Source organism: Zootoca vivipara, chromosome 2 (assembly GCF_963506605.1).
Source record: "Zootoca vivipara chromosome 2, rZooViv1.1, whole genome shotgun sequence".
Classification (NCBI taxonomy): Eukaryota; Metazoa; Chordata; class Lepidosauria; order Squamata; family Lacertidae; genus Zootoca; species Zootoca vivipara.
The window spans coordinates 53,481,101-54,634,533 of record NC_083277.1 but is presented as its reverse complement, the minus strand read 5'-3'; the positions used below and the strand labels follow the sequence as shown (position 1 = coordinate 54,634,533).

At 43.5% G+C, this 1,153,433-nt stretch overlaps 20 protein-coding genes and 1 long non-coding RNA gene across 52 annotated transcripts; 6 read left to right on the top strand and 15 right to left on the bottom strand.

Annotated features, from left to right (window-relative positions):
* The first annotated feature begins 8,486 nt into the window (after positions 1-8,486).
* On the top strand, positions 8,487-201,385 carry BSN (bassoon presynaptic cytomatrix protein). Its single transcript, XM_060272198.1, has 13 exons — positions 8,487-8,512; positions 15,336-15,735; positions 39,012-39,848; positions 158,951-159,379; positions 164,732-171,646; positions 185,840-187,994; positions 188,370-189,226; positions 189,971-190,067; positions 190,795-190,935; positions 192,629-192,683; positions 193,540-193,638; positions 195,820-195,884; positions 196,343-201,385. The coding sequence occupies exons 1-10, from the start codon at positions 8,487-8,489 to the stop codon at positions 192,667-192,669; spliced, it is 11,898 nt and encodes a 3,965-aa protein (XP_060128181.1). The 3' UTR covers positions 192,670-192,683; positions 193,540-193,638; positions 195,820-195,884; positions 196,343-201,385.
* Positions 201,386-207,419: 6,034 nt separating this feature from the next.
* On the top strand, positions 207,420-229,145 carry LOC118080575 (acylamino-acid-releasing enzyme). The gene is made up of 22 exons (XM_035106015.2): positions 207,420-207,515; positions 210,381-210,510; positions 217,242-217,368; positions 218,304-218,394; positions 218,757-218,832; positions 219,102-219,262; positions 219,672-219,809; positions 220,923-221,014; positions 221,584-221,624; positions 221,741-221,862; positions 222,689-222,749; positions 223,799-223,896; positions 224,280-224,331; positions 225,258-225,346; positions 226,012-226,150; positions 226,517-226,600; positions 226,700-226,780; positions 227,275-227,363; positions 227,491-227,681; positions 228,140-228,242; positions 228,369-228,475; positions 228,685-229,145. The coding sequence occupies exons 1-22, from the start codon at positions 207,504-207,506 to the stop codon at positions 228,785-228,787; spliced, it is 2,187 nt and encodes a 728-aa protein (XP_034961906.2). The 5' UTR covers positions 207,420-207,503; the 3' UTR covers positions 228,788-229,145.
* A 145-nt stretch (positions 229,146-229,290) lies between these two features.
* LOC118080574 (acylamino-acid-releasing enzyme) lies at positions 229,291-288,689 on the top strand. Of its 18 annotated transcripts, XM_060271542.1 has the most exons (25): positions 229,291-232,385; positions 232,485-232,614; positions 235,751-235,877; positions 237,138-237,225; positions 238,399-238,474; positions 240,294-240,430; positions 242,255-242,392; positions 243,565-243,656; positions 244,611-244,651; positions 245,710-245,831; positions 246,206-246,266; positions 246,515-246,609; positions 248,291-248,342; positions 250,493-250,581; positions 251,846-252,014; positions 252,753-252,839; positions 253,154-253,234; positions 254,202-254,290; positions 255,070-255,260; positions 255,542-255,644; positions 256,181-256,287; positions 278,285-278,509; positions 280,131-280,203; positions 284,414-284,483; positions 284,805-288,689. In XM_060271542.1, the coding sequence occupies exons 1-22, from the start codon at positions 232,218-232,220 to the stop codon at positions 278,424-278,426; spliced, it is 2,385 nt and encodes a 794-aa protein (XP_060127525.1). In that variant the 5' UTR covers positions 229,291-232,217; the 3' UTR covers positions 278,427-278,509; positions 280,131-280,203; positions 284,414-284,483; positions 284,805-288,689. The 18 variants fall into 18 exon arrangements, with proteins under 18 accessions (XP_060127525.1, XP_060127524.1, XP_060127523.1 ...); XM_060271541.1 differs by having other exon boundaries at positions 280,131-284,483; XM_060271540.1 differs by having other exon boundaries at positions 278,285-280,203.
* On the bottom strand, positions 275,521-276,732 carry LOC118080576 (taste receptor type 2 member 40-like). Its single transcript, XM_035106016.1, has one exon. The coding sequence runs from the start codon at positions 276,418-276,420 to the stop codon at positions 275,521-275,523; it is 900 nt and encodes a 299-aa protein (XP_034961907.1). The 5' UTR covers positions 276,421-276,732.
* LOC118080579 (taste receptor type 2 member 8-like) lies at positions 282,692-283,588 on the bottom strand. The gene has a single exon (XM_035106025.2). The coding sequence runs from the start codon at positions 283,586-283,588 to the stop codon at positions 282,692-282,694; it is 897 nt and encodes a 298-aa protein (XP_034961916.1).
* Positions 285,011-285,928, bottom strand: LOC118080581 (taste receptor type 2 member 1-like). Its single transcript, XM_035106028.2, has one exon. The coding sequence runs from the start codon at positions 285,926-285,928 to the stop codon at positions 285,011-285,013; it is 918 nt and encodes a 305-aa protein (XP_034961919.2).
* MST1 (macrophage stimulating 1) lies at positions 288,308-309,261 on the bottom strand. Of its 8 annotated transcripts, none has more exons than XM_035106018.2 (20): positions 308,399-309,261; positions 307,514-307,571; positions 305,410-306,636; positions 304,164-304,296; positions 303,489-303,601; positions 302,903-303,017; positions 301,556-301,692; positions 299,687-299,807; positions 298,988-299,106; positions 297,747-297,909; positions 297,482-297,612; positions 295,841-295,943; positions 294,745-294,881; positions 293,862-293,897; positions 293,568-293,679; positions 293,169-293,246; positions 292,006-292,152; positions 290,620-290,726; positions 289,652-289,791; positions 288,309-289,269 (listed from the first exon to the last, which is right to left on the bottom strand). In XM_035106018.2, the coding sequence occupies exons 3-20, from the start codon at positions 305,459-305,461 to the stop codon at positions 289,108-289,110; spliced, it is 2,106 nt and encodes a 701-aa protein (XP_034961909.1). In that variant the 5' UTR covers positions 305,462-306,636; positions 307,514-307,571; positions 308,399-309,261; the 3' UTR covers positions 288,309-289,107. The 8 variants fall into 8 exon arrangements, with proteins under 8 accessions (XP_034961915.1, XP_034961909.1, XP_060127532.1 ...); XM_060271549.1 differs by having other exon boundaries at positions 305,410-305,620; XM_060271548.1 differs by having other exon boundaries at positions 307,514-309,261.
* IFRD2 (interferon related developmental regulator 2) lies at positions 309,257-331,690 on the top strand. Its single transcript, XM_035106027.2, has 12 exons — positions 309,257-309,609; positions 321,866-321,982; positions 322,942-323,026; positions 323,854-323,978; positions 325,453-325,610; positions 325,767-325,817; positions 326,903-327,084; positions 327,566-327,671; positions 329,249-329,386; positions 330,000-330,128; positions 330,257-330,352; positions 330,883-331,690. The coding sequence occupies exons 1-12, from the start codon at positions 309,564-309,566 to the stop codon at positions 330,961-330,963; spliced, it is 1,314 nt and encodes a 437-aa protein (XP_034961918.1). The 5' UTR covers positions 309,257-309,563; the 3' UTR covers positions 330,964-331,690.
* On the bottom strand, positions 331,266-342,343 carry LSMEM2 (leucine rich single-pass membrane protein 2). 2 transcript variants are annotated; one of them, XM_060271551.1, is made up of 4 exons: positions 342,128-342,343; positions 336,672-336,812; positions 335,674-335,913; positions 331,266-333,005 (listed from the first exon to the last, which is right to left on the bottom strand). In XM_060271551.1, the coding sequence occupies exons 1-4, from the start codon at positions 342,147-342,149 to the stop codon at positions 332,875-332,877; spliced, it is 534 nt and encodes a 177-aa protein (XP_060127534.1). In that variant the 5' UTR covers positions 342,150-342,343; the 3' UTR covers positions 331,266-332,874. The 2 variants fall into 2 exon arrangements, with proteins under 2 accessions (XP_060127534.1, XP_034961922.1); XM_035106031.2 differs by lacking the exon at positions 331,266-333,005 and adding an exon at positions 333,136-334,324 and having other exon boundaries at positions 342,128-342,340.
* A 1,626-nt stretch (positions 342,344-343,969) lies between these two features.
* HYAL3 (hyaluronidase 3) lies at positions 343,970-352,249 on the bottom strand. Its single transcript, XM_035106032.2, has 4 exons — positions 351,329-352,249; positions 349,053-349,142; positions 347,605-347,957; positions 343,970-346,433 (listed from the first exon to the last, which is right to left on the bottom strand). Exons 1-4 carry the CDS (start codon positions 352,247-352,249, stop codon positions 346,337-346,339), a joined length of 1,461 nt encoding a protein of 486 aa, XP_034961923.1. The 3' UTR covers positions 343,970-346,336.
* Positions 352,250-359,886: 7,637 nt separating this feature from the next.
* On the bottom strand, positions 359,887-371,703 carry NAA80 (N-alpha-acetyltransferase 80, NatH catalytic subunit). Its single transcript, XM_060271534.1, has 2 exons — positions 371,605-371,703; positions 359,887-360,973 (listed from the first exon to the last, which is right to left on the bottom strand). The coding sequence occupies exon 2, from the start codon at positions 360,906-360,908 to the stop codon at positions 359,892-359,894; it is 1,017 nt and encodes a 338-aa protein (XP_060127517.1). The 5' UTR covers positions 360,909-360,973; positions 371,605-371,703; the 3' UTR covers positions 359,887-359,891.
* A 3,133-nt stretch (positions 371,704-374,836) lies between these two features.
* On the bottom strand, positions 374,837-382,979 carry HYAL1 (hyaluronidase 1). Of its 2 annotated transcripts, none has more exons than XM_035106041.2 (4): positions 382,947-382,979; positions 379,068-380,553; positions 376,534-376,623; positions 374,837-375,899 (listed from the first exon to the last, which is right to left on the bottom strand). In XM_035106041.2, the coding sequence occupies exons 2-4, from the start codon at positions 379,995-379,997 to the stop codon at positions 375,585-375,587; spliced, it is 1,335 nt and encodes a 444-aa protein (XP_034961932.1). In that variant the 5' UTR covers positions 379,998-380,553; positions 382,947-382,979; the 3' UTR covers positions 374,837-375,584. The 2 variants fall into 2 exon arrangements, with proteins under 2 accessions (XP_034961932.1, XP_034961931.1); XM_035106040.2 differs by lacking the exon at positions 382,947-382,979 and adding an exon at positions 382,839-382,932.
* A 13,065-nt stretch (positions 382,980-396,044) lies between these two features.
* HYAL2 (hyaluronidase 2) lies at positions 396,045-406,293 on the bottom strand. The gene is made up of 4 exons (XM_035106043.2): positions 406,089-406,293; positions 403,080-404,061; positions 398,862-398,951; positions 396,045-397,522 (listed from the first exon to the last, which is right to left on the bottom strand). Exons 2-4 carry the CDS (start codon positions 404,004-404,006, stop codon positions 397,118-397,120), a joined length of 1,422 nt encoding a protein of 473 aa, XP_034961934.1. The 5' UTR covers positions 404,007-404,061; positions 406,089-406,293; the 3' UTR covers positions 396,045-397,117.
* A 37,476-nt stretch (positions 406,294-443,769) lies between these two features.
* TUSC2 (tumor suppressor 2, mitochondrial calcium regulator) lies at positions 443,770-457,561 on the bottom strand. The gene is made up of 3 exons (XM_035106046.2): positions 457,310-457,561; positions 454,926-455,046; positions 443,770-445,459 (listed from the first exon to the last, which is right to left on the bottom strand). The coding sequence occupies exons 1-3, from the start codon at positions 457,453-457,455 to the stop codon at positions 445,394-445,396; spliced, it is 333 nt and encodes a 110-aa protein (XP_034961937.1). The 5' UTR covers positions 457,456-457,561; the 3' UTR covers positions 443,770-445,393.
* Positions 457,562-457,646: 85 nt separating this feature from the next.
* On the bottom strand, positions 457,647-488,896 carry RASSF1 (Ras association domain family member 1). 2 transcript variants are annotated; one of them, XM_035106047.2, is made up of 6 exons: positions 488,070-488,896; positions 480,783-480,907; positions 465,366-465,470; positions 464,461-464,758; positions 463,571-463,686; positions 457,647-462,179 (listed from the first exon to the last, which is right to left on the bottom strand). In XM_035106047.2, exons 1-6 carry the CDS (start codon positions 488,398-488,400, stop codon positions 462,033-462,035), a joined length of 1,122 nt encoding a protein of 373 aa, XP_034961938.1. In that variant the 5' UTR covers positions 488,401-488,896; the 3' UTR covers positions 457,647-462,032. The 2 variants fall into 2 exon arrangements, with proteins under 2 accessions (XP_034961938.1, XP_034961940.2); XM_035106049.2 differs by lacking the exons at positions 480,783-480,907; positions 488,070-488,896 and adding an exon at positions 476,237-477,218.
* A 9,021-nt stretch (positions 488,897-497,917) lies between these two features.
* On the bottom strand, positions 497,918-516,666 carry ZMYND10 (zinc finger MYND-type containing 10). 2 transcript variants are annotated; one of them, XM_035108059.2, is made up of 12 exons: positions 516,544-516,666; positions 514,189-514,297; positions 512,822-512,938; positions 512,168-512,221; positions 511,160-511,312; positions 509,546-509,634; positions 508,758-508,858; positions 506,527-506,699; positions 505,335-505,460; positions 502,570-502,691; positions 500,501-500,626; positions 497,918-498,875 (listed from the first exon to the last, which is right to left on the bottom strand). In XM_035108059.2, the coding sequence occupies exons 1-12, from the start codon at positions 516,639-516,641 to the stop codon at positions 498,764-498,766; spliced, it is 1,380 nt and encodes a 459-aa protein (XP_034963950.1). In that variant the 5' UTR covers positions 516,642-516,666; the 3' UTR covers positions 497,918-498,763. The 2 variants fall into 2 exon arrangements, with proteins under 2 accessions (XP_034963950.1, XP_060127516.1); XM_060271533.1 differs by having other exon boundaries at positions 498,742-498,875; positions 502,623-502,691.
* A 1,193-nt stretch (positions 516,667-517,859) lies between these two features.
* On the bottom strand, positions 517,860-528,820 carry NPRL2 (NPR2 like, GATOR1 complex subunit). 2 transcript variants are annotated; one of them, XM_060271532.1, is made up of 12 exons: positions 528,643-528,820; positions 527,807-527,892; positions 527,486-527,577; positions 527,189-527,357; positions 525,970-526,078; positions 524,896-525,029; positions 523,021-523,118; positions 521,736-521,853; positions 521,415-521,508; positions 520,550-520,667; positions 519,655-519,797; positions 517,860-518,493 (listed from the first exon to the last, which is right to left on the bottom strand). In XM_060271532.1, exons 2-12 carry the CDS (start codon positions 527,882-527,884, stop codon positions 518,426-518,428), a joined length of 1,221 nt encoding a protein of 406 aa, XP_060127515.1. In that variant the 5' UTR covers positions 527,885-527,892; positions 528,643-528,820; the 3' UTR covers positions 517,860-518,425. The 2 variants fall into 2 exon arrangements, with proteins under 2 accessions (XP_060127515.1, XP_034961942.1); XM_035106051.2 differs by lacking the exon at positions 521,736-521,853 and adding an exon at positions 522,039-522,075 and having other exon boundaries at positions 517,865-518,493.
* A 212-nt stretch (positions 528,821-529,032) lies between these two features.
* On the top strand, positions 529,033-537,755 carry LOC118080593 (transmembrane reductase CYB561D2). Its single transcript, XM_035106054.2, has 4 exons — positions 529,033-529,142; positions 531,240-531,532; positions 533,500-533,537; positions 534,129-537,755. Exons 2-4 carry the CDS (start codon positions 531,406-531,408, stop codon positions 534,630-534,632), a joined length of 669 nt encoding a protein of 222 aa, XP_034961945.2. The 5' UTR covers positions 529,033-529,142; positions 531,240-531,405; the 3' UTR covers positions 534,633-537,755.
* A 60-nt stretch (positions 537,756-537,815) lies between these two features.
* Positions 537,816-548,976, bottom strand: TMEM115 (transmembrane protein 115). Its single transcript, XM_035106053.2, has 2 exons — positions 547,487-548,976; positions 537,816-543,140 (listed from the first exon to the last, which is right to left on the bottom strand). Exons 1-2 carry the CDS (start codon positions 548,338-548,340, stop codon positions 542,927-542,929), a joined length of 1,068 nt encoding a protein of 355 aa, XP_034961944.2. The 5' UTR covers positions 548,341-548,976; the 3' UTR covers positions 537,816-542,926.
* Positions 548,977-549,219: 243 nt separating this feature from the next.
* On the top strand, positions 549,220-595,967 carry LOC118080595 (uncharacterized). 2 transcript variants are annotated; one of them, XR_009557117.1, is made up of 4 exons: positions 549,220-549,749; positions 557,070-557,124; positions 582,279-584,544; positions 586,471-595,967. It is a non-coding gene; the product is annotated as an uncharacterized LOC118080595 (long non-coding RNA). The 2 variants fall into 2 exon arrangements; XR_009557116.1 differs by lacking the exons at positions 582,279-584,544; positions 586,471-595,967 and having other exon boundaries at positions 557,070-560,322.
* Positions 560,316-1,112,277, bottom strand: CACNA2D2 (calcium voltage-gated channel auxiliary subunit alpha2delta 2). 2 transcript variants are annotated; one of them, XM_060271531.1, is made up of 38 exons: positions 1,111,846-1,112,277; positions 1,072,675-1,072,756; positions 986,425-986,541; positions 808,438-808,497; positions 752,245-752,289; positions 716,668-716,806; positions 685,222-685,353; positions 684,058-684,115; positions 666,585-666,635; positions 666,202-666,301; positions 656,323-656,481; positions 654,260-654,367; positions 648,151-648,229; positions 634,771-634,820; positions 618,857-618,946; positions 618,181-618,252; positions 615,141-615,215; positions 614,654-614,728; positions 611,074-611,148; positions 609,693-609,764; positions 607,564-607,625; positions 604,372-604,448; positions 592,338-592,398; positions 583,826-583,923; positions 581,688-581,778; positions 580,716-580,778; positions 578,712-578,815; positions 577,593-577,691; positions 576,923-577,017; positions 575,477-575,524; positions 574,693-574,764; positions 573,383-573,535; positions 571,983-572,035; positions 570,771-570,826; positions 569,615-569,738; positions 568,207-568,316; positions 565,789-565,877; positions 560,316-564,521 (listed from the first exon to the last, which is right to left on the bottom strand). In XM_060271531.1, exons 1-38 carry the CDS (start codon positions 1,111,968-1,111,970, stop codon positions 564,393-564,395), a joined length of 3,348 nt encoding a protein of 1,115 aa, XP_060127514.1. In that variant the 5' UTR covers positions 1,111,971-1,112,277; the 3' UTR covers positions 560,316-564,392. The 2 variants fall into 2 exon arrangements, 1 of the variants encoding a protein (XP_060127514.1); XR_009557115.1 differs by lacking the exon at positions 568,207-568,316 and having other exon boundaries at positions 564,393-564,521.
* Between the last annotated feature and the right edge of the window lie 41,156 nt (positions 1,112,278-1,153,433).

Genomic DNA, 1,153,433 nt, shown 5'->3' with positions numbered 1-1,153,433 from the left:
CTCTACTTCTAGTGGAGTCTGCAGTTCCTCTGGTTCTTACCAGGAATGTAATGGCCATGGAGACTTTGGGGATGTTGTGCAGCTTCACGAGGGCTAGTTGTTATTTGGGAGGAGCAACAGCTGCTGTAGCAAATTGGCATTTTAGAAGGCTTTTTAATATGCAACTATCAAGCCCTGCTACAATTGTCCAGCTTCTCCATCTTGAGGCACATTCGGTTTTGTAGTGCAAATGCACATCCCTGACAACAGCCCCAGCAAGCATAGCCAATGACCAGGGATGATGGGACTTGTAGTTCAGCAGCATCAGGAGGGCCAACTGTTCCCCACACCTGCCCTACAACATCTGCTATTTCTCCTTCTCCCCTCCCACCCTTTTTTGCTATCCTATTTATATAAAAAGCATTTATAAACCACTTAATTTTTTAAAAAATCTCTAAGCTACTCTATTTTCACAGTCAGGTTACTCTAATTCTTACAGAAAACTGCCAGAGGGCATTGATAATTAATCTGTGAGTGCATCTAAAAATTACTCGAGAAATGAAGGCTCATGAGCTTGAATCTGACTTTTACTAAGGCTTTATTTATGAAGACGTAGCAGATTTACATAGTGCAGAACAGCATGAGCTTGGTAATTTGTGTAGAAAGCAAAATATGGACCCTTTTGCGAGCACAACCTTCTGTTTGAAATGGGTCTTTCTGGGTGTAGTTCCACATGTGAGAGCTCTTTGAGAAGTTTTTCCCACCCTGCTATAGTGGTGACAATATAGGACGGGGTGGAGGAGCCCCTGGAGCTGAAGGGCTGAAGTTCTAAAAAGGTGTTAGAAATTTAGGAGTTTATGTACTATGTATGTGAGCGATTAGTGGATGTACATGTGACCTAGACTTTTTATGTTTTTAAGCTTCATCATATGATGAGAAAATGGCTCACGCCATAATTGTTGTGCACTGCAATAATAATCCCGCTACAATACCATGGTGCATGAAATTTCCCTCTCAAAATACTCGTGGCAGAAATCACAGAATTCTATGAGCCAAAAAATTGGAGAAAAAAATTAGCTGTATTCTAGTTATGTGCTCTACTTTGCACAGCAGCCATAATCTGCAGCTACTGCAAGCTAATGCGGTTTTTAAAAATTTACTGCTACTCTTTATACTCTGAGAAAGGCAGCATAGCTGTCAATTGTTGTCAGTCATTACACGACATTTTGCTTTATTGGTAGTAGTTTACTTGTACCCTTTGAAAGATGTCTATGTTTAATGTAGACTAGTAAGAAATACATGATTTGGGGGGGGAGAAATCAAGCATTATTTAACTCTTTCCTGAGTTACATTCTGCACTAGGATGTTTATGTTTTGTACTTTTGCTCCCATTAAAAGAGGATTACTATTTTTTAACGACATTAGTAAAACAATTGTGTTCTATAGATCTGAAAATATTTGTCTGGCTCATTCAAACTAATGCCAGCCAGTGCACCCTGGACTACAGTTCTGCAGCCTCCCATCTTGTCAACACCATAGTGCTCCTCCTGTCCCCAGGCATCATGTGCAGTTTTTTATAGCCCAGATCTTTCTGCTTAGATCTCAATCTCATTTTCCCATCTCCTTGCCTCCATAGATTCCTTCCTCCCCACACACCATCCGCAGTTCTTTATAGTTTCCTGGGTTTTTTTCAGGCCACTGACTACTGTGTCCTACTTTCCTCAAACATCAGGATTCTCAGCTCCCTTCACATTTGGCTCTCTGCTCCTTTGTTTCCCTGCTTTCCTTGTTCTCCTCAATATGTAACACTCCAGTGTTAATTCTTCCTGCCAGCAGGGTAGAGAGAGCTTCTCCTCTACTTTCCAACTTTTTAAGAGTGTTTTTCTCCTTTTCTTTCTCAGTAACTCATTTCCTTAGCTCCCCATCTCCCCTGTGGTTGATTTCCTCAGGCCTTAAGGCAAGGTAAGAAAGACACTACTGGATCAGACCAAAGGCCTGTTTGGTGCAGCATCCTGTTTTTCTTGATGGCCAGTCAGATGCCTGATCATTTGGGTGGCCCTTTCCTACAGCTTTTCTAAATCCACGATACCTCTTTTGAGATGTAACCAGAATTTACACAGTAATCCAAATGTGGAATACTGCTATTCATCAACACTCATCCTTCACTTTTTTCTCAGCCTTCTGCCTGCCTCGTGTTCTGCATGCAGTTGTTCCCTAACATGACAACAGCTCTTCTGGTGATGGGGCAGCGGCTTATGTGCACACCTGACAGTTTCCCAGCTATCCATCCAGATACAGAGTAGTTGGATGGGTGGTTTCCATAAACAGGAAGTACAATATTATTGATAACATGTACTCCAAACTATTGATGCCCAAACTTCTCCAGGCCTTCCTTGAGACAGGGATTTGAATCCTTGGCATGATCAGCAACAATTATGAGTGACAGTGGTCTCCAAAGAATAGCAGTGCAGCAGCAGCCAGACCAGAGTAGGAGCAAATCAGCTGCAGTCTTTTCTCTGGGAGCCTGTAGACTCACCTGCACTAAGCCAAGGTTTGATTTAGTGTTGTGTATGAACTGAGGACCCAGGTGGCGCAGTGGGTTAAACCACTGTGCCTAGGGCTTGCTGATCAGAAGGTCAGCGGTTCGAATCCCTGTGACGGGGTGAGCTCCCGTTGCTTGGTCCTAGCTCCTGCCAACCTAGCAGTTCGAAAGCACATCAAAAATGCAAGTAGATAAATAGGAACCGCTACAGCGGGGAGGTAAACGGCGTTTCTGTGTGCTGCTCTGGTTCACCAGAAGTGGCTTTGTCATGCTGGCCACATGACCTGGAAGCTATACGCCGGCTCCCTCGGCCAATAATGCGAGATGAGCACGCAACCCCAGAGTCGGTCACGACTGGACCTAATGGTCAGGGGTTCCTTTACCTTTACCTTTATGAACTGAGGGCTTATCCACGACAAGCTCTGAGTCAGTGTATCCCTCCACGAATACTGCTGATGTGAAAAACAAGCTGAAGAGGGGCATTCCATAAACTAGATAAAATAAACATAGAGACCTAGTTGAAACAAGCATGTACAGATTTAGTTGTGGAGCAGGTTCTATCAGCGTTACAAAGGAATGGGATTGCCAGCCTTTTTGTTCTCCTTACAAGAAAGGAGATTCTGATGAAACTTTAGGAAGAACTTTCTGATGGTAAGAGCTGTTTGACAGTTGGACACCTTGGAAGGTGGTGGACTCTCCTTTAAAGAATGGTTGGGTGGCCATCTGTCAGGGCTTCTTTAACTGTGATTCCTGCATTCAGGTAGGTAGCCGTGTTGGTCTGATGCAGTCAAAATATATAAAAAAATAAAAAAATTGTCCAGTAGCACCTTAAAGGTAAAGGTAAAGGGACCCTGGACTGTTAGGTCCAGTCGCAGATGACTCTGGGGTTGCGGCGCTCATATTGCTTTACTAGCCGAGGGAGCCGGTGTAGAGCTTCCAGGTCATGTGGCCAGCATGACTAAGCCGCTTCTGGCGAAACCAGAGCAGCACACAGAAACGACGTTTACCTTCCCACTGGAACGGTACCTATTTATCTACTTGCACTTTGATGTGCTTTCAAACTGCTAGGTTGGCAGGAGCAGGGACCGAGCAATGGGAGCTCACCCCGTCACGGGGATTTGAACCGCCAACCTTCTGATTGGCAAGCCCTAGGCTCAGTGGTTTAGACCACAGCGCCACCCACCTTAGAGACCAACTAAGTTTGTTCTTAGTATAAACTTTCGTGTGCATGCACACTTCTTCAGATAGGGTCTGGTGACTTCTGTTTCAGTGTATCTGAAGAAGTGCATAGTCTCAAAGGTGCTACTGGAATATATATATATATATATATATATATATATATATATATATATATATGTTTCGACTGTGATTCCTGCAGTGCAGGGGCTTGAACTAGATGACTCTTGAGGCCCCTTCCAACTCTGCAGTTCTGCGATGCTATGCCTTACAGAGGACTAGCAGGTATGTACACCACTTGCAGCATATGACTAAACACACTACATTTTTGCCTGTCATGTTGTCTGGAAAGGCTCAGGAGCCCTGGCTTCTGCTGGTCGCTACTGCTAACTCTAACCCTTGTCTTTGTGCATGTTGAATGGCTGCCTGGTGGCCTGCGGAGAGACATGAAGACAGTGATAAATAATAGATAGCAGCTGCAATGGATAGTGCCTGTAACTAAGTGATCATTATGTTTTTTTTGGCGGGAATTGGCTGATAAAGTGATGTGGACATTGGGAAGTGATGTAGATGCTCTTCTATTCCACAGCTCCACTCCCCATTAGCTCCTTGGCGAATATACTTATTCAGAGAGATTGCATTCTGTTTGTGTTGTGTTGTGTGCCTTGGCTAGCATGTTACACTGGCAGCAGGGCAGAAGTAACCTGTAAGTAAGCATAGGACTCTGAGGCTACGCCTAAGCACACCTTAGCAGCTTCAATCATAGCAAGGTCATTAATCCCCAATGAATTTCCAGTCACATTTGCATAGTGTTGTAACCACATCAGAAAGGGACAGCATGCATGAACCGTTTGGTTTCCTGAACCAACACATGCACTCATACTCATTTGTATATCCATGGCAGCTACTTCAGATGTACACATCTGATTTAAGTATGAAGTGAATGCAACTTAAGTTTTCTAATTGGATTGAAGCTTGTTTAAGAAAAAGCACACACACACATCAAGCAACAGTATTTTTCAAGAAATTACAGGATCAATCTGGTTCATGGCTTGCATTGTGTATACGCAGCTTCAAAAAGTAGAACTGGGAGTGCACTGGATGCAGAGTAAGTGGTAATGTGTACACCTCCTTAGCCTCACACCTCTCTGCCATGCCTCCCAACTCCTGCTGACACTGTCATGACCTCACAGCAGCTACATTAGCATGAGATAACCCTGGCACAGCCATAGCGCAATGCCAGCCAGCATAAATTGACTAGGTTTGCTTACTTTCTGTACAAAGGGGCTTAGGAGCAACCCGATTCTCTTCCAGTGGACATAACGTATGATACGATTGCACTGTTAAAATAACTGCATGCTGACCAAAGTCTTGTCACCTTACTCTCTCTCTCAAGGCAGGACCAACCCTTTGAGCAGAACAAGAAAGAGTGTTGCCAGCTTACCATCTTCCCTTAAACACAGTTCATTTTGGAATGCTCAAATGGTTCATTGATTGACTTCAAGAGCTACCTTAGGAGTTAGTAGAAAAGAACTTGGGCGTTGGTCCAAAACTCACCGAATACTTCACCTGTGTTTGTAATATGTCTTTGACTCTTTATTAATAATTGATAGCAAATTTCACTCTTAATTGGCTGCAATATTAATAATTCCTTTGTTAAGAATTTTAAGCATTCACGTATCTGTTTTAAAGGAATTCTGCTTATTCCTTTGGTCTCCATTTTGTGCGTGACAGTATATCAAATACACTTAAAGTTTAAAAAAGATTAATCATTGCCGTTTTCTTTGTTCATTAGTTTCCATGACACATAGTTTCATGAACTTCACCTTACTTTGCTGAATAAAATAGACTTTTGGAGTATTGACAAGCTAGTGAAATTAATCTGATATACTTTGTTTTGTCCTGGGTTTATTAATGGTTCTTTATTCTTTTTAGGCATTTCATAAGTTCATCCTTCATTAGATATTTCAGCAGCTCATTACTTGTATTATTTCCCTCACCATGGTCTGTTTAAGTTGATTTTGGTTTTTGATAAATTGACATTTGCTTTTTGTTAGCCTTTCTGTGTGTGTGGTGGGGAGAGAACACAAACATCACCACCAAGTTCAGCTCTTGTGGTTGTATGAGAGCAATTCATAAGTCCTTCTCCCTCCCCCCCCCCCAAGCTGACTGTTCCTTCGATGCACACTGAGATGGTGTGAATATGAGGCCCTTCCATGTTTTACCCATAAACAGCTCTTGAGGGTTCTGGTGATGGGACATGATGAATCATGCTCTTGGTTTTAAAAAAGGAGGGAAAGGTTTTATTGATTTTAATAATAATAATAATAATAATAATAATATGCATCTCTTCTGATTTTTAAAAAAAATAACCTGGCATGTGACTGTGTATCGGATACGTTGAGTTAAATATTACTGTCCTCTGTAAACAATGAGGCATGGGTAAAATACTTGCCTCCTTGCAAAACAAGCATTAGAAATATGACACAATAGAAAATTAGTTTGATGCTGTGAGCCAGGGACTGGCAGAACTTCAGATCTGTTGGGACCTTTCTCCTAGCTTAAGAAGATGCCAAATTGTACCTTGCCAGGACCAGTCACTCAGCCCACCGAAATGTATTTTCATTCCCATCTTATGCCCTCTAACTATTTAAATGCTTCAATTTCCCCAGTTGATGAATATTTATAGCTCTGTCTACCAATCAAACAACAAACATGTGCTTCAATCCATCAAGAGTTATCAGCACATATAAGCAGCCTTTTTCACACATTGCTGCTGGGGATGTACATCTGGATATGCAATCACCCTTGCATTGCAAGACTCATGCAAACTATTTGGATTGTCTGGATATATCTTTGGATGCGATATATGAGAAAGCCTATTTGCATTCACCTGTTTGGTTGTCCATAACTTCAGCAGGCTTAGAACCTTGAAGACTTGCTTCCAATTTTATGGAAAAATATTGATCCACCCAGTGATAACTCACAATGGATGGGCATTTGACCTGCAAGTAAATGCTTCTGTTTAAGGGTTCTTGCATGGAAGGTAAACAGAAATTATGTTCGAGAGGAGGAAACCCACACTTCATTCTTTCTTGAAACTGATTTCAAACAAATGCCTTAATGCTGTTTGATGTAAATTGTATGCGAAGAGTTAAGCTATTTATTAGATGTGTTGTGTATCATTTACTAAAAGAGTAGAATATTGTTATAGATTTAATAAATAATATGTACTTAAGTATACCAACCTAAACTATTAATTGTTGTTGTTGTTTAGTCGTGTCCAACTCTTTGTGACCTCATGGACCATAGCACGCCAGGCACTCCTGTCTTCCACTGCCTCCCACAGTTTAGTCAAACTCATGTTTGTAGCTTCAAGAACACTGTCCAGCCATCTCGTCCTCTGCCGTCCCCTTCTCCTTGTGCCCTCCATCTTTCCCAACATCAGGGTCTTTTCCAGGGAGTCTTCTCTTCTCATGAGGTGGCCAAAGTATTGTAGCCTCAGCTTCAGGATCTGTCCTTCCAGTGAGCACTCGGGGCTGATTTCCTTCAGAATGGATAGGTTTGATCTTCTTGCAGTCCATGGGACTCTCAAGAGTCTCCTCCAGCACCATAATTCAAAAGCATCAATTCTTTGGTAAATGCTATATTTACTTGTGAATCAGCACGTTTCAAGACAGTGCCTTTAGGAACTACCTAAAAAGGGGGAAATATATTATTTGATGATCTTTTATGGCACATATTTTGGACATATTACTGGAAATGAATGGATACTACAAAAAAAATGCAACTTTGTGTCTCCTCCTCCTCTCTGCCCAGCAGGTCAGGGGAGTAGCTTGGAGTAAACAAACCAGCTGGCATGACTAATGATCCAGAAGTTTTGGTACTACAGTAGCTTAGCAGCAAGGCGCTTGCTTTTCATGTGGAAGGTCTACACCAGGCATCCCCAAACTGCGGCCCTCCAGATGTTTTGGCCTACAACTCCCATGATCCCTAGCTAACAGGACCAGTGGTCAGGGATGATGGGAATTGTAGGCCAAAACATCTGGAGGGCCGAGGTTTGGGGATGCCTAGTCCACACTCTAACAAACTGAGATATCCAGGCTGAGCTGCTATCAATGGCCAAGCTTCAGTTTCTGGTATATCTAGGGAAGGCTGAATAAGATCCTGTTTAAAACTCTGGAGTAAAACTGTTGCCAGTAAGTGTAAAACTAAGTTAGATGGGCCACTGGTCTTACTCTTTATAAGGCAGCTTCCTATGTAGTCTGACCCTTCTCATCTCACATGGAGGTGCTTTGAAAATGAGACTGCTTGATGTGTCAAAGTTTCATCAGAAGCCATCACTGGACCAAAGACAACCATATTTCATTTTGAGTTGGGATAGGAATCACAAATGCTCTGTCAAGCATTGCTCATATGCTTATCAAAATGTGAGCACGTTTGTGGACAATCAGTGTTCTGCAAGCTGCAGCCAGTAGAGTAGAGTGGAGATGGGGAAATTTGGGGAGCCATGGCATCACATCCTGTGTTTTTGTTTGACAAATTATGAGAGGATATAGAGATGCAGGGCTGCTGTTTTCAGCTGCAGCCATGTAGCTCAAGTAAAATGAAGCTGTAGGCTTAAGTTGCATTAATTTTAATTAGTCCCTGAGTCTTCTAGGACAGTCTCTACTATCATTGGGAAAACCTAGTTTGGTTTTCTTCTTATACTTCAGTGAATTCAGTTTTATGTTGATTTTTAAGGTCTTGACAGCACAATTCTATATATTTCAACTAGAAATAAGTCCAAATGAGTTCAATGGAAATTACTTCCAGGTAAGTGAGTGCAGCATTGCAACCTGAATTATTTAAATCTCAGTCCCAAACATTTTCACAGGCAAATTTGTTTAAAGTTCCAGAGCACATTTCCTGCTATGCTGTTGAAATGTTATGGGTTGTGACACTGTGCTGGCAAAGAGATTAGTACACCCTTTGCTTAACACTTATTTTGTTGTGTAGCCAGTCTTGAAATCAAGTGTTTAGTAATTAACTAATATATTCTTTCCTATTTCTGCTTCCATATTTTTATGCATATTTTTATGCCTATGACTAGATACATAAAATTAAGGCTGGAAGAAATCCCAGATACCTAATCATCCAGGCACCTAGAAACTTAATATTGGTGCTTTAAGAGTTTGAAATATTTTTAAGCTTTGTTATTAGATAGTAATCCTGCCGGGTTGGATTGTTGTGAATTTATGTTCCTCGTAAAGTGCTTAGTTCATGATAAGCATTCTTGATAATAAGTTATTGTGATGATAATAAGTTATTGTGATGACGATTCCTAGAAATGCGATGAAATAATTTTGAAATATGTCATGTTATTCCCCCAAACTCTTTGAAGAGTCCAGGCTTGTCCTATTGACCTCAGTATGTGTGGTGAGCTCCACTAGAGCTCTTGCAAGCTCACTTTGAATTATCTTGAACATTATCCAAAATCTTCAGAAAACATTTGGAAGCTCTCACATAATTTCTCCAAGTCTTCTAAGGCAGGCATCCCCAAACTTCGGCCCTCCAGATGTTTTGGACTACAGTTCCCATCTTCCCCGACCACTGGTCCTGTTAGCTAGGGATCATGGGAGTTGTAGACCAAAACATCTGGAGGGCCGCAGATTGGGGATGCCTGTTCTAAGGGGATGGAAGAATGCCCTTGCAGTCCTCAAACATCTCCATCAACCTTCCCAAACCCCTCACTAACCTACTGCAATAGCAGCAGTGGTGGCGTGCCTGGAGAGAGGTGTCAGTTTCCTCCCTTTTCTGTTGCTCTAACATGCTGGGTAGCAGTGTGCTGGTGCCAAATCCCAGGGGATCATGGGAGATGTAGCTCTCCCATGGGCCTTTGGAAGGAGGAGTGCATTTGGGAGAGTGGAAGCCAGCTGGGAGGGCTTCCAGGGATCACAAGGACTGGCAGGGATAGACACGAATCTCTTCTTCAGCTTAGATTTTAATCCTAGTCAGATGATAATGTCTAGGGTAGTAAAGTTTGCCTCTCCTTTGTTTGTTTGTTTTAACAAGGCCTCGGGTGTTTATTTTTGAGCCAGAGGTCAGAGAACTTTGCTGACATCCCAATATATTGAGTCCTAAAAGTTGGTTTATGGAAGAACAGAGTTCCCCTTTTGCAATCTTCTTGTGTCTTTTGCATGTTCTTTTATCCCCTGCTTTGAGCCATACCTTCCCGCTAGAGCATTCCCATGAAGCTCAGCTTCATTGACCTTGTCACTTCTGGCTCATATTGCAACTATTACTCCTGGGAAGTCTTCAGAGAGCCTCCCTTCATAGCTCTTGTTCCATTTTGCTTCCCTTTCATGCTCTGCTGTGTTCAGAACACCTGGGTGTGATGAGGTCCCTTTGAAACTTGGTTTCCACACAAAACATTTCCCCATTTTTATTTAATAAAACTGATTTTAAATCAGTGTAACTAACCCCTTGAGATAATACAGTTCGTGCCAATTCACAGTTTATGCCAATACTGAAATGCTTATGGAAATGCAGTTTTGGCGCACTCTTGAATTAAGTCTGGTGGGATCTATAGTAGCTGGTGTGATATAATTATATCTTGTTGAGAAGAAGCACTACATTACCTTCTCAATGATAGTTGGCAAACCGAAGATAAGTAATCAAGACTTTAAAGTGCTTCTCTACAGTGTATTAGAACCATTCAGTGGTTGCATGAACACTTATAATAAGAACATAATTTAATCCAAATTCCAATTTAATATCTAAAATATATAAGGGTTAGATAGGCCAAACTGGAGGAAGCATTAATGTTTAAGGTGGAATATGGAAGTGTTCCCCTACTACGGTACCTGTGTGACTCTTAAATGGCAAGAGGGAAAAATGTTTTCAAAAATTATTCTTTTATGGGACATGCACATGAAGCCAACTCCCAATCACTGACATCTTCTATTGCCCCCCCTGGTTCTTCCATCTTTACTCAGACCCCAGAAAGCCTGCCTTTTTCTAGAAGAACAGAACAATAGGGTCGTCGCCACAAGTGTAGATACCTTTGGTGCTCCTCTTCTGTCTTTTAAAAAGGGCAGGGTTTTGATTTGGAAAGTGGAATGTAGGAAAGTACTAGATTCAGGCAGGTAGCCATGTTGGTCTGATGCAGTCAAAATATATATAAACAAATTAAAAAATTGTCCAGTAGCACCTTAGAGACCAACTAAGTTTGTTCTTGGTATAAGCTTTTGTGTGCATGCACACTTCTTCAGATACATGGACTTCAGAAATTCCTGTACTTATCAAATTCTGTACTTGTTAAATTGCTTTTTGAACTGGTTTAGAAGCACAAGTATGTACAGATACTTCTTATTAAAATGCTCCATTATTTAGTACCAACCCTTCTATTAGGGAAACTGAAATTCTAGTCTAAGGCAAGTGATTTATTACGCTTTAGCAGGTTTTTTTAAAAGAAAAATGAAAGAGATATAGTTCTATATAGCAACATAATCCAGTAGTGCTATAACTGTACTACACTAATATTGTAGCATTATGTTATAGTGCTATGCCTCTCTCATAGACATAAAAATATTTTAGTGATAATTAAGGATCAATTAAAATAACAAAAATAGTGTCTTAAAATGGCACCCACCATGAGTGTTATAATGAATATGTGCTGAGCTGTAATAGATTCGCTTTGAAAGTGGCTAGAGAGAAGCTTTTCTCCCTCTGTCAAAATACTAGAGACAGGCGATCCAATTAAGCTGAATTAATTAGAAAGTACTTCTTGATTTGCATAGTTAAAACCATGGAATTTTCTATCACAAAATTAAACAATAGCCACCAACTTGGAGAGTTTAAAAGGAGTTTAGACAAATTCATGGAAGATAAGGCTGTTGCTGGTCATGATCCCTAAGTATCCTATCTCCAGTATCAGAGACAATATGTCTCTGAATATCAGTGGCTGTGGATCGCAGTCAGAAGAGGGCTATTGCCTTCATATCCTGCTGGTGGGCCACCATGGGACCAGAATACTGGAACAGATAGGTCTTACGTCCTTACGACATGTAGGGGAATAACATGACCCAGGGCTTCCATTTTAAGTGGCAGCTCTGTGTCTAAGGATGTAGTTCTACCACCAGACCGGTTTAGTCAACTAAACAAATACGGTATATATTGAATAGATTTGGAATGGATAAAGTATTGAGCCTACTTCAGATATGTACTGGTTTAATTAATAGTGATTTGAAAATGACAGCTAACTACCTCCAGACAGGAAACAGGAAACATTTCTTCATACTGCCTTATGCTTACATGAACAGGTGCAAAAGCAATGAAAGTGTTTTCCATTATGAGAAATCATTTTACAGCATAATAAAACAGGGGGTTATCATATGTCCTAACATCTTTTGCACAAGCGCACACATACACCACACAAACAATTTTAAAAGATAACTTGTCATTTTCATCAACACCTCCTCCTCCTCCTCCTCCTCCTCCTCCTCCTCCTCCTCCTCCTCCTCCTCCTCCTCCTTTTATTTATCTATATATCTGACTAGGTTGCCACTTCTTCTTCTTCTTCTTCTTCTTCTTCTTCTTCTTCTTCTTCTTCTTCTTCTTCTTCTTCTTCTTCTTCTTCTTCTTCTTCTTCTATTTATCTATATATCTGACTGGGTTGCCCCAGCCACTTTGGGCTTTCCCAACAAATAGTAGTAAAAACACAACATCACACACTAAAAACGTGCCTTCAGATATCTTTTAAAAATCACATGGCTGTATGTCTGTTTGACATCTGCTGGGAGGGAGTTCCATAGGGCAGGTGCCACTACCAAAAAGGCCCTCTGCCTCTACTCTACCACTGAGCCTTCCTGGTAAGTGGCAGTCACACCGCTGCTGTGTGGATGGCAGTATGCTGCTCCTCTGCCCTCCTGCCAGCCACTACCACTCAGAAGACTTTGTGAACGATCCTTCAGATTATCAGGGAAAACATGGGGCTGCCTTTTCTTATGTTTCTTACAATGTGTAGTTCTGCTGTGAGAGTCACAAGGAATTGGATGGTCGGAACAGTGTGCATGCATGCATTAAAGCAATCTACTTGAACAGTATGAAACAGTGTCATTGATGTATTCTAAAGATTTATAGTGTTTATTAAACATTCATGAAGCCTTTGGCCTTGCCAATGCCAAATCTATGCTAGGAGCAAATAATATATTTGTGCCTTTGGACACAAACCACTGCATATCTGTGGGTTGGATAAGGTGATATTCCTACTCTGATAATAGCTTCCCTACAGAAAAACAATTTATATTGCAGGAACATGCAACATGGAAAGTAGCTTGTTTTACTATAAGTATGCCTGGCAGGAATCCATAGGAAGTATCAACTTCCTGTACAAATGGTGAACAAAGGTGTGTGTTGTTGTGGTGTTTTTGCAAGGTTTTTTTTTATTATTTCTCTGTAGGTATCTTAAAATATGCTGAGTAGCCATGTAGTTTTGCTCCTTTCCTTACTTGTCCTCTAGCTATGGAGCACCCAGGCATAAGTCATTGGATATATCACATTTGGGATTGGCTTGATATTTACTGGACTCAGAGAAGATCAAGCCTGGTTCAAACATTACAGCTGCAATGGTGGCTGATGTTCCTGTAGTTGGTTCACGTATCATTTGGGCAACATATGAGTTGTCCAGAGAACACTGTTCGCTCCTATCCTGCTTCCTCTTGATCAAAACCACTAATGCTTACATGGGAAACACCCACATTATCTTGTCAAACCATATTCAGATGCTACCAGTGCATTGGGAAGCTGACTAGAGGGAAACAGCAGATGACTCAGATGTAACTTGAACTGTATCAAAATTCAAAGTATATTTAAATGAAAGAATGTTTGAGGATGGGTTTCAGCTAAGAGAGTCACCTTCCCTTGTGGCCAACACACTCTTATAATGGGATTATGGAAAGTATGTTCAAAACCAGTCACAACAAAATATTGTTTGGCACACACATATTACAGTACTGCATTATTTATTTCTGTTTTTGATGTAGTTCTGGTTACACAGGAATTCAAAAAAGTATTTTGGACAAAACCAACACATTTGATCTACAGGACTGAGCAGTGAATGAATGGTGCAGAGTTTTCTGTCAGTGTATGATAGGGAGTTTATAAATATTACTCAGACATGAGAGAATATGAAATTGCAGTATAATACCCTGGTGAACCTCAGAAGGTTAAATTCCCAAAAGACCAGGACTATGTTTGATCCTGCCCTAGAAACTGGGAAGAGGATGGGTGAATTTAGATATTCTGGTTTGGAATATTCCTTAATAAGGGAAGCCGGAATGAATGACAATGTATATACACGCTTGTGTGCTAAAGAAGAGATGTTCTTGCAGTCGGCTGACCTATTTTTAAGTTAGAATAGAGAACAAGCAGCAGCTCCTGATGTCTATTTTAAATGCCTTTCCATTTTTGGCAAAACAGAAAAACTGCTTTTTATAATGCCATGTAGCAGTTGAATTATATTCCTATCCTCTATCATAAAGGGTAAAGGGACCCCTGACCATTAAGTCCAGTCGTGACTGACTCTGGGGTTGCGGCGCTCATCTCGCTTTATTGGCCAAGGGAGCTGGCGTACAGCTTCCAGGTCATGTCGCTAGCATGACTAAGTTGCTTCTGGCAAACCAGAGCAGCGCACGGAAACACTGTTTATCTTCCCGCTGGAGCGGTACCCGTATATTCTAGCGTATAAGACGACTGGGTGTATAAGACGACCCCCAACTTTTCCAGTTAAAATATAGAATTTGGGATATACTCGACATATAAGAAATACGACCCGGCGTATAAGATGACCCCTGACTTTTGAGAAAATTTTCCTGGGTTAAAAAGTAGTCTTATATGCAGGAATATTATCTACTTGCACTTTGACGTGCTTTCGAACTGCTAGGTTGGCTGGAGCTGGGACCGAGCAACGGGAGCTCACCCCGTTGCGGAGATTCAAACCACTGACCTTCTGATCGTCAAGCCCTAGGCTCTGTGGTTTAGACCACAGCGCCACCCGCGTCCCTGTGATCCTCTATCATAGAAACAGCATAAGTGGATGGGATTTGTTTCTTCTAGCTGGCTATGAGTTCCTTTGCTGCATGAAGGCTTGAGAGTGGTATTGCAGATTACCATACAGCCTTCTCCAGTAGTGAGAATATATCCAGTTGGAACTGAGTATGCCTGATTTCTGTTGGTTCTAATTTTTGTTTATTTTTATTTGTATAAAAAATTATGCCTCACCCTCCAAGTCCATATGCACTGCTCACTTGACATATAGCCCCACCCCTTTCAGATTATAGCCTTTGGGGAAAAGAAATGACAAGTTTTTAGCTGTTCTGGCTTTAAATACAATTGAATCTTGTATTTACGACTTGTTAGATTGCAACTTGAAGAAATATCCATGTCTTGTGGTTTTAAGAAGTTGGTGGAGGTAAAGATGGCAATCATTTTCTCTAAACATCTGTTTACACTTATTTTCTTGCCTTTAACTTTGACTCTTGGAGATTCTCAAATGCATTTCAAAGTATATCCTGAGGAAATAGCCAAGGCAGTTTTGTCTATTATCTTACCACGATTCTCTGCAACCTGGTTGACCTCTGCATTTAATGTGTTTCAGCACACCAAGAAGACCAGATCAATCGGACCCCTCCTTCGGACAGAGAGCAGCTTCCCCATCCCCCAAACCGGCTGCTCAGACCAGCGAAAGCACAAGAGAGATGAGGAGTCATGGGCAGACCCCCCAACAGGCTGATGGGCCGAGGAGGACACTCCAAGTGGACAGCAGGAGCCAGAGAACAGGGCGTTCACCGTCTGTGTCACCAGATCGAGGCAGCACCCCTACCTCACCTTATTCTGTCCCACAAATTGCACCCCTTCCTAGCAGCACACTCTGTCCTATATGCAAGACAACAGAACTCACCTCCTCTCCCAACCAGCCAAACTTCAACACCTGTACACAGTGTCACAACAAGGTCTGCAACCAATGTGGATTCAACCCCAACCCTCACCTGACTGAGGTAATACATAAACTGAACATTTTGATCAATTTATGGGGCACCATTGCTTGATTTCTGTTAATATGTCATAACTCAGGTGAGGCACTCCTTGCACTGTGTGATATGAAAAAGGGATTTTGGAATTTAACCTTTGGGGATAATTATTGAGATCTGAAACACTTGAGTGATACATGTATGTTATGAAGGTGGGGTGAGAATGGTTTAGAGGACTGGGGAACTATAGTGCTTGTAGTAATGTCATGTCACCAAATAGAGAATAGGTGCACATGCAATTTTGTTGAGAGCTTGGTTGTGTACACCTGGCTAAACTGCAACCAACTTTTCTAAAATAATTCTGTCAACCAAAACTCTTTCATCTGATACTATTCTTGTACAGTATATCTTTTTTCTACCTTTTGCAATAAGATTAAAGGAAAGGGAAAGGAGAAAAAGTGATACAGTTTTGCTTCAGTCAACAGGCTTTATTACTAGTTGAAGTTAAAGCTAGCTAAAGATTGCTAACACTTGCATGAAGCCTGATATATTCACATTTTCTTTTGTAAATGGGGCTCAGATAGCTTTGAGACTTGATGGTTGTGAAATTCAGAACCACCACAAGAGGATCTTTCCATTGGCTTTTGAGTAGATTGGGAAATAAAGCTAAGCATCCGAAGAGCTCAGGTGTTATGGTTGTCCAGATTTGGTCCTCTAATGTGACATTTTTATAGAGTAGTTTCAAATGATGTTTTACTGTGAAATAAATCTGGAGTTGTTACTTATTCATGGTGAGGGATCCATAGATCCTTTCTGAGGTTATCTCTTCTGAAGTTCTGCTGCAGTGATATCACATTTTCTTAGCATTCATTCTGCAACATTTGGTACTGGGGGAAATCAGTTACAATCTCTTGTGTTGACAAACCTTCCCTGAAATACCTTTGATTTTCTCTTTGTTGGGTATGTGGCAGTCAAAAGACTTGTCTTCAGCTTGCAAACAGGCTAACCAACCGAAGCAGCTCCCAAACAGTTCTTGGCCACATTCCCTGGACACCAGTCCTTAGATTTGTATGAAAAATACATTAGGGTTGCATAACCAGACTTTGGGCCAAGCTAGACAGTATGTGAATGGCATGATTGGTAATTCACGTTCCTTAATTCTGACCCCTTAAATTTGATAAGATTAAGTTAGGGTGCTCTTAAACTGGGGTACTTACTCTTCTATACTTTGAATTAAGTATTTCTCTTTGTTCAGGTCTCTAGCGCCTAAATGTGTGGGATAGGATATAGGGTTGGTGAGAGTGCCCTTTAATTTTCTAGTCTGGGGAGGTTCTCCTCTGACCCTTATCATCATCATTATTTATTAAATCAACATGCTTTTGTTGTTAAATGGTTTTGCTTGCTGATTGATATATGGTATTTCATTGTACTCGGTTGCATGTACTATGTTAATATGCTGCTCACTGCTTGGCGGGCATTTGCATAAAAAAGCAGCATATAAATAAACTGCATCATCACTTTTATATTATTATTTTGCTAAATAGTGTGATAGGAGAGAGGCCACAAGTATTAAAACTATGGCATGCAGGAAGTGTGTGGGCAGTTAACCGCATTGATGCACTTCCAACAAATCTAGCACCTCCTGCGCCAAATAGCAGGTTTTTGAGGGCAATAAAAGTACCTAAATATATGAAGAGCAGTCACACAAACATGGGTGTATTTCCTTGATATATTATTGTGTGAAGCCCATAGAATAAATCATTGCATTGCTTTGAAGCCTTCAAGGGATAATAGAGTGGGCAGAGAATGTGAGGTAAGTTGATGGAGGCAGGTTGAAGTACGCCATTTTGTTAAACTAGTTCAGTATGGTTTGCCCCTATGCCCCACTGGCCTGAACATGAGTACAATAGCCCAGCTAACAATATTCTCTAGTTATACAAGTTCCTTATATAATGTTAACTCACTTGAGCATCTCTCAAGCAGGGAGATAACATAATACATTATCCTTCATCTCACAGCCTTTCATTTGTGATTTAAACTGGATGAATTATTTGGTGCAACGTTTTGCTATCTGCCCTTTTTCATTTCAAAATTATTTACATATAATTAAAGATGCATTACCGTAACCAGTGTTACTGCTCAACCTCCATTTATTTCAATGGAGTTTGAAATTAATGGAGTTTCTACAGCAGCTGCGCTTGAATTATGTCCCGATTTTGTTAATGCATATTTGCCTGAATACTTTATGTGAAATATATTTTGCAATGAATGTTCATTATGCTTTTCCATTTAGATAAATGAAACCGACTTTTCAGAATAGTATTAAACAGTACTTTTCCGTCTATAAGACGCCCCATGTATAAGAAGCCTCCTATTTTGGGGGGCTCAAATTTAAGAGAATGGGGGGAGATGGCACAGAGTTGTTGAGCTCTTTTTGTGGAGGATAGCCCTGAGTTGTTCAGCTTTTTGGGGGGAGGATTGCATACCCACACGTCTCGCAAAATCCGCCTCCCATCTGTCCCCTCGCCAGCAGAAGCTGCCAATTGCCTGCCCAGTTGCCGCAGTGTCAGCAAATCAACACCACCCATTGACGCAGCAACCAATAACACGCACAACAGCTGCTAACAGCCACGGCACCAACCAATCAAACGTTCACCCTATGCACTACCCATGTATATGACGCCCCCCATTTTTTTGCATTGTTTTAAAAGAAAAAAAACCTACCAGCATTATACATGTACAGTATACATGTACAGTATTTGTCGGCATATTTCATAATCGCCCATTTTTCTTTTTTGTTCTAGCAAGTCACAAAACAAATCAGTTTGGAAAGCTTCTGCTTCCTTTCTTTGTTGTTTAGGAGGATTTATGTCAGGGGTGAAAAATCTCTGGCCCTCCAGATTCTGACCATTGGGCTTTCTCATTGGGGCTGATGAGAGTTGCTGCAGCAGCCTCTGGAGAATAAATGAAAATTAGCAAAAAAAAAAGAAACCCAGCAAATCCAAATGAGTGACTATTTTAGATAAAGAAGAAATCCTAATTGTGGAATATGATGCTTGTGAATTTGAAAGAGACCAATTTGAAGGGCTTGATTATTGTTTATCGTGTGAAGTGTTGATGCCACAGAGGACGTTTTGAGCAGCCACACTGAGCAGGCCTCTGATTCCATATTTTGACTGTACAAGCAAATAAAAATGTTAGCTGCCTTTATCACAAAATGCTTCAAACCTGTTTGTTTGTTTCTTTGTTTGTTTGTTTAACAAATATACCGCCCTGTACTCGCAGGTCTCAGGGCGGTTCACAGAATAAAACCAGGAAATACATAATCAAAATGAAAACAACAACAACCCAATAAACACCCCCCCCCCAAAAAATCCCACATGTTAAAAAGGCACCAGCACTGTAGGGATGTTGAACTGACATCATGTCAGCACATGTGTTTATTATTGTAGTTCTAAAGCCACAAAGTAATTTATAGGGCAAACCAGAGACAATATATTGTTATGAATGCAATTTTTACACACACACACACATAGAGAGAAAGAGAGAGAAAGAGAAAGAGAGAGTGTGTGTGTCACAGTGTGTGTGTGATCTGTTAACAATGGTCTCTTCTGGTTTACTACCCTGTAGAGTTGCGATACTTTGAAGAGCAAAAAAAAGAGGATGCTATGACAACTCTCATTTTAAATACCCCTTCTATATGTAGGCTATAGAAGCTGTGATACATTGCTGAGCTAGGCAGAAGAGAAGAGGAAAGCAAGTTTTCAGCCACCAGTTATGTCTATGTCTCATCCAGAAAGTATAGCCAGAGACATTTTGGCAAATTTAAAAAATCCACCCGGACATATATTTTACTCCAGAAAAAGAGGGCATGTCCTGGAAAAAGAGGACACATGGCAACCCTACGTACTCTGTCACTTTACAAGGTGGAAGAATATTAACTGTTAATATTCAGGGACTGAATGCAAGGGCTAACGATGAAGGAGAAATCGTTTTCTAAACCGTAATATATTTCCGTGGTTTCTGTTATATAATGTATTTGGGGCAAATCTTCCTCAGATGCCTCTTATAATTCTCGCCTTTGCAAATGAATGACTTGGTATTAAGCCAGAAGGCTATTTTCAGGAAATTATTTTCCTAAACGTCATTGTTGAACGTTTGTAGTGCTATCATTCCTTTAGCTTTCTGATTGACTGACAGGACAAAAGCTTTGCTGCTTGAATTTCTTGTTGCCTTTTTTTGTAGTGGAGAAAATCTGTAGGCTCTTTTGCTTTTTACATTTCAGTGGACATTTAGGTGGATGAAACAAAGTTGCTAATTTACAGAATTAGTCCCCCGCCTCCCTCAACATATATCTCGATAGGTTTCATTTGCTTATCTGCTTAAGGCATCATCTGCACTATATGTTTAAAGCAGTACCATTCCACCGCTTGTTAGGGGGTTCTGAGAATCATTAGAAGACCCCTATTCCCCTTGGAAAGCTGCAGTTCTCAACAGAGGCGTAGGAAGGTCAGGTGGTACCTGCTGCGGAAAATTTCTTGTCAACCCCCCCCCCTTGATTTTTTTTTTTTGCCTGCAAAAATGGATTTACGTTATTTCATATTTTCCTACAAAGGAATGCGGATTCTGGGCCTCTGATAACAAGCAAGCGACTATGGACAGATACTTAAATCTACAGGATGGATTGTGTTTTGGCTTGTGTTATTTTATTTATATTTATTGTTTATTTATTTAATAAAATTTATTTTAAAAACCTGCAAAGTGGTATACCAAAACAAAAAAAAACACCACAGCTATATCTTACTACACTAGAGATTATATAGCTATATATGAAATTTCATGCATATCAGTTAATATCTTGACCCTGCTCCACTGAATTGAAATTTCAGCCTTCACAACATAGGAAAACAGCCAAGTAAACAGCTATTTTTGTGGAGGAGGGTCATGATATTAACTCAGGCATTCCCAAACTTCGGCCCTCCAGAAGTTTTGGATTACAATTCCCATCTTCCCCGACCACTGGTCCTGTTAGCTAGGGATCATGGGAGTTGTAGGCCAAAACATCTGGAGGGCCGCAGTTTGGGGATGCCTGTATTAACTGATATGCATGAAATTTCATATATAGCTATATAATCTCTAGTGCAGTAAGATAAGACCTTTGGAGCAGGCATTTTTTAAAGAAAAGTTTTTAATGAACCGCCCTAGTAGGGCAGTAATTGTTCCATGATAATTTGTCACCCCCTCCATGATGGCACCTGCGGCGGACCGCCCCCACCCCCCTTCCTACGCCCGTGGTTCTCAATAGTGGTTTTAACAACCTATCTCTCTCCTTTGGGAACTCTGGGAATTGTAGGTCTGTGAGGGGAAGAAGGATCTCCTGACAGCTCTCCGTACCCTTACTGAACTACAGTAACTACAGTTCCCAGTATTATTTGGGGGAAGCCATGGTTTTTCAAAGTGGTATAGTAGTGCTTTAAATGTGTAGTGTTGCTGGGGCCATAATAACCAGTGCAGTATATAAAATACATTTTTTTCTTATCTGAATTGTTTATGCATTGTTATACTTGATGATCCCAGTTATGCTTTTATAAAGTCAGTTTGGATCTCTTTGATTATAATATACTTTTAAAAATACACATGTTGGTCCAGATTCTTGAGTGCAGAAGTTTTGTATGCTACCTTGTTTCTCCCCAAAATGGTTCTGGTGTGGTTCTAATACCATAATTTGTATTTCCTTTGCCCCCTCATCTTCTGTCTTCTGGTGAGAATAATTCTAAATAAAGTACGAGCCTTTCCTGTGAGTTAGTTTATACATTTGCAGAATGAGTTTGCAGAAGTGACAAGGAGTAATGGTAAAATTTACCATTGATTAAGCCCCACTGGATTAATACATCCAATTTAAGAAGCATGCTAACAAGCCAAAGAAAATGGTAGTGTGGAAAAGATTTAGAAACATTAAGGGAGTAAAATATAAAGGTGACCATAAAGATGATAAAGAACAGTTGTTATCCACTGCTACAATCCACAGGGTTAGATGCATAGTTTTTTGTGGCAACTTTGCGTCAGTTAGGTGGTTAATTGAAAGAACAAATTTCCTAGATACTTTTGGAACCATCTAAGGCCAAACTAGAACCACCTCATGGCCAGGCAATGGTGCCCCTAAATAGGAGTCTCTTTGAAGCGGAAATGAGGTTTGAGAAATCATCCTCTACTTCTTCAGCTGATGATAGGGCTAGAAAATTATTGGGATCCTTCCCAAACTTGATTCACTGCTTGTTTGAATAGCTCAGAGTCTGTATTCCAGTCTGTGTTAAACACAGTTTAGCAAACTTCTTTGCATCCATGGAAGTATTATGAGTTGATTTAAACTGTTCCGCAAGTTCATGCTTTAAGTGCTATGTTTACCAGGTTCTCCAATGCCTGATAATTAACCATGATGCTCGAGCATGGATTTGCTTATGAGTGTTAGCAAGGTTATGAACATCCTTTGACATTACATTGCTACTTGGAATGTTGATAATTTAGGGAACTACAAATTAAGTGCAATCTTCAAGGTATTTACACCCACTTAGCATTTAATTTTTCTTTGCATGAGAGAAACCATTGCTCTGTGCTTGCTTGATTAATCAAGCTATTGCTCATTCTGAACCCAGGTAGAATCTGTTTTCCCAACTATGGTAGCATAATTTTTTAATAATGTCAGGTTTAATTATTTTAGCTTTGAGAATAATGCTGCTGCCTCTTATATCTGTTCAGGTGAGGCTAGGACCCAAACCAATGGGGTCAAGTTACAGGAAAGGAGATTCTGACTAAATATCAGGAAGAACATTCTGATATTAAGAGCTGTTTGACAGTGACAGGCTCCCCTGAGTGGTGGTGGACTGTCCTTCCTTGGAATTTTTTATGCAGAGGTTGGATGGCCACCTGTCATGGAGGATTTAGTTGAGATGCCTGCATTGCAGGGGGTTGGACTAGATAACCCCCGGGCCCCTTCCAACTCTAAGATTCTATAGCTAGCCATACTAGTTAGTGAATGAAACATCAGCCTTAGAAGCAGCCACAGAATGTAAAAAAGGAAGAGAACAGAAAGGGACATTTTTGGTTCAGTATAAAGAGGGCTTTAATAATTTATCTGAACATTTATATTCTGTTTTTCTATAATAAAATCAAATGTAAGCTGGTTTAGAATGCAAATACAATAAAATTGGGGGAGAAACCCAAAAGCAGCACGCATAGTCATAAAAACCACATCAACAGCAGAAGAAACAGGGGTGCCACCCATACTGTTGTTTAATATGGATAGTAAGCTTTCTGTACCTTCATTAATTCTCCATTGTCCGGAGGGAGAATGTCATATGGACAATGGAGAATTAATGGAGGTTTAGGAAGCTTACTACCCACATTAAACAACAGTATGAATGAACCTGGTTTTCCCCCAACCATATATTCCCATAGTTGCATATATTTTTCTGGATTTCTTATAAAATTGATTTCAGATCACTTTTTGTGTGATTAAAATAATAATAAAAATAATCTGAAACATGATTGTTAATTTTTTTTTTCAAGGATTAAACATTAACTTCGACATTAGGCCAGGTTTTTGTGTTTCTCTGTGTTATATCAGTTGACTGCAGCTATGAGAGGTTTTTATGCAACTGAAAGTGCTGTTGTATAACTCTTTATTCATTCATATGGGTTTGGAACATCTCTTTCCTTCTGTAAATGGAATAGCATTCACTTTTACAAAGTGGCTTTTCTGCCTCCTGCTTTGCTTTGTAGCACATGGTGCTCTACAGAAATGTGCTGTTGGGGGATAGGGAACTCTCAGCAAAGGATGTTAGGGGGGGGGGTTATAGATAGAGGAGAGTTTGGTGGAAACCACCCCTTTCCTTGTGTGAATGGAGGAGCAACTTAGATCCAAACTATTGTCCTCTTTTTTTTTTTTGAACATAATTTTTATTGATTTTACAAATTATATAAGATGGTACATACATGAACACCTTTTCCACCTTCTTCCCACCCCCCTCCGTGGGTCCTCCCCTGCCACAGAAGTATCCCATGCAAGTGAACAGTCAGAAGTGGTCCATTTTATGATTGGATTTCTGTCCTCCTCCCCCTCCCCTGCCCCCGAAGCCCCCCCCTGCCACCAGGAAGCTCCAGTAAACCAGGGCAGTACGCAGGAGGTCATCCATCCAGCCATCTATTGTCATACCGAAAAAAGAATAAAAAAAGAGAAAAAGAGAGAAAAGAAAAAAATGACAAAAGAGAAAAAAAGACAACAAAAAAAGAAAAAAATCTTTCTTCCATTCATAATTGTTAAACCATATTTTGTGGGCTTCCCCACCCTCCCCCCTTCCCCGGTTTTCCTCCCTTATTTATCATCTTCAACAGTTTCATATTTTTAAAATGTACCTTTATACCTTATACCACTTTTAAACTAACTATTATCATTCTCACCTAATATCCAATCACTGAAAAATCAAACTCCCATTTTTTCTTCCCGTGCCTGGTTTTTACCCCCTCTATAGGCCTCCATATTTTCACCTTTTTCCAAAATCAATTCACTTTTAAATCTATAACTATTCCCAATCTAACCTTACACCCCCGAGTACCGGCTCCACCCCACCAATCCAGTAAGTTCCATAGTCAGCAGTCCAGTTATAATCCTATTGATCCATCCTTACAATCACCACTTCACTTTCCCTTCACCCCACCCCCTGTTTACAGTCTTTTGCCATCCAGGCCTCCATTCCAGACCCCTGAGCTTCTTCTCTTCTCTGCTTAATTTTTCCTTCTTCCCTGTGGGCATTCTGGAGTTCCAGTAAATCCAATCGTGCCCCCCTCGAAGGGGAGACACTCCATCCGACTTTTTGTAGAATAAAATCATCATTTTTTCCTGGTGGGCTTCATTTTGTGTTATATTATCACAGTCCTCATCTTCCTCTTTTCCTTCCAAATCACCGTCTCCATCATTGTCATTCTCTCTCTCGTCTTCTTCAGTTTCAATAGCTTCATCCTCTATGAAGTCATATTCTGCCATCACCATCCGGAATTGTTGCTGTAACTCTCGCTGTTGTGTCTCCTCTTGACATAGTTCTATTCTTACTTCCCACATTAAGGTCAAAACAGTCCGCTGGAACTCAGGCGAGTACCTTTTTGTTGACATAGTTCAATCCTGTCAAGGTCAAAACTTGTCACATGGGGTGGAATATGATCACAGTTTATTTTCACGACTCCATTTTAACAAGCTGGCTGCATTCTTCAAGTCTTTTTTTAAAAAATAAAGTTCGAACTCATATTTCAAAAGCATATAAACCAAAAAGGAATTTCCAAAAAGTCCAGAAATAAAGATAGAAATAAAATTTGACTTATAAATCCTGATCGGCTCACTGGGTTGTCTGGGCTGCCGGCTCCCGAGGACAAGAAAGGTCTTTCTTGGTCCTAACCTCTTTCTGCAGGGCGCTCACAACCACAGTCTCTCTCCCCTTTTACCCTGCATTTAGGGGAGATTCTCTTTGATGCCTTTGAGGGATCCTTATAAGTTAAGATCTTCTGTTTACGGCTTCGGGTTTCTGTTTACTGTCTCTTATGTTACCGTGGGGGGGGGTGGCTTCCTCTTTTCCCCCTCTCTCCCAGGTCCAAATTATTTCCTTAATTTAAATTCCAAACAATCCAAATTACTCACAGTCTATTCTTTTGCTGAATATTCTTGGAAGAATTGATCGCCTCCACTTCCCAGACACGCAGCTTCGCGCTCTCAGAGCAGCAGTGTCAGCCTGTCCGCCGCGGTTCACCTCCTCGCTCTCGGGGGCTTAAACAAAGCCGATCCGGGGAGGAGAGAGCCCGCTTTTGGCGCCGCCAGGCAAAATCCGTCCCCAAAAAGCTCGATTTGGGGCTTTTAAGGAGGTTTCGCTTCGCTGGAGCGATTCCCTCCACCTCTGAAGCGCCGAGGTCCGCTCCGCTGAACGGACCCCCGTCTGATCAAGATGGTGCGGTCAACCGGAAGCCCCCCAAACTATTGTCCTCTTGATTTGACCTTTGGCCAGTGATTATTTTTTGTTTATATTCAGAATTAACCTGCTCCAACATGATGCAGCAAAGGAGAATGTTATATATGTGGGCAGAATTTTGTTCCCTTAAAAAAGCATGGTTTATGGCCTACGCTTACCTTGATAATGCCCTACCCTGCTTCAAATTGATTATACCCTCTTTACATCCTTTATCAAACATTTTGTTAAATGTTTGTTGTTGGCTGCTGTCCATGGGTAATGCGGAGGCAGGCTACCATGAGTCTGGGTGTGGACAACACTTTAAGCCAAATCTTGGCTTAGTTCATCATGGCAGTAAAAAAAAGGTCAGGATGAGCAAAGTTGAAGTGAGCTCACACATTCACACCATCTTGGTAAGACATAGTTTGGCTTACCGGTGCTGTAATTATAAACTATAAACCAGGCTGTAAATGTTTGTTAATGGTTTTGTAAGTTATACTAAACCCTTTTCCCTTGCTGCGTTGAATCCCAGAGGGCAATATCCGCTAATTGAAATTTCATCTTGTTGCATTTTCATCTTCTTACTCTTTTATTCAAGAAATAAATAAGCATCTGGCTTTCTTTTTATATCTGCTGCAGTATCTAAGTTCTATATATACCTGTTCTTTTAAGTCTTCTCTAATTCGGTATTTATTTTCTGTCCCCTCATTTTCATCACCTCTTTTATTGAGCAGGAACTGCAGGCTAACAAGCCTTTTACATAATGGCATGTTTCTCCATTTCTCTGACTGCAATGCCATCACCCAGATCCTTGGCAGTAAGTTTCAGCAGAGCAGGGCTGATTTCTAAATAGAGAAGTATAGGATTCTGCTGTCATTCTATTAAAGAGAAATAACAAGTTATTCCCCACTAACACAGTGTACAATTGTTCAGAACCTTTGATAACATCTAAGGTTGCTTTATGTGCAAACAGTTCCAATTGCTCCTTCCTCTCCTGCTCTGGTTCGCTCCTCTCATTTACAGAGTGGGGAAGAATAATGAAAAGAGTGTTTTAACTAAACAAAAAGATGAAGCAAGTGCTAATAAAAATGTGTTGGATACATTATTCACAACGAATAAGGCAATTAGTTCTACCGACAGTCCTCTTTAGATTGTGTCATCCTCATGTTCTGCCTCCGATATAAGGAGTGAGCAAGACTAAGCAGGAGTTCTGCAACGTTTAAGAGGTATGATAAACAGTATGGGCGTTTCAGATTGAAACATTACGCTTTCTTCAAAGGATGTAGGCGTGTGGCTTTCTGTGTGGGAGAGGGAACATGGGGGTGAAAAGTAATTAAAGCAGCAGGTAGCAAAGGCAACAACTTTGGATGTATTAAAAACAGCATGCTTTCGTCTTTGCGATTGCTGCTTTGCCAAGGGCAGCGTGAAGAGCCTTGAACAAGGATAGCCAGATGTGCCAAGACTCCAGATGCATGATTTTAGGCAGCAGTTGAAGCATGCATTTGTGGTATCTGCCATCAAAATTATCTCAGTTGTTTCTAATTAAAAGTAAAGCCAGTTATTCATATTTGTATCAGTACAATCCGTAATGACACCCTTTGGCACAAGTAACTTGAAAACTGAAACCTAGGTGGCTTTAACTGACAAGCCGCAATATGTTCAGCTGTTTTAAGTCTGACTCCATAGCGACGGATTCACAGGTGAGCCAGTGATATATATATCTGCTCACCATTTAGACACTCTAGTCATTGCACCTCTGCAAACATTGGTGCAGAATGGTGTGAATCAGAGTTTCTGCAAGGCATACCCATATGCATACCTGGATCTGCAAATAGTTGCTTGTACTTTAAATCCACCGTCGAGTATTTCTAGTGGTGCAAAGGTGCAAAAAAAGAGAGCTCTAGATGCATACTGCAATATAGCTTAAAATACTAAGAAATGAAATTTGATTTCTACAAATGCAAGGAAAACTTACTATATTTTGGGCATGTCATTTGCAGTACATATTCTCAAATCCTGGATAAAGTTCCTTGTTTCCCCCCAACATACTGTAGCTCTTCAGTGATTTGTTTGTTTTGCTTTTGCAAATTTTGACAGTTTGTAACTTGAAATGTTTCATTTAAAACTCTGGGAAAGAAAGAAAACACTCAAGGGCACATTACAGTACATGAAAATGTACATAACAAAACTCCAGCATTTTGGAGCCCCATCGTGGGGAAATTAACTGCAGTGGGGAGTGGCAGCAGAATAATGTGTGGTGGGGAACCAGTTAGACAATGCACCTGTTCCCCCACTCCACATTATGTGGAGATATATGGCCTACCACTTGTGTGCCAGCCATGACCCATCTTGGCTGAATACATTTGAGGGGCAAAGCCTGGTAGGGTGCCTAATGGCTCATTAAGACAGATTCGTTCCAGCAACCTGAAAGGAGGAAGTAGTCTGATCGTTGTAAATAATTTTTTCTTGGGATATAAGAGAAAAAAAACCTTTTCCAAAACCACTTTTCATTACAAGAAGAAGCTGCTGAAGTATTGTTACATGCACTTGTATTTATCTGTAGCTTGTTCCCCAGAAACCTCACTGAAAATCATTATTCAGTCTCAGTTAAGCTATTACTCTCAGCATATTTTCAATAAGGAGGAATGAGATATTAATGCATTCTACAGGTAGAGGCAATTGTCTTACTCTGTGACTCCATGTCCAGGGCACTAGACTTATTTAAAAGCATCTCTGGCATTGTATTAAGAGAACTAGACAACTATTTATTTTCCTTACTTGTCTGAGAAACTGAGCTGTTTTTCTTCAAGCTTTCAAAAAAATAGGCAGAGATTAAGCATGTTGAGCCAGCAGAAGTAGTTGTGTTAATGAGCAAAGCTATACGAGAACAGAAAATCGGGAATTATATTAGGCATCTTAGACTAAAACAGATGACATTTCCAGTTGTATTCACTAGTCATGTCTGAGACATTTGCCTTTATTTCAAAGGAGCTGCTGTGTTAAGTGGACTATAAAAACAAGAAATTTTTAGCTTTGATTTTGAAATGTCACTTTTATAGGTCCTGTGACTATTTTGAATCAAAAATAGCCTAAAGGATGTAGGTTTGTACTACAAATTTCCATATGAAACCAGTGTATTTGTCTTATTTATTTATATATGTTACATATTTCACAATATTTATATACCATTTGATTGTATTGCATTTAAGTTTATTACAAAAAAAGAAATAAAATTATCAGTTAAAACAGCTATTTAAAACATTCAAAAATAGTTAAAATCCAGAATAATCTTAAAAGCCAGATTAAATGTCTATCTAAATGTCTGGATGTCAACAGGCAGGGAGTTCCAAAGTGTGGATACTGCTACTCTCAAAATCAATTTCAATTTTTCCCCCAATGCAGATTGAATATTATGTGGCATCTGTAACGGTGCCAGTTACACAGATCAAAGCGGTCAAGTGGTGATCTTGCGAGCTGAATCAACTCTTTCACTGCTGTTGTTAGTCTTTGTTTAGATGGGCATAGAAGGCTTAAATAAAACAATATATGTAATGTAAAAACTCAGACAAGTGCAGTGCTAAGGCATGAAGATGGCAGAGTTCGCATTCCTACATTCATTAACCAGCATGATCATTCTTGTGCAGCAACAAGAATTAAGACTGGATAAGACTGTAGTGACAGATGAAACAAAGTAACTATGGCATTTGAAGTGCTTTGTAGAGTCATCCCTATGTGCATGGCCCTTGCTCTTCTCATTGGTCTTTCCCCCCCCCCCTTCTGCATCCCCCAAGAGTTCTAAATCCCTTCTGAGTATACAAATACATGGAGTGGCTGTATACTGTGAATGATTATCTCCACATGAGCCTGTATGTACTTGGCCATTTGGGCTCTGGTGGGTCACTACTGGATAGTGAGTGTTTTCAATGGTGGAGCCCTGGCTTTGGAACACACTCACCTGGCACCCACTCTGATGTCTTTCTGTCACCAGGCAAAGACCTTTTATTTTCCTGGCGATCTCTTTTGCTTGGATTATATTTTATGTTGCTTTTATAGATTTGCTATTTTTAACATATTTTATGTATTATTTACTTCATATTGTTTTTAATATTTTATGTTAAGATGCCCTGATACTTGAAGAGAGCGGAATAAATCTTTAATAATAAATGACAAATAAATAAATACTGAGTGCAGATCTCTCTGCCCCATCATAAAAAGAACACCTTGTTTCTGATGAAAAGCTAATGTGTTTGGTTGAGGCTGTTAAGGGGGGGGGGAGAGTGTGAATAAAGTTGATTTGGAGCAGATTTCTCCCTCTGTCAAAAGACTAAAACTTGGGGTCATCTAATAAAATTGGTTGTTTAAGTCTTTGTACTCTGTGCTTCCAGAAAACAAAACTTTTATAGGCATCTCAGTTAGAAATGCTGCAATGAGGAGGCATAATCTCCTAGTGCAGGCATCCCCAAACTGCGGCCCTCCAGATGTTTTGGCCTACAACTCCCATGATCCCTAGCTAACAGGACCAGTGCTCGGGGAAGATGGGAAATGTAGTCCAAAACATCTGGAGGGCTGAAGTTTGGGGGTGCCTGTCCTAGTGTCTTGCTGCTGCTAATGGGGAATTAATACTAGTGCATCTTTTTTCTTCCAATTTCTGGTGCATTTTCAAAGGATGTCTCTTTCTGGTTTTAGAGTGTGTCCATCACCTTGGGTCACGGAACGGGTATTTTAAGTAAGTCCAAGCTGAAGTTTCCTTCCTTGTATAAACAAAATTAAAGAAATTAAGCTTGAACCCCTACACCTCCCAATACTAGGATGAGTAACTTCTAGTTTGACAAGTAATTTACCATTGGCTTTCTGCCACAACAATGCAAATGTGGAGAGAGAAGCACAGTGGATAGTAGAAAGAAATGTTATCCTACCCTGTTTGTTGGCAATTCCTTCGCTTCCAATGGATATGATGAATGGTATTCTCTCTCTCTCTCTCTCTCTCTCTCTCTCTCTCTCTCTCTCTCTCTCTCTCTCTCTCTCTCTCTCTCTTACAAGCCAGAAACAGTAAACATACCAGCTTTAATGTTGAGCAAAGACGAGATTATTCAGGAACATCTAATGTTCTTATCAGAGTGGCGCAGACACTGCTTGCATCAGTCACGGTTCTGGCCTCTGCTTCATAGTCAGCTACAGAGCTCTTCCAATTTAATAGTCACTACCAGGCAGCTAGTAGAAACACTGTCCTGATAAAGCAGAGGTTCTTGTCGCTGTACATAATTCAACCTTGCAGAAAGAATCAGGATTTATAAAATATATCACCTGAGGGAAGCCTTTTTTAAAGAGGGCGAGAATGAGGATAGACACAGGTAGCAGACGTAGGCAGTGTCTTTGTCCACCTTGCAGTTTTGTTTGCATATTATTATGTGCATGTTGGGAGAGGAATCGTTCTTAACAAGAATATGCTGTGTGGTTTGTCCATTTGATGCAATAATTTCCACTACAGAGTGGCTGGCTGTAATCCTTGGAAATGTCACACAGAGTGCATTAAGAAGCTCTGCAGGAGACTGAAAATGGTGGCACTCCTGGGTTTACTAAAGCAGCTTGCCCAAGTGAGGCAGCTGGTACACAAATTAATAGGTTTTCCCTGACATAATCTTTTTAGACCCAGTTCTCATGTTACTTAAGCATATGTAGGTTTCGATCTTGGGGGACGGGGGGACGGGTGTATGGCTTGGTTGTATTGTGTATAAAGAATGGCTGCGTGTACAGTATACCTTCAAAGCACATTTCCCAGCTAAAAGAATTCTGAGGGCTGTAGTTCACCCCCCATAGAGTTACAATTCCCAGCAACCTTTAACAAATTACAGTGCTCATAATTCTTTGAGAGGGTTACCTTACTTAAAATATGATTTATTATAAGTCAGCACAAGTTCTGCTTAGGTAAAGCTAACCTAACAATTAGCCTTTATAGGCACGAACAATCTGGAAAGCAATAAATAAATTTAATGATATTGATGATACATTATTTAGATCTTTTTTAATCTGATTCAGGCCTAGCTTGGGACCGAAGCAGCCTTACTTTGGTGGAAGACCTCTACCAGGAGTCAGACAAAGAGATTGCATTCCTATTGGTTTTGCTGGCCTTTGATACCATTGGCTATTGCATCCTCCTTGGATTTCTGACTGGTTTAGGGTTAGGAAGTAATGTGCTACAATGGCTTTGACTGGGTGTTCCCAGATGGTAGGTGTGGGGCCACTGGCTTATGGGGACCAACAGTATATATATTTACAGTTTGCCTATTACATAAGATAATATGGATACCATCTGATTCTATTTCATTTACTGTCTCTGAAATTAATTAATGATTTAAGGATTTTTGTCTTGAGAGTTCCTCTGCCATAGCTGAATATTTCTGGCTTGTACTCAATAATCTTCTGTTTATGACCCCACAACAAGTTCTACAGTAACATTTCTGGTGAAATTCTCAGCAAACCATGGATGTAGCCAAGAGGGGGCAGGGATGGGCAGCTGCCCCCCTAGATCAAGTAAGACAATAGAAATACTTAACTAACTGACCAATCACGATGATTCTGCCCCCCCCAAACAAAAGTCCTTCCCCCCCAACAAAAAATCTGGCTACACCCATGTAGCAAATGGCAGGTTTATATGGAAAATGACCAAGTCATGGAGCAAAACATAACATGAATAATCAATTAATGATAAAACATATGTGCAATGAAAAATTCAAGCTATAAAATAAATATATGTAACACCCAATACCCATCAGAGACTCTTGTATCAATGAAAATATGAAACAATACAGAACTAAATTTCAGCAAGGTTGAGCTACCAATATGAATCATTAAGGCTGGTATGCATATCAATGTGATTAATACAATAGATATGGAAATCCCATGCATCTATAGATTTACTGTACAAATTTCATGCAGAAATACAGTTAATGTTGTTATCCAGTAGTATAGATAATATTGTTTAAAATCTCTGGCATACAATATCTATTTTTGTTTCAGTACTTCCTCAGAAGCTGCTGTTTGGATGGCAGCCAGGATTGGCTCTTCCCAAGATACTATTGAATACATAACAAGATAATAATGCAATATTAACAATAAATAAAACAAACAGCAAGCCACAGCCAAACAATAGACAATGTTATGAATTTTACCTGTAGCCTTCCAACGAAATTTCAAAGCTGAAATCAATTCTCTAAGGGAATAATTATACCTGGAAGAACTCTATATGGTAAACAAGCATGAGGAAGAGATACTGTAATCTGTAAACTGGAAGCTTCAGCCCTAGAAATGTTTTGCTGGCCCAGGCACAGTGATATTATGGGTGGGACGGGGCAGTTATGATATTAGTTGCAACAAAACACAAGACAACATTATTGGGATTTTACAGGCCACAACTTTATTGATTACAGATGTTAGCAGGTTTTGGCATCAGCATTGAGTGTGTATCCTAACATCGACCAGCCCAATAGATGCTTGACAGGGTTAACCAAGGTTAAGGGTCACCCTATCACATACATCAAATCAGGGTGGCGCCACCCTTAAGACCACTATTGTGGGGAGCTATGGCCCATCAGCCCCTTTTCGGGCATCAGGACAAAGCACTGCCCGCAGGATCCCATTAAAGGGATCCCATGATCCCAAAGCTGAACTGAGGCTAGGTCTTCCCTCTGGTCTGCTCCCAGGCCACAACCTTTAGCTCACCTGTGAAAATTGAGAGGTGTTTTACAATGTGTGCTTTTCGTGTTAATAATAATGTGTATGGGGGGGCGGTTATTGTTTTGTTTGTTATTAAATTGTGTATTTTTGCGTTTTTATACTGTAAACTGTCCTGTGATTCTCAGTTGAGGGGTGATATTTAATTTTAATTTTAACAAAATCAGCTAATGGTTGGCCTCCAGCTCTCACTAGCCTGATGTTAGCTGTGTTAATGTATACAGCTTTATGTGGAGAAGTACAGCAAGGTGAAAACAATAGTGCGCCCATGCAGGGCAACGAGTTCAAATTCTAAGATGCATTCAGTTTTCAGGAAGGAGCTGCAAAGCAGTCTCTGTCACTGCATTGCACTGCCGGAGCCCAGAAGACGTTTTGCCTGTACGCTTAGAAGTAGAAGCATTGTTTGTAGAAGGATGCCCTGAAGAGACTTGTGTTGCGGCCTTCAGCTTGCGGGGGTGTGTGTGTGTAAATATGTGGACCCACACAGACTAACACTGTTTTGTGTGAATGTCTTGATGCCAACATGCGCTAACGTTATAAAATGTAAGTCTGTTTACTGAGAGTGGTTTGCTCTTTCTAGTATAATATCTATTGTGTAAAGCATCAGTATTGTACCCTCCAGCTAAACTCCCTCCCTCCCCTCCTGTACAAAAATCCAATGTCTTTATTTGTTTGCTTCTGCTTCAGGCCTAAGGTACCAGTGAATGAAAACAATTTTGAGCACCAGTGATCCTTGTTGCCTTCAGGCCACCCTCCTCCCTCTCAAGTTGCTATTTTAATTCTGAGAAAGACAAAGAGTGACTAGCCAGGGCCCTGAGGCTTCTGGTTTATTCACGTGCCTATCCCATGGCCCTTTTCAGCACAGCACCAAAAAGCACCCTAAACGATGTTGCCTTGATTGAGAGGGCTGATGTTGAAGGTGTGCTGTGTTGGTTGCAATTTTTTTAAGACGGCAAAGGGAAAGAAGCCTAGAACTGCAGATAAAACATCTACACTCACTGTGGGCAAACTTTCCTACTTTTCTTGCTTGCAAAGCATGGAAGAAAGACCTGTATGCACGCACGTACTCAGACCTTTTGGTCTTTTCCAGGAGCCAAAGGACAAAGAACATCTAAATGGGATCTAGTGAGGCATCAAATCACACAAGAAGTATTTCTTAATGAACTGGAAGGGTTGTCCTTTTGCCTTGGGCTGGGTTGCTGAAGGAATGTTTTGCCGGTTATAATCGACAGCTCAGGGTCTTGATTGGAAGACTTGCTGTCAGATAAAGAGGTGTTGTGCTGTCTAGTTTGTGAGTGTGTGTGTGTGTGTGTAGGTAGGTAGGGGGGCATTCTTTATTAGCTCTGTTTTCTGGAAGTTCCCCCTGTAAAAGTTCAGCCCCTATAAAATCGATTTCTGTTGGTTAGTGATTATAGGGTGGGGAAGCTGCAGCAGGAACCTAGACCTTCAAACTCACTGGGACTAGGATGGGTTTAATTCTGCTTTTAGAGCTATGGAACCCTCTTACATAACTGTATATCATGGTTAGTAGCAGTGCTTTTTTCTGGGGGGATGCAGGGGTACGCATACCCCTAAACATTTTGTGAATCTAAGTTTGGCCTCATTAAGGGGCAGTATTTCAATAGGAGTAGGAAAATGAGAGTACCCCTAAACATTTTATTAGGAAAAAAAGCACTGGTTAGTAGGTATGATTTTCTGTGGGTAGGTTGTTGTTGTTTTTAAATAGTGATTTAATTTATTGGACAATTCCTGCATTTTTTTGTGTCACACAGTTTCTCATCTTTGGACTACAAATGGGGTTGCACAGAAATCCATAGCCTTGATTATGTTTTAAAGACTGGTTTAGGTTGCAGTCTTAGTGCATACTGACCTGGCAGTAAGTCCTGTTGAACGCAATGATCCTTCCAAGTAGGAGTGAGTTGCCAGTCATGCAAATGATGTCTGTATTGTGCTCATTGCAGTTGTGCCATTTTAAGTTACTAAATCAATAGAATGAAGAATGAATGAAGTTAATAGGCTTGCAGGGGGTGGGTTGAGGGGCCAGGTTTTTTTCCCCCCTGGAAGCCTTATCAAAGTAAACAACACATCACAGACAGTTGCATTTAATGCAGCCTCGTTAGTCAGTTTGTGATCAGTAAAGTTTGAATGAAGATGCAGCAGGTGAATAGGGGTGCTTACCCCTTTCCTCCCCAGTTTTTCTGCACCAAATTCTCCAATCCATCTCTAGCTTCCTTTTCAAATGTAGACAAACTGGGCAGTTGTCAGGTACAGTTGGGTGGGATGTTGCTTGCACAGATGACAACACTTTGAGCTGGAACATCTAGTTCAATCTCACCTAGTGCTGCTGTCCTTTTCAGCTTTCCTGCTAAGTAAAGAAAGCAATTACTGTACTAACTGCTGCGTCAGCGTCACTGGAAGCATCTCTGATAAGTGTGCTATTTCACAGATTGGTATATAGCTACCAGTTGCATTGCAGGTGCTTTTGACACATAGATGTGGTTGCTTGTGTACTGAAAATCACAGGAATTTAGCTTTCTCCTTTTGCATATATCAAGGCAGAGGCTGTTTTGATTGGTTATGAAGTATTTCCTTCAGCTCTTCTTCTCTCTCTCTCTTCCTTAGGCAGCCTATTTTTATTGTTGAGATTTTTGTACCAGTGAAAAAAGGTAAACAAGAAGCAGCCGTGAACACAAGAAGCAATTGTCCCAGAAAACAGGCCAAATTAATACATTCTGCACACATAATTCACTGGCACATACAAAGCTGTTTTTCACTGAGGCATTGGTTCGTATTGCATAACAGTGTCTGTTTTTACAGACAACATTTTAGGGTCTCAGGTGGTGGTGCTTTTGAGCATTGCTATTTGATACCTTTAACTGAAGATTGAACTCAGGACAATTCCGCATACAAAGCATTGCTCTCCTACTGGGCAGCAGCCTTTTCGCTACTGATGAACCATTTGATTAATGCAGTACTGCATTTTTTTAATAGTTGATTTTGAAAAATTATATAGGAAGTGAAAGATATCTGTAATTGTAAGCTATTTTGTGTATCTCTTCACCAATTTCCAAACTGGTGTTGTCGAATAAGCGTCTCTGGCAGGTGGAAGAAAATGGCAGTCTTTTTTTGTTCCTGACTCTGCTACTGCCTTATTAGTTAGTTTGTTTTCTCAATGGTGAGAAAGGTTTCACCTCACCTCCTCATTTTTTAAAATTCTGTTTACATCCTTTCAAAGCTATGAAATGTTGAAACTAAAATGGCTGTGCATTCTGCTCTGATTCACATAGTATTAGGTCTGTGGGTAAAGAACCAGAAGTGCAAGGTTAAATGAAAAATTAGATTCCATTTCTTTTGGAGTGATTAGTTGCAAAGATCGTCCTGCTTGCACCCCTTGAAGTGTTCTTATCAGCAGTAGCATTTCAACAATTCTAGAACTGCCAGGGCCCAAATGTGTGATTCCTCCAACACTTTAGCCCCAGAAGATGAACTGGTACTTAATCATGGGCTGAGGATCCTCAATTTGGAAATAGTTTGGGACCAGGGAGGCTGGCAAGCAGTAAGAGTTCAGGGAGATTGGGAGGATAGGATTGAAATGGTGGGATTTAATACATGCTTTGGGCTTCTTGGGTTAGAAGAGCAACTATATGCATTGCTGCTGCCCTGCCTCAGCCTTGCCCTGAAATTCTCAGCTATTATTTTCCTCTATTGTGAACCTTTCTTGACTGTGCTGCTTTTTAGGACTGCAATTGCTTGCCTAATAAAATTTCCAGTTTATGAACTGTGATTATCCAACAGTGTGTTATATATTAATATTTGTACAGTCACATGGTGTCCTGGGGATTCAAAGAATCAAAAGATTTGCAGCTCCCATAAAGCCTCTTTAATTAACTTGATTCAGATATTATTGTGTTACTGGGTATCTCTCTCATGGGGAGAATGTTTCATTTGTTAGTACTTAGCCAAAGCATGTCACAGTTTGCATTTTGTATCTAGGGGTTTCACATGTATTGAGTGAAAATGTGTCTTGCTTTCAGTCAACCATATATGTCTGGTGAGGAAGACTGAACCTTTCCACCTTGCCTCTGAGATGCTGCTGTGTTTGCTTTCCAGAGCTTTGAAAGGTTGTGGAGTGTAGTAAAGCTTAATCTTTTCAGCCAGTGACCAATCTGGCAGCAGTGTGCAAGTCATGTTGTCTGGGTATACATAGTACTACATGATTTGCACCTGCCGCTGCCAGGGTTGGCAATACAATACAATACATATAGATTATTGTATTATAGATTGTTGCATTTTAATGTTTTGTTGGAAGCCGCCCAGAATGGCTGGGGAAACCCAGCCAGATGGGTGGAGTATAAATATATTATTATTATTATTATTATTATTATTATTATTATAAATTATTATTATTCACTGAACAAGTTTTCCCAGATAAGACAGTGCATTGGAGAATACTGAGCTGAACAATTACACTAAACCAGGGGTAGACAACCCCAGGCTCGTGGGCCGGATGCGGCCCAATAGCCTTCTCAATCCGGCCGACGGACGGTCCAGAAATCAGTGTGTTTTTACATGAGTAGAATGTGTCCTTTTATTTAAAATCCATCTCTGGGTTATTTGTGGGGCCTGCCTGGTGTTTTTAAATGAGTAGACTGTGTCCTTTTATTTAAAATGCATCCCTGGGTTATTTGTGGGGCATAGAAATTCGTTCATTCCCCCCCCCCCCAAAAAAATATATAGTCCGGCCCACCACATGGTCTGAAAGACGGTGGACCAGCCCACAGCTGAAAAAGGTTGCAGACCCCTGCACTAAACTAAGCCTCACTCATACTTGTAGGTGGCCTCCTTGGCCACACGCAGGGCTGCTGCGCTCCCACTTAGGCTGTGTTCATGCTTGAACTCAAGGGTGGAGGAAGGGGTGTGTGGTAGGCATGGTTTGCCCCAGGTGTCAGCACTGAGGGAGGGTGACAAAATGCCGGACGGCACTCACCGCGGGGTCTGCAATGCGCACGTGTGAGCCACGTGTCTCTCCTGGGAGAGAAGCTGTGGCTTGGGCACCTGCAGGCTATGCGCTGCCCAAACAGTCTGCCTGCTGCCTCCACCCCCAGCTGCAGGGCGGCTGAGTGGGAGGAGGCAGGCAGACTCCAGAGGCCCCGTGGTGAGCCCTGACCCTGTGGGCGGTGCGCCCAGGTGCCCGAGCGGTGGCATGGCTGTGATGATGTTGGGGGACCTACATGCTCCTCAGTCCCACATTCTCCTCGGATGCTTAGGTTGAGGCCTTCATCAGACATGAACTAGGTCATCGAGACAAATTTATGCTGGATGTATTAGAGACAGAGATTTCACTGGAGGCCTTGAAAGAAAAGAAATAGTTGACAGATGGACCCCCTGATGTTTATTGAGTAGCAAAATATCTTTCTGGAGAAAGAGTTTATAGACATTTACTGAGTCTGTTTTGTTCATTGGGTAGAAAAGCAACATTCAACAAGGGACAAAGGTTCTGTGTTCTCATGTTGCCAGTCTAGCTGTCTGATGGCCGAGTTGTGCATGTATCCTTATGGGCTTTTCTTTGTTTTTGTCTTCTAGGTGCAAGAATGGTTATGTTTAAATTGCCAGATGCAGAGAGCTTTGGGGATGGACATGACCACTGCGCCCCGTTCCAAAAGCCAGCAGCAGCTACATTCCCCGGCACTTTCACCTTCCCATTCCCCAGCCAAACAGCCACTGCCCCATGTGGCACCAGGACCAGAGAAACAACCAGGAACTATGCAGCCAGGCCCCAGGCCAAGTGCTGGTGTCATGCAGCCTGAGACCCCCAAACCACCCCCAGCTTCAGCCCAGAGGGAACCACCCAGCCAAGCCCAGCCAAAACCTGCTGCTCCTCAGGAAGTGGTGAGGTCTTCCCCTCAGCATCAGCAAGCAAAGCCTTCGTCCACTGATCAGAGAAAGACTGTGGGAGACTCTCCAGCTAAGACTCCGGCCCCTGCCCCCAGTGCTGGGGCGCAAGAGCAGCCCCAAGAGGGCCTCACTGGTAAACTCTTTGGATTTGGGGCTTCCCTCTTGACCCAGGCAAGCACACTCATGTCTGTCCAGCCAGAGGCCACCCTACCAAGTCAGCAGTCCCCTGGCAAAGTGCCTCCGAAAATTGTCTTCAGCGATGCCAGCAAAGAAGCTGGTCCTAAAGCCCCAGGCACCACACCTGGAATGCAGGGTAAGGCTGGAACTGTCCCGGCTGCAAAGCAAGCAAAAGCAGAACAAGTAATTAAGCCAAAGGAAGTGCCGAAAGCAAGGGTCTTGTGCCCCCTCTGTAAAGCAGAGATCAACGTGGGCTCCGGTGAACCCTCCAACTATAATACCTGTACATCCTGTAAGCAGCAGGTCTGCAACATGTGTGGATTCAACCCAACACCTCATTTGGTGGAGGTAAGGCTCCTAATTTAATTTTTAACACAGTGTTGAAAAGCAGCACATTTCCTGTGGCTGGTTTCAATATAGATAAGGATAGGTTGATAAGGATATGGATGGCAGTGCATGTTTTGATTGGTTTGATGGGGGAAGTTAGCAACTATTCTCATAGGAAAACAAATGCATAAAGGAATCTTATGTAGTTTCCCTCTTGCGCCTCCAAAATTTGGTTTTGGAAGAGACTGTAGGGAACAAAGTGATAATGTTTCCTTGGCCTGTGAGAGGTTGAGGGTCCCTGGGAAAGTAGCACTGTGACAGCAACGGGCAACTAATTTTCTATTTTCTGAACACAAAAGCATGAAGCCTGGGTAAGAAGGAGCTGCTCTGTATTTGGTTGCATTTGGTTTGGATACCAAGCTGAAATGACAGAATGCTTTGCAACTTGCTGGGATAGATCCTGATGATAATTATTTGATTGCCAAAGAGTTGATGGAGTAATGGCCTTGCCTAGTGAATACATGAAGTCTGGAGTTGACTTGATGGACCTTCTCCTTGTGGGTAAGGGCAAGAGAATGTAGGTAGGGAAAGGTCTTAAGGTACCCAAGCCTTGTATCACCACACATATATCTCTTTCCTGTTCTGCAATATGGAAATAGTTATGAATGCATATTCTCGTCTTGGGTTTCTGAAGTTTAAAGGAAATATGATAGTAGATGAGTCATCCATCATTTTATTTTTTAAAAAAGTCTTTGATTTGCACCTGGAAGATGTCATGCTGCTTTCATAGGTAATCCGTTTCAGCATGAACTGTAAATGCTGAATTTCCTAGGAAGGTAGTGTAGTCATACCCTTTACATCTAATTGGAAATGTATGTGAAGTCCTCCAGTTCTGCTACAATCTAATGGATCATTGCAAAAATCACCATGGAGCAATGTTGGCCCTTTCATGAGTCCAGACCAGAGGCACAGAACCTGAGAATACTCAATTGATTTACCGTCTTTATCTGATCATTCTGAGCATAGTAGGGAGCTTATAGCTAGAGGTTATAACTACAGAGAACTGAGTCACATGGCTTGGATCTATTATCCACCCAATCTCTAGTATGGATTGTATATTTTTTGTTGGTGGAAATGGAGGTTGGAAAATGCACAGTAAGCACAAGCCTGCCTCTTAGTGCACAATATTAAGAGGATTGATTTATAGGATTTTACAAAAGTAATTTATTTGGAAGCAATTTTGTTTATTCTAAACCACTTTTACATCTTATTGGAGATATCAAAAAAATTCCATTCTAAATCATAAATTTGGGTTAAAGTTGGTGTTATTTAAATCAGATTAAAATGTGTATGTGACATACGCATAAAAAAATCAGATCAGCGTTTATGGCACAGCAGCGCCTTTTGATTTTCAAGGCATTATTTCAGGAGATGGGTTTGGGGGCTGCTCCTAAAAGTCTTACTCTTTTAAAAAAATTCTTCTTCAGCAATGTAAAGTCAGGGATCTGTGCAGTGCTCTGGGAACTGGAGCTGATACCTGGGCAGCAGATGGCATCTCAATTAGCACAGAAGCAACACTGTGACCGTGTTGTGGGGTTCTGCACCACTGTGGGTACATATGCTACTTGGATGGGACATAAAATCCAGTCCGTGATTACCTGGCTCGAATCCAAGTTCCATTTAGCCCTCCCTGCACCCTTCATTTCCCCAAAGGGGGAAAAGAGCTATCTTGAAATCTCAAGTGTATATAGATGTTTCGCACAACAACTTTAAGTGGCTTCTGGCTTACTTTAACTACTACTGTCAAACAGCTGTCTCACCTCCCACACAGCAAAAGAGTGCTGCACTTTAGTGGTGGCGTTGAAATGCCTGCGTGGGTGTGATGCAAACCACGGAAGTTGCAAGACTAGTAGTGTACTGCATTATTATATAGCTCTATCCACGGGAAGCCCAAAGGCCCCTTATTTTAACAAGCCAAGCTGCACCCTTAGACGACCCCAAAGAGTACACTAATCCTAAGTAGGAAGTTCAAACAATCTACAAGTATGAAAATGCAAGCGAGTGTTTTTATTTTTATTTTTAAGCATTACACTAGCTTTCTCTGGGAACTCTCACCTTGTTTTCCTTGTCTGATAAAAAAAATGGCTTAAATGATGTAATTATGTGAATTGGGTAGTGACATTTCTTTGCACGGAACAGTGACTTTGTAACATTGGTGCAATGGAGTCAGCAACAGCTTCATAACATTTGAATACTGTAGTAATGTCAGGGATAGGGGACCCTTTTAAAGCTCGATGTTGCATGTAAGAGCAAAAGAAGGAGGAGCAAGAGAGGATGCCATATTACACTTTCCAGAATAACGCCATCAATAACCCTTAGATAAAACCTTGACTGAAGCAGCACAGTGCAGATTGGAACATTCCATAGGAGCAAGATACAACCAAGTTCTGATGGAGGGATGAGCCATTGGTTAAAAATGGGGCAACAAATAGCAAGGGGAAGTAGGAAGGGTTTCAAATGTATATGGTTAGGTCCTTAGAGTAGAAGATGGCTCCACCTTGGCGGTGGAACGGGTGTGCCACCCCTTAGGGGGTGCTGCTTCAGGCAGCTGCCTCATCTTGCCTCATGGGCGGTCCAGCTCTCCTAACAGCCAATAAATCAGCAAATCTCTGACAGTATAAAGTATGGGGTATTCCCACTTCTGCAGTGTTTTGTGTAAACAAAACAACTCCATAGGACTCTGGAACTGCATGCCTAATGTTTGAAATAGGCTGCTGCTGCCAAATTCTGAGCTATTTATGAATGCTGAACAAAAATGCAGGTTTTTTTTAAAGATGCAAATTCCACCAGCAGGTGCAGAGGGGAGAATTTAAGGCTTTCCTCCCCTGCTTCAGTCCTGAGGACAATCCTTTTACTAAAGCTAGTATTTGCTTTGGGGAAGAAATTCCCCATTGGCACCAAGAGAATACAGGGATGAGTACTGTGCTCTATGAAAAGATATGCAGGAGTCTGCCCAGTTTGTAGCCATGTGTAAGCATGGTTCACTGAAGAAAAGGGTGGGGGGAGTTAAACTGTATATCACTCTTGCTAACCTAGCTAGGGTTGCCAGACTCAATAGAGGACAGGACTTCTTTGCCTTTAATTGCCCTGCTCTCTTTTGAGTCTGGAAACCTTAAAGAGAAACCAGCAGACCCTTTGTTTAATTTCCAAGCAAAGGGTCTGCTGGTTTCTCTTTAAGGTTTCCAGACTCAAGAGAGAGCAGGGCAATTAAAGGCACAGAAGTCCTGTCCTCTATTGAGTCTGGCAACCCTAAACCTAGCAAGGCTGGGAAAGTAAGGAAGCATTAAAACTGCTTGCTCGTTGAATTGTTCATTTCACCTTTCTCTTTGTCAACTCCCAATGAATAAGTTGGCAGAATAAAAACTATTTAGTCATATATTGATTAAAATTTACATTTGTATATTGTTTTCCTTCTTTAATAGAAAGGTAGCAATTGGCCTGCAGAAACAATGGTGTTGTAGTGCCAGAATGTATAGACTCAGATCTTAGGATGGCAATTGCAGAGTAGGAGCATGTTTGATTCCCTTGGGACAGAAGACCATTGTTCCCTGCTGCTGCCCAAACTTAGAATTGTTAGGGAGCAAGGAAGATGTCGGCCTTTCTATGCAGCACCCCAAGGACCAATTGAGTGGACCTGGAGCACAGTCATCAACACTAAACTTGCCTTTTACTTATGTTATTCTTTGCATTTATGCCCCACCTTCTCCCCAAGGAGCTTGAGAAAACATAAATAAGGGTTTGCCCCCATTCTGTCCTCACAAGAATCCGGTGAGAAAAGCTGGCCCAGAGTCACCCAGTGATTTTCAGAGCAGCATAGGAGTCCAACTGCAATCTTCTTAACCGCACTATACCACCCTAATTCTGGGTGACTCTGCCCTTCTTGCCAGGTGTAGGATGGCATCTTTATGGCATCAGTGCAAATCATTTGTTTGTCCTGTGAAGAAGATTGGAAGAATCTACACAGCTGACTCTATGATTTGTGCTTGTGGTGAGCTCTTCCACTATATAATTAATTGTGCTCAGAAGCAAGCTCACTTGTAGGCATGTGAACTTGCCCCTTTGCTAAAATCAAAAATTAATGTTCAGCAAACAGTTCTGTCTGCTTGTGTAGCTGCTTGATATACAAAGAGAAACAGAGAATGTTAGGTATACCACTGTGTATTTTTCTTTTATTTCAATATCTGCAAGAATATGCTAATTAAAGATTAATAAATAATAAACCAAAGACTACAGGCAATATAATTTTTCTGCACCAAAAAGAAGGAAAGAAATGAAGGCAGTACTGTACTCCTGGAGACCTTTTATTTAATTCCGTTGTCTATAGCTATAACAATGTTCGTTGTTGCAATGTTTGTTGTTGCGACATAATAAAGCTTGCTTGTTAGATTTTGCCTGTCATGTCAATATGATTTTAACAGCTCAGTCCAGCAGTGCTGGGTATAGGGGGTGGAGGGGGCTTCAGTGCTCCCAATATTTTTTGGCAGGGGGCAGCGCCCCCCCCCCCATATTGAGGGGGCTGCCACCACCACACTGCGCGGCTGCACACACGCCCCTGCCCCAGTCTCTGCCCAGCAACCCAGATTCCACATGACTGGGACAAGCATGGGCAATCTTTGCATCACTCATCCCAACCGCACCCCGGCTCCTGGGCTGTGACTGGGACGAGCAAGCGCAGAGATCACCCTCCACAGGTCTTGTGGGCAGCATCACATGACGCGTCACATGACTGTGCCCCCTCAATGTGGGGGGCAAGTCAACCCCCCTGGCTCAGTCCTAACTATACTTAGAAAACTTTGAAGTAATTGCAAGAGAGGTAGTCATGTTAGTTGCAGGAGAAACATGAAAGAGTCCTATGGCTCCTTCAAGGCCAATTCATTTATTTTGGGACAAGCTTTTTTGAGCTAGGTAAAAAGGTAAAGGGGCCCCTGACCATCAGGTCCAGTCGTGTCCGACTCTGGGGTTGCGGCGCTCATCTCGCTCTATAGGCCGAGGGAGCCGGCGTTGTCCGCAGACAGCTTCCGGGTCATGTGGCCAGCATGACAAAGCTGCTTCTGGCAAACCAGAGCAGCGCACGGAAACACCATTTACCTTCCCGCCGGAGCGGTCCCTATTTATCTACTTGCACTTTGATGTGCTTTCGAACTGCTAGGTGGGCAGGAGCTGGGACCATTGCAGGGATTCGAACCGCCGACCTTCTGATCAGCAAGCCCTAGACTCTGTGGTTTAACCCACAGCGCCACCTGGGTCCCATTTTTTGAGCTACACCTACTCTAATCAGATACATGGGGCTTTTCCACACTGAGGTTTATTGTGTGTTTGCAGCTGTTTGCTTTCACATTTAATTTGTGTAGTCCGCATGATGTTACCCTCAAACAACAACAATCTCGATGTTGAGTAAATTTGGGTTTACCCAACAATGGACAATCAGGTAACTTGGGGGGAACTGGGCTCCAAGCTGTTCCACTTGGGGTTGCATACAATTTGTGTGTTTTGGGGTGAATAGATCTGTTGTTACTTTGTGCTATGCCCCATTACATGGCAAAGGGTGTGAGAGGATGGTCTCTGGCCACACCACAGTTTAAATGACTTGCGGCCATGCCTCCTTCCGGCACTGATTGGACAGTGGGGCCACCTCTGGGCAGGGCCCTGCCCTAGCGCTGGCAACATGGCCAGACAGCATCAAGGAGAGCATCAGTCTCCACCCCCAGCTGGATCACTGCAGGGGCTGAGGCCCAGCCACAACGCCGCCCACCAGAGAAGGTGAGCGGACTTGTGCTATGCCCCATTACATACACACTGCTTCCTCAATGTTTTCATTTCTTTTCTGGCTGCCCTTGTAACTCCTTTCAGCTCGGAAGGAAGGAAGATTCATTGAACTCAGTGTATATAGGATTACATGCTGAATGTTTTAAAGAAGAGGAAAAATCTGATGGTGGCAGTGGGAGCCCTGTATATTAAATCCGGATGTCCGTTGGCATCCTATGAAGTCAGAGAGCGGGAGGACAATTTAAAGGGCAACATGGGGAGATGGAAGGAGTTGCTGAATGCTTCCACTGAAAATGCTTCTCCCCAGCTGTGTGAGACTCAGAGACCCAATGAGACTCCCATGACTAGAAATAATCCCCTTTAGGTAAGACTGATATGTGACCCCAGTGTTAATTTGAAAAAGAGTGAAAACATGAAAATGCAACACGTCTATGAAACACTGTTTAAACGGATGGTTCAGGGATGTGTTTGGTATAAGGAGTTCATCTGTTACATCTGAATTGGACTGAATAATGCTTTTCATCCCCTCCAAGTCCACTTCCATTACCGTATATTTTTTATAATATTGATTTTTAAAATCTCTTTGGAGGAAGCCATCTCCTTATTCAAAGGACTTCAGTTGTCCATTTATCTTGACTCTTATACTGTGGGAAACATTTTTACAGATTTTAAGCACGTTTTGCCTCCCTGAGCTGAATTGGATCTGCAGGAGATCCTCTAAGGCCTTTACTTGCTTTGCAAGAAGTGGAGGCATGGATTGCAGCTCTCACTTTTTCTGCAGGAGTGCTACAGTGCAGCTCTCTCTCTCTCCCCCCCCCCCCCTTTAGCTGTTCTAGCTCTGCAGTCACCAAGGTCAGCAGATACAACTTCGAACACTCCAGAGGACTGAACTACTGAGGAAGATGAGCCCAATTTGCTTTGCAATGGAGGATGGAGCCCTGTTTCAGAGGGATGATGAACCCCTGTCTATAATGTACCTGACACTGTCACTGTTGAAAAGCACTGTTATAGAGGAGCAGCCCCAATTTCTGACTTCGTGTGTAAAGTGGTGGTATACTCATATAGTAGGATCATGTCTTGCTCAGGGTTTACTTTCTGAGGTGTAGTAGATAAAGCCCAAATTGTGTATATTCAAAATAATCCACAGGAACTGCCCCAGCACAAGCAACCTTACCTTCCAAAGCCTGCACAAGATCTTGCAGGGGCTTCCGAGATTTCGTGAAGGCCTCCAGAACCCACAGGAGACCTTCCCAGAGCCTGGTAAGCAAGGCGAGGAACTCTCTGACTTGCATACATTTAATTAGTGTGATATCAGCTGGCCAGCCACCAGGCGTGTCAGGTTGCGATTGTACAAGTTAAATCAGCACAAGTTGTGATCCTACTGTACACGTGCTTATACGCCAAGGTTGCAGTCTTTTCCTGGGGAAGGAGGAACAGTTGTGCAAATTAGGTATGTGGAGATATATACAGTGTTACATATGTTGCTGTGTGTGTGTGTGTGTGTGTGTGTGAAAGAAATTGTGCCATCTAAGTCTCCCTGCCCTAATATTCTGTACAGCAGAAAAATCCCCAGCAGATACATATTCAAGCCCCAAAGGGGATTTCACAACCTCCCTCCCTAGACAGCTTCTTGTGTACAGCTAGAAAGTTGGCTGTTATTCAGATCTCTGGGGAGACCATTTCAAGCAGTAGAAGCAGACCTATTTCAGGGTTGCTTTCCTAACCCATTTCCCCTGGAGAGAGAGTCCATGATAGCTCCACAGCTCTCTCCATGGTGTATCACTATTCAGCCAATGGGAGGCAATGCCTCTCTTAATATATATAGCAAAGGGTCTGCCATTATTGTTGTTTATTAATTTTGCATAGCTAACTATTATAGAAAATTAATCAAAGAAAAAATAGACTTGTCCCAGCTCTGATTGATTTAATATTTAGTTAGCAGTGCTGATGCAGTCCCTTCCCAGAGCGCTTATAGTCTATATTAAACTGGCTGACAGGGATACACGGAGAGGTCATGGTTTGACAGAGAACTAGAAATGGGGTAAGGAAGAATTTTGAGTACAAGGTAAGGTTAAGCTGTTTCTAGAAACACGTAGTGATGAAGCTAGTCTTGAGGAGGGAAGGAAGGACTTGATGAAAAGGAGAGGAAGTATGATACAGTTGCTAAGCATGGCAAGATTCACAGTGGAATAAAAAGCACACCAATAGCAGCTAAACCTGTTGGGATGTTGCAATAGTGCAGGGGAAATAAGGAGAGAGGTGAGGCATGGTATGCGGACAGAGATGTGGAGCAGCTTTGGAAATAGGGGCTGGAGGGTTGTTGAAGGGGATATGTGGAAGTGTAAAGAGAGAGGAATGTGATCATAGCAATGGGATGACAACCTGAAACAATATAATAATAGTAGTAGTAGTAGTAGTAGTAGTAGTAGTAGTAGTAGTAGTAGTATTTAAGAGGGAAGACGTGCAGGAGCGAAATGTGGAGATTACAACAATTTAGATAAGAGCTGACCACAGCATGGGCATGCTGTCCAAGTTATTCAAAAATAGAAGAATTATGGTTCTTAAAAGGGAATTTAATATCATGTCATCTAAACAAAAATATTGGAGCATTAAGAGAAAGACGTTGCTCATGGTGAGTACATATGTAGGGCCGTTGATGAGATACACCATTGCTTTGTCTTTGTTGGATATTCAAATAGCAGAACGGGAACAAATGAGTGGGTAATACATGTCATAGGTATTCTGGCTTGGGCGGGGTATAAATAGTAAATTATTATTATTATATCAGTAGGCAAAGCCATATTCATTTTTGTGGGGAGAGCGGCAGAAACCATTTACCAGGAAAATATCCTTATTTAAGGTAGGCAGCCATGCACCTAATGTTTCTATAAGAAGACTATGGATTGGGTGTTCTCTTTTGGTTGACAGAACAATTCAAACCAACATTTGGAATGCATATTTCAGTTTGTTGGAAATCTGAACAAATAGGAGGCTTCTATGGCAAATGGAGTGACTGAATTCCCATACATAGATATCATCCAGAATAGCAGCTTTCTGAACAAATCATATCTTTGTTGATGTCTACAAAGAGATAAATAAAATCAATAGAATAAACATGTGCTTAGAAGAGGTTTTAGGGATGATGACTGCCTGGCACTGCCTTCTGCATTGCCTAAAGTCTTAGACAACTCCCTTTTGGTTTTAAAGAGTAAATGAAAGAACATGCAAAAATAATCTGTGGCAGTACAGCCCTTCAGCTAATAAGATAAAGTGACATATGATTTGTGTCAAGTTTCTAGCAGAGAATATAACAGAATCTGAATCTGAAATACGGTAGTAAAGAGAGTTTGAAAGACAAGGGGCACCCCATACTACTGGTGTGTTCAGCACTGTTGTTTCAGTAATTTATCATTGCTAAATGCATCTCTACATATTGTATGTGCACATGGATTGAATCCTATTGGAATTGCAGGATTGAGATTTATTTATTTTAATTTATTTCTCTAAAATAACACACTGAATTTGTGCAGTAGCATTTATTTATTGCTATGAATGCAAATCAGTTTGATGTGCTTTGCCAGAACTGGGGTGGGGTGGGGATTTTTATATGGACATGCGAAGTGACCTGGTTCCAGACTTGGAGGGAAATTGAATTTATCTTCTGTTGAAAAATAATAGGAACAAATTAGTAGATGTAAGATTGCAATCCCAAAGACACTTACTGAGAGTAAACCACACTGAACTCGCTGGCTTTTACTTTCAAGTAAACATGCTTAGTGTTATACTGTACATTTGCTAAAGATATCTACATACCTTGAATGTACACATCCACCTTTGTACTATGCTAGGAAAGGAGAGCTCTGTTCACACCAGTCATTGGAAGATTTTTTAAATCTTTTTAATAAGGTTGAAGTTGTTGAGGAGGTGATGACATCATCCCACCAGCTCTCCTCTTCCCCTAAAGACAAATGATTTAAGTTAGCTACACCTCAATCTCCCAATTTGAGATTCTGGGTGCCAAGTTGCGCAGGAATTGGATCTTATTTTGATCTGCAGGAGTCAGGGAATCAGACCCAAATCAGGACAAAAATTACAAAATCAATTAGAAAGCAACTCCACCAGGATGAACGTTTTGTAACAATGTTCATAATTGTGAGTCAAGTCACTACACCTCTCATGATTTTTTAGAATTTAATAAACCAAACCACAAATTGGAGAAAAGGCATACCGTCAGATATCTATAGAAATTTATTAGCTCAAACATTGGGAGCGCATGACAGACTTAAAAGAATTGGAGAACATTAACTCTGGAAATTGGCAAGGTTAAGTGGAAAAGGATTTGAAGCAAAGCACTGTTGAAACAATTTCTGCTAGAGTCAGAGAGAACTCTTTAAAGATTGCATTTCACTGGTACCTTATTCCTCACATTCAAAATAGAATGACTAACATAGTTTCTCCATCATGTTGGAGGCAAAGTGGGAACTGAGGAACATTTTTCCTTATGTGGTGATAATGTGAGAGAATTGCAACATCATGAGGAGGAGTTTTCCATGAAATTAGTACAATTGGTAATCAGTCATTGCTTCCAGACCCACACTTGGCATTATTACATATTTTTGAGGGGCTGTGCACAAGAAACTAGTAACATTCTTACTGATAGCAGCTAGACTTGTAATTGCTAAAAAATTGAAGGTCTTGCAATAATTACTTGCTGGATAATTGGTACCAGGAAGTATGGAAAATGGCATTGATGGAAAAACTTGTGCATCAGACAACTTTCAAGCTGTTTAGTATTGCTTTATTCCTCATGCAAATCTACCAGAGCATGGATTCATACCACCAATCATCCCTGGACAACTTTGGATAAGCAGTCTTAAGACCTGTGAATCCATAAATATAATATCAAACATGGACTCATTCTGGACCTGATTATTAAATTGGTATATTGTTAACATGACTCCCACTTAACTAATACTATTCTTATTAATACTAAATACATGATTTTCTTTTTTCTTTTTTAAAGAGAGAGGTAGACGTTTTTGTATAACCTACCTCCTATCCCCTATGCTACGAAGATGTGGCAATTGATCATGGTAAATTCTATATACCATACATGCTCCATGCAGTTATCTCAAACCACGCAGAATCTCAGCAGTCTGAACACACCCAAAGACATTTTTCATCTTTATGGCAGTTCACAATATTGTAATTACTCTATCTTGTTTAATTGTTTGTGCCTATATGATAGGCACTGGCGTCTATCAAAATGCATTGCTAAGAGACATGAACTTTGGGGTGATGTGCAAGTTTCAAATGGGGAGACAGCTTGTATGTGGGGGTGTGGGGCAATGCAAAAGTTCACTTCAGACATGGCAGATTGCACTTTCTCTTCCCCTCCCCACCTACTGTGACATCCAAAATAGCCCTCAGTTGTGATATTCAGCTATAACTGGCATTCAAGTCTGTATAGTTATGTGTTATATAGCTTATAACACTTATAACACCATTGGTTTGCTTTTACACTGTTCGTCCTTAATATAATAATATGCAATTCCAGAAGCCTAATGTTTGCATTATCACTCCCCATATTTTCAAATAGAGAAACTTGGCATGCAGGTGACAAAATGAAATAAGTGACAGGGCTGGAGAAGATTCCTATAGATGGGAAGGAGTCCTAAAGCTTACAGGAAAATACTATCTTAAAAAAATATATCTCCTGAAAATCAGAGGGGAGTGAGAGCCATGTATGCACGGTGCCATCCTGATGCCAGAGAGCTGCAAGTTTCAGCTACCAAAATTGGGAGTTGGACCCAATACACAAACTATTGCTTATTTTATTGCATTGCATATTTATACCTTCTGTCCCTGCTTCTTCATAGCATCCTTGCTGCTGAAACATTAAGTAGAGGCCTCTGAATACCAACTGCTGGGAAGTGAGTGTAGAAGAGTGCTATTGCCTTTATGTCTTGCTTGCCGGCATCTGAGGAACATCTGGTTGCCTATTGTGGGAAACAGTGTCCATTTCTAGATGAATCTATGGTTTAACCCGGCAACGTTTCTGTTATGTTCTTAAGTACTTTGGTTTTTATTGTTCTCTGAATAAATTACTATTGATTCTAGAGTTCCCATTCTCCCTGGTGGTGACTGGTTACTTGAGTGTGAATTTCCACACAGTCATGAAGCTTGCCAGGACACCTTAGGTTAGTTATTATCCGATCCACTAGTCAGTTAGGTGAGCCACCTAACCTACCTCACAGGGTTGTTGTGAATATAAAATTTGGAGGGGGGGCATGTACGACATTTGAGCTCTTTGAAAGATAGGTAAGCTATACATGTAATACATAACAATTTCACGTTACTCAAAATGGTGCAAAGTTCTTGCTGTGATATTATATTCTCATTACAAGCTCACATTTCCAGTGTGTTCAGCCCTTTATTAGCAAAGTCCTTCTCTGGGTGATTGCTCATCTTCCTTCTGTGCTTTGTTTGAGAAAGAGCATGGTATCCAGAATGTCATGCTCATCCTATTGAAAGCTCTATGTTCTGTAACCCTTTAATCTTTAGAAGCAATAGTGGATGGCATTGTAGTTCTCATTATCTGTACCTTTATCATTAGTTGATATTATACAGTCCATGTGGTCACGAAGAGTTGGACACGACTAAACGACTAAACAACAACAATGGTAGACTATCACTAAGAATTGCTCCTTCCTGGTCCACTTAGCATACAGTATATTGTTTAATCAGCCTGTCTGCCAGTTCAGGTTGATTCCAGTCAAGCATATTTTTGAGTTTGCGCCCCATCTAGGCTTACAGAGGTCCTGATTTCCCATCAAAAACCAATGATTCATACCAGAGTTCAAAAGAATTAGTCATATCAAGAATGTAGAGAATGGACCTGCTTTATATCATCTACTGGAAAATGCACTGTAACAGCCAGGTTTGAAGTTATAATGAAAGGGAAAGTGGGATGGGTGGGGGGAGACTGAAGCACAGTCTGTCCTACTTCCAGTTTTTGCATTTGGCTATTATGAATAATGCTTGTAAATTATATAAAGCACTCTGTTAGCTCAGCAGTTGCGAGAGAAGCATGTTACATCCCCAGGAATCAAAAGAACAGACAGAAGAAAGGGGCGGGGAGAGAGGCATTAAAGTTTGAGTTCTTTTAATTTTTGCACATGTGCTTTTGAAAAATCAGTGTGTAACTCAAAGCTGCTGTCATAAGCAAGCAGCTGTACATGGATTTATCCGACCCCTTCCTAATGCTTTCAGTTCTTGAGCATGTCTACGCTAGGTGCATGTGGTGGTGTATTTGTGTCTGTGTGACAGACAGACATTAACCATTTTACAATTGTTTCTGAAGATGGAAGCAGCTACCGTATTTTTCGTTCCATAAGACACACTTTTTTCCTCCGAAAAAGTAAGAGGAAATGTCTGTGCGTCTTATGGAGCGAATGCGTGGTTCCTGGAGCCGAATTGCCCAGGGGCTAAAGGCAGTTCGTGCTTTTTTTTTCTTTTTAAGAAAGAGCTAAAGGCTAACAAGAGGGAAAGAGAAAGGAACCCGCTCAGCAGCTGATTGCAAAGAGATTGGGGAGGGAAATAAGAGAGCTATTTCCCTTCCTGGCCCCTCCAGACCCCTTGCCTAGGCCTCAATTGTTGTCTGCAGAGGGAGACATGTGACTGGCTGATTAGATTATCTGTCTGGAAACTGCAGAAATTGGTCCCTTTCTTAGAGAAGCTGCAGAACTGTGAGTTGAACCCCATAAAAACAGGATTTTTTTCCCTTTGCAAGGAAACTCAGCAACTTTGAACTGATCCTAAAAAATGGAGCTTTCCCCCTTTGCAAAAAAGATGCACAACTCTGAGCTGACCCCACCCCACCCCCCATGGGGCTTTTCCCATTTGCAAGAAAAGCTGCACAACTTTGAGCTGATCCTTTAAAAAATGGAGCTTTCCCCCTTTGCAAAATAAGCTTCCTCAAATATTTAAGGGGGGCGGGGCAAAGGCACCTAGGCCTCTAGGAGTTGGCTGCTATGCCTAGGACAATTCAAGAAAGCATTTTTTTTCTTGTTTTCCTCCTCTAAAACTAGGTGCGTCCTATGGTCAGGTGCATCCTATGGAGCAAAAAAAAATACAGTATATGGGGAATACCTTTTAAGAATGTTTGCCTTTTTCCCTTTGTCAAAGCACCTTCTGCTGCCGTGGAGAGGGGCACATTGGTCCTGGGAATGTAATTATTTAGTAATTCTTGGCCAAAGAAGATTAGCAGGTTAAGACAATTCTAGCAGGTGGTCCCACTTTCTGGGACATGTATGTATTAGTTCTTTTGAGAACAAGGAGACTCAAGAAGGAAGAGAGAGGACTAGATATTTGCGGGCACAGGAAGCACGCAGCCCAGTGCAGGGCCATCTCAGGTATAAATAAGACTTGGGACATCAGTATTAGGTTGAAATAGGCTACAACCTTTATTGTTCACATATGAATAGGCTCTGGGATGGCATTGGGTAAGCATCAGGTATCAAGCAGCCCACCTGTTGGTTGATAAGAGGTTGGGTCAACCCTGTACAGAGGGTCGCCTTATGACATAAGGGTGGAAGGGTGCTATGGCCCATTGGCTCCTGTGTGGACTTCTGAACAGATACACCCCTTCCCAAACCCTTTTAGCTATGTACTCTGTTGAATGTTCTAAGGCAGGCATCCCCAAACTTTGGCTCTCCAGATGTTTTGGACTACAATTCCCATCATCCCTGGCCACTGGTCGTGTTCGCTAGGGATCATGGGAGTTGTAGGCCAAAACATCTGGAGGGCCGCAGTTTGGGGATGCCTGTTCTAAGGTATAGACTGAATATCACAAGGCCTCAACTAACTTCATTTTGAAACCAAACTGATAGGAACAGGAGAAACAAGAAAGCTAGCTCTGTCAGCTACAAACACCACACACAATCTCCAAACTTTGAAATAGGAAGTTTCTAACTACTGTTCAATGCCCAGTGTTACTCTGTTTCCCAGGGCTTATGGTACTACAGTGGTACCTCGGTTTATGAACACAATTGGTTCCGGAAGTCTGTTCATAGACCGAAGCGTTCATAAACCGAAGCGAACTTTCCCATTGAAAGTAATGGGAAGTGGATTAATCCGTTCCAGACGATGAAAAACACCCCTTAAAGCAGCAATTTTACACGAATGTTACTGTCTAACAAGACCATTGATCCATAAAATGAAGGCGATAATTAATGTACTGTAATATAAAATAAATAAGATGGTACAGTATTGTAAAAAAAATAATAATTTTTTTTCTTACTTGAACTCGCGGAGCCATCATGGGAGCGCTTCCACGACTGGGGCGCAGCCACGGAAGCGCTCCCATGGCTCCGGGAAGAGAGATTATTATTCTTCGACTGGGGCTTCCCCTCCTCTCTGCCCGCTTTCCTGCAGCTGCGATGGGGACGGCCAGGCCCGGTGCGTCCATTTAGGCGGACTAGGCCATTGCCTAGGGCGCGAAAATGGAGGGGGCGCTGCCGAGCCTGCCCCGCAAAAAACCCCGCGCCACCGCCGCCCTCCCAAGGTGCGCGCTCGGGCTCCTCCTGCCTATGGAGGGGACGCCGAGAGCTCCCCAGCCGCCGCGGCCGCAGTGAGCAAGCTGCGGCGGTAGTGGCGGCAAGCGCCCGCAGCCAAAGCCTTCAGCTATGGGCGCTGCCACCGCCACTGCCCGCCCGCTCACCGAGGAGCTCACAGCGTCCCCTCCACAGGCGGGAGGAGCGCGAGCCAAAAGGAGAGCTCAGCGCCCTCCCGCCTATGGAGGGGACACCGAGAGTTCCCCAGTGGCGGCTGCAGCGAGCGAGCGGCGGCTGCAGCGAGCGAGCGACAGCGGTAGTGGTGGCAAGCGCCCGCAGCCGAAGCCTTCAGCTGTGGGCGCTGCCACCGCTGCCGCCGCCTGCCCGCTCGCTCACCGAGGAGCCCCCAGCGTCCCCTCCACAGGCGGGAGAAACACGAGCCAAAAGGAGAGCTCAGCACCCTCCCGCCCACGGAGGGGGTGCTGTGAGCTCCCCAGCGGCTGTAGTGAGCAAGTGGCGGCAGCACCCGCAGGTGAAGCCTTCAGCTATGGGCGCTGCTGCCGCTGCTCGCTCACTGCCGCTGCGAAGCTCCCAGCATCCCTTCCACAGGCGGGAGGGCGCTGAGCTCCCCCCTTGGCCTGCGCTCCTCCCACCAATGGAGGGGACGCAGGGGCATCAGCGGTGTGCGTCATGACGCATGCGCCCGGGGGGCGCCATAAGGTGTTTTGCTTAGGGCGCAAAAAGCCCTAGCAAGGCGCTGAGTCTCTCAGGCACGGCGGTGAGCCCTTTCCCGGAGCAATCCACCCCGCCGTCCCCATCACAGCTGCGGGAAAGGGCTCGCCGCCGTGCCCAAGAGACTGAGCGCAAGGCTCTGAGTCTCTCAGGCACGGCAGTGAGCCCTTTCCAGGAGCAGTGCCGTCCCCATCGCAGCTGCAGGAAAGGGCTCGCCGCCGTGCCCGAGAGACTGAGCGCAAGGCGCTGAGTCTCTCAGGCACGGCGGCGAGCCCTTTCCAGGAGCAGTGCCGTCCCCATCACAGCTGCGGGAAAGGGCTTGCCGCCGTGCTCGAGAGACTCAGCGCAAGGCGCTTTCAGGCATGGCAGTGAGCTGTTTCCCGCAGCTGTGATGGGGACGGCGGGGTGGACTGCTCCGGGAAAGGGCTCGCCGCCGTGCCTGAGAGACTCAGCGCCTTGCGCTCAATCCCTCGGGCACGGCGGCGAGTCCTCTCCCGCAGCTGCGATGGGGACGGCACTGCTCCTGGAAAGGGCTTGCCGTCGTGCCTGAGAGACTCAGCGCCTTGCGCTCTGTCTCTCTGGCACGGCGGCGAGCCCTTTCCCGGAGCAGTCCACCCTGCCGTCCCCATTGCAGCTGCAGGAAAGCGGGCAGGGAGGAGGGGAAGCTCTTGGGCTGGGCCCAGGCAAGCTTGCGAAGCGCTCCCATGGCTCCGCGAAGGCCAGGCCTCCGGGAGGCATTGGAAACCTCGGAAACCTCGGTTTACTTATTTCTGGTTTGCAATCGTTCGTAAACCGAAAATTTGTAAACTGAGGTGTTCATAAACCGAGGTTCCACTGTATCACTTTTGAGAGTTCTAATGGGGCACAATACAAACATCTGCTAGGAATGAGTTGTAACAGTAGGGTCAGAGAGGCTTGTCATCTACATCTGTTGCACAAGATCATGCATTGTTCAGGGACTTAAATCTGCCTATTTTTTAGTAGCTTCTGGCTGAGGATAGACTATGTTGTTGTGGAGAGCAGGACAATATTCAGTGCTTCATACCTATCCCTCCTCCACTTTCTGGCAAAGGCTGTTATAGGAGAGAAATGTGAATACTTTGCTTATAATGTCCTTATAATGTCCCAATAACCTCTGAATCTTTGTCCCTGTTATCGGAACCTTACCAGTGTTCCCTAGTGTACAGTAATTTACACACACTGTGCTGGCTTTATTTTATTGTTCTGAACCCAGCATTTGAATTCATCAGGTTCATTTAGAATTTCAGCTTCTGTTCTTAGTCCAAATGTTGCAGTTCCCCACAGTTTTGTAGAAACTAAAGTTCAATCCTGTTTATCGATTTTGAGTGGAATCAGACAAACAGAACGGCTGCTAACAACTGATTTCTGATAGCACTATGTTACTGGGAATTGCAGCTGCAGGTAGCTTTGTGCCTTATTGCATTTTGAATTCTGAAATAAGCCCAGTCAAAATCCTTGCATCTTTTCAGAGCTTTCTTTATGAAAGATGTATTTTTTCATTGCCAAACGTGTCCCTGTTGTGCAGAATTTTGAAGAATCTCTTCTTCCTGTGATTATGCAGACTGGCAATTTTACCCAGTTACTGTTTCAAGGGTCAAATGCAGAATGCTGCTAAGTCTATAAATGAATGGGTAACATAGATTGTAGCTCTGAGGGGATTATGGTGTTAAGGGATACTTATATTTGAAGCCAGACTAGAAATAGTATTTGATTTTTCCAGCATATCCTACAGTAAATATTAAATCAACAAAGATTCTTTGAAAGTCATCCTGAATCTGTGACACTGATTTACATGAGCTTTCTAACTGGGTTAATTGGTATTTAGTGGTGTGAATTTAATATAGGTTAGCCATTATTTACCCTGGGTAAGACTCTATATTGACTCAGTTCTTAGAAACCATTCTAAGTGCGTGTCTGCTAGTAAGTTAGTATGTGTTACCAGCTCATATTAATAGAGAGTAAGTGAGGCTAGGTTTCTGCACCTTAAAAGCAAGGATTAATAGTGTCACTCCTGTGGCATCTACTTTATTTGTAGTGCCATGACTGAGTTCACAATCTTTTCACACACAAAACCACTACTGATCTCCACCCCCCAATCTTTCTTTGTTTCAGCATCCTAATTTAAGACCCCACCCCAAGGCACTCCCCCCCATCTTTAAATGATTAGGAGTCAGAAAATGCTGGGTGATCTACTACAAATCACCCATTTACATTCTTTACAGTCTAGCCTTAACAACTGTGTGATAAACCAAGTGAACTTTCCCCAATACCTATGCACAGAACCAGTTAGATTTTGTTCTGTCATGAGTTGTTAAAGGCAGTACCAGAAATTAAACTAGAGCAGTCTAACAAGACAGTGACGTAAACTCAGGCACAGGTCCATTTGGGATTGACGCAACCCCCCACCCCACCCCGCACTACTTGGGCTTTGCTAAAGAAGGGATAGCCGGATTCTTCTGGAAGATTTCATTTCTACGTTGTTCCTCCCCTATCCTATAAGACATATAGAATAATAATTAGGAACCCAAAGCGACAAGTATGCATAGCTGCCAAGTTTTCCCTTTTCTCGCAAGGAAGCCTATTCAGCATAATGGAAAATCCCTTAAAAAAAGGGATAACTTGGCAGCTATGCAAGTATGTGCAATCATATCCCAGCTGTCTTTTGGAAACCTGACAGAGGTAAATATATATATAGACTAGACTAGAATAGAATAGAATAATTTATTGGCCAAGTATCAACCATACTTGGAATTTTGCTTTGACTACATTGCAATGTAAATAAAAAATGTACCTCATACAAACACTATTCCCCTCACAATACAACAGCGCAGCGAAAAGACCCCATACCACCAACTGGCCTCCCTTCTGCCCACAACTACAGATTCAACAATTTGATGGCACAAGGAAAAAAGACATTTTTGTATATAGAGTCCTGTACCAACGTCCAGATGGGAGTAAGTCAAACAGGTGATGACCAGGATGCGAAGGGTCTACAGCAATTCTCTCAAGTAATAATTTTTTAAAACCCAGGGGTTACTTTCAGTTATCTCTTGTATGCACTACAAAAGAGCAGAGAATCTGGGAAATAAGTGTAATTAATTTATGAAGGCTTTTGTTGGTTTTTGGAGCCTTGGCTGATGGAGAAAAGTTAATGTTCCATTTGATATGTCTTTCACTGAAAGATCCATTTAGTCCCAGAAATATACGTGCCATGATGTTTTTAGTGTTCAGAAATAACCATTTCACTTTTCACTTCCTTACCTTATTTGTTCCCAAAGTGATAACACTTTGTTTTTTGAATAACACATCCCTGCTTTATTTTTAATTTACTTAGGTCGCAAGCTGAAAGTACAGAGAAATTAGCAGCACTTGAAAAGAGCTGGATTTCTGAATTCGGTTGTCTGTGTTATATGCAGCTGGAGGCTTGGCTTCTATTTCAAAAGCTGTTTGTACTCCAGGCACAAACAGGTGGCAGGGGGTTATAAATAATTGGTAGCATAAGCCCAAGTCAATATCACAAAGTCTTTAATGACACATGTTCCTTGAATCTGGCCTTTGTCTGCATGATCCTTCAAATCCTGTTATGAATCTTCTGTAATTAACAGCTTTCAGTAACATGAGAATATTTTGGGCTTTCATGTCTGAGGTAAGGAAGATTGATGCTCACCGTACATTTCACCTGATTTATTTTATTTGTTTGCTTACTTACAGGGTTGATGAACTGCCATATAACAGACTCATTATGGATGTTCACAATAACAATATTTAGAAATGTAAGAAACCACAAGGAGTCACACTGCAATGAGCTAAAGTATAGACATGGATTTAAAAATAGATGTTTCAGGACCAAATGTCTCAGACTGTTCTTTGTCCCTGCTTTGCTAAGGGCCAAACTAGATCAGACAAGATATCATACATAAATTTAGCAATGGTGTGAATGGCTTTTCTAAAGTAACTAGCAACTGGAGAGATGGCATAATCTGGAACAAGACTCTGTTGTGGATGGGTTTAGAGGACTTGGGCCCCGTGGTGTTCTTGACCCTTTGCCTGCTATTTTCATTGGGAAAGAGCTTCCATGAGTGTAAATCAGAGCTTTCTTTTCAGTGCAAAGCTGGAAAGCAAAAGCTTAAAGTCCCTTGCCAGGGTTCTGATAAGATTGCCCACCACCACCACATTCCTGCAATTTACTTAAAACATAAATATGCAGTTGCTAGTGACATCAAGTTTATATGTAATTCAATAGATTATCTAGAACAACATGACTTGACTGTAAGTAATTACATTAAAATTACCGATTTGCATTTTTGGACCTATCCCTATTCTGGAACCCCTCACTATAAGTGAGAAATCGGGTCCTCCCTGCAAGAGAGGGCACGCGTTGCGGTGGGACCCGACAATCAGGCCTAGGTGTTGGGGCGGGGACAATTGGAGCAGCCACAACACCCTATTGGTAGTCCCTCTGATGGGGGGCAATTGGGCTAAGGGCATGCCAGTCAAGGAGTCAGAGGGACCACTATTTAACTGCTGCACATGACTCTAGAGATCCTCTTTTCGGGTCACAGTGCATCGGAACAGGCATACCTGTCTCTGTTGCCAGCCCGAAGGAAACAGCGATCTGCTTCGGAGAGCACTCAGTGAACGGTGAATCGTTCTAATCTTCTCCCTTTATTTGTTATTGGTCCTTTCATTTTATTTCTGGTTGTGTTTCATTTGTAATCCCGAGCGTCCATTTTTCTTGTGTTCTTATTTAGTCCTCCCCAACCCTTCCTACTCCGCCCCCCATTCTGGAATCCCTCACTATAAGTGAGAAACAAAAGTTCAGCTATGCATTTGTAACTGACCACCTAAATAGGCCTTCTGGATTTGAAACTGCCAATGCCAGTGGAGCACTACCTGAAAAAGTGAGGGCGGATGCTAAAACCTCACTCTATATTTTCCTTGAGCTTTTTGACGGGACCAATTTAATTCCCCTCTTCCCTTGGCAGGTGGCAAAGTCTTTGAGTTCCCTTGGGAGCCATCTCCAGGACTGATTGTATGTCAATTCTATTTGTAGCATGATGTTTCCTTACAAGCACATCTTAGCACTTCTTCCTGCTCTCCTCTATACATTACAGTTTTGTTTTCAGAGAGGCACTATGCCAAAACAGTTTCAGAAGCAGCACCTAAAGCAATGGTGCCCGCAGGATCATTATCAAAATATTTATTTGTTTGCTTAGAAAAAATATTTCTAAACTGCCCACTCATATAAAATATTAAGGTGGCTATGACATTATATGCAGATACAATGAAACACGAGATACCTTTAGAACAATACAAAATAATAAATGACTCACACATCTTGAGAAAATTTAAACAACTTAATTTTGGATTGAGGACTCCAGCAGGACTCCAGCTCTAATTAAATATATTATGGTCTAATGTAAAAAGTTAGATCTTTTTAGATGTAATTAAGGACCCAGATGGCACTGTGGTTAAACCACTGAGCCTAGGGCTTGCTGATCAGAAGGTTGGCGGTTCGAATCCCTGTGACGGGGTGAGCTCCCGTTGCTTGGTCCCAGCTCCTGCCAACCTAGCAGTTCGAAAGCACATCAAAATGCAAGTAGATAAATAGGAACCGCTACAGCAGGAAGGTAAACGGCGTTTCCATGTGCTGCTCTGGTTTGCCAGAAGCGGCTTTGTCATGCTGGCCACATGACCTGGAAGCTATACGCCGGCTCCCTCGGCCAATAATGCGAGATGAGCGCGCAACCCCAGAGTCGGTCACAACTGGACCTAATGGTCAGGGGTCCCTTTACCTTTACCTTTAAGAACCCGTTATTGGACACAAAAGTACAAGTTTTTGACAATGTGCTTACAAATACACCCCCTGCTGAAAGCTTCCCTTCTAATCAGTCAGTCCACGATTCTCTCTCCCTTGCATCAGTCAGTGTTTGCATTTGCTGTCCCCTCTGCTTGCTACTCTCATGAAGTCAAGTTACTACCCTTTATCCTTACTCCCAGATCACTATCACTCTTGCGCATGCACACAAATCCCCTACTCTGTCAAATTAGGTAAATAGCTGGCATTTCATCAGCTGAAAGCAGCTCAACATGCAGCGCAGATATAAAGCATCCATAGAAGTCCTACTGAGCAAGCTGAAAGCAGAGCCAGCCTAGGCTACATATCCTTCCCTCACCCTATGGTTAGCTACTAAACGCCAGTGTTCATTCATAGGTTTTAATAAATATGCGACTACATATAGCCAGTGGTGAGGGAATATTGCCAATGGCACTTTCTTCATTTATTCCATGCATCGGGAGGTTGGTTATTCAAGGGAGCTGTAACTCTTCCTGTATCACACCAATACTACTGCTGGGCTGGCAATAAAATGCATCCATCTTTGGTATGAATTATTGTGGAACTTAATCCAGTTATATTCACAAGCTAAAGGTCTTTGCTTGTGAAGGAAGGCAGTGTTGGCAGGAGTTGAACACCATTTCAAGTTGGACTCAAACGGGTCTGGACTCAACTCAGAAGGGGATGAGGCTCTTTGAATGGAGGGGGGAGAGCTTGCATTCAGAACCTCCCAGTATTGAGTATACTCCCATCATTATCAGCTAATCAGAAAAGTTGCTCTAATGAGGAATGTTGGGCTAATAGTCACCCATTTTATTCTCTTCCTCTCTCTTAGTAAGCTGGCTGTTTTGCCATAATAAACATTGATTAATAAACATTGATTGATTGATTGATTCCTTCCTCACTCTTTAGAGCACAGCTAGCCAACACAGTGCACACCAGAAACTGCTAGATTGCAACTACCATTGGCTTTGGCAGAATGGCCAATAGTCAGGGGTGATGGGAGATGTATAACACCTGGAGGCCTACTCCTGTTTTCAAACAAAGGATGGAAAGCAAATGGTTAATAGAGAAGAATAGGTTGCCCAGAGTTTTCACTTTTAGAGTAACTTCAGTGTTTGTACTCCGTATGAAAAGGTGGAATTTTTGATGGGATGGTTATTTAGAATGGCTGATTCAAGAGGACTAAGAAATTCTAGACTGACTATTCCAAGTTAGATGAACAAGGAACACAATGGTAACCAAAAAGTAAAGCAATGCAGATTGAAATGTATGCTACCGTACTTGCCATGTTCAGCCTTATAGTAGCAGTCACGTGGGGTGGGTGTCTTGAGCCATTAGATAGGTAATTAGATAGGTAAAGGTAAATGGACCCCTGACCATTAGGTCCGGTCGTGACCGACTCTGGGGTTGCGGCGCTCATCTCGCGTTATTGGCCGAGGGAGCTGGCGTGCAGCTTCCAGGTCATGTGGCCAGCATGACTAAGTCGCTTCTGGCGAACCAGAGCAGTGCACAGAAACACTGTTTACCTTCCCTCGGTTTAAGTATGCATCGGTTTGAGTACTTTCAGTTTAAGTACTCCGCGGACCTGTCTGGAACAGATTAATCCACTTTCCCTTAATTTCAATGGGAAAGTTTGCTTCAGGTTAAGTACGCTTCAGATTAAGTACTGTACTCCGCGGACCGTCTGGAACGGATTAATCCACTTTCCATTACTTTCAATGGGAAAGTTCGCTTCAGGTTAAGTACGCTTCAGGTTAAGTACAGACTTCCAGAACCAATTGTGTACTTAAACCGAGGTACTGTACCTATTTATCTACAGTACTTGCACTTTGATGTACTTTCGAACTGCTAGTTTGGTAGGAGCTGGGATGAAGCAACAGGAGCTCACCCCGTCGCGGGGGTTCGAATCGCCGACCTTCTGATCGGCAAGCCCTGAGGCTCTGTGGTTTAACCCACAGCGCCACCTGTTGTCAAAAAAGCAAAGAGGATAGAATGCATTTTAAGAGAGGGGAAAGAACAAATTATTATTATACAAAATGGTGATTCATTATTTTATTAAATGTAATGTTCAGCCCAAATAACTCATCCCAAAATGAAGAATGCAAAACTGTAGGTGACTCAGAGATTGATAGTAAGTTTGTGCTCATGAAGAAGTCTTACAAAGAGAATGAAAAAATACAGTATTATATACCTTTAAAATTAGACATGTAAGGAATAGGTAGCACAAAAGGTACAAAATATGAGCGAGTTTTAGGAAAATGTATTTCAAGAACTATTGTTGAATGTAAGAGGTTATTCACAAAAAAAGGAAAGTCTGCATACCTGAAACAGAAGAAATACTTTGTCACAATTCATTAATGGAACACAGTGCCAAATGAAGCTGCTGAGTCACTATTGAGAGAGAGTTGTAGAAAGATTTGGAAGAAACCAGCTCCAAAGCGCATTTAATACTATCAAATTCTATAGCATAAGAAAGCTATATTTTCCTGATAGAAGTTAGGTATATTGTTTTACCATATACTAATGTCTTTGGAATATTAGGAGAAATGAAGAACTGGAGTTAGCTACATTTTCAGAAATGGGAGTAAAAGGAAGATTGTCTAAATATAATCAAATGTTGCAGAACGAAAACAAACCCATAATAGTTAATGGGAAGACGATTTTAGAGTAATGGAAAAATTGTCTAATTTCTCTACATGTGCACGACAACAGCAATATTTGAATAGGTTGTTGTTTTACAGAGAAAAATATACCACATCCCCTACCTGATGCAAGTTTCTAAAAATATGTCTTACTTACCTTGTCAATTATACCCTAAAGAGTATTGGAGGAAAGTTATTAAGATAATTTATAACAAGACACAATACCTCTTGTGACCCACTGGTTGTTATTTTTTATTGTTTAGACCCTGCTAACCAATACAAGAGGAATACTGGCAAACAGAGGGATAGACAGAATCCTTCAAAAAAATTTTATTCAGCCTGATGATTGCCTGTTGCTGACCTCTATTATAAGATATTAAGCCTTTTTAAGTTAGAGTCATGATGAGTTAATATTAAATTTATTGAGTTCAGCAAGATTATTAGTTGAAAATCAGGAACAGTCCCCCTCTCCTTCATTAGAAGACAGATTTCATAAAATTTGGTAGATAGCTGTAATGGCTAAATGTCCACTGTAGCAATTTGCAGAAAGGTAAACACAATTATGATGCAATTTTATTAAAATGGAAATGTTATCTGTATTTCCCTGGAGCCCTGAGGGAACCGAATTAGAATACCTAAATATGTGTGCTCTGTATTCTGCTGTTTATGAGTATGCATAAATTACTATTTTTAAACAGCTGAGCACATTATTCAACATTTGGGTAGTGTGGGGTGTTTTGTTCCTCATCAAGGTGCTCCATGCATTGAATAACTGTAAATTAACATTCATGCCCAGACCATTGAATTTATAAGTGAAAGCATCTAATAATCAGTGTTCTTTCCTGTGGAGTTCTACATTATCAAGCTGAAGCGTACTTAACCCGAAGTATGAGTGTAATTGGTTCTGGAATTCCGTACTTAACTTGAAGCGAACAATCCAATTGAAAGTAATGGAAAGTGGATTAATCCATTCCAGATGGGTCCACGGAGTACTTAAACTGAAGTATGACTGTACAAGGAAGCAGCCTTATGTGGAATTAGATCACTGGTTCTTCTAGTTCAGTAGGAATGGCTAACCGGTATGAAGGCCTAATCCAGCCCCGAAGAAATTTTTTCTGGTCTCCCAGAAAAAATCACTTATTTTAAGTGATAAAATTTAAATGTTAATAAGTGAAAATATCACTTATTTTAATGGTGGAAACAAAAAAGGAGGAAAAAATTGTGGGCACAGCACTGGGATAGACATAGCCCAGCACTCTGATGGGGTTGCAAACCACCCCTCCCCAGTCATCATGATGATCCTTTCATGAGTAGACTAGATTCAATAGCCCACCCCTCCCAATAAGGGGCATTTGTGCCTTTGTATATGTGAGAGTGTAGAGTGGCCAAACCCACTGCTGGCACGTGGCCCCCAGAGGTTTTGCAAAGGATGAAAGTGGCCCTTAAACCAAGAAAAGGATAGCCACCCCGGTCTACACATCTGGCAGAGGTTCTCTGGGGTTTCAGATAGGAAACATCCCTAACCCTACCTGGAGCTAGCAAGGACTGAACCCATGGGTTCTGCTACTAACTCCTCCCTACTGACATGACATTAATATTTCCCCCAGAAATTGAAATTATGGGAGGGGGAGATATTTGAGAGTTAAGCAGGTGATTCATCTTGCCCTGGGTGAGCATAGATTTGAGGTGTGGCAGCAGAGTAAAAACTGGCAAATATTTATTACATTTTGCTTATGTTTTAATTACCACCACATCAAAAAAACTAAAATTAGCCTACATTATTCTAGGTTTATTGTAATTTTGCACAATTCTGTTGCTGAACTTGAATTCAACTTGTTCGTCTTAAGCTGCATCTTGTTCTTATATTGGAATACTGATTAGTTCATTCACATAATCAAGCAGAAGGTAAATTCTGGCAAGACTGACACTATGGTTCTTTGCCTCTGACTAGGATTTCACAGCATGCATGCGTCCATACATCAAGAGTCCTCAGTTGCAGGGTTATCTGAGGATGTAATATGTATAGGCCTTTCTTGAAAATGAGCTTAGTATTTGACATAACTCATCAGAGTTGTCAGCCCGTGACATTAATCATCACTGTAATTTCTTAACAAAATTACATTGTAGTTGAAGTGTATATAAATGTTTTAATTTCAGTTCAAACGTCCAACCAATAATTAAATTGAATATTTTTCAACGAGGAAATGAAAACAAACCTGTGACTAGTAATCACTGGGATGTTCTCTCTGTGTGTGTTGAATTATTTGGTTAGTGCAGTGAATATATTGCTTTATTTGTTCTGTATTTCTGTATGTTCTGTATTCTGTATTTCTTAATCTTTGGAAGCAGCATAGTATCAACAGTATGTACTAGAGCAGATACACAAACCTGAAATATTTTGTGGTCAGATGCTATAGTTACTCAAAATAATATAATCACCAAATGGCGCCATCAGTGTTTGATGGTTTGAACCTATGAAGGAGCAGGTAGATGTAGTGCTGTAGAGGCTGTTTGCTTCTCAGGGGGTCTTCTGAATGGAGTCAGTTGTCTCTACAAAGTCCGTGTAAAATCCATTTAGAAATGCTGCAGAGGCATCATGTGCAGCAGGAACTGCAGAAGCAAGACAGTTACTGTGATTGCCTGAAGCGGATCAGAATGTGATGGAGAAAGTGGGACAGTGCAGCAAAGGGAGGCGTTTCATTTGTCATTATGTGTTTCCAGATTTCCTGGTACGTCCAATTCCTTACACTGTATTGATAAGTGTTCTATTGGTTCTTGGTAAAGCTCTCTTGATCCATCTGAGGAGCAGTGTGTTAGCACCCCCCACCCCAGGTCTACCCAGGTAGAAAGTGAATAATGCACTTAGCAGCTGCTGCTGCCTGCTTGTTTCTACCTGTAGTACTCTTGCAGGGCAGTTTGGCTCTGCAAGACAATTTATTTTCCTAGAGGGGCCAGCCAGTTCCTGATGTCTGACTTTACTAGCTGCCCCACCGGAGCTTAAAAGGAACATTATCTTGGGCAGCGGGCCTGGCAACACCAAACAAGGGACGACACCCTTTTGGTGTTGTTCCTGTGGGAACCACTAGGGCAGGCATGTCCAAAGTCCGTTTCAGGGCCCTAATCTGGCCTGCCGGTCGGTTTAATCCGGCCCCTGTGGCAGTTTATTTCCTGGGGTAAAAAAAGCTCAACAACTCTGGGATAAAATCATAAGAAAAGCTCAACAACTTCAATCCTAAAAAAAGGTCAACAATTTTGGTCGGCCCTCACAGCCCTTCACTTCATGAAATCTGGCCCCTCTTTGAAAAATTTTTGGACACCACTGCGGGCAAGGATCCTGCCCCCTGGTAGTTTGACTTGTTGATTGGGTTGCTTTCTAGGTGAGAGACAGGAACAACTGTGACTAGCCCATCCTCTTAATCAGATTGGACTACTGTAGTGCCCTCTTTTTGGAACTTCCCTTGAATTAATTTGAAAACTGCAGCTGATACAGAATGCTGTGGCCAAGTTTTTGAGTACAACACCCGCATGTGCACATATTATATCTGTTCTGAGGAAACTCCACTGACAGCCGATCTGCTACGGGCCATGCTCACAATCTTGTTGTTAATATATAAAGCCATGAACAACTCATGGCAAATTTATGAGAAAGACAGCCTGCCCCTGTATCAAGGTAAAGGGACCCCTGAGGTCCAGTCGTGACCGACTCTGGGGTTGCGGCGCTCATCTCGCGTTATTGGCCGAGGGAGTCGCCGTACAGCTTCCAGGTCATGTGGCCAGCATGACAAAGCCGCTTCTTGTGACCCAGAGTAGCGCACGCAAACACCGTTTACCTTCCCGCTTGAAGCGGTACCTATTTATCTATTTGCACTTTGACATGCTTTCGAACTGCTAGACTTGTGGTAATTCTACTCCTGGTACTATACCCTACAGAATATCATAGGGCGGTGACCCAAAAATGGGCATTTCCCACTATTGCCTCTGTACTATGAAATACTTTTCTGTCTGCCATACAGAAAGCAGCAAATGTGAGTTGCATCAAACATCTTGTAGAGACAGATTTTTTGCCCAGGTTTTCCCTGACCCATAGATTAGAACCTAATTTTCACTTGTTTGAATTCCTGTTTTTAATATGCTTTAGGACTATCATTTTACTGGCTTTATGCTGTACTTTGGTTTCAGTGATAATGTTTATTGTTTCCATGGTGTATACTACTTAGAGGTTTTAAAATATTAAGCAGTTTATAAATGCTTTTAACTAACTAAATAAATTGCTTATGATAGTGATCAGTTGTTAGTAAGCCATGACACAATAAAACAATGATCCCAATCATTTTGAATAATAGAGATTCATTAATAAGTATATTAGGTATGCTGTAGTACTCTGCTTACGGTATATCTAATGTAGCCACTGTTAATGTAAAATGCTGCATCTCAAGTCACCTAAGGCTGGGAGTACATGTCCAATCACATTAGAAATAAGAAATGTATTTGGGGAAAAAGTGCCTTGGGGCATATCAGGACATTCTTGACAAAATGTGCATTGTTAGCACTGTGGTAAGGTAAGGCTCAGGAACTGAAAGAATGTAGTCATTTTCTTGCAGTGAAATACCGTGTTTCCCCCTTTTTAAGACACCGTCTTATAACTTTTTTTCCTCAAAAAAACACAAGGTGTCTTATTTTCAGGGGATGTCTTAATTTTTTATTAGGTTTTTATTACGGTACGGTACCTTACTGGCTCGGGGTGCTGCCATCCATCCCATCGCTAACATGGGAGCCGACGGGCGCGAAATGGAGGCGGGAGAGCAGGGGGGGAGGGGGAGATGAGAGATGAGAGAGATGCGAAAGGCTCCGGGGTGAATGGCAAGTAGGTCGTCGGAAAGATGCCTGCGTAATCCCGGTCCCATGAGGAGGAAACGAGACCCTTGTCCACAACACCGAAACACGCATTCATAAGGGGCGGCAGCTCAAGGAGCCAAACTTCATTTCCCGCTTGAACGCGTGAATCCTCTGCGCCTTTAAACTCGAGTAGCCAGCCAGCCAGCCAGCCACACGCGCGACATCTCTGAGGAAATGTGCTTTTACGCTGAAGTCCCGCAGAATTGCCCCAGGAGGAGGCGGTGGCGGTAGCACCCTGTCTCCAGAGGGAACAGGGAGAGTTCGTCATGGCCCGCCCGACAAGCACCTCCGCGGGTTTCTTGGGCAAAGCGGCGGCGCTCCCTGAGGTGCTCCTGCCTCCCCACCCGAGCCGTTTCCATTAGGGGGTGGGGTGGGGTGGGGTCTCCCTCGCGTGCTCCTCGCCGCCCCTCTCCCTCCAGGCATTGGCGAGGCCGCCTGTCAATCAGCTGCCAACTCGCCCCCGGCGCGGAAGGGGCCAGCAGCGCTCCCGCTGCCGTTCATCGCCCCGGCGGCCATGCAGCCCACGATGTTCTGGTGGTGCAGAAGGGGCCAGAAGCGCTCCCGCCACCATCTGTCGCCCCGGTAGCATGGAAGGGCCTGCAGGCCTTCCGCCGCCGCTCTGCCTCGGGCCATGCAGCCCACGACGCTCCAGCGGCTCGGAAGGGGCCAGTAGCGCTCCCATCACCGCCCGTCGCCCCGGCAGCACAGAAGGGCTCGTGGGCCTCCCGCCGCCGCTCAGCCTTGGGCCATGCAGCCCACGACGCTCCAGCGGCGCGGAAGGGGCCAGCAGCGCTCCCACCGCCATCCGCCGGCCCAGCAGCATGGAAGGGCTCATGGGCCTCCCGCCGCCGCTCAGCCTTGGGCCATGCAGCCCACGACGCTCCAGCGGCGCGGAAGGGGCCAGCAGCGCTCCCGCCGCCATCCGCCGCCCCGGCAGCGCGGAAGGGCCCGTGGGCCTCCCGCCGCCGCTCAGCCTTGGGCCATGCAGCCCATGACGCTCTGGCGGCACAGAAGGGGCCGGCAGGCCTCCCGACGCCAAGGGGTTTCCCCGTTCAGGCGCTCGGCCAGAGTGGGAAAAAAGTCCTGGGAAGAGCGGGGGGGGGGGAGTCCTCCTAGCGCGGCTCGCCTGGCAACGTGCTCAATTCATGCACCCCCTCCCACCTGGTCTCAAGCCTCTCTGAGGCTCTAAAGGAAAGCAACAAGGTATGTCTTATTTTCGGGGTATGTCTTATATTTCGCAGATAATAAAAAATCCTGCCATGGCTTACTTTATGAGTACGTATTAAAAAAGGGGAAACACGGTACCTAGGGGGCTCTCAAAGAAAGCACTCTTGAGTTGAACATGAATCCTTTACATCCCATAATATCTGACCCATCCCCAGGACACATAGGTTATGGACTATCTTTTAAGCAGCATCCATTACTTCTAAAAGGAAGAGTTTTTTAGGCAGTCATAATAGTGTTTTTCTCAATAAAGAAGGTGCTATCCTCCTGACAGGGAGAGACAAAAGCAAGGGGCTTTGCCTCAGTATAAGAAGGTAAGGTGCTTATTATTTGGGGGTGCCTGTTGTTATGATCTTCAAGTGCCCTGATGTTTTCAGCAGAACTTGTATTGAAGTGACTTCCTTTAAGGTGGGTGACGGGAGACTCAGTTACATGTATGAAAGATTTGGTGATTAAGATGTGTAAGAGAATGTTGATTATTCTGTTAGCTTTAACTTACAGGAAAGCTGTTAAAATAAAGAAGACTTTTCAAGAGGCTAGTTAACTTAGCCTGGCCTCTTATAGATTTTTCTTGCCAATGTCAAGAAAACTGACCTCATTCTGATTATAATTTTGTGTTTCATGCTAATGTCCAAAGCTTCATCTGTTTTCTGTTACCACTTTGCTGGGCGCCTCTTAGGAAAGACCATGTTGACCTTATGCACTGTCAATTTACTCTCGCCTCCTTGTTAAACTAATCTACCCCTTGTCCCTTCTTTGCACAGAAGCCCTGCTGTTTCTTTTGTAAGTATTTCAAGCTTTCACTTTTTTTCTCCCACACAGTCCAATTATCTTACACTTCTGCAAGGTGCTTAGCAAGATCCAGTATAAGTTTACATCCATCTCCACGTACCCTGCCCTTATCCTATGTCTTCTCTCCCTCTTCCCTCACCTTGCCCCATCTCTGGGTCTAAAAAAATTTATATTCCACGTCCTATACCCTTTTTCTTTCCTTCCTTCCTTCCTTCCTTCCTTCCTTCCTTCCTTCCTTCCTTCCTTCCTTCCTTCCTTCCTTCCTTCCTTCCAACATTTCAAACCCTCCCTTCACTGTAGATTATCTCAGACTGGAGTACAATAAAACTCAGTTTAAAAGAGCCACAAATAAATTTCAGTAACAAAATAGCAGTGAAAGCTGATAACGTACATAAATACACCTGACAGTCTTAAAACCACTAAGTGACTTCACACTAACCAGCTAATATCCTGTGAATTTCTAAGAAAATTAAGACTTCTAAAGTTGGTGCCAACCATATATCTTGGGAAGGGTGTAGCAGACCTGGAGTACCACAACAACCTCTGCATCTTTGCCGCCATCTATGTCTTGAATTCACTTTTCTCCCTCTCTTTGTCCACCCACTTTATCACCTAATGTTAACCATTACACCACCAATTTCTTTAAACATTGGCATTGACTCTCTGTCACTCCTCATGAAGGACAAGTTTCTATAGGTCATACTTTAAAAGCTCTCCACTCCCATCCACTGCCTCTTTGTACCATCTCTTTCTTATCTCATAATACCACTTCTTGCTACCTCTTTAGGGTCCTTCATATTCCATCAGACTTGCTTTTATGTCTTCCTTCTACTCTGACCTCCTTACTTTCTGTGATGTGCTTCCCTGTGCCTGCTGGAACAACGTCTCTGTTCATCAAGCCTACTTCCCTTGACCTTAAATCATTTCCCAAGGCCCATTTCTTCAATAGTAGCTCGCTTGAATCACTCCTAACCTTCCACTACCAACCAATTCCCCTCATCCTACCTTGTCATCACTACTGTGTTTCTCCGAAAATAAGACACTGTCTTATATTTATTTTTCCTCAAAAACAAAACATAACACTATGGCTTATTTTCAGGGGGTGTCTTATTTTTTTTCCTCCTTCTGCCGCGGCCGGCATTGCTGCTGCGCCTATCACTATGTCTTATTTTCGGGGTATGGCTTATATTCCTTGAATGCTTAAAAATCCTGCTATGGCTTATTTTATGGCTACGTCTTATTTTTGGAGAAACAGGGTATTAAGCAATCTTGAATTCTCATTCCAACTCGTCTCTTTCAAACGTAGATTTTGTACATCCTTTGGTCATGGACTCTGCCACTTTTCTGTGCATAATTTGCCAACTGTATGGGTTCCAAACTATGCTTAGTAGTAGTAGTAGTAGCAGCAGCAGCAGCAGCAGCAGGGATAGTAGACAATCTTTGTTCATGTGTGACAATTTACTTCACTGTTTCTAAGCATGCCCCAATAGTTTAACTGGCAGTTGTGTTCCTTATTCAACAGCTTGCATAGAGTTTTAGTGTTCTCTGATGATATATGGGGAGGCATCTCTGGCATATTAACACTGCAGGGCAAATGGTAATTTTTCCATTGTTCACCAGGAATGACAATTTTTTGTAGATGGGGAACAGCCATAATTTTGGTATAACTGGCTGGATCAATTCATTTTGCCTCACTATATTAGCTCCTTGCTTTTCTGCTCCTCAGCTTTTGCCAAGTGGGAGTAGAGATCTGGATTAAGAGTCAGTTGGCTTTGCTTCATAATGGAAAATACAGAGTTTCTGTTTGTTGGCAAGAGAGACTGCTTAGGAGAATTGGCAGGGTCTAAGACAAGATGGTTCTAATGATCTTGTTTTTTAATTCTTGCATCCAACAGATGTCTTTATTAAATTTAATTTTGGCTGAAATAAAATTTATGTTTCTTCTCTGTTGTTGTCCAATCTCAAATAATTTTTTGTGCTGTGGTATTATAGAATTACTTTTCAAATGCCAAATCTAAACTCAGAAAAGGGGGGGGGAGAATGTTCGAGCTTCAATTAGGATTATAGTCCTATTTTAGTAAAAATCCGTTACCTATTTGAAAGGGGACCGGGGTAGAATGTTGGGTCTGGATTTAAGAGAGTTGCCTTTCAAATTTTCTGAATGGCCTTGAGCAATTTACTGGCCTGGTTCTCACATAGCAATAAACCATGTTTTATTAAACTACGGTCCATTAGACCATGGCTTGGCATTCTGTGTAAATGCAGTCCAGCAGCCGTTCTTAAACTATAGTTAGGGTTGCTTGTTAATGAAGGTTTACAGTTAGTTCATAAACCTTAGGTGATATTAACCAGAGATTAGTGTTATGTGCAAACTCAAACCACCTCTTTAACAGTGGTTAAGGAGTTATCTAAACATTAAAACATTAAAACACCTAAACATTAGGAAGAACTTCCTGACAGTAAGAGCTGTTCGGCAGTGGAATTTGCTACCAAGGAGTGTGGTGGAGTCTCCTTCTTTGGAGGTCTTTAAGCAGAGGCTTGACAGGCATATGTCAAGAATGCTTTGATGGTGTTTCCTGCTTGGCAGGGGGTTGGACTGGATGACCCTAGTGGTCTCTTCCAACTCTATGATTCTATGATTCTATGATCTTACCCTAAAGCTATAGAACTATGAATGAGGAGCAGCAAGAAATTCTAACTGCTCTCAAAGTTCAGCTGCCCTCACTGCTGAGCACTGAATTTCTCTAGTGTATTGGTTTCTTACAGACTTGAGGTATGCTGAAAACTGGAGAACAGTCATAGTTGTATTAACAGTTGTATGTACTAAATGGAACAATGGTTGTGGTATATTGAATGAATGTGCAGTAATAACTAATCGTCTTTGGCACAAGGGATGTTTTTGCACTCAGCTGAGGGAACCCATTTGCTTAAGAACAGAATGAGAAACTTCCGGGGTCAGCAAGGTATCTACATACAATGTTAGGAAATGGCATCTTAATGACATCTCTAAAGCTGAGAGAACAAAATGAAACAGTAAATAGAAGAGTTTAGTAGATGGACTAGGAAGGCAGAGTACATGAGTTGACAGGTGCAATAATATAGGTAGACAGTTGAAATCTGAAAACTGTAATGGTCTGACAATATGTGCAGGAAGAAGGGCAAGAGGAGAGTCTGCTTTGATTCTTCTTTCTCTACTTCCCTGGTTTTTGTTAAAATCTACTGGAATGGAAAAGTGTCCTTAAATAGAATCAGTGGGAAAAAGGCATTAGGATCTACCTGCAGATAGATGTTGTCAGATTAGTAAAATGATAGTACTTGTCTGGATAGTAAACTGAAATGTTCTCTTGCCCTTTCTCTGTATGTATACCACCTTGAGATCTCTGGAGGAAAGCCAGGATAGTAATGTAATACATAAGGCAACTGCAGGATCTTACAATATTGAAAACAAGCAGAAAGTCTGCTTACTGTCATTGGTGGTATGTAGCAGTTGTGGCACAGCCACAGCTGGAAGGGCGATCCATCATTTCCTCCGTCAGCCTCAGGAGCATAGAATCATAGAGTTGGAAGAGACCACAAGGGCCATCCAGTCCAACCCCCTGCCAAGCAGGAAACACCATCAAAGCATTCCTGGCATATGCCTGTCAAGCCTCTGCTTAAAGATCTCCAAAGAAGGAGACTCCACCCCACTCCTTGGTAGCAAATTCCACTGCCGAACAGCTCTTACTGTCAGGAAGTTGTTCCTAATGTTTAGGTGGAATCTTCTTTCCTGTAGTTTGAATCCATTGCTCCGTGTCCGCTGGGACTCAACCACAAAATTTAAATTTAAACTGGCTAGTTGCAAGCAGGGTACCGGGACTGACTTCGCTCAGGTCCACCACTAACTTTTAAAAGATGGCTGTGCCTGCTCTCAGCAGCACATTTGTCGATGGGCTTCCTTGAAGTTGAGCAAGCAGGGCATGCTTAGAGCTTGTGGTGGATTTATTTGGGCACCATATTCGGAACCAGGGAGGAATTTGCCTGCAGACAAATTGAGCTTGTTGGGGGGATTGCCTTTCTCATAGCAACTGTTGCAATTTGCAGGCAGTTAATGCATTGGGTTGGATTCCTAGACTAAGCGGAGGGGGTGGCTGGAGCTCTAATCCCCTCCCCACTCCTAGGGATTAGGGTACCCCAATAAAGGGGTCCCAGAGGGGCTGCTTCTGTCCAAATGCCAAGACAGGAGATAGTGGCCCATAGAGCACCCCCCAAATGGCATCCTGTAGGGATCGCTTGGATTTGATGTGTGTCATAGGGCAGTCATTAACCCAGAAACTACTCTGAAGGAATAATCAACCAGCAAAGGGGCTGTTTGATTCAGAATACAAACCTTAATGCCTGAGCCAAAGCCCACTGACATCTAATCAATAAAGTTGTGGCCTATTAGATCCCAAGTTGCTAGTCCTGTCATTATTACCACTACCCTGGTTCTACCTTGACAGCCAAAGGCTTGCTGCTCCTGGGCCCACAAATAGTCTTGCAAGTTCACTTTTAATGGCACCCACTTTCATTTTCATATTCAATTTCATTTTTACCCCTGTTTGGTCATGGCTTGTTTTAAACCGCTAGCCGTAGAATAAACTATGGTTCCCCAGATTCAGACTGGGAAGCTGTAGTTTAGTTAAAAGTGAGAGCAGAAGCATTCCCTCTCCGTCTCTCATGTATAAAGCAGTGTAGGTGGGGTGTGAGAGACCCAATTTCACCACAGTTGGTTTGTTATAATTTAAACCATGTTTTTTGATTACCGTCTAAACAAAGTCATTCTCTCTTGATTCTATCTGGGTTTGATTTGAGTTGGTGTTGATCCCCAGAACTTATTATGAATGTCAGGGCTCAGCCTTGAATGTGTAAAGTAATAATAATGAAGAGAGTATGATAGCTTTAGCACTGCAGCGCCTGTTCCTCATTAGTGGGAAGCTACAAACAAGAATCTACAACTTGTCAGAGATATGATAAGGGCTTCCAGGGCAGAGATCATGACTTCCGGGCAAATATGAGCCCCAGCACAGTTCATTTTATACAATCTCAAAGTACTCCCTCTCAGATATTCCATTACTAGCTTCCCTGAAAGCAGCCTCTATAGCATGGCTTGGAGCAGTAAGTAAAGGTAATCATGTGATGTCTTATGGTTGAAGAAGAAACTTGATCACTTACTTAGTGTTCATAACCTTCAGCTAGATAAAGCAGGTCTCTTAATATTTAATGCTGAAAGAGACCACTTTCTCTGGCTCCCCTTAAAGCCAGTAGTCAGTGAGTAAGAATTTTTGAGGACAAAAGTAAGTTCTAAAACAACAATATAGTAGAAACCTTTGGAAGCTTCTCACTGGTGATCTAGATCAGTAGGCACCTAAGTTTTGTGACAAGAAAAGGAAGAAAATAGAAAAAATGTGTGCATGGATTTTGTCCTCCATGCTACTTAACATCTACATGAAACTGCTGGGTGAGATCCTTTAGGGCAGGTATGGCCAAACTTGGCCCTCCAGCTATTTTGGGACTACAATTCCCATCATCCCTAGCTAACAGGACCAGTGGTCGGAGATGATGGGAACTGTAGTCCCAAAATAGCTGAAGGGCCAGTTTGGCCATGCCTGCTTTAGGGGTTTGAGGCTCGGTGTCCCCATCCTTTCCCCCTTTGGTGATGTGTCTGTTAGATTGTAAGCTTCTGAGCAAGGAAGAGATCATTACTGATCTTTTATGCAAGCCTGTGAGCATTTTTTTCAGCTGAAGAGTAGGGTAAAAATAGCTTAAGATACACAATATGTCCATGGCACCCAATCTCTCATTTCCTTCTACATCCAAGGAAGCTACTCAAGCTTTCAATACGTAATGGATTGGAAGCGTAATACAGACGAGGCAGATGTGTTTATGGGCCAATCATGGCCTCCCATTCTGGCATGTGAGGCCATTTCCCCCATGTCACGCCCTCCTCCCCATCCACTGACATCACCAGTGATGTCAGCGTATAGTTGGGAGGGTAGATTTTAGCCCTGCGTTGGCTGTGTGCCTTGTTTGGGACAGGGAACAGGATCGCACAGCCAAGACAGCAGGATTTACTCTCTGCTCATCAGCTCGTGAGCGGAGATTAAAGTAAGGTTACCAGATTTTTTTCAATGAATCTAGGGACATTTTTCAACTTCCTACTAAATAGATGGATTTTGTCAGGGGACTGATTTGTAAATCCGGGGACTGTCCCTGGGAAACGGGGACGTCTGGTAACCTTAGATTAAAGCCTTCTCAAAATCTCAGCTCCTGCACCACCCGCTTGCAAGAGAAGCAGCCTTTAAATGTAGGAGAGTGGGGTATGGTGATAATGGATTTCCTAACGTCTTAAGATTTCAGTCTGTGACTGTTACATTTAATAGTGCTTAAGATCAGGAGAGCCTGGTGAAAGTATCTCATCTGAACACTTGATGCATAGCATACTGTTTACTTTCATCCCATTATCACTAAGTCACTAACTTGTGTTAGACTAAAGCTACTCCACTGTGATTTCTCTATTGTGATTCGTAAGTTGTTATTTGCCTAGTCACAGCAAAGAAACCTTGCTGAATATGGAGTGTTTTCACAGGCTACTTCCTATTCAGTTCCTTATAGTCATCAGAAGCACTGGACATTGAAACATGTGGCTTTTCCGAGGAAATATATTGATGAGCTAATGGCACATATACCGGTAGTGTCAAAACGGCATATGCTTAACTCCTTCGTGTAATTTTTTTATTTTTTTATCATTTAAGCCATTTTGAGAGAGTTTTACTCTGAAAAGCAGCCTGTAAATATTGAATAATAATAAATTCCTGGAGAAAACTGTAGGCCTCGATGAATGGGTAGGGTGTGCTAGTGGAAGGGCTGCTTCTACAGGAAATATAAATAACACTTTCCTCATGTTTTGGCCAGTCAGAATTAGTGCGCAAAAGGTCTTCATACTGTTGCACCATGCAAAGGTAGACTGTACTCTGTAGCCAAACCAGCAACATTTCCTGTGTGGGGAACTCCTTGATAACAGATTTTGCAGATGTGTCAGAAGGAAAGAGGAGCCCAACAAGTCCAAAGATGGAAACTTGGATAGAAAAACTTCAGTCATTCCTAGGACTGTTTACATCTGTCTTTTGCCAAGGAGGAAGCATTAATTGTGTTTGGGTATGTGCCGTGTTTCTACAAAAAGAATTGCTCCTGAAGATTTTTTTTTTAAAAAAAAAATTCTGAAACATATTGGACATTTATTACTACAATCAACTTTTTGGAGCACTTTGAGAACAATTCCATCTTTTGCTTTCTTGCGTCTTTTTGAGTTTTTAAAATTTTCCCAGCCTTGTGGACAAATTCGCTTTGTTTGGTTTTTTATTCAGCACTCCTTCATGGAAACCACTGCAGGAAATCAAATGGTACGAATGGGCTCCCTAGTATTTGCAAAGGCACTGTTGTGGTGAAGATGCAGACCCACGACTGACTTTTAGTTAGTCTCTTCTGAATAATAAATGTGACTGACTGCTCAGAGCCATGTTACGTAACCAACTTGTATCTTGAGTTTGTGCACTGGAATGGAATAAATCTCTTCAAAAGCTGCCTGTAAAAGTTTTGTATAGCAAATATTAATCAAAAGAACAAAGTATGCTTAAATAGAAATGCAGGTGCCAACAAAATAAAGTGAGTTAAATGCTACTGTAGGCATCTTTTCTCAGGGATGTCCAACAAGCCCTTGTGATTTAGCAACAAGCAGCTTGGAGGCAACTTAAACAATGGCTTTCCTACTGCACTTTAGAATTTCTGCTTTCAGTGCTGATGCTTTTGTATACTACCATTTATCTCGGAAAGAAACACAGGTGTTGCAGTAGTCAATTTTATCATTCTTTAAGCTAGAAACCAGTGCTGGCAATAATGAAGCTTCAGTTTGAATGTAAATACTTGGTTTTCTGCTTTCTTTCTTCTCTGAGCCAAGTGGGTCTTACAGCTCTTTACTTATTTTTCCTTGGCACTACACTGCCCAGGGATCTGCAGGAAAAGATTAGTGGACATATGGGGGCATGTAGAATAATCCAGCAGGCCTGGTGTTACCTGTTGGCTACCAGTTGGCCTTCCCTGCAGTAATCCATTCAAGCTGCAGCATTTTACAACTCTGTGACAATAAAGTGAATTCCTGAGACCTGATTGGTAGCTAGACAATGCTACCATTCAGTGGATTTGTAACTGGCTGACTGACCGAACCCAAAGGGTGCTCATCAATGGCTCCTCTTCATCCTGGAGAGAAGTGACTAGTGGGGTGCCACAGGGTTCTGTCTTGGGCCCAGTCTTATTCTCAATCTTCATCAATGACTTGGATGATGGGCTTGAGGGCATCCTGAGCAAGTTTGCAGATGACACCAAATTGGGAGGGGTGGCTAATACCTCAGAGGACAGGATCACACTTCAAAATGACCTTAACAGATTAGACAACTGGGCCAAAGCAAACAAGATGAATTTTAACAAGGAGAAATGTAAAGTATTACACTTGGGCAAAAAAATGAAAGGCACAAATACAGGATGGGAGACACCTGGCTTGAGAGCAGCACATGTGAAAAGGATCTAGGAGTCCTGGTAGACCACAAACTTGACATGAGTCAACAGTGTGATGCAGCAGCTTAAAAAGCCAATGCAATTATGGGCTGCATCAATAGGAGTATAGTGTCTAGATCAAGGGAAGTAATAGTACCACTGTATTCTGCTCTGGTCAGACCTCACCTGGAGTACTGTGTCCAGGTCTGGGCACCACAGTTCAAGAAGGATACTGACAAGCTGGAACGTGTCCAGAGGAGGGCAACCAAAATGGTCAAAGGCTTGGAAACAATGCTTTATGAGGAACGGCTTAGGGAGCTGGGTATGTTTAGCCTGGAGAAGAGAAGGTTAAGGGGTGATATGATGGCCATGTTCAAAAGGATGTCATATAGAGGAGGGTGAAAGGTTGTTTTCTGCTGCTCCAGAGAAGTGGACACGGAGCAATGGATTCAAACTTCAAGAAAGAAGATTCCACCTAAACATTAGGAAGAACTTCCTGACAGTAAGAGCTGTTCAACAGTGGAATTTGCTGCCAAGAAGTGTGGTGGAGTTTCCTTTTTTGAAGGTCTTTAAGTGGAGGCTTGACAGCCATATGTCAAGAATGCTTTGATGGTGTTTCCTGCTTGGCAGGGGGTTGGACTGGATGGCCCTTGTGGTCTCTTCCAACTCTATGATTCTATGATTCTGTGAATTCTTTCCTTGGACATTTGTTCGATAATGTTCTAGGACGGTGATCACTGCAGCTGCTCCACCACGTATGCATTCCTTCATTAATATGTCAATTAGGCAATCCTCACATCTGTGTTGTGAGAATGATGAGAGTGACGAGATTCCATGAATAGTATTGTATCAGTATAATTCATGTATTAGGCTGAATTATTTCATCTCCCTAGCAACATGCCGCTCATAAAATATTATCTTTGGTTTTTTTCATTATGGTGAAAGAAAGGAAATTATCAATATCTGCCTGACAAGCAGAATATAACTACTGTAAATAAATAACATCATTAATATGAATTTGATGAGAAAATAAATCAAAATATGGATTCAACAAAGGATCTCTCTTGGTTTCAAAATAGCTCCCAGGTTTTCTCTTTAATACAGTATTTCATTTCTTTTCAAAAAAAGGTGTATCTGTTTGAAACTATGTCTGTTTCTGTCATTGCTAAAGGAAGTCATATTTCTTTTAGTTATTTCTTTTTTATTATTATTAAGTATTTATAGACCTTTTAGGTCAAGCCCTCTCAAGGCTTCTTACATTTTTGAAACCAATTCCAGTAAACTACATTCACATTCAAATATTCCAAAGACCAGCACTGTAGTCATATAAAATTATATTAATTTAAACACAAAGATGGAGTAAAAAGCTAGCCATGAAATATTATCCCTGAGTTATACGTATTATGATACCTGTATTTCTAAAAGTGAATTTGTGTCCATCACACTACCTTTTTTAGCTGTATACTTAAAAAAAATTAGACGCACACTTAAAAATGTTATGAATGGGATGGCCCTTAAGCATGAATACATTTCTTGTTTTTCCTAAATATAAAGCTTAACCCTCAAACTCTGTGGAAAAATGGACTTCAGTCCCTTCAAGCTACTGTAGTAAGTGGTAACATTAATGGAGTAAGAAAGTTCAATCTGCCTGAGAAATCTTTGTTCAACCCTGTGTTGAACTTTAAATGAATTCAGTCAATGCCCATGAAAAATGAGGGCTGAACTTATCTTTAGACAACAGGGATAAGATGCATTGGTAAATAAATTTGAAAGTTACTTTTTGAAGGAGAGGATTCTTTTAAAAGCTTACTGGGCTAAATGGACATATACAGGGTTCCACATGCAGTTTATTTTTAACATGATAACTGATTCTAGTTAACACTTGCAATAAACACTTAAAAGGTGAAAAAGCTGATGGAAAAGGTGCAAAGTTAAATCTTAAACACCTCAGGTAAGTAACTTATTAAGGGAAGCACCATTCATTTTAACACGTCATCCAGATACCCCTAAATAAATAAATAATATGGTGGTTAGGGACTATCTTTGTAACTGATATAACCAATGAAGGTATGATTAAAAATATGGTCGATCAGTATAGAAGAGCTCATTTCCATGACATTAAAGAGCAGCATCTATTCAGCAAGCCTTTGGATAAAATAATACAGATACAACTTGCTTGCTTTCATCTCACCTTTGCACAAGCAAAAGAATCAAAGTCTGTCCTTGACAATCTACTGCAGGGACCAGTTCTACAAGTGTTGTTTTATTTCCATTCCGTTCCATTATGCCAGATATTTATTTTAAGGTGACCTGGTGGTAAGCTTGAAGATAGGGTTTTACCGCGATTTTGGATTGCTTTTCATGTTGCTTTTGAGAGCTGTGGTTCACATTCAGAGGACTGGACTTCAATTTATGCTGCATCTATCTTGGATGAAAGTGATTGCAAAATCACTTCTGGAACTTATCTCTGCACTCACATGTATTATAGTTAAGGCATTTTGTACTCACAGATCTTAGTCATGGAAGATGCTTCCCAAAAGCTATTGCAAAAATGAAGTGACAAAGAACCCTTTTTTTAAAAAAAGCAAAGTCATTAGCATTCAGTCATTTGGTATGCTTATGCCACACAAAGCTAGATGGAATTCACGGTTCAGGAAAGCACCTGCTGCTTGTGTCAGTGAATTACTGGAATTTTTCCCCCTTTGGGTGCATGTTTGATACTTCATGGAATTTAGTGACACTGCACAAACCTTTTATGCTAATGTATAATTACAAGATGCTAGTAATCTCTCAAGTGCTCCAGCGTGGGCTGGTTTCAACTAGAGGAACAAACTTCTGGGAATAAACTTCAGAAATAAAAATAAAATAGTTTTGTAGCTTTCATAAAGAAATGTACAAATAAACAATTAACCAAACTAACATTGTACACAAGCAATTCAAATAGCTTAGAGGAAGAATTGAGTATAACAAGCATATTCTACTCTCAACTAAGGGCTATCATGAAATTAATGCTGGAAAATATCTTTCCAGACTCTCAGGTGGGTTCCCACCATGTGTCCCCCATGCATATATGTTACAAAAAGAAATGAGATGTTAACAAAATGGTCAATCTATGCTAGTCCCCATAGAACTCTGTTCTGAGCATCCTTTGTTCTGGTAATGCAAGCTGTCATACTTTTAACTAGCCAACCCTTCTTTGTAAAGGAGGGCTGAGAGCAATCAGTGAGCAGTGTTCAGGTAAAACACAGCCAGGATAAATACTACTAGATTCTGCAAAAATAAGCAAAAGGGGATCAGGAGCCACTGGTTAGTTTATAATTCCAGCAAAAATCTCTGACTAGAATGTGCTAATCCAGGTACAGCTCCATCACAAATGATATAATGTCCCCACATTGCCACATTCTTGCCAGCATCATGGAGAGAAAGTGTTTGTTTATGTGCCATAAAATAATGGGATTCTTAGAGGGACTGATGAAATTCTAATGGAATTCGCATCACATTATTTGTATTGTTTTGGTAAACTATCTGGGGAAAATAATTGAAGAGGTGGTATACAATACTTCCACTAAACAAAGTAATAAATAATTTGTGGGGCCCACCCTACCCTAGTGAAGTATCCAAGTCAGAAAAAGGGCTTTCACCTTTGCTCTTCTGACTCTATCAAACCTGAATTCACCTTCTTCATTCATCCTGCTAGTTAGCTGCAGGTGAGGAGTTGAGACATTGGTCGTAGCATCAGAAGAGAGCATGGCAAAGGGAACTCGCCCCCTTTCGTCTTACTCTTCATTGCCCTGACATGTTCTGCAACACATCAGAACTGAAAAAAACCAGTGACAATTGGGACTTGTAAGCTTCCCACAGGCTGCCACAGTGCCAGTAGCTTTTGAGAAGGCACAGATGCCTTTTTGGTTCTGACACACTGCAGAGCACATCAGGATGGAGCAAAGTGGGGGACATTGAAAAGTGGGGATCCTTCTTCTTGCTTGCTGCTGTTCTGCCCTCCCCATCCTTCCTTCTCTTCCAACCAAGTAAGGAAAAGGATGGGAGGGTGCATTTGGAGGGTCTTCATTTTCCAAAACTGGGTTGTTCAGGAAGTGAAATGACTTGTTTCTGATTTGTGGGGGAAACAAAACAATTTGCCTATCCTTACCTCAAGTTTCTGTTCCTTGGACTGCTAAATTACTCACTTGATGAAAACAGTTATGTGGGAAAGATTTCTATGCTAGTGCCTGTTGGAAAATCAGTCATGAAGGCACCCAGACTCTAAGACAGGCATGGCCAAACTTGGCCCTGCAGCTGTTTTGGGACTACAATTCCCATCATCCCTGAACACTGGTCCTGTTAGCTAGGAATGATGGGAGTTGTAGTCCCAAAACAGCTGGAGAGCCAAATTTGGCCATGCCTGCTCTAAGATGATCTCTCCATGGCCATCAAATAGATCCAGCATATATCCTTTCCACATTAGGATTGTGATATGGTTTCCTGCACTCTGAACATGGAAAGTGGCTTAATACTAGACTTGAAAAAGAGGCTGAACATTGAAAGATGATTCCAATTTATGATGCTCACCTCTTTCCATGGCCTTTCCCTCTCTTATTTGCCTCATAGCAAAAATGTTTAGGGTTTTGTAATCAAATTTGTCACTTATTATTGTTACAGGTTTTAAAGCTGTTTTTATTATCTTTTAAACATCACATTGGGATGTACAGTATGTGGAAGGTGGTGATTAATAAATAACAGTAAGAGCAGGGGTCAGCAACCTTTTTCAGCCGTGGGCCGGTCCACCATCCCTCAGACCATGTGGTGGGCCAAACTGTATTTTTTTGGGGGGGGTGAACAAATTCCTATGCCCCACAAATAACCCAGAGATGCACTTTAAATAAAAGGACACATTCTACTCATGTAAAAACACACTGATTCCTAGACTGTCCGCGGCCCGGATTGAGAAGGCAATTGGGCCACATCTGGCCCCCGGGCCTTAGGTTGCCTACCCCTGAGTAAGAGCAATAGTAAGAACACAGAAAAGTCTGAGCTCCAGCTGTGCCCTGTTAGTTAATGTGTAGTGTACTCTACCTAAAGCAGGCCTCCAAACAGGAAGGTAAAGGTAAAGTTTGAGTCTGATATTTTCATGGTAAAACCTCTCTATCCCCTGGCAAAGAATGGAATTAAATGGGTTCATTAAATGGGTTCTTTAAGATTCAAATAGCTTCTTTTGGAGTTCTTTAAGATTCAAATAGCTTCTTTTGGAGTGGGAGGTGAGTGAGAGCATGTAGGCTGATGCGACGAAGAGAGATTTTTGCAGTCTAAATGTGCCGCTAGCATTAAAAGCTCTTTTAGGTGCTTCTGGAAATGAGTCTACAACAAAGCAAACAGTTTCACCTAATTAAGAACCTGTTTCATAAGCTCCAGATAATACTTTGCAACTTAAACAATTTTCCAGTGGTTTTGGAACAGAAATAATTTTAAAGGAGCAGCTGCTGCTATTTACCAACGTGAGGATGTGTCATTAGAGTAATTACTAGATTTTCTTTTTTGGGTGCTCCATGATGTGATCTGAGACAATAAATAGGGCCACCATCTGAAGGCAGTGCAGTTCCAAGAGTCTGTGCAGGCAGAAAAGTTCTATAGAGTTCATGCTGGTGATGCAAGGTGGGAAGGTGGCTCTATCCCAGCCTCAAATAAGAAGGCATATAGTAGTTTAATGTTCTCCCTCCCTTCCACACAGAAACATGTGCTTATATCCTGAACAGATAATGCAGCCCCCTGTTTATGCAGGGGTTACATTCGGAGGCGCATCGTTGAAATCATGTATAATTGGAACTCATTGAAAAAGCCTGAACACCTCACCCCTCTCCACTTTGCCCCAGCCCCACCCCGTTCCACCCTTTTAGTGACAATTCAGTGGTGGTTTTGTGACATTTCTGGGTCACTTCTGGGTTCACTGTGATGTGCATATACACAATCACACACATATTGAATGTTCGTAATTGGGGGGCTGCCTGTACTGTTATGTGCCTTCTGTGTTTCTGTGGCCTCGGCTTGACCCTGGACAGCAAAGAGATTCGAGTTGTCCTTATACTGTGTTCTAGGGCCTAGGCCAGGCATAGGCAACCTTGGCTCTCCAGATGTTTTGGAACTACAACTCCCATGATCCCTGACCACTGGCCATGTTAGCTAGGGTTCATGGGAGTTGTAGTTCCAAAACATCTGGAGAGCCAAGGTTGCCTATGCCTGGCCTAGGCAATCCTTTCTCCTGCTCACATGTGCATAGCTGCCAAGTTTTCGCTTTTCTCGCGAGGAAGCCTATTCAGCATAAGGGAAAATCCCTGTAAAAAAGGGATAACTTGGCAGCTATGCACATGTGGCATGACAGGCGAGCACACTATTGTTTTGGGAGTGGGCTCCATTATGGTGGTCCCTGAGACAAAGGAAAGAGAATACACTTGCACTGGAGGCTAGTGCTGAACTGGTTGGTGGGGGTGGGAACCCAATCTGATCTGACGTTTGATCATGGATGCTCGCAAAGGAATTCACTGCTCTCAAATTCAAAATGGCACAGGGAGAACCAAAGAACTGTTTGCTTCCCTTGTCAGGCATTCTATCCGGTAAGAAAACAGAACAACCTTTCATGTGAACTGAATGGAATACAACTCAAGTTGTGGAATTCCCTCGCCACGATGCCCCTCTTTACCCTGGCCGTTGACACCAGAGGACCCACATTACTCTTGTGACTGCAATTTTGTTTCAAACTCTCCTTAATGCTGTATTTTAGAATGTTGTAATTCACCATGGACACTGTTACTATAGATGGGGGAGGAATTTGATTCACTTTGCATTTAAAGGCCAACCTACCTAATTCACATTTTCTGAAACAATATGCAAGCTGTCATAGCCATCCTTCAAAATTTGTAATACTCTGCATTTTCCAGTGCAGTCCTTCAGAGAAGCAACGTATACAAAAAAAGAGAGCATATACTAAGGCCAAATGTGCATAAAAATGAATATACTACTGAAACATGCATGATATTAGGGTTACAGGTAGGTAGCCGTGTTGGTCTGGATCGAAGTAAAATAAAAAAATTCCTTCAGTAGCACCTTAAAGACCAACTAAGTTTTTATTTTGGTATGAGCTTTCGTGTGCATGCACACTTCTTCAGATACGTATCTGAAGAAGTGTGCATGCACACGAAAGCTCATACCAAAATAAAAACTTAGTTGGTCTTTAAGGTGCTACTGAAGGAATTTTTTTATGATATTAGGGGAAATAGAAATATTAGGAAAGCTATGCTTTTCAAAAATGCAATTAAGAGAAATTGGCACTAAAATGCTGACTAATTTTCATGAGGATAAAAATATTTTGTTGGGCTGGATTTAACTAACCAATACCACTAGCAGAAGCCCATACTAGTGATCCTCTTAGCACTACCTTGAATTTCTCCAATGGAAATGTGGAGAACTGAATTAACACTGGAAAAATGAGAAACTGAGAGAAACAGAAATAGACATATTTCCTCATCTGTAGTAGTTACTGACAGTTTTTGCCATTTAGCATGGATGTACCCCTAAGTTATACACATAGTGAAGATAGGATATTGATGGGTACACTAGAATTGAACTCTCTGGATATTTACTTGACAACAACGTGCCCTGTGTATATCTTATTTGTTCATATGGAGCTTTTTCCAGTCTCTCTCATTGATGGATTGTGATTATTTGCATATCATGATGACTCTGCCATGAGGAAAGCTGGGTCCAGCATAATATATGAATTGTCTATGCTATAGCATGCTGGCATGACTCTTTCCTGCATTTCTGGCTGCTTGCTCTCAAGTGCCATCTGCTGGCACACTTTCAACAAGTACTTCCCGAGGTTTCTTTTTCCGAACGAAATAACCACTTCTGAAGAAATGCGCTATTAACCAAAACTAGGACAAGTTAACTCCTTAAACCTGGAGATCTACAAGAATATGCTGTGTGTTGTTTGAAAAGCAGAGATTTGGTATAGCTGTTCCCCACTGCGATAAGCAAAGGGTAGAAAACACCATGATAATTTCATGCCGGTAGAGAACAAACTAACTGTTCTTACTGTGCCTGAAAGAAGTCTGTGACCTAGCAGGTGACTGAGAACTTTATGGATGTTTTGCATCCAGTCAGAAGGGTGGTTTGATGGTGGAGTGAAGTGATAGGAAGCATACTGTGTCTGCAGACATTGGGGGCAGCCTTTCCCTCCACTTTTAAATGATTGTGTATGAAACATGGATTATTTAAGATGTACAGTGATGCCTCGCAAGACAAAATTAATTCGTTTTGTATTGTGAAAATTTTGTCTTGCGGTTTTCCAATTTAAACAAAACAAAACAAAAAATGCAAAAAAAATTGTCTTGCGAAGCACGGCCATAGAAAAATTAGTCTTGCGAGCATAGCTGCCAAGTTATCCCTTTTTTAAAGGGATTTTCCCTTATGCTGAATAGGCTTCCTTGCGTGAAAAGGGAAAACTTGGCAGCTATGCTTGCGAGTCAACAAAAAGATCACAAAACGCTTTCGTCTTGCGAGTTTTTCGTTGCGCGAGGCATTCGTCTTGAGAGGTACCACTGAAATGGGAACTGAAATGGGAACTACAGTTCATTCAATCATAAATGCATAGCTTTTCCAAAATACCAACTCAGAATGTTTTACTATGATGCTTCCTGCTTCTTGAGGTTAGATTAAATGTGCAAACAACAAGGACAAACAAGAAACTTGCACCATATAACAAAATACATCATTGCACATTGGTTATACATGTTTTGGTGATGACTTAATGGGAGCATAGCAGTTCCCTAAGTAAAGATGATTGTTCCCTAAGTAAAGAGGCACATTAACATGATTATGACTTGTACAGTATATGTTTTCAGAGTGGCAAATTATGTTATTGGCTGACATCAGCACTCTTCAAGATGTACACACCAACACTGTGTATCCCCAGCAGCCCACTACCTCTGCCAGCAAGCTAAGGCCATGTTCCCCTTCCATGTTCTCAGTAGCACCAGCCATGTACTTCATTCAGTCCCTTCCCTGCACACACCACCACTTATGGTGGATTTTCCCGGGTGTTCCTGAAGCTAGGTTAACTGAACAAGTAAACATTTTTATTGCAAAATAAAAAATTCCTTCAGTAGCACCTTAAAGACCAACTAAGTTTTTATTTTGGTATGAGCTTTCGTGTGCATGCACACTTCTTCAGAATTTTTATTGCACTATAGGGATAGTGTTTAATCTCAAAGGCTACATCATAGGCAGATTAAATACATCCATTTGTGGGATGCCACAGTAGCTATGACAAATTTAGAAGCAGCCTATTCCATGACTTTTCCTTGTTCCTAAGGAAAACATTTAGGCCAGATTAGAAGGCGGGCTTTTGCCATGGTATCAGTATCAAAGGAGAAGAAGATTAATGTTCAAGCTGACGTGGCTGCGATCCAGACTCTCTCCCCTTGGCATCCAGATGAAGTTCTGAGACCTGTTAGTTAGCCAGTTTTAAATCCATTTAGTAGACATTATGTGACTATTTCTTAAATCATAACATTTTGAAATGTTAGTTCAAATGCTATACAATAGTGCATAGGTTTTGTCCAACAGACGGAATATAATATTTTCATTTATTAATGTTAATATGCTGTTGGTGGTATCCGTCTGTCTTGAGACACAATGTACTGCGCCGTTGGGGGTGAAGTCAGATCACTGCGTTAGCAGCACCTAAGTGACCTCCCGGGGACACAAGCCTGGGCAGTGTGAATGGAGGTCCTCCGCTGCCCAGATGAGAAGACCCTCCTCTCAGCCTTGCTGATGTGGCACCAGCTTGGCTGCAGGAGTTCCCAGAAAGAGGTGTACAAGGTGTCATCCAACCGTCATAGAAACTCCATTGCAGAATTGTGTAGGGTTTATTCCTTAGCCTTTTCTCCTCCCCAAGATATCCTGCAAGGCAGCAGAGGTTTAGGATCAGAGTACAGTTGTACCTTGGAAGTCGAACAGAATCCGTTCCAGAAGTCTGTTCGACTTCTGAAATGTTTGACTTCCAAAGCACAGCTTCTGATTGGCTGCAGGAAGATCCTGCAGCCAATTGGAAGCAGTGAAAGCCCCATCGGATGTTGAGCTTCCCAAAAAATGTTTGAAAACCGGAACACTCACTTCTAGTTTTCGATTGTTTGGGAGCCGAAACGTTCGACTCCCAAGGTGTTCAGGAGCTGAGGTACGACTGTATTCCTTTTCCTAGATGGACTCCCTTCCCAGGTTACAAGTAAGTGTTTATCGGGATACAGACAAAGCAACCAGCACAGGTTCAGATGACATGCTAAGCCAAACCATGACTTAATTCACCACAGCAGGACTGGAGGAGAAGTAAAGTAGCCGCAGTCTCCTCTCTGGAAGCCCACGTGTTCATTGTTTGGTTTAGTGTTACTTGTGAACTGAGCCCCTTATATGTTTCTGACAACTAGTTTATTAGGCTTCCCTGCTCTGATGCTGAAAGTTTACTGTGTCAAAGCTAACAATATGTCTGCAGTAGCCAGTTTTCACACATGTTTTATTATCAACAATGTTCACAGATTTCTTCACAACTGTGTCTTATCCAGTTTGTGCTTCACTTCTGGATTTTTATTTAGTGCCTCACTCAATAGGTTTGGAGAAATCACCTTTCATGCTACCAATTACAGTACTTAGAAAAATGTTCACCAATATCCCTTCTTTCCTTTTCAACTTTTATAAAAGCATTTTAGCTTTTTCTTCCTTTATTTTTTCAAATTGAGTCTCATTGTGGGCTCATCCTCCTATTTGATATAGAGTCACAAAGAAGTGTTTCAACTCTTGCTCCCTGCCCTGTAACTCTTTGGTCCCTTGTCTGTTCCATATTTCCATAGTTGTCTCAAGTGGTCCCCCCTTTTACCCACGCTTTTAAAAAATTGCAAACTCCAGCATAATTGGCAATGTGTAAACTGGGTGTACAGTGATACCTCTGGTTAAGAACTTACAGTGGTACCTTGACTTATGAAGGTGATCCATTCCACGGCGCTCTTCTGAAGTCGAAAACTTCGGAAGTCGAAGTGTCCATTTTCCGCATGCGCAGAATGCGCACATGGCGAAAATACTTCTGGGTTAGCGGACTTTGGAAGTCGAAACCTTCGGAAGTCGAGGCATTCATGAGTCGAGGTACCACTGTAATTCATTTTGGAGGTCCATTCTTAACCTGAAACTGTTCTTAACTTGAGGTACCACTTCAGCTGATAGGGCCTCCCGCTGCCACTGTGCCGCCGCCGCACAATTTCTGTTCTCATCCTGAAGCAAAGTTCTTAACCGGAGGTACTATTTCTGGGTTACTGGAGTCTGTAATCTGAAGCGTTTGTAACCTGAAGTGTTTGTAATCCGAGGTACCACTGTAAATCTGCCCTTACACAAACTTGTCATTAGTATAACATAGAACAGTGTGGAGCAGCTTAGCAAGTAGTCATGCCAAGGACCACTGAAAGGCATAGCTTTAGATATGAAGTATTTTTCATTACTGACATGGATTGGAATGCATGAGTATCTTGAATAGATGAAACCACACAAATTTATGTTTGCTATATATTGTTGTTGTTGTTGTTTAGTCGTTTAGTCGTGTCCGACTCTTCGTGACCCCATGGACCATAGCACGCCAGGCACTCCTGTCTTGCACTGCCTCCCGCAGTTTGGTCAAACTCATGTTCGTAGCTTCGAGAACACTGTCCAACCATCTTGTCCTCTGACGTCCCCTTCTCCTAGTGCCCTCAATCTTTCCCAACATCAGGGTCTTTTCCAAGGAGTCTTCTCTTCTCATGAGGTGGCCAAAGTATTGGAGCCTCAGCTTCACGATCTGTCCTTCCAGGGAGCACTCAGGGCTGATTTCCTTAAGAATGGATAGGTTTGATCTTCTTGCAGTCCATGGGACTCTCAAGAGTCTCCTCCAGCACCATAATTCAAAAGCATCAATTCTTTGGCGATCAGCCTTCTTTATGGTCCAGCTCTCACTTCCATACATCACTACTGGGAAAACCATAGCTTTAACTATACGGACCTTTGTCGGCAAGGTGATGTCTCTGCTTTTTAAGATGCTGTCTAGGTTTGTCATTGCTTTTCTCCCAAGAAGCAGGCGTCTTTTAATTTCGTGACTGCTGTCACCATCTGCAGTGATCAAGGAGCCCAAGAAAGTAAAATCTCTCACTGCCTCCATTTCTTCCCCTTCTATTTGCCAGGAGGTGATGGGACCAGTGGCCATGATCTTGGTTTTTTTGATGTTGAGCTTCAGACCATATTTTGCGCTCTCCTCTTTCACCCTCATTAAAAGGTTCTTTAATTCCTCCTCACTTTCTGCCATCAAGGTTGTGTCATCTGCATATCTGAGGTTGTTGATATTTCTTCCGGCAATCTTAATTCCGGCTTGGGATTCATCTAGTCCAGCCTTTCGCATGATGAATTCTGCATATAAGTTAAATAAGCAGGGAGACAATATACAACCTTGTCGTACTCCTTTCCCAATTTTGAACCAATCAGTTGTTCCATATCCAGTTCTAACTGTAGCTTCTTGTCCCACATAGAGATTTCTCAGGAGACAGATGAGGTGATCAGGCACTCCCATTTCTTTAAGAACTTGCCATAGTTTGCTGTGGTCGACACAGTCAAAGGCTTTTGCATAGTCAATGAAGCAGAAGTAGACGTTTTTCTGGAACTCTCTAGCTTTCTCCATAATCCAACGCATGTTTGCTATTTGGTCTCTGGTTCCTCTGCCCTTTCGAAATCCAGCTTGCACTTCTGGGAGTTCTCGGTCCACATACTGCCTAAGCCTGCCTTGTAGAATTTTAAGCATAACCTTGCTAGCGTGTGAAATGAGCGCAATTGTGCGGTAGTTGGAGCATTCTTTGGCACTGCCCTTCTTTGGAATTGGGATGTAGACTGATCTTCTCCAATCCTCTGGCCATTGCTGAGTTTTCCAAACTTGCTGGCATATTGGGTGTAGCACCTTAACAGCATCATCTTTTAAAATTTTAAATAGTTCAGCTGGAATATCATCACTTCCACTGGCCTTGTTATTAGCAGTGCTTTCTAAGGCCCATTTGACTTCACTCTCCAAGATGTCTGGCTCAAGGTCAGCAACCACACTACCTGGGGTGTACGAGACCTCCATATCTTTCTGGTATAATTCCTCTGTGTATTCTTGCCACCTCTTCTTGATGTCTTCTGCTTCTGTTAGGTCCTTACCACTTTTGTCCTTGATTATGGTAATCTTTGTACGAAATGTTCCTTTCATATCTCCAATTTTCTTGAACAGATCTCTGGTTTTACCCATTCTATTGTTTTCCTCTATTTCTTTGCATTGCTCATTTAAGAAGACCCTCTTGTCTCTCCTTGCTGTTTTTTTGGAAATCTGCATTCAGTTTCCTGTATCTTTCCCTATCTCCCTTGCATTTTGCTTGCCTCCTCTCCTCCGCTATTTGTAAGGCCTCGTATTACAGCACTATTAAAATCTCACAACTGTGCAACAGTAAATTGGGTTGTTTTTTTACATCTTCTGATGGATAGGTGAATTTTGGAGCCTTATTACTTATTATATAAAAAAATATCTGAAGAAGTGTGCATGCACACGAAAGCTCATACCAAAATATAAACTTAGTTGGTCTTTAAGGTGCTACTGAAGGAATTTTTTTATTTTGCTTCGACTCAGACCAACACGGCTACCTACCTGTACTTATTATATGTAATATCAGCAAAGATGTACATGGGGGATACTGTTACTGTGTGGTCAATTCTTGTTGTTTAGTCATTTAGTCGTGTCCGACTCTTCGTGACCCCATGGACCATAGCACGCCAGGCACTCCTGTCTTGCACTGCCTCCCGCAGTTTGGTCAAACTCATGTTCGTAGCTTCGAGAACACTGTCCAATCATCTCGTCCTCTGTCATCCCCTTCTCCTAGTGCCCTCAATCTTTCCCAACATCAGGGTCTTTTCCAAGGATTCTTCTCTTCTCATGAGGTGGCCAAAGTATTGGAGCCTCAGCTTCACGATCTGTCCTTCCAGTGAGCACTCAGGGCTGATTTCCTTCAGAATGGAGAGGTTTGATCTTCTTGCAGTCCATGGGACTCTCAAGAGTCTCCTCCAGCACCATAATTCAAAAGCATCAATTCTTACATTTGCCATAACAGCAAAAAGCACTTCAGAAGAATTCTAGTGAAATACAACCATTTTGATACAACATTCTCCTCTACTGTGCATTGGAAGTAGATTTATAGACCCATAGTTGCCTTCTGTATGTGATAAGTTAACTGATACTTTGGATATTTATATACTGTTTGGGTCCAAACCACTAGGGAAATATCTGTCCAGCTTCCTGTTCTTAATATGCTAACACTGCACACATGCTCCATTAACCAATCAATTTAATAAGTGTATTCATTCAGTAAAATATCAGGGTTCATGCTGAGAGAATGTGAATTCCCTGCTGTTTTCTCTTTTCAATTATTAGCAGTGGCTCATTACATTGCAAAAGGCTGGGACATGCAGTCTTTTGGCTTACAGAGAATGTTGGCTGAGTTATTGTGAAATTTTCTTAGCCTAGCATTGGTAGGATAGGGTGTAAGTTATGGTTGAAGAAACCCGGTGGTGGTGAATTCAATTTCTATACCACCCTTCATCCAATGCTCACAGGGCAGTTTGCAATATAAAAACATGAATATACATACCATAATAACATCTGTACTATCAGCATTTTCTCTGTTGCTTAGGGTGGTCTCCATAAGCTTCTTGCTTGGGTATATTGCTGTGGTTTCTCTTCAGTTACTGTTCTTGTTCTTTTAAGAGATGTATCAAATTCTTTCTTTCCCCCCCTTTTTGCTTCTAAAGTTAATCCCTAAACTGAGATGATCCTAAACTTCTTTCCTGGCAGGTTGAAATAATTTCTTTCTGGGTTTGAAGGGGTGTTAACACTTCATTGCCTGCTCTCTCACCTGCTGAACAGAAAATAACTGGTGTTCAGCTTCCCTTTCATTGAAAAATGGAAGCTTCAGCCCTTCTTATGGTCTTCAATCACAGGAAAGCTCTGTAAATAACCTGCAGAAGTCTCAGCAGATCTGTGTCTGATTCATGAGTAGATGCAGCCATAAATCCTTCTTGCATTACATTTGTCTCCTATGGGGAAGCATTCTTCTGAACAAAAATTGAAATGTAGGAAGCAGCTCTAAAAGAATGGTATTCGTTTAGAAAGAGGAGAAAAGAGATGGAAAGACAAACAAGGAGGAAACCCTCAGGCCACAGCCCCTAGGGAATCCTATGAATAGCTCGGCACATCCAATGTGGGTGGGTTTTCTTTTTTTGCTTTTTGCTTTTGCAAAAGGCAAACCAGTAGCTGCAATACATACACGTTGCAAAACCCCAGAAGTTTAAAAAGCACTTTATAATGTGACATGGTGTGTGACAGTGCTGGTATACTCGTTTTTTCAAAGAGAAGCATGTGTACTCCTGGTGCCTTCTGGATTATGGCCTCAGGGCCAAATGAGATGAAACACTCAGAGGTGCACCTCCAAATGATTAAAAAGAAGGAAGTTTCATGCAGAACAAGGCCTGGTTTTGAGAAGATGGAGGAGTGCTTAAACGTTCCCCCTTGGGACACTTTCCTTTTACTATTATTTTTGAAATTTTGCCTTAAAAGAACGGAAGGGGAAGAAGAAGAAACAGAAGAAGAAATATGAATAATTCTGATAATAACAAAAAATACCACCTGTTCACATTACATATCTACTACAACAAGTGTGGAGATCATGCTGTCCATCCCTGCACATCTCCCAAAATCAAATATTTGTGTGCTGAGCTAAAATTCTCATTCCTTTCTGATTACAATCAATTTTCTTCAGTGGCTGAGCTACCGTAATTAAAAGATTAGGCTGGCTAGGCAGAAGTCTTATAAAGGAGGTTGCTCCTGCAACTCTTGTATCTGCTCCTGTGTTTCAAATCCAATTTCCTGAAACTTTTTGTTTTGCTGGGCTTTTAAAAGCTTAACTCCACAGTCTTCAGGGGGGGGGGAGATCTAGCTCTCTGTTTGCCTTGCTATCCTATTGAACTGTGAGTCTAATCAGAATATTACCATAATTTAAAGTGTGTGAGCCAAATAAGCGCAGAATATTTCAAGTGCAATTTTGCTTAACCCACCCTTACTTTTTTCAGTAAATTAAGTAATACTTTTTGGGTTATATATATGTCCATATGGCCACTAGAGCAAATTCAGCAAAAATAATAATATCACTTTTGACTCTTGTAAATCTTGGAGGGGAAAGTGTGTATCAAGGAAACACATAAAGATTATTTCAGGACGACCTGAACTGAAACAGTGGAATGAAATGAAAATGACAAGAGTGTTGGTGCGGACAAGACCTTAGACTCCAAGGATTTTGACAGCATCTATGAGAATACCAGTCTGTTCACAGCTTCACCTGCATTGACAGTGATGTAAGTGGAAAGTGATGTAAGTGATGTAATATTTGCATGTGTGTAGTGTAGTAAAGGTAAAGGTAAAGGGACCCCTGACCATTAGGTCCAGTCATGACTGACTCTGGGGTTGCGGCACTCATCTCGCTCTATTGACTGAGGGAGCTGGCGTACAGCTTCCAGGTCATGTGGCCAGCATGACAAAGCTGCTTCTGGCGAACCAGAGCAGCGCACAGAAACGCCATTTAGCTTCCCGCTGTAGCGGTACCTATTTATCTACTTGCACTTTGACGTGCTTTCGAACTGCTAGGTTGGCAGGAGCAGGGACCGAGCGACAGGAGCTCACCCCGTCGCGGGGATTCGAACTGCCGACATTCTGATCGGCAAGCCCTAGATTCTGTGGTTTAACCCACAGCGCCACCCGCGTCCACGTGTAGAGGAGGCTAAAAAAACAAACAAACCTCATCTTAAAGAGGTGGAACAGTTATCTGAAACAGCGTTTTTGTATACTGAAGTAGCATTGTATATCGTTCTACAGCAGGGACGTTCAACATGATGCCCTTCAGATGTTGTTGGACTACAACTGCTATTATCAGTGACCTTTGACTGGGGCTGATGAGCGTTGGAGTCCATCGGCATCTTGAGGGCACCAAGTTGTCCATCCCTCTTCCTATACATGTGTCATGACTTCAAAATATGCTCCTCCTATTTGGGTGTACCTCTTGCACTTAGAAGCATGATGCTTAATTTACAAACAGGATTGAACTCTGGCTCATCTCAGTCTAGGAGTTGGAGAATCTGAGCACCTTTATTTCTCCCTTCCCAAAGAAAAGCACTGGGAGTATGCTTAGAGACTCTCTTTATTGTACCTCCCTAGCATTAAAAAGAGGTTGTAGGGCTGAGGCCTGGCAAGACTCAACCTCAAATTGAGCCCAGTTGTACAAGACGTGCAGCAATGATCTGTGTCCCGGGAGATGCTAAATGGGTCTTTAGTGCAGTTCAAGATCCAGGGGGTCATGTTTACTCTGCAAGTATTACAGTACTAGCAATTGCATAACTGACAAACTACGTATTTTCAACAGGCTGCTGAGCAGTCACGGCACAAATGCTATACCAGCACCAATGTGGAAGCTTACCCTAAAGCTAAGCATATATTTTAATTAATTAAGAAAACCTCTTGTGTTGTTTAGTTTAGCTCGAATCAGCCTAGACCCTGTACAGTAATTCAGTTTGTGGTTAACAAGATTTATCCATGGCAGCTGGCTGGACTTTTCTTTAATAGAAATTGACATCAAGATTAATTTTCTACTCAATGTAAATGGTAATAAGATTTCAGCCCAGGCTCTGTAGCAGCAGCTTTGAAGGAACACCTCGAAATGTTCAGTGTATTGGGATTGGCAGGCAAAATGATCTTGAGCACTGTAATAGAGGTTTCAATTTTTTATTCTGAAGTGATGTGTTTGTAGTGCATTGACATGGCTTATGTGGAGAAATTCTACCGCATTTCGTTTCACAAGACAATACAGGCTTGTTCGCATTAGTCATTTCCTGTAGAAGTGCCACCAGAATGATGTGTAAAATCCCCCCCCCATTACTTAAGGGTTCACACTTGACCAGTAATAAGTGGTGTTCTCGCAGTGGGTCTGATATGAAAGCCATACTGAATTTGATAGTTTTAGAGATCAAGCTGTGCCTCCCTGCAGCATGAGAGATCCACGTGTGTAAGCACCATTCTGTGCATATGTACATTTCCATCTGCAGCATCATGCTATTCATCCAGCCTACTTTAGGGGTAACCAACCTGGTACCCTGCAGACAGAGTTGGAGGAAGGGGGTGCAGTGGGTGCAGACTGCCCTGGGTGTCACCACTGAGGTCGGGCAGCACTTATCGCAGGGCCTGCAGCGTGCCTGAGCCACGCGTCTCTCCTGGAAGAGATGCAGTGGTTTGGGTGCTCACAGGCTCCGTGCTGCCCAAACGGTCCTCCCACTGCCTTCCCCCCGGCTCTAGGCAGTGGTGGAGCTTCATGCTCCAGCACCGGGGGGCGGAGAGCAGGTGGAGCAGGGCTGGCATACGTCCCGGGGTGGGGGGAACAGCCGCGATGGCACCCCACCGGGATCACGCTGCCCCCTCCCCTCACACTCCTCTTCCTCCACCAGTGGCTGTTGTGCATCTGAGTGGTGGGAGGCAGGCAGACTCCAGAGTCAGTCCCCGCAGTGCACCCTGCCCCTGCCCAAGCGGCTTCCTCCGCCTCTGCCTTTAGATATTGTTGGAATTTGGCTCCCATCAGCCTCAGCCAGCACAGCCAGTATTCAAGGATGATGGCAGGTGCATTTGCATCCGAGGCCCACAAGCCGCCCGTGATTAGTTGCTTTTGAGTACACTACAGTCAAGGCCATGGGTTTTCTTTTACAAAGGAAGGAATTTCCAGGTTTACTTAAGGCAATATGGATAGACTGCTACATTCTTTTCATCAGCAAAGCAGAGTGGGTCTGCTGAAGTTTAATTCCACAGAAGTAGCAGCATGAACTATGTATAAATGAAGCATATTCCTCTTAAATTAATATGGATAGATGTTGTTGCCATTTGAGGAAATTAGTGATAGATTTTACATAATTGAATTAAGTTGGTTTGTTTGTTTGTTTGTTTTAAGTTAACATTAATCACAGCTTGTCAGTTCTGACAACACAACAGGCTGTAGTTAAGCAAAAGTGGAAGGGAAAAATACAGAATACCCCCTTTTGGACACTGTGGAGGAAGAAAGGGGAGGGGAAAGTATGTAAGTCCACAGTGTGCTACTATGATGTCTAAATACTGCTGCAATCTCCCACAGGAAAAGGAACACAGTTAGTGACAGAGCATATATCACTTTTCAGAGAAAACAAAATAAGTAACGAATAACTTTCTTTCACCAGCATGCATTCTTAAAGCTGAAGCCTTGGAATTTTAACCTGGTGGGAGGAGTTCAGCATTCCCTAGAAACTGAACTGTCAGTGAAGGGGGAAGCTTATGAGGATGAACAATGCTGGGTTGGAATCTTCTGTTCACTGAGGGTTTTCTCCTAGCCTCCAACACAATCCTTGCAGAAGAAGTTACAGGTGGGTAGCCGTGTTGGTCTGAGTCGAAGCAAAATAAAAAAATTCCTTCAGTAGCACCTTAAAGACCAACTAAGTTTATATTTTGGTATGAGCTTTCGTGTGCATGCACACTTCTTCAGATAACCTTGCAGAAGAAGTAAAGCCATTCCCATTGGAGAGCACCAGGTGACTCTCTCCTGTGTTGCTTCCCAGTCACATCCAAAGACAGAATAGCAATCAGTTCCATGGCCAAACATGGCACATCATCGCAGACCAGCTGCTCTCTTGAACAGCTTTGTCACCTCCTTCCTCCAAGCAGGGTGGGGGAGAAATTTCCTTTGCTTCACGTTTTAGTGCAAGCCTACCTACTTTACACTTCCTGACACACTATGCGAACTGAAACACAGCTGTCCTCTGAATTTTACGATGCGATTCTTCTAATAAAAATGTGCACAAAAATTCTTATATTGAAGGGGGAGTGTATAAAATGGGGAAAACTGCTTGAAAAAGGCAAAAATTCATTTAAAATGTATACATTAGGAGAAATGTGAACTTAAATACTGATGGATTTTCATGACTTTTTTTTTTTTTTTTTTACAAACTTGTGCAGATATTACCGGTAGTTACAGGTAGGTAGCTGTGGTGGTCTGCCGTAGTTGAAACAAAATTTAAAAAATCCTTCCAGTAGCACCTTAGAGACCAACTAAGTTTGTCATTGGTATGAGCTTTCATGTGCATCCTTTTTTTTTTTTGTATCTGAAGAAGTGTGCATGCACATGAAAGCTCATACCAATGACAAACTTAGTTGGTTTCTAAGGTGCTACTGGAAGGATTTTTATTTTTATTTTGTGCAGATATTGTGATAGCTGAGCTTAAAATTTGAAAAATTGGAAGGTCGGAGAAACAGAAATGGACAGAATAATTAGTCCCTGCTTCCGACGGCTCCTGTACCTTTCAAATGTACATGATGGGTTGAAATGAAATAGGTGCAACTATATCCAGCATGGAGGTGCAGTGATGGGGAAATGCGGCACCTGTTACTGCATTGTTTTCTGCAGCTTTCAAAGACATGGGAGCCATGCCACAACAACAAAAAAGGCTAGCAAACTCATTCTGTGCTGCTGCCAGAACTCATTCCAGATGCATCCAAGCATTATGAGTAGAGCAAATTAATACTCTGAAGCACTTAATTACCAACTTTGGCTGACACTCCCACACAGAAGCACAACTAGATTATCCTGGAGTAAGTACTGGTCTAGTGGCCGGTAGCATAGCAGGTACCATAGGACTGGCTTGTACATTAAGCAAAGAATAAGCTATCCTATAACCATACAAACTCTTGCAGATATCCTGCTTTGTCACATTAGTGCACTCTTCAGTTGGCTGTCTCTGTAAGATTAATGAGAGCATATTCATCCTAATGGCCATAAGGAATCATTGTAATTCGTTTCGTTTGGGATATGTTATATCATCTTGACACAGTGCATGAGCCAAGGGGTCTCGCAGTTCAGTGAACTTGCACAACCTTGTGCCCACTTGTGACTCCTCAACCTCAGCTTCACATATCTCTGAAAGCACCATGACACGCAGATACCCCATCCAGTTCAGACCAAGTCGTTCCTAAAGCTTCATGAAATGATGCATCATCATAATTTGCTTCAGTGCAGGATTATCTCGCATAAATATGTCTGAGTCTGGGGGCGGTTCTGGCATAAGGGTTACTATGTTAGGCTGAAATAAAATGGTTTGTTGGAATCTTAATTCTGCTAAGGGAACAGTAAGAAGTGGAAGGATTTGACAATCTATAAATCTTGTGTCTTTTTCTCATGATTGGCTGAATCCACCTAATTAGGGCAGACAAATCAATAGGAGTTTTTCATAGATTTGAGGCATTCTCTGTTATGAAGTGTGTACATAGATCCATAGCAACTTCTTAATCAATAGAGTTTTTCTTCAATATTCTGATGTACGATATAATGTTGAAGATTTACAACCTTAAATTATTTTTTGAGAATGGATTAAGAGGAAAAACAAATTTAAAACTGGATAACAAGTGTAATAATTATCAGCTTGTGACATATTACCATCGGATTAAGAGTTGCACATATATTAAAATAATAATAAACTTCATTGGGCATTTTGCCTTGCCTTGCGTGCAGCCTTGCTGTGTTTACCCTAGTGGTGGCATAGACTTAATTGAAATTCAAGATACCACCTGTGTTGCCTTTCTTTCCTGGCAAACTGTATTACTCCATGCTGATAACTATTTCTTTAAAAAAATGTTATTGGTTTTAAATAGACAAAATGTACAAAACAAACCCAACAAGTATATAATTTCAAAAACATTAAGATTGGAGATATAATTATGTCATTTTTCTATTACGGTATGTCTTTCAGGTCTACAAAGCTTTTGACTCTTATTTCAAAGTTTGCAAGCAATCAAAGAGCTCCAGATCTAGCATCCCTTTCCTAAGGGCCAAACTACACATGATGATTTTCCATGACTAGAACTCCAGTATATTTTTCTTGTCCAAAAAGCAGTGGGGGCTACAGTAGGGGGAGAGGGATGTTGCTGATGGTGATTCATTGATGCAACTTGGCCGTGGCTAACAGCCCTGATCCAGGGGCATCAGTTTTGTGAGGAACTGCAGGAATAATTTGTGGTGTTAAAACAAATATCATAAATTCTGGAACAGCAACAGAACCGGATTAATATAGTTCTGTAGAGTGCAAGTCTGTGAAAAGAGCCAGTCTTCACACTGTTTTTTGTTTTGCAGCACCTGTATTTTTGAGATATATGATTATGATGATGATCATCATCTTTGTTTGGTACTGTAAATCCTCCTGAAAACACTGGTGATATAATAAACCCTGTACTGGGAGACCAGAAGCCAAAGTACAAAACAAGAGTCCTGCTGGATTAGACCAAGAGCATCCTGTTTCCCACGGTGGCTAACCATATGTATATTACTTCATAATATACATTATTTGATCCCACTCATTTCAATGCAAAGGAAATGCCATAAAAATTGGGATTGTGGTATGTAATAAATTATATATTGTTTGGGACTGACAGCAACAACAGTGAATACTAGTCGTAATCATTGGATTGATTCTGCTCTGGACATGGGACGAATAACTGCACATTCAAAATTTCTACTCCCATTTCCATTTTGCTGCAATTCTCCAACATCCCTAGTTGTAGTTACAGGTAGGTAGCCGTGTTGGTCTGAGTCGAAGCAAAATAAAAAAATTCCTTCAGTAGCACCTTAAAGACCAACTAAGTTTATATTTTGGTATGAGCTTTCGTGTGCATGCACACTTCTTCAGATACACACTTCTTCAGATCCCTAGTTGTAGGTATTAAAAATATCACACTGATTTATTTTCCCACTGTTCTAGTTGTGTGTCATCAGAAGACAGTCAGTATATAACAAAACATTCGAGTTTAAAGAAATTGATTTTTTCACAGTGAAAATGTTCAGTATTGATCACAAGTCTGGGAGCTGTGAGATGATGTCATTTAGTGTCTGCTAATAACAGGGCTTGAAAGATGGAGTTACTTAGAAGGAATTTACAGCCTTTTATCAAGTTAAGCCCAACAGCTTTGAAGACTGGCAATAAATATATTGACCAATGCACCATTACTGCTGTCCTATTTACTGATATAGTTCATAACTCTGTGGCAGCTCAACTTTGTTGTTGTAAACCCAAGCCAGAGATGAACTGATGCAATCGTTTCTTTTTAGCAATAACGCCTACTTAGTTGATGTTTTGCTGATTATAAATAGTGCAGTGAAACAAAGTTGCTTGGTAATATTCTTGTAGGAAAGCTAAATAGAAGCATTACTGCTTTGAGATATGACCTCCTCAGTCATTTATACTTATAGCACAATTCAATCATCTTCACAAGTTATAGATAGCTGCTCACCTACCTTTCCATGGCTGTGGGTTAACAAAACTATACAAATAAAACCCAGCTGCCTATGTCCAGAAGCTCCCCCGCCCCAGATACCTAAATCCCTATCCTTTAAAAGCAAGTACTTGGGGGGGGGGCCCTCTGGATTCAGATAAGGTCCTACTGGTTCATATATTTTGACATCCCATCTATCAGATTTTTGCATTAATTCTTATAATTGCTTGGTACAATCTTTTATCGGAAGACCTGCCTGTAAACACTGAGATTCGGCACTGAAGACCAGCCTCAGCAGTGATTTCTAGATGAATTATGTGAACAATGATGAAAGAAAGTGGGTTGTCATAATGAGTTAACAACATAAGCTGTTAACGGCAAGGACTGTAAAATTAAATGTGGCATAACCATGGATGAGGAAGCAGCACAACAGAAAAGAAGGGAAGAAGGTCTGGGCTGTGGAAACAATGTATGGACAACAGCAGAAATCCAATCTTTAAGTGGAGTTGAGAAATCATATCTTCTAATTCAGAGGCCTTATAGATATCTTTATCTTTATCTTTATCTTTATCTTTATCTTTATCTTTATCTTTATCTTTATCTTTATCTTTATCTTTATCTTTATCTTTATCTTTATCTTTATCTTTATCTTTATCTTTATCTTTATCTTTATCATGGTGGCCAGTATCCCAAGAATCACTGTGTGCAGCAGTGCTCCACAGTTTATGGAAAGCCACAACAGTGGGCCCCTAGCCTTTAGGCTTTGAGGGCAAGTGCTGGGAAGGAAGCTTTAAGATTCCCAAGAACATGCAGGAGATTTCACGCAACCTTTTGAGCCTAGCTAATGGGATGGGCATCTTGATGAGCCATCGGAGCACTGTGCACTGGCAGCATCAGAGTCAATTGGGTTAATCCCAAGCATTATTATTTTTGCTTATTGAACATTTGGTGAGCACAGCAATTTAGGGGAGCTTTCCTCATCCTAGTACTCTCAAAATGTCTTGTACTACAGCTCAGCCAGTAGGTCCAATGGTCAGGGATGATGGGAGTTGTAGTGTAAAGTTTCCGGAGGCACTGGCCATAAAGCTGGAATTTGGGGGGGGGGGACACGCTTTATATAAAACCTAATGGGGGAAGAGAACAGAACCTTACCACCGCCACACACATACAGCTATACCGGAAATGAACTGAGTTGAGAGGAAGTGCCTGAAGGCAGTTATAGATAAGGAGGTACCGTAGATGGTGGGGGTCAGGTTTGGCTTCTTTCCCCACATGTTCAGGTCAATATAAAGAGTGAACCCCCACCCCAGCTTTTTAACTAAAGTGGTACCTTGGTTCTCAAACATAATCCGTTCCGGAAGTCCGTTTAATTTCTGAAACGTTCAAAAACCAAGGAATGTCTTCCGATTGGCGCAGGCACCCCAGAAACAATAGCCAGCAGCCACATTCAGCTTTCAAAAAATATTTGAAAAATGGAACACCTATTTCCGGGTTTTCAGCGTTCAGGAGCCGAAATGTTTGAGTACCAAGGCGTTCAAGAACCAAGGTTCCACTGTAAATGGCCACCACTATGCATTTATTATGATTGGCCACAGCTTTAATACTACTGCTACTAATAATAATACCAATTTTTAGACCTCCTCCCAGTCATTGACATTTATGGTATCACTAGCTGACCCGGCCACGCGTTGCTGTGGTTCTTTCCTATGATCACCACACACCCTGTCCCGATCCATGGCGTATCCTGCCCCTCCTCCCTCCACCCTGGCTCATTCCTGTGTTTTGGTAGGATACCCTTCCCTCTGTTGTACCTGGGGTGTGTTGGCCCCTCCCCCTGTATCTCCATACCTTGGCCCCCACCCTTGGAGAAGGAGCTGTCAGCTTCTAGGTTCTATTTCCCAGCATGCACTTTTGTCTGAGCCTTCTGTTGTCCCTGGGGGGGGGGTCATATGGGCCACTTGGCATGGGCCTCTGAATCCAAAGGGGGCCTTGGTCAGCATATTCACAATCAGTAAAATGAGAAAAGTAACAAAAGGGTTAAAAACAGGGCCTCTGTCTGGCCCTGCAAGGGCCTGGCAACAGAAGGCGCGTTCTGAAGCACCCGAGTTGTTCAGTTCCATAAAAAACCCAGGAAGTGGCAAGGGGAAGGTAGGGGATTGTAAATGGGGTGGGGGGTGGCCACTGCAAATATCTGAGGACATGGCTGTTGTTGTTTTAAAAAAAGACGCAGAGGGTTGCATTCAGTCGTAGTATATGTGAAATGGAGGGTAATAGCCCCCCTTCAGATCCCCCTGAGCCTCAGAGTCCCCCTGAGTCGAGGCGAGATACTGTGGAGAGGGCAGGTTTCATCCCTGTGTCTCCCCCCACCCTGTTCTTGTGGGTTGCTATGCGTTAGTCTGTCAAATGGAGGGTAATAGACCCCCTTCAGATCCCCCTGAGCCTCAGAGTCCCCCTGTTTTACAGGATCTCGTGGCAGAGGCAGGGTTTGTAGGTGTGACGTGTTGTTGTGGCTAATCCCTGTGACTGCCCCCACGTGTCCCGATCCATGATCCATGATCTATTCTGTTTGTGTCCCCCCCCCCCTCCGTGACCGGCGTATCTCATGACGTTTTGAAGGATGGTATTTACTTTTGTCTTGTGGTTATTTGGTGGGGGATTTGGGGGGGTAGTGGTGCTAAATTGTAGAGTAAAAACCCCTTGCCATGCCCCAAGTGTGTTGCTGTGGGTTATTCCCCCCCCCCCGGGCCTAGTGGGGGCCTGGCAGGGAGGGGGTGGAGGAGGGTATAACGCCACTTGAGGGTGCTATTTGACTTGGTGGAAAACCAGGTTTCTACCTGCCTAGATGTGAGATGTCAGGGATTTTTGTCCCCAACAACGCTTGGGGAGTAGCCTGGATCGTTGTGTCAAAATTTCAGGACGATCGGTCAAGCGGTTACAGAGAAAAGTTCGGCCGACACTTTCAAGATTTTTACATTTATATATATATATAGATTTACACAGCTGTATTTCCATAGCACTGTATTGACTTGCTAGTTGATTATATGTGTTTGTTTATAACCACTGTATACCATTATTTCCATTATGTAGCATGAAAGGTTACCTAAGTAACAATGCAATAGAGTTGCTAGCTTTTAGAATCTGAACTTGTTTATGTACCTGTCATGTCAGCCCGACATGTTGAAATTGATCTGGTGAAGTTTTGTGTTTCACAGAGGTAAATGATGGCAAAAAGCTATAGTTCTTGACCTAGTATAGATCAGGAGCGGAACCACCAGTAAAAAAAGTTGGCAATTGTACATGTCCAGGGCAGATTATGTGAACGCTATGCACCCACAGACAACCTCCCCGCTACCTGGAAGTTATTTCTTAAAAAGATAATAGGGAAGACACACCAGTGTATTCCCGAAACGCAAAAGTACATCTCTATATTCTGAATCTTTGTCAGCTAAGGTCTTATCAGTTGTTTGCTAAACCAACCATTGTGGCTCTGTTCTGACAGCTGATAGCTGTTGCCTGTGCTGACGCTTCCTATAAAGCTGATCTAACACAGAAAATCTCAATTCTTTGTGGTGTAAGTCCTCATGGAAATGATCCGTTGAGCTGTTTAAGCTTCTGTCGTTTTGGGGTGGAAAAGAAACTTCCATTGCCCTTTGGTCTTATGGATACAGTTAAGTCAGAGTAGGGAAAAGGTACAGAGGCCTGCAAAAATTCTTCAGAGCACTTTCATTTGCAATTTAGAAAATGTTATCAGAGCAGTAGAACTGTATGCAGCAATTTTTTGTCTTTCATCCTAGAAGCTGGTGTAGTTGTCATTCTGTTTTCATAATCTGGAATAAAGTACCCGGGGAAACTGATCGTATCAGCTTTGTGGAATAAGACTGTCATTTCCACTTTCATGCCTGACTTTTGTTTCAGTGTCTAATGCCCGAGCAGAATAGCTTGGAATGATAATTCTCCTGTAAGCTTAGCCCTGTCTTTTTTTTTTTTAAGTTCAGTTTAAAGAGGATCTGTGCAATTTGGCAGCAGGTCTCAGTGGGGAGAAATCAGTTTATTCTGCTTTTTTCAGCTTTCCTGTAGTTTTGGTTTAACACCCAAATACGCAGTAGAGAATTATCAATGTGATTCTATTTTTGTTTCTTGGGGAGTAAGAGCTACTCCCATTTATTGTCCTAGAAACTGCAAAGAAATATAAATGGCAAAGAAACAGATAAATTCAATCAATTTATGTTTTCCCCTACTTCATAATCTTAAAATCAACAATACCATGAGGAAAATTCATGGGGGACTTCTGGACACATGGGAGGCGGGAATAAATAAATGGAGAGCAGAGAATGGTGGGTTTTTCCATACTCTCCATTCATTCATTCATTCCCCCACTCCAAGCAAAGCTGCCATCACGTAATTGAAAGCAGAGTAAGTTGCAGGTTTACTGTTTATCAGTTGTCCAAGCTGTATAAGTGGTTTCTTGCCTCTTCAGAAGAATTAAATGTATGCAGGAAGGGGGGAGTTAGTGCTGCAGTGAACACTAAAAATCTGTATATTTGTGTTCAGCCTGAGATCCAGCGCCGAGGGCCTTCTGGCGGTTCCCTCATTGCGAGAAGTGAGATTACAGGGAACCAGACAGAGGGCCTTCTCAGTAGCAGCACCCGCCCTGTGGAACGCCCTTCCATCAGATGTCAAGGAAATAAGCAGCTATCCTAATTTTAAAAGACATCTGAAGGCATCCCTGTTTAGGGAAGCTTTTAATATTTAATGCTGTATTGTTTTAATTTCAACTGGGAGCTGCCCAGAGTGGCTGGGGAGACTCAGCCAGATGGGCGGGGTATAAATAATAAATTATTATTATTATATATTATTACAGTGGTACCTCGGTTTATGAACACAATTGGTTCCGGAAGTCTGTTCATAAACTGAAGCGTTCATAAACTGAAGCGAACTTTCCCACTGAAAGTAATGGAAAATGGATTAATTTGTTCCAGACGGTCCGCGGAGTACTTAAACTGAAGCGTTCATAAACTGAAGCGAACTTTCCCATTGAAAGTAATGGAAAGTGGATTAATCCGTTCCAGACGGGTCCACGGAGGACTCAACCTGAAGCATACTTAACCCGAAGCATGGGTGTAATTGGTTCCGGAAGTCTGTTCATAAACTGAAGCGTTCATAAACTAAAGCGAACTTTCCCATTGAAAGTAATGGAAAGTGGATTAATCTGTTCCAGATGGGTCCACGGCGTTTGAAAACCGAAAATTCGTAAACCGAGGTGTTCATAAACCGAGGTTCCACTGTATTATAAAATACCCTGTAACTTGGACAGGGACTAAAGCTGCTTCCTTTCTCCTTGTTTCAGGATTTCCTTTCTCCTTGTTTCAGAAGGGCATTTTGTGCAAATCTCATGATAGGAAAGAAGGACGGCATAAAGAACTGTTCTTGGCACAGTTTCAGTGAGAGAGAACAGGTTTACAGTGGTGATAGTGTGTTCTTACACTTTCCCCCCTTCTTTTAAAAATGACTGAAACTTGCTAGCATCTTTGACACCTTGGTAGCAGCAGAACTCTGTGACTGGCCCTCTGGGAAGGAAGCAGGTGGCCAGAGCTCTGCTGTTGCTGCCGCACTGCTGAATCCAGCAGCTTTCACATGAAGGGGAAGAAGGGGAAAGGGTAAGATCCTTTGTAGCAACCACTGTAAGCTTTTCCTGCCCCTGCAACCATACCTGGGGGTTGAATCATGGCTCCCCAAATGGCTTGCCCCCATAGACATGCAAATGGAATGGTGGTTGGCAAGAAGAGACCTGTGAATCCCATGAGGTGGCAGATTGCTCCACTTCCTAAAGATCTTCGATTCTTGTGAGTGTATACAAATGGTTGCATGGTTGACACCATTGACAGGATTCCTTACAACAAAAGCTGAGTGAAGGGACCAGAGTATAAGAGCTTTAGACTTGGAGGGTGGTGGCAACTATATCACTCAGCTTTTTAGTACTTTTGCATAGGAAGGGGGGCTTCAGTTGTAAATAGCTATGGAGAGTGAGAAGGTATACCAGAAAACAAGGCAGACAGTGGAAGTGAATGACCAAATAACAGAATGAAACAGCTCTTGCCAAAGCATACTGTAATTCCAGTGTAATGAGATTACAGTCTTGCTCTTGTGCTTTTAATCACATTACTTGTAGTGTGAAGACCTGTTGTACATCACTAGCACATCTTAAATAGTAACTGGAGAGGTTGTAAACTTCATCACTGAAAGGGAATTGGCATGAGCAAGCTGCCCCTTAGAACTCATACCTCATATGTCTAACTGTGAATTGGGGGGGAAACCACCCAGGATTCTTATTGACATATTGACTCCTTTTCTTTGCTAATCTTCTTTAGTAGATACTATAGGCTGACATTGATAAGACTGGCAAATTTATACATTTCATCAGCAATGTGCCACCTGGTTGCCTTATATGCTACCATTTCTGGGATCACATCATGCAAACTTTTTTTTTTAACAGCATATGTTTACATTGTTTCACAGAATGCCCCGTTTTTATTTCTAAGCAACAGAACAATCAAGTTCTGCTGGCAGCAGAACCTTGTTTTTCTTGAGCTTACAAAATAAATAGATAACTATTAGGAAGTTATTACGAGATAAAAAGGTAAACCCTTGCAACCTTATCCTACAATATTTATTCAGATGTAAGCCCCAATTACATTGACAAGACTTCCATAAGCATGCCTACAATTATAACACCAATCTCGCTTTCCTTCTAGTTCTGTACAAGTGCTATAATCAGCAGCCTACTCTCTACATGCAGTTCTTTTGCATGGCCTTCACCTGAATGCTAGAAGTCTGCCCCTTTCAGCCCCTCCCCTCTTCTAAAGGGTTTTTTTTTATCAACATCCTGCAGTATTAGTAAAAACGTTTCTCACACAGAACATAGTAATTGGTTTCCTAGCAGAGAGAGTGATGCAGCAGAGCATCTGTCTAAGTCATTTGGGTCTTAAATGGATTGTCTTTTATTCTTGCAGAGTTTAATATAACTTGCAGCTGAAGCAGGTTGATAGTAAGAGTCACAGGAAGGACAGGTTTAAAGGTGCTTGGATTTCTCCCAGACATTTAGCTCCTACAGTAAAGGCTTTTACATGTCATCAGCTTTTACCTGTCACCAGCTTTTCCTTCTTTTAAAGTCTGCACCTGCGGTAGTAGCAAAAGCCCCTTAAAGGTCCAGCTCCTCAGGATCTAGGATATGATGGCAAGTTTGTTTAAAAGAAACCATTGCGATTCGAGGACCCGCCCCCGGCAAGAAATAAAAGACACAGTGACACATGAGTTTAGGTTAATGGGTAAAATAAGGCCACAACTTTATTGGTTAGAGCAAGTGAGAGGTATTGGCTTAGGCATTGGACACATGAGCAAGCATGACTCCACCCCACTCAGCAGGGAGTCATATAAGGTTAACACCCAGTGGGAGGAGCCTGTTGATGCAAATACAACTGGAAGCTTCCCCTGATGTCACCAGGGGTCGTGCCATGGCCCTAGCCATCAGCAGGGCATCGGACAGGATCCACGACCGCCGGATCCCTTTAATGGGATACCCCCAAAAGAGGAGGGTTGCATGATGGCCACAACCAGTCCTCAAACACACAAGACAAATACATATTCCAATGCCTAACCGCCAATACCGAAAAAGTTGTGATGAATTGCTACGAGGTATGCGAAAAAACCAAGAGGCTGGTGCCAATTGGCCAAATGGATAAAAAAACCTCCTACCAGGCCCCTTGGGCAACCAAGGCAACCAACCGAAGTCCATAGCAAGGTCAAAGCAAACAACACAAAGGGAAGACCTAAAGGGAGGGAGATCTGATGTGGTGCAGCAGCAGAAAGAGGGTTTGAATGCTGCTGCACCGGCCTAAATGTAGTCAAACCCCGCCCCCCAGCCGGCCCTATTGGCCAGCCAAGAGGCTCGGCATGGCAGCAGGGATAGGCTGGAGCTCGAAATAGGAGAGATCTTACATCCCATGGCAACTCCTGCCCTGTTCAAGGACAGATAGGATCTGATTGTCACCTACTCTTTCTCCAGAATGTTAAGATGCTGAAAACCACAAATATTCTTTGCAGGATTCTTGATTTGAAATAAGATCCTCAACACGCTAGAGTTCAATTCCTGGGGACTGTACATAATTAACTACTTGCTTTCTTTTTAAAGAACTTGCCAACTCAATGTACTCCGCCCCCCCCCCCACAGACACACACAACCTGTAATGTCTGCCTTCATTGAGGTCATATTAGTGCTTATCTGATGTGTCTGAAAGCCACTTTTCAATGTTGTTTGTTGAATCATTTGGAAATGGCACATTGAGAAAGGTCTTCAACCCTGCTATGGGATGGTGTAACCATTTTAAGATCCATGCCTCTAGTTAAGGGCTTGCAGCCAACAATAGTTGAAGCACCTGAAGCCAAGCAGGAGTTCTAAAGAACTAGTTAATCTCCTATACAAAGCTGTGGGACAGCCAATGAAGAGTGTCAGAGCTGTTGTCTTAGAATCTTGGCAGGGGTGCAGAGGCACCCTGGCACAGGCTAGTCAATTCACTTTCTAAGACTATTATGGTGTCATGGCTAATTTAATTATGAGGATGGTAAATATTGTTCAGATTATTCGGAGAACCTGAGGAGAAGTTTAGAAGTATAGAAAAGAGAGAGATGGACCCGTTCCTCTCAAAGAGAAAATGTTACATTTAATAAATTGGGGGTAGGGGTGGGTGGGATCTGGTTTCAACAATAATCAACCAATAGATTAATCATGGTTTACACATCTTGGCAGAAAATCTACTTAGAAGAGAATATAAGCAAGGTGTAACTTGATTTCAAAAAAGGACTTAGAGAATTAATTCTAATTAGCTGAGATGTTAGCCCTGTTATTTGTTAGTACAAGATCATGTTTAGAAGCATTCTTAGGGCAAGTTAACACCATCCTCTCCTTCCCTATTGTAGGAAGTTACAGCTTCTGCACACTCTTCTTTGCTGAACATAATAACCATTGCCATTTTATTCATTTGGCTGAGGACTAAAACTTTGACAAAACATCAACTTCATTTAGCTTAATCAAAAAATAGAAGAGCAACCTAAAGGTTTAGTACCCGGAATGTAAAGGGCAAACATGACATTAGATTTTACCTACTGTATCCAGGTTCATTGCATACACATGTACACATACTCTTGATACTTCTGACAAAGTGCCCATTACAAGCACCTAGCGTGGCAGGAACTGAGCCACAGCATTCTGGAGCAGTGCAAGTGGTTAGAGGACTGAACCCAGCATGAGTTCAGAGGAGATTGAGAAAAGCTTATAGCCACACTACCACCTTCTCTGAGTTTAAGGCACTTCAGGCTGCCTTGAGACTTCTGCTCTACTGAGATTCTCTGTGGGGTCTCATGGTTCTTCCTCAGAGGTGGTTCTTCTGGGTTGGGCAGGATCCTGATACAAGCCAACCACTTGCACAGCTTAGACAACTGATATATCTTCCAGTGCGCCCTGTCGCTCAAGAGACCCAGGCTCCCAAAGCACTTTTAGTTTCCCCGAAATATAGGAATCTTCATAGTTCATTTCCTTTCAATAACTCTGTCTCACATCTGAGAGACAATTATCACTAAACCCAAGAGAAACCATCAATTGCAGTGGTACCTCGGGTTACATACCTGCTTCGTTCCGGGGTGCGGTACGTAACCCGAAAAGTACATAACCCGAACAACCGCAAAAGCGCACTTCTGTGCATGCATGAACTGCACAGAACGCTTCTGCACATGCACACACGGCGAACCCGGAAGTAAACACTTCCGGGTCCGCCGGGTAAGCAACCCGAAAAGTACGCAACCCGAAGCGTATGTAACCACCTGAGGTACAACTGTATTATGATTTGACTGGAAGTCCTTATGGGTCTTGTGGACAAGATCTTGATTTGTCAAGGCTTGTTGTTACATGTATCTGTAGCCTTGCACATATACAATGTAACTTTTTAGATTTATTTTTTCCAGCAGTAGCTTCCCCTGTGCTACATTGGAAGTTGCTTCTGATACATTCCACCTCTCAAATATGATACAAGCCAAGGCATGGAAAGAACCAGGACTGCATATTGGGAGTAGAGACCATAGCAAGGGTTTCACATGAAGGTTCCAGGTTCAATTCCTGGCATTTCCAATCCAAAAGCATCAGGTGATGGGAAAGACCCTTCTCTGCCTGAGACCCTAGAGAACTGTTGCTAGTCAAGGTAGACAACACTGAGATAGCAGTTAGACAAATATTCTGATGTGGCATAAACTGTTATACTGTTTTCATTCCAGACTTCCCAGTGGCATGCTAGTCTGTCAGACATGTGTGCATACCCATATCCCAAGTAGACACCATAGACCAAGGAAATAAACCCTAATGGAACAGGCTAAGGACCCATCTAGTCCAGCATCCTGTTCTCAAGGCAGCCAACCAGATGCCTGCAGGGAATCCACAAATTGTTTCCACTGGCATGATCACAAAGTATAGAAAGTATTTCCAAGAATTGGTTGGTATATGGTTATCTATTATTAGAAAAATCAATGGTATCTGTCAGGGATGTGGTGACTACTCTTGAGTAACGACCTTCCACATGCTTGTCTTTCAGACGTTTTTATTGGTGCACATTCCACATGCTTGTCTTTCAGACGTTTTTTTTGGTGCACATTATTTACAGTGTAACGGACTACTGATTCCATGTCTACCCGCTCGAGTCAGATTCCTGCACTGCCCCCCTCCGCGTTCTGGACCAACATAAAAGCCTCGGAACTGAGAAGTGCCTCCCTTTCCTCCTCCTCCTCAATTCCGGTGTCGGGGGGACGGGTCTTCTGTCTGACCGATTCCTGTCCTCTCTGTCCTCCTCCCTTTCTTCTTGCCTATGGAGCAGGGGCTCTTGGATGCTGCCAGAGCCCTAGCCCTCCCTCTCCGTTCCCTGACTCCCTCCATCAGACCTTCGCTCTCATGACTGCTGGGAGACGGGCTGCTTCGGATGGAGGGGGGGTTCTCTATAAGCCCTCCCCCTTACAGTATCTGTAGCTTCATTTATATTCACAGAATACTTTGCTCTGTATTAAATAGGTGTAATATAAAATGGTTAGATCTATCTTATTGGAATAAGGCCACAGTTGCTGCCACATCAAGACTGCTTAGTCACTTTGGGTGGGAGGCAAGTGTTGCCCTTCTTCCCCAGAGAACTGCACGCCAAGTCATTTTTGGACACTGTTTTCTTATGTTAAAAAATGCTAAGTGCTTCTAAGTTGCTGATTAAAAGTATCTGATTTATTGACACAACAAAACCCTGAGTGACAATGACAAATGACAAGGAAAAGTAATGAACTAAACTGAAAAGCCAGGATGAAGATGCTGCATGTTGCGGGAGTAAGTACAGGTTGTGCAAAAGGTTTAGGAAAACTTAATAAAGTATTGCAATTGACAGCTTTTCAGTTTTTTTCCTGAAAGCTGGACTGAATGAGAAGTTTGATAAATGTACACCTCATATATTATTTTCAGAAGTCTCTGATGCTGGCTTAACTTCTGATTTAGACACAAAATGTGCTTCCTAGGTACTTAGCACTGCAATGAACACCACACTTGTGTCTATTAATAAATTACTTGAAATGTTCCATGAGTTCAAAATTTTAATCTTGACACGTATAATTTAATGCAATTCCAAACATTGCTGCAGTCAGCAATGCTGGCTAGAAAACAAGAAACACAACGGAACTCTCTCATTAAAGATGAGACAGCAACAGGGGTTTGAAGTGACTCACTATTTTTATTTGATGGCAGCACTTTTTCCCTTTCTAATCCTGCTCATCTGCAGGGCCTAGAAAGGGATAGCTCTAGTTTCATATATCTTGCAGGTGATCAGAACTCTGATTGGTGCTTCCAATGTATTTATGTAGGAGCTTGTTTAAAATGCAGAGCATTTATCGTCATCCAGGGGCGTAGCCAGGATGAAAATCAGGGGGCAAGGGGCGGGGCCAAGGGGCGGGGCCACATCGGAGCAGCCCGAAATCGGGCTGCTCCGACTCCCTCCTCCCCCTCCGCGATAGGAAGGGACGAGGGGGAGCCAGGATCAGCCCGAAATCGGGCTGCTCCGACTCCCTCCTCCCCCTCCGCGATAGGAAGGGACGAGGGGGAGCCAGGATCAGCCCGAAATCGGGCTGCTCCGACTCCCTCCTCCCCCTCCGCGATAGGAAGGGACGAGGGGGAGCCAGGATCAGCCCGAAATCGGGCTGCTCCGACTCCTTCCTCCCCCTCCGCGATAGGAACGGATGAGGGGGAGCCAGGATCAGCCCGAAATCGGGCTGCTCCGACTCCCTCCTCCCCCTCCGCGATAGGAAGGGACGAGGGGGAGCCAGGATCAGCCCGAAATCGGGCTGCTCCGACTCCCTCCTCCCCCTCCACGATCGGAAGGGACGAGGGGGAGCCAGGATCAGCCCGAAATCGGGCTGCTCCGATCCCCTCCTCCCCCTCTGCAATCGCTGGGGCAGGTGGAGGGAAAGCCCCAGAGCCGCGCAAAGCGGTTGCCTGGCTTTCCCTCCGCCCGCCCCACAGCCAGCCGGCTAGAAGGGACGTCTCCCTTCTCCCTTGCTGGCTGTGGGGCGGAGGGAGGGAAAGCCAGCCAAACGCTTTGCGGGCTCTGGTGCTTTCCCGCCACCCGCCCCACAGCCAGCCAGGGAGAAGGGAGACGGCACCGGGCGGGCAGTGGGGCAGGCTGGCCAGTGGCCCTGCTTCTAGGGGGGCAATTGCCCCCTCCTGCCCCCCCTGTCTACGCCCATGTCGTCATCTCTGTATTTTTCAACCTGTTGTTCATACTGCCATCACATTTTCAGAGGTTTGTATTGCTGATGCTGAGAAAGCATTGTAAACATGGCAAGTGGTGCAGAACTCTGCAGCTCCACCCCACCTGCCTTTGGGAAATGCTTTGATTCCATAAATGTCGTTTGTTTGTTTGTATAATTTATGTCCCATGCCTTTTGTTTTGTTTTGTTCCTAGCATAGCTAACAGAGTTGTAAGATACAATTAATGTATAATAAAAACAAATCCTTAAAAGGTAAAGCATACAAAGTAAAACAACACACTAAAACAGCAACAGTCTGTTCAAATGGACAATAAAGTCAAAAGTGTTCTATCTGTATTTTAAATGCTTAAGCTCTTACAAGCCTGGGGAAACAGAAATATTTGTAGCCAGTACATAAAATGATGGTTGTGAAGGTAACAGATCTCTCTGGAGTAGACACTGAAAAGACTCTCTTTCTCAGTAACAACACACTGCACTTCATATCGCACCACAAAAAAAGGTGTCAGGTGATAATCTCAGTGGATTAGAAGATTGATGTTGGGAGAAGGCACTCCAACAGGTATTTGGGTCCTAATCCATTGCAAGGCCTTAAAGATTAAGACCAGAACTTGGATTTGTGCTCGTAAATTTACCAGGAGCCAGTGGAGTTGTTTTAATATAGGCAAGATACAATCTCTTCATTTGGTCCTTATTAGCAACCTAGCAGCGGCCTTCTAGACTAGCTACAGGTTCCATGCTGTCTTCATTGGCAGCCGCATGAAATAGACATTGCGGTAATCCAGCCTACACACCACCAAGCACTGGTAACCTGGTCAAACTACTCATGTAGCTTGGCAGGGGGTTGGACTGGATGGCCCTTGTGGTCTCTTCCAACTCTATGATTCTATGTCCAAGAGGAGGTTGCAGTCAGTGTATCAGCCACAACTGATAAAAGGCACTTGGTGCCCCAGAGGCTACTTGAGTCTCGGGTGAGAAAGATTACTCAAATAGCACTTCAAGACTGTGAACATGATCCTTCAAGGAGCTGGCTGAACACCACTTCCCTGGGCATACACTTCATCCAGCCCATTCCTGCTTTCAAACACCTGATCAGCATCACCTGGCTCAACTGGAAATGACAGATGAAGCCTCTGACCTTACTTAGTGACTTCATGTTAGTATTGAATATCATGAGGACTTTTGAACAATAGAATGGATGCCTGAGCCCACCAATGCCATCTTCTGGAATTTCAACACAAGGTTGTGTCTGTTTAGGGAATCTTTGAGTCACTGAGCTTTAGATCCCAAACAATGAGCCATCAAGGTGGAATTTCATTTAGTGCCAAGTGTGCATAGGGAACGAGGTCTGCTCATGCAATGAGATTTCCCCCTCCTCACCATGACCCACCCCCCATCTCCTCCAACCTTCCAGAGCAGATTTTGCAGACATGAGGGAGGAGAGAGAGGATGACTATTGTGTTAGTAGACCTTGTTCCTCACATACAACTTAGTTGAATCCCAGTCCCAGTGTCCTGCCCAGTGCATGGAAAGCTGGAGGAGTGGGAAGTGCTGGTTCAGTAGCACCAGAGGCGTAGCTGTAGGGGGGCTAACCGTGTTTTTTGCCCCTGGTGAAGCCTCCAGAGGGGTGCCCTTGAGATTCCCAACCTTTGTGTATGTGTATACAAATGTGTGTGTGGGTGTGTGCCAAACCGGGTCTTTGACCTGGGTGAAATAAAGCTTAGTTTCGCCCCTGAGTAGCACCATCCCTAGCACTGAAGCAAATGGGGCCCTCCCTATGGAACACCCTCCCATCAGATGTCAAGGAGATAATGAACTACATAACTTTTAGAAGACATCTGAAGGCAGCCCTGTATCAGGGTGTTTTTAATGTTTGATATTTTATTGTGTTTCGATATATGCTGTAAACTGCCCAGAGTGGCTGGGGAAACCCAGCCAGTTGGGCAGGGTATAAATAATAATAAAAATGATGATGATGATGATGATGATGATGATGATGATGATGGAGGAAGAGGTTGTGCCTATGTTCCATTGCTGACACTTTGTCACCTAGGCCAGCAAATAGGACTGGGCCTCTGAAATACTAGATGATGTTTGTCATGAAGGAAAAAATCCTAGCAGTTGAACAAACAATGAAATATGTAAGTAATTATTGTGTAGGGAAGGAGTAATCATTGAAGCAGGCTTTCTACCTGCCACTCCCATGAGTCGATGAATAGTCAGAAACTCTTCAGATTGGAATATGGGGGCATTAGTAAAACCGCAGGAATGGGAGCTGATGAGACGAATGACAAGCACTGAGGATGGGAGTTGAGAAGAAACCCTTTAGTAGAAACCAATAATGCTAGGGATGCAAGTCAGATTTTAAGAGGTTGTACAGTTGCACAGTAGGAGATAAAGTACCTAGTAGTGTTTGCTCTTGGTATTTTTGGCTTTGAGGTATGGTTTGCAGTAGTATACATTAGATTCACTTGTAAAATCTAATTCCCCTGAGTTGGTTAGGCAAAAAACATTGACACAAAACTGAACCTTTTGTGTCATCCTGTGGAATTATTTTCTATCAGAGATTCAGCAAGTGTCTTTTATTTAACCTTCATACATTTAATGAAAACTTATCCTTACTTCCAAGTTTATGTAAACACTTAAGAAAACACATTTTGTAATAGCTGTTAGTCCATTATTTAAATTTCTCAGGTGGTTTGTATTTTTTTTTTGTGTGTGTATGCATGTAAACCACAGTTTTTTAAAATGAAATTGCAGAATACAAGTTTGTTTGTTTTTTAGTGATAAAATGGATAAATAAAATACAGGGCTAATACAGTCCATAACATGGCAGTGCATTTGGATCTAGCATTTAAGTAACGGAGCAATGATGTTGATTTAAAAAAAAACCCTGCAGAAGCTGTTTTATTTTTATTAATTACGGTACACATTTTATTTGCCATGCATTAGTAAATTTAAACAATTGCTGAGTCAAACCCCTCTGTTGGCTACTACTGCACAGGCTAAATGCAAGAAGAGCCAACCACAGACCATAGCTTAGATCTCGTAACTAATGACCCAACTGCCACTTCACAGCTTTTTCCTTGCACTGGCAGCTGGTTTCAAATTTATTTCACAGAAGAAGAATTGAAAATAAGGTGGCGAGAAATGTGCTTTCCTCAGTTGAACATCTCTCTAGGCACTATTCTGAAGCAGCATCACACTGCTGTTCTGGGATTGGATGTCACTGGTAGGTGTAACTGGTCCTCACTCAGAATATAAAATGTTATAAATCCCCCCCCCAAAAAATGCAATTTCTATTTTACTAAAGATATATCTTCTTTAGTAAGTGATAGACTGTACTATGATCTAGTCAGAAAGCAGTACTGTATATTCCAGTTCTAGTTACAGGTAGGTAGCCGTGTTGGTCTGACGTAGTCGAAACAAAATAAAAAAATTCCTTGCAGCAGCACCTTACAGACCAACTAAGTTTTTATTTTGGTATATTCCAGTTGTGTCCTGTTAACTCACTTGTCATCAGTTGCCTCCTTTCTTTGGGAGTTCTGTCTAATGAAGGAAGTGAGACTTAAGAATGGGACTGAGAAGAAGAGAGAATGTTCGCTCTTCTCAAAGGCATACCCACTCCATCTCAGGTAGCACAAAGTAAAAAGGGGCAAGTGAGAAGGGTTAATTGCTTGTGTTTGGTAGCAATACTGTTTTTGAGGAGCCCTTGGCACTCCGCTTCTAAATCCCATTTAGAAGTCATCCTTTGGTAAAAACAGCTGCCAGCCAGGAGGTTAGTGCCTACTTTGGCCCCCATTACATGCATGCTTGCCAAGTGCCCAGAACTGCTTCAGCAGTATCCTCTTGAGAGATAAAGGAGACAGAACTATACCAATATGCTGCAGGTCATCTCTGGTATTGTCATAGGATGCTACCAAGTAGGTCACTGTGACCACCTCCTTGTTGGCACAGTGACTCACATATTTGGTATTTAAAATGGTTCCCACACGTGCGAGTTCTCCCGTGTGCTCCTGCTGAGCATGCTTTCCTCTGCGTCACTTGTGGCTTCCTCTTGTTCTCTTCCACGTCACTCTTTGTAGCAGCTCTATTATTCCCCAGCTAGCGCCTGTGCAATTTTGTTCAGGCTTTTTTTGCCTTGTTTCATTTCATCTTTGGTACTTCAAAAGCACCTCGGGCTCATTGTGTCCTCTTCCTCTCCCCACCCTGGTGGACCATCAACTCCTTTCACGTCTGCCTGCCATTCAGTTCCAGGCAGTGTGTTTTCCACTGCTTCTAAAATATATCCTGCCTCGCCTCCTTCCTTCCTGCCGCTGACACAGAGTTGAGCATATTGGCCTCAATCTATTTGCGAAAGCTGCTATCAGACACTGCTGCAATTTTTGTAGCATTCGGATGCTCAGAGCAGTATCCCTCCTCATTAAGATTCATGTACAATAAATATCTCATTATTACCTGCTTTGCTTTTCCACTTTGCCTCCTGTTATTATGAGCACTGTGGAAATTAGTGTCTTTCCTTTCTGATTGTAATTTTGAACACACATTTTAACAGTGTGTGTATTTTTCTTATTGTCCAATATACTAGCTTCTGCTACTCGGGCAAATGAGAGCAAATGAGGCAAGTAGCAGAAGGTCACGCTGTGAGTCTTCACTATACAGTGAGGTTTACACAATCTTTGCAGCTGACCTCTGAATACACTCACAGGAGGAGTATCGTCTCATTGCTCTATGATAAGATGTTTCTATCTGCAGCAACAAACAATCAGAGCTATCTATTTTCAGCTGTACTATCATTCTGAAATCTTTTCTACTGCTGTGAATTGCAAATGCTTCCCAGCTCACCAAAAGTACCTCTTCAAAAGATACTTCTCTCAGCTAGCATTAATACAGGAAAAAATTCTTCCTTTGTATTCTGCTTTGTCTATATTTGCTTATAAATTTGATATATAAAATGCAAATAATTCTAACTACTTCCTAACAATCACCTTATCCCTTATATAGCCTACCCAATTGATCCCTATGCTTTGCATGCGAGGGCCTCCTGCAGATACCATCTTATATGCTCTGGTTTGGATATGTAATCCTATCAAAATACCCTTTCATTTAAAGTACATGGTATATAGAAAAGTTCTAGTTCTTGACAATCCTGTGCAGGCACATATGAGAGCAAAATACCACAAAAAATATATATGCACCAATGAATTGAATAGTTATTTGCCATCAAACATGTAGACATCATTCATATTAATCCAATGGGACACACCCAACTTGAAAAATATGGACAGTATTCCACTAAATAACAGCTTGAGCAAAACGACTTCCCCTTTTGCAAAAGGACTTCATTCCTTCTCCTCCCCCTTTTAGCCCCCTAAAACTCTTATGGGGGTTCCCCCAATGCTCGGAAGCAGACTTGGAGACAGTGCAGAGCATGCCTAGGGGGGAGGGAAAAGGGGAAGTCCCATTGTACAAGTTAAAGTTGTTCTGTGTGCACAATGATTTAGTTGAATACTGTACTGCTTTGTGTATTTCCTGGGATATTCTTAACAGCTCTGTCACAGTTCAAATGCAGCCTTATTTTTTGCCCTTTGTAATAGCTGCCCTGCCAGGTCCTGAACAGAATGGCTCATTAATGAAAGAAGCTTCATTTAGCGTATGCATTTCCAGCAAATCTTGATAATCTCTAATTAAACGACAGAAGATCCCCTTCATTTACATATCAATAGGAACCTAAACACATTCATTCTTTATGTAAAATAAAAAAATTCCTTCAGTAGCGCCTTAAAGACCAACTAAGTTTTTATTTTGGTATGAGCTTTCGTGTGCATGCACACTTCTTCAGATACTCTTCAGATATTCTTTATGTAAATAGCCTTCTTCCCATCTATTCCCTCCCCTCGCAACCCATTTAGAGAAGATGGTGCCAGAAACTTCTCAAGGCCACACTTTCCTGCAAAGGAATCCTTTTTCCGATGCCTTGAACCACCATTACTGCCTACCTGTCATACCTCCACCCTACTGGCTTCCTTCAAAGCTGCCTTTGCTGACTGCTGGTTAGCCACAATAGCACTCAACTCTGCCAGTTACAGGCAAGACTAGATTATAAATAAATATTTGCATTTAACATGCATGGTTTTTTTCAAGTGCAAACAGCAGGCGTAGAGGCTGGGGTTGCAGCAGCCAATGAATAAGTTTTATACTATCATTTGTTATAAGCAAAAATCTGCCCCGACCTCGAAATTCTTATAACACCTTCCCTGCTGTAGTCCAGATGAATATAGCCCCTCAAAAGCTACTATTTTAATTTTATTTTCTTTATTAATTTTTCATCCCTTCCTTCCAAAGGAGCCCTGGGCAGCAAACACCAAATAATAAAGCAATACAATTGAAAATAAATGTGTTTCTAAAACAATTAAAACCATCTAAAAACATTGACGAGATGGTTGGACAGTGACATGAGTTTGACCAAACTGCGGGAGGCAGTGGAAGACAGGAGTGCCTGGCGTGCTCTGGTCCATGGGGTCACGAAGAGTCGAACATCTAAACCCCTAAAAACATCTAAAAGCATAGAAAACAGGTCAGATATCCTCACTGCCAATAGTTTCAAGGTTGCCAGGATCAGTATCTTTCAGCCATCAAGGGCTCAGTTAAACAGAGAAGGAAGACATATACAGGGTGGGCATTCTGTAAATGAGGAACCACATTGGGAGGAAAAACATGCTGCAAATAAAGTCAAATAACCATTATTGTCTGTACCACAGAAGGGGAAGAAAGCTTCTACTTCTACTCCATATCTGCTGTAATCCCACTAATGATCTCACATATCCCACCACCTCACTGCTATTTTAAAACATTCATGTTAAATTTAAAGACGTTTGAAAGCCCTACAGTTAACTTTGAAGTACCTGAGGTTGGGGCTTCAAAGGGAAGCATCACCTGATGTCACAATTATATCAGCTGACTGACCTCCCCCCCATGTGCTTTGTTCAATGTCCTTTGTTCCACTGAATCTTCATTGGATTCTTTTAAACCTTGTGCCTTGATTTGATTGTTTTAAAAAACTATATGCTCTGGTCCATGGGGTCAGGAAGAGTCGGACACAACTAAACGACTAAACAACAACAATATAAAACAACTCCATTTCGGAAGCGAAAGTTCCTTTACAGGTAATATTCCTGTAAGAAAAGAATAATTTGTTAGTGTAGCAGGAGTTTGGGTAGGTGATACATCATCAGATGCTTATACATCATCAGATGCACGAATGGGATGGGTAGGATCGGGTGGGAGCAGAGGAGGTTAAACCTCTCCATAATGACTATGTGCATTTTTTGTACATCCCCTCCCATCCCAAGTACACAGTATCGCTTGCTGTCAGGCACAATAATATTGACCCTGTTGTGGAATTTCTTGGTTTTAGTGATTATCCTGTGGATAAGCAATGCAATAACTTGCAGGGGCTGGGCAGACTGAGTTGCAAACTAATGGACCTGCACTGATAAATTCTCAGCCTGAACAAATCATTCTCCTTTTTTAATATAGTCATTGTCATGTATTCTCTGTGGATGAGGCCATTCAGAATACATATTAGGCTGCTGTGTTCTCATTTTTATATATATAGACTAGCTGGCCATGCCACGCATTGCTGTGGCTTTTTGTGTTAAATGGACCTTTCCCTGTTAAATGGACCTTCAGAGTCTCCCTTCAGAGTCCCCTCACCTTCAGAGTCCCCCTTCATTTTGCACACAATCATTCTTCCCAATATGCGTGTTCTGTTAAATTTTACCCTGTCCCAACCCTGACTCCCCTACCCACGCATGTTATGTGAAATCCCCCCACCCCGTCCCGACACATTTATCCTACCCAAAGGCACGGCCCTGTAAAAGGACCATATTTAGTTGATTCTTGCCTGTGGCGTAGTCAGCTATCCTGGCTAGGCTATGCTGCGGCCTAGTCAGTCGGCTGTGCAATGCTGGGCCTTGTTGCTGCATAAGGCCTATTTTCAGTTGGTTGCCGTGGAATTTTGTGATGTCACCGATTGTCTGCAGCCAATGGAGACGCAGATTCTCCATTCTATTTCCCAGCATGCACTTTTATCTGATCTGTGTGTCCTGAAACACGGGGTTTTGAGGTTTTACGTGGCCCAGGTGTGCCATCTGTCTTAGCAAACTTGCCTATATCCTTCGGACATTCTCATGTGGTGTTGTGTCAAAATTTCAGCTCAATCGGTCGAGCGGTTTTGTTGAACATTGGAAATGAAGGAACATACCCAGTTTACATTTATATTTATATATATATATATATATATATATATATATATATATATATATATATATATATATATATATATAACCCAAATGTACTTTTTGTGAAACAGTATCCATCCTTAAGAGATGCCAAAACTTGATGGCTTACCTTTCCCATTGGAAAGTTGGAAAGCGTTAAGAGAAATGGAAATTATATGTTTCTTATAGGTACTTTTCTTCATAGTATCTCAGGCTGAAATCATAGCTCAGTGTGTGTAGCTTCAGAAATTTCAGCACAAATGTCTCAGCCACTTACCTCCCAGCAGTGATGGGAATATAATAATGAATGCTTGTGCTATGTTTTGAAAATGTTAAATACAAATTAGTGCTAATTGTTATCGCTATCTGATCTTCATCTTAATGTGGGTTTTAGCTGCCAGCAAATGAATTGGACAGTTTGTACTTCCCCTGAAGCAGCTAAATATTGTTCTTGCACAATGTGAAGATCTATGAAATTTTGCCAAAAACACAGGAAGATGATTTTTCACCTCCCAGAGATGGACTTTGCATTTTGAGAGTCACTTCCCCTGCAGCCACCATGACATTTGGCTTCAATTGACTCTTCTTACCTGGTACACCACCAACATAATGAATGGGTCTGCAAAATTAATAACTCCTTCCTTCTGCCCTCCGCCTACCCCACCTGTGCTCCGCATTTAAGGTGTGGGGCAGATCTGCATTATAAGAAGCCAGGCTTTAACTTCTCAGAAAGCAGAAGCAGCCACTACTTCTTTAACCCGGGACCATAGGTGTGTGTAACGTGATACATATGTAGCAGGCATAGGCAAATTCAGCCCTCCAGATGTTTTGGGACTACAACTCCCATCATCCCTGACCACTGGTAATGTTAGCTAGGGGTGATGGGAGTTGTTGTCCCAAAACATCTGGAGGGCCGAATTTGCCTATGGGAGGGACTTCTAAAGTCTGCAATCTACATCATGTAACCAAGTCTACATGCTGACCTCATGACTAATTTTTGTGCTTTTTTTTCTCATCCCTTTGCTCTGTGTGAAATCAGTAGTAGTAGTAGTAGTAGTTAGGTGGGATTCACCTAACAACTCCCATCAGGAGAAGCCATGCTCAATGACTTCCACTGGCACCATAGGACTGTCCCTTCTCTTGTCCCGCTGAAACTGAACCAAGAGAAGCCACTGAAAAGTGGAGTGGGGGGAAGGAGGGGCATTGTTCCATCAGTCTATTACCAAAGCCAGAAAGTGATCCAGCACATCCTCTTCCTCACCTGTCAGTGTAAACCAAAAATAATTATACAGCTGTGTATCATCAGCATATTGGTGACAACAGACTCCAAATATCTGGATGAACAGGTAAGGTTGTCTCCTGTGGAACCGCACATTGAAGGCTTCATGGGACTGAGCAGTATTCTCCAAATACCACTCTCTGGAGATGGCTGTATAAATAGGATTACAACAATGGCAAAGCACTGCCCCTCAGTCCCAGATTGGACAGCCAACAATGGTTGATGATATGAAAAGCCTCTGAGAGATGGCAAATCAGCAAGGTCACAGTGACACTCCCTCTGTTTCTTTTCCAACAGTTACAAGGCAACCAAGGCAGTTTGCTGATGAGTTCTGGGGAATTTGAAAGCTTGCCACAATTTTGTGGCAATTTAGTTGGCGCTGTGGTACAAACCACTGAGCCTTGGGCTTGCCAATCAGAAGGCTGGCGGTTCGAATCCCCGAGACAGGGTGAGCTCCCGTTGTTCGGTCCCTGCTCCTGCCAACCTTCGAAAGCACGTCAAAGTACAAGTAGATAAATAGGTACCGCTCTGGCGGGAAGGTAAACGACGTTTCCATGCGCTGCTCTGGTTCGCCAGAAGCGGCTTAGTCATGCTGGCCACATGATCCGGAAAAACTGTCTGTGGACAAACGGTGGCTCCCTCAGCCACTAAAACAAGATGAGTGCCGCAACCCCAGAGTCGTTCGCAACTGGACTTAACTGTCAGGGGTCCTTTACCTTTACCTTTTAATTGGCTAACTATAGAACTTTGGGGTGGGGAGCGTACTAGAGGTGATGGTGTTCCCAATATATTTCTGTCAACATTTTATGGGTTTGGGAGGTTTCCCCCCCCCTTTATTGACCAACATGCTTTTTGACCTTGATTTTTTCTCTCTTTGCAATTTTGCAATTTGGTTATTTATGCCTTTTAAGCTTGGTACATAAGCTTGCACAACAGAAGAGAAAGCCTAGCTGCACCAGGAATGGTGCGGATAATATAGAATTTAAAAATTGCCCCATTTATCAGTTCACCATTTGTTATAGCCTGCATTTTTAATGTCAGTTTGGTGGAGGGGAACACTTACCAATGGATCTTCTTTTCCTGGTGGTTTAAATTACTGAGTGACAATCATTTCTGTGACTGAAATGTCTCCTCACAACTGTTCTTTGGGCATTCAAGGTTCTGTGAGTATGTGGAGAAAGTCCTATGTAAATCTGTGGCATAAGGATGCATTTTTCCTGCATTTGTGTTGCTGCAGTCATGGAAACTTCTGCAAAACCAAATCTAAACAACAACCCCTGCCTCCTCCAACTCCATACAGTGGAACCTCGGTTTATGAACACCTCGGTTTATGAATTTTCGGTTTATGAACGCCGCGGACCCATCTGGAACAGATTAATTCACTTTCCATTACTTTCGATGGGAAAGTTCGCTTCAATTTATGAATGCTTCAGTTTATGAACAGACTTCCGGAACCATTTACACCCATGCTTCGGGTTAAGTACGCTTCAGGTTGAGTACTCTGTGGACCCATCTGGAACGGATTAATCCACTTTCCCTTTTTTTTCAATGGGAAAGTTCACTTCAGGTTAAGTACGCTTCAGGTTAAGTACAGACTTCCGGAACCAATTACACCCATGCTTCGGGTTAAGTACGCTTCAGTTTAAGTACTCCGCGGACCCGTCTGGAACGGATTAATCCACTTTCCGTTACTTTCAATGGGAAAGTTCGCTTCAGTTTATGAACAGACTTCCGGAACCAATTGTGTTCATAAACCGAGGTACCACTGTACTTACAATTCATGCTATACTTTCTCCAAGCAGTTGTATACACAGAGACTGTTTGCATGGAGAAATTGTGGTAGCAGATGACTGGGCAAACTTGCCCTAATTTTAGCAGTAATCTTGCTTACAAAAATGAAGCCTGGATGAGCTGTTCATTAAACCTGCACAATATATATCACAGCTGGCATGGCCTTTTGGGCATAGCACTGAAAAGAGAGCTTCTGCAACAGGAACACATTATTTGCAGTAGTGTTCTGTTTTGAGAAACAGGACAGCAGCGTAAACTTCAGGGACACTTTTAACCAGGACAGATTTATTAGGGAATTCCTCTGGAACAATTCCTCTGGAATGATCTGGCAGTAGATTTCATAACCGCTGTAGTCACCGCAACAGGCAAACAGTTAACTGAGCTGGGGGAGCCCAGGGGCAGATAAAAGGCTGTCAAGAGACTCCCACCTCCCAGACAACCAGGAAGCAGCCATCTTAAGCATCTACAGGAAAACAGAAATCAGTATCCAACAGCTGTAAAGCAGGTCTAAAATTGAGAGTGGCTTAAGTCGCTAAACAATTAGCATTAGGTCTGGCATGTACCCTTGAGGGATGGTATGGTTGTAGTATGATGTTCCAGAAGGCCTTGCCACACAGTCACTGGAAGCATGCCACAAAGCACCCTTCGGCCCAAGAATAAACAGGGCAAAGAAAGGAACTTGACCCCAGTGACTCGGCCACATGCTCATTCATCCCCTTATGGCAAACCTCAGCAGAAAAAGGATTGTCAGTGACATTCCTAAGAAACTAACTGTCACACCACTTTCTTAGAAATGTATTCAATTTGTGACAAGCAATTACATTTTCTTTTATAGTCTGAAATAATTGCATTGCTTTCTGTTGTGTGAGAGAAATCTGATTCAGAAGCTAGCTGATGAGAATGAGTTCTGAAATAAAAGAGACAAATGCAATCATTGCAATATAAAGGGCTGCATTTGCCCTCTAATTAGACTCTTTTTGATTAAGCAGTAATTAAATATAGCAGTGCTGAAAGGGATTTTATGGCCAGCAAAATCAGCGCCCTTCTTAAGATGTTTATGTGATGAGGAAGCAGCAGTGTGCACTCTTAATACAGCTTTTTATTTTCATGGGTCAAATTTGACTATTCGTTTACTTAGACACATATTTAAATTAGCTACCACTGAATAGTTTAAAATACTTTTAATTTGCTGTTTCTAGAGCTGTTGTGAATTCAGCTTATTCGCAGTGGCTGTGTTGGATCTAATCTAAATTTGATAAGTCCTGTTCTGGGTGAGTGAAGGAACTGGCTTATATCCAGTGTGATTCATAGATTGTTATGAAAAAAATCAAGCCATTTTATTTGGTTCTGTTATGTAGTGGATGGGAGAAGTAGATAGATTCCATTTCTTTAAAAGCAGTCAGACTAATTTATGTGCAGATATAAAAATTGCCTTACTGTATCAAACAAAGGTCAATATTTACTTATTTAATGAATTTATATCCCACCCTTCCTAGTTTTGCATTATGTTTCCAGTAAAAGGCAACAGGGAAACTCCACAAAAAAGTGCAATGGCAATCACCAGTTGGTTACCCTTCTTAGCATATGTTTATCAAAAGTATACTGCTTGTTTGTGCAGAAATTCTATTTAAGCTGTTGGGTCTAATAGCTATTGGATATCACTTTATACTGTGAACAATTCTCTGTATGTCAGGGATGGGGAACATGTGGCCCTCCAGATGTTGTTGGATTCCAACTGTCATCAATGCTAGCCAGCATGGCTAATGGCCAGGAAGGATGGAAGTTCAACAATATCTAGCGGAACAAAACTTCCCCATTCGTAGCATAAGAGTGTGTGTTTTAACAGCTACCTGACTCAATAAAATTATACTGGCCTTGTTTGCACGTAATACTGAGCCAAATGGTAGTGCATTTAGAAATTTGTTAGTATTTTGCTTCTCCCCCACTCAGCCTTTTGCTTTGCTCCTGGGAGCGAAACCATGGTTTGGATTAGCATTGCATCCAAACCCAGGCTCATAGTTTGTGTCTCCCCAAATAAGTAAAGTGCAATTTACTGTTCGAGCCAGTTTATTTTAGTGAAGCATAACTTGGATGTAGACCCCCCAGCTGAGTCACAGGTAATCTTTCATTTAACAGGGAGGTCTCTAAATACAAGTGAGGAGTTATTAATTGGTTTCTTTTCCTTTGCACATAGTAATAAGGGATGTGGGAATGGTATAAGCATGACTCTGGATGTTGGGATAACAGCCAATGAACCTCAGGTTTTTAGGACTGTGGCCATCAGGTAGTCAGGAGTCGGTGTAATGAAACTGAGTTCACCCTCTAAATCTTGATTGAATAAGCCCTCTGTTGTTGATGGGGCAGGTAGCATGATCAGTCTGGAAGTCTACCATTAAAGTCCACCTTGTGATAAAGAGTAAAGAGAATGGAACTGGGCAAGGTTGGTTTCAGAAACTGCAGAACTTTTTTCAGTCATAGAATCATCATGAGGGCCATCTAACCCAACTCCCTGCAGTGCAGAAATTTGGGGGCTTGAACCCATGACCCTGAGATTAAGAGCCTCGTGTTCTACCTACTGAGCTATCCCAGCTGGATAAGGAGGACAAGAAGCACCTTTAAGCTAGAAGCAAAACCCACTTTGGGGGTGCTGGATTGCTGTCATTTAAGTGGTAGGTTCAGTGTCTTCTAAAATAATAGATTTACAGAACAGAGAGCTATACAGAAAATAGCTTTCAACTTGACAGAGAAGGGAAAGGATTTTAAATGGTGAAACATCAAAGGGGGATAAAATGTCAAGCCCTTTTTTCCTGGACACTACAGTGAGGGTAAAAATAGCCCTTTCAATGCTGTTTTCTGATCTGTTAACTCAGAGCTGTCATTTTAAACCCTGCAGGCTTCTGACCACATGCATCCCTAGTTGCAAGTAGCTCTTTCCTAATAGGCCAAGTCAGAAAGCAACAGTTCTTACTGCATGTGGTTTATACAGTGTGCCATTAAGCGGGCGCCTTCAATTATTCTGTTACTTGTGACTCCCTGCCCCCCAAAAAACATCACCTAAGGTTGGAGAACATTGATTGAAATCTGAAAGTGTCAAAGTTGCACTTTCCAAAACAGTATGCAAACCAAAGCATAGCCAGCCTTCAAAAGTCACACCTATCTGAATTTTGCAATGCATTTCTCAACCAACCAGTGTTTATAAGAATGCATATATATTAGGAGAAAGTGCATTAAAACAAAGATGAAGTAACATACAAAAATGCATTCTATTAGGGGAAATCATTTGCAAAACATGTACATTAGTCAAAATGGCATGTAAAAATTAGCTTATTGGAAGAAATTTGCACTAAAACACTGGTGAATTTTCATGAGGATTTTTATTTTTTGCAAATTTGTTATCTGTTTGTTTCCTAAAAAATTATACACTCCTTTATTGTAAAAAGCAAACAAACTCAAATCAGTTTACAAATTGCTATAAAATGTGGAGAACTGAATTACCAGTTAGTACTTGTGGATTCCTGTATGTTAGATAGCTACCATTCTAGAACAGGACTCTATAGAGCTATAGAAATATATATTCGTGTTGTTCAGTAGAGATTAAGGAAAGGACAGTTATTTTGGTGGGCAGGAGGCAGGAAATACACTGCAAGGAGCAAATACATATAATTACAAGGACCTCTGGAAGCACTATGATGCCTCTTTGTGCCCTGGTCCATATGGACTTTGCACCCATGTCAGTGATGTAATACAGATTTGTTCTGTGATTCCACAAGTACAGTGTTTTGCAAGTTCCCATGCAATGAGCTGTTATTAATGGTTATTGGGAGTAGATGATGAGATTGGAAAGGATTGGTGTAAAGCGAGAAGGATTATAAATCTAGTGCTGGTCCAGATTATTCTTCTGTTGGTATAACCAGGCATCCTGCTTATCTGAATCTAAATATGGATTGTGGGAGATGCAATTTCCCTGAATTTTAGGCAGCTGTATGAAACCTGAGTAAATTTCTTTCATCCCTAGGCATTTAAAACTTATCCCAGTACTAGGCCTGAGCTGGAATAGCATTTTAGCTGTGCAAGACCACCATTTTATGGTGTTAATGAATTGTCAAATAACTCTCATTTCACCCTGGTGTATTCTGTAGCTCTCTATATAGATAAGGTAACATAATGCAAGGTTTCCACTTCATATTACTGATGCGTTGCTAAATCTTTAGAAAAAATCTCTACCGTGTTTGCTATTTCTTTGCTTCATGACCTCTGTTGCCTAGCTGGCAAGACTCGGCAAGGGCTGGCTATAAAAAGGCTACTCAGGTAGCAGTTCCTTGGGTCTTTAGCCAAAGCCAGAGATTTTGAGCTTAGTCAATATACAAGGGTGCATATAGTTTGGTTTAATAGCTGCCAGTAAGACATCCAGTAAAACTCTGCAGAAATTAATAGCAAGAGCAGCTCACCTGGAAGTGGTATATTGTACTGCTCCATAGAGCATTAAAATATGTATTATGAATGTTAACTTATCTGTCAAGCATATTAGGGTAACCGGCCACACTCATTCACAACACTTTATGTTATGTGGGAAATTTCTTCCATGCAGGAAAGCCTTTGTAATGTGGAAGCAATTTTGTGCTCCCTCTTTGTGAAACGTGTAGATACTGCTGCTGTACTGTGTTCACGTATTGCTTTCCTACAGATGCACAATAGGTTTTACAAGTAAACATGGCAAGCCTCATTCCCTACGTCTGTCTGTCTGTGGTCTAAATGAAATCTGACATGCCTCCAACAGGAGATGGAGTTTGTTCCAGAGGAGTAGCTATACCACTGGCATATAAACCCTTTACATGTGGAGCAATTAGGAGCTGCAATCTGATTAAAGAACATTTAATCAATTGCCAGGTTTTTAGTTTAGCAGATTAAATATGCATAGTCATAAAACAAATTAACTATTTTTTAATTAAAATAAATGTAATCATAATACCAACACACTTGGTATTAACATCCATCTCCACACCGCAACATCATGTTTGAAGTATGGAGGCTGCTATAATACCAAGCATGCTTCATTCTCTGTAGCTCATGGGTAGGCAAACTAAGGCCCGGGGGCCGGATCTGGCCCAATTGCCTTCTAAATCCGGCCCGCGGATGGTCTGGGAATCAGCGTGTTTTTACATGAGTAGAATGTGTGCTTTTATTTAAAATGCATCTATGGGTTATTTGTGGGGCATAGGTGATGGAAGAGGGAACTCATGCACAGGAGTGGAATGGGAGTGGAGGAATTGATGAAGCCACAGCTCAACGCTGGAATAAATGCTGCCAAGAAATGAAGGGGGAGAGGGAGGGAGGGAGGGAGGGAGGGAGGGAGGGAGAGAGAGAGAGAGAGAGAGAGAGAGAGAGAGAGAGAGAGAGAGAGAGAGAGAGAGAGAGAGAGAGAGAGAGAGAGAGAGAGAGAGAGAGATGGAAGTGCTTAGCCAAATGAAGCATAGAGCACTTGATTAATCAGGGCTGTGATTTATAAAGACATAATATTTTAATTGATGGATGGATGGCGTTGATTAATATTGCATCCCTTGGCCAGCCAATACGGACATAAGATGGATGCAGCTGAAGCAGTTTCTTGCTGGTACTGGATTTTGTTTAGATAAAACAACAACAGCAACAGAACTTCTGCCAGACAGCAGGAATAGATACATACATTGAAAAGGTGGTTTGATATGCCTTTGCAGTAGACTGCGGCCCTCCAGATTTTTGGCCTACAGCTCCCATGATCCCTAGCTAAGAGGACCAGTGGTCAGGGATGATGGGAATTGTAGTCCAAAACATCTGGAGGGCCGAAGTTTGGGGGTGCCTGGTGTAGATCGCCAAAATTTATAATCATTTATCATTAAAACAATTTCTCTCTGTGTCTCTCTGTGCATTGTTATTAGATTGCAGAAAGTTACCAATGTATGCATAATGAATGTCTGCCTGGTTGCCTTAAGGCAGGGGTGTCCAACAGGTCGATCGGGATCAACTGGTCGATCCCCGGGAGGTTTTAGTCAATCACAGTGATTTCCTTTGCTTTTGCCTAAGAACACCTGGCACCACCCCCTCACTGCATTTTCTCCTTTTCTCTTGAACAGAAGACGTAGTTTTAGCTGTGAGGCAGACTGCTTCCACAGCGATATTTTGTTGAGCGGCTAATCCCCCTCCCCGTAAAATTTTGCCACCCCCCCCCCCAAAAAAAACAGACCTTTATTCCCTGAACCTCACTGAAATGGAGCATTTCACCCTCAGCTCAACAACTTTGACCTGAACCCCAGTTTTTAACTCTGTGAGTAGATCGCAGTCTCCTGGAAGTTGGCCACCCCTGAGGGAACGAGAGAAGCATGGCTACACTGAGATGTCTTGAGCAGTAGCTGCAACAAAGAGGCCTTACATCAAGATGTTTGTAAGAACTTGTTGACTGAGAAAGTGAAAAAGAATACCTTGGCCTAGCTCCCCTTCTCCCCTTGGTACCAGGGAATTCCTTACACATATATTATCAAGAGACATTGCACTTCATGCCAGAATGCTCCAGAATGCTTCATCTGCACTTTTGGTCTCCCTAGCTTCTAGAAGTTTGTTGTTCGTACAAAGCACCCTTTCATTTATCGCAACCCTTTTTGTGCTCCTAGTTTTGTAGATGTGACTTGAAACAAGCACCATGTAGATGTAACCCCAGCTCCAGTTTACTGACTTATCTTTCGGGCTCCACCAGTACAGGCAGAATTAGAAGTAAGGGACGCGGGTGGCCCTGTGGGTTAAACCACAGAGCCTAGGGCTTGCTGATCAGAAGGTCGGCGGTTCGAATCCCCGCGATGGGGTGAGCTCCTGTTGCTCGGTCCCAGCTCTTGCCAACCTAGCAGTTCGAAAGCACGTCAAAGTGCAAGTAGGGAAGGTAAATGGTGTTTCCGTGTGCTGCTCTGGTTCGCCAGAAGCAGCTTTGTCATGCTGGCCACATGACCTGGAAGCTGTACGCCGGCTCCCTCGGCCAATAACGCGAGATGAGCGCCGCAACCCCAGAGTCGCTCACGACTGGACTTAATGGTCCCTTTAAATCCAGGGTTAGGATCGCTATTTGTTTAAATGTAGAACTCAGTGAAATAGTGGAATTAGTGTTTAGCCATTCATCAAGGGCTATCAGCATACTAGAGGATTTGTTCTTCTTAGATTAATTCAGGCTTCAGATTATTATTGAACAAAAATTTCAAGCACTTACCTCTTTTACAGGATATTGAATAAAGTTCTCTGGATGCTCTCAGTTCGCTTTATTTATAACTTCTCTCCTCAATTAATTTTATTACATTGTAGTGTTGTTGTCTTTTTAAAGCAACTCCTGAAGCTTTGAAGGAATATTATCATTCAAGGTCTCTGTCATGGCTCTTTTTCTCCCATCAAAGGAGTGGTTTTAATCTTTTTTAAAAGGCAGTAGTTGCTTAACCAATCACTATTAAGGAGTTATAAGAAACTAGAACTTAAAATGAGAGGATAATCATAATAATACACTGCATAGAATGTCTGAAACCTATGAACAATCATATTCTTGCACACTATTAAACAAATGCAGGGCCTTTATTATATTGGCTTCAGCATATTTGCAAGAGAGTAAGCTCAAGAGATTTTGATAAAGCAATTCACCTGATTCTGCCACTTTAAAGCTGGTATAGTTTAGTGGCTAAGTCATCTGAACCAGAATGATCCTGGTTCAAATTTCACCTCCACTCATTTCATATCCTTGAACACCTGCTTTCCCTTATACCCAACAGCAGACATGAGGTCAGCAGCTGACCCAGCCTCAGATGAGATGAGCTTGCAGTGACTCAATCTTAGTTAACATTACTACCGCCCTTCAGATCAGCTAGTCTTCAGTAGGCAGTATGGGCAATGGCTAAGTTGACTAAGCAGCCAGTGAAGAGATGCCAACCAATGGACAAGGCCCTCTGACAGCCACATTGGATTTCAGGCTTTATCTTCTGCTGCCAAGAAGGACTTGGTCCTTGTCAGACACTGTTGCAGGCTTCTTTTTCTGGTGTTAAGTTACCAAAGCTACACATAGAGCAAACTGAGGCTCCACTATCAGAAGAGTCCTGTCATAAACTTTAATTATATGTGTCATAGGCTTCTTCCCAGAACCACTAGGCCATAATGGAGAACAGTGAACCAGATGGTTCAATGGTCTAACTCAATATAAGTTAGCTTCCTATATTCCTTGACATTGTTACCTTTATTTCCTTTCTGCCAGCAGAAAGTTGAGAAACAAATAGGAGTCCTAACCCTACAGATCTCACTCTGCTTAGTATAAGAAATTGTGCCCTTGCTGGATACAGGCTGTGTACATACTATCCATTTGTATAATTAAGCAGGTAGCTCTGGAAGAGGAAATTTACAGTTAAATATCTTTTTCCTAAATGCATTGTACAGTGGTACCTCGGGTTACGAACTTAATTCGTTCCGGAAGTCCATTCTTAACATGAAGCATTCTTGACCCGAGGTATGCATTCCCTACATAGGCCTTCCGTGGCCACGGAAGCGGATTGCATTCGTATCCCAGGACAAAGTTCGCAACCTACTTCCGGGTTTGTGGAGTTCGTAACCCGAAGCATTCGTAAGCAGGACTGTTCGTAACCTGAGGTACCACTGTTGTTGTTGTTGTTGTTGTTGTTGTTGTTTAGTCATGTCCGACTCTTTGTGACTCCATGGACTAGAGCATGCCAGGCACTCCTGTACCACTGTACTTCTGCTTATTGAGCTTGGAACACTAGTTGAAATATTTTACTAAATGGTAGCTTTAGCACACACTTCCAGCCAGAGGTTTGGAAATACTTATCAAAACCACAGTTGTTGTTGTTTAGTCGTGTCCGACTCTTCGTGACCCCATGGACCATAGCATGCCAGGCACTCCTGTCTTGCACTGCCTCCCGCAGTTTGGTCAAACTCATGTTGGTAGCTTCGAGAACACTGTCCAACCATCTCGTCCTCTGTCGTCCCCTTCTCCTTGTGCCCTCCATCTTTCCCAACATCAGGGTCTTTTCCAAGGATTCTTCTCTTCTCATGAGGTGGCCAAAGTATTGGAGCCTCAGCTTCAGGATCTGTCCTTCCAGTGAGCACTCAGGGCTGATTTCCTTCAGAATGGATAGGTTTGATCTTCTTGCAGTCCATGGGACTCTCAAGAGTCTCCTCCAAAACCACAGTACGACCCCCCTATTGCAGCTTTTGAATTAATACATCAGAAATTCAGAAAAAGCAGTGTTGTGTGTGTCTTTTTTTATATATAAAAAAACAAACTGAAAATCCCAGCATTGTACCTTTAATGCCTCACTTGCTGTTTCATTTTAGTGTTGTGCCTGAGCCTGGACAGACTGTGGTTTGTCTTAACTATGTTTTACTGCAGGGAACTAAAGACCAATGGCCTGGAACCAGCCTGCCAGCCTCTCCTTTGAGACCCCACTCTTCTTCTTGGCCCTGCACCTCCTCAGCATCAGCCCAAGTGAGGTTGGGAAACTGCCATTTTCCGGAGCCACCACTTTGAATGATAGCTGAGGAGAGTGGGGGCAGGATATTACAAGAATTTGAGGAGAACAGGGGAATCGTCTGATGTTTCCCGATATCCTCCAATGCTTGCAGTGCTCTGTCCACCTCTCGCTTCAGCTGCTGTTTCTGAAGCTTCCAGTAAGGAAGGCTGAAGTGTGAGGGAAGCCGATTCCATTGGGACCTGCCATCTCAAGGAATTGGGAATATTTTCAAGTGCTGCTTCTCGATTATTTTACTTGCCCTTGTCTTTTCCCATCAGGAAGGGTGACCAGCTGCTTCAGAAACTGCCTTCTCAAGATACCTGGAGCCTCACCCTCTTGCCCACTTGATTGGGAAACACAAATGCAGCAGCATGATGAGAACTGCCCTTTTGTGTACCTGCTGAGCTATAATATATATGTTTTTGCGAGTGGGGGGGGGAGGATTTGGCTTCATTCTGAGTAATAGTGCAAGTACCAGTTTGGTAAATCAAAGAAAGCATATGTAGTGTGAGCCAACACTGATGCTGGTAAGCAACAGCCATAAACAAGCAAGACATGAGAAAGTCTGCATAAGTCTAATTAATCCTCGGGGACCAGGTGCCATATCTAATATGGGTAATGCCTCTAATTCAGCCATTAATTTTCCTTTACAAGTAATGGATTCTCTCCAGCAACCATATTCTACCCTAATTAAAGCAAGCACTCTCATTTTCATTTCCTGAAAAGTTAAGTCCTTTCAGTGGACCCTTTGAAAAAGTGCTCAGATTGGCTAAGTCAGTGTTTCCCAACCAGTGTGCCTCCAGATGTTTTGGGACTACAACTCCCATCATCCCTAGCTAGCAAGACCAGTGGTCAGGAATGATGGGAGTTGTAGTCCCAAAACATCTGGAGGCACACTGGTTGGGAAACATTGGGCTAAGTCATCCCTTGTAACTCTGTCATAACTCTGTGGCGGGAAACTTAATTTCTATTACTCATCACTGGGTCCCTTGTTATTAAATGTCACTGATGCCCATCCCAGACATTAACAAGATCATCTCACAAATTTAGCTTAAAACCTGCTTACCTGATAATTTCCATGTTTTGTGTGATCTTTTATACTTACATATAAAATCCACTTCTGGAAATCTAGTGGAATCTAGTGAAAGCTTCTTGCTTATTTCCATGTACCTTGCTTCCAGAAAGAAATCAATTAGCAACTCTGTTAACCAAGAAAATCGCAGGAGCTTGGGGCTGTAATTTCCCCATCGTTGTCATGGATCATACCATGTGATGAAATTTAGGGTGGTATTCTGGCATACAGTTATTTCCCACTATATTTGTGGGTGAATCTTGAGGGAACAGAAGCATGCGTGCACATAAAGGGTAGTGACATGTCCAGGGACATCTGGTGTTGTGTCACACCATGGTCAGTGTTGTGAACAAAATCTAGTGCGACATGGCGGAATATCAATAAAAAAGCCACAGTTCCATAATGCAATGCGTAATACAGCATAAAAGAAACCAGAACAGAAGTGCTAGCATTATGATCAGGGAAACTAACATAACAATCCTTATTTCTGAATTCACCCTTTAATGCCCTGCCCAGAATCTCATGAAAGACTTATCTCTGCTTATCTTTATATCTCTATTGGTAACTGCTTAAATGTATGATTCAAGCAATGTGGGGTGAGTCGGCTGTGTAATGTGAGGAGAGTGCTATTGTGCTCCTGCCCTGCTTGTGGGCTTCCTATAGGCATCTAGTTCAGAACTACATGCTGAACTAGATGGGCCTTTGGTCTGATCCAGCAGGGCTCTTTGCATTGTTTGTTATATTTGACCATTTTATTTTATTTTTCATATTTTTGTACTGGTGTTTCAAGCGACATAGCCATTTTTACTCTCTCTCAGCACTTTTGTAAAAAATAAATGTGTGTGTGTGTTTTAAAGTAATTGTGTGATTCTTGCTAATTCCCCTAAGTCAAGGGTTCCCAAACTTAGGTTTCCAGCTGTTGTCAGACTACAACTCCCATTACTGTATTCCTAGCTAGAAAGACCAGTGGTCAGGGATGCTGGGAACGGTAGTCCAAAAAACAGCTGGAGACCCAAGTTTGGAAAATGTTGCCTTAAGCAAGCTGAGCAATGTTGGCATTTATTTGTGGTTGCTAAACACAACACAATAGTGAGTGCTTCCTAGGTTTATTTTTCCACTGCAGTACTGCCTGCAGCACACAATCTTTTTTAAAAAATTAATTTTTATTAGTTTTCGCATACCACATATTCCATTATCAAACATTTGGGCTCATTACATTCATTATACCTGCAGCACACAATCATCTGCAGTAAAGATCTCCAAATCAATGTTTCTGTGAACATGCATGCAAGATATGAGTCCACGTGTTACGTGTGTATAGACCAGGCATCCCCAAACTTCAGCCCCCCAGATGTTTTCGGCTACAATTCCCATCTTCCCCGACCACTGGTCCTGTTAGCTAGGGATCATGGGAGTTGTAGGCCTAAACAGTTTGGGGGTGCCTGGTAAAGACATACAAGCAAATCTGGTAACACTGTGGCTAGTTGGAAATGGAAGCCAAACCTTCCAATCTCCTCCTCTGGGAGGCAGGAAGAAGGGATGGGGGAGAACACAAGCTCAACACTTGAGCATGTAAAATAAGACTTACTCGCTTGTAACAGTGTTTCAGACTGCAGCCTTTATTCTAAGAAGGTGTAGTATGATGGACGAATAGTGACATTTTCTTCCATCTTGTATTAGTGGTACATACTGAAGAAATTATTCTGCTCCCAGACAACCTTGGGAAATTCTCTAGAACAGCTCCTGAGGGAAACACTTGTGCTGAACAGTGACCCTTTGCCGTTGTGCATGGGAAGCTGAAGTCACATGTCAGTCAGTTCCTCTTGAATCTTAATAGCGCATCGTAGAGTGCTCTATACAGTGGGGTGTGTATATAAGGTAGAGTTGAAGTCGGGGAATATGGAATGGAAAGTAGATTCACAGAAGGTGTTTAAGATGTACAAAAGTGAAGGGGATCAATAGTATTTATATATTATGTTGTTCTTTTCATTTTATGCCAATTGCAAAGTAATGCTGAAAATGGTCCTGTTAACTCGCCCTATCCACTGACATACTGCCTTCCCTTTCAATCGTTGCAATTCCTCAGGAGTGAGGAACATGTGGCCCTCCAAAATGGTGCTGAACTACAATGTGTGTCATCCCTGATCATTGGCCATGCTGGTTGGGACTGACGGGAGATGGTGCCTGGCATTTGGAGGACCACAAATTCACCATTTTCACGTGCAAAAGCTATGAAAAAGCTGTTATGTAACTCAGTTATTTTTAAACAGCTCTATTAATATATCTTAAGAGTACATATGATATCATCGTGTCCATATGGCATTTCTTAAAAAATGAATAAATAAAATAAAAACAACGGCATACTGCTATTTAACAGGATGCATTCACATGAAAATTGCTGAACAACATTAGCAGAAGTATTGTTTTTGTATTCTTCGTACATACAGTATCAAGAACAAAAGCATTTTAATGCTGTTCTTGTTCAGTGAAAATCACATGGAGATATTCCCAGAGTTTTTGACTATGTTTTATGCATTTCAAATAGCTGTGTTTTCTGTATGAAATTAATGAATCAGCCTACTTATGTTCTGTGTCATTTTCGCATGTTTTCACTTATAAGTTGTCAGAGGCGAGCCAGCAGTAAATCACCCTGCAAGTTGGAATTAAGTTAGCAAAAACACAATCTGCACAGGAGTGTCAGCCCGAATGAGCATAGCAACTCATCTCTGGTAGGTCTTGCCCCCATGAAGCTGTTGCTTAGACTGAAGGTCGCCACCTTCCCACAACTACCTAAGTCTCCTCCTCTCCAGGGTTTCCCCCCCAAGCAATCAGAGGCTGTGTCTGCACTTTGCTAATCTCCTCCACCCTTTTCATTCCTCTTCTGGTTCTGGGAGACAAGGGGGGAGGGGAGCTTGTCACAGCAGGAAGGGGAGACACCCCTGACTCTTCACCAGCCTGACTTATCTCTGCCTCTTGGCCTCTTTCTTCCCCTGCTTTAGCTTCTGCCCAGAAGCGAATGAAGCCGCTCCGGCATCCAGAGCGGCAAAAATGAGGCACGCATGCGCGCTACAGGTGGGGTGCCGGTGCCACACCCCCCCAAAAAAAACAGAGCTGGAGGCTGGCGGGGAGGGGACGCTTCTCCTCGCCAGCTTCCAGCCTCCTGTAAAAAGCCTCGCTTGGCACAGCAGGTGGCAGCGGCTGCCTGTCTTGCTTGCTCACCTGCTCGGCACAGCGGGGTTGGCTTGCTCCTCACTTCTTGCTGGGCGGAGCTGCGGAGGTGAGGGGCAGGCCAAATGAGTGTATGTAAGCCAGCCGAAGCCGCACCGAGGCCGAGTGAGGCTTTTTACTGGGCGGTGGCCGTGGGGCTCGGCTTGGGGTGCGCGCGCCAAGTGTCACCCCCCTTGCTATGCCCCTGCTTCTGCCTCTGATTCTGGACTTTTCTCTGCCACCTACTCTCCCAGATGCTGTTAGGATTTGTGACTGTTTTATGTATTTTTGTTGCTTTTACATCTTTTAAATAAGTTTTATTTTTAATGGTATTGTTTTGTTGCTTTGCTTTTTTGGGAGGAAGGGGGAAATGTAAATTTAATAAATAATAGTAACAATACTTGGAAGTACCACTGTGTTCAATGGGGTTTAGTCCCTAGAAAGTTGTTTTGAGGTTCAGCCTTGAGATGCATTTATTAAACTGGAAAAAAAACAGCTCATGCAAGCATGGTATCAGCAGCCACGGTATGTTTCAGCAATACAAAATGTGCACACAAAATTGTCAACAATTTTGCAACACTATGCAACACACACACACAAAACCACTGCAATTTTTCAACACTATGCAACACTAAAAATCTCACAGTGAATCCCTTCTTCCTTCCCTGCTGCCTTTGTTCAAGTCTCCTGGTAAGAGCTGCAAAAGTTGTGTGTATCTAGGTAAAACTCTGGTTTGTGCCTTTTCCCTTCTGTGCTCATTGATTTCCATGCAAGCAAAGGAAGAAAAGAAGAAGACGTAGTTACTGTAATCATTGGACATAATGCCCAAATGCATCCCAGCCAGTGCTGCTCTTGTGAGAGAAAAACAAGCCAACTAATGATGTTTGATAATTTGCAGCTCAACCATGAGCACATTTACTCAGAAGTAACACCATTGATTTTAGTAGAGTTTACCTTCAAATAAACATGCTTAGGATTGCAATCTTAGCCACTAATATTTATGAGAAGCCTTCATGTATCTTTTTATATTTCCTGCAGCATGTACCTATTTTCTGGCTTGGGGGTGCATTTTGTTTTGGCAAGTGCTCTGTAGTCCTGTCGCATGAAAGAGCCTTAAGGTTACGCAATACATATCCATTAGGCACTGAAAGCATTTTCTTTCATGGGTATATGAAACAGAAGCATGCAGGAGAGTATGGAGATTTTCCACACCTTTTCTGGTTCATTTAGATGGTGAGTACTGCAGAGGCAGGTTGAATGCAAACTTTTCAGTGTAAGCTTGCACATCTAGGGATGGGGGGCCTTTTTTCCCTCTGGGGCAGGGGCAGCCAGTGGGTAGGGACAGCAATATGCATCTGGCCTCCTATCAGCTGCGTCACTCTGCTTATCAGGAGGAGAAGGGACAGCTTCCGAAGTTGTTCTGCAGGCAGCGGCCATACACTGAAAGAAAACTTTGTGTGACCTTACAGTGACCGATTTGGTTGGAGAGTGTTCTTTTCTATGTATCCTATTCTACAAGGAGAGGCTGGGCAGATGAAAGGAAAGGAAAGCAATGGCTTGACTGTAGAGGTTGTTTATCTTGAAGAAAAAAAAGTGAGGACTATATATACTTTGGTGGCAATGGAGATAAGCATAAGTTTGACCCACAGGCCAGAAGTTCCTCACCCCTACTGTAATGTTGTACTGTATTGTGCTTTTACTATTCTTTGTTGGAAGCCACCCAGAGCGGCTGGGGCAACCCAGTCAGATGGGTGGCATATAGTGTTATTATTATTATTATTATTATTATTATTATTATTATTATTAAGCGGTCTTAGAGTGAACTAGGAGGCGAATCTACATATAGAATGACCTCTGGTATTTGGATCTGTCAGAGGCTGTTGTTGCGACTACTCTAGAGTAACGACGCTCCACATTCTTGTCTTTAGACAGTTTTATTTAGTGCAGTCTATTTACAGTGAAATGGGGGTGCAGAAACATGTCTGCTTAGTCCAAGCCAGAATCCGGGAATGGCGTGCCCCTCATCTTCTTCCAGCATAAGAGTCTTGGGACGCCAAACCTTCTTCCCCGCCTTCTCCTGCGTAATTCCGGAACCGGAGGAAAAAGGGGCCTGCGCTCCATGTCTTCCTTCTCCTCCTTTTCCCCCCTCTCTTTCTTCCTCCCTCATGTGTAGCAGGGGCTCTTCTGTGTTGCCGGAGCCCTGCATCCCACTTCCTCCTTACTCACTAGACCCCTCCCCCTCCCCGCTGGCATTGCTGCTATTGGAGGAGCTGCTCTTGATGATGGGAGGGGGATATCTGTATTCCCTTCCCCTTACAGGATCCAAGAAATAATGACCTCTGATGTTTGGATCCAAGGGTGAACCTTTACACAGAGCGAAGCGGTGGAGCCCATATGAGATAACTTCCTCCTGTCTTTCTCCTTTGGTGAAGCTTTCTCTCTTGATCAGGCTTACATTCAACTGCATCCTGAAAACTTGCTGGAAACTTAACTTTTTTTAGGTCACCCTCTGATATATTTCTAGCTTAAAATTTAATTAAAGGGGAAGTGGGTGGACGAGGCTGACTATTTATATAGCTCTCTGACTGGCACACATATTGCCTTCATGTGCTCTTTCCTGGATGGAGATTTTGATACTCTTGTTAAAAAATAATAAGTGACACATAGAATTGCAACAATATCCTTAGGAAGTTTCTGTCAAGGTGATGAAGTCTTTTCCCATGCCTATGGGGAGGGCTGACTAACCTCTGCTGTGATCGGAATAGGGAGTACAGTCCTAGTGTGAGGCTTGCTGGCCCTCCAGAGCCAAAATCTAGCAACAGTTTACAAATGTGAAATCTAAAGTGCATGGCCTAATCCTCTGGTTGAAGTTAAGCCACAAGGTTGACTTCTTTTAGGAGTGCTAATGGTGAGAACAGGTTCACAGGGTGAATGGAAAAACGAGTCCTGAACAGACAGGTGAAAAGGACAAAGATACCAAAAATGACCCAAAAGCAGGTTCAGAAACACAGACCTTGTGTCATGCCATTGGGCCATTGCATCATTTGTAAGCATATGGATTTCCCCTCTTGCTACATTCCCAAAGATGTCCTCACTGGATGACACACACACCCCTCCTACCTCATCAGTCGCCTGTGAGCAAATGTTCATAAGATCTGGTACAGCTTAGTGCAGGCACGTCCAACTCCCTAGAGACCACAATCTACTCCCAGTAAAAAACAACTGGCAGTGATCTACCTATTGTCATTGGAGGGGGGAAGGCCAAAGTTGTTGAGCTTTTTTTAAGGGAGGTCAAACTTATTGAGTTCTTTTTTGGGGGGAGGCTAAAGTTGTTGAGTGCTATTAGCAAGCGGATAATAAGTCTTTCATAGGCATAGCCAGGATTTTTGTTGGAAATTGTGGGTAAAAATTTCAATGCTTTTCAATAATATTTGTGGATATTAGCTATAGCCATGTTTCATTCTCCATGTTCTGCTATTAGAGTGTGTGGGACTGGCCACGTATTTCTTAACAAAAAGCAGCTACAGTGATAATTTGGATTAGGGTTCCATGTGACTGCTTTTTGTTAAGAAAGAATCATGGCCCTGTCCTAAGCGTACTATTTAAACAGACTATTCATGTGCAATTTGGCCCTAAGTGTTGTTGTAGTGGTGGTGGTGGTGGTGGTGGTGCTTGTTGTCGTCTTTTTCTTGTAAATGAAACCCCCCTCTCCACTTCATCAGACTACACTCTGCCACGTGAAGCATGCTTGAACTTCATGGTCTTCCTTGGATCATCTCTCCAACTATATGAATTTATGCACATAGTGACTGGGGAAAGACTTCCTTGGTCATGTTGGCCCATCTGTGAATTGTCATCCCCAGAGAGGTTTCCTGACACCAACTTTAATGTCATTTTGGTGCCAGGCAAATACATCTATTTGTCCCGGCATTTGAGCAGCTAGTGTAAGAAATCTGTGGTTTTATCCATTGTGCTGCATATTAGATTTTGCTTTAATTGCTGTATTTAGTATATGCCACCCTGACATGCATAGAATTTTCTCTTAAATGAAATGAATGACATCCTGAAAAGCAATTGAAATCCTCCCTTTGTGGCTTACTGTTTTTCTTCTGGTTTACCTTTTTTTGTAACCAAGTTTCTAATAGTGCAATCCTATGCATCTTTACTGAGAAATAGGTCCTATTCAAAGGGGGGGGGAGTCATTGGGACTTGCTCCAAAGTAAAAATGTCTATTATTGCAGGTTAAAAGTTCTACCTTATTCCAATTTGAATATTCATGCCCTTGATCATGATCACTGTAGAACCTGGCTGCTGAGATTGTTTGTATTCTAGCCCCTTTAACCCCTAGTAGACTATTTGATACACGATGTACCACAAGATCCTTATAATGTAATGGAATCTCAGAGAATCTCCTGGACTACAAAATATATTACACTGTCCATAAAATATTAGTCTATTGAAGAAAAATTGGGGAGGGGGATGTTATCCAATACTTCTGCAGAAAATCTTGGTCTATATATTTTCCATGTTACTTGGGGGGGGGCAGAAAATGTAGGCTGTGTTTCATCAGGATATTTTCAGTTTTCAACCAGATTTAAAGCATAGTTACTTATCAGCTGTGTAACTGAATGAAACCATAACCAAATGGTTTATCACATGCAGTGCTGCATAGTTTTAAGTATGTGAGATGGATTTGTGTACAGATGGTTCAGCAGGTGATGACCAAGTTCAGTCGTATGCATATGGCAGTCCATGTACTGTATGGCTACAAAAATGGCACAGAGCACAAGGCTGATTACAGGAAGTGTAGCTTTTCTTTCCACTGCCTGTCCATCTCTGCATTTCTATTTTTCCAATCACCATGGCAACCCTCTTTATTTCAATGGGTTATTTTTACTCCCAGTTCCTGCAGTACCATCCATCTCCCTGAGGATTAGCACTTGCTTCTTCTCAACAGGAGAAGGCTATAATCATGCTAACAAACTTCACTACACAGCAGGAACTAATGGATCTTCCTGAAAAGTCAGAGTCATCAACAGCGCTAATTGCTCCGTTACCTGAAGTGTATGGTGAACACAAGTGGTGCAGCACAGAATGAATATGCCTTGAGATCACCAGGGGATAGGCTACTAAATAAATTCATAAGTAAATTGTGGTTCCAGCTTGGGGCTGTGGGGGGAAGAGACCTTATTGCCAGCACTCTAGGACCCCAGCGTTACAGGGGGACATGTACTTAACTGACTCCAGCAGCAGTTTAACAGCTGTGGAGTATGAGCTCCAGATGGAGTCCAGTTAAATCCCCAAACAGCATAACAGCACACAGTTTAGGGGACAGCTAATAGAAGGATGTTGTAGGATCTTCCTGGTTGTGTCAAAGGAAAGGATCTTGAAATTTCTGGAAGCGGTATAGTCTTCTTGAGCATTGCTCAGAGAAGGTCTACTGCTATGTATGGGACTTCAGGTTTCCATGTGTGGAATTTACATGTTCCAGTACTGAAAGTGAATTTTAGGGCATAAAACACTGTGCAGATTCTGAGGCAATTAGGGGGGGGGGGAAGCTGCACAGTGAAACAATGTCTGTGATGGACCTAAAGTCTGGAGAGACAGCTGAGCTGGGAACAGAGACAGACTCTGTGGATCTCTTATGATGTAAAATATTCTGAAATCCTAATCTGGATTTATCTGAGTCAACAGTGCAAACACTAGTTCCTTGGTAACAGCAAACAGGATCTTCAGAAGTAATTAAATAAAATCTATGGGAGGCTATATGGAAAATCTTCCAGTCCAAAGAGAAGCATGGCTTAGCAATGCTTGATGCATTGTTAGCATATCCATCCATTTATGGCAGTTGTCAGTGATCCTTTCAGAACTTTTAGGAAACTAAGGCATGTTTGGAAACTAATTTGGCCAATAGGGAACAGAATATGAATGGAATTTGCACAGGATATGTAGGCACATCTTGTTAAGCCATATATTTGAACATGATGTATCTGAAAATAGCTCCCACAGCTTGATCCACTGATTCAGAAAACTTTTATGACGGGAAAGAAACTGAGAATGCTGCCCACTGACATTATTATCCTCATCTGCTGTATTTCTTACTCGCCTGTCACCATGAGGTTCCTGGGCAGGTACAACAAGTAAAATAAAGTTAATATTTAAAAAGTTAAAACCTAATACAATAAAAATAATAGGGTGGATTCTAAAATTTATCTCAGGACTCAAAGGCCAGGGTACAGATGTGCATATGGCAAAACCTATATGCTGAAGGTGCCCAGTGAGACTGTGGGGAAGGCACTCCAAAGTTTTAGCGGCTGCCACAGAGAATGCCCTCTGCTAAACCTCTGAGGAAATTAGAACTACCAAGAGGGTCTCCCTTGCCAATCTTAACACCTGAGAGGGATTACCTTACTAGCCTTTCTAGCCTTTACTGGCAGCTGCATTTGGTCAAAAGGCATGGAGGCCATCTGTGAACGTTATTCCCTCCCAGCTTTCTCCGCTCTGATCACTTGGGATAATGATAAAATCCGTAAATGGATTCTAGATAGGGACGAAGTGCTGGACCTGGCCCTATCTAATGCGGCCAACCTATCCACATGGTATCCTCGCGTGAAGGCAGTAAGAACTATGGCTCACTATTTGAGCGACCTGACGAACCCTTCACAAAGAAGGGCCTTCACACTTGCCCGCTTCCATTCCATTCCCACAGCATTTTTACAGGGTATATTTTCCAACACTCCGCCCGATCTCCGACTCTGCCCGTGCAACAAGGGAAAGATAGAGGATTTTATCCATTTTTTCTTTCACTGCCCCCTATACAACGCAATAAGACCAAGGCTCCTCATACTAATTCCTTCGCTTATCGCCTTGGAAGATGACCGCATGAAATTTCTATTGGTGGACGCTAACCCCAGCGAGTGGCCATTTATATCTTGCAGGCCCTGAAACTCAGAGCTCTCTCGACTGGCTAATTCTCTCTAGACGCAGATTTCACTAAACATTCTCCAATGGACAAAATGCACATGATGCATCCTAGTTTTTACCAAATTCTGTTTTATATTGCATGTTTTTATATCCGATGTTTTGTAAGTGTTTTCGATACATGCTCTGTATAATAGTGGTAGGTTACTGCTAGGATTTTTTATGTTTTATGTGCTATGGCCAACCGGCTAATGCAATAATTTTTTTTGATTTTTTGATCATCTTATCATTCAGATGATAAGAAATAACAGGAGTTGATTAAGGAACAGCAACTTTCAAATATGTGGGGAAAATCAGAATATAAATAAAGCAGTGAACGGCTTTTATGGTTGATGCTAAATTTCAGAAACCAGCACCCAGGTTCTACATGTAGAACACATACTATAACAACTTCGTTTGTATCTTCATCCACAAATGCATCTATTGATGCATATTTCCTGAGGGAAGCAGTCAGGGCCAGTGCAAGAGATTGTTTGTCCTGAGCTGCTACAGCTGCTGCTGCTGCTGCCCCTCTTGCACTCCTTCCCTCCTACTTTTCTTTCATGGTAGTTTTCTGCCCTTGCTCTCAGAGGTGGTCTGCAGTTACCAAAAATGCTCCTAAACATTTTTTAGAAGGTTAAAGTTATAGTAACATTAAACTCCACACAGACCCCAATTTAGGCAGCTGTTTTAGCAGCGAGCCATGGCATTAAAACACAACAACCTCGCACAAAATGGCTCACTTGGGCTAAGGACCCCCTTGTCCCTTCCTAGAATGATGTAGGGAGGGGAAGTGTCTTGCCAGATGTAGTGGCAGGAATAGCAGCAGAGCTGGCTAGCAGGTGCATATGGCGGATACAGAGATACACCAATTTGCTGACCTACTATATCTCCCAAGTGAGACAACTGATCCAGTTTGCTTAATGGAAGGGCAAGCTCTGACAACAGCTGGTTATTCATCAAGCGCACCAAGAATCTGAATGCTGAAATATTTCTTGAGGTTCTGAATTATGCTTGGTATATTATTGTGAAAATACTTTATGAACTGCGAGCAGGTATTTTGATTGCTTATTGATGGAGCCTGATAGTACAGACAGGAACTTGACCTAGAAACATCGTATTTGTGATATAGCACAGTAATAAAGGTTTCAGAAAGTAAATGTGATTGAAATATTCATTGCAGCATTGAATCACTTGTGCCAGAATGGAAAAATACATTAGGGCAGATTCCTAGATGAACTGGATTAATATTGAAAGCCATTCTTCATATTAACCTCTCTGATTAGGCCATTTATTAATCTTTTCAAATAATTTATTTAAAGCATCTGCAAAAGCTGACCTGCTGCCAACATGTGTCCTCCATACTATAACAATCTTTAGCCATAAAAGGAGGTCCTGCTCTGGGCAGTGGGTCACCATCAGCGAGAAAACCCTTGAAGGGGTGACACCAAAAGAGTTTACTCTTGACCAGGCATCCCCAAACTGCGGCCCTCCAGATGTTTTGGCCTACAACTCCCATGATCCCTCGCTAACAGGACCAGTGGTCGGGGAAGATGGGAAATTGTAGTCCAAAACATCTGGAGGGCCGAAGTTTGGGGATGCCTGCTCTTGACAGCTGAAAACCACCTCTTTGCCTAGGCCTTTGGAAGGGTGGTGAGGATATACCAGCCAGTTTGATCTATTTTTACCACCTGCTTTAAAGTATGTTGGGATGGTGGTTGTTTCTATGCTTGTGATTATGTCAGTGATTTTGTACAGATGTTTCATTTTATTCGAGTGAAGAATGCACCCAGCCCTCAGGCCATTGGGTGAAGGGTGGCTTTATAAGCAACGTAAATGAATTAAGAAGATAAATTCTTTAAGCAGTAGAGGGAGATAGAAGCAAGGCCATCTCCATTGGCTTGGATGAGGGATCAGCTCCATTTTGCTTGCTCTCTCTCTCAACTCTCTTCTAGCAGCATTTCTCCCAGCTGCAGCACAGAGAAAGCTTGGGAAATGGGGCTTACTCCATTGGCTTTGCTGAAAAAACTGTCTTTGGTTTCTCCTGTCCCTCAGCTCTTTCACTTGACAACAGCTCATGTGTAAGGAGAGCTTGCCTTTCACCCTAGGTGCTGGTTTGCAGTAGGAATCTCTAGTATTACTGTCAGGAGTGTGTTGCTTTTAGCTGATGCCTTTCTTATGTGTATTGGCTTTTATATGGTTTTATGGTGCATCATGTGTTTACCTCTGTTGTAAGTCACTATGTGTACCCATGGTGCATGGAAAGGTAGATTGCAAATACTGTATTACAAATACGCAAAAATTCAAAAACAAAGAATAGGTGGTACACACTCTCTCACCCCTTCAGGTAAGCAGCATTTTCTATACTGTACGCTCTTTGCTTGAATACTTGAACATTCCCAATGCATTTTATGACACACAGTGTAATATGTTTCTTTATAGTGTCATCTTAATGATTTGGTGCTTTTCTTGACATCAATTCTGGTTATACTAATTTGACTGATTGGCTTGGCAAGTCTTAGTTTCATAGCTAACTGAAGGGAAAGCAGTTTAATGTCTTTGAGGCATGTCTAACAATGAGCACACAGGTACCACAAGTTTCCACTGAAGTGCCAAATCTGTATCTGCATCCTCTCCTCCCCCTAAATCTGCTCTAGGGGGTTCCCCAAATAAGGCCCGGCAAATATTTCAGTTTCAGTTTCTCTCAGTTTCCATTTCTCCAGTCTTAAAGTTCAGTCCTCCCCTTTTCCACATCAGTTTGCATAAAAAGTCCTTATGAAAGTTCATCAGCATTTTAGTGTGACTTTAATATAATATACATATTTTAATGCAATTTTCCCTAATATAGTCATTTTTGCAAAGCAATTTACCCTAATATATTTTTGTATGTTACATGTTATATTTCACCATTACATGTTATATTTCTCCTTGCCCAAATAGACAGGTGTTCCACTTGTACACAGATAATTGGTTAGAAGCCAATAACTTTCAAAGGGACTGCTCATTCTGAAGTATACTTTCTTGGGGAACTGGGAGCTAGACAAACGTACAGGGTGAACCATGCTACATGTTTAATGGCATTCTCTATGCTTTATCAGTGCCTAGGACAAGCAACTTGTACAGCTGTCACCATGAAACCCTGACTTCTCAGTAGATGGATCATAGGCATTATGTGGCTTGCTGCATTAAAATGACAGGGAGTCCTGGATTTTCTAGGTGAATTTACAAAGATACATATACGCAGTGCAGCAACAAATTACTCAGTTGTATGACGTTTCTATCTCCCCTTCTTGAATGAATCATTGCTTTCATTTTCTGATGTGTCACCGACAAGGTGGGCTGCATTTGTGTGATCATAGTAGTACAAATCTTAGAGCTGAAATGAATTTGTAGTCAAAACTTCTCCTCAAACTTTTCTTCTGTGGCTTTTGATAAATAATGTTCTTTGGATAAGTGAATATTTGGTGCCTGTTTGATGCTCAGCACCAACATTTGACATCCAAACATTTTGTCATAGCAACCAACATTTGCCAGTATGTGACAGATCCCATACAGTAGTAGTTACTTTTGAACTGTATCTAACACCTAGCAGTTAGTCTTTGACTGAAATTGGCAGCTTGCAGTAGAAATTAGGTCATTTTATATCAACATGATGTACCCCTTAAAACAGGTGATTTTCAGATTTTATTGCCAAATTTTAATTTTGAAATTCATTTGGGAAATTTTGGGACCAAGGGTGGTATCCAGCTAGATATCTATGGTTGTGCATCAACTTTTAGGTGCACAGTATAACTTCCCCAGGGACGCGGGTGACGCTGTGGGTTAAACCACAGAGCCTAGGGCATGCTGATCAGAAGGTTGGCGGTTTGAATCCCCACGACAGAGTGAGCTCCCGTTGCAGTTCAAAAGCATTGACAAAAGTGCAAGTAGATAAATAGGTACCACTACAGCGGGAAGTTAAACGGCATTTCTGTGTGCTGCTCTGTTTCGCCAGAAGCGGCTTGGTCATGCTGCTCACATGACCCGGAAGCTGTACATCGGCTCCCTCAGCGAGTAAAGCGAGATGAGCACTGCAACCCCAGAGTCGGTCACGACTGGACCTAATGGTCAGGGGTCCCTTTACTTTTTATAACTTCCCCACCCTCTCCTCTCCCCATGTTCCCCCTCCAGTTGGCTTTGGGTTTTCCCCAACCTATTTATTTGAACTTGTGACTTTTCAGTGATGTGCAGCCGTTATTATTAGCATTAATTGAATTTATAACCCACTCTTCCTCCTGAAGGAGCCCGGGGTCATCTCTACCAAACTAGTATTAACCTATTCTCCACTAGTAAGAAGGAGACATCATTTTTGAGACTTGGGATTGATTCCCTCACAGAGCCAGGCTATCAGACTCAGTAATATACTTCCAGATGACCTGGAAACCTGAAACTGTGTGTGCAGCACATACAGTCCACGACTTCCTGATCTTGAATAGTGTACCAACTTTTCAGATGTCTGAAAATGGGACATAGTGACAATAGTCAAAATTCAAAACATGACAGGTAACCTTTGTATTGTTTTAGAGTTTATAGAGCTGGGGTTATTTTAAGTTTAATGCTGTACTTTTACAATGCTAAACTTCATTATTTTTACATTGTACACCCTATTGTTAGGTACTGTCTTGTGGTAGGAAAAAATGCTCTATATATATTTGAAATAATAGCTGGCACTCCTAATACAAAGTAAAACCAAGCTAGGAAATGCTACTGAACACATTCTGGAAAAGTAATAGTAGCACTTAAGCTTACCTGCCAAGTGTGTATGGCTAAAGCCCAAGGAAAACAATCTCATTTCTCTGTCTGTACTGCTTGTTTTTCTCATAGACTCTCCTCTCCAGATGTGAGGAGGGAACCTAGGAAGGTGCCTTATACTGAATCAGACCACTGTTCCACCTAGCTCAATATTTTCTACAGTGTCTGGCAGCAGCTCTCCAGGGTTTCAGATGCCCTAACTGGAGGTGCTAAAGATTGCACCTGGGAGCTTTTGTATTCAAAATAAACGCTATACCACTAAACTATGGCCCTTCTCCATGGAGAAGTCCTTTGAGTTCTGAGCTTTGTCATTTTTAACTGGTGCTTAACTTCCTTTCTTTGAGTAGTTTAGAACTGAGGCATTTCTCTCTTTGTACAGTCATGGGACGCGGGTGGTGCTGTGGGTTAAACCACTGAGCCTAGGGCTTGCCGATCAATACGTCGGCGGTTCAAATCCCCGTGATGGGGTGAGCTCCCGTTGCTCGGTCCCAGCTCCTGCCAACCTAGCAGTTCGAAAGCACGTCAAAGTGCAAGTAGATAAACAGGAAGGTAAACAGCGTTTCCGTGTGCTGCTCTGGTTCGCCAGAAGCGGCTTTGTCATACTGACCACATGACCTGGAAGCTGTACGCCAGCTCCCTTGGCCAATAACACAAGATAAGCGCCGCAACCCCAGAGTTGGTCACGACTGGACTAATGGTCAGGGGTCCCTTTACCTTTTTACAGTCATGCTTAATGTTTGTTATTCTGTATACTTGGTGACGTGTGTTACAGAAGGGTCCTCATGACTATGGCTGGTTTTAGTTTTATCCTAGTTATTTTAAACTCAGCTGTTGCTTAAAATGATTGTTTATTTTGTGCAAGATCGTTCATAAGTATTTTTGGGGGGGGAGGAATGAAGCCAAGCCACACTAGACTTGGAATGTTGGGTTGTGGGAGTTTTCCTCTCACAGCTAGAATCAGCAGCTTGGGTTTAGATTTTCAATAGCAGTCAGAAACAAGCATCTGTGAGTATTTTGTGTTTTTATCTTGTATTTTTATGCTGTGATAAATAAATATATCGGTTTAAGAACAGCCCTGCTTAAGAACTATTCGGTTTATGAACTCTGCAAAACCGGAAGTAGTGCCCCGGTTTGCGAACTTTACCTCGGTCTAAGAACGGAATCCAAACGGTGGAAGGGCACCGGCGGTGGGAAAGTGTGCCTCGGTTTAAGAACGGTTTTGGTTTAAGAATGGACTTCTGGAATGAATTAAGTTCGTAAACCGAGGTACCACTGTAAATATTTTCCATGTGTGTAAGCAAGTTGAGATTGAGCCGAAACAAAGTTGGGGAAGTTGTTTTCTCCTGTCACCTAGGGCTAGATGGGCAGTCAAACATCTGAAAGGTATCACATGGTGGTTTTAGGGCATATTCCCTTAACATGTTGTTTTCCTGTGTAGTTACTTCACTTGCTTAATGTACGCTTCCATCCAGTTACCTGTCTTCTTCCTATTTCCACCCCCACCCCTTTAGCTGCATTGGGATATTTGAGCTGAGCCTTAGTATTGACCTGAATAAAGGAAAGAGCCTGTTACATTAATTATATAGTCCCTGAGGAGAATGAATGCAGCAGGATTTTCAAAATGACGCTCTCATCATTTTAACTGTGCATTTACTTTCCCACATGACAGAGTGATGGCAGGAAATGGCTTGTGTTATGTTCTCAACAGATTTGCCACAGAATCTTAGGGATGTCCAAGCATGGCTTCAGCCCTACTCTTTATCTATTTATCTGGATAGTTAAAATGCCCAGCGCACCATTTCTAAATCACAGGAGTATGAAAGAAAGAACAGACGCCCCATATCAAAAGGCATAAGCCTATACATATCCATAAATAAACATGACAACCATCCAGTCCACTGCTGCCTTTTCAGTATGAGAAAACTGAAAGGAGTATGGCAACCCCTTCGTGGAGGGGAAACAGATACAAACAGATTGTAAGGGAGGACAAACAGGAGGAAAGTATCTGTACTGGAAGCTACAGTCCAGTGTGTTTCTTTGTGAGGCCCACCATATCTCATTAGGTGGATATGGCTTCCCTTCTGTAGTTCCATACGACTCACACATTCCAGTCAGTCAAAGAGCTGGCTTATTGGTTAAAGTCAGGGGTCAGCGAACTTTTTCAGCAGGGGGCCGGTCCACTGTCCCTCAGACCTTGTGGGGGGCCAGACTATATTTTGATAAAAATAATATGAACGAATTCCTATGCCCCACAAATAACCCAGAGATGCATTTTAAATAAAAGGACACATTCTACTCATGTAAAAACATGCTGATTCCCGGACCGTCCGTGGGCCGGATTTAGAAGGCGATTGGGCCGCATCTGGCCCCCGGGCCTTAGTTTGGGAACCCTGGTTAAAGTGAACATATAAACCAGGCATCCCCAAACTGCAGCCCTCCAGATGTTTTGGCTTACAACTCCCATGATCCCTCGCTAACAGGACCAGTGGTCAGGGAAGATGGGAATTGTAATCCAAAACATCTGGAGGGCTGAAGTTTGGGGATGCCTGATATAAACACACTGTTCCATTGCCTTTTCACTGCTTCCTTGATTGCCAGCTCACAATGCTGCAGTAAAGACAGAATCCGCAGATGGAAAATTATCCATCTAACTATTAGGGATAGGAGACTCCTCAGGGGCTAGACTCAGAAAAAAATAGGCTACCTAACTCCCCAGTCCATAGTCCCACAAGCCATTTTCTCAGGCCTCTCTTTTTTTCCTCAGGTTCCTGTAGTACTCTCTATTAATTGCACACTTTTCCTGTGGTTAAAATGAACAGGGGTCCAAAGTGAGCCTTGCAGAATGCCATGCTATGTGTGGAGCAACAGTCTGCCAGAACCATCAGGCAAGAGTGGAACTGCTGGAAGCTACGTAGTCCAGAAGGATTCTGTGGTCATTGGTACTGAATACCTCAGTATGTGGTGTGCCAGAAGGTGTCATATGAAGTCAGATATGTATGAGAGAAATATATGATTGTAAAATGAAATCTTGATGTTGGAAAGGGCATGTTAATATTAATGTTGGGGACACAAAACATCATTATGTTTCTCCACCCCTCCTATAGCCCATCATCCAACAGACTTAAAAAGCCCTCATTATAGAGAATCATCCTCTTGGTAAAATACAGTTTAGCTTCTGCATTTCAGAGCTAAAAATAAAAGAACAAGAGAAGAATTTCAGCTGTTATGCATGCAGCAGATGCACTGCACACAAGGGAGCCATTATGAGGGGAATAAGTGAATGCAATTAACAGCGCTGAAGTGACTAAGCATTCCATATAAAATCACTATGGATCAAAGTGAAGCTACTTGTGCATTTGAAATTGCATCTTTAGCAACAGGAAACACAACACCAAGTAATTTTTCTTAATTTTAGGACATGGAGGGGGTTCCCTCCCCCATGTATTATTCTGAAAAATTATGCCTTGTCTATTACATGTTTTCAGAGAAAGACACTGCATAGAACCTCATGATTTTAAGCTGCTGCTGTTGAGGGAGCTGATTTCATATTAATATTATCTCTTTGATCACTGTGGTGTTTCAGTTAGCTTGTTGAGATACATCTTGAGCTTGACCTGGTGAAAACGTTAAGCAAACATTTGGATCCCCAACTAACATCCAAACAATTGTTGTTGTTGTTGTTGTTTAGTCGTGTCCGACTCTTCATGACCCCATGGACCAGAGCACGCCAGGCACTCCTGTCTTCCACTGCCTCCCACAGTTTGGTCAAACTCATGTTGGTAGCTTTGAGAACACTGTCCAACCATCTCGTCCTCTGTCGTCCCCTTCTCCTTGTGCCCTCCATCTTTCCCAACATCAGGGTCTTTTCCAGGGAGTCTTCTCATGAGGTGGCCAAAGTATTGGAGCCTCAGCTTCAGGATCTGTCCTTCCAGTGAGCACTCAGGGCTGATTTCCTTCAGAATGGATAGGTTTGATCTTCTTGCAGTCCATGGGACTCTCAAGAGTCTCCTCCAGCACCATAATTCAAAAGCATCAATTCTTCGGCGATCAGCCTTCTTTATGGTCCAGCTCTCACTTCCAAACAATAACTTTTGCAAATGCATATATATATTGGATTGGATGGAGATAAAGCAGTTGTGAAATGCTGCCTTTCTCCATTACAAAGAGAAATCACAGCCTGCCAGACACCTGGACACCGATAGCACCTTCCACAGAAGCAACCACTGTGATGCAGACAAGAAGAACCCAGAAACTGAGAGGCTGCACTATTCCCCATAGATAGCTATTTGAAAGCCCTTTTGCTTCTATCTGCAAATAGCCATCCTTTTGAATTATCTATCAAAAGTGGGAAAAGGTTAGTCAGTGCAGTGTACTGTCCAAGCAGCTTATTTGAGAGGTTTCCCTGTTGGGTTTTTTCATACTGCTGTGGATATGCTATAACTGGGTGCAGAGCTGATCTGAATCTTAAACTTTGCCATGGTGGTACGGGCATAGATGGGGGAGGTTGTGGGGAGTATGCTTTGGCTCTCAGTTGAGTTTGATGTGTTTTAACACACGCCATCTCTTTTGTTGTCATAATGCCATGCTAACAACACTGCTCATCTTTGGCTCTTCCATTGGAAATGCACCTGTGTAATATTATGACAACATATCTCTGCTGTTATGCTGATATAGGGTCCTTACCTGTATGAAATGTCTAACATCTGGTGTCATGGGGCACTTCCCCAAATCCTAAACTCCCCAGCTTGCATAAATTGAACACAGAAGAGAAAGCTGATAATTACTTCATTGTAGTGTTGTTGTTTTTTAGCTGCAAAGCACAGGCAAACATATTTTTATATTTTCACAACTTGCTGACACGTCTTTTTCTTGTGCCAAATCATGCAAAATTTACACCAATAGGGCTGAGTCTTTGCATTCCTATTCCACCCATCCTCAGCAAAGAAGATCACCACAATGTAGGCTTTATTAAGTTTTCGTCTTATAAGGAGTACACTCTTTACTCAAGACCTATAATGCATCCCATAATGCTTTGATATACAGTACATGATTTATATCTGTAGTTCTAGTTGATGTCCACATAATTCAGAATCCATAAATACTTCAGGCATGGTACCATCAGAAATAGCTGTTCTGTCTTGAGATTGTTTGGCTAATTTTGTTTGTTTCTTTTTTACATGGTCTCTGGAGCATTAAATGGCTATCCTATGTAGCCATTACCCTTCCTTTTGATGATAAAGGCTTTTCTGCTCTAAAAAGAATAAGAAAAATAAATATTTGATGTTCATTTTCAGTTGCTGTTGTTGTTAATAATAATCATGAATCCTAATAAGCCTTGTTTGTCCTCACAGTGATCGTGGGAGGCTGGTCAATGTTAATCCCATTTTAGAGATGGTGAATTGAGGCTGTCACACTCTGACTTGCCCAAGGTCTCCTGTCCATGACTGAGTTATAATTTGAACATCTAAGGCTGGGGGGAAAGGTTGTAGGTTTATATGCAGAAGGTCCAACATTCATTTCCCCAGCATCTCCAGGTGAGGCTGGGAATGTTGCGTGTCTGAAACCCTAGAGAACTGCTACTAACTAAGCTAGATGGATCAACGGGCCTATCTGTCTAAGGTTGTAATATTATGTGCACTGACCTGGGAGTTAGCCCATCAATCCATTAAACCATGGCAGTTTGGGGGTTACAGCAAAATCTGCTTTCCTCCACATAATGTAAAGTGGAAATAATTATGTTTAACTCAAAGAGAAGGAAGATACCATAGGAGAGGTATCTTCATGCTGATCTTGAATGAAATGTGGATTTCATTCCTGGTTTGTTTGTTTTTTCCATTTTATTTCAGAAAAATGAATGGCTGTGTTTGAACTGCCAAACTCAGAGGCTGCTAGAAGGAAGCCTAGGAGACCCTGCTCCAATGCCACTGCCTGCTCCAAAGCAACAGCCAACTGGATCCCCTCGACACCAACCCGGAGGAATTGGTCAGCAACAGAGAGGAGCTCCTCAGCAACCTGAAATGTCAGCTCCTCACGACAGGCACCTTTCACAAGCAAACCATCTCAGGACTTCAGAACCGAGCAAATTACCAACCACTGTCCAAGACAGAAAGCCTCCTGCTCCATCAGAAGGAAAGCCACTGCCCAAACTACCCGAAGAGCCTCCCAAAGCTTCTGAAAGTCCATTGCCAAAGCGGAAAACTATGGCCACAAAACCAGAAGCGGATATCAAAGACAGCACGACCGTATCTGAGTCTCAGAAAACACGAGAACAGGAGGTAAGCATCCCTCCACTGGACACAATGGTTTAGTTATAGGAGGTTTCTTTTGAGTAGCTGATGCCCAACCTAAAAGCCAACAGGAAACAGTTTATTAAAGTGTTTTTAGCTGGCAGTTAGGCAGGGGATGATAGAGACATGGTCTACGATCCAACAGGCCTCTTTGCACAAATGCACCATATTTTCAGAAGTCTCTTTTGGGTTTTCTCCCCCTTGCCAAGATTCGTTCCTCCACTTCATTGCTTGCTATTTTTAAAAACATCCCTGAGTTTTCAGAACACTAATGCCTCCAAGCATAACTGGACTGAACATATACTAGTTTCAAAAATGTGTGGAGTTAATTTCAATAATAAATTAATTAATAAATTAATGGAGAAAGCATGATTCTTTTTTGGTGGCATTATACTTGAACATCAACAACATAGCAAAATAAAAAAAATCCCTTCAGTAGTACCTTAAAGACCAACTAAGTTTTTATTTTGGTATGAGCTTTCGTGTGCATGCACACTTCTTCTTCAGGTATCTGAAGAAGTGTGCATGCACATGAAAGCTCATACCAAAATAAAAACTTAGTTGGTCTTTAAGGTGCTACTGAAGGGATTTTTTTATTTTGCTTTGACTCAGACCAACACGGCTGGCTACCTACCTGTAACATCAACAACATAGGTTACTGTAATTATCTTTTGTGTGGTAATCAGAAGCACATCACCAGGTGGGGTGGAGATGAAGGTGCCGAGATGGTGGGAAGGTCAGCATAGTGCAAATTCATTGGCAGAGCCAATGTGGTGCTCCTGCTGGTGCGTTTGCATCTACCCACTGCCTCCTCCTCTGCCTACAAATAAGCCACATTGGGTCACCTGCCAGAAGCTTGTGTAGTACGGTAGCTCTACCCTAGCTGGCGAGTTTCTTCCAATTGTAATGCTTTAGTCCAAATGCAAGAACTGCCTTTCTGGATCAGACCAAGCAGGACATAAAGGTGCTTGTTATTTGTCTCCAGCATCTTTCGTAAGTGTACCTCCTATGCACAGAGCGGTTTCACCTATTACAGCACTGTTTGTTTGTGGGGCCAAGCACAGTAGGCCGGTGACCCTGCTGGGTGATTTGTAATAGCAGAAATGATGGCAAGACAAGCGTATTTGTTTATGCATAGTGATTTAAGGCATGTTTTACAGAGAAGACCTTCCAGAGAGTCCTTTTCCTTCTTTCTGACCCTAGTGTAATGCCTTTGCAGCCTTAGATTCAAACTACATGTTACACTCATATGTATGTGGCTGCTTCCTAATAGACCTCTTTATGTTTTAAAAGCAACTTTTCTCTGTGTGTGTGGGGGGGGGGGTAAACTCGGTAAGAGTCAAAATGGCTACCTGTGAATAACATTTGCACCTGTGAAGTCAGTGCCTGTTCCTTTTTAATAGCATTCGCTATTGGGTAATAATAGGGGTTACCAAGATCTAGCAGAGTTTAGCAGAGAGAATGAAAGTGCAAGCAGAGGGGGTGGAGTGTTAGGTCCCACCTGCACAGTGTGAGGCTAATTGTGAGATGCTCCAGAGAAAAAACAAAGGTGAAATTGAGTACTTGAGGGATAAGAGAAAAGCTCTTGCTAGCAGAAGAAGCAGAAAGGTGGAAAGAAGGAAGAGAGAGTGCAGAGGGCAAGGCCCCAATACTCAGCATCAGAATGTCATGTTGATGTTTCCTCTTTCCTCTCTTCTGGCTTCTCCCAGGATGGACAGCAAAGGTACTTCCCCCAGAGGACTTTACAGCAAGCTGGTGTTTCTGCTGTTCTTTATGCAGACTTTCTTTGCTTCTGTTTTTAATCAATTTTTCACATTGACTAATTTCACTTTACTACAGCTGAAGGATCTGCCTCCTCAGCCCCCCTGAACTGCAAGTAGGGAGCAAGCATTAGCCTAGATGACATTTAACACTAATTTGGTTAGGGCTTTGTGGGAATCTCCAGTTATGCAATACCAATCCTACTGCCAATGCTTTGATTGGGGTATTGATTAAAAACAAACTTTTATTTGTGCCACTGTCCCTTGCCTCGATCTCTTGGGCTTTCTCTGCAAAATTGTCAGCCCCTGAAATTAAACTCCACAGAGCGGTTGCTGCCTCCAGAGACACTGATTAAGCTGGTCTTTTGTCCTCTCTTGTTATTTTGTCACCTGGTCTTGGCATCTGAAGTGCAGGAATTAAGATCTTCAGCCTCTTGCTATTCGGGGCATGAATAAAATTCCCTTCTTGATCTCAAATTCTAATTATAAGTTCCACAAGTTCTGTGTGAAGATTTAAAATATTCACTGCTGTATGTGGGATTTCAGTCACCATAAACTTTGCTGGAGCCCTGGGAATAAACATAACGCTTAGCTGAACTGCAGCAACATTTCTGAAATGCCCTTTTCAATGCATTTCTGCTGTAAGGAATTTGTAGAAAAGAATGGAGGTGGAGTTTGTGCCGCACAATCACAATGCCTTCTTTATCAAACAAAGACAAATGTGCATCAGGTATTTGCATGGGTGGAGCACAAGGTGGAGCAAGACTGCAAAGGAGCAGAAGGGTAAGTGTTTGGGGGGGGGCAGAATATGGAGCAGGGTCCTCACTTCTGCTCTATTTATAGAGGCTGGCAGCCTGCAGGAAGCTGCTGAATTACTGGGGCAGAAGAGGCTCATTATATTCTATCCTAAGCATGAGCAAAGAACCCCTTAAGAGAAAGTGAGCAAAGGTGGGTGGTGTGAAAGGAAGAGGAAAGCTAATATTGAGTGGTGCATATTTTTAGTTTTGAAGAAGCCTACTTTTCCAGCTCTTTGGGCAAATGTTTGGTTTGGTTTTGGGAGGAGGTGTCAAATCATGACTGGTTTGTGTCAGCTTTTGCCAAACACCTTGTTATGTACTGAGCTGAATCCTAGAACAATAGGATTCAGAATCAGCGGGAGCTACCCAATCCAACTCCAGGTGGAAGTGAATCCGCAACCTGATTGGCCTGCTGGAGCAGCCAATCAGGCGGCTGGCAGAAGTGAATCTGCTACCTGATTGGCCTGTAGGAGCAGCCAATCAGGCTGCAGGCAGAAGTCAATCCACAATATAATTGGCCCACAGGTGTAGCCCTGAAGTAGCCAATCACGCAAGGCCCATTGTGTAAATAATGTATATAAGCAGATGGTTTTGGGAAAAGAGCCATTCGTCTTCTCTTCTTCTCCTTGATGAATATGAGCTGAATAAAGAGCATGAAATTCACTCTCGACTCCGAGTATATTTCACACCTATAAAAAAAAACCTAACTCTGTAGTTGCTTGAGAAAAGTATATTGGTTCCAAATTACTCTAATTCTTTGGCATAAGACGCCTCAGACTGCCTGCAGTTAGTCAGGATTGTCAAATCCTGTCCTGATTATATCAAGGCCCCATTGCCCAAATACTCTGCACCCTATCCATGAGAATTACATCCTTTTTTAAATAAAAAAAACCTCCTCTGAATTTTTTTGAATGCAATTTCTCTTTTACCCATTGTTTTATGGAGAATGGTTGAAATAAATGCAGGAGAAATTGTAATCACAGGACTAGAACCAACAATGGCAGCTTATTTATTTGCCGCACCAAGAAATTAACAGTGTTGTTAACAGTGCCACATCACTTTATATTAAAGATATTTAAATCCTCTAATAGCCATTCTTCCAAACCAGAGAATAATGGTCTTTTGACAGCTGGCTGTCAAGTTTGGGATTTTTTAAAAACAAGTAATATTCATGACAATCAATCTTCCAGCCCACATTTTCAGGGGTACACACCAAGCAAATATTTGAACAAGTTGAAATAGAGCTTTACACACAAATTGGGTAGTTGCTGGGGCCATGAACAATGGTGTTCCAAACTGCTCCACAAATGTTCACCAATCTGCAGATTTGTACATGAAAAATAGTCAACTTAGGCATACATTATTATTTTAAACAGTGGTTACTAACAACTGTTGGCCATGATAGCTGTATGGAAACTCCATGTTCAGAGGTCCTGTACCTCTGAGGACCAGGTGCTGAGGCCATTACAATCATACCTGACTTGTGAGCTTTCAGAGGGCCTTCCTGGCTGTTGTTGGTAATACATTACTGGACTAGATAAACCTTGGCCTGAGATTCCAGCAAGGTAATTCTTGCAGTCTTAACTAGAAGGATTTCAATGTTTGTGCTCCTTCTTATTGCAAAAGCAACACTTATATTTTCACTAGACACCAGGCTACAAAAAATGCTAGAGCATACAACTTTGGAGCCAACCAGCCTTGGGCAAACCAGATGGTCCTTTTTAAAAGGAAAGGAACCAGCCAATAATATACTGTCATCTTAGCCCCTGGGTTGACAACAAGAGAGCACAGATTTACAAAACTGCAGAGCCAGCTATTTGGATTTTACAAATGTTTTGTTTGTTCCTAGGGACTTGCTGAAATCCAGACCTGTCAGAAGCAAACAGATGCAGTAAGGCTTAGCATGTTGAAGACTTGGGCTACACTTAGACATAATTTAATTTTTAAAGAAATATCTATTTTTTTAAATATCTAATTTTTTTAAAGAAAGATGTAAATTAATCATAACCAGTGCTGTTTTTCTAGAAAAAGAGATGCTGGAACTCACCATGCCCACCTGAGAGGTGTTGGAACTGAGTTCTGGCTGGGGAGGGGAAGCCCTGATCATAGTTAATGAATGACAATCAGAGCAATCAGAATAATTCTGATTTTGTTAACACAGAGTTGAGGGGAATCACATTTTCCTAGCAGCAAAATGTTTCAGTTTGGGTTCTGGGAAAATATATTGTTTCTCAAAACCAGAAGTGCTTCCTGGAAGAATGACATCTGCAACAAATGACTAAGAACTGTTCATTTATTAGATTGTGAATGGATTGCATGAAAGGTCCTGTACGTCTTGCTTTACTGTCATGAACTTGGCAAGAAGGAATTTTTAATTAAGTGCATCACGCAGTGATACTTCTTTCATGTTAATTTGCAAGGGTGCCAGATTTTTGTTTCTAAACTTGATAGCTTTGCTTACATTCTTTGACATCTGAGTATTGAGAGATAGGGTGGGGTGCAAGCTTAAAAATAAATGACTTGCGTATGACTCCTGAGTTTAGGAGCCCTTCCCGTCTTAACTTTTAAAATTATTATGAAAGTTAGGGGTAACACTTTTGTCACTTGCTAAGTTGTGGCTATTGGTTTGTTTGTTTTCAAATATTAAGGGTTTTATGTCCCTTCATGATGTCCAAGTTAATTATATCTCAGGATTTCTGCAAGCCTGTGTGATAAACTGGGTTGTGCTCACAAAAGTTTCTTTTAATGGCATCTAATGGAATTTGTTTTCTCTTCTTTTTTAGGAATCCAGTAAGCCTTATCCACCAGACCTGTCTCGTAGCCCTCAAAGCTTGAGTGACACTGGCTACTCATCTGATGGCATCTCCAGCTCCCAGAGTGAGATCACGGGCTTAGTGCAGCAAGAAGGAGAACAACTAAACGAAACTGGAATTGTAGAGCCGAGCCCTCCAAGTCCTTCGGAACTCACTAAGCTGGAAAGCAGCATGCGGCCCCTACTGGAGTCCAAGGGGCTGGCCCAGGAGCCAACAGACAGAGGTAAAACATACCACGAATTACGAGAGGAGCAGAGGGAAAGGCAGAGGCCACGGTCCCTTTCGATCACCCCGGAAGCCTTTGATTCCGATGAGGAGCTAGAAGATATCATGGAAGAAGATGAAGACTCTCTAGAATGGGAGAACCAGAAGGAGCAGAGGGACAGCATGGAATCTTCAGATGACTTTGGCAGCAAGCTACGCCACGACTACGTGGAGGACAGCAGTGAAGGAGAGTTCTCCATCGTACCAACAAGGCAGAAAAGCAAAGAGCCTGCAATGACCGACGAAGAGTTCATGAGAAGGCAGCTCCTGGAGATGAGCGCAGAGGAAGATAACCTGGAGGAGGAGGAGGAATACGATCGTGTAAAATACAGCGTTGCAAAAAATGGGCACAAACCCGACTCGGACAAAAGCAGGGAGGCCGCCTTATCCAAGAGACGCCTGCCTCACAGCTCCGGCAGCATATATGAGGAGGAAAGAAAAGAGCTGGAAAGTACTGAGGGGGAAGACATGGCTGCATCTCAGGGAGGTTTGCGGCGTTTCAAAACCATTGAGTTAAACAGCACTAACAGCTACGGCAGAGACATGGAGATCAGCCAAGAGGCAGACATCAGCCTGGACAGAGAGCCTGAACTGGAGATGGAAAGCCTGACGGGATCCCCAGAAGACAGGTCAAGAGGCGAATATTCTTCCACCTTGCCAGCAACAACACCCAGTTACACATCAGGAACCTCCCCCACCTCCATCTCTTCCCTGGAGGAGGACAGCGATAGCAGCCCTAGTCGCAGGCAGAGGCTGGAGGAGGTCAAGCAGCAGAGGAAAGCCCGGCATCGCTCCCACGGACCTCTGCTGCCAACCATAGAAGATTCCTCTGAGGAAGAAGAGCTGCGGGAGGAAGAGGAGCTCTTACGAGAACAGGAAAAAATGCGAGAGGTAGAACAGCAGCGCATCCGAAGCACGGCTCGGAAAACAAAGAGAGATAAAGAAGAGCTGAGGGCACAGAGGAGGAGGGAAAGGTCCAAAACGCCACCCAGCAATCTGTCTCCCATCGAAGATGCATCACCCACCGAGGAACTGCGTCAGGCTGCAGAGATGGAGGAACTGCACAGATCTTCCTGTTCAGAATATTCCCCTTCCATTGACTCTGAGGCAGAGGGGTTTGATGTCATTGCCTCCAAGCTGTACAAGTCTGGCAGCGAGTACAACCTCCCAACATTTATGTCCCTCTATTCTCCAACAGAAAAAACGGCTGGCTCTGGTTACCCCTCCAACAAGCCCCTGAAAAGTGCGGAAGAAGCTTATGAAGAGATGATGAGGAAGGCAGAAATGTTTCAGAAGCAGCAGCCATCCCAGCAAAGCGTCTCCTACAGCAACACCTTCCAGCAAGTAGGCTACCGTGGTTCAGAAGGCCAAAATAACTTTGAATACCAATACATAGACGACTACAGCTATGACGGCCGGAATTTAGACTCCTCTCAAGCAGACTATCAGAACGAGCTTTCCAAATCTGGGGCAGTTTATGAAGAAATCCTTCAGACATCACAGAATATCTCCAGGATGCATCAATCCTCTTCTCTGGATTTGACCCTTGAACAGGAAGCAAAAAAGAAAGGGAGAGAAGATGCTTATCAAGAAAAGCAGTTTCTGAATGCAGAGAGTGCTTATGAAAGTGGCCCACTCACTCCTGGGACAAGCCCAACCCAGTTGTCTGCTCCTGTCTCCTTTTCCTCCACTGAAAGCAGTGCAGGCAGAATAATCCCTGATGTTCGAGTCACTCAGCATTTCGCAAAGGAGAGTCAGGAGCAGCCCAAGCTTCATAGCTCGCCCACAGCACCTAGTTCAGTTTCAAAGAGCGTAACAACACCCTACACATACGCTAAAGGAACTAGCACCATCACCACTGTTGTTTCCAGTCCTGCAAGTGCACCACGAATCTACAGCTCTCCAACTTCTCTGAGCGGCTCAGATGCACCATCCATGTCCACTACTAGCCGAAGTTATAGTCAAACAAAAGTAACGGCCAGCTATGGTTGTCAAACAGAAAATATTTCCAGGGTCAGGAGCGTTGCAGAGATTAGTGGGCCGTCAGCAAGAGATAAACTTCAAAGCATGACTGACAAGTCCACTGCACCCATGTCAACACCTAAAACATATTCCTACTTCAAAAGCTCAAGCCCTCCGCTTTCCCCTTCTTCTCCTACTCAGAGCCCCACCCATTCTGTTCCTAGAGCTGGGGTGCCACCCAGTTCAGGGATGGGGGCTAAATCAACTGCAGAGTTTTCCACCCAAACCCATAGCCCAGTTCTCGCCTACGATGCCCCCACGACTACCGCTATGTCAGCCTCTTCTCCGATGGTAGCTCAAGGAACACAAACTCCCTACCGATCAAGTTCCCCTCGCCTTGCTCGGCAACAATCATCACAAGAATCTCCCTTTATGGTCATCACATTAGCAGCAGATGCAGCCATTCAGACGAAGCCGATTGGCGTAAGTTCCTCCATTTCACCAGCCTCCTCTCCAACTCGGCAAGGTCGCCAGCATAGCTACAGTCAGACAGTAATGCATGCAGCGCAACTCCAACAAGAGCAGCTGCAGCCCACTTACACAAAGACCCAATCAGCACTCGAAAGAGCCTCTGGTCCTAGTGCTGCAATGCAGAAAGTGCAAACAACTGCTGCCGACAGCATACCTGGTGTGTACAGCTGGGGAACGCTGCCTGCAGAGAACATTTCTTTGTGTCGGATATCATCGATACCTGGGACATCCAGAGTAGAACCTGGACCCAGACCAGTTGGTAGTAATATTGTAGATCTGCGGACTGCAATAAAGTCAGCTCCAATCATTATAACAGACCAAGGGATGGATCTCACATCCCTAGCTACGGAGAGCAGAAAATACTGCCTCACTATGGACCAGTCACCGAGTCGGCAGTCCAGCACCATCCAACCCTTAATTATCAACCTTAATGCCCAGGAACAGCCCCATGCTATCATAAGCACAGCCACCACAGTCAGCATCACTGTTGCATCTTCCATGCTTGTGTCTCAGCCAAAGCATCCTGCGATCTATGGAGACCCTTTCCAGAACAGAGTGGACTTTGGTCAAGGGACGGGGAGTCCTGTCTGCCTGACACACATTAAGCAGGTAGAACAAGCGGTTCAGACTGGTACCTTCAGAGGAGTTGCGAGCAGCACTGGAATTTCTGCTTCTGCGGGCCGTCCAGAAGCCACAGGTCCACAGCAAGCGAAATTTGCAAGATACAATTTGCCCAACCAGATGACATCCTTGATGAAAAAAGATGCCCTGATCACTCAGACCAACAATGCACAGAATATTGTGAGTGCCATTCCCCGACCGTTTCCTCAGGACCAAAGTTCAGAGGTGTATAGAGGGATCCCAGTGGAACTGAAAACTCAGACGCCCCCAGTCACCATTGGGACTAAGAAATCCCAGGTTATGATGGTGCAGATGGATGATATTGCAGTAGGCCCTGTCACCAAACTCATCAAAGAGGAACCTCCTCCCAATGCCTTGGATCTCACAGGGATGAAGCCTGAAAGTCAAGTAGCATGCTGTGACGTAGTGTACAAATTTCCCTTTGGAGGCAGCTGCACTGGGGCTTTTAACCCTTCTTCCAAGGTGCCAGAGAAAAATGTTGGGGATGCAGCAAGTGCTGACAAGCCTAGTGGCCAGTACTATGGCAGCAGAGAACAGGAGGTGGTAGAGGCATATCCTTATCGAGAACAAGCAGCACCGGGGCCTAACCCTTACGAGGAACACAGGTTCTATCCTCATGGCCTGTTTGGGAGACTGTATTCCTCAATGTCAGATACAAACCTTTCTGAAATGGGCTTGAACTATTACCCAGTTAAGGGAGGGCAGCCCTTCAATGCTCCTGCTGGGGATTCCGCTGTGGATCTGACCACCATGAAACCTCCATACAGCCACAGCTTCACCGACGGAAGCTACATGGGGCATGGAATACAGTACGGCTCTTTCTCTGACCTCAGGCAGCCCAATGACTTGCTGAGCCATTCCTACCCAATGCGGAGGTATAACTCGGCCTCCAATATCTACTCTGACTACAGGTATTCGCTAAGAGGGGACCTGGCAAATTTCCAGGAAGCCAGCCTGGCTCATTATAGCGCCACGACAGCTCGCGAAATCAGCCGAATGTGTGCAGCACTCAACTCTATGGACCAGTACGGGGGCCGGCATACGAACAGCTCAGATCTTCTCCAATATGGACAGTATGGGCCAGGAGGGGGCGGAGGCATCTCGGCCCAGCAGGGTGCCATGAAATCAAACATGATGTACAAGCCAAATTTTCCAGAGTCTGGCCAAGGCTATGGAAACCTAGCCCAGTACAACCTCTCCAGATTTGGAGCTGTCAGACAGGGGCTCCCTTCCACAGCCACCGTACGAGCTGCTGATGGCATGATTTATTCAACCATCAACACACCAATCGCATCAACTCTCCCCATCACTACCCAGCCAGCTTCTGTGCTGCGCCCCATGCTCCGAGGCCTGTATAGACCCTATGCCCCAGGTGGTATTACAGCTGTCCCTCTGGCCAGCCTGACCAGAGTGCCTCTAGTTGCTCCCAGGATCCCCCTTGCATCCCAAGGTCTGTATCGTTATCCAGTGCCCGGCAGACTCCCAACGGCTCCCACATCTTCAGTAATGGAAACACCAATGTATTTGGGGAAGCCTGTTAGCACCCTTGCGGCCAGCACTGCTGCCAGTAGCGTAAGCCCAGCACCAGTTTCCAGGCCCTCAGCTCCAACTGCTGTCCCCTTGCAACGGCCTGAGCAGAAAGGCACCCGAGAGGAGGCTGCTGCAGTGACTTCTGGGGTGCAGAGTACTGTCAGGGATGCCAGCCAAGCACAGCAGCAGCAGCAGCAGTACCAGCAGCAGCAGCAGCAGTACCAGCAGCACCAGCAGCAGCAGCAGCAGCAACCACCACTGCCGCCACCTCCACCACCACCACCACCACCACAAATACCAACCCAGAAACAGCAGGCCGAAGCTACCCAGCCCAGCATTGCCAGCAAAGCAGCCACAGAAAGGGAAGAAAAGGAGAAGGAGGAAGAGAGGCAGAGGAAGCAGCAGGAGCACATCCTCCAGTTTGAGAGGGAGAGAGTTGAGCTGGAGAAACTGAGGCAGATGAGACTGCACGAGGAGCTGGAGCGGGAGCGGGTAGAGTTGCAGAGGCACAGAGAGAAGGAGCAGCTGATGATGCACAGGGAGATCCAGGAGCTGCAGTCCATAAAGCACCAGGTCCTGCAACAGCAGCAGGAGGAGCGCCAAGTCCAGATTGTGCTGCAGCGGGAGCAGCTGGCCCAGCAGCGCTTGCAGCTGGAGCAGATCCAGCAATTGCAGCAGCAGCTGCAGCACCAACTGGAGGAGCAGAAGAGGCAGAAGAGCACCTTCCCTCCCGTCTGTGACCCATCGGGGAGGATCCCTCCCCAGGCCGCGTCAGAGATCACCATAGAAATGCAGCGGACCCTTGCTCAAAATGGGCAATACTGGCCACCCATGAACCAAGCATTTATAGCTAATGCGGCCCCAGGGCAAGACGGGCAAGGGCAGCCTCGCTATCCTGGACTCCAGAGGCCTCTCACCAACTCAGCCTCTGAAATGTCCCTGCAGACCGAAGACCAGTGGGAAGCCAGTCGGGGGATCAAGAAGCGGAACTCCATGCCACGCCTCCGGGATGCATATGACAAGGAGCCAGGCCACGAGCCCTATGTTGCCGTGAAGAAGATCACAGACAGCAGTGTGCAGACGGATGATGAAGATGGGGAGGAGCGCTTCTATGCATCCCGCCGCCGGCGGACCCGGCGCAGCACCGACTGCAGCGTGCAGACGGACGAGGAAGACAATGGCGAGTGGGAGCAACCCGTGCGGCGCCGACGCTCCCGCTTTTCGCGGCACTCAGACTCCAGCGCGGAAAGCAAGCCAGACTCTTTGGCCAAAGGAACGGCCAGCATAGCCATCCAGACCATCAGTGACTGCTCTGTGCAAACCGAACCCGACCAGCTCCACCGAGTGTCCCCTTCCATCCACATCACCACCCCTGACCCCAAGGTGGAGATCGTGAAGTACATCTCTGCCCCTGAGAAGACCCAGCGAGGAGAGAGCCTGGCTTGCCAGACGGAGCCGGAAGCCCAGCCACAGCCAGGCATCGTGATCCCCCAGCTCACTGTGCCTACGACGATTACGCCTTACTCCTCCAACATCCAGATCGTAAGCACAGGCCCCCTGGATCCCCACTCGGTCCGACAGCAGGCCTTGGGGAAGAAGAAGCCCGACCCACTTGAAATTGGCTACCAGTCCCACCTGCCGACAGATTCCTTGTCTCAGCTGGTGTCTCGTCAGCCTCCCAAGTCCCCCCAGGTGCTCTACTCCCCAGTCTCGCCCCTGTCCCCACATCGGCTGCTAGAGTCATCCTTCACAACCAGCGAGAGGCTCAACAAGGCCCACGTGACCCCGCAGAAGCACTTCACAGCCGACTCCACCCAGCGCCAGCAGACCCTACCTCGCCCCATCAAAACCATGCAGCGATCCTTATCTGACCCCAAGCCCATCAGCCCAACATCTGAGGAGTCTGCAAAAGACAGGTTCTCCTTGTATCAGCATGCGTTGCTTCCTGGTAGCCAGGTAAGTTTGCCGTTTGTCTGATAAGTAAGAGAAGTCTGATAATATTTCTGCTTTTCTTTTTAAAGGCCCCCGCTTATCACGTAATCACTGTATGCAGCAGGAATGAAGGAGAGCTGCTTTAAAGTCCCCGTGAAGATAAGACACAACAGGCTTATTGGTCACAGCAGGTCCCTCACTCTCTGTGTAAAGCTTGTTTTGCAACTTTCTTTACAGACATGCAAGTCAAATGCATGATCCTTTTAATCATGCTCCTCTCCTTCAAGCAGAGTGCCCACATTTTTAAACCCAAAAAATTCTTATAATAAAATAAAGCCATGAAGATACTGAAAATAGTTATAAAACTGCTTTAGGGATTGGTGAGGTAGTGGACATTGACCTGTAAGTACCCACTGCAGCCTGCTTTCATTTGACATGCTGAAAATTTTCAGAACCACTTTCTCAGAGCTCAGTTCAAGACATTGAAAGGTATGTGCATTTTCTATACAGCAAAGGCACTTCCAAACCACCCTCACTATACTTAAAATGATTCTTAACCTTTAAGAAATGTGTTCCCTCTTACTGGATGTTAATGTGTGGTTTGTATATAAGGCATGGATATCTGGCTATCTGAAAAATTGTATTCCCTCATAGGAACCTGCCCAGGTTCCGAGATCTTTAGGTGAGGCCCTTCTCTTGGTCCCAGCACCCTCACAGGAATGCTTGGTGGGGATGTGAGAGAGGGCCTTTGGAAATCCTTCCCTAGAGAAGTTATTATGCCTCCCTCCATGTTGTCCTTCCACTGGCAGGTGAAAACCTTCTTATTCCAACAGGCTTTTGGGAACTGTCAGCTTTTAATGAAAGGGCAGATGCTGTTTTTATTTTAATTATATCTATGTTTTAAATAGATTCTGATAGATAGAATGGTGGGTAGATATATATTTAATTTCATTAATGTTTAATTGATTTTTAATTATTGTATTTTTTCTATATTTTTGCTGTTCTTAGTTGTCTGTAAGCCGCCTTGAGTCCCTGGCAGGGAAATAGGCAGGGTGTGAATACATTATTATTATTATTATTATTATTATTATTATTATTATTATACCCCACAGTGCGAAAGAATCCACTGATACTCCTTATGTTCCCAGTATGATATCAGATACTAGAAAATCTTCAGGCAATCTCCAGACATCTTAAAGAGAGGACCATCCCATCTCACTCATACAACATTGCAGGTCAACATCCTGATGTTCAGGAGCAAAGTCTAGTTTTGAATTGCACAGCATCCTTACTGAATTTGTGCAAGAAATACATAATGAGATTCACTGGTTTAGGAAAGGCCATTCCTAACATATTTTGTATATAAAGTCTTGTGTTCTTATTATACTTCTCAGCTTTTCCTACCTACCAACTGCAGCAGTTCTTCTCATATAGGATTGCATTATGTCTATCTACCCTCTTACAGCAATCTCTTTTGCTTCGTCTTTAATATATGTTTGATACTCTGTGGTATGGTTCAGTATCAGCGAGATACTGAACACACCCAAGTCCAAAATAGCAAGTGCTCCCTTTTCTGCATCCTAAAAACACATGCAAGCAGAGAAGCTGTGTGTTCTCTCTTGTGCCATCTAGTGGCAGTAAAGAAAAATAGCCTCTTGTGCTTTGGGAAAAACATGTTGTTAGCTGCTAAGGAACCCCTATGTGGCATCTCAGAGGAACTTTCCCTTCATTAATACATATGAAAACAAGACATCCATGTGGGAATTGTCGTGAGATCTTTCGCTTTGGTACCTGCCAGGGCAGCAGCGCAAGGGAAAATCGTATCACATTCCTTAAAATGTCCATCAACTCACCTTCGTCAGTCATATCCTTTTCTACACAGACATACAGGGCCGTCTTAAGCGCCCCTGGTGCCGTGGAGCACCGGATCCCTCCGGCACCCCCCCGCCCCGTTTCCCAGCGCGGTGGGTGGGCGGGCGCAGCTGCGCGTCAAACTGGCGGACCGGCTGGCCGGCCAGCGGGCGGGCGCAGCTCGCGGCACCCTCCTGGCGGGCCGGCGCCATGGTGCCCTGCGCCACCGGGGGTCTACCTAGAGCCGGCCCTGCAGACATAAGAAATCTATATTTTGGAAAGCAGATAAATTACAATGGAAAGGTGTTTCCAGACATTTTTGGGGGGGGGGGTAATCTAGGAAACATTCTAATTCTGTGGCTCTAGCAGGCTGTACATTGTATTCTTGCTGTGTCAAGCTATTGTGGTAGGCAACACAGGTTTTCCAGATAGTCTTAACATTACAGTTTGCAGCTGTACAAGTTCTAATAAATGTTTTCTATTGCAAAGTGGTCCCAGTCCGTAGTTTTTTAAAAAGACTGTGCTGAAACAACATATCAAGAACAACTACTGGTATCTCTGGCTTAGCTTTGTGTCACTGAGACCACTTGGGCCACTATGGATAAGACTAAATCTTATAGCACCCCCAGACTACAGGCCTGATTCTTAAGGGGGAGTGCAACCCCATCCAGAACAGGCAACATAGCATCTCAGAAAAGCTAAATCACAGAATGAACTCAGGCTTGCTAGAGAGGTTAAAAGCAACAAAAAGGGCTTTTATGGGTATGTACGTAGCAAAAGGAAGAACAAGGAAACAGTGGGGTCACTTAGAGGAGAAGATGGTGAAATGCGAACAGGGGATAGAGAAAGGGCAGAACTCCTCGACGCCTTCTTTGCCTCAGTCTTCTCCAAAAAAGAAAACAATGCCCGACCTGAAGAATATGGAGCAGATGATTCAGCAGGGGAAACACAGCCCGGAACAAATAAGGAGGTAGTACAAGAATACTTGGCTAGTTTAGATGTATTCAAGTCTCCAGGGCCAGATGAACTACATCCAAGAGTATTAAAAGAACTGGCAGAGGTGATTTCAGAACCACTGGCAGTAATCTTTGAGAATTCCTGGAGAACAGGCGAAGTCCCAGCAGACTGGAGGAGGGCAAATGTTGTCCCTATATTCCAAAGGGGGGGGGGAGAGAGAGGACCCAAACAATTAACGCCCAGTCAGCCTGACATCAATACCAGGAAAGATTCTAGAGCAGATCATTAAGCAAACGGTCTGTGAGCACCTAGAAAGGAATGCTGTGATCACTAAAAGTCAGCATGGCTTTCTGAAAAATAGGTCATGTCAGACTAATCTAATCTCATTTTTTGACAGAATTACAAGCCTGGTAGATGAAGGGAACGCTGTGGATATAGCATATCTTGATTTCAGCAAGGCCTTTGACAAGGTGCCCCATGATATTCTTGTAAAGAAGCTAGTAAACTGCAGGCTAGACAATGCTAACATTCAATGGATTTGTAACTGGCTGACTGACCGAACCCAAAGGGTGCTCTCCTCTTCATCCTGGAGAGAAGTGACTAGTGCGGTGCCACAGGGTTCTGTCTTGGGCCCAGTCTTATTTAACATCGTTATAAATGACTTGGATGATGGGCTTGAGGGCATCCTGATCAAGTTTGCAAATGGCACCAAATTGGGAGGGGTGGCTAATACCCCAGAGGACAGGATCACACTTCAAAATGACCTTAACAGATTAGAGAACTGGGCCAAAGCAAACAAGATGAATTTTAACAGGGAGAAATGTAAAGTACTACACTTGGGGGGGGGTGTGAAAGGCACAAATACAAAATGGGTGACACCTGGCTTGAGAGCAGTACATGTGAAAAGGATCTAGGAGTATTGGTAGACCACAAACTTGACATGAGTCAACAGTGTGATGTAGCAGCTAAAAAAGCCAATGCAATTCTGGGCTGCATCAATAGGAGTATAGCATCTAGATCAAAGGAAGTAATAGTACCACTGTATTCTGCTCTGGTCAGACCTCACCTGGAGTACTGTGTCCAGTTCTGGGTCACCACAGTTCAAGAAGGATACTAACAAGCTGGAACGTGTCCAGAGGAGGGCAACCAAAATGGTCAAAGGCCTAGAAATGATGCCTTATGAGGAACGGCTTAGGGAGCTGAGCTTGTTTAGCCTGGAGAAGAGAAGGTTAAGGGGTGATATGATAGCCAGTTCAAATATATTAAAGGATGCCATATGGAAGAGGTTGTTTTCTGCTGGTCCAGAGAAGTGGACATGGAGCAATGGATTCAAACTACAGTGGTATCTCTACTTACGAATGTTTCTACTTACGAACGGAGCTCCGTCCGCCATCTTGGATGCGGTTTAGATAGGATTTTTTCTACTTACGAATTTTTAGATAGGGTTGCTTCGACTTTCGAATTTTCTCTCTCAATGCATTCCTATGGGATTCGACTTACAATTTTTTTCGACTTACGAATGTGCATTCGGAACACATTAAATTCGTAAGTAGAGGTACCACTGTACAAGAAAGAAGATTCCACCTAAACATTAGGAAGAACTTCCTAACAGTAAGAGCTGTTTGACAGTGGAATTTGCTGCCAAGGAGTGTGGTGGAGTCTCCTACTTTGGAGGTCTTTAAGCAGAGGCTTGACAGCCATCTGTCAGGAATGCTTTGATGGTGTTTCCTGCTTGGCAGGATGGCCCTTGTGGTCTCTTCCAACTCTATGATTCTATGAGTCTATGATCTCCCATGGCAGACAGACTAGAATACTGTACATACCACACCCCAAATTTAATAAATGATGATGATGATGTCCCAGTACCTCCGTTTTCTCCCTCTCCTGCAGGCTTAAGACCAGGGGTCAGCAAACTTTTTCAGCCGGTCCACTGTCCCTCAGACCTTGTGGGGGGCTGGACTATATTTTGGGGTGTGTGTGTGAACGATTTCCTATGCCCTACAAATAACCCCGAGATGAACTTTAAATAAAAGCACACATTCTACTCATGCAAAAACAGCAGGCAGCCCCCACAAATAACCCAGAGGTGCATTTTAAATAAAAGGACACATTCTACTCATGTAAAAACATGCTGATTCCCGGACTGTCCGCAGGACGGATTTAGAAGGCGATTGGGCCGGATCTGGCCCCCGGGCCTTAGTTCGCCTACCCATGCTTAAGACTCACACAGTGCCATTTTGAAACACCAGCTGTATTTACTTGGTTTTTTTATGTGCAAGTTTGAGTGTTGCATACATCTGAGCAGACACTGAACAGGACAAAGAGATATTAGTGGCCTGTGAATCTAATTAGGCCTGCCATACCATTTTGGGCAAGCCATGCCCACCTACCCAGCACCTGATATCATATATATCACATCAGGTGTGGGGCAGGTAAAAGCGCAATGGGGGTTTGCAAGGCAAATTGAAGCCCCAGCGGTTAGGTGGTTGTTGGGGCTTCAAATCACCACCTAGGGATCTCCACAAGCATCGGCAATCAACTGGTTGTGGGTGCCTGAAGTGCACAGCCAGCAATCGGCTGATTGTTGGGAATCCAAAGCACATCTCTCACAATCATCAGGGATTGGCTGCACTAGGGAAGTCCCCATTGGGAAATCCATAGTGCAGCTGAGGGGGCTAGCGGAAACAGCTTGGATTCAAAATGCTGGAAGAAGCACCAAAAAAATGAGGATTTATCCCTCTGCAAAGAAAGTGGTATGGAGCCAGAGTCCTTCACCCAGCTCTTTGAATCCAATTTATTTCTTCTGGAGAGAGAGAAATGTTCAGCGTTCAGTCTTTCTCTTTCTCTCTCCAGAGGAAACAGCTTGATAAACTTGTGGCTTACATGCTAATTCCTACATGCTTCCCATGTAGGAGTTTTGTAGTGTTTGAAGTGCCCTGCAGTAGTCATGAAAAGCATTTGACAGTTACAGATCTGGACTGAAAACTCTCCAGAATAGGCTTACATATTGTCAGCATGAGTTGTGTTTGGATTTTTAAGGTGTTTTCTTGCCTGACTTGGAAGATATTGCCTTAGTGTGTGAACTGATCACAATGCTCTTGGGCAAATTCTACTGACGAAACGAGTGCTGTTTACATTTTTGATGCAGCATAACATCTTACTGTAATATATTCCTCCCTTGTCAGTCTTTGGGAGGTGGTCCCTCAGTGCAACTGGAGGATTGCCTAAAGCAATGATATCAAAGTTTTGTCATTATTTCTCCATGTCTACTCTGCACACCTCTCTGCATATTCAGTATTCCATGCTGTAGAGTAGCCTTTTCTGCAGGAGAATGTCCCCAGCAGGTAGACTTGGACATTTCCATTTGATTAACGTTCCAATAATGAATATTTTAAAAGGCTGGACTCAGATTACAGCCTTGGTGTGTGCACATACACAGTCATTTACAGATGCACTCTCAGTGCACAGTGCTAATACCTTCAGTTTCTTGATTAACAGGCTGGGGCCCAGGTTGACATAAAGCCCTCATTCCCTGAACACCCTCTCTCCAACCCACTTAGCAAAAGAGGGAGTCCTCCTGGGTGACAAAAAAAAATAGCTGAAGGCTATATTACATAACGGTTGCTTTAATTTTAATTTTCTAGAACACTAGCACTAATTGCAGCATCAGTAAGGGGACAGTAGCTGGGTTAGACGAAGGGTCCCTCTAGTCTATCGTCCTGTTAGATGCTTCTAGGAGACGCACCTGTAGCTGCCCCCATTGCTTCCTCCCTCTGCCCCCAGGAACTGGTATTCAGAGGTTCCATTTATTTACCCTGACTGATAGCTGTTGATAGCCTTATCCTCCGTAAACCTGTCTAATCCTCTTTTAAAGTCATCACAACATCTTGCGGCAACAAATTCCATAAGCTCATTACGTGCTGTTTTAAAAAGTACTTTCTTTTGTCTGTCCTGAATCTTATCACCAATTAATGTAAATAGTGACCCTGAATTCTAATTGGAAAGGGGAGAGGGGTCTCTCTTTTTTTAGTTATTCTCTCTAGACCATTCAAAATGTTTTCCAGTACAACTTCTACAATATCCCTCTTGTTCACCTGTAAAAGCCTCAACTGCTTTAACCTTTTATGGTAGGGAAGGTGCTATACACTCCTGATCATTGTGTGCCCTCTTTCAGCATTTTCTCCAGCTCTACAATATTCTTTACATATTCAAATATGGTTGTATTATAGCTTTGTACCAAGCCATTACAATACTGACCATTTTATTATTTAGAATCTTGTAAACAATCCTTTGTAAACAAACACTAACCAGTGTGGTGTAGTGGTTAAGAGCGGTAGACTCGTAATCTGGGGAACCGGGTTCGCGTCTCCGCTCCTCCACATGCAGCTGCTGGGTAACCTTGGGCTAGTCACACTTCTTTGAAGTCTCTCAGCCCCACTCAGCTCACAGAGTGTCTGTTGTGGGGGAGGAAGGGAAAGGAGAATGTTAGCCGCTTTGAGACTCCTTCGGGTAGTGATAAAGTGGGATATCAAATCCAAACTCCTCTTCTTCTTCTTATATGAAATTTGTTTTTATCACTGATGCCTCACAATGAAGTGATGCTTTCCACCAGGCATATATGTGGGTGGGAATTTTTCTCTCGTGGTGTTTATCACTTTTCCATTTTCAGTTAACCTAATTTGTCATTTTGTTTTTCCCATTCACTCAGTTTGCGGACGTCCTTCAGGACAGGAGTGGGGACTCTGTCAAGAGTTCAACCGTGAGGGAGATGTCAGCACTAGGAAAGCACCACCCAGCAGGACGGAATTCTCTGCTCATCAGCTGATGAGAGGGGTGTTAAATCCTGCTGCTTTGACTGTATACCAGTTCCCGGTGGGGACCCCGGTGGGCACAGCCAATGCAGAATTCAACCTCGCCCATCAGCTGATTGGCAGGTGGAAGTGCTTTGGGGAAAATTGGAGGTCAAATTCGACTCCCTGGTAGGCCAAGATTGGCCTGTGGGCTGTAGGATCCCTTTTCCTGCTTAAGGAGCTCCTCACATTCTACATCAAGCCCCATTCTGATTGATACCATCCAATAACTTGGCTACCTTACGACTTACCCCATGACCTGATATTGTTGTTGTTTAGTCGTTTAGTCATGTCCGACTCTTCGTGACCCCATGACCTGATATAAAGAAGTTAAATCGCATTGGTTCCTATACATTTGAGGTACTCCACTGCTTACTTCTGTCCATTGTGAATACTGTCAATTTGTTTATTCCTATCTCATGATGCCTCTTCTTTAACCAATTATCACGAGAGGACCCTGAACAAAGGGTAGACTAATAGATTTGTAATTTCCTGATTTTCTGTCAACTTGTTTAAAAAGTTGATACAGTATTATTTTAAGGAAATCAGTTTTAATGACAAGGGTCATATTTTAATTGGAGGATCAACAATTTCATATTTTGACTTTTAAAGATCTATTGGGTGCATGGCATCTGGTGACTTTTTTGTGGTCAATTAGCCATAGACCTTCGTCTCTTGCCATCTCTAATGAATATTAGTTCCCAAAACAAGAGATTGAAGTGGGTGTATCTGGCCTGTATCTTCCACAGTGAATTCATCCAGGTTCTCAAGCAATCTTCCTATTCTCATTCAGCAATTCTTTCACACCACTTTTGTCTGACCGCCCCCCAGGGCTAGTTTCCTCATTCTAAAGCAGGCATCCCCAAACTTCGGCCCTCCAGATGTTTTGGACTACAATTCCCATCTTCCCCGACCACTGGTCTTGTTAGCTAGGGATCATGGGAGTTGTAGGCCAAAACATCTGGAGGGCCACAGTTTGGGGATGCCTGTTCTAAAGGATCAAAATTAAACTGTAGTTTTGAACAATATCTCCCTCAAATTTTATTCACTTGGTTTATTGTCATTTTACATTTATTTTACCAGAGTTTATGCTCTTTTTGTTTTCCCAATTTGAACAAGGCATCCACTTTCTAAAAGAAAGATTATTCCTTTTACTGCTTCCTTGAAGTCTGCTCATTAACTAGGTGGGCATCTTCCAGGCTTTGTTTATTCCTTTCTAATCTGCTGTATAGATTTTATCTGAGCTCCCAGTACAGTATGTTTCATTAGCTTCCAAGTGTTCTGAAGACATCTGACTCTCCCTTTCAACTTCCTTTTAACTAATCCCCTCATTTATTAGGTTTCTTCCGTCAATAACATTATGATTGGCATTCTGGTATTCTGACACTATTCTCATCTTGCTTTTGCCTTCAGGCTTTACACTTGGGACTTCAAGTACTGCAGGATAGTTATTTATTGTTTGATGAACAGCTTGTGTTTGTTAGCTGACAGAATGAAAGATTAGTACCTCTCTGTATCAGCTACTAACTGAGGATGCATAGTGGTAGTGATGTGTAAAATGTTCATGATCAACAATATTTTCATGCAAAAACCGTCATTTCAAAGGGTCCACAGCTTCCCCTTTATTTCCATTTCAAGATTATTTTCATGCTTCTTCCACAGCTCTCCCCCACCACCTCCACTTCAGCTCAGCACTTCATGGTGTACTTTAATAGGTTAGACACACATGAGAGATGACACATTTTACAAATGATGCAGACTCAAACTCTTGGCAGATTCATCTGACTCCTACACGCTGCCATTTATCCTGGGTGAAATTCTGTTGATTTCACCAGCACTAGACCTACCTCTACAGTATAAACACTTCTGATTGATATATGCACTGATAATGTGTGAAACTCACCTAGGTATAGTCTGCTTTTGTTTAGGCCACTACAAATTGTATGCGGTAAAAAATGGAGAAACTTCCCCATTCTTCAGCATGTGGCTTCAAAGCTGCGGCCTGTTTTATGTGCTGTTCAGTTCTTCTTGGAGCTGCTACTGCAGGATCTGCCGCAATTGTCTCTCCTTCTCTATTGACATCCTGCAGCTGAGGAGTGAGAGAAATGCCTGAAAATCAGCTGCTTTGGCAGGCCAAGATAGCAATGACACTAGAGTCCAAGAGTGTTCTTTGTCAGCTCTAGAGTCTGGAAGGATCAGCTGATACCCACTGATACTTGCTGCCCAAATTTCAGCAGCAGAAATCTCCCTTCTGCAATTGCTGCTGGAGCTCTTCCATGGCTTTTAAAAGACAATTACCTAAGATGATGTTGGAATCCAAATGCTGCCTGTTGTGAGCCCTGTTGCTGCAAAATGGACTGTTGAGACATGTCCTCCCAATGCAGGAGAGCAAGGGAGAAGGCTAAATATGGCTGCATTATAAGTGCACTGTACGTATCACAAGCTACCAATGCATTGAATAGGTGTAAAGCAGAAAGCAGTGGATCTATGTAAGCCTCTGTTCCTTTCTCACACTTTTCCCTTCCCTTCTCATTCCGGCTTGGGATTTATCTAGTCCAGCCTTTCGCATGATGAATTCTGCATATAAGTTAAATAAGCAGGGAGACAATATACAACCTTGTCGTACTCCTTTCCCAGTTTTGAACCAATCAGTTGTTCCATATCCAGTTCTAACTGTAGCTTCTTGTCCCACATAGAGATTTCTCAGGAGACAGATGAGGTGATCAGGCCTCATCTGGCTGCCCAGGGACACCAGTGGTGACCTAAGGCTAGCAGGCGCTGTGTGGGAAAGCATCTCTCATTTTTCAGCAATGAGAAATGAAAACTGGCTGCTATGAAAATACTCATGAAATGATCTCTGACTGCCCAAGAGCTAATTGTTAATATTTCTGCTCATCAGAATGTCTTCATGTCAGACAGACATGCCCTCTCTGCTTGGCCCAATGGAAACCTGCAGGCTGCATGGCCCTTAGAGACCAATCAGAGATACTGATGGAATAGCTGTTATCCCCTCCTCCAAGATCTACATGATAGCTGTCTCTTTCTAGGGCCGTGCTGATCCTGTATAGTCATTTCAAAATATGTTACTTGCATGACCTCAAATATTCTAACACTGCAAAACGTTGTTGTTCTTTAACATTGTTAGGGTCTCATATTTCCACTGGCTATGTAAGATATGCCAAGGTGGCAAGACCTTTGGGGAGATTTCCTTCCACCTGAATTTTACATACTGTTTGACTTGGGCTTCCGCAAAAGCAAGACAAAAAGAAAAAAATATCAGGATCATTTGAACTTCAAAGACAATGGATTTACACCTTCAGGCTAAATAAGGGTGCCTTTCCCAGACAGACAATTTTTTGCATTATTAGAAACCTGCATTGCCTGCAAAAGCAGAAATCTTCCCAAGATAATCTAAGCAGCGATTTTTATTTTGACTTTAAAAAAAAATCTGTGAACCAGACTGAGTTGATTTTGTTCTGGCTCATTAGAGAAAAATATTCAAGCTGATTCCTGCTTCTTTCAGAACTCATTTCCTCTATGTCAGTAACTGTGGTGATTCATATTGCCATTATTCAATTTAGCCTTTCCAATATTAAGAAGCAGTCCCCCACACACCTGCCCCAAATCATGAGAATTTGTATACAGTATATTTTAGTTGTACATTTTAGTTTTGAAGATAACTACACAAAGGCTTCCTGAATTGGACATGCTCAGTGGGTGTTTTGGGGGGTGGGGGTAAAAGAATGAGGCGCCTCTACTCATATATTGATAAAAATGTTGTAGGTGCCAGCACAAAATGGCTGCCATGTGCTGCAAATAAAATAAAAAAGAAGTGCTCGTACTCTGTATCCAGTGAGTATTTTTGCAGACATGGACATGCTAATCTAGAGCATTGCCAAATTTCAAAACCTCCATAGACATACAATTTCCTTAACTTAGTTTAGTTTAATTTAATGTAAAGGAGAGGGTGAAGCATCATTAAGCATCTGAAGAAGTGTGCATGCACACGAAAGCTCATACCAAAATAAAAACTTAGTTGGTCTTTTAGGTGCTACTGAAGGAATTTTTTTTATTTTACATCATTAAGCAGAATCATTACTGTATTGGCCCGAATATAAGCCGCACCCAAACAGTGGCGTCACAAGGTGGGGGCGGGGGGTGGTGTGCCCCGGGTTCCATGTCTGGGGGGTGACAAGAAGGCACCCTGCGGGGGTGCTTGCCCTGCTGCCCTGACCCAGGCGCGTTAGCGTGAGCAGCCATCATGCCACCGCAGCTGCATGTGGAGGATCCTGCCACCGTCCGTTCAGCGTTCGAGCAGCACCAGTAGCAAACCACTATGTACAACACATGTACGGTGTCGCATGCATGCGCTGTATGTAGCAATGCCGCACATGCGCTGTACATAGCGGTTTGCCACCGGCACCGCCCGAGCGCTATACGGACGACAGTGGGATGCCTCCATCGCCGCTACAGCCGCAAGCAGAGGATCCTGCCACCGTCCATACGGCTCTTGGCTGGTGCTGGTGGCAAACCGCTACATACAATGCATGCACGGTGTCGCACGCATGCGCTGTGTGTAGCGACACTGCACATGTGCTACATACATAGCGGTTTTCCACTGGCATTGCCGGAGTGCCGTACGGACGGCGTAGGGATCCTCTCGCCACCGGCAGGAGCCGCTTACAGCAAGCCGGGGGCCCCCCTTCCCAGACTCCCTCCTTCCCCAGCTCGCTGTAAGCAGCTCCTGCTTTGCCGTGGCTCCCGATAGGGCACAGCTTTGCCAGCAGCCCAGCAAAGCGGCATAGCTCCCCCCTTCCACCGATGGCTCGGGGTACTTGGGAGTCGGGGTGGGGGCGCAGAGGCATAGGAGGGGGGGAAGACCACCCCAGGTGTCATCACTAAGGGGGTGACATTCAACACCCGCCCGCGACTCCCAAGCCTACCCCAAGCTGTTGATGGGTGGGTGGGGGGGTTGTGACAAAAAACATTCCGCACCGGGTACCACCTGGGCTTGCTTCGCCTCTGCACCTGAATGTAAGCCACTCCCTTAAAATTCCACAGGCACTCACACCCATTCCATTTTACCCTATGTCTGTTTCAGCAGCGATATCGTAAAAGCCAGTTTTTGTAAGGTTGTGAATTTAAACTTTTCACAGTTGGAATTTGAAAGAAAAAAAGTGCGGCTTATATTCGGGCCAATATGGTACATAGAATCATTGAGGATTCTGTGTCAGAGAAGGGCAGGAGCATGACGACTGGGGGAATGTGTGGGACGAGGAGGCAGGTGGGGGTGGGGAGGATCCCTCGGAAGGGGCCAGTGATTTGTGAGGTTCTGAGGAGATCGAGGGGAGTCAGGAAGAAGTAACAAGGAGTCAGAGACAGGGGGAAAGGAGGAAGGAAAAGCTGAAAGAGGTCTCAGAAGCTGAACATTGAGATCCCCTCTCTCCCCATCTCCGCTGTATCTCTGCTCAAGGAGAGGCTTGAAGTGAGGGGAGCAACTGGTGCTTGCACACACCACATCAGACAAGGGGTGGGAGGTAAGAAAGCAGGAAGTGGCAGGGCCACACTGTTGCTCCAACTCTCCAAGATAGTGCTACCTTCTGCAGAGGTAGACTTCCTAGGCAGCTAGTTAGCAGGAAGGGGTGTGCACATCCCTTGCACCTTAGCAGCTGATGTAACCAAGTGCTTTGATAATAAAGAACTAAAATTCCTGTCGCTTGTCCTCATTGGTCTGGCTGCATGCGGCATCCTTGTGACTCAATTGCTTTTGAGTCCTGGTGAGTTTTAACAACCATTAGTGTGCAAGGTCTCCATCACAAGATTAGAGCCAGTGTGGTGCAGTATTTAAATGTGGAGATAGGAGCCCCAGAAGTGTGGGCCACTGGGGTTTTTTTTGGTTTTTTTTCAAGATAAATTTTTATTGATTTTCTCCAGACTCTTTACATCAGCATATTAGTTTCATCTTTATACAATATCCAGCTCCTTCTAGCTCAGACTTCCCTCCCCCCCTTAAGTAGGTAGCATAATTCACTTTACTCGCACATTTTAGAATTTTATCAATTCCCAGAGAAGAATGTTAACTCTCTAAAAAAAAGTTGTATCTATAATACATCAACCTTGCAGGATCTAGTTTATGCCCGCCAGAGTCTTTAAATTTTTATAGTTCTCCTTAGCATAGTCCAAAAATTTACTCCATTCTTCTTTGAATTTTGTGTCCTCCTGGTCCCGGATTCTGCAAGTCAAGTTCGCCAACTCCAGGTATTCCAACATCTTCACTCGCCATTCCGCAATTGTGGATAATTCCATCGTTTTCCATCTCTGGGCTAATAGTACTCTCGCTGCCACTGTGGCGTACATGAACAATCTTTGGTCTGCTTTCCAAATTTCGTTTCCCATTAGCCCTAACAAGAAAGCCTCAGGTTTTTTTGGGAACGTGTATTTAAATCAGAAGTGTGGGCCACTGTTGAGTAATACACCCACCTGGTAACAAAAATGGAAGTGTGTTCTTTCACACACATGGTTACCTGCTATCTAAATTAAGCTTTCCATTGCCTTCTAGATGTCAACCCTGCAGTCAAACACCCTCATTCGGAAAGTGAAACGGACGCTGCCTAGCCCCCCGCCGGAAGAAGCTCATCTCCCTCTGACCAGCCAAGCTCACTCACAGATGTACATGCCGGGCCTCATGCAGAAGGGTGTGGCAGGGCCAGCCATTCAGGTGACAAAGGCCAGCCTCCTCAAAGACATTGACCGCGACTTGAAGCTAGTGGAGCACGAGTCCACAAAGCTGCGGAAGAAACAGGCTGAGCTTGATGAAGAAGAAAAGGAGATTGATGCCAAACTGAAGTACTTGGAACTGGGGATTACGCAGAGAAAAGAGTCTTTGCAGAAGGACCGGAATGTCCGTGACTATCCCTACCTGAGATGCTTGGGGGAAAACAGGGATTATATGTCTGACAGCGAACTCAACAACCTTCGACTCTCTGGCTACGAGAGTCTGACAAGGCCTAGTACTGCCCCTTCCAATCAATACACAGACTTTTCCAGTGCACAGTACACATCAGCCTCCTCTTACACCCCATATCAGTACTCCTCAGGACAGGCTGCCCCACCAGGCCCAGCCGCATTCCAGCAAGCAAGGTTTCAGCCTCCACACTACCCCCCAGCAAGCAATGTCCCTGCACAGAACGGATTCCAAGCAAGCCAGATGCCTGCCTACCCTTCCCAAACGACATACCAGAGTCACAGCTTTACTCCAAGCACCGGGTATCAGTCTGAACAGGTTCTGCAAAGTCACCAAGGCTTCCGGCCACCTTACCAAGCACAGACCACGTATCCCAGCCAGACACCTCTGCAGCCAGCGCAGAGCGCTCTTTTCCAGACCCACACGGACACACACACCACCTCCCAGAAACCGCGGCAGACATCACTAGCTGACCTCGAGCAGAAAATGCCCACCAATTACGAAGTAATAGGCAACCCCACGGTGGTCATCTCAGCCGCAACTCCGGAAGTGACGTACAGCACCACAACTGTGACCAGCAGCTATGACCAGTACAAGCCTCCAGAAGGAAGGCTGATGGACAGGAGCGGCGTAGCCCAAAGTCCCTCAACCAGCTATTCCTCTGACTCCCTGTACACCAACCTGGAGCAGAACATTCCTCGGAACTATGTGATGATTGATGACATCAGTGAACTAACCAAAGAGAGCAGCTCAGCAGAGGGCCAAAAAGGAGATTTGCAGTTGCAGAGCAGCAATGGGCGATATATGAAAGAAAAGAGTGACTTGACAGACACAGATGTCTCCAGCAGGCCTTGTTGCTACCCAAAGGGAGAAGAGTCAGAGGAGGACATGTATGATCACCACGGCCCTGACCACCGTGGGAGAGGCTACCATAGGGGCCCAGAGAGCAATGGGAGGATGTCGGGTACCTCCAGCTCCTACTACTATGGGGACAGTGATTACAGGCACTCCACTCGCCCAGACAAGCCTGGGTCCACCATGGCGGTGCAGAAGCATTCTTCCAAAAACTTGGCCCCAGCTGTCATCTCTTCCAAACGCAGCAAACATCGGAAACAAGGTATGGAGCAGAAGATCTCGAAATTCTCCCCTATAGAAGAGGCAAGAGATGTGGAATCAGACCTGGCCACTTACCCAGCAACCACGTCAGTCAGCAGCAGCAGCGTGGCATCCAGAGCGAAGAAGATGCAAGACGACATCACATACGGCCTCAAAAAAAATGTATATGAACAGCAGAAGTATTACAGCGGGTCTGCCAGGGATGCAATGGAAGAAGATGACAGGGCATACAGTGGCGGGCGGTCGAGGTCCTCTGGTTATGTGTCGGACAGAATGTCGAGCCGTGAGATCAGGAGCAGGTCCTACGAGAGAGAGAGCATGGAGAGGCCTCAGAGAGGCAGCTCCAAACCTTCTTCCCTTAGCATGAGTCAAAGTCGCGGGCGACCTCCAATTCGCACACAAACCTCGGAAGAAGAGAGCCCCATCAGTCCTTTGGGGAAGTCCATGGGCGTATCGCGGTCCTCGGGTGGGCCTCTCCCTCAGTCCGCTGGGGACAGCTGCTCTCAGTTCTGCTCCAGTCACTCATTGCCTGATGTACAAGAACATATCAAAGATGTGCCAAGAACCCACTCTTACAAGCACGAAGAAGGTTACATCATGGATGATTCACACTGTGTTGTTTCAGACAGTGAAGGTAATGGCTACCTGTGGTAATTTAACCCCAGAGCATGCCCAAGCGGGTCATATTTGCAAGGACAATACCACAGCCTCCGTTTCCTTGCCAGGTGCCTTTCTCCCGCATTTTGCTTTCTGTTTTGGTGGTTCTGTGTTAGCATGCTGCACTAGTCTGCATGTCCTACTGGTGCTCTGCTCACTGCTTGTTCAGTGTGATACTGTGCTATGATTCCTGTTTATTTATATCTATTTCCCAAGCGGCTACTGTGGCATATCCTGTGTGCATGCGATCGGGTTCCTTGCTTTCTTTTAATTCATTGCATGGCTTCATCCTGGGGTACATTCCCAACTGTGGATGAGGGGATTGACTGTGATCTGTTTTTGGTTTCTGAAGCCTATCACTTGGGTCAGGAGGAGACAGACTGGTTTGATAAGCCGAGGGAACCTCGTTCGGAGAGGATGAGGCATTATGGTGGCCACTCCTCATCCTCCCAAAGGAGGGGTCCAGTTAAGCACACCTATCACGACTATGATGAACCCCCGGATGAAGACATGTGGCATCACGATGACTACTCTCACCCGCGGCACTCCTCTTCCAAAGAACACAGGCACCATGGAGACTATGGGAGACATTCGGCCTCCTCCCGGCACTCCACCGATGACCTGCCCAAGAGGTCATCCAGGCAACATCCAAGAGATGCTGGCCGCCACGAGTCACGCGGACATGGGCAACCCTCTTCCCAGAAGAAGGCTCAGCAGGCCGATGTAAGAGCGCAGCCAGGTTATCCTTCCAGCTCCTCAGAGTACTCCCAGCAGTCTCGGCAGCCGTCGGGCTACCATCAAACCTCAGAGTCCCAAAAATCACAGAGGCAGGTGCAACATGGGCCGCCATCTCAGCAGCCAAAATCGGAGCCTCTTTCGCATCAACAGCAGCAGCAGCAAGCGAGGCAGCAGCAAGTTGGGCAGCAGCAGCAGCAGCAGCAGCAGCCGTCATCCAGGCAGCAGCAGCAGCCGTCGAGCAGACAGCCTCAGCAGCAGCAGCAGCAGCAAGCAGCTCCCTCACAACAATCTTCTCAGCAACAGCAACAGCAAGCTAGGGTGCAGCAGCAACAACAACAGCAGCCACCGCCAGCAGGAACCCAAGCCCAGCCCTCCTCACGGCCAGCCCAACAACAGCCTGGCCAAGCCCAGCCAGCAGGCAAACCCCAATCTGCCCTCCAAGCACAACCTGGCACTCACCCAGCGGGACCAGTAAGTACCTACATGCCTTTGCTTGGGGTCAGTTATACAGTAGGTCCCTCAGAGCTGACGACAACTTGTTTTGCCCCACGTCGGGTGAGAGAGCTGGGCTAAGCGATGGCCTGTTCTATAGTACAGGAGTCGCACAGGGATTGCATCCCCTTAGAACAGGCACCCCCCAAACTCGGCCCTCCAGATGTTTTGGGACTACAATCCCCACCATTCCTGACCACTGGTCCCATTAGCTAAGGATGATGGGACTTGTAGTCCCAAAACATCTGGAGGGCCGAGTTTGGGGGTGCCTGCCTTAGAATGTCAAAGCAAGGAAATGTGCATTTGTGGGCTGTGCACTGTACAGTCTAGGTCACTGTGGAGAATGGAGTCTTCCCAGCAGAGAGGAGGTTCATGGAACTAACAATAGGCCGCAGTAGGGGGAAGTTCAGACACAGACAAAGAAGAAGGGAGGGGAGAGGAAGGGAATGGACTTAAGGGAATGGCCTTGGTTTAGGAGCTTCATATGCAGCTTTCTTGATGGAGATCACAGGCAGTACCTCGGGAATCCTAGCGGGTGGGGAGTATCTGGTGGAGAATAGGGTGGGTGGAGAAGGATTGCTGCGAGACAGCCAAGATGACCTGGCAGTTAAACTCTAGGAAAGAAGGCTGAGAGAAAGACCCCAGGAGATGGGCTTCATTCTACCATTATTTGTTCTTGTTTGCATTAAATAAATACATAAATCACTGTTTGCTGTATTACAGTCTAAAGCAGAGCAGACGGATGCATCCAAACCTACCACAAAAGTGCCACAGGTGGGGAAAGCACCCCAAACACAGCCACCGGGAGCAGCAGCAGGAGGTCAGTCAGCCCCTTTCCAGCACCTGCAATTGTATGTGTTTTCCTTAAAAGGGGTGGCAGCACCAGTGTTTCAGTAGGCTCAGATCTCTCAAAGGGAAGATTAGATTGGAGCCAAAGACCATGTACTGCGGAAAATAATAATAAATGTCCTACCTGAGATTAAGAAGGCAAATGCTTTAGGTCATCTTGCCATGGTTGGCCCCAGAGTGTAGACTAATCAGCGTAGAATTAATTCACGTGAAACCAGCATTCTGTATGTCATAGAAAAGATAAGCACAAGTAGAATGCCCCAAAGCAGCCTCCAGCTTCATTCCACATAGGGTACAATAGGTTTGCTTTGCATAGCTGTCAAAAAAAGGCGGCTTCCCACTCCTGTCTCATTAACCAATTGGGGAAATGACTGTAAGTTGAGTTCTCTCATCATTCAGCTCCAGTTTAAAATACCTTTTTCACCAAGAAGTTTTAGTCATTTATTGTGCCTGTCATACTGATATCTCATCAACACATTGTGCATCTTGGTTAATACTCTTAGAAATAGTTTGGCCATCATTTTCTGGTGAAGGTGGTTAGACAGAAATTGGTTATGGCCTATGAATGTGGGGGGGGGGGGAAATGTGCAAATTGCCAGTTGGACCTACCCTTGGTGATACAGGAGGCTATATGTTTAAATAAATTCATATATGCAGCTAAATAAATCCATACAAATCAATTTCTTTCTTTCCAATAGGCATTAAGATAGGTCCCAAACCAGCAGGTGCACCCACTTCTGCAGGGGCAGCGACTGGACTGCCAGGAGCTGAGGGAGAGAGCGTCTTCTCCAAAATTCTGCCAGGAGGGGCAGCTGAACAAGCAGGCAAATTGACAGAAGGTGAGAGATTTCAGAGGCATCTTTCTTGGATGCCCCATGTCAAAGCATGAGGGATTTGCTCCTGGACACAGCTCACCTGTCTTCATGCTTGCACACGTGGATTTCTTCAACACTTCTTGCAGGACAAATGGCAGAACTGCCGGGCAACTGCTAATTCAGACCATTGGTCCGTCTAGCTCAGGATTATCTGCACTGACTGGTAGTGGGTCTCTGGGATTTCAGGCAGGAGTCTCCCTCAGTCCTCTCTGGAGAAGGCAGAAATCCGAACCTGGGACCTTCTGCACTCATAGCAGATGCTCCACTGCTTTTTCTCTTTTTAAAAAAAATTAAAATAAACTATATTGAGATTTAAATCAAAACATATCAAATCAAAACGAAACAAATTAAAACAAATCAACTCAAAACATAAGAATTCATACAGATATCATACTTCCAAATTTACATCAGAAAAGTAATTGATATCTAATACAGAATTCGACTAAACTTTCTGGTCTAGTCTTTTCCTCTATGAAATCCAAATAAAAAACATACACTTAATATTTCTCTTAAACATATCTAACAAATAAAATTTCCTCTTTTTCCATATACTTCCTCTTGCCTTGATCTTGGTCTCTTTAAGCTTTTGATTGGTTACTGCTTCCCTCACCAAATATTTCACCTGTTTTTCCTTTTGTTTTATAATCGTTACATACAGTACTGGACTCTAGAAATGAATCCAGGATTATAATGTGGGACATTGTTGCTTCATATAATTTCTGAATTTCCCCCATTTTTGTTCAAAATTTTGTTTACTGCCACCTCTAATCGAATTAGTTAATTTTGCTAAATCTACATATCCAAATAATTTTTCCTGCCACTCGTTAATTTTAGGTATATCTTGTCTTTTCAAATACGTGGCTATTAATATTCTTGCAGCTGCAGTGGCATATAAAAATATTTTTGATCCTGTTTTTTTTATTCCCTCATCTATCATTCCTAATAAAATTTTTCAGGATTCTTTTTTACATTGTACTTCAATATTTTTTTTAATTTCTTCAAAGATCTGATTCCAAAAGGCTTTTATCTTGTCGCATTGCCACCACATATGAACAAGTGTCCCTATTTCTTTTTGACACCTCAGCAGATGCTCCACTGCTGAACCACAGCCCTTGTTCTAGTTTACACCTATGTGAGAATACAAGAAACAGGAAGCCAGCAAGAAAAGTAAAAGTTGTGAAGACGAAATCAAAATAAAGAAAATGGGGTTTGGGTGGTAGAACGGTGAAGGAAAAAGCCACGTTAGCATAGGGGACCATCAACACTGCAGGCCAAAAGTGCTCACTTGATGAGGAGGATCACCAAGGGCTAAAAATAGAATTGCCTTATCCCAGGTAGGCCATCTAGCCCAGTGGCCAGCAGCAGTTTCCATCAGCTCAGGCTAACCCTTCTGTTGGGAGATCCTTTTTGACTTGAAATGCCAGGAAGTGACTTTCCTTCTACATCCAAAGCATGTAGCCATGGTCCCTTCCCGTGTCACTAACGGGACTGGCAATGTGATGGCTGATAATATGGAGGAGGGGCTCTTGTGAAATGGAAGAAGGGCCCTAGAAACTGAAAATTCAGTGGGAAAGAGGTGAGTGGGGGAAAGATGCAGGTCAGTCTTTGGTACCACATATGCTGATGGCATTTATTTCTCTTACCTTTACTCCCATAGCTGTGTCAGCTTTTGGCAAGAAATTCACATCATTTTGGTGAGAGAACATCACTGGGTGAGTTGCTTTTTGTTGTCGTAATAATAATAATAATAATAATAATAATAATAATAATAATATATTTCTTGTACCCCACACATCTGACTGGGCTGTCCCTTCCAACAAAGCATATACAGTCATACCTCGGTTTAAGTACGCTTCGGTTTGAGTACTTTCACTTTAAGTACTCCGTGGACCCGTCTGGAACGGATTACTCCACTTTCCATTACTTTCAATGGGAAAGTTCGCTTCAGGTTAAGTACGCTTCAGGTTAAGTACGAACTTCCAGAACCAATTACACTCATACTTTGGGTTAAGTACGCTTCAGGTTGAGTACTCCGTGGACCCGTCTGGAACGGATTAATCCACTTTCCATTACTTTCAATGGGAAACAAAAAATAAAAAAACTTCCTTCCAGTAGCACCTTAGAGACCAACTAAGTTTGTCATAGGTATGAGCTTTCGTGTGCATGCACACTTCTTCAGATACTTTCAATGGGAAAGTTCGCTTCAGGTTAAGTACGCTTCAGGTTAAGTACAGACTTCTGGAACCAATTGTGTACTTAAACCGAGGTACCACTGTACTGTATACACAACCCTCAATGACATTACAGCTGCCGAGCAAAAGTCCTGATACATTTCATCTTCTCTGGCCATTGCAATCCAAAGAGGTCCTGGCGTAATTTCCTGTTTAATAGCTTGGTTCAACTTCTGTCCCTCAACAGGCGCCTTTCATTGCTGCAGCACCCTAATGTCAGAGCTAACCTATTGCACTGTTAATCCAAGTGCCCCCTTCAGTTACTCTGACATTTTTCTTTTTTTCTGCACATGTATATGTTTCTTTCCTAATGTGTGTCTCTCCATCACCTCGGCAGGAGTTTGGGAGAATAAATGGAGATCTCATCATTGCACTGGAAAAACCTATGAAGAATCCATTGGAATTCAGTCTGCCGCACCAGACTCTGGGTATAACAGTGAGTGTCACCTCGTTGCCTCCATTCCTACATTCTTCTGAGGATGTGGATGAGATCAGATACTTGGCTTTCATCAAGGCTCAGAGATGGCCCCCCAAGATACAAAGCCCAGAGGAGATATTTCTTTTACCTAGTCATATGATATCCTGCTTAGCTTATAAGCCGTGCCACTTCCAGTCAAGAGTATATCCTGTTGCTGCTAAATGTTTGTTTAATGTCCACAGCATGCTACACACTGTACAGACTTAGAGAAAAGAGACAGTCCCCATTCAGACTTCTTACAGTCTGTATTAGGTGGATATAGCTAGTGGGGGCAGGGGAGGGCAGGGACTGACACGGAGGAGGAAATGAAGGTGCAGGTCAGTGTGGCTTGGATGGTTTCAAAGAATCATAGAGTTGGAGGGGATCCTGGGGATCATCTAGTCCAACCCCCTGCAATGCAGGAATATACAGCTGGCCCTTACGGGGACCAAACTGCAACATTGGCGTTATCAGCACCACACTCTTAACCAGGCTTCCTCAACCTCGGCCCTCCAGATGTTTTTGGCCTACAACTCCCATGATCCCTAGTTAGCAGGACCAGTGGTCAGGGATGATGGGAATTGTGGTCTCAAAACACCTGGAGGTTGAGGAAGCCTGCTCTTAACCACCTGAGTTTGGGAAAGGCCTTTTTAAAGGAATCTCCTTCTTTGGAGGTTTTTAAGCAGAGTTTGGATGGCCATCTGTCACGTTGCTTTAGGTGACATTCGTGCATTGGACTAGATCAGTGGTCCTCAACCTTGGGCCTCCAGATGTTTTGAGACTACAATTCCCATCATCCCTTGCCACTGGGCCTGCTAGCTAGGGATCATGGGAGTTGTGGGCCAAAAACATCTGGAGGTCCAAGGTTGAGGACCACTGGACTAGATGATGCTTGGGGGCCCTTCCAAATCTACACTATGATTCTAAAGAAGAAGGGCTTAAAGGAGGCTGAGGCACTAAATACTCTTATATACAGCAGGAAGATGTTCTAGACACAGAGGAAAGCATGTCTGGGGGACAGCAATGGCAGAAAAAAAGAGATGGTGAAGCATGATGGAGCAAAAGAGCAGGTTGCCTGCTACAGCAGAGTTGCAATGCTAACTTCCTGGCAGCATTGCCTCTGCTGCTTAACCAGGAGCGAGAGGGACTAGGCAAGAGGGAGGCCAGGATGGTGTGGGCTCAACAGTGGAGCTGTTCCTTTGCTCCTGCCACGGCAACCATGCCACACTAGCCTCCCCACCACCTCCTCCTTCTCCCTCCTCACATTAAGCAGCAATGACACACCTGCCAGGGTGTCCCAGCTGCACCCCACTAGGCGAACTCTGCTACTGTGATGGAGGAAGCAAGAAAATAAAGGTGTGGGATAACACGTAGTTGGCACAATGTCATATAACCTCCCTGCAAACAAATCAGTATGGATGCTCAATAAATAACTGGTGTTGTCCCCGCAAACGCTGTGCAAACAAATTAGGATGAATGGCCAATAAATAGATTGTCTGGAACCGACTGTAGAAATGTGTCCCATTTGTTTGGTGCTTAACTCTGTTGTCTGTAATGGCAAGGCATCAAAAGGGCTTTGTTGTTGCATAAGATTTATTCTGTCAACCATGCCCTTAAAGAATTAAGCCCCCAGACCAGTAATCCAGATGTAAAATGGATAACGGGGGGCATAAGAAGAAGGCATGAAGTGAGGATATTTGCTCTTTGCTGCTTATTTTGACTAAGAAATACCGCTTCGCTCAGCACAATGTTGCAGTGACCATTTTGGGGGAAGCGGCTGTTATTAGCAGTCCTCTCACTGCAGGCAGCAGACAACAATCCTTTCTCTTTGCTCTATCAATAGAACACAGCAGCTCATCTGGAAGCAGGAGGGGAAAGAACCTGTTTTGTGCATTTCCACCAGGAAAGCCAAGTGTGCCATATGCAGAACACTCTTACCTTGGGAAGAGTCGAAATGAGGGGAAGAGGCAGAGAGCTTGGCAGCTCCTTAATGTGGGTAGCAGCACAAGCCTGCATAGGCCCCAGGGCCACAGCCCTGAGACACGAGCAGAGAGAGAACATTTTTGTCCGGCTGATTCCATCCCCTGGGTGTGCTCAGAGCTTTGCCACTTACAGCACTATCTCCTTTCATGGCCCTGTCTGTGTTTTTGTCCATTTTAGAGAGCTCACTGAAAGGACTGCATGCTTTTTGATTTGAGGGGGAAATTGAACTTATCCCAGCTGAGGTAAGTGGGTAGCTTCTTACACTTGCTGCCTCAGTCTGTACATTGCAGTGTGAGCCAGGTCTTGCCCCTGGGTTTGAGTGGAGAGATGAAAGCAAACAACAAATCTCTTTGGGGACAGTGCTGGGTCTTTCAGTCCTAAGTTTCAGACAACCCCAGTATGAAATGGTTGCATCTCAGTGAGCGTGGGCAGCTGATGTCATTACGTAAACCATTCATGCTCTTTGATTGGTCTTTCCTGGCTAGTTCCTTGGGTTGCTTTTGTGCTTTGGTTTTGAGAAATAAGAGAGGCACGTTGCAGCCATGAACAGCACAGTACAGCAGAGCTTTCTCAGGTGGTGCTGTGATCCATAGAGGATCAGGAAAATTTGTGCCAAACCATGGCATGGCAAGAAAGTGTGTTTCTGTGAATGACCTCTTGTAAATATAATATTTCTGATTCTCTCTTTTGTCTCGTCAAGCTTTTGAAACCATGGAAAACCGCTAGGCTGCGAGATGGAAGGTGGAAGAGATCTTTACGGAGAAGTTTGCCAGTGGATCCCATAAGAAGCTCCTTGAGGACATCTGAGCCAACTGTCGCAAACGGCTTTCAGAAGCCGCCTGCTGTCAACTCCACGGTGTTCGTTGCATGAGCCCCAAGGGGTGAAGGCAGACGCTTAGTCTGAGAAGATGTACATAAAAGACGTTTACAGAACATGGCCCGGTCCCAGCTTGTCACACAGACTGGCCACTTCCCTGATCCTGGAGGGAAGGTCTGGGGCTCCAGAAACTACTTCCTGCGGTGGTTCCATTTGTGCCTAAGGTCTAATGTTGGGAGCCATGGCCCTTTCTTGAGATTATACGCAGAGTTTTCTCTATTACTGAATTTGAACTCTAGAATCTTCATAGGTTTTTCCCCACTCTCCAAGATGTGCTTGAGTCGAGGGCTGGGAGCTGGAGGCTCTGCTCTTCACATTCCAGTTTGCCCTGCCGGTCGCTCCACCTGCGCAGTGTTTGTTCCCTCTCATCCTCCCTGCAATGGAAAGCATGGGATGAAGAGAACTTCGACTAGGACCTAACACTGTTTCACCACTGAGATAAGAGGCCATAGGACTCTGAAAGGCAGTGCAAACTGGCTGACTATTGACTGAAGCAAATGCTGGCCAGGCATGTCTATCAGCCACCCCAAAGCCATCCTGAAGCCATTCTAAAGCATTCAAATGGCAGTGCTTTCCGTTGTTAGTGTTGTGCATTGTTTTATGTATGCCTGGGGATTATTTTTATTTCAAAAACAGCCTTAATCATTCCACTTTTATTTATGCGTATACCTCATCAGCACCCAGCAACTGGGGGTTTGGATTTATTTTAAAATTTTGGTTGTGTTTTTTTTTTGTGAGGTTCTTTTTTGTTCTCGGTTTTTTGTTTTTTACTTTGTATCGAACATACTGTTTTTCCTCTTTGCTTTGTCCTGCGTTAGCACATGGACTGTTGTCGGTAGAAGCAATAGAGTGCAGAAGGCTACAAAAAAGAGCACAATCCAGTGTGATGAGATCAGGAGAGCTTGCCTCTGCCATCCTCCTTCCTACTACTACTGTGCAATTCAAGTCCTTCTTAAGCCATTACCAGTGGGCATGCTCAGAACGAAGGAGGAGCTCCCTGGGGGGCAGGATGTCACTGAACCTGCTAGCGAGGAGCTCCTGGCACTGTTACCCGTGAGAGCCGAATGAAAACCCTGTGAAACGGCTCCTCTTTTCCTTTGCTGCAAAGAATCCAGCAAGGGTATGGATGCTCCGGCTCCCATTTGTCTGCACTGTCTGTTTCCTGCCCGTCTCTCGTCCACACTGAGCATGCTCAAGAGCAACAATTCATTGGTGTGACCCATAGGAGCTTCCATTCACCGTGGGTAACAGCAAAATGATTCTCATGTCTAATGTTCTATGCAATGAAATAACAAAACAAAAAAAGTTTAAAAAACAACTGTTAATATTTAATAAGTTCAATGTTATGTATAAGGATTTAATTGCAAATGTGCTATTGAGAAACTGGATAGGTATCTTTATATCGAACACCTGTGCGTATGAAGTTTTCAATTAGTGGCATGCTTGACCCATCCGAGGGACACTTTTGCCAAAGGGTAGCCATAGAGCCGGTGACTGTCTCTGTCTGTTGTAGAGCATGGCTTGCTACTTCTCTGCACGGTTTCATCTATTTAGAATGCTTGCCGTTCTTTGCTTGAGGTTTTTTTTCCTTTCTCTCTCTCTCTCTCTCTCCAGTTGGTTCATCTTCACTTCAGAACGCCATTAGCAGATTTATGCACTTGTTATTGAAGGCCTGTCAGTGACACCATGAAGAGTAATTATCCTGCAGAATGTAAAACCAGATGTTTCCCATGGAACTCCATTCACTATCAGTCCTTTGCCACATCCTTCCCTGGAGTAGCCATTAGTGTCCAGTTCAAGGGGCTTCCTGGGCTTTCTTGAGACCTGAAGCACATTCCTCCTGGCTGGCCAAAGAAAATAGGAAGCCAAAATTCTATCTTGGTTTGAGAGCACCACAGGCTGAGGGAGGTGTTCCAAGACTCAGCTACCCCAATAAATTCTGCATGGACAATTGGAGCAGTGTGGCATCAGATAGTGTAAAGAAAGCATCTCATTCCCCTCCCCTAAGTTCAGAACCTGGGAAACAGCAGTGATGTCTGCTGTTCCCACAAGCACAATGTTAATGAACAAAGACCTACTAAACCACAGCTCCCGACAATGTGAGGGTGACAGCCACTGAGCGGTGCAGTTTAAACTGAAGTAGGTTCCAGAATAGAGACCGTTCCAACTAACTTCCACCATACCAAGCACCCTTGGTGCAATGTTGGTGCTAGGCCTTTTCCTCCATGGTTGGACTCAAAGGCAGAGCTCTGCAAAAGTTGGAACAAAACTGTATGAGCTTTTCCTGACAGAGGAGAAGGGGAAAGGTTAAGAGGCAACTACCTCTGTTACACGAGAGGTTCTTGCAAACACAGAAGTTTGTGACATTTTAAAGAGAACCTGACAGATCAGTGAGTCTAAGGGCCACGTCACCCATTTTGCAGAGGCAAACCTGGGTACCAGCTGGACACTCAAGGAGCAGCAACTCACCAGGACTCCCTGACTCGTATTCCTGGTCTATTTGATACTTAAAACACACTTGCAAATGTGTTTCATGCTTTCACACTTTTCTATTTTATGTGAGCGCTTAAAAAAAGGAGCATGCTGAAAAAGGAATGTATGCTGTGGCCCTTAGGCAGCTGGGGGTCGGAATCACATGAGCTCTCTACAGTAACTAATCCAGGTCTGCATTATTTTGATATAAGCCTTAATGTTACAAGAGACTCATGTGAACAGCTAGCATATAGTGTGGTTCATCTTCTAACTAAAAAGAAAAGAGGACTGTGACACAATAAGCAAAACTGTAAAGGCAGACATGCTTGCATGGTTCCCACGGAGTGCACTTAGGGAAGACTCACACTTTGCAATGTCTTTGGCCAGCAGTGGCCTCTCCTTGTCATCTTAGAGAGAACATTCACACAGCAATTGCCTGCGCTCCTAGTTTGTCACTATGGTGCCCAACTAGAGATCTGGCCAAAAGCCTTAGAAAAGGCAGGTCCCTTTTTGCCTGGGACACCTATGCAATGAGAGCCTGAGGGAGGACACAGTCATCCATGATGGGGGCCAGGGTCAAAGTCTACAGGGTAGAAGCTAGACGGGCAATGCAACTGCACCTGATGCCCGAATGGGTCTGGTGCATCTGGTGCAGGCATGATGTTGAGTTTTAAGGAAGGTCTGTTGATGGTAGTTCAGTCGTTTGCTAAGAACCAAGCTTCTCAGTCAAGATGCAGATATTCTGCCTACACAACCTTTGGCACTATCTTCCCCTCCTGCTCTGGTACCATTGACTGACCTCTAAGCCTTAAGCTATTCCTTCCCATGGATTACAAGGTGGGGAAACAAAATAAAAAAATTCCTTCAGTAGCACCTTAAAGACCAACTAAGTTTTTATTTTGGTATGAGCTTTCGTGTGTATGCACACTTCTTCAGATACACTGAAACAGAAAGTTATCATATGTATGTAGACTAGAGGTTGTCTTCTAAAGTAGCCAAGTCAGGGTATTTTACCAGTGTGGAATGCTTTGTAGAACAAAGGCCAATCATTTGATACAGCATTTGGCTTAGGATGTGGAAATTCATGCAGGAGATAAAGGCAGAGGCCATGCTTTCAAGCTGGCTGCCTCTTGAATTCCTTGCACTGTTGAATTGGTTACTCTACTAATAAAAGCATAAGCAGGTACTTGGGCCCTACCTCACTGTGCTGTTTCATTGGAGGAGACCAGAAAATATCACCTTGGCTTCAGAAAATGCTAGTTGAGTTTTCCATGGGCAAGGAAACTGCACACTCTCCTTGTTGGCAATCACCCATTGTAAGGATCCAGTTTTGGAAGCAGTTTGCGTACCTGTTTGGTTCATCTTGGAGTTGTGGCCGCCATAGCAGTCATGGAGTTTATGGATCTTTCTGATGATAGACAGACTGGTAATAATTCCAAGTAGAAGGGGTGGCACCTACTCATAGTGGACCTACATCCAGGATGGAAGGCTTGATTGCTAAGCATATGTTCTTGGCAGCTGCTTCAGCTAGGATGGCAAGCTGGGGTAGAGACTCCCAAAATGGAGATTTGCTTCCAACTTGAGTCAAACAAGGCATTTGGTAGCAACAACTGCATGTTTCTCCACCCAGCTCCTTCCCTGCCACTCAGGCCTCCCCTGTCGTCCCCCCCCAAAAAAAAATATACAAAGGATTACCCACAATGACAAGTGCAAAATCTGAGGATGCTTCTTCAGGGCTCTAGGTTGAATTTGTGTCCCCTACAGGTTTTCTCAACAGTGGCTGCTACAACCTCCCTCCCTCCCTCCCTTCCATTGTAAATATTTGTACAGTGTGTAAAATAATAAAACTAAATTAAAAATCTCATGTGGTATGAAGAAAAAAAAAGAAAAACTACAACTCACAGGCCCCTTTTCAGGGGCTCCATCTCACCAACCAGCACACCTGCCAACTCTTGCTTTTGTGTACAAAAGATCAACAAACAAAGCCTGGTGTTTGTGACTGGCTCCTTTGGACTGTTCCTCTTCTTGCAAAGCATAGCAGAGTCTTGTAGAGTTGTTGTGGCTGTCACATGACATGTACCTTTCATGCCCTCATCCTGCCTCCCATGTATCTTGAGTTGTTCCCTTATCTCTTTTTTATTTTTATTATCTTGGAGGCAGGAGGGGTTCTGTATAAAAATTATTTGGGGAAAAAAATACCAACCACCACCCATCAAACAAAAGAAGAAGTTTACAGTTGTAAGTGCAATGACCTAAATCCTTTATCTGAACATTGTAAATGATGTGTGTGTCCTGCTGTGCTCTGTGAGAACTTGTAGTATTTCAGTGTACCACCTCATGTATTGTGATTCCGTATGGGAAGTTGCCCTACAAGGTATTTCTGTGGAAAACAGAATAAAAGGACTTAATATGATTCACAAGGCTGGGTCCCTGCCTACTGGGGGCACATAAAGTTAGGGTGGTTCCCCCTCCTCCTGGGGATATCTAGATTTGAAAGCGGTGTAAACTTTCCTTGCTTCTCCATACACTTTCTTCTAAAATCTAGTTTTCAGATTGGTGCTACAGCCAGTGCTATTTTTTTTCTAGAAAATGAAGTGCTGGAACTCTCTTACAATGGCAATGGTGCCCACCTGAGAGGTGCCGGAATGGAGTTCAGCTTAGTTCTGGTTGTGGGAGGGGGAAAGCCCTTGGTACAGCCATATCTGGACAGCACTCCTTCAGACTATGGAAGACAATTCCCAGAGCTGAATGTAACTGAAAATGGTGGCCTGGACACACAGAAAACTAGACTGTGAGAAGGGTGCTTGCGGGGGATTCAACCCTGTGAGCCCCACTCTGCACTGAAATGGTGCTGGCTAAATGCAGGTTCACCACCACTCTGATAACGAAGCCAAAACTGATGAGCATCAGTCGCTGCAGATTGCAGCTGTCACAGACCTAGTCAGCACGTGAGGGTGCCATGGACAAATGAGTCCGGGTCTTTCCCAATTCTAAAAGGAGAGCTGTACCAGCTGGAAAGGGCTGTCTATGCACCAGCCATCCTGACCACAGTGTACCAGGATGGAGGTGGTTTTATGTGCCACAGAAAGGTGCGCACACCCCCATGGCTCCAGATGTCTCAAGAGTGCTTTCGCACACTCACTCATCCAGCAAGAGATCCAATAGGCGCAGTAGAGGATTTGCTCCCCACCCTGACTGTATTCAAAGGAACATGTGACACAAGTATTACAATCAGCCATCTAGCCATAGGTCCACAGGGTCAATTTGTGTGATCGGTCCCCCTCGGGAGAAAAAAAAGGGGGAGGGAAGAGCACCCAGAATGGTCCTTTGTGTGTACAGTGTGCTTCTCCCTTTGCACTAAATAACATTCCTGCATTACTGAAAAATCCCAGAGAGAAGCGAGGCTTTAATTGGGAATGGGGGCTGCGGCTGGTGTCTCTTTCTTTTACTGCATCCATAAGCATAATGTTGCAACACCAGGCCAACCCAGCAAGCAGTATAGATCAGGCATCCCCAAACTGCAGCCCTCCAGATGTTTTGGCCTACAACTCCCATGATCCCTAGCTAACAGGACCAGTGGTCAGGAATCATGGGGATTGTAGTCCAAAACATCTGGAGGGCCGAAGTTTGGGGTGCCTGGTATACATGGACGCCTCGGGCATCAGAAGTCAGCCCTAGGGGTGGGTAGGAGTTACACACAGAAAGATATATCCTGTGGAGTCCTGACTGATGAAAGCAGACAGCTTGTACCTGCTCTAGCTGCAGCTGTTACAGATCTAGTCACACCATGAGTGTCCAAAGCCTGCTCCCATCATTCCCAGATTCCCTGCTACATCACATATTCCCAGGGCCTTGATAAGCATCAATGACTTCCTAAGGATCCTGATTGGACTGACTTGCATCTTCATGACAGGTGAGCTCATGAAGTTGCTTCACATTGACACTGACCCCTGGTCCCACTAGTAAACAATACTGTTTACTCTGGCGGACAGCAGCACCCCCACCTGAGCCTCGGGCAAAGGTTTTTGCCAGCTCTGCTAGCAGAGATCTAACTGGTGGTGCCAAGGGTTGAAACTGGGATTTCTGCACTCCCATGGAGTGACAGCCCTTCCCATAAATCCAGACTTGCTGTGCCTAGATTTACTACTAATCCATTAATCACTTCACCCTGCCGCATTCAATAGACAGAGTTCCAGGTCTTTCAGACAAATCCTTTAGGACAGGTAGCTGAGATCTGTGCTCCATCAAAAAGGTACCTGGTCTAGCCCCTGCAGATGTCATCTGGGTAGTTATCAATAGCAGACCAAGATAGAACATGTTGCAGTAGTCTAGCCGTGAGGTCACAAAAGCGTATTTGCTAGGTTCGGGTAGCATTAAAAAAAGGTATCCCAAAATGTAGCAAGATGCATCATAAGACTATGAACCAGAAAAGTTAGAGGAGTCCCAGTCCCCCTTCCCCAAGATCTGCTTCCTTCATTGCAGTCTTGCCAAGGGCAATCTTCAGTAGCCTCACATGGATGCAGCCCTTCATAGAAGAGTCAAAGTAAGATGTAAAGGGCTGTTTCCTAGCATACTGATGACACACTGAACACTTCGCAATCTCATTTAGCAGCTTCATGTGCACTTTCAAAAGGTGAGATACTTGGTTGGAACCTAATAAGATTCTAGAGCAGGACCCGGCAACACAGTGCCTGCAAAATGTTGGACTATTACTCCCATCAGCCTCAGCAAGCTTGCCCAGTGATCAGGGATGAGGGGAATTGTGATTCAACAACACTGCTATCCTAGAGGGGAAATGTCATGAGCAGATAGATCTATGCCCTGCAAACCAGCAGTGATTGAGACCACTCTAAAGGATACAAATGGTGGCAAGGGGCATCATCAAGTCACTCAAACAATATGAACTATTTGATGAACAATGTGGAAACCTGCAGAAAGGTTTAATGAGCTCAACAGGTAGAAATGGTTTGTTTCCACCTCAAGGTCAATATCACTAACAAGGACCACAAATGCTATGCTCAAGTTTGGGGGAGGAAAAGGGAAACTTTTTTAAAGAGTCTAGAAAAATAAATGGTATTGGGAAACACAGAAGAAACAGAATCAAGGAGCCTTCCTTGGGGAAGGTTTAAAACTAATTCATCACTGGTTAGTAGCTAACATGCTACCTACCTACAGATGATGTTGGGCTATACAGTTCCCAACATCTCTAACCACTGGCCATGCTGGCTGGCAGTGTTGGGAGCTCCAAGTTCTTGCTAGGGTGGGGAGCCTGGACCCAAGACTGATTCTCTTTTTGTTGTTGTTGTTTTACCAGGGACTGAATTACTGTGGGTTTAAGGCTGTCCAGCACTTTCCCAAAATAATCCCTCTATTTAAACAAAAACAAAAACCACAGCCAAAGGACCCAATTTATCCCCGTTTCCAAGTCTTTGTATGATTTTAGGCGGGGTTGTGTTATCAAAAAGAATGGCATCTTTTCCTTCTCAGAATTGCTTCTGCTGCTTTTTCAGCGTACACACACAGAGAGAGCTCAAATCGACTTCATGTACAGACATAGTTCATATCACAGCCAAGGCTTTAAACAAGCACATTATATGTATCGGTCAGGAATAGCATGAAAGAAGACGTCCACCTGCTGCTGTCTCCAACCCTGAGGCTGCAAGGGCTTAAAGCATCAAGGCCTGTCAAAGACATTGCTTCTCTCAGAAAGCCAATTACCCTGCCCCCTCTTCTTCTTTTCACTGTTTATCCCTTTCCCTTCATGTTACCATACCTGGGTCTCTCTCAGCCCACCCACTGCATATGGACACAGCTCCCACTCAGTGCCTGCAGAGCCATCTGCCACCGAGCGCTTCCTGTTGCAGTTCAGCTGATTAGCAGCACACAGGAAGCGCCAATCTGGAAGGTGTGATTTGTCATCCCACTCCAGTCACCCTGCCGCGGGGCCAGCTTCCCACTCGGCTTTGCAGGGAGAGGTTTTCTGCTGACCCTGAGATATTGGCTGGCTGGATTAGCAGGGAAGTTGCTCCCATAGACCTTAAGCCATTATTAACAAGCTGGGGAAAGGTTGGTGCCTGCCTCTGACAGACACTGCCTCCTGCTGCAAGCCCCGTCCATTCACATTTTCAAGCGGCTGCCTGCAGACCCAGGAGCTGCACAGCTTTCCTGTGGGAGTCACATGGCATGTGCTATTCCCCGTTCAAGTACTGGCACAGGAACATTTAGTCCCACGCAGCCAGAGTTGGCAAGAGCTTGTGCGAGGCACCCCTTGTTTGCCAAGAGAGGTGTCTGCATTGATTCCATGGAGTCATGAAAGCGACGTGTGTGCCCTTCTGAGATGAAAGTACAGCGCACGAAGTGACAGCCAAAACCAAGCAAATCACTCTTCCTTTCCAAAGCTGCAGGTGCCGGGCACCCAAGCGCGTTAGATGGATGACTAGATCTGTTGCAAAGGCAAGGCGAGAGGACCTGCTCGTGAACAATCTTACACAGTTGAATTATAAATACTTAACCAGGGGGGGGGGGAGGTTGTGAGGAATTATGGGATGCAGGAGTATCCATAGTTCAAGTGCCATACACACAAGAACCAATGGTCTCACTCTACAAACTTTTTGACCTATTCCATTTTCTATAACCCCTCCCTCCCACCACTGACTGCCAGTGGCCTGTTTTCCCCTCAAAGGATGCCCCTTCTGTCACCCTCCACTTCATGTGGTAAAATTAGCTTATCATAGCACCACAAATAAAGAGGGAGGGACAGTGGACCACAGAACAGCTAGGGCCTTCCTTCTCCCCCTTGACTGCTGTCTAGCAGCATCACGAAGAACAGGATGCAGATGCTCAGTCCTTGGTCGGGCACTGGAGAACCCAGTGACCTTGCCCTCTTCCCAGTGGCCATGTCCCTTTATGAAAACAGCAGAGCTAAGCAATGCTTCACCATCTGCTAAGCATCACAAGAACAGTTACAGCTGAAACAGACACAACTTTCATTGAGCAACATCAGTGATGGTAAAGGGGCATCCAAGCCGTGTTGTTGTTGTTGTTGTTGTTGTTGTTGTTTTAAACTCTCTCACAGAAACAATTGCAAATGCGGCCCAGGGATTTATACCAGCACACAGTGCAGAAAACAATGGTAGCAAGACAAACTGCAGCTCCGTAATTGCTAAAACACAACTTAAGGGTGAAGGAATTACAAGTGACTTTCACATGCAATAGACACAAATTGGAAGAGGCTTTGATAATTGGCATGCCACCCTGCCTGTGGAGCTGTTAAAATTGTAAATAAGATCCAAAAACAGTTATACTGTCTATTATTTCTGAATGCCTAGTGTGAGCCCCACACTGAACGGCATGCTGTATGGGTCTTTACTCGGGTGGACTTTACGCACTATGACTTAACTGGAGGTATCAACTACACCAAACCTATTTACAGGTAGGTAGCCGTCATAGCTGCCAAGTTATCCCTTTTTTACAGGGATTTTCCCTTATGCTGAATAGGCTTCCTCGCGAGAAAAGTGAAAACTTGGCAGCTATGGTAGCCGTGTTGGTCTGACGCAATCAAAATAAAAAAATCATTCTAGTAGCACCTTAGAGACCAACTAAGTTTGTCATAGGTATGAGCTTTCGTGTGCATGCACACTTCTTCAGATGTGTATCTGAAGAAGTGTGCATGCACACGAAAGCTCATACCTATGACAAACTTAGTTGGTCTCTAAGGTGCTACTGGAAGGATTTTTTATTTTTATTTTGACCAAACCTATGTCACTACTTTTTAAAAACAAACCTGCTTTCATTTCCATTAGGGCTGGTGTTTCAAAAACAAGTACATTCACAATTCAAGCTAGTAGCAGCAGAATTGCTGAACTTCATTTGACTTTTGCAAAGATAAAATTCAGATTGGAAGTAGTAGGTGGTTGAACAACCCTCGTAAAAATGTAGGCTTTTCCTTCCAAGTTCCTGGCAGCCAGATGATTGCAGAAACGGATTTCAAATTTGCTGCCTCTCCCCCCACCCCGCAACCTACACAGAAAATATGAGTCAAATTCATAAAAAACAGAAGCACGACATTTATTTAGGAAAGAAAAAGAAACAATTTAGGATAAGAGGAGAGTAGGGAGAAGTATGGGGATAACGTTGGGCTGGCCTATTTTAAGCCACTTCCCTTGAAGCCCCGCCACGAGGATCTTCGCCTGCAGCACATTTTTAAGTGATTGCAAATTCACATTAGAGGGGGGAAAGGATCGGTTTAGAAAGAAAAGAGCACGAACGGGCCGCGTGGTCGGAGGCGTCCACGCCAAGCCTCGACTTTGCCTCGCAACACAGGAAGTCCTGTCTCCAGATAAAAGCAATGGCCAGGCTTCCCACTGAGCGGCGTGCGCTGATTTTGACGGGCAGGTCCACAGCCAATGGAAGTAGGCGGGACCGAAAAGGCACAGCCCCACCCACCCTGGAGGTACCGAGCGGAAGGTGACCGAACTTCGAACCTCCGGGATTTGGCGCAGCGGCAAAGGAGATGGAACCACCGGTGAGAAACGCGGGGCGGAGGGGGGTTCCCCGGGTCCGCCCCCCCCCCGAGGATGCGGGGTGGATGGGCCCCGCCCGCTTGAAGCAGCTCCTGCTGCGCGTTGAGCAGACCTTCCCACAATGCTCCGCGCTGTGGCGGGCGGGTGTGTATAGGTGTTGGGGTTCCCAGCATCCCCTTCGGAGGGGCACGAACGTGTGAATGGGCTCCCTTCTCCTGCTGCCACGCTAGCCGTCTGCATAGGATGGTTCCTGGGGGCGGGATACGGGCCGCGCTCCAAGGCTGCTGGCTCCCTTTCTCTCCCTCGGCCCCCGCTTTTAAGAGCTGCGAGATGAACACAACTGCAACACGTGAAACAACTCTTCTACACAGGCACACCCGGCCAATATGAAGATGTAATTGGGGTGTGGGATGGGGAGAATGTGGCAACACTTCTTTCTGTCTCCATTCAAAAGGGGGGGAAAGTTGCTTCCTTTCGCAGTACTTCAGCATCCCTCTACTCTTCCCCCCCCTCAAAACAAAAACAAAAAAACAAAAAACACCACGTGCACACAAGGTAGGAACTGTCACAGCTCTAAAACAGTTGATTTTTTTTTTTGCGTGTTGACCTGGCATGGTTTAAGAACCCTGAGCACATGGGTGACTGGATGTGGCACGAATTTAGGTTGCTTCACTGGAATGACAGATCCTGAAGCTGAGGCTCCAATATTTTGGCCACCTCATGAGAAGAGAAGACTCCCTGGAAAAGACCCTGATGTTGGGAAAGATGGAGGGCACTAGGAGAAGGGGACGACAGAGGATGAGATGGTTGGACAGTGTTCTCGAAGCTACGAACATGAGTTTGACCAAATTGCGGGAGGCAGTGCAAGACAGGAGTGCCTGGCGTGCTATGGTCCATGGGGTCACGAAGAGTTGGACACAACTAAACGACTAAACAACAACAACAACAGGGGGAAAGTCTTAAGGTGGTGGCGGGGAGAGGGATGGTTATCTTTATTCTTTGTCACCACACTGTTGTTCCCATATATAAAATGGATTATTAGGGTAAGGTTCCTCACTTGCTTCTGAGAAGGGAGGACTGAGTGCATGAAGTAGCTGTTGTAGCAGAGAGAACTGGACTTTGAACTCTTGCACTAAAGGAGTGGCTGACCTGTGGCTCTTGGACACAGTGTGGCAGGTAGATTGGTTGGAGGTGTCTCTCTGCTCAGCCCTGCTGGCCTCCACCTGCACAGTGGCATCCGCATCAGTCTGCCAGCATGGAGCCCCCTGTTCTGCCTGCTGAGCCTGCAAGTGTATGGAAGTGCCACTGGCAGGATCCCTGTCAGCAGCGGCCCACACAAACCCCCAAAATGGGGTGCTGTGAAGGCAGGGAAGGGCTGAGCCAGCCTGCATTGCATTGCAAGTCAGCCTCACTGCTGATGGTACTGGACCCAGTCTCCATCCAACTGCTGCACCAGCTCCAGGCAGCCCCACACCTTCCACCCTGGCCAGCCTAAACAGCATGGGTGTAGCCAAGGGGGGCAGCTACCCCCCCAATCAATAAAAACATAGCTAACTGAGGTTCTGCCCTCCCTAACAAAAGTCCTGCCCCCCCTAACAAAAATCCTGGCTGCACCCATGGCAGCCATGGCAATCTGATAAACAGCACTTCTGTCTGCTCAGGGTTTGGATTTTGTAGCCTAAATGATGTTGGACTCTCAACTCCTATCATCTCTGACCATTGGTCATGTTAGCTGAGGTGGAGGGTCAACATCTGGAGGGCCACAGGTTCCCTATCCTTGGTTTAGGGGAAAAAACAAAGGGGGGGAGCAGGAAGGATATAGGAAGAGTTCTTCCTGGACACCTTTCCAAAGAAAATTCTGTAGTTGCTAGTGGCCCAAGGTTATTCCCTGATTGCACAAATGAAATGTTAATGAGCAAGGGAGGCAGGGGATGTTTTTACCCTCCTGTTTAGCTTCAACAACAATTGATGACTCTTTTGCATGGATGCTGCTGATTTGGGATCCTCACACACTTGTGAACTTTTCAGATAGAAAGAGTGATAACTGGCCTTTAATTACCATGTGATTGCCTGCCCTGCCTTTCCAAAGTAAATAGTGTGCCAAATCTACCGTAGCTATTGAAACTTTGTCCTTCCACAAACCATGTTTCAATTGCTGCTGGCCTAGATTGTCACACATTAACCCGGGCTGCTGGCTTGATGAATGTATTGGTAGTTGAAAGAGCACCTTTGCTGCAACTTGGTACAGAACAGACTTCCTGGTTTTGTCTGTTTCAAAAACAAGTAGGGAAGAAACATCTAGCTCTGTCTGTTTTGGATTGCAAACTTGGGACAAAACAAGTCATCTTAAAGATTAACTAAGGACCCAAAATGTTCTAGAAGAAAGGACTCATAAGTAATATAGATCGTGTATTGGTTGTGGTTGGGAATGAAAAAGTAAAACTGAGCAGGAGACAGGGAGAAACATGCACCCTATATCAGTGTGGCAGCTTAATTTGCTCAGAAGCAGGTGATGAGCTTCTCTCTCCTATCTACAGCAGTGATGTGCTGGTGTGCATACAGGAAAAATTGCATCTGCTTAGGTAGGAAAAGAAGTTAGGAGCAGCTGCTACAGCCAACCTTCCTCTAACCTGCAGAAGGCGCACAGCCAGGACTGCTATGTCTCCAGCTAGCTGTGTGCTCTCTCCTTCAACTCCCCAAAGTGGCCCCACCTTACATGCTTTCTGCCCTCTGTTCCAGCTTCTCACCCGGAAGCAGTTGTTACTTGCCCTGAGCAAAGGGCTAACTGCAAGTACGGTATGTTTGTGTTGCTTTTACCTGGAGTTGGTCCTAACTAATTATGCTGCTTCTTTCTTTTTATTGTGCAGTTGTTGAACGACGCAGAGGAGATAGCTGCTTTGTATCGTGAGCTTAGCCAGTTCCCATCTCTTTCCAGTGCCTCTATTGGGCCAGAGGTAACAACTCAGTATGGTGGGAAATACTGCAACGTTTACACAGGTAAAACCTCTCCCTCGTAGTTGCCAACATTAGTTGGGACCCGTGTTTATATTGCGATTCACTTTGGGATAACTCATGAGAAGCAATGAGTACATTTTTATTTGCCTTGCCTTGAACCATCACTCCTGACAAGATAAACCAGGAGACTAGCTGTCAGCACCAGGGTTTCTGTGGCCTTGACTGGCTGGTTCCTGTGCTTCAGCATCAAACCAACTTTCATCTTCCTCTGATGATAATAAGAAATAAAGCCCAAAGATAGTGCTGTTGGCATTCTTGACCATGAACCAGGAATGGGCATGATGGGGCCTTTATACATACATTCAATGTATAGGCAACCCTATAACTTTAATGGGATTTAAAACACACACAGAGAGACCAAAATTAACAGTAAAACAAACTACAATTCACATCATTACATAGTCATAAATCGCATTAAAACAGGTCCCTGGGTATGGTCTGAATGCACATGAGGTCACCGCTTTGCTGAAGCTAAGCAGGCCTGAGTATGGTCAGTGCCTGGATGGGAAACCACCTGCCAACCACGTTGGGCGCTGTCACAGTGGCAGGAGTGGACTACTTCAGAGTAACGACGCTACGCAGCTCTGCATTTTATTCTTTTATTGGTGCTGCGTATTTACAGTGCTCAAGTCATTGCTATTTACACGGAGTGATGTTGTCAGTCGGTTTCAGAACCTCCTAATGGCTTTTGGCGCGTCTTTCTCCAACACAAAAGCTTTGGCAGACCCATCCTCTTTCCCCTCCTCTTTCTGCGTAATTCCGGAGTTGGGGGGATGGGTCTCCCACCCTTATTCGCCCCTTCCTGTCCCACCTGGGACCCTGGCTCCTCTACCTTGCCTGAGCCTCGGACACGACTTCCTGCTTCCCCACTGGAATCGGAACTCTCTCTGCTTCCCCCTGTGCTCGGGGATTGGCTTGAACTTAGGAGGGGAGGGACTTCGCGATATCCCCTGTCCCTCACATCCACCCCCCTCCCAAGCTCTCCTTCACCCCTCCCCAGGTCCCCCCCCAGGTGTCGGTGACGACTGGAAGCCTAAGAACTCAGTGCTTTCCGAGCCCGTTGGCGTGAACACCTCCCCCCAGTCCTGCAAGCCCCCCCCTTCCGCCTGGGAGGACGGGAATCCCAAAAAGTCTGTGGCGTCAGAGCTGGTGGGGGTAAAAATGTTCTGCCAATCTGCTCCTTCCTCTGACTGGGTGGATCTCGGTGACACCCATACCTCATCCTCTGGTTCCTCAAACTCCGCTTCCCAGCGCCATGGTGAACTGCTCTCCCGTGCTTCCTCCCCCTCCCCCTCCCTTTCCATGTGCCAGGGCTTGGGTCTATGGGGGAAAAGGGCGTGAAATTCTTCTACCAGGAATTCCTCCTGTATCTGAGTGGCTGGGACCCATTCATTCTGGGACGGTGGAGCATCCTCCCATGCCATGAGGTACTCCAGGCCCCCCACCCCCCACCTTGAATCCAGGATGGCTGTGGCCTCATTGAGTTGCTCCCTGCCTTCCCTCTCCCCCCCTCCCTCAGGGGTTTGTTCGCTGTCTCGGAGCCTGCTGCTTTCCCTGTACGGTGACAGCAGCGATCTATGAAACACTGGGTGCACCCTCATGTCCTCTGGCAGTGCCAGCCTGTATGCCACCGGGTTGACCTGTTGCGTGACCGTGAAGGGGCCCAACCTTCTGGGCGCCAGCTTTTTGCATCGCCCTCTGATGGGAAGGCCCTCCGAGGACAACCAAACTTTGTCCCCCACCCTAATGACCTCCCCCGGTCGCCTGTGGCGATCTGCCCCCCTCTTGTACGCTTCCTTGGCTCTCTCCAAGTGTTCTCTGAGCTGCTGGTGCACCGTCTCCAGTTCCTCTGCCCAATCCTCAGCCTGTGGGCCCTCCTCCTCCTCCTCCCCCTCCCTCTCAGGGAAAGATCTGAGGTCACGCCCGTAATTGGCCTTAAAGGGCGACACCCCTGTGGAGACGTGCACCGCATTGTTGTAGGCAAATTCTGCCAGTGGCAGGCGATCCACCCAGTCCGTTTGCCTCTGGCTGACGTAGCATCTCAGGTACTGCTGCAGAATGGCGTTGACCCTCTCCGCCTGTCCATTGGTCTGCGGGTGTCTAGCCGTCGACAAGCTGACCTCCACCTGCAGGAGGTTCATGAGCCGCCGCCAGAACCTGGAAACAAATTGGCGGCCACGATCCGAAATAACCCTTAAGGGTAATCCATGCAGTCTGAATACGTGATCCACAAACAGTTTGGCTGTCTCTTCTGCCGAGACCGCCCTGGCACACGGTATAAAGTGGCACATTTTGGACATGAGGTCCACCACCACCAACACTGCGGTCTTGCCCCTGGAAGAAGGCAGATCTGTGATGAAGTCCATGGACACCACTTCCCACGGCCTGTGTGGCGTGGCTAAGGGCTCCAGCAATCCCGGTGGCGCTGCTCTGACCACCTTTGCCCGCTGGCAGGTGTCACAGCCCCGTACATAGTCTCGAACATCTTCCCGCACCCCTGGCCACCAGAAGTGTCTCATGACTAGGTGAGTGGTTTTGTCCCTCCCAAAATGACCCGCCGTTGGGTTGTCGTGCATCTGCTTGAGGACCGTACGTCTAAGCTGGGTGGTGGGCAGGTACAGTGCACCCTTGTAGAAAAGCAGCCCCCTGCGTTCTGCAAAGTCTTTTGCCTGCTCCCCCCCCCTTCTCAGTTCTCTGCAGATGCGGTTGGCAAATTCATCCGCTGCCGTCAGTGCTGTGAGTTCTGCCTCGCTCACCACTGCTGCTCCGCAGGACCATGCTGACGGGGGGAAAATGTGCCTGGGTGCCGGTGGCGCCTCCTCCTCCATGTATTCTGGCTTGCGGGAGAGGGCATCCGCCCTGACATTCTGCTCTCCCGGGATGTAGTGTATGGAGAAGTTGAAGTTCGAGAAGAACTCTGCCCACCGTATCTGCCGCTGGTTGAGCACCCTGGCAGTTCTCCAGAACTCCAGGTTCTTGTGGTCTGTGCACACCTGGATGGGGTGCTTGGCGCCCACCAGGAAGTGTCTCCAGTGCTGGAACGCAGCGTGGATCGCCAGAAGTTCCCGATCAAACACTGTGTAGTTTCGCTCTGGCTGAGTCAATTTCCTGGAGAAGAAGGCACAGGGTCTCCACTCTCGGTTGGCGTCCAGTTGCAACAAAATGGCGCCCACAGCTTTATCAGAAGCATCTGTCTCCACGCGTAGGGGCGCGTCCTGAACCACGTGGAACAGGTTCTGGTCTGAGGCGAACACCCTCTTGAGGCTTTCGAACGCTGCTTGCGCCTCTGGTGTCCACCTGAACTTCTGCTTGCCTCTCAGGCAGTCAGTGATGGGAGCCGTAACGCGAGAGAAGTTCTTGATGAACTTCCTGTAGAAGTTGGCGAAGCCTAGTAGGCGTTGGGCATCTTTGCGAGTCCTGGGGCTGTGCCAGTCCAGGATGGCCTGCACCTTGTCCTTGTCCATCGCCAGCCCCTTGTCTGACAGCTTGTAGCCCAGGAAGTCCACCTCCTTGGTGTGAAACTTGCACTTCTCCAGCTTCACATACAGGTGGTTCTCCTTCAGGCGCTGCAACACCTCCCTGACATCTTTCACGTGCTGCACTGGGTCGTTGGAGTAAATAAGGATGTCATCCAGGAAGACCAAGCATTTCCTGAAGAGGAGGGACCCCAGGACGTGGTGCATGAAGGCCTGGAAGCATGCTGAGCCCCCTTGCAACCCGAAGGGCATCACCAGATATTCAAAAGAGCCCAGAGGCGTGAACATCGTGGTTTTCCATTCATCGCCTTCCCGGATCCTGATCAAGTTGTACGCCCCCCTCAGGTCTAGCTTGGTGAAAATCTTGCCCCTGCGTGCCGCTGTCAGGAGATCATCCACTCTGGGCATGGGGAAAGCCACTGGCTCTGTCACTGAATTCAGCCGTCTAAAATCCACCACAAGACGGCGCTGTTGCGTGTCTTTCTTGTCCACCCAGAAGACTGGGCTGCCCCCTGCTGCCTTGCTTTCTCTGATGAACCCCCGCTTGAGGTTCTTGTCGATGAAAGCGCGCAGATCCTCCAGTTCCTGGTCTGACATGGCGTACAGCTTGGCTGGGGGTATAGTTGCCCCTGGCACCAGGTTGATCTGGCAGTCAAAAGGCCTGTGTGGGGGTAGGTGGTCGGACTCCGCTTCGCTGAAGACCTCCTGCAGGTCCCAGTACGGCTTGGGTATCGCTTCACCCCCTTTGACGTGCATGGTGGCCACCGTGGCTATCGGAGGCCCCTCCCCTGGTTGGTGCTGCATGCAATGTTCCAGGCAAAAGTCCGATCCAAAAGTGATGCATCTCTGGTGCCAACTTATGGAGGGGTCATGGCGCGCCAGCCAGCTCATGCCCAAAACGATGGGGGGGTCTGAGATGGTGGTGACGTTGAATGCCAGTGTCTCTGAGTGCCTTCCAACCGTCATTCTCATGGGGGGGTTTGATGCGTGATGGCCCCTCCCAGCAGCTCTCTGCCGTCAATGGTTGCCACGTGCAGAGGAAAATCCAGCTGCAGAAGCTGGATCTGGTGCTCTTCTGCAAAGTTTCTCGAGAAGAAGTTCGCTGACGCCCCACTGTCAATTAGGGCGAGGACTGTCAGGGGATAGCCATTTGGAAGCGTGAGCGTCACTTCTAGAACCACTCCTGCTCTGGGAGGGGTGGGCTGGCTCTGCTCCTCTCTGTGCGGGTGGGTGGGCTGGGGCTGTTGTCTGCTGACTGTGCCTGGCTGCCGCCCCTTGTCTCCTGCAGCCAGGCTTTCCCGTTTCCCTGCTGTGGTGCTGCGTCAGTGGGGGAGGGCACAACCGTTCCCGCCTTTCCTTGCCACTCCCTGCGATGTGGGCAGTCTCTGACGAGATGCTGGGGGGAGTTGCAGAGAAAGCAATTCCCACCCCTTCCCTCCTTGCGTCTTGGCGCCGCTGGGGTTTGAAAAGCCCGCGCGCGCGCGCTATCAATCTGCATGGGTTCCTGGTCCTGACTGGCCCCAGGCGTGGCTTGAAAGGGTTGTTGGGGGAGTGGCTTCTCCTGCGACCGTGGGAACCAAGCCCGCTTTGCGCGCGTTGCTTGCTTGTCGCTCCACCGGGATTCCTGTCTCACCCCCACCGCCAGAGCCGCTTTGCTCAGCTGATCCATATTACTGGGCTTTGGACCTCTCGAGAGCTCATCCTTCACCTCCTCATGCAACCCCAAGTAGAACGCCGCTTGCATTGGGGGGGACTCAAGTTCCCACCCCAATCTGTGCACCAGCATGGTGAATTTCGCCCAATACGCGCGAACTGTCATATTTCCTTGGCGTAAATTATGAAGTTCCTCCTTAGTCTGATCCATATGACTATCGGACGAATACATCGTTTTCAAACCTTCTAGAAATAGTTTGACATTCTTCATGCAAGGATTCCTTGTTGCAATTAACGGTCTTAGCCACTCCCTGGCTGCCCCGGTAAGGTGCTCCACAATAAACGCTACCCTGTGCTCATCATCAGGGAACTCATCGTGGTGCAGCTCAAGAGCATACACAATCTCAGTCTCAAAGCCCTGAAATTCCCTCGGGTCTCCATTGAACTTGCTTACTAGGGTCCCGGCTCTCCTTCCTGGCAGCACTTGGACTTGGGGTGCCCCTCCCGCCTTGTTTTTCTCTGCATCCAGCTTGTTTTGGAGGTCTACCGCCACCGCCCTTAATTGCTGCTCTTTTTCCTGAAGCGCTCTCACCTGTTCCGCAAGTTGTAGCCGGTCGTCCTGGACCTTCTTAGTCTCCTCTTTAGCTGCCTTCAATTCCCCCTGCGCCTGCAGCGACAGCTGCTGCAGTTCTTGCTGGGCTTGCTCCGCGATCTGCCGCCATTTCTCCGCCTCTGACACGCTCATCCCGGCAACTCCAAAGTAGCCCCAAAAGGATTAGGAGGTTGCTGTCACAGTGGCAGGAGTGGACTACTTCAGAGTAACGACGCTACGCAGCTCTGCATTTTATTCTTTTATTGGTGCTGCGTATTTACAGTGCTCAAGTCATTGCTATTTACACGGAGTGATGTTGTCAGTCGGTTTCAGAACCTCCTAATGGCTTTTGGCGCGTCTTTCTCCAACACAAAAGCTTTGGCAGACCCATCCTCTTTCCCCTCCTCTTTCTGCGTAATTCCGGAGTTGGGGGGATGGGTCTCCCACCCTTATTCGCCCCTTCCTGTCCCACCTGGGACCCTGGCTCCTCTACCTTGCCTGAGCCTCGGACACGACTTCCTGCTTCCCCACTGGAATCGGAACTCTCTCTGCTTCCCCCTGTGCTCGGGGATTGGCTTGAACTTAGGAGGGGAGGGACTTCGCGATATCCCCTGTCCCTCACAGGCGCCATGACAGAAGAAAGGTGGGATATAAATGTAAGAAAGTAAATAAAATATTTTTTGCAGCAACAAATCAATGTAAAATGGGGGGGGCAATGGAATAAAATCTGCAGAAGTCAAACCAGGATGAAATCATAACTTTAGACATGGGGAAAGAAAGTTATTTGACTGGTGTTGGAAATATATTAAGGTAGGTTGACCGGCAAGTCTCTTGTGTGGGGTGGCTCCTCTTGTCTGCTTCTGGTCTTGCCTGAAATAGTTGGGGGAAGAGGAGGATGGGACAGTGATGTTGGGATTTTTTTGTGGTAGAGGAAGATTGGTTCTTTCTGTGGTAGGCTGGACAGAAACTGAGTTCTCTCCCTCCCTTTACAGAGTGGTCACAGCGAGACTTGGAAAGAGCTGAAAATATAAAATTCTGCCATCAGTACCTCATCTTCCATGACAGCCACTCCATCGTGTACTCAAGCCCCTCTGGCAATTGCACGGAAATCAAGGGAGAGTAAGTCTCTTGTTTGTTGTGTTTCACCACGCTTTCTGCAGAAACGGCAGGTCACTACCCAAAGCCTTGTGCTGAAGGGGGTCTCCCAAGGATCAGCGTAGCCTTGAACCTCCAGTGCCAGGGATACATGTTCTGCACCAAAACAATCCGAATCCTTTAATGAGATCAGACTGCTTTATTTTTAAAATTATTTGAGAGTCCATAATTTTGGACCGAAGGGGCCTCTAAGGCAGCTGACTGAAAATCAGAACACTAAAACAATGGTTAAGTGCCCTAATCTGCAATATCTAGCACTGTCAGAAGCCACGGGGAAAGACAAAACTGCAAACCTGCCCAGCAGCATATACTTATTGAGCAGGAACTTCTGGAAAATCCCAGTTTTTACTGCTTTCTAAAGATAAGCAGGCCTTGGTTGGAAGGGAGTGTTCCACAGCTGTGGCACCACACTTAAAAAGGCTCTCTCTTGTGTCATCCTGCCCTGGGGAAACATGTGAGGCGAGGTAGTTCTTCTAATACATTATATGTACTGCCATACTTTTACTTTATTACCAAATGACAATGGAGATGATCCACACGACCCATCCATCCCTTTCAATATCCTAGCTTGGTGTGCTTCCAAAGCCTCTTGGGTAAGGCTTGTATGTGGTGTTTGTTTGTTGCCCTTTGCAGCGGCAGGACCCCTTCCTTGGTGTCAGCACTGGCTGTTTCTCCCAGGACAGAGGGGCTGCTCCGCTCAGGCATAGCCAGCATGGCCAGTGATCTGAACTGATGGGGAGTGGGGAGCCCAACAGCACCTGGAGGGCCACATGTCCCCTGCTTGTCCTGGAAGGATTGGTGCAGTCTGAGCTGCCTTCCTTTCTGGTACTTTCTTCGTCCTGGCCTGTGCCTGACCAACGCCATCTTTCCTAGGCTAACCATGCTGTTTTCCTTCTTAGGCTGCTCAGTCGGGACTCTCCCAGTGGAGCACAGAAAGCCGTTCTACGGAAGACTAACAACACCAAAGGCGAAGAGAAACAATTCCTAGAGGTATCTATAGCTGGCTTGAAGAAAGCTGAGAGAAGAGACTTATACCCTGGCTCTCTAATACGTTTCTCCTGTGTAAGGCAGACCTTCCAGAGATGCTCTGCCCCTTCATTCCCAGAGCAATGTGGCTTCATATTTGGCCCGTTGGCTCAGTGATTCTCAAACAATCCGTCACGCTTCCAACCCGGGAGGCAGTTGTATGGCAGCTCTGACTTGAATAGCTTTTGCTTCTTTTTGTTTGAAAGGAAAGGGGTCAGTTTGTGGCTCTTTCATGCGGCTCAGAATAGGTCCATTCTCTGAGAAGACACTGGGTACATAAGCAAAGGGGTTCAGGGACTAAATCTGCCATGCGTCTGCTCCCACAGGTGTGGGAAAAGAACCGCAAGGTGAAGAGCATCGAGTTGACAGCCCTGGAGAAGCATGGCCAAGTGTACGAGGACGGTGAGATTTCCTTGCAGTTTCCATTTGTTAGAGACGAGAAGAGGACAGCTAAGCCCCAACATTCATCCTTTCCTTGCAGCTTGGGAGTGGTGGTGGTGGTGGTGGTGGTAGGGTGTCCTCGGATATCCCTGATATGCACTGATAAGGGAAGCCATTTTTGTCATGTTTGAAAAGGGGACTTGGGAAACCTAGGAATGCTTCTGGTCATTGCATTTTTGATTTGAGGACAGTCAGTGAAATCTATTGTCATCTTGTTCCTTTGGCCCCAGACCAATTTGGCTGCCTGGCCTGGTCACACTCCGAGACGCACCTTCTCTACGTGGCGGAGAAGAAGCGCCCCAAGGCTGAGTCGTTCTTTAAGTCAAAAGCCCCTGAGCTGAGCAGTGAAGAGGAGCTGGCCAAGACAGAGCGACGAGATAAAGCCATCAAGGTAGAATGAACCTCTTCTGCTTTGCCTTGTGTCCTGCGAGCCAGTATTTCAGTTTCTCTTCATCATCACCATATGCCTTTTTTTTCATACTCAAAGCAGCTCTGTTCCTAAGGCAATGCACTACCAATTACACTGATACCTGAAATGTAGTAAAGCAAATGCTTGCATCTTGAACAGTTGGCTCTGAGGGAGCAGTTGCCTCCAAGGGTGATGTGCCTGCAATGGAACTGCAGAGTTTGTAGGCAAATGTGTGTGTTGGCTTGCTCACTCTTCAGGAAGAGGGAAGCGCTTGACTGACGCCAAGTTGAAAACCAGTGATGCAGGCCCTGGCAATCTCCCAGGCAGGTGAGAATGCCTTTGCTGTCACTCGAGCTGCCTCTGCATCAGGATCTCTCTTTGCTTTTCCTAGGGAGAGCAGTTTGTGTTCTACGAAGACTGGGGGGAGACCCTGGTGGCTAAAAGCACCCCTGTGCTGTGTGTATTGGACATTGAGAGCAACAACGTTTCGGTCCTGGAGAGTGTTCCAGAGCACATCTCCCCTGGGCAGGTCAGTACAGTATAGGATAATTGAGGGAGAAGGTTGGCACCCACTTAAGCCCAGTTGGATAAGGGTACAGTATTTTTATTTATTTTAAATACTTGCATTCTGCCTTCTAGCCACAAGGAGGGGCTCTAAAAGCAACAGAAGATTTCCACGAGTTTGGTATCTGAAACAGAAACAGTGTGGAGTCATCCTTGGTGTTGCCTGTTACCCCCACCCCCAAAATTGTTACAGTCATACCTCTGGATACGAATGCTGCGGGTTGCATACAACATGGGTTACGACCACGCCGAACCTGGAAGTAACGGAATGAGTTACCTCCGGGTTCGGCGGTTCGCACATGCGCAGAAGCGTCAAACGACGTCATGCACATGCGCAGAAGCGCCGAATTGCAGCCCGTGTGTGCGCAGAAGCGGGTTGTGTACTGCTCATGTTGTGAACGGGGCTCCGGAACGGATCCCGTTCGCAACCAGAGGTACCACTGTATTTGCCAACTCCGATACTATAATAGCTGTGGTAAATGGCTAGGATATAGTGGGAGGGACTCTGTGCTTGCCAGCCAAGATGCTGCCTTACTGGAAAGATAATTTCAAAATTATCTTCCAAGGCAAGAGCCAGGGGGTGTTCCCCATCCATTTAATTCCATGGTATATGGGACCCAGGTGGCGCTGTGGTTAAACCACTGAGCCTAGGGCTTGCTGATCAGAAGGTCGGCGGTTCAAATCCCTGTGACGGGGTGAGCTCCCGTTGCTTGGTCCCAGCTCCTGCCAACCTAGCAGTTCGAAAGCACGTCAAAATGCAAGTACAGTAGATAAATAGGAACCGCTACAGCGGGAAGGTAAACGGCATTTCCGTGCGCTGCTCTGGTTCGCCAGAAACAGCTTTGTCATGCTGGCCACATGACCTGGAAGCTGTACGCCGGCTCCCTCGGCCAATAATGCGAGATGAGCGCGCAACCCCAGAGTCGGTCACGACTGGACCTAATGGTCAGGGGTCCCTTTACTTTACCTTTTACATCCGCTCTTGTCTTCCAATCTGTCATAACCCCGCATGCTGGAGATGTGCTAGAGTCACCCACCTGCCTCTCCACACCTGACATGGCATTCCCTTCTCCCTCAGGCCTTCTGGGCTCCAGGCGACACTGGGGTGGTATTCACAGGCTGGTGGCACGAGCCCTTCCGCCTAGGGTTGAGGTACTGCACAAATCGCAGGTAAGTTTCCTACCAGGACAAGTAAGAATCCAAGCGGGATTGGCTATATTAGATAGATGAGGGACCAAATTGGGGGTGGGGGTGGGCCTACAAACATGCTGGGGTCTTTGGGGTTGGGGGTGCTCTGTGTGCCTGCAAAGCAGCACTTGTAGCCAGGGGGGATGTGGTCTTGTGGCTATGGAGGAGCTTGTGTGGCTTCTTGCAGATGAAGTAGGCGCCCTTTTTTATTCTGGAACTTGCCCTATTTCTGTTTGGGAACCACCCTGCTGCCTCATCAGGAAGAAGTCGCCTCTTCACCCTGTCCTTTTAAACTGGGGGGGGGGGCTTGTTTTTGTTTGTTACTGTGTTATGTATTTTTGTGATTTTATATTGTAAATTACCCTGTGATCCTCAGATGAAGGTTGGTATAAAAATGTAATAAATAATAACATTCCTGTTTATGTTCCTGTCTGGGTGATGAGTGAGACACTAGCCTGTGGGGAGAAGATAGATGTCCCCAACCACTTAGCTAGTTTCACAGGGTGCTCTCCCATGAAACCCCCACTTCTGTTTTGTGGTTTTCTTTTCAGATCAGCTATCTTCTATGTGGACCTGACAGGTGGTCGTTGTGGTGAGACATGTTTTCCTGTTTGTTTGTTTTTTTATTATTATTATCATCATCATCATCAGCCATGCATTGATTTCTCAGTCCTCTCTCTTAATTCACTGTCTCCCTTCCCATTGCAGAACTGTTAACAGATGACAACAAAGCCATTTGGTCTCCACGCCTGAGCCCAGACCAATGTCGCATTGTGTACCTAGAGAACCCGGCATCTGGGCCTCACCAACAGTGCAGCCGTCTCTGCATGGTGAGTATTTTTTTTGAGCCTTGAGTCTTTGCATGAGAGACAAGTAAGCTCCTGCCCTCTATATAGATTCCGGAGGTGAAGACACAAGGAACACTTCTGAACTGGGCCCAGAGGTAGCAGCGGACCCAGACTCCTGAGTTTTCATTTTGAAAAATGTAAATATCTAGCCCTTTTCAGAATGAAGGTTGTAAGAAATGAGCCGGCTCCTGTCTTTCTGTACTGTAGCTAAAGGAGTACAGTCACAGCTGTGAATGAGTGATGAGCGCCGTGGAGAAATATTAGTCACATACACACCAGGGGAAAGCAAATTACAGCTTCACAATGTGTTATGAAACAACTCGTGAAAATTGAGGTTTTTGCCTGGTTTGGAGTTGGCACTGGGGGAGAGCAGTGTCAAGTAGAAATTCAACAGGTCACATATTTTCTAGGACAGAAACACAGTTATGGGGAAAGTTCCAGCTTTTGGCCTTCTGCCTGCCAGACATCTTATTACTTGTGTGTGGCCCCTGATTTATTGTTGGGTCCTCCTCCCTGCCCACGGAAGAGAATGTCAATTTGTATGTATTTGCATATGGCCTGAATTGTATGCAAATCGGAGGCCTCTCCTGCAGATAGGGAAGTGGGCCCAATCCCCATGCAGAAAGTCCTGTTGGCAGCTTTGTGAACGAGTCATTGAGCTCTGGCCTTTGCCAAACGGATGTGTGAGAGATCAGGCACCTCAGCACCTCCGTGAAGCATGTCTTGATGCTATAAAATATTTGTGGGGCAGGAAGCTGTGCACTGCCACATCCTTTTCTGATGCCTTTTGATCTCTTTCCCCCCCCAGTACGACTGGTACACAAAGCTCACTTCCGTCGTGGTGGAGATTGTGCCTCGGCAGAGCCAAGGTGCGTATTACAACTGTGCTGGAGCTCCCAGGGTATGCTATGGGGTGTTTGATGGGATCCGATGGAACCCCGTGGGTGTGCCAAGCATTCAGTGTGCAACAACAAGCAAAGCCAAACGTTAGGACTGCTGCATATCACGCAGTCACGTATCTTGTTCAGAATGGCCAACATTTATCACTGCGTTAACTACAGGAGCGTAGAATGTGGGCTTTGGATGGTTTGGGAGAAACAAGGTGGTGTTAAGGGGGAACGAAAGGAGGAGATTCTGGAGCAGTAGGGAAAAGGCCTGAGCATTGGGAAAACATGAAAACCAACCACAGGCTGCTCATGGCACCTTCTCTGTTAGAGTGTATCTGGAAGCATCCCTTGGAAGGTTTCTATATGTGTTGGAAGCCCCCTGGGGTGGATGGAGCAACCCAGCCAGTGGAGCATAAATAAAATTATTATTGTTGTTGTTGTTGTTGTTGTTGTTGTTGTTAGAATCAGAAGCAGCTTCTTTGCCTGCCTCAAGTTTGGAATCAGCAATGGCAGTTAGGTTCTGTGTTTTCAGCAAGTATTTTTCTGCAGAATCTTTTGCCAGTTTTTTTTCAGGAATTCAGAATCCACATCCACTTGGCCATTAGAAAAGCAGGCTCAGTAGGCAAATCCTGGCTGTGGAATATCATGGGGACTGGCTGCAAAGAGGGATTGGCGGGCCATGGAATATATATGAAGAGAGATAGCATCATGGCTGACCTTCTCATTAGGCAGGGTGACATCACTCGTTATAGGTGGCAGATTATTATCATTTTTGTTACCCTAAAAGGGCAGGAAATTGCCAATAATTGAATTTCTTTTTTTATCATTTTTACCCCTCTGGGGAGTGCCAGTTGGTGTTTTTGTTGTTGTTGTTGTTGTTGTTTTTGCCTTGGTGTCAGAATTTCATGGGCTATTTCTGGCTGGCATCCATGAAGGGGGCTTATCATGTGGCTTCCTGGCCCAGGGGCATCCCTGTGTTTTCCACCAGAAGGGCAGCTGTTGTTTCAGTGAAGGCTCTTTGTCTCTTACAGGTGAATTCACTGGGATCTATAGCACAGCACTGCCGGAGCGCTGCTGGGCAGCAGACAGCCAGAGGGTTGTGCTGGACACAATTCAATATAGCAGGCAGGTAAGAACGAAGCATAGAGTAGCTTGAGCTTCAGACTGAAGCCAGGGGTAGTTCGGGCAGACTAAGCACAAAGGGCACCTCCAATCAAAAGCTTTATTTGGCAATGGGCAAATTGAATCAGCACATCTAATATCTTTAAGCTTCATGGAGATCTCACAAGGATCCACATAACAAAGCAGAGGATTATAGCACCATCTGAACATCTGACTCATTCCAAATAGTGTGGTGGAGGAGGGATTGTTGTGCAAATCTTGCGGAACCTTGCTTGTGTGTGTGTGTGTGTGTGTGTCCGTCCATTGATGAATTGCAGGACAGCTTGTATGAGAAGGTGCTTTCTGTATGCAACTGAGAGTAGATCTCTCTCATGCTGTCTTTTCCTCTAGGAGCTGATTGTAGTTGATACAGTGTCAGGCAGTGTGTGCTCTCTCACCAGGGGTAAGTAGCAAACTCAATAACTTAGCCCTCCATAATTAGTTCCTTCCAAATCTATGCTGTGTCCTGCCACTGCAATCCTCTGATCTTCTGGCAGAAGTGAGTCCTAATTTGTTTATTCCGTTTGGGGCAAAGCTATTCCAAGTGAACAGACAAGCCATGTTGCAGTCTGTTGTTCAGGGAGTTCTTCAGACCTTTGTCATCGGCTGGCACAGTTGGAGATAATTGTATCTGGTGTCCTCACTTGCTTATCTTCTGCTTTTCCCCCCACCCTTTTTAGTATTGCACTATAATGCCTTTGTAAGCATTTGGGTGAAAGATGCACCCCAAGCCAATATCTTTATCCTAGTTTCTTAATGCCCACTGATCATCCAGTATGAAAATCTCCATTGTTCTAGTGACCTTTGCTTCACATGCACTGCCCCTCTCCTCCAACCCCCTCCAAATTCTGCCAACGCTGCGTTCTTAATTTTAGTTCAGCTTCCAGCCATCAGCAGTTGGAAACTGGGATGCATCCAACAAATCCATAACATTCGCAGAATGACTTACGTTTGCACAACAGTCCTTTCCCTATCTCCTTACCCCACGACAACCCCCTCCCAAATCTATTCTGGGAGTTCCCACAAGCCCTGGAGCTGATGGGGGGGGGGAGGAGAGTGAGGTGAACTTCCATTGCACAAGCAGGAGGACTTCTCTGGATGCAACCCATTGTGTTGCATATTCTGTCCATTTTTATATACTGTATTTTTCCACATGTCAAGTCAGCTTTTCTCTGCCCCAAAGCTTTGCTTGTATCAGGCCAGCTTGCCCAGGCCTTCAGTGATCAAATGCTAACATACCAGGTCAGAAACAAAGCAGTGAGGGCTGCACACTCCACCTGAGCACAGAATACAGGGGAAGAGAAAAACTTTGTTCTTTTACTAACCTAGGTTCCCGTCTTGGAAGCTGGGCCCTGCTCACTGTCGACCGAGATCTGCTGGTGGCCAGATTCTCCACTCCAAACTGCCCTCCTATGCTTGTAAGTGTCCAGTGGCCAAAGGTTTGGCAGAGGGACCTTGGCTCGACACTCCTCAGAATTGCTTGTTGCAGTAATTCTAAAATAATACTTCCTGTGCTTTCTATCACTTTACATTTTGCTTGGGATTACCCAAATATTAAATAGACCAAGCCTTCAGACTTTGACTTAGGAACTGGTCTGTAACAAATCAATCAGTTGGGGCGCCTTTATCCTCAACTTGGAAAGTTATTTTTTCGTCTTGTGTCAGAAACTTGTTTGGCTGCGATTGCACATCCTGTTAGTTATGTGCTTAACTGATTCTTTTTTTGGAGGGGGGAGGGAGGGAATTCTGATGAGGGCAAAATATGAGGCACTGGGCATCATGTTTTGTTGCCCATAGTACAGATTTATACAGCCAAAGCTGAAACAGCATAGAGGCTGTGGGGTCAAGGATTGTCGGCAGTGCAGTGTGCGATGATTAAGAGCCCAGGGACAGAACACAACGCCGACACACACACCCCTTTGTATTTCCACTGGGCTTGCCTCTTTTTTCTTCTCAAATATCTGACGTGTGCTGCTGTTGAGGGGACATGCTCTGCTCCTTATGTTCTGGGTGACCTTGTGCGGTCCAAGTAAGAGAGATCTGCTCCAGTGGTGCTGGATTCCTCTATGTCCTCTTGCTGCAGATGGTGGCCTTCCTGCCTCCTGCCGGCAAGGAAGCTGAAGTAAACTGGGTGTGCCTGGAAGAAGCCAGTCCAATTCAAGAAATCTCTTGGGATGTCCGTACCCTGCAGCCTCCTCCAGAACAGGACAACCCCCAGTATGGTGAGGGCCCAGAGAATTGGACAGACATTGCCAGAGACCAAGGAATTTAATTCCCTGCTTTGAGCCGGGGAAGAAATTGGGGCATTGAGGTTGTGATATGCAGATTGTGGGAGGAAATTGACACCACTCACTTACGCTAGATCTACCATTGCAAGGAGATGGAATTATCCTCCTCTCTTTCCCCTGTGTATTGTTCTGGGAAGTTCTCCTGACCCTCCACAGCAAATTGGAGGGAATCACAGGGGGAAAGGCCTGTTGCTCTAGTGGAGCCCTTGCGTTGACTTCTGTGAGTGCACTGGGTTAGTTGAAGCTAGGCCTTTATGCCTGACTTTCATCAGATCTGCAAACTGTGGTCTTTCCTCACAGCGGGCCTCAGTTTTGAAGCCATCCTACTCCGGCCCACTCAGGAGCCAAGGAAGGCCAAGTTTCCATTAGTGGTGTCACCTCATGGTAAGTGCTTTGTCTTCATCCCTCCCTTCCCCTCATTCAAGGCACAGGGTGATTCCTTCGCCCTTCATCTCACTGGCACTCCCATCTTCTCCTTTGCAGGAGGCCCACACTCAGCGTTCACCACCAGCTGGATGCTGTACCCAGCACTGCTCTGTCGGATGGGGTTTGCTGTGCTGCTGGGTAAGTGGTGGCCCAGAGCATTCTCAGTCACCCAGTGGGCTGCTGGGGTCTCAGTTTATCTTAGAATAGGGCATCACAATTAGGAGACCGGACTGTCAATGGATCCTCGCCCATGACAGTGGTAAATGACTGCAGTTTGGTCCAGATCGCTTGGCCTTTTCCCATCTAGTCCAGTCTGTCTCAGTTGCTTAACAGGTGCGCTAGGAGAGTTACACTGGAGGAGGAATGGCACAAGAAAGGCTTCTCGCCCTTCTGGAAAGCAGTGGTTGTGCTTTCGGGTGTAGGAGCTGCTATGGGTGGCAGTAGTCAAGTTCAGGTAGCAGGTAGTGAGAGCTGGAGATTCCTTCCATGGTATCATCCTTCCATTAGAGGAAGCATCCTCCTGCCCAGTGATTCTGCAACCTGGCTGAGCAGAGTGACATCTCCTTGGAAAGCAGGGAGCTCTAGCAAAGAACTGGAGATCTCAGTGAGCCTGTTTTTCTCCCTTCCCTAAGTGAATTACCGAGGATCACTAGGCTTTGGCCAGGACAGTGTGGACTCCCTTCCAGGGAAAGTGGGCAGTCAGGATGTCAAGGATGTGCAGGTAAGAGGGTTGCAATCCCCCTTTCCAGGGCAAGCGGGGGGAGCTATAGATTTTTTTCACTGGTGGGAAGATGCTGAAGTGCTGTTTTTTCCCCTTGGTACTGTTTCACCCACCGTCTTCTTTGCAGTTCTGTGTGGAACAGGTGCTACAGGAGGAACTGATGGATCCACAGAGAGTGGCCGTGTTTGGTGGCTCCCATGGAGGCTTCCTATCCTGTCATCTTATCGGCCAATACCCTGACACCTACAAGGCTTGCGTGGCCAGGAATCCCGTGGTCAACGTGGCCTCCATGGTCGGAAGCACTGACATCCCTGACTGGTGCGTACCAAAGGCAGCCTGAGCGGCTGCTGTAATGAAAACACAAGAAGGCCCATACACTCCCGCATCCTATTCTCCCAGTGCTGATGGGAAGCCAGCAAGCATGACCCAAGGGCAAGAACACTCCCAAGGTGGTTCCCAACAATTGGTATTCAGAGGCGTACCACCTCACGGTGAACGCACCCATCGTGGCTAGTAGCTATTGATAGTCTTAACACACACATACCATGAATTAATTGAATTGTCCTTTAAAACAATCCAAGTTGGTGACCATCACTATAGTCCATAGTTTTATTTATTTACCCATTTATAATCTGCACTTTCATAAAATGCACTAGTCCCAATGTACAGGGTTTACTCTGCTTTCTGCACCTGTCAGCTGGAAGAACTTTCGATTTATTCCTGCTCTCTGCTTCCCGTTCCCTCTGTTTTGATTCTTGCTGTGCTGCTACTCCTAGGTGCCTGACGGAGGCTGGCTTACCGTACGACCAGACTGCCCTCCCAGATCCCAGGCAAGGGGCAGCGATGCTGCTTTGTTCACCTATGCAATATGTTGACAAGGTACAGTACACACAGACCTTCCCTCTCCACATCCATTGGTCCAAGAACTCCATGATTTTGCTACTTCATTTTCAGAGCTTTGGTTTTTCCACCTGCCTTGATATCTTTGCCCTTTTTCCTCCTTAGGTTCAGACACCTGTTCTTTTAATGATAGGAGAGGAAGATAGACGTGTACCCCCCAAGCAAGGCTTGGAGTATTACCGTGCTCTCAAGGCCAAGGGTGTCCCAACCCGGTAAGCATAATAGGCAAACTTGGCAAATAATGCAAAGGAGCTGGCTGAACAGAGGCTCTATAGGGACAAAGGGGTGGTGGTCAAGAGGCTAGAAATATATGTGACTGGGTCAGGAGGGGAGAATTGTGAGTGGGCAGAAGGTCTGGCAAGAGAGAGTGGTGTGAAAAATAATCACATTACACTTAATATTTGTGTGTCTCTCTTTCTAGGATGCTGCTTTATCCGGGCAATAACCATTCGCTCTCTAGTGTGGAGGCCGAGGCAGATGGTTTCATGAATATTGCACTCTGGCTCATTCAGCACCTGAAATGATGACTGCAAAGCTGGCCTACTCCTTTTGTAACCCACTTCCATACTAATAAGCAGCATGGCCAGCCGACATAATCCAAGGCACTTCAATTCCAAACAGCCACCTAGGGACTGGTTACTCTGGTATTCATGTCGTCTAGAACGTGAATAAGTACATGGCAAAGGTCACCGTCATCACACACTTTGTCAGATCTTGTCCTCTGATAAGTAGTTCCACCATAGCAGGTGGCCTATTTGGAGGTGTCAGGTGCTGGGTACTGATTTTTGAACCTCTGTCTTTAGCCTTAGTCTTTGGGGACAACAGGTGAACTACAAAGACTCCTGCTGCAAAAGTAAATAAAACACACCTGATTGTCTAAGACTTCTCGCTCTTGACTTTTAAGAGGCTGACTTGCAAAGTGTAATTCTTTATAGAGATTGGCAACAACTGGGGCTTGTCAACTACTGAGATGCAAACTTTATTGCAGAGTATTAGATTTTTTTTGAAGAAGAAGAGATAACAGGACTAGCAATTTTTTGACGCAAAGGAAAAAGGTAATTCACAAAGAGGATTTGTGGAATGTAATGTTCAACTATTGCTTTTGTTCTTCAGAACTCCTCCCATCCAGCTTATAGCTACAGATGTCACCAGGAACTAAACCCAAACTGATCATAGTGCATGTGAACCTCTCATGCTGTGTTGTGTCAGAACAAATTCCTGCTTGACACTCTGCTATATCATTTTTCTCTTGTATATATAGGCACTGTTTTCTCTGGTGCTTCCTGATACATTATCATGGAAGTAGACTCTACACTTTGTCTGTCTCTTGAGTAGAGTGGGAATTCAGAGACCCATTACCCTATCTGCTGCTGGTTTTTTGGAAACTGAGGGATGGACTATCAATAGCCATCTTAACATTCTTGTTATTTTCAATGGCTTTGTCCCATTCCCCCCTTCTATTTATTATTATTATTATTATTATTATTATTATTATTATTATTATTATTATTATTATTATTATTAAAATGTCCATACCACCCTTCATCCAAGGATCACAGGGCAGTTTACAATATAAAAACCCAAAACATAGTAACAAACAAAACAACACACGCCAGTTTAAAAAGCCATAGAATGTCTAATTAGCCTTGAATTCTTGAAAAAGCAAGTATTTTTTCTTTATTTATCTATCCATTTAAGAAACCTTAAATGGAGCAGGAGGACACCTTATATTAATGTACTTGAGTGTATCACTAATTACCACCATTCTTTTCAAATACATCCCATTAAAGTTCCTGTTCACCTGTTCCTTCAGTTCTTTAAATAATCCCCAAAGTAGCCAGAAATCTTCAAGACAGATTAGCTGGGTATTGTTAATACCTCTTGGGCTTTGAAGATGCTCAAACTCAGGACAAAAGAGAGAAATGTACTGAGAGGAAGGCACGCTTGGCAAACCCTCACCATGATCGAATCCCGCCCAGAAACCTACATGTGCTGTGGAAAGACATGTGGATCCAGAATTGGCCTACACAGTCACTTACAGACTCACTGTTAAAACCATGTTTATGGAAGACCATCCTACTTGGCTATGAGTGATTGCCAAAGAAGAAGAATACCTCCATTTGAAAGACAGTCACTTTTGTCATGGGTTGGGAGCCTATGGGTCTCCCATTGTTGTTGAACTCCAGCTCTCCTCACTCCCATCTATCATGGCCAATAGGTAGGGCGTCCCTGTAGGGGCCAAAGGTTCCTCATGCCTTTGTTAAGATAGCTGCTTTGCATTTGCGCTGGGAGCCAAGTAACTAGATTCCTACTAAATAAAAGATAGTGTAGGATTAATCACTCCACAAATTCCCAGTATTTTTGCCATTTTCTTTCTGAGGGCTTGGGTCAGATTAAAATGTATTTTGATTCTCATGCTGTGTTCCGTTGGTTAAATTGTTCACTTAGGCCAGTGAACAGAGCTACAATTTAACTTGAATCTCCTATACTCACCGCCTGCCTCTCGTATCCCACTGCTTTTTCAGCAGTGCTGCATAAGAGTAATTGGTTGCATCCTTTGCGTTCTCCATAGCCTGTAAATGAATGTGTTGTAACAAATGAAATGTTGCCAAGAGACCCCTGCTGAAACCACCACCCTGATCCCATCACCTTCCTTTAGTTCAGTGATGGCGAACCTATGACACACTTGTGGAAATGCAGAGCTCCCCCCCCCCAATTTGTTCTCCTGCTCCTCCTACAGCTTGTCTCCACTGTTGCTGGTAGCCAGAGATTGTTTTTTTAACCCTTTTTGTGCTGTTTTTCTGGCGCTTTGGCAGACTATGATTGGGTGTAACAGCGTTCATTTTTTAACCTGTTCTGTGCTGGGGGTTTTTGGCGCTTTGGCAGACTATGTCGGTGCTGCGTGTTAGTTCCAGCGAAGGTATTATTCGCCATTTATTTCTGTTCTCTTCCCCCCCCCCAAAAAAAGCGCAGCAGCTTTGGGGCATCCTCCCCCAAAAGCAAAGCAACTTTTTGCACCCCCCCAAAAAACCTCCAAAACTTTGGTTAGCAACTCCTCCCAAAAAGCTCAGCAACTCTGGGCACTTTATGATAAATAAGGGGTTTTTGGTTTGGTTTGGTTAAATACAGTAATTAGTTTTTGGCTTATTAAATACAGTTATATATTACCATTATACATTTTTGTTATTTAAACTATAAATATCTTGAAATTATGGTGTTTTTCTCTTGAAGTGACACACCACCTGAGTTATGCTCGGTTTTTTGGCGAATTTTGACACACCAAGCTCAAAAGGTTGCCCATCACTGCTTTAGTTCTTCTGCTGCTTCCAGGGGATTGACCTTCCGTTGAGAAAATGTGTTGAGGGAGATGCACACACCAGTATGACTCGTTAAATTGTGCAGAGTTGTGGGTGAGAAGCATGAGCTTATCTGATATATATAACACCAGGTTCCCTCACAGCGGGGGACTATGCCACAGAATGGAGATTGGGGTCTGCGGCTAGGAGCGAGTTTTATTCCCAGTAGCTGGTGTTCGAGCTTCTGTGTAATTGCGTTTTTGCCACATGTGCAGTTTCCCCTCCTCCCATCACATTGCGTTTTACTCTCGCCATTCCAAGCAGCTTGCGGCAGGGCAGCGTGCAACTAGCGTGGTTCTCACGTACCTAGCAACCCTGCAGGGCAGCTGAAGTGAGTGAATAGTTATGATAGAAAAAGAAGCAAAACTTTGTTGTTGGGGTTGCTTTTGTTATGGGCAGGGCGAGAGACCCCGATACAGTCAGTTCTCAGTGATGGGGATCCTGCGCGTCTCACAGGGATCACACACAGCGCCGTCGATCCCTCAGCTGTGGTGAAAACAAGCCTCTCCTTTGCGTGTACTGTATCTTTAAGTTTAGTCGCCTGCCTGTAAAAAAAAGGATCGGCAGGGCTTTTCCAGGGGGAACCGCGAGCAGAGGCATGACTCTGTCCCCGCCCCCTCTCCCCGTCCGGCCAATCGCTGTCGGCGCCGCCCGTGCGCTGTGGCCGCCCTGCTGTACCGGGACGAGCTCCTCTCGGGCTGCTTCGGGGAAACTTTGCGGGGCTTCCAGGGCGATGGCTTCCAGAGCGGAGCGAGCGGAAGAGGCGGTGGGGCTGCGGAGCAGGGAAGGGACGGGGGAAGGGGGAGGGCGCTGGGCAAGCGCTTCCATTTGCCCTGGAAGAACGCCTCTTCTTCTCTCCTTCTAGCCTCCAGCGGGGTCGGGTTCTCTCGGAGCCCTGTACCAGGAGCTGAGCCGGTTTCCTCGCGTGACTTATGCCAGCGTAGGAGTCGGGTTTGCTGCCTGCGGCGGCGCCAAGTGCCTGCCCCTCTACACGGGTGAGCCAGTTGCGCGGGTTAGGCCGGCGCTCTCCTCTCCCGGTCCCCGCTTCTGAAGAGCCGAGGTTGTGTGGACAAGCTCAGTGGGAGGTTGGGCTGAGCTGTTGGTGGGCGGGCAGTTTCCCTCCCCATTCTCTTTTCGACGGGCTTCAGCACTGCTCCGTTAAAAATACTCTCACGTTGAAGTAGTGAACAGCATGTTGCAAGTGACTCAAGCCCACGCTGGGGAATAGACTGGCTTATAAACCCAGAGGGTCTTCTACTGGGCCATCCAATCCAACCCCCTGACAAGCAGGAAACACCATCAAAGCATTCTTGACATATGCCTGTCAAGCCTCTGCTTAAAGACCTCCAAAGAAGGAGACTCCACCACACTCCTTGGTAGCAAATTCCACTGCCGAGCAGCTCTTACTGTCAGGAAGTTCTTCCTAATGTTTAGGTGGAATCTTCTTTCTTGTACAGTAGTTTGAATCCATTGCTCCGTGTCCGCTTCTCTGGAGCAGCAGAAAACAACCTTTCTTCCTCACTTCCAAAACTCCCTGTGGGAACACCCTCCCTTCAGATGTCAAGGAAACAAACAACTATCTGACTTAGATGACATCTGAAGGCAGCCATGTATCAAGAAGTTTTTAATGTTCGATTATGTTTCAATATATGCTGCATGATGCCCAGAGTGGCTAGGGAGTCCCAGCCAGATGGGTGGGGTATACATAATAAAATTATTATTTATCAATTAAATAAATATTATTATTAAATTAAATTATTATTAAAATTATTATTTATTGAATTTATATACCGCCCTATACCCCGTCCATAGCTGCCAAGTTTTCCCTTTTCTCGCGAGGAAGCCTATTCAGCATAAGGGAAAATCCCTTTAAAAAAGGGATAACTTGGCAGCTATGACCCCGTCTCAGGGAGGTTCACAGAACAAAATCAAAATACAAAATCACAAAATATATAATCAAAAGCAACCATTGGAAGTGTAAACTTGCTGAAGGATACGTGAGGGTCTCGCTTTGTAAATGCTATGGACAAGGGTTGTGGGGGGGGGACTCTGAGGTGAAAATTTGGTATATGTATGGAGGTTATAAAGCTTGTGTGTGGTACTTTTTGAGTCTGGTTATATGGTCCTTTGCTGTTAATCAGCTGTTTAAAAAGCAAATATTAATATGCAGTGCCGTCCGCTTTGGGCATCTCAGAACCCAAGCCAGTTAAACATAGAGTTGCAGTGGCCTTCCATTTGAACTTTGTCACAGAGGGAGGTTGACATAAGACAGCCAGGGCACCTCTTACTTGGTAGCAGATGAGAAAAATATTGGATTGCCCCCTGTCTCTTGCCTGTTACACCTCTGGCATTAGAAGTATCGTGGCATGGAGGTCAGAAAACTAAGTTGCCTTTTCAACAACCTGCCTCCATTGGGGCCTTGTGTTAGGAGGAGAGGAGTTGACCCATTTTTGCAGAAATTCTCAGGTGTGTTGTAATCATATGCACTGCAAAAAGCTGACTTCACTTTGTAAGAATAACAACATCCCAGCCCATACATCTCAAGTTTGCAATTACTTCCAAGTTAAAAGACAATGTGTAATTTACAAAAAGAAAAAAAAACATTCATCACATATGCTGAATGCAAAGGGGGGAGGGGCTGCCCCCCTTTTATATGGTAAAGTAAGAGACTTGTGTATAATGTCAAATTAGGAGCCAAAAATTATTAGTAACATGATTTGAGACTGTGGTTAAAAAAGCAATGTGCTATCAAGCCTTGCAGCATCTCATGGCAACTGACAGTTTTTCTGCAGTGAAAGAGATGTTTAGGATGGGTTGTCACTGCCCAATTCCTCTACTGGCAGGAAGTAGAATTCTCCAGGAGGGGTTACCTGAGTGGGCTGGGCAACCTCTCTCAATATGCTAATACTCAAGCCTGAATAAACTCTGAGAACTATGATCAGTAATGTGGCAACCAAGAGCTGTATGGGAGGAAAGCTTAATGGGCTTGTTTGTAACAGTAGGTAAGAAATGAAGATAAGAGAGATGGCCATATAGATAGGGAAATAAGAGAGGGAAACCCCTCTCCAGACTGCAGGATAAGGAGCCCTGTTTTAAGTATGCTGACAGTACACATCTTTATACACCTGGCTATGGCTGATCCTAGTACCTACAGTAGCAAAATATTACAACTGGGCAGGCCAACACCCCTTCTCGCTGCAGAAAAAGAGCTTAACACAAAGGGGAGTCTAGGATGAGTTTGGGTGCAAACTATGTCCCTGCGACATAGTGAGGCTGTTAAGATGAAGCTGCAAAGTTGGCCAAGAATCTCACAGGCTAATTTGTATCCAATGTTAATGATTTCCAGGTATCTGTACAGGGCCAGTTCTAGGGGTAAACTGGGTGGCGCGGGGCGGCAGGGTGCCGGGCTGCGCCCGCCCACCAGCCGCGACAAGGAACGGGGCGGGGGCGCCGGAGCGATCTGCGCACCACGGCGCCAGGGCGTCCAACATGCTTAAGACGTCCCTGTATCTGTAGAATGTCAAGTGTCTGTTCTCAGTTAGAAAAACGTCGCTTATGCTAATTTGCAGCATGAAAGAGGATGATAACTATATTGTGTGTGACCTCTAAACAATGATAAGCAGAAATGTCTCTTGAAATTACCAATTCCAGAAGTCTTTAATGAGACTTGTGACCATAGCTGTCAAGTTCTCCCTTTTTTTAAGGGAAATTCCCTTATGCTGAATAGGCTTCCTTGTGAGAAAAGGGAAAACTTGACAGCTCATGCTGTTTACTTGCAATTTCATTTCTGATAAGCTGCACTTTCCCTAAATGTCTCTAAACACAGTTAATTGTCATCTCTTACAAGATTAATTCTAGTTTAACACACTCTCAACTCCTTTATTGCTGGATGTGGTGCTCTTTCTCCCCGTAGGTCTACAATCAGTTCTCCATTTCTGAACTCTGGTTATCTTAATCGTGGTGTCTTGGAGCAGAATCGGTGTCTGTGTCTTGCTGGCTTTCTGGACTTTGTGCTTCCCACATATTTCTGCATAAAACAGTCTCAATCAATTCAGAAACAGCAGTGCTACACACTGGGATGGGAGGTTCCAAGGCTCAGATTCCCGGTCTTATCTCTCTCCTTTCCTGCAGAGTGGTGCCAGCCTGACCTGGGGCACCGTCAGAAGCTGCATTTCAGCCGTCAGTATATCCTACACCACAATGGCAGAGCAGTTGTCTCCGTTACTCCTGTTGGCATTCCAGCTGAGATCCGGGACCAGTACGTAGAGCATCCGGTTGCCCTTAGCATATCTAACCATGCTTTAGAAATTCAATCCAGGCTTGGATTGGGATAACCTGGCACAAGATAAAATATAAACCAGAGTAAGGATAATCAGCTTTTCCCAAGGAACCGAGATAGGTTAGAATGGGTTGTTTTGAAGGGGGTGCTTTAAGAAAACATAACTTTTTTTGCCTTGGTGACAAATTGTGCTACCCTCTTACTGTCAGTTATAACTGGCATCAGTTTCCGCAAGTCATAGGCTAAGATCCTTCTTTGTGCAACCTGAAAGTCTTCAACTGGGAGTGATGGGAATCATAGGACTGCATATAAACTATTTAGCTCCTTTCCAGGTTGGAACATTTTCCTTAAAGCAGATGGAAATAAATGGGCTTCGACCAAATGACCTATCTATTTATTGACTTGCACAGACTTTATGTAGAGGTCAGATTGTATCCAGTCTTTATTGAGCATTCCTTCTACTTTGCTTTGGGGGCAGTTATGCAATAATGAGTGCTCATCCTGACTCATTGTCAAGGGGACATGGGTGGCGCTGTGGGTTAAACCACTGAGCCTAGGGCTTGCCCATCAGAAGGTCGGCGGTTTGAATCCCCGTGACGGAGTGAGCTCCTGTTGTTCGGTCCCAGCTCCTGCCAACCTAGCAGTTCGACAGCACGTCAAAGTGCAAGTAGATAAATAGGTACCGCTACAGCGGGAAGGTAAACAGCGTTTCCGTGTGCTGCTCTGGTTCGCCAGAAACGGCTTTTTCGTGCTGGCCACATGACCTGGAAGCTGTACGCCGGCTCCCTTGGCCAATAACGCGAGATGAGCACCGCAACTCCAGAGTCGGTCACAACTAGATCTAACGGTCAGGGGTCCCTTTACCTTTACCTTACGCAACAATGAGTGCTCATCCTCATTTGGGTTGTTTATATATCATCCCAAATATATCATTTGGGTTTGGGGTTGTTTATATATCATCCTATCAATTTGCTCGTCCCATACTTTGTGACGTTAGGAAAGTGACAGGGAAAATAATTTAAAAGTCCTTTTTTATTTAAAAAAGATGGATTTGTTGCACTAAAGTAACTGAGTGCTTTAACCTACTTGAATTGTGCAAACCTAAAGTTTTGGCATGTGCTTGAATCCCTCCTGAAAAACACTGATGGCCTTTGGGGGGGGGGTAGGGTGTCCCTTGGTTTAAAATGCCTCTCAGAGCTGGCTCTGCTGCTCATGTTGTCCCTGTCTCCTGTGCCACAGATTGCTGATCAGAATGTCACCCACTGGGACACATAAGGCTGTTTTCACCCATCACTTGGAAATGGGGCAGAAGCAGGAAGTGATAGAGGTAAAATGGTGTGTGTGCGTGACAGTAAAGTGCACGCTAGCCAGGCAATACCCGTCACACCTACAGAGCAAGGATGCTGCTACAAAGACTTATTAAAAGCTTTGTGTAGAAAGAGTAGGAATAGTGCTGCTGCACCCAGGTATGTGTATTTGGAATTTTCTAGGAATATACTTTTATATTCTGCCCGGACACTGAGGTCCAGTACCGAGGGCCTTCTGGCGGTTCCCTCGCTGCGAGAAGCCAAGTTGCAGGGAACCAGGCAGAGGGCCTTCTCCATAGTGGCACCTGCCCTGTGGAACACCCTCCCACCAGATGTCAAAGAGAAAAACAACTATTAGACTTTTAGAGGACATCTGAAGGCAGCCCTGTTTAGGGAAGCTTTTAATGTTTAATAAATTATTGTATTTTAATATTTCTGTTGGAAGCCGCCCAGGGAGGCCCGGCCAGATGGGCGGGGTATAATAAATTATTATTATTATTATTATTTATTTATTTATTTATTTTACAATGCTGTATACAGCCATCCGCTTGTGAGCTGTTACTATCTGCATTATAAAATATTTTGGTTTTAAAATAAAATAATATTAATTTTGGTTTGGAGAATTTGGTGGGCCGAGTGGGTTGTTTTATTATTGCTGGTTCACTGGGGGTGTTTTGTAGAAATAACCTTGTATTTTACATTTTAAAATTGATGCTGTTGTATTATTTATTTATATTTTATAATGTAAACTGCCTTGAAAGAGTTATACTCAGGAAGGCAATCTATACATATTTTAAATAGAAATAAATAGTCAAAGCTGGTTACTAACAGGTCTCTGGATAACTTGATAATTGCTTTTTTTGTTAACGTGAAATCTGAGATTCAGACACAGATCAGAAGGAAGGAAGTCTGCAGTATTATGCGTGTAACATCTAGGAAATCTGCCTTTATACATAGACAGACCAAAGGTGAGGGATTACATGCACAGTCCCTTTAGACTGGTATCACTGGGCACATGTCTCTTAAAATCTGGCACTGCCTTCTCTCACCTCTTCAGCTCTCCCATCTTTTTCAGCCCTAGCAGTGGAGTCAGGGAAGAAAATGGTTATGGTGCTTGAGGAAATGTAGCAGGCCTGTTGATATTGCATGGTAGCGGTGGACATTGGCCTGTGCTGATTTCTGTTTCTGAGCAGGTCTGGAACAAGAGTGGAAGGGCGAGAAGCATTAATCTCACGGCACTGGATAAACATGGCAGAGTATACACAGATGGTAAGGACAAAAGCAGTGGGCTTGGCTGTATGCTGCTACTCTGCAGGCAAAGCAAGTGATATTCCCTCAGTCCTGTGTGCCCTGCTCTTTCCCAGCACAACACTTGCTCATGCTTCTTCCTATTAACATCCTCTCCCTAATGCCAAAGGAGAATTTGGTTCACCTACGCTATATTCTTTCCTCTTTCACTGCCCTTTCAGACATCTCTGGGTGGTGTTCCTAAAAGATCCTCCCTAACTCTCACTGGAACCTGGAGATCCAGGAGCACCCCAAGTTTTCAGATCTTAGTGACAAGGCTAGGCTGAACTGCTTTGGTGGATGTCACACTAGCCATGCACCTAGGTCACAAAGCACACGCGCCTTTACATGTTTCTATGAAAACAGTCTGGGGTAGAATTCCGGTGAGGTCACATTCAAATTTGCATATGCAGCACAATTTGAGACCCGGTCTATGCTACTTGAGATTTCACTGCCTGCCCTACTTGCTTAGCTTGACCTTTAGATGGCAAATCCTGAGCTCTTTGCATCTTAAGCATCAAACTTCCACACAAAGGGGGAGCTTGCTTTTTAGGCACAACAAATAATTATAACCCCACAAATAGAGTAGGACTATCTTTGGATGATAGTTACACACTAGGGTGATGACTTTTTTACAACCTCATTTCCCTGTATCAAAATTTGATGAGCTTTCATTAAAGATTAGATAAAATCTTACTTTCAAAGAGATTTGATTAAAAAAAAAACCTCACGCACAAAATGATTTAAAAAAATTTATATATCAGTTTTTTGACCATTTTTGAAGTCACTGTAAGCGGATATAAAATTGAACCCAAGCTTTAGAGTCACATATATACAACATTATATAGGGTCATCAAACACACAAGGAAGCTTTTTTTAGCTGCAGTAACAGTATAGATGCCGCTAGAGGACGATATTTTGCTACCTCTTCTATAGGTTCTTTTCCCAGCATGTCCGGCAGGGTCTGTTGGCTGAGTTTTGAGGTCCCAAAAAGGGGCTTTTAACTTGCACAGGTGTGACATGTGTATACCCTATGTTGCTAAGAACACTCCCATTGTGGAATGTGGTGTTGTGTCCAAATTTGATACGAAATATATATAGAATTGTTAATACAATTTTATGAAATGGTAAAATGGCGTACAAAAAAAAATAACGGTTTGTGCGTAACCTTTTTTAATATTTCAATGGAATATAGCTCATTTTAGTCATTAATAGGCAAAAGTACATCCATTTGTGCTACAGGGAATAATTTTTGAGAAAAAAAATGAAAAAGTCATCACCCTATTACACACTGTTTACTAACTTGTGGCTTTTCTCTGGGGCAGATTCAACCAAATAGTTGCATCAGCAGTGCAACAAGTCCTACTGATGCAATGGGGCTTCCTTCCCCTCCCCATGCCCCCATCAGCTCTGAGGGGTCAGAATAACCCCAAAATAGTGTGCAAGGGAGAAAGAGGGGCAATTGTTCCATCAGCACAAGCAAAAATGCTTGCTGTGACAGAGCAAACGCCTTAGCACGGTGTTGGATTCCACCCTCCGTCTTCACTAACCATTGATTAGGACCTCAGGAGAACACACTCTCTTTTTTATATAATAGCAGGAGCTGCTGCCTCATACTAGGAGTGCTAATTCCCCTGCAATGGCTTTGGGGAAATATCAGATCAGTCAGTCAACCTGTTACCCATAGTTGTGTGCTCAGCATTATGAATTGCTTCTCTCCCCACTTGGATTCTGCTTTAGTGAGAGGGGTCAGCCTCAGGAGGATCATTACCTATTTTCCTATCTGACCTTATGCCACCAGAGCAGTTTGGTTGTGTTGCCTGGTCCAGCACAGAAACACAGATCCTTTATGTCGCTGAGAGAAGACGCCCCAAAAGGCAACCACTTTTCCCTCAAGCCAGGTCCCCCCAAGGAGAGGAACCAGGTGAAGCAAGAAAGGTATCTACTTTTTATCATTTGGCATTGAGATGCTTATACTATGCCACATGCTTTACCATCTCTATTCTGTCATAGAATCAGAATTGTAGAGCTGGGAGGGGCCCCAGGGGTCATCTTGTCCACCCCCTGCAATGCAGTTATATCAACTACAGCATCCATAACAGATGGCCATCCAACCTCTGCTTAAAAACCTCCAAGGAAGGAGAGTCCACTACCTTTCAAGGGAGTCTGTTCAGCTGTTGAAGAGCTTTTACTGTCAGAAAGTTCTTTCTGGTCTTCAGTTGGAATCTCCTTTCTTGTAACTTCAGTCCATTGGTTCGGCTGGTACCCTTTGGAGCAGGATAAAAGAAGCTTGGTCCATGTTCGTGAGTTGGCTATCATATCTCCTATCAGTCTCCTCTTATTCAGGCTAAGCACCCTCAACTCCCTTAACTGTTCCTCATAAGGCTTGGTTTTCTGTTGCTTCATCATCTTGGTTGCCCTCCTCTGCACATGTTCCAACTATATCCTTCTTAAATTGTGGTGCTCCAATCTGGACACAGTATTCCAAGTGTGGTCTGACTAAGGCAGAATAGAGTGGTACTATTACTTCCCTTGACCTGGACACTATACTTCTTTTGCTGCAGCCTAGAAGAGCATTAGCTTTTTTTGCTGGTGCATCACACTGTTTGGGTCATGTTAAGCTTGTGATCTACTAAGAACCCTAGATCCTTTTCACATGTACTGCTGGCAAACCTGATGTCCCTCATTTTATATTTGTGCAGCTGGTGCTCCTGCCTAATTGCAGAACCTTACATTTGTCCCTACCGAAATTAGTTTTGTTCATTTTCTTACTTTGGACCCAGTTCTCCAATCTGTTAAATTGGAAAATAGAGACACTTGGATGGCCTGAAATAGTCACATTTGACTTCAAAAGAGGACCAGTGGTCAGGGATGATGGGAGTTGTAGTCCAACAACAGCTGAGGACTCAAGTTTAAGAAACACTGGCTTAGAGAATAGTTTGTGGATTTAAATTGCAGATAAAGTCGTGCTTATGGAGGCATGACTGCAGAGGTTGTCTGCAGCAAATTCTGGTGAGTGAAAAAAGCCTTTGCATGACATTGAGGCCTATATGTCTTTCTCATGGGAAACTCTAGACCTGTATTACTGAAGGAGTGTCTCCACCCCCATTGTTCAGCCCGGAAACTGAGATCCAGTGCCAGGGGCCTTCTGGCAGTTCCATCACTGCGAGAAGTGAGGTTACAGGGACCCTGTGGAACACCCTCCCATCAGATGTCAAGGAAATAAACAAATGTATCCGACTTTTAGAGGACATATGAAGGCAGCCCTGTTTAGGGAAGTTTTAGGGAAGGAGCCTCTCCACCCCCACCATTCTGCCCGGACACTGAGGTCCAGCGCCGAGGGCCTTCTGGCGGTTCCCTTGTTGCAAGAAGCCAAGTTACAGGGAACCAGGCAGAGGGCCTTCTCAGTAGTGGCACCCGCCCTGTGGAACGCCCTCCCACCAGATGTCAAAGAGAAAAACAACTACCAGGCTTTCAGAAGACATCCGAAGGCAGTCCTGTTTAGGGAAGCTTTTAATGTTTAATAGATTATTGTATTTTAATATTCTGTTGGAAGCCACCCAGAGTGGCTGGGGAAACCCAGCCAGATGGGCGGAGTAATAATAATAATAATAATAATTTATTTTATTTATTTGTTTTTTCACGTTGTTGTTGTTGTTGTTCTGTTGGGAGCCGCCCAGAGTGGCTGGGGAAACCCAGCCAGATGGGTGGGGTATAAATAATAAATTGCTGCTGCTGCTGCTGCCTCTGCTTTTTTTCTAGGAGGAGCACTTTGTATACTATGACAATTGGGGAGAGGCACTGAGTGATAAAAGCTTCCCTGTCTTGTGTGTGGTGAATGTTGAAACCAGTGAAGTTTCAGTGCTAGAGGGCATCCCAGGGCATATCTCCCCTGGACAGGTTAGTCAGTGCAATGCAGCATGGGAATTTAATGGGACACTCCTCAAACCACCATGGATTGCAAGCATTTCATTTCATTTCATTTTTTTATTTTTTAGACCTTTATTTCAAATATTTAAAAAGATACAAATTTAAAAATCTTCACAAATACAAACAAAATGTACGACACTAAACAAACAAAGCTGAAATCATACATACCAAAATCATGTCTTGAAACGTATTCCAACTCCACTAATAAATGATACTTCCAACCCTTTCCATTATATCTAGTTCCTTTTGTTGTTGTTTCTCACAGGTTTGTTTATGTTGACTTGAGTCTTTATTCTTTTCTTTATTTCCTTTTTTTTGTATTTTACAGATATCGTTCTAGTTCTGCCAATAAGATGTTGTGGTTACTGTATGTTGTTAGATACTCCTTAAAGATTATCCATTCTTTTGATACTTTTTAGTAACCTATGTCCCGCACCCAGCCCATTAGTTTTGCTAACTGTAAATATTCAATCAATTGCCACTCTACAATAGTTGGGGGCAGTTCGTCTTTCCATTTCCTTGCGATCAGTATTCAGTATACTGATCGCAAGGATTGCAAGCATTTCAGAATAGTGAAGCAAAATTTAAATTAATAAAATGGGAGGAGGAAGTCTCTGACCCATTTGCTTTATCAGGCTTGCAGAAGAATGCATGAAGCGGACATACTAGGTGTCCTGGGTCCTAGAGGTGGTTCTGAGCTCGCAAATTGTAATTCTCTTTATGATTCTTGCACTTTTTGCACCCTTAGCTTTTGAATAGTGTTGAACTGAACAAGCGAATCTGAGAGTGTTTAAATAAATTGGCGCTGGAGTACAGAGGTTTATTCATTTGTGCAACAAGAGGCTGGAGCTCAGCAGAAGCCTGCTGGAGAAAACGCTGCTTTCTCAGATCCATACCTGACCCTTCATCATATGCAGAGACAGATACATACCTCCCATGCTTTCTGCTTCCAAACACTTGTAACAGTAAAGTAGCCTGCTGCCTGCAGAGCCCTGATGATTGGAATGTCTCCCAGTAAACAGCCTTGTTGAATTTCAGCCGCTGCAGCAACATTCTGCAAATCTTACGGGGAGACAATGGAGACATAGCTTTGCCCACCCATATGTGAATGGTTAATATTTTGGTTTTGCTTCCCTGGCCAGGCCCTGTGGTCCCCAGACGACAAATGTATACTGTTCGTTGGCTGGTGGCACGAGCCCTTCAGACTGGGTTTGAATGCTTGCTCCAACAGAAGGTAGGCAAGGTCTCAGTCACTCTTAAGTGTGAAACCATGGATTCGGCTCTCCAGTTGGCTGTGCCAGGACCAGCCACTGCCTCGGGGGAAATTATGAGGGCAACATTTTGCTCAGTTTAAAGAAAAAAATAAAACAAAAGAGGGGAAACAACATGTCCTGAACAATAATGTGATCTTAGTCAGTGATTTCTAAAATATAGAATCAGCAGAAGTGATATTCTTAATATAATAATAATAATAATTTATTATTTATACCCCGCCCATCTGGCTGGGTTTCCCCAGCCACTCTGGGCGGCTTCCAACAGAAAAATGAAATAAAATAATCTATTAAACATTAAAAGCCTCCCTAAACAGGGCTGTCTTCAGATGTCTTCTAAAAACCTGGTAGCTGTTTTTCTCTTTGACATCTGGTGGGAGGGCGGGTGCCACTACCGAGAAGGCCCTCTGCCTGGTTCCCTGCAACTTGGCTTCTCGCAATGAGGGAACCGCCAGAAGGCCCTCGGTACTAGACCTCAGTGTCCGGGCAGAACGATGGGGGTGGAGATGCTCCTTCAGGTATACTGGACCGAGGCCATTCTTGGGTTTGGAAGGAGCCAAATGGGTTATTTATTAGTCCATCTCCACCCCTGTCCTTCCTAAAATAGTATAGACTGTATCTAAATGATTCCTGATGGGTGCCAGCCCATATTTCCCTTGGTGAAAACCTCCAAGGAAATGCATTCTGCTTCTCTAAAGTAGCCTGTCCCACGAAAAAAAAATGCAAATAACCTTGAAGGTTTTCCTAAATCAATGGAAGGTGGAAGGGAAAGCCTCAAGATCCTCAGCCTCACTATATTTTAAGTGCAGAGTGTGAAAATTTAATCCTATAGAGACTAACATTCATCATGGGGTGGGTGGGTGAAAAACCTGGTCCCTGTTGGAGACGTCTCATGCATTCCCCTCTCCCTGTCATAGGTCAGCCCTTTTTCTCTTCGATCTCTCTGAAAGTAGCTGCGGTAAGTCATCTTTGGAGGCAACTTATCTCTTGTCCCTCCATGCAGTGCCTTTCCTTCCCATATTTCTCCAACAGTGGTGGTGGCGGGGCGTACCTGTAGCTTCTCAGTCACTTGGAGCTCTGGGTGGATTTCCTGACAGTGATACAAATGTTTGCAGAGTTAGTCAGGGCTGTCACATTCAAATACGTCGAGGATTCTTTGTTGTAACTTCACAAATGGAAGCATTTCAGCAGAAACAACATTTCCTGCCTTAGTACTGCAAAGAAAGAGCAACAGTGACTGCCACATTTACAATCTGTGTGTATGTGTAAGTAAGCCAGAAGAGCCCAGTCTTCCATGGAATTCTGCAGCCCAGCAGAATCTCAGTTTTGCAGCTTAGTTTGCCTTTTGTAAAGGAGCTTAAAAATGTTTCAGCAATCAGACATGTGGTTTGCATGGCCAGATTTAGGTTTGATGAGGCCCTAAGCTACTGAAGGTAATGGAGCCCTTTATATGTCCAGCTGTCCTTTGTCAACAACAAATTGTCACTGTTTTTTGTGTTGAATATATGCTATATAGTAATTTATGGATCTAATATGTCCATACACAATACAAAACACTGTTGCTGTATGTAAGTTTTATTTTATTTTAATCTTATATTTTGGAAATGTACATCCAGATTTTTTTCTTTAATTTTTTTTGGGCCCCCCCCAAGAGAGTGGGGCCCTAAGCTATAGCTTGTTTAGCTTATACGTAAATCTGGCACTGCCTTTACAGGTTACTTGTTTCAAATTTACTTTGCTTTCCAAAGATGTCCATAGTTTATTCAGTCACTATTGCTCCTTTCTTATATGTTTTATTTTTTTCAAACTGTGAGTAAAGAAACGTTGTCTCAGACGTAAATTTATAGGGACTTTTCAGAAAAGGAATTCAGATTGTCCACTGTTAATGTTTTTCTAATTTCATCACCTGGGGACTTTTGGCCAGTTGCCTTTATGAGATTAAAGTATTCTTTGCATCTGTAACTCCACTTTGATGAGTCTGCATGCCCTGGTACTGCATTGTGTCTGTGGTTGCAGAGTTGCTGTCCTCAGATTCTGAGGCTGTTTCCTCTCCCCGGCTCAGCCCTGACGGAACTCGCCTGCTTTACCTTGAGTGCCCTGTATTTGGGCCTCATCGCCAGTGTTTGAAGCTACAGATGGTAAGTGTGGCACTTCTGGTAGGTAGCTGATTGGAAGAGAAGGGACTGTGGGTGCAGGCAGGTCATAATAGCAAAGGAACTGTGGAATTTGAAATCAGTATGCAACAAAAAAACATTTAGAGAGTAGAAAAGCTGAGTTGGCATGGCCTTATTATAAAAGGTTAAAATGATACAGTTCTTAAATGCAACTAATTCTGATTGCAGAATTAAAACATTGTAGAATTTAGCATTTATTGAAAGATGCTGGAAGGGAGATTAGCTTGGAATCGGCTACTGAAAAGATGCAGAGCAACTGGTCTGTGGGATGCAGTAGAGGAAGAGTGTGAAGTTTGTTGCTTTGTATTCCTTGCCTGATTTTTTTTTCTCCTGCTTAGCTCAATTGGCAAACTAAGCTCACATCTACAGTGGTGGACGTAGTCAGGGCTGCCACATCTGGTAAGTCTCAATTTCAGAGGTTGAGCATGCAAAATTAGAGCTGCTTTTTTACCCCCTTGCCTCTTTAGTTCATACATGTCCTACTACCCAGCTCCTTTTGTTACTCCAAAATGGAGAGTCCTGCAGTCAGCCATATGCCTCCATATACACCGTATTCCATGCAGTGTCTTTTTATAATATCTGTTTGATGCTGTTCTCCAACATTTCTCCAAAGCTCCAGACTTCAGCCATGTTTTCTCCCGTTTCAGGTTTTTTTGGGATTTACTCAGGGGCACTACCTCTGCTTTGTTGGGCTGCTGACAACCATAGAGTCCTGCTTAGCACTCCTCAAAGGAGTAGGAAGGTATGCTGAGACCAGAAGGGAAGACTTTGGGGTGTGAAGATGGTGTGCCAACAAAAGTTTGCAAATCTGTTAAAGCTTTCTGCCATTCCTGAGAATTTGCAGGATATATAAGAAGATGTTCAGTGTGAATGCAAAACAATTGACTTTATAGAAAGTGTGTGTGTGTGTGTGTGTTTTCATACATTTGTATTCCACCAATAACCTCAGAACAGAGCTTTAAGACTCACAACAACCCCTATGATGTTGGTTAGGTTTAAATACTGTCATGACCTGTTCAGTGAGCTTTGTATTTAAGCCGGGATTTGATCTTGGCTTCTCCATGTCCTAATAAAGCACTTTTGCCACTCTGACAACACATTTCAGAAATGTAAGAGCCAAGCTTTAATTACAGCTGGGGAACGTCAACCATGTGTACTGACCCTGAAAAGGCTCATAAGGGTGTAAAAAGTATCTGTTGGAAATCAGAGATGAATAAACTGTGATTGAGAAGCTGTCATACAGGAGGCCTCAAGGCCGCAGTGGCTTTACTTCCCTCACTGCCTTAGACAGACAGGAGCATGGGATCGAACTTGGAACTAAATTGCCTGTTCCTGAGGGTCCTCCCCAGTTCCTTCCCTGTCTTGCCTAGGAACTGAGCCCCATGTCTTTCTCTAGTTTGGATTGCTTCAGAGGCAGCAAAGGTTGTGTCCTCCATATGCTGCTGGACTCCCATCATCCCTGAATACAATCATCCCTTGGTTCTCGAACGGCTGAGTTGACGAACAAATCGTCTCCCGGACGCCGAAAACCTGTTCCGGGTTTTGAACATTTTCCGGAAGCCGAACGTCCAACGCAGATTCCGCTTGAGTGCAGGAAGCTCCTGCAGCCAATCGGAAGCTACGCCTTGGTTTTCAAACGGTTTCAGGAGTCGAATGGACTTCTGGAACGGATTAAGTTCAAGGACCAAGTTTCCACTGTATTGGCCATGCTAGCTGGGGCTGATGGAAGTTGGAGTTAACACTATTTGGAGTGTTACATTTCTTCAAGTGGCTACAGCACATCTCCCCCCAGGATTATACAATAGGTTTTGGACATACTGTGGTTCCAATCTGCGTTGTTCCTGCCTCAGAATGATGTTCTCTGCCTTTCTTGTTCTCTGTGCTTACTCTCCATGGGGATACAGAACTGGGGATACTAACCTTGCTAGTTAGTGCAAAGTTTGATCATGTATCCCTGCATTTGGTGACTGGGTTAACACATTGTTATTTGGAGGGTTCTTGCACACCCACTGACAGGAGCCTTCATGGTAGGTGGCCAGTTTTCCAAAAATGGGGAACACTGTATCTTCTCTGAGATGATGTATGTGGCAGAGAGGAAAGATAGAGAAAAAGCTTTTTCCATTACACCTAGTTTACAACCATAATCCGTTCCAGACGTCCATTCGTAAGCCAAAACAGGTTGTAACTTAAGGTGCGCTTTCACCATTGGGGCCTCCCAAAAAAATGTGTTCGTAATCCTCCCAAAAATGGGTTGTAATCCAAAAAAAGTTCGCAAACCGGGACACGCACTTCCGAGTTTGTAATCCAAAGCAAACCAGACTGTTCACAAACCAAGGTACCACTGTATTAAGTTTCCATGGGCTCTTGTAACAGAGCAGGCATTTTCCCAGCCCTCACTTTCCTTCCTTTACTATCTCTTGCAGGAGCTGCTGGTTGTGGATACTGAGCTAGGGAGTGTGAAGGCTGTTACAGAAGGTACAATCAAGTCTTAGCTTGCAAAGTCGTATTGTGTTTGCTGAGATCTGTCCTCAAAGACCAGGCACCTTAATTGAGAAGTCTCCCATATCCTGTATTTCTGCCCATTTCCGAGATCTCGGGGAAGAGGAAGGCTCTAGAAGGCGACAACCAAGCTGCGACGAAAGTCCCTCTCACTTTCCGTCTTATAACTCTGACCTCTCAATTATTAAAAGAACTAGCAGGGATTTCTGAGGTAAATAAAACCTCCCACTTATCCCTCTAGCCTTTCTTTAAACCCTCTAGCACTTGTGGGTTTTCAAAAATAAAAGAGAGTCATCTTCCAGCCTAAATGTGACCAGGTACCTATATAGACTTGGGGCTATAAATAAGACTGTTCCTATGTGCGCTCAGATAAGGGTTTCCCTTCACTAGAACCTCCCTTACTGTAAAGCTAGCCTCCTTCCTGAGGTAACTTTATTATCACTCAGAACCTGTCTCCTCCTTTAGCCCCCCCCCCTTTCTTGGTGCACTCTCAGCCACAAACTAACCTTTCTCCTCTAAAAGGCAGTTTTGACAGTTTAAAAGAGTTCCCCACCACCTGGGTTCCTGGGTACCTTAGCTGGAAAATGAAATAGACTATTACTAATGTGACACTTTAAAGATGGATATTTATTGGCTTGAATCTTAATGGTTGCTTTCTGGTAACATTGGTACAAACTTAATTTCACAGATAACGTTCTTGGTAATCAAATAACAGAATACCTATCCACTACTTCATCTACTCTAAAATCTACCTTCTCCACAACCACCCAAGCTCCCACACAAAAAACCCCCAACCGCCAACTGACATAACAGTTCCCCTTTTCATTTAAACCCCATGCAGGCCACGCCTCCCATGGAATGTTGCTGCCAGTTAACCAGGAGTCTGGGTTAACCCTTCAATAGGTCGGTTGCGAAACAAAAACATAACATAACAGTTTCAAATCCGCCACACAAGCTCTTCCGCTTTCTGTGTGCTTACTTGCATTCCCTTGCTTTATAAGAGGTCTTTTTTTTGAGGCGAATGAAGCTAGAATATTGGTGCTCGGCTACTACTTCTGTTCATTGTGTACACATTTTCTATATGTGTACAGAACTGGCCTCGGCTACATTTCGCATCATTCCTTGCTGGGGCCCAAAAGCCTCCTGAGTAGCTGCTTGCTTTCTTATTCTCCTATAAGGCAGCCAGCCTTCCGTTACATCTGTAGTTGTAACCCATTAATTGTGTGGCACTTAGATGTTTTCCATTGAGATTATGATCCCAGTGTGGGGTCCCACTGAGATTGGATACAAATGTGCCCCTGAGGAATTCTGTGGTCCTTGACTAGGCTTCTTTGCTTATGCTTCAGCTCCCAGGGGAATCTTTCAGAGAGTTGGGCCTTTCATCACTTGCTCCATTCAGAACATGGTTCCTGTTAAATGTTAGTAGCTGCTCCTTGCTCCCCAGTATTACTTGGGTATGCAACTGCTCATCTAATCTCATCAATAAAACCAGTTCTCCTCTTTCCCCCTTCCCTGTGTGAACACTTGCATTTTAATATCTCAATTTTATTTCATTTTTGAGGATTATGCCCACCCCCTCTCCAGGGAAAGAGCACCATCCTCCTTTTGTTTTTTCTTTGGCGATCGCTCGTAGCCGAGTAAGATTGTCTTCCATAAACACTGTTTAAACAGTGAGTCTGTAAGTGACTGTGGAGGCCAATTCTGGATCCACATGTCATTCCACACCAGGGACATAGGTTTCTGGGCGGGAGTTGATCATGGTGAGAGTTTGCCAAACATGCCTTCCTCTTATCATGTTTCTCCCTTTCGTCCTGACTTCGAGTGTCTTCAAAGCCCATGACACCTTTGGTAAAGGCTGTTCTCCAATCGGAGCGCTCGCAGGCCAGTGTTTACCAGTTGGCAGTGTTTATACTACTGTACAGTTTTTAAGATTTGCCTTCCTACCCACTCTATTCTCTTTCCCCCCTTAAAAAAGCAAAGAGCAGTGTAGCAGGGAGACGTTTTCTCTCAAAGCCAGGTGCTTTCTTTCCTCCCCCCTTTCCCCTCCTTCCCAAGTCATAACTGACCTGTTGAGTCACTGACAGCCCCAATAACTCCTAAGCAGTATTCTCTGTAACTCTTCCTAGGCACTCCAGAAGGTAGCTGGACCCTGCTGGGAATTCAGGAGGATCTCCTGGTGGTGAGCTGCTCATCTCCCAATTGCCCTCCAAGCCTGGTAAGAAACTTACCTTGCAGATCAAGGTGTGGGTTGCTTGCTTCACCCTTTAACCCCCTCCCCATTATTTCCGGGGGAACCTGATAAAATTGGCAGTTGCTGGAGTGAGCTTTTATGCTGTGCTCTTTTTCATAATGCTTGGATGTGAATATTTAGCAAGGCTGTAGCCAAAAACCCCAATGTGAATGTTTCTTTAGGGTGACTATTTAGCTTTGTTCAAACCACAGATATGCCTCTGTAGCCCTCCAGATGTTGTTGGACTCAAACTCCCGTCAGCCCCAGCCAGCATGGCCAGTTATCAGGGATGCTGGGATTTGCACTCCAACAACATATGAAGGGTCATTGGTTTCTCATTCCTGGTTTTCACTGGCCTAGTTAACACTGAGCCATGGTTTGTTTGCTAGCAGCAAATCACAATGTGAAACCAAGGTTTATTTCTGGCTTATGGGTAATGGTTTGTTTTATCTGTGGTTGGTGCTATGTCCAAATTCACCAGCCTTGCTTAACCATGGTTTATTTGGCCACTTCACCCATATGCTGAACGGGCTACAGAGGAATTGAGGGAAGAACAGCTGGAAAACAAACCAAGCTTTAAAAAGCTGTGGATTGTTTGCTCGTAGGTGAGATGATATGTGGTTTGTTGAACAAATTGTGGTTTAGCATTACATTGTAGCAACACAGAAACAGTAAGCAATGTCATCTCAGGAATACCTTCAGAAAGAAATCTCAGCCCAAGCCCTGGAGCCCATCAACCTTGTGCTCGGAATAAAAGCTCATCCATGGTTTGTGCTAATTGTAGTTAAGACACCATAGGCAAACCATGGTTTTGAGCTGCTTGTTTTCTTTAGTTTTCCTTTTGCTCAGCACTAATTTCTCCTTGAAACAATTGACTCCAGAGGTAGAGCAACATCCATAATTGAAGTTTATGAATTCTGACATAACACAGCAAACTATGGTTTGATATCTTGGTTTGGCAGCTTATCACAAACACTGATTTTTGAAATAATATAAGTTCAGCCATAAAACAAGCCATGATTTGCACTTACAAACCACGGTTTGGCATGTCTGTTGAATACATCTGTAGTGAAACAATTCCCTTAGCGTAAATTCCCTTGTGGATTGCAACAAATGCAGACTCCATCAAAGATAGAGATTTGAGAACAAAGCTAGTGCTATATAGGCTACTTGCAACGCTAAGAGATCTTGTGTAGCACACTGTTTGGTCCTTCAGGTTAAGTGACAAACTATTCTACCTGCTTCGCAGAAGGTGGGAGTGCTTCCCCCTGCAGGATGTGAGCTGGAACTGCAGTGGACGAGTGTGGAGGAAGCGTCTGTACTGCCAGATATGGAATGGAAGATTCTCACAGTACATCCTCCTGTGACTGAGGACAACCAATACAGTAAGGATGCAGGAACAGGGAGCTTCAGGCCAGGTGCTAGTCTCACTCTCTCTCACACACTGTTGGCTGTGCTTTACTCTGACTTATGCAGTAAGTTTGTCTTAAGTGGGACTAGGTTTGACTGTCTGGCGTAAGTACAGTTTGTAGGGGGACAGCCTGGCTTATGGGAATGGTGAGGGCTCCTGCATAGGTGAGGTGCATTCTTCATTAATTCATTTTGTGGTTGGTTTGTTTTCTTAAAAAATCTAACTAAAGAGTAATCTGAGCTTGGAGTAGAAATGGGGGATAGATTCATCACCTTGCCCTGAGTGTTAGGACAGCCCAAATAGAGTTAAATAGGATAAATGGAATGAAAGAGTTCAGCATTGGGTAGCCTGGATTCCTCATCCATAGTGTCACTGTAATGTTTGAGCTGCAGAGGAAAATGGGGAAGGACATTGCACTGATGGTCCCTCATAACGTAAGTTAAAGTCTTAAGGCAGGCACCCCCAAACTCCGGCCCTCCAAATGTTTTGGGACTACAGTTCCCATCATCCATGACCACTGGTCCTCTTAGCTAGGGATGATGGGAGTTGTAGTCCCAAAACATCTGGAGGGCCGAGTTTGGGGGTTCCTGTCTTAAGGCCTCCTTTTGCATTTGGAGGAGGTGCTAGGTGGAGGAGTGGGGTGCCTGTAAAACCCTGGGGTTGCAGGCTCACTCCCCCAGGGTAGTGAAGTTTGAAAAATGGCACTCAGCAGCAAACAGCTAACGTGTGGCTTTTTTTTTTGCAGCTGGCCAGGCATTTGAAGCCCTGTTGCTGACTCCTCAAGGGAACAAACGAGGAGAAGAAACATTTCCCCTTATTGTTTCTCCACATGGTAAGTCACCACAGCTCTTTTCTGCTGCCTGCCCTGACAGCTGGCCCCATCCTTCTTTGCTTCCTTCTCGTTGTTCTGTTAGGACCCTATCCAGGGTGATCATTTTACATTTTCCCCTATGAGAGCAGAAATCTTAAGACTCAATTCTGAAATGTAAAGAGGGCATTTCCAACCTATTGCCTATTTTCTTATTTCCTAAACATAAATTTCTCAGCTGCTGATTGTGAAGGAGGGTATATGACAGGTGACTTGACTTCTCTGAACTCTTTCCCCAAATTGGGAGATGTCCTTTAAAGCTGACATTCTGTTTCCAGGTGGGCCGCATGCTGTATTTGATGCTTGTTGGCGTCCTAAAATGGCAAGTCTCTGCCAGTTGGGTTTTGCTGTGCTCATGGGTGAGTGCCAGAAAACCCCTGTCTCCCACCCACCCACCCATCCATCCATGTACACTCCTTGCTGCCGCTCCTGAGGGCTTGGCGAGAGAGTCAGCACATGCATTTTACTGTGTGTCTAACAATTCGGTGTACAGCTGTGTATTGGCTGGGAGAAGGATGCCTTGCTGAAAAAGAATAGCCATTTGACTTCTTGAAGGATGTCCTCAGATTTTCAATTTCCTCTCAGCCCTCCCACCCCCACCCCCCACCTTGAGAGAGAAAATGCCATGAACAAGCCAATAAGTTATTTCCAGTTCTGCAGAGCTGGGTTAAACTTAGCCCTTTTCTGATTCATTCTTACTGCTTGAGAAATGACTCTGCTTGGGAAACACCTCAGCAAGTTTAGTATGCATTGTGACAAAAAGAGGGTGAGATTGTCTTGGTGTGTCCTAGCAGAAGTTGGGAAACGGAACAAGAAATTCACTGTCAAATGGCCCTGAAGGGGTTTTATGTGTGTGAGAAGACAATAGAGCCTCATTTGACCTAAAGCTAAGGGTTTGCAGAGGCAGAATTTTATGTACTCTGCAACCCAGGCTGTGGCTTGTAATTCAGTTTCTAGGCAGCACTTAAGCCAGTTTCCTGGTTCAAATATGGTGGCGAACTGTGATTTACCTGGAAATCAGGAAATCTGCTCTCAAGCCAGACATGTGCCAGGAGTAGAGAAACTTGTTTCCATTCCAACAAATCAGTTTATTGCAATGGCAACATTATGTCTAAACTGGACCAACATGACAACAATATCCAGTAACTGTGCCATAGGAAATTGAAAGCAGGATATTGTCTTGCATGTGGTTTGTAACAGTTTCATACTCAGACATAAGTGTTCCCTGCGCTGCATGTTCACTGTGCCAAGCACACCCCAGGGGAGCAGGAAACATCCCTTGAGGCCACAACCACTCACACTTTGCTTTGCCTTTTTCCTGGGCAGTGAATTACAGGGGTTCCCTGGGCTTTGGGCAAGCCAGCATCGAGTCTCTAATCTCCCGTGTGGGAGTGCAAGATGTGGAGGACACTAAGGTCAGCCCCTTTCCTTTCTTCCTCCATTCCCTGGGGTAAGGGCAAGCTTTGATGATAAAAAACACAAAGGATGATAATGGCACTGAGTATCAGTTTGCCCTGCTTATAATAGCAGGCAACCCATTTCCCCTTTAGCAGCTGGTGGGGCTGCATGGGTGGGGCTCTGTCGCTGTCCTGGCTTCCCAACACCATGGACTGCTACAGCTTACTGAAGGATGAGGGGTTAGGAGTTCAGCATGTAGTGGCAGGGTCATTGAATGGGCTCCCTGCACCATGCTATGGGGTGGGAAAGAGAGGTAATCACAAAGCCCACCTAAAATTATCTATAGGCTCTGCACACATGAAGATTGTTCCTTCTGTTCAGCCCCTTTCGCCCTTTCATCTCAGCAACTTGTGAAAGGTCATACCTGCCAGCTTGAATGATGGCATAGATCTCCTTGGTCAAGTGTGAGATATGTTTTTGAACAGCAGAACCCCTGGATCTTGAGCCCAGGTGCACTAATGGGACAGCTCCATGCAGAGATATCTGTACGCATCTCTCTGCCAGGCCAGCCTCCCTCAAGAAGCCACCCTCTGCCTTGTGCAATCAGTTGATGTTCACTGAGCTTTGGGGGATGAGGTCAGGTGGGGCCAGGGAGTCACATGCGAGAGTGGATATGATAGAGTACAGGCTCAGGATTGAGGGCTGCCTCAACCCCTGTTGGTTGAGCCTTTTTGGAAAGAGGCTTGCACCAGTCCCTGCAAACATACCTGACTTCCACTTATTTTGGCTCTGGCAGCTGGCAGTGAATTTGGCATTACGGACAGAACCTCTGGACCCAGATAGAATTGCTTTGCTGGGAGGGTCTCACGGTGGCTTTGTCTGCTGCCATTTGATTGCCCGATACCCAGAGATGTGCAAAGCCTGTGTAGTCAGAAGCCCTGTCATCAACATGGCCACTCTACTGGGGACCTCTGACATCCCTGACTGGTAAGGAACTTAACTTCTTCATTTTTTTCTGCCTTGCCCAAGCCATTTTCATTCACCCATCTCTCTGCCATGTCCCCTTCCTGTGTCAGTTTGAGCCAGTCTCCCTAATCCTCTCTCTTCAGGTTGCATTCACCCTCTCTTCTTCTCTGACCCCATTGCCATTGCCTTCTCTGACTCAGCAAGGCCACTTCTACAGCTATCTGAAAATAGTTTTCTGTTTGGCTCCTTGGTAGAGCTCAGGATTGAGGGCATGATGCTAACCGACTGCATCATTTCCATAGGAGGTATGCAGTGCTAGGTCTGCCATACTGCTTTGAGAGGATTCCTGCTGAGGAAGACCTGACTGCCATGCTGCTCTGCTCCCCTATAATTCATGCTGCAAAGGTAAGAGACAGCTAGTAGAACTGTTCATTGGATGTAGCACGTGTCCCTCGAGCAGGTGCCGTTTTTTGTTGGGTCGCCCCCCCCCAACCCACCCTTTGTGCCATATGTAGGGCTCTGTGTATTGCCCCAGTTTGGCACCAAAACTGTACTGTTGCTTAATCTGCCTTTGCAGCATAGAATTCAGCATCCTCCTGAGAACCCTTATGGCTGAAGACAGACTTGACTGTACGTGAAAAATGCTTCCTGATATTTGAGCAGTCAGAAGAAAAGCTAAATAGATTTCTGGTGTGTGTGCATAATCTCAATGTCCTTAATGGCAACAGGGATGCCCTTGACTATATCTATAAATAGCAGAAGCCAAATAGGCATCTAGGTTCCACTGGCTTCATTTGCATGGTCTGTATAGTTGCAGGGTTCTAATTGTTTTGGCACAGCATTTTTATTTTTTACTTTAGTGAAAAGGCAGATTTTGGTACTTGGCTCCAGGCGAGAAGCAGAGCCTTGTTTTTGTTGGTCATACACTCCTTCTCCTACAGGTGCACACACCATTATTGATGTATGTGGGTGCTAGGGACCGGCGAGTGTCTCCATACCAAGCTCTGGAATATTATCGTGTGCTGCGAGCCAGAGGTACCCCTGTGCGGTGAGTTCTCATCCTTTGCCTTCCACATATTTGGGTTAGCAATCTTCACACTTTTGCTTGAACGGAATCCCATGCCTGATAGCTGAGCTATTCTCTCTTCCAGAATGTATTAAACAATCAGTGTTTGTAGAACACAAGTCTCTCGCAAAACTAATCCAAATCTGAGAGCATGCATACTTTGAGGAGTGTGTGTGTTCCTTGTGCATTCCTTCTGTTCCCAAATCATGCCAGGACCCTTCTTCCAAGCTTTTCACATTGCATATGCATAACTGCTCTATTTTCTCCTCAGTGTTGTTCCTTATGTTTGACCAAGGTCTTCTCTTAAATATGGAGAGTGAACACACCAGGGAATTAAGTTTTCTCTATATTTGACTACAGTACACTTGGAATCACCGGCTTGGTGGAATACCACCCTCAGTCATTTCCACTTGATGTTCATGAAGCTTCTGAGCCCCTCCTCAGTTTGCTGCCCCATTCATCTGAGGTGGTGAGAATGATTACCTTCACTCCCTTCTGGAAAAGTACATGGAATTGAATAGGGAAGCTAGAAGAGTAATGCTTCTCACTTTCTCCTTCAGCTGTATATGCTTAGACTCAGGCTAGTACCTGAGCAGATGAATGGTAAGCAGAAGGAGAGGAAGGAAAGCAATGTGGGAATCTAGGAGGAGGACAGTGGAGCAAGCGGTGGCAGGTGGAGGGAGGAGGCAGAGAGGTGAAAATTGGGTGCTGCAGGAGTCAGTAGAGAAAGAGAATTAAGTGCAAGAGAGCAAAGGTACACACATGTTTTTGGATACTGTAAAATTGATCCTCTTGAAATGACATAATTTATTCTTAAGCATCACCAGCATCGTTGTGTATGTCTGCATTGACTGAACCATGAAAATACAATGCACAGATCATCCTGGGAATTCTAGAGGATCAGCTTTAATTCTACTGGATCTGACTTTCACCCAGACCCCATAGGAAAGCAAAGTCTCTCTTTGTGTGTCCACGCATCTGTTGTGAGGGGAAATGATTTGAGAAGGTGACAAAGAGAAAAGAACAACTGGAGGGGGTGGTGCTGATGGCATTCTCTCATAAATCCAAATGTTCCCAGAGGACCAAAAAGGCTGGTGACTCCTGAGCTATGCCATCCTTGCCTCCTTTTGCCCATTGTGTCCTGCCTAAATGAGATTTCTTATCAGGAGAAGCAGCAAGCTAACCAGTAGATGGTGCTGGTGCTTCAGTACAGTATCTCCCCTTTCAGTCAAAGGGGAGAAATTCCCTTTATGCAAGGTGTACTAAGTACACTATATTATTACTACTTTGATCAGTTTTCACTCAGTTAAGCAATTGTCCACACTTTGGATACTCCTTAAGATCATTTTTTGTATGTCTGTGTGGCATAGTTTCTTTTAAAATTGTAAAATCGGGGAAATGATGCAATATGTAACAAATCTAAAGTTGAACAACTCTGTATCTGGAAAGACTAGCTTTGGCATCTAACTTGCATTGCAAAAGAGGCTAAATGGACAGGTACAAGATAATCTGTTAGTGCTAGAAGCACATTATGGAAAACTTCAGCTATAAATAACTGTGGCTGGGTTGCAAAGCATCAGTACCAAAGGGAAGTAAGGATTGAACTAAGAGAAGATATGGAAGGATAAAAGAAAACATTTCAGAGTTACTTTTCTATATGGTAGCTGTGTGAAGACATTTTGACATAAATAACAATATAAGGCAGGGCGGAACTTGGATGAAACTACATTTTATAATCTGTTCTGCTTTTGCTAACCGATAAAAAAAGTCCATGTACAGCTAAAGGAATTTATTTCATATAGTGGAGTTGCCAGCCTAATGCCCACAGGAACCATGGTACCTGCAAAGGCTGTAATTGGTGCTTACAAGAAAGATCCCAAGACTCTGAGCTTTTCTTTTTGTTTTAATGAATGTCTCTAGCCCTCCTAGAAAGAAGTTATGGAGCAAACTGGGAGTGTACCCTTCTAAATGATTTCTGTAAATTGAGTGAGGCTGGCTTCTCCTGCCTGTCATTGTTTCTAATTATTGAAGTTAGAGCTGTGATTGATAAGTGAGTTGATTGAGCACCAGGCAGCAGGAATTGCTGGGGTTCTAAAGTTGCTGTGTCCCCCACCCTTTTAGTGTACCTTTCCTGCTCTGTTTTTCTAGGAGTCCTTTGAATGCTTGGAATCTCCACTATTTGCCCTGCTCTCTTTCCCTATCAACCAGGATGCATTTTTCCTGTGTTGATTTTGTCCAAGATCAGGTTATTTTCTGCAAATATTACTACACAGTAAGTGAAGCTAGGTGTTAAAGAAGCCCCTCCTCAAATAGCAAATGCAAAACATTGCAATGAACCTTAAGACATTTTTGTAGGTGCAGGAACTGTTGTCCAGGCACTTGTTTAGTATTAATTGTTTAGTTAGCTTAAAGTACAATGGTGTTCATGTCTTATTCAGAAGTATTTCTCCTTGTGTTTAATGGGGCTAACTCCCAGGTAAGTAGGTGCAGGATGGCAGCCTAGGTTTTGGTTTAGGGCTGGCATGGAATAAAACAGGGTTCTTGATCTGTAACTCCACACTGACTTCCCATGATAAATTTGAGGTATTCTGGGGGATGGGGGAGCAGCAATGGCTGTCCACACTATTTTTTGTGTTATGCATGTGACAGCACCCTCAGCACTCTCAAAATTCAATATGTGCTCAACTGGTCCAAAGAGGTTGGCAACCTCTGTCATATATGCTTATGTACTGCAAAATCATGGTATGCAAAATATAGGAGAAAGGCTCAGGTACCAAACAGGACTGAATGGGAATTGAAAATTTATTAATGGGCAGTGGCTCTGTGGGTTAAACCACTGAGCCTAGGGCTTGCTGATCAGAAGGTCAGCGGTTTGAATCCCTGTGGCGGGGTGAGCTCCCGTTGCTCGGTCCCAGCTCCTGCCAACCTAGCAGTTCGAAAGCACATCAAAGTGCAAGTAGATAAATAGGAACCGCTACAGCGGGAAGGTAAACGGCGTTTCCGTGTGCTGCTCTGGTTCGCCAGAAGTGGCTTTGTCATGCTGGCCACATGACCTGGAAACTATACGCCGGTTCCCTCGGCCAATAATGCGAGATGAGCGCGCAACCCCAGAGTCGGTCATGACTGGACCTAATGGTCAGGGGTCCCTTTACCTTTACCTTTAATGGGAAAGCTTACAAGTTATATAAGGGTTAATGAAGGGAAGGAAACAATTAAGAGACTTGTTCAGAACTGGGAAAAAAGATGTATGTTTTTTATTGGTATAATAAGGCACATACTTCAGGAACTTTACATTTTTTTTACTTGACATGCTGTAACAAGAAACAGTTAAAGGGCAAAATCAAAGTATGGATGTAGTGAAGGGCAAAATCAAAGTATGCATGTACTATATAGCGTGGAAGTGTTGCATAGTCTAGGTATGTTATTAAACTTGAAATGCATATGTGTTGCATTCCTACGTAAATTCCAAATGGCAGCTGCAGTACACAGCGGAAACCATACTGTAGTTCGTTTTCAGTTGCACTATTATGCCTACAAAGTAGGTTGCAAACTTTCAAATATTGTATGTTCTTTCTCAGACATAGCTGTTTAGAGGAAATCTTTTTTTAAAGACTGTGTTCCGTTTTATAGCAGAAGAGCTGAAGGGAAACAGAAGGGTGATGGAAAGGGTGACACAACGACCACCCTTGTTAATACAATCAGTTTCCTATATCCACAGGCATCAGAATGTAGTACATGGTCCACAGATAATATAACTGGTGTCTGAGGCCATCTATTGACATCTCATCCTGCAGAGCAATATGGTTCCTTCCTACAAAGACAAGTAGGTTGTGGAACACCCATGATTTAGCAGACCTATTTTCCCATGCCTAAGCTAGGCTGTAGGATCGCCTGGGGTAGCCAGAAGACAAAGCGATGTCTGAGCTTTGCCCCAAAGGGGCAGTTCAGACATCATTAGAATTGCTGACAGAAAGCCGCACAAACAAATGCCTTGTGCTTCTTCTACTTTTTTGTGCTTCAGATATAGTGTACAAAGGGGGAGCATCTATCAAGATGTAAAGGTTGTATGCTACATCCGAACTATGCATTTCTTCCCTTGTGTGGATTCCCTTCTGTCATAATTTTTTTTTATAAAAAATGCATCTATACTCTAGATCAGGCATCCCCAAACTTCGGCCCTCCAGATGTTTTGGACTACAATCCCCATGATTCCTGACCACTGGTCCTGTTAGCTAGGGATCATGGGAGTTGTAGGCCAAAACATCTGGAGGGCCGCAGTTTGGGGATGCCTGCTCTAGATAGATAGATAGATAGATAGATAGATAGATAGATAGATAGATAGATAGATAGATAGGTTTTTGCACATGTTTTCCAAACATAACATCCCCTCTTATACAGTATAACAAACCTTTGGCTATCACAGCCTAGGACTTATGTCAACCTCGACTAATAGTTTTCCAACTTTCTTTCTGATTTTGTTTTTTATTTTAATAGTTATCCAAATCCTAAATAAACTCCTTCTTAGTCCTTTTTCGCAATAACTCATATAATTCTGCTTACAAAACTTCTTGCAACCCTGCAAGCGATGTCAATTGATTACAATTGTCTTTCAAATATATCATAAATTTCTTCCAATCTTTCAGGAAAGTCTGGTCTTGCTGGTTCCGAATTTTCCCAGTTAATTTCACCAACTCGACATAGTCCATCAGTTTCATCTGCCACTCTTATTTTGTTGGTAGTTCTTCTTGCTTCCATCGCTGGGCTAATAGTATTCTTGCTGCAGTTGTTGCCTATACACACAATCTTTTATAATGCATGTAAATCTCTGTACATCATTTTCATTATATTTTCCTTTAAAGCACTGCAGGAAGTGAATTTATTCCCTCTTTCCATATTTTCTCCCCAATCTTCTAATTGTATATTATGACCAATATCTTTAGCCCAGTGTATCATAACTGATTTAACTTCTTCATCTTTCAAATGCCACTCCAGTAATAATTTAAACATTTGGGATAATATTTTAACTTTGTTATTTAACAGTTAATTCAAATCTCGATTTTGTATATCCAAATCCATTTTTCTTTTTATAATCTTTAAACATTTCGTTAATTTGACGATAATGCAACCAATCATTCACAAAACCTTCAACTCCCCCATAAGGTTTTAATTTTCATTGGTTATCCATCTCCTTCACTATTTGTTCATAGGTGGCCCAATTTTTACCAAAAGCAAAAAGTTAGTACTATCTAAAAGGTCCAGTCCCTGCTCAAGCATACTGATTATTCAGAATTGTGGACAACAGCAAAGGCTATCCCCAAGTATACAACATGCTTACATATATGTTGATAGGATCTTGTACAGTTGAATATGATGTAGAGTCACATGCGGGAGTATGCCACTGTTGCTGAAATGTGGTTGGAGCTCGATGGAACAGAAGTGTAGGCAGAGAAGGGGGGAGGGGTATTATAAGGGGGAGCAGCTGCTAGCAGCAGAAGGCAGATAAAAAGTTAAGGACACAGTAGGTGGGCATAGCATTTGCTAAAAAAATTATTTTTTAAAGTCCAAAGCAATACATAGAATTATCACGACTATACAAGCATTTCATCTGTTTCTTCTTTTCATATGTGTCAATTGCTGCAATGTCTGTATTACAAAAACAATTTGTTGGTATCCCTATAGTCAAAAACCTAAAGGTCCACAGTTGTGAGTTTGCATTAAACACAGTTTGAAAACAGTGACCCAGTGTTGTTACTTATGCATCATTTCAAAGATATAGAGTATTAGTTTGTTTAAAATGCCATGCTATGACAAAGTGATCGAGATTCACAGGGTAATTGAATCATTCAGTCAGCCAGTGCTAGCTGGATAAAGTTCTCTCTTAGGTGGATGAGCTATTGAGGGTCAGGTTAAATTTTAGGTTTGCTTGAAAGAAAGAAAGAAAGAAAGAAAGAAAGAAAGAAAGAAAGAAAGAAAGAAAGAAAGAAAGAAAGAAAGAGCTGGTACAGAGGGTGCTTGATTGGAACTGAAGCAAGGGAAGGAAGGGGGGCTTTAATGCTTTGTCCCCACCATGCTCCCTATTGGAATCAATTGGAGGGAAGACCCATTCGCCGAAATAGGAGTATTCCTTTCATTAGGAACAGCAAGCATTTGGAGTGATTCTGATTGGAAATGTGTGGAGCAAAGGACTGAAGCCCCCTTGTCACCATACAATAGTCACAGTCCAGCTTCCCCATGCCCTGCAGTGTCAGCTCTTTGCCTTTAAAAAAACAAAACAAAAAAAAGCAACCCAGGGCGAACTACATGACAATCATGATATTTAAGATACCTGTGATATTTTTAAAGGCTTTCTTCTTGAAAGAATCTGGGTAGCTGCCTGCTTGAGTTTGGGATTAACCAACACCAGGAGGATAGCCTGAGCAGGGGAGAACATCGCCATCACCACTGAACACACTATTGAACCAAATATCTGTTCTGAGTTTTTAAAGCTTCTAAAGATAATCAATAGTTGTGCCATGTAAAAAGCAACATAAATGATCAGGAGGGAGAGCACAGTCCCAGCTGCCTTGATATGAGCTTCTGTTTGGCGGCTCCTAAAACTGGCTCCTTTACCTGTCATCTTGCAGATATGTCTGCAGAGTGAGGCTACAACCGTGATGGAGCAAAGTAAAGTCACAAGAAGGGGACAGCTTGAACCAGTAATTGAAAAGAAGACACTGAAAGAACTGTCAGTTTCTACCCATAGGTATCCTTGAGTCATGTTTGTTACATTGGCTGTTGCGGTGTTCTGATATCGCACGGAAATATTACGAAATGCGTAGGCAGAAAAGAGCAAGGAGATGAATAGAGATCCCACAAGAAGCCAGGGCACCAGGCGTGATATCCTCAGCTTGCACCAAAGGAAGAGGGAGTGGGTGCCGTTCACTATCTTGATGCAATAGAAGACGCAGAGCCAGGCAAGGAGCCAATATCGGAAGAATATGACACAGGTTGCAAAGACATAAATCATTCGCATCATTATGCGGTTGAACTCCAACTTTAAGTTGTAAATGATTGATGCTGGAGTCAACAGAACTGTGACACAGATATTGGACATCCCCATGGACAGAAGAAGTTGTTCCTTGGCAGCGAGGGTCCTGCATTTAGCCCATTCAACAGCCATCATTGCAATAATAAAGCCATTGGAGATGAACCCACAGAGGGCCATGTCGATTACAACCCCCAGAAAGGCAATGATTTGGGAAGAAGGCATATTTCCGGGTTCTTGCAGATTGCTGTATAGGTAGTCGTTTACCAGCCAGTTGTTGAGTTCAAATGAAGAGTGTGGTAGCAGATCAGCGGCATACTTTTTAAAGCATTGGGAACTATGCAAATGAACTGTGTATCAAACTACCAATTTCCATAATGCTTTTATCTGGGGTAGTGGTGTTGATACTAACTATATATAAGGGCTTCCTGTCACACAACTTTGTATGTATCAGCAGGGCCGTCTTAAACGCCCCTGCCGCTGTGGTGCGCGCTGGATCTCTCCGGCGCCCTCCCGCCCCGTTTCCCAGCGCGGTGGGCGGGTGGGCGCAGCGGCGGGCGGGCAGGCACAGCGCGATCTCTCCGGCGCCCTCCCGCCCCGTTTCCCAGCGCAGTGGGCGGGTGGGCGCAGCGCGGCTCCCACAGGCGAAGCTGCGCGACGGACCGGCGGATCGTCCGGCCAGCGGGCGGGCGCAGCTCGCGGCGCCTTTCTGGCGGGCCGGCACCATGGTGCCCTGCGCCACCGGGGGTCTACCTAGAGCCGGGCCTGTGTATCAGGAATGCTGCTCCAATTTGGTGTCTATGTGAATAAGAAAGTTAGCCATAGACAACTCCTTTTGTGGCCCAGATTTTACTGCTCACTTAAAGAATGGCAGGAGCTGGAAGTACTGCTGTTGAAACAAGGAATAAACCGCCTCTATAAAGCACATTTGGAAGATGTTAGCTGGCTTGCTTACCCTCGCTCCAAAGGGGCAGTTCAGACATCATTAGAATCGCTGACAGAAAGCCGCACAAATGCCATGTGCTTCTTCTACTTTTTTGTGCTTCAGATATAGTGTACAAAGGGGGAGCATTTATCAAGATGTAAAGGTTGTATGCTACATCCGAACTATGCATTTCTTCCCTTGTGTGATTTCCCTTCTGTCACAATTATTTTTTTTAATGCATCTATACTCATTCATAGACAGATAGGTTTTTATACATGTTTTCCAAACATAACATCCCATCTTATACAATATAACAAACCTTTGGCTATCACAGCCTAGGACTTATGTCAACCTTGACTAATAGTTTTCCAACTTTCTTTCTGATTTTGTTTTTTTATTTTAATAGTTATCCAAATCCTAAATAAACTCCTTCTTTGTCCTTTTTCGCAATAACTCATATAATTCTGTTTACAAAACTTCTTGCAACCCTGCAAGCGATGTCAATTGATTACAATTGTTTTTCAAATATATCATAAATTTCTTCCAATCTTTCAGGAAAGTCTGGTCTTGCTGGTTCTGAATTTTCCCAGTTAATTTCACCAACTCAACATAGTCCATCAGTTTCATCTGCCACTCTTATTTTGTTGGTAGTTCTTCTTGCTTCCATCGCTGGGCTAATAGTATTCTTGCTGCAGTTGTTGCATATAAACACAATCTTTTATCATGCTTGTAAATCTCTGCACATCATTTTCATTATATTTTCCTTTAAAGCACTGCAGGAAGTGAAATTTATTCCCTCTTTCCATATTTTCTCCCCAATCTTCTAATTGTATATTATGACCAATATCTTTAGCCCAGTGTATCATAACTGATTTAACTTCTTCATCTTTAAAATGCCACTCCAGTAATAATTTATACATTTTGGATAATACTTTAACTTTGTTATTTAACAGTTAATTCAAATCTCGATTTTGTATTTCCAAATCTATTTTTCTTTTTATAATCTTTAAACATTTCGTTAATTTGACGATAATGCAACCAATCATTCACAAAACCTTCAACTCCCCCATAAGGTTTTAATTTTCATTGGTTATCCATCTCCTTCACTATTTGCTCATAGGTGGCCCAATTTTTACCAAAAGCAAAAAGTTAGTACTATCTAAAAGTCCCTGCTCAAGCATACTGATTATTCAGAATTGTGGACAACAGCAAAGGCTATCCCCAAGTATACAACATGCTTACATATATGTTGATAGGATCTTGTACAGTTGAATATGATGTAGAGTCACATGCGGGAGTATGCCACTGTTGCTGAAATGTGGTTGGAGCTCGATGGAACAGAAGTGTAGGCAGAGAAGGGGGGAGGGGTATTATAAGGGGGAGCAGCTGCTAGCAGCAGAAGGCAGATAAAAAGTTAAGGACATAGTAGGTGGGCATAGCATTTGCTAAAAAATTTATTTTTTAAAGTCCAAAGCAATACATAGAATTATCACGACTATACAAGCATTTCATCTGTTTCTTCTTTTCATATGTGTCAATTGCTGCAATGTCTGTATTACAAAAACAATTTGTTGGTATCCTAATAGTCAAAAACCTAAAGGTCCATAGTTGTGAGTTTGCATTAAACACAGTTTGAAAACAGTGACCCAGTGTTGTTACTTATGCATCATTTCAAAGATGTAGAGTATTAGTTTGTTTAAAATGCCATGCTATGACAAAGTGATCGAGATTCACAGGGTAATTGAATCATTCAGTCAGCCAGTGCTAGCTGGATAAAGTTCTCTCTTAGGTGGATGAGCTATTGAGGGTCAGGTTAAATTTGAGGTTTGCTTGAAAGAAAGAAAGAAAGAAAGAAAGAAAGAAAGAAAGAAAGAAAGAAAGAAAGAAAGAAAGAGCTGGTACAGAGGGTGCTTGATTGGAACTGAAGCAAGGGAAGGAAGGGGGGCTTTAATGCTTTGTCCCCACCATGCTCTCTATTGGAATCAATTGGAGGGAAGCACCCATTCGCCGAAATAGGAGTATTCCTTTCATTAGGAACAGCAAGCTGATGAGTGATTCCGATTGGAAATGTGTGGAGCAAAGGACTGAAGCCACCTTGTCACCATACAATAGTCACAGTCCAGCTTCCCCATGCCCTGCAGTGTCAGCTCTTTGCCTTTAAAAAAACAAAAAACAAAAACAAAAAAGCAACCCAAGGCAAACTACATGACAATCATGATATTTAAGATACCTGTGATATTTTTAAAGGCTTTCTTCTTGAAAGAATCTGGGTAGCTGCCTGCTTGAGTTTGGGATTAACCAACACCAGGAGGATAGCCTGAGCAGGGGAGAACATCACCAGCACCACTGAACACACTATTGAACCAAATATCTGTTCTGAGTTTTTAAAGCTTCTAAAGATAATCAATAGATGTGCTATGTAAAAAGCAACATAAATGATCAGGAGGGAGAGCACAGTCCCAGCTGCCTTGATATGAGCTTCTGTTTGGCGGCTCCTAAAACTGGCTCCTTTACCTGTCATCTTGCAGATATGTCTGCAGAGTGAGGCTACAACCGTGATGGAGCAAAGTAAAGTCACAAGAAGGGGACAGCTTGAACCAGTAATTGAAAAGAAGACTTTGAAAGAACTGTCAGTTTCTACCCATAGGAATCCTTGAGTCATGTTTGTTACATTCGCTGTTGTGGTGTTCTGATGTCGCACAAAAATATTACGAAATGCGTAGGCAGAAAAGAGCGAAGAGATGACTAGAGATCCCACAAGAAGCCAGGGCACCAGGCGTGATATCCTCAGCTTGCACCAAAGGAAGAGGGAGTGGGTGCTGTTCACTATCTTGATGCAATAGAAGACGCAGAGCCAGGCAAGGAGCCAATATCGGAAGAATATGACACAGGTTGCAAAGACATAAATCATTCGCATCATTATGCGGTTGAACTCCAACTTTAAGTAGTAAATGATTGATGCTGGAGTCAACAGAACTGTGACACAGATATTGGACATCCCCATGGACAGAAGAAGTTGTTCCTTAGCAGTGAGGGTCCTGCATTTAGCCCATTCAACAACCATCACTGCAATTATAAAGCCATTGGAGATGAACCCACAGAGGGCCATGTCGATTACAACCACCAGAAAGGCAATGATTTGGGAAGAAGGCATATTTCCGGATTCTTGCAGATTGCTGTATAGGTAGTCGTTTACCAGCCAGTTGTTGAGTTCAAATGAAGAGTGTGGTAGCAGATCAGCGGCATACTTTTTAAAGCATTGGGAACTATGCAAATGAACTGTGTATCAAACTACCAATTTCCATAATGCTTTTATCTGGGGTAGTGGTGTTGATACTAACTATATATAAGGGCTTCCTGTCACACAACTTTGTATGTATCAGCAGGGCCGTCTTAAACGCCCCTGCCGCTGTGGTGCGCGCTGGATCTCTCCGGCGCCCTCCCGCCCCGTTTCCCAGCGCGGTGGGCGGGTGGGCGCAGCGGCGGGCGGGCAGGCACAGCGCGATCTCTCCGGCGCCCTCCCGCCCCGTTTCCCAGCGCAGTGGGCGGGTGGGCGCAGCGCGGCTCCCACAGGCGAAGCTGCGCGACGGACCGGCGGATCGTCCGGCCAGCGGGCGGGCGCAGCTCGCGGCGCCTTTCTGGCGGGCCGGCACCATGGTGCCCTGCGCCACCGGGGGTCTACCTAGAGCCGGGCCTGTGTATCAGGAATGCTGCTCCAATTTGGTGTCTATGTGAATAAGAAAGTTAGCCATAGACAACTCCTTTTGTGGCCCAGATTTTACTGCTCACTTAAAGAATGGCAGGAGCTGGAAGTACTGCTGTTGAAACAAGGAATAAACCGCCTCTATAAAGCACATTTGGAAGATGTTAGCTGGCTTGCTTACCCTCAGCTCCCCCTCACTTTGGTTTCCAGGAACTTCACAGCCAATTCTTATATTTGCTCCCAGATCATCAGCAAATTCTCATGCCCCAAACCAAAAACTTGTACAGCCCTTGTCAGTGCAGTTTACCTTCCTAGTTCCTAGCTGCTCACCTCCTCACATGCTCCCCAAAAACATGGTTTCTTCTTCATGAAAAGATGCACAATGGACGAGACAAGCTAGAAACCAGCATGGGGCAGTCATAGTAGCAGAGTTAGCTCAGAGGCCTGTGTTAAAACACTAGTTTACTTTCTTAAGCTTTACCAGGAACATTTCTACTTATTTGGAGTAGTGTATAGTTGAACTACGGAAGCATATATTTTGGTGGCCAGTTCTCAGCTGACTTACTGAATATGCTGAATGCCTATTGATGCTTAATTCAACCTCAACCCTGCACTGTCCAATTGTGGACGACTCTTGGGTTCCGGTGCTCATCTCACTTTATTGGCCAAGAGAGCTGGTGTTTGTCCGCAGACAGCTTCCAGGTCGTGTGGCCAGCATGACAAAGCCGCTTCTGGCGAACCAGAGCAGCGCACAGAAATGCCGTTTACCTTCCCACTGTAGCGGTACCTATTTATCTACTTGCACTTTGACGTGCTTTCGAACTGCTAGGTTGGCAGGAGCTGGGACCAAGCAACGGGAGCTCACCCCGTCACAGGGATTCGAACCACTGACCTTCTGATTGGCAAGCCCTAGGCTCTGTGGTTTAGACCACAGCGCCACCCGCCACCCATAGGACACACAAAATGTGAAACAAGCTTTTCATACTGTCAAATGCTTTCATTTCTTCTTTTTAGTTTTTCCCCAAAGGACCTCAATACTTGTCATCTTGAGTAAAGAAATTTACAGTGCTCAAGGATGATGTTCATGCCAAGATCTTATACTGAGTCAACAGACACAGTCCAACTCAATTTATTTATTTTCAATTTTTATCACCCACCATTCATTGAATATGTCTACTTGAAAGTTAATCCTATTATGTTATATGAGCTTATTCTTAGGTAAGCGTACATAGAAATCTAGGTAACTGATGTGTTTATCTTTCAGATTATGATAGGCTTTTTTTTATTCTTTTGTGCCGGAAGGAGAAACCCATAGCCTTCAGATGTTCCTGAGTTACAGATCCCATCAACTATCATTGTTCAGGGGTGATGGGAGCTGTAATTCAGCAATACCTGGAGGTTCACCACACCTGCTTAAAAAGCACTTATGTTTGTTTACAACTATTTACCGAAAGTGAAATGTAAATATGGGTCCCTGACAAAGCACAGTGGTAACTATATCCATTCCTTATTTGCATTCCTGTAATTGCCGCTAAGGATTAAGTAGACTTAAGGTGACAGCAGATCATCTATTAACTATGAAAATATTGTTAGGGAAATGTAATGGATATAATATCCCTATTTACGCTGGATTCATCTATTTCGAAAAGAGAGAGCCTTCGATACAGTCAAAACCTGGGCTGTACAATGAGTGATACAAAACTGCAGAATTGACAGCTATTGCATGAAAATAGCAAATAAGGCAACAGCAACATATCATCTCCATGTAAAGACCCACCCCAATACCTTTAAGAAGTTAGCTTTATCACCTAAACTACACTCACCTAAGCTATTTACATTCACCTCGGAAGGTGTGTTAAAAGCTGGAGTGGTAAAAAAAGGGGGGAATCTGTGTTAAGATATTTAAATTTTCTATGATATGCAGGTGTTTTGCTTGTAATAATGAAAAGTCTACAAGAACTCCAAGAAATGCTGGAATAACTGAACGAAGAATCAAATGAAAAATAAAAATATTTCTTTAGACTCAAAAGCTAAAGTGTTCAGTATGTGCATATTAGCTGTGATGTGTTATGAAGAACTGGACACACAAAGAAACATGGACAACATGCCATGGGACTCACGATGTTAGGAGGGCAAAACAAAGACTGAAAGTTGTGGTTGTAATGGAAAAGGCTGTGAAGCTAAAGCGGACTAGTCATGTGGCCAGAGACGATTCAGGCCAATGGAATAAAGCAGTGTTAGTATGGTGACCCTACAGTTTTGAAAGACCACCTATGTGATGGGTAAACAGTCCAAAACTAACAGCAGAGCTTATTTGGATGCAGGAAGCAAACAACAGAATCATAGAATCATAGAATCATAGAGTTGGAAGAGACCACAAGGGCCATCCAGTCCAACCCCCTGCCAAGCAGGAAACACCATCAAAGCATTCTTGACATATGGCTGTCAAGCCTCTGCTTAAAGACCTCCAAAGAAGGAGACTCCACCACACTCCTTGGTAGCAAATTCCACTGCCAAACAGCTCTTACTGTCAGGAAGTTCTTCCTAATGTTTAGGTGGAATCTTCTTTCTTGAAGTTTGAATCCATTGCTCCGTATCCGCTTCTCTGGAGCAGCAGAAAACAATCTTTCTCCCTCCTCTATATGACATCCTTTCATATATTTAAACATGGCTATCATATCACCCCTTAACCTTCTCTTCTCCAGGCTAAACATACCCAGCTCCCTAAGCCGTTCCTCATAAGGCATCGTTTCCAGGCCTTTGACCATTTTGGTTGCCCTCTTCTGGACACGTTCCAGCTTGTCAGTATCCTTCTTGAACTGTGGTGCCCAGAACTGGACACAGTACTCCAGGTGAGGTCTGACCAGAGCAGAATACAGTGGTACTATTACTTCCCTAGATCTAGATGCTATACTCCTATTGATGCAGCCCAGAATTGCATTGGCTTTTTTAGCTGCTGCATCACACTGCTGACTCATGTCAAGTCTGTGGTCTACCAAGACTCCTAGGTCCTTTTCACATGTACTGCTCTCAAGTCGGGTGTCACCCATCCTGTATTTGTGCCTTTCGTTTTTTTGCCCAAGTGTAGTACCTTACATTTCTCCTTGTTAAAATTCATCTTGTTTGCTTTGGCCCAGTTGTCTAATCTGTTAAGGTCATTTTGAAGTGTGATCCTGTCCTCTGGGGTATTTGCCACCCCTCCCAATTTGGTGTCGTCTGCAAACTTGTTCAGGATGCCCTCAAGCCCATCATCCAAGTCATTGATGAGGATTGAGAATAAGACTGGGCCCAAGACAGAACCCTGTGGCACCCCACTAGTCACTACTCTCCAGGATGAGAAAGTGATAGAGGGATCTTGAAGAGGGTTATATCCAAAGATGGGTGTGAAATGCTGTAGAAGAAGAAAGAAATATGGCAGCATCTTTATTTAGATGCCTGAAAAGTCTAATTCTTGCATTACCTCTGTGCTTCAGTTGTCCCTTGGGATTTGGATAATAACTTTCATACAAGGTATGAAAGAACGTTGAAGAAAGAATGTGTGATTCGAGTACACAGAAAATGCAATTTTACACAATGTTGAGGGAGAGACATTTGGTGTACAATGAAGGAGAAACAATATGCAAAGAACTGATCATATAGAAACATCAGAGCAGGGGGGAAAAACCCCGTGTGCATGTTTACTCAGAAGCAAGCCCTACTCTGGTCATTTTCTTCTGGGTAAGCAGGCATAGGATTGGGCATTGTTCACTTATCTTGATACAACAGAAGATGCAGAGCTAGGCAGAGCCAAAATGGGGAGAATATGACAAAGGTAAATAGAAAATGCTGTGAATTCTCCAAGTAGTTCCTAAACACTCTATATAGTAATTAAGGAAAATTGCAGTCAGTAAAACTGTCTTACAGATATTGGACATAGTTTGGAACAGAAGATGTTACTAGTAGTGAGGCTCCCACGTTTAGCCCATTCAGTGATTATAACTATAAAGGCATTGCAAATGAGCCCGCAAAGGACCAAGTCAGCTGCAGTTACCCAAAAGCCAACGTTACAGACATTGCCCAAGGAAATACATGAGTTGAACCCTCTTCTTTTCAGTCACTGGTTCTGGCTGTTCCTTTCATGAATCCCCCCCCCAAGCTAAGCACTAGTGGTCAAAGGCCTGGAAATGATGCCTTATGAGGAACGGCTTAGGGAGCTGGGTATGTTTAGCCTGGAGAAGAGAAGATTAAGGGGTGATATGATAGCCATGTTCAAATATAGAAAAGGATGTCATATGGAAGAGGGTGAAAGGTTGTTTTCTGCTGCTCCAGAGAAGCAGACACAGAGCAGTGGATTCAAACTACAAGAAGATTCCACCTAAATGTTAGGAAGAACTTCCTGGCAGTAAGAGCTGTTCGACAGTGGAATTTGCTGCCAAGGAGTGTGGTGGAGTCTCCTTCTTTGGAGGTCTTTAAGCGGAGGCTTGACAGCCATCTGTCAGGAATGCTTTGATGGTGTTTCCTGCTTGGCAGGGGGTTGGACTGGATGGCCCTTGTGGTCTCTTCCAACTCTATGATTCTATTAGTCCTGTTGGTTAAGTGTCATGTCACAGGGAAGAGGCTCAGCTGTGAGGACATCACCATCCCAGAAATCTCATCCTCACGAGGTGTTTTTGTCCTTGCTGAAAATAGGGATGAAGCTTTCATGAAATGCAAGGAGGCACTTGGTTATGCTCCTTGGCTGAGAAACATCCAGGCCCCAGACGATAATCAGTAGCAGTAGTATTATAAGCATTGTTTGCATTAGACGTGACGCTAGGTTTTTAGAAGATCAGCCAGAACAACAAGCTACTGCCTCTGGTTGAGAACTGTTGAAACCAGGAGTGGCTTACACCATAGAGGTTTTTCCTGACTCCACAGGGACAACCTCATTCCTCAGAACAAGTTCCAGCTGAACTGAGGTACTTGGTAAGAATAAACTTAGAGTTGTAGAGTTGGAAGGGACCCAGAGGGTTGTTTAATCCAACCCCCTGCAATGCAGGATTGATTGCTGCTTTAATTGATACGTTTATCTGTCAAATTATGATAAGTTTTTCTTCCATCAGTATCTTTAAAGGCATAAATTTGTTTGCAGCTGTTTACCGAAAGGAAAATGCAAAGATGTGTGCCAGAGATAGCAGAGTGGGAAATCTATCCCTTCTGTATTTGCATCCCTTGTGATTGCTGGTGATGATTAAGCAGGCTTGAGGCAGTGCCTTTGTTTAGATTTATGAAACTTCTAATTCTTTCATTACCTCTCTGCTTCAGTTGCCCATTGGGATGTAGATAACAACAGAACAGAAGGAAATGCAGGCAATTAATTTGACCAATGTGGTTCTACATGTCCATACTTTAGTTTCCAGACCCCTGATCATCTTGGCTGCCCTCCTCTGCACACCTTCCAGCTTGTCAAGATCCTTCTTAAATTGTGGTGCCCAGAACTGGAAACAATACTCCAGGTGTGATCTGACCAAGTCATAATAGAGTGGTACTATTGACTTCCCTTGATCTGAACACCATACTTCTGTTGGTGCAGCCTGTTGTCTAGAAGACAAATGGTCTTCTAGACCAGGCATGTCCAACAGGTAGATCGTGATCTACTGGTAGATCACTGGATGTCTGTGGTAGATCACTGGTAGATCATTGGCTCCCCCAAAGAAGCTGAACAACTGTGGCTCCCCTAAAAAAAGCTCAACATTTTACCTCCTCCTGGAAAGAAGGGCCTCCCTCCTTCCTAAAAAATGCTCTTTGACCTGAACCCCAAAATGGGGGGTAGATCACTGCCACTTTTTAAACTCTGTGAGTAGATCACAGTCTCTTGGGAGTTGGCCACCCCTGTTCTAGACCATTAGCTTTTTTGCTGCTGCATCACACTGTTGACTCATGCTACACTTGTGGTCTACTAAGACCCCTAGATCCTTTTCACATGTACTATTGGCAAGCCAGGTGTTCCTCATCTTATATTTGTGCAGCTGGTATTTCTGCCTAATTGCAGAACCTTATATTTGTCCCTACCGAAATTCATTGTGTTAGTTTGAGCCCAGTTCTTCAATGAGTTAAGGTCATACTGAACCCCAATTCTGCCTTTTGTGGCATTAGCTATCCCTCCCAGCTTGGTGTCATCTGTAAATTTGATGAGCATCCCCTCAATTCCTTCATCCAAATCTTTTATAAAGACATTGAACAACAGCAGACTTAGGACAGAACCCTGTGGCACCCCACTTCTCCTTTTTTGAATGATGAGGAACCATTAGTGAGCATTCTGGGTTCAGTCAGTCAACCAGCTACAAAGGCCTGAGACCTGCGGGTATAGGGTGGTATATAAATCCAATAAACAAAATAAAAATAAAAATCAACCCAACAGTTACCTCGTCCAGCCCATTGCTTCTATACAAGAAATAATAACCAATAATAGCATAACCAATGCAATTCATCAATGCAATTATCTATGCTAAATATGGAGATGTGTGATAGTAATGTGTTTGGGTTTGATTCAACTATTTTTCAGAAGCAGGACTAATTTGCATGGTTTACCTTGGAAAAAATGTTGGGTGATATTTCATAGTACATTTGGTTTGTCAGGAGACAGATCAACCCTAATGGTAGTCACACTGGTAGTCACCAGTTGGTGCCTTGGGTATAACAGGAAGGAGCTCACTGTTAGGGTTGAACAGAAGTGTTAGGGTTGTACCGCTTAGGAACATTTAATAGTAGGCAAAGTGGTCTAAACCACTGAGCCTCTTGGGCTTGCCAATCAGAAGGTCGGTGCTTCGAATCCCCGCGACAGGGTGAGCTGCGGTTGTTCGGTCCCAGCTCCTGCCAACCTAGCAGTTCGAAAGCACGCCAAAAGTGCATGTAGATTAATAGGTACTGCTCCAGCGGAAAGGTAAACAGCGTTTCCGTGTGCTTCTCTGGTTCACCAGAAGCGGCTTCTTCATGTTGGCCACATGACCCAGAAAAACTGTCTGCAGACAAATGCCAGCTCCCTCGGCCTGTAAAGCGAGGTGAGCGCTGCAACCCCAGAGTTGTTCGCGATTGGACTTAACGGTCAGGGGTCCCTTTACCTTTACCTAAAATTAAGGGAAAGCTTCTGTACTTAAGTAAGGATTAATTTAGAGAAGGAAGGGAAGAGTCAAAGAAAACATTCAAAGTTATGTTTTCATATGGTATGTGTGTAATGAGGCAAAGAGGTTTTGGTCATCGGTAATAGAATATAACAGACAAAAATGACACTGCGGCAATTTAGACTTTAGAATCCATTATATTTATACTAACTTGTACAAATGAGTCCATGGTCTTAATGCCATGTATCATTGTAGCTGCAAGATTGTGTTAATGCAGAATAGGTAGGGAAAGGTTCGTGGCAAAGTGGGCGACATAAATGTAGGAATATGCTGTAATGGGAAGCTTAGGCATTGCATAAGGGTGAAAGGAGGAGACAAAAAAATTAACAGGTTTGTTCAGCATTGGAAAACATTTCTCGATTAGTAGCACAATAAGGCCAAAAAAAACCCTCACGCCTTCTAGTTTTTCCTCGTGAATTTAAGGCTATGTTTTTGGAAGCATCTGTATAGCTGCCTGCTTGAGCTTGGGATTAGCCAACAGCAGGATGGCACCCTGTGCTGGGGAGTACATTAGGATCACTGCTAGACACACTGAATAAACAGAGGTGATTCTTTCAATATTTTCAAGTACAATTATGGAATGTGCCACGTAAAAAGAAATGTAAAGGATCAGGAGGGAGAGCACTGTCCTGGCTGCCCTGATATGAGCTTTTGTTTGGAGGCTTCGAAGACTGGCTCCTTTACCTGTCATCTTGCAGACATGTGTGCAGAGTGAGGCTACAATCACAATGGAGCACAATAAAACCACAAGAAGGGGACAGCCAGTAGCAGTAATTAAAAAAAAGGCTTGCAGAGAATGGGGAGGTTGGGTTGCTTTCTTCCCTTGAGTCACATTTGAAGTGTTGGTTGCTATGTTGCTTTGGAGCTGAAAAGAAATATGTGGGATTGTAATCAAGGAAACAAAAAACGAAAAGACTTGGGATCCCACAAGAAGCCAGGGCAGCAGCTGCGATATCCTCAGCTTGCACCAAAGGAAGAAGGTGTGGGTGCTGTTCACTATCTTGATGCAATAGAACACGCAGAGCCAGGCAGTGAAACAAAACCGTGTGTATGAGACAAAGGTTGCAAAGAAGTAGAATGTTTGAAACACTAAGCCGTTGCTTGAGTTGGTTATGAAGAAATTAGTAATGACTGCAATCTCACAGGCAGTGGCAAAGATATTGGACGTACCCAGAGAGAGAAGTAGTTGTTCACAAGTTGCAAGACTCTTGCATTGAGCCCATTCAGTGACCATCACTGCAACTATAAAACCGTTGGAGATGAGCCCACCTAGAACCCAGTCAATTGCGGCCACCAGAAACGCAATGATTTTGGAAGAAAGCATATTTCCAGATTCTTGCAGACTGCTGTACGGGTGCACTGATCAAAGTTCTTGAGTTCATGCAGCGCGTAAGTGTGATGGCAACAGATCAGCAGCATACTTTTTAATCCATTGGGAACTATGCAAATGAACTCAGCATCAAACTATGTAAATCAATGTGCTCACGTACTACCAAGTTCCACAAGGCTCTTATTTGGGATAGTGGTGTTGATACAGACTGTATAGAAGGGCTTCTTGTCGCACAACCTTTTGTGAATCAGGGATGTTGCTCCATTTTGGGAGTTATATGAATAAGAAAGATTGCCACTGGCATCCACTGCAGTGGCCCAGATTTTTCTCTGCAGGGAAAAAGTGTTAGGAGTTGGGGAAAGGGCCCATGAAGCAAGGAAGGAACATCAAGAAATGGCATTGTCGTGCTTACACTCAGACCCTCTTAGTTTTGGTTCTCATGGCTTTTTAGCCTATTATCCCACTTCATTAAAAATATTATTTCCACCACAGGAAGCTATCTCGTGCCCCAAGCTTAAAAGCTTCATAACATCTTCCCCAGTGCAGTTTACTGTTTTTTGGTGGCTGCTTATTTCTCTGACCCCAATCCAGTTGTTGACATCCATCTGTCGTTTTTCTTCTCAATGAACAGATACACAATTCAATGACGCAGTATCAGACTTCAACAAGTGACAGCAATGGAGTTAGCTCAGAGATCATTTTTCCAAAGCACATGCTGCAATTGCTGCTCTGCTTAAATCAGCTCCAGCTCTGCACTGACACACAGTATACTCATAATGTAGAGCCAGTTTTTAATACTGTCAAATGCTTCTGTTTCTTCTGTTTAGTGTAGCCAAAAGACTTCATTGCCATTCAAAATAATGTTTTTGAATGTACTCAAGGTTGTTGTTGCCATGCTAAACTTCTGAACTTTTAAAGTATATATATATGCATTAAGGGACATAAACAGCCCAAGCTAATCATCCCTGAAATTTAATCATACTATATTCAATGGGCTTACTCTATGCACAGTGTGCATATGATTACAGCCTTAAATGATAGGTTTATCTGTCAAATAATTATAGGTTTCTGTTTCCTTAGTGTCTTAAAAGCACACAGATTTGTTTGTTGCTGTTTTCCAGGATGGAAAAAAGATTTAGTGTCTTTTACTAAGTCTAGTGGTAACTATTTCTCTTTTCTTGCATCACTATAATTGCAGCTGAGGATCAAATAGGCATAGGACAGAATCTTTTATTAGAGTCATGAAACATCTAATTCTTGCATTGCTTCTGTGCTTCATTTGGGATGTGGATAACAACCTACCTAAAGGGTGGGCAGGGGAGCAAAAAATGCAAACTAGCATGTAATAAATGTGTTGTGCTTAGAACACACAGGAAATGCAATAGCACCATGTCGTGAGACCTCCTTGTACATAAATCGAACTATTCAAAGTAGATAAGAGCACAGTATGATCAGAAATGTCTGACTCCATTAAATAACAACCAACCACATGTTCCTACGAGTCAACAGAGAGCACATAAAAGTGATAGCCTACCCATTCTTACCATCTGCAGCATGCTGAGTCTGTTTCTTTCCACATGAAGGCTCCATTTAGCTATTCTGATGAATAGAAGGATAGACCTGTCCTTCATGGTACATCTAATCCTCTCCTAAAATCCAGGGGGAACAGCAGGTGGCTTTGAGGATGGAGCAGGTCATGGCAAGAGGGAGATGAGGCTGTGATGGAGACAGGCCTTTGTGTCCTTACAAAGAAGGAGATGGGACTGATAGGAGTTGATAGAAGCTACATATGAGAGTCTTTGCTCATCGTAGTCCACAGGAACTTCTAAAATATAATTTTGTGTTGTTCCCTTTGCAGGCTGTTGTGGTACCCAGAAGAGAATCATGCTATAAGTGGAATGGAGGCTGAAGCAGATGTCTTTATGAACAGTGCACAGTGGATTATGCATTACCTTTCTAAGGAAGCGGACCCTGAAAGTCAGCAGCCAGCTGAGAAATAAAGGAACTCAAATATTAAGAAGCAGTCAGCCTGTGGAGATACACACCATGCCACATGAAGATTGCCAGATAGAATAGATCAGGGGTCAGCAAACTTTTTCACAGGGGACCGGTCCACTGTCCCTTAGACCTTGTGGGGGGTCAGACTATATTTTGAAAAAAAGAGAGAAAAGAACAAATTCCTATGCCCCACAAATAACCCAGAGATGCATTTTAAATAAAAGGACGCATTCTACTCATAAAAACACACTGATCCCACAGACCATCCGCAGGCCAGATTTAGAAGGTGGTTGGGCCGGATCTGGCCCCTGGGCCTTAGTTTGCCTACCCATGGAATAGATCTAGCCTTTGTATCCCTGACAGGAGTCCCTTTCCTATTTCAGTGTATTCTTGGTCTTAAAAGATGTGCTGCTGGTGCCTTGGAAGCAGCCTTGTACAGAGTCAAACCATTGACCCCTGCAGCCCAGTACTGTCTATGTCAGGCATCCCCAACCTTTGGCCCTCCAGATGTTTTTGACTACAATTCCCATCATCCCTGACCACTGGTCCTGTTAGCTAGGGATCATGGGAGTTGTAGTCCCAAAACATCTAGAGGGCCGAGTTTGGGGGTGCAGCTCTCCAGGATGTCAGATTGTGGGCATTTCCAGCCCTGTCTGAAGATGCTGAGGATTCAAGCTAGGACCTTCTGCTTGGGCAGATGTTTTACCACTGTGCTACGATGCAGGTCCTTTTCAGAAAATCTGCAGCAAACAGTCAACTGTCTAATTGAACTTAACTCTCGTAGCAAAGCTGACGTCTTAAGAATTTGTATTGCTGTTTATAACTACAAGGCAGTATGGGTAGTGCTTATTTATTTATTTATTTATTTACAGGGCACTAGATCTTGGAATAATAGGTGCTAAAAAAAACAGCAACACCTCAACCTTCTTGTTTTTATTGTTATATGTACTAAGCTATACATAACCAAACTGGTCCCTGAGGAAATTTAATGCCATATAAGATTATAGCTTCAAGATTGTGGTATGCAAAATACGTGGGGAACACTGATATACCAACAACAACAACTATGTCACAGTGATTACCCTAAATGTAGGAATATACACCAATGGCAAAGCTTATGAGTTTTATAAGGATGAAAGAATGAAGGGCAAAAATTTACAGGTCCGCCCCCCAAAGATTGGAAAATGTTTGTTGATTATTGGCATAATAAAGCAATACTTCAGGAGATACTAACACCTTTATTTGACATGCTATAACAAGAAAAAAGAACAACAAATAGGTTTAAAAGCTAACACATTTATGCATGTAATGCTATCCTGAGTGGCAAGTGCATATATAAATATTTTGGGTGTAGAGATTGTAAAAAGTGAGGTCAGAGGGAAATGAAATGTGCAAAACCTCCGACGGTGAGAATTACGTATTTAGCAGGTGTAATTTACAAAACAGTTTTTGATGTCACAGATATTTTTGCATTGGTAAGTAATTACAATGTGCTAAGAATTTTCTTCCGCTGTTCCGTCAACAAATATAGCAATAAAAACACCTTGATGTGTATTGTAATTTAGTGGTTTCACATTGCAGTGTCTCTATGAAGCTCCTTTGCTACAGGGTGACTCGTCAAATTTATTTACACAGTGTACTGGACAGTTAAAATGCATATTGCCATTTCTGATGTCCGATTTTTGTCCATTTCTTATTTTGCATAGAGACTGCCCTATGTAAAATGCAGAAGGGCATAACTGGCAGATGGCATATATCACATGAAGAGGAAAATCAATTGTGAGTAGAGTTTCAAGACTGTATGCAAAATGTTTGGAAAAGGCAAGAAGCATGACATAGTGAGAATTCAAAATGCAGGAAAATGCAGTAATGGCAAAACTTATGAGTTTATTCAACTGAAACAAGGGAGGCAAAAATTTATTCAAGAAGAAAATGTTTATGGATTATTGGCATAATAAACCACATCAGTAAATAATAAGACTTTTATTTTACATGCTGTAACAAACACGAACAGTGAAAAGTCCTAAGGCAGAAAAAAATGTATGTACAATTATTCTGAGTTGCAAAGGTGTGTTTGTGTGTTGGTGTGGTGATTGTAAAAAGTAAGATCAGAGGACATGAAATGTGTAAAACTTTGGACAGTCATAATTACATGGTTAACAGTGGTAATTCCCAAAACAATTTTTTATGATGCAGATATCATGGCACTGTTAAGTACAAGTATAGGTATGTTGTTTCTTGGGAAGAGCTGCTCAAGATCAGGAGGTGCCTGTAAACATCACGTTCTTTTTGTTTTTGCTTTGCTATTTTCTAATCTGGGTCTCTCCTTAGGCTGTTCTTACAGTGAGGGTGGAAAGTATTTGATCCCTTGCTAAATTTGCCCGTTTGCCCTCTGACGAAGAAATGACCAGTCCATAATTTTAATGGTAGGTTTATTGTAGCTGTGAGAGACAATAACAGCAGGAAAAACCCCAAAAACCCAGAAGACAAAAGTCAGAGATTAATATGCATTATAATGAGTGAAATAAGTATTTTATCCCTTTGCAAAAGATGACTTAGTACTTGGTGGCAAAACCCTTTGTTGGCAATTACAGAGGCCAGATGTTTCTTGTAGGTGGCCACCAGGTTTGCACACATCTCAGGTGGTATTTTGTCCCACTCCTCTATGCAGATCCTCTCCAAGTCAGTAAAATTTCGAGGCTGATGTGTAGCTCCCTGAACCTTCAACTCCCTCCACAGATTTTTGATGGAATTGAGGTCTCCAGGGCTTTAATGTGCTTCTTCTTGAGCCACTCCTTTGTTGCCTTGGCCGTGTGTTTTGGATCATTGTCATGCTGGAATACCCATCCTCAACCCATTTTCAATGCCCTGGCTTAGGGAAATCGTCAAATTACCCAAGATTTGATGATACATTGTCCCGTCCACCATCCCTTCGATGCGGTGAAGGTGTCCTGTCCCCTTAGCAGAAAAACACCCCCAAAGCATAATATGTCCTCCATGTTTGACAGTGGGGGTGATGTTCTTGGGGTTGTAGGCAGCATTCCTCCTCCTCCAAACACGGCGAGTTGAGTTGATGCCAAAGAGCTCGATTTTGGTCTCATCTGACCACAACACTTTCGCCCAGTTCTCCTCTGGGTCATTCAGATGTGCATTGGCAAACTGCAGACGGGCCTGTGCATGTGCTGTCTTGAGCAAGGGGACCTTGCGGGCTCTGCAAGGTCTCAGTTCTTCACGGTGTAGTGTGCTACCAACTGTTTTCATGGTGACTACGGTCCCAGCTGCCCTGAGATCATTGACAAGTTCCCCCCCCCCCGTGTAGTTCTGGGCTGCTTCATCACCGTTCTCCTGATCATTGCAACTCAGTGAGCAGAGATCTTGCATGGAGCCCCAGACCGAGGGAGGGTGACAGTTATTTTGTGTTTCTTCCACTTGTGAATTATTGCACCAACTGTTGTCATGTTCTCACCAAGCTGCTTGGCAATAGTCTTGTAGCCCAGTCCAGCCTTGTGCAGGTCTACAATCTTGTCCCTTACATCCTTGGACAGCTCTTTGGTCTTGGTCATGGTGGCTAGTTTGGAATCTGCTGAATGATTGCTTCTGTCGACAGGTGTCTTTTGCACAGGTACTGTAACGAGCTGGGATTACAGGTAAGACCTCTCCCTTACAGCAGGTGCTTCTAATCTCAGCTCGTTACATACAGTGAAGATACCAGGTAGCCTGACATCTGGCTGGTTGATAGGGGATCAAATACTTATTTCACTCATTATAATGCACATCAATCTCTTGACTTTTGTCTTATGGGTTTCTGGGGTTTTTCCTGTTGTTATTCTGTCTCTCACAGCTACAATAAACCTACCATTAAAATTATGGACCGGTCATTTCTTCGTCAGAGGGCAAACGGGAAAATTTAGCAGGGAATCAAATACTTTCCGCCCTCACTGTATATGCCTTGACCAATGAGCCTGAACGGATGCAGCATGCTTCATTTTAATGAAAGGAAGTCACTGACTTAGGGGGAGGAAGCAAGGCTGCTTGTGACTGGGGCAAGGTGGGCCAGGAGTCTTTAACCACTCATCATCCCCCATCCCAATCAGAACCACAATGGGAGGAGATCTGCTGTTGGCATCAATAGGCCCTTTCTTCCCGTGGCAAATGGCAGGGATGATAGGATGGGTCAATAGGATGGAGAAAACATGCACACTCTACTCCTGACCAGGCTTGGGGGCCCCTGAGCTAGCTCTTCACAAAAGGCAACACCTAAGAATGGTTAAGGTTTTGTTCTTGGAAGCATCCTGGCAGCTGCCTGCTTGAGCTTGGGATTCACCAACACCAGGAGGGCAGCCTGCACAGGAGAGTACATTAGAATTATTGCTACACACACTGAAATGCCAACTGTATCTTTGATAATATAGCCAGTTAAAAATAAGATCTTTGCCACGTAAAAAGAAATGGAAAGGATCAGCAGGAGGAGCACTGTCCCAGCTGCCTTGGTGTGAGTGTCTGTTTGGAGGCTCCTAACATTGGATTCTTTCCCAGTCACTTTGTAGACGTGTCTGTAGAGTGAGGCTGCAACCATGATTGAGCAAGGAAAAGCTATCAGGAACGGGCAGCCACAACCAGTGATCAAATAGAAGATTTTGAAATTTGTAGCAAGATCAAGCTCTGTCCTGTCTTGCGTCATGTTTGTAATGCTTCTCTGGGGTTTAATGTACAAATTCTGCACTGCAAAGAAGGCAACAAGCAAGGAAATGGCTTGAGATCCCCCAAGAAGCCAAGGTACTATCCGTGATATCATCAGCTTGCACCAAAGGAAAAGGGAGCAGTTGTTGTTAACTATCTTGAGATAATAGAAGAGGCAGAGCCAGGCAGTAAGCCAGAATCGGGAGAATGCGAGAAAGCTTCCAATGAACTGGCTTATTTGTAAAGTTAAGTAGCTGCTAGAGCCAGGGAAGAAGTAGTAATTAATTAAACATGGAGACATAACACCAGAGAAGCCAATATTGGACATACCTAGGGACAGAAGAAGTTGTTCTCTAGCATCAATTTTCCTGCTTTTAGCCCACTCAGTGACTATCACTGCAGCAATAAAGCCATTGGAGATGAGCCCACCGATGGCCAGGACAGCTAGAGACGCCAGAAAGGCAATAAACTGAAGAGAAGGCATCTCTCCGTCTCCTTGCAGATTACTGTACCAGGTGGCCTTTCACCGATCCAAAGTTGCTGCACTGAGATGGAGCGTGCAAGTGAGACAGAATATCTGCAGCATCCTTATGAATGACACGGGAACTATGCAAATGAACTATGAAACCAAACTATAAATTAATGAGACTCCCCGGCTGCTCATTTCCATAATGCCCCTATCTGGCATAGTGGTGTGGACAGAAACTGTATCAGAGGGCTGCCTGTCACTCCACTTTGTATAAATTGTGTGTGTGTGGGGGGGGGTGTGTGCTCCATTTTGCCGGCCCCATGAATAAGAAAGCTTACCACAGGCAACTACTTAGCAGTGGCCCAGAGTTTATGTAAAGAATAGGAGGAGCTGGAAATACTACTTTTGAAAGACAGGAGAACCCACCTCTGAAATATTCCAGCTGGCTTGTTTGTCCTCAGACCCTCCTGCTTCTGGTTCACAGATCTCTGCAGCCTTTTCTTTTATTGAATCCCAGATTATAGGCAAATGCTTCTTCCAAGCCATCTCATGCCTCAAAGTAAAAGCTATCTGCAGTTATTTCCAATGCAGTTTTCCCTTCCTTTGCCTGCTATTACTTTTTTCACTGTTCTTTAAAAACAAATCAATGCAAGCTCAAATTGCAGTGTGTAACAACCACGATAGCAGACTTAGCTCAGAGATCCAGCTGCACTCATTTTTCTATTGCACATTCTTTGCTGCTGCTTAATTCCACTCCATCTCTGTACTAACCCAGTATATTTATAACGTAGAAGCTATTTTTAATACTACCCAATACTTTTGTTTCTTCCAAAAGTATAGGTCGACAGCCGAGGTGTGTGAGAAGGAAGTGTCATTCTCCAGACTTGGGTGTCGATAACTGATGAAATGTGTGAGTGATTTCATTTGGGGGCTGTAAGTGGCAAAATATGTTTGTTTGTTTTTGCACTAGGGCATCTTTTGGGCATCTGTTTTGGGCATCTCTTTGGGCATCTGCTTTGTTTTGCTGTATTAGATGGGCATTGTACTTTGAGGAATGCCTGGTGTAAGTTGTTAAGTAGTGTGTGCTTATCCCGTGATCCTAAAGAGATATAGCAGGCTTCGTTTTTTAAAAGTAGCTGGCATGTGGAGGGGGTGGGGAGAGAAGGCTGGTTGTGACTCTGGCAAGGAGGGCAGGGAACTTTAACCATTAATCCTTCCTTTTCCCGATCAGAATCGCAGTGGCAGGATAGCACTGACTGGAACCAAGAGGGGCTTTCCCCACATTGCAAGTAACAGCCATGATAAGAGCAGGACAATGCTGATTGAAAACATGAGAGCAAACAAAGTGTTACAATCCTTCCTCCACTTCACACCCTACACTTGACCAGGCTTGGGGCCCCTGAACCAGCTCTTCTTACAAAATGCAGCATCTAAGAATTATGAAGGCTTTGCTCTTGGAAGCATCCTGGCAGCTGCCTGCTTGAGCTTAGGATTCACCGACACCAGGAGGGCAGCCTGCACAGGGGAATACGATATTATAACTGTTAAACACACTGAAGTAGCAAATATATTTTTTTCAGCTTGTCCACTTATAAACAAGGTCTCTGCCACATAAAAAGAAATGGAAAGAATCAGGAGGAAGAGCACTGTTCCAGCTGCCTTGACATGGGCTTCTGTTTGAGGGCTCCTAAATTTGGATTCTTTACCTGTCACCCGGCAGACATGCCTACAGAGTGAGGTTACAACCAGGATGGAGCAAAGGAAAACTAGAAGAAAAGGACAAACAGTATTACCAATTAGAAGCAAGACTTGGAGAGAACTGTGAAACTCATTCTCTGACTTTCCTTGTGTCACGTTTGCATCATTGACTGTTGCGTTGCCCATGAGAGAAATATACCTATTTTGAATTGTAATGAAAGAATCAAATGACGTGATGACGAGAGAGCCCCCAAGAAGCCAGGGCACCATCCGCGATATCCTCAGCTTGCACCAAAGGAAGAGGGAGTGTGTGCTGTTCACTATCTTGACGCAATAGAAGACACAGAGCAAGGCAATGACCCAGAGTCGGAAGAATAGGCCAAAGGTTAAAAAGAAGTAATACACACCAAATATTACGCTGTCACTGTCACTGAGGTCAGGCTTTAACCCGTATCTAATAAAATAAGCAGTCAGAATAAATGTGAAGAAGATATTGGACGTACCCATGGATAGAATAAGTTGTTCCCTAGCTGCGAGGGTCTTGCATTTAGCCCATTCAATGACTATCACTGCAACTACAAAGCCATTGGAGATCAGCCCACCGAGGGCCAAGTCAATTAAAGCCACCAGAAAGGTAATGATCTGAGAAGAAGGCATCTCTCTGGGTCCTTTCAGACTGCTGTACAGGTAAGACTTTCAGCGACCAAAATTGTTGAGCTAAAGTGGAGAGTGTGAGTGAGTTAGCAGGGCTGCGGCATAGTTTTTAATAGGCTGGGAACCATGCAAACAAATCATGTGTAAATGAATGGGATTTCCGGGCTCCTCCTTTCCTTACTGCTTCTATTTCACATAGTGGTGTTGATATACCAAAGGGCCTCCTGTTGAATTTGCCTTGAGTGAGGGTGGTACTCCTTTTTGGTGGTTTTGCGAATAAGAAAGTTAGTGGCCCAGATTCTACTACTCAGGGAATAAATAGCAGGAGCTGGAAATTCTGCTGTTGGCACCTGGAAGAAACCAGGTCTGAAAGGCTTGCCTTCAGACTCTCTTCATTCAGCCCACACTTTTTACTGGATCCACTTTAAAAGCAAATTCTATTTCCTTAACAGTAAGTTCGTTTGCATCTCCAAACTAAAAGCCTTATGTAGTCCTTTGTGTCATTCCTTTTGTAGCTGCTCATTTCTACACCCCCAATACACTATTTCTTCTTTAAAAACAGACACAAGATTCTTAATACAAGATGAAAATCCAGCATGTGACCATCAAAATAGCAGTTATAGTGGTACCTTGACTTCCGAATGCCTCGACTTCCGAAGTTCGCTAACCCAGAAGTATTTTCACCGTGTGCGCAGTCTGCGCATGCACAGAAGCAGAGCGCGTGGTCTGCGCATGCACAAAGCGCAAAATCGCACTTTGTGCATGCGCAAAATGGACGCTTCGACTTACGAAGGATTTGACTTCTGAAGAGCGAAGCGGAATGGATCACCTTCATAAGTCGAGGTGCCACTGTAGTTCAGAGATCCACCACCACTCATTTGCTCATTGCACAGGATGCATTTCTGCTGCTGCTTAAATCCACACCAGCACACCAATCCAAAAAGCTTATTCATAATGGAGTTTCTAATACTGTCAGATGTCTTTGTTTTATTTTGCAAAAAGACCTCATCACCTGTGTCATTCGGATTAACAATTTTGACTGTGCTCAAGGTTGTTGCCATGCCAAAGATCTGAACTTTTGAGGAGGTGGGAATCTGTGCTGCTCACAGTTTTGATAAAATAGAGGACACACAAAGCCAGGCAATTGCCCAGAGATGGCAGAATATATATATTTGAGTAAACAGACATGTATACTGCCCAATCCTATTCATGCTTGGAATTTAATCCTAGTATATTCAATGGGCTTTTTCTAAGGCAAGGACAGATAAGATTGCAGCTTTAATTGATCAGTTTACCAGTCAAATCATGATAGGGTTTTGTTTCTTTGGTGTATTAAAAAAGCACACGAGATTTGCTTGTTGCTGTTTTCCAAAACAGGAAATGCAAAGATGTGTCTTTTATTTAGCACAGTGGTAACTATATCTGTTCTCCATCTCCGATGATTCATCGTCATCCTGGGGGGAAAGGGACAAATGGGGTGCCACAGGGTTCTGTCCTGGGCTGATTATTGTTGTTCAACGTCTTTATGAATGACTTGGAAAAAGACATTGAGGGGATGCTCATCAAATTTGCAGATAAACCAAACTGGGAGGGGAAGCTAAAAGACAGAATTTGGATTCAAAATGACCATGACAGATTGGACAACTGAGTCCAAACTAATACAATGAATTTCAATAGGGACAAATGTAAGGTTCTGCCTTTAGGCAGGAAGAGCCAGCTGCACAATTATAAAATGGGGGTTGGGGGCTCGAGCCCCACGTTGGACAAAAGATTCCTGCATTGCAGGAGGTTGAACTAGATGACCCACGTAGTCCCTTCCAACTCTACAATTCTATGAATATACAGTATGTGTATATAACCATATATCATAAAGACACCACAGTCTCCACTGTGCCTCATTAACAAAAGGAAACACCAACCCTGGGTAAGCGCCTGGCACATCACTTGGAGATTAGGGTGTCATGCAACAATATTATTACTATACTGTACTATACTTAGAGCCTTTTTTCCAATGGAAAAGTAAGTTACCGGTACTTTTTGAGTTCCCAGGCACTGATAAGGTCAGTCATGCATTAAGCTTCAACAATTTTAGAGCATCATGCTTTGCATTAAGTATTGCCTGTGCTCTGTTGTTATCAGTTTCAAAGGCACTTTGAACTGTTTATTCAACTTTGCACTGTTTGTTGCCCTTCGGAGTCAGGATTTTAAAAGAGGATTTCATTAATGGTTAAAAAAAAAGTAGGTTACGCAAAGCCTGAATAATGAAGCTTTCTTTCAGCCAATGAATTCTGACAAAAAGGAATGAATTATTACTATTAATTTATTACAAAGTTCTTTTTAATGACATAATAATAATAATACCAACAGTATGGAAACTTATTTTGTAACAAGAAAGACAGACAGGTGGAAGTTCTTAGGAAGTTCTTAGGAAGTTCTCCAGTGCCTTGCTTAGTGAGGGATGCAATGACATGAAGCCTGTGGTGTGGCCTCAGCCTATATGACAGTCCCTGGGAGGGAGAGAGGGAACCTTCCTTCAAAGAGATGGGAAAGTGTGTAAAAGAGCTACTGCAATGGGGTTGCTGCTGGAGAGAGAATGACACCAATATTATTTGTTCAAACCTTCTGAAAGTGTGTGTTTCTATATGGGAGGTACATAAACCAATGTAGAAGCCTGACTCAAAATGATTTTTAAACTAAATACACCTGGGATAGCTCAAGTTGTAGAGCACGAGACTCTGAATCTCAAGGTTGTGTGTTTGAGCCCCACATTGGGCAAAAAGATTCCTGCATTGCAGGGGTTGGACTAGATGACCCTAGTGGTGCCTTCCAACTCTACAATTCTGTGATACATGGGATTGTGCTGCAATGCATCCAAATAAATTACTACTGTATTAGTTTGGTGGCGTTTTGTTCTATTGATGTACCTGTGATTCCATGACAGCTATTCCTGTAGAAGGAGAAGGAAAGTGTGTCTGGGGTTATGGCAGCATTTGTTTCAAAAGCATCGCCTGTGTGTTCCAAAAGGGCAGGCTCAGCACAAAGTTCCCCCAAAGTTCACAGCCTGGCTTGGAAAACGTCCTCCCATTTGGCAACACTGATCCTTATTAAAGGACCTCAGATCTCAAGGATGGTGATTCTGGAGGAAGGAAGACTTCATGGTGAGTTGGTTCCAGCCACACAGCTCAGCTCAACTTCATTACTTTGTTGATCCAGTCAACATAAAGGGAGACACGGATGAAGGTGGCAGGCTTCTCTTTGTGAGCGCACACGCGGTTGGGGGTGATCACACCTTCCAACACCCAGCAGTCATGAGTCAAGCAAGCCAAGGGGCCTCCAAAGTCACGCTGCAGGTGTGAAGTGGAGAACAAAAGACACATTCAGTTCCAACAAAACATGGCTCGGGGCCTGTAGAGCAGAGCAACACCATCAAGGCACAAGAGGTGGCTTTTCTTCTTCCTAGAATTTGCTCAAGTACAGTATTTATGTCTCCCCTTTCCCTGTCATGAGTTCCTTTATTTGTGGATGCCCTCACCCACTTCTTCCCTCAGAGGACTGTTTCCTGGTACTGGTCTTAGACCTTTCTAGGCTTTTCCTAACCCTGTCTTCCTTCCCTCTCTGCAGGTGCCTCCTTCTCTTGGGAATCTACATGAGAAGCAGGAGGAGGCGATGTGTCTCACCTCGCATATCAGGGCACTCAAAGCAGCTCACATACCCTGCCTTGCTTACCTCACAGGCCCCCACAGGTACATTCAAGGGCGCTGTGCACAATTCACTCTCCTTCACACGGCCTCGAAGAGCCACATTGCAGTCTTGGTTGCTCATGATTGGCAGCTTGGCCACATTGAGGACATTTTCATTACCAGTGCCTGCATGGGGAGCAGAATCAGAGGCTTAGGATCAACGGTTGGGGGTCACCCTTAGGGTGAGGGCAGTACCCCTCCCAAAAAACTTTGTTTATGGCTTACAAGCTGGGGGGGGGGGAGTGTGGAAGGAAAATTATTGGTTGCCTGTTTGGCTTCAGACCTATGATAATGGTGGGGTATAAGGCTCCTGTTGGTGAGAGCTAGTCTAGCAGTGTCTGAACTACCCCGTGAGAGATGGGGTAGGCTCCCTGGATGCTTGAAGACTGAGTCTCAGAACCACGCTATGGGATACAGGTATATTTTTGTTTCTCTTCTGTGTCCAGGCCCAATTCAAAGTGCCCGTTTTAACCTTCAAAGTGCTTAATGGCTTAGGATCAGGGTCAGATCAAAGATGGCCTCCTTCCACATTTATATACCTGGATCTTGAATGTTATTCAGTGGCCTTTCTTCAGGTGCCCCCACCAAGTGAAGCGAGATGGCAAGACTGCCTGGGGGAGGGGACTCCACAGTGGTAGCACTCGGTGGTGAAGTGTCCTTCCCAAAGAGACTCACCTGGTACCTTTGATACGATAATTTAAGCACCAGATAAACACTTAAAACAAACTCCCAAATCTGAGGTTTTAGTGTTCTGAACCACTATCTATGTGCCGTGTGTTTTAATTATCTGCTTCTATTGCTATTTTAATATTGTTATGCTGCAAACTCTTGTTTTAATGATACTGTTTTTTATTTTTCTCTTTTATTTTGTGAGGCGCCCAGATAACAATCTTATTGAATGGCCTTGTATAAATATAGCAATTGTTCCCCAATACTCTTTTTCTGAGACTGTACCTCTGGTGTCTCCCCATCCTGCAATCTCACATATGGTGTTCGCAGGCACAATGTAACGCTCAGGGGGGAGACAGATCAGTGCCACACGCTGGTTCAGAATTGCTGGCCTTCAGAAAGAAAGAAAGAAAGAAAGAAAGAAAGAGGCTATAAAACCACCAAAATTCAAAAAAGAGAGCCAAGATAATGTCACTACAATCTACAATTTGCTGGCTGTGCCAACGTCATGCCTGTCGCCAGCTGCTCATGCAACTGCAACGCTATCATACTTTTCCATGTATAAGTTAGGGGTTTTTTTACTTTAAAATAAGGCTAAATTTTTTGGGGGGTCTTAAACACGGATAGTGCATATGCCCATTTTCTAAATTTGGTGTCCCCAAAAGTAGGGGATGTCTTATACATGGAAAAAACAGTAATTCTGTGTGTGGCAATAGCTGCTACACATAGCCATCAGCAGGGAGCAGATCCTGTAGGAGATGTCGTTGGGCTCCAGCTCCCGTTAGTCACAGATAGCATGACCAATGGTCAGGGATGCTGGGAACTATAGTCTGACCACTTCTGGAGGTCCATTCCCGGGTCATGTCCATTCCTGATTTAGGTTGGTTCTCCTATAGGGAGATGCCTTTGATTGAACCATGCATGCAGAACAGATGGTCCACCACTAAGCTATGGCCCTTCCCCTATTTAAAATAAAGCTTAAATGCCAAGACCCCAAGATAAGAACAACTAGCTGTGGAATTGCACTGGCAGGTATGGAACACCCTCAGTCTTCTATGCACTGCTCTGTCCTACCTCATTGTGCTAAATGTGTGCATTTATGGGGGTGACGGTCATCATTCCCTTTCCAAGACTTGAAGGTTTCACAGCATCCAGGTCATGTCAATGAGGTTGGTCTTCTCAAGAACCAATGTACAGAAACACATATTCAAGAATGCACATATTCAAGTGCAATGGGTAAATAGGATCCATGCACAGGAAGGCTTTGTTTTCCACATCTTCAGACAGAGCTGGGGAACCACAGGCCCTGGAAATGAATGACGTCTCTATCCAGGCCTCTCTATCTGGCCTCAAAACTCTCTGCAGTTCATATACACTCATTGGCCCTGCATCACACCACAGGTGTTATTGCCTGCCTAGAATGTGTCATTGAATTCTGAGGGTGCCTCTTGCTTGTCTGGATAGGGGTGTGTAGAAAGTAGCCGGCTGTACAAAGATAGAATTTACATTTGTTGCTCTGCCCACTTTTGCCTCTGGAACTGTTTACCATCGGCACATTGCCCAGAAAGGGATGCCGGCTGAAAAACATTCCCCACCCGTTTTAGGATGCAAAGCATGGAAGCCACATCCATTCTGTAGTAGACACAGAGCCCGTCTCCAAAAGGCACTCACCTCTCCAGTTTCAGCATCACCAGAAGAGACTCGGAGGGGCCACACACAATCTTGGAGATGGGAATGGCCTGTTTGTCAGGATCATTGGGACCAGGGTTCCTAAAGAGTGTCCCAAGCCAGACTTCATAACCAGACAAGTCAGCTTCACTGCCAATAAGAGGAACACAGTTATCACAGGGGTCCAAAGATTGCAATCATAAGTGGCAGCTTCCCTACTTGAGCTCCTTTATAAGTGTGTTATGACTGCACAAAGGAGAGGGCTTCTTTGGTGTTAGCATCCCAACTCTGGAACATCCTCCTCAGATAGGCTTGACTGGCTTTGACATTACAGTCATACCTCAGCTCCCGAACACCTTGGGAGTTGAACATTCTGGCTCCTGAATGATCGAAAAGCGGAAGTGAGTGTTCCAGTTTTCAAACTTTTCTTCACTATTGTTGCCGGTACACCTGCACAATCGGGAACCAATCGGAAGCCGCACCTTGGTTTCCAAACTTTTCGGAAGTCAGATGGACTTCCAGAACGGATTCTATTTGACTTCCAAAGTATGTCAGTATAGACTTTCTGGTACTAGGTTACGATGTTCTTGTCTTTCCAGACATTTTACATTTGTTTATAGTTTACTTTTTGGTTTTAACTGTTGCTAGCAGAGGTCACAGCAAAAGCATATTAAGAAAAGCCATACTTTTAAAAAAAAAGTGGTTTGCAGCTTCCTCCTTTGAAAGCGAACTTGAACTGGATTTACATTTCCTGAATGCAACTCTGGGACAGGAACTGAAGCTGCTGTTGACTGAGTGCTTTACATGAGCTGTGCTAGCTCAGCCTCTGCAAACTACGTGCCCTTTGGATATTTTGAACTACAACTTCCCTCAGCCCTAGCCAGTTGTAGTCCAAATTATCCAGAGTTGGGGAAAGCTGAGCTAGGGTGTTTCTTTACCCATGGCATTCCACCACCACCACCACCACCACCTTTGCAGAGACTATTTCCATCTAGGATAAATGAGTGGCCATCAGTCAATTGTTTCAGCAAGGCAGCCCCTCAGCAGTTTCCTGTGCAGTATTAGGAATGAGGCTCTGCCACAAAACAATAGTACTGCCTTTCCCAAGGGGCACCAGAAGGAGATAGTGCAGGAAACCTCAGAGGAAAGCCAAATAAAATGCTTACCAGGAAGAGAAGCACTGGCGTGTGCTAATGACCCACTGCTCATTCACCAACGATCCTCCACAGAAGTGGACTAATTCCCTGCAAGACATATAATACAAAAAAAAGTGATCAGCTTGCCAGCAAGTTGCTAGGAACTTTCCCTTTTGCAGTGCTTTCATTGCTTGGAACACACAGTGAGAGCTGAGTAACGAAGACGAAGGATAAATGAAATGAGGAGGTATCACGGGGCTGAAATCTCCCCTTGAAGTCATTGGATTACTGAGGTGGCTCTTTTCCCATCAGCGCTTCCTGTTGGACAGATTCACTCTGATTTCTTCCCCATAGCAGAGGTGTCCAGACCATTGAAAACGTTTCACCATCCTTATGGAACTCCACCACCAGCATTCGTATATTTCTCACCGATTGCGGATGCTGACCGTCCAAGGTGAATTCCCAGGTTGCCCGCCCACAATACGAGCCCGAAGCTGCACTCGTTCGTCCCTCCTGCCACATTGGTCAAAGACCACGTTATCTGCAACCAGGAATGTGAGAGCGAAGTCAGGCACAATGCTCTCAGTGGTTAAAAGCAAAACAAGAGACTTCAACTTCCAAAGCTTGTTGGCAAAGTCCAGGTCCCCCAGCCCAGCTGCACTCCCCTCTCATCAGAACTGCCTCCTTCCCAACTGTCACAGGGATCAAGCAAAGGAGACTTACCCGGGTTCAGCAAGTTGGGCGGCTTTTTGTCACCGGCTAAATAAAGGAAACATAGGGCTGGTTTACATGTGCAAACACGCTTGCTTTCTGTACACCATTTGATTACTATGTACTTCAGGGCTGGTGAACCTGCAGGCCAAATCTATCCCAGCAAATCTCTGCAGGTGGCCTGCCAGCCCTCAGTAAAACTGGATGCCCCATCTCAACTCTATGCAAGAACAGGGCAATTTTAATCTACGCATACTCAGGCACAGACCACACTCATCCCCATCACAGCACTGGGCTGAGAGAAGAAGTTAAATTTCTCCTTGCTGCTGCTTGTTGCAATGGGATGATTTGTCCAGCACAGCCCTAAGCTGTGGGGAGAGATTTAATGCTCTCCATACTGATCAATTCCGTAATGGATAAATTGTCCTGCTAAGCTGAGAAAAATGGTTTAACTCTCTCCTTTCTGCCCAGTGCTGTAACGGGGTGATTTTAATCTCCAACCACATGCAATCTTCTACCACATGCAACCATTTTTGCATGTTTTGGAATGCTGAAACATAGCAACAGTGTGTTTTACACCTTTCCAGGCCCTCTTCAAAATAGGTGTAGGGGTTCAAGCTGGGATTATTTAATATGAAATGCAGAATGTGTGTGTCAAATGTCATTCCAATATCAAAATGCCCAAGGGGGTTGCTGCGTTGCACACAAACCTACAAACGAACCAATACAGAACAGGCGAGACAAGCCAAAGGCTTCACTCCATAGAGTGCACAAAACACCTTGCAGGGGACACAAGTTGCCCACTATTGGTAGAATTGCCTGGGAGTGACCAGGACAGGGGGGTCGTGTTCATCATGACATTAGCCTAACACTCAACATTGGCTCAGAGACTCACCACATGGCTTAATAGCACAGTAATCAAACTGAGTTTTGTGATCCATGGTGTAGCACCAGGGGCCATGGCTGTCATTGTCAGGGTTGCGGCAATAATTTTCTTCAAGATGCACACTGGGGAACATGACAGGGAAGACCCTAGGAGAAAGAAAGGGCAACCATCCCTTCAGCACATGAACACTTGGCTGCCTCTTGTTCCCTAAATCCCCCAAGACCTATCTGGAAGAATTTCTTGTCATGCAATAGATACCTCACTTGCAATTATTTGTTGGGGTTGATTCAGACATTTGGAAGCACCAGCACTGAGCAGGTGTTTGCATTTCCCAGCATACAAATGACAATATTTATATTGTCGGCAGGAGGATGCAATTCTTTCCCCACAGCTAGTGGGGAATGTAATTGCACAAGCAACATAAGAAGGGGTTAATTTTTGTATGTTTTCTTTTCTTTAGAATAAAAGCAATATAATAATAATAATAATTTATTATTTATACCCTGCCTATCTGGCTGGGTTTCCCCAGCCACTCTGGGCAGCTTCCAACCAATTATTAAAAACAGTACAGCTAAGCTAAGCCACTCAAATGTGGAAGCACTGACTCAGGTAGTAATTCACAATTTTTAAAGTGATAAACACTGACAAAGCTACAACATCCCACTCCAATATCCCATTTTGTTGATCTTCCCATTTTATTTTATTTTTCAAATTTATTTCTTTGAAGGCTGTGTGCTCCTTTCTCCAGTGCTAGTACAGATTCCCCCCCCCAATAAGACAATCCCCCTTCCTCACTGTTGCTACACAGGGATGTGGTGCGGTGCTGAGTGTACTGATTCTGTACCAATATGGTGCTGGGAGGTTCAGGTAACCTGAAACATTAAAAATGAAAAAGAAGTGCGCTTTATTTTACTTTATTCTATCCTGCCACCCAACCGCCCATTTATTTTAGGAATGTACAGGGCTTACGGCTTTCGGGAAAGGATTTGATGGCTAGGCCCCAAACCCAGGGGCGGGCAGGCTCTTTACCTTCAAAACTCATATGTATGAGGGTAGAAATTTTCATTAGGATTGTAGCCCTGCCAGTAGACAGACTATCACATACTGTGGTTTGTGAGGTGACTGCTCTTTCCACTTCTGGCAAGTGATTCCCTTCCGGGTGTTACTAACGGTGCCTCGATATTCGACTCCATTTCCATGGTAACAGTCTGTGAGGACAAAGGACCCACCTGAGTGCCATTGCCTACTATACACTTCAATATCAACTCTAACACAGCGGACCATAAGGACATGAAAACAGCCTGGTGGATCAGGGCAATTATCCAACCAGTCAGCCTTCTGTTCTCACAGGGGGCAACCAGGTGCCTAGGGGGAGCCAAGGAAGCCATCCCTTTGGTGTTGTGGTTGAACCACCCTGGACAATTAATCAGCAAACCTGGCTACCTCACCGTTTACCTGCTAACTCTAGGTCATTTATGAACAAGATAAAAAGCACAGGTCTGGATACTGATCTTGGAGGGACTCCACTTTCTCCACTGGAAGAACTGTTCAATTATTCCTACTCTCCGCTTCCTGTGTCTGAACCAGTTATTGATCCACAAGAGGACCTCTAAAAAGGAGGTTCAGCGTCATGGGCCCCAGTGACATTGCTTTGCGAAAGTCAACTGCAACTGAGAGTCAATTGTCAGCTGGACCACTTCTATCCGTTTGCTCCTTGGCATTTCCAAAGAACTCGAAAAGGTTCATGAGACAGGACTTAGCCTTACAGAGGCCATGTTGGTTTGACTTCAGCAAGACTTGTTCTTTTATAGAGTTAGTGATTCTATGCTTGGTAGCTGTAAACTTGGAAACCTCTATTGCAGCTCTGTCAAACCCTCCAATACCAAATCACGTACAAAAGCTTTTTTTATGGTGCATTAATATAAATATTATATTATATTAATTACTACCGTAGCTGGCCCTACCACGTGTTGCTGTGGCTCATCCCTGTGTTTCCCCCCCACCCTGTCCCGATCCATGACGTATCCCGTCCCCTCCTCCCCCCACCCCGGGTCATCCCTGTGAGTGGCCCCACTGTGTCCTGATCCATGACGTATCCCACCCCCTCCTCCCCCAACCCCCACCCAGGCAAGTCCCCACTTCAATTGGGCCTAGTCTGACAAGGCGAGCTGAGGTGCTGTGGAGAGGGAAGGTTTTCTAGCTGTAGTACCAGTGCTATTTTGCAACCTCTTCTGGCTTCTTTTCCCCAGCATGCACTTTTGGGTGAGTTGTGTGTTCTGAAACACAGGGTTTTGGGGGGTTTACATTGCGCAGGTGTGACATCTGTCTACGCAAACGGTATATGCTTCCTTTCACAGTAGAATCATAGAATCATAGAATCATAGAATCATAGAGTTGGAAGAGACCACAAGGGCCATCCAGTCCAACCCCCTGCCAAGCAGGAAACACCATCAAAGCATTCCTGACAGATGGCTGTCAAGCCTCTGCTTAAAGACCTCCAAAGAAGGAGACTCCACCACACTCCTTGGCAGTAGCATGGGACGTTGTGTGCAAATTTGAACGCTATCGGTCAAGCGGTTTCGGTGAAAAGTGGAAACATACCCACATGCCCTTTTTACATTTTTATATAGATATTATATTATGTTGGCACTACCCGGACTTGAATAGAAAGAGAAAAGAAAGAATCGCTGTTGAAAGGATCCCACTCGATCTCAGCTTATCAGACCAGTCCATCCAGCTCTCTCACCTTCTGTCTGCACATCCTCAGCACAGCGTTTGATCTGCAAGCAAAAGGCTGTCCTCATGTTGGGGAGGCTAGTGAAACACCAGGGAGCCTCTGAGCCATCCGGATTCCGGCAATAATTCTCCTTAAGGCCCCTAGAGATGGCAAGACAGAGTATCAGCAGCTTCTTCACCTGCCCACAGAAACACCAAAAGACTCCTAACTGGGCTCAACTTCTGGGAACTGGACAAATTCAAGAATCCCTCCATGTTCCTGAATAAGGACCTACTTGCACTCATATTTCTCAGGCAGGAAATGGTGACGGTGAGGTATCTGAGAGTCCCAGCGTTGGCAGCGGATTCCTGTTGCAGTGGTGTTCACTTTGCCTCGATAGTCTTCTCCTTTCATTCTGAAGCAGCTGGTTGTAGACTGGAGGTGTCGGCGCTTCTCTACTTCCAGGAGTGGAAAAGGGAAATCAAAGCCACAATTATTTCATAAACCAATTTTACCACACCAATATAGTAGCATACATCATAAATAAGACAGGAAAAACCATAGCTACAAAATTATTCTAAACACACTTCAAAGGCCTTGTGAAACAAAATTTCAAGTTACTCATTTGTGGAGGAGGGTTGGAGCTGAACTTTCAACACTGATATTTTACGTATGTGCTTACATTCTGGATGTTTTTTAAATGAATGATCATCAATTTCAGAATTGATTTTTAGAATTTCAAGACAGCATTATATAGACTTCACAGCAAAATGCAGATTTGTGTGCATCAACAGTTTCGGGAGTGGAAGTTATGGGGTCAGAGGTCATGTGCATCAGGTGGATGCTGAGGTGAAGATAAATGGGAATTTTTCACCTTGAGCCCCTGTGCATCTTTAGCCACCTGTAGCTGAGTCCCTGCTAAGTGAATCTAGGACTGTTCAGTGTGACTTTCTACGGACATTTGCAAACTCCCCTTGAGAGCAAATATATTATTGCCAAAGCTTGGGTTAAAGTGGGCCCAGTCTTCTCTATCAAACTGAAAGGGAAAGAGGTGTATGTTGCTAAATGGCTGCTCTGCCCTCTCCCCCCCCCTTTTCATTCCAAAAGAACACTCCCTGTCCTCTCAAATCAGCAGGTGAAACAAGCCCAAAATTTATTGGCTCTCAAGTCACTAATAACAGTAGTGGGGGAAATGCTATCTCAAAGGCTGAGCAGAAGAGGGAAACCCAGCAGACTGGGGTCAACCTCCTGAATTTTTCTTGGGAACAGATTTCACCCAGTAGCATACCCTTCAAGACAATACTCTCCCTACTGTTGCTATCAGGTGGGCCCTGAAATCAGGGGCGGAGAAAGGGGGTGGGGTGGGGCGGGTCACCCCAGGTGTCACCACCGACTCCCCCTCAGCTGTAGGGTAGCTGAGTGGGAGGAGGCAGGCAGATTCCTGGGAGCCCCATCCCTGGGCACAGGGCATGTGCGTTGCCCCAGGCGCCCAATTGGCTTGCTCCGCAGCTGCCTGAAATCTCAAGGAGGACTTACTGCATTTCCGAATGTGGCAATAATCTCGCTCCTTAGTTGGATCTGTTGTGTAACACCAAGGACGCTCAGAACTGTCTGGATTACGGCAGTAATTGTCCTCTAGGTCTTTATCGGGGTATCTTTAAGCAGCAGGAGAGAGAAGAAGGATGTGTGTGAAACCATGTACGCACTGTTTCTATTTTCACTTGCTCCCACAGCAAACCTCGATCTGCACTTCCTGCAGGAAGATAACAGGGCTGCTCCTGCTTCTGTCTCGGTCTGTCCTATTTGAATATGTCCCATCCGATATGCCCACATTTCACTAGATGTGGAGACTGGATATCCCTGAACAAAGGAGAGATGCAAATAGCTTCTCCTTCTCAACAAGCACCACGGTGGCTGGTGTAGGCACTTTTTGCCATTGTTGGGAGGGGGGCATGCCCACACCTTTTCTTCTCCTCTTTTAAATGTGGCAACCATTTTGTGTTATGCAGACACTCTACAAAGCAGCCATTTTGTGACCAACAATATTTTCACAAAATTCCAAATGTGCCCACTGGCCAATTTCTTTATGGACAATAATAGCCTAGTATTGTAGTTCACTGTGAGGCACCAACGTACTTTGGGACAGATTCCCACGTCTGCCAAAAAGTCACTTTATGATGTGAAATGTCCCTACCCTGCCCTTTAATATGTTTCCCAAGGACTGGAACTTAGTACTTGTTTGGCTGGTATGGGTGCCTGTGGGGGTGTTGCAGGTCCCAGCGTTGGCACTCTCTGCCAGACTCAGTATGATCCACGAAGCCACGATAGTCCTCCCCGTTACATGACAGACATGCAGCTGCAATTCAAAGAGAGACAGACAGAGTCACTGAAGAATAAAGCTGCTCAAGCCTCACCTGACACCTCAGCCGGAAAGGTGAAGAGAGGACACATTCTGCAAAAGTTACTGGCACGAGCAAACCCCAGAAGACATGAGCAGATGAGCAAAACCTGAGCAAGCAAAATTTGCTCCAGGCGTCTGGTTTGAGGTGTCCTGAAAGGGCAGTGAAATATACTCAGAGTCGTGTAGTGATTTCATGTTTTTTATTGAAGCTCATAAACAGTGAATGAATTTCCCCCACAAACCTCCAGCTTTATATACATTATTTACACAATGGGTCCCATGTGATTGGCTGACTCTGCTTCCCTCCTGGAGCCTGATTGGGCTGCTCCTGCAGGCCAATCGGTGGTTGCATTCTAGGATCTTACCGACCTAATAGGCTGATTAACTTCCTCCTGAGGCCTGATTGGGCTGCTCCTGCAAGCCAATCAGGTTGTTGCATTCTAGGATCCTACCTGCCTACTGTTCTAGGATCCATGCTCAGTACATAACAGACAGTGAAAGTGATTGGTATGTTCTTTAATTTAGTTTAGTTTCAGGGAAAGGGAAAAGCACTTGTGGTGTTTTCTGCCTCAAGTGCCACAATCACTTGGCCACCCATGGCTCTTAGGCATGTTGACGTGATCTGTTGCTCCACCTTAGGCAGCAAAATGTATTGGGCTAGCCCTGACAGCAAGCACGGATACCATTGCAAGGCAATGTGAACGTACACATAGAAAGAGAGGATGCTAGGCAACTTCAGCAGATGCCGAACAAGCAAGATATGAGACTCCTGAGAACTAAGCAGATATCAGACAACACAAGCAAAGCAAGCTAACAAGAGCAAGCATGCAGTGAGATGAGAGAGGACACCAGACTGCACATACGTTGATAACCATCAGCGCCATCTCACACAAATAAACACACAGAGACACCAGGCAATGCCAGACATCAGACACAAGCAGGTCTCAGTATCATTGCACCATATTTAACCTTGATGCTTCTTGCATGTTGCTTCAGAATCTGTAGCAGATACCTTACAACTAGCAATACTAAATTTCGAAGAGAAAAATTCACAGGCACCTTCAGTTATAGACAGTCAAATTAAAATAATTGGGTAGTGTCCAAGTAAGGTTTACGCAGAACAGGCCCATTAAAATTAATGGACCTAGCTTAGTCATGATCATTGATTTCAGGAGGTCCACTCTTGAGTAAAATACCACCCATTGTTTGCACAATCACAGCAAGCTGGTCCAGGCCCAGAAAATATGTCCTCCTGATCCACAATATTGTGTTCCCATATAGCAATGATGGGGCTCTCAGCATAAGGGGGGAACAAAAGTCCAGACTAGCTGTTTTCATTACTGACTCCGATGAATTCTACCTACTGCTGGGTGAGTGCCAGTCAGAGACAAGATATTGGGCTAGTTCATTGAGTTAATTAAAAATGATGTTGGAAGAGGCATCACTTGATTTGAGAATCCCACTGGGTTCTTTCACCTGAAAGGCCACAATATTGTGTCTATTTTTCCAAAATTATTGGAGCATTGAATCTGGCAATACCAGTGCTTCAAATGGCATTATTGTCCTTGAGATGTTTGAAACTGAAACCTCAGTACTGTAAATGCATATTTGCCAATAATTGTAACTTTGTGAATAATTATGTGAGATTAGTCAGTAGCTCAGCGAGTGAGTGGTATGCAGATTTCTCAAGCCAATCTACATACCATTTTCACATTTCTTGATGCCACAGCTTTGGTGCCGGGTTGCAGGGTCAGTTGTGTAGCACCAAGGGCCATGTTTATCATCATCAGGATTTCGGCAATAATTTTCTTCTAACCCATTATATCGTGATGGGGAAAACCTTATAGAACAGAGGCAGAACTGTCAGGCTCAGGCAATTGCTCCAAACCGAAAGGATCCTTTTAGCAATTAATCTAGAACTCTCTGCAAAAATCAACCCTCTGGTTATTTGAACAGAAACCTCAATTTTGAAGCCACAATTAATTAAAACAAAAGTTAAAATAGAGTTGAACAAGCAATTAAAATACAGTTTGCCCTGACAACAGTCCAGCAATCAGCACAGTCAATCCATTCACTTTCAAAGGCTTGTTTGAATACGAAGGTCTTAACCTGCTGACAGAAGGATAACAAACAACTCCCATCATCCCTGATCAGCAGGCTGGCTAGGACTGATGGGAGATGGAGTCCAACAACATCTAGAGCAGTGTTTCTCAACCTTTTTTGGGCCACGGCACACTTGTTCCGTGAAAAAAATCACAAGGCACACCACCATTTAAAAAGTTAAAAAATTTAACTCTGTGCTGCCCTATATTATAATTATGACTGTAAGAAACACTTGCCAAATATTGCTTTCCGGCGGGTCAGTGTTGTGTATTGGCGGCCGCCAGGCTCGTTTGCACTGAACTTTGGGAAAGAGGAGGAGAAATATTGCTTTCCGGCGGGTTAGTGTTGGATATTGGCGGCCGCCAGGCACGTGACAATGCAAATCGCCCTTCTCGTCGCCGCACGTCGCGGCACACCAGCCAGCGTCTCGCGGCACACTAGTGTGCCACGGAACAGTGGTTGAGAAACGCTGATCTAGAGGGCCACAGGTTCCCTACTCCTGGTCCTGCAATGTTCAACAATGGACATTTCTTAACTCATTCAACACACACACAGGCCGTGGGAAATAATAATAGTAGTAATAATAATAATAATAATCACCATCATTTATTTTTATACCCCACCCATCTGGCTGGATTTCCCCAGCCACTCTTGGTGGCTCCCAACAGAATAATAATAATAATAATAATAATAATAATAATAATAATAATGTGACAAAACGTCAAACATTTAAAACTTCCCTAAACAGGGCTGCCTTCAGATGTCTTCTAAAAGTCAGATAGTTGTTTATTTCCTTGATATCTGTTGGGAGGGTGTTCTCACAGGGCGGGCGCCACTACCAAAGGGTACAGTGGGACCACGTTCTCACTATTTACACTGTACCTGTATTATGGTGTTGTTTTAGGGATTTATATTTTACTCTTACTTCATCCCTCATAAAGATTTACCTGTGGTCGTGCGGAGTCTTTTTGCCCCAATGTTGACAGGTTTTCCCCTTCTCAGTCACCGATTGGTTCCCTCTGTAGCTTGTCCCATTTCCCATGATGCAGCGCCTTATGTAACCTGTGGAAGGGAGGGATGACAAATGATGGAGATATTCATAAAGCTCATGCACGAAGGCACAGGACATCTGAGCACAGCAGGGAAGTGTAACTGGACTTCTGTCCTTTGATAAATTCCAATGTGGCATGACACAAGCGGATTAGCATAGAGCAAACGTTAGTGGCCCCCCTTTTTCCTTTACCCCACAAAAACAAGTGGGGGTTCCTAATAGGCATTTTAACTCTCAGCCCCTGCCCTGCTCCTTGCTGCCCACAGTCGTCTCCCTCTTGACCTGCTTACGCCAGTGCTTTTACTTACAGCTCACCCAATCATTGAACACCTTTTATTCTCCAGATGGCAGCAGAGTCATTTCTCTGTCTTGAAATAAATACATCTGTTGACTGAGGGCCCCTTCAGAACATATTTCCATTGCACATTTGTGATGATTCCTCACATTCCCCTTCCTTGCAAAGTCCAAGTCTGCCATCCTACCTTTTTTCTGGTAGAGGTCATAGTGGACATTCCTCTGCAACTGAGTGTGGGGTGTATTCTGGGTGAAATTCAGCAGCTGGCATCGATTGCTGTGCAAGCTGTAGTGGAAGGCTCTGGAGGAGCAACACAACAGCAGAATATTCATTGGCCCAGAAAAGCAACCAGAATATCCCATGTCCCATTTTGGCATTTGCTTCCATATACCACAGATTCCCAGTTACCCTAGCTTCTGCTTTCCATTGTTATCTGAATTCTATCTTGGCCGCCTCCTCACACCTCTGCTAGTAATATGCATAAAGTCTTATTGTGTTCATAAATTATTTCAGCAGTCCTGACTATGTATGGTAAGTCAATATTATTCCTATATTCCAGCTGTGAAGATAGAGATGCTGAAGCTGAGATAGCAGCTTCCTGAACGCCACTAAGGCTAGATAAACCAAAGACCTAGATTTTAATTTTGTTACATTTCTATCCTGCCTTCCCCCACCACCACCACCATGGAACCTAAGGCAGTCTACCAGTGGTTCTCAAGTGGCCTCCCCATGCAGGCACTGACCACCAGACCCAGACCTGCTGAGCTTTAGGCAGGCCAAAGGCAGGTCCTTCTGTTCATCCCTGTATGGTTCTGCAGCTCCTGTGCCCTTGTGCACCAAGTGTTCTGGCTTTGCCTCTTACCTGCAGTCAAGCCACAAGACACAACCCCGTGCACACTCTTCTAAGGCCTTGGGCTGCTCTGCCCTCTGGTGGGACAAATAGATTAGCTTAGTCGCTTTTAGTTTCTGGAAGTCATTCAGAGGAGAACGCTGGCCTGGAAAGACATTTTTAAAATGCACATTGCTCTGGCCTCTTGAAAAGAATCCAGAATCCAACGTGCTCCAGAAGATGCAGGGCACAATCCAGAGAAACAAGCAAGCAAGCAGGGCTCCTAACACTTAAGATGTGATCACCGTTTGTGAAGCCAAGGAGTAAGGGACAATTTTGGAGTTGGGGATGGAGAAATCTGTCAATCTTACACATTGTTTTGCATTTTTTTTTTAAAAAAAAGAAAAAAGCATCTGCAAATTTATCCTAATATACACAATATACTCTGCCAGGGGAGAGAGGGAGGCAGCAACACTGCCTGGAAGTTGGGCCAGATTCAACTCAGTTGTTGCTTTAGCCGGAACCAGTGCATCGTCCCACCAGCACTATGGGGCTGTTCCCCTTTCTCCTCCCTCCATGTGCCCCCCACATCCTCTCCAAATCTTCTCTGGGAGGTGAGGGAGTCTGGAGAAGCCCAAAGCAGGGCATGGAGGGAGGAGAGGAGAGATTGTTCTATCTAGCAAACAGAAATGCCTGCACACGATTTTGAGTTCCACCCATTGTGTTTGCTCTTCGCAATTGCTTCTTGCTTGCTTATCTAGAGCTCCAAGGGGACATGAGAGATTGGGATAGCAAGAGTTGGGAGGAAGACAAGCCAGTTCTCTTCCTCACTCTGCTCAGATTGTGTGCTTCAACAGGACTAGAGGCTCTTCCAGACAACCTGCTTACTGAACATCCATTCCAATTCACATGCACAAAGCTTACACTGCGGTTAATGTTTACTGAGCATTTGTTTTTTATTTGCTCATGGGGAATTATACAACCATACATGCAGAATTCACCATTTGATTGCAGTGTTTATAAGTCTTCCCGTTAATCGGGTGTTTGTGCCACACTTTTCAGCCTGTTTCCCCATCACTTTCCAAACCACAAGGGTTTTGTCACACTAGAACACTTTAACCCACTGTAATCATGCAAACCTAAATTTCCAGTATACAACTGAATCCATCCCATAAAATACTGACAGTCCGGAGGAGACCCGGAGTGGAAGCACCTCACCAGGAATCCTTACCCACCTCTAGTCAGCAAATACTCAGAAATGGGAGAGGTGGTTTCTTACCTGTGCTGAAGGTACAGCCCAACAGAAGGAGCAGAGCACCCACGGCCTGCATGATTCCCACTGGCAGCGCCGCCAGCCTTCCCAGCCTTGCCAAATGGATCTGCCAGCTGGGCTGTGCACACAGGAATATCCCAGCAGGAAGCAAAGGCACAGAGCCCCCCTGACCCCACTGGCCAAATATTTACCCAGAGCTCACGTGTCAGGAATAATTCTGCAGAGACAGGAGGGAGACGTTTAGAGGGCCTGGGGTACAGTTGCTCATGGGAGACCTATCTGAGTAGACCTCCTTAAGTACCTCTCCACTCTTTCTTTCCCAGCTCTTTCTTCTTCAACCAGTGGGTTGGCCCCTTCCCCAGGTCCCAGCTGACACAAAACACTCAGAATATTTTGTTTTTTAAAAAAATCAGTATGATGCAATGTCAAGTTAGGAAATTGCTCCCAGCCAGTCCAAGCTGGCCCTGACTCAGAAGCCTAACCCTTCCTGTAAGTGGCCTGATGGGTGCTACGCCCCATGTTCTCAGAAACCCTCCCCAGTGAACAAGCCCCAACGGTGGAAAAAACCTGAAAGAAAGAAAGAAAGAAAGAAAGAAAGAAAGAAAGAAAGAAAGAAAGAAAGAAAGAAAGAAAGCCAGCACAGGGTGCAAAGCAAGAGCCTATGGAGACTGTTTGCAGGGTTATACCTGCAACTTCAAGCCCAAGGCAGCCACATCCACAAAGGGATAGAAGAAGGAACTTCAGAAGAGCAGAATCCCTAAAGGAGTGAACAACAGAGCAAAAGGGAGTGCACAGCCTGGGGACAGAGAATGAGGATGTGCACTTTAAATGGGTCATAGCTCTGTTATTTGGGTATATGGGTCATAGCTCTGAAGAAAAGCAGTACCTGCTGCTTTCTGCCTACTTTTCAGCTTTAAAGGCATGTGGCCAGGAGCCCAAGGACCACTGGGAAACTGTCGTTTACACACACATCATGCCAAAGTGGAGACCCAACCTGGTCCCATCCCTTGGCCAGAGAGGAAGCAGCTGCAGGGAGCTTGCTTCAACCTTACGTGCTAGAAGAAAGCTCTTATTCAAACTTATTTGAAATAACACTTATAAGAAATAGTGTCTGAATTTAGTTTTTTTCCTTGTCCTGCCCAATCCCTTTTCCTTTTGGGCTGCGTCTTTTAGCCTGAAAGTTCAAGGGCATGGACCGTCTTCTGATGATTGTTGTAAGCTGCTCTAAGAGCCCTTTAAAAAAATGAAGAAGAGCAAGTAAAAATACTTTTTAAAACAAACAAACGAATAGGGGCACTGCCAAGAAAATGTGTGGCTATTTACACAGTCTTGGAACAGATAAGTTATTGCTGAAAATATGTTGATTTGGAAAGTAGATATCCCAACCAATTTTGTTTCCTTGAATGTATTTACATACACATTAATCAAAAGAAGGGCAATTCCAATTTAGATATAAGCCACCTTTTGCTCCTGACAAGCAGAAATTCAATAGGTAAAGCTTTCTCCAACAGTAACAGGGCATGTACCATTTAGATTGCCAACTAATTAGTTCATTTTTATATGTTTACCATCATGACAGACACTGTTTGGATGCTATGCATCTGGCATTGAACTGTGTTGAATCGTCTGAACAATCAGGCCTGATTTTTCTGTGTGTGATTGGCACACTAGCTTTCATGCACTTCTGACCCCAGGCATGGACCATAGCTGCCAAGTTTTCCCTTTTCTCGCGAGGAAGCCTATTCAGCATAAGGGAAAATCCCTGTAAAAAAGGGATAACTTGGCAGCTATGGCATGGACACTGCTTGCCATTCACACCAATGGGCAGAGCTTCACACAGAATGCACATGGGCTGTGTTTTTTGTCTCTCCCCTCCGAAAGCCCTGCCCTTTATGTACTGGGCATGCACATTGATATTTCTGTACCCCTACACATGCATTTTAAAATATGCAATTCACCGGAAATACGCAATAGCAAATGTTACTAGTCCTTAGTTATCATGCTTCACAATAGGCTTGTACTTTCAAGGGATGCAGGGTGGAGGGGAGGAAATATCCATTTCATTTAAAAACAACAACACAGGTTTTGTGAAAGAGTGGCATTTACGTACCGTATATCAATCTGGAATTTGATTTGGTGGAGTTGAAGTAGGAGGTGGAAACGCACAACTGCAATGAAATATTGAACTCATTGTCGCACTCAAACCATTCATTTAAAACACATGGCTTCCTCCAAAGAATCCTGAGAATTGTAGTTTATCCCTTGTAGAACTACAATTCCCAGCAACCTTAACAAACCAGAGTTTCCAGGATTATTTGGGGGAACCTTGTTCTTTAAAAGTTTAAATGTATGGTGGGATTGTGACCTATCATAATGAGGTCATGTGCAAGATCACTGGATTATTGTACGTCTGGTGTGCACATTGTGAAGGTCTTGAGAGGATAGCTCCTCCAAACCAGGTTGTTTGAATCCAGGCATGCTTTCAGCATGTGGCAATAGGTGGAGACAAGCGTCTTTTGTTTGGCATTGGAAACAAACCCTGTGCCCAGGTAAGGAGCAAAACAGAAGTATGGATGTGGTATTAGAGACCACCTGCCAGAAACAGCACACTTGTGACAAACCACCCACCATGAAACAAAAGAGCTGCTGATGACTTTTCACACCAGGGTGACTGTGGATGTGTAACAGGTGAAACATATTTATTGGATTTTCCATAGTAATAATAATAATAATAATTTCATGGTAAATGGTAAAGGGAACCCCAGATTTGTTCATACATTTATTGAAGTACAGGCTGCCATTTTGATGACACTGGTCACTGCAAAGATGTCCATGTGCCAGTTCCACAACAAACTCTTGTCTGGAAGCACCCAAACTTGAAAAGACCCACTAAATTCAAGGGAGCGCCCTTTCACATAACATGACAGCCTAAAAGAAATCCTCCGAGGGTTGTTAATATGGGCGGAGGAGGGGCAGACTTGAGAATGGTGCTTACCAGCGGTGAATAAAAAGGGAAGAAATCTGCAACGGTTTTAGTCAATCCGGAGGAGAGCTGCTGCTCCACGTGGGGGCATCGGAAGAGAGGCCACGGCGGAGCAGGTTGAAACAGGCACAGAAATATAATTAAACACAGTCATATTCGGAAAGGCTGAAGAGTGCGGTGGAGCTACCTACTAGAGAGCAGCCTTCTAGTAGCAACTTTACTAAAAGGTGTGACAGGAAAGGAAGGTGCTGAAATTTTCAGAAAGGAAACGAAGCGGCGCCACCCACCAGAAGGCGATCACGACGAGCACAATTGCCATTAACGGACATTAAGCGGACACCTATTTCGGGTGGAGCAACGGAAATGCTTGCAGCTCCTCCACGCCGAGGCCGTGCTCCGATTTCTGCAGCTAGCCTGCTCTGTAATCCCACTGCATCCTCCTGCGGGCAGGGCAATGCCGGTCCTTTTAGTTAATGAAATTAAAGGTACGGTGACAAAATGGGACTTGAGAGAAATCCACGCCTCGGTCGCCAAGTGCATCTCTCTCTCTCTCTCTCTCTCCCGCCTGTCGCCGGGTTGGGAAGAAACCCGTCCTGAACTTCTGCATAATAAAGTTGTGGAATTTAATCCGCCTCCGCGCCATTTCCCCGCTAGAGCGCGCGAGAGTCAATACATTCCAGCGCGTAACTCGGCACGTCCCCTTCGAGCCGCGCGGGCGATGCCGAAGCCACAGGTCCATCCAGCCCAGGCGCCGAAACATAGACCGCAGGCTTCTGGGAGTCGTAGTATGTTTGGGCCCTGCCAAGCGTTGCTAGTGCGCGCCTTGATCCGTGGGACTACGCTTCTCAGCAAGTCCCTGTAGGGTGTGGGGGCAAGCCGCGCGGAGCATCATGGGGCTCGTAGTCCAGCAGTAGCGCTGTCACAAAGCGCGCTGGCTCAGCAAGGCGGGCCTGCCAGGACTCCAGCTCCCAGAGGACACGGCGGCGGCACCGGCACCCGCTTGGAGGGAGGAGGAGCGGGAAGAGGGCGAGTGATCTATCCAGGGAAGGAAGATGGTGGAGCAAGCGGCGTGGTTCCCTCGTCAGGCAGCGACCGGCCCCGTCAACCCGCAGCAGCGCAGAGATTCCTGCCGGCCCCCAGCCGCCTCCTGATAACCGCCCGCCCGCCCAGCCCGGCCATGCCCCGCTCACGCCGGGGCGACGGAGCCCGCCGGGGCGGCCGAGGTGAGCACGGGGAGTCGGGGGCTGCCGGGGTTTGGCCGGAGGTGGGGTGGCGGGCGCGGGAGTCACTCTGCTTAGGAGAAATAGAAATTCGGATCAGGCGCTTGGTCCGCGCGCGCTTCTGCTTCTTCTGCTTCGCCTGGGGATCCCGGACAGCTGTTGCGCCGCGTGTCCGGACGAGGTTGGCGCGCGCTCTCCTGCGAGGCAGATCTCTGCCTCCTCCGTCCAGACCAGTTTCTCTCTTCCGCGGAAGGGCCCGGGGGTTGATGTGGGAACCGGGTACGAGGAGGGCTCAGTAGGCAGCTGCCCAGGCAGCCTCCGCGCCTCGACTAGAGAAGCGGGAGCCTCCCGATCGGAGCTGCTCTAATGAAGGCATTTCGAAGGGGGCGGGGGGCTCTCGGCTTCACTGAGAGTCTGGGTGGTCTCCAGGCTCATTGGGAGCACGGCTGTCCCCAACCCCTTACCACGTGGCCTTTTAGAGAAGCCGCCCGGCTTTTCTGTTTCCTCGTTCTCCAGTTGCACATCCCGTCCCAAGGCGCCTTTCCCTTTCTCACTTCCTGCTGCCGCGCTTCACTGCAGAGCGGAGTGCCAAAAGGGCTTTAGTCCGACGTGTAAAGCCCTGGCGGTGTTTCCGAAAGTGACACGTGTATCTCTGTCTCATGTGCATGCACCCCCGTGCGTGCGAGGCGAAGCACATGCGTTCAGGCTTCCTGTTTTGCCCTGCTGTGCAAATGCTTTTGAAACTCCCAAAGTGGCTTTGGCCTTTGCTGCTGGGCTTCCCAGAGGCATCTGGTTGTCCTCTCTGGGTAGCATGAGATTGTCCTTTATGGGACTTTGTTATGATCCAGCAAGGCTGCCTATAACAATTGAGCAATGGAAAACAATAAGCCACAAATTAAGCCTTCCAGATAAGAGGAAGGTGGAAAGAAACACGACAGAAGTAATTGCATGTTCCTATAGCATACATTTGTTCTGAAATGCTTATTCCATATCCTCTGGTTGCCACTTTCTAACCTCGGAGCAGTTCCTGGGGCAAATAGGGATGCATCTGATTAATCCATATGATAAACTGATTGCCGTTTCCTGATTTCTTTGGCCAGTTAGTAAGAAAGAATGCCCTTGCTTAGGACTTGTTGCTTTTATATACTGGTACAGTGGTGCCTCGCTAGACGAATTTAATTTGTTCCACGGGTCTTTTCTTATAACGAAAAAATTCGTCTAGCGAATCCCATAGGAATCCATTGAATTTTTTTTTGCCCATAGGAACGCATTAATTGAATTTCAATGCATTCCTATGGGAAACCGCGATTCGCTAGACGAAAACGAATTCGTCTAGCGAGGCAACCTCCGCTAGAAAAAACCTTTCGTTAAGCGAAAATTTCGTTAAGCAGGGCATTCGTTAAGCGAGGCACCACTGTAGTATAGCTTGGCTACTTGTAAGCCACAGTTCAGGCACGTGGGCTCACCCTTCTCTCCATTTGCTTGCTCATCTAGCTTGTCTTACAGTTGGATACTGAGCTTTTCCTGTTTGTTCTGTGATGGAAGTCAAAGAGTTAGATCACTGCTGTTGCAGTCTTAGTTCTTACTGAGGTTGTAAACCTGTTTTGTGGTCCATACTACTTCAGGTAGGTGAGATCCCATAATTTACCACCACCCCTATCGGGTTGCCAGCGTGGTGCTTACCTATCCTGGCAGTGGTGCTCTTCCCCTGGTGCACCTCTCTTATAAGTCCCATGGATGGGTCATGAGATGGATGAAGCTGCTGCCAGTCAGTGTAGATAATATTGAGCTAGATGGACAGCTGGCCTGACTCTGTATATAAGGCAGCTTCCTACGTACCTACAGTACTTCCAAGCTTGTGTCTTTTCAAGGCTCAGATTAATTCTACTCAATCTCATATTTACCCTTGTAAAAGCAAAGTGTGTGTTTGCACTCTTTTTGACTTGGGGGGGGGGAAGCAGAGGGGAGGCTGATCTGAAGGAGATAAGAGAAGTGACTTTAGGGGTGGTGCCTATTGCATGTGCTCAAAAATCCAAATGTGCCCAACGGCTTAAAAAAGTTAGTGACCCCAGACATGTAAGACAGTTCTCTGTACATAGAAAATAAGGGAGAAAAAATTAAATTGCTCTGCATAGAGGGGCATTCAGTCTGGTGGCAGCCTGAAATAGTACAGTCCTGGCATAGTTTTTGTACCTCGGAAACATCTAGGCTACAAAGAGTGATGGTTAAACTTTCTAGCTTCCAAGTCCAAAAAGAAGCTAACCATATGTTATATACTTTGGTGTAAATCTCTTATCAGATGCTTTGCTTTCTTATAACAACCATTTGACGACTGTGTTCTTTGAAGTGTTTATTTAAAGCAAATAATAGGCTCAAACTCAGGGTCAAACTTTCTCAAAGGAGCTTCCGGCATAAAAAATTCCAATGTGTAGTCGATAATCTGTTACATAGATGCAATAACATTACCAAATTAGTGTTACTGTTGGTCATTCAAATCACAAACATTTCCAGTAAAAAATATAAAATCAGATAAGCAGCTTAAAATTAATTCCTCTGTTTAAGAGAGATAGAGAGAAGGCAGTTTTAAACAAATGGCTCTTAAAGGCCTCCAGTGATGGGACCTTAACATTGCTCAACTAGAAAATTATTTTACAGCCATGGGCCGCCACTGAGTAGTTCCTATTTACTGCTACACATGAAACTGGAACAACCTTGAGAACTGTGAACATAGCTCCTCTCCCACTGAGAAATCCAGAGTGAGAATTGGAGTGATAATGCTCTAAGTCAGTGGTCCTCAACCTTGGGCCTCCAGATGTTTTGAGACTACAATTCCCATCATCCCTGACCACTGGTCCTGCTAGCTAGGGATCATGGGAGTTGTAGGCCAAAAACATCTGGAGGCCCAAGGTTGAGGACCATTGCTCTAAGTAATCTAAGCTGTTTGTGTCCAGACAGCTTCAAGTTATAAGATGTAACAGAGCAAATACGGGAGAGTGTGCAATTATAGAAGACATGCATTACGGTAGCTTTATTATCCTGTGTTTAATTCTTCAAAGTCTGTAGACACCTGGATTGACTGTATCTCACGCTGGTCAACCCCTGTGTAAAATTATAATCCTTGGCTGGAATTACCCGCTGCGTGACTTCTGTGTACCTTCTGGTATAGCCCAGGCCAGGCCAGTGTATGGCTCAGTGGGCCAAACAGCATTGCTAGCCATCTAGGCAAAATTTCTATTGTGGGTGGCACAATAAAGTGAAATTAGCCAACAGAGTCTTTCTGGAGGGTTGGAAACAATTACATTTGTGGAAGGGTGGCTTTGCATTGTGTGTGTGTGTTTTTTTTTTAAAGGCACACTGTGCTGCTTTAAAAATTGCCTAGAATGCGGTGAGTGGGTGGGGGAGGGAGAAAGAAACATAGCACTTTGTGACCTTTGCAGGTGTACTAAACAAATTTGTTTGCCACTAAGAACACACAGCTGTAAGTGTCCCAGTCCTTTTATGTTTGCTTTTTGACATCAGCAGTGGGAGAAGCACCTGCTTCTTACCTGTGTGCTGTGGAACTCTCTGGGAATCAGCATCTGCTTTCAGCTTGACTGTGGTGTCAACTTTGCTGATGCTGCTTATGTAACAAGTCTGGAAGCATGCATATCCTGGGTGCTGCCATGCTCAAGTAGGTCTTCTTAGAATGTTATTGTGAAGGCAGTGCTTGCAGCGTGTGTTGTTGTTCTAGAAACCTTTTGGAAATCGAAGCCTCTTTGTACTGTGGCAATCGACAATAGCCTGGCCACAGTTATCCATGCTCGAGTAGCATCTTTGGCTTGGCTACTGCCTTGCATTATTTGTGGGGTGAAAGAACTCTCGGAAGGCTGATTTTGTTTAAAATACAGCAGTCAGGCTGCTGTCTGGCATGGACTACGTGAAACAGATCTCAGGCTTCCTTACGTTTTCAGACAGAACAGTTGAAACTGTTCTTTTCTCCCCTTATTCCTAAGATGACAGGCCTTTTCTGTGGTGGCTGTGTGCCTGTGGGTTGCCTGTCCTAGGTCTGTATGCCCAACACCCAGTGTTGTGTTTTAAGCACCAGGTAAAAACATTTTATGCACCTAAGTCTTTTAGTTCAGTGTGTGGATGCTCTTTATTTTGTTGGCTGCCTCTCTTTGAATTACAGTATTTTAGTTGGGTTGGCTGTATGGTGAGATATACCCTATGCTTTTCTATTTAAGAGGTCTGTGACAGTATCCTAAAAAGAGAAAGCCAATTCCCTTACAGAAATGTCCTCATTTAGAAACCACCATTTTGTCTCTTCTTGTATTTTGTCAAGTAAGCCTTTTACACTGGAGCTGCCTCCCAAACTCATCTCAGTAAGTTTCCCTCCCACTCTCCAAATGTCCCTTTTTTAGCCTCCCTTTCTCTGCCTCTAGAGATGCTGGATTCCCATCAGCTCCATCATGCATGGCCAGTAGCCAGGAATGGTTGGGAGCTGCAGTCCAGCAATACCTGAAGGCCTGCAGTCCCTCATCCCTGCTCTATCTAACACCCATGTATTGCTTTACAGAAAACATTTGCTCTAGGCAAGGGAAAGGCACAGTGAGTGCTAAGCATTTTTATATCCTGTTGATTTCAGTGGGAGGGTTAAGGATATGCTGGATTCTGTTCTGTGAGTCTTAACCTGTTTTATTTGCATAGTCTATCTTTATCTCCTGAGCTTGTAAGTCTTTGCCACCTAAGAATCCTGGCCTTTTGCTTTCCAATAGGCTGCTCTTGACAGGAGTACACCAGAGGCCTAGTCAAGGCAAATACCACATGCCCAAGAGTGTGGTGAAAGAAAAGAGTGCTAGAGACATGATCTACACTAGAACCTAACTACGCGCCATGTTATGCATGTGATTAGTAATCACGGGCTTTGTGTTTAAAAATTAAAGAGTAGGAAGAGGTAGGTACCAGGGTCAGCACAAAGCAAAGGGAAATGCAAGCTCTCCGCTCCTCCACATGCAGCTGCTGGGTGACCTTGGGCTAGTCACACTTCTTTGAAGTCTCTCAGCCTCACTCACCTCACAGAGTGTTTGTTGTGGGGGAGGACGGGAAAGGAGAATGTTAGCCGCTTTGAGACTCCTTCGGGTAGTGATAAAGCGGGGTATCAAATCCAAACTCTTCTTCTTCTTCCCCAGCCAACAGTCTCCGTGAAATTCCCAACCCCAGTGAAGCAATTAGCATTGGAAAAGCTGAGGCAGCAGTGCCGGCCCACTAGAAAAATCCCCAAACCAGTAAGAAGACAATTCCTTTATTAGGACTCACAAAATAGCGAGGTGGCTTTTAAGTGATTCAAAACACCTCATCAGGCTGGGTGTTAAGCAAAGCAGATGGGGGTGGGTGGAAAGGAGGGAAAGCTGGCTTGGCAGTCTGAAGCCACAGCTGCCTTTAATCACACTCCTTAAGGCGGGAGTAGATTTGAGGCTTAATTGGATTAGGCTGCACTGGGTGGCATGAAGGTGTTGGCGAGGGCTACCCTGACATGCCTTCAGGAGCCACCCCAACCCCCGAATGGTGCAAAGCCACTCTCTCCTTGCAGCTGGGCAGAACTCAATGTACTGTTCTTTTGGCATCTGCGGAGCAAAGCATTTGCAGCCTCTCTGAATAAACACAACCTCAGCTGGATGAGTATGTTAAAGTTCGCACATGCACCTCTGCCCCCCCCCCCCGGCTAGTTTTGCTGGTAAATTATTCTTCTTGCGAGGGATACCGTGTGAGACTGAACCCTTTGCCCTGTTGCCTGTTTTGGGGCTGGAGTGCCTGCGTTCCTTATTGGCAGCTAGCAACCCCTGGAGTTGGCGGTGCAGAATGCTTGCTCCAGCCTCCCTTCCTGGGTGCGGCCATGCTGCCCTGTTCATTGTGGGGCCCAGCTGTGTACTCAGCAATCTGCTTTCATCTGGCTGGTGCCACCAGTGCAGCCCTCTCCTTGTATGGGGCTTTGAGCCAGAAGCCTCTTAACCCTTAAGTGGCTGCTCCCTTGATGTCATGCCTGCTCAGCAAGCAACGCCTGCTGCTTTGGCTGATGATTCAGTAGTGTTTAGCATCCCAGCTATTTTGCAGTCTAGCTGGCTGCAAGGGGGCAGGAATCAAATTCCCTTTCCTCCTCCTCTCTCTCTGCTCCCTTCTGCCATAGCCCTAAAGCAGGGGTCAGCAAATATTTTCAGCAGGGGCTGGTCCACTGTCCCTCAGACCTTGGGGGGACCGACTATGTGTTGCCATGATTATGACCCACATTTTTGGCAAAAACCCTTATGGGGAGCAACCACATCGTTGCCCAAATGTGCTTTTTTTTTTTTGGCGGAGGGTGTTCTCTCATACACCCACACTGCTTCTTTTGGGTTTTATGCGTTGACAGTTACTATTTCTCTCGTAAGGTTGGGTGGGGGGTTGAGGTAAGCGCGCCATTCCTGTCAGCCCTAGAGCGCGTGTGCACATGCATGGGTGAAGGGAAAAGCCGTTGGCCACACTTAGTCACGCTGGCGCCGCTCAAGCAAAAACGTTCTTTTCCCTGCGTGAAGGAAGACAAGGCAGCTGCTATTTACCTTTCCATGGCTAGCACTGTGTAGCTAGAGTGCATAAGTGCTTCGGAGTGCAGCCGCTCAGGCGCTCCCCGCTTCCTTCGGTGAGGAGCACCACAGACACCGGTAGGTGTTGCTCCCGAGGGGCCTCCGAGCCCCTGCCGCTGCATCTGCCCTTCCTGAGGTCAGTCGCCGGCAGCTCCATGGTGGAAATCCGAACTGTGGCTCCTTTTCCCTCTTCCCTACCCCCCACTCCGGAAGAAAATATTGCTGCGTGCAGTGGACGGAGAAGGGGCTTGTCTCGAGCAGCCACCCGCCTCACTTTTGACCCCAAAGCTTGGCTGAGTTACAAAAACCATTGTGCGCGTTATGCCGGCTGCCTGGATTCCCAGACCGTCCGCGGGCCAGATCTAGAAAGCATTTGGGCCTGATCCGGCCCACGGACCTTAGTTTGCCCACCCATGCCCTAAAAGCCTCACTCCTTGTCCTTTTCTAGCCTTGTATTTTTCAGTCTTTGGCATTTCCACGACTCTGCTGTTTTTAATAGAAGATAGCAAACAGATTCGGTCTCTTGTGCAACCCAAAAACCAGGATGTCCTAACACATTTCGTTAGGCACAGCAGTGCTTTTCTACAAACGTGACGTCTGAAACAACGCTGTTAAATTGTTCCGAGTGGTTTGACTGAGCCATTGTCTGCCAGCTGTAACAACAGCCTCACTTTTCTGTGAAGTTCTGCATTGGGCTTGCTTTCTGTGCTTTAAAAATAAATAAATTAAAAGCTCGTCTGTCTATGGTAGCTTGTTTGACACTATCATGGCAGCATCTTTGTTGTTCCATGCTAATCCCCACCAACACATTTGGGCTAATGGATCCAGCCTAATGGATCACAGTTTCTGCGAGCAGAGCAGGGGAAGGACGGGTGGCCCAGCATCGCAGCTTGGCTGCCTTCCAAGGCTGCTTCCTCCTTGGCTTCTGCTTGGGGCTGGCTGAGGTGACAGAACTCTCTCAGGCGGCTCAGCTGCTCCAGGGTGCCCTGCCTAGGAACCTTTGCACCTGTCCGTCAGGGTAAGGCAACTGCTGTGATATGTGGGCAGACATTCTGCTGCAGCAGGAATGAAATTAACACAGTTGTTGGTCCAGTCCGGTGTGATTTTGATTAGCTGCTGATACAGTTCAACAGTTGGGAGTGTGAACTTGGACCTGTGAAGCATCTGCTGGAATTCAAGTTTATTCAAGGCCACACTCAGTGGCACTGAGTGTCGTTCCCTTTGCCTGGGTTCTCCATGTGTCTGTCAGGAGTGTTGAATGACAGTGATGAAGATGGGGGACGGGACAGGAAGCTTAGAAGCATAATAAAGTAATTTGCACACAAATGATAAATAGCAACGGTGATAGTGTAGACCACCCTTCCCCAATCTGGTGCCCTCTAGAGGATAATGGGAGTTGTAGTTGGCAACAGCTAGAGGGTACCAGGTTGGAAAATGCTGGTGTAGACATTGAATTTTCAACATGTTTCCCCTCCCCCTTGGGACTGAGGTGGTTTGATGGTGGATTTTGGCATATGTAACTATCACCTCAAGCTTCCTACATGGCTATCATTTCTGGTCCCATATAGATTGCTTGTAAGCGTGCATCAGGCCCAGCTTTTCTCTGTCCTGTATTTCTGTCTGAAAATCTGGAGTCCCCGTTTGGTTGGTTACCCGATGCCTTCCCCAATATAAGACTAGAGAGAACCATAGAATCCTAGAGTTGGAAGGAACCACAAGGGTCATCTAGTCCAACACCCTGCAATGCAGGAATCATTTGCTTAACATGGGGTTCAAACTCATGATCTGAGATTAAGAGTCTCATGCTCTACCGACTGAGCTATCCCAGTTAATAGCTGCCTGGGAATATTCTGTGCCATTTCTTTACCTGCCTACTAACTGTCGGGGGGGGGGGGTGAGGGGAGGAAAGTTCTTCCTCCAGTTATTGAAGAATTGAGATCCCTGGTCAAACTTGCAGAAGAGATGAGAATTAATTTTATTTGCAGATTACAACAAGGTCATGCCAAAGGTTACCTGTGCTGCAACCCTGGCTGAAATGAGACCTGGTTTTAACCCCTCTGTGCTTTTATGTCATTTGGATCAATCTGAATTTAATCATGCATTTTATGAAGTTGTGCTCTGTGCGTATGGATTGTAGCAGCTCTAGGTTGTTTTGGTTTTGCAATTTTATCATAGCCTATGGGTGAAACAAATAAACTAACACACTGAAGCTGTACTATTATGTTTTTGCCTTCTCCACGATACTCCATTTTCTTAACCACTCGCTTCACAAACTTGGCTACTTCTGTTTATTTCTCTCTGAAAACAATCAATAATAACTATGAATTTACCCAAGCGTCTTTTCCTGGTAGCTTTAAATAGTTCTAGAATGGATCCGACTCAACTTATTTCTTTGGGTTCTGAAAAATCACTTGACAAAATATATTGGCAGTTTTTATTTGTTGCTTTGTAAAAATTTGGATTTCCTCAGGAATTTATGAAGGGAATTAGAATTTTATACCTTTCTCCTAAATTGTACGAATGAATGGTTCCTTCATATTCAGATTTTAACCATTTGGGGATTAATGGTTGAATAACAAAAGTGGGCTTTGAGTCCTTATGGTGGCTAAGAAACTTATACTTTTTTGCTATCCACCATCTATTACACAATGGTTTAGAGACCTTACTTTCAAACATATTTGATATAGGCGCCAATCTCATGCAGATACCTGTTTGGATGTGTCGAAGGCTTATATTAACTTGCATGTCTATTTTAAAATCCATGTATTGATGGGCATTGTATTTGCAGTGGGAATAGATTGCAATTTGTTAACAGTATATTATTATTTTCTCTTTTTTCCAGAGTTTGCTTATTTTTTTCTTTCTCTTTTCTGTTCCTTGTTAAAGCTTCAAGCAAATAAAACAATTTTTTAAAAGCTCTGGTCCCTTAAAGTCAGAAAGGGTTAAAAGGGGGGCCCCTTCATCCCCTTCCATATGGTTCTGATTATCTCCTGGTCCAGGCCTTGAACATTTATCAGTAGGGTGTGTCGAAGCTGACAGTGCTGACTTTAACCAAAGGCTAAGTAGCTGGCTAATAGCTATCCAGGGATGTCAAGGGATTTGGCCACTCGTCTTGCTTTAGGTGAGTGGGAAAACAGGGTTGTCCACCGTTCCCTTCCTGACAGTTGACTGCAGTTTTTCTGCAGCGGAACTGCCCTAGCTCTCTTTACCATTAAGGCTTATGTCATAGAATCATAGAGTTGGAAGAGACCACAAGGGCCATCCAGTCCAACCCCCTGCCAAGCAGGAAACACTATCAATCATTCTTGACATATGCCTGTCAGGCCTCTGCTTAAAGACCTCCAAAGAAGGAGACTCCACCACACTCCTTGGTAGCAAATTCCACTGCCGAACAGCTCTTACTGTCAGGAAGTTCTTCCTAATGTTTAGGTGGAATGTAGTACAGTCTTGGACAGTATCATTGTTCAGTGGAGCTTGTGAGATTGAGGTTTCATAGAAGCATCTTGGACTTGTTCTTTACAACAAAAAGAAGCATAGTTGGTTAAAATGAAGGTGCCATTTTGGTTGTTGTTTAGAAAGGAAATGCACACACAGTTAACAAGTTGGGGTGCATACAGATGATCACTTACTAGGCAACAGCATATCACAGTATGCATGTAACTACTTGATAGGGCATATGAGCCCATATAACCAAACCATTCTGCAGTTGCTTGTTTGTCTGTACAGTCATACCTCGGAAGTCAAACAGAATCCGTTCCAGAAGTCTCTTCAACTTCTGAAACGTTCAGAAACGCAGGTGTGCCATAAACAATAGCGGAAGCTGTGCCAAACGTTCGGCTGAAAACAAAACGTTCGGAAACCAGAACACTCGCTTCCAGTTTTCAATCATTTGGGAGTTGGAACGCTCGACTCCCAAGGCGTTTGGGAGCCGAGGTATGACTTTGTTATCCTAGAACATGGCGAGAAAGTTGTTTCTGCGCAAGTGCAAAGTAAACAAAATGGTTATCTGTATGGGTTCCACGGCATTGTCCTGCCAAATGGTGAAGATTAGACAAGGGCCATAACTTAGTGGTAAAATATATGTCTCGGGTTCAGTCCTTTGCATCTCCAAATCATCATCATCATCCTCTGGGCAGCTCCCAACAGAATATTAAAGGTAAAGGGACCCCTGACCATTAGGTCCAGTCATGACCGACTCTGGGGTTGCGGCGCTCATCTCGCATTATTGGCCGAGGGAGCTGGTGTATAGTTTCCAGGTCATGTGGCCAGCATGACAAAGCCACTTCTGGCAAACCAGAGCAGCACACGGAAACGTCGTTTACCTTCCCGCTGTAGCGGTTCCTATTTATCTACTTGCATTTTGATGTGCTTTCGAACTGCTAGGTTGGCAGGAGCTGGGACCGAGCAACGGGAGCTCACCCCGCCACAGGGATTCGAACCGCTGACCTTCTGATCAGCAAGCCCTAGGCTTAGTGGTTTAACCCACAGAGCCACCTGGGTCCCAACAGAATATTAAAAACACGATAAAAACATCCAACATTAAAAATTTCCCTAAACACGGCTGCCTTCATGTGTCTTCTAAAAGTCAGATAGTTGTTTATCTCCTTTGACTTCTGGTGGGAGGGCGTTCCACAGGGTGGGTGCCACTACTGAGAAGGCCCTCTGCCTGGTTCCCTGTAACCTCACTTCTCACAGTGAGGGAACTGCCAGAAGGCCCTCGGAGCTGGACCTCATTGTCCAGCTGGGAAAGATTTCCGTCTGAAACACTGGAGAGCAGCTGCCAATCAGTGCAGACAACACTGAGCTAGATAGGACAATGGTCTGACATATATTGCCGCTTTCTGTGCTCCTGCTTTCCCAGATTTCTGATTCGGTGTAGAAGTGTGGCAAATAGCTCGTCTACTTTGAGTGAGCACTTAGCTTGTTAAGTGGTGGATTTCATACCATGATAAATTCCTTCTTTGCAAATACCAGTAGTCATCTGTAATCCCCCTTGGTCACAGGTAGGGAAAAGGAAGACCCTGTCTCATGCTCCACATTCTTCAGATAGGGTCAGACCTCACCTGGAGTACTGTGTCCAGTTCTAGGCACCACAGTTCAAGAAGGATACTGACAAGCTGGAATGTGTCCAGAGGAGGGCAACCAAAATGGTCAAAGGCCTGGAAACAATGCCTTATGAGGAACGGCTTAGGGAGCTAGGCATGTTTAGCCTGGAGAAGAGAAGGTTAAGGGGTGATATGATAGCCATGTTCAAATATATTAAGGGATGCCATACAGTATAGAGGAGGGAGAAAGGTTGTTTTCTGCTGCTCCAGAGAAGCGGACATGGAGCAATGGATTCAAACTACAAGAAAGAAGATTCCACCTAAACATTAGGAAGAACTTCCTGACAGTAAGAGCTGTTCGACAGTGGAACTTGCTGCCAAGGAGTGTGGTGGCGTCTCCTTCTTTGGAGGTCTTTAAGCAGAGGCTTGACAGCCATCTGTCAGGAATGATTTGATGGTGTTTCTTGCTTGGCAGGGGGTTGGACTGGATGGCCCCTGTGCTCTCTTCCAACTCTATGATTCTATGAGGGTATGTTCTGGGAAACACAGCCTGCATCCTGTAAGTCAGACAGGTGAATGTCTCACTTGTTCTGACCTTTTCTCCTCTCTTCCTCTTAGGAGCTCACCGGATTGCAAAGATGGAGTCTCAGGCCAGTGATGACGACGCAGCTAGTGAAGTGCTGAGTCACTACAGCAGCGCCAGTGAGACGACCAGTGTGACTGAAGAAGTGACAGGTGAGGGGGTGGGCAGAAGTTAGTGACGGAAACCCTGGCCTTCTGTGTACTTAGCAAAACTGTAGATTTTGTAAGCACCCCTTTCAAACCTCGGGAAGCTCCGCACAACAAAGTGGGTTTTTTCCTGGAATGTTTTTTTCCACCCTTCAGAATATAGAGGGATGTGTGTGATAATTTTTGGGGTGCGGGGAGTCATTGAGAAGGAAGACTTGCTCCTCTACAAAAAAGATTGGAGACAGGAGAATACATGAGCTTTTAAGCAAAACTTCCACCACATGTTCAGGTTTGTTAGAATCTCCTCCAGGTCATACGACAGGGAAAGGTGACAAAATTTGGTTATTTTGGGTTGCAAATTACATTAGCAGATGACATCTGCAGACTAATTCACAAGCTTGCAAAGAAAAGAAAAACCACCTCACACAAGAAACTGGTATGTGGAGTGCCTTAGAATCAAAATAAAGAGTTTTCAGATGCTGTAATGGATGTGATATACCCCACCATGTGACCACATAATAGGCACACTTCCAGAGACATCGCTTTGTAAGCATTGAATGGAATTTTTTCATCCAGTCGGTACTCAACGTGGCTTTCAACAAAGCAATTAAAAGCATGGATGGTTTAAAAAAATGGTTGTGGGTGGGTTTTTTTTGCTGTTACTAAAACTTCGTTAATTACAGTATGATTCCATTGGAGCTGATACAGTTAAATGTCACATCAGCTGCCAGGACAATTCATAACTCAAGACTGGACGAAAGCCTGTTGAACAAGCGTCTCGAGCAAAAAAACCTGTTGAAATGCTAAGATAAAGAATCCACTGGCAGTTCTGCCAGCACTGTTCAGACTTTCAACCCTTGTTCCCTTTTCTTTAGGGGTACAAGATCTGCAGGCTGTGGGTCTGGATGGTCCAATCTTACTTTGACGCTTTCCTCCCCTGCTCCCTTTTTTCTGCTTTTCCGCAGGAGGTGAAGCAGTGGATGACCAGGCACAGCAAGAAGAGGTGGAAGATAAACTGAAGGAGTGCATTGACAATGTGATGGACAAGAGGTGAGGCTCAATTCTAGAAAGTAGTTTTGATTCCTCCAAGCCTGCTCTTACGTACAGAAACCTAACACTCATCACTTGGGCTGCCTAAGAGGCGGTGGTCAGAGAACTGTGTTCCCTGTTAGCATATAGACTGCTTCAGTGGCAAGCTGCCAACTGGGATAGGCTGGGTGCAGCTCCATTGAGAAAAACTTGGCAGAAGTGCACACAGCGTTTGGCACTTCTCCTCACTACAAAACAGTATGAATTACTGCTGCCCTTCTGGCCATGCAGCCTCGATTATTCAGAGTGAACTTCTAAACTGGGGTGGTGGTCTGCACAGTCCATAGAACTGGAATTAGGACACTGGTATATATCATGTATGAAGGTAAAGGGACCCCTGACCGTTAGGTCCAGCCACGGACAACTCTGGGGTTGCGGTGCTCATCTTGCTTTACTGGCCGAGGGAGCCAGTGTACAGCTTCTGGGTCATGTGGCCAGCATGACAGAGCAGCGCACGGAAACTTCTGGTGTATTTCCTGATATACAGAAGCGGTTGGTTCTGAGCCTCAGAGCTATGTACACACTGCCCGCCCCAAGTCAAAAAAAGGTATGTCTCTTGTGTAGTTCAGAGCGCATGCCGTGTGCCCGTTAACTTCACACTGAATCAGTATGAATTTTGTAGCAGGTGAAGAATTTGCTGAACTGTTCAGAAAGATGAAGTAAACCTGCATGATTTGTTCAGAGCTAGCTGACTTTATTTCGCACTGAACTTGGATTCTTGTGAGGAGAGCTGCACATCCATGGCTCTTGTTATGACTCCCATCTCTCTCTTTTTGACATCTTTCCAGTGCCAAGACACGGCAAGTTGCTCTAGAGAGCCTGCGGCTGGCCTTCTCCTCCAAGACGCTCTTTGACTTCCTGTTGGAACGCAGGCTCACCGTCACAGACTCCTTAGAGAAGTGCCTGAAGAAAGGTGGGTCTCTGCAACCTTTAGTACAGCACCATTATGTAATACAGACGGACTTGATCCAGCCTAATCAAAGCACTCCCAAGTCCCATTGGCTTTTGGCAGGAGAAATGGGCACCTGCTTAAATCTCTCCCACTGAAAACAAATGGGCAGGAAAGTGGTTTGGGTGGATTGTGTTGGCAGTTTCATACTTTCCCAAATAAGGTAACTTCTGGTCATTTTTATTGCCCTTTTGTAATTGATACTTCTGTTAAGCATAAAGATTGTGAAGTCACCATATTTAATGTAAACATTTCCACATAAGTTTTCATCCATCGTTAACAACCACCTTATAAGATAGTCTAGTCCATAGCTGCCAAGTTTTCCCTTTTCTCATGAGGAAGCCTATTCAGCATAAGGGAATTTCCCTTTTAAAAAGGGAGAACTTGGCAGCTATGGTCTAGTCACTCTAGTGTGATTATGCCTGCCCCTGTTACAAGTGGGAGCAGAGGGCGACTGAAACTTTCCCCATGTTTACTGTGAATTTTGAACCAAGGCTTCCTGTCTTTCACAAAATGAGGCATGTTAGTGCTCCCTTCTCCTGGTAGGTTTCTGTGACATTTCCATTGTTATATGGCATAGGGATAATACAGTTTTATGTCTCTATGTTCATTTTAACACCTTGCATGCTTCTTGCCTGCCCTCTTGATGTTGCCTTTGAAATTCCCTCTGCATCAGAGATGGTGAGTCTTTGCAACCCTCCCAGATATTGGGCTACAGCTCCCATCAGTCTCAGCCAACGTGGTCAGGGGTGATGGGAGTTGTAGTCCGACAACATCTGGAAGGCCACAGCATCTTTGTCCCAGCTCTACATCCTGTAGACCAGGGGTCCCCAGACTACGGCCCGGGGGCCGGATGCGGCCCAATTAGCCTGCCAATCCGGCCCGCGACGACCCCCGCCGCCCGCCGCTGCCGCCCGCTCTTACGGTGCACAGCGCGGCAGCGCTCTTCCGGGTTGGGAAAAAAGCGCCGAAAATCCTTTGTGCGCATGCGTATGGGCCTCTCCTGACCCGGAAGAAGTCATTTCTGGTGCACTTCCGGGTCGGGGGAGGCCCACGCGCATGCGCACAACGGATTTTCGGCGCTTTTCCCACCCTGGAAGCGTGCTGCCGCGCCAGTAAGCGCCCGTGCGCATGCGCACGGGCACGCGCTCCCCCGCCCGCCGGCCCGCACAGGCGCACGCTCCCCCGCCCGCCGGCCCGCCGCGCGATCGGCGCGGTGGGAACCGGCCCAAACGCCGGTAAGTCTGGGGACCCCTGCTGTAGACAACATTTTGCCTTTAAAACCACTTTGGAATAGTGTGGGACAGTACTGCGACAGGGCTGAAAAGAGACCACTTCTGGTGCTTCTAAGTTTCATCACTGTCCCTTGTTCCGTTTCTTGCTGTTTTGAATATTTTGCATGAGAAGGAAAGGCAACTTATTCTCTTCCTCCTCTCAGGTAAAGGGGAGGAGCAGTCCCTTGCTGCTACTGTCCTTACACTACTGTGCCTTCAGATGGGCTCGGGCCCCGAGGGGGAGGAGGTGTTCCGCAGCCTGAAGCCCCTCCTCACCACCATCCTCACAGACTCCTCGGCCAGCCCAGTTGCTCGGCAAAGTGTGAGTAGCACCTCTTTTCATCTGCCTCGGAGCAAACCTTGTGGGAGGGAGATATTACTGGGGACTCTGGGAAATGGTTTCTTAAAATGGCTACTCGGAATGGCTTTGACATTACCTTGTCCTGTCTTCCTTTTTCTCTTCCATCTCCCCCGGTAGTGTGCCACTGCTCTTGGGATGTGCTGCTACATCGCTGCTGCAGACATGGAGGTAACTTACACTAATGCTTTAACTTGGCAGGCTATATAGCCAGTGAAGCAAGAACCTAGATCTCCCTCCCCTCCTGCATGGGGTGGTATAGTAGTTAGAGTAGCCAGTTAGAGTGTCAACACCCTGTCTTTGAATACTGATCCCTGGGGTTTGTCAGGTCTAGATTAGTTGTCAGAGTGCCGGACTCCACCACACTCTGAAATTGTTTCAGAGAGTATTTGTTACCTTCTGAAAAGTGGTTAGCCAAGTATTGATCTTCTGAAGTGTTTTAGGGAAGCCATTCATTTTGCATTAAGAAGCAGCCCCTTGACTACTGATTCCTTGCATAACTCAGTCTATTGAGACTCCTCCATGGTCCCTTCTGATTAAATAGCTCCTGGTTTTTCCACCCAGTTTTTTATCCCATCCTGTTCTCTGGTTATACCGCTTAGTTATTGCTTTTGTAGCTACACAGAGGACTGACCACCTCGCTACAGGTAGAGCCAGTTCCTTTTGGATCAGCCCAGAGAGATGCAATTAAGATGAGCTGCTCTCTGCATTAGGACATGGTCATAGCTGGACTTGCCTTGTTGAAGTTGAAACTGGCGGTTTAAGGCAGGCATCCCCAAACTTCGGCCCTCCAGATGTTTTGGACTACAATTCCCATCATCCCTGACCACTGGTCCTCTTAGCTAGGGACCATGGGAGTTGTAGGCCAAAACATCTGGAGGGCCGCAGTTTGGGGGTGCCTGGTTTAAGGCTTCATTCACCAAAATGGACTCATTATTCATGCACAGGAATACTTAACAGATTTACAAGGGGGAAGCACATACTGTAAGTGCTTTGGGGTGTGTGTTTCATTACTAGAATAAAAGAGAACAAGAAAAAGCACTTTGGATCTCATAGAACTTTGGGGCTGCAGTCGACTCAGCTTTCCTGCATTGGCAAACCTGGCTCCCTCAGAGTTGATTGCCAGCATAATTGTGAGCACAGATTATGTGCCACCCTGAATCCTCAGCGTAGATACCCTTCTGGTTTATCGTATCCTTTTTAGTTTCTCTTACTGTTTCTGTGAGAACTGACTGGTCACTTCCCACCCCCTCCAGGACTTGGTTTCCTGTCTTGCCTGCCTAGAAGGGATATTTGGCAGTTCCTGCAGCGAGGATGCCAGCTTGGTGCCCTCTCATCACAGTCCCGTGCTCCAGACCTTGCATTGCAATGCACTCCAGTCATGGTCTCTGCTCCTCACCATCTGCCCAAGCACCCAGATCAAGAAGATCCTGGACAAGTGAGTGACCAGTCTTCCTAGGCTGAATTTCTTCTGAAAATGGGGAAACCCCATTTCTTTCTCTCTTTCAGTCCTAGCGGTGATGGATCATGAAGAAAACCTTGATTTAATGCTTTCATGTAGCGCTCTCCCATTTGCCTTTGACATCGCAATACGCTTGTGCACAGAGCGTTGATATTGAGTGTAGGGAAAGAGGTGGGAAAGTAACTTCCACACACCGTGGGCTTGGTGATCAGAATGGGGAAGGGGTGGCTTATTCTATGGTTTGCCATCTTATTCTACCTCCACTGTTGGAGGTGCAGTAAGCTTCTTGAAGGCCAGTTGCTGGGAATCAGAAGCAGAGACAATGCTGTTCCGCTCTGGTCCTCCTTTGCAGGCTTCCTATGGGCATCTGTGAGAACAGGATGCTGGACTAGACGGGCCACTTGCCTGATCGAGCAGGGCTGTTCTTACATTCTTACCTTGTGCTCTCCTTCTACAGTCACTTACCCAAGTTGCCTCTGATGCTGTCCAGTGATAACGTCAACCTTCGGATTGTGGCAGGTGAAACAATTGCACTGCTCTTTGAACTGGCTCGAGACATGGAGGTAGGATATAGCATTTGCTGATGCTTGCATGTACACATGCGAGGTCCCTCTTGTGCTTGTGACCATTCTCTAGTCCTGGGGTAGACTAGAGAATGAGTAGTCCTGGGGTGGACTACTACTCTGGGTGGAGGCAATATTGCAATGAAAGCCAGCTTCTGGGGAGGAGAAACATCTACTGCCTTCATATCTTACCAGTAGGCTTTCCAAGGGCCTCTGATCGCCCATTGTGGGAAACAGGTTGCCGAACTAGATAGGCCTTTGGTCTGGTCCAGCAAGGGGTCATCTTGGGTTCTTGTAGCTCCTGAGGCCTTTGCCAGTAAGTGAAGGGGGGAAAACTTAAGAGGATCCCTTTTGGATCAGGTCAGTGGCCCATCTAATCCATAGCCTCCTGTTCCTACAGAGGCCAACCAGATGCATATGGAAAGCCTGCAAGCTGGTTGGAAGACCCAGTGAAGAAAATAATAGTCTTGACAACAATTCCAAATCTATCAACTTCCAAGTTGCATTCCCTGTGTGCGCACGCGCACACACACTCTCTTAGTGTCTTGGGATAGGATAATCATTTGAGGCAAACCCTGCAATCTCATTTGGCTTTGTGTTGATAAAAGACTGCCATCGAAAATTTCATCTTGAGTAAAATGCTGTCCCACTCAAAATTTGTGAGTCTGTACAGTACAAGGATTGAGGGATGCGGGTGGCACTGTGGGTTAAACCACTGAGCCTAGGGCTTGCCGATCAGAAGGTCGGCGGTTCGAATCCCTGCGACGGGGTGAGCTCCCGTTGCTCGGTCCCAGCTCCTGCCAACCTAGCAGTTCAAAAGCACATCAAAGTGCAAGTAGATAAATAGGTACCGCTCCAAGCGGGAAGGTAAACGGTGTTTCCGTGTGCTGCTCTGGTTCGCCAGAAGCCGCTTTGTCATGCTGGCCACATGACCTGGAAGCTGTACTCCGGCTCCCTCGGCCAATAATGTGAGATGAGCGCCACAACCCCAGAGTCGGTCACGACTGGACCTAATGGTCAGGGGTCCCTTTACCTTTACAGTACAAGGAAAGGATGGATCGGTCTATTATTTTTTTTGTCTTTGTCCATCTTGCACATGTTCATGAGACTTTTTATCCTAAAATATACATTTTTCTAAATTTATGTCGGCATTATTGTTGCTGGGTTTTTTAACTGAACATTGAATTGCAAAATTCATAAGCATAAAATCCAAACGGTAAACTACTTTCCAATCTACACATTAGTCCAGGAAGTCAGGTTGGGTTGCAGTAGAATTCACAGGAATTGAATTCCTCAGATGCCTAGTCTGTACTCAGTCAATAGATCTGAGGCATGGGATCCCGTTCCTTAAGTGAATGTGGACTGATAAAAGTACATGCCTGGACAGCAGGTGCCAGGACCCCCATTTCAGGCCACGGAGAGTTTCCCAAAGGAGTTATGAGATACAGATACAAAAAGTAAAACCAGGAAAGAGCTGTGGCCCCTCTATCCTTTTGCACCTCTCACTGCCTTTTGGGTGGCCTGCAAGTTGAAGCTTCTGCTTGACACCATTCATCTCCTCTCTTTTTTGGCCATAGGAGGATTTCTTTTATGAAGACACTGACCTGCTCTGCACAAAACTGAAAGCCCTGGCCACAGACAGCAACAAGTACAGAGCCAAGACCGACCGGCGCAAGCAGCGCTCCATCTTCCGCGATGTGCTGCATTTCATTGAGGTGCCTTGCCTGGCTCATGCAGACCTTGCCTAGTTCAGAAGGGGGCTCCTCCCTCCGCATTGCTTCAACCCTTAGGTTTCCTAGAAGAACAAGGCTTGAGGGCCTTTATATAGTTGTGTTCCTTTAACTCCAGCTTTGTGACGCACAGGCTGCAACTATTCTGAGGAAAAATGCACTCTGTGCATGTTTAAGAGGCATTCTCTTTTTTTTTTTTTTGCCCCCATAATGTTTCATGTGTTCCAAGCTTATGACCTGGTCTTCAAAATCTGTCTCAGATTAAAGCTCTGGCCTTGCCCTCACATTCCTGGAAAGGGAGGAAGGGAGCCTGTCAGTAGAGGGTTTTCTCTATGAGCACTTAGGGCAGCTCTGCTGTCCTGCTTTCCATAAAGCCCTCTGTGGTAGGCACTGGGGTAGTGCTGGTGCTTGCATGAAATGCCTGTGAGTGGCTTTCTTCTGCAGTGAGGTAGTGTCCACGAAGCTGCCACTCTAAACAAGCATTCAGAGGCACAACATGGTGCCGAGCTTTGCTCGTGAGATGTGGGGTGGGATGAACTTCCATTCTCTCTTTCTCTACGGAGTCGAGTCTCCAGCTGCCTTTTCTTCCCTGCTCTAGAATGGGGAGTTCCACGAGGAGACTATCAAGTTTGGACTGGAGTGTATGTATGTGGACAGCTGGGCAAGGAGGAGAACATACAATGCCTTCAAAGAGGCTCTTGGCTCTGGGGTCAGGCACCACCTTCAGGTAAGGGCGGAAGAGTCCACGTGGGGCTCCTAAGGTTTATTCCTTGCCTTTGTGCTGGTCTACCTCGGCTGCTGCTCTCTCAGCTCCCAAGATTTCCCACCTAATGGGTGTTGTCGTCTTGCCCACAGAACAACGAGCTCCTGCGTGAGATATTTGAACTGGGCCCCCCGCTAGTGCTGGATGCTGCGGCTATTAAAGCCAGCAAGATATCACGCTTTGAGAAGGTACGTCAGCGGTGCTCCTAGTATTTCTGCTGCCGTTGGCTCCCTCGCTTTGCTTTGTTAAGTTTCGATGTTATTTTCTTCTCTGCAACACCAGCAAACCTGTGTGGATCTTTCCCCCACCATTGGCAGCTTGCCATAGAGAGCCTATTTCCTACCAACAACCTTTAGGTTATGTGATCACTCTGGCCCTCTAGAGAGAAATGTGCAGTGGCAAAGCCAGATTATGGCTGAAATGCAAGTCTTCAGATGGTGTGGAGGTGACATGTAGAAACCAGTAAATGTGTGTGTTTTAGGCAGGGGGTGAGGTGTGTGTGTGTATGTAATATAATAAAACCAGGTGCTGGGAGGAAAGGAGAAGGGGGTTCTCGCTGTGCCTGTGAATGCCCCTAAGGCATGGCTAGCAGCTTCTGCAGATGCAATGTTGGACTATATTTCTCTTTTGGTCTGATTTGACAGAGTTTTTTCTGATGTTCCCTCAGCTAATTTCCCCCTCTGTCTCTCTTTCTTTTCTCTTTCTGCATCCCCACCAGCACCTGTACAACTCGGCTGCTTTCAAGGCCCGGACGAAAGCAAGGAGCCGTGTTCGAGATAAGCGAGCCGATGTCCTTTGAGGGAGGCTTGTTTCCTCCTCCTCCTCCTCTTGCTGCTGCTGCTGCCGCCTTCCATACAGGCCAATGCGCTACAGACCTGGAACACTGTGAACCTTGTGGGTGGAGGGAGAGCCTGTGGCAAAGGAGCCCTGTTGCCTTCACTCTTTACGAAAGCTGGGCTTGTGCCATGCCCCCCCTTTGCTCCCCCACCATTGTCTGGGGGCTTTTATATATGTACAGAATAATATTTAAATGTCTCGAATGTTTGAATCGTGGCGGGATGGCAATGGGCAGGTGCCATTTTTATTTTTTTAACCCCCAAAAAAATCTAAGCGAGGTTGGGTAGTGGGGAGGCTTATTTTTTCTCCCCTCTGCTTTTTAAAGCCAGTTATTCTTTTTTTTAAAAAAGCCCTATCTTTCCCCCTGTCTCTGATGCTGAACACATCCTGCAGTTGCCGTTGCAGTGTGCGCAGTGAAATCAAGGACTAGATCTTCCCACCCCCTTCTGCCGTGAGAACTTCCAGTGAAGTACCCAGTGCAGGAGGCTGGCTTAGTTGTAAGGCTAAAGACTGCAGTTGTCCAGGATGGAGGTGGTAAAAGTACTGGCTTGAGGTTTGGTGCCTTGGGTTCTTCCCCTCTGGTGTTGAAGATACTTTGTGTTTGGGTTGAATGAAATGTACACTAGAAATCAGTGTGGTTGTTTATTAAAGGCTGGGCTGACAGCACCATGAAAGGGGCTGTACCTCTTCTCTGCTCATGCAGCTGCTATTTTTCGCAGCCTCTCTCTGACGCCCTGCCCATCACTGTCTTTAATTCTGTTCTCTCACTTGATTATAACGCTCAGTTTTGCTCTGCACTTGCATGGCTGCTGCTTCTCTTTTCTTCTCCTTCTTTGATGGCAGAATGAAAAGCCAGCAAAAGCCTCAGGGCAAAGAAAGGGCCCGTCCTCTGGCCACTCTGGCAAAGCTCATCCTCATAGTGGGGCATGTTCCCCTGTTGTAAGAGAAGGGTCCTGTGGCTTATTTGGCTGGTGTAAAGTTGGTGTGTGGTCCTTTGCCCTGCTCAGCGGGCCCTCCTGCCTTCAGAAAGCTGAATTCTGTGAGCATATATTGCATAATTTATTTAAGTCTGTTATGTGGTGGTGGTGGGGAGCTATACAGGAGCCCCATTACTTTGACAGCTGCAATTCTTGCTATCCCTCTTTTACAAGGCATGGTCTACGTGCTTCCTCTTTTGTGCAGCTGTAAAGTCTGATGTCCAGTTTAATATATAATAGGAGTGATCTGGACCAGCTAGTTGTATTATGTTTCCATTGATTTCAGTGCGGCTTAGGTGAAACTAACTTAGTTTGGATCAGATCCTGTATAAATATTTACTATGCTTGTGCTCTCTCTTTCATTCACATACATCTACATATTCTTAGGAGGTTTAATTCTGTGCCTAAAGTTAGTCTGTGTTTGTGCAGTGCTCCCTAGCACAGAATCCTAGCCCTGCACTTGAGTACCAGGAAATCAGCAAATGGAGGAGTCTGGCAGTATGAAGAACTGCCGCTCACCATTTTGCTTCCCACCATTTGGCTTCTCTGCAATGTATTTTTGGGGATTTTGTCATCACAAATAGGATAAGGGTGTGTGTGTGTATATATATATAAAGCTTTAAACCTTTGCTGTCCAGACTGGAGACATAACACACCATCATCACAAAGCAAAGTTAATGGAAAGTACGTGTTTTGTCCTGGTACCTTGCTCTTTTGATCTCTGAAACACATTGCCTCACTTTCATAGTGTTGTCAGCAGAAAATGCCCACGTTGGCCTATTTGGCTTTAAATCGAGAGAAAATATTAAACATAAAGTGGTAGGTAAAAAGCCATATTCCTATCGACATGACCTCATCAGCAGTGGTTTATGGGCACAGAACTTATGTCTGGAGGTTCAAGAGTTGCAAGCTGCATAGATATTTGCAGAAATAATCAGGGGCGTCCTGTTGTGCGTCCTGCAGCTCAGGAGATGTGCCGTGCCTTTCCTTACCACGCATTCTCCAACTCCAGCTGAGTTGTGCAGATCTATACAAAGAATGCATGCATTATTATTATTATTATTATTATTATTATTTATTAGGTTTGTTAGTCGCTTGCGATCTGAAGGTCTCCAAGCGGCTTAAAGCACTTACCATGTGATATGTACCCCCATATCACAAGACACCTTGAGTAGTTCTTCCCAGAAAGCAATTGCTCAAGAGGATTTGCCTTTGCCTAGTGCCAAACTGAAGGGTTGTCCTAGCTCTTGTGGTTGGGCCACTTGGGATTCTGCTGCTGGCTTCCTGCCATTCTTTTTACTCCGGGTTCAGTTGTGAACTTTGGGGCTGGTGCATCAAAGCAGGGTGTCTACATGTCGGCATTGCTATGACTGTAGAATTTGGATAATTTCAACTATCCCTTTTTGTTTTAAAATAAAAGCTAGCCACCTTGGAAGAACAGCTTGGGACCATACACCCATTTTTTCCTTCAGAAGCGGTCTTGGAAAACAAGTATCGGGATTCCTGTGCACTGTCGAGTGGGTGGGGGGCAGGAATTAGGCACTCATTAAAGAAAGGGCATGCCCATATGTCACATTTTCATGTAATTGTTCAACAAAAGCAAGGTAATGTGGCTGCAGAGAGGTTTGACACAGGTAACTCGAGCTGCTTCCATTTTAGCAGCCTGAGAGAATGCAAGGGTTCCTTCTGCTCTACTCCAAGCCTAGTTTGTAGGCCGATGGTCCCTCTTCACCAGATAAAGAGCCTGGGCAGATTTTGGTGCTGATCAGCTGAAGAGAGAAGCACAGCTTGGCAAAGGAAGCTTGTGAGTTTCATTGTCATTTATTAAAACATCTCTGCAAAGGTGCCCCATGGGCGACGATTAAAAGGTGGGTATAAAGTAGAGCAACATAGTGCAAATAAGGTGCTGAAAATAGTGCTCAAATAAAAGCAAGAGAGTATCTGAGGCGCTGAGGAGAGGCCCTCTGCATCAGTATCTTCCTGTCTGCCCCTCCTTTCTTCAGGCAGGTTCCAGTCCTGCAGCCAATGCTGCCCCTGGGAGGGCACACCAACCTCAGCAGCACCCCACCCGTGAGTTGGGGGAGGCTGCTTAAAGGTTTGCATAGTCTAGACCAACATATGTCCATCCTCAACGCGACAAGCAGTGAGTCAATTTTCCCATCCGGCTGCCCAAAGAAAATGTTTGCGGCGGGTTGAAAGGTGTAGGGCTCTCTCAGGTTTGAAATCCTGAATCGCTGGCATTTAGCTGCCTCCATAGCTGTAAGCTCACAGCTCTCATTTCTCGAATGGCCTCCTCCTGGGACTCCAGCCACTGAGCAAGGACACGGAGGGACTCTCGCTGCAAGACTGCAGAGAGGAGAAGCAGAAACCACGTGACTTAACAGCCTCTCCGTCTTATTTTTTGAAGAACTGTATCGCAGGCACTGTAACTTTCACCATTTTGACACTGTCCTTCTCAAGAGCAGTTTGCCACCAGGCACATCAGACTCATACGTTGCCTTGCTAAGAGCAAACTGAGGAGCTTTCCCTATTTGTTTTCTGCCAATATAAAACGCCTGAAATATTTTACAGACAGAATGTTGTTGAAGCAGCACTAGGGGAGCCGTCACCAGAATGGTGAGGCAGCAAACTTGTTCTCTGGTGGAGGTCGAGGGACCCCATTACATAGAGAGGATTCCCCCAAATCCAGAGGCCACAGAGGACAATCCTAATGCTGGAGATTACATACCTTGGTTTATATTATTCTTGGACCTCAATAACTCAATACCATACTTCCTATTCAGGCGATCTGTAAACGGCCCTGATATCCTGAGATGAAGGGTGGTATATAAATTTAATAAATAATTCTGATGACACACTTCTTCACCAAAGCAAGGGCTGAACAGCCACTTTGTAGGGATGCTGTAGTGGTTTCCTGCGTCTTTTGAGGTGCCATCCAGTTTATAATTCATAGAATTGTAGAGCTGGAAGGGACCCCAAGAGTCCTCTCGTCCAAACCCCTGCAAATGCTAAGGCCCACTAGCTGAGGGGCAGCAGTCCTCTGGTAGCTAAAGGGTGATTTGGGAAAACTTCCTATTCCATTGGCCAGGAATACTTCGCATTGGACTTTGGCATAGTCTTATCCGTTTCAGTCTGGGGATACTGCTTTTTAGCATGTCCTTAGGTCACATCTGTGGCAGCCCTTTGCAAAATGTAAGCTGAAGTATAGCTTCCTGGAAAGCTGGATGTGAGGACAATAAGTTTACAACAGTTGCATCCTTAGAAGTGGATGGGTGGGAATTCAAGTGCTCAAGGGGAGCAGGCTGGATTCTGTACCCCACAAAGTAATGGCTCAGGATCTATGGTGTATATATGCATTTGGAAATCTGACAGAAAGTGCTGTGGATTCCACAGAATGGGGAGCCGTTTGAGCTACTGTTTTAAGCCTATGTTTCTCAGTGGATGCCCAAGTAACTTACCTGTTTTATGGTACATTCTCCTGCATTGTCCAGAAGTACCACTATGGGGCATGATAGGTCCTCAGTTTCCTACCACCCACATTTCATCTTGCATACGGTCTGTTACCTGGGACTGGCCAGATGGAAGTACTTGGGACCCACAGAGCCACCCTCATCCCTGACCCCCATGGTGGTAGGTATCAGTTCCCACCAGGAGCTCCTTATTGTCAAGAACGGCCCACCAGCCCCCGAACCTACCACTCAGGTACACAGCCAGTGTGGCTAGGCCGAGGCTGGCCACTACGAGCACCCCAAGGAGAGCAAAGAAGCTTGTGGGGCAACATGTCGGACTGAAGCAAGGGCAGCAGGTGAACGCAGGGAGGAGATGGAGATTCTGGACTGGTAGAAAGGACGTGTCCTCTTCGTTTGGGAAAGTGAAGTGTTTGGAGGATGTGCTGTGAGGAGTCCATGGGCTGTTGGGCTGAGATGGGCTGCCCCCTAGAAAAGAAGAGAGAGGGGAGTGAGCAGGAGTGGGGAAGCAGCCAATGTTGTTTTATATTAGGCCCAGGGGTGGGGAAGCTCATGTCCAGGACCTCAAACTGCCCCCCTAGGCCTGACACTTGGGGCTTTCCCTAGGCCACAACCCGCATAGGTTCTCTCTCTGCCCTCAAGTTATTTTGAATTATGTCCTTGAACTGTTGATGCCTTGCTTACCTGGATCAAAGGACTCTAGAGATGTGCGTGAGAGGAGTTGTTAAAACTTTGTGACTTCTGCAAGGCTGGAATATAGCCTGCTTTACACAGGTAAGAGTGGCATCCACTGCTCTGCCCACTTCTGCCTCTGCCACTCTCACCCTGCCCGCCGCCTGCTGCTTGCCCATGAGGAAATAATAATAATTTTATTATTATTTATACCCCGCCCATCTGGCTGGGTTTCCCCAGCCACTCTGGGCGGCTTCCAACAGAAAAATGAAATAAAATAATCTATTAAACATTAAAAGCCTCCCTAAACAGGGCTGCCTTCAGATGTCTTCTAAATGTGGCCTTTTGGCTGAAAGAGTTTCCCCACCCATATTAGCCCATGTAATAGCCCAGCGCCAGCTCAGCTCACAGTGTCCTGTTTTCATGGGGAAAGCTCATCACTGGTCTGGGGCCTTCTTCCATATAAGGTAAGTTTACTGGTGAACTGCTGTTTAGTTACTCTGGGCACTCATGAAGTTGCTTGAGTTCAACTCGGGGTGCCGGGTACTACGTACCTTCTGAGACCCTGGCACTCTCACGTCCGCTGGATGCATAATGCAAGTCACTGATGGACTCCACCGCATGCAAGTTTATATCTGCCATGCCATTTTCAATGAGTTCCCTATCGGAGGAAGCAGCATCCTTCACCATGGTGTCTGCACAGGAAAGAGTGGTTTGGCGAGTGAGAGGTGGAAGTGCGTGACTGCTATTTTCTTCAGTGAGGAGACTTCCTAGAAAAGACCTGATGCTCTGCTAGTGCAGGAGGATATGAGCCTCCCTCCCCCCCACTCTCCAGTCTCCATTCACTCCACCACCCCACCAAGTCTTTTGGTAGATACCAGAGAAGCCTCTCCCCGTAATCTGTTCTCTAACAACTGTCATTTTTCTAGAGCTGCTGTAGTCATTTTTCTAGAGCTCCCGTGTGCTTTCTGTTGTTACACTTGCTGGTATGTTTGATGTGACGGCTCTGCCTTTACCCATTTTGTGTGAGATGAGGCCCTCGGAGACAATACAGTGGTACCTCGGTTAACAAATACAATTGGTTCCGGAAGTCTGTACTTAACCTGAAGTGAACTTAACCTGAAGTGAACTTTCCCATTGAAAGGAATGGAAAGTAGATTAATCTTTCCAGACAGGTCCCCAAAGTACTCAACCTGAAGTGTACTTAACTCGAGGTATGAGTGTAATTGGTTCCGGAAGTCCGTACTTAACCTGAAGCATACTTAACCTGAAGTGAACTTTCCCATTGAAAGTAATGGAAAGTGGATTAATCCGTTCCAGACGGGTCCCCGGAGTACTTAAACTGAAAATACTCAAACCGAGGCGTACTTAAACCGAGGTATGACTGTAACTAGCAAAGACTTGCATCCCCCACCCACTTGGGTTCTTGTGAGTCTGAGACCATCTTCCATTACCAATTGGCTGAGACAGCTGAAGCCCCCCTGACTTTAATACTTAAGATTCTGCCACTTAAGTGAATATGCACCACTTACCCTTGCTGTGTTTCTGCCCTTCCCCATTTAAATTGCTTAGCAGCACATCCAGGGACAGGATTTCCAGTGCCTCTTTAGCAGAGATGGAATCTTGGGCCGTCTCCACTGTCCTATGCAATAAGCCCCTGTACCTTAATATAACCACTGGCCTCTTCCCATGGCCTGATTGTACACATACCATATGACCCAGAGGCTCATTTGTCAAGCTGCAGAAACTGCAAGCCTGAGCTGTATATGTTGATGCTACTGCTACCTGGCTGTCATTCCTTGCCTTTTGAAAAGCAGAATTATGCTTTCGCATATTGAACGTATATTCCAAGTTGCTGACTCTCTATTCCAGGCATGTCAAACCTGCGGCCCTCCAGATGTTTTGGCCTACAACTCCCATGATCCCTAGCTAGCAGGACCAGTGGTTGGGGTAGATGGGAATTGTAGTCCAAAACATCTGGAGGGCCACAGGTTTGACATGCCTGCTCTATTCATTTGCTCGTATTTCTTTCTTTGTGCTTTCCCAAACTCTTTAATGGTGACACAAGTAAACATTCAACAGGTGAAGCCTGTCATAGAATTGTAGAGTTGGAAGGGACTATGAGGATCCTCTGTAGTCCAATGCCCTGCAACTCAGGAATCCTTTGCCCAACATGGGGTTTGAATCCACAAACCTGAGATTAAGAGTCTCATGCTTTACCAACTGGAGATCGAGAGCCAGTGTGGTGTAGTGGTTAAGAGCGGTAGACTCGTAATCTAGTGAACTGGGTTCACATCTCCGCTCCTCCACATGCAGCTGCTGGGTGACCTTGGGCTAGTCACACTTCTCTGAAGTCTCTCAGCCCCACTCACCTCACAGAGTGTTTGTTGTGGGGGAGGAAGGGAAAGGAGAATGTTAGCCGCTTTGAGACTCCTTTGGGTAGTGATAAAGCGGGATATCAGATCCAAACTCTTCATATAGACAGCTTTGCCTGCAGAACAACTGCCTGTTAAATAGTAGCTGAAAGAACAACACTCTGCCAGGGTGGGGAGAGGACTAAGTTGGCAACCTTATCCTTAGCAGGAATGCTTTCTGATTACAGAAGTGTTGCCAGCTAGATCTTGGCTCAAATTTACAGGCACTTTGGGATCATATATTTCAAGGACACAAAGGACATGACAACCTAATTTACACTTAGCACAGCAGCGTCACCTTTTCCCAGACAGGGAAAATACCTTTAATTACAGGATAAGACAGAAATTCAACATGTGACATTCCCTCTGATTCTCTGCTGGAATAAAAAGGCCACAGTTGTGGAATTTCTGTTTGCTGAGCATCTGTTAAAGGCACTGTAGCAGCACTGGAAAAGTTCTTACACTTCCACATGTTTACCCAAAATTAGTTGTGCTGAAATTAAATTAGGAATACATGTCTGAAAATAGTTTTGTGGGTTTTTTTTGCCATTTTAAGCACGTTTTATAGGTGAAATAGGTGGGCTGTACACTACACAAGTGCTTAGACAAAGAAAATGCCATGTTAATTAATCAAAATAAAAGAGGTTAATTGTAGAATTGTAAAAGGCTACCATAAAAATGCTTTGGTTGAGTGGAGAAGAATGGTCCTTTCAATAAAAACATTGTGTGTGGGCCAAATTGCTACATGATGTTAATTGCCATAACACGGCCCTTAGATTGTGTTAGGGAGCAAAGAATCATGTTAATTGATAATATGAATATGGTTGTAAAATGGAGTGGTTATTATAATCAGGGTGAATGACTATAAGAACTGAACTGAGGGTTGAAATGGGAGGCATTCCTATGAAAGTTGGAAGCCTATTACACACAGACATAATTGCATGGCAGGAGGAGCCAGGCTACATTGCCTGATCTTGCCTGTAATATCTCACATCCCACCAACCCAAATCCTTATGTCCATGAGTTGAAAGCAGACATCTGCAGAGGGATGTCTAGTCTAGTCACTAACAGTTGACCATGTACTTATTCAATAGCATTTATATACTGTTTGGCTATAAACAGAACCTCTAGTCTAAGTGGTTTACAAAAAATAAAATTATAACTCCCATCATTCCTAGTTAGCAGGACCAGTAGTCAGAGTTGGGCATGTGATGGCAAGAGGGATAGTTCATCCCTATATGTGGAGATTTTCTGAAGAGTGCTTTAGTTGTGTCAGAATCAAAGGGTTTGTAAACATTTAGTTGTGGGTTATACCTCAATGTGACTTCGATTGTGGTTTTATTATATATATGTGTGTGTGAGAGAGAGAGAGAGAGAGTGAGTGAGTGAGATCTCTCTCTCTCTCTCTCTCTCTCTCTCTCTGTGTGTGTGTGTGTGTGTGTGTGTGTGTGTGTGTGTGTGTGTGTGTGGCAGGCTGTTGGGAACAGTTTGCCATTAGCTATAATAATGCCTCGAATTAACCTCATTGGCTACGATACTGCCACTGTGAAAAGCTAATGGGACTTGGATTTACCCCAGCAGTAAAAATTAGTGCCTATGTGTGGCCTGTACCACTTCTGAATGCAAGGGGCATAGAATCATATAGAACCATAGAGATGGAAGGTACCCTGAGGGTCATCTAGTCCAACCCCTTGCAATGCAGGAATCTCAGCGAAAGCATCTGTGACATGATGCACATCCTCAGTGTGTGTATGTGTGCATCATATGTGTGCTTGTTCCGTTCCATACAAAAATACTCCCTGAAAAAGGTAAAACTAGATGTGAGGGAGAAGGGCTCCTTTTCACTGACATAACTAGCTTTCTGTGTGGAGGAAGGATTGCCCCCTCCCCACCACAGATGTGTCTTCTGCCATGTGAGCTACCCCTTGCTGAAACGATAACAGTCCAGGCAGTGCTGTTGGAGTGAAAACTGGGCCCACTTGCTGCTATATTTACTAGACTGTGCAGAAAGATTGTGGTGGGATGTTGCAAATTCCCCTTTTTATGCAGTTAACTTACATCTCAGCCTCCGGAAGTATTTTTCTCTTTGAACATCAATCCCTTTGCTTTTAAAAGTAGTTTGTAACAAGTTTATTTGACAGATGTCCAAATGTTCATCTGGTTCCCATTGAACTTAGTGGATGTTTCTGATTCAGACAAGGAGACACATTCACATTTGAGAGCGATGCTCTCATACAATCAAGCTCAGCTAGAGCTGGATGGGGTCCATTATCTATCCAGCTACATTTTGAGGGCCCATCATATTTCCTGCAGCAATCGAGTTAGATAGGATCTTAAAATGCAACTTTGGCCTTTCTCCAATGTTCCCTTCAGTTGCCAGTTCCATATTATCCATGTATCATTTCCAGAGTGTGGAATGTAAGGAAAACAGCACCAAGAAGCAGAACAAAATTTTTGCTCCTAACTACAGTTTAGGGCAGTCTTGCTTTCAACATTTCAACCATCATGCAACAAATGTGTTTAAATAGGCACGCAAAGAACTATTTTAGGGCGACATCTGTCTTCACTGTAGCTGAATGAGCAGGAAGCAACTTTTAATTGCTCTAATTTGCATTGCATTGAGAAGGAATTGTCTGTGTGAATCAGGTCCTATTGTCCTATATTGGAAACTCAAGGGCAGGTCGTCTTGTAAAACACCACAGCTGTATTATTTTGAAACCCTATGTGGTCTGTATATTCTGCTGCGTGGGCAGAGTCCTACAGCTGAAGCAAGTTTTATTGTCGAAGGAACAGAGGCAACACGCCACAAGGGTGACTTCTACCCCCCTAGGTTATAGTAGTAAATAGTCCCACATGGTTGGGTAAAAGTGGAATCTTGCCTGAAGCAGCAAATGGGACTGCGGTGAGTAAATGGTGTGAGGGAGGCTTAGTGTTGGGGTTTCCACCGGGCTCTTCAATAAGCAGCCACTGCCTCTGAGTCAGGAGCCGGTCATTCTGACTGGACTGCACATGACAGGCTTCCATAACTTGGACCGAAGGCAGCAGGAGTGACTCAGCCATATCTGAGAGAGTTAGCAAGCTGTGGCTTAAGTCTCAACCAAATAGGCTTGCACCTAGATAATTTTCGTCCCTCTTGCCTGTGCCAGGATCAGGCTCTTATGGACAATGTGTTTCATTCTTTTGAACCTGTTCAGCTACAGCAATATACTCTCAAACCTCTGCTTTGAATTTCTCAGACCTGCACCAGCCAGGATAAGCCCAGGTCCTTTGACAACAAGAAGTCAGGATTCCCCCACAACCCCCTACACAAAGCCGAGAGCAGCCAAAATTCTCTCTCATTCCAGCTGCCACCCTCATTGCTCACTGTGCCGGCGGCAGTGACAGACGAGCTGTCCTCTGTCCTTTGAACATCGCGACATGGCTTGAGGCCCAGGCCTCCTGTCGCCGGGAAGGCAAGAGAATCAGACCTCCTGGTCGAGTTTTGCAGCCTAGCCCCCCAAAGAGGTGCCAGAGACATGTCTCAATGACTAGAATATCATCCGTACTTCAACACGCTCTCTATAACTCCCCCCCCCAAAAAAAAACCCAGGCCATACCTTCTCCAGTGTCACTGGACATCCCTAGAACCAGAGTCCTCTGTGTGTGGCTGTTGCAGAAGCTGTGAGGGGCCTGTGCGCAGATCCCCCTGGGACCTGATGGGGAAGTAAACACAGGCTTCTGCCTGTCATATCAGCTGCTCAAGCTTAAAATAGGAATAAGTGGAGCCCAAGGAGGAGCTATAGATAGAGACCAAACAGAGGGGCTGGAGAGGATACAGTGGGGGCTTATGTTAAGTGAGTGCTGGGAAAAGAAAGAGCAGACTGGCAGAAAGGCTACTGTGTTGGGGGGAAGAGAGATAACTGTGGCAGGAAGGCAACAGTTTCCTAAGAACAGCAAAGGTAATAACAATAACAATAACAATATATTTATTTTATTTATACCCCGTCCATCTGGCAGGGTTTCCCCAGCCACTCTGGGCGGCTTCCAACAAAATATTAAAATACAATAGTCCGTAAAACATTAAAAGCTTCCCTAAACAGGGCTGCCTCCAGATGTCTTCTAAAAGTCAGATAATTGTTTATTTCCTTGACATCTGATGGGAGGGCATTCCACAGGGCGGGCGCCACTACCAAGAAGGCCCTCTGCCTGGTTCCCTGTAACTTGGCTTCTCGCAGCGAGGGAACCACCAGAAGGCCCTCGGCGCTGGACCTCAATGTCCGGGCAGAACGATAGGGGTGGAGACGCTCCTTCAGGTATACTGGACCGAGGCTGTTTAGGGCTTTAAAGGTAAGCACCAACACTTTGAATTGTGCTCGGAAACATAGGATGAAGGAGTCAGTATGGAGGAGGGGGAAAGCGTGGAACCCATATTTTATTTATTTAGTTACTGGCTCTCCCTGTCTCCATATTATTAGATCAGGCTGAGAGTGAGTGACTGGCCCACTCAGCTTCATGGCCAAGCAAGGATTTGAACTCAGGTCCTAGTCCAACATTCCAACCACAGCTCTTAGGTTAGTTAAATGGAAAATCAGATTATTCTCCCTCCTGAACAGAGATCCCCCCTTAAAGTGGTAACAGAAAGCAGCTAAACGGCACCTGACATCTCCAGAGTATGTGCTCAAAGAAGCAGGCTGCACATTGATTCATAGAACAGCAGGCAATCGACCACGGGAGCTGCGTCCAATAGGCCAGTGGCAGATGATGATGATGATTACTATTATTAATTTATACCTTGCACACCTGGCCGGGCTTCCCCAGCCACTCTGGGCAGCTCCCAACAGAATATTAAAAACACAATAAAACATCAAACATTAAAAACTTCCCTAAACAGATGTGCTCATACCGTAGATCCCAATCACAGAAGACTGAGTTTGCTTGCAAACCAGATGCTTGACTTCAGTGCTTAAACTCTCAAAGGGGATGATAACAGCTATCATTGCAAATGTTTTTGCTCCCAGTACGTTTCCGAGCACAATTCAAAGTGTTGGTACTGACCTTTAAAGCCCTAAACGGCCTTGGTCCTGTATACCTGAAGAAGCGTCTCCACCCCCATCATTCAGCCCGGACACTGAGATCCAGCACCGAGGGCCTTCTGGCGGTTCCCTCATTGCGAGAAGTGAGGTTACAGGGAACCAGACAGAGGGCCTTCTCGGTAGTGGCACCCGCCCTGTGGAACGCCCTCCCAGCAGATGTCAAGGCAATAAGTAACTATTTTACTTTTAGAAGACAACTGAAAATGGCCCTGTTTAGGGAAGTTTTTAATGTTTGATGCTGTACTGTTTTTAATATTCGGTTGGAAGCCGCCTAGAGTGGCTGGGGAAACCCAGCCAGATGGGCGGGGTATAAATAATAAATTATTATTATTATTAATTTATTTTATTTTAAAATGCTTGAACTAGTACACTTCAGTCCGGTTTCCCACCACCCTGTTGCGTGGTGCCCCTCCCCACTGTGGGGATCTGGTGACTTCTGTTTCAGTGTATCTGAAGAAGTGTGCATGCACATGAAAGCTCATACCAATGACAAACTTAGTTGGTCTCTAAAGTGCTACTGGAAGAAATTTTTATTATTATTATTTTGTTTCGACTTCAATGGGAGTCAGTGAATAGTGCAAGACTGAGATTTTTTGCCCAGGGAGCCAAACTTGTATATTTCCATATGTAATTCTGTATAGATTCTACCTACTTAGAACCAGAAGAAACATCTTCAGGTAACTTTTCGCCTTGTTTCAAACAAAAACAAGTGTGAAAACAAATGTACCCCACAAATATATATATAAAAAACCCAATGTCATGCATGTGTCATGCATACTTACCTGGCAGGGGAAACACCTTGATCATTTACATTTTGCCCTTTGATATTTGAATCCGTATTTGTCATCTCACCATTTATCTGATACTTAAAATTTGCTGGCTGACACTGTATAGTGGATGATATTCAATAATTATGCAAAACACTACAAAAGCCTTGAACAATTCCAGTTCTGAAAAGGAGGACACCCAGTCCCAGAGCAAAAACAAGAAGAGTAGTATGACTTGATCTTGCCATTTTCCCAGTTAAGGATCAGCCCTACAACACCCAGATAAGCCAATTCAGTCATATGGAAACATATTCTGTAGCCTTTCAGGCAGAACCAACCAGAAAATGATCTTTTGAACTTTTCCTATCAAGTTGGGCTTGCCCCCAAAACAAGCACGGTTGAATGCTAATATCATTTTACATTTCGTGGACAGAATTTAGATTTAAAAATCCAAAGCTCCTAAACTAAGAATCCAGAAAGGAGATAAAGCAGAAAACGAAACTTACATTGCTTTTATGGCTATTTTAAAAACCACAAAGAATTGTTTTCAAGATTGTTTTATTGAAGTTATGTTTAATCCATTTTTAGCCCATTAAATCTTCATACCATTACACCATCCTTAACTTTCTGCTTTAGCTACTTGAAGATTAGAAGGGAAGGGGAAGCAATGAGTGTGGCCTGTCTTGTGAAGAAATGTATTAATGGAGCTGGGATGTTATCTATAATTATTCTTGGAAGCTGTTGGATGCATTATTTTGGACGAAGCATTGAAACCCTTCTCTCTTGATGCAATGCCAGCCTGGGCTGAGATGTGATCTTTCTAGGTTCTTTTTAACTCGTGGAATTAGCCATAATAGCTGAATTGGACTCGGCATTGAAACCTACCACATTCCAGGGTAGCGTGCTTGTGAATATCTCATGATAGCAAAAGTACAAACAACTGGGTTGGTGGGTTGATGTCTTGCTCTGTTTGTGGGATTATTGGAAGCTTGTTTGGCAAAGGATGCTTGACTCCACTGAGTCTTCTAACCTTCATTTTTTTATGATTTTAAGATTTAGTGACACCAATACTTGGAATTGCTGAGACAGGAAAAAAAGAAACATGTGGTGTATTTAAGGAGCCAAAAACCCAGCACAGATGCATTCCAAAAGCTAGGCAATTGGACCAGAGCCTCCCAGGAACTGAGAAATTCACAAAGTCAGGGGGAAGAATTCAACATAAGTGGTGCCTCGCAAGACGAATTTAATTCATTCCGTGAGTCAATTCGTTTTGCGAAAAATTCATCTTGCGAATCGCGCTTTCCCATAGGAATGCATTGAAATTTCTTTATTTGCCCATAGGAACGCATTAATTAAATTTCAATGCATTCCTATGGGAAACCGCGATTCGCAAGGTGAATTTTTCCGCAAAACAAATTCATCTTGCGAGTCGCCATCAGATCGCAAGACGCATTCGTCTTGCAAAAAATTCGTCTTGCAGGGCATTCGTCTTGCGAAGTACCACTGTAGTACCATGGCAATCATTCTACCAGTGGAAGCATTTCAGCTTGGCCAACACAGCAATTCCCCTCTCCTCCCCCACCCCCTGCGTGCCATGGTTCTGGGTTCTCATCACCACCCCCAAGCCAATTGGGGGAGGGGAGCGGGGTGGCAAATGGGGGCAAGAGAGGGGAAAGGCCCAAAGCACTTGCAGAAACTCTTGTGCAGGGCTTCTGCTAGCAGGTCTTATTAGGTGAATCTGGTGCAGGATATTTTGGTCTCACGTAGGGTAGATTAGCATACCGGCAGACACACACTTCAGCATATAAAAATATGTAGCTGCCTTATATTGGTCCATCTCGCCCCACACTTTAATTGGCCGTAGCTCCCCATGGTCTCTGGCAGATGCCATTTCCAGCCCTGATAGCACCTTAAACAGGAGATGCTGGAGAATGAGTCTTGGTCCTCTTTGCGCATGCTTCCAGGGCTACTCTTTTGATGGAGGTGCTGCTATTGTATCACACTGCAGGCTAACTGTCCTTTTGCTTACAGTAAGTAGTCTTTTCCCCATCTGTGGCAAGGTCCTGATGGGGAAGAGAGAAGACTTGTTGGTGCTCACAACACTTTTTAAAGGCTACCTTGAGTATGGCCATACCTAGGGGTGATACAGCCAAATTGAGGGGCAATAAATAGGCTTCAGCATTTAAATAATTTTAGTTCAGTTGGACTTAATACCACCCACCACTACCCCGGCAAAAAAGGATGCAGGAGGGTCAGAGTTGTGTCACACCAGCTGACAAGCCTTCCCCTATCTAGTGCCTTCCAAATATTTTGGCTATAGTTCTCATCCTTGACCACTGGTGATGCTGCCTGGAGTTGATGGGAGTTGTAGTCCAAAATATTTGGAAGGCACCAGATTGGGGAAGGTAGTTCCTGACCAAGAGCCTTGTGGACTCACATATCTCTCCATTGCCCTGCATTCACCATCATGGTAGTAGCACTGCCCTGCATCTGATAAAAGGCAATTAGCTCAGCCAAGTATTGCAGTTTCATCTGGGAAAGTGCAATACCCTTATAGCAGTAGCAAAGGTGAGAGGAAATGAACCCGAATCTTGCATAATAGTTGCTCAGCTAAGTGTGCTAAAAAACAGACCGAGGGAGAAAAGTGAATGAGAGAGGCCTTCCAACGCATTTGCTTTCTCAGAGCTTTTACTGAAGTTGGGGGGAGGGAGAGACAGAGTGGTTATGAAAAGGTAGTTATGACACCAAGTTCCAGACATCTGTCTCCTTTAAGTTGTAGTGCTATCAAGTGTAGGAAGGGTGTGCAAGGATGACTTTCATGGTGGTAGTGAATGCTTCCATTCCCCGGCATTCCACCTACCAGATCACATACGAACTCTGAAGGTATAAGGTGCTCTCATGCTACAGCTCTTTAGGGTTTCCAAGTGTATCTTTATTTTACTAGATGTGCTTGGCTACAGTTTCAAAACCCAACAATGCCTAAGCCCTTACTTTAGGCTTACACCTGAGATCATTTTTAAATAATAGTGCACCATCAAAGAAGGAAAAGGTGTGTGTCTGCTATTTGGAAAACGGAGGAGTCGCCTAGTTGAGAAATGTCTAGAACAGATATCATCAAAACTGCCCTTGGAGTAAAGTGCTGGATCTGCAAAGATGCATTATTGGAATTCTGTCTTTTCATCGTAAAGGGAAGGAGGACAGATGTTTGACTTCACGACAACATTGCTGACATACCCTGCATGAAGTATATTGTAATACTGTTCAGCTCGACTACACTCCGGTCCTTGGAAGGGCTCCAGCCACAGCGGCTTCTCACACGAGGCACCAGTCCACTGAGGATAGCAGTGACACTGAAATTGTTCCCATGCGGACATGTCTTGATCTGGAAAATCTGCCAATGAGGACTCCTCTTCCCACTGCTGCGGGTCCAGGTGGAGGAAGGCTTCCTGTTCGCTGGGGTCCCGTCTCACGCAACGTCCACGCCCGTGGCACAGCTCACGGCTGCACATGCGCGCTGCTGTGGTTACATTGACGATGTATGGGCCCAGCGTCGTGGTGATGTAATGCTTGAGGCTCCTGCAGCTCTCCTAGAAGATGGAAAGATAGAATTGCTGCTCAGAACATTCTAGGGACTGGACCCATCGGCACTGAGGATGGGAGCTTCCAGCCATTTCCATTTAGGCAGAATCATAGAGTTGGAAGAGACCACAAGGGCCGTCCAGTCCAACCCCCTGCCAAGCAGGAAACACCATCAAAGCATTCCTGACATATGGCCGTCAAGCCTCCGCTTAAAGACCTCCAAAGAAGGAGACTCCACCACACTCCTTGGCAGCAAGTTCCACTGTTGAACAGCTCTTACTGTCAGGAAGTTCTTCCTAATGTTTAGGTGGAAACTTCTTTCTTGTCATTTGAATCCATTGCTCCATGTCCGCTTCTCTGGAGCAGCAGAAAACAACCTTTCACCCTCTTCCATATGACATCCTTTAATATATTTGAACATGGCTACCATATCACCCCTTAACCTTCTCTTATCCAGGCTAAACATACCAAGCTCCCTAAGCCGTTCCTCATAAGGCATTGTTTCCAGGCCTTTGACCATTTTGGTTGCCCCCCTCTGGACACATTCCAGCTCGTCAGTATCCTCCTTGAACTGTGGTGCCCAGAACTGGACACAGTATTCCAGGTGAGGTCTGACCAGAGTGGTACTATTACTTCCCTTGAACCAACCATATGGGCAGGTGAGCATGGTCATTAGTCCAGGTAACAAGAAAACTGGGAGAGGAGTGGGAGAAACAGGTTATCCTATCCCCACCAAAGCTGGAATAGCTGCTGGGTTACCGGTGAGGTGGGCAAAGAGGGTATCTGTTTTCTCTCTTGGGCTGATTCTCAACTTAGGAAGTATATCCTAGGAAGAGGGCTTTCTTGGCCATGGTATCCCACCGACCGAATGCTTTCCCCATGGAGGCTGGCACCTGTTTTGGTGCCTGGTAAATAGCTTCTTATTTCCTTTAAATAGTAAAAGTTTAAATATAATTGTTTAAATCTGCTGCATGGTTGTTTCACGGTGGATGGTTGTATTTGAATACATTACAGGTATTCTCAGGAAATGTTGTAATTGGGAAGCATATAAAGGTGGTTCATGAATTAATAGACGGAGAGGACATTGTTGCAGAGATACTCACCGGTGACTGGGAATAGGAGAGGTCACCCCAGAGCACAACCCCAGCAGCCCCAAGTGCTGCACTCTCTCCAATTGTATACACCAGGTCAGCCTGAATGGAGAAAAGGAGAGAATTGTTAGCACTGGGCAGCTTTCTACATGAGAAGTGCAACGTATCATTTTGGTGATATTAACACATTGCATTAGTCAGGTTTTCTGGCTAGTTACAATGGATAGATTTTCACTGAATTTTTCTGGCCCAGTTAAGTTCTCTGGTCAGACATGAGTTGTAGTTTCTGTAATGCTTCAAAAATCTGACCAATTTGTTTAACGAAACACCACAGGAATGTGGCTTGTGAACCCTTTTTGTGTGCATTCTTTTATTCTCCTATGTTTATGCAGCATTTTCCTCCAGCTATTGCTCACCCACGTCTACTGAATCGGAATTTGCTGCATTAAATAAATTATGCAACGAGGTGACATATTTCAAGCAGTTGTTAACAGATATAAATGTAAATTGTGAACAACCAGTACAGGTTTATGTTGATAATCAAGCATGTATAACTTTGAGTAATACAGAAGGTTTGAAATCACGTTCAAAACACATTGCAGTGAAATACCAAAATGTACGTTGCAATGTACGTTGCAGTGTACAGAACAAAGTGATTACATGTACTTATGTATCTAGTGAGGAAAATATTGCTGATGTGTTAACTAAACCATTGTCAAAGATCAAGAACAAACAAATATGTAAAGGTTTAGGTTTGCTGGAAAACGCAAGTGAAAATTTCTCTACACAAGAGTTAATTGGTTCAGAAGAATCTGAGAGGGGGTGTTCGGGTTTTTGCTAAATTAGTAGCATGAGAAACCATCAGATTGCTTCTTCACACAATCAACTCTAGGACAAGCAATTAACACTAGGCAGAAAGCCAAGGTCTACTTCTGCCATAGTAACTGCGCTCTCATTGGTTGAGATCAGCACTGAGACCTGTTATCAGAGAAAGCTAGCACAGTGTGTGGTGTGGTGAGTGTGGTCAGTGTAGGAGGAGAGGTGCTGTATCGGTTGTGTGTGTGTGTGTGTGAGAGAGAGAGAGAGAGAGAAAGAGAGACAGAGACAGAGAGAGACAGAGAGGAAAGGATTTATTTTACTTTCGTTTTTGAGTTCTAAAATTGTACATAGAAACTCTGGATTTCTTTTATTTTAATAAATCCTGTATATAGTTTACTCTGCGTCCAGACGTCTAGTCATTTAAGTTACCGCCAGAAGCTTCCGGAAAAACCTGCACAAACTCTGCTGTATTCAGGCTGAAGTTACACCTGACACTTAAAAACACTAAGAACTTTCTCCTCCCTAAATCCAGAGATGCCACTTAATCAGCAGCTTCTAGTACATTGGCCAAATTTGGTCCAGGATGGATGGATCCCCATTTGGCCCGCAAGGCTAATTCCCCCACACCTGACATGGGGCTGGATCACCTGCGTGACTGAGTGCCTTATAGGGTTTGTGACCATAGAGCCAATTCTTGTGGAAAGCAAGGTTGAAGTCCTCACCCATCAGTGATGGGCAGTAAGCTCAGGCCTACCAGATTGTTTGTGACCAAGTTCCCCATGAGGAACATAGTTATGAGATGATTGACAAATGGGTTGCTCCACCCACCTATCAAAGCTGGCTCACAGAATTGGGGAAAGATGAGGGTGTGGCCAGCTGGGCCAAAAGGATTCCCCATTCCTGACAACACATTTCTATTAAAGCAGTTAATTAGTTGCTTCCTGTTCACTCGCAGCTGGCTGCAGCATTAATGAAGTATCTCAATTAATTAGCTACTGTGACTGCACTTTTATATACATATATCTATATAAAGGGTGCAACTGAGAAATTGGATGTGAAAGACCAGGATTCAAATTCCATCTGAAGCATTAAATTGACTGAATGGCCTTGGGCCAATAATTTTCTCTCAGCCTAACCATCCTACCTCACAGGGTTGTTATGAGAACAGAGTAATGAAATACCCCCTTTGTGACACTCCAGGCTCCTTAGAAGGACAGGATAAAAATATAATAAATGAATAATGTATGGTGGCAGCTAATATTCCCCACAGAAGGAAATTTCCAGCTAGGTAAGATATTTGCACCTCAGTCCTAGCTGTGTTTACTCAGAAGTAAGTCCTACTGAATTCGGTGGTGCTTACTCCCAGGTTAAGTGGGTTTAGGATTGCAGCCTTAACCTTTATTCACTTGCTACGATTGATGAAGACTGCGTAGGCCTATTGTACGCAGTTGGCACCTCTCAATTCTTACCTCAGTCAGGTACCGTGAAGAATGTCTGTAGGAGACTCTGGAATATGCAATCACAGGGAGAGGCTGCTTCACACCAAACTGTGCCACGCGAAATGCTTCTTTGAGGCGGTCATGAACATAACGCTGGTGGTAAGATGTTGGGAGCTTTGGTGGGAGGTAGATACTGGGATAGAGGGCAGATGAAACCTTCCAGAGCCACATGAGATGATCATTCCACTGGACCTCTGTGGGGTTGCAATGACCAGTGTAGTTCTCTTCGTTCTCCCAGTTGTAATTGAAGCAGTCAGGGAACCCATAGAAGCCCCAGAATCCCTGTGGCCTCAGAGACTTCCCCATTTCTAGAGTTCTCTCCATGAAGGCCCGAGCTGCCTGTTCAAACTCTATCTCCGCAACATAGGATTGCTCCGTGAGGGGTTCATCAGGCCTTCTGTTCCGTGCCAGTTTTTTAGAGGCCGCCCTATAGACGTTCTTGGCACCCCAGTTCCGCCTCCAGAGAGGCCGCCACTCCTCCCAGTCCACCACGGCCAGTCCCTGGAAATCAGGCTTCAGGATTTCCAAAATATCTCTCGAGACCGTCTCCAGGTGCTTCTTCAGATCGACGTTCTGAGGTACCCCTCCATTGTGCCATTTGCCATCTGGGGAGATGTAGGGATAGAGCCCAAACTTGTTCTTGTAAAAAATGGTTATGTTCTGGCCACGAAAAGCATTGTCCTTGTTCTCCACAATGCCATAGGCTTCCAGAGGCAGGGTGATCCCAAAATGCTCTCGACACTTGGCTGTGGGCAAGTTCCACACCACCACAAATGGCTCCTGCTGGAAAACAGAGCTGGCCGTTGCCTGCTCCCAGTTATACCCTCTCAGGCACTGGATGACCCCAAGGAGGAAGATGATGTGGACTGAAATGGTTCTGTCCAGGATCATGGTGGGTGTAAGAAGCCAATGTCTCTTCTGGGGCCCCTCCTGCTATGTTTACAGATGTGCACCCTGGCAGGGAGAGGGGATAAGACAGAGTAAGATCTTCCCCGTGCATTTCAATATCTGACACACAGGGCTAGGGTAGTGTAGCAGTTAGGCTCAGATTAAGGCTAGAGACAGCCAGGTTCAAATCCGCTTACCAAGGCGACCTGATGTGCCAAGGTAAGCAAGGCAGTTTTGAATTCATGCTCCCCATAAATCACTGGGTTGCTTTGGAAATCATTTTTCCTCTGCCCGGTGGGTTGGTTGGTTGGGTAGGCGGGACTGGCCCCCTCAGGTTAGATCCAGAACTGGCCCACCCTCCATATGCCGCTTTGACAGGTGTACAAGAATCCTATTTAGCAATTACCTGGAACCATATGATGTGACGTGATTAAAATTTAAACCTGCAGCTGCAAACTTAAGATTGTGCTCTTCATTCTTCCTTCTGAATTGGGCACTGGGGCTGCACCTGCTATCATGACATCAGGTAATGGACAGGTGACCATGGTTTGGGCCAAACCACCATATAAGGAGGCCCAACAAGGCCTCACGGATTTTACAGGGAAGAAAGGCAACCATGCCAGTCACCTGGATCTCCTTGAGAAAATGTGGAACATAAATATAATTAATTCAACCAGCCTCACAATATTTTTTATTGTATTTTAAACCCGGGAATCTGGGCTTGACATGGATTCCAAATGGGATTGCTTACCTTGAATATCAAGGTATCTTGGGGTGCCTTATGTGTCTCTAAGCTTTAAGGGAGATAAATTCATGAGCTAAACCCAGGGAAAGGGAAAGGCTGAGCGCCAGGAAGCGGAGAGCTGGCTGTAAACTTACCTAAAGTCACCTTACTTGGGAACAGAAGCTGTTTGGATTACACAGGCATCTATGCTGCCAGGTATTTTTCCACAATGGAGAAGCCCAAAACTCAAACTGGGCTGCTTCCACTTGTTGGTTTTGTTTTGTTTGCTCTGTGTCATCCCCCTTGGCTTCATTTCCCACTCTAACATTGCACTATGGAGGATTAGAATAAAGCCTAAGAAACTGCATGCCAGGATCCTTCCCTAGTTGAACTACTGACTAGCTAGCCTCTGCACTAGAAGCAAGCTAATGAATTAATAGGGCATATTGTCTGAGCCAACCTGTCCAATGAATCCAGTGAGGCTCAGGATCAGAACCACACGGCCACTCTGAAGCCAACAGGTCATCATTAACATCACATACACAAACCCCTAGCCCACCCCCTCCCTGCAAAGGAACACCAGGGTTCAAACCCAAACTTTATTACAGACTGGCCAATTCGTTGACTGGTTTTGCAATAATCTTGGGACTAGATAAGCATACTGCCATGCCATCATCTTGGGATCAGGTAAGCATTCTGCTTCCTGAGTCAACATGGAAAACCCCAGCCATCAACTCTCTGCATTGCAATATTTCCTTTTAGTGGAACAGGTGTGGCAAAACGTCCTTTCTCCTAAGCCTCTTTCCTGCCATGATGTGCGCTCTGATCTTCATGTAACTGGTAATGCATAGAAATCATAGCATTATTTTCCTTTCTCCATCTTTTCCTGTAACCACAGTTTGGTGTAAAGCCATTGCTAGATGTCCCAATAGTTTACTAAGGACATTTGGCTTCACTTAAGTGTGTAGAGTGTTCCTTATTGAGAAATGATCTATGCACATCTACTCACAAATTGAAGTTCCCAGTGTACAGATGGGGTAAAACATAAAAAGGGTCCCTTGTGCCCTTGGCAAGGAGCTGTATTGATGCCCTCCCCCTGAAAAACCCATTTACCGCAATAGTCATATTATTTGTCTAAAACCACCCCCTCTACTCCAGTATCTCAATTTCTTCTGAGGCGATTCTGCCATCCAGGCAATCTGCCTCTCATGACTAACTCTCTTTCCTTGGTCAGAGCAATCTGGAGAGATTTTTTTGCAGGGGCCAGTTTCACCATCCCCTAGGTACACCCCTGGGCATACAAGCTAAGAATTATCGTATTGGGTGAGCTGTAATAAATAGCCTCACATGTTCAGACATGCGACTTGACAATCAGGAATTGGACATTGCTGTAGAGCAAAATCACACTCCCAGGTTTGAAAAAGCCCCTTTTCATAATTAAAACATTGATATGTAAAATGGAAAGTACTGGAGTCAAATCTTACCCTTAAAACTCTTAAATCACTAAGGCATAGATGCTGGTTTTGGTTACTCAGTAATGTGAGAACAAGACTCACATGCTTATTTCATGTTATTTCAAAGCTCAGCTCTGACACTGAAAACAAATTTTGGGCTTTCTCCAGTTCAAAAGAACTCATTTATCATTTCCACCATTTCCTCCTCAGCGGGCATGCTGATTTGCATAATTATCCGGCTTTTATAACCTCGACTCAGGAGTGATGTATTAATGAACCAAGGGTGTATAGCAATATGGATTAAAGAATATCTGATGGTCATGTTAGCCTAGGAGTAGAAGCAAGAGTCACCATTCATGGGGAAGAAGATTTGAAGATTAGCATGTTACAACAGCAACAAAATTGATCAAGGCTAGGGTGTGCATTATTCTGTTGTTGTTTTTTAAATTACATGTTGGTGAATATAAAAGCACCAATCATAGCCCAGCCAACTTCCCACCAGAAAAATCTGTTTATTGAGGAATTTTGTATGGGAGAGTCGGATAGGAAAAGTAGAAATGAACCAAATTATACAGTCTCACCATCCTAACAATACCGAAATATTTTGATGTGCATAGCAAAAAAACCTTGCTAATCTACATGCAGGAAAACATCCTGCTTTTCTCTACTATGAAGTCTTAAGAGCAGAGACAGCTGGCAACAGGGATCACTTTACTGAATCCTCCCTCCCATTATTAGTAGGCTCATTATTAGAAGGCTTTGTTTCCTGCACGCTGAAAAGTGGAATAAATTGCAACAATGGGCTTACAAATAGCACAAGTAACATAAGAATAATATTTGTCACCTTGAGCTCCTTCAGGAGGAAGGGATGTAAACTGAATTGTGCTTAATCCACAAGCTTGCAGTCCGCTCTTCATTCCACAGGACACCTAAGCCAGAAGTGCTGATGTGACCAGCCCAGCTGCATTTTTAGTACCCAAATTTGATGACATCATCTCCTACTGCACCCCATTTCTATCTGCTATATCATGGCATAACGAGTTACTCAGCAGAACTGAGCCAGACTCAAAACAATCGCTACCTGTATGGTTGCCTCAGGGCAGCTACCTGATGGCATGGTTAGAAAGCTGATTCCGCTCCTATGGTAAAAGATCCCTAATCAAGTGTCATGATTAACTAAATTGTGTTTTGTTGACTTACGTTACACCAGAAGGTAATAAATAAAAATATCACAAAAATTCATTTTCCCTTGCCTGATTGTTCAGACAACTTGGCAGGTTTAAATCTACAGGTTTTTGTAGAAGTAAACAAGAACTCAAATTGGTTTGCAGTTTGCCAAGTTCACTGTGAAAGGCAGCAAGTGTGGGAGGAAGAAGAACATGTAATAGCTGCTAATGTGCAGTTGCACAGGCCAATTGACGTGCTTCAGAGTCTGATGGCTTGGGACTGACCTTTTTAAAATGCAGCTTGTTGTGACTTTAAAAAGCCACACACTTATTTATCAGTGACTTCTTTTTCACCTGAAACCAATTGGTCCCAACAATAATAAAACAATAAACTGAAATAACTCAGAAGCATAACTCACACAACCCCCAAACCAATCCCTAAAAAGAAAACAATATTAACATTATTTACAACTAAAAAGCAACCCCAACATATAAGCCTAACTCATTATATTCCATCAAATATTTCTAATAGTCTGGGATGTAGGCAATGGTTTTAACCTGGCACCAAAGACATATGGGTTTCAATGGGGAGATGGAGAGTGCCCTCTCGCTAACTGCCACCCTCTGAACCTGTCTTTAGTGGACACTCAGAGAAGATGTTCGCGGGGTCTGGATATGTTAGTTTTTGGAGCAATCTCCTTATCAGTCTTCTGTGTATAAAGCATGTGTCTTTCCCAGCTACATCAGTGATGTGTACTTTTGCAGGAGAAATTGCCAGGTGGGTTCAAAAGAGCAAAGATGTTGAAGCCAAGAGACTCCGGTCTGTAACCTGTCCATGTTGCTATTTCAGCCTGTGCTCAAGTCTCATACAATCAAATCAGCACACACACAAACTGGACTGAATTCAGATAGATCAACCATGTTTTGGCCAGATGTGAACTGAATTAGCTACGAGGCCAATTCTGTGCATGTGCAACAGCCATCATAGTGAACGGTTCATGTGAACAGGCCCAGCAGAGTTTAATAAGCAGAGCTGAAGCTGCTCTATCTGTCAGGCAATCAAGGGTCTCACTTCCCCTTAGGAATGTAAGAAACTGCTTTAGAATTAGACAGTTGGTCTATGAAGCTCAGTGCTGTCCATCTCTACACTGTCTGGCAGTGGCTCCCCTGGATCCTGAATCTGCATGCAAATAATAAACCCTACTATTGAGTCGCTGTCCATTTCCATTGCTTCATGCCACATAAATCACCTATAATGAGCAGAGAAGGATGAAACACTGAAGGCATAGTACTTGTGGCATGGTCAATTTCTTTGGCAGAAAGTGTCACGATTCCACAACACCTTCACAGAAGAGGAACAATCCCTACATACAAAAGAGAGGTGTTCAGAGCATACATCCGTGATTTTATTTGTATGATCAGAGGAACTTTGCAGAATATTTTTTTAGGGGAGGGGGAGAAACTTTTTCCTTTGAGGGACCAGAACTCTGAGCTGCCCTGAGATCTGCAGGTATAGGACGGTATATAAATTCAATTAGTAGTAGTAGTAGTAGTAGGTACAGAGGAAAACAGCCCAAGGTGACCAGATTTTTGAAAATAAAATGTGGGAATCCTGCAAACCACACAGGTCTATTGTCTCTTCCAAGAAACAAGGGACAAAGCTATTGGTGTGGTTTCAAGCATTATTATTGGAAAAATATAAGCAGGTGGTAGAACATGGCTTCTTCACATGTGCTTAAATGAAAATGCTTCATAGGAAAATGTATTGAACAATGTAGATGGTAATACACAAACTGGCAGTTGTGTTGCATTGTACCTGCAATGTCATTTGTGCAGTTGTGGGTGAGGGATTGCAAGAGTCAATACTTGGTATGAGTTGGAGATTATTTTCAGTTAATGGAAACCTCAGCATACAATGCGCAATGCAGAAATGAAAGCATCTGTGATCAAGCACCCAATAGCCTGCATGTGGTATTGTTGTTTGATGACACATAAAAGTTGCACACTCTCCTACAGCAGCCTTTTCTCAGCTGCATCCACAGAACTGCTGTTCCAAGGCTGGAAAGGAGGAAATTCCAAATGGGCTTGGGCTCTGCATTCTTAAGAAGGAATTGTCAAGATTTTGAAGTAAATGTAAAGATATAATAATAATAATAATAATAATAATAATAATAATAATGCTTATACACAGTAAAAGTTCGAGGTTGCATCAGACTGAGACGCATTAGAATTCTCTTATAAATTGACTTCATGGTTGTACAAAGTCTTTAATTACTCTTGCTGTATTACGCTATTGTGACTATTGGACAGGAAATGGAATTCTCCACAAAATTGTGGCATTTATTTTCTGGCTTTGGGCTCCATGGAACGGACGTCACACTTTTAACTGCCCCCCTCAATGGAGAATGTATTTTATAAAAGCAAGAGCTGAGCTAATCTAGTTTAGAAGAAACAGCAAGTATGCTTCCTACAAGCACACTGAAGGAGAAAAAGTATTAGGGCTATCTCACGTAGTAGTACAGTTTTAACATGTTTCTGCAAATGATTTCAACCTTACCTGCAAAAAAAATGTGGCATCTGCACATGACCAACACATGTCTGCAAAGGCACACAATTAATATATAGAGCAGGGGTCCCCAAGGCCCGGATGCGGCCCAATCGCCTTCTAAATCCGGCCCACGGACAGTCCGGGAATCAGCATGTTTTTACATGAGTAGAATGTGTCCTTTTATTTAAAATGCATCTCTGGGTTATTTGTGGGGCATAGGAATTCGTTCATATTTTTTTTCAAAATATAGTCCGCCCCCCCCACAAGGTCTGAGGGACAGTGGACCGGACCCCTGCTGAAAAAGTTTGCTGACCCCTGTTATAGAGGGATGTTCCTAACATGTAAAGTGTGATACTGCCTTAGAAGTGGGATACTGCCTTGAGCAAAATTTAACTATGGCAAGGTGGCATATAAATAAATGATAATGAAGAAGAAGGTATTAATTTGTTACTGAAATGAAATGAAACCACAGGCTTAAGAACAAATAGTTACAGAAGGAACAGTGAGCACTTTCACTTAAACACACACAATTGGGTGGCAGGGGTGGAGAGAGAATTGACTTTGCTAGAAGTTTTTAACTGGTGTCCTTCACTGTAGGAACTCAATCCTGTAGTTCCGAACTATTGGGCCTTATAGTGGTTGCTCAAGAGAGGAAGGTACTACACATTGGATGGAATTCAACATATTGCTAAAGAGATTGTTCCATCAAGCAAATAGAAATGGCCTGACAGGGCAGTCTCCCTTCTCCCCACCCCCGCTCCCGTATGCTGTGCTGTGGGTTATCCTGCCCCCCCCCAATTGATTTAAGAACATGGGTTGAGGGAGGCGAATCCCATTATGTAGCAGGTCTCATTGAGCTGGCTTCTGATAGCACAGCTATTTAGCAGAATCCAGCCCACCATCAGGGACGCTCATTTCACCGGGCTCATTTCAACTGTGATTATTACCTCATCTATTAAGAGGATAGCATCATGACAGTTAAATTAGGCTATGAAATTGATCTCTGCCTCAGACTAAGTCATTAACCTGACGATTAAAAAAAACACCTTTGCAATCAGGCCAGCATTCTACTTTATTACAAACATATTACTGGAATGCAGGGTTCCCAGAACAGACCAAGAGGCCAAAGAATGATAGAGGTTTCAAATTAGAATCGTGTGCGTTTGTGAAGGACAGGCCTGCTCTGCCATTATCCTACCAAAAAATACATCTTTCTCTCGGCTTTATCTAATCTTTGTGGGGACACTGTTGCCTCCAACAGATGCCTAGTCCTACTGGACTGGCTTCTGTTAGCACGTTAGCATTAATTCCATGGGCTCTGAAAGACATCTATCTGTGCATCCGCTGCAGAATCGGAGGAGACTGTTCAGAAATTTCAGAGGTGCTTTATTGATAAAATGACATCAAACTTTAAGGCAAGGCAATTTACTATACACAGCTCAGCACAGGCCCGCCCACTCATCTATGGCAACCACCACTGGAAGACAATGAGGAACAGTGGGTGGCCTTGAAAGTATGGTAGATCATTGTCTAAGTGACTTTCACATTTTTATGGCATGAAAATGGGCTCTTGTCTGAAAATAATTCTGATAAAAACCATGGAAGATAGAATCTATTTGCTTTGTCCGTGTTAGAATAGTTCTCTCACAGCCCACCTCACTGGATCTGAAGCTGAGCTCTTCTTCTCGGCATCTCTGCTCCTTCAGCCATCATTTCACCTTCATCACACTCGCACAGGCACATGGTGAAAGGGTCAGATGTCCTTCTCCATCCAGAATATGGGCCGCCCTTTCAGGTCACGATATGGTGTTTCTAGAAACAGCTGGCTCTGGTCTTTGTCCCCCGACGGGCCAGAAGAAGCAGATTTGCAGGAATCAGGATGGCCTGCCGAAAGGGCCATGAGCGGAGGGGGAGGAAGAGGAGGCGGGGGAGGGGGAGGAAGGTTTGCAGCAAAAAGAGGCACGGTGGCTGATTGCGAGGGCGGAACAGAAGCATTCATGGCCTGGGGTGAGGAACCATGGGAAGCTACAGAAGCTGACAGGCAGGGAGGGGGAGAAATGGTGGCGGCTGCTGGCTGATCAGAATGAACAGGAAGCAATGGCGGTGGTGGGGGAGGAGAAGCCACTGAGCAAACTGTGAATGAGGAAAGGTGTGCTGAAGGTGGCAATGGAGGAAGGCTTGCTCTGCATCGACTGCTGCAAGATGCACTTGGCTCACGCTTCCCAGACCCTGTGGGAAGTTCTTTGTCCTGCTGAAGGGGAGAGAAGCTCTCCAGAAACTCCATAGGTACAAGGGAACTCGCGAATCCCGCACACTGAACTGGCTTGGACAAGCTGTAACCCAGGTGGGCGTAGAATTGCTGCTTGTCGTGGGTGGTGAGGTGCAGGCGCTTATAGCTACGGGACTTGGCGTAATGCTCAACAGCTTCCATCAGCTTTCTGCCGTAGCCCTTTCCCCGGAGGGCCTTGGCGACAACCACTGTCTCCACAAACAAGCTCTTGGGCTGGCCAACCACACGGGACAGCCTGGCATGCCCCAGGAGTTGGCACTGACTCTTGGCCGTCTTCCCTTCTGTGGTGTCCTCCACCGACCTCTGGGTCCTAATCAGCACCAGGCACATGGGGAAGCTGTTGCTGGATCTCTGCAGGGAGTGGATGCGGGAGGTCCTGCTCCTTTTCCACTCTTCATTGATGAGGTCGGCACAGGCCTCTAGGAGATCAGGCCTCTGGTGAAGGGGCACCGCTGTGAGCATCTCTGAAACAGACCCCATTCTTCTCACCACCAGAGGACCAAGCGACGAAACGTTACATGGGACACAGGGAGCTTGACTCACTCCTGAAAGCACAAACACAATGAAGTGTGTTTGCAGTGCACAATCAGTTCCAAGAGACCTACTAACCCTTTCGCAGGGAAACCTCAGCTTGTCAGGATCAAACCCAAGCGGAAGGAGCTGCAGCATCCTCTGCAATCATCCCTAAGCAGAAAGCAAAGGGCTGCAGGTGCCAAGACAGCCTTAGCTCTTGGTCTTACAAAGGCACGGATAGCCAAGGCAGTGTGATTCCAATGTTGTAGCCTATGCCTCCCAACATCCCTATTGGCCATGCTGACTGCAGCTGACGAAAGTTGTAGTCCAACAACATCAGGGGGGCATTGCATTGGCTATCCTTCCACTTGGTCTTTTACCAAGTGCCGGTTTGGGGCATGCGTAACAAGACATCTAGTCTGCATCCTCTGCTACAGTGCTGGAGAAACTGCGGCCCTCCAACTCCCACAGTTCCTGAAGACTGGCCATGCTGGCTTTGGCTGATCAGAGTTGGGAGTCCAGCAACATTTGGAAGGCCACAAGTTTCCCAATCCAGTTCTACTATAACAACATCTGGGAATCAGTGTAGACCAGGGGTTCCCAACAAAATTTTCTCGAGGACCCCTCATTGAGCCGCTATTGTGACAAGGACCCCCATTAATTCCTAATCCTAAAATTAAAAAGTGAGAGCCAAATTAAGAGTCTTTTTATATTTTATATTTATATGTTTTTTACAGTTCTTCCTCTTCATCTGTAGGCCTTTGTCGTTTTAACGAACCACTTTTTAACCAACGGTCCATTTTTAACTACGTGAACTGTAGCTTCCACGAAAAACAACGCTTTGTTTACAAACACTACTGTTTTGCAAAGAGGCAGTGCGCGCCAGGGAGGAGGGAGGGGAATGGAGAAGACAGGGTACCTGCGCAGTAGCGCACAAATGAAGCCGACGCGCGCAAAGCATCTTGGGGAGGTGAGCGTTAGTAGAATGCACGCGCTGCCGCTTTGCAAAACAGTAGTGTTTGTAAAGCGCCACCTAACGGCATACAGCAGAACTACTGCCTCTATCTAATTCTAGTTTTGCGCTAGACTCTGCTCATGCAGGAAGCGGCCAAAACAAAATAATCTGTTATCATACGAAATATATTTAATATATTTTTTATTCTAATACCGGTAGCATCTTGCGGACCCCTCTGGCATAGCTCGCGGACCCCTGGGGGTCCGCGGACCACCTGTTGGGAACCACTGGTGTAGACTATAAGCCAATTCCTATAAATGCTTGTTTGAAACTGGGCTTTTATTTCTCCCTTGGTGACTGAAAAGGATTCAGTCATACAGAAATATGGTGTACACCCTCCCAAGGAACAGAAGTACGTAACATGGTTCACTTACTATACTCATGTAAGTGCAGTCTGGCTGAATGCAACTCATCCCTTATCCATTGGAAGGCCCACTCATGCTCTATGAGTTTCTAAACTGCCAACATGTTCCCACATTTAATCCACAATTATGGGAGTATGTTCTGTACTCCATGAGATGATGATGGCCATGGAGATTCCTGGACAGCCAGACTGCAGACTAGAGAAGATTTCTTAAGCTATGCGTGAAGAGCAATCCACTTTCGAAGAAAACTCAGGTTCCATTTGGCTTCTTTACCCTTCTTACAACAGTCCAGTTGGGACCTTGATTCAAGAGTGGTTTAAAATGGAAGGTACTCTGATATAGCTTAGGTACTCGGTGGCTTCTTTCAGGACTGTCACACCTCCTCTCAAGAAATGGCACCTAAACATACACACAGGTTGTCTTCTCTTTGCATCTGCCTACACTGCAGATCATTCAAGTGAATATTTGGATAGAACATGGGCAATAACATGCCCAAACTGTGAAAGGCTGTTTACTTTTTTTTTTAATCTAGCAGACTCTTTCTCATAAAATGGAAGCAATGACCCCAAGGACCACCTTACATCACCACTTTTGTCCCATCTGGAGCACGTGGGAACTGGCCAAGCAACTGTTTCCACATGCCTCCATAATGCAATGTGCCACTTCCTCCAAAATCTCCCAGAAGAGGACTCAGCTATAGGTTTGGTAAATTGCAAGCAGGTGGTATGTTGAAACATTCCCCTAACCAGTCCAGAATATCAAATGGTTTCAAGAATCAGCCCACAGTGAGAGTTCAAACACTGTATGAATCTTATTGTCCTCTGGTTGGCGCATGAATTTGCTGAGAGGCAGCTGTGTTGAGCAGGACCCCGACCCCCCAGTGAATGTTAGCAAGTCTAGTCACAACTCTATCCTCCTCTGTATATTTTTGGAGGTGGTGGGGTACATACAAGTGCAAGGGGCATAGTAAGTCAGTGGCATGCTTTGCATAAAAATGTTCCCAAGTTCAACCCTGGTATCTCCATAGATGGGGCTGGTAAAGACCACTGCATGAAACCCTGGAAAGTTGATAAGAATATAGAAAATACTGAGTCAGACGGCCATGGTACGAAGGTATCTTTGTGTGTTCAAGTGAAAGGGGGAGGGTGGGCTTCCATTTACACCATTTTGTCACCTTAACTTTTCATCTCTCTGATGTTTCAGACAGCACAGAAAATTCTTTCCAGGCTGCCTGGAATGAAATGGAGGAAACTGGGGAGAGAAGAATGTTCTCATTCATTCTTTTTCCTCTAGCTCTTTCTCTTTTTGATCTCCATACTTTCCATACAGTGAGACTCAACGTTATCAAGGACTATCACTAAACCCATGAGGCAGCCTCCAAATGGGAGCCACACTGGAAGATGAAAAAAAAAACACCCAAGAAAGAACAATAAAATCCATCCTTTCACAACCCTTTATGAAGTAGGTTATGAAATTATACCATGCAGCCATTGCACTCAGGTTATGAAATAGGAACAGAACATGCCCTCCAAAAGGTGGGCTGAGGAGATTCCCATGACAGGGACATTGGCTGGGGGCAAATCCTAGAGCTACGTAAGCAGAGGACACTCTAGGGTATGGCTTTAGAGCCTTAGCATCATCCAGCTACTGCAGCATTGAGTTTAGGGAATGCTATTTCGACAATACTGTGTTGCATCTGCACACATGCACAGTTAAGTCCTCACGATTGCTTATGTCTGTTCTTCGTACCTGAAGAAGTGTGCATGCACACGAAAGGTCATACCTATGACAAACTTAGTTGGTCTCTAAGGTGCTACTGGAAGGATTTTTTTTATTTTGTTATGTCTGCTCTCATTTACCTGCAAACAGCAGATGACCCAGTCGCATCTCAAATGCTAGATGTAGCCCGCTCACAAAAGTTTTCAACACAGCCCGTGCTACCTTTTCTGCAAAGGTGCTCTGTGACATTACTGGAAAAGCCATATGTTTGGGGAAGGAAGTGTCTCGTACAAAGAGTTTTCTCAATAAAGGCTAAGAACACCACAACTTGTGCTTCCCTACCAGCCCTGACTCCAGCTACTTGCAAGGACTGCTCCTCAAGACAAAATTTGGTTGTGCACCAAACAGAATTAATGTACATCTTTTCAAAGATGTTACATTAGCAGCCCACTCAAGACACAGGAGTGCATTCCTACCAGGACAGAGAATGAGTCCAACGGTCTAAAACTATTTTGATCACCTCTCACAAACATCAATTACTCATGCTTATTACTAATTATGCATACTAAGTACGTAGGCACTTTTCCAGGCACTTCACATGAATTCCACTGAAGTAACCCTTACAACAACCTTGTAAGGTAGACCAGTTTTATTATCCCAGTATCACAGATTGGGCGGGTATGGGGGGTGGCTAAGGCTGAGAAAGCAATGGCCTGCCTAAGGTCACCTAATGAGTTCATGATTGACATAAAGATTGATGTAAAATTACTGCTGAACTCTTTTGATAGGCTGATACTAACATTTTGCTATGCACTGCTGTCTTTTCTGTATTGTAAGCTATTTGAGGAAGCTTTTGAGGGAAAGTGGCATACAAATAAACTGACAGAGACGATGATTGGTAAAGCGAGGTTTTCACTGGTTTGCCAACCACAGCTCGTTCTCTAACCATGCACTATGCCAGCTTCCACCACCTTTGCCATCTTGTTGCCCTCCATATGTTTTAGACTGTGATTCCCATCAGCTCCACGCAGCATGGCCCCATTGGCTGGGGCTAGCAGGCGTTGTGATCAAAAACATCCAAAGGGCACTAGGTTGGTGAAGGCTGCCTTCAAGCAATGGATATGCACACAAAAACGCCTCTAAGTTTGCTCAGGGCTAGCTTTGTCACCTGTGACCATTGCCAACGTGGGGATAGACTGCAAAAGGGAACCTGAATTTACATTCTCGCCCATGTAGATTCTGCATCCACGTTACAAACTGATTTAAGTACCAGGTGTTAAACTGCTTTGGGAACTTGCTCAATACCAGGTGTCCAAAAATACACAGAAAAGGCACTTGTCATAAGCCCCCCCCCCTGGAGGCAAGAGCCCCGAGGTATGGTGTGAAGGCACATAAGCCTGTCACCTTGCTGGAACTAAACAGGCTGCCACATTGCCTAGATGAGTGACTGCCTGTGAACCATGCACATACTGCCTTGAATTCCATAACTAAATTAATGACACAGGGGTCAAAAAATAAATAAAAACCATACAACTTGCCTTGTGTGCACTATACTGTACAAGACTCCCTTGAAGAAGAGATGAGAAAAGTAATTAATGCACCATAGATGTTGCATCACTCACAGACTGTTTTGGAAAGCACTCTAGCAGAGAACAGGGCAATCAGAAAATAGCATACCTCTAGGTAGACTGATAAGCCCTACTTCTTGCGCTAAATTCCAGGTTACCAGGCAGGTCTGCGAGTTCTGATCCAGGTAGCTTTTCTGACAAAAACCTCTATATCCAAGGCACACACTGCTACAGGGGATTTCTTGTTTTCAAGGATCCTGGCTCTGGAAATGAGCTGGCTGTGTCATCACAACATCACTAGCAATACCACCCAAAAATGTCACACAGTGTTTCCTTTTTTCATTTCTAAGCATCCTGCTGCCAACTTGGGCCCTAGGATTCCCTACCCCTCCTGCTAAAATCAACAACACACTCTACACATCCTGGAGGAAGAGAAGAAGAGGCTGAACAAATTCCATTCATCCACACCTACCCCCAGCTCTACCACTAGATGAGAATCGCTCCTTGTGTGAGGTGAAGATTCTATCCATCTTAACAGTAGCCAGGAGAACATCCCTCATTCCTCAATTTCTATCGTTACTTCTCAGAACCAGGCCCACATGACAGCATGACCTATATGATACCCTGGTCCCAAACTTTCAAAATTCTGAACAGGCGCCAAACCTACACACTTTGTATTCCACCTTTCCCTGCTTTATACTGCCTGTTCCTCTAGTACAGCTGTCTGAGCACAGTATACAATGTTTATAACACGGATGGGAAACTATTGGCTCTCCAGACCTTGTTGGACTTTATCTCCCATCAGCCCCAGCCTGCATTGCCAATGGTCAGGGTTGATGGGAGTTGCAGTCCAGCTAGACTTGAAGAGCCACAGGCTCCCCACCCCTGCTCTACAATAAGACCACCAGCAGAAGAAAAGAAGGGTCAAATACCTGCGGCAAATGGGAGCTGCCTGAAGTGCCGCTTCCCTCCTTTGGAGATTCTGCTTGCAATGCTAAGGCTCAAGGGAAACCGTCTACTTTCGCAAGAGCATGACAGGAAGCTACACATGCGCCTACAGCTCATTGCTTCTTTTAAAGAGTGAGCTGTCTGTTTACTTGACACACAGGTCTTGGAATGTAAATTGTGTGCCGAGTAGCCCAGCCCAGCCCTGACAGGAGCCAAAGGCTGGCACCCATCCAAACAACAACAACAACAAAGCAGAAGACACAGACTTCGTCTATGGGGTTCCCAAACAGATGCCTTCAACCACTACAGCTCCTAAGTCCAAGTGTAGCTGAAGTATCAAAGAACAGAACTCTATTTTTGGGTGGTGGTGGCGGTGGTGAGGAGAAATGGACCCATTTAGATTCTGAGAATCCAGCCCCTAATAAACACCCAGCCAACTCACTTTGGCAACAGGAATTCTATCACGAGTAGAAAGGAAAAGGAACAGGGCTAGCAACCATCCAACAGCAAAGGAAGGAGGTGGGCAAGGAAGGCAAACTAGACTTGCCACTTACTGTGCCTTAACTCCTCCCCAATACTTCCATCTCCACACATCACAAAATGAGGCTGCTGAAGGAAAAGGCCAGACTAGCCTTTGTATTAGTCTACAGCAGGGGTGGAGTGGGGGGGGGGGACTTGAGGCCCTCCAGATGTTGGACTCCAACTCCCATCAGCCCCTGCAAGTGTGGCCAACGGTCAGGAATGAAGGGAGTTGGAGTCCACAAATTCCCCACCTCTGATTTACAGTTCTCTACGCCCTCTTGCCACACCACAAAACCCATTTTGCTAGTAGTACAGGTACCCTAAAGGTAAAGGTAAAGGGACCCCTGACCATTAGGTCCAGTCGTGACCGACTCTGGGGTTGCGCGCTCATCTTGCATTATTGGCCGAGAGCGCCGGCGTATAGCTTCCAGGTCATGTGGCCAGCATGACAAAGCCGCTTCTGGCAAACCAGAGCAGCACATGGAAACGCCATTTACCTTCCCGCTGTAGCGGTTCCTATTTATCTACAGTACTTGCATTTTGACGTGCTTTTGAACTGCTAGGTTGGCAGGAGCTGGGACCAAGCAACGGGAGCTCACTCCGTCACAGGGATTTGAACCGCCGACCTTCTGATCAGCAAGCCCTAGGCTCAGTGGTTTAACCACAGCGCCACCTGGGTCCCTACAGGTACCCTACCTTCTTGTTTAGAGGCATGTTTCCAAGCTGTTATACCTACACACCAGTTCTATGAACATATAAACTTCGGGTTATTCAATATCAACAGTGGATTGATCTACACAGCCAAACAGAGCTTACGTTGCTAGAGTAATAGATGGAAACCAGGCCTAGTGGGGTGGGGTGGCCAGGGAATTCATTGGGCAGAACTAGGACGTTGCCTTGAAGACATTCATCCTGCCCAGTCTCCAGAAAGGACATGAAGGATGTTGTTTACAAGGTCTCAAAGCACAGAGGCTTGTTCTCCTATGCTGTCTTCCAGTGTCAACACATAGTGCGACACAAGGAGGAAACAAACCTGCTCTGTGTCTCAGGTAATTTCGGGACGCACCTGCTACCAACAAACACTCCTTGATAAAAGGTCACAAAACTCATGAAACTGGGGACAAGACGAGGTGGTTAGACTGTCCACAGGCAATGCGGTAGTCTGTTTCCTACCACTATTAATGTACCCAACACAGCTTTCACTGCAATGAAATTAAAAATACCAATTAAATTTCAATTCCCTTCCAGTTCCTGACTTCTTGAAAACAGTAATATTCCTTTTGGGGACACAGAAAACATTCATATATTCATAGAGCTCTGAATAACTGGAATTGCTGTTTACCCATTGTCGGATGGGAAACATAACCAAGCAAAAGGGAATCGCGACTATGCCTCAATGGACAAAAGGCACTTACGGCACAATCCTATACTGTACATGCCTACTCTGAAGTAAATTCATTGAGCAATGGGGATTACTCGCAAGAAAAGTGGGTACAAGAATGTAGTCTTAAGTCAGTCATAACGAAGCCCCCTTTCAGTGCTCTCCATGGGGCTGAGTTACAATGAACCTCTGTCATCCAAGTTGGTGCCTATCACTATATCTAAAGGTAAAGGTAAAGGGACCCCTGACCGTTAGGTCCAGTCGCAGACAACTCTGGGGTTGCAGTGCTCATCTCACTGGGAGCCGGCATACAGCTTCTGGGTCATGTGGCCAGCATGACTAAGCCGTTTCTGGCGAACCAGAGCAGCGCACGAAAATGCTGTTTACCTTCCCATTTGGCACCTAGATTTTTATATCTGAGTTTCTAATACAGTACTGGATCACGTGTTGTGTAAAGAAGTACTTTCTTTTATCTGTCCTGAACCCTCCAATATTAAACTTCATTGACAGTCCCAAGTTCTAGTATTACGAAAGAGAAGAGCTTCTCTCAGTTTACCTCTACCCCATACATAATTTTATACACTTCTATCACATCCGTCTTTAACTCACCTTCTCTCTATGCTAAAAAGCCCCACATTATACCTTTTCCTCGTACAGCAGTTTTGGCTACCATTTTCTTAACTTTTTCCAGCTCTACAATAGTCTTTTTGAGGTGAAGGAACTAAATGTGTGTGCCTGCAACCCATACAGCCCATTAAGGATGTGGGGGACAGTGGCTGTGTAGCTTCAACAGGCCATACCTCCCCTAGTTAGTGTCCATTTGCCTAATTGGTATCACAGGTAGGCTACCCTCGTCTACAAGGGAGGCTCGCCTGGTGCCTTCATTACATATTTTTAGGAAAAGTTTCTCTTCAACCAGGCATTTAGCTGATTAACATTCTATGGCTTTTTATAAGTGTTGTGGAAGGTGGGGAGTTTGTTGGTTTGTTTTTATTTGGTATTTTCATTTTGCCTTTTACTGTTGTGAACCACCCTTGGATCTTTAGATGGAAGGGTGGTATACAAATTTAATACATAATAATCAAAGAATCATATAAATGTAGTGTTGGAAGGGACCTAATAGTACAAAGCTTTTGTATTGGTGCACTTATGAGTCCCTCTCACTTTTTTTCTGATTATGCAAGCAGTTCACATGCACTTCATCCAAAACACTAGGCAAAGGAGAATCAGAACTACGGTAGGTCTCCGCAAGAGTGAAACAGTTCAAGTACTGGATACTTGTACCCGTTATGTATGGTTGGGTTAGTCTCAAAATTGGGATCTCCAGCCAACAACACATCCTTTCCCATGGGTGAACGGATACATCAGTGTTGTTTATGGGATTTCCATCCCCAACCCTCTCTACTGGTTATTCTGCCCAAGAGTCATGCTGCAAAAACCACTGTCTAGACCCAAAAAAGAGGACAGTCCATAGATCACAGTTAAAATTACCAAAGTGCAGGGAAACCCTAATAAAACATTCTCAGCCACAGGAAGAGTCAAGACCAAAGGTCACTTCTATAAACAACTTCATGCTGAGGAAAGGTAAGTTCATGCCAGTAATTCTCACATCCCATTTATTTCCATGAGTGCTTGGTCCTCATGCACTGCCATTATTATTATTATTATTATTATTATTATTATTATTATTATTATTATTAAATTAACTACATTTATATTATTATTATTATTATTAAATTAACTACATTTATATTATTATTATTATTATTAAATTAACTACATTTATATTATTATTATTATTATTAAATTAACTACATGAACAAAACTCAGATTCAATCACACATGCAGCCAAATCCTATGCATGCTTAGTCAGAAGCAAGCTCAACTTATTCCAGAGTAAGTGTATAGGATTACTGCCTCTCAGGTGTACATCTATAAAGAGAACTGAATTGCACACTGGTTCTCAATCTCCTCCTAGTGAAAGGAACACAAAAACTCAAATAAAAAGCCGCCTACACATAACAAAAGTCTGGTGCCCAAAGCAATATCCTCCAGCGCTGCCTAAGGCAAATCCAAGGATGCTAGAGCAGGCAGTGTGCCTTGCACTTTCAACACACATGGTAGTATTCCCCTCTCCTGAGACTCATTATAATAATTCAATTTCTCTTTCTCTAGCGCAATATAGATAGATTACGGTACTAGAGTGACCCATTTCAGTAATGGGGTGGGTGGGTTACCGGTAGATAATAGGGAGGAAGCCCTTCAGTTGCCTTGTCCCGTGTGCACCAGTGGGAATATTCTGTTTCAGTTCCCTGGGGAATCCACCTTTGAACTCCGAGCGGATGATAGTCATGATGCAACCTCAGCTGAGGTCGATGGTCAGCCCTGCTGCATCCCTTCTCGTTCGCTCTTTCTGCTCCAAGCAACTGCCAGCCGCCCCTTCTCTGGCTGGTGGATTGGCGTCCCCCGTCCGCCTCTCCTAGGGCAGAATCGCAGCTAGAAAGAGCTTCCAAGAAGCGACGCGAGGTGTCAGCAAAGCCCCTGCCAGCGCGCTAGAAACCCGCCACCTCCCACCAATCTAGGGGGCGGCCAGCCGGGGAAGGCGCTCCCTTCCTTAACAGCAGGCCTTTCCTCTCCGGGGGACGCTCTCCAGGAGGCGCCCCCTAAGGAGAAGCGGGCATCTAATATTATTTCCCTCCCTCCCTTCCTTCCTCGCTCACTCACTCACTCGTGCCTGCGTGCAAATACTGGGCTTGAGTCACTAAACTGGATCCCGGGAGGGAGGGAGAGGCGGGTGTCCTCGCCCGCTTCCCGCAGAAGCCTCTCCTCCTTGCCAGGAGAGGTCCAAATCCTTTTATGGACACAGCCTCCTGCTTCCTCCCCGATGCCACTGGACAGACGCCGCCGGTCCCCCAACCCCCGCTCGAAGGGGCCACCCTAAAATCCGGCACGCGATTTCCCCCCACGCCCCGAGAGAATGTGGGGTGTCGCCCCGTGGAAGAGCCCTGCCTGCCGCTGGACGGGATTTCAACCGGGCGTAACCTCCCCGGCTGGCCGACCCGAGCGCATCCCCGACTGTGCAATGAGGCCGAGGCCGGCTCCGCGAGCGCTTTTAAGCGGGGATGGGGCGGGAAGAGATACTGACATGCTAGCGAACGGCCGGGGCTCTCAGCCGCGCGCTCAGCTCTTCCCGCTTCCTCCGGCTTTGCAGAGCAGAACTATCTTGCTCTCGCCCTCGCTCGTTCCTTTACGCACAAGTCGAGGAGAGGTGGGAAAGAAAGACGCCCAGCTTCTTCTGGAGGCCACAGCGCCGCGTAGCGGCTAGGAAATTTCTTCTTTCAGGAGAGCCTCTCCCCCCCCCCCCCCGGTCGCGTCTTGGCTTTTTCAACCGCGCGTCTAGAAGCATATGAGCACTCGGAAGACGCGCGTGCTTCGTGAAGGGGAGATTAATGCATATTTTGCGCGTGGAATCCCCAGAAGAGATGAAATTCGACTGTCCTCTATGCAGTTGGAGACACCATTTGAAACCCTTGTTTTGCTTTGCTTGGAAGAGGCATCTGTTCAATTTAGCACAGACTTAATAGATTTAGTGTGGGGCGCGGGTGGCGCTGTGGTCTAAACCACTAATCCCAGGGCTTGCCGATCAGAAGGTCAGCGGTTCAAATCCCCTTGACGGGGTGAGCTCCCGTTGTTCGGTCCCTGCTCCTGCCAACCTAGCAGTTGGAAAGCACTGCAAGTGCAAGTAGATAAATAGGAACCGCTCGGGCAGGGAGGTAAACAGCGTTTCCGTGTGCTGCTCTGGTTCGCCAGAAGCGGCTTAGTCATGCTGGCCACATGACCTGGAAGCTGTATGCCGGCTCCCAGCGAGATGAGCGCCACAACCCCAGAGTTGTCCACGCCTGGACCTAACGGTCAGGGGTCCCTTTACCTTTACCTAATATGTTTGGTAAGCATACGTTAGTAAAATTAGGTACAACATAATATTATTACTTAGTTTTTAGTTTTTCTTACAGAATAAGAAAACCCCGGCAGGATGTGGAGAACATCTCCTAAGGTTATGTTACACCATTTGTTTTCCTTCATGATACAGGCTTCAATCCTGTGCAAACCTACCTGCGAGTAAGCCCCACTTAACTCAAGGGAGCACACATTTACAGCATTGCATTGTATTTCAGCTACATACTGGAAGTACTCATACTGGCATATGTGTTTATGTTGTGGTAGACAATGGGTAGTTTAGTTTAATATATGTCCTTTCCCAAACTCAGTTCTTAAGAAGGATGGAAAGACCTGTTGTCATTGGTTCCCAGGAGTAGTGTAGACCAGTGTTTCTCAACCTTTTTTGGACCAAGGCACACTTGTTCCATGAAAAAAATCATGAGGCACATCACCATTAAAAAAATTAACTCTGTGCCGCCCTATATTGACTATATAATTATGACTGTAAGAAACACTTGCCAATTGCTGTGTTGGTTGCAATCTCCTGTAATAAGGCTTCACAAGCCGCTGATTTCTCTGCCAGCACAATCCTTTGCTCAGCAAGTTTCAGGTTGAGCTCATCCAGCCAGCTTCTTTAAGTTTGTCTAAAACCACCCTCCCGTGGTGGTGGCTGTTGAGAGCTGCGCTCGCCCCGTGTCGTGACCCGGCCAGCTTCCTTTCCGGCGGGTCAGACGTGACAATGCAAATTGCCCTTCTCGCGGTTGAGAAATGCTGGTGTAGACAAGCATGCTTTTACTCAGATCTCCAGGATTTCAGAAGAATTTCAGAAGAATTTATACTTCCATAGTAGGACCTCCGGGAGGGGCCTGCTGTCACTCTTACCTCCATTAATGAATGCCTGGTACTTCACTTCGTACAAGAGGTGCACTTTCAGGAGAACAAACACTTCCAGGAGTTTTCCCATCACAAGTCATTTGAGAATGGGCTGCCCATATAAGTAATGCAAGAGTTGCTAACCCTTGCAAATGTTTCTGACTCCCCCTCCATGACCTACTGATTTTAGGCATAGCAGCAAAAATAGACACAACACTGGGATGGGGAAAACCAAGAAGATAACCTTGATGCAAGTTGCTCCTTCCCAGGTAATTAGATCTTTTGATGAGCAAAGAGGGGGCCATTACCCCTCTCCTCAGCTGATCTGCATGGATTAGCTAAGGAGGGGAGGCTGTGGGTGTGTCTTGTGGGTGCACGCATGCAAGAGTGGCCACACTCACCACTGGTATGTGGCCTATGGAAGGTTGGCCAAGAGTGAATGTGGCCCTCGTATCCAAAAAGTTTTGGAAGGGGTGAGGACGGTGCAGCATGGAACAGAGTGCCCATTTGCAGATGTATTTATGTGCAACAGGTTCTAACAGATAATGTCAGATGCAAACACAGACAGTAGTTTAGACATGTAGAATATACCACTTTTAATAAAGATCCAGCCTCTAGCTCTACATGCCGGGAAGCATGAGGAGTTGCTTCTTCTGACTAATGGCCTAAGAATTACTATCCAAAACCCCCACTTAGAGTCATATACTACTGCGCCTGCTCAGTTTCATAAATATGATATTGCTACATCTAGCAATATCATAGAGGCTCTAGCTGAAGTTCCTCTTGACTTGGGGAGGAAGCAGGATCATACATGAAAAACTAACTGCTGGCATACCACATTCAATCTGCTGTCCTAATTCAGCCTGATGCCCCCTAGATGTTTTGAACTACAACTCCCATCATCCCCAGCCAGCCCACAAATCTAAAACATCTGGAGAGCACCAGCTTGAGGAAGGTTGTCCTTGTGAAGTAGGAGGGATGTTTGGAAGCAAGTCACGTTTCTTATCCAACTGCAACACAACTGCCTGCCTCCACCACCCTCCCACTTACTCTTGCAGCCGAGATGGGTGGTGACCGGGGATGCACCAAAGCAATTGCTTTTCAAAAGGTCCCGAGCCACTGCAACTGGCACCCCTTGGTTCACAAACTGCTAGGAATCAGGGCTAGCTTCCAGATGCCTTATCCTGGTCCAAGCTCAAAGCAACTTGATTGTTTCCCTGGCAGACCACCCATAACTTCCTCAAACCCAAGAACTCTGAGACCAAGGGCACTGTGCATGTCCCAGGCAGTTCCCTTGTAAGTTACTCAGAGTGTAAAGACAGCCCACACTCCCTGAGCCCTTCCCAGATCTCAGAAGAGCATGCTGGTCACTTACACCTTGATCCTAAACTTTCAGTAGCACAAATTCCAAGCATCTCTAGGCACATGGTTACAGTGGAACGCGGGTAGACAAAGTAACCAGCCACCTCCACTCCTTCATGGTCTCCTGAGAAAGTCGGATGCCAGTATAAGACATGTGGGGATTCTAAAACTCAGGCTGGGAATAACACACACTTAGGTCAGCTTAGGAAACTTTATTAAATCTTTGGAAAAGGAAAAGCAGGCAGAAGGTCAAAACAGAATACAAAATTTTGAGGCCACTCTAGTCTGTCAGGTAGGCGTCTTAGGTACCCTCTTTGAAACGGAAGAGAATTGGCAGGAGATACAGTACTTGACAAATTGACTTAGAGAAATGGTGGGGACAGATCAGGGCCTTTCTTCACAGTCCTAACAGCTAACAAGTCTGAGAATAAATTTAGGTCTCCTGCTTGAAACACAAAGTCTACTCCTGAAGACAGCGAGGAGGGTTCTTGGAGAGCAGAAGCCAAGCCATACGTGAGATAGGACAGAGTGTTGTGAAATATTGCAGTGGCATGCCAGCAATGTATCTAATAGGCATTTAACAGTTTAATTTAAACACATGCACACTGGTCTATGGATACGCATGCGCATTGTTAGTTTTTTATAAGGACAAGTGGTGTGCTACAGTGCTGTCGTGCCTGAAAAGCATACCCTCTCTCAGTCTGCTTCTGAGTAGATTGCATATTTCATGAGAAAGCCAAGTATGTGCTTCTGGGGTAAGTATGCACAGCACATGTTGACCAGAAGGTACATGTGGAGATCCTCTCATAAGTGTGTAGTGATGAGGGGAGAGAGAGAGAGAAAGGAGATTTTTATATCCCTAAGGAGTACAGGCTGGTTCAATGTGCCTTTTCTCCAGCTTCCCTTGCCAATTAAGTGTGCCTGTGCAAACAGATATAGTGCCTCGCTCTCTTAAGCTGACTGTTTCTCACACCGCGAGCCTTCCCAGCCGCTGTAACATTGGCATGCGAATTCTTTGGCCATCTGGACTTGCTCCTTCGCTGACACCTGACCCATGACAACAAAGTGTGGCTCTTCCAAATGCTTCTGAATAGAGAAGCTGGCAGGAGTGAGGTGCAGAAAAGCATCGGGGTGCCCGTCCTGCCGCACACAGCGGCCGTTCTTTGAACACAAGATCTGGCTACACAGCCTTGTGCTGCTGGTCACGTTTACGATGTATGGACCAAGGACAGTGTCCACGTACTTCTTCACATCAAGGCAGGCTTCCTGAAAGGGGCCGAGACCAGGGGGGAAAAGTTAGCCCATTCCAAATGGGTAACAACCAAATTCCTTCAACACATCCTTGCTGTTGTAGGACCAAACCTTTAAGAGCATGAATGGGAGGATTCCTCCTGCCAGTGCCTGATCTCCAAGCCTCATCTTCAGTCCCCCATGAGTTACTCACAAAGCGAGACCAACATCAACACACACCTAATCACAGAACTAACAGAATTCGCCTTCATGACCTTAATCTTTATTTTCATATATTTTTTTAATGGTGTCTTACGTTTTTAACCTTGTATACCATCCTGATATTTTGTGATATGTCAGTGCAGACTTTTATAAATATAAATAAAGAAGCCTGACTGGCTAGCTGGCTTGATGATGCAAAAGGACTACCACTAAACCCATTCAAGCTAAGGGTGACACACACAGTTCTTCCGCCCTCCCCCAATTTATCCTCACAAGAACCTTGCAAGGTAAGTTAGGCCAAGATACTGTGACTGGCTCCAAGACCCCCCAGCAACTTCCATGGCTGAATGAGGATCTGAACCTGGGACTCGACAGTCAGGCTCCCAACACTCCAACCTCTGAACCACACTGGCTCCCACTCCCAACCCTGCTCCTCTGCGTCACTCACCTCAGAGTAACTGTAATTTGTGCTCCCCCACAAGATGACCCCAGCAGCACCTTGAGAAGCACTCTCACCAATGGTGTGGACCAGGTCCTCCTGCAGAACAAGCAGAGCAAAAACAGTGAGTTCACCAGTAGTCTCTTATTCGACATCTGGATTTGCATGCCCATTATCAGTACTCCATGGACCTGTCTGGAAAGGATTAATCCACTTTCCATTACTTTCAATTGGAAAGTTCGCTTCAGGTTAAGTATGCTTCAGGTTAAGTACAGACTTCCGGAACCAATTACACTCATACCTCAGGTTAAGTACGCTTCATGTTGAGTACTCCGCGGACCCATCTGGAACAGATTAATCCACTTTCCATTACTTTCAATGGGAAAGCTCGCTTCAGGTTAAGTATGCTTCAGGTTAAGTACAGACTTCCGGAACCAATTGTGTTTGTAAACCGAGGTACCACTGTATCTTGGCCATACTTAGGATTATGTATTAGGAAAGGAATCGTGAAATGATCAGTGATTAAACATTTAGCCTGCTGCCTTTAACAAAGTGATTTTTTTAAAGGTCTAAGTCCTTCTCCTCAGTGGCTCCTTTGTTAATTGACCTTTGTTTGGATGACCTTCAAATCCATCTTTCAAAGCTTCTATCGGATCGCTTGTCTCACGATATCTTTCTGATCTAACACTTCCTCTTGGACATGCCAACATTATTATTACTTGCCCCTGTCTCCCAGGCATGCAATGCTTTTCTTAGTCATCTTCAAATTCCTCCACAGTCAAGTCATTGCCCAGTGCTGATGCTCCTTCCTCTTCAACATTCTTAGAAACCACCTGATTTCTCCTCTCATCCATGCTCTGGTCACATCCTGCCTCGGCTGCTACAAATCCTGCTGCTCATCACTCTCTTGTCCTCTCACCATTTCAGCAAATTCAGAAAGCCTCAGCTAAAACAATCCCTCTCCCTTAAGATCCTGTAGTAAAATTATTTGGATATGTAAAGTATAGTGCACTAGAAAATGATTTAGAGATGGTGATTACTTTGCTAACAGCAGCCAGGCTTACAATATGACAGAGCCATCCACTGGCACATTTAGTTACCGTAATTGGATAGGCAACGAGAACAGAAATTCATTGAGAAGTTTGTTCGTCTCTTATTGGAACAAAAAAAATGCAGGATTCAGCAAAAACCTATATTTGCCACTGGTTTAATCTCTTGGAATATGTTATTTTTATTATTTATTTAATAAATGTAAACACCTCTTGATTATTTAAAAAAAAACCTCAAAGCAGTTTACAAAATTGGAAGTACAGACCAGGAAATTTAAATACGAGAAGAAGAAATGCATTGTACAGCAATATGCTTAGTATGCTTAGCAGAAAGAGGGAATCATATGTTTTTAATTATGTGAATATTTCTTAGTATACATTATTTATACTGGCCTGTTTTCACACTGACTTTGTTCTGTGCATGCATGGGCTGGGGGGGGGGCAGAAGTGTTTTTTCAGAGCTTGCTTGGGAGGAGATGCTTGCTATGTGGAGATAGCGTGAGAGGAGCCTGGGCATTGCAGTCAACACCCACCCCAAACCTTACCTATGAAAGAGGCACAAGGTGAGAAAAGGGTAGAAGAAGCAGCGGGAGGAGAAGCAATGGTGTCTTGAAAAAGCATGATCTGAAATGAAGCTCTGGCTTTTTTCCCTGCTACTCCCTACTAATTATGGAAGAACTTCTCCACTGCAGTGTTTCATGTGTTCCTTTAAATTCCTTCTTAAAATAGCTTCCCTCTGCGAAGTCTTTCCTTGGCTCCACTAGATTCACTTGTTCCATGCTTATCACTAGCTAACTCTTCTACAGCCTTCCTTCCAAAACATCCCCACCCACCACCTACACCCCAAATCAAAGCTTATTTTCTCCTTAGTCCTGCCCATTACTGAGAAACTGAAGTCTGCTGGGGAGCGACTGTGCTAGTTTGAGGTTCTGCAGTACATTTTCATTACTGATACAACATCAACATTTATAATTTTATTTTAAAAAACCCAATTTTCTTAAAAGAAATATGAAATAGTTTGATATTTTTCTTTCATAATATTTACTTATAAAATGGGGGGAAATTAAAATACATAGCAATATTCGAAAGCACAAGAATTTTCAACATTGGCTTATTTAAAAACAAGAGCCTTCATAATATTTCTGACCAAAAATAGAAGTGTGACATATACCAGAAACCATTACAAAAGGGAGAACAACAACAGTGTTTTTGCTTAACCAGGAGAAATGTTATGTACATGTACATGTTGGGGTAACTGTTTTTCTCAAAATGAAATATTAGAATATTAATATTAGAGATATTAGACATGCCTACTGCTCATTCCCCAGGAAATCACTGTAGCAGTTTCTTAATGGCAACTGCACACACTGAAGTCAAGATTCTCCAAGCATCCCAACAGAGAAGTATCTCCCACTTCCATCTTGTGTTTTCAGGTTAAGTACTTATTAGCCAAGATTGATCATATTCTGCACTGGGACATCTGAGAAAGCTTACCTGTGAGAGGAAGCTCTGTGTGAACGGATATGCAATGGAAGCATAAGGCAAGACTGGGATGGTTTTATTCTCCGTCTGGTTCACTATCCTGAATGCCTCTTGGACTCGATGACGGACAAACTCAAGAGTCTTGTTGAGGAATCTGAGCTCTTTGGGAAGATAAATGCTGGGATAGAGAGCTCGGCTTTGGTTCCACAGCCACTGCAATTCGTCATTCCTCTGCTTCTCAATCTCTGGACATTCTCCAGTGTAGTCGGTGCTTTTGTATTCGTTGTTATAGCAGTCAGGGAAGCCATAGAAGCCCCATAAACCCTCCGGCCTCAGGGTTCGGCCAAGCGCCAAAGTCAGCTCCATGAACGCCCGACTCATTTGCTCGAATTCTCGCTGAGCTTCCCTAGCCACCTTATCAGCAGGCCAGTCGGGGTGCTGCTCCTTCACCAGCTCTATGGATTTGTTCTGGTAGATCTGCATGGACATCCAGTTGCGAACCCACAAAGGACGCCAGCTCTCCCAGTCCACGACCGCCAGACCTTTGAAACCTGCCTCCGAAATTGTTTTTTCAATATCCTGCCAAGTCTTCCAAAGATGATTATTGAGACTGGCATTTTGGGGGATGCCCCCATTGACTGCTGTGCCATTCTCAGTGTAGTATGGATAATATCCTAACCTGTTGCTGTAGAAAAGGGTAATGTCACTCCCTGTGAATGACTCGTTCTGGTTGACAACCACATCAAAAATCCCCAAGTCAAGGGAAACTCTGTATTTCTCTTCACATTCTTGACTGGGAGCATTCCAGATGGTGATGAATGGGTGATCCAGTATTACAGGGCCTCCACCAGCCATTCCACGGTTCCAAGCCACTGAGAAAACATCTAGCAAGCAGACCCACAGTGTCAAGTATGCTGTGATAATTGCCATTTTGAAGCCCATTTCCTGAGATACCTGGGAAATTGCGCTAGGCCTTCACCTCCTTTTCAGCACCACCTGCTTCTGGCAGAATCGTGCACAAGGAATAATGTCCCTTCCAGCAAAAGCAGAGGCAGCAGGGAGAGAAGTTATCAGAGTCAGCAGTTTGTTCTTCTTACCGCATCTCTCAAGAGGAAAAAAGCTATAAGAGAGGAGAGCTTGTTGGTCTTCATAGTTTTCCTCCTCTGTTTCCAGTTTCTTCCAGAAGCAAACCAAGCAGAAAATACACGTCAGAGTCCTACAATGGAAATATTGCTGGGACTGACCTTTGGTCTTTGCTTATCCAGTGACTTTGACAAACATTTTGATAGTGTTGGCAGAGTGGGCAAAGAGATCCTTATCCCTTGGACTGCCAGTCCTTTGGTTAACAGCTTTGGCTAATCTCTGTTTCCATCCTCAAGCAGAACCACGTTCCTCCTCTTTTGGATCATCGCAGGGTCATTCTACAGAGGCTTCCCTCACAATGAGGAGGCTGGATGTGTCCAAAAAGACATGGCCCTCTGAATGCAGGTTCAATCTCCTATGGTGAAAAAGGGAAGCATCAAGGCAAAACAGGGATCAAATAGTACTGATGTAGCACATTTCAAGTGTTCAGGGCATTTCAAAAAACATTACCTCAGAAATCCTTACAGCAGCCCTGAAAGGTATTACTTTCTCAGCACCCTTAACATATTACAGTTGCCAGGATCTTTTGTGGGAAACCATTAATGTTTAAAGTGGCATGAGAGTGCTCTAAATGTATGGAGCGAGTGATGGTGGTCTCATTTCAGTATCAGCAACGGGAGAGCTTCCTCCAGAACACCTGGGGACAGCAGCATAGTTACTGGAGTGTAAAACAAGCCACATGGCATAGGTCAGGGGTGCCCAAACTTTTTTCAAAGAGGGCCAGATTTGATGAAGTGAACATGCGTGAGGGCTGACCGAAGTTCTTGAGCTTTTTTTAGGATTGAAGTTGTTGAGCTTTCTTTAGGATTTGACCCCAAGAAATAAATTGCCACAGGGGCCGGATTAGGCCCCCAAAACGGACTGTGGACATGCCTGACATAGGTAACTCTGTCCCCCAGCAGAAGAGCGCAGCCAGAGGGCATAAGAGAAAGGGCTGTAGAGCTGCCCCCATGGTCCTCTCTGCCTTGCATCTGTCTATTGAGGCAGTCAGCTCTCTCTGCCTAAAAACACAGTCAGCTCTGTAGAGGAGCTTTGAGCCATTAGTTGCTTTGTAAGAGTCAAAAATGTGGCCACAGATTCTACAATCAAACAGTTCTGAAACTCACCCACCCGCTTCAAACAGCAATCTGAGATAAACATGGGGGTGGGGAAATCACATCATTTTCTACAGATGCTAGGTGGACATCTGCTACTTGTTTACATAAAGTGCAGCACTGACAGGAAAAGTAAGTACAGGTGACTGAGAAAGAATAGGTATGTAGGAATGGATAGTTAATAATGTATTTCATTCTAATATTGCACCCCTAGCTGCCGTCTTTGAAAGCATTCTCCCTCCTTGCTACTTGGGAGGCTGTTCAAGCACTTAATCCCATTCACTAGCAAGACCAAGTCATGTGAGAGATCATTTGAACCTGCCAGTCATTAGCAATCACTGACCACCAGTGACAGAGCTGGATCACAGGGGGAAAGAGAGTAGGAAGAAAACAAGCTCCCAGGACAATACCAGTAAGATATGGGAAGTAACCCATGAAGACACTCACAGGCAGAAGAGCAGGAAGGAGATATTCTACGAACTGTTGCTCCTGGCGATCATCCCCCCCCCCCCGGCGTCCATATCTATGCACTTTAATTCTGAGCTTAAGGAATCTAATTTAGATGCCAATTAGATCAAAGTGATACACCAGCAATTTCCTTCTTTTTATTTATAGATGCTCAGGGGGGCTTTCCAAAGTATTTCAGGCTTTCAGCAGCAAGGATCAAATGTAAACTTTGACAGAGAATAAAGGCTGGGGAATGGAAAATCATTTATGTTGTATAACTGGAATACTGTGTCCAGTTCTGGGCACCACAGTTCAAGAAGGATACTGACAAGCTGGAACGTGTCCAGAGGAGGGCAACCAAAATGGTCAAAGGCCTGGAAACAATGCCTTATGAGGAACAGCTTAGGGAGCTGGGTATTTTTAGCCTGGAGAAGAGAAGGTAAAGGGGTGATATGATAGCCATGTTCAAATATATAAAAGGATGTCATATAGAAGAGGGTGAAAGGTTGTTTTCTGCTGCTCCAGGGAAGCAGACACGGAGCAATGGATTCAAGCTACAAGAAAGAAGATTCCACCTAAACATTAGGAAGAACTTCCTGACAGTAAGAGCTGTTCGACAGTGGAACTTACTGCCAAGGAGTGTGGTGGAGTCTCCTTCTTTGGAGGTCTTTAAGCAGAGGCTTGACAGCCATCTGTCAGGAATGCTTTGATGCAGTTTCCTGCTTGGCAGGGGGTTGGACTGGATGGCCCTTGTGGTCTCTTCCAACTCTATGATTCTTAAGATCTAAGTACCATGAGTAATCTAGCCCTGAACTGTGTAATCAGACAGAAAGTTATTTCCAAGTTTCATCAGAATTCTTTCCCACCCTTGTTAGCTGGAGAAACTGGTGACTGAAGCCAGAATTAAAAGTGCGGTTTTTTAAATAAAAAAATTTAAGCAGATTTTTAAAAATGATTGCTAAACCATTCCCCTCTTGAATTATGAAACAACGCATATTGCTTCATGCAGTGCAGCACAAGAGGTCTTGCAGAATCCCGAATTTATTGGCAGAAGCTTGGAGCAACCGGCCAGAAATTTTGGGTGGGAGCGTTTCATTACCGTGAAGGCGGCCGGCTCCCGCGAAGAAGAGGGGGTGGGAATTAATCGCCAGGAAACGTGCGAAGAAAAAACACCGCACATTAAACGAACATACCAAAAAAGACTTACCGGCTCCGGGGGAAGCGGAATATTCCCCAACCCCGCCCCTTTCCCAAACTTTCGGCCAATGGGGATGGAGAGGGGGGACGTCACTTCCAATACAGGACGGAGGGGGCGCGTGAGTGCTCCCCAGCTTCATACGCGTTCAAAGGCGCGTTTTTGCGGGAGGGGTAAGGAAAGTTGGCGGGGAGCGGGGTGGATGAGGAAGAAAGGGTAGGAGACCCGTCCCGGGGTAGGGCGGGGGTGGATGCTGCTCTACTCGAGGCGTTTCTCAAATCCCAGCTGGAGAAAAGAGGCTTCCGCGTGGGCATGGGCGCGCTGGCGATGCTCGTGATGCCCCTGTAAATCTAGCAGGCAGATCTAACTATTATGCTTGCACCCCCGTGGAGACCGGAGCTCTGCCGCCTTCACCGCGAAAGTGAAGGATTCAGAGTTCCGACGCAGCCAAGCACCGTACACGTGTCAAGTGATCTTGCCGTACGAGGTTTCCGCGCCTCCCGTTTCTGCTTTCCGGGGAAATCGTTCTCTGTTTCTCTCCCGGGCGCGCTTTTTTGGAGGTCGGGGCCATGTGGGGGGCGCTGCTCGGCAGAGGGCAGCAGCGATCCCACGCCTGCAACCCGGGAGGGCGAGGCGCAAGGCGGGGGAACAAATCCCTCGGAGTCTGGTTTCTATTATGCAGCCTGTTCCTCTTGCTTGGGCTTCGAGGAGGGGGCGGAAGGGGTTTCGGCGAAAGGAAACAATTAAGCTCTGCAGCTTCTGGAGGCAAAAGCCCGGGCTGTGCAGCTGTGGATCGTGGAGGCTTAACTCTTCTCTCTCCAGGACGGGCGACGCAGCAGCCAAAGAGTGGCTGGGTGGGTTAGCCTCGCCAAACTGGGTCTTTAGGGGGGGAAATACCATGCACAGGAGCATCACAGGGTATTCAAAAGATCCAAGCCCATTTTTTTTAAGTGCATAAAAATTCGCGTGTTAATTTATAAGCAATTATATATAAACCTAGAAATTACTAGAATTTTAAATTTCACAAAGGCAAGCCAATTACTTTCCTGTTCAGATCTCTCACCTGCACCGATAGCTACTCGACGGGAGCTTTGGTTGGGCAGGCAATCGAAATTGCAATTCAAAGAGGCAGCATAAAGTGATAAAATACGCAGGCAATCAATGGGGAGAATGACCTGATGGGTAGGTACTGTGCTGTGTTTGAAGCCACAAATATTAAGACTGACTTTACACAGCTAGGGTTAACTATATATAGTTGAACTCCTGCCTATCATACAGCTTTTTAAAGTAGAACAGAAGTTTCTCGGGGATTATATATATCCCCGAGAAACTTCTGTTCTACTTTAAAAAGCTGTATGATAGGCAGGAGTTCAACAGGCGCAGCTTCCTCCTGCATTGTGATAAATGATGGGGGTTGGGGGGAAGCGGCACCTGTTCTTTTCCTCTTTCTAACGCAGCTGTTAGTTACAAGAGCCCTGGTGGTGGGTGAGGTGGAGGAGAAGTAGCAACTTTAAGGCTAAGCTTTGAGATTGTGTTTCCTGCCATTTGAGGCAGACTCTGCCCTGGGAATTTTTCAACAGCTGGACTCAGCCTTCAATTACACAAAATAAATGGTGTACCTTTCGACATATACAGAGCGTTCCCTGTCGCTACAATCCACCATTTCACCTGGGCTATCAAAGGACAGGTCCTCTCAAAGCAATAATTTAGGTACAGTCTCTCGCAGTTTTTAAACAAAAGGGTTGTTCTGTGCACAATTGAAAGGCACTCTGCATATGCTCAGAGCCACTTTGCCATAATCCTTTAAAAGAGTGCTCCCTAGAAGAAAGGCCAGAGTTTTTGAACACTAAACATAACCATACTTGTCTAATTCAACCTTCCTCAGCCTGGCACCCTCCAAATATTTTGGACTCCAGTTGCCCATCACCCCTGACCATTTACCATATTGGGTGGCGTGGATGAGAATTGGTGGCCAGTGAGTTCCCCACCCCTGCTTTAGACACTGCCTGTTTCTCAGCATCAGCTTCTAATTATTAGCAAAGTGGAACAACTGATTCAATCCAGCTAATTATTGTCCAGTTGGCTCAGTTACGCTGTGAAGAGCTGGCCTCAATTACCAGAACTAATTCAGTCTTGCAAAGTGGATTTCTTTCTTTCTTTTGTCCAGCTCCCTAAAACATGTCAGATTAAATTATAATATGCCGTCGTAACTGGAAGATGAAGCAGTCCCGTGAACAACTACTCATCCCAGAAAAATGAGGCACAAGTTATACAATAGAGAAAGATAGCTTCCCCAAAGCATCCTGGTAACCCACTCTGGGAACTGTAGTTCTCTGGGGGAAATCACAGACCCCCGGTGCCCTGAACAAGCTGCCCTTCCCAGGAAGATTGGGGCAAAAGTCCTGGGAACTGTAGGTTGCTCAGGACAACTGATCATCACTCTCCTTGCAGGCCACTGGAATGGACTGGTGTCACCTTGGAGTGTGACTTGAAAGGTACCTCTGGCAGCTGTGAGGATGTCAACACTTCCAGGCGCTAGGTGCACAGCACCAACCCCCACATATGTCACTTCCTGTCCTTTTATATTCCAGGATCGTCGCATTACACGGATACTATCTGTTCCACCTTGTGCTATGGGCGGGATTGAAAAAATCATTTGGACAAAAATTGGGATAGGAGCCCGATCACCTCCCATCCACCTCAGGCCCCAGGCTAAAGCGAAGCAAGCAATAAGCTGTTTGATTTCCTTTTGGCCTAAGTCCCAGCTCCAGTCCAGCCACCTGAGTACCAACGTCTGCGTGCAATGCCCCTGGCAGCAGGATGGCAGTTTCCATGCACAGTCCTTAGTCTCTGACAAGTTGTGGGGAGGGGGAGGGGGAAGAGGCATTTCAAACTTCCAATATTTTTATGTAAAGGGTCATAGCAGTTTTGTCTGATCCATTTGGGCTTGCAGTTAGGGTCGCCAGACTCAAGAGGACAGGACTTCTGTGCCTTTAATTGCCCTGCTCTCTTTTGAGTCTAGAAACCTTAAAGAGAAACCAGCAGACCCTTTGCTTGGAAATTAAACAAAGGGTCTGCTGGTTTCTCTTTAAGGTTTCCAGACTCAAAAGAGAGCAGGGCAATTAAAGGCACAGAAGTCCTGTCCTCTTGAGTCTGGCAACGCTACTTGCAGTACCACATGCATCTGTGGCACAACTGCAGTAATAGAAGGGACTGAGCAATCATAACAGAATTCAGTGGGGGAAACGTAGCCACACAACAGCAGTGTAACTTTGCAGCAAATGATAAATGAATATGCATTGATTATACTGCCCCGCCAAAAAAAAAACACCCACCCAACTGAGTGTGTGGGAAAGATCCCTAGACTGTGGCAACAGGAGTCACCAGTAGATGTCTCCCTCATTCTTGTCCTAGATTGTGCAATTCAGAACTGTTCTACCGTAGTGAGAATGATGAAACTGAGCTTTGGGGAAGGCGATAGTTGTTCGATTTACGAGAACAACTTTCTGTAAATTCTTTGTCCAAACAAACCCCACAAATTAGGCAGAATGAGGACCCTATTGTGTTTCCATAGCTGGCTACACAGATTCTCCTGGTGGGGAAAGTGACAGAAAATTGAACTGCAGGGATCAGTCCCTGACATCAATCAAAGAATGTCCGAGGACACTTTTTTTTTTAAAGAGGGAGGGGGAGTTATTTTTAAAAAATTAAGAAGTAATAACTTCTCTTCTGTGGTCTCCTCTGTCGCGTGGCCTTCCTCTGGGCCCCGGCCTGCTCTCTTGAAGTGCTAGCCACCATTGAGTAGGTTTGGGTTGGGCCTGGGCTTGGCCATGTGTCCTTGCCCTCGTGGTGCTCTCCTACCTCTCCTCCTCAGTGGCGGCAGTGGCAGGGCAAGGTTGGGTCTCCCCTCTTTTTTCTCCTTTTTCTCTGTTTTCCTTCTCTTTCTCCTCTCCTCCTTCTCCCTGCATTGGCTTTGGGTTTTCCTGGTCCTGGAGCGCCGCTAGGTAGTGCAGCGGTTCCCCCATTTGACATGCCGGGCGTCCCCAGTTCCTCCTTGGCAGTGGCAGTCTCAGCAGCCTGGAGCCAGCCTGGTAGCGCAGTTGGCTCTGGCTGGCTTCAGGAGCTGCCCACTGCCGTGGCGCCCGCCATTTTGCCTCACCGGAAGTCCCCATATGATGCGTCTTGTGCCTTTGAACCAATCACACAACATTCATTCCCTACTATTAAATCCACAACACTTAAAATATAAATCTGGGGACATTAAATGAAATCCGGGGACATTCTGGGGACGGATTTTGTCCGGGGACAGATTCGTAAGTCCAGGGATTGACCCCGGGACGTCTGATACCCATAGCCATTTATCGAGATACAATGGTACCTCGAGTTACAAACACCTCGGGTTACAGACTCCACTAACCTGGAAGTAGTACCTTGGGTTAAGAACTTTACCTCAGGATGAGAACAGAAATCACGTGGTGGCGGCAGGGCGGCAGCAGGAGGCCCCATTAGCTAAAGTGGTACCTCAGGTTAAGAACTGTTTCAGGTTAAGAACGGACCTCCGGAATGAATTAAGTTCGTAACCAGAGGTACCACTGTACCTAGGTATGGGGTTAGGTGGGTAGAGTGGACTCTCTTCTACAGCTCACTGCAAACATTCCAGTCACCCCCTGCAATAAAACAAAGGGGCTTGGAATCCTTGCCTTTCTGAAATGATAAACGTTATGGTGGGTGAAGAGCAATCTCCCTTGATGAGACAGAGCTTGAAAATGGAGGTGGGTGGAAGGAGGGGAGCGGCGAACATTCTTGGCAAGCGCATCAGAGGAAAAGAGAAAGCAAACACTCTACGTGGGGTTGGGTTTCTCTCCAGGCCTCCTACTCTGTTGGTCTCTGCGCTTTCCAGACACATTTTTAATACACACTTTCACTGCTAAACTCACAGTAGTGCCAGTCCAATGTCAACAATAGTATAGTATTCTGTTCCCATTAAATAGGGAGAGAGGGTCATGGTAGCTTTCTTAACCAGTGTTTAGGGATGGGAAGAACGCCCCTCTCCTGCCTGACACTTTAATAAGAAAACAGGAAGGATGTGTGCTGGAGTTCACACCCTGTACTGAGTTAAGTTTCCACTTCCTACAAAGGGCAAATGGGATTGCTGGCATTTTACTACTGTTAAAGAAATATATGTTTCAGTGGTGTGGTTGTATGCAATGCAGCTTCTGCATCAAATTGCAAGGTGGGATGGACTGAGCAGAAAAGGGTATTACTTTTCTTAGTGGCAGAGTAACATGCCCCTGCAGCAGGCATAGAGGAAAGACATCTGGATCTCTCATAACTAATGAGAAACCACTATATTTATACTTCTCCCTAGGCCTAACTAGACTCCAGGACTCCCGTTTTCTAAGGCAGCCCATAAACTCTCTGCAAAATCTTTAATTCAACCAACGTTTTAAGCAACTCTTACAGCCTGATCCTAGGCATGTTTACTCCAAAGGAAGTTCCGCTAAGTTCAGAGGGGTTTACTGCAAAGTAAGTTTATGCAGCGTTGCAGCCTTGTATATTGGATTGCAGCTGCAATCGAGGGAGGCATATCTGTAGAAAACTAACCCACTCACCCCCAATCTGCCCCGAGTAGTTAAAACCATGAAGGTAGCGCTTCTACCTTCCTCAAGTGTAATTTGGAATCAGTTTTACAACCTGCTAAAGAAGGCGGACTGTATGTTGTCTGGAGCTAGATATGAGGGAGGGAGGTGGCTGTTGTGCACATTACCTACTAACCTAGTGATGTGGTCTCTGTGTGTCTGTCTCCCGCACATTGCACCCCCACCCCCAGACACCACTGCCTTTCTCCCCAGTTTGCACTCAGAGACTCCCTCCAGCAACCATTCTGCCACTTAACCAGTGTTGCCTCATGTATGACATTTAGGGGGTCTTCTGTTGGGGCACGAGGAGACCTTTTGCACTTTCATATGAACAGCTGGATCCCCAATAACACGAACTGCAAGAGTGCTCAACTATCTATAAGGATTTAGCACACTCAGTAACGCACAAAACATGGATTTGGATGTGCATTCTTAGAAGGTCCTTCACACTTGTTTCTTTTTAAGAAAGGCGGGGGGGGAGAGAAATATAGATATACAATATATAGATATATATATAGAAAAATAGATATACAACTCCATGTAATGCCCCCTACCCAGTGCAGCCCTAATGTGGGTGGATACCCTCCAACATTTCCCCAATGGAAATAGGAATGTCCCATTCCATAATGATAATTTTACTATTTATACCCAACATATTTTATTGGGTTGAGCTTCCAACATACATAAAAACATACTAAAACATTAAACATTTTTAAAAAAACTTCCCTATACAGGACTGCCTTGAGACAGCTCAGGGGTTGGATAACTCCATACCCTCCAATATTTATCCAATGAAAATGGGGACATCCTTAGGGGAAGTGGGACATTCCAGGGTCAAATCAGAAACTGGGACGGCTTCTCTAAATCAGGAATGTCCCTGGAAAATAGAGACACTTGGAGGGACCGTGGGTGGGCATGGATAGCCAGCAAGACTCAACTCCACCGTCAGGGGCAATAGGCTTCTGAGTGTCAATTGCTGGGAATTGCAATTCTTCAGAGCGCTGTGACACTGAGGCCCTGTTTGCAGGCTTCCCTTAGGCATCAGGTTGCTCACTGTGACAACAGGGTGCTGGACCAGATAGATGGGCCTTCAGCCAGATCCAGCAGGGATCATATTATGTTCCTAAACAAGGATGTGAGTGGGGTAGTGGGTGATAAGGAAAAAATTCATTGCTTTACTGCTGGGTGATCTGCTTTGCTCTGCATAAAGAGTCCTGGTTGGGTTTCCCATCCCCCTGCCCAGTAGCAATGCCTATGCAAGAGGCCCCCTCTTCCCCTGGCTTCCTTCTCTGTTGTTCTATGGTTAGGATTAGCCACACAAAGCCCTTTTTCAATACCAGACTCGAGGCTGTGACAGCGAAGGCTGATGATTATTTAGTGGCATTAGCATGATGAAAGTGAAGAGGGTGATTCCAATGGGCCATAGAGAAAGCATTTCATTCTATTGACATCAGCATGAGAACAAGGGGGTGAAATTTGCCATTGTGCTATCAGGGGCGCCAGTGGTTTGATCTTTAACTCTCAGAAAACTCAATGGATGGGAACCATTGGTTCTCACTAGTCTTCAAGGACCTCTAAACCAGGGATGGATAAGCGGTGGCCTTTCAGGTATCACCGCAACATCCCCATCCATTGGCCAGGGTTAACAAGTGTTTAGGTCCAAAAATATCTGGAAGGCCACAAATTTCCTACCATGCTATAACTTCTTCCCACCTCACAGGGTGATGGTGATGCTCCCATGTATGCCCTTCTCTCAAACACCCCCCCCCCCCCAAGAAAGAGGCTGCTACCGTGTTTCTCCTAAAATAAGACGTGCCTCTAAAATAAGCCATGGCACGATTTTTGAAAGGAAAAAAAAATAAGACATCCCCCAAAAATAAGACGTGTTGGGGTATTGTCTCTCCCGGGTCCCGCTGGGTCTCGCTGAGTCGCTCCGCAGCGCTTTGCCCCACAGCGAGCCCTTCAAGGCGCCGCCGCTGGCCACCAGGTGCTGCTGCGGATGCGACGTCGGCTCCTCCTTCCGCCGGCCGCCGCTCATTATCCTCTTCCGCCGCCGCCTCCCTCCCTCCCCGCCGGGCCGCTGCTCGGTCGGGGCTCGAGCGGGAGCCGACAAAGACAGGCGCGCTGCCGCCTCCCTCCCTCCCCGCCGGGCCGCTGCTAGGTTGGAGCTCGAGCGGGAGCCGGCAAAGACAGGCGCGCCGCCGCCGCCTCCCTCCCTTCCCGCCGGGCCGCTGCTGGGTCGGGGCTCGAGCGGGAGCCGGCAAAGACAGGCGCGCGCTGCTGTCTTTGCCGGCTCCCGCTCGAGCCCCGACCCAGCAGCGGCCTGGCGGGGAGGGAGGGAGGCGGCGGCGGCGCGCCTGTCTTTGCCGGCTCCCGCTCGAGCTCCGACCCAGCAGCGGCCCGGCGGGGAGGGAGGGAGGCGGCGGCGGCCGAAAAGGACAATGAGCGGCGGCCAGCGGAAGGAGGAGCCGACGTCGCATCCGCAGCAGCACCTGGTGGCCAACGGCGGTGGCGGCGGTGGCGGCGGTGGCGGCGCCTTGAAGGGCTCGCTGTGGGGCAAAGCGCTGCGGAGCGTTCCGCCTGGGAGGACGTCGGCTGCGGCAGCGGCGGGCCGAGCCTCCCAGGGTAGTAGCTTAAAAAAAAAAAAGACATCCCCTGAAAATAAGCCATGTTGTGTTTTTTGGGCAGAAAAATAAATATAAGACGTGTCTTATTTTAGGAGAAACACGTTACTTCTGCTCCCTCCTCCCAAGGCAGCACTGCCCACACCTCATGGTGGGTACCGACTGGTAACTGAAGTATCTTTGAGGAGACTGAATCCAAGTGCCTTTGAAAATTGCCACCACCTGAAGTTCTTCGTCATCATGCACTGAACAAAACTAAGAGACAGATCTCTTAATGACCAGGCCAGGAAGCTTATAGACAAGAAATAATTAACCCACCTTCTCCACACACACACACACACACACACACACACACACACACACACACCAGCAAAAGAGCTTGGGGGCTGGGGTAGGAAGTCTTCTGGCTCACACTTAAAAATACTCAGGATTGTATCCATGCTGGGTTTGAGAAACTGTTTTGAAGTACAGTACAGGGATCAGAATTTATTTTAAATGACCATGTTATACAGAGGATTGGCTGCAGAACAAATCTTCAGGAATCAACACATTATGGATTGCGTAAAAGTGCACTGAACACATTTGTTTTGTGTTAGTCCTTTGAAACAGAATGACAAATCTTCTAGCTACATAACTGTGACCTATAATTTTGAAATTCATGAGTTATATATCTGTCATGCTTAGCCACTGTTCTCTCTTTCAAAGAGTGATGGTTAAAATGACTAGTTAAAGAATGCCTTCAGTAGCACCTTAAAGACCAACTAAGTTTTTATTTTGGTATGAGCTTTCGTGTGCATGCACATTTCTTCAGATACACTTGAAACAGAAGAGTCAGACCCTTATGTATATACAGAGGGTGGTGGGGGTGGGTGGGAATGGGTGATGGGCTGATGGGAGTGGTAAACCTGTAGATGGCTGTTAACAACTGCTGATGACTGCAGTTGGACTGCCCACGAAAGCTCATACCAAAATAAAAACTTAGTTGGTTTTTAAGGTGCTACTGAAGGAATTTTTTTATTTTGCTTCGACTCAGACCAACACAGCTACCTACCTGTAGTTAAAGAATGGTAAAAGTTTGGGGGGGTTCTGCTTTTTCAATGCCTACCTATGGGCAAAGTGCAGGTGGCAATTCACGTTTAAGTGACTATCAGTACCAAATCAGAGGTTATCATTAAGAATTCTAGATCCCTAAATCCAGAGTAAGAATTAGGAATTTGTGTAGGTGCATAGACTGGCTGGTTCCCTACAAAGTGTTAAAACAGTAAGCATTCGCACACCACATCCCTAAGCATTTCTCATGGCTTTTAGTAACCTTTCTCCAAGTGTCTCTGCTCAGGAATTTGGCAAGGCCTTAAACAAAAGACAACTAGTTTCTGTCTGACTACGCCAAGCAGAGGTGGAACTTGACAGCACAAAGCATATTCCAGGCTCAGAGAGGGAACCGTGCAATCAATGTGACAAAAGAGAGACTAAAATGGGGGAAATGCTTTCTGTTCCAGTGTCTTGAATATATGGAAATGTGTGTGGGGAAAGCCATGAAAGTCTGAGAAAGGCAGCACATCAAAAAGCAAGAAGAGGAAGGGAGAAAACATGTCCGATCCTGGGAAAAAGATTTAGAGAGGGGAAAGAAATGGCACCCTGCCATCAGATCAACCGTGGGCTGGTATATACTCTGGGGAAATCAAACACAAGGCTTACATTGGTTGTGGCTTCCGAAAGAAACTACAGTACAGATAACTGCCCACATAAGCAGCCCTGGCAATCGTGCAACACGCTGCCTTCTTAGGGAGCTAGGAACTGAGCTTGATTTTTTGCTCCCTTTGTGGCACTAGGGTGCGCTCTCCTACTGAATGGAAAGCAGGAGGACTTTCAGCACTGACCCTTCCACAGTAGATGTTTTGACAGGGACCCCTAAGGGAGCGATATTCCTTGTTTTTCCAAAGCCAAGATGGAGAAATTGTGCACTCCTGATTTTCAGGCAAAGGGTGGGGAACAGACCAACCTCCCTCATTCCCCCAGCTCACACATTTGTCTAAGAAACAAGTGGACTAGATTCGCCTCTGGACAAAGCATCCTCATGCATATCCCCTCACAAAGTATTATCACCCACTTTGATTTTTTTTTTTAAAAAATAAAAATTTATAGCATTAACAGAACATGAGATGAGACAAAGTGTACAGACACTATTCTCATTTTTTGGGGGGGGATTAGCATGCTCCCCCATTTCAGCATTTTACTTTGTGCCCGCCCCCAGAAAAATCCCCCTGCTACTGTTATAGGTCCTGTTTTCCCTTTCCCAAATAGCAGCCTAATCAGATGCTTAATTGCCCCCGTTATCCGAACTGTATCTGTGGAGATTAATCTTATGCAGGGGTCAGCAAACTTTTTCAGCAGGGGGCCGGTCCACTGTCTCTCAGACCTTGTGGTGGGCCGGACTATATCTTTTTTGGGGGAATGAACGAATTCCTATGCCCCACAAATAACCCAGAGATGCATTTTAAATAAAAGAACATATTCTACTCATGTAAAAACACGCTGATTCCTCGTCCGTCCACAGGCCGGATTGAGAGGGCGATTGGGCTGCATCCGGCCCCCGAGCCTTAGTTTGCCAACCCATGATCTTACACCTTTTTTCAGGCACCTACTTGCCCTTTATGCTGTTAGGTATATGGCATCACGTTTTATGAGGTTCCTGGAGGGAATGAGATAAAGACCTCAAAGGACAAAAACAAAAACAAATGAAGAGCCTTTTACCTCCCCAGATTGTCTCTAATCAAAATGTGTGTGCAGTGAACAGCAGCACCCCTGGCTGAACTTAGCTAGCAGAGGAATGCTCATATTTATAGCACTGGACATGTACACGCCTCTTAATCCTGTGATTTAAAGCTGGCTTGTGCCTCTTCTCACAATTAAAAAAAAACATTCTCCAAGGAAATGCAAGAACCACAGCCCACCTCAGTCATCTTGCATTCTTCTGTGCCCAGGGACTGTTCACTTTTGTGGACGAGATGTCATTATTTCTGGAGGTCTTAAGGTGGGAGTTTTAGGTAGGGTGGCAAGTCCAGTGCACTTTCCAGTTCACCTAGAAAAGCATGTGGACAACACACACTATGTTTCTACACCAGGGATGGTGAACCTGTGCCCTTCCAGATTTTGCTGGATCCCAACAATCAGCCTCAGGCAACATGGCCAATGGCCAGGCATAAGGCTGACTTACAGTAGGCAGAAAAAAGTAGCCCACCAACAGCCATCCCAGGGGAGAGCATGCAGCCACAGGGAGATGCCTGCTCTCAAGAGACCCATCTTAGGTGCCGTAGCGAGAGGCATTTTACGTGCAAGAGGATTAGTGAAGCTTTTACTTCACCATGAAACAAATAATATCCACTCACATCAGGAATTTCTTTTCAATAAACCCATGCCCTTGGCAGAAGATGACCTGCAGCCCAAAACAGGGAGGAGTTGTAGTTCAGAGTTACAAAACAGGCGCTAGAAGCTAGAGGGTCCAGAATCAGATCGTAGCATTTCGCAGCTTGATTGCTTAACTGGATGTATTGCTGGAAAACGTTTTGGTAAACAGAACAAAGAGGTTGGTTGCTGCCAACTGCTTGACAATACGAGCTGGGGTTAATAGCACTGGGCAAAATAACCCACTGACCTGGTTCAGTACGAGGCAGCTCCCTGTGTTCTCAACACCAATTTGATCACAGGCATCTGAAGGGCAGATAAGAAAACAGGCTGCAAGTTTGACGCAGCTCTACCTGCCTCAGCCCAAGGTGCCTCTTAGCTGCCTTCCAAACCAGCAGCAATCCCCCCCTCCTCACAGAAGACAACCCCATGAAGCACCACAATTTGGTTCGGTATTTCCAAGCTTGTTTTCTACAGATCCCCAGCCTCTTCCATTCCATCGCTTTTAGAGATGAACAAGTCAGGAGCAGCCAAGAAACAAGCAGCCAAAGAAAACTAGATACACTCCTAAAATCAGGGGTGGGAAAGCTCAGCCAGCCCAAAGACCACATTCCTTTCCTGACAACCTCCTGAGGGCCACCTGCAAAGCCAAAAGTGAGGAGAGCAATGAACGTAAACTTTGCTTTCATATTGCGAACATGTTCCTCTATCTTCTATCCAGCAAAGCAAGAGGTATCATCAGAGTTCAAAGAAAAGGCAGGCGAAAACAACAGAGGGTGCAGAGCGCAACCAGTGGGAGAGGAAGGCCTAGGGGGAGGGGATGTGGCTTGGGGGTGAGCCCTGTGTGCCAAACAGAGAAGCCTGGAGGGCAGGTTTCACCCTGCTCCTAAAAGTCCTCCGTCGACTGGAAGAGAAGCAAGGAGAAACACGTCCGTTTGGGGAGAAAAGGAACACAATGGCAGTCGGTCCCCGCCCCTGCCTGCCTGCAGCTTCTCGCTCTCCTGTGCAGGGCACATGACCCTGACAGAGACACCCAGTGTTCCTTCTACTTTGGGAACTGCTTGGCTTTGCCAGCCAAAACTCGTTGACTTAATTACAAGGAGCAGGAAGTCCGGACAAGGAGAGGCAGCCCCTTGCTGCTCCAGTAGAGACAAAGAGCAACACTGGGAAGGAGAGCTGAAGGCCAGGCTGGCAGATGGCATCTGTACAAACAGCAGAAGGGGAGGGGGGGTGCAGCCACAGCACCAACAGGCCTCTTTCATTGGGGGTCTCCAGACTCTCTGGTTGCACCCGAAATGGGAAAAGCTGAGGGAATTGTTAAGATGAGTAAGAATGATCTGGTTCAGGCGCAGCTACGCAGGGATGGTCACAGGAGGGTGACCAGCACTGGCCAGAGCCACAGTTCCGTGATGAGAAGGACAAAGCCACACACGATGGGGGGATGTGTTAATGAAAAGCCGGCCAACGTTTTATTGGGGTCTGAAGGCAAATACCACTCACAGCTGGAGCCTCCTCATTGGCAAGGAGGAATGGCATGAAGGGCCCCTCCGGGCAACGAAGCAAGCTCCCAACACACAATGCAGAACGCCAATTACGTTTTCTCGGTGTGTCTTTAATTCTGAGGTAAAACTTTTTTGGTTTTCCTGTAACGATGCAGGGCACCAACTCAGCACCGGCCACACACGGATAGGGGGCATGGCACTCCCGCACCCCATGGCTGCCCTTCTCAGAGCAATACAAATGTTGTTTGCCCGCCCACCCAGTCGGTCAGCAAAGGGCATTTTCGCCACCAGAGCTTTCTACTCTCTAGGTTAAACCCCACTGGCTGGGCAATGCTTTCTCTCCTTCTCTATCGGCTATCCTAAAGAGGCATGTTTTAAACAGCAGCAATTTTCTCCTCACTACAGCAGCTCCACCAAACCCATCACACCTCTCCTGAGGCCTAAGCAGCCTCTAGGACTTTCATTTTCTAACCGTGCCCCCCTCCCTCCTTACAATAGAAGAGCCAAGCACCCCTCTTCCTAATCCTCTCCCCAAAGAATGCCGAATGTGGGCACCCATTCTTCCCTCCTCCCCACCCCCAGGCTGCCCTTTGACGACTTTCCCCATCCTCAAATTCCTGCTTCTGTTTGGGTAGCTAACGCAAGGCACCAGATCGAATCCGGTGTTGGAGACACTTCTGGACAGCAAGGGAAAGGCAGTAGAGGCAAGGCTCATGGCAGCCCCCCTACCTTTGCCAATCCTCGCCTCCAGCCACCCATCTGCCTGTGCACAGAAATACTGTCAGTGGGGGGAAAGTCCTTTTTCATTTTTTTTGCCTCTTAAAGGGCCAGTGGCACAGATGGGAGAGGTAGGACAGTCTCTTAAATAGTAGGTCTGCTACATCACTGCTAAAGAAATATATATATATATAAACGAGAGGCTGGTGGCTCTTATTTCTCCCTTTCTGCTTATCACCACTGCCTACTACACCAGGAACTAGTTTGCGGCCGCAGAGATTCCAGTTGGAGGCAGCCTAGTGCAAGCAGGCCAGCAGACAGAGAGTTATCAGCAACTGGAGTCCCAGGTTACTGCGAAGATAGGGGCCGCCCCCAGGAGGGTTCAGCTGCTCCTTGCATCCTTTCCCGTGCCATCCCTGGTAACAGTGGCACTGGAAGTGGGCCTTGAGGAAGGCAGTGTCATCCTGAGAGAAGTTCCCCGTGGGCTCAAACAGCGGCTTGCCCTGCCCAGGAGCGTTGCGGTGGATCTCGAAGCTGGCTGGGTTGAGATGCAAGAAGACATCAGCGTTGCTGAAAATGCGCCGGCAGCGCCCGTGGCCGCTGCACAGAGTGTGGCTGCAGAGTTCGGCAGCTGTGGTCACATTGACGATGTAACGGCCAAGGCCCTCCTCTATGTAGTTTTTAATCAGCTGGCACGTTTCCTGCAGAGGAGAGGATTCAAAATTAGCAACAGGAACTGGGAGACCAGCAGCTACAGCCAGAAGGTGAGATTTTGCTCTTACTGGATCCTGGATGCAAGAAGGCCCAATGGAAGCATCCATCCATCCAGGGTATCCTACAATACAGATGTTTATAGATTTCTGAGCCAAAATACATGCATGTCTATCTGAGAGTAAATTCCATTTAGTTCCGTGGAGCTTACTTCTTGGTTAGCATGCATAGGGTTTCTGCCTTGGTCAGTATTTTCCCCTTTCTTAAACCCTAATAATACATATCAATCTCTGTTATTTACACTGAAAGCAGTTGTTGCCCATTATGTACTCTGGACACCAAAGGGGTGTCTCTCTATGCTTCGATCTCTGTAGGAAATGATGCATATGCTTGGTATCAACACTGGAATGGCAACTAGTTGAATTCAATACAAGGAAGTGCCAAGGAGGCCTTTGGTGGGGATCATGGCCCCTTGGACGAAGTAGCAAAGCTCCAAGGAAGAGTGTATTTGTACCCCTCAAAGCAAAAAGTCATTAGTAGTCAAAAGCCACCCTTCTCCCTCTAGTATCAGGTGGTCGTTGCATTGACAGTATCTCTCTATCTCTCTCTCTCTCTCTCTCTCTCTCTATCTATCTATCTATCTATCTATCATCTATCTATGTGTGTGTGTGTGTGTGTGTGTGTGTGTGTGTGTGTGTATGTGTATATCTATGTATTGGTTAAAACAATAAACAGTGCAGCATGTAACAAGCAACACAGGATCTGGGATTGAAAATAAAGCAATGGCAGTAAAGAGAAACAATACCAGCCATAATGTAATAAAAGCGAGATCTTTTCAGGGAGACGTGAAATAGCCACTCCCTTGGGAGTCACGAGTTGCCAGGGGACCACAATTTGCACTTGACCTATTAATAAAGCTTACAAACAAAATCATGTCAAATTTATCATGTCTTGCCATGCCTCTTACTGCTCTATGGTGGTAAGTTAGGTATCCAGAAAGGACAATGTCCCACACCTGAGACCACCAGCGTTCCCTAGAGGGCCTTTCTGATATTTTCTAGCATTCAGCAACCTCCAGGCATTGCCAGTATCTTTGTCAACACGTGCCTCTTCCCATATGTCCCCTGACAGCCCACCAAAAAGAGGCTGTGCTGATGCTGAGCTGCGAAACCGAACAAATTGCAGAAGTAGCCCCACTAAGAGGGCTGCCTGTTGAATTAAGACAGGACCCGACATGCTCTTGGCAGGAGTGAGATCGAAGAGCAGTTTTATCTGAAAGAAGACCCCTCTAGGCTTGTCTCTCTGGGGCTGGTGCGGAAACATACATACCCGACTTCTAGTGTTCTCTGCATCTCCCCAGAAGATCGCACCAGCTACCCCCAGAGCAGCACTCTCACCAATGGTGGAGATCAAGTCTTTCTGTAATGAAACATCCAGGTAGGTCCACAATTAGTAAAGATACAGAGTATTAGGAGATTTGTAGGATACTCTCTAGCTCAAGAATGGATAGAAGCTGTTCCCGTTGCTGTATTATGACTGTTCCTTATTATATAGTAAAAGGAGTGCCTTTTAACACCAGTTTCAGCCTTATGGTGGAGAGAAAGGACAATTCACCCTTCAAAATACACATTGTCAGATAAAAGCAACATTTCAGACCGATGAAGAGAAACAGGTGAAAGCCTTGCCTGGGAGGGAGTTTCTTGTTGGTGCTGTGGAGGAAATGCATGGGGGAATCCCTGCCCCCCTGACCTTGAATGCTTCATTCCCATGGAAGTAAGGTAAAGGTAAAAAGGTAAAAGAACCCCTGGACAGTTAAGTCCAGTCAAAGGCAACTATGGGGTTGTGGCGCTCATCTCACTTTCAGGCAGAGGGAGCCGGCGCATGCCCACAGACAGCTTTTCCATGTCATATGGCCAGCATGACTAAACCACTTCTGGTGCAATGGAACACCATGACGGAAACCAGAGTGCATGGAAACACCGCTTACCTTCCCACCACAGCAGTACCTATTTATCTACTCACACTGGTGTGCTTTCAAATGGCTAGGTTGGCAGGAGCTGGGACAGAGCACGGGAGCCACCACCAACTTTCTAATTGGCAAGCCCAAGACGCTCAGTGGTTTAGACCAAAGCGCCACCTGCGTCCCATGGAAGTAATCTGTTAGGGCCACACACTTGCAGTGGGCAGGGCCAGAACCTCTCTAAACGCAATCTCTCAAGAATCTGAAGATACAGAAAGAGTGTAAGGTGGTATATTATCTTAAGTTAAAATCATCGCCACCTCTTACATTTGCCATCCGTCAATGCACATGCACCACACACCAAAACAGGTGTCACCTGGTGTTGGTAGGCCAGAAAGTTCCACGAAGGATTGGGAATGCCCCGCCACCTGAAAATCTGGAGAGTGGCTGCCAGCTCATGTAGGCAGTACTAATTACATGGAGGATTTACCTTCATTCAACGAGCACTTCCCAATGCAACATGGGCATGTTCAGGGACACAGTGAAACATGCACAAGGTCCTTGGAGGCAGGGCTTGTCCCCATCCTCACTTTCAGCATCTACATTTTCAGGCAGATGTGTGAACATGCCTCCGGTAGAGTACAGACAACCAGGACAAATCATGCTACACAGAATGCAGAGATCACCCCCAGAGCTGAAGGGGGTGGGTGAGGAGTGGAACTGCAATTTGTATTCTATGGATGAATAGGCCTTTTAGGCATGTGTGGTTAAAGCTGCCATTTTATTATCAATGACTCTTGCCGAGCAAGAAGGAGCAACAACTCATTTTTTTAAAATATAAAACTTGGGTGTTACTACCCCTTGCCTAAACATGTCTGAAGTTTGTCATTTTAATTAGCGTTTTCACTTACACTGCTTACTTTCAGAGCACCCTCTAGTTAATCTGAATGATTCCTAAGTAGCAGGGATCAAAACCTCCATTCACTAACTTCCACTCTATCCATGGGGAAAGTCAGCCACATAACGAGCAAGGGTTGCATTTTTGAGGCTCAAGAACTCGCCACTGGCCACAGATTTCCCCCTCTCAAAATGCTCAGCTGTAAAGAGGTAGAGCATGGAACTAAGTTAAGATCTCAAAAGAGAGAAAGACCAAGCTGCATGCATGTATCATGCCCAGCTCTGCTTCTCCAAACAGCAGATCTGCAAGGTGCAAACTTATGAAAGTAGCGTACAAGGTAATTGCAACTGCTGACATAGGTGCCAACTCTCTGGGGCCCTGGGTGCCCGAGCACCCACAAAATTCCCCTTGAAGGGGCCGGACGCCCACAAATTTCAATGCCAGGGCCATGCACACTGCACGGCACCCATGTCCCCGGGCACTTATGGTTGCGGGGTCAAGTTGGCACTCTTGATTGCTGAAGTCCAGTTGTGTAAGGCCAGCTGCAAATTCTGTTTCGGAAACTTCCCCCACCCCAGCCAAGGCAAGATAGAAGTGGTTGGGTCTTGAATTCATCACAGAGCCCAGTGATCTTTGATAGATGTGCAAGGTCAGAAACTCTGGAAGGAAATCCCCCACCCTGAAGCTTAAGTGCCTTTCCTATTGTAAGTAGCAAACTCAAAAGTGATGGGTCCCTTTATGGTAGTCCCAGCCACACACCTTCTAAGATTATACTGCAATCTTATAATTATAAAACAACAATAACTGGGGATGTGTTGCAATAAAACGCTTTCCAGCTAAATCTACTGTTTTCTGTACACATACTACTAGGGAAATGATTTGGAGTGCTCCAATATCTTTCAGAGTAACTTATGTTGTGTTTTTTCATAAAGTTTCATTACATGTAACATAACTTGTACACCATTCTCTTGAAACCCAGGCATCTTGTGTTTTTGGTGTTCCTAAATGCTTAGCTTTGGAGCATAGTAGCTAAAAAAGCTTCCCTTTCATGCTGATCATGTGTCTTAAGGTCACTGGAGACTCTGCTGCAGAAAGAGTAATGAGCCTTTGATCCCCCACCCCACCCCAAGGCCCCACATCACTAACACTACATCGCTGACTGCTGCTTCCTGTAAGTCCAGCTAGGATAGGGAATTTTTTTTCCTATATGAGGGAAATAGAAATCATACTGCAATGGATTACTGATTACGATACAGTTACAGAGACCAACTATCCCAGAAAGCTTTCGCTCCCAAGTTGTGTGGGCCAAGGCAGAAGACAGAAGATACTGCTTTTTGGCCTATGGACAAGCCAGTCACATCGATCCTGACACTATCTTCAGTGGTGCTCAGAGCTTGGGGGCATCTGCATGATCCTGCATCTTACAGTGCCTGATACCCTCAGAAGTTACCTAGGGAAACTGCAGGAAGCAGAAGCAATGCAGCTTGGCTTTCAGCTCAAGAGCTCCACTCCAAAGGCTGTGGCACCATGGCAAAGGACTACTCTGACGTTGGCATGCCTGGATGCTCTTCAAGCCAACAGAACTTGGGTCAATAGACTATATCCCCTTACCGACCCTGTGTGCTTCAGTGCACCAGAACTAAGCCCACCCACAGGAACAATCTGGAGTGTAACTTCCGACTTCTCCAGCTCAGTGGTCCCCAATGGGCTGGACATGTATCCAACCCAATGGCTCCCTATTCTTTAGGAAATCCCTTGGCAAAATGCCAGACTAATGATTCTTTCTAGGAAAATTAAATGCCCATTAAGAACAGCACTGCTGCCACAGTCATGCAACTGATGAGGGAGACAGACAGAAGCAGCTGCCTCCTTCCCTCCTCACCCCCCCCAACCTAGGCTTCTTAAGTTTCCATTACACCACAAGTCAATTTGCTTAGGACCAAGATAAAGGAGAAGTCCTTCCCCACCTCCCATTGTACAGCAAATCCACAGGAACCGCAGCTCACATGTGCTTCCTGGGAGCAGTCCCAGCTAGGGTTGCCAGACTCAATAGAGGACAGGACTTCTGTGCCTTTAATTGCCCTGCTCTCTTTTGAGTCTGGAAACCTTAAAGAGAAACCAGCAAACCCTTTGTTTAATTTCCAAGCAAAGGGTCTGCTGATTTCTCTTTAAGGTTTCCAGACTCAAAAGAGAGCAGGGCAATTAAAGGCACGGAAGTCCTGTCCTCTATTGAGTCTGGCAACGCTAGTCCCAGCCCACACAACTGTTGGAAAGTTAATTCAAGCTTCTGATAAGCAGCCTTTATCTGATCATGCTGATCAGTTATTACCACAAACTAATGCTTCTCAGTTATTGCTATAACAGGTCTGAACAATGTTTGACCCAGGAAGGCAAAAGCAGCTCACCAGCTAGGTATTGGTGGCCAGCTAAGTGCTGTATAGCCTCCCACCCTAGCCCCCTTGTTTCAGTCTCAGACAGGCAGCACACCAGAAAGTTTATTACACCCCTGGAGAGTGCCATACATTGCTGGTGGATTACCTTTTGGGAGGGTGGATCACAAGCTGGGCTGACCTGTCCTTCAGATTGCTGCTCTACATGGAACAGATATCCAACCCCAATGGCCCTGGATTCTTGGCTATTTCCCAGTTCCAACAGAGTAACATTTACCAGACAGGAAAGGCTTTCTTACCTCGCTTAGGACATTCTGTGTGCGTATATAGGTGGGCCTGGTGTAGACAAAGACTGGTAGGCTATAGTTATCATGGTGCTGCTGGGAGATGCGAAGGGCCTCTCCTACCCGAGACCTCACAAACTTGCGCCCATTTGTGTTGTTGGCCAGCACCTGCTCCAGGTAGATGGAAGGGTAAAGGGCAGTGCTCTCCTTCCAGAGCCAGAAAAGATGGTCGTTGCGTGACTTCTCCACATCTGGGCAGCACCCTGTGTAGCTGTCCTGGTTCTTACTGTAGTCGTGGTTGTAGCAGTCGGGGAAGAGGTAGAAGCCCCACAGCTGCCGGGGGCGATAGTACTTGGCGTATCTCAAGGTCTCGCTCATAAACTCACGGGCATACGACTCAAATTCATACTGAGCCTCCTTCTTCACCTGGTCCTCCAGCAGTTGAGGCTGCCGAGCCTTCACAAGCAAACGGGAGACATTGCGGTAGATGTCTTTTGTCTGCCAGTTCCGGACCCAGATGGGTCTCCACTCTTCCCAGTCGATCACAGCCAGCCCTTCCTTTGTCTCAGTGCGGATGTATTTCCTAATACTAGACTCCAGTTGGTTCCGATGCTGCTGTAAATTGCTCTTCTGGGGGACACCCCCATTCACAGCCTTCCCCCCATCATAGTAAGGATAGAGGCCCAGGCGCTCCTTATAGAAAATGGTCAAGTTCTGGTCCACAAAAAGTTCATTGGGCGAGGCGTGAACGTCAAAGATGCTGAGATCTGGCTGGACACCATAGCGAGGCTTGCATTCCTCGGTTGGAGCATTCCAAGCCACAATGAAAGGCCTGCGGGTGAGAATGGGGGTGAAGGCGGGCTTCTCTTCGTCCTGCCCAGGGGCGCCAGCCACAACCAGGAACACAAGCCAAGTCACTTCCAGCACAGAGCCTCCCCGCATCCTCTCCGAGTGGTTTGGGGACAAGGTGGTGGCAGGTTGCAGGCAGAGCAAAGGCCTGCAAAAGAAGACACAAGAAGAGCAGAGAAATGTGTGGTTATGCTAAAGTAAGGGAAAGGAATCACACTTTTTGACCAGGCACAAGCTCCTTGGTACAACAGTATAAGCTAAAGGCGGCCATTTGAAATGCTTCTTTGGAAACAAAGGGGGGAAAGAATTCCTCAACCAGAACTTTTATCTCTCTGTTTCGATCAGTAAAACTCCTCCCTCTACTAGTCTTTATCTACTCAGAAGGTGGGAGCTAATTGGGAATTGAAACACACCTCATCTGGTATACAATGACTGCGGCAGTGTTCAGAATTTAGCTATTATTGTTAAGATTCCAACCCCCTTTTTTAAAAACTGTGGCATCTCAACAGGCAACCTGCTTTTATTTTCCGACTACGGTACTAGTTCCCAGAGCTCTGTCTGCAATCTGGCGTAACCCAACATCTGCTACAGGCCTGAGAGTTGGAAAAGTCTACAGAGTCTAGCAAAAGCATGGCAGGCACAATCAAATAAACAGCAGCGGAGAGCAGAGCAAAACCTGGCAGAGAGGTTCTCAGAGCCTCAAGAATCAGCATGCAGGGACACATGTGTCCAGAAAACCAGCCGCCTGTTTATTTAGCGGCTTCAGGCCTGCCAGCACTACAGAGATACTTCCTAGACAGGGCAGTTCTTAAGGAGAACCATCCTGCTTTCTTTTCCCTGAAGTCCTGTCGTCAGCATAACCCTATACTAACTGGGGTACCTAGAGGGAGAAAGGGCCATTATACAAGCATACAGATCGTACAAAAGCACCATTGGCCTCAGGAGGAAAATGGGGCAAGTAAACAGAGAAGTTAGCCCATCACAACCCTGGCAGTTGAAGCTTTTCACTAAGGAAGCCATTGATGGCCCTTATCACTACTGCTGAAAGAGAGTCCAGGAGCTATGTTAAAAGAACTGTATTTAAAGCCTTCCCCAGCAAAGGATGGGGGATATCAGAACACTTTCTTAAATTTATACTAAAATGCCTACCTTCCTAACATGAAATTCAGTAAAGTCTCTTTCAACACATCAACAAAATCAACACCATTTTAATATTTTTTTAAAAAAGAAAGTCACCCTTTGTTCTTAAATTTTTGCCTCCCCATTATACACTCTTAACATCTTGCTGATGAGGAACAACATAGCTTCTAAAGTTTTGGGGTCGTCCCCACACAGAAAAGTTCACAAGGTGAACTATTTGGTGGAAAGAAAGAATCCCTATCAAACAACATTTGAGAGGAAAGAGTTGTGGGGAAATGTGGATTTCAGCAACTGAACTAACAGAGTCACTTTTGAAAAGAAGAAGAATAGCTTTAAAGACTGTTACTGCAGCAATCGGATAACGCTATAAGAACAGGCAGCAGCAAAAAGTGGGAAAACTTAGCTAAAAAAGAAAAGAAAATCAAGACCCAAGTAGTTACTGAAGCCGGGTCAGCAGAACAGATGGAAGAGCACTTCCACGTGCTAAAGCATACACCAAGTCAAATATCCCGAGTTCCGAGCGAGCGTGATCTTTCCAGCAAAAAAATCTGCCCACTAAAGTAAGTAGCTTGAAACCGGGATGTTCAGCCAAAATGCAAACCAGAATCACTCGCCACAAAATATTCAAGCGGTGCACATAGGAAGGGGCCGGAAGAAATAAGTTCAAGCGAGAGAGAAAAAGATATTTTCCATTCACTGGCTCGGCTTCCTCAAAAGGGCATTTCATCAACTAGGAGGCTTGCCAAACCAAGCAGGGAAAGCGATCTGCAGTCTTGCAGAAAAACTTATCCCTGCACAGATGCGCTAGGGGACCCGAGAGAGGAACAGCTAAGCAGAAAGAAAGTACTTTAGGAAAAACCACACTAAACACACACACACACACCTCCTCCTCCTCCTCTCCGATTCCCTGCTCAACTTCAGACACTCCTTGCCAGCCAACTCTAAACCAGCCCTGAGGGGTCTTCATTGTCCTACAGTTTGGGGGCGGGGGGGGGCGCGAAAAAGCTCTCTGGGTCCCCCGCTGTGCGAACTCACCTGGATACTTAACTTATCACCCCCCTTGCCAGCTTAAGCAATATATCCTCCTGGGCGCAGAGCAGCCTCTACTTAAAGGGCACATGAGCCCAGTACCACCCACCCGCTTCTCCGGCAAGTCCGCTGCTCCCTTAAAAGATCAGAGCGAAGGACAGCCCATTGCCGATTTGAGTAAAGGGGGAGAAGTGGCACACCATGGAACAAGCCTTCTGCGGACTTTTGGGCCTGCAGCAAGAACCGAGAAAGACGTTTGATAGCTGATAGCCCTGCACACTTTGCTTTTGCAACGCTCGGGTGCAAATGGCGTTATTTCCGCCGCCCCCTCAGTGCTGTCCGGGGCGAGTGCTCCCCCTCCTAGCGGAGCCACTTGGTATAATCCAGCTGCTTTCCGTGTGCCAAGTGTGGCTTTGCCTCTTAAAGGGAAGCGAACATCTCAGCAGTCTGGTGGAATGTAATATGGTAGTAGGCGAGATGCCAGCAAGTTCGCAGACCCCGGTGAGCAAAGGCGGTTTCAGTCGCCCCCCACCCCGGCCGCCCCCAGCCTCTACAGAAAAAGGCGATGTGCTTATGGAGGAGTGGGGCGTGAGTTGCCAGCCATTCAGAGCGCTTCTTCGCAAGGGGATGCTCATTCGGGATCAGGAAGGCCAACTTGGCTCTGCGACCGAGGGCGCCCAGGGCCATGGGTGCCATGCAGTGTGCACTGAAATCTGAGGGGGCCCGGCCCCTTCATGAGGAACTTTGTGGGCTCTCAGGCACCCAGGGCCTCTGGGAGGTGGCACCTATGCTCGGGACTTTATTCAAGGTAGAAATTGCCAGGGCTCTGCCCTGGAACTCATTTCCAGCACAGTACCAGAGGCATGTGCAGAGTGCCCTTCCTTCAAAACTCAGCATGCTCACAGCAACCCCACACCGTGCATATGATTAGAAAATAAAGCTCCTCAATCAAAGGGTGCAACAATTTATATCAGGAGTCCCCAAACTAAGGCCCGGGAGCCGGATGCGGCCCAATCGCCTTCTCAATCTGGCCCGCGGACGGTCTGGGAATCAGCATGTTTTTACATGAGTAGAATGTGTTCTTTTATTTAAAATGCATCTCTGGGTTATTTGTGGGACACAGGAATTCATTCATCCCCCCCCCAAATATAGTCCGGCCCCCCACAAGGTCTGAGGGACAGTGGACCGGCCCCCTGCTGAAAACGTTTGCTGACCCCTGATTTATATCAAGGTCAGCCAGCATAGTGCCCTTGATATGCTGCTGGACTACAACTCCCATCAGATTTGGCAAGTTCGTGCGGCCAGTGATCAGGCATGGCAGGAGTTGTAGTTCAAGGTTGGGAGAGCACAATGTTGGCTGCCCCTGGTTCATATCATTTATGTACACTTACTGTATATGAAAGGTTTAGAGTGCAGGAAGCTTTACATACATCGTGCGTACAGCAGCCCAGCAAGGTACATCTGTTATACAGTATTATCCTCATTTTTGCATATCACAGAGTGAAGAGACTGAGAGATGGTCATATAGTGAGTTCTTGGAGAGGAGAGATTTGAGTTGGGGACTTTTCTGATTCTGAGCTTGGTTGCAGGAACTGTGCCACACTAATTCTAGGCAGGCCTGAACCCCATCACCCCTCTTTTTAGCAATTAAGTGCTGGAAATGTTGTAGGCAACAAATGCTCTCTTCATTTTATCTATGTGCCCCCCAATACCTCCTGAAGTTGCCCCCTTTATTCCATCCCATCAGAGTTCCTGTTCATTTCTGCCTTATTTTCTCTGCTGAATAAAGTGTTTTTTCTTTCTTTCTATGTAGTTTCAGAACAATGGCAAGAGGCAGTATTTTATATGATCAAAATTGTTGTTTGTTTGTTTGTTTGTATGTTTTAAAGTAACAATCTTTCCTGTTTGCATGGCTTGGCATAGAAAAGTAAGCCTCAGCCCTTCCCCCAAACTGTCTCTATAATGAAGTGGAGGTGGGGCAGTACTGGAGTTCATGAGAAAACTTTCTGAGAAGGAGAAACTGTAAAGGGGGGTAATGGAGACTCCTGGCTGGCTATTTCTGAGCTTCATTAATCCAAAATTATGGGGTTCATAGTTAATGAAGTTCTATTTTTGGCTTCCCAAGGAGCTTTGGGCGAGAACTGTTCTATAAGAGCTTTTTCCCCAAACAAAAACTTCTGAAGGCGAAACAACTTGTGGCCACTCTCCTTCCCACACCATCCCTCTCAGTGGCAATTGGTATAAGGATTGACTTAGGAGCACTGGCTCTATTATCAAGACCACAAAGCGGTTGTTATGTCCAGAGCTTGGAATCCCTCAGAGCAGTCATTTGATTATAGACTGCAGATAAGCATCTGCCGCAGGAGCAATCTGCCTTTCACTGAACAGCCATTGTCTTGTGAAGGAGAGTCTTCTTCCCAGGAATGTGCCTGTCGGGCTCACTGGGTGGCTCCCAGTATCCTGGCAACAGGGGGCATCATGCCAGTGCAGAATACCGCCATTGCAAACAATTAGCACAGACCTACTGGCCAGTGTTCTGGAGATTTTCCAAAGTGCCACTAGAAATTGGGAGAAAATGCAGCTCTTGAGGGCCAAGATGCCAAATAGTTGGGTTTTGTTCAACAATGAAGTTTGGCTCCTTTCCCCACATGCTGTCACCAGAACACATACTTCACCAGAAAGCATACCCAGGAGTCAATGGAGAGTGTCTCATTTTGGAAGCCCAGGAAAAATGCTGCAAGGGGTTAAGTGACACCAGCCTGATCAGGCCCAAGAGCATTCAGCTCTTCTCTTCTTGGCCAGTAAGACTTTGTTATCTGACCACTTCAATTTGATAGTATGACTGGGTGTGCATGGTTTGTTTGTTTGTTTGTTTTTAATCTGTTTGCAGGATGAGCATTTTTTTGGAACCCACTGTGTTGATTGAGTGGGAGCGTGACGGTGGACCCAGAACTTACCTCAGGTTTGACTCACAGGAACTGTGTGTGGTGGGGTTAATTCTGAAGTAATGACATAAAGTGGGATTGCTCCCTTGGGAAGTGATAAAGGACACTGCCAGTTAGGAATGGGAATTATTGGCCAGTGGCCTGTGGCCAGGTCCTGTGGGAGAAATAGGTCTGTGGCCTGAGTGAGGGTAGGCCTGGTTCTGTTGGGGTTCCCCTGAGTGGGTATGGAAAACAGATTCTGACTTGCAGGGTGGGTCATGTTTGTTACTACTGGTTCTTCATTTTCTGTCTTTGACCCTAATCCCTGTGCCTCATGCGCATTAATTGGGTGGTGGTGTGAAGATATGTCTTGGTTGGGTGTGTGGCAGGGAGCTACTATGATACTATCTCAGTTTTGGTGGTTGTGAGCAGGGTGAGCTACAGTTTAAGTGGAGAAGCTGATGATCATCTGGGGAAATGCTTGGTCTCTATGCCCTTTTTCTGGCACCTCCACTGCTTTTGGTTACTTATCTGCTGGGTGTCCTGGTCTTGTGCTGCTTCTGCTGCTGTGTCAATCAATCACCTTGCTGCCCAGCAGTCTTCCTGAGCAAACTGGCGGAGGAGGCCTCTGCCATGGCCAATAGTTCTTTCTGGGTGACTTTAACACCTACACAAAGGTTACTCTTGGGCCAGTTTGTGACTTTGTGACCTCTGTGGCAACCATGGGCTTCTCTTGAATGGTTGTTGGTCTGAAAGATCAAGCAGGACACATCCTGATTCCTGATGTAGTCTTTGCTCAGTGCAAAATGCATTCCTTTGTCATGGATAGGCCACCATCTAGTGAAGTTGGATTGGTGGGGGCAATTCCTCCCTGCAACTATGGTTATCCTTAAAATGGTCTGTCCTCAAGACTGAGGAGAGTCACTCTACTATGGAGAGACTTTGACTCCACAGTAGTTTCAGTTTCAGTGGAAGTGTCCAATGACACAACCTTCGATGTGTTGTAGAATCACTTTCAGACGATGTGGACACATGGCTTGCATCTTTCCTTTATATCTACAGTATGTGCCTTCTTGCCCTCTGTTCCTCTTGGCTTATTAAACCTAGCAGACTAAATTTAACTGGTTGGGTTTAGAGTGTGGTAAGCTCTTCTTGGGGATTTTTCTTTTTTGATTATGCAGCCTATGCGTTTTGTTGGATAATATTGTCTCCTGAGACAGAGGGATGCCAACCAATTGCTTGGGACATCCTAGAGTCAAAATGTATGTATGTATGTTGGGTGTGTGTGTGCTTTTTAAAAGAATTATTCCAGCTCAGTTTCCATCTGAAATCCAAAAGTTTCCTAAATCAACAGAAATCTCTACGAGAAACATTTAGGGCTTTTTAGTTTAGAGAAAGGGGAAGTAAGAGGGGGCAGGGTAGCAGCGCACAAGACTGGGCATGCTGTGAACAAACTGGATTGCAAAAAGTTTTTCTCCTCTTTCGTAACACTAGAACGCATGAGCATTCTGTGAAGCTGGGAGTGGAAGATTCAGGACAGAAAAATGTACTTCTTCACAGAGCACCTAACCATACTATGGAATTCACTCCCACAGGAGGCAGAGATGACCACCAATTTAGATGATTTTAAAAGAGGATTAGACAAATTTATGGAGGGTAAGGCTATCAATGGCTGCTGGGCACAATAGTTACGTTCTACTGTCACTGCTGGGGGAACAGCAAGTCTCTGAATGACAACTGCTGGAAATCACAAATAGGGAGAGCCTGGGTCCTACTTTTGGGATTCCCATAGGCATTTGGTTGACCAGGATGCTGAACTAGAAGGGCCGCCACTGACCTGAACCAGCAGGCTCTTTTTATGTTCAGGCACTGGATGCTGCTGAAGAGAGGAAGTCTGTGAGATTTGCCGCAAGCAATCTTATGCATAGCAGTGAGGCTGCATGCAGGCCAAGTTAATGGCACAGGATTAGGAAAATAGGAAGCTGCCTCAGTCAGACCATTGGTCTATCTAGCTCAGTACTGTCTACACCAGGCATCCCCAAACTTCAGCCCTCCAGATGTTTTGGACTACAATTCCCATCATCCCTGGCCACTGGTCCTGTTAGCTAGGGATCATGGGAGTTGTAGGCCAAAACATCTGGAGGGACGCAGTTTGGGGGTGCCTGGTCTACACTGACTGGCAGCAACTCTCCTGGATTTAAGGCAAGAGTTTCTCCCAGCCCTTCCTGAATATGCTGGGGGTTGGACTTGCGGCCTTCTCCTTGAAAGGTAGACGTTCTTCCCCTGAGCTATGGCCCTTCACCTGCTAGGGAAACAGGTGACAAGCAACCATGCTTCAGTGTCAGGTGCATTGTGTCATATTGGCACAATCAGAGAGAGGACCCACCGGAATTTTGCTTACCACGTTCCCTTACATTGTTCTCAGCCTCCTGTTGGATTGTGAGGGGGCACTTCTCTGTGCTAATTAACCTCTGAGATTCTTTGTGGCATTTGACTTGTACACAATTGCCACCTTCCATGGGAGGAACAGGACTATTACACAGTTCAATGACATTTCTGGTTGTGTGTGGAGATACAGTATAGCCAGTCTGTCAGCAAACCAGCCTTTTTGTTGCTAGGTTTCACACCACTACAGGAAAATCCAGCTTTTTATTTGGAGCAGCCAGATAACGCCAGGGAACGTCCGTTTCCTTCCTGCACAGGAAGTTCCTCCACCCAGGCATCATGGTAGAGGAAACCCGAGGGGGTTTGCCTCTGACAGGCTCAATTTTGTACGTCAAAGCTATACTTTCACCGTACACACAAAAAAACAAATTGCATCACCAGGTGTGGCCAAGAAAACAGCATGATGTCCAGAATGATGACAATGCTAATAAGGTTTCCTGATTCCTGGATCCCAACAGGGTACAGAGACATTTCTGCAAAGAGGCACAGCATATCCAAATAACTGGGAATTTCTACCACCTGTCCCTCTGGCAGTGCTTCTGTAACAGTGCGCTGGTACTTGGCGTTAATGCCTTCAATTTCGAGGTTCCCCAGTGTGGTGCCCATGGCATTCATGGCCCCTGAGCAGCATTCCTCTGATGCCCACGAAACCTCTGAGACTCCCCACCCACAGTCCTGTTGGTCAAGAGGCAGTGAGAGTGGTTAACTGTTTTCCCCCTTTGAAAAGTAGATACATCTGAAGGAGGAAGTTTGGACAAGTGACACTCTTTTTCACTGCTGCTTTAAACCCTATGCTTTTCAAGATTCTACTGAATTAATTTGACCTTTTCACAAATTCCTTGGAAAAGCAGAGCGGCCATGTGCACAACTTCATTCTCCCTGTGTGTGTTGTGACTGATCCAGGGGAGAGAGGAGAGAAGTGATCAGAGGGGCAGCATCCACAGCACACATTCAAAAATCCTAATGTGCCCATGGGCTTTTAAAAAGGTGGCAACTCCTGCCTTAAAATTCAGTACTGTAGTAGAAATTCTGTTGTTGTTTTTTTAAGCATACTGTGTGTGTTGCAGGTACACACTCATGGTAGTAGGTGGGATGGTAAACCAAACACAATACAGGAAGAACTGCTGATCAGTAAAAATAAAGGAAAACTCAGACCTGGAACCTCACATAAACTACTGTTTGTATTCTTCTATGTTTCCTTTCCTTCTGACTTCTCTGTTTATAATCAAGCTTATGGCATAATGAATACGTTGGACCTACAAGACCCATTGCTGTTTTTGCTGTCAACAGGGTAAGATGGCGAACCCTCTAGAAATCTTTGTAAGAATCCCTAAGCTGAGAGATCTTGCAAAGTGTGCTTGCTGGTTGAGAGGCCTCAGTTGGACACCACAGACTGCCTAACCAGTGTTGCTGTCCCAACCCCCCACCCCACCCCAGCCACCTGTTCAGTCCGACCCCCAGTTCCTCTGCCTTGTTCCAAAGCAGATCCGGGATGGGGGATGGGAAACCAAAGGGCAGCCCATCTGCAATCTGATCACAGCTCTCCCCTGCCCCCTCCCTCCTCTAGGAGGGGGGAGGGCTGGCTAGATGGCTCCTCAAAGGACTGAGCCCTTTCCACTTCTTCAGAGGATAAAATTCTCAGTGGGAGGGAGAGGCTGGATGAATGCACTTGGGCAAGGCTGCAAATCTCTCCAGATAAAGGAGTTGCCACAGCCTGCCCTTACAATGGGGCTCTCAAAGGGGGTGGCTAGACTGGGAAGGAGCGCAGAAGTTGGTCCCCACACAAAAGAGCTGGACGGCTCAAAGTCCTGGCTGATAAGCACTGAGGAAAGAGGTGGAAGAGGATATTTTTGTTATCTGACTCGACCTCTGCAGATCTGGGATTTAGAAATGCCACATCATCTTGGAAAGGCTGTTTTCACGTGTAACACTTACCAATCTTTCTTTCCTTTTTGCATTTCCCATGCATAAAACTGAATGTAAAAACTGGCTGTCTTCTGTTTTCATTAACAACATGCAAGGCAACACATTTCTATCTCTGAATGTGCCCTCAGCTTAAGTAAGATTTGGATACTCTCTCACACACACACTGCCCAACGAAGCTGTTCTTCTCCACCTCTTAAGGTCTCTGGGGAAGAAAATCTAGTGTTCTGTTTAATTAGTTTTATTTAAACATATACCTAGAAAAAGAGCTGACCATGCACAATGGTACCTTGGGTTACAGACGCTTCAGGTTACCGATGCTTCAGGTTACAGACTCCGCTAACCCAGAAATACCGTGTTACTCCTTAAATAAGCCATACCCCGAAAATAAGCCATACCCCAAAAATAAGTCATAGTGATAGGCAGTTTAACCTTGTAGGTTAAACTGTACCATACTTAATAATAATAAAAAAGACATCCCCTGAAAAGCCACCGTTTTGTTTTTGTTTTTGAGGAAAAATAAATATAAGACGGTGTCTTATTTTTGGAGAAAGACGGTAGTACTTTGGGTTAAGAACTTTACCTCAGGATGAGAACAGAAATCGTGCAGCGGCGGCGGCTCAGCGGCAGTGGGAGGCCCCATTAGCTAAAGTGGTACCTCAGGTTAAGAACGGTTTCAGGATAAGAATGAACCTCCAGAAGGAATTACGTTCTTAACCTGAGGTACCACTGTATTACTCTTCAGTGACACCCAAAGCCAGTTATATCATTTAATATGACGTTTGCATTTAATACGCATGTTTGTTTTTAAATGCAAGTGAAGTAGCATCAGTTGGGGAGAGCTGATAATTTTCAGAATCACAGTGGCAAGGGAGGGGAGGAGCTTAACCCTTTCTTCCCCTATTGTGGTCCTGAAGTGAACCCCTCTGGCTTCTCTGAGGCTGCAAGCCTATCTGCACATGCCAGGGAATAAATCCTATTGAACTTTTTGATGCATAGGATTGCATTGTGAAAGTGTTATTTTGTATGGAGAGACAGTGTGCTGTCATAGAGTGTTACGTGGGCAACCAGAATTCAAATCCCCACTAAGCCATGAAGCTTACCAGTACTAAGTGATATGGGTCAGTCACTATCTAACCCACCTCACAAGGTTGTTGTGTGGATAAAATGGGGAGTGGAGAACCATGTACACCACCTTGAGGAAAAGGTGGTATATAAATGTAATAAAATAAATAATAAATTTGTATGGAGAGGACCCCCCTCCCCATTAGCATCAGATGGAAAGTTCTTCCCAGTGCAAATACAGTGGAACCTCGGTTTATGAACACCTCAGTTAACGAATTTTCGGTTTACGAACGTCGCGGACCCGTCTGGAACAGATTAATCCACTTTCCATTACTTTCAATGGGAAAGTTCGCTTCAGTTTATGAACGCTTCAGTTTAAGTACTCCGCGAACCGTCTGGAACAGATTAATTCACTTTCCATTACTTTCAATGGGAAAGTTCACTTCAGTTTATGAATGCTTCAGTTTATGAACAGACTTCCAGAACCAATTGTGTTCATAAACCGAGGTACCACTGTAGCACTTTCAGAGTAAGGTTTTTCCCCACAACCACATCAGAGAGTGAAAGTATTTAGGTTCTCCCTCTATAGCTGCTGCAACCCCAACAATTATCATCTTCCCACAAGCTGATTGTATTTGCATTTTAAAAAAACACCAACCTGCATCTTAAAGGCAAATAAAAATTTTACTTGATACCCGGTATCTAGTTTTTTCCTCCCTTTGTCTCATAGTAGAGCTGGCTATGCCTTTAAGAGAGAGCCTTTCTGTACAAATAAACGGTCTCATTGAGGGTATGCACCATTCCAGGCTGTAGGTAGAGGCTTACATGGCTAGATTTCTCAACATACACCTTACATGTAGAAGACTGGGCAAGACCACACCACCCTGATATCTCATTATCTATATCTAGGTTTGTTGTTGTTTTTAAATTGCTTGGACAGAGCAGTAGTGTTGTAAAATGTTAAGGTGATATATATATATATATATATTTGTTCATAAACATGTACATGAATGTACAGGCACATGTCTGAAACAGCACAGGAAGACAGGCCTGACTGACACCATTTTGACTCTCTCTGACCAGAATCACACACACATTTCCACATGACTATCAATTTGGGAGCCATAATCCTGTAAACCGGAGACTCTGCCAACTGGACATTTCCCCATAAATGGTGCCAGACTACTAGCCATCTCATTCACAATGGAAGACTCCTCCGAACAAAAGATAGTGATCAACTTTTAAGCAACTGTTAATTTCTCTTTGTGTTTAGGAATTCACACCTGGGAGGGGTAAGAGGAGGACTAGGAGAGGTGTCAAAGTTGCTCAGATTTCTACCTTGAACCCTTCCTTTTTGTGAGGTATTGATTACTTAGCTGTGATGTAGGAATGATGTATTTTGGGGGTGTTTCTTGGTGATGGGAAAACTGATAAAAGTGGAGGTTCTCTTTTGTTCTGGGTTCCTTCCTTGATCTCTTGTGTGAGGGGAAGGACCCTGTTGCAACAGCAAAAATAAAGGCTTTGCTTCTCAAAATTCTCTGGTTGGCCTCTGTTATATTCTCCGACCGATGGAGAACCCAATAAGGGCTCTTGTGTGCCCCATAAGGGAATAAGAGCAGATTTTTGCTTATTACAGTAGTGTGTGTGTGTGTGTGTGTGTGTGTGTGTGTGTGTGTGTGTGTGTGTGTGAAATGTAGCCAGATTTTTTGCCCCAGGTGAAGCCTCTAGAGGGGCGCTATTGATGCTCCTAGCCTGTTTATGACCCAGGTGAAATAAAGCCTGGTTTGGAGGAGCAATTAATCATCTGAGCCAGCACATACAGACGGAAGAGTTTCATCCCACATGTTTACTACCTCAGGGAGAACTAAGCCCAAGTATGCCCTGGGCCCAGCTTTTGCCTCGGACAACTTCCTTTTTAAAGACTCTGTTGTGATATCTTCTTGCAATATGTGGAAGGAGGATACATATTCGGGCTGCAAAATGCTGACAATGCTTCTGTTCATTCTTCCCTTTCTTAACAAATAATAATAATCTGGGCAGAGACACACTCCTGCTCAGGAAAATTAGGAAGCTTACACAGCCTCCAAAGAATTAAAACAAAACGAAGTCTCAACAAAAGGGTCACGGAATAGCAAGACACTGTTGTGTTTGTGTGTGTGCTGCGTAGAATAGTCTTACTGACCACATGAGCTCTCTGTTCCCACAGAGCAATTGTTCAACAGGGAGACACATGTGACCACCAAAGAATAGAAAATAGAAAATGGGATGCCCCAAATGGTGTGTTCATTGAAGTATGGCAGGGCCTAGAATTTGTCTCTGTCATGAGTGCCATGGGGGTGTCATGGAGGCATCTGCAGAGGAATGGGAGTTGGAGCTGGAGGACCCTGGAGAGGCTACTAGCAAGATGTGGGTGGTGGAATCAGGACCTGCCCAAGCCCAGGGAGGGGTCTAGGTGGAATCTGGATCCAGGGAAGAGGCTGTGAGCTCATCCACTCTTCTGCTTGGCCTGTATTTTGCCCTGTGAAAATCCTGCTGAGCCTTGTAACCTGTACCAATGCACCAATCTGAGTTGAGCATGAAAGTATTTGGCAGAACTGGGAGTTTGAGTTCTTCATCTGGCAATGAGGGCCAGGACAGTCTCAAATACATCAAACATTTAAAGCACATTTCCACTCTCAACTGTAGTTTGTTAAAGGTGCTGGGAAGTGTAACTCTGTGAGGGGTAAACTACAGTTTCCATGATTATTTTATTGCAGCGTGTGTGTGTGTGTGTGTGTGTGTGTGTGTGTGTGTGTGTGAGAGAGAGAGAGAGAGAGAGAGAGAGAGAGAGAGAGAGAGAGAGAGAGAGAGAGAGCATTATTTAAATATGCAGTGTGCATGTAACCACAGCCCACAGGGAAACCTGAATGGAGATAATAAATACATTATCTGAGGGAAATACTACATTTCCTCCTGAGAAAACATTGTGGCCTGTATGATAATGTAGTACTGTATCTCTGAAACAGAAAAACAGCCTTCGGAGGGTGTATGAACTATGTGAAACAAAAGAGAAATGTGCAATGATTGCACAGGGAAGTGAAAGGGCCCTTAATCGCATCCTTTCGGCCAGGACCCAATCTTTTGAGATCGCTGATTCCAGCAGGGTCGGCCCAAGACATTTTTTGCTGACAACTTCTCCATCTCCCCCATTCCAGAAGCTGATCATATGGCCAGTTGAATCTTCCTTCAGCACTCGCAACTGGGCAACATTATTCACAGCATCCAATGACAGGATAGCTCAGGGGTATGCATGTGTAGAGCAGGTTCTGTCCTCCAACACCTCAGCAACTCTCCCTGACCCCGGGCACCTGCTCCCTAAGGTGGCTGTGTCTCCCTCACTTTCCTCTAGCCACTTGATCCTAACAAAAAACAAAAAACAAAACAACCCCTCAGTTTTCCTCCCATCTATACAGTTTGAGTAACTTGCACTAGGTACACCAGGATTAATCTCCAGAACTCGTTTTCAGTACTACATCTGAATCTTGGAACATGTAAAATAAGAAAGAGCTTTTGGGTTTCTGCAGGGCTCACTCTCCTAATCCTTGGGTGGCTACAGCGGTGCCCCTTCTGGCATTTGGGAGAAGCTGTGTGTGTTTCCTGATCATGGGTCAGGGAGAAGTCTTGGGTTACCTTCTCACTAAAATCTGTTTTTTCTATGAATCCAGGCAGGCCTCAGCCCTAGGATCTCTCATTTCTGAGATCATCTGCTGTAGGCAACACATATCATGCTGTCAGGGTTTCCTCTCATCTCAGTGTATCTGGTCAGTTCCCTACTGTGCCCTCACCTGACTGTAGGAAGACAGGAAGCTGCCTTATACTGAATCAGGCTGTTGGTCCATCTAGGTCAATATTGTCTACACTGACTGGCAGCAGCTCTCCAGGGTTTCATGTAGGGGGGGGGGTCTCTCTCTCCCTGCCATATCTGGAGATGCCGGGAATGGAGTCTGGGATGTTTCGTATGCCAAGCAGATGACCTAAGGCTCAGTTCCCCAAGGGAAGTAGGCTTGTAGGGGCATTGTAACTTCCCCTGACCCCTCAGATCTGTGACCGGTGGCAGCCCCTGAGGCTGAGCTACGCAATAAAGCTGCCCTTTGCATCTCCCTGCTTCGAACAAACAAGCTTCAGCATGTTGAGAAGATAACACACAGTTCCATCTGACTTCTTGACAGCACAGGAAACCCACATGCGCCCGAGCCGAAGGAAAATCCCAAAGAAACGCAGGAAGCGAGGCTCATAACAGGCAGGAAATACGAGAACACTTGCTGACATTCCAGAACAGGGAGTGAAACAGTGCCGGTTAATCCCCGAAGCCAGCACTCGGGGGCCCCTGAGCTGTTCCTTAATGTCCATTCACACAACAACCCCCGCATTGACTCCTGCTGGAAGCGTAATTCTGTTTAGCACGTTTTGTACATTTCTCTGATCGCTTTTAGGCATTTCATGGTGGGTGTAAATGAGGCTGATAATAGTCTCTGGGCCAACAGGTATCTCAGATAGGAGAAACCGTGTTTTTTAAGCGATAACCATCTCACCACCTGTGTGTCTGTCGTATTCTTTATATCACCTTCTACTATGGGTTACACTGATGGTCTCTACACCACTATTCTTCAACCGTGGCCCCCCAGATGCAGCTGGACTACAACTTCCATAATCCCTGACTATTGATTAAGATGGCAGGGGATGGTGGGGTCAGTAGTCCAACAGCATCTGGGAACCCACGGTTGAAGAACATAGCTCTGCACCTTACGTATGCACCAGACCCGTGGTGGCATGTTGGAGACCCAGTTCTTACTGAGGTGGTAAATCTCTTATTGGACCTTACCACTTCAGACTAGAGGTAATAACTGGCATTACTTAATGTTATCTGATGCCAAAAAAAGCCTTTTAAATCCCCCCCCCAAAAAAACTAGCTGCCAGACATAAGTGTTTAAAGCTAGCGTTCTGACAGGCATGGAGAACTATGACTCTCCAGATGTTGTTGGACTCCAACTTCCAACCAACTTAGCCAAAAGTCAAGGATGATGTATGTTGTTGTCCAGCATCTGGAGGGGCCATAGGTTCTCCATCCCTGATTGAAATGATAGGAGAGATGATTTACATTAGAGGCTAGAACAAATGGCCCAGATAAGGCATTGAAATATTTCCACTGGCCATTAGAAAGAATCTGGACAAGTGTACAGTCATCTGGCAGACATGTTTTAGGTCTGCTTTACATGCTAATGTGATGAGCGGGATGCAAGTATTCTTAACAAATAACTAAATTAAAAGTAAATGTAGATCCTAGATGTGTGTCAAACATATATGCAATGTCAGGGAACCATAATTGACTGTGGTAGGAATATTTCACAGCAAAATGTTTCTGTAATTATTCATTGTATGTAATATGTGGGGTGTACCTTATCTGTATGGAAGAGCTGGGAGAATCCCAGGCCTGGGAAGCTATCTTTTTCATTTTCTTCATATAAATTTTGTTTATAGGCTGTCACAATTAAGTGGGAGAAAGGCAGGAAAGCTGCTCACTAGTTGGAGTTTATAGGCCACTTGGACTAGAAACTACCTGGATTAGTAATCTGGCCATTTCAGACCAGCTAAAGTCTCCTAGTTGCCTTTAACGGCAGACGCACATTGAACACGTTGCAGTAATCATAGTGCACTAATTGTATTTTATTCACTACAGTCTTTCCCAATTCTTTTCTGAATATTCAAGGTATTCTGTTGTCCTTGAGAAAGTCCCAAAGCAATGTTTAAATGCCATTTATTTTTAATTAGGCACACTGTTTATTGCTGTCCCCAGAAGCTCCCTATTGGTTCTCAAAAGCTACCCTGACCAGATCAAGGAACAATTAAAGAAGCTTTCAGAAAGAGTTGGATCTATGTAAGCCCAGGATCCAGACTTTAACAATGGAATGCTGTAAATATTGGAGACAACATACAGTAGCTATTTGTTTTTAAAAGATATTCCCACCAAATTTAAAATGGGGTGTTTTACGATCATTGAATCAGAGAACCGTAGAGTTGGGAGGGACCCTGAGGGTCATCTGGACAAATTAAAATAGTAATCCAGTCACAGTTTTTAAAACATACAATGTACACCTAAATAATAATGTTCTATGGTATTTAGGAGGTGAATCTCAAGGGAGAATTGATTCCAGCATTAAGACTGCCTCAAAAAAGACTCTACCTGGAGCCACAAATTATGGACTAAAAAAACAGAAGCAAGGCTTCTTCTTGTGACCTCAAAAACTGAAAGAACTGAATCTTTCCCTAAATAATGTAATGTTGGGCCATCTTAACTCTCCTTTTATTACCCAATAAATGGAGATTGACTTCATCCATGCAGAAATCTCTCTCCTTTTTTCCCATTGTAATCGTCTATGAGAATCCTTTTCATTCAGACAGATGCTCCTCTGCTCTCTCTATAATTTCTCACTACTGTACAATGTACTTTTATCCCAAGCAGTAATATCTACCCACCCACTTGCTAAAAGTAGCCCAGTCAAGCACTCTTGCTTACTTTTAAAAGAGCTGCAACAACTGGTTAAACTCTTTGAGCAGAGCACAGGCGCCAGTGTGGGGGGTTTTGTTTGAAAGTACATTTGCTATTAATTCTCAGCTGTAAATATTCTGAGGCAGGTACCTTTGATAACTATTTGCTGCTTTTCCGTGACGCTCAAAAACAGCTGCCTGGGGCCTAACAAACAGGTGAAGAAGAAGAAGAAGAAGAAGAAGAAGAAGAAGAAGAAGAAGAAGAAGAAGAAGAAGAAGAAGAAGGAGGAGGAGGAGGAGGAGGAGGAGGAGGAGGAGGAGGAGGAGGAGGAGGAGGAGGAGGAGGAGGAGGAGGAGGAGGAGGAGAAGAGGAGGAGGAGGAGGAGGAGGAGCTTTATCACTACCAGAAGGAGTCTCAAAGCAGCTAACATTCTCCTTTCCCTTCCTCCCCCACAACAAACACTCTGTGAGGTGAGTGGGGCTGAGAGACTTCAGAGAAGTGTGACTAGCTCAAGGTCACCCAGCAGCTGCATGTGGAGGAGTGGAGATGTGAACCCGGTTCACCAGATTAGGAGTCTACCGCTCTTAACCACTACACCACACTGGCTCTTTGTGAAGACTTTGTGCAAGAACAGGAAATTCAGAGAAGCAAGAACACCAGAAAAGACATGGCAGACATAAAAGACCGTGATGTAAGAACCAAGGCCATGCAGAAGAACACTTTGGAAATAGGCCTAGAACACTTTTTTTTTTTAAAAAAGATGCCACCTATTTAGCTCATGTCTTCATCCAGCTTTGAATCAAGCATTGCTCCTGCTTATATTGAGTAGAAGAAAAAACAACTTGGGACAGAAGTTCCTTAAGGCAACTCAGGACACAACACTGCAGTTTCCATATCCTGAATATGCATTTAACTGCCTCTTAATAATAATAAATTGCCTTGTAGACAATTTTTTCATTGCTTCAGTGTTGCATCATCAAGAACTTGTTTCCATGCAAAAGGCGGAAAATATATTTATATAATTAGCTTTCTTTATTAGGTTTAGCCACTGGAAAAAGAATCCAAGCCAGAGTAATAGGGACGTTCTTGCCAGGTCTCCACAGAACACCAAAACTGCTCCAAGAACAAGTCTGAGAGCCTCTGTTTGAGCTGCTCAGCCTCAACCTCAAAGGGACAATGGATTTCTCAGCAGATACCCTAGACATTCTCTTGCAAACCTCTAACTTAGCCATTCCTTGCAGCTCATTATTGCAAGCCACTCGTGCACCACTCTACACCAATGATGACAGACCCCTGCTACTGTTTAAATAAGCATTTTTCTGTCATTAAAGAGAGATGAGTCAAAGGCCTGGAACATGCTTTTGCCAGAGGTTGGTGATTCTCTTTCAACTTCCTTCTGCCTCTCATTCACCCATGGGAGTGCAAACAAGTCAGAAGCTGAAGTGAATCAAGGTACGTACTGTTATTTTAAAATAACTCCTGGCATAAAATGAATCCTATTGGCGCATCTATATCCCCACCATCACTGCCAATCTCCCCCATCCGATTCACCGCATCAGCAAGCCAGTGCAGTTGCAATACTTCTGCAGCGCTTGGAAATATCTGGTCAGTACTTACAATTGACCTTGCAATTCCAGTGATCTCCGTTTGAAGGTAAGGACACATCTCAGTATCCTGATAGCAGGAATTCCTCTGCTTGTCAAAATGCTGATGGTGATGCCAGAAGAACTGAGTCAGCATTTGAGCCTCGGTTCCTTCCTGCCCCAAAGATGCAACTCTGCAGTGTTTTTCAGGATCACGAGGAGATGAACTGAAGTCTTCCAGAGTGTTCCTGACTATAGTTACCTACTTGGCTATAGACTCACACAAGGAATCTCAGCAGTACAGGAGCAGTGAATCCTCACTGCAGCTGGAAGGAGGGGAATAGAGAATAGTCCAAGAGAAGAAAATCACAGAATCACTAATGCAGAAAAGTTGGAGAATGGATTTATTTATTTATTTATTTATTTATTTATTTATTTATTTTAAAGAGAGTGAGATGGGCAGGTTCAGTATTCTTCAAGATACGGCACCACCTTCCCTACCCACAACACCACTTGCAGCAGGTTACTCCGCTCTGTTGCAAGGTGACCTGCAATCCTTCAAGGCCATCTTCTTAATCTTAAAGGGAAATATTCCATCTCAAAGCTGAGTGTATGAATTTGCCTACGTGGGCATCCAGCCATTTAGAGCCTATTCTCTTCACTCTTGGAAATCAAAGGGTAATGTGGGAAGAGACTGGGTCTTCCATTTTTAATCCAGGAAGGTGGGGTTGGGATTTGGAGCCTAGTCCTAGATATCCAACAAGGAATGAGGCATGGAATATGGTTGACATCTCTTGTTAAATTGGGATGTCATGCTGGGTTGCAATGAGTATGGGAAACTTTGGGTTATAGCCAACTAAAGTTTTACTACCTGAGGTGGTCCTGTCCATTAATTTTGATGGCTCTGCTCTATGACTAACACTGGATATGACTTACGATTTACAGCAGCACATCCCATTCTCTAGAGGGCTCAGAAAACAAACAAACAGAGATGAGAACATTCCAGAATTTGTGCTGACATAAAGATCCTTCTGACGCACAACAGGATGCCCAACCAGTACACTGCTGAGCACCAGCAGGTCATGCTGCTTTATACTGAGAGGATTAAAGGCTCTAAGGCCGGTGTGGGGAACCTTTGGCCCTCCAGATATTGCTGAACTACAACTCCCTGGCTGAGGCTGATGGAAACTGCAGTTCAGCAACATACGGAGGGCCAGAGATTCCCCATTACACTAAAAGAAACTTAAAATACAACCCTATGCCTGTTTACTCAGAAGTAAGTCACACTGGGGTTCCCTAGTGAATATATTGTTTCACACCACCCCAATCTCCATGAGCGGTGGAAGAGACTCCAGAGAATCCAGGCACTTAGCCAGGGTTCACGTTTCCTTTTGGAAATGAGGCACAGCAGAGACTGTGGTGTCTTTATGGTATATGGTTCATTTACACACATATATAACCTGAGCCTGTGGTGGAAGGGCTCACAGCATTAACACTCCTCTAGGGTTTTACTTCTCCCATGGCTGTGCCCTTGGATCCAAACAGAAATCTGCCATGGCTCTCTGAGGCTCTGCTCCAGTTTGCTGCGTTTTATAGACTGGCACTATTTTCTGCCACATCCCAGCCAACTGCAATCCTAAACTCAACCTTCTCGGTAGTGGCACCCACCCTGTGGAATGCCCTCCCACCAGAGGTCAAAGAGAACAACAATTACCAGACCTTTAGAAGGCATCTCAAGGCAGCCCTGTTTAGGGAAGCTTTTAATGTTTGATTTCTGTATTTTAATGTTTTGTTGGAAGCCACCCAGAGTGGCTGGGGGAACCTGGCCAGATGGGCGGGGTATAAATAATTTATTATTATTATTATTATTATTATTATTATTATTATTATTATTATTAACCCTGCTGCTCACACCCACCTGGCACAGATTGTTTGCTTTGTTAATTGCCCATTACCTTCATTTTGCTATCCATAATGGCTCTTCCCCCATGCAATTTCCTGAAGGGGAAACTTGTTTGGCCTGCATTTTAACACTTTGCTAAATCCAGCATCTGGAAGTTAAGCCTGGATTAAACTCCAGTACCCACTAGAACAAGGAATTTAGGAGAGTCGAGGCACCCACAAACTCACAACAATATTTAGGGATGCAGCATCAACATATTATTTTTGGATCCAAAATATTAGAATTTTGTGTAGACATGGTGTCTCTACAAGGAAAGGAAAGAAGCCTCAGGCATGGTGCTGGGCATACCTTACACTGAAGATCTTGACCCCATTGGCTTGTATAGGAAGTGCTGCTGTGAAGAGCAAGACCCGGCCTGGTATCTCAAGAACCTGGATCAACAGAAGAGGGAACTGGCAACAGAGCACAGCTATCTGGAGCAGTACTGGGGTTTTGCTGCATGGTTCAAAGGCAGGTCTGTCTTCTGGGTTTGGCAGGGCAGAGGGGGAAGGGACTGTTCCAGGAAGGGCTGAGTTAGGGATTTTCCACTAGGAGCTGGAGAAAGATTTCCTTCATATATCTCTTTTGTACATGCTTTAACAGGATCCAAAGAACCACACAACTCGTCCTGCACACTTGTGAGAGGCTTTCTCAAACTGCAGTGGCCCCCCGCCCTCCCCATGCCATGTCCCCTGGCAGGCAATGTTCAAGACTGACGAGACTCTAGAAAGCAGCCAGAGATATGGCAGGAGGGTCTGCAGTTCAAAGAAAGATGGGCAAAGGTCAAAAGAATTTGAGAGGAGGCCTGCTGCATCAGCCCAAAGTCTTTTATCTAGTCCTTCTTCCTGTTTCTCACAGCAGACAATGGGGAGCCCGCAAGTAGATTGTGAGGGCAAGAACACTTCCACAGCTATTGCCTTGCAATTGGCATTTAGAGGCACACTGTCACTGATCCTGGAGGTATCATATAACCATCATGACTATTAGCCATTGATCACCCATGTATTTATCTAATCCAGTGGTTGAATTACAGGGAGGAGGGGGGGGGAATTCCAGCCCCCTTGCCCTTTTTCTGGCAGCTATTGTTTTTGGAACTTGACCTGTGGGGGAGGGAGCATTATGAGGCTAAAAAAGAGGTGCATGGCTAGGTAAAAACTTGTGGATTTCATTCAGAGTTCCATACACCCATACCCACTATATATCAAACATATGAGTGCCGATGGGAGCCAGTTATTCCTTTACACCTTTTAAGTTTCAAGGGTTTCAGACAGGCTCTTTGGCAGACCAGGCCTTTGGATGGCACAGCAGGAGAAGGAAGAATGGGGGGCGGGGGGGGGAGAGGCGGGAGGATGCCGTGCTGCAGAAAGAACATCTAAAGTGCAGGGGCAACTGCCCTACATTTGGACTGAGCTCGATGCCAGAGTATCTGAATGGCAGGACGGTTATGGGGACGGGAGTTGTATTCAGGAAAGGAAACAGCCAGTGAGTCACCCCTCCAGAAGGTTCAAGGAGGAATAGAAGGAACAGCTGTTCAAACTCAGTCCCATGCCAGCTCTGTGGGTAATGCGGAGAGACAACACTGGACAACATATACTCAAACAAGGCATGGAGCCAAAGAGTCAAAGATCTGCTGGGACAGTATCACAACACATTTATTAGGACCTATTAAATTTTAAAATGTGAAATGTAAGCTATTGAGTTACACAAAACTTTTCCTTAAACTGAATTCTATTTTATTCTTTTTTAAAAAACAAAAAAACATTTTTTACAGGAAGACAGAAAGCATGTTGTTAAGCCCTGGCTTTCGATTTGTTTTGGTCTGTCTTGTTTATTTTGGAGTATTTTGTTTGTTGTTGTTTAGTCGTTTAGTCGTGTCCGACTCTTCGTGACCCCATGGAGCAGAGCACGCCAGGCACTCCTGTCTTCCACTGCCTGTTTGGTCAAACTCATGTTCGTAGCTTCGAGAACACTGTCCAACCATCTCGTCCTCTGTCGTCCCCTTCTCCTTGTGCCCTCAATCTTTCCCAACATCAGGGTCTTTTCCAGGGAGTCTTCTCTTCTCATGAGGTGGCCAAAGTATTGGAGCCTCAGCTTCAGGATCTGTCCTTCCAGTGAGCACTCAGGGCTGATTTCCTTCAGAATGGATAGGTTTGATCTTCTTGCAGTCCATGGGACTCTCAAGAGTCTCCTCCAGCACCATAATTCAAAAGCACAAATTCTTTGGCGATCAGCCTTCTTTATGGTCCAGCTCTCACTTCCATACATCACTACTGGGAAAACCATAGCTTTAACTATACGGACCTTTGTCGGCAAGGTGATGTCTCTGCTTTTTAAGATGCTATCTAGGTTTGTCATTGCTTTTCTCCCAAGAAGCAGGCGTCTTTTAATTTCGTGACTGCTGTCACCACCTGCAGTGATCAAGGAGCCCAAGAAAGTAAAATATCTCACTGCCTCTATTTCTTCCCCTTCTTCTTCCTCCCCTTCCCCTTGGAGTATTTAGACTGTACCAAAAATACTTTGGAGTATTTAGACTGTACCAAAAAAATCAAAAGTTATCGAGGCAGCTTACAATACAGTAAAATAAGACAATACTATGGACAGTACTAGAGCTGGGCAAAGGTATATATAATTTTCTCCTCTTAGTTCTCTGATGTTCCAGCAAGTGCCAGTCTGCAGCAGTTGAATCTCCTGCCGAGAAATTGACTGTGTGTTAGTCCCTTGCAGGTCAGGGCTTCCACACTGGTTTCTGTTGTCTCTTATAGACCAGCCCCAGGGCTCTGGAAGCAGGTGTTGGAGGAGCAAAGGTGTTCCCGTAGATGCCTCCTCTCAGTCCTCAGAGGTTCCAACTGATGCTGGGACAGTTGAAGGTTATGGAGGAACTTATTGAACTGTGTTGTTCTCATATGACATTCTTCTTTTATCAGCAGAATCTCACCTGTGTGCATCATTCAAGCAATTGTAGACAATGACTGTGAGGACATTGTACGGGTTGATAATTCCCTGACGGTGTGCTTGGAGCAGGCAAGGCTCCCAAGAGATAACACTCCTTTCTTTGGGAACCTATTATGCAGGTCTTCTAAGTTTCCTAATTTCCTCTGCTGATGAAAGATCAATTCCGGCACGTAGACAGGAAGTGACATATTTGCCTTCGCATCCACACAGGACAGGACAGCACAGAACACAAAGAAGACAAGGAAACACCCCCAACTCACTATGCCCCCAACATCCCACCCCTCAAAATGGGTCAACGGGAAATTTACCTATGACAATGCCTGCAAAATGCTTCTCAGCTCAAAGCAGATCTCTAATCTGCCCCTAAAATGGTTTGAATTTTATTCCTTTCATCATGGTGTCCTCAACTGTGCTGAATGTCCCACTACCACCCAAGAAACCCTACTTTATTTTCAAATAATTTCTTCATTTTATAATGTATATTATAAGCAGGGATGTTAAGTCAGATCATGCTACCTTTTAAGAGGTAAATGTGTCTTTTTATCTACCTCTTTGTAGATACCAGTCTGAATTTGAAATGCAATTGACATCTCTTCCAGATATTGTTTTCCTTGTTTGTTTAATTTGCAGATCGCTTCCTGCAAATAACCCTTTTTTGAAGCTCGGAAACAGTTATTAAAGAAAGATAAACCACTGTATAGTACAGTGGTACCTCTACTTACGAATTTAATGCGTTCCGAACGCACATTCGAAAGGATTGTAAGTCGAATCCCGTAGGAATGCATTGGGAGAAAAAAAATGTAAGTCGAAGCAACCCTATCTAAAAATTCGTAAGTAGAAAAAAATCCTATCTAAACCTCATCCAAGAGGGCAGACGGAGCTCCGTTCATAAGTAGAAACATTCGTAAGTAGAGTTATTCGTAAGTAGAGGTACCACTGTACTTGGAATAGATAGATTGGGATAGAAGAAAACTGGGCGGTCACAGGTAATTTTGAAAAGCTATCAGAGCTTACTTGATGGCAGCGAAGGCATGCTGTGCTGCCTTCATCACATCCTCACTATGCCATTCAAGAGAGGTTTTCCTGGTAGTACTGAGCCAATTGCATTCTGGCCCAAAGGAGGTGGTAGAACCAACAGTAGCTCATTGTGAGCTGTTTGCAAAACATTTTGAGGCTAAAATCACTTGTATCTGCCGGGACCTTGATTCCACCGTTACAGCAGATGAGTCTTAAGAGGTGTCCAGAACACTGGCTGGTGCTGTTGTGTTGGATGAGTTCATGTTAGTAAGGCATGGGCAAGGTGCTTGGCTTGGTCCGAATACCTGTGCTCTTGCCCCTCAGGGCTGATAAAAACTTGCAAGGAAGATACTGCTGCGGCAGGGAGGTGGTTAATGCTTCCTTGTGATCCCTGGGGTGGTGCCTGCCTGCTTAAAGGAGGTAGTGGTTACAACCACTTCTTAAGAAACCCTACCTGGACTCATAAAATACCAGCCAGTCACTAATCTCCCCTTCTTGGGCAAGGTCCCCAGGTGGGTGGTGACAGGCCAGATCCAGACACGCTTGGATGAAACCGATCCTCTAGATCCATTTCAACCTGAGTTAATGACCTGTTCTGGCACAGAAACTGCATTGATCACCCTGTATGATTACATCTGTCAGGAGAGAGACAAGGGAATGCATCTTGATTAATTTTCCTTGATCTCTCTGTTGCTTTCGATGCAGGTTTTTCAATCCCTTTGCAGTCTGCTTTGCAACTCATATGGCAACAGCTTTAAGCACACCCACCTTATTTATGACCTTAGAATCCCCCCCCCCTCATTTTATTCTCTAAACAGCTATATGAGGCAACATAGGTTGAGAGGTAGTGACAGGATTTGAATTTAGGCCTCCCTGACCCAAGAGCATCCTTCTAGCCACTAAATACCGTGTTTCCCCTTTTTAAAGACACCGTCTTATAACTTTTTTTCCTAAAAAAATCACAGGGTGGCTTACTTTCGGTGGGATGTCTTATTTTTTTATTGCTGGTACAGTTTTTACGGCTCAGGGGCTCTCTTGAGTGCTCAGTGCTGCAGCAGCCACCGGTTCCGGGTGGCGGGGCGGCAGGCGTCCTTGGTCGGGCCAGGCGGAGGCCGCTGGCTCAGCTGCTCTGCCCGCCGCTGCAGGGCGCTCCAAGCTCCTTGGCCGGGCCAGGCAAGGAAGGAGCAGTGAGCCCAGTGGTGGCGGCAAGCATGGAAGCGACAGGGACGGCGGTGGACGAGAAGGTGGAGCGCGGGGATGCAGCCAGCAAAGCTTCACAGCTGATCGCGCTCCTGCAGTGCCGGCCGCATGGAGTGACTCTGTGAGTGGAGGTGCCTGTGGGGGTTGGTTTCCACGGCGCGGAAGTATGGCTTATTTTCGGGGTATGTCTTATATTTCTCAAATGCTTAAAAACCCTGCCATGGCTTACTTTATGACTACATATTAAAAAAGGGGAAACAGGGTACCAGTCGTGCCTTCAGCAAGGGGCAGGGATGGACGTAGGTTGAGGCCTTGGATTTGCTAGTAGCTATTGACGTAGGTGTGATATCACACATATCCAATGAGCAAGTGCAACCTTTAGAAGTTTTGAAAACTTAGATGGTGAAGTAAAGAGAGCCTGAGGAGAAGCACCAGGGAGAGTTGGGGAAGGAAGGAAATGAGCAGATGGGGAGCGGAGCAGGACTGCTGCCAGGGGAACCCCGGCCTGACTTTTATTGTTCAGGGGTCATCACAGATGGAATAACCAGAAAGGGGGAAATAATGTAAGTTGAACAAATTGGAGATTGGTTGGGAAAACAGATCTTTGCCTGGCATGTTCCAGCACTGCCCTTGCCCACCCTTCCCCTCCTGATCATGGATGTTCCACTTCTCATTTCTTCCACTACTCTTCCTTTACAGGGCTGTCCTGGGTTAGCTTCCCAATGCTCAATCCACATAGAGAAGTGGAGGGGAGAGGGGGGGGGGAACAAAAAATTAATAACCCGAGCAAGGAACTCTAGCAAGTGTGCAAACTAGGAATAGGGCAAACTGAGCTTTTATAGTCACATGTGTGACTATACTTGGCAAGGTGTAGTCACTTCAAAACTAGATATCTGCATTAGGCAGCACAAATTACAGTTGGACCTTGGATTTTGAACAACTTAATTCTCAAACATTTTGGCTCCCGAGTGTTGCAAACCTGGAAGTGGCTGTTCCGGTTTGTGAACTATTTTTGGAAGCTGAACGTCCGACGGGGCTTCTGTGGCTTCCGATTGGCTGCAGGAGCTTCCTGCAGCCAATCAGAAGCTGCGCTTTGGTTTCTGAACATTTTGGAAATCGAACAGACTTCTAGAACTGATTCCGTTCAGCTTCCAAGGCGTGACTGACTGTACTGACTGTAGAGGCTGCCAGGTTCCTCTTGGTATTGCTACAGCTCCACATGCATCCTGCATGAATAGGTTCCATGGTCTTTAAATATGGTAAATAATGGGATCCTCAGAGTAAAAGCAAACCACACTTTTGCAAACTGATCTTCCTATCAGTGTCTTCATGGTGGACTTTGGTCTTTCAAATTCCAGTGGCGCCCCATGTGAGGCCAAAACTCAGCGCCCCCTGCCCTTCACCTTCCATTCTGCTCCATTCACTACATCCTAGTTCTGGCGCCCTGCTGCTCTCCTTAGGCTCGGCACCCAGTGCTGCCCTAAATCCACTCCTGGTGTCTTTTAAAACATATTCCTGGATTCTTAGAATCATTGACTCAAAGAATTGTAGAGTTGGACGGGATCACGAGGGTAATCTAGACCAACCCCCTGGGAAGCAGGAATCTTTTCGCCTAACATGGGTCTTGAACTCACCATCCTCATGCTCTACCAACTGAACTATCTGTGTGGCCTCACACTGCATTGGGATGAAGAAACAGAACCTATGCAGTTTAGCTTTCAATCACTCTCACTGATTTTTATGGACAAAATTGGCTTGCCATTTCAGACAGTTAGAAGTGCAAAAGCTGCACTGGAGTGTCGAGGGACGCTCACGCAGTACAGCTCACACTTCATTTGTGTCCTGAAGTGCACTCTTCCTGCATGGGGGGGGGAGTGTCTCAGTTGGGGGCAATCCAGTGATAGTTAACCTGCTTGCCAACCATCCTTGACACAGGGACTCCACACACACACACACACACACAAAATGTGACTTTGTGATCAAGAGCACTGCACTTCCCTAAGGATCTCTCGCATACACAGGCACTCCCTCTAAATACATGCCCAACTCATTCATTGCTCCATTAATAACACTCAAACAGGCTAGTCCCTATGCGAGAGCATGGACAAAAATATTGGCTTAATACATGCTCAGAAAAGCCATGGCCAACAGTCTCTCTGCAAAGATGATATCTATACAACTAGCGATGAGACCATTTCCCTGAGCCATCCCTTGAAAAACCAGAATAGTACACAAAGGGGGAGCAAAATCTCAGGAGCCTTTGTAAAGGAAACAGGTGTGTGGTCCTCAAAAGGAGTCTGGAAATGTATTTGAGAAAAGACAGGAGGGGAGGAGACTTCCTGGGTTATGAGAGTTTTTTTTTATTAACAGTTGCTACTGAGACAGAGCGGTGGCGAGAAAAAGGGATTCAGCACTGGCCGCTGCAGTAGCCAGACATTTTGGATGGGTTCCAAGAAAAAAGGATCAGAAGCATGCGGGGGCTTGGCGGGACTGACTTAAAAGGCAAGAATGGGAATGTGCACAATGTATCTGGAACAATGGCTGGAGGGCCGAAAGGTTGTGTGGGTTGGGGGAGGGTGGCTGGATGCAAGCGCCTTCTGGGTGTAAATGCCACAGAAGCAGGGGAAGTGCAGAAGAAAAGGGACTTGGACTGGATATGACACGGAGAGGGAAAATAGAAGCTCAGTCACAGGAAGACGTAGCTGAACAATGAAACCCAGGAGGCAGCGGAGGCAACACCACCCCACAGGAAAGGCAGGGTGGGGTGGGGAGTGACAGCACCCCTCCAGCAGCGCAAGGAATGTTAAACACGATTGTTGCAGAACACTGGCCCAAGACTGAAGCCTCATTATACCAAATTCATAATAAATAGAGCCTCTCTGTCCAAAGAACCAAGACAAAGGGTAAGAAAGTACACTCTGGGGCCAAGGGCCACTGGGAGTCTGCACCCCTTGCCTCCCACAAAGAGCAGAACAGCAGTGGGGTGTGTTAAAGAGCAATAAAGCTTGGGGTACCCCTGCAAAAGGGGTTTACATAAACCCCAAGTTTCCCAGAAGACATTTCCAAAGGCATCATAAAAACATCACAATTATGTCAGAGAAAGAAGTGTTGGTGGCAGGTAGAAATCTGAACCTCAGATATAACCGCTGTAACTCAAGGCAGTGATTAAGCATCTGTCTTTAATCTCCCAAAGAAAGGATTTACATTTCCCTTTGTTATTTTTAATCAGCATTCTGTATTCAATATCTATGATTTTAGGTGGCAGGGCAGGAAAAGAGCCTTCTCTGTCTAAAATCTTGAAGAGTCACGGCCAACCCAAGTAGACAAAACTGGCCTAGGTGGACCATCCAACCACATAAGGCAGCTTCACTCATTCAGCACTGGGGACATCAGAAAATTGCATCTCTCTGTGACTTCTCTAACCCCATTTTATTCCTCTCCATCTCTGCCGTTATTCTATGAAAGAGTTTAACTGTCCATAAGAACAAGCTTTTTTGCACTACACTCATTTCCTAATAAGTTTTGCATCAATAATATTATAACACTAACAACCACCACCAAAACTATAACAATATAACAGCCACCATCATAGTATTAGTGTCCTTTCAATATAAACTCCTTTCTGGTAGCGACACAAGATCTTGTGCTAGAATCTCTGAAGCAACTTGGCCTTGATTTACCTTTATTCTGTTCTATTCTATTCTCTCTTGGGCGTAGACATCCTCTCCTTTGTGATTCCACATACATGCCACCCACTCTGAAGCCTGATAGAAATGATAAGGCTCTGAAGTTGACAAAGATTACAGCCCCGTCTTTCTTTTATACCAAGCAGGGATGGCACACAGCCAGGTGAAATCCATCACGCTACTTTCAGAGTTTATCTCTGAATAGCATATGCATAGTTGATTGGAGCCAACTTGGTAAGACCAGTAATTAAGTAGCTTTTCACATTACCAGGGCAGTGGTGTGTTTTTTGGGTACAATCCATAGTTACTTGTTTTTTCATTTGCTGCACAGACTCTCTTCACAAGGCTGTAAACTAGTTGTACGGATACAAGCAACTCCCCATTTATGTGAGGGTGATGTTCCAAGGCACCGTGAGTGAAATTGTGTATATTAGGGTTGCCATATTTTAAACAGCTGGCATGGGCTGCCATATGTCTGGATTTTCCCGGACATTTGGCTGATTTCCGCCTGGCCACTGCTAGACACAGCTGTATTCCGAATGTCTGGGAAATCCTGTACGCATGGCAACTGTAAAGGCCTGCAAACACCACAATCACTCTTCCAAACCTCCTTGCTCAAACCTCAACTCTCCACAGGTCTCAAAAGTCTCCTGGGATTGCACTTGCAAAGGCTCCTGGGATTGCTAGGAGCTGTTTCTGCACCATTATTTCCTGTTTTCATGCTCTTTTAGGACCATTTTTGTCCCTTGTTCATGTCACTTTTGCGGTGATGTGTGTGTGCGCAGTCGCACGTGCCTCAAATGTGTGTGAATGTGGAGTTGATTGCACTGCATTTTCACTCAAACCAATAATATTTTTATTTGGGAAAGCATCATACTTCTTCCAAAAGAAAATCTGGTCCCCTGGTTATGTAGCACGTGATTGCTTGACCCATCACAATTATGTAACATTTGCTGCTGAAATTTTTATAAAATTATGCTCACAAAGATAGGAGGGCAAGGCAAAGAATAATTTAACAATAACAAGTCTATTTGTCTAGCGTGTTCCCCTGAACCACTCCCTCTGTACAACAACTTCGTTTACACTTAGGTTCCTGTCATATATCATGATTATAAAACCATACCATCTATTGTTTGGTTTTTGGAAGAAACAACACTGCTCAAGCACATTATTGTGCTTTATCTGAATGGATGTGGTAACCGAGTAATTTCGTTGTTCCCGCAAGGGGACAAGGACAATAAAGATTATCTTATCTTATTGTACGATTTTGTGAGTGTGTTTTGGTGTCTTTTTCTTTTAAGTGTTTTAATATTAGGTGATTGTTGCAACTCATTGAAGTCAGAAGGACCATTCTCCCTCCTTTCTTTTCTGTGCCATCAGAGCCTGTCACAACCAAAAGCAGGATAAGAATTAGAACACATTCTCTGCTGAGGGGTGGGGAGGGGTGGCTAGCCGCCAAATGAAGACTGACACAATCCAGGTTCCAATTCCCACCCATTCCTGAAGCTTAGTAGATGACCTAGTGCCAGCTGCTTTTTCCCAGCCTAACCAATGACACAGTCCTGTTGCCATGCCCTCCAACAAATTGGGGCAAAAAACCGAGATGCTGTCTTCCAAGACCACACTTCCGTGCAAGATCCTCCCCCCCCAAAAAAGTGGCAAGATTGCAGTACCCCAAATGGCTGCTGTGCTCTTGCATGAAAAGAAAACAGGACGTCCCGGTTTTCCCGGGACAGTAGAGGGGTATGTTGTTGGAAGGGTAAAATAGGTGGAGGGTGAACCAGAAACGGAGGGGGAAATTTGCAAGGCACCTTCAGCCCCTAATGGTAATAAAATAAATACATGGACAGCATGGAGCTCTACCCCAATATGTTTCTGTTGATGGGATTTACTTACATTCAGGATTACTGCACATTTTGTGTCAAAAAAGATTTTCCCTTTAATTCAGATTGGATAGAGGAGTATGTGTACATGCAAACACTGTGCTCAGTTGCTGGAGTAATTTGAAGTTTCTGCTTTGCAAGCATATTAATGCAGTGCAGTCCTAATCCTGTGGCCTACTGGAGGCCAGAAGATGGGGCTATGAAGCATGTGGGTGGATGGGTCAGCTTAACTTCAAGGAGGTAGAGTAAATGGACTTCTGCTCCCTTTTAACCCTGTCCTAACTACTATCCCTTTATGGACTTTTATTTCAGTGTATCTGAAGAAGTGTGCATGCACACAAAAGCTCATACCTATGACAAACTTAGTTGGTCTCCAAGGTGCTACTGGAAGGATTTTTTTAATTTATTTTTTGTTTCGACTACGTCAGACCAACACGGCTACCTACCTGTAACTACAGTACTATCCCTTTAGCCATGATTCCCAAATTATATCTAATGCTGCTACATAATACAGTATCTCAGCAGTAAGTGCCCCATACATTATACTCAAAAATACAGGGCAATCAAATACTAGGGAACATTGAGAGGGAGTGGGAAGGGCTGAGAGATGTCATTGGGGCAATAGGTTCCACTGCAATGAATTATTTTTCTGCCCCCCCCCCCAATTGCAGCTTCAGATTTGTCTCCAAGTGACCCTTTCATCAGTGCCATTTATCTGATCCGGTGATGACTCTACACCAGCTGGTCTCAGTTCAGAGCAAACCAAGCACCGCCATCTGCCCTTCTTTGTTACTCCCCAGGCTCAAAATGTGACCTTCCAATGCAGAGGCAACATATTTCAGAGCCCAATTAGCCACTTCCTCTGATCTCACAGCATAGCATGTGCCCTTTGGGACTGAATAACCTTTTGTCACGGGGAAAGACCAAAAGTGCATCATCGCTGAAGTGAGGGTTGGGGGATAGGCAGGAAGGGAGAAAAGGGAGGTTTTCACTCTTCAAAGCAGGAGACCTGCCAAATCTTTCCCATCCCTCTAGACCCCAGCTTTGGGGGGGGGAAGAGATTTTGAAATTTATTTAATGGTTCCTGGAATGCCTTGCCTTTTCACCTTGGCAAGCCCTGCAGCAGCCTTTTAAATGTTTAAAAGGCCTTGGGGGTAAAGACAGCTACAAACTTCAGGAGTCTAATGCCAATAAGCCTTTGTTTAATTACTGAAGCAAAGAAAGCATTTTGGGATGAGTGGGAAGAATTCCTTCCATATCCAAACTGATATATGTCACATTATTTATGCTGCGCCAATGATAGAACTGTCACGACTAAAAATAAAATCTATTTGACTTTGCATTGTGTCATTATGTCTTAAGGCAGTGGTTCCCAATTAGGGGAACAACTAATTGGGGGTCCTCGGCCCCATCCCGTGCCTCCCTCCCAACTAAAATTTTGCCATTTTTGCATTAGGAGCTACCCCACATTTTGTTGTAAAAACTGCTTTGCAGAGGTAACTACCATAGTTATCAAAATTTTCAAAACCCATGGCTTAGGTTTTCTAAACAGGGGGTCGCCAGTAATTAGCTAACTGGGAACCACTGTCTTAAGGGAAATGGCTTAAGCCAAGCAAGTTGCAAGTCAGTGCTTTACCTGAGCTTGTGCCTCTGAAAACCTAGGATGGATAGGACCTATCCAGCCAACCTATATATAGGATAAGAATCATGTCCCTAAGGCACATAAGAGTGAAAGCACCTTCATTGCCAGGTTACTATAGTGCATTGTGGAGAGCTACTTACTGAGGAGATTAACAAAATGGATCTGAAATTTTTACACACTAAAAGTTTCTGTCTGATCCTATAGTTGTAACTTGCTGTGGGTCTAGATCGTGATTCCTGGACGCTCAGGAAAAGCACCCAGGCCTCAGAATCTATCTCAGATCTTGCTATCATGAAGTCCATTTTCTAAAAGCTTAAGACAGAAAAGGTTTGGCAAAGTGATATCATGTTTTGGGCCAATATATGTAAGAAAGTGCATATAATTCAAACATTATCAGCTACAAGAACACAAAAGGAAGTGTGAATAGATCTGTCACTTGATTAAAGAAATCTTATTCAAGCAGGAGTTTTAACCCCTCAATCAAATCTGCATATATTTACATATAAATAGTTCTGAAGAAAGAAGCATCCTTTGTTTTTAGATGCATTTATATTTCCCAGCAGGGATGTGAAAGGAATTCCTCTTAAAGTGTTTTGTCACCCATGGACTTGTAAATGGAGCAGTAATAGTTTGTTGTTGTTGTTTAGTCGTGTCCGACTCTTCGTGACCCCATGGACCATAGCACGCCAGGCACTCCTGTCTTCCGCTGCCTCCCGCAGTTTGGTCAAACTCATGTTGGTAGCTTCGAGAACACTGTCCAACCATCTCGTCCTCTGTCGTCCCCTTCTCCTAGTGCCCTCAATCTTTCCCAACATCAGGGTCTTTTCCAGGGAGTCTTCTCTTCTCATGAGGTGGCCAAAGTATTGGAGCCTCAGCTTCAGGATCTGTCCTTCCAGTGAGCACTCAGGGCTGATTTCCTTCAGAATTGATAGGTTTGATCTTCTTGCAGTCCATGGGACTCTCAAGTCTCCTCCAGCGCCATAGTTCAAAAGCATCAATTCTTCGGCGATCAGCCTTCTTCATGGTCCAGCTCTCACTTCCATACATAGCTTTAACTATACAGACCTTTGTCGGCAAGTTATATACTTTTAAATAACAACCAGGGTCACCTTTTCAACTGGTCAAAATAAATTAAGATAAGAAATTAAGATAAGCATTGCATTTCTATAGAGCAGGGATGTCCAACCGGTTTATTACGATCTACTGGTTGATTGCGGGATGTCGCTGGTTGATCCTGAAACCCTGATCGCCCCCCCTCAAAAGCTCAACAACTCTGGTCAATCCAATGGGTAGATCACTGCCAGTTTTTTTTTTATATTCAGGTAGGTAGCAGTGTTGGTCTGACGCAATTGAAATATATTAAAAAATTGTCCAGTAGCACCTTACAGATCAACTAAGTTTGTTCTTGGTATAAGCTTTCGTGTGCATGCACACATCTTCAGATAGTTTTTTTAATAGTGGGAATAGATTGCAGTCTCTTGGAAACTGGACGTGCCTGCTATAGGGGAAACCTGTGTGGTGCAGTGGCTATTGTGGTAGACTGGGACATGAGAGACCAGGGTTCAAATCCCCTCTCAGCTCCCTGGGTTACTTTGGACCAGTCACTTGTCTTTCAGCCTAACCTATTACGGGTCATTGTGAGGATATAATAGGAAGGGGACAACGGCGAATAAATGCCACTTTGAATAGCTTGGAGGAAAGATGAGTCACCAATGTATTAGTACTGATGCTGATAGAGGAGTGCTGTTAAGCTTACTCATAGTAAATCATAGCAAATGTTTTGAAGTTAGACTGTCCTCTTAAACTGACTTTGCACAAACTTTACTTTCTATATTGTCAAGAAAAAAGTGCTGTCTGCTTGAAGAATAATCTTCTTTAAATGTAAACGCGTGTGCAAAAATATTCAAGTAATGATAATCAAAAAGGAGTTCTGACTTTTGTCTCTTTGGCTCACACCAAAATAAGGAACATTTTGCTGGGCTACTGAAACCTAAATAGGCCTCTGGCTAATGATTAATGACACAGCAGAATGGAAGCAACCTCAACACACCAAGTTGAGGTGCCAAGCAAAAAGCTTTCCATCACCATTGCAGTAACTTAGAAGGCACCTCAGGGTTTTGTTTTTTTACAAGAATTCTCTCCTGATCATCACCGCGTTTTGCTCTTGAGAAGAGCCCACAACTTGATTATAGAGCTGCCATGGCCACAGCAGCCAGAAACTGATGGGTTTGGTTAGCAGAAGCTGGTCATATTACACAATTCCAAGGAAACCTCTCAGCAGAGGGTGAAATACCACAGCACACAGCAAAGTTGGAACAAATCGCTCATTGTCTAGGCTAAATGGGGGCCAAGCCACAATCCTCACTCCTTCCCATAACCCAGAAATTAAACTAAAAATCGTAACAGCGGCCAGGGCTGTTTGAAGTGGGAAGGGGACACTCAAAGTAGCTGAACACTGCCCCCTCATGGGCAGCAACAGCATTTGAGCATAACGCGCTGCCATTTCAAACGCTTAATTTTTCATGCTTGCAGACGCTTTCACAAATCATCTCCCCGAAGGGAATTATTAAAAGCACAGACATCCCATAAGCATGGAAACTGCACAAATCCTTTGGGTGACAAATGAATACACAGCTGCTTTTCTGTATGTACTTGGATCAGGCAAGTGCATTTGCCACACATGATGAACTATATAGAAGATTCTGTTTCCTATAGGGAGTTCACATTCCCAGAGGAAGTGTCGCATAAAACAGATTGGCATACTAGCTTGTAAGTGTATCCATCTGTCAGACTGACATTACGAAGATGAACCATAGGAAACACACATAATAGTGGAAGCAGTTATAAGTTAGCATGCTGCTTACCATCATAGTGTGATACCAAGTCTAAATAATCCATACTGGAATAGGTCAGATGCTGCTCTAGGAACCCTAATGGTTAAGGTGCGAGATACAATAAAAAAAAGAGTTTGGAATTACATCCCTGTGTGGTTTCATTGTGTGAAAGCAACTAGTGGCTGGAAATTTACCAAATGAATGGCCAAAGGGCACTCTGGTCCACAGGCTTGCATTTAATGTAGCCTCTAAGTCACAATTTATTACTTCCGGCCTTTCAGAATTTTAGTTAATCAGTAGCACTGGCTTGGTTAGTTTCAAGATATCGAACTGCTACCTTCTGGTTCATTTATAGCAGCAGCTTTGACAGGCAGATGCTCTGTAGGTGCCTCCAGATTTATCATAGTAGGTTTTTATCTTCTGTGATGTGATCAGTCATAGGAATTAAATAATTTCAGCATAAATACACATCAGTGCAAAAACAAAAGAAGTGGCAGAGTCTACACTGCTTCAGCTTATCTGATATATTATTATGCTTCCTGGCTGAGAACATAGCACTTGCAATTACCCACTACCATCACAGCTGAAAACATGAACATCTGATGAATTGCAGGTCTTAACTTTCATTGTCTTAATGTTAACTTCTACCCCTATCTCTTAGGCTCTTAGTAGGTACCTAAAATATTTGTGTGTGTATCAAACATCCATTCCTCATAGTTTTAACATGACTCATTTTTCTCTTCCCATTTCAGAGTACAATTTCAGAGTGCACAGTTGAAAACCTTATTTAAAATTGTTAAGGCTTTTGTTTAAGTAGCATCATTAGTACTGATGAATGCCTATCTAGCTGTATTTCAGCATTTCATGTTTTTCAACTTCAGTATGTCTATGGAGATATTTAGTGCCATTTTATGGATGTTATGGGCCCATCATTGCTATAATAGAATTTATTGATTTTCACCATACCTAATCTAATTCAGATTTGATTCGTACAAACTTTTGTATACTACCATGAATAATGTTTTGAATTTGTTCACATATTACAATTCCAAGCAATTACTATCTACAGCAGATGGAAAGACCTTGAAACCCGATAATCTCCTAGAATTCCATCAAAAATAAGATTGCCTCCATATTTCAACAGATCATATTGATTATATTGCATATATTGTGTGCCAAAGAACTTCCAGAAGGGTATTTGCCTGTTGCAACAAACACAAAGAATCCTGTGGCATCTTTAAGACTAACAGATTTATTGTGACATAAGCTTTTGTAGACTACTAGACTCTAATCTACATACTTGCCACATAACTCTCTTTACTGTATGCCTACCATTACATCCTACAGACAAGTTTGGATCAAATAGACAGATACTGTATATCTATGAACTGTTTAGGTTGACAAGTTACTTTATCTTGGGTGGTGGGACTCAACAGCAGACTGCAGCAATCAACAAATGATAGCCAAGGTTTGTGAATGGACTTCAATTAATCAATGTTTTGGTATAATCAATTGATAATATTTACTTGCTATAGAAAATCATTCCAACTGAGATCAGTAATTAGTTACACCAAGTCAGGGAAGGAAAATTGTTTGGTCCTCATTTTTAAGCAAACTGACCTAATTTGCACCTCACAAACAAATACACTTATCAGAACATAATTATCCCTTTAGATTTCCCATTTCTCTGTGATACAGTTCTCAACTCAAAAAATGTACTAAAATGTGTAAAAAAATATTTTAGGAGTAAATACATTCAGAAATGTGTACATTGAGATAAAAACATTTTAAAATGAATTTTTGGAGTTAAAGTCACAGATTTGCATATTTAGAATGGGTTTACGGGTGAAAAATTGAGACACCAGAAATAAGACCGAGTTGTCCATCAGTACTCCAAATGGAAGTACTGTAGGTGGACATTTGTATTTGGAATGAGAGTAGGAGCAGCTGCACTTGGCTCTGCAGTCTTATGCAATGGCAGCACAGTTGTGTAAAGCTTGATAAGGAGATCAGCTTAAATTTGCAGAGATGCTGTAGGAGGACTAAGCTACAGCTGGCTGTTTTATTTACAAACTGAGCTCTAAGCATAACTCAATGGCTTGAACGTAACCTCCAAAACAGTCCAGAGACAATGTTAGAAAAATCAGTTCATAGTCTGAAATGCATTTAGGCCGCAAGTCACAAATCTAACCATTTAAGAATGCTGGTTTTCAGAAAAATAAGGTTAAGCATCAGGCAAGATTAGCAGGGTGCCTTAAGGTAGCTTGCTTAGTAGAGCAGCACAAAGACAGAAGAGATTTACTTTCATTTAGAATTAACAGGGCCTACCAGTCCCTTCATTTTAACAGGTGATGATCCGCTACCAATTGACAATCAGAAACAGAAAGTAAATTCCGGGACTTACAAATAATTTTATTGAAATTTAACAAAATTCAACAAATGCACTTCAAGGCAGAGAAACAAACCATAAATATTTTACACATTTGCCTTCAGGGTTCCTATCCATATGCTATAGGAGCAGGAAGTGTAGTGCTAGTGGGTTCAGGTCTTCTACACAACCACATATGCACAGAAGAGTAATAAAAAAGGAAATAGAAGTTTTTGCTTGTTCCAACAATAGTGATAATATATATATATATTATTTACACCAACTTTCACATTATCAGCATCTTGTATAAAGCAGTCTTCCCCGAGCCTGACAACAGCTGCCACTCTCAAGAGAAATGGGGCTGGCAGAAAGCACAATGAGAGGGACAGCAATGGTAGGATTATAAAATCCAGGAAGTCTTAACTGCACAGCTACAGTCTCAGTGGGCAAGCCAGCCTTTTAGAGAAATGGATTGAAAGCAGCTGCCGGTAGCTCCAGGAAGTCTGCTACATCTTAGGAGAACTTTCAAGCTAGGCAGAAATGAAGCTTTCTCTGGGCACAGGCTCCATTTAGGTTCCAGTAGGAGGGAGGTCCCCAGCAGGATGGATATAAGCACTAGAAGTGGCGGGGGGAATGAAAGCCAACATTGCACAGTACTTTTCTGACCACAGGGTATTTGCTTGCTCAAAACCAAGACAGCTAATGAAATAACATAAATTGGGTATTTTAGGAAATTGCAAAGGGTGTCACCACCGAGCCTTTCACGCCCAGTATCTCTCATGACTATCAAGTCCTATGTTACAGAGAAAACTCTCTAGTGTGAAGATGGAACAAACAACCCTCATATACAGCAAAGTGCTTCTTCTGAACTAGCTGTGGGGCAAAACAGCAGGCTTGATATCTGTTGTCAACTATACTGTTCAAGAATAAGGAAGTCTCCTCCCACTGATTTCAGCCTGCAACTCGTTAAGCACAATAGTGCAGAGACAGAGCCTTGCTTTCCAATGAGTTTTTGCAAACACACCTCCACCCCCGGGATGCTCTTGTTTTGGTAGTGGACACTTCCTTCCCCAGTGAAGGATAAAGATGCCAGCTTCCCATCATTACCCAAATGAGATTCAACCAAAAGATAAGCAACACATGAAGATGGAGGATGGAAATATGTCACAGGGCCAATGCCAACAGTTTATGCTCTTACCCTTTTATGGTTAACTGTATAGTTCTACACCTGTATCGTAATACACAAGTTCTGCATGGAAGAGCAGCTGCAGCTCAGGAAGCCACCGTTCACTGAGGAACAATCCTAACATACAACCCTAGACATACAGTTGAAAGGGTGACAGCCAGGCAAATGTGACAGTCCCTGAATAGAGCTCAGCCAACATTGCCACTTAAACTCCACATTGTTTCTAACCTGGTTCGTAGTGCTTAAAAAGGATTCCCATGTAGGTGCAGAGATGACACACACATGACACAAACTTATTGATGCTGCTGGCAAGGCACAGCTTTGCACCAGCGAATTTAAACTAAACATTGAGGTAGCAAATGCCTGAAGTGCTCAGAAAGGCAATGACATGCTCAGGGAAGGAAAATATGCTGTGCAATGAACCAACCGTTACAGCTAACTCGCCCACAGTTCGGTTTTAAAGCTTTATAGAAATTCTGAGAGTTGGCAGAAAAGGCAGGCAGGCATTGCATATGAAACCGTCTTCAAAAGATAAAGAGTGCCTCTGACAGGGTTTTTTTTGCCTGTTCAGTTTTCAGCAGCAGGTAGCTCTCAATCTTAGAAGCAAAAACTTGGGAAGGAGAGGCAGGTGTACCAATTCAGCATATATAGCTACCAGTGATACTCAAGTCAAGTTTGGGAAGTGGCCCTACAAACCAAACGTTTCACATTCATACATTTGGGAAAAGGGTAGAGCCCTCCCAAAACACATCGCCCTCCTTTAAAGTGTGCTGCATTCTCCCATATCAGGCAATACCTGGCCCAATCCAAAGAGTCGAGGAGAGTGTCAAAGGAAGATCACAGTACATTATTATTTTGTTTGTTTTCCCTTTGGAGGAAAGGGGCAGGGGAAGCATACAATCAGGTTGGTAAACATTTTGATAAAAGCAACATAAGTTGCCTTAGTGCCAACAGCAAAACCTAAGATGGATTAAAAGGACAGTGATACCTATTTCTGATTTAATATATATATAGAGAGAGGAAAATGTCAGCAGTAAGAATGGAGTGGGGAGGGAAATGGCAATCTGCCTTGCACTCTCCACTTTTACTCTGAGTAGACCCACTGAAATTAATTACCATGACCAACTTACCATGGTCTATTAATTTTAATGGGAATACTCCCATGTAAAAGCTAGTTGAATACAACCCAGTCACAAGATGCAGATTCACAAGAAGGAAGTCTACTTTGGAATGAAACCAGAACCTGTCGACAAACGCCTTCTAAGAGGTGGCCTGTTTGGTAAGGCTCCACAGGAAAACTGCAAGCTCAGATGCTGCTGCTGCTGCTGCTGCTGCCAACAGCCTCTACTGATGTGCCACAGCATAGGAAGAAGTCAGTGGAATTTTCCAAGCAGTGAAGTTGAAAAAGACACTGCCTGCAAAGGAAATAGTGCAACTCACTAGGAAGATATTAGAGAGAGGGGGAGCAAGGCTTGCACATCAGTCTGTTTCAATAGGGAACCCTGCCTTGAACAACTCTGTTAGGTACAGCTCTGTTATCATCTTCCACCCCTCCAAGTACAGCACAGCATTAGATTATTCAGTTATGTTACGTTGAGGAAAGGGGTGGAGAAGCACAAGGCGCTTACTGCTCACCTTTACTCTCATATACAGCATATAAACAGAAACTTCATTGTCAGCATTTAAAGAATACTGGTGGGGAACTCAGAAAGCAGGCCACCTGGTCAGAAAAAGGTGCAGGTCGGTTCTCCGTGGTCTCAAGACACCTGAAATCTGTTGCCACCTAAATGTCAATAAATGGCTGATAAAAGGATTTTACTCAATTCAGCAAGGGGGATTTTTTTGAGCAGGTCACTAAACAAGGCGAAACATCTCACGTGACACAGGTCCTACCAACACACATCCCTAGCCAATGCTATTCCTGATTATACGATCCCATGATGCCGTCAGTGCCGTAGCCGTTGTCACCTCATCCTAGCAGACAAGCTTCAAAGCTAACCATGCGTCTGTGCTCTTGATCCATCACTCTGAAGGGAGACGTGGCTGCCTAGCTTGGTTTACGTGAGGTACAGTAAAACTGGGCAAGTAAGGTGCCTTGATAGCACACGCTGACAGTTCACACTGCCCTCCATGGCTCAGACCTCACAGATGATAACAGGGAAGTCCACGTGTATCCGAGGGTGCTCCAGTTTCACTATGCCCTGTAAAGAGAAAGATGCAACAAGGATGAGATAATGCCACTTGGAAATCAGGCTAAAAATGATGTGGAATAAAGGGACATGGTGCCAGTCGAGTTAATACAGTTCCTTGCTTAATGGTGACTGGCCCAAAAGCCATACCAAAGCAATGGGGCTATTTGTGTTAGGTTATGGGAATGACTCTAACGAGAAACTAGACAGGAACAAATTGAGATACAGGATCAGAAAACAGCATGAGCTGCAAATGTATGGCCAGTTACTGCAATACTTCAAGGACCGTCTGCCTCCATATGAACTGACCTGGACCCTGCAATCATCCCCTGAGGCCTTTCTTTGTGTGCTCCCTCCACGAGAGGCTCTGAGGGCAGCAACATGAGAATGCAGCCTTTTCTGCAATACCTCCCCATTTTCGTAATGCTTCCCCCGGGAAGGTTTGCGTGGCACCTTCAATACATATCTTCAGTCGCCAGGTAAAAACATTTTTCTTTAAACAGGCCTTTGGCCAATTAAACATTCTTTGGCCTTTTAAATGTGTTTGTGAGAAGGGAGTTAAATCCCCCCCCCCCGCTTTATTAGGTACTTATGTTCAGCTCTTGCCCACCATGCCATTTTCCATTGGAAGCTCCTTCCCACTGCAAAGTTATTAGGTCCCTATATAGGTTTTGTCCTGTAGGTTAAACAGCAGCTAGGAAGTGGGGAGAGGAGAGATTTGAACAGAAAAGGGTTCAGGAGAGATTTTTTTTTTTTTACTAATCCCCTTCTCAGAATCATGGCATTTACTCAGTTTAACCTGCCACCAATCATCTTTCATGTTCACATCTACTTTGGCCTTAAGTAATTCAGATGTTTCCCATTCTTGCTGAATGCTAATGGAACGGAGAAAGCCGTCAAGCTTCCAATGGACTAGAAAGTAAACTCATCTGATTAAAGCAAGGCTAATAAGGGAGTTTATATTAATTTGGCCAAGTGAAAAGCTTTGGATAATCACATCCTGGCTTCATAAGTGGAGATGCTAACAAGCTTCATATATCTACCTTGTCCCTCCATATACACAAGCAGACAAACGAGCCAGGAAGCTGCAGTAAACCATAGCTTACAGATAGGTCAGGAGATGAAGGTTTAAAGTTGGCTTCATTTGAAACCATTAATCAACATTTCCCAGTTTGGACACTTAATAGGAAGTTATGTTTAACAATGGCCTCCTGGCTCGTTTGCCTCCTTGCATGAAGGGAGGAACAAAGCAGATATGTGCAAACATGCAAATGCTCATTCATATCTCAATTTATTAAATCAAGGTGTGGTAATTCTAGGACATGCTGGCTGCATTCAGATTCTTCCAACAATAAATTGATTGGAAGGTATGCTACCTCCAAGTACTGCCTCATAAAACTAACTGGTCATGCATTAGTGGTATTTGACAAACTTGGTCCATCACTTCTCAAGAGAATTATACGCCACAAGCAATATTGAGAGCCACAGCGCAGAAGTGAAAATATTTCATCACTACTTTTATTTGAAAAATGGCAAATGGAAGATGTTATGCAAGCCTCTAGAAGTCCATAATATAAAAGCATTAGCAAAGGGCATTTCCCCCCATTATGCTTATAGAAACAGTAGCCACAGGAAGGTTTTTTATAGTTAATGGCTATAAATAGCACCAGATAACAAGACTTGTATTTGCCATTGAACTATATGCATATCCAACAACGTCCCCTGGTGTGCTAGCTACAAGGCAGAATCAAGCTGGTCAATGGGTCCACAATCAGAAGAGTAACCTTTTGACAAACCCAGGTTATGACAGCCATTACTGACTGTCCACACTTCCCATGCTTAGGTACATCTACAGTGAAGATTTTACACTTACTGCTATACAGACAGTTACCTTTGTCCTTATCTTCGGGATTGTAGTGCTCAACAAAGGGTGTCAGAAGCTCTTGAGATAGGCACAGAATCATGGAACTGAAGAGTTGGAAGGGACCCCCGAGGGTCATCTAGTCCAACCCCCTGCAATGCAGGAATCTCAACTAAAGCATCCAAGACAGATGGCCATCCAATTTCTGCTTAAAAACCTCCAATGAAGCAGTGTCCACATACAGGGCAAACAACAGAACAACAAGCCTTCTTTATCCTCCTCTTCTCAAGTGCTGGATCATCATTAAGAGTTTCATTCAAGTGACCCAGTACCAACAGAACTTTACACATCATGTTTCCAGCATGAAATCCTACCATATACCAAGCAGTGGCATCTACAATTTTACCAAGTCATCACAAGCCATATTACTTTCTGACTAAAATTTGAGGCAGCACTGCCTTGCCTTCTCTATAACAATAGGGCACCTTGTGACTCCCAAGAATCTGAATTTTTGTTGTTAATGCGAAACACTGTCCATTACAACTGCAGCTTTCTTATCCACTAGTAGATGTTATTTTCTCCTCTGCTCATTTACACAGCTATAGTCACTAGAATTTTGCAGTAATTCTAACCAGAAGCAGCTCCACAAGCCTCCCAACACATCAGTTCATGTTCAGCAAGGCCGGCCTTTTTAGCCTCCTCTCATTCTCATGGTAAACTGATCAGGCAAACTCTACCCATGATTTTGGCATGGGCTGAGACCCAATGAACTACTTTAGTCATATCCAATGAAATGCTTGATTTTTTTCTCTTCCAACAGCAGAAACTCCCTCAAGCCATTTGAAACACAAATTCAAACTCTTGGGACCACTGATATAAGTGCACAGTTCCATGGATCTAGGCCAGGCATCCCCAAACTGCGGCCCTCCAGATGTTTTGGGCTACAACTCCCATGATCCCTATCTAAGAGGACCAGTGGTCAGGGATTATGGGAATTGTTGTTTGTTGTTTAGTCGTTTCCGACTCTTCGTGACCCCATGGACCATAGCACACCAGGCACTCCTGTCTTGCACTGCCTCCCGCAGTTTGGTCAAACTCATGTTCGTAGCTTTGAGAACACTGTCCAACCATCTCGTCCTCTGTCGCCCCCTTCTCCTAGTGCCCTCAATCTTTCCCAACACCAGGGTCTTTTCCAAGGATTCTTCTCTTCTCATGAGGTGGCCAAAGTATTGGAGCCTCAGCTTCATGATTTGTCCTTCCAGTGAGCACTCAGGGCTGATTTCCTTAAGAATGGATAGATTTGATCTTCTTGCAGTCCATGGGACTCTCAAGAGTCTTCTCCAGCACCGTAATTCAATAATTCATAATGGGAATTTTAGTCCAAAACATCTGGAGGGCCGAAGTTTGGGGATGCCTGATCTAGGCCATGGGAGTTTACTACTATGAAGGGATCTTACAAGAACAACATTTGTACCTAACAGCAGTATTAATATCTATTTGGACCACCTACACAGGTGTGGATGTAATTCATCCTAAGAATTAGTGCCCCAATGTTGTGGAACTGCTTCCCTAAGGAAGCATGGAGCTGCTCTCTCTTCTCCTAAATCCAGACAGGGTACAAATTTCACCTATGTTGCAAATCATATGCCTGCTAATTTATGCCATGATATATAATCTTATTATTAAAAACACGGATTGCTTTGTCTTAAATTACTTTGGTTCAATATGACTAATGTATTTGATCTAAGCTGCCATGAGGTTGCAAAAAAGCAGGATAAAATTATTTAAAATAATGAAATATTTATTATGTTCCCATCATTCATTATGAAATCCTCAATAACCCAGTATAGAATGATATGAAAGTAAACTGGTGCTCATATTTACTGCAATCCAGTTCTAGAAATGAGGCACCTGGGTCTTTTATCACTAGTTCAAAATGTGGGTAAATGCCAGGATCTGTCCAGGTCTTCTTAGGCCCCTATGCCTGGGCAGGACGTCTGGAACACCTTCAGCATACACCCGGGAATCATGGACTCATAACTGGGCTTTATGAGCACCAAATCAGCAGTAAACAGCAGAAGCATTTGTAGAGGTTTCAAAACATTCCTCATTTATTTCTATTAACTACTGCATATTTACAGATCTGGCTTTGTGAGTGTTACAGCCTCTCACTTAGCCATCTTGTCTACAGAAGATATTAAACTGCACACAGCACACGGCAGAGAGCAGAGTCAGGACTGAAAAACAACAAAGTAACAATTCCTAACTGTTCCCTCCCAACAGCAGATATCACCAGATTTTCAGAATGGGAGGGGTGAAAATGCTCACAACCTCCCCCTTTTTATTCTGACCATTATGAAAATCTAGCACAAAAGCAATTTCTTTACATATATACCAAGTTGTTCCTTATTAACAGCTTTAGTCAAAGCATCAGCAGGTATTTCTTTCCCTGGCATATATGAGACTTTTACAACTCCTTTCTGAATGCATTCTCTGGCACGGTGCAATTTGATTAGCAAATGTTTTGTTCTTTGCTTGCACCCTTCTGAATGGATTAGTTCTATGCAGGCTTTGTTGTCCTGATAAACTTGAACTGGACAACAAATTTTTACTCTCATATCCTCACATAGTTGCAACAACCACTCTACATTCATGAGGGAAAAATTTAAAGCGTTGAGTTCTGCTTCACATGAACTCATGCTTATTGTTGCCTGTTTCTTACAAGACCAATCAAATAGGCACTGATTGTACAAATAACACACACCTGAGGTGCTCTTGCCATCAGTTGTATCACTACCAAAACTGGCATCGGCATAGATCTCAAGACCTCCAGATTTTTGGCTAGTAAGCTTCAACCTGTAATGCATAGTGCCTTTTAAATACCTAACTATGCGTTTCAGTGCCTTCCAGTCTTGCACTGTAGGTTGATTTACATATCTGCTGAGCAAATTTACGCTAACAGCAATGTCTGGTCTTGTGCACCTTGCTATAAAACTAAGTTTACCCAAAACACTTCTGAACAATGTAGTGTCAGGAAAAACATTAGCATTAGTATCATGTTGGTACCCTGTGACCATGGGGGTGTCTACAGAATTGGCATCTGTCAGATTTAATTTTTCAATCACATCATTGATCTTACGTGATTGATGCAGCAAAACATCACCTTGCTTATTTCTCTCTACTTCCAGTGAGAGATAATTGCTGACTTCCCCTAGGTCTTTCATATCAAAATGCTTTTGCAGTTTTGCAAGAGTGGTTTTGTAAATATTTGCATCCTTCCAGAAAAACAAAATATCATCCACAAAACAAATGCAGTACAATTTGTGCTGGTTAGATTCTTTAACAAAAACACAAGAATCAGCCTTTCCTTGCTTGAAACCTAAGGAAAACAGCACTTCTGTCAGTTTAGTGTGCCAGCATCGAGCGCTTTGTTTTAGACCATACAAGGATTTTTTTAATTTACACACCATTCCTTTTTTTATCTGCACTCCATCTGGCGGTGACATGTAAATACTCTCATTGAGAACTCCGTACAAAAACGCAGTATTTACGTCGTGATGAGATATGGTCATGCCCTCTTCTGCAGCAATTTTCATCAACAGCCTAACTGTCTCAAATTTGACTGTCGGTGAATATGTCTCATGATAGTCCTGATCAGGAACTTGAGAAAAACCACGTGCAACTAATCTGGCTTTATATCTGACCACTTTACCAGTCTGATCAGTCTTGGTTTTGTAAATCCACCTGCTGTCTACAAGTTTCATGCCTGGTTCTACTGGAACCAATTCCCACGTGTCATTTTGCTTTAGGGAATTCAATTCAGCTTTCATGGCGTTAAGCCAAGGTTCGGCATCTTTTTCAGGTAAATTTTGAACCTCTTTGTAGTTAGTTGGTTCAAAAACTGAGTTTGGATTGCTAGTGGCAGCCATATCTGAAATAGCAGCTTTAGCAAATTCTTTAGAAAATCGTTTAGGTGCTTGTCCCTTGGTAGTTCTCTCAGATCTACGCAATACTCTGGGATCCTCTGGGTCTGGTTCCTCCTCCTTGGGAGAATGGTGACCTGTATCTGGCAAAGATTCTACCTCTAGATCAGTGTGAGACCCATCTGATTTCTTAAAAGAGGTCTTTTCATTCTGATCATCTGTATCAGTGTCAGAATCTGTGCTACCATCAGCATCAATTACAGGTTTTGCCTCTTTGTTAATTGGTTTAACCACCTCATCATCTGAAATGGGATGACATTGAAAAATGCCAACTTTGTCCCATTTTGGATTACAATCCATGCTTCTGGTCAGCCTAATTGTGTTTGTGTCTGTCATCAGCACACGATAGGAACCTTTTTCATAACCTAGAAAAATGCCATGTTGACCAGATTTGCTCAGTTTGTCACCTTGCAGAGTGTGCACCCAAACTTCAGAACCGAAAATTTTTAAATGTTTTACAAACGGTTTCCTTTTGAACAGCATTTCGTATGGGGTGCAATCAATGGCTGATTGATACCTGCGGTTGTAAATATAGGTGAAACACGATAGAGCTTCAGCCCAGAAGGGGTTGGGTAGGCCTGAATCATGCAACAGAGTTTTAATTCCTTGTTGCAAGGTCTGGTTTACTCTTTCACATAAACCATTCTGCCATGGAGATCTGGGCGTGGCAGTCATGTGCTCTATGCCCTGTTCAGCAGTAAAGTTTTCAAACTGTTCTGAACAAAATTCTCCACCCCTGTCAGTAAAAAGACAACGTACATGCTCATCGTGAACATTCCTGAGCCATGCACAAAATTTTTGAAACTTGGAGAAGGCTTCAGACTTCTTTTGTAACATATAGACCCAAACATATCTAGAATAGGCATCTATCAGAACCAAAAAATAACATGAGTTTCCTCTAGAGAGTGCTAGAGGTCCAACCAAGTCTGCATGCACAATCTCATAAGGTTTCTTAACCTCCCTCCCAGATTTTGTACCTTTGGGAGCTTGCTTAATTTTGTTCTCTGCACATGAGACACATTTCATATGATAAGGACACTTTTGAACTTTCATGCCCTCAACCATATTTTGCATTTTACCTACTGCCTGGAAATGCAAATGACCAAACAAACGATGATAATCATGAATACAATGGTTATGCAATTTCTCATTCTTATCTACTGATATATTACAGCATGCCTTTTCAGTTTCTTTAGTTGCTCCAGCAGCTGTACCTGTAACAAAAGGCAATACATATAAACCATCAACACACTTAGCATAAAGAATGAGTTTGTTATCTCGAAGAATTTCACACCGAGAGTTTGCAAACACCACTTTAAATCCTTGAGCGTCTAGCTGAGAAACACTCAAGAGATTATCCTGCAAATGAGGAGCATACATAACATTTTTAACTGTTGCATTAAGGCTCTGCAAAGAAACCGTTCCCTGAGCCAAACTTTTAATAGTCGTTCCATCCGCTTGATGAATTGCTCCTCCCTGTTTCTCAAGATGAAGAAAGAGATTTTTATCATTGGCCACGTGCCTTGTGGCTCCTGAGTCGACAACAAAAACAGAACGTGTGAGTTGATTAGAACTGCGTGAGATCAAAGCCTTTGATGCAGCTGGCCCTTGGGGTTTTCGGCCTCCTCCCCTTTTGCCTTTGAAGTTGCTCTTCTTCTTTGAAGAGTTTTTACACTGATTTTTAAAATGGCCGACCTCTCCGCAAGAAAAACAGCGGCGCATTTTAAGAGCTTTTGCAACACTTTCACTTTCCCCTGTTGAAGGCTTGTAAGCATTTCCAACAGCCTTGTCCCTGCTTTCTCTAGCAGTCTGTCTGCGATCCCACTCATTCAAGAGCACGCTAGACACATAATCTTCTGTTAGACGGTCATTGGGCAAAGACGACAATTGAGCAGCTACAGCATCATAAGATTCATCCAAACTGTTTATGATAAGCATTGCAAAAACAGCTTCTGAAATATTTAAGTCTCGCTGGACAAGATCCTGTCTGAGACGTTTTAACTGGGCTAGATGGCTGGGCAAATCACCATCTTTCTGTAATTCCAGCCTACACAGCTTTTTAAAGAAAAGCACACTGGATCCTGCATTTTGTCTTAGATGCATATCTCGAAGTTTATTCCAAACAGCCCGTGCAGTCTGCTGGTTCTCCAAATTGACCAACAACTGGTCCTGGACACTCAGAATAATTGTCCCCCTGGCTCTCATGTCTGCCTCATGCCACGCTGGCCATCCATCATCATCCTCATTAGGGGGGTCATCTTCTATAATATGGTAAAGCTTTTCCCTTTGTAAAAGTGCTTTCATTTTGACCTGCCATGTAGGATAGGTCTCTGGTGTAAGGAGAGGAAAAGATAGAGACATCTGGCCAGAATGTGCAGAAGCCATGCCTGTGTTTAGTTAACAGCAAGACACTTCCCTTCATGCACCCCAAATACTCTTGACTCTCTCAGCAACTTCTCTCCCCACTCAGCACAATTAACAGGCAAACTGGAAAAGCGTCTCTGCTGTCTTCCTGGCAGCCAGCAACATACCTTTCTGTAAATCAAACAGCAGCTTGAAAAACAGCTTCAGCTCACAGCTCAACTCCGATGTGCAGCATCAGATGGAAATGGATCAGAAACATCCAATTATCCAACCATCAATAGCCATCTGCAACCACCAGTCTGCTACCAGCAACCATCCGCCTGCTACCATATGTGGGTAAATGCCAGGATCTGTCCAGGTCTTCTTAGGCCCCTATGCCTGGGCAGGACGTCTGGAACACCTTCAGCATACACCCGGGAATCATGGACTCATAACTGGGCTTTATGAGCACCAAATCAGCAGTAAACAGCAGAAGCATTTGTAGAGGTTTCAAAACATTCCTCATTTATTTCTATTAACTACTGCATATTTACAGATCTGGCTTTGTGAGTGTTACAGCCTCTCACTTAGCCATCTTGTCTACAGAAGATATTAAACTGCACACAGCACACGGCAGAGAGCAGAGTCAGGACTGAAAAACAACAAAGTAACAATTCCTAACTGTTCCCTCCCAACAGCAGATATCACCAGATTTTCAGAATGGGAGGGGTGAAAATGCTCACACAAAAGACAGAAATTCAGAGTGGCTGATGTTCTTAGAAGAATGTGACAGTTGCTGAATACAGGAACTTGAACAAGCATTTTAAAATTAGGTTGTTTTTTGTCACTATTTTAAAAAAAATCCCAGGGAAGGTTGACAAAGACTCCTAGAACCGCATCTGTAGTGATTTCAAGATGGCGAATACAGAAGCAACCATTGTTGCCGCACACAATGAAGGCTGGGTACTTAGTGTCCCCACAAACAATCAAATCCAGTACTCCAGAAGACAATACTATGGTATAAAGCTGGCAAGGTAGAAAACCACTTCTATGAAAATTCAAAGGAATCACATGGGAATGACCAATGTGTGGGCCTCCAGATCTCTACGGTTCCCATCATGCCTGACCAGTGGTTACACTGGATGGGGTTGATGGGAATCCAGAAATAGCTGGAAGGCAGCAGGTTAGCTACCCTTGGTATAAACTCAGAGACCCTCTTGTTGCTCAGTATCCTCAAGTGTTAGCTTGAAACCACTTTGCAACAGCTCCCTTTTACTTCTGATTGTGTTACCTGAGGTATCAGGTTCTTGTGGATTCTTTTCAGCTTGGCACGCTTTCTCCCATTTTTGGTGACTATTGTCTCCTCATAAAACTCATGGGCAAGGTCACCATCCTCATCGTAATACATAGAGCTGCGAAGAAATGAAAAACATTTAGAAAAAGCTTCAGACAGAAGAAGCAAAAGCAGCTGCTTTTCAAATCTGCAGCTGAGAGCTACCGGTAGTAGCAAGCCAGCTAGCTGGCAGCTGTTGCTGCCACCCATTTGCTAGCTCCTCATCCCTAGCACTACAGTAAGGAGGTTAATTGTGAGGGGGAAATTCTGCGTAACAGTTGTCTAAAAAGAGCAGAAACCATACTACTACTAATCAACCTACTCTCCCAACCAGTATTACTGCAGGTCGCCCACCCTTGCACTAATAGTTTACACAGAACAAATTAATTTTTCCACAAAACTCGTAGTAAATGCAGTCCCATTAATTATTGAGATCATATTCCATCACAGTAATAACATAAAAAGCTGTTTTCTATCAAGTCAAGCCATCTAGCTCAATATTGTCTACAATGACGGGCATCAACTTTCCAAGGCTTCTGGTACAGATCTTTCCCAGCCATACCTGGAGATCTTAGGAACTGACTCTGCATCCTCCTGCATGCAAAGCAGATGCTCTAACACAGTAACATTTCAAGGTATGTGTAGACACATATTGAAGACTACCTTACAAACCTGATTAATTTTTGCCAAGAGTAAATAGAAAAAGAAAAACACTTGGTGGAACTACTGAAGTGACAAGATGTCAGATTCTCCTCAGAGAGACAACATTTGATTTAAAACAAGTTTATATCATGGCAAAACCAAAGCGTAGAAAAGTGCCATGGTTGCATTTAAGCAGATTGGGCATTTAACTAGAATTAATCATAATTAATCACAATGAGTGATTTCTTAACATATTTCGTGGAGGTAAGATACTGACAAGATTGGATAATCACTTCTGCTACATAAATGCCAACAGCTCCTGACCTGCAACAGAATGTTTAAAATGGTATTTCTGCCACTTTTAAACAACTGCCCAAAATTTATAAAGCTGGAATTATGTCAAGTCTAAATTTAAACATTCCTCACTAACGTACTCAACTGCTTCGGCAAAGCAGTGTTTAGAATTCAATAACCTTTTCATTTCTTTGCTGTGTTCCCACATTTATAGCAGACTGTATGAAAATCCACAGGAATTCTCAGGATACATTGGAGGGGGGAATGAGAAAAGAGAAAATAGCAAGAATGTGCAACTCAAAATGAAGATGACACCTTTGCTTCTGTGATATAGAAATTTTGCAGCCTGCCTGCCAACAAAGGCATTCGATTCAACATCTGGCCAGTTGCCTAGCAAAAATGGAAATACAGATGCCAGTCATTACTTTGGAAGAAGGCAGGCATTCTGGCACAGCTGAAAATTTACTAATTTAAGAGCTGGCAAGGGAACAATAGTGCAAGAGGACCTAATTTTTTGTGCAAGAGGACATTTTTTGCTATGCTAGTAACTCTACAAGCTCCGAATAAATCTAGGTTTATCCCCACAAACTGGTCCAAAAAACTTTCTAAATTTCTCAAAAAACAACCTAGGTGGTTTTACAAAATGTTCTGTTGTTGCCAAATACTCCAGGTCGCAATTCAACATCTACATAAAAAACAGTATCAGCTGAGCTTTGGAGCAAAGAGGTCCTATAAACCACATACCCATATGTCAGACAACAAGGAAAACAGAGCGTTAGATGTTCTTATCTAAATCCAGGAGCCATGCACAAGGAGTTACTACCGTATTACCTGGAAGCCAATATTCAGTAGCTGAACATTGCCCCTACCTCCATGAAACCTCTTTGCACCATGATGGCGCACAGAAAACAAAATCTCGCCCTTTGCCCGACAAACTCTTCGGGCATCACAACTTAAGAGAGACCAGCTGAAGGCCGGCAGAGCCCTTTTAACTACCGAGCTTGCAACATGCGCCCACGAGGCTTTCTGCAAGCGGCACATGAACTTGTGTTGGGGACCCATGGCCTCCTGGTATACCGCGCAAGGGAGGCTTCAGAAAGCGGCCCCAGAAGCGCCAGGCGGAGCCTCTCCCGCGGGAAAGAAATGCCCGCTTCCCCTGGCATAAGGTCAGCGCCGCATCTCCGTCCACTGGATGAGGCAGAGACTCGGAGAGGCGGACGCAAGGGGAAGGAACCAGCCTGGCGAGTCCCTGCCTCGCACTGGGGTCAGGGTCTAGGAAAGCGGACGAGCACCGGGGAGGGTTGAGATGGGAGTCCCGCCGCCGCCTCTGCAAGGTCTACGAGCAGGTCAGGGCGGCCTCCCTTTCCCTCGGCTCCCTCGGCAGCAGCAGTCGGCTTTGCTCTTACCCGCGGCGGGTGAAGACGAAGGGGGTGGCCGAGCAGAGTCCCCGCGCCCGGGCCAGAGCCTGGTCTCCGCCCGGCCCCTCGGAGCCGCCCGGCCCGCCCGAGCCGAAGGGCCAGAGGCCCCGGGACTTGGAGCCGCTGGCGCCCATGGCTCAGAGCGGCCGCATGGCCGGGAAAGGGGAGCGGATGGAGGGAGAGGAGCCTGCCGGTGCCTCCGGGGAGGCTGCTGGCAACGGCACCTTCCCCGCACCGGAAAGCTCCGCCCCTCTCCCGGCTACGCAATTTCCAGGCCCGCCGCCTCCGGAAGTCCATTCCAAAAGGTCGAAAGTGCCGCTCTGTAGCGGGGCAGCGGTGTGACGCAACTTCCGCTCTCCTGTGGAGGTGAGAGAGCGCTGCATGTGTAGGGCGAGACTGAGTGGGGGGGGGGAGGATCCATATTCGCAATAGGACGAATGAGACCGACAGCTATACTTCCTCCATCGGAATCCAGTGCTGAAAACTGCAGTTCAAACACACCTCTAAGCAAGTGGCAATAGGATGGAAGGACCTCCATTAATGAAAATGCTACTACAAGCAGACTGATGCAAGTAGGGAGATCAGTATGTGAGCTGGTTTCCAAACAAATTACCTTTCTGGTAAAAAGAAACTGTCATTCAAGAAATTCAGCTTCAATGGCCTCACTGGTACACTTCCAATTTCTGTTACACTTTTATATATGATTTTATGCTGCAATGCTGAAAAAACATACCTCAAGGCAATGGGACTTATTCCTAACTAACATGTTTATGAACAGGTGCAGTGTGATGCAGTGTTTGGGGAAACATAGCAATTGCACATATAAGCCAATTTCTATTTCCAGAACAATACAAACTGCATCCATGAAAATATATTTAAGGTTGAGATGTAAACAAAATTATCAGCTGTCTTCCTCTCTCTCTCCCCTCAGTTATTAGGGCTGCACTAAAAATTCACCTCTTTTGATCTTTAGGCCGAAAGTTTATTTCAGAGGCAGAATGTATCCCTCATCCCCTAAGTTATGCACAAATTCCTATTCACTGGCATTTCCCCCCTTGATCTTTTACATCTCCCCCTCTTACACTGGGTTGTCAGCTTGATAATACCATATGAATCACACAGGGAAACCAACCTGAAATGGGAACCACATAATGAATGATGTCATTTTGGAATAGCTGTCAACTTTCGGATTTGAAAATAAGGGATCAGCAGCCTCACCTGTCCTGGGGACAGACTACAGTATATCTAACAAACCAGGATAGCAGTGGGAAACAGTGCTGGAATAAGGGAATTTCCAGCAAAAAAAGGGAAGGTTGACAGCTGGGGCTTGGAATAAGGGAGTTTCCCGCAAAAAAAAAGGGAGGGTTGACAGCTATGCATTTTGGAAGCTGTAATGCTTTTGAATACCAACCAGTTCCTACAAACCACAGGAGGGGAGAGTACTCTTGAGCACAAATCCTGCTTGTGGGTTTCTCACAGCCATCTGGTTGGCCACTGTCAGAAGATGCTAGACTAGGTGAGCCATTGACCTCATCCAGCAGGCTCCTACGACGTTCATACGATACTATATAGCATGATTTGGCTATGACATCACTAGTAAGGACAAACAAATCCAGTTCAGTCGTTCTTGAACTGGGTAACTCCTTTCACAGCATACATTTTCCTGTTGTTGAAAACGGAGATGTATTGAAGAGTTTTGTGAGAATCACATGCACAATGACCCATGCTTTGGATATAAAAATCTAATTCACAAATTATTTGACTGAAAAATAAATTTTGCCAGGATGGCGCCCAACCCACAAGCTTGACAAAGAGCAAACCATTAAGTACAGAGGAATTGTATGGCCACAATTTGACAAGGGGGAAAAAAACGTGCCTTTGCGGCACTGAGGTATGGATGACACTGTGTCTGGTGCTTAGGGAGCCTCTATGATATTCTGGGGTTTATGGGCAGTCTGCTGTGGCTTCAGCAGACCACTTTGGTAGCCAGCAGCCACACAGGGTTTTTGTTTTGCAGATGACATTTGTTAAGTACAGTACACTATCCTGCCTAGGTCTGAACTGCAAGGTATGAAAAAGAAATAGTTCTATTGTTTTTCGAATGTATTTTTATATTTTATCTTATTGTACCTTTGGACATGAAGTGTTTATAAATCTGCAAAATGAAATAAATACAAATGGCTTGTGGATTCCAACGTACCTGACAACATTATTGGAAGCAGGCACCAAGGCAGTTGTGGGAGATAGAATAGGCTTATTAACCAATAAATACATGGATTTACAGAACTGCATCAACATCTTCTGTATGTGATGTCCTGTATGTATGTGAGGGCTCAACAACTCTCTGTTCTAAGCAAGGCATTATGTTTAGGGGTCACCTATTCTGCTTCAATTCCAGAGTTAATAGTCACCTTAATACAAACTGCTTTTTGCTTGGAAATATAGTTTGGGTATCAGAAGGGGCAATTAGCAACAGAAAATGTTTTGAAAAATAAGGAATGCATTTTAGAGATTCTCTCATTGGCATCTACACCAAACTGAAACCATCCTAGGATGCTGTAATTCAAAGTTATGGTGGACCCTGACTTGACCCTAATCTATCATATATCTGTATTTTGATTTCACACCAACTGTTGGATGTCCTTGTTGAAATCTGAGTGATGGGTGGCAAAGGGCCAAAGTTAGGAGCACAAAACAGAAGTAGTCTTAGTGGGAGAACTGCATTTTCCACTTATGTTGTTGTTGTTTAGTCGTGTCCGACTCTTCGTGACCCCATGGACCAGAGCATGCCAGGCACTTCTGTCTTGCACTGCCTCCCAGAGTTTGGTCAAACTCATGTTCGTAGCTTCGAGAACACTGTCCAACCATCTCGTCCTCTGTCGTCCCCTTCTCCTAGTGCCCTCAATCTTTCCCAACATCAGGGTCTTTTCCAGGGAGTCTTCTCTTCTCATGAGGTGGCCAAAGTATTGGAGCCTCAGCTTCACGATCTGTCCTTCCAGTGAGCACCCAGGGTTGATTTCCTTCAGAATGGAGAGGTTTGATCTTCTTGCAGTCCAAGGGACTCTCAAGAGTCTCCTCCAGTACCATAATTCAAAAGCATCAATTCTTCAATTTCCACTTTTCTCTAGTTTATCGACTGTGGAATGACCTTATTGTCCCAACAAAGAAGTAGTTCTCAAACACATATTACACCATGCATTTCTCACCCCTGAATCTTTTATTGATTTGTATACAAGCAGCACCATTCATAACCTGAGCCCCCAAGGTTTTTAATCCATTGGATTCTCAAGACAAATAACAAGACAGTCCTGAATTTAAAAACTACTCTCCAGAAGGGTCAGCCAAGACTAGGAGGTCCATTTTCCTTTGGATGCCTGGGTCTGGAGAGTGTTTCAGAGTGTTTCGGACTTTAAAAGAACAAAACACTTATTGCAGTACAAATACCCCCTCCACCAAGGAAGTTCAACTACTAAACAGAGACAGTTTTATTTCCTGCCAGGTCGTGCCCAAGTCAAGGTTGCCTTTCAAGACAGACACCAATGCCTCTCATGCATGCCCATTGAGAGATTGCAACATATAAAGGAGGGTGGCCAAAGCTATGGTTGCCTTCAGCAGAAGAGAAACCTGAATCCTGATGATGTTATACCCCTGGTTTTCAGATTTTTAATAACTAGAGACAAATAAATTCTGTCTGGGCAATAAAAAGTGTCTCTCTGTTCCTTCTTCCATGGATTATTTGGGGGTCCTTGATCACTGCTCTTATCATACTATTCTATATTATATTGTTTTTTATAGTCCTTTTTTCTGCGGAATCAACCATAGTCCAAATATCATTTCTAGATACTATTTGTATTGCAATTATGGTGCATTTTGGTCTGCATGCCCTTTCCTGTGTATCAGAAAAATAATCAGGAACTCTGCCTTTTATTTGGGTTCTGCTAATCAGTTTCCTTTGGCATTTTTTAATTCTGGTTCCATTACTCTTGACTCCCATTCAGATCCATCTGAGATAGGAGTCAACAAAGTTTTTCTTCATTGTTTTGTATGACCACAGTCTGATCAAAGTCTATAAAGGCAGGTAGTTCCATTCTGCTAGCAGTCTTACTGTTACATGAATCAGTATCAATCTCGGCAAATAAAGACATAATTGAACATAATTGAACAATCCATGGGGCTTCAAAGTTTGATTCTGATAGAAATACAAAAATGGTATTTTGAAGGAAGGTGCTTGCTAAGGCCACCTCCCTTCTTGGGAATACATCAGAGTTTGAGGCCACTTTGATTTATTTTGCTTATGTTAAATCTCAAGTGATCTTTACACCAAGTCCACATAAACCTCAATTGGACACACTGTAGGTATAAAAGTGGCATTAGCATCCTGGCACTTTGAAAGTAGCTGTTGTAGCAAGGCTACTCAAATTTTCATCTTCAAACACATCCCACAGGCACTTCCTTACTTCCCCAACTGATCCCATCGCATCATGCATGCAACATCTCTATTAACCACTCACTCCATGGAGAGCACACACACATGCACCAGTCACGGGCTCACAAACCCCGGTTGTCCCTTCCCACCCTACGCCCCTCCAGAGATACATTCAACCCACACAATCGCAGGATCGCTTCACTCGTAGTCTTCTTGGCTCCACCACTTCTCTGCATCTGGCATCTTATATTTACTGGAGTGCTGGGTCTGGGATGGAGCACCTCGTCAACCTGGTGTGCGGGTGGCTAGAGCCTCTTGCATTTTTTGGCGGCAATGGGAATATTTCTGCAGGATCTGTCGAATATGCTCCTCCTCTTCACGCTGCAAGATACGCAGGAAGTTCTGTAGCTCAGGCATACTAAAGGCATCCCACTGCAGAAAAGTGTGAAAAAGCAAGTAGTGACCACAGTGCTGATGGCATTGTAGTATTACAGTCATGAGCGCAGTGTTACTCCAGGTAACAGCTTTACTGGTAAGGAGGGAACCTAGACTTATGGAAAGAGGTGCAAGGGGTCAATGATGTATGCATGTAGAACAAGGCAGAAAAAATATCCAGTGTGCATAAGGGTGGTATATCTGGATTTCACAACGTTCCAAGATTCATGAACAGTACTGAAACAGGACTGCACAGGTAACTAGCGTTTTCAAGATTTCAGGAAAGATTTTAACCTAAAGTGAGCATTTGTTATTGCAAATGCTAAGACATCCCTATGGACAGTGTAGAACAGATCCTTTTGTAATTCATTCTCCCATGTTATACACTCTTGACCGTGGGAATTAATCAATCAACAGCATCCATGAGTAGACCAGGCACTATGTTCAACCACATTAATTCCATTATCTGATTTTTTTCCTACTATGAACATCACCTTTAAGAGCTCTGCTCTATAATCAATCTTGTTCTACAATTAAGTCCCTGGGTCATTTTCAATGGGGCAATAAAGTGTCATCAAGCCACAATGTTTGAATTTTTAAATCATGCTCTAGAGAATATTATTTTTTTTACTGAAGGTTCAGTCCTTAACTTAAAAACCCCTCAGGCTCCCATCTATTAGAATGTATCATGTGTCAACATGAAACAAGTACAGATAGCATGTACATATGCTGTTGCTTTTGTTCACAGTTATAAATTAGCAGTAGTTTTTTTCTGAAATACATTAAATCAAAAGATGTTATGATCCCCAACATTAATTGGCATCCAGTTCAGCATGTTTGACTTCAAGTTTTTACAACCAAAAAACTCAACTATTTGATTGGGGAAAAGGCTAGAATAATATAATTCAGTTTAAATGCTATATTTGAACCAAAGCTTTACTTAAAGGGGCTTTTCTTATTGGAACACATGTAAATATTTTAAGAGATTACAAATAGCACATATTGCATCCCTACCGTACACACCCCAATTTTTTAAAAAAGAAAAATAATGTAGCACTGGCAGCTGTTAATAATTTTTGCAAACCCACAGAGCTGTGCAACCATGTATGTTCAAGGTACAACTTCCTGACAGAGTACAAATTTGCATTCACTAATTATGCTAAACAATACATTTTTATAAATTTAATGTTTTCTGCAAGAAAAATAATTGTGGTGAAAAGGTTTCTACTCTGCATCACTAGTTAAAGCCAACCACACAACTGGAACTAGGAGCACGAGTGCCCTTCTTTTATCTACTGAGATCAAGATAAAAGCTAACTTGATAGCAAATATTATAGGCTTTGTCAGTTCCACATAACCTCAGACAAACCATAAAGACAAATACTCACATTGACTTCTCCAGTTTCATTTTCCTTCAGGACAAAGCTCAGTGCTTTTTCACTAGGGCCAGCTAGTAGCCGGAGACGCAGGGGCTGCTCCTCATCAGAAAGCTTGCGGAGATATACTGACACACAAGAACATTAGAAGTGGAATTAAATGAAGAACTCAATCACCCTGACTCTGTATAACAGTCACCTGGACAGATCAGAGTGGCCCTTGTTTACTTTAAGCAGTCTATTTATTTGCCAGCAGAGGGTGCTGTTAATCCACTAGTTTCCCATTTCCATTTCTTTTAGTAAGCAGTGCTGCAGGGAAGAGGTCAGGAAAAGAGGATGTAAGGAAGATTCAGCTTTTCTTCCTTCCAGCCTGCCTCAGTCAGCAGCAACATAAAATGATGAGACACACTCTAATACAGACCTATAATTAACAATAATGAAAATACAGTCTTATATAAAGCTTCTCTGCTACATCAGCTGAAACTTCAAAAATGAAGTCAGAACTATATTTAGAATCTTCAGTAGAAAGTGAACAAACTTGTTCTGTTTGATTTACAGACTGCTATCTCTCAACCTCTTCTTATTCTACGACAATTGCTAAAATTACATCACTTGGCCTCAGACAATGTATTAATAAATCAGCTTCACAAGTAAGTGCAAAAATTAAGGGCCCACAAACTTTTACTAGCCTATTTGCTCATAAACACTCATGTTAGTTGTTCACTGCATTCTAACAACCTAAGCAAAGAAATGAACTTCTTCCCATCTGATAAACCTTCCTTTCATGGCCAACTGGAACCAATTTTTACTTGCTGTAGGTTACCAGGCAAGCTGCTGTTTAGAAGTCTGCAATATGTTACATGTTGGCTTCTCAAAAAACTGGGAAGGGGGAGATCAGGTACCTTGGTCATCCTTTTCTGTTCTCTCAAAGAGAGCAAACTTGCGGGGATTGTCAACTACCATGAATTTCTTCAGCAGAGCTTCAATGACCTCACTGGCACGTGTACAAGAAATTAAATGCAGGTGCTTGATTGTGTCCTTGGGTAGGTAGAATGAGGTGCGCCGCTTTACTGCCTGGCTGCGTGAGGAGCACTTCCTGGTGTCCTGGATAGAGGGCGCCTTCTTATTGGCAGGTACTGAGACAGGCCGTATCAGCTTTAATTGCACCTTGATGAAACCAGTGTAGGAACCATCTTTGTTCTGTGGGAGCAGAAGTACAGTAAGCATTGCATGAGGGTCACGTGGTTGTAAAAGTTAGTAGGAATAAAAATAGGCTGCAAGTCAGTATCTCTGAGGGGCAAAGAAACTGAAGTTAATTCTCACAAACCTTGGAATGAACAGGGTTTTTCTAATAATACAGGATGCCATCAAAGCAGGGATGGAATATGCTTGCAATGATTGCTATACAGTAGTTTTCATTTTAAGGATTACAATGTTGGGACAGCAAATGCAGACATAGGCCTTCGAAGCTCAGCTACCAAGTTATACAGGTAAAACTGCCAACCTAGCAGTTCAAAAGTATAGCAGCGCGAGTACGGTAAATAGTTATCACTGCGGCTGGAAGGTAAATGGTGTTTCCGTGCACTCTGGCTTCCGTCTCAGTGTCCCGTTGTGCCAGAAGCGGTTTAGTCATGCTGGCCACATGACTTGAAAAAAACTGTCTGCAAACAAATGCCAGCTCCCTCGGCCTGAAAGTGGAGATGCCCCCATAGTCGAATTTGAATGGACTTAACCGTCCAAGGGTCCTTTACCTTTTAACCTTACAAGTTATACAAGGGCTAAGAATTATATCTCTCCTGAAACTTACCAAGCTCATGAAGAGGTTGCTGTTGATCTGACTGTTGTATTCTTTTATCCTTTGCTCAATCTCAGTTTGGGACAGAACTGGCTTGTCCCAGTCGATCTGTTCATCCTGCAGAAGAGCAGGTAATCTGGAATTAGTTTTCAATGAACTCTCACAAATATAGTTCATTTCCCTTCATGGGAAGTTAAACCAACATTTGTTTAGATACAAGTGATCAAGTAGTGCAGTGGATCAGACCTTGTATAAATTATGGAGGAGGTGTCAAGAGAAACTACAGGTTTCAGGTGAAGCCATCTACATGCCATTCCTCACCACTCCTTAGCTTGCTTTGGGGTTGAATGAACTCATTATACCAAGAAACAAAAACTTCCTGATTTCCATTCTCAACTTTGAATGGTAGATTACAAAATCCTTGTGTGCAAACAAATCATATGTGGGTGTGAGAAGAGGCTGATGATCACATCATGCCTGCTTGGTGTTACACCACCCCAGAAACATGACTGTACATTGGCCCCATGATTAATATGCAACACCAAGGATCAGAATTCTCTTACCATTAAAAAGGTTACAAAGTAGACTTATGCTGTACCTGCAAACAACAGCATTTAACTACACCCTGAATTCCCAGAAACTGCAAGAATAGGTATTAAGTACAATAGAGGTTACCAGTGTGGCACCTACTGGCACACATGTGCCTGCAAGGGCCTTTTTTTGTACCCACTGGTTCCCTCCTGCACTGAAATGAAGGCATGAAAGAAGTATTCTTACAATGAAACCCCCCTCCTTTGAATAATAGAATGCCCTATCTGCTGGCTTTCATAGTGTTGCAAAAATATTTTTTGATTTTTGGTAGAACACACAGAGGTTGCTCTGTCATGAAGAGAAGCCACCATACAAAAAAACTGCTTCAGTACTGTACACCAAAAAGGCAACCACCCTTCTTGTGAAGTACTTGCTTTACTAATGCAGAGCCCAGGGCTTTCTATTTAGAGCCAAACATCTACTCTCAAACATGCAGAAAAGGAAGCAACACCTTTCAAAACATTTACTTCAAACTGAATTATGGAGAATTACAATGAGATACAGTTTCACCTCAAGGATCTAGCTCTACCTCAAATAGGTACTTTGGCATTATGCACCAGGGTGGTAATTCCAAATGGTTTCCATGTAAAGTAAACCCACTTCGGTTTATGTTGCTAATACATGTAACAGGAATATTTAATCTGACTGAAATTAAAAGGTAATGGGCTCTCAGAACATAAAGGATCAATAAAGCCAGCTTCTTAAAATACATTAACTCCTGACATTAGTAACTTAATATAGCCCTCAACCCGCTGAAAGCCAGGAATCCTTGCAATAAAAAGCTTGCTTTAATATGTACATTGTAGCTCCTCTACAGAAGAGAAACTTCCTTCTACCTCTAGAATTACATGCACAAAATGAGCACCCTTCTACATACACGCCCACAACCAGTTTCTCTTTCAGATTTTCAGCAGAAGTGAATTGCTCCTGGTTGCATCAGCCTCTTTTCCTGTTGACTTCACTCTTTTTGGTGGGGGGAGGGAGATTGTAGGGAATTCCAGATGAGCTCACTAAAAACCAATCAGAAATCTCCAGGGATTACTGGGAACCACTTCCTTTCCCACTGGCTGAGTAACCACATGAGCCAAAGGAAATGGGAGAGATCAGCTCCTATTCTCTCAGGGTCTCCTTCACAGAGACCTATGAATAAAGCAACATGCAATCATCTACACAGTATACATATAATACAAATCATTTTAGCTGGAGACATGGGCGCCAAGCAATAATAATGCATTTGTGAGACACTGACAATGTTTGTTAAATGATCTTATACCTGTATACTACTTCTAAAAAAGTAAACCAGGACATCTTTTATTGATAAAAGATGTATATACATAAAAATACTGTTAATTAGAAAATGAACACAAACATCAATCACAATAGCAAGAAAAGGAAGCATGAAGATAAAAGTATCAAAAGTGGCTCTAAGATTTCATCACTTCTTAACAGTCTGAGAAAGCCTGGTGCTTCAAAAATAATTAAGGCACCAGGGAAGAGGCTCTCTCATTACTACTAGTCTTACCTCATTTGGTGGCGGGACCCTAAGGAAGGTGTCCAAAGTGGAGTTTTGGAAGAAAAGCAGCATCTCTTTGAATCATGTACAGAAATTAAGCATGAATCAGCGCATGGCCCGTTCGCAACCTTGTGGTTCCATTTTGCAATAGCTTGATAATACTTAAGCAACAGGAGTAACTCTCAGGATCTTCCTTTGTTGCCAATCTCCATTCTTGGTAACATGGTTGTAGTGGTAGAGTCCTTTAAGTTCTTGGGCTCTATGATCTTTTAAATAATATTGATAACATCAATATTATTAAAAGGGTACACCAGAGATTGTATTTCTTGCGACAACTAAGGAAATTTAATCTGCCCCAAGAATTGCTGGTTCAATTTTATAGAGGTACTACTGAAACTGTTCTCTGTAATTCCATTACTGTCTGGTATGGTACAGCCCCTAAGCTGGATAAGAAGAGGCTCCATCGAGCAGTAAGAACTGCAGAGAGGGTGATTGGTGCTAGTTTGCCTCCAATAGAGACACTTTATGCTGCTTGAGTCAGGAAGAGAGCAGAGAATCGCTGTAGACCCTTCGCATCCTGGTCATCACCTGTTTGATTTACTCCCATCCAGACATTGGTACAGGACTCTATATACAAAAACGTCTAGACACAGGAATAGCATTTTTCCTTGTGCCATCAAATTGTTGAATCTGTAGTTGTGGGCAAAAGGGAGGTTAGTTGGTGGTATGTGGTTTTTTCGTTGTGCTGTTGTATTGCGAGGGGAATAGTGTTTGTATGAGGTACGTTTTTCTTATACTGCAATGTAGTCAAAGCAAAATTCCAAGTATGGTTGATACTTGGTCAATAAATTATTCTATTCTATATTATTCTATTAATACTTGCAGAAGAATGGTACTTGGTCTAGAAAACCTGGCTTTGTGATAGTTCAAGACATTACAACTTGCCTATCTACTGAGATCAATCTAGAGACAACTTATTTTACCATTTAGCTGAAATGGAAAAATCCTTCTGATTTCCAATGTTTAAAACAGAGGTGGGGAACCTCTAGCCCATAAGCCAAATTTGGCCTGGCATAGGTCCCAAGTTTATTTTCCCAAACCATGGCCACTTGCCCCACATCTGACATAATACATGATGTGATGTCAAGTGTGGAGCAGGTAGAGATGCAGCTGATCCTTGCAGAACAGCCGCATTGATTGAGTGACTGAGTTCCCATGGGAAACTTGACTGCACAGCAAATTCCTGCAGAAAGCAGCTTTGCCAGTTGTATGCTTGGTGCTGGCAAGCGCAGGGCTGGCAAAACCCCTTGCACTGCAGTTCCCAAATGCCCAACATCCTATTAACACTTTAAAAACAATGTGTGATGGACTTTGAGTGGGACATCCTACATACCAATCATCACGTGATTTACAGATGGGTTGTTCTGCCCAGGGGGTAGGGAGTGGTAGGAATCTGGGCCAAAAAGGTTTCCCACCCCTGAATTTAAACCATGAACCTTCAGCTTCAAGCATCCCATTCTCTGTGGGCAGGTAGCTGTAGCCCAGGCACTTTTAGCTGCCTCTTTCCATTAAATTTCTTACTCCTAAAGTGAAGTCACATGGTACCACTAAGCCATATTCACAGGTGTGGTGAAACAAAGTCCATTTCTGTGCCATATAAAACTAGTGAAACTAGTGAGCACTGTGAATTACAGAATAATGTATTGCCTGTAGCCACTTGGTTCACACAGTGCATAGCTTGCAAAACAACAATGTACCCTCCAAATCTAGAGGAGTTCAAAGCACAGGGCAGATATTCCACATGCTATAATCATCCACACTATAATTTTTTTCTGTCAATCTAATTTTGTTTTGTTTCTATCCATGCCTTTTATATGACTTCTATAGCTATTATAGGTAGTATATTACATAGTAGTAGAGAAGGAGAAGCGCTTGCAGTCTTCTCCATTTCAACTGCCCTTCTTTGCCTGCCAAGGCAAACTACCAGCAACCACCTTTGGAAAGGATACCAGGAAAGTGAGTAAGGAAGGTGAAATGAAGTCTGCCCCTACTTCAGCTGGAGTCATCTACTACTAGGTGCCCTGTGCGAAGGATCCTTATGGCTTGGTATCTGTTAATTTTGATTACTCTGTGTGTGTGTGTGTGAGAGAGAGAGTGAATATGCATTGATAGTACTTGTAAACAATTTTGGAAGGATTTGTATCCTGAAAAGTGTAATATAAATAAATAAAGAGACAGGGGTGCCTCCTTTCCTAAGCAGAATCAAGAACAGAATTGGCGCCATGCTACAAGTGTGCCTCACAACACAATCTGTATGACTTATTTCTTCAAGAGTCCTGGGGAGATACTCTACTTGCATGGTTAAAATCATCTGCCTAGTCAGCACTCATTTATGTAGTATTCATATTTTACAAGCATTTTTAAAGCTTCCAACCAATCCCCACAACCCACTTTATGTCTGGAGAACCAAGGTCAAGAGTCACTTTATTTAGAGTTTTCCAAGATCAGAGCTTTCCAAACTGTGTGTCACAGTGTCTAGGTGTGTCACGCAAACGCTCCCCATGCTCTTCCCAGGGCTGGTAGTTTAACCTCTGGTTTGCTAGTAAAACTGAATTACTGTGTCACAAAATTATGCATGTCTAAAGTGTTAGCAACATGAAAGGTTTGAAAAGCTCTGCTACAGATGAATCCTTCAGAGCTAAATTGCTTATTATATCCCTTCTACAACAACAGGAGTTGCCATACTAGCTACAGTATACAGAAAGATTTGCAGCACATTCAGCTTAAGGGCAACATGCTATTCCCTCTGTTATTGTGATTCTGCTTCACAGAGTCTAGAAAACATCCATATTAGCTCTTTTTCTGACATAAGGTGGCACCCAAAGGCTAGAACAGATTACCGGTAAATAGAACTACTAATTATCCTAAGCCCTCTACAAGTTGTTGCATTCTCCCAATCAACTCTTCCGCTGTCTTATATCAACTCTTATATCCCACAGCAACAGGAAAAACATTTACGTTCACACTAAGTCCTAAGGAACAATATTGGGATTTTATTTATTTTATTTTATATTTTCAGGGAATGGGAAATAGCCAGCAAATTATTTGATCTAGCTTCCTCTCCAACAAATAGATGTTTCCTTGGAAGTAAACAATGCTGCCCTCTTCTTGATGCTCATCAGTTAACTAGGCACAAGATTACAGTAGCAGTGAGTTCTACAGAAAAAAATATATCTCTATATAAACCTGCCACACACCACTCTCCAGGAGCTTATATGCAATCTGAGAAATCCAGAAAAGCCTGGATTGTGGGAAGCTGGGTGTATTGGGGTGGGGCATTTCCTATGGATAAAGTTTTGACCCAAGGAACAAAATGGGAAGTTGCTGTATCCTGTGGAAAAGAGCAAGAGGAAATCTGCAAGGGTGGAACAAACAAAGGGGAAGATGGCTCTAGATAGGATGGGAAGGGCAGCTCCTGCTCCCCCAACACACACAAGGTAGGCATGTCAAGTTTGGGACACAGGCATCCTGTTTACAAGACAAAGAGCCATCTCTAGGACTCAATCCTATTATACAATTTAGAGTATACAATTTTTAAATGAAGGTACCAATGATGTGCAAATGCCATAAATCACAGCTGGGATACTGTAACTGAAGCAATCCAGAATTAACTACCTCAGAGTTGCTTAACAATCATCATACAATATTATATATAAACATGAGCCAACACTGTCTAATGGGCAGTGTCACCTCAGAGCTAGCATGCTCAGGCACAGATATCAAGAACAGACCATGTCCTACACTGGTAACTTCCAAATCAGATTCCTTCCATTTTGACTATTTGACACTTTAGTTAGTCTAAAATGCAGCTGCCAGACTACTAACTGGGACTGACTCAGAGGAACCCAGCTTGAAACAGCTACACTAGAGGCAGGTTCATTTCTGAACACAATTCAAAGTGCAAGTTTTGCTTACTTTTAAAGCACTATATGGTTTGTGAACTGTGGGTACCTTATGTACCACATTATATTAAAATGTACCCATGCACTGAGGTCTTTGCCAGAGGATATTATACGGATGCTCTTCTTTCTGAAGTTAAGGGAGATGATAACCAAAGAGAAGATATTCTCAACTATTGCACCATTATCTTTGGAATGTTATCTCCAGAGAAGCTGTCCCACATGTTCTTGTGAGAATAAATTAAGTTAAGGATTATAAAATTTAAAAGTACCAAAGACATAATAGGATGATCCTATTCACAAGAAAATCGAGCCCTTTGTATAGCCTAACTGCAATTGTGTTTTCAAAAACATATGCTCTTGCTGCAGTAAGTCTCTCTGACAACTGAGTGGTGAGCAATGCTGAAATCATGATTTAAAATAAATTTCAAGTCTGTAGCCATCAATGGTACTTGTGAGCCTACTGACAATGCATTTTTTTAATCCCAGAACCCTCAGAAGTCAAGTGTCTAGAATTTTTCTGGATCTAATTATTAACTTATATGAATATAAAAGATATTTAAGTATTGAGAATTCTCCTGCTGCACTCTGCTTGGTATTACGACTCATTAGGTAAGATTTGCTACCACCTGCATACTTCCGTTTAAGATTAGACCCTTTCCAAAACACATGATTTACAAAGACACTAATTCATGGACTTGATTGCGCCATATGTTAAAGCAGATGAATAGCTTACTTTATGAAGAATGAAGAAAGGCAAGCTTTGCTATTATCATTATCAGTTCTGACCTCAGGAGTGCTCTCATATGAGTAAAGAAAAAACCACAGCCTCAGAAGTTACTTAACAGAACGTAAACCCCCAGCATGAGTGATGCAGGACTGCTAGGTTGTGGCATTCTTTGCTGAAACAGGGGAAACAGCATGAAGACGAAATGCCCTGCAACCCTCCGCGTCCCTACTCACGAATTCTAGAAACGTTAACTCAGGATAGCTGCTGGATTCCAGTCCAATATGGACTCTTAGCTGCATTGCTGTGGCCAGGGTTGTTTTGTTTTTGCTGTGCTTTTCTTAGAGCAGTTTTGTGGGATATGTGGCTTTTATGCACAGAAAAACCAACAAAGAATATAAGCAGTGAGTGCACAACGAAGATGTGCACTCAGTGACTCAGTCCACATGTGAACAGGAAAGGAAGCGAGCCAGAGAGAGGAAGAGACAAAACCTCAAGTAAAATAAAAAAGGGGGGAGACCTACATTGGTCAAAGGGATTTAAGGTTTAACTAAAGGATGACTGCTATTCTCAACTCTTCTCTAGTGTCCTCATGGTTCAAGAGATTTCCATAAAAAGTGCCAGCAACATAAACCCCATGCCAATTCTAGGGTTCTACCCATGTTGATACCACAATGTTGAGCAAAGAAACATGGGGCTTAATTCCTACTCAAATAAGCAGCATAAGAAGAGGCCTGTTGGGTCATACCAAATGTCTATCTAGAAGACTAGCGTAAGCTACAGCCAACATGCCACTTTTTATCTGTCCAACTCCCTAGTAGTCTCTCCTCCTCTCCCTGCATATATAAATGAACACAGGCATTCCTTGGTGTCCCAGGAGAACATGAAGACAGACACAGCATAAGCCATCAGCAGACCAGTTGGGAACAAGGAAAAAAAATCAGTTTACTCTTTCACTGGATTGGGCGGGGGGGGGGGGGAGAGAGAAAATTGTATACATATTTGAGACCTTTAAAGTTAGTCACAACCCTTGGCTAAAGAACATTTCCAGTTGTGCATTCATCCCCTATCAAGCTGCACTTTTGGGGCTCACTGCAGGGTTTCTAAAGTAACTCATCTTAATCATTCTGCCCGGACACTGAGGTCCAGCACCGAGGGCCTTCTGGTGGTTCCCTCGTTGCGAGAAGCCAAGTTGCAGGGAACTAGGCAGAGGGCCTTCTCGGTGGTGGCGCCTGCCCTGTGGAACGCCCTCCCAACAGATGTCAAAGAGGAAAACAACTACCAGACTTTTAGAAGACATCTGAAGGCAGCCCTGTTCAGGGAGGCTTTTAATGTTTAATAGATTACTGTGTTTTATTTTTCTGTTGGAAGCTACCCAAAGTGGCTGGGGAAACCCAGCCAGATGGGCGGGGTATAAATAAAAAATTATTATTATTATTATCCTGTGGAGGTCAGAAAGATACATATATTCATCCTGGACCTGAGTGGCAACTCACCGGTGGAACTTTACAATACCAAACTTCACACCAAGGCTATGGAAGGATAAAAGGCCTTCAGTCCCTGTTAGACCTTGGCAAACCACATCATGCTTAACACATAATATTAATGGGTTTTTAGTTGCTAATTTCACATCACAGGTCTGAGGTGTTGTTAGATGAGTATCTTGGATCATCTGCCAACTCCCACATCCCTTTCCATTCCTCCCTCCTACCATTCTCTTCACATGATGCAGACTAACTGTATTTCAACCCTGCTTTATCATACTTAATCAGAGGTGACTAACATTTCTTAATCAACAATGCATCCCAAGATGCCTACTGCTTCTACTTTGTCTTCATCATCTGTTGGTCATGCTCATGAAAACCTTAAAAAGAGCTTATTTAACTGTTGATCTCACTGACTCCTTTCTCACCATCCAAGTAAATCAAGAAAACTCCACTCAGACCTAAGACAGAATGAAAACAGCACCTCATCTACAAAAGAACACTTTATATTCCTCTATGTAAGGCTCTGAGTAGTTGTCACCCTGCAGACAAGCCCAGACTCTGGATGCAACTTGCACCTAGGTGTCCACCCCCACACTTGTTTTGAATCCTCAGGCAGGCTCAGCTGCTCCTGGTTACACAATACTGTAAGAACTAGGCTGCCTTTTTTCATGGCATACTGAGAACTGGGAAGGAGCATCTGGTTCTGGTAGCATGAAGGCAGGGCTAGAAAGAGAAAATGCTTTGAAGGAACTGCTTTTTCTACAACACCCCTCTTCCATACTAATCAAAGAGAGCCACTCTTAATATGGTGCCAGTCTGCATCTTCATAGTGCTAATGTCTTTAAGGGAAATTTAACAAGAACACTCACTTCTTGTTAGGCAGTCATATGTATACACTTCATCCTATCAGAGACTTGTCTGATAAGTGCATTTCAACATCACAAAATTGCTTGTATCTTTTTATAAAAAGCAAGATATCAGGCTACTAGCATTAGCTTTAAGGAATTAAGGACTGGTTCTTCTGGTTCTGGGATCTCTCTTATTTAGATCTCTGGACAATGCTCTTTGCCAGATGAAACAAGCAGGTTCCCATTTCAGATATTGTCCCAAACAACTTATTGGCATGGATCTGATAAATAAGCTACATTTCAGTTCCCCATCAAGGTCAAGTTTTTTTTTCTCCATGATTCCTTGCTTAAGCTGGGATGCTCTAAAATGTATGAGACACCACAAATTTTGATCCAAACACTCAAGAGAATAAGAAAGCAGCTCCAAAAGCAGCTCCCTGATAACTAGACCAAAGCTAGAGAAATCATTTTTGTTACTTTCATTTGGTGGCAGCACATAAAGGATAGTCATTGCAAGCAAAGCTCATCATACTTAAACCCACGAGTTAAAAGTTTATAACCAATTGGCTATGTTGGTCTTTGCACTGATACACATACTAGGGCTTGGCCTATGTAAAATTAAAATGGATGATAGTTATTTCCGCTGTCTTGTCATCACATTGTAGCACCATGTGGTAATCTCATCTTGTCCCCAAGTGACCATTCATTCATTATTCTCGAGCGAAGCTTGTTAAACTGCCATGATGCCGGATGTAGACCCCTTTTAAGACATAATCCCACACCTGTCATTAATATTAGTCCTCTCAAAAGAACTCTTTCCCCATGATATCTGAAGCAACCACATGAAAGAGCAGCACAATTTTGCTAGCATGTAATCGCAAAAAAACCAAACTCACCCCTTTTCAATTTATTGTCATACACATGCTAATATGGTGGAAAATGCAAGTAGTCAGAAAAAAAGAGAAACAATACTGTACACTCATCCAGGCAGGACAAACTGCATAGTACCATCAAAGGCAGGGCCAACCTACACCTCTGTGTATTCTCATGTTGCTCTCATCCCATTCTGTACTTAAGAGAGACAGTGCCCTCTCAGTGAAGCTCTGCCTACATCAACACTCTACATACCGGGAAGCACTTTCTCCTTTCCTTGCTCAAAAGTAATTTAGTGCTCAGGTTTGGAGCCCCACCCTACAAATAAAATGCTCCCTGCAGTTCACCGCAATCCCTGGACCCATAACCCAGCTACCTACCCAAATGCTACCTGCATGCAACCTAAGTCGTTTCCCCCTCCCAGCCTCCACCCCTTCTCCAACTGTCCTGTACTCTTGACTATGTCTTTGGCTCCTAAAACAGCGAACAGACGTAACCGGTTCCGTTTTCGAGCTAACTTGAGGGAGACAGAAGAATGAAGGTTCTCCGCCCCCCCCCCCAGCCTGCTCTCCAGGGAAGTTCCAAGCAGGAACTCATTCTCACTGTTATTAACCGCTGCTGGTTTTGTGTTTGACCGAAGGAACCTTCCACCCGCTTTCGGTTTATGGAAAACATAACGTGTTGGTTTTTTGGGGGGGACGAGAATGTGACAGAAGTTGGCTAGTCGGAAATACTATGCCTTCCTTCTCCGCCAACCCCTACAGATTCGGGAGCTTGGGAAGGAGATCCGAACACAGCGAGACGTAAGCTGGGGATATAGCGCCGCGAATTTTGCATTAGAGCCGCCTAGAGACTGACGGGGACCAGGGGGAGGGCTTGCCTCACCTTCTCCTTGTGGGGCTTTCGGATGAAGGAGGTGCGGGCTGTGAAGTACTGCTCTAGCTCGGAGTCCGAGTCCTCTTGGCTGCAGTAGCCACTGCTGGTGGTGCTGCTCCAGGTCATCTCGAAGGACGGGGTGGTGGCCGCCGCGTCACCCTCGCCCATGCCCAGCTTAGGCTTCTCCTCCTCCTCGCTCCCTTTGCTTCTTCACAAGACCCGGCGATCCCCGCCCCGCCGCCGCCACACCAGCGGACCAAAAAAACCTGAGCCGTCTGCGTACGCAGAAACCCGGCAGAGCTGGGGAGGAGCCGCGCGGCTTCTCTCCGTACAAATTGCCTCCTGACCGGAGGAGAGAACGATAATAAATGCCCAAATAGCGCCTAGAAGGGGCAGCCCGCTTCCGTTGGTCGCCCACGAACCCCTCTTTCAAGAACTGAAGCCACGCCGGGCGAGAGCCGCCTCATGGAAGTTCCCCGCCTTCTGCCGGGCGAGAGCTGCTCGAGTGGCAACCGGAGACTCCTCCTCTCCCTCCTTCAATCCCTCTCCTGGCAGCCGTTGGGATTGAAACGTATACAGCCCCCGCACGCGCGCGCCTCATTGGACGGAGGGAGGGGAGGATGACGTAGGAGAAGCCCCCCTTCCCGTCGCGGGCGAAAAGCTCGGCCCCGCCCTTTCCTTCTTCTGCGGGAGCGGCCTGCGCAGTGATTTCATCCCCAAGCCAGCCTCGCGGGAAGTGGAGTCACGCTTACTGGCTTTCCTCTCCCCGCTCAGCGCGCCTTTCAAGTCCTCTCGGAATAGCAACACCCTAGAGCCGCCCTCAATTTAACCTTCCGCAGCGCCCCCCCCCCCCAGAGAAAAGTTTCAAGGGTTGCGGTATGCATTCCCGGCAATTCCTTCCAAGTATACTGTATATATTGTTTAGGATAGGCAGGTTTGTTCGGCTGTATTTGTAAACCTACTCAGACGTAGGTCTCGCAGAAACATTTTTAGAATTGGGTTGTTCATTTAAAAGGCAAAAATGCAGTTTCCCGTTTGTTTGGATTGCTCCACTTTTGCGGGGGGGGGGCGCACAGGGGCAGGGATGCGCAGCTGCCAGAAATTCTGCATGTAAGTCTCACACAAATCTCTAGACTTGGAAGAATAAAACTTATTGGATTTCTGCCTTGTGGACAGCTATCAGGGCACAGAAATTTGCCACAGCAAGAGATGGCTGTCACAAAGACATTGGAGTGAAGTGTTCCTATAAGTTCTAGACAGTTATAAAGACTACAGTGACTACCCAACTTCTCTCAAAGGCATGGGCAAATAAAAAGGTCTTCAAATTCCACCAGAACAGGGCCAGGGAAGAGGACTGTCTGACATGGCCAGGGAAGAGGACTGTCTGATCTCCCCCAGCAGGGAGTCCCAGAGACAGGGTGCTTTACAGAGAAAGTCCTCTCAGACATTGGACTTCCATACTACCTGCATAGCATATGAGAATGACCTCTTCCTCTGATTGTAAACTGCAGTTTGGATTATCTAAAGAAAGGTATTCCTTCAAGGATTTGGGTGACAGGTACAACAATATCTGGAGGGCCACAGATTCTCCACCTCAAGTGGAGGCAGAAATTCAATCACCATGTTCCTTATACTTGCCACGTTAGAAGTACTGTACTGTATTCTAAATTTTCCAGAGTCACGTGTGGAGACATCACTACAGTCACATGTAGAGAACGTATCTGTTATGTACTGAGTTTAGCAGAATTCTAAAAAACGAAATACAAGCCTACTGCCTCCACCTAAGAACATTCTCAGATCATTTTCACTAGTCCTGCTTAAGTTTTATTTTTGATCCTTTAATCTTTGTTGCTTAAAGTATTTAGTTCTGTAAGTCTGGTAATCTCTCGCCACCTCTTTGCTGCTCTAGATCTAAACAGATAGCATGAATAGCACACCTCCAGGCATTTCTGGTCATAACAGATAAGTGAGGGAGGGAAATCTCATAATAATATATGTTAAGACACCTTTGCCAAGTTACAAGAAAGAAGATTCTGACTAAACATCAGGGAGAACTTGCTGATGGTAAGAGCTGTTCAACAGTGGAATGGACTCCCTTGGAAGATGGTGGATTCTCGTTCATCGGAGGTTATTAAGCAGAGGCTTGATTGCCATCCGTCATGGATGCTTTAGTTGAGATTCATGCATTGAATGAATCTCAAGGCCTTTCCAACTCTATGATTGTATTAAGAGGTCAACGAGATGGAAGAACATTGAAGAGATGCCACTTTGAGCCAAAAATCAGGGATTCCTCCCCCACCCAATTCCCTTGTATGTGCACGCCTGTCTGTTTCTGTCTGTCCTGGGAATAGCTTGCAAAAGCTGTTGCTAAGCAATGTAGTTCCATGACAGAAGTGTTTAGTCCAGCACGTGGCAAAATGTTAATTGGCAACGAGGAATGCCAGCTGGGCTGATGGCCTTGTATATCTAAGTACCTGCCCTTTCAGCCCTCCCTGCCCCTGGGACATGTTAGCAGCATCTAGGCCCAGCTGCAGCAAGCAGCTCTGCCAATAACAGGATGGAATTGGATCTGTCAGAACCATGATGAAATCTGTGGACCCCTCCCTTCTGCTAAACCTTGTCTTGTTTTGAAAATGCAAGCTGATTGCTGCATTTATCGAGAGGTACCAGAGGCTTCCCACATATGGCAGCAGCAAAATTCTCTTAAGCAGATAAGACAGATAATAAACCCTCCATAATTTATAATATGCCTATTGCTATGCTAAATATGAGTGAAGATAAAACCTAGCCATGTGAAGTAACAGAAGTGATTAGTGTAGGGAGCTCCTGAACATCTTAGGATTTTCACACTTGTATACTGCATCAAAAATCCACTCTGTGTGTGTGTGTCTTCCTGCCTCATTACAAGCACATGCAATCTGAAGGGTAATCTGTAACATGTTTAGTTACCAGTTGAAAACCATCAAAAAATACCCCTGATTTTAATAAGCTTGTCTGCAAACACTATCCTTTCTGACATGTTCCTATATACATTTTGGGGAGCACCAGACAAATATCGCACCAAGTCTGGCAAATCTAAGAACAAAAGGTATTATAAAACACAGGTGGAGAACTTCAGGCCCAGGGGCCAAATACAGGACCCTTGGAAATCTCACTTGGCCACATACCCTCCACAGGCCACGGCCTTCACTGGCACTGCTCTGCATCCTTCTTGAGTGCTTTTGCTAGGCTGGAATGTGTCCTTACAGTGTGATAATACATCTTGCTTGTCTGGATGGAGAGGGGTGTGCCCGTGCCTGAATTTTGCATAGCTGGAATGTAGCCTACTGTACAATGGAGAAGTCACATTTCCAGCTACTTCTTGCTGCTAAGCCCAATGGAGAAGTCACATTTCCAGCTACTTCTTGCTCCTAAGCCCTGTCCACCAGCAGTGCACAGCCCCTGGGAAGTTGCATAGGAGGGAATGCAGCCCTTGAGCCAAAAGAAGTTCCACACCCACTATAAAAAGAAAGGAAGTATAGTTTGTAGTTCTAGCTATTACAGCCTCAAAATGACAAAAGTTACAAATGAACATAAAAACTGCCTTGCCAAGTCAGCAAATAGTGTCCCTCCTACCCCAAAGCCATGGTTCATGCTGTAGTACCAAGGCCAGCCAAGTTATTCTCAAACTTCTCCATCTCTCCAACAATCATACATACATACATACCAGTTTGCTGCTCTTTCATGACACCCCATATCAGCTGCCTAAGACAGTCACCTCATCATGCCCAATGGTTGGGCTGGTACAACTTGCAGCATTTGCGTGAGCATTCAAGTTCTTGTAAATGAGTGTTTCTTGCTATTCCAGATGTATTTTCTTCAGTGCAAAGAAGCTCTTTGCATTTTTACAGCCCCATTGTATGATAGGGTTGCCATATTCCAAAGACCAAAAATCTGGACCCCCTCCCTGCATTCGGGGGACCCCCCATCCCGCATCTTCATCGTTCACTCCCTCCCCGTCGCTGACCTCTTCCTCGCCCCCCTGCTCGCCCCCTCCTTCCATCCCCTCTCTTACCTTCGCTGTCTTCGGCCTCCTGCTCTCTTTTGACAGCGCAGGCTGGCTGGGCACTCTTCCTGGAAAGCCAGGCGGGCCTTCTCCAGGCTGCGGTTGGCCTTTGCCACCTCTGGAGAAGCTGCACAGGCCGGCCTTCCACAGGCTGCGGCTGGCCTCCACTGCCTCTGGAGAAGTGGTGCAGGCCAGGTGCTTCAGTGGCTCTGTGGCTGCGGGGCCTGCAGGGGCTCCAGCCTGGAGTCCGCTGAGGGGCGGAGGAGAGACGTACACATGGCCACCAGAAGTAACAGCGCCATGGCTGCCCCTTCCTTTTGTGACAGCACCACTGCTCAGCCAGTGCCCTCAGCGTGCCAAAAACAAAAAACACAACCCCAGACTTTTTTTAAAAAAAAGAAAATTAAAAAATCCTCCTGGACAGTGATCTCACCCTTGAAATCCCAGGCATGTCCCGGAAATTCCGGACGTATGGCAACCCTAATATATGACTCAGAACTATTTTCTTACCACATTGGTGTCTTTTTCTACTGTCTGCTCGTTGCCTTCATTCTGTTCACTGTCTTCATATCGGGGGCCACTGCAGTCTAGCCGGATAAGGGTGCGGCATCGGTAATGACAGATGAACTTACAGTCTAAGGAAAATAAAAAGAAGAGAGTCCATAAGGCAAGGGTGGGGGCAAAGCTCAGGAAGAAAAGGAACCCACGGGTTTAGTCTGCGCAAGAAAACGCACCACATGTCAGATCTCCAGTGTGTGTGGGAGAGCAAATAGGCTATTGCTGCACATCACACAACTTTTGCAGGGATGATTAAGCAGCAAGGGGTGGGAGGAGATGGTACTCAAATCTCAGTAGCAATATGTCAATTAGGTCTCAAATTGCTCAGGACCTCCTTTTTCCTAATTCTCAGAAAAAGGCTTACGCTACTTTATCTAAGCACTGAAATATATTGTGAGATAGGCTAGTACAGTGGTACTTCGTATGCCAAACGTAATCTGTTCCGGAAGACCGTTCGATTTCCGAAACATTTGACAATCGAAGCGCAAAGGGTGGTCTGCAAAGTCAATGGAGAAAATTGGAAAAAACTCAGAAGCCGTTTGACTTCTGAGGCACATTTGAAAACTGAAATATTTGGCTTCTGAGACGCTCGAAAACCGAAGTACCACTGTATTTAAGGCACTGTATTTAAATCTTGCCTTTCTGCACCCCTCACCCTGCAAAAGGAAAGCTTATCTAACTTTTGCCTGGTCACACCAGAATCATGGGCAACACTTCGTTTTTACTATCTCTAGAATCTTCATTTTAAACTTCTCCGTCTTTTGCGCTTAATATGCAATGCTGGCCTCTCATCTCCATGGCATTGCTTTAATGCATAGCCATTGTAGCCTCTTGGCAGAAAGACAGACCAGAAAATTACCCCTCCACACCCCACTCTCTTCAAAGGAAGAGGCATGAAAGAGCCTCTGTCCCAAGGCATCACCTTTCCCTGGCAGCCACTCTGCCGCCTGCCAGGATAAAGGCCTCATTTTAAGAGGCAGCCTGCACTGATTATTTTCTGCTTGGATGGACTGAATCTGCTGCATAGGATATGTGCTCACGTGAGAGGAATGCTTAATGCCACTCACATAGTGTCAAGGCACAATGTCGCCCTCAGCATAGGGAGTGAGTGCCCAGCCCTGCTCCTTTAGGCCTCAGACAATCTGGAGGGCCTTGTACTGGGCAAAACAGTAAGAAAAAACACAAATGGCCTTCTCCAAGTCCCCCTTTTTTCTTGTGGCCTCGTCAAGTAACACAAGCAAAAAATGGTTGCTGCCATAAAAAAAAAAAAGGCAGCACACACATTTGCAATATGTCTTCAGTTATAACATGGAAAGGCCAGCACACTTTTCGGAGAAGATACATGTTCAGCAACACTATGGAAACAGACTAGGGAAATATATGGCAGAAATTTCTGGAAATCAAACAAAGCATGCTCATATATTTATTGCGAGAATGCATGTCCTCAGAAATATTTCCAGTCTGCCTGGGGACTTAAAAAAACTGATTTCTCTATGTTGTAATAAGAGACAGCATTGTAAATGCAAAACCTTTCTGTATCTGCAATTTAAGCAGGACTTGATTAATCATTATGCTATGTGTAGATTGGAGCCTTTTGTCTGCTGCAATTATCAGATGTCGTTTTCATGAAGAAACACCACAGCTTTTACTAAACAGCTGAACACCATCCAGATTTCATTCCTGCAGCAAGCACCTTTTGTTACAGAGGAACTGTGCTTTCCAAGCATTCAGGGGTCAGCAAACTTTTCCAGCAGGGGGCCAGATTATATTTTGGGGAAAAAATAATGAACAAATTCCTATGCCCCACAAATAACCCAGAGATGCATTTTAAATAAAAGGACACATTCTACTCATGTAAAAACATGCTGATTCCCGGACTGTCCGCGGGCCGGATTTAGAAGGTGATTGGGCCGCATCCAGCCCCCGGGCCTTAGTTTGGGGACCCCTGATTCAAACAATCAAGTTGCTGGAGAAATGCAATTATTTCCCTAGAAAGAACACAGAACACCTCTACAGTCCAGACAACTGGTTTATTGAGCAATCTTCCTAATTTTCTTATTACACAAAGCTCACATAGAGGTCAGATTAGTATATCTGGTCTTTACTGAACATTCATTCCAATTTGTTTGCAGGGCAGTTGTACAACGAGCATGCATCCTGCATTCATCCCGATCTACTTGTGGATGTTTATACATCTTCCCATTAATTATTAACCCATCACACACTTTTCAATTCCATCACTTTCCAAACTGCAAAAAGCCATTCTTTTTCCAGCTGGATTTGCTGTGATAGGACAGGGCTGGGGAATTATTGGCCCTCCAGAAGTTGCTGAACTACAACCCCCAAGAGCCCTAGCAAGCATGACTAAGGGCCAGGGATGATGGCAGTTGTGGAATTTAGTACTTAGGCAAATCACTCTGGAGTCCATTACTGTACTCTCTCCAGAGTCCATAACCAACCATCATGCACTCATTTTTAGACTGAGTCTGTCTGTCAGCTGTTGAATACATATGCCTGTTTAACTACCTCAGTATATCTAGTGCTGCTTTTATCTGTGGAGCAGTAACTGGGCAGATTTGTTCTAAAATGAATCACTAAAATGGCAGAGATCAAGAGCTGGAAAATAACTGGCTCCACCTAAAAATCATAAAGATTAGTAAATGAATATCTTTCTCACCTACATATTTTGCAAAACCCATCTTTATTTTCCACATTTTATAGCAGCACATATTCTTATCGTACAACAGTAAACTCTTATGTTTTATACATTCTGCCCACTGAAAATCGAATCGTGGTTATGTTTTGGCTCTAAGATAGTGAAGAAAATAATGAAAAGTGAAAGCAATCTGTGTCTTCAAGTCTCTTAGGCCAGAAGGCAAATATAATTTAATGAGTTTAGACCAAGCATGACTTTAGGGCCTTGACCCAAAGTATCAGCATCAAGCAGCGGGCCTGCCACTAGCCACAAACATCACAGAGCTGAGGACAGAGAAGAATCATACTGAACAACACGAAACCATAGAGAAATGGTAATTCTATCTCAGGGTTCTAGCAGTTGCCAATTGTCTTGCACCACTGCAAGTACTGAGCAACAGAAAGCAGTCCTTTTACAGGCAAGTATAAGAGTTGCCACCATGATTTTTCAAATAATTTTTTTTAATGAAGCTCCTCAGCAGGAGAAATGCCTTTAGCAATTGCATTATTCTAAGACAGTGAAGCCCAATTCCACAATGCAAACTGTTAGATTTATTTCTGATTTGTCTCTTTGCCTGTTCTTTTCCAGGGACACTCTGACACCCTCTAGTGACATCTGCTCTGCTTTACAGGCATTAGGAGAATGCACTTCAATTGCAGTATCCTACTTGTATCCTATTCATTAAGGTGCACCAGAGTTCTAATTTATATGGGAGCAATTAATGCTAAACTGTTAATCCTGCCTGAATTCTAGAATCAGAACTGCTCTTGACTGAAGGACTGCCTTATACAATTAGGATGTAGTACTCCAAAGTATTCCATGCCATCGCTATTCTTGTATGAATTTGGCTCTAGCCCTCTGCATCTCAAATCAATTGTTTTTAACAAAAGCAATCAAGGTTAGCAAAGGTGCAATAAAAAATTAAGTGCTCAAAGTGTAACAATTCTGTTTTTAGGTCCAATTTATATGACAACATTTTGTAGGATGCGACAAGTTTGTTACAGGAGTTCCCCTTGCTAAGTCTACTGCAATTACTAAACATTATTTAGCTTTAACAGTGTGCTAGACGTTGTACAAAACTGTTAGTCAACAGGCAATCTTGCAGGATTAGTGTAAATTATGGGAGGACCAAATATAAGGACACAAGGCAGAGGACATGGTAGCAATTTGAGAAAGTGGCTGGAACAAATTCAGGGTAAAACAAATGAAGTTCTCAGGGTGTATGGCAGCTAGATACAAATATATAGACAAAGGTAGGCTCAGGGATACAAAGCCTGCTATGAGGCACAGTTAAGGAGCTCTACCCAAATCACACCCACTGAGCTTAGAGCAGCCACATCCTTTCAGCTACAGTTGCTGAAAGGATGGGAACACTGAGGGTAGGCCAATCAAATTGCTCTCAGCCATTCTTTGTGCTTGGTACAGACTAAGTTTGGAAGCAAGTCCAAGTCCTAAGAAGACCGCACATATGATACTGTTCCTGCTCAGAAGACTTACTATGTACAATTAATTAACAAGACCAAAGCTATGCAATCTTTTTTTTTCTGGACCGAGCCTCTATGCTGGCAACAGTTGCCTATCAGGTAGAAATTCAACAGGGGCAGCCTTTCCAGCCCTTGATGCTTCACAAACACGCACAAACTGTGGGCAGGAAGGGCTGAGTTGATCACATATTCACATAGGCTGTCACTAAAATAAGCAGCCACAAATCAGGATCATCTGGGTCCTGGCCTACCAGAACAAGAGAAATAAAACAGCTGTTGTCCAGCACCCTGCAAGCGCACACACAAACACAGTATCTGTGTACAGGCCCCAGTGAAAGGTATAGCAGAGCTTTCCCTGGCTTTCAGTGACCCACGTGCAACTTCATTGCACAATTCAGCACTGGTATCACACAATTATCCTATTGGAAAATGGGGTTAGCAGGAATTGCAATCCATTGGACTACAGGACCCACTTATCTTTTTTACATGGAGCATCCTTTTACATGGAGTATCAGGAGTCACCCCTTAGCAATAAATCAACTCTGGCACTATAAGCCAGTAGAGGAAACTGAATACACATGCGATTGACAAGAACACCAAAGGTCTCCCAAGCACCCAGTAGCCTCCTCTCATAATCCAACCCAAACAAACAGGACTTCACTGGTGGTCTTAAAAATAGGGGATTTAAGTGAATAATATTGGATACGGCCATACCACGCCTGCTTTCATGAACCTACACATACTCCCACATGCATTTTCTCAACATGGAATGATTTAGTGGCAGAGAGGAAGGAGAAACAGATACCGAGTCATCTCTGGCCCAAGCAAACCTCATTCAGTTAACCTAGTTTCCCTACATGTCCTCTAATAAACAATATGCAATAGCTTTAAGGAGATCCCCCATGGTTCTACTTGTTGACTGCCTGGGCCTTGGCCATTGGGGAAGTTTTTTAATTCATAGTTTCAATTATGCCATGGGAACTGATGGCTTTCCTTGGCTGGATGATGTCCTTAACCATCATAATTTGGGACCATAACCCCTTTGGTCTTCTTCCCTCAGCCCCCAACTGAGAACAACTGCGACAGCACGTTCATTCACTTATGTATGTTCATCATCATCCAAGGTAATGCTTATAGTTAAACATCCACAGTGGATCATTTCACTCAACACAAACATTATTTTAAATGTGGGAGTTATTGTGTTTAGCTGCAAATAATCAGATGGTTATTTGACCTGGAAGCTGTCTACGGACAAACGCCGGCTCCCTCGGCCTATAGAGCGAGATGAGCGCCGCAACCCCAGAGTCGGACACGACTGGACCTGATGGTCAGGGGCCCCTTAATCAGATGATGGGACGCGGGTAGCGCTGTGGTCTAAACCACAGCGTTTCCATGTGCTGCTCTGGTCCGCCAGCTGTCTGCAGACAAACGCCGGCTCCCTTGGCCTATAGAGCGAGATGAGCGCTGCAAGCCCAGAGTCGTCCGCGACTGGACCTAAAGGTCGGGGTACCTTTACCAATCAGATGATGATGAGATACATGCACACACACACACATTAACTAGCTTCACGTCCATGTAGAACAATGTTTCAGAAACAAGTGAAAGAATTGTGGAAGCCCTTTTCATGCATGGGAAAATGCAGGCTGCTTGGTGTCTGAGACCACTGATCATTCCCACCCCCTTACTATTTTTTTTAAACAAAGTAAAAAAAATTCTTCCAGTAGCACCTTAGAGACCAACTAAGTTTGTCATTGGTATGAGCTTTTGTGTGCATGCACACTTCTTTTTAGTCAACCTTGTGTCCCTTTAAAGGAGAACTTAAAGAAAGAGTCTTAAAAACTAATCTTGCTCTTTGGACTACATATGAGAATTTATATAGCCGGAGCTTAGATGGTACCACCACAATATGATGATTGAGGGCTGCTGACTAGACTGTAGCAAACATTCATTTGGGATGTTCTGCGACGTTGCTCTTAATCAGAGGTAGTTCTGGCCTGTGTTATTCAGTAACAAATGAAGAAAGAGAAGAGGACTCCAATTTCTTCTATGGTCTGCACATACCCACTCCTAAACCAAAAGATGATCCAGATAATCCAAATGGTAGAAAAGAATGAACATGTTGCTTAGCATTACTGAATTAGATTTGGATTCATTCAGTTACTTCTAAGGCATTGCTGCAGTATAACAGACATTGAGAGAGCTGTCACTCATGATGGCATGCACATTTTATACCACCCCCTTGTAAATCTGCATAGGACTTCACATGCTCAAATGGTATGGGAATACGGTATGTGAGAACATTCATTGGCACAGAATACTGTCTAAGGTCATATCCAAACCATATATTTAAAGCACATGGCTTCCCCAAAGAATATTGGGAACTGTAGTTTACCCTTCACAGAGCTACAATTCCCAACACCCTCAAGAAACTATAGATCTCTGTTTTATTTGGGGAAGCCATAGACTTCAAATGCATGGTGTGGGTGTGACCTCAAGGTCTACTTTAAGCTCCACCATTTGCTTAAAGCTGCAATTCTGTGCATACTTTCACCCAAATCCAAACAAGCTACCAGAATCATTTTGTACTGTATGTTTCTTTAGCCCCACCAAACCCCAATTCCTCCAAAATTTAAAAACTTTCCAAAGCAAACCGTTTTCAAGTAACCCTTGGGCCAATACAGAATACTTCCTTTACCTATCCTTTCTCTTTGTGTACCATAGGCTTGTCACTTTTCTTATTAAAGAGCTCTTCTCACTTTTAATAACTGCAGGACAAGCAGTATACAGCTTCTTTCAGCAGTGAGAGAAGTGATGGGGAAGCTATCCCAGTTGAATTTCTAGCTGTAATGGAAGCCAGAGAGGGCTACACCATTCTGGGCTACTTAGTTTACTCCTATTTACTCCTATTTATTACTCCTATTTATTCTCTTCCATTTCTTTTCAAATTTATGCTCCCTTAACCGAACGCTACCTTGCCCTCCTGCTTCTCTCAGAACCTCCTGCGAGGATGCAAAGCTGCCTGGCAAATGCCGCCACGTGCGGCTGGAGGCCGGTACTCACGGATGCACTGCAGACGCTTCTTGTACACGCCCCAGATGAACTCGCCGCACAGATCACACCAGGTCGACTGGCTTTGGGCGCAGGGCTTGAAGACATGCCCCTCGCCCAACTCCTCAGTCAGTTTGGGGTCGCTCTGGCCGCCCAGGAGTCGGATCTGGCGCACGCGGCTCAAGATTTCGGGCACTTTCCCCGGAGAAATCCTCAGGGCGTTGGCCCGCTCCAGCCGGACGGGGCGTTCAGACGTGCCTCGTGGGCCTCGCGTCAGGTCGAGCTGCTTCTCCAGCCCCAAGTTCTTCAGCTCGATCATCTCCTGGTCCATCGGCCGGTTCATGGCCACTACATAGACTGAGGATGCAAAGCGGGAAAGGGGGCCTGCAAAAACATCTCACAAGGGGCCCAGAAACATCCCCATCTCGCCCGCGTTCCTCGGGGGTCCCTGTGCTGTTCGGAGCAACCCGCACTCACTCCTCTCTCGACCCCTTTTTCCCAGTCTGTCAAAAGTTCACTTCTTTTCTGTTTTCTCTTCCTCTCCGCCTGTCTTCTCCCCCGCCCCTTTTCACCCCCTTAGCTTTAAAGCAGCAGCCAGAAAAAGTCACAGGCGATCTTTGTTGGGAAGATTAGAGCTCAATAAGAGCCTCCCGCCCCCACGAGCGGGCGGGCAGCTTTCTTGGCTCCGCAGCATCAGCCTCCTTTGGTTCTACAATCGGGCTCCATAAGAGAGGAAGCTGGGGAGAGTTGCGTTAGTTCAGGTCCTGCCTCTGAAGTGCTACCAGTTGCTGGCTTGCTTTTTCTTTTTTCTTTTGGTGAACAAGCAAGAGGAAAGGTCCCAGCTCCCCTCCCCTTCATGCATTTCCTCCTTACTAGGAGGAGGGGGGGGGAGAGAGAACAACAGGCGGCGCCTAGTCCTGTACGCCTTGAAGTTGTAGCTCGTCTTGCTTTCCGCCCCCCCCCCCTCGCATTAAGGCACCTCCGGAGTAAGACCGAAGAAGCGCAGCAGGTTTGAGGAAAGCGGCAGCCGGACAAGCTGCCAACTCCCCGACAACTGCGCGGCATCACTTCGTGGGACAGGCTGTGTGTGTTTGGGGTGGGGGGGTGGGATATGCAGGGCAGGGGGAACCAAAAAGGCGGGGGAGAAAGACACAGCTGTGAGGGAGGAGGGGAGAGTTGGCGCGGGAGTTTTGAGACGCCAGAGAGTCCACACGCTGAGGGTTTCAGCAAAGCCGTCCCTCATAATCCCAAACGCTGCGTCAGAGAAAAGGAGACCCCCCCCCCAGGGGAGCTACTGCTCCCCACGGCTCCTTAAGCAAATCTCGCCTCCCCTCCTCGCCCGCACTGGGTTCTCCGCCTTCGCTCACAGCGGGATTCCCGGGCTCGCGCTCTACTTCTACAGCTGCGTTTCTATAGCGATGCTGCTGCTGCTGCTTTTGAAGCGGGCAACCGCAGCGCTTCGAGAGGCCGGCGGCTGACGTCAAAGTCTGGGGAGACGAAGGAGCGCGCGGCAGGAGCCGGCGCGGCTCTGTCTGAAAGGCAGCAAAGCGCTCACCTACCCTCAAAGGGAGGCTTCTGCGACCGGGGTTAATCTCTTCGGGTTATCAGCAGCTGGCAAGAGCAAAAGGAGCTCTTCCCCAAGGAGGCACCCAAGGGCGGCCGGTTGCCAAAATAGGGAAGGGGCCTCTGCCACTCAGACAACCACCATTTTCACTAGGCCTGGAACACCCAAGAAGGGAAGAAAGGAAGAATGCTTTGCTTAATTTGCACATCCCTCCTCTACTAGGTGCGGGCTGCCTTGCCTGAGGCCCCATTAAATCCTGAGACTGGCACTGTTGCCATTTATTTTTCTGAGGAGGGAGCATGGGCATAGCCAAGATTTTTTGTTGGGGGGGGGGGCAGGACTAATCCAGAATGCGGCAGTTAGACTGGTGACTGGGAGCGGCCGCCGAGACCACATAACACCGGTCCTGAAAGACCTACATTGGCTCCCAGTACGTTTCCGAGCACAATTCAAAGTGTTGGTGCTGACCTTTAAAGCCCTAAACGGCCTCGGTCCGGTATACCTGAAGGAGCGTCTCCACCCCCATCGTTCTGCCCGGACACTGAGGTCCAGCTCCGAGGGTCTTCTGGCGGTTCCCTCACTACGAGAAGCCAAGTTACAGGGAACCAGGCAGAGGGCCTTCTCGGTAGTGGCACCCACCCTGTGGAATGCCCTCCCACTAGAGGTCAAAGAGAACAACAATTACCAGACCTTTAGAAGGCATCTCAAGGCAGCCCTGTTTAGGGAAGCTTTTAATGTTTGATGGATTTCTGTATTTTAATGTTTGATGGATTTCTGTATTTTAGAATTTCTGTTTTGTTGGAAGCCGCGGGGTATAAATAAGAAATTATTATTATTATTATTATTATTATTATTATTATGGGGTGGGGTGGGAGCAAAACCGAAGTGAATGATCAGTTAAGTATTTCTATTGTTTTTCTTGGTGGGGAGGGCAACTGCCCCCTGCCCCCCCTGGCTACACCCATGGGAGGGAGAACCTTAGACCTTTAAAAAGCTATTTAATTTTATGGGGGGGGGGATTACCTGTCTAGGGATACGAAATTACAATGCACACATTCCATATGCAAGAAATACCCCGTCATTGCTCATTCAATAAGTCTGGTGAGCATGTACCATTTGTTCTTTGAACACAGCCTATTATTTATCCATTTTAACTATCTCAAGATATTAAAAATAAGCCCTTCCTTTGTTCTTTTACAGAAGGCACTGCAACACATTTCCAGTGCCAAGCAAAACATAGTTTGCAGTTTTAAAAATATGCAACAGACTTAGTTTAAACAAGCTGCTATACCAGCTTTAATGAAATCAAAATGTTTGGGCATTCCCCTCATTCCTGCTGCATAATGTCTCTAGATCACCTTCTTGAGACTTCTAATTGGTTTGGATATTGCTAAATGTTGGTTCCAACCAAGTACTGTAAAGCATAAACTTAGCAAGGAAACCAACTCTTATAGTCAGTATACACATCAAGTACTGCTTATACTTGCATATTTATGAAATCTGACCAGCCTCATGCTGGGCTTGCATAATTTGCTATTCTTGGCTTAAGTAATTGCTTACCTGTTTCTTCATGTAACTTATTGTGTAAATGTTCACAGTTGTGTTTTTCATTATTGCATAATGTAATTTAGAGGGTATTGTTTTTTGTCCTTGTTTGTGAGGGCCTCCCCACCCACTTACTGCCCCCTCAGACAAACTGTCAACACTTGGATGTTGGTGATGGGGCAAACAGTCACATTCTCAGAGATGTAGCCCTCTGAAAACATTGTGCTTTTGCTGTTCACATTCTACCAGTATCTGAAGAAGTGTGCATGCACACGAAAGCTCATACCAATGACAAACTTAGTTGGTCTCTAAGGTGCTGCTGGAAGGAATTTTTTTATTTTGTTTCAACTACGTCATACGAACACGGCTACCTACCTGTTACCAGTACTGAAGTTCAGGGATCATAAGCAATGCATGGAGATTGTGGACATCGTCTGCATTTCCTTCCCCAGTGCTTCCTGCCTGGGAAGTTCTACAGTGTAAACAGAGCCTAATCATTTGTCTTTGCATAACAAGAATTTTTTTCTTGTTTGTAGTCATAATACTCTGGACTTCCTTAAGTCTTTAGGGTCTCTGTGATGTCTAGATATACAACTTATTGTCAACTTTCTGAAGGCAGGACTGCACTGCACCCCACTGTGATGGTCATACTATATCCCTAAGCAGGGTTACTAAGGATGCTCGTGTTTTGTTTTGGGTGAACTAATTCAATGAAGCAAACCATGAAGTGGGTATCTTCAGCCTGCTTTTAGTGTGATTCTTCACCATTTGTCAGTAAATGATTGATTGATGTACCCCACCCATCTGACTGGATTGCCCCAGCAATTCTGGACAGTTTCCAACAAATATAAAAGCATAAAAATATCAAACATAAAAAAACTTCCCTATACAGGGCTGCCTTCAGATGTATTCTAAAAGTTGTATACTGTAATTTATCTCCTTGACATCTGATGGGAGTGGACACAGAGTGGACGCCACTACCGAGAAGCCCCTCTGCCTCGGTCCCTGTAACTTCACTTCTATCAGTGATGGGCCAGAAGGCCTTCGGAGCTAAATCTCAGTGTCCGGGGTAAACATATTTGCCAAAATGATGAAAGTGAAGGTGGCATTTGTAAAGGAGAATTTACAGTTTCCCATCCACAAATGTTCTCAAAGGCTGCCCTTCTTTCTCTTCAAAATGATTTGTTCTGGTTTGTTTTGGCTGTGGCAAATGTTTAATAACAACCTCCCTGGCAGTCCCCACATCTGCATTTTCCTTTTGAGGAAATCACAGGATTGGGACAATTAAGTTTTCCACATGACATGTACCAGTAGTTTCACCAGGTTTCTGGCAACACAGAAAGTCCCCAGAACTCAGCTGCTTCCCCACTTTGCTTGTTCATAGTGAGATGTATGAGTTATATTGTGGAACAGATGGGGAAGGCAAAACAGAGAAAATAATTGGCTTTGTCTTCCTGCTTATTCTGAGAACAGAGTTAAGAGGCCACAGAATTGGGCTGGCATTGCAGCCGACCAAACTAGGGGTCACTGTGCTCCTTCCCCTTTTCATGAAGTACCTCTCCATTAGCATTGCACTGAGCTTCAGATGCACCCAGAACCAGAAGGAACAATGTTCTGTTGAGCCTCTGAAGCAGCAAGGCACCTCTATACACTGAACGGCTGAAGGGCTGTTGCAGCAATGTACTGCAGCCTTGTTGCCAGGTGTAAATGATGGCATGGCTTTCCTGAGTGGCTTCCTGATGGATGAAATCACGCTAGCTGATCTTTATGCTGCTGACCCAAAGCCCTTGGCAGGTTTCCTGCGAGGCCCTATTGCTGAAGGTTGGCTGCATCCAAAATCCATAGTAGATTGTTGCTAGTGGTTGCTGTGGAACCATATTGTTTGGTTTGCCTATTTTCCTAAAATCATCTCTGTTTGGAATGGAAAAAGCAAGTCATTACAGGCCTCTTGCTTGCTCTAGGGAGCTGCATCCTGAACTCTTGCAAGAAATATCCATGGGAATAAATCCAAAATTATTATTGAAGAGAGTCTAGAAACAGGTCTATTTTTGTCATTTCCTGGGAGTAAACATCTGCCAGAGAAATGTTAAATTTGGAAGGATGTAAGAAGCAGACTTTGTAGTAATTTGGCTGGGGTTTTTTAACCTTGGAAAATTCAGTCTTTTTCTTGCTACCTCTTATAGTTGGGATGATTATTTTCTTTTAAAACATTCATCCATCTCTGTTCCTCACATTCATGCTACATTTTTTTGAAGTCCTGAGATCTGCCTATAATCACAATATTTGTCTTGATTGTAATAATAGGCAATTGAATGACTTATGTTACATTATGTATTAATTAAAATTTCAATTTAAAGTTGTGGACTTAAAATGAATATCAATCCTTCTTTTACTGTATTGCATAAACATAGGAAATGGATGTAAATCCAATATGCAGATACATTTTCTCTCCTGAGTTCCCACTTCTGTCATCTTATCAAAATATTTGAGTTTAAGTACACTTTCAGAGCTCCAACTATAAATTTGGGGCCATCCAATAAAGCTGAATGTTGGAAGATTCAGAAAAGACAAATGATGGTATTTATTTGCACAACCCATAATTAATCTATAAAAATTGCTCCCACTAATAGTATAATGGCCATCAAGTTAGATAGCTTTAAAAGTGTATTAGACCAGGGGTACCCAAACTAAGGCCTGGGGGCCGGATGCGGCCCAATCGCCTTCTAAATCCGGCCCGCGGACAGTCCAGGAATCAGCATGTTTTTACATGAGTAGATTGTGTCCTTTTATTTAAAATGCATCTCTGGGTTATTTGTGGGGCATAGGAATTTGTTCATATTCCCCCCCCCCCAAAAAAAATAGTCCGGCCCACCACAAGGTCTGAGGGACAGTGGACCGGCCGCCTGCTGAAAAAGTTTGCTGACCCCTGTATTAGACAATTGCATTGAGGACAAGGCTCTGTTTTGCCTCCACTTCTGAAGGCAGTATGTCTCTGAACACCAGGTGCTGTGTATAACAGGTAGGGAGAGCGCTGTTGTACTCAGGTCAGTGTTGCAGGCTTCCTATAGACAACTTGTTGGCCACTGTGAGAACAGGATGCTTGATCCAGCAAGACTTTTCTTGTGTTCGGACTCCCCAAATTGGGTTACTAGTAGCTGAATTCACATTGAGGCATTAATTCCATACATGAGTGCTACTTTTGTTTATTCAATCATGGCCAAACTTGAACAAAGGAACTTAGGAGGGAGATTGCAACTTGAAAATTCAGGGTCCATATGTTAACATGTGATTGGCTTACCAATACCAGGATGTCTGTATTATCAATGGCTATTTCGTGAATTACCACTATCAATTATGTAATTATGTCACTGTACTTTCTGCCTTTCATGTTTTTCTTACTTCATTGCTTAAAATTCACCTGAGTATGTTGACAGCAGTGATATTGGTACTGTTTCAAGAACAAAAAGTGATATGTGAAATCTCTTATTTCCATTCCAATGTCTGCCAAGCCAACCCACTCCCATATCTCAGCTAGGAAGGACCTAGACTTTAAACATGAACAGAACTGATGGAACATTTCCCCCTCTTATAGATTGTCTCCTTCCTTCCTTCTAGCTGGTTAATCAGTTAAAAGCTCATTTACAAGACAATAACCTCTGATTTGCTATTCTCTAGTTTCCTAGAACAAGAAATGTTTGCAGGATATGTGATGTGGAAGCAAAGCGGAAATTGATAAAGGAATAGATTTATGTTATACTTAATATTATGTACATGCGCATATGCTGCTGCATATTTCCTTGCCAGAAAACAGCACTTGTTGTTTACACAGATGATATCCTCTAAAGACCAAAGATTGTTTCATAATTGTACAATGAGTGGTTATCCTGGTTATTTTAATGTAGAAAACCAAGGCCTGGAAAAGCAATTAGCCAATTCCCCAAGGTCAAATCTAAAACCTTACAATCACCAAATGAGTATGGTACATTCTCCTCTGCTGTTTCTCTGAAGAATGTAGTGTTGTGTGTGTGCGTGTGTGTGTGTGCTGGTGAAGGAAGAGCAGTTGTTCCAGACTTCTTTTAACTTTACTTTCTCCATAAGCTTTGGTTTTTACCACACACAAAAAGCAGCTGAGTCTTGGTCTATAGAATGAAGGCAGCAAGGAGTTTAATGGTCAACTACTTCCTTTGCTCCCCACTACAGTAAAATATGATCCGACTTCAACTAAAATCTAGTTAGTCAGGAATTTCTAAAGTAAGCCTTAAGTTTAGTAAAATGCCTGTGCATAGCCTGCCTAGCTCAAGAAGTAAACCATATTTAAAATGCAAAACTTTACATGTCTGCTCAGAGGTAAGCCTCACTGAGTTCAGTGGTGCTTACTCCCAGCTAAGATGGTCTAGGACTGCAGCCGTATAAAACCAGGGACAGCTGGGATACTTATGGTGAGAACAGTAGAAATGTGGGAGATTAACATATATTATTATTATTGCAAAAGCTAGCTGAGACACAGCTGGCTCCTGTTTGTTTTTGTCACTGGAAGACATCAAAGAAATGTTGAAATAAAAACATTATCATGTTGGTCATAGGTCTGGTTCTTGAACTCATGACTGATTAGAACAATGAACATCAACTTCCATAGTGCCTGGTGTAAAAGAAGTATCTTTTCAGAGATAACAAGGGCTGTAAGAATTTTAATAATCTTGAGCAGCAACCTTTATTATCATTTCAGCTTGATTTTTCCTTTCAAGACCAACTATCAAGAAGCATACCTGAATTCATATCATTCATTTATCTGCACTGGATGGCCTAAAATTGGAAAAGTCCATTATTCTTAGTACAGTATCTCTAAGAATAAGGAACATTATTCTTAGTATCTCTTTTAAGTTTAGCTAAACTAGTAATTCACCTCCAATGTTAAACTGCATCTGACAAGCTCAATCTTGTCAGTAATAAGCCTTCATATAAAAAACCCTTTCATCTTCTTTTCCCAGGTACAATTCTCTAGGCAGGATGACTGTAACATAATGAAAAGCCGGCAAAATGGGCACTGTGGTCAAGGAACCATGAAACAGCACTTTGAACACTTGTTTGCCATATGTGTGTTGTACCATGATGCTAGTCTTCATCTTCATGGGCAAAGAGCACAGCTGAATGCACAGAATCAGAGTTAATGACCCAAAATATCATCTAGTCCAACCGCTGACCTGAAATTATAAACTCATCAGTCCTTTTCAGAGTACAATCCATCTGTATTGCCAGTGTGTGATGCTTGCAGAGCAACCATGACACAAGCAAACAGAGCCAAGCCACACACTGTGAGGTAAGACAGTGTCCCTAGTCAATCAGTGTATGTGTGTAATTGCTCTTTGCAAAGAACTGCCAAATGAACAATACAATAGATACATGTATTTTATGGAGATGCCAGCTCATTTCACATATAAGGGTTTGGCTAGATCCACTCTTTACACTAAAAGGAATTGGCAGAGGAAGTTTGAAACCCACCCTCTTCTACCTTATCTAGCTTTGCTCCACTTCTTGAAGCAATTCCCCCCCCCCCCCCCTGCATGGCTCACATCTGGTACCAGAACAGGATTAAGGAAAGCTGTTTAAAGCAGTGGAGGGCAGCAAGGTACCGGTAACACATGGTAGGGGTCGTTTCTGCTCCCACCACTGTGTGTTCTTTTTTCTGCAACAATAGGCCCCGGCTACCATTTTATTTGCATAAAGGACAAACACTTGCACAACTACTCCATCATGCCTAATTTAGCCCTGAAGCCCCTGGTGAATATAAGCAAAATGGATAAAAGGATCAGTTTCTAAGGTGAAAGGACAGCAGTGATGGTGGGTATTGAGAGGATTCTTTGGCAAGCTCTGAATAACTATAACTTTAAATATTGAAAATATCAAAGCCAAGACTTCCTTGATAATTTTAAACAAGACTTCCATTCATTCCCATGGGACTTCTTGCCTGAGGGTATCAATTACACATAGCATGTGTAATGTTCTCACATGGCAGACATCAATTTAATTTTTAAAAACAAAACAAGGATTAAATAACAGAATCAACTTTCTCAGTAAAGATATCATGTGTTGTACTCTCAATTCTGAAACTGTGCAGCTCAGCAAAACTGAAATTCTTTAATTAACCACATCCTTTCCCTGTCTCCTCCCTTGGTTTAGCACTCAGTTCTGAAGCAACTACTGTAGATGGGACAGTTGGTAACACTGCCTGTTGGCCCTCTCCATTCTTTTTGTCCCACAGTACACAAGATAGATATGCTATTTTGAGACATCAAAATATTTCTAAATGCTGGGATCCTGGTCCATATCGAGTGCAGCTATTAAAGTAATTGACACAAATTGGGATCAAACAACATGTTATATATAAATGTGTATAACGTAGTCCTTACAAACACTACCCCATGAGGTGAAAGCTACAAGTGGGGGCAGGAATTTTGAACAGAGTAATATAGTCAAGCACCCCTTCTGATCTGCTGCTTCTTGTTACCCCCTTCAGAAGCAGCTTTTATCCAAAAACAGCTCTTGGGCTACATTTCGTATGTAATGTATATTTTGCAAAACAATTTAATTTAGTTGTTTTGAACAAGATGTAGAATGAACTGTCTCTGGACTGAGATTCAAGTATTCAGGATATAGCTATAATTTCAAAACTAAATTTAAATTACTGAGATCTAATAGGAACTTTGTAAGAATGTTCTCCCTCTCTCTCCCTCTCCCTCTCCCCCCCCTCTCTCTCTGTGTGTGTGTGTGTGTGTGTGAATGTGTCTATACACTCCACAGTGCTGAAAAATGGGTTGAATTTGAACAGCATATTTTATGCTCTTAAGATTGTTTTACTTCTCTCTGAAAAGCAGCATAGGGAAGTCAGATCAGGAGAGTGTCCAACATTATAGAACGGCATATGAAAAACAATCCAAAAAAGATGAGTGCCTTCTGGGTTTAATGACGATCTTCCATAAAGGCTTAAAAAAATAGGCTCAGGTTTTCATTCTCAAAGCAGGTATATAGGTTTCAGTGACTGCATCGGTTCATAGAAAGAAAACAATTGTGAGTCAGCTTCGAACTGTAGCAGGGAATCTAGTTAATTTCAGTGCCATGGGACTGGGCAGGTTCTTCATCTAAGCCAGTATGCAAAACAATTCCTTAGACTTAAAAATTCTAGATGACAAAGTAAAGAAGCAATTCTAGCACAACTAAAATTCAGCCCTTCCAAATTCCTAGGGAGTCACTCTAGATCTCTGTCACTAGTATAGGAACAGTCCAATATGCATGTATCACCTTCACAGTCCAGGAGACAAGCAGCAGTGGTATTTTAAGATTAAATTGGCATAGGGGAGAGAAGCTAAACCAAGGTGTTTCTCTACTCAGTGGGCTCAGTCTTTTCTTGTGCAATCTCTCCTAGTGTACGAGAATTTTGTTCCTCTAGCCCAGGCTGTATCTGTCTGAAATTTTGTTAAATCTGACATTAAGTGGCTTCCTGTGTCTGTTGTTAATAGGAGGATATTTTCTAATCTCAAACTCTAAAATTTAGCCTATTTGTCAAAGGAGGAACTGGAGCAAACTTCTCTACCCATCAGAATTACTTGGAAGGCATTGCCTGTACTTGTACATCTTCCTGAATTTTCTTCAAGGTATCAGCCATCAAGTTGCAAGCTTTCTTGTGCTTCTGCCAGTGCTGTACCTGACACTCTCTGCAAAGGGAAGAGTGAAAAAAGAAAAGATTTTAGAAAATAATAATAGCCGAGGATTCAGAATAGAATATGGATATATAAATTTGTTAACTGCAAGATTGAAGCCTCCCTGATACCTTTAGCAGCTTGTCATTCTACTTGAGGTACTGGCCTCTTGATTTCTATTATCTCCTTTATGGAATTTTAGTAAATTGAAATGTTCATTATTGTGTTTTGTTATTTTAATTTTGTTTGGGTATACTAGTATGAATATGTCTTAAATAGTATGTATATGTCTTAAATCAGTATTTTGCCTCAAGTAATTGTTTATATCATGCAGTGGTCAAAAATCTATTTTTAAGCTGTGATTTGGATGCAGAAGCGGAAACTGGAATTGGTATTGTATAAACTATATACTGAAAAAAAGTTCACTTTGGATTGGGGCACCAATTTGTGATTTTTACCCACATATTTGAGAGTGGGGCACTGACTTGTGCTTTCTTACCCACATTTGGATAAACAGGAATTCTATTATCTCCTATATATCCTTCTGTGTATTTTTGGTTTCTATATTTTTAAAGAAAGTATAGTATTGTGGCTAAAAATACAGGCTATGATGAATTTATTAGTCCTGGATTCAAATCTCTCATCAGCTATAAACTCTGGGTAGCCTTAAACAAGCTACTATTGCTCAGCTTCTCATCTTCATATGCAATATGGAAATAATAATACTGTCCATAGCTTACAAGGTTGTTAGGAAAAAATGACAGATAATATCATGAAAAGTTCTTTGGGTTCTTAGGAAAAAGCACTATATATATATTTAAAGTTTTAATATTACTAACAATTCTTCCCCTATTCTGCTTTATGGACAAAACTGGCTGGGGGAAATCCAATGCAGATTCATAATGAATAATTTTCTTCATCTGAGCTGTGTTATCCACTAACCCTTGTTTGGAAATTAAGTGTTAGAGCAGTGAGAGGTAACCTTGAAATATGGCATCGAGAAAAACGTATCTTCTGACTCAGTTAAGAAAGCAAAGGGCAGCCTCAGTCTGCACAACTCCTCTTTATAATGGGCATGAATGATACACATGAGAGTTGCTGTGGTATATTGTAACAGGTATGATCAGCCCTGTAAGATGTGAGGAATGATTAGCTCATGTCATTTAGGATATGCCTAATCTAATTAGTGTCTTATTGTTGAAGCTATACAGAGGGCATATCAAATGTCTGCTGAAGAAAGATTGTCTGAGATATTCAAAGTTCATATAAATAAGATTAATCAAGGCTATAAGAAAAAGGTTTCTGTTTTATTTTGGAACTATGATTTAAAGATTGATTAAAACTGTGTATTTTTTGCATAAGAAAATGCTTACAAAGGAAGATGCAAATAAGTTGCAAAGACTCATATGGAACAGCAGTAACATTAGTAAATACTACTATATTTCACAACTAATGAGTCAGAAAAGCAAGATTTTACTCTAGGTAAAAGCCAGTGAGATGTCCAATAGTATTCAAAACACAGGCTTTAAAATTAATGGCTTCTGCTTTGAGGGGTGTCTCTGAAGCTTTTGCCTATATATGAGCTGCCCCTAAAGGGGCTCAATATAGCACAGCAACTGTCTTATGTTAGGTATATTTACCGTTTGCAATACCATTCATTCCGGCAACGAGAGCAACGTTTTGCTGCCTCAGAGCCACACATCGCACACTTGGGTTTCTCTGGGATCAGGGCTTCCATCACTTCCAGGTTGTATGTTTTTGCCCATCTGGTTTAAGACAGAAAGCAGGCTTCAGAAAGTCCTTCAAGGAAGAGCAGATAATTCCAAGAGTTACTTAGTCTTTGTCATCTCCTACAGGATGGAGCCTTTACATTTAAGACTGATACCGGTATAACATTCAGTGGAATGTCAAGAGGTGTTTAAGGTAGCTGGTAGCTAATAGAATTTAGTGCAACATGAGAACAAAAATATATTAACGGATTTACAATCTTGATTTAAAACAGTGTCATAAACACTTCATACAACTGCAGGCTGGACACACAATGACATCACCACATAATGGAAAAGCCTCTTCCCAAAGACTTCCTTACCCCTGGAGTACTGAACAAGAATTCAGACACTAGCAAATTAGAGATAATTAGAAATACTTAAACACGTTCAGCCAGAAATGGGAAAAATTTTTTAGGAAGGTTTTGATGGATCATACTTACAGACCCATTTCCTAATTCTAAGAAAGCTCTCTTGTGTTTTGGACACTAACTGAAAAAGGCAATATAAAAGATAACTATAACACAGTCTAGAATCCTGAGGTGAGTATGTGGCAGGGAGCCAAATCCCTTTGGCAAAAAACTAAATCTGACTCAGAAGTGTTTTACATGATCTGCTATGGCCTGTAAACATGCAAGAGGCTCTTATAGGTTTGAACTCCAGCTGTTTTTGCTTTGGTTTCCTTGGATGATGCACAGCTTAAATTCCTGCTTGGCAACTCCAAAGGCCTGAATACCTGAGGTGGATGTAAGTTCTGAACAGTGACGCGGGTGGCATTGTGGCCTAAACCACTAAGCCCATAGCTGCCAAGTTTTCCCTTTTCTCGCGAGGAAGCCAATTCAGCATAAGGGAATTTCCCTTTAAAAAGGGGAGAACTTGGCAGCTATGCTAAGCCTCTTGGGCTTGCTAATCAGAAGGTGAGAAGTTCGAATCCACACAGTGATGGGGTGAGCTACCGTTGCTGTCCTAGCTTCTGCCAACCAAGCAGTTCGAAAACATACCAGTGCAAGTAGATAAAGAGGTACTGCTATGGCACGAAGGTAAGTGGTATTCCATGTGCTCAGGCTTCCGTCATGGTGCTCCACTGTGCCAGAAACTGTTTAATCATGCTGGCCGCATGCAGGGCCGGTGCGTCCATTTAGGCGAACTAGGCAGTTGCCTAGAGTGCGTAAATGGAGGGAGCGCAAAACCCCCGCGCCGCCGCCCTCCCATGGCACGCGCTCGCGCTCCTCCCGCCTATGGAGGAGCAATGAGTGAGCGGTGGCGGCGACAGCGCCCATAGCTGAAGCCTTCAGCTATGGGCAGTGTTGCTGCCGCCGCCGCTCACTCGCTACAGCCGCCGCCGAGGAGCTCACAGCATGCCCTCCATAGGCGGGAGGCGCGCGAGCCAAAAGGAGAGCTCAGTGCCCTCCCGCCTATGGAGGGGACGCTGTGAGCTCCTCAGCGGCTGCAACGAGCGAGCGGTGGCGACGGCAGTGCCCGTAGCGGAAGCCTTCAGCTATGGGCGCTGTTGCTGCTGCCGCTCGCTCACTGCCGCCGCCGCTGAGGAGCTCACAGCATGCCCTCCATAGGCGGGTGGCGCGCGAGCCAAAATGAGAGCTCAGCGCCCTCCCGCCTATGGATGGGACGCAGGGGTGTCAGTGGTGTTGTGCATGCGTCATGACACGTGACGCACGCGTCATGACGCATGTGCTGGGGGGGGGGGAGAAGGTGATTTTGCCCAGGGTGCAAAAAGCCCTAGCACTGGCCCTGGCCGCATGACCCGGAAAGCTGTCTGTGGACAAACTCTAGCTCCTTCAGCCTGAAAGTGAGATGAGTGCCGCACCCCATAGTTGCCGTTGACCGGACTTTTTTCAGATTCTGAGCATCCAACTGGCTCAAACAAAGACTCACCATAACAGAAGCTTTGATATAGTATGAATCTGAGCATGGTAAAATTTTACCTGCAAGCCTGGCTTCTCAGTTCCTCTTCTGAAGGGCTAAACATGTTGTTTACCTGGTGCTTGGCAATTGCTTGCCATTTTCCAGAGTTCTTACTGACAATGTTTTCCCATATTACAGGAACCTGTTAGGATAGCAAAAGAAAGAAAGAAAGGTGCATCCATCTAAAGCAAGGGATTTGAGAGCAGTAATAATTCCTGAAGCTCAGTAGAGCGCAAGCACATTCGGAAGCAATAAGCATCTATTTATATAAAAGAAAGAAGCAGGATTTCTGTGTAGGTTTAACTGATTAAAGCGAAAGTCTAACAATAGAGTTGAATGGGGAGACTTCTGAAGGAATATTGAACAGTTTTATGTAACAGTGGACAAAAGCCAAATAGAAGAAATTTCAGTATAATTCGTTTAAGAAATTGCAGCCTCTTTCTTCTAGACAGATTTGAATTAAGCTTAACAGCATGAGCAATTCCTGGCCTGCTTGTCCTCTGCATATTTTTTTATTTATTAAAAAAAATCTTTCTGTTTGTATCTCAAATCCTTGCTTCCCCATGCTAGAATCAGCTTTACTGCTAGGGCACAACTAGTAATCAGTTTTCTGCATGTTGGTTACATGAACTAGAAATGAGGGAAGCTTTGCTTAGAAAAGAAGCATTCATGGAAAAAACAGACTTGTTCCATTTAGCTATTAAACTGTGTGTGTATCTTATGTTATTATTTTGGAGGGGAGTGAACTCTGTCTGTCCCACGGACAATTACATATTTATAATATAATTTGTAGCGTTCAGGTCTTCAGAAAATACAATACCAGAACACTCCAGGATTCAGTTGAAGGTGGATATTGAGGCATGAGCCTAGAATGTGGAACTAGTAGTTTTCAAAAAATCTGCCACATGGCTAAAAGCTTACTTAAAATAGAACTTTCTGTAATCTGTCAGTTCCCTGAAAAGAAACACCCAGGCGTGGGCTTTCAAATATGAGAGAAAAATCTGGCAAAGGGCAAGTGTGATGAAGTTCTGCTCTACAGGAAAAGCTGATGTTTCAAAAGAGTTGATGCCCCTATCAAGTAAAAATAGCAGTGCAGGGACTGAGAGTCAAAGACTGCTCTGTGGAGAGACAGAGATGGAAAAAAACCTCTTCATCATTGCTTGGCATAAAGACAGTGGGTGAGTTCATGGCTCATTGGGAAGTTTGCCTTCCCAGGGTGTGTACAGCATAGCTGCAGTCCTGTCTCCCCCACCCTCGCCGCCACCAAAAGTCTCTCAGAATGCCGATTCTCAGTTACTGGTACCAATTTAAACTAAGAGAAAGGCAGGGCTGTAGCTCATTGGTAGAGCATTTGCTTTGCATGCAGAAGGTCACAGGCTCAACTCCCAGCATCTCCAGGATAGGGCTGGAAAAGCTTCTCTGCCTGAAACCCTGAAGAGCTGCTGCCAATCAGTGTAGACAACACTGAGCTAAATGGACCAATGGTGTGACTAAGTATTAGGTAGCTTCCTATGTTCCTGAGAATCAGTAGACTATTACTGCTCAATAATTAAAAATTTAGACACAAACACACTGGATTCAGCTTTTTGGGGATCCATTACACACCTTTATATTATTGAGGAGTAACTTCACATGCTTTCATGCTCTCTTTTTCTGTGGCTTTCTCCTAGATTAATTTCCTACATGTTTGCCTATTTAAAATAATGTTACCTGCTGACTATCGATATCCTTGCTTAAGGAATTTCTATGCTCAAATGCTGTAATTCTGATGTTAAAACAATCCTGTTCCTAAATTCATATCTGCCTTTGATATTTAATTGCTCTTAATTTATTCTGAGAATAAGCTCTAATGCCAAATAATCGAATCCCAGAGTTCTCTAAATATGACTTTTTATTTTGCTGCTGTGTATATAGATGGGTTCTCCTGTGGGTAGCAAACCTTGACTGAACTGTATGCAGCTAACATAAAACAAAGTTAAGTACTGTAGTATAGTTTTTCTTGCATTTCTCCTTTCAACATAGGAGTTCCACATGACCATGCCTGGGACTGAACCTTTATTATTTTGAATTGGTATATTTCACCTAATCAACCTGCAACATACTTTGGGATTGGTAAACTCTGGAGTCAAACTTATTTGTTGGAAACCATCAACACAAAAATATGAAAATACAAACAGTATAGAAGTAGGCTGCTAATGCAAACACAGAAACCTTACCTGTTGTGTATTTATCCCCATCCATCAACAAACAACAGTTTTTCTCATTACAATATTCAAAAATGAGAAACCGCCAGTGTGGTGTAGTGGTTAAGAGCGGTAGACTCGTAATCTGGTGAACCAGGTTCGAGTCTCCGCTCCTCCACATGCAGCTGCTGGGTGACCTTGGGCTAGTCACACTTCTTTGAAGTCTCTCAGCCCCACCCACCTCACAGGGTGTCTGTTGTGAGGGAGGAAGGGAAAGGAGAATGTTAGCCGCTTTGAGACTCCTTCGGGTCAAATCCAAACTCTTCTTCTTCTCTGAATAATTCCTTTAATAAATCTATCTTTGGGAGAATTATGAAGAGAGCAACAGAGCACATATTGAACAATGTTTTCCACACCTTCCTTGCCACAGATACACAAACAATGATTTACAAGTATTGTGGCATATTTCCCATTCAAATATGCTGTGGGTATAAATCTGAAATATCAAAGATGTAAATGTCTTCAAAAATCCAATGATAATGAAGGAAAATTGAAGTGCAGGTATAAAAAAGTTGGCAAGAAGGAGATGGTTTTGGATATACCTGCTCTAGTATGAGGTCCTTCTTGGGTGGAGCAGGGTCTGTCACAGCAAGATGGCTCAGGAATCTTTGCAGCTCGAGAAGATTGGGGAATTGGTCAATGACGACATCGGTCAGGAAGGCACGGAGCTAAACAGAGATGATCACAAGATTTTTAAAAACGTTAAGAATAAGCCATATGCTAAGTAAAAGAATCTGCATGAACAACTGACACCTCTATACTTTCTCTCTCAGATCTGTCTCAGATCTCAGAGCTGGTTAAGTAAAACAATGCATTTCAAATTACTCCATCTCCACTGCTCAACAGAAAACTGGAAGCAACAATACAAGGAGGCAGAAATTTGCTACACTTGGAACAGCAAGGAGGCCATCGGTTGCAAGTATTATAATTACTGCAGAGAAAGATATAGAAATTCGTATGCGTGCGGCCATTTGACCCGTTTGTAAGTCGAAAACATTGGATGTCGAGTAATTTGTAAGTCAAGGGACCACTGTACACAATCCCTCTGTAGAGTAGTAACAAATGTTTATGTTGTAGCAAAATTTGCAGTGTTGTAACAAAATTTGTGTGTCACCAAATTCTCAATATTTTTAGCTAATAAAGGAATTTAAATTTATCAAACAAAAGCTACCACATACTGTTAGAAGGAAAGGGCATTTTCAATGTTTCCTTTGTCTGGAACACACTAGAACCAAAACATCCCACTCCCAAAATAAATAAGTGTCCCACAGATAAAATTTATCCTCTGTTGACTAATTAATTTAAAATTAACTACAGTGGTACCTCGGATTAAGAATTTAATTCGTTCTGGAGGTCTGTTCTTAACCTGAAACTGTTCTTAATCTGAGGTACCACTTTAGCTAATGGGGCCTCCTGCTGCTGTCACACGATTTCTGTTCTCATCCTGAAGCAAAGTTCTTAACCCGAGGTACTAATTCTGGGTTAGCGGAGTCTGTAACCTGAAGCATCTGTAACCTGAGGTACCACTGTAATATTAATTTGCCAGTTAGTTCAATTAAGGCTTGCAGTCCCTACTTTACTCCCAGTTGTGATGGGTAAGATGATGAAAAATCAATAAATTTTAATCCTGGTTCCTGCTACATTGCTTAAAGCTAGAATAGTAAATCTAAATATGCCAGACTAAACATTATGAGAATCATGCACTTGCAGTCTGTGTCCTCTGTAGTCCTGTACCTTCAGGAGCTGGCCTTTGTTAAAATTATTGAAGTTGTACTTGCGCTGACATTCTGAGCTGAGGAGCAGGTTATAGAGAGCAATCCAGACTTGCCCATCCAATTTAGTCATCTTCACATGATCTTCATAGGGCACCTCATACCATGCACCATTCTCATATTTTTTCAGCTTCCCTGGGAAAAATGATAAATGGTGATAAGAAAGAAAAGGACATTTTTTTAAAAATCACAAGTAACATTTAAATATGATAAATATAGATCTAGTAGCCAAAAAATCTCTGGGCCAAGATGGATGAAAAGCTGCTTATGCAAATGTTACTGAAACTTCGGGGGGCGGGCAGAGTGTATAATTTGCATACTTCCTTATGTCCAGTTTGTTTCTTTATCCCTTCATTTAGTCCTTCAGGGGCATAACGAGCAGGCTGTTTTTCTGGTCCTAGAACCGTATTAGGACAGCAAGAAGCCTCTCTATTAGGGTTCTTTTTTGTAGAACTGAAGCTACAGAATTATGTTTCCTTAACTATTGTTTGCATCTGTCTGTCTCAGGAGACAATGGAAGAGTGAGCCTTCAAGAGTAAAGTCAAACTGTTGGAGAGTTACAAAGCCTGCCATGGCTGCAGAGACCAATGCAGGAGAGACATTGTTGCAGCTAGGGAGCAATGCAGGAGAGACATTTTGTTGCAGCTAGGGCAGATGAAGGCATCCGGTTTTGCTGCTACAGGTACACCATGGCATTTCTTCTAAGTCAGTGCCCTAGTGGTATCCTTATACATCTCTTGTACATACATGCTTCCTTCTATCATGACTGTGGTCTACTGCCTGGTTAGCTGAATATTCAGATGATAGTCTGCTTCTTGGAATGACAGACTGAGGTGCCTGCTCATAGATACACAAGGGTGAGTAGACACCCTAGCTTGCTCAGTGAACTGTCACAATTGTCCTTCACAGTTCTACTTATCTTTAGAGGTAGAAAAAGCAGTACAGGAACAGAAAGGGACAACAAGAGATACCGTGTTTCTCATATTTTAAGGCATCCCTACAAAATAAGGCATGGCAGGATTTTCCTGAGGTGGAAAAATATAAGGCATACCTCGAAAATAAGCCGTACCGGGTGGTGGGAGCAGGTCTGTGGCAAAGAAGAAGGGTTGCGGGCTGCGCGCGCGGCAGGCAAAGGCTGCAGCCGGGTTCTGGGGCTGCGCGCACTGCGTGCTGAGGCTACAGCCTTTGCGCACCGCGCGCAGACACCCGGGACCTGGCTGTAGCCTCAGCGCGCAGCGCGCACAGCCCCAAGACCCGGCTGCAGCCTTTGCGCGCGCAGCCCCAGGACCCGGCTGCAGCCTTTGCCTGCCGCGCGCGCAGCCCCAGGACCCGGCTGCAGCCTTTGCCTGCCGCGCGCGCAGCCCCAGGACCCGGCGGCAGCCTTTGCCTGCCGCGCGCGCAGCCTTTGCCTGCCGCGCGCGAAGACCCAGGACCCGGCTGCAGCCTTTGCCTGCCACGCGCGAAGACCCGGTGGGAGCAGGTCTGTGGTCTGTACAGATACCGGTACCGGTACTTAATAAAAAAATAAGACATCCCTTGAAAATAAGTCATGGTGTGTTTTTTTTCAGGAAAAAATAAATATAAGACGTGTCTTATAATATGAGAAACACGGTAGCTAGGGTCAAATAAAAAGGAAACAAAGAAACTAAAACAGAGGGGCTATGGTAAGGATAGTTTTGAATTTCCACAACTGGTTACAGAGCGTGGGTTGAGGTGCAGCCGGTACCATATATTAATTACAAAAAATTACAAAAATTACAAAAAATGATAACAAATACACTTACTGGGCAGAAGGACTATAAAAGGGGGAACCCTGAGTTTTATGGAGAAGAGTGTTAGTCTATCCTGATGTTCCAATCTAAATTTACAAACAACAGAGGACCCAACCAAGAGGAACCCTTAATACCCAAGGCTATAGGAGAAAAACAACTACCAGACTTTTAGAGGACATCTGAAGGCAGCCCTGTTTAGGGAAGCTTTTACTCTTTAAGAAATTAGCGTATTTTAATATTTCTGTTGTAAGCCGCCCAGAGTGGCTGGGGAAACCCAGCCAGATGGGCGGGGTATAAATAATAAACCATTATTATTATTATTATTATTATTATTATTATTATTATTATTTTATATTATCAAAAGGAACAAGGTCATGTGATTCTTTTTTGATAGGAACAATCCCTAACCCATAATACACACCTTCTTCACGGCAGCTCCATGGAGAATGCTCTACCAACTCTACTAAGAGACATGGAAAGTTGTGGGTATTCAGAATTCTTGTCGCAGCACTCACTGGCAAACTGACAAAACATGAGTATATATTGAAGATGCCAGTTTTATGTGACCGAGCAGCTAAGTGTTTTCCTCAAGGTTCACAAAACTAAAATTAATATGAAAAAATTAAGTGACAAAAATTAAGACCTCAGTTGGTAGTCATGCTAGGATGCTTACAATGAATCATCAGTAGTGAAGAATACACTAGCAAGGAGCGCTAAAATCCTATCACCATACCTATTATAGCAAAACTAATATACTCCAACACTTCAGTGAGTAATACTTTAAGTGATTAACAGCACTATGCAATGAACATATAAAAATGTTTACTCCTATTCAGATAAGGATTTCATCAAGACTTCAATGATTGTATTCATAGCAATTTAAGTTGATATTCAACTTCAATCAAAATCCAGCTTTTCATTATACAAGTTATGAACTAACCCATAGGTACCAATCCCCTGGGGCCCTTTGTGCCCGAGCACCCACAAAATTCCCCATGAAGGGACTGGGCACCCACAAAATTTGGTGCCAGGGCCACGCACACTGCATGGCACCCACAGCCCCGGGCACCCATGGGGCCAAAGTGTCACTCCTGAACTAACCTATAAATGAACCTTCCAAAATTGAAACTAGCAGACATGGGAATATAGAAAATCTTTACCCCTTCTCCCAGGCGTTTACCTCAGTTCTTCCATGAAAACTGAACATACCTCTCTAGTAGACCGGTAATGAAACGGAACACAGAAAGTGCTTTCAGTGAGATCTCAAACTCCATCTCCTCAGCTTGTTTCTTTAGTTCCTGGAAGCAGCAAAATTCACACAAAGAGCTATATCTCAGGCTCAAACACTATAGTGATGCTACCAGGTTCTCTCCAACAAATGACACTTAGTCATGGCACCATCTCAAGCAGTACCTGGGCCAGAGGTGAAGTTGCAGAGGTGCTGGACCCAGGCCCCAACAGTGAACCTTAGCTCCCTGCATCAGAATTCCTAGAGATAACATCCCTTGGCCCCAATCTTCCTGAAACACTGCTCCATAGTACCTGCTCCCTCATTCAGGCAATACACCAGACAGGAATCAAGAGAGAAATGTTGGAGTGTTAATTTTGAGGCTAGAAAACTACATCTTTAAAGCTTTCTACGCCTTGAGGTGGAGCCTAGGATGGGTAGCTAAACACAAAGGGAGGAGGATAAGGGTTGGGAGCTAGAAGCCTGTGGGAACAAGCTGCCTGCACTCTTTGATCTGTCCAGGGTTCTGAAGCACCTGTATCTAATTGCACCTCTTCTCTGGTCTGGCTTCTTGATACTGCATTGGAAATGCAGCTATTACCTATGAAACATAATCTGGACCTGCTTCCTTTCAACTCTTCAGTGAGTACAGCCTTACCAGGACTGGAGAGTTTATGAAGTAGTTCTGTGTCGAAAATCAGAAGGTGAAGGGTTTGCAGGGATATGACAGCTACAAGATAAGCTGGTGGAAGGATTGCATATTCCTTTACTTAGTGTCTGAGAGACTATTAACTCACAACAAGTAAAACTCTTGAGTGTTCTACATTATGTTCTCAAGCATAATACAATGCTAGACAGTGAGGCACAACTGGTCCGACTCTACCACGTCACAAAACAAGAGTGTAATTCAAACAATGATGCTGGAAGCATGGAGATAGAGGAAGCTAGTTGGAACTCAACAAGAACAAACTGCATTCCTTCAATGAAGAAAGCTTGTTGGACAAGTAGTAAATAAAACAGATCATTTTCACATAGAACGTTACCACATGCCTAGTAAAGGGGGAACTCATTATTTAGAATAGCTTCATTACTCAGAACAGTGATTTTTGGCCTTTTGTTTCTGAAAAATTAGTGGGAGTAATTACAGAGAGTAGATGTGGTTATGGAAACTAACACAAAATGTTTCAGAACTTTGCAAACATTATTTTTTTTCCTGGTCCTACCATGATGCAAACTGAGACAGGCCAGTTCAGAAAGGACATTTGTGAGATCAAAGGGTATCAAATGATCTGTTTTTTATTAAATATTTTATGATCTGGAGGCACCACATGAATTTTCCATCTTGGGAATTAAGGGGTGGAATTCAACATTGCCTTATGATGAACATTCAGTTTCCCCAATGAGCTGTTCTGGGGGTTCTCTGACCCGCCCCCGGCAAGAGGTATGCAAGGGAGAAGGGTGAAAACCCCATTGCACAAGCAGAATTCTTTTCACAGGGTTTCTGCTGATGGAGCTGGTTAGGTGAATCCCACCAAAAAGTTTTTCTTTTACCCAAAGAGGCCATCTAGAAGTGGGAGGTTGCAACTTTTACCAACCTGCATTGATGAAGGACTGGCAAGATCCTCCGACTGAAGCTTTTGTTCAACTGGGATCTTCCCACTGGCACTTCGACCTGCTAATAGGGTCAGCTTCCTATGGCTGTAATCTATCAAGTCCAGAATGGTATCCTCTGCTGATTCACAGATTTCCTGCACAGTAACAGAAATGCTAAATTCTACAGAAAGAATGGAAACAATATTCCAAAATGAAGGCAACTCATCACATAAAAAGTGGCTTTGGTTACACTCTAGTGTATATGAGTTAAGTTTTCTACAGTGTGTCTCTGAAAAAAACATAGCTGTCAACGAGTTAGGCCTAATTTCCAGTACCTGGATTAAATGAGTTTCTTCTTTATCAAAGATACGGTACCTTCCTGCCTGACCATGCATGTCTAATAGCTAGGATAAGAAGCCATCTGGTTTATTCTGTTGGGAGCTAAAATATTGTTTAGTGAAAAGCAAGAGAAGACTGAACTACACTGATGCAACCAGTTTAGCAAAAGAAATGTACTAGAAGAGAGTCAAAGGGATATTCCACAATAGGTCAGGTAGGAAAAGATAGGATATTTGACCAGGGATGAAGTAAAAAGTCTGGGGTGAATATTTGGTTTCTGAGGGGCACTTGCCTGCACTTCAGATTGGTAGGGTTAAAGGTTGTAAAGGGGTAAAGGGGCCAGCGGAAATTTACTTCTGCCAATCTGGGGAGCAGCAGGCCTGCACCAAGAAGTCACATAAAATATTACATAGATTGGCAAATCAATGACATTGTTACTTGTAGCTCATGCAGAATCCCTAGGTGATCCTACTCCACTCTAACATAATTTGTAGTAGAGGAATAAGAAGGAATAAAAAAGCCCAGATCAACAATTATCCCCTGGACCATGTTACCACACTGAGAAGTCTTCACTTGGTGAATTATCATGATTCATCAGCAGTGACCTAAATTATCATTATGATATTTTTGCCCATAATATTTGCTCATAACAGTCTAAATTTGCTGCCTACCTTGTGAAAAAACACTGTCTCCAACAGGTTAATAATTGAAGCTTCATGACGCAGCTGAGGTGGAAGAATAAAGCATAAATTATCAAAATGCCGCTTACTGGACATTAGTAATGTCAAAAACCAAGGGAATATGTTGTAAGAAATAGAAACCCACTTTTGTGTCATCTTAGTGATGTGAGAACATAGTCTGTGGGACAAATGTCACAAATCAGATTCAGATTTAAAAGATTTAATATGTGTGTGTGTGGTGGTGGTGGGGAAACCATCTATAGAAATTGCAGTTGATTACACTGAACCTTGGCCTGTAGGATTGTTATGATCAGAACAGAGTATTACATACTGAAATAAAAATTGATTTTCTGTATTCAGGATAATAGGTGCTAAAATGAGGTGCTACCCTCTTGAAAGAGACAATTTGTTTTGATGTTTTGGAAGCTCTAGCTTTAACAAAATAATTAGCTTTCTCAGAAATTTAGCTTAAAAATTATTTTACATTAATAGTACATATAATCTGCTAATAGTGATAATTCTGGGATGTGCCAGACTAATTTAGCTAGCTGAAGCATCATTGTGTGATACTTTCTTACAGGTATTGTGCAGTATAAGTAGCATAGTATTATGAAATGTTCTACCTAAAACCCTTTTAAAACTTACCACTAAGTATATGGGAAATGTGCTTTTTGGTCTGAAATCCTCCAGTCTGCAAAGTATAGGGAATACCTTATGCTTCCAGATCTCCACAGTGATTAATTCCTCAATCAGAACTGGGATCTAAACAGGAAAAAAAACAAATAATCAGGAATGAGTGAGATATTTCCAGCTTAAATATGAGGTCTGTAAGGCCTGAATCAAACAAGAAAAATTCAGGGCTTGTGATATGTCTCTTGGATGTTCAAACAGCTTACTGCAGGCTTACTGCAGACAGAAGAAATTCTCTCACTTTACACACTGCTGTTCACATGGCAGACAAAAAACCATTGCCTGTCACAATGCAAGAAGGTGCACACAGTCTTTCTTATGGAACACTGAAAGCCAGTGTGGTGTAGCAGTTAGAACTGCCCTGACATATATAAATATATAAATCTAATGAAATAATAATAATTAGTGTGGGAACAGGACCTGGCAGACCACAGTTCAAATCCCCACTCAGCCATGAAGCTGACTGGGTGATCTTGGGCCAATCACTCACTCTCAGCCTAACCAATCTCACAGGGTTGTTGAAAACATACTTACTTGGCACTATGTCCCATCTCAGACTCGACAATTGGTTGTCTGCTCAGTTGTCAATGACTCATGACAGGACCTTGTCATTATTGGTTTCCTCATTTGTGGAATGTCCTCCTTAGAGATGTGTCCCTCTCTATTATTATTAACTTTCAGGAGGAATTTGAAAACATTCCTGTTTACCCAGGCATTGTTTGCTGAAGAATATGATTCCAGGCAACCATAAGATCACTGAATGAAGTAATGCTTTTAATTGTAACAGCTCTTAGAGCATTTTAAACCAGTAACTGCTCTTAAATAGTTTAACTGTAATTGGTTTTTTAAAAAAGAATTCTTAGTTGTTTAGAATGTTTTTCGTTTAAAATTGTTGATGTGTTTGCCTCCCTGGGCTCCTTTGGGAGAAGGGCAGGATATAAATTCAATAATTAATTTCTTAAAAATCTCACTTAGGATTGTGGCCTTATCGAGTGCATAGTCAAAATCATTAAATGCAGCTTGAGTTAGCTCCTAATACCCTAGCCACCATCATGTAGTCACAAAGGGTGCTGAAGAAATAATTTTTTTCTACCCTGTCAAGTAAATTTGGAGTGGAAACTATTATAATCATCATTTATGGATGTGACCACAGTGCGGCTAGTAGTTAATTTATGTGGAATATAGGTGTATAAACTTGAGTAGTTCTTTGAGCAACCTTACGTAAGTACCAAATAAAACACAGTTCAACTTTGTTCACAGGAACATAGATTCTGTCAGATACAAATGCTTCTCTTATTGGTCCACAGTTGAATGCATCATACCTTGCCATTGTTCACCAGAAGCTCAGTAAGGAGTTGCTCATGCCCAGCAGAAGCACTCAGTATTGCCTGCATGTTAAGCTTCTCAATGTGCTCATGTTGCCTTATCCACCTAGGAGAGTAGGGTGAGAGTAGTTAGCACCAGTCCCCCATTTCTTCTCTGCAACCACCACTAACAACAATTTCTTCTGGCTATCAGTCACTCTTTTCACATTTTATTGCACTGGATTTTATTTCACAAGTGTACCTGATTTGATGACACCCATAATTTGAAAATGCTGTTAGCCATGTTACAGGTACTAATACTATTTATTTATTTATTTATTTATTTATTCATTCATACTAGATGATCTTTCTTCATTACATGATTGTTTGTTGGTAGTCAGGAATTATATTTCCTGAACAGGAATTAATGACCAGAGATTTCTGTCTTATGCCTTTGAAGGTGACGCCCTTCAGCTTCAGGAAGAGAAACAATGCTACTGTCTTTACTTGATGTAGTTGTGAGTGTTTTTGACATTGTGATATTAATGACAATAAAGTCCCCCCAGAAATGCATGCATATTGGAAGAGCAGGAGAGTGGAGTCAAACAACATTTGTGTTTAGCAGAAATGGAATGGGAGAGAGGAAGAGAGGGCCAAACAGTTGCTCTCTTTGGGCATCTCATGCAAAACCAAAGGTTTTGTTGGATATCATAGCAGTCTGTCACTTTCAAAATGTTTTCCTTGCATATTTGTAAATAAACAAATACTGTGAAGAATATAAGTCTTCAGTGCTGTCTCCTCTGAAGTATTAAAACCTGTTTTACAACCCAGGAACTTCTCAGCACTTGGGGAAGTGGGAAGCATTTAAAAATATGATTCATGAGATTTACAACTCCACCACCATTCACATATCAGTCTTTTTACTCTGGATTTGCCTGCAACCACAGACCAGTTCACACATGAAAGCAAGCCAACAATCCCTCCAGTCTTTCTACAAGATTGGACTGTGTGGGGAAATGTAATAGAGTTATTATTGCTAATCAGATGTCTTTGCTGCAAATTGTGTGATTGTTAAAGTTCCAAACAGTGCTTCCACAATTGCAGCAGTGTTTATCCGTGTGCATCATTGGTTCATCATTTATTTGGGGGGGGGGGAGGAAACGGAACAGCTAGCTTACCGTATATGGATAATGTTATTCAAGCCTATTATAAATAATTGTTGTTGTTGTTTAGTTGTTTAGTCGTGTCTGACTCTTTGTGACCCCATGGACCAGAGCACGCCAGGCACTCCTGTCTTCCACTGCCTCCCACAGTTTGGTCAAACTCATGTTGGTAGCTTCAAGAACACTGTGCAACCATTTCGTCCTCTGTTGTCCCCTTCTCCTTGTGCCCTCCATCTTTCCCAACATCAGGGTCTTTTCCAGGGAGTCTTCTCTTCTCATGAGGTGGCCAAAGTATTGGAGCCTCAGCTTCAGGATCTGTCTTTCCAGTGAGCACTCAGGACTGATTTCCTTAAGAATTGATAGGATTGGTCTTCTTGCAGTCCATGGGACTCTCAAGCATCTCCTCAAGCATCATAATTCAAAAGCATCAATTTGATGAGGCTCTAAGCTACTGAAGGTAATGGGGCCCTTTATATGTCCAAAGCTATCCTTTGTCAACAACAAATTGTCACTATTTTTTTGTGTTGAATATATGCTATATGGTAATTTATGGACCTAATAGGTATCTAAAGCCATTTGCACATGTTGCCATGCAACAAGTCCATGCAGAATGTAGGTACCCTAAATATAGAAATGAGCAAAGCAGTGATATTTTAGGGAGCAGGCTAGCAGGCGGGGCCCATGACTTACATCATAGAAGCCTACACAGCACAAAACACTGTTGCTGTATGTAGGTTCTATTTTATTTGATTTTTATCTTACAATTTGGAAATGTACATCCAGTGGTTTTTTGCCTTTAAATTTTTTGGGGGCCCTCAAGAGGGTGGGGCCCTAAGCTATAGCTTGATTAGCTTGTACGTAGAAAATCCGGCACTGTCTGTGCCTTTATTTCCCCACCTGTGGCAGGATAACAGGAGATAAGGGATCCACACCTTTATAAAAAACAGCTAGGCAGAAAAAAACAGCTTTATAAAAAACAGCTTTATAAAAACAGCTAGCCAGAAATCCCACAGGTGAAGCGAAGTGCGGTGGCTTTGCCTGTAAGATTCCTGCCTGCCACCCAACGGCTAACTCCGCACAGGGGCTCAGCCTCCCTGCTTCGGCCTGCTCGACTCTGAGGCTTCTTCCTTCCCCCAGCGAACGAGGCACTATTCCCAACCCCCCTGGACACCCCCTTCCCTCCGGCTCGGCCTCCTCCGCCTCCTCGTACCCGTAGTTTCCGATATCCCGCAGCTGGAAGTTCTTCAGCGACTCCACCAACGCTTCGGCTTCGCCGGGCAGCAGGACGGTAGGAAGCGCCTCCTCCATCGTGGCTTCGAGGGAGACGCCAGGCCCGACGCCGTCGCCATGGAAACGAGCGCAGGCTGCCGCTGCAGCGATTGCACCACCAGCGACCTCTAGTGGAGGGACTTGGCACCGCGGCCCACCGACATATCCCTCCTGCGGATCCAGAACGGGACTCCGCAGTCATTTGCGGACACACCGTTAAGACCACCGCGTTCATGGAAGACCATCTTAGCCGGCCACGAGTGATTGCCAAAGGAGAAAGACAGACATGGCATCTAACCCTCATGCCGTGGGAATGCAATGTCGCAGAAGACAGAATCGGGATTCGATATGACCGCAACAGATTTCTCTATGTATGATCTAGTTGAGGTTCCTGCATTGCAGGGGGTTGGAGTAGATGACCGCTGGAATCCCTTGCAACTCCAAAATTCTATGATTTTATGAACTTTCCCCTAACTATTGGCCATGTTGGTTGGGGATTGGGGGAGATAGGAGTCCAACATTTGGAGGGCTGCATGTTCCCTTCCCTACTCCGGTTAGAGGAAACTATACACTGGACAGCACTGGTCCTAGCCTAAGGAGACCACATTCAGATCCCCACTTGGCCATGATGCTTGCTGTGTGATCATTATAAATCTTGCCAGAACTGAATCTGCCCTCCACTCACGCCTAAGTTGGGGAGGGAAGTTTAAACCTAATCCATCACATGGACTTCTAAAAAGCAGGGGCGTCATAGTAATAGCAGCACCGAGACTGAAAGTAAGGCTCCATTTAAAGTATAAGTTTGATCCATAACCTTTTTCCTTTCTTAAATATCAGGGAAGGTAAATATGAGAGATCCATAACCTTTTTCCTTTCTTAAATATCAGGGAAGGTAAATATGAGAGATGGTTAACAGAATGCCTCATTTATCAATCATTACCCTCAACCATCTTAGATGCATGGCGGTTGGGTTAAGAGAATTCAGTAAAAGGAATGCACTGATCCAATATCAAAATACATGTCACCTAATAAACCCAGAGGTTTGGGATACACAAGTGGCAAACGATTTAATAAGAAGGGTAATTAAATATTAAATTGGAGACATCCAAGTAACCAAACCATTTCTATTTCATTGCAAGTGTCAAATTTTTGTGTCCCCTATCTATTGCTTCTACATTTAAATTCTTAATTGCACAGAAACATGATTTGGTTCCACATTAGCTTTATAAGACGCCCACCATTCCTCCTCATTACCAGTAATACACAGGAAGGACTCAAAGCAATTGAGACAGGAGCAAGGGTAATGCAATTATCTTTCTGTTTTATTTGTACAAGTCTGTTACAGAACTTTTTCCTTCAATACTTTACACAAGGAAAGGAATTATGTGATTTCTTGCTACCACAGGATAATACTGCCAGATTAAAAACAGCCAGCATTTCAGCCTTGTAAACACACATCCATAACACCATGGGTAGCAGGGAACAGGTTTAAGCACTCACCTGCCCCACTGCTCAACTTTACAGCATTGCAAAACTTGGTTTAATTATTATTTTAATGAAAATGGAACTCCTGAAACTTATTGATATACATCTGTGTGTTTTGCCCAGACAAATGTGATCTTCACTAAAACGGGTATCTTCACAAAACAATCCAAAGAAATCTAAGTCCTTCCAGATCACTTGTTCCAGGCACCAATGGTGCACCATGCCACACAATTTGAGCTATGTTGCTTTTAATGATTTCTGAAGAAATTGTGAGCAGTCCCAGGCAGCACAGTAGTAAAAAGGACATGATGAATAATCGCCCCCCCCCTTTTGGAGACTCATTTCCAGCAAACAATTATATTGGGGTCATTCTCCAGCCTTTCATCCAGCTCCCGATAGCTCATCCCTAAGGAGGAAACAAAAAATACTGGTGAATGAGGATATAAAGTACTACTAATACGACTCTATGGTGACAGATATATGAAAGTCCTTTTGAAGGTATGGGACCCCCTATTAGTCACGATTTTTTTCAGCTGCCACTGACAGATCCCACTCCAAAACAAAAATCTAAAAGAATTTTGGAGTCAAGCCTCTCAGTAATAGCCTGAGGGGGGCTCTCAAGAGTCCAGTTCATTTACAACACAGCTATGGCAGCCTTACGAGGAATAGTAATTGGGCAAGATTTAGGGGCATTACTATTTAGGGGCATTACTCCTGCAGTTTGGTCAAACATGAGTTTGACCAAACTGTGGGAGGCAGTGGAAGACAGGAGTGCCTGGTGTGCTCTGGTCCATGGGGTCACAAAGAGTCGGATACAACTAAACGACCAAACAACAACAACAACAACTATTTCCTATGTGTATACATATATGGTATACTGTGGGTATCCCTAATTCATTCTTTTGGTACAGTCTTTGGTGCACCTTGCTCTTTTCTTGGTGGTGCCAAATCTGAATTGGAGGCATGCTAAGCGACATTGTTCCAGTTGTTCTACCCCTCATTTGTCCGACCACAGGGAAGAACAAAGAGAGCCTGAATAATCCTTGTTCCAGATGCATGCTAAATAATTTTTTGTTCCTGTACCAGATTTGAGGGTGATTTTATTCTGAGAACCCCTTTTAAGCTGCACTGACAACATCTCAGGGCTATATAAGTAAGTAAGTAAGTAAGTAAGTAAGTAAGTAAGTAAGTAAGTAAGTAAGTAAATAAATAAATAGTTTTAGGCATGTTGTGAAGCCATACATTTCAACAGGCTTTTGCAGTGTAAGTTTCATCACTTGGGTGCTTTAGTCACTTTTACTACTGCCTATTTCATTGCTATGTTACATTTTTTTATCTGATCATTTTGTTTGCTGCTTGGTAGACTGTAAACCAGGCATCCCCAAACTTTGGCCCTCCTGATGTTTTGGACTACAATTCCCATCATCCCTGACCACTGGTCCTCTTAGCTAGGGATCATGGGAATTGTAGGCCAAAACATCTGGAGGGCTGAAGTTTGGGGATGCCTGCTGTAAACTATGTGCGGTTTCACTGCTGGATGGATAGGTGTAGATGGATGATTCCTTACCTGTTTTACAGCAGATTTCATCATAGCTATGACAACCTGTGTACAGTCTGGCTGGATGACTTCTTTCATCCCGGGCTACTTTCACAGGATACTTCTGGAGCCGTCGAATAAGGCCCTTCATCAGGCCAAACTGGACGAGCTTCCTGAAAGAGAGAACTAAAACATTCAAGGAAAGGACATAGATTTATTACATAAATTAAAGTTATTTATATAGCCAAAGTTTGTGTAAATGGCATGATGTCCAAAGCATGAATTCTCTGGGGACTAAACAGGAGTGCTCTCTCTCAGCTCTTTCACAATGGAGTAACTTGTGGTCAAAATTAGAATTAACAAAAATATTAAAGAGATATATATCAGAAATGAAGAAAAAAATAATATGCAGGTGATACAGTTCAAACTCTTAACAGAACTCATGGATTTGGGTCTAATAGGCAAACAAACCTGTTTGCAATTTAGGCATTAAAGTAACAGAGCAGATGCAATATTTATATCAGAAAAAGCATTAAGCCCTATTTAAAGAATGTAAAACTTTGCTGTTAAGATGGCAAAAATTATATTTGTTCTTTTCAGGAACAATTCCTATGATCTCTACAGGAGACCTAGAAAAGTCTCTGAGAATGAGTAAGTGGCTCATTCTGTCACTTGCTGTACTGAGCATTACTTTTTGTATTTTTGTAATTGGCAGAGTAGGCAGTGTTCCAATTACAGGGGGAACGGTGAGGGTACTTAAGGTATTTCATGAGCCCTACCCTCTGATTCTTTCCAATTTTAGCCAAATCATGGTCTCCTCTTTTAGCCATCTGAAAACGGTAGCTAAGGAGGTTACAGCTAGGTAGTATGACTTGAAGAGTAATTCTTATGTGTAAAAATAATATAAAACAAGCCACCCTCCAACCTTTCATCCACTCTCTGGAGCTGTAGGGTGTAGCGGCAAATGAGATCTCGTACAGTTGTGCCAGGGCTCAGCCCACAGTAGAGCTGGAAAATGTCTCTCAAACTGGCTCGCTTGTGACCTATCCAAAAATAATACAAGAAAATGTATTGATCACGGTTATGTATATCCTAATTAAATACACCCAGCTAAATGTATTTCAAATCCCCGCGACGGGGTGAGCTCCTGTCGCTCGGTCCCTGCTCCTGCCAACCTAGCAGTTCAAAAGCACGTCAAAGTACAAGTAGATAAACAGGTACCACTACAGCGGGAAGGTAAACGATGTTTCTGTGTGCTGCTCTGGTTCACCAGAAGCGGCTTTGTCATGCTGGCCACATGACCTGGAAGCTGTATGCCGGCTCCCTCGGCCAATAATGCGAGATGAGCGCAGCAACCCCAGAGTCGGTCACGACTGGACCTAATGGTCAGGGGTCCCTTTACCTAAATGTATTTCAAATATCATTTGCAACTGGAGGACACTCATGATCAATATATACAAATATATGACAAAGAGTGTAACAGAAAATATGAAATGTACTAAGTGAAGCCAAATAACTACAGGGGCTACAAATAGCGCACAAAATATCCAGCCAGGATGAATGCAGATTCATAAATGCTGCCAAATGTAGTCCATTGAACTGCCAATGTTAACAATTAAATAGATCTATATAGCAAAACATCTCAGGAAGGGGCCTCGTTGTACAAATAAGTGTTAATATACCAGAAGTATATTAACAGAAGAAAGAGCTGGGATGCTGCTGGATGAGGATAACTACAAGATTGTGACTGATAACTCTAGACTACAGCAATCCTTATGCATCTTTCATACCTGGTTTTGTGACATAAGAGAGGCATTCATCTTGAAGACATTTGTCATCCACCAGATCCTGGACTTTAGGTGTGGTACAATATACATTTGAGTACTGAGGAAGAAAGTGAGAAATCTCAATACACTTAAATCATTTCGGTACCCATTGGGATTCATAGTGATTGCTTGACAAACACATCCCATCAGTAGTACGCAGTGTCAAATAATGAACATGCCTGGGCTGAAGGATGTGAAAATTAAGATTACTTAGGAAAATTGCGTAAAGCAAACAAGGGAAACTTTCTAATGCAGAATACGCTATACAGTGGAACCTCTACTCACGACCACAATCTGTTCCGGAGGCCCATCCTTATGGCGAAACGGGTTGCTGGGAGAGGCGCTGTTGTGCGCAGGCGGCGATTTCCCGCTCCTGCGCATTCGTGAACGGCGATTGCCGCTCCTGCACATGCACAAACAGCGGAAAAACCGTTAGTTACTTCCAAGTTTGCCATGGTCGCAACTTGGAACGTCTGCGAGTGGAGGCGGTTGTAAGTAGAGGTTCTACTGTATGTGCATTTATGAACTAGACACCCCATTGCTTAAAATCAACTCAATCATGTTGAGCCATTTACCCACTAAACTCACCTGAAGTATGGAAACTAGAGTCACTACTCCATAGTATCTGAAAAACATGATAGCCATTAGAAATAAACCCATACTAAAACTTCATGCACCAAAAGAGTGCAAAAGTATACAGTAGTGCAAAGAATGTATTTGATATCATTTCCATACAGATCCTATAGTATTACTGAAGGCATTAGGACAGGATAGATGCTTAACATGCAGGAAAGGTTAGCTTTAGCTAACATAGTGTTAAGTGCATCCTGCAAAATTTCTGTATTCCTAAAAATAAACAACAGTTACTTTCTAAGACAGGTGCTGGGATTTCTGCTTGGCTGGTATTCACTATGCTTCTTGACATGAAAGACCCTCCCCCCCCCCAATCACAGACAAGTGTGGGAAAGGCACAAGTTTCCACAGTGCAGTCGAACAAGTAGTGACTTGCATGTGTGAAAAATATATGAGAGTCCAAAATATGTGACTCTAAATGCTGCACCCTAAAGGACATCAGTTCATTATTTAAAGTTAATTGACACCAGGCACAGGATTCTCCAAATTTCCACATTTTACACTTCATGCCTACATGTGCACACACACACACACACGCTAACACGCTTCAAGTTCTGAGTAAAACATTTAGTATCTAGTTTAGCTCTGAATCCAGGGTTTGTTTGTTTGCCTTTTTGCTTTAGATCAGTTTTTCCCAACCAGTGTGCCTCCAGATGTTTTGGGACTACAACTCCCATCATTCCTGACCACTGGTCTTGCTAGCTAGGGATGATGGGAGTTGTAGTCCCAAAACATCTGGAGGCACACTGGTTGGGAAACACTGCTTTAGATGATTGTGCTTGAATTGCAGACAAAGTAAGAAGTGGTAGAGCAAAGAGAGAGCTAAAAGAAGTGGAGGACAGGAAAACAACAGGGCTGAAATCTATTGAATCTAAAAATCCCAACTGGTTTGCAATCAAGCTAATGCCTTGTTCTCCCTTTGGCACCCGGTACTTACAAGAGGTTCTGGACAGCAATTCGAACCAAATTGAGCTCCACGTCTGCCTCAGCTGAGATTTTCTGAACATGCCGAAAACCATCAATGTATGGCAAGATCTTGGAAGAGAGCATAGGCATGTAATGCAAGGCTAAGCAGGGATGTACATGCACAAGGCACACTTTTCACACAACTAGGAAGACAAGGCAAGATAATCTCAGAATTGACATAAATGTAGAAGGCTCAAGTGACATCTGAACTCAAAAAAACTTCACTTTCAGTATCCAGGTCAGAACCAGGGGAAGCAGTAAAGCAGTAAAGTAGGTAGGTAGCTGTGTAGGTCTGACACAGTCGAAATACTGGTATATAAAAAAAATTGTCCAGTAGCACCTTAGAGAACAACTAAGTTTGTTCTTGGCATAAGCTTTCGTGCGCATGCACACGAAAGCTTATAGCAAGAACAAACTTAGTTGGTCTCTAAGGTGCTACTGGACAGTATTAAACATGTGTGAACATTAAGCATTTAAGAATGTTTGCCTGCATCTCATTATCCCTTTCCCTTTATAAACCAGCATTTCCCAAACTTTACTGACACCATAATGAGCTTATAAAGTTGTCATTGGCCTCAACCCAAATTCTATTCAAAATAATTAAAAAAACAAATCTCTGATTAAATACAGATATTCCTCACTGGCGAGGGAGGTGCACTCTGTACATGCCCATACCCTTTACTTCTGAATCTTAAGAGTTCTTAATTATTCCCCTCCCCACTATACCTCAAACTTCTTTTTGACCCCTAGGTCTTCATTCACCCCCTGAGTATCAACCATAGGGGTAATGCTGCTTTAAACTGACCATACGTAAAGGTAAAGGTAAAGGATCCTGACAGTTAAGTCCGGTCACAAACAAATCTGGGGTTGTGGAGCTCATCTCACTTTACAGACCGAGGGAACTGGCGTTGTCCGGGTCATGTGGCCAGCATGACTAAGCCGCTTCTGGTGCAACAGAACACCGAAACCAGAGCAGCACACAGAAACGCCATTTAGCTTCCCGCCGGAGCGGTATCTATTTATCTGCTTGCACTTTTGCCGTGCTTTTGAACTGCTAGGTTGGCAGGAGCTGGGATCGAGCAATGGGAGCTCACCCTGTCATGGGGATTTGAACCACCAACCTTCTGATTGGCAAGCCCAAGAGGCTCAGTGGTTTAGACCACAGCGCCACCCGTGTCCCCTTAGAGGACTGTTTGCTAAGGTGTACTATATGAGAGAAGTGTGTTCCTGTCCATTCTCCAAGCAACAAGACAAAAGAAAGCAGCTATTAAAGTGGCAGTAACACAAACCCAACTATACAAGTACATTTCAGCAGTATTTGAAGTCATCTGTGAACTAGTGTTTCAGATTCTACAAAGTTTGATACTGGAGGCTCCTCTCATTGTTAAATTCTGGGGAATAATCTTCTCATGTGTACCATTCAGTGCTCATTGAGAAAAATGAATCAGTAAGTATAAGAGTAACATGTTAAAGGGAAAGAAAAACGGGCACACATTACAGAAACACATTTCCTCTCAGAAGACTTGCACAGGATCAGGCTGCCTAAAAATCACATATTTCTTGTGATAATTTGCCAATTGGCTTTAATGGCCAGCCTCTCCCATGAAATTCTATGGCCAGGCAAGGTTAATTAGCTGGGGAGGGGGGGGGGCTTTGCTACCATCACACTATTGCAGGCATCCCCAAACTGCAGCCCTCCAGATGTTTTGGCCTACAACTCCCATGATCCCTAACTAACAGGACCAGTGGTTGGGGAAAATGGGAATTGTAATCCAAAACATCTGGAGGGCCGAAGTTTGGGGATGCCTGCACTATTGTATTAAACAAGACAATTGTGGGCACCAACCTGCTGAGTGGTGAGATCCCACTGGGAATTGAAGTCATCCTTGTCTTGGGTGAAGACAGGAACGTCATATTCCTGCACAATGGGGGGATCTGGGCGTTGCTCAATCACTTTCAGGTGAATGGTGTTTGATTCATCTGCATAAAGGAGCAAAAGAGGACAGAGAGCTAGGGACTTCTGAAGATGTTTTGCTGCCTGAAGCAAAGGACAAAATGCCCCCCCCATTCTATGTTCATTGAGGTGGCAGCTGAATCTTAACACTGGTTGATAGGACAGCTGCAACTGGAACACATGGACCTCTGCACTGCACTTTGATGCTGCGGCTTTTGAAATACAGCACAACTGGGATGGTTCCACCCCGAGAGCATACAAATTGGAACAATGTCCCTGAGCCACTCTGGGCTCTTTTGGGATGATGTCAGAATATAAATTTAATGAAATAAATGTAAGAAATGTAAACCAAAACATCTTAGCTAAATCTTTTGAAGTCTGAACTCGAGTTTGTTGCTTGGTTCCCAATTGCAAAGTCATCAGATGGTGGGAGCAAAAGGGTCCCTAGAAGCAGACAGGGTTGCATGCCTGAAACAGGAAGGGGGAGCCTGATGAAATTAGCACAATGAGCTAATCCAGATTAATTGAACCAACAACTTCTCTTTGTTTGCACTCTTGGTCATGAGAGCCAGACAACAGCTGACAGGAAAATAAGGCGTCTGAACATCAGAAATAATTCATCTATGACAGGAAGAACTTGCTTGAAAGTCCAACTTTCAATGGACATTTGTGCCATTCTCTTGAAGCTAACAGAAATGAAACTCAAGGGCATCAATGTAGGATTTAATATTCATTTACCCCCCCCCCCATTCCTGAAATACGCCACATTCTACAGCAACTAGACTATTTCTATCATTCAATAACCGGAGGAAAAAAGAGTGCAACACAACACTAAGTGCTCTCCTGCTCTGAAAGTGCCATACTTCCAACTTTACCTGCATTTCCTCCAAGAATCACTTGCAAGCTTGCAACATAACATGCAACTTGAAAAGGAGCATTTGCTGCTACTTTTTGGTTGACAATTACCTATAGGAAGAGTGCATTTGCCAGTGGCATTTAGTTCCTCAAGTAGGATGGTCATGATGGGTATCAACTTCTGTTTGCTCTCATCAGTGGAAATGAAGCCACTCTCAAGCTAGGAAAGAAGAAAGTCGATGATTAGCCCCAACCAAAATTCAACTTTAAATATACCATGAGAAGCAGAGGTAGTAGTGTGTGCTGAAAGTATCCCATACTAAATAAAAATCTTTCATGGGGAATGTGTATGTATATATGTGTGTGTAAACAAACATACCCACACCTTTTTGTGCAGTAATGGGAGAAACTTCGCCATTAGTGCAACTGCAGGATCAGTAACAATCCTACAGCAGTTGTGCGATATTGTTATAAATTTAACAAAGTGGAACAAATGTAATAAGGTGGATAGGAAGAGATTCCTGCTGGCCTTGAAACATGAGAAAAGGCTATATGCTTCTTGAAGCAAATAGGCAAATAAACAGGAGATGTGTGTTTTGAGACTGGTTGGAAGGGAGAAAGTATGTATCACTGAATTTTTTTTTTAATTTGAAAAAACATCACATGGCAGAACACTGTTGCAAAGAATTAGATAATTGCACCATTTCTTCTCAGAAGATGTCAGAAATACTCTTGTGGTAAAGTACGTAAATACAGTGGTACCTCGAGTTACAAACGCCTCAGGTTACAAATGCTTCAGGTTACAAACTCCGCTAACCTGGAAGAGTTACCTTGAGAACTTTGCCCCAGGATGAGAACGGAAATCACGTGCTGGCGGTGCAGCGGCAGCAAGAGGCTCCATTAGTGAAAGCACGCCTATAGTTAAGAACAGTTTCAGGTTAAGAATGGACTTCCAGAACAAATTAAGTTTGTAACTAGAGGTACCACTGTATTCACACTTTACCAACCTTAAAGATGATATATAAACTCTTCAAAAGCAGCTCCACTGTACCCAAAGAAAGAACAGGGAGAGTGCTCTGCCAGGTCATCAGTGATGTCACAGGTACTATCCAACAGGTATCTGTGACAGTCACACACATCTATCACAGTAGCACTAGTTGCACATCTGGGCGGTCCATTTCAGAGTTCAGCAGGTGCAATTCAGCAGAACAAAGAAAGTAAACACAACAATAAAACAAAGTAGAGGAGACTTAAAATTAAGCTTTCATGTTGCTAAAATATGTGATCTGTACATCCTCTTGTGGAGTGGCATATTTGTGTTATGTCTAACCTCTAGAGTGGTAAGATAACCTGCCAGTTTCTTCACTATAGGCTCCAGTGCACAAGTCTTAGCTCTAGCATCACAAACAAAGCCAAGGTTGAAGAGCAAGGCATTCCGGCTGTACTTCTTATGCTCAATGCAAACTGGACAACCAATTAGCTTTTTCCCCATAGCTGTACTGTTAGAAAGAGAAAGAATGTATTTTAATGTTATTAAATATAATACTTTTGTGCTACTTTGCCACAGATGGGCATGATTAAAGGGGAAGGGTGGTCTACAAGACTCATGTGGATTTTTTCTACTTACACAGTGATGAGCTTGTTTTGCAGTTCAGGTTTGGTGATGATATAGACCTGAACTGTATCAAAGAGCTCTCGGGAAATGAAATCCTCTGGTACCTGCAGGGTCAGAAGTTAAATCTGCAGATTAGTAGTCACAAGATGAGATCTATGGACTCCTTTGAAAATCCTCTAAACATATTTTTATAAATCAGTTTCCCACTGTCAAGGAAGAGCTATGCTGCAGAGAGAGACCCCAAAGAATAGCTGCCACTAAGAGTAGACAGTACTGTGCTAAATGGACAAATAATCCATCATAGCATAAGGCATGATGTCTGGTACCACTAACCTGATATGTTATCTTAGGCCCAAGTGTTGGGTGGAATTCACTGAAAAAGATACACTCAATTCTGCTGCTGACTTCCATAGCGATAACTGCAAGAAATCAAGTATACACAACTGATGATACTCCCAAGTAAATACCTCATAATTTAAAGCATTGTTATTTGTAATAGGGAGGGAACTCCACAAATCCAGAAAGATCACAGGAAGGGCACGACTTCTTGTAGCTGCTAACCAGGCCTCCCTCAGTTATGTACAACATCCCATCATATAGCTCTTATAAGTCTCTGAGGACTTTTATTCATGAGTTTAAGTTATGCAAGCTTTTCCACATATAAAGGAACAGTGACAAGCAGTGTGATTTCCTGCTGCAACTAAGCTCTCCTTTCCCTCTCCCCTCAGTTCAGGAGGGCTTCCATGGCTCAGCTCAGGCTGAGCTTTGAACCCCTCACTCTCCTTAGCTGAGTTTTCCTTCTAAATCAGGCATCCCCAAACTGCAGCCCTCCAGATGTTTTGGCCTACAACTCCCATGATCCCTAGCTAAGAGGACAAGTGGTCAGGGATGATGGGAATTGTAGTCCAAAACATCTGGAGGGCCGAAGTTTGGGGATGCCTGCTCTAAACTGTTGCACTTCCGGCTGGCAAAAGACACTGGAAAAAATGTTCCTGTGCAGGAAACGCCTCACGTTCATAGCTAAGTGGACAGAACAGAGAAGTAAGAGCTACATTCGCACACACATTTCCCCAACGAACTCTAGCACAAACTGGCGAAACAGCCTGCAAGCACCCCTTCCCTCCTCCCCAAGTGAACGAAGAACAGCACTGAAGGAAAAGCGCACTCACCGGCGACCGAGGGAGGAGAGCAGCAAGAGCACGCATGCGCACACTATAGTCCCGCGTATGGTTGGAGTCGGGGAGAACGCTTGGCTTTTCAACGCAGGCGCAAAACAGCTGGGCGCGCGCGCGAGAGATAGACAAACGTTATGGCGCATGCGCATGCCATCACTGTTTTATCTGGCCTAGTGGCGAGACGGCTGTCCCGTAGATGCGCGCACACAGATTTCTCTGACTCCCGATAAAACGAATGGCAATTCCAAACAAAGGTGCCGTCGAGGAGAACGTGCCCAGGTGGTCACGTGTCTCACGAGGTTGAAGGCTTCATTTGACAGAACGTCGCCCGTGATGGACAGCGAGGCTCAGCCTCTCAGATGCGGAGGTTGACAGTCAGGGTAGGCGGGCCCTAGAAGGCCAGTCTCGGTCTTGCCCAATCAGAAGGTGGCGCTTGTTTCCTTCGCTGCTATCGGAGTTCCTGCTCCCTTGCGATGCGGCTCATCTGCGAGCAGGTGGGTGAAATTTGCGCTCCCCGGGATCTACTGTTGGGCATGGTGTGTGTGTATGTTCGGACTAAGGAACTCGGTGTGTAGTATGCGAACCCAGTGGGAAGGTGGGCGGCAGCGAGGGTCGAGATCGGCCCCCTTTTGCACAGCTGTCGTGGGTGGGGCTGTTCCTGTGACTTGAAGCCTTGCTGGGGATGCCTTTGTGTGACCCGCATCTTCGATCTTGGCAAATCGGCACCTGAAACCCAGAAATCTCCTGCTCCTCAAGGTCTCGCATTGTGAAGAGTTAGGAGGAGGGGCGGGTGCCTTATCCGAGGAGAATGTGCTTTTGGATTAGGGAATATTGGGTCCTCCCAATGACTATCGAATATATAAATATTTACATAAGCATATACGCAACATACCGTATATTAAACGGGGGTCTGAAGGGTCTGTGGGTGTTCCCCCCTGTAATTTGGCAGAAAGGGTATCCTCCCTCCGCAAATGAATAGGGTGGGGAAGAATCAGGAAGCACACTAAATCTCGCCCTGCCATTCATAATGCACAGAAAGAGATCCGGATCAGACTCTGTAATAACAGGTTGCTGAGGGGAGATGAATGAGCGATGGCGACTCTACCACAATTTCATACTTAAGACAACAGGATCAGTCGACACAACTGCTGGTTTGTGACCGCAGGTTTAAAAGAAAGGGATGCTGGTGAGAGTGAATATACTGTATTTTCCTCCTGAAGTGGGCTGTGGTTTTAATTACTGCTCAAATAAAATACACTAAACTGGATAAGCTCTCTCTCTCTTACTCTCTTTTAAAAGGGAGTGGTTACTCTGACTGACAATATAATTCTGTGTTTGAAAAGAAGTGAATACATCTCTGAGGTGGCTGTGGTCCCTTTGAGCTTAATTTCAGTGTCAATATCAATTCTTTGTTAATCCAAGGGTAAAACTAGGCTTTATTTCACTCGGGTCAAAGACCCAGTTTGGCAGCCCTCCACATGTATTTGCACACACAGGATGGGGACTTTAGGGGGGCAACCCCCCCAATAGGTATGGCCCTGGTTAACCCTATGATGTCATTCCAATAAGAAGGTGGATCTGTAGAGGGTGCAAAGGAGGGATTAACAGGGATCGGACCTTACTTCAGCTTTCCACTCAGGGTTGCTTCATCTGGGATAAAATTCATGTAGAGAAAGCAGTGCTGGGTAGAAAGGAATGTGCAACCCATGTGCGCATAAGATGTTTGCAGTTCTCTTGTATTGCCACATAAAAAAACCTGGAACCCCCCCCCCCAAGTTGGCCACAGGTTTCTGGTGTGTTTAATCAATAATAAATTGGATTGATCGATGATAATCCAGGAAGCAGAATAGGACTACAGTTTACATATTAGGCTTTGCATGAACCAGGGAGAATCTGTTAGGTGTTTCAGTTGGTGCTGGTGGCTGAAGATTTGTTCAAGAGCTCTAATCTTAATTTGGGAAATCCATAAGGAACATAAAGAAAAATGTGGTTATGCCTTAGCTTGCCAAATGCCTCCACGTTTCAATAGCATTACTTCATGGAGCTGCAGCATCAATACTTGCTGTCATAAAATGAAACATGTCTGTGACTCAACAGGCTTTCTTTGCAAACCAGTAATAAGAGTGGTGTAACTCTTGTAGTGTTTTATACTGACTTGTAGTTTGTCAGTGTGTCCTTGTTTCTCCCTGGTGAAAGGTGTCTGCCCTGCAGCAACCATGGGAGTGGGAGACTTGCACTAATTCTGGGCAGAAGATGCGCTAAGACAGCACATTTTGTGCACATGGCAGGCAGAATGTGGCATGGGCAAATGTTTCCCTTTAGTACCACACTATCACAGGCATTGCAGTTACAATGAGGAAGGGAGAAAAAAGAATGGGCATGAAGGGGAGAGTTCAGCTGACTTCCTGAAATAGCCCATTGCTATTGCTAATAAATCAGGCAGATGGTGGGGAACAAAGTCTTCTTTTGCTAGCCAGGATTTTTCTTTAGTTTGCCCTTAAGATTCACCATTGAAAGTTATTGCTGGGCCATGTGCCATATTATGACAATTTTTTTTGGTGTTAATAGCTTTGCCTGTCTTTTTATCTCAGATAACTAACAGAAGTATGAAAAGTATGTTTCCCCCATCAGCACAATAACATTCTAGTTTCCCCTTCATGTGCTGGGGAAGCTGATACATGCTGCATACAGAAAAAGGAAGCTGGTAACTGGTGAAGGGTGGAAGGTCAAGATCCTGTCAACTGTGCTGGAGAAGACATGGCTCTGACTGTTGAAACAGAATCTCGAATATACCACTCTCTCAGAGCTGTCTTTGGTGCTACTGCGCACCTTGTCTCACTTGGATTTACCATCTTCGTAGCTGTGATGGCTAGACCTGGATCAAGTAAGTAGGATGCAATGATAGGTGTATTGTTAAATATGCTCCATTACCTGTGCATAGGTTTTATTAAAAACTAAGACACGGGCAGATATACACTCATTCAAAATTCTGTCTTGAGTGCGAGTAAAGGATGTTAGTCATTTGAAAGTAAGACTTATAGTCCAGCACTTTGTAGAGCTGATTTCAGGTGGTTTAGGCCTCACTCTGCATATAGCCAACACGATAGGCTTCTGAAGCATCTAAGCTCTCTAGGGCGCTTCTGCTCTTAAATATAATTGGTTTACAGGGCCTAAACTGATAGGAATAGCTTCTACCTGGCATAACACACAGGATGGTGTCTCAGTCCTGCATTTTAATGTTCATCCCCTTCATGGTGTTTTTCCAAACCTTATGATGTGAATTAGAAAGACCATCCACATGAAGTTTACATGTCTGTGACTACAGTCTTTGATTATTGTCTTGACAGAGTTTGGCCAGTGCACTTTATACTGACATATAGTGTAGCATTTCTGTTTTTCCATTACAAAATGCAACACATGAGCTCTGTCACAGTAAACCAATCCTTTGCAACATCTCCTGTTACTAACTTTGCAGTCCTAGATGTTTTAGGAGAATAAACTTTGAGCCTCTCTCTGTTAAATGAGTCTTCCAGTGAAATATGACCCTTTAACATAACAAAAGCTTTAGACAAGATCACTAGGCCCATTTTCAGTGATGCCTTAGGTATTTTGGCATAGGGCACTGCATTCCCACTTGCAGTCTCAGCAAAGCACAGGTGTTGAACCAAAGGTGAGACTGCGAATGCCATCTTGGTAGTCAAGATGACCCTGAAACTAATTGGTAGTTATTGCAACAATGAGCTCACACCTATATATGGACTTGCTTTGTTATAGACTATTTGAATTGCTTTGATGCTATGCTTATCTGTGGGGCCTGGGCTCTTGGCCCACAGAGAGGGAACTATCTGTAAGCCTTAGATCAGGCTTCCTCAAACTCGGCCCTCCAGATGTTTTTGGCCTACAACTCCCATGATCCCTAGCTAGGAGGACCAGTGGTCAGGAATGATAGGAATTGTAGTCTCAAAACATATGGAGGGCCGAGTTTGAGGAAGCCTGCCTTAGATAGTTTCCAGCTGTGCCCTCAGATGGATTGATGAGAAGTTCTGATCAAACAAAAGTATGCCGTATTTTGTATAAGTAATGCTTAACATATTAGCACTTTGTGGACAAGTCATGATTGCTTCCACCATGTCTGTAATGGCAGTGGGGCTTTGCAGGCTGTGCTGTAAGTTTATATCTTTCTTTAATAAAGGACTAGAACTGGCCATTCTGGTGTCTTTGATTTTCTCTTTTGGTATCTCTGCACCAGACCACTCCCACTGGCCCTCCTTTGGGCTGCAGATCAGAACAACACACCACATTGTTCAAAATATTCAATTTTTTTTAGAGGGATATAAAAACAATAATCCCTGTAGCACCTACAACCCACAGTTTGGTGTAACATAAGGTTTCATGTACTTGTGCCCACAAATTTTATACCAAGGCAAATGTGTTCCATCTTTAAGGTGCCACATTGCTTGTTTATCTTTATCCTACTACAAAGTAAATGGCAACCTTTCCAGAATTTATATGCAATTCCACAATGTGTTTGGAGTGCTGTACTGCATTTCTTTCAGCGCTTTTGATTTTGAAGTCATTTTGTTATGTCTGTTTTGGGGGAAGTTTTGTGCCTCCCTCAACCTCACGTGAGAAGGAATGACAAAGGGATCCAAACTGAAGTACACAGTATACAAAAATATGTGGCAGCTTCTCTCCAGCAACAATGATACTAGTACACTTAGCATTTCCACATAATTGGATTAATTCTAGGATTTAAATGGATGTATCCTATTTCCAGAGCAGGTAGCACATTTTCAGCTGTATGTTAACTGATTGTCTACAGGGACTCACCTTGCTTTTGTTTCTTTCCAGGCTTGTTCTCCTGGCATCCTTTCTTAATGTCTCTTGCGGTAAGCCAGCCACAGGCATTCTTTACAACCATCTTCCTAAATAACTAATTATAACCTTATCCTTATCTATATCGGGATTTGTTTAGTGGACCGAATAGTCTGAGAAAAGGCTGGAGGCAGCTTATTGTGGAGTAAGATGGAAATTCTGTGCTAAGGAATTGGAAAAGGCAGAGGTGATGCAGATGCTCCTGCCTGTTGGAATCCAGAATTTCCTCCTGGTGGCTAGGATTAAAATACGAGATAATTATCCCTTCCTTCTCTATGTGCAGCTCACAAAGCTTTTATCTTCTCCTTTGCTGATGAGGATCACTATAAAATTTGTACCAGCCAGATGGGCAGGTATTATTATTATTATTATTATTATTATTATTATTACAACCTTCTTTAGAAAAGAGATAAGTATTTCCATGACAGAACAATTTCTTCTCCAGTATTTGACAGGAATTCCCAAGTTATTACACAAAGTTAAATGCTGGGGGAAAGCAAGGAAGCTTTTGTTCTTGTTGTTAAGCTGGGAACGAGTGCAATTTTAGCATTGGCTAAATGTAATGTAACAAACCATGGTGATATTGTCTTCTTTCGCCTCTCTAGTTTTCTTTCCTGATGACAGAAGCCCTGCTGACTTTCTCTCCAGAGAGCTCCCTCCTCCAGTCCTTCTCCCGGAAGGCCAAGGTCCGCTTCCATTGGGCTTTACAGTTGCTCTCACTCATCTGTGCAGTGTTGGGCTTGGCCATCATCAGCTATAACAAGTACCTCAAGGGGAAAGACCATTTTGTCACCTGGCACGGTTTGACTGGCTTGATGACTGTGCTGTATGCTAGCATGCAGTGCATGGGGGGCCTTGCTCTGCTCTACCCCAAGCTGATGAAGAACTGGACACTGAGCAAACTCAAGCTTTACCACGCCACATCAGGGCTGATCGGTTACATTCTTGGCTGTGCCAGTTTGATGCTGGGTATGTGTTCCTTGTGGTTTACCATAACTGTAACTGGAGTCTCCTGGTATCTGTCCATGCTGTGTCCTATCCTCACCAGCCTGGTTATCATGAACCAAGTGAGCAATGCCTACCTCTATCGCAAAAGAATCCAGCCTTGAAAGCCATCCTGAAACAGACAGCTTGTGGGATCTCTGAAGAATTCCTGCATTGTCAGTAAGGAGTCAGGTGGGCTTACAAGGCAGTGGGACTGAAGAATCTCTTTCTACTTGCCTATAGCACCATATGGTATTTTATGTAATTTCTGACTTTTCCCTGTTAAAATCCCGGAGATGCCCATCCTATTGAACCAGCTTCCTTTTGGTGCCAGAGTGTCCATGTAGCATTTTTCTCTTCTCTGTCAAAATACCTCTGGAAATATGGCCAGTGCTGAGTAAGTAGCCCAGTTGCACTCTGCTGGTGCCTCCCTGTGAAAGAACACCCAAGTATTGCTTAGGTCGTTCTTGATTCAGGTAGCTGCTGAAATCCTTCTTGCATACAGACACACACACCTCGGCTGTTTTAATATCCTTTCTCTTGGTAAACTGTTTGGGGTTCAGATGTCTTGGTTTGGGTATCAAATAGAACCTTTTAACACTCTGAATAAGGGAAGGGCTGATCTCTCTCTTACACAGTTTTAAAAGCCTGAGTTTCTGTCTAAAAAAAATCTGTCCTGACTGTGCAGTGCTCTAAGCTGTATTAGAAATGACAAGGTAATGTGAGCTAGGCAGGGTCTAAACATATTACGTGCTTTAAAAACAAAGCTGCCTTGTATGGAGACTCTACAATCAGAAAGTGGCAGGGGAGGATAGAGGGCCTAACACGTCTCATTTTTTAATGCTCAAGAACACCAGACCACCCCTGTCTAGCGTTTTCTCCCCAGCAGGATTTCAAAGTGCATATTAGCATGTAAGTGTGTATTATTACTACGGCTGCTTTATCTGTTCATAGCCTTGTAGCTGAAGCTCTCAGGGGGATTTACACAAACAGTTTAAAAACCAAACCTGATCAACTGTATGTGTTAGACTGGCTAAGCAACTTCACTTCCTGAAATTGTGAAGTGGCTCAGATGTGGATCAATTAGCCATTGGCGTTTTCCAGTGACAATTTGATGTGAAGAGATGGTGATTGACATGTAGAGCATATTGTACAACCTGTCTTAGATCTAGACAAACATTAGGATATACTTGCCATTTCCTTCCACTGTTACAATATTCTGAGGGCTGCAACTCCTCCTTCACTACCCCACCTTCTCTCCTGTGTTTTTTTTACTCTTAGAAGTCCTGTCATTCCATGTCTGCACCACTCAGTTCAATGTGGCTCAGTCCCCTGCTACTCTGGACTGCTTTGCATGCTTGTTTACCTGTGCGTGCCTTGTGTTTGTGTGGAAGTAGGGAAAAAGGAAGAAATTGCCACTGTGTCCTCTCTTCTATTGCTACTCTGACCCTCAGTAGTCACTGTGGCCCTTTCTTTGGTCAGCTGCTATAACAGCAGCCATCTTGAAAGCAACTGCTGCCTAGAGAATAACAGGCAAACATTGAGGACCAGGAAGAAGAGGGGCAGCACAGTGATGGATTCTCCTCCTCTTCCCTGGTGGAAACAGTGTAAGGCAGGGAAAAGTTACATGAGCATATGGCACGCTGAACTTGAGAAAGGCTTTCAAGAATAGGGTATAGCAGAGTCTCTGTTCCCTTCTTTACACTTCTTTAAACTTCTGGGTTCCTCTTTTCAGGTTGACACATGCACTGTTCATGGGAAAGCTTCACGGACAAAAGCACAATGCTATGTAAGCTTAGGGATTTCTCTTTGAACTTCTGGCCTAGTGGTATAGGTTCTCATAATCTTCTGTCCTATACCTGGAATGGTATACCGCAAGACCACATGATTACCTGAAACTATTCCTGATAGAGGGACGTTACAGCCTGGCAAATGTATTTATGCCTTCTCAAGGTGGAGAAGAAACCTGCTCAGTCCTTTCCCTTCTAGGTGTACAGAATTTCCATTCACTCTTACGTTATGGTAGATGAATAGTAGCTTCATTTTATGGATAGGTAAGCAAAAGGGGGCTCTGATGTCCAAAGGTTTCCCACTGATCCAACCACAGAGGTTAGAATAGCATCTGCATGGCTGTCTTCTTTTGTAGCTTTTAGACCGAAACTACTAGCATTTGATTTCTCATGAGTCACACTATTTAACAGAGATGATCCTGCGAACAGGAACATGGAAGCAGAGCACTGAAATACAGATAAGCGCTCTTCTTTTTTCAGACTTGGCACTGTTTGCTGATACATGACAAGTTCTGCAGAAATGTAACGTGTCATCAACACTTGTGTTGTTCTGCGTACAATCTCTGCGTGGAAATGTTTTCTACACTGGAATATTGAGGCACTCAGAAAAGCTTCTAGATGCTTTGGGGCTGATGGTACTTAATCTCTTGCAGTTCCAAGGCAAGGATAAAACCCAGTTGCTTTTTTAACATTAGCTAACAGCTGACTTCCAGATTTGATTTGCTTGCAGCATGTTAAAGTGGGTTCAGCCAAAGTGCACACAAAGGTTCCCACCAGCTGTGGGACTAATTCAAGGAAAAGAGTCTTTGTTTTGCTGTCTAGGAAGAAGAGAGAACGACTGCCTTAGCAAAGAACAAGAAAATGGGCAAAGCTGAGCCCCTTGTTTAATGGGATTGGAAAAAGCACCATGGTTGCAAGGAGATAAGACCCGGGCTCTGACCTAGATGAAGTTAATCATGACTGTATCTCTTTGTAACCTATGAAAGAATGTGACTAATTAAAGTCCCATCGTTTTCAGCTTCTAGTGGTATGTACCTTAGATGTCCTGTGCAGCATCATTTACTTCAACATAAGAGTTTGCCATAATGTATTATGTAAAAATGCTACATTTTTATGGACTAGAGTACCTGGTTATCTTTTCTATGGAGCCCATGGTCCCCACCTTTTCTTGTGTCTATGTGATACCAGTCCTTTCAATGACAACTGCGACAGGCATTATGTCAGCAGGACTGCTTCATTTTCACCAGTTACATGGATTGATTTGGCTGAAATATATATTGCTGTTACTTGCTGACACCAAGCGGTCTGCCAAATCTGAAACAGCACCAACAAAGATCGTTGTTTGCACTGGACTGTTTGTGACGAGTATATCTGCCAGGCAGGTGTACCCATCAATGAGCTTGATCAAAGAAAGGTAATCAAGAGTGCTCTATTAAATAAAGCTTTTGAACACCTGTAGTGGCTCTGGCATGTTGCCTTTTTGTTTTTGCTCCCTTCTGATCCACTAAGACAATATATGCTCAAGCAGAATTCACGAGATACCTGGTATCTGCAGATAACATTGCTCTTTCTTGCTGGCATCACATCTGTTAATTACAATTTTATTCTGCCCTAGTCAGACCTCATCTAAAGTACTTTCTGCAGTTCTGGGTGCTGCATAGGCAAATCGGAACCGGTTCAGAAGAAGACACCAAAGATAGCTAGTGGGGTGGAAAGCCAGTCTAATGAAGAAGGCTTGAAAGAACTGGCATATTTAATGATAGCACTTTTCAAATACCCAAAGGTCAGTTACACAGATTGTTCCCTGCAATCCCAGAGGACAGGACTAGATCTAATAAGTGGGGGGGGGGGGCTTATTGCAGCTGAATGTTAGAAAAGCCGTTTTAATGACAGTGAAATCAGTTGCTGAGGTTGATGGGCTCTTCCTCATTGGAAGTCTTCAGGCAAAGGCTGGGCAATCATCTTATGGATGGTGTAGCTCAGGATTTCCGATGCTGAGCAGGGATTGGCCTAGATGGCCTACAAGACTCCATCCAACTCTTATGATTCTATGAATGTGTTCACCGAGTTACCAGTAATTGTCATACTGATTATTACCAATAGGTGGCACTACAACAGTAAGGGATAGCAGAGATTTAACAATTATTTCTGCCCCTGGGTAGAAAAGAGCTGTTCTGGGAAGCCTCTGGTGTTGGCAAAATTCTCCAATGCCTTCAGGGTGCACCAGTGTGTTTCCTAAGTGTAATGTGGCTGAAGGATGATAGTAAAACAACAAGTAGAGCCTAATTGCTATTTGAAAGCATAATCGAATCCAGAGTGATTCTGCAGCTGCTCCTTTAATACTGTGCTAATAGTAAAGCTCCCTGTTCCGGGGTGAAGTAAACTGCAAGGAGTCAACGGGCAGCTTGAAAATACCTGTTGGTGCCAAAAATTCTTTCACAGCAGCCCAGAAATTTAGTTATGAAACTAACAAGGCCTAGTGAACTTAGTGCTTCCCTCCTGTGATTTTAGACAGCATGTCTTGGCAGCCAAAAAGGATACAATGACATCTAAAGTGACACCTAAAGCTGATGCAGTACCAGCAGTTCATAAGTCTCCCATAAATTTCTATAGGACCAAATATTATGAATGGGTATAAAGTTAAATTCCACCTACAAAGCAGGATTGTACGGCTGTAGAGAGAAGTGGTACATTTGACTCCCCTGTTGCAACAGTTTTAGGAAAACTTCCAACTATTGTATACCTCTCCTGATAGTGAGCATTTATAGGTGGATATTTCGCATCAGCAATATTTCTCTTAAACCAGGCATCCCCAAACTGCGGCCCTCCAGATGTTTTGGCCTACAACTCCCATGATCCCTAGCTAACAGGACCAGTGGTCGGGGAAGATGGGAATTGTAGTCCAAAACATCTGGAGGGCCGAAGTTTGGGGATGCCTGTCTTAAACAGAAAATGAGAAAAAAGTTATAAAGAAGGATCCTATAGGAACTAGCTCTATGTAGCTGTGATTGACATGCATCATTTGGGATTTAGACCAGTGCTCTACCTATCTTGCAAGGGCCCAGTATGCTCTTCAGAAGAATGACTTAGTACTACACCATGGCACCTGGCTAGCACACATCACTGAAGCATCCAACTGGCCTTACTGGGTCATCTAGCCCCACATTGCTTACTTTGATTGTACTGGCTTTTGACAGCCTGCAATCTTCCTTTTTTTAAAAAATGGAAAATGCCTTTTACTTCCTAAGTAAGAAAGACCCAGAATATAAGGACTGCAGGTTATCCCTATGGGATTCCTTTCCTGAAACCTTTGCTGAGTCCACAGAAGACCTTCCACATACACCCCAGGATGCTGCATTCATTATCCTCTGCTGTACTAGAATGTCGCCCAATACAAAACATCTCCCTAACAGGAATGAGATCTCCAGGTATAGGGCAGTATATAAATAACAACAACAACCCACCCACAGGCCATAAAACCTTCCCACATACTGAATGCAAGGGTATGAATTTAAGTAAGGATTCCTTAGAACCTTTGTTAGTGCTGTGTCTCTAGTAGCCAGCTATCAATCAGCTTCAGTGCAACAGTGGCTACTGTTAATGCCGTCTGTTGGCACAGGTCCCTGGTATTGTATCCTTGTTCCAGGATGAGACACAGGATTTGGAAATTACAAATCATGGTTGTTTGCAAGTTATGACCAACATTTATGGTACAAGGCTTAAAGTTGGGACAATCAGGGTGGTGTTGTGAAGCACCCAGTAGAATAATAGTCATAAAAAAATTGTAGAGTTGGAAGGGACCATTATAATAATAATAATAATTTATTATTTATACCCCGCCCATCTGGCTGGGTTTCTCCAGCCACTCAGAGGGTCATTTAGTCCAACCCCTGCAATGCAGGAATCTTTCGCCCAATGTGGAGCTCAAACCCACAACCCTGAGATTAAGAGTCTCATGCTATACTGACTGAGCTATTCCAATACATTTCCTATCAAAACCGAGTGAGGCCCAGCATCTTTCTGAGATTTAGTACTGTACAAAAATCTTATTCTGTGACAGAATCAGAACCTGGCCTAAGCGTATTGAAACACTGTATTTCTTATGCGTCTCATCAACGCCCCCCGCCTGCACCCTAGAAAGAGATTACAATGGCTTAGAACTCAGACAGCTGCATTAGTATTAGATATTATAGGATGTACCTACCTAAGGAAGTCAGTTACGTCTTCTTGAAAAATTATAAAATTGACCCCATCAAGCCCCTCAACAATCACTACTTCTTAATGAGCATCACGTTTAGTACTGTTAACTTCACACAAGATGAATTTCCTACATGTAAATGCTTCCTTGTAGAAAACAGTGAGTGAAAGAAGGGATGAAATGAGAAAGTACAGGTAACTCCCAATTTACATGGGGGTTACATTGCAAGGCAAAATCGCGTAAATTTGAAACACCATTGAAAAGCCTCCAAACACCCTGTTCCACTCCTGCCCCTCTTTGTGATGTTTTCGCGTCACTTCTGGGTTTGGCACGGTCGCGCACATATTGGATGTGCCTAAAATGGTTGCTGCCTGTATTCCAAATGTGTGGCGATAAAATTATATTTTTCGTCTTTTTATTAATCTACCAAAGCAACACACGAAAAAAGTATACAACTGCCTTTCACAGCAACTTGCCAGGTGAGATTTCCTTTTGGTAAAGGAAATTCATATTGTGTGAAGCAGCTCTTAGTACAGGTGCCTTCTGAGCAGGTGTAAGTACTCAGTTAAAAGAGTTTTGCAGACATCAGGCCTGAAATCCCCAGTCTGTCACTTGAAGCTCCCTGGGCAAACCTGGGCCACCCATTACTGCATAGTGGTACCTTACACGGATGCTGCAGGGGTGAAAAGGGGCGAGGAAAACAACAACACCCTAGATAAAAGCAGGATAGAAATATAAGAAGACTTAGAAGTTACCTGAAAAGATGTCAAAAGTCAAGCCTTCAGAAGTGAAGTGACTGTCCTTCAGTCTTTTATGCCAGTAAAGCTAATCTCTTCCCTAAATTGCTTGAAAGCCTTTTCAGCCTTGTGTCTGTGTTCTTCAGCTGTAAAGCTGTCTTGAGTGAGCCCACAAAAGAAGACAAGACCCCAACATTTGGAAGCTTGGGACTCCAACTAGGAGGCTTACATGGTCATATTTTACAAAGCCAATCAAGAAACATTCTTCAAAAGAACTGTTTATTGATACTGAAATTGTGTTTCATTACCTGGTTGACAAAACCTCATGTGGTCCTTTAAAAAAATTATCACAACATTGTCTCACACTCTCTTCCTGTTCTGCTAAGTGTCCCCTCACCCAGTCCTCCAGCTGGGTGAGTTGTACCCTTTGGGATACTTTGGGGTTGGGTGTCAAGGCAAAACATCTTAGGCCTTGCCAACCCACAAAAAAAGAAAGGGAAGAAAAAGCATCTCATCCCAGAGGAGAGGAAGAGGCTAATAAAGATCTAACCAAAGAGAAAAAGCAGGCATCAGAAGAAATGTTAAGGGTCCCACAAAAAGCACCTTTAAAAATAATACAGAACCAGCAAGATATATTCTACTGTAGCAAGGAGTTCATTTCAACACCCTGTGAATGTATGGGCACCCCACCTAAGACAAAGCAGCTTTGTCATTTGAATCACCGCAAAAGGAAAATGAAGAACCACCAAAGGCTAAAGAACAGAAATGAAATTAATTCCCTACGAGTCCTGTGGAAAATCTGAGATAATGCTTTTCCACAAGGTAGTCCACATACTAGTAGCAACCTGCTCTTTATCCCTAAAGCCATCACTGTCAAGAATTCAAGAGGTGGACCGAGTGGCTATGCTGTTATTAAAAAGGCTTTAAGCTGCTGGTTCTGCGAATGCCTAACCCAGCAACTTGTTTTGGCAGAGCTCCCCAGGGCTACCAAATCTGTAAGGAGGGAGGGTTAATACAGCAAAGCATTTGTTTAAAGTGCTTGCTCGTTTAATCAACAACAAAGCCAACTCTGAAAGGAAAAGGGGGGGTTGCAGAATTGTTTTGACAACCAATGCTGCCAAGGTAAAATAAAATCAAGAGGGAAAGTGCTGTGTTGCTTGCTGAGCTTGCTCTGGGATGCCCTGGTGGGCTTATACAGTGGCCTAGCAGTTACAGCTCAAAAACAGGAGCCAGGCTGGGCAAGCCAGGGCCCCCCCACAGGTTGACTGGAACTGCCAGCCAGAAGGAGCTAAACACGCACACACATACATGTGATAATAGCCACAATGGCAGCTACTTGTTGGAGATTTTGCAGGTTGCTTTATTCAGATGAACGCTCCTTATTGGGCTGAAGAGATGCAGCTCTCCCTCTGGCCTGCCAATTCTGAGAAATTCTCAATTCCAGGCATCCCTCTGATGACAACAACCCAAATCCCAGATCTGTGCAAACAGTTTTCACCATGAGTCCTGGGACTTGGCATCAGCCAAGTGTGGCGGATAAATGTTGGAAGGGACATGTGGTCTCCCTCAGGGCCAGCAGGCACAGTGTTTTGCTTCCTGCAGAACAGGCAGCACTGTGAGGAAGGGCATGTGAAGGATCATTAGCAGCTCTGGCACACAGGGACACGTAGAAGAGGAGGGCAGGTGCCTCATGGTCACAACTGAGAGGGAGCATCCTCAAAGGTAATGAGGCTGGACTCCTGGCTGCCTGCTTTCCCTGCAGTGACAGAGTCCCGGCTCTTCTCGGGGAGCAATGGAGTATCAGCCTTGATGTTTTCTTCTTCTTCTTCTTCATCCTCCATGCTGGGCCATGATGACTGATCTTCTACATGCTTCAACCGCTCATTCAGTGCCTTCAGGGCCAGTTGTCTACAGAATGAGAAAATGACCCATAGTGAATGTAGGTTAGTTTGCATATTAAGTGGCATACATTTCATGAGAGGGGTATTTTCTTGTGCAAGTCACCAAAGGAGTCCAGAGACCCTCTAAGGCTGGGAAGGCCACAGACACCCTTGGCCAACCCTCCATGGATGGAAAGCACAACCCCAGTCATGTGCATTAAGAGTGGAAGTGGAGATGGCTCTGTGAGCAACAGCATGCAAAATGATGTGCCGTTGCAAGCAGAGATGTTGTTGTTGTTGGCATATGTCTGTCATGGCAGACAATGGAATGTGTCTCTGGGGTGAAGTCAAACTGCTGCACACATCGTGCTCCTTCTGGGGCAGTTGGTCCACCTTTGGTCCCCATCCTGCACTCAACTCTCACCTGTGGCTCCTAGAAACTCTCAGCATGCGACAGCGGCCACACCCCAATAAATGACTTTGACTGGCTGGCTAAACCAGATGAGGGTAGCTGATGGGTGTCAAACCCTTAGTGAGTTAGGGAATTCCTTTGCATGCAAAGACAGGCTCCAGCGGATAGAGCGGATGAGCGGTCAAGAAGGCAGTTTCCACACATGCTGTAGAGGGAAGTGAGAGGCAGATGGAGCTTGTCAACCTGGGAAGGCAAAACATCTATGAGAAGGAAAACTCTGATTCTAAACCTCTGCTGCCTTGTGGGATATCTCCAGGAGATGAAAAAGCTTAGGAGTAAACCCTACACAAATCTGGAGGGAGTCCCTAAGACTGTTGGATGGTTCCTCGTATGTCTCTTTCTGGCAACTCCTGCAGCCATGCTGGCACCGAACATTGCTCTGCTTCCCTTTGGACCACGTCAGCGAGGCCAAGAGGGGGGTCTTGTTGTCTGAGCAGCCCAGGACCACCATACACACTGCCCAGGCTTGAGCCCTGGGGAGGTCACTTCGGTGCTGCTAACGCAGCGGTTTTACTTCACCCCGGAGGTGCATTCCATTGCTTCTCGATATAGACAGATGCCAACAACAACCATTTTGGAAATGTTGCATTTCCTCATTTTCACCTAAAAACAGCATTTAAGGCTACATTCAGCTATTCTGATAATCTTCACAGGCATGAGGAACCTGTGACCTCCAGATGTCACTGGCCTCTAAATTCTGTCACCCCTATCAATTAGTCATGCTGTTTGGGGCTGACAGGAGCTGGATTCTACCAGCATATGTACAGCTACAAGTTCCCTATTCTCAGATGTACCAGCACTTAACCTTGATATTCAGAGAAGAGGTAGTCTTGCTGGGTCCTATCTACTTCTGCCTTTGATACAATCAAATAATTATTTAGATCTGCACCAAATTGCTCATCATAATCAGATAGTCATCATTTAATTGTTCCAATATGCATGCAGAACCCCTAAAAAAACAGGGGGGGCTAACCCTGAGCCCTCCAGGGATTGCTGACCTGCAGTGTGCATCATTCCTGAGCACTGGCCATGCTGGCTGGGGGCGCTGATGGAGAGTTTGAGGCCAACAATATTCAGAGCACCAATCCCTAGCTTACAGAATATTTCCATTCTTCAGGTGAGTATTTTACTAGCACAAAATGAATACATGTGGAGTCTTTGCTTTCCTTGAAGAAAATAGTAAGGGATTTGTCATATCCATTCTGCTTGGAGCTCCTGTGCGAGCAAGGCTCCCTTTGTGCCAATGGCAGAGCTCCAAGCATGCCATTGGGACATGTGGGATAAGCTTATCCTAAGCTGAAGAAAGCTGGCAAGCCTTTAACAGACACAATAGATCTTCTGCATATGTAATTGGGGCAATAGTTGGCTCATTTAGCACAATGTTGTAGTAGGTGATTTTAACACCTATATTTTAGGCAACATAGTTAAAAATCACACCTAGCTTTGTCAAAAATGCTTCAGAGCTGAACACTGCTGAAAGCTGTATTAGTGGAACGCGCTGAACACAATTATATCTTACACACACAGTGCTATTAACTGCCTGACAACTTGACTTAATCATTCAATTTGCTCTGGGCATTCAGAGTTCTGCATTTTGATGGTGTAAGGTGCACAATAATGACTTTCAACATCAGATTCTTTCAGCTCTTTCATTTGGAAATGCGAAACTTAAGTTTAAAGCAAGAGACATATATAGGTGTGGCAATTACTGAAATTGCTGACTTGCTTTAGACTACTAAAATTCCGGATTCCTACAGTCTTCAAACAGGACTAAAGCAAGATAAAAGTATACAGTGGTACCTCATATTACGTATCGTTCCCCTTACGAATGTTGTGGGTTATGCGTTCCGCTAACCTGGAAGTAGATGCCCCTTGTTGCGACCTTTGCCCTAGGATGCGAGCAGAAGTTGCGCTCCAGCAGCAGCAGGAGGCGCCATTAGAGAAAGCGTGCTTCATGTTACGAGCCGTTTCCTGTTACGAACGGACCTCCGGAACGGATTAAGTACGTAACACGAGGTACTACCGTACACTTTTGCATTTTTTAAAATGTATGCTAGTAATCTATGAAAAGCACAATAAGATTTTAAGTTGGACACTCACTAGCAGTGTTTAACTAGACAGTTTGCAAAGAAGAGTTTTTGGTTGTTTATTTATGAACCAAAAACAGATCTTAGAATTTCTTTTTTTAAGAAACGTTCTTGGAGTTAGTGTGACTACAAAAACATGACTACTCTACAATTGAACTAAGCTTTAAGTGTCAATACATAGCATCGCTGGCAAAGGACAAGCTGGCTACAATCCTATGGCGGAACTTACTCCCAAGTGAATGTAGAAACTCAGAACTGCACTGTTAAGCTCTTCAGTTTGACAGAGGAGTAAATTTTATTGTTTTTATTTCAGCAGCAGTGCTATTTTCACATTCAGTTAATTACACCTACGTTTACTAGAACATCTAAATACTCATTAATATACTTATTATAACAACAAAATATTAATAGTTTTGACTTTTAAAGGTTTTTGCTTGTTTTTTAAACAAGTATTTGTATGGATTAAATGTTTTTGTATGGATTCTGTGCACAAAGAAAAAATTAATGCAACTTCTCTTCATAGGTCTGAACTAGTTAGTGTATTTGCAGTCAAAGTTAGAATTTCTGATATATAAGCTAAACGTAGGTTACAGGCACCATAATGGAATGTCTAGGCTCTTTTCCCCCAGTTGAATTTATTACTATTATTATCACTTACATTTCTACATTGCTTTATATTTTAAAGAATGAAACTCAAAGCGGTTTACTACATATTATAACATCAAACAAAACAATCCAGAATAAAACAAATTCAAGCTTCAAGGAAAATATCTCAGGTCGTTCTCTAAGTGACATTTTGCTTTTCCCGATCACCAACCTGGCATCCAGAGATCTCCATGTGGTCGCAATTGGATCCACACTAGTCATAAGATGCACCTGTTGCCTGGCTAGTTTCTAATACTGTTTGTGGTGTATTTACAGATTTTCTAAAATCTGCTACAGACAACCCCTGCATTTCCACAGCACCATGTTGTTTCTGCAATGTGTAAAAGGGAGACAAGTACCTATGCAAGTACATGGGGGAAACTTAACATGGAGACCTCAAACTATCAACTCCTATGTTCACGTTTCCCATCTGTTTGCATACACATCTGAAGTGACATGAAGGAATTGTACCAGACAAGTGTTCCCTGCAGGGACAGCCCAGCACGTACTGTTTGCTGAATCACTGGGTGCATAAGGACATACTAAGTACATCAGCCTGCTGACTACAACTGGGCTAAAGGTAAAGGTACCCTTGACCGTTAGGTCTAGTCGCGGACGACTCTGGGGTTGCACGCTCATCTCGCTCTATAGGCCGAGAGAGCCGGCGTTTGTCCACAGACAGCTTCCAGGTCATGTGGCCAGCATGACTAAGCTGCTTCTGGCGAACCAGAGCAGCACACAGAAATGCCATTTACCTTCCCACCAGAGCGGTACCTATTTATCTACTTGCACTTTGACATGCTTTCGAACTGCTAGGTGGGCAGGAGCTGGGACCAAACAATGGGAGCTCACTCCGCTGTGGGGATTCGAGCCGCCAACCTTCTGATCGGCAAGCCCTAGGCTCTGTGGTTTAGACCACAGCACCACCCGCGTCCCGCACAACTGGGCTACTCCTATACAAAGACAGAACAAGCACACTGAGCTTCAAAGAAATCTTGAATCCCCAGAATTATTATTTTTTAAAGATCCTGATAGGCACAAATGGAATACCAGCAATATGGAAGACACTTTTAAAATATTGAATTAGATTACTTCTCCATTTCCTTCTCACCAATATTCAACAGTGGATATATGTAGTCTCCAGAAAGTTTTATATTGCAGGAATATTACCTTCTCCGTTCAGCATCCTGAGGATCTGTTCCTGGTAGGCTGATAGTAATAGATGAAGGGGCACCAACATCATAACGTTTCACTGTTTTTCGACAGACTTTCACTTTGACCAAGATGCTGTGCACAAGGTTGGCTAGGAAGCCAACTACTGGTTGTAGGATCTCAGGGAAAAATGTGGCAAATGCAAAGTGGTCTGACATATCACCACGTCCTCGGCTGTGCCTTTGGTAAAAACGGAGATATATCCAACTGGAGAGGACTCCAAAACCATAAGAGGCCAAGACATTGCTTTCGATGAGGGTGGTCAATCTCAGAACCGCCAGGATCAGGAGCAAAAGCATGGGAACAACCTTCATCCGTACCTGAGGTACCTTCAAGACAGTACTGTCACCCATGGTCTGTTTGAGAGCCACCAAGACACCACCAAGGAAGCCCAACATGCCATAGATGCGAATGGTAAACAGGTAAGAAAGATTGAATGATGCCATATAGGTGAGAAGATAAGCAAAGGCCCCCAGAAGCCCCACTGATACATTCACCACTGCAAAGAAGATCAAGAGCTCCAGGGCTCCCCATAGTGGCTCCAGCAGCCTCCCTGCCACCACTATAGTAGCCAGGCTCACACCTACATCCCAGATGTGTTCTTCCACCACACTGTGGGTTGCTAATGTCCAAATCCAAAAGTTGGGCGGGAAGAGAAACCCAGGCGTCACCCCGAGCCCATACACAGTGTCCACAGCAAAGGAGAGAAAGTAGAGCAAGATGACGATGGCACATATGGACTTCACCACGACACTGGTGCTGGCCAGAGCAGCCAAGAAGTGTTGCCGAGCTACTGGGAGGTATCTGTTCATCTTTATACCCACAAGCCCTGCCCCACGAGTCAGGGTCCAAGGTCCAAGAGTCTTCGCTTGAGGGGCGAGGGGTTAAGGCGTTGTTGGTGGCCCGGAAAACCCCCTTTCTTTTCCTTAGCACGGATTCGCGGTCGATTCCATCGCCGCCTTCCACGGATCGCCCAAACGGAGGCGACAGCTGCTTAAGCCACAGGCAGCTCTGTATGGAGGAGGAGGAGGAGGAAGGAAAGGCCTTTTATCCGGCTTCGTCCCGAATGGGAAACATGGGCACCTTCGCGCCCTACTTTCCTTTGCTCCCGAGGAGGGACCGCTGCACCCTCTCCCCGCCGCACAAGCGCGGCCCTGCAGCACCCACCGAGGGCGGCTTCCTTAGCGGAGCGGAGCGAGAGAGGCGCGCGCTCCGGAGCTCACGGGACGGGCAAAGCGGAGGCGCAGCTCGCTCCCTCCCGCAGCCGAGCCCCGCGCAAGCCCCATTCAGCCCGCCGGCGGGGGCGGGGGCCGCTCAGGGAAGGCCTCGCTTCGGCCTGGTCGCCTCCGGAAGCCGGGGCCTCGGCCGCTCTGGTTGAGGCCGACTCCCAGGAGCCTTCTCGCCGCCACTTCCCTCTCCAGGCCAGCACTCCGCTCCTCAGCAGGGATCCGCTCAGACGCAAACAAACAGCACAGCTGCGCACGCGTGGCTGTTCTATGAGTTGCGCGGGGCACGCCGGGAAATGGAGGCTCGGCTCTAGCGCGCGGCAGGTGCTGCCCGCGGCGAGAGGACTGCGAATCCCAGCATGCATCGGGTTGCGGCGTCTGCGCCGGGAAGCGCGGGAGTGGGGGCGGGACAAAGAGGCGCCTGGGAGGCGGGGGCTTAGGAGGCGTCCCGGCTGTGAGGAAAAAGCGGCCGGGTAGGGCGCGGCTCTTGCGGCCCAAAGCGCAATGGTCGTTGGCGAGCAGATTAGGAAGCTGGTCTGGCCGCTTGGCGGAGTGGCGGCGTCACCCACAGGATCTCCTCCTCCTCCCGTTTGCTTTGCCTCGTCACGGTAGCTTGTGCTTGGCAAAGGACCGAAAGCATTGGCACGTGCATGCAGGAATAGGAAGCCCGCCCTCCTGGGTGGGTGGTTGGTGGAGGGGTGCAGCCCTCTCCAAAGCATTTTTAGTCGCAAGTGAAATCCATTCCGTTTAGTTTAACGGCGCCGCCCTGCCGAGTAAAAGGCAGCACGTATTTCGAGAACGAGAAACGAAGCCAAAGGTTGCAGTATATTAAATACACAGCTACAGCTGTGAATTTCCAAGGCCTTTAGCACGTCTGCGCTTCTGAAAAAGTAAAGCTGTGCACACTTGGGAGTCAGCCGAACTGAACTCGCGAAGACATATTTCTGTGTAAATCTGCAGAGGATGAAGCTATACAGTTTCGGGCTTCAGAGAGGGTTAGTTCAAAGCTCTGATACACCCTTTCTATTTATCATGAGAAAATTGGGAGGGATTCAGAATGGTGTGGAAAATGAGGCCCAGAATTGATTTTCTGCTGTTACATCCTCTGTGCGATGAAGTTTCCACAGGGATACAGTATTCCCCCTTTTAAATAGATGCCCCTTATAGCGACATTTCAATTTGTGGTGGTTATGCAAGGCTCAGCCAAGTCCAGTTATGGCCTGCACTTTGTTACATTCAGAGTTTAATTTTGAAAAAAAAACGGTGGGCACTATCCAGCCAAGTTCAGGCACTTTAAGGGTTACTGTCCTTTAGACCCTCAGTTCATTGGGATATGCTTTTGTAGACATGCATAGAATTGGACTGGGCATTGTACAAGTGGGAGAGTTAAGCAGTTGATCACGTTTCTGCTACAGAAGTGAACAGGAAAAATATACACTTTACAATGACTGCAATGTGTCTGTTTAATTTAAGGAGCATTTGCTGTTTTATTTCCCATTTCATATCATTCACAGTAGTTAGAGCAGGCACCCCCAAACTTCGGCCTTCCAGATGTTTTGGACTACAATTCCCATCATCCCTGACCACTGGTCCTGTTAGCTAGGGATCATGGGAGTTGTAGGCCAAAACATCTGGAGGGCCGCAGTTTGGGGATGCCTAAATTAGAGCAATGTTACTGTCAGAGAAGGTTGCGGCTACTCTTGAGTAAAGACACTCCACTCCATCTTGTATTTCAGCGTTTTATTGTGCATACTATTTACAGTGCAAGAGTATTGGCAAACATGACTGCTCAGTCCGTGTCAGAACCCCGCAATGGCTTCCTGGTTTTTGCCCAGCATAAAAGCCTGGGCATCCCAAAGCGCCGCCCCTTAGCTGGTGGGCACACGCCTCAATTCGGGCGTCGGGGAAAATGGCCTCCCTGTGTCTGATAGCTGTCTCAAGTCCTCCTCCCCTTGCTCTCCCTCAGAGCGGTTCTTGGCTCTCTAACATGCGAGAGCCCCCTCTCTGCTCACTTCCTCATTCCTTTCTTCTGACTCGCTACTGATGCTGCTGCTGGGAGAAGAGCTGGTGAAGATGATGGGAGGGGGCTCTCTGTAAAGAGACCCCCTGACAGTTACCAACTCAGGATAACTAGACAACTAATTTTTTAAAATTTAAAAGGCTCAATTTTTTTATAGCAATGTAATTGAGAGCAGAAGTACATGCTAACCTTGTAAACACAGGAATGGAGGGAATGGTGGTCAGGGTAGGGTTGCTTAACGCTTCCCCCAACTATCAATTCTCCCTGCAACTCTTCCCCCTTCAGTTTATATGTAGTTCCTGCTTAAGTTTCATAAAACTGTTTTGTATTCCAATATGCCAGCCTCTATTTCTCATGAAGGAATTACCCCCTGGCGGATGTAATAATTACTAAAAAGTTTGTGTGCCAACAATTTAGAATGGAATGCAGAACTTTGTTTCCTAAGTACATGTGAGGTAAACACCTTTATGAGAAAACTAGTAAAGTTACTTGCTCTAGGAGAATGCAAAGGCATAGGAGCAAAAGTACAAAGCCTCCTGATTACTTTCTTACAAACATGGAGTCTGGTCAGTAGCAAAAGTGATACATGACTTTGTACTTTAGTGTCTGGAAACACACAGCAATACATGTGACATAAACAGAAATCAGCAAAGTGTAATGTGGCACTAGAAAGATGGACAAAATTGTGGGCCTGAGCCCATTTTGTCTGCAGAAGTTAATCTGCCATAATACTCTTTGTGGTTTTTGCTGCAAAAGACTCAGCTACCCTCCTGGAATTGCAAACAGAAACCAGTTTTTCTTCATTGTTTCTCCAAGGACTGGATAAGCCAGGATGCTACCAAGTAGCCAACACCACAAACTGAGGCCCTTGACTATGGTGTGTTCTTCTATGGGGAGATACAGTGGAGCCTCGGGTTACGTTGCCTCTGGTTTACGTCACCCTCGGCTTGAGACGGGTGCAAACCCGGAAGTACTGGAATGGGTTACTTCCGGGTTCACGCCATTCGTGCATGTGCAGAAGCACTAAATCACATCTGCACATGCGCAGAAACGCTAAATCGCGTGTGTGTGCAGATTCGATGCTTTGGGTTGCGTCGTTTTCGGGTTGCAGCGGGGTCTCCAGAACAGATCCCTGCCGTAACCCGAGGTTCCACTGTAATATCTTCTCACACAACAGGAGAAAAGTGGCTATATTTTCTATGTCATAGCAAATATTCTATCTTGTGTGTGACATATCCTAGACCAGCCAGTGTTGTATGATTAAAGCGTGCGTTGGGGCTGATGTCATAATACATAACATTTGCATAGCACTCTTCGAATGTTCAACACACCTTGTTTCATTATCTCAGTAAAGTGTCGTGCATGGTTAAGGGGGGGCTGACAAGTGTGTGGACTTCAAAATGTGGTTTTATCACAGTGTCCTTGAATTCAGTATTTTTTTCTCATTTCAGATTTGCATTTCCTTCAACATGTAATGATAAAGTAAAATTAGTGAGGGTTGTATCCAAAGACGTCCTACTCAGAATAGACCCATTAAAAGTGAAAAACCTGCATTAGTCATGTCTGTTAACTTGGAATTGGTCTACTCTGAGTAGGACTAGCATTGGATAGATGCTTTGTTAGTCTATGTCAGGCATCCCCAAACTTCAGCCCTCCAGATGTTTTGGACCACAATTCCCATCTTCCCTGACCACTGGTCCCGTTAGCTAGGGATCATGGGAGTTGTAGGCCAAAACATCTGGAGGGCCACAGTTTGGGGATGCCTGGTCTATGTGGTGTGCAAACAGCTCTGCAGTGTACATCCTTCTGAATTAGCACCTCTTCTTCCAATGTTTTAGTCATCACAATACAGTCCTGATTTAAAGTGGAATTGTGATCCTGTGAAATGAAAGAAACGATGGACCTAATTATGAATGCTTATTAGTTGCAAACTTGATTGTGGATTAATGCCAGTCAAGTTCTCTGTAGACTTCAGTTACTAGCATTTACAAAATACTCAACAGCTGTTATGAGAAAATATTTTTGCAATTATCTTTTATCTAGGACTTATTTCAGTGGCACCCTGCTCTCTTGACCACATACTTTGAATCCACAAAAATATTGTAGGCAACTGAATGTCGTGTCTCTTATTTTGATTTGTGTAGTGCAACAGACTTCAGAGTTACACACAGATATCTAGGCACATGGGACATGCATCTTTCTTGGTAATGTACATCTGAACAGTTGACTAGGTTGTTTTTTTCACTTTGGAAGTTGTGCACACCCTCTGAATCACACAGCTGTGTATATTTAAAAAGGGAGTGGAGGTATAGAGAGGCACAGCTATTATTTCCATTTTGTTTGTCCTGTCTATTATGTGCAGAGGAGTTATCATGCTATTATTACTATTATTAAGCACCATGCAAGGCTGAAATGTAATTGGGGCATGCTTTGACTTATTTGAGAAGGCCCCAATTTCGTGTGAATCGATAGAGCTGTCCATGTGCATAGGTTATTCTCAGGCTTCCTTATACCATAATTCTGTGGTGGTTTGTTCTGATCTCTTAATTAGGCCTGTCTTTGACGACATCAATTCACTTTCTGTCTCATTTTATTCTCATGCAGTTTCTTTCTCTTTTTATTGTTGATCTCTATGTATTCATGATGTATTTGTTTTGTGCAAACAGAGAATGTGGGTAGCTAAAGGGAGTGTTACAAACTAGCCAGGTGACGGATGAATTTTGCGATAGGCATGGGTCCAATTTTGACCACGTGGAGATCTCTGGATGCCAGGTTGGTGACTGGGGAAAGCAAAATGTCACTTAGAGAAGGATCTGAAATATTTTCCTTGAAGCTTGAATTTGTTTTTTTTCTGGATTGTTTTATTTGCTGTTTTAATGTATAATAAACCATTTTGAGATTCATTCATTAAAACATAAAGCATTATAGAAATGAAATGAATAATAATTATAGTAAATTCCACCAGAAAAAGGCGAACACCAGATAAGCATCGTGGTCCAGCAGTAATACTGCAATGTTGAAAAAACAAGCTACATTGGCCTCAGCCCTTGAGGTGCCGGTGAAACTGCAGGAGCTGAGGAGGTTTCACCCCAGCGCCTCATGGCTGGGACAACGCAGCTTGTTTGCATGGCTTAGCTGGGGTGCAGAAGGGCTCCCAATCCCCAGCTGAGCCAGCCCAGTGCACCCCTTGCTGGTGGGCAAGTGGGAGGAGCGTTGGAGCTCCTTTCCATGGCTCAACTGGGTGGGGGAGCAGTTTAAAGAAGCCGAGGAAGGACTAAGCTGCATCAGCCCAGCTCTACAGCTTGCTCCTCCCTCTACAGCATACATCAGCAACCTCTGGCCCATGGGCCATATACGGCCCACGGAGGCCGTTTATCCAGCCCACGAGCCACCCTGTCATCGAGCTGCCCGCTCTGCAACTCCCCCGCATGCTGTGCTAAACCGGTGCAGTGCGGCGCGGGGACTTGCTGAGTGGCGCCGAAAATGGCGCCTAGGCAGATGCTGGAAATCGCGCTTGCGCAGATGGCAAAAATCACTTCTGCGCAGACACAATTTCCGGCATCTGTGCAGCCACAGAAGCGATTTCCGGCGCCCCGGACATGGGCAGTGCAGTGCCGGAAATTGCTTCTGTGCATGTCTGGCCCATGTCCGGCCCAGGGACGATAGTCCGTGGGAATGCACCAGCCCACGGCCGGAAAACGTTGCCGACGCCTGCTCTACAGTATGAGGGGCAGAGTGATAGCGGTTTCACCTGGCAATATATCACTGGTGAAACTACCACTGCTCTCGAGTCCCTCTGCTACTAGCAGTTGGATGTTGAAAGCAGTGCTGGTAGCAGAGGGACTTGGGAGCGGAGGTAGTTTTACCTGTGCTATACCGCCGTCTAAAGTTGTATTGATACGTTGCCCAGGCCTATAGTTTACCGGTATATATTTGAGTTTCTAACACTGGCTAAAGGCCCAGAAGTGGAGGCACGCTGTAGAATTTATCTTGACCCCAGATCTACAGTCTGTTTCTGAGTATTATTGATGAGGTAACTGTCAGGTTGAAGGGCTGCCTTTATCCCTTTTGAAACCCCAAGCATTTGCATCTCTTGTCATTTGGATCTTACCCTGTATCTGGTTGAACGCAAAACAATCTTGCCACTGGCTTCTGCAGGAGCTAGATTGGTTCCTTGGATTTGTCTGCCATTAAGTAAATATAGGTTCAACACATCCACCGTACATGAGAAGCTCATGTCCTAGACTTTGGGAATTCTCATTTATCTTTTTATTGCACTCAATTGCAGACACCTTATTTATTACATGGGGACAAAGGTGTCTTTAATAAAACAGCTGAGTCAGTTTCCTTTGTGAATTTTTAACAGAAACATGATAAAGATTGCCAAACTCAGGTGAGCAAAGTCATTCTGATTTTTTCCTCTTCCTGCTGCTAGGTAGCTAGTCAAAGAAGTTGTAAACTGAAAGATAGCTCCCTCCACCTTTCAGGACATTAATGTGCGACAATAAATGACTAATATAGATGCGAGTCAGCACTTGACAACCAGGCTAGTAAATATTTCTTTGTGTGTGCGTATCTGCAAAGCTGATAATACTTACACAACACCGTTCACCTAATAACCTCTCTTTTGAGATTGGTGGCAATAATTAACCTCCTCTAAAGAAACAGTTTATTGAAAGCGTCAAATTTTATGATACTTGTTGGAAGTGCAACAGCAGGGACCATTCAGTTTTAACTTAAGGTTTAATTATGTCAGTGTTGAAGTCACCTAACCAAGATGGGAATGGGTAGTGTTGCTTAGCAACCAGGCAGAGTGGCATGATGCTCACTGAGATAGTACATGCCCTGATTGGCTGTGTAGTTCTGAAGTTTTTCTCTGTATGTTAGCTAAATGTCATCTGCTATAAAACCTCTTTATTTCTCCTCAAATTATACTGTTTCTATTCAGTTTTCCTCAGTAAAGTCTTAGCAGGACTTTTCTCTCTGGACTCCACCTGTGTTAAGTAGCTTTGCTACTATGGATGGCATCTAATGTTCTGCATGCATAGATGTGCTGGTGCAATTGGACTTCCATTTTCTCTCCTCCCCATTCACACCCCAAAATCTGATCCCGACTGTATTCCCCCCTCCCAACTGGAATGGAAGCTCCAGTGTACCAGTGGAGCTGCAGCATTGGATGTGGCCCTTTATATTTTGGAGTCAAATCTTTGTATGATCCCCAATGATCAGCCTGTATATGTAACCAGCCAAACTTGGCAAGGCTTTGTGTATCTCCAGAAGGACCTGCTAACAAACAGTCGGTGTAGATTTTATCTATTTACCTCCCAGCATGTGGCAGAGTTTCTGAGAAAGTAATGCAATTTGTGTGTGTTTTAGGAGGTACATCAAATAAAAGCATTTCCATGTTGTTTGAAAGCTCTAGGCAACCATTTTAATATTTTAAATCTTAGACCAGTGTCGGGGGCCTGTTAGTAGGCCAGGGCCAAGGAACACAGACACCTGCTTACCCCTCCTCCTGTTTCTGGTATGTGTGTTGTAGTAGTAGTAGTAGTAGTCGACGTAGGGGGAAGGAAGCAACATACAGTTGTCCAGCTGGCTCAGGATCCCTGGGAGTCGGGCTGGAGTCAGGAAGAACCTGAGTCCCACAGCTTCTGTATTCATTTTTCTTCTTTCTTGGTGGTTATGTGCTACATGCATTGTACGGTTCTGAATACCAGGGGCTGGAAACAGCAGGAAGGGATAGTGCTTGTAGGCTGCAAGCAAGTCTTGCTTGTAGGCTGCTCATAGGCATCTAGTTGGTCAGTTTGAGAATGAGTGTTGGACTTGATGGGTCACTGACCTCATCCAAGGGACTCTTACGTTCTTCTCTTTGTCTTGATATCATCATCAATAGTCATTTTTCCATAATCCTGAATCCATTCACTAAGAAGGCACACTAAGATCTTCCTTAGAGAGGAAGTGGGAAGTGTCTTAAACACCAGCTCTTTGGGTAAGTTTCTCTTCTATAAAAGAATCTGCTTTCTAGTGGCAAGGCACTTCTGTGTTCCACTGGCTGGTGCCAAGCAGGGTGAATAACCCCTCTGTGGGGATCGATTATCTCATTTAACCAGCAAGAACACTGAAATGGTCTATCCCAGATCAAATGTAGATGCTTACAGAGGGCTGGAAAGAGCAGTATGGTTAAGAATCAAGTCTCTCACCACCCTCACCAAGTTCTGAAGCTACGTCACAGTTTGAGATAGAACTTTCAGCCCAACTCTATTGATCCTTACTATTTTTCTATTTTCCTCATTAGGATTTGAAACGTGAGAAACTAGGAGCAGTAAACATCAGAACATGAGACCAGAAAGGTACCTACTCATCTAACCATTTTTAATGCGTTGTAAATGAGCCACCAGTAAAAGAGGCACCACATTTGAAGTGAAAATATGAACATTATTTAATAACTGATCCTCTGTAATAAACAATTTGAAAATATTTTACAAGGAATCACGCACACAATATTTTACAAAGATTTTAGTCTTTTTTAAAATTTCCCAACTCTTCTGTACAACAAAAAAGAGATTCAAATAATAATTAAAAAAAACCAACCTTTTTTGAATTAGCAGGGGGAACAAAACTTCCAGATGAAGAATGTTAGGAATTGGATCCCAGCAGCTGAAAGGACAGCCACTTCATGTTTTGCTTTTTTCCCTTTTGTTTTTTAACTTAAAATATAATATAATATATATATATTTATAATTATGTATATTTGTTTTTTTTCCATTTTTCTCAAATGAGCAGCACCCGACTAGACTACAGATTTACACACACTCCTGGTAACACAGAGCCAGCCATCTGGTCAAAGCACAGTTCCCATAGACATAACCAAACACACACTGAAAAAGCTACAAGCAAAATGACCTTTAATCAACCTTGTCATTATTAGTGAATCTCCTCCCTGCCCGCTTGGCTCTGGAGTCAAACTTCCAAGACCATGTTCAGGGTTTTCATGGACCCCCCTCCCTTTCCCACCCACTTACCCTACCACAAATTGTTTTGCTCAAATGGATTTTAAAATGGACAAAGCATGTGAGGTGGGTTGAATCATTGCTATGTCTCACCAGTACTGCTAGTCACGTGTGAGAACAGACTGGGACATAGGGGAGCCTGAACTAGCATTCGCTCAGCCCTTTGAGATCTGCTAGGAGGATGCCTTATTGGGAATGACCAGCAATCTCAAAAGATTTTACAGGCTTCTCCATTCTACAGACTTTCCTGTACTGGGCAAGTCTATTGCTCCCTATAGACTCCCATCTTGTACAGCTTCATCCTCCTTCAAGGATTTAGAAAATCACCTTGATGATCAACCCAAGTTCATAATAACACACGCAACCTCTGTGTCTTTCCTTTCTGATTTCAGATATAGTACATCATGGTAAAATTCCTTTAGGCTCTCTAATTTCATGCTCCCAGAAACTATTTCTCCATTCTAAGAGCTTAGGAAGCTATTTCCATTCCTTTCCTATTATAAGATAGGTTACTATGATTTGCGAGGTTATCCGTTTTTCTAAGTTAGAGATAAAAGGCAAGCAACCCCATCATGCTCTTGGCTTCCCTCAATCTATTTGTCTTTGTACCTTCCCCATCTGCCAGCAGACAAAGCTGAAATGGAGATGGACTTATGGGCAGCCCATGGGTGATTCTGACTGGTGGGGGCATAGTTCTGACCTAGGGAGACTCTAGGACACCCTACAGATAATCTGAGTTGTGCTGGGAATGGGTTTCCCAGCCCTGATTTATATTTCTAAGCAGCTATTTGGAAAGAGCTGGTTGTTGCGTAGACCAGTCTTGTACACTCATTTATACATAACACCAGGAGATCTCATTCTTAAAATGGCAAATATCACTACTGCGGCAGGGGAATAAACCAGCACAACTTCTACCCATCTTCAGACTTGCACATATTGGGATGCCATCAACTCATGCACAAACAACAACCTTAAAAAATAAAAAGGAATCATCCACTTGCATTGAAAATAGGGCAACATTTTCTCATCTTAGGAAAAGTTCACCATCCAAATACTTGCCTGCTTTGGCTTTGAAACCTAGAGCAACAAGGCCTTTGTTTCATTCATATAACCATTGTGAAAAAATGAGGGAGGGGTGCTGTTCGACTGTATGATAGGAAAGAGGGTCCTTCCACCCCAGTTCCCTTTTGCCTTAGCTCTGACCCAGTGACATCTAACATGGCTTCCTCAAATAGAAATGAATGGTGTGGGAGCAGTGCAGCATCTCCACCACATCTGGTACTGATTTCCTGACCAGTCAGTCAAGAGGCTGAATGCCTTGGTACCCAGGTGTGATGAGGGTAAGTACTCCAAGTGGAAAATGTGCTGTGTTGCAATCTGTACTCTGTCTGGTGTTGGGCTACTGGACATCTTCCTTTCCATCTCCAGTGTTCTCTGTTCTGCAGTCTTCATTCCTCTCTGACAGGGAGACCAGAGCCAGGTGCTGGGAAGGTCTATAAGCTGTAACAAGGACAGATGTGCTGCATGGAAATGCAGAAACAGGCAGAGCTAATCTCCATAAGGTAGACTGGAGGCTTAACGCACCATAGTTTCAGTTGAACAAATGCCACCATCATCAGCAAGGATTCACTGAAATCTAAGCTAGTAGGAAAGCAAGAGTTCCACAAGTTTAGGTAGCAGTCATCAGAATCACTGCATGTCACTAGGAGACTATGCGATAGAATTGGGACAATGTTGAACAACTGCTCGCACGTCACAGCTAGAGTGGCTCTCGAGAAACTCCGCATTACCTCCAGTATTAGATGCAAGATGACTCGGAATACCAGTCGCCGGGGGACATCAGTAGAAGAGTGCTACTAAATTGATGTGCTTGGGGGTTTCCTAAAGGCATCTGATTGGCCACTGAGAAACAGGATGCTGGACTATACAGTCCTTTGCTCTGACCCAGCACAGTTGTTCCTGCCCGCCCCCCAGCAGCACCTACACATCTTTCTGTCTCACAACTTTGCTACCAGTTGTAACCAAATGTGAGAGGTAGAGCAGCTTTTTAAAAAAAACAACCTTAGGGTGCATACAGATGTACAGGATTTGAGTGCTGAACCACCTGTGTGAGCCTGCTTTAGGGAGGGACCTTGGTAATATGCCGCCCTGTCCCTATGCAAGGCTGGAGGCACGAGGCTCTGGCAGGGTCCTGGAATCCTCCTACCTCCTTCTCAAAGCCTGGTAAGCACTTGCCTGCTTTGGGATGGAGGCAGGAGGACTCTTGGAACCCTGTCAGAGCCCTTCCTGAAGCTGGGCAAGTGCTTACAGCGCTTTGAGAAGGCACCTTTCTGAGATGCGTGCCACACTGCCCTAAATCTGCCCCTTCCTGCTTACTGTACTTTGTTCAGGTGTACTGTTTTCTTACCCAGCTTGAGCTCAGGGAAACTATCTCTACATGGTTGGAGCAAAAGCTAGCTGTGTAGAGCCTGGTTGGTTGGAACCACTGATGCTCCAAAATCAAGTCAACCTTTTAAACACAGTTCCTACGTTAAATTTTTTTAAAAAAAGGGGGGGGGTTAACTGCAGAAAGATGCATATGCTTTAAAATATATATATTTTAAAAAGTGGATATCCAACCTGAAGGTGGGGAAGGGGCAGGCCCGAGAACTGAATTTGTGATCAAATCAGTGGTATGTATGCCTTTTTGCAGCAAAGTGGCTGGAAACAGGTACACGCCAGGGGAGGAGTGATGGCAATTTTAAGCTATAGCTGTACGAATTATGGATGCAAAACATTTAGCTGTTGCTATTATTATTTCTTTATTTCCATTATAGGCTGTTCTGGCCATAACACTAACCTTCCCAGCACTGCTGCTGATATAAATGAACGGTGGAATATGCCTAGAAAATTTGTAATGAGGCAGGTTAGCCATGTACAAGTTTGAAAAACACCTCTCTAAGGGGATCAGTCACAGTTCAAACACAATACAAAGACCTTGATTTGATCCCAGTGGATAGTAAACCAGGTATTGAGTGACTGTGAGATAGCAACCAACCGAGAAGTGGTAGCCATACTGTCTGTGGTCAAAAGCGCTCCAAAGTGGAGCAAGGCCCTTTTTATGAAACCACCTCTCATTTAGCTGACAGGCACTGCCATTTCCCAATCTATGCTCCAGCTTTCTCCATCCCTGAATCTCTCTTACTAATGAAGTACACCCTAGGAACATATGGTGGCTCCAGAGCACTAGCCAAACAGAGTCACAGACAAAGTGGCATCGGGAAAGACTATGCTTTTAGTCGGACCAAAGTGGGAATGAACCTGGGGGATTTCAGCCAAGCACACTATAGACAGTTGCTCACATCACAAAAAACAATCACACAATTTGGCACAATTTGGCAGTCTCTGCCCAGAAGAGACTTGCAAGATACTGGGACTGTACCCACAACAAGTACACTTGATTATTACTGGAAGTCTACTCAAGGAGTAATGGTTCTGTCTCTCTCTACTGTGTGTCTGGTAGAGTTGGAGCTATTTGTAACTTCCCAGTTTGCTTCTCTAGAAATCTACACAAGGCCAATGAAGCAAAACTCTTAACCTTAGCACCAGTGGTATCATTGTGTATATAAGTCAGCTTGGGGAAGAACAGTGGGAGACTTGGAGGAAAAGGTCCTTTCAGACAGTATTGGTGATTTGGAATATAGGGCATTTGGTGCAGAGCGGGGGAGGGGGTATATAGACAGTGGATTTGGGACAGAGCTAGTTTTTGAAAGGTTAAGAAACTATTTCTGATCTCGAGAACAAGGATCACTAGAAAGAAAGCAACTGCACCTCAGTGTGTGTGCTAAAGGTTTGCTTCCAGATCTCTCAAATGATTTTTTTCTACAACAAATAGTTCCCTCTTTCATGTATTTACATTGTACTACTACTTTGCACATGACAGCAGTGATCTGTTTTTTTACCCCCATTCAAACCATACCAGATCAGGAGCGCAAAAATCCATTTTCAGCGTTCTCTGAAGATACACCTGTAGTGTATTGCAGCATGTTCTTTGGGACTGTTTGGGTGAATCAAAACCTCCCAAGACGAATCAGGTTTTAAGGGGGTTCCTGCCATTTGCCTTGCAATGAAACACCTTGACAGTGGGGCCACCAGAATCTGCACAATAAATTGTGATGTAACCAGCATAGGAGTTTGGCATGCCACATTCTTTCCAAGAGACATTCCCTAAAATTTTGGCTTAGAACTGAAGCACCAAACCAGGGTTACAGAAAGTTCCCATTCACACACATTGTTGAGCAAGCTTGCTTTGCCTAGAAACTTACAGGTTCAAGCACCGTTATTTGCTTTCTAGAGTTCCTTCTAAGAAGGCAAATGGAATTCACAACATTGTAATTACTCACAATAGGTTTTATGCCAGGATTTGGATTCACTGGAAAGAATTTTGGCTGAGAAAATGAACATGTGAAGTCAAAATGAGGTGCACCAAGATATGCACGACATTTCATCCTCCTATCACATCACATTGTGCTGCAAGGAAACACCATCAGAGTTATTGACAGCGCACTTAACCACTTCCTACTGATGGGGTTGCATTACACTGTTGCATAGTGCTGCTGCTCTTCACATTGCCCAGATGTGATTGTGGCTCTGACATCACACACAGCAGAAACAAGACAGGATCCTTCCCACTTTGCTGGCTACTCTGAGTACAGAAGCAATGCATGGGGGGGGGGGATATTTGGCTGAAGAGAAAGAAATCTTTGAGTTCTCTGGGGACTGAAAAAGCCTTGCTGTTTTCATTAAGTGGCAAGGTATGTGTATCACTGTATGTGCAGAAATAACAGGCACAAAATCAGATAGCCTGCCCTCAAACAGCAAGCAGCTTTTGCGGCGACTGGGTGATGAACTCAAGTTTTACTCTTGTTTTCAAACTTCCAACAGTATATGTGGCTGTTCTCAGTAATAATCCTCCCAGCCATGAAATATGTACCTGCAAAGTCATCTGAAGTGTTCTGTGAGTTTGAGGTAAATGGCAGGTGTCATCATGACCTTCACTACGATGCAGAGTTCTTTCACCTTTCTCCGCATGGACACTGGAGACAATTAGCTGTCTGCAAAACATCTGCTTTTAGAGCCCTACTTGTGGCCCATTGGCCACCACTGTGATTCCAATACTGGATGGATGGAGGGCACTCTAAAGGTGCAGTCAGGTTTCTGCACAAAGTCCAGGAAGAAAACCTTTAGCTATCACCTTGGTTTGGCACACATTGTTGCTGCCAATCATGGTGTACAATTTCCTTTAGAAGAAAAGGGACTGGGAAGAAGGTCACCTTTGTCTTGGCCAACTCCACCCTTTGTCCACCTCAAGGGTAGAACGCTGCAAAAATCCCAAAATGAAGTCTTCACAGTGATTTGGGGAAGCAGAAGAGATCATCTTGTTTTCTTGATGGACTTAAACATTTCTGGGCTCCGCAGGGAACAGGCTTGGCAAGGGAAAAATTAAGCCAGGGACTGCTGGGTTTTGGCTATGTTTCTTGCCCACTAGAAATACTCTGTCTTTCTATTCATTTTGCTAAAGACAGCGAGAGCCACTGTGCCCTCCAACCATGCATGGGTTACTAGTATGCCTAAGGATCTTTACACACTTCCTTCTCCCCTGCTTGTTCTCCAAGTCCTCTCAGTATGGTGCGAGTTAGTTTAAATAAATAATACTGACCATAAAATTCAAGTCAATTTCTTTTTTTCTCTTCTGTGTCTTTGTTGCTGACAACAAACACTATAATTTGTCAGGATAAAATGCTTGGAAATTAGATGTAAAAAGGTCTAGATTAAAATCCTCAGGCTAAAAATAATAATTTAAAAATTGATTTGAGATGGGATCTAACTAATGAGAGATTCAGCAGCGATGGCCTTGGAAAACACAGAGCGGGCTGGGTGGGATGGAGATGCCGTGGTGACATCCTAGGATTACTTTTGAGTTTAATAAGCCATTTAAATTGGCTGAAAAGTTAACTAGACTACAGAACCAATTTGGCAAGAATATACCATTTTTTCCTGTTCTATTGAATAATTTTGTTGTTGCTGCTGTTTGCATGATTGGGATGGGAACGTAAATTGTTTCAAACAGAATAGCAATTTGTCAGCATTGTTGATTAAATACTTTTAAGACAATAAAATGTCAAGACATATCCTGATGAAAACTGGCAAAGGTCTTCCCAGAATTCCATGGATTCAATGGGGGGAAAAACTTACGAGGCCTCTGTTCTTTGTTATTTGGCCACAGCTCAATGGGTGGAAAGGGGAGCAATGAATCAAAGCTCAAGGATGTTCACTGTGTGGAGAAAGTCGCAATGGTTGGTGCTTCCCAAAGTCTTGCTCAGAGCTCTGTTTGCACAACCTGCTGTGCAGAGACACTGGAAGGGCAAGGAGAAGATGACAGGAAACAAGAAACAAACAATGAGAATAGCTTCTGGACTTCTGAATGACGAAAGAGAAGGTCCTCATGAGTGAGTGCCAAGGTGTAACCAGAGTTGATGGGACTAGGCAGCTGCCCTCTTCTGGCAAGTCTGGAGGGAATGGAGATGGTGCACAAAGCAAAAATGAATGGGCTAGACTAAATGGATGTTTCAAAGGCAAGACACCAAGGGCAGCGGATGGCGACTGGCAGTCAAATAGAGAAGGAGGAGCTGCAGAGATAACAAGATACTCAAAGAAGGTCTAAAGGAGGCCCCTCTTCCACAGTCTGAGGTATCTTCCTATGGAAACAACAACAAAAAGGACAGATAATTTTGGTCATTCCATATATAGGCACGGATAAGTTATTTCTCTGCATGTTTTTCAATGTGATTTTTGAAAGCTGTTCAACATGAACCACAATAGTCTTTATGATTCAGTAGACCCTTCATTCTCCCATCCTAGGTCCATTACTCTGTATATATTCTCATAGTTCCTATAAGCATGGGAAAGGAAAATTATCTCTTTTTTTGAAGATCAAGCCCAGTGAGATTAGAAGGACTTCTAGATCAGCTCTAAGGAATAGTTGGCAAAAAACAGTGCCACCTTCCAAATAGAGTGGTTTTGCCATTAGAAAAGGAGTGCCTTATTAAAGAGATACTCATCCTCCCAGAGGCGCCATCTTGTGAAGGTGATTTGGAGGGCAACCCTGCGTGTGTCACATCACACATGCACAATGTCCCATCATCGCACACACAACATCAGGCTGTCGGGAGGAGCTGGGGAGTACAGCTAAACACAGCAGCAGTGTAGCTTCAATGGCTGGTGGCTCCTCGGGTGAGGGGCTGCTTCAGCCCTCCTTCCCCTCTGTGGCAAGTGAAGAGAGGAGAAGGAGCTGGTCACTGAAGCCATGCCATGCTTAGCTCCATGCTTGGCCTCCTCTGCCCCGTTTTTTTGGACATTGGGGGCAGGTGCCCCCAATATTTTGGGCTCAGCCCCCCAGGAGTTGGAGCCCCTGCTTGTTCCTGATCTCCACCCTTTGCAGTGCATCTTGCTACACTGAGACAAATTTTGCGAGGAACGTTACCGTAAATATGCCATTTGAATCAGCAGGCTAGGGCATGAGTAGATGGACTAGTGGCCTGGCACTCAAGCTTCCTATTGCGAGCAGTACTCTGACTGAATCCCTTAGGGACATAGGAAGTTGCCTTATACAAAGTCAGACCATTGGTCCATCTGACTCAGCATTGCCTACAATAACTGGCTGTAGCTCTCTAGGATTTTAAAAAGGAATTTCCTCCAGCTCTACTTGGAGATGCCAGGTATAGAACCTCAGACCTTCTGCATGTAAATACCATAGGTGCTCTCCCACTGAGCTACAGCCCTCCCCTACATACAGCGCTGATATGGCCCTTCATATCAGTAGAATGGTTCGACAAGGAAAGCTCTAGCCCACAGCTTCAGCATTGGGTTTCTCAAATCCCAGGCTACTCTCCTAGCGGAGCAAAGCCACTTCAGATATATCCATGCACTCCTTGCATCCACAAGGTAGTCTTTCCTCCTACTTACCGTTGCATTGTAGTCAAAACAGATGTGGGGACCTTTTCGATACCGTGGCTTGTCTACTAGTTCACACTGATTGGGATCTCCCGGTGGAGCTTTGCAATGTCAAAGAAAATATAGCACAAGGCAATAAATACACTTGTAGTGATATGGAAGAGGGGAGGAGTGGTGTCAAAGAAAGGAGCCCTTGATTATTGAGAGACTAGCAACCATAAGAACTGCCCTGATGGATCAGACCAAGGACTTTTCACAGGGGTGGCCAGGTCCTGAGCTTCCCCCTTCCCCTTGGGCCTGGTGGGGGTTGACCAATGATGTCTGGTGGCCCAACATCAAAGTAAATAATTGGAAGTTCTCTCTTGCATAATACTAGAACCTGGGGCTATCAAACAAAGCAGAATGTTGGAGAATTCAGGACAGACAAAATAAAGTATTTCTTCACACAGCTCATAGTTAAACAATTGAATTTGCTACTACAAGATGTAGTGACGGTCATCAATTTGGATGGCTTTAAAAGGAGACTAGACAAATTGATGGATAATATCAATAGCTATCAATTATTATGGCTGCATATGGTCTCTGGTATCAGATCTGGTCTGCCTCTGAAAATCAATTGCTGGGAAACATGAGTGGGGTTCCCAAAGGCATCTGGTTAGCTACTGAGAACAGGATGCTGGTCAAAATGTGCCTTTGGCCTTATCCAGCAGGCTCTTCAATGTACTGTACACATGGTTGCATATTTTCCTTCTATGCCTACCAGTGGGTAGGGATCCTCGTGGGATTCTGTTCATGTGAATTTAATTTGAACATGAGAGTTATCACATGGTATCTTTCTGATGAAGCATTTATAGACATGTAACAAAAAGCAGTGGATATGAATAAGCCGTTGCCCTCTCTGTGAAAAGTTTCATGACAGATATTGGCCACATCCACACTTCTGGTTTCTCCCATTACTGTAATGTTTTGTTTACTTGTAAATCTACACAATGCAGTCATGAACCACCAGTTTTTCCATGATTGGTGCCTCTTCAGTCCACCCCCCCCCAATGTTTTGCAATGGTTTTCCTGTTTCTTGCACTATAGCTCTGCAAATATTTTGTGGTTGTGCTTTTTGGGTGGAAGCATGGCCAGATTATAGCGATGCAAATGGAGCAATTGCTGTGACACTCAGATATTATTTGCTAAATAATGTTTCTAATGTAACTAACCTGGCTTGTAAGGCCTAATGCTATTGTGACTTTTTCTGGTCTTTCTGCTATTTGAGTATAATTAAGCCATAAATCCAATGGAATCTAGAGTGTGAATGTGTGAAAGTGATTTCCTGTTACAGGGAAGGAAGAGAGTGCTGTGGGAGTGAGTAATCGCCATCTCGGTGATCAGGGAAACATAACAGCAGCCAAAGCAAGTCTGGGCCTCGCTAACAGGCAATATATAACACTGTGCAGTGTAATATCAGCCAGCCTGGAGAGAGCCAAGGGCTTATTTGCCAGATAAGAAGGAAGTATAACTTTTCTTTTGGTTCTGCCATGGGCAACATGGTTTATGGTTTTATGGTCTCTCTGTCCATGTTGTGACAGTCTAGTCTAGTGAAAATGTGTGGTGACCTTTGAGGTATAAGAACACCCCAAAACTAAAGCAAGTCGGAGATCCACAGCAGACTCTTAAGGCAGGCATGTGGACACCCAGAGGCACTGGTCTCTCATCAACACATTACACTTGAACCAGCCACTCAGGTTGTGCATTTGTAAGTATGAATGCATGTTAGGTGCCTTGATTCATAATTGGAGCATATTGTGGGGTTAAGAGCACTTACTGCTATATTCTGATTAATAAAGCTTTAAATTTTTACATCAGAGTGTTTTTTTACTCCACCTTGCCCTGTCCTGATCAGCTAGAGCTCAGCCAGTTTGATAAACAGATTGCACCAGGAACCATGCCTATAAAGGGGCCACACGTTTTAAAAAGAAGTTTCTAGCTCTCCTGGAAGGAAGGTTATGAAGCAAAACGTGCATGTACAAAGGTGTGTAGGTATCTCAATTCAGGGGAAAAGAAATATCAACTACCTATCACCCAAAGGGACTTCACACACCCCCCCCCGCTTGCATTAAGACTTAGCACAGGTAATTATTTTCATATGTGCATGCCAACTGATAATGTGAGGGAGGTGGAGGTGTGCCCTGGAACAGCCCATGTGACCTGAAAAGCACCACCCACTTTTCATGCACTTCCCACACATGGAATTGCGCAATGAATACAGTCCAATATTCATTGGCATGTAGAAACAGCAGCAATTCCACTCTCAACAAAAACAACACTGCAATGCCGAGGCAGGGGGGGAGAAGGGGAGGGAAGGGTTCCAGTGTAGTTGGGCCCATTATGTTGAACCTGATACCGCATCATGCAGCAGAGCTGAGAAGCAAAGGATACCCTTTATCTCCGCTTGGAGAAGCTTGGTGGACTCACACTGGCTGCATATTGGCTTTTCTGCTACAACAAACAGAAGGTTGGTGCGAGCAAGCCTTTGTGCATGGAATAGCCTAGGGAAGAAAAAGAAAAGGGTGTGGGGAAAGGAGGAAGTGCTGCTATCATGCTGATTTAGTACTATTTCTGTTTACTGCAGATTATTACAATTCAGCTCATAAAATAAAGGTTAAAGTTACATTTGGCCTTATGGCAAAACTACACATGCTCAAATACAAAATATATGCAAACTGCATCAGATAAGAGCTGTATGTGTGTGCAATTGGCCACTTTTTACCTTTCTAAACGCATGCAAGTGGCAGTGGAAGAAGGATCAGGCCCCACTCTTGTGTATTTGGAAAGGAAACATGACTGATAATATAGGAATACACAATTTACTTTTGGTCATGATTATGCTTGCTTCTTTATTTATCTAGGCATTGTCCATCATATGCATTTAGGTCCAAAATATAGCTTATTTTAAATGTGTTCTCACACCTAATGTGACTGCTTATTTTATTTAAACAATTAGTCACCACAGGACAGGGGAGAGACCTAGACAGTAGGGAAAGGATTTTCCTCCCCACTGCAGTCCTGATGAACACCCCCCAACTCCAGCTCCTATTTCCAGTTGCTGTCAGCCGGAGCTTCCCTCACAGTGTAAGCAACAGTTTTAGAATAGGGTGGTTTTCATCAGAATGTTGGTTTGTGTGTATATAAGGGTAAAAACTCCTCACCTTGGCCTGTCATGGTCCTGATCCTGATTGCCCCCAAGCCTCCTGTGGCATCTACTTTTGCTTTTAAAATAATTCATTTAACATAATGTATTGTTTGGTTTAATATTCTAATTGGCTTAGTATTCATTCTGTCTGCCTAGGGCAACCAGATAACTGGAATTCTTTGAGCAGGGCAGCTAGGTATCTGTCCACCTTCACCAAACTTCAGCTCCTAGGATCTCATTTTTTTTAAAGCGCCGTGATAGTTAAAACTGTACAAAAATGATCTCAAACTGTACTGTAGTGTAAATACCCCCCCCATCATAGCTGCCAAGTTTTCCCTTTTCTCGCGAGGAAGCCTATTCAGCATAAGGGAAAATCCCTTTAAAAAAGGGGTAACTTGGCAGCTATGCCCCCAATTCACATCAATATTGCCTGTTACTGGAAAGCAATCCACCTCAGAAACTCCACCAGGATCTCTTGTATCTTAGCCAAATACCATTCACTGCCCTTCACTAGTTTCTATACTACTAATTCTGGCGATCATTTTTGACTCTACTTTGAAAGAGACCCGCGCCAGAAGGGATTACCACCTTCTAGGGACCAACAGTTTTGACCAGCTACTATGAATCGTTATAGCAGGGACATCTCCCACTGACCTGGAGCAATTCCCACAGTCAATGATGGTGTTGTAGGTGTAGTCAACTGTGCTAAAATAGTATTGGGTCTGCTTCATGATGCAGCTGGTCTCCTTGGATTCCATGCTGTCAGCTGAGACATCCTCTGTTCGGACACACAAGACATACAGTTGGAAATAATGGAAGTGGAAAACATTTATCCTTACTGAATCATCTAACTTAGCTGTTCTCCTTTAATGTTGTGCCTAAGGCCTTTAACCACACATTATGTTAATTATAGGGCTTGCAGACATGTCAGGGGATTAATTTTTTTTCCTTAAATGCAGTTCCCACCAATTTCCATGGGAATAGCAGCACCTGGGGAGGGTTTTTTTTAAACCTGTGTGTATATATATATATATATATTATTGAAATTTTTATAACATGAAAGCATAACAAATTAGCACAACAAAACGTCAAAAGCATCAAAAAAACCAAAAAAAACCCACAACAATACAAACAATAACTTAAATTATAGGTGTGGCACCTGCGCAGTGGTGGCTGGTGATTTTGACTTGGTAGGGCTATAGTTTTTAACCTTGCTGTTTTCATCACAATAGGAATTGCACAGCACTTATTTAGAAAAGCGTGCCATTACACATGGGCAGAATGGCATTGTCTCCTCCTTTCTAAAGACAAATAAATCAATTACAGTGGTACCTCTACTTACGAATTTAATGCGTTCCGAACGCACATTTGTAAGTCGAAAAAAATTGTAAGTCGAATCCCATAGAAATGCATTGGGAGAAAAAATTCGTAAGTCGAAGCAACCCTATCTAAAAATTCGTAAGTAGAAAAAATCCTATCTAAACCACATCCAAGATGGCGGATGGAGCTCCATTTGTAAGTAGAAAAATTCGTAAGTAGAGTTATTCGTAAGTAGAGGTATCACTGTATTCTATGCATAATCTGTGGACAGGGGGAAAGCTCCCATGTAACAGGACCCAAGTATGGTTTTCAGACAAGATCAACTCCATACCTCTTATTTAGAAATTAAGCCATATCACATGACCCAGGTTTTTGCATTCATGTAATGTTTACACCTACACACCTGTTGCCAACCTCCCCCCCCCAATCACACAAAAACTTTAAATGTGAGGAAAACTTGCTTCCCAGATGCATGCAGTAGGGAGCTTACCTGTTTGAAACCAGCTATCGTAGGTTAGTCCATACAAGAACTGCTGAAACAGAGACCTTATAGAAGGAAACAGCAGAGCTATTAGGTGAAGAAAATAAATGCAGGTCGCCAACCCAAATAAGTTCCTTGGCCTATGGGACCAAAAAGATATGACGTCTCACTTTCCCAGGCCAAAAGGGTGGAAAAAAGCAAGGAACCTCAAGATCAATAGTTCTCAGACTCTTTTTGTGGGCCACTTAAAAATTGTTGGGAGTCTTGATGGATCATTTAGTAAACTTGTTTTTGTTCTGCCCAGTTATCTCATCTTTTAATAACTACAGTGTTGCCTTTTTAATGGTTTTCAGTCTTTTAATTAAAAAACTGCTTGTAATTGCAATTTTAAAAGACTTCCCTTTCTAATGTGATGAATGTGAGCTCTGAAGTCTGGTGTCATGTTTGTCAGTTTACAAGAGGGGGTGCAACTGGGTGGAGGCAGGGTTGGACATAAATATAGTCGCAATTTTGTTTAGGGTGCATCTGTTTCATTAACAGCTACAAATTGATATTTATATTGTGTACAGTATAGAAGCAGACACAGCTTTCCTTCCATGGTTATTTCCAAGCAATGACACCCTTACAAGCACACAGTTGACTATCTATGTCAAATAAAACAACAGGTGTAGGTTAGCTGAGTTGCATCTAATGAAACCCATGCATGCACAGCTGATGAAACCATGTTACCCTAGCATGGTTGCGTGGTACAAATTGGGGGGGACACACACAAGCATTTCACTCCTGGATTAAACATGAAGAAAAACAAAACATCACGGTGAAAATCTACACCATATAATCAAAATAATGGGCTCTAGCTGCTGAGAATCTTTATCTGGTCGGTAAAAAGTCTAATACAGTAATGAAAATTATGTTCGATAATCCAGCTCAGGCTAAGATGGTATCAATTTCTGTCATGGGGGAAAAGTACAGTGGGAAAGTACAGATATTTTTAATAGTTCTGCAACCATTCTAAAGACCACCTAAATGGGCTTTGCCTTAGATCCTTGCAGAAGTTGCCGAAATGTTGACAACCCTAGAACTATTCCACCAGATACTTCTAGATGTGTATTCTCTCACTATTATGTGCAGTGCAGAGTGGCCCAATGTGTGACATTCATGTCCTGCTCTAAGAACTAAACTCCTTCAGCTTATCCAGTAAAGGGCAAAAGAAAGGCTTACCATGCAGCTGCTGAAGTCCACCAGGCCAGGTTCAGGAAATCTGCCATTGTTGGCTGGACAAAGGGATAAGGGAAATGTGGTTGTGAACAGAAAAATACCACTGTTAGCTCAAGCTCAATGTGCTGTAGCAGCTTTTCACATGCTAAGGATCAAACATGAAGCCCAGAGGCAGGATTCTGTAATGTTTTGAAAAACCCAACCTTTTGACCACATTTATCTGCATCTAATGGTGCTTTGCCACCGATAGAGAATACACAAATAATTCTGCAGAGGGACCCATTGGTTCATGATGCAGAGAAGACGAGGTTCAGAAAGAGCCAGGAGCAACCTTACTCATGAGCATTGCAAGCACACCCAGGCATGCAAAATTTGTGATTAGATGGCCTGGCCTGGCATCACTTTTCTCATAATACAATTTTTGAGATACCTAGCACTGATTTTACTAGTACTAGACAAAGATCAGGAGCTTGGAAACATCTCAGTGACTCATTGTGGTTAGTTAACTACCGTACCAGACCTCTCTTGCGGCCCATGAATAGAAGAAAATGAAATGACTTTATGAGAAGAAATGGTGATGAATTACCAATTTAAAATTGAACTCCATCTGCACTCTGATGCAACTGTACAAAATGTATGGGGGGAAAAGAATGGAGAGGTGTTGCTAGATAGCAGGTAGACATTGTTTGGATTATCCACGCTCTGCATCACTGACAGACCAAGGCCAATTCAAGTTGCTTGAAAGACTGCAAAATCTCTTTGGAATTCCTGGTATCAGCCATATTTCAGTACTCAAACAAAATTCTTGTTTATACACCAATGTATCACAAACATTGTATCACAAACATTGGCTCTGTGGGTTAAACCACAGAGCCTAGGGCTTGCTGATCAGAAGGTCGGCGGTTCGAATCCCTGCGACGGGGCGAGCTCCTGTTGCTCGGTCCCAGCTTCTGCCAACGTAACAGTTTGAAAGCACGTCAAAGTGCAAACAGATAAATAGGTACCGCTACAGCGGGAACGTAAACGGCGTTTCCGTGCGTTTTTCTGGTTCGCCAGAAGCGGCTTTGTCATGCTGGCCACATGACCTGGAAGCTGTACGCTGGCTCCCTCGGCCAGTCAAGCGAGATGAGTGCCGCAACCCCAGAGTTGGTCACGACTGGACCTAATGGTCAGGGGTCCCTTTACCTTTTTATCACAAACAGTAATGTTCACCTAATCTAAAAATTCAACACTCCTCATCCTTCCTAAACACTGCATTGATACAGCTGACAATTCTTCTCTTTGCCTTAAGTATACTGTGGTTACTGTGCTTGCATAATTCCACCTGGAAAGCAAATCCCCACTTGTATGCACAATGCTGAAACCTTCAGGCAAGTCTTCATGGCATGGGAGCCCTCACTTACCACGTACACCCCACGCGGACCGCCTCCCGTATTGCTGGGAGGTTCTGGAGCGCAGACTGACTGGAAGTCGTAGGATTCTTTCCGTGTGAAGAACGAGTTGTTGTAGAGAGCAGACATCAAGTGAGCATCCACCTCACTGAAGAACTTCCCTACCTGGAAAAGGGGGGGGGGAGGATGAAATAATTCGTTTAAGCTGCATCAAGCTGATCATGCATTTTCCAACCATGGGGGCTTCCAGACGGGGGCCTTTAATAGGCAATGGGTAATGATCAGATTTTTTCTGTGTGCAAGTTTGGTGCTTCAGCTTCCATGCATTCCTGTTTTCCCCCAGTCACTGTATTTGTTGGTATTGCTGTCCATACCAGTGGGCAGAGCTTGATGGAATACATCTCAGTCGTGTGGTTTTTTTTGGGTCCCTCCTCTTAATTATTCCTCCCTCACCCTCCACTGTCTTTTCCATCCTGTATCTGTATGTATGTGGGGATGGATGGGTGTATGTATGTGTTTATACCAAGTCACCATGGTTCACAATGGCAAAAATGGAAGTTCATGCTTTCCTTGGGAGGGACAATGCCTACTTCCATTTGGTTTTCTTTGAAAAATAACAACAAAGGAGGTAGATCCTAGCCATTGTGGCTATTAGCCATTGAAATCTGGATTAAATGTAAAAAAAAATGGCTGGCATTTTGATGATGACTACGACATTGGTTGGGTGCTGCAAAAATACTTGTGAGCATTAGCAGTAATGCTACCAGCCCAATTGAAATGGGAGCAATGCATAAACTGTGCTAAACATGTAGGAAGCTTCTGAACATGCATGTTGGCGTGTTGGGGTCTTCCATGTGTCAGTCGTCTGGCATCACAATGATGTTAGATCACCCAAAGTAATTCCTCCCCTTTGTGGGTGTGGTTTGAACCACTTGCATTCAAACTAGTGATACAAAGGAATATGAGCTGATCAGTGCTTATAGCAAATCCCAGGGATTGACTGCCCTATGGTACCCACAGCCAGGAATTCTATAGTGCAGCTGATCTCAGTGGGCTTGTTAGCAAGCGTTCCTTTACCTAGGGGATGGGGCTGACAACAAACCTTGCTTGCCAGGGAATAACCAGAAGTACACTTTAAGGCTCTACATTGTTCATTTGCATAAGCATATCTATCTGCCCCACACCTTTCATATGACATTGGGTGTGTGACAGGTAGGTGTGACTTGGGGAAAATGGGGAACTAAATTGTCGCCCTCGTCGGGTCTAATTTGGCCTGTGGACTGGAGGTTCTCTACCCCTGTTATAGAAAAAGCACAGCTTACCTGGAACCAGTAATCCTCCTGGTTGGAAAGTACCAGAAAACCCCCATCATCGATGAGAACACAAAGGAGGTCCTGCAAGATTGAACAACACTTTGTGTTTTGCAGTGGCTTCTAAATTCTGGTTTAGACATTAGTCGACTCTACATGCCTGATTGTCTCTATAATGAGCAAAGGCAACAGTAACTGAGCATTCCTTGTCATTCTATAAACAACATTTATGGTGCTTGCATGTGTTTAAGGATTAAGGTAGTCTTAACAGCAAGGGAATAGAGGTGGTGGAAACGAAGCTTGGTATGTGTATGTGTATGTGCACACACACACACACAGAACAGCACCCTGTTTTGCCACCCGAGGCAAAATCTTGTCAAACTGATACCATTGATTGCACAATTTGTCCACTGGAGGTGGTGCCCATGAGGGTGTTGCCACTTCAGCTTATGCCACCCAAGGCGACTGCTTCACCTCACATCATTGGTGGGCCGGCCTATACATAAAACCATTTGTCTAGAAGAGTGTGTGTCGATATCTCTTCGAGACAGTTTTCTTTCAGTATGTTATATACAGTAATAACCTTTTTATATATATAAAAAAAGAATAATATGTAACTTATTTCCACAGCACTATTGAACATATTCAGTGTCAAACTCTGAATTTTAACAGGATTTCTGACAGTTTTCTGGTTTAGAAAGCAGCTAAGGATACACTACAATAAGCAGTAAGAGTTGCTATGTAACAATCAGCAAAACGACCCAGTTGTTTTCCAGCTGTTTCCCCCCATGTTTACCTTGTAATTAGCCTCACAGTCCATCTCGCAGCCTGTGGAGGGGTCACACTGGAAATGAAAGAAGAAAGGCAATGATATCAAGAGAGTTCTGAGCACATCTCAAAATTGACTTACGTAAATCCCACATCCACACCTTTCATAATCACAAGAGGAACAGGTTCTACAGTCAGAAGGGAATTGTCAGGAAATGAGAATAGAGTCAGCTTTGGCAACATTTATACAGTACTCTGGTAATGTTTAGATTGCTGCAGTGTGCTGTATGTGGGAAATTACGATGACTGTCCAGCCAGGGAGTAAAATGGAGTGTAAAAATCGATTCTCACAGATTTGCTTCTGTCCATCCAAGGTTAAAGATAGGGCAGGGGAGGAGGGCGGGGAAGACGGGTGCCAGACCAGTTTTCCAGGATTGAAGCCACTCCTACTGAGATAACAGCGCATGGATTGTTCAAGTGGAAATCCAAAATGGGAGAAAATGTAACTAATAAAAAAGTAATCTTAAAAGTGGTATAAAAATCACAGAATGAAGGAATAGAAGTGAAGCATGTGCCAGCAAGAAGCAGCAACAGAAAAACCACTAACATGGACTGGCAACGGGATTCACTGCTTGGACTATACCTCGGTGGTCTTCACTTGTTTTCAGGCACAATTCAGTATGCTGTCTTGTCTTTCTCCTACAAAGCTCTAAATGACTTTAGATCAGTAGATCTGTCGGATTGCCGTTTCTCATACGAAACTTGCTATTCTTTAACTTCCTCTGAGACCCCAGTTTTGGGAGCCTCACCTTTTCCGGTAGAAACTAGGCTGGTAGTTACCAGAAATGCCTTTGTTTTATTGGTGGGCCCTTCTTTATGGAACATATTCCCCAGATATATTAAAGTGTCTCTAATTTTAGCATCTTAATGTTTTAAGCATGCAGGATCCTCAAAATAAACTGGAGGGGTAAAGAAGTGTTATGAAGTAGGAGAATAAACCACCTCTTTCAGGAACAATAAGATTATATATATGTATGTATGTAACCTCTGGGCAGTGTTTTTTTCTGGGGGGTGCAGAATGCATATCCCTAAACATTTTGTGAATCTTTGTACTTTTGTCCATTTGCTGTATTTATTTTTCCTGATTTGAACTATAAAATGGGGATTTTCTTCTTCTTTTTAAACAGTTTTTTATTAGAAAGAAAGAAATTTGTTAAAATGGTGATTTTCTTGAGTCAAAATGAGAGTATCCCTAAACATTTTTTTTAAAAAAGAAAAAAGCACTGTCTCGGGGGGGGGGGTCATTCACTGTTGCCAGAGGGAACCTGGCATGTCAGTGGCGAGAGTGACTGCTCTGTTGCAGTGTCACTGGGGACGCAAAGTGGACATGCAAGTGCTCCTCAGCTCCAACCAAGTTATCTACGAAATGCAAAATCCCAGATCCTTTTCCAGGAGGATATTTTTCACCACCTACTCTTCGTGTCCCCAGCTGATCCCTTTCTGTTCGGTTACTTGCAAGGACTTTAAATTTTTCCGCCCATGCCTCCAGGTCAAGTTTCACTCCAACCACTGGAAAGGGAAAACAAAAGAGATATTCAGGTTAGAAAAATGTCATCATCTTTTTTTGTCAAAAAACCTGGGCTGCATAGACACCACACATTTAAAGCCCATGGCTCCCCCTAAAGAATCATAGGAACTGTAGTTTACCTCCCGCAGAGCTACAGTTCCCAGGATTATTTGGCGGATGTCATGTGCTTTAAATGAATGGTGTGCATCTAACTGAGCTGTCCTGTTGTTTCTTATTAAGTACCGCATTTTGATGCATTTTTCCTAAAACCAGCTTCATTCAAAATTGAGAAACAAAAACTACTTAGTTGCTAACATGTACACAGCAACTGGGACAGCATGAAGTATTACACAAAGGTCACATGAGCCTTCAGCCCAGTGGAGGTGTTTGTCAACTCAATAGTCCAGAGAAATCCAAGCATTTTTGCAGCCTAACTGAAGACAATGAGCTGGTATTTATGTAGATTGCTAGAGAGGCTGCAAAAGGCTTCACAGCTGCAAATGGTGTAGACCAGAAGGCCTGAAGACGAGAGGCATTCCAGAGACAAAGATACAGGCAAAAGCCCCATCATTCTTACCTGCTGGTTTCAGGTGCCTCTCACCAAAGTTGAGCTCAACTGCTGTGCTGACAAGGATCCCAACTGTGTTGTTTTCCAGTTCCAGCCCTCGGTAGTTGACTATAGGGGGAAGAAGAAGGAAAAGGACCTGCCAGTCTGTGGATGGCACAGGCAGCACAACTGCTGCAAAGCACTCTCTGGCTTCGGTGGCAATGCTTTATGGTTCCATGCATGGCTCACTTCCTGCCAGTGCCCTCTCCCTGCTTCATACCTGCCAAGTTGCTGTCGGAGAAATAAGGGACCGTGCGGAAGTAGCAGACCGGAAGTAGCGCTGCCGTCATTTTGGAACTGTGCGGAGCATGCTCAGAAGTGACTTTTGATGCTGCTTTGCCCAGTTCCAAAATGGCCACCGCGCCATAAGTCACACTGCAGGCATTTTGGAACTGGGCAGAGCAGCATCAAAAGTCGCTTCTGAGCAGGCTCTGCACAGTTCCAAAATGGCCGCCGCGCCAGAATAAACCGGGAAAAAACAAAAAAAAATCCATTTTTTCAGCTAGGAACAGCTGGAAAAATGGGGATTTCCCAGGGAATACGGGAGACTTGGCAGCTATGCCCTGCTTCCTTGTGGTGACAAAATGAAAGGCTGTGTCTTACTTTTTACTTTATTAACATTCTAATTAGTAATCTATGAAGAGAACACTTTCCTGCTTAAGCAATTACCCACTGCATATAATATGAATGGGTAGCCACAGTATATGCAGCAAGCAGTGAACCGCTTTATTACATTACCCCTTGTCCTCAGTGGAGTTTGTGAATGCAAAGTGGCAGATCCCTTATGGTGCAAGAAACCTCAGCTCAGAAGCTATAAATTACGGACCTGGAGGCATGATGGGGTTCTTTGCTTGCCATTTATTACAGGGCTTCAGGAACCGTGGCATGATCAAGACTATGTAAATACTACATATTACTATCACTGTCCTTGTAGTAAGCCTTTAAGAAGAATTTATTGCCTCACACCCTGTAACCAGATGTCTGGTGCCAATTCCTGTAGTTCCATGGTTATAAAGGCTATTGAAGCTGAGGTGAGGGCAGGGCAAACCAGTTCCACCCACTTGGAGCACTGTGTAGGGTTATACTTACAATCCCTGTAAGGGGTCTTAAAGATGTGGCCTTTGTTATCTAGGCTTCTCCGATAGAAGCTGGCGTTGAAGGGCTCCCGGTCTTCTTCCCAGTCTTCAGCAGCTCTTTAATGAAATCAACCAGCCCCACAGAATGTCACAACCTTTTGGCATAGATTTCGTTTTCCATATAGGCACAAATAAAATATTGGCTTTTTAAAAAAGCACCCATCAATAATATGTACATTTATACTTTCACAACCAGTCTTAGGGACAGGGAGGTGATAGCTGAGAAAGTCCAAATGTTCATTATACATACATATACACAGAATTGTAGAGTTGGATCATCTAGTCATATTCATTCATATATATATATATATATATATATATATATATATATATTCCTCAATATGTAAACATATAATATAGTTCACCTCTGAAATATAGGATGGTATTGAGCTATCTTTCATGAAGACTACCAGCTACAGTATTTACTGTGGCTGTGGTATAGTTTTCATTTTGCACAGAGACAAGTACTTGGCAACCCCACCCTTTTTGCAGCCCCAGGAAAACAGAGCACCAGGAAGTCTATCAGGCCCCTTTCAAGCTGCATTTGGTTTAGTGAAATACAAGTTACGCAGGCACAATTCATTGTCTACTGTCAGCCTTTAAAGATAATTACACGCTTTCAGAAACCTCTAAAACCACAAGGGTCACAGAATCACAGTGATGAGTAAAACTTAATAGTTGGCAGCCTATATTCCTTTGAGCACCAAGGGCACCTGAACCCAGTAAATTACCACTAATAATTTCCCCCTGAAGGAGGTAGTTGGGAATACAAATCTATTTCGCCGTCAGGAAAAGTGTTGTGAGGGTCTTATTAACCAGAAGTGTCCTTCAGTGACACAGGCTGCAAAGCTGTTAGTGGGTACACTTTGACATTACCTTTTGCTCCTTGTGCTAAAAAGGTCATCCAACACCTTAAAAGAACATTAAGGAATGGATTTGCTGGTCATCCAAAGTAATGTGGTACCATTAGTATTCTGTCTCCCTCAATGGTAATTTTTGGAAACATAACAATGCCAACGGTTATGGCTTTTCCTATCTGCTTTGTCTCACCCTCCAGCCCAAGGAGCCTTCATAAGGGAGCTGTTTCCAGAGGAAGAACTATGAGGGGAGAGAGACTCTGTTCGCCATGGGAGGAGGGGGCTGGTTTCACCTGTGCAGCTCCACCTCCAGCCCAGTGAATCTTCAGAAGGGAGTTGCTGCCATGGGCATTATGCGTTTATTTTAATAAGCTGAACAGAGTGACAGATTGGGAGTCATGAGGGTGTGTAGTGTGCGTGCGCATGAACTTCACAGCGCTTAGTTTAGCTTTTGGTTGCTATTTTGTTAATGCTAATAGTGTTTTTTGGATTATAAGTGCTGTATTGATTTGTTAATCCATTGACTTTTGCTTTAATTGTGATGTTTAGCTTGTTTTTTAGTTTCTTGATTTGTTAACAGTGTTTTATAGATTATAACTGTTTCACTGGAAATTTGTTAATTACTCGGTACTTGTGGTGTTCTATTATTGTTTGTAAGCTGCCTTGGGATTCAGTTGAATTAAAAATGACATAGAAATATAATCAATCAAATCAAAATCAAATCAATTCAGATGTAAGAAATGCTTAAGAGGACCACAAGTGCAATAAAATGTACATAAAATACTTATATGTTTTTTAAATGTAGCTTGACACGGATAAAAATGCATAAAACATGTTTCATATAGATATGACAATACACGAACATTTGCACCCTTAAGGAAGTAATTAAATTGTTGCATTAGTTTCACTGGGACTTGGGCTGCAATATAACTGTAGTTAACTGGGAGTAAGCTCCTCTGCAGTCAACAGGACTTACTTCTGAGTAGATGTGGTTAGGACTGTATCCTTAATCATTACTAACTCTAGATTAGATTGGGGTCACTAAATGCTAAACACATTCTCTTCAGCTACAGATGAAATGACAAACACTTGCCACTTACTTGTTAGGGAAGACGCGGGTGATACCACCATCTGTGGCAACAAACACAGCTAAGAGGCTATACCTATAGAAAGGCAGAGATAGAAAGTTACAACCTCAAGCCATATGCCAAAGTTCTGCTTCTCACCAATTTGTCTGCGCCACACCGTTAGCCTATGTGTTGATCATTATAACTGTGGTAGGTACGGTTTGTGTTTTCCTCCCTTTGTTTTCATTATATATTATCTCCAGTGCATTTTTAAAAGAAAATATGGTGCCAGTACTCACCATGAAGTTGAGTACCCCCAGAAAAAAGCACTGATCATATTGTATGTTTATGTTGTGAACCACCCTGAGATCTCCGGATGAAGGGCAGTAAAGAAATTTAATAAATAATAGAAGAGGGTGTGTGCATTTAGGTTAGTTTTGCCCCCCTGGGAATGGGAATGGACAAACTTTGGAAAATGAAAAACTTTTACCTGATTTTATACTGAACTGAAAGAATCTCTAAATGGGCAAGTTACCATGTAGTTGTGACTTGCACTCTAGCTAGGATAAAATTTCAACTTGTCTTCAACTTTAACTGGTTTTAAATTTGCCCTCTAGCTTTGATAAACTACACTAGTATTCACTGATTTAATACTGAATGGAAAGCTGAAACTTTCAGCTGAGCCTTTTTCCACTTAAAACCCTTTTAACGTAGGAAGACTTAAGTCTACATTAAGCTTGTTCTAAAAGCTAATCCTATTTTCAAAAATCTAAGATGAATAGATCTGTATTGTGTAGAGTTATATATTAGCTGTGCTTCTTTTTATCCCTTCTCCAGAACTGACCTATTGTATAGGCCTGCTAGGCCTGTGCAGAAGAGAGTCTCAGGATGAACTCTGTCATATATAAACTTTCCTCCCAGCTGAAAAATACTCTTGCTGGGGCACCAAAATGCTCCCAGTGTCTGAAGGAGCAATGAAATGAAATGAAATGAAATTGTATTTACGTGTTAAGATCTTGGTCCTTCCACACTCTTTCCACCAGCTGTTGCGTGATTCCTGTGTCCAGGATGAGGTTGTGAAGGAGGAAGTTATCACCTTGAAAGAGAAAGAGAAATGTTTCCAATCCAGAATCTTGCTTATTGAATATCCCGAGGAGGTTTCCACTCCATTTTAAAGTATGATGGTGAAGAATCCTCTTTGCCTTCTACTCTTGCTTGCCTTTTCCCTCTCTCCTTGCATAGCCTTTTCACTTGTTTCAGCAGCAACGTAAACTGCACCAGGAAACAAGGATACTGCAAGGTGTGCAGTGGGACCCCTTCAATGCTCACTGGTTAGAATGCCCTGCAGAGGTTGCCTTCAGCTGATAAGCTTCTGAGGTTGCTGTGTGATCCTTATAACTTGATTAGTTGGCTATGTATATTAAGTTATATATGTTCACAAAAGTAATAAGCAATAGAGTACATGACCAGCTCTAGTAGTGCATTCCAGTACTTTCTAGTGTTATGCTAGTTTTGCAATGTTGTCAATGACTCTCCTCTCAATCCTGGAAGTCCTACCAACTCTGCTGGTAACCTGTTGCACCTTCTCTTCTCCAGCTCTGCTGATGTCCCTCAAGTTAGAACTCTCTGGTTACCTAAGTTGTCCTGGTGGGCCAGGCAGCCTCTGGCAAAATTCTCCACATTACTGCTGCCACCACATGGTAGGTTTATGTCCCCTTTTACTTAATAGAGGTGGGCACCACTGGCAGAGAGAGTCTAGGTCATGCATGATGGAGAACCTGCGGGTCCTTCAGATTACAGTTCCCATAATCCTCGAGCATTGCTGAGGCTGATGGCAGTTGAAGTCCAAATGTATCTGTGGGGCAATAGGTTTCCCATTCTCCACCCCATCCCAGAGCATCTCTTAGCGCTGCTACTATGCAGGGCACATTTCCTTCCCAGTTGCTTGCTCTCTGCATTTCCCTATGCATCAGTGGGAAAAGACTCTGAGCCTTTCCTGGCCCTCTTTTGTTTCATGCGATTGCCACAGATGTCTGCCAGCTAAGCCACATAGTTCTCTGCCATGTGGGCATGGACTTTGAGACTGCTTCCATTTCTCGGTCATGCTGAATGCAGCAAAGAAACAAAAGCTTAAAGTAGCATTTCAATTATAGGCAGGCTTGGAAGGGGACTTCTAGAGCTTGTTGTCTCCAAACTAAGTATACTTTAGGTGAAAGGCTTAAAATAATAATAATTCATACACAGAGGGGAGTGATAGCCCATAGGCTTCTTACCTTATTTTCAGTGCTGAATTGCGTTATCACTAGAAAATTTAACTGATGTTTAATAGCAGGCTGTTTCCTTGCAATGCAATCTCACTATTTTTATGCTATCCCTGGAAATGGATTTGTCTGCCTTGGTTGGGGATTTGTCTCAGAAACAGACCGGTTTTATACATGAGGTAATTTTGTGAAATGTGTACTACTAACAATAGAATCAGAGATCCCCAGCCTTATATGGAATATGACCTGGTTCAAACCAGATCACAACTGGAGTACCTGCTGATGGTCACATTTATGCTTGACAAGCTGCATTACTCAGTGACTGTGCTTGCAATTCGAGACACCCTTTCCTGGGAATAAGCGCCATAGAATTCAATGGAGTTTGCTTCCAAGTGGATAGGCCCAGGATTTCATTGTGAACTTATGGGATTCATTCATCATTTGCATCCTCCTTTCATGACACCAGAGAACTGATACTACAACCTTCCCCAGAGAATAGTAACCCACCCCAATTCTTTCTTCATAAGGTGCACTCTATCTAAATCAGGTGTGGGAAAACTTTGCCTCTCCAACTGTTGCTGAATTGCTGCTCCCATGTTCCCTGGACATTGGCCATTCTTGCTAGGGCTGATGGGAGTTGTGGTTCAGCAACATCTGGAGGGCCAAATGTCCCCTCACTCTTGATCCAAATAATTTTTTTTTGCAAACAAACTTTGTTCCGTTTTTTTAAAAAAATAAAAAACAACAACATTTAAATGTATGTCTTTTAAAGCAGAAGCGCACTTTTGCTTCTTGGTTTTTCCTTGGTTCTCTCACCCAAACAGTGCTGAGTGTTTCTTGAGAGAAGGCTGAGTCTCCATTGCATGCCCTGGTGGTACTTACATTGCTTGGAGTCAGGCGTCACCTTTTCCATGAGGGCGATAAAGTTTTCCAGGAATTCAGTGTTGTTGTCCGACTGGCTGAGGTCTTTGCAATATTCTCTGGGATTATGATGAAAAGATTTGTCGTTTGGAAGGATGAAAAAGTTACTGTCAGTTTTCTCCCTCTCAGAACTGCTATAATCATGACTTTGTGTGCAACGTAGGTGAGGCTGTTACCCAGTCATGTTGCTGCTGTGCCTAAGAGAACACTTTCAATACTGTCTGCGTACATGTTTGAGATAGGAGTGGTGGGGGATTCAAAGATATTTGTCCTGTCCATGAGCAAAGCTGTGTGAGACATCAGTACTTGTGTGCACTTGAAATCTATTTGTACAAATGCATTTAAATGTGGGTATGTGAGGAGGAGGAGGAAGTAAGTGTGGAAAAGGATACGTGTAAAAACCCAAAATATCTTAAAAACAGATCTTCACATCGAAGATACTCAGACGTTGTTCTGTATTACTTGGGCTCAATTTGGAACACAAGTGGATACAGATTGTAATCATTATTTATCTCTTTCCTTTCCCCCCAGGTGGCTTACAGATAAATTAGATGGCACTGTGCTTAATAAAGATGGTATTCGGGTTTCCCACATTGCTACTATTGTGCCTCTCAATAATATTGACTGATGCCACCCACCACCATCTGAAACAAGAAGAACACTGTGAATACTAGTTACAGGTAGGTAGCCGTGTTGGTCTGAGTCGAAGCAAAATAAAAAAATTCCTTCAGTAGCACCTTAAAGACCAACTAAATTTATATTTTGGTATGAGCTTTCGTGTGCATGCACACTTCTTCAGATACCACTGAAGAAGTGTGCATGCACACGAAAGCTCATACCAAAATATAAATTTAGTTGGTCTTTAAGGTGCTACTGAAGGAATTTTTTTATTTTACTGTGAATACTGCCACTGCTTCTCTTCTGGATTTGTATAGCAATTGCGCTGCTATTCTAATAATTCAGTTATTTAATTAAATTCATTTAATCCCCCAACCTGGTGCCCTCCATGCTGGCTGGGGTTGTTGGGAGTTGTAGTCTAAAACCTTTGGAGGATATCAGGTTGGAGAAGGTTGCTGTAGGGATGGTGGCTTAATTAACCATGATACTTGCTTAAACCCCTTTAGGTTTAGAAAGACTGTGGCAAAAAAGGGCCTTCTTTCCTTCAAGCTCAACTATTTTTGTGAAGTCCCAGAACTGTCCTTTATTCTGATTTTCAATATGGCCTCTATGGAAGCTTTACAGCTCTTGTTAGAAAAGTGCTTCTGTTTATAAACAGGTACTGTTCGACAAAAATGGAAACTTTTGTAATTAGGATGTTTATAGATTTATATACAGCTTTGGAAAACAGGTATGGGGGCAATGCAGTTTCACCTGTGCTGTTCTAGCAATAGGTTTTCTTCTTCATAGATAACATAAATAAATAAACATAAATAGCTAAATATAGTAAATATGATTCCTTCATGTTTGTAGTGGGATCCCACAGTAGGAAATTTAGGATTCAAAGGTGATATAACTAATGCCTCTATTAATCCTAGTAGCATTTCCAGTAGTAGCAGGTCTCTCTAGAGCAGTGGTGGGCAACCTTTTTAAGGTCAAGGGCTGCATAAGAGTCTAGATCAGGCACCCCCAAACTGCAGCCCTCCAGATGTTTTTGCCTACAACTCCCATGATCCCTAGGTAACAGGACCAGTGGTCAGGGATGATGGGAATTGTAGTCCAAAACATCTGGAGGGCCGAAGTCTGGGGATGCCTGGTCTAGATGGAAGATGGAAGCCCTCTGGCTGTAAAGCACATAGCTCCCCATGAAGCCACAATACTGGATAAAGATGTCTGATTGTATTCATACCACACTGGCTTCCATTACAAGCTAATGCAATTTAGGTTTCTGGGATATAGGCATTATGAATGATATAACACTGTAGTCAAAGAAGCATGACTTTTTATGTCTTTGAGAATAATACTCCTGCCTCCTAAATGAAACTAACTCTGACTAGAGATGGGTGAATGTGTCAATTTCAGTTTCTCATTTTTCAAATCTTGAGTTCAGGTCTCCACATTTCCACATCAGTTTGAGATTCCCACCCCCACCCCCATTTCTAATGAAAATTTATCAGCATTTTAGTGCGGATTTCTAATACATATACATTTTGGTATGCAATTTTGTCTACATTTTTGCAAAGCAGTTTCCCAAAATATAATGCATTTTGTGATATTTTCACTAATATATGTATTTATGGACACACTTTTTCTCTAATACATACTTTTTTGTACACGTTACTTGGCTGGAGAACTGCACTGCAAAATTAGGTAGGTTTGCCTTTAAATGTGAACTGAATTGAATATCTCCCATCCCTATCCTTAACTCACTTGTGTTAGGTTCTCCCTAAGGAGCAAGTGCATCCCCAAATAAACAAAATAGAAAGATACAAGGATGAGCCATGGCTGTCTACAAATGAAAGATGTATACACAGCGCAAGTCACTTATATAATGTGCCACTTTATGCAGGCCTAAATCTTTTTCATTGAGACTAGTCCAGCCAATCAACTTGCTATGCTCATTTTGAACAATCATTCTGAGGTTCCTTCTTTGTATGCCTTTTCTACAGTACATTTACTGCTTCCTACATTGGCTTTCACTGTTTCACCACATACTTTTCTGCAAATATTGCTGACTCTAACCCTAAAGAGCAACGGACTGAGGATGGAAAGAACTACAAGTTAGAAGTTAATAATAATGCGAGAGCTGGGCATTTACAAAAGAGAATCAACAGGAAGAGATGTTTACTCCTTCACCTGCTCCCTCTATCCACCACACCTACCCAATCGCCAAATCTCTCTCCTTTTAGTGGCCTTAGGAGGCAGGCGAGAGTAGTTGTCGGGAAGGGTCAATCCCACCACTACTTTTTATTTGCAAATATACACCTCAACCTTGCATGAGTCTTATGAGGCAGACATGGGATTTAGAACTCTGTGTTTCCTTTAGAAAGTGTCATTTCTCCTCATCCCTTCCCAGGCAAAAGCTTATTGAACAAAGCAGGAAGAATATAAGTGGAGCACACTGTAATCCAATATGCAGACAGGTTAGCAGCAACAACTATCCAAATTGCATTCACCATGTGTTGATGTATACACAGACACGCAAACACATAGAAAATGCCTTCTGATTCAACTGTGCACCCAGGAGCAGGACCATAATGCAAAGGGGGAAAGTGGCAGATTAAGCACTTGGTGACTTGGAGTATGAAGGGCTGTGCTTAGGAGGCAACAAGCTTCGAGGCAAGATGGCTCCGTTTCTTGCATGAATTGAACTGTAACTTTGCACACGGGACTCCCTTTGTTAACATCATCCCTTTGCAAGAGAGGACCAAAGATACTCACCTGGACAAAATTTCTGGTGTGCCATTTGGCTTCATTTTTGAATGTTACTGAATTTGAAAACTGCTTTGCACTTCAAGGAAATGGGGGACATGATAGTAGTGAGTGGAGAAGGAATGCATGGGAGAAAACCCTGAGGATCTGTTTCATCTGTGGAACAAATCAATATTCCATAGTGCACAGATGTGCTCTGGACAGTAACAGAGAATCACTCTTCACCCACAGCAAAAAGAGAACAAGGTGGGCAGCCATGCTTTGGATAGAAAAGCACATCCTTCATATAGATTGATAGGGGCCAACCCTAGACTGTAGAAGGGAATGTATTTTCAGTACAGACTTGTATCCTCTCTCTCTTAAAAACAACCCTACCCAGGTGATAATTTGTGCTCTTACAGACCCCACACTTCTAATGGGTTGTTGTCTATCAGGATTGCCTCCCCAGAGTGTGTGTTTGCATGCCTGCAAGTATATAAAAGACGGAGAATTATTTATTACACAGATCCTACTGCGAATAACAGCTCTGTATTTGGCATTATGCCAGTATACTTCTGTCTCTGGAAGCTTTCCAAGAGCTGCAGCTGCAAAGTTCTTGTGAACATTTTTCACTTGCTGGCTTTGCATTGCCAGTAGCTAATGGCTAAGGATGGAGAGAGTGAGTGTGTGTGCTTGGCCTCATTCCTCACTGCCTCTCAGGAGTAAAAAGTAAAGGCGGACATTCATTTAGAGGGCTCATGACAGCACACCATTGCACTTTCTGATGCTAGAAAAAAGAGAGAAGTTACTGAGTTTGCCAATCATAGTTTATGGTAGCTCCAGAGGCCTTAAGGGTTTCTCACAGCTGACAACATTGGGAGGAAAAAACCCCTCACATATGGGAACATACAGGGCTTTTGCGAAAACTGCTGAATGAATATTCAGGCATTAAGGGGCTCATGCAATGAGGAGAGTGGTGGACATGCTACTTGACCCCAGCTCTTCCTTTTGCCTAACCCTTGTTGGGCCTGCTACCCTCCAATCATTGGAGGAAAAGTTCCATATCAGGAAGCCTACACTAATACAGCTGGCTTTTTGCTGTAGACCCTCTTCTCTTGTCCAACACAGAGAAGGCAGTGGGAATACTTAGGCCATCTTCACCTTAACTCATGTAATGCTAAATAGGTCTTAAAATAAACCTAGTAAGAAGGCTTACCCAGTGGGTGAGGGCCATGTTTCTAAGTCACCTCCAGACTGTCACTATTTTGCAGGAGGGATTCAGTCACAAAAATGACACAGGCCTGGCCCAACCATGAAGTGGCAGAAGCCCCCTGAGGCACTGCATCCATGGGGGCCCCGCCACCTCCGCCACTGGCGCTGACGTGGCGCCTAAATCTTGGAAGATCTCACCAGAAATTGGTGCCACTTTTCTGGTGGTGGAGGTGGGAGCAGAACTGGGCAGCACATCCAGTTATGTCTCAAGCAGTGAAATGGGATGCACTGCCCTTGCAAAAAAATGCATTAGAAATTGTGGGATAATTTTTGGTTGACAGAAATATGTGTAACCTCCATGCAAGCAAGTCAGGATGAATGCTTAATCAAGAGCAAACACCATATATAACTTACACACCAGCTGTGTTCAAGGAAATCGGGATGATACTCTGGAGCAAAACTTGGCCCTCCAGCTGTTTTTGGACTACAATTCCCATCATCCCTGACCACTGGTCCTGCTAGCTAGGGATGATGGGAGTTGTAGTCCCAAAACAGCTGGAGGGCCAAGTTTGGCCATGTCTGCTCTGGAGGGTAGGACTGAAACCAATGGCTTCAAGTTACAAGCAAGGAGATTCCAACCAAACATTCAGAAAATCTTTCTGACAGTAAGAGCTGTTCGGAAGTGGAACAGACTCCCATGAGAGGTGGTGGACTCTCCTTCCTTGGAGGTTTTTAAGTAGAGGTTGGATGGCCACCTGTCATGGCTGCTATAGCTGAGATTCTGCATTGCGGGGGTTGGACTAGATGACCCTTGGGTCTCTTCCAGCTCTAGGATTCTATGATTCTATGCTGAATAGACAGGGCAAATGGAAGAGCCTCTAATTCACAACACAAGAGCGAATCCACTTTATTCCCTGCTGTATCATACTGCTCCCAAGGAGGTAATCAGTGTGCATATCTTGTTAAGTTTGGCTTTTACAGAAAGCCTAAACAAGGCATAGGCAACCTTGGCTCTCCAGATGTTTTGGAACTACAACTCCCATGATCCCTGACCACTGGCCCTGTTAGCTAGAGATCATGGGAGTTGTAGTTCCAAAACATCTGGAGAGCCAAGGTTGCCTATGCCTGGCCTAAACTCTGAAATAATTGTGCTGCAGTATTCTGGAGACCACACAATCAATTCCTCAACAAGTATCAAGTGTTGCGTAATTGAAGTCATTAACTGGTCAAACCAAGGAAGCTATACTGTATATCCATCATAGTGACTGGGCAATTAACTGTTGCGTTGCACTCACACTGAGAATCACTGGAGGTGCTAGTTTCATCAGTGCATGTTGCTTCTGTTACTTACTTCACTCTCATTAATACACTGTAGTTGAGCCAAATTCTTCCTGCATTTCTCTAATGAGGGCTGAGAAAAACAGCAGTAGAAATGTACAGCAATACAGTGCACTCCACTTATACACCCCATATGTTTTTAGGGATAGGCCTTTGTATTGAACAGGTACATTTTTTGCACTCAAATGCTTCAAGCTAACTGTTTATACTTCCTACCTGTCAGATTCTGGAAAATGAATGCAAATAGCACTTAAAATATGCTTGTAAGAAGAGTCAGGCCTCACCTGTAAAAGTTTGTAATCACATTTTAGGAGAGGCAGCTGAGAGGCAAAGCTATTTTACTCTGCTAATTTCCTGACTTTCCATCAATATACTGCAAGTCCTCCTACGCGAGTATAAAATCATCTTGGCTGGCCACATAATTTTGTTTCTCAAAGACCTAGAAGTACACAACACTGCATCCACCAATATATCTACACAAATGTGTACAGATATATGTGCTTGCACGCCCACAAATAGATCATTAGTGATATATGGTTTCTGAAAATTACCATGGGCTATTGGCCACATTAGTATTGATGAGATATCATACAGTCTCATTAGTATGCTGTTTGGTATTATTGGTGCTAAAGGGCTAACAGATGGTGCAGCTGAAACTCAAGCGCTATCATGTGACCTTCTGTATTATGACTTGACAGAACAGGAGTCTGTTCCGATGTAGCAAGAGACCTGATTAGACGTTGTGTTGTAACGAACATTTTCCGAAGAATTTGTTAGCAGTGTTCTGGTTTCTATTTATAGAAAAAGTCTTAACAAAATGGTAAATTTCCTTAAAAAACAACATTAGATTCATGTATACATTTCACATTAATGGGACTTTGAACACTGATTTGGATGCTGACTATGTAAAGCTCTTCACTTATAGCATGGATGCTAGTGATGGACTGCTGCTTACAGCACAGAGATGGGGAATTTGTGAGTTCCCAGAAGTTGTTAGACTATAGCTCCCATCAACCCTGGCCACTGACCATGTTGGCAGGGGCTGATGGGAGTTGGAGTCTAACAACATCTGTTCACCTCTTATGCTCTTATGTTCTCCCTGATTATGCTTTGTATAAGAGAAGCATCTTAGAATAGTAAATCTAATAGTTGTATAAATAAAAGTTGGAAACACACACTCTTCAGTATTATTCTTTTCTGTACAAAGCTGAATTTGTGGAGGGTTACCAAATCCATGTGATGTACAGAAATTCTCTTCCATTTTTAAAAATACTATATTAAAGATAGGAGGGACTAATAGGATCTCACCATTTCACTTTACCCTGATGCCAAATGTAACATCAGTTTATAGGATTTTGGCTGACGTTTGCCAATAACCCCCCTCTCTGTCTCCCTATGGCATTTCTATCTTGGCTTTCTTTGATAGCTCATGGCAGCAGCCATTGTTATTGACCTTCCAATTTTACCCTCAAAACAACTCTGTCAGGTATGTTAGGCTGAAAGAGAACCCAAAGTCACTCAGTGAGCTTCATGACTAAGGCCGGCTTATAAAAGTGGCTTCATGATTTTTTACATATAGCAGTGGAATATTTTATCATTCCTACTGCATTAATGTGGCCTCACAAAGGTATTTAGCAATATTGAATCATGTACATTTTGAAAATGCTTTCTGAACAACACAGTGGCTTTATGAAAGCTTGGAAGTATTTTCACTAATAAAAATAGTGCAGGGAGTGAGTGATTCATGCTATTGTGGTGTTTATTTATCATTAGGTATTTTTAAATTTTGGTATTTGTGAAATCCAAAAACATAAACAAAACTGCCCTAGATCTTTAATTTCTTTCTCAGAAAAAAAACAGGCAAAACACCAGTCTTGTGTTAAAAATCATTTGGTCAATAAATCATGGGTCAAACAAATGCTGTGTGATAGGTGCACCTAGTCAATCAAATCAAATAATGGGATATTTGGAGCAAACAACTCTTTGGGGTGGAAAGTATTGACTGAAATCATTCAGTAGGAAAGCTAGATGGCGTTGCACATGATACTCCTGCCTTCCAAAGACGGCTTTTGGCTTAGACAAACACTGTGTATTATATATAAAAATGTGTTTCAGATTTAACTAACATGATGGCATGATCTCAACATGATCCAAATAGGACTGACTTATTATTTTGTGAGTATTTTCAGAAACTATACCTATATATGTATGTGCACATAATATCTCATACGCAGGCATACATATATACTCTTCTTATGTAGGTGAGTGAACAGAAGGTGGGACCACTGCGCTGCCAACCACAGTGGCGTCTCAACAAGGTGCAGGTGGCAGCTGTAGTCTCAGAGTGGCACACAGGCAGACGACAGACACAAAAAAGAAGGAAAGAAAAATGATCAAGACTTTGGCACAATGAGGAGGTGTCAGCTCAGAGGGGTGGGAGTGATGAAGTAGAATATTTAAAAGGTGTGGCAGGGAGGGAAGTGGGGATGGGAAAGGGGGCTGAGTCAGTCCCAGGATCAGTGTTGGGGGGAGAGTGGTTGAATGGACACCTCAGCAAGCTCACACGCAAAGCTACCTTGGAGCAATGAATACATGTCCCTCGGACTCAAAGCTGTTTGGCAGCAGGTATTCAAAATCTGCAACAGAAAGGTAACGTTATCCGGCAGGGGTTTGAAATGAGGGAAGAAGAAGGCTTCAGTCTCAGAATGTGACAGAAGGTAGAGAAAGAGAAAGAGAAAGAGAGAAAGAGAGGAGTAAGGGGAGAGAGAGAAAGAGAGAAAAATAGACAGGAATATACAAAAGAGGCAAAACAACTGACTAGTTTTAACAAGAGAGAAAGGAGAAAAGATTCTTTGGTAACTAGCATCATACAAAGTTATAGCCAATATGGTGCCACCATTTGGAGGATTTTGATATTTTATTGTCTATATATATATATTTATATATATATATTTAAAAATCATATAATTGAAATTAAATATGTTTGATAGATTGTATATGTATTGCTTTGGGGGCTATACAGTTACATATACACATATACACACATATATCCTCATATTTATACATACATACATATATGTATGTTTGGTAGGTTATATGGACATCTCTCTCTTATTACAATATTAACAACAAAAATAAACCACATGCTCTGCTCATACGGAAAGAGAATTACCAAAACAATATTTTGTAAGAAAAATTATCTTTCAGGCATCAACATGGCCAAACCAGGGTCCTTTATGAAGACAGTCCAACCAAAGACTTACCCATCAGATAGAGGTAAAATGCAATGCATTGTCGAGAGTGCAGCAGCTGCCTTCTAGCTGACAGTGGTCTCAAAGCTCTGCAATAGCCATCCCTCCCTAGTCCAAACATAGAACACTTCCTCCAGATTTCATAGGAGCAAACAGATGCAACCATAGCAAGCACAGAGCAGCAGATGTGCTCTTCCAATGCTGAATGTCCAGCTCTATTGGCTGATTGCTTGAATTTGTCTCTCTACCTGCCTGTCAGTTTGTGATATGTCCAGTACTCTCTCTCTCTCTCTCATCTGTTTAACAGGCATTCAGCTTAAATGGCTTTATTAAAACAAAGAACTAGATGTGCAAAAAGAGCATATGCTAGATTAAGTTAAAGCTGTGCCCAGATGGCCTCTTGAAAGTCTCCAGCCTATTTCTGAACAGAGAAATTGGGAGGATCATGATTTTTCCCAGTGAGAGAGGAGAAATCCCCCATTTATTTCTCTAGAATGGAGATCACCATTCACAGTGGCGGGTACAGTTTCTCCACCCCTCCCAGCCAGTTCTTTTTCTGATGCTGCTAGAAATGAAAGCAGCCACAAATGTGTTGGCCACCTTGCCACCAATTTGCTATGAAGTAGGAACAAAACCACTGCAAACTAGCTTGTCCAGTTAACCCTTGGCAGGTGGTCCTGACTGATACCATGGCCTTTGCTATCAACAGCTGCTGAGAGATCTAGGAGAATTAACAGGGCCATCAAAGCGGCTAACATTCCCTTCCTCCCCCACAACAAACACTCTGTGAGATGAGTGGGGCTGAGAGACTAGCCCAAGGTCACCCAGCAGCTGCATGTGGAGGAGCGGAGACGTGAACCCGGTTCCCCAGATTACGAGTCTACCGCTCTTAACCACTACACCACACTGGCTGAGTCATCTACCAGGCAACTGAGTCAGTTTCCCTCCATAACACATCCTGAAGTCAGTCTGAAACAGCCAGTTTCAACCAAAAACAAGTCAAGCCAAGCTGGTTTTCTACTGTCTGCTAGACATACTTTGCCAAGAATCACAACTCTGAGATTAATTTGTAATCCCCCAATATAAGGGAGAACACTTTTCCAACAATGATCTTATCATCGTCTTGCCCTGAAGAATTAAACCTTCATGCAATTATTTCAACCAATATTACTTCATCAGTCAAAATGGACAGGGAGAAATCAACAGGTATGTAGTGGGATGGGCCACAACTGATACAGGAAAGGGAGATAGAATCCTTATGGACCACAGCAAACATTGCTCCCCATCCAGCAACCTTATGTTGCTCCAATACCCAGCTAGAAGCAATTTGGACCAATAGGACCCACTGCCTCATCAAACCAAGCTTACATAATACCAGGACGCCCCTATCAATTCACCCCTATCCTAGCATGGATGGTATCTATATTATTTTGGCCTTACCTGGTATTTTAAAATAAACAAATGAAGGATCTTTGGAAGGGTGACTGAGCTCCCTGGAAGTAAAGGCCTCAATAGAGAACTAAAAAAACACACCACACAAATTCTTGAATTTGTCTAACTAATGGAAACCTAGCAGATCTCCCCGCTCCCCTATATCTAACCCTGGTCCACAAACATCTACCTCTGCCAGGCACATCTGAGCTCTAATCACCATCTCCACAGCGTAGTAGCAATTAGCAATAATTAATTAACACTCCACACTTGGCAGCAGGATAGTGACAGCTCATAAGAGGACACAGAATTAACTGCACACCAGAATTTAATCTAAATTAATGGCTTAACTTTAAAAAAACCCTTCTAAGGAATATAGCATAATGCCAAGTGAGGATAAAAAAAAAAGTGCTGGAGAGCTACAGAATTAATCAGAGTAACCACAAAGGAACAATGGAACCTTATTCTCACCATAGTGGAAGATATTAATGATATTACCAATGGGGAATATGACCAACTCTTACTGGATAAACTTCTGGTGGTACATGTGATTGACTAAAATATCACCAGCCATCATTGGATGGGCTCAGTCCAGACGAAGGTCGAATGCCTATCTTAATCAGAGAAAATGTAAGCATTCCCAATGAATATGCTTTCCTTTCCATGGAGGCGCAGGTTACAGCAACAGCTAAGGCAACATTTTTCCATCTTTGCCATATTAAGCAGTTGGTCCTTAGGTCTCCCACCCCGATCTGGCCACAGTGATCCACGCGACGGTCATCACTAGGCTTGACTACTCTAATTCGCTCTACGTGGGGCTGCCCCTGAAACTGCCCCAGAAACTCCAGCGGGTGCAGAATGCTGCAGTGAGGCTCCTCACGGGGTCCCTGCCATGGGAGCATATTCACCTAGTGCTTTACCAGCTGCACTGGCTCCCAGTGGAGTATAGGATCAGGTTCAAGGTGCTGGTTTTGACCTTTAAAGCCCTTTGTGGCTTAGGGCCCTCGTATTTATGGAACCGCCTCTCCTGGTATGCCCCACAGAGGACCTTAAGGTCCATGAATAACCATAGTTTAGAGGTCCTGGGCCCTAAGGAAGTCAGACTATCCACCACCAGGGCCAGGGCCTTTTCAGTGATGGCTCCGACCTGGTGGAATGCTTTGTCCCATGAGACTAGGGTCCTATAGGATTTAACCTCCTTCCGCTGGGCCTGTAAGACAGAGCTATTCTGCCTGGCCTTTAATTTGAACTCAGCCTGATCTTTTATTTCCCTTCTTTTCCCCCCTCCCCCCTTTTATGAAGATTACCCGCTGTGGGACCCCACAGCTAATTCTCCCCTGGCCTTCTTGCTGGCCCACGTAGGTTAATTTAGCCAGCTAGCCCTGGTGACTATCTAATGTTTATTGGATGGATTTCCCCCAAATTGATTCTTGAACTTGAATTTTATCGTTATTCATGCTTTTATACTGTATTTTATGCTGCTTTTATGTTATATTATAATTAAGTGTTTTAAATTTGTTGTTAGCCGCCCTGAGCCCGGGTTTTTGAACCGGGAAGGGCAGGGTATAAAAATTATTATTATTATTATTATTATTATTATTATTATTATTATTATTATTAACTGCCAAACCATGCTCAGTGAGCAGCCCTAAGGGAAGACCTAAAGGGACAATCACCTTTGACACCACTCTTTAAGCGGCAACCTGTTGGGAGTATTACCTCTGGCAAAGCCCTCAGATCTGAATGGTCCCTTCTGGAGATGCACCTCATCAGAGCATCCTGGGGTACCTGCTGGCTCTTCCTTGTAGAGCACAGGAATGGAGGGGTTTGGACACTCAACCCAGCTGACTCACTTCTGCTGTCACTCACAGGGCTGTGGTGGAGAGGGAAGCCCCCTGGATGGGAATCTGGAGGTGGGTAGTTGTTAAAGTCTCTCACACTTGCTCTTCTTCTGCCGGTCTGGAATGTGCTCCAGTAAGATTCCTCAATGGTCCACACAATCAATGCTGTTGAAGCTTCCACTGGGCTGAATGTTCCCCAGTTCAACTAAAAGCTTAATACCTTTGCTTCTTCTGTATCTGAACTATATATATATATATATATATATATATATATATATATATATATATATATATATGCAGAATAACCCCGGGCAGCAAGAATAGGGAACCCTCCAGTTGTTGCTGGATGCAAACTTCTATTAGCTCCAACTAGCATGGCCAATAATTGAATATTATCTGGAGGGGTCATAGGTTCCCCATCCTGTTGCACAGCTTTCCTAAAGGAGCAGGAAAAGGATTCAGGCAGCCAAAGAGGCTGACAGTGTGCCTAGAGCAATACAATGCAACTGTGTGCTTTTGGGCAGCTGCCTGAGGTCCAAGACACAGTTTAGCACACTTTTTCTTCATGCTACATGAGCCTGTCTGCTTATGTCCTTCACCACACCTGAAGTGCTGCTGTACAGAGTGTGGGAACCACTATCTAACTGTGCTGCAAATTATATGCATTATCTCTAACATAAATATGCATTATCTCTAACATAAAAATCCACTTAACCCCCCCCCACAAAAAAACCACAATTTCGCTATTTTTATTGTTAAGGGGGGGGGAGGAATATTTAGAAGACTGCCTCCAATAAATCTGTACAACTGAATGTTAACGTCTCAAGGGAAAACTATTTATATGAATAACTTCGACTTTCTTCTCCTAGCATTCTGCACTTCAACAGTGTTCACCACTTTCACTCCGAGAAAGTGAATGAGATTTATAGTGCTCTGCTTTGACGATTAGAGCAATGGAGGATCTTATCAATTCAGCAACATTTTAACCAGAAGGTGATACAGATGAAGCACACTGGTCACCCTAAATAAGCTTATAGGATTTTTGCTTAGTTCTATGGAAGGAACAGTAGCAGTCAAAATTATTGCTCATTTTTGTATATCCTCCCTAGCGTGTAGCATCATAGTATTTTAGCTCTTCATTCAGCAATCTGAACATCTTTTGGTTTGACTACATAGCCCACTCTTGTGGCTGAAACAAAATGAGGGATAGCTGTTGCAGGCTTTCCTCTGAAGGACACCCACTCACTTTAAATAACCGTCCAAGCAACCTTACCACAGTTATGCATTTGTCTTAGCAGCAAATTGTCTGTTCAAGCATATCCATATAAAGACATTGATTGTGAGACCACTAAAACGCCTCTCCTTCCCCCACCAATATATCCCACAATGCATTACAAGACATACGTGGCCCTTTGTCAGGGCAGCACAGCCATAGGTTGGACTGCTATTTTCGAACAGGACTAAAAGGCAGGGTCTGGATACAAGCCAATGGAAGGAGGAAGAGGAAAGGAATACAAAAACACTAAGTAATTATTCCATCAGCATTGCCATTACAGGGTCACCGGGAACAGGCAGCTCAATGCTGATAGAACAGGGCTGACGACGACAGACAGAACCTTAGCTCTTGAGGTCAGGTCCCTGCTGATAACTCTTTGGTGCCGCAATGTGCCAGCTACCCATACATGAACAGTGTCTCTTCCTTCCACTCTCTGTTTATGGCAAACACTTATTTTATGTCTATCTGCACACACCTTCCCAACTGCTAGGCACCTTAAGGCATAAAACGTAAATGGATGAAATAGTCAGTATGCTTACCCCCCCCACCCCCCAATTCTATTTACTGGCACACCTCTTGTGTTTCTGGATCCACTGGTCCAGGTTGTAAGAATGCATGTATCCTTGGGTAGTGACAGGGATGACTGAGAAGATCAAAGGGCAGCATATGCATGAAGATAGCTCTCCATATTCAATTCATTTTGCTTTTGTGTGAATGGCAAACTCTTCACCGCACAGACTTTGCCAACTCAGGCCACGTTAAAGGACCTTTAACCCCGGGAATACCTGACAGGATAGTTGGTCCCTGTTTCTGCTTTGCCCTTGCCAAAACCAGAGTTCCAATCATGGCTTTCATGTAACCTGGGCTGTGTACACACTTCTGCTTACTCTGCACCCTAGGGCACTCCCACCACCGATTTATGAAGCTGTGTACCCATGGCATTAGCCAGGATCCACATCTATCCTGCCATTTCTTCAGAAACACTGCATTTGGATGTGTTTTCTCCCAATCCAGCTTCAATCCAAGGCGACTGAAGACATCCATGCCCACTGATGTGGACAGGCAGTGGGTGACCTGGAAATGCATCCAATTGCACTGATGGGTACGACGACATGCAAATGCACATTGAAATGTAGCAAAAAGGGGAAAAGAGAGACCTTGCTGCATTTTAATCTGATAATGTGCAAACAGCCTCAGACCATAACATAAGGAGTGCTCTAGGGTGCCTTTGTTCCCCATTGTCAATATTTTGCTTTTGCTACGGAGCAGTCTTTAATAACTCTTTTTTTCTTCTTCTGCTCGTGCCATAGCTGGATGAAGTGCTGCAGTGGATGCTGATGTTGCACATTCCTCTACACCAGGGATGGTGCTGTCCAGATGTTGCTGGACTCCAACAGCCAGCAGAGCCCATGGTCAGGGATAAATGGATGTTGTAGTTCCAAAGCATCTGGAGAGCCACAGGTTCCCCATCTTTGCTGAGCACATTATTTAGCAATACAGAACCCTGATAACAGTGGCACCTGCATTCTAAAGAGTCTGCCTCAATGTAGGTTAACAAGACAGTGGCCTTGGAATTTTATCGTGGAAAGCTTCTTAATGTCCCATGTACACATATTCATGTTCATAATTGGGAAAGATGACCAGCAGATTCTATCCTGTGTTCAAAGTGAAGTGCAATTGCTCTGCAGTTATCAGGACTTGACCCGCAAGAGAAGGAGGACACAGAAATCTATGGAGACCCAGGCTCTAGCTATAAACCCCAAAATGCAAAACAGGATGCAAAGCAGTTTTAGCCTAAGGTGCCGGATAGACTGCAACTGGATTCTGAAGGTGCTGAATCAAGACCTTTGTGAGAAATTTACCACATCAAATTTAGTAGATTATCTTCACTCTGTACCCTTTATCTATGAAATCACTGGGAAGCTAAGGGACAGTTATTGTTAACGAACTATTGTTGCTGGCTGCATCTTGCGAGGGTTGTGTCTTTTGAGGAAACAACTTTGATCTGCATGTAGCTAGGGCATGGGCCCACGACAATTTCACATTCCTTTATTCATTAGTCCAGCCCAGCCCATTTGTGAATTCATCTGTGAATTTTTTAAGGTTTTTTTAATGAAAATTGGTATTTAAATAAGTGTTCAACTATGTTCCTAAATAGTATTTGATCACAAAATACATTTTAAACCCCTATTTATCTTAAGGCACACATTTTATCCTAAAGTATTTATTTTAATGCATTCTGTACATTTTTTTTTTTAGAGTTGAGACCTGTCCTGCAAAATTCTAAGGACTCTGATGTCCTGATCTGGGTGTTCATCCAGGAGGTGTGAATTTGGTCTGTTTGCTTGGAAATGCAGACCAAAGGAAGTCCTCCTCTATCGCTACACACACTATGGACCTGTCTGAGATTTCTACTTTCCCTGCTGCTTCAGTACTCAAGAAGCCTAAACATTTTCTCGTGGAAGTGATATTCGACTCCATTTCCAAACACTTCTCAGTCTGAAGGTCTCTGCACAGCCCTGTCCCATTCAGGTTGAGTTGTCTTCAAGAGGAAGGAAAGCACAGGGACAAGGATAGGGGAAGAAGATTTGTAGGGTAGGCGTGAGACAGGAGAGGAGAAGGGAAGGAAGGGCGTGAGGGAGGCATTTTTTGCAGGGAGAAAGAAGAGCAGGATATTAAACTAGCTACAAAAAACCTTATTGAATTCAAACATAACAATTCCATATGAAGTTGGCTCGTCTTAAACGGATTGAGTCTCTGAGCAATGCACAGGGAAGGAGTGGGGAGATCAGTAGTGGTGAAGCTATTATGAACATAACAAGACATGTTGCTTTCAAAAAAAGGGTGAACAAGTTTGAGGGGAGGAAGTGGAGGAGCGGGAGACGGGGAGGAACAGTTTGGTGGTGGTTTGCAAGGTTAGGCGTGGCAAACGGGCAAGGTAATGGGCAAGCAGGCCGGGTAGGTGGTGAGGGGGAACGGTGAAGGTTTGGAGTGACGGGTGGGGGTACTGGACACGGGTGAGGAGAAGGGGATGGTGGAAGGGGAGTGGTCTAAGACTGAAAATACTTGCCCTTCAATTTGCTTGGTACTGTGTGAATCCATCAGAGAGAGAAAGCAAGAAAAAACAAACAAAAAACAGAAAACAAAAAAGGGGGGTTGGGTGGAAAGGGGAAGGGGGTACAAACAATATTTTATTCAATGGCTGTTTGAATAAAAATATTGTGTATCATAATCATACTGAAAGGAAACCTCTTGCAAAAACGACATGAAAAAGAAACCAAAAATTAAAAAAGAATAATAAAAGTACCAATAAAAAGGCCACAGTAATAAAATAATAAAAAATGTATAGATATAACTAGATAAATAGATATATATTATATAACCAACAGAAAAAATGAAATTCAGTAGCAAACAGTTTGCAACAGTCTTGATATAGAAATGTTCTTACTGAGTTAGCAGACCATGCAAAATTCAAGATTAACAAAGGATACATACAGAGAGAGAGAGAGAGAGAGAGAGAAGAGAGAGAGGGAATAGGAAAGAAACAAAGGGACAAAGGAGAAGGCGAGTGTGTGGTGAGCCTGGGTCTGTTTGTGAAGTGTGTGGGTGCGACTGTCTTCAGGAAGAGAACCTTACAGGTGGAGGAACCTTGGAAACAGACCACTTGTGGAGAGAAGACCTGGCAATTATTATTATTATTATTATTATTATTATTATTATTATTATTATTATTATTAGCGCTGCAGTCTAAACCACTGAGCCTCTTGAGCTTGCTGATTGTAAGGTTGGTGGTTCGAATCTGCACAACGGGATGAGCCCCCATTGCTCTGTCCCAGCTCCTGCCAACCTAGCAGTTTGAAAGCACACCAGTGGAAGTAGATAACTAGGTACCACTGCAGCAGGAAGGTAAATTGCATTTTCTATGAGTTCTGGCACTTGTCACAGTGTTCTGTTGTGCCAGAAGTGGTTTAATCATGCTGGCCACATGACCCAGAAAGCTGCCTGTGGACAAACGGCGGCTCCCTCAGCCTGAAGCGAGATGGGCGCCGCACCCGATAGTCAAATTTGACTGGACTTAACTGTCCAGGGGTCCTTTTCCTATTGTTGTTGTTGTTATTCCTTCATTTTCTTTTGCAAATACAACCAAAAAGACTGGGCCTTGCCCTTCCTCCTCAAATTATGCTGCATGGAGGGAAACTATATGCCCACTTTAAGAAGAAATGGAAAACTTGCTTAGAAGGTGTGGGTGACCTTCTGACGAGGTGGTGGAGCAGGAGTAGCCACTAGCAGTGGTTCTGGAAGGACCAAAGGTGATAGCGATGGTGGAAAATGTCACCGTATCTGTATGTTAAACTCAACACAACATTCAGGGGAGCGGCTGTGTCTCAGTGGTAGAGCACATGCCTTGGAAGCGAAAGGCTCCAGGTTCAATCCCTGGTGCCCGCAGATAGGGCTGGGAAACACCCCTGTCCGAGACCACAGAGAGCCACTGCCAGCCAGTGTCGACAGTACTGAGTCAGATGGACAAACGGTCTGACTTGGTGTAAAGCAGAGTCCTACCTTTCTAAGGGAGCCAGTGAGTACCTACTCTAGGCTGTCCCAGATTAGGTGGGATTGTGCCTTAATAACAACAACAACAATAAATAATTTATTATTTATACCCCGCCCATCTGGCTGGGTTTCCCCAGCCACTCTGGGCGGCTTCCAACAGAAGTATTAAAATACAATAATCTATTAAACATTAAAAGCTTCCCTAAACAGGGCTGCCTTCAGATGTCCTCTAAAAGTCTGGTAGTTGTTTTTCTCTTTGACATATGGTGGGAGGGAGTTCCACGGGTCGGGGGCCACTACCGAGAAGGCCCTCTGCCTGGTTCCCTGTAACTTGGCTTCTTGAAGCGAGGGAACAGCCAGAAGGCTCTCAGCACTGGACCTCAGTGTCTGGGCAGAGCGATGGAGGTGGAGACGCTCCTTCAGGTATACTGGACCGAGGCCGTTTAGGTCTTTAAAGGTCAGCACCAACACTTTGAATTGTGGTCGGAAACGTACTGGGAGCCAATATAGGTCTTTCAAGACTGGTGTTATGTGGTCTTGACAGCTGTTCCCAGTCACCAGTCTAGCTGCTGCATTCTGGATTAATGGTAGTTTCCGGGTCACCTTCAAAGGTAGCCCCACATACAGTGCATTGCAGTAGTCCAAGCGGGAGCTATCTAGAGCATGCATCACTCTGGCGAGACAGTGCTGTTGAGAAAGGAAACATAAAAAGTGCCTAAAGCTGCACATTAAGCCCTGGGCACCAATTCTGCGGTGAGCCACCATCCTGGTCTGGTTGTGATACTGACAGATCCTTTCTCTCTGGTTACATTGCTGAGCTTGAATCAGTCAACAGTGGATTTCGGGGACCGAACAACCACTGTGCCATTTAGAATGAAAGTTATGGAGCTGATACTGCACAGTGTATAGCAGCCCTTCTCTGAAAGAGATGATGTAACTTCTGGACATAAAACTCAGAACACAGTTGCCAGAGTAACCACCAGGGAGAAAAGGCATCCTCTGCTCTAGGTGTTTGTGGGATATGCTATCTCGCTAAGACTATCATGAATTGTTGAATTAACTTTCAGTCCATGTTTTGAGTTTAACATGAGTGTAAAGTCCAGAATCTAGGATGATTCCTATATTGAATCTCCTTCAGAGACAAACACAGCCAACATAGGAGTAGGTTTTACTCTGCTAGACCCACTGACCTAGATTACCCATGATCATTAATTTCAGTGGTTCTACTCTGAGTAAAACTTAGTTGAAAACCACCTATGGATTTTTTTAAAAAAAGTTTTACAGTGCAATACTATGCAGAAGTAAACCTCACTGAGTTCAATGGGACTTATTCTCAGGTAAGTGTGCACAGAATCGCAACCTCAATGTCTTTTTTGAAGATGGGTTACACTTTATTTAAATAAAAGCTAACATGTTGATAACCAGATCAGAGTTATCAAAAGTGAAGCACTTTGGAAGATATTGGCACAATTTAACATAAAATCTGCTATTCAAGTGGTAAGGAACTCCTTTAAGAATGAAATTTTGAGCAACTACAAGTAATGCTGTGTGTGTGTGTGTGTGTGTGTGTGTGTGTGTGTGTGTGTGGAGTATGGGACTTACAGAAGGTAAAGGAAAAGAAAGAGAGAAAAAGATGAGAAAGGAGAGAGATTACAGAGACAGAGGGATAAACACAGGAAGAAAAAGAGACGCAGCCAGAATCACTCAGAGCAGGATGTTAGAGACGCCCTTGGAAGTCCATCCCACCCTGCGATGAGAGAGTAGGGCCCAGGATCACACACAAGGGTAGGCTAACACACAAGTACACAGATTAATTGTAAATTAGTTAGGAAAAAATAAATCCAAAATAAAAATAAAAATAAAAATGGCTTGAAACAAACAAAACAAAACATGCAAACTTTCCCAGCTTTCAAATTAACTGGCTGCTACAGAATTATCACCTGGTACATAAAAAGCATTTAAAGCAGCAACTCAACCTCATCTCCCCTGGGTGTTTTTTTTAAAGGTTTTAGTTTGTTTTATGCAAAGTATCACGGGAAATCTTCACATCCCTGGGAAGCCTGCGTTATTCTTCCAGGAATAAAGCGAAACCTCCTCTTCTTCTATGTGTAGGGTTGCTCTTATTTTTCATTTGATAAACGTTGTAAAAAGTGAGTCTGGCGCTTTGTTTTCTCTTATTAGCCATCCTTAGGCTAGCTGGTGGGTTCAGGGTCACAGAGCACGCGAAAGGCCAACAGCAAAAGGGAAGTATCTACTTACACTTCACCTGGAGAATCTGGTCATTGAGGATAGCTTGGATGTAATACGTGTTGTAGTGTGGCAAGACCAAACCAAGGCTGGTAAAGGGGAGAGAAAGAAAGAGAAAAATAGTGTTTCTGGAATAGCTGTGATAGCTCGGCACATAATGGTTTCTATAGTTTCCAGCAATTGATGGCTGAAGACATGGGCAAAAACAAGAGTAGGGATTTAATATATTGACCATCCAGTATAGTATTTTAGTGAGCTATTGACCTTTGGATCTGTCAGGAATGGAGCATAGCTGTAATTTAAGTATCACCTTCCCAAGGGGTGGATAAACTGGACCTTTATTTGAGGCGCAAACTGAGGCATGGGGGTGCAGTGGAGCCAAAGAGATAATAACACAGAGAAGATGAGCACAGGTATCGACTTCTGTCGGAGGTTTCCAAGGAGCTAGGGCTTGCAAGCACTTCCTCATAATGGGCTCCATTGGCCATTGCAGATACAGAACTCACCCTAAGACCAGCAAAGCTTTTATGCAACAGTTATTAAGAAAATATATGGAGATGCACAACAAACATGGCACGTTTCTAATTCTGTACATCTATTCTTCAGGGCAGCTTTCCCCAATCTGGTGCCCTCCATGTGTTTTTGAACGACAACACTCAACATCACTGACCATTGGGCATGATGGCTGGGGCTGAAGGGAGTGTGGGAGTCTTAGAGCAACTCTAGGATAAGAAGTCCTGAAGGACCCTTGATTATGTAGCTGGGCTGGACAGGTTCTTCTGTCTCAAATAGGCCAAACAGTTATTGCACTTTATACTGTAATGTCAACATCAACTGCACTAGGAAATCCCTGGGGAATATGTGTATTTGCAACAAACAACGGTGCACTAGGTGGCAGCCTCACCAAACACTCAAAAAACGATGCATCGAGCTACCATTAAAGTAGGCCAGCTCTCTAATTTTTGTCATAATTTAAATGCACAAAAATAAGCATATTTCTTTTAAAACACATTATTATTAACTGAGAAGGGCACTGTGTATTAGAAATAGCTGCATTTTACCTTTCCCCATATTGCATTTCTACACGTCTTATAACAATGGGTGTGCATACAATGCAATGCAATGCACAGCTCTTCAAGAACAAAGATGCTTAAACCTTTTCAATGGATCCATCAAGATAAAGATTCTGCAATACTTCTTCTCTGGACGGCCATCATTCACTTACTGTCACTGAATAGTTATTTTTGCCTGATTGTCTGACACCCCATTGGTTTTGGATAGGTTCTGCTAATCGTGTGTTGTATTCCATTCTGCTAGCACTAGAGTTTATTATTAAATGAGTGGTATGGAAAATACTCTAAGGCAATTTGCTACTAAATTCCAGTTGTCTATTTATCTATCCATCCAGCCTCATGAATCTTTTACATGTGGGAGTAACTCTTCAAAATTATTCAGAAAGTCATTATATCATTGCCCCACTATGTCTCCACTTTGAATAAAGCTCCTTTGCCTAAAACTTTATACCAGCTTAATAACGGATATTATTGCCAACTGCTGGGTTTTTGTCACAAATGTAAGCATCACATAGGATTATGAAAAGCACAATCAAATGGCAAGAACATAAAAAATAGACCTTACATTTTTAAAAAAGCTGACAGTATTCATTTGGTTTTTCCTAGTGGAATAGTAAAGCTGTAAAATGTGACAGCTGTATGTGTCATACAGGGTGAGAAAGTATACCTCCTCCGCAAATCATTTCTTTACAAATCTTACTATTTTTAGGTGTGGATAATGAAAGTTAAGATGTAAATGAAGATTCTTGATAGTACAAGTTTTGCAGCCATGTATCGGACAGCTAAGGACCAACCCATCATTGCTGGCTCAGGCTTGTTGTGAAGATAAAATGGGGAAGGAGGAGAACGATGGATGCCACCTTGAGCTCCTTGGAAGAAAGGTGGGATATAAATGCAACCAACCAACCAACCAATAACATGTATCTGTCTAGACACCATCCTGAGCAGCATCCTGGTCTTCGATGAAGAGATGCCAGTCAGATCCATTGGATCTACATCAGCCACTGGCCACAATGGCTATATTCTACCTCCACCGTTGGAGGCAGTGCACCTCTGAATGCAAGTTGCTGAGAATCACCATTGGGGAGAGTGTTGTTGTGCCTAGAATGACCCTGCTTTTGGGCTTCCCATAGGCATCTGGTTGGCCCCTGTGAGAACGGGATGGTGGACTAGATGGGCCACTGGCCTGATCCATCAGACTCTTCTTATGTTCTTATGACCAGTGACATCAGATGCAGAGACTGATCCATAGCCCAGTATCTTGACCAGGCTTGAGATAGAGCCTGAGCTGGTGCCTGTCAGCTCAGGGGCCCTTAAGCCAGAGAGCCCAGAATTTGGACTTCCATTGTACCATCGGAACCCACACCCCTTCTGCCAAGGAATTATCCCACACCAGAGACCTGTTACCCATGTCATCCCATCACAGAATCTTATAATTGTAGAGCTGGAAGGGATCCTGAGGTGGTCAAGTCCAACCCCCTGCAATGCAGGAATATGCAGCTGTTCAATCCATACAAGGACTGAACCTGTTATCAGCACCCCCAACTGAGCTACCCAGACTTTCCAGCGTAAGTTCTTTCCAAGAACAAGCCTGAAAGGAACAGTCTTTGATGAGGAATACTAGGCTTTAACTCTGAGACTAGGCTTTCCTCTCCTCAAGGAATGGGTCAGAGCCTAGGATTTGGCCCTGACCTGAGCGAATAAAAGGATGCATTCCAGTCCTAGATTTGTCAAGAGCACATTGCTCACTTGGATCTCTCCCCTTCCCACATTGTGCACTGTGGATGTCTTGTTGACCTACCATTTCAACACGGTTTGGCAGAAGTCCTGAGAAGACCATGTTACAATGCATAGAGGATGTACAGTGACAGTGTTAGGTGGGGATGGTGGGGACAGGAGTATCATGTATTGCCTCAATGAAGGACAGCTCTCCTAGTTCCCAGTCACAAAAATGATTTTTCCTTCACTCAAATCAGCGCTGCCCTTTTGACCTCCTAGAAATCCCCAATGCCTTCTAAATAGCTGTCTTGAGATCCTGAAGCACTCTTTCGGATCACCATTCATGGTGGAAGTTCAGCTGACTAGGACGAAGGAAGCTATTACTCCATGCTGCTTCTTGTTAGCTCCTTACCTATAGTTTGTGCTTTTGATAGGAGCCCAGGTATAGGTCCTGTAGACTTTATCTATGTATCTCTGGAAGGTCAATGGTGAAGAAATAAGAGTGAGAGCAATTATTATTATTATTATTATTATTATTATTATTATTATTATTATTATTATTTCTTCCATGCTTTAATAAAGCTATCGGGGCATCACACAGCAAAATAGTAAAAACACAAATATTAATTCACAATAAAAATTAAAGAATATTCATTGTAACCAGTCCTTTACATTCTTTTATGTAGACTGACTGTGAGGCTTCTTCCAAAACCTGCATTATAGAAGTCTTCCCAATTGATTCATTGCTCTTAGGCTCCTTAGAAAACAAAGGAGCCTGTTGGGTTCAAGTCAATGTAAGAGCATGCCTAGGAGCAATTGTGGAAACATGGTGCTACTCTGGATCGATATAAAAAACCAGAATGATGTAATAATCCAGAACAGCTTTTGCACACACTCTCCTCTCTTCTAGTAAATTGGCAAGCCAGCAGCTGTGCCGCTAGCTCACTGCCACATTGCATGAAACTGAAGCCTCAAACAATGCTGAAAAATGATGGCTTCCACTACTGTTTCCAGCGACGCTGATTGTACCACAGAGGCAGCCATTACTTTTTTGGTATGAAGTCCCCAGAAGCTGAAGCAGAAACTATTGTTTCAAGGTGTCATTTGAGGTTTCAAATCATGCAGTCTTGCAGTGAATCAACGTGGCAGCAGAGCTGCAGACTCCGGCTATGGGAGATGGCTATGGAGACTGTCATGACGCGTGCTTGCCGTTCTAAATTTACTCCTCCTCGTCTCATCTCTGTATCCCATTGGGTGATTAGAATCTATATAGAATGAAGATTGGAAACTGCCCCAGTGGTCTCAGGAATCCATCTGGATCCATCAACTTCTGAGAGATAGCCATCCTACTAGATTCCCAATCCTTGTGGAAATACAGAGTCAGTGAAAGCCTAAATCTTTGTGAAAATACAGAGTCAGTGAAAGCCTAAATCTTATAAGGAATTGGTCTAACCATGACAAATGAGTCTTGCTGAATCAAGAACACCAGACCCAGAGTGTGGCTTGCCACAAGTGTTGGGATGATGGTATGCTGGGGCAACCCCATGGGTGCCATGGCAGACATGAAATCCTGAACTGCATCTGACAAAGCAGACTTCGTCTATATACTTTGGTCCTCCAGAACAATGACAAAATGCCCCAAATCACTGGAGTCATCTCAGGCAGGGAAAATGCTTCCATAACAGCTGAGCACTAACAGGTCCTGAATACCCAAAACCAGGTATAAAAATTCAGGAGCCAGATCCAACTTAAGCACCACTCTGGAGAGGGAGATGAAATGTATATACTGTAGACTCCAGTTAACACATTTCCAAGCTCTCCAAACTTGGTTGGCACTGTACCAAAAAAAAGGTGCACAAAGCCAAGGAGGTCATAATCTCCCAGCTTGTTCCATTCACATTTTGCAAATAAAAGTCAGGTGTGTTTTCTCAGGTCCTGAACGACAGCTGTTTTTTCTCATTCTGTGCTTTAAGTTGGCGGTTAAAGAGAATGGCAAAGCCTCTTCTATAGAACTTGGAAAGCCATTACCAGGCAGAGTAGAAAACAATGGTATAGCTCAGGCATCCCCAAACTTCGGCCCTCCAGATGTTTTGGACTACAATTCCCATCTTCCCCGACCACTGGTCCTGTTAGCTAGGGATCATGGGAGTTGTAGGCCAAAACATCTGGAGGGCCGCAGTTTGGGGATGCCTGGTATAGCTCAACCGCCATCAACCTTTTCAGACCTGGGACCCACTTTTAACCCAAACATGCAATTGGGGCTCATTTCTTAAACTTTCCCCAACTGAATGGTGGTAGTGGTTCTGTTGCAACCTACACTGGATCAGACTGTGACTCACTAGTTGAGTGGTCTACATGGGCTAATAGGTTAACTCAATATAAGTCAACTTCAAGGGTTTTTATGTTTACTCCCAACCTTCATGCATTCCTTCTCTATTAAGGATCAAGCAAACTAATCCAGTCTTTTAAAACTCCTGGTTACACAGACCAATTCACTCTTATGTTTGCTAAGCAAGCTGAAAGTTCACTACAAGTTTTTACCTCGTCTTGAGATTTGACCAGAGTCTTGATGTATCGCTGATCCTTAAATCCATCTATCATGCTTCTCCGGATCTGGAGTGGGGGGGGGGGAAAGGATGTGAAGGAAGGCATTGCGCAATGGGCATGGCTGAGTGCCAGAAGTTGCACATAGCAATTGGACATATTTCTTACCTCTCTAGAAAACTGTTTTAATATTCTAAGATAGGTAATTAAAATGAGAGCTCTACCCATGTTTTCCAACTGGATGCTGAGAAAGTCCAGAATACTAGTCTCAAGGATGGAGATAGTATTTATACCCCAAGATGCTCCCTACCCTTCTCCCTGGGCGATCTCTCAGTTATGGCATAAACACAGGGCACCATTTTTCATTGCCAAAGGAACAGACCCCATATGCAAGTTCTGTGAAAATGCATAAGGATTGTAACCCGGGATACTGTACATGGCCAGGCCTCTAAGGGTTGTTTCATGTCTGGCAATTCCTATGCAGACAACAATTTCATGTAGCAGCTTGCACACTTCCCCTATATATACATCATGTATGCATGGGGCAAGAAGCCCCGTTTGATCATTGCTTACTATGGCATGAGGCGAGACATGAATGGGGTAGACCTTCGATTCAGTTCACATTTAAAGGTGAACCCACATAATTCACGCTTTCCAAAACAATACACAGCGTAAAGCATAGCCATCCTTCGCTGATTTTTTCAGTGCAGTTCTCCAGCTAAATAATGTGTACAAAACTACATATAATAAGGCAAAGTGTGCATTAAAATTGATGAAAGTAACATACACAATTGCACCATATTAGGGGAAATTGCTTTTCAAAAATATTAGGCAAAACTGCAAACAGAAATGGATGTATTAAGAGAAATTTGCACTAAATTGCTGATGAATTTTCATGAGGACTTTTTTTCTTTTTTAAAGCAATCTGACGTGGAAATGTGATGCACTGAACTCAAGACTGGGAAAATGAGACACTGAGAGAAACAAAAACTGACATATCTGCTCATCCCTGGTCCTACATGTTGGCATATTTACTGGGTAAGTGCATTTTACTACATGGAAGTGTAAGGTACTCATGGTGTACATATATCTGCAGCAGTCATTGCCTACTGCTGCCATTACTGGGAATCTTGTTGAAATGGTAGCATTCACTTTACTGAGGAAGATGAATTGCTGTTTAATACGGGGACACACCTGCAGACGAACCCGTGGTGGAACCTTACTTTTCTGCAGCGAGCGAAATGCTTCTACAAAGCCATAAGCATATTCACAATTGGCTTATAGCTTTGCTTTTGGCCACATGGCCACGACTTAATAGTCTTGTATGCACTTAACTTCCTAAAAACAGAACAGACCCCACCTCCAAGGTTTCACTTACCTCCTCTTTGTTCTCGTCCTCTAGTTCAGCATCAAGGAAGTCCAGGGTCACAGGTTCCTGGAATTCTCCCGCCTCCTTACATTGTGCAGTTGAGAAAAATATAAGCACAGAATTTACCAAAAAAAGGTTTCTCTCATCCTCAAGCCCCCCTCCCCCACGTTGATAGGAAGGACATACAAAGCTAATGAACTAACCTCGACTCTGCAATCATAATATGAGGCCCTTTTTCATGTGCCTCCCTCATGAGAAGTCTGGAGGGTGGCAATATGAGACTGGGCTTACCTGGTGCCTTTGTTACCTATATTTAGGCATCAGGGAAAAAACACTCCTCTTCTCCCAGGAATTTGGCCAATTAAATGATCCATGGTCTTTTAAACTGTGTGTGTGTGTGGGGGGGTATTGTTTTTGTTTGTTACTATGCTAAATAGTTTTGTGTTTTTATATTGTAAACAACCCTGCAATCCTTGGATGAAGGGCAGTATTCAACAAAAAAATAATTTATCTAGGGCTGAGTGTGCCAAGATGTAATGTTGGTTCTACCTGAAGAGAGATACTTGTGCAAAAGTTGACTGAGTTCAGGCCAAGCACAGAAAATGCATGGAGTCTTGGGTGGTGGTGGTGGTGCTACTCTGCTGAGCAATTTAAATGGCTATTGATCAGAGTGAGACTGAGGCAAGTGAATAAATTGGTGCTCTTTCTGTCCGTCTCTGCCACATCACTTGCCTATTAATAACACTGATGAACTGAGTTGGAAGTTTCTGCCAATGAAACATATCTCACTCTGATCACTGCCATTTCTCAGTGGCCTAATTCCTGGCTGGCCTCTTAATGATAGATTTATTGGAATGCTATCTGAGCTGGAAGCCTGTTTTCTTTGCCCCACCCTGATAGATGTAGAGCGTCCCCTGAGATAAATTAGCCTAGGGCTCCTCACTCACTCCTTCACGTGTGCGTGTTTAATATCCCAAGGAAGTAATATTTCATAAAAAGGGGCCAGCTAATTCCTGTCTACACCTGCCAGGAGTAGAAGGGAAGTCCATATATCACGTCCTTGAGAGGTGGCAATTAGCGCTCTGTGGCTGACAAGAACACCATTTCCTGCTCCGCATTAAGTACAGCAAATGGCTCCCAGCGTTGGAGTGGTGAATAATTAGCTGAAGTCTAGATTAATTTTATTCCCAAGCACCTAGGACCAACCCTGCCCAGTTTCCTCAGTCATCATTCATCCACTATGTTAAAACAAATTGGTTGTGCAAATACAAGCAAAGAATGAACAAGCAGGGAAGTCACAGTTGCGAGAAGCGGACTGTACCCATCTACACACACTGCACAATGGGAGTCCTCAGATCATATACTGATTCCCTGTTCACTGAACATCACAAACCATAATCCTCCTCTCCTAAGAAGACAGGAGCTGCTGCAGGGCCAACTCATGCCTCTGGCTGCTATGAAATCTCTTATTGCTGCTGCCTTCCATCAGTCTGGGCAATTTGTTGTTGAGGGAGATGATGAGATTCTCCCCCTCTGCTAACGGACTGGCTGACACCCAAGGTACTCACCGGCTCTTGGGTCGGAGCGTTTGGCACGCATGGTGGCAGCTGGTAGGAGTGAGACATGCAGCCACAGAGAAATGTGTTGATGGCCCACATTTAGCCTCAGAGAATTGGCAGATGGAAATGCTCCATCTGTTGGCACACCCTTACAGGACAATCATTTGCATGTCTAATCACTTTCTGATTTTCCTTGCCCACATCCCACTGAGTTCAATGGGGTTTTCTCCCAGTCTCAATCTCCCACTTTTTGAAAACATTCGGTTTGCCCTTTAATGGCTTGCTTGTATCAGCCTATAATTCTGATGAACTACCAGATACAGAAGGGCTTCCTGCTTACACAGCTAACTGGAGACTTTCTTGGTGTGGCAGATAATGCAGGGAGACCCAGATCCCAGTCCTTACCCAGACTTCCTAGTAACGTTATTTTTTAGGACATAGTGACCAAGTGCAAAAGAGAATAGCGCTGCTGTGTCTTTATTTATTTTATTTAACAAGATTTGCCATATTTTTCCATGTATAAGAAAATTCCATGTATAATTTTGAGCCCAAAATTAAGAAATAAATGTTTTAAACATTCTGTGTATAAGACAACCCCCCAATTTTAAACTTTAAAAAATTGGGGGGAAATATAGTCTTATACCTGGAAAAATACAGTATATGTTGCTTAATAAAAGAAAACACCTCTAAGTGGTTTACATAAAATAAAATATTTGTAAGAATACATACTTTTAAAATGAGTGGGCCTAATAAAATTATATTTAATCTTTAATAGTCATCCTGCAAGGGTGAGAAAAGTGAAACATTCTATTCCACAAAACTTTTAAAGGCACAAGAATCCCATCCTGTTTGGCATCTTGCCACCCTTGCCACATATGGGCAATTCAGCTTTTTGCAGTCCAACCTGTATCACTAAGCTACTGATGAGGAAGTGCTATAAAATGCTAATGAAAGTAAGTGCAAAATGTATATGTGGAAGTTTAATAAAAAGAAAAAAACCACAGAGAGGTGCTGGAGACAGGAAGGGTATGAGCTCTGGAGAGAAACCCAGGATGGCTGAGGAGAAAGATATGGAGGCAGAATAATGTGGAAATCCCTCTAGCAGGGTCTAAAGTAAAAAGGATTTTTTGTTGCTAAGAAAGGTGGAGATGAGAATGGCTGAATTTCACATTATGATTGGAAATAGCTAGTCAAACCTCTCAGAAGTTAAAATGTTAGTGAACATTCTGTGACATCACAGCATGTTTCTGCTCTTAGTTCAGACTTTAGGGGAAGGCGTTGTGAGTATGCCATGACCGCGAAAATAGTTCAAAATCAGAAAAGCATCCCCATTAGGTGGGAGGATAGAAAAAAAGGTGTGTGCTGCAGGGAGGCTGGAAAGAGATGTTAAGAGCTAGGAATCATGAGGGCAGGTACCAAATACCAAAAGTGATGGATGGCAGAGAAGAAACTTCACGAAAGGTGTAGGAAAAAGAAGGGCCATAGAAATAGAAAGGGCAGGAGCTGGATAAGTGCAAAAGGCTGAATTCAACATATTGATTTTCAACATATTGAATTCAACATATTGATCAATTAGGCAAATATTTGACTGGTCAATAACAACAACCACCATCAACAGAGAGAAAGCATTGGTGCTTTCAGTTATATTACTTGCTTTTTGGTGGCAAATCTGTGGCTGAATATGGACAGTTCACTTGTTTGTGATAGCTGTTTGGAACTACTTTCAATCTGGTGTCAAATTGTTATCACTAATATTCGCACCTAATCATTTGTTCGCAGTTAGACACCAATCCAGCTGTAGGCAGTTATATCGACCTTCCGCATAATAGCAAGATAATTTTGCACCAAGTCACTGCTTATTACATTGAAGTTGGAAGGAAAACGTGGCATTGGCCCATGGAAAAATGTTCTTTGAGTGAATGGTGTTGTGAAAAGCGGCGACAGAGAGCAGATGATGCCAAACAGACACACTATCTTTGGGTGGTGGTGGGTGGCAATGGTTATTCAAAGGAGGAGAAAACTGTACTTACCTGAGGTCTCAGATTTGGGTGTAGCAATAGATATCCATTCAGATCAATAGCAAATATATAGCCGTTGGCCCCTAACTGGATGGGAGGACAACAAAAGAAACAAATTACAGCTCAAGATGAAAGAGCGGAATTGCATCAAAGTTCCCATGTAGATAATCTCTACAGACCTCTGTCCCTCTTCCATTAATCAACCCAAGCACAGAATAGACACCTAAGGCCTTCTAAACAGCCCCCCCCTCCAAATTCTCTCACTGCAGAAGAAGCAATGACTATCAGATAGGTGGGGCTGATTTGGAACTGAAGTGCAGGAAGCAATTAGGAGATGTGAACCTCATGCTAATTCCCAATTAGCAAATGTGAACCTTATGCTAATTCCCAAAGATGCCTCTCTTCCCTGCCTGCTTGCTCATTATCACAGCTGAGACTTTGCAGGGACTGGCGAGTGGAAGAATGCCATTCTGAGGGAAGGAATCCATTCCTTACGCACATTGTATCGCTGCGTCAGCTTCTTGATGTCATTCAGAGTCACGTCAATCCCCACAACACCGAGGATGAGCTGGTTCTGAAAAAACACGAGCAGCAAAAGCAGTTGTATTCAAGAGACTGAAGTTGTGGACGACATAGGTGCCATCCAATAGTGATGTGGTTTTTAATCCCCCCCATGTCCTTGATATAAAGAGAAGGACAGGAGATAACTTGTCATAGCCAAGCCAAACAGGGGAAAAGTGTAATATTTGTGCAAGATGAGGGAGATCCCTGGTTGAAGAGGGTGGTGGATGACACTTCACTAAACGTTTCACATTTGAACCTCCTTTCTCTGACATCCCACTTATACACCTAGACTCAATAATATGTGTCTCTCTCTCTCTCTTTCACAAACACATATACTCATTATTTATATGCCTGTTGTCTTTGTCCATGGAGTTTTCTTGGCAGGGATACTGGAGTGGCTTGCCAGTTCCTTCTCCAGGTGGATCACGTTTAGTCAAAACTCTCCACTATGACCTGTCCATCTTGGGTAGCCCTGCATGGCATAGCTCATAGCTTCTCTGAGTTATTCAAGCCCCTTCGCCACAACAAGGCATTGATCCATGAAGGGATTGAAGCTGAGGCTCCAATACTTTGGCCACCTCATGAGAAGAGAAGACTCCCTGGGAAAGACCCTGATGTTGGGAAAGATTGAGAGCACAAGGAGAAGGGGACGACAGAGGATGAGATGGTTGGACAGTGTTCTCGAAGCTATGAACATGAGTTTGACCAAACTATGGGAGGCAGTGGAAGGCAGGAGTGCCTGGCGTGCTCTGGTCCATGGGGTCATGAAGAGTCGGACACGACTAAACGACTAAACAGCAATACTAATTTTTTAAACTGACATTTAAAATACTCAACCACAGGGAGTGTATGATAAGAAGACTCAGCAGCCCCCTTTTTACATGGGAAAATCAATATGATTTCCTTTTAATTTTCACATGCATGCATCTGGATTGCACAGCCTTCCCAAATGAAGTAAAATGATGGCATGGCAATCCACAAAATGCCCGAGCATTTCCAAGACTAACTCAGCTTATGTACTGTGTAAGCGTCACAATGTAGACAAATCACGGTGTCATTTGGATCTACCTTACAGCTTTTCTCTCATGGTATTAGGTAAACAGGATGGATGGATGGATGGATGGATGTGGGACACATTCAACTGAGCAAAGCTCAACTGGAGCTGGAAGCCATCTTATATTCTTTCCTGTCCAGCAGGATCCAATGGCCAGCCCAGGTGGGTCAGCTGGAGGATGGAAGCTCACTGAGAACTGAAGCTCCCCCCAGCAGCTCAGTGGTTCACCCCATGAGGGAGCTGTAAACAGCTAAAAGCAAACTAATCCCAACAGTAAACAGGATCCAATGGCTGACAAGGGCACTGAAATCAGTGTGAGTCCCTGATCAGGCTCTCCTACCCTAACCACATGCTTCTTTAAGACAAGTACATTCTCCTCTTAAAGAGACACAGGTGCCTGCACCTGCAACAAGCCACAATACCAATTGCTACACTGCACGCCATGGGATAATGACTGCAATGGAGTTGCCATGCTGCTTTATGAGGCAGTAACTGGGCTCCCTGGAGAATAAATGGCTTGGTCTTTGGCCTTGTCGCTTACCTAGTTGAGAATCAGATTGCTGGCTGCTTAACAGAAAGCAGCTATAGAATGCCATGGCAGGTCTATTACTGCTAATAAATCCAAACAAACATGAATTGGGACGCATAAGGCAAATGAGACAGGCTGCTGACACATGCTGGGATTCTACTCACTGGGGAGAAGAGAGGCATTAGTGCTCAGTTTAGTGGGGCTTGTTTGTTTTGGAATTCAGGTGCATTGCAGGGTGAGAAAATCCAATAGAAATGCTTAAGATGGTAGACATTATGGTGAGTGTAGTGTGTTGGAGCTGACTTTTCAAGACTACTGCTGCTGGACTCCCCCAGTGTTCCTGTGCAGCCCTGTCCTTTCTGCCACCCGAGTCCTGCCTAGGGAAGCTACAGTGATGCTGGTATCAGGGTGGTTCTGTGGCTCTGCCAACTACATTAGCTGTTACCGATTGTTATTAATGTTCCTACTGTTACTGTTACTACTACCACCATCACCAACTGCTCTTCTCTGGGAATGCAGATAGGAGATTTCAATGATCTCTCCTCTAGGTCGGTGCCCTGCCTAGCTTTAGCAATGCTGCGGCACAGGGAGCTCCCACACTATTCACACTTCTGTATCTCCTAGGCAATTAGTGTCCATGTCTGTTTCTGACTCATCACTCTCTGTAAGGTGTTCTTCTATAAACAACGGCACAGCATTCCTACTGGTTGACCCATAGAAGATGCAGCTTTTCTTTTCCTCCAGTGATACAGCTGCACCCAAACCAGTGATCTTACAGGGCAGTTATCCATCCCAGGACTTTGACACAGTACACAGTATTGAATACAGAAATAGCTGTGCAGGAGTGTATAGCATGTTTCAAAATGCTTACTGCTCTCCTGTTGTTTGAAGGAAGAATTTATGCTACTCCTGACTTCAGGTACCTTCACACTTAACAAAATTTAATAAATAAGCACTATATTGGTTTGGCATGCAGCCCTGGTCAAAAAGGTATGATGCTGATGTACGTAAACAATCAACACAGGACAAGAAGGTGGTCAGCTGGTGGGCTGACTGACTTGCATTTGCTCTGGAAAAATCCCAGCCAACTGCCCTTCCATCATTTATAATCTTGCCCCATGTTTACTCCTTTTGAATGTCATAAAATTTGGCAGGGAGATGCTATACTCGGCTGATTCAGATTGTCTGGTTTTGAATTGACTCCACGGCACCATTTTTTCTTTAAAGGTATCAGTGAAATCTACACGGAAGGCAAAGAACAAAAGAAACCTTTGCTTGGATGCTAGAGTCTCTCTCTGTCACACAGACACATACTTCACAGCAGGCTAACTTGTGAATATGAGCAAGAAGAGTATTAGCAGTAGGTCAAAACATTGCAGGAAGAAAACATACCTTCCTTTCACTGCTGCCATCTTCAGTGAGGTTGAACACTGGCAGAGTGCCTGTTATGACCAAGCCCAGACCCTATCAAATTTCAAAAGCAAGAAAATATATGATAAACACAGTTATCTAAATAGTTCCATACTCCTAAGTGTCAAATAGGTGTGACATAGGAGATCTATGATCAAATCTCTCTTAACCCCCCCCCCAAAAAAACCTTGAGACAAGTCACAGGGAGTTTTGATTTTTATTCCATTGCCCACCATCAATTATATTGTGGAAACCAATGGCCTTGAAACACAAAGAACATAAGAAAATAAGATGAGAATCCTGGATCAGGACAGTGGTCCTTCTAGTCCAGCACTCCAAGTGGCTGACCAAATGTCCATGGGAAGCCTGCAAGCTGGACATGAACTATCCAGATGAGACGGGCCATGCTGGGAGGTATAAATTATGTCTTGCATGCATGCCACTCTACAGTGGAACTCGCAGAGCCTGTTTCCTAAAGGAAACTGGAGAAGATACCAACTTGGGAATGTCAGACTTGGGACACTGAAGAGATATGTGACATAAAATAAATTAAGTAATACAAATTACACGGCAGTGGATGGGTACACCTTACAAACAGGAGAAAAGAAATGAAAAGCAGAAGACCAGTTGTGGGAACTCAAAAAGTAATTTTACTTACCAAAGCATCCCGATAGACATTGGTCCATTGAACCTGTTTTGCTTTGTTCCCTGCCAAGACCATAGGTCTTCCTAGAACATCCAGATATTCCTGCAGAGAACAGAAGGAGAAAAGCGTGCAGATTAATTCACTTGTGGAAGTATGTGATATACAGTGATAGATGTATACCACAACATTATTCTTGACTGAAGTAGAATGATGTTTATCACGTTCAGTTCAGCTGCTCATCCTGCTGCTTTGCTACCCTCCCCCCTCCCCAAACAAACAAACAAACAAAACTCCCTTAACTTGAGGAAAGGGTTACAGACAGAGGAGGGATTCTATCCCACTAGGAGAGGCCACATGTGCAGAGTAGAGCCCGGTGGAAGTGGGATGTGAGCCCTGACTTGAGTCAGGCTATGCTGGAAGAGAGATGGACCCAATTTGAATTAAGCTGCCCTGTTTGAGGGCAGTTTGCATTTCGAGCTTCCTCCTATCGAATACTTGCCTCATCCCAAAACTGAATATGGATCTCTTTCCTAAGATAGAGGTTATGAGACTGGACTGAAACAGGGCTGGCAGAGTGAGGCTGCCATCCCAGGTGGCTGATACAGGTGATGAGGAAGCAGTGTGGCAAGCTGTTGAAGAACAGAACAGGGTGACACGTGGCCTGCCATGCACCGCCTCATCTAGTGTATTTCCCTCAGGAGCAGTGGAGGATGCTGCCAGTGTTGACCTGAGATTCAGCTTCCATGAATTGAGGGAGGGGTCATCTTGTCCTTTGCCTCAGGCAGCCAAATATCTTGAGCTGGCCCTGACTGGAAAGCTATTGCATCATAGTTGAAATGTTGCTCAGACAGGCAAGGCTAAGCCCTCTAAAGACGGAAGCCCAGAAGAAGAGAACCCTTTCAAGACAAGGTAAGAATGTAAAGTCGTATTAGGTTAAGTAGTAAAAATGAGAGCTGTAGGCTGAGAAAAAGCCTTGGAGAAAGTAATCCTGTATGCAGATATAATGCAAGATGCAAATGGAAACACAGGCTTCCCAATGGAACTCACAGTTGAACCCAGAACTCTGTCAAGAGCTGCCGGATTCTATATATTCCCAGGAAACTGAGAAAACCTGTTCCCTGTGTGTTATGAAAACTGAGATTTTAATTGTAGAGACTGGCTTCTGTTCAGAAAATGCAGGTCAGCTGCAAAATACTATTTCTACCATGACTCCAAAACAAATTCTTGAGTGGATATAACACGTCCCTGGTTCAAATCTATTCCCGATCATCTCCTCTGCAGTGCTGACTTGAGAGTGGGTCAAGTACCTCCTGAGTATTTAACAGGGACATCTGGCACTTTGAAGGTGGTATTCAGCTTCATGAGTTCCATTCTCTAGTTACGGATCTCTGTGTAGACAATCTCCACCACTAGAGGGGACATTGCACCACAACTTGAATGCCCTGCTATAGACTAATAGGCACACAGTATGCTACGATACAGGCAGAAAAGGAAACAGCATCATTACAAAGAACTAATATCTGATTCAGGGAGATAAAAGATAACTTTTAAGTCGTAAATCTCTTGCATGGTGTCATGCAGAAGCTAAATTTCAACATCCAGTTTTGACCAGCACACATGTGTAACCTTTCAAAAGCAACAGGTAAGGTTTTGGCTGTGAGTCCTTGGAGCCCAGCTCCCTGCCTTGCCGGCCTTTTACCACTTGGGGGCCCTGTCTGACTCTAGCAACAAAGGTTGAGGTTGCTGAACAGACTCTTGGGCTGGGGTCTTTTTTGGGTGGGAGGGGAGCTGTTGCTATTATTTCCATTATGTTTTGTACCTTTATTTAGATCTTATTATTCATGTGGAAATGGTTCAGTCTAGTTGTAGATTTTTTGATGTTTTATTATTTATGACTACTTTTGTTATGTTGAAGTTATGTACTTTTTATTTTGTAAGCCGCCTTGAGCATGGAAAGATGGCATACAAATAAAATTATGTATGTATGTATGTATGTATGTATGTATGTATGTTGTTGTTGTTGTTGTTTTCCTTTTCTTTTGTGTGTTTCACAAACTATACTTCAACAGAGCAAAAGTTTCCAAAATAACTGAGGCCCTTGTTGTGTGAGATTGTTCAACAAATGTCAGATGGACAGCAAACATTTGCTAGATGCTTTGTCAAAAATGTTATCCCATCCTTGAACTACTCGGGGGGTGGGAGCATGAGACTCCAGTAATTGGCTCCTTCTCATTTGTAACCCTGAATTGACAAATATTGGAAAGTTCCACCAGCAAAAGCAATTATGCACCTGTGTTTGACGGTGAAGGTATGTGTGCACAGGAATTAAGTGTGCTATCCATACTCATAGACTGTGATGTGTGACAAATGCATATTCACAAATTTCACGGTGTACAAACCCAACATGCTGGGAAGCAGCAGGCACATGTGACTTTCTAGTGAGTGTACTCATAGGGACACACACACATGGATGCTTCAGTTTAATTCCTACACAGAAGTGCAGGAATATATATATATTTTTAATACTTGAAGCAATCTCAATACTCTGCCATTTCCAATATTAGACTGATTTCAGCAAGGGCAGAACTAAGTAACGACAGAGTTCTTTTTTGCTTCATTCCATAACTTCTTTAGCTTGAGGAGGAAGATTTAAGCCACTGAGCACATTTAGTGTTGAAAACCACAAAGGTGAGGGAAGAAGGGAAAATGAATGAGATGTAGGGGAGCCCTATACCAATGTGCACAGGATCCCGCTCCCTTTATCCCTACAGGAATGCCATGTAAGCAGTGTTGAGGGCTGGGGGAACGAATGGTGACAGCAGTTCATTGTGCTGAGAGCGGTATCTGCCACCTGTTTGTCTTCTGTAAGCATGTTAAGGGACAGTATGTGCCAATCAGCCCTCGCTGTCAGCATGAAGGAAACACGCCCTTTCCCCAAATCGATTAACCCTCCCTGCAGGTTGCCATGGTGAAGTGTGGCACTGTGGCAGGCAAGAGCTTCAGCCCTGAAGCGCTAGGGGAATGTATTATTTCTGGATGATTTAATACAGGGGGAGAGAGATGTAAAGGGAAAACAGCATCACAGAGAGGAGGGAGAGATATAGGCAGCAGAAGGGGAAAGCAGAACAAAAGCAGAGATACAAACAGAAAAGAGAGGGGAGAGGGGGAGTAAAGGGAAATTCATGTCACACTTTCAAGATCACACACTTGAACTTTGGGTTGATTGCTGATATTGGAAAAGTAACATCCTACCTTTCTTGCTCCTGTAAACACAGCAACACAGTTGGTTGTTGTTTTTCAGAGGCAAATAATAAAGTGGGGTGGGGGATGTTGCTGGACTACAACTCCCATCATGCTGATTGGGGCTGATAGAAGTTGGAGTCTAGCAAACATTTGGAGGTTCCCTACCTCTGCTGTAAAACAGGTGGCCACTGTGGCTGGCCACGTGACAGGAATTTTTTTACTAACTGCTGGTAAACTGAGATATTTATGAAGGGAAAGGGCTGAACCTAGTTTCTGAGGCAATCAGAAAACCTGGGGTTCTATCCAATGATAGCCCTGGTCTGACTTAACTTACGTCCATTAATTTTAATGGGTCTTCTTTGACCATAACTTAGTTCAATACTGGGCTCCAAAATTTACTTAATTTACATTATGACATCTTCCCCTTCCTCCAAGGAGCTCAGGGTGGTGCACACAAAGAGTTAGCCCAGGGGTAGGCAACCTAAGGCCCATGGGCCGGATGCGGCCCAATAGCCTTCTCAATCCGGCCCACGGACAGTCCGGGAATCAGCATGGTTTTACATGAGTAGAATGTGTGCTTCTATTTAAAATACATCTCTGGGTTATTTGTGGGGCATAAGAATTGGTTCATTATTTTTTCCAAAATATAGTCCGGGCCACCACATGGTCTGAGGGACGGTGGACCGGCCCACGGCTGAAAAAGGTTGCTGACTCCTGAGCTAGCCTAACCTACCACAACTGGGTTGTTATGGGGATTAAATGAGGAACCATGTACATTACCTTGAGCTCACTGGAGAAAAAGTGTGATATAAATGTATTAAATAAATAAGTAAAAATAAATAATTATAAGTGACCAGTTTACTAATCCCACACTTATGCTTTTAGTCAGCCAGGTTATTGGGTCATTTTAAAAATTAAACACTGTGGTTATAACAATTTGTCTTTGGTTTTACACAAATCACTTTCCAAACTCTCCCTGCGTGCAGTCGGGGTGTTTATTTTAACACTTAACAGCATAAAGCGCCTGTGTGGTGCATCTGAGGCTGTGGTTAGCCAGGCACATATTGTATTTTTGGTTATTCCAGACGGACAAGTAGATGCATACAGCTCTTAAAAACCATACTTAATCGTAGGCACAAATGAGGCCAATAACTTAACATCTGGCACTGCTTCATGGCAGCCTGGCTTTACTACACTAATTTCTATGTTGTAGCAAATGCTTCAGATCTGGGATATAAATGGCTCCATTACTCTGCCTGATCTGCTTCTCTCGGAGACCTCAGGCAGATGAAATCTGACGTTTTTGATGACAGGCAGTTTAATCATAGGCTCCCATAATTGGACTAGAAACTTAAGGCAGCTGAGAGTCCAGTTAAGTGTGATTATTTGATGGGCATACTTGTTGTCTCGTTTGTGCACCAATGAAAGAAACACAAATGGCTTCTTGCTAATATAAGGCTCCGCTGAGAGACAGGATGATTAAATGCCCTCAATGTTTGTTTCTGCTGTGGTATGTCTTTGAGCGAATCTGCTCTAATAGGTGTTAAAGGTGGTAAGAATTAAGCAACTAATATTGTACAATAAAATCGTCACAATTGGCTGGGTGACAGTAGCCAAGAGATATTTTCTAAGGCTGTGTAAAACTATTTACCGCTCCTGCCAGATTGTCTGCTCATATAAATTAGCACTGACGCCTTTTCTTTTATCAGTGAATAATCTGTGCTTTACCAGTTAATGGCTACACCCAGTGCTTTTTTGTGACAGTACTCACTGGTATCGAGTATTGTCACCTCTTTTATTTTACTGCCCATGGCAGACATTTTGTGCTGGCACCCACAGGACATTTATCAAGATCTAATTACTGGCACCTCATTTGTTTTTAAATAAATTAAGCATTGAAAACACCTATGATTAAGGATATACCGTATATCCGCATTATAATTGTAGACCAGGCATGTCCAACAGGTCGATTGCAATCTACTTTGGGTATTCCTCTCCCAAAAAAGCTCAACAGCTTTTGCTCCCCCCAAAAAGCTCAACAACTTTGCTCAATCCAATGGGTAGATCACTGCCAGGTTGTTGTTTTTAATAGTGGGAGTAGATCACAGTCTCTTGGGAGTTGGACATGCCTGTAGACAGATATCCAACTACAGTGGAACCTCTACTTGCGAATAACTCTACTTACGAATGTTTCTACTTACAAATAGAGCTCCGTCCGCCATCTTGGATGCGATTTAGATAGGATTTTTTCTACTTACGAATTTTTAGATAGGGTTGCTTCTACTTACGAATTTTTTCTCCCAATGCATTCCTATGGGATTCGACTTACAATTTTTTTTGACTTACAAATGTGCGTTCGGAACGCATTAAATTCGTAAGTAGAGGTACCACTGTATTTGTATCCACCATAATTTACCTCAGAAAACTATGAAATATTTATTTTACTAGGAGTGCTGTGAAATTATTATTAGAGATCCTTAGTTCTTTAAGCAGTTGTTGTAAGCCGTGTTGAGCATACAGTGGGACTGACTTTTTATCAGATGTGCACAGGACTGCACTGCCCAGCATTTAAACCGCATTGAGATTGGCTTAAATGCAATACATGACTACGGCAGCTTTGTATGAAACCGAATTAAGCTCCTATGAACTTAGTGTTTTGTTGCCAATGAAATGAGAGTGTCAGCGCAATACTAATCCCCGATATTGTTGGCGGGTGGGGGGGTGGGGCGTTGGGCTGGCAAGTAGTCAACTCTCTGCTGACTTCTGGGGAGCACCATTTCGGAAGGAGGAGGCTCAGCTGAACTGGAGGCCCTGAGCTTCAACCTGATGGCTGGGAACAGAGGCAGATTTAGGGGAGCACAACTGGATCTGTCGCACTGGGCACCAAGCTTCAGGGATGCTGCAGAGGATGCTGAAATCTTGATTTAGATTGGAGTGCAAGAAGGGGGGGATTTGGGCATTGCACCAGGGCACTGCTGAAATTTGAGACCCCAAGGTTTGTGTTACCTGCAGAAGTTCTCCTGTGGGCAGTAGCCAGTGGAAATCTTTTAAATGGGGCATTTTGGCACAGGGTGTGTGTGTGTGTGTCCTCACCTTCTGCCTTGCCTGGCATGAGTGGCAGCACTTTGTTGCAGCAATGAAGCTGCCACTTCACTCTGCCCCATTGCTCCCCAAGCAGGATTAGAATTGCTCTGCCTTTGTGGGAAATGGAATGAGCAGGATACAAGCACCTGGACTGCATGTTCATAAGATTGTTAACAGAACAGGACCACCTCCATGCTTTCCTAGGGCCCTTTGTTCAGCTGGTTAGTTTCTCTCATAAACTAACTCATTTTAGTGTTAGCCACTGTACTTTGGGGTTTATAATGCAGCTCGCTTGAACTTTTATCTAGTGATGGTGAAGAAAAGTCAATTCAGTTTGCATTTAAATATTCACTTACCTAACTTGCACTTTCTGAAACAAGATGTGGACCAAAACGCAGGAGCCATTTGAAATTTGAACATTTCCAAATTTTGCAATGCAGTTCATCAGCCAAGCAATGTGCACAAAAATATATTTACTTGTGTAAAACGTGCACATAAATGTACGGTATATATTAGTGGAAATAACATATACACAATGCTACATTAGGGGGAATTGCTTTGCAAAAATGTGTGCCCTAGGCAAAATTGAGTATGAAATGTGTACATTAGGAGAAAATCACACTGAAAGTGAATTTTCAGGAGGTTTTTTTAATTGCAAAATGATATGCAGAAATATGGAGAACTGAACTTAAAACTGAAAAAATGAGAAACAGAGAGAAGCTAAAAAGGGCATATTCACCCACCCCTACTCCTATCTAAAACTTCTCCTGCCTTTCTTTAAATCTGTTATGTCTTAAAGGTTGGATTTACAGAGGCTTTCAGGTTGGTGTGCAAATGAGATGTAATGTATCTACAACTGGCTGAAACCATATTTGCAAAAAGCTTAAGCCTCTGGGCCGGGGGAAACAAGTATTTTGGTAGCCATCCATTTCCCTAAATATCCAGATTTTTAAAATAAAAAACCCAAACCATACTTTTCCTGCTGCAAGTTGCCATCTACATTTATTTTTAAAAACGTGTGTGTGTGTGTGTGTGTATTTGGGGTGGGGTGAGCTTGGCACTGAATTTCTAACTGTGGTTCGTTTTGAAGAATCACAGGTTCTGTTCCTCCACATTTTGTCGGAGAAGGTTTCAAACAGGCTGCCTGGCCCTACAAAGAGATGAATAGGTACTTAAGGATGCTGCTGAATGAAAGAGGGCAGCATGCCACAAAGCACAAAGAGGAATCAGCTGGTCAATTTGCTGGCAATTCCCACCAGAGCTTTAGAAGCAAGCCAAGGGGGAGTGCGCATGTTGGCCTGATGTGCAGTCTCTCACAGGTCTCTAGGTGGTGCTCTCTGTGGGGGACAGCAGATGTTCTACGCAGGATGAAGGCTTCATTAGAACAAGCTCCAACTGTACACATAATTATCTGCTATGCCCTGCAGCTCCCCACACTTTTTTCTTCTCCTTCCAAAGATGCTTTCATCTTTAAACAGAGCAGTGTGCAGCCAGGAAAAGAAGTGAGGGTGGTGGCGTTTCAAAGCTGCACGATGGCCTTGGTGATTTGAAGCTTAATTGAGAGAAAAGGACATTTACTTAGCTGATTTAGGAGTGATGATGATGGGGGTCTCTGCACAAATGAGTGCCTAAAGTCAGCGATGGACACACACAGAACAATGTTTGTGTGTGCATGCATGCCTATGTCCAGGCATATGTACACCATCGTTATCATTTAATTTGCACACTCATCTGCATGGGTATATCAGTATTCATAGAGGAGCAAACATATTTACATACATGTTGACAGCGAGGGAGGAATGGGTGTCCTGCAGGATCTTTCCATTCAGCCGATCTGCCTCTCCTCATCCCTGGCCCTCTCCTAGGTGCTGCACAAGCCCTCCCTTCCTTGTCCCACTGCATGGAGGATTCTTGTGAGAACTGCACACAATTCTAATGAGAATCTGCCCCCTCCCTGGCAATTGGACTTGTCCAAAAATGGGCTTCCAATACTGAAGGCACTTGGGAGGTTGTGGACTCTCCTTCCTTGGAGGTTTTTAAGCAGAGGTTGGATGTCCATCTGTCATGGCTGCTTTACTTGAGATCCCTGCATTGCAGGGGGTTGGACTAGATGACCCCTGGGGTCCCTTCCAACTCTATGATTTTAATAATAGGTGGGCACTCATATAAATAACATGCTAAGATGCATGGCTGCCCAGACATTTAGGGGATCGTAAACCTTCATGCAGGTGCTTACAACTGACACGCTGTATCCACCCGTACGAGAATCCATATCAAGACTGACAGCTGCCTTCTAAACATATTGATTGTTGCACTACTACTATCTGTCAAGATAAAAACAGACACCATTTATTCCCCAACGCTGTTATGAACAGCAGTACTAGCTATAGAGAGAGTGAGAAACCTGATACCCACCTATTGCAAAAGGGTAATTTCATACCCTCTTCATCACTGGACAACTGCAACATCACATAATGACTTGCATGTGTAAAGCAGCTGTCACAGATGAAACACCAGTTCAGAAAGAGTTTTCATGCAATAAGACATCACTTAAAGCAGCGGTTCCAAATTGATGGTCTGCGGACCTCCGGGGGGTGGGGTCCACATAACCCACCTGGGGGCGGGGGAGAGTCTGTGGCACCATTCACATAACAAAAAATACCAGAGAGATATCAAAATCTTCAAAGGTAGGGGGTCCAGGGCTTGGCTTTTGAAAAACAGGGGTGGTCCACATTATTTAGCTAATTGGAAACTACTGACTTAAAGCATCACTTTTTAGTAGAGGCAGCCTGGAATGCTTGTTTAATTTGGTGGGCCTGAATCTCTAAGGGGAATCATCTGGTCAGCACCTCCCAGGTTAGCATGCAATTTGGGATACGGTCTGCTTCGAAATCCACTTCCACTGAATTCCATGATTTTGGACTGCTTTTGCTTCTTTCTTTTTAAACTGGCACTAGCTGCGTTGAGAAGCCAGAATGAACTACTGCAGCCACATGTATTGAGAGTGGAAGTGGAGATGGCTCTGCGAGCAACAGCATGCAATGATGTGCCGTTGCAATCAGAGATGTTGTTGCTGGTGTCTGTCTGTTTTTGAGAGACAATGGAGTGTGCCTCCAGGGGTGAAGTCAAACCGCTGCATACACCGTGCTCCTTCTGGGGTAGCTTGTCCACCTTTGGTCCCCACCCTGTGCTCAGCTCTCCCCTATGGTTCCTGGAAGCTGTCAGCATGTGGGTTGCCACACCTTCGGAATGGCTTTGACTGGCCGGCTAAACCAGGTGAGAGTAGCCAATGGGTCTCAAACCCTCAGTGAGTTAGGGACTTCCCCAGCATGTGAATATAGGCTCCAGCAGATTGAGCCGGCAATATGTGCATGGAGGTCCTGAGCAGTGCCGGCTCTATGGCTAGGCTGGGTGGCGCAGGGCGCCATGGTGCCAGCCCGCCAGGGGGGGGCGCCACACAGCTGCTCCCGCCTGCCCGCTCCGCCGCACAGCACTAAGCGCAGTGCGCTGAGCCCACCACCCCACCCGTTGCGCTGAGCCCGCCAGCCCGCCCGTTGCGCTGGGAAACGGGGCGGCGGGGGGCGGGCGGCGGGATCCGCCGCACCACGGCACCAGGGCGCCAAAGGTGCCTAAGACGGCCCTGGTCCTGAGCTGCCCTCACCTGACAAGATCCCCTTCTCGGCCTTACTGATGTGGTCCAAAGGAAAGCAGAGCAATATGTTTGGCACCAGCTTAGCTGCAGCATCATCAGCAACAGCAACAGCAACAACAACAACAACACTAAAGCTGCCCCTCTCATCAACCACCTATGGACCCACAGGGTGGAGACGAAGACCTAAGATCATTTTAAAATGAGCTCCTGTTTTTCATGAACTGAAGGCTGAGAGAGATCTCACTGGAATGTATATTTTCCTTCTGTTTTTAACCTAAGAAACTGGCATGGGGGTGGAAGGGATTGCAGACAACCCTTTCTCCTCCAGCTGGTTTCTCTCAGCAAGTGTGTGTGTGTGTGTGTGTGGGGAGGCAGTGGGGAGATTTTGAATGGGAAAAACAGCTAAAGGGGAAAAAGTTAAGAAACATCTCTCTTTGCTGTCCCTTTGCTTAAATCTGCAGCCTCCATACAAAGGAAAACAATCATGCACACACAGACACAAATAACCCACGGGGGAAAGATAGATGTGATTGCGTGTCACATATAAAAAAATAGTCAGGTAAGATTCTCAAGGTGACACCAGGGACTTTTGAGAGATAATGGGCTCCTACAGTGTTGGGAGAATCCCACCAGATGGCACTGGCACACTGTTCTGTGCTCTGCGCAATACGGAGTGAAAAATGAATCAGCAACCCAGAGGGGAAGCTCCTGTCAAAATCCTGACTCACGTCACTAGAAATAAATATTCAGTAATGAGCTATTAACCTTTATGGTTCCCTAAGGGGGCGTGGGGAGGGGACATGCTAAATACGATACTACTAAGCTGCACGGGATCCTGCTTAGCCACGCAAAAGCGCACCTTCCCAGGGTGCTTCCAGGCCAGAGGCTCCTCAGCATCCAACTCCAGTGTGGGATTGGGTAAAAGCATGAGATGGACAAAGCCTGCTTGCATAGGGCTTTCAAGCCTGTGATTAGTGTGAAAGAACAACAAGAGAAAGAAGATCTGAATGATTCAGATAAGCTTCAGGCATCATTGCAGAGGAAAAGGAAGAGAATGGTCCATTGGGAGGACCCATACTGGACCAGGATGACCGACCCCCCCCCCCACTCCCTTCTTTTCTGTTCTCCATAGCAATGCTCATGTCTTGATTTCAGCTCCTCAGTTCCCTCTTCATTTATACTCTAGCCACATCAGGAATCATATGCTGCTTCCAGACACGGATGATTTAGCAGCGGCCAAGCATTGCTGTTTTGCTCTGAGCTTCCAGAGGAATAGCAACGACTCTGCTTCCAGACTTCTGTAATTCAAATACCGTAGCATTCTGCAGCCAAGTGGGCAGCCCTTCTTTCCCCAGTCATAAATGTTGGGGATAATTTTTAGAAGGACCATATTGTGTGCTTGTGTGAAATAAAAGCATTGTTTGGCGGCTGGGGGCGGGGGCGGGGGATGCAAAGTTTATAGAGACAGAGTTGATTTCTAGAAAGGAGAGATGAACCACAGAGAATAGCAAGAGCAATTAATACAGGACATAACCAGACCCAAAATGTACTGAACAGCTGCCTGATTTATTCTACATCTGGGGAAATTATGTAGCTGTTCCATGAAGGTGAAAAAAAATTGGGATTTTCTTAGCTCTGAAAAAACCCCATTAAGAGCAGGGTGCTTTGTTCATGATGCCATGCAGTTGCTCCATAAAAAGTGAGTAAACAAAGCAAGGCTACTTCACAGTAAATGCTCAGTGTGAAAACAGCCGTACAATTCGAAAGCACCAAAACACTATCACACCATCACAGGGCAACACTATCTGCCCACCGACTTCTCACTTCTCAAAACTGAATCACACACTCCCTTTTCACTTTGCTCGAACCAAAAGTACACACAATGAGCGATGCCCACAAAAAATACTACCCATCTTCATTCCCTTTTGGAGTCCTTCATATGCAGTATCTACACTTTCTGGCACTTTAGATTTGCTGGAGCCCTGCAGCCAAAGATCTGGTTGGGCATTTCAAATCAGTCTAGGTGCATTTCTGCTCTCCTTGCTGCTGAAGTTCCTGGCCTTGCACATCTTTCCCACCAGCCCACCCTTCCTGTCTCAGAATCCTCCTCCTCCTCTTTCCTCGGATTTGCTTAGCCATTTCTTCCCCTCTGCTTTATTTTCCAATCCCACCTTCCCTTAATCTGCTGCTTCATGAGACACAGACATTTCCCCCTTTGCAAGTACCGTACCTTCTGCTTCTGCTCCTCCTTCCTAAGCATTATAGCAGCTCAGCCAATCTCTGCCAGAGGTTTTCTCACCACCACACATTTTAAAAAACAATCTTTAAATACTTTACGATACTGATTTATCTGTTTAATCTGCATCTAAATCTGCTTACCTTAAATGGTCAGGCGGCACTGCGGTCTGGCCACAGGCCTGGTCAGTGATTGGGCAGTCAGCTGGGGAGGCCTGGCTGCAGATGGGCCTATGGCAAGCCAGCTTGGGTTCGGGGATTCCCCTGGGGGCGGGCTCAACCAGCCAATGGGCCTTGCTTGGGTCTGCCCCCTGGGGAACAAATTGAGGCGAGCCCAGCACTCCTCCTCAAATTTTCTGTTGGATTTATTTGTTTAATCTGCATCTAAATTTTTCTCCAGTGAGCTCAGTCCTTTAATCCTCGCTACAGTCTTGGTTGGGACGTGGGTGGCGCTGTGAGTTAAACCACAGAGCCTAGGGCTTGCCGATCTGAAGGTCCGCGGTTTGAATCCCCGTGACGGGGTGAGCTCCCGTTGCTCGGTCCCAGCTCCTGCCAACCTAGCAGTTAGAAAGCATGTCAAAGTGCAAGTAGATAAATAGGTACAGCTCCGGCGGGAAGGTAAACAGCGTTTCCGTGCGCTGCTCTGATTTGCCAGAAGCAGCTTAGTCATGCTGGCCACATGACCTGGAAGCTGTATGCTGGCTCCCTCGACCAATAAAGTGAGATGAGCGCCGCAACCCCAGAGTCGTCCGCGACTGGACCTAATGGTCAGGGGTCCCTTTACCTTTACAGCTTTGGTTGGAAGGCTAGGGGACTCTTCCTCCCCTCCAACAGAATCCTGGGAACTGTAGTTTCCCCTTCACAGTGATACAATTCCCAGTGAACACCAGGGATTTGAAATTCTAAACCAGCAGCCAGCATCCCATGCCTGCTGAACATGCTCAGTCTTCAGTGGGCTGCTATGAGTCTTCCCCCACACCTCCCTGGCCTTGGTTTTCTTTATTCAAGTATATTTGTACTTTGTGAACACGGAAGTTCCCCCAAGCCTGTTCATCACATCTCTCCCGCTTATGTGTGGATGGTTCTATTTTGGCTACATAAGAACCCACACTCGGAGAACGAGTTCCTTATTAATTTATAGGGTAATTTCCCACCACCACCACACTCTTCACTGAATTGAAGCCAGAGCAGCGTGATGCCTTAGTCTTGCTTTGGAAAAATGAAAGAGAGGAGCACCCTAGTGACTGTCCTAAGCCAGTTCAGGATGTACAAATAAGTACATAATGTTTGCTTGTAGTTTCTCATTTTTCCATTCCTAAATTCAGTTTGTCATTAAAAAAAACCCCTTACAATTTTCATCCATATTTTAGTGTGTATTTCTCCTAATATGCACATATTTGTAGTCAATTTTGACTAATGCAATTTCCTCTAATATAATGTATTTTTGTATGTTATTTTCCCTAAAAATGTATTTTGGCCACTCTTCCCTTAAAATACAATTTTTTGCATATATTTTGAGGTTGGAGAACTGCAGGGAAGTGAAATTTTTGAGGGATACCAGCATTTCAGTTTGCATATTGTGCAAATTATGTAGGATTGCATTACAATGCAAACCAAATTAACTTTCTCCACAATCCCTTATCCTAGTTTGGATTGGGTCTAGTATGCAGAAATTATGCCCTGGGTGCCCTTCACCTCACTCCTGCAAAAATGTCTTACATTACGATCGGGTATGTAGAAAGGAAGTGTTCTGCTTTCTGTTCTGTTTTTAAATGTTTTTAACTGCAACTACTTTTAGAATTCTTAAACTGTTTTAGAATGTTTTGTATTTACAAAAAATAAATAAATGTGGATATGTTTACTGCTCTGGGCTCATTTGGGAGGAAGGGTGGGGCACAAATTAAATAAATAAATTCCTGCTTCCTGGGATAGGAGATTGTCACAACTTAACACTTATTTACTCATTTGTCTGCTTTTGCTGACTTTTATTAGAATGCTGCATGCATCCGTTGCCAAGAATCTAATGGCTGGAAAAATAAGCATACAGTGTCTGTCAGTGGGGCTAATACGGTATGCCCACGGTTTTTAGTGCCGAAAGCAACAGCTTCTAGAGCTACTATAGCCAAGCATCCAGCCTACCTACAGTTAGCTAGTGTCAAGCTGAGGGGAAAAAAAGGGAAAAGCATTTCCCTTTTCTCAATCTTTCCCCGCTTCCTGTCTCTGCCTCTCTCCACCCCACCCTACTCCCCATTTTCCCCTTGGCTTTTGGCCTGAAGATTTAGGCATCATTTGAATGGAAAGCTATTAGCTTTGCCTCGTCACCCCATTTCCAGGGCACTAATAACTCATCCCAAGCTCCCTCTCTCACACGCCGCATGTCGACTCTAATAGCTTGATAGATCGGGCAGTTTGGTTTGCTCCTCTGCGTGCTGATTCAAGCACGAAGTTTTAATAATTAGCCACATAAATACAAGTCCATATAACAAGGATGCGAGAGTTTTCTCCATGGATGAGGCTGCGAGGTGACAGCAGGGGGCCTCACAAGTTATGATATTAGCAGAGCTTTGTGTGAGGAGGCCGTGTTTCTAAGACCGAAGTAACAGGGGGCTGTGCCAACACACAGCAGTGTGGGGTAAGTAACATAAGGCTTTGTGAGCCCGGAGGACCCAGTGCTGGAATAACAGGGGCTTGCGGGTTAGTAGAATTTATGTTCAGCAGCTCGTTGTTTTATTAACTTGGTGATCTTAGGCTAATCTGGAAGCAGGGGCAGTGCACTGGAAGAGGCTCCAGCTCAGTGGGAGAGCAAAGATGGTGTGAATGGACAAAATCCCAGGTTCAGTCTTCTGCAGCCTCTCCAGTTAAAAGATTCCTGGTAGCAGAGCTAGGAAAGGCGTCTCCCGGAGACCCCAAGGGTGCTGCTACATGGGCCAATGATTCCTGACTGGCTGAAAGACATCTCTTTATTTTGATAAGGCAATATCCCCCCCCCCCCGGTTTGATAGAATAAAGCCAGTCACATATTTGGCAGAATGCACACTGATAACTAGGCTGACACCCTCCCTTGGCGGAGGCTCCTAGGGACCATGTGAGGGTGCAGTGTCAGCACTTGAGTTTTTGTTGGATGCTGAACTCAGAACTGCATCAAGTGGAATGTTGAGCCGATTCGAGAGGGACATGAAAATGTCTCCTAAGAGAAGGTCTGAGGCTGTAAGCAACATTTTTCGCTTTTTCTCAAGAGCCAGGTTTGAAAAGGCACACAATTTTCTCTCCTCCGCTCTTATCCCCCTCATGTTCTGCAATTCCTTCAAAATACCCAAGGAGTAGAAACTGGGTTTTGCCTAACAGCTAGAGCAGTTCTAGTTACAGGTAGGTAGCCGTGTTGGTCTGAGTCGAAGCAAAATAAAAAAAATTCCTTCAGTAGCACCTTAAAGACCAACTAAGTTTATATTTTGGTATGAGCTTTCGTGTGCATGCACACTTCTTCAGAGCTAGAGCAGTTGTTTAGCAAGACGGTAGTTGGGTATTATTGGCCATTACAGGCTCTATAGCGAATGCAGTCTTGAGAAATGGGCATATAATGTACATCCCAACCTAATCAGAAGTAATAATCTTGATTACATTATTTGCCCTATGCTATGCAAAAGGTCAGGTCAGATGCTAGTAAAGGTACTTTAAACTATATGTTTGGACAAACTGTGTTTCGTTTCCTTACCTGTGTGTTGATTCGGATGGCCCCAATGGAGGGAATTTCAAAATAATATCCTTTAAAAAAAAGAGAGACAAGAAAGGCATGACACAAAGAACTTTAGAAGTGCATTTTAGCATGGCACCTCTTAACTCATCAACAAACCTTCTTGTGTATCCCATCAATTTCAGCACACCAGCTACGGGCCCCACAATCAAGCAAGTTGTGCATAATCTCATTGTTTTTAATTAGTCTAAAGTATGGATTGGATTGTGGCCAAATCAGCCTCCTGTTTCAGATCTCAGAGCTTGCTGGTAAAAACCACATTGCATGCTGTTACAACTGGATCTAAGAGATATGTATTGTGTATATTAAAGGGCCAGAAAAAGATGCGGAGATGGATTTCCTATCCTTCACAAATAAGTGGAAAGTGAAGAATTGTGTTTGTTTGTTTGTTTGTTTGTGTGTGTGTGTGTGTGTGTGTGTGTGTGTGTGTGTGTGTGTGTGTCACCATTCATACCTAAAAGTGAGAAAAATAGATTTCTGCCATGAGGAACTCAAAATCTAACTTTCAGCAGTGGTGTGGAGGGGAGAGATTCAGATAACAAACAAATGAGAGAAATGAGATTTGAGATAAGCAAAGGAGGAGTGGGGGGCAAATTCAATTTTACACAATTGGGTTCTATTTCAGCTTGAGGTAAGGATCCCTTTGGGATCCGAGGAGGAATTTGAAGAAAATAAGATGGAACCATGAGGTGTTCTGCGCAGGATTTCCAGGCATTGGGGCAGCGAGGGAGAATGGGTTAAGGTGCTGAAGACAAAAGGAATATCTCAGGTGTCTGGGGGTCACAGTGTTGGAGGAACAAAGCTCACAGGGGACTGGAAACATACTTGGCACACAGGCAGGGGTGGAGGATGAGCCCATTTTAAACAAATCTATACTCATAATTCATTGGTTCCAAACCGATCAACCTTTGTTGACATCAGAACACCTCTTATATTGAGATCCTGCCTATGTCTCAATTGTTCATGCATTGTCAGGTGTTGTTTTTTTTTAAAAAAACGACAACACCCCAACTGTGTTTATGCAAAATTATATGCAATAAGTGTGTATTATATGCATAATATATATAAAAGGGTCGGGTTTCATGCTATACTATATTTCTGCAGCATAATTTTACCCACAGCAAGATAGCACAGTCATTAAGAGCATGAGACTCTTCATCTCAAAGTCGTGGGTTTGAGCCCCACATTGGGCAAAAAGATTCCTGCATTGCAAGTGGTTGGATCAGAGGACTCAACTGTATGATTATGATACATATTATTTTTATATTGTTATTTGCATTGTAATATGTTTATGTGCTGGTTATATGGTTATCATTATTTGCATTGTAATATGTTTATGTGCTGGTTATTTTAGGAAACCTGGAGTACATATGCGTATAACAGCGTTTCTCAACCACTGTTCCGCGGCACACTAGTGTGCCGCGAGACGCTGGCTGGTGTGCCGCGACGTGCGGTGACTGGAAGGGCGATTTGCATTGTCACATGCCTGGCGGCCGCCAATACATAGCACTGACCCGTCGGAAAGCAATATTTCTCCTCCTCTTTCCCAGAGCTCAGTGCAAACGAGCCTGGCGGCCGCCAATGCTCAACGCTGACCCGCCAGAAAGCAATATTTGGCAAGTGTTTCTTACAGTCATAATTATAATATAGGGCGGCACAGAGTTAATTTTTTTAACTTTTTTAATGGTGGTGTGCCTCGTGATTTTTTTCACGGAACAAGTGTGCCGTGGCCCAAAAAAGGTTGAGAAACACTGGCGTATAATATGGAGTAATTGTTCGTGGTCTTAGCAGAACCAGAGAAAAAAAGTTGGCTGATAAGATGAAGGTGAGATACGGAATTAGGGGAAAAAAAATCTGTGTAGATAAATTACACATCGGGATTTTCAGAAGATTCCACCACATCTATGGCTAAAGAGGGCTTTCTAGTCATGCTTAAGGGATTTTGGTAGCAGAGTTTTATCTTTCACTCAGTTCCCTTTTTAGAACAGATTTTCCTGTTGTAGGAAATACAGTGGTACCTCGGTTTTCAAACATCTATGTTGACAAACATTTCAGGTTTCAAACACTGTAAACCCGGAAGTAGAAGCTTCGGTTTTCGAACATGCCTCAGAAGTCAAACATGCCACATGGCTTCCACTGAGTGCAAGATCCTGAGGCCTAGCTGCTGGCTATTGAGTTTTCAGTTTTCGAATGTTTTGGAACTCAAACAGTCTTCCGGAACGGATTACATTTGAAAACCGAGGTACAGTCATACCTCGGTTTAAGTACGCCTCGGTTTGAGTATTTTCAGTTTAAGTACTCCACAGACCCGTCTGGAACGGATTAATCCACTTTCCATTACTTTCAATGGGAAAGTTCGCTTCAGGTTAAGTACGCTTCAGGTTAAGTACAGACTTCCGGAACCAATTGTGTTTGTAAACCGAGGTACCACTGTACCACTGTAATTGGTGCCACTTATAGTGATACCCAGAGCCATTTCATCTCACAATGCCTTTGGGAAAGGACACTACCTTACAATGTAGCTTCCTTTCAGGGAATCCTTCCCCTTGTGGGAAAATGTATACAGTGGTACCTTGGGTTACAAACACCTCAGGTTACAGACTCCACTAACCCGGAAGTAGTACCTCAAGTTAAGAACTTTACCTCAGGATGAGAACAGAAATCGTGCGGCAGTGGCGCGGCGACAGCGGGAGGCCCCATTAGCTAAAGTGGTACCTCAGATTAAGAACAGTTTCAGGTTAAGAATGGACCTCCGGAATGAATTAAGTTCATAACCAGAGGTACCACTGTTTATGCTTGATAAGGCAACCAGGCCCTCGCAACAATGTCCCCAGAATAGTGATGGTGCAGTGATTTTTTTTTTTTTTGCAGGGGAACAGTTAGGGCCAGAGCATTACAAATATGCGTTGTCATCTTAACTGGTTCCCATTCCATTTCTGAGCCCGATTCAAAGTCCTGCTTTTTCACTTCAAGGCCCTTCATAGCTTGGACTCATGGTACCTGGAGGATTGACCTTTCTGTACATTTTATTATAATACTCCTTAACTTGTTGTTTGTAACATGTTGGTTTTTATTCCATAAGTTGCCCTGATAGCTTTTTACGATCTGAAGAGAAACCAGAGTATCCCGTGACCTGATAACTTTTTGTTACAAAAGAGCCTATAAATACTGAGTGAACAACAAACAAACAGCCCTCGGAAAACAGCAGCTTCAGCTACTCCTGCAGTAGTTCAAATTGTTTTACAGTCCCAACCACGTAGCTAATGCCTGCTTGCCACCCGCCACGAACGTACAGGTCAAGCAAACGCTGAGATGAAGAAGTCCAATTCCTGCTTTTAGGTTTGTTGTTGCAACCTCAGTAATGTCACCCCAGCATTTCTGAAGCCAATAAAAGGTTCACAGCAGCGGCAGAAAGAAACATAGCTTGCATTTCATTGGAGGCTTGAAAAAGCGTCTAAGGACAGTTACCCAGGAGAGGGAGATTTTCCTTTAAGGCAGGGGAAAAAATACCTCCAGCTTGTTTCTCCCTGAGTTAACTGATCTCATGGAAGAGCTGGCTAGCAGCCTGATGTCTCTTGCAAACACAAACAAAATGAACATCAGACAGCGGGCAGTGAACCTGCATTGCTTGATCTGCAGCTGCTGCCTGGGATGGTTGTAGCTAAAAACTTCCATGTCTTTCCAAGGGGAATGCCACATGATGGAAAGAGCACGAGGCCAACTTGAAAGCAGCAGTAATAATAATACTAATAACTACAGTCCATTTAGCATCCAAGCCTTTTACAGCAAATGTCTGTTGCTCTATCTACTGGTCTATGGCATCTGTCCATCAAGCACATTAGCGGACTACTCTACCCAGTGCAACTATTGGCCCATCTATAGCATCTGTGAACCTAGCTGTCCACAGTGCTGCCCATCACTCTAAAGCATCTGCCTATTTGGTTACCATATCTGTTTAGCAGCCCCCATATGAACTGTGTATATGACATTTTTTATCTATTTCTCTATGACTTCCCTCATTTATGGTAAATTCATCTACAATAAATGAAGGACATTGTGCCATTATTTTCTGTAGACAGGGAAACAGAGGTACTGACAGCAAACAAGTGCCAAATGATGGCACAATGAATAAGATACAATGGCAATTTCTCTCTCAGATTTTCTGTTCACATATTTTAATATTCCTTGAGAAACTTAATTGTATAAAATATTTACTGACATGATGAGCTTGTAGAACTATGATTTTCCCTCTTTGTACACAAAGGCATTGCACAAAACTTGAATGTGTAATTGCCTTTATTTTGTTTTATTTATTCATATAGAAGGTCATTAGTTTCTTGTTAAAGTTTGTCTGGTTTCTGTTGCTTTTCAGGTTTAATGTTCTTGGAAATAGTTGCTGTTAGGCAGAACTTTACCAGTAAAAGTTGTTTTATACAGTATTTTCTACTTTCATAATGCAAACCTGAGGACTGGGATTGCCTTGGTTTTTAAAAATGAAACAACCCCTGTGTTGCAGACTTGAGTCAAAATACCAAAAAAAAGAGGCAACACGTCGACCAATTCCACGGGCGAAATATATCTGTTTTTATCTTTGTAAACTATAACAACATGCGAGACAGTGATCCAAGGTAATCATACTGTTTCGGTTTGGTCTTCTTCAGTTTTTTAACTTAGTGTTTGTATACAATCTGCGGAACAGGGGTCATACACATATGCAGGGGTTCCATATGTGTATTCTAATTTCTGGATCCAGCATGAATTTAATTCCTGGAGTAGCCAGGCCCTCTAAGGAACAAAGTAAGTGGCTGTGTGCCAGATGAAAAATGATAGTTAGCAGTGTTTTTTTTTTTAGAAAAAGAGGTGCTGGAACTCACCACCGTTCTCTTATAATGGCAATGGCACCCACCTTAGAGGTGCCGGAAGCAATTTTCAGCTGAGAAAAAGCCCTGGTAGTTAGAAAGACAAAGGCCAGAGTTGGAAGTTATGTGTGAGAGTTAGAAGTGAGAAGCGGCAGGGCAGGCTGGGCATCTGGGAGAGACAGAGCTATACTGGATTCCTGTTTGATTCCCATAGCTGTGGCTATGGGAGAAGCAAGACCTTTCTGGGGTGTCAATGCTGCGTAAATAAAGCATATACTGTATCATAAGGACAAACAGGCTCCACCGTCCTTCATTCCAAGGAAACAGAACCTTGGGTAAAGTCTTGGAACCTACAAGGGGTTGGCGGCAGGGAGAGGGCAAGTCGGCAAGCAACGGGGTCATTGGGATGGTGTGGGATGCCCCAAAGTTTTCTCCCAATTTTTTTTGGGGTATGCTAATCTACCATGCCCAATGTGTATAAATGTAAATTAAACAATACAGTGGTACCTCTACTTATGAATAACTCTACTTACGAATGTTTCTACTTACGAATGGAGCTCCGTCCGCCATCTTGGATGCGGTTTAGATAGGATTTTTTCTACTTACGAATTTTTTCTCCCAATGCATTCCTATGGGATTCGACTTACAAATGTTTTCTACTTACAAATGTGTGTTTGGAACGCATTAAATTCGTAAGTAGAGGTACTACTGTATTGCAAAACTTCCCAAAGTCTCAATATTCACTGCTCACATAGAAAGCTGCTCCTGGAACTTACTCCTGTTCAGTAATGTAACTGAAGCATGACATAATATGAACTAGGCCATAGTTGTAATGGTTGAAAAAGTTACTACACTGGGGGCAATCAAGAAGGCCAGATTCATATTATGGTTCTTTAATGAACAGCAAACATTTCCCCTCAATACAAATTTTCCTCCTAGAGCTTCTTCTTGCCAACTGTATCATTCTTGCGTCCTATTCAATTGCTGGAATACAATGAGAGTGGATTCCCTTGTCCTCATATTCTTAAATTATATGCCCCTTTTATTCTTGTTGGTAAGTAAACTTAAAGTGGTAGCCAGTAACAAACAGTTGGACATCCCTCTTGTTTTATCTGCCTAAACTCATTTCTTTCTGGTTCAGGAGTGCCTGCTGTTTTCAGTGGAGCTCCTTCCTGCATGTGATGTCAGCATTGCTCTCAAAATGCCTTTGATGTCAGAACCAGAGGCCTGGGGGCACTAGCAGCAGGAGATGACAAAGCTCTCGAGAAGCAAAGGCTCACCTCCTCCTTCTAATGCCACTCAGAACAAAGGGCACAGGGAGAGAGAAGGGGAGAACAGAGCCTTCATCCATAGGGGAGGGCACTAAATAGGTTTCCGAAAGGTCACGGAGAAAATACAGGGAGGCAAGTGAAAGCCACAGCTGGGATAGTCATATAGTTGTCAGGGAGGAAAATAACGAAAGAAAACCAAAGCCAACAATAGGACCTTGACAACATCAATGGCTGTCAAAAGCTATTCCTTTGCTGTGGTCTAAACCACTGAGCCTAGGGTTTGCCGATCAGAAGGTCGGCGGTTCGAATCCCCATGACGAGGTGAGCTCCCATTGCTTGGTCCCTGCTACTGCAAACCTAGCAGTTCAAAAGCATGTCAAAGTGCAAGTAGATAAATACCTTCTCTTGCAGGAAGGTAAACAGCGTTTCTGTGCACTGTTCTGGTTTCGCCAGAAGCGGCTTAGTCATGCTAGCCACATGACCCAGAAAAACTGTCTGCAGACAAATGCCGGCTCCCTCTGCCAGTAAAGCAAGATGAGCGCTGCAACCCCAGAGTCGTTTGGGACTGGACTTAACTGTCAGGGGTCCTTTACTTTTACCTTTACCAGTGGTAAAGTAGATGCTACATGCAATTATATGCAATTTGTGGCTGTAAAAAATGGAAATCAGCCTTGGAAGACCAAAATCTTGAGAAGACAAGTAACATTTCCAAGGAAATGTGGGGTGGAATGTGGTTGAGGAACAATCTGGAGCAGAAATGTGGCTGGCAGAGTTAAGTGTTAAGCAGCTCCTGCCCAACCCCTTCGATCCAAATAGATGCCTGGGGCTGCTTTTTGTTTTTAAAAAACCTGCACAAAACCCACTGGTGTTTTATGATATGCATAATATGTGACGTCTAGTTCAGAGGTCATCAACTCAGCACCCAAAGGCATCTTGGTGCCCACAAGGTTTCACTGGCGCCTCTGGGCAGGTGCCCCCGACTATATTTTCCTGGTACTGAGGAATGCTCCCTGTTTTTATTAGATATCAACAACATAACTGGTTTTTTATGTGGCCACTACTGTGTGATCGCCATAGTCAGGGCCAGCAGAACATACCTGACTTCATAAAGTACAAGGTTGCTTGAGGTGGCTGTTACTTTACTTTTTTATTTTGCCATGCCTGCATGGCAGGCCTTTTGTGACTGGTGCCTACAGCACTCTCTAAAAATTGAATATGTGGCCACTGGTCCAAAAAGGTTGATGACCTCTGGGCTCCTGTAACCCTGACAGGGTTAACCACAGAGCTTGGTTTAAGGGAACCAGGCAGAGGGCCTTCTCGGTAGTGGCACCCACCCTGTGGAATGCCCTCCCACTAGAGGTCAAAGAGAACAACAATTACCAGACCTTTAGAAGGCATCTCAAGGCAGCCCTGTTTAGGGAAGCTTTTAATGTTTGATGGATTTCTGTATTTTAATGTTTGATGGATTTCTGTATTTTAATGTTTGATGGATTTCTGTATTTTAGAATTTCTGTTTTGTTGGAAGCCGCCCAGAGTGGCTGGGGGAACCCGGCCAGATGGGCGGGGTATAAATAATAAATTATTATTATTATTATTATTATTATTATTATTATATAAGATGATGGTGTTGGCAATGATGTCTTCTAGGAAATCACTCTGATTATTATTTGCTAGATTTCTTGCTGGCCTTCACCAGCCGTCATCATGATGCCCCAGTGTGCCTTACATCATTAGGCAATATTAAAAACAGTTAAAACAGATTACAAGGGCCTCCCGATTAATGTCAGTTGGGTGCAGAAGGGTTTGTTTACTCGGTGATAAGGCGGCCCTCACAAGCACAAGGGAGATAAATTCTGTGCTGCTGTGTGACAAAGTCCTGTAGCACCTTAAAGACTAAGAAATCTATTTTGGCACAAGTATTCATCATCAAAGGCCCTTTATTCTTTATTATTTCTTCAAATGCCCTGGAGTTGAGCCATGACACTGACAACAGTTTCTGGGGCTAAACCCTAGCAAGCTCTGTCTTAGTACAAATTAATTAATCAAGTTAAGCAGTTGAGGCAGGAAACAGTTGTGCCTCTGGTGAAGAGCTCCTCAAGCCTGATCAACAAAATGTTATGACAATTGCTGCTGACATTATTTCACTTGATGTGGTGATGTGGGAAGGGGGGGGGAATGTGCAAGGAAGTGGTCAGAAAATGGCAACAGCCACATGCCTGCCTGATATGAGTGCATGCATCAAAGCTCTGGGATGCCTCTCTTGGCAAGCTCCTGTGCTGGGATGCAGAGGAAACCAAAGCACTTCTATGCATACAAAGGCGTGAAATAAAGGCTGCTAAGTAAGATGCCCTGATACATACACACGAAGGCATCCTGAAAAAGCATTGTAATAAACCTGGGATATAGTATATGATGAATTTAAAAAAGAAGTTTGAATATAACTTTGTGAAAAATACAGAAGCTTTCCTATTAGGAATAACAGACACAGGTAGAGCAAAATAGGATCGGAAAATATTCCCGTATGCCACAGGCGTGGCGAGGACCTTAACTGCCAGAAATTGGGAAAAAGAATTTGTGCCAACAAAAAAGGAATGGCAGGATGAATTAATAGATTATACTGAATTGGCCAGATTAACAGAGACACTTAGGGGACAACGTAGACAAGAATTCCAAAAAGAAGGGGGAAATGCAGAGAATACTTTACCAAGCGGTGCCCCAAAATATACGCCTGGACTTGTTTTGATTAATTTCTATAAGAGACTTTGCGGTTTTTAAAGTCATAATTAGGAAAAATTGTAATAATCACATATCAAAGAAGCAGTATACAAGAAGTAAATAAGGAGGTCATTTACAGGATAAAGGAAGTCTTTTAATGATATGTTTTTTGTGTGTAAGGGGATAGGAGTTTAATTTTGATAATTAAATTGTCAGTGGTGGTGGGTATGTATGTATGTATGTATGTAGGTAGGTAGGTAGGTAGGTAGGTAGGTAGGTATGAGTTGTTGTGGACTATGTTATAAATAAAATGATAAAAATAAATAAATAAAAATAATTCCAACCCCAATGAGAATTAGCTACTACATGTACAGCTGATAGAAAGTCACCACAGGTGAGGCTGAAAAGGAGAACCGAAGGAGAGGAGAAATAGGAATTTGAGCATGAATGACCAAAGGTATTCTCATGGGATAGGACAATGGGAAGATGGATTACTGCAAGCCCAAAGGTTCACAGGCCTCCACCATCTGCTGACAGATACAGGAGGTGTGAAAGGAAAGCCAGAGCTGCTGAACAAAAGGGCAGTTGAGGCAATCTTGGATAAATGAGAGGCAGAGACAGGAGGCTTCAGATACAGAGGAAGGTGAAGGAGATTAAAGGGGACTGAATGTGATGAACAAAGGTAACTTCAGATGGCAGGGAATGGGAGGGGTGGACAGCAGGGAATGAGAGGGAAGCCTTTGTAAAGCATAGGCAGTTGCTGCCATACTGGTCTTGCAGAATAAGAGACAAAATATGGAAAGTGATATCCTAACCTGTTAGCATAACAACATGCAAGCTTTTAAGTTACACAGAACCCTTCATCTCTGTAGCATACGACCTTGCATACTTTTAAAGAAGCAGAAAGAGACCTATTACAATAATCTACTGCTGATCCAAGTGGTTTTTAACTGGTGTGGTCTTATTTTATTCAATATGCTACAGATCTGTTGATTTACTGTTTTATAACGGCTTCATTGGGGTTTTGATCATTTGTTTTTGCTGGCTGTTTTATATTTTAAGATGTTGCTTATCACTGAATTTTGTAATTTTAAAAAGTTTAAACAATACTGTATCTTTCAGTGTTGTGCTTTATAACTGTGGTCTGATGCAAACTGCATGGCTTCAACCTTGAACCCTGCACATTTTTTTTGCTCCCCTCCTCCCTCCATTGCTTTGTTCACCATCTAGTTTGACGAAGAGTTCTGCAGAACTCAAAAAGCTTGCATGCTTCTTTGTGACACTTTGGTTCGCCTAATAAAGGCGTTGCCCTACTGTGGATTTTGGAATTTGTTTAGAAAGGTAGCCAAAAAAATGTTTTGAATGCACACACGCAGTGCTTTATCCCATTTTTCTCCCTGAGGGAAAAGTATAAATGGCAAATGATTGTCCTGTACAAATTTAAATGCAAGAGGTAAACTGCAAAACACTAGATGCTTCATGCATGATGACGAACAAGCCTTTAGCCTATGGGATGTGGGCCATTTCCCCTCCAAACTAGATCTGCATCTTGCTATTCCCCCTTCCTTTTCAGGGATGAGAGCTGTGAGGAGATGGAGCTATGGAGTGGTGGCACCTATACACAATGGAACACTTGGTCTTTATTTGACCCTTACCCTGTTTACCTTTCATTGACAAGGGAAAACTTGGTGTGTTCCCCACAGGATTACCTGGATGTTTTTAACAGCTGCTGTTTTCCCCCTGATTATGAATTCTTTTATCAAGCGAGGCTCCCTGATTCTTATTGCGTGTCTGGTTTCTTGATTATGATGATCAATGATTTCTTTATGTCTGCAGCTTAGAGTCCAAAATTTTGACTGTTTTACAACAAGGGGGGGAATCCTTTTTAGCCTGAGGGAGGCATTCCCTTGCAGCTAACCTTCTAGAGCAGGCACGTCCAATAGGTAGATTGTGATCTACCAGTAGATCACTGGATGTCTGTGGTAGATCACTGCTAGATCATTGGCACCCCTAAAAAAAGCTCACCCAAAATTTTCCTCCTCCCTAAATGAAGCTGAACTATGACCTGAAGCCCTAAACAAAAATGGGCCTCCCTCCCTCCTAAAAGAAGCTCAACAAGTTTGACCTAAACCCCCCAAAAACAGGGCTTCCCTTCCTTAAAAAAACTCAACAGCTTTGACCTGAATCCCCCAAAAGGGGGTAGATCACTCCCAGTTTTTAACTCTGTGAGTAGATCAGAGTCTCTTGGGAGTTGGCCACCCTTGTTCTAGAGGACACATCCCAGTGCTAGGTAGGGCCCCATAGCTGCCAAGTTTTCCCTTTTCTCGCGAGGAAGCCTATTCAGCATAAGGGCATTTCCCTTTAAAAAAGGGAGAACTTGGCAGCTATGGGTAGGGCTAATGCAAACAAGTGCACCATAAGGCAAAGAGGGGACGCAGGGAGTTGGGTAGGGAAGCCCCCATAAGACTGCCTCCAGCTCATGGGCCAGAGGATCCCCCACCTCTCTTTCATACACTGTTTTGGGTGCCACCTCTCAGTAGAAATATGGCCTGTAAATGCTAAAATATATAAACAAACAAAAATATTATATTTATCTGCAGCTATAATTAGTGGCAGCGTGCTGGGAAGGGTCTTGTTTTCTCTGTGCTGCAGCTGTGCAGAATATTCAGCCAAGCAGTACGTACTGTGACAGAATGCTTGCTGTTACAGAAACCTCCTCCCTGTTTCTAGTAGGTTTCCTTTCTTTGCCAAAGAGCAAAGAGCTTTGCCCAAACTGTGTATATGCTTTGCTGCTGAGATATTGGCCTCAGGTTTTCCTTAGGTGAGCAGACAGACAGCAGCTGGTTCTCTTGGCTGAGCTCTTGGTAGCCATGGGAAGAGTTAGCTCAGTGGAGAGAAGCTCTCCGTAGGCGTCTCTGAATGGCGAGTGAAGACAAGAGCATCTATGATGTATTTTCACAAACTAATGTTAGAGTGGATTGGGGGTGGGGTGGACTCCATCAAAATAGTATTTAGACAACGAAGTGATTCTTTTGAACTAGAAAACACAAGACGATTGTGCACATAAGTACATTTTCACCAAAAAAATATACCCCAGAGTTTCATTATAATGTTCCCCTAAAATTCAGCTTTTGGGTTGTCAGGAAAAAACCCTGTTAAGTGTTCTGGAAGGAGAGAAAAGGGAGACAATGAGGATGGAAGTCTCATCAGGGCCGTCTCAAGCGTGTCGGGCGCCCTGGCGCCGTGGTGCGGAGATTGCTCCGGCGCCCCCGCTCTGCCCCGTTTCTTGCCGTGGCTGATGGGCGGGCGCAGCATGGCTTCCCGCGCGACCCAGCCTACCCCTTAGAGCCGGCCCTGAGTCTCATTAATGCATGTAAGTTGTCCTGAATGGGACAGGGCAGGTTAGAGATCTAAGAATGTATGAATGAAAGTGAGTTAATTCACAACCCCTGCTACCTATGTTGGGAAGATGTGTTCTCAGGCACTGGGTGCCTGAAGGGTTTCCGTACAATTAGGAGAGGTGACTGAAACAAGGTCTGATGTAATAGCTGAAGACTATTCACTAGATTAATCTGATGGCTTAGAGACCAGGAGATCTAGCTGAAGTAAGTATAAAGTTAAACAAATAGGGGCTATAAAAATGGTTGCCCCAATACTCCCTTGGAGAGAGACGTTGGCGTATTTTTAGAATCACTTTAGGATCAGGAACGGTGGACGGAGATGTTGTCTATCAACACTGCATTACTTTCACCTGGATGTGAATCTGAACGTGGATTTCCATCCACTTTCTGATGCAAATGGCTATGCATAACTACAGGTGAAGTGGAACAAGTAAGTTCAGACAAGGGCCTTGGAATGTGGAGCTATTAGGGTCAATTTATGCAAGATGCAGGGTATGCAAACATCCATTGCCAGTACCATGTTCCACATGCAACGTTCCTTTAAAAAGTATACTTAGAACAGGCATAGGCAACCTTGGCTCTCCAGAAGTTTTGGAACTACAACTCCCACGATCCCTAGCTCATAGGGCCAGCGGTCAGGAATCATGGGAGTTGTAGTTCCAAAACTTCTGGAGAGCCAAGGTTGCCTATGCCTGACTTAGAACATGTGTCAGTCCAAGTCCAAGGTATGCATTGTTTCTATGATATGGATTTCTATGTAAATTTCTTGATTTTGGATGCTGGGTGGGCTGGCTCAAGATTGTTCACATCAGAGATTACCAGTTCTTGCATAAGAAATGTTGCTTGGCCTTCACTGTCTTCATGCACATATCACACTAATCATGCTGATTATGTAAAACTAAACCAATTAAACTATGAATAATAGCTGAGCATCACTGGCTCAGTGGAGCGAGTTGCTTACACTGGTCTACTCTGGAAAACTGAAAGCTAACTTTTCCCTCCATTCTTCTGCCAGCAGAGAATAGTTTCTCCCCTCTCACATTCTGCTTGACAGGCTAACGAGAGGCAATTGTGTACTTAAGCCACTCTCCCTACCTTTGTTGGCACACGCCATCCACTGCAGAGGAGTGACATCATAGTTATGCTGTCCAACAGAAAAGGTGAACACTCGCACCTGTGAGGGGAAAAAAAGGAGTGATTTCTTTTTAATAAAGAAAATAAAATTAGTAGCATCCTTCAATAACTGTGGAGGGTTTGACAACACCCCAGCCCATAAATGCACACATTTTGCCTCTGAAATGCAAGCACCTGTAAAGGAAAATGGCAGATAGAAATTCTACAGGTAAGTACTTATCTGTATGACCACTGGCTGCATGGTAGCTGCATGGCACCTCCCTCCCTCTGGCCATGCACCCCTTGCACCAAATATGCTTTTTTAAAAATACATTTTCTAAGGTGTGGCAGAAGTTTGATCTTGCACATGGTGGCAACTGGCTGCACCCAACTAGCTGAGTATAGCCAGGAAGCTAACACAAAAAAGGAATGTTCAAGCAGCTACCATGCCTTCCAGTTTCCCTGTGCTAAGATAAATGCTTGAATGGTGCAGTACATGCTCTCTAGCTGGGTGGCTTCATGTACTCTGTAATTTATAGCCTGCTGCTTGGAAGCACAGTTCTTGATCATTGCTCCTATTGTAGTGATAACTAGAAAACTAGCAAAACAGTCAAAGCTCACACCGTGTTAAATAGTAAAATGGAAATTATTTATTTGTAAATACAAATTATCCAGAAGGACCAAGGCAGCTCACAACACTATAAAACCCATTGACAATGTTAAGCCCTTGATCTACTTAACTAGGGGTCTGTTCCTACAACCACTGGATGGGTGGCAGTTGTGGAAAAAATGCTAATACATGCTGGCTCCAATCAGCTGTGTGTACCAGATACCTTGATGCACCCACCCTTTGGCACAAGCAAGCAGGTGCCACTCTAAACCATTTCTTGCGGTGGTATGGCAGAAGCAGAGCCCTGTGTGTCATGGCAACTGCCCATGAATTTTCAAGCAGCTGCCACCAACCCAGTGGCCACCTGGATTGGGCCTAAGATCAAGTACCTGGTGCAAGTGAATATGGCTGTTCATCACTTACCAGTTCATGTTTATCACTTAACAATTTGTATCACTAAAATAAAGTACTTAAATTATGCTGGACATCATTGTGCTGCTATTCAGCAACACCTTTGCACAGATGCATGTCACAGAAAGAACTATTCTGTCTGGTTGTCAAAGCCAGGAGGTACTCGTTTCCCAATGGCGCAATAGAGAAACCTCAGTTTTCAAGCAAAATGAAATAAGCAGATTGAAAAGCAACAAGTTGACAAAAGCACATTCCTGAACGAAATGTGTTTGGGATCTAGGTCTAAAATGGATATGGTTGTATCGAGTCTTAGTCTTATGCAGAGTCTGGGCTCAGCAGAAGTTTCTGAGTCCAAGCCAAGCACACATTTATTAGGACTGCCATTCCTGAACCAGTTATGTGGGTGGAGAGACCTCTATCCTCTGTATCAACAGGCCCACAGGAAATCTTGTGCATATTATTTACAGATTATCTGGGAAGGGTCTTATCCCACAAGTGCTAGAGGACTGGACTCTCCATCAAATGGGGTCAAGAGGTGATAAATTTGACCCCTCACACTACTATTGGTAAGAGTTGCTACTGTTGTAAGCAGTACCCACTCCCTCAATTTCTTTCCTCCGTTGCCTGCATGCAGGTACAATGAGTTTGGAAATAGGATAAAAACATGGAAAAGGAGATTTTCTGTGTGCAAGCCATGAACCAGAAGATGTAGATGCTTTGAGGGAACTGTCCAGCTGCTGAAAAGCATCAGGATTGCTATGAAATACTAGTTCATGGGAAGACGTTCATGAGCCAGAAACTGGATTTTGCTTTGGTGTAGCATTTCACTGCTCTTTGTTGTTGTTTAGTTGTTTAGTCGTGTCTGACTTCGTGACCCCATGGGCCAGAGCACACCAGGCACTCCTGTCTTCCACTGTCTCCCACAGTTTGGTCAAACTCATGTTGGTAGCTTCAAGAACCCTGTCCAACCATCTCATCCTCTGTCGTCCCCTTCTCCTTGTGCCCTCCATCTTTCCCAACATCAGGGTCTTTTCCAGGGAGTCTTCTCTTCTCATGAGGTGGTCAAAGCATTGGAGCCTCAGCTTCAGGATCTGTCCTTCCAGTGAGCACTCAGGGCTGATTTCCTTCAGAATGGATAGGTTTGATCTTCTTGCAGTCCATGGGACTCTCAAGAGTCTCCTCCAGCACCATAATTCAAAAGCATCAATTCTTCGGCGATCAGCCTTCTTTATGGTCCAGCTCTCACTTCCATACATCACTACTGGGAAAACCATAGCTTTAACTATACGGACCTTTGTCGGCAAGGTGATGTCTCTGCTCTTTACTGTTCTGCAAACTGCTGGATGAGGAAGATGATGTTTCAGTATCCCATTTCTCACTATTGAGATCTCTCATCTGGTTTAAAAACAGCAGATGTTAGACATCACACCCATTTCCTTTCTCTCTTATACATAGGGAGGGAGAAAATAAGTTCAAGCCATTTGAGTACTTCTACCCAGCAGGCGTGTGTGTGTGTGTGTGTGTGTGTGTGTGTGTGTGTGTGTGTACACACCCATGTAATGGATTATCTCCCAAACTCAGGAGTGTTGATGAAGATGCACCTTTTCCTGTAGCAACAGCCTGTGCAAAGTTTCAAAGGAAGTTCTGTCCACCTTTTTTGGCACTTCAAGGTCGGTGCAGGTAATAAAAACAGTGGCAGCGTGTTAGACGCCCCATTAAAGGGGCAGCGGCTCAGTGCAGGAGCAGACAGGCAGGAAGATCAACTGTCTAAATAGCTCACATCAAATGAGGCGGAATCCTGCAATAAAGCATGAGTTAGCCACTTCCCCTTGTTCCCGTGACTGAGCTGATGCAGGTCACACAGCTGGTTCCTCAGCTATTCGGGGCTGTGTCTTGACTCATTTATAAGGTTCCATATGCAAAGATCTGGGCGGGTTGATGCTGTCTTCCACCTTTCATTGGCTCATGCACAGATTCTATCTGGAAAAAGCTAACAACTGTTTAAGCAGGTGAAGAAGAGGCACAGTATGAATTCACCTGCCCCCGTTCCTGGCATAGTTCAAGCCTCCATATGGTACATTCGTGCCAAATGAAGAAGCACAGAATAAGGGAGGCACAGTGCACACTATTGTGTGGATTAAGTCTGGTATATATTTTGGCTGCAATACAGCCATTTTGTGTAACAAAGGTCTGTCAGGGGCAAAGCTTAAACTTTCAGAGAAAGACAAATTCACCTAATGAACCCCACCAGCAGAAGCCTGACACAAGGGCTTCCACTTGTACAATGGGGCTTTCCTTCTGCAACCCCCCCCCCCAAATAGGCTTGGGGGGGACTCCCAGAACATTGCACTGGGGAAGGGGGATTGTTCCATATGGCAAGCTGCTATGCTTGTGCAGATGGAGCGCCTGTAATAGCACACCATTAAATCCCCCACAAAGACTTCTATGGAATATGTATGGGAAGCTACTAAGAAGTAGCTCTTTCCTAACAGGCAGCAGAAAAATCTATTTCCTTTTCCTGCTCTAGGTAGAAATCAGATTTACATGCTTTTGCATTGGCAGCACAACAATGACAAACCCTTCTGTACCTGAAACTTGAAATCGGGAATTTCTTTCCCATAAAGGCGAGTGGATCCCACTCCACTCCCACCCCCCGTCCCTTGTAGGCAGCAACATGAGTGAGACCATTCGGAAATCTAGCTTGCCAGATGCTGCGAGTGAGTGGCTTGTTTTGCTCTCTGACTGATTGAGAGCCAGCAACACTTATCTACAATAGCATGGTAATTTACTTCATAACTAACAAGTTACCTTAATCGGAATCAGCAGCGTTTTCCATCTTTAGCTAAGAGCTGGTTCACACATTATGACATTACATGCTGGAAAACTGTAATACATTTAACAGCCCTGTCAGAATTTTAGCTAAGATAGGGTGCTGTTTTTGCATTCATTTTCTTATATGCTTGACTTTGCATTCTGGTTTTACCTAGATGAACCTGCCTGCTTAAACTTGTGTCCTGTGATATTCAAAAACACAAACATTTGGATTAAGGCCTGTGCATATTGTGTGTGAGGGGAGAATTTGGGAAACATGGGTTCCAGTGGGGAAGGGTCTCATTGCTCTGCAGACAGGTTCAACACTGTGCTTGGAAGGCTTAGAAGACTTAACGGTCTCCTTTAGCTGTCTCCCTTCCACAAGAAGAGAACAGACAAAGAAACAGAAAATCCCCGACTCCATCCAGATGCAACAAAGCCTAATGTCGTCTAGTGACAAAACAAAATAATGGTACTAACCACACACATGTGATCTCCCTGCAAGCTTTGCTGCAGATCAGGGATAGCTAATGTGCTGCCCTCTGGGCATTATGGGACTACAACTTCCATTGGCCCCAGCCTTCATGACCAAGCAACAGGGATGATGGGAGCTGTAGTCCAACAATTATCTGGAAGGCACATTGTTGGCTATCGCTACCACTACTGTAGATCCATAGAGAACGAGGTCTCTCTGTGCACAACTGTTAAGTGGGTCAAAACTCAGGTCTGCAGGCTATAGCTCAGAAAAACACTCTTGGGACAACAGAGAAGCCTGAAAATTAGCTCTTGCCTGATAACTGAAGATAATAATGGGATATATTTATAGTATCTTTAAATGGTGAACCACAGTATATTGCTAGGCATGGGGGGCAGCAGAGACAACAATCACAAGGAAACTCTGAAGTGAACAGCATCCCTGGTCTTGCCTCTGTAATGAGCAACTCCTGCCAGAGAAGCTGGAACTGAGGTAGCCGGGAGTAGCCAGAAGAAATGCTATAGTGGAGCCTCAAAGTCAAACTGCTGGACATTGCTGGTGGACCACCTACCCTGATGCCCAATGGCCTGCCTGACCAAGGTTGTCTCCAGGGTCACGTTGGAGACTGCTGTTTTGGGTGGCATCAACATCCATGCTGAGGCTGCTTCAGGGCTAGCTTGAGTTTGCATGGCATCCATGGCACTAACTCAGATAGTTATCACCCCAACGCACAGGGTGAGGCATACTCTCAGGGCTGGCTCATTGGCAGGTCAGAACCAAGATGCAGAGAGTCAAAGTAAACCCAGCTTTTTAATTCAAGAAAATAGTATACAAGCAGAGAGCATGGAGGCACAGCTTCCGTCAGTGGCGATGTCTCAGCCTTATGATCCTTGTGCTATGGTGCCCTGCAGAGCATGATCCTGTTACCAGTGCTGTTCAATATCTACATCAAGCATTCGGGAGTGGTTATTAGGAGTTTTGGGCAAAGTGCCATCAGTACACTGATGACACACAGCTTTTTTTGTCCATAACATGGACATGAGTCAGAAGAGGCAGAATGTGATCTGGACCATTGTCTGGGCATAGTGGTGAACTGGAGGAGGGCAAATAAACTGAGTTTGGGCCCTGGGAAAAGGAAGGCACAGTGTGTGGGTTCTTCCCACATCCGAGAAATGGGCCATTTGCCTGTTCTGGACAGGTGTTCACTCCCTCTGAAAGAGCAAGGGCATAGGTTTGGGAATACTCCTGGATCCGTCTCTGCTCCTTGAGGTCCAGGTAGCATTTGTTCAGGAGTGTCTTTCAGCTATGGGCGCTATGCCATCTACAGCTATTTCTGGACAGCAATAGATTCATTCACTGGTAACCCAGGACTTGATTATTGTAGCGTGTTCTATGTGGGGCTACACTTGGGTCTGGTTTGAAAGCTCCAGCTGATGCAAAATGCTGTGGCTAGACTGTTGATAGGGACAGATTACTGCCTGCTCATAACACTGGTGATGAAAAGCTTGGACTGGCTGCTTATATGTTATTGGGTCAATTTTAAGATTCTTGTTCTCATTTACAAGGCTTTTAACAACTTGGATCCAGGATACCTTGAGGACTGCCTAATCCTTTATATCCCCACCCAATCAATGAGGTCTTTGGGGTAGTCTTTATTTATGCCTCCCCTCCCCCCCCCAAATGGCTTAGATCCACCAGAAGCTATGCATTCGGAATTAGTACAATTCTGTGAAACCCCCTTCCAACTGAGATTAGGCTAGGTCCCCTCCAATTTGAACACTCACTGTCTTGTTAGGCCAGTTGTACTTCTCAAACACATCTTGCACTCGATCTTCTCCTCCGTCAGTGAACATCATGATCATCTTATTGCAATTGGCTCTTGTGATGTTGGACTGCAAATGGGAAGCAAGTATTTGAGTGAGTGCACAGTTCAGAACCAAAGGCAATGCCCTAGAAAGGATAGTGGGAAGAGCATGCCAAATATGTATATATGTATGTTTAATACCCTTTGCTTAAAATAAACCCTAGAGGGGCAGCATCAGCATCATGATTGCATTTTTTTTAGAGAAATGATTTGGTTGGCTGGTTGGCTGATGAGTGTGTGAGAGAGAATATGAATGAGTGAGGTATGTGTACAGTATATGTAAAAATGCAGTTCTCCTCTCACAATCTTTAAACATGGAAGCGATCTCTACAGTAGATAAATCCCCACAGTTATCGGGTTTACAGGCATGTCAGGGCTAGTGAAGGGAAAAGTAGGATTCAAATCTGAAGTAAATTAGTGGCAGCAGACACACACAGGTTTGTGTATGCACAAGCATGTGCTTCTTGATTTGTAAAAGAGACTGGCAGAGGCTAGACATAGATGTGCTTGCAAACACAGAGGTGTACACAGAGTAAATGCTGGGAGTACAGTTTCCTGCCATTTCCCAGCCACGTCCTCAGCCCAAGAAACTGGCAGTGAGGGATCTGTTTTCTTTAGCTGCTTCTCCAGGGGTGAAGGTGGTGCAGATGAACAGGGAGAAGGAGGGGTTGTCTGGACGGAAATTATGTTGTGGCTATTACCGCTCAGCGATTAATAGGGCTATCCGTCTTTATTTTGCCCAACGTCACCGTAGCCTGTCTGAGCCGAGCCCTCTCAGATAGGCCATGCTACCTTTCTAATGAAATGGAAGAGGCAGCTGCTGCCGCCATTAAAACTTAAGTGCCAGCCACTGATGCTTTTCATTTATCTGGGGAGAAGCAGGCAACGCCAATGCCCTGTCCCAGTATAGCTCTATTCTTAAGGCACATAGACCTCCTCCCCAACTACAATGTCAGGGAGAATAACATGGATGCTCCCAGCCCTGCTCACCACTTTGCAGCTGCTGTGTCATTGGATTGTAGGTGCTGGGAATGCAATACCGTAAGAACAATCTCCAGAGATGGATTGTTGGTTACAGAGGAATTTCCTCCAATTCCAACAGCATCCGCTACTCCAAATTAGACTCGTAAACAACTGTTTCTTTTTCTTTGCTTATGCCAATGCCTCAGAATGTTATTTATTCCTCCATTTTTTTTTGCCCTGCTCTTCCTCTAAGAAATACATGGTTCCTATTCCCATTTTATGCTCACAACTATCCAAAGAGGTTAGGATGACAATTAGTAATTAGCACAAGGATCCCCAATAACGTTCGCAGCTGAGTGGGGATTTGAATCTGGGTCTCTCCCTGGTCCTAGCTAGCCTGACAGACACTCACTCACCGTGTGAACAAAGGAGCCATGAATTAGTGGATGAGCCATAATGGCCATTTGTCATGATGTGTGAAGAAGAATTTGGAAGGTGGGTGATGTGGTAATTTTGCAATAGTATGTGCGAGTCTGAGACACACCTCTACAAAGTCCTAGGAAGCTTCTTTGCTACTCATGCACCTCAGGGCCAAACTAGAAGAGTGATGTGAATGCATGTCCAACGTCTTGCCCCGCCCCAAGCACCTGCCAGGGGAGCAATTTGGATAGGGGCTCTGGAGAAACTGAAGCCCCTCCCCCATCCCATGACGTTAATGATCTTAGCCAGGCATCCCCAAACTGCGACCTTCCAGATGTTTTGGCCTACAACTCCCATGATCCCTAGCTAACAGGACCAGTGGTCGGGGAAGATGGGAATTGTAGTCCAAAACATCTGGAGGGCCGGAGTTTGGGGGTGCCTGATCTTAGCCCTGTTTATGCACCTTCAAAATCACACCTAGCTTGGTCCTCACCTCCACAGCCCCACATTCTCCTGCACACACATCTTTTTTTAAATTCCAGATTTCCTCTGCTTGTAGTCCTTCCCCTGCCCCCCTCTGAGTTTACACCCTGTGCTTACATTTTGCAACTGTTCAAAGGCATATTCAAAGCCAGCCTTGTAGTCCGTGGTTCCTTGGGCCTCCATTAAATCCACCTTTTCTTTAAAGACCTTCTTGTTGCGAATATTTGCCTGGACTAAATGCTTGAAGCAAGATACAGGCTGTGCATTTTGGTTGAACTGGAAGACAAGAGGTAAGAGAGGTGCAGTGCATTAAAGAAGGCAAGAAGGCAATGCAAAAGTTGTGAACCTCATCCACCCCTCCCCTTTAAGCCGTGTCTTGTTTAGTTAATAACAGAACCATGGCTGTTTTCAGCAATATAAATGCAAGGCTATCTTTTATTCTATTAGCAATCTTGGCAACCTACGTGGACAGCTGAGGAAGTTAGTTGGGAAGGACCTTCTCACATACATTCTAGCTCAGTCCATTGGGACTTTTCCAAGTGATAAGGCAATTGCAGATATGCCAACTGGTTTGGGGATGAGTGGTGGCAAGCAGAGGTCTGCTCTTCCTTCAAAGGCCCCCCCCAAGAAATGATAAACTGTATTTAGCACATCAAACTATGAGAGGAGGTGCCTTGAAACTGTAGCTCAACTGCAGCTCAACCGCTGCTGATTTTCTGCCATCCTGTTTTGAGGACTGGCCAATGGTTACGCTCCTCCAAGATCTGCCGCATATTTTTGCATCACTGGACATATCCAAATGGCAGAATTAAAGCAGATAACTTTAGCAGTTGTAGCTCTTTTCTGGGAAGGAAGGACAGCCAGGCACATCAAACAGAAATTTCTCTTTGCCTTGTCAGCTGCAGTTCACAGGATTCCCCCTTTGGGGAAAGGCAAATGAGAGAGCATATAAAATGGATATGTTTGTAATGTAGATATGACCACAACGAGGGTCTCAAAGGGAACTAAGATTCTGCCTGAGTACACACCATACATTCAAAGCACATGGCTCCCCCCAAAAGAACCCAGGGAGCTGTAGTTTGTTAAAGGTGCAGGGAATCGAAGCTATGTGAGGGGTAAACTACAGTTTCCATGATTTTTGGGTGTGAGTGGGTGTGCTTTAAATGTACCGGTATGTTGTGTACACAGGCTCCAACTATCTAATAGTTATCCTGTACTTCTTCCAAGAATTTAAGGTGGCAAAGATGGGTGACCCCCATCATTTAATCTTCTCAAAAACCCTGTAAAGTTTGAGAGATGGTGACTGACTCAAAGTTATCCAGTAAGCATCATGGCAAAGTAGAAATTTGAACAAGTGTTGCCTTGGCATGACCACGAACCTTCTTATGGTTCCAAAAGAACAAAGGATATGTGGAAGATATTTTGGGCAGCCCTCCTATGCCCTGCCCCCTCTGTGAATGCAATATTCACAGTCCGTTGTCCCAAATGCACAAGGCGAGAAAGGGAATCAAGGAGTTTGGATAAAAAGGTGTGAGGAGAAGTGGGGGAAATAAACGATGGGCATAAACATGCTTTTCAGCCCCTCTGCTGAAGGACAGGGGCTTCTTATAATGAGGGCCACACTGCCCCCCTTTCTATAGGTTTAGGTTGTGGAGGAATTCATTGACATTAATGGTATGATGTGTTTTACACACACACACACACACACACACCAGCGCAACTGAATTTGGTGAGAGAGAAAGCTGTGATTACCTGAACACCCCCAGGCGTGTTTTCTGCAGGACATTTTGGTGGCTTATCACAAGGTCACAGGCCCAGTTAAGAGCATGCCCTGTGCTAAGCTCCTGTTAGGAGAGGGCTGACTTTCCACTCAGAGAGTTTGGCCAGGCGGGTGAAGCGAGAAGGCATTCATTTTTTGCTTATGGCTTAGTTTGCTGGAAATATGGAACATTCATTTAGGAGGCAGTGAGCCAGCAAAAGTAACGAGGCTAGACTCGTTAATTAGCAGAGCCCTAGCACAGGCATGTTCCATGCCAGACAGCAGGCACGTGACACAGAGAATGACAAGAGCTCTTCATTTTCCTCCCCATATGACTTTCTTTAGGCTCACAGAGAAATGAAGTTGCAGAACTTTTTTTCAGTGAAAAGAGGAGCAGACTTAATTTGCGCCAAGGCTACAACTGATCAGGGCTTAGCAGCAATGCTATATAGACGTCTGCCCTATAACATGAAGCAGCAGTAAAGAAGACATACCTTTGTGTTTACAAAAGTTGCCTTGCCACTAACCACAACCCTTTCCAAGGCACAGGGGGTGGTTTCCAAGCAGGCATTAACTCTAGCTAGCATCTTGCATTATATAAAGTAAATACTGGCTCCAGAGCATAGGAGGAGGCATCAGAGACAAGGGTTGTCCTGACCTGTTCTTTGACATTCTGCCCTTGAAAAGCTCAGCTGAGGCAGGCAGGACACCAAGTTTATTCTCAGCCTATGGGATCACTGGCTAGAGCACAGGTGGGCAACCATTTTTGGGCCAAGGGCTGTATGTGGAGGCTGATCAAGGGCTCAAAGTCATAGGTGCTTGCACCCACTCCTCCACCCACAGTTGGCCTGCTCTCTCTCTCACACACCTTAACCCCCTCCTTCCATTCCCAGCAAATGTTAGACACGCACGCATACACACACACACACAAGCTGCATGAGGAGGGCAGGGTGGGGAAGGGGAAACAGGGAGGTTATGCACTCCCTTGGTGCATAACACCGTCCCCTACGCTGCTATTAGCATTGTGGGGACTGAGATTTTGACTGCATGAGCTTAAAATCCCCCCACCGCAGCCCATCCCAATGTCCATTTGCTGTATAGCACTGCAGGAACAGCAGCCTTTTCCCCTGCTGCTCAGCATACGGCTGCTTGGCTGGGCAGTGGGGGAGAGTGGTCAGGGCTCCCTGGGGCTTTGGGGGGGGGCAAACCTAAAGGTGACCATGGGCTGGGTTGCCCATCTTTGTTCTAGAGCAGAACCAGGCATAGACAATTGTAGGAGACAAAACTGCTTGCTGCTGTAGCTGCCGCTGCTGCCTGTACTATTGCTTAATTAGTTAGCCACTTAATGCAGGGGTCAGCAAACTTTTTCAGCAGGGGGCCGGTCCACTGTCTCTCAGACCTTGTGGGGGGAAGTTATTAAACAACTACCAGACTTTTAGAAGACATCTGAAGGCAGCCCTGTTTAGGGAAGCTTTTAATGTTTTAATTGCATTTTAATATTTAGTTGGAAGCTGCCCAGAGTGGCTGGGGAAACCCAGCCAGATGGGCGGTGGGCAGGGTATAAATAAATAAATTATTACTATTATTATTAATTTGGGGGGGGGATGAATGAATTCCTATGCCCCACAAATAACCCAGAGATGCATTTTAAATAATAATAAAAAACATTCTACTCATGTAAAAACATGCTGATTTCTGGACCGTCTGTGGGCCGGATTGAGAAAGCAATTGGGCCGGATCCGGCCCCGGGCCTTAGTTTGCCTAACCATGGCTTAATGTCACGACAGCTTAAAAATGGTTTACAAAAAATAAAAATCAACCACCCAACACTGTTAGGATACAGAACAATTAAAAACACACCATGATTAAAATACATAATAAAACACCAACATGGAAATATCTGTGCTTAAAATATGCAATAAAGCAATCCCATTGGAGCATAACAGCAATCAAAATGGGAAACTTGGGTCAAGAGATCAAGGAAATGCCTTCGTAAAGAGCTGAATTTGCAAAAGCCAGTGGAATGCCAATACAGATGGGGCCAGTTCAAGCCTATACACTGTTACTACTCGTAAGCCAAGGTGGGCAAGGAAGGTCCAACACAAATTCTGGTTAATTCAATTTGTTGATAAGCTACATCACTTTCCCTTGTACTGCAATGCACAGAACACCTTCCCTTTCCATCCCCTCAGCTAAAACACCTGTTCATGCTCTAATCACCTCCCACCCTATTAACCGCAACCTTCCTTTCCCTGGCCTTCTGTTGTTGCACCTTAGCTGCCACAGTCATTCATCTTTCTCGGTTCTCAGTCCTTGTGACAGCCCTCTTTCAATTCTTACGCTGGCTACCTGTTCGTTCCCAACTCTTCGGCTGTGGTTTTAAAAGCCCTTCACAGGCTCTCTATCCCACCCAAATTTCTCTGTCTGTGCATCTGGCACCTATTCCTCCAATTCTGCCATCCGCACATGCCCAAAGCTCTCCTGCTCTTTCTTCCAGAGTTCCACCCAACTCCTTTATTAATTAGCTTCAAAAGAGAAACAAAACAAGGCATTGCACAACTGAAAGCTTTTTCCTGAAAGTTAAGCACAGAGAAGGACAGAGCACATTGAACAAATGACTTCTGTGCAATGAAATGTACACTATGTCAACATGGAAGATGGAGCAAGCTCGTTTTCTCCAATGGATTCAAGTTACAAGAAAGTAGATTCTGACAGTGGAATAGATACTCTCAGGTGGTGGAGGAATCTCCTTCATTTAAAGTTTTTAAGCAGAGGTTGGATGGCCACCTGTCATGGATGCTTTAGATGAGATCCCTGCATTGCAGGGGGTTGCACTCTAGACAGGGTCCCTTCCTGAGGGTCCTTCAGGATCCTTCCCAACTCTGCAATTCTATGATACTTTCCCAACAAATGAATATGCTCTCAACACAGCATGAATATGCTCTCAATTTAAAAGGGAGAAGCCATGGAATTGATGATAAGCCCCTCACCATGTCACAGTCGGTTCCTCTTGTCTTCTGTCTCCTTTCTCCCTTATCTAAATATTGCCAACTCCTCCTTTTACCTGCCTGTTTAAAGCCTAGCACACACTGGCCCTGGTGCAAGATAAACCAATCAATAACAATGATGGCAGCAATCCAGCAATGGCTCATATCGGACTCTCTCGGGCATGCAGAAGTGAGGAAGATAGGAGTTATGTGCCCACCTTTCCCGACACAACAGCTGCCAACAGTTTAGCAAAATGGTCTTATGAGTGAGGAAGAGAATATTTCCCCCCAGGCATCTATCTCGATATCTAACTGGCCAAATGCATTAATGATAATACTGATTCGTAACCAGATTGCAAGATCTTCACAAGCCATTTGGGGGGCATTTGTCTGCTCTTTGCAGCAAATACGTGTTGTATTTCTGTAATTATATGGATTTACTTTTTTTAAAAAAAAGGCTACTCCCCTTGCAGGACTTCCAGATGTCCCTGAAAACTCTAAAAAAAAATATTTTATTTTAGTTGGGCAGAATGTAGTGGGTTATCTTGAATTTTAAGATAGCTTCATACCTTGCAGGAAGAGAGAGCGAGTTCCAAGTATTTTCACAACACATCAGGTATTTCTTTAGCATTTGAAAGGGAGACATGCAGGCATCCACCATTCCACTTGCTACCTCACTGGTGGTGAGTGCCCCTTGTCTCCTGATGAGAAGGGCTCCCAGCAGCCCCACAGGTTCTCACTAGCACAGCATTATGGATCAGGATAGAAGTAGCAGGAGTTTCTCCTGCTGTTTCTGTTCTTACTAGGGCTATGGACCCCCTCTCCCCCCCAAAAAAAACCTGGTTTCAGAGGTATTTTACCCCATCCTGAATCAGGGTCTACAATTTCAAAGGACAGTTGGGAATCAAAATACCAGAGAGGAGAACAGGCCACTAACCATGCTGCTGAACATGATATCCTCAAATGTTCTTTATTTGAATGGTTTAAATGATTTAATGGTTTAAAGGTGCTGTTTCTACCTGTGGCTCTGGGGAAACAAAAAGAGTGACATTCTGGCTGCAAAAATGCTTCCTTCCCCATGGTGCATTCAATTGGGGAGGGGGATCTAGGAAGGAAGCATGATGACAGTCAGAGCTCAGTCTGTGAAGCAATCAATGGAGCTGCTGGGAGAGCTGGCAGCTTAAAAACTCTTAAAACTGTAGTAGGGAACTTCTGTGGCCAATGGGTCTAATTAGGCCCACCAGGTCCCTGAATTTGTCCTGAGGTCATTTTGAGCAAACCACAACCACCTGTCAGTCACCTGATGTTCTATATTGCCAAGCGCTGCAATCTGGTTATCTCTTAAGTAAGCGCTAAAGCTGAAGATCAAAGATATGTGATCGCTTAGCTCCAATCTTAGTGCTAAATTCCACAGCACTAAGATAGGATAGAGGCTTATATCCAGTTTTAGCGCTGTGGTGCTTAACTCTAAGATAACAGATAAACTTCTGCCCACTCTTTGGCAGTTTGTGTTATGTTTACCCATTATCAATGCTGATGCCATTTCTATTGTTGATTTTAGGCTTGCCTTGGTTTGTATTTTGTTCTCCAATTGTTTTAGTTTTCCATGCAAGCTGTCTAGAAGACTTTTGGTGGAAAGGTGTGGTATGCCTCTTTTCTAGATCAGGTATACATCTTCAGAAGGTGAATGGTAAATTTCAGAGGCAGTGGACGTGCTCTGAATGCAAAAAGTCACAGGTTCAGTTCCTGGCATCTCTTGGTAGAGCTGGGACAGACTCCCATCTGAAGCCCTACATTGACAGTCAATGTAGACAATACTGAGCTGGGTGGACCAATGGCCTTAACTTGGACACAAGGCAGTTTCCTATGTTTCTATCCTCCCCAAGACACATTATAAATAATGCCCAAGCCTCTCTTTGCTTAATGGCCCTGACCCTCCCGCCCAGCCTGCCTCAAGACTCTTCACTCATGCGTGCAGCAGGCCTTGCGTTCCTTATATCTGTCCCCCTGAGGTTTGGGTTTGAGGTTTTATTCTGGAAGCATTTGAGCAGTTGATGTGATGCAATTAGACAGCTGATTATAGTATTACCTCTCTATGCCACTTCGGCAGAGCAGAATCCTAGTGAAGACTGAACTTTGCCTCCCTTTTCCTGGCCTTGAAAATAACCATAGGAAGGATAATGGAAACAGACTGCCTTATGGGTGTGTAAACGCCTCACCCATATGGCCTCAATCTTACACGAGGGATGGAAATATGGTTGGGTAGAGTGAGGCTGCCAGATAAGGGCAGTATTATGTCCTGCTTGCAGGCTTGCCATAGGCATTTGCTTGGCCACTGTGGGAACAGGCTTCTGGACTCGATAGGCCTTTGGTCTGATCCTTCAGGGTTCTACTTCATGGCATAGCCCAGCAGGCCTAGACCAATTCTCTATTCACTATGCACAACAGTGATTCTCCTTGTAACATTGAACCTGGGCAAGAGTATCCATCAAGGGCCTTAGCGATGCAAAGGTGAGAGAACAGAAACCTGTGTGGATTTCTTGAGCCATTTAAGTCCATGGAAGGAAGTGTGCATTTTGGTGCTATTCCTTAAGACACTGAACAGAATATGCTTTATTAGCTGTACAGCAAAAAAAACCCACAACAACCCACATGTTCACTGACTACTCTGAATTGCTTAAATATACTAATATACCGAAGGACTATATTGCAATATCATTACTTGTACCTAAAAATATATCACTCTGAAGGGAGCCCAGCTCTGCTAATGATGCCTATTTCATGTATCATCTTGCATGCTTAAAAACCCCCAAGAATCTTACCTGTGTTTAGTCTAAGCTTGCTACAGCTCAGGCCCACTGAGAAACAAGGTTTCCAAAGCTAACTGGTCTTCTGTGGCTGTATGCCTCTTTGCCAAAGCTTCCCTTCCCCTTACCATCAACCTGCCCCCCACAATAAGCACCTCATGCAAACAGAATAGTCCATCAAAGCTGGCATGGGGGAAATGGCAGTGGAAGGATGTAATTTATTTCTTGCAGGTGTGTTTTGTCATTTGCAATCTATCAAAGGCAGAGAGCAGTCGGGAGTGCAGGAAAAGGAAAGGTGACAGAAATGGTAAATTGGGCTGCAGGAGCTGCAAGAGGCAGAGGCCAACGCCTCTGGCGGGCGTTTCCCTCTTCTTTCCCATTATATGAAGCAATAAATACAGCAGAATAAAGAGCACACTTGTTTTCACAGGGCTGCTGTGGCATTTTGTTTTGAGATGCTTTCAGAACTCATTTTCTAGAGAACCTGTTGTTTAACTCCTGGAGGCTTGTAAGTGCAAGAACATGGATTGAAAACTCCATATAAACCCTGCAGAACAGCTTTGCTCATTATGCAGTTCACTTACTGGTGATACACTTTCTTCACTCCTGAGTGGCTGTCATTCCACTCTTACCTGCCCCTTGCCCAGCACCATCACACTTGCCTATGATGAAACTGGCTTTAAAAAGTCTTGACCAAGTACCATGCATATTCAGATTATTCAAAATGGTGCTCATTATTAATACAAAGGAGAATTAATTAATGAAACACTCTGTCTAGGAAAAGCAGTAGATTCTCAGCCATTTATAGGATGACGATGACGATGATGATAATAATAACTGTGCATTAGATTATTTCTATGTAGAACATTTGCTTTAGTTCTATCAAATGTTTAGGAATGCTTGGATTAGGTTCATATTATGCTCTGGTTTATATCAGATCAGAAGCAAGGAAAATATAACAAAAAGGTTCAGATTATACATTTAATTGGACCAACTATCTTGACAGGATGTGGCAGCAAACATTCCTCAGGCCAAAATAACTCAAAAGCTGTCTTCCTTACATGGCAATGTAGTTGAGTTCTCTGAATCACCAGGCTAAAGATCTGGGACAGAATGTCTACCTGATAGTTCCCTAAGGCTATACTAAAGTGCAAGTCTGCAGGCCAGGCAGCCGTAGTCAATCTTCCAATAGATTTGGCAATCAAATCAGAATGTCACTGGACAATACCCTCCAGCCATCAAGACAGATATGCATATCGCCTTGAGGCCATAAGGCTATCAAGAAGTGTTGGACAGCTTTGAACCTAGTCCTGATCACTAAAGAAATCTCAGTGGAAGAAGAGAAGGAGAGAGCGAGTTGATACCTATGCCAGCTTCTCTCAACTCAGTTACATGTGTCCTGACACCCCCATGCCAATTATTTGGCATAATGGTGTCCTGCAGCAATGGCAAACTTACTCACTGATTATCCTGTAGCACCTTCACAACGACAACGGATCCATGTATCTTTACTGCCACACTTGGTTCTTTTGCAGTGAGGAAATAAGACTGCAATTAGAGGGCGCTTAAACTATGGTACATAGAAATTACCATGTAACGATGCCTTATAGACTTGTACACACAGCTCTCATCTCAGTTACAGTTATTTAGAAGCTCAGCAATCCACTGTCTCATAGCACAGAGGAGCACCGAGGTTAGTTGTCTATACTGCAGATCTATCTGCATAACAATTATGGTGTGCTGGTTAGCAAGAAAGGAAGGCTACAATATAATTAGTGCCACTCAATTTATCTCTTTCCTAAACAACAATATATACTATGAGACATAACTAATAGAGTGTGCACACAACAAAGTCCCTAAGGTAAGTGTATTAGGTGCTGAATCTGTTTTTTCCCCCAACTCTAAGTAATCCTCAAGCGAGGGTACAGACTGGAATTTTGTTCTTAAATATAATAGAATCTACATCATGAAAACCAGGCTTGGATCACAGGATGCAGATCTGCAAAGGCTCTTCTGGCGGTTCCCTCACTACGAGAAGCCAAGTTACAGGGAACCAGGCAGAGGGCCTTCTCGGTAGTGGCACCCACCCTGTGGAATGCCCTCCCACCAGAGGTCAAAGAGAACAACAATTACCAGACCTTTAGAAGGCATCTCAAGGCAGCCCTGTTTAGGGAAGCTTTTAATGTTTGATTTCTGTATTTTAATGTTTTGTTGGAAGCTGCCCAGAGTGGCTGGGGGAACCCGGCCAGATGGGTGGGGTATAAATAATAAATTATTATTATTATTATTATTATTATTTTATTATTATTATTATTATATATCACCACTGGGGATATTAGGTGCCATGAAGCCACATAAGCCTTCATCACTTTCATTTCCTACATCTTTCATTCTACCTCCACCACCTGCCTCTTGTTCTGCCAACCACAAATTAGACACTCACGGAAGCCACATTGACATAGTCGTCATCTGAAAGAGTGTTGAGCATGTCATGGACTGATGTCTTCATCAGTTTCAGTGTCAGGCCACTAACGCTGCCACTCCTGTCAATAAAAGGAAGAAACAGCTCATATTTGCACTCTATGACTACAGGGGAAAACATTTAAAAACAATAAAAAATCCACTGCCCTCCCATTTTGAAGAACCTCTCCCTGGTTTCTGAGCTGGGCCCCATGAACAGTGACAACCCCTGGACCTCCCCCCACATGTCTTTGACATGTAGCAGACTTTACAGCAAGACATAGAATTATAGGATAAATCGTGGCCTTTGGACTGAGCAGGTACAAATGCCACTGAAAGTGGCTGATTTTGAGGAAAGACACTCACACATCCACGATGATCACCATGTCCTTTGGGGATGAGGCGCCTTGAATGTACCTGCATTAAGGAAAGACACAGATAAAGTGAGAACTAGGCATCCAACAGCCTTGATGATCCCACAGAGCACCACAAAAGTGGCAGGCACACCATTTGGCAGGCTGAGGCAGCACATCTAGGGGGCCAGTTTTGGCATATGGTTAAAGGCAAGTTACCGCTACCAATGTTCTTTCGTTTATTATTCAATATTTACCACTAGAACAGGCATCCCCAAACTGTGGCCCTCCAGATGTTTTGGGCTACAACTCCCATGATCCCTAGCTAACAGGACCAGTGGTCGGGGAAGATGGGAATTGTAGTCCCAAAACATCTGGAGGGCCGAAGTTTGGGGATGCCTGCACTAGAATTTCTGCCTCACGCGCCAACATGACTTGGAACAACTCTACATAAGGAACAAGTGGCCTTAGCCGAGAACTTGCTAGGAAAAGGAACAGCACCAAACCGGCTTCAGGCCCAGGCCCTGTTTGGTTTAGGCTTAGCCTTCCCCCAACCATCTTCACTGTCTGATGTTCCACAAGGATATCAGAAATTCTTCTTCTGATTTAGATTAGCCACCTTGCAGGATGCCACCCAAACCATAAATTGCCTAATCTTAACAGGTGAGGTCCCTGTGGATTGGTGGAAGCAGTGACAGCTATGCGCTGTCTTCATGGCCAGAGGCAGTAATGCTTCTAAATACCAGGGGCTGGAAACTGGGGAGGGAGAGGGAGAGGGAGAGAACATGCTCTTGCGTTCAGGTCCTGCTTGTGAGTTGGCCACTGTGAAAACAGGATGCTGGATCAGATGGGCCACTGGCCTCAACCAGAAGGCTCTTCTTATAACCTGCCCTGCCCTGCCCCAGGCGCATCCAGGTAGGCTTCAGCTGGAGCTGAAAGGGTGGCTCTGTCCCACCAGCCACTACTACTTTTCTTGGTCTTGAGATGGAAAGTCTTACAAAATCTAGTTTTCTTTTATGAAATAAATCTGGACATGAAGGTTAAACTGCTCTTTGGACAAACAGAGTGATATAAAGCAGAAATCCACCCAATGTTGTTGCTGTGTTAGCTATTAAGCAATTTTGTAAACATTTAAATACTGTACTTAGTAAATGAATATTTTTCTTGTTATGTAACCATGCATATAGTTCAGTCTCAGGTAAAGCCTGTGGCATTTGAAAACAACAACAACATAATGTAAAAATGATTTGATCATTTAATTGCTATGTTAACATTTGGCAGATAAATCTATGTATTTCTTTTAATAACAATCTATCAGCTATAACTCCAAAACACACATTTTCTATAATACCTGTGAAGTTAATTCAATAAATGTACTTGCTGGGGTTTTTTTGTGGTCACAGATTTACATGTTCTCTACATCTATAAATATTACTGTGAAATCAAAGTTAAACATAATGTACAATAAAGCGTCTGTAAGATTATTAAACTACAGGCATTGTTTTTCATCATGAAACATTCAGATTCCTCAGAGATGACAAAAATAAATGCACTACTGAAGTACATCTAATGTTAGTAGAGAGAAAGGAAATATAGGTTTACTAGGGACTGCATGCCGGCTTGCTCTGCCTACCAACCCCATTGCAATTCCCCATTGCAATTCCTCCCACATTAACTCCCTCAAACTTCCCCTAACTACCCAATACAACTACTAAGCTTGCTTTTCACCTTCCAAACCCCTTCCCTGAAGCCATATCTCTCTTGTATTCTGCAGCTCCATTCTGCAGCCCTGATTCCACCTTTACCCCGTGTCCATTCCTCCTTCCCCCTCCTTTTATGGAATAAGCCACTCCCATGGTAACCTCCTGCATTCAATGCCCTGGCAGTCTGCAGAAAGCATCCAGGAAATTCGCAGAAATGAAGGGAAAGGGAGGAGAAGCATTTTGCTTCAACAAGGCCAGTCTGTAACATGGCACACCCATTAAGCCCAGTGTACAGCATGTGAGCAAATTATGCAGAAATGGATACTGGATTCATCATCCTAGTACTTCCAGAACTTTATCCTGACAATTGAAATCAGAATGAAGTATGCTGCAGTGATTCTAATCAGGCTTGCACAACTTGTGACCAGCCAAGCTGAATGAACAATATATTATGGCCTGCTGGGTGCATGGCAGCCCCTCCCCCCTTGTACCTACAATCAAGGATCAAAAACAGAAGGTTTACTGAGTCTCCGGTGCATTGCCGTACATAGATGGTCAGCTGTGTTCAGCTTGGTGGGGAACAAAGTATGCAGGCATGTTCTAGCACAAAGTACCCCTCCATGAAGTGCATAATTGAACTATGGAATTCACTCCACAATGCATCGTGATAGCCACCAACATGGATGCCTTTAAAATAGGAATAAGCAAAAGAGGAGAATGAGGTTATCAGAGGCTACTATGGTCTGCATTTACTGTCAGAGGCAGCATGGTTCTGAATACCAGTTGCTGGAAACCACAGGAGGGAGAGTGCTCTTCTGTCCAGGTTCTGTTTGAGGGTTTCCCATAGACAACTGGTTGGCCACCGTGAGAACAGGATGCTGGGCCATTGGCTGGATTCAGCTGGGGTCTTCCTACATTCTAAATACAAGGCACCAGTTAGAAGAAGAGTGTTGTTCTATGGTCATTCTTCTGGCTGAAGAGAAGCCCATTCAAGGCCCAACCAGCAGGTTCTGAAGCTTCGGAACCAGTTCTGTACATTTCAGCCTGCTAGCATATATAGCCACAGGCACACGAGGCAGAAGATTTGGCTGAATCAGAGGTGGGCCTTGGGGATTTCATTAATGGTCCCCAAGCTTTATCCCCAGAATTTGAGCAGAGAGAAAGAGTGAGGGACGGAAAAGCAATGTATTCTGACCACAAACTTCTAGAGCAGGGCGAGGCATGAGCTACGAGAGCAGAGCATTCAATATGGTTAATGTGAGTGGATATTGTTATAGCCATTTTTTAAATAATTACAGACACACAAATAAAGAACATATATGAACCAGATAAAGCAAGCAAAAGAGAAGAAGGGAAAGTGGAGATTGAGCCAAAGTATTCCTCAAAAGCTTTTCTTCGTGGAACTTTGAGGGGAGCCGTGAGAGGTGAATTGGTGTTGGTGGGGTGGGAAAGTACTTTTTGGAGGCAGAAAAATATCAAATCAGGGACAGTCCCCGGAAAACAGGGTCACTTGGAGAGTCTGGTCTTCATGTTTATTTTAGCTGGCTGGTCGAAACGATCTGTCCTTGAGTACTGCATGACATATTTGTTTGAAATTGTAATCTGCTATGGCAATGAATGAAGAGCTGTTTCAAATGAGTGATAACACAAATAAACCCCCGTGTTGCAATGTGGTGTCATTCCTGGTGCGGTGTTGAAGGGGAAACATCTGCTCCCCCCAAACAATGTACTAAAATGGCATTTGGTCACAGCGTAACACCATTCAGAGAAAGCATTGTGGGAAACAGCACTGCAAATTCTGCTACAGCAAAAAAGCAAAAGCAAAGAAAGAAAGAAAGAATGGAAGAATGGAAGAACAGAAGAAAGAAAGAAGGAAGGAAGGAAGGAAGGAAGGAAGGAAGGAAGGAAGGAAGGAAGGAAGGAAGGAAGGAAGGAAGGAAGGAAACCTCTGTTGTGACTTTTCAAGTGAAGCACTTCACCTTTCTGAAAATTTCATAGTTTCCTCCTGCCCCCTCTGAAAAATACAGAAATTGCTTTCCCTGCCCCACCTTTAGTGACCTGCACCTGGGCCTATGAAAGTGAGAGGGTATTTTTGGCGCAGCTCTCCAAAGACACTGATAATGACCTGACTGCCACTCAACACTATGTCAGCTTAACGAGTTCTAAATGCAAAACTCTTCCATAATCACAATCCATTTTTAGTAGCGGTGATTGTGCTGACACAGGCGTATATATTATGATTCTTTTCCCCCAACCCCTGATGGTTTCAAAGGCCAAACCTGATTAGGATATTTTTAGCGATTGGTAGGAGAAAAGAGCACCTTCCTTTGTAAACAGCAAATAAAATCTTTTAAAATGACATCCATTTTAAAAACAGTGCACATTAAATCTGGCTACAAGCTATGGTTTTTCCTTGTTTGTTTTGACCTTTTTTCCCATTTTGTTATGTCATGTGGAAATATGGAAATGAATACACATACAAACATGAGAGACCTGAGTTCAATCCCTCGTTCCACCAAGAGTCTCACTGACCCACTTTGCACCAGTAATTAGTTTCTCAGTCTAACCCTGGGGTCCCCAGAGGGTACCATGGCATTAACCCTTTGGCACTCAACATGGTCTTTCAATGTTGGTGACAAAGTGTTGCCTGCTGTTTTTTAGTTGGGTTTCTTTGGTGTGTGTGTGTGTGTGTGTTTGTAGGTGTTTGTCCTGGTTTTTTTGAGGGGTGCTGTGGTTCTGAGCATCAACAGTTTTTCTACTGTGAAATGGGTAGACCCCAACCTAGTTTCTTAGATTTCTATGCAAGTCCTCTGGGCCATAAAATGGTTGGGAACCCCTTGCCTAAGCTATCTATGATGGCAAACTATGTGGAAAAAACTGTTGTGTGAATGGGAGCCCTGTGCACAAATGCACACGCATGTTCTGGGCTTTATCTATAGATAAAAGTGTAAACTATTTAGGAACTTACCTGGGTTTCTGTGGAATGTGAGTGTGTTTCTGTACTGAGGACAATGTATTGCGAACAGTTCTGTTGTGAAATGTCGTGAACAAAATAACAATTAACTAATATTTTTAACTATAGGGGAATTAACTACAGTATCTATAAATTAACTATAGGGGAACCAGCTTACTCAGATAATGGTTCTTGATCCTCACTCCCTCGCTATTCAATTTTACCGTGTTTTTCCAGCATAAACAAAATGGATCTCTCTCACTGCTGCCACCAGACTGGGCACCCACCTGAAGGCACTTTGCTGAAACTGCCTTGGTCGCACTGGTTGATGATCTCTAGCGGGCTAGGGACAAAGGTGAGAGCTGTTTCCTAGTCCTGCTGGATCTCTCAGCGGCATTTGACACCATTGACCATAACATCCTTCTGGACCGCCTAGAGGGGTTGGGAGCTGGGGGCACTGTCATACAGTGGTTCCGCTCCTTCCTCCTGGGCCGTGTTCAGAAAGTGGTGGTGGTGGGGGGATGAGTGTTCAGACCCCTGGGCTCTCACTTGTGGGGTGCCTCAGGGTTCTGTCCTCTCCCCCATGCTGTTTAACATCTACATGTGGCCGCTGGGAGAGATCATCAGGGGGTTTGGGCTGGGTGTTCATCAGTATGCGGATGATACCCAGCTCTACCTCTCTTTCAAATCAGAACCAGTGAAGGCAGTGAAGGTCCTGTGTGAGTGCCTGGAGGCGGTTGGAGGATGGATGGCGGCTAACAGATTGAGATTGAATCCTGACAAGACAGAAGTATTGTTTGTGGGGGACAGGAGTTGGGCAGGTGTGGAGGACTCCCTGGTCCTAAACGGGGTAACTGTGCCCCTGAAAGACCAGGTGCGCAGCCTGGGAGTAATTTTGGACTCACAGCTGTCCATGGAGGCACAGGTTAATTCTGTGTCCAGGGCAGCTGTCTATCAGCTCCATCTGGTACACAGGCTGAGACCCTATCTGCCCGTGGACTGTCTCGCCAGAACGGTGCATGCTCTGGTTATCTCTTGCTTGGATTACTGCAATGCGCTCTATGAGGGGCTACCTTTGAAGGTGACCCGGAAACTACAACTAATCCAGAATGTGGCAGCTAGACTGGTGACTGGGAGCGGCCGCCGAGACCACATAACACCGGTCTTGAAAGACCTACATTGGCTCCCAGTACGTTTCCGAGCACAATTCAAAGTGTTGGTGCTGACCTTTAAAGCCCTAAAAGGCCTCGGTCCAGTATACCTGACCGAGTGTCTCCACCCCCATCGTTGTGCCCAGACACTGAGGTCCAGCACCAAGGGCCTTCTGATGGTTCCATCACTATGAGAAGCAAAGCTACAGGGAACCAGGCAGCGGGCCTTCTCGGTGGTGGCACCCGCCCTGTGGAACACCCTCCCATCAGAGGTCAGAGAGATAAACAACTACCTGACATTTAGAAAATACCTAAAGGCAGCCCTGTTTAGGGAAGTTTTTAATCTGTGATATTTGATATATTTTAATGCTTGTTGGAAGCCGCCCAGAGTGGCAGGGGAAGCCCAGCCAGATGGGTGGGGTATAAATAATACATTATTATTATTATTATTATTAGGGCCACCTCAAAACTAGAGCCATGACTGGGTGACTGTAAGAAAAGTTAGTATAATAATGGAACCAATAAAGGTGGGTGGGATTGGGAAGATTAATAGGAGCCAGGCTGAGGATAATCCAGCAGCATGGCCACCTGTTAGCCAAGTTATTAGTATATAATATATCTTTTCCACATCCTAACAATGTGGCCTGATTTCTGCTCCAAAGAACAACGCGGGACCATCATTCTACTGAGCTCCATTTAAAAGGCTGCTCCAGTTTCCACACACGTTGCAGCCTGTCTGGTAGATTTTATTTCAGCTGAATCCTGTAACATGCTCCCCAGCTTAACCACTTCCTCGGGGTAATAAGGGGTGAATGTGTGCAAATTCAGTGGAGTGGGGTGACAATCAGGAACGGTGGCTCTAGGGGACACATTTTTCCTTTTGATGCTCACAAGTAACTGACAGTCCAAGAATGTGTATTCTTTTTCACACTCTCTGGTTCGCTCTTACACTCAGCTCATCCCTCTTTTTACAGCTTCCTCATTTTTTACGTGACAGAAGACACCCTCTGGAAAGTTGCTCAAGGACCGAGAAGCATACAGTAGTACTGCTTGCCTGCCAAGCTGAGTTACCTTCCATTAGAGCACTCTCCATCAGAGTGGAGAAATGCATGGAGACGGTGGAAAAAACCCAGCCAGAAATGGCACACAACATGCACAAAGCAATGTGTGCACAGAAAGTCCAAGGGAGGATTTTGACGTCACGCTAAGGCGATCATTCCATCAGGACAAGCATTTCTCCTTGCCCCCATAACTGTTTCAGGGGTTCTCCTGACTTGATGCTTAGCCAGTTTGGGGGTGGGTTGGGGGGAAGGAAAGCAGCATCATGCAAGCAGAAGTCATTCTGCTGGGCTTCCATTGATAAGAGTCACTACTTGAATTCCTCCTAAAATATGTGGAACATACTCAAAGCTACACTGAGTGTCAGACTAGACAAGGGATTGGGCAATCTAAGATATCCAGTGTTTCTCCCTTAGTCTAAACCAGGCACCCCCTGACCACTGGTCCTGTTAGCTAGGGATCATGGGAGTTGTAGGCCAAAACATCTGGAGGGCCAAAGGTTGGGGATACCTGGTCTAAATCAACTGGCAGGAGGCTGAGTTGATCAGGGAAGCTGCACTGGGGGAGCAAATGTCAGTTTTCTGATCTAAATCATTCCTGAAACTACTATTTGACAGCCATATGTCAAGAATGCTTTGATGGTGTTTCCTGCTTGGCAGGGGGTTGGACTGGATGGCCCTTGTGGTCTCTTCCAACTCTATGATTCTATGATTTGCCATATTGGGGAAAATATAGTTTGGTTGGTACCACTAGATACTAGCGATACTTAAATATTCTCTCTTTAGCTGTCAGTTGGAGCAACTGGCAATTTAGGTTTTATCCAGATTGACATTTGCTCCAATTTAGCACTAAAGAGTGGGTTTTCCCTGGGAAAGGAGCAGGGCAAAGGAAAAACCACCCAGACCTATACCTAGAAAGTGCACGTCAAGCAAAAAACCGCTTGGAGCTGTGCTTTTTAAGCATGGGAAGTGTGGCCGAGCCCATTCTCTTCAACTTGGCAGCAATGAGAGGTAGGTTGGAACATCACCCCTCCATCCACTGGACATCTCAGGGTGCTCACCAGGCTAGCTGTCAGTGACCATGCAGAGGAGGGCTGCACTGAGGAAGAATGGTGGGAGCCAACCCCTCCTCTTGATCCTGATCCTGAATCTTCCCAGGAGCAGGAGGACAGTATAGATTTGGAAAAGTGATTTGCAGAAGGGCATAGTCCAGAAGGCAGAAGCTGGGAAATACTGGAAAGGGAAAGGCTAGCAGAAGAAACACTAGAAGAGAGAGAGTTAACAGATTCACAGTCTCTGGATAGTATTCACCCCCCATCTCCAAAGTCATGGAGAGCTCAGAAACAGAAAGCGCAGAGGTTACAAACTCAGATTACAAAATGTAGGAGTGACAGATTAATAGGGACAGAGGGGGGAGTGACCCTTAATTGGGAGCACCACCATTCTAGGAGACATGTTCTTTGTTCTCTCACTGTGATTATTAAAGATTCTAACTGGTAAGATGATACTTTTGTTTGATCCTTTGTTTACTGCCATGGGGGAGGAAGCCAATTTCCTGAAGCCTGACAGTAGCCTAACTTACCAACTTAGTTACTTTCAACACCTGACAGCTATGACCACAGGTAAATTCAATTAAATCAAATAAACTTTATTCACACCATTCATATAATATGGACTAGGTGAGAACAAGGCTCATAGCCAATTCTTAGAAGCACCCTCCCAAATCTGCTCAGCTACTAATGGAGTGACTGGCTAATCCCATACTGCCAACAGGGCAGGTGGGTGAGTTGCCACACTGAGTTTAAGAGTCTTCCTTTAGAGTGGTGCCACCTTATGAAGATGTGCATCTTTGTGACCACATGCTGAGCATTGGTGACACAAACAGGGGCACATTTCCACATGTCTTCATCTTTGCAAAGAGGGAGGAGGACAAATGGACTTCCTCCTAAAATTTGGAAGAGTGTTAAAGGTAAAGGGACCCCTGACCATTAGGTCCAGTTATGACTGACTTTGGGGTTGTGGCGCTCATCTCGCGTTATTGGCCGAGGGAGCCAGCGTACAGCTTCCAGGTCATGTGGCCAGCATGACAAAGCCACTTCTGGCGAACCAGAGCAGCACACGGAAATGCCGTTTACCTTTCCACTGTAGCGGTGCCTATTTATCTACTTGCACTTTGACATGCTTTCGAACTGCTAGTGTTAGTGTCATGCATATTCAGAAATGCTAGGAGCAAGGGAGAAGAGTAGTTTTGAGGGACAGGTGGTACCCACCCTTACTGCTGTCTATTACTATGTGTTATTTATTTCCTAGGAACTACAGTTGCCTGAGCACTGACGATCAATAATTCATCTATTAATTTCAGAACATTTCTATACTGCTTGACTTTAGAAAACCTCAAAGCAGTTTACAAAAAGACAATGAAATCAAGAAAAATTTACAACCCTCCTTTAAAACATACAAAAGTTAAAATACTTAAAGCAGATTAAAATTACCTCATTTACTCCTTATCTAATATGAGTACATTAGAGGAGGGTTAGGGCAAGGAAAACTCCACTTAGCTGTGTTAAAAATTCATTACACTGTTAAATTATAAGTAAAGCTTGAGACATAACTGGCTGATGTTTCCTCCGATGTCTACACAGAGCCTGATCCCTCCTTCAAAGAAGCTAGAGGGAGATTTGGTGGCACTGGCTGGCTCAAACAGGATCAGTCCCAGCATGAATTAATTAGTGCTTAATTACTGTCAATTACTCAGCATTACTGGGAATTGCTTGCAAATGGACAGCCTTTGATTGCTAATCCCAATTACTAATGCTATCTAATTGGGAGTGATTATATTTTCTTTCGGTGTGATGCGGGGCTTTATGCTTCATGTGCGGCAAAGAAACACATTGGACTCTGTTCATGCACAGTGGTATATGAAATAGACCTTCTCACCATGCCTCCCCCATGTTTGTCCCCTTCTGGGACCAAACTGCAGTGTCACAGACCATGTGGGAGTTCATCTGGAGTCATGGAAGCAAATGCTGCCTGAGGTTTTTGACGTAGCCCCAAAGGACGTACTGCTTTCATGATAGAAGAATAGCACCCCTGAGACAATGTATGGCCTTCATGCAACTGCCTGATTGCATGGAAACCTCCGCACCACCTTTGCATGATTTTTCCCCTTCATTTTTATGAGGGAGAGAAATTCCATTAGCAGGACTTCTGCATGATCAAGCAGTTTGTGTGGAGGCCTGGCTCATACTGCTTAACGAAGATGAAGGGAGGGGGGTGGCAGCAAGCAACTCCTTCATCATGCGAATGCTCTAGGAAATGTTTGATCTGGAGAAATAATTTGTCCTGCCTGTTGAATTTAAGCAAGAAAAAGAACTATGGCAACAGCTGAAACCAGGAGTTCAAAGCTATGTTTGTAATTTTGTATAAAAGGATGTTCCTAAGTTATTATAACGGACAGACACAGCACGGACACCAAATGTCCTCCTGCCCAGATTAGAGATGGAAGTAAGGATACCACAGCACAGCTAGTCTGGTTTGGAGAGAGCAGCTCTTTTTCTGGCACTGCTGTAATTTAACTCTGACCTGCACTGTAACATTAGGCTGATTCTTGAGTTAGCCGAATTGGCTCTTTTGTTGTACTGTATCTGGGGAAGATAAAACCAGGTGAAAAATAAATGTAGTTTAAACAGGAACAGAAAAACTGGATTATGTTCCCCTTTGTGTATATTATGCTTCAGGGGAAGAGGAAGTTATTTTTATCTTATTTACCACAGAGAACCTCCATAAAACAGCACAAAGGAATTAAGGCTGTCCACATCAGATCAGTTTCAGTTTCATGTGACTGACCCAACCCTATTTCAATTAGACACAGATCCAGATCATTTTGCACTCTATCAAATCCATAATTCTGATGTTGTGTGACTTCTCCTTGCTGTTATCCCAGCATCACTGGTGTGAAAACATACAATGCACTAGAAATATTTCTGCTTAAAATACTAAAGACTGTAAATAAATCACACTGTAGGCTACACACGAGAATGTGTAGTGAGTGTTGATGGTTGGCCAGAGATTGCACAGAATGAGAGTGAGCCCAACCTCTGGGGTTGGTGGTGTATTACAGAATTGTAGAATTTTAGAGTTGGAAGAGTCTGTAAGGATCATCTAGTCCAACCACATGCAATCCAGGAATATAAGGTAAGAAGGTTAGGACAGCAGGCAGGGAGAGAAACATGATTAGTAATGATAACTAACATCGCTAGAAACAGGAGCAGAGAATGAGGTTGGGGCGGGGTGGCAGCTGGCTGCTGCTGGTTTGTCACTGTCCCTTTTGCTCTTATGGCCCAGCTAATCCCCATCCACTGAGATTCATGTACTTCAATGAAGGCCTTAGTATCATAATGGAATGCAAGGCCTGTCAGTCTTCTCTCTGCTCTATCCCTAATAACTTGAGGAAAGTTAATAATTAATGTGGAACACTCATCAACAATTAACCAGAGTAGCAGAGTCATTAATTTTCTGACAAAGGAAGTCCAATCACTGCAAGCACTCAACGCTATTTGTCACGGAGGTGACACAGCATGGCTTAAAGTAAAATTGCCCATTTGTTCAGCTGATTTCTGAGATTGCAAGACAAGCGAATATAACAGTGGAAATAAACAGTTGAATAATTGTTTTCTGTTCACAGTTCTTGCTGGTGCCTATTATTTGTGAACGTATGTATCATTTCACGTGCGCTCTCCACTCAAGACAACTTCATTTACACAATCTCCCCCCCCCCCCACAGTTCACAAACGCTTGGTCCATTCACATATCCATTCACTTGGTCCATTCACACATCCAAAACGCTTGGTCCATTCACTTGGTCCATTCATGCAACAATATGATTCACACATCCCATTCACATGCTCAGTAGAAAAGAGGTCCTAAGAGCCCTTCCTTGATTTTCCACACAGGTTGAGGTTGCCAGAGATCCCATGAGAGTAGCCTGCAGCTGCATAATAAATATGAACCAAGCCATATTATACTCAGTCTCAAAGCCAAATAATCACCTCAGCCCCATACTTACCGGTATATTTTCCTGAAACCAATAACTAAGTACACCCCCCTCCCCTAGAGAAGCTGAGCAATAGGATGTGGCGGAGAAAATGATCTGCTGTCTCCTAGAATCTGTTTTGCGGCACATCCAAGGATGGTGTTGATAAAGCTAGCCTTGGCTTAAAATATCTGTGTTGCACTGTGCTGGAGTGGAGGCCTTCAAGACAGAGGCTGCAATATGCCATCTTTGTCAAGGTTCTTTAACAAAATCTGCAGGAAGCTGCCGCTCCACAAATAACTGCATTAGATGTCTTTCTGTTAGAACGGCACATAAAATGAAACAGACCACAGTGAAAGGTAAACCGGGGAGGTATTTATTTATGGCTCCTAGGCAGCAGTTTCTCAGAAAAGGCAATTTCTTTAGTGTGCTCTTAAAAGAAGGAAGATTTTTTTAAAAAAGCGGTTTTCACTTTTTGGAAAAGAGAAAGCATCTAGTTTGGTGCTTTACAATGTGTGGCATATGCCAAGTGCTCCATTCATGTGGCTGCCTATAGATCTTCTGGGGTCATTTGTTTTCTAAGCAAATATAAACACAAATGCAGACAAATTACATGTTCATGTGCAAAAGATACTACTACTACTACTACTGCTAATAATAATAATAATAATAATAATAATAATAATAATTTATATGCCTCCCATCTGACTGGGTTGTCCCAGCCATTCTGGGTGGCTTCCAACTAATTATATAACCAGAGGTGGAAGGTGACAGCCTACCCCATATGGTACAGATGGGGAACCTGTGCCCCCCCATCTGTTGCTGGACTATAACTCACATCATCGCTGGCTTTGCTGGCTGGCTGGGGTGGATAGGAGTTGGTGTCTAGCAACATCTGGGAAGGCCATGGGTTTCCCATCCTTGTAACAGGGCCTAGCCCACATTTCCTTATGGAGAGTGGTTATTCATGCTCAAGACCACAGATATTTATGGCTAGTCAAGGCCTGCAGTGCTGGGGCAAATGTTCTACAGGTCCAAGAATTTGGGGGCCTCATTTATTTATTTACATGCCCAGTGCAGAACTCATGGAGGCTCGCAACATGAACGAAAAGCAGATGCAGTTTTTTAAAAACCCACACCAATTAGTTATATTTGTTAAACAAACAAACAAGTTACCATCTCTAAAACAGCACTGAATCAAAAGACCAAAACATTTAAAAGCATAGCAAGAGGAAAATAATAACAACAACCCCACCAGTAAAATATCCTGCCACAACAACCAGTTAGAGGCCAAAGGTCTGTCTACAGAAAGTTATTTGCCTGCTGGTAAAGGGAAAGCAGAGAGGGGGCCAGCCTAGCCTCCCGTGAGAAGGAGTTCCACAATCGAAGCAGGCACCAAGAAGGCCCTCTCCATAGCTTTCATTGGAGCTTAAATGGAATGAAGCTGAGCTGTTTCAAAAACTCAGATCCATCTCTTTTGAGTGGCAGGTGCAAAGATCAACCTGCTAAAAGAAAACGTTTTCTTCATAGGTGATGTGCAGAAGAACCAAAATAAGTCCCTTTTTGAGACCTCTCTGCCAGGTGCCTGTGCTTTCAACTCTACCACCATGCAGTTGCATGAATGCATGTGCAGAATGGAAAAGATCAGACCCACATTGCACACAGAGAGAGCCTTATCCATCCTGCAGGAAGCCCTGTGGCGACTGTGCTTTGTCTGTCTCCTGATAAGCGGGGACCTGAAGTTTAAAGGACAGACTTGAAAAGAGCTGCTGCTGTTTATGCATATGAAGGCTAAAGGGAAAAAAAGAAAACTGCCTCTGACTCAGATATTCTCTCTCTCTTTGTTGCCCAGCCAGGGCTTTCTGCTCAAGATCCCCCATTCCCACCCCACTGTCTCTGCATGGCTGGTAAATACTTGTTTGAACTTGTTTGAGCAGCCTGTTGGGCAAGAGAAAATGCCGGCAACAAAAGGAATGTCATTCACCCCATGGGAAAAAAGAGAGAGAAAGACCTGTCTAGGACACGGGCCAAATCAATGTAAAATAAGAACAATGTTTACCTGCAATCTAAAAGTAGCATGCTACAAAACAAAGGCGCTGTAATTTCTATTCCCCCCTGTGTATGTTATGAGCGTGCAGACACATGAATATTCTGTACGAAGCGAAGCCATACCTGTTCTGCTCATATACAAGAGCTCCAAAATAAATGGAGGAAAATTAAATCCTAAGCACCCTGCACTTGCACAGGCGTAATTAGTGCTGCCAAGCTAGTGCCTTTTACCTGGGCTAATCGTAACTGATTCAATCATGCTTAACTTGGTGTGTGGCTAAATTGACGCTTGCAGCTTTCACTTAAATGTAGTCTGTCACCGTGTGCCACATTTATCTTTCTGTCCTTCTGGCTCTGCTCCTTGAGAGTTATTTGTTTTTCCTTTTCCATCTCTCTCTCTACTCCCTCCCGCTTACAGAAGATGAGAGCCCTACCTAAAAGCTGTCTGTGAATAAGGGCTAAATTTACAATTGCAACTTCAGTGGGGAGGGCGGAAGAACCCTGCCCCATTTATCTGTATCTAAGGTTATAATCTATATATCTAACCCCCCTCTGCCTCTCCTCTCCAAAGATATACAAAGGGAGGGGGGGGGAGGAAGCTGATGAGAGCCGCAGCCTGGATGCCTCTGCCTGTGTTATTGTATCCATTTTCCAATGGCAACGATGTGTGAAATGAAAATTGGACAGAGCTGGCTGCTCACAGACCTGGAATTTCATACAGACTAGTTGAGGGAAGGAGGGAGCAGAGACACAGAGAAGATATCGGAGATGGGAGGGAAGGGGAGAGCCTGCTGGATGGCTCCGCGCACCCATGGTCTGGGTAAATCCCGCTCCAGTTTAATAGACCCTCGTAGTGGCAGTGCTGAACATACTGTGCTCATTTACATTTCATTACTCAGAACGCTCTGCTAGTTTCTGGTAGCTGAGACAATTTACAGGGGCAGGAAGGTTGAAGACAAACTTGAAGGCACTCAGGAGTTATCCCCTCCCCACCCGCAAGGCCTTTTGCTAAGCAGAACACTGAGGCTACGTGCCGCCTCCTGCAAGCAAACTTCTCAAAGCCACCACATGGGACTGACGTTCTGTGCTCGTATCTGGTCTCCGCCATTTAACCAACAAGTATGGGATAATCTGCCACCCAGATGCCAGGAGGGTCTGGCCCTTTTCTGAGAGAGCTGCTCCAAAGGCCTGTTCAGATGCTCATTTATCTGCACAATGAATAAATGCACACTCGGTGTAGATGCATTCACTCCAGGTAGCACTTTTATGGTGAGGAAGACGTTGCACTTTTCTAGCACTTAACGTTGTTGCCGGGAAATGGAATGTGTGGGTTGGGGGGGAGTGGGGAGAATTACGTTGCCTCAAATAGCTGTCTGCAACACCCAGGCAATCACCTTTAACACAGTAATTGCACAGGCAATAACAGCACTAGCTTTGGGTGGGCACATTACATTTTTTGTGTGTGGCTTCCCCCCCTCCGTTCTTTGCTTTTTTTGCAGAGTGCTCATCTGCTGCTTCTATGCCACGAGGTGCTGTGTGTTTCAGCCTTCCCTCCCTTCATGCTCTTCCAGCATTTCTACTTCTTTGCGGCATTTCCTCTCAGCTCTGCTTACACGTTTTTGCCCAGTGAGAAGATGTCCTTCCGTGATAAAGCCTTCTCTCCACTGTGAGTCTGTTGCTTCTCCCAGAAGCTGTGCATCCAATATCACAACTATGGATGAATACTATGCTATTCAGCCCTACCATTAGGCAGAGGGAGAAGGTTGCCTTTCTGGGGAGCCTTCTGAGCCATTCCTCCAGAGCTGGTACCTGGGGTGGGGTGTGGGGTGGCGATTCTTGGTTTTTGCAGGACTGGCTGCTTGCCTGTCTTGATCTGCAGGCCCAAAGGAGAGCCTGCGCAACTGGTCTGATGCAGCGATACCAAAGAAACATGTCACTTCTAGTGCTTTATTAAAGAAATGTGTAAACTTACCTGCAGCGCCCTGCTCCCTTTATAGACTCAGGATGGATGCCAAAGCAGCAACCAGTTCTCATGACTTTCCCGCACGCAGGAAAGCATTTAAGCATTACTTATACATAAAGCAAGCTATGAAAGCTGGCATCAATAGCCCTTTCCAACTCCCATCCATCTCCCAGAAAAGGGAGTAGCTGACAGTGAGCCAGTATGAGAAGCTGCCCCTCTCCTAACTACCTATGCACCCCAAACCCACAGATAAATATACCAGCCAATCAGCATATATCAAAGCAATATATCAAAGTATGTGGGGTCATTCTTGCAGCAACAAACAATTAGTCTGAGGGTTATTTTGACTACCAACACTGCCACCTTTTTCCATAGATGGTCCCTTGGACCAAGTGAGCAGGCTGAGAGAATTCTAGCCTGGACCGTGCAATTCTGTCCAACTTGACATCCTTCCGCAGGGCTTGCAAGATGGAGCTGTTCTCCCTGGCCTTTGGTCTGGGCCCAGTTTGACCCCCCTCTATGGGACCCTGTAAGTTTCCTCTTTGGCCCTTTTATCAGCTCATGGATAGCTGGCCCTGATGAATACTTGAGGTTCCCGACCCCTATGGTTGTAATCCGTGGGCAGTCATTTAATTTTCCCCTGATTTTAATTTTTAAGCTGTATTTTAATCAATTGTTTGATTGTGCTTTAATGTATTTGACATTTGATGTTAGCCGCCCTGAGCCCGGCCTTGGCCGGGGAGGGCGGGGTATAAATAAAAAAATTACTTACTTACTTACAATTCAGCAGATATCATGTGTGCATGTGCATGCACTGCACTGCTTACATGAGTCGCGGTGGCTCAGCTGTCCCACTTTGGTTATGGCCTAACCCTGAATACAGTTTGTTAGAGCGAAGCACTTTTAACTAGCACCAGAGTAAGAGGTGGAAGAACAGGTGCAACTGTAATCTGAAAAACATGCATGGGTGTAGTCAACTAAGATTTACTCAGAGTAAACCCTTTACAATTAATGGACCTAAATTAGTTATGACCATAAATTTTAACAGGACTACGGTGAGTAAAAGTTAGTTGAATGTGCTTAGGTGCACTTAACTACATTTTAAATGAGATCCCCCCCCCATTACCTGAAGGAGTGTCTCCACCCCCATCATTCTGCCCGGACACTGTGGTCCAGTACCGAGGGCCTTCTGACGGTTCCCTCGTTGTGAGAAGCCAAGTTGCAGGGAACCAGGCAGAGGGCCTTCTCGGTGGTGGCGCCTGCCCTGTGGAACGCCCTCCCATCAGATGTCAAAGAGAAAAACAGCTACAAGATTTTTAGAAGACATCTGAAGGCAGCCCTGTTTAGGGAGGCTTTTAATGTTTAATTGTTTTATTTCATTTTTCTGTTGTAAGCTGCCCAGAGTGGCTGAGGAAACCCAGCCAGATGGGCGGGGTATAAATAATAAATTATTATTATTATTATTATTATTATTATTATTATTATTATTATTATATACCAACTCTGAGACTATTGTTCCTGTGGTATGCAACCCAGGATCCACCTACTTCAGTGCAACTCTTTTACGCTTCACTTACCAAGGTCTTCGTCGGACATCGTACAGGTCAATCTTATTGGGCATCCTCCAAGGAGTGGCTGCAATTAGAAGAGACAATTCAAGTAACATTAGAAGTAGCACAGCTGATGCCTATACAGGGGAATACAAACAGTGGGGAAGGAAGGCAGAAAAGGGTACATGTGGAAGCCCACCTGCTACAAGCCAATGGCAATAGAGCTGCTTATTCAAAAAGTGTTACCAGTGGCTAATTTAGGCTGGTGCAGGTGGTTTCTCTGCATAGGGCACTGAGCCAAGGGAACACAAAATTGAGAAGATCCATAATCGAGAACATCCATTTAGGGGAGCCAAAATCCTGCCTTGCACAGGGCGCCATATTATCAGCGGCGTAGGAAGCCGCTTGGGTGCCTGGGGCAGAGTGCCCAGGTGAAGGGCAAGCCTTCCATAGGGGCAGGGTGAACTGCGGAGCCTCCGGAGTCTGCCTGCCTCTTCCCACTCAGCCGCCCTACAGCTGGAGGTGGGGGGAAGGCAGCAGGCGGACCATTTGGGCAATGTGGAGCCTATGGGCACCCAAGCCACCGTGTCTCTCCCAGGAGAGACACGGTGGCTTGGGCATGGCCCTGTGGTGAGTGCCACCCGGCATTTTGTCACCCCCCTCAGTGGTGACACCTGTGGCTTACAGTACCCCCCCTCACCCCCTTCCTCCGCCCCTGCATATTATGAAAGAATACCAAAGTCCGCCCCTGGTGTTATCTGGCAACAAGAAGCAATACTACAGGCCAGTGAGTATGAATTCATATGGATGTTATTGAGGGGTGGGGTAAATGCAGTTGTAGGGGCAGAGGATTGTGGTCCACAAATCAAACTAATCACATCTAGCCATTGGCCCATACAGTGAAATCCTGGATGGAATGGGAAGACAGGAAAGGAAGGGATGTGTAGCTACCACTATCCTCCACCCTAAGCAGTTCTTGGTACATGTTCTGTTCGTACTGAACCCAATAGTGAAATCCAAACAGGACTAATATTCAAGGACAATGATACAATGGGAAAAGCTGTCCCCACCCACTTCCTCTACTCCAGCTACACCAGACACATTTCCTACCCTTACATGTGTAATTATGGTGTCATTGCTCAGGCCCATATCAGTAGGCTTCCCCATCTTTCACTTTAGAATGGCACAAACCTGGGTAGAAGCGAGTCACGCCTGTGGCACTCCCAAAGACTTGCCATAGCAGAGATGGATCTTCTTTTCGGTTTTCAACAAATACATCCTCCAAGGCGTCAGTCCAGTTAAGTTCATTAAGGATTACTGTGGCTGCAAGAAACAAAAGAAAACAAGATTAGTGCGTCTAGAATTTGGACACCAAAGGGCAGGTGTATCCCTTTCCTGTAATTTAAAAAGAAAAAAAACACACAAGATGCTTCTACAAAGCTATATGGCCACAGAGTTGTGGAACTTCTTTCTACACAGCCCAATTGATGGAGTTGTTGAGATGTTAATAATTTGTTGAGTTGTTGATAATTCCAGTTGAAGAATTATGATTGACAATGCTCATTATCCCTGATTGTTGGGCTAACTGTCAACAGTCCCTTCACAAGAAGCAGCTGCATGGGAATTGCTTCAAGTATATTCATGACTACACCTTGCCATTACTACCAGTGCTACAACTGCAATAGTAGGAAGACCAGCCATGTTAATAACTTCATGAGTAACACTTATCAATGTATCTACATCACCAAACAACATCAAATGTATTTATTTGTAGTACTGGGAACTAGCTGATACTTGGGTGTTGGTTTTAATGCACAGGTGGTGTAAATCATGGGTAGGCAAACTAAGGCCTGGGGGGCCGGATCTGGCCCAATTGCCTTCTAAATCCAGCCAGCGGGTGGTCCAGGAATCGGCGTGTTTTTACATGAGTAGAATGTGTCCTTTTATTTAAACTGCACCTCTGGGTTATTTTGTGGGGCATAGGAATTCGTTCATCCCCCCCCTCAAAATATAGTCTGGCCCCCCCCACAAGGTCTGAGGGACAGTGGACCGGCCCCCTGCTGAAAAAGTTTGCCGGCCCCTGGTGTAAATCATGATATTATCTGTCCCATCAGATTCAATAAATAGCACAGAAAAATCCCCAAATAGGACTGGAAGAAGACTAAATTGATAATATTCTGTCATTTCTTCCTCAAAAATGGAGACAAACCCAGTCCCAGTAGTGTTTACATAATTAGATCAGTGGCAGAGTGTTTTTGTGTGTGTGTGTGGCCTTCTTTTGTGGCATGTGATACATACAGATAAGCAAACGGAATGATGAACTCCTCATGCCACTCACACCAGGAATATGAACTCAATTGTACTATTGAGACTGAAGATTAGCTTTGGGTTGTCCCCTAGCACCTCGCAGATATGCGCACTGTCATACCCTTCTCATGTGAAGCCACTCCGCAAATCCACAAGTAAAAACACCCACCCACACCCTGACTGGATGAAAATTATATTCCAGGCATGAAGAATATCAAAGCCTTCTGAAGAATAAGAGTCAGCGCACCATGAAGTGTATTTGTCCCTCTGGCCACCCGCAGCAGATGGGAAATAAATTGCCTGCATCCCCTTTAGGAACCACATCCATCCCAGTTTCTCCCCTCTAAGCCAGTTCCAAAGAGACATTGGATGAAGGGGGAGGGGGAAGACCCTACTGGGGTTGGTCCCATTCTGCATTCACGGTGGCCCTCGTGTCTAATGCAAAAGCAATTAAGATGCCAGCAAACAGAGGTTTTAAATTATTCAGCTATTAAGGAAAGTGATAAGCTCAGAGCAGCCTGACTCTGTGATTAATCAGCTGGGGCCAGGATTTAAGGAATCTGCAAAAGAACAAGGCACTTGGTTACTTGTCGCTGCCAGCCTGTTCTTTCTTTCATTTTTTAAAAAACTCTCTCTCTCTCTCTCTCTCTCTCTCCCCCCCCCCCCAACATGCCTCTATTAACAGCACTCAAGGAGAGAAAATCAAGTGGAGAATTTCCTAGAGAGCTGCAGTGGAGCCGAGGCGGGGAAGGTAGCTTTTGAGCACAGGTTGGCAAGATGAAAAAGAGGTGTGAGCCCCGCCAATCATCATCATTCTTGTCATCCTCTCATATTCATTCTTCGAAGATCACACATTCTTCTGCAGCAGAGGATTCAGAGCTTCCTATGAACAATCAGGAAACACACCTGGGGGCAGGCTCTGAGAAGGGCTCAAAGTATCACAGAAAAGCATCCCAGCATGCATTAGCAATTGCTAGAGGTGATAGATGCATGACTTATGCTATGACTTTGTCAGTAGCTCTTTTTTCCAACTAGACTTTTGGATAGGTTCAAAGCACAGGTAAAATAACTCCTTTCCTGCTTCCTGATGCAGTTCCTGTGGGGGGAAAACTGGAGTTTATTGGGTGCAAGCTCTGGCCTGATTTCCTAGATGTACTCATGTACATCCAGCTGCTGTATCCATTATTATCCGCATGCATTTCTGGGGCTGTAAAGGCATCCCTTTTCATGCACCTTTGAGATCACGCTCCCTAAAGTAGGGGGAATGGCTTTGACCAGGGGTCCCCAGACTATGGCCCCCGGGCCGGATGCGGCCCAATTGGCCTCCCAATCCGACCCGCGACGACCCCCGCCGCCCACTGCCGCCGCCGGCCCTTGCAGCGCGCCGCGCAGCGGCGCACTTCCAGATTTGAAAAAAATGCCGAAAATCGTTTCTGCACATGCGTATGGGCCTCTCCCGACCCAGAAGAGGTCATTTCCGGTGCACTTCCGGGGCGGGGGAGGTGCACTTCCGGGTCGGGGGAGGCCCATACGCATGCGCACAAACAATTTTCGGTGATTTTTCTGGCCTGGAAGTGCGCCACCGCGCCAGTAAATGGGTGTGCGCATGCGCACTGGCACACACTCCCCCACCCTCCGGCCCACTGCGCGCGCACTCCCCCGTCCTCCGGCCCGCCGCGCGATCGGCACGGCGGGCACCGGGCCGAAGGCGGGTAAGTCTGGGGACCCCTGGCTTTGACCTTCTCTCGTCAGTGCTTGGACGATGACTCAGAAGGGATTTCATAAAGCTAACAACCACGTCGGAAGGTTAAAATAAAACATAAGAGATACTCCTTTCACTAGCTAGTGTCAAAGAGTTTATCTATGGAGCTGTATTGTGGTGACACCTGAACATGGGCAAGCATGCCACACCGTCCAGCTCTGAGGAGGGCTTTAAGCAATGGCTTAAGAACTGTGCCTTCTAAACAGACAGTAGCAAAAACCACAAACAACACACTGCTGGAGAAATGGAATGAGATGAGTGGGAAACTAATCATTTTTATTTGTATGCAAAGGCAGGCTAAATGGTTATTACAGGTGTTCTTTAATGCAGCCACTACTTAAGTAACATGCTGTTGTGTCTGAGGTCAATGGATAAGAAGACGGCACACTTCGAAATGTAGAGCAACTGCCAACATAGTGGGTCAGAGTGTAAATACAAGATCAAATGTAGCTAGCTATAGTCAAAGGCAACTATGGGGTTGCGGCACTCATCTTGCTTCAGGCCGAGGGAGCCACTGTTTTCTGGGCAATGTGGCCAGCATGACTAAACCGTTTCTGGTGCAACGGAACACCGTAATGGAAACCGGAGCACATGGAAACGCTGTTTACCTTCCCACCACAGCGGTACCTATTTATCTACTTGCACTGGCATGCTTTCGAACTGCTAGGTTGGCAGAAGCTGGGACAGCGCAATGGGAGCTCACCCCTTTGCGTGGATTCGAACCACCGGCCTTCTGATTGGCAAGCTCAAGAGGTTCAGTGGTTTAGACCACAGCTAGTTGCTAACAACACGTCTATCGTTTCCTGCCTTCTGACTCCTTCCTTGTGCAAAGCAGTATGGTTAATTTTCATTCTACAATTCCATTGTGAAGCAGTGCTATGAACAGGGGGGGCATATGTGTGAAGAGTTCTGATAGCTTGAGGATCATTTGGTATTTTCACATTTATTGCTAGAATAGTTTTATACTACTCTGTTTGTTCTGTTTTGCAATCTCCTGCTCTCCTTTCTTTTATGCCCTTAAAAGGTTCCAAGGCTGTGTTTATCTCCCAAGCTTGAGCCTGGAATCCCGCTAGAGAAAAGTGGTATGGGGAGTCTTAGGATAAATGTTGCACATGGCCAGGACTTTGCAGTTGCAAATCACTCCTCGATGAGAATGCTTTCAAGTAGAGAAGCGTCCCTCAGGCTATTGCTACATGTGGCTGTGTTTTAATGTGTAGTTTATATGTGTAGTTCATTTATATCTATATAATCAGGAAAACTTCACTGAAAAATAAGGGGAGACCATAATTTGTTTCTTACAAACGACATCTCAATTGAAACATGAAAATGCAGCAATTAGAAACTATGTCGTAACTGATCATTTGGGATTCAGAGAATTTTATGTTATCTGAAATATTTTTTAGCCCATTATTCATTGCAAGAAGCAGTTCTTGAATGGGTTACAAAAACATACACCCCCCCCAAGTATATGTTTTCCCATGTCATTTTTAAATATGCAAGGGGAGCAAGTGTGGAAGGTTTGACAAATTTAAACAAGGTTGCCCCCTTCTAGCCAAGAGTCTTCTACCAATCGGTCTATTTCCCTCCCACTCCTTACATGCTGCAAGTTATATAACTTGTCTTCCTTCTCTTAACATTATGTACCATCCTCCAGTCAATGTAATAACCCCTTACTTGTCCAACATATGGTATGTGGAAGATCTGACGAGATGCTGCCTGCAGCACTGCAAGCGACCGCCGCCATCTTGCACAATGCTAAAAAAATGCAGAACTCCATTTTCCCCCATTTTAATCTGACAACTACAGTCTTGGTTGACACATTAGATGTTAGACTGATGCTATACGACTGAACATAGTTTTGAGCTGTGAACCTAGGAGCAGTATTAGATGTTCTTTGCTTGTGTAACAGGCACACATAGAGACAACCTTTTGGCTACATCTTTTCCATTTATGATGGAAATTTCCCTCCATTGTCTAAATGCCTCCCAGAAAACCTTTTCCTTCCCAAATTTTAAAACAATAATTGCAACAGAAATTCTCTACGGGGAGCTGGCTTCAGCCACCAGGCCCAAAATAAAGATGTTGGCAAATGTGACATGAAGGCTTCCAACATCAATCCCACCATGTGGGAATACCTTGCAGATGACCACAGTGCCTGAAGACAGACAGTCTGGTTGTGTATCCATGACCGCTGGGAGGAATGCAGAGAGAAGAAATACCATGGTGCATCTGCAGCAGCACAACCAGACGCCTTCATCTGCCCCAGCTGCAACAAAAAATCTCTCTCCCTTATCCATCTCTGCAGCCACCGTAGAGGCACTGTAACTCTCCCATGGTGTGACTTCACCCCCAAAGGTACACTGCTCCATTGTCTCCTGAGACAGATGTATGCCATGTTAAAGTCTGAGAAAGTAAGGCAGCTTTGGAGAAGCAATTAGAAAGCTGGAAAGCAGCCAAATTGGCTGGACTATGTGACTAAAGTTTGCCCAACAACCCAGAGGCCTAGCAACAGGCTGTGATTGGATGAAAGTTCCCTGATAAGCAGCATGATACTGCAAGGTCGTTGTTGGGGAGATTTGAGAGAGTCTGGAGATAGTTGGTGTGTGTTAGATGAGAGAGCTGTGTATGGTAACTATTGGGTTTTTTAATGAGCCACTTTGTGGGTGCCATATATGACTGAAAAGCAACATATAAATATTGCTATGAATAAATACCCAGTTTTCCAAACTGAAGATAAAGCTGCAATTTGGCTGATTCAGCATGGAGTAACCTGCAGAAAAACCCACTGGTTTGTTGGCTGGCTGATTAATAAGCACACTGTCCTGTATGATTTGGATTCAGAACAAAGTGGCACCAGCAAGATTATTCTATTTTTTTCTAGCTTGGACACTGAGTGGGACACACAGCCCATACAGGAAGAGAAGGCTTTGGGGACCCTGAGGAGAGCAGCAAGCAAATGCATCCAAATATAATTCCTTTGGTCATATGAGCTACAGATTCTTAATGTTAACTAATGTTTATTGTAAAAACTTCAATAAATATAATTATAAAAAAAATAACTATTAATGAAGAATATGGTGTCATAGAGTTGTTCTAAAAGATACTGACCTCACAGGCTGTTGGCGAAACGGTATCAACAATAAAGCAGCTTCCAAACAAAAGCAGCCAGTATCACAGTGAATAATGAAAATGCTCTTAGGGCCAGTCACTTTCAAATGTCAGTGCTGTCAAGAGGATGGATTTATGGAGAGGGTGACAATTGCCCAATGCGATTCTTTCACACAGCTTGCTTGCTGCAGGAGTTTGAGTGCATGAGGTCGAAAGCATCTCATGTAGCGAATGGCATCAATTCTATCTGGCTTCTTTGAAAGCTGACACTTGGAGGGCTTAGCCTTTTGGCACAATGGATCCTCCCCTTACTTCAAAGTGGTGGTGGAGCTCTGCAAGCACATCTTCATTGCACATACATTGGAAGCCTCCATCAGAGCACACACAGAACCTTGGATTGGGGGCAGCCAATCATCATCATCATCATCATCATCATCATCATCATCATCATCATCATCTCATTCTTCTTTCAAAACCCTGAAAAGCCCATGTGAAATTGTTTCTTTGACAGCTGGTTAGCAAAATGCTACTGAAATAAAGGACATGCTATTGCATCATGGTTGGTTGTTTTTTTTTTGAGAAACAGCCTATATATAGCACTTCCAGAAATTCTTCCTTCAGCAGCCTCTTCTCCCTTGAATGTCATTATTCTTGCTACCCTTTGATCAAACCCCTAAGGATCATTACAGACAGATGAATCACACTTCAGATACTTTTATTGAATTCTGCTTCTTTACTCAAATAACTTTATTCTGATTACCACAACAATTTTGACAATTCTGGTGTGCTGGGCAATTTTTGCTTTCATGTTCAGTATAGTATCAGGGCTATGTTCCTGGTGCTACCGTTTGCAGATCTCTCTTTAGAGTTTGGGTTTTTGTTGCATATTGTCCGAAAACATTTTAGAATAATAACAAAGATAAGGTTGATGCCTTCTTATCTGCACTTTTGAATACAAATCTCCAAATTTTCTCCAAATTTGATGAGTTGTAGAAGGCCCTCCCATAATCCAGCATAATGCCTATCAAACACCTGGCTGTCACAGCCAAGTGCAAGTTAGAGTCCGGAATCACTATCAGCTGCACAATTACTGAAGCCAAAACAGCTAAGCAGGCATTGGGAGAGCAGGTATAAGGTAGGGGCTCAAGGAAAGATGAACTAGGGCAAAGGACTGGTGTGCATGTGTGCGCACAAGCTGCTTGGTACTCAGAAAGAGGGAACCCCAGAAGTCAGGCAAAACAGCTCTGATCAGAATGCTGAGGATTGACCAATGACCTAATAGGAAATTCATACAGGTTTTGCAGCCTATCAAAAGTTAGGCAATTTCAGTTGCCACATATCAGTAATTTTAGAAGAAGGATCAAGTATTCCACTCATCTTGCACCTACCTGTACATCTGAAAAATCTATGGATACATCTCCCAGTTATCTGAATTTCTGATTTTGGGGCATAAGGGACAGGTACATCATTTCCCCATCTAAATAAATCACGCCTGATTTCTGTTGGAAGACTGGTGTAGTAAAAAGTTCATTAAATTTAAGGGGGCTTGTTTTGTTTTGTTTTAAAGAGGCACTTCAGACACAGTCTAGTTGTAAGAGTTCTGTGCAATTCCCTGGTGAATTTTGCTTCAGGCCTACAGAGCATCCATAATAGCAGCTGAAATCTAAAAAGCTTCTGCAGGTGTTCAGAGTTTCTGAAATGAGCCTTAACATATCTTGTGCTGCATCCTCAAATATTAGTGGCCTTTTGTGCCTCATTTCCCCTAATGACTATAGTGTTTTGCCTCATAGGCAGGATTTGATGATAAGCCTGCTAATGTTAGGTTCGCAGCCCTTACAGTGTCAAGCACTTTACACAACTCCTACAAATAAATAAAGGAAATTCTTCCATTTAAATAACTCCATAGGCACATTTTTTGCTACTGGCATGGTAAAATTTTAAAATAATTACTATTTAATTCAAGTTTGTTCAGGCATGCAATACACATGCACATAGAGCATTTCTTCTCCCCCCCCCCACTTCTCTTTCCTTTCTAATGCTGATTTACCTGCAAGTATGGGGCAAGAGAAACTACTCATTCATTCAGGTTTCACATGCCCCAACATCTCATTCAAAAGCATTTTTAACCCTGTTGTACTGTTTATACACTTCATCTGCAATGTTTGCAGGTGACTGATTTATGCCAAAAAGTAGGCCACTATTGTGTGTGGATGCCACATGCTAAAGAGCTGGTGCACAACAGAAACTATGTCAGTGGGAGTTTTCCTTCTAGGGCTAAGAGCAGCTTCTCAGGACATGTAACATATGGTAGTGGGGTGAAGGGTCCATTTCCAATGAATCAGCCTCTCTGAATACCTACTCAAAATGCTTTAAAAGCCACAAAGACATGATTGCTAACGACAAGTTTAGTATCATAGGTAGTTTGGGCCTAAGTGAGTTTTTGGTACGCTTGAACTCTGTGTCAGTAAATGCTCTGGTCCACTTTGTGGCTTGTACAAATCAGTCCCTAGAGAAAAATGCACAGGGCACTTCCCCACTTGAGCGTGATCAGCGCACATGCTTTAACTGTTTTCTATATTTGCAATTGCTTTTATGTGTGCTTTATTATATTGTGAATTGCTTCAGGATGCCTCATGGAAAGCGATCCATAAATAAAATAAACGCATGCTTAATAAAAAGAGGACTTCCTAAGATCCCCGACTGGGTAAGCTCAAAGGCCTCTGCAGAGGTGTGGCGCTCTGCCAGGCTCCTTCACCCTTTGCCTTCTTAGCACACCTTCTCTCCCCCCCCCTTTGATTTTCCTGCCTCCTTGCAGTCGATCAATGAAACATTACATGGTGTAAGATTCTGCATTACCAAGACTGAGAAAAATGCTTCATGTATCGATTTCCTTCAATCATTTTATACAATGGAGTGGAGAAGGGAAAGCAAAATGTTAATCTTTCCAAGATCTCCAACAGCCTCTCTCTCATTGCATCCAGTTAGAATGGGCAGTAACCACTGTGGCTTCTCTCCAACAAAGCAACACATAATGTCAGCCTTGTTTCAGCTTTCTAATGGACCTGAGGATGGGGTGGGGGCTGCGTGATCATGCTGGCTGTCCCTACCCACATGCATGCATGGCAGCAGTGTGTTGGAAGGCGCCTGTGCATACTGACTCACACACATAGGCCCCCAAATTCATTGGCTTTGATAGCATGGAACGTCATCACAAAACTAGAGACTTGGTCATTCTTAAAACAGGGGTGGGGAACCTGCAGCCCTTTCCAGATGTTGTTGGACTCTGACTTCCATTAGCCTCAGCTAGCATGGTAGATGGCCAGGGCTGATGGGAGTTCTAGTACAACAGCATCAAGAGTTCTATAGGTTAGCATTCCCTATTTTAAAAGGTAGCCCCACAGAGAGCACATTACAACACTTCAAGGCTGGCCATAATGAAGCCCTGTACAGCAGTAGCCACCAGGTCACCTTTCACTAGGTACGGCCACAACTGACATATAGGTAGAATTGAGAAAAAGGTGTACGGCCACAACTGACATATAGGTAGAATTGAGAAAAAGGTGGCACATGGGCCTTCTGCACCAGATCCAGAACAGGAAAATAATGAAGAAGGAAATGCGGGGCCTCCTGTGTTAAATTGCATCAGTTAATGATTGGGGTTTGTACATTTGGGGATTTCTATCTGTCATAGTAAGCAATGCAGGCCATGAACCTGTGGCTTTGGATCAGAGTCAATATATTTTCTTAACACAGCTGCTTATTGCAGGGAACACCTTGGCTGCATATACAGTCTAAGCCAGGCATCCCCAAACTTCGGCCCTCCAGATGTTTTGGCCTACAACTCCCAGCACCCCTAGCTAACAGGACCAGTGGTCAGGGATGATGGGAATTGTAGTCCAAAACATCTGGAGGGCCGAAGTTTGGGGATGCCTGGTCTAAGCAAACATTCCTTATTGAAGGCACACGAGCAAACATTGTTCGTCAAATAACACCCCAAACAGGTTGCCTACAACAATAGATTTTGTCTGTTTTAGGGTCCAGGTGGTATAACCAGTAAGATCAGGGCTAAAGAACATGCAACAACAGCCTTGTAGAGCAGGGGTTGTCAATGCGGTGCCCTCTAGGTGTTGTTTTCTAGGTGCTGTTGGACTGCAACTTTCACCATCCCTGACTTTGGTTATGCTTGCTGGGCTGATGTGAGTGAGTTGTAGCATTTGGAGGGGACCATACTGGTTACCTCTTTCACTTTGGCAACTATCTTCATGTGAAAAGCAGCTCAGAAAGGCAATGTTCACCATTTTATTGCAGACTCCCCCCCCCCCAAGTCTGTGATGATGGAGAAATTGCTTCCCATGTGGTTTCCCATGTGACAAAAGCGGAAAGGTTTCAGCTGCAAAACACATGGAACAATCCTGAGACATTAATATCTTGTCCCTCCTGTGTGGTCTCTGATATACACAGTGAAGCTCAGCCCTCCTGCAACGGATTTCCCCAGTCATTTCAATGGAGGGGACAACTCTGCCCAATGAATGGGGAAGCCTACACAGGTGGGAGTTCCAAATGGGCATTTGTAGACATACACTGTCTGCTTTGGGGTGGCAAAATATGGGCAACCCTAAGTGAAGTGCATTGAACACCACACTCTTTTTCTACAGCTTTAAAAATGTGATCGATCATGTCTTTACTTACTGTTTTATTCTTTACCTAATGATCATCATATATTTTTTATTGACTCAGAGATGAATCCCATACTGACACAGAGTTTACTTAAACAGTCAGTTCCAATTCTTTCAGATCTGGTCCTGAATCTTTTTCTTTTTTAAAAACTATTAATGTATTACAGTGGGAAGAGGCTATTGTATTTCTGTTGACAGATGCACTTCTGATCAGTAGTCACTATCTCAGTAGATGTTTCTTAGAGAAATACACACCCTTCCCTATGTTAATATGTTATCAGCCTATGACTTCCTGTTTCTCTTATTTTGTGTAAGTTTTCATGAAACAAAATGGCTAGTTTCATGAGAAAAGATTCAACGTATTAACAGTTTATTGACAGATATCAAAGCAACATAGCTTTATAGTATGTCAGACTACTTATAACACCAAAAGTGAAGAAACACATAAGGAATTGACATTTACTCTTGGCTTATCGACCCAGTATTATGTGACTAATACTATTCTGACAGCATAGTGGAGCAAACAACTCTGGACATTCATACTAGATGCTGAGCATACTTTTAGGCCGCAATAGAAAACAACAATAGCCAACCTGGGGTAAGTCAAACTGAAGCCAGTGGAGCTCCTGTCTGAATAGACATGTACAGGATTGCACTGTTAGTAATGCATAGAGTCAACCCTTCAGAAGAGCTCAAATCAACCTGTGCAAAAAACATGTTTTAAAAATAAGCCAAAGGAAAGTCCATTCTAAGGAGAGTAAAATCATGTGAAAAATCTAGCTCTTATTGCCCAATGAGTGTGATCAGTACATTTCCCTCATAACTCATGCAAGTTGTTAACAGTGTAACACACAGACACACATTAGCTAGACAATGGTGGATGGGGATAATGCCGGTGTGGGGAGATACTACAGCCTTGCACAGTTGCAATGGGAGCACAGCTACTCATCATACTTCTCCTCCCCCCAAGAAACCTCCCAACTTTAAATGTTACAATCTGTCTCTTGGGAAATTCCTTTTAAACAAAGTCATCCTTCAGGCTAAGAGCTATCATGCTGTCTCTAATCTAACATCACTAAAAACACATCTGAACAGCAAGATTATAAACTCTCCAGCCTGAGATGTCGCTCGAGAACCTTGTTTCTTGCAGCCCCTTTCTCATCCAGACACATCCCAGGTTTTCCTCTTTCTGAATGTTTTTGCAACTTGGATTTGATTCCCCCCCCATCCAGCTTGTGCTCTTTCCCTTGGAAGGGACCCCATTGTGGGCCTAACCTGGAAGGCTCAAACCAGCCCCTCCAGCCAGGCAAGGAGAACAAGAGTCCAGGCCACGCCCTCTCCCCACCCTTCCCTGGCAAGTGATTACAGATTTAATTAAACCTGGCGCAGTAAATAAAAAAACATATAAAATGCAATTTGTGTGTGTAGCGACGGGTGACTATGGAGGGTGTATTATTAAATGTTTTAATTAGCATGCCAGCTCGCGATAGTGCCCCTCGATTGCTTCAGTGCTGAAATCCTCAGACAAGAGTAGAGGACTAGGAATGTGGCATACAAGCTCTGGGTTGGCAAGTCAAGAGGAACAGTTTGTTCATTTCAATCCCATTACAACCTCTGCTTGTGTCTCTTGCAAAAACCACTGCTGCTTCCTACCACCCATAACGGCGAATCAACGGATACATATTAGGGATATTTTGCTTTACACACAGCAATGAGAGTTTTGAAAACTCCATTCTCTGCTTAAGGTGGCTTGTCTTTATAGAAGTGAAATCAAAATGTAATATGCACAGCATATTATATTTGTTTATTTATTATGGCCAATACAAAATGTATTTTTCATGTTTCATTGCTACAGATTCTGAAACTTTATTTTCAAAGTCTCTATCTGCCAATCAAATATTTAATGTATTTGCTTACAACTCATCACTTCTATTTCACAAAAAGTAATAACTTTCAACTGTTCGCATGTGCTGTGTAGCTGAAATCTTTAAATCAAGCTTTGACAATGTCAGTCTTTTTATACCTCATATTGCAAATGAGGGGATGGGGTGGATAAGGACTGAGGATGAGAAAGAGAGAGCAACTTGCAAAAGGCCATCCAGTGAGTGCATGGCAGAGACAAGATTCAAACTTGATTTTATTTGAAGTGCTTCTTGATTTACAGCTCAGTTTCTTAGCCACTATGCTACCCCAGATCTTATAGCCCTGTCTTCCTATCTGTGTTGTGGGCTCACATTCCCTGCCCCTCTCCCAGTGCCAACTAAGTGGTTAGCCTGCATGTATCACTTCTCTCCTTTGTGTTAATTCAGCAGCATCATGGGGATTGGACATGCATGAGAGATAGCATCACTGGTATGGCTGCATGTAGTTAATACTTCATGCTACATTCTTTTATGGTACATTCTGTGTAGCACTATGGAGAACCTAGCATATTTGCAAAAAACAAAACAAAAACTTGCCTAGTTGCACCTGTCATAACTCTTTTCTGGGACAGGTTAGAGTGCAATACAAAAGAAGGGGCATTGCTTCTTTGCAATTGTGGTGAAAAAGGCATAGGAAGATTAAATAGGTAGGGGCTGTCCTTGGTGCTGAAAAGACAGCTACAGCCTGTAGACGGAAAAGCACTTTCCTTTTCAAATAAGATGAAGTTTAATGAGGAAGAGCTCTGTCACAGGCTAATATACTCACAATTTTCAGGCTCATTTAACCCCACTACTTAGAATGTCTTTGTGGATAAATGCCGAATAAGGCCCACACAAACTTAATGTCGTCTGGCCGGTGACCCAATTCCCAAGGGCTAGAAAACCAGCAGCTTTCAGGTGTTCAGTAGAAGCAAACTGGCTATCTCAACATGGGGGAAACCTCATCTGAAAATTATGGAGCTGAGGAAACACGGGAAAAAGATTTCTACTCTGCCAACGGGGGGGGGGGGAGGCTCCTTTAATCATTTTGGGGGAGTAGGGGCTCTAGAGCTCATATAAATGTTTGTGAAGGGCATGCCCATTGCCAAGACTTCCATGTCAATGCTCCTTGTTTTGTTGTACTCCACTGTAAATGTGGGCAATGGAACAACCACACAACAGCCCAACCCAGCATGGATGTATTTGACAACCAGGACATAGTTCCTTCCCCACCCATGGAGAGTGAGGGCAACATAATTGACTTCATTTGCCCTCAGTAACGTGATTATGCAACCCAATCTGATTAGCTGCATAATGCTGTTGTGAGGTCACTGAATTTTCTTCATGCTCCCTGATGGGCTCAGACCACTTGGGAAAGGAGAATGCTGGGGGTAAAAAGAGGAAAAGAAAAACACTGGGAATGGGGGGAGGGGACAAGCAAGTTGCTTCCGCTTAAAAGCTACCTTTTTGGAGTTTAGGGAGGAATTTTTTTTACCCCTCTGAAAGCCCCTCCTTTGCCTCTGAAACATCTGAGTGGAACAATTTACCACAGTGCTAAATATATTCCAATTACCATTCTCATATATAACATTTCCTTGTGCAATTATCTATAAAGGACCATAACAGCATTCTCTATTTTCCTGTTCTTGCTGAAGAAGGAAAAGTAGGTTGCTTCTGCGTAAGACTATCATTCAATATGTGTTGCCTTCAAAATGTATAAATTTCACATTATTATTCAGGCACAGTAGTACCAGAATAATTAAGGTTGCATCAGGAATATAATGGGGGCTAAAACATTTAATATCTTCAAAAGTACACGATCAATCTTAATGAAACTTTCTAGGGGGTTAGTTCCAAGGACTTTTCAATTTTCTAAACAGTTATGGTTTACAGCACTTGAATGTTAAGGGGCATGTGTTGGGTTTCTTATTTTTTTAAAAAAATGAGAAATGTGTCCCAACTCTCTTTGAAGCATATTTTTTGCAAAACACTTAAAGAAAACTCTCAATCTGCTTCACAGGAGCTTTACTGCAATAGCTTAATATACAGGTGGCTTAAATGGATTTTAAATTGCCCCAAATGTCAATTATGGGCATTTGCTGAAAACAACAGAGCATGTTCTTCAGATCTTTTCTATGAATAGTTTCTATGGCATTATTCTTTGAGTGGATACCATGTGGCAGCAGCTTAAAATTTACTGCTGTGGTGACTTTGGCTGCATGGAAGAGAGTATAATCTGCAGCCTCTGATTCAGCATCCCTCCCCCCCACTTCAGAAATGTAGAGAAGTGACAAGTGGTTGAACAGTTCTGGCCTTACTGTGTGGTCAGAGGCTACAAAAGAAGCAGCTCACAACTCAACAAGTTTCTAAACCAGCTATTATACGGGTCACAGTTGCCAGTTCCCATAAGAGGGTGAAGCAGAAAATGGAATCCATCTCTTCTGGTCTCCTGCAAAAAGAAACCCTGATGACTGCAGTAATGCCAGGTTCTGGGGGGGGGTGTAGGAAATTGAATGCTAATGAATCAAATGATGAAATGGCAAGAGATTCATTGTTCTCATTAATTCCTCTCTTCCCCACAAGTATATTAACATTTTGCACAACTTGTTTTTTAAAATGGTATTTTTATCTTAAAAATAAATACATTTACAAATAATGAGTCTATTAGAAGTAAATTATGCTGCTCCTAATGCTCTGCTTTAAATGCCATTATGGATGTATACTGAATTGATCATGAGCAAGTAGTTAACTTCTTAAGTGGAGCTCTCTTTGAAAGTTATTTTCAATTATCTATATGAGTTAACACAGCGCTGGAGGTGCACCCCACCCTCTGCCGGATCAAGCCGTGAGGGGAAGAACAACACAAAAAGTTTCTGCAGCCCATACAAGACACCATCACTTAACACGGGGGGTTGGGAAGCTGGAAAGGAGGAATTCAATGGAGCAAGGTGCTCTCCCCCTCAACACAGTTATTCTAGGACCCTCGGGAGCATGCAGCTCTTTCTTCATCTCTCTTGGACTGGTCTGATAGGTAAACAGGGCCTGGTCTTGGCAGTAGACATCATCCCAGGCATTGTCCCCAACTCCCCCCTTCCCTCACTCAACCACCATTTCCACTGAGCTGAGATTTTTGCCCATCATCTTCCATGCTTGTAGGCTGTCCTCTAGAGCAGTGTTTCCCAACCAGTGTGCCTCCAGATGTTTTGGGACTACAACTCCCATCATCCCTAGCTAGCAAGACCAGTGGTCAGGAATGATGGGAGTTGTAGTCCCAAAACATCTGGAGGCACACTGGTTGGGAAACACTGTTCTAGAGCACAAGCTTAGCATTTTCATAAAAACCCCAAGTATTTTTAAATCTCATGTTTTAAGAGACAGTTTGAAAACTATCATCCCTAAGTGGTTTAGCTCAGGCACCCCCAAACTGCGGCCCTCCAGATGTTCTGGCCTACAATTCCCATGATCCCTAGCTAACAGGACCAGTGGTCAGGGATGATGGGAATTGTAGTCCAAAACATCTGGAGGGCAGAAGTTTGGGGATGCCTGGTTTAGCTATTTTGTTGTTCATGTGTACTGCTTTGATTGGAGGCTCTTTAGTTCTAATATATTAAATCCATTTTATTACACTGTGACTTTTAAAGTCGTGGATTTTGAATATCGTTATGTTATCTTGGGTGCCTTTGAGTGATTTTGCAAGTGTTGAGGTGGTCTTTCCACATTTTATAGTTGTTTATCTTTTTTTTACTGCAGTGCAGTGCAGTGCAGTGGTGTGTGTGTGTGTGTGTGTGTGTGTGTGTGTGTGTAGTGTTTGTAAACACATACACATTTGCACAGAGCCCTTCATCCTATTTACTATTTCAGGATGCTATGCAACCATTTGTACTGCAATACGAATACTGCAATAAAGCAGCAGGGTAAGAACCTTAAAACAGCTAAGATGCCCCCAAAGAGCTAAAATTACAAGTTAAAATGCCAACATGAAGAGCAACATCTTGTGTTGAAAAGACTGATGATGCATAAGTGCCAAGCAAGCCTCTTCAAGGAAGGCATCCCACAACTGGTGAGCTACTTCTGGGGAAACCACCTCTGAAAGAGAAGAGAGACTTGGCAGATGATCTCAGAACACAGGAAGACTGATATTGTCAGAAGCACTTCTTCTTCAGGCTTGTGGGACCTAGGCTATTGAGGACATAAAGTCACACTGAATTGTGTGCTTTTTTAATAATAAAAAACTGGCATGACATCCATATACAGTACCTGGCTGTACTGGTCAATTTTTAGTGGCCATATCCTGTACCAGTTGTTTTCAGAAGCAGCCCCACGTATAACACAAACCAACTGGGAAGTTCATAAAATCATAGAATCTTAGAGTTGGAAGGGACCCAAGGGTTGTTTAGTCCAACTCCCTGCAGTGCAGGAATCACAGCTAAAGCGCCCAAGTTATCAGAGCTTGGACCACTGTGGTAGACTATGGCCAGAGGCGGTTTTAGGGTGACACGACCAGTGCGGCTACACTGGGAGCCATGCTGCGGGGGGACGACGACGACAATGCTGTAGAACAGAATGTTAGAGGCAGGGGGCACCAAATGTTAGTGTTACACAGGGTGTTGCTGAAATTTGAGAGGCCGGAGTCCATCACTGCTACAGCATCTGTCTAGAAATGGCTGCAGCTGATGAGTCAGACAAAAGTGATGAAAGACATTCCATATCACAGCTGCCACCTGGGCTTCTAAGATTCCCTAGACTGTGCTATCAGCTTTCAGGGGTGGTGCAGCCCCGTCCAAAGCAGGTCAAATAGGAATAATCTAGGGATAATCTCCACACTGTGCCCCTGTCTTGTCAGGATTCAGTTTATTTATCCAGCCCATTAACAGCATCCAGGCACTGGTTCAGCTCTTAACAACTTCACTGGACTGAGAGAACAAGGGAAAATAGAGCTGAGTGTTAACAGCCTGCTGGTGGTGTGTCACTCCACATTCCCAAAGGACCCCACACAGCAATTTCATATAGATGTCCAAAATCATGAGGGATACAATGGAATCACAACACGCACCCCACAGCCCCCATGCTAGTTCCCCCAACAGTATGCTAGGTAAAGTAGGATTCAGCATACAACAAAGACTTTTGCCTGCGATGAGAAATTAGCAATGAGCACATTTGTATCTGACTCTTTGCATTTTTGCAACCAGTTCTTCTTTCTGATTTGCTATGTCATTTAGTTGCCACATGTTGATTTCGTTGCTGCAGCTAAAGTCTATTTCGTCTCTTACTCCTGCCTAAGTGATTCTCCTTGATACAGTGGTACCTCTGGATACGTACCTGATCCGTTCCAGGGTGCCGTTCGCACCCTGAAAAGTACGCATCCAGAGCGGCACTTTTGAGCATGCACGAAGCGCCGATAGAGCACTTCTGTGCACGCACGCAGAACGCTTCTGCGTGTGCGCGAAGCATGTAGAATGCTTCTGTGCATGCAGTGAAACCTGGAAGTAAACACTTCCGGGTCCACCGCGTTCTTAAGTTGAAAATACACAACCCACAGCTAACGCAACCCGAGGTTAAGACTGTACTTCATAGTTGAGCATGTGAACTGCCTCCGTTTTAAAAAGTTGTGTGATAATTGATGACATAAGCACTCTATAGTGTTTGTTTTGGGAGAGCTCTTTCATGCATGCAAGTCATCACTAGCAGTTATCAAATAAGGAACATGCATGTGTGAATCACCCTCGTTATTTCATATACACACGCAGCCTCCTTGGAAATGATGATTTTCTTCTACTCATCAAGCCACCTCACTGTATTGTAAATGCTTCCTCAGAACCTTCATTTCTGCTGTGTCTCATTCTTTTCTGAAAGATACCTGATCATATAATTTGCTTGCTCTGGAATGCAGTTCATAGTTATTGTCTAGGCTTCTTACAGGCAGCACATTTTTCACTTTAAAAATACCAGCAAATTACCCACTCCTCCCCCCTCTTAAGTGCATTTGCCAGATGTGACGAAAGTGACAGGTTACCTTGTTATTCTCCATTGCCCCTTGAGAATTTGGTACCTTTTGCCTGGGAACAAAGCCAAAAACAGCCGCTGCCTATTTTCAGTTGATTTAGCTCTACTGAAACCAGTGGAGCTACTTTGTAGAGCAGTTGCTGAGGATCTATCCAATTAAAGCATCACACACACTTGTCACTTCTGTAAGTCTTGCTTGTGATTTCTTACAAATCTAATTCCATACTACAATAAAAGGAAGCGAGTGCTGAGAACAAGCTCCACCCAAGTCTTTTCATATGATAGTTCATCAGTTGCCACCTGCCCTCCAAAACTCAATCCATTTTTGGTTCCCCAAATAAGCTGACAGTCAAATGATGGTTCTCCATTGATTGCTCTTGAATCCTCACCACCACTTCCACCAATGCCTTCCTTTGAGCTACAACTTGCCAACTCTTAGCTCTGAAACATGGAAGCAGCCATAAAGAAGAGAGTGCTTGGAAGCATGTTCAGAATGTTTTTGCTTTATCCACTGAGTAACAACAACTAAACCTCACCATTTTTGAGTTTAGCAGGCATCCCCAAACTGCGGCCCTCCAGATGTTTTGGCCTACAACTCCCATGATCCCTAGCTAACAGGACCAGTGATCAGGGAAGATGGGAATTGTAGTCCAAAACATCTGGAGGGCCGAAGTTTTGGGATGTCTGGTTTAGAGAGACAGGCTTCCAAGGGGGAGGGCACAATCTTCAGGCAGAACTGACTCACCAACTTCCTTCTTTCCTTCCTTCCTTCCTTCCTTCCTTCCTTCCTTCCTTCCTTCCAGTACCCAAGCCCAGCCAGAATATCTTGTCACTTGGCGTAGAAAATCCCACAACTGTCTTTCTCCATGGCAACAAAAAAATCCCCAACGCCCCGGTAATGTTAACAACAATATCTAACCATTTGCTGCCTTTTCATGATATCAAAGCGCTGCTGCCTAAGGTGGCCACCTCACTCTGCCTACCCAGGGCAACCGAGTCAGATGGGCAGGGTACAAATAACAAACTTAGTTGGTCTCTAAGGTGCTACTGCAAGGAATTTTTTAAGTCCCCCTCCCCCGTTATTTTTATTAATTTTCACATAAAGCATATTACATAGTCAAACATTTGGTTACATTATATTTGTTGTATTTACAATTTATCTTTTACATTTATCCATATCTTTGTCTCCTAGTATATCAATTTTTTTGTTTGTTTGTTATACATTGTATTTTCTGTCTGTATATCCAATTATTATTGGTTATTATTATTATTACCCTGTTCGGAGCCATTGTGCTGCAGTACCTCTTATTTTAGAGACTGCTTACAGCTTGCAGTGTGCTAAATGGGATATGATTACATATATCCCATTATAGATATATTATAGACAAGGGGTTCCCAACAAAATTTTCTCGAGGACCCCTCATCGAGCCGCTATTGTGACAAGGACCCAAATTAATTCCTAATCCTAAAATTAAAAAGTGAGAGCCAAATTAAGAGTCTTTTTATATTTTATATTTATACGTTTTTTACAGTTACAACAGAGTACTCCATCAGTATACAGTTAGTTTTAATTTTCAGTTCTTAATGAGATGAACCACTTTTTAACCAACGGTCCATTTTTAACTACGCGAACTGTAGCTTCCGCGAAAAACAACGCTTTGTTTACAAACACTACTGTTTTGCAAAGAGGCAGCGCGCGCCAGGGAGGAGGGAGGGGAATGGAGAAGACAGGGTACCTGCGCAGTAGCGCACAAATGAAGCCGACGTGCGCAAAGCATCTTGGGGAGGTGAGCGTTAGTAGAATGCGTGTGCTGCCTCTTTGCAAAACAGTAGTGTTTGTAAAGCGCCACCCAATGGCATACAGCAGAACTACTGCCTCTATCTAATTCTAGTTTTGCGCTAGACTCTGCTCATGCAGGAAGCGGCCAAAACAAAAAACTGTTATCATACGAAATATATTTAATATATTTTTTATTCTAATAGTATTTTGCGGACCCCTCTGGCATAGCTCGCGGACCACCTGTTGGGAACCACTGAGACAAATGAATCAGTCATATGCTCCCCCCCTCAGAAACTTTAATGGCTGTCTTCTGTGCAGTTTCTTCCCTGCTATAGCTCCAACAGTCTCCTCTTCTTCTTTAGTCCTTGCTGCAGCAACCCCTCTATCCAGTACAAGAAATCCTCATATTCTCCCATTAGACAAAGTATTGAAAGCCACACCTTCAGTCCTCTTACTTTGCCTTCTAGCTTATACCTGCTGCAGGTGTGATCTATGATGGTTTCAGGTGAGAAAATAAACACAGAACACACACTGCAGAACCTTCACCATCCATCTTGGTAGTTGTTTATATCTTAACCTTTACTGAAGTGGGTTTTGCGCCTTCCTTTCTTCACTTACTACGTGAAGGTTCCCTGAGTTACTATGATGTGCTGCTTTTTTGGGCCAGCCAATGAGGAAAACGCAGGGTGGCAAAACCCAAAACCCCATTAGCTCATAGCATCCAGCTCTACAAGGGTTTCGTATTGAAGGAGCTCTGAGGAATAAGTAAAATAAAAGAATTCCTTCAGTAGCACCTTAAAGACCAACTAAGTTTATATTTTGGTATGAGCTTTCGTGTGCATGCACACTTCTTCAGATACACTAGAAACAGAAGTGTCAGACCCTATATATATACAGAGGGTGGTGGGGGTGGGTGGGAATGGGTGATGGGCTGATGGGAGTGGTAAACCTGTAGATGGCTGTTAATGGCTGCTGATGGCTGCAATTAGTCCTGGGCTGAGGTGCTAAAGAAAGCTTGATTATGCATAATGAGATAAGAATCCGATGTCTCTATTCATCCCAGGTGCTTCCATGGTTTTAAGCTTGGTAATGATTTCCAATTCAGCAACTTCTCTTTCCAGTCTGTTCCTGAAATTTCTCTGTAATAAAACAGCTGCTTTGAGATCTTGTATAGAATGTCCTGGGAGATTGAAGTGTTCTCCTACTGGTTTTTTAGTCTTATGGTTCCTGATGTCAGATTTATGTCCATTTATCCTTTGGCGTAGGGTTTGGCCTGTTTGTCCAATATAGAGAGCTGAAGGGCACCGTTGGCATTTGATGGCATACACAATGTTAGAAGATGAGCAATTAAATAGTCCTGAGATGGTATGTTGGATGTTTTTGGGGCCAGTAATGATGTTGTCCGGGTGTATGTGGCAGCAAAGTTGGCATCTGGGTTTATTGCAGTTTATTGTATGAGGAATAAGTAGATAGCCTTAGACATCAGCATGCATATCAGTCACATCAATGGCATCAGTCTGAAGGGGTGCCTATGAGTATATTGATCCCTCTATGACAGGCTTCCTCAAACTAGGCCCTCCAGATGTTTTGAGACTACAATTCCCATCATCCCTGACCACTGGTCCTGCTAGTTAGGGATCATGGGAGTTGTACGCCAAAAACATCTGGAGGTCCGAGGTTGAGGAAGCCTGCTCTATGAGGATGCAAAGCCTTGACAGTCAGGGTTCCCATCCCCATTGAGCTTTGCATGTGTACATCTTTGCAGCCATAGGCCCCCTTTCAGACTGATGCTGATTGTGCATTGGCAAATGAGATGGCTGATGTCTACAGTTCTCTTATGCATAAGGCTAGTGAATTAAATAGAAGATTGGGCATTTCCTGAAATTGTGATACTGTATTATTATTACTGTTGTTGTTCTGGATTATTATACAGAAATAATAGACAACACCCCATAACACAATGTAATGCTTCCTTTCCTTCTTCAATTATATTTTCTTACCAATTTCCTTGCTCACTTCCTAAGTTTTCATTCTGGGATTTCCCAATGTAACAGGCTATATGCCTCTCAGGGTCCACACTGCTGCTTTAGGGCTCTAATCAAACACTATGTAAAGTTATATGCACAAGAAAATGTTATTAACAACAACAACTGTATTCATGGGATCTTGAGGCCCAGAAAAATTAATATACATGGAAAAGCAGGGCATGAACAATCAATTCTTGTAATAGCCTTATTCCTCTGACAGTTCCCTGCTGAGGAGAGGATTACGATAGAGTGACACACATAGCACAAGAAACAATAGCACTTGTTTAGGGCACTTCATTCTTGCATCCTTAACTAATGTATGGAATAAACATATAACCAATGAGGGTTTGGAAACTGATTGGAAGTTCTCAAAGTGAGGCCTACAACATACAGAAGATTCTGCCTGAAACAGTCAGTAGGAAGCATAAAAGCTTTCTTACTGCTTCTAAAATTGAGTGATTGAAAGTGTACATCCTGATCTTAGGATGCAGACAGCAGAACAGTTAATACCAATGCTAGGCTGGCCCTTACATCTTCATCCATAAAAACAAAAGTAGCAGTTGGAGTGAACTGAACTGAATATTTGCCCTATCCCTAACAGAAGCATACTGGCAACTGCAGGTCCCACTCCTGCATATTAACTTCAAGGTAAAAGATAATAGTTCCTGCCAACCTAGCAGTTCGAAAGCACATCAAAATGCAAGTAGATAAATAGGAACCGCTATAGCGGGAAGGTAAACGGCGTTTCCATGTGCTGCTCTGGTTTGCCAGAAGCGGCTTTGTCATGCTGGCCACATGACCTGGAAGCTATACGCCGGCTCCCTCGGCCAATAATGCGAGATGAGCGCGCAACCCCAGAGTCGGTCACGACTGGACCTAATGCTCAGGGGTCCCTTTACCTTTACGTTTAAAAGATAATGGATCAATGCTTTGTTGTGGCGAAGGGGCTTGAATAACTCAGAGAAGCTATGAGCTATGCCATGCAGGGCCACCCAAGATGGACAGGTCATAGTGGAGAGTTTTGACTAAACGTGATCCACCTGGAGAAGGAACTGGCAAGCCACTCCAGTATCCCTGCCAAGAAAACTCCATGGACAAAGAGCTCACTGGAAGGACAGATCCTGAAGCTGAGGCTCCAATACTTTGGCCACCTCATGAGAAGAGAAGAATCCTTGGAAAAGACCCTGATGTTGGGAAAGATTGAGGGCACTAGGAGAAGGGGTCGACAGAGGATGAGATGGTTGGACAGTGTTCTCGAAGCTACGAACATGAGTTTGACCAAACTGCGGGAGACAGTGGAAGACAGGAGTGCCTGGCGTACTATGGTTCATGGGGTCACGAAGAGTTGGACACGACTAAACAACTAAACAACAACAAAAGATAATGTGGATGGCACTGGGTTCTAAACCACCAAACCTCTGGGGCTTGCTGATCGTAAGGTCAGCGGTTCGATGGTGGAGAGCTCCTGTTGCTTTGTCCCAGCTTCAAACCTAGCAATTTGAAAGCATACCAGTGGAAGTAGATAAATAGGTTCCACTGTGGCGAGAAGGTAAATGACATTTCTGTGTGCTCTGGCATTTGTCATGGTGTTCCGTGCACCAGTAGTGGTTTAGTCTTGCTGGCCACATGACCCAGAAAGCTGTCTGTGGACCAACGTTGGCTCCCTCGGCCTGAAGCAAGATGAGCACTGCACCCCACAGTCAAATTCAACTGGACTTAACCGACCAGGGGTCCTTCAAGAGGGTACTTTTCTCCAACTGGAGCATACGATCACCCTGTTTATTTGATCTTGTTTTTTTTTTAATTTTTATTGACTTTTTAACTGAGTGTTGGAGAAACACATTAGCCAAGTGGAACTTAGTAGTTTTTAGGTTCCACCTGGCTAATGGTTATTGTATAAAGTATTTTATATAATACATTATTGTATAAACCAGCAGAAGAGCAGGAGGGCTCTGCATAGTCAGGATGTGAATACTATGGGTTCACATTAAGGTCGACTTGAAGGTAATTAGGTAGCTTGACGAAGCATCTGATATAATTCTCAGGAGATCTTCTCAAAATTAATTCAGCCTGGCATAATATCAGCATTATCGTATGAAATGAAAAATTAAAGTGATATATCAGAGCAGCACACAAACCTTTGGTAGGTGACAAAGGCTTGTTGGAATCGTGGGTGATTCTAGCTGATGAGATAGCAACTGCATTAGTAAACCGGCAGATAACTTAGACTGTGATTCACTGATAGCAACAACTTGGGAGGAACTGCAAACACTAATGAAGCTGAAGAAGCAATAGAAAGCTATACAGGTGCCTTAGAGCAGACATCCCCAAACTTTGGCCCTCCAGATGTTTTGGACTACAATTCCCATCTTCCCTGATCACTGGTCCTGTTAGCTAGGGATCATGGGAGTTGTAGGCCAAAACATCTGGAGGGCCGCAGTTTGGGGGTGCCTGCCTTAGAGCTACCGCTAGCTAGCCTTATTACCAGTCTCTGGGTTCAACAGTAAGAAACGAAACATACCTTGCCACTCTTGGGGATGAGGGGTCATCTTATTACTACATTGAGCCAAATACATTCACCAAAACAGGCACCTGTGGTGACCATAAGAGATCAGCTGCCTTTCCAAGTTACCAACAGGAAATGCCTGGCAGTGGAGTAGAGACCACATTTCAAAGATTCCCCATACTTCATGTGGTGGAAGTAATATTTATTTAAAAAGCATTTTGAAACCATTGTTTCCATATAGTGAGATGCTTTCCCCATAGAAAATCCACCCCACACCCATAATAATAATAATAATAATAATAATAATAATAATAATAATAATAATAATTTATTATTTGTACCCTGCCCATCCAGCTGGGCTTCCAACAAAGATTAAAATCACATTATTATTATTATTATTATTATTATTAAGCAGGGCATAACTTCCCAGAGTGAGTTAATCTCCAATTTGATTTTGTTCTATGGCACTGTGTGTTGATTGATGTGGCTTTGGCAGGGCACCAGTGCTTGTTCTGCATTAGAAGCAGGAGGTTGGAAATCATGAATATTTCATCCTGCTCACCCACCCTCAGGTCTCCTCCCCCCATCTCATGATTTGGTTCATTAGCTGCTCGGCCTGGACTAGGTAGGTAATAAAACTAATTGCCATTTCTAATCCACTGATGCCGGTGCAGTGAAATCATTCTACTGATGTCGTTCTCCATACATTTACGAGCCAATGTAAGTGCATGTTGGAATACACTGCCAAAGGAACAAGGCAAGCTAGATATTGGGTGGCACAGAGGCAACCACTGCTGAAACCCCCAAAATGTGAAACCACCAAAAAATGTGACACAAAGAGCCAGTGAGATATTGTGTGTGGTTTCCTGTTCTGGAGAAAGTCACAAATGTGGGTGAGGGAGATTAATAAGGGTTAGCGGCATTCTCTAATGTGGCAGCAATCAAAACATTTAGAACATGCATGTTACATCAGGAGACAGACTTCCACATTCCAGTAAGCTATTACACATTATACCGTGAGGATAGGCAGCTAGTTCGACTCAGCTTTCTAAGGTTAACTCCATGCTTCCTATTTTGCTGTTAAGTTAGGTGGAATTAGTCTCTCTACACAAGGATATTAACGAGAGTTTCTAGCGAAAACACACCTTTCCTAGCTCATAGTCTGGCTGAAAGGCAGTAAAAGTTAAGCTTCTATGTCGCTTTTGATTAGATTCCTAAGTGACTTAATGGAGAAATTTTCAAAGCATATTAAAGTCTCAAAGCAAGCAGGTGCCAGAGACTTAACAATCTGGATATTCAGAGCGGCCACTAAAGGGAGACCGAGAGCTGTACTTTCTAGTATGTGTTATATGCACAAGGCATGGGAGCCCCTCTGAGCTCTCCCCAATATACGGCCACAAAATGGTTGGGATAAGGAGGGGCCATGTGGGCTCAGGGAGTATTTGTGCACAAAAAGTCTTTAGAGCACACATGGCAGGGGAGCACAATTCCACCCTGCTCATAGTCTGTGCAAACACTGCCACTTGCTGCTCTTTGTTCCGCTTATCTGCTCTATGCCTGAATATAAGGACCAGCAGCATAGAGATATATTCAATGCAAACTATGCTGTGGCTGCTGTAGAGGTCAGCTGCAGGGCTGAGGAAAGAGGTCACATTTCCTTCAATGTAGGACTTCCAATGTATATAAACCACAGCACAGACCAGCTCAGGGTCACATCTGTTCTGTGGAAGAGGGCTGCTTGCATTCCTCTTTGATAGTTGTTGTGAATGGGTTCAAACAAACATTGGCCGTTTTTGGGAAGAGGCCTGGAATTAGGTTACATCTTTCTATTATATCTTTTAACACTATGAATGCATGGCATATTCTCCATTCTAGATTTCACTCGGGAAAAGAAGCTTCTGCATTTGAACCACCACTCCACATTGCCATACGTAGGAGTGTGCGTATTTGGGCACAGTGCTTTCGCTCTTCTTAGATGGGCTTGGGGGAGGCAAGTGCCCACTTGTCAAAGTGCCTGTATCCTACCCTGCTTTCATTCATATTTGTCACTGTCAATGGAGAATGCAAATTAAAGTAGCTTTCAAAAATCTAAGCATAGTGCTAGGCTTTTATATTGCGTTTCAGTGGATGCTCTGAGATCTCCTTTTGTCTACCAGCAAAGCTCCCTCAAACAGAAGCAGAAAAAGCCTTCGTGAGCCCTCAGCTACAATTCAGTTGAGTAAAGCCAAGTCTTAAGAACAGCTCTCCCCTCCCATCTTCCTGTGGCAACAGAGAGACTATTCCTCAGGGGGTAACAAAGAACTCAGAGCTCCTGGTGAAGATTTGAGGCTTTGCTGTGGCTGCTTCAGAGCTAATGAGAAAGAATGAGTTTTCTACCCAGTGATGAGCCATGCAGGGACAAAGCACTAATTGGACTGCAAACAGGCAGCATCACTAAGAGCTTTTGAAAACACCTAGGGCCTTTTCCCACCAGAGTGTAAATCTGTTGGAAGCATTTACACAGTGAAGGTTTTCCAGAATAAAAACCTTTATGATGGGTGAGACTAGATTCATATTGTAATCTCAAGTGCTTGTGCAGGAATGTTATATAATCCCAGCGACCTCAACAAATCTTTCTTTCATAATCATACATACCGTGTTTCTCCTAAAATAAGACAAGTCTTATATTTATTTTTCCTCTAAAAAAATACATCGCGGCTTATTTTCGGGGGATGACTTATTTTTTTTATTAAGCATGGTACAGCATTGTTAAGTATGGTACGGGGCTTTCTTGCGCCGCCCGCTGAGCCTGCTGCTGGGTCCCTGGGCTTCGTGCGGCGCGTCGCGGCTGGGGCTGCTGCCTGCTCCTGCCGGGTCCTGCGGCTTCGTGCGCCGCCCGCTGAACCCGCTGCTGGGTCCCTGGGCTTCGTGCGGCGCGGCGCGGCTGGGGCTGCTGCCGGCTCCTGCCGAGTCCTGCGGTTTCGCGCGCCGCACCGCGTGAAGCCCAGGGACCCGGCAGCGGGCGGCGCGCGAAGCCGCAGGACTCGGCAGGAGCCGGCAGCAGCCCCAGCCGCGCCGCGCAAAGCCCAGGGACCCGGCAGCGGGCGGCGCGCGAAGCCGCAGGACCCGCTGCTGGGTCCCTGGGCTTCATGCAGTGCGGCGCGGCGCGGCGCGGCTGGGGCTGCTGCCAGCTCCTGCTGGGTCCTGCGGCTTCGCCCGCTGCCGGGTCCTGGGGCCCGTTCAGTCGGAGCTCCGCGCGTCGCTGTGCTGGGGCTCCCGCTGGGCTGAGACGCGCGCTGCTGCGTTTGCCGGCTCCCGCTGAGTCGGGTAGGTACCGGTACCCCCAACACGTCTTATTTTTGGGGGATGTCTTACATTTTTTTGCCTTTAAAAGATCGTGCCATGGCTTATTTTAGAGGCACGTCTTATTTTAGGAGAAACACGGTACGTGCACATGGATGGGGCATTTGTGAGAGAATTTGTGTGCAAGACTATAATTTAGAAAGGACCATATGAAAATACTTCTTTTCAACTTATCCCTCTAAAAAATGCATTTGGACTGGACTCCTATTTGTTGGATGTTAACAGAAATCATATGCAGGTAGGGATGAATGAATCTGTCCATTTCAGCTCCTCTTGGTATCTCATGTTTTCAGCTCACCTCATTTCCACGTCAATTTGTGAATTTTTCTTTAAAAGTTCATGTGAAAATCTGTATGCATTTTTGCATTTTTCTTAAAATATACAATTTTGTATGCAAGTTTGCCTTACACACACATCTTTGTAAGAAATTATTCCTAATATAATTTTGCACATAGCTCTCAATGCATTTTTGTGTCCACTTTTTGGTTGGAGAAGTGCAAATTTTGAAGAAGGGAAAATATTTCAATTTGTTTACTGGTTTGGGAAGTGAGAATCAGGTTTGTATTTTCATGTAACCTGCCTAATTAATTTCTTCCTCATCTCTACCTACAGGTGGGGGTTGTCATTCTTTACCCTTCTTTTTTCTGCTCCCCTGATTCAAAAGCTGTGGCTATTCTGGGATAGGCCACTTACTTTACAGTCACATTGGGGGGGGGGGAGTGGGTGTGCTATAACAGCAGAAAATCAGAAAGAAATGCAAAAAAGCAATGCAAATAAATAGTGAATAGAAATTTGATCGCCTCTAGGGCAAATTATGCACACACCAAACTGTTCTGTGACTGAGTATTTGCAAAGACGAACTTGACATCTTCTCTTCTGAAAAAAGGAAGCAAAAGCCAGAGGGAATGACAGAGACAAGGGCAAAGCAGTCTCAGATGCAGCGTAACAACCCTGATGGGCATGCACACCATGACAAGCCATCAGGTGCAGCGCTGTGACACGCAGGAGAGGCATCTTCATTATGGTGCTAGAGAAACTGGCCATGTCCCCACCTTAATTAGAATGCCAATTGCACTTTTCAAAAGCCAGAAACCATTATTTGGAAAACAACTGCCCAGGCGAAAGCTGTTCTCTGTAACGTCCACGGGAAGGAAGGAAGGCTCAGCACGAGAGTGCGACTATAAAGGCGAGGCTGATCAATACCAATGCTCAAAGAGGATCAAGCTGCAGAGCTTGCCAAAGGGCATGTAGCCCATCACAAAAGCGATGCAGGCAACAGCACCAGAATAAATAGCAACAGGTGGTTTTGGTGCAGTGCAGCTACGCAGCAAACTGGCACCATACCTGCACCAGGTTTAGGCTGGTGTGGGCAGTTCCCTCACACAGGGCACCAAGCAAATAATAACAATAATGATGATGATGATGATGATGATGATGATAATACCTATGCAATGGAACCTTGGTTCTCGTACGCCTTGGTACTCGAACATTTCGTCTCCCGAATGCCGAAAACTCAGAAGTAAGTGTTCCAATTTTTGAATGTTTTTCAGAAGCTGAACGTCCGATGTGGCTGTCAACTATTGTTGCCAGGGTGCTTGCCACCAATCGGAAGCCACACCCTGGTTTTTGAACGTTTCAGAAGTCGAACAGACTTCTTGAATGGATTACGTTCGAGAACCAAGGTACCACTGTATTTAGATGAGTAGCTATTCAAAGCTGGGGTGTGCATGCCAAATTTTGTCCTTGCTCATGGCACTATATTACCAAAGTCCGCCCCTGACCTTACCATACTAAGGCAGCAGCAATGAAACAATCCCAGATTACTCTAGTGTAGAGCGAGGCAAAAATACTTTGATTTTGTGTGTGTGTGAATGTGTGCTAATTTTTCAGTGGAGGCTGGGCTATTGTTTGGGGAAGGACAGATCTGGTTAAGCTCAGCTATAGTTTATCTAGCACCTCTGTGCAAGGGTAAATTAACCCAACTATATTGTCTATGGCGAAGCTTGAATAGTTAATCTATGGTAGAGGTGGGGAACTTTTGGGGGGTCTACAGGTGGCATTACCCTGGGGGAAAAGCTTTCATGGGCCACATTCCAGCAGTGGGTGGCTCAGATCCAAAAGGGGTGGGGTGAGATGCACACAGTATCACATACCCTTAATATGCACATTCCACAGACACACAAACAGTTACTTCTCATTGAAACAAAACCATATACTTATTTAATTTGCAGTAACTCTAGTCTCACCTTTAATTTTCTCTTAATTTCATGTATTTCACAAAATGTATATACCACTTGGTTGCAATAAAACCTCTGAGCTGTTTGCAATAAATATTAAATTTATCAGTAAAAACAGTCAAAAACTTAAAAAAAGTAAATTTAAGAGAAAAAATGATTAAAATTCCTCAAACTCCTAGAAAAAAGTTTGAAAAGAAAAAGCTAACGGCCTTTGTCTCTGCTGACTATACAAAAGGCAAAAAGAACTCAGTAATCCCAACAGAAGATTGCAAATAACACAAATAGGCTCATAGATGCCAAGTTATCCCTTTTTTTAAGGGAAATTCCCTTATGATGAATAGGCTTCCTCGTGAGAAAAGGGAAAACTTGGCAGCTATGAATAGGCTTGCCAGACTCAATAGAGGACAGGACTCCTGTGCCTTTAATTGTCCTGCTCTCTTTTGAGTCTGGAAACCTTAAAGAGAAACCAGCAGACCCTTTGCTTAGAAATTAAACAAAGGGTCTGTTGGTTTCTTTTTAAGGTTTCCAGACTCAAAAGGGAGCAGGGCAATTAAAGGCACAGAAGTCCTGTCCTCTATTGAGTCTGGCAACCCTAAACACAAATGCACAGCTGAACTGCAAGCCCTGCCTTACAGCCAGTCAAAGACTCAAACTCCAAATTGCAATTGCTTCCCCAAAATTGCATGCGTGCAACTGCATATTGCATGGATGCTTGTGCTCCTGGAAATATGCAAGAAGTCTGCCTCTCTGCTGAGGCACTTCTCTCTTCTTGCAGAGAGAGGAGCTGCAATCATATATACTTTGCCCAACATCAGAACCTCATTTCCCTCTCGGCTGCTTCCTGCTGAACAACTGGTGGGTGCAAGGGGCTCTAGAAGACCAACTGTCCAGTTGCATTTGGCCCACAGGCCAAGCGTTCCTCACTCCTGATCTATGGGGGTTGTCTCCAGACTTAGAATGAAGAGATCTGTGAAAAGGGGCAACTCACAGCCTTTGTAGATGTCTGTAGGTATCTGCACAGCTGCGTAAGAGTAGTTAACCTTCGTTTTGAAGTTGGCATCTTCTGTGAACTCCAGTTTCAGGGAGTTGGACTTTTCTTTTTCAATTTCTTCTCCATCTGGATCTTCCTGGAGAGGAAAAAGAGGAGACAAAAGCTCAGGTCAGTTTTATACAGAAGCAGCCAACAAGCTGGTGCGGCAGATTGTACAGTCATACCTCGGTTTACAACCGCCTCGGATTACAACCACTTCGGTTTACAAACACCGTGGACCCATCTGGAACGGATTAATTCACTTTCCATTACTTTCAATGGGAAAGTTCGCTTCAGGTTAAGTACGCTTCAGTTTAAGTACAGACTTCCAGAACCAATTACACTCATACTTTGGGTTAAGTTCGCTTCAGGTTGAGTACTCCACGAACCGGTCTGGAACAGATTAATCCACTTCCCATTACTTTCAATGGGAAAGTTCGCTTCAGGTTAAGTACGCTTCAGTTTAAGTACTCTGCGGACCGTCTGGAACGGATTAATCCACTTTCCATTACTTTCAATGGGAAAGTTCGCTTCAGGTTAAGTACGCTTCAGGTTAAGTACAGACTTCCGGAACCAATTGTGGTTGTAAACCGAGGTACCACTGTATGTGGCATCTGCGGCTGAGTGGCAGCCAATATGAAAAGTCCCCATTTTATCTGCTGGAGCTGCTCTGTAATATAGGAGGAACAGGACGCATAGGCCTGCTTTTTGTTGGGCACACAGCTGTTGATTGAACATCATCATCACCCTACATAGGCTGCTGACATCATTGGCTCATGCCTGCATGAGATGTAACTAGCCATTCAGCAGTCACCTGCTTGCTCAGTGCTGACCTTATACTTCCCATAAGAGCAAGGGCTTCATCTCACTTGACTGCAGCTCAGCAGAGGTAGCAATATATATGCCACCTGCCACAACACCGTACTGGCTGCTGCTTGTGGTATTGAAATAGGTCCCACCACAGTTCTGGACACCCGCCCCCGGTTAGTTATAGATGTCTTCCATGTTTAAAAAGAAAATGCTAGTATTTTCAGTAACTTCCATTTGAACATGGCAGCTGTGCAGAAAGATCCACAGCTAACTCTCCTTGTTCAGCAGGTAGATATTATTTTTAGAGCAGTCTTCTCTTGAGCATGAGAAATCCGGTTCTTTAGTTCAGTTCTGAATGGGAGACACTCAGCTCATAGCTCATGGCCTTGATCACCACAGGACACTGCTGCTAGCAGTTTTCCCCTTGCAGCCAATGGTCCTGTCCCATTCCCTGGAGTGTGTGTTGCTGGGAAACCAGGACATTTATACTTCTGAGCCCTCTTCAAGTAAACTCCATAGCAACAGCAGGAGCAGCAGGAGCTGTGCCTGGAAGGGGCTGGGAGTGGAATAGCTGCTAAATCTTTTTAAAATGCAGCCTTTGTGCGTCAGGTTGAGGTGGCTTGTAAAGCAAACTGGTTGAGAAGATGCACTGATTCCTGGCTCATTTCTTGGCTCTGTTTAACCTCGCCTCTCTGTTTTCAGTAGCATGGCAGGTATTAAATCAGACAAAAAACCCCTTGAAAATCAATTAGCAGCAAAAGGCGACTATCAAAGAACAAATTAAAACTGAGTGGAGCTTAGTGCTTTGTCAATAAGCAATGCAAACAATATTTAATTATGGTAGAGAGAGATGGCAAACTCCCTGCTGCTGAGGCTGGAATATGCGCCGGCTCTTTCACACTCCACTTCTCTCTCCCTTCCGTGTACAGATTGCCACAGCTTTGGCAGTCAAATCGAACAAACTGAGGGCTCTTTTGTTCTTTGTATGAGGAGATTTAACCTGTTTGGAGAAGCAAACATGCTTTCTTCTTGGAGCATTAGAACTGAGAAATCTTGATCAGCCAGTGCAGGCAAGGAGAAGTGCTACAGAGATGTGTTAGGACATGGCACTTCCGAATCAAGGCTTTCCCAACTTCAGCTTGTTTGGATAGGGTATGGGGGGAAGTGGCTCATGGGAGGAGCTGCAGTGGGGAAGTGGCTGGCAGTGAGAGTTAAGCACCCTTCTTATCCAAGCACTTCCCCTCTGAAAGATGCTTTCTTCTAAGCAACGGTCTGTTTTGTTACACATGTTTGGTGTGTTAGACACAGAGGTGGGTTAAAAAAGAGAGAATAAGACTTAATAATTCATTGTGGCAGGGTCAAATCGCAAGACGGTCACAGGGTCCTCACCTTTATTCTAGTCAATGTTTTTAGTGGGCTAGAGAAAAGCCATGGTTTGGCTATGATGCTCTGGAACAAGGGATGGAGCTTAAAGATGCTATTAAGAGGCTCCTCCTCCTCTCACGCCAATAATTCAAGCATTTGTAAAGTACAGTTCCATCAAAAGCCATTAGCTATGAACCTTCAAGTTCAGTATACTTCTGAACACAGTGATACCTCGGTTTAAGTACGCCTCGGTTTGAGTATTTTCAGTTTAAGTACTCCGCGGACCCGTCTGGAATGGATCAGTCCACTTTCCATTACTTTCAATGCGAAAGTTCGCTTCAGGTTAAGTACGCTTCAGGTTAAGTACAGACTTCCGGAACCAATTGTGTTTGTAAACCGAGGTACCACTGTACTAGATGCTGGCTGGGGATAGATAACAGAGGAAGGCTGCTGCATCCAAGGCACACTTTTGGACTCTCAGCTGACCACTCGGCCAAACCAGACACTGGACTAGATGTTCTCATACTACCCACAGTGGGCATTTGCAAAAAAGCCCTCCTACTGTGACTTTTCTGACTCAGAAAACGTATCACAGGAATTTCTGTAGGTGTGAAATTAATTTTAACCCTGAATAAATTTCTGTCCCTAGCAATTATGCCACCTTGCTATCCAACGTTTCCCTCCTCGCATTATAAGTGGGCGTATAAAATAACCCCCTGCAATAAAAATGAACCTGGCTACTAGTCACGACGGCTGCAGGTTATATCTGGGACAAGGGGAGGCATGTTTGGGATTACCAGTCACTTGGGAACAACAGCCCTTGCTTGTGGGTTTCCCATAGACATGTGGCTAGTCCCTAGGGAAAGTAGGGAGTTGTATTTAAGTAACTGTTACATTGATTATACCCATTAAAATTAGTGGGTTTTAGTTAGTTAAGACCATTAACCATCAGAGTCTATTCTGAGTAAAAGTTAGCTGAATACAACCCAGGATGCTGGGCTAGATAGGCATTTGGCCTGATCCAGCACTGATTATCTTAACCATTTATCCCTTTCATTCATTTCTTCCTTGGCTTCTATGTCCCATTCCACTCACATCATGGCTGCAGGCTGCTGTTTGAAGGAGCATGTGTGTTTACTGGAATAGGTTTAGCTGTATGTTCATTGCCACCTTCAAACAATTCTAAGAGGAACGCTTTCTATTTACAAAAAGCATGCCTCCTCCCTAGCATATGGGATTTAACTTAAGAGTTTGCACCACCTATCATTTATTAGAAACTTTACTCATTTATCTGGGTATAGCATATAGGCCTGTAGGCCTATCCCTTTCAAAAGCCTGCTTCCTCTCATAGTCTTCTCATGCAGTTGCTGAGTTTAGTAAGAAAGCTACATATTGCAGTTAGCTATTTTGCAATTTCATATTGGAGTTCCTTCAGAACTCTCAGATGAATGCCATCTGGTCCTGGTGACATATTACTCTTTCATTTATTTGCTCTAAAATGCTTCTTCTGACATGTCAATTTGTGACAATTTCTTTTGCTGCTGGTATCTCCCTGATGTCATCTGCAGTGAAGATTCATGCAAAGATTTCCTGCACCAGAGGTTCTCTGCACTGACCATAACTTTCTTTAATGTGCTTTTACCCTAATGGCTCTAGCCATTTCCTAGCAGATGTTCAGTTTTTTTGATCTGCCTTGGGAATATTTTTTCTGGGGTGAGAAGGGAGCACATAAAGGTTTTTTTTTTTAAGCAGCTACTCTCAAAATGTGCTTGGCTGATTTCCCTTACTACAGATACACACTGCCAAAATTTGTCCTTTTGGCTGTTCTTGTTTATGCATAGCATTTCCTTCAGCAGCCTCATTTCACTACCACCGATTTCCTGCTGGGATTCTTTCTGATTGTTTGCAGCCTTCTTTAAAATTTGAAGCGAATGCTTATTTAGATTCAGGGTTATGGTATATATAGCTCCCATGCAACTTTTATCCATTTTGCATCTGCAATGCATCCCTTTCAGCCCCTCTTCCCCATGCAGCTGCTGTGTGTAAGGCCAAGCGCTGTGGCAGTGCCTCACCTCATGGGCCACACCTACTAACATGGAAACTCTTTGATAATTTGTAACAAAAGGCTTTCATCTGTGACGCTAGATATATTTTCTAAACAGTTAGTAGCCAAAACCTTCTTAGCAAAAGAGTACTCCTGTGCTAAGTAAAAAATGGGAGACACAGTTTGCAGAAGACTAGCATTTCTCTAGGACTTTAAAGAAAGCTACTGAAATAACTAATGGGGAGGAAAATAACTGTATAAGCTTGTTTTTTTGCTTCTGCATGCCAATTCATAGCTTCAAGATTTGGGTTGGAGAAATACAATGGGATAATGACTGCATATCAATTAATTGTTTGGGGGAAGATTTCCGTTTTGCATATGCCTTTCCTAACAGTCTCTGCAAGCACTCCTTTGCATCTGCCCTCTTGCTGAATATGCCTTGAAAAGACTTGATCCAGGACCCAAGAAATGAAATACAATACTTTTATAGTTCAGTACCACATGTTAAGTGTGCGAATCTGTAGTCATCAGGGCTAGAAACTTTACTGGAATTCTATATTGTGTTCATAACCAGTGACTCACAAGGAGCAATCTTCCCTCCACTAAAGCATCATATAGGAAGAGGCCTTACTCCTACACTGTGGAGCTCCTTACCTGTAGAGCTTTGGCAGGAACCATCCCTGCTACTTTCAGGCATCTTCTGAAAGCTGTGCTGCTTAGACAGGCCTCCATTATGTGAATTTTCTTTAAACCAACTAGTACCTAATGTTTTTAATTATGTCTAATATATATTTATAGATTGATTTTATTGGATTTTATATGTCGAATGCCTCCTTGCTATAGTCTATGAAAGAGCAGATTATGAATTTATTATTATTATTATTCATTTCATTCCTATACCGCTTTATATTTTTAAAGGGAAAAATATTGAAGTGTTTTATTATTATTACACATTGAAACATCAAATAAAGCAATGCAGAATAAAACATTATGGGGGAAAGTCTGATATAAAGTATACATTCAAAGCAACATTAACAGGAAACTAAAATATTTACTAAAAAAAAATCAGAATAAAACATTACAAAGCAGGTCAACTACTGAACACACAATATGTGGCCAATGGATCACTTTCAGTTTGGCAAGCCATAAATTGTCCAAGCCTAATTTAGATTATGAGACATCAGGCTAGTACCTGTTTTATCTGTGCACTGTGCCTAGTTAAGTGTTATACACTTTTGCAAATGTTGTATCATAACTGTTTAGCACCAAGATGTTCAAGCTTTCTTTGCTGACAGAAAGCCAGGCTAATACATTCTGTTGTATTCTGTCATCATGTCTCTACTGATGCTCTTGACACAGACTGGAATCATAAATGACATTGAAAGCATTGGAGAAAAGGCTAATTTTAGCCCACTGAAGTATGACTGTGTAGCTCCCAGCAGAGACATCCTTCCTGGATGCCATCCTCACAACAGCAGGTTAGAGCAAACTTATTTTTTTCATGCTTTGTGTCAGAATGAAAGAATTTGTTAAAAAGAGAAAGGTTGAATTAAGTTATTCTGGACTCTGTGGCACAGAGCAGAATAGTCAAATTGTAAGAAGAGCTAAGCTTTCTTTGGTTCTGACCCTTTGCTGTGAGAAAAGAAAGCACTGGTTGCATGACCCATTTCCCTGTGCATAGCTTCTGCTTTATAGCAATCTGCTGTATGAGGCTGCAGGCTTGTCCACACTTGAGCATTCATTAGCTGCTAATCCACATTTCCTCCATTTGAATCAGTCTGGAGTAGTCCATACACACATGTATTTGAATTTGTATACGAGAAGTAACTTTGATCTTTACTGCTCACACTGTCATGCAAACTATGCAAATTAAATGGAGGCACAAACAGCTGCAAACACACAGTAAAATGCAGTGTGGACAAGGCCTGTGAGAGATTTCCAGGGCAATTTGGCTCGCATCTGACTCTTCAATCTACACCAAATCTTTCCTGTTCCAGAACAGCTCTTGAAAAACTGGAGTGTGCTATATGATCTGCGAATTCTAAGTGTTTGAGAGTTAGCCTCCCTACAGGTTGCGCTACTGCCAGAAATCCAGCCAACGGTGCCATAAAGGAAAAAAGAAAGAAAAAGACACACGAGTGATTACTATGAACTAAAATGCTCATCTGATTTCAAAAAAGTTTTCCCATTGATTCTAACCACTGAATCTTTGCAGTCAAGTAGAAATGCCAAGAGGGGCTTTAGAAAGAAAAGTCCAGATAATACAGCTTCTGCTCTCAATCTTCTCCAAGCGTATTTCACACCTGATGGTTCTTTCTGATTGCAGCTGCAACAATCAGATGCATTTGAGACAATAGAAGCAGGCCTCAGGTCAGGTCTTCAAGAGAAGTACCGCTTTGTTTGATCTGGCACAAAGCCCATCTAGCCTTCTGTGTCGGCTGGGCAGATGACATCTCAGACTGATGCTGCGTAACAGGGCAGGAAGCAGAAAGCTCAGAGACCTCCAAGGCTATACAGCAGGCATCCCCAAACTGCAGCCCTCCAGATGTTTTGGCCTACAACCCCCATGATACCTAGCTAACAGGACCAGTGGTCAGGGATGATGGGAAGTGTAGTCCAAAACATCTGGAGGGCCGAAGTTTGGGGGTGCCTGCTATACAGTAATACTTGTGCTGCATTCTGGTGGCGACAGACAGAAGCCAACAAAATGTTCCTTTACTACAGTGGCCAGAACCAGCACTATTCCTGTGGTAAAGGGGGTAATAATATTTGGACAAAAGTATGCAAAATCACTTGTGGGTGGTGTGTTGGAGCTGCACCCTCACCTGGCCTCCTTCTGCCTGAGTCGCAGCTGCAAAAGAGGTTGGCAAGGGTGAGGGGGCAGTGAGGTGGGCACGGTGAAAACATACCAGCAGGAGCAAGCAGATTGGCTCTCTCAATATTAGAGATGTAACATAGAATCCTCTGGACTCCCACTGAGCAGCAGGTGTAGCAAAGGTGCTCCACAGAGCAAAAGACCCTACAGAACCCTACTATCATATAGACAAGTCCAGGGTTGTTAAAGGCACAGCTTAGCATTTCTGAAAGGACAAGCACTGACTGTTTTGGGGATCAAATACACTATTACTCTTTGGCAACAGAGACTTCATTAGGGACCTCATCTTCTAGGGCAGTGCATTTGTATTGTGCAGTGGCAATCAGCAAGAGGACACTCATGAGCTGGAAGGTTTAGGGAGTTTTTACAAGTTTCCAATCTAGTAAAATCTAGTTATATTAAATAACAACAACAACAATTTTTTATTTATACCCCGCCCATCTGGCTGGGTTTCCCATAAAATATACAATGGTATATTTTATGAAACTATGTATAAAGTCAGTTTCAAACTGAAAGCTTCCCTTTCAATGAATGTAATGAGATGGAACATAATTTACGGTCTTGAAACTGGTACACACTAAGTATAAAAGCTGCATTGTAAAAGTAGAGAAGGTTATTTTATTTTTTTGAAAAGAGCTGAAATAGGATTGTATGAATTCATTAAATACATGTTCCTCTGAACAATGCCACCTGCACAAGCTTGTGCGATTGGTTAGTTATCCTAGACTGCAGAGTATGTATCAGGTAGATGGTGTTGTTGTTCATAATAAAGAGTTCATCCTTACTTGTGCATGAGGTTGGCAAAATGATATTTTTAAAAAAGGGAATGATTCTTGCATCCCCGATCAGGGATAGTCCCAAAACACTAAACTTTTGGCCTACAACTCCCATAATCCTAGCTAACAGAACCAGTGGCCAGGGATTATGGGAATTGTAGTCCAAAACATCTGGAGGGCCGAAGTTTGGGTATGCCTGAGCTACACAGTGGTGACCTGAATCTATGGAAATACTGGTAGGGATGTATGAGGGAAAACAGAAGTGGACTGGTGACAATACAGATTGGAGCCAAGAGGTGGTAATCCAGTCATGCAAGCCTACAGCTTCTTTCTTCTATTCCGCTTCTAATAGTATCTAACATGCACATGAATTAGATTTAAGGAAGGATTTAGATTTGGTGGACAGAACTATGGATGCCTGAAGAACTATGGATGGAGGCTCGTAACATTATGCAGGAGGCAGCAACAAAACCCATCCCAATGAAAAGGAAATGCAAGAAAGCAAAGTGGCTGTCCAATGAGGCCTTACAAATAGCGGGGGTGAGAAGGCAGGCAAAATGCAAGGGAGATAGTGAAAGATACAAGAAATTGAATGCAGATTTCCAAAAAATAGAAAGGAGAGACAAGAGGGCCTTCTTAAACAAGCAATGCAAAGAAATAGAGGAAAACAACAGAATGGGAAAAACCAGAGATCTGTTCAAGAAAATTGGAGATATGAAAGGAACATTTCGTACAAAGATTGCCATAATGAAGGACAAAAGTGGAAAGGACCTAACAGAAGCAGAAGACATCAAGAAGAGGTGGCAAGAATACACAGAGGAATTATACCAGAAAGATATGGAGGGTTCGTATACCCCAGGTAGTGTGGTTGCTGACGTTGAGCCAGACATCCTGGAGAGTGAAGTCAAATGGGCCTTAGAAAGCACTGCTAATAATAAGACCAGTGGAAGTAATGGTATTCCAGCTGAACTATTTAAAATTTTAAAAGATGATGCTGTTAAGGTGCTACACTCAATATGCCAGCAAGTTTTGAAAACTCAGCAGTGGTCAGAGGATTGGAGAAGATCAGTCTACATCCCAATCCAAAAGAAGGGCAATGCCAAAGAATGCTCCAATTACCACACAATTGCACTTATTTCACACGCTAGCAAGGTTATGCTTAAATTTCTACAAGGCAGGCTTAAGCAGTATGTGGACCGAGAACTCCCAGAAGTGCAAGCTGGATTTTGAAGAGGCAGAGGAACCAAAGACCAAATTGCAAACATGCGCTGGATTATGGAGAAAGCTAGAGAGTTCCAGAAAAACATCTACTTCTGCTTCATTGACTATGCAAAAGCATTTGACTGTGTAGACCACAGTAAACTATGGCAAGTTATTAAAGAAATGGGAGTGCCTGATCACCTCATCTGTCTCCTGAGAAATCTCTATGTGGGACAAGAAGCTACAGTTAAAACTGGACATGGAATGACTGATTGGTTCAAAATTGGGGAAGGAGTACGACAAGGCTGTATATTGTCTCCCTGCTTATTTAACTTATATGCAGAATTCATCATGTGAAAGCCTGGACTGGATGAATCCCAAACTGGAATTAAGATTGCCGGAAGAAATATAAACAACCTCAGATATGCTGATGACACAACCTTGATGGCAGAAAGTGAGGAGGAATTAAAGAACCTTTTAATGAGGGTGAAAGAGGAGAGCACAAAATATGGTCTGAAGCTCAACATCAAAAAAACTAAGATCATGGCCGCTGGTCCCATCACCTCCTGGCAAATAGAAGGGGAAGAAATGGAGACAGTGAGAGATTTTACTTTCTTGGGTTCCATGATCACTGCAGATGGTGACAGCAGTCATGAAATTAAAAGACTCCTGCTTCTTGGGAGAAAAGCAATGACAAACCTAGACAGTATCTTAAAAAGCAGAGACATCACCTTGCCGACAAAGGTCCGTATACCGTAGTTAAAGCTATGGTTTTCCCAGTAGTGATGTATGGAAGTGAGAGCTGGACCATCAAGAAGGCTGATCGCCGAAGAATTGATGCTTTTGAATTATGGTGCTGGAGGAGACTCTTGAGAGTCCCATGGACTGCAAGAAGATCAAACCTATCCATTCTGAAGGAAATCAGCCCTGAGTTCTCACTGGAAGGACAGATCCTGAAGCTGAGGCTCCAATACTTTGGCCACCACATGAGAAGAGAAGACTCCCTGGAAAAGACCCTGATGTTGGGAAAGATGGAGGGCACAAGGAGAAGGGGACGACAGAGGACGAGATGGTTGGACAGTGTTCTCGAAGCCACCAACGTTGAGTCTGACCAAACTGCGGGAGGCAGTGGAAGACCGGAGTGCCTGGCGTGCTCTGGTCCATGGGGTTACGAAGAGTCGGACACGACTAAACAACAAAGCATGCACATAACATCCGATGAAGCAGCTTTGGTCAACACAGCCTCCAGGAACAGGCTAAATGATCCTGCACACCTGCCCCTCCCCTGCTACCTGTGTGGATCCACAGCTAAAGCACCTCCACGCTTGCAAGCAGCTTATTTATAGCAGATGACATTTCCTTAGGTAAGAGGTTGCCACTTACACCAGAAGGAGCAAAAGCGTTACATTTCTAAAATCAGCCCCTGCCCTCCCTGCCACGTCATGCCTGCCCTTGACAGGTGCCAATTATGGCATCACACCACTGTAGACACAAGCAAAGGAGCAGACCTCCCACTCTGCAGTTCGTCTCAAATGACAGAGCCTAACGATATAATTGGAGTGATGTTGAGGAGGAGAGCAGAAAGATAAGAGGCAGCAATTTAATCCTGCAGGTGTGTAAAAGGGAGAGTGTGGGGAGAGGTAAAGAGGACAAGTATTTCTGTACATTGTTTCTGGGCTGCAGAGAAAAATGCACAGACACTCAGTGCAGCCACTCTGCACCCCATGATAGATAGGCAGTGTCCATATATGAGGCCAGCTGTGACTACAAGCAAGGCAAGATCAGGCATTAGAGGTGGCTCAGTGGACTGCAGGTTGCATGGCCCTGTTTCTGAAGAATGGATGGGGTTAGGGTTAGGGGAATTTGTCCAATTTGCACTTTCCAAAACTATAAGCAAACCAAAACCCAGAAAATGTGGGTTACTGTATCTGAGTAATGTGCACAGATATGCACAATGTGTGCATAAAAATGCATATGTGTGCATGGATAAAATGTATTAGAATGGAGAAAACTGCATTATAAAGGACAAAATTGCATGCACAACTGTATATATTAGGAGAAATCTGCACCAAAATGTTGATGAACTTTCATGAGGATTTTCTTCTTCTTCTAAGAATAATCACTGGGGAGAACTTAAGTATGGAAAAATGAGAAACTGGAGGAACCAAAGTTGACAGATTTGCGCATCCCTGCTTAAAAGCACCACTGGGGTGGTACTATGTACCTCTTGGCTTCTTAACATGTTACATTATTAAGGTGGAAATCAGGGCCACAATAGACATAATGTGGAATATTTTTCATTGGTGCTCAATAAAAAAAAAGCAGTCACATTCATCAGAGCCTCAGCACTAGGATGGAAGGTCAACCCTTCTCAGCCTTGCCGTTTTTCCCAATCGAAATCATCTCACCCCCATGCAGCTATTAGCTTTGATGGGGGGGGGAATAGCATAGCAACAAACAAAAACAATAGCCCCTCAACAGTTTAAAGGGCCACCAGTTGTTTAATTGGTCATTAGTTCCCTGCAGTGATCACCTTATTTCGCCAAACAGATGGAGTGACTCTGCAGAGCTTCAAGACCTGCCAGCATTTCAAGTTGTGACATAACACCATGTCCAGCCACATTATTGGTTGAGGGGGAGGTGACTACCACCACTGAGCATCATGGGGCCAGCCAAGAATGCCCCTGGGAATGATATGATGTGATGCAGCAGCTAAAAAGCCAATGCAATTCTGGGCTGCATCAATAGGAGTACAGCGTCTAGATCAAGGGAAGTAATAGTACCACTGTATTCTGCTCTGGTCAGACCTCACCTGGAGTACTGTGTCCAGTTCTGGGCACCACAGTTCAAGAAGGATACTGACAAGCTGGAACGTGTCCAGAAGAGGGCAACCAAAATGGTCAAAGGTCTGGAAACGATGCCTTATGAGGAACGGCTTAGGGAGCTGGGTATGTTTAGCCTGGAGAAGAGAAGGTTAAGGGGTGATATGATAGCCATGTTCAAATATATAAAAGGATGTCATATAGAGGAGGGAGAAAGGTTGTTTTCTGCTGCTCCAGAGAAGCGGACACGGAGCAATGGATTCAAACTACAAGAAAGAAGATTGCACCTAAACATTAGGAAGAACTTCCTGCCAGTAAGAGCTGTTTGGCAGTAGAATTTGCTACCAAGGAGTGTGGTGGAGTCTCCTTCTTTGGAGGTCTTTAAGCAGAGGCTTGACAGGCATATGTCAAGAATGCTTTGATGGTGTTTCCTGCTTGGCAGGGGATTGGACTGGATGGCCCTTGTGGTCTCTTCCAACTCTATGATTCTATGATTCTATTATATTGTATGGTGACACAGCATCAGTCCCGGGGGTGTTCTGTCTCAGGAATGCAGCAGGACTGCTAGAGGTTGCTGCTTGCTGTGTTGGAAAGCCTTTTTCATTATTAAGAAAAGGAAAGAAAGGGAAATAAAAATGCTTGACCAAGAGTCACCCTGAAAAGTTGCCAAAAATTCTCGCCCAGTTTTGTTGGGCGACAAATGGTCTGACCTGGTAAAAGACAGCTTTCCGAAATCCCATTCCAGATAGAAAAAGAATGAAAAAAGAAAACTGAGGTGGGGGGAATGTTTGGCCCCGTTTGAATCAAGAGCAAAGAGCAATCTCCCTAACAAAATATGTACCTGGCGATTTTGTCACCAACTACTAATGGAGTTTTAGCAGTGATTCTGGCTCCATTAATCCTCTCTGGTCTAAGCTTCCAATTATACAGTAACTCTCTTTTGGAAGCAGTTCCCACTGAAATCAAATTATTTCCAAGTAACTGAAGGGTTCTGCTTCTCTCCCACAAAGAAAAGAATGGGAATTTAGTGTGAAATGAGAGATTGCTTAAAATGCTGAACATTCTGAAGAGAGGGGAAGGAACTTCTTAAATCTGTTCATTCTGTGAAGCTGAAAAAAAGACCCAGCTACCCAAATCCTGAAATGAAAGAGAGTATTTTATATCATTCTTTCCTCTAGATCTTTAGCCTTCATCTACTCTCAGCACTCCCAAAGAGTCCACAGACTCTAGCTGCAAAGAGTCCACAGACTCCTCTTCTCCAGTTGTAAAATCCAGCTTGCCAACAGGGAAGATTGGTCAGGAAGAACAAAGTAAAAAAGCTAGTTTTAGTCTGCACGTATGATCTAAGATGGGAGGCTTCAGATGGGAGGCTTCAGATGAGTTCTGAAGCTGTTGTCTTCCTTATCTCTGCACCACTTCTCAGCTGTTACTGGGCATTCCTGTAAGTCAGGCATCCCCAAACTTTGGCCCTCCAGATGTTTTGGACTACAATTCCCATCATCCCTGACCACAGGTCCTGTTAGCTAGGGATCATGGGAGTTGTAGGCCAAAACATCTGGAGGGCCGCAGTTTGGGGATGCCTGCTGTAAGTCAACAAGATGAGTGACCCGCTGGAGTCTGTCCAATACACTGCCAGGGCTGTGCTGCTGAAATTGATTCAACTTAGCAACATGCCTTGCAGTGATCACACTGCCTCTTGTTGAAACTGTCATTTCATAAAGAAGTTGCATGTTATTTTGCTTAGAGTAGAAATGGGCCAGAGCCTGGCCCAATAACACTGAATAACCCTTAGTTCTTTACGTTGTGAATGGGTGAAGGTGAAATCAAGGAAAGCAAAATGATTATTGTGAATGCTACCTTTCCATAGCTGCCAAGTTTTCCCTTTTCTCGCGAGGAAGCCTATTCAGCATAATGGAAAATCCCTTTAAAAAAGGGATAACTTGGCAGCTATGTACCTTTCCCACTACAGTGAGCAATTAACTTACAATTGCCAAGTTGACAGTTTTATCACCTATCACTATTGTTGTGAATGGTCACTGTAGTTTGCCTATGTTCTAGGTTTTGTTGAATCGTCACTATCTGTGCTTTTTGCATTTTCCTCTGACCTCACAGTTTCCAACCCCCAGCTCCATACCTAGAACTGAGAGTTATACTTTGTGCATGATGAAGTGCACTCTAGCTCACAGAAGATTGTGCTATACTGATTTGTTAAGTCTTTGAGGTACCACAAGACTCTTTGTTGTTTTAATCATGAACAGAAAGCACACATGAAATACTTGCGATCTGTTTTTGGACTGAGTTTGGAACTGGCACATTAGAGCTATGAACACTTAGGATTTGCTCTTACCAAAACACATGTGCACTCATTTATAGGAACTGATGTTTTTATTCAGGACCTTTCCCTCTAACAGAGTCCAAAATGTTAGGGGTGGGAAGCAAGAACTTTTCAGCCAAGGGCAGGAGAATCCTTTGCACAACAACTGGTGTATTTCTAGCATCATTTGCAGAGAGAGGGGACCAATCAACATTAATTTCTCTTTAAACTGCACATAATAAAATGTAGAATAATTGTCTACCCGCACTCAGGCAGAAAAAGCTGCTTTCCAGCACAAATGGTTCCTACAACTCCTTGTTGCAATGAGGGAGACACAGACCAAATTTCCCTTGCAACATTTTTTTTCGTTGGGGGGCCATTATAACAGGGACTGATCTCTTTGGTAATTCTGAAAAATGATGGGCCTCTTTGGGTCAATGCTCTGAACAGCGCAGGATCTCAAAGCAGATGCTGCAGCAGGCAGCTTGTGAAGTCCTATCAGATCATTGACTCTCAAACTTAACAAACCCTAGATGTCAGGGACTCAATATTCTCTAGGTCAGTGATTCTCAGTCACTGTTTTGTGGCCTGCAGCCAAGTTATAGGAGGATTCTTGGCTTGGCAGGTGCATATGTGCTTGAGCTCTATGGCCTTTTCAAGCTTTTCTGTTAACTTGCAGGTACTCTTTCAATGAGTTTGAAGCATGAAGAAGACTGAAATTTCCCAATAGACTGTGATACAGAGAGACAGAGACTGTGTACACACCAGACACTGAAAGCACATTTTCTGATCGCCTAAGAATCCTGCAAACTGTAGCTTGTTAATTGTGTTGGAAACTGCAACTTTGTGAGGGTAAACTGCAGTTCCCAGGATGCACGCTCCCTCCCTCTCTCTCTGTGTGTACCTGGCCGTATGCCTTGGATGCATGGCATGTATGCAGACAGACAGAGAACAAATATGTTAGGGATATTTTTGCCTATCTGTTCCTAGTTGTTCAGGAAGGAGGGAAAGCCGTCTTTCCACTGATATTAATATGAAAGGAGAACAGGAATTATTTGTCCAGAATTTTGTATTCTGTACTGAAGAAGAAGCCAATTTCTATACCATGGTTTGTATCCAATGCTAGTCCTATTAAGATTAATGGATCGAAATTAGTCATCTCTATTAATTTCAATAAGTCTAGTTACAGGTAGGTAGCCATGTTGATCTGCTGTAGTTGAAACAAAATAAGAAAATCCCTTCCAGTAGCAACTTAGAGACCAACTAAGTTTGTCATTGGTATGAGCTTTTGTGGGTATCTGAAGAAGTGTGCATGCACACGAAAGCTCATACCAATGACAAACTTCGCTGGTCTCTAAGGTGCTACTGGAAGGAATTTTTAAAATTTTGTTTCAATGAGTCTACTCTGAGTAATTCTAGCATTGCCTACGACTCCATATTTAAGGTTTAGGGAGAAGTGCCAGATATTTTGCACTTTGGGGTATTTTCTGTTTTTTGTTTTATTGCAGTTTCAATGCCATGGAAAGTTCTTCTGAAAAACACCGGTCTGAAATGTGTGTCCATTGCTTCCTTACTTCCCTTGGCTACTGCTTTTTTAATACCACTTTGTACCTCACTGCCGCTTTCCTTTTCCTGGGTTTGGCACATGGCTGTCTGCAGCTAATCAGGAGCCAGGCTGTGAACAGGAAAATGTCATCACAACACTATGCAGCTGATCAGATGTGGCTGTTTGAGAAGGCTGATGAAAGTGTGATGGAAACTGAAGTTAAAAAATATGCAGGGAGTGCTGGAAAACTGTTAAAGAGGGGAAGCTGATTGGTTCAATCTTAAATGAAACCATTTCAAAGAAGAAAAAAATGCTGGATATCTGTAGTCAAGTCAAGATACGTTAGGAGGCCTCTCTCCCGCCCTCCCTTATTTTATTTTTGTTCTTAAGACCTTTGTCTGAGAAGGGCCTTGTGCAGATTGACAGCCTGAACACTTCTAGGCTGACTTCAGTCAATAAAATTTATCAGGCACAATCCATCAAGCACTGCTTCATTTAACATCAATGGGGCCACAAAAGAATCATTCTCGGGGACTTGAACTCATCTTGTTTATGTTTAGGTCTCTTGGCTGTCTTTTTAAGGCTGCTTTCTTACTTCACTTCAGATGATCACCCTCACATTCCACTAGGACTCAGCAACTAGTCACTTTGCTCCTGGTGGAGGAATAGGAGAGGTGGGGGGGGGACTCTTCTTGCATTATAGCATGCACAAGAAAGTGTAGAAATAATGCTCTCCCAGCACTACGAGCCTAGCAATAGCTTTTTCCACAGTAAGGGAGAATAATAGGTTGGCTATGCAATGTTTACTTTTTAATTCCAGCAGATGTACTCAGTGTAAATGCACCATATACAAGGGTCTTAATGGAGCAGCTCTAGTGGCATGGAAAATTCAGAGCCCAATTATGTTTTCAGGAGCCTCTACCAGTATACAACACAGCTGCAATTCCCCTTAAGGGGCAACTCAATAAGCTAAATCTGACAATGTAATAACACAGAGCTAGATTCTCATCTTTTCTATATTATTGTATTGCATATTTAGAGACGAGAACAACTTGAGATTTCATGGGCAAAGGAACCCCTAGGTTTATCTAATTTGCTGTCCTCCATATCAGAGGTTACACCACTGTATTCTGTCATTTCCAGCTTGAGTTGATAACAAGCCAAAGAGAGAGAAAGGAAACGAGCTGAGCAGTACTCAACAAAAGTACACACTCAAAAACTAAAGATTCAAAAGCAAATCATTGGTTAACAAAAGAGCTACTCATTAAAAGCAAACTACTATATACATTTTACCAGAGTCAGGAAGGATAGCATATTTTAGAACGTTTTACTATTTTTCTTGCAACATTTTATTATTGTCCTGGAAAGACAATAAAGTATGTATTTGAAAATACTGGATAATCTATAATGCTATTGCCATCTTGGAAGCTTGCAACCTTTTCATTCACTTTGATATCCAATATTTCTTACGGTATGATTCAGTTTTAGCCATGTGTAGTTATTTGTTAAATGTAGTCTGATTTTAAGACAATTTTATTTGTTTCTACATGTTCAGTTTTGTTGAGCCTAACTCTGTTGGGTGCACTTTTACATGCGCTACTGGCAGCATTTTTATTTACAAAGGGAGAGGCCATTTTTTGCTGTAAAGCAGTAATAAAGAGCCTGGTGTTCTCCAAATGCTGTTGGATTCCAACTCCCAACAGCTCCAGCCAGTCCTGTAGCCCCCTTGAGCTAACCCCCCGCCCCGATTTTTAAATGGTAACATACATTTATAACTTATGACAGCCCTTTTTAAAAGAATGGCAACTTGTTTTAAAAACAGGAGCAAGGTAAAAACAGGACCCTCTGAAAAACAACAACAAATGAATAAATCAGGGTGTGTGCACAACAAAAGCCTTCAAGCAGGTTGTGGAACAGTTGAGAGTATCTTTATTTGGCCCTACTCTTTATTTTTTCTGATGAGGGAGACTGAGAAAGTTTTGAACAGGGGTGGGTTTATTTAACAGGCCATTCAGGTCCTGGCCCTGGCCTAGTGCCTGTGAGCTTCATAGCACATGGCTTACAGAAACATAAAGAAACAAAAAACATAAAGCCTACAGAAACAGACACATCTTTCACATTGGAAATGTGTTGTGACATCTATTGAACTCTATTAAAATATATGAAGGACACTAGCTTGGGGAAGCTGGACATATAATGAAGTATTTGAATTAGGTATGACCTGTAGAACAACACAAAAAGTTTACTAAGTAGCCTGCTGAGACCCCAAGTAATTTTTGTGTGGTGCGTGAAAAAAAGTTTGAGGAGCACTGATTTTTGCCATCCAACTACTGTCGCCTCCCCTGATGCCTGTGTTGCTTCTAGCACCCATGCATTAACACCCCTTTCCTACTGTTTCTTTTTCTTTTTACCATCAAGCCTCTTTCATGGCGGGATGTGTTGTTGCTCTTGCCTTCAGCTCTAAGAAGCAAATGTACATTAATTTCCACCCAACGTTATCGTTTTTATTCACTACTTCAAAGTGCCGGAACCAGTGTAATTACAGACCCCCCCCCGTTTATCATTATTCTGTTGCAACATTCACTTGTGAGTGGTTAATTTGTATTCTTTAGGACTTGGTACAATCTGGCTGTCTCCATTCATATGTGAATATAGCTATGCATACAAACCGAAGGAAAACACTGTTGGAGCTCAAATGAAGAATCTTGGTTTCCAAATGGAATTGTGGTTTTTCAAGGGATGAGGAAACAGCCACTCAAATTCCCAAATGATCTAAGACAGTTTATGCTCTCCTTTCACAGTGACTTTTTTTGGACTATCTCTCCAACACCTATAGCAGTACAGCTCAGGAAGCCCTGCACTGTATCATTTCTCACCTTCTAGAGCAACCTTTACTGCATGGTCAGGAATCAGTGACCCTGCAGATGTTGCTGGACTACAGTTCTTAGCATCCTAACTATTTGCCATGCAGGCTGGGGCTAATGGGAGTTGGAGTCCAACAACAGTTTTCTCTTAAAATAAATAAATAGAGGGAATGGTGCTAGTCTGATAGCCTTTCTCCCTGAAATGTATATATTTTGATATATGAGATATTTGATCTATGAGATTTATAAGGGTGATATTTGGCAATGCACTTTTATGTTTCTGAATCTCAGTATCCATTTCTTTTTTTAAAAAATTGCTGTTCCAATGTCCTTGCAACCAAGAATACTTCTTCTCGAAACCCATGAAGCTTAAAATGAAACCAAAATACCCATCCGAATTACTAAACACACATGCGTGGGAGCGTGCACGCACGCACACACACACACACTGAATTCTACCAAGCCTAATTAGGCTGCTGGCAGTACAGTTGTAAGATGTTTGACAGCAGCATCACTGAAAAGTTGTATTTCTCTGATGCTTTGCAAACTACCTGGTCTTTGTCATGTATAGATTTCTACTAAGTGATGAGCATCCTCTTCACTAATGAATTAGTCCTGATCCTAAAAGCGCTCTAATTTGTCTTGACGCTGCCTTTGATTTTGACATCAGAACAGGCTTTACAGAAATCACCTGTCTCTTCTATCACAACTGTATTGCCAGGGGAATCCCCACAGAGAGGCACTGATGTTATTATAAGAATTAATTTAAGCTAGTAACGAGGAATTGAATTCAAAGTGAGAAACGAAACAAGGCTGAAATTTGCCATGTGGAAATTGAAGATTGCTCAGAGGGCTCAGTCACACGTTACACAGCACAGAGCAAGTGGACAAAGATACATTTTTCTCATTCTCTCATCATAGCATTTTAGAAGCCCCACCCACCCCCAAAAATCTTTGCAATGCTCTCCCAAGAGAGGCTTGCCTGGTGCCCACTTTGATGTCTTTTCACTATCAGTCAAAATACTTCTTTTCCCCTCAGGCTTTTAAACATTTTTAAAACACCTGCAGAATAACGACAATTTAGCTGGTGTGGTTTTTTTTTTAATAGCTTTTGTAGCTTAACTGAATTTTATTGGATTCATGGCTGGGTTTTTAATTTGTGTCACTCTCTGTTGGATTTTACAGCTGGATTTAATCTGTTTCTGGGTTAGTTCTACGGATTTATGGTTTTATTAAGTTGTATTTTGTTGCTTTTATTATGCATGCAGCCAAGAGAATATATTATGCTAGGGGAATCAGGAATGGAATAAAATAAGACCACCCAATAAAAATGACTGGTGGTAGATTCAGGAGGTCAAACAAAAGGAGGTACTTATTTGCACAATGCATAATTAACAGGGATTTGCTTGCTGCGTGTTAAAGGCTGCTAGCTTAGCTCTAAGAGGAAAACCCTGTTGCTGTTGCTGCCTATGATGCAAGGATGGGTTGCCAGCCTTCAGGGAGTGAGAAAGACTGTATGCCTGGCAGCGTGACTGCATGTGTGTCTACACAGAAGAAAGCCCAATTGAGTCCAGTGGCGCTTACACCCAGAAACGTGTGCACCAGTTTGCGGTCTACCAAGGATATGGGTTTTCAATTTTGGGTCTTTTCACCTCTTGCCTCCTTGCCTCTGTGTTTCCTGGCATATGCAAGCAATTTTAAGCCAGGGTGGAGGGGTGTGTGTTTGTTTATATAATAGCACATTTGTCACATTTGCTGTATCACATAAATGGATACAGAAAAACAGGTTTTGGTGGGCGAGAGTTAATGTGTGCATAAACACATGGCTGGGTAGGGAGGTGATTAGTCCATGCACTCTTATATGGTGAGCCCAGGTCCATCTTTAGTAAGAAAGCTGATGAAATGCTAAGGCCCAGGCTGGTTTAGGCACATGAAATCAACTTGTGTCTAAGCCCATCAATTTGCTATGCTATCCATGTATGCAGGGCAACTGATTATTATTATTGTTATTATTGTTATTATTATTTACTTATACCCCGCCCATCTGTCTGGGTTTTCCCCACCACTCTGGGCAGCTTCTAACAAATACCAAAATACATTGAAATATCACAGATTAAAAACTTCCCTAAACAGGGCTGCCTTTAGGTGTTTTCTAAATGTCAGGTAGTTGTTTATCTCCTTGACCTCCGATGGGAGGGCATTCCACAGGGCGGGCGCCACTACCGAAAAGGCCCTCTGCCTGGTTCCCTGTAGCTTTGCTTCTCGCAGTGAGGGAACCGCCAGAAGGCCCTTGGCGCTGGACCTCAGTGTCCGGGCTAAATGATGGGGGTGGAGACGCTCCTTCAGGTATACAGAACCGAGGCTGTTTAGGGCTTTAAAGGTCAGCAACAAAACTTTGAATTGTGCTCGGAAACATACTGGGAGCCAATGTAGGTCTCTTAGGACTGGTGTTATGTGGTCTTGGCGGCCGTTCCCACTCACCAGTCTAGCTGCTGCATTCTGGATTAATTGCAGTTTCCGGGTCACCTTCAAAGGTAGCCCCACATGGAGCGCATTGCAGTAGTCCAAACGGAAGATAACTAGAGCATGCACCACTTTGGTGAGACAGTCTGCGGGCAGGTAGGGTCTCAGCCTGTGTACCAGATGGAGCTGGTAGACAGCTGCCCTGGACACAGAATTAACCTGCGCTTCCATGGTCAGCTGCGAGTCCAAAATGACTCCCAGGCTGCGCACCTGGTCCTTCAGGGGCACAGTGACCCCATTCAGGACCAGGGAGTCCCCCACACCCACCCTCCCCCTGCCCCCCCAAAACAGTACTTCTGTCTTGTCAGGATTCAACCTCAATCTCAATGTTAGCAGAAACAAACTCTGTGGAATGCCTCCCCTCCTGCGAGTTAGCAAGAGGGGAGGCGTTCTGCCATCCAGCTTTGCCACTGGGTGGGGCGGAGGAGATCTCTCCCCACCCCCGAACCAGTGGTGTGTGGGGTTTCATTCTGCATTTCCTCCAACACAGCCTTCCTCAACCTAGTGCCATCCAGATGTTTTGGACAGCAACTCCTATAACCTGTGCTGGCTGGGATCGTGGGAGCTGAAATCCAAAACAACTGGAGGGCACCAGGTTGGAGAAGGCTGCAGCTAGCTTCAGAAAAGTGTACTGCACTGGAATTTCAGGTAGTTGCAACAATATGCAGAAACAAATGAACAAGAGCCTGCTATTAGACTGCCGCATCTCTGCTTTTATAGTTGCATTGGTTATAAATAACAATCAGTCTCTCTTGCTTGTTTGCTTCTCTTTATAAGGGGAAAAACACACACTTTGCCAAAGGTACTGTTTAGAGATCTTTCTAGACCATTTATTTTTAAATTACCAGCCAGAGGAGAGGAGGGAAAAAAAAAGGGGGGGGGATTCTCAGACCGATTGCTTATCAGAATGAAATCCAAATGTCACATTAGTTGAGAAAGTTGGGAGATTAAATTTTCCAATGCCCTTCATCTGCTGTTGACATTTTGGGAGCTTTGCTCCCCCCTCCCTCCCTCTAGCGCCTGCTTTTCAGCCTTAATATCTTAAACACACACACACACACCAAACAAACCCTGCAAAAGAGAGATGGCTCTGCAGACTTGAATGCTAGAAAGCTTCTTAGAAGTGGTCTTTTTTGGTAGGCTTTAGTTTTGACCTGAGGATTGCATCTGGCTCTGTGACTGCACATGCAAGGTACTTGTAAGCTTTGTGGGATAAGATTTTGACTGGAAACCTTGTTTTTTTCTTTTTCATTTTTAAAGTCATTAATTTAAGCAGGTCCACTGTTATTATCATTTAATGAGTGTTTGCTGGCTTATGGCCTGCAGTTCTTTGCTTTCAGCATGTTTTCCTCCATCTGTTGAAGAGCCACAGTAATATTAAACCCAACACTACGAAAACCATATTCAGCCTATACCTCATCAGATTTTTGTTTTAATCAGGTTGGTTTAAAGTAAGAAGAATTTAAGAAGAAAAGCAACAAGTGGGGTTTGTTTTGTTTTGGCCTTCCTGTTTCAGGTGATGGAGTCAGTCAGTCAGTCAGTCAGTCAAGCTTTCCCTTCTATCGAAAAGGGCAGGAAATAATTTTGCAAGGGAACACTGACATTCTAATACCATTTCGTGATTCCAAGCAGTAGCTTGATTAAAAAAACAACAATAAAGGAAAAAAGCCTCACCCACGATCAATCTCACAACAAAATCAGCATTGCTAGCGGTATCAGGCTGCCAAAGGGTAATAACACTTTATCACATCTATTGCAAATTCCATTCAATAATGGTATGCTATTTTAGAATTAACTCCTGCCATGCCAGATCCCAACGGCCTTAATTTTGGGGGAAGCAGATTTCTGTTGTCCTTTTTTGCTTCAAAACTACAAGGACACTTGATTTCCAGTGCCTCTGTGTATTTGACTCTGGGCAGCACCAGGGGCGCTGCCACCACATTCCCACATTGGCAAACACAGTTGAGGAAGCAGGGGAAAAAAAAATCTGCTGCTGGGTATTACAAATGCATATCCCTCACCCTCAGAATTTGTTGCCTACAGAAGATTATGGATCTCCTCACCTTCTTTTGTGTCCTCCACAACCACCCACCCATGTTCAAAATAATAAGAATAAGAATAAAAAATCCAATTGTAACTTTCAGCACAGCGTTACTATCAACACACTTGCCTTCTCTGGATAACTCCCCTATAATTAGCTAATTATTCATGGATTTGCAGAGACTGGGAGAGCGCGCTTGGCAAGTGATGGCTGCTTTTGTTTAGAGTCCTGTCAAATCCACCATTGAGCATGCAGCCATTTCTCTCAATCCTCTCCCATGCCTGGAATGCAGTGAGATGCAGATGGACACTTCAGCGTGCTCTCCCCAAGTTGTCAATTATCAACAGTTTCTGAGAATGGCCCATCTCCTACTAATTGAATTCTACCTAGAGCTCCATGCCAATCATTCTGTTCCATCATTCCTGAACATACCACCTGCCTAGAGCATCGTGAATGACGGTGCCTATCAGAAACATTTGGCTCCCTTATTAAAAGTGCAGTGGCTTTTAATCAGGTACGATTCAAAGTGCTGGTGTTAACCATAAAGCCCTTCAGGGTCTGGGACCAGGGCCACCTTCTCCCTTAAGAGCAGTGGCGTAGCTAGCTGCTCGGATGTCTGGTGCGGCACACACACGTCCTGCACCCAGGGGGCTGGGTGAGCAACCCATGGGTGTGGGGTGCGCTACATGGAGCCTCTCTGCCGCCTCCCCCTCAGCTGTAGGGCAGCTGAGGGAGAGGCGGTGAGCAGACGCATGCCCCACACTGACGTATCAGGCAGAGTGGAGTCTGCAGGCGCCCAAGTCACCACGCCACTCCCAGGAGAGATGCATGGCTTGGGCATGCTGCAGGCCCCAGGATAAGTGCCAGCCCCTGCAGTGTGGTGCCCAATGCCAGCTGCGTTTCGTTACATTTGTTGACTGAACTAAAAAGTTCTGTGAGCCCTTTAAAAAAACCACACTCATATTTGATCATTTTGTCACACACACCCCCTCAGTGATTACACCCAGGGCAGACCGCACCCCCCGCACCCCCTTCCTCCGCCACTGCTTATGAGCCACCCCGCCTGCCAAGATCTTCATCAACTGTGCTCTAATGTGTCCCTGTGGTGCTTCAGATGTTGCACTAAAACTCACATTATCCCTTACTATTTGCCATACTAGGGTTGATGAGAGCTGGGTTTCCAACATCATCTGGAGGGCCATAGGGTCCCCAGCCTTGAGCTATCTGGTCAAAGTATGGTTTAAAGATAAATAAGCATAGGAAGGGAGTGCACAGGCCTTTAAGGTGCCCACCAAGAGTGAGCAGCAACTGGATAGCAGACTTGAGAAGGCATGCAGATCACTTGATCACAGTCTTCCACACTCTGTCAAGATGCAATGCATGTCTATTTAAATCATTGCAATTATTTCTAGGTTTGCATTTATACCTAGAAGGTATGCATTAACATACACAAACCTGCATCCTCTTTTGTCCTCTTTTTTGGTTATTGAAAAGGGGCCACTCCGTGTGCAGTTGTTTTTGAAGTATGAAACTGCCGTTGAAATTAAAACTAGGTCCTGTTTCTCAGCATGGCCAGTTATCTGCAAAGTGATAGCCTCCCCCCTCCCCCCAAGAATCTAACTCTGGTAATAACTCTTAGTGGGAAATGATGCTTGAGAGAATAAGCTTCTTGTGCTATCGTGGCCATTTTTTTACCACATCAGAAATTCACCAAAAAGAGAGTGGAGGCGTGCTGGCGTTGTCTGAAATAACCACAACCTCCCAGCCCTCATCTCAATCGGGCTTCATTGTTTTTTTTAAATAAAAAAATAAAAAAATAAAACCCATATACTAGGATGGAATTTGGAAGCAAGAAAGTGACACAGTCTTGGGAATTTGCTTACTGAAGCAGGCTGCTTCAAGTCACTTCATGGCAAAGCTGGCCCTGCACTGATCTTCATTTTTCTTTCCAAAATAGTGCCTTGATCTCCATTAACAGATCTGGGATTGTTTATGTCCCCTGAGTGTGAGAGAAGACTAGCTGTGACTCACAGGGTTCCCAAACGTATGAAGCATTATTTATATCCTGCCTGGCATGTTGTTCTATCTGTGTTTGATATGCCATTAAGCAGAGTGGCGGAAATATTATGATTTATTGGTAAAGTGCTTTTTTATATATTTCCTGCTGGCCTGGTATAAATATCTGATATTTATAATAATTACACCGACAGCATCAATTCATGATTCTAAGGAGACCGTCTGGCTGCCATGAAATTGATCACATTTATGAACTCCATTTGCAGGCAAGCATTGACAGCTCCAGTGCCTCCCATTCTCTGGAGTCCTCAGCAGCGCAGTCCATAAACTCCTGCTGATTGTATGGAAACCCATCCATTTGCATTGCTTAACACACCCATTGATGTGGCCGCCTCCAATGCATCAATCATTTTCCTTGTGACTTGAATTTCAACTTCCTTTATAAGATACGAAACCGGGGGCGGGGGGAAGCTATATAGTAACATCCATTTGCTCAACTTTCCAGCAATTTCTCTTGTCCCTTTGCAATGGCAATATGTGGAAAGCTATTCTATTTGTACCATACCTGGACTGCCCAATCCTAAACATGTTTAGTGGTATTTACTTCCAGGCAAATACGCGGGTGGCATTGTGGTCTAAACCACAGAGCCTAGGGCTTGCTGATCAGAAGGTCAGCGGTTCAAATCCCCGTGATGGGGTGAGTTCCCGTTGCTCGGTCCCAGCTCCTGCCAACCTAGCAATTCGAAAGCACATCAAAGTGCAAGTAGATAAATAGGTACCACTCCAAGTGGCGTTGTCGTGCACTGCTCTGGTTTCGTCAGAAGCGGCTTAGTCATGCTGGCCACATGACCTGGAAAAACTGTCTGAGGACAAATGCCAGCTCCCTCGGCCTGTAAAGCGAGATGAGTGCTGCAACCCCAGAGTTGTTCACGACTGGATGTCAGGGGTCCCTTTACCTTCACCTTTAAATACGCTTAGGATTGCAGCAGCCTTTAGGAAACTACATGACAGGTACTTCCATGATTCTTTTCAATATGAGGCTAAGGCTGCAGTCTGAATACTGCTGTGGAAGAAGAGGTGCTCTTAAAACTCTTTCCCCAATATTGTTTTCCCACCCCACCCCAAGCTGCTGTTATTCTTGCACCTATGGGGATGATTTTCAGCAGAAAAAGCAATGTAAGGGAGAAGGGTTTAGAAGCCCCCTTTTCTCTTCTGCATCAGTCCTCTACTTCTTATTTCAGCTTCAGCATCTGATTTGTCTAAAAGACAAAAGCTTATCAAAAAAGTATTACATGACACGTAAGATTCCCCGCCCCGCCATGATGCTAATGCTGATAGCAAAGGACAGCCAGCCAGTTAAGGAGGAGAAAGAAATCCAAGTAAGAGACTTCTGGGAAAAGATTTATAATGAATTGAAAAAAGTGTTGAAAAACACCTTTGTTAAGAAGTCAGAAGCCTTCTTACTTGGGATAGTTAGAGAGGAAATACCCAAGAAAGATGTTACATTTTTTCTGTATGCCACAACAGCAGCAAGAATATTATTAGTGAAGAATTGCAGGAATGAAGAATTATCAACGATAGATGAACGACAGAAGAAGATGATAGAATTTATGGAACTGGCAGAGCTAACCGGGAGACTCCGAGACCAGAGGGAAGATGTGGTGGAAGAAGATTGGAAAAAATTCAGTGTATTTAAGAAATAAATATATCATTGAAAATAACTAATAGAAGTTTAGGAGGTACAGGGAGGTTGTAGACATAATAAATGTTTAGATAAATATTGATATGGAGGTGTAGTCATAAATAAGCAGTATGTGTGAGATTTTGTGTTATGATATAAGATAAGATTAGAAAAAGAATAGTTATAAGGTGAACAAGGTATAAGAATAAGATTTAGAAATTACTACAGAGGATTTACAATGTAACATAGTTGGAAGGGACATGAGGAAGTCACAGCCACTAGAATTGATACAAGTTGAAGTTTTGGAATTTTTTTTTGTCTTTTGTATTTTTTGTATTTTGTATTTTGTCTATTTTTTGTCTTTGTTTGTTACAAAATAATAAATATATTTGAAAAAAAGGAGGAGAAAGAAATCCAGATCATCCAGATCCTATTTGATTGCAGAGATCAATCTAACTTCAGCAAGTTCCCTCTTCCCTAGGAGGGAATTTTTCTCCATAGTCTCAAACAGCAAGGAAAATAGAAAGAGAAACGTCTTTGGATACAGTGGAATTAAAGAAGCCTCTAGCCATTACTTTCAACTTCAGCAGCTTGTGCATGAAGGGTCAAGCTTTCAGGCTTTTGCCTGCAATTTCTCACATCAGTTGGTCATTTGTACCAGCACAGTGAGGCCAGCAAAAATGACAGAAAAATGAATCAAATACAAACATACTCATATTTCACAAAAGTATGGAACCGGGCTATTCTGTGATCTAAAGGATCAGACCCTTTGGAATGTCAGAGACAAAGGTTCCCCTCATTTATACCATAGAGCAGGCATCCCCAAACTTTGGCCCTCCAGATGTTTTGGACTACAATTCCCATCTTCCCTGACCACTGGTCCTGTTAGCTAGGGATCATGGGAGTTGTAGGTGAAAACATCTGGAGGGCTGCAATTTGGGGATGCCTGCCATAGAGCACATTGTTTTATTGTGCGTGCGTGCATGCATGCGTGCGTGCGTGCGCGCACACACACATGCATCTTGGATCAGCCCAGAAAAAAAGCCTACCTGCTATTTTTTAATTAAAAAAAATACTAGGAAATTAACAATTTATTAGTCAGGTACAGAAAATGAAAGCTATTGCATACGGTGCGGTAGAAATCCACAAAGTTCTAGCAGAATGGTGGCAGCTCAATAGAGCTGGGGATCTGGATGGAGAATTTTGGCCTCCTCTATGATTTAAACATTGTCTTCCAACCATAAACATAATAATAAGACTTGGAAAAATAACTGTAATTTTCTCCCGTTTTGCTAGTGGCACCCAATAGCGAATGTTAGTTAATTTAAACATGTCTTTGTGAATAAACATTGAAACCGTCTCCTGCTGGAAGAATGAGTAAAGAGGAATTTAAAACTCTCCTCTCCTCTCCCTTTTCTTTCTTTTTACAAATATTATATATCTCGAGCTCCCATTTACACACAATCTAGCATCCCCGTTACCTTTTAAAATTAAATTATTATTTTTTAGAAGTCCACAATCAGAATTACATTGGGACGAACTAAAGGTGCAGTTAATAGGAACCTCATTTCTATTTCTTTCTGCATTTATATCTGGCATAAGCTTCTTGAATAAAGTCACAGTTTTACTGAATAGGCTTTGTCTGTCTGAACTAACTTCATTTGAGGGAGATCATCCTCAATTTAAATTTTAAAATGAATGTTAACAAAATGGAGGATCTGTGGTTTCTTTCTATTTAGTTCCACTGCAGACAATTCGGTATCTTTTTAATTTCATCATCACCATCATCACTTTCACCATCATTTTCTTTATTTGTTGGAAGAAAATTAGCTGGAATATTGCTGAGTGTGAAGCAATAGGCTTACACAGAGAATGCTACATGTGTTTTCAATAGACGAAGGACCATTATTTTACAAAAACCAACAAAAACTTATCTGAATCTGTAATAATATCAGACACCACCATCAACAAGCATAAAATGTACTGCTCTGAGATATTAATAGTCCTGGAAACTGATTTCCTATCCCCCTTCCCCCTTCTTACAGTTTCAGAGTTCACAGGTTGTCTGAAGGTTGATTAATTTTTAAACATTGAGAGATTTCATGCTCTAGTATTCATGAGAACTATGCGGGTGGGGGGGGGGACAAGCCTGACCGTGGAAGTTGATAGACACCACATATGTCTGCCAGTGATGGTTCCCTGATGAAAGTACCAAGTCAGTCTCATTTTCTTAATCTGAAAGTACCAAGTCAGCCTCCTGTCTTAATTCTGCATTGTCTGCCGGAGTAGAGTAGTTAGCTTCACAAGGTTGGGGCTAGGGCTGGGTGATTCCTGGTTTTCAACATGACAATATATCACCAGCTAAACATTGCAATATATTGATATATCTCAATGTTTGCAATAAGGATGGAGCTATGTAGAGGCATTGGCCGGCTCCACAGTTTTTTCTGCGTTGTGATTTTTGCCAGCGCCTGCTCATACAATTTGCTGCCTCCCGCAGGAGGCAGGGGAGAGCTGATCCAGCAGAGCTAACAGGGGCTTCAGGAATCGAGAGAAGCATTGGCTGGTCTCACAGTTTTCCCCACATTGTGATTTTTACATAGCACCCACCCACGCGCGCACCCACGATTTGTAATATATTGTCAGGTTAAAATTTATGAAACTGATATAACGATATGGACTTCAGACTGGATTTGGACAATATATAAGGTCCCAGGGCAGGTTACAACAATTGCAATTAAATATTACCCAGCCCTAGTTGGGGCCTTCTAATCTACAGTCCTACCTCGGTTTAAGTACGCCTCGGTTTGAGTATTTTCAATTTAAGTACTCCACTGACCTGTCTGGAACGGATTAATCCACTTTCCATTACTTCCAATGCGAAAGTTCGCTTCAGGTTAAGTCCGCTTCAGGTTAAGTACAGACTTCCGGAACCAATTGTGTTTGTAAACCGAGCTACCACTGTATGTGAACTTGTTATGTGCCCAAAGGTTTCTTTCAACACAGCCTAAGCTTGTATTCTATACCTTCAACACAAGGCTCCCTGAATAAAAATAATGTTCATGTTGCAGCTTCCTTATGGAATATAACCCTACCAGCTGATCCAGCATTCTCAGCACTATCTAGTGTGGATGTGAGGCCTTCTGCTAGCTATGGGGATGGAATTTTGTGGCAGCCTCAACAGCAGATAGCAGTGAGCTGATCACTGCTATTACTATAAGCGTGGTTAGTTAACTGCTGAGGAGTTATGAAGTGTGCTGGTGCATTATACCCTCCAACATTTCTCCAATGAAAATAAGGATGCCTTATTTATTTATTTATTTTCCCACCCACCCAGCCTGCCCATCTGTCTGGGTTGCCCCAGCCATTCTGGGCAGCTTCCAACACATAATAAAACATTAAGCATTAAAAAAACTACCTTATACAGGGCTGCCTTCAGATGGCTTGGGGGGGGGTGTCAGATAACTCCATACCCTCCAACATTTCTCCAATGAAAATAGGGACACCCTAAGGAAGTTGAGCTAAATGATGTCCATGCTCCTGGTTGACCTTAAAAATCCATCTATTATTAAACTAATCACCTGTACACTATGTGTCTGTAGGAAATCTAACATTTCTGTTCTTTACAGTACCATAAATTCTCAAGAGCAAAGGAACAGGTATGCCAGAGTTGAAGATTTACCACCCTTGTGCTCAGAAGTATGAATGATTATACACATATCTGAATGTGAGAGGGAAATGCTCTTGGTTGGCCACTGGTCTTTCTCCATACTTTGGCTTATTATTATAAATATTTTGGCTTATTATTATTATTATTATTAATTAATTACCTGCCCTTACAGTTACAAATATTACAATGAAATATTAAATACAGTTTTAAACAACTTAAAATTACAGAAATAAGGTGGGTCCTAAAAATATACATCTCAAGTGCCAAAAACCATAGCCTCAGATTTGGGGTTACTTTGATATAGAACACAGATTGTTCTCTCTCATATTCTGTTTGCTGCCCATTCAGGTTTTAGCTGGCCATTGTTCACAGAACTAGGTTTGAAAAGGGTATTAGAAACGGCTATTCAAGCACTTACTGCCAAGAGTTGGTATCTACTCCATTTCAACAGGTACTGGCTTATCTAGTACAGTGGTGGTCCTGTGTTACTACTTTTTAAAGGCTATGTAACATCAACTACACCGGGCCCCTCAATCTTTGATTTATAATGCTATGAAGTTTAAGGAGAACAGCTTTGTCAAAAGTAGGCGCCCAAGGCTTTGTGTCCTCTCACCATGTTGAGGCAGCTTAGTATCTGCTCTTCCTTTTCTTGGCCACAGGAGAGGGCCCTAGGGCACACCTTGCTTCAGCATTTAGGCCACCCAGGAAGACTCCAAAGCGCTCCAGAAAACTCTATAAAATGCAGCCATTTCTGGCCTGAGTTAAGCCCAGTGGCCAATGCCTGGGAGTTGTTTTGAACAGAGCTCTATTCACATTGCACACAGTAACTAGCAAAGGCCTATTTCCTTGGGGAATTGAAGCTCTTTGGTTTGTACTTAACATGCTGATTGCCAGAATTACAGGATGGCTGTGCCAGGAGGAGGGTAGAGAATTAGATTCTGTCTCTAATTAGATGTTTGCTCTTCATTTGAATTTCAGATGCCAGCTTTAATTTTAGAAACTTTCCCAGGAAGCATTGTGACTTTCTCTAGCAAAAGTGCACCTGGCTCCTTCAGGCTTTGTCTGATGGGCTGTCACAAAATAAGCACAGAGTGGAGCCAACCACTGTCACTCCTTCTCTAGGTCCAAGGGGCAGACCTACTGCCTGTCAGATTTCTGGAAGTATCATTCAGGTCAAGGAAATCTTCCTATGTATACCTACTTCGACGGAAGCACCACTGACTTCAGGGAACTTACTCCCAGTTAAACGTGCAGAACATCACAATGGTGGACAGGTATGCTTTCAAACGTGATTGCAGTAGATCTCTTTGGTTTTGCTTTTCTGAGCCAACATATGACCTACCCCATGCTATGTGAAAGGGTCTGGCAAAGAGAGAGATCTCTTCTGGAAAGAAAGATATTCCTTTCAGAATAATCAGTCAAGAGAGGGAATATGCATCAGTCATATGTTTCATTATGTTTGATTGGCAATGTAGTCATCAATTCATGAGATCAAATGTAATCTCATAGACTCCACAGTTTAGAGTTTCAAGCAGCATTCAAAGAGGGGAAAAAACCCAGCATTCAGTTAGCAGGGGGACGGGTTTTCTCAAGTTCCACAATTCACACTGAATAGGGATTTGAAAGGAAAAACACACATTTTCATCAGAAGTCTCATCTATTTGGATGAAAGTATTGTTTCTTAATTTAAGAGTTCCAGTGTGATTTCAATGTTTGCTGCAAGGTCCCATTGTTATTATATGTTTGCAATAAAATGACATGTTATACACAAATAAAAGCTACACAGATATAAGATGGGGGACATGTGGCTTGCCAGTAGTACATGTGAAAAGGATTTAAGGGTCTTAGTAAACTATAAGCTTAACATGAGTCAACAGTGTAATGCAGCAGCAAAAAAAGCTAATGCTCTTCTAGGCTGCATCAAAAGAAGTATAGTGTCCAGGTCAAGGGAGTGCTTTATTCTGCCTTGGTCAGACCACACCTGGAATACTGTGTCCAGTTCTGGGCACCACAATTTAAGAAGGATATTGACAAGCTGGAATGTGTTCAGAGGAAGGCAAACAAGATGATTTAGGTTCTGGAAACCAAGCCTTATGAGGAATGCTTGAGGGATCTGGGTATGTTTAGCCTGGATAAGAGGAGACTGAGAGGAGATGTGATGTTGTTGTTTAGTCGTTTAGTCGTGTCCGACTCTTCGTGACCCCATGGACTAGAGCACGCCAGGCACTCCTGTCTTCCACTGCCTCCCGCAGTTTGGTCAAACTCATGTTCGTAGCTTCGAGAACACTGTCCAACCATCTTGTCCTCTGTCGTCCCCTTCTCCTTGTGCCCTCCATCTTTCCCAGCATCAAGGTCTTTTCCAAGGATTCTTCTCTTCTCATGAGGTGGCCAAAGTATTGGAGCCTCAGCTTCACGATCTGTCCTTCCAGGGAGCACTCAGGGCTGATTTCCTTAAGAATGGATAGGTTTGATCTTCTAGCAGTCCATGGGACTCTCAAGAGTCTCCTCCAGCACCATAATTCAAAAGCATCAATTCTTCGGCGATCAGCCTTCTTTATGGTCCAGCTCTCACTTCCATATATCACTACTGGGAAAACCATAGCTTTAACTATACGGACCTTTGTCGGCAAGGTGATGTCTCTGCTTTTTAAGATGCTGTCTAGGTTTGTCATTGCTTTTCTCCCAAGAAGCAGGTGTCTTTTAATTTCGTGACTGCTGTCACCATCTGCAGTGATCAAGGAGCCCAAGAAAGTAAAATCTCTCACTGCCTCCATTTATTCCCCTTCTATTTGCCAGGAGGTGATGGGACCAGTGGCCATGATCTTGGTTTTTTTGATGTTGAGCTTCAGACCATATTTTGCGCTCTCCTCTTTCACCCTCATTAAAAGGTTCTTTAATTCCTCCTCACTTTCTGCCATCAAGGTTGTGTCATCTGCATATCTGAGGTTGTTGATATTTCTTCCGGCAATCTTAATTCCGGCTTGGGATTCATCTAGTCCAGCCTTTCGCATGATGAATTATGCATATAAGTTAAATAAGCAGGGAGACAATATACAACCTTGTCGTACTCCTTTCCCAATTTTGAACCAATCAGTTGTTCCATATCCAGTTCTAACTGTAGCTTCTTGTCCCACATAGAGATTTCTCAGGAGACAGATGAGGTGATCAGGCACTCCCATTTCTTTAAGAACTTGCCATAGTTTGCTGTGGTCGACACAGTCAAAGGCTTTTGCATAGTCAATGAAGCAGAAGTAGACGTTTTTCTGGAACTCTCTAGCTTTCTCCATAATCCAGCGCATGTTTGCTATTTGGTCTCTGGTTCCTCTGCCCTTTCGAAATCCAGCTTGCACTTCTGGGAGTTCTCGATCCACATACTGCCTAAGTCTGCCTTGTAGAATTTTAAGCATAACCTTGCTAGCGTGTGAAATGAGCGCAATTGTGCGGTAGTTGGAGCATTCTTTGGCACTGCCCTTCTTTGGAATTGGGATGTAGACTGATCTTCTCCAATCCTCTGGCCATTGCTGAGTTTTCCAAACTTGCTGGCATATTGGGTGTAGCACCTTAACAGCATCATCTTTTAAGATTTTAAATAGTTCAGCTGGAATATCATCACTTCCACTGGCCTTGTTATTAGCAGTGCTTTCTAAGGCCCATTTGACTTCACTCTCCAAGATGTCTGGCTCAAGGTCAGCAACCACACTACCTGGGGTGTACGAGACCTCCATATCTTTCTGGTATAATTCCTCTGTGTATTCTTGCCACCTCTTCTTGATGTCTTCTGCTTCTGTTAGGTCCTTATCACTTTTGTCCTTGATTATGGTAATCTTTGTACGAAATGCTCCTTTCATATCTCCAATTTTCTTGAACAGATCTCTGGTTTTCCCCATTCTATTGTTTTCCTCTATTTCTTTGCATTGCTCATTTAAGAAGACCCTCTTGTCTCTCCTTGCTGTTTTTTGGAAATCTGCATTCAGTTTCCTGTATCTTTCCCTATCTCCCTTGCATTTTGCTTGCCTCCTCTCCTCCGCTATTTGCTATTTGATAGCGATCTTCAAATATCCAAAGGGCTGTCACATTGTTTCCTCCTGCTCTGAAGGGTAGGACTCAAAACAATAGCTTCAAGTCACAAGAAAGGAGATTCCAACTAAACATCAGGAATAACTATCTGACAGTAAGAACTGTTCAGCAGTGGAACAGATTCCCACAAGAGGTGATGGACTCTCCTTCCTTGGAGGTTTTTAAGCAGAGGTTGGATGGTCACCTGTCATGGATACTTTAGTTGTGATTCCTGCATTGCAGGGGGTTGGACCAGATGACCCTTGGAGTCAAACTATACCGTTTTATGATCTGAAATCTTCATTTTGCTTCAATGCCCAGAGCAGAATTAGATTGCCCATCATACAGTGTTATGTCTCTACAGATTTTACTGTGGTATCCCATGCCTATATTTTACTGAAACATGTTCCCTTACATGTGTTATTGTATTTTTCACAAGGCTTCATGGGAATGTGTCTAAGATGAACACAATTTAAAGAGAAAAAAGGAGTTTAAAGTAGTCAAATAATGCTTCCAAATCTTTTATGAAATGAAGCAAACACAAAAATGTATGCCTGCTTTGATTCCCTCCCCTATTTCAGCTCCCAAGATCAATAAAAACAACTTTATCCCATTTTCCATTCTCTAAGTGCCTCCTTGCTGGAAAATATTTGTCATAAGTAAAAGGAGTTCTGAATTCTCCTGAATTTAACCATTATCGCTTCTTTCTATTACCACCCGATGAGGAAATATTAGAACTTGCAATTCTATAACAAAATCCCATTTTGTTCACTGCCTTAAATGTAGATCCTGTGCTTTGGAGCCAGTCAAATTACTCTGAGCTTTAAACAAAGGTGGCAAAGTAGACAGTGGAATTCTAACTTGAAGGAAATAACATGTGAAACTTATTCAGTGCATAAAATATAAGTGAAGGACAATTGGAAGACACTTACATATTCTGTGTCAGCCTTGGAATCATAGTATTCAATATCGTCCTCCTACAGAATAAAAGGGAAAAGGTGTGATTAGTACAGTACACAGTCCCAGGCCACAGGAAAGAGGTTTTTCAATGTCATCAGTAGGCTTGCCAGCATTTCATTTTAACAAGACTGTGACTTGTCTGGGGGCTGGGGTTCCTGGTGAGTTCTAGCATGTTAAAGGCAAAGATCATTGCAAAATGTTTTGGGGTGCTTATGATGTTGGGGCGCTTATGATGTTGGTATTGAGCTAACCCTGTGCTTGGATTCCACTGAAGGCTTAAAGAGCCATGATGGGAGAGCAAGTCCTCACAGGGGCCACTGCAAGTTGGCCACACACTCTTTTTCTTCTGGTCTTTGGGTGTCCTGTTTACCTTGGCTCAAAAGAGCTTGCAGAGAATATCTGAAGGTATCTGAAGAAGTGTGCATGCTCACGAAAGCTTATACCAAGAACAAACTTAGTTGGTCTCTAAGGTGCTATTGGACATTATATATATATAATCGACTACCTACCTGAATCTTGCAGAGAATGTTTGGGTATTATTATTATTATTATTATTATTATTATTATTATTATTATTATTACCACTACTACTACTACTACTACTACTACTACTACTACTACTATCATTTACCCCAGCACTCAGACAGATGCTAAGGCTGGCATACAGAAACGATTCCTGGGAACTAAGGGATGGCATGAGCTGATTTCCCTCCCTATGGCAGAATTGTTGTTGTTGTTGTTTAGTCGTCTAGTCGTGTCCAACTCTACAGGCATTTTAAAAATAATTACTTTAAAAATAAAATATTTTCTGAGTTTGAACCACATTGATGTCAATGATATCAATAACATTTTTTCCTTTTCTTCTTTAGACTAGGGCATTTTTACTGGGGTGAAATGCAGTGGCATAGCAAGGGTTGCCAGCACCTGGGGCTATGCAGAGGGGTGGGTGGGAGTGAGGGCATGCACATTCAACTGCCTAGCGCCATCTGCATCACTGAGATTGCAGTCACAGAGATAAGGAAAGAAGAGTTGTTCTGCTGCCTAGAGAGGTCACTTCCTGGTTTGCACGGGGAAGCCATTTTCAACAGAGCCCAGTGATGGAAGCACACAGCTGTATTGAGGCAGCACTGGGTGCTGAAAATTTGCACCCCCTAACAATTTTGTGCCTGGGGCAACCGCTCCTGTGCCCCCCCCCACTATGCCACTGGTGAAATGGATCTATTTCTATTCCACTCTCACACTTGTTTGCCCATAATTCAATTTTGTTGTCTCCACATTGATCATCAAAATTATTTTAAAAATACTCTTCATAATTAAGATGTAAATGTATATTCTTCCTCAAAACAGTATTGAAATGCATGCCTTGATATGTTTCAATGACAGAGAACTGTATCACAATATTTGGAGAACCACAAAATCCTACTGCTAGTGATTAATCAACACATTAATCTAATCGGATGACATTTTGATTAGGGATCCATGAAGATAGAATTCCTCAAGCACCCCATATTTTTACATTGGGTAGACTGCAAAGCCTGTTTCCTGTACCAGACAACAGAAACCACTTACTAGCTGGAAACAGTACAGGGTACAATCATTTGGTAAGGAAGGTGTCTGCATCATCCTGCCAACTAATCAGCAGAATCCACTTCTCAGTTTCCCTAGACCGAGAAACTCAGTTTCCCTAGACTTCTGATCAGTTGAAAAAGCCAGCAACGTTTTCCTTATCACTCATAAGCCAGACAGGGTTGGCTTTCTAAGGTTTCAGACAGGAGTCTTTTTCAGCCCTACCTAGAGATTGAACCATGGACATGTTGTCTGTCCTTACCTTGCTTTGCAAAGAAGAAGCAGGCAGACTTCAAAGCTACGGGGCTGAAACATGTAGTTCCACCCTTGATAAATAGGCATCTGCATTCATCCAATGTTTCATCATGAAACAAATTATGACATACTTCACTAGAAGGTCACACTAGCTCAGTTACAAGTAATCTAAGAATGGGTACAGGAATCCAAGTGTTAACATTTCCAAATCTGTGCTATTCTATGGAAGGTCACATTGGAGGTTTATAATACTCTCTCTCCCGACTCTGAAGTCTCTGAATCTATGGGAACAAGAAATACATTATCATTTGCTGGAGGGGAATGTGTGCTAATGGTGGAGATCTGAGATGCTAATAGCCTCTTCTACTCAGAACCACAAAACAGGCAATGAAAAATTAGAGAGCGATTTCATCATTCCAGTGAAGAACTGCATGTCATTAATTTGCAGTATTTAGAAACTATTTACATAGAAAGGTCTCTTCCAATCCCTCTTCCTCCTGTGCTAGGACATGCAGCAGCTGATAAAATTCATAAAGGGACAGGCAATTCAGAGAGCAGTAATACTGTCAAAACAGAAGTTCACATTCCATCAAAAGGGATAATTAAAGGGCAGTTGGACTCTCCATTCTGCATGCAAAAAATGGGAGTGGGGATGCAGAAGTCATGGCAGTACACTCTCCTCTTGCAGCAAGCACAACACCACCCGTTCTGCCATTCACCACGTCTTTCTAGGGACCTGAAATTCTGGAATGCTATTCTCAAACAGTATTCTCAAATTACTCTCACTACTGCAGGTGTCCTGCATATGGAACTTGCTATGGAGTCAGGCCAGACCAGGAGGAGTTTCTTGAATTCTTGGAGGACCCCCAAGGTATGCAGGAAAAATGTATTTTTAAAGAAACAAACCACATGCCCCAAACTGCCTGACTCTGTGCAGACTAAGAGGCACACTTAATGTATCTGCTGTTGGCACACTGCTATGAATATAGGTTAGGCTGAGGGGAAGCAAGCAGTGTGCCCATGGGCGTACCCAGCGAGGAGCAGGGGGGCAGCTGCCCCCCCAGAAGCAAAAAAATTTACCATATTTTACGGACCATAACCCGCACTTTTTCCCTCCAAAAACTGAAGGGGAAAAGTCGCTGCGGGTTATGGAAATCGGGCTGTTTCCGCCCCCCCCCCCGCTGCAGCCAGCGACAAGAATGTGTGTGTGTGGGGGGAAAGAAGCAGTCCAAAATCGGGCTGTTTTCGCCCCCTCCGCGGCTGCAGCCAGCGACAGGAACGTTGGGAGGGCGAGAAGCAGCCTGAAATTGGGCTGTGTTCACCCCCTCTGCGGCTGCAGTCAGCAACAGGAACGTGGGAGGGGGGAGGAGCAGCCTGAGCTGGGGGGGGCGGCAGATGGGAGCTCCTTCCTTCCTTCCTTCCCCCCTATTTCTTTCTCCCCTTTTCTCTCTCTCCCTCCCTCCCTCCTTTCTCTCTCTCACCCCTTCCTTCCTTCCTTCCTTCCTTCCTTCCTTCCTTCCTTCCTTCCTTCCTTCCTTCCTTCCTTCCTTCCTTCCTTCCTTCCTTCTCTCTCTCTCTCTCTCTCTCACCTCTCCCTCCCTCCCTCCCTTCTCTCTCTTCCCTCCCTCCCTCCTTCCTTCCCTCTCTCTCCCCCTCTCTTGCCCCCCCCCGTTTTGATCCTGGGTACGCCCCTGAGTGTGCCACTTGCTTCTCTTCTGCCTGTGAACTAAAAGAGGAGCAGAAGTGGGTTACCCAGATTCCACCACCCCCTACCACCCAAAAGCAATATTTAAAGCTGCAAAGGGAATTGCCTTTTCTTAGTCTGAAGGGTGAGGGCACCCCCCCCTTGAGCCTAGGTGAGGGAGATGATCTCCTCATAGCTGAAAAGACTATGGGGTGGGATTGACTCTGGAGGTTGTATTGTTTAGAGCAAGAGCCATAATAAATGGAATGCCCATTGAAGTGGGCATCCAAGCATAGAAATTGCTTATCCACACTGCATTGATTTAAGTGGAACTGCACATGTGGATGTGCATTCACTGAAAGCAATGCAGTGCAGACAGTAAATGCACTCTGATATGTATTCAGTACCCACCTGAGTGGCACTACTAACATTGGCAATGCTTTGGTTTTGATGGAAACCCTGCTCAGGTGTACATGCAAGTGGATATTCCATTAAAAAAAAGCAGCACACTATTAAGTTCATTCATGTTTGAATGTGCATTTAGATGTGCACCTCTGCAAAGACCACAAACATTTTCGTGGAATGACAGTTATTATCCCTGCTGTGGGGAATCTTCTTTTGAAGGTGCATCTCAGTTTAGTTTCTGCCCTTCACCCATGCACTTATATCCACGATATCAGCATCAAGAGCTCTACAAATCAGTTGACAGTGAGGGACACATCAATGCAGATGTGAAGACAGCTGGAAGCAGGCAGAAGGGGCTGGGTACATCTTTTTGTTTACTTGGATGCTGTTCTGTTCCAAGAGGATGTATCTGTTAACAGATGGAGTGCTGCAAGGAATGGCCCCATGTGTCCGTATTATTATCAGTCATAGCAGCAGAAGGATCTAAATAACTGTGCATCGATAATGAATGTGTAAAAGACCCCTTTCTGGATGCAACCCACCAAGTCCTAATGCCCAGCAGCTCCCATTAATTTAATGAGGTTTGCTCAGGGAGCCCTAAACAAATCCCACTGAATGAATCAAAACTGAACAGTCGTAGTGTCTGGTGGGCTGAGCTCTGTGTCACTACCAAGGGGCTATGAGAGAACAGTTTCAAAACGACTGGTTCGGTTCATGAATCAGAGATGTCATGGTTCACAACTCAATCTCTAAACTAAGCTGCTAAACCACACACTTTCTCACAGCTGACTTGTTAAGTGTTAAACTCTCAAAGGGGTGTTGCTTTAAATGACACGGTAACTAAAAGAATGACACCAGAGGAGGGTGAAACAAATATACAAACAGCCTAAGACATCTTTAAAATAGCACAGCCAGTTTGGCAAAGTGAAGCTGTTCAAAGGCAAATTAAAAATAAGTTGGCATTGTAAATTGCTGTTACAGAGAGAGAGAGAGAGAGAGAGAGAGAGAGAGAGAGAGAGAGAGAGAGAGAGAGAGAGAGAGAGATGGCTTCATTTCTCCAGCATACTTTAAAGGAGGGGTGGCTAAGCTGTTTATTTGTTTGTTTATTAAACAAGTATGCATATTGCTTAATAAAAAAAATCTAAGTGGGGGAAAACATATGTTTTACATAAAGCAGAATAAAATTCAAACATATGGAAAAACTGTTCAGTCAACTGAAATACACATGGCTGATCACACCTCAGGGAAATAAAAAGGTTGGTGGAAGCATGCAAATATGCTTGATGCTTATAGGTGTTTATTGGCCTGCGGGCTGACCCTGGGACACTCACATGCCATCAGCGGTTGTGGCCAAAGCTGCTACACACACACACAAATACCACACTCACCCTGCCTACACCACACACAGATATGCACAGATACCACACATAAAGCACTCTCACACACAAGCACAATGCAGTTACTCTGCCAGCTACTCTTCAAGGCAGTGGGTGACTTTCCTGATAGCACTCCCGCCTCCTCTCTTTCTTCTCATGCCTCTCCCTCTTGCCTCAATTCCTCCCTTCCAACCTGCTCCTGCATTCGCTGCCCTACCCCATCTTTCTGTTCTCCACTTCTCCCCTTGGCATTCAACTGAGAACCCTTTGATGACTGCCTTGGTTTTCTCTTCTACAGCCTCTTTCTGTTGCACTGACTGCAGCGGCAGCTAGTCAGTCCCATTGGGAGGGCTAGCAAGAAAGCAGCATGTCCTGCTCCCATCTTTGCTGGATGTTATCTCTTGCTGCTCTCCTAATGCAGTGTTTTGCCACATGGCCGGAGTGGTTTGGCTGAGTGATTTCCCAGCGTCTGCTCACAGCAATAAAGACTTTTCTTTTTAGAGATGCTTTTCATCACTAAACGTGGTGGGATTTGACTCTGGTTTTTGCCTTTCTGCTTAGACATCAAGGTTTGTTAGTTGTTTGTTATAATATTTTAATTACTTTTATTTTTTAAAATTACACTATAAAGTTCAATAATTTTCTGCTTTGACTGTTCATCTGCACTAAAAATGGACTGTTAAAGGGAATGTAAATTGAGTGGACCATGATCTCCACATCCTTGAGGAAGGATTTCTAGCAAGAGATAGGTTGTACCTCACAGCGCATTGTGCACATTCACCAGACTTCATGAACTATGCACATTTTTAGTTACAGGTAGTTACTATGCACATTTTTGTTCTTTGTCAGCTGCTTTGGGTTCTCCTGAGCAAGATAAAGCAACCAACAAATGTAATAAACAATAATAAATAATTCCTGATCGATACACATAATCCTCAAATTTAGATGAGATATGCCCAAGGTTTGATGGAGATTGTGTATACTACCTACAGAATGTACAAAGTTCAGTTGATATAAACATGTATCTCAAAATCTGCTGGAGATTACATGTATTGACTGGGAAATGTGCACAATTCCCTCTTCAAGGGAAAATTATGTGTAGATTCTGAATGAGACCTGGTGAATGTGCACAATGGCTGGTTGATATGCACATTAACCACTTAATTTACATTCCCTTTAACACACACACACACACACAAATTCTAGCATGGCATGAAGCATGATTCACTTATAACTTTACAAAAATATTAGCATGATTCACTTATAACTTTACAAAAATATTAGCTGATTTACATTATTGACCACAAGTTTAACTTTTATTGTACACTTAAGACTTAAACCCCAAACTCTACAACACAGAACTCTGTATTTTCTCAGTATTACCAGTTCTGTCATGCTGAGGAACTTACACAATGAGCTGAGAGAGACTAACTCCTCTTTGGAGTTATCATGGAGACAAAACCTGCTCAGCTAAAGCGATTTCCTCTTCCTTCTCCAGACTGCTAAAACTCAAGCTGACAAAATGCTTCAGCTTAGGGAGATCTGTGCCAATTACATAGGCAGAGAGCAAGAAAATCATCAATGGGAAGATGTTTGCTAGCTGGATATAAAGGACTAGGCATAAGCTTATATTTAACATTTGGCATGGAATTCACCCTCCTCAGCAGAGATTACCATGTTTTCAGATGTATGTGCCTCTCATGACAACTTATAAATGCATCCACCAGTTTAGCCTGGCCTAGTTATAGTTTGGAAAGGATATTATTGGTATTTAGATCAAACTGACCATTCAAGCAATGACCATAATGTGGATAAGGGATACAAAGAATGGAAAAAAAGAGGAGGGAAGCACATAAACCCTAAAGAAAGCAGAATACAGAAGCTGATGCTCACAAGTGGTCAGCTAATGTGGGACTTCCTTGTGGGGCCAGATAGGTTTTTGTGCAAGCTGCTTCACTTTTGAGAACAAGTTTCTCCTTTTTGTATTATTTGTCTTATGGGAGACAACAGACTTGTTCATCAATGCAGGATGGACTTTATGTGGGTGATGTTAGATTCCTTTTGGAGAGAGGGGAGAGGTGAAAGGAAACATGGAGACAAGAGGGGGAAAGCAGGCCAGCACCAAAATCCTAGAGTAGCAAAGAAAGAGACTTGAATGGTGCCATCATGATAGGACAGAGAGCTCCATTCAATAGAATGAGGAGGAACCTCAAACACTGCAAGGCTGGTTTAATACATTTTGAAGCACTGCATCTAAACACTCTTCTGCCAATAAAACAAGAGAGCCAAATTCAACTAAATCCTCGTGTGAGCAGAACAATATTGGCTTGTGCAATTAGACTTTCCCTCTCTCCTTCCCCCTGCACTCAGGGCCGGCTCTAGGGGTAGTCTGGGTGGTGCAGGGTGCCGGCCCGGTAGGGGGGGCGTCGTGCGGCGGAGCTGCGCGAAAACTGTGCTGCGCGCTGCGCCCGCCCACCAGTCGCGACAAGAAACGTAGCGGGGCAGGGGCGCCGGAGCGATCACCGCACCACAGCGCCAGGGCGCCCAATGTGCTTGAGACGGCCCTGTTTGCACTGTCCCTAAATTTGCTCTGGAGGATTGGGGAAACCCCAGAACAAATTTAGGGGCACATAAGTGGAGGAGAAGGAGGGAAGTCCTTTTGTGCAAATAGAAGCCACTCTCCTCACACAAGGATTTACGTAGCACCACACTGAATACAACATGGAGTCTAAAATTACCCAACTTACATGGCTGTCAGTGAGGGTGATATGAATCAAGTGATAACGCAGGCTAAACATAGATGCTTAAAATAAGTTTAGAAGCATACCTAGTTTCATTTTAATATGAGTTCTGATAATTAGGGGTATGTGTTGAGGAGGAATTCAAGATCTCTAAATTAGGTGAGGCAGAGGGGACAGACTGGCATGGTTTTGTACCATGCTCTCAATCCCTAATCTCTAAATGAGGGTTTGGTGTAAATGCATAGGAAAAAATTAAACTGCAAGAGTCAATCTATCCCTACCAATGGAATAATGGGTGGGCAGATCAACCTGGGTTTCAAATCCTCAGGGAAGGGCTGGATTAAAGAGAAAATTCAGTTCAGGAACCCAATTCATCATAGCAGCTCCAATAATGAGAATCCCCTCCAGTAAACCATGCCTTCAGGGCTCCCTCACATCCCCATTTATACTCCTCATGGCTGTTTTCCATAAACTATTTTACCTCCAGGTACAGTCCCTCTGGATTTCCCTCCCTCTTGTTCCTCACCAAGCAGTACCCTCTATTCTAGCCTTTGCCTCTGCTGTGGAAGAGGTCCTGTGCTACCTTCTGGGTAGTGCCTCTCCTTTATTCATTTATGGAGGTTTACAATATAAAATATTACAAAACCACTGGTGGGTGGGTGGGTGTGCAGAGGAGGGAATGCATTGGATAGTAGATGCTGCCATGCTGCACAGACCAGACCCCACCCCACACACATTAGTGGACCATTGGGCAATGTTCAGTGGACCATTAAGGTTTACTGTTGTATAAGATTCATCCAAGAATATTGAACTAGGTGTGCCTTGCTCTGTCCCTTAATGTTCTTAAGCAAGTGTATATACTAAGCACCACTTAACACAGTTAGTATGTCTTTACTGTTAAGGGATCCTGAGTATGAACACTTACTTTGATTTTGAGGACTCATTGATGGACTTGGGGGAATTCCAGAAGGGAGGGGGGAGAGTAAACAATGTAAAACTTAAAGTCAGCCAACCACTGATTTAATGTGCAGAAATATGCCTGGGGGCATTTCAGTTGGAATTTTTCTATGCTGTGGTGATCAATGGGTGCGTTCAATCTCACTCAACAAGTGCATGATAATAGGAGCTAACAGAAGATAATTTATAAGGAATGTATATGAAACTGGGAGAGACAGCACTCTCAAATTGAGGGAAGGTTGCTTGTGCTGCAGTTAGAGTGAAGAAAAGGTGTCATTGTCAACATGCTTTATTTTTTTGGTTGGACATTTAAATGTTAAGAACGTTCTCCCATTCAAATCACACAATTTCAAAATGGCCTTGATTTTGTGGAAGGTGGAAGGTTTTAGCTATGCCTGCCTATTTGCGGTTAGCAGGTCCTTGCTTTGTGGAGAAAAGACTAATGTGGAGGCCTAATCATAGAAGTGCCTCACTATGTCCCTCCCAGCACATTAAAAACCTGCAGTTTTCCAATTTGTTTCCATCTGTGAACCTTTCCATCTGTGGTTCATGGAGATGGCATGCCAAAGACCCTTTTCACATGGTGCAAACACTTCCTCTCTCCTAATCCTCAGCTTGACTTTAATATTTCTTGGTTGTATGGTACATGATAATCTTTTATTGACTGCCTCTGTGCCTTTGTGATGTGCTAATCCCTCAACAACGGAAAGTTGTGCAATGTTGTCAAGCTGTGAGATCAGATCTAAAGGAACCTGGGTAGAAGGTAACTGCATTGTGCAGAAATGTCTGGAGACTTTGCAACTGCCTGGGTTCTCATTGCTAAACTGATATCCTCCCCCAGCACCTGTATCAGTATAGAATATATATGTTCATACATGCACATTACGAAACCAAACCTCAGAAGTAGTTAAAAAAATTGCAGCAGGAGAAAATAAGACCTTTTGCTGCTGGTATATTGGCTTTTCCTATAATATTTGACACATATGATTCTAGGAAACCTTTAGAATTCCGACTGCATCACTTCCTGTAGGCAATTTTTTTAAAAGCATTGCCTAATTTAGGTCAGCTTAATATTTCACCTAGGATGTGTCTTTAAGCCAGGGGAAGGCAATATGGTGCTCTATAGATGTCTCCAGACTACAACACCCATCACCCCTGACCATTGGTTGTGGCTGGGGCTGATGGGAATTGTAGTCCAAAACGTCTGGAAGTCACCAGTCATAGGCCAGTCAGGATGTAACAGCTGATAGTGGCAAAAGCTTATGGAAATGAGAGCAAAATTACAAGTTGCTACCTACAGCATTTGCACTTGAGTTGGCAATTAACACAACATATTAGATTGTCTGGGAAGTAACATGAGATGAGAATATTTGCTGCAAAATGCAAAGGCAAAGTTACCCAGGAAGATTTTAAAGTTGTTGCCTTCCTGGTTTGTGAGGATTTAACCTACTGGCAGATAACATCCTTCTGTTAGTCTTTCCTGACTCCCTTTTGAAATTGAGAGTGTTCTATTAAATAGTGGTAGATTGTGTTCTATGCCTTGGTGCTATCACACCATTCAAATTATACAACACAGAGCAAGACCTTAATCTATCCCATGTTTGTAGCTTTTGGCACACACAATATGTAGAATTTATTAAGCTCCTTGATAATAGATCTAGACTGCACTGTGCTCAGTGTTCTGTCAAATCACCTCTTTGTAAATCCCAGCTAAGCATAAGCAATGGTAAAATAAAGAAAAGCTGGTTCCCAAAATCTGGTGTGGGATTTATAGCATCATTTTTTTTAATTAAAAAAAATCATGGATGAAAACATAGGTGAGACTCTCTTCATGGGGGTGGGGGAGTGCTGTATGAGGACCATGACACCCAAACATCACTAAGGTTCTGACATGGAAAGAAAACCAGCAGCACTGCAGGTCACATTGGGTACTAAAGATCTTCCATTATCCTGTTTGATAACATAGTAGGGTGGAGACTTCCATTCCTGATTAAAACCTCTAACCAAATTTTTGACGGTCTGGGCCTGATGAAGCCTTTCTGTCGTGATACAATGCCACCTTAATGGGGGAAGTCACATTTTCCGCTATATTCACCCCTTTTCACATCCCATAATTCCATGTCATATGGTCCTTTTTTTGCCCCTGGGGCCACAGCTAATAAATAGAAACGAAAGAATATCTTTTGTACCTATTTAAGCTGCAGCAGGTGGAATCTTCAGGAGCCTCCGTGCTACTTTTAGCTTCCCTGCAGCACATTACCAACTCGCCTGCGTGGGGGGGCTCACCTGTCATCGTGATGGAACAGAATGACAAACTGCAACTTTGCTGCTAAGTGGGGGCATCTGCTTCTAATTACACAAGTGAATGCTGGAGCTCCACACTGAGAGGCAAAGGAACCCAGTGAGGCACAGGGGAGTCATTGCAAGCATCAGTGAGTAATAAAAAAAGAGAGAGCAGCGCCTCTTCAGTAATAAATTATCCATCCCCCTCCCCCAACACTGCTCACATAACGCTGCGTACAGAAAGGCAGAGAGCCATGCACATAGCACTGTGGGAGGAATTCAGTGTAGCGTTGGGAGATTGCCCCACTGGCACAAGCATCTCTACTTCCCTAATGGGATGATTGCCCCTCTCCTCCCCCTGCATATTGTTCTGAGAAGTTCTCCTGACCCCCACAACCCAATTTGTGGAGGCTCAGGGGGTACATGATAGGATGAGAGGGCTAATGCAGGCTTTTGCTAGTAAGACTGGTTAGCTGAATCCAGTTCTTTAGTTCTTAACACAGTACCTTCTCTGACAGGGCCATCCCACCACTTACCCAGACCTTGCCCTGTGAAGTGTAGCTGGCCACGTTCATCTCCTTTTTTTTTGGCCGTCAAGGTTTTGCCTTTTTATTTCTTCAGCCTTTTGTTTTATGAGGTTGATACTATTTCATAAAAACAGCCCAAAACATTTACAAAAATCGTAATATTATTTTTATGTGTTGTTGACTTCACTGAGTGGCGCAGTTTACACTAAAAAGCCAGGATATAAATGTTGGTTGGTTGGTTGGGTGGGAATCCTACTTCTCACAAAACCATATTACCTTATCAGAACTGCCCTTGGTACCCTGGCATGAATTAATATATCAGCCTAGTTTGCATGGCATGCTAAGCCACACATTGGCTTTGCAAGTCTGCACAAACATGTAAACTCCTTAACAGGAGCTCACAGCCACTTTTCTCCTCCCTAGTCCTTTTCTGCTCTTGTGTTACATTGAACTGAGTCAACGTTGGGTTACTGTGACATCCAAACTGGGACTCACGGTTAAGCTCTCTCCTCACTTTGAGCTGCAACCAAGAGCATACCCCTATCAGCCCAAGCAAGTATGATGCAAGGTTATCAATGATGGGAGTTGCAGCCCAACAACATCTGTAGGGAACCAGGTTGGGGAAGAATGCTCTAGAGAAGGGGTGGGGAACCTGTAGCTAGGGGACTTGATTAGTTCCACCAGGCCTGTCAATTTGGCTCGCAAGGCCATCTTGGCCAAGCCACACCCACTTGCCAGTCACCTGACACGATATATGGTATCAACTGTGGGCAGTTGGAGTGCCACCAATCATCTGACAGTGCTTCAGAGGCCCAGGTGTGATGCTTTTGAAGTCCTGCTGGTCAGAACTCCATCAGTTATGTGTGTCTGCCTTTTGAAGCACCAATGGTCAGCTGAGTGTTAGAATTTCAAATCCCGTTTGAAAGAGTCCTGTGTGATGCTTTGTATGGTCCCGTCAACCAGCTGATTTTGTTGGGGGTTCAAAGTGCTCATCACCAGACATAATTGTGATGATGGGTCATTTACAAGTGGTTGGTTTCACCCACTAGTCAAATCTGGCCCACGAGGAGCTGGGACAATCAAAATCTGACTCACCACCTGGGTCCAGTTCCCCAACCTTGCCCTAGATTCCTAGAATGACCTGTCACATGGAGAAGGTTCCTGTCACTGAACCAGCCACAAGGAGTAGTGTAGCAGCAGCACATTTCTCTGCATGGTGATGCCACACAACTGGCTTGCCAGGTGCTGGCAGCCATCAAAAGAAGTAGCCCTCACATTAGCCCAGCCATTCACACAAAAGAGATCTTAAAGCACTGCTTCTGTCACCTTTCCATTATGCTTGGTAGGTCCAAGCCAGGTGGAGACCTGCTTCCTGAAATGGAATATTTCCTATTTGAATAAGAATCAGCTGGCTGGGAGTTTTCTCTGCTGCTTCAGTACAACAGACAAGCCAATACAAAAATGGGGGCTGGGTAAAGGAAGCCCTGCAATGGGTCTGGGTTGTTCGGCAGCCAATGAGACTCAAATCACGGTAGCATGGTGATTAAAAAAAAGAAAGAAACCTAAAGGGAAGAAGGGTTTTGTGTGGAAATAAACTGATGTAGCATCTTCCAATTTCTGCTACTTAAAAATCCTAGTCATTAAGGCAAGTGTACTTATTAATTATCTGTGATTTGTTGTGAAATGCTGAGGGGTTTAAAACAACAAGGAAAGTACAAATAAATTAATTTATGTTCTCTCCAATTCCCGAGTCCTTTTCCATGCCTCCCCCAGCCCTGCACAAAGCTCTGCCCCCTTTTTCCAAAGCTGAGTTTCCTCAGGTTCTCGGCCATCTGCACTTCATAATTAAAAGAATCCCCAGGGGACCCGTAACACAAACGAGCTAATTTCATGTTTAATGATCTTTAATCAGAAGTGAGTGTGACTAACAACAGTCATCCAGAAGGTGCTTTGTTGTTCATTTTATCTTCCATCGTTCCCTCCAAAAACCCTAAATTCTGCTTTGACATGTGAGGGTCCAGCTCCTACAGAGGCACAGAATAAAACTGGTAGCAATGCAGCCACAAAATGAAGTGAAGATTAAAGAGATGAGCAATGCCAAGCAGGCTGAGAATATCCAAGAGCAGGCTGTGTAAAATACCACTCTCTTGCTGCTTCCAATGTGATTTCAGTTTACTGAATGACTCTACAAAGCAGGGCTGCAAACTGAACTTCTGTGAACATGCCCTATTCCATCAAGACCATCGGTCCACACAGCCTAATTATAATATACTCTGATTGGAAGTTGATCTCCCTAGTCTCAGGTAGAGGTTGGCTCCCAGCTCTGCTACTTGCGGTCCTTTTGACTGGAAATTATTTTTGATCTCTGAATTGTATGCAACCTTCAGGGGATTTGCCATGTTCTTGCTACCTGAAATTGCAACAGTGGAGGGCTGCTAAACACAAGACACAGCTAATTTGGGTGTGTGTGTGTGCGCTTCTGGATCCATCTTTGACTGTGGATGTGTTGGTGGTAGGAAAGCAGTTGTGTACTGCAATTTTGTTTCAATAAAACTGCTGACCACTTTTCTCTATTATGTTTTCCTGGAAACAACCATTCAAATACACTGAATGGAAGAGGCTAAACCAAAACACTCTCAGGGCCACATGATATTAATTATATCATTTGGCGAGTGCGAGGTTTTTGTTCCAGGGGTGGCCAGCATGGGCCCTCCAATCTAGATTAGGACCCTGGTGTAGGGGATATGCTTTTTAAAAACGAATTTTGCTTCCCACTTTTAATTCCCAAGGTGGACCCAATGCAGACTGCATGATTCAAAAGCTGCCTTTGGCTATTTCTGCAAGAAAAATGCTACAGTCTAGGACAAATGATGTGATTAATGTAAACACAGACACAGAACATAATACATAATGAAAGAAATTTTAAAATAGTAATAAGCCAGGATGCAATAGATAGCAGTACAAAACATCGCTCCTCCCACCCCCCCACCCCATGCTGCAGATGGGGGAAGTAGCCACAGGACAAGAAGATTTTTGTGCTTCTCCAGTGTGATATGATTAATAACATTTTAGTCCTGGTTTGAAACCAGCACTAATGTTGCGCCTCTGTGTTCCTGGTTCTGCAAGCACTGAGAATATCAGCAAACTACCTCAGTGGTAGTGCAGCCTGGGAAAACAAGGCAGACTCTCACCCAAAGCCAGGAAATGCACCTTAACTACAAGCTAATACCATCTCTACCCCTAGCCGCAGAGTTTCATGGAAAAAGAGAATGGCCATCAACTGACTTGAAAGCCTGTAGTGAAGTCTGATATGAACATACTCTCTCCAGAACAATCCCAGTGTTTAAAATTAGGAAGTAGAGGACAGTTCAGCCCCAGGAGATATGACAGAAGACTGACGTAGAGCTCTAATATGGCTGCTCTAATATTAGAAGTACATAATGAAAGAGATTTCCATAATAAGCTCAGGAATAAGATCCTATTTTTAGTAAGGGGGGGGGAGGATGTATCCAACTGAGGAAGAAAGGAGAAAAGGTTTAATAGTAAATTGGTCCACTCCGTAAGTATCTGTCCTGGTTGAGGGGTGTGTGTGTGTTTGTGTGCATATACTTGCTTGGCAAGAATTGTGAGCGTTGCCCTGTTAATGAAGGTCTCACAGAGGTGACTTGCACAGAGCCTCAGCACAGAGGTGAGAAAACAAGAGTCTTTTGTCTTTGCTCCAGTGATGTCATGTTCAGCCAGCGTGGTGAGTGCTGTGGCCAAGCCCTGTGCATTGGCGTCTGTGCCAGTGACAGCAGGTGACTGCACGCTTGTGCCTATAGCAGAGTAATGAGGTGGGAGAAGAGCAAGCAGCGGTGCAAAGCCGAGCTCTCCTCTGCTAAATATCACTACCATCCATTTGCAGCTGGTTATCAGAGGACCTGGCAGACAGTGACACTCCCCGCCTGTTATCTCTCCGGCAGCAGTGGGATGCCCTTTGACACATTTCTCTATTTCCTCCCTCCACCCCCTGTCTCTAGATACATATAAACATCAGCACAAGGGATGGGAGTGCAGATGAATAGACAGGACCGAAGGGAAGGAGGAAAGGCAGCTGAGGGAGTTTGTATTCCTTCCTTTCTTCTGCAATCCATTTCAAAGCTATAATGCTAACCGCCAGGGAACATCCATTACCTCCTACTTTCTGGCTAGATACCTGGTTTCCATAGAAATCCCTCACTTTTTTTCTTTTAAAAGAGCAACGAATTAAAAGAAAGCAAGGGTAGCTTGGGCTATGCCTCCTGCCCGCTGCACCCTTCCAAGAGGAATCGCCACCTACTGACATCGCACCGCACAGGGTATCCAAGAACGGCTAAGGTTCCCTTGCTGCACAATCCCAGCTGTGCTCAGTTGCCAAGAATCCTCGGAATTTGCTACCTACTCATGCACCATAAAGATGTCTGGGCACAGCACTTCCAAAATTGAATTTACATTTCATGTGATAATCAGCACTGTATTCCGCAGACATACTTAAATGCTTAGAATGGGGGTAGGGAAGCTACAGCATCAAAAATTCAGCAGGAGCGAAACCATATTAAACTTAAAAAAAAAAACGCCAAAGCTTAAAATGTTCATTTTTAAAACTTAAAAAATAAAACATTTTGACACAGCAAACTGAAATGCTTCATTTTGATTTTAGTTTCTGAGTCACAACATGTCTCTTCGACTGAGAGTTTGAAATAAGATGTCGATGTTAAAGGAAAAATGGCCTTTTCTAATTCAGTTTTAAAAGCATGTGGTTAACATAAATAAATCAAAATGTATAAATTACTGAAGGCTTAATGGACATATGAGGTCCTGAGATAAGATTACACATGTAATTCAAGTGCTGATGAAACTTTGCAACATGGTCATTTCCCATGTGAACCTGGCCCTGCATCTTTTGTATTTTACTTAGTTTCTAGCTACCATTTGAAGGTAGTCAAAGTGAATAAAGTTAAATCTGTTGTCTTAAAATATCTCCCTGGTGACACACACATCAACCCATATCTATTTTCCACACATATATACGAGGCACAGAGTATATCAAGGATCCTTTCACAATGCCAGGAAGGGTGGTTTCCATGCCTCCTTAAAACTTAGAGCCCCAGGAGAGGCCAGGTTAGTATAGGTCGCATCTCAAAACCTTGGCCTTTGACACCACGCATACACACACCATTGCTATTCTGCAAATTTCTAAATTTACATAATACTGTATTTTTGAGTTTCTGCATCGTGCCCCGGGACCTTACAGTGAAGGGCAGGTAGGAAATCAAAATGATATCAACAACAGCAAATAGGGTCAAGGCAAGGAAAGTGCAGTAGTTCAGTCAAAGTCAGTGCTCCAAATTCTAACCTTGCAGAATTTACGATGCCAGTACTGACTAGGAACACACACATGGAGAATGATTGCCAGCAGCAGGCTGAAGCCTTCTGAGGCATTCTGAAGAATGAGGGCCTGGAGGAGCGCAGAGAGAAGAAATGCACCAACAGGAGAGGGCTAAGCTGAGAACACAAGGTGCTCTTATGACTTAGGGCCAAAAGGAAAGTGGGCCCTGGGGGAAGTTGAAGAGACCACAAGTAAACTGGTACACCTTGCCAAAGATTTGCCTGAAGATGTTTCAAGCAAGTGATCTAAATCATACTACTGTATACAGGAAAGTAGAAATGACTCCAGAGTCCCTAGTCAATGTAGTTATCTTCAGACATTCAAAGTGGGCACATAAAATGTTTGCAAGCTCTGCCCTAAACACCCTGATTTCCATAGGTGACCTTTGTGTGTTGAGCTCACAAAGGGAGCTTCTAACTGTGTTAGAAGCCTCTGTAAGACCAGAAACCTCACATTGTTAATAAAAATAACCACAGCCTCATTACTATTTTCTTGCTACTTTTCTCCCCTCATCATCTTCTTCCACTCGGCTTTCCCTTTTTGTTTCCATTTCAGCTGTTGTTAGCAAACCCATCCAATTAATGTCCATCTGTTGGCGTGTGTGTATTGCTCCCACTGTGACAAGAAAGGTGTGAGGACTTTGGTTAAATATGCAGTAAAGCAACCATCTGATAGTTGGAATCACTCTCGCACACTCTGCCCAAGATGCTTGATAGTATGAGCTGCAGCCAGCCCCGCAGGGCCCACTGACTGCAGGCAGCCAACCAGCCAGCCATCCAAGATATCCTGGAAGCAGCAGCTGCTACCATCAGCAGAACTAACGGAAGCAGTTGGACTTTGTGACCCTTGCTGGTTCCAGGGTGTCGGTGGTGAGAAATTGAGAGTAGGCACATCCTCTTTACAGAGGGAAATGGGGCCAGCAAGATTTTTAAGAATGAGACCTACTATGTTATACACAGTGAGACCTACTATGAGAATGAGACCTACTATGTTATAGGCAGTGAGGCAGTGAGAGATTTTACTTTCTTGGGCTCCTTGATCACTGCAGATGGTGATAGCAGTCACAAAATTAAAAGACGCCTGCTTCTTGGGAGAAAAGCAATGACAAACCTAGACAGCATCTTAAAAGGCAGAGACATCACCTTGCCGACAAAGGTCCGTATAGTTAAAGCTATGGTTTTCCCAGTAGTGATGTATGGAAGTGAGAGCTGGACCATAAAGAAGGCCGATCACCGAAGAATTGATGCTTTTGAATTATGGTGCTGGAGGAGACTCTTGAGAGTCCCATGGACTGCAAGAAGATCAAACCTATCCATTCTGAAGGAAATCAGCCCTGAGTGCTCATTGGAAGGACAGATCCTGAAGCTGAGGCTCCAATACTTTGGCCACCTCATGAGAAGAGAAGACTCCCTGGAAAAGACCCTGATGCTGGGAAAGATTGAGGGCACTAGGAGAAGGGGACGACAGAGGATGAGACGGTTGGACAGTGTTCTCGAAGCTACGAACATGAGTTTGACCAAATTGCGGGAGGCAGTGGAAGACAGGAGTGCCTGGCGTGCTCTGGTCCATGGGGTCACGAAGAGTCGGACACAACTAAACGACTAAACAACATGTTATAGGGGGTGTAGATGTGAAAAGAGATGGATTACTCAATGCAGTCTGAAAGATTAATTGGCCTCCTGAGTGAAATGAAAGTCTCAGGCAAGCCCTTCTCCCTTATTCACATTTACTATCATACTAGGCAAGGCCAAAAGAAGTATGAGAAATGGGACTAACTCTTAATGAGAAGATACTAAAGTGTGGTGGCTTTATAGGCATTACACAAAAATGTCTTATGCAGCTGTAGAGAGTTCATTGAAAGCTGGCAGTCAAATAAATAGCACATGAGCTTTAAATTTCTTTGTCATATAAATTATGTTCTCATGAGCATTCATTGTCATCACAGAAGCTTAACCTATTATCTGGGGATGAAGACTTGTAAGGGAAAGCAAGGTAACAGCCACCTTTGGACCAATATATGATACTAGTATTTTCACAGACCGCATGTTGTAGTTTCTACCAACAGGTAGCTGGTTTGGTCTGATACACATTACAGTGGGCCAGAGAAATGGAGGACTAAGAAGCTATGTCATTGGAATTGAATTTCTATCATTCCCCAGCCAGCATGGCAAATGGTCAGGGATGATGGGATTTGTAATCCAAACAAATCTGGAGGGCCCCCATGCCTGCTATTCCTACCACCGGGTTCTGAATTACACCTGGTTTGTGCAAATTCACTGAATGGTTTCAGAGCCTTTTGAGGAAAAGTCATTAGCCACAGCCTGTACCAATGATACTTACTGTGGGTGGTATGCAATGACAAGGCCATCTTCCCTATTTATTTCCTGTGTCTTTGACATGCACACACACACACACACACACACACACACACACACACACACACACAACCTCTCAAGCCACAGTAACTCTGATTCTACATTTCAATTTCTGCCCTGCCCTCCACGACAGATGCCAATAAGTGATTAATTAAAAATAAATGAGAGATCTCCCTGGAAACTGGAGTATGGCCCACCCCCCACCCCCTTCTGCTCAGGTGAGCCTCCTATTCTAGCCTGAACTGTGTGGAAGAGAGGCTGCGACTGAACCTGGCAGGATCTGGTGCTGGGAAGGAGACTTCTCAAGCAATTGGACTGACCCATGTGGTGAGCAGCTTTCAAATATTCTCTGCCTAGGAAAATGTTCCTGGAAAGAGTATCTGCTGATATGAAGCAGCCCACAATGAAGGGAAGAGACAGTGGTAACAACAACAACCACCCTCCAAGCAATGATATCCAGAGGAATTAGTGAATTGTCACTTAGTCAGGGCAAGTTTATTGTTATAATCTGAATAATCTCTTTTATAGCCGGTCTTCACATAATGCTAAGGCCAAACAAGGCTGAAGGAGCAAACATGCAGGTCCCTGGTTGCTTTTCTCCTCACCAGTTATTCTATTGCTACACTGTACTGTTCTAAGCCATGGTTGGGCTTAGCATGTCACCTGGGCTTGGGTTTAGTTCTCTTCAAACAAACCACAAGCTATAACTAAAGGTTTCCCTATGTGTTACAGGTCATGGCTTACCTGGGAGCGCTAAACTATGAACTTGGGTTTGGACAACACACTAAGGCAAAGCATACCTTAGCTCAGTGCAACACAACAGCAAAATTGCCAGGGAGGAGCACAGAATCTGCCATCACTTGTCTGGGAGCTTGTGCATTTGCTTGTTCACACTAAGCCATGGTTTGGTTTGGTTTGGGTTAGCTTAGCTTTGTATACAAACAGGGGCATTGTGTGTGTTTGTGTGTGCGTGCGTGTGTGCGTGCTGGATATCAGAGCAAAACTAGCAAATTCTATGGGAGTAACATCCACATATTGGACTCCAATTTCATATTGATCTAAGGCTCAGGTGTGTGTCAAGAATTAATCAATTCTTAATTGTACAAGTTCATGTAGAATGAAGAAGGGATGAAATGCTATCATAAGTTAATTTTGTGTTGGGATAAATCCATTAATGTCTGTAAGATGCTCAGATGCTGAGAACCGTTCTAAACACCTTGGAGAGGTGGTTTAGAATTAAGATGCTGTCCCAGATACCTAGTCAGAATTTATTGCAGTGCTGATCTTGCGTACATTTAAGTACCACTGTACCATTCTCTTTGCTGGCAGGGTCTAGAATACACATATTTTTCTATTATCTGTTCCTCTGAAAGGCCAATCAAATGAGATAATCCTTTGCTTTGGGTCAATATATCTTCAGGGAAGTCCCCCCCCCTCCCCAAGTCTTGCAAGGGTCATCCTGCTAATCAGTCATTTTAGCAACTGATCTGGACAGTTCCACCAATTCCTGCTGTGTTGTATTGATTTGGGTCTGTCTCATAATCCCCAGCTGTGAGTTTCATTCGCCCAAGCAGCATGGCCCCAGTCTGTACAAAGTCTCTCTGGAGGTTTAATTGGCTTACAGAGGGAGTCTTAATTTTGTGTTCTCTTGTCCTGGATAAAAAGAACAGAGTAAACAAAACTCTGGCTACTACAGCTCAGCTCCGTCTTAGTCTCAAATTGGTAACTCCCATCACTCTCTACACCTTTACAAAGGATACTGACATCAAAGTCATAAAGAGACAGCAGAGAGTTTCACAAACCTTGGAAAACCTACAACATGATTCCCCCCCCCTGCTTCTCTTGGGTATCAAGGCTACAAATAGAAGAACAATGCTGGGTGATGCAGTTACCTGCCCTCCTTCGAAGTTCCTAGGTTTAGCTTGCACTCAGGATGGGGGGGGGGGGGAGAGAGAGAGAGAATATCAGAACTGGAAAGAACTTTTGACCATGTCAGTCTGGTTAGTGGACTTTAGGGAGAAGCTTCTTCCTGTTAAGTATAGAGTCACATAGTCTTTTTGAAATGGTTAGAAATAAAATATTATGTTTTGCTTCATACAATTTTATTGTTGTTATTATGTAGTATGAGTCAATATATACTATTTTGCTCTTTATTTGTATTGTGTTTTTATTTCTTGGCTAATTAGTGGGTTGTCCAGTTGCAATTTAATACTGATTTTTATTAATATGTGATGTTTTGATGGTCTTATTGAAATGTTATTTCTATCCTTCTATTTTGCTGATATGTTTTCACTTGTTTGTTTATTGTCTTAGAGCATTGATGCAATGTTTTATTATGTCTTATTAGTTTATTGTAAGCGGCTTTGAGTTTACTAAGGAAAAATGGGCATGCAAATAAACATAGCTTGGCTGGCTTGCTTAAGTCACCTAAACCGTTGCTTTATAATCACTTTCTGGGATGCATGTACACTTTCTTGCCATCTGGGTTATGGACACAGTGGGTGGTGTTCAACTGAGTTTTACTCAAGAGTTGTTCTAGGCATCTGTCTGTCCCACAGGACAATGGAGTGTGCTTCTGAGGGGGGAAGTCAAACCACTGTGTTAGCAGCACCGAAGTGGGGCAGCACCCTGGGGCACAAGCCTGGGCAGTGTGTTTGGAGGTTTACTCAGAGCAGACACATTGAAATGAATTAACATGACTAAGTTAGGCCAATTATTTTTAATGGATTTACTCTGAGTAACACTTGGTTGAAAAATACCTATTGATTTACTCTGGATGTTGTTTTTTTTAAAAAAAATTCCCTCTCTCTCTCTCTCTCTCTCTCTCTCTCTCTCTCTCTCTCTCTCTCTGTTACATTAATTGTTATAAAGATATTAAAGGCATGGAAATGTGAGATTTCAGATTATTTGAAAGGCACTTCCTTTTTTTAATTATTATTTTTTAAAGAAAACGTTATTTCAATTCTATAAACAATACAAGATAAACAAAGCAAAGAAATCAAATAAGCAATAAACAAATTAACGAAAAGCAATAAACAAATTAACAAGATAACAAATTAACAAATTAACAAAATAAAGAAATTAACATAATTTAACATAACTTAATCCAAACCATAACTTGAACCATAATTTCAATATTTCAAATAAGACTTAAGTAAACTAATAACCTAATAAACAACTTATAGTAAAAGAACAAAAATAAAGCTAAAATATTTACATATAATACATAAAATACACAAAGAAGAAAAAATAAAGATACAAAGGAAATACTTCCTACTATTCATGCATCGCTTTCCTTTTTTCTTTCCCTCTATTCTTGCTTTAATTTACTTCTCACTCTTTATTTCATTAATTACATCGTTATAGCTAATAAAATTTCCTGCTTCTTTTTCAATTTAGGCAAATCACCAAATCGATATTGAATTTTTCTTTTTTGAAATACTCCTCTACGCATTTCCATTCAATTATATATTTATGTTTAGGGATATTTCTAATTGCCGCAGTCATTTTGGCCAAATTCATGAGCTCTACTAATTTTTCCTGCCATTCATAGATTGATGGTACTTTCCCTCCTTTCCAATTCTGGGCTATAAGTAGTCTAGCTGCTACAATTGCATACAACAGTACGTTCTTTTTCTCTTCTGGGATATTGTTCGGAACCATATTCAGTAGGAATAATTCAGGTCTTTTTTCAAACGTTAACTTCAACATCTTTTTCAATTTTTCATAGACATTATTCCAAAATTTTCGGATTTTGTCACATTCCCACCAACAATGCTAATAGGTGCCAATTTCTTTATTACATTTCCAGCATATATTGGAATTATTTTTGTAAATTTTCGCAATTTTGGCTGGTGTTAGGTGCCATCTGTAAATCAACTTTAATATATTTTCTTTTATACTTGAGCACGCCGTGAATCTTACCCCTTCCTTCCACAGTTTTTCCCACTGGCAACTATATATGGGCCTTCCTATATCTTGGGCCCATCTCACCATTGTAACCTTTACCACCTCATCTTTAAGTTCCCATTCGAGAAGATAGTTGTATAATTTAGACATTACCTTATCCCCGTTTTCGATTAGTAATACCGTGTTTCTCATATTATAAGACATGTCTTATATTTATTTTTTCCTCAAAAAAACACACTATGGCTTATTTTCAAGGGATGTCTTATTTTTTTCCTCCTCCTCCTGCCGCGGCCAGCATTGCTGCTGCGCATATCATTATGTCTTATTTTCGGGGTATGGCTTATATTCCTTGAATGCTTAAAAATCCTGCTATGTCTTATTTTATGGGCATGTCTTAAAATATGAGAAACAGGGTACTTGCAGCTTTGATTTATTCCCCAGAAAGCCAATTTTTTTATGTTATTTGGTTATAATGTAGCCAGCTTGTACACTCCTGTTTTATCTGTTGGTATGATTTTAATTTTATTTGTTTTCCATCTTTTCCCAGAATATCTGAGTAAGTCGGCCAGGTTCTTTGTCTGCTGTCTTTGAGCATCATGGTCATTTCTATGGGAGATGCCCACCAGGGCGTTTTCGGCTCCAGAATATTTTTGTGTTGGACCCATATTTTTAATAAAGATTTCTTAAAAACATGATTTGTGATTTCTTTATATCCCCCTTTCCTTTCTTCTAATAGATAATTATGCCAGCCCCAGATGTTATTGAAACCCTCTAGATCTAAAATTTCTTTGTTTCTCAATTCAACCCAGTCTTTTATCCAGCACAAGCCCGCAGCATCATAATAAAGTTTTAGATCCGGTACTCCCCATCCACCTCTATCTTTCACATCCGTCAGTAATCTATACTGGATCCTTGGTTTTTTCTTTTCCCATATAAATTTGCTTAGGCTTTTCCTCCATTTCTCAAAACATTCCTTCCTGTCAATAATTGGTAGCATCTGAAATAGGAACAATAATTTAGGCAGTATTGTCATTTTAATTGCTGCTATTCTCGCGGACAGTGTCAAATGCAGATTGCTCCACCTTTCTAAATCTTTTTCTATTTCTTTCCATTTCTTTTCGTAATTATTTTCAAACAAATTTACATTTTTAGCTGTTATTTCAATTCCTAAGTATTTGACCTTTTTCGCTATTTCCCATCCTGTTTTTTCCTCTAATTCCTTCTTATCCTTTTCCCTTAAATTTTTTGTAATGATTTTGGCTTTCCCCTTATTTATTTTAAAGCCCGATATTTTCCCATAATTATTCAAGATTATTCAAGATTTCTTTCAGATAGTGTATGTTTTCTGAGGGATCCTCCAATATTATGATTACATCGTCTGCAAAGGCACTTCCATTTTCCAAACAGGATTTTCTTTTTTTGTGGTATTAGTTTATGATTTTAATTGTACATTGCACTTATTTTTATTGTGACATTTTTGTGACCTATCCTGGGGCTGTTTGGTGGAAGGCTATAGCTGCAAATATTAAATAGATAAAATAATATTTCTATAGAATTTTACTTTGTGTGAAACATAGTAAGGAAAAACCCACCGAGAAACACTGCCAGTCTTAACTTGTTTTGCGTTCCTCAGAATCCCTATGTAGTTTTACCCAAGTAGGCTATAAAGGATTTCCTACGAAAAGTGTGGTATATATATAATGCATATGAATAAGCTGACTATGCGTAACCATCTCTGAGATGTTGCATTTTCTCTCTGAGATGATACAGGATGCATCTAATATATCTGAAATCTGTCACACTTCCACCAAAATGTTTCTAGTGCTTCCAAGTATATAGTATTTATTTTTGCATGCTCTTTGTTTTGGTCAGTGCAAATTTTATATCTTTAGACATGCAACTGAGCTAAAGTTAGTTGTGACTAACTTCCACTGAAATGGAAAAGTCATGACTGATGCCCCACTCTTTCCAATGAGATTTCCCCATCTTGACAAATTTTAGATGAACTGGGACCATATTATTTCATTGCTTTTAAAATTATTAATTTTTGCGTGAAGCCGTACATTTCCTTAGGTCTGTTTTACGTGGAGGAAGTAATGATATAATGAAATTAAATATAGCATTCTCAAATCCAAATCTGTGCTTCATGTTTAACATAAACCCACAGACCTGAATTTGCATCCATTCAGCGAAACAGTCTGTTTAACTTTAACCAGCCTGTGAAGCTACTGTAGCTTTCATGTCCGGATGTCAGGACTGAAATGAAGATGGACATCCATCCAGCACATCGAGGATTTCGCCTGCTCCATTCTTCAGTCAGCAGAGACATCTGATGGGTTCTGGCATGCCTGCAAGGCATAACCTGGCTTCCTCCCAACCTGGTCTTTTTTACTTTCACTGGAATTGATCGTGAAAAGGTAAATACGGAGGTGTTTGCCTCCTAGATAATTGTTATGCCCCCTGGGACTGAATAAGGAGCAGGGCAGAATTTAGCATATGGCAGCATATTCGCTATGCAAGACGCTTTGCAAAAGTATGTGTTTGATAGTGATATACTGCGTGGGCAAACAGTGCAGCTGCTATTTGCACAGCTGTAACTCTCGTGTTGCCTCAGGCATTAAAAGCTTTAAAAATAAAAAAGGGAGGGTGAAACCAAGTGGCAACTGGCCCCCAAATGCTGATAAACGTGACATGACACGCAACATTTCAGTGAGAGAGCCACTGACTCATGTCAGGAGTGACTGAAAGCAGTTATCACATGGCCTCTGGGAAATCAATGGTTGTTCCAAAGTCTTTGCCCAAGTGTCAAGGAATGACATGCACACACACACACACTCTCTCTTAATTGTTTGATACCTTTAAATTACACGCAAAGGTCAAAGCTCCATAAATGGTCCATGGTACTGAAGTCTGGACATAAGAAAGGGTGTGGAGGGCATTACAATAATCTCTTGAAATGCTCAGTCCTTAGGTTGATCAGTTGATGGGAGAAACTGATATTTGCTGTGCACAATTTCCAGAGGGGCAGCTGCACAGAGAGGCGAAGTACTCATATATTCTAGGCAGAGGAAGTAAAACGAATGGTGGCAAGTGGCACCAAGGAATCTGATCCTTGTGTCAACTGCCCTATGATATTAACAGAATTAGGCAGTCATGTAAAGACTGGTTTCAAAGTAGCGAGAAAATGTATAATGTGAAGCAGGGAACCTAAAAAAACCTGTCCCCAAGGAACTTAACACAGGCAGCAAACGATGCTGTGGCAACACAGGGAGCAACAGCTGTCCTAAGGGATGCTTCTCAGTCTACATGGCTTTTATTACCTGAATGCAGTGTACATGCACTTCATATTGGTTGAAAGAGGATAGAAAAGGAACCTCAATTCATTTTCTTTCACTGAGGAAAGTGGTAATTTAAAATTACTTATGATACATCAACAATGAGGCATGTGTTAGATGTGTAAGTTATAAAGTGAACCGTCTTTCAACCTTAGTTCCTGGGCTACCTGGACCTTTTTTTTTGTTATTTTGAAGCTTCCAGCTCTTATGGAAGCTGAAATTTCAGTATATCAAAACTAAAGTGAACATTACAGGTTCTGATGTCCTTTCCTTACAAGGGTGATTTTTGAGCGAGGGGAAACAGCTGAGAAGAGTTAGCAGTCCCCTTTCCGACTTGTCCTTCTTTTGCTTCTGATTGCAACCTCAATTACTACCCCCCCCCCCCCGTCCAAGAGAATATGGTTGTTTATAGGTTCAGAACATTTTATGCAAATTGAATGCTAAAAAGTATCTGTCTGTCATGACCCTGGAGTCCTGCAGTGTCTTGGACACAGAGTAAGAGACTACACTGCTACCCAGCTAAGGGGCCAGGCTGGCTTCCTGGCTCTGAAACTGAAACTGAGGCTTGCAGGCAGGAGAGCAACAAAGCAGGTGCCACAGCACCAGGGCCCAAAGAGCTAGAGGCAGGACCCTCATCAACACCTCCCCCTGGATCTGAGCCAACAGAATGCCTCTCACAGCACTTTGCCAGTCCAGTGGTGTAGGGGGTGCACTGGATTGGAGGACATGGAAAGCAGGAGAAGCACCTGTCTTCAGACCAGATGGTCGAGCCTTGAAAAGACTAGTTCTAAGTGGGACCCAGGTGGCGCTGTGGGTTAAACCACAGAGTCTAGGGTTTGCTGATCAGAAGGTCGGCGGTTCGAATCCCTGCAATGGGCTGAGCTCCCGTTGCTGGGTCCCTGCTCCTGCCCACCTAGCAGTTCGAAAGCACATCAAAGTGCAAGTAGATAAATAGGGACTGCTCCGGCGGGAAGGTAAACGGCGTTTCGCCAGGAGCAGCTGGTTCGCCAGGAGCAGCTTTGTCATGCTGGCCACATGACCCGGAAGCTGTCTGCGGACAAACGCCGGCTCCCTCGGCCTATAGAGCGAGATGAGCGCCACAACCCCAGAGTCGGACACGACTGGACCTGATGGTCAGGGGCCCCTTTACCTTTACGTGGAACCTAGATAGGCTGAGCATTCAAAATGACCAGCTTGCTCCCAACTCTTGTGGGTACAAGTTGTGAGCTCTCTATGGTACTTGTTTCTTTGGGAACACATTTAACTTTTTTGTGTGGCTTTGCATTACATAGGTCTACTGATCAGCAAGCAAGCAAGCGAAGTGTTTCGATGCTGAATGAAATTTCTTCTGTAATGATGACAAACATTAGGACCTGCACAATTTTTCCAGCCAGCTAAATGTCCCCTTTCTGTTGTTAGGGTTTTCAGTTCCCGAAGTTCCATTTTAAAATATTAGTTAACTGCCCTATTTTATCACATTGTGTTAAATTTTGTACATCACAGCTGAGGAATTCAGACTTTAGGTCATTGTTTCTGTCAGTTTTGCCAGAGACTTCAGGAGTCTGGTTGAGCTCCACTGACTACTCTTCATAATGCTCTCTTCAAATGTATGTCTTGAGAGAGTCAATTTATTCTCAATTGTATTTGTTTGCTGCAGAAGTTCCAATTCTGTTTAATAATCTACTTTATGTGTTGCAGTTCACAAGACACATTTCATAGATTTGCTCTCAGTCTTTGAAAACTTATAGAGAACATCTAAGGAATTATATTTGTTTGCCTCTGATGTTTTCACTTTAAACTGTTTACTCAGGCTGCACAATGCCAAGTTTGAACAGTAATGGCTATCTTTCCTAGAAGTTATACTGGCTACCACTGAAACAAATCCAAATTTGCCACCAGCTAACTATGCAGTAATGTTTAATGTTTCATAACCCATTTTGGCTCAGATCCAAAGCCTTGCCTCAGAAAATCTGAAGTGCAGTGCAACCCTATTGACTATAATGGAGGTATCAGGATACTTTTTTTGATAGAAATGGAATACATTGCTGAAAAGAAGTACAATGGGACAGGTGAGCAAAAACTCCTCCCTCCCCTGTTTTGCTTCCCCTTTGCACTTAAGAAATGTTTTCCTTGTTCAGCTCATGTGGTCCTGGAGACATCTCTGGGGGAAAGGGTTTAAAGTGCAGAAAGTTAAGGTGGGGCAGGAGGCAGGTTTCATTCCCCTCCCTAGCATCCTGATGGACCTGGCCAGGTCCTGATAACACAGACAGCTTGGCTAGGAGCTTGGCTTGCTTCACAGTCAAGTAGGTGATGTGGAGGTTCCCTTTTTGTAGATCCTTTAGCAAAAGGATCAGCCAGAGTATGAGCTGTGATTTCCAGTGAGGGTGAGGCCCCCCTCATCAAGGTGGGTATCTGGTTGAACACTGGAGGACCAAATTTCAGTGTCTGAGATATGCAGATGCAGCAGGCGCACAATACCATGTAATACAAATCTGTTTCTAGCAGAATATGATAACATTCAAAGCTAGGCTGGTCTGTTGCCTGACATGTCACAGTACTTTGGCTAATGGAAATTTGAGCACTGCATGAGTGAGGTCTAAAATCATCCTGCCTCTCCCACAGACTCATGCCTAATATTTCCTTTCTGCTGCATTCAACAACATGAAATGCAAAATGTATTACCGCACACAGGTGGAAACAGCTGGCATAATCCACTTTGGCATCTCTCTCCCCACCCCCCAAAAAGCAATTTTCTCTTTCTGCCTCTCTGACAGAGCTAGAGAAATATTTAAGTGACCCATCAACAGGCTTTTTCTTCCCTTGGAGAGGACATTTTATCTGATCTTGCATTCCTGTCTACTTTTTCTTTTGATAGAGCCTTTCTCTACCTGTATCAGCTTAAGACTTGCTAAGATGAAAACTGGGTAATTCCCTTTATGCAGCTCTCTTCTCCATATTATGCAACACATCTTGTATTAGCCGTCTGCCAATAAAGCACGGGGTTCTATTCAAAGTCAGCCCAATTTGTCTGGGTTCACACTGCTACAGAAGAAAGCCAGCAATCTCCCCTGCATTAGACTGAGGCCCTATGTTGTGTAGGGATAAAAGATTGCTACTGCTAACGTCCATTCTGAAAATTCAGTAGTGCATGCAAATAATTTATGAGAAGCGAGATAAGACATTTTTTTAAAGGCAGAAGAAAGAAAAGCAACATTATACTCCCAAGTGACAAACATCCTATGTAGCATAGGGACAGCAGGAAAAAGCTGGATGGGTGGGGAATTGTGGGGTTCATCTCACACCACTTACAGTAGACCTCGTTCACAGATGCAGGTTCATCCCTGTAAGCACTATCAAGTGACAACATGAACATGTGAATGGAGCATCACAGATAAAACAGGACAGACAGAACTTTCAGATTCCACGAAAGGCTAATGTTTTTCAAAGGAGCAAGTTCACACATCCAGCGGTGAGTCATTGAAACAGAGAGACAGAGAGAGAAATGCATATGTAGGTGTGGACGAGTTTTTGAAAATAATCATATTTGGAGATTAATCATCATAAAACAGTAATTTTAAAAGGAACCAGGTCTTTTATAGATAGCAGGCAGGCAGGCAGATCTCATTCTGCCCTTTGCATATAACTGTTCTTATGGCCAGAAATGCGGAGCCTCCCAGACCATATTATTATGCCAATAACATTATAAAGTAGATTTTTCTGTTGTATCAAAAGGAGAAAGAAAAGCCCCTTCCCTGATGGTATTTCATTTTCTTTTAAAAGTGGTTCCAAAGATGTGTGCGCGCGCTTTTTCCTGCTGAATGGTTTTTCTTGTTTTACTTTCTTTCAGAATGGTTCTACAGCAAGGTTGGTGCTTTAACACAGAAATTTGCAGTGCGCTCTCACAGGATAATGAAAGCTGACATTATATCAAACACAATAAAGAGTCTCAGTTGATGAAGATCATTCCTGAACACACAAACCTATTAAACCGAAGAAAAAAATATCAATTCTACACACTCGCCAGCCAAAAGAAAATGTGATTTGTTATCTAAAAAGGGAGTTATAAACACAGCTTCAATGCACTTTTTGTGCTGTAATGAAAACTGGGTTTGAAATGGCAAGATGATTGCAAATTAGAGCATTTGGTTTTATTTTCTAGCTTTTTAGGTAAACCTTCCACAAGGGCAAGTAGAAGGTTAAAGAGACTATCTTTCTGTTCTATGCCGATAAGTGGGCTCCGTAATTAAGGGAGAATAAAAAATGGAATGGGGTGCTGAGCTGCATTTGCCCTTCTAAACATGCTTTGAACACAAAGGACAGACTTCAGTAATGCAGCTCTGAAAATAATGAGATGATAGGCATCATGTGTATACATAAATTATTGTATATACCACATATGCCTAATATATATGGTGAGCATATCTTCCAAGCATTTTATGAAAATGACAACCTTTTGCAGCTGCTGTATATATTGGACCAAGACAGCACTGAAAATTAAACCAAAAATGTTATTCCCATCCCCACACCACTCCAGAACTAGAACAGACCCTGAACCAGTATTTGAAGATCTCTGCTAAACCTGAACTGTACCCATATCCCTAAAAACAAACAAACCCAAAATAATAATTATTAGGTAACCTGTTAGCATTAGCCTTTGGCTAATATAGTGATGGGAAGGGATGTACACTGATCACAGCCTGAATTAATCATCAGTGTTCTCATATGTGTGGAATTTATCTACACTTCTATTTTTCGTTATCTTGAAGGTCTGGTGTACCAGAGACAGGACAGAGGGCTGTTAACATCAGGTTGGAATAACACTTCCGAGCAGACCTTAAAAGCAGGAATTGTTTATTGCACTTGTGCAAAATGATGATACCCTAAAGTAAACATTATTGGCTGTTTTAGAGTGGCTGGGAAATACAGCCAGATGGGTGGGGTATAAATAATTTATTATTTATTTATTTATTTATTTTAGGGGCTGATGGGAGTTGGAGCCAAGCAATTTCCAGAGGGCACCACATTGGAAGACACATTTAATTGTTGTTAAAAAAAAAAACATAATCACTCAGTAGAACCCATGATTTGACCTGATATATAGATGCTGTTGAGGATGAAGACCATATAGGACAAATGTCATCTTCTAGTAATTTTATGAAGTTGAACTTCAATATTCATTGCAAGGTGGAATTCAATTCTGAATGTACTCTGCTCTCTGGGGCCACCAATATAGAGTGGGTTCCGAAGAAACTGGTGGGATGCCCCCAGCCAGTCACTCAGTTAAGGAAAACTGCAATTGTTCAGTCAATGATGGTCAAGCTGGCAAATCTTCATGCCTCTCCCATCCAATATCTTTCGCTGAGCCCAAGATGGTGGTGGTACATTGTCCCGAGGTTTGAGAAACACCACCACAAAAGGAAATTAGAGCACAATGGCTCCTACAAAACTCTCTGACAAATTTCATCCAAATGAATCAAATGAGAGAGATAATAAAAGTAACACTACAATGGGCAGGATTCACCTCTCAAGTCCTCCCTCCTGCCCCTCCTGCTCCCCCAAAATGGCTCAGACAAGCATGCTGCCTTGCCCCCATGATTGAGAAGGCCAGGGCCGGGGCAGCGCCACATCAGCACACCATGTGTGCACACCCTGCTGCGTGCAGATGTCACTTGTGCATGGTACAGGGCATGCTGATGTCACTCTACAAAGAACAGTAGGGTTGGAATGGGCCTCAGTGCAACCCCTCCAACGCAAGAATCACAGCTAAATAACCCTAACAGATGGCCATCCAACCTCTGTTTAGAAATCTGCTCAGATATTATGGTTCTCCATTGCATCTGCTGCCTTATATTTTAAAATTAAAATTTTTAATTTTAATGATGGTTAAAAGTCAAGGCACCCAAGGTACAGGTGGTAAAATGCATACACAAACCCAAATTCTGAAAAATTGTGATACAAGTATATAGTGAAAATTCCATAGAATCATAGAGTTGGAAGAGACCACGAGGGCCATCCAGTCCAACCCCCTGCCAAGCAGGAAACACCATCAAAGCATTCTTGACATATAGCCGTCAAGCCTCTGCTTAAAGACCTCCAAAGAAGGAGACTCCACCACACTCCTTTGTAGCAAATTCCACTGCCGAACAGCTCTTACTGTCAGGAAGTTCTTCCTAATGTTTAGGTGGAATCTTCTTTCTTGAAGTTTTAATCCATTGCTCCGTGTCCGCTTCTCTGGAGCAACAGAAAACAATCCTTCTCCTTCCTCCATATGACATCCTTTTATATATTTGAACATGGCTATCATATCACCCCTTAACCTTCTCTTCTCCAGGCTAAACATACCCAGCTCCCTAAGCCGTTCCTCATAAGGCATCGTTTCCAGGCCTTTGACCATTTTGGTTGCCCTCTTCTGGACACGTTCCAGCTTGTCAGTATCCTTCTTGAACTGTGGTGCCCAGAACTGGACACAGTACTCCAGGTGAGGTCTGACCAGAGCAGAATACAGTGGTACTATTACTTCCCTAGATCTAGATGCTATACTCCTATTGATGCAGCCCAGAATTGCATTGGCTTTTTTAGCTGCTGCATCACACTGCTGACTCATGTCAAGTCTGTGGTCTACCAAGACTCCTAGATCCTTTTCACATGTACTGCTCTCAAGCCAGGTGTCACCCATCCTGTATTTGTGCTTTTCATTTTTTTTTTGCCCAAGTGTAGTACCTTACATTTCTCCTTGTTAAAATTCATCTTGTTTGCTTTGGCCCAGTTGTCTAATCTGTTAAGGTCATTTTGAAGTGTGATCCTGTCCTCTGGGGTATTAGCCACCGCTCCCAATTTGGTGTCATCTGCAAACTTGCTCAGGATGCCCTCAAGCCCATCATCCAAGTCATTGATAAAGGTGTTGAATAAGACTGGGCCCAAGACAGAACCCTGTGGCACCCCACTAGTCACTACTCTCCAGGATGAGGAGGAGCCATTGATGAGCACCCTTTGGGTTCGGTCAGTCAGCCAGTTACAAATCCACTGAATGGTAGCATTGTCTAGCCCACATTTTACCAGCTTCTTTACAAGAATATCATGGGGCACCTTGTCAAAGGCCTTGCTGAAATCAAGATAGGCTACATCCACAGCGTTCCATAGGGAAAGAGAGGAATAGATACCTCACAGAACACTGTATCTACCACAGCTTTTAATGCAGAGTAACTTGACAACACGGACCTCTAGCTTTATAAGGACTGACTAAAGATGGCTAGAAATATATCAAGCTCCTCTTGTCAGAGAAGGAACACTTCGCCACTTCCAAATGGGAAGCACTCATGAAAAACTGTGATTGCTTTGAGTTTCCACCAGCCCTCAGGGATGATGAGGTCTGAAGGTCCCAGGTGGTTAGCAGGTAGCTAGGACATCTTCTGCATTCAACACTTACAAGGAATTGAAGCTGCTTAAGGGGATCTGCCAATTTTCATGTCAGACTCAAGGAGAAAAAACCCTCTCTGTCTTTGCTTTGGGGATGTTCAAATATATTTTTCCTAAATCGCCACTGTTATTGAAAGAAAGTAGTCTGATATTTCTGAGACTGTTCAAACTTTTCTATCTGTGGAAGCTTCAACCCTTTTATCACTTTGGACAAAATCACATTCAGAATGGAGTTCAGGTCTGGATGTAGCTTTAGTCAAGACCATGCACAATCATTTATGTAAGATTCCCTAGGTACATCTGTGGATAACTGTCCTGGTAAAATTCCAGTTTGGCTAATTATAGTGCCAACCTAATTTCTCCCAGCAGTATCAGATGGATGAGATGCAATTTGTCACTTCATCTCCTGGACTGTTGTGTGATGTATTGTTTAACAGTTGCTGTGTTCCATTATAGGGGAAAGGGATTCCTCCTTGCAGAGCGAATGTGAGTAGAAAGAATGTGAAGTCCTTGAAAGACCCATTAGACTGACCTGTTACATAAGACATTTAAAGTACTGTTCTACTGTATACACAAAGCTGTACTCTATTCCTGGTTTTACATCCAATATTAATCTAAAATGGCTTCCTTAGTTTAATGAGAAATACTCTGGATTTTCACAAGGCATATATGGAAGATATTATTGCTTCCCTCTTTTGGTGCAAAGGCATGCTTAGCGATCACCCATGTACAAGACAATAAAGGGGCATTTGATCAAAATGTTTTACATTTTAACTTGCTATACCCTTCCTCTTTGTAATCTGTACACAAGCATACATGCAAATGTTTCTTTTTAGTTCCAAGAACCATGCAAGCAGTCTGTATCATTTCAGAGCTTCATCCCATATAGATCCCTCAAATATAGGCAATGTAATTTGTAAAAATGTGCAAATTTAAATGTTTCAAACACACATTCTCCTGTGCTTTGGTGAACTGAACAGGTGAGGTCCCTGAGGACAGGAGGTGGGCAAATGTCCCCAGTCAGCTTGACATTGATACCAGGAAAGGTCCTAGAACAGATAATTCAACAGTCAGTCTGTGAGCACTTAGAAAAGGATGTTATGAGTACTAAGAGCCAGCCTAGGTTTCTCAAAAGTGAGTCATGTCATGCCAGACAAATCTCATTTCTTTCTTTTTTTTGATAGAGTTACAAGCTTGGTGGATGAGGGGAATGCTAAGGACATAGTATATCTTGATTTCAGAAAGGCTTTTGACAAAATCCTCCATGATATCCTTGCAGAGAAGCTGGTAAAATATGGGTTGGACAGGGCAACTGTTAGGTGGATTTGTAGCTGGTTGGCTGACCCAACCCAAAGAGTGCTCACTAATGGTTCCTCATCATCCTGGAAAAAAGGGACAAGTGGGGTGCCACAGGGTTCTGTCCTGGGTCCTTTGTTGTTCAACATCTTTATAAATGGCTTGGAGGAAGGTATAGAGGGGATGCTCATCCAATTTGCAAATGACACCAAACTGGGAGGGATAGCCGATGCCTCTGAAGACAGATTCGGGATTCAATATGACCTTGACACATTGGAGAAAAACTAGATGCACAAATATATGATGGGGGTTACCTGGATTGTCAGTAGTACACGTGAAAAGGATTGAGGGGGTCTTAGTAGGCCACAAACTTAACATGAATCAGCAATGTGGTGCAGCAGCAAAAAAGGCTAATGCTATTCTAGTGTCTCGATCAAGAGAAATAATAATCCCACTCTATTCTGCTTTGGTCAGGGCACATCTGAAGTACTGTGTCCAGTTATGGGCACCACAATTCAGGAAGGACATTGAAAAGCTGGAATGTGTGCAGAGGAGGGCAACCAGATGATCAAGGGTCTGGAAGCCAAGCCATATTATGAGGAATGGGTGAGGGAAGCCTAGGGCTTGATGATCAGAAGGTTGGCGGTTTGAATCCCCGCAACGGGGTGAGCTCCTGTTGCTCGGTTCCAGCTCCTGCCCACCTAGCAGTTCGAAAGCATGTCAAAGTGCAAGTAGATAAATAGGTACCGCTCCGGCGGGAAGGTAAACGGCGTTTCCGTGTGCTGCTCTGGTTTGCCAGAAGTGGCTTTGTCATGCTGGCCACATGACCCAGAAGCTGTACGCCAGCTCCCTCGGCCAATAATGCGAGATGAGTGCCGCAACCCCAGAGTCGGTCATGACTGGACCTTTACCTATCCTGGAAAAGAGGAGACTGAGAGGAGAAATTATAGGCATCTTCAAATATCTAAAGGAAGGCCTGTCACATGGAGGATGGAGCACGCTTGTTTTCTGCTTCTTCTGCTCCAGAGGCTATGATCTGAACCAATGGCTTCAAGTTACAAGAAAGGAGATTAAATATCAGGAATAACATTCTGACATTAAAAGCTGCTTGATAGTGGAACAGACTCCCATGAGATGTGGTGAACATTCTTTCCTTGGAGGTTTTTTTTTTTGGACAGATTGGATGACCATCTGTCATGTATGATCTAGTTGAGATTCCTTGCATTGCAGGAGAGTGGACTAGATGACCCTTGTGATCCCTTCAAACTCCACAATTCTGTGATTCTATGATTCTATGAAAAACCTCAAGACTGCAGGTTTAATACCAATCTCATTCTCTGCCTCCTCTAAACTACATAGCTATTGCTTGTGGAATTGAAGTTCCCTTGCTTGTGGAATTGAATCTCCCTTACTTGGGAGTAAATCCCATTGAATGAAATGGGATTTTCTTCTGAATAAGCAGAATAAGTGATTGGATTCTATTATTATTATTTATTACCTGCCCTTCACTCTAAGGTTCCAGGGTGGGTTACAACAATAAAAACGCAATGTTAAAGACAGTTTAAAACAACTTGCAATCACAAAATAAGGTGTTCTGATTCTCTGAAATCCCTTCCCACATATATTTCCAACCATTACCCACTGGAACATTAAGTCGTAGTCTAGAGCAGGCATAGGCAAACTCAGCCCACCAGATGTTTTGAGACTACAATTCCCATCATCCCTGATGACTGGTCCTGCTAGCTAGGGATGATGGGAGTTGTAGTCCCAAAACATCTGGAGGGCCGAGTTTGCCCATGCCTGGTCTAGAAGATACTTAACAGAAACATTGTGGGATTTTATGTGTATTTCTATTGGGGAAATCAGTCTGTTTCTGGTAGGCATCACAACACAATTCAGCAAATGGAGTATTCTAGTTCTGGAGGCAATGCATATAATGCAAAATACCACTGTGTGTGTGTTACCATGGAGCTCTTACTATGTATAAACTTTCTCTATATGAGCACCTTGCTTAATGAGGAGAACAAACGTGGAGGTGAATGCTGTTCATCGGTATATCAGAGAAGTGAGCAACTTGCAAAAATGTCTTGTTTCGCTCCAAACAGGGCACTCACACCTTCATGGGTATGATCTGGGACAAGAGAAACTGAAAGGGTAGCAGGACCGAAAAGACGGGAGACTGAAAATGAAGAAGGCAGCGGGGGGAAAGGCAGCAGAGAAACAACAGTAATAAACATTTTATGAAGCAGAAAATGGGTTATAAAGAAGTCAACTTTTAAAGGCAATTTATATAATCCTGCCAAGTGCACATAAATTGGGAAATAGCTCTCTCTGCAACCAATAAGCATTTCTTTAAATGGGACAAATAGCTTCAGCAAAAGGTTTTGGATGACCAAACCAAGCTACTAAAAATAACACTGATAATGATAGGCAACCCACTTTCAGCAGAGAAGTGTGGCATCTGGAGAAATGAAGCATGTATCCACTGAAGGCATATGAAGATTTCTAGCATTCAACTAAGTGCTCCATCCCCATTTTCTACCTTCTTTGTTGGGCTGAGTGAGACGGAGAGTGGCTAGTAAAGCCAAAAGAAAAACATGTTAAGCTAATAACCGCAATTGCTATCTTCATGCCTCCCTTTGGGATTCCCAGGACACCGCTTCTTCTTTATGTCTTGCAGAGCCTGGAGGATGGCCCTTGCTATCAAGATTTTGCAAGCAGCAGTTGCAAATAATAAAACTAATAAAAAGGCCAGATTTCTCTCAATAACTCATAAAGTAATGGTGGCAGCGGAGAACCATGCACTGAGCTCCTTGGAGGAAAGGTGGGATAGAAATGTAATAAATAAATCTTTAAAAACAGAAATAAAATCAGGGCACTTGTAATGTGGCATTTTGCACGGAGGTGCTAGAGAGCTGAATTTGAGGTTTTAAGTAATGTTTTAGTACTTTGAAAGGTGCAGAAACCTTTGCAGCTTTTATCTGTTTTTTTTTAAAGTCTCTGTGAATTTGAACATGGAAACCCTGAAATGACCAAATGTAAAAAGAAGTAAGGCATATGTCAGATTATGCTGAAATTGGGCACAATCTGATGTTACAAAGAGAGTTCCCTGCACTCTGAACAAGCTACCGTTCCAATGATTCGTTGTAGGATTCCTCATGCTTTAAATGCATTTTGAATGTATGAGGTTAATGTTTGGTTGTTGAGTCTACGATGCCTTCCATTAGGTCTGGAACTTGAATATACATTCATTTTGTGGTTTCAAATTTGCTTTCTGCCTATGAAGACTGTAAATAGGTAAAATGTTGTGGGTTTTTTGTGTTTTTTTAAGATAAGGAAAGACATGCTAACAATCAAACAGAATTCAGCAAAGGATGAATGCAGAATCTTAAAAAATAAAATAAAAAATCCACAGCATAGCGGGACAGAAACGTATGGACCTTACGGATAAGGTCTTAGATGAAGGGAATGGCAAATATGATAATGTGGATCTTTTGATTCTGTGGTCTCCCCGTGTTGTCCAACCTAATATCCAGAACCACAACATCATTTAAGGGCTGGAAAGAACCTTAGCAATTGGTTGACCAGCTGCAGTTCCTTGCTCAGGCACTCATAACTCTGTTGCCCCACGCTGGGCAGCTGAGACAACATTCAAAAAGTACTGATGCACAACATCAGTTGTGTTCAGTTCCTGTGTCTTAGTGCCCTCTGGTGCAAATGTTTGACACCCCGTCTCCCACCAAGGATGATGCTCAGCCTTCTTTCCTGCAGGCTCAAACCCTAAAGGAGTCTCATTCACTAGCTCATTCACATGCATGTGAACCTGCCCCATATGCAAACCTGGAACTGGCAGACTGGGAACCTAGTCACAAATCTACATGCAATTGCACACATGCGAAGGAAAACTGTATTCTGCCCCCAAAGTGCAGAATACATTTGAGGGGATACAGCACAGGCATTTGTCCCCCACTCATAGATTTCAGTAGCTTTAGTTGTACCAAGAAGCACACAGAATAGCCTTTTGGACAGATACTTTTGATCTGCAGCTGTTGGCTGGAAACTACCAAAAAGAGAGAGAGATGGCTCTTCAGCTCTGCAGTGTTCCCTCATTTGCAAGGGGCACATAAAAGAAAATTGCAAAAAAGCCACCTTCTGTAATTTTTATAGGTACATTTTGCACCTGTCTCTCATCTAAAAGAAGTGGTAAATGGATGGCTGAAATCTGGAGAACAACACTGTAGCACTCATTCCACATCAAAAACATCTAATTTGCCAGCTGTCCAGGAATATTCAAGAGAGGAGAGGAGAGTTTTACTGATGACCTGGCCTCTCTTAACCTCCCCCCAAAAAAACAGCATTTCATACTGCTTTGCTGCTACAGAATTAGTTTGTAGAAACAAAACACATCATCTATGAGCAGCAGTGATGCTAATTGTGTATATGATTAAAAATAATCTAGCTAACAGTGCCAGAACTATATAGGAACAACCCTTTTAAAGGAAGTAACAAAAAAGAATAAATATCTGAAATTGATGAAAGTTAGAGTTCCCCTATTTACAGGATTGTGGGGAGGAGATGAAATATTTTTTTAAATGTGTTGCTTTTTAGTAGTGGAAAGACTTGACCCGGTTTTCTGGCCACTGAAGCTGGAATGTGAATTAAAGAGAATGTGTGCTGCTGCCACCGCCACTGACAGCTCCAGGTCATTTTCTCCTCCTTTCTTTGGGAACATCTAACAACACAAAATGCATGATTTGAAGCAATCCTGTTGCCTGTTTACTCACTCCTGTAAGCTGCAGATGAAGGATTGGAGCAGGAACAGGGGATATTGTGCCACACAGAGAAATTGCCTCCAATCAGGCCCGGCTCTAGGTGCAGTCCCGGTGGCGCGGGGCCGGCAAGGGGGGGGCGCTGCACGCCGAAGCCGCGCCGAAGCCGTGCTGTGCACTGTGAGGATGGGGGCGCCGGAGCGATCTCCGCACCTCAGCGCCAGGGCGCCCGACCTGCTCGAGATGGCCCTGCCTCCAATGTTGTGTATTTTTACATGTTATGCAGGAGAGGCAGAGGATATGCAGGGCTGCTGGTGCAACCTTTGGATTTCCAGCACTTTGGAGTGCATGCATATTCAAGGTGAAGGGAAAGTCAATTACTCTTGCCTACCTTTCTGCCTTTCTGGCCTTTACAGCACTTTTACTGCAGAAGAGAGTCTTTTAACTACCCAAATGTGCTGGCTTTTTATTTATTTTTTAGCTTGTCTTCTTAACTGCAGAAATTTTGAAGAATAAAATAAAAATAAAACACAGGTCTGTAGGGTAGAATTTAGAACAGAATACAGCCAGAGTGCAGGGAATGCCTTTCTTCCTTCCCTAAGTAGACAACTGAAGGTCACTTCAAAGGGTGTTGCTGTAATCAGAACCTTTGAAAACAGAATATGCAGGGGAGAAACAAAGGGTGGGGTGAGAAAAAGAAAAAGCAAGAAACTTTCCATGTAGGGATCACAGTTCTGACTGATTGCCCAGCCGATGATTGCTGGAAACAGCCTACCAGTCGCTTTCACTCCAGCTCTTGTTTCATTTCCCCCTGAACTTCCATAGCAACCCATCTGCAGTGAGTGACTCTAATGTTTAATGGTCCTGCCATTAGCACTAATGCATTCCAAACACTCAGCATCTGCTGTCGCGCATTCAGATGGAAACACAAAAATAACCACGTTCGGCGCAATCTGTCATAAATTCCAGCTTGAGGTTATAAAATGACATACTGGGAGATGGAAAGAGAGAAATGGCCAAAATTAACAAGTCACTTGGTTAAAAAACAAAAGGAAGAATGAAAGAGAGAGGAAAGTAAATACACAATCGATAAATAAGGAAGACGGACGATGCAAAGGGACATCTGGAAAAGAACAGGGTTGGATATATCCACCCAGAGCTGTCCAGAGAAACAGCAGGGACATGGTTGCTTTCCAAGGTGCTGAGTTAATATTTGCTGGGCACGTTGGTTAAATGTGAACAGAACCCAGAATACAAATAGAGGACACAATTATTCAGAAATAAACTCTTGTGGCATAAATAGGTTCAGATAAGGAGGATTCTGACATAGTCACCTCTTATAAAATTGCTGAAGATCAAGGAACTCGCATGCAGAATTGCCACTACTGGGCCTGCAAATTGCACTTAGAATTAAGGTGACATGAGGTTGGTTTGAATAGGATTTTTATACCATAGGAACAGAAAAAATATGTTGTATTCAGCAAACATGTTAAACAAGACACACATGAGGAAATCTGGTCTCTATTAGTGGGAGTGTTTTGCTGTGGGCAAAATAAAATAGGGAATGGCTTAACTGTTTATTTATTGCTTTTATATCTCACCTATATCTTCCAAGTTACTCAAGGTGGTGTGTATGGTTTTGCTCCTTCCTATTTTATCTTCACACAACCCTGTGAGGTAGGTTAGGCTGAAAAACTGTGACTGGCCCAAGGTTATGCATTGAGTTTCATGGCTGTTAACATTTAAGTGCTAAAATATGTACTCATTTACTAAATTTATTAATACATTCAGTATTGCTTTTTAGATCTTGTCCAAAGAGAGAAAAAATATATTTAAACAAAAATACCACAAAATACAAAAACTGAATTTATTTATCTCCAACATTTAAATTATGCTCAGCTTTAATTAGGCACGTGAAGAGAAGTTCCCTGCAAAATGGAATAACTCCTGCTCCTCAGCTTAGCTGAAATGGATCAAACAAAGTAAGTTGTTCGGAGTCTCTTCCAACAAGGCTTCCTGTTATTGCTTTTAACGCTTTGAACTAGGGCTCAGCTGAACTATTCAGTCCACCTGCATTTTGTAAATTTCGGGAGTGGGTATGAACTGGGCAGGGTGAAAGTGATGCCTTAGCTGCTAGTAGCAGCTTGGTCATGTTGCTGGTGCAGAATGTCCCTGGGAAGGCAGTGTCATTTCTCACATAAGAACGCCCTTCTTGGAATGATGCTATGTGATGTTGCAGCATCCTAAGCAGGGAAATTCTGTCTAAGCTGGGCTGCCACAGCTGGAAGCTGTGTGTGTGTGTAAAAAAGAAAAGAAAAACCCTCACAAACAACTTAGAGGATTTTTTCTCCTACAGTTAGGCAGTCTACAAATTTTGTTAGATAAAGGTACAATAAGAATTTTTTTTACATTTGCACACCCCTGAAAGTCACTGAATACCCCCCCCCCCACACACACATACTGTATTTTCACAGGGACAAATGCAGTAGTGGTTGGAGGCATAGCACTGCTTACCTGACTTCCTGCCACTGTATTTGCTGTGGTGTGCAATGGGGGGAGAGGAGGAAGGTGAGGCCAGCGCAGTACAAACATGCTGGCAGTCATCAATTTGGCCTCCCTCTTCTTGGCACGCCACAACAATGAAAACAATAGCAGTACCATCCCAACAACTGCTACTCAACAACTGTTCTGACAAACGGGGGGGGGGGGGGTATTTGGCATGCAGGTAATGCCGCTATCAAAAATTCTTGATTTATTTATGTAGGACTAAGAATTGACTTAGATTGACATCCTAAACATAATTACCAGGGAATAGGTTCCATTGAACACAGTGGGACTGAGCAAATATGCACATGCTTCAGCTGTAAAATTATGAGATTGATAGCAACTCCATGAGTTGGTAGATGAGATTATGTGAAGCTTAAAATCTCTCAGAAAATATATTCAGCCTAAATAATACATTTTCCCGCCTCCCCCCGGTAGTCTGTGATATAGGAATATGCGATTACAAACATTGTGATGAATGCTTGGATCATCTATAATGTTACACATAGCTTTCCTCTCTCCTGTGTATTTTGCAGGTTCATAATAAAGAAGCTGCTAGTCTTTCCTTTCCTGAGCTAGAAATTATTCTGCTGCGCCAGTTTGGGGGCCGGGTTCAATGGATGGGGTGTTCTGTGAAGAGTAACCCAGGTATGCAAGTGAGCAGCTCTGGGCTATCCTGATAAAGCAGCTCTGCATTCTGCAGAGAGGTGCCAGAGCATATCCGATTTGGGTGGCTTGTTCCTAATTACCTGCATCCTGATTAACTGGTACGATTGGTACCATTAAAAATATTTTCCAGAGGATTTCTGAACAGTTTGCAGCTAGTGGCCCACAGGCATGAAAAATCATTTTAAAGAAGGTAATTAACCTCTTTATGCCCCTCATAGACACTGAATCAGATACGGTTGATGCTGGCAGTGACCAAATACCCCTTTCCATCTGTGTGATGCTTAGTGGTCTGTGTGGAATGAGGCTATGGCTTTCAATGGAGCAAGGAACGGTTTCTAGCCTGCTGGTCAACATATTACATATTCCTCTTTCTTTGTGCCTGATCCACAGAAAAAGAGAAATACAACAGAAATCAGCTATAAAGCCCAGGGATGCCAACATGCTTTATGAGACCTGGAACACTGTATGCAGATTAGGCTCTCCAACCCACTCACAAAAGAGGACACATCTTTGCATACCTGAAGGAGCATCTCCATCCCCATCGTTCAGCCCGGATACCGAGGTCCAGCTCTGAGGACCTTCTGGCAGTTCCCTCACTGTGAGAAGTGAAGTTACAGGGAACCAGGCAGAGGGCTTTCTTGGTAGGCACGCCTACCCTGTGGGACATTGTCCCATAAGATGTCAAACAGATAAAAAACTACATGACTTTTAGAAGACCTCTAAAGGCAGCCCTTTACGTGGAAGTTTTTAATGTTTGAGGTTTTATTGGTTTTTAAATAGTTTGTTGGGAGCTGCCCAGAAAGGCTGGGGCAACCCAGTCAGATGGGCAGCATATAAATAATAAAAGTATCATTATAATCACCACCACCACCACCACCAAGTTTCCATATTCTTTGTGCCATATGCAAATTCAGGTGTTCATTTGCTGGTAGAGGGTAGAAGTTGTCAGGCTGGTTCATCTCACAGAAGTTGCAGATGCAGAAGTGTATCTGTTTATTTTGCTTCATTGCATTGTTTTTAAAGGTGGGCTAGAGACATATTTAAAAGATAAAAACTGGCTGTGGAACATGTACATCAATACTTCTGTAGCCACTTCTTGGTGGCCCTGATAAAACCTGCACCTCTTCAGCTTAAACTATAGTAATTCTTGCTCACGTGTGAGTCCCATGGATCTTACAGTCCATCTGCAAAGTGAGTTCAGTGGAGGCCTCTCCCAAGTCAATATGCACAGGACTATAGTCCTGTTGAAACAAATGCTGAGCCCTGGTTGATCTACTTGAAGGAGGTCTGAGAGGAAAATCCAGGACTGACATCTAAGGTGCCTCTTAAGGAGGGTGGGGAATGCACCAACGTACCTTCCCATTCTGGGGATTGACATAGAATCTTATGTTGTCAAGGAAGCCCCCTTTATTTGGAAACACAGGAAGCCTCACCTGTACAATAGAGGATTTGTCCTGCCACTGCACTGGAACAATGCCACATTTCCAGCCCAGGGTCTCTGAGCCAGGGGCTGGGGCCAGGAGCAGAACTGGCAGAATGTACTGAGCAGGCAAGAACAGGCGGCCAGGATCTCAGTATTTATATTATTACTATTTCTCACAGCATCAAGCTTCGGACAAGGGCTATATCTACAATGTTCTTCCTAGGCACTCTGAACAGCTCCAGAACACAGGCTAGCCTATCAGTTAAAGAAACTAAAAGTGTCACAGAAACATAGCACGACATGGGCAAGCCCCAAGCCTCCTCTCAAGCTTGATGCTAGGATGGAGCCTGGGGGATTATCCTCAGACCTTCTGAGGCCATTGGAGTGCCTCAGGCATGCAGGATTTCAAACATCTTCTCTCTGTGTGAGTGCATCTGTGGAATTCTGCACACCTCTCTTCCCTCCTGAGGAGAGCTGGGCACATAGACCTAATACCTTGACTCAAACGCTCCTGCATTTCTGCATCATCAGGACTCGGTGCAGCTTGGTTTTGAGAGACTCCTGCAAAATAACAAATCTAAAATGCTGCCTAAGCTACCAAGGCCAGAAGTACCAAGGTAAAATGTTGATGGAAATGGTAACATCAATGGGGCATTAGCAAGGAAAAGGAGAAGAATAATGACCCAACAAGAGAAACAGCAGGAAACGTGTGTTTTTCAGGACAGTGTTATAAACTACATTGATTCTGTGCGGAGGCCATTCCTGTTCTTCCTCGTTGAGAAACAGCTTTAAGAACGGAGGTATAAAATCAAACCTTTTCTCATGGCAGCAAGAGAACAGCTGTTGTTACCAGCCCAAGGGAGAAGGCATGTGTCCAAATGAGAAAATAAGGCCCATGGGGGATGCTCCTTAGGAAGCATCTTGCCACTTGCTCACTATTAATACAACATGCCCTGCTGGCATGCAGCTATGGCTTATACAGAAAGATGCCCAGCCTTTGAGTTATAAGTTCCAGTTCCAAAAAACTCTAAGTTCTCTCTTGTCTGCTCTGTATGCAATTCTGGGTAAAGTAAGTCCTTGCAGCTCCAGTTCTACGAACGCTAGTTTGGAAATGTATGAAATGAAGATAAGCATAGGAATGTGTTGTGGGTGTGTTGGTTATAGAGTACAGGGTCCCTTCTTGAGTGCAGAGCCATTCTTCTGACACAGAGCTTTCCAAACTGTGTGTCATGAGATTGCAGTGTGTTGTGCGAACGCTCCCCATGCTCCTCCCGAGGCTGGAAAGGGGTAAGTTTACCCTCTGGCTTGCTAGTAAAACTAACAATTACTGTGTTGCAAAATGATGCATGTGTAAAAAGTGTGTCACCAACATGAAAAGTTTAGAAAGCTCAATTCTAACACTTTCTCTTTATAGCTATACTGTATACACTAAAATTGGTGAGGTGTTCTGATACTGTAGCAAAGGCAGGTTTTTGTTTTTTTGTTTTAAACCCAATATTATGTACCCTCAGAGAGCATAACAGTTAGTTTTAGCTATTTATACAGTTTCCTTTTTGTAACAAGACTGCTGTCCCTAATGGCATCTCCCTTTTCTCAGGACTTTGAACAAAAGCAATTGTAGCCGTGCCTCAAAGAAAGGGTTGAATGTTTTAATTCTCTCCCTCTGTTCAGCAAAGGATATACCAATACAGATATGCTTCAAGATAACCTGCATCCATGCTCCTCAACTAGGGAATGGAGATTAGCGGCGCTCTGTATCTTTACAGAAACGCATAGCAATGAAATAAAATAGAATGAAAACAATAAAAAGGCTCTTCACTGAAAGTACCTAGTAGCATGCAAGGCATTCAGGGGGCCCCAGTCCTTTACATTGGGAGACACCGATAAGGATGTGAGGGAAAGCAGTAAAAGTCAATACAGGATAATAAAAAAGACTCACACTATACCCCCCAACATTTCATAGATGAAAACAGGGACACTTGTGTACATCTCACATCAAGGGCTCCCTGCTTGAGTGCCTGCATTCCACTGTCACACATATCCACTATTGCTGAAGGCTCTTTTCTCCCTGCTGTATGTTGCACTCATTTACTCTTTAACAGCCTGCCCCATATTAGCGTCTGAAGCAGCTGTGATAGTAAACAGAGTGAAATAGTTCGCTTTTTAAAAAAATCTCCAGTAACTTAATGGAATATTTAATCTTACAATGGATCTCTAGCTGTCCTTGCTATAGAAGGCCCACTGGAACTCAAATGCATTCAGCAATATTTATTGTTTAGATAGGCAGCTAGGTTTTTGTTTGTTTGTTTGTTTGGCGGGGGGAGAAGGATGGAAATAAACTGCATACAGGAGGCATCCCCAAACTTTGGCCCTCCAGGTGTTTTGGACTACAATCCCCATCATCCCCGACCACTGGTCCTGTTAGCTAGGGATCATGGGAGTTGTAGGCCAATACATCTGGAGGGCCGCAGTTTGGGGATGCCTGGCATACAGTTTGCTGCATATATAGTGATTTTTCGAAAATATTTTAAACACACAACTCTAAAAGGCAAAATAGGGACAGAGATTTTGGCAGGCAGATGTAACAGAAAACAGGGGCTGCTGTTGAAAAGTATGTCAAACGATCAATGTCTCAGCAAGTAACACTCTGGAAAATTGTGGCATTTTCCACCAGTCATAGCTGGCATTTCTCTCCTGGCACACTGCATGGATAAGAGAGGTTGGCATGGTCCAGAGCACAGAGGGAATGAAAGGAAGATCAAAGATAGCTAAAGGGAGAAGAGCTCGGGTTCTGTATGAGAAGGAAATATAGAGAAAAGACTTTTAGGAGGCAGTAACTGTCTCTCTTCTCTCCTTCCCCTCAACCTTTTGAGACCTACTAAGGTGATACTGCTTAAGACTCCATCATTGTAGCAGGAGGTTCTCAGTGGTGGCCCCAGCAATACAAAACTCACTACAAAGTCATTCCCCACTGCTCATTCTGAGCCCAGGTTTTTACATAACATTGTGAATATTTCTTACTATGAACTCAGTGATGTTTAATGACTGAAGACTGTTATTTGCAGTTTTGCATTCCCCTTTTCCAGATGCTGCTAAATGTTCTGCTGTCACCAATATTTTTTTTACACTTTTATTGTTTTATTCTTTATGATTGTTGTTGTAAGTCCACCTTTTAAATGAGCTGGATATAAATGTTTATAGCACCCACAAAAGCTGTTGATTCTCCAGGTGTGACTGGTGATGATAATGATGAAATGCTTGCTTATTGATCTGCATGGCCTGAAGAGAAGAGCATACCCTTTCCCCTGGACTGGTGGTGAAATCATAGAATCATAGAGTTGGAAGAGACCACAAGGGCCATCCAGTCCAACCCCTGCCAATCAGGAAACACCATCAAAGCATTCTTGACATATGGCTGTCAAGCCTCTGCTTAAAGACCTCCAATGAAGGAGACTCCACCACACTTCTTGGCAGCAAATTCCACTGTCGAACAGCTCTTACTGTCAGGAAGTTCTTCCTAATGTTTAGGTGGAATCTTCTTTCTTGTAGTTTGAATCCATTGCTCCGTGTCCTCTTCTCTGGAGCAGCAGAAAACAACCTTTCTCCCTCCTCTATATGACATCCTTTTATATATTTGAACATGGCTATCATATCACCCCTTAACCTTCTCTTCTCCAGGCTAAACATACCCAGCTCCCTAAGCCGTTCCTCATAAGGCATTGTTTCCAAGCCTTTGACCATTCTGGACTGCCCAACAATGACTCAGGGAGCGCAGTCAGAGGATGGATTTTGTAGCCATCATCCAAATGTTGCTTTCTGGTACAAGAGGAAATTTTCTTTCACTGCTGCTTATCTGTAATTCTGCAGAATCAGCACCATCTCCTGCTAATCAGGGCAGGCAGCTTGTAGAACACACTCAGAGGAGCAAAGGGACCACAGGATGTGCTAGCAGCAGAGAGCAGCTGCAGTGGCAGCAACTGCAGTAAGAGGATTTTAAAATCATTTAGGTTTTTTTTCCTTTTTAAGTTGGAATGGGGAGTATTTAGAGTGGGTTGGGGAAGAAGGAAGATTAAGGGAATCAATAGTGGAGTTAGAGAAGAGGAAGAGATCCTCGTGAAGAGAAAGAGATCCACGAGAATCTCTCTTTCCTGTTCATTTTCTCTTGCCCTTTTATTTTCTGTTTTGCCCATTGGTCTGCTACAATGGAGAGGAGCCACATGCATTGCAGTTAACCCCATATTTACGTTGCTGGTGATAGGCTTGGGTTCAAGGAATCCATAGATGCCAAAAAGAACCTCACCAGGACTTAGTGAAACAGAAGGACAAAAGGAGCACAAAGCCCCTGAAATGTGGGAAAGGGGGGAGAGTAGGCTCAAAGGCAGAGTGATCTCTGTTTACCTGCAGCTACTTACCTGCAACTTCTCCCACTTATAGACAAAAATAAAATAAAATGGGGAAAATGGAGGTTAAGTATGAGGAAAAGGCTTTCAGCTTGATCACCTTCCAGAATGCATCAAGAGCTGGTGCAGAAGCTCTCAGGGCAAAGGTGGGAAGATCTCTCCTCCTCACAGAGGGGAGGAGTTGTGAGCAGGAGCCGTTTCCCGCGTCTGCAGGAGGGCGTATTCGGCCCCCTGCCTTAGCCTATCCCTGCTGCCATGCCAAGCCTCCAGCCAGCCAATGGAGCTGGCTGGGGGGGGGCGGGGTTTATCTGCATTTGAGCAGCCACGGCAGCTCTCCACCCCCAGTTGGCTTCCTGCTTTCATCGGATCTCCCTTCCTCCCTCCCTTTAGGTCATCACTCCTTGCTTTTGACCTTGCTATGGACTTCAGTTGGTTGCCTTGGTTGCCCAAGGGGCTTGGTAGGAGTTTTTTATCCACTTGGCTAATTGGCACCGACCTCTTGGTTTTTTCGCCTACCTAGTAGCAATTCGTCACAACTTTCTGGTATTGGTGGTTAGGCATCGGATTTTGTGTACTACTGTGTTGTGTACTGTGTAAGGCTGTGGCTATCCACCTACCTCTCCTATTTTGGGTATTCCGTTAAACAAATCTGGAGGTCATGGATCCTGTCTGATGTCCTGCTGGTGGCTAGGGCCATGGCACAACCCCCGGTGACGTCAGGGGAAGCTTTCAGTTGTATTTGCATCAACAGGCTCCTCCCACTGGGTGTTAACCCTCATGACGACTCCCCCCTGAGCGGAGTGGAGTCATGCATTGCTTGTTTTATCCAATGCCTAAGCCAATACCACTCGCACGCTGTAACCAATAAAGTTGTGGCCTTTATTTGTCCATTAGCCTAAAATAATGTGTCTTTGTGTCTTATTTATCCCTATGGCGGGTGGTGGGTCCTTGACTCACAAGTCAGGGTTGCAAAGATATTGAAATTACCCTCACTCTTCCAAACAAACCTTGACCAGACTGCTTGGCCTCTTGTTTGGCCCCAGTTTTCAAAGACAAGCAGATTCCCTTACTTTCTTTTTGCTGTATCTTATAGCAGTCAGGTGCTATTTCCTGTTGAATTTCCTAAGCTCCCAATAATTTTGAGGAAGAATAAGGAAGGAGAGAGAGAGAGAAATAGAAATATGGAGAGAGAGAGAAATAGATGTGGTGCAGGAGATGAATTAACCAGGCATAGCAGAGATGATGAAGGAGAGCAAGAGTGGAGTCTCTAAGCTCTTCTATATACTGGGGGTTCTGAATGCTTGAGATAACAGAGATGAAATATGATTTGCTAATGTTTGCATGATGGCACAATGCCCCATGGGTCACAAACAACAGGCAAGAAAACATCTATGGCTTGGGGGGGGGAGTAAGTCACATACAGAGGCCTTTGCATTGTTCACTAAGGTCAGTGCTTCTTGCTGTCACCAGCCCAGGAGGAAGGTTACGTACCTGCCAATAGCAGATAACAGCAGCCAGCATGGTGTAACCCCACAAAGATGGCTTTTGTTCACTCCCACAGCAAGTGTGCCCCCAACCCTGCAGCAGTAGCCTGTGACACTTTGATTAGACACTGCTGAACACAGACAGAGGGGTCTCAAAATCATTCAAATTATTCCTGTGCTAGGTACATAAACTAACTTCATAGCAGACTGCTTTAAGCAGAAGATTTGCACATTCATGCGAAAGCCTCATGATAATCTAGCCTGCCTTGTGTATGTCAAGATATTAATTAAGACTCTTGAATCAATTATATGACTAATGATTAGATTACAATTTGATAGAAATGTTCAGTCCTGATTTATTTACAGTATCTTCTTTTCTAGGTAGGCTGGTGCAATTGTTATTCAATTCGACTGTTTACAAGTTTACGTCATATTTCTAGTACCAATCTATTAAGATTAGATTCAAATTCCATACCTTGAATCTACCCTTCCTGTTTAAAAAGCCATGCAAAATCTTTAATAGCTCTTGGAGAAATTGAGGAGGAGTAACTTGTGCTGCTACATGCTGAAATATTTGTGGAACTCCTACAAATATGGAATTGTAAATTCTATTTAAACTTTACACAAATCTCAGAATCATTCAGGCTTTTGTTTCTTGTACTGTAAGGTTTTATAATGATTATTTTGACCGGCAGCTTTTTCCTTCTGGATAAGCGCTGTGTTTGCATTGCCCTGAAGATCCAAAGTCTATATAGCAGTGATTATAATCTGCAGAAATGGAAGTTTGTAGCTGACGAATATGGAACATACTTTGGGTCGCTACATCAAAGAAAACACCAGGCAAGGGCAGGCTGGCATCTAAGCCGCTCAGCATGGTGGCAAGTGGATACCGAGAGAATACAGATACATTTAAAATCTATTTGCTATGCTGTTCCAAAGATTTTACCAGACAGGTGCCCATTACAAGTGCCAAATTGTAAAGCTGAAAATCCTTCTTTGATGCTGATGTTGTCAAGAGGGTCTAGGCTCTGAGGCCCCCAAATCAAGGGACAGCTCAAGGTGGAGCATGCTAACCTCAGCGCTGTGGGGGCTCATCTGTCTTTCCTGGAACAATAACTTTAGCTGCTCACTTCATGTCTGCTTGCATGAGTCAGCCATTGCCTGCTAGTCTTGCTGTTTTGAAATGCAGAAAAGCAGAGAGGCTGCCCTCTGGCTCCCTGTGCTTGTGCTCCAGTGATGTTAATAATATCTTGATGGGAGTGGAGATGCTCCTTTGGGAATCAGGCTCAGAGCTAGCAATTTGGAGTTGTCAGTGAGGCGACCTTGAAGCCCAGAGATATTGTCTGTCTTCCAAGGAGAAAACGGGCATCTGAGGGCATTTCTCTTGTAAACTGGAACAATAAAATCCACTTGGTTGTGGGCTTTGGTTCAAGGAAATGGAAGCTGGAGTGATGAAAGCATAACCCAAGTGGAAAGAATCCTGCTCTATTCTTGCTACAGGCAGAAGAGGCTCAAGGCCACCTTTGCTCCTAATATAGCCTATTAAGTCAGCTATAGTTGCCATGGTATGCCCATACATACAGCGGAGAGGGAGAGGGAGGGAGAAACTATGGTGTCTATCGTAACACTGGGTTAGTTAAGAACATATGAAAAGCCCTGGTGGATCATACCAAAGGATTACCTAGTCTAGCACTCTGTTCCCAAAGTGGCCAACCAGATGCTCATGTGAGGCCCACCAGTAGGCTATCAGTACAATAGCATTATCTTGATTATGTTCTCCAGCAACTGGCATTCTGAAGCCTATTGACTCTGAACCCAAAGCTGTACCCATCATGACTAGCAGCCATCAACAGCCTTATCCTCCATGGGTTTGTCGAATCCTCTTTTAAGGATCCAGGCTTAACACCTACCACCCAAGTACGTGGTAATCACTGCATATTATGCTATCAAAGTCCATCGTTTAACTACGCACCGTGTGAAGTACTACTTTCTTTTGTCTTTCCTGAATTAATGACCCTTACGTTTCATAAGTTGACCCTGGGTTCTTCCCATTTATATTCTCCACACAATGCCTAATTTTAGAAACTGGGGAGAATATTCTGGCATGAACCAAACATTTTACAAAAGATTTTACCAAAGAGTGGGCTTGGTTAGGTGCATGGGCCAGAGGTTTCTCATTCTTGACATAGCTTTTGGAAATAGTGCCACCAAAGTTAGCGAGAGTTAAATAAATCAAACCTACACAGTTTTGAATAGTGACATAGAGTCTCTTACATTAGGGTTATAACAAATCTGAATGATACCTGAATAGAAAAAAGTGAATTTCACACCTACTCTTCACAGGCATCTTATCCCATCTCTGATTGAATGAGAAGAAGCAGGTATTTTAAGTATTCCTCATTGTGAGGCATGGATCTATTTTTAAAAGCTGCTTCCCCTACAGATACCATTAAAGATTGCAGAGGAAGAGGTGATGGGTGGGATGCAATTCCTATAAAGAACCAGCTAATTTTTCAAAGCCTAAAATCTGGAAGCCAGTTTGCTTTAGCAGCACTTGTTATGGACATTTTGTATATTTAAATAATTCATACTAACAGTAAAATTACCCAACGCGGGAAAATAACTTGTGAAGCAGAGCAATTTGTGCCTTTGGCATGCCAGCAAAACACTGAATAAATCCAGGCTTATGAAACAAAATGAAGAGAAGTCAAACACATGGGTAGCAAACCTTGCCTACCACAGACTGCTGTTGTTGCTAGACATGTTAAAGTTGCAGGATTATGTTGGCAAAGTGTGCAGTGGTATAAGAGTCACCATGCCCATGACACTGGTGCAACCACCTTCCACTCAGTGCTTCTAAGGGCAATGGAAGAACTATTTTGAGTGCTGGGAAAATGCAGGAGAGAAGCACATTTTTTCAGGAAAGGCCCTTGGATCCTGTGCACGAATGACCAACCACTCTATATTTCCCATACGAAATGAAACTCTTCCCTTTCCTAAATAGGTTTTAGCTTCTGATTTATTGAGAAGTCAAGGCTTACTTGTTAGGGCAGCCTCTATAGCAAGAATGGGGAATTTCTGGCTTGTGGGCCTCATTAGGTCCACCAGTCCTCTGCATTTGGACTGCCAGGCCATTTTTAGTCAAGCCACACCCTCCTGTCCTCCACCTGACATCATACATGACATCAGGTAAGGGGAAGGTAAAGTCATGGGTGGGCCAAAGAGGGGTTTTGCAAGGCAATTCAAAATCCTGACTATCTGCTGGTTGTTGGGGCTTCAAAAGCACAGTTCTATGAATACCCAGAATCACGAGTATGTTCAGATGTTCTTTGGGGTCCTTCCAGGTTCCATTCCTGCCTCACTTCCCTGTTTTCCACATATGTACACTCCATATTTTCCCATTCACCACAGGCCCTAATGTCCTTGCCTTCTTTCCTCCTTCCTTAACAGAAATTCCCATTGTGCCACAAGAGGTCTCAGTGGGTTCCACATTGCCATTCAGTGTGTGTTTCACCCCTTTGTCTTTTCACAAATGATGCTCTGGTTGACTCTCAGGTCTCGAACTCACTCAGGTGTAAAGTTATAACAACAGACTTCAGCAGTGCTCAGAGTGCTTGCCCTTTGATCCTTTAGAGAAGTAAAAGGAATGTCAAGTTACGTCTATAAAAAATAATGTATCTCACTGGAGCAAGCAGAATGGCAAGCTGTGGAACATGCCCTTTGCTGTGGGAGAACTATTGTTTTGGCAAGGGGGTAGGATTAAGCATTTCAATGTTGTTGTTGTTGTTGTTGCTTTTGTTGTTGCTTTTAGTGAACTTCACTGTGGGGAGCTTTTTGCTCCCCACAACCACCATCCCATTCTTCTAAATAAGTTTATCAAAATATGGTTTCCTTTTCTTAAGAGACAGCAAAAGGAAAAGCATTATATCCTTTCACTGCCAGCAGGTTTGGATGTTGATTCGGGTGATGAAGGTGCTCATTTATATTAGGAGAAGAAGCTGAAAAAGAAGGCGGAAAGGGATCCCAAGCTTTATCAAGCCAAACCTCCTTAAGGCTCTCTCATTCCCTGTCCCACCAGATTACCCTACATATTCTGCATAACACTGTGCTAGAAGCATAGAAGAGGAATGAAGACGGCATCTAGTGGGGACAGTCTGATGCCCCCCCCCCGATAGAAGAACCCTTCTTTAAGAAACTTATTTGCCCTAATGCTATCTCTGAAAGGGAGGGAGTTTTCCCTCCCTTTTGTCTTCCTGTTACAATTTAAATGAATTTCCGAGCAGAATGCCACGATTTCTTGCTGAGCTTTAGCGCCGCCATAATTACAAAGTCAAATGCAATCATTAAAACAGCAACATTTGCTTGTCACCATCTTAGATTGCTCTTCACCTCCTCCTGAACAAACTCCAACAGGAATGAGTTGCATCAAATATTATTAAAATGTGAATGCCATTGTATTCTCATATGCGAGAACCCAACCCCCCCCCACCGCAACTGGACTGAGCAAACCCTTGCCTATTGGGCCACCTCTTAGCACACCATGCCTCTTGCGCTATTAAGATGGCACTTTCGTAACAGAGCTCTCCACAGAAACTCAAAAACAAAGCTTTTAATTGTCAGTTTTACCTCCATCTCCTGGTGTCTGCCTCATCTTATTACCTGCACATGCAGATAGAGGCGATACTAAAAGTAAGCTCAAAATGGCTGAATTCACTTTCATTTTGGCTGGCCGGTACAGGGGGACTAACAAGCAAATAGCAGGGCACCTGCAAATACGGAGCTTTCTGGAAAACCAAGGAGCTGGAAAGGAGAAGGAGTGATGGGGCAGGGGAAGAAAAAGGAAGTGGAAAAGAGAGAGAATGAAGACACAATGGCTTTATGAAGTATTCGGAGAATGAGAAGCAGAGGGGGAAAGATATTTTAAGGACCTCATTGTATTCAAGAATTTATTTTAATTTGGTCACTTAATATTTATATTGACCTACAATGAATTTCAAAAGGCACGAGCACATTGATAGAGCCACACGCATCTCTAAAGTGCCTGAAATGTAATACGAACCCTGCTGTAAACATAGTGGGAGAAGACCTGTGAACTGCAGAGCAGCAGCTGGAATGTGAAGGCCTTTCTTCTATCAGACATATGCATTTACAGAAGTGCTTACATCAGTCATGCTTATTTTATGTTGGACACACAAACACCCATTGCATCTGGGTTTCAAAAAAGTTCACTTGCAAGAAGGGTTTTGACAGCACATGTAACACTGAAGTGTGTAAGTGTGTGTGTGTGTGTGTGTGTGTGTGTGTGACACAGACAAAGAGACAGGCCACAAAAAAAGAGGTTTACCTTGATGTTGTCTTGCCAACGATGGGCTTTCTGAAATTTCTCAGCTGCATCAGCCAATCTCTGAAAATGGAAAAGAGAGAGGGTAAGCCCACAGAGAGGTAATGTGAACTGCAATAATGAAAGAGGAGTTATTTTAATGCTGTTCTAGCACACATGGAACCAGCTACATCATTCCTGGGGCTTACAAGGTAGCAAAGCATTTTCAGCACCCTTACCAAAGCAGTTCTTGTTATGAAAAGAGATTAATTAAAGGTTTATGGGTTCCCATGACCATCTTCTGTATGCAAATCTGATCTTGTTTAATTAAAGGAGCAAGCCTGTGAGAAGCCTTGTGCTTCAAAGTCTTTTATGAGGTGAATTTACTTTCCTTCCTAAGGGAGGTTGGCTTCCATTGGCATATGTAGGCAAAAACGGGTTGCAATCTGTGATGGTGTTGAAGTTAGGGCAAAATCTATCCTCTGTCCCTAAGGCTAGAGCTGCTCACGGGGACCAGGATTTGCCTTCACCTCGGTAATGCCTTCCAATGGAAGCCACTTCATTTCTCCCACATTTAAGTTACCGTAATTTAGTTAATTGAATTCATGCATTGCTTCCCACCACCAAGAAGGTCTGAGTGACTCACAAAAGATAAAATGCAAGGTGGTGGTGGGGGGGGGGGGAAGAGATACAATCTATAGCATAATTCAAGGTGCCTGTAGTTTAGGAATGACCCTAATTTGCTCCTATCTCAAATGTGTTCTTGCCTATAGAAGTCAATTTCATTCCATGGGAGAAACAGAGTATTAGTCAAGTCAGGTTTCTGCAAATAGTACGGTATACTTCAAGTGGTTCACAACAGATATATTAACAATAGTAATCCTATCCAGGCATTTATTCGCACACAGGGGCCTGGGTTCAAATAGCGCATTCTGTTAATGGAAGGTAGCACAATGACTCCTATTTCCTCTTACTCTCCCCCCTGATTTCCCTTGGGGGTGGGGCAGGGGAAGCCACAGAACTGTGCATGGGAGCCAGGTTCTGCTTGCATGCTTCTCACAGGCATCGGTGAGAATGAGATGCTGGATTAGGTGGGTCTGGTCAAGCAAGCTCTTTTTACGTTCTCATGAGATTGCTCCATTAGGGAAGCAGAAACACCTACGCTCAGCTGCCAGACACTGACTGCTGGTGAAAGTGAAATCAATACCACTAGAATGCCTATATAACGCAAATCCACTTGAGAAAAAAACGTAAACATAATAGGCTGTATAATAACAATTGTAAAGTTATTTACTACGAAACTACTTCTCAAAATTATATACAGCTTCTCATAACCTCAAAATCAACATTGTGACATAACATATTAAAATGTAGCTTATTCAGTTAACCACCAATTCCAGCATGTACAAAATGCGATTCCTATTTTGTCAGTCCCATAGTACATCCATTTCTAATTCCTTCATCTTCTCTTGTATTTTTCTATCTGACGTATTCCTTAGAAGAGTACCATGAAATAGTCTTGTAAGTGTAAAACGAGGATGATAAGGTTGGTAGACATAAGAAACTGGCACTGGTAGATGCTGGCACAGGTAGACAACGACAAGGATTCCTGGATATTCCCCTGTTTCGCCCCAACTGAGACTCTATCATGTATAAGATCCATGTAGCTGTTATATACAGTAACGAACCATGCACAGCTGGTGAAGCCGATTGGGATGAAACATCCTCATTAGACACTTACAAGACTATTTCATGGTACTCTTCTAAGGAATAGGTCAGACAGAAAAATACAAGAGGAGATGAAGAAATTAGAAATGAATGTACTATGACACTGACAAAATAGGAATCACATTTTGTACACACTGGACTCGGTGGTTAACTGCATAAGCTGGTGAAAGTGGGCATGTGAAGGTATGAGCCAGCAAGGTATCAAACCATAATCCCACATTGTTTTCATGAGTGAAAAAGGAACGCAGAATAGGGCTAATATTATTCCCAGGAACGTACTGCAAATGTGCACCATCTAGAGGAAGAGAAGCTAAACCATACCAGACGTTCTTTGTTTCCAAGAGGTACATTATTGAGTTGATAACTGTTGGTCTAATTCTGATGTGCACATTTGTCTCCAAAGTGACCTGCTGATGTGACAGTTTCTTGGCAGCGTCATCAAACAGTATTCCAGGCTAAGTAGGGGGCAGGAGGTTCTCTGATCTGCCAACTTGAGGTTGGTGGCAGCGAAGGCAAACGACATGTGGCTCTCTCACCAGTTGCAAGCAATGGTCAGAGGGAAGGCCTGTAGCTTCTTAGTTTATAATGAAGCATGGTGGGGTATACCCACACGTACCATGACTGTGTTCACATGTAACACTACAATAGAATGGGCTCTTGAAAATCTCTACACATTTTTTTGGAGAAAATGGGTGGTGGTGAACCATTTAATCAATGTTAACCAGGGGGATGGTGAAATTTTCCAACAAGTTTCTTGGGAGTGGGTTCATCATTAGCATTGGCAGTAGCAATCCCCCCCAAGAGGTTTTTTTGTTTGTTTTTTGGCTGTTTCTGTAAATGGCAGAAGCAGTAACTGTACACTGTTTTGCATTCCCTACTATGCCTTTAAACCTAATGCTATTCTAGGACACTGTGCTGCATTTCAGGGAGCAAGGAATGGCAGTAAGCGGAGAACATTTTGCCAAGTGGAATTCTTCTTCTGGTAGGGTTTTAAAAAAGAAAACATTTTTGGAGAGCAGGGAGAAGTAGTCAGAGAAATTTCACAGCTTAGGTTATCTTTGCATAGACTACTTGACCAACATCTAGTTCTGCTTTCACACTATCTTGTCTTGTTGTGTTCTATGAACCATGGCCCATGGTTCAATATTTTAAAAAGCAACAAGCCAACTTCAAACCACAGGCAATGAAGCCTGCTTGTTTAGCTAATCACAATTTGTTTTATACCACTACCTCTGGTTTGTATGGCACGACGGTGCTGGTGAAGTCCTTCTCCCAGCTGCCTGGAAGGAAGACAGTAAAGTGGTGTGTGTGTGTGCCCAAGGCTTTGCTCAGGTTCATTCCAGCTAGTGCACATCATGTTAAACCATGGTTTGGTATTACTTGCAAACTGAACTTCTGTCTGTTGCAGAGGTGGAATAACATTCTTGCCAGCCTGAAGGCTCAGAGTGATTTTTGCAGAATTTACAGTGCAATCAATTGCTGAGCAGATTTCATTGCTTAGCAGTAAGTTATAGGACACCCATGTAGCTAGAACCAAGCCAACATGCTGAGTTATTGGTGAAAATAAAAGTCTTTGTCTACAGAGGATCACTCATTCTAATTTGGTGGTTACAGGATTTACCAGAGTGGTGATTTTTGTCTGAGGCCTATTTACTTTCCCTTCACTTTGACAGATTATTTTTACACTGCCAATTCAATCTCTGAGGAAAGCCAGTGTATGTATGCATAGCATCCAACCAGTCGCAATGCGTCAGCCATTCCTGTGAAGCTGTGAAGGGGCTGAGGAATCAGGTAAGATATCTGAACAAGCTCTTCCTTTAATTACAGGCTGCAGCAAGAACCTCCAGGCTGAGATAGCATTTAAAGACAGCCTGACAAGATCTAATCAAGCGGGATGTTAAATGCAGATGCAAGAGCCACCTTCTTTGCTTAAAATGTATGAGATTTAAAAAAGGGGGCGAAAGGGAGGGAGGGAAGGAAAGAAAAACCCAAAGTGATTTTGTAGAGTTTGCCATTGAAGTGATTGCAGAAGCATGCCTCATTACTTAGCAGGAAGCCATGGGGCAGGATTTCAGCACTGTCAAGAGCAGTGCATCATCTGTCCGCCAAGCCTCATCATTCCAGCCCCTTTGGCCATCAGGAGCTTAAAAGGGCAGGGGGCTCAAAGTTCTTCAAGGGGGTTAGGAACAATAAATGGTTCTCCTCCCAGGGATGCAGCACTCATCTCCTATGGCTTTATTTATTAAATGCCTATTTCCAAAATATGCAGGAGTCAGCTGAAAATTAGTGATGAAAACAGTTCCATCGCAATCAGATAAGAAAACACAAACAAAACCTGGGGTTGCTTCAAAGCAGCTAATGCTATGGCAAGGATGTGTGTGTGGTTTTTTTTTTTAATAAAAAACTCTTCAAACAGAAAATTCAAATATCCAAGGCCTGGGCAAGATGTTTTGTGCCTGACAGCAGCTATTCCAATGAAGGCTCATGGGGGGGGGAATTATCAGCACTTACTCTTAAAAACTCTTGTTGAAAGGTTTCTGGGGTGTGAGAGAGGACTTCCAGGAAAGGTGTGGATTGTTTCCAGGACAGCACCCTTCCAGCTTTTCCACTCTCCCCAGCCCTTTGCCAAGCTCTTGAGAGTTACATGAGAAGTGCTTTCATCTGCTCAATTGTTGCCATGATATTCCCTACCCCTCCCACAGTTGCAAACATTTGGTTCTCTAGTATGTGTTCCAAAGGGAAAAACACGATATATTATTGGTGGAATTGCATCTGAACGGAGAGGTACAAAGCTGGGAGATACTGCTTTGTTTAGTCGTGTCCGACTCTTCGTGACCCCATGGACCAGAGCACGCCAGGCACTCCTGTTTTGCACTGCCTCCCGCAGTTTGGTCAAACTCATGTTCGTAGCTTCGAGAACACTGACCAACCATCTTGTCCTCGTGTCGTCCCCTTCTCCTAGTGCCCCCAATCTTTCCCAACATCTTTTCCAAGGAGTCTTCTCTTCTCATGAGGTGGCCAAAGTATTGGAGCCTCAGCTTCACGATCTGTCCTTCCAGTGAGCACTCAGGGCTGATTTCCTTCAGAATGGATAGGTTTGATCTTCTTGCAGTCCATGGGACTCTCAAGAGTCTCCACCAGCACCATAATTCAAAAGTGTCAATTCTTCGGCGATCAGCCTTCTTCATGGTCCAGCTCTCACTTCCATACATCACTACTGGGAAAACCATAGCTTTAACTATATGGACCTTTGTCAGCAAGGTGATGTCTCTGCTTTTTAAGATACTGTCTAGGTTTGTCATTGCTTTTCTCCCAAGAAGCAGGCGTCTTTTAATTTTGTGACTGCTGTCACCATCTGCAGTGATTATGGAACCCAAGAAAGTAAAATCTCTAACTGCCTCTATTTCTTCCCCTTCTATTTGCCAGGAGGTGATGGGACCAGTGGCCATGATCTTGGTTTTTTTGATGTTGAGCTTCAGACCATATTTTGCGCTCTCCTCTTTCACCCTCGTTAAAAGGTTCTTTAATTCCTCCTCACTTTCTGCCATCAAGGTTGTGTCATCAGCATATCTGAGGTTGTTGATATTTCTTCCAGCAATCTTAATTCCGGCTTGGGATTCATCTAGTCCAGCCTTTTGCATGATGAATTCTGCATATAAGTTAAATAAGCAGGGAGACAATACAACCTTGTCGTACTCCTTTCCCAATTTTGAACCACTCAGTTGTTCCATATCCAGTTCTAACTGTAGCTTCTTGTCCCACATAGAGATTTCTCAGGAGACAGATGAGGTGAACAGGCACTCCCATTTCTTTAAGAACTTGCCATAGTTTGCTGTGGTCGACACAGTCAAAGACTTTTGCATAGTCAATGAAACAGAAGTAGATGTTTTTCTGGAACTCTCTAGCTTTCTCCATAATCCAGCGCATGTTTGCTATTTGGTCTCTGGTTCCTCTGCCCCTTCGAAATCCAGCTTGCACTTCTGGGAGTTCTCGGTCCACATACTGCCTAGATACTGCTTTACCCAATGCCATCAGTGGAGGCTCAGGTGGCCTTAGTGGTATGAACTGCTTGTTTCCAGGACTGGGATAGTCCGATTTCAGTAACCCATGGTACCATGACCTAATGACTGAATTATTCCAGTGTACTCTGTATGGGGCTACCCTTGAAGACAATCTGGAAGCTGCGGTGGGTGCAGAATGATGCTGCCCAGCTGCTAAGGGGACAGTGAAATGTGACCATATGCCACCCATTCTAAAAGCACATTGCTGTCTGCTTGTGTGCTACTGGGCTCAATTCAAGGTGCGAGTGCAAGTGTACAAAGCCCAAGTCCTAACATTCTGAGCTTTTTGGCACACAGTACTGTAAAGGATTTACTGCAGTACAAGGAATTTGTAGCATGGACCTCTGCATTATATTTTCCCTAGGGCAGCAGGGGAGAGTAAAACACTTAAAATGAGGCATAGGTTAGCTTTTCATTGAAAGAAGAGAAAAGGTGCCAGTATGTTTTGCCTCGTACCACAGATTCTTACAAATGCAAGCAAGCAAGTCTTTTTTTCAAAAAATGAAAATTTGGGGTTGTGGTTTATTGTGCAGAGGGTGGGGTGGGGTGGGGGGATGTGTAATGCTAAGGGTTTTGTAGGGTTTTGTTTCTTGAGAGTGCAGGATGAGAGCACCAGGCCTGCCTAGGTATGTCAGTTGTGCTGCCCATAATTTTAGATTAGCTTATGTCTAAAGGAAGGTGTTGGTATATCTTTGTCCTTGAGCCTGCTTACAAGTACCAGGGGTGTAGAGATCTCAGCTGCTGCAGCTATAATGCAGCCCAAGTGCCTACAGCAGGCATCTCCAAACTTCGGCCCTCCAGATGTTTTGGACTACAATTCCCATCATCCCTGACCACTGGTCCTGTTAGCTAGGGATCATGGGAGTTGTAGGCCAAAACATCTGGGGGGGCCGCAGTTTGGGGATGCCTGGCCTACAGCAAGACACAGGCATAAGTGGGGTGATCCTAAGTGGTGATAAGTTGCTCCATATCAGAGTATACCACCTGCAGCTCCAGCTCCATATAGGAGTTTTCTCCTAGCCATAGCACCACAGCTATTTCACGAGGACAATCCTGGAAAACATTTCAGGAAAGGGGATTTAAAAAATAATAATACATAAGCATTTATAAATGGGGCAGGGAATGGAATGATTTAAATTGGTGTCATCTAGAAAATGCCTTTTCCTTCTCTGCTGTCCAGCAAAACACACTGCCTCCTTTGTTGCGCTAAAGCTTTACATAGCTGTGTGAAATGCATCAGAATTTTTCTTTGCCACCCAAATACAGACAATTTATTTTAATTCTCTCCAAGTACTGCCATTTTGTCGTCTGTTGCTCAGCTGAATGCAAATGTATATGGAAGCATTTCAGATACAGCCTATGGCCCAACAGCTCAACAAAATAAAAGCTGGGAAGTGGGGGGATAAAGAAATTAAAGTGCAGATAATTGATTTGTATAATGAAATTGCTGAGAAGTAGCAGTGGTTGGGTTTTTTTTCTTTCTTTCTTATTTCTATTAAGCCGATAGGTGTGAATATACAGAGGCCAGAGACTTCCAGGGGGATCAATTTTTGCACCAGCAAGTAAATTAAAAACAGAAAACAAACTAAATGACAGCCCCCTTCCGGCACTAGTCAGTCTTTGCTGCAGTTCAGAAAGGGGAATGCTGCCAGGTAAGGAGAATAATTGCAACTGTGCTTATGGAGCCAGCCTTGACCTGGGAGGGTTCAGGTGTCAATCAGGAGGGCAAAACCATTTGTCACAAGGATGTAGATTAGGGAAGCAGAACATGAAAGCATTGTTTACTTTATTGCCCATTTTGAACAGCCTAAGGGTGGAAGGGAATGTGGATGGCTGCAGGGTTAGACCTTTATTTTGTCCAGCACTTATTACAATTCAGTATTAAAATTATACATGCGTGCACATACATCATTCAGTTTCAATTTCTCCAATGCGTTGAATTCTTCACAACATAAAGAAGGGCTTAAGAGATGCAGTGGTAGCTGCTCTTTGCTTTTGGTGCTCCCTCACCCACTCTGAGCATGTTTCTTCCTTGCATCCTGAGTTCGAGCGTCTTCAAAGCCCATGACACCTTTGGTAAAGGCTGTTCTCCAACTGGAGCGCTTGCAGGCCAGTGCTTCCCAGTTGTCAGTGTTTATACTACATTTTTTAAGATTTGCCTTGAGACAGTCTTTAAATCTCTTTTGTTGACCACCAGCATTACACTTTCAATTTTTAAGTTCGGAATAGAGTAGTTGCTTTGGAAGACGATCATCAGGCATCTGTACAACATGACCAGTCCAGAGAAGTTGATGTTGAAGAATCATTGCTTCAACACTGGTGATCTTTGCTTCTTCCAGTACACTGATATTAGTTCGCCTGACTTCCCAAGAGATGTGTAAAAATTTTTCGGAGACACCGTTGATGGAATCTTTCGTGGAATTGGAGATGACGTTTATAAGTGGTCCATGTTTCACAAGCATATAGTAAGATTGGTAGTACAATAGCTTTGTAAACAAGCATTTTGGTTTCCCTGCGAATGTCCCGGTCCTCAAACACTTCAGTTGGGAGAAAGCCACACTCACAGAGCTCAGGCGATACTGGATTTCGACATCAATGTTGGCCCTTTTAGAAAGATAACTGCCTAGGTAAGAGAAGTGATCAACATTTTCCAACATTACACCATTGAGTTGGATTTGTGGCACTGCAGAGTGTTGGGATATCACCATTGGGAGGTCCAGCCGGCAGCCTCCTCTTCTCCTTAGTCCCGGTGATTCCCAGAGAACACGACTCAAGGTCTCAGTGACCTAAGCACGCAATCAGCAGAGCTCATCTCCAGCGTTAGCGTGGTGTGGCAGCAGCAGCAGCAGCAGCAGCAGAAGGAATACTCAGAGAGAAGTCCTTGCATATTTACAAGCGTTTATTACAAAGCATCTAAAGCATCTCGGAAGATAGACCAAACATGTCTGTCTCCATCCTCAAAGCGAAAGCAAGACTAACTAACACATCACAATTACAATAGTACAACCCACGGAAATATATATCATGTGATACATTCAACATCCTCTGCCAAGCCTGTTCCTGTTTAAGGTGGAACAGAATCTACTATGAAATCCTAACACAGAGGGGTTATTTTGTATTTGGTGCAACACTTTGGTTTTTTGGATGTTGAGTGATAGGCCAAGCTTTTTGTAAGCTTCTGCAAAGATATTTAGGATGGTTTGGAGATCATCCTCTGAGCGTGTGCACGTGCACACTACATTGTCATGAGCATACTGAAGCTCTATGACGGAAGTTACGGTAACCTTACTCTTTGCTTTCAGCCTGCTCAGATTGAAGAGCTTTCCATCTGTTCAATGATTTCTACTCCAGTGGGGAGTTTCCCTTCAACAAAGTGTAGGATCATGGCAATGAAAATAATGAATAGAGTTGGGGCAATAACACAACCCTGTTTAACACCTGATCCCACTGTGAATGGTTCACTTTGAGAGCCATTGTTACCTGCGATTGTTGCTGTCATATTATCATGGAGGAGTACTAAATAGTACTAAAGAATAACAAGGACTGTATTTCTCATGAATATCCTGTTCCCTGCCCTTAGCTCAGGGCAGGAATCTGCATGAAGTATAATCACAAGTGCATTTCACAGCAAACCTTACAAAAACTGGGAACATCTTGCTTACACACACACACACACACACTCACTCACTCACTCACTCACACATGCTATGGCATGAACATCTTGCACAGTGCTTTATCCAGAGCTCTATGGCTAATCCAGACAACGAGCAGGAAAATAGCTGTGAATCTACTAAGATAAATACCTTTCTTTTTTTTTAAAAAAATATATTTTATTAATTTTCCAATTAAAACCAATTATATCACATTCATTATTTCAAATTATACACATATATATATCAATCAAACCGAATGTTATGCCAAATCGTCTAAAGAATTTTTTATTTGGGTTCCCATGCTTCAAGAAATTGGGGATTCCTCGCAACCGTCCACTGCCGTCTTTTTTCTAAAGTTCAAATCGTCCTCCAAGTTCATAATAATCCAGATCTTCCCCTTACAGTCACATAGATGTTTTCCACTTTCAACCGATTGTTTCCCAGCTGCTGAGATAAATATCAAACGAGGTTTCACAAATGTTCTTTCTCCTGTGTGGGTTAATCAGTCCAGCCTCCCCATAAATCTTCTTAGTCTGCAGCTCCCTGTTGCGTCGAAGCAGCGCCATCTTAAAAAGCTCAAATCACTTTCGTTTTCTCTCATAGTCATGAAGATTAACGATCTTTATAAAATTTACAGCTTTTCCAGGCAGAAGACCCAAACATCAAACCATAAACTCTTGGTAAATTAATGGATCTCCTTGCCCTATAGCTGAACTTAGCTTCAGGTCGCTGCTCCAATTCAAAGTGCGTCACAGCTCATAAATCCTCCGAACGCGTCCAGGACTCCTTCCGTCCGACTAGGGGGGGGCTTTTCTCATCGGCAACTCCACATCTTTAAAAAATATGCTCAGTAACAACAGTTTATAAAGTTCAACTCACACAGTCTTTTGCTTCTCTTTCACTCCAAACAAGCCAGGACATCGCGTCTGGGAAGGTACGAAGTAACTCATATGAAGAAAAATAAAACTCCATTCCCTTATCGCTCCGTCCCCATCAATCCTTCTTCCAGATGATATACAGCCTTTAACTCCTCTCCCTCAGCAGCATAGATTTCTCAGCAGTAAACAGCGCTTCTTCCCCTCCTTCTGAAGTATGTCCATAGATTTAAGCCTAATTATCTTCTTTAACCATGGAAATCCCCGCCATGCAGATTAGCGTCCGGGAGTCCTGGCCCTCGTAAGTGCTTTTCAGCCCAAGCTCCCCCCACTCCATAAACAGTCGGAGTGGGTCTGGGGGCATCGCGGGCCAGCGGCCCCTCTCCGTAACCCCCGGAGAGGGTAGGGGGTTGCCATTTACTCCCCTAGCAACCGCCAAATTCCTTACGAAGGTCAGAGGGATGGAAAACAGGTCCGCCATTCCTGCCGGCGGAAACCGGAACCATAAGATAAATACCTTTCAAGGAACCTATTTAACACATCAAAATAAAAAAAATTAACTGCATCAAAAAATTCCTTCCAGTAGCACCTTAGAGACCAACTAAGTTTGTTATTGATATGAGCTTTCGTGTGCATGCAGACTTCTTCTGAACACGAAAGCTCATACCAATAACATACTTAGTTGGTCTCCAAGGTGCTACTGGAAGGATTTTTTTATATTTTGTTTCTACTACGACAGACCATCACGGCTACCTACCTGTAACTATTACTGCATATGACCTCCGTGAAACCCATCAAGGCAACATTTATTGCAGGCTTTGAACACAGTAGGCACCCTGACTTCTAGCAACGACAAAAAATCACACACAATTCTAACATAAACAAAATGTATTCATTTATTTACTTTAATATCTCACCTATTACACAGACTCCACCCAACATGTGACCTACAAAGCCAAATGTGCCATACTAACCTTATTGTGATCTGTCAAATACTGTTTTTCCAGTGCCAAGTGGAGGTTTACTACCGGTAAGTATATGACATACTGTTACACGTAGGTGGGGTTGTATTTGGCTTAGTGGATTAAGCTGTGCAGATATGCTCTGGTCAATTCCCCTCTCTGGATAGAACAGCTTGCCCACTCACCAACCCTACCTCGTTCTACCCATGCAATCGAGACCACAGTGTACACCACAGCCAGCAAAGTGGTGTGCCGTACTGTAGAAAGGTTCTTGCACTATAATAACATAAGACAATCCATTTCCTGATTCCCAACTGATCCGTCATGTATGAGCAATATTATCCATGGTGCCACCCAAAAGGAATATTTTGGAGATGCATCTTACTGATAAATTTTATTTCATGTAATTCAAGGTAACATAATGTGGTTCCCAGGAGATCTCACATGCAGGCACTAATCAGACCTAAAACTAAATAGGGTCAACAAGAGTAACTGCCTCTTGCGCCTTCAAGACTGCTTAATGGGGGTTGGCAATGACAACCTGTCTCAACTGGATCTCTCTCTATAGATGTACCACCATATTGTAAAGGGATAGAGGTTATAAGCAGCTTGCAAATAAAGTCTGTACATAGCAAAGTTCATTTTTACACTTTTCCCCACAGAGGAAAGCCACCCCTGGTTCCCTCCCACGAGGGAAATTTTATTCAGATATAATAACAGAGCCATGCAAGGCAAACAAAAGAAGTAATCAGAACTGCCATGAATTAACAATTAACACTAGATATGAGGGTAGTGATAAAATTACTGTTGAATTAGTAATTGATAGTGTTAATAAGCAAAATAGTTTGCAGTCAGCTGAAAATGGTGATTTCTTAGCGTGTTTCGTTGTTTTTTTTAAAAAACACTTTTCTGTACCAAGTGCTTGTAAGTAATACTAGATATGTTGGGGTATTTTATTTTACTGCTTTACTTTTCAATTTTCATGATTATGTTTTCACATTTTTATTATTTGCCGATTTTACTATTGTAAGCCACTTTGAATTCTTTTTTTCTAAGCAATTACTAAACAAAATAAATAAATAAATAAATAAATAAATAAATAATGGAGCAATAAATAGTATTATGGGTGCCAGCTGAGTTCAGTGCTACTGAATTCAGGACTCTTTGGGAACTGCTCTGTATTGACACCAATTCAAGTTATTAACAATCTTGTCATCCTCTGGCATGCCCAAGAGACATGGCTTAATTCTTCATCTGGCTTAATTCTTCATGGCTCCTCTGGAGTTATATGTACCATAAAGTAAGTGAGCATAAGTCAAGACATTTAGGAGTGGGGCAAAACCACCTTCTCTCTCTCTTTCTAGACACTGGCTTAATCATAGGCAAGCAGTCACCTTAGCTCCCACACCAATCTCCATGAACATCATTCTTCCCACATAATTGGTTTCCTGGCATAATTCACCCCAAGCCATCCTTTCCATGCCTACATCATGCAATTATTCTCCTAGAGAAGCCCACTTCTCACTGTCAGCCTGATTAAAGCTGTGACAAATATCCCCTTCCCACGTTTGTGGGGCCATTCCTCCCAGGTGGAGGGGAAGGGAATAATTCAATGACTACTGGGGGCAATCACATTTCAAGAATTTCAATCTTACCTAAAATACTAGGTAGCCGATGGGGAACGATGGGTTCCCTAAGGTAACCCTGGGAACAATGCTACTACATGATGTAGTAGCATTTTCACAGGATTCTTTGTCCAAGCAATGAAGCTGGAGCAGCCAAGATTATGCCAAAAGTGGCAGCAAGGCTTTTTATTGTTAAAAAAAATGCCCAGGGTAGGGTGGGGTGGGGTGCTAGGGAAAGCGAAAAATATCCTTGATTGTGTCACAGTTAAATATTTTTTTTAAAAGACTAATCCATTGTTGGGAAGCTGTTTCTGCCACACCCCACCCCAGATCTATTAAATAATACTTTAGCCTAGCACTCTTGTGTGAGCTGAATAGTCAGGATAGCTCAATGGGCAAAAATAAGCTAAGGACGCTGTAACTCTCACATTCCCTACATATAAAGTGCACTTAATTCTTATCAACAATAAAGAAATTCATACAGAGGTTTTTTTTTGTTTAATGGTTTTATTTTGCTTTTTTTTAGTAGCTAAAGTATATTTTTCATCCAGAGTTACTGTTAAGCTGGGAAAATATTAGTTAATATATTTTCAATTGACAGCAAATTTGGGGGCAATAAGTACTTATGGTTTCCGGGAAAATAATGTTGTCTACAGCAAGCGGTTTAATAGGAAAAAAGCATCTAACTATTGATTTGCGGCCCAAATGTATATGCATTACAGTTGTGCAAAGGCTTTAGTTGTTGTATTTCTAGTGCCTATAGGTGTTCGTATTTTCTTACGGATTTTTTGAGGCAGATGAATCGCGTGCTCTGTTGTGCAATTGTAGGGGGATTGTTGTGCAATTGTAGGACTTCTGTTACAGTTCGTACTAAGCACAGATTCTCACCAACTACTGTTGGTGAAACAAGAGTACTAGTGGGGCCTGCAACAAAAAAATGTTGCAGTGTATCATCACAACCTAAGAGTGGGCTGCTGTTCAGGGTTTCAGCGAGACATTACTTCTAAGCAGGTCAATCCACTCTCCAACCTGCCTCTTTTCTTTTCCATCTGATGCTCACATTCTATAGTCACTGGATTTTTTGGGTGGTAGTACTAGGAACTGCTCCCATTTTTGGATTTCTAGTTTTTGTGTGTATACTTCTGCAGTGACCAAAGCATTTGGCCTTCACTATTATGTGGTTGTAGACCAGGATTTTAATGCATGCAGGGAGCGTCCAAGTATACAAGGCTCAATGTTTCAGGAGTCTGTCCACCAACTAATGGAGACAAAGAAGGCAATGAAGGTGGAGCTTAGTATCCTCATCCCTGCTCATGTGTTCAGAATCCACACCTTTTGCTGAAACTTGCAGGTGCTGTGAATCTATTCATTCTAAAATACACATGGCTTGGTTTGCCTTGGGAAGTGATCTATAATGAGATGAAAAATAATGTTTAAGATAACTTTCCTAAAAAGACTGGAGTCCTTTTTGTTGGGAATAATTCAGACTGAAGTCCCAGCAAAATTTATTTATGTATGCAACAATGGCGGCCTGAGTTTTGTTAGCCCCCAAATGGAAATAGGGTTGCCAGACTCAATAGTGGACAGGACTTCTGTGCCTTTAATTGCCCTGCTCTCCTTTGAGTCTGGAAACCTTAAAGAGAAACCAGCAGACCCTTTGCTTAGAAATTAAACAAAGGGTCTGCTGGTTTCTCTTTAAGGTTTCCAGACTCAAAAGAGAGCAGGGCAATTAAAGGCACAGAAGTCCTGTCCACTATGGAGTCTGGCAACCCTAAATGGGAAGTGAGGGAGGTCCCAGGCAAAGAGGACTGGCAAATTAATGTTAGACTATGCAGACCTTGCAGGTTTAACATATAGAATAAGAGAGCAAGAAGAACATCTGTTCAAAGAAGAGTGGAAAATATTCATTGGGTATATGGAAAATAATTGTACACAGCTGAAAACGCTGCCAGCATTAATATAAATTCAACAGTGTAATTAATGTTTGAGGGATGTAAAAGTGGAGAGCTGACTAAAATGGTTATAGCAAAATATGCAGGAATGAAAGATAAATAAAATGAACTATGGAAAGAGGAGGTAAGTCATTGGATAGCTAACAGTATGTAAAATGTTTATTTTAAGATGTAAAATTTAACAAAAACTATTATAAACAATAATAATTTGATTCGCCTTGGTTAGCAGCCTCTTGTTCTCAATCTTACAGGTACTCCTGACAAGAACTAAAGCTACACGATTTCAGAAATTATTTAAGCATTCTTTTGATTAACTAGAGTAAACTCTAAAAATAAACAGATGCGCTTTCCCAGTCATTCCCTTGAGATATAGCTGAGAAGACACTTAACATTTCCCATGGTGTGAAACAAACTAATTTGCAATGAAATTGTACCTGCTGCTTTAAAAGAACTTGTATTTCAGAACTTTGTATTTGCAGGGGGCTGGGCTGAACATCTGGCTCATAAGCTGCTTACATTTTGTCTGGCCACATTTTGTCACCAGTTGGTCTTTGAAGTGGGTAGGCACCTTTCTAGTGCGATACCCCCCCCCCCAAATATAGCTCATTCAAAAATAGCAGTGCATAAACCATGGGATTTCCTCAGCAGACTGAATAAAGCAACGAATTGAGTTCTTATGTTGGGAAACAACCAGCCTGGGGACTTGAAATAGAGGTCACAGTTATTTGAACAGGAGCCTCCCACCGACATGAGCTTCCATGTTCAAATGTTTGCAAGCATGATCAAGGAGGAGAGGGGGAGCTTCGATTGCCTCATTGCTGCAAGTGCTACCACCTGCCTCCTCTTTCCCACAGTAGAGGATGTTCCTCCTTCACCTTGTCCCCAAGGATCTAGCACAGGCTTCCTCAAACTCTGCCCTCCAGATGTTTTGAGACAACAATTCCCATCATCCCTGACCACTGGTCTTGCTAGCTAGGGATCATGAGAGTTGTAGGCCAAAAACATCTGGAGGGCAGAGTTTGAGGAAGCCTGATCTAGCAGCTCACCTGAGGACTCCAGTGCAGCACATTTTCCTGCAGAGGTGAGACTGCAACTTCCAGTCGCAGAATCCTCAGTAAGAAGGTAATGCTACTGAGAAGGCACATGCACACTGTCTCCCCAGAAATTACCTCTTTTATCCTATTCTCATCTTCATATCCAGGGTAACTGAACACAAGGATGGAGCCGGACAGGGTTGATACCGTGTTTCTCCGAAAATAGGCCATACCCCGAAAATAAGCCATAGTGATAGGCAGTTTAACCTTGTAGGTTAAACTGTACCATACCTAATTAAAAAAATAAGACATCCCCTCCCTGAAAATAATCCACCATGTGTTTTTTGGAGGAAAAATAAATATAAGACGGTGTCTTATTTTTGGAGAAACACGGTAGCAGTAACACATCATAGAGCCATGCACAAGGGTGGCTAAACTTTTCCAGGCCAAGGGTAGCATGATTAACCCTCCAGGAGCTCCTTATTAAGTATGAAGTGGTCAATTCAAAAATTGTTTAAGGGAAACCTTCAGGTTTTTTTTGTAACACACACAGACGTTTAAAAATGACATTTTGGAGAAGAGAGGGGTGGTGGTCTTGAGGGACCACAGAAAAACCTTTTGGGGGATGAATGAATTTCATGGGCCATGAGTTAGCTGTGTTAGGGTTAAAAGCAAAATCAGCAGAAACTGGTTGAGAAACTTACACATAGAGACCAAGACTTAAACAAATGCTTGGTTTAATGGAGAAAGGAAAAATTACAAAAAATTAAATTAGGCTTACACAGAATACCCACACAACCAAACCACCCACCAAGAGCACACTGGGAAAACGCCCAGCACAGAGGCAACACACAACACCCCTGATATACCCTGCATCATCAGCTTCACAGCAACACCTGTAGAGCTGCTCCACAGCTGCAGAGCCCCAGTCATTAAATCTTTCCTGACTCTTAAAGGTACAGTGAAACAATAATGACACTTTTACACAATCATTCAACATATCCCCTGCAGTTCATTATTGTGAAACAGAGACAAACTTTGTACATGTCTTCCATGCGCAACTTTTGGAAGTGCTTTAGTAAAGATGTCTGCAACTTGTCTGTCACCGGGGACATATTCAAAAACAATTGTTTTGTCAGCAATCAAATTCTTTACAAATTGTAAACGTAATCTCAACACTCTAGTGCGCTGTGTGTTGGTTTCTGAGCACAGGATAGCAAGTCCACTCTGGGAATCGAGATAAACTTTTACTGGGAGTGATACTGGCATCTTTAAGTCTTCAAATATTTGTAAATACCACTCTATATCACGGATGGCCTGAGTACAGGCATATAACTCACTTTCAGTTGAAGAAAGACAATTAATCATTTGATTCTGTGCTTTCCATTCAAAAGGACACCCATTATAAAAATAAACCATACCAGATGTACCTTTGTAATTATTTTGCTCTACAGCATGAGATGCATCACAATATATTTCAAAACCTTTGTCAATAGATGGTGTAAATTCCAACCTATAACGTTTTGTGTGTTTGAGGTACATCACCACTCTCTTAAGAGCTTTGAAGCATTGGGTAGTGGGTTTTTCTACAAATTTTGCCAGAAAATGAAAAGCATAAGTTACATCTGGCCTTGAAACTCTTTGAATAAAATTGAGCTTGCCTATGGCAGAGCGATACAAAGTTTTGTCAGAGAACGTGTTATTGCCATCTGTAAAAGTAAAACCACATACCATAGGTGTTTCTTTCCCATTTGCATTCTTTAAACATAACATTTCAACAAGATCATCTATTTTTGCATTTTGATGAATCAGATAAGAACCATTTTTGCCTTCTTCAATTTGCATGGATATATAGTTTTTAGCTTTGCCTAATTCTACCACATCAAATTTTTCTTGTAACAGTGACACTATCTGTGTATATTCATGTTTAGTTCTTGTAGAAATTAGTATATCATCTACAAACACACATAATTTGGTCACAGAATTTCCATTTTCTTTTGTAAATACACAGTTATCTGCCTTGCCTTGTGTAAAGCCAAAATTCAGCAATTCCTTCACTAAAGTCTGATGCCAGTTTTTACCACTCTGATGCAAACCATAAAGAGATTTATTTAGTTTGCACACTACTCCTTTAGTGGCGATTACGCCATCAGGGACACGCATAAAAATTTGTTCTTCTAAATCTGCAAACAAATAGGCAGTTTTTATATCTACATGATAGACAGAATGTCCACGCTGGGATGCATCTTTTAACAAAAGCTTAACAGATTCATATTTTACGCTCGGTGAGTAACACAAATCATAGTCTTCACCTGGGATTTGCTGGAAACCTCTGGCTACTAATCTAGCCTTGTACCTTACAACTTTGTTTTTATCATTCATTTTCACTTTATAAACCCATTTTGAATCAATAACTCTCATGTCTGGGGTTTGTGGTACAAGAGACCAAGTGTTATGCTCTTTTAAAGAAGCTATTTCAGCATCCATAGCTTTGTACCAATTTACAGCTTCATGCAAAGGTAATTTTTGAACATCGTTGTAGCATTTTGGCTCAAAAACTACTTTATTGGCATACACAGTGTATAACTGCTCTTTTGAAAACCGTCTTGGTTCCTGTCTCTTTCTGTCTGAACGTCTTAGTCCTGAAGAGCTAGGCCCTTCAGAATCAGTAGAACTATTTGGACTTCTAGCTTCAGACTGTAAATTGCTATCATCAGACTGATGAGACTCTTGTGGGCTTTTCTTACTCTCAGAAAACTCAGAAGAACTTAACCTTTCTTTAGGTGTCTGTGTCTTTAAATTTTCAAACAAATCACCAGACACAACAGGCTTTTCGTCTTCAGATTCACTAGTATCCCCTGCTCCAGCGTCTTCCTCTTCTACTTCTACTTCCTCCTCATCAGCATTATCTAAACCATCTCTATCTTGAAAAATAGCAACTCTATTCCAATTTACAGTTTCAATCATGCTTCTGGTAATATGAAATTTACCAGTTGCTGGTACATAAACTCTGTACGCCCCCTGCTGGTAGCCCATAAACTTTCCTTGAACACTACGCTCATCCAACTTGTGTCTAGCAGGGTAGTGAATAATAACGTCTGAACCCCAAATTCGTAGGTATTTTAAATTAGGGCGTTTTTTAAACAACATTTCATAGGGTGTAACATTTAAACTAGAATGATAGGATCTGTTTTTAACAAAAAGATAGGCATGAAGAGATTCCGCCCAATATTCTTTCCCCAAATTAGCATCATGCAAGTAAGTTTTAACACCTGCCTGCAAATCACGTTGCACTACTTCTACAATCCCATTCTGCCAAGGACTTCTAGGGCAGGACAACTCGTGAACAGTCCCCTGCGCTTCCAGGAAATGTGAAAATTCCTCAGAAACAAATTCTCCCCCCCCTGTCAGAAAACAAATGCTTTATAGGTTTGTTAAAGTGGGTTTTTACCCAGTTGCAAAAAATCTTGTACTTCTCAAGTGCTTGTGACTTTTCAGCAATGGTGTAAACAAAACAATATCTGCTGTACTGATCAATAAGAGTAAGCCAATATTTTGAATTTCCTAAGGAAGGAGGGAGTGGCCCTACTAAATCACAATGCACGCGTTCAAATGGCTCTGTTACTTTCCTGCCTGAGCATTTACCCTTTCTTGCAACCTTAATCTTATTCTTACAACAAGATACACATTGCATATAGTATTTACATGGCTTCAAGTTTAGTCCATCAACAATCTTCTCTGTCTTTATCACATCTGTGAAATTTAAATGTCCCAAAAGTCTATGCGCCTCATGAATACATCCGGAGTGAGGCTTTACATTTCTCAGCCCCTGACTTGGCTGGGTTACTCTACAGTTCACAGGTGGCTGTGAATGCTTTTTAAAATATAGTCTATATAAACCTTCAGACTCTCTGGCATACAATACACGCTTTCCCCCTTTGTAGAACTCACATAGTGATTTTGTGAAGCACACAGTTACTCCTTGGCGTGCAAAGCAACTTACTGATAATAAATTGTCCACTGATGGGCAGTAAGTGCAATTTGCTATTGTGATGTTCAAGGAGTCAAGTTTCACAGTACCTCTGCCAAGCGACTGTAGAACGTCGGAGTTGGCCAGATGAATGGTGCCAATTTCCTCTTCGAAAGAAACAAACAGACTTCGGTCGTTACAAAGATGCATTGACGCCCCGGAATCTACTACAAACGATTTCCACGTGTCATCTTTAATTACTTTACGACCTAATTCACGAACATGGAATGCTCGCGGCTCACGTCCATCTTTACGATGTGCTGCCGACTGCTGGGTTGCTGTCTGTGATTTACGAAATGGAACGGACTCTGAAGCATAGACTTGCATACGGCGTTCCTCATTATTTTTAGAAATAGGAGTGCTAATCCCACAAGCCTCCCTTCTGTCCAGCTCACCCATCAATCTTGCTGTTACCCCTTCCACAGTTAATTGTGCTGGAGGTACAGCAGATATCTGACTAGCTATGGCAGACGCTGACTCCTTTCCAAGGTGCACTGCCGCTAGACTGTCCCACATTTCTTTGGCAGTCTTCTTATTTCTTATGTACACAACTTGCTGATCACTAACAGACAAGTTAATTAATGCCCTTGCTTTAGCATCACCTTTCGACCAGGCTTCGGTCACAGGAGCAGGAGGGTCCTCGGTCACATACTTCCACACATCATGGGAAGTTAGAAGTGCTTCCATTCGAAAGGACCATAGACTGTAGTTCTCGGCCGTTAGTTGCGGGAATGTTAAAGCCTTCTCAGCCTCAGCAACACGGTCTGCCATGCTGGAACTTTTCAACCACCAGCCCACAAAACCGTTGCAGCAAAAAGAAGGAAAAAACCTTTCTAAACCTTTCTCCAAAAACTAACATGTGCAGTTCCACGCTCAACCACTGGGCCCATAACCAAGATGTTAGGGTTAAAAGCAAAATCAGCAGAAACTGGTTGAGAAACTTACACATAGAGACCAAGACTTAAACAAATGCTTGGTTTAATGGAGAAAGGAAAAATTACAAAAAATTAAATTAGGCTTACACAGAATACCCACACAACCAAACCACCCACCAAGAGCACACTGGGAAAACGCCCAGCACAGAGGCAACACACAACACCCCTGATATACCCTGCATCATCAGCTTCACAGCAACACCTGTAGAGCTGCTCCACAGCTGCAGAGCCCCAGTCATTAAATCTTTCCTGACTCTTAAAGGTACAGTGAAACAATAATGACACTTTTACACAATCATTCAACAAGCTGCTCATGGCTTGGCATATTTTCAGCATATTCACATTCTACTGAATGTCACTGGATCACAGACTTGTGAAGTTTGAAGGGGCTACGAGGGTCATCTCGTAATGCAGGAATGTTACACCGAATGTGGGTGGCAAACGCGTGATACTGAGATTAGGAGTCTCATGTTTTACCAACTGAGCTATCCCTTGATAATAATCTGTAGCAGTTAAGGACAGGGACTAGGGGCAGATTTAATTTTTCTCAGTTATGCATTTTTTCAAACTTAAATTCAGTTTCCCACATTTGTACATCAGTTTGCAATTTACTTTGCATTTTCAAGCACATTCCTTTTAAAACACATTTTTGTTTGTAATATTTGCAAGCATTTTCCCCAAATATAATTCACTTTTTCTACATTAAGTTCACTAATATATGTATTTTTTGCAGATACTTTCCCCTAATATATACATTTCACACACATGTTTTTAGGTTGAGGAACTTTATCACACAATTGGGAGAAGGGCAAATTTCAAAGTATAGCTGTGTTCTGCTTTGTGTATTGCTTCAGAAAGTGCAAATTAGGTTGGCTGACATTAAAATGCCAACTGAAAGAATTTCTCCCACAACATGAATTTTCTCTCCATCACTTATCCTTCCCTAGCTTTCAACCTCTCTCAATGATTTAACATGCAGTTGCTGAATTCTTTGTTATCTGTCATATTGTCCTGCCATGACATCTCTTACATTCATGGAAGATGTGTAAAAATGCATTATTGCTTTCCTTACATGAACAGAATATGGGGTATTTATTGCATGCAAATACATAGGCTTGGATTCCAAGGTATCCTCTATTCACATGGAGCAGGCCTGATTTCTGCCAACTCTTCCTTCCATCTGCAGCTCACCATACCATTGTGCCACTCCTGGTCAACATCATTAAGATTCCAAGACTATGTGTATGCCTGGGTTAAAGTTACAATAGCATAAAGAAGGCTGATCGCCGAAGAATTGATGCTTTTGAATTATGGTGCTGGAGGAGACTCTTGAGAGTCCCATGGACTGCAAGAAGATCAAACCTATCCATTCTTAAGGAAATCAGCCCTGAGTGTTCCCTGGAAGGACAGATCGTGAAGCTGAGGCTCCAATACTTTGGCCACCTCATGAGAAGAGAAGAATCCTTGGAAAAGACCCTGATGTTGGGAAAGATTGAGGGCACTAGGAGAAGGGGACGACAGAGGACGAGATGGTTGGACAGTGTTCTCGAAGCTACGAACATGAGTTTGACCAAACTGCGGGAGGCAGTGCAAGACAGGAGTGCCTGGTGTGCTATGGTCCATGGGGTCACGAAGAGTCGGACACGACTAAACGACTAAACAACAGCAGGTGAAGGAAAAAAATCTGTGAGGACTATGGGCAGCTATGTAACAAGCACATATTCAACAAGCATGCAAATTCTGGTCAAAGATGCAAGACATGCAGATTCCAACCCCTTCACCATTACATTTTTACTTCTCATTAAGCTGTTAAAGTGGGGTGGGGAAATAAGTCCAAAGTGTGGATAATAGGGAAGAGCAGCCGGCTGGTTCTCAACTTGACTGTTTAAGTGCTTGAGACCCGATCCCCTCTGTTATGGAATAATAAGGAAGGGGCTGGACAGAAGACTGCAGGAAGGAAGTGATTTGAAAAGAGTTTTGTTTATTTATTCATTCATTCAGTTTTAATCCTGCCCTTCTTTCATTGCATTGATCTCAGTGCCGGCTACATCTTAACATGTTATTAAAGCAAAAGAATAGAATAGTTCTCATAATTAAGACATCAAGCTCAATTTCCACAATAGCTTTGAAAGGGGTTGTTTGGGACTGGATAGTAGTTATTACAAATCTCTGGGTCCACTTCTTGAGTGGCTGGGATATCTAAGTTGAGCATGCCCAGGTCATTTACTGAGGAATGAAGAAGAAGAAGCACAGCTTTATCACTACCCGAAGGAGTCTCAAAGCGGCTAACATTCTCCTTTCCCTCCTTCTCCCACAACAAACACTCTGTGAGGTGAGTGGGGCTGAGAGATTCAAAGAAGTGTGACTAGCCCAAGGTCACCCAGAAGCTGCATGTGGAGGAGCGGAGACATGAACCTGGTTCACCAGATTACAAATCTACCGCTCTTAACCACTACACCACACTGGCTCTTAGAATTAAGATAGTCCATGGTTAAATTCAGAGCAGCTATAAAGTCTGCCCTAATTCTCTGCCAGCCCTCACCTCCACTGATCCTTTCCAGTGCTCAGTCACATTGCACATTTCATCTACTCCTCTGCCATACCATTCATTTGCAATATCATAGTCTAGCCTTAACAGCATAATTCTTTAGCAAAGCCTTCCAATGTGGTTGTAATGGGTGGTGGGCTTTTAATAATCCAATCCCAATAGGACTAGAATGAGATGGCCCAGTTCAGCTTTGCCAGCAATCTGAGCAGCTATGCTCCCTAGCTGCCACTCTTTCCTCTCCCTTTCCCTTGGGAGGCAGCAGCTGGTAAACAAGAACAGGGGAACCGCAGGTGTTGCTTGAGGACAGCCATTCTAATGCCAAATGAATTCATCATCATGAATAATCTTATCATGATCAATAGGGCCAAAGGATTACTTTTAAGCTCTAACAATGATTAAACCATTACTTTTTAAAGTGTGGCAGATCAATCGGTTCATTTCAAGGTGCACCACGTGCACAGACTGCAAGATGTACTGGAGCCAGGCAGCCAAACTCGTGGCAGAGAAGAAAAGCAGCCCTCGTGCTTCCTTAACTGGAGGTTGACTGCAAGAGGAGGAGGAAGAAAAACGCTGCTCCAGGACAGCTGTCCTGAAGAAAGGTGTGGTGCAGGGAACTGACTGCATAAGAACAGAACAAAAGAGACTGCAGAATTAAACAGAAGTACCTTTGGTAATTTTTGCCAAAGGCAAAAGTGTTCTTTGTTAAGGGGTCTTTGAAGCAAAGACAGATCACTAGTGGGGGAGAAAAGCTGGATTTTATTGAGCAAACTAACTTTAAACAAGGGACGCGGGTGGCGCTGTGGTCTAAACCACTGAGCCTAGGGCTTGCTGATCAGGTTGGCGGTTCGAATTCCTGTGATGGGGTGAGCTCCCGTTGCTCGGTCCCTGCTCCTGCCAACCTAGCAGTTCAATAGCACGTCAAAGTGCAAGTAGATAAATAGGTACCGCTCCGGCAGGAAGGTAAACGCCGTTTCCGTGTGCTGCTCTGGTTCGCCAGAAGCGGCATAATCATGCTGGCCACATGACCCGGAAGCTGTTCGCCAGCTCCCTCGGCCAGTAAATTGAGATGAGCGCTACAACCCCAGAGCCGTCTGCGACGGGACCTAACTGTCAGGGATCCCTTTACCTTTACCTAACTTTAAACACAAACACACACACCTCACCCAGGTTCAAATAACAGTTCCTGCTTTGCACAAGGATGCGCAAATAATACACAAACCTTCACGCAGAATAACCAAACAACCAACAACCCCTCCCTCTTCATAAAGATACAAACAAAAAATGTACAGTAGCCTCACAAAGCATACAATATCGGACAGCCAACTGAATCTCTCCTTCCAGCTGCAGGGAGCCCCATAGGTAGCAGCATAGCTGCCAAGTTATCCCTTTTTTTAAGGGATTTTCCCTTATGCTGAATAGGCTTCCTCACGAGAAAAGAGAAAACTTGGCAGCTATGGGTAGCAGCAAAGTGGATCTCAGCCTGGCCAGTTTATGCAGCACCTACAGCAACATAGGTACATCAAAGCTCCCCCGCCCCTCCTGATGAAACCCCAATGGTTTTCAGCTGCTCCAGGGGTGAGGCTAAATGGCCCAGCTATTTCCACCTGGCTTGATTGTTACTACCCTCATCTGGCCTGCAGCTCCCACGAGCCATTTCCAAGATCAGTAGTACTCCTGCAAGCACTTCTGTCAGTATTAAAGGAAGGGTTAATTCAGGGTCCCCAAACTAAGGCCCGGGGGCCAGATGCGGCCCAATTGCCTTCTAAATCCGGCCCGCGGACGGTCCGGGAATCAGCATGTTTTTACATGAGTAGAATGTGTCCTTTTATTTAAAATGCACCTCTGGGTTATTTGTGGGGCATAGCAATTTGTTCATTTTTTTCCCTTCAAAATATAGTCCGACCCCCCGCAAGGTCTGAGGGACAGTGGACTGGCCCCCTGCTGAAAAAGTTTGCTGACCCCTGGGTTAATTGCACAAGGCCACCTACACCTTCTCGGTTACAATCCTTCCACATTTCCACTACAGGTAATATTCAATTCTAAAGGAATACAGATATACCAATTTGGGGGAGTGTACGGGAATCTAGTTAATCACTTGACTGTCCTTGTTGGGAGTACTCAAAGCGTATTGCAAGAGGTACATGAATCTACTTCACCTATTCCTCCTAGGTTCTTATCTAGTACCAACGGTATTCTATGTACTGCATGGATCAGCCAAGACCCATACTTTACTGCCATACGTTCAGGAGGAGGAGAGGAAAATCTCTTGCAGCCTCTTTGGAGGAGTAGAAGAATTTACCCTAAACACACACCTTTTCCTTTCCTGTTGCAATAACATCTCATTCCCAAGGCAGAGGAATCCAGATTTTCTCCTCTTGGGGAAGTTAACATTATCCTACTTTTGGGCACATCATAAAAATACATCCCTAATAACCATATGGCTCTGAATATAAACAGAGCCAGCATGTGCCAGGAGGAAGCAAACACACTGACAAAATATTTGTATGCAGATGCCAACACATTTGCGGGCACATGATATTCATGATAAATACCACCATTTCCTAAGCTTGGTGTGGAGAAAACACACATACACACCCCCAAACACATTGAATCCACTAAACAATTTACAGGCTGCGCAGGCCAATGGAAGAAAGATTCTCTTCTCATCAAGAAGATTGCTTTGGTTATTGGAAATGTAGGCAGGCCAGCTGATATCTGAAGCCAGTGCTTTTATGCCACTTTACATTTGCCCTTTTGCCATTGTTTTAATTCTGTTTTACTATTTTACCATACACTTTGTACGCTCCTTAGAAATATATGTATTCAAGCACATGGTCTAAATAAATAAAATAAATAAATGCAATCTTTGGCAATGAATGTTGCATTAAGCGGTGATCTGGTTCAAATTTGCATATATATAGTCAATATGGTATGCCACTTTGAGTTTGAATTCAGGGGAATAAGTGCTTTATATACTCCATCCTTAGGTTTACTATTTTTAAAACAAGCATTTGTTTCCTCGAGAAAAATATAAAAAAGCAATCAGCACATATTTTCCCAAAATAGCATGTGAATGCAAGTGGAAACCTTCTCATTAAACTTCATTTAATGGGCATTAGCGCAATTTTCATGTTATGCTTTCCCCACTTTAACTGTCACAATATCCCCTTCTTCTAGCATGGGAGAAGGTACTGTTTGACTGCCCATGCTGCAGGGGAGCGCATGCTACCTTGTGACCTGATTGGTGACAACCTGGCAGTGAGCAATGCCCCCTTTCTGTATGACCACACTACAATTTCCTTCACTGCCACTGCTCTCTAGTGAAATCAACAAATTGTAGGAAAGCCATGTCAGTATCCACCCCACTTTCTTTTAAACCACCACCACCTCAAGCTTCTGTTTCCTAGTGCAGCTGGTAAAGGCTAGAGTAAGGAAGCTCTGCTGATTTAATCATGCCTTTTTCTGTGGAAGGGACATGTATATGCCCAAAGCATTAGTGCATGGAGTAATACTTTAACTAAAAAATAAGCTCATGCTTATTTTTTTTCCATACTTGGGTCTCTAGCTGTTTTTGGATTACAATTCCCATCATCCCTGACCACTGGGTCCTGCTATACCTAGGGTTGATGGGAGTTGCAGTTCAAAACAATTGGAGACCAAAGTTTGGGGAACCCTGCATGAGACATTAGTGAGATAGACTAAAATGTCCCCATATTGTGTTATAGAATCATATAGTTGTAGCATTGGAAGGGATCATGAGGATCATCTAGTCCAACCTCCTGCGATGCAGGAATCTTTTGCCCAACATGGGCTTGAACCCACAACCCTGAGTTTAAGAGTCCCAACTGATCTATCCCACATGGTCAAGTTTCAGTTTCACTGAAGCCAGCTGCTCTTGGCTATGGTGGTAAAAAAAACCGCAGCAATATAAAAAATGCCCACAGACATGGAAAAGAAAGAGGAATTCATAAAAGAGCTGCATTTCACTTCTCAATAATAACAAAAGAACCACATTTTTATGGGGATAAATTAAAACACTGAAAAAACCATTTCTAAAAGTTTACTATTCTATGGAGGAGGGCTAAAGCTATGTTCCCAGGCCATACAGAAGAATACAGGAAGCTTGAAATGCAATTGTAAATCCACGTTCTAGCATGGCTATCAGTCAGTTTATAAACCTGCATATCTATATATCTGTATATACTATAAAACTGCATATCTACTCTACACATATGCAGACCCACAGAATGAGAGAAGATTAAAAACACATATGGAATTGGCCTTGGAGAACATGTCACACTAGAAATGAAGGTGGAGATTGAAGTGGGCCATCACTGCTCTATCCATTCTTACAGCTCTTGAGAAGTCAGCTGTTCCGTTGTAAGTCTGACTAACACATTGCTCCTTCTGCATCTTGGATGGTATTGTGTGTGGTGCTTTAATTATCTCCATGGCAACATACAGGCAAATTGTTATGTCCAGACTTCATGTAGCAAATATCTTGACTGCAATGATCAAAGAAAAACCAAGGGGCTATTAGAGGCTTTAAAGAAGGGAAAGCAAAAGAATGAAATATCTGCCAAGTCAGAAAGGACTAAATAGTATGCTAATGTGCAACACATTCCATGACCTCCCTCCAGAATTCTACCTCCCCCTCACCAAGAGCATCCCTGAAGGCTAAGTAGGAGAGATTTAGAGACTGAGAACAATGAATTTACATGAGCCAGCAGATCAGAACAGGCCAATCACAGACCAGAGGGGTGGCCAGTTCTTCAAAGTCAGCAGCCAGCTTAGACAGGCTTGATTGGGGGTGGGGGTGGGGGACATGCAGCTGGTTACTATATTTTGTCTGCTTTAATATTCTTCTCCCACCTTCTCGATTTCATTCATCACTTGGGCAAATCCAGTTTGAGCTTTCTATTCAGAGTTCCAAGTCCAGGATTAAAGAATCTCAGCGCTGATTCAGAACTCAGGCTATGACAAATGAAAGAAGCTAAGTTTCTAGAACTAAGACAAACAACAGAGAAGTGAAAGGAGAAGTGAATAAAAGGAGAAATGTCTCTGTGCACCTACATGATAAGATGGTGGGCCTTCACTGCACAGGGCCTGCCACAAACCAGAGTTGGACATGAACAATAACATATTATGAATTATCTCCCCTTGCCCCATATGTTGCATTTATTTATCAGGTGAAGTTATGGTATTCCTGCTATCTTTAGTTCACACATTAACTCATTAAATGTTCCTTAATCCATCGAAGTATGCAAGTAGTGGCTGGGGAGGTGGGACAGAGGGCAGAATGAGGCTGCCGCCACCACCAAGTGGCAATCAAGAGGGAAGGGGATCCCATGGTCTTAGGAATGTGTTGTATAGTGGCAGCTGAGAGGCTAAAGCAGCACTGTGCAGGCATACTCATAGCCAATGACCAGAAGTGCACAGCATGGGATGATGACATCATCACCCATTCCTGACTCCACTGCTGCCAAGCGATGCCGACAGTGTCAAGCCTTTGCACCTGTCTCCACACCACCTAATAAGATGCCACACATAGCCGATTACCTGGTTAGTCTAGTTCACGCATAGGCAACCTTGGGTCTCCAGATGTTTTGGAACTACACCTCTCACGATCCCTGACCACTGGCCCTGTTAGCTAGGGATCATGGGAGTTGTAGTTCCAAAACACCAGGTTGCCTATGCCTGGTCTAGTTCATACATCTGAAACAGCATCTTAACTGCCTATCAATTGTTGTTTAGTCATTTAGTTGTGTCCGACTCTTCGTGACCCCATGGACCAGGCACTCCTGTCTTCCACTGCCTCCCACAGTTTGGTCAGACTCATGTTGGTAGCTTTGAGAACATTGTCCAGTCATCTTGTTCTCTGTTGTCCCCTTCTCCTTGTGCCCTGAATCTTTCCCAACATCAGGGTCTTTTCCAGGGAGTCTTCTCTTCTCAACTGCCTATCAAAATGCAGGCCAAATCAAGCCAGTTACAGTTCTCTGCATGCCCCTGCTTTAATTCGCAATACAACCTACCCTTCCCCTGAAGAGGGACTGCCCCCACAGTCTTATGCCCATATGCGATTACATGCCACTCATTTCTTTGCTTCACTGATGAGTTCCAACATTGACTGGTAAACATTTCAGCTGGGCTATGAGAAAGTGAGAGGTACATTTCAGTTTGGTCACCCAAATTTTTATTCCATTGATCAAAGATAAGAGTGTATTAAGCTGGCTATCTATCTATCTATCTATCTATCTATCTATCTATCTATCTATCTATCATCATCTATCATTGTCAGCATGCATACACGATGTTTTTCAGAGGCAAAGAGTCAGATCTGTGGGAGGATCTGCTCCTTCACGAGTTCTGCTCCTTCATGAGCAGCTTCTCTGCACACAAGAGTAGCAAATATCGTTTATTTTTAAATGTTATTCATTGCATTTGTATCCCACCTTTTTCTCCAAGGAACTCAAGGTGGCATCCATGGTTCTCCCCCTCCTTGTTCCCCCCCCAAAACCTGTGAGGTAGGTTAGGCTGAGAGGCAGTGACTGGCCCAAGGCCACCCAGTGAGCTTCATGGCTGAGTGGGGATTTGAACCCCGCTGTCCCATGCCCTAGTCTGACACTCTAACCATTGCACCACACTCCCAAATGAACCTGAGCTAATAAATTTTCCCCCAATATTGAGCAGCTGCTCCAATCAAATGCAATATCAGTGAAAATAACACAACAGCTCTAAGGAACAACATTTTCAGAGGGGGGGGAGAGAGGAAAGGAGGGAGATGGATTTTTTAATCATTTCTTCTTGGTTGATAACACATTGGGATTTTCCCCATAGGAAATAACTGAAATGGTCAGTTCACCATGCAAACACTCACCTTACAAACCGTATCTCGGGAACTTATTATGTTTGCATAGCAGGACCTGTGTGTATTGCCATTACAAACTAGTGAAGTGAATGAACATAGCAATATCTGTAAGAGATGGGAAAACTTGTTTGACATTGGAGGTTAGACTACAGTGTCAGTGGGCATTATCTGCTGTTCTTTAGGGTCCTGTAGTTCTAAAGAATTGGGCTGCCAAAGAGGACAATTCATCACTTTGTATTAGAAGTTACTTTTAAAAGCGAATACTTTCATATAGAGGTATCTTTGATGGTAAAAGCTTGGGCTGTGTGTGTCACCCCGTCTACTGGGTATGAATAAAGGGGTTTCTCTTTTCTAGCTGAAAACCAAACTGCAAGACAGTCCCTCTAGAGACAGAGCTCCTGCCATAAAGTTACAAAGTACAATTTAAATCAGTGGACCTTTAAAACATTCACATATGTTTATGGATCTGACCATTATCTTCCATCTGAGACACCACACGTTCTATGACAGCAGCAATGCAAGGCCACAAATAAAATATTAACCCCAATTACTTTGAAGTGACCTTAATCCCTCCTAGGATCAAAGGGACAGGGGTGCCTTCTGTCTCTTCCCTTTTCAGGGAAAGTAGCTGGTAAGAAAATTAATTAAACAAGTGGCTGGATAATTGATTTGTGCTTAAATGAGATAAAGCATTGTGTTCTTGGCAAGGAGGCAAGTCCCACTTTCAATGAAACAACCAAGATGATTTCCAGTATAAAACAACAGCAACTATCTCACACAAGAGATCATTATGGACAGATTATGGACCCTTCTGGTATAATGCAGGAGGCCCTCCGGAGAAGGCATTACCAGGCGTTAGGAAGGGACTATAACAAATAATATGCCTTTGGCGTTATTTGCTAGTCTGGCCCATAATCCATATATAAAACCCTCCCTGGAGAGGCTGGGATGGCTTGCCAAGGTGGCTGGTAATCCCTCAGAATTCTTCTCCTGAAAACCCCCCACTCCTTGCCAAATTGCATTCTGAGGGTCCCAATAACTTTTATTATTTTAAATGTCCTGAAGCACTGAGAGAAAGCAGCAGAGATATGGCTTCAGGCTAGATGTCTGTGTCCTGAAATATCTGGCTTACCATGGAAAACAACAAGGGAGCTGAAGGTAAGAGAGAAGATGCTCTTATAACAGAATTGATCAGTGATGTCATGGGTGCCAGGATCTCGGGATAATGCTCGTCCGAGTATGTTCCACACAGCATTCCAAATAGGTGGAGCCCCACCAGCTAAGGAAATAATGGCATCTCCTCAATATATTTGTCAGAGCTTGATCATGAGCAGCAGGACAAGTTGAGTCAGGAGCTAGGGCACATGGTATTAGCCAGGAGCAAAAGGCTAACTAAAAGGCAGAGTCAAAGAGCAAGGCAGGACCAGAGGCCAAACCAGGAGGCAGCACTGAAGCATAGCTACCAGAGCTCAGGAAGACCTTGCTGCTCAACCAAAGCCCTGCTAGAACAAGAAGCTCCTTATGTTCTTCCTGCCCAGAAGGATCAATAGTCAGCCTGACTGAGTGGAGTCAGTCTGTATGGTCACTTGATGAACTGAAACTTGCAGTCCAATGGCTCTACATACTGTACACAGGGGCTCTACATACAGGTGCAGCAGCTGCTGACAACACCTTACCATGGGCAAAAGGAAGGCAGTTTGGTCCTGATATTTTCACAGAATAAGAAAAGGACAGTGATAGTGTGCAAATAAATGTTTGTTTTCCACCACATGGAGTGAACAAAAGCTTCGGTTTCCACTCCCATTTCTCAAAGAGGAAGGAAAACTCCTGAAGGGACTGGCAGAAGGAAGCATGGCAAAATTTGTCATGATTAAATCAAGATGAGGCCACAGAAAACTCTTTTCAAAAGTTCTCTAACAGAAGGATGGTGCTACTGATTCCTGAAATCTCTCCTAGGAGCAGGTGCTGAAGGCTTCCATCACTTCATTTAGACATGGCGAGATGAAGCCTTTTGGAAAGCAAATTTTAGAGAAAAGAATTGAGTTAACTTTGGAGTGGACCTGTTGCTTTGGTTGATCTTCTCTTCTTGCCATTCAATTTCCCCCCTTCTGTCCCCAAATTGCTAGACAGAGAGAAAATGATAAGCCCCCTGAATTCATGCCACCTCCTGTTGCTTCTGGAAGCAATATCTGTCCAATGGATCACAATCCTTTGATTTCTGCATCTGATAGGGTCCTGCATGGGCATTCCAGCCCCCTGACCCAAAAGAAAATACTTGTAGAAAACCAAAATGAACAGTAGTAAGTACAACAACAACAACAACAACAACAACAACAACAACACACACACACACACACACACACACACACACATATATCTCACAAGAGGGACAATCTTGTCCTGTGCTAATCTCTGAGACAGCTGATCCCAGGGCTCGTATTTCGCATGCAGCCCTCATCTGAAACCCACTAGATGGCAGGTTGAGCCATGGCTGAGTATTGATCAAGGAAGCAGCTTCACAAAACACTGCCACATTTTTCTTTCAAGGCACTAACTTGTTTGCCAATAACTCTCTCTTTTGCATGGCGGGAGCTGAGTTTAAGAGGAAGATGTGGATTTTTAGATCCGGATTTGTATATCTTTGCTGCAAATTTATGTTGGCTCGGCTCCCAAGGAGTGAGAGACGAAAAGGAGCTTGTGCACCCCTGAGACCCTTAAAAGTCTCTCCAAAGCACCAGACCAGCAAGAAAGGGGATGTGGGGCAGGGTGGGGCAAGAGGGAATAACTGAAAATTGGACAGAACCACTTTATGCAAGCAGCGGAGTGGTTCTATGCATGAAAGTTTTCTCATGCTACTTGGGCTTCAAGCTGATATTTGTGACTACTGGCACGCCAAAAGCATTGCATATTATGATATTAAAGGCCTGTGATCTTCCTGGCCTCAATCTGAAAGCACAGTGGTAATGTATCCTGTTTTTAGCATCAGAATAAAAAAAACAAAATGAAAAAAGGGAGTTCCTTTGCTCTGGTAATAGAGCTGCGAAACAGAATACTGATAATAACTCTATTATCAATGATGATGATGATGATGATGTGAGATTAAGACTACTTCTTACCTACATTCCTGGGAATAAGCCCCACAGAACTTTCCTGAGAGTAAAGTAGACATGTACAGAGATTGTTCAGTAAAGTACTAGTGAAATGGGGGTTAGATCACATATATGTTATTCCCAGGGCTTCTTTCAGCCAGAACTCAGGTGAGCACCATGGCCTTCTAAGAGAACGAGGAAGGTATTCATGGTGAGTTCCAGTACCTCTTTTTTTTTTCAAGAGAAAAAAATAGCATTGGTTATTTCCAATGAAAAGTAAAATAAAAAGTGCTCTCTTGTGTTTAGCTGACTTGCAAACAAAACACCACCTTGCTTACGCTCTTGGTGTGGCTGTTTGGAAGATCTGCAGAAACCCTTATTACCTGATTACATAATAGCTGGCACTGAAGGAGCCTGGAATCTGAGTTCATAAATATGCTGCTGCTATGTATAAGATAGCACAGGGAGTGGGTGTGTGAGGGCTGTGACATTCCATGAAGGCAATGCTCTATCCCTTGGAATAGAAATGGTTGCCTCACAGATGGCCGTGTGTGTGCATCTGCAGGGTACCTGACTTTAAACATGGATAAGGAATGACATCTGCCCAAGAAATTTCCCATATTCTAAAAATATCTGTCTTCCAGAATGGACCTTATATTATCCCATGGGGGAAATACTAATGTCATGCAAGATGTCTTGATCTAGCAGTGCATTTCATGCTTGTGAGGCTTATCTGGAGGTCACATTTTTCCTAAGATAAGTACGTAAATATTTCTCTTTTCATTGGCTGTTCCCTTCAAATTCTGATCTCCTGGAGTAGAAGAGTGTGACTGACAATTGCAAGAGAAAATGTAGGACATATGGGGAAAGATTAGGTGACGTACTCATAGAACTGGGAAAAAGCATTTTATCTTCTTTGGCTGGTCTATCATTCTGTTGCATGTGAGATAGACTTGGAGCATTTATTTGAGGTATCAGCAGCAAAATTAAGAAATCACTATTATTATTAAATTCATTTCTCACCCTTCCAAAACGGAGCCTCTGAGAGCAAACACACGAATAATAAAACAATTAAAACACTTAAAAACAATTCCATTGCAGATGCAGGCTGGGGCTCAGCTTTCAACAGGGGACCACAAGCTGCCTATTTGTGCGTTACTTGTGCACAGGACATATCTGTGCTAACACCAGAGTGGGGGGGGGCACCTTGAGCCCCACTCCTACACTTTTGGTACTTATTTGGAACCACCATTTTATCCCCAGCCCTGCTGTTGGGTGTTCTTCCTAACATGCAGCCACCTAGCTGTCCTTTCAACCTCATATCCAAGTCAAGTGGAAAGCAGCAGATAGCAGAGGGCAGGAGGCAGCAGCAAGGAGTTGGAGGGCAGCACTATAAGTGCTATTTGACCTGACCTTCACCACCTCAACTAGCCTGCTGCCTTCAGATGTGATGAAGAATACTGTCCCATCACATTGAAGTGAGGTTCAGCGGCTAGTCTGCTTGGCTTCCATTTGTGGAATGGGGGACAGACATGTGCAGGTTTGTCCTTTGACTCAGGTAGTCTTGGGCCAGCCCTGCAGATGGGCAGAAATCTAAAAGGGACAAGGAGCAGGTCAAAATACAACTTTTATCTCATTATCACTTTAGGAAAAATTATTGAAGTTTTCACAATACAATTAAAAGAACAAATTAATCTACAAGAAATAAAGAAAGGAACTAAAGAAAGAAGAAACAGAAATGACAAAATCCTTTCTCACTACTGTATCTTAACTTTCATCCCCTACAGAATAGAGAGAATACAAAGACACAGAGCATTACAGATCCCCAGTTTAAACATGAGAACGTATTTGAGAACAGAGCAGCAGACAGGTACAGGTGGAAGAGAGCTAGTCTCAGGTGCTGTGCTTTGCATCTGTGATACAGAATCAAAGGTCTGATTCATTTTTTCATGCTTTCTCCTACTGCATGAAGTAGTAACTTCTGAGTATGGTTAGCACTTCAGCATAAATGGATTTTCAAAGGCTGCCCTGTGTATGATAAATCCAAGCATCACAATTTCAAATTGTTCCCATTTCACCCCTCTCACAATGCTTAGGCATGTAGATTGCTAAAGGGCATTCTTCATAGCTGTCTTATCCTCACCAGTACCATACGTATTTCTCATCTGTTGATTATATGGTATTTATAATGTGTATAATGCTGGCCACCTGGTTCTGCAAGGAGGCTGTATGCCTGGCAGCGTGCTGTGGGGGTGAACTGTGAGATATATAAAGACATAACTACTTGGTAGTATTTTAGGAAGCAAAATATAAATATATACCCATATAAAACATGTATGAAACTAAGCCTGTATTGTCTCCAGGTGTGGAAAGAAATAGATAATCTTAGGAACTGCCACTTACAGGTTTACACTGGCCAAATATAAGCATTTTCTCTCTGTTGAAATAAATGGGAATCAAAGGTGCTTGACTTCCTCTGGATCCTTTTTTTTTAATGTGCAACTCTATTTTAGTGCCAAATTCCAATATTGGGTGTCCTTCTACCTGGCACCATTTTATGAAGGAGCAGTGACTATCCACACACCAATGAATTTTCATATGCTCAATTCACACCTGCTTGGGTTTTCTCCCTGAAACTGCAAATGCTGACAGCTTTGCACTCTGTCCCTGGACTTTGGGAACAGTGGGATCCAGCATATTTCTATAATATTGAAAATGGGTGTGCGTTATGATGAGTTGTGAATCTTTGTCACTGGAGGTCATCTGTTGCTGAAGAGGCTATATTAATGTAACCACATCTAGTATCTTCCTGGGAAGAAACACACGGTGTCCAGAAACACAAGACCCCAGAGAAGATAATTAATAACTTCCTGCCTTTCAGACATTTCTGAAATAGATTTTCTGTCAACCATAATGTCTCCATGTTTAGGTATGGAATCTGCCAGGGCTAGAAATAAATGCAGCAGCCCAACAGAGAAGGGAGATCCGCAACAAAGCCAACTGTCTGAATCAATACAAATGGGAATTTTTGAAAAGCAGGTAAGCTTGAAGAAGATCTGGAATGAGACCAAGAAGCTAACGTCTTACAATTCACAACACTGCTGGCCACTCACAAGCCTGCATTCCCTGCACAGGCTTGGGCTGTACACGAGTTAGCCACATAGATTATTGAAGGGATGCCTAGCCAAATTTATTGGAGTACACATAAGCAATAGTAGTTATAATAGTTAAGAAATAAATAAATGAGACTCCCATGGGGTGGTGAAAAGAACAGAGGGGAAGAAAAAGGCACCTTGCTCATGTTCAGAGGAACCACTGTTGCACACAGGGAGTCTTGCAAAGAGTCTAGGGTAGTATGTATGTATAAATATATATATGCTCTCTCTCTCTCTCTCTCTCTCTCTCTCTCTCTCTCTCTCTCTCTCTCTCTCTCTCTGTGTGTGTGTGTGTGTGTGTGTGTGTGTGTGTACAAGAGCAGAGGGGCTGACATGCCATCTCACCCAGCCAAGATACACAACAGGAGCATGCAAGAAGCAGTCCTGCTTTGCACTTGGTGGCTTCCCATGTTCTAATGGCAAAGAGCATGCAGAACAATGGTGCAAATAAAACATTAAGCTTCCACCCCATCCTGCTCCCCATGCCTTTAAGGCTGGAAGCCTGCCTTCTAATGAGAGTCCAGCCAAAGGTTTGCACGGGAGCCGACTGTGAGCTAAAAGCTTAGGGATGGCTGCTGCTGTACCTGAGCTCTCATTACAAAATACTTAAATGTTCTTTGCCCCGTAGAGCACTGCTTCTAACTCTTGGGCCATAGCTCTCCTTCTGCTACTGAGCAGAAGTAGAATGGGATGTCCAGAGGAGCCCTTTATTCATGCTCAGCGGCTGAGTGGCAGCTTCTCTTGTTGGCAAGTGCTAATCTAGTTTCCTGATACTCTTGGCCACACTTGCTCCTTTGTTTATTACAGTTATTACTTTTGCTAACGGGGATCTAGCAATGCCTGTGCCCTGCCATTTATATGCTAGCAGCCACACCCTGTGTGTCTCCTGCCTCCACCCTCTCTCCTTTCATCAATTGTTGCTCAAACCTACTCCTGGCACATTTCATTTGTTATGGGCGGGCAAGCACTGCAAAAAGGTTTTCATTACCCATCTTGCTATTTCTGGGTAATTTTCCACAAACGGCTCTTTTTTTGGAAATAGGCTGCCAGGGAGATTTTATAACTTATGCAACTTCACAAGCACCACCAGACACTCTTTTCTTCAAAGCCCACCTGTTCTGGGAGGGAGGCGGTTGGAAGGGAACATGCACCAGTCAGTACTCTACCTTTGGCAAAGTGTTGCGCTCACCTCTGCTCTCCCTCAGTAAATAGAAAGATCACATTGAAATGGAAAGTGTTCCACATTGCTGAGTTTTAAGTTTAGGGGGGCACTTCTGTTACGAAGCCTTGTTGCAAAAATTTCAGATGGTGCCATGAAGAGCTGATTATTGTTGAAGCACAATGCATTTCTGCTCCACAGCCTGTTTAACCTTTCACCCACTCTAAAGCAACAGTAATTTCTGTTAAGGAATTGCCCTAGCAGCAATGGCACAGAATGTGAGTCAGTGCACCTAGATATCTCACCCTCATGTGTGGGTTACTGGAGGGAAAAGCATGAATATTACAAAAGGACAACTCAGTCCTAGGCACATTATGCAAACTTAAGTTCCACTGATTTCAATAGGAGAATTAAGTGTGTGCTCAAATCTCTGTCACTGTCCCACTTTGCATGTGAAGCTAAACCAAACCACAAGTAAACATGGGGGTTTCTGGAGCGAAGATGACAGCCGCTGCATTACTCCCCCAGTCCTGTCGCTGTCATTCAACCTGGGGCTAAACTATGGGCTTGGCTTCCTCTTACACCTAAACCTGGGCTCATGGTTTGTTTCACTCCATACAGACCATAAATGGCAAACCAAGAACAAACCTTGGTTGTAGCTCATGGTTTGTCTGGACTCGAGCAAGACAAATCACAAGCCCAGGTTTCCACGTAATGCTAAGCTAAACTATGGCTGAGCTTGGAAAGCACAAGAGCTGCAGGGCCAGAGGAGGAGCAAAGTGACTGTGATTTTCACTCTAGTGATCCTCATGTCTTCTCATTCACACTAAGCCATGTTCTGGTTTAGTGTGACATTTGAACCAGGTCACTTACTTCACTGGGAATTAAAAGTGGTTGGATTGTGTCAACTGCACTTGGGATTATGGTGTAAATACTGATGTAATCTTACAGTTCAAGTTTAAAATTAAACACAGTTAAAATTGTCCACTCTCAGATGCGTCACTAGTATTTCTCCAAGTGTAAGGTAGGCTTACATGAGAGGTTCAGGTTGTTTCAAGAGAGAGCAAACTCTTCCTTGCATCTTCCAAGGGTGCCTCTTGGCCTGGAGGAGGCCTTCCCTTGCAGTGCAGTGGTGTGGGCAATGCAATGCAGCCAGTAAGTCTCTGTTTCCACTGTTTGTTGGGCTGATGGCTCCAGCACCAATCATATCAAACATTGAAACACTGCTGCCAGTGTTGGTGTGTTCTGCTCCATGTTTAAAGACTGAGGCAATTGCTTCCATTGCTTCCCCTCAAAAGGGCCTGTCACACATTCATCCAATCTGCCAAAAAGAGAATCTGTAGATCTGCATAGTGCTTACCACAGTATTTTTTTAAAGTGCCCCCCCATGAAAGTAGTTTGATCAGGGCAACATCAACAACATGAAACCATTAGTTAATTTCTGCTCCAGCTATAACTCAGTGTTGTAGCAGAGATTCAGAGGTGTCCTCTGACTTCCATCAAGGACAGTCACCTATTTTTATGAAAGAAACGCAAACTGTAATCTAGCTATAATCATTCCAATGTTCATTTTTAGCTTTGATGACATATTATGCATGGTGTATTCTGTAACACCTCAAATTACTCCTCACAGCCTAGTCTTTCTTAAGAGATACTTATATGAGGTATTTAATGGCTTTGGTTGCTTCTGTTTTAAAAAAATGAATAATTGGAATTCGCAAGAAGCTTGGTGGCTCATCTCAGTTCTTTGCTGTGTGACACAGATTTCCAAACACCCGTGAGAGTGTGTGAAGGAGAGAGAGATGCCATCAATAAACTGCAGTGCCTGCTGCTTCCATTGATATCTTAAAAAGATTTTCAGCAACATAACTTGTTAAGTGAGGGTGACACTTCCACTGGCCCTTTGTAACCCTGGCTTCTAAACTATTACAACTCAACAAAGGATGCTGACCCACAAACCAACATTTCTATGTCCTGATCTAGTGTTCCCTGACAAAAACATGCCACTAGCTTACTAATCATAGGAAATGTGAACTGTCAGGGATTGGTCTGGCTCCAGGGCCATAATTCTCCAATTTCCCCAAATGCCTTAATTCCACATTTCTTACCCCCTTTAAAGTGGCTCTTGGATAAATAATTATTGGCTCTATTTGAGCTCTATTTGAAGAACTGGGTACTTTGAAAAGCTGCAATAAATCGTAACATGTATGGGGCCCAAGTGCCTGGAAAAAAGTAAGTATTTTACAGACAGCCTTAAAATATTGAAAACAATCAGTAGCAGGATTACAAACCCCATACTGAGTCACACACACCCTCCATCTTTCTATATCGTTTAATTGTTAAACTCTCCAAAAGAAAGTTTGGTGCTTATATTTGTGTAATGCTATTTCTCATCCTTAGGCCTTCAGTTAGGATAGGCTGTCAATATATCCAGATTGGGGGCGGGATGTGCACAAACAAGCTCTGTGATCAAGCCCCAAACCTGCTGTCTATCCTCAAAAAAGCTGGACTCTAAATTTACTCACAGGATGCCATATGCACCAGTGGTTATTAGCTAAGCCTGTTCCTTCTCTTGCTGAGAAGGCTGTCCTGCTTGGCAAGACACCTGACATCAGATTGCCTTCTGAAATGTCATGAATCAAGGGGTAAGAGAAAGCACACTTCACCTCTCAGAGAGGTTAATAGAGTTCACCTGAAAGGCAGGAAGAACCTGGGGTGCTAGGCTTTGCAGAGCAGTCAGCATCTGGAAAAGGTGCATGCGGAGAAAGCAGGCATAGAGACCGAGCTAGTCAGCATTTTGGGCCATTTCTAGTCAGAAAGGGGTGGGTGGGAATCACAGATAAACTCAAACCATTCAATCCAACAACACTTACTAAATCATATTAAAATAATCTGTGGCGCTCCAGTTGTGATCATCAAGCAGGACTTGTCACAGTTCAAAATCCATTGCAATAACCACAAGGCATTTTGTCTCCAATTATAAGAGATAGTTTCACTTAAAAATCAATTTTACTTAGCACTCAAGGGAAGAGTTCTTTAAAAAGTGATACACAGAGCCTGCCTTTTGGGCAAGAGAGCAAGGAATACATCTGGGTAGATCTTATTAAGAGACAGATACATTGTTTTAGATTATGATATGGTACCACGTGAAACCATTCATTTCAACCCTTTTCAAAAGTAATACAATATATATTTTTAAAAACTGATTCTTTTTTTTAAAAAAAGTTAATTTTCAGAAGCAGAGTGAAATAACTTAAATAAAATTAATGTCATGCGCCTGGAAGGTCAAACCAGGTTACCTAGTCATTTATCTCCCAGGCTGGAACTTCCATGGATGAATTGCCAATTTGCATGTGCATCTCAAACTGGCAATTCTTGGTTATACTGGCAACTGTCATTTATCTTGTGTGAACTTTGAATATGATCATTTGAGATGACAGCCTGTTATTACCAAGAGGCTGCAGAGGAAAGTATTAGCAAATAACAGTTAGGCAATCGGCAGAGTGGACTCGTATCACCATGGGTACCACTGAGCAATTAGTACTGAGGTTAGATTAGGATACAGGACTATTTACTTCCAATAGAAGATAGCACGGTGAAGGCCAGGCAGCTAAATTAGACAGCAAATGAATCAGTATCTATTTGCTCATAAGTGATGCCTTGGAGTTTTTCATTGTGCTGGGAATTAAATAAGGCCCCATATGGTTCAGCACCAGGGCCGGCCCTACGGCCAGGCTGGGTGGCGCAGCGCACCACGGCGCCTGCCTGCCCGCCCGCCGCGCAGCAGCGCCTGTGGCAGCCGCGCTGCGCCCGCCGGCCTGCCACGCTGGGAAACGGGGCAGGGGGGCACCGGAGGGATCCAGCGCACCACGGCGCCAGGGGCGCTTAAGACAGCCCTGTTTAGCGCCTTCTTAGATTGTACAGTGCGTCTCCCTTGTGCACTATGGAAGCATGTAAGCCTTATGTGTTGTGCCCTCCTTATAAATGCCCCCCTATGGCCTAGCAAAGGATTGCATAGCTGCCAAGTTATCCCTTTTTTTAAGGGATTTCCCCTTATGCTGAATAGGCTTCCTCGCGAGAAAAGGGAAAACTTGGCAGCTATGGGATTGGTGATTTTTGCTTCACAATAGAAAGAAGAATATAATAATGTAGCACTAAAAGTGAGCTTTTGCCATGTTTTAAAAAGACCTCTACACTAAGTATTTAAACATGAAAAGCACTGCTGGTTCTTGATAGCGCTAAATGATCAGTTTACTAAACAATGAATCAGAGCTGGCCCTGCCATTAGCCAGAGTTACGCAACCACCTCAGTAGGCAGCTGTGGCAAGAGTCTATCAGCCATTGCCCTCTGTTGAGGGGCAAAGCTTGTGTGTGCCTTTGTTGCACCTCCTAAACTAGACTACTTCCCTCTGATGTAGTGGAAGACTTGTCCCATTGCTAGTGCTGAAGTAAGATTCAATTGCCAGTCCAAGTGGCTTCTGTACATGGAATGGGAGGATGGAAACGATTTTGCCCTTTGTCTCAGGCAGCAAAATGTTTTGTTCTGGCCCTGCAACAAATATCCCATATGAAAGGCAAATCCTCAATGGGCTTTCACAATCCAGCAATTAACATAGAAGGCAAAAAGTAACTAGTCTTTATGCCCCCATTTTTAAGGCTGTGATATTTAATCAATTAATTGGTTAGAGTAATGATTGCAAGCATTTTCAACTTGCTAACAAGATGCCTTAGTGAATCAGGAAGATTTTAAAATTATTTTAAGAAGTATTTCCTCTTCTCCCACAAAAATGCCTTTTGAGTTAATGCCTCTTGATGTCTTCTATGATACATACACGCACCATCTAATAACCAAGAGCACGTGTCTTTTGCTTCAAAACTATATTTTTGCCTATATATATGCAAATGTCAACCACCCCAAACCCATCGATTAATCAACTAATTTTTTTTAATTAGGGGATAACTCAAATGATTGAATAAAGGCCTCTATCAATTAAATATCAGCTTTTTCAATCTTCTGCACAGATAAACAATCCCAACATGACACAGATCCCTATAGAAGATGTCTTATTTCTAGTTTTTTACCTTCTCCATAACCTGTACAAATGATGTTACTGCCAAGTCCAAGCCCAAGATGCATTGCAGACGACTTGAAGGAGGAGAATGGTGGTGCCAAAAATTATGTCTGGCTAGGATGCCAGACCATCATGGTATCCCTACTTTAGGGACTAGATACATGGCTATTCGTGAGGAAGCATTCTTTGTTGTGGTACTCTGCCTTCATAATACTCTCACCAGGGATGCTCACCTGGGGACCACTCCGAGATTGCTTAAGTGCTGGGCAAATACTTTTTATTTTTCCAAGACTTTAAAATTGTGATTCAGCTGTTCTAATTGGTCAATGTCATCTGACCTGGAGTGGTAACTCTAAAAGGCAGTATATGCATCTTTTTTTTAAAAAAAATAGTAAAGTGGTATGGCTGATCAAATCCAAAATCCTACTAAACAGCTGTGTTTTATTTTATTGTTGTAAATATAAAACTAATCCTAATAAAATAATTCCAATAAACCGCATAAAAATTATTCTAGCCCACATAGAACATATATGGATTCTTTTTCTTGCAAAATGCTAAAAATGCCTCTCCAGTTTCATATATGATCACCGGTTGGAGAACTAACCCATCAAGTTCTTCCCAGATGGCATTTTCTTAGTACTTCATAATAATAATATCACCCAATATGCCATTTTTACTTCTAGCTATCTGAAAGGAGGAAATACCTATATTGGGTGGGGGCTTAATCCTTTTCAGGAGGAATTTTTTTATCCTGAATAAAATGCTCTATTAAGCTACAGTGGTAATTTAATGCATTCCGAACGCACATTTGTAAGTCGAAAAAAATTGTAAGTCAAATCCCATAGGAATGCATTGGGAGAATAAATTTGTAAGTAGAAGCAACCCTATCTAAAAAATCGTAAGTAGAAAAAATCCTATCTAAACCGCATACAAGATGGTGGACGGAGCTCCATTCATAAGTAGAAACATTCGTAAGTAGAGGTACCACTGTATAAGATTTTCTTTTTAATGTAGAAAATGTGTATCATTCCTTTAAAAAAAGAAAAAAAGGACAAATTTTCTAAATGTATTGGGAAGCAATCCAAACCAAAGTTCCACCAGGAAGAGCAAGTTAGGATCTAATGCAGGCATCCCCAAACTGCGGCCCTCCAGATGTTTTGGCCTACAACTCCCATGATCCCTAGCTAACAGGACCAGTGGTCGGGAAAGATGGGAATTGTAGTCCAAAACATCTGGAGAGCCGAAGTTTGGGGGTGCCTGATCTAGTGGGTCTCCAGCTCGGCTGGCTCATTCTCAGCTCAGCTGCGCTCAGCCTGCAAAAGCCCCACATCCTGGCTCAGCTAGAGATATGCTGGATCATCACCTTGTCATGGTGAGTGGGTTTGCATGTTCCTATGACCGTTGTGAGTGCATGGTTTCTTCATCCTAGCTTAGCTGGCTCAGCTGAGACCAGTGGATCTTATGCCAACATAAGCTCTGCAAAATGGGTGTTTTGGAAGAGTGGTGGGACCGGGACCAGGAAAGGGCAAGACTTATGCTGGATCCTAACTTTGTTCAGCTCAGGCATCTAACCTCGGCACTCAGCAGATCTTATGCCAGCAAAAAAGGGTGGTGTAAGTTTTCCCTTTGTCAGGCTTGGGTTGGCTCACCTGAAGTACCGTCACTCCTGAACAGAGTTTGCAATAGCCAGTTTATGTTCCACTGGTCTCCTATACTTAGGACTGCTCTCTTAGATAGACAAGATTGCACTTAAGCACTTCTCTGTGGGCACAATCCCCTTCCGATGTTCTCCTGCATGTGCCCATTTAAAGTGAGTGGGAGCTATTAGGGTTGGTTCCAAATGTTACAAGGTCCTCACTCAAGTGGCTCTCAGTGGTCTACTTCTCCTCACGTGTGTCGCCCCTGCCCAATCACTTGCCCATTTCTCCTGGACTCATGACTTCATGACTGCCAGAAGGGGAGGGTGAGGTGAGCAGCAGCAGCAGCAGCTCCCTCTCCTTGATCCTGTCCCTGAATGTTTCAGAGGGAGGAAGAGTGGTAGTGGCAGCAGGGCCAGGGGGACCCAGGGGTTAGAGTCAGGCCACTACTGTAGCATGGGCTTCACTGAGTGACCAACCATGCTGACCCTCTGGGAGCTGCAGAGAAGTACAGTAGATCATTTCATTTCAATGGGACTTGTGCAATGGATAGTGTCCCACCGAGAAGGAAATGAAATGCACAGAACTGCATATGTTTGTTTCTAAACAGAGAACTCTAAAGAGTCAAATGGTAAGCAAGCTTCAGACTGAATTTTGCTGAAATACTCCCATACAAGTTGGTGAATTTCCCCCCAAAAAGTACATCAAGGGAGGGAAAAAAATCTATTGTCTCCTCGAGAGGTTTTGCACTAAATTCAGCAACAAAACTCAGCCACAATTCAATGCGGAACAGTGGGGGTTCAGTTCTACAAATCACAGAGCAGCTGTAAGTACAGAATTTTGCCTGTGCTTCTGTGCCACATACACACCGCAGAGCAGGCCTGGTCTAATTGCTTTTTATAGAATCCATTTAGGGGACCCAGCTGGGAATGCTTTATACATCTCCCATCACTGTACCTCCTTAAGCAGACAACCTGAAGTAACCTCCAGAAGAATTGGGTGGGAGTTAAAAAAAAACGTATGATGGAACAAAACAACTGATGGCAAGTAAGTGAAAGGACTAAGGAGCCAAACGTTGCATCTGCTGTTCACAGGAACAGAACTCCTATAGATTGCAGTTGCATATACTTTGGAAACATAGTTGGGAAGCAGTTGGGGAATGTGAGAAATAAATAAATTCACCAAGCCCGATTGTCCAGAAAAATATGGGGAACATGCTTACATCCTCGGCAGCCTCTTGCCTTCAGTACTTGCTATACTACCGTAGTGTGCACATACGCAAACGCAAATTTATACCCACCACCATGGGTATCCCAAACTGCATACTGATGTTATAGTGCACCATGTGCAATATGGTATTAGATATCAGGGGAAAGAACATTATCAGAGCCAATACAGCATCTATGCATTTTAGAGCAATGCAAAGCAGCAGTGAGATCAGGGAAACTGACCCCATTTGGGACACTGAAAAGTATGCTGGACATAATAAGCACAGAGCAGCCTGTTTCTAGGAACAGCCTCCCAAGAGCCTCAAGGTGTGGAGCACATATAGTTTGACCTATCTGACCTATCTGTCTTGGTCCACAAGCAGGGTGTCAAGTGGTGCTCTTACCCTCAAAATGGAAGGAGGAAAGAAATTTGTCTTATTATTTTCTTAATCTAGGACATGTAAAAATGCAGCTGTTTAGGTGTCCTATGCAGCAGAAGGAAACTTATCAGAATCTTGAGAAAAACAGCTTTAAAAGAATTGCATTGTGTTACATATGTAGAACATTTCTGGAGTAATAGGCCCTGTCCCAGATTGCTTTGTAGCATTCTTATTTGTTTCATCCCTTGGTAGGCAAATTCTAGTAACTTCCTTTTCCTGATTAGTTTCCCTGCTTTCTTTTTATAAGCTCCCAAATAGCATGAGCACTAGATTTGTAGGGGCTGCCTTTTGTTTCTTGCCTGATCCATTTAGACAGATAGACAGACAAGACAATTACTTTTTGGGTTCTCTTTTGTTTGTCAGGGTGACCAAGATAGGCTGAAATGTTTTGCTTCACATTGAGTTTTAAGGGGACAAGATAAACATGACTGTAATCTGGGGCAAATTTGTACAGGGAACATAATTCCTTCCCCCAGGCTCTGCTAGCAGGAATCTCATAAATTTATGACCCCTCTCTCTGCCACATAACAATTAATTTTCCAAGCAGGCTTTACTTAATACGATCCTATCCTGCACAGTGTATATAACTCAAGGGCTCAACAAACAAACAAACCGAAATCCCACTATATTTTAGATTTGTACATATAGTACCCTCATCTTACATGAAGGAAAAAGAGTTTTACAACTGAACCCACTGCCACAGAAACAGTTTCTTTGGTATCTCCCTCCCTCCCTCCCTCCCTCCCTCCCTCCCTCCCTCCCTCCCTCCCTCCCTCCCTCCCTCCCTGTTTTCTGCCTGGTTCTTAAAAGCAAAATTCAGTTGTTAGCATTAACATGGGAAAAATCAAACAAATTGGAACACTTCTTATTTTAAAAGGGTGGGGGCAGAGGGAGAGAGAGAACGAGAGTAAGAGAGAGAATTTCCCCCAGGGAAACGCCATCAACCGAAACAAGATTTCTACAACTACACATTCTCTGACCTTTTCGACAGTCATATCTTTAATGTTTCACTGGTGAACTTGATAAAAGGAAAAAATTAATAAAATAGATTTCATTTTTTAAAAAAGGTCAGGACATGTGTTCCAGGGGAAAACTCATTTAGGTTTCTACCTTCTGCCTCTTGAAACCAGAAGTTCTGCTCCCCTCCTCCCTAGGAAACCTTTCTGCAGTCTCTGGATTTGAGCCATCGATTTTTGTTTGTTTGCTTCCAGCGTACTCAGTGCCTGAACAAGGTTGGCATTTTCTCCCCCTACCAGCCAAATACTGATTAAATAATCACTACTAATCACTTGGAGGTGGCAGATAAATGCTGGGGTGCATCCCATAACTAGTGAAATGTAGCTGAAAAACACAGGGTGAACCAACAAATAATGAATAAATGTATGCTACACCAGCAGGAAGAACAATAACTGGTTTTATATCTTGGTTTCTGTTACACAACTCTTACTCTGCCTTCCATCTTGGAACATGTCCCAAGAACAACTGCCCTTGGGCATGCTCAGAGCCAACCATTTTCTCAAAAGAAGACCCTTTGGCCATTGCATGGCAACCACATAAACATATATTACATAATCACATTCCGTCAGAGGCTGGGGTGGGGTGGGGTACTGCTTACATCACTATCAGGTGATGTGTGGCAGGCAGCTGCAAGAAATATTCTTGAGAACCCTACATGCATTGGGCCTCTACCCACAGCATGCTGGTTGTGTCTGTCTGCTGTCGCACACAGGATGTAACTTTCAGGAGGCACTGGCAAGCACCACAATAACCATGTTCACCATAGTATAGACAAAATAAAAAAAAATCCTTCTAGTAGCACCTTAGAGACCAACTAAGTTTGCCATTGGTATGAGCTTTCATGTGCATGCACACTATTTTTTTTTATTTTTTTTCGACTACGGCAGACCAACACAGCAACCTACCTGTAACTAGCACCATAGTATAGGATGGGGTAGAAATCAAGTTTGGTTTGCATTTAATGCAGGCCTGTCCTGTCTATTTTGCACTTTCCAGAACAATGCATGGGCCCAAATGCAGCTATCTTTCAAATTTTGCAAACAACCACATGTAATTAGCAAAAAATAACACAGAAAAATGTATTATATATGGGGAAATTGCATGCAAAATGTGTATATTAGGAACGCCACAATAGGATATTTTGTAGCTACTTTCAAGTAGCCGTGCCAAATTGGGGTGTAAAGCAAATTGCAATTAGAATCCTTTTGACTACGTTTCCATATTCTATCCAACATTATGGGCTTGGAAGCTGATGCAACAAGCCAGTTTCTTGCTTACACTGAATTTTCACATGGCTCAATTTTCATTGTAAAAGTTACAAGAGGGGCAGGAACAGCTTAGTGTCTACTCTTTTGCACATCTTTGGTACCTGTTCACAGTCATAGTCCAATCTGCTACTGCTTGAGATCAGGATAAGGGACGTCTTTCCCACTGCCAAGGCTACACGGATTCCCCACCTATGCTCTCTCAGACTGGGATGTGCACCTCAGTGAGAGTCAGTGTCAGACCAGTTGACTCAAAATAGGGAAATGTCACCTCTTTGTTCTGAGAAGTGTCCCCCTGCAATTTTAGTTTCACAAACAAGTGCAAACACTGTCCAAACAGGAGAGAGGAAAGGAGAAACCTTTTGCAGGAAGCCAAAATGTTTCCAAAAAGTGTCCTGGCTCAACAGTCCTGTCTCCCACATGACACTCATTCCATGAGAATGCTTTTGGAATCTGTAGGTATACAAAGATATTGGACTTCTGAGGGAAAATATATGCGAGCAGCATATTTGATTACTGTGAGGATTTAGACATAAACATTTTTACATTTTTACATAATGGGTGAAAGCCACACCCATTAGGCCAAATGTTACATCAGAAGAACAAACCCCACCAAGGATAGGTGCCTCAATTGTTCCCGTAAATGCCCTGCTGAAACGAATGGCAGTGGAACAGCAGCGGGGGGGGGGGGAGAGGTCTGCACTGGACAAACACTCAGCTTTGAGCTGGAATTTCCTATTAAGATCATTAGTGAGGTATACCTTTAATCTTCAAAGACTGAGTCCAGCAGTGCTGTTGACTGTTGCATTAGATTTGCAGTAAATCTTTAACATTCTTGAAAATATGGATGACAACAGCTAAACTGAAACAATCATTTGCTTCGGTATTACTGTTAAAAAGGACTTCCAGTTCTCAGTGTGCTTTTACCTAGTTTTTGCCCAAGGCCTGGGCATTTTGAAATGACAATGCAAAGCTCCAAAGGCTGGTTTTTTACAATTCAAGGAAACGTACATCCCTGAAGAAGGTGGCCCACAGGACACAGATCAGAGAAGCTCTTGGATTCTGGAAGCAAGACAGCTCTGAAATCCCTGAGTTTCTAGCAGAGTCCCTTTATGATTAAAACCACCCCTAGCCCTTCTTACAGACACATGGCCACGAGGGAGGGATTATGCAGCCTATCTAAAGGCATTCTACTCAAAGTCTTAATGCAGTCAAGTTGGAGAGCTATCAAGAGCTGGACACATTCAGGAATTGGACAGCACCGAAGCAGGATGGGGGGGGGTTTCCTGCTTTTTGAGGCTAACAGGAACACTTTTGATTGTCAAGAGTTTTTGCTTAGCTACCGTATTTGAGAAAAAGCTTTTCTAACATCAAACATACAAATTTCAATGCCAAAAGTTAAATTGAAAATTTGGCTTAGTCTTGTTGAGGACAGTAGCCATCTCCAAGTACTAGGCATACCATCTTTATATTTAGGTAGATTAGGTCATTTTTCAGTGGAGCAATGGAGGAGGATATATATTATTATTATCATCTGAATAGCTACAGAGTATAGAATCATGCTGTGCACTTCCCCAACAGAACAGTGTTTGAAGCCACACATGTCTACTTTTGAAAACCTCTTGCACACCACTGAAACACCTTGTGTGGAGCTGGGTGTGGTTTTGAGGTGCAGAAAAGAAAGCACTACATAATCAACTATATATATATATATACACACACTTCAGACACGAGAGCTTTAGCAGTACAGGTCTATTTATTTAGGTACCTTTTTGTACCAGAAGGTAAGAAATAACCTTAGTTATTTAGTTATTTTTGCGTAGTAGTTTTGTTTGTAAGCTATTGTTCTGCTGCCAGTTTGAAAACACTGACTTGTGGCTTTCTCAGAACACCTATCAATTTCTGAACAAATTGTGGAGGTATACAGTGGATGTATCTATGCAGCCGTGTTGCAAAATAACATTCAGGGCACACATAACAGTTCCATCACTGTCCATTTCCATCTCTTTATTATGACTTCTTTGTCCAGAAAGGAATAGTTTAGATGTTAAGAGCACCATAGTGATTTTCTGGGAAATCCTGACAGAATCAGATAGCCACCCAGCATACAAAAACAGCCCACTGATCCTTAAAAGTAGCTCACCACCACTCCTCTTTTGGATAATTGGAATTAAGTTAACAGTTTACTGTTTCTCAAAAGCTATTTCTAGATTCGAAAGGATTATTTTTAGTGGTCCCCCCTCCCCTAAGTTTAAACTCCATCAGACAGAATAGAGACTACCTTCTCAGAGTACTTTTCGAAGCAATAATAATAATAATAATAATAATAATAATAATAATAGCCATAGAATGTGATGGGCAAGTAAGGAATACCTGATACTTTTTTTAACCTACTTTCTGGATGCTTTTTATTGAATTACAACAAAATGTAATTCATTGATGTTAGTCAAAAATTACCGATAACATCATGCCAAGCTATTAAGCAATAACAATGCGCGCGCGCCGGGGTGGGGGTGGGGGGTGGAATTACGGTACGTAGTCTATTATACAGTATAGCCATCAGGATGAATCAAAGTGAAAGCACACAATGGATGGGAAAAAACTCATTAATCAGAACATTAGTGTAGCAGAATATAATACCTGCCATTTGGATTGGGTATTCATCTCTATGTTCCCTACAGTTGGCAGGGGGAAGGGGCAGGGTGCAGTGTCACTGGGAAACATGCATTCACTTCTACGTGGTACCATCATACTGTGGTTGTTCTTATGACCCACTAATGCAAGAATACCCAGGCTATCTTTTAACAAAAAATAGATTTATAATTTAATAAGCTACTGGGAAAGGCATTGAAAATCTTAGAAACCAATTTTAAAGATATTGCAAATGCGTCTGGTTCACCAGTCTTTGTATTCGGTGCAGATTTTCAAGTTTCCCTCCCTACCGCTTCATCTGTAGTTCTCAGGGCGGTTCGCAACATCAAAGTCCACAAGCATTAGATGAGGTCTGGATGGATCTACAAATTCCACGAGTTACTCGATTCTATGAGTTAAGGATAAATACCTAGCTCCACAAGGCTGTTGATTAAACGGAAGGAACTACTGGCAGGACTTCAGTAAGTGAAGCTCCACTGTAATATTGCCAACTCAGCAGTCCAATTCATAATCCAGAACGTGCAGCAATATGTTCAGGGACACCAAAGTTCCAGATTCTGGTAGCCCTCAGGCAACATCTCCCACCCTGGGAGATGTGGGGCATGTACACTAAGAGCTCTCACACTGTTGCTTTATTGTAAAGTGAATATTAGCAGTCCTGTTAGGGTGGTGGGGCATTTGTTGCTCTTAGCCCCCCTAAACAAATGCTGGTGTTGCTGCCCTCTAGAGCTGAAGTGGGGCACACTTAAGCCCCGCTGACAACCATGGGAGAGTTAAGCACCAGCTTGAATCTTCCTCACTAAGAGCAATGAGATTCCAAAGTCATTAACTTTGAGGTAGTTGGGTTGAATTTAGTCCGCACTGCTCCGCCTGACCATTTTGGGGGAAGCATTATATGCTCTAATTAAAAAGTGCAATTTAAGCCACAACTGGATATACCGTATTAACATTTTATTGTGATCTTTTTGCTGAAGTGGACTAGAAATGGAACACAATTATGCTTGCATGTCTTTCCACTTTAACGTTCCTGCTCATTTTCAGCTATTAACTATTAACTTTGTGATAGCTTTTTTTCTTTTTTTAAAAAAAGATGTGTGACTCTTAATGAACTGTAAATTTCATACAACCCATATCAATTCTTTATGTTCACATTTAGCTCTTGGCTTTTTCAACCTCTAGAACAAATAAGGCACACAAATACAACAGTGCTCTGTCGCCTCCGTGATTGCTTCAATGTGTACACAACAAACAATGGCTAGATTTGTATCAAATGCACCTTCAGCATGTGCTCTGAGCAGTTTGTGGAGAAAACTGACTTTGTGAAGGGTTTTTAAAGTCCCAAACCTCAGTATGTGCAGCTGAGTTTTTGAAAAACTCCACTCAGACCAATTTATGCTTGGCACTTCACACACAATCTCTAACCTACATACCCAAACACAGTTCCCCAGCTACATATGGCAAATTGTGTAACAATGGTCCTTGGGTGTCATGTTTCCGTCCACCACCAATGGGTCCAGAATTATGTTGCACCAGTGCTGCTTCAGGAAGCATTGTGGGGAAGATGTGCTGTTGGGCTGTTTGCATCAGTAAACACACAAAAACAAGTCTTTATAAAGGAAGGGAAAAGCCGGTCACTGCTGCCTATATTTTACTGTTGTTTTTTTCTCCACCACCCCCTCCCTCCAAGAAGATGCCTTGCCTTTTAGACCATCTGAATACTCTTCAAAGATGCACAAACAAGTTCACTGAGAAACTTTTGCCCTAGCTCTAAGTATGTACAGTAGTACACTGACTGTAAAAGGAGGCAAATGTTTGCTCAGCAATCTGGAATGCTAAAGAGGAGAAGCAGCAGGAAGTGTCATGTGCAGCAACCTTCCTTTGTCTTAACAAGCAGCAGCGAAACCATCCATACAAGCGCTGTGTGATTTAAAGGAACACAGTTCCACTCATCTTCAAAGGAAGCGGCTCTGAACCAAAGACAGGCTGGCTGTCAGTTCTTTGGTTTCAGCAGATGGGGCCTTGATTCCTAAAGCCAAATTGTATGGGGAAAGAGGTGCAAATGTTTGTTCCGATCTGTGTGATGTAAAAGCCACAGTAAACAAACTTTTTGCCGCTCCAGTCAGCTTGTTGACATCCTACATCTGTTTAAGCTGTGTTGGGGAATATTCTGAGACATTTTCAAAATAATTGCAATAGTTTTTCCCCCCTGTTTGCATGGAACAGCTAATTAAATGAATTGTAAACAAAGTGAAATGGCAAACTCTTTCAGTTTCTGGTTTGGCATATCTCAGGCTACTCGATATGCCATGTCTCTGAATGAAAGCTCCCCCTGCTGGTTCAGCTGCCACCATTTATCTGGAAAATACGCCTTAGATCTTGCCCAATGCGCATTAGAACGCCACATATCAGGAGCCGACACAAAACATGCTGTTCTCTTAGTGCATACTTTCTCAAATGCATCTGTTCAGCATATCAATGTTTATTTCAGCCAAGCACTATCTAGCTTCCATTTTTCTTACTGTTACAAAGAAAAGTCACAATAGCTTCACTCCAAAAAGCACATTATTGACTAGCTAAGGGAGAAAATGTGGTATGAGATTTTCTTTGTTTTATAGCAAGAAATTGACAACAACATAAAGGGAAAGGAATGAAATGTGAGATGGGGGAAACAGGAAAGAAATAGGGAAGGAAGGAGATAGCAAAAAGGGGGAAGGGGATGTTAGTGTCCACAGTTTTGATTTGTTTCCCTTAAGTTTCACTTTACTGAACTCAGTTCAGGAAAGCAACACAGCTCTGTGCTCCAGAGTCCTGGAGGTGAGGTTTTTTTGGTTTTTCTTTTTTTTCTTTTTGACATCTGATGAATTGATTAATCAAAAGGGAAATGTTCCCTTGCAACTATAACTGATGAACTGCCTTGATTAATCAGTAAAAGCCTATGAATGTACAATGCATCCATTTTTGGAATATTATGTACAATTCTGTCTGATGCTTCTAAAGCAGGATATCATAGCACTGGAAAGCATACAGAAAAGAGAAAAAAAGAGGACCACAGAGTTGAGAACAGACATGTGCAGCAAGCAGCCCCATTTTCCTGTAGTCATCAGCTGTGAGAGGGACTTCTTGTAGCCAAGGCTCATAAAATGAGGCTTCTTTCTCCCCCCCCCCAATAAGTGCCCTAAATTCACCATGCACTTAGCAGGCCAATGTGGACAGATGGGCGAGATAACCAACCTATCATAATGATGTCATGAGATTGACAGGTGGCTTGTCTCACCCATATGTCCAAGTATGTCCATGGGGTTGCAGAGGCGAAAAGGGTCCCTACTCTTGTTCTAGAGCTCCAGTGGCATGGAATGTCATTCACTAGGTAAAACTAATGTGCCAGCTGTGTTTCCTCCTGAAAAGAAATAGCCTAGCTACTGTTAAACACCATGATTAGACTACTGTGATGTGTTGTATATGGGACTGCCTCTGACTATCCAGAAAGGGCAGTTAGTTCAAAATCAGCTACTACATTACTAACTGGGACTGGTCATCATAGCTGCCAAGTTATCCCTTTTTTTAAGGGATTTTCCATTATGCTGAATAGGCTTCCTCGCGAGAAAAGGGAAAACTTGGCAGCTATGCTGGTCGTTGGGAACATAGTTTACCAGTGCTTAAAACAACTCCACTGGATTCCTTCCTGTTTCTGAGCACAATTCAGAGTGCCCTGCTTGCCTTTAAAGTCCTACATGCCTTTGATACCTAGATACAGATGTTTTTCTACATCAGTCTCAGTCTCTACTATTTCACAGAGATGCTTTTCACAGTGCTTCCACCAGCTCTCTCACTGGATAGAAATCTTTTTTTCCTTTGGTTGTGATGTCTCACTTGTGGAACTATATACCGTGTTTCCCCTATTTTAAGACGTAGTCATTTTATAAGACGTAGCAGGATTTTTACACTTTTGCGGAATTAAGCCATACCCCGAAAATAAGCCATACCCCGAGCCAGCGGAACCCAGCACGCCGGCCGCGGCAGGAAAAGGAGGGCTGCTGGGTTGGCGCCCGGAACTGGCTACTGCTGCTGCAGCAGCAGCGCCGCTTAGAATGAGACCGCCGAGCGCCCCAGCAGCGGGACCGACAAAGCGCCCAGCAACACAGCACGGAGCGCCCCAAGCCACAGCAGCAGCAGGAGGAGGATTCAAAGTGCTATAGAGCACCGCTGGGTCCCGGAGACTCAGGGCGCTCCGCAACAAGCCGCCTCCTCTTTCTGCCGCGGCTCGGCACCTGGAACTGGTTGCTGCTGTTGCTGCTGCTGAAGCGCCGTGCAGCTCTCTATCCGTCCTCGCCCTCAACTGCTAATTTCTCCCTCACACACGGGCGGGGGGGGGGGAGAGAAGCAGGAGGAGGCACAAGCACCGCGCGCTCGGCCCTCTTTCGGCGCTCACACTCGCCGAGCTGTTGACCTGAAGCACAGAGGAGGCATGCACACGCACGCAAGAAAGGATGGGTGGGGGGAGGAGGAGAGCGGTGTTTGTGACACGCTCGCGAAAGAATGGCTGAGCGGCCGTGCGCACGGAATGGTGTCTCTCCCTCTGTGTGTGTGTGTGTGAGAGAGAAAAGGCGGGGAGCGAGGAAAGGAGACAACTGGGGCAGGGAAGAGGAGGAGGCGGCTTTCCGCAAGACGGAGGACTGAGAGACGCTACCAAACAGGAAGCGCTGCCACCGAGCCAGGAGCCGCTCCGCGCTTCCCTCGGCAAAAAAGGCGTGACCTGCAGCTGTCACAAAAGCCTCCCCGAGCCCAGCTGACTGGCGGCTGTCAGAGCACAGACAAGGAAAAGCCTGGCGAACTGCTGACAAGCACGCAACAGCACCCCTCCAAAGGCGCCACAAGCCAGCCCTAAAACTGGACACGTGGCCTGAGGCACGGGAAAACGGCACCCTGCCGCCCAAATACCGGTAGCTGGCGGCGGTTAGAGCGCTCCCGCTCAGAGCGCTAGCCTAGAGCACGGAAAACACGGCAAAAGCTTAAAATTAGCCTGGCCACTAAAGCGCTCCCGCTCCCAGCGCAAGCAAACGAAGCGTTCTGGACTGCTGCCCCTTCAAGCAGCTACAAAGCCACTCGACGAAGCCTATGCAACCGAAAAAATTACCCCCCCCAAGCCGCACCCCCCAGCAGGGAACACGCAGTGAAGGTACGGCACTAGGAGGATGAGGGGGTGGGAGTGGGGGTGGGGAAGGGTTAGGGTGGGACAGGGCGGGGATAAGAAGGGATTAGGAAATCAAGGAAACACAAGGAAAACGACGATCCAGCAAGCCTCCTCCTCCGGCTCCCAGAGGCTCGGGGCGCTCCGCGCGCGCTGCTGGGCAACAACCCGGCAAGCCGCCTCCTTGTGTTGTAAGAAGACTAGACTCAGCAGCAGAATAGAAATAAATGCAAAACTGCTTGCACACACCAAATATTTTCCTTATTTTGTGTATCACTTTGCATCTTACTTAAGACACCCACCGAAAATAAGCCACCCTGTGGTTTTTTTTTTGAGGAAAAACGTTATAAGACGGTGTCTTAAAAGGGGGGAAACACGGTAACCCTAAGGAAGCTGTAGGGTTGCCAGACTCAATAGAGGACAGGACTTCTGTGCCTTTAATTGCCCTGCTCTCTTTTGAGTCTGGAAACCTTCAAGAGAAACCAGCAGACCCTTTGTTTGATTTCCAAGCAAAGAGTCTGCTGGTTTCTCTTTAAGGTTTCCAGACTCAAAAGAGAGCAGGGCAATTAAAGGCACAGAAGTCCTGTCCTCTATTGAGTCTGGCAACCCTAGGAAGCTGGGCTGGCACTTTTAGGTGCCAAATAAGTTTTCCAAAATGTATTTTACCCACTGATGTATTTCCCTTTTGCTGCTGCACTGACTACTGTTGTCTTTTACTGAGTTTTACTAGTTATTGTTAACTGCCCTGGAACAGCTGTATAGAAATCCTAGAAATAAATGAATGCATGTGTGAATGAATGCATGAATGAACGAATGAATAAATAAATAAATAACATTGGATAAATCTTCATCTGATTCTTATTGTTTCCTTCTAGTTAAAGCCTGCTGTTAAAATCAAGTTGCTGGAACTCAGCTTTGAAGAGCTCCATGCTCATCAGCAGAAATAGCTGGTATCAGCAAACGTTTTTGGACGGGGCAGCTGGAATTTAAGCCACTATTTGAAGTGATGGTTCTGAATGAGTCATAAAAAGGATTTCTTCACTAATAGAGTTCAGTTTTATTTCTCTAAGGAGGAGAATCACAGACACTGGGAAACCAATGCAGAACAACTCACAAGACAAATAGATTGCACCAGCCAACTCAGCTTTTCAGTAAAGGTTAAGGTGTAGAGCCATGCCAAAACAAACGTTGTTACTTGATTTTCAACATGAAGTTTGCCTGTTAAGAAGAATGGGGAAGGCCTATTTAAAAAAACCCCTGCAACCCCCGTATCCATTCAGCCACATATTTTTCACATTCATTGGCAACTGTGGTTTCCTAGATTTGCTACTGCTACAGCACAACCCTCACCCCACACAATTAAAAGGTTTTCTTCACTGTGTGATCCCAGGCAATTAGTGATCATGCAACAACCAATCAGCTCCATACAGACAACCAGAATCAACCATGTAATGGTGTCTTTGAGGGCAAATGAAAACCTCCCGTTGCCCTCACTATTAAAGGATGGGGGCAGGAAGAGAGGTGTCGATATCCTTCAGGCAATCAAACTGGTGTTCTTTGAGTTTCCATGCTGAGGTGGCTGTTTCATCACCCACCAGCGCTGTACTACATGTATTTCCCTTTTTGTCTTTTTGCTGTGGCCTGGGAGGCCAGGGTGGTGGGCTTCCCTTCAAGATCATTGAATCATGGCACTGGACAGGCGTCTTAGTTACATGAAGTTAGCATAATGAACTAGATGAGGGCCAGTGAACTGAAGCTTAATCCAGACAAGACTGAGATGGTGTTAGTGGGCAATTCTCCCGAGTGGCTGAGTTGTTCATGGCTGGAGAACCGCTGCAGCCCTCCAGATGTTGTTAGACTCCAACTCCACCAGCTACAATCTGCATAACCGATGGTCATGTATGACTGGAGTTGTAGTCTAACATCATCTGGAGGGACACAATTTTAGCCACTTCTGGTTTAACTGGAAGGAAGAATTGCATGCTGTCTACCAAGAGCTGCTCAACCACTTCCATTTAGTTATTTTCTCAGGGCACTAAAGCCACTAATTATAAAGTATTTTTTTTCTGGTGATAGACCAGTCTCTTAATAAACAGTAAGCACTTATCCCACAGGGGTTGATAGCCTAGTCCTGTGCAAATGCCATCGTTCCTTCCAACCCCAGAAATATTTGGTACTTCCTTCTGACCCTGTTTTTCAAGGCCAAATGTATTCCTCCTCCTACCATAGTTTTCTTTCACCTTCCAAGATATTATTTTTACACTTCTGTTAAAATACAACACTAAGAGAGGCTTCTTGACTATATTAACATTAGGAATCTAATCAGCAATCAGGCAGCTCATAATTTTCTGATTAGCTCTGATTATCCTCAAACTTTGGAAAAGGGAAAAAAAACGTGAGTAAGAACAGAGAAAGAAAGACATACACCCAGAAAGCCAGTACTTTTTACAATTTTAATCCCCTCCGAAACTCAAGAAGACAAAATGTCACAGTCACCTATTAAATCAATGTGGCTGAAGTACAGGGGTGAATCAGCTCTTTGTGTTCCTCAAACAAAGAGACAAACAGGGGGTTATTAGGGTCATGATATCATGTTCCTAAGTGGAATTGCACCGCTGACAAGTTGTGTCAAGGTGTACCAGGTGCCTGCAACCATTTAATAATCTCTGTTGCCTCAGTTTCCCCCCCAAAGATAAATGTACAACCTTCCCCTCCCCTTTTCTGAGAAACAAACAAATGGGAAATAGGGAACTAGTCCAGAGGTTGAGAGGGGAGGGGCATGTAAAGGGTGGGCAAGAGGGTGGAGAGGTGGGATCATCTTTCATTCTCATGGGCAGTCTAGCTTTTAATTACAGCAAATTACTTCCCAAATTCACTCCAATCACAGTGATATATGGGACTGATGTTAAAGAAAACAAAGTTGTTTTACATGGGGGTGATCCTTCTTCAAGTCTGATTGTGAAAGCAGTGTGGAAGCACTACGGGAGTGTCCTGATTCTTTCTCAGTCAGTCTTTTTCTCATGATGCGATTAAAAACCTCTCACTTTTAAGGAGGATACTTCCAGGATGGGATTTTTTTCAGGTTTCTTTTAGTTTTTAAATTTAAATTTATATGCTGCCCTTCATCCGAAGATCTCAGGGTGGTTCACAAGATAATGTTATTCAACACAATAGCCCCTTGACCTATTTGTATGAATTTTGGTAGGTTTTATAGCCAGGGGCACATCCTTCATGCCTCAAGGTTTCAAAATCACTGCCCACTTCCACCCTGCCCAACAACATCAAGAAAACATAGGAGAGAGAACATAATCTGTATTTCCCAACCTGTTAGTAAAGGTTGTCCTAGCAGGAAAAATGGTGTGTCTATCTTGAATTATGGTGCTGGATGAGACTCTTGAGAGTCCCATGGACTGCAAGAAGATCAAACCTATCCATTCTGAAGGAAATCAGCCCTGAGATGAGAAGAGAAGACTCCCTGGAAAAGACCCTGATGTTGGGAAAGATTGAGGGCACTAGGAGAAGGGGATGACAAAGGATGAGATGGTTGGACAGTGTTCTCGAAGCTACGAACATGAGCTTGACCAAACTGCAGTAAACAACAACAATCTTTCTGAAGTTTGGCATGTGTTATCTCTCCCCCCCCCCCGGCCAATGGAAAGCAACATTGCAGTTTGCATCCAATTGCGGAAGAAAATAAAAAGTCAGCCTTTTCCTTTTTAGCTTTTTAAAACATTCCTTGCAAGAAAATACCTAGATAGATCTGCCTGGTATTTGGTATGCTAACTCACTCTTGGTGATGGGAGGCCATTTGTCTGCAAATTTCAGCCACTTATGTGAAAAGGTACTTGTGATCATTCTTTAGATTGTCCATTATAGTACATAGGGAAAAACAGAGCTTAAGATTCAACGGATTAGATTTGGACCCACATAATGAATCAAAACAGAATGGCATGTAGTGGATCCCAAACAGATCAGGCTGCCACCAAATAGTACAGATACAAGGCAGATCCTGTGGTTGCTGCACAAACCTATTGAATCATCCAGATGTGGTATGGTCCTACTTCTTTGTCCTACTGTTTGCTAAATGGAGTGTTAACATTAAAATGCTTCCCCAGTATGTAAACTTTAGTTTGAGATTATGCATCTTCTTTGCACCTCAGTCCTGTAATTTCTTCTGGATCTTTGAAAAATAACTACTTAGTTCTGTATCATGGGGATTTGATAACTCACCCAGCAGATACTTCCCCTATCTACCTAGTCAAATATCTTGTTTCCAGTCAATTTAGATCACACTGTTGGTTCATCTCTGTCTATAAGTTTCCTCTGGCTCTAATGGCTAATATGGTAGCTGATGTTCCAGAGAAAGGATTGGAAAAGAATAAAACCATTATAATGACAATATACCTAACCAACACTGCAAACCCATACATATCAGATTCATTTGCAACTGAAGCAAGTGATGCTTTTGCATTGAAGCATGAGATTTGATTATTCATATCTAGAGAAGGTCTGCATAAGTACAGACATTGTTAATGGTCATCACATTATGCAGATGGCTTTCAAAAGTCAGCCATGAGGGCAGCTGATTTTATACTCTCCTCTGGCAATCACTTCCACAGGTGGATATGCTGAGAGTATCAGATGAGTAAAATATCAATACCATTGATGTTGCATATGGCTTTTAACTTCTGAAAGTCTCTATGTTCTTACAAAAGTAGCACTGATATATCCTGCTGTGCCCCTCAATTTTTACAGATTATCTTTACTGAGAGTTAAGCATGATTAAAACATCACTTTGGCCTACTTGGATAAATTGCTGCTCCTTTAAGGTTATTATAAACTGCACCCCTAGCCAACCAGGCTCCCAATTCCAGGGATATATTGCTGCTAGACATAAATTAACTTGGCCACAGAGGAAGAATAATTGGTACCAGCAGACCAGCCTTTTCCATCCTTGAGAGCACCAGGCTAGGGAATATTGTAGTAGAATGTCTAAATGTCCATGTATAGACATGGGCATTTTCTAACCTTTCCTTCCATTCCTTGAGGACCAGATGACAGACCCTTATGCGGAGCAGGCTAGAAACACCAACAGCTGTTGAGACTAGGGGAAGGTTTGGACAAAGCAATAACACTCTTGTTGTTGTTCTTATGTTCATGAGCCTTGGGCCCCTCCTTAAAGGAGCAGCCTTGGGCTCATGAACTCCCCATCCCTTTCATATTCAGGCATGGCTCTGAGGACGAGAGTGGAAGCTTTTGATTTCATTTTCAGTTAGCCATAGTCAAGCATTACACTGTATTTAATCATTATATGTTTTATCGAAACAGGTCCATCTGCATAAACTATGGCTTGAAACTAGCTTGTTTTAGTAAACCTTAGCTGCCCAGAGTGGCTGGGGAGGGGGGCCCTGGCCAGATGGGTGGGGTATAAATACTATTATTATTATTAATAATAATAATAATATTAACCATAGTTTATCCAGGTTTGTGGTAGGATAAAAATAGAAGCAAAAACTTCTCATCCCCTTCTCATGATCACATCAGAGAAGAGTGGATAGGAAGAATGCAAACTCAAGGCTACACTTTATTCATACCGGCAGTCACAAGCCAAAGAAGCAATAATGGCTAAACACTTTTTATTATACTAATACTAAAATACTACTACTACTACTACTACTACTACTAACAACAACAACAACAGGAGGAGGACAGCAATTCTGGCTACTTACATAGGCTAATGTAATCAGGGCTGTACAACTTATGCACTTCATCTCAAGACTTTTAGAAACTGCAGACACTGGGCTTTCATGCCATGCCCTGCATTTTCTTCCCTATCTCTATTTTTTTCTAGCATACAATCTGAGGAATGGTTCTGGAGAACTCCAAAGCTTGCTCATGACTGCAACATTTTGCTTGGTCCTATGCAAGGCACTACCATGCTGTGGCTCTTCAATATTAATTGAAATCCTTTCTTAAACTCCAGCTTCCAAACAGTGTATTTTGAAATATAATTTCTCCAAGGCAAAAATGTGTTGTGGAGTTAGGTGGTTGAAGTTCTATAGCTCGAGATTACTTTTTCAGCCATATGCTAATAACTATGGGAGCCAGAATTATTTGAAAAATGTAAGATTGGAATGCAACATCTATTTGAAGCAGAGAAGGCAGGGATCCTGGTCTACTTATGGATTTTGAATTTTAGAATAAGATTTCTCATAGGGATGCATTTCCAGGTATTATTCAGTAAGAAATGCCTCAGGTCTGGATTAATCCTGTTCCATTATACTAGCTACCATTTCGGCAAAATTTTAACTCCCTCGATGAACACCGAGGACGGGACTGTGTGTGTGTGTGTGTATGGAGTCAAGCATCAGAAGAAAACACCAGACTGGTTAGAAGTTGGACTATCCTCATACATCCAATAATGACCAATTCATTTCAACCTGGTTACATTAATTCCAGTGTAAAATTGCTCCCAGCTGGAAATTGGAATTTGGCAGGAGTCAAATGTATGATTAGCGGATGGACTCTTTTGTTTATTTTCAATGAGGCACGAACTTTGTTGTTGTTGCACTCATCACAAGCGCCACATTCCAAAGCCTACACAAACAAAACCACATGCAAGGCTTCTATAATTAAAGTACCTGAATTTATGCATTAAAAGCTAGCCGAGTTCACAGAGATAGTGGCCTTTTACCCCCTCCCCTCCTCAGTACTGGGAAATCTCCTGGTTGCACTTCAAACCCTGTAATCACATCCATGGAGCCTCTTTTGTGAAGCAGCATTGGGGATGTAATTAGTTTGAGGTGACCTCTGGAAGAAAAAAAGTTCAAGTTTAAAAAGAAAATATATCTGGTTAATGCTATGCAAATTGTCAGAGAGGCAATCAGGCCGACTTTTTAAAAGCTAGCCCCCATCACAAGCTATTGCAAATATGGGCTTATTGTCTTTCTCAATTTGCATCTAATTACCCACAATCCTCTACTCTTTGAATGTAACCTTTTGGGGAGCACACTACAGCAGAGTGGGGGCTTGGGCTAATATGGTTACAGGAGCTGACACGAATTTAACATAGTGAAACCCTTGAAAGGGCCTATTTTCAGATCTCCTTGGTCCGTGGAAGTGGCTGAGATATGCCTGGAGACTTAACTCTTGAGCGCAAACTATGAAGTAGATGGATTTTTTTTTTTATCCATTGAATTTTCTAACTTTTTTGGCTCCACTGATGCCAAATGCAAAACCAGACCTACATCATGTTGGAGCCTATACTGTGGTTTCTGCAACAGGCCTATAAGTTTCCATGTGCATATCACAGCTGCCAGTGCCTGGGATGCTTCTCCCCAATCATTCACCATCTAGTCCTGCAGTGGACTTCTTTATTTTATGGTTTTAAGCTGCTGCTGCATGGTAAGTCAACACCCTTGCATTAAAACAACCACCTTCCTAAAGGAGGCTCCAACCCTGATGACCTGTGATGCTGGCTACAGCCAAAGTTTAGTTTTTCTCTTTAGCCTTACAACTAGGATGCTCTGACACGGGATAATTAGCATCATAAGCCCTAATACAGCTTCCTGAAGGAATAAAATAGGCCATTTCTGTCAAAAGTGTGGCAACGGCGTGCAACAATTCCATGCTAATTTGTATACATAATGCATTTTATTGGCAGTGCACAGGAAAGATTTATCTACTTCTAGGTTGGGAGTATGATATGAAGCATAATGTAACAGATCTGATGTACTGATGTATCAGACCTGTGGATTTAGGCTAATATGGACTCAGGCTGCATCATAAGTGGGCAGCAATCCATAACACCTGGGGAAAAGACTCACTGAGCCCAGTAACTTACTTCAGAGTAAGCATTCAATTATCTAGCTGTTCTGTTTATGAAGTGTTTTACCTAGCCACACAGAAAGCAGTTGACACACATTTTCATAATCCTTCCAATCTATGCTAGTACACTCGTACCTTGGTTTTCGAACAGAATCCGTTTTGGAAGTCCATTTGACTTCTGAAAATATTCGAAAACCAAAGCACAGCTTCTGATTGGCTTCCTGCACTCAATCGGGAGCCATGGAAGCTGCGTCAGCTGTTTGGCTTCCCCAAAAAGTTCGCAAACCGGAACATCCACTTCTGGGTTTGCGGCGTTCGGGAGCCAAAATATTCGACTCACAAGGTGTTTGAAAAGCAAGGCTAAGAGGGAGATTTTACTGGAATGCAAAGAACTAATCGGAGTGCAAGCAGGCACTTGTGTGTACCCTATCTCTATGTGAGAGGCAGGGAGGTCCCAGTTTGAGTCTGAGCTGTGAGATTAAATCTGTAGCCAAGCCGCTTGAGGGTGAGGTCTGTGCATGCTGCCAAATGCTAAAAGAAATGGGAAAAAAGAAAACACAAAGGAAAAAAAAATACTGCAAAATGTCTTCAATTGACATTTTATTTTGCCCAGGATTCTTCAGCTGCTACTATTGCCAGCACCATACTGGCAGAGAAAGCGGAATTGAAAGTAGTAAATAATGCAGAGAATACTGGATTTAAAAATTAGGTCAAGCCATTCCTCTCCAGCAAGAATTAGAATAGCAGATTCAGAATAAAGTTATATCTAAAACCGACTAGTTTTTGCACAAAGGAAGCAGCCATTGGAAATAGAATCAGCTGTTGTTATCAACACATAAGGCTTGATTTGAAACAGCCAACAATTTAAATTAGGCTGTTAATAATGGGTAAAGAATGTGCCTGTTGCCATAAACAGTGGCAAGAATACAAAGAAGCAAACAAAAAAATGTACACAGAGAAGAGGACTGTTCCAGTAGCTAGGAGTGTAAGTGGGCAATGAGTTGCGGCACTGCAACTAAAAAATGCTCTTGGAGCCCCAGGAGCCTGTTTGGCTCAACTACACAAGAGCCCAATACCTGACACTACCAGCTGTAGTTTCAAAGTCACCTATTGATAGCTGCACAAGAGTTGGAATACTACCAGTAGGAATTTTACTATGTCATTTTAATGTTTTGAACTTTATGGAGAAACAGGATATGAACGCTTAAAGAAACACACACACATGAGATTATAGTATCTGCCAATTCCTGAAATGCTAGATGCCAAAAGACATTCAAGAGCAACCCAAATCCAATTTAGGGCAACCGTGGAGGCATCATCCATACAAAGTCTACACTGTGAATCCATTTATTCCAGGAGTTTCATACCTACAGTAGCTACTTCTAACACATTTAGTCAATTTTATTTAAGTTGGGCATCCATCCTGTTGTTTCCCCCCCCCTGTGCCCACATTTTCTGTCTACCCCACATCTTTCCCACTTGCTCATTCTGGTTCCCCAGTTACAAAATCCAGCCTTAAAAGCAATTGAACAAATTTCCACTCTCCACTTCCTTTCAGAAGTTCTGGGGAGGTGGCAGGGTCTCTCTCCCCCCCCCCCATTTTGTTCCTTACAAGATGCCTGTAAAGCATTTTTCTTTAGCATCTTGTTCAAGCAGCGTAGAAGTTGAGCGTTGCTAAGCACCTCCAGTGGCCTGCAGCCAATAGGAAGATGCCACATCAGTCATCCAGGCTAGAGGTGCCAAGACTATAAAGAGATTTTTAATAGGCAACAAAACACCACTGTGATGAAGAAAACGTGATCATTTAAAAACCCTTCTGAGTAATGGGGCCACCTCCCTGCTGCTCAAATCAACCACTGCATTTGGTTATTATGATAACTAAATATGGCTGATTTTAACAGCTGGAAACACAGCGACAATATTTAAAAGAGTTTTTTTAATATATAAAAAAGTCAAGATTGTATTCAACAAAAGTAATGCCCTATTTAAGATACATTGTTCTCTTTTTTTGCTGTTATTTTCATGTCATGCTGATCGGGCTGTGAAGCCAACGCTTGCCTGGAGATGGCAGGCACTTAACGCCAGCCAGTGCAACAGGCCTTTTGGAAACTGCATGCATATAAGGAGTTGGCAGTGACACACAGACATTATAACTTATTCTTTAGGCTCCCTCCTTGCTTCCTACTTATATTTCCTTTCAAGAATTTGGCCATAGGCTAGAGGAAATCACAAATTGCTATGAAGTGTGCCAGGAGTTACAAAGAACTGCAACTCCAGAACTTATGACTAAAATAAGACTTGACCCAAATCCTCGGGAAACTCATTATCAAGGAAACGTACTGGTTTAAATCAACAAAATTTAGCAGTACAAGCAGCATATTGTCATGATGGAGGATGCCCACTGTTTATGATGGGAAACAAATAAAAACAGATGATAATACCTATTACTAATGGAGGATGCTTTCTGACCTTTGGGTTGCTCTTTAGAATACTTTCTGCACAGATTCATGTTTATAAAACACCTGCACGATGCCAGTTGTGAATGGATTTGGCATGTTTTAGCTGATGCTGCTTTCAGAAAAATGTTCTTTCTCATTTGTTGCTCTATGTCAAGAAGAGCAGACATTATAAAATGTACATTATTTATAACCAGCATGAGACACATATATTCGATATATTTCATGATGCACAGTACACAAACCAAGCCTGAACCTGCAGGCTCTCAAGGAGGAGCTCGCAGGAGCATTGTTCCTCCCTGGGTCCTTCTGCTGTTGTCCCGTGAGGAGCTAAGGTATGTTTTGGCTTAGCATAATTAATCCAGGTCTGTGGCTGAGTTCTCTGCAGACTAACCATGAGCTGTGTAACCAAGAACAAACCTTGTGAAGCAGGCCTTTGAGGAAAGTGGTCAATGTATTACAAAAAATATAACAACATTCTGGACAACAAAAATGTATAGTTTACTAATTTTCTTGTTTTAAACAGAGATGTAATTTTAATACATTGCAAAATCAATGATCAACCTGGATCTAGTAGCCATGAGGTTTTATTGCATAATAATTCAGTTATCCCTAAGCCTAAATGTACTAGGCATAAGCTGCATAAATAGGCATAACATTTTCTTAGCAATTTCTCCCACAGCACAGCGATAGCTCTAGCCTCCTTTGATAGCTGGATAACCAGAAAAATGTAGCGAAGGACAGAAAGCTAGGATTCTGTATTTGTGCCTACTGATAGTGAACCATATCTCTGTATGTACCATATAAGCTCTCAAAGCCACCACAATGGCCTTTCATGATATGATACAACTGGGAGGTTGGACAGAAATAGTGAATTGTCTTGCTAGGAGACATTTCATGCTGAGAATGTTGTCCTTGCTCTGAAGCTACTTAGGAGCAACTCAAGAGGTCATTAATAATGAGCTGACATAAATGCACTAGAGGCGGCACTTAAATGCTACGTTAACCATTTGAAGATTAACATTATGACACTTGCCGAACCCTGTTAGTGGATCTTTAAATAAAAAAAGCAGACTGAGTGATAAGAACCGCTACTGACAATGAATTCATTTATACCTGCAATCAAAAAGACAAACTAGCAAGCAATGGAATGACTCCAGAACTCCCATAATTACCTCTTCTTATTGGGACATGGATAGTTGTTGGGACATGTGTGGGACATGTACTCAGTCATGTAGCTAATCTGAAGCTCTTTACAAAGACCAGGTGCTCATCACTCTGCAAAGGTATGCCCAGGAGTCTTCTTTGCATAAATTCAAGACTGCAGCGCAGTCAGTATCCAGAGTGGGGTGCTACATGGAGATGATACCAGTGATGATTTTAATGTTCCTTAAATAAAGGGCTTTAAGATGGTACCATTTCTGAATAATGCCAATATGCTGTCAAAAAGTCTGCTCAATATATGATCTGAACTTGGGGAGTGGCAGGGCTGTCCCCTAACAACACAGCAGATAGTTTTCTAAAGATTTATCCAAAAATCAACTGCTAGTTTTCTCCTCTTTCATCACAAGTTTTTCTGTGGAATGCTATTTCAGTATATTATGTTCTATGATTAGAAGTCAACGAAGAAATTCACAAAGAAGTGACGTCAGAGAAAGCTAAACTCTTACAACAAATGAAGATGTGACTCATTAGCTCCCAGTACTCATATCAAAGAGCAGACCACAAACTTTTCATTATACCAGTATGGAGAGGGGAAAGACTGGAGATCTATCTTCGCTACTAATCCAGTGATTTATCAATGAGATTACAAAGGAGAGCATAATTTCCCAAGCAGCTTTTCTTTATCTTGATTAGAACTCAGTCAACGGGGAGGTGCTTTTTGCAAGACTTGTGGCAGTGGCAAAAGTTGTGAATGCCATCACAGTAATTTTTAGATACTGATCCGAAACAGGTTGAATGGATTCACTAGAGTGAGAGCAAAGTTGATCCTGGAAGTATTGCCTTCACTCTCAAGCAGCTTTGTGATGCTGTCACTTAGGCAAATGCAACTAGCTAGATTGTGTCATGACACCATCATATTGCACATATGATTTCTAAATTCTGCTCACCTGACTGGTACCAGGCTTGTTTCGGCTTTCCCAACAGCTGCCTGGGAGATGTTCTCCCTTCCTTCTGGCCTCAGGAATTCAAATTTGGCTGATACTGGCCAATCACAGGCAGGTATTAGGAGGCTGCTGGAAAGGGCAGAGCCAGCAAGAAAACTTGTCTTGGTTTCCACTTGGGCCTGCTCTCCCTGCATAAAAAGGGATCTATCTCCTAGCCTGGCACCACAATCAGCTTTTTGATCTCCCACTCTCCTTCCCTCATTTTCTTGGATTATTGTATGGTTAAGACTTTGCTATGGAACTAGCAATTGGGGCCAGAAAGGAATTTTGCATAAAAGGGTAGTATGGAGGTTTTTGCCTCCCTCATAGTAACTGTCACAACTTTGGTGGTTTAAGATATTGGGTACTATCCATAGTAATTATTGGGAAATGGGTTTGTCTGGCTTTGCCTTACACTTCCAGGAAAGTGGGGTGCCCTCTTAAAGGGATCCTAGGGGAGATGTTTTTGCCATAAACCCAGCTGGGGGCTGAGGGCCATAGCACTCCCCAAGCTGGTGATTCTGATGGGCTGCTCCTATTTGATGTATGTCTTAGGGCAGGCATCCCCAAACTTTGGGCCTCCAGATGTTTTGGACTACAATTCCCATCATCCCTGACCACTGGTCCTCTTAGCTAGGGATCATGGGAGTTGTAGACCAAAACATATGGAGGGCCGCAGTTTGGGGATGCGTGTCTTAGGGCAATCCTATCCCAGATTTGATCCCCTCCCCCAGACAGCAATCAGCGGGCAGGTAGGCAGACTGAGTGAGAAATCACTCAATGCCTGCGCCAAATTCATTTATATCTGTAATCAAAAATGTTTTAATTCAAGAGCATTGGCCTGTGTTTCTTTATACAGTTATGCAAGGCACTAGGCAGTGGGCTCACTGTCCCAAGCATGCAATACTGTATAACTTTTTGTGTGTTCCATTTTACTGTGATCTGCTTTTAGTTTTTCTACTGCTCAGCTTTGTTGCCTTTACTGTGTTTTTAAAATGTATTGAATATTTTTTCCATAATCTGCTTTGGAAGGTCATTTGGTTGTATGCTTCTTTTCTTGCAATCTAAGTAAATAGAGAAAATTGAGATTACTAGTCCCAAAAAGCAGTAGCATTGGTTAAAAAAGGGGTGGGAGGGTTTGAAGCAGCAGCATATCGGGAAGGTGGAGAGATTACAGTGAACAGAGACAGCACACAAAGAAAACAAGGAGGATATTTTTGGGAAATACTTTGGCACTACAAAAGCCCTGTGTTTGCCTTGAAAAATGAAATGGATAAACATTTGTTGAGGCTCCCTAGGAAGGTTACCTCAATTTAAAAGAATGATTACTCTAGTCTGACTCTTTGTAATGCAAAGAGTTATTGATGGCCTCCTCTCAAAATACGGTGGGCTACAACTTTTCCTTTATTGGATGTTTATTGGTAAAAAGTGCTGAGCCTTAGGTGGGCTAGGTCAGTTTCTAAACTAGTTTATTTCTACTGGTGCAAAAATCTATGAGTATAACAGCTCTACAAACTGCAGGAGATAAAATATAGGAGAGCAGAAGGCAAAAAGAGAGGGATATAACAATGCAAAATTAAGATGGGGGGAGAGCTTATCAGACATACAGGGTAAAAATTGGCAAGGACAGAGATGAAGGAGGAGGAGGGGCTTTTGTTCAGGCAGTGACCCAGGAGAAAAGTGTTATTTCTTTGCTTCATTCACGGGCACTAGTGGCCTTCACCTTGATGTCCATTTAATGTTGTCCTATTCAGCAAGTGTTCCTATGATCTGGTAATTATCTTTCACTTACAAAAGAGCATCTCTGTGTTACAAACACTCCCCTCTCCAACTCTGCTATAGATCAATATCTCCTTAGAGCCTTGTGCTATTGTTTGGGTGAATGATATTGATTTCTCCAAGGAACAAGGGATGAAGTTAGGGGAGGGGAGGAGGCTGATGCTGCAGCTATGTCTATGCCAGACTCTGGCTGACACATGTGCTATATAGTTGGGAAACAAAATGTGTTCCTTGGCATCTTGACTGCCAGTGCCACATACAGTAATGTACTTTTACCCTCAATGCAGAGGGAGAGGGAGGGGGAATTTAATCCTTGCCATTTGCAGGTCACATTATTTTCAAATAGGCAAAAAAACTGTTCTGTTTATTTATCCTTCTGTAGAACTAAGCTCAAAAAGCATAGGTTTAAAACTCCATCAACTGCTCATGCAAAGTGTTTGGCCAAATTGTAGCTGACATTATATTACAGCAATAAGTGCTTTAGAAAGGCATTGGGAAGGACATAAATAGCGACAGTAGAACGTATGAACAAATGATTGTGAATAAGGTTTCCCCCAAGCACTCTGTCATTTCTGGTAGAGGCTTCTTGTCCTGGCCTCATAAAAATAGGGAGAGCAACTATTGACAATGCTGGCAAGTGAATGCAGTGGAGGGGAGAGCATTCATCTACCAGGGAACCTGTCTGCTGTGGCCCCACACTTTTGCTTCATCAGTAGACCTGAATGAAGCTGCCGTGTTATTAGAATAACAATGGCCTCAGTATGTGCTGCAAAAGCGCACTGTAGCAAGCACTGAAGTGTGATGTTAAATGATATAATGTCTATGTAGGTGGTCTTTTCTAGGACAACCACTAAATATCACAGCCAATCCATGTGGCACCCTACGCTTACTTAAAATGATATATCTATTGCAGCGCAGCAGTATGAAACCTCTGACAGGTGGACCTAATTTGGCCTGCAAGTAGATTTGGGTCAGTGGCTCCACTGGAGGTGAAACTACCCTCCCCAGCTGTGTGTGTGCTTGTTTGTGTGGCTTAGACTTGGGACTGGAAGTTGGTGGGTAATGAAGTTGCTGCTCTATTTGCTCTGGCTACAGGGGAAGCAACTGTGAGGAACGCGGGCATTTATGTAGCTATGGGTACATACAACTCAAACCTATTGATCATTGTCTTGGAGATTTGAGAAGTTAAATTGCAGAAAATACAAACAAAACGTGATCTGTAATCCAGACCTCTTCTTCCTACCTTCCTCTGAGAGGCAAGATGTTGCAAACAGGGCTGACCTTTGCTTCACCCTACCGAATAATCTGACCTGTGGCTTTGTATTGAGTCAATTTCGAAAGGCAGGTTCCTATAAATGAAGAACCAAGTCTTTTAAACTTTAAGATCTAAGGGGTTACCTAGCCTCTGGTCCCCAGTTTTCACCTGGATCTTGTCAGTCACTATTTCTGAAGTCTAAGCTGTTCTTCTGCCAGGAAGATCTACAGAGGCTTTAAAATTTGACTCATATGTTGGCTCTTCTGCAATGTGTAAGAAAGGAAAGTACTTGGCTATTATACCAGGTATATTCCAATCCTAAATGTACAAGTTTTAGGTATATTATTTTGTTTATTGAATGGGCCACAATGTTAACACATACTGGAAACTGGCAGAGTGGTGTCTCAGAACCCTAGTCAGATTCAATAAGCAAATCTGCTACTAATTTGTTTGGATAGTTGGGATAGTTTAGCATAGGTTTAGTCCCAGTCATAAAGCTCAGGCAACTCAAACGCCCTTTTACATGGGCTTACATAGTAGTCTCCTGGACGTCCAGGTTAAATCAGAGAGATAAGGACACTCTGAAAGAGCCCAGGATATATTCCAGATTCAAATTCTCACTTCTTCTGAACCGGTGTTGTTACACCTTGAAAAAGAAGTCACCAGAAACAGGGGAAGTGAAAGAAAATAGTGTTGGTAGACCATAAGGAGACATATCATACATACATATGGCAGCCAAAATAAAAATCAGACTCTCCAGATCTAGACAGCATTGGGACATGGGAGAGTGGGAAGAGCCTGTACTCTTCCCAAGAAAGGTCACAAACTCACACAAGGTTACAGAGAGACTGGACACACAAAGTAACTGCGGATCAGTAAAGAAACAGTATTTAAAGAATTCTGTATAGCATCTGAAAATGCTGAATCTTATATTCAACCTTTTTAATATGGTGAGAGGTGGTGAGGTGAGAAAGTGGAAGGAGCTCAAGAGAACATGTCAAATTACATTAAGAGAGTTTGAAATATCCTGTTCCTAGCAGCTTTCATGAAAGACAGGAGTTTCTGCTGGAGTGGAGTTCCTTGGCACTTGTAATCTTCTCAGAAACTTCAGTGAAAGGACCCAGATGGTGAATACCAGTGAACATTTTCCAAACAGTAAATAGTGATCATGTTACAGTATGTATGTAACCCCCTTTTTATCTGTATTTCTGCAGTAGATCTTCTGCAAGAAAGCTACTCCTGTACTGTTTCAAAATGAACACAAGAAGCGAGGCTGGTTATCTGTAAATAGTGAAGAAAACTTTGCTACTCATTGGATGCAGAAGTGTGGGGGAAATTCTCTTCACTACGTGTGTGTGCATATTGGTCCAGTACAGCCTACTTTGACTGATAGCAGCCCATTAAAGGGATCAGGAAGGGAGAAGTCAGGGATTATTGATCCTGAAACCTTCAACATGCAAAGTAATGTCCACCTGGCAGATCTTTACAGATGAGCAGTTACTCTTGTGGCCTTAGAGTAAGGGTAGAGTAAGGGCCTTGGTCCAGTATACTTGAAGGAGCATCTCCACCCCCAGACACTGAGGTCCAGCACTGAGGGCCTTCTGGCGGTTCCCTCATTGTGAGAAGCCAAGTTATAGGGAACCAGGGTCTTCTCGGTAGGGCCTTCTCGGTAGTGGCGCCCGCCCTGTGGAATGCCCTCCCATCAGATGTCAAAGAGAAAAACAACTACCAGACTCAGCCCTGTTTAGGGAGGCTTTTAATGTTTAATGGATTACTGTATTTTATTTTTCTGTTGGAAGCCGCCCAGAGTGGCTGGGGAAACCCAGCCAGATGGGTGGGGTATGAATTATTATTATTATTATTATTATTATTATTATTATTATTATAACATGGTGTCCTCCAGATATGATTAGACTCTAACTCTCAACAGCCCAGCCAGCATGACCAATGGTCAGGAATGATGGGAGTCCAACAATGTCCAGAAGGAACCACATTAGCTACCCCTGCCTTACAGGTTACTTACAGGGTCATTGACCTGATCCACTAGGTTCTTCTTATGTTCTAATTGTGTGTCATTCATTTTCTATTTCAAGGAGAAATTACAATGAAAATATCTTCACATCATATATATCTCTGACAGTTTTTTTTAAAAAAATTATCCATTAATTACTCTACTTCCTGCTTCCTATGAGCCATATATATTTGTCACTGAACACAGAGGTAAAATGCTAATTGGACAATACTAGTTTAGCTGAACTTTATGGGAAGAAAAGGAAGACAAATGTGTAATCCAGTGGGTAACTCTGACATATTCATAGGCATATATGTGTTGCCTTCGAAGGGTAAGGGAAATTTCCTTTCAAAGCCAATTAGTGAAGAACAACACATGGTGAGAGTTCAAACTTGTTTCTTTGGCATCTGGCTTTGGGCACTGTTGGAAACTCAGGGTAATTGAATAAACAGGGCATTAACTTGTTCTGGTATTGACTTCTGAGTCTCTAAAATGAGATTTTGGATATGTGCTAATAGAACCTACTGTGTCTCTTCTCTTTATGAGACTGTACTGCTGTCATAAATGACTCTGTTTGCCAGTGGCAGACACCCCTTCATCCCTAGCAGCTGCCTGGCTGCCACCAATAAAATCAGCACAATTCCCTTGCTGGTGTTCTGAAACTCTTCACCATTTTTGTCCATAAGATACTCTGGACATTGGTCTCCAAGTTCAAGGGTGCCAATGAAATATAAGGTTTGGATTTCTCCTACTTCTAGAGGCAAGATATTTAAAGGTAGAATCTGAATGCTATTGCACGTTTCTCGGTAATTTTCATCAGGGTAAAGAAATCTGCTACCATTTTCACTCTGCACCATTCGGCACAATTTTAAACAACACTGGATAGGATTTTTGTTATCAAGACAGAGGTCATTATAATAGCAGCTTAAAAATTAGGCCATGGATAAAAATGAATATGCTTGCATTAAAATACATTAACATGATCCATAATTAGGGATAGCCTCCTTTATGATAAAAGTTTCAAAACTGATCATGACCTATGAGGCAACAAGAACCAACCAAGAATCCTGTTCCTGCTGTCTGTATGAGGATTCTTCACTGTCAAGCAGTGGGTCATGGAAAGGGAACCTCTATTCTCTTGCTGTCAATCTTCACAGTCTGAACCTGCATGGGAAGCTCCTTGAATCTTACATTGGGGAATAAAGAGATGATTTTCTTAGGCAGCTGGACAACACTACGCTCACCATCAGAGCTTTTTTTAAAGGTCATGCCCCTATGACAAACAACACTGTGAGTAAATTCCTCTCTTTCAAAGTCAGTGTAAGTGTATATTTTTATGAACACTTACAGGCAGCACATGAGGCTGACTTGTGCTTTACATTCCTTTTTTTAAAAAGAGAGGTATTCAACATCAGCACCTAGAGATAACTAAAGATAGAGACGGCAAGAATGCAGAGAGTTGTACTAAACAGCACAATTTCTCCCTTTGTAGCTCTGTGGCTTTCTATCATGAATTCTTGGGTGTCAGTTGAGATAGCGTCAAACCCAAGGAAATAGAATTAAACTGTTGCCTTGGCTAGGTCTGGGGATTTTATTTATTTATATTTGGCTGTGCTCGAAAATGTTCCTCGGGTTTAATGCATTGCAGGCTGTAAAACTCCAGTAGAAATACATTACTGGGGGAAAGATAGGTGGGGGTACTTCCAGGAGGAAAGTACTTGCATTGTTTTGTTTTATAGCTGAATTCTTATAGGCAGATGTTTTCAACAACTTTCTTCTTTATGGGATGTTTGATCATTGCTGACTTGTTTGCCATATATAGTACAACCAAACACAAGATGCAGAAAGGCAACCTTCCCCCCACCATTTCTCTTCTAACATGTAACACCCCTTCCTCCCTTTAGATGTCTTGAATGTTGACTTTGCTGCACAGATATAACACTTCTGCTGGATTTCTCTGAAACACACAATGGAACTGAACTAAGAAGAACCATGGAGTAGATAATTAGATTATGGGAGTTAGGAATATAGGAGCTGTAGTTCAACAACATCTGGAGGGCACCGGGTTGTGGAAGGCTGGTCTATACAGACTGGCATTAACTCTCCAGGGTACCAGCAAGGGGTCATTTCTAGAGATGCCAGTGATTGAACCTAAAGCACGCCTTCTACCACTCAGCCACACCTCTTCATATCAGTTGCTGCCCTAGCCTGCACCAAAGTGTCTCTGGGTGGTAATCACCGAACTGAATAAACCTGGTCATTAGTTTCAATGAGTCTCCTGTGAGTAACACGTAGTTGAATACCATCCAGTTTTTCTACCAATGAAAACAAACAAACCCACAAGACAAGAAACAAGAATCATAGAATTGCAGAGTTGGAAGGGACCCTGAGGATCATCTAGTCCAACCCAGCAATGCAGGAATCTCAGTAAAAGCATCCCTGACAGATGGCCATCCAACCTCTAATAAAAAATTTCCAAGGGAAGAGAATCCTCAACCTCCTGAGGCAGACCATTCCACTGTTGAACAGAACTTACTGTCAGAATGTTCTTCTTGATGTTTAGTTGGAATCTCATTTCTTGTAACTTAAAATCATTAGTTCGGCTCCTACCCTCTTCATTTTTATGCATTTTTTGTAAACACTAGTTGGAAAACAGCATTAAATTTTGGGGGAAAGTATGAATTTCAAAGGATAGCTGTGTTTCAGTTCACATGTTGCTTCGGAAAGTGCAGATTCGCTATTTTGTCTTTAAATGCTTACTAAATTGAATTTTTCCTCCTTGCCTACCTATTACAAATCCCAATTACACATCACATTTCAGCACAGGTCACAACTTCTAAATCAGGAGTTTAACATACCCCTCAATTACATTTTGATCAGCATCTGCCACTGTCAAATATAATTCAGATGACTAGAGATCTCTGATCCTGAAACTCTACAAAATGATGTGAAATGGGATGGAAGACTGATAACAAAGGAAAAGAAGCTTCAATAGTTCCAGGTATGTGTTCAGTAAAATTATGATTTCTAAAATGTAAACGTATTATAGCATTTTCCATCAATTATTTGCTCTCATCATTGATTGGGCAAAGCATGGCACCAATGGGCTCATTTCAATGTTTATGCACTACACTGAAGTCCCACAGAGGTCCATTTGTTAGGGACACCCCAAATATTAAGATGTGCATCACTGAAACTTAGGAACAATGATATACTTCTTTCAAAAAGTAGTTTCCAACTGTCAAGCACTTTTTGTTAAATTTTTCAGAGGCAGAAATATCCCCAAGTTCCATATCTTATTCTGTTATCATACAAATGTCTGAAAAATACATGTAAGGAAGGGTAACATTAGAAGATGTTTCTAGATGTAGGATGACAACATCTGGGATTGCTGGAAGCAGTTCAATATCAAAGTACCTCCAAGAAAAGCAGGACAAGATGACGTACTCTAAGTTCCAAAAACAACTGTAGGTAATTCTACAGTTACAAAGTCTGGGTTTGGGTTGATTCAACCCTTCTCTCCCTTAAACACAATTTTCCCTTCTGGCTCTGAGTTACACCTCCCTCAGAATCCCCCTGCTATACATTGCTATGCTTGTTGCCACTGAACGCTACTTTCTTTTTGGGCAAGCTTCCTAGTCCATATACTCCTGTAGAAACATTTGTTCATCCAGCCTCTGGCTCCTTTGCTGAGATGAACAAGTAACAGCCTTGGCACTTCAACACCAGTCATACTACTTCCTAGGACATTCACTGTTGGATAGTGGTACAGGAATGTGTGTGTGTGTGTGTGTCCAGTACTTTTTTCATAGCAAAAGCAATTATGCCATCTGTTGGAGCAGTATTTGGGGGTGTTGGAAGGAAGGCCTGCTCTGGCACATGATCCCTTTCATTAGGTGGGCTAGGCTCAGTGACTGACCCAAAACCACCTGGTGAACTTCCAAGGCTGATCAGCAATATGAACCAGATCTCACCATGCAAATTCCAACATACCAACCACTACACCACCTTTTACTAGCTCCCTCTGGTAAGTGATATTAATAAAATGACAATTATGCTATCTACTGTTGCTTCAATGAATATATAAATAAGAATCAACATAGCTGCATGCGTTTTTGGGCTTTCCTTGCAGGGCCTGACTACATACTTTTTGATGTGTGTGCATGGTGGCTGTCATGTTGAGCTCCTGGACTTAAAAATGTTACTTTATCACTGGTCAAATCCCAACTCTTGGCTTTAAGAAGTCCCCCACTGTTTTCCCCAAGACTGACAGTAGATACAGTGGTACCTTGATTTACGAACTTAATCTGTTCCGGAAGTCCGTTCTTAAACCGAGGCGTGCTTTCCCATAGCAGCGAGGGACTCAATTTACAAATGGAACACACTCAACAGGAAGCGGAACATGTTCTGCTTCCAAGGCAAAGTTCACAAACCAAAACATCTACTTCTGGGTTTGCAGCGTTCTTCATCCAAGTTGTTCATAAACTAAGTTGTTCTTAAACTAAGGTACCACTGTAAAGCCTTTACTGACAGGGATGCCAACTTGAATAAAATATTGGGGGTGCACGCACACCATTTGAATGGCAATGCCCATCAACTTGGGGGGGCAGTCCCTTCTAATATTTTATTGGGGGGGGCAAAGGGGCCTTGGACCCTAGGAGTTGTCTTATATGCTTACAGATTTCCTGACTTAATATTCATGTTTTCTATAGATATTCTCATTTCAAACTATTACTCTGGCTCAACAAATGAGCAAATACTTCCTAATGAGGACTCCTGTTCTTGCTCTAATTAACTTTTTAAAAAACAAAATAATAAAAATCCTTCCAGTAGCACCTTAGAGACCAACTGGAAGGATTTTTTAAATTTTGTTTTGACTACGTCAGACCAACACGGCTACCTACCTGTAACTAACTTTTTTTAAAACACACACACACACACACATATGTTTCCCAATTAAATGAAGGTGTATTTCTTGTCGATTAAAATGGTGCTTTGATCAGTTAACCTAATAAGTTATGTGAAGTTGCAGTCCTAATAACTGCTTGCTCCTTAGGATGGTGTAGAATAAAGATCTAAATATTTTTTATACCACCCCAAGTTTGTGGTATCTCTTATTCCTGTTTATAAGGGCAAAGTTCTTCTAGTAAATGAATTCATCTTATTCTGAAGCCAAAGCATTGAGCTGTTGCAAATAAGCGGTTCTACGGACAAAAAAGAAATCAGAAAAATAGGGCATGGGTTACTTCTTACAGAACAGACACTGGATGCCTAGTTGGACGCTTTTGGTAGGTACTATTTATTTCTTGTATGTCCAACCCTAATGTAAGGGGTAAAATACACACCACCACCCCAAATGCTCATGAAGACATATCAGGCTCTTTTATTCCATGTTGCCAGGGACAATGTACAGGGCCATATTGTGGCCTGTGGTACGGAAGTAAGTACTGCCTGCATATTCTAGAGCTTCTGAAAGTCATACCTATATCCAACAAGCTTTGTATAACTCAACTGCCTCCAGCATCATGATACCGTGGTTACATTCTATGCAATTTCTCTCATTCCTTTTACTTCTGATCTGGTGCAGAGCTGCACACCTCAAACTGGATTTAATATTTCTCTTTAAAAGGCAAGTCTACTGAATTTCTATGCCAGGTCATGAAACCTCTAGCACAGGAACTGTCATGGAGGATTAGTCCTCCAAGAGTACAGGAAAGTAATCTGATATGCAGTCTCTCTCTCCACTACCAACCCCCCCCCCCCCAGCCTGTCACAAGCAGGAAGCTTCAAGGACAGTTCTGAAGACTCACCATGTGCTTCTTCTGTATGGGCTGTCCTTAAAAAAAAAAAAAAGGAGAGAAGGGACTGCAAGGTTGGTGCTAAAGGACATGGCTATCATTTGGATGCAAACTGGCCTGTGGTCAAGTGCAGAGAATAGTGATTTTTAAATTTGAATTTATTAATTAAAACACTTCTACCTTGATTAATCTTTGCAAAGACCCCCCTCCAAAGCGGCTACCAGTATAAAAGCAATGATTAAAGCAAGCAAGTAAGCAAGCAACAGATAGTACACACTTTAAGGAATTCAGGATTCCTCCAGTGCTAAAATAACATGTACAATATATCATACATCTGAAGGGAAGTATGTACTGGGAAGTTTTTAACATTTGACGTTTTATTATGTTTTTATAGTCTGCTGGAGACCACCCAGAGTGGCGGGGAAAACCCAGCCTAATGGGCAGGGTATAAATAATAAAATTGTTGTTGTTATACAAACACTTCCCACCAATCTGCATTGCTTATACATTGGCTGGAACTGTGTGGCTGCAGCTAAATCAATGGTGGGGATATGCCTATCCATGAGGGAAATTGAGGCAACTGCCTTGGGCAGCAGGATCCACAGGGCAGCAAACAGTCTGGTGTAGTGCACCAATGCCTACTCTACTGTGGCCAAGCTATACCTGCAGAGGAGCAACTGTAGTTGGCACAGCAGCCAAAGTTTTAAAAAAAGCACTCTTGGCCAACCAAAGCATCACTGACAGTGATGGATCCAAGAGTAGTCCCAAGATACTTAGCTGAACCTTTAGGGAGAAGACAACATTGTCAAGAACAGGCAAACTTCCAGTTTTCTGAACTTGGGAACTGCTCACCCAGAGGCCTTCTTTCTTACTGGGATTCAGCTTCAGTTCATTGGCTGTCATCCAGCCCATCACTGATTCCAGGCACTGATCCAGTAGCATAGGAAGATGGGGGCGGTGAGGGCGCACCGCCCCGGGCAGCGTGATCCCAGGGGCGCCATCGCGGCTGACCCCCCCGCCCATGCTAGGCGCTCCGCCCCCAAAACACGCACCCTGCCCCTGTGTGCGGCACGCCCTGCCCCCAGAACATGCGCCACGTCCCTGGGGACAGCACACCAGCTTTCTGCCACTGCACTGATCCACACATTATTATTCACATATTGGAAATAGTTGCTGAGATGGAACTATTTCAGATGCTGCCTGGAAAGAAGCTGGAACTGTATACTTAGCTATGCCAGCACTAACCCCAGTTTCTTCTATCAGATGCATTAATCCATAATGAAGAAAATGGACTATATGGCTGCTATCAGCCACAGTCTCTGTGTGGGTGCAGTATTGCTGTACACAACTGTGGAATTGCTATTATGCAAATCAGCTTTAATCCAAATTTAGCTAAAGCACATAAAAGGTACAAACATGACCCCAGCTTACTAACTAAAGCATAGGCTGTTTACATTTGGGATTTTAAATCAAACTATTATGTGAATCCCAGATGCCATAGCACTAAACACACACCAGGGCCCCATTATGCTAGGCACTGTACAAAGAGAGAAAAATGCATAGTTCTTTTCTCAAATGATTTAGCATCTACCTATAAGACAGGAGACTATTTTGAGCAGCATGTACAAAGCCACAGCATGCTGCATTCTAATGCATATCTGAGTGGGACAAAACAGGATTGCAGTAAATGAAAACTTGTCAATATACATGGAATGTAGAGTTCTTTCCTGTGAAAGCCTTTCTTCACAAATCTTCCTGAGCTCCCAGAAGATGTAGGTTCTTGCTCCCAGACAATAAAAGCTAGTGTAGAATCAAAGCAGAGAATGGATGGAGGCAAAAGTCCACCAATCAAGCTGTCAGAGTGCCAAACTGATACCCACTCTTCATCACTGCATTGGACCAAAGCTTTTCTTTTTTTTCCTACATGACATACAGAGATGGAAATGGGAAGCAGAAAATGCCCCAGCAACCCCTCCCCCTGTAGATGCCACTCTAGTAGATGCCTTCCAGTAAAGGAAGGACAAGCATCCTTTACTTGTCCACTAACCCGTCCCTGCATGCAATGTATAGAATAATAAAGTAAAGGTCATAAGAGGGTTGTTCTGAGCCCACAGAAGAAGAAGAGTTTGGATTTGATATCCCGCTTCACTACCCTAAGGAGTCTCAAAGAGGCGAAGAGCGGAGACGCTAACCCGGTTCACCAGATTATGAGTCCATCACTCTTAACCACTACACCACACTGGCTCTCTTAACCCCTATAAGCTCTCCCTATCTTTCCAGTTACCATAAATGTGTCACAAATTAGTAAGACATATTTGTGTGCTTCTGACTGCTGTTCTTTGCCAGGAACAAGGCAAAGAAGGACAGCTGCATACCTCAGTGAAAGGGTTTATCAGAAAATTCACCAGAAATGACACCTTGGACTGTTTTTGATGCTATGGTTCTTCCCATATTCAAGCTTGCTTGAATTCTAGACAGGCATTGATCATTAAAATGTTTATTTATTTATTTATTTAAGAAAATGTTACCATTGCTGCAGGGTTTTCCCCAAGAAATCTCTCAAGGATTAACTGCTCTGACAAAAAAGGGAATCGATTAAAGGTGTCCATACCAGCATAAAAGGACCTACAGAGCACAATGACTGCTTTGCAGTCATTCAATTTAAAATAAGTGTGTGCTCTGGTCCATGGGGTCACGAAGAGTCGGACATGATTAAACGACTAAACAACAACACATTTGTGTAAAAGGATGAAAAAAAGAAGAGTACTGCAGGATCAAATAGAAAGCCTGTCCACTGCAGCATCCTGTTTCCTAAGGTGGCCAAATAAGTGACTCAGTGAAGCCCTCAAGGAGCACACAAAGGCAACAGTCCTTCCCTACTGCTGGTGTTAAGTGTAATCTTTAGCCTTTAGCCATCATGCTTAAAAGCCACTGATTGACCTATAGGTAAAGGTACCCCTGACCATTAGGTCCAGTCGCGGACGACTCTGGGGTTGCAGCGCTCATCTCGCTTTACTGGCCGAGGGGAGCCGGCGTACAGTTTCCAGGTCATGTGGCTAGCACGACAAGGCCACTTCTGGCGAAGCAGAGCAGCACACGGAAATGGCGTTTACCTTCCCACTGTAGCGGTACCTATTTATCTAATTGCACTTTGTTAGGTTGGCAGGAGCTGGGACCGAGCAACAGGAGCTCGCCCCATTGCAGGGATTCGAACTGCCGAACGTCTGATCGGCAAGCCCTAGGCTCTGTGGTTTAACCCACATATCTTGTCATCACCACATATCTTGGTAATGAATTCCGAGAGAGAGAGAGAGAGAGAGAGAGAGAGAGAGAGAGAGAGAGAGAGAGAGAGAGTATTGTACGAAGGGTAGCCACCAATCATCACCAATCAAAGCACATTGTGCTGGGACTTGGGATAGAGGCACCCTGGCTATGGGAACACCCTCCTTCCACTCCTCACATCCAAGTGCAGCTGCTTGATTTTCAGTGCTAGCTGAACACCTTCCTCCTGGCTTTTGGAGAGAGTGTCACCTAGTGGCACTAGCCTGTACTGGAGTGAGAGGGACAGGGGAAACACTTTATATAGTGATCTGGTTATCTCTGACTTGAGTTTATGCTGCATTTCTACAGCTGCACCCTCCCTCCCTGAGATCACTTGACACTGACAGCTGGGATACAAATTATATATATATACGTTCGTGTACGTGTGTGTGTGTGTGTGTGTGTGTGTGTGTGTGTCTGTGTGTGTGTGTAAAAAGATGAAGTGGTAATTTCTTTGGTCTGCTCTGAAATTTGTCTGTTTTAGAACTATTGCCAAACAATTTTGCTGGTTGACTCCAAATATGATAATTTTTATTGTCTTATTGTCCCATTTTCTGTGGATTATTTTTATGTACACAGCTAAGAAATGCAAACAATTAAGTGGTGTATAAATGTCTCAAATTGATAGATAAACAAATGCTGTTGCTTAGCCCCTTAATCATTTCAGTCAGCCCTTCCTACACCTTTTTCAGTTTTTGAGATGAGGCAACCAGCACTGTATGCAACTGCAGATTTATTACAGTACTGGGAGTTTTATTTTTGTTCCTTTCCCAAATAGTCCCTTGTACAGAGTTTGCCATTTTCAATGCTGCCACATGCTGAGCTGACGTTTTCATTGCACTATCCACCATGACCCCAAGTTCTCTTTCCTGGTGAGTCACTGCCAGTATGATTCTTGTAGTAATAGTGCACTAAGAAATCAGAAAAAAAGTGGTTGAGAAGAAGGAACAGCCTGGTCTTCTGCACCCTTTCTCTCCTTTCAGCTTGCTGTCTTCCAGGATCTCTGCCTTACTCAGAAGCCCTTCCTCTCATTTTCCCAGCCCTGGGGCTACAGACACTTGGTGTGGAATTCTATTGATTTAAAGGACTTCTTATTTGAAGAGGATTATTCATATTACTTAGCACCTACACTTATAGTTCGGCTGGTAGAGCATGAGACTCTTAATCTCAGGGTTGTGAGTTTGAGCCCCCACATTGGGCAAAAGATCCCTGCATTGCAGGGGGCTGGCATAGATGACCTTCTATGATTATAAGATTCCTGTGGCTTTGCTTTGTACAATAGCATTCAGGCAGTCCACAACCACTTTTCTTTCCGCACCATACTGTTGAATGGTTTAAGGTTTAAGGTTCATCTCTTTAAAAGCCAGAAGTAAATGTCATGACCTAGTTTTGCAGCTGTGAGGCAGTACAACAGGCAATGTTAAGCTTGTGTAAATTAAGCTGTGTCAGCAATTGGATATAGTATATAAGGAGCATTTTGTACCTCTCTCAATACCCTGGTGGGTGGGTCACTGGATGGGTCATGTTTTGTAGTGTTAATGTAACTTCTGTTATTTTCTATAATTAAAACTAAGCTAAAGATTTACTTTGCATTCTCTTAATTATGCGCAGAATGTATAGTCTCCTCAGCATGCTTTCTGCAGAGCAGTTACTCAGTTTAAATTTCATAACACATACTACCTGTTTCCACCATTAGATGCTTCTGTTGCCATTACAGGTCTGAGTTCCTCCAAGATCCCACATTGTACCATTCCACCTCACATAGAAACCCAATTTTTCTTGCACCCACAGGTCTGTCATTGCTCCTTTGCAGCCTAGTGCTCCACATCCTTCTATAATTTCTTTTAAAAAATCCACCCACATGTCTCACACAATCAATCCTCCATTTCTTGCCTATATGTGATGAGAAGGGGCACAGAATCCTAAAAAAATATTTTCGGATTGTTTCAATAGCAAACTTCTAGGTTAAAAGACAGCTTTGCAATGAATGTAGAAGGACACGCAAAGCTTGCGCTCTTCAGAAGTTTTTGAGATGGCTTGGGCAGCTCAGCATCTTAAGGTTTCCATCTTCAGTCTTCCATATGGACAGAAAGCCAGATTCATTGTGGCCTAATATGTGAAGAAATGGGGCGGGATCTACGTGGAATAAAAATCCAAGTGCTATTCAGTGGAGAATGCTGATCATACCCAGATCCCCTTCCTAGATCAAGCTTCCTCAGTCTGGCATCCTCTGTGCCTGATGAGAATTATAACCCAAAACATCAAGAGGCAACAGGTTGCATCATTACTACTACTTATATCTCATATTTTTCTCTGAGAGGGACTCAAGGTGGTTTGCAGCTAAAATATACCATTCATACAGACTCAGAGTCATATATTTGACTAAACCTGCACTTCTTGCAGTGTTTAATGTGCAATTCTGGTTTTTGTGTACTCTAGTTACCCCGACAGCACTCTGATGAAGATCTGTAACTTAACTATTAGAGGGACCCTTCTCTGAGCTCTTCAACTGCCGTCACAACCAACAAATCCCCTTTCCACTGTCTTCCCAATGTGCAAAAGGGAAACAAAGCCATTTAAAACAGTCTATTTTGTGATTTTCTCCTCCTCTGCCCAAAAGGGGGCCATCTTGCAAGAAAACCTGTTTATTAAATGATCCTTTTACATGTTTCATGTTTCTTTTTCTTAAAAAAATGTTTTATAAAGCTGTCACTGCAAAATGAGAATTTTTTTTGTCGCACTCTTTGAAATAAGGATGTGATGTGGGATCAATTTTTTATGGCAGTAAAGTAAAAGGGGGAAATAGTAGCAATTTTCTCTTTTGAACATGCCCTATTTAATGGAATGGATGTCACGGTAAAGCTTTATCCTAGGGAGATGTAAGGAGAGCCACAGAATGATTATATGGTCAAAGACTTCCGCATTACCTATGTATTTCTCCATTTCCCCATATTTCTCCTGTAGCCACTTTGGATATCCTACTATCCTGACATTCTTTACTCTCCCCTCCTTGTTCTTGTTCTGTAGGCCCACCAAAATGTCAGCTAAACATGCTCAGGGTTGGAAGGAAGGAAGAACAGCATTGAAAGAAGAATGAAGCTGATGGATTATGCAGAAATGGCGAAATTGACTGGGAAGGAGCATTGCAAACATTTTAAAACATCAGCAGGATTGGATTAGCACTTGTATTATAGGTAAATTGAAAAAAGGTATTGAAAAAGGAGATTTTATAGACTGGATAAAAGTATTTAGTTGCGGAAAAGAGAAGAAATAAATATTGGAAACTGGGGAAAGGGGGGGGAGTCCGGGGGTTGGAAGAACCCCTATAAAGATAGTGAAATTGTTATGAATGAATGCAATTAATATTGTATGCAAAAAACTTTTAAAATTATATATATTAAAAAAACAAAAACAAAAAGCAAAACAAAACAAAAGGTCAGCAAAACAAAATGGAGAAGTCAGATCCTACTCTTCTGGAATAAAAGACAAATGCAGAGCAGAATATGTCTTTTTGAAAACTACGTACAGTACAGAAAAATATTTGTTACAGCTAATCTCTGCCCCATTTCCCCCACTCCCCACAAGCTACACACACTAGAATGGAATGGAAAGCCTTCTTGCTATTTATTCAAATTTGAACGGAAATTTGCCCACACCAAATCCCACTTCATTAAAATGTCAACCAATGTGCACAGGAACTGCCAGGACTCAAATGCAACTATGTACTCTCCAGGGTTTACACCTGGATACATAGGAGACCACCATTCTGAATGTTCAACACCCCTGCTGTGCAGGACTGGAAACTCCAATATTCAAAACATGCTATTTTGTCAAAGAGAAAGACACACAAACAAACAAACAAACAAACAAACAGAGAGATAATATATAGAATATGCTGCCTGTTCTGGTAGCAATAAGACCATTCTATAACTGGTGAAACCAAAATTAGTTAAAAAGAAAAAATATGCATTTGCCAGTACTGGTGATTCTAGAAGACTGCAGTCTTTTATTCATTATTCATTCATGCCTAATGCTGGAAGATATTGCCAATTGTCAAATTTACTCTGGAACCTTTGGTGTGATACCTGTCAGACAAGTGTGGCCATGCAATTATTGTATCTGCTAAGACACCTAGCAGAATAGGCATGCTTAAAAAAAATACTGGAGTAACACCTTCTCGCTCCCTACTCCTACACACAGTAACTTGGGGAAATCTGTTCTAAAATTAGAGCTGTGAAGGGTAGTACATGTATGTGGGAGAGCAAGGAAAGAGGAAGAAAAAAGGGCATAAGAGAATGCAGGAAGAGAAATCAGTGTGAAGTGACAAGCCAAAGTGAGTGGAAATGAGATATAGCAGACATTAAGAATGGATGAGAGAGAACATCACAGATTATGGGAGAAAAGCACACAATGCTGCCACAATGCAAGCCTGCCTTAGAGACACAGTTTTCTGTCATGGAAAAACAGTTTGTAGGTGTAACAATGTAATGGGAGAATGCCTGACTTGACTTAATTTGGTTCATATCAGTGAGCTACTGCATTAGCCTGTTTGCTTTGCATCATGGGAACAGCCTCTGTGACACTTCCTCCTGTTTGTGACATAGAATGCATGATCAGGGTTCCCGACACCAGAAACTGCAATGAGACAAGCACTGATAATTGCTGACAAATCAGGAAAGTGACTGGGAAAGGCTTCTAAACCAGTAATTTATCAGCCTCTCGGGGAACAGATTTCCTCCAAACAGAAACAATTGTCAACCAGTCCCAGACATAATTTATGACATATTAGGCAAACCTTGTTTCCTTTAAATGCTGGAATTTACACCGGGTTTTTCAAATTCACAAGATGACAATCTTGAGGCACATTTGAGAGGAAAGTCACCAACTCCTGTTTCAAAATAATATTTTTATTTTCCTGTTTCACATCACCACTCTGTGATTCTGTGATTTCCACTACCATTTTATATGTGCATCTATGAGAACCAAAATCCCCTTTAAGATTGAGGTTTTCCATGGATTAAGCAGCACATCATGGCTCCAACAAATTCTACTCCCTTTCACATCTCTCTCAGTATTCCACGTTGTGATAGCTTTAGTGCTTCATTTGATATCAGACCAAGGAAGGGTTGCCGGATGGTTTTAAAAGATGAGAGATTAACTCTTACTGGAATCCTGGATCCAGACCTTGGGTCCTAATCGCATTTCATTCCTCCAAATGCAGGATCGCTCTAATGAGAGCCGAGAAAGGTAAAAAACTCCCCCCCCCCATCTCTATTTTCAGAGTACATAACAAACGTTACACTCACCCACTTTGTTTCCTTGTAGATTAGTCTTTCATTTCTTCAGATTAGGAGTGTGAATGTGCTAGAAACTATTGATTTTTATATGTACGCTTTATGCTGCCCATGATATTTATGGCACATTTCATAAATGTATCTTATCTTTCTTGTAATAAACAACCTCCTTTTGAGCACTCTTATATGAGCATATTTTCTTGAGGGTAATGAAGACACTAAACACACAATGGAAGAGTGCTTGATTGTTTCTCTTGCAAAAGTTCCTGCCTCTCATAAGTGTGTTTTAAGGTCATGTGTGAAGTACACACACGGGCATATACCAACACATGTAATAACATCAAGTTTATGCCACATATAGGGTGTCCTGTTATAGGAGATTGAACTGGACTAAATTTTGAAGAGCTATTTTGAGGAAATTGGATAAAATGTCTCTGGACAACCTCATAGTACTGTACTGTTAAGTATAAATTCAAACAAAATTAAAAAAAATCCAACTAGTTGGTCTTTAAGGTGCTGCTGGAAGGAATTTTTTTATTTTGTTTCGACTACTTCAGACCAACACGGCTACCTACCTGTAACTATAAATTCAAAGATATCTTTTAAAACTTGTAAGAACACAGCAATTTCATCTCAGTTTATATTTAACATTGAATTCAAAACTCAGTGAGCATTTTGCAAATGATAACTGCATTAGTTATCCCATCACTAGTAAGGTGTCCAGACCCCACTAGAGCTATTCTCATCATTCTGTCTTTTCCAAAATTCTTAGTAACCTCTCTGAGCTTCCATATAGAACTGGTAACAAAATAATACTGCACGTTACAATAGTGATTAAAAGCAGTATTTCCTGGAAGAGAGAAGAATGCAGAATTCATTACTTTGATATTTGCCAACTCCTTATTCAAAGAGCCATCTTTGCCCAGAGGTCCAAGCCTGCCTTGGTTTGTGTATTGGTAGGGAATAATATATGTTAAAGGAATTTACTTGTTGTTCAGCACTGTGTCTGCTTTTGGACATCACAAACATATTTTTTTAAAAAAAATCCAGCTTCTGGCTAGAGTGGGTGGAATAAGTACAGAATGGATGATGAGATGATGAGAAGCCTGATGAACAAATACTTATGCTATGGCTTGAAAAACCAAATCAGGAATTTGTGTATAGGTAGCTGCATGCACAGTATGTGTGTATGTGTGCCTACACAAATCCTCTTGTGCAGAGAAAAACATTAAGAACTAAGGGAAAGAAAAATGAGCCCCATGGCATCTTAAAAAACTAATTTATTCTGTTGTGGATTGGAGTCCACTTCAAAAGCAGACCTCACAAAGCTTATGTCATGACACATTTGTAATTTTAAGGAGCAGGAGGACTCTTAAATTGTTGGTTGACTTGGGTTTGGTTTTCCCCTCTTCTTTTATCTTTTCTTTTTTCTTCTTTTTTTGCTGTAGCAGACTTAGCATGGCTATTCACCCAAAAGCAAAAGGAGAGCAAGACATGTATGCAGGTGAGTTCAATCACTGCTCCAGGAAGAAAAGGGTAGAGAATTTATGTAGCTTTTACTCTGTTGTAAGATGTTCATAGCACTCACTCTCTTATTGTGCACACAGCATGCTTCATTTTATTCCACAGAAGTAAGTGCATTGGCTCCCATGGTGTCAGGAGTGGTTACAAACTTTGCTTCCAAGCATCAACCACATCCAGGAGTTGGCATATGCAGTCCAGCATTTGAGCACTGTTGTAGCTCCTTGCCTTAGGGGATCACAGAAAAGGTAGAGCGTGTAGAAATGCAGACGCACAGCATTTTCTATGCTCAAAGGGGAAATATAGGTTCCTATCATAACCCAGGTGCCTAACCTAATGCAGCAGCTCAAAGGTCAAAGAAACTGTCATGTGAAACAGAGCCAAAATTTCGCAGAAGGCAAGTTATATTTTTCTTGAAGAAATTTCTATTTTTCTTCCCCCCCTCACTCCTCTAGAAAAGAGGCAACTTTGCAGAATATTCTCTAAATATCCTTCTAGATATTATTTGTGTAGAAGCCACCAAAAACTTCCCCAACCAGTGTCAGACCCACATTTTTGGGGCCCTGAAGCTTGAACTGTCATGCAGTGCCCTTCACAACCAGCAATGAGGTCTGCGTAATCACTGTTATCTTTTTCAATGGGGTTGTTCCATGAAAGATCACCACAACTTTACAACATCTGTGCTACTGACTCTCAGACTTTGGGATTGTTGAAATATATACAGTGGTGTCTCGACTTACGAATTTAATCCGTTCCGAAGGCACCTTCGTAGGTCGAAAAATTCGTAAGTCGAAAAGCGCCATTGGAAACGCGATTTCCCATAGGAATGCATTGGAAACGAAAAAAATTCATAAGTCGAAGCAACCCCCATCTAAAAATTCGTAAGTCGAAAAAACCCTATCTAAAACCGCCGCGGTTTCCGTTCGGAGGTTGAGAAATTTGTAAGCTGAAAAATTCGGTTGTCGAGTCATTCGTAAGTCGAGGTACCACCGTACATCAATCTTGTGGCTCAAATTGGGCCTACCAGACCCAACATTTTTAAGCAATGTGGACTTAAATAGCATTCCTGTTGTGATTTGACAGGTGCTCACTATCTGCACTTTCCTGAAACCAATTTAAAACATCTTTGTTCAGACAGGGTTTCCCAGTTGGAAAAATGGGTCCTTGCCACAAGTGTCCATTTTGCATTGTTTTAAATCAGGCATAGGCAAACTCGACCCTCCACATGTTTTGGGACTACAATTCCCATCATCCCTGACCACTGGTCCTGTTAGCTAGGGAGGATGGGAGTTGTAGTCCCAAAACATCTGGAGGGCTGAGTTTGCCTGTGCCTGTTTTAAATGTAACTGCTTGCTTGTTGTGGTTTTTTTTAACCTCTTTTTAAGTTTTTGCTGTTTTTATTGTATATTATATTGAGACAATTGTGTAAAAGGCAATAAGTAAATTGATGATGATGATTACGATGTGTAATACACATAGAAGCAAACACGCTAAATCAGCAAAACTTCTGAGACATGTTTTTAAAATCTGTGCAAGTGGCAGACTTCAGCAATATCAATGATTGCACTGCCAAGTTCCCTTTCTGTATATACCAGGCATAAGTGATTGGCAAAAAACTTTTAAAAAATCTAACACAGTCATAGCCTGTTATCACACTATAGAGTGGAAAGGTTTATTCAGAGGGACAGTGAGTCATGAATAAGGTTGGGAGAGAATGCTGACGCAGCAGCGCCCGTTTCTATGGCTGTGCCAATACTGGGCTTGAGCCAGGTCCCACCACTGGTGCAAGGGGATTCAGTTGTACTTCCATTTAGACCCTGTGGCTTGGATCCTATGATGCCTCTGTACACCACACAATCAAGCAGACAAACCACTACTCTCAAGCCTAAGCTCCACCTGCCTAAGTCCCAGGAATTTTAATAGGCCTTGCAAAGCTTTAAGGATCAGACTGAGGAAAAGTGCAGGGAGCTTGTGCTTGTGCACTGTGCCTAGCTATTCATTTTAGATGTAGAGCCACTGAAGTGATGGTAAACTGAAATTAAAATAGCTTAAGGTGTGGACCACCTGGCTTACAAATAGCAAGAAAAAAAACCTTGCAGAGAGTTTGTAAGTAAATAAATAAAAATCACCATCAAGACAGTTCCCATTCACGGATCTGGAATCACCCACCAAGCAGAAGGAAAGAGTGAGCCGAACACTCAAGTATAAATTAGCTAAAGTGCCCCCAATGTACACAAGAAAGCAGAAACTACATGTGCTGCAAGCACCGGAGAAAACAAACAAACAAACAAACAAACAAACAAACAAACAAACAAACAAACAAACAGATGAGACCAGAAACACTATCTGGCAACAGTCACATCCCACTCCTCATTCATAGCTGGGCTCTTGAAATAATTAGCAATTCTGAACTACAAAACATTGTCCCAGTGGGATAATAAACTCCAGCATCTGTCAGAAAAGCAAGTGCCTATCAAATTGCCAAGAGAAACATTTTTCTCCTCATTCAATTCGCATCTAAATTGAAAACAACCCCGGAAAGTATCCAGTGGCACCAAATCACTATACGTCTCTGAAAGGATGCAAGCTGTTCACAGACAAAGCTCCCCAGCCATGGAGCGATCACTCACCCAAATTAACAAATCATTTAATTTAGATAGGGGAAGAATTTGTAATTGACTGATGACGTGGCCCCATATGGCACCGTAAACCGGAGAAGTTAAAAAAAAATATCTAAATGCAGCCCTTCCTCGGAAGCAACACAGGTTGCCCATAGGAATTAGCATCAGGAGCCGTAGAAAAGATCAGCAAAGCAACCATGAATTTCTGGGGTGGGGAATTAGCAGTGACCAGTGCTAATCTACCCCTGTAGAAGATGGTTTAGGGAAGATGAAGAGAAAAAATGCCTTAACATGCTTCCTGAAAATCAACAAGGAAGCAAACACCTGGATGAAGCAAGTTCCAGAGAGAGAGCATCATGACCGAAAAAGGCTTTTAGTGGTCACTAACCTAACTTCTCCTAAAGAAGGGAGTTTAGGTGCAGAGAAAGGCAGAGAGTGGGAGCGAATAAATGCCTCTGACTAAGCATCTCTTTAAACATTCTGGAGATGCGATGGAGGCTTTAAAATGGTAGAGAGGTGCTTTTTAGGAAATGCCCTTTAGGAAGTATTGTTGATTTCCCACGTTTTAAATTAGAACTTCTCATCTGGCAGCCATGGAAAGATCTTATAAATGTCTCCCCTCCACCATCCTGCACCTGTCAGATTAAGAGTGCCAATATTTTATTTTATTTTATTTTTTTTTAAAAAAAATGGCTGCCTGGGGGTGGGGAGCAATTCAGTTGCCAAAGGGCAGAAAGAAACCCCAAAACAATGAGTCCAGTTTTCTCTCAATTCACACTATATTCTATGTTTCTATATTCTCATTTTAAACACATAACATGAGTTGCAGGAGCATGCCTACACAGCCTAAAACCTTGCAACATTGAAATTTTATAATACAGGATACACCTTTATAGTCACAGCCTGCACTGTGACATATCACTGGGTGATGTCGCCACAGGAAATCATAGGAACTTTAAGATGAACGTGGCAGTTTACATCTCTCCAAGGCATGTTGTTCCTTTTTAAAAGGAAAATGGTATTCAACTAAACAGCTACACTAGGAAGAGTGCTAGTGCAATAGGAATTTCCCTGCCTCCCCCTACATGTACCACATGTAATCCCCAAATCAGATTTGGGAGAGATCAATCTGCTGCACAAGAAATCCCTGTGCTGATGGAATCATCTGCTGAGTGCTATGTTGAATACAACACATCGTCTCCAATACTACAGTCACCACTGCACAATTTTCCACAGGTAAATCAAATTAAAAATCCACTGATTGATCTCTGATTAATGAGCTGGTTCAGTGATTCATTTAAATGAAAAGATATTAAGACAAGAGAGAGAAGACAGCCATCTGATTTCCAACAGGAGACAGTGGAATATCTTAGAAGTCCAAGACATTAGATCATCGTATTTCTTTAGCTTCACAAATTGTTTACAATAAGGAAAAGGGGCCAGGAATCATCTATTCCTCACTGCAGAAATGGTAAATGACTAATCGTCTGATGACAGAAATATTCCCAATATTTACACAACTTTCCTGAAATCTTAAGAATTGCTGGCAAATGTGAACATTTACAAAATTACAAGAGCCCAAGTCTGCTGCACTACTTCAGATCTGTACCATGATTACAGTTGCTACAAGGCTACAGAGGGGAAAGAGAATCTCAGAACATGAGAAATTTGAAAACAAAACAGACAGACAAGTGATGAATTGGAAATTTGTCATTTGCAGACAATAAGTATGTGCCAGCATTAGAGCCGAAGCAAAGTTGTTCCTCTTCCTTTATATTGTCAGCTGTATTTTTGCCAACCATGGACAATGCTGGGCAAAAATTCTCTCCTTGCCCAAAGTGTGTCAAAATTGTTATGACTGCGTGAGCAGAAGCATTTCATCAGCAAAGGAAAACGCCTTCCAGTATCTGTCCATGGAATGAGCCCCAGGACACCTCTGAAGAGTACAGCTTGAACTGACAGTAAGTCTATCATTACTTAAGGAGAGGAGTGGAGAAAGAAAGGCATATTTGACTATTTCTTTCCACAATGGCTTCCCTTTTCATTTGTCAAATCAAGTCATTTTAACAAAAATAGAGTAAAACAGAGCAAGGGATACCCTTTTGCTCTGAGAGTTAGCTCTGGGCACCATGAATCACACTGCCTTGCAGAGCTGGAGCAGGCATGCCAGATTCCTGCAGCCATCCACCTACGGCCTGGTCTCCCCTTTCTCTGACCAATCAGCCAAAATTATCACACAGCAGCAGCAGCAGCAGCAGCAGCAGCAGCAGCAGCAGCAGCTACATACTAGAGACAATTATTTGACCTAGTGGCTGCTTGAGGTTCTCTCACAAAGCACACTGAAAAAGTGTGGCAGGTTTTCTGGCTCACAACTCAATCTCTTCACTGTGTGACACCAATTCTGGGTATCTTCTCAAGTTAAGCAGCTAGTACCCGGGAGAAAGACTGGTATGTAAGAAGAGCAGATCAGAGAAAGATATAGCAAAAGGTCTCCTCATTACAAATACAGTACTGTCAGTTATGACAATGTATTTCAAGAAAACCAAACCTTTCAATACCAGTTGCTAGGAGTGGCAGGTGGGTAAAGTCTGTTGTACTCGGGTCCTGCTTTTGGGCTTGGGTGGTGCTGTACTGAGAAGCCAAGTAGGGGGACAGAACTGAGTGGAATCAACCACCCATGTCTCAGATATACAAACCAGGCCAGCTGCCTCATCCATAATAAGGTTTTAATCTTCTGGCCGAATGGCTGATGGAAGATTATCTATATCCACCTGAATCCCTATAGGATTCCTTAGCTAGACAATAGGACAAAGTGTAGCTCTCAGAACCTACATCAAGAAGTGGGAATAAGAGCAGAATGCAGCAAGTTTGCTTTGCCCTTTCCACACCATTCCACCTAATGCACACTTTGGATTGATACTCAACTGTGAAGGCTGTATCTTTTGAATAGCTACTACCTTCAATTGTGGAGATTAATGGCCAAAGGAATGTGTCTGTCTCCGAGATGAAAGAGTTTTGTTAAAAGCATGACAGTAATTATGTTCACATTAGTCACAAAACACTGCACACTCCTGGAGATTTCAGATGGGTGTGTTGTTTATTCTATTCCCCCTTTTTATGCCACACAAATTTGTTTAAATTGCTAATGAAGTTGAGATTAGTGCACTTGTTCTTGTATCCCTGACTACCCAAAGTCCCATATTTAATCAAACTCAGCCCTGGCGGTTCTACCAGAACCACTGACCAGAGGACAAAGCTGAAAAGGCCATTAATATTTTCCCTTGGCAAGGATATTTGTAGCTGACAGACACAAAAAGCAGACACAGGGAAAAAGAAAAGCAACTGTGCTCAAAAGCAACGCACAGATTTCTATACCTAGAGCGGAGCCAACATTTCTCAGCGGGTATTTTTGTAAGGAAATCTTTGAGATGTTTCTTTTTCCAACCATTCTCCACCTTTTTTGGGGGGAGGGGGTGGCTGCCCATTTCTTTCCTAATAATTCCCTGGAATGACACCAATTCCAGGGCATTGTTGAGAATGCAATACAGAGAACACGTAGGCAACATAGTTGTTGGTGTTGTCACTTGGGAGGCGGGGGGCTGTGTTAGCACCACTCCTAATGGTATGCCCCACTCCCAAGAAATTGTTGGAGACATTCTTCTGCCTCTGGAGGAATTTTAAAAAAAAACCCATGAATTTTTCTGCCCTCTAGAGTGGAGAATTTCAAGCTCATTTTGAACCGAGCAAAAATTCTGCATTACAAGTTAGGTGTTTGGGTTTTTATTTGGGTTTTTCTTGTTGGACAAACCACCTGAAATTCTTATAGGAAAGATGAGTGCATGTCCATTTCCTCGGCTCAAGAAGGCAATAGAATATAAGAAGAGACTGCTGGATGAGGCCAGTGACCCGTATAGTCTAGCAGGCCACCCTAGATGCCCGCAAGCCGGACCTGAGCACAACATTTCCCCCACTTGTGATTCCCAGCAACTGCCACTCAGAAGCACAGAGGCTGGGAAACAGCAGCTATTTCAGCAATGTGGGACATAGGAACAGCCCGCTGGATCAGGTCAATGACCCATTGAGTCCAGCATGCTGCTTTCAAAGTGGTCAACGAGATCCTTGTGGGAAAGGACCCGATCACTCTCCCCTCCTGTAGTTTCCAGCAACTGGAATTCAGAAGCACTGCTGCTGCCTCTGACCATGGAGGCTGAGAAGAGCCGTCATGGCTAGTAGCCACCGATAGCCTTATCATCTATGAATTTGTCTGGCCCAAAGTTGAGTGGGTTTGTCCATGCATTTTCTCCTCCTCTCACATATGGTTTTATGTGTAACCAGTGCTTTTTTTCTGGGGAGTACGCATACCCCTAAACATTTTGTGAATATTTGTACTTTTGTCCATTTTCTGTTTTTATTTTCCCTGATTTGAACTATAAAATGATTTTCTTGAGTCAAAATGAGAGTACCTCAGAACATTTTTTTTAAGGAAAAAAAGCACTGTGTGTAACTGTACACATATAGTTTAGTTGGGCACTTCAGCAGGGACTCTGAAATTCCTGCCTGGCTCACTATCTCCTCTGCTCCCCTGGCACTGGAGGAGAGGAAGGGGAGTTTGAGACCTGCCCAGAGAACTAGGCAGTTGGTGTGTACTACCTTTAGTTTTGGTTATAGGGATGTGCATGACCCATGAGGCTTATTGAGAATGTGAAGGTCTGTTGAGGGTAAAGGGACCTGCTCCACTTCCTCCTCAGCTGACTAGGCTTCTGGTTTGAGAAGGGCTAAACCCTGAAAAGTTGTACCTGGCCATTGCTGCATCATAGCGTAATTCCTGTTAAGAAATCTGCAAAGTCCTTTGGAAGTACCACAGTCTCCACCAAACATTCAATTCTGATGTCCTTCCTTCCAAGACACCTTTGATGTGCAGTTCTGGCACCTAAGAATAATGTGTGTTATCTATTCTAGAATCACACTAGCCATGCTGTTTAGCAGTTATAGGCAAATACTGTATAAGCAATTCATCTTGAGTATTAGCGAACACGGAACTTCTCCATCTAGTTTAGAACCTTTTAATGGTGATAGTGGAAGAAGCTGCAGGAAAAGGGAAATGGGAAGAATTCTGTTTCTCAGCAACAGATTATACAAAAAGATTGCAAAGCTGCCAAAACGCTCCATTTCTCAGCCCATATGTTCTTTAAAAAGAGATTAAGTATCATTGAGAAACCCCTGCAGGCAATAGGGAATGGGCACAGAAACAAGATACAGAGATCAGTCAAGCAGATGTTCTCCCCATATTCATGAGACATCAAGTGTGTACACCCTCAACACAATACCACATTGCCAATGTGAATTTTTCCAGTCTTCCCTTAGCCATACAGAAATTTAGATTACTGCTAAAGAATCATATATATTTACTGTAAATATATAATCCATCTTATTTTTCTCAAATGGGAAACATGGACCAGCATTAATCATTCCCAGCAGTCATCACAGACAACATACTTGTAGATTTCAATACAGCTTTAGAAAAAAACACATTGTGTGGCAAAAATAATAATAATTGAATACATTTTTAGTGTTTCTTGAAGAAAACGTGTCAAGCCTGAATGGCATATACACGTGTATATATGCCCATATCCCCATGTATATGCCCTCCATACACTGTATGTCAAGGAGAGAGTTGAAGTCTTGAACCGTTGTCTGGTAACAGTGGTGTGGGCTAACAACCTGAGGCTCAGTCATACTGTTGGTCACCAAACAAGCTATTCCTGGTTTTGGGGTTCAGCCTGTTCTCTCTCTCTCTTTGAAGGATCAGGTTTGCACTTTTAGGCTTTTTCATGCCTCAACGTTGTTCCTGAAAGGTCAGGTAACTGCAGTGGCCAGGAGCATCTTTGCCCAGTTTTTGCTATGATTAAATCCTTAACCACCTCCCATTTTGATTACTGCAATGCACTCTATGATGGGCTGCCCTTGAAGAGTGCTTGGAAGCTGCTGCTAGTGCAAAATGCAGCAGCCAAATTGCTTTCTGGTATGCCCTTTGTTCACTATATTACACCAGTCTTGCACAAAATGTACTTGATTTCCATTTGTTCCTGGGTGAAGGTGCTGTTTCTTATTAATAAAGCAAAAAAAATGGCTTTGAAGCCAGGATATCTGGTGATGGTGGGATAGCTATTTGGCTTCATGAAGAAACATCTATTAGACCTGGAGCTGAAATTCAGCCTATACCGATTTAGTCACACATTTATTTGTGAATATGTTAAAGCTGGCATAATTTCCTATCAGTGTTTTTGAGTTGACAGACATCTGCAGTGAAGAACACACTTCTGTATTCTTAAAGCACATATACAGTGCCTAATTTTAGCTACACAAAATGTACTAAAAAGTATTCATGAGAACATAAAACCAGATATTCTGGTTTTGCATAATTCATCTTGAATTCCACACATGAAAATTCTTTATATGAAATGCATAGGAAACAGAAGCTAAGTGTCATGTAGGAAACATTTTTAATTTATAAACTGTCACACAAAGATGCTTTAGAATTAAAAGATAAGTGGGTGGGAAAATATCCTGGCATGTAACTGACATCCTCCAGAGCCTAAGAATGTTTTGTCTGATTATCATTTCTCACTGCAGATGAAATGTTCATATCATGCCAGAACACAGAAGTGGAATGTGTTCAAAGACAAAAGGCACAGGAGCGCTGAACACATGTAATGGAAAGTAGATCTCTAGTAAAAGTTACAGTTCTTAAAAAGTCAGTTTATTTATTAAAAAATAAAAATAAAACCAAGGATCAGCTTATAATATTTTCAGTTTTTAAAATGGGTTATGCTTATACTGTATATTTAAGGGAGGAGATTGTGTGTGTGTGTGTGTGTGTGTGTGTGTGTGTGTGTGTGTGTGTAAACATCTCAAAAGGGTGAATGCTTGCAAAAGAGATCCAATCCTCTACTCCAGTAGCAGTCTCTTGATAGAAATTAAAGCATTTTCACATGTTGGCGTCAGGCCAGAAAAAGTTAGTTGGACGTGTCCCATCAATAGGATAACATGGCTGCCACAAATTCAAATCTCACTGGTTTGAATGGAGCTTAAAGATACCTAACTTTTTTCTAGGTCATGACCATTAACTCTTCTTCTTCTTCACAGAAGTTGTTGATTAAACTGTGGCTTGACTGTGTGATTCAAAATTCCTATTTTTTACATAAAGCAGAAATAAGCTACTCCTATAATAAGTAGTAAATAATCAGGAGTGGACTATAATCAGGTAGTACTTACATTTTAAACCCTAGTCTTTATTCATTCTGCACTAATGCAGCCCCACAGATGATGAGAAAATGCCCTTGACCAACATAACCTTAATTCATAGTAGTAAATGGAATGTATTAATACTTCAATGTGTCTTCTATCTCTGCTGCCACAATGAAAAGTTGAAAAGAAAACAACATTTTCTGTAATCTACCTGCAAATAGTTATATTGAAATTTGGGGTTGTGTACAATAGGGTGCTTTGAGATGCCACAAGTAAATGGTCCAGAATGACTGGGAAATAGCTTGATGCTCCTATAGAAAGTAAGAGCCATTTTGACATTTTTCCTGCCCCCAGCTAAAAGTTTGTAATGAAGGTATCTTGTGTGCGAAAAGAACAATAGACTGCAGTTGAAGTAAGACACAGAGGAAGAGATGGGAGCTTAATTTGAGCTTTGTAAGTATTTTATGGTGCTGGATTTCTTCCTGAAGATGATGTGGGAGCAGCGAACTTTTGCTATCAATTGACTCTTTTCAGCTTGGCCTCTACCAGTGCTCAATCTGGGTATTTGTAAATAAACACCAATACAATGTAATACCAATAACCTCCAGCAACCTCCTTCTGAAGGGAACTAAGCCTGGGTAAGCACTATGCTCCTTATCACCTCTTGGGAAGTGCAGTAAGCATAACTGTATATCATCAACACCAAGATATAATTCAGAATAGCTGTGCATGCCTTCCTGATGTTCCAACAAATAAGAAAGCACATTCTCTGCTACTATACAGCAAAAAACAACAACAAACCACATTGTGCAATGACTGAGTATTACAAATGATTAAAATGGTATCGTTTTGTTAATAATAATCTGTAATATTTGGAGAACTATACCAAACCACCGAATATTGTACTTTCAGCTAAGAACACCCCTTCCCACCCACCCACCCCGACATCTTCCTTTTCATTTCAGCACAATGATAACGGGCACAAAAAACACTGATCCTGAGATGCTGTTCCTGAGGAGATCCTTTTTGTGTCATTCCCCGCTGAAAACTTGGTGCAGCATAAAGAAATTGGCAATATACCTGACCCAATTGGCAGTGCTGAAGCATAAATTGATATTGTACGAATTGTTCCTTAAGTGCAATTATTGCTCCTTCTCCCAGCAGTCTCTCTGCCTCCCTTTCTCTCTCTCTCTACCTTTCTTTCTAGGGAAAGCAGGGGGGAGGAGGGAAGAGGAGATGACAGATGCAATATTTTGCAAAATGAGATAATTATATAGCAGCCGCATGTGGAGATTAGATTAGTAAGAGATTTCAACACAAGGACATTTAATAAGAATGAGACACAGGTACATGAAAACCCAGACAATGGAAAGGTCATCATCATCACCATCTTCATGAGATTATGAAACAAAATGCTTATGACCTACACAGCCTTCAATACTTGCAATAATTCTATTGTTATTGCAAACGCAAATAATAGGATTATTTTGTACAGATCTCTCTCTCTCTCTCTCTCTCTCTCTCTCTGACTCACACCACACACACACACACACACACACAACTTTCCACCCACAAATACAACTACGTTAATTCAGATGCAGGACTGCATTCAAAATACATTTGCCATTCCACTGTCAATATTGCCAAAGGACACAAAGAAGGGTCTGACCCGCAAATTGAGATTTTATTTTGCTACTGATGCAAATATGAACCTGTAATGTAAATGCAAGGAGGAGGAGGAGGAGGAGGAGGAGGAGGAGGAGGAGGAGGAGGAGGAGGAGGGAAGCTACAAAGAATATTTCTTCTTGTTACCTTTTGACATTCAGTGACTATAACAGTCTTATTCACTCAAAATAATTTTTTTTATAAAAAAATGTCCAGTAGTACCTTAGAGACCAACTACTGTAAGTTTGTTCTGGGTATAAGCTTGCGTATGCATGCCCTATAGACATCCAATGTGTGCCTGGTCTTTTCCTTGGGAGATGAGGGATTTGGAAAATACCAAGGTAGGCTGGCCTCTTGGGACCTATGAAATAGTGAATTGACTTTGGGGGTAGATGAGGGATCCAGCTGGAGAACCACTTTGCAAACTCCCCTTTGAATGACTTAGATTTTTTCCTCAAACTAAGTTAAGGACTGGGAAAATGAACCCATCCTTGGTCTGTAATATCTTCACATGCTAAAGGCTGTGGAGGCAAACTTCAAAAGGGGAGGACTCTCATATTAGACATTGAAGGCTGGGACAACAGGTTCAGCTGGCACAGTTATCTGGAATATAATAAAGTTAAAGTCCATAGAGGATTCTTCAACCACATAATTAGGAAATCTTTATTCACAGTATGGGAAATAAATAAAAAAATCTGGAACCGAAAACCACTTGGTGGTTGTCACCAGTAGAGGCAACAGCAGTGGGGGAAAAAAGGACATTACAGTAATTGGCCAATTTATAAGGAAACGTTAGAAGAAGAAAATAATCAATTGGGGGGAAAAACAAAACGAGGAACTCAAGCAGGTAGGTGTGAACTGGCTACAATATCACCAGTTAAATGAAATTTTCAAGTCAGACAAAAAATAAATGGATTTGACACAAAGATATCAGATTTAGAAAAAGAACTTTTATGGATGGCATGCATATGTATGGTATGATAAAGTAAAGGCCCACAGAGGCTTTAAAACTCATATAATTGGAAAATCATTGTATAAGGTTTGGTCCAGGTATAAAGATTTATTAGAAAGGAAAACACCTAAATGGATTTCGCCTTTAGAGGCCAAGGCTCGAAAAAGGTTAAATATGGAGACCGGTTTGCTGAAATACAGAGATTTGCTGATTGAAGATGGAGACCAATTTAAGTTAAAAACCTATGAGGAGTTGAAAGGTAAATTAGCTGATTGGCTCCAATATCACCAGGTAAATGAAGTGTTTAAAGTGGATAGATTAGTTGGTTTTCAAACAGAAAAGTCAAAGGTGGAAACAGAATTGTTAGAACCCAAGACGAAAATACTTTCCAGAATGTACAAACTGTTGTTAGAGTGGCATACGAAAGATGAACAAACAAAAAATGATATGATTTTGTGGGCAAAAGATGTGGGACATAATATAATGATGGAAGACTGGGAAAAATTATGGAAAGAGACTATTAAGTTTACGGCGTGTAATTCATTAAGAGAGAATTTAATGAAAATGATGTATAGATGGTACCTTACACCAGTAAAATTAGCAAAGATTTACCATAACCATGATAATAAATGTTAGAAATGTAATAAAGAAGTAGGCTCTTTCTACCATATGTGGTGGACGTGTCCACTAGTGAAGGACTTCTGGAATAAGATTTACAATGAACTGAAGAAAGTGTTGAAATACACATTTGTTAAGAAACCAGAAGCATTCCTAGTGGGCATTGTAGGAAAGGAGATTCCCAAGAAGAATATATCTCTTTTTATGTATGCCACCACTGCAGCGAGACTCTTGATAGCTAAGTACTGGAAGCTACAAACACTACCAACGATTGACGAGTGGCAGATGAAGATGATGGAATTTATGGAACTGGCTGAGATGACCGGACGAATCCGCAACCAGGGAGAAGAAGCGATGGAAGAAGAATGGAAAGACTTTAAATTTTATTTTAAAAAATATGCTAAAGTAATATTTTAGAGTAGAAATCAAGCTGTAAATAAAACTGTGGAATATGTTAGTTAGAGGGAAAAAAGGAGTTTTTATAAGGTTAAGATTTTGATATAGAATTTGCTAATTAGGAACGTGCATAAGAATCACAGGAACGGGAACCCGAGGAGGTCCCAAATATACAATGTGAGAAGAGAAGATATAATGTTTTATATGTTTTTGTTTTTTGACGGCTTTTTGTATTTGTATTTGTATTTTTCTTTTTTATCTTGTTTTTCTTTTTATTGTGTTTAGTGTTTTGCCAATATTTTTTCTGGAAAATTAATAAAATATTAAAAAAAGAAAAGAAAAAGAACTTTTATTAAATAATAAAAAAGATATTATCAAAAACATATAGATTACTATTGGATTGGAACCTTAAGGATGAGGAGGTGAAGGGGCACACAATTTTGGTTACCCAATCGAGATGGAAAAATGGGAAAAACTATGGAAAACAGATTTAACATTCACCATGTGCTATCTGATAAAAGAAAACTTTATGAAAATGATCTACAGATGGTACCTGACCCCAAGCAAACTAGCCAAAATAAATTAAAATAACAGTAATAAGTGTTGGAGATGTAAACAAAATGAAGAAACCTTATTCCACATGTGGTGGTCATGTCCCTAAATCAAAAAAAAAAAAAAAAGGGACATGATTTATGAAGAACTAAAGAAAATGCTAAAATATACATTTTAAAGAAACCTGAAGCTTTCCTATTAGGCATTTTAACGATAAGCATAAAAGAGTGTTTCTTTATGCGACAACAGTGGCTAGAATATCAATAGCAAAATACTGGAAAAGTGAGCTAATACCAACAAAAGACGAGTAGCAATTGAAGTTGTGTGAGTACCTCGAACTAGCCAAAATGACAGAATAAGAAACCACTCAGGCGACAAGGTAAAAAAGGAATGTGTTTGCTTCAAAAACTATCTGACTAAATATGGTTCCAAAAATAATACTTGGTTGTGCTTAGATTAATTTCACAGATATAATGAGAAAATTGATTTGAATAAAAGAATACAGATTATTGGTAACTAATGAGAAGTGTTGAAGCCGCAAAGAGATAGAGGGAAGTCAATTAACATATCAAGTTTAGTGGAACAGAAAGAAAGTGATTGTAAGGAAAGAAATAAAAGAAGAAATATTAATGTAATTCCTTTCTGGGAGCCTTTTGTACAGAATATTCAAATTATGGCTTGTATCCTTTGAACAATTGTGTGTATCTTTTTAATTCTGTCTCTCTCTTGTATTTATTATTATTATTATTATTATTATTCTCTTTTTTCTTTTCTTGGGTGTAATTTTTAATTAATTTATTTATTTCTCTCTCTCTGTGATTTTCAAAAATGCAATAAAACAACAACAAACAAACAAAAGGGGAGGACTCTCTTACCCTAAGGGTCCTCTGCTGTCAGTGGGCTTTCCTGCCACCTTTGACAATATATCAGGGGATATAGAATGATATTCTAGGGGAGAGGACCACTTATTAAGGTGTGAATATTCCATGTTATGATGCACACAGATGTTCACTCGCTTTACTACCACTATAATTGCAATTGTGTGAACTGTTGTTTCTTACACATACAGTGGTGCCTCGCTTAACGAATGCCCTGCTTAACGAAATTTCCGCTTAACGAAAGGATTTTTTGAGCGGAAGTTGCCTTGCTAGACGAATTTGTTTTATGAAAAATTCATCTAGCGAATCGCAGTTTCCCATAGGAATGCATATGGGCAAAAAAATAAAAAATAAAAAATTTCAATTCATTCCTATGGGATTCACTAGACGAATTTTTCGTTATAAGAAAAGACCCGTGGAACGAATTAAATTCGTCTAGCAAGGCACCACTGTATTCGCAAAATAAAAATAAAATAAAATAAAATAAAATCTAGTGTTTCCCTCCTCCTGGCCTAATAACATTCAGATAGGACCTATATAACTCTGGCAAACTGGCAACCCTAACAACCAATATCAGAAGTGAATCTCATGTATGAATTCTCTGGGTTACATACAGAAAACTATTTCAGATATAATCTTCTTCCAGCAACTTTAAAAAGATCATGATAGAGGATACTAATTTGCAGTTGTTTGGTGGCCCTGCTTCCCACCTACTAATAGAAGTCTAAGAGGCATCTATCCTTTTTATTTTTATTTTTATTTTGAAGCTCCCAAGGGTGCACCGAAATGAAAGCCCTCAAGGGGGCAGCACGCGTTTCGCAGGCAACCATGATGTGCACTCAAAGAGGAATGAATTTGTTCAGACATATTTGGCACAAGATCCTGCTCTCTGGTCCGCAGTGCAGATTTCATATGCACACAGCAGGTTTTTCAGATGCAGTTCTTCTCCTGCTTCCCTCCAAGGATCTCAGAGTGCTTTACATATATTAATAAATGAAACCTCTATGCACTGAAAAGTACAGGGAATAGCAAACCATTTCAGCAGAGAGAGTGATTTGTTACTCAGCCTGCAAACAGTTAGTTTACAGTTGAGTAAAACAAAAAAACAAAACTCAAGCACCCCACAGTCTGGCTTTCTTCTCTGCATCAGCATGCATTCAATTCTGCGGATGCCTGTAATCCACTGCAATATGATTTCTAAAAAAACATTTCAGCACTGTTATCACCCACCCCAGGGTAGTCCAACTTTTCATAGCAAGCGGGCTGCAAGAATACTTCAACACAGAACCCGCAAGCCGCCCACTTGCACGGGGTGGGGGTAGGATCTGATGCCTCCCCAGCCCTCATGCTGCCTTCTCAAACCAGCTTTGGGAGGGAGGCACGAGGCAGTGCCAAGGCCCTAGAGGCCTGCTACCTTCTTCTAAAAGCTAGGAAAGTGCCAACTTAGGTTTTGGGGAGGAGGCAGGAAGAGCCGTCACAGCTTTGGGAAGGCAGTGCGAGGGCTTCAACAAGGGTGCATCAAATGTAGCTGAGGGCTGCCAAAAAGGCCTTGAGGGCCACATCCCTGCCTACCCTGTCATAACCAGACAGCTTCAACCCCAGTGTTGGCAAGAGCAGCCATCCTCAAGATTCATTATTTGTGTACTTCCCCTCAATAGCTTTCCCAGGGCAGTTAGAATTTAGAAGAAAACACAAAAACAATTAAAATGCAAATAATGCAAAGATCCTTCTTGCCCAGGATTAAATAAAGTGGATACCCTTGGGGAGTTCTAAAGCAAGGCTGGGGGAACCTGGACCCTCTCCAGATGTTGGGGGACTCCAACTCCAATCAACCCCCACAAGCATGGTGAATGGCAAGAGATTATGGGAGTTGTAGTCCAACAACATCTGGAGGGTTGAAGGCTCCCCAGGCCTGTTCTAAAGTAAAACACAATGGTGACACACATAGCATGAGACATTATTAAACACCAATAGCTGTTGACAGAATCTTTAAAACAAGCAGTCTATGCTGAATGCCAGCACCACATTTTGTACTATTAAAAGCCATGAAAAATGGTATACAACTCTTGGGGGGGGGGACTTTATTGAACGCACTGCCAATCACTTAACTGGATAATTTCCCTCACCAAATTCCCACCCTCACATTTACAAAGCAGTGGTTCCTCAGGTCAAGTTGCAATGTTAATTATGGACCATCCTGTCACTTCGATCCCCCAATGTGAAGTTGAATTTTCTTGGTGGAAAAACATTTGGGTCCACTTTTGTGAACTGAAAATGCAGCAAGCACTCCTTGGAAGTACATGTCTCTCAACAGTCCCAATTTCAGTGAGACATTCCAGAATCACAGAAGCCATCCCAGCTTCTGATTCAATCCTGGATTGTCCTGTTTTTTAGTCTGGCACTCTGGCTGGTGCCAAAGACCAGATGAAAAGACGCTCATTTTTTGAGCGCTGGATCAAAAGACACACTTTTTTTAGTGCTGGACCAAAAGACGTTTGATTTTGATCAACAGGATGTTGGAAGGTATGGGAGTAGTGTAGCCGGTCATACAGCAGATAAAAAATTATTTAAAAAATGGTAAATTATCCAAATTGGGAAAGGAGTACGACAAGGTTGTATATTGTCTCCCTGCTTATTTAACTTATATGCAGAATTCATCATGCGAAAGGCTGGACTAGATGAATCCCAAGCCGGAATTAAGATTGCCGGAAGAAATATCAACAACCTCAGATATGCAGATGACACAACCTTGATGGCAGAAAGCGAGGAGGAATTAAAGAACCTTTTAATGAGGGTGAAAGAGGAGAGCACAAAATATGGTCTGAAGCTCAACATCAAAAAAACCAAGATCATGGCCACTGGTCCCATCACCTCCTGGCAAATAGAAGGGGAAGAAATGGAGGCAGTGAGAGATTTTACTTTCTTGGGCTCCTTGATCACTGCAGATGGTGACAGCAGTCACGAAATTAAAAGACGCCTGCTTCTTGGGAGAAAAGCAATGACAAACCTAGACAGCATCTTAAAAAGCAGAGACATCACTTTGCCGACAAAGGTCCGTATAGTTAAAGCTATGGTTTTCCCAGTAGTGATGTATGGAAGTGAGAGCTGGACCATAAAGAAGGCTGATCGTCGAAGAATTGATGCTTTTGAATTATGGTGCTGGAGGAGACTCTTGAGAGTCCCATGGACTGCTAGAAGATCAAACCTATCAATTCTTAAGGAAATCAGCCCTGAGTGCTCCCTGGAAGGACAGATCGTGAAGCTGAGGCTCCAATACTTTGGCCACCTCATGAGAAGAGAAGAATCCTTGGAAAAGACCCTGATGTTGGGAAAGATGGAGGGCACTAGGAGAAGGGCACGACAGAGGACGAGATGGTTGGACAGTGTTCTCGAAGCTACGAACATGAGTTTGACCAAGCTGCGGGAGGCAGTGCAAGACAGGAGTGCCTGGCGTGCTATGGTCCATGGGGTCACGAAGAGTCGGACACGACTAAACGACTAAACAACAACAAAATTATCCAACCTGGTCTGTTCTACAAGGGGTTGGAAGTATCACTTTAATGTATTTTTAATCTTTTGTTGGACGCCGCCCAGAGTGGCTGGGGAAACCCATCAAGATGGGTGGGGTACAAATTAATTTTATTATTATTATTATTATTATTATTATTATTATTATTATTAACATTACTGCAGAGATATGCTGTAAAAGATTAATTTTTGTTGAATTTGTGATGTATTAGCAGAACAGGGTGTTTCTTTGTGAGCAAGGATTCTACTAGGTTAAAAAAAGAAAAAAAAGACTAAAGGGTTGTTATCTACAAGTCTCTTCTAGTTAGCCGTGTTTCCCTTTGGGCACCATTAACACTATGACTTATCTACTCTTTAATGTATCCTTGTGAGAATGCTCAGCAGTCAGAGTCAGAAATTTTCAGTTCTTGGTTTCAAGGCTAATTTTAAAAAACAAAACCTTAAAACTGAAAACCCCCGGAAAACTCCATTTTATTTTAACCTCCTGGGAGCTGCATAACAGACCATCGAAAGTGCACAAATGCTGATAGTTTGGACCTTCAATTTAAAATGCAAAATATGAACAGGGTAAATAGTTGCGATAAAATGTTCCAAATATTTTGCTCTTTTTTTATTAAAAAATGCTTTGATAGTGTTACCAGATGAATGCTAACCAGTGAAATGATTAAAAATGCTAAGGCTGGCAAAATATATAAAGCTTTGAAGAGCATATATCAGAATGGATTCTACCGTGCTGGAGACAGCCTCGGGCTTTGCAAATCCATTTCTTCCTACAATTGTGTTCAAGTGCTAGTTTATCTCCCTTGTTAAGTAACCTGTATCAAACGATCTGCAGAATATTTTGAAGTTTCTGCTGACCCAATTCAAAATAACAATGTGAAATTTATTAGCCTCTGCTGGGACACAAATTTTTTGGGGGGGAAGCGTGTATCATATCTGGAGAGTGCCTCGTATATACATTTTATGCAAACTCTAGTTAATGATGCAGAGTCTGCCACCAGTGACAAGATGGGCTGATAATGAGAGCGCCTCTGTTTCATTTCTGCGGCTGCAACCAGGTTGTTTACCCACCCTTCTGCTGTCATGTGCTACAACAAAACGTAGTGTAATTCACATGCATATACACTTCCTGCTCTCAGAAGTATGGGCTTAATTTTGTTGTTCCAAAAGCAATGAACTCAGATAACAAAAGATCGCAAGTGTAGATCGTGGAGCAGGAGGGAGATGTCAATATTCATTTGTCCAGATAAATGGCAAGAGCCTATGGGTGGCCCTTTTCTGAGGGGGCCTCCATGCCTTTGAACAACCTCACCATGGAGCTATGGCTCATTATGATGCTGCTGTCATTTCACAGGCAGGTGAAGACATACATCTTTGCTTTTGGGGGAAGGATGAGATGTACTGGGCATGCAAATTTTTGTTGCTGGTAGAAGTTTTATTTCTACCTGAATTCTATATTTTTAGACACTGTTAAAATGTTGTTATTTCATCCTTCATTTGGACTGTGTAGTTACCTGTCCTGAGGCCTTCAGGTTAGGGGAAATTATAAATACTTTAAATAATTAAATTAGGTTTAATGTTGGAGGGGAAAGGACAGGAAGTGGAGCAATAACTGACAATCTGTTAGCGGCAGATCAGAAGGCAGCCTGTAAACCACCTTGCCTCATACTATTTTCAGAACAAGAAAATGTTTATAATAAAAAGCAATGGGGACATCTTTATAATTATTATATAGTAATGACGATTTTATAAAATGAACATTTATTACTTGAACACGGTGCTTTGCATATGTTGGTCTTTAAGGTGCTGTGAAAGACTCCTCTAGAAACACAAGAAAGAACGTTGCTTGTGCAAAGTGTCCCAAAACCAAAGACCCATTGCTCATGGAGAACAAGCAAACAGAAAAGGTGTGCATGAAAAATTCTTTAAAAAAAACTTCCTGGTACCTGCCTTTTGACTCCAGACAGCTACAGGCACCAGGAAGCACATTTAGGCTGCTCCAACAAGGTGCCCTACAGAGATATGCAAAGAAGGGGACTCACCCAAATGTGTAATTAGTCAAAACTGCACACAAAAATGTGTTTGTTAAGAGAAATTTACATGAAAATGCTGAAGAATTTTCACCATGATTTTTTTTTAAAAAAGAAACACAACTATTGAAAGAATTGTGAAGAACTGAATTTAAGACTGGAAAAATTGGAAAGTGAAACAATCTAAATTGACAGATCCTTCCATGACTAAGTAGGAAGTAGCTCTTCTGGTGTGGGGTTGTCACTTTTTATACGTAGTTTCTGCTGGGCTCCTGTGTCCTAGCCTGGGGATACAGTGATAAAGAAAGCAATGTCTGTTGCCTTTCTATCTCACAACTTTCAAAAGTACTGGGGCTCTCTGCAAGATACAGAAAAATGGGAATCCCCCATTTCTCTTTGATGCTCTCAGAACTCAGTCCACCAGATAATTTCCCCCAAAAATATTATTTCAGCTGTAACTCTGTTCCTATTACCTTAGCCCCTATTACCTAAACTCCTGTTACCCAAGCACCGAGTTAAAATTGTATGTGGTAAAAAAACTGACTATATTATCATATAGCAGAAAAGTAGGCCTGTCCCAAAGAGGTTAGAGTATAAATGAATTACTCTATATATGGAACATGGTGCTCTAATTAGCAAGGTGTTACTGGGACGTGGGTGGCACTGTGGTCTAAACCACAGAACCTAGGGCTTGTCGATCAAAAGGTCGGCAGTTCGAATCCCCATGATGGGGTGAGTTCCTGTTGCTTGGTCCCTGCTCCTGCCCACCTAGCAGTTTGAAAGCACGTCAAAGTGCAAGTAGATAAATAGGAACCGCTCCGGCGGGAAGGTAAATGGCGTTTCCATGCTCTGCTCTGGTTTGCCAGAAGCGGCTTAGTCATGCTGGCCACATGACCCGGAAGCTGTACGCCGGCTCCCTCAGCCAGTAAAGCGAGATGAGTGCCGCAACCCCAGAGTCATCCACGACTGGACCTAACAGTCAGGGGTCCTTTACTGGAAATATAGAAAGTAAGGAGGGGAGTCCCTTATGATAATCAGGACCACTCTGCCTCAAATAGCCTCATTCACACTCCCTGCTTGTGTGCCTCTACCCCTTCATGCCATCGTACTGCCCTTTCCTTTTATGTCCAAAGCATGCCCATAGATAAGGGCAGACCACTTTCCATGCCAAACTCTGTCTTCTCCATTCACAAGGCACCCAGCCAATCCACAGCCACCATTTAAGTAACAGTCAAACAAGTGACCAATCAGAACACTCTATTTTGACAGCTACTGCAACCCCAGCCAATTGGAAAGAGGTATGCCTGGAGAGTTACAAAACAGAGCAGGGCCGGCTCTAGGTACAGTTCCGGTGGCGCGGGGCACCAGGGCGCCGGGCCGGTAGGTGGGGCGCTGCGCGGAAGCCATGCTGTGCCCTGCGAGGGCGGGGGTGCCAAAGCGATCTCTGCCCCTCAGCGCCAGGGCGTCCGACCTGCTCGAGACTGCCCTGAAACAGAGCTCCCTAACAAGAGCAACACGGGTCCCACTGCAAACCCTGCACAGTTAAGTTTGCAGAGAAACCCTGCTGGGAATAAGGGAAAGTGAGAACAAGCAATTGAAACCAATTCTGCTACATTGTATCTAGCCTTAGCTTTTTATACTTACAGTATTGTAGTGAAACCCTTTAGAAATTCGTAGAAAATTTCTGTAACTCCTGTAAATGGATTCACACCATTCTAATGTTGTTCTACTCAGAGGGAAATGGCTATCAGGGGAGGGGCTTGAACCCAGAGTAATGGGAGCCATAATCCCTGAAGCATGAGACCACACTGCCTGGGTGATAATTCTTGGCATCCTGCCCCTGAGTGCCAGACTCAGGGCCGGCTCTAAGGCAAGCCTGGGTGGCACTACACCCTCCGCGGTGAGAAACGGGGGGGGGGGGGCGCCGGAGCGATCATTGCAACACGGCGCCCGGGCGCCCGATATGCTTAAAACGGCCGTGGCCAGACTGGAAACCATTTCAAAAATAATGCATACCATACCTCAGTGGATTGGGATCACAGTAAAGACAAAGTGGTATGCTTAACCTGCCTGGGAGAACAGGAAAATGCAAATACTCATAATAATAATAATAATAATTTATTATTCATACCCTGCCCATCTGGCTGGGTTTCCCCAGCCACTCTGGGCAGCTTACAACAGAAAAATGAAATAAAATAATGTATTAAAGATTAAAAGCCTCCCTAAACAGGGCTGCCTTCAGATGTCTTCTAAAAATCTGGTAGCTGTTTTTCTCTTTGACATCTGATGGGAAGGCGTTCCACAGGGCGGGCACCACCACCGAGAAGGCCCTCTGCCTGTTTCCCTGCAACTTGGCTTCTCGCAATGAGGGAACCGCCAGAAGGCCCTCGGTACTGGACCTCAATGTCTGGGTAGAACGGTGGGGGTGGAGACGCTCCTTCAGGTATACTGGACCGAGGTCGTTTAGGGCTTTAAAGGTCAACACCAACACTTTGAACTGTGCTCGGAAACGTACTGGGAGCCAATATAGATGTTTCAAGACCTACATTTGTTTCACCTAAAAGACAGGAATGTAGAGGTTATCTGATTGACAAGGCAGGCCTGGTGCTCAGGTTACTACCAAAGACCACTCCCAATTTATGACATGTTTATGACAAGTGTATGGTGTTTTTTCTAGGGTTGTTATGGGTAACCGTGGGAAAATTATAGTTGTGGAATGAAGTCTTGTTGCAACAATACAGATCAGGCCTACTGGCTGCTGTTTTGCTTCTATATCTTGGCTGGAGTCTCTTATTGACAAATCCAATCCAAGCCTGGCGAACTCTCATCAACAAAGCTAGAGTTAAATTATCCTTTAAGCAAAAGTAAAAATAAAAATAAGGGGTGGACTGGTACCTGATATGGCAGGTGAAGGAGATGTGGAAGTGTCAGTTTCTTTAACCAAGAAATTGTGTAATTTAACAATATATAATAATTTACCTTGCTTTTTCATTACATTTAAACCCAACCTGTTGGGTTCCTGTTACTCAAATGAAGATGATTGCTAGACCGCAGTGAGAGAGCTGAATAGGTTAGATCCAAATATATTTACCACAGTGAGTGACACATGTACAGCCATACCTTGGGATACAGACGCTTCAGGTTGCGTGTTTTCGGGTTGTTCACCGTGCCGAACCTAGAAGTACCGGAATAGGTTACTTCCGGGTTCCGGCGCTCGCGCATGCGCAAGAGCACTAAATCGAACATTGCGCAGAAGCGCCAAATAGTGACCCATGCGTGCACAGATGCAGCACTGAGGATTGCGAACGCTGTGGGTTGCGAACGTGCCTCCTGCATGGATCACGTTCACAACCCGAGCACCCACTGTAGACAGAATTTGCTTGCAATTTTTTTTATAACAGCCGTTACCTATGAAAAAGAGAGAAGCCCCTTTTCACTGATTAGCAGTTAGTCTTTTGGGAACTGGGTTGCTGTGAAGAAAATAGCAAGCACACATGGTTCTCGCCTGAGCACACATATCTCCACTTTGGATCTAGGCCAAAAACTACAAAGTACATTATCCTTCCTGGTTTAGCTTTTATTTCGGTGGATGCCCTTGGGCAAGGAACTTGCTTCACATCTATACATCATGAGACAGCATTCTCCTATGAACGCCTCCTACGAAGTACTATTATGTGTACATTTAGGGGTGTCGTGAGAAACCAAGCACAGCTGCCTGCATAAAGCAAATATCGCTGCTCAGTTTCTGTGTGCAGAATGAGGATGAGCAGGCCAGCCCACCTTGGGTGAGCAGCCTAACCCCTGAAATCCTTTGAAGGTGGGGATCACATGAGCTGGCAGAACTGCTAGCCCACACAATCCCTCATTCAAAGGTGTTTCATCCCAAGCTGCAGGTGGTCCTGTATGGGCGAGACTGGAATGGGCTACCTTTCTTCTTTTGAAGGTACAAGCTGTACCTTCAAAGTCAGCCAGCTGCTCCATTCTGGGCTCAGAGGCTGCCCCATGCAAGCCAGTCTGCAATGAGATGTCTTTGAATGTGAGGACAATGCCAGCTGGCAGGGGGAAAATCAGTACCTTTCTGGCATTTTTTTTGAACCCCGAATCAATGCTTGAAGACTGGGGCTCCCTTTCGCTGAGTTCATTTTCAGGCCAAGCAGCCTGCTGCTTTCCAACACCTAACATAAACTATCCAAGTTCTACAACTTAGTAAGAACACCACGAAAATAACTTACATAAATCAGTCCTTTCAGCTCAAGCCAGGATCTTAGGCCAAGTTAGGAACTTAAACACCACTGAGTTTGGTTAATAGAACAGCCACTTCATTTTCAACAATGAAATAGTGAAGGAGTTGGAAACCAACTATCTCCAGAAGAACTGAGAGCTTCACCTCGTCTGCTACTGATTTTGTTCTTCATGAGTATGACTAGTTGAGCATCCACATATCATCATTCTGCAAGTAAAGGCGACTCTAGTTTGGAGTGAAAGATGCCTCTTAGGTTTAAAGAGATACAGTCATACCTCAGTTTAAGTACGCTTCGGTTTGAGTACTTTCGGTTTGAGTTCTTAAGTACTCTGCGGACCCGTCTAGAATGGATTAATCCACTTTCCATTACTTTCAATGGGAAAGTTCGCTTCAGGTTAAGTACGCTTCAGGTTAAGTACAGACTTCTGGAACCAACTGTGTACTTAAACCGAGGTACCACTGTAATGTAAATTTTTTAAAAAGTCATAGCAATGGTTCCTATCCCCTACATAACATAGTGTTCTGCCAGACACAAACTGTAGTAACAAGTAATGAAAAATGTACATTGCAGTGCCCTTAGGCCAAAGGCAAACCTATCTTTGTCCTATATTCTGCGAAGGATGAAAGAACTGTTTACAATTTGCTCCTGCTAATAGTATCCAGCTCTTATAAGTTTTTCATCTGGCCTTCTCAAAGGTCCTTTGGTAAGAAGAATCAAAAACTTCATAACCAAACAGAGAATGTAAAGTCATCCACCAGAAGATGCACAGGAAGCAAAAAGCAGGATAAAAACAATGCCAATCAGGACAAAGTCCTGGTATTTGTGGGGCCCAGAAAACAGGCCACTAGTTATTCCCCAATCCCATTATCACCCCTCCTTGCTTCATTACAATAGGCACCTGTCAGCCAATTGGCACCCCAAAAGATGATACTAGAGGATAGGACGTGTCTATTACAAGTGATACACGATCTGGAAGGACAGATCGTGAAGCTGAGGCTCCAATACTTTGGCCACCTCATGAGAAGAGAAGAATCCTTGGAAAAGACCTTGATGTTGGGAAAGATGGAGGGCACTAGGAGAAGGGGACGACAGAGGACGAGATGGTTGGACAGTGTTCTCGAAGCTACGAACATGAGTTTGACCAAACTGCGGGAGGCAGTGGAAGACAGGAGTGCCTGGCGTGCTATGGTCCATGGGGCACGAAGAGTCGGACACGACTAAACGACTAAACAACATTACAAGTGATGGGAGTAAACTTCCAATTTATTCCAATTGGTCTTCCCCTTGCAACAACACGCTTCTTAGCTGAGACGCATGTTTAGCAGGAGGAAGTTAATACAGGAATCTCTTCCCCACCCACTCCCCCAAACCACACCAAATAGATTTTCCTTGCCCATGTGGGATCAAAAATAAGTTCAAAGTAACTCATCTTCACATGACAGCAAATTCCTAGCATACTTATCTTGGAGGAAATCCACATTGAGTGCTATAGGAGCTGGGACTATACTTTAAGACTATATAGTCTTATAATCTCCCAATATACAGTATAGGCCAGGCATCCCCAAACTGCTGTTAGGATTCCGTTCCACCTTAAGAGGAACAGGCATGTAAACTGTTGTTGTGTGTCACATGATTGTACACTTCCGTTTTGTGCTTATTGTTATTACGCACTTGCTTTGCTTATGCTGATGAAGAAAGACACGTTTGGTCTTGCTGAATAAACGCTTGTAAATATGCAAGAGAACGTTTCTGTGTCTCCTCTTGTTGCTGCTGCTGCCAACCATGCTAAACGCTGGGATGGACTCTGCAAATAGCGTGTTCAAGTTCACAGAGAACTTGGACCGATTCCAGTTGGCTACACCGGAGGGAGAAGACACCCAGCAGATGCTAACCGGGGGGCTTGGAGGCCAGGTCTTAAGCGTATATGCTAACGATTGCGGCCCTCCAGATGTTTTGGCCTACAACTCCCATGATCCCTAGCTACCAGGACCAGTGGTCAGGGATGATGGGAATTGTAGTCCAAAACATCTGGAGGGCTGAAGTTTGGGGATGCCTGGTATAGGCATTACTTGATATGGAATGTTCAGTTATGCCAAACCCTATTAAGTCCATCCTAATTAGTAGTCCTAACTAAAGAAACTGTATAGAACATCTGTATGAGTGAATTCCTAGTACATAATAGCTTTGTGTCTGGAGGGTGGGTGATGAAGGGCAAACTCGCTGCATTTGAGTGATGTAGACTTTTTCTTTTCTTTGTTGCTGACCTGTGGAAGCAGAAAACAAATAATGACAACAAGTGACATTCGCTAGTTTTCAAGAGATGTATGGAAGGCCACCCAAAAGAGTCAGAAAGGGTACTATACAACTTTGACATTTGCAGGATTGGGAGCTAGGCCTCCGGTGAGCAAAGGGCAATCAAAACATCAGTCCTACACTCCTCAGGGACAAACCTCATTGATTTCAAGGCATCATCGTTACCTGCTTTGACCAAGCCTGACTTAAAAGCAAATCCTGTCTCAAGTATATTTGTATGAGAAGTTTGTTATCATATAAAGACTTGTCTCTGTGTTTAGAATTACTGTTGTAACTAAAAAGAATTCTTAGTCAAAACTTTTCTGCAACTGATCTCGAAGCATTTTATTAAATGATAATTGCTAGCATGGCTTGAAAGGACATCAGTGCAACTCCCATTTGAAAAATAAAGCCTCCACATATTAAATGTCACCATTCTCACTAGAGATTACCCCATACTTTCCAGATGATAACACATCACAGACAGGAGCAGGCAAGATGTCTAATAGGGAGGGTACATCAAGAGACAGCTATGCAGAGTGACTTGCCCAAGATTATCTAGCAAACCTGCAACTGAGATGCAAATAGAACAGACCTGCCCTTATCACTTCTGTCAAATAAATGCACTAAAGGGTATCAATAGCCCTGGACAACAACAAAGAAAGAAAGAAAGAAAGAAAGAAAGAAAGCCAACATCAGAGGCAGATTAAGAATATTTGCTCAGTTTTGCATAATTAGTTTTTATGATTGCAATGCAGTAATCATCTGGGTGACCAGAAGATATGGAGAGCAAAAGGCATGTGGTTCCAATATTAATAATTGCCATTTGAAGTTTAGCATGCACCTTCCCCTCCTGCTCCAATCCCTGAAGTTCCTCCTGACCCACCTGGGATCATAAATAGCATTGCACAGATCACATTGGGCAGCAGGTCACGTAGCAGAACACAGAATGGCATACCTCTGGATATCAGGTGTTGCCAGCTGGGATTTTATCTAGCTTTGACACAAAAGACATTACAAGGTTATGGTATTTCTCATGAGTAGGGAAATGCCTGGTTCATGGTTAAAATTTGTAGGGAGAGAGTAGTGCATCAAAATAACTAAGAGACTGAGCTATTCATTAGGAAGCCCCCGTTCAACAGTGAGTTTACTTTGAACTTTTGCTTTTGCCTTAGGCAAGCCACTTTCTCCCAGCCTCCTCATTGGCAAATATGAGTAAAAGTAACTTACTTTACAGGGATGTTGTACAATTTACAACTATGGTGGTACCTCGAGTTACAAACGCTTCAGGTTACAAACGCTTCAGGTTACAAACTCCGCTAACCCAGAAATAGTACCTCAGATTAAGAACTTTGCTTCAGGATGAGAACAGAAATTGTGCTCTGGTGGCGCAGCGGCAGCAGGAGGCCCATTAGCTAGAGTGGTGCTTCAGGTTAAGAACAGTTTCAGGTTAAGAACGGACCTCCAGAACGAATTAAGTTCTTAACCAGAGGTACCACTGTAGATAATGCATGTGAAGCACTTTGAACATTTGAAAGCACAATACAAAGATATTGTTATTAAAAATAAGTTGAGCAAAAAATGTTTCCTCATGCTCTACAACAGCCACATGTGCTCTATGATGGAAAATAATTTTGACATCTTTCGGTTATTCAAAGGAGTATGTATGAGTTCAGTACCTGCATTCGTCTCTTCTAAATTGTCCCTCCCAGATCCAAACATCTCAACATCTGCACTATTTCACAGATCTCAACCTGAGACTAATTCCAAATGGGGAAACCATTGATATTATCAACCCCCACCCCTCAAAAAAACCCCGCTTACATTAATATTTAATGATATTCTCTGTTATGAGCATATAAGGTTTAAATATGTCACTCACACAAACCCAAGACATACTAAAAATGGCTTCCTTTTCAGTAAACGTTTACATACTTAGTTAGAAAGAGAATAGATTTCCCTCCACTGAAGCTCTGAATGGTTAACTCTGAAATCCTGGCAATGTGCTGTAACTGCCTCTAGCAGATAAGTGACAGCACATTGCCATATAGAAGTTATTAATTTAAACACAGCCTGGTTTCTGGTCATTTATATCTAGTGTAACACATTAAAGCACCAACAGGCATATTCAGTTTAATTGAGGGCAGACTACATGATGTGTATATTCAAGCTCTAGAGGTTTTGTTTCAAGGGGAACAGAGAAGAGAAGGAACCTGGGGAGGGTTAACTATTACTCTGAAATAATTCATTAGCATGCATATTTTGGACAGTATACTGCTTAACAAAGACCACTGCTCGGCCCACATTACGAAAGCAGTTGAAGCAATCCAGTTCGTTTCCTCATGGGAGAAAACTGGCTGAATAAATAAAGAAAAACGGAAACACTTGCAAGTGCTCTGCTGCTGCAACAAGAGCTTGAATGTTTTAATCATCGCGATTGTGCAGGAATTGGACTTAAATTAAGTGTAGAATAATGACTAGATCTGAAATCAGCGGTATCCAGGCCAGGGTGAGTGCAAAAAAAGGTGAGGAGGGGCTGGACATTAGACAAGAGCCCTCTCTGTAACTATAGCAAACAGGAGACCTGTTCTGCTAACCAAGGTGGAATCTACATACATATAAAAAACTGTTCTGAAAATGCTTTTTTTAAAAAGCGTTTTTAAAAATACTTTGAATTTTCCATAAAGTTCACCATCATCATCTAGTCAGTGTCACATTGTATGTACTGCACTTAAAACACACTTACAATGTTTTATTTGCAGCTGTATAGCTGAGTCCCAAGATATACATAAGGCCTAATTATTGTCTGCCTGTCACAGGGGCTGATGTTGGGTGCCCAATGTAAGCCCTCCGACAAAATGAGATTGGCTCACCTGTACTCGTTTGCTTTTCAAAAGCAGCCACACTCAAGTAAACAGTAATGTCAGCAGTGATCCTAAGATTGATATTTCTGCAGACTCATACTGCATGACAAGGGGGAAAGAGCTGTTAACATTTCTCCTGTCCTTTGAGGCTTAGGACAGGTGGCAACCCTGATGTTCAGTAGGTATTCCAGCGCTTTTGAGAGCAGAGACGGACAGGTCTCTGGGCGGCTGTCTGCTGCTATTTGTTGCTTGGCAGCATCACCAAGTTCCATCGTGACCTCGAATTAGTTTTCTCACAACAAGCAAGAAATGCAGGGCAGAGAGCCATATGACCTGCTGTAATACCTGAGGAGAGCTTACACAATAACCAGAGGCTGGAAAATGAGGGGGAGAAACAAAATCCCTCCTTTCTACTTATTTCAGAACAGCTCTGATAAGTGTTGGTCAGAGTTGGTTCAGGGGTATATCAGTAACACCCACCACCAAAATAAAACAAGATTACTAGTTCTCATATACAGACAGAACAGAATGCCTGGCCATAGCTGTTATTTGTTATATTTACTGTCAGGGGATTGTTGCGGCTACTCTCGAGTAAAGACGCTCCAGTCTGATCTGTCTTTTACGGTTTTATTGTGCATATTATTTACAGTGCAGAGAGAGCAGAAAACATGACCTCCTAGTCACTTGCAGAATCCGGCAATGGCGCCCTTCTGCTTCAGCGCCAGCATAATAGCTTGGGGACCCCGAAACGCCACCCCCTAAACCTACGTTTGGGTGCGTGCCTCAATTTGGGCGCAGGAAGCGGCTCCCTCTTCCACCTGTTGGCTAGGGCAGTGCAGGGGCTCTGATACATCACTGAGCCCTCCTTCCTCCACTAGTTGGCTGGGGCGGTGCAAGGGCTCGGATGCCTCAATGAGCCCTCCCTCCATTCCTCATTCCCCCCGCCTAACCCGCTGCTACTGCTGTCACTGGGCGAAGTGCTGGTCAGGATGACAAGGGGGGAGGGAGGCTCCCTGTATGGAGTCCCCCTGAGATTTACATTTCCACAGCATGCACAAAACATAGCACGGCAAGCTTAAGCATTACAATATTTTGGTCCTGTACTATATGGGCATACACTTCTCATAGATATGAGACTGTAGCTTCATCAAGGTCCTCCCTGCCTCCTTCTGTCATGTGATGCCAGATATATTTAATGTGCAAAGATAGTACATAGTAGGCAATATCTTCATATTCCTAATACAGCTGATACGGCATAGAAACCTGGACTCCAGTGATCAACTTCATCCTGAACATTCACTGTGACAAGATTTACTTCCTTTCTGCTTTTCAGGTTATAGCTGACATTTTGGGGTACTGAAGTGGACATTAGAATATTGTTCTAAAGCGTCAGCTTTTGGACTTTGTCATCTACCTGTTTCCACTACTGATAACTTCACATTCAAAAGTACAAAATCCTGATAGCTGCTGGAAATCTTTGCCCTCACTGAAACTGGAACAAAAGGCCTTAGAGAATTAGAGGTAAAGAATCTATTACATCTATAATTTCTCCTCTCCAGCACACAACATGTGATGGATTGAAAACTACAAATTTCAGCCTGACTGTGCTACATTTCTGCCTACAAATAGTAGAGTTACACAACTGACTGTAGCAGTGCACAGGAATTGGGTAAATAACTTACAGTGAAGCTCAACTGAACTCATGGCTGGAAAGCTGCCACAATGGCTGCCCACAACAGCAACGCAAACACGTTCAGATCTCGCCTATCTAGACATTTCAAACAACTGTGTTTATCCACCCTAATAAACTTATTTTGGCAAGTTCACAACAGAAGCATTCCTTGAGGCTGCATGATTCCTGGGAGTCTTTACAAAGGCAGGAATGGGGGTTGCTAAGCAATTGGAGGTTAAAATAAAACAAGCCATCCCCAAATTCAATTGTTTTGTTGCTAAAAGAAAAGCACTTGGTGGTTTAATAAAATATATAGTGATTTATTTTCAGATTAGATATAGATTCTGAGCAAGAATATATATGTTGAGAGCAACGCTCATAAATTCTTGCAGCGAGACGGCAAAAGGGCAAGGAACAGCTCCAGTCAGATCAGCCCATCAGGAAGCAGAATGGATCAGAAGATACAGCAGGGTTTCCCCCCCCTTCCCCTTCACTTCTCATTTCTAAAAGGATGTTGCTCTGTTTTATGCACACTGCCCTCATCCACAGACCATGTATTACACTTAAGAAGTTCATCAATAACATGTGGCACTGGGCCCAAAGCTTAGTGGTGGAGAGAGGATGTCAGGAGTCAGGTGGGTTCTACAAGCCGGGGTAACAACAGTCTGACCTGGAGCTTTCAATGCACTTCTTGAGTTTATTCCTAGGGAAAATAGAGGAAATGGGGGAGGGGGCTCACTCTTTGTACAGTAATGGAAAGCAAAGCTAGAACACATTATGTTACAATGCAAAAATTAAATCAAATTATGTCTAAGTGTCACCCACCCACCCACCCTTTTTCTTTAGGGTATTGTGTACACACGTCAGCAGTCTATGCAGAGTGAACTTGATCTTGGACCACTGTCTATATTTCTTTTTAACTCATCTAACAGGGCTGCTGTGAGGATAACATTTATTAAGCCCTTGTATGCTCTCTGGGGAAAAGTTGGGGTTCAATTGTGGTCAGGTCCACCAAGTAGTACAGCAAGCACCGATTTACTGGGCCTCAGAACCAGCAGGGCCCCCAGATTCTCACCTTCCTTCCTTCCTTCCTTCCTTCCTTCCTTCCTCCCTCCCTCCCTCCCCCCCTTCCTTCGTAAGTTTGTAGCCCTCCTAGGGGGAAAAAGCATGTCTCTTTCAAAGTAATTTATGCAAAGTGAGCAAACCTGGCTGCTCCCACCATTCAGTGTTTCAAGCCAAAGAGTGAAGTTAGAGTTGTGATTGATGAGTGAGTTGTTTGGACACTGTGATAGGAATCTCTAGGGTCCTAAAGAGCTGCTGCTTTCCCCTCTCCTTTAGTGCACTTTTCCAGTTTCTGTCTGTCTTATTTTCTAGCATTCTTCCTGTGGTAGTTTTGACTGAGATTTTCTGCAAATACTACTGCAAGTGCAAAATGTGAAAACTTTGCAAAGAGCTTTAGGTATGGCTCTTGCTGGGCGGGAGCTAAAAACCAGGCACTCATTAGGAACCCACCTATTCAAAAGTAAGTCTCTTTGTGTTTTATGGGACTTGCTTACTTTCAAGGTAAGTGAGTAAAGGATTATAGGCTAGGCCCAGGCATCCCCAAACTTTGGCCCTCCAGATGTTTTGGACTACAATTCCCATCTTCCCTGACCACTGGTCCTGTTAGCTAGGGATCATGGGAGTTGTAGGCCATAGGCCAAAACATCTGGAGGGCCGCAGTTTGGGGATGCCTGGGATAGGCTTTGAAGGTTGGCACTAGGGTAAAGCAAGGTTATTGTGCCTTTAACAGCTGTGTGGAAGGCAGACATTCAATAAGATTCAGATTTTCAAGCATGGATATTCAGTTATGGAGAAAGCTTCATCTGTTTGCATTCTGTCTACCAACCATTTTATAATGTGTGTGGCTACTGTTTCATTTTTGGACCCTCCATTCCACCTGCAAAATATGACACAAAGCATGCAAATCTGTGTTTTCTTATGAAGTGGGCCAGCAGCACCCCCTTATCCACATACAGAAAATTCTGTCTGCAGGTTTGATTGTGGTTACCACCAATGCTTTTATTTCTTTAAAAATGTTCAGGGGTACTCTCATTTTGTCTCCAGAAAACCACCATTTTATACTTCAAATTGGGAAAAATAAATACAGTAAATGGACAAAAGTACAAAGATTCACAAAATGTTTATGGGTATGTGTAGCCCTGCGTCCCCCTCCCCCCCAAAAAGCACTGGTTACCACTACAAGAACTGCTACTACTTGTTATGGAATCTCCTCCCTCCCAACTCGCGTGCTCTGCCTTGATGCTGCCAAGTCCTCAATGCAGCAAAACATTTAAGTGTTTGCTTCATAGTATCACTATATGAGAGTATAGTATTACTCTTTCTAGGCTTTGGGGGATTAAAACATCTGAGTGGAGGTAGGGATTGCCAATTGATTGTCAGTTTATAAGGATTAGCTGCAATGAACGTATTCAATTCCCCAAACAAGCGAGCAAATAGATCAAAACTGGAGAGTCCTTCTGTCCACCATATTAAAAGAGAGCCCCACTTTTTAAAACACACACACACACACACACACACACACACACACACACACACACACACTTGTGGCTGCCAGGTGCTGCTGGAACAGGACCTCGGCTCTGAAGAAAGGATGAGGGGAAAGAATAAAACTCTTCCCAATTATTGGCACAGAGTCTGTCCCTAAAATTTCACACACGCCCATCACATCTGCCAGAAATGATATGCTCAAAGAGACACATATAAATAAAACAAAATAAATAAATAAATAAATAAATAAAGGACCTTAAAGAATCTTTAAAGAGTGCTTGATGTGAAACAAGACCAACACCACCCCTTGGGGAAATGTAATTGGCAGCAGCCTGAAGCAGCCTCGAGGGGGGGCTCATCGCTGTCCCTGGTGCCCTGACGAGATCACATTGGACAGAGATACCGAGCAGGTGGGGGCGGGGCGGCAGGAGGCACATAGGAGGGACGGACATGTTTCCTTGCTTTCATTCTCTATGTGTAGTGACCTTCCTGTCAATGCTAGTTATCCTTGCAGTTGTGGACTCAGGGAAAAACCCAGAGTAGATGAACTTTCCACCATATAAACAGCAGAAGAAGAAGAGAGGAGGGGCAAGAGGCAAGAAAACAACCTAATGGACTGATGCTCCACTGCTCATTGGAAATCAAGTCAACACGGGTAGATGAGTGTGGTGGGATGTGTTGGAGAGGGGGGGCGGAAATCACACCCACTCGCCAGCCCGGTGGAGAGAAAAGGCAATCGAAAGCAATTACATAGACCCTCATAGTTTCCACAGGGGGTGCCAGATGAATAGTGTGCTGATCAGAAGGGACTGGCTTCATCAGGGCAACAAGGAGCCTCAAACAATGGTTGCCCACAAAAAGAGAAAGGAAGACTGAGATGAAAGAATCTGAGCTGATACAAACAAGGGAGCCCGTGGAGCCCAGCCAAACAAACAACTGACATTGTCTGTTCAGCAGGCTGGAATAACAACATTTGATACCCAAGACACACTCACTGCACTTTAACTATTGTGCCACAAAGAAGCTGCAACAATAAAAGAGAGAAGGATGATATTGCAATTCAAGAAGCTCAATGCCATTCAAAGCCAATAAAATCCAGCAAATTGGGGCTATTTTGTAGTTTTCCTAAACAATTGCAAACCATTCCATTTGCTATCTGAAAACATATAATGAAAACACATGAAAAGGTCCACCACTCATGTGATTATTTATTATGTGTGACTCATCTACAGGAGCAAGTTGTTTTAAACTGTTTCCCAATGTTGTAACCTGCCATGGGACCTTAGGGTGAAGGGTAGGCAATAAATAAACAAACTTAAAGTTGACCTTCAGAATGAGTCACTTATTAATGTGTTGAGCCCACATTAGGATCCTGCACACAGTTACTTAAATAATCAATCCATCAATCAATTTATTAAACCAATTATAAAGTCTCAGGATTTCAAGAAATAAAACTTTCAGCACTGCAACTTGCATGACAGCCATACCATCAACATTAACTGAGGTGCTGGAACACCAAAGTTATACGAACATTTGCAAAACGGGATATTGCAGGTAATGTTAAAGAGTATCATTAAGAAGATTCAGTGGAGGTAGCGTACACTGACCACTGCCAACAAAAATGACACCTGAGGGATACTATCTTGAGAACAAAAACTGAATGAACCTTTACACACAGTGATTGTGTGTGTGGGCGTGATACACAAACAGACATACAGACATACATGGAAGAGAGATGTACAGAGAGATAGATAGCTCTTGCATATAATCTGTGTCACTAACCATTCTGTCCATTTGACTGTTTTCCTCTGCAAAGCTGACTGCAGCAGAGTGACACAAAGTCTGCTTGACGTGAAGGGAACAAATTATTCACAACCTCCCTGCAAATTGTTAAGCCATGTGGCAGTGCATATAAAATGAGAGAGGAAAGAGGAAAACTCAATCCTCTGCCTGGCAATGCGATCAGGGGGAAAGCACTAACAGGAAAAGATGAAAGATTAAAAATGTCACCAGGAGAACATCACTGTGAACACTCATCCATGTTACAATCCAAGGAGCTACCTGACACTTGGACTCAAACCTGCAAAATGAAAGTGCCTCAGAAGGGTAAACCTGTCACTTTAGCAAGCATTGGTTTATACCCAAATTTGTTTACCGATGAAACAGAGTACTCTCTTGTTGTAGACAGATGAGCTAGCAGCAGCAATATAAACCCATTAAAAGCCTCCAACCTCTTGAAGTAGTGTGTATTCCCCCCATTACGTCTGTAAGCTATTAGAAAAACCAAAAACACTTTAGACTTTTTAAAAAATGAATTTGGTGAGTACTGTATTTGCAATGGAAAAAGATAGTACTTGTGCCTACAAAGTAGCTTCCACGTGACACAATAAATATGTTGGCTTTGTGACTGATGTGACACAAATGCCTTAAAGTGGTTTGACAAACAAAAAATAATTTTTAGTTTTCCCCACTCCATGCTAGTTTCATACTTAGATAGCAAATGTAACCGAATGCTCCTCCATACAAAATATTTTCTTCACACAGAGAACACTGGGATAAAAAGTTCTAGCCTAGCTATTTCCCTGATATGCGAGTTTTCTATATGAAGGCATTGCTTTTTCTGTGAAGGAACAGCCAGTCATGTGAGTTCCTACCCATAACATGCAGCCCAAAGTGGTACAGACGAGACAAAGGCTTACTTCTTCAATAAAGATTAGGCTATAGTGTCAATGCTTCAAGAACCTTAGAGGAGAAATCACAAAAGTACTCCTGTTTATTATTACATCTTGTTACAATTACATCCCATATTTCATGCAAGGAATGAAATACTATATAGCATACACCAGGCATCCCCAAACTTCGGCCCTCCAGATGTTTTGGACTACAATTCCCATCATCCCTGACCACTAGTCCTGTTAGCTAGGGATCATGGGAGTTGTAGGCCAAAACATCTGGAGGGCCGAAGTTTGGGGATGCCTGGCATACACTGTTCTCACCTCCATTCATTTTCTCCTCACAACAACGCTGTAAAAGTTAGGCTGAGGGAAGAAGTAACACAAGATCACCCGGTGAACTTCATGACTGTATAAGGATTTGAACTTGGCTATACTCTTTTCTAATCTAATACTTTAACCACTATGCTACACAACACCAACAAGTGTATTATGGTTCCCTGAAGATTTTAATAAATATTGTTGCTGGGTCACAGCCAATGTCCATTTAGCTCATAACCCTTGGCCTATGGTGATCTAGATCAGTGTTTCCCAACCTTGTGCCTCTAGCTGTTTTCGGACTACAATTCCCATCATTCCTGACCACTGGTCTTGCTAGCTAGGGATGATGGGAGTTGTAGTCCCAAAACATCTGGAGGCACAAGGTTGGGAAACACTGATCTAGATTATATGAGGATGGAGGGGATCAAAAGCAGAACACGATGGTAATATGCATATACTGTTCTTAAATCTTTAATAATTTCTGGAGAATCTGAGCTCTTGACTATCAGAGCCCAAGGAAACCAAGAGAGCTGAAGTTAAAAGAGTGGTTTAGCCAACGTTTAAAAAAGCAATTTATGCTAGTTGCCATCGTAGCATTCTGTAGCAATAAATGTCATAAAATAATCATTTGAGCATTTTGTGGAGTGATTCATCTTTTCATTTTTCATAAGCCTACAGCCTGTCAGTTTCAGGCAAGGAATACGGTTTGGAACTTGTATGTTATATGAACTTTTCCCTTGCACATTTTCTCTACATCACTCATCTATATTTATAAAAGACAGTTCCTAACATTCTGCGCCACTCTCCTAATTTTCCATTATACTGTAGTATGACCAAAAAGAGTGAAAAGAGATCTCAGGATGGGGCTATGCTATTCAAGCATCCTGTGACAGCTGGTGGGAGTAATCAGGGACAGAGGAAGGTGCCTCATTCCAGGTGACACTATTTGCCCACTTGCCCAGTATTGTCAACTACTCTGACTGTCAGTCGCTCTCCAAGGTCTCAGGCAGCTGTGTTTCCTATCACCTACTACCTGATCTTTTAACTGGAGATTCCAGGGATTGAATCTGGGATGTTATGCATCCAAAATATGTTCTCTACCACTGAGTTATGATGTCTAGCCTAAGCAACAGGCTTAGGCTGTTGGAAGATCAAAGAATCAAGTAATTGTTGAGTTGGAAGGGACCATGTGAGTCATCTAGTCCAACCCCCTGCAATGGAGGAATCTCTTGCCCAACGTGGGACTCGAACCCATAAGATGGAGATTAAGAGTCTCAAGCTCTACTGACTGAGCTATTCAGACTTCCAATATGTTCAGTATGTATCACAATGTCCCTGTATAATTCCCCTAGAGGTAAGTTTTTGAAATACCGTATTTTTCCGTCTATAAGAAGCCCCCAGGTATAAGACACCCCCTATTTAGGGGGACTCAGATGTAAGAAAATGGGGGGGGGAGTCACTATCCGTGTATAGGATGCCCCATAATTTTTACATTATTTTAAAGGGGGGAAAACTAGTCTTATACATGGAAAAATACGGTACATCCTTCTGTTTCCTTTCTGAATATAATAATACTATTCCAAACAGAAGTTAATAAAGGAGGAACTCTCTGCACTGGAGAACTCCATCAGGAATCACCCGGCCTGGCAGAAGTTCCACAAGGAAAAACAAACCATTTACCACTCTCAACTGGAGTTACTGAAGAACCAGAAAAATAAAAAACTCTGCAACCTTTCCAACCTACAGGCCACCAATCAAAACAAGATCAACAACATTGTCAATCTTTCACAGCAAACACTCAGCCCAGCTGAGGAATCCGTCCTTTCACGGGGACTATCATTCTGCCCTGCCAAATCCCAACACATGATTCAGTTCTGCGGGGACCTGGAAGCATTTTTCCGCCGTTTACGCCTGAAGGAGTATTTTCATCACACACAAGAACAAGACAAAGTAGAACAAACTACATCCCCACAACACAACACCTCTCAACTTACTGGGGAACAACCATCACCCTCCAAACGCATCAATGAACAGAACATTGACCACCAACTACCACCGAAAAGAAGTTACACAAAAAGGGACTCCACATGGACCCCTCCTGATGGACGCAATACCACACTAGATCTGTACATCGAATGCTTCCGCCACAGAATCCAAACGGATGTGACCAGAAAACACCATCGCTTACAACAAAATCTAAACCATGCTGAAAGGAGAGCCATAGAAAATCTCAGGAACAACCCAGACATTATAATTAAAGAGGCAGACAAGGGTGGAGCTGTCGTCATCATGAACAAAACTGATTACATCCAAGAGGCCCACAGACAACTTTCCAATACTGCCTTTTACATGAAATTGGACTCAGACCCCACACAAGCATACAAAAAAGAACTGAACAAGATTATTAAGGAGCTACCCCTACACATCCAAGAACAGATCCTCACAAACACACCAGCGGAACCTCGGCCAGGAACTTTCTATCTTCTACCCAAAATACACAAACCAGGAAACCCAGGACGCCCCATCATCTCAGGTATTGGCACCATTACAGTGGGTGTTTCCGGCTATATGGACTCTGTTCTGAAACCATATGCTATCAGTGCTCCCAGCTACGTACGTGACACCACAGATTTTCTGAGGAAAATACAATATTTGAACAATCTTCCTAACAATACTATACTAGCCACTATGGATGTGGAATCTCTATATACCAACATCCCACACAATGATGGTTTACAAGCCATAAGGAACACCATTTCAGATAAAACCACAGCGGACTTTGCTACCAAACTCTGCCACTTTGTCCTTACCCACAACCACTTCAAATTTGGTGATGACCTGTTCCTCCAGATCAGCGGCACAGCCATGGGCACCCGCATGGCCCCACAGTATGCCAACATCTTCATGGCAGATTTAGAACAACGTTTCCTTAACTCCTACCCACTCAAACCTCTCCTGTACCTGCGATACATTGACGATATTTTTATTATCTGGACACATGGACGACAGACCCTGGAAACCTTCCACCAGACATTCAATGACTTTCACCCCACCATCAACCTAACAATGAACCAATCTATGCAAGAAATACATTTTTTGGACACTACTATAAAAATACAGGATGGACGTATAGACACCACCTTATACAGAAAACCAACTGACCGACAAACATATCTACATGCTTCTAGCTACCATCCCAAACATACCAAACAATCCATCGTATACAGCCAGGCCTTACGTTACAACCGCATCTGTTCCAACTCTACAGACAGAGAATCTCACCTAAGAGATCTACAGCAAACCTTTTTAGAACTAAAATATCCACCTGATGAAGTTAAACAACAGATCAACAGAGCCAGACAGATACCTAGAGAGAACCTGCTGCAAGACAGACCCAAAAAAGAAAATAACAGAACACCACTAGTCATCACATACAGCTCCCAAGCTAAAACAGTACAACGCATCATCAGAGATCTACAGCCTCTCCTGGACAATGACCGCTCCCTTTCTCAAGCTCTGGGAGGAAGACCTTTCATTGCCTACAGACAGCCACCCAATCTTAAACAACTCCTCACCCACAATAATACAACCACCAGACTTAACATGGACACTGGTACCAGAGCCTGCAATAAACCCAGATGCCAACTTTGCTGCCACATACACCCAGACAACACCATTACTGGCCCCAACAACATCCAACATACCATCTCAGGACTATTTAATTGCTCATCCTCTAACATTGTGTATGCCATCAAATGCCAACAGTGCCCTTCAGCTCTCTATATTGGACAAACAGGCCAAACCCTACGCCAAAGGATAAATGGACATAAATCTGACATCAGGAACCAGAAGACAGAAAAACCAGTAGGAGAACACTTCAATCTCCCAGGACACTCTATACAAGATCTCAAAGTAGCTGTCTTACTACAAAAGAATTTCAGAAATAGACTGGAAAGAGAAGTTGCTGAATTGCAACTTATCACCAAGCTCAAAACCATGGAGGGACCTGGTTTGAACAGAGATATCGGGTTCTTATCTCATTATACATGATAAGCGATCTTCAGCCATCTCAACCCTTGCTTTTTCATGCAAAACCATTTGCAGTCGTTTGCGGTCATCAACAGCTATCAGTCAGTCAATCACCCATTTCCACCACCCTTCTGAGTGATCCCCCCTCCCCATCCCCACCCCTCCCCACCCCTTCTCTACATAAGTGCCTGGAAACTTCCATTTCACTGTATCTGAAGAAGTGTGCATGCACACGAAAGCTCATACCAAAATAAAAACTTAGTTGGTCTTTAAGGTGCTACTGAAGGAATTTTTTTATAATAATACTATGTATATCGTTTCAATTCTATTACTGTTTAATTGTTTTTAATGATTTTTTGTTTTTGTTTTTAGTGATTCTTGGTTTTATCTGGAAGGTACCTTGAGTGCCATCAAGGGAAAAAGCACGATATAAATAAATAATAAAATAAAATAAAATGAATCTGAGAGGGTTACCATAACTATGTAATATATACGGTGCCTTTGCTCTAGCAGCTCAAAGTATGAGATTAAAATGCATAATGCAAAATGAGATTTAGTGTACCAGGGATCAAATGCATCTCTTCACTTGTGCTTTTGTGTTTTGTGATGGTTAATGATTTTTAGGAAATAAATTTAACTAACTGAACCTATCTCATTGATTACATCCACTTACTTGCTTCATTTATTCATATAAACAAATAGCTTCATTAACTCCTACCTCCAATTCTAGATGCCTCATTGACAAGGACCTAATCAGATATGTCTAAGTGTGTATGTACACATGTACAAAGTTTTCTACACACAAATTATACATATGCATATCAAATAATCCAGATATTCTGCCAAATTCTAAAATGTTTTAGGACTTCCCATGCTTCAAGTTTGGAAGGCTCTGATCACCATCCAGTGCCCCCCAGCCCCTCCTTCCTTCCGAATTTGGGGCTGGGTTGTTGGGCACCTGCGGATGAGACTGTGTGTTCCCGTAAACCCCCCCCCCCCCCCGGAAGATTTTGGGAGGCTGATTACTCCCATCTCAGCCTCTAATCACCCTGTGAGAGCCGGAGCGATGGAATTTTCAGCCATCTTCCGTGGCGCCTCAAGCGGAAATCCTCTGCATATCTGAGGTTGTTGATATTTCTTCCGGCAATCTTAATTCCGGTTTGTGATTCATCTCTGATTCTCCAACCGCCATCAGCAAGGTGGGGGAACTATGAGAACTGTAGTTGAACAACATCTGAGCCACAGATTTCCTGCCTTTGATTTAGCTACCACCCTGCTTATTTTAGTTGCTCTTCTTTTTCTTTCCTTCTTTCCTTCTGTTATGCCTATTTTAATGGCAGGGAGCAAAACTGCCAGGACTGCTCTAAATGAGTATGGTAAAATAGCCGCATGCAGAGCCTTCCAAAAGCATTCAGCATATAAACACTGCTTTAAATAGTTAAATGCTACAATTTAAAAGTACTTTTAAAACCTAGTGTGAGGTCATTCTAGGATGCCTAGATTCATTTCTGTTTTGCCACAGTCTTAACGTGTGACCTTTCAATTCAATCTGAGGTAGATATTTTGAAACTACAGAGGGCCCTTGGGCATCTGATTTTCATGAAAATTTGCTGGAGCTATGGGACTATACATGCCCTTTTAACCTTTGAAAAATCTTTCTCTTAATCTTGCTGCCCTTTATTTCCCTGGCTATAAAAGGGAGATATGGGATTTACTTCATCTTTCCCACTGGAGAATATAAAGGCAAACACATTAGGTGTGAGTGTGTGGCTTTCATACACACTAAAATAACAAGATACAGAGAATATAACAGAGAATAGAATTATGGTGATAGAAGGTATCTCAAAGGCCATCTAGTCCAATTCCCAACATTGGGCAGAAAATGTCTATTGACCTTTCTTCAAGTTATCTGTTTTACAAGCATGACAGATGCAAAAAAGATGCAACAGCTCGAGTCTTTGAAAATTGCCACTTCAAGGCAATCCAGGCACCTCGGGGATGGAACTGCCTTCCTTCACCTTTCCAATAAGGATGAGGGAGAGGGGCAGGGCTTTGGAAAGGGCCGGGGAACAGCAGGCTTTGTGGTGCCAGTGGTTCCTTGCTCTTAATATGTACCCCTTTCCCACTGAAAAATGTGTCGGTCATAAATACAAATAAAGATTGACCTATGTAGAATGCAAAAATGCTGTTCTCAATAATATGATAAAATACTTACTAGAAGAAGCTTGAACAACATTAACAATGTTTTGAGTGTTGCAGCAATAGCAGATACAATGGCATTCTTGTGTTCATAACCGAGTATCTCTCCATGTGTATTTGATGTCTTTTCATAAAAACAGCATAGCATATTTAAAGGTTCAGAAGGGTTTCTCTGAAGTTTCATTTCTGAAAGATGAACCAAAGTCAGGATGCCGCAAAACAAGGGAGTCAGTCATATGCTTGAATTTAAACACATGTGAGGATTTGTAAGACTATTTTAATTATTAACAATGTGCTGAGATGCTCCACAAAGGGAGTGCATATTCTGCATGTCAGAACAGAGATTAAGATTTTAATTAGCTAATATGTTTTCAATAAAGAAAAATCAAAAGCTGTTCACAATCTATGCTTTAAACAAAAAGCATACGTTCTTAACAAAGGCGCACACAGCTTTCAGAACAATTCCTGATTTGCATTTCCATTATATCAGTCCACAGCTCCATGCATATACGACTATACTTTGACACACCCTTCCACATACTTCTCTTCAAACTGATCGGCCCCACTAAATGTCTCTGAAAAGGGAGTGTCATAGATAGAGTCCCAAGACAGATACATTAGCTGCAGCTCCCATTCCATGCTGCTGGACTCCAGCTCTCATCAGTTCCAGCCACAATAGTCAATACTCAGGAATGCTAGTCTAGCAAGCTCTGCGGGTCAAATGTCCACCACCCCTGCAAGTAGACTCTTTCACAAGTGTCAGAGGCATACAGCTACTCGTGAGTAAAGATGCTCCACTCAGTCTTCCTTTTTAAGGTTTTATTGTGCATAGTATTTACAGTGCAAAGAACTCAGCAAACATGACTGCCTAGTCCGTGTCAGAACCCCCCAATGGCTTCTTCCGGGTTTTCATCCAACATAAAAGCCTCGGCACCCCAAAGCGCCGCCCTCTCTAGCCCTACGGGTGACCGCTCACCTCAATTCTGGCGTTGGAGGGAATGGCCTTCCCTCCAGCTGTTCTGCACTCTCTGGCTTTCCCAGCTCCTCCTCCCTTGCTCCTCTCTCATGGCGGTGCTGTGGCTATTTCATCTGCAACAGCCCTGACGCCTCCCTGCTTACTTCCTCATTCCTTTCTCCTGACTCGCTGTCACTGCTCGGTGAAGAGCTTGTCAGGAGAACCGGTGGGGGCTCCCTGTACGTGTGCCCCCTGACAACAAGTTAAATGAAGAAAGAGCATTTGCACATATTGTCCCTGCTCCTGGACTCCATGCATTCAGCTGAAGGTCTGAATAAAGAGTATGTTAAGTATAGTTACAGGTAGGAAGCCGTGTTGGTCTGCCGTAGTCAAAACAAAATAAAAAAATTCCTTCCAGTAGCAGCTTAGAGACCAACAAAGTTTGTCATTGGTATGAGCTTTCGTGTGCATGCACACTGAATTAGAGAATGCCTGTATGCATATTGCTGAAGGTTTTAACATTGAAAAATTCCACTGCAGTATACTAAGCTAGAAGAAGCTCTCAAAGTTTCTAGGTGAGTTGATAATTAACTGGTTTTTTTTTTTTAAATTAATTTTTATTGATTTTGCATATTAACAAAGCAAGGAAATTAACACATAAACAAAAAAAAATAACATGTTTTCCTCCTTCTTCCAACCCACCCCCCATGAGGTATTCCCATGGACAGTGCGCAGTCGAAGGTGGTACATCTTGTAGTTGGGTTTGTCCCCACCCCCCTCCTCTCCCCAGAACCCCCCCCTGCCACCGAGAGATCCTAGGGATATAAGAAGAGAGCGGGTGGGTGTTCACCCAACTATTTATCTAAACTTGATCAAAAATCACCCAAAAAGAGAAAAAAAGAGAAAAACCACAGGAATAGGGAGAAAAAAAAAGGAAAAAGAAAAAAGAACAGCTGCAAAAAAAAGAAAAAAAAAGAAAAAAAAGAACAAATGAAAAAACAAAGAGGAACAATTATTAATTATTCCTTTCTTTTCTTTTTTTTAAAATCATTGTATTATTATGGGCTTCCCCTACCTCCCCCTTTTTCTGATTTTCATCTTAAACTCCATTTTAGCAGTTTTCTTCTCATATTCCCCATTCTATTTTCCAAACTCTCTAAACTTACTTCAATAGTATCCTTATTTCTATTAAATTTATTTTCTAACATCTTTTCCCATTTCCTCCCTCCCCTCCTCCCCCCCAGCACTCCCTCTGCCACCGAGAGCCCCAGAGGAGAGAAAGGGAGAGGCAATGGTTCTTTTTCCAATTGGGATTTCCCCCCCTCCCCGCCCTCCCCACCCCAGGAGCCCCCCCTGCCACCAGGAGCTCCCCGCGCGCAGAGGGCCGACAAGAGGTCCAGAACCCCCAACCGTCCCTTCAATCATTCATCTTACCAAATTCTCTTTTTTGATACTTCTAAATAACTCCTAAATCTTATTTCTAACTTATCAATTTTCCTTTTTTTCCCCATGCCCCAATTTCCCCCCCAGAACTCCCATAATTTTAAAAACCTTTTTACATTCCCAGTTCTAGATTTTGTCTTTATCCTCAATTCTTTCCTCTCTATCCCCTGATCCCGGCCTTCCCCTTCCAGTCCAGCAAGTCCAAAGTCCGTAATCCAGTTTTCAGTCCTTTTTTATCCATCCTATTAAACAACAAATATTCCTCCTTCATCCCACCCCCTTCCTGACCAATTTTTCAATCCAGTCTTCTCTGTTCTCTCCCCCCCATAAGTCCCTTCTTCTTTGCATGATGCTTTTCTTGTGAGTTTTTTGTCTCTTCAAAAATTCTTGCTTGTTCCCCTCCTGAGGAGGGTTAATTCCACTCTCAGCTAAGTCTTTATTCATTGGCCAGTCCTGTATTTCATCATCATTTACTTCAATTGTGTTGTAAATCGGTTCATCTGTCTGCTTATCCTCATGCACCATTTCTTGAAGTATTTCATCCTCCTGTAAATCTTGATCTTGGTTTGTTCCTTCCAATTGTTGTTGAGTCTTATACATATTAATTCTCATTTCCCACAAGAGTCTCAAAACTTTCTCCTGGAAGCCAGGTGTGTAATCTTCTGTTGGCATTTTTCTAGCTTTTCAAGGGCAGAGCAAAACTTGGAAAACAGGAAGTGGTTACAAGTTGCAGTTCTTTCACATAGCCCAAACTGGATACAGTATATTCTCAAATATCAAACCAAAGTTTTAAAATGTCAATTCCTTCCTTTCACTCACCCCATTATATTCCACTCGCTGTTCTGTTCGGGGTGCTGAATTTCAGGGTACAGAGGGGGGTCTCTTCTTCAGCTAAATATGTTTGCAGGGATTCTTATTGTCTATAACAGTTCTCCCCCTAACCCTGCCTCAGGAGGAGAGTCTTTAGTCAGTCCTTGGAGATATTCAAACAATAAAGTTTTTAGCCCCCGGCACTGGGATTCCTCCTTAAGCTGCTTTCCTTTTTAGATCAGTAAGGGGGAGATCGGCTTCCGTTTTTTAAATCTCACCCCCATTCCAAATCTCAAATCCAATTTTAAATCTTTGGGTCCTTTTTACTCACAATCTCTCAATTTCCTGATTTCTTCTTTGGAAAAATCCAGCGCTCTCCGCCTCCGGCACGGAGCTTCTCCCTGCGAGGGTAGCGATGGCGCTCCAAAATGGCCCCCGCGACTGCGACCCTTCTCGCTCCGGAGCTCTTATTAGAGCCTACCGGAGAGTTGGGGAGTCGGGATTGGGGCGCTGCTTGGCTAATTCCGCCCCCAGAACGCACGATCTGGGGTTCTTTGGGGTGCAGCGGCGCTCCCGCTGCTTCCCCCTCCCTTGCAGAGACGGGTCGCCTCGGAGCTCGAGACGGACCCCGCCGGACGGCGCTGGCGCTGAACCGGAAGCCGATAATTAACTGTTGATGTTCTCTGCTAGCACTCACATGGTGTTTAGATCATGTGAGGGTATTCAAATGCAAATCTTCATTATGAAAAGGAGATGCATTTATCTTTTGTTCCCAAGCACAGTGGGAGAAGGATGTGAAAATGAGCCTCTCCAGGAGATGCAAAGACTTAAGATGGATGCAGGTTAATGCAAGCTATGGGGGAGACAGAGTTATTATTTTATATATTTAAGAAGATGAACCTATGCCTGAATATGCATATGCTTTATATGACTTTTTGAATGTACCACTGATGTTTTGTACCTGTTTTGAAGAAGCTCTGGTTAGTAAAGCTTTGAATAATACCTATGGGTCTGGACTATTTTTATTCAAAAAGGAGTCAGCTTTTATGCATCCAATTGCTTCATGCTGCACAATATGTGCAATACTGTGTGCTTGTACTGGCAGGGCAACTGAACACAATCTCATTTTCCCCCCTCTATGCATTCACTGAGCACAGATATATCATGTGACTAGGGCCAGTGGATCAGGCTGCTCCCCTGAGGTGAGGCAAGGCAGAAAGGTCAATCTGGTGAGCCGAAAAGCTGATGATCAGAGAGGTGAGAGGCAAGAAAACAGGTAGGCAAAGAAGTGAATGAAAGCAGTTTGATTACAGCTTGATCTTTATCCCAGAAGACATGTTCCTCAGGCCGAGTCTGATCCTCCTGAGCTAGTAATTGCAGCATTGCCTCCTGGCCTTCTCCAATGATGGTGGCTAAGCACAGCAGACAGCAGGCCAACAGCTCCCTCTTCTGACAAGCTGACATCATGGTGCAAAAAGTAATTCATTTGTCTTATTAATTTAAATAGATTTTATATCCTACCTTTCTTCCATCATGGAACTCAAGATGCAGTACATGGACCTCCTAGGCAGTCTGCCACAAGCACTGACCAGCACCAGATCTGCTTAGCTTCTGCAAAGCAGCTGTATCATATGCCCCCAGATCACATTCTGGGACCTGGCTCTGGCAGCCAGAGTGCACATATCAAAACTCCTGCAACCTTACAATCAAATAGGGCAACCAGGAATTTTGTCGAGTCCACAAGGGATTGCTGTTGTTGCCAATCCATTTATGTGGAGAGGGAGCTAAACTCTTGGAGATAAATTTAAAACATAAATGTAGAAAGCTCCCTCTATTCCTGTTTTCAATATTTTCTTCCAACATATTCCTCTTAGTGTTTTCCTCTTTTACTAATTGAACTATTAACCTTTTATATGCTTAAAAATTCTAAGGGAAAGGGAGGGGAAGAGGGGCAGGGAAACCAAGCACTCCCCAAATTGCTATTATGAGGAGGAAGCATGAAAGAGGTTTGCAGAATGAAAAGGGAGAAAACATACTTGAGACACTTTGACAATTTTCAAATGGTCTGGCCTGTTAGATTCCATTGCTTCCTATTGAAGTGGAAACATAGTCATTATTTACTCCAAGGTCCTCATTATCCAGAAATGGGTCTGTAAGTGACTGTGGAGGCCAATTCTGGATCCACACATCCTTCCACAGTGGGGATTTGGCACGGTGTGGATTTGCCAAGTGTGCCTTCCTCTTAGCACGTTTCTCCCTTGCGTCCTGAGTGTCTTCAAAGCCCATGACACCTTTGGTAAAGGCTGTTCTCCAACTGGAGCACTCGCAGGCCAGTGTTTCCCAGTTGTCAGTGTTTATACTACATTTTTAAAGATTTGCCTTGAGGCAGTCTTTAAACCTCTTTTGTTGACCACCAGCATTTCGCTTTCCATTTTTAAGTTCGGAATAGAGTAGTTGCTTTGGAAGACGATCATCAGGCATCCGCACAACATGACCAGTCCAACGAAGTTGATGGTGAAGAATCATTGCTTCAACACTGGTGAACTTTGCTTCTTCCAGTACACTGATATTAATTCGCCTGTCTTCCCAAGTGATGTGTAAAATTTCTGGGAGACACCGTTGTTGGAATCTGCACTACCGCTCTAACTCCCACACTATAGAACATTTTCTGATACACTATTTTTCAAATGTCCACTGTATCTACATTATCCAGTTACATGTTAATTTGTAAAGAACTTAATTATTTGCTTTTCATGAGTTTTGTAGATAGTGTGTAGATATTAACAAAAATAAAATAATTAGAGTTTATAGACACAATAAGCAGGAAATGAACCCTATAGTACACATAATAAAAACTGGGTGTAAATAAAGGAAGATGGACCAAGGATAAATAAAGCATGGCCAACTCAAGAAATTTCAGTTAAAACCTAAGCCAGAGACTGAAATTGCAAGACTTGTGTGCGCACACACATATATGCCTTGCAATTTCAGACTTTATGCAATATTCTCCTGTACATTTTTGGGCTGTGCTGCTTATTGGCCAAGGTCCCTGACATACTCAATTAATGGACCCAAGTAAACAAAAAGGCCCCCAAGGTTTAGTTCTACTATGCTCACTTTAATTTGGTACATAACCTTTTCAGCAAAGAGAAAACTCTTAACACTTTGAAAGACTACATCTGGGAATCCAAACAGCCTCTTACACGGTCATAAAGCCTCACAGCCCATCTACCACATATAATTTGGTGGTGCTTCTAAGGGATGCCAACTCTGAACAATGTTTATATCCCCAAGTCAGTCTGTTATCTCTTAGGGGCCCAGTTCACACATTATGGTAAATCATAGTTAATAGTTTCCCATGAATGTAGAGATTGTTCCTCCTCTGTTCCTCTCCTAGCATGAGCAGAAGCAACAGGCCACAAATGCATTAGTACCCTAGGGAAACTTTGACTTAACGTTATAGTTTGTTCGGAGCAAAACAATTCACGACCATATAGCACTAAGCTCAGGTTCATAGTTTGTTGCTTACACTTAGGCGAGAAGCAAATTAGAACTCATCTTTGCAATCATGGTAACCCTTGATTTATTGTGCCATGAGAGCACTGTCAGAGTATTAACGGAAATATCTGTACTATGAATTAGTCACCAGTGGATATTATGACATCCAGATATTTCCTGAAACTCCCCTGCCCCCGTTTCAGAATAAAAGTGTGGGAGCTTTCATCAGCATCAGCCTTCCACTTCAGGGACAATTATGTCTCACAGACACAGCAACTCAGGTTGGCTACCTTATACTCTACTTAATCCCAGTCCAAAGGTTCATGTGTACACAGCACTGCGGGTTTTTCCACTTACTACAATAAAGGATGAAGCTGCTTTTGCATATGCAGAGCTTCCCTGGCCACTGAAATTAAATAAAGAAATTCATGCGGGTTGGGAAGCTCCATGTTTGCATCAGAGTCCCTGCCAATCAGAGTCCCTGCCAATGTACTGAATCAGAGTAAATAAGATTCTTCAGAGGCTTTTAAAAGACATAGCAAAAATGAATAAGTAATATTTCAGTGCCCAGGGAAATGATAGGCAATTTGAATCTTTAAGGCTAAAGGCATGATCACTGGGGGTAGTGAGAGAGAAATTTCTTCACAGGCAAATGTTGTAGAAGAATTTGAATTGTCATATCAGAATAATCAAATGATTACTGAATGGATGACAGCTATAGCCATTGAGCATCCCCACTGTTTCCAATCTGCAATTATATATTATGGGCCTAGTCTTTAATTTAAGAAGTCTCCACAAACCTTTAAGACACAAACAAATTTGCCTATTTATGGCAAGATATAATATGACTATCTGTAAGAATCCTTTGAGTAAGGGGGGGGGGAGATTGTGCCTTACAATCAGTAGCTGATGCTAAAATTACACATGGATTTCATTTATTCCAAAACAAATGACAATGCACACACCTCCTCAACAAAGCTTTTAACCTCAGGACACTTACTTTACAAGATAAATTGCTCATGGTGAAAACACTGCCATCCTTGTACTATAGAGCTACAGTGGCAGAACGTGGGTTCCCATAATGAACTAAATCAAAACAAACCCACACATGATAGGATTAGTGTTTTATAGGTATTAGGTTTTCTTAGCACTTTCAGTTAGAAATATTCTGTAATCCAAAGTTTTGACTCATAGTTTCACATAGGCGGTAGTAGTATAAAAACAAAGGCATATCTTAACATGAACCATGGGAGAAATAAAACCTATATATAACACCAGCTGAATGTGAAGATCACCCAGGTCAAAGCCAGCAGGATAGTGAAGCAGCACAACTGAATTAGCATGTTGAATTGACAGAGATTTCTTTGCGGGTTGAAATGGTAATTAAAGTGTTCCAGTGAGAGTCCCATGGACTGCTAGAAGATCAAACCTATCCATTCTTAAGGAAATCAGCCCTGAGTGCTCACTGGAAGGACAGATCCTGAAGCTGAGGCTCCAATACTTTGGCCACCTCATGAGAAGATAAGACTCCCTGGAAAAGACCCTGATGTTGGGAAAGATTGAGGGTGCTAGGAGAAGGGGATGACAGAGGATGAGATGGTTGGACAGTGTTCTCGAAGCTACCAACATGAGTTTGACCAAACTGGGGGAGGCAGTGGAAGACAGGAGTGCCTGGCGTGCTATGGTCCATGGGGTCACAAAGAGTCGGACATGACTAAACGACTAAACAACAACAGTGCAGCATGCCCAACTTGCAACTCAGTTAATGTATGTTGATCAATGGCACAGTAAATACAAGTTGAGATGCAAGTCAAGGCAATGATCTACTTATGGAACAACAACAACAATTTTATTTATACCCCGCCCTCCCCGGCCAAAACCGGGTACTGAGCGGCTAACATCAAATATATGACACATTACCATAAAATCAAGCAATCAATTAAAATACATCTTAAAATCAAGTCAGAATCAAAGTGAAATCCAATCAGATGGCAAGCCACAAAGTAGGAATGAGAACCTTAAATGATCACCAGGCCTAACTGTTTATACCAGGCTTCCTCAACCTCGGCCCTCCAGATGCTTTGAGACTACAATTCCCATCATCCCTGACCACTGGTCCTGCTAACTAGGGATCATGGGAGTTGTAGGCCAAAAACACCTGGAGGACCAAGGTTGAGGAAGCCTGGTTTGTACTGATCTTATATAAGCCTGTGAGAAAGGTTGGGGGGCCACTTTCATGCAAGTTCTTATAAGGAGAGAGGGGGAGTCAGACTGGACCCCGGCCAAAGGCCTGGCGGAACAGCTCCATCTTGCAGGCTCTGCGGAAAGATGTCAAATCCCGCAGGGCCCTGGTCTCTTGTGACAGAGCATTCCACCAGGCCAGGGCCACAGCCAAAAAGGCCTTGGCCCTGGTCGAGGCCAGTCTATTTTCCTTGAGGCCCGGGACCTCCAAGATGTTCCTCTTTGTGGGAAGGTCCTCCGTGGGGCATACCAGGAGAGGCGGTCCCGTAGGTACGAGGGTCCTAGGCCATATAGGGCTTTAAAGGATAAAACAAGCACCTTAAACCTGATCCTGTACTCCACCGGGAGCCAATGCTGCTGGTATGAATTGCTGGATGAATTGCTATACCAGTTGCTAAGTATGAGAAGATTTGCATTAGTTTAAGTTAAGCCAGTGTAAAGTATGTCAGATACAAACTCTGTTGAGAAATGGTGCCACTGCTGGCTGAAGCCTGGAAGAGTCAAACAAACATTTAAAATAGAGTTTGACTGACACCACCTTTTTCACCAGCATAATTTCCAACCCACTGCGGGTCACTGAGCTAAGCACTGAACCCACTGAGCTGAGCATAGGATCCAGCATAAGTCTTCTCCTGCCACCGCGGTCCTGCCCCAACCACCCCCCTGGAACACCCATTTTCAGGGCTTATGCTGGTGTAAATTATGCCAGTCTTGGCTCAGCTGGCTTAATCCCATCTAAACAAGGTTGAGGGAGTTATGCCAGTGTATAACTGGCTCAGTCAGGATCAAGGAGTTATGTCGACTTAGCCTAGCTACGTCAGAGACCCACTGGATCATAAGTCACTCATCATGGAAGATCTTGGGTTTAGATTGCTATCTAAATCTACATTTTCAACACGTCAGTTATCATCATGAATTGGCCTTTTATAACACGAAGGGGAAAGGCATTCTGGAAACTGCAGTAGTGATGTCACAGGGAAAATGCATAGCTGCCAAGTCTCCCGTTTTTCGCGGGAAACCCCCGTATTTAAACCTGTCTCCCGCTGTTATCCCAAATAGATAAAAATCCCATAAATCCCCCGGATTTCCTACCTGCCAGGGAGGCTCCTTCTGCGCATCTCTGGACATGCACAGAACCGATTTCGGGTGCCAATCTGCCCATGTCTGGGCACCGGAAATCGGGCAGAGCGGCACCAGAAGTGGCTTCTACACATGTCTGGGCACCGGAAGTTACTTCTACGCATGTCCAGACATGCGTAGAAGCGACTTCCGGTGCCACACCACTGCTGATCCTGGATTTTTCTTACCAGGAGTTGGAGGGTATGGAAAATGGTCAGCAGAAAGGAGCTAGACCCTTCTCCGTTACTGTGTGCATTGTGTGCGTGTGCATTTGTGTATGTGTGTTCTTCCAACATGTTATATGTTGTGCGATATTTAAAAACAAATGTCAACCACCAACAGTTACAGAGTTTCTACCATTAGTAAACATTTCCATTTTTTTGCCAATTTATTAGTAAATACCACTTGCACTGAACCGTGACAAAGCCTTTTCAGTGGTGGTAACCCATTTCCCACTGTTAGGGTATGTGATCACTTTTAAATGTTGTTAAGATTATCTAAATGTTTTTAGTTGGCTTTTAGTTGTTATTAAATACATTTTGTATGCTTTGTTTTAAACTGTATTAACATTTTGATATGTGCCACCCTGGGCTCCTTTGGGAGGAAAATGAGTCAGTAAATGAAGTCATTCAAGCCAGATAATGTTACCAGTAAGCAGTGCTATTTTTCTAGAAAAAGAGGTGCTGGAACTCACCATGAACTTGTTCTTTTACAATAGGAAGGATGCACACCTGAGAGGTGCCGGAACTGAGTTCCAGTGAGTTCCAGATGGGGAAAAAAGCCCTGCCAGTAAGGGTGATTAGCTCTTGATAACATCCAAGTGTTTTGCTAATTAAAAATGAACTACCTTTAGCTATGGCAGGGTTAATGCATTAGCAATATACTTACTCCACTTTCTGGCAGCACAGGGAATGGTCTGTTACAATGGTACAATTCCTTTCCCCAACATGGTGCCCTCCAGATGTTTAGGACTACAATTCCCAGCCCTAGGCAGTGTGGCCAATGAGCAAAGAGCTGAAATCCAAGAACCAGGACTTGGGGGAGGCCACCAGAGGGCATTTGTTACCAAATGCTGTGTTGCCTTCCATCATTAAAGGAACAGGAAAGCAATGCTCAGTGGGAGTCATAAAAGTGTTGTTTATACAACTGTAGCCCGCTGTTGACTCCAGGAGACATTTTGCTTTTTGAACACATACAAGGAATATTGCTTAGTTGAAGAATGAAGGCAATACTCCTTTCTTTCAAGGGGTTGAAAGGCCTATAACTCAAACTCACACAGGAGGTATCAAAGGGCTGTTAGGCCTTTTCACAAGGAAAACAATAAAGCAGTGATTTTCCCAGCTTATCACTGTATTTCATAGTGTGATATTTTCCCTCCCCCTCCTTTAAAAATATCATATTTTGGGGGGACAGATTAATGAATGACTGCATCAAGCTGACAGTTTTAAATCACCACCAGCAACATGGAGAGGAAGAAAATCCGAAGCTGTGGTTGCCACTTCACCCTCCTCTTTTCCCTTGAGGCTTGGAAACCCTTTGGGATTTCGAAATCAGTGTGCAATTGTACATGTTTGGCTAGAAATAATCCCAACACCATGGGAGGGAGATGGCAAACATAGACAAGTTAATCACTTCCTTGCTTTCTTGGATATAAATGGGTGGGTGAAATGTGTGTGTGTGTGTGTGTGTGTGTGTGTGTGTGTGTACCATCTTACTTTTTTTAAAAAAACAAAGTGCTAAATTCTGTCTTGGAACATATGATAGTAATGCAAACATTCACCACTAATTGTCTCATCTTTCACTCAGCCTCCGAAGGAAGCTGATCTGAACGAAGAAGCCATTTGTTAAGTAAGCAACTGCCTCCTGGAGTATCTGCTAAGAAAGCAGCAGTCTAGCAATACTGCTTTGTGCCTACTATAATATCTGAGAATCTCACAGGTCAAATGAAGTTATTGTTGGCATCCAGAGGGTTGGAAGGCCAGCTGGCTAGCCGCCAGCTGAATCGTGTCCTTCCAGCCGTCTGCTGCGAAGACCCATTGGCCTCTGCTCCAACGTAAATCAGCGACCCAGGCCTCCCAGACACTGGGCACACTTTATCAGCAGAGCAAACTGCGCAAACAGAATAGGCGTGAGGCTTTTGGAAATCATACTACAACTATGGATTTTTTTGCATAAATCAGAACAAAGAAACATGTCGTCTCTTTGTCTTCTTGGCGAGAAAGTCTCAAAAGGAAAAGCTATACACAATGGAAGTTCCCAGCAGACTGTGCTGGAATGTAAACAGACATGTGACACCTAACAATTCCATGTCTGCAAATAAAGGTGGAATGGAATTTTCCAACAGTTATGGCTCATGGTGGAAGACAAGGAAGACCTTTAATGAAGTTTAAATGATGACGACCACGGAAACTGAATTCCAGACTTTTATTCAAGTGTGTCCTCTGAGTTTTCTGCCTTCTGTGCTCTGTGTGCTCTAGACATTTTATCGTCCTCAGCTCTGGAAAATACCATGAAGCAGTGATAACTCTTCCATACCTGCCAAGATGCTGTCAGAGAAATAAGGGACCGGGCCGGAAATAGCAGACCGGAAGTAGCGCTGCCGCCATTTTGGAACTGGGCGGAGCATGCTCAGAAGTGACTTTTGATGCTGCTTTGCCCAGTTCCAAAATGGCCGCCGCGCCAGAAGTCGCACTGCAGCCATTTTGGAACTGGGCAGAGCAGCATCAAAAGTCGCTTCTGAGCATGCTCCGCCCAGTTCCAAGATGGCCGCCGTGCCAGAATAACCCGGGGGAAAACAAAAAAATCCATTTTTTCAGCTAGGAACAGCTGGAAAAATGGGGATTTCCCAGGGAAAACGGGAGACTTGGCAGCTATGAACTCTTCAGTTGGGAGGACATTTAGGAGTGATGGTGCTACAGCCACTATAGTGTCTATCTGGCTCCAGTTCTTTGTTCTGTCTGAATAAAGAGAGAGAGTTCAGGTACCTGAGTCAGCTATTCATGGGCGGGATGTGGACTCCATGTTGTACACACTTCCAGCCATTTTGGCTCTTTGTGTAGCACAGGAACATTCCTTTACCACTTGTAAGAGCATTTTTACCCTACATGGCAAAGCTGCCACAGTTTAAAGCTCCTCCAAGCACCTTTACACTGTTAAATGTGCACGAAAAAAGTACAGAACAACCCATAGAAGACCCATGAAAGTCACTCAGTGCTTACTAGTTGCAAGGAGTAATGTATTCTCTTCACATTGGTGCACTGTCTTCACTTGCTTAAGGCATTTTCAGAATTTTGCTTCCTGCTCTGCTAGAGTGCCAGCAGAGAGAGACATTTCTGCCCTTTAATTCACTGAACTAGAGTTGAGCAGATCTGTCACTTTCAGTTTCTCTCAGTTTCTCATTGTTTCAGTCTTAAGTTCAGTTATCCACATTTAAACATTGATTTGCAACTTTTTAAAAAGTCCTCATGAAAATTCACCTGTTTTTGGTGCACATTTCTCCTAATATACACATTATTCAATGCAACTTTGCCTAAAGCACCCATTTTTGTAAACAAATTCCCCCTAATAGGATGCATTTTCATTTTTTTTTACCAAGATATGCATTTTAATGCACATTTTGCCTTGCTACCTAGCAAAGTTTTCTTGGCTGGATAACTGCAGTGCAAAATTCAGAGAAGTGTGAATTTCAAAGGAAGTCTGCATGTTGTTTTGGAAAGTGTTAAATAAGTGGGTTTGCCTTTAAATGCAAATTGAGTCAAGGTGGTTTACATGGTTCTCCCACTCCTTATTTAAATACCAGAACAACCCTGTGAAGTAGGTTAGATTGAAAGATCATGACTGGCCCAGTGAGCTTCATGGCCAAGTTGGGATTTGAACCCTGGTCTCCCCCATCTTTGTCTGACAATCTAACCATTATATAATCTATATATATATAAATGTAGGCATTGCGCACACAGATGTAACAGCCTTTCACCGTAAACGCTGAACCGTAATGTAACAAATTTGGCCATAACGTACCTTGCCCATCAGGGAGGGATCTGGCATAAAAAAAATTCCAAAAACCCACACCTTTCACACCTAAAATAATGATTAAACACACAAAAAATGGTGCCCAAATTAGATGTCACCAGCAGAAGCTCTGAAGACTCCAGCAGCATCCAATAGAAAGGCAGATCGTCCACTGCTGCCTGCAAAGCCGCGCCACCAGATGACATCACAAAATTCCACAGCAACCAACTGAAAACAGGCCTTTTGCAGCAACAAGGCCCAACATTGCCAAGTGGAGCTAGGGGCCTGCCTGGGGTGGGGATGGGGGGCAGGGATAGGTAATGGGTCAGAACAGGGTGGGGGGAGATACAGGGATGAAACCTGCCCTCTCCACAGTATCTCGCCTCGGCTTTGCAGACTAGGCTGAGTGGATTTAGGGGCCTGCCTGGGTGAGGAATGGGGGGGCCAATAGGCCACAACATAGAATCAACTGAATATGGGCCTTTTACAGGGCCGTGCTTTTGGGTAGAATAAATGCTATTTCACATAACACATGTGAGTAGGGGAGTCAGGGTTGGGACAGGGCAAAATTTTACAGAACACACACATTGGGGGAATGATTGGGTGCCAAATGAATGGGTCACAGGGATAACCGTGTGTTTGACGGAGGAGAGGAGGGAAGTCACAGGGGTAAGGGGGGTGAGGGGAGGAGTGGGGGAATCACAGGGATACGTCATGGATCAGCACAGGGTAGGGGAAATCACACAAATAACCCACAGCAATGCGTGGCAGGGCCAGCTAGTGTAATATATAACCTAGTAATATATAGGTTCTGCATTTTCCTGAGTTTATTACACTAGTATATAACAATATTTTACTTGCTGAAGGGACTTTATAATGTGCAGTGTTTCTCAAACTTGGGTCCACAGCTGTTGTGGGGCTACAACTCCCATCATCTCTAGCTAGCAGGACCAGTGGTCAGGGATGATGGGAGTTGTAGCCCCACAACAGCTGGAGACCCAAGTTTGAGAAACACTGGTATGGTATCATTAAGATTGTTTTAACTCTAACATTTCCAGTTTAGAACCATTTTTTAACTTGTATTCTTTAATTTTAATAAGTTTTAAGTGTATTGGAAATCCTGATTCAGACCTTTTATTTCCCATTGGTGAATAAGCGCTGAGCGATTAAGCGTCTAATAAATCCCCCTTCAGGTGTTAGATTGCACAAGTGAATGTGCAACATACCTCAACCTCTACATACGGTGTTTCTCCAAAAATAAGACACCGTCTTATGTTTATGGCTTATTTTCAGGGGGTGTCTTATTTTTCCCCTCCTCCTCCTCCTGCCGCGGCCGGCATTGCTGCTGCGCCTATCACTATGTCTTATTTTCGGGGTATGGCTTATATTCCTTGAATGCTTAAAAATCCCGCTATGTCTTATTTTATGGCTACGTCTTATTTTCGGAGAAACAGGGCACAACAACAAATGTTGTCGGGTTTTCTTGTCAAACTTGGAAGGTGCCCCTTCCTGCCAGTGCCTGCTGCAGATAAGAAATTACTAAACTATGCATAGTACTCTGTGGTGTTTGGCTGATTTAAGCATAATCAGGCTTAAATGCAAGCAATCAGAGAGAAAATGTCTTCACAGACACCTAATTTCCTATACTAATTGGCACAATGTATTACTTTTTCTTCCAGGGAAAGGGAACAGCTAGGTCAAGATCTTTAAATGCAGAAAATGGATAAAATGCACAGTCACAAAACTATCTTTAATTTCAGAGCGAAAAAGATGAAAAATAAAAGTGAGCCACGGAGGGAAAGCCTAAAAACCAATTAGAGCAACTTTAAAAAAAATGTATTGCCCTCAATTCATTCCATTTTGGCACTATTATTCAGAAACCCACATGACACTGCAAGTAAAAAAAAGGGTGTGGGGAGGGGGAGAGATAGAGGTACAAACTTAGGATATACTGTAGTTTGAGGGTAAATGATGCATCCACCTTGCTGAGCATGTTTGAGTCTGGTGAGTGGCTAGATTGGAGGCTGCCTGGAGCAATGGGGAAAATACTGCTCCTGCTGCTCAAGGTGCCTGGAATATATCTCATCTATTTAGAAATACTTTTCATTTTTCGTTCCCCCTATTAGCTTACTATATAAAATATTATAATAAGCAGCATATCAACATGATGATGATGATACCATGGCTGGCAAGATAACAATTTGTCATGCATTTTCTGGAGACAACATTGTGAATTTGTTCTTGACCAATGCTGACATGAGACCGAATCTTACAGTCTCAAATTTCAGCGGAACCTGTGCAACGCCAAAATTCAGTACCCCCTACCTCTCATGCTCCATTCTAAATCATAGTTGTGGCGCCTCCTGCAGCACCTCTGAGGCTCTGTGCCCACTGCAACTGAACCCACCTCTGTTTTAGCCTATAAAGAGGGCACTTTAACCTTATCCAGAATGCAACAAAAATCCATCGTTTAATTGAATGCAGTTTCTGAGAAAGCTTAAACAAGGCAGCCGTCAAGATCAGCTTCCTTAGCAACTCTGCTATCTAGTGGATCTGACCTGCCAATACTTAAAAGATATGTAGTACTTGTATAATATGTACCTCTCTTAAGCAGGCCCGTACAGAGGGTAGGGGATGCTGGGTACACTTGCCCCAGACCTCAAAGGGCTAAGCTGGCCATGGGGTGGTGGTGGGGCTGCAGGGACCAGCTGCTTCTTTTGTCTGAGTTTATAACTTAATTCTAATAAGACTCCCGCCCCGGACCTCAGACAAGTTCTGCACAGGCCTGTTCTTATGTATTGCATTCATTTAGCCATTTTCTCACCTTGACCTGGTCAGCAAAACCACTGTCTTCACAGTGCTACAAAAGAAAATAATTGCTGTATATCCAGTCATTTTGCTGGTGGTAGAAGGGCATCACTGAAATTCCTTTTGTCCTACAAGGAAACATTTCAAGGTCACTGCCTCCCCAGTCAATATTCTCCACAGGTTGTTGCAATCCCATGATGGATTCTGCCACCCTTTTCAGTAATACTGTACTGTGTTTGTAAGAGTGCTCTGAATGCATTGCTGATGACTGTCTGGCATTACCTGCATTCTGCCTAATGCCCAGTTGTTCCACTGAGGGCTCAGTCCAGCAAATCATAGCTATACCAGGCTTTCCACTAGATCTCCCCATTTGCATGCACTGAGAGATGCCTCAGACTAACTTAATTAAGCTGGCACAGGTTGTTAGATGTTTTGTCCAAGAAGATAAAAGAGAAATAACACATCTAAAGACTGTGTGCAAGAAACATGAACTCCGTACCAATTAATGCATAAGGGAAAGGAATGTGCAAAGTAGGTATTGGTGACACCTACTTAAGAATCTTTAAGTGCTGAACTTAACTACTGCAATCTATCTTTCCCCTAAATAATTCAGTTCATAGTATAGAAATGATAATTCTGTTCTCACCATCAGTTTGTGTTGACTGAAATTTATGGAACACTCTCAGGCACTAAGCACTGATGTGGGTTTAATGGAGGTGCTGAATTGGGAAATTTTCCTATGTAAATTTCTGTAATTTGCATAGAGAAGCTTTTCTTATGTCCTAGAGAGTGATCTGATTTAGTATGTTTATTTTACATGTAAGCAAGACTAAAAACTTTGAAACTGCTAAGCTTGTCTAATATCTGTATCTATTGATTGCTATTAATAAACATATGGAACAGAGACATTTCCACAGAAAAATAAAGCACCAGATTTTTTTTCCATGGGGAATTTTCTGTCCAAATCATGGGCATCAACACTCTTGGATCATGTTTAAGGAATGGGTGCATGCAAGCAGGCAGACAGACAAAAGAGAGTGCAACGGGATTAAAAAGGTAGAGGAAGTAAACCTTTGCTGAATTGCACAGGAAAAATGGTTTGCAATGCCAGTTGAAAGGTGGGCCTGCTTTTATCCCTAGGGAGTGAACCTAACTGAAGTCCTCAAGGAGACTTGGTCAGGTCTGTCCTACAGAGTGAGCCCACCCCTTAGCCCACCTGCTATTGGTCAATCTTGCAGGTGGGCCAGATTCAAACTTTTCTAGCTGGAGGGAGACGGCTGATACATCTCCCTCCAACGGGGAGACTCTGTGATACAGATGCCATGGCAGTGGGCCGGTCCCGTTCCACAACACTGTGCTACTATTAAAGAAAGCATTATTACTGAATAATGTAGAGAAAGCTAGTTTATGTGGAACTGCACAGGATATTCCAGCTGGAAATAACTGCATGCCATATTTCCATGCATCAGACATTTAAATTGTGGGTCTTCAGTCTGCACAGTAAGACTCTGCAAGAAGAACGAATAACTTCAACTCTTCAACAACAACAAAAAGTGTTGTTTTCAATTCATTGCTTGCAAATATCTTGGGGCCCTTTTAAAGTGCAGGTTTTAATTCTGCTAATCCTGTTAAGAATACCAAAAGAAGGAGAGCAGATACTGTATTGCAGCTTTTCATTATGGAGATTTTCCCTTGAAGTAAAATGTTACCTAGTAATAGGAGGAGTCGTTTTATTATTACTATTCCTTGTAGTTTTCCTGTTGTGACAAATAAACCTGCAGCGCACATACTGTCTCATTTGCGGTGGGAAGAACAGAATCACAAGCAAGAAGAAAACATTTTAAAGCATAAACCCAAAGGGAGAGAAGGTGAGTTTTGGAGGGGCAGGATGTGCGGTGAATCAAGCTGCACAAAAATCAAGTCTGCCTCTTCCTCTCGTGTGCACTCACCCACTTTCTCTTCCAATATAAATTGCAGCTGCAGTATGATGAGAGAAGGCACTTTAGTTTCCTCAGTGCTGAGGATTAAGTAAATTAGCTAGCAGCCTTCTGCAATAATGCATTCAATCAGTCCTTTGGCTTTTCCTATCATTTTCAGCATCCATCAAGAAGTTACATGGCAGAAGTGGGGTCAAAATAAAAGTCTTCGGATGCCATTATGCCTGTCCTAAAAAAAATGGAATATTGGAAACCCAGACCATTAAAAGGCCGATTTGCACACTTTACATGAAATAATGACTGAATGGAATGATGAGAATCTACCCATATATCACAAGTTCAAGTTGTAATCACACTATAGCTTGCATACAACAGTCCCTGCTGCCACAATGCAGCACAAGCCTTATCCACAATAAGCTGCTATGTTTAACTCTCTTTTTGCTTCATGCTTCCTATTCTGAAAATTCCATATTTCTTTCAAATAACTGACAGACACAATAAACAGCCATGGGACTGCACAATGTGAAATCAATAGCATCAGAGATGTTCATGCCTTGAAACAATGTCAGCAGCCATGTTTACATTTGCAACCATTTGTCACAATGCAAAAAAAAAAACAACAAAAAAAACCACACAGCATCACTTCTGCACAGAGTCATCTAGACTAAAGGTTTGTTTTTGGTTTACAAGACCACGATCGCTAAACGTTTGTGCATGATGCATAATATGGAAGGGCAGCTGTGATCTTTTGTCTCCACCACCCTCTCCTACCCAGTGACAGAAATCATCTGTCAGGGCAGGACTATGACAAACTATGCAGGGCCATCCATATGTAGCAGGCATATGGCATACAGCAATACTGCACAATGTGGGGAAAACTCTGTGATGGCATGGACTGTAGGTCGCAACTTGAGAAAGAAAAGAGGCAGGCAAACCAACCACTTCTCCTTGTCCACTCCACTGTTGCCACAATGTAGATCCACCCGCCATTGCCACCCAGTGGGGAGAAGTTGTGGGGGTTCTTTTCAAAATATCCTCCTTTGAGTCCCTCTGTGTTCCATCCCTTCTGTGTACTACAACTACCTATGGCAGCACCTCCTCGTTCTAATTGTTCGATCTGCCATCCAGAGGGACAAGGTAGTGTCACCTCCTTGACCAAATACCCCCTTTCCCAAACATGCAGAGACAGAGGGAAGGCAAATGAACATGCAGTGATGCCTAACCCTCCTTCTTAGCAACAGCAGCAGCAGCAGGTTAGAGGCCATCATTGCCCATCCCCTAGCAATGTTGAGGCCTTCACCACTGTCCAAGCTGGCATTGTCAGGAGGAGAGTGAATAGAGTTTAAAGGGAGGTAACTATAGCCTGGAACCTCCAAGAGGATGGGGAAAAGGTGAATCAGCCCTTCTGATCTGACCTGAGCACCCTTGTTGAAGCATCTTTTGTTGAAAACTGTAATAAAGTTAATTGGTGTTCTAAATATTACTAAAGCACTGCCTGACATGTTTAATAAACCTTTCCATTTGAGAAAATTACCACTCATCTGGACAAGTACTGAAATGCTACTGGGGGGGGAGAGAGAATTCAAGGATCTTGTGAGGGACAGGGGATATCGCGAAGTCCCTCCCCTCCTGAGTTCAAGCCCGTCCCCGAGCAAAGGGGAAAGCAGGGAGAGTTCCGATTCCAGTGGGGAAGCAGGAAGTCGTGTCCGAGGCTCAGGCAAGGTAGAGGAGCCAGGGTCCCAGGTGGGACAGGAAGGGGCAAGCAAGGGGGGAAGACCCATCCCTCCAACTCCAGAATTACGCAGGAAGAGGAGGGGCAAGAGGATGGGTCTGCCAAAGCTTTTGTGTTGGAGAAAGACGCGCCAAAAGCCATTAGGAGGTTCTGAAACCGACTGACAACATCGCTCCGTGTAAATAGCAATGACTTGAGCACTGTAAATACGCAGCACCAATAAAAGAATAAAATGCAGAGCTGCGTAGCGTCGTTACTCTGAAGTAGTCCACTCCGGCCACTGTGACAGCAACCTCCTAATCCTTTTTGGGCTACTTCGGAGTTGCCGGGATGAGCGTGTCCGAGGCGGAGAAGTGGCGGCAGATCGCTGAGCAAGCCCAGCTAGAACTGCAACAGCTGTCGCTGCAGGCGCAGGGAGAATTGAAGGCAGCTAAAGAGGAGACTAAGAAGGTCCAGGACGACCGGCTACAACTTGCGGAACAGGTGAGAGAGCTCCAGGAAAAAGAGCAGCATTTAAGGGCGGTGGCGGTAGACCTCCAAAACAAGCTGGATGCAGAGAAAAACAAGGCGGGAGGGGCTCCCCAAGTCCAAGTGCTGCCAGGAAGGAGAGCAGGGACCCTTGTAAGCAAGTTCAATGGAGACCCGAAGGAGTTTCAGGGCTTTGAGACTGAGATCGTGTATGCTCTTGAGCTGCACCAGAATGAGTTCCCCGATGATGAGCACAGAGTAGCGTTTATTGTGGAACATCTCACCGGAGCAGCCAGGGAGTGGCTAAGACCATTAATCGCAACCAAGAATCCTTGCATGAAAAATGTCCAACAATTTCTAGAAGGTTTGAGGACGATGTATTCGTCCGATAGTCATTTGGACCAGACTAAGGAGGAACTGCATAATTTACGCCAAGGAAATATGACAGTTCGCGCATATTGGGCGAAATTCACCATGCTGGTGCACAGACTGGGGTGGGTTTTGGATTCGCCTCCCATGCAAGCTGCGTTTTACTTGGGTTTGAGCGAGGAGGTGAAGGATGAACTCTCGAGAGGTCCAAAGCCCAGTACTATGGATCAGCTGAGCAAAGCAGCTCTGGCGGTGGGGGTGAGGCAGGAATCCCGGTGGAACGACAAGCAAGCGACGCGCGCAAAGCGGGCTTGGTTCCCACGGTCGCAGGAGAAGCCACTCCCTCAACAACCCTTTCAGGCCACGCCTGGAGCCAGCCAGGACCAGGAGCCCATGCAGATTGATAGCGCGCGCGCGCGGGCTTTTCAAACCCCAGCGGCGCCAAGACGCAAGGAGGGAAGGGGCGGGAATTGCTTTCTCTGCAACTCACCCCAGCATCTCGTCAGAGACTGCCCACATCGCAGGGAGTGGCAAGGAAAGGCGGGGAACGGTGGTGCCCTCCCCCACTGACGCAGCACCACAGCAGGGAAACGGGAAAGCCTGGCTGCAGGAGACAAGGGGCAGCAGCCAGGCACAGTCAGCAGACAACAGCCCCAGCCCGCCCACCCGCACAGAGAGGTGCAGAGCCAGCCCACCCCTCCCAGAGCAGGAGTGGTTCTAGAAGTGACGCTAACGCTCCCAAATGGCTATCCCCTGACGGTCCTCGCCTTAATTGACAGTGGGGCGTCCGCCAACTTCTTCTCGAGAAGCTTTGCAGAAGAGCACCAAATCCAGCTTTTGCAGTTGGATTTTCCTCTGCACGTAGCAACCATTGACGGCAGGGAGCTGCTGGGAGGGGCCATCACACATCAAACCCCCCCCATGAGAATGACGGTGGGAAGGCACTCAGAGACACTGGCGTTCAACGTCACCACCATCTCAGACCCCCCCATCGTCTTGGGCATGAGCTGGCTGGCGCGCCACGACCCCTCCATCAGTTGGCACCAGAGGTGCATCACGTTTGGGTCAGACTTTTGTCTGGAACATTGCATGCAGCACCAACCAGGGGAGGGGCCTCCGATAGCCACGGTGGCCACCATGCATATCAAAGGGGGTGAGGCAATACCCAAGCAGTACTGGGACCTGCAGGAGGTCTTCAGCGAAGCGGAGTCCGACCACCTACCCCCGCACAGGCCTTTTGACTGCCAGATCAACCTGGTGCCAGGGGCGACGATACCCCCAGCCAAGCTGTACGCCATGTCAGACCAGGAGCTGGAGGATCTGCGCGCTTTCATCGACAAGAACCTCAAGCGGGGGTTCATAAGGGAAAGCAAGGCAGCAGGGGGCAGCCCGGTCTTCTGGGTGGACAAGAAAGACACGCAACAGCGCCGTCTTGTGGTGGACTTTAGACGGCTGAATTCGGTGACAGAGCCCGTGGCTTTCCCCATGCCCAGAGTGGATGATCTCCTGACAGCGGCACGCAGGGGCAAGATTTTCACCAAGCTGGACCTAAGGGGGGCGTACAACTTGATCAGGATCCGGGAAGGAGATGAATGGAAAACCACGATGTTCACGCCTCTGGGCTCTTTTGAATATCTGGTGATGCCCTTCGGTTTGCAAGGGGGCTCAGCATGCTTCCAGGCCTTCATGCACCACGTCCTGGGGTCCCTCCTCTTCAGGAAATGCTTGGTCTTCCTAGATGACATCCTTATCTACTCGAATGACCCAGTGCAGCATGTGAAAGATGTCAGAGAGGTGTTGCAACGCCTGAAGGAGAACCACCTGTATGTGAAGCTGGAGAAGTGCAAGTTTCACACCAAAGAGGTGGACTTCCTGGGCTACAAGCTGTCAGACAAGGGGCTGGCGATGGACAAGGACAAGGTGCAGGCCATCCTGGACTGGCACAGCCCCAGGACGCGCAAAGATGCCCAACGCCTACTAGGCTTCGCTAACTTCTACAGGAAGTTCATCAAGAACTTCTCTCGCGTTACGGCTCCCATCACGGACTGCCTGAGAGGCAAGCAGAAGTTCAAGTGGACACCAGAGGCGCAAGCAGCGTTCGAAAGCCTCAAGAGAGTGTTCGCCTCAGACCAAAACCTGTTCCATGTGGTGCAGGACGCGCCCCTACGCATTGAGACAGATGCTTCTGAAAAAGCTGTGGGCGCAATTTTGTTGCAACTGGACGCCAACAGGGAGTGGAGACCCTGTGCCTTCTTCTCCAGGAAGCTGACACAGCCTGAACGCAACTACACAGTGTTTGATAGGGAACTTCTTGCGATCTACGCTGCGTTCCAGCACTGGCGACACTTCCTGGTGGGCGCGAAGCACCCCATCCAGGTGTGCACAGACCACAAGAACCTGGAGTTCTGGAGAACTGCCAGGGTGCTCAACCAGCGGCAGATACGGTGGGCAGAGTTCTTCTCGAACTTCAACTTCTCCATCCACTACATCCCGGGGGAGCAGAATGTCAGGGCGGATGCCCTCTCCCGCAAGCCAGAGTACATGGAGGAGGAGGCGCCACCAGCCCCAAGGCACATTTTCCCCCCGTCGGCATGGTCCTGCGGAGCAGCTGTGGTGAGCGAGGCAGAACTCACAGCACTGACGGCAGCGGATGCATTTGCCAACCGCATCTTCAGAGAACTGAGAGGGGGGAGGGAGCAGGCAAATGACTTTGCAGAACGCAGAGGGCTGCTTTTCTACAAGGGTGCGCTGTACCTACCCACCACCCAGCTTCGACGTACGGTCCTCAAGCAGATGCACGACAACCCTACAGCGGGGCATTTTGGAAGGGACAAAACCGCTCACCTAGTCATGAGACACTTCTGGTGGCCAGGGGTGCGGGAAGATGTTCGAGACTATGTAAGGGGCTGTACCACCTGCCAGCGGGCGAAGGTGGTCAGAGCAGCGCCACCAGGGTTGCTGGAGCCCTTAGCCACACCACACAGGCCGTGGGAAGTGGTGTCCATGGACTTCATCACAGATCTGCCTTCGTCCAGGGGTAAGACTGCAGTGTTGGTGGTGGTGGACCTTATGTCCAAAATGTGTCACTTTATACCGTGTGCCAGGGCAGTCTCGGCAGAAGAGACAGCCAAACTGTTTGTTGATCACATTTTCAGACTGCATGGATTACCTTTAAGGGTTATTTCGGATCGTGGCCGCCAATTTGTTTCCAGGTTCTGGCGGCGGCTCATGAACCTCCTGCAGGTGGAGGTCAGCTTGTCGACGGCTAGACACCCGCAGACCAACGGACAAGCGGAGAGGGTCAACGCCATTCTGCAGCAGTACCTGAGATGCTACGTCAGCCAGCGGCAAACGGACTGGGTGGATCGCTTGCCACTAGCAGAATTTGCCTACAACAATGCAGTGCACGTCTCCACAGGGGTGTCGCCCTTTAAGGCCAATTACGGGCGCGACCTCAGATCTTTCCCAGAGAGGGAGAGGGAGGAGGAGGAGGAGGAGGGCCCACAGGCTGAGGATTGGGCAGAGGAACTGGAGACGGTGCACCAGCAGCTCAGAGAACACTTGGAGAGGGCCAAGGAAGCGTACAAAAAGGGGGCAGATCGCCACAGGCGACAAGGGGAGGTCATCAGGGTGGGGGACAAGGTGTGGTTGTCCTCGGAGGGCCTTCCCACCAGAGGGAGGTGCAAAAAGCTGGCACCCAAAAGGCTGGGCCCCTTCACGGTCACGCAACAGGTAAACCCGGTGGCATACAGGCTGGCACTGCCAGAGGACATGAGGGTGCATCCAGTGTTTCATAGATCGCTGCTGTCGCCGTACAGGGAAAGCAGCAGGCTCCGAGACAGCGAACAAACCCCCGAGGGAGGGGGGGAGAGGGAAGGCAGGGAGCAACTCAATGAGGCCACGGCCATCCTGGATTCAAGGTGGGGGGTGGGGGGACTGGAGTACCTCATGGCATGGGAGGATGCTCCACCGTCCCAGAATGAATGGGTCCCAGCCACTCAGATACAGGAGGAATTCTTGGTGGAAGAATTTCACGCCCTCTTTCCCCACAGACCCAAGCCCTGGCACATGGAAAGGGAGGGGGAGGAGGAGGAGGCACGGGAGAGCAGCTCACCATGGCGCTGGGAAGCGGAGTTTGAGGAACCAGAGGATGAGGTATGGGTGTCACCGAGATCCACCCAGTCAGAGGAAGGAGCAGATTGGCAGAACGTTTTTACCCCCACCAGCTCTGACGCCACGGACTTTTTGGGATTCCCGTCCGCCCAGGCGGAAGGGGGGGGCTCGCAGGACTGGGGGGAGGTATTCACACCAACGGGCTCGGAGAGCACTGAGTTCTTAGGCTTCCAGTCGTCACCGACACATGGGGGGGGCCTGGGGAGGGGTGAAGGAGAGCTTGGGAGGGGGGTGGATGTGAGGGACAGGGGATATCGCGAAGTCCCTCCCCTCCTGAGTTCAAGCCCGTCCCCGAGCAAAGGGGAAAGCAGGGAGAGTTCCGATTCCAGTGGGGAAGCAGGAAGTCGTGTCCGAGGCTCAGGCAAGGTAGAGGAGCCAGGGTCCCAGGTGGGACAGGAAGGGGCAAGCAAGGGGGGAAGACCCATCCCTCCAACTCCAGAATTACGCAGGAAGAGGAGGGGCAAGAGGATGGGTCTGCCAAAGCTTTTGTGTTGGAGAAAGACGCGCCAAAAGCCATTAGGAGGTTCTGAAACCGACTGACAACATCGCTCCGTGTAAATAGCAATGACTTGAGCACTGTAAATACGCAGCACCAATAAAAGAATAAAATGCAGAGCTGCGTAGCGTCGTTACTCTGAAGTAGTCCACTCCGGCCACTGTGACAGATCTGAATCTAATTTAAATAATTATCAGTATATTTCTGCTCTTGGTATGTTGCTGAAATCACAAGGAGATTCAGCACTGCTTAAGCATAAGTACCTTTGGTCTGCATATAATTTATTGATCAATCAGTCGAGCTTCTTGGCATGTCCATCCCACTGTCTGTGCTTTTTCACAGTCATCAGAGAGGGGTTTAAAAATAAATAAAATAACCATAGATAGTAAAATCAATAGCAACTCAGCTATTTTTATGGATTCTGGCAGGAACCATTGACTGATAGGTCAGTTCCCAATTCTCTCTATATCTTGGTGCAAATGTTAGACCCTTTTGTCACTAGACTTAGCTAAATAGTTTATAATGTGTCAGTCCCAAGTGATGACTACAAGCAATTGAGGCTTCTCAGTAGCTGCACCAATACTGTGGAATACCCTGTGCTGTGAAGTGCAGATGCCCCCCTTTTCTGAATTTTTTTTCACTGGCTAGTAAAAACATTTTCATTCCAGCAGGGTTATGACTACTAAAACAAACCATAGGTTGGTTTTTTAAAACCTGTGATTGCTGCCATTGTGGCTTTTAAATGATATTTAAATGAAGGGTGTTTTATGTGTTTGTTCTATTCTTTGTATATTCATATCTTTTTTTATTGTATAGAGATTTTAAATTGATGTAAGCCGTCCTGAGTAGTGTGTGTGGGCACTAAAAAGATGGGGCAGATATTTTTTATATAAATAAATATAATGAACACATCCCGGTAGATTATGTTTATTAAACTACATGTCTTGCTTTGTTAATGGACAAATGGAGATTTACAATCAATTATTTGTGATCCTGGATTCATAACATAATGTTAGCCAGCAGCCAGTCGTATCTGCGCACAGAGGAGGAATGGGGAACAAGATAGATTAGGGTTGCCATATTTTAGAAAATCCAGACACAAAATAAGTTGTTGAGCTTTTTGTTGGGCAAAGTTGTTGAGCCTTGTTTCAGTTGTGCCCAAAAAAAGAGCTTTTGAGCTACAAAAAAGAGTTTTTGAGCTACTTTTAAGGAAGTTTGACATGGGTTGCCAATGCCATACGTCTGGATTTTCCCAAACATTTCAGTGGCTTTCACCCAGACACTGTTTCTGATGGCCAAATCCTGTCTCTGTCTGGAAAATTACAACCCTAAGATAGATCAGTTGGGCACTCTATAGGGAAGGTCCCGCGGAATCAATAAGCACCTGATCACAAGCACTTTGGTATGGATGAAACCAATGAGAACCAGTCATGTGGCATCTGAAGGGCTCCCAAAGGGCATAATAGTCCCTATATACCTCCAGGTCATGGTCACTTGTAATAACAAGTTATGATTTACTACTATACTGAAGTTGAAACCAGATTAGCTTTGGGGTTTTTGCATGCTGTGTGTGTGTGTGTGTGTGTGTGTGTGTGTGTGTGACATTATCTAGATGCAGGGGTGCCAACTTGAAGAAAATATGGGGGCAGGCAGACAGTGATATGGGAGGGAGGGGAGGGTGGGTCATGCGGAGGAAGAAGGGGCAGCAGAAAAGAAACTTAATAAATGGTGAAACTCTGGACAATGTCTCCTCTCTTGACTCTTACAAAATTTAAAAAAATCCTTAGAGACCAACTAAGTTTGTTATTGGTATGAGCTTTCGTGTGCATGCACACTTCTTCAGATACCCACAAAAGCTCGTACCAATAACAAACTTAGTTGGTCTCTAAGGTGCTACTGGAAGGAATTTTTTTATTTTGTTTCGACTACGGCAGACCAACACGACTACCTACCTGTAACTTGACTCTTACAGCATGTCTTATTTATTATTATTCATTGGGACCAGGGCTTAGAGTTGGCACCCTAGTCTAGGTGTGCCTGATTGAAGTAAGAAGAGACAGTAGGGGAATTGCTATTCTTAATTCCGGGGGGAGGGGGGTATGGTGTTTTTTCCTTCCCTTTTTCCTTCCCTTTTTCCTTCCTTCCTTCCTTCCTTCCTTCCTTCCTTCCTTCCTTCCTTCCTTCCAACAGCCTATAAGCTGCCAGGTACAATGCACTCTTCAAGGGGGATGAAGACAACAAAGATAATCACTATTGTAACTTCTCTTTGTTGGACACCAACTGCCAAGGCAGAAATGGATCAAACGAACAAAAGGTTGTTCATTACACATGCACACATCTTGCCATTCTGCTTCAGTCCAGTTCAACCTGAAATGATCCCTACACTGAATATATATTGAGTTCAGGCTCAACAGTCAAGTTAGCAGCTTCCACAACTTGTCAATACTAATGATATTCCTGCAAAGTGGCAAACTCGTCACAGTTGAAACATCATCTCTGGCTTTGAGCTAAAGCAGTTCCATTTATCGGCTCCCAAGACTTCCAGCTAGACTACCTCTTACTTTGCAACATCTGACATGTGCACAAGTGAGTGAACTGCACAACCGGTTTTGCAAAAGGAAAGTGTGGAAAGGTGAGGCCAGGAACTGACCGAACAAGTTAAAAGGATAGACACTCAAAAATAATCTCTTCTCCTCCGCTCACAAATCCAGACACATTCAGCTAATGATACTTCCATCTGTACATAGCTTTATCGAAGCGAGAATCCCTGAAGGGAGTATTCTGCAAGCCACAAAGGCTCATCAGTCTTGGCTCTCATCAAAACAGGACCAGACGCTTAGCTCAGGTTTAATAGAAACAGCAAAGGAGTTATACTCATTCCGTGTTTCCTGATGATTGTGGTGGTGCCTGAGGCTAGTGATAATGTTGCCAAGAAATAAATCTGAAGTGATACAATTAGCAGGAATAGTGTTATGGTTCAGGTTTTACAATTGCTGGATATATACAGAATAAAGCACACTTAGAAAGGGTTTATTATGGTTGAATTTAGATTTTCAGGGCAGAGGGAAGGTATTTTTTGGGGGGTGGGTTACAATTAAATGGAGAATTCAAGGTACAGATGACTTTGAGTGGTCTTACTAATTTTTACATGTTCCATTGTTCTTGAATTAAACACATACATATCCATACCCCGGTAAGTTTACAATGCAATGAGAGAATAAAGTTCACCCCCTTCTATCAACATTTTTCTGAATGATATAGTGGTTTTTTTTTCCAGGCAAAAGTTTGATAACACTGCCCAGACAATTTCTAAAGGTCCAACTCACACATGCATGGGGATAATTCATTATGTGAATCAACTGTTACACAGTTTAATCCCCACAGGCAAAAATTCAGTATAATTCAGTGCCAACACAAGCACAATACCTTTCAACAGAGATAGAGCACACATTTAGTTAGGAGTAATCACCATGGATTAAGCAATACACAACCTCTGACTTTGAGGGTTCCATTTACCCATCATGATTAATAGTCATCAAAATTCCTGTCTTCCATTCATTTCTCTAATCTCCTTTTAAAGCTACCTAAATTAGTGATTATCAGCACATAATGCAGCAGTGAATTCCATACGTTCATAATTCACTTTATGAAGTACTTTCTTTTGTTTATCCTGAATCTCACTTTTAGTTTTACAGCTCACTCTTAGTTTTACAGCCTGGTCCTGAATTCTAGTGTTACAGCAGAGGGAGTAATTTTTCTTAAGAAGAAGAAGGGTTTGGATTTAAGCCACTGTCTCCACACTATTTTTGGAGATCCTCTTTCCCCAATCCCCAGATTTATGTTCCTCATTTACCCCCATGCCCAAAATATACCTTTTCCCTTTCTTTGTCACTGGCAATATAAAGCAGCAGTGGAAGCAGCAGAAGTAAAAGGGGATTCCCCACCCCACCCAACCTCCCTCCATTACCCCCTCTGAAAAAGTGGAATAATGCAGAGACTGTTACAGCTTTAGTTCCTCTTAAATCAAGGAGTCTATCATAGCCCACTGTGCCCCATCAGTCTGGCCATTGAAGGAGAAGATGGAAAGGATCACTGGAGTAAATCCTCTGTGATTCAGAATTTGATCCCAACAGGAGTGAAAGGTTGGGGCTTGTAAAACTTAAGTCTCATTTTGAGGCAGGTTGGGGAGAAATTCATGGGCCTTTGTAGTTCAGTAGCTCCCAAAATCATGAAAAACAAGATATTTGGAAGGACAAGAGAGCAATGTGATCATCACTTTCATTTGTTTGAAAAGGTGCAGTCATTGGCAGAAGGAGGGCTGGAAATGAGAGCCAGGAACAGGTAGAGGAGAGCTGGGAACCGAAAGGAGATTAGGTAGAGGGCATGGTTTGGGAGGCTGTGGCTGATTGGTCTGATCCAACGTAGGAATGAGGTACTCTGCTGCAGAGACAATTGGCTTCTGAGGAACACCCATGTTTATATTGCAAAAGACCAATAAGTGCAAAACACACAACATGACGGGGAGGGTTAGCCCCCCCCCCCCAACATCACTGCTCCTTCAGCCCATTTTACATTTACCTCACACAGTGACCTTTTAAAAACACGTTTTGACATACAACCACACATCTCCTGCAGCACATATTGCTCAGCTTTAAAATGGCATCTCATTGCTGATGCTACAGAGAGCCTGACCTTCTTGATCTACAGTAATTTAAAGTGATTCACCAGAATCAGCACCCCAAAGCTTGAGATCCAAAGACATTGGCACCCCTGTTTAGATTCTGTTGAATTAAAAGGTTTGTTACATAAATACTGTATAATATGCTATGTTCACATAAGAGCCTTTCTCGGTTTAATCTACTTTATAGGCAGTATCTTCAATACAGGTTGGCAGATACACTCTTAGTAATTTTACTCGTGCATTTTGGAATTTACTAGGCTGTGCTGCCTCTCTGTTAAAATTATGTTTTTAATTACTGTATTTTTCCATGTATAAGATGACATTTCCCCCTGAAAAATGTTAGTGATAAATTGGGGGTCGTCGTCTTGTACATGGGTTAATATGATAAGTAAGTGAGGGCTGGAGCTGTGGCAGTAGCAGGGAATGTCGGAGAAGAGGCTGCTTAGGAAGAGTAAGCGGTGAGTTACGGCACCAGTTCCATCAGCTAGAGCAGGGGGATCGTTGAAAAACTGCTCAACAACACAGCGAACTTACAAGCTCAACAACTTTCTTAATTTTAAAATTTTCTTAATTTGGGGCTCCCAAAATTATGCATGGGCTCGTGTTATACACAGAAAAATATGATATATATTTAGTTAGGCACTCAAAGGCAACCAGTAAATAAATAGAAAAAGTAGGTTATTATTGTGATATATGACAGTCAGGCAGGTTTTTCACTAATCCCTAGGAAGCAAAGAGTGTTTTGAACTAAGGGCTGTGGATTTGCAGATGGTTTGTAGAGCAAGCTTAGGCAATTTAAATACTTTCTGACGGCTAACAAGGATTGTTCTTTAAAGAACGGATCACAGAGTTTGGCACTAAACTTGCATTAAACTGATACAATCTCTTTAATGTTATCTGCAGCTTTTTATCACAATTGTATGTGCAATTTACATTCTTGTCGGCTCTGGGCTTTTTATTATTATTAAGATTTAAGAGATACCAAACTGAGATATTCCATACATTGTTCCAGCGTCACTCAAAAGATTTAATGGACATCAACTGCTAAAGGAAGAAAGAAAAGCTCTTCTGTGGGAATAGGGTAAATGCAATCATGTTTCAGGCTCATGTATTTTAGATTGCATCATATGCAAGAAAAAGTATGCTTACTGGTCATTAAATAGTATCTTTATTAAGATAAATGCATACTCAAATTGGTCTTCTTTGTCTGCCTAGCATAAGGCCGAATGGCAGATAATGGGGATAGCAGATATGATTGGAAGTAGGCAATAATAAGTCCTTTTTGCAAGAACAATGGGACTTTTCTTGCTATTTCTCATTTTGTTATATCTGCTGAGGTGCCAGAGGTTACGGTAAATATATAGGCATACCTGCCAAGTCTCCCACTGAAAAATGCGGGATCAGCAGCGGTGCGGCACCGGAAGTTGCGTAGAAGCAACGTCCGGGGCCGCTCTTCCCATGTGTGGGCACCAGAAATCAGGCAGAGCGGCACCGGAAGTCGCTTCTACACATGCCCGGCGGACATCTTGGTGGTGGCCGCATGGCGGCGGCAATCTTCATGCGGCCACCACCAAGATGGCCCCTGGGAAAGCATAGAAGCGACTTCCAGTGCCGCTCTGCCCGATTTCCAGTGCCCACACATGGGAAGAGCGGCACCCAAAATGGAAGCTCCCTGGCAGGTAGGAAATCCTGGGGATTTGCGGGATTTTTCTCCATTCGGAAGAACAGTGGAAAACTGATTAAAATCCGGGGGTTTCCTGCGAAAAACGGGATAGTTGGCAGCTAAGTATATAGGGCAGTATTCTACTAACGTGACCCATTTGTGCAAATACTTCTGCTTGCATGATGGTACCTCACCCCCCTTCTTGCCCCACCCCCTCCCCAAATCTGCTCCTGCCTAGGTGTGAGGATCCTTACAATTTCTCCCCCCTCAGAGATGTTCTTCCTGATTTGAGCTCCCAGAGTTGAGAGCTCATGAATGTTGGTGATGACATTACATGCTGAGAACAGGGAGATAACTTGCTCATCATTGTTTTTTTAAACAGCTACAACTTAGCAACTCCATAGCTTACAAAGGGCTCTTCATGCCACTGCATCAAGGAAAAACAGCAATTTCAATAAAGTGTATGAGCTTTAAGGCTAGAGCAATTAAAAAGATTTACCATAAATGAAAACAAGTTCCCTAGTTTAAACAAAAAACCAGTTGTGGTTCTAATGTACCTTTCAACTAATTGAGACCTGTGGAACACAAAACCTCTATATGCAATTAAGCAATGATGGGTGATTGCAAATGTATTGCTTTGTGCAATGCCTGTCAATGTGTATCAAATGCAAGATTCAAGATCCGTTAGTAGCACAGCAAAGTGCTGAACCACAGAGGTCACCCTGCAACAAATAAGGAAGCAGGGTATGGATGGAGAAATAGAGCAGAATAACTAAACTGGAACTCTGAGAGGAGGAAACCACAAAAGAAACATGGAAATAGCAAGAGCAGGTCAGAACCACTGTCTCTTCATTTATGTACTCTTCCTAACAGGGCAGCCAACATATTATACTGGAGAAAGCATTAAAAAACCCATAATAGGGAAGTACATGTGTGACTTCCACTGGAGTAGTGAGGAGGTTTTCTGTTAGTAGTTGCTGGCATTAGGAATAGCTAGCTTGTTCATTTAGGGAAATACAAGACAAAACAGGAGAGCAACTATGGTCACAGTAATTTGTAATGCTAAACCATAGTTTGTGCTACATGCATGAGTCTGACAGAGGGACACACTCCACCTTTCCCCTCTCTTCCCACTGTAAAACTGACATTTGCTTTCAGCTTCCTTGAATGTCAGCTTCTTACGTGGCTCTGACCAGGGACTGTGGTTTTAACAAATTGTCAATTTCAAAACAAGCAAACCTTAAGCTATGGATTTCGAAGTTGGTTTCTTAAACTAACCAGAGTTTGTTATAAATACTAGTCCCTAATTCAAATGACATGACAACCTGCCATAAACACTGGCAAAGTCATTTTCCTAGCTGTTGGGGAAGAGGGGAAAAGAGAAAATGCAGGCCCGAATATCTCTTGGGCTCAGTCCAGCTCATGAACATTAGCATTGTCATGGTTTGCACAAGAATGTCGAATCCCTGGTTTAGCATTACTGTATGTGTGAACTGACTCAATATGTGCCTAGAATTATAGAATCATAGAATCTTAGAGTTGGAAGGGACCCATCTAGTCTGACCCTCTGCAATGCAGGAATCTCAGAGAACAGATGGGCACCCAAACTCTGCTTAAAAATCTCCAAGAAAGGAGAGTCCACCACCCCCAGAGGGAGTCTGTTCCTCTGCCAAATAGCTCTTACTGTCAGAAAGTTTTTCCAGATGTTTAGTTGGAATCTCCTTTCTTGTAGCTCGCAGCCATTGGTTTGAGTTCTACCCTCCAGAGCAGGAGAAAACAAGCTTGCTCCATCTTCCATGTTACAGTCCTTTAGTCCCAAAATAAGACGTGCCTATAAAATAAGCCATGGCACGATTTTCTTGAAGCAACAAAATATAAGACATACCCCAAAAATAAGCCGTACCGGGGTAGTGGTGGGAGCAGGTCTGGATGGTGCTTCTGTAACGAAGAGTAAAAGGAAGATGCCTGTCCTTGCCGGAACCGCCACGTGGAGCTCAGACCGAGTGGGAGCTGGCAAAAGCTGCGGGACCTGGCGAGAGTCGCAGTGCGCGTCGCGCTGCGCCCCAACCCAGCGGGAGCCGGCAAGGGCAGCGGCACGCCAAGCCCCGACCTAGCATCCTTTTCTAAATGCTCACAGACCAACTGTTCAATTATTGTTATAGGACCTTCCCTGGTATTGATGTCAAGTTCATCAGTTGGGTGTTACCTGGGTCTTCCTTTCCCCTCTTTTTGAAGATGGGGGCAATATTTGCCCACCTCCAGTCTATAGCCTACATTTAATTTGCTAAATTAGGCCTTTAATCCATACAGTGGATGCTTATGTTGTGAACGTGATCCGTGCAGGAGGTACGTTTGCAACCCACAGCATTCGCAACCCGCGGCACTGCATCTGCGCATGCACAGGTCGCAATTCGGTGCTTCTGCACATGCGCAAAGTGCGATTTAGTGCTTGTGCGCATGTGCGAGCGCTGAAACCCGGAAGTAATCTGTTTGGGTACTTCCGGGTTCGGCGCAGGATGCAACCTGACGCAACCTGAAGCGTCTGTAACCCGAGGTATGACTGTATAGGGAAGCAGGATTTTGTTGATGAACACACACTTGATTCTACTCACTAGGAAAAGCAGTGAGCAGAGTATTTCCTTAATGGGTAGTTCAGCTCCTAAACATACTCCTAGGTGTAGAAAGAGACTGTTGAAAGATATATAGATATAAAGATATATAGATATAAAGATATATAGAAGTTTAATATAGAAGTTTAATGTTGCCCATAGCAAAACAGAACACACACACTCTAGACACTATATATTTACTTATTTATTCCCCAGCAACATCTTTCCTTACTGAATAGTATCTTAGGGCTCATAGTCAAATATGTATAGTGGGGAATATCTTTCAAATATTTATCAGGTGTCTCCTTAGGAGGGTAATGGCTTCAACTCTACTCTCCAGGGCTGAAACTGAAATGCACCCGTAGTGACCTAGAAAACAGTAATCTAAGACTGTACATAGAGGTAGAATTGCAGAAGTCTATGCTCAGCAAGCACGTCAACCTCTTAAATACATGTTTACATGCACGTTTGGGGCCCATTAATAGTCTAAGAACATTGCAGAGTCAGACATAAAAAACAGATATTCTAGACCTGCCTTTCTCAACCTTGGGTCCCAGGATGGTGTTGGACTACAACTCCCCTCACCCCAGGCTACTGCTCCTGCTAGCTAGGGATGATGGGAGCTCTAGTCCAACAACATTCAGGGACCCAAGGTTGAGAAAGACTGCTCTAGACTTCATATGCTTCTGTAGACCCCCTTGGCATCAGAAGTTTCCTTCAAGTAGGAACAGTAGCAGCAAGGAGTCAACTCCTGGTTGTTGCCTGCGCCCAAAAGAAATTCCAGCCTAGATGAACTGTCTGCTGCTGGAACCTCCTTTTCCAATGGAGGAAGGGACAGCAATATGAGCACACTGTGTGCACAGGCTGGGAGAAGGGCCAAACCAGCTGCTTAGCCCAGGCTTCCTCAACCTCGGCCCTCCAGATGTTTTAGACTACAATTCCCGTCATCCCTGACCACTGGTCATGCTAGCTACGGATCATGGGAGTTGTAGGCCAAAAACATCTGGAGGGCCGAGGTTGGGGAAGCCTGGCTTAGCCTGATAGTTCAACAAGATTCCCTGATACCTGTGCATTTGCTCTCCATCCTGAAGCAACGGAGGATCCTGTTGCATAGGAAGTGGGGCACAGAAGAGAGCCTGGGAACTGTGTGGGCTGGTCCATTTGGGCAAAAGGGGCACTGACCCAGAAAAAAAGGGCACTAACGGTGTAAGAAGAAGAATTGAGATCCAAGGGATGGAGAGTATAGAACCTTTTAGCCGTTTGCCTTTCTGGATTACTGTGCAGGAAATGTGCAATTACTATGAAACTGTTGTAGAGGATCTGAACTCCGATCTCCCTCTTTGCCCAGACATCCAGGGACATCAGTTGCAAGGCACCTTTATTTATGACTGCTGGAGAAATGAAATTTCCCATCCACCTAGTGTTTTGAATCACGAAGGAAGGAAAGAAGGAAGGAAGGAAGGAAGGAAGGAAGGAAGGAAGGAAGGAAGGAAGGAAGGAAGGAAGGAAGGAAGGAAGGAGTGTGGCTGGGAAGCAGTTACTGAAAAGTAATCTATTTTCTGAGGTCTTTCCAAGGCACTAAATAACAAGATGTTTTCTTTTAAGCTTATTTTGCCATTCACCTAATGGATGCCATTCTATTCTAAATTGTAATTTTATTTCACACACACACGCCACCTTCTTTTTGTTTATGAAGGAATACATTTAAATGTAATGGGCTGGATTCAACTACAGTCATACCTCAGTTTAAGTACGCCTCGGTTTGAGTATTTTCAGTTTAAGTACTCCACGGACCGCCTGGAACGGATTAATCCACTTTCCATTACTTTCAATGGGAAAGTTCGCTTCAGGTTAAGTACGCTTCAGGTTAAGTACGGACTTCCGGAACCAATTACACTCATACCTCGGGTTAAGTACGCTTCAGGTTGAGTACTCCGCAGACCCGTCTGGAATGGATTAATCCACTTTCCATTACTTTCAATGGGAAAATTCGCTTCAAGTTAAGTACGCTTCAGTTTAAGTACTCCACAGACTGCCTGGAACAGATTAATCCACTTTCCATTGCTTTCAATGGGAAAGTTCACTTCAGGTTAAGTACGCTTCAGTTTAAGTACTCCACGGACCATCTGGAACAGATTAATCCACTTTCCATTACTTTCAATGGGAAAGTTCGCTTCAGGTTAAGGACTTCTGCTAGTGCAGCAGACTTTCTTCCTTCTCTCCTTCCTGTGTGACCCCCCCACCTCTACCCAATCCACTCTGGATGATTGGGAGAACCCCCAGAATATCATGCAGGGGAGGAGAGTGAGTATCATTCCATGGGGAAAGCAGAAGAACTTGCACTGACAGAATGCTCTCCTTAGCACGACGTTGAATTCCACACAATAATTTAATTACTAATGTTTTCCTAACTAAATAAATATAATGCACATATACACATGGATAGGTAGCCATGTTGGTCTGCCGTAGTCGAAACAAAATTTAAAAAATTCCTTCCAGTAGCACCTTAGAGACCAACTAAGTTTGTTATTGGTATGAGCTTTCATGTGCATGCACACGAAAGCTCATACCAATAACAAATTTAGTTGGTCTCTAAGGTGCTACTGGAAGAAAACTTTATTTTGTTACCCATATACACACACACACTGCAGGAATCATGCCCAAACCCCAAGCATGTTGATAAACCCTCACAGAGCATGAAGCCACTTACAACATTCTAAAAGCAAAGTGGGCTGGGCTTTTGTCAAGACTGCCCTGAAAAAGAAAGGAAAATACACATGCTAATCTGTATGAAAGTGCATGAAACCCTAAATCACTTTAGTATTATTAGAGGACTGGTTACTCTGTTCAGTGAAAGGGCCCAATGCTGCTTTGATAGACTTGTTACAAACATCTGATTGCCCCTGATTAGATTAGACAATAAACTCCTGTCTTGGTGTTTGCATTGTTCAACTCCCACTCTGCAATCTGTAAATTAGAATTCCAGACCTCAGAGATTGGATTCAAATTGGATTACTGGATCTGGTCCAGGTTGGGAAGAGTGGGAGGGAAAACGATTTGGAGAAAACAGAGGGAAGTAGGCAGCCACACACACTTGCACACATACGCTAACAAAATAATTAAATAAACACACACAGAGAGACAACAAGCCAGGATTTGATTAGGAGTAAATTAAAAATATAATTAAAACAAAAAACAACAACCAAGCAGCAATTAAAGAAGAAGTGGGAAAAGGGATGAATTGTCACTATTAATTAACAAAACAAGGAGATTATACCTTTAAATGTTGTTTTTCTCCAATTTAGGCTGTGTGGGTTTTTAAGACAAGTGCTCAGCAGAAGAGACTAATTTCCATTTCTATTGTTGGGTAGGCTTATGTGCTGCCAGAGACTGCATCTGTATATTGTGCCAATAGAATCTCTGCCTCCTAAGTTTCAGGAGAAATGTGGTGAGAAGACAAACTTTTTTTTCTTTTTTGCTACTCCATCTGAATCTTATACATGGTCTAAAATTCTATGGCATAATTCTGAAAGCTAGAGTTTTCGCCTAAGCCCTGCCACTGGCCTCCTATGTAATTTTGAAAAAAAAGTCACTTCCAGTGCTTCCAGTTATCTGTATTTGTGTCTGACCTATTTAGCTGTACTTTGCTGCCTCTCACATTCTATATGATGTGCAAAACCAGTTGGCCCTCAAGTGTGGAAAAACTGAAAAACATATTTGTTTTATCCATAACCTGAATTTTAGTTCAAGGCAGTGAACGTGGTTCACACCTTTTATTTGCAAAACAGTTCTGTGAGACAGAGCTCAGAATGACTGGCCCAAAGTCACCTAATCAACTTCATGGATGAGTGAGGATTTGAACCTGGGTCTTCCCAGTCCTAGCTGGACACACTAACCACTATACAGGCTCTTGTATATTACTTCTTCTTCTTGTACAGCTTCTCTATGTATCTTAAAAGGTGCAAAGACGCAGTGCAAATAACTTAGGTTGGGTTTAATTTGAGTGAGTAGCAGGCCCGTCTTTCCTACTGGAGCGAGTTGGTGCCTCCCGCTGCTGCGCCCTCCATGTAAGTGTAGCTGCTGCGCCCTCCATGCCCCGCAGATACCATGCTGCCCAGCCCAACGGCGAGGAAGTCCCGAGAAAAACAAAAGTGACTCGCTACTGCCGCTCGAGTAGAGGGCGAGTTTGTGCACCACTGCCCGCATGGGAAAAAATGTGCAAGCAAAGTGGAGCTACCCGGCCCTGTTGCAGGAGACGAGTAAGTCAGGGCAAGGGGGAAAAACAACAACTTACATCAACATGCTTAAGGTTGCGCTGCTTAAGACCTAACCCGAAAAAGGAACGCCTTGTAAAGATTTAAAAATGGGTGATTTATATTGCCTACACAGCGATAAAGTGAGCACTAGACGAGGAGTGGTCATAGAATTGTAGAGTTGGCTGAGATCCTGTGGGTCATCTAGTCCAACCCAGGGCAGCGCATGGCTCCAACATTCCGGCTGGGAAAGGGGGGGCGGGCGCCAGAGGGATCTCTGAACCACAGGGCTGGATAGGCTTAAGACGGCCCTGGCAAGTAGCTTAGAGCCCTGCTACCGCACAGCCTCTCTATCTTACTCCTCCAGAATATAAGCAAAACAAGACCTCAGCAAATTACATTGGAAAAGTACAACACCAAGCTTCCCACACCAGCTTGGAGCAGGCTTTCACCTCCAATTCAGCAGCACAACCATCTCTGTAATAAGTCAGACTATTCTTAGCTGCTAACCATGATAGGGCCACAAGACACTCTTAGAAGCGAGCCAAGTCCTATTCTGTGCCACATCAGTTTTTTCAAGGCATTAAAAACAACTTCCTGTCAGAGAGTTGAAGGACTGAGAACGACATCACTTAATACATGTAAGGAAAATATTACAATTATAAGTGCTGTTAAAAGGATGTACCTGCCCACACTAAATGCACAAGATAAGCAACAGTTGAGCTTGAGATTGTTAACTTCCAACTGAACTAAAACAGACTGAAGAGACAGCAGATTCCTGCTGGTGGAGAAATTTGGTTTGGGGGAAAAGTAAGAAACTGAAATAAAACAAAACTAACAGATCCATCCCTAACTACATCAGGTAAGAAGGCTGGATGCGGTGGTGATTCCAGGGTCCTCCTCTTAAAGGGGTTATATATATATGGGTGAAACTGGCCGTACCCTGAAAGGTTGTCAGTGAACTACCCTGTGCGCGGGGATATGGGCCTGGCTGCCTGCTACACTTACGTCTCGCAGAGCACCCCCATATCCCATTTACCTTGATGAGCCCCAATTCCCCCCGTCTGGGGGGCTGGGAGGGATTACACTCCCAAGGCCTAAGCCAAGGTCTTCCTACATTCAGAAGTTTAATAAAGTTGTGGCCTAATTTTAATTCCATATAACATTGTCAGAGTCTTTATTCCTTCCTTATGATTCCTGGGGGCTGGGGCTGTCACCGCCTGGTCACGCAAAACAATACTAACAGATCCATCCCTAACTACAACAGGTAGGAAGGTTGGATATCTAGCCTTGTTCTTGACGTTTCATTTTTCTATGCTCAGGGAGCTTTTCTTTGAGGGAGAGCATCCATACATGCTGCCCTCTGTACCCAGCCTATGTATAGTCCTAAAACGAAAACAAAAAAACTGCACAACTTGATTCTAATGCTTGCATAAACTGGCCAAGCTTTGAGCATTTGGTGTTGGCAGACTAGAAACATAGAAATAAGTTCAGGTTCAAGACATATCACCCTCCCTTCTCCACCTTACGAACACACATACTCATAAACTCCAACCCCCACCCCCTCCAACAGAAGGTAAAGGTATAGATGCTTTTTATTTCTGCTGTTCGCACTCATCCTTCTCCATACCATAATCTAGACAACTACTGCCAACACAATGCCGAGGCACAGCATGATTAAGTAAGCTGTTCAGAGTCACAGTCAATGTAAATATGAGGTAAAAACAAGTTTCCTCCTAAAACTGCACTCCAAATATAACCTCACACACTTCCTGCATTTTAAAAACAAAGCAAGGATGCTTTTAAGACAACACATTTACCTCTTGCTGAAGTGTGAAATTGCATCTCAGAGTGCTCCAGTTACAACATCCATTTTGATGGGGTAACAATTCATGCACTTTAACTTGGTTGTTTTTGCCACAAAGAGAATCCTGAGCTGACCACATAAGAACTCCTGGACTGAACAATGTCCCAAACATTCTTCAACTGCACCCAAAGCATACATACAGGAAGCAGAAACAGACTACCAATTTTGATGGTTTAAGAACTTTCCTGCGATTGGTCAGTACAGGCACAAGGATTACTAACTGGTTGCTTAAGATTCAGGCATCTTCTCCCATTTCTTTCTGGGATATCACGTTTTCCTAGATACTTTGTTATTGGGAAAATGTGAGAGTCAGACTTCACCTTCTCTTGAACCACAGTGCAAGAGGGAAAGAGAATCCAAACTCAGAGCTGAGCTCCCACTATAGAGGGACTTGTACCAGAGGTTCTGCTATTAAACAGATAAAGCCAGAGTGACTTTGCTCAGCTGCCAAACTGGATTAAGGACAGAGCGGGAGTCTTGAAGAGAGCACAAAACACCTTGGGGCCTTTTTGTTATTGCCCCTCTCTGCAATCCCAAATTCCTCTATCTCATATTACTGGACAAGATGAAGTCTGTGATAAAAAACATCAACTTAGACAGCAGTCTTTATTCAGGTCACAGAACAGGAATTGTACACTTCAAGGCATAACCTCCAGTAAACTATGGAATATGCAGAATTCATAAGGCAAAGTAAATTGTCTGTGGCCCAACACATTACGTGAAAAATTAATCAGCATCAGCTGTCAAACAAGACATGGGGGAAGGGAGAGAGAATTATATTCAAATTCAAGCACATATTTAATTCAGAACTTCAAATGCCCATCCCACATTCTTCTGCACAACTTTTATGCAACACATTGAATGCACTGGAGTAAGTCCTATAGGAATCAAGGGCTTACTTGTGAGTAGACATTGCACTGTTATGCCAGCATTTTCAGGTATAACTAGAAGCAATCTATCCTCTGGAGAGGGAAAGATTGTAAATATTAATAAAATTCTAAGGATGCAGCTTATCCTATCCTATCCTATCCTATCCTATCCTATTACTGTACTACTAATAAATTATTTATACCCTTCCTTTTTCCCTGACTAGGCTCAAGGTGGCTTGCAGAAGTACTGCTAAAACATTAAAAAATCAGTCCTTAAAATACTTTTAATCTGGACACACTCTGGACTTGAATGCACTGAATCTTCAACAAATTTGGAGTACAGCTCCTGTTTTGGCTGCTTCTGCTTACCCCACAACTCCAGTTCCTGCCACAATGGAAAAGAGTGAAGAATGCTTGCATTGGATGAGGTGAAACAGACAGATGTCCCAAGAGCTTTGCCAAAACTACCTGACCCGCATTCACTCCTGTTCCTCATCCCAACTTGACTCAATTAATATAATTTTTTAATGAGTCATGGATATAATAAGCAGAATGAGTCTGAGGTCAAGATATATTCTCGCTTGGGAGGGAGATAGTGTCATAGAAACAAGACCCTGATCCTTGCTATTTATTTATAAATCTAAGAAAAACTCAATCAGTTGCATTCCTTAGCAACCTGCTGTGCTGCTGTGTTGGAAGTAAAGTATGGCTATAACAACTAGGGGTGTGCATTTAGTTCAAATGAATTCTGAGCCAAGTTGGGCACATTCAAAGAGATTTGGGACTCTCCCAAGGTGAAGCAGGTTTTTGTCTTGACGCATTCCAAACTGAACTGGGATGTTCTCAAAGCCTTGGGGCCATTTTGGAAGATAAGCTTTGCAAACTACATACCGGCAGTTCACTCACATATATGGTGCCCAATTCTAAAGGAAGACAGGATTTCTGTACTGTTAATAATTGCGTAGAAGAGAGAATTTTGGCTGGTACAGCTTTCTCCACATGCTGCATGACAAGCTACCTTCACAAAAATTTCTGCTTCTATAGCGGTTAAAGATACACAAGCCTGTTTGCTTTTCACATGAGGTAAGCCTGGCCTAGAAATCAGAAGCGAGTGTAAATTCCAGCTTCCCCAAAGTATCTCCTGACCCCCCCCCCTAAGTTCTAGGGGCAAGAGAATCATTGTAGAATGAATGGTGATCTGTCATGGATGCTTTAGTTGAGATTCCTGCATTGCAGGGCGCTTGGGGTCCCTTCCAATTCTACAGTTCTATGTTTCTGTGAATGCTATTGCATCAGAAGTTCCTAGCAGTCTTTGGGTGGATCAGAAGGTGGAAGGAGGAGAGATGGTTCAACATTCTCTATCTTTTCCTCATACTAGTTGCTGGCAAAGACTTTCCTAGCGCCATGTAACTGGTAGGTAATTTAATATTATTCTTTCTCTGGAGTGGGACAGTGTTGCCTGGAAACTTACCAAGGCAAAGTCCATTTGACACAGGTCATTGTTGCAACATGGGCCATTTTGGCTTGGAGAATGGTGTCACTGCTGTGTCTTGCATGGTGCCAGGCATACCGTTGACACTAAATGTTAGTAGCAGCTGCAGTAATTATTAGGAGCATGTGATGCATTTGTCTCCTTTCAAACATCCACGTGAACCAGAAACTAGGTACAAAAAACAGATGAGGTGACAGGAATACAAGGCTTAATTCCACTGGTATCAATATCAGTAGTCACCATCATTAATCCTTACACTGTCTGGTCAGTTAAGCTTTGCCTACTTTGGCTAACTCATACCAATCAACTCAGCTGCTGTGCACAGAATACAGGCTGTGGTTAAGAATGTTAGGTGTGAAAGAGGGAATGGTGTTAAAATATTACACCAGCTGATATATATATATATATATATATATATATATATATATATATATATATATATATATATGGGGTGGGAAGGAAGCAGCACGTGCTATTGCTGGGCTTTGAAAACTTCCATTGCTGAGTTTATTGGTGCTGACCACACTTTTGCATAATTGCAACTTAATATGTATGTACTTTATCTTACTGCTGCTGCTGCTTTTGAGAATCTGGCTGATCTGTTTTGCCAGTACTGATTCCCCCCCCCCCCACCTACACACTTTTGCTGCTGAGGGTTCACAGTTTTTGGTTTCATGGCCTATTGAAATTTGCTGTTTTGCTATCACCATTGAAATATTTATTTTAAAAGTAAACTGATGTTTTGATATGTACTGTTCTATTTTCTGAATTGCTTTGGGTAATTCCATGAATTTTGTGGAAAAGCAGCATGGAAGTTGTAATAATAATGATAACAAACCACCTTTATGATACTGTACTTACAAGTTGAAAACTATATACTGTATGCAGAAGCTTCAGTTAGAGGAAATGAAATGGATAATGCATAAGACCAAATAAATATAAAAGCCCTTTGCTAAACCCGAAAGTCCTCAATGTGATGATTTCTAATCAGAAAACTTTAAGTAGAAATGCCAGATACCTGCCCATCATCACATAAAGGGTCAGCTTCACCTATCATTATAGCTTAATCTTGTTGGCTTGCTACAGCAGTAATATAACATTTATTCCTTCATTTAAGAAGCAAGTGATACAGTGGAAAGTTAGACTGAAAATGTACACCAAATCCCAAGAGGAGAATGAACTGTACACTTTATCAAAGGACTCAGAATACTTTCTGCCCCTCACCCCCATGAGTTGCATGTGAACACAATGGATTACAGCTCCCGAAGGAGAATAAAAGGTCACTTCTCTGAAGAACTCAGTGTAGTCAGGAAACTGAGATTCAGACATGTCAGGTAAGAGAGTTTCATTAGTCATGTTAAAAATGATTTCTAATTGCAACCCCTTGCATGACAGAGATATCAAGAACAAAAAAAAAGGCACTTGGGCTGAATAGCAGTTATCCTTGCAATTTCATAAAATTCCCCAACTCACAAATATGTTAGAATCATTCTGAATAAAGGATTCATCAGCTGGAGACTATGCAAATATTGGAATGTTGTCATTCATACATACCAGTTCCATATTGCTCACTCCCTCTTCCACCAGACACACCAATCAAGGCTAATGCTCCAAGAAGTCACCTTACCTTCAATGCCTGGACTTTCTTGGCCAACAGACTCTCAATGTCCTCTGCCACCTTTTCCACTATTTTCTCTGGGACATTCTCTCTTACATCAAACAGGCTCTTTTTTTCATCGTAGATCTGTTTAAAGATATTAAGAAGGGGGGGGGAGAGAAATGGGTATTTTGAGAAACAGCTATATAGACACATATGCACCGGTTTTAAGAAAATGTATCTTAGGAGCTACGGTATAGAGCAGGCATCCCCAAACTTCGGCCCTCCAAATGTTTTGGACTACAGAGGTATAGAGTATGAAGTGTTCATAAAAATAGCAATCACATGCCCAAGACCTGCAAGTACAGTTAGAAATGTTGTGCCTTGCCATGGATTAAGAGAGAGAGAAAGACAGAAAAGACAAAGATCCTCCATATCCCTGTCCCAGAAATGAGGCAAAAAAGGTAAAGAAATGAATGGCTGTCAGATGCTCAGACCTCTACAGTGGGAGCCATCGTGAATTACTGTGGAAGAGAAGACAACTGAAATGATATTTGGCATCCCATTGCTAAGGCAGCCTTCAATAACCAACCAACAAACCTGCAGGGGGTGGGGTGGGTAGCACTGAAGGTGGAAAGGGGACTAGTAATAATTCTCTGAAACAGGAGGTTGTGCCTGAATGCCCAGTTCAACTTGCTAACCTCCATGAGATTTCCCACTTTTTCTCTTTTCTGAATATTCTTTCACTGTCACAGACCGAGCACGCCATGCAGTCGGAAGCCTTTTAAACAGAGTTTCTCATTTTCTTGGGATAGTCAGATTGCCCCCAAGCCTCAATCAGAAAAGCACTTCATGAAATGCCACATATGCCCAACCCACTTGATGAAAACTAGCATACTGCCCTCATCCCTCCCACTGTGCATATAATTTAGTGGGCATGGAGACTAGCAGCAGATGGTAAATGGCTGAAGGTGGTAGGCAGAGAAAGCAGAGCTTAAAACAGACAGAAACAGGTTGGTATGATAAAAGGTATGGATAGATAGATGGATAGATAGATGAAAGAGAGAGAGAGAGAGAGAGAGAGAGAGAGAGAGAGAGAGAGAGAGAGAGAGAGATTACATATAACACAAGAACTGTCATACCCCTTGGGTTATTATTTGATGGTGACTTGAAATATGTTTGGATCAATTCAGCAATGGGGATGGACTGGCATTTTGCACCAGAGCAACCAACTAATTCAACAACCTAATGGACTCCTCTCACAGTGTTATCACTAAGCTTCAGAATTTAAGCCTCTCTTCACCAACACCCACACTACATACCACTTATACAAATGGTGTAAATAGTGGCCAACAGAAAGGGTGGGAAATAACAGAATCAATACATGGTGTGGCAGCAGGGTTGTTCTCACTTTTAGACCCAGTTCACTTCAATGCCTTGGCCATAGCAAGTGAAACAAATGTGTGCAGGAGTTCAGTGTGCATAAAGTAAACCTGATAATTTACAATCTTTACCTAGCAAAATGTGTGTGTGTGTGTGTGTGTTTGTTTGTTTGTTTGTTTAGGATAAAATGTGTAGCCAATACACATTGCACTCTACACACACATGCATCACTGATACATTACATTCAATCTGTAGAGGTCAGCTTGCCTAGGGGCAATCAGCCAGAGACAAACCAGGTGAGCGCAATCCCATTTCACAACTGTGCATCTATTCTACAGAGTGTGCTCAGCATGTGAATAGGGCTACTACTTTCAGAATAAAGGAAAGCTTTGAGAATCAATTACAGAAATAGATTTTTGAAGTTTGCAATCCAAGCTGGTTATGAAGGGCTACAAATGCCCAACATGGCAATGGTTTTTTTTCCAGATGTTGTTTATTGCTAGTTGCCCCTTCCATGCATTTCTTGAGACTGCCTTTGTACTGCTGTGTGAAATGGCTGCTGAGCAAACAGCAAACTCCATCCTGATAATCTAAAGGCAGCTGGAAGTGAATTGGTGTGTCTGAATAACAAACCCTAGTCCTTCTGCATGCCAGACATGTGTGTGTGTGTGTGTGTGTGTGTGTGTGTGTGTGTGTGTGTGTGTGTGCAGGCGTGTGTGTGCAAGGTGGGAAAATACTTTGCAGAAGCTGTTAAAACTACAGAACTGAACATAACTGATTCTCATAGTCTCTCTTACTTCCTTTCTCCTCCCATGCCCTATTATTCCTTGGGTAAACAACAGCATAACAAAATAATGTGTTTTGAAGGCACACTGGCTCCAGCTGAGCAGCAGCAATTAGGGAAGCAAAAGAAAAGGAGCAATCTTCAAGGAGAAAGCTTTAGATGCAGAGGGCATCCTGACATCAGTGTTTTCCTATTATGAAATGGCAAATCTGCCCCCATTGGTTGTAGCTAGCCTTGCCCATGAAAAATGATGAGGGTGTGTTGTGCTTTTATGACATTGTGCCCTAATGGTGTCTTTCTTAAATGGTGAGGTAAGTGTATTAATTCACTAGGGTTTACTGGAACATTTCAGTAAGGTGACAGTAACCAAATATTGTATGCAATTTTTTATAGAGGGCACGTTAAACTATTATAATAACAAAGTGAAGTGTGCTCATTATTGCAGAACAGATTGCTCTTGTTAAACAGCCAGCAGTATGGATGTTCATACAGAGAAAAGGACGCTTATGTTGCCAGTGACTATTATCACTGAGCTTATCCCTAATCCTTGTCCTTAGTATTACATGCCCCTCTAACTACTGAAAAGTGGAACTGGAAGATATTGTATACTTGGGACTCCCAATAAGCTTTTGACAAAGTCCCTCACCAATGGCTCCTGAGTAAACTTAGCAGCCAAGGGATAAGACAACGGGTCTTGTAATGGACAGACAACTGGTTAAAGAGCATGAAGCAGAAAGTAGGAATAAATGGACAGTTCTCTCAATGGAGGGGTATTAGAGGTACCAAGAAGGCCAGTTCAACTGGAACTTTACACAAACCCCAAGAGCATGTGTTTATTTTTGTTTCACTCTAAGCAAGGAGCGTGGTGTTACAGCAAGTAATTGGAGGAAGCTAAAGCCAAGTATAAATGATGCTTAAGCCCAGTATCATTTATTTAGAAGTTCCTGCTGTAGTTAGGAATTTTCCTACAGTAACCAATATGCATAATGAATCATGTATATGCATGCCTAATTAACCCCCCCCCAAAAAAAACCAGTGACGTATCTAATGCAGGTAAAGCATTAACCTAGCTATTAATTATGCCTTGTGATCAATGGATTTCCTCCAGAAAGCACAACTCACTCTAATTAAAATATGTACCCTTGTTTGCATGTCTTGAGAATTTCAAGCTTGACCCCTGCAGTGGACACAATATCCCTTAAAGCAGTATTCTTTGACCTTGTGTCCCCAAAGGTTGTTGAACTACAACTCCTACTACCCTCATCCAGGCTGGCTCAGGGATGATGGGAGTTGTAATCCAACAACGTCATCTAGATAGAGAACACTGCCTTGGAAGCATGGTTTTAAGGAAGCCATTTTGGCATTGGGTTTTACTGTAACAATGCTTGCACCATAATGGTTGCTAACATGCATAGTGGTACAGAAATACTATATCTTTTGAAAGCCTGGGTGAGATTTTTTAAAATTAAACATCACATCATGAAACAATGGGCTTTGTCAAGATTGCCTCAGTATGCAATCTTAGCCCAATGTAGCCTCAGTTGTTGTTGTTGTTGTTTAGTCGTTTAGTCGTGTCCGACTCTTCGTGACCCCATGGACCAGAGCACGCCAGGCACTCCTGTCTTCCACTGCCTCCCCCAGTTTGGTCAAACTCATGTTCGTAGCTTCGAGAACACTGTCCAACCATCTCGTCCTCTGTAGTCCCCTTCTCCTTGTGCCCTCCATCTTTCACAACATCAGGGTCTTTTCCAGGGAGTCTTCTCTTCTCATGAGGTGGCCAAAGTATTGGAGCCTCAGCTTCACGATCTGTCCTTCCAGGGCTGATTTCCTTAAGAATGGATAGGTTTGATCTTCTTGCAGTCCATGGGACTCTCAAGAGTCTCCTCCAGCACCATAATTCAAAAGCATCAATTCATAGAGTTTTCTTGGCAGGGATACTGGAGTGGCTTGCCAATTCCTTCTCCAGGTGGACCACGTTTGGTCAAAATATAACTTCTCTAAGTTATTTAAGCCCCTTCGCCACGACAAGGCAGTGATCCATGAAGGGATCACTGAGGGGTAGCCTCAGTTACAACATAACAAAACTATGCTCCCAACGTTGTATGCTTCCAACTGTCCTATAGAAAAATCTCTCTGCATGACAGAAATTATCTTCCTTACAGACACTAGAGACCTCTGCCACAACAGGCAGTGATGCCCATTAGCCTACGTGCCTTTAATCAGACAAGTTTATAAATGATCGACAGCTATTAGCCAAATGGATAGCTAAAAGGATCCTCCATATTCAGAAGTACTATATCTGGTTACCAGATGCTCAGAGTCAACCATCAGGGAAGGCCATCAACTCCATGCCCTGGTATATCAGCTGCTAGGCACACCATGAAAAATAGATCACTATTGGAAACTGATCACTGCTGGAAACAGAATGCTGGACTGGATGGAGCTGGGTGGTCCAGTTCGGAGATTCTTCTATCCTACTATATCACAACCAGTGAATCAACTTAGCAGGTGGGTGAATAAGGTCACACACCAGACTATTCCCAAATGCAAGCAGTGTTCAGTGCTTGAGACAATGTCAGAAAGAACATGATTCCCATCTCATGGTTGCCCCATAACTGTAGTGTTCTTAAATTTCATCAGCTGATGCTTGTATCTCATAGTGTGATCACAAGCATAGTGCCATCTATATTACACTAACAGGATGTCAGGTTCTGTGTAACATCAGAGATAATCAAGCAGGCAGTGGCAAGAGTGACGGCAGGCTTCATTGCCAGTGTACCGGAACAGTTTCTGCTGCTTGTAGCCTGTTATGTAGAAATCACCACATACCACTGTAGTGGCAAATTGGGGAGTGGTGCAGCTAGGGCTGGGCCACATCCAACATCTCCCCCATGAGCAAATAGCAAATGAAGGGGACAGTGGCAAAAAGGTCAGCAAGGATATGCCAGTGCCCATCGGGGCTGTTAGTGGTTACTGCAGAATCCTTATTTTTAAAAGTATTATATATATATTCGGCAGGGGGTGGGGAGACAACTGGTCAGACACATAAATGATCACAGATGCTCACTTTTTATTTTTAATATTAAAATGCGCTATATTTTTAATGCAGCAAATGGTGCTTATTCCCAAGTAAATATGTTTGCCACCAGGGCAGCAGAAGCAAACCACCTTGATTCCTGCAGCCATGATGGTGCTATAAATTAAGTGAGTTTAAAATGCAAAACTTCACATGCTCAGAGTGTTGTTGTTTTTTTAACACAGAATTGGCAAACTATATGGTTTTTGTGTTTTTGTTTTTTACTCTGACATATTAGGGATGCAAAAGCAGCCTCAGCCATGCCAGTCCAAGATGCTGGTTGCTCTCTGCTCTCAGAGGGGAGTATAAGCCAAATTTTAGACAGGATGCACAGGGACCAAAATACTGCCACGTAAACAGGCCTGGAGAATGAACCTACTGCCACTGCTCCCTGTACATCCTTTAAATAAGAAACATGATCCTGGAGAGCTGGAATGCTCACGAGAGATTAAAAGAAAAGATGGGGGGAGGCTGACATTGAAGAAAATGCTTTCTTCTCACTCACCTTGCAAGCAGTTTTCCTCCTACCTACTGAACAATAAAAAGACTGTTCTAGCAGTTCTTTGCAAAATAAATAAATAAATGAGAGAGGGAGAGTGTGTGTATGTTATGGAGAGAAGTGTACAGTTAAACTGATCCCCAGGGACAAGAAACCAAACGAACAAAAAATCATGCTGCCTTAATGGAACACTGTATAAAGCTGTAACAGGAGAAAGAGAGGATGCTAGGAGTTTAGCTTACCTAAAGCAATTGTGCTTTTTCCTATACAAATCCATGTTCTTACCTTTTACTAGCTCCCCATATTCCTGCCCAAAGAACTGCCTGAAGCAAGTTAATGTGAGTTGTCATTTCTATCCTGAGGGATGAGAGGAAAGGACCACCGCTCATTTCCATATGTATCTGAATATATACAACTGAGCATTTCCTCACTTCTTACCATAGGGCTGACCTGAAAGCACCAGCCAGATTACAAAAGATGCAGCTAGGCCAATTTAAAATGTCACCAGATGACAATCCTATGACAAGCAAGCACTGCCTGTGCATATCAAAACGACAGCTACCAATACCTGAACTAATTAGTTTGAATAATTATTAAACATTTTGTTCAGCCCTAACAGTGGGCTGGGTGCCAGAGCCAGAAGAGAGGCAGTGATGTTCCAGCCACATGGCCTTGTAATCTAAATAACTTTTTTAAAAGAGAGAAAAGAGGACAGGATTCGAGAAGGGGACAACAGGGAGTAGCAGAAGAAGGGTTAATTGTAAGCTGGCAGCGCAGAACAAAGCTGTTGGCGAGGAAGAGAGATTCTGTGAAAAATGATGTCTAGAATCAAACAAGAAGAAGGTAGTTTGGTTACTGAGGCTCTGTGTAAAGAAACAATGGATACTGGGAGTGGGAAAAAATGAGGGGAAAGAGTCAATTACCATGTCAAGAGGAGGAATCTGGAGGATGGGAATTAAGGACACAATGTTGAGATGTTAAGATTTGGATCCTGTAACTGATTCATTCATAATGAACCTGACACGCCTCCAGCATTCATGAATCTGGATGGTTGCTTACAAAGGTAGAGATAAACACGAACTATCTTCCAACCACACCATTACCCATATACACACCTGTGTGGTTTTTTTTATATAGAACAAAATATATTCTAATTCTTCAAGTGCTACTCCTTAGCCAAAATGGTACCATCCATGCGTAAGACAAAAATTATTCGAATGCTTGGGCAACTCCAATGTTTGCAGAAATAATAATAATAAAACCTTCTTACTGTTTTCTCCCCCTCCACATACTTGCCCCAAAAAACTGCCTGATGCAAGTTAATAAGACTTGTCATTTCTTCTAGGGGGGGGAAGGGGGGGGAGAGACCCAAAACCAAGCAAAGGAGGACTAAGAGTGCTCGGTGGCCACACAATGCCAACTGATAGTTGGAAGAGGAAAAATGGAAAACCACATGGGAGGGGAATGGAATGGAGTATCTTAAAAGGCAGCATGAGTGGCTGCCTAGAATCCTGAACTCTAAAGTGTAAGGTTTTGCTGCAGATCCCATTGTATATATGTTGGCTCTAGTGATAAAAAAGAAGTTGCTTAAGGCTCTTGGCCAGGCATCCCCAAACAGCGGCCCTCCACATGTTTTGGCCTACAACTCCCATAATCCTTAGCTAACAGGACCAGTGGTCAGGGATGATGGGAATTGTAGTCCAAAACATCTGGAGGGCTGAATTTTGGGGGTGCCTGCTCTTGGCCATTCACAGAATTAGATCATTTTGTTTCATATCTATTTATTTGAAGACTTTATTCTTCTGGGCTGAGAAATCATATATCTTTATAGTAAACAAAGCATCCTCATGGGAGACTTTACTATGTTTTTGGCCTCCAACCAACATGTGCATTCCTCTGATGCTCTGAGATATTCATAAACACATGCATCACCTCATATCAGCATCAGCAAGAGGACATAAATTAACAGTGAGTATCTACCAGCCTTCATGGCCCTTCACTGGCAGCCACTAAGCTCTTCCGGCTGCCACAATCTCCTAAACGTCAAGGCTATATTTAAGTGGAATACAGACACATCCAGAATGGGTTGAACATCACCACCTTGACAATATGAACCACCTATCAACAGCACTTCTATCTTGTCAGAATTGAGCTTCAGTTTGTTAGCAATTCAGCAGTCTCTTCAGGATCTCATATAAAAGAGAGGTGTCGAGTGCTATCTACATATCAGTGACACCCAGCTCCTAACCTTGCTCATTAATTTCATGTAGATGTTATGAAGCAGTGCCCACCCATGCGATCTTAATTCCATGGGGTCCAAATACCATGATGCCAGACTATAGACCTCTGCCCCTGCTCCCAACAACACCATCTAGAATCAGTCTTTTTGGAGAAGAACTGTCAAAACCAGAAGGACTTCATGATTGATGACATCAAAAGCTGCCAGTTCAGAATAGGTTTAATTCAGGAATAGACAAACTCGGCCCTCCAGATGTTTTGGGACTATAACTCCCATCATCCCTAGCTAACAGGACCAGTGGTCAGGGATGGTGGGAGTTGTAGTCCCAAAACATCTGGAGGGCCAAGTTTGCCTATGCCTTGATTAATTTATTGATTTTATGATACCTTATTTCATTTGTCTTCCCTTTTAATGAGTAAGTAAAGTAAGTAATTTAATTAGTGCAATAAATATTTGCATTGTGTCACTGATGATACTGCTAGTGCTGTTCATCCCTTTGGCATGGATTTTCAACTGTTGGTCAGTGACAAATTGAACACACAATGTGTGCATCTATTCCCACATTCCTTGCACTATTCATTATGCGCAGATATAGATTCGACATTCCATAAATTGTAGCAGTCTGAAAGGCAATTCATCATGCTTCATAAAAAGTGTGTGGATGGAAATTCTACAAATGGTACTTAGTACACCTAAAAGTATATCAGGCACATCACAACTGTCATTGGTGAGCAGCTCTCGTCATTTCCTCATTATCTTCAAGCAGTGCTCACTTCTTTGTCTACACGCTTTGGTTCAAATTGCGAGATTTGCTAGTTTCCTCAATGTGAAATAACACCAGAATGACAAACACATTTATTTAAAAGAAATTGCCGTATTGATGAGTAGATGAGCACTCTTTGAGAGCTTTGTGAAGGCATTTATTTATTTAAATTTGTATACCACCAAGATCTCAGGGTGTTTCACAGCATAAAAATACATTACTGGTAGAGCACAAAATACATAATACATAATAAAAACAATAATAAAACAAACCAATAACCCTCCTACAAATACCTAAAAGTGTACAATGGAGGTGCTACCGGTAGGTAGAACATTCCACAAACAGTGCGCCACTGCAGAATAAGCCCATTCTTGTGTTGCCACCTGCTGGATCTTACATGGAGGGCGCACACAAAGAAGGGGTCTGATGATGATCACAGGATCCAGGTAGGCTCATATGGGGAGAGGCAATCCTTGAGGTATTATAGTCCTGAGCCATTTAAGGCTTTAAAGGTCAAAACCAACACTGTGTATTGGGCCTGTAAACTAATTGGCAGGCGGTGAAGTCAAGCCAGGATCAGTGTTGTATGCTTAAACCATCTTGCCCTGGTGATCAACCTGGCCACTGAATTCAGCAGTAGCTGAAGTTTCTGAACCATCTTCAGAGGCAGCCCTACATAAAATGTTGCAGCAATCTAGCCTAGAGGTTACCACAGCAACTGCCCCCAGCTCAAGGAGTGGATCCTCCCTCTAAATTATGATATGCATTCCACAAGTCTGGGGGAAATGAGAGAACATTTAGAATTCAAAATAGTTTCCCACCTCTGATTATATGAACTAGAACTTGTCTTTTTGCTCTTACTGCCCCCATATAAAAGTGCCTACTTTCTGATATCCACAAGCACTGAGCACATATTAATTCAACAAAAGATGTAACTTTACATCAGAGGCAAATTGCAAGCAGGCTCCCCAGAATATTCAGTGAAAGGGTCTCTTTGCTGCTTCAGTGATGTGCTATTTAAATGTACCAGTACATGCTGCTTAAAGCACAGCCTCCCAGTGCAGTGCCAGTACAGCTGCCACATTCCAGCTCCTACAGCATACCAAGAGAGAGATCCTTCAAACTAAAGAAAAAAGAATATACAGTGGAACATAAAAATCACATTTCCCATCAGCATGTTCATACCTCAATCAGGCTTTCATTGCACAAAAGGCTATTATGTAGGAAAAGTCGGTTTTCCTTTTCACAGAGTACTGGAACATGGGATTACGATGGGTCTGGAGAGAGCTCATCCTAGCTAGTTTAAAAAACATAAAAGTAGGCCTATGTGGCATAAACAGAACCTTTCTCCTGAAACTCCCTCCCATTATGTATCAAGACAGGTGCTGTCACTATTATTTTTCCAGCTTCTACTGAAGTCAATTCAGCAAACCTATTTAGCAGAGATTTTTATCCCAGTCTTTACTGAGCTTAAAATGATGATAGATAGATGATAGATAGATGATAGATAGATAGATAGATAGATAGATAGATAGATAGATAGATAGATAGATCAGTTTGGGATATGTTATGGGAAGTGATTTATAAACATATTTTAAAAATAAAAATGGGTATAAAATAAGAGAACCCCCTGAATCTATTTTATTTGTTTGTATATTACTTATTTTAGGCTGTATTTTTGTTTTAATGGATATTGTCTTTATATTCTACATACTACACACCTCTTAAGAAATTTCAAAAATATATTAAATGGTTTAGACATGCTTTTGAATGAATGAATGAATGAATGAATGAATGAGCATAGATAGCTTGGAAGCCATAGAACTGCCATATCTTTCTCACATTGTTGGTATTCCAAGTGTCTTGATCTCCACAGTTTGCAAAACTTAGGATAGCCAGAGGACACCTCTTCCCGACTACATCTTTCCTCTCAGCCTCCACAACTCAACACAGACCTAGCTTTCCTCAATCCACATTCCCAGGACAAGGGCTTCCCGATCTTTCAGCATGTTGAGTCAAGAAGGTTCCAGGCCTCAAAAGAATAGAATTGTACTGTAGAGTTGGAAGGGTAATCTAGTCCAATCCCCTGCAATGCAGGAATCTCAACATGCAGTCTCCCATCTACTTTGAAAGCATACTGGACCCTGCTTAGCTTTGCAAATGTGTTGAGCTTTGCAAACGTTCTAGCAAGCAGTTTCATTGCTATACCACATATAAAGAAACGAGACTTTGAAGAGCCCGAGAAAGTTCTCTTGCATAAGGATTATTAATGAAGACATTTTAGTAATTCTCACAGTTGTTCCCCACCACTCCCCCCGCCCAGAAAATAATGATCTGCAGGAAAAGGTAAAATGTTATAAGTTCTTTCATATAGAAATATGGACACATATTACTGGTTGATGCTCTGATGATCTGCATGAATCGTGCCCGGGGGGGGGGGGGAGAGGAGGAATTATGTGCGTGGTAATGGAATGGGTATCAAATTCACCCAGGCTCTAAATGCATCCACTGTGAACACCATCAACTTTTTAAACAGTTCAAAAGGGAGAAAATTAGTTGTCTTAGGTTTTTAATTGCAGCATAGACTTCTTTCTTAGTGTCTCCCACAACTCTGACAATATGCATAAACCCTGACCTGCAGTTCTTCCTGCTACTGTAATAAATAATGGGCTTTCCTGTTCCTCAAAACTCTGGCAAGGTTTTTTTTAACACTAACATATGACAAATTCTATTTCGGTTCTGCACCTGTGTCTTCCAGTGAATTACCACTACAACATGCTGAAATTGCTACACTTATTTCACTTATGCTTTGCCAGACTCCAAAAGCAAGTGTTAGCAGCCCAGGGTCACATGTATCAGAAAGCCAGGATTTGTGGATTATTATTTCTGAGCTTGACACTGTTCTTTGCCAGCTCATGACCTCTATATAGGTCAATTTCCTCATTTTGGAAATGAGCATAAAGTGATTATCCTTCCTAAAGTGTCGTTTTCATTAGAATCGCATCCACCTCACGCCGCAAGAAAGAAGTCAAAAGACGTTGCAGTCCCATGCAGACATCCCTGGGAGTAAGTTTCCTTGTATGTAGCAAGACTTGCCTCTGAGCAAACATGCCCATAATTTCTCTGTAAACGTGCTGTTAATATTCTGGTGTGAATCTCTAGCGCTATAAGGATGAAGCCTAAGCACTTAAGTTACAATAAGCATTATAAAATACCCTCATGTGTTCTAAGCAGGACACCCACACATCAGATTTATTTAATGATCTAATCCCATTAAACATGTATCTAGCGCTTCTGCTCTAGTACTGTATAGAACAGAATCTAAAGCAATGGAGAGTAATGTTGCTTAAGGTTGCAGATGTGGAAAAACCCCATACCCATGTTTTGGCATTACTCTCCCACAGTTCTAGAATGAAGTTAATCAGTGGCAGAAATTAATCCTTTCTGACAGCATGTTGCTTGTCTCCAATTTCATCCTTTCTTGCCTTGATCTTTTTTGCCAAGGGAATGAGAAATGTGTGACATGGACCCTCTTATCTTAATACTTTATCAAAAAGAAAAGAAAAGAAAAAGCACAGGGAACAATAGATCCATATGTCAGCTCACCCAACACGATGGCTGAAGGACGCAAATACATGTATACATATACAGTCACAGACATACATATGTTGTCGTCCAAAACATATGGAGGGCAATGGATTGGTGAAGGCTGGCAATTTTAAAGGAATCTATGGTTCTTTGTTCTTTATAGGGGATAAATTTTTATTATTATTATTTTAAAAAACCAATGTGCAAATAGGGTTTTAAAAACCATGTTTCCTTAAAATCAATGTTAAAAACTGAGGAAATATGAAAGCACTAAAAGATCAGTCTACAGGTGAATGCAATTGAGAAAGAGAATACAGTGGTACCTCGGGTTACAGATGCTTCGGGTTACAGACTCCGCTAACCCAGAAATAGTACCTCGGGTTAAGAACTTTGCTTCAGGATGAGAACAGAAATCGTGCTCCGGTGGCGCAGCAGCAGGAGGAGGCCCCATTAGCTAAAGTGGTGCTTCAGGTTAAGAACAGTTTCGGGTTAAGAACGGACCTCCAGAACAAATTAAGTTCTTAACCTGAGGTACCACTGTAATTATATTGTCCCCATCTTCAAAAAGAGGAAAAAGAAGACCCAGGTAACTACTGACTGGTGAGCTTGACATCAATACCAGGAAAGGTCCTAGAACAGATAATTCAACAGTTGGTCTGTAAACACTTAGAAAGGGGTACTGTGATTACTAAGACCCAGCATGAGTTTCTCAAAAACAAGTCATATCTGATTAATCTCATTTCTTTTTTTTAATATAGTTACAAGCTTGGTGGATCAGGGGAATGCTGTGGATGTAGTATATCTTGATTTCAGTAAGGCTTTTGACAAAGTCCCCCATGATATTCTTGAGGAGAAGCTGATAAAATGTGGGCTGGACAAGGTCACTATCAGGTGGATTTGCTGACCAAACACTAATTATTCCTCATCATCCTGGGGAAAAACTGACAAGTGGGGTGCTGCAGGGTTCTGTTTTGAGCCTGTTGTGGTTCAATGTCTTAATAAACACTTGTATGAAGGAGATGCCCATCAAATTTGCAGACGACATCAAACTGGGCAGAGTGGCCAATGCGACTGAAGAAAGAATCAGGATTCAAGATGATTGGATTACTGGGCCCAGACAAATAAAATGAATTTCAGTAGGGAGAAATGTAAGGTTCTACACTTAGACTGGAAGAAACAGCTGCAGAAAAATGAGGTGGAGAAAACCTGGCTTACTAGCAGCACATGTGAAAAGGGTCTTAGTGGACCACAAGCTTAACATAAGTCTACAATGTGATGTAGTAGCAAAAAAAATAGCTAGTGTTCTTCCAGGCTCCATCAACAGTAGTATAGCATCCAGATCAAGGGAAGTCATAGTACCACTCTATTCTGCCTTAGTCAGACCACATCTGGAATACTGTGCCCAGTTCTGAGTGCCACAATTTAAGAGGGATATTGACAAGCTGGAATGTGCGTAGAAGAGGGTCACCCAGAGGATCAAGGGTATGGGAGCCAAGTCTCATGAGGAGTGGTTGAGGGAGTTGAGTATGTTTAGCCTGGAAAAGAGGAAACTGAGAGGAGATTGATAGCCATCTTCAAATATCTCAAGAGCTGTCATTGTGGAGGGTAGGACTTGAACCAATAGTGATTCAAATGAGATTCCGACTAAACATCAGGAAAAACTTTCTGACAGTAAGAGCTGTTCAACTGTGGAATGGACTGTGGAACAGGACATTTACATGCCACAGGGCAACATGGATAACCTGGACTACTTTAGAGAAAGGTAAGGTGGCCAGGAGCTATGGTGATGAAACCTACAAAAATAAAATTGGTGGTGGTGGTGGGGTGACAGATGGACTAAAAATGTGCTTCAGTGTTTTGTGCTGTCCAGAAATGCAGTTTAACAAAGCAGAGATAATGCAGCCAAATTCCTGTGTTATGCTCCTATCTCCTCGAAAGCATGATATGCATAGATTAGCTGCATTCCAAGCAAGAGTACATACTGTGAGCTTTTTGCTGTTATCGTTAATGCTGAAAAGAAATAATGTAGAGAGGAACGTCAGAAATTCAAATGCTTAAGAAGCACTTGAGGAGATGAAATCTGCTTCATTCTAGTTTGTAGCTGCAAAGAAAGAAATAGCGCCATGCTTTGTATTAAATCTATTATCATTTTTTACCTGTTTTCCTCCCCATCACTGGGTTACCACTGGATACTAGCAATATATTACAGCTTTGGGACAATTTGGCTGAGGTCTTTGGGCAGCTACCATTCGTCCAAGTTTTTCCCTTCAGCATGGCCTCTGCTCACATAAACTGGACAATTATTTCATTGCATCTCAGTCCTTGACCCTGACCCAAAGTTACATGATTTCCAGTGAGAGATTCAAAGCAAAATTAGTCTACAGCGAAATCAGGCTTCTTCTCCCAGTGCCTGCTATTATAAAAGTGACTTTAGCTTCCACAATTAAAAAAGCTATTGACAGAGATGACCATTTTTTTCCTCCTCCAGTCTTTATAGCCTTACTAATGAACTAAGCCAACATAATGCCAGATAATTCCCAGCAGAGACTGATCATAAAGCTGATGAGAATTTTATAGTTGCGTCAGAAAAAAAGAATCTCTTTCCCCGCAGCACACCACACATACTTTCTCCCTTTTCTTTAGAATCCTTATAGCAAAGATGCACAAACCATCTAACATGAATTCATCACTCCCCCTCCCCCTTTAAAAACAGAATAATCTCTCCAGGCAGGAGATGCCTTTCCTAGCTATGTTTGCTATTATTGCCTCTGCATGGTTTCTGGTTATGTGAGCACTGGAAGAGAAGGGAAACAGAAAAATGCCCAAACTCATGCCATGCTTGTATCTAGGCCCTGAGATGCCTCTGAACATTTTGAATTAAATGACCCAGAAACCTTTTAAGTGATTAAGTGTTTATTAACTCAAAGAGCAAGCTGCATTGAAGAAATAAAATTAAAATGGAATAGTGGAGGAAAACAGTTCTCTCCAAGTGCCAGGGAGTTTGACTTGACTGGAATCTGCCTGACTCTTCACGATCTTTGTTTCCCGCAAAGTTCCTGCCTCATAGCAGAAATGTAATAGTATATATGTCAGGGGTGATGTAAGCTGGGCAGCTAACTATTGTGCATAACAACTGCCACTGTGTACATGTCTCATGGAAAATGTGCACATAATCTGCCAATGAATTATGCACATTTCCCAGTCAAGATGCAAACTCTCCAGCAGGCCTTGCCTGGCAGGAATGTGCATATCTTGACATTTTGCACATTCTCCAGCCAATGTGCACATTATCTGGGAAATATGCAAACATATTCTTTGTCCCCCCCCCCTCTCATTCAGAGTTGGGCAGCCTGTTGCCTCAAGCTGCATGCAATCCACTGCCTACTTTTAAACAACTTTATATCCCCTCCCGTTGACCTGCAAGGAAAAGAGGGTGTGGCTGCAACCTACCTTTCTCAGAATAGCTAAATGGGTTCAGAAACAGTGATAGAACAAACTGCTCCAGAGGGCACGACTACAACCAATGAGTGCAAACTGTAAGGAAGCAGAGTCTGGCTAAACATTAGGAGAATTTTCCTAGCAATAGGAGCTGTTTCGGATTGCCTCAGGAGTAGAGTTGCTATATTTCAAAAAGTGAAAATCTAGACACAAAAGTAGTTGACTTCCGACATGGGTGATTTCTGCCCAGATACTGTTTCCAACTGCTGTATTCTGGCTCTGTCCAGACGTATTGCAGCCCTACTAAGGAAGGGGCAGGCTCTTCTTTGGTGGAGTTCATAAAGTGGGTCCACTGAGCCATCTGTCAGGGATGCTGTTGATGCATTATTTATTGCAGATCCTGCATTGGGCAAGGGGATGGACTAGATTGCCTCCAGATTCCAAATCTATAATTCCATAAATATCCAAGTATATACGGTACCTGTGGAAAAATCAATGGGGATGACTACCTTTATGGCCTGCCTGTAAGTTTCTAGAGGCATCTTTCTGAGCACTGCTATAGAGACAATACTGGACTATATGGGCCTTGGTTTGATATGGCAAAGTTCCTATTGCACATGTGTTGGCATTTCATCTGAGTGAGGCAGGAAGAGAGAGAGAGAGGTTGAGTCATGTACAGTTCCCCAGAAGTAAGACAGGGTTCTGCAAGATCACTGGAGGTAAAAAGGAGAAGTTAGTTTTAACCCCAAACCCATTTTTCTTCCCATAAAGCTTTTTTAAATTAGAAACACACACACCACAAAACACACACAGCCTAAAAACAGTCAGGAGTGCTACTAGCAGAGCAGCTCTTAGAAATGGAAAAACGCAGGTTGGAATTACAATGACAAAAAAGGTAGAAATGTAAAATACTTTCCTTGAAATGTTGAAATGCCAAACACATGCCTTCTATTCCCTCCAGAGTCTCCAACAACAAAACGGCTAAGATATTTTTTAATAACTGTGACACTAAATGATGTAATGCATATAGTATAATTATGCTTAAGTGCTTTCCATGTTAAATGTCATTTCAGTTATCACTTTTTAAATGCATTTTTATTGAGTGCACAATAATAATTGCGCTAGTGTATGAGCAACTCACAAAAAAAGGGAGCAGAGCTAGGTTGGGGAGACCCGAGACACTATCGTGAAATGCACTGAATACACAAAGATGCTGTCTCTGAAAGCTTTAAATAATAAAAAAGAGAGCCCAAAATTACAAGGCTGCCAATTGTAATAAATTACAGCCTCTACCAAACCAGATAATGGAAACTGAAAGGGTGAGGGAGGGGAGGGAGGAGAGAAATCTGCATAATTTGCCACTGCTGGCCCAAGATGGGTGTGCAGCATGGCAAATACAGACTACTGTTTGTTTATAGGGCTGCAAAACCATAATCCCAAGAGGCTGAGAAGGAAGTTATGAGGATCAGCACAATTCTTTTGATGGATTCTGTAGCAGGGAAATATTGCCAAGAGGTTTAAATGAAAAAGTTGGTGGGTTCAAAGGATTGCAAGTTTCATTTATCACAAACTGTGTTATGCTGTTGCCTTTCCTCCAAGGACTCGGGACAGCATGCATGGGGCCATCCCACTTTAACCTCACCAACAGCCCTGCAATGCAGATTGGGATGAGAAAGAATGGCAACCTTATTAGGTATATGACTAAGCTGGGTTTTGACACTGATATCCCAGTCTCCCAATAATCTATCTGCCATAGCATACTGGCTTCATGGGGCAGGGTGGGGAAAATCAAAAGTTGCATGGTAAAGGCAGAAACTTTTGAAAACTGGGCTCAAATTTGTGATTCCTGCGTAAGCAGGAAAGTTGTGTATGGCAGACATATAAGTACCCTTGGGATCTTAATATTGGCATTTAAAGTATTACCCTCATACAACAGCAACAGCTGCCTCACCCAGGGTAGATTAAGTCATCAAGAATCAAGAATCAAGAAAGCCCCTGTGGTGGATTCTAGAACTGTCCTAATCTAGAACTAGCATTACAAGGAGCAAAACAACCCCATCTCCGCCAAAACAACCTCACCCCTCACAAATTAAAGGGGGAAAGACCAGTGCTGCCCAGGGAGGGCATGCTCCTGAGGGGCGCATGGCACAGAGGGTGCCCTCCCAGGCACGGTATAGCCGCTCAGGTGCCTGGAGCGTCATGCACACCCTGCAGCCAAGGGCGGAGCGAACCGCCCATGGTGGACATTTGGGCGCCGCCTGCCCGTGACTCCCAAGCCTCCCCCAAGCTGTCAAAACAAAGGGAGAAGGGGGGGAATGCCGTCGCCAAAGTGGCAAAGCTCCCCCCCTTACCTCGGTGGCTCGGGGTAGGCTTGGGAGTTGCGGGTGGGTGGCACACCAAATGTCACCCCCCTCAGTGAGGGCACCCGGGGCTGTCCGCCCCCATCGTCCCCCTTCCTATGCCCCTGGGAAAGATCTCTCAAAGATGGTAGTATCATCTGCTCACACCATATAAAGGTAGGAGGAAACACCTACTTCTCATCTAACAGAATGTCATCCATGCTTTCAGTTAACTATAAGCAGACCAGGGGGGAAGGTTCAAGGCTCTAGAGCAGGCATGTTTTAGACTACAATTCCCATCTTCCCTGACCACTGGTCCTGTTAGCTAGGGATCATGGGAGTTGTAGGCCAAAACATCAGGAGGGCCGCAGTTTGGGGATGCCTCCTCTAGAGAGTAAGTCTCTATAGGGTACTTCTGCTCAAGAAATATTCTTCCCAGTGAAAAGGGAGAAGGAGAGGCGATTTTCACTGGCAGCATAATGAGTTGTGTGGTAGGATCACCATGCCTGCCAGCATGAACAGGACTTCCCCTGCATTTTCTGTTTTATACTACTTACTGGGTAAGTGAGAGCCATCCATCTCAAGTGGGACAGTGAGTGCACACAGTCCTTGGATACTGCTGAGCATTCACACATGACATGTATGTTGCATACAGAGTAGTTGGGCATTATGAGAACTACCCCTCCTATATGATGCCCCATATGTAGCCAATAGGGAAGGAGAGATATGTTGGAAATAAGTTTTTATTAGAGATGGACATACAGTAGCTGCACAATTACTAAGTACATGGGGAAGACACCCCCTTGAAAGGCTCTGAAACTAATTCTGTGTTAACACCTGCATTTGAACTTGCCTTGACAGATTCTTGAGGATGGATATTCAATATTTTATTACCCACCAAAATTAAGTAGGTCCTGCACGGGCCCATAACCCACTCCTAAATATTCTACAAACCCACAGGATTCTCTTAAGAGAATATATACCTAAACCACCTGTGCCTGATGTCCTTAGAATTAATGACACACAGAGGAGACAATAGCAGTCAGAAGCAACCCACTAAACCTTGACAATTTGCCACGAGGGCAAACTGAGTTCCAAGCAAGACTTTGGGCTGTCGCTACGAAGAGATGACACAAAGAGGCGCTGCAGGCCAAATGCTGTGCTAGCTTTTGTAAAAGGGGCTAGTAGTGTCTTGAAGGTGAGGGCCTTGTGATAGGAGTGCTTGCTTTCCCTACTCCCTGAGGGTCCTCACCTCATGTGATGCAGCACAAGTCACTAATCAGGGCACAGAAAGATCAGGAGCTGGCAGAAGCTGGTCTCCAGCATTTTCTTCCCAGCAGGAGCTGAATGCCAGCACTTCCCCCTGAATTAGAAAGAAACAGCTTTACTGCTTCACATGAGTGAAGAAAAGAGGCTTCAAAGGTTTCCAGGAAGAGGCAGGGGGGAAGAGAAGGAATGAAATAGGAAGTTAAAGAGAATGCAATTTCCAAGTGAAGGACAGTAATTCAAGTGTCAGATCAGACCTGTTCTGCAGGGCTTAGTCTTGTGTTCTGAATGCTCCTCACTCCCTGGGCTCAGAACTGCAGTGCAGCATTGCAGCAGCTCCCTCAGTTTCCTTCTTCCCTCTCGTCCATGCTCTGCTGCCTGCACAACTGTAGCCTGCATTGAAACCAGGACACCCTGAATCTACTTCCATTTCCTCCTTATAAACACACAAGAGGAACCTCCTAATCACCAGTACACACTTGCCACACATCTGCAGCCCATATCTACTTTGCAGTGCTATGAGTACTCTCCCATTTTCAATGCAGTCCGTCCAGACTTTCACTTAGCATTATGGGACCATCACCATTCTTCCTTCTCTCTTCATAAACTGAACTTCCAGGCTCTGCCAGCTCCCACCTCCCCTTTTGTCATGCTCCCAGATGGTGCCTGCTAACAAGAGCAGAGAGGGTTTTATTGCCCCTTGAGCTTGTTAAGTTCATTAGCTATGTTATGCCAAGTGGAACATGGAATCAGTGAACTTTATTAGCAGTGCCTAGAGGTGCTGCTGGCATGGCCATGTCACCCCAGTAGACAGCCCCCTCTGCCTGCATATGCCAGCAGCTATTAGGCCAACTGGCTTATCCTACTCAGAAAAACCACCAGCAGCCTGCATGGAGGTGGCAAGGGGGTTGATTGACAAATTCCCCATGGCAAACAAGGCACAGAAGCAAAGAGAAGGTGGTTATTTATAACAACACTGAACAAAATGCTGTTCACCACTGCTTCTCTCTCCCCCACCCCCTTGCCCTCAAGCCCATGATCTCTTCTTACTGTGGTTCTAACCCCAGATGTTTTGAAGCTCCGAAACACTCTCTCAACACTTTTTGCTGGAGTTTGCCTTTCCAACACTCTTAGTTTGAAAAAAAAACCAAAGGCATGTTTCTTGTCCTTGCCCTGAGCACCCAGCAATGAGCAGAATTAACTCAGGACAGTTAATTCTGGTCCAACAACTGACATTATAGCCACATAGCACCTTGAGAGCATGCTAAATTCAACAGTATTGTATGGGCACCAGTGATAGATTGATGGTTTTTGTGCAATTTCTTATTCTAAAGAAACCCACAACAATTTCCAGTGATAGAATCCTTACATTTAGTCTCTCCCTCCTGGAGCTGTTATATTTTATATCCAGTGCTATTTTTATAGAAAAAGAGGTGCTGGAGCTCACCATGAAACCTCCCTCATTCTCTTAGAATGGCAATGGCGCCCACCTGAGAGCTGCCAGAACTGAGTTTCGACTGAAGAAAGCCCTGTTTACATGCTGAATTCTCTATCTACCACAGCTTGGGTTTGAGAGAATGGCACCTTGCAGGAACAAGTATTTTAAATGATATAGGGAAATGTATTTAGAGAGTTTGGGGAGGGGCAGTTGAAAACCTGAATGGAGCCATTGAACAATGTATGTAAATGGACCACTCCATTCATGCTACATGCCCCCACAACACAGGATGTATGCTGCCTATCATTAGCACGATGACGGTATTGACCTGGACTTCCAAACATCCTGAAGAAAACTAGCTGCCATAAATGATGCACCATTGGACCCGACCCCCTGAGACAATAACATCTAATCAACTAGGCCGGGAGGTGGAGGGACAGGATCTTACGGGCCACAGCCAGTCTTACTGCCCTCATAAATAGTAAGCTGCTCTTGCTGTAGCAGCCTTTAGCTCTTACTGCATCTCCTTTTCTCCTTCCACTTGTAGTCCTTCCACTTGAATGCTTCGCTGCTGACAGCTACTAATGACTCAGAATCAGTTATAACCTCTGACTGTCTAATCAGGGTTATGCTAAACAAGAAGCTATCAAGTCCAATTTGACCCTGGGTCCCTTCTTCAAGAGGGGAATTGATGACACTACACTACAGGCACACAAACAAAAACTGTAGCTTTTCCCACATTGCAACAAAGAAAGTCATGTTAAGGGGGGGAGAGAGAAAACAATCATAGATGTGTGAGGGTTAATAAACATGGAAGAAGCAAAAACGAGGAGCAGTTGAATGTGGAAAAATATACTTTTTATCCTTAAAGTTATGCAATAGGATTACAACAAAGAATGAAATACTTGTCCCCACAACATTTTCTCACTTATGAACTATTTTCAAACACTCAACAGCTGGAAAACAATCAGTATTCGAAAACTGTGAAATATGCAGATTTCAAGATGTTGAAAGATTTCATTGAGAGGGGGAAATACTGTTTTCGTTTCTAAAGGTCCAAGTTCGTCACTTGCAAGTGTTTCGAGTGCTTTCTGATTATTTAACAGCTGTGAAGATGCAATTAAAGAAAGAAAAACACACCTGAACACAGACATTACTTTCAGAAGTCAAAACATTTTAATTTTTTTGTCCATTTTTGACTCATCTAATCCTGACAAAACAACTCACAAGATGGGGAAAAAAATAAAATAAAAATTCCTTCCAGTAGCACCTTAGAGACCAACTAAGAAATTAGCACAACCACTCTCTCCTGCGCTCATTTTCTCAGCATACTGCCCTCAGTACTGGAGGTAATACAGCCTTTGTGACTAATAGCTATTGATATAGCCCTATTGTCCAAGAATGTGTCTAATCTCCTTTTGAAGATGTCCAAGTTGGTAAACATAACACATCCTGAAACTGCAAATTCCATCGCTTAATGATTCATTGTGTGAAGTACTTCCTTTTGTCTGTCCTCAATTCAGATTCATTGGAAAGCTCTAACTTCTTGTATTATTATAAGGGAGAAAAACTTTCTCCATACAGTGTCATACTTTTATACACTTCTACAATGTCCCTCCTTACTTGCTTTCCCCCCCTAAACTGAAAGCCTCCAATGTTGTAATCCTTCCTCAAAGGAGTGTTGCCCCATAACCTTGATAATTCTGGTTGTGTGTGTGTGTGTGTTTAAAAAACCCCTCTAGGAACCAGAACTAAACATAGTATTCCAAATGTGGTCTCACCACAGATATGTATAACAGCATTGTGATATTGGCAGGTTTATTTTGAATCACTTTTCCTAACAATCCCTTACATGGGATTTGCCTTTTTTCAGAGCTACTGGGGCAACATCATCATCAGGCTACCAACTAGAACATCAAAGTCTCATTCCTGGATAACTCATTCTCCAATACTGCAGGCAAACTGTCACCCTGGAAAAGGGATACAAATATCATGTGCCCAACAGCCTCTTCCACCAACCTCTCAGCTTTTCCTGGTCAGCCATCTTGGCCTGAAGGGAACTAACCCATTCCCTGAGGGTCAGAAGTTCATTGTACCAAGAACACACCCTTTACTTCTGCCCATCATGCATAAGAAAGGCTTCATGATCAGGGAAGAAGATTGAAAAGGCAAACTGAAAAGCAAAGTAAGAAAGCATGGCATAAATTTGCACATTCTGCCAGTTGGCAGAGAACAATTTTAATCATTTAACAGCTTTAATCTTTTATCAGAAAGATGTTCACCTAAGAAGATTTTGTTGTGCATACAAGATTTGAAACAGATTTGTTTGCAATAAATATATTCACTTAACTTTATTGGCAGGCAGATCCTGTGGATTGTGGCTGATTATATTTCTGTTTAAAAATATCTACTTATATTGAAAGTCTTGATGTTGCTGGGTCAGAGATCTGAGTGGGTGCTATGCAGGCTTGTATGTTCTAGTTGTGGGTTTGTTGCATGAATTATAATGCTGAGCAGTGAAGTTGTTAGGTGAGCGAATGATACATTTGAGTTGATAGTACTGTATCATATTCCAAAGATGCTATCACCGTCATAGTAGATACAGGCAGAAAAACATATTGTGAGATGTGGTACACACAGGTGTTTGCTCACGATTCCCCTCTTGGTTTTTCTCACCATGTGGTAGCACCTAATTGCCTTTCTATTAGTTTCCATGACCTGCCTTTGAAATAAAAAACTTTACTTATGTTCACAATCACTCAGTAAACAGGATCGATTTAGAAATAATATTTCCCCACCTGAAAGCAGTAGCATTCACTACTTAGAGATGAGACTCTAAATGTGGCTCATCTAGGTTTGGTATGTGTAATGATGCTGGTTACCTTCTCATGAGTAAAGTGCTCCAAACTCTGTGACTGGTTTTTACAGAGTTTTATTATATACAAATATACAAAACAGAGCATCAAAATTCATGACTGTCCTAGTCCGAATCAGAATCCGGAAGCACCGTCCATCGGGATTTCCACCAGCAAAACACCCTTGGTGCCTTGAATCTCCTCTTCTCCCCGTGCCTCTTTCCCCCCCCTCCACTGTTGGGGTGATGGGGCTGGTGGAGCACCCTCTCCACCCGAACTGCTCAGCTGAGGAGCTGGTGCTGTCTCATCTGGCACCTCCCCCTCCTGAGCGCTCTGGTCCAACCCTTCAAACCTTCCCTCTGGGAACCTTGCACTCTCAGCATCCCTAAGGCTCTGCACCGCTTCCTGAGCCTCAGCACCACCTTCCGAAGGATGTTGCAAGACGCTAGCATCCCTGGCTGCTTCTCCCTCAGAGAGCCCCGGTCCCGACTTCCTGGACTCTCCGCTGATCCCTGGTGGTCCCCTGGCAGTCCATTGACCAACCAATACTAGATTACCGGTAGACCTCCTGCTATTTGACCACATTCAAATATTGTCATTATGCTGGTGATGCATTTGCCTGCTTCCTATTCAGCACAATTGTCTTTATAAACTATTGTTTTCAAATTGTTTTATATTGTTTAATGTATACTGCCTAATTTTTAAATTAAGTGGTTTACAGATTTTTCTAAATAATTAAAATAGTTTGATATTTCTGTAATTAAATTTAAAAGCTACACTTAATTTTTTAAAAATGTTAACTGTTTGGCTTTCATCCAGGAACACCAGGTTCAGCATAAGAGAAGAGATATCCATTGAACAGACCACCTAACATTGCTAAAATTTATAATAAATTCATCCCACCTTTTAAAAAGCTGATTTATTTTTTTCAATAACAGTTAACTAATTTGTTTTTGTAATTATCAACCCAGTTGATAACCATAGTGTTTTAAATGTTGCTCTAATGCAGTGCTTTAAAAATACTTTCCCATTTGACAATATCTGATCAGTCAACTGGACAAATCTTCATTCAAATGCAATTTGTTAAATAAAAATTGTTTGCTACACCAGGAAGCTTCTTCCCCATTCCTGATAGACAGGATATGTTCTTCAGTACTATTCACCATCAGGGATTTGCTGAACACTGAGGAATGGTGGCTGGATTCTTATGAGTGGGCGCTGAGAGAAAGGAAGCTGGAGGCTAACTTGGAAAAAAATATCAGTGAACTGGGAGAAACTGTAGCAGCCAGAAGGCAAAGAGGAAGGGGAAGGGGAAGCTGCAGGACTGGAAAGTGGAAAACAGCTGCAGGAGGACAGAGAGATAGGTCAGGCTGGTACAGAGTCAAGGGCTTCCACACCTCTCCTGCTCAACTGTCTCCCAGGTCCAGAAGAGGATTGAAGTGGGAGGAGTAGAAGGTTACACACAGGCAGAGTCTTCACCCGCTTGCATGCAGCTTGGATAGGAGAGATAACATAAGCTGAGGTTGGGGGTGGGTCCTCTCTGTTGTGGCAGATGTTGAACTGATGGGACCTGCCTTTCCTTAACTTGTAAGTGTGCTTGTGATAAAGAGTTAATTCCCCACTCTGGACCTTCTGGGCCTGCCAGTGCTGGGACATTCACCAACAAGTATCTCGATTCACTCTTCAAGCTATTAACTTCCCAAACCAACGGACAAATTTCTGCTATGACCCAGAAACTTACACAGTAAGCCAACAACTTGTGCACATTGAGCTTTATGTGCTGGGAAATAAAATAAATAAAAAGGGGGTAGAAAGTGGGTGATTATCCGGGGGGGGGGAGACTTTGGCAATCCCACCTGCCATTGCACCCAATGTGTTTTACAACTAGACATGATTTTGGCTTTAGGCACAACCCCAAAAACATAACCCCCAAGTAAACTGCAGGCTTACTGTACAAATTTATGTGGATTCCTAAAGCATGGGCATATATCCCCACATTGGTATTTTTCATCCTAGAGTCTTTGCTTTCAAAATATCTTTAGCAGCATGTATCATGAAAAAATACCATGTAAATAAACAACATTAAAAACACCAGCTCGTGTGAGGAACAGCATGGATCCATAAAGTGTTCATACAAATTGTGACTCCATAAAAAAAAATATATTCCAACACAGCATGGAAAAAACATTTCAACAGAACAGAGAAAGCCTATTTCCCAACTAGCAGTAGCAACAACTTTTTCACCTTATCTCTTTGCCAGCACTCAGTAACAAACATGTAGCAGCTAAGAGGAAGAGAAAAGCTGAGCATTTCGCTGGTTTGTGACCTGAATCTTATGAGGTAGACTTACATCCATTTTGCTCATTCATATGATTAGAAAAACATGCCAGTTTCCTACTCAAAATGTCATACTACATTGCAGGCTTTGCTTATAATGCTTGTGGAAATGGTCCACTACAGTACTTTTTTTCTTTTTTCTTTTCATTTAAGGCTGCATTCCCTTGAAGTCTTCTTGCAGTAAAAGCATAAACAGAAATAAAGTTACACATTGTAATGTAGGCTTATGTGAAATTAGGCCCACATCTGGATCATATGAAAAATGGGCCTCACCCCCCCCCCCCATTTCCACATTCTTTTATAAAAAAATGCGACCTTTTTCTAATAAATCTGGATTCTGGAAATCTGAGAGACAGCATCATAAGATGTCCAAGTTATCATGATTCTTATTTCCATGATATTGCCAGTGAGTCAGAACCCTTCTATAAAACCATAGGATTTTATGCACCCTATAATATTAGATATTACCACACACAAAAAAAGTTTGCGACTGGTAGGGCTAATTTCACCTCTGCATTCACTGTTGACTATAAGCCTGGTCAGAAATGTAAGATCTTCTCAGACTTTCAGGGGAGGAACATAAATCTTGGCTATCAAATTCACTCTGGAGGTAAGAGTGAACTTTTTGAACCCATAAAGTTATAAATGGTTAAGGGAGTTCTGAATGCTAAGTGTATTTATTTCCTCTATTTTTGATTCTTTGTTTTCCTAGCAAAATGCTGCCTTGAAAATTGAAAGTAATTTTGCTACTTCATATTGCCTTTGTGGGAAAGAAAGGTGTTCTGATAAGACATAACACTCTTAAAGTGGAGATGGGAGATTGAAGATCTTAAGGTGGATACTGAATTGTTTAAAAGATCAAGAGCATTCAATATGGAAAATACATCGTTGGACATTCCATTCCATTGACTGTTGCCATCCTTCAGCAATTTTTCAATGAACAATTAGAAGTGATTAGAGCTGAGATTGATGAAATGTTGAATGAGGGCAGACCAGAGACGGATGAAATAGAAAGTTGAATTAAAGAGGACACAGAGACTTCAGAGAACAAGAGGGTGAAATGGTAGAGTTGGAGGCAACAGATGCTGAAATGGAGAAGTCCTTCACACAGGTGCTTAATGCACCCTGTGCGACACCAAAATTCAGCACCGTCCCCATCCCTTGCATTCCATTCTACATTATAGTTGTGAAGCTCCCAAGGCTCCATCCCCAGTGTGACCAAACCAGCTGTGCTCCCCAAAATCCACTTCGGATGGAATCCACATAGGTGTTAGACCCAGCCACAGGCCCCCAAACCAGGCCAGAGCCTGACTGACAGTAGCTCTTCAGTGTTTCAGGCAGGGCTCATTCTAAGCCCCACCTGGAGATTGAACCTGGGGATTTCTGAGTATAATGCAGATGGTCTACCATTGAACTAGACCCTTTTCCCTTGAGCTACAGCCCCTCACCTAATATAATATGGAAAGTACACCTCACATATACAAGGCAACGAGCTTTGATGTTAGATTGCAGATTATTCAAATCAGTTCTCCTAATCCTTCGTGGTTTGGCAGGCATTATACATGTGAACTTAAACTGTGTGGTGCAGTAGAAAACAAACCTTAGAACTTCCACCAGCAAAGACATCTAAAGGGAACCATTTCAAAGTATTAAGGTTTGCAGCTAAAATAATCTTCAAAATGGATGTCAAGAAGCAATCATATTGGTGAAAAACTCGGAAAAGCCATGCTTCTAAGGACATTGAAATGAGGTGTTATTTCAAAGACTTATATATCAGTCAATAACATCCTACCTGTTTTGACAAGAAGCTGCTATGCACAGGGAGCTAACCTAAGATTGAAATGTATTATTCTAATTGATTAAATTGTTACGGAAATTTTTACTAATAACGTCGCATAAACCAAACACAACATTACAGGGCAATTGAATTCTCTGGAAAAAATTGAGTTAGGCTTTTTGAACTGAAGTTCTTAAATAAATATATATATATACTTAAAGAAAACACTATAGACCAATATAGTTATGTTCTGACCCTCTGACAAGAACATGGAAGCTAGAGTCACAAAAGCCTTGATATCTTATGATGCTGTCTCTCAGATTTCTAGAAACCAGATTGTTAGAATAGGTGGGCTTTGTAATATGTTACTACCGTAGTATTGGTATGAATTGTATTGTATTGTATTTTGCACTGTTATTCAATGCTATTATAAAAACTGAAATATTGTAAAAACAGAGATAATGTTTCTCTGCCGTACACCAGCCTCTGCTGAAAAACCACTGGCCAGTTTAGCAAATGCACACTCAACACTTGTTCTCAGAAGTGAACTTCAGCTGCACATCATTGTGCCCCAAAAGGATCCCAACTGCAGCCTACTTTAATCACTGTCATTAAATCTGCACAGCGTCACCACATGGTCTCTGATTTGTGAGGCAAAAGTGACCTCATATTGCTTCCTTCCTTGTCCTTTCCTGTCATGTTGAAGGGGTGGTAGGAGGCAGCAACACAGCAGCTATATTAATAGCCTCCATGTTTGGAGAAGGAGAAGAGGGGTTTTAAGTTAGGCAGATGCTTTTTCTTAGAACAGCCAGTATGAAAACAAATCTCTGGTTCCAAAGCAACTGAAGATGAATGAGCATTAAAATGTAATAAATTTATTTATTACATTTTACATCATCTAAGCAATTCAGGAAGGTTACATGCAGTTATCCCAACTAATCTTCACACTACCACCATCAGGTCAAATAGATGAGAGAGAGATTTGCTCACAGTCATTGAATGAGTGAGCTTTATAGCTGAGCGTGACTTGAACCCTATTTTCTCTCATCAGACAATATTGACTACTCCAAATGAATTAATAAACCACCTTTTAAAAAGGTTACCATTGACTGACAACACAGCCACTCTATTTTCTATGGAAATAGAAATAGAAATAGAAAAGCCTAGTAAATGCAGATGCATTGCCCTTGGATACATACCGTATATACATAGTAATTGGTATCTCCCCCCCCTCCCCAACCTACCCAATGTACAAGATCACTTCTGTGTGTTGAATGGCAGGGAGGAGGAGGCTGAGTGATTTATTTATTTTCAATTTTGTAATTTACTGGGCTCTAAGTCATTTATCCATTTCAGTGTGTAACATGCAGCTCTTTCCTTAATTAGAACAATTTTAGTCTGCTCTGGAAAATGTATAAGTGAGTGTTGCTCATGTGCAGAAGCAGAATTATACCAGCATAGATTATCCTGCAAAAGGAATGTTTTTTAAATTTTTTTAAAACTCCTCTTCAAATAGCATATACATCAGGCATCCCCAAACTGCTGCCCTCCAGATATTTTGGCCTACAACTCCCATGATCCTTAGCTAACAGTGGTCAAGGAAGATGGGAATTGTAGTCCAAAACATCTGGAGGGCCGAAGTTTGGGGATGCCTGATATACATGTTGCCCCGTTGCATCCACACACAATAATGAAATAGCGTCACTGGAAAGAATCCCCTTATTGGATGTGTGCCATACAGACTCTTCCTCCTGTTTTAGACCCTTCGAAGCCCTCTCTTAATGATGAGTGAACGATTTAGAAAGGACAGGAAGGAAAGACCCAAACTGCCCATACACCCAGCAGCTCCCATGTATCATTGCTCTCACCAGCCATTGTTGCTATCGCATGGTTTACTCGGCCTCTCTATGTAAAAAGAAGAAAGTCTGTGTGGCATGCGTTCTAACTGAGGATGCAGGCCCCTTGCCTGTGGACACTAGCTGCCTTCTTAAACATGAAAAATAAAAAAGCTAAAACCAGAGAGAAGGGCGGGAGCAAGTGAGGACACTAGATGCTTGAGAGTCTGCTGGAATAGGTTGGCTCCAACCATAGCTGTCAACCCTCCCGTTTTTTTGTGTGGGAAACTCCCTTATTTCAATCCGTTTCCCGCTGCTATCCTGGATCGTTAGATATCTCGTAATTTTCCTGGATTTCAAAGGAAGCAGCTCCTCTCCCTCCCTGCTGGCGAGGGAGGCTCCACTTGCCCCCCCCCCCGCGAGCGAGCAGCCAGCCCCCGCCCGGTAAAACGTCTCGCTCGGCAGCTGGCCATACCTGCCAAGTTCGGGACGTAAAGATCCGGGATCGGCAGCGCGCGCATGACCGGAAGTTGCGTGACGCGCATGCGTGACGCAACTTCCGGTGGCGCTTCGCCCTTCTATGGGCACCAGAAAATGGCGGCGCCAACGCCGGATGTCGCTTCCGCGCATGACCGGAAACACGTAAAAGCGACTTACGGCAAATCGCCACCGGAAGTCACGTCACGACTTACCGGGAAACGGTAAGAAAAAAGGGGTTTTCCCGGCGGAAACGGGATACTTGGCAGCTATGCAGCTGGCTGCTCACTCACTTGCCGAGTGCTGCCGGAAATCGCCTCTGCCCATGTCTGCCCACTGGGTGAGGCTGCTGATCCCTTATTTTCCAATTTGGAAGTTGACAGCTATGGCTCCAACCTTGAGAAAGATATAGCCCCCTGGTCTTCCTTGAATCCAATTAATGGAAGCAGAAATTCAAGGGTTGATACTGCAATGGGGGTAACATAGCAGGGAGGATAACATTCGTTTGGGCAACCATTGGCTACATTCAACTAACGAGTCCTGCTAGTGCAAGGACTTCTGCTAACACAACTAAGCAAATATGCTTGTATAGATGGGGTGACCTCCTTAGCACTATATTGAATTCCTCCCTCTACCTTTATATTTCATTGCCGTAATGTAGTTATTTATTTGAATTACATATTTAGTCAGCATAGCCAGGTAATTTAGAATACATTGATGTGTAATTACACACAGTTTTAGCATCTTATTACTGTGAGGCTGCACAAGGTTTTTGTTAATAATTGTATGTTTCATTGACCTTTTGTTGTAATATACAATGTTCATTTAGCACCCTGACCTTATTTTTCGGCATCTACTACTCAGTCAGGAATATATTCCTTAGGTTGGGTTATTCCCTATAAGAAAACCTATGCATAGCACAGCAGCGCCAAGTACATTTTGAAACTAAGGGGCAGTTAATAAATCTAATACTGTTTAAATTTGGAAGGTGAGGAAGTAAGCTGAAGCAGCTGCTAGTCAGTACCTCCCTATGCTTGCTTGGGAAAAGAGATAAATCTGGCCACCCTGAAGGTCAGTTGCTGGTTGTCCCAGACAGAACAGTGTCCAGACAAGATGATTCATTGTCACCTTCTGCAGAAGGAATCACATTAAGCAGGTAGTAAGATAAGATAAGATCACAGGGTATTAGGAACAGTGTTACATGGTCTGTAGTTCAAAGCATCACAAAAAGAAATCTGACAGAGCTTGGTGCATGGGGAAGAAAAATGAGAGTTGACTCTTTGTACATCTAAAATATGGAGCAGAAAAAGAGTAGAAAAATAGACAGGAGCGCAGTGGTTTAGCATGTTATCCTATTAATGAAGGGATATGTGGAATCAAGTCTTCCGCTACCAATTTCTCTGAAACCTCAGCTCTCTCAAATTCTTTCTCCATAGAGGCCCACAATTACTATATGTGTATTTTTCAGTTAACCCAGGCATCCCCAAACTCGGCTCTCCAGATGTTTGGGGACTACAACTCCCATCATCCCTAGCTAACAGGACCAGTGGTCAGGAATGATGGGAATTGTAGTCCCAAAACATCTGGAGGGCCAAGTTTGGGGATGCCTGAGTTAACCTATACCTCAAAATCGATTTTAAACCTTATTTGTAGTTAATTACAAATTTAATTTGCTGTAATTGATTGAATTCATTTTGTGTTTTTAATTGTCCACTTTTAAACATATTAGGGTTTATGTCTGTGCTATATTTTGCTTGTTGTGGCAGGAAGATGAGCAGTGGAGAGCAGTTCCAGCTACTCAGTGATCTGCATGCTGAAGGGGGTGGGGGAATGAAGATTCTTCTCTGTGAGGAGCAGGAAGCACAAATAAACAGACAATGCTAGAGGCCAAGAGTGCTCAGGGGGGAAGTTCCTGGGGAAAGAGTTTGTGTCCCTGTTTAACTTTTCAAGGACAGCGACATCTTACACTCACATCTACTGATGGACAGAGGTGAGCAGTGGTAGGGCTCCTTCATACATTTAAAAAACACACATTCCTAAATTGGACTGTTTGGAATCTGCTGTATATGTCGGCCTGCCCTGTAAGATGGTTCAGAAGTTGAAGCCAGTGCAGAATTCAGCAGCGAGGCTCAGAAACCCCCTCATACAAATCGTACATACAGCCATATTGCACACCAGAGTAGCCATGTGTGGCTAGTGGTCAAATGATACCTCAGATAAACCAGCCTTGATTAATATATGCACATCAGTTCCAAAGCCCCAGTCTAGTGAGGAAATCCAACACCAGAAATTGCAACAAGCACTTCTTTTTATGGAGGGGGGAAGAAACCTACTAGGAAACAAGACAATGGCTTTTATTAGACTCCAAATCCATAATGGGCTATAAAGAACCTATAGCAATACTTGTGGAAAATATTATGACAGCTAAAAGGTATAACAAGATCTAATACAGTCTGAGTAGCTAAAGATTTCTATTGATTCCCACCCCCCCTTCATATCTCTTGAAAGAGACCGAGACTGCCTTGCACACAGCTGCCATCATAAACCTTCTTAGCCAAACTGCCCTGCTTCATTATAGCTTGTCATCTGATCAGGGAAATCACTTGTCATGGAAATTTTCTTTTCCACTTAACAACTTCAAACTCAATTTGAATGTTTCACTCAGCAGGTTAATTCACTGGCCTTTTGTCTCTGAAGGTCTGGCATACAAGGTACAAATGAGGAGAGTTCAACAAGCTCTGTCTTTAGCCACACCACAAAACCTACACTATTTGCCTGCTACAGTAACTGTTATTGGATTCAGCAAAATGCTTGAATGTGCTTAAAATCCACTCACTAGATGTGGCCCCAACCTGTGCTTGAATTGGTTTGGCACTTTACTCTGCTGCTTTGCTAAATTAAACACCTACAAACTAGATGAGAAGACGATTAAATAAATCAGTAGTGAAAATTGGTGAAGGTGGAAAACAGGAAATATTTGAACTTTGTTTGAAACAGAACACACTCTTGTATCGATTCCATGTGAGGGAGAAAGGATCATGCTTCATATTTCTGAGTAGCTTTATGGTTTGGTGGAAGCCCTGCTGTGCTGGCAGAACATGAGATATGCAACTAGCATTACAGATATGCTAGTGGGATTCCTCAGATCTCCTGGCAGAAAGCCCAACACTGGAGCCATTTCACTGGTGAAGATCCATTGACCAAGCAGCTGAAACAGGGCAGAGTCCTACACATTCCACAGAGCAGCACACTTATGTCATACACTATACCCTTTTCCATCCATGGCCATACCTGTGGTTTCAACAGTGAAACTTGGCACCAGCCTCAGGCCTACCACATGAATTTTTTTAAAAAGCCATTCCTAGGTCAACCAACACACCATCAACATAGTAAACTCAGCACTTAATCACAAAACACCCCAACTCAGAGCTCGTCCACACTTCTGTTTGTACTGTACCTAGAAAACAAGGGTCTGATATATTTCCCCCTTGCCCCACATTTTCTAGGCCCCAAGGCCTGCTTCTTTCCCAGGGAAAACCTGCTCTAGTGCCAAATTGGAGAAAACCCAAATTGCCTTTCGTGGTAAATGGATGTGACTGCCACTTGACGGGCTGGTGGATAGGTACAATGAGAGAACTTCTAGGATTGAGAGGGGGCTTTTCTTAGGAGACAACATTTTTCATCAGCACACACACCTCAGATTCACATTTCAGCTTAAGTACTTTTAAGTGCCCTCTGCATAGCACACAATGTTATGTTTACACAATAAGCCTGCAATGCTATACCCACTGAAATCAATGGGTGGCATTCAACTAATAATAACGCTGAATGCACCCTTTTACATTATTGGACCTATCTTAGTTATGTTCTGTGGGTCTACTCCAAGTTAAGCTTAGTACCACCAGATGATACTTACAGTACTTCTGAGTAGACACATATCGGGTTTTGCTATAAATGTTATTAGTATGCCAGCCATCAACACATTATTCAGAAAAAAGTTCCACCCAACTTCAGTGGAACATGTTGATCATCAGGTAAGATTTAAAGGCTGCAGGTGGAGGCGGGGAGAAAACCACTTGGAGTTCAATGTATCCTCATGTTCACATACGCTGACTCAAGGATCACAAGATAAACTTGATTCAACTCCTTCAGAAAGCGCCCAGCACATTGACACCTGCTGCACCTGAACAGACACAGATTATCTTCTTGCTCCCAAACACCATCTACAGAAGAAAAAATTGAAAAACATTGTGGAAGCCTTATCTCGTATTTCCCCCTGACCCTAAACACATTAAGTCCTATTGATTTCAACTCCCAATGTGTTTAGGATCGAGGTGTCCATCAGTCTGACATAGAACTGGATTATGTCTCCAGATCTGACATCCAACAATGTCAAGGCAAGCCAGCTAAAATGTGGACTTCTGGTGAACTAGTGAGTGCATACTGACAGGGGGGGGGGGGGAATCAAATCAAATAACAGTCTCCTCAGGTCCTGCTGCTGTTGCTACACATTGCCTGAACCTGGGGTCATAATTTGTCTCCAGATCAATCCTCAAGCTATAGCCAAGGTTTCTTCTTTGTAAAAAGTAGGACTTCTTGCTAATGATGTTCCTCATGCTCCAGTAGGTCCAATACATTCTTTAAATCTTTGTAATATAGACATATTCCTGCGGCGACTAGCTGCTCCCTCTGTAACGGATCTTTAACTTCCTAGCAACCCCTCTAAATTAGTTACACCAGAAACCAGCTCCCCTCTAATTGGTTTATAAGCCAGCAGGTCCTTTTGTTTCTAAGTGGCTGATTAATTACCAACCTGCAGAATACAAAACTGCAATTCTCCTCTCTTTCTCCCTCTTGTAATTTTAAGAGAGTGGGCTAATGGTTCCAAGTGCAAAAGAGGAGTCAAAATGACTACAGCCCTGTCAGGCTTTTCTAGTTCAAATTAACTAAACTAGTGGTTTTTCAATAATCTTCCCCAAGAGATGGAACAGACTGACTTTATAAGAGCATTAATATATGTGCATGTGCACACAGACACACAACAATATTGGTTGTAGTTCTATCCAAGCAAAGACCTCAACATTAAAAGGAATGACTTCCAGTACCACCTTCCTTTTTCCTAATCTACTGAAGAGAGACGTGTCGTGTGTGTATGTCTCTCTCTCTCTCTCTCTCTCTCTCTCTCTCTCTCTCTCTCTCTCTCTCTCTCTCTCTGTGTGTGTGTGTGTGTGTGTGTGTGTGTGTGGTAGGATTCATATCAAGTAGACAGAGAAATCAGCACAAAGTTGGACTCATGGTGCAGATTTTTGTGCAACCCCCCCCCAACATACTATGAGTCCAGCTTTGTGCTACTTTTCATTCTCTGTAGTGCTTTTTAGGCAGCTGAGCCTTGATCTACTGTAATCCTGTTTTTGTTCTGTTTTACTATATTGCTTGGAATTGATTTCAATTAACATTTTCATTACTCTCCCAACTGGAAAAAAATGACCACTTGGCAATTGAGTTACTCAAGTATTACCAGCAGTGGCTGTTTGGCTTACTCCTCTCCTGGCAGCTGGAAAAACCCAGGAAACATTAAAGCAAGAGGTTTCAAATCATTCAAAAAGTGAATGGGGAACTACAGTGATAACTGCAAAAAGAAAGCAACCTGAGTTACAGCAGAAAGAATCAAGGTGGAATCTACACACATATAAAAAAACGTTCTGAAAATGCTTTTTGTTTAAAGTGTTTTTAAAAATACATCAAATTTCCCATAAGGCTTGCCGTTGCCAACATTGTATACTGCACTTAAAGCACATTTAAAGCAGTTTATTTGCAGCTGTATAGCTGAGTCCTAAGTTTATTATAACTGCTGGAGTTATTTGTGTGTGACTGAAAGGCTGAGCATGGATGAGAAGCTAAAGTGCTGTGTGCTTTGCCTTTGCCGCCTAAGGGAACATCTTGATACTGCGATTGTGAATTCTCTTTTAATTTTTTTAAAAAATGCAGTAAATGCCCTAGTATTATAGAGGCTGTATTCACACACACACAAACCCCATAAGAATTCTGGGCACAGTAGGGTTAAATGTTGCTTGAAACAGTAGAAATATAAAAATTGTCCAGTAGCACCTTAGACCAGAGTAAACATTGTGATTCAGCAAGTTGTAAGAGTCCTGTCCATTTTCCTAGTTCATTTTCATCTGATAATTGCACCAACATGTGCAAAGGAAAATGCAACTAAATTAAATAACCGGCAGGTTTTTGCAACACCATTTACTTTGCAGTAGAGTGTAGGAGCTATTAATTTCATGCTTCTTAATTTCTCAATCCCATTTCCTCATGTATAATGTGTGTAAACTTTTCATTCAGCAGCTCTTCTCAGCTTACACGTTTTGGGAGGTGTGTGTTGTGAGCATTCTGAAAACCACAAAGAAGGAAGACTTCTGGTACAGCCTCTGAAATACATGGAGAGGTCATCACTTTACTTACCAGGAACAACCTAGCGTACAAACTCACTTTTGAAATGCAGGGAATGTTCCTTCAATTGTCACTAAAAAGGTAAATATTAGATACCCAACCATTCTACAAACAAGCAGAGACAAAATATTTTATTAACTATAACTACATGTTTCTAAGATTTGTGCTCCAAGTTGCCAGTGTGTGTGTGTTTGTCTGTTTCCCTCTCTCTCTCTCTCTCTCTCTCTGTGTGTGTGTGTGTGTGTGTGTGTGTGTGTGTGTGAGAGAGAGAGAGAGAGAGAGAGAGAGAGAGAGAGAGAGAGAGAGAGAGAGAGAAAGAATCTGGTAGAGCTGGATATTTCAGCACTTCATAAAAGATGCTTCTTTACCAAAAGTTGGGTTGGTTTCAGAATACTTAGTCAGCATAGTTCATTAGCAAGTATTGCCTTCTTGGGCTCAGTAATCTAACACCTTCTGGAAAAAGGTGCTGGTACTGCGCACCCTTGAATACCCCCAGAAAAAAAGCACTGGACATATGAATAATTCCAGCATCATAGGTCACACTGAATGATTCCAACTTATATTACTGATGTTCCCTCTGAGCCTCTGAGCTCATCTTAAAAGTACCAACTTAATGTCCTCTTAAGTATGTGCAAGAGTAGCCAGATCTCAATAAATTCTCCTTACCTGTGGAACGCCCTTCCTGTGGAGGTATTTTGTATTTTGTAAGGCTTTCTATAAGGAATTAAGATTGCCGGAAGAAATATCAACAACCTCAGATATGCAAATGACACAACCTTGATGGCAGAAAGTGAGGAGGAATTAAAGAACCTTTTAACGAGGGTGAAAGAGGAGAGCGCAAAATATGGTCTGAAGCTCAACATCAAAAAAACCAAGATCATGGCCACTGGTCCCGTCACCTCCTGGCAAATAGAAGGGGAAGAAATGGAGGCAGTGAGAGATTTTACTTTCTTGGGCTCCTTGATCACTGCAGATGGTGACAGCAGTCACGAAATTAAAAGACGCCTGCTTCTTGGGAGAAAAGCAATGACAAACCTAGACAGCATCTTAAAAAGCAGAGACATTACCTTGCCGACAAAGGTCCGTATAGTTAAAGCTATGGTTCTCCCAGTAGTGATGTATGGAAGTGAGAGCTGGACCATAAAGAAGGCTGATCGCCGAAGAACTGATGCTTTTGAATTATGGTGCTGGAGGAGACTCTTGAGAGTCCCATGGACTGCAAGAAGATCAAACCTATCCATTCTGAAGGAAATCAGCCCTGAGCGCTCACTGGAAGGACAGATCGTGAAGCTGAGGCTCCAATACTTTGGCCACCTCATGAGAAGAGAAGACTCCCTGGAAAAGACCCTGATGTTGGGAAAGATTGAGGGCACTAGGAGAAGGGGACGACAGAGGACGAGATGGTTGGACAGTGTTCTCGAAGCTACGAACATGAGTTTGACCAAACTGCGGGAGGCAGTGGAAGACAGGAGTGCCTGGCGTGCTATGGTCCATGGGGTCACGAAGAGTCGGACACGACTCAACGACTAAACAACAACAAGGCTTTCTATTATCAGGAAAGCAGTTGGTTTCCTGTAGGATATGACTACCTGTGCTATTATTGTTTTAATCTGTCATTTTTTAATTTTTATCTGAAGAAGTGTGCATGCACACGAAAGCTCATACCAAAATACATCAGACCAACACGGCTACCTACCTGTAATTTTTTGCATGGTAGTTATATTTTTTGTTTTGTTTCTAATAGTTTTAGAATTATGTTGGACGCTATGATAGCCCTTGTGTTAAGCACCTACATACATACAGAAACACACTAATATATATATATATTAAAAAGCAAACTCAAACAAGTGATGACAGTATTCACAGCCCCCAGCTCTGACCTACGCACTGGGTGCTCCTCAGCCAGGAGCATTTTACCCTTCTCTCTCCTTCCAGGCTTCCCTCTGCCCACTGTTACCTTTGCATTCCATGACAGCATCTACAATAAATGTCTCTGAATATACTGTACCCTTTGCTGAACTCTGGCTTAGGGGCGCAGAAAACAGCAGGGATGACAAAATTGGAGCTGGCAGCTCTGCAGCACAAAGTCCAACAGAACACCCCCCTCTTGATTCTCTCTACCCTTCTCCGTTCCTTGCAAACAACACAGTGCCAGAGTGTAGCAAAAGAGAGGGCACAGCTGAATAAATGCCAGTGAAGCGTGGAACAGAAAGGAGGCAAGGGCACATGCAAAAGGAAAGCCAAGTCAACAATACACTATGTCCTTTATAGGCAAATGTTATTACTTTTAATTTATTCCAAATGTGCCTAATAAAACAACAACAAGAACAATAATCAATCTTACCTATCTGATCCCGCCCCTACATCCACCCCACTTTCCCCAATAGCTAACAAAAAAAGTTACAGCAAAGAAAGGGACAGAAATACTGAGTAACAGCAAGCAGAATGAAGGTAGAGGAAGGGGAGGAGAAGAGAGAAGATAAAAGAAAGGAAGGATGAAAGGCTGGAAAACAAAAACTAATGGAAGGCCATCAACTTGAGTATGTAAACCAGCTTTCCCCAATCTGATGCTCTCAGCATCTAACATGGGAGCCAACTCCTAGAGGCTGAGGGTTTTTTGCCCTCCTCCCAAGTTGATAGGCACTGTCATTCAAATGGTGTGCATGCACCACATCGTGTGATTATGTGGGGCAAGGCTTACCTGCACCCCCAATAGTTTAATCATGTTGGCATCTCTGGCATCTAATATTGCATTCTGAAGAAGAACAGAGGCAGATCTAGTAAGCAAGGCACTGGGCTTTGGGAAGGAGGCGTGAGGCTCTGAGGGTCCTAGAATCCTCCTCCTCAAAGCCTGGTTAGCACTTTCCCACTTTGGGTGGGTGGGTGGGAGGGCTCTAGGACCCTGCCAGAGCCCTCGCTCCTCCTTAACAAAGCCAAGCACCTCCTTACCTGCCTTTGGGAAGGCAGTGTGAGGACCTGGTGGTGGGGCTCAAAAATTTGGCTTCTCACAGGTTGCCATAGTACCCAGGTCTGCCACTGAGAAGAGAAATAAGGAATTTGTTTTTAGTACCAGGAGTCACAGTCCTTTCACCCAAAAGCCCATTAGTGGTTGGCTTTCTTCAGTTCAGCAGCTTAGATGAATGGTGTCATTTTGTTGCTGCTATTCTTAGACAATTCAGAGTTGAAACCTGCTGCATATCACCTAGAGATCTGTTAGCAGACCCCAGTGTACTTTCTACTCACCCCTGCATTTATAGTACTGATGCAACTAGAGAGAATACAAATGCTACGGTTCAAATCTTGCCATTTCTCCTATTACTGGAGTCTCTCTCACATCTAGAAAATTATAATGATTAGCAGCTGCCTTAATAGAGCCATATAGTGGTTGTTGGGCACTGACTGGGAGCTGAAGGGGTTAACAAAGAGTGGGGTTTTGGGGGGGTGGGTTATTCTGGCAGTAGAGGCAGGTACAAGCCAAAAGCTCTGGAAAAGTAACCAATAAAGGCAACCGAAATCCCCCTACAACTTACATACTTACATTCATGCTATTGTATTATGGCAGAGGTGTTTACATGTTTGCATCTTTGCATTTCTGAAACTGCTCCCACTCCTAACCCAGTGGTATCAGCCCTACTTACGTACCTTATTGTTCAGAGATGGTTTAGAATGTGCTCACAAAGCTGAATGCCATTGCCTAAAACAAACTCGGGTGGGGGGTGGGGCAGATTCCATTTAGTCACAAAAATAAGAAGCAGGCTCTGAAAACTGGTCACATGCAGCTGCATTCTAGAAGACTCTCTGGCCCAGTTTCAGCATCCCCTCTGTGCCATTTCACTCCTCTGCCAAGGACCCAGCCAGCCCTCACCACAACTTCCCCTAGGTTCTACACATCCCTGCCTCCTACAACACTTCAATTGCCAACAGACAGGGAGCTAAAGCCTTACTCTTCCCTTTCATTGATCCACAATGGAAAAAAACCCAAGCCTTTACAGCTTACAAACCTCTGATCAGGTAAGGAGGTTTTCACTTTCCCTGCTTACTTCCCACACACCCCTCGAGTTTCCCATTTAATTAGAGTCCCATGTTCTATAGAACCATGTCCACTAGCAAGAAAAGAAATGCTCTTTTTAAAAAATGCACTAGACCACCAACTGCCTTACTCTCTTCCTACAACACCATCAAGGCTTCCTGGAAACAAGGTTAAATTCTGGGTGCTCCTGTGAAATTTCTCTGTAAAAATACTTAATGAAAAAGCTGTATAGTTCCAAAAGCCTGTAACTAGGGCTTGATTTCTGACTGGTTTCTTTTATACAGCTGATGTGAGAAATATTACTTTTGGCAGTATTCCCTATCTTTTTTCTCCTCTTTACTCATGTGAATAACCATCAAAACACCTTTGATCCCTTCAAGCTCCAACATAACTCCATCGAACAAACTGCACGGTCATGTGTGCTACCTTGCAACTCCCAGTTCCTTTCCCATCTAGTCCTCACCTGACATGTGAGAACTTTGCTCATTAAGTGCCAGGCCTGCTTTCTAAAACAGTGTTTCTCAACCAGTGTGCCTCCAGATGTTTCGGGACTACAACTCCCATCATCCCTAGCTAGCAAGACCAGTGGTCAGGAATGATGGGAGTTGTAGTCCCAAAACATCTGGAGGCACACTGGTTGAGAAACACTGTTCTAAAACATGTCTCTACTCAGGGCACTATATCCCCTATTGCTGCAGTGTGAAACTAGAGGCTGCAATGAAAATTCTCCTTGCTGGTTTCTATATTTATATGTGCATCCCTTGCATTTTCAAATTAGCTTTTCAAATTAAGCCTGCTGCAAGAGGTCTGATATGCAGTATGCTGAGCGCACACACACCCCTTTAGAGTTTGTGATTTTAAAACAAAATAGAGCATACAAGCAACTGCCTTGCTGCTGATTGTGGCATATTGTTTTCTGAGCTCCATAAAAGTGAATGGATAAGTAAGCTGTTTCATGGAAATATAACTGGGAAATGAGAGACAAGCACAGTAAATAGCATTTTCCATCTATTTATCCCTTCCCTATACTTTATGTGCATGCAGAAACAATTGGTGATGTTTCCCCAGGAGCTGGCGTGTAATGTTTGACATATTCTATCTATATTCTAGAATCGAAAGCCTTCAGTTTAAGAGAAGAGTTAATGAGCTTACAAATTCACTCATGACCAGAGCATGGAAATTATCCATTTAGATGCCTATCTTCTGTACGCAATAAATACTTTATATATCCCCACTTAACAATGCTCGCTTAAAACTTAGCCCGCATACAATAATGCTTCCCCACTTGAGAGCCAGTGTGGTGTAGTGGTTAAGAGCGGTAGACTCGTAATCTGGGGAACCAGGTTCACGTCTCCGCTCCTCCACATGCAGCTGCTGGGGGACCTTGGGCTAGTCACACTTCTTTGAAGTCTCTCAGCCCCACTCACCTCACAGGGTGTCTGTTGTGGGGGAAGAGGGGGAAGGATAATGTTAGCCGCTTTGAGACTCCTTCGGGTAGTGATAAAGCAGGATATCAAATCCAAACTCTTCTTCTCTTCTTCTGAAAAATCACCAAACTTAAACCAAGAGCCCCCCCCCCTCTCTCACAGGCTACAGCTATCTCATGCAGCTGCAGTGTGTGTGAGAAAGAGAGGCAGAGAGAGATAATATCACAGGCACATGGCCAGGCTGCTTAGATGAACCACTGGGAAGATGCATGATGACTGGAATGGAAAGATCCATGCAGTCAGTTCTGTGTATGTGGTCAAGCTATTCTCTCACACACATACTGCAGCTGCTCCCATGTGGCTTTCTGTGAGCATGGATGCCTTCAAATGCACATAAAATGAACATGACTCCTCAACAATTGAAAGGAGGGTCACTGCTGATTCCAGGTCTAAAACGTAAAGCTGGAATGAAATACATATTTGTCACTCTCCTCCTGCTGCCCCTCCATCCAAGAGGCAGTTTACTGGGATTCTTACCAAAAAATAGTTTAGTGTAGCTCACTGTGTAAGTGTGCCAAGTTTCATACTTTAAACCCGAAGTGTAAGATTTTAAAAATAACTATTCCACTACCAGTGCTGTGTTTAGCAGCCCCTGTATCTTCCTTGGCATCCCACGGGAAGTTAAACATTTTCAAGAAAACTCAGCCTGCTCCCAGTGCTCATGTTGCCTCCATCGTATTTCTTGCAACGTTTCAAGGGACTTTTGTATTGCTGCATCCAATGTACAGTAGTGCTAAGCCTCTTGTCAGTGCTAGGATTTCCACTTGCACAACAGTACTCCTCCTCTCCTTGCCCAGAGCAACTCCATAAATCTGTTCTGGGGTTTCCCACAAGCTGCCAGAGCAGATTGTGGTAGATCATGAGGTACATGCAGTGGGAAGGAGAGAGGGGAAGTCCTGTTGCGCAAGGAGAAATTATTGTGCTGTCGGGATGTGTTAGGAGGGTACTGCCCTCAGTTCTCAGGACAGCTAAGTGACATTTCCATGTCACTTTCTTTAATGACCTATTGTGTGACCACGGCCCTGTCTTTCTTTCTCTGCATCTACTCCCATCCTTTGCCAGGTTTATCTGTTTGCATGCTTCATTATTTTTTCCTTTTCATTTATTGTTCCCTGGAACAATGGGGTCTTCAGTCTCTGAGAATTCTAGTGATGTGAATTATGTTTAAAGAATGAGGAGGAGGGGACATATCTTAGAAAATGCCTGCACAGGTCTTTTATGTGTCTCTCATTAAATTTGTTTCTCACAGTTAGCTCTCGCATCCAGACTACAATGGAGGGGGAAGCAATGTGGAAGGGCAATAGTGTACACAGGGGGCAAGGTAGGCACAGCTTGATATCACAGTATATTAAGACTGCTACTGTAGTCAAATGATGTGTTTCTATACCAATTTTCTTTTTTAGAAAAGATTGGCACATTAAATAGCAGGTTTCATCTCCAAGCTGGTTCATAAATACTTAAAGAGAAAAGGGGGGTGAGGGGAGGGAAGCCATCATCAATTTGTGTTTAATGAGGTACTGGGCAGGAGATTTGGATCAGGAAGATCTCTCTGCCAGTCTGCTGTACCTATAGCCAACAGAAAAGATTAAACCTCTCTCCAGCCAGGTCGAAAACACAATTCCAGCAAAAGGGTAGATCCAACGGCTTGCAACTGGCAGCTTTAATAAAAAATAAAATAAATAAGCTATCCCTCAATGCAACAATAGCCAGTTCTCCCAGTTCTTAATCACTACTTTTGAGCCTTTCTACTCCTCTATTAAGGGATGCAGGTGGCGCTGTGGGTCAAACCACAGAGCTTAGGGCTTGCCGATCAGAAGGTCGGTGGTTCGAATCCCCACGACAGGGTGAGCTGCCGTTGCTTGGTCCCAGCTCCTGCCAACCTAGCAGTTCGAAAGCACGTCAAGTGCAGGTAGATAAATAGGTACTGCTACAGCGGGAAGGTAAACGGCGTTTCCGTGTGCTGCTCTGGTTTGCCAGAAGCGGCTTTGTCATGCTGGCCACATGATCTGGAAGCTGTACGCCGGCCCCCTCGGCCAATAACACGAGATGAGCGCTGCAACCCCAGAGTCGGTCACGACTGGACCTAATGGTCAGGGGTCCCTTTACCTTTAGCTTTTTACTCCTCTATTAAGTAGTTGTCTTTCTCTTTTAGTAAAGGTTTACTAGTTTCACCTCTGCAAATTGTTCATATGGGTACTCTATCCTTGTCAAAATTGCAAATGAAGTGGTTGTTACCAACCTTCTGGGACTCCTTCAGCTCACAGTTTCATCCACCAACTTCTCTTTATACCCTCCCCCTTGCCCCATTCTCAACAGCCTTTCATCTCCTTTTGAGGAGACCATGCACTGAAAGACTCTCTTCAAACCCCTGCACTAGACTAGCTGGCTCCTCTTCCAGCTTCCAAAACTAGCCATGGCCTGCTGGGATCCACAACTAAGAGCTGTCTATAGCAAAGCCAGGTCTACCTGAATACACAGAGGCTAGGTTTTGTGCACACACCAGGGTATTACTAATATTTTATTTTGGCCAGAGTTCTTCTCTGTGTTTCAAAGGCACTTAGCAGTGGGGAGGCCTATGGTTTGTAATAGGGTTCTGTAGGCCCATTGTCAGAGCTGGGTTGACGTATGGTTGCAGGGGTGTGTGTATTATTTTTTTGTATCTTTATTTTAGGTCTTGTTATGATTTATGTGGAAATTGTTTAAATTGGTTGTGTACTTTTTAAAGTTTTCTTTATGGTTTATGACTACTTTTTGTTATGTTTGTAATTATGTAATTTTCTTCATGTTTAGCATGGTCTTAACTATAGAAAGGTGACATACCGTGTTTCTCCAAAAATAAGACACCGTCTTATATTTATTTTTCCTCAGAAAAACACACTATGGCTTATTTTCAGGGGATGCCTTGTTTTTTCCCTCCTGCTGCAGCTGGCATTGCTGCTGCGCCTATCACTATGTCTTATTTTCGGGGTATGGCTTATATTCCTTGAATGCTTAAAAATCCTGCTACGGCTTATTTTATGGCTAAGTCTTATTTTCGGAGAAACAGGGTAGTAATAAAATTGTGGTGGTGGGGGGGTCATGGGCAGCAGGGTGAGTTGAGGTGAGTCAAATTAGTAGTCAAGAATGAAGAACCAGTCAGAACCAAAGGATAAATCCGAAAGCAGGGACAAGAAGCAAGCCAGACAAGGAGCAAACCAGGACATTGGACCAAAACATTACCAAAGAACAGAAAAGAAATCAAGGAAGAAAGACTTCATCCCCAAGAAAGATTCAACAGCAACAGGAAGCACTTTTTGCTCCTTAATACCCTTGACTGCAACAGGAAGTTTGTTTTGTATTCTTTCATGTCAAGGAAAAACCAATGGCCAGCTTGGGTGGAAAGAGTTAGTCTAGTGCCTGATGGTTCTTCACAGAGAAGGCTGCCACCTGTAGCTCTGCAATTCTGCAAACTTGGCTATGACATGCAAATCCAGTATTTCCTACAGCCTGTTTGTTTTTATTAAGTTCCACTCTACCTCTGAGTATTCAAAACAGCTTTACAAAATCAACTGACACACAACAAATGTATAAAGCACTAAAATAGATTTCTATCAAAACTAGAGTTTCAATGTTGTTTAGTTCCCAGCTAGCGTATCTGAAATTTCAGGGGCATTTGGTGGAACTGTGTTGGAAAAATATATATTTCAATTAGGATTTTAATTTAAAAGAGGACAAACAACAAGTGATAGTTCAGTATATCACTGTAACCTACTTTTTCACATTACACATTAGTCAAAATCTCAGTATTTGGAGGTTTGCTCAACAACAAAGTGCTTTTTAAAAAGTGACACCTTATTTGTGTTTCTGTGTTAAAAACTTAATAATTTAAAGGGAAGATAAAACAATCTGGAATTAAAAAACAACAACAGGGGTTTTTAACTCCAAATACAAACACTTTATACAGTATAGGAATAAGCCTTTTACGTTGTCTCTCAATATTTGGCTATGTGGGTTACAAAGAGGAAACATTTCAAGATATAGTACACCAGACTCCCAGCCTAAACATTCTTCAGATTTACAACCCAAACGATCACGAATGATAGTAGGGTAAACTATTTTATTGGGGGGGGGATGGACAAGCTTGCAGATCCTAGAAATTCCATAATAAGGTTGCCGAGGGGCACAGCTGAGCTAACTAAAAATGGATAATGTGTTCCAAATAATCTTTAGTAACTTGTTTCTCTCTGCATAAACCTTGTCCATCAAGCTTCTTCTCTGTACAATAGTTCAGCTATGAAGGAGAAAGGATTTCATTTTCAGTCTGCTTTGGTATTGGTATGTGTTATGTACTGAGCTGAATCACTTCCACCTGGAGTTGGATTGGGTAGCTCCCGCTGATTCTGAATCCTATTGTTCTAGGATTCAGCTCAGTACATAACACCCCTCCCCTCTAAGTTCCAGTCCTGCCCGGGAAGTTGCATTCGTAGTCCCCAAGGTCTGCTGGCCGCCTCCGTGTGCGTTGTGGCCTGGGGTGTTCCTTGGTCAGGGGTTCTGGTTCTGGCTCGTGTTCCGAGGCTGCTGGCTGTGCCGGGGCTGTCTGGTCTGGCGCCACTGAACTACTAGGTTGTGGCTCTGGTTCCGGTGTCCTTCCAGCCTCGGGGCGCCCCTCTGTGCCTACTGCTTCTGCTTCCCCTGCCCACCCCTCTCGCTCTACAGGCCTCACTGCCCTGCTGTCCCCTTGGGACCCCTCTGTCCCGCTCTCCTCCCGGGTTCCTCCTGGGAATCGTCGCCGTAGCTGGTCGCAGTGGCGGCGCCAACATTGCCCCCCTTCCGTTAGTACCTCGTACGACACGGGACCGGTCACCTTGGTGACTGTGGCGGGTACCCATGCTGGGCCTGCCCCAAAATTCTTTGCGTACACTGCGTCCTGGGCCACAAATGTCCGGGGGTTCCTGCCTTTCCCCACCACTACCTCATCCTGAGCTCTGTCGGGGTGAAGTCGGTCCAGTCTAGTTGCAAGGCGCCGGCCCATTAGTAGTTCAGCTGGGCTCCGGCCCGTCGTTGTGCTTGGGGTGCTGTGCTGTGCTAGAAGAAATGCGGCAAGGCGGTATTCCCAGTCCCCTTGTGTCATGCGGCGGAGGCTGTCCTTGGTGGTCCGCACCATGCGCTCCGCTTGGCCATTGGTGGCAGGGTGGAATGGTGCTGAGCGGATGTGGCGGATGGCGTTCTGCGCTGTGAAGGTCTGGAACTCCTCTGACGTGAATGCGGTTCCATTGTCCGAGACGAGGGTGTCAGGGAGCCCGTGGGTTGCAAAAAGCTTACGTAGTACCCGGATGGCTGCCGCCGTAGAAGTGGACGGTACCAGTGCGACCTCCAGCCATTTGGTGTAGGAATCCACCACTATGAAGAATGTTTTTCCCTGGAAGGGGCCAGCGAAGTCCACGTGCAAGCGTGACCATGGATGTCGGGCGGACTCCCAGGGCTGGACTGGGGCCCTTGGGGGATCCGGGCGGGATTCTTGGCAGGTCTGGCAGTGTTGGACCCAGGCCTCTATCTCTCTGTCAATCCCCGGCCACCACACATAACTCCTGGCAAGGGCCTTCATCCTCACTACCCCTGGGTGTGTCTCGTGTAGGGCTGTAAGGACCCTTTTGCGGAGGGGCTGGGGAACAACAACCCTGCTTCCCCATAACAGGCACCCCTTGTGGGCCGACAGTTCATGTTTGCGGTTTGTGTAGCCGGCGAATTCTGGCCCGGGGCTGCTGCTGGGCCATCCTCGCCACACCCAGTCCAGGACCCGGGAGATGACCCTATCTTTTGTGGAATGGTGCGCAACTTCTTGTGCCTGAATGGGTCGGTCGGGAAGCAGCTCCAGGGTCATAACCTCTTGCGCAGGCGCTGGGTCGGGGCCTGTTTCTGGTAGTGGTAGCCTGCTGAGGGCGTCTGCGTGGCCCATCGCCTTCCCAGGGCGGTGGATTAGTGCATACTGGTAGCCGGCAAGGAAAATTGACCACCTGAGGACACGTGGAGACAACACTTGGGGGGTCTGCTTCTCGGGGGCAAACAGGCCAAGCAACGGCTTGTGGTCAGTCACTATGGTAAAGGGCCGCCCGTACAAGAAATCATGGAATTTTTTTACGCCCTTCACGATTGCCAGACCCTCCTTGTCAATCTGTGAGTAGTTTCGTTCGGCTGCAGCAAGCGTCTGGGAGAAGTATGCCACCGGCACCTCTCTTCCATCCGGGAGTTGGTGTCCCAGGACAGCGCCGATGCCATAGGGAGAGGCGTCGCATGCCAGCACCACTGGCAGCCTCTCGTCGAAGTGTGCCAAGACCGAGTTCGAGACGAGCAAGTCCTTGACTGCCTGGAATGCGGCCCTTTGTCGCTGGCCCCACACCCAAGGGGCCCTTTTATCTAGGAGTCTGTGTAGGGGCTCCGCTACCGCTGCCTTATGGGGAAGGAAGGCATGGTAAAAGTTCAATAGTCCCAAGAATGACTGAAGTTCGGGCTTGCTCTTGGGCGCTGGGGCCTCACAAATGGCCCGTACCTTGTCACCGGTTGGATGGACCCCTTCTGCGTCCACCTTAAATCCCAGAAAGTCCACCTGCGGCACTCCCAGTAAACACTTTTCCCGCTTCACCTTGAGGCCCGCCGTCTGGAAACGGTGCAGGACGGAGCGGAGGCGGTCCTCAAATTCCTCTGGTGTGGGCCCGGCGATCAGTACATCATCGAAGAAAGGGGTGACGCCAGGAATCCCTTTAAGGAGAGAGTCCATTAAATTCTGGAATATGCCTGGTGCCACGCTAACGCCAAATTGCAGCCGCTCTACTCTGAATGCCCCAGATTTTTGACCCAGCCAGGGTGGCGAGGACATGGCTGACCACTGGCACTGGGTATGCATGGGCCGTGAGAGCCTTGTTTATGGTGCATTTGTAGTCTGCACAGATGCGGACCGAACCGTTAGGCTTGACGGGTGTGACAATTGGAGTTTCCCAGGGGGCGTTGGGCACCGGCTCCAGCACTCCTTGCTCCACGAGCCGGTCCAATTCCTCGTCTATGCGGGGTTTCAGGGCGAATGGGACCCGGCGGGCCTTGTGCCTGATGGGTCGTACAGCGGGGTCTAGCTGTAGGGCAATGGGGGGTCCTGTATATCGTCCCAATGCCCCATCGAAAACCCCTGGAAACTCTTTGCATATGGCGTCCACGTCCACTTGTAAGCTAGTGCGGTTCACCCCGGTAACGGCTAGCCCCAGAGGTCCAAACCATGCCAGTCCCAGTAAGCTAACGTAGGGGCCCTTAACTACCAGCAAGTCCAATTGTTGCTTTCGCCCTCGATATTGCACCCTGAAGGTCCCCACCCCCATTGTAGGGACCTTACGTTTCTGGAAGTCCCGGAGGGTGAATGGGGCCGGCCTTAGTTTGGGACCCCCATTAGGGCACAGTTCCCTTAATGTTCGGGCCGAGATTATGGATAGAGTTGAACCCGTGTCCAGCTCCATGCGGCATGGGGCTCCCTCTATCTGTACCTCTATATAAATTTTCTCTGTGCTGGGATGGGGCAACTGGAATACCTGGTAGTCCGTGATCTCCGTCGAGTTGCCTTGGTGCATGGTGCCGTGTGACCTGGGGCTCCTGGGTTGGTCATCTGATGCTTGTCGACGGGTGAGTCGAGCCCGACACACCCGGGCGATGTGTCCCAATTTTCTGCACTGCCTGCACTCTGCGTTGCGGAAACGACAGGTCCTCCTCTCGTGGTTCTCCCCGCAGCTTGCACAGTTCCCTCCTTCTCGTCGAGGCTGCTGTGGTGTGTGTGCTGCTTGAGTGCGCCGCTGTACTCGGTGTACTTCCTCCCTGTCAGATTCGGATTCGTCGGTGAGGTCTTCGTGGTAGACCCTCGGTTGGGGTGGCGGGGCCGGTCGTGCCTCTTGCGTTGACCTCTCGGCGGCTTCGGTTGCCAGGGCTTCCTCCAGAGCAATCTGGAACGTGAGGTCTTTTTTGGCGTAGAGGCGTCGTTGCAACATCTCGTCCCTCAGGCCACCGACGAGGCGGTCACGAAGCATGTTCTCCAACTCTGAGAAGTTGCATAGCCGGGCGGCTTGGCGGAGGGAGGTCACAAACCCAGTTATGGTTTCCCCCGGGGCTTGCCGCTTTGCGTAGAAGGCATTTCGGCAAGCTACCACCGAGGGCTGTGGTGAGAAGTGCTCCTTCAGCCGTTCCATTATTGTTTTGTAAGAGACGGTAGCGACATCTCTAGGTGCAAGGAGAGCCCGGGCGATTTCAAACGTCTCCTCTCCACAGACGCTGAAGAATGTCGCCCTCTTCATGGCATCGTTGGTGACTTCTTTCGCTTGCAGGAGGAAGTTGAAACGGGCGGCGTACCCTTCCCAGTCTCCTGATGCTGGTTTGAATGGCGAGAAGCTGCTGTCGGTTGCCATTCTGGGTTCCTTGGGTCCTGGAGCTGAAGCCTGGATGCACAGTGCGATGCAGCGGTGCAGCAGGTGGCGGTGCTGCGGTGCAGTGCGTGGTGGCGGTCAGCTCAGCAGGATCCCATCCTCGTCGCCAGTGAAATGTACTCGGAGTCGAGAGTGAATTTCATGCTCTTTATTCAGCTCATAGTCATCAAGGAGAAGAGGAGAAGAAGAATGGCTCTTTTCCCAAAACCATCTGCTTATATACATTATTTACACAATGGGCCTTGCGTGATTGGCTACTTCAGGGCTACACCTGTGGGCCAATTATATTGTGGATTGACTTCTGCCTGCAGCCTGATTGGCTGCTCCTACAGGCCAATCAGGTAGCAGATTCGCTTCTGCCAGCCGCCTGATTGGCTGCTCCAGCAGGCCAATCAGGTTGCGGATTCACTTCCACCTGGAGTTGGATTGGGTAGCTCCCGCTGATTCTGAATCCTATTGTTCTAGGATTCAGCTCAGTACATAACAGTATGATTGCCACCCTGCTGTGGAATGGAAAAAGAAGAGCTAGGCAGAAAGAGCTATTAATCTTGCATGGGTTACCAAGCACCTGTTAGTCAGTTACGACCATCTCACAATTGACTACAGCATAAATGAACTGGAGCTGAGAATAACTTATTTGATATCCTGTGCCTCATTTTTATTCTATTTTTAAGAAGTAGGGCTGTTTAAAAGAAAGCTTACTTCATCACACGTTTCAATCAACAGACTAATTAATTAATTATATCTGCATTTCCTGCACACTCACATCACAGCATTCTCTGTGCATTCATACTAAAATACTTTCCTTTAAAAACAAAACAAAAGTCTGTCACCTAATTAATCAGGAAGAAGTTTTCAGTCAATCAAATGGTTTTTAATCAATTTATTTAGATAAGCATTGCATCCCTAGTAGGAAGTGCCTCCTGGAATTAGTTGTCTTAATGTCACGCATCTCCAACACAGCTTGGAGACTTTTGCAGACAAGACATTGGTAGTCAAAGTCAAAGCCACGAGTGATCTGGGACTAAAAAGCCAGTTTGTGGCTTGCAATGGCAGAACACACAGACAAGAAGAAGCCCAGTTAAAGCAGAAATGCAGTTTTAAATCAGCACATTTATTGCCATAGGCAATAACAGCACTGAGCTGGAGGTGGCAGCACTGGAGACAAGAAAAATGCAGCACCATCAACAGAAAGAACTGACCAGAGCACAGAAAAGGCTGAGTGGCTTATGTCAGGTACCCACTAGGTTGAACAAATCCTGGCTGCTTTCTGCCAATCTTGGCAGCAGTCAATGGCAAAACTCTCTAACCGTCCATGTGCCACAATGATGCAAAACGAGAAGGTGAAATTTCTGAGGATCAATATGCATATCTTTTGTTGATTCTATTGCAACTAGGAATCAGTGCCCAGAAGACCAAAGTTTAAACCTATCTCTTGGGTATGATGTTGTCACAAAAGCAGTCTGAGCATAGTCAATTGCTTCGAGACTTAACATTTCAATTTGGATCAGGTATTACAGGGCCTCTTGAAGGCCACGCTTCTTTTGCCAAAGAGTAATTCTATTGAAAGAGCAGCTGTAGAAGGCAGCCCAGAGACAAAGAGAAGCTATAAATGCCACAGAGGGCAAAGTCAAACTGAAACCACACGTCCCATTTGCAAAAAACCAAAAACAAACAAACAAACAAAAACATTAACAATGAAAAAATGAACACATGACACAGAAAATACCAGGTCCAGGTGCTGGGATGGTTCTATCCTAGCTCTCTCCATGTCACCTATATTACAATGTCATCTCCAATCAAATAATTTTCAGTCCCCATCCCATAAGTAATCAGTGTAACAAATTTAGAACAAAATATTGAAGCTTGCGTAAGCTTTTTCTGACATGGCCTAGAAACCTGAAGCACCAGCATCTTGAGACTCCTGCAGATAAATCTTCCTCAAATAAATGTGGAAGATTCAGAAATGAAATGAACATTGTTAGTATTGATGGCAGAGACCTTCATTCACTTTTTCTTATAGGATAGTACTCTACTTCCAGTCGGAGGCAATACCAGTTGCTGGGTATCACAAATGGGGAGAGTGCTGTTCCGCTCAGGATCTGATTTTGGGTTGGATATTATGAGAACAGGATGCTGAATTAGATGGACCTTTGGACTGATCCAGGATGGTGGTTCTTATGTTATTAAGATAATCTTTATAAAGCTTCAAAGAAGCACATATGGCAATGAACACAGTATAGTAGTTAGATGTGTGTTTCTTGCCACAAATAGGATACCACTGCATGTATTGACTGTGATGATCCACTCACTCATGGAGTTAATCTTGTTCCACAATGTATTAATACTATTAAAATTATTTTTAACTTGTTTACAAAGGCTAGGTACTTTACATAAAAGAAAAAATAAGGCACAGGTTATGACCTCAGGCTTACAAGTGAAATAAAAGACAAGACAAGAAAGAGGAGAAGAATAAAGGGCAAAGGTAAGAAGTTGTTGTTGTTTAGTCATTTAGTTTGGCCTTGGAGTTCAAAATAAAGCAGGGCAAAGGCTAATAGAGTTCTGTCAAGAGAACAAGCTGGTCATCACAAACACTCTCTTCCAACAACACAAGAGACGACTCTACACATGGATATCACCAAATGGGCAGCATCGAAATCAGATTGATTATATTCTCTGCAGCCAAAGATGGAGAAGCTCTATACAGTCAGCAAAAACAAGACCTGGAGCTGACTGTAACTCAGATCATCAGCTTCTTATAGCAAAATTCCAGCTTAAACTGAAGAAAGTAGGAAAAACCACTGGGCCAGTAAGATACAATCTGAATCAAATCCCTTATGAATACACAGTGGAAGTGAGGAACAGGTTTAAGGATTTAGATTTGGTGGACAGAGTGCCTGAAGAACTATGGATGGAGGCTCGTAACATTATACAGGAGGCAGCAATGAAAACCATCCCAAGGAAAAGGAAATGCAAGAAAGCAAAATGGCTGTCCAACGAGGCCTTACAAATAGCGGAGCAGAGGAGGCAAGCAAAATGCAAGGGAGATAGGGAAAGATACAGGAAACTGAATGCAGATTTCCAAAAAGCAGCAAGGAGAGACAAGAGGGTCTTCTTAAATGAGCAATGCAAAGAAATAGAGGAAAACAATAGAATGGGGAAAACCAGAGATCTGTTCAAGAAAATTGGAGATATGAAAGGAACATTTCGTACAAAGATTACCATAATCAAGGACAAAAGTGGTAAGGACCTAACAGAAGCAGAAGACATCAAGAAGAGGTGGCAGGAATACACAGAGGAATTATACCAGAAAGATATGGAGGTCTCATACACCCCAGGTAGTGTGGTTGCTGACCTTGAGCCAGACATCTTGGAGAGTGAAGTCAAATGGGCCTTAGAAAGCACTGCTAATAACAAGGCCAGTGGAAGTGATGATATTCCAGCTGAACTATTTAAAATTTTAAAAGATGATGCTGTTAAGGTGCTACACCCAATATGCCAGCAAGTTTGGAAAACTCAGCAATGGCCAGAGGATTGGAGAAGATCGGTCTACATCCCAATTCCAAAGAAGGGCAGTGCCAAAGAATGCTCTAACTACAGCACAATTGCGCTCATTTCACACGCTAGCAAGGTTATGCTTAAAATTCTACAAGGCAGGCTTAGGCAGTATGTGGACCGAGAACTCCCAGAAGTGCAAGCTGGATTTCGAAAGGGCAGAGGAACCAGAGACCAAATAGCAAACATGCGCTGGATTATGGAGAAAGCTAGAGAGTTCCAGAAAAACGTCTACTTCTGCTTCATTGACTATGCAAAAGCCTTTGACTGTGTCGACCTCAGCAAACTTTGGCAAGTTCTTAAAGAAATGGGAGTGCCTGATCACCTCATCTGTCTCCTGAGAAATCTCTATGTGGGACAAGAAGCTACAGTTAGAACCGGATATGGAACAACTGATTGGTTCAAAATTGGGAAAGGAGTACGACAAGGTTGTATATTGTCTCCCTGCTTATTTAACTTATATGCAGAATTCATCATGCGAAAGGCTGGACTAGATGAATCCCAAGCCGGAATTAAGATTGCCGGAAGAAATATCAACAACCTCAGATATGCAGATGACACAACCTTGATGGCAGAAAGCGAGGAGGAATTAAAGATTCTTTTAATGAGGGTGAAAGAGGAGAGCGCAAAATATGGTCTGAAGCTCAACATCAAAAAAACCAAGATCATGGCCACTGGTCCCATCACCTCCTGGCAAATAGAAGGGGAAGAAATGGAGGCAGTGAGAGATTTTACTTTCTTGGGCTCCTTGATCACTGCAGATGGTGACAGCAGTCACGAAATTAAAAGACGCCTGCTTCTTGGGAGAAAAGCAATGACAAACCTAGACAGCATCTTAAAAAGCAGAGACATTACCTTGCCGACAAAGGTCCGTATAGTTAAAGCTATGGTTTTCCCAGTAGTGATGTATGGAAGTGAGAGCTGGACCATAAAGAAGGCTGATCGCCGAAGAATTGATGCTTTTGAATTATGGTGCTGGAGGAGACTCTTGAGAGTCCCATGGACTGCAAGAAGATCAAACCTATCCATTCTTAAGGAAATCAGCCCTGAGTGCTCCCTGGAAGGACAGATCGTGAAGCTGAGGCTCCAATACTTTGGCCACCTCATGAGAAGAGAAGAATCCTTGGAAAAGACCCTGATGTTGGGAAAGATTGAGGGCACTAGGAGAAGGGGACGACAGAGGACAAGATGGTTGGACAGTGTTCTCGAAGCTACGAACATGAGTTTGACCAAACTGCAGGAGGCAGTGCAAGACAGGAGTGCCTGGCGTGCTATGGTCCATGGGGTCACGAAGAGTCGGACACGACTAAACGACTAAACAACAACAAGTCATTTAGTCATGTCTGACTCTTTGTGACCTCATGGAAGAGAGCACGCCCATGGGGTCACAAAGAGTGGGACACGAAGTATAAGAAGTATTAGGTAAGAAAAAGACCGTATGAAGCAGCAAGTATTTATCAGGCATAAAAATGCACCACTGGAGGGGTGTAAAGAGTCTAAGTGGCAGGGGTGGGTTTTTTATTTTCCCTGGTGCTGGAAAATGAGGAAAAGACATCACTCCTGTAGTTTTTTGTGGAAGTTTTGATTTGACATCTAACTTCTATCAAGAACTCAAGAGACAACTATTTCACTTTCATAAAATCAAACAGAATAATACATAGTGTAAGAAGCATTACACACTATCCAAGGAAGTAATTTCAAGGAGTTTAGCAAAGAAAAAGATGCATTGAAGGAGCCAATCTTAATTTCAGAATATTATGACAGCTACTAGAAACTGCAGGTGAGGTACTGAAAGCATCCGATCCCTTACTAGATTCACAAATTATTTATATTAAACATAAGTAGAAATGATAAAACTAAAGAGAATCCTACATAGAATTTTCAGCAACTTTACTTCCTAAGATTCAAAAAACAAGTCATAACTTAGGGGTAATGTTTGAGTTTGGGATGTGCACTGACTATAACATTTGGTTCAGAACCTGAACTTTAGAAAGAACTTCAGAAAGTATCCCTGTTTGATCTGAAGCACTTCAGAAGCTGCCTGATTCGGCTTAGTTTTTCATCCATTATGGGGAATCAGAAACAGCTTTAACTTTGTTTCCTTTTGACAGAAGTTGACTAAATTTGCAAGCATTCACAAACAGAAGTCCCAGACTTAGAACTAGAGAAAGGGGGATAATGCTGTATACTGCTAAAACAAACTAAAACTAAAACAGCATCAATGAATAGGACTGTTAATGATAGCAAATGACTCAAAATAAAATAAATGGGGAGAAAATGGTAATGAAAGAAGTTGGTAACACAATTGGAAAGGATGTATTGGAGGGATACCTCCAAATCTACCAGTTCAGAACTCTTAACACATGCCAGCCTTGCAAAACAGCAAGGGACATATTTATTGCAATACTTATTTTTTGTCATAAGCATTCCTCCCTCAAAGCACTGAGATTGGATAGCCCTGGTGAAATCAATCCCTCTTATGACAGGCTACACCTGCTAGTCAAAATAGTCAGAGCTTCTTCCCATTCTGGCATTTTCCTTATATGGTACTAAGCTTGGAGAGATTAGTTTTGCTTTTCACAAACATGTCTTCAGTGTGTTTTGTTTTGTTTTGTTTTGTTGTATTTGAGTCAATGAGGAACAACAAAGTGATCCCTCTTTAACTTGGGATGCTTCACACAGATTCCACTTTAGCTCAAGCAAACAAAATAGCCCTCCAAGACACTCCACCTTAGCTTAGGATTTGTCCCTAATTTGCACCCTCCACTTTGATGTGTGGTATTTATAAAACAGATTCATTACTATTTTTTTTAACTTGAAATGAATTGTTTCTTCTTAACTAGCATCCTCTACTGAATTCCATCTCATCTAAAACTCTTTCCTTCCCTTTGATCCCACTGTATGTCAACAGTGTCCAATAGGTAAGCAGGTTGCTAGGGCAATAGTTGCTAGGAGAGCACGGGTGTATGTGGCCAAAGTTAACTAGTAGAAAGGTGAATTAGGCGAGTGAAAAGGTGAATTAAACCTATATTATCAATTAATATCCATGACACTATGGTGTCTGAAGCAAAAGACAGATAGAAGAGGAGAAAAGAAACAAATGAGATTTAGCAAAGGGAAGATCGTTTGAGATCTGGATTAGAGAAGTTTCAGTCGCATGAGCAGATGAAAAACCAGATAGGGATACAAAAAACAGACTGATAGGGATCAAGGAGAAAATTATCAGAGAACATATTTTAGAGCTTGATATTGAATCTTAGAGGGAAAAGAACCAAAGAGATGGGTGATGGTTAACAAGAGAGAAAGAGGGCTGCAGGAATGGGTTTTGTTTTGTTTTTTGTTTTAAAGACTTGGCAAGACAAGACCAAAATTAAAGCAGGGAAGAATAAAATCAGATGATACAAATAGATTAAAGATGTGAAACAGAGAAAGTTAACAGGGGGTATTTGTTTGAGAAAAGAGGAAAGGAACAGGGTCTAAACAGCAGCAAGTAGAATGAGAAGAATTCAGGGAAGGAATTTAAGGAAGTGGCTGAGGAGTGCAAGCAGCTAAGCATCCTCTTCTCCAGCTTCATAAAAGACCTGCTGCTCCACTCTGGGACAAAGCAAAGTGTCAGTGAGGTGGTGGCAGGCTTCACCCCACTTCACATTCCCATGCGAAGGGTGCAAGATGTCTGGGCGAGGCTGCCACCTGATGAAACCTTTGTCCAGGCTGAGACTCATAATATGGTTCCCTGCTGGGTTGCCTCAGATAAATGGGAGTACAGGGTGAGGACTACTCACTGGAAAATTCATGACCAGCTGGCAGAGTTTCTTACAGAATTTCCACCTGTTGTCAAACACTCTTACTCCACAGAGCTGCAGGCATAGGTAACAACTGTAACTGAAGGGTGGGGCAGAAGCTGGTTCTTTGGACTTTGGCAATCATTGGCAAGCTGCTGCAGATGTTCCAGGATGTTTGCCTTGGCTTTTCTCAGCAGTTGGGGCAAGCATGAAGTGGGATAGCTACAGAAGGCCCCAGGTTTAATTTCCAGCATCTCCAGGTTCAGTTGATAAAGTCTGCTGCCTGAAACCCTGGAGACCAACCGGCAGCCACTGTAAACAATACTGTTCGGAGGTAGATGGACCAGTGCTCTGACCTAGTAGAAGGCAGCCTCCTAAGTTCCTAAATTAGGATACATACCGGTAAGATAAAGGTAGGAGAATGTGTAGGAGAAAACAGAAGGAAATGTAGCACAAATGGAAGAAATGTTTATTTATAAAGGACCAATCCAAAACCTGAAAGGGAAGGGGTGAAAGATGGAAAAATACAAAAGGAGGACCAACTATGGATTTGATCACTGCTAAGCATGTAAAAGAGGAAGAGAAGAGGAATACGTGAATTTGTCAAGAAAGCAGGGTGGCAAAGGAACTTTGAGTTCAAAGGCTCCCAAAAGTGCAGGTATAAGGTCATAAGTCAGATAGATGAACTTAGCCAAGGTTGTGGATAAGGGGAGAAATGAGATTCAAAAAAATGATCTATCACAGAGAAGGTGGATGTAACAGTAGCAAGTATAATTCAGTGAATTGGAGGAGTGGAGTGATGAATGCACTGGGATCAAAATAGTGTGAGCTTGAAAAACAAGAGGATTCTGTGGATGCTCCCTGCAACAGATTGGCTCTTTGACAGGAAAAGTAATGCATGAAGCAGTTCTAGGATGTCACAAAAATATGCCGTGCTTAACTTTGAGGCCCATTTGTCCCATTCACGTATAAATACAAATAAGAGCAAATGTTAAAAACAAGTTAACTTAAAATTTCTCAAAATATGAGTAAAATCAGCAGTGAATTACATGTTAAAATTATGCATCTTCTTCATTTGGTCTTTCAAAAACAAATCATATGCAACTAGACCAGGCATCCCCAAACTTCGGCTCTCCAGATGTTTTGGACTACAATTCCCATCATCCCTAACCACTGGTCCTCTTAACTAGGGATCATGGGAGTTGTGGGCCAAAACATCTGGAGGGCCGCAGTTTGGGGATGCCTGGACTAGACTATGACCTCACAAAAGCCATGTAGCTTCTTACCAATCAACTGTAGGATCCTAATAACCAATAACCTAATTCCATTTAGTAACAAAGTTTCCATAGCTTAGTATGATGACAGCAGGCATAAAGCCTCAAAAAATACAAATTTCTGTTCAGCAGGATTTGGTTACTACAACTTACTACATGAAAGGAAAGTTTTTTGATTCAATAATTGCTAATAAGCAGGTACATATCAAAGACATACTTTGAACAGGCTAGCTAGCTAGAAGAATAAGCCCATTAACTTGTTTGTGAATGTATTCCATTACCATGATGGGGAACTGGCCAAGCTTCATTCAGAGAACTGAGAACAGAAAACTGAGATTGGTATGTAGATTGATCTTCTCCAATCCTCTGGCCACAGCTGAGTTTTCCAAACTTGCTGGCATATTGAGTGTAGCACCTTAACAGCATCATCTTTTAAAATTTTAAATAGTTCAGCTGGAATATCATCACTTCCACTGGCCTTGTTATTGTTGTTGTTTAGTCGTTTAGTCGTGTTGGTAGGTAGGTAGCCTTGTTGGTCTGACATAGTCGAAACAAAATAAAAAAATTCCTTCCAGCAGCACCTTAAAGACCAACTAAGTTTTTATTTTGGTATGAGCTTTCGTGTGCATGCACACTTCTTCAGATAAAAATTAAAAACTGACAGATTAAAACAATAATAGCACAGGTAGTCATATCCTACAGGAAACCAACTGCTTTCCTGATAATAGAAAGCCTTGTTGTTGTTTAGTCGTTTAGTCGTGTCCGACTCTTCGTGACCCCATGGACCATAGCACGCCAGGCACTCCTGTCTTGCACTGCCTCCCGCAGTTTGGTCAAACTGATGTTCGTAGCTTCGAGAACACTGTCCAACCATCTTGTCCTCTGTCGACCCCTTCTCCTAGTGCCCTCAATCTTTCCCAACATCAGGGTCTTTTCCAGGGAGTCTTCTCTTCTCATGAGGTGGCCAAAGTATTGGAGCCTCAGCTTCACGATCTGTCCTTCCAGGGAGCACTCAGGGCTGATTTCCTTAAGAATGGATAGGTTTGATCTTCTTGCAGTCCATGGGACTCTCAAGAGTCTCCTCCAGCACCACAATTCAAAAGCATCAATTCTTCGGCGATCAGCCTTCTTTATGGTCCAGCTCTCACTTCCATACATCACTACTGGGAAAACCATAGCTTTAACTATACGGACCTTTGTCGGCAAGGTGATGTCTCTGCTTTTTAAGATGCTGTCTAGGTTTGTCATTGCTTTTCTCCCAAGAAGCAGGCGTCTTTTAATTTCGTGACTGCTGTCACCATCTGCAGTGATCAAGGAGCCCAAGAAGGTGAAATCTCTCACTGCCTCCATTTCTTCCCCTTCTATTTGCCAGGAGGTGATGGGACCAGTGGCCATGATCTTGGTTTTTTTGATGTTGAGCTTCAGACCATATTTTGTGCTCTCCTCTTTCACCCTCATTAAAAGGTTCTTTAATTCCTCCTCGCTTTCTGCCATCAAGGTTGTGTCATCTGCATATCTGAGGTTGTTGATATTTCTTCCGGCAATCTTAATTCTGGCTTGGGATTCATCTAGTCCAGCCTTTCGCATGATGAATTCTGCATATAAGTTAAATAAGCAGGGAGACAATATACAACCTTGTCGTACTCCTTTCCCAATTTTGAACCACTCAGTTGTTCCATATCCAGTTCTAACTGTAGCTTCTTGTCCCACATAGAGATTTCTCAGGAGACAGATGAGGTGATCAGGCACTCCCATTTCTTTAAGAACTTGCCATAGTTTGCTGTGGTCGACACAGTCAAAGGCTTTTGCATAGTCAATGAAGCAGAAGTAGACGTTTTTCTGGAACTCTCTAGCTTTCTCCATAATCCAGCGCATGTTTGCTATTTGGTCTCTGGTTCCTCTGCCCTTTCGAAATCCAGCTTGCACTTCTGGGAGTTCTCGGTCCACATACTGCTTAAGCCTGCCTGGTAGAATTTTAAGCATAACCTTGCTAGCGTGTGAAATGAGCGCAATTGTGCGGTAGTTGGAGCATTCTTTGGCACTGCCCTTCTTTGGAATTGGGATGTAGACTGATCTTCTCCAATCCTCTGGCCATTGCTGAGTTTTCCAAACTTGCTGGCATATTGGGTGTAGCACCTTAACAGCATCATCTTTTAAAATTTTAAATAGTTCAGCTGGAATATCATCACTTCCACTGGCCTTGTTATTAGCAGTGCTTTCTAAGGCCCATTTGACTTGTTATTAGACAGGACAAAATAAAAATAAATAAATAAAATAATCTTTATTGTATATTTGTGTTCATTGATGACTGAAATTGTGCTTATTTACAACTCTCTTTTGATATGCAAATACATCAGTGAACCTAAGAAAGAGTAACAGAAAGGGGTTACAGTATTTATCTGAGTAGGGTTCAAATCCCCACTTACCCATGAAGCTCCTTGACTGACCTTGGGCCAGTCATTCACTCTCTGCCTAACCTATTTCACAGGGTTGCTGTGAGGATAAAAGGGGAGGAGGAGAACTATGTAAACCACCTTGATCTCCTTAGAGGAAAGATGGGATATAAATTAATAATAATAATAATAATAATAGCAAAAAAAAATCAAACACAAACATTTATCTGAGTCCCAATTTGCAGCACTTGCAGAGTCCCTTTGCACTTATACACTCATTGTGGCTTACATGAAAGAACTCTACATATGATGATTCACAAATATGAATTTGCTACACAAGTGAAAGCACTTAAATAGCTGGTACCTAATGCAATATGCAGAATGTTAGCAATTCTGATTATAACACACTGTAAAACTGCACTACATCAGAAGCACTGATGAAATCACTTCACTTGCAAATGATTACAAACATTTCTGTCTGCATGCATCTAGTGTAGCCAAGCTGGCTACAGCAGAAGGGGAGGTGCCAACCGCATGCATCTCCTGCCCAGAAGAAAGGTGTACTGCCAGTCGACCCAGCAAAATGCTAGTCGTCAATCTATAAGTGTGCAAAAACTAATACAGCAAAAGCTAATTTTATGACGTTCCACTCTGAGGACTCCTCTTTGTCCCAGCATCCTTCAGCTCAGGAGATTAGCAGTTCAAAGATGAAGAAAAGAGAAGTTATTTAAAAATGCAGCATAAAACTCTCAGACTCAATGAGCTTAAAAAGAAAGATTGAGAAGACATCAGTTTGTGAGGGCCCAAATATAAGGAGAAAGTATGGGTGGAAAGAGATAGATCATTGAATCTGCCAGTTTAGAAAACTGAACACATTTGTTTAACATTTTTATCCTTTTCATATTCCTCTGGAGTGGAATTGTTATCTTCCAAACATCTGCGAAGTTCCCAAATTGGAACGTGTCCAATTGTCCTTGGTCTAAACAATTTTGTGCCAAACATGATAATTTTGTACTGATTCAGCTCATCAAGGTCCTTAAAGAGATATTCATGCAGAAGGACATGGAAGACCAGTAAACATATACTGGTAGCAGCTTTCCTGCAGCCTCTTCATATTGCAGAACTTTCTTCCGGTAATGCCAATCTACCTGATGCCTGACTTGTCAAAGCTGGCCTTAGATCTTCTGAAACCTGAAGTCAAAATGACACCCCTCTTCTTTATTTTTCAGAATGACATTTCTTGGAGGACAGACAGAGGGAAACAGTACCGTTGCTCTAGGCTGTTTCCCATGACTACATCACCTTGTTTTATGGAAAGGGCAGCCCTTCTGCAACTGGAAAACAAGGGAAGTGTTGAGAGCATGATAAGAAGGAAAACTAGTTTCCAATTCAAGGTCACCATGCTGTCTTTAACAAGCCACTCTCCCAGGCAATGTAACTGAGGATAACACAGAGGGTGAGTGCTGCGAGGTTAACTTCATTAATGTTTGTAAAGGGCATCAAGATCTTCCAGCAGAAGAGAACTGAACTGGAATCACAAATAACACATGTGCTGATGGCAGTCCGAACAGAATGAAACTGCACAGAAGAGAGAGGTGGAGCACACAGAGAAACACTTGCATTTGATAAGTAGGAGAAGCAGAGGAATGGCTTCTGCAGGAGTTCATTACACTTGTTTATCTCCCTTCATTCTGTGTGTAATGTATAAATAGCATAATGGTTCTGGCTTTCCCACAAACCCCTAAAAATCCTAACGAAAAACAAATGTATTTACAGGGAGACGTCAAAACAGCCCAAGACAAGTCAAAGTAATGTGCCTGCATTGGGAATGAGTGCTTTTATTTCATTGCTCTGCTATGGCCTTCAAGCAGATCACACAGCGCAGAGAGATAAATATTTTAAATAGCAACACTTCAGCAATGCACGGGTGTACTAGACAAGGAATAATTAGAAAATAAATTACTTTTTTAAGGGAAAAAAAGCACAGCATTACCACCAAACGTCAAATGAATTAGATTACTGACAAACTCCCATCCCTACCAGGGTTTCTATCAGTGCTGAGGGGTTCCTATGCAAATTGGTGCTCAGATAAAAATAAATTAAAGAAAGATTGGGGAATCACAAATAAATGCAATTCCATGAAAGTGTTAGAGATCTGCCCAGCAACTTTCATAAATCTAAAAGATGTAATGTTTCTGCTGGCTTCACACCAATAGTTGGGTCTAAAAATAGCTTAATCTCCTTGAGAGCAAAAGGAGCAATCAACAAAACAGTCACACACTCTCAGCACACACATCTGCTGGCAGTCTCTCTCTCTCTCACTCACTCATGCACACAACCTGGCAGCGTTTAATAAGGTTCATGGGTGGCTTCAAATATATGGCTATAGAGGTCTACAAATTTTGACTCAGCTTGGTAGCCAGCCAAAATGTTTACATTAAAGTGAGCAGGGGTGTTTGGGGGGGGGGTCTTAACTATTGTATCATACTGATTGAGTGACTGTAAGGTAAAGGTAAAAGACCCTTGGACAGTTAAGTCCAGTCAAAGGCAACTATCTCGTTTCAGGCCGAGGAGCCGGGAGCCAGCGTTTGTCCACAGACAGCTTTCTGGGTCATGTGGCCAGCATGACTAAATCACTTCTGGTGCAATGGAACACTGTTACAGAAGCCAGAGTACATGGAAATGCCGTTTACCTTCCTGCCACAGTGGTACCTATTTATCTACTTGCACTGGTGTGCTTTCGAACTGCTAGGTTGGCAGAAGTTGGGACAAAGCAACAGGAGCTCATCACTGTTGAGGGGATTCGAACCGCCGACCTTCCGATCAGCAAGCCCAAGAGGCTCAGTGGTTCATACCACAGTGCCACCCGCATCACTCGTGACTGTAGGGATGAACCCACCCACCTTTCCAGCCCAAGCTGGCGGTAGAGGGGCAGTTGTCCCTGTCATGCTATGCCTCAGAGAGATTCAAAAAGCAGTAACATGTCCTATTCCTTTTTTGTCTCTCCAAGGCTTAGCATGAGGATATTCGTGAAACCCTGCATGGTAGCCACTTGCTTATAATCACACTATTCTACTAACATATAAGATACCCAAAACACAAAGGAGGGTTCTGATATCAGTAATGCCAACCCAGAGGCAAGCACTACACTGGTACTGATATGTCTGCTATCAGGGGTGACTAGCCTTTGTTTGATTCTAGGGCCATGTTCACTCTAGGCCAAGCCTTCAGGGGTCACATTCCAACAGTGGGTGTGGCTACCCCACTCTCACATGCATACACACACACGCACAAGCACCTGGCCCCCTCCTCAGTCAATATGTGCGGATCAACTGAGAAGGGGATTTTTGCTCCCTCTCTGGTCATCAGACAACTAGCTCAGTGATTGGGGAGGGGGACAATTTGCATTTCCATGAAGGTGCTGGGTTTCAAACCCCCTAACACTGTGTCTATTTTAATTTTGGTTAAAATAGCAAAAAATAATAATGATGGGGTCCTGGGCACAGTATTCCAGGTGTAGTCTGACCAAGGCAGAATAGAGTGATACTATTACTTCCCTTGATCTGGACACTCTAGGACTAGGTTGCTGCAGCATAGAATAGCATTAGTTTTTTTCTGCTGCTGCATCACACTGTTGAGGAATGGTTAAGGGACTTGGGTATGTTTAGCCTGAAGAAGAGAAAACTGAGAGGTGATATGCTAGCTGTGTTCAAATGTCTAAAAGTCTATCACATGGAAGAAGGAACAAGAAACAAGACTGACTAAACATTAGGAAGAACTTTCTGACAGTGTGCATTTTAACAGTGGAATGGTGTCAGAGCCCCTGGCAAGGAGAGTGCATGGGCAGGCAGGGTCCTAGCCACTCTGAACCAGAGTGGTGGGGCACAATTTTGTTTCCCCCCTGGGCCTGCACCCTTGGAGGGGGCCAACCTGGCCAACCCCTAGGTACACCATTGATGACATTGGTAGGTGATGGAATCTCCTTCACTGGCAGTTTTTAAACAAGAGTTGGATGGCCATCTGTCAGGGACTCTTTAGCTGTGATTCCTGCCTTGAAGGGGGCTCGGCTAGATTACCCTTGGGACCCCTTCCAATTCTGTGATTTTAAGAATTATACGGAAGTTCTGCAGCGGAAAGAATGAACAGGAGAAGAAATACTGTGCCATAAATTACTCTGAGATAAAGAGAAATGCACTTGATAACAATGAGTGCATGCACAGTCACTGCAGGAGACACAATAGAAGCGAAGTGTAAGCAAGTTAACAATAAAAGGATGGCATCTGTTACAGGACCCCAGAGAGGTCGCCTAAAACTCCAGGAGAGCTTTGCCAAGATGACAAAAATAAGACAAACAGATCCAACTGTGACTTCTTCTGAAATGTCATGTAATTAAGTCTACACTGTTGTATAACTACAATGTTGTGTAATTAAGTCTGCATCTGTATTGGGGTTGTTTTTAGATGTTTTAGCACTCATGTTTTTGCAGCTCTGGGCTCCTTTGGAAGAAAGGGTAGGATATGAATATCAATAAATAAATAAAAACACAACGTGTCTTCATCCACATTAAAACAAAAAACAAAAAAAACCCAAAACCTCTCATGATGGAGTTTTCTGTTGTTGCATTGGCTTCCATGTTGCCAGCTGTTCAATAATAAAGTAGCACACAGGCAATGAAAATCAAATCCCCCAAACTACTGTGTATGCATGTGCATTCCAGTAATATAGTAAATGGTGGGCAGAAGAGTCTTTCTGACTCAGTATTGCAACAACTACTTTTGCTCTTTCCACCTTCTTGAACTCACATTGTGCCAACACTTTTCACCTTTACTCATGCACTGTCACCATTATTTCACCTCATGAGGCAACTGCATCCTCTCAATCAAATTAGGGTGAGTGGCTTTGCAGATAGGTAAGTGGATGGGTAGGAGTGTATGTATGTGAGAAAGAATATGAGCCTTTCAGCATTCAGGTCAGTTTTTTTGTTTTGATATATTAACAACTGAGTATAGTTGATAGTGCCTCTATCTAGAGATGTTGAGCCTGCAAGCAAGCCATAGCACGCATACATCACAGTTCATCGTACTTTTCTTCCTTTTTTGAACCTCCACCCGCCAACCCTTTAATCCAGTGGTTCTCAAACTTTTTTCTCTGGGTCACTCTTTCACAATAAAAATTTGCTTGCACCACACCATATTATTATTATTATTATTATTATTATTATTATTATTATTATTATTGATAAGAAATACATTGGAAAACAAAAAGAAACAACTCCTAGCAATTCTTGATTTCTAACATAGTATACAACTACTTTATAATAAGATCACAGGACAGTCAGAAAGTATAAAACAATGCAGCTACATAAGAACACAAATCATTCCCAAAATATAATTATAAACGAGCCTCTTACGTATGTACCTTAAGTACGTATATAAACTCAATGAGAGGTGTGTGCTAGTTGCTTTTGCCGTGTAATCCCATTTATAGTAGGTCTGATTTGATACACTCATCTCATCAACACAAAGGAGCCTTTCTCTTCTCTGAGCTTTTATATTTGTCAGGGTTGAAAATCCCTGTTCACAACAATATGTTGTGGAGAACTGTAGAAGAGAAGTGTGGATACTGTTTCTGGTTGTATATATAATTATTTTGATACTAGACTATTGTCCATGAATCTTCCCACCCCAGATGCCATCCTCTCCTGCCACACCAGTGTGGCACACCACACCCTTGGAGAACCACCAATCTAATCCATTTTTAAACTGAGAGAGTGTTGAGGGTAGCATAGGGACCTACCAGAGGAGAACAGTCCACTGTAGCCAATAAATGTGCACATCAAAAGGATTAGAGTCAGTCAATCTATTTGAATGTACTTCACGATCCATTTAAAAAAGTTAGTTGCATGGTTGACATCACAAATTCAAACTTGCAGCTTGTAAGCAGTGCAGCAGCAAGTTGGATAAAGCTCATATTGAAATACAAACAGAATGTATCTACAGTAGCAGGTATGAGAATATATATATAAAATTACTGACAAAGTAATTGCTTTTTGTATAAACGTTCCTTTTTTATTAAATAGTTCTACCCAGGGTGGAAGTCTCATTTTCAAAAGGAATAAATTTACTGCATGCCAATTTATTCACAGCTTGTAGATTCAGCATAATGAAATCCTCCTAAGTAAATATCTGATTAAAAAAAGAACAAATAGGTAGCACTTGAACTCAGGAGTTGCGTTTTCTTGACACAGTGCTCTAATGCAAAATAGCAGGAACCTCAACAATGTTGGCACATAGGGGTATAGGAAGGGCTCTGCTCCTAGCAAGACCTAGTGGCAAGAGATACAATACACGGTAACAGCCCAAGAGACAGAAAGAAGGAGACAGCTTCTAATTTATACTTCAAGTTGCTCACCAGTGGTTTAGAACACGTACAACGTCCATGTCCCCCACCCGCTTTTTAGCTGAATTGCCACAACTATACTATCACTGAAGAATAAGAATGCATTAGTTCTTGGCTACAGCTATTGTCCAAAGCAGAGTATCATACTCAGATATGATATCCATTAAAAAATAAATAACCAGAAAGGGTTTTGTGCCTTCTGTGTCCAGGGAAAATTGAGCAGGACTTTTATAAGGAATAAACATTTACTTTCCCTTGCATACAGCCTAGTACAGGGACGTCAGTTGATGGTTCAAATTCAGTGCATCAAATTTCCCGAATCCACAAAACAGTTAAGAATATGTGTGCTGAGTACAGAATTTGACATCCTTAGATCTCAGCTTTATTTTTTAAATAAATATTGCTTGTGGCTACAAAAAAATGATTTGAAAAACTGTGGGAAATGCATAGTGAGATCTTAATACATTTTTAACCTATTCTTCCTCCAAACAGTTCAGAGCAGCATATAAACACCCACACCCACCCCACATATACATTTTTCTCAGCACCCCTCTGAAGTAAGAAACTGTGAGAAGTCCAAGGTCACCCAGTGAGATGTATCGTGGTTGAAGGGGTATTTGAACCTGGGTCTTCCTTGTTCTATCCCGATACTCTAACCACTCAGAAGATCCTTAAAAGCAAGAGAAGGGATTGAGTAAGATTTATAGCTGTTAGGGGCCAGAACTTCAGTGTCTTTCACATAGCTTTTCTCCAGCAGAAAGTATTTGGGGTATGTATGCTTGCTCTGGGCATGAATTTTAACTTTTATATACACAGAGCCCTGCTTTCCATCCTTTCTCCCTCTCCTATATTACCGTATTGGCCCAAATATAAGCCACACTCGCATATAAGCCACACCTTTAAAATTGGAGGGGGGGGAGAGAAATACCCGAATATAAGCCGCTCCATTCCTCACTGCTCCTGTCTGCATACCAAGGGAGGGAGGCGGGAGCCGTGCTGCATTTGCCGGCGGCCTTTCCCTTTCTTCACTCTCTCCCTTTCCGGCCTTGGGGGAGCAGTGGACTACGCACAGGGAGGGCGCCGCTTTGCCGAGCTCCTAGCACTGTTTACCCTGCGCTCCTGGCTGCATACCATAAGGTTGCGAATATAAACAGCACTTTAACTTTTCACGGTCGGAATTTGGGGGGAAAGTGAGGCTTATATTCAGGCCAATACAGTACAACACATCCTAATATTTACATTGTACACTGTTATTCCATCTGTATTAAATGACGTCAAACTGAGGACACCATGCACAAACAGCTTGATCTTTCAACTAGCTTGCCAACTGTGATGCTGCAGAATGAAAGCTCTTTCAAATACACGAGATGCTTCTGCAGTGCCTAGAGCTATGCCTTTACTACATTACGAGACATGATTCCGCCCACACTGGCCATCTAACTGACTGGGCTCAAAAAAGCAATGCAGCTCCGGGTGCTCATAAGCCTTATAATCAGCTTGCATTCTGCAAGCATAGACTATTTCTTGCTGCCGTGAAAATCCCTTCTCTCCCATTTAGAAGATTGGTAAACTGAAGGGGAAAGCCCCAGATACGCATAACTTCCCCCATATTTATTTACATTTACATTTTAGACTGAACCTTCAAAGTCCTCTTACTCCAACCCCAAGCTTGAAACTCATACAACCCAATATCCTTCCATCTGTTCTTGGTTGCCTTGAGCCAGTCAGGCCTTGTATCATTTTCAGATTTTCTAGCAATGTAGTAAGTACTGCCACAACCTATAAGAAACATGGGTGTAGAGGTTGGGAAGCTTGCACCCAAAGCAGCTCACTGACATTGAAACCATCAGTTACATCTACTTTCCATTGGACATTCTGCTCAGATTTGGGGAGACGATATACCTGCTGTCAATGAGCCCATTGGGGCGATCTCAATATCCATCACGTCAAGTTTGGAAGGAGACCTAAGACTCTTGTTTGTGCCTTTAAATGATGTGCAAACACACTTACAGTTGTCCAGACTGCTCAGTTTGATGCAGTAGTGTACCAAGGACATACTCCAACAGGGGGGTGGGAATCATTTGGTCTTGTGCTCTCATCCTCATAAGCAATAATGAGGAGCAGAGGATATATACTGGCTGGAATCACCATGTGTGTTTGTGTGTGGATTGCAGAGTATTGACATGTACTTTTTTCAGGGAGTTCTCAAGGGTATGCTGTAACATACCCATATACCAGTAGCACCTCTTTTTTTGTCAAAAAGTGTGGTACTTACTGTAACAACTTCATGGTGCGTACCAACACCTATTTTTTTGGGGGGGGAGCACTGCATATACTACACCCCAAATATGAAATGTCCAAGTAGGTTTCGAGAGTGTCAGGAACAGGTTTTGAAGTCTTTGCCCTTTTCTTACGCAGACCCAAAATTTACCCCAGTTTCGCCATATGTAGCATCCCATGGTGTGGGAAAGGTGCTTACTGTGTGAGGAGACCTTGTAATGGGTCTAATACCAGGAAAACAGCAGGAGTCAGGATAACTTCAACAGTTGTATTTACTGGTAACCAATGGATCAACACTCAGCATAGAAGCTAGGGCTTGGTTCAAAGACAAGACTGGTTCCCACTGAGCTATGAAGGGAACCACACATAAGGATGGGAGGGGAGTTTCAATTACAGATTGGGCATGTCACTTAAAGAGACAGGCCACACACACACCACCACAAGCATCACTTTTCATTTTTCTACATTTGTTTGTCTTTCTAGATCTGTCCCCACTCCCGCTTTCTCCTTATCTGTGCTACTCTGTCTTTTTGCTTGAGCATGAGGTATTACTGTAATTTAAGCTGCATAATGATAATGTCAGACTTGCATGCAGCACTCTGGAAACATGCAATCCAAACAAATGACCACCACCAGTCAAAAGGCTTGTGGCACATGTCACAGCATCAGCCACCTATTGGCCAGGAATCAGCAGTTTGCAAACTGTTGGTTTTACCAGATGGGCAAGACTTGTGGGGACAAAAACATCCACTTTTCATCAGCTTCAGTGGCAAATGTGTTCAAATTTTCGAGATATTCCCTCCAACAGGGAACCGTATGAAGTGGCATGTTGTTATGCTGCATGCCACTCGCTATTTAAATAAGCAAACACTGAGAAACATATGCATCAGCCTTCACACATGCATAATGGATGCCAATGACAGGGGAAATTGAGAGGATACTGTATCAGTTTTGTTTGCATTAATATCTAACAACGTGGAGGTAGCCCGTCAGTCTCCTGGGTAATATTTATCCTGCACTTGGGCTTGTGGGAGCGCCTGTGTGCATTTGCAGTGACTGTTGTCACAGAGATCAAGACTTCATAGTGCCTCTAATTAATTAATTACTTAAGTAGCCCCCCCAATATCTGTGACACAGAGCTATCAGCATCTATCGCTCCCCTTCACTTAGTGCCTCTAACATTGCTTGCTCTACCTGAATAACCTAACAAGGCCATAATCTTTCAAAGTTCTTCCCCCCCCCCCCACACACACACATTCACAGGTGTTGCTGTTAAGAACTAATTTGCATGGCTAATACCATCAAAACCAGGACAAATACCATTCATCCACCATTTCCCCCAGTATCAATATTAGCAGTAACATTAATCTACTTCCAAATGAAAAACATGCAAGATGTGAGGAATGGAGGGGAGAGTTTGCTTCCTCAAAGTCCATTATGTGTCTCCACTTTGACATTCATAGCTTTCTGGGAATAAACTACTGAGCTTCCCTAATTACAGTTTGCAAACCATCTTTTCTAGAATTCAGTAACACACCTCACCCCCACCCCTGCTATCAAGGATTGCCTACATATAGGTTTATATTCTATTTGCCTTGAAACTCTGTTCTGATTTTTTAAAAAAATACTTAGGCTGCATTAAGCTGATAAGAGATCACAAAATAATTAAGGCTGCAATCCTACAAACACTTCTTTAGGAAGTAAATCCTATTGAAATCAATAGAATGAACTTCTGAGTAAACATAATCAGGATGAAGCCGTTAACCTGGCATGGAGTGGAACAAACTTAAACTAACTTTGGTGATGGTGGTGGTGGAGGTAGAGGTTACATGACTCCACACGCAGAGAATATATCAATAGCCTTGTGCATTGATTCAAATTGCCATGTAGGTAGGTTATATACAGTACACATTTTTAGAAGACTGCCTTTAGAAGACTGCTAGGCTGGTGCATAGCAAGCCAAAGCCACATTTTCTTCCCTCTGTGTGGCCTTGCAGAAATCATAAAAATAAAATAAAAATCACAATGCAACTCTTTCACGTTCAAATGCCATATTTTGTAACGGTATTTCTGTTAGTTACCAAGAGGCATGCTTTCACAAGTTCACATTAACTTGCTTGTGGTGAAGTAGCTGCCTAAAATACATGCTTGCCTAATGTCTAGGCTTCACTCCACCTATAAAGAGGGGGGAAATAACTTTCTTTCAACCTGCAACTGTACCAAACAGAGCACAAGCAACTCAAATTTAGCACTTCAATGGCTTCCAAATTCGCCAAGGAACTGATAACAAACAACATGATACAATGTCTGTAAATGTGGACATAGAAGCCTATGCTTAAATCCCAGCACAGCAATGGACACACACTTGACAGCGTTGGACATGTTACCATATCTTAGACTCAACAAGATTCACAGCTTACCTAGAAATCTAACAGGCCCTTTGGTGGGACAGCTCTCCCTCCTTGTAGAACAAGGTAGTCTGGATTGAACTGCAGAGCCTGCCCACTCATGAGGTGGTGTGAAGCAGCCACCTCAGGCAGTCAATAAGGTAATTTCCCTGTGGGCGCCCTGCTGTCTTCACTGCCAATTTCTGGCAAGATCTCAGGATGCACCGGTCCTGCTGGATTGCATAAATTTCTATTGGCAAACAAGTCTCGGAAACCAATAGATAGCTGAATGATCTTGGCTGTTATGCCTTTCCAACTCTTATGTTACCACAATAGTCCCCAATCAAGATATAGTTGAGTGCTATGACTGGGGATGTATACACTCATTTGTATTGCACTATGGATGGAAAGGAGCACATTCAGCCACGCCACGTTATCCCAACATTAGATGCCTCGTATATGAATGCAAAGGTAAAGGTACCCCTGACTGTTGGGTCCAGTCATGGACGACTCTGGGGTTGCAGCGCTCATCTCGCTCTACAGGCCGAGGGAGCTGGCATTTGTCTGCAGACAGCTTCCAGGTCATGTGGCCAGCATGACTAGTGAACCAGAGCAGTGCATGGAAACGCTGTTTACCTTCCCGCCAGAGCGGTCCCTATTTATCTACTTGCACTTTGATGTGCTTTTGAACTGCTAGATTGGCAGGAGCAGGGACCGAGCAACGGGAGCTCACCCCGTCACGGGGATTCAAACTGCCGACCTTCTGATCAGCAAGCCCTAGGCTCTGTGTGTACAGCACAACAAAAATGTTTATCTGAGTGTACAATTGTATCCATTCTGCACATGTGATTTTGGATCCAATAAGGGAATCCCCACTTGGAAGCTGCCTTCCCATCTCTCTCCCTCCTTTCCGAATCAGAAGGATACAGTTCTATCTTACTGGAATTTGGGGAGAAGAACAAGGTACGAAACTGTGAAGCACACTGCAAATTACAAATGCTGTACAAATGATTTATAATGGTAATAAGGTTATTTGCTGCCTTGTTTGAAGCCACATTTCAAAATGGATATGAAATTGAAACACAGCTTGAGCTCCTGATAAGTGCGCTTACAAAAAAAACACCTTACTATGACATTAAGAAAATCAGGAAGCTAGAGGACCCTTTTGCCTTCTGTCACACATCGACAGAGCCCTTTCTCTATATATGGACACACACTCTGACCTGGCTAAAATTTGAGTGGCCAAATGCAAATGGGGCTCTTGAACTTTTAATAATTGTGTAAAAGAACTCGTCTCCTTTACGCAACAATTAAAAGTGCAAGAGCCCCATTTTCTTTGGCGTAGGCTACCTAGTATCCATAATGACTTTACTAGACCTACCCAGCAGAAAGTCTGTAAGAACTGATGATGACAAGAGATCAAGCTCATCTTTCTCCTTCAGCCAATGCCTCCATGTTATCCCCAGCACTGTAGCTGCTGTCTGGCAGAGCAGAGGACTTTGTTCCCTGGTCCCATTATTTCTGAATTTGCCATGGCCACCTAATTTACTTCTCAAATGAAAAGGAGGCCCTCTTAAAAAAAACACTGTCTAAAAATTCATTGTCCATGGCTACTCAGAAGTAATCTCCATTCAGCCCAATTGGAGTTAGGGCTTATCCACACTTACCTTCCCTCTGTACTTTCCAGGCACAGTTTGGACTTTAAATATATTTGTGGGATGGGGGGGTGTTAATGGTTTGTTTGTTTGTTTTTTAATGTATTTTGTGCTTTTATTAATAATAATTAATAATTAATTAATAAAGAGCCAGTGTGGTGTAGTGGTTAAGAGCGGAGGACTCGTAATCTGGAGAACTGGGTTCATGTCTCCGCTCCTCCACATGCAGCTGCTGGGTGACCTTGGGCTAGTCACACTTCTTTGAAGTCTCTCAGCCCCACTCACCTCACAGGGTGTCTGTTGTGGGGGAAGAGGGGAAAGGAGATTGTGAGTAGGGTTGCCAGACTCAATAATGGACAGGACGCCTGTGCCTTGAATTGCCCTGCTCTCTTTTGAGTCTGGAAACCTTAAAGAGAAACCAGCAGACCCTTTGTTTAATTTCCAAGCAAAGAGTCTGCTGGTTTCTCTTGAGTCTTTCTATTGAGTCTGGCAACCCTAATTGTGAGCCACTTTGAGACTCCTGGTAGTGATAAAGCGGGATATGAAATCCTCCTCCTCCTCCTCCTCCTCCTCCTCCTCCTCCTCCTCCTCCTCCTCTTCTTCTTCTTCTTCTTCTTCTTCTTCTTCTTCTTCTTCTTCTTCTTCTTCTTCTTCTTCTCCTCCTCCTCCTCCTCCTCCTCCTCCTCCTCCTCCTCCTCCTCCTCCTCCTCCTGTATTTTTATATTGTGAAGTGACCTGAGATCTACAGATGAGTGGTAGACTAAATAAATAAACAAATAAGCAAATAAATAAATATAACTCTGTGTCTAAGTGTCCTTTTCTTTTTTTGCTCTGGAGCTATCCCTGCAAAGCCCACTCTTTAAAGCTCAATCAGAACAAAAGGCAATCTGCAGGTTGTTGTTGTTGTTGTTTTGCTCCAGGGCAGAGAGAGAGAGAGAGAGAGAGAGAGAGAGAGAGAGAGAGAGAGAGAGAGAGAGAGAGAGAGAGAGAGAGAGAGAGAGAGAGCTCAGACATGGAGCTTTAAAGTGTGGAGCTGTGTCTGGAAAGAAAGGAGCAAAAGGTAATTGTGGGTAACCCCATACTCAATGTTAAGCAAGTACAAGACTGCAATCTTAAGATTGTTAGTGGTCAGTACAGGTGGAGAATGGCCAGTTGCCCTAATAAACCTTTGCACTTTCTGTCAAAGTGGCAGCATTTCCTCTCTATGCCATTAGAAATCAATTGCTATATACTTCAGCTCAAGTCAACTAACAGCTAGCCAGTTTTTTTTTTGTAGAAAAATAGGTGCCGGAACTTACAATGAAAGCCTTCCTTGTTCTCTTATAATGGCAATGTTATCCACCTGAGAGGTATCAGAACTCGGCTCTGGCGAGTTTCGGCTGGGGGAGAAAAAGCTCTGCAGCTAGCCTATATTTTCTGAGAGAACAGAAGAGTAAATATCTCCCATTTTGAGAACAGGTTCCTTACACCTGGAAGACAGGAAACCTACCAAGGGGGATACAGACAAATTTCCTACCAAGTAGAATTCTGGCACTGAGGAGGAAAATAGAGATACTGTAGCCATGCTAGAATTTTTAAATTCTTTTTCATTCTGATTCTTGCCAATGATAAAGCTACATTTTTAGTTATCAATATTGCTCATAGGAATTTGTATCCCAAGCTACATCAGCTCCCATGCTGTGCTCAAAGGAAAAGAACCATATGGAGAGAATAATAAGACAATTAAATATCCATTAAATAATAATATATCTGTGTTTTTAAGGAGGGAAGCTTTGCTAATGATACAGTATGCATCCATTGGGTGTTCATGGAACTGGAGCACAAGTGGGAGTTATCTTTGTTTTAAGAGTAAAAACAAAATGCAGGAAAAATGCATCTCCCAATATGAATCTTGCACAGAGGAATCATCATGTTCTGCAGAGTTGCCTTTACCATGAAGTGATGTGGACTAGCTGCTTCAGAAGTACCACTTTTCATTTCTGGGTGATTTAAAATGACCTTCAGTAAATAGCAAAGTGTGGGGGAGGAGAATATTTATACGTGAATATATACGCGTGAATATATACACGTGCGAGTGCAAGTGAGATAAACCTTTTGCTTCTGGTGAAAAGCTGGATTGGAAATGAATGAGGCAAGGTCACAAATGTATCTTGAACTGGAATTTTTTAAAAGAATGCTTTTTATTATTGCTGTTTATTGTCACCACCATTACCACCTGCCCTTACCCCTAAGTCCCTGGGGCAGGATGTTGACAATGGAAGCTGGGTTAAAATCTCCACTCAGCCATGAAGTTCAGTGGGTCATAATGAGTCTCTCAAAGCCTAGCTGAACTCCTAGAGTTGTAAAGTTTGTTTTGTTTTGTTTTTTAATGTGATAACCCTCATATGTCATACTGAGCACATTGGAAGAATGTCTGGATACAGATGTATCTGTTAATACTGCTAATGCTACTAACAATAACCAATGCTATACCATATCCAGATATGTTTGCTGCTGAACTGCTGTTGTTCCTTTCTGTTGGCAAATATTATATGTAATATCTCAGGATGTGCATTTCTTAGTGGAAAGAATTTAATAAGGTGCACAGACACCACACAGTGAACCTTTCCATGCAGATATTCTTTATATATTATGCATACACATTAGCCTCATTATGCAAACGAACTAAACACTGGAGCATATGCTCTCCTGACATTTCCTAGGATGGATGGCAAGTGGAAGGAAAGGACAGGGAGGAAAAGGTGAGAATCCTCCACAGCTTCTTTTGTAGAGTGGTACAACAAGAGCCACCCATACTTCAAATCAAGCCACTGAAAGAAAGGGAACAATTAGGATCTTCCACTCAGAAGCAGACTGGACACAGGAATTCAGGGGGGAAATGGGTTGTATCACATATATGGCATCAAAACCACCCTCCTATCAAAGCAGATTATGTCAAGCCTACAGAAGCAACAACTACATTGTTTAGGAGGACTTGCCTCTGATATAGGAGAAGAAAATCTAAGATTAAGTTCCAACTCCAGGGCTGGGATGGGGAAGGGAGAGTTTAACGACAGTGGTCTGGATTTGCTGTTCACCTTTTTGGGGGCCATGTCACCTTTATGTTGAGTTGACATCAACCTATATCTTCTTCTTGTATCTCCTGGTAACACTTAAGTTAAAGCAGGTATGTGACATGTTGCAACTGTGCCATTAAAATGGACCAGGAAAATTCTGAACGGAAGACTCAGATCAACACTATAAAAGAATCAACAGAAACATATGGAAAAACCAATTTCCTATACTATACCACTTTCTGCTACAGGCAGGAGCTTGTACCGTATGTCTGAATGTTTCTGCTTGGGGGGGGGGTCAAATCTGCACACAGAAAACTAATAAATTATGGAAGTGGGTCTGACCTAATGCCCCCCTGACATGTTAGTTTCCCATGTTCAGTTTTCTATGAGGTCAAATTCAAGCAAGCCCACCCAACCCTGCTGTATACTTGTGGACAATAGTTGCTCTGCAATTCTGTCACCTGTATTAACTGGTCAATAGATGTGACTCAGGGAGTGTTCACAAGAAGCCATAGCAGGATTTCTTTCAAACCTGTGAAGATTTTTTTGCAGGTGGCTCAGTCAGTCAGGTGGCTGGGAGTGAGTGTGATCAGTGTTTGGTGCAGCACTGATTGTATAAGAACACACAAGAGAAAGGACAAGGGCAAAGACTGTCACTCAATCTGCATAAATCAAATGCCCAGCACCCACTCCACTAGCGTATTCAAAGCTCCACTGTATACATAGCAAGTGTAAAATTTCCACCAGCTCTTAATACCTCTTAGAATCTCTTGCTCCAAGATTCAGGGTCACAAGTAAAGCAGTGCCTGGCTCCAGATAAAGTCTCCTGCTACACAGTTATTACCCTGAATTATCATCCCTGAAAAACTGGTTGCCTGTCTTCAGCTTCAAAAGCAGCTTTATCATGTGAAAAAATATGTTCCTTTTTTTTTTTATCAATATCCTTACAGGAGCTCTAGTGACATTGGGCTGATGCACTTGACTTTCAGCTCTGCCGAGCCAAGTTTTAATCTTCATGCAGTGACAAAACGTAAACTGTCCAGAATCCATCACCCATTTTACCACAGGTTTCACCTCCCTAATTTAAAGTTACACTTCGAAAAATGTTCAGAAAGATGAGAATGCAAGGAATGTAGGGGAGGGTGGTTAGACAAACCGGGGTGGATTTGAATGGCAGATTACCGTGTTTTGCCAGTACTTGAGCCCACAGTAGTCTGTGCACTTAGAACACCAAGTATGTGGGCAAGGGAGATTCAGCATGTGTGCCTCATGCAGCTCTGGCAAAAGGAGGAAACTGCTGGGATGATCACACCAGGAAATAAGCTGCTCAACCGCAATAGGCCAGATCAGTTCAGAGGATATTGCCTGACCCCTATAAAACCAGCAAGGGGATTCTGCTTCTAGCTAGCTTCTGACTATTGTTACCTTCCCCCCACTCCCTTCTGACAGGAACAGATTCTGACAGTATCAGGTCAGTACTGTAGCCCCAAACTGAGAAGCCAAGAATCACCCTAAACTTCAACTCCATAGAACACAGGGCTGACATTGCTAAGTGGGTTGTGCAGACAATATCACTTTGGCCAGCCCAGCTTGTAATTCCCTTCCATCTTCCGAACAGGCAGTGTGGTTGATCACTGGCCATGTTCGGATGCATGTACCCTGCAGGAATCCGATGTGGTTTCTGACCACATCCTGTTCCTCCCTCCAAATGTGCATTGTGCAGATGTGCCCTTAAACAAAGGGAAAGTAGGCAAGACTGTAGCACATTGGCAAGATATCTGAGATTAAAACAGCAGATGGAGCTGTAGGTCAACAGTCCCAGGGAAGCATTCACATGGTTGCTGAACCCCTGGCCAATGCTTTTAGTCCTTATTCAACAAAATTAATAAAGAGCAGAACTACGTGGCAAGTAGACATGCCAGACTGTCAGCATGAGGTAATTAGCCAAGGAACAGAAACCACAATAGAGAATAAAAGTACTCATGCAGTGAACGCTTGTGAAAAGCCACTTAAGAAAAATGAAATGTCAAGTCAGTTAGAGAGGCACTCCAAACCAGCTCTGTCCAATCTCTTGCATTTGCCACAGAAGCCTCTTGGGAAGGGGTAGAAGTACATGGCTCTACAGCATAAAAACCTCGTTTTTAAAAGAAGAGAAGGGAGCCTCTCTTCGGAAGAGCTTGAGCAGTCCTGGCTAGCAACTGTTTTTTCCTGCCCTCTCCATGCAATTTTCTTTGAGTCGCAGTGACACCTGTTGAGGAGGATCAAATGCTGCTCAGCTGCAGGCTAGTCGGCTGTTGAGCACTGCCAACAAGCTGTGCACCACTCCCAACCAATGGCACAAGCTTTCAGGCCATCTGGACCTTTTAATGGACTGGGTGTTTTCCTCTTCAAAATGTATGAGAATGTGCCAATACTGTCCATTACTCAGCAAACCATCATTGGATGATAAGGACATAGGGCCAAGCCAAATAGCAGCATTGTTTATGCCCCCTAATATTGAAAATGACAGGGAAGGGGGTGGAGGAAATAAAAACAAGAGATCAGGTCTGTTAAATTCAGCAGAGGACTGTCAGATACACACATTACACTGAACTGTTGGCATGGACAAAGAGGAAAGCTACACCTTTTTCCCCCTTAATGTCTCCATGTAAACCACCTTCTGGCAGACTCTTACTTACATAGAATGGTCATTATTACATAGAGATCTTACATAGTGATCAGCGGATACACTCAACCAAGCCCACTATAGAGATAATTAGGAAAAGTTGGATAATTTTTCCAAATCTCTGGAGCTCACTTGGAAAAATAATTCTGTCCATCTAATTGGGTCCAGAGTTGATTGGACCTACAGTTGATTGGACTCTCTACTTCCAGCTGAGGAAACTAGAGTAAAATGGGTGGCATTAAAGGCACATACTTGTGGTGTGGCCGGGGTGTGTGTAATACGACGATAATCCAGTTGGATCACAGGACTTCAGGGGAATCTAGATCCAATCCCAGTTGGCTCCAGGAGCAGGAAGGCAAACATCAGAAATCTAGTATTCCCAAACCTCTTTTTAAGGATTCATTCCCATCCCTAGTCTGATATTAAACCCTTGAGCATATCCTTTGGCTGACTGTGAAAAGCAAGGTAAGAGGCAATAAAGAATAAAAGAGCCATTTTCCATCCCATTTTGATTACTCCATTTTCAATTACGGTTTCAATCGCTGCTAAGAAACACTCCAATTGATTTGAAAAGGCAGGTAAAGAATGGCCCCTGGGGCTGCTGTATAGGAATTTGAGTTTAGTAGGATGGGTTAAATTTCTTGTTCCTTCACTGATCAGCTCCCTACTTGATCAGTCCTTTTATGCCTCAGTTCTCTGTTTGTACATAATTGGAATTAATGACTGTGAGCTGTTATACAGTACTAATTAAAGACACACAGAATCTCCTTTTTTATATAAAAAGGTCCAAACAGGATAAGGTTTATACATAACATACAATTTTTGTTTGTAACAAGTAAGACATGTTTAGTTTTCCATCAACACATTTGTTAGCATCAGAGGCATGCTGAAGTCCACAACAGCAGATGGTTGGTTGCAACAGCTACTGATTATTGTTGCCACAATTGAAGAGGGTTAACATGATACGATATAATGTGCCTCTTGTGTTATCAAGTTCAAGAGACAGTATTATAAGATTTAGTTGCACCAACATGTAGGAGCTTAGGAAATACTAGCAATATATCCATAATGTGAATTGATGGTGGGGTTTTTTTGTTGCTATTAGTAATAGTCCTATTTTTAATTTGATAAATTCCCCCCTTTCTTTTGTTAAAATTTGCATATAAAATTTAGATATACATGCACACACACATACCAGCAAAACACTATATTGAACCTTGCTGCCGTTCCATGACATTACAAATATGATATAGTATCAGAAGTACTTTGCAAAAAGATTCTTCATCTAAGTCAGCCTCTCTAGATACCTAACTCATTATACAAATCTGGAATCTTCTCAAATGCCTCCAGGTGTTCTACAACTTTCATGATGAACCAGTTTCTTAAGTTGTTTCAATAACTAGCTATATAGAACTGACTACCAAAGATACCATAGAACAGGCATCCCCAAACTTCGGCCCTCCATATGTTTTGGACTACAATTCCCATCTTCCCTGACCACTAGACTTGTTAGCTAGGGATCATGGGAGTTGTAGGCCAAAACATCTGGAGGGCCGCAGTTTGGGGATGCCTGCCATAGAACAATATCAGAAGATCTTTCAATGGTAGTAAACCAAAATGCTCATCCAATTCAGAAAATGGCTTATAGTAATCAGGAATGGTTTAAGAGCACAAGAAGAAACCTGCTGGATAAGCCTAGCATCCTATTCTCACAGTAGCCAACCAGATGCCTATGAGAGACTTGCAAACAAGACTTGAGTGCAGCAGCACTCTCCCACATTGAACTCAGGAAGACCTGTTCCTTAATAAGCATGCATAACTTTGAAGTGTTAAGGCCCCTCCAAAAATTCAGGTTCACAAAAACACTGAATTGAGCTCACAAATACATGGAACCCTTCTTATCTCTATCACTAACTCACTTTCCTCTCTCCAGGCAGTGTGCCTTCACTACTTCAACAAGATCTTCCCTCACATCTCTGATTCCTCGTTGTTTTTTTAGCTGGTCAGCTGATTCTGTGCATATCCCCACCAATGTGCAACACATGTCCTACCTCCTTTTCATTCTGGTTGGTCAGAAGCATGCAGGAGCAGACTTCCTATTGGACTATGGCGTTAGCATAGCTGCCAAGTTATCCCCTTTTTTGAGGGAAATTCCATTATGCTGAATAGGCTTCCTCGCGAGAAAAGGGAAAACTTGGCAGCTATGGGTGTTAGTGGGAGCGGAGTAGAGAGCCACCTGCAGATTCATTCATTTATTTACTCGATCTGAGTGGCCATTCTACTACAACTGCTATTCAGTGGTAGCACCAACAACATGTTTGACACATTCCAAATTTTGCATATGGGCCCCAAAAGATTTTGGATACCTGTCATGGTTGGTTCATCTATTATTATTAATTATTATTATTATTATTATTATTATTATTATTATAGTTGTTGTTTTGTAAAAGCCTTTTAAAGGCTCCTTGCACAAATTCCCCTGTATTTTATTTGTCTGGAATTCAACTGTTCCATCCTCTGACAATAGGCTTTTATGCCTGCAAATTTTAGCTAATTCTGCCAGCAAATAGAAAAGTTATATCTATTATTTATTTCCCCAGTATAATCAATGGGGAGTCCTTCAGAAATCTGAAGCAAAACCAAAGCAAACGAGGTGTTGTCTAAATTAATCCAAAGTGAAGTGGCCCCCTATATGAAACAGGCTCCAAAGACATTTCTTTTTCTCTGCACACCCCTAAGTTATATGTACAATTTGATGAGTAAACAATCCCTCATGTCAACTCAGCTTGGTTCCTTCTTTGTTACGTTAGAGTTCATGGGATCTGGTGGTTTCCTTTAAACCATTTTAACAAGGCAAACAGTAGCAATACCCTCAGAGGAGGTTTAGCCACATGAGGTTGTTCTGCCACTGCCAATTTGGCAGTTTTGTGTCAAACTGAAAGTCTGAGAGCAACTCTTCCCCATGGAACTGTATGCTGCTACCACATGGTGGTGAGGAGGATTGATACCCATCTAAGTCACACTCACAGTAGACCTATTGACATTGATTTTAATGCGTCAGCTCTGAGTAAAACTAACACTGGCTATCTCCCAAGCAGATATGCTTTGAAGCATCCTTTGTTACTGAATATAGTGTACAGTACTGTATATTCCTGAGTATAAGACTACTTTTTAACCCAGGAAAATCTTCTCAAAAGTTGGGTGTCGTCTTATACACCGGGTCGTATTTCTTATACGGCGAGTATATCCCAGACTCTATATTTTAACTGGAAAAGTTGGAGGTCGTCTTATATGCCCAGTCCTCTTATACGCCGGAATATACGGTATGTATATCCAAACTACCTCACCTTATTACACAAAGAATGAAGGTTAGAATTATTATAAGCCTATTAGTAAGAATCCTATGTACATCTTCACTGAGGCTTCACTGATGCTCTAGTTTGCCAATATCTGTTGAGTTTTGCTTCATTTATCTTGATATTTCAAAATCTATTGGTCAAGGATCACTGGCATTTGTCAGTGAATTGTACCCTTCACAGTATAGATACTTCACAGGCCTTTAACAGATATGTTCCCTATGAAATTGGATATACCTTTCTCAGAACCAGTTACATCTGGTTCATATTTCTTGACATAATCAGAATCTCACTTGCTTTGTTGAAAGTGAAAATAAATAGATGGTCAATAAGACTGGCAGGGGAAAAAATGCTACTAGGCCTTTTTATGATTCCTGAGAACAGGAATAGCTCCTATGTAGTAAGCAGCACCCCTTGTTTCTGGAAACAAAGAGAGTGTTTAAAATAATGTTTTTAATACGCCAGCTGTCAGAAAAAATATCAGCACCATTACATTTTCTGACACTATGTTCTTGACAATAAATTTCATGCCTCATGTGGCAAAGCATTTATGAGATTTCAGTCAATAACCAATTCACAGGTCCATATCCTCACCCAGAAAAGAGGGAGAAATTAAGAAGCAAAAACTAAAAAATAATAATGAAGGAGGTGTTATAATTTTTATTTACTAACATGTCACTGCTTATAGTTAGACCTGAATTAAAAGGGAAAAGAAGCAGCTCTGCCTCTCAGACTGTACATCTCTCTCTCTCTCTCTCTCTCTCTCTCTCTCTCTCTCTCTCTCTCTCTCTCTCTCTCTCTCTCTCTCTCTCTGTGTGTGTGTGTGTGTGTGTGTGTCTCACACACAAAAGCTATGAGAAACAAAAACTGAATTTAGAACTTGCAGATGATGGTGTGTGACAGATCTGTAGGTCTGAGACTTTTATCTCCTCTGACATGCTTAGTTCTATTTTTAATCACCAAGACACAGAAGACTGAGTCACAAAATTAAGGAAGGACAGAGCCCCAGAGCACCCAAGCAGGTATCATGGCTCTGACTGTGCTAAGCGTCATTCAGATGCACAAGGAAAGAGATTCCTATTAGGTCTTTGCTTAGGAGCTATTATTAGTATTCAGATTTCTGTTTGTCTCAACTTCTATTTGTATTAGCAATTCTCTAAGCGGAGCATCAGGACCAAGAACAGGAAAACAACACTACCGCTCACCCTGTCAGATTTGCTAAACACAGCTCTCGTCTTGGCTGAATGTCAGTATATCAAGTTCAACATTTAGCTGAGGCAATCATGGTTTCAGATTCTGGCTTGTTTTCACAAACCATAGTATAATTCTCTAAGTTCAAACATCATGAGGGATGGCAGTTAAGTTTAAAATACTGCAATTACCCCAAGAAATGCCTCTCCCTATGATTGACCCAGACCCTACGATCATGAGAGGTCTGGAGGGTGATAACACAAGAATCGGCTTCTTCTTTTTTGCATTGGCTCCTCATTTGTGGAATGCTCTACCCAGGGAGGGCTCACCTGACACCTTTGTTACATACCTTACATGCTCTTCTCCCAGGCCTTTTAAACCGGGGGGGGGGGGGAGAGACTATTGTTTTAGTTTATTACTATGTTATGTGCTTTGCGTTTATATAGGTTAGGTACTTTGTGTTTTTATAGTGTAACCCTTCCTGTGATCCTCAGGTGATAAATAAAAATAAATTAGAAATAATAATAACAAATTCATAAGCTTTTACTTTCACTCTCCTCCTTGCAAGTGTAAAAGAGGAGAGGAGAAGGAGCCAAAGGTTCAATAATGTAATAGGATACCATGTTCCCCCATTACATCTGAAGTGAATCACTGGGTGAGGTTGGAATGGGCAAGAGGCTGCTATCAGTAACTATATACATTGGAACAGATACAAGTAATGATGATGCCAGGCATACCCCTGTTTCTCCGAAAAAAAGACATAGCCATAAAATAAGCCGTAGCAGGATTTTTAAGCATTCAAGGAATATAAGCCAGGCATCCCCAAACTTCGGCCCTCCAGATGTTTTGGACTACAATTCCCACCATCCCTGACCACTGGTCCTGTTAGCTAGAGATCATGGGAGTTGTAGGCCAAAACATCTGGAGGGCCGCAGTTTGGGGATGCCTGATATAATCCATACCCCGAAAATAAGACATGGTGATAGGCGTAGCAGCAATGCCGGCCGCGGCAGGAGGAGGGGAAAAACATAAGACATCCCCTGGAAATAAGCCATAGTGGGTTTTTTTGAGGAAAAATAAATATAAGACGGTGTCTTATTTTCGGAGAAACACGGTATGTGATTGAAGTCTCTTAATAGCTTACAGGTTGAAAGCAAGCAGGTGTGCCCTGGTTGCAAGAGGAAGTCAAACACAGCATCACCCCAAGACTGTGGTGCTATATGAACATGAGAACCCAGACACCAATGAATGTCCATTATTTCTCCGGATGCAGGGGCGTCTTGCCCATAGAGGCAAATGGCGCAGGGCACCAGGACGCCAAGTTCCGGAGGGCGCCAGGGAAGAGGCGGAGCCTAGACGTAGCGCCTCTCAGCATCAGTGCGCTGCCCTCGCCCACCTCCGCCATGCCGCACCGCGCCTGAAGCCTCTGCCTGTCGAGGCCACGGCGGCACGAGTGCCAGGGAAGAGGTGGAGGCTGGGAGTGGCCCCTGCCGACATCAGCATGCCGCCCTTGCCTGCCTCGCTGAAGCAGCGCTGCGCCCGGGCCTCCGCCTCTTCCCCGCCAGAGGAGCCACCCTCCAGCCGCTGCCTGACTACTCTAGCCCCACAAAGCTGTCGGCAGCACCGTAGAAAGGTTGGCAACTCTGGAAAACAGGGGAGGCGCCGGAGGGATCTTTGCACCACGGTGCCGGATATACTTAAGACAGCCCTGTCTGGATGTAACCAGCTTTATCCAGAAATACTGTCACAAAGAAAGGAAAGAGAAGGCAGGAACAAGGCAAAACTTACCCGTTTCAGCTGATCAACACCACCAAATATCCTCATCACGCCATCAATCTCTTGCTCCAGTCTTCTGGCCCAATACTGCATTCTACAAGACAGGGGGAAAGAGGGCACACTGAGTCATTTAAAGAGATTCAAAATGGGAGATGGTTACAAATCAGTGCCCAGGGCTTAGTTTGTACACTCGCCTCCTGACATTCCAGCTGTGGGCAGAATACCAAGCATGCCTGACCTCCAAGATAAGGATGATAAACTTAGAATGATAAAGCTTATCAGATGACTATCTTCCAAAATTGTAAATGTACACACAGAGAACAAAAAATAAAGTCAACATAAAAACTGCAAGCTGCCTTTCTTCTCTGGTAACAAAAACTTAACACAGATTAGGAGGGGCAAGCTGGTCCAGCTCCTCACAATAACACCTTGTCTTCTATGCCCAACACCCCCAATATCCTTCCTTCAAATAGCAAACTAAGTTGGCTGATGGCCTATCAGTTCAGAAGTAAGAAGATCCATGAAAAAATTAAGATGCCCATGTGTTCAACAACACATATGCCAGACCCTCCAAATGTCCCTATTTTCCAGAGATGTCCCTGGTTTAGAGAAGCTATCCCAGTTTCTGATTTTATCCTGGAATGTCCTGCTTTTCATTAGGATGTCCCTATTTTCATTAGAGAAATGTTGTAGGCAGTGGCATCGCAACGTGAAGGCAGTAGGGGTGGTGCGCTCCCGGTGCCACGTCTCTGGGGCGCGAGCAGTGGTTTGCTGGTGGCGCCGCTCCAGTGCCGTATGGACGCTGGAGCGCCAGCGCCGGCAAACTGCTACATAGCATGCATGTGTGGCGTCACTACGTACGATGCATGCGTTGTACATAGCGACGCCGCACATGCGCGCTACGTAGCAATGCCCTGCCCCCAGGTGCACGTCATGTTTGCCACTCCGGGTGCCCGAGCAGCTTCCCCACGCCACTGGTTGTAGGGTATGGAGTTATGCAACCCCCGAGCTGCCTAAAGGCAATCCTATATAGAGAAATTTTTTATGTTTAATGTTTAATGATATTTTTATATATGTTGGAAGCTACCCAGAGTGCTGGGGCAACCCAATAAGATGTGTGGGATATAAATAGTAAAAATATCATTATGGAATGGGACGTTCCTATTTCCATCAGAGAAATGTTGGCGGGTATAATATGCTTGTGAATTATAAGAAAGAACGAAATTTTAAACCCTCAAACTGTCTGACAGGAACTTATGAGCTTGCAGAGTGATGATGGCAAAGAACCCAAAAGTTAGGCCAGCAGTGTGAGTCTATTAAGTCTATGATTTAGAGCAGCCTAATCACTAAATGTTTGTGTGTCAGTAGTGGGGCAGGGGAGAAGGAAAACAGAGGAAAGGAAAAGAAAAGTTGCTGGTTGGCCTTGACTTATAAAAAAATCTTTGGGAGATGCAGGTGGCGCTGTGGTCTGAACCACTGACCCTCTTTGGCTTGCTGATGGGAAGGTTGGAGGTTCGAACCCCCGCGGCGGAGGGAGCACCCATTGCTTTGTCCCAGTTTCTCCCAATCTAGCAGTTCCGAAAGCACGCCAGTGCAAGTAGATAAATAGGCACTGCTGTGGTGGGAAGGTAAACAGCATTTCCGTGCTCTCTGGCTTCTGTCACGGTGTTCCATTGTGCCAGAAGCAGTTTGTTGTGCTAGCCACATGACCCGGAAAGCTGTCGGTGGACAAACACCAGCTCCCTCGGCCTGAAGTGAGATGAGCGCCACACCCCATAGTCGCCTATGACTGGACTTAACCACCCAGGGGTCCTTTACCTTTTACCTTTTATAAAAAAGAATCTTTATTAAATGTCTTCCCCTTTCCCATTCTGCAGACCTGAGTATTCTGTGCTCACTCCCTTTATTGCTATAAAAATGGTCCAGTTTTGCTAGCAGTGATCTAGAACAATACCACTGTTATGTACTGAGCTGAATCCTAGAACAATAGGATTCAGAATCAGCGGGAGCTACCCAATCCAACTCCAGGTGGAAGTGAATCCGCAACCTGATTGGCCTGCTGGAGCAGCCAATCAGGCGGCTGGCAGAAGTGAATCTGCTACCTGATTGGCCTGTAGGAGCAGCCAATCAGGCTGCAGGCAAAAGTCAATCCACAATATAATTGGCCCACAGGTGTAGCCCTGAAGTAGCCAATCACGCAAGGCCCATTGTGTAAATAATGTATATAAGCAGATGGTTTTGGGAAAAGAGCAATTCGTCTTCTCTTCTCCTCCTTGATGACTATGAGCTGAATAAAGAGCATGAAATTCACTCTTGACTCCGAGTATATTTCAACCACACAGGAAGAAATTCTTGAAGGGCAAGGAGAAGTGTTCTACACCCCTCTGGAGATGTCTGAGCCATTAAGAAGAGTACTGTTCTTAGTGAATGCGGATACCACAACATGCCATATATAGTTGCACGTAATTAATTCAGACTTAGGTTTCGTCCATTGGGACTTGTCATAAAAGGTTGCAATTTATCTTAGATTCGTCAAGGGTGACAGCGGCCCATGTTTTTTGAGGGTGATTTTTTTTGGGGGGGGTAACAATGTTGGGAGGGGTGGCTATTTTAAAAAAGCTGATCTGGTGTTTATGTTTCTGTGTGGCATACAATTAAAATATACACAGTAGAAGCATGTTGTTTTTAATATGCTGATTTGGGGGTGTTAAAATGCACCCGTGTACAGTTTCCTTGAGATGCAGGAAAACAAGGCTTCACAATCCATTGCACTGCAGTAGACAGCAACAGATTTTGGGCTGCCTGCAGCAGGATTGAACATCTGGTATTTCCACTGAGATTTATCTACCTGTAGAATCTATGTACATATCAACATATGTCTACCTCTTGACTTTCTAAGAACACAGATTGCTATGTCCAATCAGGTCCTTGGCTCACCTTTCCTAGTATCCCATTGTCCTTGAAAATCACTTCTAGACTAACCAATGTATGATAGTTTATTGTATCTAATTATACGGAGGACCACAAAAGAGACAGGTTTTTTTCGGAGGATTAGGCTAACTCAGTGTTTGTTTGTTATTAAAAAATGATACCTATATTACTAGGTCCACTCCTTGCTAATTTTAAGTTCCAGCCGCCACAGAGCTTAGGACAGCCAGTCCTTGCTTTATTTAGGGGGGAAACTATACTCACTTCTCTGTTTCCAGAACACACCTAAGAGGTATTCCTAAAGGTGGTAGGGTGGAATTAGTTAGGCAGGATTATCACTCCTCACCTGCTTTCTCCTCCCGCAAGATTTAGATGCAGCCACAGCCTTCTCCCTCTTTTCTATTACTCACGCTGAGGCTTACTCACGTTTGGGCTCGGTGTTCATCAGTATGCAGATGACACCCAGCTCTACCTCTCGTTTAAATCAGAACCAGTGAAGGCGGTGAAGGCCATGTGTGAGTGCCTGGAGGTGGTTGGAGGATGGATGGCAGCTAACAGATTAAGGTTGAATCCTGACAAGACAGAAGTACTGTTTTGGGGGGACAGGAGGCGGGCAGGTGTGGAGGACTCCCTGGTCCTGAATGGGGTAACTGTGCCCCTGAAGGACCAGGTGCACAGCCTAGGAGTCATTTTGGACTCACAGCTGTCCATGGAGGCACAGGTTAATTCTGTGTCCAGGGCGGCTGTCTACCAGCTCCATCTGGTACATAGGCTGAGACCCTACCTGCCCGCGGACTGTCCCGCCAGAGTGGTGCATGCTCTGGTTATCTCCTGCTTGGACTACTGCAATGCGCTCTACGTGGGGCTACCTTTGAAGGTGACTCGGAAACTGCAATTAATCCAGCATGCGGCAGCTAGACTAGCAACTGGGAGTGGCCGCCGGAACCACATAACACTGGTCCTGAGACTTGCTCCCAGTACGTTTCCAAGCACAATTCAAAGTGTTGGTACTGACCTTTAAAGCCCTAAACGGCCTCGGTCCTGTATACCTGAAGGAGCGTCTCCACCCCCATCATTCAGCCCGGACACCGAGATCCAGCACCAAGGGCCTTCTGGCGGTTCCCTCATTGCGAGAAGTGAGGTTACAGGGAACCAGACAGAGGGCCTTCTCGGTAGTGGCACCCGCCCTGTGGAACGCCCTCCCAGCAGATGTCAAGGCAATAAGCAACTATTTTACTTTTAGAAGACCACTGAAGGCGGTCCTGGGAAGTTTTTAAATGTTTTATGCTGTATTGTTTTTAATATTCGGTTGGAAGCCGCCCAGAGTGTCTGGGGAAACCCAGCCAGATGGGCGGGGTATAAATAAATTATTGTTGTTGTTGTTGTTGTTGTTGTTGTTGTTGTTGTTATCCATCAAGAGGAGTCTTGAGGCTTGCAGCCTCTTATAAACCTCACCCTTACTCACAAGTAGCCCATCCTGGCTGATCACTGGTTGGGCTATTCATGAGTAAGCAGCAGATCTAGCAGTTTCTTCCTCCCCATAACTTAAGCAACAGGTGGGTCCCTAAAAATCCATCCTGATGTGTTCTGTGACAGCTTCATGGAACGAGATAAATGCCCATCAAAATAAAATTTCAAAGAGAAATGAGATAAGAAAGGCTTATGAAAAAGTGAAATGGGAACATGTTTTGAATATGTGGATGGGGGAAAAAATCTGTAATCAATTTGAGTAGTTTATTAACTACTGCACCATGAGGCATTTCTTCAAATGTCTCCATATAATGTAGAGAACAGTGACTCTCATGACCAGGAATCAAATATTATCACTTTACATAGCAGTAGCAACACACTGACAAGATTACTATTATTTCAGTTATTATTTCTGTTCAGTCTTATCTGACCTGTCACCTAACTCTACACCTATTTAATATAATTTACATTTTATGGAAAGTGAATAGTCAAGAGGAAAAGGACAGAAGCAGCAGATATGTCATTATGTACAGTACGTGTAGTTTTCACTCTATGACAAATCTGTACAGAGAATATAATACATGGCAATCACTGCATTTTAGGAGTATGCCTCGGGTGGTTTTACAGGGCTGAAGAAACCACCATCCCTTGAAATTTCTTACCATTTTTGCACAGTATCAAATATATGAAGAAAATTATCCAGAGTGGGGCACTTTCTACAACAGGCCATTGACACAGATGCAGGTCTTGTGGTTTTAAGGTTTTTTTAAAAAAATCTTCTTGGGGTTCCATGCATCCTCAGCTTAAATTTACCCCACGGAAATGCTAAAACTACTAAACAGAAGCTAATGCTCAGGAGCAACCATGCCAACCACCAGGGCCATCTCCATATTCTACCAATTGACCAGGGTTTTGATAGGAGCACCAGCCATGCCAGTTGGTAAAAATAAAACCCAAAAACACCACCAGAGCTCTCTGGAATCCATCAGACTCCATTCATCTCTGGGGCGAATATTTACCTCTATTAATCTGTACTTTCTTTCAGTTATTGCAGATTTCCATTAATGCATTTTCCTCTTCATACTCCTTCCCAGTCCCACAGAAAGGGAGAATGTGAACAAGTATCTTCTAGGGCTTCTTCTTCTTTTTAATCTGTCCAGTGGCGTTTCCATTTTAATACAGTCTTATGCCATTTGATTTGATTTTGATACTCCTTATAACATGCTACAAAGCCCAATATCGTTGGCGAGCCATCCCGCTTGCTGAAGATGTCTCACCTTTCCCATGCCACACCTCTTCAGGTGAGCAAAACTTCTTAACTATTATATCCTTGGTTCCCCATAACACTGAGTGAGTGATAAAAGCCACAACAGTGGTCCGTACCCTGTCCATGGGTCACCAAGGCGCGTGTGCAAGTCTTGAGAATCATCATTCATAAGTGAGCCACAGGATGCTCACTTATTCCTCTTTCCTATTCCCGTTCCCCACAGATTCCTGCCAAGTGACCAAATAACTAACCAGCTGTTTTAAACACAAACACCTACTGCCTAATAACCTCCCTGTTTTTCACCCTGCGCTAGCCAGCAAATTTCAGTGCAAGGCAAAAATTACTACTTGTCCACGTAAAGGCAACCAGCAAATTCTGTACTTATAAAAAAAGGAGGGCAGGTTGGGTGACAACTGGAGACTAAAGAGGGTGGTGAGAGGTCAGGCCCACCACCTATGCTCCTGCACAAGTTCAGTCCCCAAGCAGTGATGCCAGTATGCAGCCCCATACTACACCCTCCCCCATCCTTCTTCCTGCCCCACTCATAACCACATTCTCACCTGGACCTCTCCACAGGAAAGCATCTAGCAAAATACCACTGGTACTGGCTGTGAGCTTCTGTTGTCTGTCCAAGAACAATGAGATGGCAGTAGGCAAAACAACATTAAGTCCAGCCTCCGAAAGCTGGGTGAATACGCTTTCAGATTCTGTAGTTAACTTTAGCCATGTACAACTTCATTTACATTTGTTTACCACGAATATGCAATGCACTAAGCCGGAAAACTGATGATTTTGCTAAGATTTTCATGTAGCTAATCAAGGACCAAAAATACCATATAATAGGTGCATATTCAAAAAATGCCCAGTGCCAAACCACATATTACCATACAGTGGATACTTAATAATACAAGAATAGCCCCCTGGACCGAACCCAAGTCTTGTCTAATCCAGCATCCCATTTCCAACTGTGGTCAACCAGATGCCTCTAGAAATGCCACAGGCAGGACATGAAAGCAACATCACTCTCCCACAGTTGTTACTCCACAATGGTTATTCAGAGGCATGCTGCCTCCCAGTCCAGAGGAAGAATATATAAATCCATATTCCAGTTTGGATTTTCCTTTTTTTGTTTGTTAGTCAAGTTAATGTATATGCCACCTTTTCAGAATGAGCTTACTAATAAATTCAACATTATAAGGAAGTTACCTGGACTTAATACACAAGCACGGGACAAAATGAAATTTTGCAGGCTATAAATGAATAAAACTGGAGGGAGAGGGGTCTTCTCTGCAGGCTAGATGATTTACAGCTGGCTTCAAGCCAGACATCAAGAAAAGGAAAGTGTTGTGAGAATGAGTCCTCTTCTCCAGCCTCCAGGAAGTTTCAGCTGCTGGTGCTGGCCTCACTAAAATGCTGGTGAATTTTTCATTAGGGGTTTCTTTTTGGTAAAAAATAAATAAATCACAAACTGATGTGAAAAGGTGCAAGGACAGAAGTTAAGATTGGGGAAAGTGAGAAAACGAGAGAAAATAAAACTGACAGATTCACCCATCCCTAGAGATCACTTGATGACTCTTTTTTACTACTAAGTCTCTCTCTCTCTCTCTCTGCAGAAAGTCCTTTACAATCACATGACTGATGGAATTTGAAGGGAAAGAAGAGACAGCATTTCTGGAACAACAATGATTACAAATTCTATTAAAAATTTAGAAATGCCGTTTGCAATCTGGCAAAGGATAAAGAATTACTGTTTGAAAGGTCCAATTTTGAAGACTCAGAATGCTGCTGGAACTGTGAAACACAGATGTAAAAGCAGAGGAATGTGGAATTATTTTTTTAAAAAAGTGAAATGGCAGAGAGAGCACATAATAGTCTGAAAACCTTATGCAATGCTTTCTAACAGTTTGCTGCTGTGTTCTGGGCCCTCCCAGGTAGTTCCAAGATCAAGGGAAATAGGGGCAACTGTGTGGTGGTGCAGTACTCTCAGAGAACATTAAAATGATGCTCCATGAATTCAAAAGGAGTGGAAATAATGGTTAGTAGATGAAAGCAAGCAGAAAACAGTCCAAAATTGAACCAGAGTTTGCTCCTGGTCTAGAGAGCTGTGGCTGGCACTTCAAAAGGTTGAGTGCTTCATGGTACACAGTGAGGCAAATAGAAGGTTGGGCCACCCAGCTGATGACACCAATCTGACTCCATGAGGCAGTGGCAAACATCTCAGAAGTTGGCAAGTAGTTTGCAGCAGGGAAGAGAACTTCCTGATGCTGCAGTTAACCTGAGAAACAAATTGAAGAGAAGGGGGCATAAAGAACGGATGGGCACTACTATTCTCAGCTTAGGACAGATATTTGTGTCTGTAATATTTATGCTGCCACCTTAAATTAAATGTATATTATGCTCTTCTTGTCCCGTGTGTCTTCCATTGTCTCCTGAGACAGACGGATGCCAACCATTGTTCTACATATGCCATTCATAAGCCATATTGAGAGGACTTTTGTCTTTAAAGGCATTATAACAATATTTTAAACAAATAGTCCTGCCCTAAATCTGGGTTAACCCTTCCCCACACCACATGCAACTCAACTTCTTCTATTATGCACATAATGTACTGTTTTGTAAAATGCAGCCAAAAGAAAGGGTATTCCGATGCAGGCTTAATGTCGGGGCACACTCTTATTGCAAAATGTGCAAGCCAGCAACAGCTTATTCAGCATTTGAAGAAGTAGTTCCACGTGGTATTCTTCATTATTGCCTCTCTCTTTGCTCAGCAGCTTCTGTGGTTCCTGGAATCTAAGCAAAAGAGGAAGAACAGAAGAAGGTGCACTTGTTCCACCCAATCCTAACAGTGGGAATAGGGAGAGAGAGAAGTGGTTGGTGTGTGTCTGTGTGTCAAGGAGGGCAACTCATTAATCGCTTGAATCATCTATGGAATTACAGCTGGATGAAGACAAGGAAATTGGGGTCAGGCATATTTAGAAGTCTGCCATCCTCAGCTTCTTGTGTTAATAGTGGCATATCCAGGCAAAGAAAGATAAACCCAGTAGTCAGGGCTCCCAGATACCTTGAAAGACAACAAGCTAACAATCACGCCTGTACTGAATGACCAACAGCATTGGCTGTGACATAGGATTCTATTTCATTCAATGGCCAAAACCAAGCTAAACAACTTTCTCCACGCTAGCATACTATACTTCACATTAACAACATCATTACTGGCCCCAACAACATCCAACATACCATCTCAGGACTATTTAATTGCTCATCTTCTAACATTGTGTATGCCATCAAATGCCAACGGTGCCCTTCAGCTCTCTATATTGGACAAACAGGCCAAACACTACGCCAAAGGATAAATGGACATAAATCTGACATCAGGAACCATAAGACTGAAAAACCAGTAGGAGAACACTTCAATCTCCCAGGACATTCTATACAAGATCTCAAAGCAGCTGTTTTATTACAGAGAAATTTCAGGAACAGACTGGAAAGGGAAGTTGCTGAATTGGAAATCATTACCAAGCTTAAAACCATGGAAGCACCTGGGATGAATAGAGATATCGGATTCTTATCTCATTATGCATGATCAAGCTTTCTTTAGCACCTCAGCCCAGGACTAATTGCAGCCATCAGCAGCCATTAACAGCCATCTACAGGTTTACCACTCCCATCAGCCCATCACCCATTCCCACCCACCCCCACCACCCTCTGTATATATATAGGGTCTGACACTTCTGTTTCTAGTGTATCTGAAGAAGTGTGCATGCACACGAAAGCTCATACCAAAATATAAACTTAGTTGGTCTTTAAGGAGCTACTGAAGGAATTTTTTTATTTTGCTTCGACTCAGACCAACACGGCTACCTACCTGTAACTTCACATTAACTGTTCATGTGTGTGTGTCTGTGTGTGTGTGTGTGCTGGGCACATACAGGTGCATCATACCACACATCTGAGTTTGCTGTTTTTTATTAGATCACCACAACTATTGCCATCACAATGCAAAGTGTACACCCACACCCACAAAAGAGTAACAAATTCACAGTGTAATCACAGTGAACATGTGCAATTAAACAGGTTGCAAAGATGCAAAGCAAGAATGGGATGCAACTAGGAGGGGGGTGAATTGGTGTCCATGCTACTTTCTAAGGTGTGCACTGATAACTTTGTTCTGTCCCATTTCCACATTAATTCATGAAAATACTTGTTTAAATATGAAAAAAATAGATTTATAGGCATGTGTTTTCTCAAAATACTCATTTTAAAACATATTTTATCTCAACTTTTCTGCCAGGAACTGCTTCAGAATATTCCGGAAGTGTATAAGCTGGCAGGTAACTACATTCTGATCTGCACGTTAGTCTGTGAGGTGAGAATAAGGTCAGTTCATATCAGTTTTTTCGAAGACTGAATTCCTCAAGCATCCCTACATGCACCATGGGAGATTTGCCATGACATTCCATTTTACTCAGTGTTGCAGAGAATAAGATGCAGAAGGCATTCTAATTCATTTCTGTTTCCAGTGCCTCTTCCCTGACTCATGCTGTGTATGATTGGGGCAAAGATGCATGCAGACAGTAATTCACTAAGCTGATATATATTGGCCAATTCTATAGGAAAAGTCCCACTGTGTTCAATGGGGCTTATTCCCCAGCAGGTTTGCATAGTGTTGCAGCCTTGCTTTTTATTTAACCCATTTCTATGAAGGAAAACTTTTATCAATATTCACACAACTCACTACTATTGCATTATACTTTAGCACGGGCACCCCCAAACTTTGGCCCTCCAGAAGTTTTGGAACCACAATCCCCATCATCCCTGACCACTGGTCCTGTTAGCTAGGGATCATGGGAGTTGTAGGCCAAAACATCTGGAGGGCTGCAGTTTGGGGATGCCTGCTTTAGCAAATGTGATACCCACTTCAATGTTCCTTCCCAGCATCATCATGCTGTTTACGTGTAAGGGGGAGACAGTATAGAGAACCTCCCCCTTGCATCAGAAGTAGATCCTCCCTAAGCAGTGATGGAAGCAAGGGCTCTGAGGAAACCAGTGAGGAAGTGGAGGGAGAGTGCCAGGGCTCTGGCAGCATGGGAGAGACCTGGCTACACAGGAGGGAGGAGATAGAGGGGGGAAAGGGGGGAGAAGGAAAGCATGGAGCGTAGACCCTTTCCTCCGGTTCCGGAATTACGCAGGAGAAAAAAGGGGAGGAGGTTTACTGTCCTGAGACTCTTATGTTGGAGGAAGTCACGCGGAGGGGCAGTGCCGGTTTCTGCATCGGAATGAGCAGACATTGTTTCCACACCTGTCTCACTGTAAATAGAGTGCACCAATAAAATACTGTTTAAAGACAAACATGTGGAGCGTCGTTACTCTGGAGTAGTCGCAAGAACCCCTGACATTACGCAACAAGGTCAAAGCTGAAGTTGGTTTGGCCTTTTTTAATTGCTTCATTTTGTCCCATATAATACAGACATGGAACCAGTCACAAGGTGTAGTGTGAGGCAAGTCTATCATTGTATACCATGCTATAAATTCAATGCATCAGTTCTATAAATCCACAAAAGCAATGAGATTATGAGCATGGGTGAAGTACCATCAGTGTGTATGTACCAACATGATGAACCATGAATCTTTCCCAAGTTTCGTGGGAAATGAGCTCAGTAAGCACAGACCACAAGTAAGTAGGACCAGGCAAGTCTGCCCATCTGAAGTAATGAGTGAGGAGGGCACAACTGTATAGTACTGTCTGAACAGAATTCTCTATCCATTTCAGTTGCAACTCACTCAGAACTTTTGCTTGCCTCAATGTGAGTCAGTGGCAGAAGTTTATTTCAAAGCTTCCATCTATGCATTATTTCGTATTCTTATGAGGACGGAGTGGTTGAAAAGATGCCATCTCCTCTGAACTCTCAGGATAAGAAAGACTGGGGGCTCTAAGAAAGCACATCTAATGGAAGCTCAGCAAGAAGCTTGAATTATTAAGCACTAGACTGTTTGTTTGTTCTGTGTATAATCTGTAATTCTCTCGGGAGGTGGAAGAGGAACAGAAGGGTCATCACAGAAAGGAACAGCATGAGAAAGCTAAGTAATCCGGAAGAACAGCCCAGTTACTACTAAGATAGGGCCTGGGAATTTATTGTCTCAGACAAGATAGGAACACAGAAGCCACTTCTTGCAGAGCTAGCCAAGAGACAGAGCTGGCACTGAAAGAGCTGGCAAAAGCTCAGAAGTCATGGCAATGCCTGGCAGATATTACTACTTTCTTAATCATTCTGCTGGTCAGCTCTTTTGCACATCTATAATGATGTCTCTAACTGTGGCAACAGAAAGTTACATGGTGATGCAATTGTTATAAAAGACAACCAAAAGCTGGGAATGCAGCACATAAACTGGAGGTGATATGAAGAAGAAGAAGAAGAAGAAGAAGAAGAAGAAGAAGAAGAAGAAGAAGAAGAAGAAGAAGAAGAAGAAGAAGAAGAAGAAGAAGAGGAAGAATTTCTTCTTGAGGAGCAAAAGAGGGAAAGGATACTGTAGTTGCAAGATGGAAATGGAAAATCGCAGCACAGAACTTACCAAAGCATGAGATGGTTTTCATTAAAACAAACAACAGAATCAAGTTTAATGTTTAATTAATTAATTAATTATTACATTTTAAAGTGCAATGAAACCCTTACAGATGTTTAGGTGTCAGTTTGATAAAGATACAAAATAGATCTTGGCACGGGAGGAGTTTCTGTTGTACAGAATGGGACTTCTGCAGTACTGATAGCCCCTGTCCAGCAGTCCCTTGCTGTTCTGAACACACCCAGCCAAGGAAGGCAAATGACTGAAAGTTAATTCTTTGTTGACAAAAGCACACCCTTACAGCAGCTCCTAAAGTGCACCAGAACTTCCAGCATCTACATAGCTGGCTTTAACTTTTCCTGGTTTATGCTTGGCAGAGTTGATGCAGCAGCAGGACCATCCCCACCTCTAGGGCTTTTGTGCCCCTGTCTGATGGAGTACGTACATGCAACCTGAGACTTCTCCTGTACGGAAGTTCCCCTCTTCAAGCCCCTGCTGGTTCTAGGAGACAGCTGTGTAGGGTACAGTGTGGATTTGACTGACCTGCTCCTCACCTGAACAGCCTCTTCCTCTACTTCAGACACATCCTGTGCCCCCCTTCATCTCTTCCTGCTTGGATCTTTCCTGCTCCCTCCACCCTGGCTCCTGCCTTGTGGGTGGCACCAAACCCACATAAGTGTCGCCCTCCAACTCCCCTGCCTCTCACACACCTGTCAGAGCCCTGCTAGCCCCAGGCATTGGTGCTCTAAAAACTTCTCTTTTCCTTTATTACTGCAGATCCAGCTTTTGTAAAGTTAGGAAAACATTTCAAGGATCTGGAATAACACGGGCAAAAGAGTAAGAAGGATATTTCATTGATATGATATTATGTAGCTTTTGAAAAATTAGTATAACTGATGCTGATTGAAGAACTAGGAAATTCCACTACAGAATTCTAAACTTGGTGAATATGCAACGATGCACAAACACTGCCATATTGGAATATAACCCATCCATGGTGAAATAGGAGAATTGGAAGCATATCTCTCTCCTTACTTAGAACCCCCAATATACCCATTATCACTACAGCAGATCACAAGATTATAGCAACTCATTGGTCGTTGTCAGTTTTCAAGTCTCTTTAAAGTCTGCATATATAAGAAACAAGCTTCACAAACAAACACATAAGAAACAACTCAGTGGCACTTCCAGCCACTGAGACTACCTGAGCATCCAGTGAAAAAGCTGGACCCAGAGGCACCCCCAAACTGTAAGCCTGCTCCTTCAGTGAGAGTACAATTCCACCTAGGGTTGGCAGCTGAGCAGTTTACTTAACATGGGAACAACTCACTCATAGTGCCTCCATCTTGCTAGGACCCAAGTGGTTTTCAGGCTAGCATCACTCTATGGTGGCAGTCTTTCAAACACTTTTTATACTGAGAGGGGAAAGATATCTCCTGTCAACTTCCACCTTTTAGGCACAAAATTGGCCATGAGCAAGGGCACATGGAGGTAGACATACTTACTTACTTACTTACTTACTTACTTACTTACTTACTTACTTACTTACTTACTAAGCTAACTTACAGGTAGGTAGCTGTGTTGGTCTGACGTAGTTAAAACAAAATAAAAAAATTCCTTCCAGCAGCACCTTAGAGGCCAACTAAGTTTGTCATTGGTATGAGCTTTCCTGTGCATGGTATCTGAAGAAGTGTGCATGCACACGAAAGCTCACACCAATGACAAACTTACAGTAGTTGGTCTCTAAGGTGCTGCTGGAATAATTTTTTATTCAGCTAACTTGCCATGGAGTATCTCAAGGAGTTACTTAGACTTCAAAATGCAAATCTCCTCCAAAGGCTGAAAGATATTCTGTGTGTAAAAAAGGCTAGCAGCAAGAGAGAACTAAAAAAGACATTTAAGTACAAATTTCAAAGCAGTGGTTTCTTGCATGGGTTTGGTATATGGTTTCATCAGTCTTCTGGTCATTTTAAGTGACTGGGTTGTATAAGCTTCCAGTTACATTAATCCACTGGCTGTGTTGTGCCAGTTTGCTCCCCCCCCCGGCTTACATATCATATATTCCTGGCATACTGAGTGCCAACCTGCTTGATGTGTCCTTTGTTAATCTACCAACCGCTCTCCCCACTACTGCTTCACTGAAAAAAGTTTCTGGCTCCTAAGAACAGCATCATTAAGAGAGGGTGGTATAATCATAGTTATTATAAAGCACTTAGCAATGTTCACTCAGTTCTCTCGATAGCCAAGCATGCAGAACCCTGTCATTTTACATACAGGGTACTTTGTTCCAAGGAGAAGACTGTAGGACTGCTACTTTCCAGAAAGTGACTGTGGAGAGAGAAAGAGAGGGGTGGGGAGAGGAAAACAACTTGCTGAATATTTTGCTATTAGATCATTGTCATTTATGTCAGGACTATGGAATCTCTGCATTATGTAAGATAGCATTTAATATCAATTTAGAGAAATTAGTGTTTATCACATCATCATCCTCCAGCATGGTAAAAGGTGAAGGGTGGGGGTGGTGGTGGTTAAATTTTTCAGTTTAATTTGCCTTCAACTTGTGCAAGTTTCTCACCTTCAAAGTAAATGCAAACAAACAAAAATGGCCTGTCCCCAAGTAGGACTGTGAGCACAACAGAAACCAAGCTTAGCCCATCATACCTGGCAAATAACTGGACAAGACTAGATAGACAGGAGCCCAGAATCCTAATTCTTAAAGGGCTTCCAAGGATCAGGCAGCTTAGAGAACAGCCTGTCCTCCATATGGGTGGATTTTAGCCAAAGCGGGCCCACATAATTTGGTGCCTATATCCAAATGGAACATGCCAAACAAGAATAGCACACTTCCATCTAAACCATTTTCTTGAATCCTACAATAGCCAATAATGGAGAGACATGATTCTTCTCCTTTTGTTATAGAGGAACACTGATGTTGTACATAGATAACAGCATGAGGATCTTGTGGATACAGATGGCTCTTTTCCAGAATCCATTCACTATGGAAATGTAAGTGCTTGCTATGCATGGTGCTCAGCAATCTCGCCATTAGAATGGTCACTCCCATTTTTGGGAAGACCAAACACTAAAATAAAGAGTGTTGTGGCACCTTGGAAACTATCTGATTTCGGCTAATTTGAGGGGAAATTCCCATTGAACCCAGTGGGACTAACTTATGCTTAGGACTGCACTGTTACAGTGGCATAAAAGACTGAGGTGTATTGCATCAGATACATTAATCAGGTTGAGACTGTGGTAGGCGTGCACCGTATTGGCCTGAATATAGGCCTCACTTTTTTTCCAAATTCTGACAGTGATTCGTGACCTTACAAAAACTGGCTTTTATGATATCGCTGCTGAAACAGACACACGGTAAAACAGAATGGCTATGAGTGCCTGCGGAATTTTAAGGGAGCGGCTTATATTGGGGCATTGTCTTTTTTTTCCTCTCCCCCCCCCCTGAATTTTAAAGGTGCAGCTTATATTTGGGTGCGGCTTATATTCGGGCCAATGCGGTATATGTACAGAATAACATGAAGGAAAGCCATCAAAATGGGAATAAGATAGAACGAGAATGCATAAAGGAGAAGCCAATGCTCTAAACATGAAACTATAAAGTTTCTCAGGCACAAAACCATGAATATTGCACAGTTGCCATAGATATAGGGGAAACATATTTTGTAGTAAAAGCCACCTTTAAGACTGATTCAGACTCTATGAGAAACAATACCTCTAAAGACAACTTAAGCCAAATGTTGTGTGGATTGCCAGGATGCACCTGCTCACTATTCATTCTTGACATCAGGCCAACATGGGTAAATTGATTTGAAGCTGGCAAGAACAGGCTAAAGGATCATTCCAGCTGCATCTCATGTTGGTCTTCTCACAAAATTGCTTACATTAAAACAGTCTGTAAAAATGAGACCAACAGACAGTTGCATAAATGATGTGAGGCTACAAAACATGCTTAAGGAAATCTTACAGATGAACCAAGTTGCTTCCTGTTGTAACTCCAACAATACTTGTATGGTTTTGGGTTTTGTAGGTCCAAATCATCTGAGAAAGTGCACCCTTTCATATATATTTTTAGCTTTGAGAATCCCCACTTCTTGGAAGGAGATGGGACCTTGCTCTTCTTCATAATGAAAAAAACAAACACAACCCCCTGTTGATCACCATCTTGCAATCATGACATGTCCACCTTGGATCCAATCAATGCCAACAGACACTTCAGAAGAAAAAAAGTAGACCTTCTGCATAAGTTAGATATAAGTTATTAACTCAACACTATTTGTAAGCAAGACACACACTTCTGTTTTGTAAATATGGGAGGGGGGTATAATCTACTGAAAAGTAGTGCCCCTCCAGATGTTGGTTAACACCCATCAGCCCCAGCCAGCATGACTAAAAGTAGAGTACCATTTGCAAATCTGTACTGTTAGATCAGGCACCCCCAAACTGCGGCCCTCCAGATGTTTTGGCCTACAACTCCCATGATCCCTAGCTAACAGGACCAGTGGTTGGGGAAGATGGGAATTGTAGTCCAAAACATCTGGAGGGCCGAAGTTTGGGGATGCCTGTGTTAGATATTTATTTCAAAATTCTCCCTCCCTCTCTCTCTCTCACACACACACACAATCTCAGTATTGCTTAAGATGAAGGTACTAAATGGCAACAGTGACAAATGCTTACCACAATCTAACCACCCCTCAGATTTATGAAGCTGTGGAGTCTCCAAGCAGCCCTACCAGCTGGGCAGAGAAAACTGGAAAGGAAAAGAACTTCCAGCAAAGGAAATTTCTTCCTCTTATTGGCCACTGGTCCACCCCACTATCACTCACCCTCATACAGTCCTGCCTCTCCCCCAAATGCATATATGCATATGCGTGTGCGCGCACACACCCCAACTGCTCCACAGATATAAACTCAATCAAGGAGAAAAGAGGATTTTGCTTCAACTCCAGCCACATTTCCACTCCTAGCTTCCTGTCTGCTGCATCCTCCCCCTTTGTGAGTGGTGGCAATAGTAGAATCTGGATAGTGGCCATAGCTATTTGTTTTCAAAAACCTGACTGCTTCAATCTGCTCTAGTCACACTTTCTTGAAAAGCTACCGTATTTATAAGTGACTTATTGTGCCAGAAGGTGATTTCAACGAGCTGCAATACAATGTGGATATACAATACCCATACCCCAACCTGCATGTGTGGGTGCACATCTGATGTACACAAGTAGATCCTGATTCAGTAAGCGATACATGCATAGAAATATGCTTCCTTATTTGGATGTTACCAGCTGTATTGGGACAGATATCTGGGAAAGTATATGGAATTCATTTGCACAAGAGGTAGCAATGACCACAAACAAGGCACTAGGTTCCCATGGAAAGGAACAAGAGGCTGAACAGAAGACCCATGGATTCCTCTTGAAGGGTGAGGATATGTCATTCAGCAGTTCTAGCTGCTGCCAGGGTTACACCCCCTCCCCACTGCCAACTTACTCTGCAGCTCAAGAAGTAGTGAGATGTCAGGAAAGGGAAGTAAAGGAAGATCTGCAGTCTCTCTTCTATTATGCAGAATGCATCAATTTGCTTCACTGAATAATTGCCCCTTCTACCTAGTCTCCACATGACTGCTGGTGTCTTTCAAAATTGACATCTACCAGTTTTTAATCATAGTAGTCCTCATAGGCATAACTCCTAGGGGCTGAGGCAGTTCCCACCCCCAAATGTATTTTTGGAAGGGCCCAAGCCTCTTCGATTTTCAGAGGGTGTTCAGCTCTGCCCCCTGGCTCCTTGCACAGTTGTGCATGCAACATCACATCGGGCCCCTTCAATCCTCTGGAGAAGCTGGTAGTCCTCATACCACATTCATGTTTTCCAAAAGATCCAAGAGCTTTTTGTTGTTCTTCATCACACCACTGGTTCGCTTGTCGCTTTCTCTCTCTTATAACTCTTTTCTAGTTGTACATGTTTCCCTCCTTACTTCCCCAGTACATTTATTAATGCTACAAGAGCAGGGAAGTCAATGGGGAAATGGCTGCAGACAGAAAGAAGGCCTGGTTTGTACAGTCACATAAGAGCATTATAAAGAAAAGAAAAGAAGTCTGGTCAATGTGCTACGTGCACAGAACTGCTGTTTTCTTGACTCATAAATCACTCCCATGGGGGGAAAGCTCTTAATGCCACAGAATTTAGAACTGTAAGCATACGTGATTTGACTTAAATTACGGAACTTCACTCCCTTTCAGATCATCACATTTAGCTACATTTTTCTAAAAATAAAATAAAAACTTTACCATATTCTGAATAATATGATGACTTCTTAAAACTGGGAAGTTAACACGAACCCACTTTTATAAAGACCATTTCAGTCTGAAAACATTAGCTTATATAGGTACTATCTGTTCTGGAATTGATTGTGCCAGAAGCTGAATGATCAATGCTGCCATTTAAGTAAAATGAGAATGGGGTTTTGGAGGAAGAAGAAAGCATGTTCTGCTCCCCCTGTTCTCCTCCCTTGCAGCCAACAGTGACTCAGACTCCTCCCCCTCCAAGCCAGTGATTCAGACTCCTCCTTCCTTCAGCTAGGGTGAGTAATTGGCTGCAATCAAGGACCAGAAAAGGGAGAGGGGAAAGGAAAAAGTGACTATGTTGTACCTATTGGATGTATATATGATTATGAAAGTGACTGGATGCTAAATGTGAAAGACTGCAGGATCAGGAGCAAAGTGAGATGATCCAAAACCAGAACCATGATTCAGGCAGTGGAATCCAGACGGTGAGTCAAGAAAAGGCAAGAAATTCTGCAGAGGGGCCCATGCAGAGGCAGGGGGCCATGGGTGCTCCAGCCCCCCCCCCCAACATTCCCCATGACAGGGCTGGGCACCCACAAAGGTTTGTCAGGGTAACACACTCTGGAGTGTGTGTGGCCTGGCTGCACGTGAGAGTGCTACCTCAGCAGGAGCCTCGGGCAGTGCTCCCCAGCCGAGGAGAGGGGTGGCAACGATGCACTGTGATGAACAATAACCATTAGCCACACTCATGTGACTTGTGTCATTTGTGCTATGGGAAGCTTTAAATTTGGGACTGGAGGGTGGGTGGTGTATTTTGGCCTCTGCTGGTTGAGGGGGTGGGGATAACCTTTCCTAGTGGGTCTCAGTTGATGATACAATCACACTGTGAGCCAGGTAATGCAGAGCTAAAGCTACATAATTTGGAAAACTGTGAGGGAAAGGTATCAGCTAATTAGTGTGATAATCTGAGAAAAAACTCTGAACTCCCATATGTTCTGTAAATTTATTAAAGACTCTAGACTCAAGGCATCTATTAGGAGCAAACTGATTTTCTTTGAAGACAGATTCTTAAAACATACTGGTAGTTCTTTGCTATCTACTATCCTAGTAGATTAAACACGCATACACAGACAAAACAAGGATAATTTGTTTCTATTTTTAGCACCAACACTTTCTTTAAACTAATAAAACCAAACAAACCTTTCTTTTTAGAGAGCCCAAACACCTTTTTCAGATATTATTCTGAGGTTTCTCTTTGTTTTCGAGAAGACAAAACAGATTCTTAATATGGTCCTTTCATGGTGGTTCTTATGACATCATCAACCCTTTCTATTTAGAATAATGACTTCTTCCACACGCCAAGAGATTTGAAATTACCTGTGAAATATATTTCCCTAGGCACAGGCTCAAGAAGCATGTAAATTACCCCGCTTAATGGCCTCTAGAAATTCTCTCTCTCTCTCTCTTCCTCTCTCAGTCACACATTCTCACACAAATCAGATATGTTCAGAAAATATCATAGGTTCCATGCTAAGAGCCAGGTGAGTATTTGATGGGGGATAACAGTTGTGAGATTCAAGTTTCCCCAGGAAAACTCTGGCTCCCTATGAGGCAAACATAAACATATCTAGCCTCTTAAAAAGAGAAGGATAAGCAGATAGGAAACAGAAGCATCATTGGCATAAACTGTATTTCTTTCAAAACACTTCTTGAGGGGTGTGTGGGGCTAGCCATATTTTATACAGTGTGCAAACAGCCAAATGTAAAATCGCTTATATTGCACAATTCATTTAATTTGCATGATCCTAATATTACAGAACGTTAAATAACTGATAATATGTAGCCTCGATTTTCTTAGCTGCATAATGAAAGAGATTGTGCTGAACTCTATGGGCCATTTTAATTTGGTGATTAGTAGAGACTCTGTGTGTGTACCCCAGATAAGGTGAATTGGGGTGGTTTGAATCATGTTCTCATGTTCCAGAGTTGATTGCACCTGACAAGGCATCTTGAGGCACACCGGGAACCTCCCAAGCTTTCACATTGCTCTGTGGTCTCAGTTTTTCTAAAAAAAGCTGCCTCCTTTCTTTTCTGAGAAACAAAACCAAACTGACTGGGAAAAGGCCCACAAGTTGAGTGATGAGGGGAGGGGGGATTTTGATGGCTAGTTCCAGTTTTTAATCACAGTGAATCATTTTCTGAAGTCACTCCACTCATGATGATTTGGGGAAGAGATACTCAAGTAAAAAAAAAAAAGCACTGCATGAATACTTCAGATGGATCTGCCTGAAATCTGGTAGGCTTAATCCACCAGGGGGCGGGGCGGTTCAATTGTCTGCAAATTTCATCCACTTATGTGAAACGAGAAGAAAAGGTTGGTTTTAGATTCCCAGTGATAGTCAATGAAGATGAAACAGAGGTTCATATTTAACAGATTGGATTTCGACCCAAATAAGAAATCATATTGGAATGATATGGAGTAAATCCAAAAAATGTCTAAACTTTCTCAGTTTAGAATTCCATTAACTAGACTTCCGGTCTACTGCCAGCGCTGACTGGCAAGGAATCCTCGAGCTCTGAGGTTCCTGGCACTGTGAGGGAGGGGGGAACCACGAGAGCACCGCAGACCCCCCCCCAAAAAAAACCCGGATTGAGCTTTCTGGGGATTTGAGAGCTCGGCTGCACCCAGAAGTGCCTCCTCTGCTCCCTAGTAAGCTCTTTTAAGAGCCCTGAGAGCGAGCGGAGTGCAGAGTCGCGGGCGCCATTTTCGAGCAAATCACTACCCTCACAGAGCGAAGCTCCGAACCGGCAGCGGAGAAGCGGTGGATTTTTCCCAAAACAAAGGATTTGAAGACATTGGACACTGTGGGTAAGGGAAAGAAATTTAAAAAAATAATAATTGAAAGGAATTGGCCACGGGAGGAGATTAAAACAGGAAGTCAATCTCCCCCATTGAGAGAATGGTGATGCAGTTAATTTGCCTGCAGTCGGAAAGTTTGACAGGAATTTATTAACTTCCAAGGATTGGACTTAAAACCTTCCCCCTGAGGCAGGGTAAAGGGGAGAAAGGTCGAATACATTAAAATCTTTAAGTTGGACTGGAGAAAGTCCCCCAGGAACTGAGTTGGATCCCTGGAGGGATCAGCCAGCTGCCATTATGACATCAAAATAGGAAGGAATTTGTTTACCTCTTGGAGGCTGAGAACTGTTAACTTTGAAGAGAGCGCAAAATATAAGGCTGTGTACAAGAAGTTTGACAAATGCTCTTTTCAGAAATGGACATAAGATTTTAAAAATATGAATAAGAATTAAAAATGAGAGTTGGTAACCAGATCGGACGTAAACTTTGTTTCTGAGGTTTGGAAATACGAACTGCCCCACTTCCTGCATTGTAAACAGTGCAGTTCCCATGGAATTTGAGACGAGCAGGATGTCAGTAGACACAACAACATCTGGCTCTTTAGACTTTTTGGATTTTCAAAAGGAACTTTTGGAATTGCTTTTGGACTTTAAAAATGAATTGCAGCAGAATAATATACAGATTGGCAAAATAAACCAAACTGTGTGGAAAGTGAAAATGGATTAATTCCAATAGAGAATGAAGAGAAGCAAGACGAACAAGCACCAGCTGGGGACAATGTAATTGACCCTAAAGAAGAGGAGGAAGATCCATCAGTTCTGGACAATTTAATTGAACTTAAAATAGAGGAGGAAGATGTATGGAACATTGTTCCCCCAGTGGGAGATGGGGAACGAGACTCATGTACGATTCAAGGAGTCCTCAAAGAAGAACCAGCATGGAATAATGTCCTCCCAGTGAGGGAGGGAGGGCAGGATCCATACTGGGGCCAGAGCTTAAGTGGAATAAAAATTGAGATAGGGCTGAAAAGTGGAAACATAGCTGGATGGTACTGTGCTACAGTTAGAAAATTGGGGGGACAGCAGGAGACAAAGAAGGGAGAGTGGTGGCTAGGTGGCGAAAGAGTGGGAGTGGGGGTGATAATCAGAAAATAACAATGGGTTATTTTCTGATTGATTAAGATGGTCCGAAACTGGAACAATTTATGGAGCTGGCTGGTGCATCTGGGAGATCTGGAGTCCAGGGGAAGTGGGGTAGAATTAGATATAAGTGGTTAAAGGTTATTATGATAGAAGAAATAATATTTGAATGGATGGAAAAATTTTGGGGTATAAATTGTGAGGCTAAGGGAAGAAATAAAGATGGATGGGAAAATAAATTTAGATTTGGATTAATTAATGAATTTTAGGTTGAGGATAGTTGATTTTTTTTGTAGATTAGAATTGGTTGTGAGATAATGGAAAAATTGTGTTAGAATGATTTAAGATGATAAATGAAAATTGCTTAAATTAGGTTTAAAAATGGACCCAGTGGGGGGGGGGGAATCAAGGAAGTCCACAATGTCAAGTTAATGTAAGAATTGATATGTTTTTTCTTTCTTTTCCTCTTTTGTTTATGTTTTATTTTTATTTTATTTTTGCTTTTTGCTTGTTTTTGTGAATTTTTGTATTTTGAAATGTTTGAAAATAAATAAATAATATTTTGGGGGGAAATAGAATTCTATTAACTAGATTATAACAATGTTCAAAAATCCCATTGTTCTAGGCATATTTTGTGACAAGGAATTTCATTACCGCAAGCATTTTCTGAGCTCTGCGCCTAAGATTTCAGATTAAAACTGCAGAGTGGAAGGAAAGGAGGACATTTTTTTGCCTCCACACTTCCAGCTATTCTTTGAAGACTGGAGAAGAGACCCTCTTAAGAATATTAGGGGGTGGGCAGGGGAAGCACTAGACCATATGAAAAATGAACATAATATTGTAGCTGCAGTTCATTCATTTTCAGCTTTGTATCCTTCTTATAAAAAAGTGTGCCTAGACATTCCATTGCTGCACCTATAACCTAGGTTTAAGGTGCCACTTAGATCCTAGCTTTCATATCTCAGTTTCTAACACTGGATTATAATTATGGTAACAAGTGCAACATAAACTGAAGCTTCACATTTCATGTTCAGATTAAAACACTACATACAATCTCACTTTTAGAATATGTACAGGTTCAAGGTAACAGCAGATGCTGAAATGGTTGTCATTGTGGAAATTTGTTGTTTAAGTGCAGTTTTACAAGCAGTTAAGAATTGCAGTAGAAGGAACTACAAATAAAGAAACTATATGCAAGGTACATTGGCTTTACAGTATTCCAAATACTAAACATGTAAATTGTGCACTTTCTATATTTGGATTACTAACTCTTGCAACCTTCAGAGTGTTGCAAACAAAGCACCTTAAAGATTAGAGCTGTACAGGCTAAAATATATAAACTGTTCAGTCAATTGTTTTGCTAACAAGCAAAAATTCTTCAGGACTTCTGAATTTCCAAACATCCACTTTTTGTGATATTCTCCCACTCCCCTTAGTCAAATTTAGTAGTTACCATGCAGTGTGAAATTCACGGCTTTTCCTCCATCATCAAAAGCCATCATTATCCTGTGCACCCTTACTTGGAAACATAGGATCACTATCACTTTGAGTGATGAACTCAGTGGGACACTCCATCCTGAGTAAACATGCATAGGAGTTTACACCACAAAGGTGCCAAAGTTCAGTTCAGTTCAAGTCAATATCAACAATGCATGCTTTAAGCCTGGGCCTTCCATAATATTGACGGGTATCTTGGCTCTGGTGTTCTGACTATAATCAGGAATATTCCATTCCTGCATAGGCATTTTTCCTGAAAAAGTATTTAATCAATTGACAACTATATAAAATCACTAACACAATGCAGGCAGCTTTCATGGGTCAAGATACCAAGAAACAATATACTTCTCAACCAAAGTACTGACAAAAATCCTTTAAGGCAAAAATAAGGCATGGACAGAAGCTCTAGTCTAAAACTAAGCAGTCAAGATCAGGGTTTAGACTCCATCTAAAAAAGAACAGTGTCTGGGGTTGACATCACACAGCACCTTCCGAGGCCCACATTTCAACAGGTCCCCCACTGCTTAACCCCCCTGGCCCACCTTCTAACTTTTGCTGCTTTTTCACCTGCCTTCTAAGTGTAGGCAGGGAGAAGGCAATGGATGAGCAGAGTTGACTGTGCCAAGGAGATTGCCCACTCCATGAGACAACCCTACTGAGATATCCCTGCCCAAGAGCTCCTCAAAACCTGGAGATAAGACAAAAAAAAAATTCAATGCTGCAACATAAGGTAGGACTGCTGGTGAAAAGATGGACATAATTATAGATGGAAGTAAGTAGATTAAATTGCTCACATGCTCATCTTGGCTGCAGGCACATCCTCCACTCATCTGTGATTCCCATATGACATGGCAGACCCACTTTCCAGTGAGAAGGCCATATGCTTACTTTCCCAAAAGCTGCTAAAGAGCAGATTTGTTAACTGGCTTTTTATTTTATTTTTTTAAAGATTAATTCAATGCAAATAATCAGGTTCATGCACTCCCAGAAACTGGTAGAGAGTATTAAGTCAAAGATTCCATACTTAGTGTGTGCATGCCCCCCCCCCTGATTTATCTTGCATCTGTGTGTTTTTAAAACTTCTGATGTTTCTATGTTGTCCTGTGCTTCAGTCATAATTTGGCTCCTAACCCACTCTGTCACTGTAGTGGAAAATCTAAAAAGTGTTACAGCACTTCCCACTTTGGGCCAAAGTGGATGAAATTTACAGACATTAGAACTCCTCTGGAGTTGATTAAGCATGCCAAATTGCAGACAAATATGTCCAGGACCTTTTGGTGGGGGAGTAAAGAGAATTAACTTTTCTTCATAGCTTTATTAAAGAAGAGCAATGTAGGATATATATTTTTAATGAAGGTTTTAACTTTTTACATATCATATACTGCTGTGCTTAATATCTAGAGCTCTTCACTGCTTCACAAGCAACGTTTTGGACACTCTCACATCTTCCAGAGCCTATGTAGCTCAAGAAACATAGGAATAATGGAAAAACACAGCAATTCTGAAATTAAAAACAGAGCAACAGTGACCCGAGTGCTCTGTGGTTTGGGGGCTAAACTGACACAGAGGGTGTTATTGACATTGACATTTAATGCAACAGGGGAGAATACCCCCAAATGCTATTGTCTCCCACACAAAGCTGATACACAACCTTAGAGCATACCCCTCACCCACAGGTACATTCTAATCCAAAGTACATAGTATCTCACCTTCCACAGGAAATGAAACACATAAAGATGGCACCGTACACAAGATACACCGTACAAAGAGCAGAATACTACTTTTAGCCAAGTAAGAGTAGTGGTAAACTCTAGATACTTTGTTCTGTTCCTTTTATAAGTGATTTACAGTTCTACTTTACCTCAACAATGCAACATGAGAAATGCAAGCAGGAGGACCACAAATGAACTCCATGAGGGTTATATGCACCCTCACAAAAGAAGATTCAACTTCTGTTCAAAAATCATCAAACACAGCCATAGGAATATGTCATGCAAATAAGTGAAATATGGTTATGTTTACCTTTTTCATAATTATAGTTCTGTTACTTAATGAAAGAGGCATAAAAAGCTATTGAGAGCACTGAAGCACAATCTCTGCATATTCTGATCTATCCTCTCCCTAATTTGGCTTTGCTCACATTCAGCAATCCCTTTTTTCTTATGACTATAAATCCTAAATCTGCATTGGAGTAGTGAAACTTCAGAAGTACTCAATATACAGAGGACTATATTTGAATACATGTGAGATGTTATCCCTCCAAGATAAAGGCTACCCACTCACCCATCTACGACCCCATGCACATACACACCAAAGTTAAGACCTCCATACAGAAAGTGGATTATATTTCCCCTTATAGAAGGAAATTAACACAAGCCCAACATGAAAACCCTCCTGGGAATATTGTGAAATTTAAGACAGTCACAGAGCATTCAAAGATGAAGATGTGTGGTGGCTGTTGAAGCTTAAATAATGTGTCTGTGGGTTGATTTATGAGGATTGTTAAGTCATAGGTACAGACTAAAAGTGTGCCTTGCAAAAGAACCTGGGATTTCTGTGGTCTTTGGCTATATAGAGAGACAATGCTTTACTCATCTTAAGTGCAAATTGATCAAGACAAACAAGAGTCACATTCAACATCAGCTTTCTAAAATATTGTGATGATTGCTTACCAAACACTGAACTTTTCCATTTAAGGACATGAGAGACTGGAGAAACAATATTTTCTGCAGCAATACCTCACAGACTGCACACTCATTCATATGTAGGCAGATGCACACTTCTTTCTGTTGAGTTCATGTTGACTCTCCTGAGGCTTTACATTCACATCCATTGGTAAGAAAGATAATACTGCTACATACTACCCCAATCTTTGAGCGGTGAGAGATTCCGGGGTTCCAGGCACTTACCAAGGGTTCAGGTTCCTTGGAATGAGGGTCAGCACAGAGTGTGATTTACTTACACTGAGCCTAAGATGGAAGGGCTCACAGTAGTAACAGTTCTCGCTTCTCCATTAGTCACAGCTTTGGATTCCACACAAATCAAAACAGGGGTCCATCTCAAAAGCTTCTAGGCCTGCCTCTCTGCTTAGCTCACATACAGGGAGAGTCTTTTAAAAGAGGCCCCGTGGAACATGTGTACTCTGTATCCAAGGGCCTCTTTTAAAGGATTCACCCTTTACAACTACAGTATTATTCTTCTATCAGCCAGGTGGGAAGGAGAAAGCCACACCCATTTACCCTAGGCAAAGAGCAACTTCTTTGGTTGTACTAATGGCGGTGCTTAAGTGGCAAGCTACAGCCTAGTTAGCAATGGAATCCTCCACTAGGGTTGCCAGACTCAACAGAGGACAGGACTTCCGTGCCTTTAATTGGCCTGCTCTCTTGTGAGTCTGGAAACCTTAAAGAGAAACCAGCAGACCCTTTGTTTAATTTCCAAGCAAAGGGCCTGCTGGTTTCTCTTGAAGGTTTCCAGACTCAAAAGAGAGCAGGGCAATTAAAGGCACAGAAGTCCTGTCCTCTATTGAGTCTGGCAACCCTATCCTCCACTCAGCTTTTAACTCTTACTGGGTAGTGGACCCCAAGAACAGGAAGGGACTCAGGGCACCACTAGACTGACCCTCTAAACCTGTAACATCACTATAATTTTTACTGTCATTATAAAATGCAATCAAGCTCACAAACAGAATTTGGTTAAGTAATTTCCAAAGAGTACAGCACTGTGTCTTATCTGGCCCTGCAGGGGGGGGGGGCTGGTGCACTCAGTGAAGCTACAATCCACATCTAACTAGCTTCAGGTTGAGAATCATACAACACTCACTGGCTTCCAGGCCTTCAATAATTAAATGTGGCTTCCTATGCTGTTGTACATGGTGAGCAGCTGCATTAGGTTTACCTTTACAGTGAGATGAAACCCTTCTCCAAAGAATGGAACCAGTCACCCTCCCCAGTTCAAACACATAAGATTCTATCTTTTCTTCCAGCATAATAAATGCAGTGTTGACTGCATGTACTCAGGATATTTTGCTCCAATGTGTCAGTATGATATTTGGGCTGTATTCATCTACACGACAGAGTTCATTCCAGAGCAACAATACAATAGTACAACAACAACAACAAGTAATGATGAACATTGGAGAAGAATTTTTTCTTTCATTCATTTTTTGAATTAAATTTATTTTAATCCATTTGTATTTAATTCAGGTTTAGTTATTTCATGCTTCAAACTTCAGTTTGTTTCAGAAACTTCCTCTCCTTTGATTTGCCGGGGGGGGGCGGTAGAGACTGCACCTCCAAAATCAATTTTGAAGGAGCCCACCCCTGAACAAAAAGTCTGTTGCCCTATTAACTTCATTTTTTAAGAGATGTTCTTGGGCCAAGCAAAATTAAAGTCCATAGTTAAAGAGTAATTTTATTGAAACATAGGAAGCTGCCTTATACTAAGTCAGATCATTGGTCCACCTAGCTTAGTATTCTCTAGACTGATTAGCAGCAGCTCTCCAGTATTTCAGACAGGGTTTTCTCTGAGCTGTACCCGGCTGTGTCAGAAACCATACCTGTGACCTTCTGTGTGCAAAGCAGATGCTCTACCACTGAGCGACAACCCTTTTCTCATGTGATATTTGAACACACTAAAAACAAAAAACAAAAACTTAAACTCTCCTGATTTCTTAGAGAAGGGATTTATCTTTGCTTGAGAAGGCCACAGATCTAAAGGAGCCTCTGTAAATGGAATTTTGGTATCAGTCAAACCTGTCCTGTCCTGCTGCACAACAATTTTTTAGTTCTCAACTGGGAAAGGCTGATTATGACATCATTGGTAAAGGTAAAAGGACCCCTGACCATTAGGTCCAGTCATGACCAACTCTGGGGTTGCAGCGCTCATCTTGCATTATTGGCTGAGGGAGCCGGCGTATAGCTTCCAGGTCATGTGGCCAGCATGACAAAGCCGCTTCTGGTGAACCAGAGCAGTGCACAGAAACAGCGTTTACCTTCCTACCTATCGACTTGCACTTTGATGTGCTTTCGAACTGCTAGGTTGGCAGGAGCTGGGACCGAGCAATGGGAGCTCATCCCGTCGCAGGGATTCAAACCGCTGACCTTCTGATCGGCAAGCCCTAAGCTCTGTGGTTTAACCCACAGTGCCACCTGTGTCCCCATGACATCATTACTCCACTGTAAATATGCCTCAATCACAGCAGAGGATATTGGTCATGAGCCACCTTCAGATCTCTTAATTAGCAAGCGAAATCCTTTTAAAACTGGATAAATAGTACAAGTGACTGGTGGCTTTGAAGTCCACACTAGCAACCTGTATGTATCTGGAAATAAATGCTTTACCCAAACCTTCCTCACTCCCCTAATGAGACACCACATTGGGGGTACTGGAATTGAATGGAGTGGGTATTAAAGAACATTCTTGATAAGCGGTAGTGTTCAGCAAATGTGTTCCACAGTGAAAGACATATTGAGGTCATGGAATAGTTTTCTCCCAATTTAGACTGACTGGAGACACTTGAATTTTCATTTTCCCTACAACATGAACACCTGTGAATCTACAACAGTGTATCACATTGGGAAAGCAACTTGAGAGCCTAGATATGCAAGCTGTGTTCCTGGTTGTTCCCATCCCTGAGGTCCATTTCTTTGGTTCTCTTCCAAGCATCCTAGAATAACTAGCCAGTGCCCCATACATACTATATGGAGATGGGTAAGTAGAAGAACTCAACTTCTAGGAAACAAAAGACCCATACTCTCAAAACAACAGGAAGTTTTCTATCGCTCTCCTTTCTATGGGGCTGGTGGGGTACACTCGGGATAACTGAACGTCCTCTTTTTCTTAGAGTATTGATAATTGTATCTGTGTTTTCATGAGATATAATATATATTGCTATGAAAATGGGGAAAAGTTCTGGAGTCATTCATGAAAGCAGTATCAAGGCCAAAAATTCTGAAATGCGTGTGAAGACTAATAATGTGTCTGAAATCCAGAAATGTCTTAAAAAGCATCAGACAACACATTTTGGGGATTGTGAACTGTATTTATTGGTTACTATATATGGGAGATCCAAAGATTTTATGACAAGCACTCTGCTTTCTTTATCTGAAGTCTGAATTCTCTTCACTGAAGAGTCCTCTTAAGAGACAATGTGTACCACTTAGCCTTTTCCTTCATACTCATGTGGGTGAATCCACAGCCAGTTCCAAAGGCTTCAAGACACTGAAATGCTGTGTTTCCACTTGGCACAAAGGAACTGATTCTTTGCTCACCTGATGTGGGATTCCATTGAGTTTCTTTTAAACTCTTAAGATCACTCAAGGAGCTGTATTGAAGGGCTTGCTTGTCATCAAGGTATCCAAAGTTCAGCTCAGCTGTGCCTGGGGGTTGGGAAGGATTATCAAGCAAATGACAGGCCAAAATAGATTGGGTTGTCCAGCTCAGCTGGCCACAAATTGCGGTCTGTTTTTAAATCATCACAACTTGTGTGTGTGTGCGCGCACATGCATACGCACACACACATCTTTGCAAAGGTTTGACGTTCAACATAATGTTTCTTTGGACCTTATTTCATTACAAACATTGTGAACCAAGGTTCATCCTTCTTCGCCCACCATTTCTTGTCAACGTGCTTGTAGCACAGAAAGGGAATGAGAAGACTCAGTTCACCAAGAGTTTTTATTAAATGTACTGTGGTGAACATTTTCCAGTACAAGGAGCAGTACGATCAACAATTGAAGGCACATACTAAACACCAAGTAAGCAATGTGCAAAAATATTGAACATTGAAAAATATTAATTTATTTATCTTATTTATTTATTTATCTAATTAATTTAATTAATCTAATAGATACATAAATATAAACCACCGTTAGACTCAATGATTTCTTTTTTTGCTTTCAAAGTTCACCTTCAAATATACGGTATTTATGAGCCTAACAGCGTAAACTAAGAGACAAAAGATTGATTTTTTTTTAAAAAAAAATAGTGTTCATTGAAGAACCTATGCTGATTTCCCAAGAGGTCAGACTGCAGGAGCTAATTGAAGTTGAGTGGATGCATGGCTCAGTGTGTTCCTGCAGAACACACCATAGATAACCAACCAACTTTTCTTGGTTATTTGGGCCATTTTGATACATTCTGAACTCCATGTATAAAATTGCATTCCTCTTCTCACCTGCCAGAGAAGGAAGCATTTTTATATTAAGCAAAGAACTGTGTGGATAATTTAAAATGAGGGGAAACTAAAGTATCATTAGAACTATTTAAGATTTTGGCAGTAATTTGATTCATCCATTATTTCTGTATTGATTTAATTTTCCGAACGAGTCACATCTAAAACAAGCTTGGATGAAAGTTAAAAGAAAGGAGATTTAATGACAAGGTAAAATACTGCCAACCATTTTTCCTGTCTATCTTCTTTCTGTTTGTGCTGCATAACGGACTGCCAAGCCTTTCAGCAAGCAGATAGGATAATAGCTTTTAGTGGACCATCTTCAACTTCAGTTGATAAGAGTTTACAACCTTTCAGGTTTCCACAAAATGCTCCTTCAGGCAGAGCCAAGATTCTCACAGATAATACTCATAGGAGTCTCAGAGTGCTTCAGGGAGGACATGCCTTTATTAAATACAAGGTCTTCCCATACTGTGTTCAGTACAGACTAGAAACATACTGTGTTCCACAATTTCTGAGATAGATCTCTACAGACCATTCACAAAGGGGGTGCTAACCATGGTGCTGCATTTTCTATACACTCTGTTGTGAAAGAAAATCTGCATAAACATAGAATGTGGTTTAGACAGAGGCCTACTATTGAGGTGAAGATAAAACAGTCTTCCTCCCAATCCTTACTCCAGACCTACAGTTCCTGGAAGACATCTAAGCAATTTGTTAAGCCTTAATGTGCTGCTCCTCAATGCTAGGTGGTTGAATGGTATCATCACCACAGTCCAGGATTTAATCCTGGGTGAGAATTCCACATCCTAGCTGTGCTCATCAGGGTTCCAGGAGCAGTATAAACATTGATTGGGAGGGGATGTTATGTTCAATAGGATTTTCCAGCTCACTGGCAAGGTGCCCTGTCCACTAGATATAAGTACCTATGTTTAGCGTTGGGTTCTTGACATGCTAGCACTGTATTTCAGCTTCTCTTGGAAGGGACTCGGGTCTTCATGGGACCCACAACTACTGATCCTGTCTCAAATTATATCTGGCCCAACACACTTAGCTCAGCATACACTAGATTTGCTGTTTTGTTCAGATAAGAATTATGATGATCTGGATGGGGAGGGACATTCATTAGTTCCAATGTCATGGGCAGATCACATTTGGGCTGTTGGTGACATCTGATACCTGCTGTAGGGGTTGAGGCCTGCTAAATTAGTTTGCCTTTGAGGCTTATGGATATGAATGCCCCTTGGGACCTTTTCGTGTTTGTTGGTCATAACTCTGGTTGACCTTTAGAATAAGGAAGTTACCCAGGTATTGACTCCTAAACATCTGCTCCCTGCTTGTACAGTTCAGCTGGCTCCTTGGTATTCTAAGGAACTTGGAGAAATGATATGAAATAGAAGATGACTGCCGTAAATAAATAAATAAATGGCAGAAAACTAGAGATATATCTTACTGAATATAGGTTGGAATGATTATTAGTCCATTGTCCAGCCCCTATTGCATCTGTGGAAAACAGTTCCAGGAGACTTTGAGGTGGTACATAGTTTAACAGAACCACCTTTGCCATTAGTGTCTGCTAAGCATTCCAAAATCTCCTCTCTTTTGCAGATAAAAATCACTCAAATTTGGAAAGACTGTGGTAGCAGGGCCTCGGCAGGCTAGTGTCAAAACTCTGTCTAGTTAATTTGCATGGGATAAATTTTAACCTGTTACCTCTGAAGATGTGGACAGACTGCTTGGACAAGTGTAACCAACCACCTGTCTCCTTGATCCTTGTTGATCCTGGCTCATAAAAGCGAGCTGGGCAGACCTGGGCAATGGGCTCTGTGGGGTGGTGAATGCTTCCCTCTGTGAAGCTGTCATTCAACTGCTTCTTTAAAAACCATGGTTGGACCCAGCCATTATGACCAATTTTACCCAGTCTTCCATTCCTGGGCAAGTTGATTGAGTGAGGGGTGGCTGAACAACTCCAGGCAGGTCTGGAGGATCCCTTCCACTCGGAAGGGGCCTGAAATCACCTTGGCCACACTGGCCGATGATCTCTGGAAGGCTAAGGGCCAGTGCTATTTTTCTAGAAAAAGAGGTGCCAGGATTCACCATGAACGCCCCCTTGCTCTCTTATAATGGCAATGGTGAGTTCCAGCTGAAAAAAAGGCCTGCTAAGGATAGAGGTAAAAGCTATTTCCTGGTTCTGCTAGATCTCTCAGCAGCTTTTGATAACATTTGCCATCTTATCCTTCAGGACCATTTGGAGGTTTGGGACCTAGGGGCACTGTTATGCAGTGGTTCCACTCCTTTCTCCTGGGGGTGTCCAGAAAGTGGTGTTGGGGGATGAAGAAGAAGAGTTTGGATTTGATATCCCACTTCATCACTACCCGAAGGAGTCTCAAAGCGGCTAACAATCTCCTTTCCCTTCCTCCCTCACAACAAACACTCTGTGAGGTGAGTGGGGCTGAGAGACTTCAAAGAAGTGTGACTAGCCCAATGTCACCCAGCAGCTGCATGTTCTAGGGGACAGAGGGCAGGCGGATGTGGAAGACTCCCTGGTCCTGAATGGGGTAACTGTGCCACCAAAGGACCAGGTGTGCATCCTTGGGGTCATTTGAGGGCACAGCTGTCCATGGAGGCACAGGTTAATTCTGTGTCCAGGACGGCTGTCTACCAGCTCCACCTGGAATGATGGCTGAGACCCTACCTGCCTGTGCACTGTCTCGCCAGAGTGGTACATGCTGTAGTTATCTCCTGCTTGGACTACTGCAATGTGCTCTACATGGGACTACCTTTGAAGGTGATTCGGAAACTACAACTAATCCAGAATGCAGCAGCTAGACTGGTGGCTGTGAGTGGCTGCCAGGACCATATAACACCAATCCTAAAGGATCTACATTGACTTCCAGTATGTTTCTGAGCACAATTCAAAGTGTTGGTGCTGACCTTTAAAACCCTAAACTGCCTCAGCCCTGTATATCTGAAGGAGTGTCTCCCAGACACCATGATCCAGCTCTGAGGGCTTTCTTGGGGTTCCCTCACTTTGAGAAGTGAAGTTACAAGAAACCAGACCGAGGGTCTTCTCGGTAGTGGCACCTTTCCTGTGGAACACCCTCCCATCAGGTGTCATGTTGATAAAGAACTACACAACTTTTAGAAGACATCTGTATAGTGAAGTTTTTAATGTTTGATGTTTCATTGTGTTTTTAATATTTTGTTGGGATTTGCCCAAAGTGGTTGGGGCAACCCAGTCAGATGGACAGCATATAAATAAGTTTATCATCATCATCATCATCATCATCATCATCATCATCTGTTCTTTGGCAGTGGTGACAGCTACCAAATCTCACTTCTCTGACACCATTACATCTGCTCAGTGTCATCCAGTGGAGCCTTTCCAGTGGTAAAAGACTTTCTACAACCTGGTAAAGTCAGGTAAGTGAAAGAGCAACTCATGAACCACTGTGACTGTTTTGCTAGCTGTTTTGAAAGTTTTCGCAGGTAAAATCACTTGCATCAGTTCAGACTTGGATTCTACTTTTGAAGCAAGATTGGAGACAGATGGTGCTATTGTGCTGTCTCATCAAGCTTTCATGGATCCCTTTCAGGCTGCTGGTCCTGAAGATGTAGACAGAGTGCATGGAGAAGTTAGACCAAGTACATACAGTATATGCTTGACCCTTAACCATCTTGTTTGCTGAAAGCAGCAAGACTGGACATTTCTCAATGGGTCTTGAAGGTAGTCAATGAACATCAGAAGAGCCCTCGTCCAGCATCCTGATCTCACAGTTATCTTTGTTTTACATGTTTATATTATATCACCTGTTTTCAAATGTCTGGTGCCTAATATCAGACAAAACATCACACATTTCTAACTGCCATTTTTTTTAAAAAAAAGAATACTATGCATCCCGTAGGAATAAATAAACAAGCCATACTGCCAGACAATAGGATAAACTAATAAAGATCTCACATTTATAGAAAGCGGTAGGTACAAAGCATATTCTTTTCCTTAATCAGAAATAGCTCTCCAGCCTTTGTAAAATTTATTTCAAATACAAAAGATAAACAACTTGTTTAAAGGTTGCAATGCTGATAACAATTTATATTTTCTGTCTCTGATGAAGTGGGCTCTAACCCATGAAAGCTTATGTCTGAATATATTTGTCAGCCTTTAAGGTACAACAGGAATCTATGTTGTTTTGATTGAAACAGACCAACATAACTGCAGCTTTGGAATTTGGATTTGGATTACTACGCACTGCTCCCGCATAGTTTAATTCCTAGTAATGTCTTGTATAAGTTAAATGTGGACTCAAACATGAGAATAGCTTCTTAAGTGATCAATTGTTATACAGGATCCTCTTTCACTCCACATCAGTCTCCACAAGATCCTGCTTCTATTTAGTACCAGTTAGCCAATGCTGAAAAGTATTTAAAAGAAGAATCAGCATCAAAGAGCAAAGCCCTTAATCCCATCTGTGTACACAGGCATACCCAGTCACCAAAAGCAACTTGTCAATCAAGTGCATACCACCCAACATGCCCAAGTGAATGGGCCTGTTCCAATCTCGGATTTTGCTTTTTAAATCTCGATGAGAAATTCCACGTTAGACAACAGGCTGAGCCAAGCCTTCCTTAGCTCAGCATAAGATGATTAAAACCATGCTACCCAGGAAGAGAGAGATAATATGAAACACCAGAGGTTTACTAGGGGACAGAACTAGGAACTGATATGCAAAACCACTGTGAATGTTTAAATCATATCTGAGTCGCAGCAATCCAAGTGCAAATACTCTAATCATTCTGCATGCTGCAGGCAAGACAGCCTGCTGTAATGGGAGGCAGCTCTAGAAATAGTTATGAAGGCTAAGCCCTTATACTTGAATATATATATATATATATATATATATCCGTGTGGAGAGAGAAAGAGAGAGAAGTAGTAATTCAGCAGGAACAATCTCTAAAAGTTAAGAGGGTTTCTAATTTTAAAAGCTCAGTATCATTCTCAGATATGATACAATATCCCCTCAAATATTCCTTCAAACCTCTCTTCAAAACCCACCTTTTCCACAAGGCCTTTGGCTTAACCCCATAATCTTCATTATCGACTGATATTTACACACAGATAGAGCAATGTACAAAATTAAAAATTACCTTATACTCAGAAGACCAAGAATCTCTGCAAAATTTGACCTGTTTTATCAATGCAGATTTTTTTAAAAAAAAAACATTTCAAGGGCCATTACAATGAGGTTTGTAGATACAAGGAGAGAGGTTTTTAAGGAACATCCAAACACCAAATTAAAATCTGCTTATTTGTTTTGATTTGTAATATCAGCTAACATAGCTCCCCCAAAACATATATGGCCTCATGTTATACTGCACAGTCTGGATAAATCCCGCTTCCCCCTGTCTAAAATAGTTATAAATTGCTTGAGTATTCTTACTTGGCAAAAATAAATGACTGTATAGCACAGCTGACAGTCAGTGACTTCTACAACTGACACTGCTAAAGGAGAGCAGATAAGGAAACACATATTGTATCATTCAGTTCAATGTATGTCTATTCAGAAATGAGTCCTGATGAGCTCAATGGGTTTTACTCCTAGGTGAAGTACGTGCGTACTGGAACCACAATGCCCATTTCCCCAATAATTAATTCATGCTAAAGGCTGAGAACAGATCTTGCAATAATTCTAACTTCTTGTGTATGAGAAAGTTATTTATAAACTATATTAAGTTATAAAAATCTGAATAGGAACTACAACTTGTATAAGTACAACAAAGTAATTCATTTTTAATTAGCCGTGTTATGTTTAGAATTCATTTTCTGGGAAAACACTGACACAGAATGATTGAGAGGTTGGGCTGTTTTAGTGATCATTCACACAGAGAGGGGAAACTGATTGTTTCTAAAGAGACTCCTTGCATGAGTAAGGGCTACTCATTCAAACAGGAAGGCTGCAAGTTCAAACCCTAAACATTTAGCAATGAACAAGTGTTTTGTCTCCCTCACTCCAGGCAGAAACCTCTCTGAACTTTATATCCCAGGGGAATTTGTATGCATGTTTGGCAGGGAAAGTGACAGAAAGGGAGCCCTGCCGCTAAGTCTCAGGGGTCAGTAGTGTGTGGAGGCTCAGCTCCAAAGGAAAGAAGGAATGTAACATGGAACCTCCAGAGGAGAGGGAGGGGGGAAGAGGGAGAGAGAGAGAGAGAGAGAGAGAGAGAGAGAGAGTTGTGGTGGGCAAAGAAATAATACAGGAAACTTAAAAGGTGGGGAGGGCACCATTAGGGTCTGCAAACCATTGTAGCAAGCCATAATGATTGAAAATAAGGGCTAAAAAGTGTTTCACTAAGAAAAGAACCCACATTGCATCTTTACATGGGTCTTTAAGCAAGCATTCAATGCCAAGTATGTCCTTCAGCAGGTCACACACATTAAAAATATATTTCCAAGTAATATTGCTAAAATATGTTATCATAGTTGTACCAATTTATTATAATTGAAGCCCTATGAAGGATTCAGTCTAAACTATTGTACCCAAAATACCAATGGGATGTTAAGGTCAATGTGACCATTATTGTGTCATGTAAACATTTTTTGCTGAAAGAAGCAGGTGACAAATGGACACACTGACAACTTCCAAGCCCCAAGAACAGTGATGTTTTGCGCCTCAAAATGCTGCATTTCATGCAGCTACCATGATCAGAAATGTCTAGGAGAAGAGGCTTTCAATGAATGTGGCAATCTCCTCAGCTGCAAACCATTTGCTACTGAAAGACATTTGATATGTTGCCTCTCACCTCCCAATCTCATATTAGGATGCTTTCCAATCTTTGGTCTCAGCAGACTGGAATCAATTTGTCTCAGTTCAGGCATAACAACAACAACAATAGAGCCATAGATGCTGCATGCAATGCAACTATCAATACATTAGTCATTTAAAACTCCACTATATATACCTGGGCTGGAGAGTTTGTGTGGGTGCACCTGTAAGCCATGAAAGACATCTGTTTCTTCCATGACTCAAATTTAAATTTCAATATGTATTTTTCTTTTCTTTTTTTATTAAAAAAATCCCACTTAGAAACCAAAAACCTTAAGAACTTCAGCAACCTTCATTCCACTCCTAAGAAGATTATGTTAGGACCCTCATGCCAACAATTTTATATAAAGAAGTGTTGGGGGGGATGCAGACACTGATGAAACCACAGCTAAGAGGAGTTTAAAAATAGAAATTTGCTGCTGCCAACATTTGTACTGAAGTCGTAGCTATTTCAAACACAGATATAGGTGTAAACAATGGAGCACAACTAAATATGTTCCTCACTACTTCGTGTGATATTTCGAAACTTTGCACATATTAGCAGTTCTCCAGCGAAGTGTTAACACTAATATATTGTCCTGTTGGTCTTTTGCTTGTTTACAGTTGCTTAAGTCCTTCTTCAGCACTCAAGGAAAAGGTTTCTTAGGTATTGTTAAAAAATGATAAAGGACGATAGGAGTTATCTCGGTCGGGGATTTTAGAACACATAGATATATGGTACACTTCACCCCGCCACTTCGGAAGGGGTAGTTGGCTAGGATCCGGAACAGCGCTTGATTTGTGCCTAAGCGTCTGGGCGAGCGGGAGTCGGGGGAAGAGAGAACCTGTGCGCTGGCCAACTTCTCCCATCCGCCCCAACTAAAACGGGACGCCCAAAACGTCCCCTCGACATCTGCGTAGCCCTGGGCAATGCAGATCGGCTGTACTATTTCTTTAATAAATAAACCAAAAAGAAAAACCCAAGAACAACTGAAGTAGTATCGCTGCAGGTATTTGGAGTGGGACAAGTGCTAGAGCAGTCACCCCCCAGCACGCAATCCGAATCAAGTTGCGAGGCGAGCGCCCGCCCGCCAGCCAGAGGTTGCACTCGCCCGCGGCGGAGGCTGCTGCTACGGCTGCCAGGTGCCTGCCTGCCCGCCTGCCTGCTCTGGCAGCTTACATGGGTGAGGGGCTCTCACTTACGTGTACTGCTGGGGGAAGCTGTAGCCATCCGCGGCGGGAGCCGAGAGGACGAGGCACAGGATTATTTGGCTGCACAGAGCCGGGACGATGCAAGATGCGCCGCAGGTCTGAGCGGAGAACGCCATTTTTCCATTAAAAATTCAGCGGCGGCACCAACTCTTCACCCTCTCCCCGGCGGCGGTGGCGCTGGGCTGCCAAAGACACCCTCCCCGCTCGGGCTGGGGAACCTGCTGCGAGGGGGTTTCTTGAGGGACCGGCGCTGCTGAATCTCCTCCGGCTACTCCAGAGAGACGCAAGAGTCCAGTCAGTCAGTCAGCTACAAGCAAGTGGTGGCGGCCGCAGCCTCCTTCCTGCCCTCCGTCCCCACACTCAAATGCCACGAGCGGGGCAGCTCTCGGGAGGAAGGCTCGGGATAGCGCGGCGGCTACACAGCCAGCCAGGAGGGTGGCGGCGGAGGTGGCTGCTGCTGCTCGCTCCGGCCCTCACGCGGCGGGCTCGGCTCCGTTGTGGCAAACCCTGAGCGAATACAAACTGCTACTTTCCCTCAAATAGGCGGCCAACCTGCCCAGCCTCCTCCCCTCGCATCCCTCCTCCTCCTCCCCCTCCTCTCCGCATCCCTCTCTTCCCGCCGCCCTCCCCTCGCTTCGGAACGCTCTCCATCCTCGGCAGCCACCACGGCGCATGCTCCCGAGACAGCCGGCGGCTGGCGAACCAGCGTCCTCTCATCCTCTGGACCTTTCGCTGGGCCCAGGCGGCCCTAGCTGCTGCGCGCGCGGCGCCCCCCTGCCAAGCGTCACGCAATCGTCCTCGCCTGCTCGTGGCAGCAGGGGGCTGGCGCGCTCGCGTGCCTTGGCCGCCAGGGCACGTGCCGCCGCCCGGCTCGCGAGGCAGTCGGTGCAGCCGCATTGGCCGGGTCCTCCTGTTAAACTTGCAGTCCTCTTGATCCCGCAAGTGCTAGCGAATAGGATTTCTGCCCCCCCCCGGCCGCCCCACCACCACCACCAGCGCTCCCCCCTTCTCCAACTGGTGCGTACCAGTTATCCCAGCCTGGCAAACTATCTCGGTGTGTAGGCAGTTTAATGCAGGTCACTGCGCTTGAATCTGCGCCCAGCTCTACCCCCCCCCTTAATGCAGGTAGCGCAGCTACCCCAGGAATACATCCACTCCTGTTTTGGCCCATGAAAGTTAACACCTGCCAATCAAACTGACTCGTCAGCTGCGAGTTCCTCTAGGCTACTAAGGTATTATAGGAAATTAAATTGCCGGGGGAGTGGGGGGGGGCAGGAGAAATTATGTACGTACATAATTTGAGGCCGATCCCTGAGAAGGTACACCTCGGCAATTCGTCGGAGCTAACCCATTTTAGGAGTGCCTTCTATTAAACAGTTTGGAAAACCCTCACCAAATTTAGAATTTGAGGAGATTTGTGAAGCCTAGAGTTTGGTTTGGCTATGCAGAACTGGCAAAGTTAACATACAAACTACCAGTACGAGAGAAGGACAACCGTGACTTCAAGGAAGAATAGGAACTTTTTTACAAACTGTTTAAAAAGACAGCAAAAGGACTTGGACTCCTTGGCAGGTTTTGAATAAACACCCACAATTTATTAGTAGAACATAGGATGGATAAGGCAATGATATGTACAACTTTATAACATGCAGAGAATAACATGTGTAAACAAATGAGAGGGGAAGTCTCTGGAGGGTGGGAGAGGGGGAGCCGCCAGAAGGCCTCGGTGCTGGATCTCAGTTTCTGGGCTGAATGATGGGGGTGGAGACGCTTCTTCAGGTATACAGGACCGAGGCCGTTTAGGGCTTTAAAGGTCAGCACCAACACTTTAAAGTTATTTGGAGGACTTTTCTCTTTGTAACCTGTGTAGTCTAGACTCTAGAGTACCTGAGTATTATATTGTCCTGAACTCCTTGCCTATCTGGCGGCAAGTCAGTATGTCAAGTCCCAAGTTCAACAGCCAGGAAGCAGGGTCCAGGGTCAATGCACGTATTTGAAGCCCAAATTCCAAAAGTTAGGAAACACACTCGAGAGTCAAACCCAAGGCACTGCCCTGCAGAGGTCCTAGAACAGGCATCCCCAAACTTCGGCCCTCCAGATGTTTTGGACTACAATTCCCATCTTCCCCAACCACTGGTCCTGTTAGCTAGTGATCATGGGAATTGTAGGCCAAAACATCTGGAGGGCTGCAGTTTGGGGATGCCTGTCCGAGAACATTCAAACCAAGGTCCATCAATGTGGGCAATTAATCAGACACATCATCTCAACTGTGCTTCCCTTTTATACCACCCATGCTGATTGCAGCATCTGAGCTTGGCAAGGCATGTGACCCTCACCTGTTCTGAGCCTACTCCAGCTGAGGAATCACACACCACCTTCTCACAGAGCTAGCAAGCCCCACCTGGCCACCTCGGGAGCTGGCTGTGGGCCCTTGCCGGCCTTACAGCCTTTGGAGGCTGTAAAGCAGGCATGGTCAAACTCAGCCCTCCAGATGTTTTGGGACTACAATTCCCATCATCCCAGACCACTGGTCCTGTTAGCTAGGGATGATGGGAGTTGTAGGCCAACAACATATGGAGGGCCAAGTTTGGCCATGCCTGCTGCAAAGGGTTGGATGTGTGCTAATAAATTGAGACTCAATACAGAAAAAAACTGAGGCGGCCCTGTTCAGGAGAGAGATGAACCCTGGAATAAAGATCAAAGTGTTAGTGATGACCCTTACCACTCTGCCTGCTGCCTAAGATCTGCTGAGTCCTTTCTCTATGCCCCATAGTTGGCTTCGTTCAGGAGAAGGATTTCACGCAAGGAAAAATGTTTATAAGAGCTGTTTAGATGCCTTGTGGACCTATTTATTTGTTGCATTTATATACCATCTGCCAAAGCACCCAAAACCATTTGCAACTTGAAATATTAACACAAATCATACAAAATATTATTTGGACAATATTAGGAGCAGCTGGTGGTAGCTATGGCATGGACTCCTTGTCTTCTGACTAAGGCATACAGGTCTCAAGCAGCCCTGGGAAAATTGGAGAGTGGGACTGCCCCAACTTCAGGCCACCGAGAATTCCTTCAGGGGCTGATGGTAATCTGCTCCCTGGCCTGCCTTCGGCCTTTCTTCAGGACACACAGGTCTAAAGTAGCCTCAGGGAAGATGGCAGTTCTCTCAGGCGACTGCTGATCCCTTTAATGGCTCTGTTATCCCTAAGCCTTGGGCTACTTAATAAATGTTGACACACATCATGTTTTATTTGCAAAAGGTCCTAGCTTTGAGACCCTCAAGGATTGCTGTCAGAATAAAGAGTACTGGGCCAGGTGGACAAAGGACTAATCCAATCTAAGTTCTAGTTGGAGTAGGCCCATTAAATTAATGAGCATGGCTTACTTTAGTCCATTAATTTCAATGGATGTGCTCTGAGTTGGACAACCCAAAGACTCTGATGTAGTGTAGTGTCCCTGTAGTCTGAAAGGTAGATAAAAAATGCAGACATGATTTTCTATACTACAGACAAATCCTTTCTTGACTAACTTTTTCTAAAGCTAAACTGTCCTTATAAACTTTTTGTTCTGTACATGGAATACATTCCATAGCTCTGCTCAGTTTTACTGCCCTTCTCTGGAAATTTAGTAATCTTATTTGGGATGGCCTCCTGAGCAGAATTGCTCCAAGATCAAATATTGTGGACAAATGCTATTGTCTGCATTATTTTCTACCTGTTGCCTAATAAATCCTACAGTTGTATTTATCCATTTGAAGGCTGCAACATACTGAGCTGCCTCCCCCCCCCCCCCCGGAGCTGTTTAAAAGATTCCAAGATTTATTTTCTTGAGCACAAATATTTTTTAATTCACTTTATAGGCTCAACTGGTGTTATTTTCTGGTTATGCATCACTTTAATTTATCAACCTTGCATTTCATTTGCTATTTCATTGCCTCTTCTCCTACTGTTCTTCAGCAGTCTGTTTCTAATTACTTCACATCTAACCTACCAATGATTAGGATGATCTGAGAATGCAAAACAGGACTTCCAAACACAGAGGTCATGATCAAGTCATGCTTCAGCACATAGAATTTTGCTCTTAAATTTTGTTTGTTTGTTTTTGCTAGCATCCAGTGTTCACTTTCTTGGGAGTAAATCACATTAAACTCAGTGGAACTTAACAGCCAACTAAACATGCATGGATGGGATCAATCTGAAGAAGACCCATTAATTTAAATGAGAGTTAAGCACTTAACTTAGACTGAACCATGACCAGAGGGGAAAGTGGCATAATTATTGATATGCAGAAAGGATGTCCTATAGCCTCACAAATGTTCTTTTATAAAGGACATTTGTCCATTCCAGCAGTTGGCCTAACCATCTTAATCTATGTGTGAATAAAATTGAGCACCATTTCATAGTTATTTATTGTTAGAAACAGTATTTATTTGGTGTGCATCCCATTGAATTCAATGGGGCTTACTTCCAAACTTGCATTCATACCTGTGACTTTGACCCACTGAATACAATGTGACATTTTACCAGGTAAATAAGGACAAGATTTGGCAATTAATCTCTGCTTCTTGTCCTCGGGAATAAAAATACAGTGATGACAGAATGCGAAAGCATTCAAAGTCTGCTGTGGCATTCCCACGGGTCTGATTCACCATATGCCAATATAACTAGGCCCATGTCTTGCATTCTGAAGTAACTTTCAGGAATACAGTGGTACCTTGGAAGTCAAACGGAATCCGTTCTGGAAGTCCGTTCAACTTCCAAAACATTCGGAAACCAAGGTGCGGCTTCCGATTGGCTGCAGGAAGCTCCTGCAGCCAATCAGAAGCAATGGAAGCCCCATCGGACATTCAGCTTCCAAAGAATGTTTCCAAACTGGAACAATCACTTTGGGGTTTGTGGCGTTTGGGAGCCAAAATGTACGAGTACCAAGGCGTTCGACAACCAAGGTACGACTGTACATGAAGCAAAGGCAGAATGGCCCTTGGTGATACATTGCAACCAAGTTACTATTTATGAAACCATATCGAACATTTCCCATGAAACAGCACTAGAATACCAGCACAAAGTTTGCCCACAGGGGTGTACTACTAGCAATTGCTCTGCATCAGAGTAATACAGAGGTAATATGTAGGTAAGACAGAGCAGAGAAGCCAGCTCTGGGGCTTAGTTGTTTGCTTGCTTGTTCGTTCATAAAAATGTTTATATACCACTGTATCATAGAGATACTGTGTATCACAACAGCTTACCAATATCAAAACCATAAAGTAAAACCATAAAAATTTAAAACATGTTAAAAGCAAAAGAATCAAAATTGTATCATTGTAGGGGATGTACTCTTCATTACCTGCATTCTGCCTGGCGGAATAGAAAATTTTCCAGCAGGCGTTTAAAAGTTGGCACAGAAGGTGCCTGCTAAATTTCTGTTGGAGGGGTGTTCCACAGGACTGGGTCAATGACATCAAAGGCTTGATTTCTTCTTGTCAAACGAGCCTCACCAACTCAAGGGATGAGTTGTTTAAGAGGCACTTTTTCCTGTATTAGAATCTTTCTACATTTAGTGTTGCTGCTTGCTGAGGTTGCACCTGATTTGGGAGGTTTCTCTTAGAAATCTTGCTGCATACTTTACTTGTACATTTATTTTGGTGTTTTCTTACGTCAGTCACCCTCCTCTCCCACCCCCACCCCCCAGTTAATCATCCAGCCTTTTGCAATTGTGGTCGTCAATGTTGCTAACTGGGTTACACTTTGTTTATTTTGAACTTGGCAGTCTAGGAGCAGACAATCTGCAGAAAAGAAACTGTTTGAAAGTAATCAAAAATATGTTGGAGGGAGGACTGAAGGGATTAGTTAGAATATATGACAAGGAACATGCTGGTTTACACCTGCTTGTTTCTAGATTAGCCCTGACATTGCACGCAGCCAGAATCCATTGCCCAGGCTGCAAATGTGAATTAATGCATCAGAGGGTTTCATATACTATCATCTTTACCCAGACATGCAAACTTTATAAATTTATGGCCAATCAGTGCTGTTAAGAGAACATCCATTACCAGCATAAAAACTATATTGGATAGAGGCATGTTACACACACACACACACACACACACACACACACACAAAACTTGAGGATCTTCTTACATGGGGCTAAGGAAGTACTGGCATTCACTCCTGTTTATCCAGGAGATCCATCTTTCATGGTTTCCACTGAGTATGTGGAGTGGAAGACTGAAAACACTTCTGCGGAGGCTGGTTAATGCCCATTTGGCGGATGGATCCTGCTTGGGTGGTGCAGGATGCATGAAAGGGGGGCATAACATTCTAGAGAAGGGTAGGGAAAGAAGGCAAGAGAGAAATTAGGCAAGATGCTGGACCAATTGCCGTTTCTGGACCATTTTTAAAAGTGGCTCCATATTACAACAATCTAACCAAGAGGTTACTGGTAATTGTCACAAAGGTATCTCCAGCCATGTGTATCTGGGCTTATCTAAGAGCAGAACTAAGGCAGAAGTGCCACCTGCAGTGAGGTGTAGGTGTAGAGCCACTCTTCTGACACTTGCATCGCTGCTGCTTACCTGAGCAGGGATGGGGCAGTTGCAAGGTCATGGCCATGTGGTTGCAGTGGTGGTGGTGGTAGTGGGGCCTGTGCAGCAACCACACAGCCCCAGTGTCAATTCCAGCCTGCCCCAACTCTGTCCAGGCAAGCGACAGTGTGACACCAGGGTCTGCAGGGTGGCTCCGGCACATGTAGCACTTCTGAGCTAACAGCGTATCAGAAATTAAGGGCCGATTCAAATGTTCCTTTTTACCTTTGGTTGCTTGCAGAAACTCCTGCATAGGATTGGGGTTGTCACACAATGAAAGTAAACTTGAGCCGGAGGTCTCCAGTGTGGAACCTGCAATTACACATGAATCCAAGGAGGCCTTCTCTGGTAGCCAGGGGCAGGGCGGGGCCTGTTCCACCCCCTTCTCCCTATACTGAAATTAGGCTGGAAAGGAGCATCCGGTTGATTCCCATAGAACAGGTTGCAGTGTGTAGAGTGTGTGTGGTGCCCGTGAAATTTTCTCCAATTTGCAACTGCGTCCAGGTGCCCAAGGCTGGCGACCCCTTAGTTCATAAATAATTTAAGTTTACCTTTTAAATCTAGCACTAAAATATGCATAAATATGCATATGGTTCTGAAGCAAGAAACCTTTGTTGATATTTTAAAATGATACATGCATGCTATAGGGTCGGCACCATCTCAGAAGAGGTAGCCCTTCTTAGCCGTAAGCTGCTTTGAGTCCCTGTCAGGGAAAAAGGTGGGCTATGAATAAGTAATACAATAATAATAACCCCATCCTTTGTAATGTCACTCTGAAGAAGAGGCACACCACTTGCAGTATTTATAAATATTTATATTAGTACTTTTATTTTTTTAAATAAGAATTTCTAATCAGCTCACCTTTTTAGCAAATTTAGACAATGGTTATTAATTCATCTAATCAATTCATTGATTAAATACTTCAAACCTAGTTGTGGCAGATCTGTTCATGGAAGTGATAACATCACATGCATTTTTTTACCAAGTGTGCCACCTACTCATGTGCAGAGCCTGCATGCCTATCCTGGTACACCCATTGGCAGACTCAGTGGGACTTATTTCCAAAACAGCCTCTCAAGGACTGAGCTTTAAGTTGTTATATGTAACACTAGAGTAACTTTATTGAGGTGTCCTAGATTTAGAACAGGATTTGCCCCTGTGGCTAAGATTTAATTATGTGTTTATCTGGATTTTTAACCTGTCCTATTTCCAAAGGCTCAGGGTGAGCAATACCAATTAGAAACAAGCAGCTAAAATACTTGCATGTATAATAATATGTACTTTTTTAAATAAATTTAAAAAATCAGCTACTAAAAACCCAGTTCTACCCAATTGCAGCCATAAGATAAAATGCCCTCAAAATAAGGTTTTGTATTGCTTCCAGCGCTTGCAAGTATACCTACCGTAATCTCTTGTGCAAGTTCAGCTACTGAGTGAGAGTATGGGAAATGGTGGCTGACATACCACTAAAGTGAGACAAATAAGAACAGGAGGTAATTAAGAGAAAACAGATGATAATAGCTAATGTATATTCTGACTTTGGAAGCTTCCTCGTCTTTATCCAAGTATTCTTTAGCTTGAATGGCTCAGCTGGTGATGTATGATCATATGCATACGCTATAGTTAATCTATGGGTTTTGCTACCACAAGTAGGGTTGCCAGACTCAATAGAGGACAGGACTTCTGTGCCTTTAATTGCCCTCCTCTGTTTTGAGTCTGGAAACCTTAAAGAGAAACCAGCAGAGGTTTAAGGTTTCCAGACTCAAAAGAGAGCAGGGCAATTAAAGGCACAGAAGTCCTGTCCTCTATTGAGTCTGGTAACCCTAACCACAAGATTAGTGACCATAGTTCCCCTTGGTCATTTGTTTGATTGTCAACACCTGCTGCTTGTCCAGAGCTTATCCTGTGATAGGCACTGACTTTTAGCCCTTGCAGCATCTCAAGTGGACAAAATGTGGGGAAGAAGCAGGCGTCTATGCAGAAGTTAGTCCTATCAGATTCAGTAGGATTTAGTCCTAGGTAAGTAGAATTAGGAATGCAGTGTTATTCATTGCACTGGAGATGGTACATTGGCGTCAGGGTTTTACTAGTGTGCATAGTGACATGTTCACATCTTGCCTTATCGTATGTAATTTCAGGGTGGCTGCTTTTATTCTCAAAACCTTTTCAGGTACTCATCCTCAGGTGTCTAGACTCAGGATATTGCAGGAACACCCATTTCTCTACAGCAGTTTAAACTGCTTAAAAGCAGGTGGCTCTGTGGTCTAAACCACTGAGCCTCTTGGGCTTGCTGATCAGAAGGTTGGCAGTTCGAATTCCCACGACAGTGGTGAGCTCCCATTGCTCTGTCTCAGCTCCTGCCAACCTAGCAACTCGAAAGCACACCAGTGCGAGTAGATAAATAGGTACCGCTGGGGTGGGAAGGTAAATGGTATTTCTGTGTACTCCGGTTTCCGTCATGGTGTTCCCTTGTGCCAGAAGCAGTTTAGTTCTGCTGGCCACATGACCCTGAAAGCTGCCTGTGGACAAACACCGGCTCCCTCAGCCTGAAAGCGAGATGAGCGCCGCAACCCCACAGTTGCCTTTGACCGGACTTAGCCATCCAGGGGTCCTTAACCTTTATCTTTTTACCTAAACTGCATTGACATCTGTATTACTGACCACACTCTCTTCACCAACAGGTAGATCCCCTGATATGAACAGCAGGAGTTCTGCCAATGGTGGAAGGAAGCTGAGGCAACAGCACCTAGGCATGGACACCACTTTCACTCTCTCACTTGCTCTGTTACAATTCCTGACAATGACTTGTTACTGTCCCTGTGCATCTTTCATGACTCTTTCCAGGCAGCCCTCCAAGAGTTGCAAAAGCAAGATAATCCCTCATACCCAGCTAAATGCAGACCACAAATGAGGCCTACAGCAAGGATATCAACAGTGACTAGCATGCACTATTATTGCTCTTGTTTTAGTGGAACCTTTGTAAGTTGCTCGGTGGACAATTATGCATTTATGAAGCCAATATCGCAGCAGTGAGAAACTCCCCATTTGTTATAATGGTAATCCTCTTAATCTGTCCTGCTTTCAGAACTACCTCTATCACCAATGCTGTTCAATAAAAGCTTTGGCATTGGCATCTGAGTCATTCCTTGACAATATGGGGTAGGTAGCAGCTAAGGACCCACCTTCTCTTCCATGCTAACTCCTCAGCTGTCTTCAGGATGGATCTTTGGAGGCGGCCAAGGCTTGATTCACCACTACCACCACAATGGCGATAACCTGAGGCCTGCTTCTTCCCCACATTTTGTCCACTTGAGATGCTGCAAGGGCTAAAAGTCAGTGATTGTGCTACTAGGCTCCCAAGGCTCTGTAGTTTAATAATAATAATAATAATAATAGGTAATTTCTTGTACCCAGCCCATCTGACTGGGTTGCCCCAACCTTTATTAGCAGCTGGATCATACGATTACATAGTTTGCCTGTAAATATACAATGTACAAGGAAAATAAATAAATATGATTTAAAATTGCCAGTAAGATATAAAGCCTGTAAACTAAAAAAGAATCTAATTTTAAAAACTGTCTGACAATAAGATAGCATCTAAATAGAGTGTTTTTATTTAAATGCAATAAAAAAAACTGCAACCATTTGACAGGTTACATACAGTGAATATTTTTTCTTCCCCCTCACCTCAGGTCTTTCTGACATTCTCCAGCTATTTACTCCACCATACTGTTATGAAGAAAAGAAGTCTCTAAGCAGCAAAATGATTCAAAGGCCTAGGAGACTGCCAGAGAGAAAAAGGGTATTTTCTGAATCAGTTCCCCATGAAATCACTGAAACTAGATTTGTCCTGGGGGATAACAGAATGGATCATTAGGTGCTTCAGAAAGTTCATACTGGATTTTGACACCACCCTGCAAGCAAAAAATATCAGCATTTTAAGCAGATAAATAAAAACACAGCGGTCCATTTTAACTAGAAAAAAATGCAGTGAGTGAAGGTGGGAAGAATTTCTTAGGAGGAAAAAAACATTGGCTTCAAAAAAAATACAAAGGAAAGAAAGGTCTGAAAATTGTCCTTTCCTCCTCTGGTGATTTAATCACATATGAAAACTGTATAAATCAAAACTCCCCCTTTTCTCTCAAGTATAAATTAGCTCATAATTAGGCCATTGGACAAAATTTCCAGTTAAAATGAAATGCATCTTATTAATAGGTTGGAATATCTTTTGTGAATATAAAGGCTAAATCATTTGTCTCATGCAAGTCCATCAGGGACCCAATTTTAGCCTCATTCTGCATGGTTTGACCCTAGTAACTCCCATTACTTTCTCCTGCTTCCCATGAGTACAGGTTAGCGGAGGCTCATGCCACCAGCATTCAAGTTCTCGGCAGGGCAGAGAAAGCCATGGAGAATGCCACCAGATTGCAATTTTCATTCGCAGGAGTGTACTTTGGCAAGTTATTCCCACGATGAAAACTGTCGAGTGGGGAGGCATTTATATTTCCATCTACTTACAAGACATGCATGGCCATACTGAGAATCAGGAAATGTCTTGGTCTATCTGCGTCTGGTATGAATAGGCACTGATATAAACCGTTTAATTTTTCACTGAAGTAACTTGCAGGAGCACTAAGATCAAACTGCAGTGTAGAAAACAGACCTCTCATTTCCTCATTACCCGTACAAGATTTGGTTTTATCATTTCCTTCACTGGATGGTTTCAGAGCAGATATTCACTTAGAAAAATGCATGTAGTGTCTTTGTATACATAAATAGATGAAGTCTGCCTCCAGGCTAGAGGCTTTAGTGTACTTAAGAGTGGAGCACACTCTGATCATGCTTTGCTCATCCTCTTCCACTCCAGAGAAGCTCCCTGCCTCAGGTGGTATTCTAAGTTGCCTGCAAAACTTGTATTAGCCAAAGTGTCAGCACATCGAGAGATGTACAGCTTGTAGGACACAATTTATATTAAGTACCCAGCAACTGTATTTTGTTTTAACCGGTTGCCACGCTCTTGTTTGGCCATCTGAATGACAGCCATCCTGCCTGTTAGACCGAGTGAGATAAGAACATCCTCCTCAGATCCCTGCAGGGAACACGATGGTGACCCCTCTACACACACCTTGTGAGCCAATTTTAACCAGCTGGCAAGATTACCCAATTATCAGCCACCTGATGTCATTATTAGACTGCGGGATAAAGGTTATAAAGATCTGGTCGGCTAGACCCCCAAAAGGATCTCTAGGTGGTAGATTAGATTGAAGCAAAGCAACTGCCCCCAAGGTCCTACCTTGAGTTTCATGGTTCAGCAGAGACTTAGTTCTTCCCAATCTCAAACCAAAGATTTCCCAGTCTAAGGGCTCATCCACACTTCTGTGTGTCTCGTGCCTAGAAAGCATGGGTCCAGGCTGTTTCCCACTTGACCTGCTCTGGGAAAACCCACTCTTTAGTGCTAAACCAGAACATACCTCAATCCAGAGAAATCCCAAACTTCTGTGCTCTAATTGAGCACTAAAGAGCAGTTTTCTGGGGTGGGTGGGTGGAAGCAGCAGCAGCAGAGGAAGTGTGGATAAGCCCTAAGTCCAACACTATGGGTGGTATTCATCTACATTTTACTCAGAGTAGACCCACTGAAATTAATTAACACGACTAAGGTCCATTAATTTCAGTGGATATACACTGAGTAAAAAGCAGTTGAATTCCACCTTGCATCAACTACATTTCACACCAAGGGAGGAATTCAACATTGCATTATGATTGTTCCATCAGCGCAAACATTTCAGCTCGCCACATGGCACAATCTCCCCTATCTTCCCTATGTGCTGTTCTGGGGGTTCTCTTGACACCAACCCCCCCACCCCTGCAAGCACTGACTGAGGGACACAGCAGAGGAGAGGTGGGGAGGCCCTGTTGTACTAGTAAGACCCATTGCATGGGCTCCTACTAGTGCAGCTGTTTAGTTTAATCCAAGCCTAAGACTGCAATCCTATAAACAAGTGGAGTAAGTCTCACTTAACACAGTGGGGCTTACCTCTGAGTATAGGATTGCACTACATGTATTTCAGGTTTTAATAATTTGAAGCCCAGTGAAAATATTACTTTGTCTAGGTATATAGTGAATACTGGACTTCAGAAAATCCTCCTACTAATTAAAGTTATGCCCAAACACTTCAACATTTGGTTAAGGGATCTTTTGAGAAGCTGATTACTTCTCTTTTCAAATTCCTGCAGAGCAAAACATATTTATGCATAAAAAGGAGGTTGCTTTTGCTGGATTATATGGTACTGATATTTTTTTTTAATGGGTGTTGCTGCAGCATGGCCCAGCGTAACTGACTTTATAACCCTGCAGTGGAGTTCATAAAGCACAACTAATTTCATACTAGCGACTGTAAATGATCTTATGTTAATCCTTAGTTACGAATCAGGCAAAACAAGATCTGTGCTAAACAAAATCAGCCTAATAGTTTACAAGTGAATAACTGGATCATGGACTGTGGAAACCAAACTGCAGAGTAAAAAATAAGTTGCTGAATTATCTGAGCACTCTTCAAACCCAATTTAAATTTCACCCACTGCTGAGACTTCCGCTTACCAGCATCATAACTAATAACAGAAATGTTGCTGGAACATCAGTTTCACAAGGAGCCCATTAGGAGAATGAGAAGACAGAGACATCATACAAGAGAACCAACTTTTTTTTCCTAATAGCAAACTGTATAAACCCCTTGCATAAATGCACAAGAAGAGTGTGTAGAAATGATAGCAATGCAGTGAACTGGCTGTTTCAAAGCCTGCTCAGTAACTAAGCTGTCTGAGGAGAACTCTGGCTCCCTCGGCCTATAGCGCGAGATGAGCGCCGCAACCCAGAGTTGCCCGCGACTGGACTTAACGGTCAGGGGTACCTTTACCTTTAAGTAGGTAGGCACCTCTAATGCTAATTTTTGCACATGAATTATTTATTGTACAGGTGTCACTTCCTTATAGAAAATTATTTGTGTGCCTTATATACAGTGTCACAAATTATGGTACACACAATGTCTATTAAGCTATGTGCATCTCACTGGAATCTCTATTTGGCAGTGCATCTATGATGTTTGCTCATATGGGCAAACAGATGCATGTGAATTTTCCACATAAGGTGGCACGTATAAGCAGGGAAGCGACATCCATCTAAGCACTCGTTATGTCTGGGGAGCCTTAATTATGCCTCAAGTAAATAAATGCTTCAAAAAAGTAAGCAAGCAAGTGCATTCTCAGGCCTCACTCGCAAATTCTCCATTTAATCTGTCTCCAGCCCTTCCTAATTGGAAGTAAGGTTTATTCCTCTAACTTATGTAAATTTCCAAAGTTAAATCTTCAGTGACATAGAGTGCTGTCACAGTAGCATTAAGTGCTTAGAGAACAATTGTTCTTGAAGGACTTTCATTTTTCCAACTTTCTGCTTCCAGAAAAAGCTGGGGAAATAAGTGAAAACACTGCAGGCTAAACAAACCTTGGAGTTTTGAAGAGGGACCATTTCAAAAGGAGAAGCAACAGCCCAAAGCAATGCCTAGTACCATGACAAATAATTTTTTGAGTTTCCCAGTACCCTATTTCTGCACGATAATAGGAATTTGCCTTATGAAAAGCCCTGTGCCTAACAGTTAAAGAGCTCCTGAGAGGAATAACTCCTGAACTGTCAAATGTAATTCGGCCGGGGGGGGGGGTAGGCTTTCTATTTAATAAAAAAAGGAGACAGGTTCAATTAGTAAGAAATATTCCATATAAATGAGATTATTTTAAAAGCACTTGTAATGTTATCAAACATTCTCAGTAAATGAGCAGCTGTCAAACAGCACCATTTGTATCACATTACTCCCTCTCCCTTTTAAAAATTCCATTTTGTACTTGGTCACTTATTCTGTGTGTGCCAAAATCCAGAGTCACAACTCAATCATTATTCCTCATTCACACAGGGAAATGGAGGACAGCCTGGAAACCACATGCATATCACATTGGGTTCAATGACAGAAGAAAGGTGGGATATAAATGTAAGAAAATAAATAGAAATGAATATTTCGAATATTTATTTACTTACAGTATTTTCAAAAACGTAAGAAGAGCCTATGGCCCATCTAGCCCGCATCCTGTCCTCAGAGGTCAACCAGATACCACTGAAAATTCTCCAAGCAGGATGGGAGCACAAGAGCACTCTTCCTTCCTGTGGCTTCCAGGAACTGGTATTCAGAAGCATTGCTGCCTCTCACCATGGAAGCGGAGCATAACCCTCATGGCTAGCAGCCATCGATAGCCTTATCACTTCTGAAGAAATTAAAACCACATGTCTACACAGAAGGAGCTCCAATCACATTAAGACTCTTTCTATAGAGCAAGGGTGGCCAACTCCCAAGAGACTGCTATCTACTCACAGTTAAAAACTGGCAGTGATCTACCCCCTTTGGGGGGGGGGTTCAGGTCAAAATTGTTGAGCTTTTCTTAGGAAGGAAAGCCCTGTTTTGGGGGGTTAAGGCTTTTTTTAGGGGAGCCAAAGTTGTTTAGCTTCTTTGGGGGTAGCCAGTGATCTACTACAGACGTCCAGTGATCTACTGGTAGATCCCGATCTACCTGTTGGACATGCCTGCTATAGAGCTTCTCTAAGGTCAAGAGCTTCAAAGTTCTGTGGCCTTTGAACTGCTCCCACAGTCCCAAAACTAACATTTGGGGGTTAATAATAATAATAATTTTTATTATTTATACCCCGCCCATTTTGCCGGGCCTCCTCAGCAACTCTGGCAGGGTCCCAACAGAATATTAAAAACACGATAAAACATCAAAAACTTCCCTAAACAGGGATGCCTTCAGATGTCTTCTAAAAGTCAGGTAGTTGTTTATTTCCTTGACATCTGATGTGAGGGCATTCCACAGGGCGGGTGCCACTACCGAGAAGGCCCTCTGCCTGGTTCCCTGTAACCTCACTTCTTGCCATGAGGGAACTGCCAGAAGGCCCTCGGAGCTGGACTTCAGTGTCTGGGCTGAACAATGGGGGTGGACATGTTCCTTCAGGTATACTGCAAAGTTCTGGTATACTGTTCCGGTATACTGCAAAGTTCAGGTTCTGAAAAGTCATGTTTGAGACTGCAGTCATGTTTGACTGTTTCAAATAGGTTGTTGGACAATCACACGGGTGGCACACCAACAAGACCCCTCTTCTGCTTCTCTGGCCCAACACCACTTGCCTCTGACTCCCAGATGGATTGATTTCCTGGTGAGAGGGATGGAATGGTTATGGTTGGTGGTGACCCTCCTGCCTGATCTGGAGGACCCTCCTGAGTACACAGATGAAGAAAGATTAGTTATGATTACCTGAACCAGTGATAGACAGAAAGTTATGCCTTCTTCTGTAACTTCCTGTAGCTCGTTGTTTTTTGGGGTTTTATGTCTGTCCTGCTCCTTGTCCAAGTCAGTCAGTGCTAATTTTCAATCTCACGATGGCCACATGCAAACTTATACTCAGATCAGCTTTGTTTACCAGGAGGAGTAATAAACCTTAGGCTTATTTATTCTTTTAACCAGAAGACTGACCAGAGTATTTATTACTGCACTTCATTGCAATTTATATACCAAACGCCAACAAATGGAAGGGCTTCTCTCTTTCTCTCAGCCAGAAGTGCATTATCAAGTGGGGATTCTGCATAGGAGGAAGCAAAAAGCCTTTTTTAAAAATCTGAATCAGCCAGAGCAGATTTGCCATTAACTGTGTTAGAAAGTAGACTGCACTGCATCCTGTTGCAGCCAGTAGAGTCACCACACTCCAGAGCTGTCAGATGTCCTTCGGTTGAAGCCTTGCATTCTTTTAAAGACTTTTTGTTAAGTGACAAGATTTGTTCATTTAGGGGGACTCAAGAGCTTCCCGCCTATTGTACACACAGCTTGGCCTCTCAGGAAGGTGTCCTAAAAGCATTTATGTTGACACAGCCACCCAGAAGACAAAACTGCTGAATTGATGCTGCAAGTGCTTTAGATGTGCTGTCACAATTGTCAATTATGGTGCCAAGCTTTCTGTGATCAGGGGTTCTCTAACCATCAAGCTATGAAATCTCAAGGCTTGTTAGAGAGCCAGCAGCTGGAATAGATGCAGTTGCCAATATGAATAACCAAAGGTAATTAATCACAGGCGTCTAAGTAATCAAAACAAAAAAGGAATATATATATATATAGCACCAAATTTCTTATCTTTCAGTTTCTGCAAATTGACGCATTTTCAAACCTTGTAGGGTTGGACTGTACTTCAAATGTAAGGGAAGACTCCACAATTTTAAAATTATTTTTGCATACCCAAAATTTGAGTCTGAGGTGACCATTTGAGTTCTTTCATCAGACTCGGAATGAGCCTGTGTTCTCCTCTCACAGCCTTGCTCCTTCCTTTCCCTTCTCGCTGCACATGTTTAGTTTCAGCATTAATATCCTGGCTTGTTGAACCACAATTTCCTGTAAAACCATGTCACAGGAAACACCCAACTTAGCAAGCTGTGGTTTATGGGTTTCCTCCAAACTAGGCCATCACATCTGTTGTGATATTCTGGATCGTAAGCAGCATTCAAACCACATTTTCCCAGTTCAAAAGTCTCTGGACATTGTGGTGCAACAAGTCAGGAGATTGACATTAAAACTGGCAGTGTACACAGAAGAGTGAGCCACCTTGTTAGAAAGCTCATTCCCAGTCCAGTAAGACATGATTTATTAGATTTATGACATTATGATGTCTAGGCCCAGTCAATATTAATAGGGTGTTAGTACAAGGACCTCTGCCTGCACAATGAAAGTTCCTCTCCCTTCTCTCCCTGTGTGTCCGCCAAATCTGTCTGGGTTTCCTCCCAACTCTCTGGAGAAAACACAGGAGCACCCAGAGAGAGCAAAGGGGGGATGTTCCATTGCACAGCCAAAAAGAATATTTTCAATGAACAGAACTAGAAACAAAGGAAGCTGCCTTTTATTGAGTTAGACCAGGCATCCCCAAACTTCAGCCCTCCAGATGTTTTGGACTACAAATCCCATCTTCCCCAACCACTGGTCTTGTTAGCTAGGGATCATGGGAGTTGTGGGCCAAAACATCTGGAGGGCCGCAGTTTAGGGATGCATGAGTTAGACCATTGGTCTATCTAACTCTGTATTGTCTATATTGAGTGGCAGTGGCTCTCCAAGGTTTCAGGTGGAGAATCTCTCCCACTCCTACCTGGAAATGCCAGGGATCAAACCTGAAACCTTCTCATGCAAACAAAGTGCTCCACCCCTGAGCTATAGCCCTTCCCCTCTAACTACTTTGCTGGATACATATTTTCAGAAACCTCTCTGGCCAGTATGCTAGATTGCTGCTGTATCATGTTCATCGATTGATTATTTTAAAATTATATGGGTAACCAATTCCAACAGCACCTTCCCACATATAACTCTCCTTCAAAAAGTAAATCCATGAACACAAAATCTTGGAAGGAACCTTAAGAAATCATATCTGGCAATAAAAACCTTTCCCTCATCTTCTAACCTTCCCTTCTCCCATTTTCTCCCTCTGACTCCTTTTCCCCCCACTTTGTTTTATATGGCAAGAAAGTCAGATGCCATCAGCATAGTGCACTCAAATCAACCTTTCTGATCTCTCCATTAAATGAACATTGCATACTTGCCATTATAACCTGCTCTATTATTATTATTATTATTTCCCTTATTTATCACAGGGAGCCTGCAGGGAGAAAGCTTTTGTTATCAATGAATGTGAGGCACAAAGCAACCTGCACTTATCTTATTAATTACTCCAGCGACTTCCCAAATCCTATCACTTGACTTGCTATTAATCAGCTATTACAGCTGAGGCTGCATGCTGAACAGCTTCTGTTCACAGAACCACAGCTCTTACAACTGCTGATTTTGCCCATAGGAGACAGTTTCTGAAAAGCTTGCCGATTTGGGCTTTGTCACACCTCACGCAGGAGAATGAGGTGGTAGAACACTGAGGCGATAGGATGGTTTGTACTACTTTAGATTTCAGGGTGGACACAACTTTTTGGATTGCTTCCCTATGTGAAAAATTTCACGAAAACAGAAATCTAGCACAACAGGTTAGAGCATTTCTCTTTAATGTTCTATGTTTTCTTTTTACTTGCAGGGATCTTTTACATGTGGAATCAAATGTTATCTCCCTCCTGCAGTCTGAAGTGGTCCAATCCACCACTTTGTGCTTCTATCACTTCATTCTGCTTGCATGTGTAGACTGAGCCTTGAGTGGGAATCTAAATACCTAACTTAAGGCTGTGGCAGAACAATGAGGGTGCCACTTGTCACCTGTGAATGGGGTGGCAAACAGGAGGTGGCTATTTGACCTGCTGCTACACTGCAGGCAGGGAGTCGCATTTTTTGAATGTCCCTCTACATTTATTTTATTTATTACAAATATTAAAAATATTTCCACTGTACAGTTTTATATGGCTTTTCACATGATTTTAAATTTGTGGATGTTCTTGTGCTTTTCAATTATATTCCTGTGGTGTGGGGACTAACAGATGGACAATGAAAGTGATCCTATAAGCCCTTATGTTTGCAAAGAGACGTATACCTCAAGGATAAATGCCCACCATTCATTGCTCCATAGTCTGAAGATCTTATTGTCCTTTCCACAGCTGAGCATATATCTTATGATCATCAATCTCATCTGGATATCCATTTGGACATATGGACTGTCTATATTAATATGTACAGTATGTTTAAATTAGTATTGATGGATTCTTCTTGCTGGTGTGTTCTTCACTGGCAGAGTCTAGCAGAAAACCCCCAAATGTTAGATCCTTAGTGGTTTTCTCACTGCTGTTGCTTTACAGCATCAGGCCAGATTGAATCACTGTGCCATCTTGAAGCTGGCTCAGGGACTGGGCCCAATTGTCCTGTTCCCTGCCCTTCTGCCCACCTTCTGCTGTGAGCCCCAGGATTGACAGGCTGCAGATGTGGCAATGCTTTCACTGTTCTGCAAATCCCAGCTGGTGAGAGTGTTTGGGCTTTGAAGTCATCTTAACGTTTACAAATCCCAAGGCTGCATGCAAATAATAAAACATAAATAAACAGCATAAAAATGACATAAAGTACAGCCCCACACTTTCCAAAATACCTGAAATAGTCCCTGGAAATAGAAAGCTAGCTTGACAGAAAACCTTTCTAGGCCAGCTGCCACAAAGCAAGCCAGACAGTAAATCACACAGTTCAAAACGGAGTTAACTCTTTATTAGCGGAGATAAATCTTCAGAGATTTGGCTGAGTGTCAGGCCAATGAGCACAGTAGCTTATGTCCTGTAGGTCTTACTCCAGGAAATCAGTTGCCAAGACTTAAAGCTCCCATCTCCCTATAGCCATCTATATCTCTTCCCCTCCAGGGTTTCTTGCATGCAACCGGAGACCGCACATGTGTGCAGCCTGTTTCATACCTCTCCTGGTTCTAGGAGTTGGGGGGGGGGGGAGCTTGTGCAGCAGGTGGGGGGAGACACCTGTGGGTCTCCACTAGCCTGACTCATCTCTGCCTCTTAACCTCTTCCTCCACTCACCTGCTTCAGCTTCAGCTTCTGCCTCTGATTCTTGACTCTCTCTGCCACAGATGCTCCCTACTCACTGAGCCCTGTTATCCCTTCAGCTTCCAACACCTCCTCTTCCCAGTCCTCTCCCTCTTCTCCCTGTGACCACTCATTGCTATCCCATCATGACTCTGAGCCTTCTTCCATTGGTGGTTCCTCAGCTGGTTCCTCCCACCGTTCTTATGTGTCCAACCAATCCATGACACCATAATCTCTCTGCCTGGTTTGCTTGTTTTCTAAATGCAGGGAGTTTTGACAAGGAGGAGCATTCAGAAATGTTGTTACAGTACACATTATGTGAAATAGTGCTGATCTAGCATCTCATTCTGCTGCATCTGTAGATCAAGCCTTAGTCATGTCTCTTCCTCAGCACTCCTAGAAATTTGACTTGCAGCAATACAAGAGCAAGATCCTTTGCCAGCAGTTTTGCCCAGCAGGATTCCTGTGACATTAGTATCACAGAGAAAGTTAGCAGGTGAATGTTTTCCCTAGCATGGAGATGGAAGAAATGATGAAAGTTTTATCTGCTAAATTTGTGCAGGTCACTTAACACTGGCATTCTATCAGAAAAATGGTTGACCAATGTGAGCTTGTAGGGAAGACATTGCCTTCTAAAAAATGGCTAGGCTCCTATGCTCAATATTTACTGTGCTTAGTAAATTTATGAACTGTTTAAATAAATTATGATTACCTTTTTCTAATTTATTTGTGGCTCATCATATCCCATGTCAATCCATATAAAGAAGTAGTAAAGAAACTTATTTCTCCTTGTTATCCTACACAGTCATAGTGATTACAAGAAGTGGCACATTTCTCATGATTCCAGTGAGTCTCATAATTTTCAGGGTTTTAGTGTGTGATAAAATCATGGGAGTCAGAACTCTTGTGAATACAAATCCCCATCTTTTTATATTCAGAATTCTTTTGAGAGGTATGTTTGAAATCACCAGAAAAATAATTTTTAGAGAAACCCCTGAGATTTCAAATGTTAACAAAAATTATTCTGCATGCAAATTATGCTGCATGCAAATCAAGAGGAATCCAAAGTCCTTATTGAGTTTTTTTAATGACTTACGCATAGTGTATTAATAATAAATGGAGGAATTAATCGTGAATAGAGACAAATGAATGCATAATAAGACTTCCTTCAAGAATTAAGTGCAGGTTTTATCCCTAAGTAACTAGGACTGGATTAACCATAAAGCATAAAAATAATTTGCGTATAATTTTAATTATCAGAACCCCCTTCCAAACATTCCCCCCACCCGTTTCACAAACCCTTTTCAGATCTGTCCTCCCACTGTAGTTCTTTCTCCCAAAGTGTTCCTCGCTGTTTTGTAAATCAAAGTAACATATCCACATGATAAAAGAATCATTACACGAAACAGGCCAGTATCAGTACATTTGTTTGCTTGTCCCTAATGTACATGATGAGTTAAAGTGGTGTTAAATGGCTTTGAAACGAGTGTGGAGAGAGTAGCTGAAGGGTTGACACATACTGGACATGTCATTCATCAAGGATGTCAGGTCTTGAGGGAGAGGGTGGCAAAGCTGTGACAGTTTGTGATGACAATGAAGGCTGGGGGCATCAGCTGAAAACTGTCCTCTCTCTCGTATTTGTTCCCCTCAGTGAACACATACTCCGGGATGTGTGTGCATGCACTTAACTCTTCCCACATCTATTGATCCTCTCCTGAAAATGCCCTCTTGGAAGTTTTTGCCGCAGCTGGCTATTTCTTGTCTTTGAAACTGGTTAAAACAGATGGGGTGTGGCATTTGCAGGGCAGAATTGCTAGCTGAGAGAATAGCAAAACACACCTTTTAAAACACTGATTTTCCCCAGCTAATGCCCCTTCCTCACTAGGATCCTGAGACAAGCACAGCCCTGAGAAGCCTGGTTTGGCTCATAATGCATACGTGTATATGATTTGCCTGTTTGGTGTATGCAACCAAGTGATGATAATAATAAACATCACAATTAAAACATATAACATACCATCTCAGGACTATTTAATTGCTCATCGTCTAACATTGTGTATGCCATCAAATGCGAACAGTGGCCTTCAGCTCTCTATATTGGACAAACAGGCCAAACCCTACGCCAAAGGATAAGGTAAAGGTAAAGGGACCCCTGACCATTAGGTCCAGTCGTGACCGACTCTGGGGTTGCGTGCTCATCTCGCATTATTGGCCGAGGGAGCCGGCGTATAGCTTCCAGGTCATGTGGCCAGCATGACAAAGCCTCTTCTGGCAAACCAGAGCAGCACATAGAAACGCCATTTACCTTCCCGCTGTAGCGGTTCCTATTTATCTACTTGCATTTTGACATGCTTTCGAACTGCTAGGTTGGCAGGAGCTGGGACCAAGCAACAGGAGCTCACCCCGTCACAGGGATTCGAACCACCGACCTTCTGATCAGCAAGCCCTAGGCTCTGTGGTTTAACCACAGCGCCACCTGGGTCCCGCCAAAGGAAAAATGGACATAAATCTGACATCAGGAACCACAAGACAGAGAAACCAGTAGGAGAACACTTCAATCTCCCAGGACATTCTATACAAGATCTCAAAGCAGCTATTTTATTACAGAAAATTTTCAGAAACAGACAAGAAAGAGAAATTGCTGAATTGGGACTCATTGCCAAGCTTAAAACCACGGAGCCACCTGGGATGAACAGAGACATTGGATTCTTATCTCATTATGCATGATCTAGCTTTCTTTTGTGCCTCAGCCATTGCTTTTCCCCCCGCAGGACCAATTGCAGTCATCAGCAGTCGTTAACAGCCATCAACAGGTTCACCACTCCTATCAGCCCATCACCCATTCCCACCCACCCACCCACCCTCTGAATATACATAAGGGTCTGGTTGATTCTGTTTCAGTGTATCTGACGAAGTGTGCATGCACACGAAAGCTCATACCAAAATAAAAACTTAGTTGGTCTTTAAGGTGCTACTGAAGGAATTTTTTTATATAATACATAAAACATACATGCCCATATTTCAGGTCACAGGGTTCATCTCTTATGCTTCCCTGAGCTTTGTTGGTCATAACAGAGATAGCCATGATAGACAGCAGGCACTTAATTTTGTTGATATCATTAAGTGGCAAAGAGTTCCACTACCTTGCCAGTACAATGGTGCAGGCATCACACCAGATTCTATCCTATTCTATCTATCCGGATTCTATTCTAGGCCGTAGATTCTATGGGAGGCCATGAAGTGGCACCCATCCAAGGCAGAACAATTGTCCAACAAAGGAGGCAGAGTAGAAGAGAGGTGAACTGAACAGAGACTCACAAACACATGGTTTATCTCCAGCCCTTGCTGAAGCAAATGGGTCACTTTGAGCTCTCCAGGGTGCTGCAACAGCTCACCTGCCTTTCTTCTATAATGGGTTCGTCCCCGAGACTAGAAAGCATGCAGTGCTGTTTCAGTGTTGTTGTTGTTTAATTTTTGGTGATATACAAATGACATGAAAAACCTTGTTTGTATAACATTATTCTTGTTTATAAAACCCAATAGAAAATAAAACAAAGAAGTGCATTGACAGGGGGGGACAGAGATAAGCTTAAAACAAAAACAGAAGAGGGTTTATTTATGATTGCATATATGCTGTTTTTGGTATGTTGAGTATGTTTTCTAGAAAGCTGGTATAGAAATATTTTAAATAACAGAAATAAATATTTAAGCATGTACATTTGAAATAAAACAGTCAAACAATCATAATGAGATACTATTTGTTTCAATTCAGACAAAGTAATGGGAAAACTCAAACCTTTTGTACCAGCAAATTGCACTTGTTAAAGATGAACTAGCTTTTTTTAAAAAAAAAATTCTTTATTGAGTTTTACATTGATTAATTATACACATTTTCCATTCTTTCTTCAAAATATGTTAACTTATACATGAATGTAAACAAAAATAAAAACAAGTGATTTCTCTACACCTTATTGCGGCTTTCTTATAGGGACGTGGGTGGCACTGTGGTCTAAACCACAGAGCCTCTGGTTTGCCGATCAGAAGGTTGGTGGTTCGAATCGCCATGACGGGGTGAGCTCCTGTTGCTTGGTCCCTGCTCCTGCCAACCTAGCAGTTCGAAAGCACGTCAAAGTGCAAGTAGATAAATAGGTACCACTCCAGTGGGAAGGTAAATGACATTTCCGTTCACTGCTCTGGTTCGCAAGAAGTGGCTTAGTCATTCTGGCCACATGACCCAGAAGCTGTATGCAGACAAACGCCGGCTCCCTTGGCCAGTAAAGCAAGATGAATGCCGCAACCCCAGAGTCATCTGCAACTGGACTTAACGGTCAGGAGTCCCTTTACCTTTACTTCTTCCTTATCTTTTTAACTGTGTTGTTTTCCTTATTTCACTTCTTTTACATAATATATGTTATCTATCTGTTATTTACTTTGCAAACTTTAGTCAAAACACATCAAATATTTTGTTTGAGAACAATGTTTTTCCAGGTACACTTTAAAACAGTCCCACTCCCTTTTAAACCTTTGATTTCTAATTAATTCTGTCATTTTTGCAAATTCCAAATATTCACACAATTTGATTGTATCCCCTTTCCAATTTTTAGCGATCAGCATTCTTGCTGCAGCTGTAGCATATAGGAACACCCTCCTTTTATCATTTGATATATCAAGTGTCAGAATACCTAGAAGAAAGGCATTCTGGCTTCTTCACAAATGTTTGTCTAAACATTTTTTTAAGTCCTCATAGACAATGTCTCAATTTTTTTTAATTTTGTCACAACCCCACAAGTGAACTAGTTGTAGAAGGTTATGTGGTGTTGAGAGCCAGTGTGGTGTAGTGGTTAAGAGCAGTAGACTCGTAATCTGGGGAACCGGGTTCGTGTCTCCGCTTCTCCACATGCAGCTGCTGGGTGACCTTGGGCTAGTCACACTTCTCTGAAGTCTCTCAGCCCCACCCACCTCACAAGGTGATTGTTATGGCGGAGGAAGGGAAAGGAGAATGTTAGCCACTTTGAGACTCCTTCGGGTAGTGATAAAGCGGGATATCAAATCCAAACTACTACTACTACTCTTCTTCTTCTTCTTCTTCTTCTTCTTCTTCTTCTTCTTCTTCTTCTTCTTCTTCTTCTTCTTCTTCTTCTTCTTCTTCTTCTTCTGAAAATGCATGAAGAATACATGTAAAATTGCCATTTACTACATTAGGATATAACATGCAGATATAACTTCAAATCAATGGGTAGTAGCCAACTATGTTTTACTCAGAGTAGACCTATTGAAATTAATGGCCTAACCTAGTCATGTTTATTAATTTCAGTAGGTCTATGCCAGATGTTTGGGCCTACAATTCCCATCATCCCTAGCTAACAGGACCAGTGGTCAGGGAATTGTAGTCTGAAATATCTGGAGGGCCGGAGTTTGCCTATGCCTGGTTTATGCCAAGTTAAACTTAGTTTAATACTTACTACCCAATAGAATTTTCTGAAACTTCGTGCTTTCATATGAGGAATATATGCACACATCAAAACTGACAGATGCCTTTGAAGTTTGCACACATCATGGTAAAAAGGGTGTTCTTGAGATTGCTTGCAGTCTTAGACTTTTTGCAGTCGCGTTTCAGCAGCTTGTAGCGTGCATCCTATATATTTTAGAAGTTGTGGCCACTTCAGTTGAAATAGCTACCATTTCAAATGCCATTGCAGTTCATGGGGAGAAAGGTTCACACAGACTACATTCATCTGCTTGTCCCCAGCTATGGCCCTGGCAAAAGGCATTGTGTGTTCCTTTCAGTGTTGCACTTCTGCCTCTGGAGACAATTATTTTATGCATATATTTGTAAAATAGTTTCAGTTTTGCCCCATCTGCATTGCCAAGTTTCACTTGTGAGAATATACTGATAGATGGCAGGTCACTCAAGAGTGAACAAGGTGTCACTGTAAATTGAACTTCATGGGCATGAAAATGAACTGAAGGCTGTTGCAGCCTAATCGATGCCCATCCATGTCTTTCATTGCAATTTTTCATTGAAGGTTAGAATACTCTCACAACCTGGGAAAGCACAGCATCTTACCAAAAGCCTCATACTTAACCTTTCATATGACATCTACATGTGTAGTGAACCTTATATAGGGCATGACCAGTTGGGATGGGTGCAATGAATGAGTGGCTGAATAGGACTGATTAGCAGGGAAACGGGAGGGTACGTTAAAGAGTGGGAGAAATGACAGTGCTGGAGTTAAGAGCATTTGAAAACTTATAAGGGATTTGTGAAAGAGTGACTATGGAGTTATATAATTTTACTTGTAGCATATTATTCTTATAGCATATTATTATTATTATTATTAAGTTGCAGTTATTAAATATTTAAGTATGATTGTTGTTGTTAAGCATTTTTTGTATCGCTGGTTCACTCCCAAATATCTCAGAAAAAAATCTTATCTCTGTAAGAGTCCAGGCCTACAGAATAATAATAATAATAATAATAATAATAAATTTATTATTTATACCCCGCCCATCTGGCTGGGCTTCCCCTGCCACTCTGGGCGGCTTCCAACAAACATTAAAATACATCAAATATCACAGATTAAAAACTTCCCTTGTCTCTTGGTTCAAGCCTTTAGGTATTTTCTAAACGTCAGGTAGTTGTTTATCTCTCTGACCTCTGATGGGAGGGTGTTCCACAGGGCGGGTGCCACTACTGAGAAGGCCCTCTGCCTGGTTCCCTGTAGCTTTGCTTCTCGCAGCGAGGGAACCGCCAGAAGGCCCTCGGCACTGGACCTCAGTTTCCAGGCAGAACGATGGGGGTGGAGACGCTCCTTCAGGTATACTGGACCGAGTCCGTTTAGGGCAGGCATCCCCAAACTTCAGTCCTCCAGATGTTTTGGACTACAATTCCCATCTTCCCCAACAACTGGTCCTGTTAGCTAGGGATCATGGGAGTTGTAGGCCAAAACATCTGGAGGGCCGCAGTTTGGGGATGCCTGGTTTAGGGCTTTAAAGGTCAGCACCAACACTTTGAATTGTGTTTGGAAACATACTGGGAGCCAATGTAGGTCTTTCAAGACCGGTGTTATGTGTTATTCATTCTAAGCAGAAATAATGTGGATGTTCTCTCTCTCCCCCCCCTCTCTTTCTCCCTCTCTCTCTCTCTCCCTCTCTCTCTCTCTCTCTCTCTCTCTCTCTCTCTCTCTCACACACACACACACACACACACTGGTTTTTTTTTAAAAAAAACAATTCAGAACATTGACCACAAGTTACGTATGTAGATGACTATTTGACAAAGAAAATAGTTGGCCACTTTGTGGGATAACAATATCAGAATCACCAGTATATAATGAAATGTTTTTGAAACCATATTTCTCAGTTGAAGAGACACTCAGTTGTCTGCTTCATTTTGGCCCATACAGGCTGCTTCAATCAGTGAAATCTGCCCTATCTTGGACACAGTTGTTACTAGCAGAATATATACAAGGAAATCTATGTGAAAGTCTCAAGGCTCCAAAATAGCTATGCTCATAAAATCCTGACAGTTCTTTGCAATAATGCAGACTGCAAATTCTTGTCTCTTGGTTCAAGCACCTTCTCCCTATCTTACATGTTGCATAATGATAATAATAATAATAATAATAATAATAATAATAATAATAATAATAATACCCCACCCATCACTTCAGGTTATTGTATTTAAGTCATTCAAAGCCAATTAGTTAAAAAAAGATACTGATGTAAGAAAAGCTAAAAATATAATAATGCTCAAGTGTGTTTGATATGCATGGCTTCAAAATATAGATCAAGGTTTGGTAATTACACTGACTTTCCTAAAGTGCGAAAAGCAAGCCTCACCTCTTTCCTGACAGCTGTTCTGCTGGGATAAATATTATTTGTGAGTCATATACATGTCAATCATTTTCATCACCTGGGGGTCTGTATGTACTTTACAAACAGGGATAAATTAAAACTCATACCCTTGCTGGTAGGCAAATACGGTAAGTAATAATGTCCCTACTTTAACAGACAAAAGCAGGGCATTGAAAAGTGAAGTCATTTTTTCAGGCTCATGAAGCAAATGCCAGAATAAAGAACATGGCAGAATTCTGTTCTGACTGTTACTCATAACTCCACATGAACGTATTCGATCATGCTGCTCTTGCCGACCATGACTGGAGATAATATACTGGAGATAACCCTCAAGATTGACCTGGTGGTGCAGGTCATGCATATGTTTTTTTAAACAACTTGCATCTGGAGCTGTAATTGATAACTGTCATTTATTTGGTGAGAGGTCCCACTTAGGAACACAGAAGGAACATGGGAACATTGGGAAGTTGCCCTATACCAAGTCATACCATACCATTTAACTCAGTATCATATACACATCAGATCTCTAGGGTTTCAAGCAGGGGCCATTCCCAGGCCTACCTGGAGACTGAATCTAGGACCTTCTGCACGCAAAGTAGATGCTCCTCCCCTGAGCTTTGGCCCTCCCCACACAGCTTTCTCCCAGGAAGCAACTTCTATTAATTAAAATACACGGCGGGTAAAGGAGGCAGGCCAATTAGTGGGGAAACAGAAGAGAGTCTACTTGGTCGTGATTTAAGAATCAGATAAATAGTTACTTTTAGGACAAAGGGGCCTGTGATATATCTGCTGTTATTCCTTTTATTTTATTGTCTTTCTTTTTGTAAAAAAAAACATTTAAAGAAAAATGAACATACATTGTTATCTGAAATTATGTCCCTTATGTGAATCTATACTTATAATGAAACACAAAAGAAAGCAGACTGCATGCCCTCAGAATATACTGAGGTTTTGTTTTTGCAACTTAGTATTGAATATATCCAAGAGAAGGCTTCTGAGCATTGTTGTGAATCTTGTTTACCCCTATTGATTCCCAACCCCCTCTTTCTACCCCACCACTGAAATCTGATGTAGTGCTCCTGGTATTTCTGTTCCAGAACCTATCAGTGACTGGAACAGAACTCTGGAAAATCCTGCAGATGTAACTCCTTGAACATACAGTCAAACCTCGGTTTAAGTACGCCTCAGTTTGAGTACTGTCAGTTTAAGTACTCCGCGGAGCCGTTTGGAACGGATTAATCCACTTTCCATTACTTTCAATGGGAAAGTTTGCTTCAGGTTAAGTACGCTTCAGTTTAAGTACTCCGCGGAGCCGTCTGGAACGGATTAATCCACTTTCCATTACTTCCAATGGGAAAGTTCGCTTCAGGTTAAGTACGCTTCAGGTTAAGTACAGACTTCCGGAACCAATTGTGTACTTAAACCGAGGTACCACTGTATTCCAGAAGGGACCAGCAGAAACAAGAAGTTACCACCTGCTGTGTTCCAGGCCTTCCCCTCAAGCCCCATAATGACTTTATGGTTGGGTCAAACTAAACTTCATGCTACGGTATGTACATGCACAGTTGATGTTGAGGTAGGGATTCAGATGACTTATTTAAGGCTGTATCCACCAGTCATGCCTGTGCTTCCCATCAGCCAATTGTAGTTTTCTCATCACCTACTCTCTCACCTCAGGTACACAGTACTGACATAGGTTGATCACATAGTGAGCCAAATAATTCCCCCCCCCCAATCACCCATATTGTCTGAGGGGCTGGTTCTTTACTCCTAGTGTGTGTGTGATTTACGGAAACTGGCAGTTAGTACAGGTTATGGTACTGTAAAACAGGATAGGACATTTGATTGCAATGTTGGGGCAGTGCAGGAAGAAAATGCAGAACGTAATGGGTTGTATTCATCATATCCATTGGCCTTTTAAATTCCTGTTCCTTAAATATCCTGAAAAAATGAATATGGTAATTAATAGTATCAAGATTTAATACCAGACAAAAATGTGGCATTGCTAAACTACAGTGTAATCCTTGACTGAATTAGAGTTGGTTGGTACTGATTTCCAAGAGACTAAATATTTGCCTAGTACTGTAACAATTATGTATAGAAAACAACGTATTATATGGGTCAGGGGCAGACCTTGGGGATTCTGTCTTGTATTGTTTAAGAAGTACTGTGAGATCATAAAAAATTCACCAGGCTATGCCATGGTGAGCAGCAGATGGGGCATAAAGTTAACCACCATTTCAACAGCAATGGAGTTTAGTGGAGTAGGAAAGCATACACTCAAGATATAAGGCAAAGCATTTGACATTTCTGATCAAGAATTGAATGTGTGATCAAGTAAATTTCACAGGAACATATAAGATGCCACATCAAGTATAGGATATGTCAATCATATCTTGGAGAATTTTAAGGTGTCCTAAAGCTATTAATAATTAGGGCGCAGCTTAAGAGTAAATCTTGCTGGAATTACATTAATGCTGCACTGTATCATCAGTGGGCTTGATTTTCCTTTGCTCGTATCAGTTGCTTCTGGATTTATTTGATGCAAATGAGATCAAAATCAGGTAAAATGCTTAATAAGGTTTTCCAGTTCAATTTGCTTTCTTCCCCACATGGGATTTGCTGCCTAGACACATAGCTACCTTTAGGTCTTGTGCTATTTCCAAATATAGTGTCACCTGTGGACTTTGCAAATCCATTGTCTGGATTCTGGGTGGTAGCTGAAAATTTACTGTCCAGTTCCCATGTGGTAGTTGTCCGGGTTATGCGGAAAAGACCATCAAATCAGCATTTCCAAAATGGAGGACACTGTTGAGCAATGTGCCTGGGAAGAGGCGAGTTTCTGAAAATAGGACATTAATTGTGTTCTGTGAAATCATCTAAAATAGACATGCTTGTGTTAAATCAGGTCAAAAATTAAAATAAGAAGTGTTTCTTTACTGCAATAGAGGGTTTGATGGAGTAGTAGATCTTGACTACACATTACAGCCACCGCAGTGTTGCTGTATGTTCAGATTTCTGAAAGTTCTTTCCACTTCATCTCCTTTACACAAGTTGGGGAAAGCTGGAGATGCTGGCCTTTCAGTCATATTTAGGGGGTAAGGAGGTGTTGCTGGTCAGCAGGTTTTTTAGTTTCTATTAAAGTTTCTGGTTGTCTCACTCAGCTAACCTTCCCTGGTGAGATGATATCCATGCCTGCCAAGTTGCTGTCGGAGAAATAAGGGACCGGGCGGAAGTAGCAGACCGGAAGTAGCGCTGCCGCCATTTTGGAACTGGGCGGAGCATGCTCAGAAGTGACTTTTGATGCTGCTGCTTTGCCCAGTTCCAAAATGGCCACCACGCCAGAAGTCGCACTGCAGCCATTTTGGAACTGGGCAGAGCAGCATCAAAAGTCGCTTCTGAGCATGCTCCACCCAGTTCCAAAATGGCCGTCACACCAGAATAAACCAGGAAAAAACAAAAAAATCCGTTTTTTCAGCTAGGAACAGCTAGGAAAACGGGGATTTCCCGGGAAATACGGGAGACTTGGCAGCTATGATGATATCACAGACCCCTCCTTCGCTATCAGCAGGGAACCTTCAGAATTTGGAATAGTTACAACTTAGATTCTCATTAAATGTGAGATAAAGCCAAGAGTGGCTGGTTTTAGACATTCTCTGCTCCCTCCAGAGGAGCAGCTATACTGCTAAGAGAACATTAGTGTGATTTGCAGAGTTTTCTGCAAGGTTCTGCATGTCTGTGAGAGCTTGATACAGCAGAGTAGCAGTTTGAGGGATAAGTTCATTGAGGTGAGACGGTTAAACAAATGAAATAGCCTCCTTGTGATGGAGCCAAGAAATACATGAACAACAAAAGGATGGGAGACTTGGCTGAAGGACTGGATTAAGTGGCTATTTGGAGACTTGGGCACTTCCAGATGACCTGTTTATTGATCATTGATCCTGATTTGTTTGCAGGAGAGATTCAACTATGTTGGCTAATTATGGAGCATTCATTCTGATTGGAGGCAGGAAGCCTCTGAATACCAGTTCCATTGTTTAGGAATACTAAATTAAATCAAATATTAGGTGCAGTGGAGGAAAAACCTGAAACATGGAATTGGGGATTGTTGCAAGGTGTGCATATACATCTGTTCTAAGTTGCATAGAGAGCCCACAAAAATACATAAAGGTATAAGAAGAGGTCTGCTGATTCAGGCAAAAAACCCATCTCCTCCAGCATCTTCTCCTCACAGCGATTAATCCCATGTCTTTGGTAACACAACAAGCAGAATTTGAGTGCAATAGCACTCTCCCACTCATGTCTGATTTTCAATGCTCCTTATAAAAGAGGCAATATATTGCCATCATGGCTAATAGTGTTTTACAGCATTGTACTTAGTCTACATGTGGAGATCAGGTGAGAACAATCTTCTAGGCACTCTTGAAGCCTGATCACATACAGCCGGAAATATGTTTTGTTTATACTGTATATGAAACTACCCACTCTGTTCTACCAAAATGTCACCATTTGTCCCAAGCCTAAGGCCAGGAGAACCATGAGTGGCTCAAATTCTAAGCCCAGTTCTCCCTCGCTGCTTCCCATCCTGGAACTTTACTTGCAAAACCAAGAAATCTAATTTGTATTTCCAACATTCTTATATACATGTACTGTACTGTCCTTTGTGTCAACGTTACAATAGCAACATGCATTTCTACAAAGGGACCTGAATTTTTGGATTCTGCTAGCATCGAAACCTTCATGGATCTGCACTGAACAAATTGCAAATGCAGTGTGTCATCAGCTATGTGACATTCCTGTTTTCTTTACTTCTATAGAAGTGACAGGGAATGTCTGTTCCCCGCATACCCCCTAGCTCGCAGGAATAATCTTGCTTCCATAATGAGACTCTTCTGTCCTATCTAGGAGCGTGCAACTGTTTCCGAGGTGGTGACAGTTGTTTAACATTGCATAATGGTTCTGGGTAACACAGAGGAATAGGCTTAATCGCTCAGTAAACCAACTGGGAAGGTTTCACTAGGTAGGCAAAATACCCAAATTGCATCTTGCATACTGGGCCAAATGCTTGTAAAAGCTGTCACTCTGTGGGAAACTACAGCAGAATATTAGTTGGACATCTTTTTGAAATGACCTACTCTCTGTCTGAGATGGTCCTTATTTGATACTGTAGCTTCTCTAATGACTTTGCCAGGAATGCAACGAGCAGTGGGCAGAATCTGCTGGGAAACTATCAAGCAGAACAGAGCTTGCGTTCAGATCCCATTCATTTCAATTAATTAACGAAGGGCAGCACCGAAATTAATTAATTAATTAATTTCTATGCTGCCCTTCATTTGAAGATCACAGGGCAAATTACAATTCATTGGACTTCTGTAGGAGACCTTGTTGGTGGATTGTCACCAATGGAAAAAGCAACAAAGATATTTGTGGAGCACACAGTTTGAAATTTTTGATGAGCAGCTGCTGCCCTTCCAAGAGAACAAAAGAGAAGAGCCTTGTTGGATCAGACCAAGTAGCCCAAGATTCTGTTTCTTTCTGTGAAACTGACAGCATTATGATGTCCCATCAAGGGGGGGAGGGGAGACCTAGGCCTGCCTGAGAATGCTGTTTTCTATGTTAGACCCAGGTCTTCTGTAATGTCTAAATTTGTCTAAAGTGATGGCTCTGACTGAGGAAATAGGCACCTTAAGGAGTTGGGGAGAGCACTTAAATCGCAATCCTTAACATTTTGAATAGTTAGGTAAAGGTAAAGGGACCCCTGACCATTAGGTCCAGTCGTGACCGACTCTGGGGTTGCGCGCTCATCTCACATTATTGGCCGAGGGAGCTGGCGTATAGCTTCCAGGTCATGTGGCCAGCATGACAAAGCCGCTTCTGGCAAACCAGAGCAGCACATGGAAATGCCGTTTACCTTCCCGCTGTAGTGGTTCCTATTTATCCACTTGCATTTTGACGTGCTTTCAAACTGCTAGGTTGGCTGACCCATGTCTTCTGTAATGTCTAAATTTGTCTAAAGTGATGGCTCTGACTGAGGAAATAGACACCTTAAGGAGTTGGGGAGAGCACTAAAATCGCAATCCTTAACATTTTGAATAGTTAAGTGGAACTTATTTATTACCGTATTACTAGCCTTAAAATAACCAGATAGCCTGATGAAGCAATGCAACCAACTACCTCATAAATAAAGGGCAGAGGGAGAAGAAGATTTGACCCAAGAGTTGCTTTTTTCAATTAGATGAAAGTATGAGTTGAAAGGGAACCGAGTAGCACTTTTAAATATAGTTTATTGTGCCATTGTTCGCAAAAGTATTCCAGAAGCCTGAAAAATGATTTCCCCCACTTCCTGATTTCGTTCTTTTCTTTTCAGCAAGCAATCATTATTCCCCATGTCTTTTAAATGAAGCTGAAATTAGCTTGGTTATTTTTATTTAACAACAACAAACTCCATGTATATGGTGCTTTTATCCTGCAAAGAAACAACACCCCCCCCCAAAAAAACCCAACTCCCAGCTTTGTTTGTTCTCGGCATCAGTGATGATGTCAGCAAAGCTCCTGGAAGAGTGGCTGTTAATTGCTGGCTGCTTCATAGTCAGCAAGAGCAGGAACAAAACGATGCTCATTTGTACGCCCTATAAAAAATACCCTCAAAAAGGTTTCAGGTTTGGGGTTTTTTTTTAATCTTTTAAAATATATGCCTTATTATAGGATCCTATGGGTAGACTGAACGACTGGTAGCAGAAGCTGTCGGGTGCACAAAGGCCCTGCCCTGCCCTATGGCTTGTGTGTGACTTTGCACCTCTATGTGACTCGGACTTCCTCACTTCTGAGGCTCATACAAAGGCTGTGGGAAAATTAGTATATCTGCTCTGGAGAAATGTTGAATTTTGTCCAGGAGAATGTGCATTTTTAGGCAGGGGAAGAAACATATCCCCTCCCCCCATTTGCATGAACTCTAGAAGTACGGTGAGAGGAAGCATGACACCTCCACAAAATACACAGATCCCACCCAGCATGCTTTTGCAAACTAGATGTTATAAGACTTTTGTATCTGTTCTGAAATTTGTTGACCAAGGGAAGGAGCGTCTGTTTATTCTGGGGCTTATCAATTCGTCTCATGCCTTTTTTTTTTAAAAAAAGAAATAGAAATATCACGTCCTTGGGAAGTGCCTGTAACGTCCGTGGATCACAATGAGTGAAACAAGGGGTATGAATTAGGTCATGCTATGCCATGCCAGAAGGCCATCACTGCAGAAATGCTTTTAGACGGTAGTAAAGCTTTTTAAACGGCCTCAGTCCAGTATACCTGAAGGAGCATTTCCACCCCCATCGTTCTGCCCGGACACTGAGGTCCAGCGCCGAGGGCCTTCTGGCGGTTCCCTCACTGCGAGAAGCAAAGCTACAGGGAACCAGGCAGAGGGCCTTCTCGGTAGTGGCACCCGCCCTGTGGAACGCCCTCCCACCAGATGTCAAAGAGAAAAACAATTACCAGACTTTTAGGAGACATCTGAAGGCAGCCCTGTTTAGAGAAGCTTTTAATGTTTAATAGACTATTGTATTTTAATATTCTGTTGGAAGCCGCCCAGAGTGGCTGGGGAAATCAAGCCAGATGGGCTTACATCACCTCACCTATTCTTGATGTCAGTGTTAGGGTATCTGTCCCTTAGTTCAATGCAGGGTCCCCTAGAGGTTATGCATACTTCAGAAAGCCCCATGTACATAACTGAACAATATTTGGTGGATGTAGTGGATATCACTGTGAGCAATTGAGAGTGGGAGGTCACTGTTTCTATTGATTATCTCAGCTGATCAGGAGTCTCAGAATGAATAAAGATAAAAGGTAAAGGACCCCTTGGATGGTTAAGTCCAGACAAAGGCGAATCTGGGGTCGCGGTGCTCATCTCGCTTTCAGGCCGAGGGAGCAGGCGTTTGTCCACAGCCAGCTTTCTGGGTCATGTGGCCAGCAGGACTAAACCACTACTAGTGCATGGAGGACCACGACGAGTGCCAGAGCGCATGGAAATGCCGTTTACCTTCCCACTGTAGTGGTACCTATTTATCTACTTGCACTTTGACATGTTTTTCAACTGTTAGGTTAGCAGGAGGTGGGACCGAGCAATGTGAGCTCACCCCATTGCGGGGATTCGAACCGCCAACCTTCTGATTGGCAAGCCCTAGGCTCAGTGGTTTAACCCACAGCGCCACCCGCGTCCCTGTATGTGTATGTTGTACACATACAGGTGTGCAATACAGCTGGCAGGAGCAGGGACCGAGCAACGGGAGCTCACCCCGTTGGGGGGATTCGAACCACCAACCTTCCGATCAGCAAGCCCTAGGCCTAAGACCACAGCAGCACCTGCATCCTTATTAATGGGATGAGATCACAGTGATACAGGGCCCATGGGTTCACACTATGAGGTTGTCATTGAGAACAAGTGAAGTAAAGTGAGAGTGATAGAAAGTCGGAGCAGTATAAAATAAGAGGTGATTATTTCTCAATAATTATCCAAATAATGGAAAACAGGCAGTATTTTTCAACACTATTCTAAATATTTTCAGGAACCTGAGTGGCTTTGACTTGGCTTTTAATCCTGTTCTTTGCTGTCTTGATATTCCGGTGCAGAGAGAGTTAAATACACACATAAATAATGTCCCTATTCCAGAAATAGTGAGATATTTGAATGAGGTTTTTTTTTAAATTTCACATGTTAGCAACAGAGAGGCAAACTAAAACCTTGCTAAAACAAAAGGGTCTATAGGATTTCCCAGCAACCACTGTAACCCACCCCATTGCACTGCCTTCACCATGCATGGCATGAGAGCTAAGGGCAAAGCATAGCCCTGGGCAAACACTGCAGAGAGCAGAAAGAAAGAAACGTATCTCTTAATTTCTGAGCTGGCAGCATTGTGCCATGTCACACAATGAGTTCACAGTGATGGTGCCCAGACCATCTCTGAGGCATTTCTTTGTCCCTACAGGAAGATAGGAGCTGCTGGTGCCCTGTCAATTCTACACCCGGACTTGTGCTCCAATCCCGCCCCCCGCCCCCTGAATCTCATCAGCTGCTCTCCTTTGATGAAATGCACATGCAGATTCTCCAGCAGTGAGAAAGAAGGCAGGTTTTTCCCTTCCGGGCTTTCATTATGTTGCAGTTTTCATGATTTTCCAAAGCCGTCGGATTCATGAAAATTAATGCAATTCTGCCAGCCTGTTTCCTTTGCATCTGATGTGCCCTGATGCATTATGAAAACTCTTCAAGAGAACGAAATTTCCATTCTGGTACATACAAACCACCAGAGCTTAATTCACACAGTTCCAAGATCCTTGTCCCTGACCTGAGCACTGTGCAAAGTGGCCTGGCTGAATGGAGCAGAAGGGCTTTCTGTAAAGCCAGAGCATTTGTTCAAATGCCTCTTCCAGGTTGATGGCACCAGCTCATTTGCTGGGAAGCAGTGTGTCGAGTCAACAGACAGATTTAGCAAAATATGTCAGTGCTGTAAGATGTCCAAAGCATTTGCTGTCTTTCTTTTTGCTCCTGGCCACAGAGAAGGAAACAGATTCTAGATGGGAAATATTTGCCACGTTGGAGCTGTGAGAGGCCATAACAGTGAGTGGGCTAGCAGAAGAGATAATTTGTCCTTTTGCCTGGTAGAGACTTGCAAAGTGCTCAACACTTGTAAAAAAATAATCACATGTAGATCATTGGAACAGAGTGCAGGACTTCCCTAGGATACAGTAGTGTGCTTTGGTTCCCCAGTTTAAAAGTGTTATGTTTTAGAGAGCCTTAGGCAAAACCCCTACAAAATTTGTGGCGAGTAAATTATTTAAATAGTTATCATTGTATATATTTAACATTACTTAATTTGTTGTGATTTAATTAGACTTTGGAACAAGGATGTTGGTGAGAAAGGGCTATGGAACAGGGGAAGTCATTTCTAACTGTGTTTTTTTGTTTTTTTAAAAATATTCATAACCATGAGGACCAGAAAATATGGATGCCGCCTTTTAAAGAAACTAAAATGTTTACAGTGCTGAATACTTTTTTCAGATAGGGAAACTTTTACCCACACAGTAAACACAGAGAAATTTAGAAGATGGAAGATGGAAAGATCCCCAAGGAAGTGCTTTACAGGGAGATGGCTTCAGGCACCAGGTCCGGTGGCAGACCAACTCTGCGTTACAAAGATGTCTGCAAATGTGACATGAAGGCTGGCAACATCAATGAGGACTGATAACATCAATGCCATGAGGGAATCCCTTGCAGATGACTGCAATGCCTGAGACAGCCAGGCCATGTGTCCACAGCAGTGACCAGAGGAGAAATTATTGCTGTGAGGAGTGCAGAGAAGAAACACCATGGTGCTTCTTCACCAGCACAACCAGACACCTTCATCTGCCCCAGCTGCAATAAAACATGTCTCTCCCACATTGGTCTCTACAGCCACAGCAGGCGCTGTAATTTTCCAACAGTTTGACTTCACCCAAAAGGCACACTCCTCCATTGTCTCTTGAGACAGACAGATGCCAACACAACCCTTTGATCTGTGGCATGGGCACTGTTACAGGTGGCACATAATATTCATTCCACACTTGTAAGAAGACAATTTTTTAGCATAGCACCAGTATTTTAGAACTTCTTGCCTATCGATTTCAGGCAGGTGCCTTTGCTGTACACTTTTTGGCACCTTAAAACATTTTCATTTAGGTAGCCTATACAGTCATGTAAGATGTTGACATGTGTTTTTATGTCTGTTTAGCTTACTGCAGATTTTAACTATCTTTTGAATATTTTTACTTACCTGTTTTTCACTTTTGTTAATTGATAATTTTATCTTAGTTTTTTTTTTTGTTTAGAGGTTTTTATAATCAAGCAGTATATAAATTCTCTTAAATCCTATCCCCTGGTATGATGAAAGTGATGAAGATAAAGGAAAGAATTCATCATTTTAAAAGCTATACTTTTTCATGGCACATTTATGGCTAAGATTCCAAGAGATAATCAAGGTAATTGCTGTAAAATGTAATTGCTAAACTTCTTGTGGTTTTGTATCTTGAGGCCCTAGCTTCTTCACATGGCATTTTTCAAACATGGCATTTTTCCATCTTCCCACTGGATTTAATTTGTCAAAGCACTCACTGCCAACTCTCCAAAGAAGATAATTTGTCCAAATTTTAAAGAGAAAATGGAATAAAACTGCTGGAAAAGTATCTGGGAGCTCAAAGGTACACAATCTCTGCCTGCAACTCTTCAAACAGTCTTCCTCATCAGACTCAGCTAGCCCAATGGACAGAGTTGATGGACGTTGTCACCCAAAAACTCTGGAGTGTGTGGGAGGGTTTCAAGATGAGGAAGGCTGTTCTAGGAAAACCCTCTTTCCCTTCCATAGGGTCACCCAGAAAACAGAATGGTAAAGCTGATTGCTTTAATGGTTCCGCCAGTTTACTGGCCAATTAATAAGTGGTTCCTATTCTGAGCAGCTAAAACCTGAGAGTGATAAATGGCACGACTAGTCTAGCCTTTATGTCGGCAAACTTTTCTTTTCAAATGTTCTGCCAACACCTGAAAAGACCCTACATACTGCTATGAGTCACCCAGAAAGACAAGTAAAGACTGGGCTAAAATAACTTACTGTACTGACTTCCACTTCATTTGTAACAGGCTACTATAAAATAAACAATATATTTTATTCTAGTTTTCTCTTCACTTATTTTGTGTGTACAAAAACTTCTCAATAGGATGCCTTGATGCTATAATGCCTTACTGCAATAGTTTCATTTCTGTTATACAATTGTGCAGTATATGATCTTCTGCAAAATGTTATTATTTAAAGCAGTCTTTACCAACTTGGTGTCTTCTGGATACAGTTCCCATCAGTCAGTTCCACCGGGGCTGATAGGAACTGTATTATTATTATTATTATTATTATTATTATTATTATTATTAGCAGTAATATAATAGATTTCTAACCCACCCTCCACTATAAGATCTTAAGGTAGGTTACAATATATATATTGTATCTCCAAATCATCTGGAGGGCACCAGGTTGGCAATGGATGATCTAAGGGGTTAAAATGGTAAAAGGGGTTAAAATGGTAAAAGGTGGGGAGCAGAGATTTGAGCATCAACAGACACAAGAAGGTATAAGGAGGATGATTGTGATTTGGATGGAGACTCCTTAGATTCAACATATAAGAAGGGGAAGAGGCAGGCGGACAAACAAGGGAGTGTGACAAAGAAAGCCATAGTCAAAATAAAAAGGTTAGTCAATTAAAGCTGAAGAATGCTCAGATGGATTTGCTACACCAAAACATGGCACCACAAAAATAAGATTAAGAAACTTGGAGTCGATAACAAAGTTTACTTTCAAATCCAGAAACACACAGCATCAGTATTAATAATAAGAACCTTCTATTTCAGTGATTACAATCTTATTGTGATTCAGAGTGCAGATATATACTAGATGACAGGAAGTTATTTTCAATAGAAAAAGATGCCTTCTAGGTATGGTTAGAATGCAGGTGGTGGGAACACACTCTTTATTTTGGAAATTGCTAATCATATTTTCTAGTACAGCGAACATCCCAGAAGTGTTAAGACAATAATACTGTTATAATAGTGTTAGACAACTGGAACATTGTTATGGATCAAATTATAGAAAAAATCCCATTATGCTGTATGAAGATCTTAGGGTTCAATACATCATACTATCCCCCAGTTAGAAGTTGCTGAATTAGTAGGCATATGGAGGAGACTGAAGCATTTTGCTCCCTGCAATTATTCCTACAGTGGAGATGTCCTTAGAAGTAAGCCCCACTGTGTTAAGTGAAATCCCCAGATAAGTAGGTTCATATACTAAAATTCATATATTTCAATTCATATTGTAAAGCACCCTGTGATCTTCAGATGAAGAGTGATATAGAAATTTATAAGAGCAGAATAGAATAGAAATCACCTTTCTAAAAGTTTAATCTTTCAAAGATTTATTCACACATTTCTACATGGAGGTCCTTCTTGGAACTCCAGTATTCCAGCTGTGTTAATTACACACCTGCATGTGTACAACATGGGGTACACATAGTGTCTCATATGATTGGGACCAACTGATGGCAATGACTTCCACAGCGGAGTTTGATAACATATCAGGCAGTTGTAATACATGGAGACAGTTTATGAAACTTAACAGCTGACAGTTGTAGAAGGACAGTATACATTTTGCATACCAAAGTCCCAGCTTCAATCCTCAGCATCTGCCAATAGAGCTGGGAGAGAACTCTGTCTGAAATGCCAGCCAGGGTAGACAACACTGAACTAGATTGACTAATGGTCTGACTTAGTATAAGACAGCTTCTTTTATTTATGGTCCTTATGGTGGCCAAGAAGCCCCACATTGAATCTCACCTCAATGAATGTAGAAGGTGCCTTAAGGCACCATCTTCTCAAACTTGGCTCCTCCCCGCTGCAAACTGCAACAGGAATTATGATAATGGGTGATGGGAAATTTCTCCCTACCTGGGGAACCCATCAAGATCAGGACCATGGAAAGCTCCCCAGAGAGCCCTGCTAGCTGTA

Bases quoted from the DNA above. Each gene is read 5' to 3' on its own strand.
- LOC118080593 (XM_035106054.2), top strand. From the start codon at position 531,406: ATGGCTCTGACTGTTGAAACAGAATCTCGAATATACCACTCTCTCAGA. The intron at 531,533-533,499 runs GTAAGTAGGATG...GTTTCTTTCCAG, and splicing joins GATGGCTAGACCTGGATCAA to GCTTGTTCTCCTGGCATCCT. The intron at 533,538-534,128 runs GTAAGCCAGCCA...TCGCCTCTCTAG, and splicing joins CTTTCTTAATGTCTCTTGCG to TTTTCTTTCCTGATGACAGA.
- IFRD2 (XM_035106027.2), top strand. From the start codon at position 309,564: ATGCCCCGCTCACGCCGGGGCGACGGAGCCCGCCGGGGCGGCCGAG. The intron at 309,610-321,865 runs GTGAGCACGGGG...TCTTCCTCTTAG, and splicing joins AGCCCGCCGGGGCGGCCGAG to GAGCTCACCGGATTGCAAAG. The intron at 325,611-325,766 runs GTGAGTAGCACC...CTCCCCCGGTAG, and splicing joins GCCCAGTTGCTCGGCAAAGT to TGTGCCACTGCTCTTGGGAT.
- HYAL3 (XM_035106032.2), bottom strand. From the start codon at position 352,249: ATGATCCTGGACAGAACCATTTCAGTCCACATCATCTTCCTCCTTGGG. The intron at 347,958-349,052 runs GTGAGTATCTCT...TCCATCTTCTAG, and splicing joins TCTCCTATTCCCAGTCACCG to GAGAGCTGCAGGAGCCTCAA. The intron at 346,434-347,604 runs GTATGTCAGCAA...CTTCCCCATCAG, and splicing joins TACAATATACTTCATGCAGG to GACCTTGCCACAGATGGGGA.
- RASSF1 (XM_035106047.2), bottom strand. From the start codon at position 488,400: ATGAACCGGCCGATGGACCAGGAGATGATCGAGCTGAAGAACTTGGGG. The intron at 463,687-464,460 runs GTACCTGATCTC...CTTGTGTGTCAG, and splicing joins AACAGAAAAGGATGACCAAG to TATATCTCCGCAAGCTTTCT. The intron at 462,180-463,570 runs GTGAGTATTTGT...ACTTTTCTGCAG, and splicing joins ATGAAACTGGAGAAGTCAAT to TGGGATGCCTTTAGTATGCC.
- ZMYND10 (XM_035108059.2), bottom strand. From the start codon at position 516,641: ATGGAGGAGGCGCTTCCTACCGTCCTGCTGCCCGGCGAAGCCGAAGCG. The intron at 514,298-516,543 runs GTACGAGGAGGC...CTACTCTCCTAG, and splicing joins CGGGATATCGGAAACTACGG to GTGGATAAGGCAACATGAGC. The intron at 512,939-514,188 runs GTATGATGCATT...TTTCCTGTTTAG, and splicing joins TTCTGGTGAACAATGGCAAG to ATCCCAGTTCTGATTGAGGA.
- NAA80 (XM_060271534.1), bottom strand. From the start codon at position 360,908: ATGGGGTCTGTTTCAGAGATGCTCACAGCGGTGCCCCTTCACCAGAGG.
- LOC118080574 (XM_060271542.1), top strand. From the start codon at position 232,218: ATGACTCTGTCCCCGCCCCCTCTCCCCGTCCGGCCAATCGCTGTCGGC. The intron at 242,393-243,564 runs GTTAGTCAGTGC...TTCCCTGGCCAG, and splicing joins GGCATATCTCCCCTGGACAG to GCCCTGTGGTCCCCAGACGA. The intron at 253,235-254,201 runs GTGAGTGCCAGA...TTTCCTGGGCAG, and splicing joins GGGTTTTGCTGTGCTCATGG to TGAATTACAGGGGTTCCCTG.
- LSMEM2 (XM_035106031.2), bottom strand. From the start codon at position 342,149: ATGTCCAGTGACACTGGAGAAG. The intron at 335,914-336,671 runs GTACGTAGTACC...CTTCTTTTCTAG, and splicing joins GAGTGCCAGGGTCTCAGAAG to GGGGCAGCCCATCTCAGCCC. The intron at 334,325-335,673 runs GTAGGTTCGGGG...TCCTCTCTGCAG, and splicing joins ACTGGCTGTGTACCTGAGTG to TCTTGCAGCGAGAGTCCCTC.
- BSN (XM_060272198.1), top strand. From the start codon at position 8,487: ATGAGTTCAATGGAAATTACTTCCAG. The intron at 39,849-158,950 runs GTAAGGCTCCTA...ATTTTATTTCAG, and splicing joins CAACACCTCATTTGGTGGAG to AAAAATGAATGGCTGTGTTT. The intron at 190,068-190,794 runs GTCAGTCAGCCC...TCTTTCCAATAG, and splicing joins ACCGGGAGCAGCAGCAGGAG to GCATTAAGATAGGTCCCAAA.
- MST1 (XM_035106017.2), bottom strand. From the start codon at position 305,461: ATGCAGGCCGTGGGTGCTCTGCTCCTTCTGTTGGGCTGTACCTTCAGC. The intron at 303,602-304,163 runs GTAAGAGGCAAA...TTGCTCCTCCAG, and splicing joins GTCTTGTGGCTTGACTGCAG to AGCCTTCCACTACAGCTTGC. The intron at 299,808-301,555 runs GTATGTAGATTG...TTTGAATTGCAG, and splicing joins CATCAAGAAATGTGAAAATG to CTGCATGTCTGTCATGTAAC.
- LOC118080576 (XM_035106016.1), bottom strand. From the start codon at position 276,420: ATGCTTTCTTCCAAAATCATTGCGTTTCTGGTGGCCGCAATTGACTGG.
- HYAL1 (XM_035106041.2), bottom strand. From the start codon at position 379,997: ATGGGCTTCAAAATGGCAATTATCACAGCATACTTGACACTGTGGGTC. The intron at 376,624-379,067 runs GTAAGCTTTCTC...CTTGTTCTGCAG, and splicing joins CACAGAGCTTCCTCTCACAG to GAGGACCTGGTCCACACCAT. The intron at 375,900-376,533 runs GTGAGTGACGCA...GGCCCCTTTCAG, and splicing joins CAAATTACAGTTACTCTGAG to GAAGCCTGCCTTGATGTGAA.
- LOC118080579 (XM_035106025.2), bottom strand. From the start codon at position 283,588: ATGCCTTCTCTTCAGTTTATTGCCTTTCTGGCGTCTCTAGCTGTCCTG.
- TMEM115 (XM_035106053.2), bottom strand. From the start codon at position 548,340: ATGAACAGATACCTCCCAGTAGCTCGGCAACACTTCTTGGCTGCTCTG. The intron at 543,141-547,486 runs GTAATATTCCTG...CTCATTCTGTAG, and splicing joins CAGGATGCTGAACGGAGAAG to ACAACTGGCCCTGAAGGCAC.
- NPRL2 (XM_060271532.1), bottom strand. From the start codon at position 527,884: ATGGAAGTCAGCAGCAGAATTGAGTGTATCTTTTTCAGTGAATTCCAC. The intron at 527,578-527,806 runs GTTAGTGGTACC...CTGACCCTGCAG, and splicing joins GGCCTAAGATAACATATCAG to GTACCAGAGGATTTCATTTC. The intron at 523,119-524,895 runs GTTGGTGCCCAC...CTCTCTTCCAAG, and splicing joins GGGATCTCACCACTCAGCAG to ATCTTGCCATACATTGATGG.
- HYAL2 (XM_035106043.2), bottom strand. From the start codon at position 404,006: ATGCGGGGAGGCTCTGTGCTGGAAGTGACTTGGCTTGTGTTCCTGGTT. The intron at 398,952-403,079 runs GTAAGAAAGCCT...GTTTCATTACAG, and splicing joins CACAGAATGTCCTAAGCGAG to AAAGACTTGATCTCCACCAT. The intron at 397,523-398,861 runs GTATGTATGTTT...TCTCCTCTGCAG, and splicing joins CAGAGAACACTAGAAGTCGG to GAAACGTGCCAGCTGATTAA.
- TUSC2 (XM_035106046.2), bottom strand. From the start codon at position 457,455: ATGGGCGCCAGCGGCTCCAAGTCCCGGGGCCTCTGGCCCTTCGGCTCG. The intron at 455,047-457,309 runs GTAAGAGCAAAG...ATTTCTTCGCAG, and splicing joins TTCGTCTTCACCCGCCGCGG to CTCTATGTATTACGATGAGG. The intron at 445,460-454,925 runs GTAACACAATCA...TTCTCTTTACAG, and splicing joins ACAAGAACCTGATACCTCAG to GGCATAGTGAAACTGGAGCA.
- LOC118080581 (XM_035106028.2), bottom strand. From the start codon at position 285,928: ATGCCTTCTTCTCAGATCATTACCTTTCTGGTGGCTTTAATTGACTTG.
- LOC118080575 (XM_035106015.2), top strand. The intron at 222,750-223,798 runs GTGCGTATTACA...TGTCTCTTACAG, and splicing joins TGTGCCTCGGCAGAGCCAAG to GTGAATTCACTGGGATCTAT. The intron at 225,347-226,011 runs GTAAGTGTCCAG...CTCTTGCTGCAG, and splicing joins CAAACTGCCCTCCTATGCTT to ATGGTGGCCTTCCTGCCTCC.
- CACNA2D2 (XM_060271531.1), bottom strand. From the start codon at position 1,111,970: ATGGCGTTCTCCGCTCAGACCTGCGGCGCATCTTGCATCGTCCCGGCT. The intron at 592,399-604,371 runs GTAAGTAGATAC...TTTCTGTTGCAG, and splicing joins CCAGATTCTCCAGGTGAAGT to ATTTTGAATACCTGCTGCCA. The intron at 580,779-581,687 runs GTAAATACAATT...GCCTTTCTATAG, and splicing joins AAGGACCAAGATCTTAACAC to GTATAGCCTCTTAGCTGTGT.